At 46.1% G+C, this 1,153,433-nt stretch overlaps 3 protein-coding genes across 6 annotated transcripts in view; 2 read left to right on the plus strand and 1 right to left on the minus strand.

Annotated features, from left to right (window-relative positions):
• Positions 1-40,345: 40,345 nt before the first annotated feature.
• Positions 40,346-587,074, minus strand: NUP155 (nucleoporin 155). 2 transcript variants are annotated; one of them, XM_069221245.1, is made up of 35 exons: positions 586,821-587,074; positions 540,856-540,993; positions 540,173-540,269; positions 521,547-521,617; positions 497,407-497,499; positions 487,361-487,527; positions 483,314-483,419; positions 482,979-483,052; positions 477,969-478,060; positions 477,372-477,469; positions 458,854-459,006; positions 456,484-456,584; positions 454,152-454,322; positions 446,094-446,204; positions 441,571-441,665; positions 428,804-428,892; positions 424,426-424,488; positions 424,188-424,344; positions 408,390-408,456; positions 394,333-394,448; positions 363,293-363,396; positions 362,627-362,760; positions 344,010-344,201; positions 323,501-323,639; positions 307,560-307,695; positions 295,290-295,443; positions 282,954-283,058; positions 282,601-282,755; positions 267,979-268,108; positions 229,631-229,744; positions 176,792-176,912; positions 154,689-154,799; positions 139,669-139,805; positions 89,639-89,745; positions 40,346-40,941 (listed from the first exon to the last, which is right to left on the minus strand). In XM_069221245.1, the coding sequence occupies exons 1-35, from the start codon at positions 586,966-586,968 to the stop codon at positions 40,791-40,793; spliced, it is 4,197 nt and encodes a 1,398-aa protein (XP_069077346.1). In that variant the 5' UTR covers positions 586,969-587,074; the 3' UTR covers positions 40,346-40,790. The 2 variants fall into 2 exon arrangements, with proteins under 2 accessions (XP_069077346.1, XP_069077348.1); XM_069221247.1 differs by lacking the exon at positions 424,426-424,488.
• LOC138283156 (uncharacterized) lies at positions 316,553-321,262 on the plus strand. 3 transcript variants are annotated; one of them, XR_011201106.1, is made up of 3 exons: positions 316,553-317,549; positions 319,004-319,106; positions 319,633-321,231. XR_011201106.1 is itself a non-coding variant. In XM_069221238.1 (2 exons), exons 1-2 carry the CDS (start codon positions 317,950-317,952, stop codon positions 319,742-319,744), a joined length of 1,269 nt encoding a protein of 422 aa, XP_069077339.1. In that variant the 5' UTR covers positions 317,867-317,949; the 3' UTR covers positions 319,745-321,243. The 3 variants fall into 3 exon arrangements, 1 of the variants encoding a protein (XP_069077339.1); XR_011201103.1 differs by lacking the exon at positions 319,004-319,106 and having other exon boundaries at positions 319,633-321,262; XM_069221238.1 differs by lacking the exon at positions 316,553-317,549 and having other exon boundaries at positions 317,867-319,106; positions 319,633-321,243.
• A 129,578-nt stretch (positions 587,075-716,652) lies between the features above and the next one.
• The window catches only part of WDR70 (WD repeat domain 70), a 1,287,307-nt gene continuing 850,526 nt past the window's right edge, over positions 716,653-1,153,433 (plus strand). Inside the window, exons 1-8 of the mRNA XM_069221254.1 lie at positions 716,653-716,829; positions 751,802-751,885; positions 767,682-767,796; positions 838,758-838,950; positions 915,529-915,588; positions 956,313-956,446; positions 993,006-993,159; positions 1,090,431-1,090,507. Coding sequence (XP_069077355.1) covers positions 716,775-716,829; positions 751,802-751,885; positions 767,682-767,796; positions 838,758-838,950; positions 915,529-915,588; positions 956,313-956,446; positions 993,006-993,159; positions 1,090,431-1,090,507 — 872 coding nt within the window. The 5' untranslated portion in view covers positions 716,653-716,774. The remainder of the gene's footprint in view (positions 716,830-751,801; positions 751,886-767,681; positions 767,797-838,757; positions 838,951-915,528; positions 915,589-956,312; positions 956,447-993,005; positions 993,160-1,090,430; positions 1,090,508-1,153,433) is intronic.

Raw genomic sequence — 1,153,433 nt, forward strand, 5'->3', positions numbered from 1 at the left:
TGCTAGGCAGCTGTACTCACCATCGTCGTCTTCATCAGTGTTGGTGTTCCAGGTGGAGCATGGCATAGAAGAGCATTGGGAAGACTTGATGTTCTGGTTCCATGGTGGGGTTGGTCTACTCTGTGTCTCTGTTGGCGAGTCTTTGGTCTTCTGTGATGTGTTTCTGCCAGGCTTTTGATGGCGTTGGTACTGCCCCAGAAATCGCGGCGGTGTGCTGTGTCATAATGTGGTGGGCGGTACCTTGTTGTCCGTCTGGCTATTGATGGCTACTGCCATGGTGCGTGGTGTTTACGCCCTGGCGGGTGGTGTGGTACATTGGCTGTCTATGGGAGTTATCACCGCTATGGTCAGAATTTGGCAGTAATTACCCACAGCCTGTTGGCAGTATTATCGCCACTTTAACAATCACCGTCGATGTCATAATGACCATCTGAGTGGGTTTTTTCATGTGTGCAAGTGCTGTGTGACTACAGTGGTATTGCATGAGCTTTGCATGTCTCCTAGATAAGCCTTGGCTGTTCATCCACAGCTACATTTAGAGGTCCTGGCTTCTAGACATTACCTACACTACACTAATAGGGGATACCTGGACCTGGTATAAGATGTAAGTACCTTAGGTACCCACCACACACCAGGCCAGCTTCCTACAGTTGGTCATGGCCATCATCATTGGTTTGGGACAGGACTGCTCCTATCCTATGTTCAGAGGCATCTATATGCACAATTAACTGCTTAGAATAATCTGGAGCTTTGATAACTGGTGCGTAGCACATTGCCTCCTTCAGGGTGTCAAAGGCCTTTTGGCAGTCAAGAGTTCAGATTACTTTTCTTGGCATTTTCTTTGAGGTCAGTTCTGTCACGGGAGTCACAATGGATCCATACCCCTTCAGAAACCTCTTATAGTAACTGGTCATACTAAGGAATGCCCTGACTTGAGTCTGGGTTTTTGGAGCTTCCAAGCCCAGAATTGTCTGGATCTTGGGCTGTAAAGGTTGCACTTGGCCTCCACCTACAAGGTGGCCCAAGTATACAACAGTGCCCTGCCCTATCTGGCAATCTGATGCCTAAATAGTGAGGCCTACTGATTGCAAGTCCTGCAACACCTTCCCCAGGTGGATCAGGTGATCCTGCCAAGTGGAGCTAAAAACAGCAATATCATCTAGATATGCTGCACTAAAGGACTCCAAGCCAGCAAGGACATCAACCTTTGGAAGGTGGCAGGGGAATTCTTTAAACCAAAGGGCATAACAGTAAACTGATAATGCCCATCAGGTGAAGAGAATGCCGTCTTCTCTTTTGCTCCAGTTGTAAGAAAGTAGCCTCTTTTTAGCATGGTTACCCCCACTTTTTGCCTATTGTCAGTATGTTTTGAGTGTGTTCACTGGGATTCTGCTAACCAGGACCCCAGTGAATATGCTCTCTGCCATTAAATTTGGTTGCTTGTACCACACACACCCCTGTGTGCCCCCTTCTAAGACCCTAGTATATGGTACCGAGGTACCCAGGGCATTGGGGCCCCAGGGGTCACCCATAGGCTGCACCATGTAATATGCCACACATGGGGAGCCCATGCAAAGTTTATCTGCAGGCCTGCCATTGCAGCCTGCATGAAAGGGTGCATGCACCCTTTTCACTATAGGTCCCTGCACCAGGTCACTGTAAGTCACCCCTATGGTCGGCCCTCCTAGCCCAGAAATCAGGGTGCAAGTATGTGCGTGTGAGGGCACCCCTGCATGAGCAGAGGTGCCCCCACAAACTCCAGCTCCATTTTCATGGACTTTGTGAGTCCGGGGACGTCATTTTTACGCATGTACTGGACATATTTCACTACCTATGTCCAGCTACATAATGGTAACTCCGAACCTAGCCATGTTTGGTATCAAACATCTCGGAATCATGCCCAAATAGTGTTGCCAGTATTATTTGTATGATTCCATGCACTCTGGGGGCTCCTTTGAGGACCTCCAGCATTGCTCCTACCAGACTTCTAGGGTTTTCCAGGCAGCCGAAGCTGCTGCCACCCCTCAGACAGGTTTCTGCCCTCCTGCTGCTTGATCAGCTCAAGCCAGGAAGACAAAACAAAGGATTTCCTTTGGGATAGGGGGGTAACACCTTCCCCCTTTGGAAATAGGCGTAACACGGCTTGAGAGGGGTAGCTTACCCAAGGCACTGGTATCCTTTGAAGGGTACATTTGGTGCCCTCTTTGTATAAACCAGTCTGCACCGGTTCAGGGACCTTCAGTCCCTGCATTGGCACGGAAATGGACAATGGAAAGGGGAGTGACCACTCCCCTGTCTATCACCACCCTGGGGTGGTGCATGGAGCTCCTCCAGATGGTCCCTTGATTCTGCCATCTTCAATCCAAGGTGGGCAGAGGCCTTTAGGAGCATCTGAGTGGCCAGGTCAGGCAGGTGACCCCCCTGATAGATGGTCACCTGGCTAGGTGACCAATCCCTCTTCCAGGGCTTTTTAGAGTCCCCCTCTTGGTTGGGTCCTCAGATCCGGCTTGCAAGATTCCAGCAGGACTCCTTTGCAACCTCTACTCCAAGTTCTGGCCACTGGAACTGTGACTGGACCCTCCAGGTACCGACAATCTGCATCCACGATGAAGACTCTGCTTGCAACGTTGTTTCCACTGCTCCTTCAAACTTCTGCAACATTTCCCTGGCTGTGTATCCTCTGAGGGTGGCAAGTCTTCAGAGTGCACGAGAAGGAAGAAGGGTTCTCCCTTGGAGTGAAGGAGACACTCTCCTGCATTCGCAGGTACCACCTGCAATGACGACCGGCTGCATGGATCTCTTCTTATCCTGAGCTGCGTGCATCCTTCATCACGTTGGTGGTCTGGAGTGGTCCCATTGGTCCTCTCTGCCAGCTGTCCAACTTTGGTGAAAGTAAGCCCTTGCCTTCCCACGCAGGACAGTACCCCTGTGAAACACGTCTCTTGCAGCAACCAAGTCTTGTTGGCATCTCCTCCAAGGGATCTTCAGACTATGAGTAGCTCCAACCCCAAGCACTCTTCCCTGCAATGCACAGCCCTCTGCGTGCTTCTCCTGTGATGTGGGACCCTTCTTCAGTTGTGCTGCATGGACTCCTCTGCGATTCCCGAGTCCTCTTCCAGTGGGTCTCCTGTGGTGGCTGCCTTTTCTTCTGTGGACTCTCTGTATCGCCGAGGGTCTTCACCTTGTTGGTTCCCGGCAGCTCCACTTTCCGTCTACCGCAACTCTTGCCTTTGTCAAGGCTTGCTGGTGGCTTTTTCACGCCACAGACGGACTGCAATCTTCCATCCAGTGTAGGACGTCGACTGCATCCTCCAGGAACTCTTCACCGTCTCCAAGACTGCATTGCTGACTGTCTTCATCCTACTGTCGACCAACTCCTGCAACCACAGATGAGTGGGTGGTGGCTCCTGCCACCACCGGACACTTCTGGGACTTGGTCCCCTTCTTTTTCAGGTCTTCCTCTTCAGGAATCCACCGCTAGTTACTTGCAGTCTTGTCTGGGTGTTGCATTATCTTCATTTTCAGTCCTTTTGGACTGGTGTGGAAAGTCGTGAAAAGAAACTGATTTCAGCGCACGGGGTGGCACCTATATATGACCGCGACGTCATAATGGCAACTACGATGCCCGCAGAGTCGACCGAAGCCACCTAGCCGCGCGCAGGGGTACTGCTCAAAGAAAACTCTCCGGATCCAGTTTGACGCCTGGGGGAAATTCTAAGGTAAGGAATCTGCAACTAGAATATGTCTCTACCAGATAGATCATTACCAAAGTAACTTGTACGATGTAGACACAGGAGACAGTTTACCTGTCAAAACAAAAATTTATAAACAGTCTGACCAAGTCCGAGAGCATCAAAGGGGAAGTTCACAGGATGCTGGATTTAGGGGTTAGGTGGCTTCGGTCGACTCTGCGGGCGTTGTAGTTGCCATTATGACGTTGCGGTCATATATAGGTGCCACCCCGTGCGCTGACATCAGTTTCTTTTCACGACTTTCCACACCAGTAGCGGAGCCATGAAGAACACTGAGAATGGTGCGCCAAAACTAGGGCCCTTAAAGGGAAGTTCCTGGCCCTAGAAATCAGTTCACAGCGCAGGGAGGATGGGCGGGTCAGAATCTGCAACTAGAATATGTCTCTACCAGATATATTGTTACTGAAGTTAAGTAACTTGTACATCTTCTAGAGACTTCTAGTTGCAGATTTCTTACCTTAGAATACATACCACCCTTCCTTTCTTCGCACCCACATAACCCACACAAAGAGTTGATTGTCTACCAGGAAATCTTTGTTACGATTTAGGTAGAATGCCAACGCTCTTTTTGGATCAAGGCAGCAGAGTCTCTCCTCCTCATGAGAGGGATGTGGGGTGAGCCACTTTGGGAAGGAAGGAAACTCGGGCATGAAGCACCACTATGTCAGGATGTACTACTAGGAATGGTGGCTTCGAAGAGAGAGCCTGGAGCTCACTCTGCAAGCAGAGGTGATGGCAATCATGAAGGCAGTTTTAAGGGTCAAGAGCAGTAGAGGACACTTGTGGAGCGGCTCAAAAGGAATACTCATTAGGTATGTGAGGACCAAATTCAAATCCCTTAGGGGCATTAAGAACGGGATAGGAGGAAATGTGGGAGTCCCTTGAGAAACCTCCCAAACTCAGAAATCTGAGCAGAAGTGCTATTGGCGGGAAGGCGTACAAGAGGCCTGAGCTCCACTTGTGATGAAAAGTGTTACTGAGCCAGTGCCGCCTTGGAAACTCCAACGCGCAAAAAAGCTGACATTGCGCATTCTCTGCGGAGGAGAACAGATATAACTAAGGCTCTCCGCACTGCTGAAAGAGGCCTTGTGCCACCTCTGGATGGAAACGCCATTCATGATCGACTATGCATCGACGGCTGAGTTTGTCTACTCTGACGTCCAGAGAGCCCACCAGATGTTGAACCACCAGTGATATGCTGTGGTGTTCCAGCCATGTCCAGACGCGAAGAGCCGCTTGACAAAGGGTCCACGACCCCACTCCATCCTTCTTGTTGCAGTACCACATGGTGGTAGTGTTGTCGTTGAACACTTGCACTACTTACCTTTGGGAAAGGGTAGGAATGCTTTCAATGCAAGTTGGATCTCCTGGACCTCCAAAAGGTTGATGTGGAGTCCAGACTCTGCCAGCACCAAAGGCCTCTGATCTCTGTCTCTCCCATGTGGCCGCCCTATCCCAGGAGTGATGCATCTGTCACTACTGTGACATTTGGTTGGGGAAGGGCTGTTGACCCAATCTTGATTCAACAGCTGCCACTGCAGGTCTTCTACAGTTCCCTCCGAGCTCTGGATTATGTTCGAGAGATTCCCCTGATGCTGCACCCACTGGAACTTCAGGTCCCATAGCAGAACCTGCATATGCCATCTGGCATGTTGGACCAGCAGGAAGCAAGAGGCCGTGTGGCCTAGCAACCTCAGAGTCATTCTCACCGAAATCCAGGATAGAGGCTGAAACATCGGGATCATAGCCTGAATATCCTGGACTCGCTTTTTAGGAGGATAAGCCCAAAGCTGCACTGTATCAAGAATAGCTCCGATGAAAGAAAGCGCCTGAGAGGGAGTCAGGTATGACTTCGGCACGTTTATAGTGAACCCCGGCAAATGCAGGAGGTTCACCGTAGTCTGGAGGTGGGAGATGACTTTCTGGGGCGTGTCCGCATTCAACAGCCAATCGACGAGATAGAGGAAGACTGAAACGCCTAAACCTGCGCAGATGAGCTGCAACCACTACCATCACTTTTGTGAACACCCGAGGGGCACTGCTAAGGCCAAAGGGGAGCACGATGAACTGAAAGTGCTTGTGACCTGCCACGTAACATCTGTGGGCCAGCAGGACAGAAATGTGAAAATAGGCGTCCTGCAAGTCCAACGCTAACATCCACTCTCCAGGGTCTAGGGCGTAAAGGACCTGAGCTAGGGTTAGCATTTTGAACTTCTCTGTCTTGAGGGAGAGATTGAGAGACCAGAAAGTAGAGGGAATAACAACCATGCCCTACTTCTGGTGCAGGGACGCTCTCTGTGGCTCCCTTGACCAAGAGAGCCGTGAACTCCTCGCAGAGAAGTGCCAAATGATCCTCCGATAGATGGAGAAGTCTCGAAGTAGCCCCTTCGGACAATTTGTAGCACCCATCTGTCTGTGGTAATGGATTCCCAGTGGGGCAGGTGATGGTGGATCCTGCCGCCAACTGGGCCCGGATGTTCCAACAGACTAGGAAGGCTTGGAGGAAGAGGAGGGGCCAGGGGTGGACTGGGCAGACCGCTGGCTCCCTGATCCATGAGGTCGTGGAATCCCGCGTCCATGCAGAGGCTGTACAGCATGCCCAGGGTGGTGGCCGGGTGAAAAGCAACGAAAGGTGCGAAAAGCAGACTGTGAGGGAGGTGGGTGAGGAGCAGCTACGAGGCCAAGGAACCGTAACCCCGTAATCCTTAAAGCGCTTGTGCGCTGAGTAGGCTTTTTCTTCAAAGAGATGGTTGCTATCAAAGGGCATGTCTATCAAGGACTGCTGGACATTGCCTGAAAAGCCAGACGCCCTCAACCAGGCATGGCACCTCAAGGCCACCGTCGATTCAACAGATTTGCCCAACAAATCATGAACTTTGCAGCATCTCTCCTGTCTGTAACGGCTTGGGAGAGAACATTCCGGGCCTCCTCTGGAGCTCAAGGCAGCACTTGCGCGACTGTATCCCAGAGAGTATGGGCCCAAAAGGCATGTGGTGCTCATGGACCACAGAGCTAGACTGGCAGAAGAAAACATTTTCTTTCCCCCAAGTTATCAAGTCTTTTTGATTTCCTGTCCAGGGAAGTGGTAGTGAATGCACCAGAGGATGATTAAGCCTGGATGACAAGGCTCTCGGGCGTAGGGTGTTGGAATTTGGGTGGTCAGGAATTTTAGGTTGATTGGCGCAGGCCGATGGCGGAGGGCAGCCATCCTATTCGCAGGAGCCCCTATGCTGGGTGTGGCCCAGATACGCAGAAGGACGTCCATAAGGGCCTAATTGAAGGTAAGGAGGGGCTCCAAATCGGAGGCCCCAGGCTGAAGCACCTCAGTCAGGAGGTTAGTCCTGTGGGAAGTGGGCACCTTGTTGCAGTACCCCCACCACATTTAGCCTGGTTTCTAAATGAGACTTGGACTCGAGTGCACTGGGATACTGCTAAACAGGTTCCCAGTGCCAGTGTTCTTTTCCTAAAACATTTTAAAAGTAATTGGATACACCTTTAGCTACCACTATAAATTCCTAGTAAAAAAAGGTACTTAGGCACCCAAGGCATGGGGTACCATGGGTAGGCCCCTGAGGGCAGCAGCACTCATTGTGCTACCCTCTAGGGCCATACATCCAGATGCACCCATCAATGCCATTGCAGGCTGAGTGCCCTGGTGCAAACCTAAAACACAAACTCGACATGGCACACTATCTGTGTGCCCTGACCATCATTTACTGAATTTACTATGGGCAAGACACCCCTCTAGCAGGCCCTACAGCCTTAAGACAGGGTGCTCCATATTATTTGTGAGGTCATAGCTAAAGGAGCAATATGCCCCCATCATGTCCCTGCTAAACCTGGGACACAGTGAGCGAACAGAGCAGCCACTTTAATATATGTGCTGGACACTGGTCAACACAAGTTTCCCAGCTACACAATGGCTACTCTGAACCTTGAGTTGTTTGGTATCAAATGAGTCATTATAATAAATCCAAACTGGTACAAGTACTCAATTTATTGTAAAATGTACCCATGGGTCACCTTAGAGGTGCCCCCTGCAAAAACTAACTAACCTGGCATGGTTGCTGACTGTTTCCAGCCAGCCTGCCACTTCAAGGCGGCCAATATACAAACCTTGGGGGAGAGCCTTGTCTCTCTGGTTTGTAAAACAATGCCCTTTCTTTGGTGGAGGAGCTAACACCCCCTCCCTCAGGAAAGTGCACTGCCCTGGTAGTGAGCTTCAAAGGGCTACCACCCTTGAAACTTGACCCCCAGACCTGCTGCTAGCAGCAGTTGGCCTACCCCTTTGAAAAACCCCACTTTTGCAGACAGCAAAGGTGTGAAACCACACAAAGGGTACGGGCAGTGGTTTCACCTGGCATGCACCACCCTGTGGTGGATTTTAGCCTGAATAAAGGGTCACCAGATGGCTGAGGGTTAACAGTGGTCGTTTTTATTTATTTATATGCTCTCAGAGTGTCCCAAAACTGTCCTTATTTCTCATCAACAATGTCCTCTTCAGAATTGCTGAATTGCTTTTTTCTCTTTACTCGTCTCTTTTATAGGGCTGGAAGGTGCAACCAGGGTCCCATTCTAGACTTTCAGCAGCTCACCTCTGAGAAAGACCAAGAGAAAACAAAGAACCAGGATGAGGTAAGTACTTCAAGATCTGGGGTTATGGGTAGGGAAACAGGGAAGTGTTCGTGGGGGACAGGGGTCTTCACTACTTTCTGCGAAAGAAAACAAATTAACCTCATACAGTTCTGCTGTGCCTCAGTGACTTCAAAGGGTGCCCATCTCCGGACCTCTGAATTGCCTCCCTTATAAGCTGTTCTCCCACCTGCCCCTTCACCTGCCTTCCCTTCCCTTTTTATCCCCTTGTCTCTATTCCAAAAAGACCATACTTTGTCTAGCCATGTTCCTCCAGGAGCGTGGCATTGCTGTAGGGTTCGAACTCCTCCTCCATTGGCTTTCCAGCCTGCCTCGGATGCCGTCTCACCTTCATCCTCGTTGTCGGCTTCCTTGGGCACCTCTTCTTCCTCCTTCTGGGGTCCTGCGTCTTCTCCGTTGCGCTTCCCGGTTCTCCTGCTTCGGGGACAGCACTAGCAGAGGTGCCCCTACAGACTCCAGATAAATTTTTCTGGACTTTGTAAGTGTGGGGACACCATTATACGCGTGTACTGGATATAGGCCACTACCTATGTCCAACTACATAATGGTAACTCCAAACCTTTGCATGTTTGGTATCAAACATGTCGGAATCATACCCCAATACTGTTGCAAGTATTGGAAGTATGATTCCATGCACTCTGGGGGCTCCTTAGAGGACCCCAGCATTGCTACCGCCATTCTTACACAGTTTTCGGAGCAGCCCAGCTGCTGCCACCCCTCAGACAGGTTTCTGCCCTCCTTCTGCTTGATATGACCAAGCCCAGTAAGGCAGAAACAAAGGAGTCCCTTTGGGAGAGGGAGGTAACATCCTCTCCCTTTGAAAATAGGTGTGACTGGCTTGGGAGAGGTAGTCTCACGAAGCACACTGGTTTGCTTAGAAGGGCACATTTGATGCCCTCTGTGCATAAACCAGTCCACACCAGTTTAGGGACCTCCCCCTCCCAGTCCCTGCTCTGGTTCGAAACTGGACAATGGAAAGGGGAGTGACCACTCTTCTGTCCATCACCACCCCAGGGGTGGTGCCCAGAGCTCCTCCACAGGGTCCCTGGGTTCTGCCATCTTGTTTCCAAGGTTGGCAGGGAACTCTGGGAGCATCTGAGTGGCCAGGCCAGGCAGGTAACGTCAGAACCCCCTCCTGAAAGGTGCTTACCTGATTAGGTGACCAATCCCCTTTCAGGGCTATTTAGGGTCTCACTCTTGGGTGTGTCCTCAGATTTGGCTTGTAAGGTTCCAGCATGACTCCTCTGCAACCTCTGCTCTGACTTCTGGCCACTGGAACCGCGACTGGACCCTTCAGGAACCGACAAACGCTGCTACAACGAAGAAGGCTCTTCTGCAACTTTGCTTCTACGCCTCCTGCCAGCTTTGCAACATTTCTCTGCCCGTGCATCCTCAGAAGACTGCAACTCTTCAGTCTGCAAAAGAAGAAGGAATCTCCCTTGGAGGGAAGGAGTCACTCCCCAGCAACTGCGGGCACCTTCAACAAGCGATGACCGGCTGCATGGATCCCCTCTCCTGCTGAGCTGCGTGGATCCTGCATCACGGGTGGTGGTCTAAAGTAGTCCTCTTAGTCCTCTCTGCCAGCTGTCCAACTTTGGTGGAAGTACGCCTTTGTCTTCCCACGCAGAACAGTACCCCATTGCACTGCGCCTCTTGCAGCTGCCAAGGCTTGTTTGCATGTCCTCCACGAGATTATCGATGTGTAGCTCCAGCCCTCCATCCTGTACGGCACAGCCTACTGCGTGGTTCTCCTGTGGCGTGGGATCCTCTTTTGTAGTGCTGCGTGGGCTCCTTCTGCGATTCCTGTGCCCCCGTCCTGTGGGTGCTACCTCTGCTCCTGTGGACTCTACATGCAACGCTGAGGGTCCCATGTGACTCCCCCTCCAGGACTTGAGTCCTCCTGGGATGCTGGTTCCCGGCAGCACTTCTTTTCCACTAACCACGAGTTTGCCTTTGCCAATGCTTGTTAGTGGAATTCCTGCAGCAACACCCGTCTGCAATCTTCCTTCCAGCGTGGGGCTTCATCCGCATCCATCAGGAACTCTTCACAGGCTCCAGGGCTGCAGTGCTGACCTGTTCTTCAGAACCCGTTGACCAACTCCTGCATCCACAGCTGGGTGGGTAGTAGCTCCTTCTCATCCTGAACTCCTATGTGATTCTTGGACTTGGTCCCCTCTCTCCACAGGTTTTTTTTTCTTCAGGAATCCATCGCTGGTTTTCTTGCAGTCTTCTCTGGGTGTCTTCTTTTCCTCCTTTTGGGAGGTTTGGGGAAAATCCAGTTTTTTACTCCTGCATTCCTGGTGGCTGGGTGGGGTACTTACCTCTGTGGTTTTCTAGTACTCCCAGCTCCCCTCTACACATTTTAATGACGTAGGTGGGGGTACCTTGTTCCCATTCCATTTTTTAAGTATATCGTTTCTGCTTCCTGAGGGAGGTGGCTCTGTATATACTATCTCAATGTGAGAGATAGTGTGCACAGAGTCCAAGGGGTCCCCTTAGAGGTTGATAGTGGCAAATTTAGATAATACTAATGCTCTATTTTGTGGTAGTGTGGTCGAGCAGTAGGCTTATCAGAGGGTAGTGCTACGCATTTGTTGTACACAAACAGGAAATAAATGAGAACACACACTCAAAGACTTAACTCCAGGCCAATAGGTTTTTAGATAGAAAAATATATTTTCTTAGTTTATTTTAAGAACCACAGGTTCAAGATTTGAAGTAAATACATAAAATATGAGGTACTCCACACAGATGAGTTAGGAACTTTGAATAAAAGCAATATCATATACAGTCTTTGTTAAAATGTCAATAAGCTATTTAAAAAGTGGACACTGCAAAAATCAACAGTTCCTGGGGGAGGTAAGCAAAGGTTAGATTGTGAGGTAAGTAAGACACTTACAAGTCTCATTTCCTGGGCATAGGCAGCCCACTGTTGGGTGTTCAAGGCAACCCCAAAGTTACCACACCAGCAGGTCAGGGCTGTTCAGGTGCAGCCGTCAAATAGGTGCCCAAAACACATAGGCGCCTATGGAGAACAGGGGTGCTCCGGTTCCAGTCTGCCAGCAGGTAAGTACCTGCGTCCTCGGGGGCAGACCAGGGGGGTTTTGTAGAGCACTTGGAGGGACACAAGTAGGCACACAAAACACACCCTCAGCAGCACAGGGGCGGCCGGGTGCTGTGTGCAAAGCAGGCGTTGGGTTTTAGATAGGTTTCAATGGAGGGACCCGGTGCAGGCAGGCACAGGGGAGGCTTCTCGGGACAGCCACCACCTGGGCTAAGCAGAGGGTCGCCTGGGGGTCACTCCTGCGCTAAGGTTCGGTTCCTTCAGGTCCTGGGGGCTGTGGGTGCAGTGCTGGTTCCAGGCGTCGGGTCCCTTGTTACAGGCAGTCGCGGTCAGGGGGAGCCTCTGGATTCTCTCTGCAAGTGTCGCTGGGGGGGCCCAGGGGGGTCATCTCGGGCTACTCACGGGGTCGCAGGGGAGTCCTCCCTGTGGTGTTGGTTCTCTGGATCTTGAGCCGGGGGCAGAGTGTAAAGTCTCACGCTTCCGGCGGGAAGTGTGAGTTCTTTAAAAGTTGCTTCTTTGTTGCAAAGATGTAGCTGTTGTTGAGCAGAGCTGCTGCTCATGGGAGTTTATTGGTCCTGGGGGTCAGAGCAGTACTCTGAGGCTTCAGAGGTTGCTGGTTGCAGGTTTTCGAATCAGGAGACAGGCCGGTAGGGCTGGGGGCAAAGCATTTGTCGTCGTCCGTCTTCTCTGCAGGCTTGTATGTCAGCAGTCCTTGTTTCTTCAGGTTGTAGGAATCCGATTTCCTGGGTTCTGGGGTGCCCCTAAATGCTAGATTTAGGGGTGTGTTTAGGTCTTGGAGGGCAGTAGCCAGTGGCTACTGTCCTGGAGGGTGTCTACACCCTCTTTGTACCTTCTCCCTGTGGGGAGGGGGGCACATCCCTAATCCTATTGGAGGAATTCTCCAAAACTAAGATTGGAGGATTTCTAAAGGCAGGGGTCACCTCAGCTCAGGCCACCTTAGGGGCTTTCCTGACTGGTGGGTGACTCCTCCTTGTTTTCCTAATTATCTCCTCCAACCTTGCTGCCAAAAGTGGGGGCAGTGGCCGGAGGGGCGGGCATCTCCACTAGCTGGGATGCCCTGTGGCGCTGTAACAAAGGGGGTGAGCCTGGTGTTACAGTTCCTGCAGGGGGAGGTGAGAAGCACCTCCACCCAGTACAGGCTTTGTTCTTGGCCACAGAGTGACAAATGCACTCTCCCCATGTGGCCAGCAACTCGTCTGGTTGTGGCAGGCTGGCAGAAACTGGTCAGCCTAACACTAGAAGTCGGAGTGGTATTCAGGGGGCATCTCTAAGATGCCCTCTGGGTGCATTTTACTATAAATTCCACACTAGCATCACAGTGCATTTATTGTGCTGAGAAGTTTGATACCAAACTTCCCAGATTTCAGTGTAGCCATTATGGAACTGTGGAGTTCGTGTTTGACAAACTCCCAGACCATATACTCTTATGGCTACCCTGCACTTACAATGTCTAAGGTTTTGCTTAGACACTGTGGGGGCATAGTGCTCATGCACATATGCCCTCACCTGTGGTATAGTGCACCCTGCCTTAGGGCTGTAAGGCCTGCTAGAGGGGTGACTTACCTATGCCACAGGCATTGTGAGGTTGGCATGGCACTCTGAGAGGAGTGCCATGTTGATGTAGTCATTTTCTCTCCACCAGCACACACAAGCTGTGAGACATTGTGCATGTGCTGAGTGAGGGGTCCCCTGGTGGCATAAGACATGCTGCAGCCCTTAGAGACCTTCCCTGGCATCAGGGCCCTTGGTACCAGTTACAAGGGACTTATCTGAGTGCCAGGGCTGTGCCAATTGTGGAAGCAAAGGTGCAGTTTAGGGAAAGAACACTGGTGTTGGGGCCTGGTTAGCAGGGTCCCACCACACTTTCAATCAAAAATTAGCATCAGCAAAGGCAAAAAGTCAGGGGGTAACCATGCCAAGGAGGCATTTCCTTACAGTCATGTACACTGATGGCTCAGTACAACCTGCAATAGGCACAAAGCATCAATACTCCGCTGGTTGCGCAGTCGTAAGTGGCTACATGGAGGATAATAAATGTTGTCTCCAACATACATTCACACAAACCCTAGGGGACTGCACAGCACTAGCAGAGCTAAAGGCTCTGGTGATGGCACTGGAACATATGGATCCTGCACAGCTAACACTGATTGTCTGTGATCTGTATTATTGTGTCCAGTCCTTCAATGAATACCTGCATTACTGGCACCAGAATGGGTTCAGAGATTCTAAAGGCTACACCATTAAACACAGACTTCTGTGGGGGAAATTAGTGGAGATGAAGGAAACGCTACCAAACGTCCATGTTGTACATACACCTGAACACCAGCGTGTTGGGATACACGTTGCTGGAAATACACTGGCAGTAGTTACAGCTTCTGTTGCTGCAGTAACTCGTTCTGGAACGAAACCGGACGATGACATTTGGGCTGCCTTGAAAGCTACGGCTGAAGGCACGCCCTATCCAAAAGCATTTCCTGCTAAATATTCCTACCGAATGGAAGACTTCCTTGACACTGAAGTAAAAAATACCAGGCGTGGGAGTTCAAGTAATTCCCAACAAAGACATAAGACCAGAGTTGATTAAAGCAGCGCATGAGGGGGTTGCATCTGCCCATGATAGTGTGGCGGCTATATCATTATTTCAAGCACGTTATTAGTGGCCAGGTCTATACAAACAGAACAAGCAGTATGTACTTTGTTGTGACATCTGCCAACAAAGTAAGGGCTTCACTGTCAAACGCCCACCGCAGACACCCCTCCTAATTTCCAACAAACCTTTACAATATGTGTACTTGAACCATTGTGGTCCCCTAACACCAGACAGTACATACAAATACATTTTAGTCGCTGGTGACTCTTGCTCCAGATTACTATGGGTGTGGCCACAACGCTTGGCTGACGCTCGGACTGTTATTAAAGATTTGCAAGTCTTTATCGGTACATATGCAGTTGAGGCTTTCTACTCAGACCAGGGCCCTGCTTTTGCCTCAAGGGCATTCAGGGACGCCATGGCTTCGTTAGGGGGTCCAACACCATTACTCCTCTCCATTTCATCCCAAGGGAAACAGTGTCATGGAGCGACGAAACCGTGATGTAAATCAGCCCTTAACAGCCAGAGTATTAGGTACGGGTCGTAGTTGGCTTAATCACCTGTATGGAGTCCAGACAGCACTTAACAATCTGCCTAGAAGGTCCCTTTGGGGGGTTGTGCTTCATATGAGTGCCTGATTGGAACTCAAATGTATGTTCCATATCTTGATGGTCCTGGCATGGAGGCGGCAGAAACACCTTTTGACATAAATGAACATGTCACTGTCTTGCAGGAATTACAACAGTTCTGTGATGACAACGCTTCTGCCAGTGCTGCCTCCGCAGGAATTAATGATGTACCAATAACCCCTATCAACTGGATTCCAAAGGTTGGGGATCTGGTACGTGAAAAGGTTGCTGTGAAAAAGGAGTCTGGTCCTTCTTTTCGTGCACTGGTCACTGTCTTGGGAATACACGGTACCAGAACTGTCATTCTACCACGTTGGCTGGTACTAAAGAAAACCATTTTGTATTTATTGCCATGTCAAGTTACACGATGTGGCCGATCCTTCACAGCAGACCAAAAGGAGCAGCCAGTAGTTCCCGAATCCCTCTCACTACTGGTCAAGATGTCCCTCTACAAGTTTTGAGCAGCAACACAGACACCTCTCCGAGCTTGGGGAGGGTGGAAAATAATCTTGCATTACTTTCACTAACATTTGTTGCAACAAATACAGAAATTACTAATCGATCTGATACAACTTCAACACAGATGGATGGCATCATTTACTGTGAACCACTGCAAGAGACCCCTACCAATTCTCCTCCTACAAATATGGCTCCAGCTTTTGCATGAACTGCTTGTGGATACTTTGCCAACATCAATGACACGTTTTCAGACTAATTTGCTTCTTCATCTGAGCTGCCAAAAACACGTAAGCTGATAGACTGGCTTAAAACAAATTACTTTATTTTCCCATGTAACAATCTATGGCTTTCCTTGACTGTATTAGCTTTCCTCCTTTGGATTGTCTTTGTCATAACATTCTTTCTATTAACACATGGTAATTTTCTTCCTGAAAGATCAACAGTTGAACTGGTGGATGAGGTCCTAAAACCCAATTTTTCTTCTCACAAGGTCAACAGAGACTTGTCTTTCGTGAATTTCCGCTATACCAATTCCTGATGGGACTGTTTGAGATAAAGTCACATTTGATATTTACGGCCCCACAGAGGTCATTCAAATACCATATGTGTTTAAACTTTCTATGAACGATGTAATAATACCCATAGTTGTTTCTGATGACTGGGATGTAAAAACAGTTGATTCTATGGTGACTGAATTGCAGTATTTTACTGTATTTGAAAGTGAGGATGTTTATCAATCTAAAGAGAATTATGATGGTATGTAGTGCTATAATTATTATGGATACCATTTCATTCACAAAGCGAGTAGCCCAAAGACTATTTTTAATTACACACAAAGGAAACATTATTCAACTCTACCACAAGGGAGTTCTAAACATATTCTGAGAAATGTGCATATTTTTCTGGGCACAATGTTAAAAATGCTGAATCATATTATTTCAAATTGCCATTGATGGAAAATTTACATATATTATTGACAGATACGAAATTCATTTATTCGGAGTCCTTTGTTTTCCGGTTAGCTACTATAGAAGGCTATGAATATTGGCTGAAGTCAATTGACTTAAAAAGTGTGTGGGGAACAAAACATTGGCAAATAAAGAGGAAGGATTATTTAGAGCATGCCTGATACCTGTTCAAATGATTTTTTTAAATGAAACTACAACAGACAAGTTGTTTAGGCTTAGCAAGCAAGGATTAAGGAATTAAATGCGCCCAGTATTCCTGCCCCTGCAAAATTTTACAAATGGCAAAAGTATATGAGTGCAACTGAAGATCAGCTCGATGAATGGCACATTTAATGCTTCACTGTCACGTCCTGGTGGGTGGTTAATTTGACCAATAGAGACCAATGGGTGCCATAAAAGTTTTATAAACTCCATGGGGGGGAGGGGAGGTGGGGTGCAGGGGGTTTTAGAACAAGTAGGCCAGACCCTCGCTATGTGTAATCTGAACATGCGTGTATAGTAACAACATACAGTGTAGAGAAACCATGCCAGCAACGGTTTAAGAGTTCCTCACTAGATGCTGTTAGAGAACACCTCAGGCTCCTGTGTAATAACACTGACTTACAGGATTTCCAGAAAGCATTGCAGAAAGCGCTTCCTATATGCAGTCTATAATTAAATTTGGAAGCTTTCTCAACAAGAAGCTGCTGCCCGGTTAAGGCAAATAGATCAGGAAAACTTACAAAAGGCATTAGCTATTGTAGATAATGGGATTAATACCCTGTCCGACTGGATACAGACCTTAAACAACATTGTTTCTCCTGCTATAGACATACTACAAAGTGACATGTCTTCTTTACACCATGGACATAGTCAACTAAGGTCCCTTATGCAGTTGGGTTGGACAATACCAACACTGAAGGCAGGTCGCGTTTCCTGGCAACACGTTAGCGCAAGGGACATATTTTCCACATTTAATTTGATGCAACAACAACTAATAGCTAAGAAAGAAGCAATTTATGTCATGTTAAATATTGAAAAGTTAGAAAAGTTGCCTTTAACTGTGGCCGAAATACCATCTGCTGAGTGGTCAATACACAGGATCGTTAATCTGCCTATTTCAACACTTATGTTCACATCCTGCTTAAAACTCATTCCAGTAGGCAGATATGAAAGGCTAGGAGATAGCTACATCCATGAGGTGTGGAAGCTTCCCTTCTCGTACAAGTCTCTCAGCGCCATTAAAGAGGTCTTTCTTAGCGGTAGTGAATGGAAGACTTCTGTCAGCCATTCGATGGTTTGTAAACAGCTGTTCTTGCACGGGCGTGTAACGATTCAGCAGCAAACTTGGCTTGTAATCTGAAGGGAGTTCCAGTCCCCTTGATTAGACCTGCGTTCCAGGTGCTCTCAAATGGCAGCTAAGTCCTCAAAATTAGTGAAAACTGTTGTGGGATGTGAGCCGGAATACTCTATGTTGTTTCGGTCTCTTAAGATTGTTACATGTTGCGGGAACATACTTTTTCCTTCCACAAGACAGAGGGAAGAAGCTGAGATTTGGCCCCATATTGGTACTTCAAATGTGAATTTTGACAAGTTGAGCAGACTCAAGGATTTATTGTTTCAAAAACATGTGGTGCTCACATATGCACGCGAGACCCATGCACTTCAGGTGGCAAAAGCATCAGCAGAGATACAGTCATTTTTAAATAATAACTTTCCGAGACACTTTGGTGAGCTTGTGGGACAGATATTTAATGCGTCCAGTATTACTGGAATCGCAAATTTCTTTAAGGTAGTTAGTTTTGGTTTTGTTCACACTTTCTCCTCTATATTTGGCTTAACAAATATTCTCCAGTATTTTCGGGGGATTTTCCGATAACTTTGGCTATAATAGGTGGCATTTTGCTATTGCTGCTTTTTCTGAGCAATGGCTGTCCTGCCGCAACAAGGGGGACTGAAAGTGCTTTCACCAGCGCAGCTTTGTCGTGAACGCATGATGCAGTACTTTGGAGCAAAGTTCCTGGAGCAACTGGAGTGTGACTGGTCCGTCATTCAGACCAGTTTTGCATTGTGTGCAGCCTGTGTTTCGGTGTCTCTGGTACTCGTTTGAACATGCACTGAAAGTTTGTCTTTCTACCCAGCGCTTGCTTTCATTGGACTTGCTGAGGGCTCATTACCGGAAATGTGCGTTTGCTACGGGAACCTTCTTATGAGTTGCAGCTCTAAACTCATTGTTGGGCACACCACGGAACGCTGCTGCCTTGGCTGGAGCTCAGGATTTGGAACACGAATGCTCCTTGGTTTTCCTTGGCGATGAACTTCCTACTTTACCACCTGCTGAAGTGGAAGATTTCCTGTCTTCCAATTACCCCGGATTCGACTGGCAACTTCCAAAATGACTGACTGTTGAAATTCGGCCTTTTTTACTCCACAGTTACCATTTTAAATTGTCCTTTTTACACATGCTCAATTGTCTTTTTAGCTTATCATTATTGACATTCTTATATATATGTCTTAGGTTGAGTTTTAGTAGCTTTTATATATAATTAAGCTTTGAACCGGCAAGGGGAGGGTGTTGTGTAGCCATTTTAGTTAAAGCTTCATTCACGTTATTTTAGCGGACTAGGCCTGCCACTGTGCACTTTAACCTAGATATATTTTATTCAGCTTTGTTTATTATTTTAACAATAGCCACATTTGCAGTCTTGTTTTATTTCTCTCTATCTAGCTGTTCTTTGCGTAGGTCAGCACTGTGTTCTTAAACATTACATTTCTTTCCCTCTGTGCTTTTCTCAAGGCTGCAGTAAGATAGGTTGCCGGCAAACGTGGTAACGCTTTGTCTCTGGTGTTCATAGAAACATACACACTCTTACGTAGGGATCCTTTCTTGGAACATTAGCTGTGTAATTATAAAAACACTACTTTGACCCAGGAACGTTAGAGGGAGATTCCAGCCAGATGACCATGACTGTATGCTGATTGCTTTGTGTTTCGCTACAGCTGCTTATGTAGACTACAGGCCTCTTGCTCAGGTATGAGGGATGATGTTATCCCAGGGGAACCTGAAGGGTAGAACTAGAGCTTAACATGCTGTGCTCTAACATAGCCTAGGTAGGAATTATTTTAATGATTCTAGTGGTAGCGTTATTTTTATGCTTTACTCTTGTCACTATTTTAATCCTGTCATGCTTCATCATCCTAGTTATTGCAGTACATGTTTTATCTAAGGTGCAGCTGCTTCATTAAAATCTTATTGAAATAGATAGGGTCTCTGATTAATGTCCTTGTATATGTGAGTCTAATGTAACTGAGAGAAACGGATGCGATCTGAATGACCACGATTTCCCTGAGGAGTCAATTGTGTCATGCGCTCGGCTGCACAATCATCTCTGCTCGAGTGGAGATGAGGCACTGCTAGTTAGCTGGAGCAAAACCCGGATTAGGCAGACAGGTGTTACCTGTAGTGGGTTTAGACTCAGTCTCCCACAGCGCAAGTGATTCTGCCGCCCAAATCCAGTAGTCTCATTAGAATAATGAGAGCCTATGCGACAGTACTTGGCCTCAGATCCAGGATGGCTGAGTACATGAAAAAGGCCACTAAAAACCTTCAGGACAGTCAAGAACTGCAAAAGCAGTGGCATAATCAGAAAGCTGTCCTAACTGTGTACCAGCCAGGTCAGAAAGTCTGGGTCCTGGAGCCTGTGGCTCCCTGGGCACTCCAAGACAAATGGAGTGGTCCACACAATATAGTGGAGAAAAAGGGTGAGGTCACCTATTTGGTAGACCTTTGCACTCACAAAAGCCCCCTTAGGGTGCTTCATGTGAACCGCCTTAAGCCCTACTATGACAGGGCTGATCTGACCCTGCTCAAGGCAACTGATGAGGGACAGTAAGAACAGAGAGGACCTCTCCCTGATCTCTTCTCTACCACTGCAGCTGATGGCTCAGTGGATGGAGTGGTCCTAGCAGACTGCCTTTCTGACTCTGAGAAAAAGGATTGCAGGAACCTCCTAGGCCAGTTCTCTGACACCTGGTCAGATCACATGGTGTGAACACACCACTGACACAGGAGACAGTTTTAGCAAAAAAAAAGGCTGATGGACGGAGTGCTGAACAATGCAGACACTCACCCCCAGTCACAGATCGGGGTTTAATCCATCGTTCTTTTGCTCACCATGCCACCCCAGTTTGGACCCAGCCATATGCAAATCAGTCTTGACCCTGTTCCTCATGGGAACAGTCCAGCCCAAATTGCCAAGCCAGGTCCTCACTGGACCGGAAACAAGCATCCTGGGACCGGTTTCAGGGTTTCACCCTTCATCAGCCAGGCTAGCTTGAATCCAGTGGCACAGTGAGCAAGGGACCCACGTCTGGGCATACCCTTCCCACTTAGGGCAACTTTAGCAAAACAAAAGGATGATGGACGGAGTGCTAAACAATGCAGACACTCACCCCCAGTCACAGATCTGGGTTTAATCCATCGTTCTTTTGTTCACCATGCCACCCCAGTTTGGACCCAGGAGACAGTTTGCCTGTTCAAAGTAAAATTTACAGGCAACCTTATGTTAGGGATTGCATCAAAGCTGAAGTGCAAAAGATGCTTGACCTAGGAGTGATTGAGCACTCTGACAGCCCATGGCCTAGCCCAGTGGTGCTGGTACCAAAACCTCACTCCCAAAATGGTAAGAAAGAGATGGGGTTCTGTGTGGATTACAGAGGGCTCAAAACAGTCACAAAGACTGATGCTCACCCTATACCTAGGGCAGACGAGCTGATAGGTACACCGGCATCTGCCAAGTATCTAAGCACATTTGACTTGACTGCAGGATGCAAAACCAAAAACTGCATTCTCAACCAACTGGATTGCATTATCAATTTACTGTTATGCCCTCTGGTTTGAAGAATGCAAATGCCACTTTCCTGAGGCTGGTGAATACAGTCCACCAAGGTTTGGAAACCTATAGTACAGCCTATCTCGATGACGTAGCAGTCTTTAGCTCCGCCTGGGATGACCACCTGGCCTACCTATGGAATGTTTCGGAGACCCTGCAGAAGGCAGGCCTCATTATCAAGGCCTCTAAGTGCCAGATAGGGCAGGGGAAGGTTTGTTTATCTGGGCCACCTGGTAGGAGGAGAACAGATTCAACCATTGCAGGGGAAGATCCAGAATGTTTTAGAATGGACTCCCCCTACAACACAAACCCAGGTGATTCCTAGGCCTCAATGGGTACTACAGGAGGCTCCACTGTAGATCCTCTTAATTACCTCACATCTAAAAAGATAACAAAAAAAGTTTTATGGACAGCTAACTGTCAAAAAGCTTTTGAGGCTAGGCAGGTGATGTCGGAGCCCCCGCCTGATAGGTGCTTACCAAGTTAGGTGACCAATCCCCCTTTCAGGGCTATTTAGGGTCTCTCTCTCTTGGGCTGTTGCGTAGGCTCTCATTATTCTAATGAGACTACTGGATTTTGAGTGGCAGAATCGCCCGTGGTGTGGGAGACTGAGTCTGACCGCTCCAATCCAGGTTCTGCTCCGGCTAACTAGCAGTGCCTCATCTCTACACAAGGGAAGGGATGACTGGGCAGCCGAACGCATGACATAACTGGTTTCTCAGGGAAGCCGAGGTCACTCAGGTCTCATCCGTTTCTCTCGGTTACCTTAGTCTCACATACACAATGACAAACAGAGGCAGTATATATTTCAATAATGCCTTAATAAAGCGACTGCATCTTAGATAGCAAAGCATGGACTGCAATAACCAGGACGATACAGCATGACAAGATTAAAAGTGTGACAAGGAGATTAAAACATAAAAATAATGCTACCATATTGTCAATAGACTAAATCCTACCTAGGCTATGATAGAGCACAGCGTGTTAAGCTCTAATTCTGCCTGCCAGGTTCCCCTGGGAAGACATCATCCCCCATACCTGAGCAAAGGCCTGAAGTCTAATATAACTGTAGCGAAGCATTTGGCAATAAGCATACAGTCGTGGTTCTCTGGCTGGAATCTCCCTCTAACGTGTAAGGGACAGGGGAGTGTTTTTATATTAAAACAGCTGGTGTTCTAAGAAAATGACCCTACGTAAGGATGTGTATTTTCTATGAATGTAAAAGACTAAACTTATGCCACGTTCACCGGCAACCTATCTTACTGCAGCCTTGGAAGAAGCACAGAGAGAGCAAGAATGTCTTGTTTGAGAACAGAGCGCTAGCATAGGCAAAAACAGTCAGATAGAGAGAAAATAAAACAAGACCGTAAAATTTGCTACTTTATAAAGCAAAGCCAAATAAAATATATCTAGGTTAAAGTGCACAACGGCAGGCCTAGTATGTTAAAATAACATGCATGGAGCTATAACTAAAATGGCTACACAACAGGGTGGGTCCTCAGATTCGGCTTGCAAGATTCCAGAAGGACTCCTCTGCTTCGACTTCTGGCCACTGGAATCGAGACTGGACCCGCCAGGAACCAACAAACGCTGCTACAACAAAGACTGTTCTGCAACTTTGTTTCCATGTCTCCTGCCAGCTTTGCAACATTTCCCCGGCTGTGCATCCTCAGAAGACTGCAACTCTTCAGCCTGCACAAGAAGAAAGAATCTCCCTTGGGGTTAGGGAGTCATTCCCCTGCAACCGCAGGCACCTACAACAACCGACGATTGGCTGCGTGGATCCTGCATCACGGAGTGGTCTGGAGTAGTCCTCTTTGTCCTCTCTGGCAGCTGTCCAACTTTGGTGGAGCTAAGCCTTTGCCTTCCCACGCAGGACAGTTCTCCTGTGTACTGTGTCTCTTGCAGCTGCCAAGGCTTGTTTGCATCTCCTCCACGGGATCTTCAGACAATGTGTAGCTCCAGGCCCAAGCACTCCATCCTGCAAAGCACAGCCTCCTGCGTAGTTCTCCTGAGGCGTGGGATCCTCTTTGGTAGGGCTCCTTCTGAGACTCCTGTGTCCCCGTCCTGTGGAACTGCTGTGGGTGCTGCCTCTGCTCCTGTAGAGACTCTGCGACGCTGAAGGTCCCCTGTGACTCCCCCTCCTGGGTTAAGTCCCCGGCAGCATCTCTTTTCCACTAACCACAAGTTTAGCTTTGCCAAGGATTGTTGGTGGAATTCCTGCACCAACACCCGTCTGCTATCTTCCTTCCAGCGTGGGGCTTCATCTGCATCCATCAGGAACTCTTCACCGTCTCCAGGGCTGCAGTGCTGACCTGTTCTTCATCACTGTCGACCAACTCCTGCATCCACAGGTGGGTGGGCAGTAGCTCCTCCTCCTCCTGGATTCCACTGTGACTCTTGGACTTGGTTCCCTCTCTCCGCAGGTCTTCTTTCTTCAGGATTCCACCACTGGTTTTCTTGCAGTCTTCTCTGGGTGTCATTTCCTCCTTTTGGGTGGTTTGGGGGAAAATCCAGTGTTTTACTCCTGCATTCCTGGTCGCTGGGGGATACTGTGTTATTTACCTTTGTAGTTCTCTAGTACTCCAAGCTCCCCTCTACATATCTTACCTAGGTGGGGGTACCATGTTCGCATTCCATTTTTTTTAGTATATGGTTTGTGCGCCCCCCCTAGAGTCACTATTGGTTATTATTGTTTGCACTGTTTTCTATGCCTATTTCTGATTGCCAATGTATATATTTAGTCTAATAGTTACCTCCTAAGGGTGGGTCACCTGTCTAATGATTTGTGATAATCTGTTCCAAAAATAAAGTACCTTTACTTTTGTACAACTGAGTGTTTTCTTTCAAGTGTGTAAGTGCTGTGTGACTACAGTGGTATTGCATGAGCTTTGCATATCTCCTAGAAAAGCCTTTGGATGCTCATCCACAGTTACCTCTGGAGAGCCTGGCTTCTAGACACTGCCTACACTTCACTAAGAAGGGATACCTAGACCTGGTATAAGGTGTAAGTACCTTGGGTACCCACCACACACCAGGCCAGCTTCCTACACCAATTCTTGGAGAGAAATTGGGGTTACTGTGTTACTTACCTCTGTGGTTTTCTAGTACTCCCAAGCTCCCCTGTACCAATTTTACATACCTAGGTGGTGGTACCTAGTTTGCATTCCATTTTTTTTTTAGTATATTGTTTGTGCTCCCCCTAGGGTCACTATTGGTTATTACTATTTGCACTGTTTACTAACCTTTTCTATACCTATTTCTAATTACTAGTGTATATACTTAGTGTATTGCTTACCTCCTTAGGATGGGTTACCTGGCTAGAATTTTGTGGTGATTTGTTCCAAAAATAAAGTACCTTTATTTTTGTACAACTGAGTGTTTTTCTTTCATGTGTATAAGTGCTGGGTGAATACAGTCGTATTGCATGAGCTTTGCTCGTCTACTAGATAAGCCTTGGCTGGTCATCCACAGCTACCGCTAGAGAGCCTGGCTTCTAGACACTACCTGCACTACACTAAGAGGGGATACCTGGACCTGGTATAAGGTGTAAGTACCATAGGTACCCACCACACACCAGGCCAGCTCCTACACCAATTCTTGGGGAGAAATTGGACCTAGGTCTACCAGCTATTGATACAACTTGCCATTGAAGCAGTTACTTAAAAGATCTTCTTTCATAAACAAATTATAAAGCTCATCATAGTAATGCGCTCCACTGCCACTTATCCAACCATCTAGTGTTTTAACTGAGTAGTCTACAAAATTAACCCAGGGCTGGTTCGAGGTTCTGTGAGCCCCCCTGAACCTAATTCTATACTCAGCAATGGTGAATCCAACAAGCTCAATCAGGGTAGCCTTCATGTGATTTAGCATTTGCACCAGTGAGTGCGAGGTCCCTATCCCTACACTTACCAGCAAACAGTTCCCAAAGGATGAGCTCCCAATGAGATTTGTTTAGTTTTCTGGTTGCACACACTCCCTCAGAAGCTGTGAACCATTTGGTGATGTCATCACTTTCCTCATTAGAGACAACCTCTTTGAGTATTTTTAGGACATCAGAATGCTCTCTGACCCTATTTACATTGCTGTCACAATTAATGGGTGCTAAGCCCATTTCTGCTCTCTCCCTCTCTATAGCTAGGAGCTGTTGCTCCAAAGATAATCTTTTGGCCATCTTTGCTAAAGGTCATAGTCACCGTGATGATGTTGGGAGTAATACATAAACGCCGCCTCAGCGCAGTGAAGTTAGTTTCTTTTAACAACTTTCCACGGCGAAGCGCAGAGCTGCTAAGAACACTGAGATTGGTGCGCCAGAGCTAAGGACCTGAATGGGGAATCGCTGTCCCTAGAAATCAGTTTGCAAGCGGGGAGGATGGGTGGGGCGGTAAGGAATCTGCAACTAGTATATGTCTCTACCAGATATTTCATTCCCGAAGGTAAGCAACTTGTACATCTGATAGAGATTTCTAGTTGCAGATTCCTTACCTTAGAACAGATACCCAAGCAATGTCATCCTCAGAGGTGGGCTGCGAACCAAGATCGTACTAGAAAGTCCTGCAGGACCGAAAAACCAAAGTAGCCATCCCAATGGACCTGACTGTCCAGGCAGTAATGTTTAGCAAACGTGTACAGGGATGCCCACGTAGCTGCCTGCCAGATAACTAGGACAGGAACTCCTTGTGCTAACGCAGTAGAAGCAGCAGTTGCTCTGGTGGAATGAGCACGTAAGCCCTCAGGGGGTTGCTTCTTGGCCAAAGCAGGGAAACGCCCTGAATGCCGACTCCGGAACAACGTAGTCGTGGGCAATGAAAGCGGAACAGCGCTTTTGTTAACCACAACTTTGTTGTTTTATTTTGTGAGTCAGGTTTAGGGGCGGGGTGGGGGGGTTGGGGTATTTTTAGTTTTGGGGGAGGGGAGTTGGGGTTTTAGTTTTAGGGAAGGTGGCGTCGGGGCGGGGTATTTTTAGTTTTAGGGGCGGGGTGGAGGGTTGGAATATTTTTCGTTTTAGGGGCTAGGGTGGGGGTTGGAGTTTTAGGGGCGGGGTGGGGCGGTCAGGGGATTTAATTTTAGGGGCGGGGTTTTAGTTTTAGGGGCGGGATCTTTATTAGTTTTAGGGGTGGGGGTTGGGGTTTTAGCTTTAGGGGAGGGGCGCCGGGCGGTTTAGGTTGAGGGAGGGGAGGGATATTTTTAGTTTTAGGAGCGAGGGTGGGGGGGTTGGGATATTTTTCGTTTTAGGGGCGAGGGTGGGGGTTGGGGTATTTTTAGTTTTAGGGGTGGGGGCTTGAGCGGTTTAGGTTTGGGGGAGGGGCTTTTTAAGTTTTAGGGGCGGGGTGGGGGTCGGGATGGTTTAGGTTTTTAGGGGTGGGGTGGGGGACTGAGGTGGTTTAGGTTTTAGGAGTGGGCTGGGGTGGTTTTAGGGGCGGGGTGAAGGGTTGCAGTAATTTTAGGGGTGGATTGGGGGTCGGGTAATTTTAGGGGCGGGGTTGGGGGGATTTTAGGAGCGGGTGTCAGGTGGTTTTAGGGGTGGGGGTTGGGGTAGTTTAGGTTTTAGTGATGGGGTGGGGGTTGAGGAAATTTTAGGGACGAGGTGGGGGTTGGGGTAATTTTAGGAGCAAGGGTGGGGGGTTGGCGTGGATTTAGGGGAGGGGGTGAAGGGGTTGCTGTAATTTTTAGGGGTGGGGGGCCAGGGGGGACACATGCTGGATACATGCATGCCTATCACTAATGCCTTTACCAGGAATGCCTTTACAACGAAAAATCATTGTTAAGGCATTAGTGGTAACAACGCGGTCGTTGTTCAGGCATGCGTTGCTCCAGCATGCGTGGTTCCGACATACATTCGCCAAAGCGTAGCACATCTTGATGCAAAGAAGTACCCATTGAGAGATGGTACGTTTTTGCACCGCTCTCCTTTTCTTTGCATCCACATATCCAACAAAGAGTTGATCGTCCACCTGGAAATCTTTAGTACGAATGAGATAGAAAGTGTAGGAAGTTGGCTCTGTATGTACTATTTCAAAGTAAGAAATAGCATGGACAGAGTCCAAGGGTTCCCCTTAGAAGTAAGACAGTGGCAAAAAGAGATAATTCTAATGCTGTATTTTGTGGTAGTGTGGTCGAGCAGTAGGCTTATCAGAGGGTAGTGTTAAGCATTTGTTGTACACACACAGGCAATAAATGAGGAACACACACTCGGAGACAATTCCAGGCCAATAGGTTTTTATATAGAAAAATATATTTTCTTAGTTTATTTTAAGAACCACAGGTTCAAGATTTACAAACAATACTTTAAATGAAAGGTATTTCACTTAGGAACTTTGAATTAGCAAAATAGCATATACAGTTTTCACAAATGGCAATAAGCTATTTTAAAACTAGACACTTAGTGCAATTTTCAACAGTTCCTGGTGGAGGTAAGTGTTTGTCAGATATGCAGGTAAGTAAACCACCTACAGGGTTCAAAGCTGGGTCCAAGGTAGCCCACCGATGGGGGTTCAGGGCAACCCCAAAGTTACCATACCAGCAGCTCAGGGCCGGTCAGGTGCAGAGGTCAAAGTGGTGCCCAAAACGCATAGGCTTCAATGGAGAAGGGGGTGCCCCGGTTCCAGTCTGCCAGCAGGTAAGTACCCGCGTCTTCGGAGGGCAGACCAGGGGGGTTTTGTAAGGCACCGGGGGTGGGTGGGACACAAGTCAGCACAAAAAGTACACCCTCAGCGGCACAGGGGCGGGCGGGTGCAGTGTGCAAACAGGCATCTGGTTTGCAATGTAGTCCAAGGGGTCTCTTCAGGGAAGCAGGCAGGCAAGAGGGGGGCTCCTCAGGGTAGCCACCACCTGGGCAAGGGAGAGGGCCACCTGGGGGTCGCTCCTGCACTGGAGGTCAGATCCTTCAGGTCCTGGGGGCTGCGGGTGCAGTGTCCTTACCAGGCGTCGGGTTCTTATAAGCAGGCAGTCGCGGTCAGGGGGAGCCTCTGGATTCCCTCTGCAGGCGTCACTGTGGGGGCTCAGGGGGGTCAACTCTGGCTACTCACGGGCTCGCAGTCGCTGGGGAGTCCTCCCTGTAGTGTTGGTTCTCCACAAGTCGAGCCGGGGGCATCGGGTGCAGAGTGCAAAGTCTCACGCTTCCGGCGGGAACGTGTGTTCTTTCAAAGTTGCTTCTTTGTTGCAAAGATGCTTCTTTCTTGGAGCAGAGACGCTGTCCTCGGGAGTTCTTGGTCCTTTTAGATGCAGGGTAGTCCTCTGAGGCTTCAGAGGTTGCTGGACCCTGTGGAACGCGTCGCTGGAGCAGGTCTTTTGAAGTGGGGAGACAGGCCGGTAGAGCTGGGGCCAAAGCAGTTTGTGTTCGTCTTCTCTGCAGGTTTTTCAGCTCAGCAGTCCTTCTTCGTCTTAGGTTGCAGGAATCTAGTTTCCTAGGTTCTGGGGAGCCCCTAAATACTGAATTTAGGGGTGTGTTTAGGTCTGGGAGGGCAGTAGCCAATGGCTACTGTCCTGGAGGGGGGCTACACTCTCTATTCCTATTGGGGGAATCCTCCAAAATCAAGATGGAGGATTTCTAAAGGCAGGGGTCACCTCAGCTCAGGACACCTTAGGGGCTGTCCTGACTGGTGGGTGACTCCTCCTTGTTTTTCTCATTATCTCCCCTGGACTTACCGCCAAAAGTGGGGGCTGTGTCCAGGGGGCGGGCATCTCCACTAGCTGGAGTGCCCTGGGGCATTGTAACGCGAAGCCTGAGCCTTTGAGGCTCACTGCTAGGTGTTACGTTCCCTGCAGGGGGGAGGTGTGATGCACCTCCACCCAGAGCAGGCTTTTGTTTCTGTCCTCAGAGAGCACAAAGGCCCTCACCACATGGGGTCAGAAACTCGTCTCGCAGCAGCAGGCTGGTGGCAGAGACCAGTCAGTCCTGCACTGAACAATTGGGTAAAATACAGGGGGCATCTCTAAGATGCCCTCTGTGTTCATTTTTTCAATAAATCCAACACTGGCATCAGTGTGGGTTTATTATTCTGAGAAGTTTGATACCAAACTTCCCAGTATTCAGTGTAGCCATTATAGAGCTGTGGAGTTCGTTTTTGACAGACTCCCAGACCATATACTCTTATGGCTACCCTGCACTTACAATGTCTAATGTTTTGCTTAAACACTGTAGTGGCACAGTGCTCATGCACCTATGCCCTCACCTGTGGTATAGTGCATCCTGCCTTAGGGCTGTAAGGCCTGCTAGAGGGGTGACTTACCTATGCCACAGGTAGTGTGAGGTTGGCATGGCACCCTGAGAGGAGTGCCATGTCGACTTAGTCATTTTCTCCCCACCAGCACACACAAGCTGGCAAGCAGTGTGTCTGTGCTGAGTGAGGGGTCCCTATGGTGGCATAAGGCATGCTGCAGCCCTTAGAGACCTTCCCTGGCACCAGGGCCCTTGGTACCAGGGATACCAGTTACAAGGGACTTTCCTGGGTGCCAGGGTTGTGCCAATTGTGGAGACAATGGTACATTTAAGGTGAAAGAACACTGGTGCTGGGGCCTGGTTAGCAGGGTCCCAGCACACTTCTCAGTCAAGTCAGCATCAGTATCAGGCAAAAAGTGGGGGGTAATTGCAACAGGGAGCCATTTCCTTACACAAAGCCAACGCTGTTTTTGGGTTCAGATGGTGGAGTCTCTCCTCCTCACAAGAAGGATGTGGGGGTGCGTAAAAAGTAGGCAAGGTGATGGACTGGCCTACATTAAAAAGGCGTAACAACCTTGGGAAGGAAGGAAGCCTTAGTGCGCTGCCCCACTTTGTCAGGGTGCACAGCCAAGTATGACTTCGGGTGGAAGGTCAAAAGGCGTCAACTTCCGCAGCTCAATCTCCACACATGAAGTCGGAGATTGGACAGGTTTGAGTGGAGAACCGTCCCCTGCTGCTGCGACAGAAGATCCTCCCAAAGAGGCAGTCTGAGTAGAGGATCAGTGGCCATGCTCAATAGCTCTGGATACCAAACTCTCTGTGCCCAATCCGGAGCCACCAAGATGACTTGGGCCTGGTTGTTCCGGATCTTCTTGAGAACTCTGGGCAGAAGTGGTATAGGTGGAAAGGAGGCCGGAGTTCCACTCGAGACGAAAAGCGTCTCCAAGCGAGTGCCGCCCTGGAAACTCCTACGCGCGAAACAGCTGACATTGCACATTCTCTGCAGAGGCGAACAGATCTAACCAAGGCTCTCCCCACTGCTGAGAGACCTTGCCCCACCTCTGGATGGAGACGCCATTCGTGATCGGCTATGCATGATGGTTGATTTTGTCTACTCTGGTGTTTAAAGCGCCCGCCAGATGTTGAACCACTAGGGTAATGTCCTGATGTTCCAGCCATGTCCAGAGGCATAGTGCCTCCGGACAAAGGGTCCAGGACCCTACTCCGCCCGGTTTGTTGCAGTACCACATGTCGGTAGTGTTGTCCGTGAACACTAGCACTACGTTCCCTTTGAGAGAGGGAAGAAATGCTTTCAACGCAAGCCTGAACATCCAGAGCTCCAGAAGATTGATATGGAGCCCCGAAGACTGATATCAGGCCTCTGATCCTTGCCTCTCCCATGTGGCTGCTCCAACCCAGAAAAGACGCATCTGTCACTATGGATAGATCTGGTTGGGGAATGGAGAGGGATCTGCCTTGGACCCAATGTCGATTTGAAAGACACCACTGCAGATCTTTTGCAGTCCCCTCCGAGATCTTGACCATGTCGGAGAGATTTCCCTGATGCTGCGCCCACTGGAACATCCAAGTCCCACTGCACAGCCTGCATATGCCATCTGGCATGTGTTATTAGCAGGATACAGGAGGCCATGAGACCCTCAGAGTCAGTCTCACCAAAACCCAAGACAGAGGCTAAAAGATCAGAATCATAGCCTGAATATCTTGGGCTCGCTTTTTGGGGAGGATAAGCCTGAAACTGCACTGAATCCAGAACAGCTCAGATGAAAGGGAGTGTCTGAGAGGGTGTCGGGTGTGACTTGGGCACACCGATAGTGAACCCCAGCATGTGCAGGAGGTTTGCCGTAGCCTGAAGGAGGGAGATGACTTTCTGGGGCGAGGCTGCCTTCAACAGCCAGTCTTCGAGGTAGGGAAAGACTGAAACCCCTAACCTGCACAGATGACCTGCAACCACCGCCATCACTTTCGAGAACACCCGAGGGGCGCTGGTAAGGCCGGAGGGGAGCACGGTAAACTTATAGTGCTCATGACCTACCTCAAATTGCAGGTAACATCTGTGGGCAGGCAGGATTGGGAGTTTGGAAATAAGCGTCCTGCAAGTCCAATGCTACCATCCAGTCTCCTGGGTCCAAGGCAGACAGGAACGTTTTGAATTTCTCCTTCTTGAGGAAGTAATTGTAGGATAGGACGTAAGACCTTGTCCTTTTTCGGCACCAGAAAGTAGCAGGAATAACCACCACAACCTACTTCTGGTGCAGGGACCTTCTCTATGGCTCCCTTGGCCAACAGAGCTGCGACTTCCTGGTGGAGAAGTGTCAAATGATCCTCCGGAAGATGGAAGAAGGGGAGGAAGTAGCCCCTTCGAACTATCTGCAAAACCCACCTGTCTGTAGTGATGGATTCCCAGTGGTGCAGGTGATGGCGAATCCTGCCAAATGGATCGGAGTGAGGATACAGACTAGGAGGGTTTTGAGGCTGCAGCGGGGGCAGTGGTGTACTGGGCAGACGACTGGGCAGACCTCTGGTCCCCTGTCCCACGCAGGATTCCATGTCCTTGGCCATGCAGCGGCTGAACAGCATGGGTGGCACGGTGGCTGGGATGGGGACGTGACAGGGAGCCCCTTTTTGGGCAACAAAAGGGGCAAAAGGCGGACTGTTGTGGTAAGGGACTGAGTCGTAGCCCAGGAGTCCTTGATCCTCTCCAAACCAGAGTCCGCCTGGTCTCCAAAGAGACGGGAGCCATCAAAGGGTATGTCTGTTTGACATCCCCCAAAAAGCCAGATGTACTCAACCAGGCATGGCACCTCAAGGCCACCGTTGTTGCAATCAATCTGCCTAGAGAGTCGGTTGTGCCCAACCCACACCTGATCGTGAACTTCGCTGCATCTCTCCCATCGGTGACAGCTTGGGAGATGATAGCATGGGCCTCCTCCGGTATCTGCGACACAACTTGCGCAACTGTATTCCACAAAGAGTGGGTATAGCGGCCCAAAAGGCATGCGGTGTTCACGGAGACTGGAGGAAGAAAACATCTTCTTCCCTAATTGTTCCAGCCTTTTTGATTCTCTATCTGGGGATGCAAAAGGGAATGCGTCTGAGGAAGAGGAAGCTGGATGATAAGACTCAGGTGTGGGGTGTTGGGACAGGAATTTACGGTCGTTCAGGGCGGGCCAATGGCAGTGTGCGATAGTCCTGTTCACAGGAGCCCCTGTGTTGGGTCTGGACCAAGTACCCAAGAGGACATCGTTGAGGGCTTCACTGAATGGTAGAAGGGGCTCAGATGTGGAAGCCGCTGGCTGAAGCACCTCCGATGGGAGATTTTACCTGACCTGAATAGTAGGGAGCTCAAGGACAAGGACCTCAGCAGCCCTGCTCACCACCATAGAACATGTCGCTCCTTCCACCATAGCCACGGTAGGAAGAGAGAGCATGCCAGCATCTGGAGAAGCATCCAGGCCACTGGCCTCGCTCAACTCCTGTGCCCAGTCCAAATTAGGGTCCATCCCGATATTCCTAAGGGTGCAGTGACCCCTCCAATCCTTCCCAGAATTTGTACCCATAAGAAAAAGGGTCAGAATCCGACCTGGGGTGAGTAGGCCCCATTGAAGAGAGAGACGGCGCTGGCTGACGCCGTACCGACTCCAAGTTGTTGGGGATGAGGATCGGGTCAATGTCGATGGTGGGCACCACCGACGTTGGGAGCGTCGACAATCTAACCGGTGCCGGGGAAGGTCTCGGTGGTACGACCAGCATTGGTGCGGATGCAAGAGTGATCCGGAGGGGACTTTGGTGGCTGGAGCTGAAGCCGCAGGCATGGAACCCAATGGCCCCCTGACTGAACCCCTTGGGCCCTAAGGTGCTGTATCGGGTTTGGGTTTGCCTGCCCAAAAATGAGGCGCATGGCCTCATAAAATTTTAATTAAGCAGGGGTCTCTCCGGCTCCCGGAAACTCGGGGAAAGTGCAGAGTGGACCCAGAAGCAGGCTTCGAAGACGGAGGCCTCGAGCGTCGACATTCGTCCCGCGTCGCATCAGCCGAGAGACAGTGAAGTCGAAGGGTGGTGGGACCGCTTTGACGACTACTTCTTACCTGGGCCGGAAGACTTAGAGGAAGAATGGTGGTGGCTCCGTGAGCGGTCTCAAGACCTTCCACTCGAGTGAGACTGGGACCTACGCGGACTCGACTTCGGGTCGTGCTCGCGCACCAAGCACCACAAACAGGTCCGATGTGGATCCGTCACCGATATCGTGCGGTGACAGTCCTTGCACACAGCTTGAAACCGGTCTTCGGGGACATCTCGACGCACCAAAAACTCACCCAAAAACTCAACAAAGGGGTCGAAATCGGTCAAAAAGAGACCACGGTAGTTCTCTCCGGATCAGCGCATGGCACTGAAAGAAAAGAACTGACATCACTGATTTGAGGCGGCATCTATGCACTACTCCCAACGTGATCATGCCAAGGACGCCCGCAGAGTCGACCAGCGCCACCTACCGAAGCGCAAGGGTATTGCTTGAAGAAAACAATCTCCGGATCCAGTCGGATGCCTGGGGGGAAATTCTAAGGCAAGGAACCTGCAACTAGAAGTCTCTATCAGATGTTGGGGATTACTTTTAGGAACTGAAATCCTACTTCTAGCTACTTACCACTAACCAGAGTAACTTTTAAGTCTGAATAAGAAATGCTAAAGGGGACCTTACCAAGGCCCTTGCAGGACTTTAATATATATATTTTTTAAATTGTCAAATTCAAACATCAATTTTGGAACTTAGTTGTGTGATCAGGTATTGGCTGAGTAGTCCAGCAAATGCCGTAGACCCACCGCCAGTTCACCAATGTAGGAATCAGGCTCTGTATATACTATATCAATATGGGAAATAATCTGTACAGAGTCCAGTGGTTCCCAAGAAGCTTAACAGAGGCTAAAGTAGATAATACTAATGCTCTCTTTTGTGGTAGAGTGGTCGAGCAGTTAGGCTTATCAGAGGGTAGTGCAAAGCATTTGTTGTACACACACGGACAATAGAAAAAGCACACACACAATGACTTAACTCCAGACTAATGGTTTTTATATCCCAAAAATATATTTTGTGACTTGATTTCTAGAACCACAAGATTCAGTTTGTAGTGAAGTACATTTGCAAATAAGGAGCAAGCATATGTATCAAAACCACTTTGTTTCAATTTGTTAAGTTAAACAGTTTTCAAATAAACAGCAATAATCTGTTTTAAAAGTTGACAGTGCAATTTGCAAACACAGTCCTGGGGGGAAGAAAAGTACAGTTTCAAGATAAGTATAAGACTTACAGTTCCAGTCTCCATGGTTTAAGATGTACACAGGTTTGAGGTCAAGTTAACCCCAAACACAGGGCCGGCAGGGTGCAGAGGTTAAAGTTGATGCAAGATTTAGAATGGGTTCCTATGGAGCCTGGGGACACTCGGAATTGGATCTGCCAGCAGGTAAGTACCTGCGTGTTCGGAGAGCAGACCTTGTGGGTTTAGGAGAGCACTGGGGGGGGGGTCCCACAGGTCAGCACCAAACACACACCCTCAGCTGCACAGGGGAAGTCGGTGCAGAGTGCAAACACAGCTTTGGGCTCCCAATGTTTTTCAATAGGGGGACCCCCGAGGTCACAAAGCTGCTGCAGGCTAGGTCCAGGGGGGTGGTTCTGGAAAACCACAGGCTTGACAAGGCGAGCTGCCTGCTCAATGTTGCTGGACCGCTGGTCGGAATCCCCAAGGCCAGGAGGCTGCGGGCACAGGGGTACCTTTAGGCGTTCAGAATCTTCGTCCGGTTCTCTCACGGTCAGGGGGGTCCTCCGGATTTAGGGTTCAGGCGTCGTCATGTTGGCGGGGGCGGTGTCAACCCAGGGTGGACACTGGGTCGGAATCGCCTGTGGATCTGCTCTGGACTGGTGGGCCACCTGGACACAGGCGGTGGGCGCTGAGTGCAGAGTGAGCAGGACTCATGAATCCAGGGCTGTTCCGGAGTCCTTTGCTGGAGTTTCTTTAGGGACAGGGCCACTGTCCATGGGAGATCTTGGTCCTCTGGGGTGCAGGCAGTGCTCATCGGGCTTTTAGTAAGTCGCTTCAGAAGCTCGAGGCAGGTCTCTAGGGCTGGGGCCAAATCAGTTGGTGTCTTCAGTCTTCTCTGCTGGAGTTCAGCTTAGCAGGCCTTCTTTCTTCTTGTTTTTTTTCTTGAGGGCACCAGGAATCAGATGCGCTAGGTTCAGGGGTGCCCCTAAGTACTCGATTTAGGGGTGTTACAGGGGTCATAGGGCAGTAGCCAATGACTACTATCCCTGAGGGTGGCTACATCATTCATGTGCCCACTCTCTTTCGGGAGGGGGCACACTACTAACCCTATTGGTCCCTGTCCTCCAAACTAAGATGGAGGATACTGCAGGGAGGGGGTCACTTCAGCTATAGACACCTTAGGGGCGGTCCAAGCTAAAGCGGCCACTTCTTGTTTTTCTTAATTTTTCACCGGACTTGCTGCAAAAAGTGGGCTTTGTCCGATCGACTAGCTAGAGTGCCCTGGGGCACTGTAACAGGAGGCCTAAGCCATTGAGGCTCACTGCCAGGTGTAACATTTTCTGCAGGGGGGAGGTCTGAAGCACCTCCACGCAGTGCAGGCTTTCTTTCTGGCCTCGGAGAGCGCAAAGGCTCTCAACCCGTGAGGTCTGAAACATGTCTGGAAGTGGCAGGATGGCACAGGCCGTTCAGTCCTGTACTAGATGTTTGGCTAAAATACAGGGGGCATCTCTAAGATGCCCTCTGGGTGTATGTAGGAAAACTACTCCCTGTTGCAGTTACCCCCCACTTTTTGCCTGATCTTGATGGTGACTTGACTGAGAAGTGTGCTGAGACCCTGCTAACCGGGCCCCAGCACCAGCGTTCTTTCACTAAAAATGTATCATTAGTTCCACAATTGGCACACCCCTGGCACACAGATAAGTCCCTTGTAAAAGGTACCAGTGGCACCAAGGGCCCTGTGACCGGGGAAGGTCCCTAAGGGCTGCAGCATGTGTTGTGCCACCCTAAGGGACCCCTCACATAACACATGCACACTGCCATTGCAGGTTGTGTGTGTTAGTGGGGAGAAAAAAGCAAAGTCGACTTGGCATCCCCCTCAGGATGCCATGCACAGAAAATACTGCCTGTGGCATAGGTAAGTCACCCCTCTAGCAGGCCTTACAGCCCTAAGACAGGGTGCCCTATACCACAGGTGAGGGCATAGCTGCATGAGCACTATGCCCCTACAGTGTCTAGGTCTATTCTTAGACATTGTAAGTACAGTGTGGCCATATTAGTATATGGTCTGGGAGTTTGTCAAAACGAACTCCACAGCTCCATAATGGCTACACTGAATACTGGGAAGTTTGGTATCAAACTTCTCAGAATAATAAACCCACACTGATCCCAGTGTTGGATATATTACAAAATGCACACAGAGGTATTTTACCCAATCCTTCAGTGCAGGGCTGACTGGTCTGTGCCAGCCTGCCACTGAGACCAGTTTCTGACCCCCCTGGGGTGAGAGCCTTTGTACTCTCTGAGGCCAGAAACAAAGCCTGCACTGGGTGGAGGTGCTTAACACCTCCCCCCTGCAGGAACTGTAACACCTAGCAGTGAGCCTCAAAGGCTCAGGCTTCGTGTTACAATGCCCCCAGGGCACTCCAGCTAGTAGAGAGGCCCACCCCTCTGGACACAGCCCCCACTTTTGGCGGCAAGTCTAGAGGAGATAATGAGAAAAACAAGGAGGAGTCACCTACCAGTCAGGAGAGCCCCTAAGGTGCCCTGAGCTGAAGTAACCCTTGCCTTTAGAAATCCTCCATCTTGGTTTTAGAGGATTCCCCCAATAGGAATAGGGATGTGCCCCCTTCTCCTCAGGGAGGAGACACAAGGAAGGTGTAGCCACCCTCAAGGACAGAAGCCATTGGCTACTGCCCCGCAGACCTAAACACCCCCCTAAATTTAGTATTTATGGGCGACCCTGAAACCAGGAAATCAGATTCCTGCAACCTACACAAAGAAGAAGGACTGCTGACCTGAAAGCCCTGCAGAGATGACGGAGACGACAACTGACTTAGCCCCAGCCCTACCAGCCTGTCTCCAGACTCCGAGAACCTGCACAGCGACGCATCCGACATGGACCAGCAACCCCTGAGGACTGCCCTGAAACCGAAGGACAAGAAACTCCTCAGAACAGCGGCACTGTTCACCAACCGCAAATTTTTGCAACTTTGAAACAACTTTGAAAGAACTCTCCCTTCCTGCTGGAAGCGTGAGACTTCTCACTCTGCACCCAACGCTCCAGGCTTGAGCTCCAGAGAGCAAACACTGCAGAGAGGACTCCCAGGCGACTGCGACAACGTGAGTAACCTGAGTCGACCCCCCTGCACGCCACAGCGACGCCTGCAGAGAGGATCCAGAGTCTCCCCCTGACCTCAACTGCCTGTTAACAAGGAACCCGAAGCCTGGACCAAGTACTGCACCCGCAGCCCCCAGGACCGAGAGGAACCAACTTCCAGTGCAGGAGTGACCAGCAGGCGGCCCTCTTCCTAGCCCAGACAGTGGCTGGCCCAAGAAGCCCCCCGTGCCCTGCTTGCGTCGCCTAAGTGACCTCCCCGCCCCCTGGGTCCCTCTATTTCTTACTATAGCAAACCAGATGCCTACATTGCACACTGCACCCGGCCGCCCCTGTGCCGCTGAGGGTGTGTTTTGTGTGCCTGTTTGTGTCCCCGCCCCCAGTGCTCTACAAAACCCCCCTGGCCGGCCCCTGAGGACACAGGTACTTACCTGCCAGCAGACCGGAACCGGAGCACCCCTGTTCTCCATAGGCGCCTATGCGTTTTGAGCCCCCCTTTGACCTCTGCACCTGACCGGCCCCGTGTTGCTGGTGTGGTGACTTTGGGGTTGCCTTGAACCCCCAACGGTGGGCTGCCTATGCCCAGGAGACTGACTGTGTAAGTGCTTTACTTACCTCAGAAACTTAACCATACTTACCTCCCCAGGAACTGTTGATTTTTGCAGGGTCCACTTTTAAAATAGCTTATTGCCACTTTAACCTATACTGTGTGTACTACTGCTTTAATTGAAAGTTCAATACTTACCTGTGTGGAGTACCTTGCATTTTATGTACTTACCTCAAATCTTGAATCTTGTGGTTCTAAAATAAATTAAGAAAATATATTTTTCAATATAAACCCTATTGCCCTGGAGTTAAGTCTTTGAGTGTGTTCCTCCTTTATTGCCTGTGTGTGTACAACAAATGCTTAACACTACCCTCTGATAAGCCTACTGCTCGACCACACTACCACAAAATAGAGCATTAGTATTAAATAAGTTTGCCACTATCAACCTCTAAGGGGAACCCTTGGACTCTATGCACACTATCTCTCACTTTGAGATAGTATATACAGAGCCAACTTCCTACAGTGCATTTTTCAATAACTTCAACACTGGCATCAGTGTGAGTTTATTATGCTGAGAAGTTTGAAACCAAACTTCCCAGTCTTCAGTGAAGCCACCATGGAGCTGTGGAGTTCGTAATCACAAACTCCCAGGCCATGTACTTTATATGGCCACACTGCACTTACAATGTCTACGAAATACTTAGGTCACTGTAGGGGCATATTGCTCATGCAGCTATGCCCTCACCTGTGGTATAGTGAACCCTGCTTTAGCACTTTAAGGCCTGCTAGAGGGGTGACTTACCTCACAGGCAGTGGTCTGTGGGCATGGCACCACCCTGAGAGGGCCGCCATGTCGACTTTGTCTTTTTCTTCCCACCAGAACACACAAGCTGCAATTGCAGTGTGCAGGTGCTTTGTGAGGGGTCCGCTAGGTTAGCATATAACAATGGTACATTATTTAGGGAAAGAACACTGGTGCTGGGGCCTGGTTAGAAGGATCCCAGCACACTCTCAGTCAAGTCAGCATCAATATCAGCCAAAAGGTGTGTGTGTGTGTTGGGGGGGGGGGTAACCATGTCAAAGGGGCACTTTCCTACAGGGGCTATTAATAAGTGAGAAATCAGTGGTTAGTCTTAGCCATCTGAAGAGGAATCTGACTGTTCTATTAGAGCCAGAGTGGTGAACAGATCTTTCAGAATTTGATTTAGAGTGTGAGGATCAGGAGGAGCATATATAATTTTTGTGCTTAAAATGGTGGCAAGCCTATACCTCAAAAATCAGGGAATGATTTGGAAACTGGGTTGGGCATCCTGATGTGAGTAAAGGTGATGTAGGACCACTATCTTAACAGGAAAAAGCCAGTGAGAGGTTTGCCTGTCTCTCCAGTTCTTTCAGCTATGTCTCACTGATGGTCAAAGACTGCTGTGCCATTTTCAAGGTCTAAACACTACAAGCATGTAAGCATTAGAGTAAGTCACAGACAGAGGTATTGTATAGGCCTCCACAAAGATTTGACATCAAGGACCAAGGGCACAACACATTTGCTGACTTAAATCTAGGCACAATCTTCAAGGAATAAAAATAAAAATGGCAACATCTTTTTAGGTAAAACAGGATCTCAGTGCCTGAAGACTACAAAAAAAAGCAACAGATATCTCTGCTGCCTTTATTAAGCTGCTACATTACTCCCAGTAACTATGGTAACGCCTAGTCTGGAGATACTCTGACTCCATCTGGCTCAGACTGGAAGTTCTCCTTAAAGTCTCACAGTACCAGTCTGATGACTGGGACTGATACATCTGCAGTAAGACTGAACCATTAGTACAGATTTATATTAGTATGATATTCCCTAATTCTACTTGCAACATTCTTTTTATTTAATTCAAAGAACTCAAGATTCCGAGTCTGAGTGGAAAAAGCAACAAAGCAAGAGGGTGAAGCAGAGAGACAACAATTAGATCCATTATGGCCAACGTTCTCACACTGTAATGCTGTACTGCCACCAGGTGCACAACCTTTGGTAGTAGGAAAGATGTCAGAGTTGGTTAACTGCCAATAATGCAGAATCCAGGCAACAGTTTATCTGTACAGATGATAGTTACCTATGTTTACATAAAACATTTATTACTTTGACTACGTGCTGAGTTAGTGCATCAATGTATGTGTAGTAAGTAGAAAAAATTGCAATGCAAAATGTAACGCTATATATGCCAAAAATAAACATTTGTTATGTCACACATTGGTTAAATTGTTTAATCTCTCATCATTTCTAAATGTACAAAATCTTACATCCTACTGGCGAAGGCAGTATAAAAAGATATTCGTAAACCAATCTCTAACCCCCACATTGGGTGATTTACTGGATCTTGCGGTGGAGGAAGTCAAAAGATAAAAAAATTATTCAATATTCTTTCCAACACTGTCAGTTTTGATGCTGAAAGACATGTTGATCATGTCTTCAAACACAATTAATTGTAAGAAAATATTATAACATCATGGCAAAGTTCGGCAGTAAGTACAAACATTCCGGCTTGCTCGTGCTGTGATGATGGCATGATTTGGCAGAGGAATCTGTCAATGTATGACCAGGACAAAAAAAAACCACATTTCTAACAATTCCTTCCCATAGTTTTTTGATTCGGGGCTTAAGAACAGACACCAGGACATATCAAAGTTCAAGTATTTCAAACGACTATATTATTTAACCGCTCCAATTTTGCTTGCAGTGACTTGAAGTTTCCGATGGTGGTCTGTAATGCTAGCGTGGGATTCATAGACTGGAGTTCAACAAGGTAAAAACAAAGCGCATCCAAGCAGACAGTGGTGAATCGCCTCCTGTGAATAATAGAGTTAAATTCAGTTTAAAAATATCAACGCATTCACATTTCGAATTTTAAAGGTTTATTTAGATAAAAGATGCAACATCATAACAATCCTTAACATTTATAAAATAATTAACAAGTTATTTACCTTCGGTAACGCTCTTTTTTTAGAAGAGAGACCATCTAACCACAGAAACCTCACCTTAGAATATTCTCCAGGTGTAAGACTGGAACCAGAAATATTTGAGCGTTAACTTTGGGCACTATGCGTCTCTGCACTGTTGCAGATCTGCTCTAGAAATGACGTGGGGACCCACATAGGCGCCACTCGCTGAGTGCTGATGTCAGTTGCTTTTGAGGCTGTCCACGCACTCAGAAGCAAAACTGTAACCGCAAACTGGCTTTGACCAGGGTGCAGATTCCTGGACTTTTGTTCTTAATAATGAATGGAGTCCAACTCACTGAACAGGGAGGATCAAATGTGGAACAAGCGGGTAGACAGAGTCTCTACCAGAAACAACATTACTGAAGGTAAGTAACTTGCTCTTCTCATAGAGACTTCTAACTACAGATTCCTCACCTTTTGATTAGATACCAGAGCAGTACCTATTTGGAGGTGGGTCTGTGATCTGGTTTAAATAAAAAATGCGGTAGGACCAAGCAGGCAAAATGCCTCTCAGCGAACCTGGGAGTCCATACTGTAGTGCTTTCTGAATATATGGAGTAACACCCTCGTAGCTGCCTGGCAGATGTCAAAGACAGGAATTCCAGCTGCCAACAAAGTGGTAGAAGCTTTGGTCCAGATGGAATGTGGTCACAGCCCTTCTGGAGGCCACTATTTGGCCAATGCGTAGCAGATCTCGATGCAGAGTACGGTTCAGCAGGAGATGGTCCTTTTCTGCATGGCCTTGCTTTTTGCTCCAATAAACCCTACTATGCGCTAATCATCCACTCTGTGTCCTCTGGTATGATTGATGTAGAAGCTCAGTGCTCTTTTTGTTGGGGTTGAAGCAATGGAGTCTCTCCTTCTCCTTGAAGGGGGTGAGGCAAAGCACATAACACCAGCAGACTTATAGTTTGACCAATGTGGAACGGCATCTGAACTTTTGGAAAGAAGAAAGCTTGCATCAGCATAACAAGTTTGTCTAGGAAGAAGGTGGTATACGTCGAATGGATGCAGAGAGCTTGAAGCTCACTCACTTGCTGTGTCAATATTATGGTGATGACAAACAAAGTCTAAAGAGAAAGAGGCCCTTATGAGCAGCTGTGAAGCAGCTCAAAGGGAGTACACATCAAATATAAGAGGATGAAGTTAAAGTCCCACAGAGTCATAACAAAGGGAGTGGGAGGAAACAAGTGTTGCATGCCCTTCAAAAAACTCATACACTTGATGATTTAAAATAGTGATAGCAGGCCAGGCAACCGTAGAAAGGCCAAAAGATGCCCTTTAACTGTACCTAGAGCAAAAACATGACAGGCGAGATAAAACAGACAAAAGAATATCAGATAACTTGGCATTAAGGGTGACAATCTGGTGCGTGCTGCACCACTCCAGAAACTTGTCCCAACAACACTCATATAGTTTTAGTCTAGGAACAGTTGGCTGGGAGAGAGAACATCAACCTCCTCTAGAGGAAGGTCGAAGGTGTTCATGCTTGGAGATTAAGCGCCGACAGCTGAAGGTGGACACTGATAAGGCCTGGGAGCAGAATCCTGCACCCCAGGATAACATACTATCCATGCCCAATCTGGGGCCACTAGGATGACTTGGGAATGGTCGGTCCTGATCTTCTGAACTCAGGGCAAAAGAGGTATCAGTGGGAGAGCAGTCCTGAGTTCCACTCTAGGCAGAACAGGTTTTCTAGCGATAGATGCCTTAGAAACTCCAACATGTAGAGCTGCTGACTTTGTGCAATCTCAGCGATGGCTAAGAGATCAACCCAAGGTTCTGAGCTCATCTGCCCTGGTATTCAAAGATGCTACCATGTAGTTGACCACCAGGAAGAGCCCTTGATGGTCCAGTCATTTCCAGAGGTGGAGGGCCTCCTGGCACAGGTCCAGGACCCCACTCTGCCCTGCTTGTTGCAATACCACATATTAGTGGTGTTCTCAGTAATCACCTGCACCAACCTCCTCTTGATGGATGGAAGGAAGGCTTTCAAAGCCAAGAAGATGGCGTCATCTCCGGGAGGTTGATACGGAAATGGGACTTTGCTGCAGACCAGAGATTTCTGATGTTCACCTCTCCAAGGTGGCAGCCCCAATCCAGCAGTGATACATCAGTCACCTCTCTCAGATCTGGATGGGGTAGAGAGAGAGGGGTCTGCCGCTGACACAATGGCGGTCTAGAAGCCACCACTCAACTTCTTTTGCAGTCTCCTCCGAAATCTGGATGTGGTTGGAGAGCTACCCTTGATGTTGAGTCCACTAAGACATCAGATCCCATTTGAGATCCAGCATATGCCAACTGACATGCTGGACCAGCAGGATGCCATCAGTCCCAGCAGACGCAGTCTCATTCTCATTGAAGTCTAGGACAGAGACTAAAAGACCAGGTTCTGAATGCCTGAATGTCCTTGACTCTCCTTTCCCAGCGTAAAGGCCCAAAACCAAATTGTGTCCAGAACTGCTCCGATGAAGTGGAGCATTTCAGAAAGAGTCAGGTGTGATGTCAGAATGTTGACAGTGAACCCCATAGATGACAGGAGGTTCGCTGTATTCTGGGGATGGTTGACGTCTGCTTTAGGAGAGCCCGCCATGAACAGCCAGTCACTAAGGTAGGGGAAGATTAGGATCTCTGACCCCCAAAGTGCTGTCACCATCGCTATCACTTTTGTCAACACCTGAGTGGCACTGATGAAACCAAAGGGAAACAAAGCAAGCTAGAAATGCACATTTGGACAGGCACATGGAAATAGGTGTCCTGCAGATCCAATGTCACTATCCAGACTCCAGGATCAAGGGCAGACAAGACCTGGGCCAGGATAAGCAAGAAGGAAGAGGTTGAGAGGGCACAGGTCTAAAATAGGACAAAGGTCGCTGTCCTTCTTTGGCACCAGCAAGTACTGGGAATAACAGCCATGACCCACTTCCGGGGCAGGCACCCTCTCAATAGCCCCTTTGACCAAGAGGGCTTACACTTCCTGCCATAAGAAAGACTGATGATCTCCATCAGATGTTCTGGGGTTGGTGGGTGCTGTGGCCTATCAGACATAAGGGGTTGGGCATACCTCTTTCGGACAATTTGTAGGACTCACTTGTCCGAAGTTATAGCCTGCCAACCCAGTAAGAATCATTCGATCCTGCCTCCTGAAGACTGACTAGAGCACTGTCCCTGACCATGGGGTCTGTGGTTGCCACGGTCTCAACCGTGACACTGCTGTGCATCTTGCTGAGGCTGAACTGGCTGGCAGTATGGGGTACCCCTGCCAAAACTGTGAAAGGAATGTTGGGATTGCTTCATCTGGTGAAGAAGCAATCCCACCATTCCGGAAGCAGATAAGCCCAGGGAGAACTCTGTGGCCCTGCTCTCTTTGAAACTGTGATGTCCTCAAAAAGGGGAGCCCTGTTAACGGGTATGTCCATAAGGGATGACTGGACATCACCTGAAAAACCTGTTAATCGCACCCAGGCAAGGCGAAGAATGGAGACACCAATGCCAATGGACTGTCTGATAGAATCAGTTGTAGACGGGCTCCAACAAATCGTAAATTTGGCAGGGTTGTGGCCGTCCGGTATGGTTTGGGTCAGGACAAGGCGAAGGTGTTCCAGAACAGGAGCAACAGAATCTAGAGAAAGCGGGAATAGTGGCTCAACAGGCCATTGGCACTGACTGAGAGTCAAACTATTGGAAGAAAATAAACACTTTACAAAGGTCTCCAACTCTTTTGGACTCCTATCTCAGGGAGTAGTGAGAAAAGTATTTGGGTTTGTCAGACTGGTAGAAGCCTGCACTCCCAAGCTTTGGAGAAAACTGTACTGAGACAAAACGGCAGGGTCACCAGGGGCAGACTGGTTGTGTGTTCCAATATGGCGATTGACTGGGGCCCACAGCTAGGATTGGACCAAGGCCCTAAGAGAGTAACTGTGAGTGCCTCACTAAAGGAAGTAGTGTATCAGTAATGACTTGCCCCAGCTGAAGTATTTTGGTTAGGACATTGGTTTTGACCTATGAGGTAACTGGGGAGCTAGAGTTCGAGGGCCTCCACTGCCCTGAGAGGAACCACCTTAAATGAAGTACTCTCTTCCGTAGCAGAACAAGGGTGGTGAGCTAAGGCCAGAGTCAAGAGATTTGTGAAGACCAATACCAGTTTTCTTCGCTGTAGGGTTGGCCAATTTCATCAGTCATTTGAATTTGTCCAGCACAAGGAATGTAATGTATGAGATCTGCCTTGTGAAATGTTAAGAGGGGCAGGCTGCAGGTTGGTGGAAACTGATCGGAGCCTCGGTCGAGGCTGGAGCGGCAGTGACTCAGTATGGGAAACCACAATAGGCACTTTGTCTTTTGGTGCTGGTGAAGTCAGCATTATGATCTTCCGGAAACTAACGGGGATCGTGGTGCTGGAGGGAGTCGTGTAGGAGCTGCAAGAGACACTGATGGGTTTAGAAGGTACACAAGGAGCTGAGGGTGAACCCACTAGCAGAATCTCTGATGGAGGCCTCTCAGCTCCTTGGGGCCTGCAGGTGCACCAGAGGAAGCCAGAACAGATCTGAAAGGTCCGAGCATGGCCTCACAGAACTCTTTGATCTTTCTTGGAGTGGCCCCAGAGTTGCTGGATAGGCTCTGTTGTCTATCAAAGAGAATGTGAGGCATTACAATGCCTTTAGACCTTCTCAGGAATGTGAGCCCCGCTTAGATTTTTTTCTTCAACTTATCCAAAAATTTGGAGTGCGAGGAGGACCGTTCTCTGGCTTGAATCCTGCAGTGGGGCCAAGACAGACCCTTAGGCCTGGATCAGTCGCAAAAAGGAGTTGAGTTGTTGAGTTTCGTCTTGCGGTTCCTAAATGCCTTCAGGTTCATAAAAGCGCAGTCAATGCAGGCCTTGGAGTAGTGACTCGACTGCAGGTACAAAAGACAAGCCTGATGAGAATCTGTCACAGACATTTACTTTCAGCAGTTCTCACAGGGTTTAAAACCTGTCTTTTTGGGACATGACGATTCACTTGCACACTGTAAAATGTGTGAGGTAACGTGGTCTCAGAGACAAGAGGTAGCTCTGTATCTGCATCTGGTGGGGCACAAGAAAGGAACTAATGTCAGTACGCTGGAGTGGTGCCTACATAAGCTCCACACATCATTTTTGGAGTGGAGCAGCCACTTTCTGGCGGGCAGGGATATTGCTCATAAGTTTCTGGGTCTAGTGTGATGCTTGAGAAACATTCAAAAGGTGAGGAATCTGTGGTTAGAAGTCTATCAGAAATATACTTTCGAAGTCTAGCTAATCTCTGAACTAAAGGCTCCAACTGCCAGTGAATTGTTTGGGTAACTTATGGACTATGGGATCCCAATGGCTTGTCAGGTTATTTGGTTGAAAGCTTTCAAGTTTAAAAATGTGACTGTAAGGTGGGATAGGCAATTTCAAATGGGGGGGGAGGCATGAGATCGCTATTTGCACGTTCATGGAGTTAGCCATAACAGGATGTGAGGCAGCATTTCTCTCTCTTAATTTCTCCAGCAATTTCAACTTAGCTGAGACTTTGATTCTACCGACCTCTGGGTTCCGCATCACATTTTTCTGCATCATTGGCAGATGCATTGTCACCACTCATCTGGCGTTATTTTCATTTTACTGTCATTGGAAACCTCAATCTCCATTTTGATGACAGCACCTGTCCCATGGTAGCTGCTTTGGTTGCAGATCTGGAAGGTCTTCAGCTTTTTCAATTGGTTTCATCCCCCACACATAGGTTGGGACACACTCTTGATCCCATTTTTTCTAACTTCATCAGCTTATCTGTTGATTCCTCTCTTCGACTCTTGTAGTCTGATTATTTTGCCATACCCTGTCAGGCCCCTACAGCCAAACACTTGCCTGTATCCATCTCTGGTCAGTTGGTAAAGACACGCAAGTAGCTAGGGTTATCTTGGCCAACTGGATCAAATTGCACCTTTGGAGAATCAAATTATTAGAAGAACCAGTTCTTCAGCGGAATGTTCAATGATGAACTGTTTGTTTTGAAAAAGATATGCAAATACCTCGAGCGAGTATGGCGCAGACATATAGATCTTACAAGCAAGGTCAACTGTCGGTTGGCCTCAAGGGCATATAACAGTCATAAGAGGCTTATCCGTCACAATATTTACGCCACAAAATCACAGCTGCCCGGAACTCCTCTTGAGAGGTTTTCTTGATTGTTAAGCCTATCTTCACTGGATTGAGTTACAGCATCCATTCCCCTTCGGAGGAGGTCTGTTATGCCCTCGTGCAGTTTTTCTTCAATAAAGTGGCATCCATCTATTCCACTTTTCCTGAGGCTTCTAGGGACACTCCATTAATTGTTGGTTCAAACCTTCTGCAAACAAAAATTATAGGCCTATTTCACTGCTAACTTTTTTCCTAAGGTTGCAGAGAAATATGTTTACCAGCAGCTTTCGATCTTTGTTTAGGAGAAGAAGCTTCTCCAAAGGACACAGTCTGGCTTTCACCCTCTTCAAAATACAGAGTCTGCATTATTGCCTGCCTCTGAGTCGATCCGCCAGATCCTTGACGGGGTGACACCACAGCACTGCTGATGCTGGACCTGAGTGCGGACTTCAACACGGTTTCCCACAACTGTGTACTTGAACGGTTGTGGAGCTGTGGTATCGGTTATAATGCCTTGCAGTGAGATTTGCTTCTTTTCTGCAGGTCTGCACCTTACGGGTGTCACAAAAACCTTCCCACTCAGGTTTTTCCACTGCAGTAGGAGGTACCTCGGAGCTCTTCCTTGAGCCCTATCTTATTCAATCTGTATATGCTGCCCTTGGCTGATGTCATCGAGTGCAAAGGTGTTAACATATTATCGTACTTTGATGACACTCAGCTGATCATTACCCTGTCACAGAATGTTGGCAATACAGCTGCCTTACTGAGGACCTGTCTGTCGGAGATCGCTCAGTGGATGGATTGCAGTTGTCTTAAACTCAATGATGGGAAAACAGAAGTCCTAATCCTAGGCAACCAGCCTTCGATTTGGTCCTCTGATGGTGGCCAGACTCGTGACTTGGTCCTCGGCTGTTGGCCAGATTCGCGCTGACTTTTACCTTCCCCAAAGCCCAAGATCAAGACCATAGGCATATGGTTTGATGCAAATCTCAGCTTTGATAGGCAGAATACGGCTTTGGCAGGCAAATGCTTTGGGCTTTTAAAAAACATTAAAAAACATTCTTGGCTTTCTCCCTGAGTCTGCTAGGAACCCAGTAGTCCAGACACTGGTCATGTCCAGGCTGGACTACTGTAATGTCTTATACTTGGGAGTCTCACATGCCCGTCCTATAAGACTTTAATGGGCGCAGAACACAGCAGTTCATCTGTTGCTGAACCTAGGTGGGCTTCCATGGGATTGGTGCTTTCAAAGCTACGCCGGCTACCTCTGAAAAAGAGGCTCTGTGCTATTGTTACATGATCTTTATGACCAAGGGCGCTCACAACTTGGGCCCCTTCATTAAGCCCTATTCGCCTGTAAGAAATCTTAGACCTATTGGGGCCTTGTTAGTCTGTATCCACACTGTTAATGGAGCTCAACTTGGTGGCTGCTCTTTTCTTAGCATCCAACTGTGGAACTCCCTTCTGCTCCAATTAAGTTAACAAAACAAAACTACTGTTCTAAAAAACATTTAAAAACTTGTCTGTTTAGGTGGGCTTTATTGTGTTGTTCATTAATTCCGCTTTATTTCTCTGAGCTCTGGGAGCCATACCTTAGTGCTGGGACACTTTGGTAGAAGTAAGTATACTCTTTATAAAATATATTATTATTATTTCCACAACAAAGTTTCATAGGATTTTTGAATGCCATATTTGTGCTGGCCACATCATTTGCTTTTTGTCTGTTAACTGGTGTGCTCCCTAAGCTATCTTCAGATATACATATCCACACCTTTAAAAAAAAATAACTTTGTGTTTGAATTTTTCTTGGAAACCTTAACAGTTCAGCAATTTGCTTATGAGTGAATGAATGAGTAGACTGAGTGAGTTAATGAAAAAATGAAAGCATGAATGAGTGGCTGAACATGCAAGCTAAGTAATGAACGAATAAGCAATGAGTGACTGAATTAGCACTTAAATGAGTCAATGTACATAGTAATAAGTATGTAGAGGAATGAGTGGTCGAATAAGCATATTGATGGAGAGCAAATGTGTATGAGACAGTGACTGAGCAAGAAATTGAATAAGTGATCGTATATAGCTGAGCACTGAATTAGAATCACATACAGGCCTTTTACCCAACAAAAAAGCAAAGGCGCTTTGTGAAGAGTGGGTCATGAGCATTCATCTAAAAAACAGAGTGGTTTGATATCATATACGGATGAAGACAGTATTACAGTGCTTACTTTGAATTCCCTCTTTATTTATTAAGTTTTACAGAGGAGATCTGGACAAAGGCAGGGAGAGGAGAGAGGGAAAGAGATATCTAGTGGGCGAGCAAGAGTGAAAAAGGACAGGGAAAGAGACAGAGAGAAAGACAGGTGAGAGAAGAAGAGACCAAAACGAGAGAATCTCCTGAACGTCATCGAGACTTCAAGCCTATGTTGTACTCTAGCTCTGTTTAGAGATAAGTTCCCAAATGAACTACTTGCGTTTAAGTGTGGAAAGAGGAAGAGAAAAGTCCTTCAGAGGATGGCTGTAAGCATTGGCAGAGCAGTATCAGTATAATGGTCAGTACTGGAATAAATTAAGAACTGCAAGGCAAAAAGAAGGGATGTTAGTAGAGCTTGTATGGGTATTTAACACAAAAATAGCAGAGTCACAGAGTATGCAATGACAAAGCTGTATGTAGTTGTAGATACTGGGTGTACTGGAAAACTGTGTATAATAAATCGAGGGAATACGGCAAGGAGTGCAAACCTAGGTATTACATCAATCACAAGAAGTGTTGGAAAGAAAGTGTGGCTGCTGTGCAGTAGTACAGGATACTCTAGCTCCTGGTAGAGATTCAGCGCAGCTGAATTAGAATTTCCAAGAGAGTAAGGAATGTTGCCGGTCTAGGGTGAGGTGCAGAGGGAGAACTTATTCGGAAAGCATAAAAGACTGTAGAAGTTGCTAGTTGGACTGAGAAACACTGACATTGCTGTGTATACATCTCAGTGCTAGACTGGTATGTAGAGGTGTGCAGTGAGTAAATTAGCCAGAGCTGTGCATACTGGACTCTCGGTACTGGAACAATTAGGAGAGCAGCAGTCTATGTGAGGTTTTGTTGCTCGCTCCCTGGTTCAGAATCATCACTGAAAAAGTGTAGTGGAAAGCCGTAGCCCACTGTTGCGGTGTACTGATAACTGCTTAGACCTGGTGGTCCTTGCTGGGTAACACCTGCAGCGTGTGCTGCTCTTGCTTGAGGCAGGGTACATCACAGAGGTCTTGTGAGCGCTCCACCTAAATCACAAACCCCTGAAGGTGAGCGGGAGAAAAGGGCATTTTCTTTTCTGTCTGTCTCTAGACATGTCTAACTTGTTGATGCCCACACTGCTATGGTAAATAGGGACTTTTCGTGAGCTGTTTTTCCAAGAAGTGCTAATGTTAACTCATTAGCAGGAGATGCTGACCTATGAATCTCAAAGGCTATCGCTGCCCTCTTACCCACAGGGCTGTTTAACCCATGATTGACTACAAGTAACAAAGGAAAAAAGACAGGAACTACATTTTATTTTGCCTTTCACCACTCTGAGCTTTGGCACTATGACATACATACCATCATCTATTTTCTCTAGCGAACATCATGTTGCATTGTGGGGCTTGCAGTTTTAGTTTTAACAGTTTCATTGTGAGATTGAAACACCAGTATGCAAAGTGCTGTTGGCAAAAATTAGCTAGAGGTATTATACATGACAAGGAACCACTTGGCAGCTATCCTTTAAAACTTTACACAATTGCCTACTCCATTTAAAAATATGCTTGGTTCAGTCATAAAACCACAAGTAAATTTTGCTTACATATCTGGTGAGGGTTCACAATTTCACTCCCATCATGAATTAAAATAAGCATTAGCAATACAGATTTTTTTTAAAAAAATTATGAGGAGTGGAACGTTATACCAAGCTTCAGACATGCAGTCGCAGCGTAACAACCTTAACACAAATAAGTTAAGGACAGGTGCAGCAGCAGAAAGAACATCAAGTAATTCTCTCACAAATACAGGACAGGTACAACACAGTACTAAAGAGTGAGTAAGCAGCATTGAAGGATTGTTGTATAATTGACATAAATCGATAAACCTACATGTACAAAACTCCTGCAAGAATAGACAGGTTGGATTCTATCACTTGTGCCAACATTTATGCACTTTGTTGAACTGTCAGACCTACAGTAAAATTTTATGAGCATGAGCTAAAAATGTTTTTTTTTTTTTACTGTGGTCTGCCTACAACACGATTAAAAACAGGTGGGCTGGACAACGAATCCTACTCCTCTTTTCCATCAACATGTTTTGGTACATGAATATTGCCCTATTTGTCTTAGGTGTCTTTCTCATGAATGTAGAATCTCAGATCAAATATGGTAAAACAATCCCTGCTTCAGAGGACATATTCACCAGCCTCAGGTGGGAGAGAGATGATGGGCAGGCCTCCCAATAGGGTATTGGCAAGGATGTCAGTATGCAGCATGTTTCTCACAGCGAGTCACTCTAATCACATTGCACACTTTGAAACAGACCAAGCCAATGCTGCCAAACCGTACTTGCTACTGATTGGGTGCGGACAGTGAGAAAAAGTAGCCTCTTTCTAGCATGGTTACCCCCATTTTTGGCCTGTTTGTGAGTGTTTGTCAGTGTGTTTTTACTGTCTCACTGGGATCCTGCTAGCCAGGACCCCAGTGCTCATATTTTGTGGCCTATGTGTGTGTTGTCAGTATGCTTAACTGTGTCACTGAAGTTCTGCTAACCAGAACTCCAGTGCTTATGCTCTCTCTACTTACCAAATTTGTCACTATAGTTTAGTGACTCCATATTCCAATTTCAATTCCAATTGGCACCCTGGACCCCACTTGTAAGTCCCTAGTTTGGGATTCCAGGAGATCTTTATGGGCTGCAGCATTTCTTTTGCCACCCATAAGGAGCTCAGACAAACCTTTCTTCAGGACTGCCACTGCAGCCTGAGTGAAATAGTGCGCACACTATTTCACAGCCATTTTCACTGCACTTAAGTAACTTAAGTCACCTATATGTCAAACCTTCATTTACTGAAGGCTAGGTGCAAAGTTACTTTGTGTGAGGGCACCCTTCCACTATCAAAGGTACCCCCACGTTGTCCAGGGCCAATTCCCCAGACTTTGTGAGTGTGGGGATACCATTACACGCATGCACTACATATAGGTCAATACCTATATGTAGCTTCACAATGGTAACTCCGAATATGGCCATGTGAGGTGTCTAAGATCATGGAATTGTCCTCCATTCCAAATCTGGTATTGGGGTGCCAATCCCATGGACCCCCGGTACTGCCAAAAAAGCTCTCTGAGGTTTCCACTGCAACCCCAACTGATGCCACCTCACGGACAGGTTTCTGCCCTCATCGGGACTGAGCAGCTCAATCCCAGGAAGGCAGAACAATGCACTTCCGTTGGGAAGAGGGTGTTACACCCTCTCCCTTTGGAAACAGGTGTTACAGGCTTGGGAAGGGTAGCCTCCCAGACCCTCTGAAAATGCTTTGAAGGGCACAGATGGTGCCCTCCTTGCATAAGCCAGTCTACACTGGTTCAGGGACCCCCAGTCCCTGCTCTGGAGCAAAACTGGACAAAGGAAAGGGGAGTGGCCACTCCCCTGTCCATCACCACCCCAGGGGTGGAGCCCATAGCTCCTCTAGAGTGTCCCTGGCGTTGCCATCTTGGATTCCAAGGTGTGGGGACCCTCTGGAGACCTCTGAGTGACCAGTGCCAGCAGGTGACGTCAGAGACCACTCCTGATAGGAGTGTACCTGGGTAGGTAGCCAATCCCCCTTTCTGGGCTATTTAGGGTCTCTCCTCTGGGGGTTTCCAGACTGTCCAAAGGACAAGCTGCCCAAATCTGGTGGAAGTAAGAGCTTGCCTCCCCGTGCTGCAACAGTACCTCCGTACACCACACCTTCTCCAGCTCCTTGGGCTTCTGTGCACTTCTTCCAAGAATCCTTCGTGCACAGTGTTGCCCAGGTCCCCAGCACTCCATCCTGCGACGCACAGATACCTGAGTTGTTCTCCGGTGGCGTAGGACCTTCTAGTGTAGTGCTGCGATGACCGCACTTTGCATCTTTTTTGTCCTCATGTTCTGGAACTCCCGTGGTTGCTGCCTGGTCTTCTGAGGGCTCCTTGAAGTGCTGAGAGCGCCCTCTGTCTCCTCAGTCCGAGTTGAGATCGCCAGGTCCTTCCTGGGTCCAGGCAGCTCCTTTTTGACACAAACTGCGTACTTGCTTGAACCAAGGCTTGTTGGCGAAATCCAGCGACACAAACAGCCTGCATCCAACAACTCAATATGGGACTTCACCTGCACCAAGCACATCTTCTTTGGTGCTCTTCTGTACTGTTCTTCTCATCAGATAATCCACTTTTGCACCATCTCCTAGGTTGGCAGGGGCTCCTGTCCTTTCTGGACTCTTCTTTGACTTCTGGACTTGGTCTCCTCTCTCCACAGGTCTTCAGGTCCAGAAATCCACTGTTTTTTGCTTGCAGTCTTGCTTGGTTCTTGCAAAATCTCTAATCACGACTTGTAGAGGGTCCTGAGGAAACTTGCTGTACTTTACTCCTTGTAGGAAGTTGGCTCTGTATATACTATTTCAAAGTAAGAAATAGTGTGCACAGAGTCCAAGGGTTCCACTTATAGGTAAGATAGTGGCAAAAGTAGATAATTCTAATTCTCTATTTTGTGGTAGTGTGGTCGAGCAGTAGGCTTATCAGAGGGTAGGGTTAAGCATTTGTTGTACACACACAGGCAATAAATGAGGAACACACAGTTTATTTTATGAACCACAGGTTCAAGATTTACAGTTAATACTTTAAATGTAAGGTACTTCACTTAGATACTTTAGGAACTTTGATTGAAAACAATATCATCTACAGTCTTTGTAAAAATGGCAATAAGCTATTTTCAAAGTGGACACAGTGCAAAAATCAACAGTTCCTGGAGGAGGTAAGTAAAGCTTGGATTAGGAGGTAAGTAAAACACTTACAAGTATCAGTCCTGGGGCACAGGCAGCCCACCGTTGGGGGATCAAGGCAACCTCAAAGTTACCACACCAGCAGCTCAGGGCCGGTCAGGTGCAGAGGTCAAAGAGGTGCCCAAAACACACAGGCGCCTATGGAGAACAGTGGTGCTCCGGTTCCAGTCTGCCAGCAGGTAAGTACCTGTGTCCTCGGGGGGCAGACCAGGGGGGTTTTGTAGAGCACTGGGGGCAAACAAGTAGGCACACAAAACACACCCTCAGTGGCACAGGGGCAGCCGGATGCAGTGTGCAAAACAGGCGTCGGGTTTCAGGTAGTAAATAATGGAGGGACCCAGGGGTCACTCTAGCGGTGCAGGCAGGCACAGGGGGCGGGCTTCTTGGGACAGCCACCACCTGGGCTAGGCAGAGGGTCGCCTGGGGGTCACTCCTGCGTTGAAGTTTGGTTCCTTCAGGTCCTGGGGGCTGCGGGTGCAGTGTTGGTTCCAGGCGTCAGGTCCCTTGTTACAGGCAGTCGCGGTCAGGGGGAGCCTCTGGATTCTCTCTGCAGGCGTCACTGTGGGTGGTCAGGGGGGTCGCCTCTGGTTACTCACGGGCTCGCAGTCGCCGGGGAGTCCTCCCTGAGGTGTTGGTTTTCTGCAGGTCGAGCCGGGGGCGTTGGGTGCAGAGTGCAGAGTCTCACGCTTCTGGCGGGAAACGTTAAGTCTTTAGAAGTTGCTTCTTTGTTGCAAAGAAGAAGCTAGTTTTGAGCAGGGCCGCTGCTCACAGGAGTTTCTTGGTCCTTTAGTCCAGGGCAGTCCCCTGAGGCTTCAGAGGTCGCTGGTCTACGAAGTTGGAGACAGGCCGGTAGGGCTGGGACCAAAGCAGTTGTCGTCATCGGTCTTCTCTGCAGGCTTATAGGTCAGCAGTCCTTCTTGTGTCTTCAGATTTCAGGAATCTGATTTCCTGGGATCTGGGGAGCCACTAAATACTGAATATAGGGGGGGGGGTGTTTAGGTCTGGGAGGGCAGTAGCCAACGGCTAATGTCCTTGAGGGTGGCTACACCCTCTTTGTGCCTCCTCCCTGTGGGGAGGGGGGCACATCCCTAATCCTATTGGGGGAATCCTCCAAACTCAAGATGGAGGATTTCTCAAGGCAGGGGTCACCTCAGCTCAGGACACCTTAGGGGCTGTCCTGACTGGTGGATGACTGCTCCTTGTTTTTCTCATTATCTCCTCCAGCCTTGCCGCCAAAAGGGAGGGCAGTGGCCGGAGGGGCGGGCAATCTCCACTAGTTGGAATGCTTTGGGGCGCTGTAACAAAAGGGGTGAGCCTTTGAGGCTCACCACCAGGTGTTACAGTTCCTGCAGGGGGAGGTGAGAAGCCCCTCCACCCAGTACAGGCTTTGTTCCTGGCCACAGAGTGACAAAGGCACTCTCCCCATGTGGCCAGCAACATGTCTGGTGTGTGGCAAGCGGGCAGGAACTGGTCAGCCTACACTAGAAGTCAGGTAGGTATTCAGGGGGCATCTCTAAGATGCCCTCTGGGTGTATGTTACAATAAATTGCACACTGGCATCAGTGTGCATTTATTGTGCTGAGACGTTTGATACCAAACTTCCCAGTTTTCAGTGGAGCCATTATGGAACTGTGGAGTTCGTGTTTGACAAACTCCCGGACCATATACTCTTATGGCTACCCTGCACTTACAATGTCTAAGGTTTTGCTTAGATACTGTAGGGGCATAGTGCTCATGCACATATGCCCTCACCTGTGGTATAGTGCACCCCTGCCTTAGGGCTGTAAGGCCTGCTAGAGGGGTGACTTACCTATGCCACAGGCAGTGTGAGGTTGGCATGGCACTCTGAGGTGAGTGCCATATCGACTTAGTCATTTTCTCCTCACCAGCACACACAAGCTGTGAAGCAGTGTGCATGTGCTGAGTGAGGGGTCCCTAGGGTGGCATAAGACATGCTGCAGCCCTTAGAGACCTTCCCTGGCATCAGGGCCCTTGGTACCAGGGGTACCAGTTACAAGGGACTTACCTGAGTGCCAGGGTTGTGCCAATTGTGGAGACAAAGGTACAGTTTAGGGAAAGAACATTGGTCCTTGGGCCTGTTTAGCAGGGTCCCAGCACACTTTCAAATCATAACTTAGCATCAGCAAAGGCAAATAGTTAGGGGGTAACCATGCCAAGGAGGCATTTCCTTACACTCCTGCTTTCCTGGGCTCTGGGGTTGGGTACTTTACTTACCTTTGGTGTTTTCCTACACTCCCAGCGCCCCTCTACACACACTACACTTGCCTAGGGAGTAATTTGTGATTCGCATTCCACTATTTTAGTATATGGTTTGTGTTGCCCCTAGGCCCATTGCAATCTATTGTATTTTCTACTGTTTGTACTATTCTATGACTGTTTACCTACCTGATTGTGGTTACTAGTGTATATATTGTGTATAATACTTAGCTACAGAAGGAGTATTGCCTCTAAGATATTTTTGGCCTTGTGTCACTAAAATAAAGTACCTTTATTTTTGGTAACAGTGAGTATTGTCTTTTATTGTGTATAAGTACTGTGTAACTATAGTGGTATTGCAGGAGCTTTGCATGTCTCCTAGTTCAGCCTACGCTGCTCTGCTACAGCTACCCCTAGACAGCCAAAACTGCTAGAATACTACCTACATTTCACTAATAAGGGATAACTGGACCTGGTGTAAGGTGTAAATACCTTAGGTACCCACTACAAACCAGGCCAGCCTCCTACAGGCAGTGGCAGTGCATTGGCCTTGAGATCTCAAACAATACCCCAACACAAAAGCATCTCCTGCCTCACTGCAATCACCAATAAGGCAATGTTAGTCAGGCGGTCCCATAATTCTCTGTAGCCCGATCTATGTTACATCATGTCTGCAAAAGCAGTGCTGTGAAGGCTTGAGGGAACAGCTCTTGCTTAGACTGTCCTTCCCGCTCGTCTGCAAAAGATGGTGAGTTATTTATAGCTATGGTATAAACTTTTAAATAAAAAATGTATTTGGATTGTTTCACTTTAGCACTTTTATCAATGGCCTGAGCGGCCTTTATTAAAATTTGTGATCCACACACTTTTTGCTGTGACGTACAACTTACTTACCTTCGGTAACGAAATATCTGGTAGAGACATATTCTAGTTGCCGATTCCTTACCTTAGAATTTTCCCCCAGGCGTCAGACTGGATCTGGAGATTTTTCTTCGAGCAATACCCTTGCGCGTCGGTAGGTGGCGTCGGTTGACTCCGCAGGCGTCTTGGTCGCCATGATGACGTCGGGAGTAGTACATAGATGCCCCCCTCGTGTAGTGATGTAAGTTTCTTTTAACGACTTTCCACGCCATAGCGCAGAGCCACTAAGAACACTGAGATTGGTGCTCCAGGGCTATGGACCTGAAAGAGGGAATCCCTGTCCCTAGAAATCAGTTTGCAAGCGGGAGGATGGGTGGGCGGCAAGGAATCTGCAACTAGAATATGTCTCTACCAGATATTTTGTTACGGAAGGTAAGTAACTTGTACATCTGATAGAGACTTCTAGTTTCAGATTCCTTACCTTAGAATAGATACCCAAGCAATGCCATCCTCGGTGGTGGGCTGTGAACCAAGATCATACTAGAATGTCCTGCAGGACCGAACGACCAAAGTAGCCGTCCCGACGGACCTGACTATCCAGGCAGTAATGCTTAGAACACGTGTGCAGGGATGCCCATGTAGCTACCTGACAGATATCCAGGACAGGAACTCCGCGTGCTAACGCAGTGGATGCAGCAGTTGCTCTGGTAGAATGACCCCGCAAGCCGTCAGGAGGATGCTTTTTTGCCAAAGCGTAGCACATTTTGATGCAAAGTAGCACCAATCGAGAGATGTTACGCTTTTGCACTGCATTCCCTTTCTTCGCACCCACATAGCCAACAAAGAGTTGATCGTCCACCCGGAAATCTTTCGTACGATTGAGGTAGAACGCTAACGCTCTTTTTGGGTCCAGACAATGGAGTCTCGCCTCCTCATGGGAAGTATGTGGGGGTGCGTAGAAGGTAGGCAAAGTGATGGACTGACCTACATGAAATGGTGTAACCACCTTAGGAAGGAAGGAAGTTCTAGTGCTTAACACCACTTTGTCAGGGTGTACAGACAAGTATGGAGGCTTTGAAGAATGGGCCTGAAGCTCACTTAATCTGCTAGCAGAAGTGATAGCGATGAGAAAGACAGTTATGAATGTGAGGAGCCACAAGGGACAATTATGCATTGGCTCAAAGGGGGTACACATTAAATAAGTAAGTACAAGATTAAGATCCCACTGAGGCATGATGAAGGGAGTAGGAGGAAATATGTGGGTGGGGCCATTTTAGGAACCTACTCACAAGAGGAGATTTAAAGAGTGAGGGCTTGTCAGGAAGCCTAAGAAAGGCGGAAATGGCAGACAAATACCCTTTAAGGGTGCCCAATGCAGAGCCCTGCTGGACTAAAGAAAGAATGAACAGAAGAACCTCTGAAAGAGGGGCAGAAAGAGGGTGAACAGATTTGTTGGTACACCATGTCACAAATTTATTCCAACGACAGGCGTATACAGTTTTAGTCGATGGACGCCTGGCTGCCAAGATAACATTACAGACTTCGGGTGGAAGGGCAAATGCCGTCAACTGTTGCCGCTCAATCTCCACGCATGAAGGCGGAGGTTGGACAGGTTCGGGTGGAGGACCGTCCCCTGCTGCTGCGACAAGATCCGCCCGAAGAGGCAGTCTGAATGGAGGATCGATGGACATGCTCAATAGCTCTGGATACCACACTCTTCGAGCCCAGTCCTGAGCAACCAAGATAACTTGGGCCCATTCGTACTTGATTTTCTTGAGAACTCTGGGAAGAAGAGGGATAGGCGGGAAAGCGTAAAGGAGGCCGGAGTTCCACTCAAGACGAAAAGTGCCTCCGAGCGAGTGCCGCCTTGGAAACTCCAACGCGCAAAATAGCTGACATTGTGCGTTTTCTGCGGAGGCGAACAGATCTAACCAAGGCTCTCCCCACTTGAGAAAGAGACTTTGAACCACCTCCGGATGGAGACGCCATTTGTGATCGACAGTGCACAGGTGGCTGAGTTTGCTCTGGCGTTGAGAGCCCGCCAGATGTTGAACCATCAGGGTAATGCCCAGATGTTCCAGCCATGTCCAGAGGCATAGTGCCTCCTGACAAAGGGTCCACGAACCTACCCCGCCTTGTTTGTTGGAGTACCAGATGGCGGTAGTGTTTTCTGTGAACACCTGCACCACTTTCCCTTTGAGAGAGGGAAGGAATGCTTTCAACGCAAGCCTGATCGCCCGGAGCTCCAGCATATTTATGTGGAGTCCTGACTCTGCCGGAGACCAGAGGCCTCTGATCTCTGCCTCTCCTATGTGGCCGCCCCACCCCAGAAGTGACGCATCAGTCACTATAGAGAGATCTGGGTTGGGAAGGGAGAGGGGTCTGCCATTGACCCAATCGGGATTCGAAAGCCACCACTGCAGGTCTTTCGCAGTCCCCTCCGAGATTTGGGCCAGGTCGGAGAGATGGCCCTGATGCTGCGCCCACTGGAACTTCAAGTCCCACTACAGAGCTTGCATATGCCACCTGGCATGTGTTACTAGCAGGATGCAGGAGGCCAAGAGGCCCAGCAGCCTCGAAACCTAAGACCAGGGCTGAAAGATCGGAATCATAGCCTGAATGCCTTGGACTCGCTTCATGGGAGGATAAGCCCGAAACAGCACCGTGTCCAGAACAGCTCTGATGAAAGGGAGCATCTGAGAGGGAGTCAGGTGTGACTTCGGCACATTTATAGTGAACCCCAGCTGGTGCAGGAGGTTTGCTGTAGTCTGAAGGTGGGAGACAACTGTCAGGGGCGAAGGCGCCTTCAACAGCCAGTCGTCTAGGTATGGGAAGACTGAGACCCCCTAACCTGCGCAGATGAGCTGCAACCACCGCCACCACTTTCGTGAACACCCGAGGGGCACTGGTAAGGCCGAAAGGGGGAACGGTAAACTGAAAGTGCTCGTGACCTACCACGAATCGTAGGTAACGTTTGTGGGCAGGCAGGATGGCAAGTCCAACGCTACCATCCAGTCTTCTGGGTACAAGACAGAAGCTGAGCCAGGGTGAGCATTTTGAACTTCTCCTTTTTGTGGAAGTAGTTCAGGTCCCATAGGCCGCAAGCCTTTGTCCTTCTTTGGTATGAGAAAGTAGCGGGAATAACAACCACGACCTTCTTCTGGCACAGGGACCCTTTCTATAGCTCCCTTGGCCAAGAGAGCCGCGACTTCCTGGCGGAGAAGCACCAAATGATCCTCCAGAAGATGGTGGCATGTGTGGTGGTGCAGATTCGAAAGGGAGGGAGTAGCCCTTCCGAATTATCTGCAAAACCCACCAGTCCGTGGTGATATGTTCCCAGTGGGGCAAGTGATGGCGGATCCTGCCACCAACTGGGCGGGAGTGAGGGGACGGACTAGGAAGGTTTGGAGGCTGCAGCGGGGGTAGAGGCTGACTGGACAGACCTCTGGTTCCCTGTTCCACAACCACGTGGGATTCCATGTCCACTGCCACGCATAGGCAGTCCAGCGTGCATGGCACAGTGGCTGGGTTGAGGACGCGACAGGGCGCCCCTTCCGTGGCCACGAAAGGGCCGAAAAGCGGACTGTGGTGGGTGTGTGACTGAGGAAAGGCCAAGGGACCGAGCCGTAGCCCGGGAATCCTTGAATCTCTCCAAGGCTGAGTCTGCTTTGACTCCGAAGAAACGGATGCCATCAAAGGGCATGTCAATGAGTGATTGTTGGACATCCCCCGAGAAGGCAGAAGCACGTAACCAGGCATGGCGCCGTAAGGTCACTGTCGTCGCAACTGATCTGCCCAGAGAGTCGGTCGTATCCAGCCCACAACGGATAGTGAACTTTGCCGCGTCTCTCCCATCTTTCAGTGCTTGGGCGACAATAGCACGGGCCTCCTCCGGTATCTGCGGCAGGAATTGCGCAACCGTATCCCACAGTGAGTGGGAATCATGGCCCAAAAGACATGCGGGGTTCACAGACCACAGTGCAAGGCTGGAGGAAGAAAACAACTGCTTATTAAATTGTTCCAGCCTTTTGGATTCCCTATCCGGGGGTGCGGAAGGGAATGCGCCAGAAGAAGAGGAAGCCTGGATTACAAGGCGTAGGATGTTGGGACAGGAACTTTGGGTCGGTTGGCGCGGGCCGATGGCGGCGAGCGATAGTCCTGTTCACAGGAGCCCCTGTGTTGGGTTTGGACCATGTACCCAAAAGGACATCAGTGAGGGCCTCATTAAATGGGAGAAGGGGTTCTGACGTAGATGCCCCAGGCTGAAGCACCTCAATCAGGAGATTAGAACTGACTCCAACAGTAGGTAGCTCAAGGCCAAGGACCTCATCCACCCTACTAACCACCATACGATAGGTGGCTCCCTCCGCCGTAGCCACGGTAGGAGGAGACAGCATGCCAGCGTCAGGAGAAGTATCCAGACCACTGGCTTCGCCCAAGTCCTGTGCTCAGTCCATAGTAAGGTCCTCCTGGTATTCATATGGGTCCAGGGACTCCTCCAATTCCTCCCCGTATTCGTACCCATAGGAAAATGGGTCTGAATCCGACCTCGGGCGAATAGGGCCCACCGAAGCCGTTGGGTATGAGAATTGGGTCGACGCAGATAGTGGGCACTACCGACGTCGGGAGCATCGATAATCGACCTGGTGTCGGGGAAGGTCTCGATGGTGTGACCGGTGTTGGTGTGGATCCGTGCACGGATCCAGAGGTAACCTCGGTGGCTGGGGCCGAAGCCGCCGACGCGGAACCCGAAGGCCCCTCAGCCAAACCCCTTGAAAAAGGCGCCGTATCGGGGTCGGCACGCCCAAAGATGAGGCGCATGCGCTCGTAAAACTCTAAGTTGGGTCGGGGTCGCTCCGGGAAACTCGGGGAAGCGCGGAGTTGACCCAGACGTAGGCTCCGAGGACGGAAGCCTAGTCCGTGGACGCTCGTTCCGTGTCACGTCGGCCGAGCGACGAGGTGAAGTCGGAGAGCAATGGGACTTCTTCGACTTCTTCTTCTTACCTTGACCCGAGGACTTCGAAGAAGACAAGTAGTGAGGACTCCGCGATCGATCTCGAGACCTTCTTCTTGAGCGAGACCGGGACCTACACAGAGTCGAGTGCTGGGCCCCCATTAGCTTTAGGGACCGCTCCCTCAAAGTCTTCGGGTGCATGGCCTGACACTCGGAGCACAACTTCGGGTCGTGGTCGCGCTTGAGGCACCACAGGCAAACGTGATGAGGATCCGTCACCGACATCATCCGATGGCAGTCCTCACAAGGCTTGAACCCGGTCTTCGGGGACATCCTCGTCGTACCAAGGTTGCACCAAAAAAAAACCTCGTCAAAACTGATGTATGCGGGCAAAAAATAGCCTAGGGTAGCTCTCGCTGGATCAGCGTGTGGCGCGGAAATAAAAGGACTGATGTCACTGCGTGAGGGCGGCGTCTATGTACTACTCCAGACGTCATCACGGAGACCACGACGCCTGCGGAGTCGACCAACGTCACCTACCGACACGCAAGGGTATTGCTCGAGGAAAAATCTCCGGATCCAGTGTGACGCCTGGGGGAAAATTCTAAGGTAAGGAATCTGCAACTAGAAGTCTCTATCAGATAATTCCATTAATCAATTGAGAGGCAAGTCAGTTGCAATGTTTCCTTCTATATATAACTTTCATTTTTTAAATATGGAACAACAGTAAGGTCTAGTAAACCATACACAAGAGAGGTTGTTGTACAGTGTGCATCGTGAATAATTTCAAGGTGGTTTCAAATATGGTGATCATGGTAAAGGAGGCACAGTAGAGAAAAGTGACTGCCTAAGGTCACACTTTTTAGACAAGCTTTAAAGCTGGGACTGATACCCGGATTTCTGATTAGAAATCGTGCAATTCAGAACCCGGATGGATATCACACTTCCCCTTTCTGCCCTGATTACAATTTTATTAGTAACTGACAAGACAATTCAGTTGTTTAATGCTTCACTGTGGTCAAATTCAACCATATAGAAGTTAATTTTTTGCACATCGCACATCCAGAACTAAATTATTACCTGCTACTTTCAAATGCGATGCTCGCTGTAGGAAAGCACCTCTTTTGACATGGTCACCCTCCCACTTTTTGTCTGGTTTCTGGTGAAATTTCGACTGAATGTGCACTGGGTCCCTGCTAACAGGTCCCCAGTGCCAGATCTCTTTCCTCAAAAGTGCAGTCTTTTTCCCCAATTGGCAAACCTTTAACTACCACTCTAAGTACCTAGTAAATGGTAACCCTGGTACCTAGGGATTGGGATACTAAAGGAAGGCCCTTGAAGACTGCAGCATGAATTGTGTCACCCTCAGGGACCCGCACAATAAGTGCAAACAGTGCTGCTTTCGCAGGCTGTGTGGCTTGATGAATAACTAAAATTAAAACGCAATATGGCACACAGCCTTTACACTGCATGCAATATATTTAAGTCACCCCTGTAGCAGGCCTTCCAGCCCTAAAGGCAGGATGTATTATATTACATGTGAGGGTATACCTGCATGAGCAGGTATGCCCCTGCTATGTCTTTTTCAATTCTTAGACATAGTAAGTGAACAGGGAAGCAATTTTAAATACATATGTTTAACACTGGTGATAACGAGTTTCCCAGCTACAAGATGGCTTTGCTGAAGATAGGTATCAAACATCTCATATTAATACACCATCACTGAATCCAGTGACTAATTTATTAATATATGCACTCAGAGGGCACACCTTAGAGGTGCCCCCTGAAAACCTACCAACTCCTAGCATGGACACTGACTGATCAAAACCAGTGCAGTCACCTCAGATAGAGTTCTGGCCCCTTGAGGAGATAGCCAACACTGTGGAGGGCTCAGAACAAAGACCTGCTCTTTCAGAGGTGTGACCTCTCTGAGGCAGGATGGACATTCCAGGGTGGGGAATCTTGAAATGTAAGTTCGGTTCTGCCTAGTGGCTCCCCCTGTGCTTATCTCAGCCCCAGGAGTTTGACCCCTGACACCGCTTTACTCACCTGTGAGCAGCTCATCTTCGGTTACCCCCAGTCTCCATTGACTAACATTGGGCACCTGTGAGGAAATGCCTCCATGGCATGGTTACCCCCTGACCTTTTGCCTTTGCTGATGCTAAGTTATGATTTGAAAGTGTGCTTGGACCCTGCTAACCAGGCCCCAGCACCAGTGTTCTTTCCCTAACCTGTACCTTTGTCTCCACAAATGGCACAACCCTGGCACTCAGGTAAGTCCCTTGTAACTGGTACCCCTGGTACCAAGTGCCCTGATGCCAGGGAAGGTCTCTAAGGGCTGCAGCATGTCTTATGCCACCCTAGGGACCCCTCACTCAGCACATACACACTGCTTCCCAGCTTGTGTGTGATGGTGGGGAGAAAATGACTAAGTCGACATGGCACTCCCCTCAGAGTGCCATGCCAACCTCACACTGCCTGCGGCATAGGTAAGTCACCCCTCAAGCAGGCCTTACAGCCCTAAGGCAGGGTGCACTATACCACTGGTGAGGGCATATGTGCATGAGCACTATGCCCCTACAGTGTCTAAGCAAAACCTTAGACATTGTAAGTGCAAGGTAGCCATAAGAGTATATGGTCTGGGAGTCTGTCAAACTTCTCAGCACAATAAATGCACACTGATGCCAGTGTGCACTTTATTGTAAAATACACCCAGAGGGCATCTTAGAGATGCCCCCTGAAAACATACCCGACTTCCAGTGTGGGCTGACTAGTTTTTGCCAGCCTGCCACACACGAGACATGTTGCTGGCCACATTGGGAGAGTGCCTTTGTCACTGTGGCCAGGAACAAAGCCTGTACTGGGTGGAGGCGCTTCTCACCTCCCCCTGCAGGAACTGTAACACCTTACAGAGAGCCTCAAAGGCTCACCCCCTTTCTTACAGCGCCACAGGGCATCCCAGCTAGTGGAGATGCCCGCCCCTCTGGCCACTGCCCCCACTTTTGGCGGCAAGGCTGGAAGAGATAATGAGAAAAACAAGGAGGAGTCACTGCCCTCCCAGACCTAAACACACCCCTAAATTCAGTATTTAGGGGCTCCCAGAACCAAAGAAGACAGATTCCTGCAACCTAAAGAAGGAGGACTGCTGACCGGAAGCACTGCAGTGAAGACAGAGACGACAACTGATTTGGCCCCAGCCCCACCGGCCTGTCTCCCTACTTCGACGAAAACTGCAACAGCGACGCATCCAACAGGGACCAGCGACCCCTGAAGCCTCAGAGGACTGCCCTGCATCTAAAAGACCAAGAAGCTCCCGAGAACAGCAGCCCTGTTCAACAAACTGCAACTTTCTGCAACATAGAAGCAACTTTAAAGACCCCACGTTTCCTGCCGGAAGCGTGAGACTTTCCACTCTGCACCCGACTCCCCCGGCTCGACCTGCGGAAAACTAACACTACAGGGAGGACTCCCCGGTGACTGCAAGCCCATGAGTATCCAGAGTTGACACCCCTGAACACCCACAGCGACGCCTGCAGAGGAAATCCAGAGGCTCCCCCTGACTGCGACAGCCTGTAACAAGGGACCCGACGCCTGGAACCAACACTGTACCCGCAGCCCCCAGGCGACCCTCTGCCTAGCCCAGGTGTTGGCTACCCCCAGGAGCCCCCCTTGTGCCTGCCTGCATCGTTGAAGAGACCCCCGGGTCTCCCCATTGTTTTCAATACAAAACCCGACGCCTGTTTGCACTCTGCACCCGGCCGCCCCTGTGCCGCTGAGGTTGTACTTTCTGAGCCTGTTTGTGTCCCCCCTGGTGCCCTACAAACCCCCCTGGTCTGCCCTCCGTGGACGCGGGTACCTACCAGCTGGCAGACTGGAACCGGGGCACCCCTGTTTCCATTGAAGCCTATGTGTTTTGGGCACCTCTTTGACCTCTGCACCTGACCGGCCTTGAGCTGCTGGTGTGGTAACTTTGGGGTTGCCTTGAACCCCCAATGGTGGGCTACCATGGACCCAACTTTGAACCCTGTAAGTGTTTTTACTTACCTGTGAACTTAACAATTACTTGATGTAGGAGGCTGGACTGGCTTGTAGTGAGTACCAAGGGGTACTTGCACCTTGCACCAGGCCCAGTTATCCCTTATTAGTGTATAGGGTGTCTAGCAGCTTAGGCTGATAGATAATGGTAGCTTAGCAAAGCAGCTCAGGCTGAACTAGGAGACGTGTGAAGCTACTACAGTACCACTTAGTGTCATATGCACAATATCATAAGAAAACACAATACACAGTTATACTAAAAATAAAGGTACTTTATTTTTATGACAATATGCCAAAGTATCTTAGAGTGTACCCTCAGTGAGAGGATAGGAAATATACACAAGATATATATACACAATAGCAAAAATATGCAGTATAGTCTTAGAAAACAGTGCAAACAATGTATAGTTACAATAGGATGCAATGGGGAAACATAGGGATAGGGGCAACACAAACCATATACTCCAGAAGTGGAATGCGAACCACGAATGGACCCCAAACCTATGTGACCTTGTAGAGGGTCGCTGGGACTATTAGAAAATAGTGAGAGTTAGCAAAATAACCCACCCCAAGACCCTGAAAAGTGAGTGCAAAGTGCACCAAAGTTCCCCTAAGGACAAAATAGTCGTGTTAGAGGGAGAATGCAAGGAGAACACAAATCAGCAATGCAACAACAATGGATTCCTGTCTGAAGGTACCTGTGGAACAAGGGGACCAAGTCCAAAAGTCACAAGCAGCTCGGAGATGGGCAGATGCCCAAGAAATGCCAGCGGTTGGTGCAAAGAAGCTCTTACTAGGCTGAAGAACTGTGAATACTGCAGGAACGACAAGGGCTAGAGACTTCCCCTTTTGAGGATGGATCCCCCACGCCTTGGAGAGTCGTGCAGAAGTGTTTTCCCGCCGGATGGACGCCAACAAGCCTTGCTACACGCAAATCGTGCGTTTGGCGTTTTTGGACGCTGCTGGGGCCCAGGAGGGACCAGGAGGTCGCAAATTGGACCTGCAGAGAGAGGGGACGTCGAGCAAGACAAAGAGCCCACACTGAAGCAGGTAGCACCCGGAGAAGTGCCAGAAACAGGCACTACGAGGATGCGTGAAACGGTGCTCGCCGAAGTTGCACAAAGGAGTCCCACGTCGCCGGAGACCAACTTAGAAAGTCGTGCAATGCAGGTTAGAGTGCCGTGGACCCAGGCTTGGCTGTGCACGAAGGATTTCCGCCGGAAGTGCACAGGGGCCGGAGTAGCTTGCAAAGTCGCGGTTCCCAGCAATGCAGCCCAGCGAGGTGAGGCAAGGACTTACCTCCACCAAACTTGGGCTGAAGAGTCACTGGACTGTGGGGGTCACTTGGACGGTGTCGCTGGATTCGAGGGACCTCGCTCGTCGTGCTGAGAGAAGACCCAAGGGACCGGTAATGCAGCTTTTTGGTGCCTGCGGTTGCAGGGGGAAGATTCCGTCGACCCACGGGAGATTTCTACGGAGCTTCTGGTGCAGAGAGGAGGCAGACTACCCCCACAGCATGCACAAGCAGGAAAACAGTCGAGAAGGCGGCAGGATCAGCGTTACAGAGTTGCAGTAGTCGTCTTTGCTACTATGTTGCAGGTTTGCAGGCTTCCAGCGCGGTCAGCGGTCGATTCCTTATCAGAAGGTGAAGAGGGAGATGCAGAGGAACTCGGCTGAGCTCATGCATTCGTTATCTAAAGTTTCCCCAGAGACAGAGACCCTAAATAGCCAGAAAAGAGGGTTTGGCTACCTAGGAGAGAGGAAAGGCTACTAACACCTGAAGGAGCCTATCAGCAGGAGTCTCTGACGTCACCTGGTGGCACTGGCCACTCAGAGCAGTCCAGTGTGCCAGCAGCACCTCTGTTTCCAAGATGGCAGAGGTCTGGAGCACACTGGAGGAGCTCTGGACACCTCCCAGGGGAGGTGCAGGTCAGGGGAGTGGTCACTCCCCTTTCCTTTGTCCAGTTTCGCGCCAGAGCAGGGGCTAAGGGGTCCCTGAACCGGTGTAGACTGGCTTATGCAGAATTGGGCACATCTGTGCCCAACAAAGCATTTCCAGAGGCTGGGGGAGGCTACTCCTCCCCTGCCTTCACACCATTTTCCAAAGGGAGAGGGTGTCACACCCTCTCTCAGAGGAAGTTCTTTGTTCTGCCATCCTGGGCCAGGCCTGGCTGGACCCCAGGAGGGCAGCTGCCTGTCTGAGGGGTTGGCAGCAGCAGCAGCTGCAGTGAAACCCCAGGAAGGGCAGTTTGGCAGTACCAGGGTCTGTGCTACAGACCACTGGGATCATGGGATTGTGCCAACTATGCCAGGATGGTATAGAGGGGGCAATTCCATGATCATAGACATGTTACATGGCCATATTCGGAGTTACCATGGTGAAGCTACATATAGGTAGTGACCCATATGTAGTGCACGCGTGTAATGGTGTCCCCGCACTCACAAAGTTCAGGGAATTGGCTCTGAACAATGTGGGGGCACCTTGGCTAGTGCCAGGGTGCCCTCACACTAAGTAACTTTGCACCTAACCTTTACCAGGTAAAGGTTAGACATATAGGTGACTTATAAGTTACTTAAGTGCAGTGTAAAATGGCTGTGAAATAACGTGGACGTTATTTCACTCAGGCTGCAGTGGCAGGCCTGTGTAAGAATTGTCAGAGCTCCCTATGGGTGGCAAAAGAAATGCTGCAGCCCATAGGGGTCTCCTGGAACCCCAATACCCTGGGTACCTCAGTACCATATACTAGGGAATTATAAGGGTGTTCCAGTAAGCCAATGTAAATTGGTAAAAATGGTCACTAGCCTGTTAGTGACAATTTAAAAGTAATGAGAGAGCATAACCACTGAGGTTCTGGTTAGCAGAGCCTCAGTGAGACAGTTAGGCACCACACAGGGAACATATACATGCACACCTATGAGCACTGGGGCCCTGTGTGACAGGGTCCCAGTGACACATACATATAGGCCACAAACCTATGAGCACTGGGGTCCTGACTAGCAGGATCCCAGTGACACATAACAACCATACTGAAAACATGGTGTTTTCACTATGAGCACTGAGGCCTGGCTATCAGGATCCCAGTGAGACAGTGAAAACAGTGACAAACACCCTGACATACACTCACAAACAGGCCAAAAGTGGGGGTAACAAGGCTAGAAAGAGGCTACCTTCTCACACTTGATTATTCAAAGTTCCTAGAATACCTGAGTGAAATACCTTTCATTTGAAGTATTACTTGTAAATCGTGAACCTGTGGTTCTTAAAATAAACTAAGAAAATATATTTTTCTATATAAAAACCTATTGGCCTGGAGTAAGTCTTTGAGTGTGTGTTCCTCATTTATTGCTTGTGTGTGTACAACAAATGTTTAACACTACCCTCTGATAAGCCTACTGCTCGACCACACTACCACAAAATAGAGCATTAGAATGATCTCTTTTTGCCACTATCTTACCTCTAAGGGGAACCCTTGGACTCTGTGCACACTATTTCTTACTTTGAAATAGTATATACAGAGCCAACTTCCTACATTCACCCAACTCTGAATTTGACCTCTGCACATGGACGTCCCTGTGCTGCTGTGGGTGCACTCGTGGTAGTGATCTGAACCCTGCCTGGTGTTCACCTAAAACCCCAAAGACTGGATTTGTAAGTCGTGTACTTACATGCATTCTTGTTTTCCTCCAATAGGTTAACACTGTTAAACTGAAAAATTGCACTAAGTGTTGATTTTTAAAACTGCAAAGTATTTAAGCTTGTGAACGTACTTACCGGATTACAAAGTTCTTGGGTTTGGAAACTGGTCTTGGATTTATTCTTTCAATGGTTGTCTCATTTATTGCCTCTGTGAGTATAACAAATACTCAACACAGTCCTCTGATGAGGGTAACTGCTCGCCCAAACCACAAAAAAAGAGCATTAGTCATATCTACTTTTGCCTCTGCAATACTGATTGGGGATCCACTGGACTCTCTGCACAGCGTACTTCTTAGTGCACTATATAGAGAGCCAGTTTCCTACACCCACTGAAAAGGAAGCAGATATTAGAAATGTAATTGCCCTAGGTCACAGACTTTGGACCAGCTGGGAAAATGTGACTGAAACCAGGGTCTGTGTGTTAGGACCCACAAAAAGGTTTGCCTTGCGTCAAATAAAAGCTTTTAACTAGCCTAAGAATGTAATGCAAGGGCATTCATGTTATCCGCCCCCACTCCCCTTTTTGTTTTTGAAGATGGGGCAACAGCAGTGGAAACACCCTCTTCATACAACAGATACATGTTGGGTAGAAACAGTGCAACCATGAATCCTTCAGCTGACAGGTACAGGTAGGGTAACAACAGCAAGGTACAAATTGAGCAACAGCAGTGCAAGCTTTTGTTCCTCATACAGTAGGGAAACATAGCTAGGGAACAAGTCCTAAAAAAATATGAAGCGAGGGGACTAATAAAATTAGGCAGTATGCAAGTGACATCATGGCATGTGACATAGACTGTGGCATCACAGAAAACGGCTTCAAAACCCATGCCCTTATTGGAAACGACATCACAAGAAGTAAAATCAGATCATAATATCTCACACATAAGTTTAGGTGGTCTATTATGAGTACATCCGAGGGCATTACAATATTTATCAAATGAGATTTGCAACAGGGTTGTGTAAAAAAAAAAAAGAAAAGTGACTCACCCCTGAAGCAAGATCTGGGCCACAATGTATACATTTACTTTTTTTTAAACTGCCACAAAGAAACTGGCAACAAGGAGAAAATTTGAAATAAATCTTATCTGCTCAATGGGTTGCAAATTATGCATTTTACAAAAAACTTATGGGGCAGAGATCTTTGTGTGAGGTGACGTATTTGCTGTAGAGATCTGTGTTTTGTCTAGTCCCAGTTTTGAATTAAAGTAGCACACAGAGTTATTATGTCTCCTGTTAAGCACATCATGAAAGCAGCAGATGACAGATTTTTATTTTACGTAGATGAGTAAAGGGGTTACTGCACAGAGATCCTTTTGTTACCTGCAGTTCATAAATTGAAATCCTTCTAATACAGCACAGTGAGCTATGAAGGACATGTGACTCCTACGCCTTGTAACCCCCCAATGTCTTATGTAACACATTCTGTACATTGACGTTCACATATATGTTTTATATTTATTGTCAATGTATAATGTGTAATTGTGATGTAAAGCGCTTGACCAACCTACGTTGGGATGAGTAGCAATATAAATCAAATAAAGCAAAATAGTGGAATTGGACAAGTGACTTACCTTTGGTAATGGTAATGCCTTATCTGGTAGAGACTATGGCCCTCATTATGACATTGGCGGTGAGTGATAAAGTGGCAGTGATACCGCAAACGGGCTGGCGGTAATTACAGCCAAATTATGACCTTGGCGGTGATAACTCCCATAGACGGCCAATGTACCACACCAACCGCCAGGGCGTTAACACCACTGACCACGGCAGTAGCTATCAACAGCCAGGCGGAAAACAAAGTACTGCCCACCATATCATGACACAGGAAACCGCCACAATTTCCAGGGCAGTACCAACGCCATCAAAAGCCTGGCGGAAACACATCACAGAAGACCAAAGACTCACCATCGGAGACACAGAGAATGAGAAAGCCTCCATGGAACCAAAACTGCAAGACTTCCCCATGCTCATCTACGCCATGCTCCACCTGGAACACCAACACTGATGAAGACGACGGCGGCGAGTACAGCCACCTAGAACACAAGGGAGGGGGGAAGGGAGAGTGACACGCACGGCACACACACTATACACACAACCAGCTGCACACACTATCCACACACAACCAGCTGCAGACGAAAAACAATGGCACACGACATAATAATGCAAGGACAACAAGAATAGAGTAATGAGAATGTATTGATTGTGAACAGCTACCAAATGTACGAAAAACAGATTTGTACAAATGTACAGAAAGGGCCAATGCAGAGTCCAAAGTACTAAGGGCCCACATGGCCACAGGGCACAGTCCAAGGCTCAACTTGAATCCTTACTTCATCCAGATAGAACTCTGCAGGGGCATCAGTTTGCAAGTAGGCAGGCACCTCAGGGGGCTGGGGGGGTGGGGTTCACCTTAGCCATATACGGGAACAAGTCCACTGGTTCTGGAGGGGGCTTCATGCCCATTTCTCTGTGCTGGGGAGTGCAAGGCCACAGTCTCTCAGGTAGGTGACTTTTCCACTGGTTCCGGAGGGAGCTCAATTCCCACTTCTCTGTGCTGGGGAGTGCAAGGCCACAGTCTCTGGAGTGGGTGACTTTCCCACTGGTTCTGGAGGGGGGCCCCTTGGACAGCAGTCCCAGGAGGGTGGCCTACATGCCCTCCGCTGGTAATGAGGGTTGCACTGTGTCATCTGGAGGTAAGGGCTGCACTGTCTCAGCAGTTGAAGGTGACTCCTGGGCAGCCTCTGCAGGAGGAGTGGGCTCCGTGACCTCTGGTGGTGGTGGTGTCACCCTGATAGCCTCTGCTGGAGTTGACGGCTGCACTGTGTCAGCAGGTGAAGGTGCCTCCTGGGCAGCCTCTGCTCGAGGTGAGCGCTGCACTGTGTCAGCAGGTGAAGGTGCCTCCTAGGCAGCCTCTGCAGGAGTGGGCTGCACTTCCTCAGCTGGCGGTGAGGGCTCCATGGAGTCGGGGGCTTCTTCCCCTTCATGGAAGGAGGTGTTGGATCCTTAGCCTTCCTGGCAGGGGTGGGCTTCTTCCCCTTCATAGCAGGAGGTGTGGTGGAGTGGGATCCTTCACTGACTTGCCACCACGACTAGGTGGTGCCTCCACTCGCCGCGTGGACTGTTTGGTGCTGGGCTGAGTCAATGGGACCCTGCTCTTACAGGCAGGTTTTTTTTTTAGGGGGGGGGGGGGGGGGCAAAGAGGGGGGGAAGAGGTCAAGTTGGCCAAAGAAAAGCTTCTTAGGGACGGTGGGCGCGCGATGAGGCAGGAGGGATGGGAGTGGAGGTTGAGGGAGTGGTTGTTGGAGGTGTATGGATGTATGTCTGCTGGACTTGGGTGCATTTGCTTGGGCAGTGTGCTGATGTGAAGTGGATGGCTGTTGGTTGAGTGCTTGCATTTGTGTCCTATAGAAGGGGGGGGGGGGGGTCAGAGGGTGGAAGAGGACACAGGAGACATGTGGATGGATCTAGTGGAGGTGTCTGCTAGTGAGGGGTGTGTGCTGCTTGGTGTGGTGATGCTGGTGGTGGATGATGATGATGATGATGATGCAGTGCATGCAGGTGTGAGTGTGGACGTGACTGAGGGAGGAGGAGGAGGGGGGGAGACAGTGGAGGCAGTGGACGTGGCTGTGGCTGCAACTGTCTGGTGTTTGCTTGAGTGCTTGTGGGATGAAGTGTGATGCCTGTGTTTGACTGTGCCACTCTTGTGTGTTGTCTTGTGTGCATGGAATGGGTTGGGGTTGAGGAGACTAGGACTGGAAAGTGGTAGTTGGCGGGGGGACGGTAGGAACAGGGACAAAAGCTGCCATCAGAGAAGAGGCTAGATCCCGAATCAATCTCTGCTGGGCCGCCAACCCAGTGTGGATATCCTCCAGAAATGCATTGCATTGCTGCATCTGGTATGCCAGCTCCTGGATGGCATTCACAATGGTTGACTGCCCAACAGAGATGGATCTCAGGAGGTAAATAGCCTCCTCACTCAGGGCAGCAGGGCTCACTGGGTAAGGGCCTGAGGTGCCTGGGGCGAAGGAGATTTACTTGGTACAGCAGCTGGAGTGCCCTAGGGCACTGTAACACCAGGCTTGAGCCTTTGAGACTCACTGCTAGGTGTTACAGTTCCTGCAGGGGGAGGTGTCAAGCTTTGTTCCTGGTCACAGAGTGCACAAATGCACTCACCCCATGTGGCCAGAAACGTGTCTGGAAGTTGCAGGCTGGCAGAGATCGGTCAGCCTAGCACTAGCAGTTGGGCTGGCATGCAGGGGGCATCTCTAAGATGTTCTCTGTGTGCATTTTTCAATAAATTCCACACTGGCATCAGTGTGGGTTTATTGTGCTGAGATGTTTGATATCAACCTTCTCAGTATTCAGTGTAGCCATTATGGAACTGTGGAGTTCGTTTTTGACAAACTCCCAGACCATATACCATATGTATGGCTACCCTGCACTTACAATGTCTAAGAATTGGCTTAAACACTGTAGGAGTATAGTGCTGTGGTATAGCGCACCCTGTCTTGGGGCTGAAAGGCCTGCTAGAGGGGTGACTTACCTATGCCACAGGCAGTGGGTTGTGGGCATGGCACTCTGAGTGGAGTGCCATTTCGACAGTCTTTTTCTCCCCACCAGCACACACAAGCTGTGAGGCAGTGTGCATGTGCTGAGTAAGGGGACCCTAGGGTGGCATAATACATGCTGCAGCCCTTAGAGACCTTCCCTGGCCACAGGGTCCTTAGTACCAAGGGTACCTTTTACAAGGGACTTAACTGTGCCACGGCTGTGCCAATTGTGGAGACAAAGGTTCAGTTTTAGGGAAAGAACACTGGTGCTGGGGCCTGGTTAGCAGGGTCCCAGCACACTTCCAATCAAAGCTGGCATCAACAAAAGGCAAAACGTTAGGGGGTAACCATGTCAACAGTGGCATTTTCCTACACCCATATTATCCAATGAGTAATTGCACGGTGGTGCAAGACCGCCTTCTGCCACGACGCCCAACGTCGGCAAAGTTACCTCACTTCCACCTGTCCCTACATACAGGACAGGCGGTCGCCATTTCATGGTGGTGGACCAATGATCATATCAACCTTAACTGCGTCACAGCCTGGATTAGCACGTACCTCGCCATTACCACTGTCCCATCACATAAATGCACTATGTACACTGAGGCTGTGGTTCCGTTGTTCAAATTGTGACAGCCTACTCAATCTTGTGTCCCTTAGATACCTACCGCTGCATATGAATAGGAGGAGGAGACAAACCCCAGCGTACAGACCCCTTGTGGTCTTGGCTACACTGGAGGACAGGCACATTATACTCACCTGCAGACTGGACAGGGCCACAATCACAGAGCTGTGTGCCCAAATGGAGCCTGACCTGATATCCGTGATCCGACTGGGATCCCCCCTCTTGTGCAAATGCTATCAGTGCTCCATTTTTTGGCAACTGGTTCTTTCCAAGTGACAGTGGGCTTGGCAGCAGGAATGTCACAGCCAATGTTTTCAATTGTGCTGGCAAGTCTTTTGCCTGCACTGGTGAAACGTGCAGCTACATAGCTTTCCCCCAAGTGGAAGATCTAGCCACTATGAAGGCCAGATTCTATGCAATGGGACATATCCCCAATATTGTTGGGGCGACTGACGGGACAAGTATTGCATTAGTCCCCCCCAAACCCTCCTGCCCCCCCGCCAAAAAAAACAGGTGCTCAGGAATCTGAAGAGTTTCCACTCACTGAATGTGCAAATGGTGTGCCTGGTGGACCAGTACATCTCCCATGTGACTGCTAAGTATCCTGAGTCAGTGCATGACACCTTTGTCCTGAGGAATAGCAGCATCCCAAATGTGATGGCCCAACTACAGAGGCACAGGGTGTGGCTAATAGGTGAGCCCCACCCACTGTATGTTAGTGTGTGTCTTCAGGTGTCATCCCCATAGCATTGTGTAAGTCTAATGTTTGTCCCTCAATACTTGCAGGTGACTCTGGCTACCCAACCTATTGTGGCTGCTGACTGCTGTGAGGAATGCCAGGACAGGGGCTGAGAATCGTTACAATGAGGCACATGGGTAAACTAGAAGGATCATCGAGAGGACATTCGGGCTCCTGAAGACCAGGTTCAGGTGCCTCCATATGACAGGTGGATCCCTGTGCTACTCACCCGGGAAGGTCTGCCAGATAGAAGAGGTATGCTGCATGTTGCACAACCTGGCCCTCGGACGGCACTTACCTTTTCTGCAGGAGGAGGAGACTGTAGATGCCCCTGTGGCAGCAGTGGACCCCGAGGACAGTGAGGATGAGGAGGCAGAGGATGAAGACAACCCAACATCAGTTATACGTCAATACTTCCAATGACACACAGGTGAGACAGTGCAACTGACCATTCCTCTGACTATTGATGTTTTCTGTGTGGTGTATGTAGCATGATGGCATTAACTTCCATTGCATCTCAACTTACTGTCACCTATGGCTTGTCATTTTACAGATGTTGTTGAGATAACAACTGTGTACTGATGTGATGACTACAGACAGCTACAGGTTATTTCTTACTCTCACAGTGTTCATATAATTTGTACTAGATTTGACTGTTTCCATAAATGCAAATTTTCAACACATAAAATACTGGTAGTCAAGTTGTGTTTAAGGGTGTTTATTGTAGTGCTATGAAATTGAAGGAAAAGTGCAATGGAATGGGGTGATGATGGAGGAAAGTCCAGGGTATTGTTCCAGTCTATTTGTAGCACAGATCCAGTGTCCAAGGGGCCATAGGAAGGGGAGCAAAGGCAGTTCCAAGCGGACAAGGTGACAGTGTGGGACACAAGGGGGACAATCAGGAGAGTCTTATTTCCTGGCGGTGGTCTTGGCATGTGTCTCTGGTTTCTGTCTGCGTCGCAGGGAACGTTTGCAGGGTGGTTCACCTTCTGCAGGGGGAAGGGTGCTGGTGGCCTGTGGGTCCTGTGGCCGGGCCTCCTGCCTTCTAGTTGCAGCGCAAGTGGAGGGCTGGTCAATGGACTGGCTAGTGGAAGGGGCCCTCTGGTGTGCTGTTGCTGCCATCATGATGTTGGCCATCGCTGCCAGCACCCCTGCTATGGAGATCAAGGTGGTGTTGATGGCCTGCAAGTCCTCCCTGATACTGTCCTTCCTGCAGCCGCGTGTTCTCCTGCATGTTGTCAAAGATCTGGCCCATCGTGTCCTGGGAATGTTGGTAGGCTCCCAGGATCTCGGTGAGTGCCTCCTGGAGCGTCGGTTCCCTGGGCCTATCCTCCCCCTGGCGTCCCTGTTGCCCTGAGCCCGTCCCCTGAACGGTGTGCCCACTGCCACTGACCCCAGGTCCCTGATTGTCTTGGGGGTGCGGTTTGGACTGGGTCCCTGTTCAGGTGGGCTCACTGCTGATTGACGTGTCCTGGGGACAGAGGTGAGGGTACGCTGGGTGGGTGCTGTGATGATGGATACTGATGGGGGAGGCTCTGTGGTGTACTGTGAGTGGGCTGGGGTGACCAACTGTCCAGTGGTGTCTAGTGGGCCAGGTTGTTGGTCCAGATCCTGAAGTCCAGAGTTACTGTCATCACTGGGGACATCTTCTGTTGGGGGACTGGATAGTTGTGGCACCTCTTCTCCGCTGGGATTGGCTGGGGCACCTGTGGGGATGTAAGTGATGTATTGTGCTTGACATATTGTACATCCCTATCTTCCCCTCTATCATTGCTGTTGCCCTGCCATCTTTGTTTGTGAATGGTGATGTAAAGTGGGATTGTTAATTTCCCTATGCTGTGAATGCTTTAGTGATTAGTGTCCATGCAGGGCTAGGAGGGCTGTTCAAGCATTGGTATGGCATGCATGATTTGGGATTGGGGTTAGTCAGATGTGTAGGTGCAGTGAGTGGGATGGAGTGGAGTGATGGGAGTGAGGGTGAGGGGGTATGATGGCATGCAGGTATGGGGGGGTGATAAGTAGTAAATATTGACTCCTCAGTGTCCAGTCCTCTGGCTACTTCAGCGAGTCCCTCAGGATGGAGTAATGCCAAGACTTGCTCCTCCCCTGCTGTGAGCTGTAGGGGGGGAGGTGGGGGTCCACCACCGCCAGTCCTCTCTATAGCGAGCTGGAGCCTTGCTGCCACAGAACGTACCTTGCCCCGTAGGTCGTTCCACCTCTTCCTGATGTCGTCCCTTGTTCTTGGATGCCGTCCACGATTCTCAGCCATAGCTCCATCTTCCTGGCAATGGATATTTGCTGGACCTGTGCGCCAAACAGCTGTGGCTCTACCCTGACTATTTCCTCCACAATGACCCCTAACTCCTCATCAGTGAATCAGGGGTGCCTTAGAGGGGACATGGGTGTTGTGTGGTGTGTGTTGGTGAGAGTGTATTGAGTAATGTTGTGGGGTGTGTGATGTGGGGTGCGTGAGGGACGTATGGGTGTATGTGGTGTGTGTGTGTCTAGTTGTCTCTGTGCTGTTCGTGTCAATCTCCTGGCAGTAATTATTGTTCGTAAAGGGTTGTGGGTAATGTGGGTGTGTGTTTTGTGGTGCAGTGGGTATGGTGTGTGTATGAGTGTCACGTGTGTGGTTTTACTATTGTCCAATGTAGTAGTGTTTTGAATGTGGATGTCAATTCTGAGCGCGTGGTATGTACTGCTAATGGTTTACCACCATTGAATGTCCGTCGTGGTGATTCGTGGGTCATGATGTGGTGGCAGTTGTTTTGTTGGCATAACGGTATGGGTGTTGGTACCACCACCTTAGCACTGACCTTTGGGCTGGCAGAATTGTGTATGTGGCAGTATTCTGTCGAACTGGTGTGTGTGTGTCATAATATGTGGAACGGATATTCGCCACCGCGGCGGTATGTTGGCAGCCGTCACTGTTGCGGTAAGCGGGATTTACCGCCAATGTCATAATGAGGGCCTATATCTAGCTGAAGATTCCTTACCTGTGAATACTCCCCAGACAGACTGAATCCTGAAGATTTTTTCTGAGCATAACCTTCACGCTGGTGGCTAGTGGCAATCTGCTTCACTTCCATCGTCGGCATTGTCATATGTGCAGGAATTAATGTCTTGGTACCTATATAGGTGTTACCCTGGTGTGCTAACTTCCGTTTCCCCCCCCCACAACTTTCCACGCCAGAAGCGTGGAGCCATGAACACCACCAGTGTGTCAAACCTAGGGCCCTAAACGGGAAGCCCCTACCCCTAGAAATCCGTTCCCAGAGCAGGAAGGATGGGTGGATCCATAAGGAATCTGGAGCTGGATTTAGTCTCTACCAGATAAGGCGTTACTGAAGGTAAGTAACTTGTCCATCTGATAGAGACTTCTAACTGCAGATTACTTACCTGTGAATAGATGCTCAAGCAATACCGTCCCCCAGAGATGGGTCTGTGAAACAAATTCAAACAAGCGAGTCCTGCAGGACCAAATGGGCAAAATGCCTCGCTCTATGGAACCGACTGACCAGGCAGTAGTGTTTGGTAAACGTGAGGACAGATGCCCACATTGCTGCCTGGTAGATGTCCAGGACAGGAACTCCTTGTTCTAATGCAGTGGTCGCAGCTTTAGCTCTGGTGGAATGAGACAGGAAGCCTTCAGGAGGCTGCTTTTTTACCAGTCCAGAGCAGATCTTGTTGCAGAGCACAACCCAATGAGAGATGTTCGCTTCTGCACTGCCAGACCCTTCTTCCCACTCACATACCCCACAAAGAGTTGGTCCTCTGCCCGAAACTCATGGGTACTATCAAGACAGAATGCCAATGTTCTTTTTGGGTCTAGGCGGTGAAGTCTCTATTCTTCCTTAGAAGGATGCAGGGGTGCATAAAAAGTAGGCAGGGTAATTGATTGCTCTACATGAAAGGGTGTGACTACTTTAGGCAGAAAAAAGGCCCTTGTGCGAAGCACCAGTTTGTCAGGATTTATAGAGGGGTAGGGCATCTTTGACGATATGGCCTGCATCTCACTCACTCTACAGGCGGATGTAATTGCCATAAGGAAGGCTGTTTTCAATGTGAGAAGCCTGAGGGGACAATAGTGGAGGAGCTCGAAAGGGACAGAACCAAATTAAGATCCCACTGGGGCATAATGAATGGGGAAGGAGGGAATAGATGAGTAAGACCTTTGAGGAGCCTATGTACATTAGGAGACTTAGACATGAATGGTTGATCAGGCAACCGCAAGAAAGCAGAAATGGCACATAAATATCTCTTAAGAGTGCCCAAAGCAGAGTCCAGTTGGGCAACGAAAAGAATGAGAAGTAAAACCTCAGACAGACAGACAGAAAGGAAATCAGACTTGTCTGAGCACCATGCCACAAATTTCTTCCAACAACAGGCGTATACCGTTTTGGTGGAGGGACACCTGGCTGCCAAGATGACATTTGGGAGGAAGGTCAAAAGCTGTCAACTTATTCTCCATGCAAGAAGGCGGAAGGTGGACAGTATCAGGTTAAGAACCATCCCCTGCTGCTCCGAAAAACGTTCCTCCCGAAGGGGCAGTTTGATCGGATCGATGGACATGCTCAGCAGCACAGGATACCAGACTCTCTGTGCCCTGTCCTGAGCCACAAGGATTACTTGGACCCGGTCGTAACTTATCTTCTTGAGAAACCTGGGCAGGAGTGGCATGGGTGGAAAGGCATACAGGAGGCCTCAGTTCCGCTCAAGATGAAAAAAGCCTCAGAGGGAGAGCCACCTTAGGAACTCCAGCACACAAAACTACTGACTGTGCGTTCTCGCCAGAAGCAAACAGATCTAACCAAGGTGCTCCCCACTGCAGAAAGACCTTGCACCACCTCCGGACTAAGATGCCATTCTTGATCTGCTTAACATCTTCAGCTGAGTTGATCTGCTCTGGCATGTAGAAAGCCTTAAACAGAGAAGGGACAGATGGTCCTCCATCATCCGGTAGTTGGATGGTAGCATGGAAAGAGGGGTAGTCTTGAAGGGCAGGGAGTAGGCCTTTAGGATAATCTACAAAACCCACCTGTCCAAAGTTATGGACTACCAGTGGGGCATGTGATGGCGAATCCTGCTGCCAACTGGGTGCCCATAGTGGAACAGAGGGCGACTAGGAGTGTTTAGAGGCTGCTGCAGAAGGGAAGTTGGGTGGGGAGGGGTTGGGAGTTTGACTGTGTGTATGGGTGGGTTCGGAGGGTAGACTGACCTGATTGATGTCCACCGGACCCACAAGGTCAGTGGGTACCGCGCCATCGTCTACGCGGAGGCTAGGCAGCATGCGCAGCACTATGGCTGGGATGGAATCAGCATGGTTGGAAGCCCCTTCCATAGCCATGAAAGGCAGATTTAGGGGGCTCAAAAGTCCTTGCAAGCGCTTGAGCGCCAAATCTGCCTTGTCTCTGAAGAAATGGGTACCATCGAAGAGCATGTTCATAACGGAAGCTTGGCATCTCTTAAAAAAATCCAGACATCCTCAGCCAGGCATGGTGCCTCGGGCCACTGTCGAGCAAACTGCTCTGCAAAGCGAGTTGGTCACATCAAGTCCGCAACGAATTGTGAACTTTGCTGTGTCTCTCCCATCAGCAACAGCCTGAGAGAGTACAGCCCGAACCTCCTCTGGGACCTGTGGCAGTACTTGCACAACTTTGTGTCACAGATTGTGGGATTACCAGGCCAAAAATCATGCTGTGTTCATGGACCGCAATGCCAGGTTGGCAGAAAAAACATTTTCTTCCCAAATGAGTCCAGCCTCTTGGATTCCCTATCAAGAGTAGTGGTAGGGATCATGCTGTGGGAAGTTGAGAGTTGGACCCCCAAGCTCTCTTAGGAGTGGCATGTTGCGTGAGCAAGGTTGGGTCCCCAGGTGCGGAGTGAAGGGGATAGGCAATTGCCCTATACACTGGAGCCCCTGTGCCAGGCTTGGGCCAGGTACCCAAAAGGATGTTCATGAGGGGATTACTGAATGGGACCTGGAGTTCGGATGTGGAAGCTTCTGATGCAGCACCTCTGTAAAGATATTAGTTTAGAATGCCTCCGAGGGCAACTGAGGTACCAGAACCTCAGCCACCCTCCTCACCACCATTGCATAAGAAGCTTCCTCCTAAGCAGCCATGGTAGTTGGAAAAGCATGCCAGTATCTGGAGTTGTGTCCAGTCCACTGACTTCATCCAAGCCCTCACACCAGTCAATTTCCTCCTCATATGTCTGGTATTCTAAAGGGTCCAGCGATCCCTCCCAATCTTCCCTGGGGCCTAGCTCAACAGAAGAGGGCTCAGGTTATGATCTAGGAGGCAAAGGTCCTGCCAGTGGGTGACAGGAGAGTCAGCATCGGGACCGGCACTGGGGAAGATCCAAATGATCCGACTAGCACCAGTTCATATCCAGGTCTGGATCCTAGGGGGCCCATTGGTGCCAAAGTCGAAGCTTCCGGCATGTAACCTAATGGGGCCTTCTGTGACCCTGAAGGTCCTGATGGCACGCCAACAGGGTCACTCTGCCCAAAATGAGGTGCTTGGCCTCCTTGAATTCTTTTAGTTGGACAGGGGTCGCTTCAGCTCCTGGAAAATCAGGGAGGCGCAGATCCAACCAAGGCGCAGATTCAGAAGCACAAGGCCTCAAATGCTGACACTCCTTCGTCGCGTCGGCTGACAAGTTGAAGACCGATTCGACTTCTTGCTTTTTTTCTTGTGCCTCAACTTACTAGATCGTCCTGAGGACTTGGAGTGGGACGACGATGACTACAGACTCAGTGACCATTCCCGGGACTTTCCCCTTGATCAGGACCTCGACTTGCACAGAGTTGTGTCCTGGGCCAATCAGCTTTAGGAACCACTGCCTCAAAGCCTTCAGGTGAACAGGCCGGCACTTGGAGCACGCCTTCCAGTCATGGTTGTGGCCACGCTCCAAACACCACAAGCTGATGTGGTGCGGATCTGTCACCAACATTAGCCAGTGACAAGCTGTGCAGGGCTTAAAACCCATCTTGGATGATGACATCCTTGACATAGCAGGAGGTAAAACTCAAAAATGTTCCACAAAAAGTCGAAAAAGGCCAGTCAAAAAATGACTGAGGGGTAGCTCTTCTCTCTGATCCAAGCTGGCTGGTGCGGAAAGAAAAGAACGGATGTTGGCTCACCTGGGTGACACCTATATAGGTACTGCAGTCATTTCCGACAAGGACGATGCCGGTGATGGACATGGAGCTGGCTGACACCACCTACTGGCGTGCAGGGGTATTGCTCACAAAAAATCTTCCAGATCCAGTCTGACGCCTGGGGAGAATTCACAGGGAAGGAATCTCTATTAGATTAGATTGTTATTTGTTGAATTACTGACATTCTTACAGTGCATGCATATCTCCTATTCAAAGGGACTGAAAAAAGTCAAAAGCATGTCTCAAGTACTTGCGACATAATAACAAGCTGTGTGCCTTTTTTCTCTCCTCTACTGCATTTGCAGCCAGATATGAGGAACTAGATAGCTCTCGGCTAGGATACTCGACCAAAAGAAAGCCTGCTGGCCCCTTAACTTTGACCTTTATTGTGGGCCAGCTGGAATTTAAAATAATAAAGCCCCCTTGCCAACTGCGCGTTGCTGCTCTTAATGAAAGCAGGCCATGTGCAGGCACTGCTGAATGTGTCCTGGTGTCTGAAAATTACACTGCAACAAGTTCAGCATAGTTCTGTGGGGCCCAACATCTTGGTAGGGTAGATGCCTTGAGAAAAGAGTTGGTGGACGCTGTCTACCCACGTTTACCCTCAACTTGTGCCCTGAGCATAACAGCGAAGCAAGATTCACTCTCTTGCAGAAGGCAGTAAGTGCAATCCTCCAGTTCCTCAGAACAGATCCTGCATCACAAAATTGTGCAAGCTTACATTGGTCACAGAACAATAACGGTTAAAGCATGAGTGACATATGGGCTGCAGGCAGATCTCTGTAGCCGGTGAATAACTTCTCTAGAGTGAATATGCAAGTTCTGACAACATTCTCACTTAGGTGATCTTCCACATCAACGTTCTGAAAATCCACCTGCTGCCACTCTGAGACCTGTTTTCATTGATTTGTTTTCTACATATAGAGTAATTGTAGTGCGCTAGTAGGTCATAGTTATTAAGAAAAGCCTTGCACCATCTAAGTAACTATGCACTAGTCAGACACGGGAACTGACCTATTCTAAAAGGTTGTGAATGGGCGTGCGCCAGACTGTGTGCAATCCCAGCCTCAGTGCTGCATCTTTTCAAAATGTTGAGGGTCGTCAGTGTCCCTTAGAAGACAAGCAGAAGAATAATAAGACATGCTCTAAAGCTGTGCAATCAATCATTCCTGGTTCTAGAATTAAACACACAAGCATTTAACATATGTTTAGACTTTTCACAAAGGGAATCCTTTCACAAGAAGGAAGAAGAGTTGTTTTTATTCTTATTTGTTATCAGGGCTGGAAATTCTCTAACATGCAATCACACAAATTCTGCTCCTTACCCTTTTACTTATCTGCAAAACGGCCGGATTGGACTCCTCATCAGAGGACCTTTTGTTGCTGTTTCAATGCAGTCATCAGTATTGCCCAGGGAGAAACAAAGACTGCGCAACAGCAGACCCTGACAATGGGCAAGCTGCAGCTTGTGCAACAGTACTGTGTAAATCACACATGCAAAAGTACTGTGTGATCACATATGTGCACAATCTCCAGATCAAAGCTCTCACCTCAACATTACAGGCATGGTCATGAAAAAGGGTGGAGTCAAAAGGAGCCTGGCACCACACACTTAGCTTCTCTGTGTTTTTTGCAGACCTGCACACGAGAAGCCAATTTAAAAGTTGCCATTCAGTTTTTCTTGATTACTTTTCTTACATGCCTTGTATTGGGACCTGCTTCACATCTATGCTTCCAATATCTGCACATGTCCAGTGGGCCACCTACCCACACCCAGACAATGTCTGCCTTTTTGAAGATAATCACCTCTTGTGGTCATGTTCTTAAATAAATCAAGCTAATACTGTGATTGCTGGCTTCTTCACTCCAAATATCTTGAACCTTAGTCACCAAAGTAGGCAGTGGGTGGCCACAACAACCGCATCAAGGGGCCACACCTCTGGGAACGTATACTGGAAAACGCAATGGCATAGTTTTCATTTACCACGTAACACCTAGGAATCTAAAATAACTGCATCTTAATGTTTCCCAATGTAGGAGATGGTAGGAGAGGAGACTCTTGATCTGGGAAGGGACGGTACATTTTGTTTCCTGAACCTCTCTGCAGCATTCAACAGTCTCACATCCCATCCTTATTAGGCAGGTAATAGATTGGCATCCAAGGATCCACTCTCCACTGGATCTGCTCCTCCACAATTTTAGGGGCCTCGAGCACCCCGTACTATAGTCCATATCCAGACACCAGATGTGATTTAGGGTCTGGGTCTTTCAAGTCTGTACTGGGGGTCTTTTGGAGTGCCCACTCCTCTGCACTGCCGTTCTTCCAGAAAGCTGTCTGTCACAGCAGGAGTAACTCCAGATCTGATAGCTCCACAACAAATGCCACGGGAATGACCAGAGGTTCACGCCTGAATGTCAGTCAAGTGATATGTGCATCAAAATGTTACCCCAGGGCCCCAACCCTATTCTTTATGATTCTCCTATCAGCCCTAGCTCTTTCCTGATATGAGTTAATGCCCCTTTCTAGTGACCTCTCCTTGAATCAAAGAGAGCACAGCTCCCTTTGAAGTGTACTAAAGAGCCTGGATCTTCTTTCTCCAGGTTATGTATCCTACCTACCTCTGAGGAATGCAGCAATTTACAAATCTGTCTGGAGGAAATCGTCTGCCTGCAAATGCTCCTCCAGTCAGCACGGAGTGTCGCAAAAACATAAGCCCATCCTTCATGTATTGTACCCTTTAAAGGCACACGTACACACACTGTAGACATGCAACCGCATGCACAGTACTACATACTAATTCCATGTAGGCCAAAGTTGAGTTAGGCATACAGCTGTGGAGCTTTACATGAGTGAGCCTGTATTCCTCACTCCAGTGACACAGGTAAAACGACCTGTTCACTCCTAATGATCACTACACAGTATGCTGCCATCACTGCGCTCCTGCTACAAAGCTACTGACAAAGGCAGTAGGCTTGCATCTCTATGAAGGAAGCGCTTTGGGTGCCACTGTCCGTTCAACGAAACTGCAATCTGTGAGAAAGGCTTATGTCATAATACACAATCACAATTCACACCAGGGATCCAGATATCATTGCAGCTGGGCAGTGGTGCATGTCTTTCTCCATGTGAGGAACTTTTCCATCCCAAAAGTGGGCTTTACAAAGTAACATATGATAACACTGCCACTAACACTAGTATCAGAAAAGAAACATTTTTAATGCACTTGAGGAGACTACTCCCCTGCTGTAGGGACAGCAGTAGGGGTATTTGGCCGAAAGGGTAAAACCAATTTTGCATCCTAAGTTTCCTGCTTTACCGGTTCTCCTACTTCCAGAACAAACAGTTTCTGAATCAAGAAAGGAGGGTTTCAATCAAACAATTTCATGTAAAGCGCGGCTACTCACAAAACAGGAGAAGCAAGAAGTGGGCCAGTCTACTGTAGGTAGGGGTAATGGGGTGTGTAGGGGGTGTATATTTAAAATTTACAAAAGAGGGAAACATGGCTAAAGTCCTGTCAATGATAGGGATTAAACTTCATGTTAATGTAAGCAACTAGTGAGAGAGACAAGGTGGTAATGATCATTGGAAATATATTGTAGGAAGCTGGCTTTTTATGTGGTGGGCCAATGTAAGGGAACATCACACAAAAAATGCCAGACAACCCCTGTTCGTTTAACACAGCTTACTTAATTAATCCCAAAAGCTCTATTTGTGGTAGTGTGGTCGGGCAGCTTAGGCTTATCAGAGGGGAGTGTTATGCATTTGCTGCATACACAGAGACAATAAATGACACACACACAAAGAACAGAAATCCAAGACCAATTTACAAAAACAATACAGATTTTTATATATTTTTAGAAATCAAGATCATCAGAATCAGATAAGTACTTTTGGAGTTATTGCTGTTAGAAGAAAACAGTAAAATGCACAAATAACACTTTTTGAGGCATGTGCCATGAATGCAATAATATTGTCCTAAAGGAGCAAACACCTATACTGCGAAAGCAGACTTGTAGTCCGAGTTTGGGGATACCCTTTGGAACTTAAGGTGTTAAGGGGGTCAAGGTCCAGAGAACCACCAGCAGTTTTAGTTAACCTTCCCTAGGGTGTCTCGTGCAGAGATGCTGGACATGTTGGTAGCCTCGAACGCTATACCTGTAGAAAGCAATCTGCACCTGTGAATACAGGCTGCAAATTGGGGTTAGGGGACAAGTCCTGCAGGACCCCAAGGGGGGGCTCGGCTCGTAAGGGTCTTTAGAGCAAGAGGATGCAGTCGGCTGGGATGAACCGAGGTTGTGGGGCTCGGGTACAGAGGCGATTGTTTGGTAGGTCAACTGCATTGGAGACTCTCACGGTTCTCGGTTTGACATGCAGAGGAGAAAGAAAAAATGCAGGACCACTCTGGTCGTGGATCTTCTCTGTGCTGAAGTCCCTCGACATGCAGGTGAGTTTTGGCATTGGTGGTGTCCAAGCTGGACACTCAACAAACCTTGATTGCTACAAGTGTGTAGGTACTCAGGGTATTGGTGCGGGGGGGGGGGGGGCTCCTGAAGGGTCTAGCGTCTTATAACTTAGCAGGGAGCTGCAGTGTTGACCTCCTACAGCCACGAAAACCTCCTCCTGAAGTGTTGCTCCCTTGGTGGGCCCATCGACCAAAAACATGTTGATTTGGGCAGATGCGGTCTGTGCCTTCCAATGCAGGGGACTGGGCTTCTCCACGCCAAGGGAGATTATAACTAGTAGTTGATGGGCTGGGCAGTCCTCCAAGTGCTGGGGGAGGATGCACAGCCGCAGGACGAGTCGGGTCTTTGCAATTGTTCAGAAGTAAGCAGCTAGGCAGGGTTTTACGCCAATTTCTGTGCAGGTCCTTGGTTCTCGTGGTGTCCTCTTCTTTGTCCTTCTTCAGTTCTCAGAGAGTCAAATCTCTCTCTTTAGTGTCGCGGTTGGTCGGGGAACCCTAAATGTACAAGTTACTTACCTTCGGTAACAAAATATTTGGTAGAGACATATTCTAGTTGCAGATTTCTTAACTTAGAATTTCCCCCAGGCGTCAGACTGGATCCGGAGATTTTTCTTCGAGCAATGCCCTTGCCCGTCGGTCCACTCCGCGGGCGTCATAGTGGCCGTGATGACATCGGTAGTAGTATATAGATGGCACCTTTGCGCAGTGACGTCAGTTCTTTACTTTCCACTCCACGCGCTGATCCGGACCAACTTCAACAGTTTTGGGAGATATTTGGTGCGTCGAGGATGTCCCCGAAGACTGGTTTCAAGCCGTGCGAGGACTGTCACCTCACAATGTTAGTGACGGATCCGCATCGGGTTTGTCTGTGGTGTCTCGAGTGCAACCACAACCCGAAGTCGTGCTCCGAGTGCCGGGCCATGCACCCGAAGGCCTTGAGAGAGTGGTTCCTCAAACTCATGGCCACCCGACACTCGACTCCGTGTAAGTCCCGGCCTCAGGGCAGGGATTGACGTTCCCCAGGTCTGGGGGGAAGCCATGGTTACATATCGGAGGCAGAAAAGGCTTTGATGCTCCTGGCGTTGACATGCTAAAGTCACTAGCCATCCTGCTGGAATAGGTGCAATCACCTTCTGGGGGGGCATGCATTTTTCCTGACCTCAGAGTGCAAACTCTCACCTGCAGGGGTCAGAAACTCATTTGTGGTGGCAGGCTAGACTATACCAATCAGCCAATACAGTAAGTGACTAGTAGGGATACAGGAGGCACCTCCCTCTGGGTGCATGTCATAATAAATTTGATACTGGCATCAGTACCGATTTATTACTTGAGGTGTTTGATACCAAACACCCATACTTTCAGGGAAGCAATCATGTAGAGGAGTACCTTGTAATGACCAGTGCCCAGTACATGTCCTCAAAATGGCTTCCTGAACACATACTATGCTTAGCATTGGAACTTGGCATCACAAAGGTACATCTGTTCATGTAGTCGTGCCCTTACACGTACTGTAATGCACCCTGCATTAGGGCTCTAAGGCAGGCTGTAGCGGTGCCTCACATGTACTACATGGAGTGTGAGTGGGCACTGCACACAGTGCAGTGTGGAGTGTGAGTGGGCACTGCACACAATGCCGTGTGCAGTGTTGTGTTTTCTGGATAGTTTGCACGATTTCACGCACCCTGCAATGGCAGTCTGCATGCAGTTTGTGTGGGGGTCCCTTTGGGAGGCACAATACCTGCTACAGTCCTGGGGGACCCTCTTTAGTACCAATCCCCTTGGTGCCAGGGGTACCATTAACTAGGGATTTACAGGGGTGCTAAAGGTCTTGCCAAATGAGTTACAATTGAACATTTGTCTTGTTTTTTTGAGGAAAGAAAACTGGCACTGGGCCTGGTTAGCAGGGACCCAATGCACTACCAATCAGCAACAGTATCACTGAGCAAAAAGTAGGGGCGACCATGCCAGAGAGTGGTACTTTTCTACAGATATGAATCACAGAATTAAGTTATGCAAATTAAAAAAAAACATGATTTCTTTAAAATGTACATTGTAAACATTCTGAAATGCACTGTAAATTATGTACCTTTCAAAACTAGGAACTTTGTTAGGATCATCAACATATCCAGACAATAACACATGAATACATTCCAAAAGGTGCAAAGGCTTCTTCATTCTGTTCCAAAAGGGGTCCTAAAGCAGGAATACACAAGACAAAGAGGACATTTTAAGAAACTGAGTTTACATTAAATTTAATTGTGCTGTGTCTAAGGATTTAACTGTGCTTTGAATCACAGGTTTGCAGGATGCTTCCTCATTTGCTTATACATGGATTAAGGTATACCAAAACACCACATGTGCAACTAAAACTAATCAATCATGAATTACAAGGTGAATTGTCATGTGCATTATTCTAAAAAATGGTATGTTCATACAAAAGCAAGTAGAAAACAGAATTACCTCTTACGCTGCCCGCTATAAGAAACCAATAATTTTGCTTTACACAAAAGCTATAGAATAAAATAAGGTAAAGATTAAAATTAAATAAAGCAAGGCTACTGAAAAATAGGACTGTTTACAGTACACTAAAAAACAAGAAGTGTGTCTATAAGAATTCTCTCTGTTCATTAAGAGATGCATCTTAACATGCAACAGTTAAAAAAGTAAACAAATGTTTCTAATTTTAGAACCTTCACCAAGAGAACGTCTCATTTTATCAAGTTACTGAATTACCATCAACTAGAAAATAAAAACAGGAAAATTGTGTAAAAACCATACAACCCTCAGCACCCCACCCCCCAACTGTGCCCCTTTTTGGGCTGTTTGGAGTAGTATGTGCTGAGGTCTCCATAGCTTTTTGTGCACATATGCTATACACGCCAAATCTGGGTCCTATTTTCCAACATCCTGGGGAGTCTAAAGGTGCCCAGGGTTTGTGGATTGCCCTGGAGGGGACTGAGAAAATAGGCATACCATCTTCCCAGCTTTCAGGAACATGCAGAGCTGAATCAAAACAGCAAATTTTGTACCACATTTTTAGCAGTTTTGTAAGAGGAAGCCTATTTTCCCTGTTTTTCGTGCTCTCAACCTACTTCCAATTTGTGGTGGAAACCAGTGTCAAACACATGACTGATCCAGAAAAGCTACAGATTTCTGCAAAATTCTGAATTCAGTAGGAGGTCAAATGTGTAGATCCCTCAAGGTTTTCTCAAGGAAAATAACTGTTGAAAAAAAAATATATTGAAAATGAGTAGGAACAAAAAGGCCACTTGTGACAAAATGTTCATCTGTAACTTTTGGTCACCATGGTTGACTGACAAAAGCAATATACCATTTCGTCCGCTAGACCCTTCTGGTTGCAGGGATATATAGGGTTTGTAGGTTTTCCAAGAACCCAAGGTACCCAGAGCAAATCACTGAGTTGCACCGTACAATGTCTTTTCATTGAATACGAAGCGAAATAGGCAAAATAGTGAAAAGTAGATAACAAGGAAACTTATGTTGTAGTAAAGTGCCACTGTTGGCATGATTACTCCCCCCCCCCCCACTTTTTTGCCTAGTGTTAATGCCAACTTTGATTTAAAGTGTGCTGGGATCCTGCTAGCCGGGCCCCAGAACCAGTGTTCTTTCCCAAAAACTCTACCTTTGTCTCCACAATTGGCACACCCCTGGCACACAGATAAGTCCCTTCTAAAAGGTACCCATGGTAGAGAGGGCGCTGTGGCCAGGAAATGTCCCCAAAGGCTGCAGCATATATTATGCCACCCTAGGGGACCACTCACCAAGCACATGTACACTGCCTTGCAGCTTGTGTGTGCTGCTGGGGAGAAAAAGGCAAAGTCGACATGGCACCCCTCTCAGGGTGCCATGCATACAAACCACTGCCTGTGGCATAGGTAAGTCACCCCTCTAGTAGGCCTTACAGCCCTAAGGCAGGGTGCACTATACCACAGGTGAGGGCATAGCTGCATGAGCAATATGCCCCTACAGTGTAAGTCCATTCTTAGACATTTTAAGTGCAGTGTGGCCATATTGAATATATTGTCTGGGACTTTCTCATTACGAACTCCACAGCTCCATAATGGCTTCACTGAATACTGGGAAGTATCAAACTTCTCAGCACAATAAACCCACACTGATGCCAGTGTAGGATTTATTGAAAAATGCACACAGAGGGCATCTAAGAGATGCATCCTGTATGTTAGCTAAACTGCTAGTGTAGGACTGACCGGTCTGTGCCAACCTGCCCCTTTCAGACAAGTTTCTGATTACATGGGGTGAAAGCCTTTGTGCACTCTGTGGTCAGAAACAAAGCCTGTCCTGGGTGTAGGTGCTTCACACCTCCCCCTACAGGAACTACAACATCTGGCGGTGAGCCTTAAAGGCTTAATCTCTTCGCTGCCAGGCCTTTTCCCCCTCCTGTGCCGAGCCTTTTTTTTGGCTATTTGGGGCACTTCGCGCTTAGGCCCTCATAACTTTTTGTTCACATAAGCTACCCTCGCCAAATTTGCGTCCTTTTTTTCCAACATCCTAGGGATTCTAGAGGTACCCAGACTTTGTGGGTTCCCCAGAAGGAGGCCAAGAAATTAGCCAAAATACAGTGAAAATGTAGTTTTTTTTTAAAAAAATGGGAAAAAGGGGCTGCAGAAGAAGGCTTGTGGTTTTTTCCCTGAAAATGGCATCAACAAAGGGTTTGCGGTGCTAAAATCACCAGCTTCCCAGCTTTCAGGAACAGGCAGACTTGAATCAGAAAACCCAATTTTTCAACACAATTGTGGCATTTTACTGGGACATACCCCATTTTTACGATTTTTTGTGCTTTCAGCCTCCTTCCAGTTAGTGACCCCAATCGGTGAGAAACCAATGCTGGATCCCAGAAAGCTAAACATTTCTGAAAAGTAGACACAATTTTGAATTCAGCAAGGGGTCATTTGTGTACATCCTACAAGTGTTTCCTACAGAAAATAACAGCTGAAATAAAAAAATATTGAAATTGAGGTGAAAAAAACAGCAATTTTTCTCCACGTTTTACTCTGTAACTTTTTCCTGCGATGTCCGATTTTTAAAGCAATATACCGTATATAGGGCTTGTAGGTTCATCAAGAACTCTAGGTACCCAGAGCTAATAAATGAGCTGCACCTTGCAATGGGTTTTTATTCTATACCGGGTAAACAGCAATTCATTTGCTGAAATATAAAAAGTGAAAAACAGGTATCAAGAAAACCTTTGTATTTACAAAATGGCCACAAGATAAGGTGTTGAGAAGCAGTGGTTATTTGCACATCTCTGAATTCCGGGGTGCCCATACTAGCATGTGAATTACAGTGCATTTCTCAAATAGATGTCTTTTTTTTACAAATGGCCTTACATTTGGAAGGAAAAAATGTAGAGAAAGACAAGGGGCAATAACACTTGTTTTGCTATTCTGTGTTCCCTCAAGTCTCCCGATAAAAATGGTACCTCACTTGTGTGGGTAGGCCTAGCGCCCACGAAAGGAAATGGCTCAAAACACAACGTGGACACATCCCATTTTTTCACAGAAAGCAGAGGTGTTTTTTTTTGCAAAGTGCCTTCCTGTGGATTTTGGCCTCTAGGTCAGCTGGCCCCAGAGGGGGTGGGGTGGGGGGGGGGGGGGAGGATAGGGGGTGTCTAGAAATGGCCTAAAATAAATATACCCCCCCCAGAGAGCGACCCTTGCCTATGGGGTCGCTCCCCTTGCCTGACATTGCCTGACATTGGCGCAAAAAAAAGATCCCCGGTGCCTAGTGATTTCTGCCCATCAGCCTAATTAAAATAGGTTGATCTGCCCCCCAGGGGGACGGAAATGGCCTAAAATAAATGTGCCCCCCAGGGGAACGACCCTTGCCTAAGGGGTCGCTCCCCTTGCGTGAAATTTGCAAAAAAAAAAAAAAAAAAAAAAAAAAAAAAAAACTCCCTGGTGTCTAGTAGTTTCTGTCCCCCTTGGGGGCAGATTGGCCTCATAAAAGTAGGCCAATCTGCCCCCAAGGAGGGCAGAAATGGCCTAAATATAATTTGCCCCCTTGCCCAAGGGGTCGCTCCCTCATGCCAATTTCATTAAAAAAAATAAAATCCCTGGTGTCTAGTGGCCGTTTTGACAGCCGGATTGCTTGCAATCCGGCTGCCAAAACGCTGAGAGAGACTTCAAAGGGAAGGAAATAACTTTCCTTCCATTTGAAGTCTCTCTGCCTCCTCCACGTGATCGGAAGAGAAATGCTTTTTTTTTGGAGGAGGCCCTCTGTGACAATCAGCGTGCGATCGCGCGCTGACATCACAGGGGGGGTGTTGGGGGGGTCAGGGTGGAAGGGGAAGGGCTTCCCCTTCCATCCCTGCCTTGGGGGAGTGGGGGGGAACCCCACAGAGGGAGCGCTACCGCTCCCTCTGGGCTCTGTGCCCAGGACGTAATGGTTACATCCTGGGCACACGAGCACTGTGCCACAGGACGTAACCATTACGTCCGCGGCACAGAAGGGGTTAAGCCTCGTATTACAGTGCCCCAGGGCACTCCAGCTAGTGGAGCTGTCCGCCCCTGGACAAAGATCCACTTTTGGCGGCAAGTCCGGTGGGAAAATTAGGGAAAACAGGGAGGAGTGACCACCCCAGCCAGGACCACCCCTAAGTTGTCCAGAGCTGAGGTGACCCCTCCCTGCAAAATCCTCCATCTTGGTTTGGAGGACAGGGATCAATAGGATTAGGTTTGTGCCCCCCTACCGAAAGGGAGTAGGCACAACGAGGGTGTAGCCAACCTCAGGGACAGTAGCCATTGGCTACTGCCCTCTGACCCCTAAAATTCCCCCATATCTCGGATTTAAGGGCCTCCCTGAACCCAGCTCACCATATTCCTGGCGACCTAACAAGAAGAAGGGCTGCTAAGCTGAGACCCCAGCGGAGAACAAGGAAGACGACAGCTGATTTGCCCCCAGCCCTTCCGTCCTGTCTCCTTCTTCAAAGACCCTGCAAAAGAACAGAGGCGCATCCAGCGGGACTAGCGACCTCTGCCAAGCTCCAACGAATTGCCCTGCACCCAAAAGGACGAAGAACTCCTATGGACAGCGGCCCTGTCCAAGAAGAAACCAACAACCAAGGACTTCCACCTCACTACGAATGCGCGAGTCCTAACCACTCTACACCCGACACCCACAGCCCATGTCCAGGTGGCCCAATCAGCTAGAGAGGATCACCAGGCGATTCTGAGCAAGTGCTCATCCTGGGTTGACCTCTCCACCCCTCCATGATGAAGTCTGCAGAGAGAATCCCGAGGACCCTCCTGACCACAAAAGCTCTGGACAAAGATATCTGATGCTCAAGGACCACTGCACCCGCAGCCCCAAGGCCTCGGAGAAACAGGCACCCAGTGCAGCCAAGTTCGGCAGACAGCCCTCCTCCCTGTCCAACCGGTGGGGTGCTGGAGACGCCCCCCATGGACCTCGCCTGCAGCCTCTGAGTGGCCCCCAGTGTCCCCTCTTAGAGAATCATTGGAGACCCGACATCTTGTTTGCACCCTGCACCCGGCTGCCCCAGTGCCACTGAAGGTGTATGCTTGGGGACTACCTGTGCCCCCCACCGCCACCCACCCAGTGCTCCACTAAACCCCCCAGGTCTGCCCTCTGAAGTCACGAGTACTTGCCTGCCTGCAGATCTGAAACAGAGTGCCCCCAGTCTCTATAGGAGCCCATGTTAATTTTGCCTACACTTTGACCTCTGCACCCGGCCGGCCCCATATTGCTGCGTTTGGGGTTGACATGAACCCCAACCTGTAGACTTCCTAACTCCTGGAGACTGGAACTGTAAGTGTTGTACTTACCTGCAAAACAATCTAACTTTTCTTCCCCCCAGTAACTGTTTCTGAAAACTGCAGCGTCCATTTTTAAAACAATTTATTGCCAATATTTAAAGAACTGCATAACTTATCGATTTCAAACTAAGTACTGTTGATACATGTGTGAAATACAAAACCTTTAATGTATTTACCTGCAACTTGAATCTTGAGGTTCTAAAAATAAATTAAGAAAATATATTTTTGCCATATAAAAACCATTGGTCTGGAGTTAAGTCTGTGTGTACAGCAAATGCTTTGCACTACCCTCTGATATGCCTAACTGCTCGACCACCCTACCAGAAATAAGCGCATAAGAATTATCTACTTTAGCCTCTGTTAAACCTCTGGGGAACCCCTGGACTCTGTGAACACTATATCTCACTTTGATATAGTAGATACAGAGCCAGCTTCCTACACACGTATTTCTTAAATGGGCACAAGATATAGAGTTTAGGACCAGTGGTTATTTCTATATATCGGAATTTGTGGGTACCCATATTAGTATATGATTTGGAGGGTATTTTTCAAAATGTCATCTTTCTTTTACAATGGCTTACACTTGAAAGGCATACATGCAGCGAAATCCAAGTGGTAATAAATGTTCTACTCTTCTGTGTCCTAACAAGTCTCCCAATAAAAATTGTACTTTTGTGGGTAGGCCTAGTACCCGCAAAAAGAAACAGCCCAAAACACAACATGGACACAGCGCATTTTTCCACCAAAAACTGACCCTCTTTTTCCAATGTGGGTAGCTCTAGGTTTTGGACCCTAGCTCAGACAGCACCTAGGGAAACTTAGTAAACCTGTACATTTTTTTTAAAAACAGACACCTAGGGGAATCCAAGATGGCCTGACTTGTGTGGATCCCATGGGGTTCTTTTATACACAAAGCCCTCCAAACCTTCAACTTTGCCTGAAATCATGCATCTTACATTTTTGTGATGAAAACTTACGAAATCTGCAAGAATCCAGAAAATTCCTACCACCCAACCTTGCCCCACCTGTGGCAATAAATACTCTGCTCCACTTGCATAGCTGGGCTTAGCGCTAGTGACAGGAACGAATCCAATCATGGTAAACAGAAGTCTCCATGCAAGGGCTCCCATTGTCCTTATCTGGTAGAGACAATATCTAGTTGCAGATTCCTTACCTTAGAATTTTCCCCAGCCGTCAATCTAGATGTGGAGATATTTCTTGAGCCGTACCCCTGTGCGCCGTTAGTTGGGGTCGATCCTATCCGTGTCTTTCGTCAGCATCATGATTGCCGGATATGATGTTGTGAGTCCTATACAGGCGCCTCCCTGGCGCGCTGATGTCACTTTCTTTTCACAACTTTCCATGACAGAAGCTCAAAGCCATGAACAACACTGACCACTGTTGCGTCAAAACTAAGGGCCCTAAAAAGTGGATTCCCTGCCCCTAGAAATCAGGTTGCAGAGGGGAGAGCATGGGTGGGTCGGTAAGGAATCTGCAACAAGATATTGTATCTACCAGATAAGGTGTTACAGAAAGTAGGTAACTTGCCCATCTGATACAGACATCTAGTTTCAGATTCCTTACCTTAGAATAGATACCCAAGCAATAACATCCCCGGAGGTGGGTCTGCGAACCAAGATCACACCAGAAAGTCCAACAGCACTGAGTGGACAAAGTGCCTAGCTCAACGGACCTGACAGTTCAGGAAGTAGTGTTTAGTAAAGGTGTGCAGATATACCCATGTTGCTGCCCCACAGATGCCCAAGACTAGAACTCTGCGTGCTAAGTGGTTGAAGTTTTGGCTCTGGTAGAATAAGCATGCAAACCCTCAGGTGGTTGCTTCTTAGCCACTGCGTAGCACATTTCACTGTAGAGTACAACCCATTTGGATGGCTCACTTCTCCCCCTTTCTTCACCCCTACATAACCACCAAAGTGTTGATCATCCACTCGGAACTCTTTGGTACAATCAAGGTAGAACACCAACGCTCTTTAAGAGTCCAGCTGGCAGAGTCTCTCCTCTTCCTTAGAAGGATGTGGGGGTGCGTAAAAAGTAGGCATGGTAATGGACTGGCCTACATGGAAGGACGTGACCACTTTCGGTAGAAAGGAGTCCTGAGTGCGAAGCACCACTTTGTCAGGATAGATGGAAAGGTAAAGCAGCTTAGATGACAGTGCCTGCAGCTCAGTCACCCTGCGGGCAGATATAATGGCCATAAGGAAGGCTGTTTTCAAAGTGAGAGGCCTGAGAGGAGCGCACATCACGAATGTCAAAACCAAATTCAAATTCCATTGTGGCATAATGAATGGGGATGAAGGAAACACATCAGTAAGGCCTTTAAGGAACCTATTTACAAATAAGGATTTAAACAAAAAAGGTTGATCAGGCAACCTTAAAAAAGCAGAGATTGCAGACAATCTTTGAGAGTGCACAGTGCAGAGTTTTGCTAGATCAACAAATGTATAAGTAACTGGACTTCAGAGAGAGAGAGAGGGGCAGAAAGGGGTCAACAGACTTGTCTGTACATCATGCAACACATTTTTCCAATGACAGGCGTGTACCGTTTTGGTGGAGGGACGCCTGGCTGTTAAGATTACTTAACAGACTTCAGGCAGAAGAGTGAAAGCTGTCAACTGTTGCCGCTCAATCACCACGCAAGAAGGCAGAGAGTGAAGAAGGCGGAGAGAACCCTCTACTGCTACTGCAACAGAAGATCCTTCCGAAGGGGCAGTCTGATGGGAGGATCGATGGCCATGCTCAATAGCTTGGGATTCCAGACTCTGTGCCCAGTCCATTCTCATAAGGATTACTTGGGCTCAGTCGTCCTTGAACTTCTTGAGAACTCTGGGCAGAAGTGGTATGGCTGGAAAGAGTTACAGGATGCCTGAGTTCCACTCCAGATGAAAAGCATTGCCAAGCAATTACCACCTTGGAAACTCCAAAGCACAATACTGCTGACATTGCACGTTCTCTTTGGAGGAGGCAAACAGATCTAAATAAGGCTCTGCTGAAAGCAACCTTGCGCCACCTCGGGATGGAGATGCCATTTGTGATCGGCTAAGCAATGATACTCAGAAAGCCTGCCAGATGTTGAACCATCAGGGAAATGTCCTGTTATTCCAGCCATGCCCAGAGCCTCTTGACAAAAGGTCCACAACCCCACCGACCTGCTTATTGCAGTACCACATCGTGGTGGTGCTGTCTGTGAACACCTGCACTACCTGCCCTTTGAGAGAAGGAAGAAATGCTTTCAATGCTAGTCTGATTGTCTGGAGCTCCAACAGGTTGATGTGAAGTCTGGATTCCGCCAAAGACCAGATACCCCTGATCTTCACCTCTCCCAGGTGCCCGCCCCATCCCAGGAGTGACAGATCTGGCACTACAGTCAGATCTGGTTGGGGAAGGGAGAGGGATCTGCCTCTGACCCAACTGCAGTGCGGTAGCTACCACTGCGGATCTCATGCAGTTCCCTCCAAGATCTGGACCATGGAGGAGAGATTCCCCTGATGCTGCACATACAGGGACTTCAGGTCACAAGGCAGAGCTTTCATATGGCATGTGTCACCAGCAGGAGGCAGAAGGCCATGAGATCCAGCAGCCTCAGTCACTCTCACCGAAATCCAGGATAGAGGCTGAAACATCAGTATCATAGCCCGAATATCTTGTACGCGCCATATGGTAGGATAAGTGCTAAATTGCACTGTGTCCAGAACAGCTGTGATGAATAAGAGCGTCTGAGAGGAAGGGAGGTGTGACTTTGGCACGATTATAGTGAACCCCAGTGAATGCAGGAAGTTCACAGTAGTGTGGAGGTGGGAGACGACAGCCTGGGACAAGCTTGACTTCAACAGCCAGTCATCGAGATAGAGGAAGACAAACTCCTGATCTGTGCAGATGAGCTGCGACCACCGCCATCACCTTGGTGAGCACCTGAGGGATGCTGTTAAGTGAACTGAAAGTGCTTGTGGCCTACAACTGAACTGAAAGTAACGTTTGTGGGCAGGCAGGACAGGATTGTGAAAGTAAGCGTCCTGCAAGTCCAATGCTACCATTCAGTCTCCTGGGGCAGATAGAACATGAGCCAGAATGAGCATTTTGAACTTCTGCTTCTTGATGAAGAGATTGAGGGACCGTAGGTCTAGGATAGGGTGGAGGCCCTTGCCCATTTTGGGCACCAGAAAGTAGCAGGAATAGCAACCATAACCTGCTTCTGGCACAGGGATCCTCTCCATGACTACCTTGGCCAAGAGCCATAACCTTATCGCGGAGAAGTGCTGAGTGATCTTCCACCATCTGATTGTAGGAGGGTGGCACTGATGGAAGGGTAGTCTTGAAGAGGGGGGGGGAAGAGTCCCTTTGGCTAACTGCAAAACCCACCTGTCTGACGTGATGGACTGTCAGCGGGGCAGGTGATGGCGGGTCCAGCTTCCAAGTGTTCCCTTGTGGAGAAACGCCAGACTAGGAAGCATTAGAAGGCAGCTGTGTGTTTTGGAGGGTGTTTTGTGTTATGGCAGACTGGCCATACCACTGACTCCCTGATCCAAGAGAACAGTGGATCCCATGCATCTGGCTGGGCAGTATGCATGGCACAGTGGCTGGAGGACATCGGACGTGGCTGGGAGCCCATTCCGTAGCCACAAAAGGGGCGAAAACCAGATTCAGGGGGACGAGAGGCCTCCACGAGAATCCTTGAAGCACTCGAGCGCTGAGTCTGCTTTCTCTCCGAAAGAGATGGGGGCCATCAAAAAGCATGCCCAAAAGGTTACCTCGGACATAACCCGAAAAGCAAGACGTTCTCAACCAGGAACTGTGGATGCAACTGATCTGAATGTATGATGGAACAACTAATGCGACAACCACGCATGCCTGAACAATGCAGTCAGAACAACAACTGTGTTGTTACCACAAAGGCCTTTACCACACATGCCTTTACAACGATTTTTTGTTGTAAAAGCATGTGTGGAAACGGCATGTGTGGTTCTAGCATGCCACCCACCACCCGCCCTGAGGCACAAAAGTTCCCCACCCCTAATACTAAAACTACCCTGAACCCCCACTCCCGCTCTTAAATACAAAAGTACCCCAAAACACCACACCCACCCTGAACCCTAAAACCTTCCCCGACCCCCGCTCCTGAAAACAAAACTAACCTGACCCCCAACCGCCTCTAAAAACAAAACTACTCCGACCCTGCCCCTAAAAACAAAACTACCCCGAACCCACTACACCGTCCCTAGAAACAAAACTCCTCCGACACCCCCTACCCACTCTGGGCCCTAAAACCTTCCCCGACCCCACCACCCGCCCTAAAAACAACCGACCCCCCACCCCTAAAAACTAAACTACGCTGATTCCCCCCACCCACCCTGAGCCCGAAAACCTTCCCGACCCCTCACCCGCCCTATCAACAACTGACCCCCAACACACCCCCAAAAAAAACTGACCCCCACCACGCCCCTAAAAACATAACTACCAGACCCCCCAGCCGTTACTCCACCCCACCCCTAAATACTACCCCCAACCCTGCCTCCAACCCACTTGCCTGACCAAACTACCCTGACCCCCCAACCGCAACTCCTAAAACAGAAATTAACCTGATCCCGCTCCTAAAAACTAAACTAACTCGAGCCCCACCCTACCCCTAAAAACAAAACTACCCTGACACCCCCCACCCACCCTGAGCCCTAAAACTTTCCCGACCCCCACAATAAAAACAACCAACCCCCCGCGCCCTGCCCCCAAAAACAAAACTATCTGGATCCCCCGCTCCTAAAAACAAAACTACCCGGATCCCCCGCCCCTAAAAACAAAACTACCCCGATAACCCCACCCACCCTGAGCCCTTAAACCTTCCCGACCCACCCGCCCTAAAAACAACCAACCCCTTACCCCTGCACCTAAAAACAAAACTACCCCGGCCCCCCACCCCTAAAAACAAAGGCGCTGTCCTGGTTGGAGGGTGGTGACTCCTTATTTTTCTCATTAACTCATCCAGCCTTGCCGCCAAAAGTGGGGGCAGTGGCCGGAGGGGTGGGCATCTCCACTAGCTGGGATGCCATGGGGCGCTGTAACAAAAGGGGTGAACCTTTGAGGCTCACCGCCAAGTGTTACAGTTCCTGCAGGGGGAGGTGAGAAGCACCTCCATTCAGTACAGACTTTGTTCCTGGCCACAGAGTGACAAAGACACTCTCCCCATGTGGCCAACAACTCGTCTGGTTGTAGCAGGCTGCCAGAAACTGGTCAGCCTAGCGCTAGGAGTCGGACTGGTACTCAGGGGGCATGTCTAAGATGCCCTCTGGGTGCATTTTACAATAAATTTCACATTGGCATCAGTGTGCTTTTATTGTGCTGAGAAGTTTGATATCAAACTTCCCAGATTTCAGTGTAGCCATTATGGAACTGTGGAGTTCGTGTTTGACAAACTCCCAGACTATATACTCTTTATGGCTACCCTGCACTTACAATGTCTAAGGTTTTGCTTAGACACTGTAGGGGCATAGTGCTCTTCCACATATGCCCTCACCCGTGGTATAGTACACCCTGCCTTAGGGCTGTAAGGCCTGCTAGAGGAGTGACTTACCTATGCCACAGGCAGTGTGAGGGTGGCATGGCACTCTGAGGGGAGTGCTGAGTGAGGGGGCCCCAGGGTGGCATAAGACATGCTGCAGCCCTTAGAGACCTTCCCTGGCCACAGGGCCCTTGGTACCAGGGGTACCATTTACAAGGGACTTATCTGTGTGCCTGGGTTGTGCCAATTGTGGAAGCAAAGGTACAGTTTAGGGAAAGAACACTGGTGCTGGGGCCTGGTTAGCAGGGTCTCAGCACACTTTCAATCATAACTGGCATCAGCAAAATGCACAAAGTCAGGGGGTAACCATGCCAAGGAGGCATTTACTTACACATGGTGACTATTTCTTAGAATGTCAGCTATTTTATTATAAAAACACCCCTTTGTCCCAGACACGTTAGAGGGAGATTCCGGCCAGATGACCACGACTGCATGCTGATTGATGACCGCTTCGCTGCAGCTACCTGCCTAGACGGCCGGACCACTGATCCACATGGCGACGGTGTCTCTCTAGACCACAGGCTTCTTCCTCCAGGTAAAAGGGATGATGTACCCCCAGGGGGAAAACATGAATGGCAGATTAGGCTTATTATGCTGTGCTCAAACATGGTTTAGGTAGGAGAAATGTGTACATCACTCCTAGTGGTCATATGGTAGGACTGTTCTTGTGTTTTACTCTGTTAGTTACCTAAATGCTTTAATTGTGTTTTATCATCCTAGTTTTTGTAATACATGCCCTTTTATCTAAAATGCAGTTACTTCAATAAATCCTTATTGAACTATATCCTGCCTCTGTTGTCTTTGCCTGTATGAGACCTTTGGTAACTGAGAGAAAGGTAAAGGATCTGATCGACCACGATTCCCCAGATGAGCCTTCTTGTCATGTGCCTGGTTGCCACAATCATCTCGGCCAGAGGTGAGGCGCTGCTAGTTAGCTGGAAAACCTGGATTAGGCAGACAGGCATCATGTGGAATTCTACTTAGTAGCCACAATCTATGTGATCCGGTCTCCCAAATCCAGTAGCCAAATTAGCATAATGAGAACCTACGTGACAAAACTGCTCAGAACGATAAATCCAAAGTAGTAGCAGTACTTTATCTACCCTTAAATGTACCCAGGGCTTACCTTAGAGATTTCTCCTGCAAAGGCTAACTACCCTGGCATGGTTGCTGACTGGTTCTGTCCAGCCTGCCACCTCCAGACACCCAATCTACAAACCTTGGGGGAGAGCGCTGTGTCTCTGCTTTGTAAAACAATGCTCTTCCTGGGTGGAGGTGCTAACACACCTCCTTCAGGAATGTGCACTGCACTAGCAGCAAGCTTGAAAGGGCTTACTGCCTTTGAAACTCAACCCCCAGGCCTGCTGCTAGCAGCAGATGGTCAACCCCTTTGCAAACCTCCACTTTTGGCGAGAGCAAATGCAGGAAACCACACAAAGGGTAGGAGGAGTGGTCCCGCCTGGCATGCACCACCCCTATTGTGTTGCCTGCAAGATGGGCACTCCATTTCATTTTCCCCCATCTTAGATGGAAGGAAAATACCCAATCAGGGATATGGAAGTGACCCTTCCCACAGGAAGTGGTCACTGTAGTGGGTGTAGTCACCCAAAGGTAAGTGTCCCATTGCACACTACCATGTTCCCCCTAAAACGCCCAGTAAATACAGTATATAGTGGGCACCCCTAGACCAGATACTCGGATTTGAAGGACAAGAAATCTAAGGCACGAGAACTGAGGACCTGCTGTACAAAGAAACCAATGGCAAACCCTGTCTGCTGCACACAGGACCCGACAATCGCCGCTGAGGAGCTGCTGGACAACTGGACTGACCCCCAGAGGGCCTCCAGGCTTCGCCAATCACCCAAGAACTTCCACCTGAGGTACCACTCTGCAACAAAGAATAAACCAGTAACCCAGTGAGGGTCACTTCACTGTCCAGCCGCTAACTCTTGTACCGGAAGTTGCAGCCAGACCACACTTCAACGACCATTAAGACAAACCCTGCAAGTGTGCCATGTTTGGTGGCACTGAGCCCTCCAGTGGCCGAACCGTACCAATACCCTGGGTACTGGTCAGTTGACGTCGGGCAACAGGAGCCCGTCTGGGGCTGAAAAAGGACCAGGAGGAAGGCCCAGCTGAGAGACTTCAGTAACACCCCGGACCTCCCGCCAGAGTGCCCCCGTTGTTCTGAAAGCAACCCTTGAAGTGACTTACCGCCAGATCCAAAGGGCATCTTTATGCACAGCTCCTGACTAAACAATTCGCTCTGCACCCAGCCGCCCTGTGCCCTGCAGTGAATAACCTTCTGTGCCCTAAGGGTCCCTCACCCCTTGCGACTATGACACTCCTCCATGGGGACCCCAAGGAACTACCTCTAAACTTATGTGTGCAGTGCTTTTCCAAGTGGTCCCCTGCAGTGGCCCTGAATTAACTCCAGAGACTTTTCACTGCGGCTCCGGCCAGAACAAGACGCCACCCGGACTTCTCTAGATGGTAGAGCCTACCCACCGACGACCTCAACCAAACGGCAAAAGGAGAACTTGGTAAAGCAACTGTGATTTTAAACAAATTTTTCAAGGGCACTTTCTATTGATTCCTATGGTGCGTAATTATGCAAAAAAAGTCTATTTTTTCTTAAACTTCAAAAATCCATATCTCAAAAAGTACTTAACCAATTTCGGTGATCTTGGTCTTAGTTACATAAAAATCTACATACAGGGCCAGCCATCTTTTTTGGTAACTAGAAAGTACAGAGAATAGCACCCCTGTCTTAGTTGTCGCTCTGGTACCAGTTCCACTGTTGACACTCTGGCATCAGTTCCACTGACCCTTTCTGCAGCAGGCTATTCACCTCCTGCTGCACAATCTGCCGTTTGCCTGACAGAACCTGAGAGGAACAGGAAGGGCAGGTGTGGGGATGCTGACGAAAGAGTGGGGATTACCCCGTTTATAAAATCTCCAAGTCCTAGTGGTACAAAGTGATAGCCTTCCAGACCTGTAGAAAATGGGACAGCTTTCCTCCCTCTGGCACAGTCTGATTCCCTTCCCAGGCATACTATTGCTCCTTCCCTGGTAGATCTATGGAAGAGGACGGAGGGAGTTGTTTTGCACAACTCGTTTTTTTTTTTTGTTCAATTCTGCTGTACAAAGTGTTTCATCCGCTATTGTTGACCTGGTATGGAAGCCTGTGGAAAATGAAGAAAGCTTCTTAAAAGAGGAAAAGGATTTATTCTGCACTGCAAACCCAAGGTGCGTGCTTTTGCCCTATATTTCTTAAAAACACTAGTGGGCTGTAGAAGCCTTCTGTACAAGCAGCCTCTCTCCATCGAATGATATCCAAAAGGGTATTCTGGACAAGTGAGAAACCTGTAGACCTGAGACATGCACAGTGTTTCAAAGTTACTAATATAATGTCTGCGGTGTCCATGCCAGCACATACCATGTGCATAGCAGTAACCTGGCCATCCTTGAAACCCTAGGAAAGTGGTCTTCTAGATGATCAGCAAGGTTTGAAATTATCATGGGCGGATCCATCAAGAAGGCTTTATCCCATGGCGCAGGCCTATAATGTCAACCAGTTTCTCTTGACTGCCTCATTGAAGTAAACAAAAAGTGGTGAATGGGATGCTTGAACGAATCCCAGCCACTCATCATAGCTAGGGGATGCATCCCAATCCATCATTCTTTCGTCCCCATACCACCTCATATTAAAACCAGGGATATACAAATCAGTCTTGATCCTGCTCCAACAGGAACAGTCCACCTCAAACTGCCAGGAGAAAGTTCTCTCTGAACTGGAACACAAGAAACCCAAGGCATATTTTGCCCTAGTTGGGACTCTTCAGTTGGTGGAGCTTGGTTCCAGTTGCACAGTGAGCAAGGAACTCACGCCTAGGAATACTCATCCTACTTCGGGTATCACACTGAAGTAAACAAAAAGTGATGTGTAGGATGCTTGAATTATTCTAATCGACTGATAATTACTTGGGGTGTACCTCAGACCATCATCTATCGAGACAGGGCACGAGGAGACTCTGACTTACCTAATTCTGAAGTTTGACGAGAAGGTGGGTGCTTGGTTTCTGTGTCTTCTCTTCTTCTGTGAAGATTTGCTGGATGCAACAACCTCTAAGTTGAACACAACTGCGACCTCATTCTACAGCGCTACATAGGGCCATCTTCAGAGGGTCAAATAAAGTTTGACTCTGCTCTTTCATGGCCTGAGTGAATATGCTGACAGAGGTCACATAGCGACGTATTGTGTCACAAGCTGATGCACAAAAGGCAGTTGGCGTGTGGGTCAGTTGCACAGATGACTAGATTGAAGCCTGACCTTTTCAGAGGTGAGTTATCCCTACAGCACCAGTGATAAAAAAATTCTGAGAAAAAATTCTATTCACACATATTTTAATAACAACAATGAACGATTCGAAAGATGTAGAAAAAACTGAACTGACGTAAAGGTATTGGTCCTGGCATTATATGATGATGATGATGCTGTCATTATGACCTTATGTCGAATGGAGCAAGTGCCCTCTACAAGTACCAGAGAGCTATTACAGAAGTTTCTGCACCAGTCAATGGAAATAAATCTGCAGGTAGAAGTATACATACAAAAATAATTGCGCCCTCTAAGCCCATCTTATCATTCAGACGTTTTACCAGAGATACTTGGTTGACAGTGTCAGATGCTGCAGACAAAGTTCAGGAGAAGCATTAGGCCGCATCAGTGACTGTCTTAGATGTACAACTTACTTACCTTTGGTAACAAAATATCTGGCAGAGGCATATTCTAGTTGCAGATTCCTCACCTTAGAATTTCCCCCAGGTGTCAAACTGGATCTTGAGATTTTTCTTCGAGCAATACCCTTGCGCATCGGTCGACTCTGCGCGTGTTGTCACCGTGATGACATGGGCAGTAGTACATAGACGCTGCCTCAGCTCAGTGACGTCAGTTTCTTTTAACATCTTTCCACGCCAAATCGCAGAGCCGCTAAGAACACAGATTGGTGCGCCAGAGCTAAGGACCTGAAGGGGGGGAATCTCTGTCCCTAGAAATCAGTTTGCAAGCGGGGAGGATGAGTGGGTGTAGGAAGCTGGCTGTCTATATACTATATCAAAATGAGACAGTGTGCACAGAGTCTAGGGGTTCCCCAAATGGCTTGATAGAGGCAATAATAGATAGTACTAATGCTCCATTTGTGGTAGTGTGATCGAGCAGTTAGGCTTATCAGAGGGTAGTGTTAAGAATTTGTTGTACACACACACACACAGGCAATAAATGAGAACACACACTCAAAGACTTAACTACAGGCCAATAGGTTTTTATATAGAAAAATATTATTTTCTTAATTTATTTTTGAACCACATGATTCAGATTGCAGGTAAGTGCATTAAGTGTAATGGACTTTGCATAGGTATAGTTAGAACTTTGAATCAAAACAGTAATGTGTGCCTACTTGTGTCCCCCCCTCAGTGCTCTACAAAACCCTCCTGGTCTGCTCCCTGAGGACGCAGGTACTTACCTGCTAGCAGACTGGAACCAGAGCACCCCTGTTCTTCATAGGCACCTATGTGTGTTGGGCCCTCCTTTGACTTCTGCACCTGACTGGCCCTGTGTTGCTGGTGCTGTGGCTTTGGGGCTGCCTTGAACCCCCAACAGTGGAATTCCTATGCCCAGTAGACTGACTGTGTAAGTGCTTTACTTACCTGAGAAGACTAACCAAACTTACCTCCCCCAGAACCTGTTGATTTTTGCACTGTGTCCACTTTTAAAATAGCTTATTGCCATTTGAACCAAAACTGTGTGTACTACTGTTTTAAATCAAAGTTCTATACTTACCTGTGTGGAGTACCTTGCATTTTATGTACTTACCTTAAATCTTGAATCATGTGGTTCTAAAAAAAAAAAAAAAATAAGAAAATACATTTTTCTATATAAAACCTATTGGCCTGGAATTAAGTATTTGAGTGTGTGTTCCTCATTTAATGCCTGTGTGTGTACAACAAATGCTTAACACTACCCCCTGATAAGCCTACTGCTCAACCACACTACCACAAAATAAAGCATTAGCATGATCTATTTTTGCCACTATCAACCTCTAAGGGGAACCCTTGGACTCTGTGCACACTATCTCTCACTTTGAGATAGTATATACAGAGCCAACTTCCTAACCAGATATTTTGTTACCGAAGGTAAGTAACTTGTACATCTGATAGAGACTTGTAGTTGTAGATTCCTTACCTTAGAATAGATACCCAAGCAATGTCATCCTCGGTGGTGGGCTGCGAACCAAGATCATACTAGGAAGTCCTGCAGGACCGAACAACCAAAGTAGTCATCCCGACAGACCGGACTGTCCAGGCAGTAGTGTTTAGCAAACATGTGCAGGGACGCTCATGTTGCTGCCAGGAAGATATCCAGGACAGTAACTCCGCATGCTAATGCAATGCCAGCAGCAGTTGGTCTGGTGGATTGAGCATGCAAGCCCTCAGGGGGTTGCTTCTTGGCCAAAGCATAGCACATCATGATGCAAAGAAGTACCCATTGAGAGATGGTATGTTTTTGAACCACCTTTCATTTCTTCGCACCCACATACCCAACAAAGAGTTGAACGTCCACCCGGAAATCTTTAGAACGATTAAGATAGAACGCCAACGCTCTTCCTTGGTCCAGACAGTGGAGTCTCCCCTCCTCATGGGAAGGATGTGGGGGTGCGTAGAAAGTAGGCAGGGCGATGGACTGCCCTACATGAAAAGACATAACCACCTTCGGAAGGAAGGAAGCCTTAGTGCACTACACCACTTTGTCAGGGTGCACAGACAAGAATGGAGGTTTGGATGAAAGGGCCTGATGCTCACTCACCCTGTGAGCAGAGGTGATGGCAACAAGAAAGACAGTTTTGAAGGTGAGGAGCCGTAAGGGACAATTGTGCATCGGCTCAAAGGGAGTACAAATTAATTAAGTAAGGACAAGACTGAGATCCCACTGAGGCATGATAAATGGAGTGGGAGGAAATAAATGGGTGAGACGTTTTAGGAATCTACTCACAGTAGGAGATTTAAAGAGTGAGGGCTGATCAGGTAACCTAAGAAAGGTCGAAATGGCAGATAAATAACCTTTAAGGGTGCCCAAAGCAGAGCCCTGCTGGGCCAAAGAAAGAATGAACAAAATAACCTCAGATAGAGTGGATCAACACATTTGCTGGTGCACCATGCCACAAATTTATGCCAACGACTGGCGTGTACCGTTTTGGTGGAGGGACGCCTTGCTGCCTATATATCATCACAGACTTCAGATGGGAGATCAAAAGTGGTCAACTGTCGCCACTCAATCTTCACGCATCAAGGCGGAATTTGGACAGGTTCGGGTGGAGACCTGTCCCCTACTGCTGCGACAGAAGATTCGCCCGAAGAGGCAGTCTGAGTGGAGGATTGATGGCCATACTCAATACCTCTGGATACCATACTCTCCGTGCCCAGTCCGGAGCAAACAAGATGACTTGGGCCTGGTCGTTCCTGTTCTTCTTGAGAACTCTGGGCAGAAGTGGTATAGGTGTAAAGGTGTAAAGGAGGCTAGAGTTCCACTCAGAGCAAGTGCAGCCTTGGAAACTCCAACGCGCAAAACAGCTGACATTGCGCATTCTCTGCAGAGACAAACAGATCTACCCAAAGCTCTCCCCATTGCTGAAAGAGACGTTGTGCGACCTCCAGATGGAGATGCCAGTCGGGATCGGCTGCGCATCGACGGCTGAGTTTGTCCGTTGTGGTGTTGAAAGGACCCGCCAGATGTTGAACCACCAGGGTGATGCCCTGATGTTCCCGCCGTGTCCGGAGATGTAGTGCCTCTTGACAGAGGGTCCAGAACCCTACTCCGCCCTGTTTGTTGCAGTACCATATGGCAGTAGTATTGTACGTGAACACCTGCACTACTTTCCCTTTGAGAGAGGGAAGAAATGCGTTCAACACAAGCATGATCGCCCGGAGTGACAGAAGACTCATATGGAGCCCAGACTCCACCAGAGACCAGAGGTCTCTGATCTCCGCCTCTCCCATGTGGCCGCCCCAACCCAGAAGTGACCCATCTGTCACTATAGATAGATCTAGTTGGGGAAGGGAGAGGGATCTGCTGTGGACCCAATGTGGTTTCGAAAGCCACCACTGCAGGTCTTTCGCAGTCCCCTCCGAGATCTGGACCATGTTGGAGAGATTCCCCTGATGCTGCGCCCACTGGAACTTCAAGTCTCACTGCAGAGCCTGCATATGCCATCTGACATGTGTCACTAGCAGGATGCAGGAGGCCATGAGGCCCAGCAGCCTCAGAATGAGGCTCATCAAAACCCAAGACAGAGGCTGAAAGATCGGAATCATAGTCTGATTATCTTGGACTCGCTTTTCGGGAAGATAAGCCCGAAACTGCACTGTGTCCAGAACAGCTCCGATGAAAGGGAGCATATGAGAGGGAGTCAGGTGTGACTTTAGCACGTTTATAGTGAACCCCAGTGTGTGCAGGAGGTTCACCGTAGTCTGAAGGTGGGAGACGACTTTCTGGGGTGAGTCCGCCTACAACAGCCAGTCGTCGATGTAGGGGAAGACTGAGACCCCTAACCTGCGCAGATGAGCTGCGACCACTGCCAAGGGATGCTGGTAAGGCCAAAGGGGAGCACGGTAAACTGATAGTGCTTGTAACCTACCCCGAATCGTAGGTAACATCTGTGGGTAGGCAGGATGGGGATGTGGAAACAAGCATCCTGCAAGTCCAATGCTATCATCGAGTCTCCTAGGTCTAAGGAGGACAGACCCTGAGCCAGGGGGAGCATTTTGAATTTCTCCTTCTTGAGGAACTAGTTGAGGTCCTGAAGGTCTAGGATAGGACGTAAGCCCTTGACCTTTTTCGGCACCATAAAGTAGCGGGAATACCAACCACAACCTACTTCTGGCACAGGGACCTTCTCTATAGCTCCCTTGGCCAAGACAGCCACAGCTTCCTGGCGAAGCAGTGCCAAATGATCCTCCGGGAGTTGGCTGAGTGATGGAAGCATGGCTGGTGGGGCAGATTCAAAAGGAAGGAAGTAGCCCTTTCGAACGATCTGCAAAACCCACCTGTCCGTAGTGAAGGTTTTCCCAGTTGGGCAGGTGATGGTGAATCCTGTTGCCAACTGGATGGGAGTGAGGGTACGGAATAGGAGGTTTTGGAGGCTGCAGCAGGGGCAGAGGTGGACTGGGCAGACCTCTGGTTCCCTCTCTGACGTCCACATGGGATTCCGCTCCCCGGCCACGCAGCAGCTGAACAGCATGGGTGGCACGGTGGCTGGGTGGGGGACGCAACAGGGAGCCCCTTTCGTGGACACAAAAGCGGCAAAAAGTGGACTGAGGGGGGCGAGGGCCAGAGAAAAGACCAATGAACTGAGCTGTAGCTCGGGAATCGTTGAATATCTCCAAGGCTGAGTCCGCTTTGTCTCCAGAGAGACGGGAGCCATGAAAGTGCATGTCCATGAGAGACTGTTGGACATCCCCAGAAGAACCAGAAGTACGCACTAAGTACGCAACCAGGCGTGGCATCTCAAGGCCACTGTTGTAGCAACCGATCAGACCAAAGAGTCAGTTGTGTCCAGCCCACATCGGAATGTGAACTTCGCCGCATCTCTCCCATCGCTGACTGCTCGGGATACAATAGCACGGGCCTCTCCTCTGGTATCTGCGGCAGGACTTGTGCAACCGTATCCCACAGAGAGTGGGTATAGAGGCCCAAAAGGCATGCGATGTTCACAGACCGCAGCGCGAGACTGGAGGAAAGAAACAACTTCTTCCAAAATTGTTCCAGCCTTTTTGTTTCCCTATTCAGGGGAGTGGAAGGGAATGCGCCTGAAGAAGAGGAAGCCTGGAGACAAGGTCTCAGGCGTGGGGTGCTGGGACAGGAATTTAGGGTCATTCGGAGCGGGCCAATGGCGGCATGTTATAGTCCTATTTATGGGAGCCCCTGTGTTGGGTTTGGACCAAGGACCCAAAAGGACATTGCTGAGGGCTTTATTGAACGGTAAAAGGGGTTCCGATGTGGAAGCCCCTGGCTGAAGCACCTCCGTCAGGAGGTTGGACCTGACCTCTACAGTAGGTAGCTCCAAGCCAAGGACCTCGCCGCCCTACTGACCACCATACCATAGGTCGCTCCCTCAGCCATAGCCACTGTAGGTGGAGACAGCATGCTAGCATCTGGAGTAGTGTCGCCCAATTCCTGTGCCCAATCCAAAGGTGGCGCATCCTTCGTAAGGACCCCTCCAATCGTTCCCCAAATTCGTACCCATAGTAAAAAGGGTCCAAGTCCGACCTGGGGTGAATAGGCCCCATCGAAGACAAAGGTGGCATCGGCCGACACCGCTCCGAGTCGCCGGGGATAAGAATCAGGTCGACGTTGATAGTGGGCACTAACAACATCAGGAGCGTCAAGAATCGACCCAGCGCCAAGAAAGGTCTCAATGGTGAGGATCTGCAGGCGGATCTGGAGGGGACTTCGGTGGCCAGACCGAAGCCGCAAAACCCAAAGGCCCCTCGACCGAACCCCTTGGGAACGAAGGCGCAGTATGGGGGTCGGTCCTCCCAAAGATGAGGTGCCTGATCTCATAGAATACTTCAAGTTGGGTGGGGGTCGCTCCGGCTCCCGGAAACTCTGAGGGGACCCAAAAGCAGGATCCGAGGACGGAGGCCTTGAGCATCGACGCTCCTCCCACGTCAGCTGAGAAACGTGACAAAGTTGAAGACCGATGAGACTGCTTTGATGACTTTTTCTTCTTACCTGCACCCAAAGATTTTGAGGAAGACGAGTGGTGATGGCTCTGTGAACAGTCTCGAGACATTACTCTCGAGCGAGACCGGGACCTATGCGGAGTCGAGTGCTGGGCCGACAAGAGTTTGAGGGACCATTCCCTCAAGGCCTTCGGGTGCATGGCCCTGCACTCGGAGCACGACTTCGGCCGTGGTCGGGCTCAAGTCACCACAGACAAACCTGATGCGGATCTGTCACTGACATCATGTGGCGACAGTCCTCTTACAGCTTTAACCAGGTCTTCGGGGACATCCTCGACGCACCAAAAGCTCACAAAAAAACTCAATAAAATGGTCGAAATCGGTCAAAAAAGAGACCAGTGTAGCTCTCTCTGGATCAGCTCGTGGCGCAGAAAGAAAAGAACTGACATCATTGCGCTGAGGCAGCATCTATGTACTACTCCCGACGTCATCACGGCGACTACGACGCGAACGACGCCCGCGGAGTCGGCCGACGCCACCTACGGACGCACAAGGGTATTGCTTGAAGAATAATCTCCGCATCCAGTCTAACGCCTTAGGGAAATTGTAAGGTAAGGAATCTGCAACTAGAAGTCTCTATCAGATGCTAAGCGCATCATTTACTACGTGGAGCATAGCAGATTCTGTGCTACAGTCGGTTCTGAATCCAGATTGTTGGGGATCAAACAGGTTATTTTCTTTGATGAAGGTTATAAGCTGGTGTCCACTCAGCTTTGCATGACTTTAGCCATGAATAGAAGAACAGCTAATATACAGAAATCTTTTAGGTCCTTGGGGTCAGTGTTTATTTAAAAAAAAAATTGTTAAGGAGAAGGTTGAATTGACACTTTTGACAGTGTCAGAGACCATCTCTTGTAAAAGAAAGTTGTCTACCACCCTTTTCAGGAGGAGTGAGAAAAAGGTAGTTATTTCTTTGAATAATTTGGGAGGACTGAAAGATGACTGAAACGTTTTAGGTGAATGACTGTCTATATGTTGTCAGAGTGGGATATTTCCTTGGCCTTTTAATTGCACATTTGCAGGACAGTTGTTCCATTCTAAGAGAGTAACTTCCTGAATCCAGAAACAGCTTTAGAATTTTGATTTTATTGATGAAGAATTTGGAGAAAGTTCTGCAGGACTCTTTGGTGTTAGGGATGATTGAGGATATAGATGTGGAAAGGTAAGGCTTCTAATGAGAATGAACAGTTTTCACTGACAATCTTTCGGGTAATCAATTTCGGGTCTGATGTAGTTGTGACTTTGCTTCCATAATATGTGTAAGGAAATGCCTCCTTGGCATGGTTACCCCCTGACCTTTTGCCTTTCATGATACTAAGTTATGATTTGAAAGTGTGCTGGGACCCTGCTAACCAGGCCCCAGCGTTCTTTCCCTAAACTGTACCTTTGTCTCCACAATTGGCACAACCCTGGCACTCAGGTAAGTCCCTTGTACCTGGTACCTCTGGCACAAAGGGCCCTGATGCCAGGGAAGGTCTCTAAGGGCTGCAGCATGTTTTATGCCACCCTAGGCACCCCTCACTCAGCACATGCACACTGCTTCACAGCTTGTGTGTGCTGGTGGGGAGACAATGTCTAAGTCGACATGGCACTCCCCTCAGAGTGCCATGCCAACCTCACACTGCCTGTGACATAGGTAAGTCACCCCCCTAGCAGGCCTTACAGGCCTAAGGCAGGGTGCACCATACCACAGGTGAGGGCATATGTGCATGAGCACTATGCCCCTACAGTGTCTAAGCAAAACCTTAGACATTGTAAGTGCAGGGAAGCCATAAGAGTGTATGGTCTGGGAGTTTGTCAAACACGAACTCCACAGTTTCATAATGGCTACACTGAAAACTGGGAAGTTTGGTATCAAACTTCTCAGCACAATAAATGCACACTGATGCCCGTGTGCAATGTATTGTAAAATACACCCAGAGGGCATCTTAGAGATGCCTCCTGAAACCATACCGGACTTCCAGTGTAGGCTGACTAGTTTCTGCCAGCCTGCCACACACCAGACATGTTGCTGGCCACATGGGGAGAGTGCCTTTGTCACTCTTTGGCCAGGAACAAAGCCTGTACTGGGTGGAGATGCTTCTCACCTCCCCCTGCAGGAACTGTAACACCTGGCGGTGAGCCTCAAAGGCTCACCCCTTTTGTTACAGCGCCACAGGGCATCCCAGCAAGTGGAGATGCCCGCCCCTCCGGCCACTGCCCCCACTTTTGGCGGCAAGGCTGGAGGAGATAATTAGAAAAACAAGGAGGAGCCACCCACCAGTCAGGACAACCACTAAGGTGTCCTGAGCTGAGGTGCCCCATACTTTTAGAAATCCTCCATCTTGTGAGTGGAGGATTCCCCCAATAGAATTAGGGATGTGCCCCCCTCCCCACAGGGAGGAGGCACAAAGAGGGTGTAGCCACCTTCCAGGACAGTAGCCATTGGCTACTGCCCTCCCAGACCTAAACACAGTGTTTAGGGGCTCCCCAGAACATAGGAAACTAGATTCCTGCAACCTTAACAAGAAGAAGGACTGCTGACCTGAAGCCCTGCAGTCAAGACGGAGATGACAACTGCTTTGGCCCCAGCCCTCCCGGTCTGTCTCTGAACTTCAAAGAAAACTGCAACAGCGACGCATCCAACAGGGACCAGCGACCTCTGAAGCCTCAGAGGACTGCCCTGCAACCAAGGAACAAGAAACTCCTGTAAACAGCGTCCCTGTTCAACAACCTGCAACTTCCTGGCAACAAAGAAACAACTTTAAAGACTTCACGTTTCCTGCCGGAAGCGTGAGACTTTCCACTCTGCACCCGACTCGACCTGCGGAAAACCAACACTACAGGGAGGACTCCCCGGCAACTGCAAACCAGTGAGAAGCCAGAGACGATCCCCCTGAGCCCACACAGCGACGCCTGCAGAGGAAATCCAGAGGCCCCCCTGACCGAGAGTGCCTGTAACAAGGGACCCGACGCCTGGAACCAACACTGCACCCGCAGCTCCCAGGACCTGAAGGAACCGAACTTCAGTGCAGGAGCAACCCCCAGGTGACCCTCTGCCTAGCCCAGGTGGTGAATACCCCGAAGAGCCCCCCTGCGCCTGCCTGCATTGTTGAAGTGACCCCCGGGTCCCTACATTACTTCCTATCTAAAACACGACGCCTGTTTGCACTCTGCACCCGGCCGCCCCAGTGCTGCTGAGGGTGTACTTTCTGTGCCTTCTTTTGTCCCCCCCGGTGCCCTACAAAACCCCCCTGGTCTGCCCCCAGAGGACGCAGGTACTTACCTGCTGGCAGACTGGAACCGGGGCACCCCTGTTCTCCATTGAAGCCTATGTGCTTTGGCCACCTCTTTGACCTCTGCACCTGACTGGCCTTGAGCTGCCGGTGTAGTATCTTTGGGGTTGCATTGAACCCCCAACGGTGGGCTTCCTTGGACCCAACTTTGAAGCTTGTAAGTGTTTTACTTAACTGCAAACTTAACCTTTACTTACCTCCCCCAGGAACTCTTGATTTTTGCACTGTGTCCACTTTTAAAATAGCTTATTGCCATTTTTACAAAGACTGTATATGATATTGCTTTTATTCAAAGTTCCTAAAGCCCCTAAGGTGCCCTGAGGTGTGGTGATTCCTGCCTTTAGAAATCCTCCATCTTAGTTTTGGAGGATTTCCCCAATAAGATTAGGGATGTGTCCCCCTCCCCTCAGGGAGGCACAAAGAGGATGTAGCCACCCTCCAGGACAGTAGTCATCGACTACTGCCCTCCTGACCTAAACACACCCCTAAATTCAGTATTTAGGGGCACCCCAGAACCCAGGAAATCAGATTCCTGCAACCTGAACGAAGAAGAAGGACTGCTGACCTGAAAGCCCTGCAGAGACGACGGAGACGACAACTGCTTTGGCCCCAGCCCTATCGACCTGTCTCCTGACTCGAAGAAAACTGCAACAGCGACGCATCGACAGGGACCAGCGACCTCTGAAGCCTCAGAGGACTGCCCTGAACCAAAGGACCAAGAAACTCCAGTGAGCAGCGGCTCTGCTCAACAACAGCAACAACTTAGCAACTTTCTTGTAACTTTTAAAGACCTCACTCTTCCCGCCGGAAGCGTGAGACTTCACCTTCTGCACCCAACGCGCCCGGCTCAAGCTCCAACACCACAGGGAGGACGCCAAAGCGACAGCGACGCATGCAGAGAGAATCCAGAGGCTCCCCCTGACTGCGACTGCCTGTAACAAGGGACCCAACGCCTGGACCAAGCACTACACCCGCAGCCTCCAGGGCCCGAAGGAACCTAACCTCATTGCGGGAGTGACCCTCAGACGACCCTCTGCCTTGCCCAGTTGGTGGCTGGCCAGAGAAGCCCCCCTGTGCCCTGCCTGCACCGCTACAGGGCCCCCTAGATTCCTCCATTGAATCCTATACAAAACCTGACGCCTGCTTTGCACACTGCATCGGCCGCCCCTGTGCCGCTGAGGGTGTGTTTTGTGTGCCTACTTGTGTCCCGAGGACGTGGATACTTACCTGCTGTCAGACTGGAACTGAAGCACCCCTGTTTTTGGGATCCTTTTTTTACCTCTGCACCTGACTGGCCCTGAGCTGCTGGTGTGGTAACTTTAGGGCTGCCCTGAACCCTCAACGATGGGCTGCCTATGCCCAGGAACTTAGACTTGTAAGTGCTTTACTTAACTGACAAACTAACCATTACTAACCTCCCGCAAGAACTGTTGATTTTTGCACTGTCTCCACTTTTAAAATAGCTTATTGCCATTTTTACTAAAACTGTGTATGCTATTGCTCTAATTCAAAGTTCCTAACTTACCTGTGTGGAGTACCTTGCATTTTATGTATTTACTTCAAATCTTGAACTTGTGGTTCTAAAAAATAAACTAAGAAAATATATTTTTCAATATAAAAACCTATTGGCCTGGAGTAAGTCATTGAGAGTGTGTTCCTCATTTATTGCCTGTGTGTGTACAAAAAATGCTTAACACTACCCTCTGATAAGCCTACTGCTCGACCACACTACCACAAAATAGAGCATTAGTATTATCTATTATTGCCTCTGTCAAGCCTCTCGGGGAAACCCTGGACTCTGGGCACACTATATCTCATATGTCTTGGGCCAGCCACCGACTGGGCAAGGGTGAGGGCCACCTGCTGGTCACTGCTGTACCGGTGGTTGGTTCTTCACGGGCCCGAGGGATGCAGGTGCAGTGCTTCTTCCAGGCATAGGGTTCTTTGTTACCAGGCAGTCACGGTCAGGGGGGGGGGGGTCCCCTGGATTCCCTCTGCAGGCGTCATCGTAGGGGTGCAAGGAGGTCGGCTCAGGGTGGACACGTCGTTGGAGTCGCATGGGGGTCCTCTCTGCGGCATTGGTTTCTCTGGACACGGACCAGGGGCGTCGGGTGCAGAGTGGTGGCGACTCATGCTTCTGGAGTGAGGTGGGAGTCCCTTTAAAGATGGCTTCTTCTTGTGGCTTTGGACAGAGCCGCTGTCCACAGGAGTTTCTTGGTCCTTTGGAGTAGCAGGGCAGTCCTCTGGGTCGGCAGAAGTCGCTGGGTCCACAGGATGGGGAGCTGTTGCAGGTTCTTTGAATCAGGAGACAGGTCGGTAGGGCTGGGGCCAAAGCAGTTGTTTTCTCCTTCTTCTCTGCTGGGTTTTCAGGTCAGCAGTCCTTCTTCTTGTTAAGTCATCAGGAATCTGATTTCCTGGGCTCAGGGCTGCCCCTAAATACCAGATTTAGGGGTGTGTTTAGGGCTGAAGGGCAGTAGCCAATGGCTACTGTCCCTAAGGGTGGCTACACCCTCCTTGTGCCTCCTCCCTTTGAGGGGGGTGGGGGGAGGGGCATACCTAATCCTATTGGGCTAAATCTTCCTAAGCAAGATGGAGGATTTTCTAAGGAGGGGGTCACTTCAGCTCTGGTCACCTTAGGGGTGGACCTGGCTGGACCTGGGTTTTTTCATTAACTCCTCCGGACTTGTCACCAAAAGTGGGGGCTGTGTCCGGGAGGCGGGCATCTCCACTAGCTGGAGTGCCCAGGGGCGTTGTAACACCAGGCTTGAGCCTTTGAGGCTCACCCCCAGGTGTTACAGTTCCTGCAGGGGGAGGTGTGAAGCACCTTCACCCAGGACAGGCTTTGTTCCTGGTCACAGAGTGCACAAAGGCACTCACCCCATGAAGCCAGAAACTAGTCTGGAAGTGGCAGGCTGGCAGAGACCTGTTAGCCTAGCACAAGCAGTTGGTCTGGCATGCGGGGGGCATCTCTAAGATGCTTTCTGTGTGCATTTTCCAATAAATCCCACACTGGCATCAGTGTGGATTTATTGTGCTGAGAAGTTTGATACCAAACTTCCCAGTATTCAGTGTAGCCATTATGGAACTGTGGCGTTCGAGTTTGACCAGACCATATACTCAATATGGCTACAATGCACTTACAATGGCTAAGAATGGACTTAGACACTGTAGGGGCATATTTTTCATGCAGCTATGCCCTCATCTGTGTTATAGTGCAGCCTGCATCAGGGCTCTAAGGCCTTCTAGAAGGGTGACTTACCTATGACACAGGCAGTGGTTTGTGGGGATGGTGCCCTGAGAGAGGTGCCATGTCGACTTTGTCTTTTTCTCCCCACCAGCATATATAAGCTGCCAGGCAGTGTGTATGTGCTGAGTGAGGGGTCCCGTAGGGTGGCATAATACATGCTGCAGCCCTTAGAGACCTTCCCTGGCCACAGGGCCCTTGGTATCCTGGGTACCTTTTACAAGGGACTTAACTGTGTGCCAGGGCTGTGCCAATTGTGGAAACAAAGGTACAGTTTTGGGGAAAGAACACTGGTGCTGGGGCCTGGTTAGCAGGGTCCAAGCACACTTCCAATCAAAGCTGGCATCAACACTAGGCACAAAGTGGGTGAGTAACCATGCCAACAGTGGCACTTTCCTACAACAGGTCATATACAGGTGCCACAATGGCGCGCTGATGTCAATTCCTTTTCACGGTTTTCCACACCAGGAGCGCGGAGCCATGAATGCATGAGGTTGGCTCGGTTTATTGTGTACACCTATAGTGTGTGTAAAGAAATGCCTTCCTTGGCATGGTTACCCCCTGACTTTTTGCCTTTTGTTGATGCCAGTTATGACTGAAAGTGTGCTGGAACCCTGCTAACCAGGCCCCAGCACCAGTGTTCTTTCCCTAAGCTGCCTATGTCTATGAGGCTAAACTTGTAAGTGCTTTGCTTACCTGAAAAACCTAACCAAACTTACCTCCCCCAGGAACTGACTTACAGCTTACAGTCAGTTACCTGACTAACAGCTTTTTGCTCTAGCAATGTGCACTACGGAATACTAGGTAGTACCCTTCAGTGTTAGGGCAACGTCGCCTGCCTCATATCCAGCTTGAGTCCAGCTATTCTCAGTGTGTTGCACAACACTGCAGCCTCCAACAGTTTCTTGCCTTAGTCGCTGTGGCAAGCATCATTTTAGTTCCTGCCTGCTCGAACATGGTTCACAAATACTGTGATACGTTGTTGCGAGGATGTTCGGCTGTTCAGAGAGGATGGATGACAACTCACTAAAGAATTTAGTTTTAATTTTGTAGCTAGATGTTGTTGCTGCTCAGTGGCATCGAGTGGCTAATATAACAACTGCTTAACAATAAGGTGTACAGCATGAATAGTTTTGTAGAAAACACTCTTACGTGATGAGTCACATAGACTATTGAATCAACTCTGCAACTGACCACAGCCCCCCTGATGGTTTTGATTACGCACCGGGATGCCAAGCGCACAGTTTGGGAATTACTGGCATAGAAACACAGGGAACCATATAGGGGGTAGTTGGTGAACTATGTTCAAAGAAAGAATTATAAGAATGAAGGTGCCTATCCAAGGTAAATGTGTTAGAATCCCAGGAGCTGAGAGAATAGGAAATTACTAGAGGTAAGTACTAGATATCCCACAGGTGCTGGGGTGCAGAGAGGTTATTGAGCCTGGTGCCCCATAGCCTAACACAGGACCGTTGCAGTTTGACTTTTATTGATTTAGGACCCAACCCAGTGGACCCCGAGGGAACCAGTTTGCACAAAGAAGGTTGGAGAGTGCACCCCCCGTGGATCCCCAGAAGATTGGAGTACCTACACCAGGGAGCCCAGGTGCATAGGAGTGACGTGGCGTCGTGACCCGTCGCTGAAGTCAGCAACCGGACCGGTGTAACCCAAGGGTGGATACCAGAAGTGAGGAACCTAAAAAAGGAGGGTACAGCATCCAGACCACTTGGAGATGTCCAGGCGGATCAGGTAGGCATTGCCCACCCTCTTGGAGGTGAAGTTTCTGCAGGACAGTGAAGGAAGAAGTCCAGCTGCGGAGTCCAAGGGGATGCAGAAAGTAAATGGAGTCACCCACAAGCTGTTCCACGTTGGTCACCGGACTGCAGGAGGGTCAGTGGCCAGCAGGACCACAACATGCCTTAGAAAATGCAGTTAGCTGATGGAAGGAAGATTGAAGGTTTTTGAGGACCAATAAGGTCCTAGTGACTCGACCCTTGGAAGAGAGTCAGGGCAGGCCTTCAGCAGGAAGGCAAGCCAGCCGGAGTCAGAGGAGCCCCCTCGAGTGACCCACTGGCAACAGGCACAGTGAGACAGAGAAAGGCCTCAGTAGCCCAACAAAATAGGAGTCCCAAGTAGCAGGGACTGCAGAGTCGAAGCTTATCTTGAAGCTGCAGAGTGGTGGAGGCTGGGGCTTCTTGGAGCTTGAAGATTTCTTGTAGGAAAAGCCCCACATGCCTTTACAAGAGCAACAGCTGCGGTGCACAGGGGTACCATTCCAATGGCTTCAGCAAGGGTCCACCGTCTCCCAAGTTGGTCAGAAGACAAGTTGGACCCGGAGAGGAGCACAGAGCCACCACCTGTGAGCAGAGCCTTTTCGTTGTCCGTGGGACGGCAGGACCTACCAGCTGGTCTTCATTGTCTTGAGGTGCCTGGGGCTGCAGGGGAGTGACTCCTTCACTCCAAGGGAGATTCCTTCTTACTTCTTTGATGCAGGCAGAGTCATTGTGACCCTGGAGGATGCACAGCCACAGATGCTGCAGAAATCTTGCAGGAGCCAAACAAACAGTGGCAGCACTCCCGACTGGATACACTCTTGTTTCAATTCTAAAAGTAGGCCAGCAGCAATTCCAGAGGCCAGGAGCAGAGGATGTCTTGCAGAGAGGCAACTATATCTCATTTTGATTTAGTATATACAGAGCTGGCTTTTAGAGTAGATGTCTGCATCCTCTTCTCTTACTGCTAACAGTTTATCTCTACCTTTGTCTGCAAAGGAGAGCCACAGGATAGCTGCCCACTGCCTCTGAGGGATCTTCTGTACTTTACTAGCCCTCTCTAAAAGCAGTAACCCACTTATGGATATCATCCCCAGACTTGTAAGGAAGGGCTATCCTGCTGAGATTACTGGAATCTAAGGTATCTTCCCTGACTCCGGACTCTATAATGTTGCCACCACAGGATTGTAATCCCTAATTCTTTCTTCCTCTTTCCATCTCAATGGCCTTTCTTTCAGGAGCTAGCTGCTGCTTGTTTAACTTGAGGTTTGCTTGCTCAAGTTTCAGCAAGCTGAACCCCACCATCTAATGGTCCCTCTTCTGAGCTAGAGTGGATGGACCCAGCAGTAAATGCTGAGTCATGGGAAAATGAGGAGGATCTATGCCTCCTGGAAACCCTTTTGCCCAACCCAGGGGGAGAGAAAGTGGGCTCACTACTACAATCCACTATTGTGCTACCAGTACTGCTCCCTGCAGGTTCATAATTCTCTCCAGAATCCTCATGATTCTGTCCAGTGTGGTCACAGGAAGTACTCAGAACCTTATTTTCCAGCACTGGTGGTTCATCCTCTTCATTTAACTCTCTTTCCCCTTTCAGGACTCTGTATGTCATCCTGAAAGGGTAATTCTGAGACAGTAGATTTGGTAGGGTTACTACTTATTTTAAGTTTCGTAGCTGTGCATTGGATTCTAAGCTCCTGGAACGTAAGAGCTCAATGCCTAGATTCTGGAGTCTGGTTAATTCCCTCAACTAAAGACAGGGTGTTAAAGTTGTGTTTGTAGTGTATTTACCTACTCCGAAGTTCTAAACTTTTGGAAAGTTTGGAGAAAGGGCTATACTAGACCCTTCACTACCCAAGCAAATTGTTTAGAAGTCCATGAAGTCACAAGTACAGTATGTACCGATCAGCCATAAGTGATTTTTCTAAAGGGAAGTCATTCATGACCAAGTGGTAAAGCAATGCTAGTGCTTTATTCCACCACCAATATAGGAGACTCGCTCAGTTTATGGTGTACACCTATAGTGTGGCACTCTACACCGAGTCCAGGCAACCGTTAGTGATAGAGTTTAGGTGTCCGGATAGCAAAAGCTTTCTAGGGGTTGCTGTGGTAAGCAGCTAAAGCTTATCCAGGAGGAGTGTAAAGCACTTGCAGTACTACAATAGTCAGTCAATAACTGTTCACAAGAAAGAACCACACCACGTGTAGCAAAAGTATTCTTTATTACAACACTAACATTGGTATATATCCACTTGGAGATAAATACACAGAAAATATACACTTAGCAACAAGCGGGAGAAATATAGAAATACATGGGACCCTCTGGGATGTAGGAAAGTAGCATCTTTTTGACATAGTTACCCCAACTTTTTGCCTGTTGTCAGTGTTTAGACTGTAATACACTGGGATCCTGCTAATCTGGACCCCAGTGTCCGTGCTCTCTCCTCTAAATTTGGTTGCTGTTAAACATTTATACCCCACAATTGGCATACTGGTGCACTCATTCAGTCCCTGGTATACCAATCAAGCAGTACATTTGTAGAGCGCGCTACTCACCCGAGAGGGTCTAAAGGCGTTTTGGGGAGGGGGGGATTGGAACTACTACTGCTCGAACAGCCAGATCTTGAGGTGTCTCCTGAAGGTCAGCAGCTCCTTGGTCTGCCGTAAGTGGATGGGGAGGGTGTTCCAGGTCTTGGTGGCGAGGATGGAGAATGATCTGTCGGCAGTTGTTGTCTTGTGGATGCGTTGTACGGCGGCGAGGTCGGTGGAGCGGAGCTGTCGGTTCGGGGTGTAGAAGGTAAATCGTTCCTTGAGGTATGCTGGTCCGGTGTTGTGGAGTGCTTTGTGGGCGTGGGTGAGGAGCTTGATGGTGATCCTCTTGTTGACGGGGAGACAGTGTTGGTCTCTCAGGTGGGCTGTGATGTGGCTGTGGCGGGGGTTGTTGAGGATGAGGTGTGCGGAGGCAATCTGTATGCGTTGCAGTCTTTTCTGGAGGTTGCCCATGGTTCCCGCATAGAGAGCGGTGCTGTAGTCCAGTCTGCTGCTGACGAGGGCCTGGATGACCATCCTTCTTGTCTCGGTAGGGATCCACCTGTAGATCTTGTGGAGCATGCGGAGGGTGTTGCAGCAGGAGGATGAGACGGCGTTGACTTGTTGGGTCATGGAGAGCGATGAGTCTAGGATGAAATGGTACTTAGGTACCAAGGGCATTGGTACACAAGGGGTCTCCCATAGGGTGTAGCATGTGTTATGCCACCAATGGGAGCCCATGCAAATTGTGTCTGCAGGCCTTCATTGCAGCTTGTGTGAAATGGTGCATGCACCTTTTCACTACAGATATAAGATTTGCCTTACATCGAGGTCACTGGACTTAGACACTGCACATCACCCCTCTGGTAGGCCCTTCAGCCAAAGGGCAGGGTGCATGTCCCTTAGTGTGAGGGTATTCCAGCATGAGCTGGGTACCCCTGTAAGCCCCAGATTCCATTCCCTGGGTTTTTTTTTAAGTGTGGGGAAGCAATCTTAAGGTATGTAGTGGACACTGGGTACCACATGTGGTCTAACTACATAATGGCTTCTCTGAACCTAGGGATGTTTGGTATCAAACATGTTGGAATCATGTAACTACACTGATTCCAGAGCTAGTTGCATGATGCCATGTACTCTGGGGGTTCCTTAGAGGATCCCCCAGTTCTGCCTGTGCAGCGTTGCGGGCCTGGCTGTCAGCCCTCGCTGCTGATGAGCCTAACTCCAGAAGGGAAAGGCAGAACAAAGAATTTCATGCAAGGGTGAGGTGTGATCACCTCTCCCTTTGAAATACGGGTCTCTGGGGTGAGGTAGCCTCTGAGGACAGAATGGCCAAAGTAGCCATCCCTGCAGACCTGACTGTCCAGATAATAGTGTTTAGTGAATGTGTTCAAGGACGCCCACGTTGCTACCTGACAGATATCCAGGATTGGAACCCCGCGCGCTAACGCGGTGCTTTCAGCTGTTGCACTGTAGAATGAGCACACAAACCCTCAGGGGGTTGATTTTTAGCGAAAGCATAGCACATTTTAATGCAGAGAACAACCTATCTTGAGATGGTTCTCTTCTGCACTGTCCGACCTTTCTAAATGCCCACATAGCCCACAAAGAGTCGATTATCCACCCGGAACTCTTAAGTACAACTGAGGTAGAACGCCAATTCTCTTTTTGGGTCCAGGTGGTGGAGTCTCTCCTCTTCCTTAGAAGGATGTTGGGTGCGTAAAAAGTAGGCAAATTGATGGATTGGCCTACATGAAAGGTTGTGACTATTTTAGGGAGAAAAGAAGCCCTAGTACGAAGCACCACATTGTCAGGGTGGACAGGGAGAAAATGTGGTTCAGAAGAAAGTAACTCATTGTGTGGCAGAGGTGATAGCCACAAGGAAGGCTGTTTTTGGAGTTAACATGCGCAGATAAGCTGCGACCACTGCCATCACTTTGGTGAACACCCGAGGGACACTGGTAAGGCCAAAAGGGGAGCATGGTGAATTGAAAATGTTCATGACATACCAAGAACTGCTAGTATTGTCTCTGGGCAGGCAGGACGGGAATATGGAAATAAGCGTTCTGTAAGTCCAAAGATACCATGCAGGCTCCAGGGTCCAGGGCAAATAAGACCTGACCCAGAGTGAGCATTTCAAACTTCTTCTTAAGGAAGAGATTTTGGGACCGGAGGTCGAGGATAGGGCGGAGGTCCTTGTCCTTTTTGGGCACCACAAAGTAGTGGGAATAGCAACCACAACCTACTTCTGGCAGAGGGACCCTCTCTATGGTTCCCTTGGCAAAGAGAGACGTAATCTCCTTGCGGAGTGGTGCCAGATTATCCTCTTTCATTCGATCTAGGATGGTGGCATGGAGGGAGGGGTAGTTTTGAAGAGGAAGGCGTAGCCCCTTCGGACTATTTGCAAAACCCACCTGTCTGATGTGATGGGTGTCCAGTGGGGCAGGTGTTGGTGAGTCCTGCAGCTGAATGGTATCTGATGGGTAAGCACCAGATCAGGAAAGCTTGGAGGCTACAGCAGAGGAGGGTGGGCGTGGGGTGAGGGTAGATGGGTAGTGGACTGGCTAGACCGCTGGCTCCCAGATCCACGCGAAAATCTGACTGAGGCGGGCAAGGGGCAATCATGAGACCAAGTCGAAGCTAGAGACTCCTTAAAGTGCTCTAGAGCAGAGTCTGGACGTGTGCCATCTCAGGGCATGTCCATCAGGGTGAACTGGACAGCCTATGATAAGCCAGATGTACATAATCAAGCGTAGCATCTAAAAGCCATCGTCGACGCAACTGATCTGCCCAGAGAGTCGGTCGTATCCAGCCCATATATTTTGGTGAACTTCGCTTCATCACTTCCATCAGCCACAGCATGGGAGAGAATAGTTGGGACTCCTTCGGGACCTGTGGCAGCACCTGCGCGACTGTGTCCCATGAAGTATGGGTGTAACAACCCAAAAGGCATGCAGTGTTCACCGACCGCAATGTCAGGCCGCAGGAAGAGAATAACTTATTTACAAGATGACTCAGTCTCTGATTCCCTATTCACGGCAGCGGAAGAGAATACACCATGGGAGGTTGAGACTTAGATGACTAGGCTCTGAGGGGCAGTCAGTGATTGTCCTACTAACAGTGACCTCTTTGCTAGGCTTGCACCATGTGCCCAGCAGGACATCGGTGAGGGCTAAAGAGGTATTGTTGTGGAAGCCCCAGGCTGAAGCACCTCAGACAGGAGGTTAGTCCCGACAGCCACGTTGGCTGCTCAAGGACCAGGACCTCGGGTGCTCTTCTCACCACCATGGAGTAGGAAGTTCCCTCTTCCGTAGCCACGGTAGAGGGAGAAAGCATACTTGTTTCAGGTGAGGTATATAACCCACTGGCTTCACCAAGTTCCTGTACCCATTCCATAGGATATTCCAGCTGGTATTCTAAATGGTCCAGCAAACCCTTCAAACTCTTGCTGAATTAAGACCCACAAGAATAAGGGTCAAAGTCCAATCAAGGGCCCAAAGGCCCTGCCACAGTCTGAATCAGTGAGAGACGTTGTTCCGGATCAGAGTTGGCAATGAGTATAGGGATGATGCCGTCTGTGGGCCCAAGCAGCATCAGGAGCATCAATGCCGGAATCGATGACGGGGAAGGTCGAGGTACGACTGGCACCGGTTCGGATCCAGAAGCGGATCCTTGGGTGGCCATCGGAACCGAGCCGAAGCTGCCGGCTCCCCTGCCAGCCACGTGGAATCCGAGGGCTCTCCAACAGGGCTGGCCTGCCCAAAAATAAGGCGCATGGCCTTGTAAAACTCTGAGTTCGGAAGGGGTGGATCCAGATCCCAGAAAGTCAATGAGGCACAGAGCCTACCCTGTAGTAGACTCCGAGGACGGAGGTCTAGAGTGAGGGCGCTCCTTGTCCTGTGTTGCGTCATCTGACCGATGGGGTGAAGTCGAAGAGCTCTTGTGGTTCTTTGACTACTTCTTCATACCCAAATGTCCCGAAGATTTATAATGGGACTAAGAGGAATGGTGGTGGCGGCTCCACAAGCGGTCTTGGGACCTTCATCTGGACTAAGAGAGAGGTGGAGCCGGACGTCAGGCACGCGAGCAGATTCAGGTACCGCTCCCTCAAAGCCTTCGGGTTCATGGTCCGGGAATCGGAGCAGGATTTCTAGCTGTGGTCGCACTACAAGCACCACAAACACACCAGGTGCGGATCTGACACCGACATCATGCGGTGGCAGGATTCGCAAGACTTGAAACCGGTCTTTTTGGACATCCTCAATGCACCAGAAAGGTCCAAAAAACTTCATCATAAGTGGACAATTCAGTCAAAAAGCAATTGATGGTAGCTTTTCTCCGAATCTGAGCATAGGCTGGAGTGGAAAGAAAAGAACTGACGTCCGCGAGTCAGGGTGGTGCCTATATATGACCCACAACGTCTTATCTGGCGACTACATCACCCACCGTGGACAGTGAGACGACCGACACCACCTATCTGCGTGCAGCGGTACTACTCGAATAACCTTCAGATCCAGACTGACGCCTGGGGAAATTCTAACATGAGGAATCTGCAACTAGAAGTCTCTATCAGTTTACTCAATTTAGAGGTGTTAAGGTGAGTGCCAAGTAGCAGCTGATGGATTGCCTACTTTTAAGGTGACTACACCCTCCATATGACTACTTCTGCTGGGAAGTGGGCATAACCCTGACCCTATAATGCTAGTTGTGAGAAAGTAGCCTCTTTCTAGCCTTGTTACCCCCACTTTTGGCCTGTTTGTGAGTATATGTCAGGGTGTTTTCACTGTCTCACTGGGATCCTGCTAGCCAGGGCCCAGAGCTCATAGTGAAAACCCTATGTTGTCAGTATGTTTGTTATGTGTCACTGGGACCCTGCTAGCCAGGACCCCAGTGCTCATAAGTTGTGGCCTATATGTATGTGTTCCCTGTGTGATGCCTAACTGTCTCACTGAGGCTCTGCTAACCAGAACCTCAGTGGTTATGCTCTCTCTGCTTTCCAAATTGTCACTAACAGGCTAGTGACCAATTTCACCAATTCACATTGGCATACTGGAACACCCTTATAATTCCCTAGTATATGGTACTGAGGTACCCAGGATATTGGGATTCCAGGAGATCCCTATGGGCTGCAGCATTTCTTGTGCCACCCATAGGAAGATCTGACAAATCTTACACAGGCCTGCCAGTGCAGCCTGAGTGAAATAAAATAATGTACACGTTATTTCACAGCCATTTACCACTGCACATAAGTAACCTCTAAGTCACCTATATGTCTAACCTTCACCTGGTGAAGGTTAGGTGCAAAGTTACTTAGTGTGAGGGCACCCTGGCACTAGCCATGGTGCCCCCACATCGTTCAGGGCAAATTCCCCAGACTTTGTGAGTGCGGGGACACCATTACACGCGTGCACTATACATAGGTCACTACCTATGTATAGCGTCACAATGGTAACTCCGAACATGGCCATGTAACATGTCTAAGATCATGGAATTGTCACCCCAATACCATTCTGGCATTGGGGTGACAATTCCATCATCCCCCGGGTCTCTACCACACAACCCGGGTACTGCCAAACTGCCTTTCCCGGGGGTTTCACTATAGCTGCTGCCAACCCCTCAGACAGGTTTCTGCCCCCCTGGAGTCCAGGCAACACTGGCCCAGGAAGGCAGAACAAAGGATTTCCTCTGAGAGAGGGTGTCACACCCTCTCCCTTTGGAAATAGGTGTGAAGGCTGGGGAGGCGTAGCCTCCCCCAGCCTCTGGAAATGCTTTGATGGGCACAGATGCTGCCCATCTCTGCATAAGCCACTCTACACCGGTTTAGGGATCTCCCAGCCCTGCTCTGGAGCGAAACTGGACAAAGGAAAGGGGAGTGACCACTCCCCTGACCTGCACCTCCCAGGGGAAGTGCCCAGAGCTCATCCAGTGTGCCCCAGACCTCTGCCATCTTGGAAACAGAGGTGTTGCTGGCACACTGGACTGCTCTGAGTGGCCAGTGCCAGCAGGTGACGTCAGAGACTCCTTCTGATATGCTCTTACCTCTGTTAGTAGCCAATCCTCCTTCCTAGGTAGCCAAACCTCCTTTTCTGGCTATTTAGGGTCTCTGCTTTGGGGAATTCTTCAGATACCGAATGCAAGAGCTCATCAGAGTTCCTCTGCATCTCCCTCTTCACCTTCTGCCAAAGGATCGACCGCTGACTGCTCAGGACGCCTGCAAAACCGCAACAAAGTAGCAAAGACGACTACTGCAACCTTGTATCACTTCATCCTGACGGCTTTCTCGACTGTTTCTTGGTGGTGCATGCTCTGGGGGTAGCCTGCCTCCTTCTTGCACCAGGAGCTCTGAAGAAATCTCCAGTGGGTCGACGGAATCTTCCCCCTGCAACCGCAGGCAACAAAAGACTGCATCACCGATCTTCTGGGTCCCCTCTCAGCACGACGAGCGTGGTCCCTGGAACTCAGCAACTCTGTCCAAGTGACTCCCACAGTCCAGTGACTCTTCAGTCCAAGTTTGGTGGAGGTAAGTCCTTGCCTCCCCACGCTAGACTGCATTGCTGAGTACTGCGTGATTTGCAGCTGCTCCGCCTCCTGTGCACTCTTCCAGGATTTCCTTCGTGCACAGCCAAGCGTGGGTCCCCGACACTCTAACCTGCAGTGCACAACCTTCTGAGTTGTCCTCTGGCGTCGTGGGACTCCCTTTTCTGACTTCGGGTGGACTCCGGTTCACTCCTCTTCTAAGTGCCTGATCCGGTACTTCTGCGGGTGCTGTCTGCTTCTGTGAGGGCTCCCTGACTTGCTGCCCCCCCCCCCCCCTCTGTCTCCTCATCCAAGTGGCGACATCCTGGTCCCTCCTGGGCCACAGCAGCATCCAAAAACCCTAACCGCGACCCTTGCAGCTAGCAAGGCTTGTTTGCGGTCTTTCTGCGTGGGAACCCCTCTGCAAGCTGCTTCACGATGTGGGGCATCCATCCTCCAAAGGACAAGTTCCTAGTCCTCTTCGTTCTTGCAGAACACCAAGCATCCTCCACCCGGTGGCAGCTTCCTTGCACCCTCAGCTGGCACTTCCTGGGCATCTGCCCTCTCTCGACATTGTCGGGACTCTTGGACTTGGTCCCCTTGTTTCACAGGTACTCGGGTCCGAAAATCCACTGCTGTTGCTTTGCTGGTGTTGGTCATCCTTGCAGAATCCCCCTATCACGACTTCTGTGCTCTCCGGGGGTTGTAGGTGCACTTTACACCTACCTTTCAGGGTCCTGGGGTGGGCTATTTTTCTAACCCTCACTGTTTTCTTACAGTCCCAGCGACCCTCTACAAGCTCACATAAATTTGGGGTCCATTCTTGGTTCGCATTCCACTTTTGGAGTATATGGTTTGTGTTGCCCCTATACCTATGTGCTCCTGTTGCAATCTATTGTAACTTTACACTGCTTGCATTACTTCCTTTAGCTATTACTGCATATTTTTGGTATTGTGTACATATATCTTGTGTATACTGAGGGTACTCACTGAGATACTTTTGGCATATTGTCATAAAAATAAAGTACCTTTATTTTTAGTATATCTGTGTATTGTGTTTTCTTATGATATTGTGCATATGACACCAGTGGTATAGTAGGAGCTTTGCATGTCTCCTAGTTCAGCCTAAGCTGCTCTGCTATAGCTACCTTCTATCAGCCTAAGCTGCTAGAAACATTTCTTCTACACTAATAAGGGATAACTGGACCTGGTACAGAGTGTAATTACCCCTTGGTACCCACTACAAGCCAGGCCAGCCTCCTACACTAGCTCCGTCCAAAGCAATATGGAGGATTTTGAAAAGTGGTGTCCACATCTTCTGGTGCACCAGAGGGCTGTGACTAGCATGATGTGGGCACACCTCCTCATCTTACTAAGCCAAAGGGCTGCAGCATGTATTGTGCCACCCTAAGGGGCCCCTCACGAAACACATGCACACTGCCATTGCAGATTGTGTGTGTTGGTGGGGAGAAAAAGGCAAAGTAGACATGGCATCTTGCCCAGGGTGCCATGCCCACAAACCACTGCCTGTGGCATAGGTTAGTCCCCACTCTAGCAGGTCTTACAACGCTAAGGCAGGGTGCACTATACCAAAGGTGAGGGCATAGCTGCATGAGCAATATGCCCCTACAGTGTCTAAGTCCATTCTTAGACATTGTAAGTGCAGTGTGGCCATATTAAGTACATGGGCTGGGAGTGTCATTATGAACTCCACAGCTCCATGATGACATCACTAAAGTTTGGAAAGTTTCCCATTAAGCTTCTCAGCACAATAAACCCAGACTGATGCCATTGTTGGATGTATTGTAAAATGCACACAGACGGCATCTTAGAGATGCCCCCTATATTTCACCCTACCCTCTAGTGTAGGGCTGACCGGTCTGTGCCAGCTTGTCACTAATAGACCCCGTGCAGTGAGAGCCTTTGTGCTCCCTGCGGTCAGAAACAAAGCCTACTATGGGTGGAGGTGCTTCACACCTCTCACCTGCAGGAACTGCAACACTTGGGGGGTGAGCCTCAAAGGCTCAGGCCCCCTATTACAGTGCCCCAAGACATTCCAGCTAGTGGAGATGCCTGTCCCCGGACCAAGCCCCACTTCTGGCAGCAGATCTGACGGGAAAATTAGGAACGACAAGGAAGAGTGACCACTGCAGCTAGAACCACCCCTAAGGTGTCCAGAGCTAAAATGTCCCCCTCCTTGCACAATCTTCCATCTTGTATTGGAGGAGAGTGACCAATAGGGATAGGAATGTGTCCCACTCCACAAAGGGAGTGGGCACAAGAAGTTTGAAGCCACCCGCAGGGACAGTAGCCATTGGCTACTGCCCTATGTAACGCCCCTAAATCTAGTATTTAGGGGTAACCCTGAAACTTGTTGTAGGAAAATGGCTCCCTGTTGCAGTTACCCCCTATTTTTTGACTGATACTGATGCTGACTCGACTAATAAGTGTGCTGGGACCCTGCTTACCAGGCCCAGGCACCAGTGTTCTTTCACTAAAAATGTACCATTGTTTCCCAAAATTGGCACACCTCTGGCACACAGATAAGTCCCTTGTAAAAGGTACCGGTGGTACCAAGGGCCCTGTGACCAGGGAAGGTCCCTAAGGGCTGCTGCATGTGTTGTGCCACCCTAAAGGACCCCTCTCCTAACACATGCACACTGCCAGTGCAGATTGTATGTGTGGGTGAGGAGAAAAAGTCAAAGTCGACATTGCATCCCCCTCAGGGTGCCATGCCCAACCCACTGCCTGTGGCATAGGTAAGTCACCCCTCTAGCAGGCCTTACATCCCTAAGGCAGGGTGCACTATGCCACAGGTGAGGGCATAGCTGCATGAACACTATATGCCCCTACAGTGTGTAAGTCTATTCTTAGACATTGTAAGAGCGGGGTAGCTATATTAAGTATATGGTCTGGGAGTTTATCAAACACAAACTCCACAGTTCCATAATGGCTACACTGAATACTGGGACGCTTGGTATCAAACGTCTCCGAATAATAAACCCACACTGATGCCAGTGCTGGATTTATTACAAAATGCACACAGATGCCCCCTGTATTTTACCCAATCCTTCAGTGCAGGACTGACTGGTCTGTGCCAGCCTGCCACTGAGACGAGTTTCTGACCCCATGGGGTGAGAGCCTTTGTGCTTTTTGTGGCCAGAAACAAAGCCTGCACTGGGTGGAGGTGCTTCACACCTCCCCCTGCAGGAACTTTAACACCTAGCAGTGAGCCTCAAAGGTTCAGGCTTCGTGAGTCTTCACACTCTGCACCCAACGCCCCTGGCTCGTGTCTAGAAGAATCAACACCGCAGAGAGGACCCCCAGGTGACTCCCACGACGTGGACACCCTGATTTGACCTCCCTGCATCCCCACAGCGATGCCTGCAGAGAGGATCCAGAGGCTTCCTCTGACCGTGACTGCCCGGTAACAAAGGAACCCAATGCCTGGAAGAAGCACTGCACCCGCAGCCCCCAGTGCCGAAAGGAACCAACCACCGGTGCAGGAGTGACCAGCAGACGGCCCTCATCCTTGCCCAGTCAGTGGATGGCCAGAGAACCCCCCCTATGCCCTGCCTGCATCACCTAAGTGACACCCAGATCCCTCTATTGACTTCAATACAAAACCTGACGCCTTGTTCACACACGGCAGCCCATGTGCCGCTGAGGGTGTATTTTGTGTGCCTGTTTGGGACCCTCGGGTCCCTCCATTGAAACGAATACAAAACCCGATGCCTGCTTTGCACACTGCACCCGGCCGCCTCTGTGCCGCTGAGGGTGTGTTTTGTGTGCCTACTTGTGCCCCCCCCCCACCCTCCTCCCAGTGCTCTACAAACCCCCCCCTGGTCTGCTCCCTGAGGACACAGGTACTTACCTGCTGGCAGAATGGAACCAGAGCACCCCTGCTCTCCATAGGCACCTAGGTTATTTGGGCCCTACTTTGACCTCTGCACCTGAGCGGCCCTGTGTTGCTGGTGGTGGGTGCTTTACTTACCTGAGAAAATAACCAATTCTTACCTCCCCCAGGAACCGTGTACATTCCTGTTTTAATTCAAAATTCCATACTTACCTGTGTGAAGTACCTTACAATTCATGTACTTACCTAAATTCTGAATCTTGTGGTTCTAAAACAAATTAAGAAAAAAATATTTTTTCTATATAAAAACCTACTCACCTGGAGTTAAGTCTTTGAGTGTGTTCTTATTTATTGCCTGTGTGTGTACAACAAATGCTTAACACTACCCTCTGATAAGCCTACTGCTCGACCACACTACCACAAAATAGAGCATTAGTATTATCTAATTTTGCCACTATCAACCTCTAAGGGGAACCCATGGACTCTGTGCACACTATCTCTCACTTTGAGATAATATATACAGAGACAACTCCCTACACTTGCTCTTCAGATTCCTGGCAACCTCAAGGAAGAAGGAAGACTGAATAGCCGACCCTAGCAGTGAAGACTTCACACGACAACTGACTCTGCTCCAGCCCTACCGGCCTGCCTAAGGCTTCAAGACTCCTGCTACAAAAAGGTGATGCATTCTGCAGGACCAGCAACCTCCACAAACCCCAAAGGACCTCCTGCCCAGCAGTGGACCAAGACCTCCCGAGGACAGCGGCCCTGTCCAGAGGAAACCCTCCAAAAGGTCTCCAGAACCGCCCCAGATCTGCAAGCCCTGCCCACTCTGCACCCGATGCCCACAGCCTGAGTCCAGGTGGCTCACCATGTCCAAATAAGGTCCCTACCTTCCGCCCTAGCATTCACCCTGGGTTGACCCCTCTCCGTGAACACGACGCCTGCAGCCTGAATCTGGAGGACCCGCTGACCGCGACCAGATCCGATGAAGATTCCCGACGCCAAAAGGTACCCCTACACCTGAAGCCCCCGGCCTTGGGGAATTCAACAGAAAGTTTATCAACGTCCAATGGGCGCCTCTCCTGCTTATCCAGCCTTTGGTTTTCCTGAACCAACCCCCTGGACCTAGCCTGCAGCATCTTTGTCAATCTCGGGGTTTAATCACTGGAAAGCATTGGGTCCTGATGCTGTGTCTGCACCTGGCAGCCCCTGTGCCGCTGAGGGTGGGTGTTTGGCACTGACCTGTGGCCCCCCCCAATGCTGCTCTAAACCCCCCAGGTCGGTGCCTCGAAGTTGTGGGTACTAACCTGCAAGCAGATCTTTTCTGAGTTCCCCAAGTCCTTTTAGGATTCCATTGCTGGTGGTGCAATTTTGGGGTCAACTTGAACTTTAACCTGTAGACATCCTAACCCCTGAAGACTGGGATCGTAAGTCAAATACTTACCTGTTAACTGTACTAACGCTTCCTTCGCTAGGACTGCATTGGTTTCTATGAGAAATTGCAGTCAACTTTAGAAATTAAAAAGTGTTACTTACTTGGAAACTGTTTTATCTGCAAAAGCTAAAAGTACATTTGATACATATGCTTAATACCAACTTACAAGTAACTTAAGTAACAAAATATATTTTTGCTATATAAAAACATTGGACTGAAGTTAGTAATTGAGTGTGTGCCTCATTTCTTGACTGTGTGTACACAATAAAGTCTTTGCACTACCCTTTGATAAGCCTAACTGCTCGACCATATTACCACAAAAGAGAGCATTAGTATTATTTACTTTAGCCTCTGGGGAGCCACTGGACTCTGTGCACACCATACGTCAAGTTTAGAATAGTCTTGTAGGAAGTTGTTAGCTCTGTATATACTATTTCAAAGTAAGAAATAGTGTGCACAGAGTCCAAGGGTTCCCCTTAGAGGTAAGATAGTGGCTAAAGTAGATAATTCTAATGCTCTATTTTGTGGTAGTGTGGTCGAGCAGTAAGCTTATCAGAGGGTAGTGTTAAGCATTTGTTGTACACACACAGGCAATAAATGAGGAACACACACTCAATGACTTACTCCAGGCCAATAGGTTTTTATATTGAAAAATATATTTTCTTAGTTTATTATAAGAATCACAGGTTCAATATTTACAGTTAATACTATAAATGTAAGGTACTTCACTTAGATACTTTAGGAACTTTGAATGAAAACAATATCATGTACACTCTTTGTAAAATGGCAATAAGCTATTTTCAAAGTAGACAGTGCAAAAATCAACAGTTCCTGGGGGAGGTAAGTAAAGGTTAGTTTTGAAGGTCAGTAAAACACTTACAAGCCTCAGGTTTGGGGCATAGGCAGCCCACCGTTGGGGGTTGAAGGCACCCCCAAAATTACCACACCAGCAGCTCAGGGCCGGTCAGGTGCAGAGGTCAAAGAGGTGCCCAAAACACACAGGTGCCTATGGGGAAAAGGGGTGCTCCGGTTGCAGTCTGCCAGCAGGTAAGTAAAGGGGGGGGGGTGTCAAGGACATGTTAAGGCACACAAAGTACACCCTCAGCGGCTCAGGGGCAGCTGAGTGCAGTGAGCAGTCATTGGGTTTGAGATTGAAAACAATGGTGGAACCCGGGGGTCACTCTAGCGTTGCAGGCACAGGGGGGGCTTCTCGGGACAGCCACCACCTGGGCTAAGCAGAGGGTCGCATGGGGGTCGGTCTTGCACTGAAGTTCAGTTCCTTCAGGTCCTGGGGGCTGCGGGTGCAGCGTTGGTTCCAAGCGTCGGGTCCCTTGTTACAGGCAGTCGGCAGTCGCGTCGCTGTAGGGGCTCAGGGGGATTGTCTCTGGTTACTCACAGGCTCGCGGTCGCCGGGGAGTCCTCCCTGAGGTGTTGGTTTTCTGCAGGTCGAGCCGGGGGCGTCGGGTGCAGAGTGTGAAGTCTCACGCTTCAGGGGGGAAATGTGAAGTCTTTGGAAGTTGCTTCTTTGTTGCAAAGAAGTTGCAGGTTTTGAACAGGGCCGCTGTTCACAGGAGTTTCTTGGTCCTTTAATCCAGTGCAGTCCTCTGAGGCTTCAGAGGTCGCTGGTCCCTGTCAGATGTGTCGCTAGTTGCAGGTTTTCTAAGTTGGAGACAGGCCGGTAGGGTTGGGGCCAAAGCAGTTGTCGTCTTCCTCCTTCTCTGCATGCTTGAAGGTCAGCAGTCCTTCTTGTTTCTTCAGGTTGCAGGAATCTGATTTCCTGGGCTCTGGGGAGCCCCTAAATACTGAATTTAGGGGTGTGTTTAGGTCTGGGAGGGCAGTAGCCAATGGCTACTGTCATTGAGGGTGGCTACACCCTCTTTGTGCCTCCTCCCTGTGGGGAGGGGGCACATCCCTAATCCTATTGGGGAAATCCTCCAAACGCATGATGGAGGATTTCTCAAGGCAGGGGTCACCTCAGCTTGGGACACCTTAGGGGCTGCCCTGACTGGTGGGTGACTCCTCCTTGTTTTTCTCATTATCTCCTCCAGCCTTGCGGCCTAAAGTGGGGGTAGTGGCCGTAGCGGAGGGCATCTCCACTAGCTGGGATGCCCTGTGGCACTGTAACGAAGGGGGTGAGCCTTTGAGGCTCACCACCAGGTGTTACAGTTCCTGCAGGGGGAGGTGAGAAGCACCTCCACCCAGTACAGGCTTTGTTCCTGGCCACAGAGTGACAAATGAACTCTCCCCATGTGGCCAGCGACATGTCTGGTGTGTGGCAGGCTGGCAGGAACTGGTCAGCCTACACTAGAAGTCGGGTATATTTTCAGGGGGCATCTCTAAGATGCCATCTGGGTGTATTTTACAATAAATTGCACACTGGCATCAGTGTGCATTTATTGTGCTGAGAAGTTTGATGCCAAACTTCCCAGTTTTCAGTGTAGCCATTATGGAACTGTGGAGTTCTTGTTTCAGGTTGCAGGAATCTTATTTCCTGGGTTCTGGGGTGCCCCTAATTACTAAATTTAGGGGTGTGTTTAGGTCTGGGTGGGCAGTAGCTAATGGCTACGGTCCTGGAGGGTGGCTACACCCTCTTTGTACCTCCTCCCTATAACACACCCAGGGCCTATGCATACCGTATGCACCACGCCCAGCGGTCCAAGTGAAAAGTACCTCCTAAAACAAAAAGCTGACCCTATATCACACCCAGAGCCTTATGCGTACCATCTGTGTCGCATCCAGCGGTCCAGGGGGCCGGCAACACAAAAACTCTGTATCACACACAGTGATCAACCGTACCATCTGTGTCACGCCCAGTGGTCAAGGCGATCACCCTTCTTGACAATCAAGAAAGTAACTGACGCGGATTATGCTTTTTCCTAGTTTGCCATACACCAAATGCTAGGACTAAGGCTCTGATGTAGTCTCTTACTCTTGTGACAGCTGCTTCAGGACAGTCCTTCACTCTGCGGATTCAGCACAATTTCCAAACAATTGCGGCATCTGCTCAACTTTCTTGTTGCGCAAATGTGAATCCATCCGGGAAGACTCGCCCCTCCTTTGGTCGCAGTCAGGTCCGAAGAACCAATCAACTCCTATATGGCTTGAAAAAATGTTGCTCAAATGAGAATTTACCTTAAAAAACAAAAGACAAGAGGGTTCTGACTAAACAGAAACGGTTCATTTAATTAAACATTATGGAAGGGAGAGCAGTTATAGAACTGAGGCCCGAGGACTGCCTCTTGTTGTACATGGGATTTAAGCACGCTTTTATACATTTCTCTCAAGTGTCAGAAGACCATAAAATACATTCTTTTCTTGGTAAAAACGCTAACAGTTGTCAATGAGTCGTAAATACACTTCCAGATAGTGAACGCAGGTGGGCCTTGACCTGATATGGCACAATGTGGGCCAGCGAGTACATGTCCAGATGTCCGGTCTAAGGGGCGCGTGGTCGCTGCACGTGCTATGTTCTGAATGGCTCTGTGTTTCTAACTACATGTGGCATCTAACTTTATGGATGTTTTTAGGAATGTAGGCTTCCCTCTGGCCATGTGTGTTTTATTGGGGCCAATCTCTGGGGTCCATTGTGGTGTTGCTGCCTAACTGTGGGATCTGATCAAAATTTTCTGTTTGTGCGTTAGGCTGTCGGCTAAGTGTTACCCGACTTGTGTCCTGTCAGTCCCAGGTCTCAGAGCCTGCCTGACCACGTACCTACATGCCAAGGTTGACAAAGAGTTCACGAAGGGGAAATCTAACAATGGTGATGTGAATTTGTTTGTGTACATGAATGCATTGCTGTGTGCACTGACAACAATTAATCCAATATTAACATTACTCTACCTGTAGGTTCCTCACTGATGTTGCCCACCTTCCCGTCTGTTGATTAGGTGCACACGGAAAGTGTTAATAAGGTTCCAATTAGAGTTTTGCTCTGCACTGTATCTGATCCACGTTACTTCATCTGTTCTCCTCCAAGCCATGAAAAAACATGCACGTAAACTGACACTGTTGCAATAAGTTGGGTGAGATGTGGCTTTGGTGATGTGATCAGGCATCACTTCTGGTGAGAAGGAGCCTGTGCCCCCAAGTGACGTCAAATAGCTTTGAAGTTTTTTGATCCAATCTAGGTAGAAGTCTCCATCAGTTTAATTAATACGTTGCATTTGTGTAAATATTTGTAACACAAAATATTATCTGTATCATTAATCCTAATTATTAAAAGCATACAATTCTGGCAGTCCAAGGCTGATTGTAGCAGTTTAATCTACAGGTATTATTTATGTCATTAAAGTAAATAAATATCTTACCCTTGCTTTGTATAGGTGATCATATACCTCAAGCAATCTAGGAATGGGTACTCCTATTTCTTGAAGTGTGTATGTTACAAAGCCCACATCCCAATTTAAAGAGCAAACTTGCTGTTCAAGATACTGCACCAAAAAGTCTGCAAAAAGAAAAACAAACAAAAACTAAAAGCACTTTCGCTGGAACAATCACATTTAATAAACTGATCTTCAGACATGCTTTAAAATAAAGTTATATAAACCATTAACAATGTTTCAGCAAACAAATGATACTTACAAGTTATGACATTATTCCACTCTTTTTCTCAAGAACATGAGCCTTTACATAATTTAAAAAGGTATAGAAAGGCTTAGCTTAAAAATGAAGGACATGAAATAAACATTAACAGACTTGTTCTCTATTTTGGTATTATGCTTATGAACTGACCTTTTATGCGGCAGTGGTTACTCATGTGTGTTTAGGTAAAGCTTATTACAAAACGTAAATTGGTTTTTTATTGATCTTGTCTATATGTGAACTGCTTTGTCTTTGGTACTGATATGTGTATTTTGCTATATACATTTTAGCTGCGTGTCTTAATGTTATTCACATTTTAATAGATAAATGGAAATTGTGGCTTGGAGCATATAAAAATGGACATAAAAAACTACCACTAGCATATTCTGTTCTTTTATTATTTTTGAAAGCTATATTTGAAAACATGTTGGCAGTCTTAACATTTATCTGAAAAAATAACCTGAGGCAGCCGCTCAAGGCTGTCAACATACTCTTTCGTAAACAAAATGTCATGGGCACTGCCAACATCATCTGGAATGATCAAGACCTGTGTATGGCTACCACAGAAATGCATCTTCCCACAGCCCAAGCCCCCCCCCCCCAAAAAAAAGTCCATCACTTTAAGGTATCAGAACCAAACAATAATTATTCTTGGAGACTAGGAAGTAGAGGTAATGGAACAATGTTCCCCTCTCTGGTAAAGGAACCAATTCTGCAGCATCCCTCTGAAGCAAGGCAAGAACATCCACCTCCAAGGTTGAGGGGTGGTCAACCAAGCTGCCTGGAAAGATAATACATTGGGGGAATGGCCGAAAAGGGGAGAGCAAATCTCTAGGAAATCAACTCAATAAACAATGATCTTTCGTAACGGTCTTCCAATGGTCAAATAAGGCAGTGATCCTTCCCAGACTGGTAGATGGTGGGTATAGTAGGTTTTGCTTTAGTAAGTTTGTAGGAAAGCACTTTGACATTATTAGCCCCCACATTTTACCTGGTTTCTGATGTGGCTTTGATTGTTAGTGCACTAAGTGCACGCTAACCAGCTCCCCAGTGCCAGATCTTAGTCCTCAAAACTGCACAGTGGTTTTGCACAATTGGCAAACTCTTTAGCTACCACTGTAAGTTCCTAGTAAATGTTTCCCCTGGTACCTAGGACCTGGGGTACTAAGGAAAGTCTCTGAGGGCTCCAGCACCAACTGTGCCACCCTCAGGGACACCTCACCTAACCCACACAGTGCTACCATTGAAGCCTGCATGTGTTAGTGCAGGCTAAATTGAAAACACGACCTGTCACACATCCCTGTGTGCCAGGTCCCGTATCACTGCATTTGCCAGGTGTATATCACCTACGGCTTGGTGCATCCAGACATATGTGAGGGCATGTATGCATGAGCAGATATGATCCTGGTATGTCTCTATCGATTCTGACCAACATCACCAAACAAAATAAAATGGACGGAGTGTTCAAACTTTTCAAACACTCACCCCCAGTCACAGATCTGGGTTTAATCCATCGTTATTTTGCTCGCCACGTCACCCCAGTTTGGACCCAGCCATATGCAAATCAGTCTTGACCCTGTTCCACATAGGAACAGTCCAGCCCGAACTGCTAGGCCAGGTCCTCCCTGGACAGGAAACAAGCATCCTGGGACCGGTTTCAGGGTATCACCCTTCATCAGCCAGGCTAGCTTGAATCCAGTGGCGCAGCGAGCAAGGGACCCAAGTCTGGGCATACCCCGGCCACTTAGGGCGCACAAAGCAACATCACAAAACAAAATAAAATGATGGATGGAGTGTTGAAACTTTTCAAACACTCACCCCCAGTCACAGATCTGGGTTTAATCCATCGTTATTTTGCTCGCCATGTCACCCCAGTTTGGACCGAGCCATTTGCAAATCAGTCTGGACCCTGTTCCACATAGGAAAAACTACTGGCCTTTGAGTGTGTGTTCTTCATTTATTGCCTGTGTGTGTACAACAAATGCTGAACACTACCCTCTGATAAGCCTACTGCTCGATTGCACTACCACAAAATAAGCATTGGAATTATCTAATTTTGCCACTATCTTACCTCTAAGGGGAACCCTTGGACTCTGTGCACACTATCTCTTACTTTGAGATAGTATATACAGAGACAACTTCCTACACCCAACTGTTTAGATGGTCCATATCCCTACAGGGAACTGACTTTTCAGTGGAACATAGACCTGAGGCTGACCATCCCAAAGCAGATGCCCTTTCCAGGTTCTTCCACTTGGAAGACGAAGACACTTGGGAAAGGTTAGGTTCATCCTCCTTCGTTTGGGGTGGGGGGTGTCATGTAGGAAAGCACAATTTTTTACATAGTTAGCCCCCGCTGTTTGCCTGCTTTCTGATGCAATTGCAACTGAAAGTGCACTGGGTTCCTGCTAACCGGGTCCCCAGTGCCAGATCTCTTTCCACTAAAACTGCACAGTTGTATCCCCCAATTAGCAAAACCTTCAGCACCTCCGTAAGTCAAAAGTAAATGGTACCCCTGATACCTAGGGCCTGGACTACTGAAGAGGGCACCCAAGGACTGCAGCACATATTGTGGCTGGCACCCTAAGGTACCCCTCACCAAGCCCATGGCAGGCTGCATCTCTTAGTGTAGACAAAAGTGAAAACACGACATGGAACACAGCCTGTGTGCCATGTCCCCTAATACTGCATGTAATATATGCAAGTCACACCTGCAGCAGGACTTACAGCCCTACAGCAAGGTGCATTACATTACATCTGAGGGCATATCTGCATGAGCAGATATGCCCCTGCTATGTCTCTTTCGATTCTCAGACATATTAAGTGACCAGGGAAGCCATTTTAAAAGCATGTGCTGGACACTGGTCACTACGAGTTTCCAAGCTACATGATGGCTTCATTGTACTGGTGAACCCACAATAATACCAGTGTTGGATTCACCTATACATGCACCCAGAGGGCATCTTAGAGGTGTCCCCTGAAAACCTACCAACTGCTAGTGTGTTAACTGAATGGTCTTGACCAGTTCAGCCATCTGAGCCACGTTTCTGCCCTCTAAAGTCAGAGCCAGTGATGTCGGAGTCCAGCAACAAAAGCCTGCACTGGGCGGACGTGTCGAGAGTGGGAAGCTTCAAAGGCCTAGCTGTCTTCGTAATACGATCCAAGTATGTCCAATTGCAAGAGATGACCAACCCCACTCTCCTGACCCTACTTTTGGCAGGAAGACAGGAGGAACAATTAGGCAGATTAGGAGGTGTGCCCACTTCATGCCAGCCCCACACCTAAGGTGGACACCACTTTTTAAACTTGTCCCATCTTGGTTTGTAAGGATATAGGACATTAGGGTCAGGGTTATGCCCACATCCCAACAAAAATTGTCACAGAAAGGGTGTCATCATCCTAAAGGTAGGCAACCCACTGGCTGCCAGCTGGCACTACCTGTAACACACCTAAATTAATTATTTAGGTGGCACTCCTGAACCCCAGGACTCAGAACCTGATGACCTAATGTAAGGAAATGGCTCCCTGTTGCAGTTACCCCCCACTTTTTGCCTGATACTGATGCTGACTTGACTGAGAAGTGTGCTGGGACCCTGCTAACCAGGCCCCAGCACCAGTGTTCTTTCACCTAAAATGTACCATTGTTTCCACAATTGGCACACCCCTGGCACACAGATAAGTCCCTTGTAAAAGGTACCAGTGGTACCATGGGCCCAGTGACCAGGGAAAGTCCCTAAGGGCTGCAGCATACGTTGTGCCACCCTAAGGGACCCCTCACCTAACACATGCACACTGCCATTGCAGATTGTGTGTGTTGGTGGGGATAAAAAAGGCAAAGTCGACATGGCATCCCCCTCAGGATGCCATGCACACAAAATACTGCCTGTGGCATAGGTAAGTCACCCCTCTAGCAGGCCTTACAGCCCTAAGGCAGGGTGCACTATACCACAGGTGAGGGCATAGCTGCATGAGCAATATGCCCCTACAGTGTCTAAGTCTAATCTTAGACATTGTAAGTACAGTTGTGGCCATATTAAGTATATAGTCTGGGAGTTTGTCAAAAACGAACTCCACAGCTCCATAATGGCTACACTGAATACTGGGAAGTTTGGTATCAAACTTCTCAGAATAATAAACCCACACTGATGCCAGGGTTGGATTTATTAAAAAATGCACACAGAAGGCATCATAGAGATGCCCCCTGTATTTTACCCAATTGTTCAGTGCAGGACTGACTGGTCTGTACCAGCCTGCTGCTGAGAGACGAGTTTCTGACCCCATGTGGTGAGGGCCTTTGTGCTCTCTGAGGACAGAAACAAAAGCCTGCTCTGGGTGGAGGTGCTTTACACCTCCCCCCTGCAGGAACTGTAACACCTAACAGTGAGCCTCAAAGGCTCAGGCTTCGTGTTACAATGCCCCAGGGCACTCCAGCTAGTGGAAATGCCCGCCCCATGGACACAGCCCCCACTTTTGGCGGCAAGTCCAGGGGAGATAATGAGAAAAACAAGGAGGAGTCACCCACCAGTCAGGACAGCTCCTAAGGTGTCCTGAGCTGAGGTGACCCCTGCCTTTAGAAATCCTCCATCTTGATTTTGGAGGATTCCCCCAATAGGAGTAGGGATGTGCCCCCCTCCCCTCAGGGAGGAGGCACAAAGAGGGTGTATCCACCCTCAAGGACAGTAGCCATTGGCTACTGCCCTTCCAGACCTAAACACAGCCCTAAATTCAGTATTTAGGGGCTCCCCAGAACCTAGGAAACTAGATTCCTGCAACCTAAAGATGAAGAAGGACTGCTGACCTGAAGCCCTGCAGAGAAGACGGAGACACCAACTGCTCTGGCTCCAGCCCTACCGGCATGTCTCCCCACTTCAAGAAAAACTGCAACAGCGACGCAACCCCAGGGTCCAGCGACCTCTGAAGCCTCAGAGGACTACCCTGCATCTAAAAGGACCAAGAACTCCAGAGGACAGCGGCCCTGTTCCAAAGAAACTGCAACTTTGCAACAAAGAAGCAACTTTTAAAGACCACACGTTTCCCGCTGGAAGCGTGAGACTTTCCACTCTGCACCCAACGCCCCCGGCTCGACCTGTGGAGAACCAACACTACAGGGAGCCCCTCCCTTGCCTGCATCGCTGAAGAGACCCCTGGGTCTCCCATTGAAACCTATTGCAAACCCAATGCCTGTTTGCACTCTGCACCCGGCCGCCCCTGTGCTGCTGAGGGTGTACTTTTTTGTGCTGACTTGTGTCCCCTCCCCCCCGGTGCCCTACAAAACCCCCCTGGTCTGCCCTCCGAAGTCGCGGGTACTTACCTGCTGGCAGACTGGAACCGGGGCACCCCCTTCTCCGTTGAAGCCTATGCGTTTTGGGCACCACTTTGACCTCTGCACCTGACTGGCCCTGAGCTGCTGGTGTGGTAACTTTGGGGTTACCCTGAACCCACAATGGTGGGCTACCTTGGACCCAACTTTGAACCCTGTAAGTGCTTTACTTACCTGAAAAACTAACAAATACCTCCCCCCAGGAACTGTTGAATTGTGCACTGTGTCCAATTTTAAGATAGCTTATTGCCATTTTTGCTAAAACTGTACATGCTATTGTGATGATTCAAAGTTCCTAAGATACCTGAGTGAAATACCTTTCATTTAAAGTATTGTTTGTAAACCTTGAACCTGTGGTTCTTAAAATAAACTAAGAAAATATATTTTTCAATATAAAAAAACCTATTGGCCTGGAATTGTATTTTGAGTGTGTTCCTCATTTATTGCCTGTGTGTGTACAACAAATGCTTAACACTACCCTCTGATAAGCCTACTGCTCGACCACACTACCACAAAATAGAGCATTAGAATTATCTTTTTTTGCCACTATCTTACCTCTAAGGGGAACCCTTGGACTCTGTGCATGCTATTTCTTACTTTGAATTAGTATATACAGAGCCAACTTCCTATACTTAAGAAGAAAAGGACAAAGAAGGGACTCCCACCTGCAGTAGAAGCAGTCTGGTACCAACCCTGCCGGCCTGTCTGCACTCCTCGAAGGACTTTGCACTAGAAGACACCGCTCACTGCAGCTGAACCTCCAGAAACCTGAGAGGACTGGCTGCCTTCGAAATAAACTCAAGTCTCCAGTGAGCAGAAGACTTTCTTTTCTTACCAACTCTAAGGAAAGGACTTCGCAGCCCCTGGAATCGCAAAGACCCGACACCTGAGGTCACCACTATAACCGCCGTCACCGATTTGAGTGGGAGTTGACCTCTGGTGCCAGCAAGGTTCCCCAGCTGTCTGGAGTCCAAGTCTATTGTGGTTTCACCCCTCCTGGATTCCCTTAAGTCGTCTGCAGCCTCTGCAAGTAGGCCCCCTCTCCTGCAGCCTGAGGTGAGAGAAACCAGACACCTAAAGCAACCACTGCACCAGTCTCCCCCTAACCCCATCTGAGATGGGTCACTGGTGTCAACGACGTCCCCCAGCTCTTCTGGCCTTGAGTACACTGTTGTTTCACCCCACCTGTACCCACGACGATGCCTGCAACCTCAGACCACAGAACCCCCTAACTGCAAGTGCTCCTGGACAAGGTAGCGCAACACCAAAAGACACCCCTGTATCCGTCTCCCCTGGGCCCTGGTGAAGAGGACGAAAGGTGCACCTACGTCTCCGAGCACCCCACATTTGCAACTCACCTGTTGGTTGTCCCTGACTGGCCCCCTAGCCAGAGTCTGCACCCTAAATTAACAGGGACCAATCCCTATTGAAATGCACAGGGCACACGACCCCGTACTGCATCTCTGCACCCGGATGCCCCAGTGTTGCCTGGAGTGACCTGTTGGTGTAGTCCTGACCCTTGTCCAGTACTCACCTTAAGTCTACAAGATTGGTCTCCTAAGTCGTCTTAAATTGCTCGTTTCCTGAATTTGTTTTCCTTTCATAGGCTAACATTGAAGAACTCTGAATTTGCACCTTCGATTTTTGCAAGTGAAACTTATTTATGGCTAAAAAGGTTTTTCCCTTATAACGAAGGTCTTGGGTTTAAAGTATGTATAAAAAATCTTTTTTTTTCCAATTTGGTCTCAGATTTATTCATTGACTGTGTGTCTCATTCATTGTCTCTTTCAGTACAACAAATGCTTAGTACTTCACTCTGATAAGCGTAACTGCTCCCTCACACTACCGAACCTGTAGGGCCTAAAGGCTCTCTAGAGGGGTCTCACCACCTAAAGATGAGATGCATGGCCTCAGAGAACTCTGTACGCTAGGTGGGAGTTCAGGCCTGGGACCTTCTATGTGAGCAGGACTTGAGCAGTGCGGAGTCACCAGGAGCTTTATCGCCTGCTACTCGATCGCTTTTGGGTTCATTGTGCAGCAGTCAGGCACACCCTGGAGTCAAAAGATAGGGGGTAACCATGTCAAGGGAGGCATTTCCCAACTGGTACTGTCCTGCAAGGAAAGGCAAAGACTCACTACCTTCAAAGTTGGAAAGCTGGTAGAGGTGACTAAGGGGACCACCACCTGTGTTACAGGATCGATACAGAGTTGAAGAAGAAAGGACCCAAGCAGCCGGTCGTCGCTGCTGAAGCTGCAGATTGTAAGTTGAAGTTCCAGTGGCCAGAAGTCGAAGTAAACATTGCAGAGGAGTCCTTCTGGCGTCTTGCCCGTCGAATCTGAGGACCTACCCAAGAGGGAGTCTCAAAATAGCCCTGGAAGGGGGATTGGTCACCTAGTGAGGTGACCACCTATCAGGAGGGGGCTGTGACGTCACCTGCCTGACCTGCCCACTAAGATGCTCCAAAAGGCCTCTGCCCACCTTGGCAGAATCAAGTGGCCAACTGGAGGAGCTCTGGGAAACACCACTAAGGTGGTGATGGGCAGGGGAGTGGTCACTCACCTTTCCATTGTCCAGTTTCGTGCCAGAGTAGGGACTGGAGGTCCCTGAACCGGCGCAGACTGGTTTATGCAAGAAGGGCACCAAATGTGCCCTCCAAAGCATACCAGTGACTTCCGGAGACTACCCTCCCAAGCCATGTAACACCTACTTCAAAAGGGAGAGGGTGTTGTCTCCCTCTCCCAAAGGAAATCCTTTGTTCTGCCTTCCTGGGCTTGAACTGTTCAAGCAGCAGGAGGGCAGAAACCTGTCTGTAGGGTGGCAGCAGCATGGGCTGCCTGGAAAAACCGTGCAAACTGGTAGGAGCAAAGCTGTGGGTCCTCAAGGAGCCCCCAGAATGCATGGAATCATCCAACCAATACTGACAACTATTGGGGTCCGATTCTGAAATTTGTTATACCAAACACGCCCAGGTTCGGAGATACCATTATGTAGCTGGACAGAGGTAGTGACCTAAGTCCAGTACACAGGTAAAATGGCGTCCCCACACTTACGAAGTCCAGTGTAATGGAGCTGGAGTCTGCAGGGGAACCTCTGCTCATGCAGGGGTGCTCTCACCCACAGGTACCTGCACCCTGACCTCTTGGGTAGGAGGGCTTACCATAGGGGTGAATTACAGTGACCTGTAGTGAAAGGGTGCATGCAACTTTTCATGCAGGCTTCAATTGCAGGCCTGCAGACACATTTTGCATGGGCTCCCATGGGTGGCATAATACAAGCTGCAGCCCGTGGTGAACCCCTGGTGTTCCAATGCCCTGGGTACATAAATATATACTAGGGACTTATATGGGCGACCAGTATGTCAACTGTGGGGCGTGCAAAGTCCTAAGCAACCAAATGTGGAGGGAGAGAGCACAATCACTGATGTCCTGGTTAGAAGGATCCCAGTGAAAACAGTCAAAACATACTGACAGCAGGCAAAAAGTGGGGGGTAACCATGCCAAAAAGATGGTACTTTCCTACAGTCCTGAATCACCTTCTGATGCATGAGGCACACTTCTCACACAATCTAGGAGGCGTGGCTGGATTCCAAACATCAGAGGCACACCGTGTGGGGGTCCAGCACCAACATCAGCCAACAACATCCACAGCATTTTTTGAAAACTTTCGTTTTAGGTTCCCTTGCACATTCATTCAGGTTGAAAGCTGGTCAAACCAGTGATAATCAGAGCAGAGCTCCAGATTTGATCTCGAATGCATGGAAAGAAAGGAATAGACACTGGCACATCTGCGCTTAAATGTGGCTCTGCTATGTCACTTCGGAGCTGCACAGCGACACCTGGTGACGCATGATAACACTACTTTGAATATTTCTGGATCCAGCGTGGTGCTGGGGGGATATTCTAAAGGTGCAGCATGCACAGGTAGAAGTTTCCATCTTAAAATCTGGGAATAACAAGAAAAGATTGATGCCCAAGAATTGATTCAAGAAAGGGTGGAGTTGAGAAATAAGCATAATGTTCTGCTGTTTAATGATAAACAAGTTGTTCATTCCTGACAAGAAAATGCACAAAAAGATCTTTTACTTGTGCCATGATTCTCCAGCCGCCTGACATCCAGGAATAAGAAAGACTGAGGAATTGATTAAATTATCATTTTGGTGGGATAGATTGGAGAACTCTGACAAAGAATATACCCAGATACATGTTATCTTTAATTCACCAAAAAAGAGAGAACTAGGAAGTTGATTAGTCCAGTGTATGACCTCCCTTCTCATAACATGATAATCAGAAAAGGTACACTGTTCCAAAAACTCATAACGAACAATCCCAGAGAAATCTGGAATGGGATTGTTACAGAAGCAAGGCCCTCTTAGAAGCAGGGGCCTTCAGGATTCATCATTAGGCTTGCTCCTCGCCAGACTGACACTGCAATTTCTGATGGGACCCTACAAGGGGTCACTAAACCAACTTCTGACTTAAATAAACTGGTGAGTTCCTGAGGGATGCAGACGACATCCCACACTGGAAGAAGAATTGCAGTTGGGTGGTGGTGCAGGAATTCCACCAACAAGCCTTGGCAAAGGCACATGTTGCGGTTGGCGGAAAGTAGAGCAACTGGGGACCAGCAAGGCCCAGGAGGACTCAACCCAGGAGTGGGAGTCAGAGGGGACCGTCAGCGACACAGAGAGCCCCACAGGAGCAAAGGCAGCAGCCACAGGAGCCCAACGGGATAGGGACACAGGAGTCGCAGAAGAGCCTACGCAGCACGGTTGGAGAATGGTCCCATGCTGCTGGAGAACCACGCAGAGGGCGGTGTGTTGCAGGAAGGAGTGCTGGGGGCTGGAGCTACATGCAGCCTGAAGATCCCTTGGAGGAGATGCAAACAAGTCTTGGCAGCTGCAAGACATGTGGTGCATAGGGGTACTGGCCTGCGTGTAAAAGCGAGGGCTTACCTCCACTAAAGTTGGACAGCTGGGAGAGAGGACCAAGAGGACTACTCCGGTTCCCCAGCCGTGATGCAGGTTCCATGCAGCTCAGGATGAGAGGGGGTCCACCCAGCCGGTCGTCTTTGCAGTAGGTGCCTGCGGATGCAGGGGAGTGACTCCTTCACTCCAAGGGAGATTCCTTCTTCCCTCTCGTGCAGATTGAAGACTTGCCACCCTCAGAAGATGCAAAGCCGGGGAAATGTTGCAGAAGCTGAAAGGAGCAATGGAAATAATGTTGCAAGAAGAGTTTTCTTTGTGGACGCTGATTGTCGGCTCCTGGAGGGTCCAGTTGTGGTTCCAGTGGCTAGAAGTTGAAGTAAGGTTGCAGAGGAGTCCTGCTGGAATCTTGCACGCTGAATCTGAGGACCCACCCAAGAGAAAGCCTAAATATCCTGAAAGGGGGATTGGTTACCTAGCCAGGAGACCACCTATCAGGAGGGGGCTCTGATGTCTCCTGCCTGGCCTGGCCACTCAGATACTCCCATGGGTCCCTGCCAAACCTGGATTCAAGATGGCAGAACCCAGGGACCCTCTGGAGGAGCTCTGGGCACCACCCCTGGGATGGTGACGGACAGGGTAGTGGTCATTCCACTTTCCAGTTTCACACCAGAGCCGGGACTGGAGGTCCCTGAACTGATGTAGACTGGTTTATGCACAGAGGGCACCAAATGTGCCTTTCAAAGCATACCAATGGCTTGGGGAGGTTACCCTTTCCAAGCCATTTAACACCTAAGGAAAGCCTTTGTTCTGCCTTCCTGGGCTTGAGCTGTTCAAGCAGCAAGAGAGCAGAAACCTGTCTGAGGGGTGGTATCAATTTGAGCTGCCTGGAAAACCCTAGAAGGTTGGTAGGAGCAATGCTGGTGGTCCTCTAAGGACCCCCAGAGTGCATTGAGTCATACTTTCAATACTGGCAGCAGTATTGGGGTATGATTCCGACATGTTTGATACCAAACATGCCTAGGTTTGGAGTTACCATTCTGAAGCTGCAAAATGGCATCTCCGCACTCTCGAAGACCATGAGAAATGGCACTGGAGTTTGTGGGGCACCTCTGTTAGTGCAGGGTTGCTCTCCCACACAGGTACTTGCACCCTGCCCTATGGGCTAGGAGAGCCTGCCACAGTTGTGACAGAGTGAACTGGTGCAGTGACCCATTTTTTAAATGGGTGCATGCACCCTTTCATGCACGATGCAATGACAGGCCTGCAGAACACTTTGTATGGGCTCCCCATGGGTGTCAAAATACATGCTGCAGTCCATGGGGATGCTGTGGTACCCCAATGCCCTGGGTACCTGTGTAACATATACCAGGTGTAAGGAAATGCCTCCTTGGCATGGTTACCCCCTGACTTTTTGCCTTTGCTGATGCTATGTTTTGAATTGAAAGTGTGCTGAGGCCTGCTAACCAGGCCCCAGCACCAGTGTTCTTTCCCTAACCTGTACTTTTGTATCCACAATTGGCACACCCTGGCATCCAGATAAGTCCCTTGTAAAGGGTACCCCTGGTACCAAGGGCCCTGATGCCAAGGAAGGTCTCTAAGGGCTGCAGCATGTCTTATGCCACCCTGGAGACCCCTCACTCAGCACAGACACACTGCTTGCCAGCTTGTGTGTGCTGGTGAGAACAAAACGAGTAAGTCGACATGGCACTCCCCTCAGGGTGCCATGCCAGCCTCTCACTGCCTATGCAGGTGTAGACAAGTCACCCCTCTAGTAGGCCTTACAGCCCTAAGGCAGGGTGCACTATACCATAGGTGAGGGCACCAGTGCATGAGCACTGTGCCCCTACAGTGTCTAAGCAATACCTTAGACATTGTAAGTGCAGGGTAGCCATAAGAGTATATGGTCTGGGAGTCTGTTTTACACGAACTCCACAGCACCATAATGGCTACACTGAAATCTGGGAAGTTTGGTATCAAACTTCTCAGCACAATAAATGCACACTGATGCCAGTGTACATTTTATTGTGAAATACACTCCAGAGGGCACCTTAGAGGTGCCCCCTGAAACCTTAACCGACTATCTGTGTAGGCTGACTGGTTCCAGCAGCCTGCCACAACCGAGACATGTTGCTGGCCCCATGGGGAGAGTGCCTTTGTCACTCTGAGGCCAGTAACAAAGCCTGCACTGGGTGGAGATGCTAACACCTCCCCCAGGCAGGAGCTGTCACACCTGGCGGTGAGCCTCAAAGGCTCACCCCTTTGTGCCAGCACCGCAGGACACTCCAGCTAGTGGAGTTGCCCGCCCCCTCCGGCCACGGCCCCCACTTTTGGCGGCAAGGCCGGAGAAAATAATGAGAATAACAAGGAGAAGTCACTGGCCAGTCAGGACAGCCCCTAAGGTGTCCTGAGCTGAAGTGACTCTAACTTTTAGAAATCCTCCATCTTGCAGATGGAGGATTCCCCAATAGGATTAGGGATGTGACCCCCTCCCCTTGGGAGGAGACACAAAGAGGGTGTACCCATCCTCAGGGCTAATAGCCATTGGCTACTAACCCCCCAGACCTAAACACGCCCTTAAATTTAGTATTTAAGGGCTTCCCTGAACCTAAGAATTTAGATTCCTGAAACTACAAGAAGAAGAAGACTGCTGAGCTGAAAACCCCCTGCAGAGGAAGAACAGAAGACACCAACTGCTTTGGCCCCAGTCCTACCGGCCTGCCTCCTGCCTTCCAAAGAAACCTGCTCCAGCGACGCTTTCCAAAGGACCAGCGACCTCTGAATCCTCAGAGGACTGCCCTGCTTCAAGAAAGACAAGAAACTCCCGAGGACAGCGGCCCTGCTCCAAAAGACTGCAACTTTGTTTCAAAGGAGCAGATTTAAAGACCCCTGCAACTCCCCGCAAGAAGCGTGAGACTTGCAACACTACACCCGGCGACCCCGACTCGACTGGTGAAGAACCAACACCTCAGGGAGGACCCTCCGGCGACTCCGAGTCCGCGAGTAACCAAAGTTGTCCCCCCTGAGCCCCCACAGCGACGCCTGCAGAGGGAATCCCGAGGCTCCCCCTGACCGCGACTGCCTGAACTCCATTTCCCGACGGCTGGAAAAGACCCTGCACCCGCAGCCCCCAGCACCTAAAGGAACGGAACTCCTGTGCAGGAGTGACCCCCAGGAGGCCCTCTCCCTTGCCCAGGTGGTGGCTACCCCGAGGAGCCCCCCACCTTGCCTGCCTGCACCGCTGAAGAGATCCCTTGGTCTCTCATTGAAAACCATTGAAAACCCGACGCATGTTTGCACACTGCACCCGGCCGCCCCCGCGCTGCTGAGAGTGTACTTTTTGTGCTGACTCGTCCCCCCCCCGGTGCCCTACAAAACCCCCCTGGTCTGCCCTCCGAAGACGCGGGTACTTACCTGCTGGCAGACTGGAACCGGGGCACCCCCTTCTCTCCATTGAAGCCTATGTGTTTTGGGCACCTCTTTGACCTTTGCACCTGACCGGCCCTGAGCTGCTGGTGTGATAACTTTGGGGTTGCTCTGAACCCCCAACGGTGGGCTACCTTGGACCCAAAACTGAAACCTGTAAGTGACTTACTTACCTGTTAAAACTAACATTACTTTACCTCCCCCAGGAACTGTGAAAATTGCACTGTGTCCACTTTTAAAACAGCTTATTGTGTTTTATGTAAAAAGTATACATGCTAATGTAATGATTTAAAGTTCCTAAAGTACTTACCTGCAACACCTTTCAAATGAGATATTACATGTAGAATTTGAACCTGTGGTTCTTAAAATAAACTAAGAAAATATATTTTTCTATAACAAAACCTATTGGCTGGATTTGTCTCCGAGTGTGTGTTCCTCATTTATTGCCTGTGTGTATGTACAACAAATGCTTAACACTACTCCTTTGATAAGCCTACTGCTCGACCACACTACCACAAAATAGAGCATTAGTATTATCTCTTTTGCCACTATCTTACCTCTAAGGGGAACCCTTGGACTCTGTGCATACTATTCCTTACTTTGAAATAGTGCATACAGAGCCAACTTCCTACACCAGGGACTTATTTGGGGGTACCAGTATGCCAAATGTGGGGTGAAAACTGTACAAGTTACCAAGTCAGAAGGAAAAGAGCATTATCACTGGTTTCCTGGTTAGCAGGATCCCAGTGAATACAGTCAAACACACTGAGAACAGGCAGAAAATGGGGGAAGCCATGCCAAGAAAGAGGGTACTTTCCTACTAGGTCACACTGGTAGGTATTGGAGGAATGAGTATCAGACATTATGTGAAAAAGTTGTACGCGTGAAAAAGACTATTTTGGCTAATGCACGAAAATACTGAAAACGGCCAAGAAAGTAAAGATAAGAAACACAGAAAACAGAAGGTGAGCAAAAAGAAAAATGAAAAACGCAGGGTGTTTCACTGTTATATAGAGTCAAAAATATGGGAAAAATAAAGATTGAACATTTACAATTCTATTCTGTTTTTGTTACTTACCTAGAGGAAAATAGCGAGGCGTGCCAGCAAAGATCTTTCCAAGTAATACCATCTTGACATTCAATGCTTGCATTCGATCGGCTGAGCTCATTGCTAGACTGTCACTCATCTCTGAAAGAACCACACAAGAATGTTATCATGTAGGGTAGAACACTAAAACATCAGACTACTGTGCATTATGTGGTTTATGTAGATATACTGCTTGTCTTAATCACATTATCTGCCTCTGACCACCGACAATGGGAAACATGACTTGACCATAACATGGAACTCCTTTTTAAGTTATACATATCTCATTTCTACCCTGAGACAGAAGACAAGGACATATGCATGTTGCCTACATGCCTACAATGAAAGATAAAAAAAAAAAAAACTATAGTCTGTTACACTGGGAGGTGTGTGTTTCTGATGCTGGACCAGAGAGCATGTTCAGTGGACTATAAACAGCTGGAATGTACTACTCAAAATTATGGTCTATGGTGTTCAGTGGACAGTGAGGGATATAGGAAAACCACAAGGAAAGAGTCACTTCACCAGGTCACTTTAATTCACCCCTATGGAAGGCCCTCCTAGCTCACAAGGCAGGGTGCAGGTCCCTGCGTGTGAGGGCACCCCTGCATGAGCAGAGGTCCCCCTACGAATTCCATCTCCATTACACTGGACTTCATAAGTGTGGGGAAGCCATTTTATGCCGTGTACTGGACACAAGTCACTACTTATGTTCAGCTACATAACGGTAACTCCGAACCTGGGCATGTTTGGTAACAAACATGTCGGAATCATACCCCAATACTGTTGCCAGTATTGGTTGTATGATTCAATGCGCGCTGGGGGATCCTTAGAGGACCCCCAGCATTGCTCCTACTAGTCTTCAGGGTTTTTTTGAGCAGCTGCCACCCCCCTGTCTGTTTCTGCCCTCCTGCTGCTTGATCAGCTCAGGCAGAGGAAGGCAGAACAAAGGATTTCCTGTGGAAGAGGGAAGCAACACCCTCTCCCTTGTGGCTTCGGAGTGGTAGCTTCCCCAAGCCACCAATATGCTTTGAAGGGCACATTCTGTGCCCTCCTTGCATAAACCGGTTAACACCAGTCCAGGGACCCCAGGTCCCTGCTCTGGTGCGAAACTGGACAATGGCAAGGGGAGTGACCACTCCCCTGTGCATCACCACACCAGGGGTGGTGCCCAGAGCGCCGCCACTTGGTTCTGCCATTTTGAATCCAAGGTGGGTAAAGGCGCCTGGAAGCATCAGAGTTGCCACGTCAGGCAGGTGATGTCACAGCCCCCTCCTGATTTGTTGGTCACCCTGCTAGGTGACCAATTCCCCTTCCTGGGCTATTTATGGTCTCCCTCTTGGATGGGTCCTCAGATACGACGTGCAAGATTCCAGCAAGACTCCTCTACAACTGGATCCTCCAGGCACTGACAATCTGCTATGACAGAGACGACTCCGCTGTGCAACACTGTTTCTTTGGCTCCTTCCAGCAACATTCTCCCGGCTGTGCATCCTCTAAGGGCGACAAGTCTTCAGTCTGCAAATGAAGCAAGAAGGAATCTGCCTTGAAGTGAAGGAGTCACTCCCCTGCATCCGCAGGCACCAATTGCAATGACGACCAGCTGCGTTGATCTTCTTTCCCCTGGAGCTCCGTGGATCCTGCATCGAAAGTGATGGTCTGGAGTGGTCCTCTCTACCAGCTGTCCAACTTGGGAGACTGTAAGCCCTTGCCTCTCCTTGCAGGACAGTACCTCTGTGCACTGTGACTCTTGCAGCTACCAAGGCTTGTTTGTTCCTCTTCCGAGTGATCTTTAGGCTCTGTGTAGCCCCGGCCACCAGCAACGCACAGTCTGCTGTCTACTGCTCTAGCGATGTGGGACACTTATCCAGGCGTGCTGAGTGGGCCTCACTGAGACTCCTGTGCCTGCTGCCCGTGGGTCACCTGTGGGGGATGCCACCTCTTTTTGTGATTCTCCCAGCTGCCGAGGGTCACCCCGAACTCACCTCCTTGGGGCGAGTCCCCTGGGCCTTGCTGGTCCTCTTCAGCCTTGCAAAAAATGTCTTGCCAACTCTTGCATTTGCCAAGGCTTGTTGGTGGTTTTTCAGCACCAATGACTGACTGCATCCCGATCGCCGACGTGTGACTTCACTTGCATTACTTCTAGAACTCTTCTGCTCCTGTGCTATACTGCTGACCTTCATCCACAGTCAACCTGGTCCTGCATCCACAGAAGGGTGGGTAGTGGCTCTTGCCACAATCGGACACTCCAACTCGAACTGGACTTGGTCTCCTTCCTTTGCAGGTCCTCTTCTGTCAGGATCCACCTTCGGTTCCTTCCAGTCTTGTCTGGGCCTTGCACAATCCTTTTCCAAAGCCCTCATATTGGCTTTGGGGAAAACCAGGTACTTTCCTCTGCTCTCATGGTCAGGTGAGAGCAAGCATGCTTCAAGCTGGGTCCTGGGGGTCAGTTCTGGGAAACCAAAGACCAGGAGGAGGGCTACCTGCTGAACGTTGCTGGACCATCGGTCAGATTCCCCAAGGCCAGGTGGCTATGGGTGCAGGGGTACCTTTGGGGGTCGGCTATCTTCGTCCGGTTCTCATGCGGTCAGGGGGGTCCTCTGGATTTAGGCTGCAGGGATCAACTTGTTGGCCAGGAGGGGTCAAACCCAGGGTGGACACAAGGTTGGAATAGCCTGGGGACCTGCTCTGAACCGGTGGGCCACCTGGACTCGGGTTGTGGCGTCAGGTGCAAAGTGGGCAGGACTTGCTGTTTTGGGGCAGTTCTGGAGTCCCTTGTGGAGTTTCTTGTGGACAGAGCAGCTGTCCTCGGGAGTTCTTGGTCCTCTGGTGAGCAGGCAGTCCCAGGGGGGGTTTGGAGAGGTCGCTGGTCCTGCTGGATACGTCGCTATTTTGTAGCAGAGTCCCTGAAGCTGCAGACAGGCCGGTAGGGCTGGGGCCAAGTCAGTTGTCTTCTGGAGTCATCACTGCTGGGGTGGTCGGCGTTCTTCTTGTCTTGCGGTCATCAGGAATCTGGTGAGCTAGGTTCTGGGGTTCTCTTAAATCCTAGATTTAGAGCTTTAAAGGGGTCAGAGAACAGAAAACAATTGCTACTATCCCTCAGGGTGGCTACACCCTTCCTGTGCCCACTTCCTTTGGGGAGGGGGCACATTCCTAACCCTATTGGTCCCTGTCCGCTAAACCAAGATGGAGGATTCTGCAGTGAGGGGTCACTTCATCTCTGGACAACTCAGGGGGGTCCTAGCTGAAGTGGTGACTCCTCCCTATTAAACCTAATTTTCCCACCGGCCTTGCCGCCAAAAGTGGTGCTTCGTCCGGGGGCGGGCAAATCCACTAGCTGGAGTGCACTGGGGCACTATAACAAGAGGCCTGAGCCTTTGAAGCTCACCGCCAAGTGTTACAGTTCCTGCATGGGGGAGGTGTGACGCACCTCAACCCAGAGCAGGCTTTGTTCCTAATCCCAGAGAGCACAAAGGCATCCCATGGGGTCAGAAACTTGTCTGTTAGTGGCGGCACAGACTGATCAGCCTTACACTAAAGGGTTGGGGAAAACAAAGGGGGTATCTCTAAGATGACCTCTGTGTGCATTGTACAATAAATGCAATACTGGCATCAGTGTGGGTTTATTGTGCTGAGAAGTTTGATACCAAGCTTCCCAGCCTTCATAGAAGCCATTATGGAGCTATGAAGTTCGTAATGACAAACTCCCAGTCCATGTACTTAATATGGCCACACTGCACTTATAATATCTATAAATGGAGGTAGACACTTGTAAGGAAATGCCTTCCTTGGCATGGGTACCCCCTAACGTTTTGCCTATTGTTGATGCCAGTTATGACTGAAAGCGTGCTGGGACCCTGCTAACCAAGCCCTAGCACCAGTGTTCTTTCCCTAAACTGTACCTTTGTTCCCACAATTGACACAGCCTTGGCCCACAGATAAGTCCCTTGTAAATGGTACCCCAGGTATCAAGGGCCCTGTGGCTAGGGAAGGTCACTAAGGGCTGCAGCATGTATTATGCCACCATGGGGACCACTTACTCAGCACATGCACACTGCCTCACAGTTTGTGTGTGCTGGTGGGGAGAAAAAGACTAAGTCGACATGGCACTCCCCTCAAAGTGCAATGCCCACAACCCACTGCCTGTGGCATAGGTAAGTCACCCATCTAGCAGGCCTTACAGCCCTAAGGCAGGGTGCACTATACCACAGGGCATAGTTGCATGAACACTATGCCCCTACAGTGTCTAAGCTAAACATTAGATATTGTAAGTGCAGAGTAGCCTTAAAGAGTATATGGTCTGGGAGTCTGTCAATTACGAACTCCACAGTTCCATAATGGCTACACTGAAATCTGGGAAGCTTGGTATCAAACTTCTCAGCACAATAAATGCACAGAGATGCCAGTGTGAAATGTATTGTAAAATACACCCAGAGGGCATCTTAGAGATGAATACCAGTCCGACTCCTAGTGCTAGGCTGACTAGTTTCTGCCAGCCTGCCACAAGCAGATGAGTTTCTGGCCACATGGGGTGAGTGCCTTTGTCACTCTGTGGCCAGGAACAAAGCCTGCACTGGGTGGAGGTGATTCTCACCTCCCCCTGCCGGAACTATAACACTTGGTGGTAAGCCCCAAAGGCTCCTGCATGTTCTTGCAACACCCCAGGACATCCCAGCTAGTGGAAATGCCTGCCCCTCCGGACACAGCCCACACTTTTGGCGGCAAGTCCGGAGGAGATAATGAGAAAAACAAGGAGAAGTCACCTACAAGTCAGGACAGCCCCTAAGGTGCCCTGAGCTGAAATCCTCCATCTTGAGATTGGAGGATTCCCCCAATAGGAGCAGGAATGTGCCCTCCTCCCCTCAGGGAGGAGGCACAAAGAGGGTGTAGCCCCCCTCCAGGACAGTAGCCATTGGCTACTGCCCCCATACCTAAACACATCCCTAAATTTAGTATTTAGTGGCAACCCTGAACCCAGGAAATCAGATTCCTGCAACCTACAACAAGAAGAAGGACTGCTGACCTGAAAGCCCTGCAGAGACGACGGAGACACCAACCGACTTGACCCCAGCCCTACCGCCCAGTCTCCAGACTCAAAGAACCTGCACAGCGACGCATCCAGTGGGACCAGCGACCTCTGAGGACTCAGAGGACTGCCCTGCACCTAAAGGACCAAGGAACTCCAGAGAACAGCGGCACTGTTCAGAAACTGCAATAACTTTGCAACTTTGAAACAACTTTAAAGAGACTCCCACTTCCCGCCAGAAGTGTGAGTCTTCACACTCTGCATCCGATGCCCCCGGCTCCAGTCCAGGACAACAAACACTGCAGAGAGGACTCCCAGGCGACTCCAACGACACGGACACCCTGAGTCGACCTCCCTGCACCCCCACAGCGATGCCTGCAGAGAGGATCCAGAGGTTCCCCCTGACCGCGACTGCCTGTTAACAAAGGAACCCGACGCCTTGACCAAGCACTGCACCGGCAGTGCCCAGGACTGAGAGGAACCACCTACCAGTGCAGGAGTGACCAGTAGGCGGCCCTCATCCTAGCCCATTCGGTGGCTGGCTCGTGAAGCCCCCCTGTGCCCTGCCTGCATCGCCTAAGTGACCCCGGGGATCCTCCACTGCTTTCTATAGCAAACCCGACGCCTACTTTGTCTATTGCACCTAGCCACCCCTGTGCCGCTGAGGGTGTGTTTTGTGGGCTTGTGTGTGTCCTCCCCGCCCCCCAGTGCTCTAGAAACCCCCCCCCATGTCTGCTCCCAGAGGACGTAGGTACTTAGCTGCTAGCAGACTGGAACCAGAGCACCCCTGTTCTCTATAGGCACCTATGTGTTTTAGGCCCTCCTTTGACCTCTGCACCTGATCGTCCCTGTGTTGATGGTGCTATGGCCCTGGGGTTGCCTTGAACCCCCAATGGTGGGCTGCCTATGCCCAGGAGACTGACTGTGTAAGCGCTTTACTTACCCGAGAAACCTAACCAAAGTTACCTCCCCCAGCCAGGAACTGTTGAATTTTGCACTATGTCCACTTTTAAAATAGCTTATTGCCATTTTAACCACAACTGTGTGAACTACTGTTTTAAATCTAAGTTCTATACTTACCTGTGTGAAGTACCTTGCATTTTATGTACTTACCTCAAATATTGAATCTTGTATTCTAGAATAAATTAAGAAAATATATTTTTCTATGTAAAACCTATTGGCCTGGAGTAAGTCTTTGAGTGTGTGTTCCTCATTTATTGCTTGTGTGTGTACAACAAATGCTTAACACTACCCTCTGATAAGCCTACTGCTCGACCACAATACCACAAAAAAGAGCATTAGTATTATCTAATTTTACCACTATCAACCTCTAAGGGGAACCCTTGGACTCTGTACACACTATCTCAAACTTTGAGATAGTATATACAGAGCCAACTTTCTACAACACTGTAGGGACATATTGTTCATGCAGCTATGCCCTAACCTTAGGGCTCAGTATTAGGGCTGTAAGGCCTGCTAGAGTGGCGACTTACAGGCATTGGTTGATAGGCATGGCACCCAGAGAGGGATGTCATGTTGGCTAACTTCCCAGCCTTCAGTGAAGCCACCATGGAGCTGTGGAGTTCATAGTGACAAACTCCCAGCCTATGTACTTAACATGGCCACACTGCACTTACAAAGTCTAAGACTGGACTTGAGACACTGTAGGGGCATACTGCTCATGCAGCAATGTCCTCACCTGTGGTATAGTGCACCCTGCCTTAGGGCTGTAAGGCCTGCTAGAGGATGTTTTTCTCTTGAGGTAAAATGTCTGTCAAAGACAGCAGTGCTAGCTCCGAATCTGTGTCAGATGGTGCATAAGGAAAGAAACTGATGTTAGCATGCTGAGGTGGCGCGTATATAGGGGCCCGACGTCACAAATGACGAGAGGGGGTGGAGACACACAACACCAAGAAAAGCTGTTAAGTTTACAGATCCCGTCTGGCTCTTGGGAAACTTTGCAAGGTGAAGTCTATCATAAACGACCCTTGCAAGAATAACTGAAAGAGTTCACAACAATGGATATAGTAAAAGCAGAAACAGACATATCGCTAGGACAAAGAACACAGAATACTAAGACCTGGAGTGGCCACCCTTCTGAATCCTTGCCCTGCAAAGTCTCTTATATTTTGATTAAATTCTCGCCTTCCGCATTTTGAGCAAAATCTAATTCAGAGTCTGCTCAACAGCAACTAGCAACCACTCGCCTGCATCACATGCATTGCAAAATGCAATAATTTGACAAGAATCACCATAAATATCGCAAACGAGAATACACTTGTCTGTACTAATACCTACCTGAGAGGCATCTGTCATCCTGCAGAACATTCTCTGTACTCAGCCTATGACAGAGAGAGGTCCATCCAGTGGGAAGCAAACAATGAATAGGCTGCAGCGTTTATGGAAATGGAACCACTAGAAAACTCAGCAATATATTGTTTGTAAAATGCCACTCAAGCTGAAGAACACTACCCTTGTACCAGACGGCAGGAGTCCGAGAGGGATTGAGGTGGCAGATCCGACCCAGTGGGTGGACAATGGAACTGCTGCTGGTGGCGGTGCTAGTGTCTCTAAGGTCAACCTGTGCCTCAAATGTGGTAATACCTGATGAGGGTTCTGGACTGGCTGGGAAGGCTGCTGCTGCCACAAGGGTAGTCGAGTGGAGAAGCACCATAATTGACAGTATTGCTGATAGAACTGCTTCGTTGGGGAGGCTAGTCCTAGAAAGTGTGCTGCAGCACAACTATTTTAAATTGCTTCAGAGATAAATCAGCCTCCCTTGCCATTGAAGGGAATGCCTATTAGTCTGCTTGGAAAGCTCCTGAAAAGCACCTGGAGAGCATCCCTGTGTATTGACCCAAAGTGACCAGTGCTTCCATGGTCCTAGCCAGGGTCATCAAAATCCAGGGCTTACTTCAAAATCAGCTTGGATGCACCCAAACCATCGCTGACCAGTTACGAGAATGGACTCTTCACGTGTTCAGGAAAGTAAATTACAGTAATTTTCACCAACACTCACAAGGTGCGGCCATTTAGACCAAGAAGGTATATGAAGTTGGCAAAGCAAAGAGTTTCTACTCTTAAAGTCAAGGCTTCTCAACTAATTGTGTGAAGGGGCCTCAGAGTAGGTGCTTGGACTAATTTGGCACATGAGTCTTGCACCACCATAGAATCCAGTGAGGGGGTGTGAGGACAGAACTTTTAGCTGGGAATAGAAAACGCCAATGGCATTGTGCAATTTTCCTTTGACAGATGGGCCTAAAAAGAAATTCACTCAGACAGCCACAATTGGCTACAAGAGCACCACATCACATTGTCCAGTAGCAAAGATTCTGAAGTCACAGAGAATGGTTGCAGAATTTCAGACAGAAGGCTGTCTTCACCTCAGCACTGTGTAAGAGCAATTCAAGTGCTTGTGCTGCTTTCAGTATCACAGAAGCCAAAGAACAGACTTCTTCAGAAGAAGGTCCAAATTGATGAGGGATATCGGTTACTAGGTTTATATCAAGGTCACCAGCATGTTGTAGATTTATGTACAGGCAAGAGTCTGTATTTTGAGAGGGGAGGAGATTGACAACATTCAAATAATCTTGAGTCATAAACTAAATTTATCTACTGAGATCTCTGCATGCGAGACATCATATCAACTTGTAAAAACAATTTCCTTTGACAATTCCAAAGACTGAAGCAGTGCCAAAATCAGCTCTGAGTGCGGAGACGATGGTACCAAAGCCACAAGGGTTGGCAACGTTGTGGGCACAAGCTTCACTGGAAGCAGTGGCAGGTCAGCAAACCATAAAGCCAAAAGGCATTTGGGTCAGGCCACTGCAGTTGCTAACCTCACAGGCATAGGCTAACACTTGGGAAATTACCCAGGCGACAGCTGTGTCACCCTGAAACATTAACATTTCCTTCCAAAAGGATCCACCAAAGACTTAACTTTACAACACCTTAGACAAGCAGGAAATTTTAGAAATCTTGCTGTAGTTATGCACAGGAATTGTCTTGGTGAAACCAGAGAACTCAAGACCTACATCGCAGAGGTGCAGAAAAATAAGTTACATACCTTCAGTAACACTCTTTCTGGTGGAAGCGCCATCTGATTGTAGATTCCTCTTGTGACTGCTCACCTTGAAAACAGTCCCAGACATCAGACTGCATCCGGAAACTCAAAAAAGCAGCACTCCTACATGCTGCTTAAGTGACATCATAGAACTCCACATGAACTAACTCGTGCTCCAGAACTGATGAGTGGAGCCATATATAATCAGCACCCATGCATGATGTTGTCAGTTTCTTTAGTTAGGCCATCTACAACCTCAGACAAGGAACACATCAGTAAATTAGAAGATTAAGTGGGCAGAATGCTAAACTAGGACGTTTTCAGATGGAAAGAAGACTGTTCCATAAAATGGGGAGGGTGGTGAGGAATCTGCAGTAGGATAGAATATCTTGTGATAGATACATCTAACTGCAGACTCTTCACCTTGTGAATGGATACGAAAGCACTACCTCTCAAGGTGGTGAGTCTTTGGAATGTCCCAGACTCAAAAGTGCCATATGACCGAACAGGCAAAATGCCCATCCCAGCAGACCTGTCAAGGCAACAGTGCTTCCTAAACATGTACACTGATGACTATGCCGCTGCTGGACAGATATTCGGAACAGGCACTGTAAGTGCTCCAAGTGCCAACACAGTGGTAGCAGCCTTCGTTCCGGTGGAATGAGCCATCAGAATTTCTGGGTGCTGCTTCTAAGCCAATGGGTAGCAGATATTGGTAAAGAAGAGTAGCTATCGTAAGACCTTCTTTGTAACCAAAGAAGCCCAAAAAGAACTTATCATCCACCTGATATTCCTTAGTGCAACTGATGTAAAAGCTCAGTGTTCTCTCGGGGTCCAACAGATAATCTCTCTCTTTCTCTAGAGGGATAAGGAAAAGCAAAGAAGGTCAGTAGAGTGATGACTTGTCCTATGTGAAAGGGCATCACCACTTTTGGTAGGAATGCTGCTCAAGTCAATATTATCAATTTGTCTGGAAAAAAGGCAGAGTAAAGGGGCTGGACTGAGAGGGTCTGAAGCTCACTTAAATAGCATCCTGATGCTATGGCAAACATAAAGACAGTTTGTAAGTTAAGGAGGCACAACAGACAATTGTGCATTGGTTTGAAAGTGGAAAATATAAGGAAAGTGAGAACCAAACTGAAGTCCCACTGCGGCATCATAAAGTGATTTTGTTGTAACACGTGTTGCAAATCTTTAAGCAAATGCATCAAAACAGGTGATGTGAACAAAGATGGCTGGTCGTTCAAAAGTTAAAAGGCCAAAAGGACCAACAAATAGCCTTTATCAGTGACCACAGACAAAACAAACACATCTGACAGTATGGTTAACAGCGATCAAGCAACAAACTTATTCCAGTACCCGGCATACACTGATTTCATGGAAGGGAGCCTGGTCCTCAAGATAATAAGGACTTTGGGTGGGATGTCTTAGGAGATTCACAGCTGCTGCTCAGTTTCCAAGCATGGAGGTGTAGGTTGCGCAGGCCTGGGTGCAAGACTCTGCCTTACACCTGAGGCAGAAGAACATAGTGAAGTTGCAGTCTGGTCAAAGGATACATGCTAAGGCCCAGAACCTCTGGGAACTGAAGCCACTAACATGATTTGGACCTGGTTATTCCTGATCTTATTTGGAACCGGGGACAGGAAAAGATGACGGGTGTTTCTGGAGCATTAGCAGTTAGAAGGTTCCACATGGAGTCGAGCACAGAATAAGGCTTTGACAGAGGGCTTTACTTTGAACTCCAGTTTAGAAATGAGTTGACATTGCACATTCTCAAGGCGTTGAAAACATTGAGCCAGGGTTCTTCCCACTGCCGAAGAACACCCTGCACCACATCTGGGAGTAAATACATTTGAAATTTGCTAGGAATCTTTAGCAGAGTTAGCTCCCCCGAGTGTTTAAAGATCCTGCCAGTGGAAGTACAGCCACGAATATGCCCTGATGGTTCAGCCAAGTCCAGGGGTAGAGCCTCCTGGAATAGGACCCAGAACCCTGCACTGCTTGATGCAGTACCACAAGGCAATGGTGTTGTCTGTTAGAAACTGTACCAACCTAACTTACATGGTGGGCAGGAAGGCTTCAATGTCAAGAAAATCCTCAGCAACTCTAGCAAACGGATGTAGAGGAGGGTCTATGCTGGATACAAGACACCTCTTGTAGGAAGTTGGCTCTGTATATACTATCTCAAAGTAAGAGATAGTGTGCACAGAGTCCAAGGGTTCCCCTTAGAGGTAAGATAGTGGCAAAATTAGATAATTCTAATGCTCTATTTTATGGTAGTGTGGTCGAGCAGTAGGCTTATCAGAGGGTAGTGTTAAGCATTTGTTGTACACATACTGGCAATAAATGAGGAACACACACTCAAAGACTTACTCCAGGCCAATAGTTTTTATATAGAAAAATATATTTTCTTAATTTATCTTTAGAACCACAAGTTCAAGATTTGAAGTAAATATGTAAAATGCAAGGTACTCCACACAGGTAAATTACGAACTTTGAATTAGAGCAATAACATACACAGTTTTAGTTAAAATGGCAATAAGATATTTTAAAAGTGGACACTGCAAAAATCAACAGTTCCTGGGGGAGGTAAGTAATGGTTAGTTTTTCAGGTAAATAAGGCACTTACAAGTTCAAGTTCCTGGGCATAGGCAGCCCACCGTTGGGGGTTCAAGGTAACCCCAAAGTCACAGCACCAGCAAGACAGGGCCGGTCAGGTGCAGAGGTCAAAGAGGGGCCCAAAACACATAGGCACCTATGGAGAACAGGGGTGCTCCAGTTCCAGTTTGCCTACAGGTAAGTACCTTCGTCTTCGGAGGGCAGGCCAGGGGGGTTTTGTAGAGCACTGGGGGGGGGGGGACACAAGTAGGCACCTCAAACACACCCTTAGAGGGCACAGGGGCTGCCGGGTGCAGTGTGCAAAGCAGGCGCCGGGTTTTGGATAGGAATCAATGGAGGGACCCGGGGGTTACTCTAGCGGTGCAGGCAGGGCTCAGGGGGGCTTCTCGGGCCAGCCACCACCTGGGCTACGCAGAAGGTCGCCTGGTGGTCACTCCTGCACTGAAGTTCGGTTTCCTTCTGGTCTTGGGGGCTGCGGGTGCAGTGCTTGGTCCAAGTGTCGGGTTCCTTGTTACAGGCAGTCGCAGTCAGGGGGAGCCTCTGGTTTCTCTCTGCATGCGTCGCTCTGGGGGTCCAGAGGGGTCGTCTTGGGTTACTCACGTGGTCGCAGTCGCCTGGTGGGAGTCCTTGTAGTGTTGGTTCTCTGGAGCTCAAGTCGGGGGCGTCGGATGCAGAGGGTGAAGTCTCAAGCTTCCGGCGGGAAGAGTGAGTTCTATAAAAGTTGCTTCTTTGTTGCAAAGATGTTGCTGTGGATGAACAGTGCCGCTGTTCTCTGGAGTTTCTTGGTACTTCGGGTTTCAGGGCAGTCCTCTGAGGCTTCAGAGGTTGCTGGTCCCTGTTGGATGCGTCGCTGGGCAGTTTTTTTCGAATCAGGATACAGGCCGGTAGGGCTGGGGCCAAAGCAGTTGTCGTCTCAGTCATCTCTGCAGTGTTTTCAGGTCAGCAGTCCTTGTTTCACATTGCAAGAATCTGATATCCTGGGTTCTGGGGTGACCTAAATCTAAAATTTAGGGGTGTGTTTAGGTCAGGAGGGCAGTAGCCAATGGCTACTGTCCTGGAGGGTGGCTACACCCTCTTTGTGCCTCCTCCCTGAGGGGAGGGGGGACATCCCTAATAGTATTGGGGGAATCCTCCAATCTCAAGATGGAAGATTTCTAAAGGCAGGGGTCACCTCAGCTCAGGACACCTTAGGGGCTGTCGTGACTGGTGGGTGACTCCTCCTTGTTTTTCTCATTATCTCCTCCAGTCTTGCTGCCAAAAATGGGGGCAGTGGCCAGAGGAGCAGGCATCTCCACTAGCTGGTATGCCCTAGGGTGCTGTGCTGCAACAAAAGGAATGATTCTTTGAGGCTCACTGCCAGGTGTTACAGTTCCTGCAGGGGGAGGTGAGAAGCACCTCCACCAAGTACAGGCTTTGTTCCTGGCCACAGAGTGACAAAGGCACTCTCCCCATGTGGCCAGAAACTCGTCTGCTTGTGGCAGGCTGGCAGAAACTGGTCAGCCTAGCACTAGGAGTCGGACTGGTATTCAGGGGCCATCTCTAAGATGCCCTCTGGGTCCGTTTTACAATAAATCCCATCACTGGCATCAGTGTGCATTTATTGTGCTAAGAAGTTTGATACCAAAATTCCCAGATTTCAGTGTAGCTATTATGGAACTGTGGAGTTGGTGTTTGACCAACTCCCAGACCATATACTCTTTATGGCTACCCTGCACTTACAATGTCTACGGTTTTGCTTAGACACTGTAGGGGCATAGTGCACGTGCACTTATGCCCTCACCTGTGGTATAGTGCACCCTGCCTTAGGGCTGTAAGGCATGCTAGAGGGGTGACTTACCTATGCCACAGGCAGTGTGAGGTTGGCATGGCACTCTGAGGGGAGTGCCAAGTCGACAGTCTTTTTCTCCCCACTAGCACACACAAGCTGTGAGGCAGTGTGCATGTTCTGAGTGAGAGGTCCCCAGGGTGGCATAATACGTGCTGCAGCCCTTAGAGACCTTCCCTGGCATCAGGGCCCTTGGTACCAGGGGTACCATTTACAAGGGACTTATCTGGGTGCCAGGGCAGTGCCAATTGTGGAAGCAAAGGTACAGTTTAGGAAAAGAACACAGGTGCTGGGGCCTGGTCAGCAGGGTCCCAGCACACTTTCAATCATAACTGGCGTCAGGAAAAGGCAAAAAGTCAGGGGGTAACCATGCCAAGAGGCATTTCCTTACAGGCAGGGATCACCTCCATCAACTATGTGACCACCTGAGGAGCACTGGTGAGTCCAAAGAGAGAACAGCAAGCTCAAAGTGCTTGTGACTCACATGAACATAAGTTAACGTGTGGCTAGAAATGTGAAATAGGCACCTGGCAGGCACATCGCCACCAGCTGTCAAGGGATCAAAAACCATGCCAGGGTCAGTATCTTGAATTTGATCTTGCGCAGAAAAGTGTTAAGAGCTCAGATTTCAAAATCAGACAAAGGACTTTGAAACAATTTAAGTAGCAGGAATAACATTCAGTCACCACTTTCGAGGCCAATACTTTTCCATGGCACCTTTGGCCAAAAAAGCCTGCAGCTCCCAGTAGAAGAAACAGACAGATGATTACTCAAAGGCTTCTCCAATTTGGGTGGCAGGTGCGGTTGTTCGAAGAGGAACGGCAGGGTGTAACCCCATAGGGCAATTGGAAGAACCCCCCTGTTGGATGTATTTTTCTGCAACTCCTGAAGGAAGTGGTTGACTCTGCTTCCTACTGGGTGGCTGTGTGACAATAAGGAAGAACAAAAAAAAGTTTTGAGATTGTTGCCAGAGAGAGAGAGGGATTTGGGACATATGCTGTATGATGGCCTGGTCGCAGATTAACGGGTGCACTGCCCAACCTCTAAAGCACTGGGAGGTGTGTTGTTTGGTGGCAGGGCCGAACAGACTACACACCAAGCCCCTGACATATCCCCAAAAAAGGCAAAATCATATGGGGGATTGCTAGATTGGTGCCGAAAGGCCCAAAGAGCTCGCCCTGATTTCACTCTCTCAAACACTCCAGGGCCCAGGTGTGTGGCTGGAGGTGGCGGAATGCCCGAGAAGATCGCATAGCACTCTATGCAGATGACGTCCTGCTATTTTTGGAAGACCCTGTGGCGACAGTCCCTCGATGCCTCCAGGTGCTCCAGTGCTTAGGTGAGACATCAGGACTGCAAGTAAACTCAGCTAAGTCCATCCTGGTGCCAATATAATTTTCTGGTCTCCTTCATGTGGCAGTCCACCATCCCGATTCAGCGCCTCAGTTTCCGATACTTAGGAGTATGGGTAGCACGCCTCCTAGATCTCACTTGGTCCCTTAACCCACCGACTAAAAAGGTAAAGGGCGACTATGCAAATGGAAAACCTTGCTGCTAAATCTGCTGGGCAGAATAGCTCTATACAAAATGATGGGCCTTCTCCGATTTCTTTATATCTTCCAGAATCTTTCACTCTGCCTGCCACATCAATGATTTGTAACTTTGGACAGGCTGGCCACTTAGTTCCTTTGGATCGGATCCTGACCCGCATGGTCTTTGCCCACTGCCAGCGTGCTCCTTACAATGGTGGTGTGGGGATGACTAATCTCTTCTATTACGTGGCGACCCAACTCTTAGTGATTAATTACTGGTTCTCAGGAGGATGGTCAGACTTAGCATACCAATTAGAGCTGGCATTCCTGGGGTTCCCCTAGATCGAGGAGACACTATATGGCTCTCTGATCTCCAACTCCAATCCAGGGGTGACCTGTGTGGTTCTCCTTCCATGGGGATATGCGATCTGACAGACACAATGGGGCTCTAAACTGACATTACAAATCTACCTCTCGTACGGCACCTGGCTCAGAGAGATGACCACACTAGAGGGATTTGTGAGGCGGGACCTCTTTGCCATGTGTCAACTGGGTGATGTCTGGTCTGGTACCCATATACGCACTTTCCAAGAGCTGCAAGAAACCTATACTATTAACTCCACTCAATACTACAAGTATTTGCAGCTTAGGCATGCGCTCGCCACTCATCTCACTACTGACACCTCCATCCCAGAGTTTAACCCACTTGAGGCGAAGATACTAATGGGGGCACTCGGAAATGGCAGGGGCTCTAAAATATACTGAACACTCACTAGCAACACATCCCCTACCCTAGACCATCTCTGGTTGCGCTGGAAGGGATGGCTGAGTCCTTTAGAGGAAGAGGACTGTCGGGACGCCCTGATGGACCTCCAGGTCATAACAATTTCTTCCAGACTTACTTTAATTCAAGCGGACTACCTACACAGTGCCTCTCCTCACCCTGGACAGATTTCAAGCAATGATTTCCTTCCGAGCCCCGAGTGCCCTGCTTCAAGGAGACACTGGCGGACTTTTATCACACGGTGTGGTGATGTGTAGTGATACATAAGTACAGGTATCCCATAGTCACATAACTTACTAGGGTGACGGGAGGTCCCGTGTACTCCTCAGCTTCTCCTTCTGGGAATCCTGGAGGGGCCCAGGGGTCCCGGGCAGACATGGCATTTTTAGGTACAGCCACTATGGTTGTCAAACGAGATATAGCTACCAGAAGAACACACCCTACACCCCTCAATGTGACACAATGCCACAAAGGACTGAACTGGAGTGTGATGCAAGAGAAACCGATGCATGAAGCAAAAGGGTGCCCAAAGAAACACAATTGTATGTGGGGGAAATGGTAAGGCCAGGTGGAATCAATTGGGTGAAATGTAAGGATTATATTTTGATATGGGCATTGTACCTATATTTCGAAATAAGTTACACTGTTCTTTTCTGCAGAGCACGTATTGTACACAGGGCTTAGATTCATGCTGTCAATAAACTGGGTGGCAGTAATTCTTTTAATAAAATCAATAAAGTTGGCTTGTAAAAAAAGAAAAAACATTCCAGGGCTTGGTTTACCTTTTTACAATCAAGATGGAACCAAAGGGTATGTCCATTAGGGACAAATCTGCCAACATCCCTGCCATCCTGGATAGGCTGTATTAAAGAATCTCATATGTGTTCAGGGACGGCTGATAAGATTTCACCAACAATGCCCCAGAATGCTGAGTGTAATATCCAAGGAGGCAGCTGGTGCTGACTGACCTCAAGGCAAGGCAAGCCGTGGTGAACATTCTTTTGACAAACGTTTAATACATTTGAAATCTCTGTCCAAGAAAGTAGTGGGAATGCTATACCTGTGGAAAATTTTCTGATCACCTTAATAGGATTACTCTCTTAAAGACTTTCCATGACCTGCAAATTAAAGTCAAGAGGTTGACATGTATGACATGCCATAATTCGTGTAGTGAATCCTATTTAGGTATAATGGGAATCAGGAGTTTAGCTCAGCCTTCTGGCTTGCAGGCCTGTGCCCCCTGTCACCTAGTGACTATTAATCTACTTAGCCTGTCTTAGCCTATTTATTTAATTATTTCTTTCAAAATTGCTGCTATGTTTATAGTTAGTGAAATGTTTTGAGTTTACGTTATCAGTGCCACTATGTGAAGGTGCCACTATCAGCGCAAAAGTTAAGTGAGATACGTATATATTCACATCATGTCCCTTTCCCACTTACAGGAACATAATGTACTTTTGGAGGGAATTGTTTATATAATTGCTGTCCCAAGCATGCTTCCTTATCTATTGTTTGGGAACATACATGCGTCAGGGGGCCTACAAGATCTGTGTGAATACATCACATGCAGACACGATTATCAGAGGGATTCCTACCAGATGCTATCAATGCCATATGCCATCTATGCTGCACATCGCTTTGATGCAGACCCAGCCTTTGTGTCACCACAGAGGCTGATCTAGAGACCTTGTTCCAAGGTAAGAATGGTCAGAGGGGTGCATCTCATGGCCCTGGTACTGGCAGATTAGGTTTAACACACCCAGCTCTCATAGGTTAGAGATTAGGTTCTCCATGCTAACATTTTAGGGATTTTATATTTCATGTTTATTGCAAGATGGTAAAAATCACCTTTTACTGTTTGGATTTTTGGTGAGGTAGTGCTTGTGAGCTGGCAGGGTTGCGCCGACAGTTGCGACTTGTAGGATTTGACTAGTCGCATACAAACAAAAGTGATGTCCTCACTAAACTAGTAGCCTCGCCAAGAGCTAGAGTCCATGTACAACATTCCCACAGCGCTTTGATGCAGACCCAGCCTTCATGTCACCACAGACTCTGAACTAGAGACCACATTACAAGGCAAAAAAGTGTTTTTGGGGGGAGAGGTTACTGGTACTGGCACGATTGGTTTAACACACATAGCTCTCGTTCCCAGTTCCTCATTGCCCTGTGAAGGGCTCAAAGGCTTTAACCTTACAGCCAAGCTTACAACACGAAAGTGAGATTAACCACATCTAATTGGGACACCTCTACATTCTATATTGGTCTACAATGTGCAATGCCTTAAAATCCTAAGCATCAGCATTGCATAATCATAATCTGTTTAACTTTGGTATTTTCACGTAACTAAATTTACATAAATTACAGATATTATGTCAATAATCCACATCTCATAATGAAAATCACATTTGGGGAAAAATCATATCATAAGAAGCACAGTAACATTGATAGGCACTACAGGGAGTGCAGAATTATTAGGCAAGTTGTATTTTTGAGGATTCATTTTATTATTGAACAACAACCATGTTCTCAATGAACCCAAAAAACTCATTAATATCAAAACTGAATATTTTTGGAAGTAGTTTTTAGTTTGTTTTTAGTTTTAGCTATGTTAGGGGGATATCTGTGTGTGCAGGTGACTATCACTGTGCATAATTATTAGGCAACTTAACAAAAAAAAATATATACCCATTTCAATTATTTATCATTACCAGTGAAACCAATATAACATCTCAACATTCACAAATATACATTTCTGACATTCAAAAACAAAACAAAAACAAATCAGTGACCAATATAGCCACCTTTCTTTGCAAGGACACTCAAAAGCCTGCCAGCCATGGATTCTGTCAGTGTTTTGATCTGTTCACCATCAACATTGCGTGCAGCAGCAACCACAGCCTCCCAGACACTGTTCAGAGAGGTGTACTGTTTTCCCTCCTTGTAAATCTCACATTTGATGATGGACCACAGGTTCTCAATGGGGTTCAGATCAGGTGAACAAGGAGGCCATGTCATTAGATTTCCTTCTTTTATACCCTTTCTTGCCAGCCACGCTGTGGAGTACTTGGACGCGTGTGATGGAGCATTGTCCTGCATGAAAATCATGTTTTTCTTGAAGGATGCAGACTTCTTCCTGTACCACTGCTTGAAGAAGGTGTCTTCCAGGAACTGGCAGTAGGACTGGGAGTTGAGCTTGACTCCATCCTCAACCCGAAAAGGCCCCACAAGCTCATCTTTGATGATACCAGCCCAAACCAGTACTCCACCTCCACCTTGCTGGCGTCTGAGTCGGACTGGAGCTCTCTGCCCTTTACCAATCCAGCCACGGGCCAATCCATCTGGCCCATCAAGACTCACTCTCATTTCATCAGTCCATAAAACCTTAGAAAAATCAGTCTTGAGATATTTCTTGGCCCAGTCTTGACATTTCAGCTTATGTGTCTTGTTCAGTGGTGGTCGTCTTTCAGCCTTTCTTACCTTGGCCATGTCTCTGAGTATTGCACACCTTGTGCTTTTGGGCACTCCAGTGATGTTGCAGCTCTGAAATATGGCCAAACTGGTGGCAAGTGGCATCGTGGCAGCTGCACGCTTGACTTTTCTCAGTTCATGGGCAGTTATTTTGCGCCTTGGTTTTTCCACACGCTTCTTGCGACCCTGTTGACTATTTTGAATGAAACGCTTGATTGTTCGATGATCACGCTTCAGAAGCTTTGCAATTTTAAGAGTGCTGCATCCCTCTGCAAGATATCTCACTATTTTTGACTTTTCTGAGCCTGTCAAGTCCTTCTTTTGACCCATTTTGCCAAAGGAAAGGAAGTTGCCTAATAATTATGCACACCTGATATAGGGTGTTGATGTCATTAGACCACACCCCTTCTCATTACAGAGATGCACATCACCTAATATGCTTAATTGGTAGTAGGCTTTCGAGCCTATACAGCTTGGAGTAAGACAACATGCATAAAGAGGATGATGTGGTCAAAATACTCATTTGCCTAATAATTCTGCACTCCCTGTAATGTGAGCTGCATCTTTGCAGCGCGAGTGGCAGTTCTTCAACACCAGAGATCAACAAACATTTCAGGTATATTTTATTTTTACCCGCGAAGACTATTCTTGGTACCAATACTCTCCTAATGGGAGGTGGTGGTTTCTTTGCACACGGATGGTTGGACTACTAAATACAAAACATACACAAATAAGTTACCTCCTGTGAAAGTCTAAGTTGTAAGAAAGCTGTGAGTCAATTGATCAATAAGGCCTTTCTTTTATATTGGCTAATGTAAGCACATTTGTTAAAACATAGAATGCAACAAGCATAAATGCTGAAATCATACAAAATGATTATAAACTTACAAAAAAACGCTCTTCAAAAAGTCCAACAGTCTCTATGGTCTGTAACCAATTCGTGAATAATAGTGAACCTCGTCATCTTAACAATGCAATTCCACTTCTAATATTTCACAGTGAGCAGTACGATCAAGTGTCCTTTAAATATTTTTGTTGGCACATTGCCTCAAAAATAACCAAGGGATATGGGCAATAGTGTTAGGTGGGTGATATGCTTTGCTTTGGCTGTCCATTAAAGTATCTTCCGATGGAGAATTTTAAGCCTAATTCTATTGGCACGTTTCGACCCTTGGTAGAGGTGGGGTCTCATCAGGACTAGGAACTGGTAGACCTGTTGTCTAACAGGAGTATAATGCAAATGTTTTTAATTCAGTGTGAGAATGAACGTAACCAAAGTGTCAAGTGATGGAAGGGAAACAGTGCCTTGTTTAAGTAGTCTGTTTTATGGGCCTAAGGAGTATCTAAAAAATGTGAAAATTTATTAAAGTGAGCATGTTATATTTGAATGCAAGGGCACATTAGAAATACTTTAGAAATGGTTTGTGAGAAATACGTGTTCGAATGGGCTCTCTAGTAGTATTAGTCGGTATCTTTCATATTGTGTCTGGTCTGCAGAGGTAAAAATTACTTTCTCTTAGACCTAATGTGCATACAGAGTAAAAGCCATGATTTCAGGTCTATGTACATTTTTACCATAGTACTTGGAGATATACCCTCTTGCCTTGCTTTTCACATCGGGATGGATGTGTGCCCCTTTTTATCAATGTTTCGCCTTCTGTTTAATCATGTCTGTCAGCTTCTTTTTGGTGCGCTGCCAGACTTGATTCCCATGTGTCAGCTGGTGTACCTCCTTCCATGTAAAGGTCAACTGGTGAGTGACTAAGTCCAATGGATATCCTCACACATCTGGGAGCTGGAGCACAGACACTCTGCACATTGGTGCATATAGTTTTTTTTGTTTTACATTTTGGCAAAAGTCAACTAAGTTCAATGCAGTACTTAGCAAAATATTTGTTGTTTGACGAAGGGTAAGCACCACTATTTTTGTCACTGTTTGTTGTTGAAGGGCCGGAATTTTGAGTAAGAGCCCTTGTGAAATTAAGTTGTTTTTTAAGGAATAATGCTTGTACATTGAGACAATGGTGGACTCGAGTTGTATAGTATAAACTTTATTCATTTCCTTGTGTTTTTTTGTGAATTTTGTACAGATATTTTAATTACTTATTGTGCTGCTGCTTTACCGTTTGGGGGCTTAATTTGCTCTGCAGCAGGCCTTCCAGATAATGAGAATAAACTGAAGCATCCTGGGCACCAGTGCACGTCAATTCAATAAAAGACAGGGCTGCTACAGTAACAGTTAATTTCAACATTCCTTTGTTGGAAATTTCCAGAGTCGAGGCTTGCTAGTCATACTGTTTGCCCATATTATTGTTAAGAATTAAGTGCCAGAACACACACTAATGTGGACCAGGCGTCCATTTGTAATTACCTTTAATCCTAATCCTCTTTTCAGTGTTGTGACAATAAAAATACATCCAAAGGTTATGAATCTAGGCAGAAACCCGTATTAAAAATAGGTAATTACCTGTAACTATAGTTTTGTGGCAAGGGGAGATTAACCCCAAGGGGAGATGTTACAACAACAAACCCCATCCTCTCATAACTGGAGGCTAGTTGCACATCTAATGCAGAAAAAAGGACCGAGGTATAAGCAGAAGAAGAAACGTGTGCTAATCTATTGCAGAAACATAACTTCATGGCCCTCTCAATGCTAGGAATTACTATAAATAAAACAAATTTGGAACAGAAAACTTGATGGAAAATGAATGTTAAATACAAATTTTAATTTCCTGCAAACTGATTACTTTTCATGATTACTTTGCACACCTACATACCTTTATCAATGATTTCCTGCCACAATGTCTGCACCAAAATGGGATCTGAATGGCCAGCACAATGGATAATTGCAAGCTTGCATTCCGAGAGCTTGAATGGGTCTGCAAATTCTCCAAAAAGCTGAATTAAAAATAAAGAAAAAGATATTGCATTAGATATCATCGTTTCTAAATACATTAATCCCCATGGGTTAAATGTGTAGTTTGAAAACCATAAAATGTAGGTCCAACTACAATGTAGGTGCTTAGTTAAGATAGAGGTCACAAAAAGGGGTAGCAAATTGCACACTGACTTTTTGTGATCCTTCTCTGAATCTGCAATGCAACCAATATAATAGAAGATGCATGGGGGTCTCAGAACTAACTGCCTAATTAATATTAATAAAAAAGGTAGCTATTTGCAATCCTCCGATTAGCTACCAACATGGGGATAGCGGCCTGAAAGAAACAGCATACTGCCATTCTGGTATCTGCATCCCGAAACAGGAAACTTGTTTTTTTTTTTTACTTTTAAACAGCTGTGTTCCTTAAAAAAAAAAAAAACCTTCACTGCAAAAAATAAAATTAAAATAAAACAAATACTGCTTGAACTCCTAAAACCTCTACGCTTCCAAGAGGAAGATGTGCCCATGAGGCACCTTCTTTAGGAAAATCTGTTCCCCCCTCCTTTGAAGTAGCTGGCAAATGGTTTTCAACGGCAAATTGCAGTTGCGCGCTATTGATAAATACACTACTGCAAACTCAATATTAGAAGGTCTTGTCCCTTTCACAGTCTCTCTGACTTGCAATTCAGAATGGATTGCAAATCCTACTTTGAGTAAAAAAGCATTTCTGACTCCTAATACGGATTCAGTAAACAGACCAAAATACAGTTACAAACCCTGTGATTTTATGATTATCAGGGATTGCTTTCACAAAATGGATTGTTTCATTTTGCCCATAATCATAAGTATATGAGTGCAATAGCAATTACTTTACTACTGCTCATCAAAGCAAATATTCATTAAAATCTAAACAGACATATTTGAAACTGGCACATAAATTGCTTACCAATGATGTAGGAAGCTGGCTCTGTATATACTATATCAAAATGAGATATAGTGTGCACAGAGTCCAGGGGCTCCCCAAGAGGCTTGACAGAGGCAATAATAGATAATACTAATGCTCTATTTGTGGTAGTATAGTCGAGCAGTTCGGCTTATCAGAGGGTAGTGTTAAGCATTTGTTGTACACACACAGGCAATAAATGAGGAACACACACACTCAAAGACTTATCTCCAGGCCAATAGGTTTTATATACAAAAATATTATTTTGTTAATTTATTTCTAGAACCACAAGATTCATTTAGCAGGTTAGTACATTAAATGAAAGGTACTTCACACAGTAATACTAAGAACTTTGAATGGAATTAACAATGTACACAGTTTTCTTTAAAATGGCAAAAAGCTATTTTAAAAGTGGACACAATGCAGTTTTCAACTGTTCCTGGGGGAGGTAAGTAAAGTAGTTTTTGTGGTAAGTAACAAACTTACGGGTTCAATCTCCGGACCGTAGGTAGCCCACCGTTGGGGTTTCAAGATAACCCCAAACAGCCAGCACCAGAAACAAAGGGCCGGTTAGGTGCAGAAGTCAAAGAGGAGCCAAAATAATGTGGGCTCCAATGGAGACAGGGGGTGCTCCGCTTCCGGTCTGCTTGCAGGTAAGTACCCACTTTGTCGGAGGGCAGACCAGTGGGGTTTGAAGGAATACTGGAGGGGCCCCAAGTAGGCACAAAAACCACATCCTCAGCAGCACGGGGGCAGCCGGGTGCAGTGTGCAAACAGGGCATCGGGATCTCAAAAGAACTCTATGGAGGGACCCGGGGGTCACTTAGGCGCTGCAGGCATGGCACAGGGTGGCCTCTCGGTCAAGCCACCGACTGGGCAAGGGTGAGGGGTGCCTGCTGGTCGTTGCTGCACCGGTGGTTGGTTTCTCTCGGGCCAGGGGGCTGCAGGTGCGGTGCTTCTCCAGGCGACGGATAGCTTCATCCCGGGCAGTCGCGGTCACGGGGGTCCTAGGGATTCCCTCTGCAGGTGGCGTTGTGGGGGTGTAGAGAGGTCAGCCCAGGGTGGACACGTTGGCGGAGTCGCCTCAGGATCCTCTCTGGCTAGTTGGTTTCTCTGGACATGGACCGCGGGTGTCGGGTGCAGAGTAGGTGGACTGGAGTGAGGTGAGAGTCACTTTAAAGATGGTTTCTTTGTCTTCTATTTGGACAGGTCCTCTGTCCACAGGAGGTTCTTGGTCCTCGGTGATGCAGGCAGTCCCCTAGAGGTTTTTCAGGGGTTGCTGGTCCTGCAGAATGCGTTGCTTCTTTTCTTGCAGCTTTCTGAATCAGGAGACGGGCCAGTAGGGCTGGGGCAGAGTCAGTTGGTATCTCCTTTCCTTCCCTGCAGGGCTTTCAGCTCAGCAGTTCTTCTTTCTTGAGGTTGTCAGGAATCTCAAGAGCTGGGTTCAGGGTCGCCCCTAAATGCTACATTTAGGGGTGTGTTAGGGTAAAGGGGCAGTAGCCAACGGCTACTGTCCCTGAGGGTGGCTACACCATCCTTGTGCCCACGCCCTCTGGGAGAGAGGCACATCCCTATCCCTATTGGTCCTAAACCTCCAAAGCAAGATGGAGGATTTTTCAAGGAGGTGGTCACTTTAGCTCTGGACTCCTTAGGGGTGGTCCTGGGTGAGAGGGTGACTCCTCCTTGTTTTTCCTCATTATCCCTCTGGACTTGCCGCCAAAAGTGAGGGCATGTTTGGGGGGTGGGGAGGTTGGCGGGCATCTCCACTGGCTGGAGTGCCCTGGGGCATTGTAACACCAGGCTTAAGCTTTTGAAGCTCTCCGCCAGGTGTTACAGTTCCTTCAGGGTGAGGTGTGAAGCATCTCCACCAAGGACAGGCTTTGTTTCTGAACACAGAGTGCACAAAGGCAGTCACCCCATGTGGTCAGAAACTCGTCTAAAAGTGGTAGGCTGGCATAGACCACTCAGCCTTACACTAGCAGTTGGGCTAACATACAGGGGGTGTCGGGAAATGCATCCTTGGCATGGTTACCCTCTTAACGTTTTGCCTTTTGTTGATGCTAGTTATGATTGAAAGTGTGCTGAGATCCTGCTAACCAGGCCCCAGCCCCAGTGTTCTTTCCATAAACTGTACCTTTGTTCCCACAATTGGCACAGCCCTGGCACACAGATAAGTCCCTTATAACTGGTGCCCCTGGTACCAAGGGCCCTGTGGCCAGGGAAGGTCTCTAAGGGCAGAGGCATGTCTTATGCCACCCTGGGGACCTCTCACTCAGCATATGCATACTGCATCACAGCTTGTGTTTGCTGGTGGGGAGAAAATGACTAAGTCAACATAGCACTCCCCTCAGAGTGCCATACCCACAACCTCTTGCCTGACGCATAGGTAAGTCACCCCTCTCACAGGACTTACAGCATTAAGGCAGGGTGCACTATACCACAGGTGAGGGCACAGTTGCATGAGCACTATGGCCCTACAGTGTCTAAGACAAACCTTAAACATTGTAAGTGCAGGGCTGTAAGGCCTGCTAGAGGGGTGACTTACCTATGCCACAGGCAGGGTGAGGTGGGCATGGCACTCTGAGGGGAGTGCCATGTTGACTTAGTCATTTTCTCCCCACCAGCACACACAAGCTGTGCGGCAGAGTGCATGTGCTGAGTGAGGGGTCCCCAGGGTGGGATAATACATGCTGCAGCCCTTAGAGACCATCCCTGGCCACAGGGCCCTTGGTACAAGGGGTGCCAGTTACAAGGGACTTATCTGTGTGCCACGGCTGTGCCAATTGTGGGAACAAAGGTACAGTTTACGGAAAGAACACTGGTGCTGGGGCCTGGTTAGCAGGGTCCCAGCACACTTTCAATCATAACTGGCATCAACAAAAGGCAAAAAGTTAGGGGGTAACCATGCCAAGGGAGGCATTTTCCTACAGGTTCTTCTAGAGTAAATGCCTGAATTTCACTTACTCTTCTCAATGAAGTAACTGGTACTAAGAAAGCAACCTTCCATGTGAGAAATTGAATAGCACAAGTGTGCATGAGTTTGAATGGGGGACCCCTAAGTCTTGTGAGCACAATATTAAGATTCCATGGAGGAACGGGTGGAGTTCTGGGAGGAATAATGCGTTTAAGTCCTTCCATAAATGCTTTTATGACAGGAACTCGAAAGAGAGAGTTATGTTGTATTGTTTGTAGGCAGGCTGATATGGCAGATAGATGAATCTTAATAGAGGAAAAAGCAAAACTTGCCTTTTGTAAATAAAGCATAAAGCACACAATATCTTGTACTGATGCTTTAAGCGGATCTATATTTTATAGGGTGACAGAAGTAAACAAATTGTTTTCATTTATTCACATAGCATTGTCTGGTTGTTGGTTAACATGCTTGTTTTAGAACATTCTTACATTGTAATGGAAGCTGTAAATATCCAAACTCTATGACTTCAGGAGCCAAATTGCTAAGTTGAGCACACTGGGATTCAGATGCCTGATTTGACTTTTGTTCTGAGTTAACAGGTCTGGTCTGTTTGGAAGCTTGTGATGGGGCACTACAGACAGATCTAGGAGTGTTGTGTACCAGTGTTGGCGTGCCCATATGGGAGCTATGAGTACCATGGTGAGAGAAGAGTGACACATTTTCTTGACCAGAAACGGAATTAACGGGAGAGGGGGAAAAGCGTAAGCAAATATCCCTGACCAGTTAATCCATAGAGCATTGCCATTGGACTGAGGGGGTGGATTTCTGGATACGAAGTTTTGGCATTTTGCATTTTCGCTTGTTGCAAAAAGGTCTATGTTTGGTGTTCCCCACATCTGAAAGTAATATGGAAGTACCTGTGGGTGAAACTCCCACTAGTGTATTTGTTGCTGCGTCCTGCTTAGAAGGTCTGCTAACTGATTGTGTATTTCTGGGATATATTCCGCTAGTAAGTGAATGTGATTGTGAATTGCCCATTTCCATACTGGTTGAGCTAGAAGGGACAATTGGGATGAGTGTTCCCCCACCCCCTTTGTTTTTTCAGATAATACATTGTTGTCATGTTGTTTGTTCTTATTAGGACTGTTTTGTGTATGATCTGAGGTTGAAATGCTTTGATGGCTAAGAACGCAGCTAATAATTCCAAGTGGTTTATGTGGTAAGTTGATTGTATTGAGTCCAATTGCCCTTGTTTCGTTAGATTGTTGAGATGGGTTCCCCAACCTGTCATTGACACATCCGTTGGAATTATGGCCTGTGACACTGGGTCTTGAAAGGACCGCCCTTTTGTTAAGTTGATGTGATTCCACCATTGCAGAGATTTGTACGTTTGGCGGTCTAACACTAGATTCTGTAACCGACCCTGTGCCTGAGACCATTGTCGTAAAAGACAGTGTGGCAGTGGCCTCATGTTTAGCCTAGCATTTGGTACTACTGCTATACATGATGCCATCATTCCCAATAGTTTCATAACAAATATTACTGTTGAAGTTTTGTTGACCTGCATTTGTGCTTTGAGGTATTGAAGAGTTTGTATCCGTTGTGGATTTGGGTATGCTAATGCTGTTTGGGTATTGAGAACTGCACATAGATAAGGTTGAATTTGTGCTGGTTGAAGATGAGATTTCTGGTAATGGATTGTGTGTAGGGTATCTATTGTGTATTGTGTGTATTGTTGGCAATGTAGAATAATCCCAATAGGATTAGGGATGTGTCACACTCCCCTCAGGGAGCAGGCACAAAGAGGGTGTAGCCACCCTCCAGGACAGTGGCCATTGGCTACTGCCCTCCTGACCTAAACACATCCCTAAATCTAGTATTTAGGGGTGACCCAGGAAATCAGATTCTTGCAACCTGAAAGAAGGAGGACTGCTGACCTGAAAGCCCTGCAGAGACGACGGAGAAGACAACTGCTTTGGCCCCAGCCCTACCGGCCTGTCTCCTGACCCAAAAACCTGCAACAGCGACGCATCCAACAGGGACCAGCGATCTCTGAAGCCTCAGAGGACTGCCCTGAACCTAAGGACCAAGAAACTCCTGTGAGCAGCGGCTCTGCTCAACAAACAGCAACAATATTGTAACTTCTTGCAACTTTTAAAGGATGTCACTCTTCCTGCCGGAAGCGTGAGACTTCTCCCTCTGCACCCGACGCCCCCAGCTAGAGATGCAGAGAACCAATACCACAGGGAGGACTCCCAGGCGACTGCGACCTCGTGAGTGGCCCGAGACGACCACCCTGGACCCCACAGCGACGCATGCAGAGAGAATCCAGAAGCCCCCCTGACCGCGACTTGCCTGTAACAAGGGACCCAACGCCTGGACCAAGCACTGCACCCGCAGCCCCCAGGACCAGAAGGAACCAAACCTCAGTGCAGGAGTGACACCCAGGTGACCCTCTGCCTAGCCCAGTCGGTTGCTGCCCTGAGAAGCCCCCCTGTGCCCTGCCTACACCATTAGAGTGACCCCCGGGTCCCTCCATTGAATCCAATACAAAACCTGACGCCTGCTTTGCACACTGCACCCGGCCGCCCCAGTGCCACTGAGGGTGTGTTTTGGGTGCCTACTTGTGTCCCCCCCCAGTGCTCTACAAAACCCCCCCTGATCTGCCCCCCCCTGAGGACGTGGGTACTTACCTGCTGGCAGACTGGAACCGGAGCACCCCTGTTTTCTATAGGCGCCTATGTGTTTTGGGCACCTCTTTGACCTCTGCACCAGACCGGCCCTGAGCTGCTGGTGTGGTAACCTTGGGGTTACCTTGAACCCCCAACTGTGGGCTGCCTCTTTCCAGGAACTGAGACTTGTAAGTGTCTTACTTACCTCACAATCTAACCAATACTTACCTCCCCCAGGAACTGTTGATTTTTGCACTGTCTCTCCTTTTAAAATAGCTTATTGCCATTTTAACAAAGACTGTATATGTTATTGCTCGAATTCAAAGTTCCTAACTTACCTGTGTGGAGTATCTTGCATTTTATGTATTTACTTCAAATCTTGAACTTGTGGTTCTAAAATAAAGAAAATATATTTTTCTGTATAAAAACTACTGGCCTGGAGTTAAGTCTGAGTGTGTGTTCCTCATGTATTGCCTGTATGTGTACAATAAATGCTTAAAACTACCCTCTGATAAGCCTACTGCTCGACCACACTACCACAAAATAGAGCATAAGAATGATCTAATTTTGCCACTATCTTACCTCTAAGAGGAACCCTTGGACTCTGTGCACACTATCTCTCACTTTGAGATAGTATATGCAGAGCCAACTTCCTACAAATGTGGTCATGTAATCTTGTTTTTGTAGCAGGGGAATTACGCCCTGTAGAGTGACCATGTGAAAATGTTCTGACAGGATATATAGATTTAGAGGTCTGAGATCTAGAATGGATCTGAGAGTACCATCCTTTTTTAGTATAAGGAAGTATAGCGAGTACACTCCTGTCACTTGCTGTGAGATGGGAACCATTTCGATTGCCCCCTTGAGTAATAAAGACTGTCCCTCTTTTTTTAGTAGAACAGTGTGTTCTGGAGCGAGTCTGTGATAACGAGGGGGAATAGTTGGTGGAGTGGAGATGAGTTCTAGGCAATAACCATTGAGGATAATTGAGATTACCCACTGATCTGTGGGGATGTTCTGCCAGTGAGAATGGAATTGTTGCACTCTTCCTCCCACAGGAGACATATGGGATTGTGGGATGTTTGGGAAGTCATTGTTTAGTGGGTGTGGAAGCACCCTTAGATTTTGTAAATTTTCCTCTGACCCTGAGATTATGTTCTCTGCAAGAACCTCTAAATGACCCTCTTGAATAGTACTGCTGTGCTTGTTTTGAATGGGAGGTGGAAGCCTCTGCAGTTTGGGTTTTAAAACCTCCCCTAAAATGTGGTTTCCGAAAGGAACCCCGGAAAGGTGTGGAATAAAGGGCTCCCACGGCTTTTGCAGTATCAGAGTCTTTCCTCAGTTTTTCAATGGTTATGTCTACCTCTGGTCTGAAGAGATGCTGTTTATCGAATAGCATATAAAGCACCGCCTGTTGTATGTCAGGTTTAAAACCTGAGGATCTCAACCATGCATGTCGTCTGATTGTGAAGCTGGTATTAATTCCTCTAGCTGCAGTGTCAGCTGCATCTAGAGCAGACCTAATCTGGTTATTTGTTATGGCCTGACCGTCTTCTACAATTTGCTGCGCCCTTTTTTGGTGTTCTTTGGGTAGGTATTGCAAGAATTCTTGCATTTCATCCCAATGTGCCCTGACGTATCTCGCCAACAGGGCCTGGGAGTTGACAATATGCCATTGGTTGGCTGCCTGTGTTGCCACTCTTTTTCCCGCAGCATCACATTTTCTGCTTCCTTTGTCAGGGGGTGGGGTATCCCCTGAAGACTGACTATTAGCACACTTCCTGGCTGCAATGACCATAATAGAATCTGGTGGTAATTGTTGTGTGATGTAGATTGGATCTGTTGGTGCAGGCTTGCATTGCTTGTCAATCATTGGAGTTAGAACCCTAGCTTTAACTAGTTCTTTAAATATTTTCTCTGTGTGCCAAGCATGCCAGGTGCATTGCTAAGCACTGGCATTGTTTATGTGTTGAGGATAGTGTATTAAAAAGAAAATCCTCTTCTAAAGGTTCTGCATGCATATGGACCCCATGGTATGCAGCTGCCCTAGACATAACTTGGTTATAAACTACAGTATCCGGTGGGGATGGTTTAGTAGAATAGAGATCTGGATCATTAGACGGTATAGGATCCGAATCGTACATCTCCCAGGGGTCTACAGTGTCTCCCTGTGAATAAGTATGGGAGTGTGATGGTGTCAGTAGTGGTGGTGGAGTAACAGGTTGTGGTGAGAAAGAAAGCTGTGGTGAATGTGGTGGAGAAAACTGAAGAGGTTTTGGCTTTTCCTTCCGCTTGAAAATTCTTGCCAGTGGTGGGGCAGTATCAAGAGTTTCTTGAAATGCTAGCTTTCTTTTAGTCTGTGGACGTGGAGAAGTAATCATTTTTCCAGTCTCTTTCTGGATTTGTATTCTTCTCTGCTTGCTGTCTATAACCTCCAAAATAGGATGAATATCCTTTATTTGATGTTCAGAGTTTAGTTTTGTGCCTTTAGAGGAATATTCAGTGGATGTTTTCGGCACATGTTTTATTTGTGCAGAAAAACCTATTTCTTCTGTATAGGATGATGTTTTCGGCTCCAAAGTGGATCCAAAGTGTTTCGGTCCCGAAGCTAGTTGCCGAATTTTCGGCTCCAAAGCCGATCGCATTGTTTCTGGATCTGAAAAATGTGGGCGTCGGCTAGGTTTGGAGGTTGAGGTTCGTGTTTTCTTGCTTGACTCAGACACTGAAATAGGCGTCGCCTGTTGAAGTGTTTTGGCCTTTCTCTGCGTCGAAACCCAGGGGTTGATGGACGGTTCGTTTTTTTCAGGCGGAACCTTGGCTTGACAGCAGTGATGCACCCAAGGCCTTCCTTGATTTTTCAAAAGTGGGTGTTGAGGTAGGTGTACTCACATATTGTGCTGCTGCTATTGGCTGGCTGTTGTCGTCTGATCCTTGTTCGGAGTCGGAATCTGGGATCGAAACTACTGTCTGTGCCTGCTCCTCTTCGAGGGTGTCAGTGAAGGACTCTTTCTGCAGTTGAAACTGGCTGTGGGAAGAAGACTGGCAATTTCACTGTTTGGTTCATGTGAAAAGGTGATACAACCTTTGGCAGAAATTTTGGATTAGTGTTAAGTACAACTTTATGTTTGTGCACTTGGAAAAAGAGTTCCTCCAGAGTGAATGCCTGTATTTCACTACATCTTCTTAATGAAGTAATCGCTACTAGGAAAGCAACTTTCCAGGTTAGGAATTGAATCTCACAGGAATGCATGGGTTCAAAAGGTGGGCCCATTAGTCTTGTGAGTACAACATTCAGATTCCAAGCAGGAACTGGTGGTGTTCTAGGTGGAATAATACATTTTAGTCCTTCCATGAAGGCTTTGATAATTGGAACTCTAAAGAGAGGTACGTTGTATAGTCTGCAAATATGCTGATATGGCAGTAAGATAAATTTTAATAGATGAGAAAGCTGAATTTGACTTCTGTAAATGAAGTAGATAGCATACAACATCTTGCATTGATGCTGTAAGTGGGTCAATATTTTTATATTGACAGTAATAAACAAATAATTTCCATTTGTTAGCATAGCATTGTGTAGTTGTAGGCTTGCATGCTTGTTTGTGAACTTCCATTCATTCTAATGGAAGCTGCAAGTATCCAAATTCTATGACTTCAGACGCCAAATCTCTAAGTTGAGTTTTATCCTTTGTTTTGTGTTATCAAATCCGGTCTGTTTGGAAGTTTGTACTGAGGTACTACTGACAGGTCTAGGAGTGTTGTGTACCAATGTTGTTGTGCCCACGTGGGGGCTATGAGTATCATGGTGAGAGATGTCTGATGTTTGCTGACCAGAAATGGAAGTAGTGGGAGAGGGGAAAAAGTGTAAGCAAATATCCCCGACCAGTTGATCCATACAGCATTGCCCTTGGACAGAGGGTGTGGGTGTCTGGATGCGAAGTTTTAGCATTTTGTATTTTTGCTTCTTGCGAATAGATCTATGTTTGGTGTGCCCCACTTTTGAAAGTACTTTTGAAGTACTTGAGGGTGAATATCCCATTTGTGTGTTTGTTGGTGATTTCTGCTGAGGACATCTGCCAACTGATTGTCTATCCCTGGAATGTACTGTGCTAACAGATGAATTGGATTGTGAACTGCCCATTTCCAAATTGTTTGGGCTAGAAGGGACAGATGACATGAATGTGTCCTCCCTGCTTGTTGAGATAATACATGGTTGTCATGTTGTCTGTTTTCATAAGAACATTCTTCTGTTTGAGAAGAGGTTGAAAGGCTTTGAGGGCAAGGAACACAGCTAATAACTCGAAATGGTTTAAGTGTAGCTGTTTCTGTTTGACATCCCATTGCCCTTGAATGTTGCAATTGTTTAGGTGAGCTCCACAAGCAATCATTGATGCATCTGTTGTAATTATGGTCAGAGGCACAGGATCCTGAAATGACCGCCCCTTCATTAAATTGCTACGATTCCACCATTGAAGGGCCATATGTGTTTGGCTGTCTACCAACACTAGATCTTGAAGCTGACCATGTGCTTGTGACCATTGTTGTACAAGGCCCTGCTGTAAGGGCCTCATGTTTAATCTTGCATGTGGGACTATTGCAATGCAAGACACCATCATTCCTAGTATTTTCATGACAAATCTTACAGTGTATTTTTGATTTGGGTGTATAAGTGGAATTAGATTTTGAAAAGCTTGTATACTTTGTGTATTTGGATATGCTAGAGCTAGTTGAGTACTTAGGATAGCACCTAAATACGGTTGTATTTGTGCTGGCTGAAGGTGTGACTTTTGGTAGTTTATAGAAAACCCTAGGGTGTGCAGAGCCTCTATCACGTACTGTGTATGATTTTGGCATTGTGTACGATTGCTTGATTTTATTAGCCAATCGTCTAGATATGGAAATACATGGATATTTTGTCTCCTTAGGTAGGCTGCTACTAATGCTAAGCACTCTGTGAATACCCTTGGAGCTGTTGTTATGCCAAAAGGTAACACTTTGAATTGGTAATGTTTTTCTTGTATAACAAATCTGAGGTATTTTCTGTGGGCTGGATGGATGGGTATGTGGAAATACACATCTATGAGGTCTAATGCGGTCATAAAGTCCTGTTTTTGTAGTAGTAAGATAACATCTTGCAGAGTTGCCTTGTGGAAATGTTCTATAGGATATAGAGATTTAGTGGCCTGAGGTCTAATATTGGCCTGAGGGTACCATCTTTTTGGTGAATTAGGAAGTACAGTGAGTTGATCCTAGTTGAGACTGTGGAACTAACTCTATTGCTTGTTTGAGTAGTAGAGATTTAACCTTTTGTTGTAACACAACTGGGGTTAATTTTTGATACTTTGGTGGAATAGTTGGGGGAATGTTTATCAATTCTAGGCAATAACCTTTGCGGATAATTGATAACACCCAGTTGGCTGTTGTGATATTTTCCCAATGTGCGTGGAACTGTTGTAGTCTTCCCCCAACAGGAGATGTGTGGAGTGGAAGGGAGTAAGGAAAGTCACTGTTTTAGTTGTTTTGCTGGTTGTTTAGAGGTTTGGAATTTACCTCTATTTCTAGATTATTGTCCTCTATATGTGCTTCTAAACCAACCTCGCTGGTACTGGGTTTGATGAGTTGGTTTTGCTCGTGAGGTTGATGCCTCTGAGGATTGTGGGCTAAAACCTCCTCGAAACTGAGGCTTACAAAATGACCCCTTATATATGGTGTAGAATAGCGAGCACCCATTGCTTTGGCTGTATCTGAGTCCTTTCGTATTTTTTCTATTGTTGTGTCTACCTCTGGTCCAAAAAGATGTTTCTTATCAAAAGGCATGTTTAACACAGCCTGTTGGATTTCTGGTTTAAAACCAGAGGAGCGCAGCCATGCACGTCTACGAATAGTAACTGCTTTGTTCACACTCCTTACAGCTGTATCAGCCGCATCACGGGCAGACCTTATTTGGTTGTTACTGATAGCTTGCCCTTCCTCTATTACCTGTTGTGCCCTCTTCTGGTGCTCTTTTGGGAGATGATGTATGATATCCTGCATCTTATCCCAATGGGCTCTATTGTAACGGGCTAGTAGTGCCTGGGAATTAGCTATCCTCCATTGGTTTGCTTCCTGGGATGCCACTCTCTTTCCTGCAGTCACATTTCCTGCTCTCCTTATCAGGAGGGGGTGCATCTCCTGAGGACTGGCTATTTGCCCTCTTTCGTGCAGCACTAACCACTAATGAATCGGGAGGCACCTGATGGGTGATATAATCAGAGGGTGCAGGCTTATACTTTTTCTCTATTCTAGGTGTGATTATCCTTGCTTTCACAGGCTCATAAAAAATGTGGTCTGCGTGCTTTACCATGCCTGGTAGCATTGGCAGGCATTGGTACCTGGAATGCGTTGAGGATAATGTATTAACCAGAAAGTCTTCCTCTAATGATTCTGCATTCGTTGTTACCCCATGATAGGCTGCAGCCCTAGCTATCACCTGATTGTATACTGTAGTATCTTCAGGTGGAGATGGTTTAGAGGGGTAGGTGTCTGGGTCGTTGCTTGGGATGGGATCAGGGTCATAAAGATCCCATGGATCAACAGTGTCTTGCTGATAATCAAACGAATGTGGTGGAGAATGCACTGGTGTAGGGCTGGTGTGAGGAGAGGTAGGTAGGTGCGGAGAATGAGAAGAAGACTGAGGAGGTGCTAGCTTCTCTTTTTGTTTTGGCACTTTAGCTGGGGGCTGTGCAGTGTCCAATTCCTCTTGAAATGCCAGCTTTCTCTTTGTCTTTAGTGGTGGTGCTGTAATGATTCTCTCCATTTCTTTATGGATGTGTATCCCAGATTGTCTCTCATCCATAATTTGCAGGATTGGTTCAATTTCGGACTCTTCTTCAGAGGTTTTATGGCTTTCTCAAAGTCTTTTGGAAAGTCCTTGGTCCTCTGCATAATGTGTCTTTTTCGGTTCCGAAGTTTGATGTTTTTTTCGGTATCGAAAATGATGAGGAAGATCTCGGCTCCGAAACAGTCTTTCTCATTTTCGACTCCAAAAATAGTTGTTTTTTTTGTTGGATTCTGAAATGGAGCCTTGGATATTTTTTGCCGACTCCGAAGTCTGAGGTTTTTCGGTGCTGAACACAAGGATCGGTCACAGACAGTCTTTTTCTGGGCTGAACCATGGCCTTCTGGCAGTAGTATACACAAGGCCTTCTTTTGTTTTTGTCTAGGAGTGCAGGGGCAGACGTACTCACATGCAGGCCGGCTGTGATGGAACTATCTTCTTCGGATTCCTGCTCCGACTCAGTGTCTCAGATAGAGACCGCTGTTTGCGTCTGTTCCTCTTCGGTAATGTTGAAATGTTCCCCGCTCTTCTACGTCATTTCCAGCCTTCTTGCTCTTTGGTCTCAGAGTCTTTTTCGATCGGAACAATCGACAGGCCTCGCAGTTTTCCTCCCGATGGTCTGGAGAAAGGCAGAGGTTGCAAACCAGATGTTGGTCTGTGTATGGGTACTTAACGTGGCACAGAGAGAATTGGAATGGAGTCCGATCCATGAGGCTCTCCACAAGGTCGGCCCGAATAGGCCAGAGTTGGGCGCGCACGCCACGAAGGGCGAACAAAGTAATTTTCCAAAGGTACTACTGCTTCGATGCTAGATGAGGAACGTAATCGATACAATACCGACGAAAAAGAAGGTTTTCTAAAGTTTTCCGATTTGAAATTTCAGAGCGAGAGGAAACACGTCCGACTCAGACGGCAGAAAGAAAACAATCTAACAATGGAGTCGGTGACCATGCGCAATGGAACTGAGAGGAGGAGTCACTTGATCCCGTGACTCTAAAACACTTCTTCTAAGAAAAACAACTTGTAACACTCCGAGCCCAACACTAGATGTCGGAATCGATATGCATAGCATGTTTATCTGCAGGTACACATGCCATCGAATGAAAATATATATTATATATATATATATATATATATATATATATATATATATATATATATATATATATATATGGAAAATGTCACTTACCTAGTGTACATCTGTTCGTGGCATTAGTCGCTGCAGATTCACATGCTGTGCACATCCCGCCATCTGGTGTTGGGCTCGGAGTGTTACAAGTTGTTTTTCTTCAAAGAAGTCTTTTCGAGTCACGAGACCGAGGGACTCCTCCCATTTCGGCTCCATTGCGCATGGGCGTCGACTCCATCTTAGATTGTTTTCCCCCCGCAGAGGGTGAGGTAGGAGTTGTGTATGCTAGTAATAGTGCCCATGCAATGGAGTAATGTACATAATGTAGTTTAAAGTAATATATTTACAAATATACAGATGTTCAAGATCAACTTCTAAACGGCTACAGGCTCCCGGGGAGGCGGGTGGGCGCATGTGAATCTGCAGCGACTAATGCCACGAACAGATGTACACTGGGTAAGTGACATTTTCCGTTCGATGGCATGTGTAGCTGCAGATACACATGCTGTGCATAGACTAGTAAGCAGTTATCTCCCCAAAAGCGGTGGTTCAGCCTGTAGGAGTTGAAGTTGTTTGAAACAATGTTTGTAGTACTGCTTGGCCTACTGTGGCTTGTTGTGCCGTTAGCACATCTACACAGTAGTGTTTGGTAAATGTATGAGGCGTAGACCATGTAGCTGCCTTACATATTTCGGTCATTGGAATATTTCCTAGAAAGGCCATGGTAGCACCTTTCTTTCTAGTTGAGTGTGCCTTTGGTGTAATAGGCAGTTCTCTTTTTGCTTTAAGATAACAGGTTTGAAGGCACTTAACTATCCATCTAGCAATGCCTTGTTTAGAAATTGGATTTCCTGTATGAGGTTTTTGGAAAGCAATAATTGTTTTGTTTTTCGAATTAGTTTTTTTCTGTCAATGTAGTACATTAACACTCTTTTGATGTCTAATGTATGTAGTGCTCTTTCAACTACAGAGTCTGGCTGTGGGAAGAACACTGGTAATTCTACTGTTTGATATAAGTGGAACGGTGATATGACGTTTGGTAAAAATTTAGGATTTGTCCGTAGAACTACTTTATGCTTGTGTATTTGAATAAATGGTTCTTGTATGGTAAATGCTTGAATCTCACTTACTCTTCTTAAAGATGTGATGGCGATTAAAAATGCAACTTTCCATGTTAAGTATTGCATTTCACAAGAGTGCATGGGCACAAAAGGTGGACCCATGAGTCGTGTTAAGACAATGTTGAGGTTCCATGAAGGAACTGGTTGTGTTCTTGGTGGTATAATTCTCTTTAGACCTTCCATAAATGCTTTTATGACTGGTATCCTAAATAGAGAAGTTGAGTGCGTAATTTGCAGGTAAGCTGAAATTGCTGTAAGATGTATCTTAATGGAAGAAAAAGCTAGCTTTGACTTTTGCAAATGTAGTAAGTATCCTACGATGTCTTTGACAGATGCGTGTAAGGGTTGAATTTTATTATTATGGCAGTAATAAACAAATCTTTTCCACTTATTTGCATAGCAATGTCTAGTGGTAGGTTTCCTAGCTTGTTTTATGACCTCCATACATTCATGTGTAAGGTCTAAGTGTCCGAACTCTAGGACTTCAGGAGCCAGATTGCTAGATTCAGCGATGCTGGATTTGGGTGTCTGATCTGGTGTTTGTGTTGCGTTAACAGATCTGGTATGTTTGGTAGTTTGACATGAGGCACTACTGAAAGGTCTAGTAGTGTTGTGTACCAATGTTGTCTTGCCCATGTTGGCGCTATTAGTATGAGTTTGAGTTTGTTTTGACTCAACTTGTTTACTAGATATGGAAGGAGTGGGAGAGGGGGAAAAGCGTAAGCAAATATCCCTGACCAACTCATCCATAACGCATTGCCCTGAGACTGATCTTGTGGGTACCTGGATGCGAATTTTTGGCATTTTGCGTTTTCCTTTGTTGCAAATAGATCTATTTGTGGTGTTCCCCAACTCTGGAAGTAAGTATTCAGTATTTGGGGGGTGAATCTCCCATTCGTGGATCTGTTGGTGATCCCGAGAGAGATTGTCTGCTAACTGATTCTGAATTCCTGGAATAAATTGTGCTATTAGGCGAATGTGGTTGTGAATCGCCCAATGCCATATTTTTTGTGCCAGGAGACACAACTGTGTTGAGTGTGTCCCTCCCTGTTTGTTTAGGTAATACATCGTTGTCATGTTGTCTGTTTTGAGAAGATTGTGTTTGTGGCTTATTATGGGTTGAAATGCTTTCAGCGCTAGAAATACTGCCAATAGTTCTAAGTGATCTATGTGAAACTGTTGTTGGTGAGTGTCCCATTGTCCTTGGATGCTGTATTGATTGAGGTGTGCTCCCCACCCTATCATGGAGGCATCTGTCGTTATTACATATTGTGGCAATGGGTCTTGGAAAGGCCGCCCTTTGTTTAAATTTATACTGTTCCACCATTGAAGCGAGGTGTATGTTTGGCGGTCTACCAACACCAGATCTAGAAGTTGACCCTGTGCCTGTGACCATTGTGATGCTAGGCACTGTTGTAAGGGCCGCATGTGCAACCTTGCGTTTGGGACAATGGCTATGCATGAGGACATCATGCCTAGGAGTTTCATCACCATTTTGACTTGTATTTTTTGTTTTGGATACATGGCCTGTATTACTTTTTGAAATGCCTGAACCCTTTGTGGACTTGGAGTGGCAATCCCTTTTGCTGTGTTGATTGTCGCCCCTAAGTATTGCTGTGTTTGACACGGTATAAGGCGTGACTTTGTGTAGTTGATTGAGAAACCTAGCTCGTGGAGGGTTTCTATGACATACTTTGTGTGTTGTGAACACTTTTCTAGCGTGTTGGTTTTGATTAACCAATCGTCTAGGTACGGGAACACATGTACTTGTTGCCTTCTGATATGTGCAGCTACGACTGCCAGGCACTTTGTAAAAACTCTTGGCGCAGTTGTTATTCCGAATGGCAACACCTTGAATTGGTAATGTATCCCTTGGAGTACAAACCTTAAGTACTTTCTGTGTGAAGGATGTATCGGTATATGGAAATATGCATCCTTTAGGTCTAGTGTTGTCATGTAGTCTTGTTGTTTGAGTAGTGGGATTACGTCTTGTAATGTCACCATGTGAAAGTGATCTGATTTGATGTAGGTATTTAATGTTCGGAGATCTAATATAGGTCTCAGACTCTTGTCTTTTTTGGGTATGAGAAAGTACAGAGAGTAAACTCCTGTTCCTTTCTGGTGTTTTGGTACTAATTCTATTGCTCCTTTTAGTAGCAACGCCTGAACCTCTAGTCCTAGAAGATCTATATGTTGTTTTGACATATTGTGTGTTTTCGGTGGGACGTTTGGAGGGAATTTGAGAAATTCTATGCAATAACCATGCTGGATAATTGCTAGGACCCAAGTGTCTGTTGTTATTTCCTCCCAATGTTTGTAAAATTTGGTTAGTCTCCCCCCCACAGATGTTATGTGTTGGGGATGTGTGACTTGGAAGTCACTGCTTGTTTTGAGGAGTTTTGGGACTTTGGAACTTTCCTCTATTCTTTTGGAATTGTCCCCCTCTAGATTGTCCCCGAAAACTTCCCCGCTGATACTGGCTCTGGTAAGTGGGTCTTGTTTGTGAGGTTGTGGGTTCTGTGCTTTGTCCTCGAAACCCCCCTCTAAACTGTGTTTTTCTAAATGTGCCTCTGCCCTGTGGGGAGTAGAGTGCGCCCATGGCTTTGGCCGTGTCAGTGTCTTTTTTAAGTTTTTCGATCGCAGTGTCCACCTCCGGCCCAAACAACTGCTGTCCGTTGAATGGCATATTCAGCACAGCTTGCTGTATTTCTGGTTTAAATCCTGATGTACGCAGCCATGCATGTCTCCTTATTGTTACTGCTGTGTTGACAGTTCTAGCAGCTGTGTCTGCAGCATCCATTGCTGACCGTATCTGATTGTTGGAGATACTCTGTCCTTCTTCTACTACCTGCTGCGCTCTCTTTTGGAACTCCTTGGGCAAATGTTCTATAAAGTGTTGCATTTCGTCCCAATGGGCCCTATCGTATCTGGCCAACAAAGCCTGTGAATTGGCAATACGCCACTGGTTTGCTGCCTGTGCCGCAACCCTTTTGCCTGCTGCGTCGAATTTTCTACTTTCTTTATCTGGAGGTGGTGCATCTCCTGAAGTATGTGAGTTCGCTCTTTTGCGCGCTGCCCCTACTACAACTGAGTCCGGTGTTAGCTGTTGTGTGATGTACACGGGGTCTGTTGGTGGCGGTTTATATTTTTTCTCTACTCTTGGAGTAATGGCCCTTCCTTTTACAGGCTCTTCAAACACTTGTTTGGAGTGTTTTAGCATTCCGGGTAGCATAGGAAGACTTTGATACTGGCTGTGTGTGGACGACAGTGTGTTAAAAAGAAAGTCGTCTTCAATGGGCTCAGCATGCAGGCTGACATTATGAAATGCCGCTGCTCTCGACACCACCTGTGCGTAGGCTGTACTATCCTCTGGTGGCGACGGTCTAGCTGGATAACATTCAGGACTATTATCTGACACTGGTGCGTCATAAAGGTCCCATGCGTCAAGGTCATCTTGACTCATTCCTGTATGAGTTGGGGATTGCATCATTGGTGGAGTGGCTACCGGTGATGGTTGCAGAGAGCATTGTGGAGATGGTGGCGGGGTTACTTGTTTAGCCACCTTTGCCTGTGGCTGCTTGTCTTTTTCCTGAAAGGCAAGTTTGCGTTTCATTTTAATCGGAGGGAGAGTACTGATCTTCCCTGTTTCTTTTTGGATATGGAGCCTTCTTTGTGTATAGTCTGGCTCTATTGTTTCTAATTCCTGTCCAAATCTATGGGTCTTCATTTGTGTGGACAGTCCTTGTTCCTCAGTGTAGGAACTTGTTTTCGGTTCCGAGGCCGGATGTTTCGGTATCGAAACCTTTTCGGCTGCCTTTTTCGGTTCCTACGAAACCTTCTTTACTTTCGGCATCGTGGTCTCTCGGTGTCGACCCATTTCGGTGCCGCTATCTCGGTGCCGAACCTGCTCGGAGCCACTATCTCGAGCCCGAGATTGCTGTGTGGCGGTATCTCGACCGGAGTCGGATGACTTCGCCCCCAGCGTGCCCTTTTTCGGTGCCGATGATCGGTCACCTATTTTTCGGGTTAAGCCATGGCCTGTTGGCGGTGGCGTCCCCTGGGCTTTAGTGGTTTTTTCTTGAGTTTTGTGTTTCGACGTCTTACTCACGGTTTTCGGCGTTTCTTCGGGATCGATCTCATCCGAGTCCGATTCCTGGATGGAGAATGTTTCTTCCTCCTCCTCGAAACGCTCTTGTCCTGTCGGCGCCGACGCCATTTGCAGTCTCCTTGCTCTTCGGTCTCTCAGTGTCTTCCTGGACCGAAACGCTCGACAGGCTTCACAAGTATCTTCCTTGTGTTCGGCGACAAACACAAGTTACAGACCAGATGCTGATCTGTATATGGATACTTGTTATGGCATTTTGGGCAGAAGCGGAATGGGGTCCGTTCCATCAGCCTTGAAGAGACACGTGGCCGGGCCGACCAGGCCCAGACGGGGGATCGAAAAAACCCCGAAGGGCCACCGGAGCTCTTCAAAAGTCGGTGTCGATCTGTTGTAACTAACCCGATACCAAACGCAAACAATACCGATGATTTTTCCGAGATTCTAACTAACTTTCCGACCCGAAACACGAAGCGAAAAGGAACACGTCCGAACCCGATGGCGGAAAAAAAACAATCTAAGATGGAGTCGAAGCCCATGCGCAATGGAGCCGAAATGGGAGGAGTCCCTCGGTCTCGTGACTCGAAAAGACTTCTTCGAAGAAAAACAACTTGTAACACTCCGAGCCCAACACCAGATGGCGGGATGTGCACAGCATGTGTATCTGCAGCTACACATGCCATCGAATGAATATATATACTCACAAAATAAAACAGAACCCCTAAGAGAAATCTACTGACTGCCTTTCTGATCGTTAATTGTAATAGAAACAGACGACAGTGAGAACGGCCTAACGTGTAAGGAAATGCCTTCCTTGACATGGTTACCCCCTAACATTTTGCCTTTTGTTGATGCTAGTTATGAATGAAAGTGTGCTGGGACCCTGCTAACCAGGCCCCAGCACCAGTGTTCTTTCTCTAAACTGTACTTTTGTTCCCACAATTGGCACAGCCCTGGCACACAGATAAGTCCCTTGTAAATGGTACCCCTGGCACCAAGGGCCCTGATGCCAGGGAAGGTATCCAAGGGCTGCAGCATGTCTTATGCCACCCTAGCGACCCCTCACTCAGCACATGCACACATGCCTCGCAGCTTGTGTGTGCTGGTGGGGAGACAATGACTAAGTCGACATGGCACTCCCCTCAGAGTGCCATGCCCACCTCACACTGCCTGTAGCATATGTAAGTCACCCCTCTAGCAGGCCTTACAGCCCTAAGGCAGGGTGCACTATACCGCAGGTGAGAGCATAGTTGCATGAGCATTATGCCCCTACAGTGTCTAAGCAAAACCTTAGACATTGTAAGTGCAGGGTAGCCATGAAGAGTATATGGTCTTGGAGTCTGTCAAACACGAACTCCACAGTTCCATAATGGCTACACTGAAATCTGGGAAGTTTTGTATCAAACTTCTCAGCACAATGAATGCACACTGATGCCCATGTGGAATGTATTGAAAAATACACCCAGAGAGCTCCTTAGAGATGCCCCGTGAATACCAGTCCGACTCCTAGTGCTAGGCTGACCAGTTTCTGCCAGCCTGCCACAACCAGACAAGTTTCTGCCCACATGGGGTGAGTGTCACTCTGTGGCCAGTAACAAAGCCTGCACTGGGTGGAGGTGCTTCTCACCTCCCCCTGCAGGAATTTTAACACCTGGCAGTGAGCCTCAAAAGGCTTCTGCCTGTTGTTACACCATCCCAGGACATCTCAGCTAGAGGAGATGCCCGCCCTTCAGGACACAGCCCCCACTTTTGGCGGCAAGTCCTGAGAAGATGATGAGAAAAACAAGGAGGAGTCACCTACCAGTCAGGACAGCCCCTGAGGTGCCCTGAGCTGAGGTGACCCCTGCCTTTAGAAATCCTCCATCTTGAGTTTGGAGGATTCCCCCAATAGGAATAAGGATGTGCTCTCCTCCCCTCAGAGAGGAGGCACAAAGAGGGTGTAGCCACCCTCAAGGACAGTAGCCATTGGCTACTGCCCCCTGACCTAAACACACCCCTAAAGTTAGTACTTAGGGGCAAACCCTGAACGCAGGAAGTCAGATTCCTGCAACCTGAAGAAAGAAGAAGGACTGCTGACCTTAAAGCCCCTTAGAGACGACGGAGACACCAACTTACGTGTCCCCAGCCCTACCGGCCTGTCTCCAGAATCAAAGAACCTGCACAGCGACGCATCCGACGGGACAAGCGACCTCTGAGGACTCAGAGGACTGCCCTACACCTTAAGGACCAAGACACTCCAGAGAACAGCAGTACTGTTCAGAAACTGCAACAACTTTGCAACTTTGAAACAACTTTAAAGAGACTCTCACATCCCACCAGAAGCTTGAGTCTTCACACTCTGCACCAACGCCCCTGGCTCGAGTCCAGGACAACCAACACCGCAGAGAGAACTCCCAGGGGACTCCAATGAGGTGGACACCCTGAGAGGACCCCCCGCCGGAACCCACACAGCGACGCCTGCAGAGAGGATCCAGAGGCTCCCCCTGACCGCGACTGCCTGGTAACAAAGGAACCCAACGCCTGGACCAATCAGTGCACCCGTAGCCCCAGGACCGAGAGGAACTACCTACCAGTGCAGGAGTGACCAGCAGGCGCACCGCATCCTAGCCCAGTCGGTGGCTGGCCCGAGAAGCCCCCCTGTGCCCTGCCTGCATCACCTAAGTGACCCCCATGTGCCTCCACTGCTTTCTATAGCAAACCCGATGCCTATTTTGCCTACTGCACCCGGCAGCCCCTGTGCCACTGTGGGTGTGTTTTGTGGGCTTGTCTCCCCCCCCCCCCCCTCCACCCCCAGTGCTCTACAAAACCACCCTGGTTTGCTCCCCGAGAACGCAGGTACTTACCTGTAAGCAGACTAGGACTGGAGCACACCTGTTCTTCATAGGCACCCATGTGTTTTGGGCTTTCCTTTGACCTCTGCACCTGACTGGCCCTGTGTTGTTGGTGCTGTGGCTTTGGGGTTGCCTTGAACCCCCAACAGTGGGCTGCCTATGCTCAGGAGACTGACTGTGTAAGTGCTTTACTTACCTGAGAAACCTAACCAAACTTACCTCCCCCAGGAACTATTGATTTTTGCAGTGTCCACTTTTAAAATAGCTTATTACCATTTTAACCAAAAATGTGTGTACTATTGTTTTAAATCAAAGTTCTATACTTATCTGTGTAAAGTACCTTACATTTTATGTACTTACCTCAAATATTGAATCTTGTGGTTATGAAATAAATTAAGAAAATATATTTTTCTATATTAAAACCTATTGGCCTGGAGTTAAGTCTTTGAGTGTGTGTTCCTCATTTATTGCCTGCGTGTGTACAACAAATGCTTAACACTACACTCTGGTAAGCCTACTGCTCGACCACACTATTACAAAACAGAGCATTAGAATTATCTAATTTTGCCTCTATCAACCTCTAAGGGGAACCCTTGGACTCTGTGCACACTAGCTCTCCCTTTGAGATAGTATATACAGAGCCAACTTCCTACACATGTAATCCCCGCTAGAATGGTGGGATTAAACAAGATATATGAAGTGGGGAAGATGGAACAAAAACTCACACTGGAGGATGTGGTTGCCCAGTGGGCAGAAGGACAGACATCTCCAGTTTGTAATCAAAGGACAGATGAAGGAGGCACAACAGGACAGGGAGAATCTACAGAATGCCCTTAAAACACAAGCCGCAGCAATGGCCAACAACCAACTAGTGCATGAAACTGCCTTGCAAAAGCTTACAGACACCGTTGCCAGCTCCAAGATCCACGCCAGCGTACTAAGCTCAGTGTTACAAAAATATCAAACAGGGGAAGACCCTGACACATTCTTTACCAAATTTTTAAAGATTCGCTGTTTCTGCTACTTGGCCCCAAGACTGGTGGGGTCAATATGTTGCGCCCCTTCTTACGGACGACCGACAGACTGCGTATAAGGCCACCAATCCTGGGGGTAACACACCTTATGATGAGATTAAAAAAGAAATCTTTGAAAGGCTCGGACTCGACAGCAACCACTACTGTATGAAGATCAGGAAAATCAAGTGGGTCTCCCCAGAGAATCCCAGAGCCCTATTTCTTTTGAGTTCAGGAAATGGGATTAAGATGGCTAAAGCCAGAAGAAGCAACATAAGAGGAAATATTAAATAAAATCATGCTGGAACAATATTTAGATGGTCTTCCAACCAACACCCGTTAAATTGACTACTTACCTAGCGTGTGCCTTTCATCGGTCTGCTGAGTTTAAAACTTAACCTTCGAAAGGACCTTCCTTTTCCTCTCCCACGCGGAGATCAAACCCGACGGAAAGAACCCCCAGTAGGAATATCTCTGAACTACCACCACCCAGCCGCCCACCTCTTAGGGAACCTGGTCATGGATCCCAATGTTACAGTTGCACGGAATGGGAACATATAGCTAGGACTTGCCCACAGACATTTCCCAGTCCTGAATCAATGGAAGTAGGGGTCACTAGAGGCAGAGTACTATATACAGAAGGTAGGGCTCTGGGATACTCATTAGTGATAGAGGTAAACCAGCACCGAGTAAAAACCCTAGTTGATTCGGGATAGAGACAATCGGTTGTTAGTACAGATATGGTAACTGCCCATCAATGGAAAAAAAGGGGAGATAGTAATGATAACCTGTGTCCATGAGGATTTTAAGAAATACCCTGTAGCAGAAATCAGACTGAACTAGAGGGGATATGAGAAAAACCTCAAGGTCGGATGTATTCCCCATTTAGCAGAAGAATTCATAATTGGTAGTGATTACCCTAGCTTACCGGCACTCTAGGACACTTTGGGGGTCATTACAACATTGGCGGTAAAAGGCGCTTACCGCCTAGCAGAAGACCGCCAATACACCGCCGCGGCATTCCGCCACAGCTATTATGACCCACATCTCGGAATCCGCCGAAATTCAGACACCCACACAAGTCCGCCACACCAAAGGTCAGTGTTAAACTGGGGAATACAAAACCTCCACCTCCACGCCAACAGAAACACGCCCATGCTATTACGACCCACGAATCCACGCGGCGGTCTTTCAACCGCGGTATTCCATTGGCTGTACACACCGCCGCGCTCAAAATACACACACATCTCCAAAACACCGCCCCATTGGACAATTCCAAATACACACACCTGATACACATACAAACACCACTCCCACACACCCAATACAATATAAAACACACACCCACATCACCCACAAACCCCTACGACCAAAAATCTGAGACGAAGGCCAGAGAGATAGCACAGATTAGACAATACCACCACACAGAGGCACACAACACCATCACCCACACTACTTCCACACACGAAACACCACACAACACTATACATCACCACACTCATCAACACATACACCACCCCACACATCACCCACACCACCCCATGTCACGCCAAAGACACCCCCGCTTTTCCGAGGAGGAGCTCCGGGTCATGGTGGAGGAAATCCTACGGGTAGAGCCACAGCTATTTGGCTCACAGGTGCAGCACACATCCATAGCCAGGAAGATGGAGCTATGGCGCAGAATAGTGGACAGGGTCAACGCTGTGGGACAGCATCCAAGAAATCGGGAGGACATCAGGAAGAGGTGGAACGATCTACGGGGGAAGGTGCGTTCCGTTGTCTCCAGGCACAACATTGCGGTTCAGCGTACTGGCGGCGGTCCCCCATCTTCTCCCCCACAACTAACAACATGGGAGGAGAAAGTCTTGACCATCATGCATCCAGAGGGCCTCGGAGGAGTCGGTGGGGGAATGGACACTGGTAAGTTAAATCTCAACTATCATATCCCCCACCCTACCTGCATGCTATCACACACCCCCACCCTCACCGCCTCCCCTATAACTCCAAATCCTCACTAATGTACTCATAACACAAACCACACATACCAACACCAAGCCCTGCATGACACAACTAAGCATGGACACCCATCACTAAAGCATGCTCACTGCACATACCAAGAACACCCCCCCAACCATCATCACACAAGCCCCCACACAGGAATGCTTGCACTGGGGTACACGGTGAGCCACCAATTGCACACCATGACACACACACATGCAATAATCATGCCCTTATGCCCCTGCAGGATCACGAAGGACCGTCACCATCCCGGAGGGTCCAGACAACTCCACTCCACCCACAGAAGAGGCCCACAGTGACAATAGCAACTCTGCCCTACTGGATCCTGATGACCAGCCCGGACCAGCCCGGACCATCGTGGGCCTCTGGACAGTCGGTTCCCCTTGCACAGGCACAGCCCAACACTGACCTTCCACCCTCTGGTAACACCAGCACATCACCCACCCAGCGGGCCCAAACCTCCGTACCCAGGACAGGTCAATCAGCGGTGTGTCCACCACTACAGAGAACCCAGGATAACCCACAACCCCAACAACAACAGGGACCTGGGGGCAGTGGTAGTGGGCACACGGTCCAGGGGACGGAGGCACAGGAACACAGGGGAACTGGGAGGGCTGCTGTGCGACAGGAGGCGGACAGGCCAAGGGAACCCACTCTCCACGAGGCCCTCTCCTCCATCATGGGAGCATACCACCACTCCCAGGAGACGATGGCGACGGTCCTGGTCAAGTTTCAGGAGACCCAGCGCCTGCAGGAAGACCAGTATTTGGGGTTCAGGGAGGAGTTCAGGACCATCAGCTCCGCCTTGGGCACCATCGTAGGGGTGCTGAAGGACATTCAGCAGACCTTGAGGGACACCGTGGGACTCCAAGGGGCCCCTGACACTAGCCAGGACGATGAACTGCCCACCACCTCCGCTAGTGGACAGGACGCCCCGCCACAGGACCACCACACCAGCACCCCACCCCCTGCAGGCAGACAACCACCAAGCAAGCGGGCCCTGAGATCCAGGAACAGAACAGAGCAAGATGGAAAGACCCCTGCCAGGAAATGAGACCACCCTGATTGTCCTCCCACTGTCCCACTTTGTTATCCTGTCCATAATTAAACTGCCCCAGCTCCACTTCCTATGCCCATATGGGCAGTGTACCTGTGAGACTAATAGACTGGACTCTGCCATGGACATTCCTCCACCATCACCCCTCACCATTTTACAACCCCCCTCCATTTTTGAGCACTTCAATAAACATCCTTGAACCACAAAACAATCTTGAGTCAGTCTATGATTTGGTAATATGTATTATCAATGACAGTGTCAAAATGCGTTTCTACTTGTAAAGGCAACATACCTATGTCACACATCACAAGTCCTTGAAGGATGCATGCAGATGACACAAGTTGGTAACCACACCTGTGAAACCGTAATGGAAAGGAACAACTCAGTTACCAAATAATGCTATGAAATTACACACAGGATAGAGGAAGACGTGTGACAGTGAATGTAATGGGAAAAAAGAAAATTTTCTCACCTGTGTGTCACTGGAAATATTGCTGTATGACTGACTCCCTGTTGTCGTTGTCTTCTTTATCAGCTTCCTCCTCATCATCACTGTCCACAGGCTCCACAGCTGCCACAACACAGTCATCTGGACCATCCTCCTGCAGAAAAGGCACCTGGCGTCGCAATGCAAGATTGTGAAGCATCGAGCAGGCGATGATGATCTGGCACACCTTCTTCGGTGAGTAGAATAGGGAACCACCTGTCATATGGAGGCACCTGAACCTGGCCTTCAGGAGGCCGAAGGTGCGTTCGATCACCCTCCTAGTCCGCCCATGGGCCTCATTGTACCGTTCCTCTGCCCTGGTCCTGGGATTCCTCACTGGGGTCAATAGCCAGGACAGGTTGGGGTAACCAGAGTCCCCTAATAGCCACACACGGTGCCTCTGGAGTTGACCCATCATATCAGGGATGCTGCTATTCCGCAGGATGTAGGCGTCATGAACTGAGCCAGGGAACATAGCATTAACCTGGGAGATGTACTGGTCTGCCAAACAGACCATCTGGATATTCATAGAATGATAACTCTTCCTGTTCCTGTACACCTGTTCACTCCTGTGGGGGGGGACCAGAGCTACATGGGTCCCATCAATAGCACCTATGATGTTGGGGATATGTCCAAGGGCATAGAAGTCACCTTTCACTGTAGCCAAATCTTCCACCTCAGGGAAAATGATGTATCTCCTTACGTGTTTCAGCAGGGCAGACAATACTCTGGACAGCACGTTGGAAAACATAGGCTGGGACATCCCTGATGCCATGGCCACTGTTGTCTGAAAAGAGCCACTTGCAAGGAAATGGAGCACTGACAGCACCTGCACGTCAGGGGGGATTCCAGTGGGATGGCGGATTGGTGACATCAGGTCTGGCTCCAACTGGGTACATAGTTCCTGGATTGTGGCACGGTCAAACCGGTAGGTGATGATTACATGTCGCTCCTCCACTGTCAACAGGTCCACCAGTGGTCGGTACACTGGAGGATTCCGCCATCTTCTCAAATGTCCCAGCTGACGGCGCCTAGGAAGGACAACAGCGACGACCGAGTCAATTTTTAGCAAGGTATGTACCCACAGTTACACAGAAGACGACACCAAACACGAAACCCTTCCTGCATGTGTGTTGAGTGTAAGCATAGCTATGTGTGACGCAGAAGTAAATGAAGCCATGTGGGCCCCTGAAATGGCGGCTGCCTGACCTCTACACTGGGACAATGGGATTGTGGGGTAACTGCGTTGGTGTTGCACACCGTCGCAGTAGGCGGTCGTAGACCGCGGCGCAATGCTGCATTGGTTAACATCGGACCCTATGGGTCCCAGGAGCCAATGAACAAGTGCCCCGGCGGTGATGATACGCACCGCCGCGGACGTCACAGCCATTTTCTATCTGTTCAATCACTAGATACCTGACCTTCGACAGGAGAGGACCTACACTACAAGTGCTGCTGTGACCTCGGTCTGGAAGCGACGATGGCTGCTGCGTCTAGGGAAAGGGCCCCTGCCTTCACTGCTCAGGAGTTGGAGAAACTAGTAGACGGGGTCCTCCCCCAAGTCACGCTACTCTACGGTCCTCCAGACCAACAGGTAAGTACACAGGGAGCACGTTGTATGGGCTAGGCCTGGGTGGAGAGGGCTGGTTGTAAGAGGGAAGGGGGCAGAGTTCAGGGAACATGAATGCATGTGCCAAATGGCAAGGGTAGGGAGGGGGGACACTTACACCTACGGTGCAGTTGGTAATGGCTTCTCTTCTTCCCTTGTGCATGTCATGTAGGTCAGCGCCCACCAGAAGAAGGACATTTGGCGTGCCATCGCCAAGGACGTCCGGACCCTGGGGGCCCACCAGAGACAGGGCACCCACTGCCGAAAGAGATGGGAGGACATTCGCCGCTGCAGCAAGAAGACGGCGGAGGCTCAGCTGGGGATAGCCTCTCAACTTGGGAGGGGTGCCCGTCGCACCATGACCCCCCTGATGTTCTGGATCTTGGCGGTGGCCTACCCTGAGTTGGATGGGTGCTTGAGGGCATCACAGCAGACACAAGGGGGTGAGTACAACCTCATTCTGCGGACTTTGCGCGCAGTGGAGGGGTCTGGGTGGGGAAGGAGGCCTGTGGGTGTACCTAGGCCAGGCAGAAATACGTAGACTAGGCCCCTCTGTAATGCAGGCCATGTGGCACTCTACCCCACCGCAGTATAGTGCCAAGTACAGGTATAGATGCCCCTGTGACATCCATGTGTGCAGATGTCCACCATAGCCATGTAGGCCACATCCCAGGAATTGCATCTGCAGAGGCCAGGAGCACGGCATAGTGCAGGGGGCAGCTGTGTCTGTATTGTCCGCCAACGGTAGTGGTATGCCATGCACTCAACCTGTTCTTCTTCTGTCTCCCCCCCGCCCTTTTTGTGCTTTCCCTGTTCTTTTGTGCATCAGCATCATCAGGTGGAGGTACAGTGGCACCGGAGAACGAAGGAGCTGCATCCCACATGGCCATGGAGGGCCACACCACTGACTCAGAATGCACTAGTGGGACGGAGGGCGAGGGGAGCTTCACGTCGGCCACCGGATCACCAACCAGCGACACGGACTCGTCCGCCGATGGGAGCTCCCTTGTGGTGGCGGCACCATCTGTGCGACCCACTTCTACAGGTACAGCCGCCACCTCCCCTCCCAGCAGCCCCTCAGCGTTCGCCCCGTGCCTGCTCACCCAGGAGGTTGGGCATCACCTTCGCCCCAGGCACCTCAGGCCCTGCCCCAGTCACCCCTGCTGCCCTCAGTGAGGAGGCCATTGACCTCCTCAGGTCACTCACTGTTGGGCAGTCTACCATTGTGAATGCCATCCAGGGTGTAGAAAGGGCGTTGCAACACGGTAATGCATTCCTGGAGGGCATTCATTCTGGTCAGGCTGCCCTTCAGCGAACCCTGCAATCTCTGGACTCAGCACTGATGGCAGCCATTGTCCCTGTGTCTAGTCTCCCCCCCTCCAACCTCCTCCACCCAGACCCAATCCCCTGTACCCCAGCCCATCCCAATCACACCTACAGACCAGCATGCACACACGTCAACACCCAAGGGAAGCTCTGGCAAACATAGGCACCACACAACCCACAGGCACACACACAAGCATCACCCACATGCAGACACACCAACACACACTGCCTCCACTGTGTCCCCCTCGTCGTCGTCTGCCTCCTCCCTCCCAGTGTCGTCTACACTCTCACCTGCATGCACTACATCTACAGGCACCAGGAATCGCACCAAGACACCCAGCACCACAACCCGCTCACCTGCACTCACCACCTTCACTCACATTTATACGTCCCCTGTGTCCTCTCCCAGTGTGTCTGTGACGTCCCCACCCAAAGTACACAAACGCCGGCAACCACACACCCAACAACCATCCACCTCACGACAGCCTCCAGTACCTGCACCTGCACCCAAACCACCTAAAGTGACACCTCCTACAACCACCTCCTCTTCCTCCACTCCCAGACCCCCTCCAACTACCCATCCCAGTGTTAGTCAGAAACTGTCCCTCTGCAAAATTGACCTTTTTGCCCCCCCCCCCTCCCCCCAATTCATCAGTCCCGTCGTAGCGCCTCAGCCAAAAAGCCTCCAGTACCAGTGGTGCCTGTTCAAGGCGTGTGGAGTGCACCGGCCACCAGGGCAGGCAGTGTGACCCGGAGCCAAGGCACTGGCAGCCCACCCCCTGTAAAGGCTCTGAAATTGGAAAGTGGCAGACGGGACCCTGTGAAGACTCCTAGAGGCAAAACAACTCACAGAGGTTCCAGGGGGATTGCAGAGGCAGATGTGACTCCTCCAAAGGTGGGGAAGGACCAGAGGAAGTCTGCACAGCCTGGTGTGAGCATCACGGCGGAGAAGGGCGGCATCCTTCCCGGCGGTCGGGACGCCACCGCCAGCACTGTCGTTACTGGTCCGGAGACCACCGCCAGAGTCAGTGCCCAAGTATCGTCACTGGTCAGGAGACCACCGCCAGAATCAGTGCCCAGGAGGGCCCAAGTATCGTCACTGGTCAGGAGACCACTGCCACCGCCAGAGTCAGTGCCCAGGTGGGCCCAAGTATCGTCACTGGTCAGGAGACCACCGCCACCACCGGAGTCAGTGCCCAGGAGGGCCCAAGTATCGTCACTGGTCAGGAGACCAACGCCACCGCCGGAGTCATAGCCCAGGAGGGCCCAAGTATCGTCACTGGTCAGGAGACCACCGCCGGAGTCATAGCCCAGGAGGGCCCAAGTATCGTCACTGGTCAGGAGACCACCGCCGGAGTCAGTGCCCAGGAGGGCCCCAGCTGCCACAGCCCCGCAGGGCAATGAGGGAACGTCATGCCACACACCAATGCTCAGTCCACAGAACGTCATGCCACACACCAATGCCCAGTCCAGAGAACGTCATGCCACACACCAATGCCCAGTCCCATAGACCGCCATGGCAAAGCACCGCTGATCAGTCCAGGGACCGCCATGGCAAAGCACCGCTGAACAGTCCAGGGACCGCCATGGCAAAGCACCGCTGAACAGTCCAGGGACCGCCATGGCAAAGCACCGCTGAACAGTCCAGGGACCGCCATGGCAAAGCACCGCTGAACAGTCCAGGGACCGCCATGGCAAAGCACCGCTGAACAGTCCAGAGACCGCCATGGCAAAGCACCGCTGAACAGTCCAGAGACCTCCATGGCAAAGCACCGCGGAACAGTCCAGAGACCGCCATGGCAAAGCAGCGCTGAACAGTCCAGAGACCGCCATGGCAAAGCAGCGCTGAACAGTCCAGAGACCGCCATGGCAAAGCAGCGCTGAACAGTCCAGAACCGCCATGGCAAAGCACCGCTGAACAGGGCATGCACCGGGGAAGAATGAAAAGGCCGCCACATCACGCATCGTTATCCCATGTGCAGATGGGACAGTGACGGGACAGGAACTGTCACGGGGAGACTAATCCAGTCTGGGCACCAGTCCCCCTACAGAACCAGTGGAGGCTGTTATCTACTTGAGAGACTGTGGCTTTGCACTCCCCAGGATGGTCCAGTGGGCAACCCACCCACTGTAGAGACTTGAGAGACTGTGGCTTTGCACTCCCCAGGATGGTCCAGTGGGCAACCCACCAACTGTAGAGACTTGAGAGACGGTGGCTTTGCACTCCCCAGGATACATCAATGGGCATGGAGCCCCGTCGTGGATCTGGCTTTGCCGTCATCCGGCTGAGGTACCCCCCCCCTTCCCTTCCCCCTGAGGTGCCTGTAGTATTTCTATCTGATGCCCCGTCAGTGTTCTCTCCGTTTGTGGACAGGTATCTTTTGTGGGCCTCGCCTATGCATTTTTGGACTAGTGGTGCACGGACATTGATATGTGCATATCTGCACTACTTCTCGTAATGTAGATACTTTTGACTGATTTAATGATATATCTGTATATTTTTGAGACATGTATATTGATACATTACAATGTTTGAACTGATTTCGTTTTGTCTTTGCATTCTTCCGGGGGGGGGTTGTTCCTGAGATTTTTGTGAATGCATTGGTGTGTGTGTGTTGTACTATGCGAGGGTGGGGGTGTTGCGTGTGTGTCCCCCTAACTTTTGCCTCCCCTATGTCGTAGGTGCAGTACTCACCGTTGTCTTCGCCGGCGTTGCTCTTCGTAGATGAGTAGGAATACAAGGGCCGGTAGGATTTGTAATTCCGGCTCCATGGAGTCCTAACTTCCTCGTGGGATGTGTACAGGTGCGCGTTTTCCCATTGCAGAAACTGGTTCCGCCGTGTTTTTATCCACGGTGAATCCGCCCTGGAAAAGGTGGCGGGTTGTGATACTATGGGCCGTACATTGTCTTCTGCCTGTCTGTTGGCGGTGACCGCCGCGCTGCTTGTCTGTATCGCCGTGGCGGGCGGTGTGTTAAAGTGGCGGTCTTTGATGGCGGTTTCCGCCAGGGTCATAATTCCCTTTTTTTGTCCGCCGGCCTGTTTGCGGTATTACCGCACCTTTAACACCGTCCGCCAGGGTTGTAATGACCACCTTTGTGTCCAAAAGAAGATGAAAGTAAATGGTTAAGGGAGGCCCCATTTCAGGAGGAACAGATTGAAGGGGGGTAAGGAGAGAGGCATTATAAGTTGAAGTAAAAAAATGAGAAACAAGAGAAGGTTCATGGCACTAATAAATCCTCTCCTCCTCCCACAGTTGTATCGGTGCTGACTAGCCCAAATGAGTTTTCGGGTGTGCCAAAAAGAAGATCCCTCCCTAAGACAGGGGCTTGGGCCTCAGCTGTCACCTCAGAGAAAGGACAGGTAGGACCATATTTCTGAGTACAGAAAGGTCTTTTGTAGAGAGCCATTAAAAAGATGAAAGCTCTTATCATTCAATTGTTGGTGCCCACCAACTTTCGGCCACAGGTCTTACATTTGGCACATACTCAGGCAGGAGGGGGACACTATGGCAGGGAAAAGATGGAGGAGTACCTCCTTAGACGCTTTTATTGGCCAGGAGTATTCTCTGATATCAGACGTTTCTGCAGCATGTGTACCCAATGTCAACTGGTAAACCCCATAAGTGTAGGAAAGAACCCTCTTTTTGGCATGGTTACCCCACACTTTTTGCCTGTTTTCAGTATGTTTTGACTGTGTGCACTGGGATCCTGCTAACCAGGACCCCAGTGACTGTGCTATCTCCATTTAAACTTAGTATATGGTATCCAGGGCATTGGGGCACCAGGGGTTTCCCATGGGCTGCAGCATGTATTATGCCACCCATGGGAGCCCATTCAAAATGTGTCTGCAGGCCTGCCATTGCAGCCTGCATGAAAAGGTGCATGCAACCTTTCACTTCAGCTTTCTGCAGCAGGTCACTGTAAGTCACCCCTATGGGCGGCCCTCCTAGCCCAGAGGGCAGGGTCCTATGTGTGAGGGCATCCCGGCATGAGCAGAGGTGCCCCCACAAACTCCAGTTCCATTTTCCTGGACTTCATGAATGTGGGGAGGCCATTTTACATTTGTACTGGACATAGGTCACTACCTATGTCCAGCTACATAATGTTAACTGTGAACCTAGGCATGTTTGGTATCAAACATGCCAGAACCACACCCCAATACTAATGCCAGCATTGGTGGCATGATCCTATGCATTCTGGGGGCTACTTAGAGGACCCCTCAAGTATTGCTCCTGCCAGTCTTCCAGGGTTTGCGGGCAGCCCAAGCTACTGGAGCCCCCTAGACAGGTTTCCTCCTCCATGCTGCTTTACCAACTCAAGCAGGGAAGGCAGAACAAAGGATTTCCTGTCGGAGAGGGAGGCAACACACTCTCCCTTGGAAATAGGTGTTATATGTCTGGGGAGGGGGAGCCTTCCCATGCCACAGACCTACTGTGAAGGACACCTTTGGTACCCTCCTTGCATAATCTGGCTTGCACCAGTCTAGAGACACCCGGTCCCTGCTCTAGTTTGAAAGCACACAAAGCAAAGGGGAGTGATTACTCCCCTGTCCATCACCACCGCAGGGGTGGTGCCCAAAGCTCCTTTAGGTGGCCATTGATTCTACCATCTTGAAAACAAGATGTTTAGAGGCCCCTGGGAGCTTCTGGTTGGTCAGGACAGGTATCTGACTTGAGTGACCCCCTCTGATAGGTGGTCACCCTGCAGAGTCACCAATCTCACTGGTGGGACTATTTAAGGACTCCCTTACGGGTCCGGTCTCTAGATTTGGAGTGCAAGACTCCTCCACAACGACCTCTTCTGCTCCTGGCCACCGGAACCACTGCTGGACTGAAGAGGAACCAAACAAGCCTGCAACTTCTGAGACAACCTTGCATCATTGTTTCCCTCGCTCCTGCCAGCAATTGCAACATTTCCATAGCTGTGCATCCTCTGGGGTCGGCAAGACTTCAGCTGCACCAAAGAAGCAAGAAGGAACCTCCCTTGGAGTAAAGGAGTCACTCTGCTGCATCCTCAGGCATGGAAGGCAACGACAACTGGCAGTTGGGATTTTCTGCCATCCAGCTCCAGGAAGAATATACAACATAGGTGGTGGTTTTGGTGTTCCTCTGGGTCCTCTCTACCTGCTGTCCAACTTGGGATACGGTGAATCTTTGCATCTCCTTGCAGGACAGTACCCCTGTGTAACAGGACTCTTGCAGCAACCAAGGCTTGTTGACTTCTGCCCCAAGGGATCTTCAGCCTTTAAGTAGCCCCGGCCCCCAGCACTTCATCCGTGCAAGGACAGTCTCTCCTCTGCTGCTCCAGTGAAGTGGAACTCCTCTCCAGGTGTGCTGACTGGACCTCACTGCAACTTTAGAGTGCCTGCTGCCACTGGGTTGCCTGTGGGGGCTGAGACTGCTTCTACTGGCTCTCCTGACTGCTGAGGGTCAGCCTGGATTCCCTTCCAAAGGTCGAGTCCCTTGGACTTTGCTGGACCTCTTTTTCACTGCAAATCTTCCTTTGCTCCGACTTGCATTTGCCAAGGCTTGTTGCTGGTCCTCTTGACAACTGACTGACTGCGACCCGGCAAATGACGTGCGACATCATCTGCATGACTTCAAGGACCTCCCTGCAGCTCCTGGGCTGCACAGCTGATCTTCATCTTCCCTCGCTGACCTGGATCTTCATCCACAGAATGGTGAGTAGTGGCTTCTGCCCCACCTGGATACTCCTGAGTGGACAGGACTCTGTCCGCTTCTTTTTCAGGCCTTCTTTTCCTGGAATTAACTGTTGGGTCCCACTTGACTGGTCTTCCACTCTTCCTAGTCCCCTTGTTAGTCTTTGGGAAGACTAGGTAACTTACCTCTGCTCTCCTGGTTGCTGGGGGTCACCTAGCTACTCACCTCTTAGGGTTCAGAGTTCTCTCAGCTCCCTTCTAACTATTCCACATCCTTAGGTGGCGGACCTAACTTTGCATTTAATTATTTTAGTATATGGTTTGGTCCCCCTATAGGGCCCTAACTATTTTTCACTAATTCACTAATCTTTGCCAATGCTTGTTGTTTCTCCATGCTAAGTCCTAATAATTACTATATATATATATATATATATATATATATATATATATATATATATATATATATATATATATATATATATATACATATACACACACACTTACCTTCATTTGGGGGACTGCCTATAAGTAATCTAGTTCAGTGCTACTGTAATAAAGTACCTTTATTTTTGTAACACGGTGGTTCCTTTCAGGTGTGATAACTTACTGTGTGACTGCTGTGGTATTGCAAGTGCTTTACACTCCTCCTAGATAAGTCTTGGCTGCTCACTACAGCTACCCCTAGAGATCTCTGGCTTCCTAGACACTGTCTTCATTCACTAATAGGGGTTGACTGAACTCGGTATAAAGTGCAAACACCACAGGTTTCCACTACACACCAGGCCAGCTTCCTACACATACTAGGAGGGCTATGATGCTGTGAAGGTGGGGGGCTGGGTGGTTGACGACTTCTGGCCAAACCCTCCGGTTCTGAAGGCACCACAATCTTGTCCCCGCACAGGATGCTGACCTGGCGGAGGACGGTGGCTAGTCTGTGGAAGGCGTAGCACTACACTCCTTCTGAAGCCTCGAAAGCGGTGATAGACTGTCGGAGAGGAGTTGGCGAGAGGCTCAAAGACTTGGCTGTAGCCCAAGAGACCTTGAAGCGATCCAGTGCAGTCTGCCTTTTCCCCAAAAAGGCCAGGCCCATCGAAGGGCATGTCCTTAAGATTTGCCTGGACATCCCTCGAAAAGCCCTAAGTATGTAGCCAAGGCATGGGGTTGAAGGGTCACTGTTGAGGAAATCACCCTGCCCAGCGAGTCTGTTGTGTCCAAACCACACCTGATGGTAAACTTGGTTGCAACTCTCCCATCTTTAAGTGTCTGTGAGCAGCACCTGCACCACCATATCCCATAGTGCATGGGAAAAACTGCCCAATTTGCATGAGGTGTTTACAAACCTCAATGACAGGCTGGAGGAAGAAAACATCTTCTTTCCTGATTGGCCCAGCCTCTTGGATTGCCTACCCGAATGGGGGTGGGTGGTGGGGTGGCACCATGGAAAGTGGATGCCTTGACCACTAAGCTCTCTGGGGTGGAGGGGGGGGTGTTCCGTGAGGAAGCTAGGGTCGCTCAGAGTAGGGCGATGGCGGCAGCCAATTGTCCTGTTTACAGGTACCCCTGTGCTAGGTTTCGACCATGTCCCCAGAAGGACATCAGTGAAGGCCCCATTAAAGGGCAACATGATAAACAATGAGGAAGCCCATTGCTGGAACACCTCTATAAAGATGTTAGTCTTGCCTGCACCGTGGAAAGCTCAAGGTCCAGGACCTCAGCTGCCCTGCGTACCACCACTGAATACGATGCACCCTCATCCATAGCCACAGCAGGAGGAGAGCATGCCAGTATCTGGAGAGGTGTTCAGTCCACTGGCCTCTCCTTGCTCCTCATACCAGTCCATAGGTTCTAACTGGGGCTCTAGAGGGTCCTGATACCCCTCCCATTCCTCAGCAGTGCCTGGCTGTTTGTAAAAATTCTCAGGCAATTAACTGGCACTTGTGTGCGCCATCGGCATAAGCATTGTGCAACTTTATTGCGGCTTCGGATCATCGGTTATTAGAATGGGTCTTGTGCCAATGGTGGATGCTGGTGGCGTCGTAGGTGTCGATGTCAAGAGTGACACCAGAGGAGGACGACTGTGTGGAACCGGCGTTGTGACGGATCAGATATTGGATCCAAGAGACCCCATGGACGCCGAAGGCCAAAGCTGCTGGCATGGAACATGAATGGGCCTCTGCCAACTCCCCATAGACTTAAGGCACTCCGGCGGGGCCAGCCCACTTAAATATTAGACGCATGGCAAGGGGGGGGGGGAGTCTTGGAGTCAGCCCTGTCAGCGGTTCCATGGAACCGTGCCTGGAACGTTGATATTCTCGACTCGCCTCGTTAGTTGACGGACGAGGTGACGTCAAAGTCCTCTTCATCTACTTCTTTTTGTGCCTCTTTCCCGAGTGCCCAAAGGACCTCGACTGGGATGAAGACACTTGGTTCTAGAAGGACTCCCACGATCTCCTCCTCGACTGGGACCTCCAAGGAGTTGCGCCAGCCGACGTCGACTGCCGGGCCGCTATGAGACTTAGGGACCACTCACTGAAAGCTTTCAGAGCCCATGGCCCGGCAGTTGGAACACGACTGAGTCGTGGTCTAGGCACCAGAGACATACCTGGCGGGGGTCCGTCACAGACATGGCACGGTGGCAGGACCACACAGCTTGAACCCCTTCTTCCTAGAAGCCATCCTGAACAGACGCAAAAAAGTCTCAACAAAAAGGTTAAAAAAAAGCCTGTCAAAAAAGACAGAGCCGCTCGATTATAGATCTGCACTTTCACTGTTGCAGAAGGAAAACAGACATACGTGCCTGGGTGGTGCCTTTATAGGTGACTGTGATGTCACAGACGGCTTCAATGACGCGACCATGCCACGCACCTCTGAACAACGCAACCCCAACGTGAGCACAAGGGCATTGCTCTTCAAAAGTTCCAAATTGCAAGCGGATGCCAGGAAATTCTAAAGGTAAGGAACCTGTATCAATAAGTCTCTATCAAATACTTTGGGCAACCAAGTAGCAACTTTTTCAAAGTTTCATGCAGCAACAAGTTCCACTCATTTCGACTTGAGCATCATGTTGGGCTTAATGCAACAAGCTGCTTGATACCTTGAAGTATCAAGTTCAGTAGCCCCATACATAAAGTTAGCACAGTTGAGTTGTCAAGAGTGTAACCTTGCTCTCCTAAATGGGTCTGCAAATCTCTCTTGCAGGGAAAAAAAAACGACCAGTATGGGCTTTTACTGCCAGCACATGTTAAACACATGTTCTATTTTACTAATATGCTGGACCCTGCCTTAGGACTCGATAGGACTGCTGTAGGTGTGACTTACCCATATTAGAAAGGGAGTTTGGCCCTCTGTCATTGCTTCAAAATGGCAAGGTCGCCTTAGCAGTTTCAAACTAATCTTCCAGTCTGCAGTGGCAGACTGGGAGCCATGTTTTACCTTGCTGCAGACCCTGGGGTGACAGTCCTACTTAGAGGCAATGAGTCCCATATACTAGGGAATTACAATTAAGTTACCTTGTATCAATTGGGTGTAAGTCAATCAAACATACATATTTTAAGGTCAAGGAACTAGCACTGAGGTCTGGTAAACAGGTCCAATTGTACTCAGAGTTGAAAAACCTGCAGCATCAGTCCAAAATGAGCCATAAAGAAAACTGACCACTGGCTCGTCAAAATGGGGGCCTGAAAAGGAAGTCCCTGTCCTTAGAAATTAGTTGACAGCGCAGGGAGGATGGGTGGGTCGGTAAGGAGTCTGTAACTAGAATATGTCTCTACCAGATAAGGTGTTACAGAAGGTAAGTAACTTGTTCATCCGATAGGGACTTTAGTTGCAGACACCTTACTTAAGAATAGATACCCAAGCAATATCATTCCCAGAGGTGGGTCTGCGAACCAAGATCATACTGGGAAGTCCAGCATGACCAAACAGGCAAAGTACCTGTCCCTTCGGACAGGACTGTCCAGGCAGCAGTTTGGTGAATGTGTGAAAGGATGCATACATTGCTGTCTGACAGATGTTCAGGACGGAAACCCCACATGCTAACGCAGTGGTTGAAGCTGTCGCTCTGGTAGAGTGAGCGTGCAAACACTCCGGGGGTTTCTTTTCAGCAAAAGCATAGCACATTTTAATGCAGAGAACGACCTAGAGATGGTTCTTTTCTGCACTACCCAACATTTCTTCATATCCAACAAAGAGTTGATCATCCACCCGGAACTCTTTGGTACGAACAAGGTAGAACACCAATGCTCATTTTGGGTCCAAGTAGTGGAGTCTCTCCACTTCCTTAGAAGGATGTGGGGGGGTGCGTCAAAAGTAGGCAAGGTGATGGACTGTCCTACATGAAATGGTGTGCCCACATTCGGCAAAAAGGAAGACCTGGTGCAAAGCACCATTTTGTCAGGATAGATGGTAAGGTAGGATTGCTTAGATGACAATACCTTAAACTCACTCACCCTGTGGGCAGACATAATGGCAACAAGGTAGGCTGTTTTTAATTTTAGAAGCCTGAGAGGACAATTGAGAAGAGGCGCAAAAGGAGCACACATGAGAAACGTCAGAACTAAATTCAAATCCCATTGAGGAATGATGGTGGGGGAAATATGTGGGTAAGACCCTTAAGAAATCTAATAAAATTAAGAGACTTAAACAAAGAGTTGATCAGGTAATCTCAGAAATACAAAGATAACAGTCAAATACCCTTTGAGGCTGCTGGAGCAGAGCCCTGTTAGGCCAAATAAAGTATGAACAAGAGGACCTCGGAAAGAGGGGCAGAGACGGGGGTCACCAGGCTTATCTGTGCACCATGCCAAATATTGGTTCCGACAGACGCATACTGTTTTTGTGGAGGGACGCCTGGCTGCCAATAAAACATTACTGACTTCGGGAGGAAGGTCAAACCTGCCAAATCCAGCAGCTCAATCTGCACGCAAGAATGCAGAGACCAGACAGGTTTGGGGGGAGAACCCTCCCCTGCTGCTGCGGCAGAAGATCCTCCCAAAGGGGCAATCTTACCAGACTCATTGTGTCCAGTCTAGAGCCACAAGGATTACTTAGGCCCAGTAGTTCTTGATCTACTTCAGAACTCTGCACAAAAGTAGTATGGGTGGAAAGGCGTACAAAGGCCTGAGCTCCACTCGAAATGAAAAGCGTTGCCGAGCTAATGCTGCCTTGGAGATACCCACGGCTCAAAACTGCTGACATTACGCCTTGTCAGCAGAGTCTAACAGAAACCAATGCCCTCCCCACTGCTGAAAGAGACCTTGCACCATCTCCGGATGGAGACGCCACTCATGATCGACCAGCCATTATTGGCTGAAATCTTCCGCTCTGGTTTTAAGAGAGCCCACCAGGTGTTGAACAACCAGGGAAATGCCCTGATGTTCCAGCCATGCCCAGAGGTGCAGAGCCTCCTGACAAAGGGCACACAATCCCGTCCCACCCTGCTTGTTGCATCCCCACATGGCAGTGGTGTTATCCGTGAAAACCAGCACTACTTGGCCTTAGAAAGAGGGATGGAATGCTTTCAATGCCACTCAGATCACCCTGAGCTCCAAAAGACTGATGAGTAGCCCAGACTCCGCTGGAGACTAAACGCCTCTGATCTCTGCCCCTCCCATGTGGCCGCCCCATTCCAGAAGTGATGCATTTGTCACTTCTGTCAGATCTGGTTGGGGAAGGGAGAGGGATGTTTCTCTGACCCAATCACAGGTCAAAAGACACCACTGCAGATCTTGTGGAGTCCCCTTCGAGATCTCAACCATGTCGTAGAGATTCCCCTGATGCTGCGCCCACTGGAACTTCAGGTCCCACTGCTGAGCCTGCATATGCATTTCGGCATGTGTCACCATCAGGATGCATGTGGCTAAGAGGCCCAGCAGCCTCAGAGTCATTCTCACTGGATTCCAGGAGAGAGGCTGAAACATCGGTATCATAACCTGAATATCCTGGATTAGCCATTCAAGGGTAAGCGTGAAACTGCACTGCATCCATGTAGGAAAACACCCTTTTTTGCATGGCTAGACCCCACTTTTTGCCTGGTTTCTGGTGTGCTTTTGACTGTTCGTCCACTGGGTCTCTGCTAAACAGATCCCCAGTGCCAGATCTCTTTCCCAAAAACTGCACAGTTGCTTTGCGCAACTGGCAAACAATTTAGCTACCACTATAAGTCCCTAGTAAATGGTACTCTAGGTGCCTAGAGCTTGGGGTACTAAGCAAGATATCTGAGGGCTGCAGCATCAGTTGTGCAAGGATACCTCACCTGACCCTTACAGTGCTGCCATGTCAGACTGCATGTGTTGGTGCATGATAAATTGAAAATACGACCTGTCACACACCCCTGTGTGCCAGGACCCTTATCACTGCACGTGCCAGGTTTAAGTCACCCCTGTAGCTGGGTGCATCCAAGCACATGTGAGGTCATAGATGCATGAGCAGATATGCCCCATCTATGTCTCTGTCGATATGGAGACATATTAAGTGTACAGGGAAGCCATTTTACATGCATATGCTGGACAATGGTCATTATGAGTTTCCTAGCTAAATGATGGCCTCTCTGAATCCTGGGATGTTTGGTATTAAACCTCTAAGAATAATAACTCCTCACTGACTCCAGGGACCACGCTCGTCAAGATGAGGGGACCCAGAGGACCGGTGATGAAGTTTGGTGCCTGCGTTGGCAGGGGGAAGATTCTGTCGACCCACGGGAGATTTCTTCTTGGCTTCCAGTGCAGGGTGAAGGCAGACAGACTTCAGAGCATGCACCAGCAGGAAACAGTCAATAAAGCCAGCAGGATGAGGCGCTACAATACAATGTTGCTGGTAGTCTTCTTGCTATTTTGTTGTGGTTTTGCAGCCGTCCTGGAGCAGTCAGCGGTCGATCTTGGCGGAAGTCGAATAGAGAAGTGCAGAGGAACTCTGGTGAGCTCTTGCAATCGTTATCTGGTGAGAAACCCACAGGAGAGACCCTAAATAGCCCTCAGAGGAGGATTGGCTACCTAACCAGGTAAGCACCTATCAGGAGGGGTCTCTGACGTTACCTGCTGGCACTGGCCACTCAGAGGCCTCCACTGTGCCCTCACACCTCTGCATTCAAGATGGCAGAGGTCTGAGACACACTGGAGGAGCTCTGGGCACCACCCCTGGGGTGGTGATGGACAGGGGAGTGGTCACTCCCCTTTCCTTTGTCCAGTTTCGCGCCAGAGCAGGGGTTGGGGGCTCCCTTAACCGGTGTAGACTGGCTTATGCAAGGAGGGCACCATCTGTGCCCTTCAAAGCATTTCCAGAGGCTGGGGGAGGCTACTCCTCCCCAGCCCTTAACACCTATTTACAAAGGGAGCGGGTGTAACACCCTCTCTCAGAGAAAATCCTTTGTTCTGCCTTCCTGGGACTGGGCTGCCCAGGCCCCAGGGGGGCAGAAACCTGTCTGAGGGTTGGCAGCAGCGGTAGCTGCAGAGAAAACCCCTGAGAGCTAGTTTGGCAGTACCCGGGGTCCATGCTGGAGCCCCGGGGATGCATGGAATTGTCACCGCAGTACCAGAATGGCATTGGGGTGACAATTCCATGATCCTAGACATGTTACATGGCCATGTTTGGAGTTACCATTGTGAAGGTACACATAGGTATTGACCTATATGTTGTTCACGCGTGTAATGGTGTCCCAGCACTCACAAAGTCCAGGGAATTTGCCCTGAACAGTGTGGGGGTACCTTGGCTAGTGTCAGGGTGCCCTCATTTTAAGTAACTTTGCACCTAACCTTCACTAAGTGAGGGTTAGACATATAGGTGACTTATAAGTTACTTAAGTGCAGTGTAAAATGGCTGTGAAATAACGTGTACGTTATTTCACTCAGGCTGCAGTGGCAGTCCTGTGTAAGAATTGTTTGAGCTCCCTATGGGTGGCAAAAGATATGCTGCAGCCCATAGGGATCTCCTAGAACCCCAATACACTGGGTACCTAGGTATCATTTACTAGGGAATTATAAGGGTGCCCCAGTGTGCCAATGATAATTGGTAAAATTAGTAACTAGCCTGCAGTGACAATTTTAAAAGCAGAGAGAGCATAAACACTGAGGTTCTGATGATATCCTGTCCGCAAAATATAAATCCCAGAGCACATAATGGGATTTAAATTTTCGGTTGGGATATCCGTCCCCGCAGGGTACCCTGTCTGCCAATATATAAATCAGGCCCTAAGATCTCAGGCCTCCCCTCATCCTATAAACAGTGTGATACTTCCTCTTCAGAATAAAAACTGACATGCAGCCACAGTTACCTATCCATACACCCAGCAACACCCTCAAACATCCAAAAGCACAAAGACCAAGACCTCAGACATAACCAACATCACAGACACCTGATATCCATACACATAGCAACAGAACGTAACACACAATCTAACTTATCACAAGCCAGTACATATAAAGCAACAGTTATGAATACTCAAATACTCTCACAATGTATTTACCATGGTGTTTGTAAAGGGAATCACCTCCCTCTCTCTGCTTGTGTCAGCATAAGGGGAGGAAGAAGTTGATGGTGTGAGGCACAACAGCATAAAAACTCACCAGCGTGCTAAAACCAGCTGCCTTTTCACCAGACTCTCCTAGCACAGCATGGCCTTATGATTACACAGCTCCCTCTAACAAAGAGGCCTGCAAATTTTAGTTTGTGAGGTGGTAGCTTGGGATGTTTCATTTTTGCAAAATGCTCACCTCCTACAATGATACATTTCTGTAGCCTTGGGAAAGGGAAGATCCAGTCTGATGATTTAATTTTAGGTAAAAACATAATACTGCAAAGTGTACCTTGAAAACATGCTGCAGGAGATTCGGGTTGTCCTTTTGCGTTCTGCTAATTTTAAAAATGTATTAGTGCATTAAAAATGTGCATGTATCTATTTTTGCAAATGGGTAGAAAATCGAGGTTCTCAAGAGTAAACAGAGGCTGATTGCTTTTGAGGTCTTCAGTTGGGCCCCAGTTTGTAAATACTAATGTGTCTCTTTGCATGCTTCAGATGTCTAGTCAGCAAAATAAATACACTTGAGTGATTGGGAAATCAAAAAATAACATCTAACAGAGAAAACAAAAAATACATAAACCTACCTATGGCCACCACATTCAACTGATAGGTGGTAGATAAAAGGAGTTAAGATGTCTGTAGCCGCAATGGTCTTGTCATGATGTTTTTTAAGAGGACATTCTTTTGAGCTTTAAAATAGTAACGGCTTGTAACAACAGGGAGAATCATATGTAAAATGCTATCTCAGAAACTGTTTTTTTGTCCCTCAATAGCTACCAAGGATATCACACTGCTGCTTGTGATTGGGTGCAAGACTCTCTAAAAGTCCGGCGAATATTTCATTGCTGCTGATAATTACTCAACCCACCTCCCTCTCCCATCCCTCACCCAGCTTGTAACTGTGCTTGCCCCCTTCCATCCCGCAGCATTTCACAAAAAACTTACAGGGCTTTCTGACAAATGTTGTCTGGAGCCTATCAACAAACAGGCCACAGAATTGAAAACGCTTGCATTCGTCCTTCCATCCATCCTACATGAAATAATCAAAGTTGTTGCCTTCCCACACAGTGTTTATGTCTCAATACAGTTAGAGGCTGCAGAAACATGTACATGCTAACACTTAAAAAAGTGAGCTGCCTTAAACCACAGCTTTCAAACCAGAGCCTTCTGTTGCTAAAGCTGCTTGATAGGAAAGATGGTTACGAAGCAGCTAATTGTGTTTTCATTTCAAGGCATACATTTTTCATTGCAGGAGAAGTCTTTACCCACATAAATCGTTCTTATTGAACTCATTGGTAGAAAAGGCCAAGATAATCCCAAACCACTAAAATTATATCATAGGTAAATTTATTTTCAGTTTGAAGAGGTCAGATTGCTAAGGCATGTTGTAATGAAATTCACCCATTAGAGCATGATAACATCACATGCACTACCATTTTCATTATCGCCCTTTTATTTGTTTCTTTAAAAGTTTATTTTATTTTCACTGCACGCTTTGATGCTCAAATTTTATCACTATTTTGTTTTTTAAATATCGGCCTGCATGGTTCAAGGTAACGGAAGTATGATGAGGCCTGCTCCGTTCGTGTTGCAACCTTTGATTAGCTAGTTTATCTTTGTACTGCCCCATAAGCACTTTGCTACGTCCACCCCTCCAGCACATGTATGAAGCTTCAACCCAACCCTACTCACGTTATTTTAATTGTGGCCATGCTTCTAAGGCCTGCTTCCACTGCTGGGAGACGGGAGCCCGACTGTCCTGTTGGGATGGACTATACCATAACAGTAACCGACCCCCCTCTCTGATACACGTGGAAATAAGAGTGAGAGTATTTAGAGGGTGGGGCTACAGAGACTAATGTAATTTAAAAAAAATACAACAAGATACAGTCTGACGTGCAATTTTAACTTATTGATTAGTACTGCTTGATGAACCCTACCTGCCCTGTTTTTTTGATGCTTTCAGCTGGCCAGAAGCGTCTGCAGTGCAAACCCATAGCAAGGTCATGACTCAGTCAAATCGAGCGCGCACACTTGCTGCACTGTCTCTGGGGCTGACGGCAGATTAGCCTGCGCCCTCTACTGGTGAACAATAACCTGTGCAGCTTCTATCAGACCCTGGTTTCCATTCCGTAAACGACATTTCTCTGCGACTTTTAAAAGATGAATTGTCTGCAAATGGGTCGGAATATGGGCAACTACAGCTACGTAAACAAAGAAGGAGGTGTTCCAGATGGGCATTAGAGGTCCGTTTTGTTTGTCAAGATGCACAGAAGGAAATAAACTCTTGTGACGTGAGTGTCAGTTCTTGGGCCGATCAGATCGGCCGGAGGAGTTTCATTTCTAACACAGGGCAGATTAGATTGGCCCGTGGCACTTCTTACTTTAAGGGTGCATGCACTCTTTTCACTACAGGTCACTCCAAGTCACCCCAATGCTAGGCCCTCCTAGCCCAAAGGGCAGGGTATAGGTACCTGGGTGTGTGGGTACCCCTGCATGAGCAGAGGTGGCCCCATGAACTCCAGCTCCATTTTCATGGGCTTTGTGAGTGCAGGATGCCATTTATGCATGTAGTGGACATAGGTCACTAACTATGTCCAGCTACATAATGGTAACTCCAAACCTAGACATATTTGGTATAAAAAAATGTCGGAATCATACCTCAATACTTTTGCCAGTATTGGAAGTATGTTTCCATGCACTCTTGGGGCTACTTAGAGGACCACCTGCATTGCTCCTACCAGCATTCTGGGGTATGCCGGGCAGCCCAAGCTGCTGCCACCCCTTAGATAGGTTTCTACCATCCTGCTGCTTGATTAACCCAAGCCCAGGATAGTATAACAAAGGATTTCCTTAGGGAGAGGGGGGTAACACCCTCTACCTTTGGAAACAGGTATCACATGGCTCGAGAGGGTGAGCCTCCCCAAGCCACTGGTATGCTTTGAAGGGCACATTTGGTGCCCTCCTTGCATAAACCAGTCTGCATCAGTTCAGGGACATCCAGTCCATGCTCTGGCACGAAACTTAACAATGGAAAGGGGAGTGACCACTCCCCTGTCCATCACCACCCGAGGAGTGGTGCCCAGAGCTCCTCCAGAAAGTCACTTGATTCTGCATCTTGAATCCAAGATGCGCAGAGGCCTCTGGGACCATCTGAAGGGCCAGGTCAGACAGGTGATGTCAAAGCACCCTCCTGATATGTGGTCACCTGCCTAGGTGACCAATCTCCATTCCAGGGCTATTTATGGTCTCCCTTTTCAGTGGGTCCTCAGATTAGACTTGCAAGATTGAAGCAGGACTCCTCTGCAACCTCTACTTCGACTTCTGGCAATTGGAACTGTGACTGGACCCTCCAGGAACCGACAATCTTCATCGACAGCCAAGACTCTGCTTGCAAAATTGTTTCCACGGATCCTTCCAGCTTCTGCAACATTTCCCTGGCTGTGCATCCTCTGAGGGCGGCAATTCTTCAGTCTGCATGAGAAAGAAGGAATCCTCCTTGGAGTGAAGGAGTCACTCCCCTGCATCCGCAGGCACCAACAGCAACGGTGACCGGCTGTGTGTATCTCCTATCATCCTGAGCTGTGTTGATCCTGCATCACGCTGGTGGTCTGGAGTGGTCACCTTGGCCCTCTCTGACGGCTGTCCAACTTTGGAGGAGGTAAGCCCTTACCTTCCCACCCAAGACAGTATCCTTCTGTACCACGTCTCTTGCAGCTACCAAGGCCTGTTGGCACCTCCTCCAAGGGGTCTCCAGGCTCCGTGTAGCCCCAGCCCGCAGCAATCCTCCCTGCGACGCACAGCCCTCTGTGTGCTTCTCGTGCGGCACGGGACCCTTCTTCAGTTGTGCTGTGTGGGCTCCTCTGCGACTCCTGGGTCCCCTGTGGGGGCTGGCTTTTCTTCTGTGGACTCTCTGCATCGCTGAGGGTCCCTGAGACTCCTCCCCGGGGGTTGAGCCCTCCTGGACCTTGCTGGTCTCCGGCATCTCCAATTTTCTCCTACAGCGACTCTTGCCTTTGCCAAGAGTGTTGGTGGCTTTTCCACGCCACCATTCGGAATGGGACGTTGACTGTATTCTTTAGGAACTCTTCACCGGCTCCAGGGCTGCATTGCTGACCTTTTTCATCCTACCGTCAACCAACTCCTGCAACCACAGGTGGGCCGGTAAGTAGCTTCTGCCACTACCGGACACTCCCGCGACTTCTGAACTTGGTCCCCTTCTTTTTCAGGTCTTCCTCTTCAGGAATCCACAGATGGTTTCTTGCAGTCTTGTCTGGGAGTTACATTAACTTCTTTTTAGTCCTTGTGGGTGGCTTGGGGAAAATCCAGTAGCTAACTCTTTTCTTCCTGGTACCTGGAGGGCACTGTGTATTTGCACTTTCTACTGCACTGCTGATTTTTATGCCTATTTCTGATTACCAGTAAACATATCTAGTGTGTAACTTACTTCCTATTGGAGGGTTGCATCTCTAGTACTTTTTGGTAATTGTGTCACTAAAATAAAGTACCTTTATTTTTGTACCACTGAGTGTTTTCTTTCATGTGTGTGAGTGAGTGAGTGAGTGCTGTGTGACTACAGTGGTATTGCATGGGTTTTGTTTGTCTCCTAGATAAGCCTTGGCTGCTCATCCACAGCTACCTCTAGAGAGCCTGGCTTCTAGACACTGCCTACACTACACTAATACGTAGACACTGGTATAAGGTGTAAGTACCTTAGGTACCCACCACACACCAGGACAGCTTCCTGCAGGGGTTACCAGCTCTGGACACCTTAGAGGTGGTCCTCACTGAAGAGGTCACTCCTCCTGGTTTTTACAAATTTTCCTGCCAGACTTGCTGCCAAAAGTGGGACTTTGTCCAGGGGGCGGGCATCTCCATTAGCTGGAGTGTCCTGGGGCACTATAACAAGAGGTCTGAGCCTCTGAAGCTCACTGCCAGGTGTTACAGTTCCTGTATGAGGGAGGTGTGAAGCACCTCCACACGTTGCAGGCATTGTTTCTGACCACAGAGCACAAAGGCGTTCACCCCATGTGGTCAGAAACTCATCTGGAAGTGGCAGGCTGGCCCAGACAGGTCAGTCCTGCACTAGAGGTTTGCCTAAAATACAGGTGGTGTTTCTAAGATTCCCTCAAGGTGCATTTTTCAATAAATCCAACACTGGCATCAGTGTGGGTTTATTGTGCAGAAAAGTTTGATCCCAAACTTCCCAGACTTAAGTGGAGCAATCATAGAGCTGTGGAGTTCGTAATGACAACCTCCCAGTCTATGTACTTTTTATGGCCACACGGCACTTACAATGCCTAAGAATGGTCTTAGACACTGTAGGGCAGAGGTATTCAAACTGGGGGGCAGGCCCCCCGATCCCAGGGGGGGCGCCAAACTCTGGCCAAAAGAAATATTATACAGATATTATATAAATATTATACAGCCTTTGTTTTAAGCAGAAGCATGTTATTGCAGTTTTAAAAAGGTAACAGTACTTAACTGCAACGTTTAAATAGATTTAGACCTATTTAAACACTGGCATCTTTCTAAAATAATTGTGAAAAATTCTGAGGGGGTCGCCAATGATTTTTATTTTTCAACTGGGGGGGTGGGGTGGCATTAAAAAGTTTGAAAACCACTGCTGTAGGGGCATATTGCTCATGCAGCTATGCCCTTGCCTGTGGTAAAGTGCACCCTGCCCAAGGGCTGTAAGGGCTGCCAGAGGGATGACTTACCCATGCCACAGGTAGTGGTTTGTTGGCATGGCACCCTGAGAGGGGTGCCATTTCGACTTTGTCTTTTTCTCCCCACCAACACACACAAGCTGCAATGGCAGTGTGCATGTGCTTGGTGAGGGATCCCCCAGGGTGTCATAATGCATGCTGCAGCCCTTGGGGACATTCCTTAGCCACAGGGCCCTTGGTACTGTTGTGTAGCCATTTTAATTATAGCTCCATGCACGTTATTTTAGCACACTAGGCCTGCCGCTGTGCATTTTAACCTAGATATATTTTATTCAGCTTTGTTTATTATTTTAACAATAGCCACATTTGCAGTCTTGTTTTATTTCTCTCTATCTAGCTGTTCTTTGCTTAGGACAGCACTGTGTTCTTAAACAATCACTCTGTGCTTCTCTCAAGGCTGCAGTAAGATAGGTTGCTGGTAAACATGGTAACGTTTTGCCTCTGGTATTCATAGAAACATACACATTCTTATGTAGGGACATTTTCTCAGAACATCAGCTGTTTTATTATAAAAACACTTCCCTGTCCCATAGACGTCAGAGGGAGATTACAGCCAGATGACCACGTCTGTATGCTGATTGCTGAACGCTTCACTAGAGCTGCTTAAGCAGACTTCAGGCCTTTGCTGCGGTATGGGGGGTGATGTCTTACCATGGGAACCCCAAGGGGAGAACTAGAGCGAAACATGCTGTGCTCAAATATAGCCTAGGTAGGAATTAGTCTACTGACTCTAGTGACAACATGGTAGCGTTATTTCTATGCTTTACTCTCCTTGTCACAATTTTAATATTGCCAAGCTTTATCGTCCTGGTTATTGCAGTATGCTTTATTGTCTAAAATGCAGTTGCTTCATTAAAACCTTATTGAAACATATACTGCCTCTGCTTGTCCTTGTATATGTGAGACTAATTGAACTGAGAGAAACGGATGAGATCTGAGTGACCACGATTTCCCTGAGGAATCAACTGTGTCATGTGCTCGGCTGCCCAATCATCCCTGCCCTTAGGTAGAGCTGAGGCACTGCTAGTTAGCCGGAGCAAAACCTGGATTAGGCCGACAGGTGTCACCCCCGCACCGCAGGCTATTCTGCAGTTCAAATCCAGTAGTCTCATTAGAATAATGAGAGCCTACGCAACATTACCATGGGTACCTTTTACAAGGGGCTTAACTGTGTGCCAATTGTGGGAACAATGATACAGTTTTGGGAAAAAAACACTGGTGCTGGGGCCTTGTTAGCAGGATCCTAGCACACTCTCAGTCAAGTCAGCATTAATATCAGGCAAAAAATGTATGTGTGTGTATGGGAGAGGGAGGGGGGGTTGTGGCGGCCATGCCAAAGGGGGCGCTTTCCTACACTAAGGAAAAGAACAGACTTGCCCAGTAAGAGCCAGCTAACAGGACCTTAAAATGGGTCCTGCAATGTTCTTGAAATCGTATTCAATCTGTTGAGTAATTCACAGCAACAGACACCAGTGCTCCTTTTCCAAAAGGGCTTTTCAAAGTCCCAGTGCTGCTTATACAAAATGAAGGAAGCAATAATATCCTCTAAAGGGTAAACATAGGAACTATTTGGTAACAGTGCATGACAAATAAGGAAAGGGTGAGTGTGGTGTCTTTATCATCTAGTACTGGGACCAAAGAAGCATATGAAATTTGGAAGCACTCCAAGCATTAGTCATATGGCTATTCATGTTTGCAGCATTTTGGGAATCTCATGGGAGATCTCAGTGGGTTGCCAGACTGGCACCTGCAGGTCCAACCAGGTGTACTGCAGTAATCAGACTCAGCGTCAAAATCCTTTCCTAGCTGAAACGGTTTATCTCTGAAGAAATAGGAAGAGGGGACTTAAAAAGAAATGGCACCTGATCAACTTCTGTTTTACTTCAGAACATTCTGGTGATGCCTGCTGTCAAAGGTAAATGCATCTCCAAAGCCCTACTTCAACAGGAATTCTTAACATGAGCTGATTATGTTTAAGGTAGCTAAATGTATTTACTCTGGGATATGTACCTGCGACTCTGTCTAAAATTAAATGGAAAAGGGACTTGTAAATCGAATCAGTTGTGGAGGTTGAGAGCACATGCACTGCAAGCACTAGTGAAGGCAAGCTTCTGAAAAATGGAAGAGCTACTCTGCAGCAGGGAGTTCCCAATAATATGGAACAAATCTAGAGGTGCTACCAATATTACTATACAATGTTCCTGCAGATGGAGAGACAGATATTTAAACTATAAAAATCTGAGGCTATGAAAAGAAGAACAGAAAGTTGAAACCAATTTTGGATTTGAAAGATCTCAATACTACTGTGTAGAAACAGTACAGGCTTTATTGCTTGAATGTGATGGAGGCTGTTGATCACAATCATTCTTTCACTAAAAAGACACATGAATTAATAGCCATCTGAGTCCAGTAATGGTTGTGCAGAGAAATCCACCTTCCTCTCGCACACCAAGAGACGGTGTTGAGGTTGGCAGCTGATACAACATGCCGCTATCTATCAATTAAGTTGCAGCACTGATCCCATTTAGGAGAGGCATACTTCTTCAAAGAAAATTACATCACAACTCAGTTACAGCCTACTTCCACTCTCAGAATCCATCTAGCTCATTCAATCACTCGCTGACTGTATCCTTGCATCTGACCATTGTACAGCACTCTGCTGCCTTTCATTTAGATTCCTTCCAAAAAATGATGCATTCATGAATATAAATTAATTCTCAAAACCTGTCTTGTGAAAATATGGATTTACAAAAAGTTTCAAATTTGGTGGTCTGTACATTTAGCTTTTACTTTTTACCTTTGTGATGTCCATTAATTCAGAATCCAGCTGTGAAACTGCTTCTTGTGCCGATGAATGATGAGGATATTGCCTTCCCAGAGCGTCCTGAATCTGTAGTTGTATCCGAGCAACCTTGGGAAGAGAGGAAAATATTAAGATCTGAAAATTCCCTTGCATACACATTTGCCTACCCACACCTAAGGTTTTGAAAATATAAGCCACATCTTAGCAATCAAGATTTTACAACAGTAGGACACAATCTCCACAATTGTGTATAAGAAGACAAGCACAAGCTTCACTGCACAATATACATTTTTACTTAGTGCAGCAATAGGAGAACAATAGAGCGGATTACGAGCAATAGCTGAAAATTAATGGTGGTAGATTGCACAATTTGTGTTTATGCTTCCCTAAAGCATGAAACAGGCATGAGAGTGCTTCATAGGACTTTAAAAAACAATACAGTTAAAGAAAGCTAGACCACTTCTCAAATCAATTCATCACGAGCAGAAGACCAACAATATTATGAAGAGTTGCTGAGAAGACAACATTCAGTCATTTAAATATTTCCTACAATAAAGCAATTCTGATGGGTTTTTCACACCAGGATAAAGAGGTACACATGGTAACGAAACCTCTTGAGAAAACACAGTTGGAAATTTTAGCTTTTCTATATCCATTCATAACATCTCTCTACTAGGAGTTTTATGAACCACCAAAGACTATCAAGTTGCTGTCCAAGTGTGATGGAGTACCAATGTGCATAGCCCTGTAATCAAAGCAGGCAGTTATGAATTAAACTTTGTATTGTGTCTGTGCTGGTAAGAGCAATCACATAGGTTGCTATGCAGCAGGAGTCATTTGTTTTAAAATTCAAGCACCAGAAACAAATCTGATAGCCACTTGAGACATACCTCCGGGAAGCTAAAATATAGATTCCGGTTACAACACTAAGAATAGTTACTAGAATCAATATGATAAACTGCCAAGGTTTGATCTAGAGTGTAAAAAGATGGCAAAGGGTCAGTTCCTTCCAGGGCAGCATAAAATGAAGGCAGAAGGTTGTTGTGATGGAAAATTACTGGATATCAAAATAAAGAGAGGCTCAAAGATTTCACAGAAACACCAACTGAGGTGATGAATGGGTTAGGGCTAGGTTTGAGTTCACTTTGAACAATAGGATTTAAACAGAATTTTGGTCTTGGAAATGTCTTTTTTAAGAAATAGTTAGCCATCCATCCCCTGAAAGCTCTCTATGATCTTTAACTACAGACAAATGCAGTACAACTGGGAGTCACCTGTGTACTTGCCTCTGAAACACTCCAAAGCTGACCGGTTGAGAAAACATGTCCATGAAGGAGGAGAACCTAGGAAGTACAGATTCTCCAACTTTCATTCTTTCATTTACACTGGTCAACCATATCAAAGTCAAGTAAGTGTCTGACAGCACAAAGATCTGTCACGCACTCAGATTACAGCGCACTTGGAACTTCACCGAGCAACTGTCTGGCAGTGGTACTGGTGCTTTAAGAAGAAATATATTCCGCCCTGATGTACAATGTGTGGCCCATGTAGCTGCTTTACATATGTCAGCTACAGGCATATTACAAAGGAAGGCCATTGAAGCTCCTTTTTTATGAGTGGAGTGTGCTCTAGGAGGGATAGGTAAAATTGTTTTAGCTTCAGAACAGCCTGTTTGTATGCATTTAACAATCCAACATACAAACCAAACACAGAAATGGCTCTTCATTTCTGTGGTTTTCAAAGGGCAAAAGTTGTGTTTTCCTGTATGTTTTGGCTCTATCAACATGATACACAGGGGCACACTTTACATCTAAGGTATGTTGAGCTCTTTTCATAACTGAATCAGGTTGGGGTGAAAGACTGGTAATTCAATTGATTAAGGTGGAATTGAAGCGCCACCTTTAAAAACAAAATTGGGATTGGTATGCAGTACCATCCCATCTTCGTATCTGAAAGAAGGGTTCTTCTAAAGTTAATGCCTGAAGCTCACTAACCTGTCTGAGTGAGGTGATAGTGACGAGAAATGTTACCTTCCAGGATAACAATTTGAGTGGGCAAGCGTAGAGGGGCTCAAATGGAGGGCCTATTAATCTTGTTAACACAATATAGGAAGCTGGCTCTCTATATGGTGCACTAAAAAGAAGCACACTGTGCAGAGAGTTCAGTGGATCTCCAATTGCTTTGCAGAGGCAAAGGAAAAATGTAGATATAACTAATGTTTTACTTTGTGGCAGTGTGGGTGAGCAGTTAAGCTTATCAGAGGGTAGTGTTAAGCATCTGTTGTACTGAGGAGAAAGGCAATAAATGAGAGACACACTCAAACAAATTCGAGCCCAAATTAGAAAAATTACACTTCTTTTTACTTATGTTTCAAAGCCAAGAACTTCGTTATCAGATAAATATGATTTGAAGTACTTTTAGCTGCAAAAAAATCGAAAGTGCATTTCAGCTTTAATTTAACCTATGGGAGAAAAACAGTCAGAAAAAAAGCACTTATTGACGACTCATGGGACCAATCTTATAGACTTAAGGTAAGTACTTGGCAAGCATCAGGACCACACCAAAAGGTCACTCTGGGAAGCACTTGGGTGGCCGGGTGCAGCGGTGCAGCACACGTTGGGTGCCCTATGTATTTCAACGGGGTCGGTCTCCATAGATTTAGGCTGCAGGCTCCAGCTGGGAGGGAGGAGAAGGAAAGTCGGGAGCAACCAACAGGTAGTCCACAAAAGTGGGGTGCTTGGGAACGTAGGTGCACCTTTGGTCTTCACCAGGGCCCAGGGGCGATGGATGCAGAGGTGTCCTTAGGTGTCAGGTTTCCTTTTCTTGGAACACTCATGGTTGGGGGGGGGTCTGGTGGTCTGAGGCTGCAGGCATCGTTGTCGAGTGCAAGAGGGGTAAAACCATAGTGGACTCAAGCTCATGGGAGCCGGGGGACATCGTTGACAGCAGGGATCCTCTTCAACTCGAGATGGCGGCAACAGGTTTAGTGGTTGCTTTAGGTGTCGAGTTGTCTCACTGTAGTTGCTGCAGTAAAGGGAGGCCTGAATGCAGGGACTGTAGGCAACTTCAGGAAGTCCTGGTGGGGTGAAACCATTTGGAGAGACCTGGGTTGTATTTCAAATGTGAAAAAGCTTTTGTCTCTCGTAGCAAGCTTGTGCAGATATGCCCTCACATGTAATATGATGCACCCTTCTTAGGGCTGTAAGGCCTGCTAGAAGGATGACTTACATATATTGCATGCAGTGTTAGGGGACATGGCACACAGGCTGTGCGCCTTGTTGTGTTTTAAATTTTGTGAGCACCTTGTCACCCAGCCTACAATGGTGGTCTGCATAAGGTTGGTGCTGGGTACCTCAGAGTGGCACAAGTTGTGTTGCTGCGCTGAAAGACACTTTTCAGTACACCTACCCTAGGTACCAGGGGTACCATTTACTAGGGACTTACAGGGGGCTGAAGGGCCTGGTCACCTGAGGATCAAGTGACCTGGAGTCTTGTTTTAGGGAAGGGGCACTGGCACTGGGGACTTGGTCAGCAGGAAGCCAGTGCACTTTAGCTGATGGTACATCTAAAAGTCAGGCGAAAAGTGTGCTTTGGTGGGAGGGCACTGCAAACATAACCGAGCTCCCTACACACAATACTGAGATTGCAATAGGGAGCTGGTATCACCCTTGGGGAAATCTTCCAGGAAGGCTTTGATGACTGGAATCCTGAATAGTAAAGTGTGTTGCCTGTGTTATAGATATGTAGATACTGTCGCTAGGTGTAGCCTTATAGATGTAAAAGTTAAATAAGAGGTATGTAAATGAAATAAACTGCAGACAATATTTTGAACCTTGGCTGCTAAAGGATCAATGTGTTTGCAATGACAATAATGAACAGCGTAACAGGCATGAGTAGTGGGTCTCAATGTTTCTTTAACAATGTCCATACATAGCTGTGGAAGATTCAAATAACCACATTTTAAGAATTTAGGAGACAAATCACAAATTTTAGAGACCTGTGGTCTGAGTGTCTCATTTCTCCATGGCTCTGCATGAGAAGGTCCTGCCTGTTCGGCAGTACGTCGTGGAGAACTACTTAGAGTCCTAGGAGTGTGGTGAACCATGGTTGCCTCGCCCATGTGGGAGCCACTAGGATGAGGGTAAAAAGTGTTTGCCAAAGTTTACAAACTATACACGGAAACAGTGGGAAACGAGGAAAAATCTAAGCAAATATCCCAGACCAGCTCATCCATAGTGCGTTGCCCCTAGACTTTGGCTATTGGAACGTGGAGGTGAAGTTTTCTGCTGTGGCGAAAAGGTCAAGTTGTGGTGACTCCTGCTGAGGAGATCTGCAAAGTTATTGTCCAGTACCAAGAGGTACTCCGCTATTAGAAGAAGGTTGTACAGGAGAGACCACACCCAAATCGTCTTTTAGAGAAAAAACATAGCAGTCATGGTATTTGTCCTGATCAAGACTACTCTACCGATCAGGTGAGGCAGGAAGGCTTTGAGTGCTAGGGGAACAGCTACCAACTCCAGGTGATTGATATGGAGATGCCTCTGGCATGGTGTCTAGCATCCATGGACAGTTGAATATTGTGAATGAGATCCCCATCCCGTGAGAGAGACGTCCGTAGTTGTGGTTCTCTATGGAACTGGGTCTATGAAAGGCCATCCCTGGCATGGGCTGCAGCATTTATTGTGCAACCCGTGGGGGCCCATGCAAACTGTGACTACAGGCCTGCCATTGCAGCTGGTGTGAAATGGTGCACGCACCTTTCATCCCAGACATAAAGTTTGCCTTATGTCATGGTCACTGCACTCTGACCCTGTAAGCCACCACTAGGGCAGGCCCTTCAGAACAAGGGCAGGGTCCACAGATCTAAGTGGGAGGGCACCACTGCATGAGTAAAGGTGCTCCTGCAAACCCCATTCTCCATTTCCTGAGCTTTCTAAAAGTGGGGAAGCAATCTTAATGTATGTAGTGGACATTGGTCAACAAGAGTTCCCCAACTATAAAATGGCTTCACCGAACATAGGCATGTTTGGTATCAAACATGTTGGAATCATAACTACACCGATTCCAGTGCTAGTTGCAAGATACCATGTATTCTGGAGGTTTCCTAGGGAATCCCCTAAAGTCTGCCAGTACAGCTTTGCCGGGTTTGCATTCCAGCCCTAGACACTGTTCTGACTTCCTGCTGATGAGACTAACACGGACAGGAAAGGCAGAACAAAGGGTTTCCTGTAAGATAAAGGTGTGAGAACCTCTTCTTTAGAAATAGGTGTCTCTAGGCTGGGGTTGGGTGGGGGTTGCCTCTGAACGCCACCACACTACTTTGAAGGGCACATTTGGTGCCCTCTTGTGTGTAACAGTGTTGGATCCCCCCGTTTCCACTCTGGCGTGAAACCACACAAAATCCTGGTGAATGACTGTAGGAAAGTACCCTCTTTCTTGGCATGGTTACCCCCATTTTCTGCCTGTTAGTGTGTTTGACTAGGATCCTGCTAACCAGAACCCCAGTGATTATTCTCTCTTCCTTCTAACTTGGTAACTTGTACCATTTTTCCCCCACATTTGGAATACAGGTGCCCCCATTTATGTCCCTAGTATATGGTAACCAGGTACACAGGGTACTGGGGTACCAGGAGATCCCCATGGGCTGTAGCATGTATTATGCCACCCATGGGGAGCCCATGCTAAGTGTTCTGCAGGCCTGCCATTGCAGTCAGCATGAAAGGGTGCATAGGTCACTGCACCAGGTCACTCTAAGCCACCCCTATGGCATGCCCTCCTAGCCCAGAGGGAAAGGTGCAAATACCTCTGTGTGAGGGCACCCCTGCACTAGCAGAGGTGCCCCCACAAACTCCAGTGCCATTTTCATGGACTTTGTGAGTGCGGGAACGCCACTTTATCCGTGTTCTGGACGTAGGTCAATACCTATGTCCAGCTACATAATGATAACTCCAAACCTAGGCATGATTGGTATTAAACATGTCAGAATCATAATACCCCATTATTGTTCCCAGTACTGCAAGCATGATTCCATGAACTCTGGAGGCTCCTTAGGGAATAATTTACTTCTTTCCTCCGGGTCGCTAGGGGGCACTGTGGTACTTACCTTTGTGTTTTTCTAGTAACCCCAGCTCCCCTCTACACATTATACTTTCCAAGGTGGGGGTCCTGTGCTCGCATTCCAATTTTTTAGTATATTGTTTGAGCTCCCCCTAGGGTCACTATTGTCTAACTGCATTTGCAATGTTTTCTATCACTTTCTATGCCTATTGCAGATAACTAGTGGATAAATTTAGTGTTGGAGGGTTGCCTCTCTAGTACTATTTGGTATTGTGTCACTAAAATAAAGCACCTTTATTTTCATAACACTGAGTGTTTTCTTTCATGTGTGTGAGTGCTGTTTGACTACAGTGGTATTGCATGAGCTTTGCATGTCTCCTTCATAAGCCTCGGCTGCTCATCCACAGTTACCTCTAGAGAGTCTGGCTTCTAGACACTGCCTTCACTACATTAATAGGGGATACCCGTACCTGGTATAAGGTGCAAATACCTTAGGTACCCACCACACACCAGGCCACCTTCCTACAGTGAAGACCACCCCCCTGACCAGCTCCTCCTCTAGGGAGGTCGAGCAGCACAAACTCTTTAAGGCTCTACAACACAGGTGGTGGTTCTGTGGCTCTCCAGGGGTCTGATGTATCTTCCTTGCAAATGGGAAGTATGTGGTGCACGCTGGAGTGGCTAGGCTGGAACCCCTGTGCAAAGCATCTGTTTGCCGTTGCAAAGGCTTGTTGGCTCTTCATTCCGGTGACCTCCTAGCTCCAAGAAGTCCCGGCCTCCAGCATTACACAGCTCCAAGAATGACATCTATGCAACTCCTGCGACGTGGGAATCTCTTTTTGCTGTGCTGCCAAGGCCTCCCTGCGACTCACTGTGCTGGCTGCCACAGGGTGCTCCTGGGGGCTCCAACGATTCCCTCTGGCTTTTGTGCTTGCTGAGAGGTGGCCCTGACCTACCTGCCAAGGTTGGGTCAACTGGACCGAGCTGGTCCCCACAACTACTGCAAACTCCGTGCAACGCTTCCCTGCATTTGCCAAGGTTGTTGGTAGTCCTGCTGATCACGGAGCCCTCTCCAATCGATGACCGGCGTGGGACAGCTCATGGATGACTTTTGGGATCTTCCTCCATCACCTGGACTACACAGCTGCATTTCTTCATCAACTGTCTAACAGAAAAGCATCCCCAAAAAGGGTGTGCATTGCCCTCCTGCACCACCTGTGCATCTACGGGTAGTCTGGACTCTGTCCCCTCTTTCTTTAGGTATTCCACCTGGGTTTTATCGACTTGGTCCACAGATCACGACAGCAGCTGGACAACCGAGGATCCCACTGACCTCAACAGGAGGTTCCAACACAACTTCACCCCATGCACATGGGCTCTCTGGTGTAGGTACTCCACTGTTCTAGGTATCCACGAGTGGGGGCACTATTCAAGCTCCCTTGTCCCAACAGGCTTCCTCTGGGTCTGGGAAGGGTCCTAAAATGCGAGAACTTCAACCGCGACTTTCTCATGTTATCCTAAGTACACTAACCTGGGGTTACAACTCTGCACATGGGCGACTGAGGAATCCTATCTACTTACCTTTGGGGTTTTAGTACTTTCCCAGTCATAGGGGTCCTTGGGTGGTAGCGTGGGTTGGGGGTGATTTTCGCATTCCATTTTTTTCGTATATGTTTTGCCCCCTCGTCCCTATAGGGGCCCATGTTATTTTATGCCTTTACTTATCTGTTGCTAAGTATATTTTTCTATGCTCGGATTTCTGGTTAGGAGATATACCAAAGTTAGTTCTAGAGTGTGTGTTAAAATATATATAACATTTTTCTAACACTGGTGTGGTTGTTTCCTGTGTGTGCATCAATGACTGACCTGTGTGGTATTTGCAACCGCTTTACACCCTCCTGGATAGGCCTTAGCTGCTCTCCACAGCTACCCTTTCAAGAGCTCTGGTTATCTAGAACCTCCTACACTATTACTAAGGGTTACCTGAACTCAAGTTTGGTGTTCTGTTTGGGTTTTGAGCTAATTCAAACCCTCTTTCCCTCTCCTTTTTCTATAGTGCCTGTAGGAGGGCATTGACCTTTCTACGCTAGCTTCATCACAGCACAGTGTTACGGTAAAAGATCTCCGGCAAAGAGCCCCCTTTTAGGGGTGCCCGTCAGACATTGCAGCGCCAGTCTGACAAGGAGCTTGCCTGATGATGAAGCATGACACCCAACAGTGTGTGAGGGCACTTGCTTTTAACTTAAGGGTTGCCCTTCGTTCTGCTTTTTTTCTCTCTAGAACAGTGTATTCAGTATTATATTTGATTACCTGAACTCAATACAGGGCGCCTCACATATAGATGTACACCATATACTGAGCCAGCCTTCTGCACCTATCTTCTGTGAAGCCATCATGTAAGCTGGGGAACTTGTAATAAGTGTCCAGCACATGCACTTAAAAGGGCTTCCCTATTTACTTACTACGGCCCTCATTATGTCTTTGGTTGTCCTCCTTGAAGATCGCCAAAGCCATGGGTGCCAGGAGACCGCCAGTACTGGTGGTCTCCCCCCCCATATCACAGGTACTACAGGATTTCCGCCACACTTTGGGCAGAAATCCGGCAGCACTCAGGCGGTTCTTCCACTGGCCCTACCCTGCCAGTAGGACACCGCCTGCCATATTATGGGCCATAATATGGACTGGCGGTTTCCTGCTGGTAGGGATCTGCCGGCGGTAGAAGCACCCCATCTGTTTCCTGCCCAACGACCTTCTCCCCGGAACAGGTAAGGTGATCCTCTGACAGGGGAGGAGAGGGGGAGGTGTTGTATGTGCGTGTATGAGTGTGTGGTGTCTGTGTGTATGCATGTCAGTATGTTGAAGTGACTGCGTGTCTGCATGTCAGTGTATATCCGTGTGAGTATGCGTGCATGAATGCGTGTATGTTTGGAGTTGTGAATGTGCGAATAAATGGAGTTGTGAATGCTTATGTTTGGAGTTGTGAATGCGTGAATGAATGGAGTTGTGAATGTGTATGGTTGGAGTTGTGAATGTGTATGTTTGGAGTTGTGAATGCGTAGATGAATGAAGTTGTGAATGCGTGTATGGATGTTGTGAATGCGTGCCTGGATGCGTGTGAGTGGATGCGTGTATGTAAGTGTAGGTGAATAGGTGTCTGTGTGGTGCGTGTGGATGTCTGTGTGCATGTGTGGGGAGAGGGGTGATGTGGCGGGAGGGAAGGGGGGCTTGCTGGAGAGGGGGGAGCAGTCACCAGTAGCCCTTCCGCCATGGTTTTCGTGGCGGTGCTACCGCCGCAGAAACCATGTCAGAAGGCCAGCTCCTAATACTGCTGGTGGTCTTCTGTGGACCACCGGGTTGGAGATGATCATCTCCAGCCCGATGTTTCCGACCACCATGGCGGTATGAGTGGAGATGTGGCAGGCTGGCAGAGGCCAGCCCTCCACACTCATAATGAGGCGGTCTTCAATGCCAGCCTGTTGGTGGTGGGACCGCAATATTAAGGGTCAAAATGCCCCCCCCCACCCTATGTCTGAGACTTGTCCAAGTCTTGAAGATTTGAGACAGCAAGCTGCTGATCAGGAAAAGGAAGATATCAGTCGCTCCCACAGGACCTATTGTGAGGAGGCCAGAGACCCCAAACCTGGTGCCACTAGGAGAGTGGTAGTGCCTGAGCAGTTAAGACAGTTTCTGCTCACTTTGGTCCATGATATCCCCTTAGCTGGGCATCTTAGCCAGGCCAAAACATGGAGTCTGAAGCTAAACCACTTTTAGTGGCCACGCATGTCCCATAAGATGGAGTTTTGTAGCTCCTGTGAAACCTGTCAAGCCAGTGGCAAGACAGGTGGCCAATCAAATGCCCTCCTTCATTCGACTTCCAGTGGTTAGAGTTCCCTTCCAAAGGGTAGGGATTGACACTGGCCTTAACCTTTCAACAGCATCAGGGAACAAATTTCTACTGGTGGCAGTGAATCATGCAACCAGAGACCCTGCAGCAATTCCTCTAACGACTACTGCCCTCATTGGTGTGCTCCAAAAGAGGTGGTGACGGACAGATGTACCACCTTAATGTCTGGCTACCTAAAACACCTGTGGGCTGAGTGTGGTATAACCTATAAATTCACTACCCCTTATCCCCACAGATCAATGGCCTTGCTGGGAGATTCAACAAGACATCGAAAGGTATGATTGGTGGACTCCCTGAAATACTCAGAAGGAGATGGGATGTCTGTAGGAAGTTGGCTCTGTATGTACTATTTCAAAGTAAGAAATAGCACGCACAGAGTGCAAGGGTTCCCCTTAGAGGTAAGATAGTGGCAAAAAGAGATAATTCTAATGCTCTATTTTGTGGTAGTGTGGTCGAGCAGTAGGCTTATCAGAGGGTAGTGTTAAGCATTTGTTGTACACACACAAGCAATATATGAGGAACACACACTCAAAGACAATTCCAGGCCAATAGGTTTTTATATAGAATAATATCTTTTCTTAGTTTATTTTAAGAACCACAGGTTCAAGATTTACAAACAATACTTTAAATGAAAGGTATTTCACTCAGGTATCTTAGGAACTTTGAATCATCACAATAGCATGTACAGTCTTGTCAAAAATGACAATAAGCTATTCTGAAAATGGACACAGTGCAAAAATCAACAGTTCCTGGGAGAGGTAAGTATTTGTTAGGTTCACAGGTAAGTAAAGCACTTACAGGGTTCAAAGTTGGGTCCAAGGTAGCCCACCGTTGGGGGTTCAAGGCAACCCAAATTTACCACACCAGCAGCTCAGGGCCGGTCAGGTGCAGAGGTCAAAGTGGTGCCCAAAACACATAGGCTTCAATGTAAATAGGGGTGCCCCTGTTCCAGTCTGCAAGCAGGTAAGTACCCGCGACTTCGGAGGGCAGACAAGGGGGGTTTTGTAGGGCACCGGGGGGGACACAAGTAGGCACAGAAAGTACACCCTCAGCAGCACAGGCGGGGCCGGGTGCAGAGTGCAAACAGGCGTTGGGTTTGCAATAGGATTCAATGGGAGACCAGGGGTCTCTTCAGCGATGCAGGCAGGCAAGGGGGGGAGGGGGGGCTCCTCGGGGTAGCCACCACCTGGGCTAGGAAGAGGGCCGCCTGGCGGTCGCTCCTGCACTGGAGTTCGGATCCTTCAGGTCCTGGGGGCTGCGGGTGCAGTGTGTTTCCCAGGCGTCGGGTTCTTTGAAGCAGGCAGTCGCGGTCAGGGGGAGCCTCTGGATTCCCTCTGCATGGGTCACTGTGGGGGCTGAGGGGGGGTCCACTCTGGCCACTCACGGGCTCGCAGTTGCCGGGGAGTCCTCCCTGTAGAGTTAGTTTTCCACAGGTCGAGCCAGGGGCATCGGGTACAGAGTGGAAAGTCTCACGCTTCCGGCTGGAAACGTGTAGTCTTTAAAAGTTGCTTCTTTGTTGCAAAGTTGCAGTCTTTGTGGAACAGGGCCGCTGTCCTCAGGAGTTTCTTGGTCCTTTTAGATGCAGGGTAGTCCTCTGAGGCTTCAGAGGTCGCTGGACCCTGGGGGATGCGTCGCTGTTGCAGTTTTTCTTGAAGTGGGGAGACAGGCCGGTAGGGCTGGGGCCAAAGCAGTTGGTGTCTCCGTCTTCTCTGCGGGGCTTCAGGTCAGCAGTCCTTCTTCGTCTTCAGGTTGCAGGAATCTATCTTCCTCGGTTCTGGGAGCCCCTAAATACTCAATTTAGGGGTGTGTTTAGGTCTGGGAGGTTAGTAGCCAATGGCTACTAGCCCTGAGGGTGGCTACACCCTCTTTGGGCCTCTTCCCGGTGGGGAGGGGGTCACATCCCTAATTCTATTTGGGGAATCCTCCATCTGCAAAAGTCTCCAAAAAGACTTTCCAAATGTTTATCTGTTGAATCAGCGTATAAAGCACCGGTGCCCCCACCACATCCAGGGACTACTCGAGAACAATAATTGTGAGGATGTTCAATTACAGGGACTGTGTCATATTTCTAAAGGAAGCGTGTACACAGGGGGACCTTCAAGTGGAGAATGCCACAGTCCGGTACTTCACAATACAGGTGCAGAAACAACGCAGGAGCTTTGACCAAGTGAAGAAAGTGCTGAGAGATAAGGAACTAAAATGTATGATGATTTACCCAGCAAAGCTTAAGGTCATGGTGTAGGGCAAAACGTGGTTCTTAAAAGAGGGAGAGGAAGCATGGGACTGGCTTGAGGGATGGCGTGTTTATATAACCACATCAAAAAGATCCTCAGATGACAGGAAAAGGCAGCAGGCCCCAGGTGACAGCGTCCGACAGCAGAGTACAGACAATCTGTCAGTTACTTAATGCAGGATCCCCTTGAATCGGGGATCATGCTAGACAATAAGGGTAAGCGGTGCCATAGCTAGCAGGGTAAGTTTAGTAACCAAATTAGAAGGGGATTTGAGACAGAATACCACTGACCCTGAACTCACTGGCTTGCTTGACGGCATGACTGCACCCACATATGTTAGTGTTTTTTGGGTGACAGCCTCTGTTGGGTAGTTTATAGCCCACAGCGCCGGACACAGGGTGGGGGCTGTTGTAGAATTCTAATGTTTAAATTAATGCTCAAAGAAAAGTTGGAATGTTATCTTTGTTGCTCAGCACAAACACCTATAAGGCAGGTGGACACGGTGTTGCAGTCCATCAATGGCACGGTTGCACATGTATAGCGCCACCTTCCATCCCACATTATACTCCATTAAGGTACATGACCACACAATGTAACCTGATCATATGATGCTGGAATGTAAATGGTATGGGTAATAAGATAAAACATACATTGGTCCTCAGTACCACTGGAAATATTCACCAGCCTTAGTGCTACTCCAGGACCTACAAGGCACTGGACAGGTTCGGTTTCAAGAGAACAACTCCCTTTATCCCACATACTTAGAACGACCAACTGGGCAGATATGTAATGATATCCAGCCTCTGGGAGGGCATGGTCCTAGATGTGAGCTCCATATACATTCCTCCTCCCCTCCAAATGTGGTTCTTCAAAGAGCCAGAGGAAGCATGGGACTGACTCGAGGGATGGGGTGTGAGGCAGGAAAAAATGGATGTAACCACATCAAAAAGATCCTCATATGACCGGACAAGGCAGCATGCCCCTGGTGACAGCGTCTGACAGCAGAATCTTGAAATATGTACCATCCTTTTGGGGATGCAGCAGGGGACTCTAGCCATAGGGGGCGATACAAATGCAGTAATGGACCTGGTGATTGAAAGGCTCTCTGGGGCCTCTACAGGGAGCAAGAGATAAACAATGCACTCCTTTGTGGACACTCTGGGACTGGCAGAAATATGGCAAAAACACAACCTGAACAGCTGGGAGTGCACATACTTCAGTGCAAGGAAGCCAAAAAGAGTATATGGTCTGGGAGTTTGTCAAACACAAACTCCACAGTTCCATAATGGCTATGCTGAATACTGGGAAGTTTGGTATTAAACTTCTCAGCACAATAAGTGCACACTGATGCCAGTGTGGAATTTACTGTGAAATGCACACAGAGGGAATCTTAGAGATGCCCCCTGATCACAGCCCAACTACTAGTGCTAGGCTGACCAATTTCTGCCAGCCTGGCACATACAGACGGGTTTCTGGCCACATGGGGTGAGTGCCTTTGTGCACTCTGTGACCAGGAACAAAGCCTGTCCAGGGTAGAGGTGCTTCACACCACCTCCTGCAGGAACTTTAACACCTGGCGGTGAGCATCAAAGGCTCAAGCCTGGTGTTACAGCGCCCCAGGGCGCTCCAGCTAGTGGATATGCCCGTCCCACAGACACAGCCCCCACTTTTGGCGGCAAGTCCGGAGGAGATAATGAGAAAAACAAGGAGGAGTCACCCTCCAGCCAGGACAGCCCATAAGGTGTCCTGAGCCGAGGTGACCCCAGCCTTAGAATATCCTCCATCTTGCTTTGGAGGATTTCCCCCATTAGGATTAGGGATGTGCCCACCTTCCCACAGGGAGGAGGCCCAATGAGGGTGCAGCAACCCTCGGGGACAGTAGCCATTGGCTTCTGCTCCCAGCCCTAAACACCCCCCTAAATTGAGTATTTAGGAGCGACCCTGAACCCAGGAAAACAGTTTTCCTAATGACCTAAAGAAGAAGGACTGCTGACCTGAAAGCCCTGCAGAGATGACGTAGACAACAACTCACTTGGTCCCAGCCCTACCGGCATGTCTCCATACTCAAAGAACTTGCAACAGCGACGCATCCAGCAGGACCTGCAACCCAAAGGACCAAGAAACTCCAGTGGACAGCAGCTCTGTCTAATCTACAAAGAAACCATCTTTAAAGGGACTCCAGCCTCACTCTGGAAGCGTGAGTCCTCAACACTCTTGACGCCGCCCACTTGTGTCCAGACGAACCAACATTGTAGCGAGGACCCCCAGGCGACTCCCACGACATGGACACTCTGAGACACCTCCCTGCACCCCCACGGCGATGCCTGCAGAGAGGATCCAGAGGCTCCCCCTGACCGCGACTGCCCAGTAACAAAGAACCTGACGCCTGGAAGAAGCACTGCACCCACAGCCCCCAGGCCCGACAGAAACCAACTACCGGTGCAGGAGTAACCAGTAGGCGGCCCTCATCGTTGCCCAGTCAGTGGCTGGCCCAAGAAGCCCCCCTGTGCCTTCCCTGCACTGCCAGAGTGACCCCCGGGTCCCTCAATTGCTTTCAACGCAAACCCCGACACCTACTTTGCACACTGTACCCGGCCACCCCTGAGCCGCTAAGGGCGTATTTTGTGTGCCTGTTTGGGACCCCCCAGTGCTCCACAAAACCCACCTGGTCTGCTCCCTGAGGACGCAGGTACTTACCTGCTAGTAGACTGGAACAGAAGCACCCCTGGTCTCCATAGGCGCCTATGTTATTTGGGCCCTTCTTTGACCTCTGCACCGGACCAGCCCTGTGTTGCTGGTGCTGGTTGTTTGGGGTTAACTTGAACCCCCAACAGTGGGCTGCCTATGCCCTGGAGACTGAACTTGTAAGTGCTTAACTTACCTGCTAAACTAACCTGTACTTACCTCCCCCAGGAACTGTTGATTTTTGCAGTGTCCACTTTTAAAATAGCTTATTGCCATTTTTGACAAAACTATGTACATTACTGTTTTAATTCAAAGTTCCATATTTACCTACGCCAAGTGCCTTACAATTTATATGCTTACTTGAATTCTGAATCTTGTGGTTCTAAAATAAATTAAGAAAATATATTTGTCTATATAAAACCTATGGGCCTGGAGTTAAGTCTTTGAGTGTGTGTTCTCATTTATTGCCTGTGAGTGTACAACAAATGCTTAACACTATCCTCTGATAAGCCTTGTGCTCGACCACACTACCACAAATAGAGCATTAGTATTATCTGTTATTGCCACGATCAACCTCTAAGGGGAACCCTTGGACTCTGTGCACTCTATCTCTCACTTTGAAATAGTATATACAGAGCCAACTTCCTACACACTTATCAGGACCATTCTGAGAACTGAGGATGAGGACAGGCAGTTACCTCCGCAAGTACCCTGTGGGAGACCTTCACGGCTCTCATACGGGGGTAGGCTCCATCCCTCACTAGGGGTAGGAAAAAAGAAATTACTCTCCAATGCAAACAAATTGAACAGGACATTGAGAGACTTGAAGCTAGGGTACTGATGGAAAACACCAGCGAGATGCGTCACTAGCGGCGCCTCCGGCACAGTGATCTCCGGTAGCTGGTGGAGGAGGAGGCCCGCAGCTTTGCCTAGTCGCACAACGCAGTATGTGCGATGTTGGCGACAATGCAAACAAGCTCTTAGCATGGCTAGAAAAAAGAGACCGGGAGCGCTCCTGGAGTCAAGAGATAAAGGATAGTGCAGGTGGGCCTCAGAGAGATAGTCCAAGCATAGCAAATAAGTTTGCTGATTACTATGAAGAGCTATATCAATCTACCAACACAATAACAGATAGCAATTTTGTAGACTTCCTGGATAGCAAGGGAGGAGGGCAGCTTGTACCAACTTCTGATAGTAGGAATAGGGCTATTGTGACTAGTTATGAGGCAATAGGGCCCTCTCCCATGAGTAAGCATCTAGGGCGCTCAATGAGGAAGATAGGTTTGTGCACCCAACCATGGTGTTAGATCTGTGGTCTACTGAGAGCATCCACTACTTTTTGTATGTTGATCACATGTGTCCCACATAGTGACCTTGCCTCCTTCTCCTCTAGTGTGGGAGTCTCAAGTCCTCGTATCCATCTCAGCCACTGTCCATTTAAGGACCACATGTATTTAACTGTCAATCGAGGGCAGTTGCACCGCCTTCCATGCCATGGCTGTAAGCCATTTGAAAATGACCATTGGCAAGTCTTCCCATTTCAGGTACTACTTGGTGCGTTTTGTGTGCTTGGTGATGCCGAGAAGACAGCACATAGAGCCAGAAGGGAGCTGCACATCTATTACCACTGATACACATTCCAGGACCTGCACCCATACCTGTGCCAATGGAGGGCATTCCCACACCACGGTGTAAAATCCCGGTGTCCACAGGAGGGGCACCCCGCTGGGACCTCCGGGAATATTTTATGTATCCAATGCGGCGTGAATTAAGTGTGATGTAAATAACTGAATTGGGTGAATTGCAGTCATACATTACGGGAAACCCTCATTGGGGATTCCCAAGTATTGCAATATCTAAAGTAGCAGCTAATACCGCCATGTAAAGCATCGTGATAGCCCGTTGTCCCAGTACCTGCGTCAGTATGCGCTGGAACCCATGGTATAGGGCAAGGGCCTCCTGTCCAAATCCCCCATATGTCTCAAATTGCCAGCACCAGGGTGCTATAGGTCTAAACTGACCAACTCCCAGGCCATGGGTTTCTTGCATATCCGGGAAGGAACGCAGCTCTCCGTCCATGTATAGATCTCCTATACGTTGCCCCTACCCGCTGACAAGGGTTCTGGTCATGTGTCTTCTGTATTTCCCTCAACCCCGGCACACTCCAAAGCGGCAGTTGTGGGGCATATGCCGGCATCTGGCATTTCGGTCGGATATATCTACCCCAGCAGAGTTTAGCGGTCCTCATCAGTCTGCCCATTTTATGAGTGGGTCTCCCAGCATCATAAACTACTCAAATAGCCTCAACTCTCCCATCTCTTCCACAACCAATCTATTCTCTCCCAGCCTGTCTCCCGCTAACCGGTGCATAGGCATCTGCAGCTGAGCCACTGCAAAATACAGCTTGAGATCTGGGACCTCCCCCAAACTCCCCCTGGCCTCCACCTGCTAAAATGCCAAACAGTTGGGCTTCATGTCTCACAGAAACACAAGACTCAACCTACAACGTCTCTATGGAGCACTTTATAAGACTGATAACTCTAAAACTTAAGATGTTGACCTCATAGTGTTAGAAGCCAAAATTGCATTTGGCAGTACTGAAAGGTCACATATTTTTGCAAATCTGCCAAGACAAGGTTTAGGAACGAAATTTTGCAGGTGTGTTAGGATTCTCTACCAGTTCTCCTTGGCGAGTGTTCAGGTGAATGGCACAGTCTCCCGTGCATTCACCCTGCACAGGGGAACGAGGCAGGGCTGTCCCCTCTACCCATGATTTTCACCTTAACCAAAGAGCCACTTGCGGCCTGGATACGTCAAGATCCTCTGGTGCGAGGGGTGTCCGCAAATGTAGAGTGGAAGGAACGTGTCTCCCTTTATGCCGATAATATGTTATACTTCACACTACCCTCCCTCTTAACAGGAATATACAAATTTTCCAGATATTTGGGGACCACTTAGATATCGTATAAACCTGGACTAAAAATGTGATTTTTCCACTGGTTGGGGCTTCTCCGCACAGTGCAATACCAGTGGCAGAGGATAGTTTTAAATACCTGGGGATACATATTGCGAGAGACCGACAGCAGTTCCACAAGGAAAACTTGCGTCCGCAAACAGTGTGTGTCTGCATGCAGATGTGGCACACTGGAGATCACTGCCTTTGTCTCTTATGGGAAAAGTGTCTCTCTATAAGATGATGTCGCTTCTCCGTTTACTATCCCGACGGCTCTTTTCCAGCAATTTGACTAGGAGCTTCGCCTCCTTTTATGGGATGGTGGGGCCCCACATATAGCCCTCTGCAAACGCCAAAGGGGGGTCTTCGATGGGGGCCTGGTGGTCCCAGATCTCACCAAGTACTATTGGGCCTTGCAATTAACAGTCATCAATGAGTAGGTCTTTGCAGCCCGTGATGAGTCGGCATACTGAAGAGATAGGTCGGTGATGGGAAAAAGGGACTTTGCTAAATTTTTTATGCAGCTCCCAAGTAGAAAGCAGACTACTGGCCCACACTAAATCCGAGATGCGGCCCGGGTGGGAGGTCCAAAAAGCCCTGGAGTCACACTAACACACTTACAGAAATGACACCCTTGTGGGACAGAGATCTACTACGAGAAGTGGGTGGACTGGGAGGATTTTCTAAATGAGAGCTGACTGGCACTGCGCAACTCGGCGGGACCAATTGCTCATTCCTTTTGAATCTCTAGCTACAGAGTATGATCAGGCGGAGACTGAACGCTATCAATACATACAGCTTGGCCATGCCCTCAGATGCTACATTATAAATGGGGAACAATTGCCAACCGGAGGACAGACTGCTCAAGGAACCCATACTAGACAGGTCTATCTCAATAATCTATAGAAAATTCATGAATAATGTCCCTAACTTGTTGGAGTCCCTCATGGAGGTGTGGTTCGGGACCTGGGTGGTCTGAATGATGAGGACTGGTTGGAGGCAAGGTTTCACTGAATTCAGTTAAGGCTCTTACACATATCCTACTACTCCAGATCCCTCCTTCATAAGATTCACAAAGCAGATACCTCTCTGTGTCTCAGGGGTTCAGGGAAGGAGGGAACCTTTTTTTTATACTCTCATGGGCCTTTCCAGTGATCCAGGGCTGTTGGGAAGGGGTTACAGATAGAATATCTCAGACCATAGGAACTATGATCCACGCATCTGACAAACGGTTCTTGCCGGAAATTACAGGGGAAGATCTAAAACCAAAATACCCCAAAATATGAGCATTTTTTAGCAAATGAGGTTACCAAACATAACATAACAAGAGCATAGGGAAAACCCACACCACCGACCTTGGAGGGGTGGGAATCCGACCAGGACTGGTGACAAAGGGAAGTAAGAGTGGTTTATCAGAGTCAGGGATGCCTCAAAAAATGGGGGAAAAAAAAATCAGGGGACTCTGGTACAGCTCCAAAGGAGGCACAATAGCCGAGCCATATCAAGGCAAATCCACATAAGCAAAGGATACATCATAGCAATCGTGCTCCAGGTCTTTCGTAGTTCGGTCTTAAAGGCGACAATGATTGATAGCTGTATCTCATAATGACTGATAACTAACATTGATATCATTACTATTCTATGTCCAACTTTAAAAGTAAATATGTGTGTGTTGTTCAAATAAAAAGAGTTAAAAAAATATATAATAATATAAATCACTTCAGTGGTGAAAAAAATATTAATCAGTAGGGGGCGAAGATATAATCTGTAGGAGTAGTCCCTGGTCTTATGATAAGCGTGTGAATGAACAAGTCACACTGATAGTGCGCTACCCATCTTACCTACTTCAATGATGTTATACCCCTATGTGCGCCTCTTTAGTTGGGCACAGAGGGAGAAAGCTAGTAAGTAAGAAGGCGATGAACTGCCCCATATGAAAGGAAGTTACCATCTAGGGCAGGAAAGCAGAGCAAGAGAGTCTGGCAGGGAAAAAGGTAATGAAGGGAGGCTTGATGTTTAGTGCCTGCATCCTACTAATACAATTAGTTTATGTGATGGCTACTAGAAAACAGTCTTTAATGTAAGGAGTCTTAACTAGCAACTGTGTAAAGGTTTGAATGGAGAACACATTAAAAATTTAAAAACATGGTTAAGATCCCATTGCGGCATTATGAAAGGAGATGCAGGGAACATTTTGGTAAGGCCCTTCAGAAATCTCATTATTATTGGAGAGATGGAGAGGGACAACTGTTTTTGGAAACCGAGAAAGGCCGCCAAGTGCATTAAGTAGCACTTACTGTACCCACTGGACACTGCTGTTGAGCTAACAACACAGCAAAGCACAATATTTCCAACAAGTGGGCCTTAAGTGGGTCTACTGAGTTGTTTCCACACCATTTGACAACACTATCCTATCGTCCAGAATATACTGTTATGTGGAGTGTCTGTGGGCACTTTGGATAACATCTACCACTTCAGGACACAGAAAAAACACAGTCAGGTTACCCTGCTCAATCTTCAGGCATGAAGATGGAGGCTCTGGAGGTTTGGGTGCAGCACCTGTCCTTGCAAATGTTGGAGAATGTCTACACTGTGAGGGAGGCAGGACGGACGACACAAGGAAAGGTGTGCATATGGACCACATTCCACACCCTTCACAGTCAGTCCAGGGTATTAAGATGACTTGGGACCGGTCCAGGAAAATTGTCCTAAGCACCTAAGGAATTAATGGTCTGGGGCAAAACACACAGTGAAGCGGAAAGTTCCGCTTCAATCAAAACATGTTCCCCTACATTGTCTACAAGGACACTGGAGGGCAAAGAACATCAGGCATTGGTCATTGCCGTGAGTGGTGAATAGGTCCACTCAAGCTGCGCCTGAAAGAGTGAAGATGTATCGAACCACTTTGGGTAAACCTTTTACTCATGGTCTGCAAGGTGACGCAGACTCAAGAATGTTTGCTCGAACATTCAGAGCTCCAGTGTGATGATTAGCAACCAAGTAGATTTGTTGATCTTGTGCCCAGGACCTTACATGTCCCCTGAATGTTGATGTACCACAAAGCGGTCATGTTGACCTTCAGGATCTGGGCAGACTGGCCTCGAAGAGAAGACAGAAAGGCCTTGAGCGTCAGCTGAATTATCCGCAGCTCCAGCAGAATGATATGCAATATCTGCTACTCTGAAACCTCAGAGGCCTTTGATCTACAAGGTCTCCAGATGAGCCCCCCAACCAAGGGTGAAAGCATCTGCCACCACCTCGGACACTGCTGGTGATGGGTGTAATGGCCTCCCTTGCACAAGGTGTTCTTCCACACTCTACCACATACAATCTCTCACAGTGCCCCTCAAGATTGTTACAAAATGATGTTGCATAAGCGCCCAAGAGAACACAGGATGTTAGCAGATTTAGCAGGCCTAAGACCATCAAGACTGGTACTTGTGTTTGATTTTGAAACATTAGCATCTTAGCCTGGCTACCTTTTATTCTCCAAAAACGGGAAAAGCCTTAATTTGACACAGTGTCTAGTAATGCCTCTATAAAAAGGATGAGCTGGGACAGCACCAGGGGAAATTTGGGCTTGTTGATGGAAGATACCAGATTGAACATCAGACATGCTGTGACTTGCAGGTAGTGTGACAACCTCTGGGGACCCAACAATGAGGAGCCAGTCATCCAGTCATGGAACTCTGGCATTGATGCACATCTCAAATGGGCAGCAACCACTGCCATCACGAGTGACAACACATGGAGTTGAAATCAAACTAATCGGAAGGAACGTTAATTGGCAATGTGCTGATCCTTCGGGGAAGTGAAGCTACTGCCTGTGCCACCACAGCATTGGTATGTGAACATATGTCTGGTAGTTTGACAGACACCATCCAGTCCTCCTGCATGAGCAAGAACTGTGGCAAGGGTAGCATCTTCAATTTATCCTTTCGCAGGAACCAGTTTAAGACCCTGAGATCTAGGATCTGATAAAGACAGCCTTCCTTATTTGGAGCCAGGAAATACCGGCAGCAGCACCCTGGACTCTCGCACCAATTCCACCACTCCCTTTTGAAGTCTGACCTCTACCTCTTGGGAATGTGGTCTGCAGGAAGGGTGGGAGTAGTAGGGGAACCTATGGAGGGGCCCATTTGAAGGGCAGGAAATACTCCCTTTCATGATCTGCAAGACCTGTGGATCTGAATTTATAGCCCTCCAGGCCTGTGGAAAGGAGAGTAGCGGTCTTCCAACCAGTGCCCTGGACAAGAGGGAACAACAACTTCTTACCTGTGGCTGGGGAGGAGGAGCAGGGAGGAAGAGGCAAGGTGCAGCCCCTACCTTAGCCAGGGCATCGATACTGCTTGTAGAGCAGATTGGGTTCCTGCTGTTGCTGATAGCTCTGAGTTTGTTTTCTGCTCCAAAAGAAGAATTCACTGGAAAAGCACTGAAATATTCTGCACTGCGGTAATAACAATGTTGTGTCAGTAGGTCAAGCGGTCTACTGGTGGCCTTAATCTCTTTAATTTCTCGCCTTTCGAATCTCCTTTCGAATCTGTCCCAGCGGCTGTGGGTATATCAGCGCATCAGGCATGCAGCATTGAGGAATATGAGAGTCATGCCTCCTGTCAAGAAAGATTTCTTTGCAAACTGTTGTATTTTTTAAGACTCTCTGCCTGATGGTGCAGTAGGGAAAGTCCCTGGCGAGAGTTTACAGGTGGAACAACTTTGGACAATAAGGCTTTCTGGTGACTGATATGCTGATAAAAAGACAGGGTTCACCAGGCTCCAGCTATTCCTTGTGGCCACTACTCTACTGACGATGACAGGTGAGGTAGGCATCCCCAAGCAGAACAAACAGGCTGCTACAGCTTCACTGAAGCATAAGCGTTTGAACACAATCTTTCAGTTAAGAGATTAGCTTTGGTCTCAGTGGAGTTAAGTGGGAGATCAATTCCCCAGCCCCCTTTTTAATAATTGTGTAACATGAGGTGATCTTAGGAGGTGGAAGGCCTAGTGGGGAGTATTAGTTACTACCCAGGTGATGTGTCAAGGACACTGGTGTCTATGCGCTGTATAGTCCTGGTCCATGGTGACCGACTTCACATCACTGTCATCAGTATCTAGAATAGGATTCTCAAGTACGTCACAGTCCCCAAAAAACTTCCATATTGCTTTATGGCTCCAGTGACATCAGGATGGCATTGTTTTCAAGTGGAAATAGTGAAACCAGCACCCACTACCAGCACAAAGCTATTGAAATGTTTCAGAATTCAGCCTGATGCCTTGGATACTCTAAAGGTGGGAAACCTTCAAACAGAAGTATCCATCAGAAAGGCAAACTTCTTGAACTGGCGGAGAGCCGCCAAGATGACGGATATCCATTCTTGGGCAGACTGAATACGCTCATCTGGTTGCACTCAATGTTCACACATGGAGGTGTAGATTATGGAGGTTCAGACCCAGAAACCTGCACGTATTAGCATTTTGTTGGAGAATCCGTCAAAAAAACATCCTGAAGAGGTATGAGGAGTGTGCAACAGGCGCTCAGTCTCAGGTCAGAATATCAGACCTTCCATTGCCAGACCAGGACTATCAGAATGAGAGCAGCTCACCTAACCTTCTTCAGAACTCAAGGACACAGAAGTAGAGGTAGAAATGTTTAAAGTAGACCAGAGTCCCACAGTAGATAAACATGTCTTCCATGAAGCATTGGGGAGGATATTCTAGGGGGAAAAATGTTAGAAAATGGGTATTCTCAGACTTGAAAAAAATATCTACCCCAAGCATGTGCACTGGGAAAGTACATCCTTAACCACATGAGGAACTAGATTCCACTTGTGGTCAGCTAGATGGTGTCGGCTGAGCTTGTCCACTCGAACATTCAAGGACCCTGGCAGATGGCTGAAATCACCTGAAGCGCCAGCCACCACCGGAGCCTCAGGGTCTCCTGGCACAAGAAATGTGATCTCTACTGCCCTGCAGATGAGAAAGGCTGTGGGGCCTTCTGAGGGATCAAGATGTCGTTAAGCTAGGCCCCAGGAGTAACCCATGGACTTTCGCTATTGTTGATTAAACTGGCAGGCTGGAAAGAACTTGACGAAGCACTGGGCTGTGGTACATCTATATTTAAATCGTGCTCAAGCTGAATCCACCTCATCTCAAAACAGCCTTGAGCTATCAAAGGATTATCCACGAGGGATTCCTGCCCATCCTCAAAGAAAATGGTGGTGCACTAGTATCACCACATCAGTGCCATAGCCTGATCTAAACAATCTGTGGTGTCCAGCCAGTCCACAAATATGTATTTTTCTGTATCTCGTCTATTATGGACTGTTTGCCTGAAGAAATTATAAAACCCCTCAGGGAAGGACAGCAAGATTTAACTCACCTTATTCTAAATGGAATGAGTCCATCAGTCTAGAAAGCAGGCATTCAAAGAACGCAATGACAAACTGGTGGGGGGAGGAGAACAACCCCTTGCCAAGCACATCAATGTGCTTCAATTTTCTATTGGGCTGTTGGAAAGGTCTTCTGGTTTACTTTGCTGGATGAAGCCTGTACCACAAGAATCTTCAGTGCTGGCTGCTTAGCCAAGAAGGCCAAGTTACCCGGAGAGGGTTTATGGCAACTAGAGATGAGATGACTTACCAGCGATGCAAAACAAGTCTTCAGATAAACTGCAGTCAAGGTCTCTGTCAAGGCTTCACTGAAAGGCAGCAAGGCCTCTGAAGCCTTTTGGAGGTATAAATATAACACATTATATGTGTTGTGAGGGGGCAACAAATTGTCCAGCTCCACCTCTCCACACTCATTATGTGGAATATTTTCCAAGTCTTGTGTGGGATTGGAGTCTTTGCCAAACATGTCCTCAAGACCTCAAAGATATTGGGCCAAGGCAAAAGCACTAGAGAAGAGTTATTATACTCCACTGGTTGGGCCTCAGAAATCTCATAACAAGACAATGGCCTAAATATAACCAAACTGTTCCAGGTCTGATATTGGCCTCCGGATCATATTTCGAAGATGCCTTCTTAATGCAGAGTGTGATATGCCCACATTTATAAGCCTGAAATTATTTGATTATTAATTGAGACAAATTATCCAGTGTTTTAAGGGAAGAAACGTTCTTTTACCAAGAGGGATGGCACAGAATCATCCAAAAAAAGCTCAACTTACTGATTTTCTTTCAGAAATAGGCTGCGCAGTAGAAAAGAAACAGGATGTTGTTCTAGCCAAAGTAGGCTAATACAAATACTGAAATGTAGACTCAAACGCTGGTAGGAGGTAGATGTTTCTGGGAGGTGGTTTTGGATCCTCCACGATAACAGCAGCGAAAGGAGCCAAGTTACAATGGAGTCTGCAATGCCTCCATGACCTTAGCTCTCTCATTATCCTTTTTTAATCTTTACCAGAAGGGTGTCGTCGACTTGGGGACGAAAAAGGCGCTTGTAGGAAAGTGCCCCTTTTGGCATGGTCAACACCCCTTTCCCTTTTTGCCTGATCTCTAATGCTAACTTAACTGAGTGTGTGCTAAAATCCTGCTAACCAGGCCCCAGCACCTGTGATCTTTCCCTAAACAGTACCATTGCTTCCACAATTGGCACACCTCTGGCACACAGCTAAGGCCCTTGTAAAAGATACTAGTGGTACCAACGGCCCTGTGGTCAGAGAGGGTCTCTATAGGCTGCAGCGTGTATTATGCCACCCTAAGCGACCCCTCACCGAACACATGCACATTGCCATTGTGTGTGTTGGTGTAGAGAATAAGGTAAAGTCGACATGGCACCCCGTACTGGGTTCCATGTCTACAAAATGTGTAAACATCCAGGAGGAATGTCCACCCCAGCTGGGACCAGTCCTAGGGTGCCCAGAGCTGACGTGAACCCCTCCTGGCAGAATCCTCCCATCTTGTTTTGGAGGAAGATAGCCAGTAGGGATGGAAATGTGCTCCTCTCCACAAAGGAAGTGGGTACAGGAAGGGTGTAGCCACCCCCAGGGTCAGTAGCCATTGGCTACTGCCCTCTGACCCCTGTAACACCCCTAAATCTAGTATTTAGGGGCACCCCTGAACCTTGCTCTTCAAATTCCTGGTGACCTGACAGAAGGAGGACTGAAGAGCCGCACCAGCAGCAAAGACTCCATACGACAACTGATTTGGCCTCAGCTGGCCTCAGACCTACCGGCCTGTCTGCAGCTTCAAGAATCCAGCTACAAAAAAGGTGACGCTTCCTGCAGGCCTAGAAACCTCTACAAACCTCCTGACGACTGCCTGTCAAACAGAGGACCAAGATCAGGACCAAGATCTCTTGTGGACAGTGGCCTTGTTGACAAAAGAATCCTCCAAGAAGGGCTCCAGACCCTCCCGAATCCACGAGTCCTGCCCTCTCTGCACCCGAAGCCCATGGCCCGAGTCCAGGTGGCCCACCAATCCAGAGAAGGTCCCAAGGTGATTCCGACCTAGAGTCCACCCGGAGTTGATGCCCCATGACCAACACGACAACACCTGCAGCCTAAATACAGAGGGCCACCCCCCCGACTGGCTCTGGTGCTGATTTCCCGATGCCAAAAGGTACCCCTGCACCCGATGCCCCTGGCCTTGGGGAACCCAACAGAGAAGTCCAGCAACATCCAGTGTATTCTCTACCTACCTGTCCAGCCATTGATCTTCAGCTGACTCCTGGACCAAGCCTGCAGCATCTTTGTGACCCCCAGGGTTCCTCAATTGAAAAGCATTAGGCACCACTGTGCCACTGAGGGTGTGTGTTTGGTGCTGACCTGTACTGTGCTGCCCCCAAGCCCCCGCCCGGTGCTGATCTAAACCCCCCGCAGGTCTGTGCCCTGAAGTCGTGGGTACTTACCTGCAAGCTGTTTCTTACTAAATGCCCCCATTCTCCATAGGATTCCATTGGGCACCCAAAACCAAATCTAACCTCTGTATACTGATGTCCCCATGTTGCTATGGTGCTTCCTAAGTTTTGCCCTGCGGACACCTTACGAATACTGGGGTCATAAATCAAGTACTCGCCTGCAAACTGTGTTGATACTTTTCATCACCTAGGACTGCATTGCTTTCTATGAAAATTGGCCTAAGATGTCTACTTTTGAAACTGAAAAAGCATTGTGCCTGAAAACTGTTTTATCTGTGAATTTGAAACAAAGCGCATTTGATACTAGAAAGAGATACATTCTTGAAACTGTACTGTAGGACGTTGGCTCTGTATATACTATCTCAAAGTAAGAGATAGTGTGCACAGAGTCCAAGAGTTCCCCTTAGAGGTAAGATAGTGGTAATTAGATAATTCTAATGCTCTATTTTGTGGTAGTGTGGTCGAGTAGTAGGCTTATCAGAGGGTAGTGTTAAGCATTTGTTGTACACACATAGGCAATAAATGAGGAACACACACTCAAAGACTTAACTCCAGGCCAACAGTTTTTATATAGAAAAATATATTTTCTTTATTTTTAGAACCACAAGTTCAAGATTTGAAGTAAATACATAAAATGCAAGGTACTCCACACAGGTAAGTTAGGAACTTTGAATTAGAGCAATAACCTATACAGTTTTTGTTAAAATGGCAATAATCTATTTTAAAAGTAGACCGTGCAAAAATCAACAGTTCCTGGGGGAGGTAAGTATTGGTTAGGTTGTGAGGTAAGTAAGTCACTTACAAGTCTCAGTTCCTGGGCATAGGCAGCCCACCCCTTTGGGGGTTCAAGACAACCCCAAAGTTACCACACCAGCATCTCAGGGCCGGTCAGGTGCAAAGGTCAAAGAGGTGCCCAAATCACATAGGTGCCTATGGAGAAAAGGGGTGATCCGGTTCCAGTCTGCCAGCAGGTAAGTACCCGCGTCCTCGGGGGCAGACCAGGGGGGTTTTGTAGAACACTGGAGGGGACACAAGTAGGTACACAAAACACACCCTCAGCGGCACAGGGGCGGCCGCGTGCAGTGTGCAAAGCAGGCGTCAGGTTTTGTATAGGAAACAATAGAGGGACCGGGGGGGTCACTCTAGCGGTGCAGGCAGGGCACATGGGGGCTTCTCAGGCCAGCCACTGGCTAGGCAGAAGATCGCCTGGGAGTCACTCCTGCACTCAGGTTCGGTTCCTTCTGGTCCTGGGGGCTGCGGGTGCAGTGCTTGGTCCAGACATCGGGTCCCTTGTTACAGGCAGTCGCGGTCAGGAGGAGCCTCTGGATTCTCTCTGCAGGCATCGCTGTGGGGATCCAGGGGGGGTCGTCTCGGGGTACTCACGGGGTCGCAGTCGCCTGGGAGTCCTCCCTGTGGTGTTGGTTCTCTGGATCTTGAGCCGGGAGCGTCGGGTGGAGTCTCACGCTTCCGGCGGGAAGAGTGAGGTTTTTGAAAGTTGCAGAAAAGTTGCAAGATTGTTGCTGTTTGTTGAGCAGAGCCGCTGCTCACAGGAGTTTCTTGGTCCTGGGGTTCAGGGCAGTCCTCTGAGGCTTCAGAGGTCGCTGGTCCCTGTTGGATGCGTCGCTGTTGCAGGTTTTTGAGTCAGGAGACAGGCTGGTAGGGCTGGGGCGAAAGCAGTTGTCGACTTCCGTCATCTCTGTAGGCTTGTAGGTCAGCAGTCCTTCCTAGTTCAGGTTGCAGAAATCTGATTCCGTGGGTTCTTGGGAGCCCCAAAATACTAAATTTAGGGGTGTTTTTAGGTCTGGGAGGGCAGTAGCCAATGGCTACTGTCCTGGAGGGTGGCTACACTCTCTTTGTGCCTCCACCCTGAGGGGAGGGGAGCACATCCTTAATCCTATTGGGGGAATCCTCCAAACTTAAGATGGAGGATTTCTAAAGCAGAGGTCACATCAGCTCAGGGCACCTTAGGGGCTGTCCTGACTGGTGGGTGACTCCTCCTTGTTTTTCTCATTATCTCCTCCAGCATTGTCGCCAAAAGTAGGGGCAGTGGCTGGAGGGGCGGGCATCTCCACTAGCTGGGATGCCCTATGGCGCTGTAACAAAGGGGGCGAGCCTTTGAGGCTCACCGCTGGTGTTACAGTTCCTGCAGGAGGAGATGAGAATCACCTCCACCCAGTACAGGCTTTTTTCCTGGCCACAGTGACAAAGACACTCTCCTCATGTGGCCAGCAACTTGTCTGGTTGTGGCAGGCTGGCAGAAACTGGTCAGCCTAACACTAGAACTCTGATTGGTATTCAGGGGGCATCTCTAAGATGCCTTCTGGGTGCATTTTACAATAAATTCCACACTGACATCAGTGTGCATTTATTGTGCTGAGAAGTTTGATACCAAACTTCCCAGATTTCAGTGTAGCTATTATGGAACTGGAGTTCGTGTTTGACAAACTCCCAGACCATATACTCTTATGACTACCCTGCACTTACAATGTCTAAGGTTTTGCTTAGACACTGTAGGGGCATAGTGCTCATGCACATATGCCCTCACCCGTGGTATAGTCCACCCTGCCTTAGGGCTGTAAGGCCTGCTAGAGGGGTGACTTATCTCTGCCACATGCAGTGTAAGGTTGGCATGGCACTCTGAGAAGCGTGCCATGTCGACTTAGTCATTTTCTCCCCACCAGCACACACAAGCTGTGAGGCAGTGTGCATGTGCTGAGTGAGGGGTCCCCAGGGTGGCATAAGACATGCTGCAGCCCTTAGAGACCTTCCCTGGCATCAGGGCCCTTGGTACCAGGGGTACCATTTGCAAGGGACTTATCTGAGTGCCAGGGCTGTGCCAATTGTGGAAGCAAAGGTACAGTTTAGAGAAAGAACACTGTTGCTGGGGCCTGGGTAGCAGGGTCCCAGCACACTTTCAATCATAACTTGACATCAGCAAAAGGCAAAAAGTCAGAGGGTAACCATGCCAAGGAGGCATTTCCTTACATGTACTTACCTGCAACAAAGATCCCTTTGGTTCTAGAAATAAAGTAACAATATATATTTTTTGATACATAAAACATTGGCCTGGAGTTGGTCATTGAGTGTGTGCCTCATTTCTTGACTGTGTGTGTAAAACAAATGCTTGGCACTACTCTCTGATACGCCAACTGCTTGACCACACTACCACAAAAGAGAGTATTAGTATTATTTAATTTGGCCTCTGGGGATCCAATTGACTCTGTGCACACTATACCTTACTTTGGTATAGTACATACAGAGTCAGCTTCCTACAGTTATGGCTCAGATGTCGAATCCTTTGGTGTTGAGGGTTTTAAGTCCCAAAACGGAATTTTCGACACCGAGATGGAGCGGTGTTTTGACACAGAAGGCTTCGGGTCAGGGGCAGGCTCGACTCCGATGGAGTCTCCTTCGGGAGCACGCACTGTGATGTTTTTTCTGCACTGAGCGAAAGCTGGGCGTCTCCGATACAGTGGTTGGTGCCAACCATAGTCTGAAGGCAGTGGTGGCCCGACAACAGTCATTGGCCGTTGTTGGGTGACCCTTTGTGGAGATCTGCTGGGGTCAGGGTTGAGGTGGAGGGAACACAGTACTCATGGGTTGACTTGTAGTGACGTCCTGCATTTCCAGTGCAGAGCCCTAACTGTCTTCGAGGTAGAAGGTGCCCTCATCAGTGGCCGACGCCTGCGCCTTCTCTACTGGGTCTTCGAATCTGAAGAGGTCTGGTGTATTTTGTGCGATGTGGCAGGACATCTCGATGCATCAAGCTCAATGGTCACACAGCGTCTTCTATGACCAAAAAGACTTGCATGCCTCACAGGCAGTTTCCCTGGGATCAGCAGAGAGGCACAAGTTGCACAACTGATGGAGATCGGTGTATGGATATTTAGGCATGGCAGCGAAGGCAGAAGCGGAAGGGTGTCTGTTCCATCACTTGGTGGACATGGAGTGGAGGGAATGTCGAATATAAAGTCTTCCCTGAAGGGTAATGGCCCACGAGGGGCCGCAACCAACTTGAGTCACCCCAACAAAGTCGATGTCGAAGGAACAGACAAGAGAGACTGAGTAGAGTGGCAATAGAAAATAATACCGAGGGTAGAGTTAAGAAAGACGAAACAACAATAGTGTTGAACAGAAGCAGTGGAGCACACGTCCGAACCTGACAGAAGAAATCAACATAACAATGGATTCAATGCCCATGCGCATTACCAGCAAGAGGAGGAGTAACTCTAATGTACGATTCTAAAGATGTTCTGCAAGGAAAGCACACTTCGGAGCGCAGTACTAAATGCCAGGATTATATTAAGCATGTTTATCTACAGCCAGGCATGCCTCAAACCTTGTTGTTCTGAACGACACTTCAACTCTGAGATTCTTCATCTCTCAATACTGAAGCAGTACCTCCCAGATGGCAAAAGTCTAAGGAAACTGTCAAACCAAGAAATCCTGCAACACCAAACTGACATAATGGCCATCACTGTGTACTTTAAAGACCAGACAACCATGAGTGATGAAACAGAGTGGATATCCAAAAGAGGCATTACGTGGGAACCGTACAAGCAGAGGGTAAAGTCCCACTCAAGAGGATAAGTTGTCAGATTAAAAATGTATTTCATTGTTGTACAGGCGTTTTAATTCCAAGTACTCAAAGAGTCACTTATTTACAAAACAAAAGGCAAAATCCAAAATGATGACAAAAGAAGGGAGTATCAGCCAACACGTGTTTCGCCCCCTCTGGCTATATATAAGCCGGGGCTTTCTCAAGGCTGAGACAGAAGAGAAAAATCAAATTCTCTGGTAGAGTTGATTGTGTAAGAAAGAAAATATAAGATACCATCAAAACACCATCTAATGGTGAGCAAAAACGAATCCCGTGCGAAATAGTTTCTGATGTGATATTCCAGAACGGGAAGATTCTTGAGCCCATGCATGATAGGAGTTAGTAGGTGATTAGGGTGGGATTCAAGGCTTAGAGGTCCATAGGAATCAAGAAAAAGAAACAATGGAAGGTCAATTGTGCTGCAAAGTCTGTGATGTTAAAAATCTGTGATACTGAAAAAGAGAAAATCTGTGATTGTAGCGCGGATAAAATTAAATCCAGGCAGAAAACAGAAAGATCTCTCAGCTAATATTATAATCACTCAGATTTTAGAAGAGATTAAAGGGAAGAAAAGTTTGAAAGTAATATTGCGTATAGTGCCCAAGTCCGGAGAGATCGGAAAAAAACCCCAAAATCAGCCAATGCTTAAAAGTGAGAAATAGTGATTAAAAGAGTACTAAGATATTAACAAACATACCATGAAAAGTAAGGCAAACATTTATGATTTAGATGCTGAGTTAGTCATATTCTGTAAAAAAACAATAATCAATTGTTGAGACATACTAAGCTTTGGAAGAGAATGTAAAAAAGTTGGTAACAATAATATCAACTGTGGTACAAATGATTAGCTAGTTAAAGAAATACATGCAAGTTATATTTAGCCGTTTTAACAAAACAGTTAGTATTTGTGAAGTTAATACATCAGAAAGACCACCTTTTGAAAGTTAAAATGTGTTGAGAAATTAAGAGAGAACCAGTATTGGAAGCTAGATAAAGTAAGCAAAGGCTCAGCATATTAATAAATCATATAGATGTAGCGGCAGTACTCCCATCCTTACCTTTGGGGTACACGAAACCGGAACATCGTAGGTAAACGGCAGAAATCAGAAATAAGAAAAAACGGGACAGACGCGACAGCGTCGAGGTCGCGTTAAAATACCTGTGGCTGAGTGTTAGAAATAAAGATAAAAGACAGACTGGCAGTCTCCAGGGCAGGGAGCGCCATCATTGTGAACAGAAAGGAAAACAGCTGCCATCTTGGAGTGGCCGAGTAAATCATCAAGACTGATAACACCGTCTTTTGGGAACCAAGTACTGCCCTGTTTTATAATGGTCTAATGCTCGGTGAAAGACATAAGTAAAAGTTAACAGAGCACTATTAAAGGGGAGGTAAGTTTATCGTAAAAATGGTGAAATGCGTGAAAAGAGAAACAAAAACAAGAAACAAGAAAAGAGGGGAAAGGGCCAAAAAGTTATATTGAATAAGGATAGAAGAAACCTATAAGAGACTGCTGGCAAATAAAAAAGCAACTAGCTAATGAAAACAGGAATGAAGCGATTGGGAACAGCAATATCGCAAACCTCAAAAGTACAACAACAAAAAAACAAATGCAAAACAATAACTCTAACATATACATCTCAGAGAGACAGCCTAAGATTAAGCTTGACAAATGTCAACATGTACACTTTGCAGCTCCTGGAAAGCGAAAAAAGAAAAGAAACAGAAAACCTTGTGTTATTTACATTAGCCAACAGTGCCATTCATGATCTTTGTTGAGACCATTATTAACTGTATCATATTTAATTATTAGACGGCTCTCTTCTTGGTGTAATCGCAGTAATGTGTTGCCACCTCTCGGAGAGGGTGTGATGCGACTTAGACCACTAAAAGTAAAAGTGCGTTGGTGTTGATGACACTTAATGAAATGTTCAACCATTGGTGCTTGAATGTCAGACTTTTGTATGTTCCGAAAATGTTCCTGTATTCGAGTTTTTAAGGGACGGATCGTGCTGCCTATATAAGTTAGATTGCAAGGGCACCAGATAGCATAGACAACATAGGTGCTGGCACAGTTAATGAAGTCAGTGATCCGGTGGGTACAGCTGTTAATGTTGACTGATGTAGATTTGGAACGTGGGAACCGAGCTGCAGAGGTGGCTTTAGCCCTGGTGGAATGAGTTCAGATTCCTTCCTGGCGAAGGCATAACCAATCTTGATATAATAGAAGATCCAATGGGAAATTGTTTGCTTCTGAATTGCCTTGCCCTTCTGGGACTCAATGTAGCTCGGGGAGAGCTGAAATAGTGTGCAGGGGTGGAGCATGCTTGCGGGTCTGCTCAGTCACTTTGGGGACAGAACAGAGTCACTGGGGAGCCGCCTGTGAAAGGTTTCCAGATCTACTCTGGCACCGGAGCATATTCTAAAGATGACAAGGGCAGACAGAATGCATTGTGCAGGCTGAGGGACACCATCCAGCAGCCATGCTCTAGAGCCAGTAACATCTATGGAAGGAACAGCATTTTAAACTTCTCCTTGTGATGGAAGTTGTTCACAGAGAAAAGGTTCAGAATGGGACAGAGTCCCCGTCCTTCTTCAGAATAGCTAAATACTGAGAGGAGGAACCAACATAATCTCAGCTGATGATAACAAGTTCTACCACACTTTCGCTCAACAGCTAAAGGACCTCTTGCACAGGATGCCAACACCATCGTTGGAGATGGCCGAGGAGGGAGACAGGAGGGAAGGGATTCCTGGAAGTGAATAATTTACAGGACTCAGTTGTCCGTAGTGATGGACTGCCAGCTCTTCTAAGTACAAAAGCAAACTGATTCTAGGGTTCAAGGGTACCAACTAAATACTGATTTATAGGGAGTGCCAGGTGGTAGCAAATGGGCTACTCACAGTTAGGGTGACAACACCCTTCCTATAACCACTTCCTTTGGGTAGTGGGCATAGCCTTTACCATATTGGCCTAATTTCTTCCACACAAGATAGAGTAATTTCAAAGATAGTGTACACTTCAGCTCGTCTACCCTAGGGGTGAGACTGGCATGGAGTGGGCACTCCTAATCTACCCAATATACCAGCCAGTCCTGCTGCCAAAAGTGGGGTCAGGAACTAGGGGTTTGCCTCTTCCACCATTTGGGAAGGACTGGGTTGCATTTAAACGGCGGCAAGGCCTATGAAGCTCCCCGCCCTGGAATGTCCATTCTGCTTGGGAGAAGACATTACTCCTCTGCCCAGAGCAGGCCTTGGTTCTGAGCCCTCAGGAGCAGCTCCAAGGAGCCATCTGAGAGCATGTATTATTAAACCCATCACTAGATTCAGTAAGGGTTTATTAAGACAAGACGTTTGACACCAAACATACTTGTTGTAGGTGAAGCCATGGTGTAGCTGGGGAACTTGCAATGAACAGTGTCCACCACATGTACTTGGCTGCCCTATTCACTTATTATGCCTGAGAATCGACAGACACATAGCAGGGGCATATCTACTCATGCAGCTATGCCCTCACACGTAATACAATGCACCCTGCCTTTAGGGCTGGAAGCCCTGCCAGAGAGGTGACTTACATATATTGCATGCAGGGGACAGGGCACACAGGCTGTGTGCCATGTTGTGTTTTCATTTTAGGTCTGCACCAAGACACGCAGTCTGCACCCTCAGGGTGGCACAATCTTTGCTGCTGACCTCAGGGCCTTTCTTTTAGTACCCCATGCCCTAGGTACCAGGGGTACCATATACTAGAGACTTACTGTGGCAACTAAAGGTTTGCCAATTGGGAAAAACAACTGTGCAGTTTTAGGGAAAGAGATCTGGCACTGGGGACTTGTTTCGCAGGGACCCAGTGCACTTTCAGTCAAAACTGCACAAACAAATGTGAAAACTGGAGGGTGACCATGTCATAATAGGCATTTTCCTACAATCGCCATCAAAAAAGCATGTTCATTAGAGACACCTGAATATTCACTGAAAATTCAGACGAGCACATCTAAGCGTGGCTGCATAGGGTGATCTAGAAACCCACCGACAAGGTAGCAGAGTTCACACTGTCCAGACAAAAATGTACTATCTGCTTCACCTACTGTCTATCATGCACCACCTCCGCAAAAAATGCTGCACATGGTCAGGAAGACTCGGGATGACCATATGACGTATCTCCCATAAAGCATGAGCAAAGAAGAAAGACTCCCATGGTTTTAATATTTTTAGACTATCTATCCATCATTAGATCATGAAGACATCCACAGCAAGGAGAAGAAATGGGATACAGTGGACACCTTGGACGCAGGTCGTCGACCTGGACTTTGCAGACAACATGGCCCTACCCTCCCATACCCATCCGAAGACACAAGAGAAGAATGACAATGTGGCAGTCACATCAGCACCAATTGGCCTTAACATCTACTGGGGAAAAAACAAGATTCTTAAGGTAAATACGGTCGGCACAACTGCAGCCACTATTGCAGGCGATGCATGGCAAGAGGTTGAGGCCTTCACCTACCTGGGCAGTGTCACAGACAAGCAGGGCAGCACATATGTCCCATTTAATATTTCAGTTTGACAGCCCGGGTTTTGCGGAATCCAAAATCGGGTCAATAGACAATCATGTTGGGTTTGTTACACACCCTAGGTATTATTCCTTCTAGTTTAACAAATTTAGGGCCTGTAAAAAAAAATTATTTCCACCTACACTATCTATTTTATTTTTTCGGGACAGTAATCAGCTTATTCCTAAGGTGGCCCTAGAACTCAGCACTATTTCAATATGGCCACCACAGATCTAGACAAACTTACAGTTGCTGAGCTAAGGAAACAAAAAAAGGATGTGAACCTCCTTCTGAATTTAATATGGTGCAGTACTGGGACGCCAGTATACTAACCTTAGGCTCCTGAAGTTAGGGATTTAACCGGGGACTAAAAGACAACAGATAATCTGTTCGGTAACTGAACATGATTGCCATGACATTTTACTTGCTAAATATGTGCATTCATGACCCGACTATATTCAGTCTATGGTCCTATTTTCATGCATATCCAGCCTTGGCAAGCTACATTAGCGCCTTGGCAAACTGACGGCTCACTTACCTGGACCTGGCCTGGACCCATGTTGGTAAAGGCATCTTGCACCTTCACGTTTGTCTTGTTGCAATAACAGAGTTATTGAACATTATTGCTTTGGTATGATGTCTGATTGTTTACATTGACCTGACCCCGTTAGGGTAAATACATCCTGCACCCCTATTCAGCCTTGTTCTGATGCATTAACAGTGTTATTGACTCAATATATTATTAATATACTTATTTTGACTTGGCCTGGTCTCATTATTCAAAATGTAATGTAATTTAAACTAAATATTGGCTTCCCAGCAATCTGAAAATGTGCACTGGGACCTTTAATATAACTAATGTTCTCTCAAAAAAAAAAATATGTTTTATGTTTAAAATATAATGTTCTCTACAACTTAGAGGTTGATTTGGCTTCTCACTTACCATCTGGAAGGCAATATCTGCAGCCTAATTTTTGCAATATCCTCTGAATATTCGAATTTAGTTATTAAGCTCGAGTTGCACAGCGTTCTTTCCAGTTCTTTGTAAATGACACTTTTATAAATGTACACTGAGACCATTAATAGATACCAATGTTGATCTTAACTAAATGTGATGCATCAATCTGGCATTTTGGATGTTAAGACTTACAGCCATTCTATCGTATAGTATTTATGTAAAAATCCATATGATTTTATGCACAAAATTAATTTTGTTTTTGGATGCAATATGTGGAATCACTAGACTTGTAGTTGATTTTTACAGCATTGACTATTAGTTACATAGATGAAACTGCCTGTCTTTTATATCTCTCCCTCCTAAAAACTACCTACACACGTTTGTTCAGTTGGATGGATTCTAATGCATACATTATTATATGTCTTTGCCAGTACAGATATATTTTTGACCGGCTACCTACACAATCTGTGCTAATCAAAAACAGACACATCCAAAATTGTATTAGTAGGTATTGTATGATGATGTAGGAGTTTGCCTGGGGCTGAGGGCCCTTTTTTGCTTATTGTTCACTGTCCAAATCCCATCACACTCTAGAGTGACTTCTGTCTAAGTCCTTATCTTAACTGAAATCAGATCCTTCCAACTTCAACCATTAACCAATTGCCATCTCTATTTTACTACACTTGTGTACTCTCGATACTTTAGGATTCTTAATCTTCTTCTACATATCATCTTGTAACCAACACGGGGTAAAGATCTCTTTTCTCTTATTAGACGCACCATCGTAAACGGTTTTGTCTAAATCATCACTCTTCACACAGGGTAAACACAATAACCTTGCACTTCGGGTGATGGCTGTACCTGTAGAGTTTAAGTTCACTTTTACCCTATTTCCTCTGTTCTTGTAAGCCTTGAGAAAGCCCCAGGTACACAAACCATTTAGGGAGCAAAACATGTGCCGGCTGTTGTTTTTTTAAGATTCTGTAATAAAAGAACATTGAATTCAACTATATGACTTAGCGCATTGATTGAAAAGACTGCCTGTGAAGATTGGACTCTTACATTTGAACCAGGGTGGGCTCAGCAATCTCTTTTTCTGCTACAAGGAACTTACCTGAGGAAAAGTGGTCCATACCTCATTTGGTGACCCACAGCTTTATGAAAATGGGCATTTGCTAAATAGAAGAGAGAGTTGGACCATTGGAACAACTTATCTTCCTTAAAGCAACCAATGGCTGTTGAGGGTTGACTTAAAGCTCCTCTTTAGATAATTTTTACAGGAGCTCTGACAGACAGCTGGAGCAGTCTCTAATCAAACCAAAAATAGCTAATGGAGGACTGATGACATTTTATTTACAATTTCATAAAGCAGTAATAGCGCCACTTGAGGCGTCTTTTTATTATGCTTTTACTAGGAAGTATCATGAAGTTTTAACTTGCTCAAAAATTGAACCAAAGAGTGGTGATACCACAGGCTCAGCAATGCAAGTATACAAATATATGAGTAGGTTACATTTAAAGAATACCATAGATTCATTTACTTACTTCCATTTTCTCCTCTAGTTCATGTAGGAATTCCCCATCTGTGGCAACAGACGACATTGAAGTGGAGCTCTTAGCACTTAAAATGGCACGGGAAATGTACTCAAGGCGCTGCTGAAGTGAAATTTCTGTGCTACATAGTAAGAAAAAAAGCATGGTAAAAATGTATTAATGCCAAAATGAAAATTATTATTTTAGTGGTGTAACTTGTTGGCTAATTAAGCTATCTCTAATTACCATACAAATTTGAGGCTCAACATGGATCTATATTTACTTGCCTCAAACCTAGCAAAAATGAATACCAAAGATAGGCTTTTCTTTAGGACCTTGCTAGATTAGACTTTTCTCAAGTGTTTTAAAACACTCATCAGTTGAAGTTCAAGACCTAAAACCAACAAGTGAACATAATAAGCAACTAGAAAGTTCTAGGGATAATGATAAGAGCCATGAAGAACACTGGCACTGGTGCATCAAAACTAAGGCCCTCAAAGAGAGCCCCCGTTCCTAGAAATCAGTTTGCAGAGCAGGGAGAATGAGTGGGATGGTAAACAATATGCAATTAGATATTGTCTCTACCAGATAAGGCTTCACCAAAGGTAAGTAACTTGCCCATCTGAGACATCTAGTTGCAGATTCCTTACCTTAGAATAGATACGCAGGCAATACCATCCCAGGAGGTGGGTCTGCAAACCAAAATCATACTAGAAAGATCTGCAGGACTGAACAGGCTAAGTGCCAGTCCCTACAGACCCGACTCTCCAGGCAGTAGTGTTTGTTAAACGTGGGCAAAAGTGCTCACTCTGCCGTCTAACAGGTGTCAAGAACTTGAACTCTGCGTGCTAACACAGTGGTTGCAGCTTTGGCTCTGGTAGAATGTGCATGCAAGCCCTCGGGGTGGCTCATTAGCCAGTGCGCAGCACATTTTAATGCAGCGTATGACCCATCTGGAGATGGTTCTCTTCTGCACTGTCTGACCTTTCTAAGCACTCACATAAGCAACAAAGAGTTGATTACCCACCCTGGACTCTTTGGTACGATCTAGGTGGAATGCCAATGCTCTTTTTGGGTCCAGGGGGTGGAGTCTCTTCTCTCCCTTAGAAGAATGCAGAGAGGTGTAAAAAGTAGGCAAGGTAATGGATTGGCATACATAGAAGGTTGTAACCACTTTTGGAAGAAAGGAGGCCCTAGTGCAAAGTACCACTTTATCAGGATAGATAGAAAGGTGGGGCAGCTTAGATGACAATGAATGCAGCTCACTCAGCTTGCGAGGAGACGTAATGGCCACAAGGAAGGCTGTTTTCAAAGGTAGAAGACTGAGATGACAATTGTGGAGAGTCTCAAAAGGAGCGAACATCAGAAATGCCAAAACTAAATTCAAATCCCACTGTGGCATAATGAATGGAGATGGTGGGGGGGGGGGGGGGGGAAACATAAGAGGAAGGCCTTTAAGGAACCTCCTTATAATTGGAGACTTGAACAAGGAAGGTTGATCAGGCAACCACAAAAAAGGAGAAATGGCAGACAGATAAGCTTTGAGAGTGCCCATAGCAGAGCCCTGCTGGAACAGAGAAGGATAAACAACAACGCCTCAGAAAGAGGGTTGTGGGGGAGGGGGTGGGGGGGGGGGGTCAACAGTCTTGTCTGGGCATTATGCCTCACATTCTCCCTAACAGCACACGTATACCATTTTGGTGGAGGGATGCCTGGCTGCCAAATTACAATACAGACTTCGGACGGTAGGTTAAAAGCTATCAACTGCTGCCTCTCACTCATCATGCAAGAAGATGGAGACTGGACAGGTTTGGGTGGAAAACCCTCTCCGCTTCTGAGACAAAAGATTCTTACAAGGGGGCAGTCAGATCAGAGGAACGATGGCCATGCTCAATAGCTCGGGATATCAGACTCTTCGTGCCCAGTCCAGAGCCACAAGGATTACTTGGGCCCAGTCGTTCTTGATCTTATTGAGAAGTCTGGGCAGACGTGGTATGGGCGGAAAGGCGTACAGGATTGCCTGAGTTCCACTCGAGACGAAAATCGTTGCATAACGATTGCTGCCTTGGGAACTCAACACTGCTGACATTGCACATTCTCTGGGAGGCGAACTCTCTCCCTACTGCCGAAAGAGAACTTTCGCCACCTCCGGATGGAGATGCCATTTGTGATGAACTAAGCGTTGTCGGCTGAGTTCATTTACTCTGGCATTCAGAGAGCCCACCGTATGTTGAACCACCAGGGGAATGCCCTGTTGTTCAAGCCACATCCAGAGGTGCAGAGCCTCTTGACAAAGAGTCCATGACCCCACCTTTCCCTGCTTGTTGTAGCACCACATGGTGGTGGTATTGTCCGTGAATAGCTACACTACCTTACCTTTGAGAGAAGGAAGAATTGCTTTCAATGCTAATCTGATCGCCTGGAGCGCCAAAAGGTTGATGTGGAGTCCATACTCTGCCGGAGACCAGATGCTTCTGATCTCCACCTCTCCCAGGTGGTCGCCCCATCCCAGAAGTGACACACCCGTCACTACTGTCAGATCTGGTTAGGGAAGGGAGTGGGATTTGCCTCTAACCCAATCACGGTGTTTTAGCCAACACTGCAGTTCTTGTGAAGTTCCTTCTGAGATCTGGACCATGTTGGAGAGATTCCCCATATGTTGCGCCCACTTGAACTTCAGGTCCCACTGCAGAGCCCCCATATGCCACCTGGCATGTGTCTCCAGCAGGATGCAGGAGGCCATGAGAGGCACAGCAGCCTCAGAGACATTCTCACCGAAATACAGGATAGTTACTGAAACATCAGTATCATAGCCTCAGTATCTTGGACTTGCCACTCTGGAGGACAAGCTTGAAACTGCACTGTGTCCCCAAACAGCTTCAATGAAAGGGTGCGTTTGAGAGGGAGTTAGGTGTGACTTTGGTATGTCACATTTATAGTAAACCCCAGTGAATGCATGAGGTCGGCCGATGTCTGAAGATGGGAGGTGACAACCTGGGGTGAGCCTGCCTTCAACAGCCAGTCGTCGAGATAGGGGAAGACTGAAACTCCTCATCTGCGCAGATGAGCTGCGTCCACCGTCATCACTTTGGTGAACACCCGAGGGGCGCTGATAAGTCCAAAGGGAAGCATGGTGACTTCAAAGTGCTTGTAGCCTACCATAAACCACAAGTAATGCTTGTGGACAGGCAAAATGGGGATATGGAAATACGCGTTCTGCAAGTCCAACGATACCATCCAGTCTCCTGGGTCCAGGGCCAAGAGGACCTCAGTCAGAGTGAGCATTTTGAGCCGCTTCTTCTTGAGAAAGATAGAGGGGCCGCAAGTCTAGGACAGGGCGAAAGCCCTCGTCTTTTTTCGGCACCAAAAAGTAGCAGGAATAAAAACCACAACCTACTTCTTGCACAGGGGCCCTGTCTATGGCTCCCTCAGCCAAGGGAGCCATAACTTCCTCCCAAAGAAGTGCCAAGTAATCCTTCATCATCCGATCGTAGGACGGTGGCATGGATGGACGTGTAGTCTCGAAGGGGAAGGAGAAGCCTCTTTGGACTACCTCCATAATCAACCTGTCTGATGTGATGAATTATAAGTGGAGCAGGTGATGGCGGATCCTGCCTTTGACTGGTCCCTGGTGGGGAACTGTAAGACTAGGAAGGTTTGGAGACAGATGCAGGGGGGATGAGGGGAGGAGTGCACGTGTGGACTGGCCAGACCACTAGTTCCCTGATCCCCAAGTAGGGTGGATCCCACATCCCTGGCCACAAAGAGGCTGGGTAACATGTGTGGCACAGTAGTTGGATTGAAAGGAACGTGACTGGGCGCCCCCTTCCGTAGCCACAAAAATCAGACTGATGGGGACAAGGGGCCACCAAGAGTCCTAAAGTGCTGGCCGTCGCACGAGAATCCTTAAAACACTTGAGCGTCAAGTCTCCTTTCTCTCCGAAGAGATGGGTGCCATCAAAGGGCATGTCCATAAGGATGCCTTGGACATCCCATGAGAAGCCAGACTTCTTCAACCAGGTGTGGCACCTCAGGGACACTGTTGATGCAACCACTCTGCCCAGTGAGTCGGTTGTGTCCAGTCCGCATAGGATTGTGAACTTTGTTGCTTCTCTCCCATCAGCAACTGCTTGGGAAAGTATAACCTAAGCCTCATCCGGGACCCGTGGCAGCACTTGTGCAACCGTATCCCACAGGGTGTAGGAATACCGGCCCACAAGGCATGTGGTGGTGCTTCAGGGACCGCATTGCCAGGGTGGTGGAAGACATTTCTGTCCCAAATGTGTCCATCCTTTTGGATTCCCTATCCAGAGGTGCGGAAGGGAATGCACCATGGGAGGAAGAGCCGTGAATGGACTGGCCAGACCCCTACCTCCCTGATCCACAAGTAGAGTGGATCCCACATCCCGGACTACGCAGAGGCTAGGCAGCATGGGTGACACAGTGGCTGGACGGAATAGGATCGTTGTAGGAAAGTGCCCTTGTTGGCAAGGTTACCCCGCCACTGTTTGCCTGGTATTGATGCCAACTTTGATTGACAGTGTGCTGGGACCCTGGTAACCAGTGTTCTTTCCCAAAATCTGTACCTTTGTTTCCACACCCATGGAACACAATTAAGTCCCTTGTAAAAGGTAACCATGGTACCAAGGGCCCTGTGGCCAAGGAAGGTCCCCAAGACCTGCACCATGTATTATCTCACCCTGGGGAACTCCACACCAAGCACATGCACACTACTGTACTTGTGGGGGGGGGGGGGGGCAATGTCGACATGGCAACCATCTCAGGGTGCCATGCACACCAACCACTGCCTATGGCATAGGTAAGTCACCCCTCTAGCATGACTTAAAGCCCTAAGGAAGGGTGCACTATACCAGAGATGAGGGCATAGGTGGATGAGCAATATACCCCTACAGTGTAGAAGCCCATTCTTAGACATTGTAAGTGCAGTGTAGCCATATTGAGTCTATGATCTGGGAGTTTGTCATTACAAACTCCACATCTCCATAATGGCTTCACGGAATACTGGGAAGTTTGGTATCAAACTGTTCAGCACAATAAATCCACACTGATGCCAGTGTGGGATTTATTGAAAAATGAACCCAGAGGGCATCTTAAAGATGCCGCCTGTATGTTAGCCCAACTGCTAGTGCAGGACTGACCAGTCTGTGCCAGCCTGCCACTTTCAGACATGTTTCTGACCACATGGGGTGAGAGCCTTTGTGCTCTCTGTGGCCAGAAACAAAGCCTGTCCTGGGTGGAGGTGGTTCACACCTCCCCCCTCCAGGAACTGTGATACCTAGAGGTGAGCCTCAAGGGCACAAGCCTCGTTCACCAGGGTACTCCAGTTAGTGGACTTGCCCCACCCCCAGACAAAGCCCCACTTTTGGCAGCAAGTCCGTCAGGAGGGAAAGCAGGGAGGAGTGACGAGAGTTCAGGTACTCCCTCTCTGCAGAATCCTCCATCTTACTTTGCAGGACAAGGACCAATAGGGTTAGGTTTGTGTCCCCCTCCCCAAAGGGAGGAGACACAAGACGGGTGTAGCCACCCTCAGGGACAGTAGCCATTGGCTACTGCCCTCTCACCCCTGTAATGCCCCTAAATCAAGGATTTAAGTTCTCCCTGAACCCAGTTTGTCAGATTCCTGGGGACCTCACAAGAAAGAAGGACTGCTAAGCTGAAACCCCAGCAGAAAAGAAAGACGACGAAAAATTACTTGGCCTCAGTCCTACCAGCCTGTCTCATGCATCAGAAAACTTGCAAAAGGAAAGCGACACATCCTGCGGGTTCAGCTACCTCTGCCAAGCCTCCAGAGGACAGCCTGCATCACCGACGACCAAGAACTCCTGTGGATATCAGCACTGTACAAGAAGAAACGGCATCTAAGGACTCAAGAGTCCCCAGGATCTGTGAGTCCTGACCACTCCGCACCCGATGCCCACGGCCCGTGTCCAGGTGGCCCATCGGACTAGAGAGGATCCCCAGGTGATTCCGAGCAAGTGCCCAGCCTGGGCTGACCTCTAGTGTACCCCCACGACGACGCCTGCAGTGAGAATGCAGAGAACCCTCTGACCGCAAAAGCTCCAGATGAAGATATCCGAAGCCAAAAAGGTACACTGCACCCGAAGCCCCCAGACTTTGGAGAACCCGACCTCCAGAGCAGCAACGCTCAGCAAGCGGCCCTCCTACTTGTCCAGCCTGTGGTTCTCTGAAACAGACCTCCTGGATCGAGCCTGAAGCATCTACCTGACCCACAGGGTCCCCTCATAGGAAAGCATTGGGAGCCCGAGGCTCTGTTTGCACCCTGCACCCGGCCACCCCTGTGCCGCTGAGGGTGTGATTTTGGTGCTTACTTGTGGCCCCCTAGTGCTCTTATAAATCCCCCAGGTCTGCCCTCCGAAGACAAGGGTACTTTCCTGCAATCAGATCTGAAACAGGTGCCCCCAGTCTCCATAGTAGCCCATGTTATATTTTTCTCAGCTTTGACCTCTGCACCAGGCCGGCCCATGTTGCTGGTGGTGGGTGTTTGGGGTTAAACTGAACCCCAACCTGTAGATTTCCAAACTCCCGGAGACTGGAACTGTATGCACTGTACTTACCTGCAAACCGTACAAACTTTTCTTCCCACTACGAACGGTTTCTGAAAATTGTACTGTCAATTATTAAAACAGATTATTGCCATTCATTCAACAATTGTATAACTTACCAATTCCAATCAAAGTAATATTGATTCATATGTGAAATATGTACTTATTGATGTGCTTACGTGCAACTTGAATCTTGTGGTTCTAGAAATAAATTAACAACATATATTTTTTCTATATAAAAACAATTGGTGTGGAGTTAAGTCATTGAGTGTGTGCTTCTTCTATTGTCTGTGTGTGTACAACAAATGTTTTGCACTAACCTCTGATAAGCCAAACTACTCGACCACACTGCCACAAAATAGAGCATTTGTATTATCTACTTTAGCCTCTGTTAAGCCTCTGGGAACCACTGGATTCTGTGCACACTATATCTAATTTTTATATAGTATATACAGAGCCAGCTTCCTACATTGGTGTATCAGCGGTAGGGTCTACGACTTTGCATTTGCTGGACTACTCAGCCTATACCTGATCACATAACTAAATTCCAAAATTGCCTTTAGAAACTGATTTTTGAATTTGGCAAATTTTCTAAATGTTTTAAGTCTTCCCAGGGCCTTGGTTAAGTCCACTTAGCATTTCTTTTTAGATGTAAAAGTTATTTTAAGTTAGGGGTTAGTAACTACAAGTAGTTTTTAGTTTCTAAAAAGTAATCCCAACTTTAGTAACATAATTAGCAGCTCAGGGGAAATGGTTGTGGAACTCAACCTCACCCCTTCCCTTTATCTGGGGATGGGAAAGTTAAGGTCCCTCTGCAAGCTGAAAAATATTATAACAGGTCCAACCCTCCCAAGGTCAATCTCCAGGAGCTCTTGGCAGAGTACACCAGGGACCACACTGCTGAGGAGGAAGACCTTCCATCAGACAGGGAAGATGTTAAAGATGAGGAGGATTAACTCCCCCCTCCTCCTCACCTAACTAGGAAGATCAGGGTCCCAAGGTACCTATCTCCAAAGCTAGTACTCACAGGATCTGGATCTGCCACAGAATAGTCCAGCTTCTCGGGAACATTGAGGGCAGCCTCAATGAAGAGGATCTCCTTTTAGCAAGATTGCCCTAAAGATTAACTTTGGAGCAACAACTCCTAGCTACAGAAAGGGAGGGAGCAGAAATGGGCTTTAGCACCCATTAATGATGGCAGCAACATAAATAGGGTCTGAGAGAAAACTGATATCCTAAAAAAAAAAGCCCCAAAGGGAATGTCTCTAAATATGAGGAAGGTGATGATATCACCAAATGGTTCACAGCTTTTGAGAGAGCCTGTGCAACCAGAAAGTTAAACAGATCTCACTGGGGAGCTCGCCTTTAGGAACTGTTAACTGGTAAGTGTAGGGATGGACTCCTCATATTTAATGGTGCAGATGCTGAATCCTATGACCACACGAAGGCTACCCAGATTGAGGGCTTTGGATTTACCACTGAGAAGTACAGAATTAGGTTCGGGGGGCCTCACAAAACATCAAGCCAGTCCTGGGTTGATTTTGTAGACTACTCAGTGAAAACACTGGATGGTTGGATAACTGGCAGTGGAGTGCATGGCTATGATGGGCTTTATAATTTGTTTATGAAAGAACGTCTTTAAAGTAACTGCTTCAATGACAAGTTGCATCAATATATGGTAGACCTAGGCCAAATTTCTTACCAAGAATTGGGAAAGAAGGCGGACCATTAGGTCAAGACTAGGGTGACCAAGACTCCCACAAGGAGTGACCAAAAGAAAGGGGTCACAAAGCCTCCCCAAGGGAAGGGCGGTGAGTCACCTAAGGACAAAAGCAAAGAGTCTTCACAAGTGTCCCAAAAACCTGCAGAAGAGGGTTGTCCCTCACAGTCCACAAATGGGTATAAGGGTAAAAACTCTGATCCCAAGAAGGCCCAGTGTTACACCTGTAAACAGCATAGACACCAAACTGGAGAGTTGGCCTGTCCCAAAAAGAATCCTCCTAGCACTGCTTCAGTTAGTACTGGTATAGCCAGTCTCCAGGTGGGATCAACAGAGTGCCCAGAGCAAATCAGGGTACACACTAAAGCTACTCTAGTCTCTGGAGGTGGGTGGATGTAGCCACAATTACTATTTGGCCGCCTAACATGCAACAATACAGACAGCAGCTCTTAATTAATGGTACAAAAGAAGAAGCCCTGAGGGACACAGGCACTAGTGTCACCATGGTGACAGAGAAACTGGTTTCCCAAGGACAGTATTTTGTTGGACAAACTTATCCAGTCATCAATGCTGACAACGTAACTAAGGTCCATCCCAAGGATTTGGTGACTTTAGAACGGGGAGGGGTTATTGCCTGAAACATGTAGGGGTCTCTTCTGCAATCCCAGTGGAACGCTTGTTAGGGAATGATCTGGAGTCCTTAGCTTGGGCTGAGGTAAAGCTCAAAACCCATGCAGCCATGCTGGGAATCCCTGAACTTAGTGTGGACATTGTGGGTCCACTTGAGCCACCAGCAGCCTCAGGGAACCAGGAGATACTAGTAGTAGCGGATCATGCTACCAGATACCCTGGAGCAATTCCCCTTAGGTCTACTACAGCTCCTGCAGTAGCCAAGGCCCTGATTGGCATTTTTACTAGAGTGAGTCTTCCTAAGGAGGTGGTTTCTGACAGATGTACAAACTTAATGTCCGCTTACTTGAAACACGTGTGGAATGAGTGTGTGGTGACTTATAAATTCACCACACGATACCATCCACATACCAATGGACTTGGTGAGAGATTCTACAAGACGTTGAAGGGTATGATCATGGGGCTCTATTAAAAACTCGTAAGGAGATAGGATGTCCTCCTGCCATGCCTGCTTTTTGCTTAGAGAGGTGCCTCAGAGGGGAGTAAGGTTTTCCCCCTTTCAACGCCTGTTTGGCCACCCTGTAAGGGGACAACTGGCACTTGTTGAATGAGGCTAGGAGAGACACCTCCATGAGCCTAAACTAGATGTGGACTATATGCTTGGCCTCTGCTCAAGGATGGCTGAGTACATTGGAAAGACATCGAAATACCCTGAAGCCAGGCAACAGCTCCAGAAGCTCTGGTATGACCAAAAGGCTCCACTGGTAGAATTCACACCAGGGTTCTGGAGCCTGTGGCTCCCAGGACAGATGGAGTGGCCCTTACCCAATCCTGGAGAAAAAGAGTGAGGTCACCTACCTGGCAGACCTGGACACTAGCAGGAGACCAAAGAGAGTGATCCATGTTAACTTGCTGAAACTCTATAATGATAGGGCAGATATAACCATGCTGATGGCTAATGGCTAATGATGAGTGTCAGGAAGCAGAAAGTGAACCTCTCCCTGACCTCCTCTCAAATGACCCTAAGGATGGGTCAGTAGATGGAGTTATATATTCAGGCAACCTCTCTGGCCAACAGCAAGCTGACTGCAGGCACGTCTTACAGCAGTATGCTGGGCTCCTCTCTTTGACCCCTAGACATACTCACCTGTGTACCCATGATGTGGACACAGGGGACAGTTTACCAGTCAAAACAAAAATATACAGACAGTCTGACCAAGTAAAAGAAAGCATCCATGTGGAAGTCCACAAGATGATGGAGTTAGGGGTAACTGAGCGACTCTGACAGTCCCTGAGCTAGCCCCGTGGTCTTAGCCCCCAAACCTCATACCAAAGATGGCAAGAGAGGAATGAGGTTCTAAGATGGCAAGAGAGGAATGGGTCTCTGAGGACTATAGAGGTTTCAACTTTGTCACTAAGATATATTTACACCCTATACAAATTGCAGACAAATTAATTGACAAATTGGGTGCAGCCAAATTCTTAAGTACCTTTGACTGCGGGTACTGGCAAATTAGGATGGCACCTGGAGCAAAGGAAAAGACAGCATTCTCTACACCTGATGGGCATTATCAGTTTACTCTTATGCCCTTTGGCTTAAAGAATGCACTTGCCACCTTCCAAAGGTTGGTGAATCAAGTTCTTGCTGGCTTGGAGTCCTTTTTATGCAACATATCTAGATGTTATTGCTGTCTTTAGCGCCACCCGATCCACCTGGGCAAGGTTTTGCAGGCCTTCCAATCAGCAGGCCTCACTATTAAAGCATCAAAATGCCAAAAAGAGCAGGGCACAGTTGTATATTTGGGTCACCTTATAGGTGGAGACCAAGTGCAACCCTTAAAGCCTAAGATCCTGACAATTCTGGACTGGGAAGCTCCAAAAACCCAGACTCAAGTCAGGGCATTCCTTGGCTTGACTGGTTACTGCAGGAGGTTAGTGAAGGGGTATGGATCCATTGTGACTCCCCTCACTGAACTAACCTCCAAGAAAATGCCCAGAAAGGTAAACTGGACCCTTGACTGTCAAACTGCCTTTGACACCCTGAAGGAGGAAATGTGCTCAGCACCAGTTCTCAAAGCCCCAGATTATTCTAGGCAGTTCACTGTGCAGACAGATGACTCTGAACATGGGATAGGAGAAGTCCTGTCCCAAACCAATGATGATGGCCTTGGCCAGCTTGTTGCTTTCATTAGCATGAGGCTACTCCCCAGGAAGCAACGTTGGAGTGCCACTGAGAGGGAGGCCTTTGCAGTGGTTTGCTCCCTGAAAAAGCTGAGACCATACTTGTTTGATAATCATTTTATTCCTCAAACCGACCACAGGCCTCTGAGCTGGCTAATGCAAATGGAAGGTGAAAACCCTAAAGTTTTGAGGTGGTCCATATCCCTACAGGGAATGGACTTTTCAGTGGAACACAGACCTAGGACTGCCCATGCCAATGCAGATGGACTTTCCATGTTCTTCCACTTAGATAATGAAGACTCTCTTGAGAATGGTTAGTCTCATCCTCTTTCATTTGGGAGGGGGTTGTGTAGGTAAGTGCCCTTGTTGGCATGGTCCCACCCCCCCATTTTTGCCTGGTATTGATGTCAACTTTGATTGAGAGTGTGCTGGGACCCTGCTAACCAGGCCCCAGCACCAGTGTTCTTTCCCAAAATATGTACCTTTGTTTCTACAACTGGCACACCCATAGAACCCAGTTAAGTCCCTTGTAAAAGATACCCATGGTGAAAAGGGCCCTGTGGCCAGGGAAGGTCCCCAAGGGCTGCAGCATCTATTATGCCACCCTGGGGGACCTCTCACCAAGCACATGCACACTGCCTTTGCAGCTTGTGTGTACTGGTGGGGAGAGAAAGGTAAAGTCGACATGTCAACGATCTCAGAGTGCCATGCTCACCAACCACTGCCCGTGGCATAGGTAAGTCACCCATCTAGCAGGATTTACAGTCCTATGGCAGGTGAGGGCATAGCTGGATGAGCAATATGCCCCTACAGTGTAGAAGCCCATTCTTAGACATTGTAAGTGCAGTGTAGCCATATTGAGTCTATGGTCTGGGAGTTTACCATTACGAACTTCACAGCTCCATAAAGAATTCACTGAATACTGGGAAGTTTGGTATCAAACGTCTCAGCACAATAAACCCACATTGATGTCAGTGTGGGATTAATTGAAAAATGCACCCAGAGGGCATCTTAGGGGTGCCCCCTGTATGTTAGCCAAACTCCTAATGCAGGACTGACCAGTCTGTGCCAGCCTACCACTTTCAGATGGGTTTCTGATCACATGGGGTGAGAGCCTTTGTGCTCTCTGTGGCCAGAAACAAAGCCTGCCCTGGGTAGAGGTATTTCACACCTTCTTCCCTGCAGGAACTTTAACACCTGGCGGTGAGCCTCAAAGGCTCAAGCCTCTTGTTGCAGTGCCCCACGCCACTCTAGCTAGTTGAGTTGCCCGTCCCCCCTCTCACCACCCCCCATGACAAAGCCCCACTTTTGGTGGCAAGTCCGGAGGGAAAATTAGGGAAAGCAGGGAGTACCTACCACCCCAGCTAGGACCACCCATAAGGTGCCCAGAGCTGAGGTGACCCCTCCCTGCAGAATCCTCCATCTTAGTTTGGAGGACAGGGGCCAATAGTGTTAGGTTTGTGTCCCCCCTCCCCAAACGGAGTGGACACAAGAAGGGTGTAACCACCTTCAGCGACAGTTGCCATTGGCTACTGAATGAAGGATTTAAGGGCTCCCCTGTACACAGCTCATTGGATTTCTGGCGACCTCACAAGAAAGAAGGACTGCTTAGCTGAAACCCCAGGAGAGAAGAAGGAAGACTCAAACTGACCTGGCCCCAGCCCTACCAGCATGTCTCCTGCTTCAGAGAACCTGCAAAAGTAAAGTGACTCATCTTGTGGGTCCCGCCATGTGTTCCAATCCTCCAGAGGACTGCCTGCATTACCGAGGACCAAGAACTCCAGTGGATAGCGGCCCTGTCCAAGAAGAAACAACATCTAAGGACTCCAGAGCCACTACTGACCCGTAAGGGTCTCAAGGCGATAATGGGGGGGGGGGGGTGGGGTTGGTCAAGACTGTCATCCTCTGAGCTTCAGTCGAAGAGCCAGGTTTTAAGGTACTTCCTGAATTGAGGTAACCATGGTGACTGCCTGAGGTGAAGAGGCAAGGTGTTCCAGCTCTTTGCTGAGAGGTAGGTGAGGCATCTTCCTCCAGCTGAGGTCTTCCATGTGCAGGGTACAGTGGAAAGTGCCTCTTGAGCGGAGGAGAAAGGACTGGCGGGGGAGTGAAGGTGATGCTGTGGTTGAGGTAGGTAGGTCCTAGGTCGTGGAGAGCCTTGTATGCGTGGACGAGGAGTTTGAAGCTGATGTTTAACTCGACGGGGAGCCAGTGGAGGTCTGTCAGATGTTTGGAGATGCACTGGCGGCAGAGGATGTTGAAGAGGAGTCTTGTGGAGGCATTCTGGGTGTGCTGTAGTTTCTTCAAATGCAGTCGTTTGGGACCCATATGAAGATTTTCTGGAGAAGTTGGAGTGTGTGGAAATAGGAGGATGCAACAGAGTTGACCTGGCAGGTCATAGCAAGAATTGAATCCAGAATGAAGCTGAGGCTGTGTGTGGTTTGCTGAGGGAGGGAGGGAGTTGGGGGGCTTTAGCGCATGTGGAGGGTCCCAGGATGAGGATCTCTGTCTTTTCTGATTTGAGCTTGAGGCAGTTCTCTTTCATCCAGGCAGCGAAGGCTTCCATCTGGTTGTGGAAGTTGTTCTCGGCAGTTGTAGGGTTTTTGGTCAGTGAGATCATCAGCTGGGTTTTGTCGGCATAGGACACTATGTTCAGTCCGTGGCTTCTGGCCATGGATGCAACTGGGCTATGTAGATGCTGAAGAGTATGGGGTTCTGGGAGGAGCCCTGGGGCAATCCACAGCTCATCTCTGTAGGTTCTGGCAGATAGGGCGGGAGTCTGGCTCTGTGTTCTGCCAGTCAGGATGGAGCGCATCCACTGTACGGCCTTGCCACAGGTTGAGTATAACTAACATACATTTACTATGTGGTTCAGGAGCCCTTTTTAGGTCGAGCATAGCAGCCCATGCGATGCTCTTCTCAACATGTTGTAATCTATTCTGTGGGCTTTAAGCACGCTCATCACTTTAATTCGTTCCTGGGCCTGCCTTTCAAAATTCCCTTGATTCCCTAGGTAAATATTTTACATTGGTCTCACCTTGAGGCTCCTTTCTTGTAAGGAGGTAGGAGGTTCCTTCACTATTGGTGGCCTACATTTTTTCTTTCTGTGGGGTGGATGGATACATAATTCAGATGCCAGCGGGGGATTCTCCCCTCACCACTCACCTCCGGAAAGCTAGGGCCCAAGGAACTTTTTGAAATGCAGATGGAACATTACCATTCCTGACAACGAGTACTTAGTTTTCCATAACAGTATGCCATGTACACTCTTTTTGAAAACCTCTGCATATTGTTTTGTCTCAATGCATAGAGACAAAAGTTAAAAAGGCAGCAATGGTTTGGCTAAAAGAGGGGCATAGCCAGCCAAGCATGCATCACAGTCTTTAAATAGGTTGAACTGTTTTCCTCCTAATGGTATCAAAGATTGTCAATGGCATGGGAGGGATATAATGTGTAAGCTACCAGGCACTGGAATTTACAAATTAAGCTAACATTTTATTTATAGATCTTGCCAAATTGTACCTGTGCATATCTGCCAGCTTTGCCAATACTCTGGCAGCATTACCGAAATTCCGATTTTTCTCATAGTGTCTCCAAAGCAAATCCATATATCTGACCTTATTTTGATCAATCTTGGCCATACGAACCAAATAAGGCTCCAAATATGGAGAATTTATCTAAAAGAAATATACAAATAATCATGAAACTAAAATGATGGAAACAGAATAAAACAAAATATATACATTTAGATATTATTTTCCACATTTATAGCATTAAATTGCTCTCATATTTTATAGTGAACAAAAGTCTGCAATGTATGTCTTTTGAAAATATCTAATTCCTTTAACTAATCCCATCACTATACAGCATCTTACCTCTAATAGCTTGTCCGTCAGGTCAGTCTGGATTAGCCAATTATATAATGCAATATTAAACAGTTCATCTGTTGAACGCTGCGTGAGTTTTAGCATCTGCTCAAACTAAGATGGAAAAAAGAAATAGATCAGACACCAGATGTATCGCAAAAAGTGCATTTCTTATTCTTCTAAATGCGGCTGAACTTAAATAAGAAACTAAGGGCCATATGTACGAACACTTTTTCCCATAGACACAGAATGGGTAAAAACCTTTGCTACATCTGGCCCTAAGTTACTTACCTGCAGAATCATTTCTCCAGTGTTATCTTTCAGAGATTAACATGCTTTGAATGATTTCCAATCGTAGCACCGAAAATATCAGTATATTTTATTTACCAACTGAAATAGCAGGCAAACATTAAAGCAATATGTGCTGCCTATCTTACATTCAGTCGAAGAAGTGGAGGGGCCTAACCTCCATCCTTGCAGGTCATATTGAGAGCTTCAAAGAAAGAAAGAAAGAGTGAAGAGTGTACACATAGAATCATATGGAAAAAAGTAGGTTGCATATGATCTCTAAAATAACTCAATTCTGGTGATCTATAGCGAAACATGAGTACATTCTCATTCGTCACTATGATTGAAACATAGATTCAATTGTTTTGAATTGCAACTAGCAAACAACTTGTGAAGGGCACCACCCGAAGAACTGCTGACTCTTTCCAGAACTGCAGGGAGCACGTCAATTCATGGCAGACTTCAAGGAGAGGTTCTCTGGCTATAAGCAATGATGTAGCTGCTATACTTCTGAGAGGTGAATGGGGGAACAGTGGAGGACAGTGGACTACATAAGTGAACTCTACTAAATCGTAGAACTAATCAACCCTTATTCCTTACCCATGGCACTGGCAAGCTATTAACTGTAAGGGAGATGGTCACCTCGATAACCACTAGAATCTAACCAAAAAAAGCTATGCATGAGGACCATCCATGGTGCAATGCTTATGGTCTGTGTTGGGGACAACCCACCAGGCAACTGATTCTCTAGAGGTCTGTTTACAGGAATGAGAAGCCTCTTAGTGATGCCAAAGTAAAATTGAGTCCAACATCACCTGAGAATCAGAGGAGGGTGTATAATCTCCTTACTGGAACATAAATATGACAAGACCTCGGAATAGAACATCATAAATGTATAAACAACTATGTACTTATGAAAAATAGTATTAGAATCTGAACAAACAATGCCAGTAGCTCATTTACTCGGCTTAAGCTTATGAGCCAAAACAGAATGGAGTCATATTTAATCCAAATAGAGTCTGCCCACCAAGCTATACAGTGGGGCATCATCAAATAGTTACTCACCTTTGGTAAAATCTGGCAGAGACTCTATCTAGCTGCAGATTCCCTACCTTAGAATTATCCCCAGGTGTCAGACTGTACCTGGAAACTTTTTAAGCAGTACCTCTGTGCACAGGTAGGTGCCGTTCTTCTGCTCTGTGACGTCAGCGCAGGAAGTGATGTATACAGTGCCTATATACACGTCACCTAGCACGGTGACATCAGTTTCTTTTTGCAACCTTTCGGTGCCAGACGCACAGAGTCACTAGCTATGCTGATAACTGGTGTGCAGGCACTAAGGAACTCAGAAAGGTACCCAATGCAGAGAAGTCCGTCTGCAGTAGGATGAGAGTGTCGGCAAGGAATCTGTGGCTATATAGAGCCTCTAAAAGATAAGGTATTACACACAAGGTAAGTAACTTGTCCATCTGATAGAAACCTCTAGCCACAGATTCCTTACTTTAGACTAAATACCCAAGCAATACATCACCAGAGGGATGTCTGTAAACTGATTCAGACCACGAAGTCCTGGAGCATTGAACAGTCATAATGCCAGTCATGACTAATATGGATATCCAGGCAACAGTGCTTGGTGAATGTGCATGTAGTCACCCACATGACTGCCTGATAGATGTACAGGACTGGAACTCCACTAGCTAATGCAGTGGTCACAGTCCTAGCTCTGGTGGATTGAGCACCCCAGCCCTCAAGGGGTTCTTTCGTGGAAAAATGCACAGCCCATTTTAATGCAGACCACTATCCATTGTAAGATGGTCCATTTCTGTACGGCCTTTCCTTTCCTCGCCCCACGGTATCCAATGAAAACGTGATGGTCCATCCAGAACTCTCTGGTACAATCAAAGAAGAAGTACACACTATTTTTGGGTCCAGAAGGTGGAGTGTCTCCTTTTCTTTGGAAGGATGAGGTGGGGCTAAGAAGGCGGGCAAGGTGATATGCTGCCCCATACAGCCATTAGCCTTCTTTCTTTCTGCCATGCCCTTAGATAGGGAGAGCGGCTGAGGAGAGTGATGCGATAACAGGCAGTGAGTGATCCTAACCTAGAACCTGGTTAGACCTTAAAGCCCATTACTCAGGAAGGGAAGGTGGGCAGGAAGTAATGAAATCTGCACGTAGATAGAGGAACCACCTGAAAGAAAATTACCAAAGATAACATTCTTCTGATGGAAGTTTCTATTTACAGACCAGGTAATCGATGCAATAGTACCTAGTGAAAATAAGGATGCAGCCCACACAGTGATAGCTCTGCAAAATGGAAACAACCCAAGCTAGAGCCATGTTCGCAGCCTTTGATCAAGTAGAACCTTAAGGTCTTCAGAACGCTCTTTTTTAACCAAATGCATGATGTTGAGGACAATTCACCTGGATAAAGTTTGCTTCATGAACACTTTCTTCCCCTTTGCACCAGTGAAACCAAGGAACAGCTCTAATGCAATACTCCTTAGTCATATCAATATAGGAACTAAGGGATTACCAAGAGCCCAATCAATGCAATCTCTCATCCTCTTTGGATGGATGTGGAAAAACAAAGAATTTGGGAAGCGTAAATGACTGTCTAAAATGAAAGGGTGACACCACTTTTGGAAGAGTATGCATTGGTCCAGATTTCAGGGAAGAAGCTCGTAAATGGAGTTGCATGTGGAGTGGTCTAGGGCTCCCTGACAAAGCCTGAAGCTCCTTCACGCAAAGTGCAGAAGTGATTGCAATGAGCAAACAGTTTTCAGAGTAAGAAGCCATAACCCATGCAGCTTGATAAAGGAAACGGGGGCAATATCTTAGAAAGAAAAACATCTCAACAGGCAACGAGGTAAGGCGGAAAAAGCAGATTAATAAACTTTAACCAATGCTGACAGCAAACAGTTGCAGGTCCAAAATAAAGACAAAACAAATTAGAGAAAATATGCCAACTGTGTCTGTTTAAGCTTGGTCACATAAGAGGAGGCAAACAAAGATCAATGAGCTGAAGAGATGAATTTGGTGGACAGGCAGTGACCTGCCAGAATGACATTCACAATTTCAGCCAGAAAGTTTAAGTCACTAAGCTGTTTCTGCTCAAACACCATGCATGAAGTGTAAATTGTCGATGTTCGGATGAAGAATCCTGGAACTTTGCTTCGTACAAAGTATTCTGGAACCTAGGCTTTGGCCTATCTCATGTTCATCAGCTCACCTGGGATGCCAGGCAGTGGTGCAAATATGTACCAAATGCAGACATCCCACCAGAGTTAGCGTATGTTCCCCAGCGACCCTTATGTCGGAAATGGATACCAAGCATTTCAACATGTGTTGAACATGTCCACCACTGGCTTATTCTATACAACAAAGATCCCTCAGCCAACTCTGTGTGCAAAAACCACTGGTTGTCAGCAAAATGACACCTGCTAAGTCTGTCTGCCCTGATGTTGAGAAACACTGCCAGATGACAGACTGACAATCAGATTCCATAGTGTTAGCAGGCACCACAACATAAACACATCCAGACAGAGAAAACAAGAGCCAGCACAACCCTAATAGCTGCAGCAGCACATGGCATCCAAATCAATTTGCTCTTGATCGATAACAGTAATGCCTTGAGGGCCAGCCGAATGGCATGCAGCTCGAACAGATTTATGCAGTTAAAGAGTTTCCTCAGATGACCTCCCCAACCAATGGAAGATGCATTTGCTACCACTGTGGCCACAGCTAGAAAAGCGCAGAATGCCTTGCACACGCTAGATTAGCATCCGTCATTCACTACTGTATGTCCCAAGATGCCTTCTTGGAAACGCAGATCTGGTCTGGCAGACACGCCTAATATTAAGTCCATTACAGGAATATGTTTAACTAAAAAGAGTAAGCAGTTGTCAAAGAGCAAAAGGCCCCAACCATAAAACTAACAGAGACAACAATGTAAAATATCAAAGCTTCAAGAGCACCTTTCTCCAGAAACACAGATGGACTTAGCACCAATGAAGTGCAGGCTCTGTATGATGGGAGGTGAGATGTGGATTTGTTGATGGAGAGCCTTAGGCTAGACAGTGGCAATCATATTTAAGGTGTAGGAAACTGGGCTTCTTTCCAGATGTCCCCCCACTTTTTGCCCCCTTTAGAATTACTCGATGCTAATTTTTGACACTGACAGTGCACTGAGGCCTACTAAACAGACCTCAGTGCCAGTGCTCTTTACTTAAAAACAAGATATGTCGAATTGTTTACAATTGGCACAGGACTTTACCACCTTCGTAAGTCCCTGGTAACTGGTACAACTAGTGCCTACAGGCATGGGAACAAAAGAGGGCCCCTAAGGGCTGCAGCATAACTTATGTCACCCTAAGGGACCCACACATAAATTGCACACACATTGTGTGCCATGTCAAAGTCACTTCATGCATTATAGGGAAGTCACCCCTATAGCAGGCCTTAAGAGCCCTAAGTCAGGTTGCATTTTAATAATATATGTGAGGACACATCTGTACAAGCAGATATGCCCCTGTGATGTCTAGCTCCATTCCTAGGCATGGCAAGTGACTGGGCAGCCATCTTGAAACATGTACTGGACACTGACAGCACGAGTGACCTAGCTACATGATGACTGCACTGAAAATAGTGGTGTTTGGTATCAAACACCTTGCATTAATAAAACCTTACTGATTATGACATACACTCAGAGGGCACCTTAGAGGTGCCCCCTGAAACCTACTAGTCTTCTAGTGTGCTGGCTGAATGGTCTTGACGCCTGCCCCCACAGATGAGTTTCTGGCCCCCTTAAGGTGACAGCCTCTGATATCAGAGGTCAGAAACAGTACCTGCTCTGGCAGGAGGTGTTATCACCTCCGCTAACAGGATGGCTAGTAAACCTGTATGCCAAGGCCAGGGATTTCAAAGTCCCTGCCACCTTTGGCATGCGAACCCCGCTTCCCCTATTCCTGGGAAAAGTAGCCCCTTGCCCTGAGGCCCATTTGGCACCAGGACAAGTGGGAAAAATAGCTAGTCAGGAAGACGTGTTGCACTGCTCAGCTGGACTGAAGTCTGAAGTGAACACAAAATTAGTAATTCCACCACCTTGTGAGAAGAAGGACCTGAAGAGCTACAAAAAGCAAGATCTGAGGAACAGCAACTGACTTGACCCCATCCCCGCCAGCCAGTCTGCTGTCCTTAACAATTGTGCCAAAGATGATTCATCCTCAGCTGTTCTGCCTCCAAAAGCCTGGAAGGACTGCCAGCACTTGTACAAGTAGCCAGGATCTCCTGTGGAGTAGCGGAGCAGCTTCCCTGCACCTTGCAGGCTCCAAAGAAGACTCACGAAGACAGCACCACTGACCACATAGCCCAAGTTGAAGTGGGCCAACAGTGTCAACGTGGTCCAGAGGCCCTCCGGCGCCAAAACCCACCTTGGATTTCCCAATGCCACCTGCAGCCTCTTTAGGCAGGCCCCTCTACCGTGAGTACCTCTGATGCCAAAAGCCAGACACCTCTGAACCCGGCCGAAGAAGAGGCCCAAATGTGTCCCCACGTCCCGAGCATTTTGAGACCTGAACCCCCTGTGGAATCCCCAGGAGTGGCCCCCCCAGACCCTCTTGCAGCCTCTTTCTGACTGGACGATCTCGATTGAAGTGAATGGGACATGCATAACACCTCAGCAGTCGGATCGAGGTGACCTCCTGGTGCAGCCTTGCCCTTCACCCATACTCACCTCAAGTTCAAAATAACAGTCCTGTAAGTCGTTGCTGGGTGTCCGAATGCAGCATCTGTTTCTTTCCCATAGGATAACACTGGGGATCCAGACGCTGAAAAGCACCTCTGCACCCGGATGCCCCTGTGCCTCCTGAAGTGACCTGTTGGTGCTGCCTTGGATCTTGCCCCATACGTACCTTAACTCCAGATGATTGGTCCTGTAAGTTGCTTCTAAGTGCCATAATGCAGTATATGTTTTCCCCCCATATGATCACATTACCGCTCCAGAAATTGCATCTTTTGAAATGTATGAAAATTCATATCACGAAAAGTACTTACTCAGTTTCAATGATCTTGGTATCTAAATTCATATAAAATCCGTTATTTTTTATAAATTGGTGTTAGATTACTTTATTGAGCATGAATCTCGCTTGCTGACTCTGTGTGCAATAAAAGCTTAACACTGTCCTCTAATTAACCTAACTGCTCACCCACACTAACACAAAAGAGAGCTTTTAGGGTTATTATCTTAATCAGCCAATAATGGTCGCCCTGGACTATCTGCCTAGTGTCCCTTTACAATGGTACACCACATAGATAGCCAGCTTCTTTTTTACACATGGCACTAAAAGATGATCTCAGTATACTCATGACAATGTCATTATCTTAGAGAAAAAGAAAATTGTTAATATCCTTTCTAATACTTGACTTCACATAAAGGAAAGGCAAGCCGGATGATTAGGCATCACTGATTCCTTGTCAGCTATATATAGTACAATGAACAGATTTCTTCAACCAGATGCAGATTCTAGTAGGTTCCACACTGCTAATAAATTCAGACTGGAGTCCCTCATTATGGATGAACAGCCTTGCGATTTCCAAACATAAATGCCCTCTCATCATTTGAAAGTCGCAGCCATGCTACAACCTCTCCTCCACTGCGCTTAAAAACTTTAATCGCAAACTAATCAGGCAACACCTGGAGCTATTATTGCCGACACCTACTGCAATGCCCATAAAAGCCCAAAAAGGACAGATCTTATCTTCTTCACCAAACGCCCAGCTAGATGGAACACTCTACCTACCAGCCACCTCCTCACCTCTAAAACTACCAACATCCCATATGGCTGCAAACTCTCAATCTCCAGCTCGCCCACGTTCCAGGGAAATGTCATCATCTCCATTTTCAGAAACAGAACCATCATGATTCAAGCTAACGACACTAACCTCAGAGCTTTCAAGCCCATATTCCCTTCTTTAAAGTCAGCCTTCTCACAACCACAACGCCCCAACACACGAGCCCCACCCCTAAGATCCCCAGCCCCATAGAACTTCACTCTACCCCCACCACCAACCCCCTTCTAACACTACCCCAGCTCCCCCACCGTTCCTACAGACACCATCCACAACTTGAGCGACTCACCCATCCCCATCAACCCCTTGCCCCTGACCAAGCCCCTAACTCCCTAAACCCTACAACCTTCAATCACAACATCCTTAAAGGATCTCCAGCCCACACCACCGTCATCCTCTCACACAATACCACCCCCACTCCCTGAACCTCTCCAAGATTCCCCTAGCACAGTTCCCCCTCCCAAACCCCCTCTCCTACCTCCCACAAACAGACTAGACTCTACAAATCGAAGAGACACTCTTGTTCCGCCCACTTCCTATGTCACCTCTAACGCACCTCCAGATTCCAATCCCAAACACTCTACTACTGTCTCCTCCCACATACTACCCAGGGATCTAAAGAACCATCAGAAACAGTCGCATCAGACCCCTCACAATAAGAGCGACATCACCCGCACCCCTCCAACCAACTCCACTCCCACTTCTAAAATTAACGAACGGCTCTCCAACCTTGAATCCCAACTTAAACTCATCATACAGGGCATCAACATCATAGCGAGAAACCTCAACTTGTTGATTCACCCCTCCCAACCCTGGCACACACGCCTACACCGGACATGACCACCCCACAGATTCTTAACTGGCCCTCCAGGCCCTTCTACCTTAACACCTCAAGGCCAAAAATAACTAACTCGCCATAGTCACACAACGAAGCAATCAAACTCGCTCAGTCCTAAAACTCGCTGTTATCCATCCCGAACCCCCCATCCAACATCCACGTCATCACAGGTCTAGGTCGACATCTCATACCTCCATCCTCACCAAGACCCCCAGCTCACCTCGTCAATATCCCCCTGACCCCTTCCATTCCAGACCCCAAGATCTATCAGCATACAAACTGTACGCTCATTAACTGCAGATCGGCAGTCAAACATGCAGTGGATCTAGCTGATGCCATCCTTAATCATAATATTGACATTGCCTTCGTCACAGAAACTTGGCTGACTGAACACTCGCAACCGTTCATGGATATCCTCGTCCCTCCTGGTTTCTCAATTACCAACAAAGATAGAAAAGACCGCCTTGGGGGAGGCATTGCCATCACTCACAAAAATAATATTGAAATAGAGATAAAAGACTCATTCAACTACAACTCTTGTGAACACCTTAATGTCTCCATCAAGACGAGTGACAATTCCAAGGTGACCTTCCACCTTCTCTACCACCCCCCAGGTAACACGCTACCTTTCATTGATCACCTAGCTGACCTAATAACGCACTGCTCCCTCTCATGCCCCAACTCCATCATCTTGGGCGACCTCAACCTCCGATGGAATGACGAGAACAATGCTCTCATCCAATCCTTAAATGGCCTTCTACACAGCAAAGACCTTGCCCAGCACTGCAAGGGCCAAACCCACATCAAAGGAGCTACACTAGATACAATTATAGCTCATAAAGACTCACTCACGATTGACGATATCCTTCCTGTCGACTGGTCAGACCATCACATCATTCTATTCCATCTTAACTATACTCCCCAACACACTACCCAATCTCAAAAGACACTTAAATGGAAAATAAACATTGACCAAATCTCTTTAACTACTCTTTACGAAAAAATCAGCTCCCTACTACCTCCCCCTTCGACCAACCTCTCAACTACGGAGTTAACCGCCCAGTACAACTCAACTATTACTAGCATGCTTGATGAATTAGCCCCTATGAAACTGAAAAGAGCGAGAAACACACCATCCAGAGCCTGGTTTAACAATGATCTCAATTTAGAAAGAAGAAAACTTAGAGCAGCTGAAAGACTCTGGAGATCCGACCCTTCCACTACCCACCTTTAACAACTCAAAAGGGAATGGAGAAGCTACAAAAAACACATAACCAACAAAAAAAACATCTTCTTCCACAATGCTCTAGACAGAGCCAAAAACTGCCCTAAGGAGCTCTTCAACATCATCAAACAACAAACTACTAAACCTCCCCCTAACCCCATACCTGCAACCAAAGACACGTGTGTCAATTTCGCAAACTTCATCAACGATAAAATCACTGAGATTGAGCTTTCCCTAGTACCGAATACTCCACCAAACAGAGCTCCCCCCACCGCCTACCACTAAAAATAATATCCATTGCCCATCCCCCTCTGACAACCTGCCCCTTAGAACTGAAGTCTATCTCCCTACCACATTCAACTGTTGACCCCCGCTGGATGGACAACCTTCCACCCTCTCCTGGCATCAGACATCTGCAAACTAGTGTCCACCTCCAAAACATCCTCTCACCTAGCTGACCCTCTCCCATCCTCCCTGGCAAAAATACTCCACCAGTCTCTCACCCTGATCTGGACCAAGATCATCAACAGCTCCCTACAAACCAGTGTGATTCCTGACTGCCTCAAACTAGGCCAAATCACGTTGATTCTTAAGAAACCAGGAGCCGACCCCAACATCCTCCATAATTACAGACCAGTCTCCAACCTACCCTTCTCCTTGCCAAAACTCTCAAGAAATGTGTTCTCCACCAACTAACCCAACACATTGATGATAACCTTCTTAACCCTCTACAATTAGGCTTCCAAAAAGGCTGTAGTACAGAAACAGCCAATCTCAACATAGTAGATGACCTCCGCAACACCTTTGACGCTGACCGATGCTGCCTTCTGATTCTCCTTGACCTAACAGCAGCCTTCGACACAGTCGAGCACAAGCTCCTTCTGGACTCTCTCCAAAAGAGAGTAGGCATAGAAGGCACAGTCCTCTACTGGTTCTCTTCCTTCCTACAAAACCGAACACAACAAGTAAAATACATAACATGACCTCGCCCACCTCAATCACCAGAGGAGTCCCCCAAGGATCTGTCCTCTCTCCCACACTCTTTAACATCTACATGGACCCTCGTACCACCATTCTCAATCGAGCCAACATCCCCTTCCATCTCTATGCTGACAACACTCAACTTTACATTGAAATATCCTCTTTAGAAGACATCCACCACATAAACAACACCCTCAAAGATGCTCACTGTTGGCTATCCCACAACCATCTCAAACTCAACCAGGATAAGACAGAATTATTCCTCCTTTCAAAATCAAACCAGCTCCCCTAGATGCAAGAATGGCTGAAATCCATTGACGCTCTCAAAAGCAATCTCACCCCTACGAGCATGGTCAAGTCACTGGGAATCACTCTGGACTCCAACCTGACTATGCAGGACCACATCAAGAAGAACGCCAACAATGCTTTCCACAGCCTTAAACTACTGAACAAAATCAAATCTTTCACTCCCCAAGACGATCTCAAACAGGCCACACAAGCACTGGTACTCTTGACTATGGGATCTTCATCCTTACTGGCATGGCCAAATCCCAACTTGCCCCCATGAGGGCCACCCTCCATGCAGCTGCCAGACTGGTGACTGGAATTAAAAAATATGACCACATCTCCCCTGCCCTGAAGTCTCTAAAACGGCTCCCAATCGAAGCCCGTTGCTCGTTCCGAACTGCCTGCCTAACACACAAAGCCCTTCACACTGGGAATCCAGAATACCTCGCCAATAAACTCTTGAAAGCAGGTCAAACAAGATCACACCTTCCTCCTCTTCCTGCCCAAAACCCAGAAGCAAAAAACTCGGACATGTTCCTTCACAAGCAACGCCCCGAGAATCTGGAACTCGATACCTATTCACATCATATCTAACCCTTCCCATCAGACCTTCAATAAGCTACTAAAAGAATTCCTCCTCAACCAACCTCCACTCCAAAAAGAATCCCCCCCCACAAGGGAAACCCTCAATACAGAAAGTGCAGCCCTTCTACCATTAAATTCTTACTACTGGTTGCAGCAGGTAACTGTGAGAAATTGATGCAAATGCACGGGTCATAAAATTTGCTAACTCTACCCTATTTCACTCTTATAGCACTGCTATCTCAACCTCCATCAAGGGCACATCTCCTTACTATGTGTGTGCAAAACACTCCAAATGGAGGATCTCATTTTCTGTGAGGTGCATATTTCTTGATGGTCTTACAAAGATAGTCTGCCACTGCCTAAGCTAGCACCAGTGCCTCTGGATGACCCAAAGTACCCCTTCCAGGATCTCTTGAAGGGCTTTGCCAACATATTAGTTGTTATGGGATTCTAGTTTCATCCAGGGGATGGCGAGGGTGTCAGGCTCACAGCCAGATATACACTCTGCTACATACTTTTTTGTCTGCAGTTGTTCTCACAACTTAACACAACACATCTCAGCCTCCTGGAAGGTCCCACTCCCTGCTGGAGTCCAGTTATACCAGGAGTCTTTAGGAAAGACCCTAAGGTAGGGGCTGCAATGGGATCCACAGCCCAAGAGACCTCAGATAGGGATCTTACTGCCTCCTTCTACTATTGTTCATTGAATTTCACCACCATCATTGGATCCTTATGTCAGAGGAAAGCCACGAGACCAGAGTTGTGCCAGAGCTACCAAGCAATATTAAAGAGTTTTGTAAGTATTTGCCATTAGATGTTAAAGTTTCAGCCAATGACGTCTGAACCACAACTAAAAGGTTCACACCTACACATTTGCATATTTAATTAAGTACATGCAACTAGTCACAGTCCTTTCATATCCTGCCTCAGCTTAACACAAATCAAGCAATGGGACTGACTATGTGCTACAGATGTGGACAAATAAGGCTAGTCCGCATAAAACCCACAATGTTTAAGAGAAATGAAGGGAATCATGTAAAGGCAAGAAAGGGAGAAAAAAGGTTAGAAATACTTTTTAACAGATCAGTTCCAGACAACGTTTTTAGCACCCGATGGCCAAGGACTTTGGCTGACAATTTCCATTCCACATGTCACTGCCATGAGATTGTAATGGGTATTTCTGCCATTAAAAAACTGTGATATATTTTTGGTATATCAGAAGGTTAGAAAATTACAAGAAAAGTAACCATGAGTGCTAAAAATGTAGTTTGGGATTTTACAATAAATCCTTACATGCTGTTCTGCTTCCTCATTGCTCAGCATATTGGGATCCGAGGACAGTACAGGAGGGCCAGGTTTTTTGGGAACACTAGGAGACTGAGGAGCAGCTTTGCTCTGGTTCACCAGTTCCTGGAGCGTATCCGTGATGCACTTGTACCCATTTAATCTGAAAAGCAAAACAACTGAAGACATTCATTACGCACAAAGGGTTTTTCTTTACCATCTTCACTTATGCACATTTACACTGCATTCTTTATAGCTATATGCAATATGTGATAGTCAACTGTCCACAGAAAAAAATAATCACAGAAGTAGAATGTATACATATTCAGCAACACTGTAACCAATGACTATTTACCTCCTTTACAGATTGACAGCACTAAAATCATACCAGAGATGCCAAAGCAAATTTACTTATGCGTTATTTAGCATTTTCGGAACAAAGCGCACAAGGTTTAACTGGTGTTGCTCAAAGCTGCTATATTTATATCAGTGAAAAGAGTTGTTTAAAATAGGACAGGATGAACGAAGGAGAGTTTGAAGAATATGCAGAGAAAATAAAATTACTCCTCACTAGTAACAATGTCAATGAAGAAAGGCAACTTCCAGTTTCACATTTACCTCTCGGGATTCTGAAATGCTTGAACAAGTTCCCTACAGAGGTGATAGTTGGACCATTAATAAGGGAATAACCTGTATCTGAAGATGTGTTAAATACGGAAATGCCAAGGACTCGTTCGCTTCTACCGTTTAAGCCCAGACATAAAGGTAACAAATGAATGAAGGAAAGAGCAAGTCTCCCGCTTACAAATGTCTAGTGCAGGGCAGTCTGCATTGCAAATAGTTGTCTTTCCATTGTTAATATTGGACAAAAAAAAAATCTATGTCAATGCACACCATGACCCATTCATATATAAGAACAAAATTGCATCACTATTGTCAAATTCACCTCTCATGATCTCTCCATCAACCCCGTCTCAGAAGTACATGGTCAGGCAGGCTCTGAGGCCTAGGCCTTAGGTTACTGATTAAAAGGTCACAGGTGGGGCGGTATGTAACCAGCTGACAAATGTGCAAACAAGAAAGTCAGATCAATCCCACAGGTATGTGCAGCAACACCACAATGGTCCAAGGAAATTGGCCCCAATAAAACACATGGCCAGAGGGGTGCACACATTCCCGAAACACCATAAAGTCAGATGCCACATGAAGTTAGGAACACCTAGCCAATCAGAACACAGAAACATGCAGCAATCAAACACCCCTCAGGCTGGACATTTGGACACGTTACCCCATGGCCCACATTGTTTCCACGCAAGGTTGAGGCCCACCGGCATTTGTTATCAGGACCTTATTTATGACTTCAAGAAAACGGTCCACATTCTTTACCTAAAAGGAATGCTGTAATTGCTTTATGGTGCTCAGAGAAATGTATAAAACACCGCTCAGATCAATTGTGCTTTGAGACAGTCCTCAGATCCGGCTTCAATAATTATTCTGCCGGCCATAGTGTTTAATTAAACCAACTGTGACTGTTTTGCCAAAAGCCTCCTGTCTTTTTTTTTTTCAAGGTAAGTTCACATTCAAGCAACACCATGATAATGTTAACAAGCATTTGCAATGCAATCGGTCTCGCATTTGCTTGAGTCAGAGCTATTAGTGTTGTAAACTCCTAACCGGACTTTTCTTGCCACAAATTGAAAATGGAAAGTAATACAGTTTCATATAAGCGAGCCGATTCAAAGCACCACAGCATCAGCGTGAAGCAGCACACAAAATGGAAAAGAAGTTCGCTTGAAATCAAACGTATCGGCAAAAGTGTAATTAGCCATGTAATAGGGGAACTGTCCAAGGCAGAAACTAAACCGCCCCAAGGAGGGATAAACGTAACGCATTTACCAACGAAAATAAAGGATTTTTGAAGGGCAAGCCCATGAACGAGTGATAATGATGGGAGTGCGGTGGGTGTGGTTAAAAGCCCAGATACATACCAACACGTCGGAAAAGCAGTGCTCACGCGGTGCTGTGCTCAACCTAAAAGTTATACGTACATTTTAATATAGTGCTTAATACCGCTGTTTTAGCATTTCTAAGCACTTTAATGAAGAAGTGCTATTATCATCTAATGTAATAGTTTTCAATATATTCACAAGGAAGGATATAAAAGTGAGTTGGCCAGGAGTCAAATGAGAGCACTTACTGCCAGGAGACATTTTGCTCCACTTTGTCAAATGAATTATCAGGAGACTGGGCTTGGCCACGTCTTAGAATGCTGCCCTCTAATCAGCTCTGAGAGGAATGCTCCATAAACCATCAAAACTGGGGTTCCTATCGTCTCTGCACCTATGGCGTTTAAAAGAATGTACTTTATCTAACATGAGGGAAGACTTGTGGGTATCTGAAAGTAGCTTCTACATCTGAGACATCTGTTTATCACCCAGTTCAGAGATCTGAGCAGATACGCTCGGAATTCTACACATGGATCGCAGACACCGGTAATCCAGGCGGCCCCAACTGCCCCCGACTGCACAGCTACAGGGAACACAAAGACTACCATTCTGAAGCGAGAGGTGCCAGTGCTGCCATAGATAACCACTATACAGCATCAAGTTCTACCACCAGTCCCACCAGCTCCCCTGGGCCAGCAACCATCCCCTGACCAGGACCATTTTTAGCCGGATTGCTACCACATATAACCTCACACTGCCACCTCCTGCTACAAGGATTTACCAAAGATATATGGAACACTAGGTATGTGGTGATCCTTTGTCTTGTTTGGGACAGGTGGGCCTTCTTCTCATTTGCCGGATGCATGAACCACGCCATGTTCACATGAGGACTGAATCTCCTGCTCTCCAGAAGGCGTCAAAAAGGACCCAAATTACAAATCCTTTGCTCAAACAATATAGGGCAATACATTATGGAATGACCGCTTCATTTCACTGATTGGGGGCCCCTGTGCTTAGTTTGAAGGCCTACAAGTGAATAAATGTCTGGCACCAAAGCATCCAGACAATTCTAGTTCTCTGAAGCAATTAAATCTGGCCAAAAGAAAGACTACTGGAGAGCGACACCCCCATGATGAACAGGACTTTAGACCCCCTAATGAAGGAACTGATGGAAATTAAGATATCAGTGTAGCTGAGAAGTCTACAATAAATACAACTAAGGAGCTGAATTACTGCATACAGAAATGATAGCTTTCTGTCTGCAGCCAGAAAGACCCCATAGTGTTAAATGTCCCAATTGGGGCAACAGAATTCCGTAGCCTCCAAAAAAACAGTCAGGGAGTCAAAAGCCAGAAGTAGACATGACAACATTTGTCTAAATGGCATTCCTGAACTGTAGGAAAACGACAGCAAGTTAATGTTTTTTAAATACTTTGCTGTTCCAGCTCCTCAATATGGAATTCAGTCTACGGCTAGAAATCAAACAGGCACATCGACTCAGTTTTGACTCAAAGCCATTGGTTCCTCCGGGACCAGCAAGCACAGTGAATCATTCAAACAGCAAAGCGCAGCTGATTTCCCCCCATCATAACTAACCTTGCCATGAAGCAATTCCTAGTACTGAGCCTCAGACAGAAAGCCCATGATCTTCAATATGGCCTACTAGGCCCTCCCCTAATGCACCGTAATGATAAACACCAGACCAAAAAAATTGAATTACCCACAAGAACTTGAAACCTTACACTCCCTAGACCATGCTCCACGGAATGATCTAAAATACCCACTGAGGATACCTGGTTTTTATTATATGCCGCTAAAACCATACATTCTTCCAAAAACAGCTGTACCACTACATTTGCTCTGAAACACAAATAATCGACTAGAGATTGCAATTCAGAAGCAAACTTGCCACTAGCAGAGATAAATTTAGATCCCCCTATTAAACCTTGATCAGTTATACTACTCCCCAGCCCACTTTTCTATATTTCTACATGTGTTTATCACATATCCCTTCTTTGATACTTTACAGCAAACTGGGCCTTCACGTCACAAACTAACATTGAACGCCCCCCTCACTGGTCCTAATGCTGCCACATGGCCATAAACAAGCCGTTATCTATTTGATCCTTGAATGTCAGCAGGATGACAAACTATGCAAGATGAAGAAAAAAAAAGTGTGTACCTAAAAGCCTCCAAAAGACCAATAGCTCACAAACAGTATTGGATACTCTTAGGAAAGAATCAGTGGGCCGTATTTTTTCATCTTCGTGCTCCTGCCACAAGAATGATGCAGCTATAAAAGATACCAAGCCTTACAGAAAAAAAATAAGTTGCAATACTCTTTCACAAAAACCTAACAATAAAAGTACAAAAGACACTGATCGACCCAGGTTGCATGTACATTTTGTAAAATTAAAATCCATAATAGTGGGCTCTGTATAAACCCCCACCCCAACAAGCCCAGCTAACGTTTTATCTCAAAACATGATTATGGCAGAATTCCATCGACTTTAGGTGATTAAAAGAGGAGATTGAAATATGGAGCCAGGTGCAGTTCTCCATTACTAGGAACTGCCAGACCTCTGCAGCAGCCCAGACAAAGGTGTCCTTCATTAACTCTTACACAATCACTTTTGTACTGAACCATGGAGACTCCTTCACCCAATGGAACAAGACTACACATTCCTGGTATTCCCCTATAGCACATAAACTAAAATTGATTATTTGTTGATACATACTAACTTACTTCTGTCCATATAAAGTTGTAAAATTAAACCTAAAGGGATACCTGGCCCCAATACCAATTGAGCTGGACTTACAACTTGAATCACCAAGATTAAAGGCTAAAACACAACTGTTGACTCAATTCAAAGACTACATCACTTTAAATGTATATTCTGTGGGGTCCTCACATATGATATGGGCCGCAGGCAAAGTCCACCTACAAGTTGATATACTTAAAGATGCTAACACAAAGAGAGGAGTGGAGCTATCTTTTTAGGACAATGACCAGAATAGGCACTGGCCTGAATTTCATAACTATGATGAAATGGCTATATGAAGGCTTTACTGCGAAGATCAATTGCAAAGGGTTCCTATACACTATAACACACATCAGGAGAGGCACCTGACAAGGCAAATCTTTATCCCCATTACTGTTTCCAGTTGCTTTAAAGGCTCTAGCAATAGTGGTTAAATCAATAGAGGCCATTTTGGGTATTCCCACAGTTAAAGTTAATGTTACATGCAGATGACATTCTATTACACCAGTCCACGCCTGGACTGTGCCCAGAGCCAAGAACCCTGGTCCAACCCCCACCCACAGCTACACTTCTACCAACCCTTTGCACCTTAGACGCCACCACGAACACTGCCAACACGCTGCAACACACACAACGGTAGGACCTTTCACAAGCACCCTCAGACACTTCACGTGCCACTACATGCATGCCCTCACCCCTCTCTGCAACACCCAACACACTCGAGGCGCAACATCAGATACTCACCACCAGCATGCATTCACAGTCCTCCTCACCACTCGTTCACTCAGTAAACACGCCACAGAGGTCTGGCACCTTATCGACACTCTCGCACCTGACACTGTCTTTCTAACAGAGACCTGGCTTAACCATGCATCAGCCCCCGACATCACCACCGCCACACCAGCAGGATACAGAATCACCCACCATAACCGCATCAACAAGTCAGGTGAAAGAATCGCCATCATCAAATGCACCACTGCCACGGATGACACCATCCCAACAATGGAACACCTCAACTTCAGTATCCAAACGGGTGACAAATCCACCATTAGGGTAGCCCCATATACCCTCCACCAGAAACTCAAACCATCTTCTGCAATCTCATCATGGATTTTATTACCCCCACACTATCGTTTCGAAGGACATGTTTTTGGGCAACTTCAACTTCTACCTCGACGACATAGCTGACCCCAACTCTGCAAACCTCCTAGATAGCCTGAACATCAGCCTCACTCAACTTGTACACGACCCCACACACACATCGCAATGCACATACTCGACGCAATCGCCACCTCAAGCAACCGCATAACATACAGCCACACCACCAAACTCACATGGCCCGACCACTCAATCGTACATTTCATCATCCTGACCCCCATACCACCCAAACCCAACACCACCTGTCACAGCTGGAACAAGGCCTTATCATGGTTTCATTTTAGCACCTTACTTGGGCACACTTATTTTAGCACAGGCATGCGTCCCGTGCCCTTTTACCTAGCTACATAATTCATTTTCATTTATTCATTTTAGCAACACTTGCTTTTAGCAGGGATGAGTTATTTTTCGAATCAGTAGCTACTGCGTGAACGTTTTGTTAATACTTTCCTTGTACAACATTTCACCTTGAACCTCTACCCAAGGCTGTACATAATAATCTGTCTAGTATTGTTGCCACAAGAGTGCGCAGCCAACCTCAATGCTTAGTCACATTACCACGACAAGCGTGTTTTTTCAGAAAACAACACGTTTTGCTATAAAAACATCACACAGGCCAAAGAAGGTTAGAGGGATCATTCCAGCCAGAGAAGCCATACTATGCTGTGTGCCACTTTGCTGACCTATGGTCTCAGGTACGTGCTAGAAGTTTAGGTATGAATTTGTAGGTGCTGTTCAATTCCAGTATGCTGGGATTGTTTATTTGCTTCAGACGCACTGCCTCATTTCTAACTGTGATGTTTCATCTTCCTAATAATCGCATCTCAAATACTTGATCATAGAGTGCAGTCTTATCAATAAATGCACTGACAACTGTCCTGCATCTCTTTGCCTGCCTGTGCTTGTGTGAGACTTGTACTAGTGAGGTAAAAGGGCTGTATTTGCCAACCATGACTCCCCTGAGGAGTCACAGTGTCATGAATCAGGCTGCCATAAATCACCATTACTTTTTAGGTTTGGGTGAGTTACTGCTAGCTAAGAGGGTTAGGCAGACAGCTAGTAGTTGGTGTGGGATCGACTAAGTCCCCTACATGCGGTGGTGCTGCTGCCAGAAACCAGCAGTCTTGCCTCCATGGTAAGAGTCCTCCGACAGCCTCAGAGACCATTAGCCTTGCCTCAAACCTGCACAAACACCACAACAACCTGAAACAGGGCATTGAAAGCTTCAACACCTGGATCACTGACTGCGCTTACATCGTCAATCCCATCAACAACAAGAACTAACCAAAACACTAGGAACCACCTCACCACTCCGGACACCATCATGAAGTTCATTCACTCAGGGGCCCCAACCGACTCATGTCCCCACCACATCTTCAACCTAGGGGCATCCAGGATCTGCCTCAAACTTTCCGCCCTACTCAACACCCCCCTGGATTCTGCCACCTTCCCAGAAGACTAGAAGCATGCAGAAATCAAACCCCTGCTGAAGAAACCTTCAGTGGACGCCCCAACAAACTTAGCAACTACAGACCCATCTCCCTGCTTCCTTTCCTGGCCAAAGTCATCAAAAAAGGCATCAACCAACTAAACACCATCACCTTCTGCAAAACCCCCATGCAGATTCTGTAGCAACTACACCACTGAGACAGCCCTGATCGAGGCCGCAGATGTCACCTAGGCACTCCTCGACAAACGAGAGATAGCTGCCCTTATCATTCTCGATCTCTCAGCAGCCTTTCACACCGTCTTCCACCACACGTTCATCGTCAGACTTCACAACATAGGCATCCAAGGGGCCGCTCGCTCTCACATGGATCACCTCCTTTTTCACCAACAGAACACAAAAAGTCCACCCTTCACCTCCCAACCTAAATCAATTATCTGTGGAGTCCCTCAAGGCTCATCAATCAGCTTCACCCTCTTCAACATCTAAATGAATCACCTTGCCAACACATTCAGACCCACAGACTCAACTGTCTATCCTAATTCGACATGCAGCTCATCCTCTCTCTCTTAAAACTTCATGGCCTCCAGAACCAATTTCCACCAAGGCATGACCAGTGTCACAAATTGGATGAGAAATAACTGCCTTAAGTTCACCACAGGCAAGATGGAAGTCTTGATCTTCGGCAGCAACAACTCACCCTGTGACACTTCCTGAAGACCCACAGAACTGGGTCAAACTCCAGCTGAGCATGCCAGGAATCTCAGTATCATCCTGGAGAACAGATTCACCATGAGGTCCAAAGTCAATGCAGTGTCATCCTCCTGCTTGTTCATCCTGCACAAGTTACATAAGATTTTCAGATTTCAAGTGGCTTTCCCAAAATGAGAGTGGCACCATTACCCAAGCCCTTATCACTAGTCCACTGACTACGGAAACACCCTCTACGTGGGGCTCGAGGCCCACCTAGTTCAAAGACTCCAGACCATCCAATCCGCAGCAAGACTCATTGTGGATATTCCTTGTCACACCCACATGATCCCCCACCTCAAAAAAAATCCACTAGCTTCTGGTTCAGAAGAGATGCCAGTTTAAGCTCTTAACCAATGCATTCAAGGCCTTGCATGACCTCAGACCTGCATACACTGACCACCACCGCCAGACACCTCAACTTTGCCTCCCTTGCACTGGTCCATATCCCCCATACAAGGCAGCAGAGCAGGAGGATGTTCCTTCCACTACCTCAGAGCCAAAGCCTGGAACGGCCTCCTCCTGCACCTCAGGATCTCCCCTACTTTACAGGAATTCCGTAGGTTGCTGGAAACCTGGTGCTTCGATTGAGACCCTGGACCTTCCCAGCGACTGGGTACCCTCAAGGGTGATAAGTTGTGCTCTACAAGTTGTCCGATTGCTTATTGACTTTCCTCTCCCAGAATGTAAATTCCTTCTCCAATGTCCATCAGTTCACATGTTTCAGTCTTTTCTGGTTATAAAATGAACTGAAGCAAGAGTGAAGCCCTACATGTCTAAATACACCACATCTACCTCTTTGGACAGCTAACCCTTTGTTAATTTCAAAGCTGAAATATTTAGGTATTTTTGTGGGTAGAAATATCCTAACTATGGTGCAGGACAATCTGCATCTATTACCAGACCGAAAGCAAAGAGAGTTCCTAAAGTGTGATAAGCCATTGCTTTCCCTTTCGGGTATAGTACAGACAATAAAAATGGTGGTGATCCCAAGATACAACTATGTTCTTGGCATGCTACCAGTCAATGTTCGTTTACACTTAATGAGAAAAATAGATAGTTGAATCAAAGCACATATATGGCAAGATCACATCATATGACTTGTACCACCAGTGTACATGCCGCAGACATTACAGATGGCCTATGTCTTCTAAAAATTGTAATCTACTGAATGGCCCGACATTTCTCACAACAGGCGTATACCATTTCAACTTAGACCTGGAAGCACCCAACTGGGTGCAATCTGCCCTTAAATACTCTACTCCTGATATCTCTCAGATGCTGCACAAACCAACCCGATCATAGCAGCATCCACTAATGCCTGGAATCAAGGTCATAAACATCTAGGTGAAAATTAACACTGGAGCCTCCAGACTCTGGTAGGGCATAACAGACAGACCTACTGATTGATGGTCACTCACTTAACTGGCTTAAGTGGCAAAAATGTGACATAGAAAAGTTTAATCATTTAATAATTTAAGCCCCCTTGAAACCATTTACAACTCTTCAAGATGAGTTCCATCTTGATCAGCACCAACTGTGCAAATACTTTCAATTGCATTATGTCTGCTTAAAGCCAACAGATCACACCTGCCCAACTCACAAGAATTTACTCTAAATTTCTACCTAACATAATGGGGTGGCAACAGGAAATGTTCCTCAGGCCTGTACAAAACTTATAGACAACCTTTACTCTAAACACACGGCCGAATTTCTACGACACAAATGGCAACAAAAAGAACCCAAAAATTATCTGAGGAAGAATTTGGGGACCTTCTCTATAACCACAACAGAAGCTTAAGTTAATCCAGACTGACGTTTAGCTTACAGTATGGTTGACTAGCACTCTAAAGAAACTTTATGGAGCTTAACTCTGGGAATACTGCACATGCTATACTAAATGTCGACATGACATATGGTTAACATACTCTGGTCATGCCCATTAACACAATCCTACTGGAAATCTGTTTGGTGTCAGCTCAAGAGTTTAATTGATTATCTGAACCTAAAAAAGCCCTCTCCTGGGACTAAGGAGGTGTAACAGGCCACACAAGTTAAAAAAAAAAGTGGTGGTGGCTTGACTCAAATTTGGTAGTGGTTAAAGTCTGCTTCATAAGACACTGGAAATCTTTCATCCTCCCTATATTTGAGAAATAGTTTAAGACCATGATGCAAATGTCAGTACATAAGTGCTTGATTTACAAATTGAATGATTGAGTAGAGATCTCTGGCAGCATATGGGGTTCCTACCTTAAAGACTGTTTATTTTGATATCCCTTTGAATATAGTTGAATCTAACAGGTTCATGATACATTTTTGTAACTTTCGTTGACTTATTCATAATTCATGCTATACATTATATTTTCATCCTGTTCAATTCAACTGTCTTTCAATCTAAACCCAGGAATTGAGGACTGTCTTCTGTTTACATTTTATACATCTAATTACCTGACCTATCTTCTTCGATAAGTGATGTCGTTGTTTATACTCCAAACTAGTTATGCGTCGTTTGTTAAGTGTACCCAGTTATATGTTAAAACTTAATAAATAGAATATAAAAAAATGGATCAGGCCATAATACTTACAGTGTAGCTGTTTAGCTGTCAACCTGGCCCATCTGACAAGGGGGACTCACAGCAAGGCTAGGTTTCTCGGCAATGGCCCAAAGTATGCTAGGATTGTGTTCCTCTTTTCCAATTAGTAATAAGGCCCTACAAGTCTCAGGAAGCCTAGTGCCTCTAGCTGAAAAGTCTCAACTGATTGAAAGTCACCCTAGTGACAACTATGAATCTGCTGAAGACATAACAAATCTAGTGAGGTTTGCCTAGTTGACTTCAACTGTTGGCCCAAATGTGTTTCAGTACGGGTAGCAGCAAGATGGGTTTGCGTTTAAGGAGGCACAAGACAGCATGAACACAATACAAACACCTGTAAAACAAAATAAAATACCCTGAAGTAGTGAAATACAAGATAAGAAAACAAAAATGAGAAGTGCTATTGTGATGCACCTGCAAACCCAACAGAGTACTACAGTGTCTTCAAATGTTCTCACTGTTTCGAGCTTTTTTTATCAGTTTGCATACAATGGAGATTTGACAGGATCTTCCAACTGCCCGGGTCAATCTGTTTACCCCAATACTGTGCCACCCCACTCACCCAACCACTATGAACTCACAATTTCAATGTCTACTGCTATGTTTCAGGTCCTAGGTTTCCTTCTATCTGCTTCTTCTATCATACTCATTGATTTTTACACTGCATATTCACCCGTCTGATCGCTTTCTTTAGAAAAGCTGCTTTCATATCCAATAACAACATGAAAGGGATTTATTTTTCATTCACCTGCAGCCCTACCTGTCCTGTCTTCCCTTTAATTCTGCTGTAACAAAAAAGTGCCATGAGGACTGAGACAAGACACAAGTAGCTTCAATGCTAACCACTGTGCAGGGTAGTGGACTAGAAAGTAAAGAGTCCCCTTTTTTGGAAATCTAAAAACAGTTGACCTTATCATAAACTGTAATTACTTCTAGTTATGTTTGGACTTTTCTAAAAGTCAGCCTTGACCTACTGTTAAAGATTGCTGAATCAGTTTTTTTCTATATTTCTATTTAATGTTTTTATATTGCAACCCTTTTCCTACGTATCGACTGAGTAATCCTACGAAGACAAAACTAAAGCACCATTCATAGGGCACCCACGGAAGACATGTTAAATACGTTCTGGCCCGATCTCACTGAGATATGCTGGGCCACTCCCACACTGTTCTATCAGTTAAGTGAGCATTAACCCAAAGGTTCCTTAAATCATACAAAAAGAGAGAGAAGAAGAGATACAGTTTTACAGGAGTGTACATACCAACGACTGAAAAAAGGAAAGCAGGAGTAAAAAGAAAAAAAGAAATCATGAGATTTTATTTTCCTCATTTATTAACATTACAACGGAGTCATTTGTAGGTGGGTAACAGCTAAAATAAATATTTTTTTGCTTTAAAAATCAGGAGTCTCCTGCCGACACCAGTATCCCACTGCTCCTTTATAATAAAATCTATCATGGAGAAGCTCTGTCTGGAGTTTCCTGCAAGGTAGGCCGAAGCCTCACAGGTAGAACCACTTTGTCAGGCAATGCTCAAAACATTCAAGGCCACTTTCCCTTTATAGGCTTAATTGCAATTTGTTATTCCAATATATACACCTCAAAATAAAGTTAAAAAACATACCTTTCTTGAAAAGCCTGTAGACCCACAACATCCTCCTCAGGTTCTCCATTTTTATAGAAATGGAGCGCAAGGCCTTGAGGATCCTTCTTTTCTGCAGCAGTCAAGCACAATTCTACCACACCTTCATAGAAACGCACTGGCCCAAAGAAATTAAAAAAAATAAAAAAACATACGACAAGTAATAAGCATTTTATACCAAATGATATTTGCAATTCTATCGTAAAACGAATATCCAATTTATTTGATGTCCCTCAATAGTATCAAAGGTCACATGTCTAAGAGTAAATGTGCCAGCAATGCAAAGATATCTTACAAAGAGTAAATGTTCCCATATTACATGATGGTATCATTCTGTCTGAAGCAACCACATTAGCTTTTGGCTTTCTCATTCTGAAGGGTACAGAAGTACAGAGGCGTAGAGGCGTAGATAACGATTTGCCAAAATGTTAGGAATGGCAAGCAACAAGATGAAACCTTCTCCAAATTACATCAAATACCACATGAGAAACACTGTGCCACTCTCAACCAAACAAACCTCTTCAAATTGAGGCTGGGGAGGAAGTAGTAAAGTAGAACAAATAAATTCAGACAATAAACAGGTTTACAGAGACCTGTACACGTTTATTACATGCCACTGTCTTCATGAACCCAGAGATGAATGTTAGAAAATGCAATGCCAGAGGACCCCAAGACAAGCCAGGAATAGCAGCTGCTATCCCTTGACCCCCCCTAATTAATATTAGCACCATTCTGTTTGGGTCTGATTACAGAGGTGATGACTCAGTTACTGACTGCTTAACCTACGCTTATCAGATCCACACAGCTGTAAGGCTGTAGATAGGAGACATGTAGCTCTCTGTCTTGCTCAAAGACAAAGAAGTAACACTGTTGTGGATGGATTTCTGTTTATCATTGAAGATAAATGCCCGTATAAACAAGCATGTCCTCTCTCCAAAGAGCAATAAAGATGCCACTGTCGCTCGCTGTGGCTACCAGTCTGAAAAGGTCTAATTCTGTTTCCAGGGCCAACACCTGACCCAGAAGAGGGCTTTGGGACATGGTGTACATAGATTCCATGGTTCACAGATCTCGGCAAGGAAAGTGAGCTCCCCTCCCACTCACTGCCTTCAGTGGGAACTTTGTCATTCTGTGGAGCAGTGGAGAGCACCGAGCTAGCTGACACAACCATCAGCAGACACAACTGAACTAGGATTGCCCATCTCTTCAAACAATCTGTATAACTTTGGGGAGTAGATCTAGTGCTGCCCTCAGCTTTATCCCATATAGCATGCTGAACAATAGTGAGGCACAATAGCAACATCTGTAGCAATAAGGGGTAAAAATCTACCTTCACAACAAGCTAATTTTTGGTGCCAGAAGCAAAATCGGAAACAAAAATGTAAGTTAATTAATGAAGCACTATATTCCAAAACGTAGCCCCATCTAAGATTCTGCTGAGTGAGAGGAAGAGTAAGGTGCTAGTGGGGCATCCCCCCAATACTCGGTCTGGGCCTCTGGTTCCATGACAAGGGATGGATGACACATTCACAAACTGGTGACAGATTTACTGCAACTAAATAGATCACTATAAAACATTGAAAAATGTTGCACAGACACGTTCCCAAGACCTAAAGCCCCTATTCTCGAGGTCTGAATGTTATGGTTGCTACACGACACAAGGTAAGTGAGAAATCATACACCCCAACTACTTTCATTAGACTAGACTGTTGGTATTCTGAATATAGTAACTGGTTACTCAGTGCGAGTTTCCTCTAAAAAGTAAATACACGTAGCAAGACTCATTATGTGTGTGCTGATAATTACATGTGTGTATACTGTATTTAGCTTCTCAGCTTCAGGTGAACCGCCTGACTGTCGTTTGCATGTGGCTGCTGCAGAATGGTGGAGCCCGAATCCCTCTGCACGACTCTACAAGGGTTTTCTGCCTAATAACAGTATTTCCGCTGCAGGCAGATGAACCAGCAAAGGAATTAGAGGACTACTCCACTAGTTAAGCTGCTAAGGACAAGAAGGATTAGAATCAGAGGTCAACAAGAAGTATGAAGAAGACCAGCACGGGTTTATTGTTGGATTGTATCAACATAAATGGCCTGCAAGTGAGCATTCTCTACTGTTACTAGTTCATAGCTCACATTCTGAAAGCTTCTAACTGACCACTCAGACAATTTCCACAGGCTTCTGAATTACTGAAGAAATTCTGTGGGGGAACAGAAAGGGCATTATCCCAACCTCTGCTAGATGCTATAACTAATGGTCTTATACATCAAGACGTCAGATTGCACAGACATATTTCTGCTGCCTCTTACCTGCAAGACGAGACAAAGATCCCCTTTCCTTTGTCCCCCACCCTACCCCCGACCAGAAGGAAGTGACTGAAGGTTGAGTGTGTGTGTGTGGCTTGTTAGTCATTGAAGCCCAGCCATGTGGGGCTCAAGTGACAGGACACTGGAGGTCTGAACACGTGGAGAAGACAGCCAAATCATAAAGATACATGGCTCAATCCGGGCTTGGAAGCAGATGAGAGAATGCTGAACTGTGGGTGAGAGCATGCCAAACTCCACTAAGAACTCTTTTGTCTGTGAAAAGATAAGGGTTGCCAAATCTGCTGATAGTCCTCAGGGACACAAAAAGGCACCTGAAAGACTCTTTGTGAAGCTGAACAGTTGTAACAGGCCCGGCAACACCAGCCCCAGGGCCTGAGCTGACAACTGGAAAGGAGGGGTTGCAGACTACTGGCTTAGGTAGACAAGGAAGAGCCAAATGAGCCCATCTGCCATGGGACTTCAGTCAGAGACACCTTCACATGTGAACTGTGCATGTTTACACAAGACAACTTACTCTTATCCAACCCTCTAGCCCAACAAACGGTAAGCAGCAGTCTGGAGTTGTATCCCGTAATACAAGATTTAAGTTTATACAATATGCTATACTACATAGAGCATATCTCACACCACGCAAATTGCATTTGCTGTATCCGGCGGTGCCGTCAAATTGTCCCAGATGTGGGGTTGAGGAGGCAGAATTATTACACATGCTGTGGAGTTGTCCTAATATCTCCCAATACTGGAATGGGGTGAGCACCATATTAGAGAAGGTAATAGGAAACACTATATGGGGAACAGCGGAGGTGTGTTTGCTTGGACTGCTTCCTCACACAAGAAAAGGAAAAGTGACCACACGACTTGCAAACTTAGCACTCTTACTGGCAAAACGTCTACTGACCAGGCGCTGGAAGGCCACACTAGCTCCCTCTGTGGCGCAATGGAGTATGGAGGTGTTGGAATGGGGAAGGGCAGAGAGTGCCGCCCTCAGGAGAGAGGAGAGCAGAGAACCGAGAAGACTACCAATAGCTTTAGACTGGGATGAGATATTGGATGTTTCTAAAGCAGCATGTGAAGAGGAAGAGGCCTGAATACAAGTATAAAATGGCCCTTGATAAATTACTAGAGTTGATATAACCTAGCTGCCACTACTAGTGTTTTATTAAGTAGGAATGGGGCGCTGGGATGATGCCGCTGGATACAGTTGGTGGTTAAGAACTCCCCAAAACTATATGCTGAACAGTGTAAATGTGTTGAAGACAGGAGATTAAAACTGTACTGCACCATTGCTATGGTCCCCCTACAAGAACAAAATGTCAAGTTAGAGCATGAAGGAAGGAGAATAAGGTTTAAATGTTATGAGTTATATTGGATCAAACTCATAGATAAAGCGCTGTAATGTACTAGAAAACTGAACATGCAAATGGTAAATAATGGAATACAGCGCTACCAAGACAATAATGCTTTGTATTATATACTATGGAAAATATTACTCTGTAATATCCAGTAAATAACAATATATGGCATATACCGAAAACAATAAAAAATGTGTTTAAAAAAAAAAGCAGCAGTCTGGAGTTGGGAGTCTTTATAAGCTTCAGGATTTGTAAGAAGCCTCCAGTGGACAAGTGCACAGTGACCATGCATAATGTGGAATCCATGTTGAATGGAAAGCTAGAAGTTTGCCTTGAAAAGCTATGTTTGCCGTTGGTGCCGTTTGAGCCTGACTTCAATCATAAAATATCTTCTATTACTAAAATGATCTGGGAACTTTATTGACTTAGTTCTTGATCCAATGTTCTCAAAAGTAGCCTGAATTTACAGTTCTGTGCTACTAAGGGGTAGGTGAGGCTGTCTTAAAAGAAACAGTATTTGCCGGAATAGGATCTAGTTATGAGCGATGGTGGTTGAACCTGCCCCACATAGCAATCCAACTTTCTACAGTAAGACAAAGTATCTGTGGTACAATATCTGCACTATCTGGCAAATAAGAATTTGCAGTTCCTTGCTAAGCATTTAGGACTTCAGTGATGCTGCACCGGATGGCTAATGGTCTATGAGCATAACATGATGGCTGACTCCGGGTGCCTCTGCGGATCAGAATTCTTATGCTTTTGAGATCTGTCACCCTCTTTAACACCAAGTGGGATGCTGTGAACTGATCCAGAGAGATGACAGTCAGATATATCATTGTCTCAGCAGCCTCATGATTTAACAACTACAGTCGTAAAGAAGGCTGTCCTTTTACAGGGTCTCAGATCCCTGAAGTAGGAACTGGAGATCAAAGAAGTTCTGTTTTTGAGAACTTAGCTGCAACCTAGGATCAGGGTTAGACACTCTCGGCAAAGATTTCTTGGTGGAACGCAAGAAGGTCTAAAATGCTCCCAGATGGAAAATATGATATGTGTGGTCTACAAAAAGAAACTGAGGCTCGGAAATGAAAAGTCTTTTCACATCCCTACTGGGAGAGAGTGCCTCTGGCAGTTTCTGAATGGGTATAATAATGTTAATTCTGTATGTGGTAATGTTGACTACTTCAAAGTCAAATTTAAATAATTGAGGTAATAATGCCGTCTTTCCTTTTTACATACAGCAATTTTAAAAAACACCTTTTCAAAGGAAAATGTTACGTATCTGATTTTGGCATGTAGTGCTGTAGATTTACATGCTGTGCATACTCCTGCCATTTAGTATTGGGCCCAGAAGTGTGCAAGTTGTTTTTCTTCAAAGAAGTCTTCTCAAGTCTTGAGGTACAGTGACTCCACCTGTTACTGGTAATGCACAAGGCCACTGGCACCATGGTTAGACTGTTTTCCACATAGGGAGTGAGGATGGAAATGACGTTTAGCACTACATAAAGAGATGACTATGTAGAAAAAGTAAAGGAAACATATGAAATATCGAACGGCTTCTGGGGAGGAGGTTGGGCACATGTGACTTTACTGCACTCCATGCCACGAGCAGGTGCTCACAGGTTAAGGAACATTTTCCGTTTGAAGCATGTGTGGCTGTACATACAGATGCTGTGCATGGACTGAAAAGCAGTCCTGGCCTAAGTGGTGGCTAGCCTGAGGATGTTACAGTGATTATAAAAGTGTACAGAGAACAGACTGGCCAACATTAGCCTCCTAGCGTGCCAATACAGCCACACAATAGAGTTTTGTAAAAGTGTGTGTAGACCAGATAGATGCTTAACAAATATTAGCTATAAGAATGTTTCCTAAGAAGGCCATAGATGTCCCTTTTTAACGTGTGTAGTCGGTTCTGGGGGATAGGTAATGGTCTGTTAGCTTTTGCATAATATGTCTGAATATGTTTATCTATCCACCTGGCTATGTCTAATTTGGAAATAGCCCACCCCCTGTAGCTCTGTGAAGGCAACAAATGCCTGGACCCAACGCCAACAATTGGGGAAAAGTAAGTGCCGCCTTGTTTATGTAGATAGTATATGAAGGTTATACTGTCCACCCAAGTGAGGATTTCATTCCCACAATGTGGCACAGGAAGGCCTTTAATGCTAGGTGGACGGCCAACAGCTCGAAGTAATTTATGTGGTGACCCTGGTGACAGAGTTCCCACTGACCATGGACAGTGGGGTCTTGTAAAAGTGCCCCCAGCCTGCGAGGGAAGCATTTGCTGTAATGGTGATCTGAGGAATATGGTCGAGAAAGGGCCACCTTTCTACAGGTTGCTGGTGTTCCACCACTGGAAAGAGTGATAAGTTCAGCACCTGATTAACACTAGATCCACACAATAAGCCTCCGTCTGAGACCACTGCTGTGCTAAGCATTCTTGCAACTGCCGGTGGGGGCCATGGCAATGCAGGAGGCCCTGAGTTAAGAACCGTTCCCAGATAAGGTTGAATCTGAAGGGGCTGGAGGTGGGATTTGTAGTGTGGATAGTAAACCCCAGGTTGTGTAGAAGTATTATAGTAGCATGAGAATGTGTGAGACATTGCTGCTGAGTTGCTCTCTTAATCAGCCAGTCATCCAGTGTTAAGACGTCCCACAGGTGCGAATCTAGCACTGCTAAACACTTTCTAAACACAGAGTAGTTGCAACAATGAACAGCACTACTTTGAACTGATGTTTGCCACTTGCCACAAACCAGAGGTAAAAACGGCACACCAGATGAATTGGGATGTGGAGGTAGGAGTCTTTGAGGTCGAGGGTAGCTATGAAGTCACCTTTTCACAATGCAGGAATGACATCCTGCAGAGTGACCATGTACAGATGTTCTGACAGGATGGTTTTGTTGAGGGGCCTAGGGTCTAGTATAGGCCTGAGGGACCCATCCTTCTTGGGAATTAGAAAATAAAGGCAATACACCCCTGTGCCTTGCAGGTGGTGTGATGGCACTGGCTCTATGGAACACTTCAGGACAGTGGCTACCTTTTCCCAAAGCAGGCACTGGAATTGTGGGGAGAGGACATGTCTGCGGACTGTGATATTGGGAGGACAGGAAGTGAGCTCCAAACAGTAACCAAGTAGGATGAGGTCTTATACCCATTGATCTGAGATGATTTTTTGGCAAGCGGTGAAGAACCCGTGGGGAGCAAACCCCCAACAGGTGCTGTGTTATCTGGTAGATGGAGGGCCAAATCACTACTTGGCAGGGGCAGTTCCCTTGGAAGAAGCACCTTTGCCTCTACCTTTGGTTCTGTTGCCCCATTATGCACCTTGGAAATAACCCGTTGCTGATGCTGAAAAAAGATGGAAGTCTTTTGGGATGTTGCCTTAGCCGCCTTGGTAGGCAGACTACCAAAAGGACCACAGAAGGGAAGGAGCTAGGAGTACGCCCATGACCTTGGTGGTCTCCGTGTCCTTCATGATCTACTCCAGCATCTCATCAACCTGAAGCCCGAAGAGGTGCTCTCCATCAAAGGGCAAGATGAGGAGATGCTGTTAAACATCCAGCTTCAAGCCAGAGACACGGAGCTAGGTGTATCTGTCTATGAGCACGCTAGAAATTATGCCGCAAGCAGCAGTGTCATCAGTATCAAAGGCACATCTCACAGTGGTGTCGGAGATTAGTTTGCCTTCTGTGACTATTTCCTGGCCTCTTTTACGGTTCTCATCTGGGAGATGCTGGAGGAGCTCCACCATTTCATTCCAGTGAGCCCTGTCATACTGAGAAAGCAAACCTATGGAATAAGCAATGTGACATTGGTTGGCAGATTGCGCAGCGACACATTTCCTTACTTTTTTAAAACTTTTTTTTGTCCGCGGGGTGTACGTCGCTGGTGTCCTGCCTACTGGTCCTTTTGCAGGCAGTGAGGAGCACCAGTGAATAAGGATGGGGAGGGAGTTGACCCTTGAAGTAGACCGGGTCAGAGGGAAAGGCATTATATATTATTTTTTTTGCCATCCTGGGGTAACTGGGTCTCTGGAAATGTCCAAAGCCAGTGTAAGCATCCCCTTTAGCACTGTCAACTACTGCATGGAGCTCTAGGAAAAGGAAAGGTCTTCCAATAGGATATCCTACTCAATGGCATCACCACTTTATGGAAAGAGGGCACCCTGCCAAGGACCTCATAGTAGGAGGTAGTGTCATCTGGCAGGGAGGATCTACATCTTAAAGATACCAAGGATCAACCTGTGGAAGTGTCTCATAAGGTTCCCCTGGGTCCCACTGACTATGCTTCCCAAATGCCAGAATGTGGTGACTCCAGTGGAGTGAAGGAAAGAGCGTCAGTAGACAGGGTGGGGGGTGATGGAGCGGTAGAAAAAAGAGGGGGCGGAAAGGGGGGAGTAAGTGGATGAGGCAATGGCAGAGGGCCAAGGGCTTTGTCATGCCTCTTTCAGATCTTGGGCGGTTGCGGTAGATCAAGTGGTTCCTCAAAGCTAAGATACCACTTCAATTCAACTTTATTCAATGCCTGTAGCTGGGTGACAATGAGTCTAATGTGAGGATGAATGAGGATGTGATGCTGACAGGCGACAACTTCGTCCTGCAGCCTCTGGAGAACTGGTTCAATGGAATCAGCGTAAGAAGCAGTATTGACGCTAAGGATTTCGCTCCATAGGACTTTTCGGTGGAGTGATCAGTGCTGAGGTGGTGACGGTCGCACAGAGTGTGCATCAGCTTCAATATCTTCTGAGTGTGGTGCCCAAAGTGTGTATTTGGTGCTGACTATGGCTAGGTCGCTATGGCATACCAGAAGGCTGTCTGTTGGCTTTGAGGCTGGATGCCTGGCTCCTGGGTGGGGGCTGCTTGAAGTGCAAGTGATGTCGAAGGGTATGGAGAGGAGGGTTCATACTCACATCCTGCTAGACAGGCGGCTAGTCTTCAATCTCCAAATCAGAAACCAAGCTAGCTTCAGGCGAAAAGGCCTCTTCCTCGGTCGACCTTTCAGGCTGGGGCTCGTCCTCGAGGTCCTGGGTTTTGAAGAGGTCAGGGGTGTTGTTGACGCTTCGCCACAATATTTTGAGATACCTAGCCAGATGATGGAGAAGCAGACACCACAAGAGACCTTGTCATGCTCGGGAGGGAGGTTGCAGAGTTGATTGAAATAGGCCCATAGCTATTTTGCACAACACAAGAGGACAGTAGTGGAACGGCATCCATTCTGTCAAAGGCGAGACATGCTTGCCATGGAGAAAGCAAATGGGGGAGGCCCCAAAGGGCAAGGCCCCTACTGCAGCGTGTCCTGCTATTTGATGGAGTTTTGTTTTGACCAATGACTTTGTGTTTCACCACTGCGCATATTAGTTGCTCAATGTTCACCAGTAGCACATGGTATGTTTTGTTCAGTTGAGCCGCCTATTGGCTTTGACATGGCATTAGCCATTGCTTTCTGTATTCAGTTTAGCCGCCTATGGGCTTTGACATTGCATTAGCCATTACATTCTGTATTCTGCCTATTGGCTTTGACATGCTGTATCCAGTCTAGCCGCCTATTGGCTTTGACATTGCATTCCTATTGGCTTTGACATGATGTATTCAATTTAGCTGCCTATTGACTTTGACATGCTATTAGATATTCTGCCTATTGGCTTTGACATGATATCATATATTACATTTTGTATTCAGCTTAACTGCCTATTGGCTTTGACATGATATTATACATTACACTTTGTATTCAGCTCAGCTGCCTATGGGCTTTGACATGATATAAGACATTGTATTTTGTATTCAGCTTAGATGCCTATTGGCTTTGACATGACACTAGACATTGCATTTGATATTTAGGTTAGCTGCCTATTGCCTTTAACATGACATTGCATTTGATATTTAGGTTAGCTGCCCATTGCCTTTAACGTGGAGTTAGACATTGCTGTATTTTTCCAAGCTGTGTTTTTGCACCAGAGAACCAAGATGTTTTGCTCTCACAGTAGACTAGACCTGATAAGAGAGAGTACATGGGCGTCGTTTCTCTTCCCTTGAGCTTGGGAACAGGAGTAGTCTTGGAGACCTGGCCAGTCTCCAAAAGGCTTGCTCAGTTTCCCAGGTCTGAGAGGAGGGGGCACACCTTTGTAACGAATGTAACAGGCTGCAGAGAGTCAGATTCGAATCTGCCGGACCTCGTGCTGGAGCTTGGCGCCAGTTGCCAGCATCCCGTGTGGGTAGATGACACTCTTTCTCGCGGCTGACAGGGGTCTCAGCTTGCAGACCTTAGAAAGATGTAGCTGTAAATAGTTCCTACACGGTGAAGTATTTGTTTTGCTTTGCATTCAATATCTTATAAATATAACCTGCTGTGTATATTGCAAACTGATATATTTTGTTTGATTAACGCGGACTTGAAAGCTACTAATTCGTCATTCATTCATAAACATTGTGGTTGGGGAAGAATAAAATAACAATAAAAGTCTTCTTTGACCTCAGAAGTGCATTTCTGTTGTGTTATGTTAGTGCTTAGAAACTAAATAAGAGGAAAGCACTACAATTGGTACCAGGAGTGGGGTCGGTCATTAAGAGGTGATTAAAGGGGTTTGACAAGTTAGTAGATTTCTAAGTGCACACTTTAAAAGTGTAATTGTTTTTTGTTGTTTGGAGAATTACAGAAATTGTTTTCTGTTTGGAGAATCACAGTAGCACGGCAGACCATGTCTGAGAATACATGTGTTGATGAACTGCCTGATGGTGCTAAGAAAAACTGTGAATTGTTTTCTGTTTGGGGAATTACAGAAGAAAATGCATGTGTAGCTAAAATGCCTGATGTTGTTTTGAGAAATAATTCCTGTTGTATATATGTAGAAAACGTGTGTTTTGGAAGTAATGATGACAGAAAGGTCTGGATACCTTTATCTGCTTACAGAGAAATGCAGGAGAAATGTAGGAAGTTGGAACATGAAAATAGGAATTTACGTGAGCAAATTAGCCAGGATACAATAATTCAAAATAAGACTGAAAGTTATAAAAGGGCTGTTTTTGAAGAATCTTTCTTGTCCCATTCCAGTAATGAGGGGGTTAAGACAGCTCCGAGCTGCATTGAGTTTCCGTGTGAGCCAGGGTTTTTGGCAGCCAAAGTGCCTTCCTTAACTGATAACAGGGACGAGAGACCAGAATGTGATTTACGAGTTACGTTGCAAAATGCACAAGTAAAACGAAGGATTTTAGAGCAAGACACCCCGAGTTTCATTAGCTTGTTTGATTTTTGGAAAAAGAATAGCCCTCATTTGAGAGAAATCCTAACACTTTTGTATATGGTCACTGTGAAAAATAATATGCAGCTGCGCGCTTGTGATTTGGCAAATGAAATAATGCAGACTTTAGGTTTCTGCGCAGTGCAAGAAGGAAAAACTGATGTACATGTAATTCAAGAACAAGGGAAGAAAATACTGCCCCTAGCTAGAATCATACAATGGATCTGGTACTTGCAAGACAGGGCTAGAGTACCACAGATAAAAGAGTTACTAATGAAGTTGTGTGCACCATTTGAATTCGTGTCTACTGAAGATAAAAAGCATGTTTGTTTTACTGATGATTCATTGACTGAAATGTTGTTTTCTGGCACCGTAGAAGGAATGGAGTTGTATAATGTGTGTCAGATTTTAAAGCAAGAGCTACGTGAGATGTGTCATTTTTATGCTGATTTTTGTTTCTTTGATAATGTTTTAGCCACATGGCTTGTACCTAACTGGTTCAATTACCTTGCAGATGTTAATGAGAAAAATGCAGAGAGAGAAGTGTTCACCCAGAATTCTGCCTTAGTGGGGATGGCTATGTGGGTGCCCCAGAAATGTGAAAAGGCCACTTACAGGTGGGCAGAGATGAGAGAGATGCCCATTCCCCTAGATTTGATAAAAACTGTGCAGCATGCACAAAAGCAATCTGTCATGCAAGCAGTCACAGAGCAGTTGGGGAGAGGAAAGTTACCAGGACAGAAATGGCAAAGTGATCAGGTTTTAGGGAGAGTGATTGCTGCAAATTACCAAGGAAAAATCGAAATTATGCTGATACCTAGAAAAGAATCTGATTCATTCATACAAATTGGAGACAGAATGGCCCAACTTGACAAAAATGCAGTGAATGGAGGTTTGGTAAAGAAGGAGTCTGCCCCAGCCCTTCTGACAGTGCAAGAAAAGGGAAGCTGTGGTGCAGCAGATAAAAACCTCAGTACTGATGTGTGGGCTGAAGCCCCAAGTGACCCTCCAGAACCTGCAGAAAATATAACAAAGGGCCCCAAAAACGTCCTGCTGATTATAAAACAGGGAAAGAAAGAGGAAGGGTGCAGTTTAAATGAAAAATGTTATTTGCAAGAAAAGTCATACTTGTTTCTTTTGCAGATCCTACCACGTTTCGCCACTGTCCCTGAGTGTGCTGTGTGGTCCCCCTTCCGGTGTGTGCGTGTGGGGTCGGGGAAGGGACCGAATCCCCAACCTGAACCTGGCTGAGTAAAGTGCCAGCACCATGGATCCATTTTGCGCAAACTGCGCCTTCAGTTCAAGTTCAACTTGTTTGCTGTGTTTTTTTTTTTTTTCCCCTCTCGTATGGAACTCTGACTTTTGCTTACCTTCCAGAAAACCTTTCAGGTGGACCGTGCACCTTTACATGAGCAGAACTCATGCCACATCAAATTGCTAACACTGTTGAATTAGAGACTCATTCAGAAAAAAAAAATTGCCCAGTCTTTTCTGTATAGATGTATCTGATGTGAAAGGTTATGAAATCAATGTGTTAATTCACTTCTATTGCTTTACAGGGATTGCTTTGATCATTGAAATTTGATTTGCTGATAATGTTTTTTTTTTTGTTTGTTTGAAATATGAGATATGTGAAACAAAAATTCATTGGTCAAAGGGCGGAATGTCCTGCTATTTGATGGAGTTTTGTTTTGACCAATGACTTTGTGTTTCACCACTGCGCATATTAGTTGCTCAATGTTCACCAGTAGCACATGGTATGTTTTGTTCAGTTGAGCCGCCTATTGGCTTTGACATGGCATTAGCCATTGCTTTCTGTATTCAGTTTAGCCGCCTATGGGCTTTGACATTGCATTAGCCATTACATTCTGTATTCTGCCTATTGGCTTTGACATGCTGTATCCAGTCTAGCCGCCTATTGGCTTTGACATTGCATTCCTATTGGCTTTGACATGATGTATTCAATTTAGCTGCCTATTGACTTTGACATGCTATTAGATATTCTGCCTATTGGCTTTGACATGATATCATATATTACATTTTGTATTCAGCTTAACTGCCTATTGGCTTTGACATGATATTATACATTACACTTTGTATTCAGCTCAGCTGCCTATGGGCTTTGACATGATATAAGACATTGTATTTTGTATTCAGCTTAGATGCCTATTGGCTTTGACATGACACTAGACATTGCATTTGATATTTAGGTTAGCTGCCTATTGCCTTTAACATGACATTGCATTTGATATTTAGGTTAGCTGCCCATTGCCTTTAACGTGGAGTTAGACATTGCTGTATTTTTCCAAGCTGTGTTTTTGCACCAGAGAACCAAGATGTTTTGCTCTCACAGTAGACTAGACCTGATAAGAGAGAGTACATGGGCGTCGTTTCTCTTCCCTTGAGCTTGGGAACAGGAGTAGTCTTGGAGACCTGGCCAGTCTCCAAAAGGCTTGCTCAGTTTCCCAGGTCTGAGAGGAGGGGGCACACCTTTGTAACGAATGTAACAGGCTGCAGAGAGTCAGATTCGAATCTGCCGGACCTCGTGCTGGAGCTTGGCGCCAGTTGCCAGCATCCCGTGTGGGTAGATGACACTCTTTCTCGCGGCTGACAGGGGTCTCAGCTTGCAGACCTTAGAAAGATGTAGCTGTAAATAGTTCCTACACGGTGAAGTATTTGTTTTGCTTTGCATTCAATATCTTATAAATATAACCTGCTGTGTATATTGCAAACTGATATATTTTGTTTGATTAACGCGGACTTGAAAGCTACTAATTCGTCATTCATTCATAAACATTGTGGTTGGGGAAGAATAAAATAACAATAAAAGTCTTCTTTGACCTCAGAAGTGCATTTCTGTTGTGTTATGTTAGTGCTTAGAAACTAAATAAGAGGAAAGCACTACACAGCGTCAAAGTCATCCCAATCCCCGACCCAGACGAAGGAGTGCAAGCTGGGTCGATGAGAGAAAAGCTACTGTGATAGAGAACAATACCGACAGAAGGGAGAGTAACGAGAAAGCCCCAGTAGATCATCACTACGGCATTGATCTAGATCTTTAATATGATAGCCAAAAATCGAAGAACAAAATATTGAAAGGGAAGCACATACAGGGATGTATAGAGTTAATATTCTCAACTCCACTACTACATACCTTGAAGATCTATATTGTCAGGGTCCATATTTGAAGCTCGGTATCTATACATATTTACCCAACATTATTTTTGTCCTCAATATTTTGATAACATTAACATATAGCAATATTTAATATAACAATATTTTGTATTTGATATTTGGGGCCCACACCACCCAGACCTTCCATTAATGCTGTTTCGTGGTGGGGTTGGGGAGTGGACACATCCCCCACCATGCAGCAACCCCAATTAACACAACCTTCCTCTTATCTTCAAGCAACGCCTCCAATCTTTCTTCATCTGATTTGCACCGCAACTGAGGCAAGCTTGTCTACACAAACCAGTAATGTAACTATGGAAAAGACATGCAACCGGACATTTACAAAAGCGCAGCTACCAGCATTAACACCTTGGTTTAAATCTGCAGGGGTAGACAACAACCCCAAAAGTCCAAAAAACATAACTGTAAACTGGTAGTGCGCTAAGTCAAGCAAAAGTGGAAGTATTCTGTGAGAGAACAGGATGGGATTGCGGATATAGGAACCTTGCAAGTTTAAGAACAATTACTTGCACCATGCACATCATCTTGAACTTGATTAGTCTCAGATAGGAGCTCAGCACCCTCAACATTAGAATAGATGCCAGGGCACCATCCCTACTGAGGACCAAGTAATGACAGTAGTAACATTCCCAGCCCTTCTCTGTGGTTAGCACCACATAAATACATTTTCCTTGACCTGGAAAGACAGAATCTCCACCTTCAAGATCAAAACATAGGCAGTGAAAACGTAGAAAGCAGTGTGGAATTAGTCAAATGGGCATTCAGAAAATGGAGAGGATAGGACTAATTTGTCTGAGGTAATTGTACCCATATGACTAATAATGCACTTTCCGTTGGATAGAGGGATAGAGAAATTATTGGCAAATGGAGGAAAGGGAGGACTCACACTGTGTGGTCTCCTCTGGCACTACCTTTGCTGCTGTATGTCCAAAAAAGCAACCCCGGAGACACGTATCTGTTGTGATATTTGAATCTGTCATAGAAAAGCCACAAACTAGAGATATTGCTCATGATACTGCTTAGCAGTGAGGCCAGAGACAAGAAGATAGCCAGGGCCAAGGTCTGTTGAACTGCCCCCTGCAAGATGTTTGCCTTCTTACCAAAGAGCTGTTACCTGTCAAATGGCATGTACCTTGGTTCACCTGCATCAGCCAAATGGCCATAACTTGCCATGTATCATGCAATCAATTTGATTCTCTGGCTCCTCAAAAATGATAATTCGAGTAGAATGTTTTAATCATAATAGACCCAATGAAAATAATAATGTAACAATACAATAAAAGACTATGAAATGTATCCAAGCATTTCTGCATGTATTCGACTGCATTGTTCACCGATCTGGCTACTGTCGTAGCTGTCTCAAGGTGAATTTTTGGGATGCGCTTGACGCATCTTCACTATCCTTGATGTCTTGGCTATAGGGAACTGGAAGTGGTCTTCTGAGGGGCGTGAGTGTACCAGATTAGTAAATTGGGTGAATTTGAGAATATCGATGAGACTACCACGTTGTTTTCCATGTCACCTACTTCTTTCGAAATCTGTCAGAGGGAATGGAGGGAAAGACTTTCTCTGTAGTCTTTATTGATAGCATTTGTATTACCACACATTTCTCGTGTGATTCAGTGACATTTAATACAGCAATTACATTGCCTAAGCAGATGTACAAAGTAACCATACATGGCAATTACTAAAAACCTCCTTAAAAATCAGTCTAAAATTGTAATGAACATATGTGATGGAACAAAAGTCAATTATACTTATTTTAACATGTCGCCTCTGTTTTTTTGGTCTAAGAAACACCATCACTATATCTTACCTTGTCGATACTGAGAACAGACGTTTGAAAGATCGACTTGATGGCTGATTTTCTGGTATTCCTTTAAAGACTCCCTTAGTGTTCTTTCTTTTTCCACTTTACTTGGAAGCTGTCTAGATCGCTGAAGTAACTCATTGGCCTAAAATGAGAAACAAAATAAAAAAAACTGTTTATTTACAGAACAAACAATAGCCTCTGTTAAAAAGAGGAAATTCAAAAATGATGTGGCTAACATAGCTTAATGTGCTTGTGGGCACATTTGGCAACAGAAAAGTACACATTACCAATCTGACGATAATGAAAATAGCACAAACCATTTAAAGTGTCCATAAGTGGTGTGCTCATTTCATATGTTCTATACATTTAAGTTTAAAAACTATTTTCATGTTTAAAAACGTACTGGCTACACATATAAACAAATACGACCACATGACGTTCTGTGCGTGGATTTTCAGTTGTCTGCCAACTTCACCTTTCAAGGGCCCAGGGACTGGGATAGGGCACCACTTGGCAGGGCAGCAGTCTCAGCAGAGAGTCAAGGTGCTGGCAGGGGAAGTCTTTGATGGCCGTAAGACTTCAACAACAGGAGACAAGCTCAATTCAAGCCTTTGGAGATTATACTCAAGTAGGAATGCACAACAAAGTCCAGTCTTTGTCCCCTATCACAGACAGAGGCAGCAACTGCAGGACAGCCCAAAAAAGCACGGTCACAGGTAGGGGCAGCAGTTCTCCTCAGCTCTTTTCCTTGGCAGAGGTTCCTCTTGATTCCAGAAGTGATCTAATTTCCAGGGGTTTTTGGGTCACTACTTATACTCCTTTCTGCCTTTGAAATAGGCAAACTTCAAAGGAAAGACACTCTCATTTGTAAGATCCTGCCTTGCCCAGGCCAGGCCCCAGACATACCCCCACACCAGGGGGTTGGAGACTGCATTGTGTAAGGGCAGGGACAGCCCATTCAGGTGTAAGTGACCACTCCTCCCTTCCCAACCAGCACAGATGGCAGATCAGGATATGCAGGCTACACCCCAGCTCCCTTTGTGTCACTGTCTAGAGGAGAGGTGCAAACAGCCCAAATGTCAAATTGACCCAGACAGGGAATCCACAAACAGGCAGAGTCACAGAATGGTTTAAGCAAGAAAATGCCTACTTTATAGAAGTGGCACTTTCAAACACAATCTAAAAACAACCTTTATCAAAAGATGTCTTTTTAAAATGTGAGTTCCGAGACCCTAAACTCAAAATTTCTATCTGCTCCCAAATAGAACCTGCACTTTAATAATATTTAAAGGCAGCCCCCATATTAACCTATGAGAGAGATAGGGCTTGCACAGAGAAAACCGAATTTGGCTGTATTTTAGTGTTAGGAGATATAAAACACATTAGTATATGTCCTACCTTAACACCTTCGCTGCCAGGCCTTTTCCCCCTCCTGTGCCAGGTCTAGTTTTTGGCTATTTGGGGCAGTTCGCGCTTAGGCCCTCATAACGTTTTGTCCACATAAGCTAGCCAATCCAAATGTGCGTCCTTTTTTTCCAACATCCTAGGGATTTTAGAGGTACCCAGACTTTGTGGGTTCCCCTGAAGGAGGCCAAGAAATTAGCCAAAATACAGTGAAAAATTCGTTTTTTTTTAAAAAAAATGGGAAAAAGTGGCTGCAGAAGAACGCTTGTGGTTTTTTCCCTGAAAATGCCATCAACAAAGGGTTTGCAGTGCTAAAATCACCAGCTTCCCAGCTTTCAGGAACAAGCAGACTTGAATCAGAAAACCCAATTTTTCAACACAAATTCGGCATTTTACTGGGACATACCCCATTTTTACGATTTTTTTGTGCTTTCACCCTCCTTCCAGTCATTGACAGAAATGGGCGTGAAACCAATGCTGGATCCCAGAAACCTAAACATTTCTAAATAGTAGACAAAATTCTGAATTCAGGAAGGGGTAATTTGTGTAGATCCTACAAGGGTTTCCTACAGAAAATAACAACTGAAAAAAATAAATATTGAAATTGAGGTGAAAAAAACAGCAATTTTGTCTCTACGTTTTACTCTAACTTTTTCCTGCAATGTCAGATTTTTTAAAGCAATATAACGTTACGTCTGCTGGACTCTTCTGGTTGCGGGGATATATAGGACTTGTAGGTTCATCAAGAACCCTAGGTAACCAGAGCCAATAAATGAGCTGCACCCTGCAGTGGGTTTTCATTCTATACCGGGTATACAGCAATTCATTTGCTGAAATATAAAGAGTAAAAAATAGCTATCAAGAAAACCTTTGTATTTCCAAAATGGGCACAAGATAAGGTGTTGAGGAGCAGTGGTTATTTGCACATCTCTGAATTCCGGGGTGCCCATACTAGCATGTGAATTACAGGGCATTTCTCAAATAGACGTCTTTTTTACACACTCTCTTATATTTGAAGGAAAAAATGCAGAGAAAGACAAGGGGCAATAACACTTGTTTTGCTATTCTATGTTCCCCCAAGTCTCCCGATAACAACGATACCTCACTTGTGTGGTTAGGCCTAGCGCCCGCGACAGGAAATGCCCCAAAACACAACGTGGACACATCACAATTTTTGACAGAAAACAGAGGTCTTTTTTGCAAAGTGCCTACCTGTAGATGTTGGCCTCTAGCTCAGCCGGCACCTAGGGAAACCTATCAAACCTGTTCATTTTTTTAAACTAGAGACCTAGGGGAATCCAAGGAGGGGTGACTTGTGGGGCTCTGACCTGGTTCTGTTACCCAGAATCCTTTGCAAACCTCAAAATTTGGTTTAAAAAAAACACATTTTCCTCACATTTCGGTGACAGAAAGTTCTGGAATCTGAGAGGAGCCACAAATTTCCTTCCACCCAGCGTTCCCCCAAATCTCCTGATAAACATGATACCTCACTTGTGTGGGTAGGCTTAGCGTCCGCAACAGGAAATGCCCCAAAACACAACATGGACACATCACAATTTTTGACAGAAAACAGAGGTGTCTTTTGCAAAGTGCCTACCTGTAGATTTTGGCCTCTAGCTCAGCCTGCCCCAGGGGGGGCAGAAATGTCCTAAAATAAATATAACCCCCCAGACCCCCCGGTAGCGACCGTTGCCTATGGGGTCGCTCCCCTTGCGTGACATTGGTGCAAAAATCCCCGGTGCCTAGTGGTTTCTGCCCCCCTTGGGGCCAGATTGACCTAAAATCGGCCGATCTGCCCCGAGCGACCCTTGCCTAATGGGTCGCTCCCCATCTCTAAAAAAATAAATAAAAAAATAAACACAAAAACTAAATTTGCCCTGGCACCTAGAGGTTTCTTGATGTCAAAGGGGGGGGGGGATTGGGGGTGGAAGGGGAGCCCATGGGGGGAGCGCTAGCGCTCCCCCCAGTTCCTGGGTGCAGGACGGGGAGGCACCGTAGGGGTTAAACATACACTGCACCCTGCCATGGGACTACCTAGGGCCTACCTTAGGGGTGCCTTACATGCAAGAGAAGGGAAGGTTTAGGCCTGGCAAGTGGGTATACTTGCAAAGTCGAATTGGCAGGTTAAAACTGCACACACAGATACTGCAGTGGCAGGTCTGAGCCATGTTTACAGGGCTCACTCATGTGGGTGCCACACCCAGTGCTGCAGGCCCACTAGTAGCATTTGATTTACAGGCTGTGGGCACCTATAGTGCAGTGCACTAGGGACTTACTAGTAAATCAAATATGCCAATCATGGAAAGCCAATTACACATACGCTTTACATAGGAGCACTTGTACTTTAGCACTGGGTAACAGTGGTAAAGTGCCCAGCGTATCAAAAACAGCTAAAACAGAGTCCAGCACAGATCAACAACCTGAGAAACAGAGGCAAAAGGTTAGGAGAGACCATGCCAAGGATGAGAAGTCTAACAGGTATGAAAACAAATTATTTATGAAAAACAGGAAAAACATGTAGAAAGACTTTTAAATAGAGTTAATGTTAAGGAAACTAGAATAAGAGTAAAGGAAAGAGGGAAGGTATGGACAAAGGTTAAGGATTAGGAAAGGGTCAGTGCTATGGTTACAAAATGTACTTGCGTTAGTGCTACGGATACAAAAAAAAGTGGGTTACGCTTACTATTTGTTTTATTAATAGTAACTGATACATGATGGGAATAAGGTTACAGGCAGAGGATGGGGTAGGATACATAACATTATCGGTGAGGTGATGAGAGTAGCATTAGAGATGGGGTTTAGGGTTAGGGCACAGCACAATATGGGGAAAACAAAACTCAAACTTATGGAGTAGGCCATACATTCTACAGTTTAGGAATTATTGATTTTGAAAGAAAAGTACTGAATCCCCATAATATAAATGGAATTTGTGAGGAAATAGGGGGGAGTATTATATTGTGTGGGTGTGCGATTTCAACATGTAATACACTTAACCAACCCCTTTAGGACCAGTAGAGCTTGTTTGTCAAACCTTCAGCTTGACCCTGGGTAACTGTGGATCTGTGCAGCAAGGCTTAGACAAAGGAACAAGTGCGAAGCATTTAAACACTACAAAAACAAAGAAGAAATCAACAAGACACCCAAGATGTCAAACACCTAATTATAAAAATGAACTGCATTTTTATGTATTTTTAGACATCACAATAAAAAAAGATTTACCATAAGATTCTGGAGAAATAAAATGTACAAGGTGTAGTAATTCAAGGCATTTCACTAAAATGCAAACAAGCAGTGGCAAATTCAACAAATTTGACACGTAGAACCTTCTTCACCAAAATGTTGCGCTAGTTTTAATAGTGTCACTTATTTACTTTAGGCAACCAACTCTACTAAGGATCCAGTCAGGGGGCCCAGCCATGGTCCTCAGAATCAGTTACCTCAGGAGGGGAAGTATACTCAGTCAGTTCCAGGCACTTCTATCTGTTGCAGTGGTTTCCTATGGAAGTGGTTCTGATACAAGGGATGAAGAATGTTGAAGATGCTTAAGGATGCTGTGGATTGGGTGCAGTCGAAAGGGGTCTACCTGCGGCTATTTCTCGCTCCACGTTGGGAGTGAGACGGTCCTGGTCATTGGGTCAAAACCACTCAAACTCGTCTCTGTGTTGGTTGAAGTCCAGTAGCCACTGGGCTACCAGTCGTCCGGCACTGTGGTCATAGCCAAATCCTTCCCTCAGTGATAACTTGGCTTCTGAGCGACTAAGCTGCTCTCTGATGACTCTCCTGGGCTCAGCAAACTTGGGTGCAGCTTTGAGCACTGGGTCTTGATCTCTGCTGTTGCATGGTGGCAGGTGGCAGCAGCTTAAAGATTCTGGCCTACCAACATGCCCCAGCAGGGTTCTCAGCTGTTGTGGCTCTGTGCTATGAACACACCATCTGACCCATGGAGTCTCTTTGCTTTGGCTGGGCTCTGGAGACAAAACCTCCTCAAGCAGGACACAGCAGTCAAAGTCCCTCTCTTTTGCTTGTCACAAGATTCAACAGGTGCAGTCCACACCGACGCATCCTCCCTGTTTCCTCCTGTGTTTCTATGGTGCAGAAGGGCAGTCCTTCATCAATCCTTTTTCCAGTCGAATTCACATCTGAGTTATTCTGGGTGCAGTGTTCATGCTTACTAAATGCTCCCAGGGTAGGATGACCTCTTCCTGGAAAGTGTGTGTAGGAAAGTACCATCTTACCTGGCATGTTACCCCCATATTTCACTGTATACAGGGAGTGCAGAATTATTAGGCAAGTTGTATTTGTGAGGATTAATTTTATTATTGAACAACAACCATGTTCTCAATGAACCCAAAAAACTCATTAATATCAAAGCTGAATATTTTTGGAAGTAGTTTTTAGTTTGTTTTTAGTTTTAGCTATGTTAGGGGGATATCTGTGTGTGCAGGTGACTATCACTGTGCATAATTATTAGGCAACTTAACAAAAAAAAAATATATACCCATTTCAATTATTTATCATTACCAGTGAAACCAATATAACATCTCAACATTCACAAATATACATTTCTGACATTCAAAAACAAAACAAAAACAAATCAGTGACCAATATAGCCACCTTTCTTTGCAAGGACACTCAAAAGCCTGCCATCCATGGATTCTGTCAGTGTTTTGATCTGTTCACCATCAACATTGCGTGCAGCAGCAACCACAGCCTCCCAGACACTGTTCAGAGAGGTGTACTGTTTTCCCTCCTTGTAAATCTCACATTTGATCATGGACCACAGGTTCTCAATGGGGTTCAGATCAGGTGAACAAGGAGGCCATGTCATTAGATTTCCTTCTTTTATACCCTTTCTTGCCAGCCACGCTGTGGAGTACTCGGACGCGTGTGATGGAGCATTGTCCTGCATGAAAATCATGTTTTTCTTGAAGGATGCAGACTTCTTCCTGTACCACTGCTTGAAGAAGGTGTCTTCCAGGAACTGGCAGTAGGACTGGGAGTTGAGCTTGACTCCATCCTCAACCCGAAAAGGCCCCACAAGCTCATCTTTGATGATACCAGCCCAAACCAGTACTCCACCTCCACCTTGCTGGCGTCTACCAATCCAGCCACGGGCCCATCCATCTGGCCCATCAAGACTCACTCTCATTTCATCAGTCCATAAAACCTTAGAAAAATCAGTCTTGAGATATTTCTTGGCCCAGTCTTGACGTTTCTGCTTGTGTGTCTTGTTCAGTGGTGGTCGTCTTTCAGCCTTTCTTACCTTGGCCATGTCTCTGAGTATTGCACACCTTGTGCTTTTGGGCACTCCAGTGATGTTGCAGCTCTGAAATATGGCCAAACTGGTGGCAAGTGGCATCGTGGCAGCTGCACGCTTGACTTTTCTCAGTTCATGGGCAGTTATTTTGCGCCTTGGTTTTTCCACACGCTTCTTGCGACCCTGTTGACTATTTTGAATGAAACGCTTGATTGTTCGATGATCACGCTTCAGAAGCTTTGCAATTTTAAAAGTGCTGCATCCCTCTGCAAGATATCTCACTATTTTTGACTTTTCTGAGCCTGTCAAGTCCTTCTTTTGACCCATTTTGCCAAAGGAAAGGAAGTTGCCTAATAATTATGCACACCTGATATAGGGTGTTGATGTCATTAGACCACACCCCTTCTCATTACAGAGATGCACATCACCTAATATGCTTAATTGGTAGTAGGCTTTCGAGCCTATACAGCTTGGAGTAAGACAACATGCATAAAGAGGATGATGTGGTCAAAATACTAATTTGCCTAATAATTCTGCACTCCCTGTATATGTTGTTTTAGTTGTATGTGTCACTGGGACCCTGCCAGCCAGGACCCCAGTGCTCATAAGTGTGCCCTGTATGTGTTACCTGTGTTATGACTAACTGTCTCACTGAGGCTCTGCTAATCAGAACCTCAGTGGTTATGCTCTCTCATTTCTTTCCAAATTGTCATTAACAGGCTAGTGACCAATTTTACCAATCTATATTGGCTTACTGGAACACCCTTATAATTCCCTAGTATATGGTACTAAGGTACCCAGGGTATTGGGGTTCCAGGAGATCCCTATGGGCTGCAGCATTTCTTTTGTCACCCATAGGGAGCTCTGACAATTCTTACACAGGCCTGCCACTGCAGCCTGAGTGAAATAACATTCACGTTATTTCACAGCCATTTTACACTGCACTTAAGTAACTTATAAGTCGCCTATATGTCTAACCTTTACCTGGTAAAGGTTGGGTGCTAAGTTACTTAGTGTGTGGGCACCCTGGCACTAGCCAAGGTGCCCCCACATTGTTCAGGGCCAATTCCCCGGACTTTGTGAGTGCGGGGACACCATTACACGCGTGCACTACATATAGGTCACTACCTATGTGTAGCTTCACAATGGTAACTCCGAATATGGCCATGTAACATGTCTATGATCATGGAATTGCCCCCTCTATGCCATCCTGGCATAGTTGGCACAATCCCATGATCCCACGGGTCTCTAGCACAGACCCGGGTACTGCCAAACTGCCTTTTCAGGGGTTTCACTGCAGCTGCTGCCAACCCCTCAGACAGGTTTCTGCCCTCCTGGGGTCCAGCCAGGCTTGGCCCAGGAAGGCAGAACAAAGGACTTCCTCAGAGAGAGGGTGTTACACCCTCTCCCTTTGGAAAAAGGTGTTAAGGCAGGGGGGGGAGTAGCCTCCCCCAGCCTCTGGAAATGCTTTCATGGGTACAGATGGTGCCCATTTCTGCATAAGCCAGTCTACACCGGTTCAGGGACCCCTCAGCCCTGCTCTGGCATGAAACTGGACAAAGGAAAGGGGAGTGACCACTCCCCTGACCTGCACCTCCCCTGGGAGGTGCCCAGAGCTCCTCCAGTGTGCTCCAGACCTCTGCCATTTTGGAAACAGAGGTGCTGCTGGCACACTGGACTGCTCTGAGTGGCCAGGGCCAGCAGGTGACGCCAGAGACTCCTTCTAATAGGCTCCTTCAGGTGTTGCTAGCCTATCCTCTCTCCTAAGTAGCCAAAGCCTCTTTTCTGGCTATTTAGGGTCTCTGCTTTGGGGAATTCCTTAGATAACGAATGCAAGAGCTCATCAGAGTTCCTCTGCATCTCTCGCTTCACCTTCTGCCAAGGAATCGACTGCTGACCGCGCTGGAAGCCTGCAAAACTGCAACAAAGTAGCAACGACGACTACTGCGACACTGTAACGCTGATCCAGCTGCCTTCTCGACTGTTTTCCTGGTGGTGCATGCTGTGGGGGTAGTCTGCCTCCTCTCTGCACTAGAAGCTCCGAAGAAATCTCCTGTGGGTCGACGGAATCTTCCCCCTGCAACCGCAGGCACCAAAGAACTGCATCACCGGTCCTCTGGGTCTCCTCTCAGCACGACGAGCGAGGTCCCTTGAACTCAGCAACTCTGTCCAAGTGACTCCCACAGTCCAGTGACTCTTCAGTCCAAGTTTGGTGGAGGTAAGTCCTTGCCTCCCCACGCCAGACTGCATTGCTGGGAACCGCGTGTTTTGCAGGTACTCCGGCTCCTGTGCACTCCACGAAGATTTCCTTTGTGCACAGCCAAGCCTGGGTCCACGGCACTCTAACCTGCATTGCACGACCTCCTGAGTTGTCCTCCGGCGGCGTGGGACTCTCTTGTGCAACTTCGGGTGAGCACCGTTTCACTCCACTTCGTAGTGCCTGTTCCGGCACTTCTGCGGGTGCTGCCTGCTTCTGAGAGGGCTCCTTGTCTTGCTGGGCGCCCCTCTGTCCCCTGACGCAATTGGCGACATCCTGGTCCCTCCTGGGCCACAGCAGCATCCAAAAACCCTAACCGCGAGCTTTGCAGCTAGCAAGGCTTGTTTGCGGTCTTTCTGCAGGAAAACACTTCTGCACGACTCTTCACGACGTGGGACATCCATCCTCCAAAGGGGAAGTTTCTAGCCCTTGTCGTTCGCGCAGAATCCTCATCTTCTACTGTCCAGTAGCAGCTTCTTTGCACCCACAGCTGGCATTTCCTGGGCATCTGCCCACTCCCAACTTGTTCGTGACTTTTGGACTTGGCCCCCTTGTTCCACAGGTAGCCTCGTCTGGAAATCCATCGTTGTTGCATTGCTGGTTGTGGTCTTTCCTGCAAAATTCCCCTATCACGACTTCTGTGCTCTTTGGGGAACTTTAGTGCACTTTGCACTCACTTTTCAGGGTCTTGGGGTGGGCTATTTTTCTAACCCTCACTGTTTTCTTACAGTCCCAGCGACCCTCTACAAGGTCACATAGGTTTGGGGTCCATTCGTGGTTCGCATTTTACTTTTGGAGTATATGGTTTGTGTTGCCCCTATCCCTATGTGTCCCCATTGCATCCTATTGTAACTATACATTGTTTGCACTGTTTTCTAATACTATACTGCATATTTTTGGTATTGTGTACATATATCTTGTGTATATTTGATATCCTCATACTGAGGGTACTCACTGAGATACTTTTGGCATATTGTCATAAAAAATAAAGTACCTTTATTTTTAGTATATCTGTGTATTGTGTTTTCTTATGATATTGTGCATATGACACTAGTGGTACTGTAAGAGCTTCACTCGTCTCCTAGTGAAGCCTAAGCTGCTCTGCTAAGCTACCATTATCTATCAGCCTAAGCTGCTAGACACCCTATACACTAATAAGGGATACCTGGGCCTGGTGCAAGGTGTAAGTACCCCTTGGTACTCACTACAAGCCAGTCCAGCCTCCTACAGTGTGGCATCTGGCTATCCCAAAATGCACCATTTATCTTACTCCCAGTATGGCAGAACCTATCTCTTTGCATCCAGAGCTCCCTAGCCCAACAAAAAGATATGGCTACCAAGTAAGTTAAACAAGACTGAAAAACTAGTTTGACAACAAGATTCACCTCTCTTTCTCAGGTGTTTCACATTTGCACTTCAAAGGCTGCTTCAGCTCCAATGCTAGCCTTTAGGGCCAACATTCGTGTCGCTTCCTCAGGGGGTGGGAGGGGCAGGGTGTAACACCTCTCTCCAGTGCAGCTCTCTATTGTCTATTTTCCTGGGAGTCATTAGCACATCTCCCCTGGATGCGTGATATCTGTCTAACAGACAAACCCCCATGTTCAACCGCTGAGGGCAAAGAACACCAAAGGCAACAAAGTAGCAGCTTTACTAAAGTTGCACACAGTCAGAAGTTACGTTAATTGCAACTTGAAGATCAGTTGGGCTTAATGTGAAGAGTTGTTTGACACCTTGGAGTATCAACTTTGGCTGCACCATTCAGGAGTAAGCACAGCTGAAGGGTCAGCATGTAACCCTGTACTCACCAATGGGGCAACCAAGTCTTTCCATAGTAAAATGAACAGTTTCACAATTGTACTGCCAGAATTTGCAAAGTACCTGCTCCGCGCATGAAATATGCCTCACCCTGCCGGGAGCACACACTTTGCATACTGCAGGGCGAAATATTACTTTACCATTCTTTTAAATGTCAATGTTGGGATAGCACTTTAAAAATGCTCTCCCATTCTGCAGTGGTGGACTGGGAGACTTGTTATGCCTGTCACATCCAGGGTGGCACAACCAGCCAGCAATCCTTGGGATGACCCTCTAACGTGCATGCCCTGGGTACCATATACTAGGGACTTACAGATAAGTTAGCCTAGGCCAATTAGGTATGACTAACATACACCTTTTGGGGTCAGGGCACTAAGGTCTGGTTAGTACGCCTCAGTGGACTGAGTCACAAAACCAGCAGCATCAGTCAAAAAAACCTGAGTGTCCATACAAAAAAAGGTATTTCCTTACAGAATGTATATACAACAGGGATAAGGACAAGGGAAATTATATGACATTCAGAATCATACTACTGGCCCTTATACACTAACTGCTCAGAAATGCTATGATTACCTAGTGATCATGATACACATATGGCTAATTTTTTACCATGTATTTTCACTTCACAACCTTTCCTTTTAGCTAAAAGAATGTTCACTATTTGGTATAGTGACCTTCCTTATTTACAATAGAATGGATTTTAATAGACCACCTTTGCTTAACGTCACAACCTGTAAATGAGTATTCCATAACGTTTGCTCCCCTGCTGCCCCCCTATGGCCCCCCCCCAAGTAGAGACTGCTTAGAACCATAATGCCATACAACTTTCTTCTAATCAATGCTGTATATTCTGAGGCATGGATTCAATTCTTTACAACAGGTAGTCTATTGGTCTTAAAATGTGAAAAGATATCTTTTTGTAATGTAAATAATGTGAGTTTTAAAAATGGTGGTCCAGTTTACACATGCAACACCTACCCAATCTGCATGTGATACACACTCATCCAAGTAATGCTGCTATAAATTTAAGCACTGGCAAAGCCAATAGGTCTAGCCTTTGTGACCAACTGGCTTGGCCAAAGCTTTTTAACGAAAATGCTTTACATCGATGTTGCATAGCATCGACAAAAAAAAAAAACATGAAAACGTGTGAATGATCATGAAAGTGGCATTACGCCATGCAGCCTTGTTATTCAGTAAATCATCTACTGGATAATGCAGGTGACACTTTTCTATTTATGATGATTTCAAAATGCCAGCTGCCGCTTGAAATGTTAAATACATTTTGAGTTACATAAAAAAAAAAAAAAAAAAAAAAAAAGGAGGGGTTGATCCCCCCCCAAAATTTTAAAAATGAACAAGTTACTTGCCTTCGTTAACACTCCTTATGATAGTATGTGTACAGTTGCAGATTCCTCAACTTTGGAATAATCCCCAGTTGTTAGACTGGACCTGGAAACTTTTGAGCATTACTTCTGCACACCAGAAGGAGATGTCATGCAGCTCCGCTGTGGACTGGAACAGACATGCAGGATCTAAATAGGTGTCACTCCTGCATACTAACAGCAGTTGCTTCCTTATCATCAGGTGCGGAGCCCTAAAGCATATTGGTACACAGTGTGCAGATTTCTAGACTTGGGATCTTAATAATGGAAATGAGTCCAATCACACCACAGGGTGGAGGAGGTCGGTAAGGAATCTGCATCTAGAGTGTTAACTAGAAAGAGCGTTACCAAAGGTAAGTAACTTGTTCTTCTGATAGATACTTCTAGCTGCAGATTACTCACTTTCTGAATAGATTCCAAAGCAAAACTCATGGCGAACTTGACTGTCCTTGCAAACATGCATCATGAAAAAGGGGATGACCACATAGCCACCTGGCAAATGTCTAGGACAGGGACGCCGCATGCCAATGCAGTAGTAGCAGCTGGTAGATGGAGCACACAGTCCTTCTGGAAGCTGCTTTTTGCCCAGTGCGTAGCAGATCTTAATGTAGAGCACAATCCAGTGAGAAGTGGTTCTCTTCTGCAATGGCTTTCCATTTATTGCTCCAGAGAACCCCAAAAAGAGCGTACTGTCCACTCCACCTGGTAGTCTTTGGTACAATATATGTAGAAGTTCATCACGCTTTTGGAACCCAAACAATGAAGTCCGTCCTCCTCTTTAGAAGAGGGGGATGAATTGACCAACGTAAAACTGCACCAAAACATTTGGGCAGGAAGCATTCCTCTGTCTGCAGCCTGAAGCTCTATGTACCAAGGTGATGGCAACGAGGAACAGTCTGATGGTAAGGAGCAGTATGAAACAGCTGTGAAGCGGCTCAAATAGGGTGAGAACAGGTAAGTCAGGACAAAATTAGGATCACTTTGGGGCATGACAAAAACAGAAGAGGGAAAAATGTTGCACTCCTTTAAAAAAAAAATCATATCACTTGCCAAGCAAGAGACAGAACAAATAACAGAAAATCAGATAATTTGGCTTGGAAGAGTTAATCTGGAGATTACCACTCTAAGCCACAAATTTGTTCCAACAAAAGAAGTACATATCTTTTGTTGAGGGATACCTCAACCACCGCTGGAAGAGTGTTAAAGTTTTTCAGCTGTCACTGGTCTATCTCAAAGCATAGATGGAAATTGAGAAAGGCCCAGGTTCAGAACTCCTGGATGGGAAGCCTCATCGGAGGGCGTATGCTCAAACCCAGGAGTTCTGGATACCATACTCTCTGTGTCCAATCCGGATCCACTAGGATGACTTGAGCCTGGTCTGGCCTGATCTTCTTGAGAACTCTGAGAAGGAGTGTTATTGGCAGAAAGGCATACATGAGTCTCATGTGTAGGAAGCTGGCTCAGTATATACTATACCAAAGTAAGGTATGGTGCAGACAGAGTCCAGTGCATCCCCAGAGGCTTTAAAGAGCCTAAAGCAGATAATAGTAATGCTCTCTTTTGTGAGACTGTGGACGAGCAGTTAGGCTTATCAGAGGGTAGTGCTAAGCATTTGTTGTACACACAGTCAAGAAATGAGGCACACACTCAATAATTAACTCCAGGCCAATGCTTTATGTATCAAAAATATACCGGGGGTCACAAAGACGTTGCTAGACCGTCGGTTGGGTTCCCCAAAGCCAGTGGGCTGCAGGTGCAGGGGAACTTTTAGGAATCTGGAAATCCTCGCCGGAGGCGGTCGCAGTCAGGGGAGTCCTCTGGATTTAGGCTGCTGGCGTCGTGTTGGTCAGGAGGGGTCAACTCAAGGTGGACTCGAGGTCGGAATCACCTGGGGGGGGGCCTTCTCTGGACCAGTGGGTCACCTCGACACGGGACATGGGCAATGGGTGCAGAGTCAGCAGGACTTGCGGATTTGGGGCAGTTCTGGAGTCCATCTTGGAGGTTTCTTTGTGGACAGGGCATCTGTCCTCAGGAGATCTTGGTCAGATGTGTTGCCTTTTTGTAGCAGGAATCTTGAAGCTCCAGGTAGGCCAGTAGGGTTGGGGCCAAGTCAGTTGTCGTCTGGAGACTTCTCTGCTACTGCGGCTCTTCAGTCCTTATTCCTTCAGGTCTCCAGGAAACTGAAGAGCACGGTTCGGGGTGCCCCTAAAAACTAGATTTAGGGGTGCTACAGGCGTCAGAGGACAGTAGCCAATGGCCAAACCAAGATGGAGGATTCTGCCAGGAGGGGTTCACCTCAGTTCTGGGCACCCAAAGGAGGGTCCCAGCTGTGCTGACCACTCCTCCTGGTGTTTACTAATTTTCCCGCCGGACCTGCCGCCAAAAGGGGGCATGGTCCAAAGGGGGCATCTCCACTAGCTGCAGTGCCCTGGGGCAGTGTAACAAAAGGCAGGAGCCTTGTGAGGCTCACGTTCAAGTGTTACAGTTCCTGCAGGAGGGAGGTGTGAAGCACCTCCACCCAGAGCAGGCTTTGCCCCTGACCCCTGAAAGCAAAAGGCACTCACCCCATGGGGTCCATGGGGTCAGAAACTTGTCTGTTAGTGGCAGGCTGGCACAGACCCGTCAGCCTCACACTAGAAAGCTGGGTGAAATACAGGGGGCATCTCGAAGATGCCCACCGTGTGCATTTTTTACCAAATACAACACTGGCATCAATGTGGGTTTTTTGAGCTGAGAAGTTTAATAGCAAACTTCCCAGTTCTTAGTGGAGCCATCATGGAGCTGTGGAGTTTGTAATGACAAACTCCCAGACCATGTACTCAGTATGGCCATACTGCACTTACAATGTCTAAGAATGGACGTAAACTCTGTAGGGGCATATTGCTCATGCAGCTATGTCCTCACCTGAGGTATAGTGCATCCTGCATTAGTGCTGTAAGGCCTGCCCGAAGAGTGACTTACCTATGCCACAAGCAGTGGTTTGCGGACATGGCACCCGGGGGGGGGGCTTGTCGACTTCTTTTCTCTCCCCACCAACACACACAAGCTGCAATGGCAGTGTGCATGTGTTTGGTGAGGGACCCTTTTAGGGTGGCATAATACATGCTGCAGCCCTTAGAAACCCTCCCTGGCCACAGGGCCCTTGGTACCACTGGGGCTTAGCTGTGTGCCAGCAGTGTAAACAATGGTATAGTTTTAGGGTAAGAACACAGTCAAGTTAACATCACATATCAGGTAAAAAAAAAAGTGGGGGTGTAGGAAGTTGGCTGTGTATATACTATCTCAAAGTAAGAGATAGTATGCACAGAGTCCAAGCGTTCCCCTTAGAGAAAAGATAGTGGCAAAATTAGATAATTCTAATGCTCTATTTTGTGGTAGTGTGGTCGAGCAGTAGGCTTATCAGAGGGTAGTGTTAAGCATTTGTTGTACACACAGAGGCAATAAATAAGGAACACACAGTCAAAGACTTAACTCCAGGCTAATAGGTTTTTATATAGAAAAATATATTTTCTTAATTTATTTTTAGAACCACAAGGTCAAGATTTGAGGTAAATACATAAAATGCAAGGTACTATACACAGGTAAGTTAGGAACCTTGGATTAGAGTAATAACATATACAGTTTTTGTTAAAATGGCAATAAGCTATTTTAAAAGTAGACAGTGCAAAAATCAACAGGGCCTGGGTGAGGTAAATATTGGTTAGATTGTGAGGTAAGTAAGACATTTACAAGTCTCAGTTCCTGGGCATAGGCAGCCCACCTTTGGGGGTTCAAGGCAACCCCAAAGTTACCACAACAGAAGCTCAGGGCCGGTCAGGTGCAGAGGTCAAAGAGGTGCCCAAAACTCATAGGCGCCTATGGAGAACAGGGGTGCTCCGGTGCCAGTCTGCCAGCAGGTAAGTACCTGCGTCCTCAGAGGGCAGACCAGGTGGGTATTATAGAGCACTGAGGGAGGACACAAGTAGGCACACAAAACACACCCTCAGCGGCACAGGGGCGGCCAGGTGCAGCGTACAAAGCTGGCGTCGGGTTTTGTATTGGATTCAATGGAGGGACCCGGAGGTCACTCTAGCGGTGCAGGCAGGGCACAGGGGGGCTTCTCAAGCCAGCCACCACCTGGGCTAGGCAGAGGGTCGCCTGTTGGTCACTCCTACAATGAAGTTCGATTCCTTCTGGTCCTGGGGGCTGCGGGTGCAGTGCTTGGTCCAGGCGTCGGGTCCCTTGTTACAGGCAGACGCTGTCAGCGGGAGCCTCTGGTTTCTCTCTGCAGGCATCACTGTGGGGGTCCAAAGGGGTCGTCTCGGGCTACTCACGGGGTCGCAGTCGCCGGGGACTCCTCCCGGTGGTGTTGGTTCTCTGGATCTCGAGCCGGGGGCGCCTGGTGCAGAGTGTGAAGTCTCACGCTTCCGGTGGGAAGAGTGAGGTCTTTGAAGCTGTAGAAAAGTTGCAAATTTGTTGCTGATTGTTGAGCAGAGCCGCTGCTCACGGGTGTTTCTTGGTCCTGGGATTCAGGGCAGTCCTCTGAGGCTTCAGAGGTCGCTGGTCCCTGTTGGATGTGTCGCTGGTTGCAGGTTTTCGAGTCAGGAGACAGGCCGGTAGGGCTGGGGCCAAAGCAGTTGTTGTCTTTGGTCGTCTCTGGAGGCTTGTAGGTCAGCAGTCTTTCTTTTTAGTTCAGGTTGCAGGAATCTGATTTCCTGGATTCTGAGTCACCCCTAAATACTGAATTTAGGGGTGTGTTTAGGTCTGGGAGGGCAGTAGCCAATGGCTACTGTCCTTGAGGGTGGCTACACCTTCTTTATGCCTCATCCCTGTGGGGAGGGGGGCACATCCTTAATCCTATTGGGGGAATCCTCCAAACTCAAGATGGATGATTTCTCAAGGCAGGGGTCACCTCAGCTCAGGACACCTTAGGGGCTGTCGTGACTGGTAGGTGACTCCTCCTTGTTTTTCTCATTATCTCCTCAAGCCTTGCCGCCAAAAGTGGGGGCAGTGGCCGGAGGAGCGGGCATCTCCACTACCTGGGATGCCCTGGGGCGCTGTAACAAAAGGGGTGTAGCCCTGTTGTAACTACAGTTCCTACAGGGGGAGGTAAGAAGCACCTTCACCCAGCACAGGCTTTGTTCCTGGCCACAGAGTGACAAAGGCACTCTCCCCATGTGGCCAGCAATATGTCTGGTGTGTGGAAGGCTGGCAAAAACTGGTCAACCTACACTGGAAGTCGTGTAGGTATTCAGGGGGCATCTCTAAGATGCCCTCTGGGTGTATGTTACAATAAATTGCACACTGGCATCAGTGTGCATTTATTGTGCTGAGAAGTTTGATACCAAACTTTCCAGATTTCAGTGTAGCCATTATGGGACTGTGGAGTTCGTGTTTGACAAACTCCCACACCATATACTCTTATGGCTACCCTGCACTTACAATGTCTAAGGTTTTGCTTAGACACTGTAGGGGCATAGTGCTCATGCACATATGCCCTCACCCGTAGTATGGTGCACCCTGCCTTAAGCCTGTCAGGTCTGCTAGAGGGGTGACTTACCTATGTCACAGGCAGTGTGAGGTTGGCATGGCACTCTGAGGGGAGTGCCATGTCGACTTAGTCATTTTCTCCCCACCAGCACACACAAGCTGTAAGGCACTGTCCATGTGCTGAGTGAGGGGTCCCCAGGGTGGCATAAGACATGCTGCAGCCCTTACAGACCTTACCTGGCATCAGGGCCCTTGGTACCAGGGGTACCAGTTACAAGGGACTTACCTGAGTGCCATGGTTGTGCCAATTGTGGGGACAATGGTACAGTTTAGGGAAAGAACACCGGTGCTGGGGCCTGGTTAGCAGGGTCCCAGCACACTTTCAAATTATAACTTAGCATCAGCAAAGGCAAAACGTTAGGGGGTAACCATGCCAAGGAGGCATTTCCTTACAATCTATCACCACTGTCAGCTCTGGGTGGGGAAGAGAATGGGGTCGGACCCAATTACAGTCCAGTAACCACCACTACAGACCTTTTGCAGTTTGCTCCGAAATCTGAACATGGTCGAAGAGGTCCCCTTGATGTTGGGCCCACTGAGAATTCAGATCCCACAGCACAGCCCGCAAATGCCTCCTGGTGTGCTCAACCAGTAGGATTCAGGAGACCATCAGACTCAGCTGTCTCAGAGCCAACCTCACTGAAATCCAGAACCAAAGCTAAAAGACTGGGGTCACAGCCTAAATGCCCTGGACTCCTTCCTGCAGGAAAGGCATAAAACTGAACCAAGGTGAGAGTGGCTCCGATATAAGGGAGCGTCCGAGAAGGAGTCAGGTGACAATTTGGCTCGTTGACAGTTAACCCCCTAAATCGCAGGAGGTTCACCATAATCTGGAAATAGTTGATGACTGCCTGGTGTAAACCTGCCTTCAACAGCCAGTCGCCAAAGTAGGGAAAAACTGGTACCCCAGACCTCTCAAGGAGTGCTGCCACTGAACATCTGAGGGGCACTAGTGAGACCAAAGAGGAGTACAGAGAACTGAAAATGCTCCTCTCCCAACACAAAATGCACGTAGTGCTGATAGGCCGGCAGGAAGGATATATAAGATTGACACCATATACTTCCAATGCTACCATTGGGCATCAGTCTGAGTGGTGTGCTGACCTTGGCAGTCAGAACCATGGCCGCTACCGCAAAACTGCAGGGTTCACTGTGGGGGTTGGACAGGTTGGCAGCATGGGCCACTGTGGCCAAAGCTGCAGAAGAAGCAATGGAACTGCTGTAGTTGGCGAGGTGGAGTGGAAAGGCCCAGAAAGCGAGTGGTAGTCCTGCTCTCCCTTAAAACGCTTCAGATCAGTCAACTTTCTCCCCAAACAGTCAAGTCCCAACAAAGTACATGTCCATTAGGGAGGGCTGGACGTCACTGAAGAACCCAGTGAATCGCAGTCTCTGGCCCCCCAATGGTATCAGTGGTGTGCAACCACAATAAAGAACTTGCCAGCATTATAATCATCTTGAATTGCCTGCGAGACAACAGACCAAAGGCCTTCTGGCACACTACGGAGGACTTGTGCCACCAAATCCCAACGAAAGTGTGAATAATGGCCCAACAATAAGTTGTCATTAACAGATCGAAGGGCCAAGCTGGTAGTTAAAGAGGCACATTTGCCTAATGTTTCCACTCGCTCAGACTCCCAGTCAGGGAGTAGTAGGAGATGTGTTGGGATTAGAATGGCTCATAAAAGCTTGCATCACTAGGCTTTTGGGTGAGAAAGGCTGTGAAAGAAAAGCTGTGTTGCAAGGGGCAGAATAAGGATACCTGGCAGCTTGTCTATTAACTAGGGGACCAGAGTATGTTTTGGTCCAAACCACCCAACAATGTATCGGTTAGTGCCTCATTAGGAGGGGAGAAGAGGCTTAGAAGATGTTTGCACTAGTTGACAAACTTCTACTAAGACATTGGTTTTAAGCTCCAATGTTGGAAGTTGGAGGTCAAGAACTTCATCCGCCCTAACGCATTATCATGGTGCAGGAAGCTGACTCCTCGGTGGGCAGTTCAGGAGGAGAAAAGGGAACAGTCTCCGGGGCAGGACTATGGCCACTAGCCCCCTGTAAGTTGTTGTACCAATTGTTCCCTTCATTGAGCTGAAGGAACTCAACACCTGGGTCATAATCATTCACTTCTGGTGCGGGTTATGGCAGTGGAGTAAGAACATGAGCCGGAGGCAAGTTAACTGTGGATTGTCCACCTGGCATCAAGGGTGAACCTTCTAGCAGTATCCCAAGTGGATGGTATCTCTATTCCTTGAGGCCTGAAGGTGCACTGGAGGGAGTCGAGAGGGATTTAAAAAGCAGGCCTATGTGTAACTCTTCAATCTGTCATGACAAGGTAACTGGGAGGTGGGAACAATGGAAATGGGGGTGGGGGATTAATTAAAAACTAAAAAGAAAAACAATTGAGGTTGGGAAGAAAAGGGAGCAACACGAAGGACACAGTGTGTGGTAGGGGTGGAACCAATAGGTAAATCAGAACATGAGAGTGGGTTGGGGGGGCAGGCAGAAATGGGAGAAGTATTTGAGGAGGTAAGCAAAACAACAGGGAGAGAGCTCAAACATATATGCACTCTCCTAAAATGCTTAAAGAAAAACAAAGTAGTAGTTCTCTGAGTAGCAGAATGATACAAGTTATCCAAACAAAAGAATGGTAAAGGGTCTATGCTCCATGGGAGGGATGAAAACAAAGAGAAGAGGGAAAGCCATTGAATAAGAAGCAAATAAGAGCGACAATAAAGCTAACCGAGGATAAAGAACGGGTGGACACTAAGTCTTGGAATGGTTCACAAGAGGCTTTTAGTTACAGACTTCTTAAAGCTGAAGATAACTAATCAAATAATTAGTTGTGACATGCATTTATAATTTTGGTACCTTGGAACAAACTGCATCATCCGTGCTGTACAGAAGTGGGCAGACGTCCTGCAAATGAGAGCTTATGCCATCCACAGTGGCATTATCCTTGATGTAGCAGTTGATGAGGGAAGCAATAAGTGCCCCGGTTAGCTCCTTGTCTCTGATCACCAGGTCTTTGAAACTTGTGACCTTCAACTGATCTTGAAATTCCTGTAAAGGAGAAAAATACCATATGCTTACATCTTATGCATTGTGTAAGACATGAATTGACAAACAAAATCATAAAGTTACACCTTGCAAGGGTGAGGGATTATGAACTTCACAAACCACTCCTAGAAAGGTTTTTTGAGTACCTAATTAACTTCGGCACAGAGGCGAGTTTCACTTGAGCTAATGGAGAAAAGCGCAATTAAATAAATAGGAGACCAAACGGATTGGTGGAATTGCACTTCCCCAAATCCTGCACCACATTTGAGATGGTTCACAGTCCGCTCCAACAGAGGGAATGGTTTTACTCCTTTACAAAAACCCGACCATTTCAAGGGAGAACAAGGCGCCAACTGTTGGTGACCACCTGCTAACACATACATTTGTACATGTTTCTACATTTTCCATGACATCCCTGCCACAGAACACCCAGACCGGTCCCTGAAGTATGATAAATCCACGTTAAACATTGCACCCTTACAGCAAAATATTATATCAATCAATTTACAAGTGTAAATTTACTTTTTGAATGTCAAGCATTTACGCATTTAATCATCTCTTGACCTTTAAACCGCAGCTTGCTGCTGCTCAAGCTAAGGCCCATTCCTTGACCCACGGATTCAAATTATTAAAACAAAAATTGAGATGCCCGTCATATAATCATCTGCTTTCTGTTATGGCAGCACAGCTAATGCCCACTGTTACTTATGGGGCCGAAATAATGCTGGGTAAGGAAGCAGCTTTCTATAACCAAGTTCAAACAAAGGTTTACAAATCAGTATTTCAGATCCCCGGCTGAGGTATGCTTAGAATTTGGTCTGAAAAATTATGAACATCAGAGTAAATGTGCCTATATTAAATTTTGTTGGAGAAGGCGAGCAGCAAAGACTGGTACCATCAACAACCTATGCAGGATTGAAATTGAAGAGCAACTGCATTGTAACGATAAAGGCACATGGGGTCATCACTTAAACACCTCCACTAAGGAACAAGGCTTGCAAGAAGCATGGGACAAGAGTCTGGGTAAAGTGGAGTTTTACCCGAAGGCAAATGGTGCCACTAGGTTGCTGTCTTCAACCACTGACAAACACACGCTCTCAAGAAGACATCATGCCTGGACCAAATTAACATCATACAAATCTCTACGGGCTCAGGATTATCTAGCAATACCCTTCACCCAGTCATTGAAACATCAATTTATGTTTTTTCGATTTATTATGATGGAAACCAAAGACATGGTCCCTTCATAGAGACAGCAAGCACAGTGACATTCTTGTCGACTTTGTGGGTACAAACAAGAGTCACTTGTACATGTTTTTTGTGTGTGCCCGGCATTGTCAGAATACAGGAGAATGTTCTTGAAAAACATTCTTAGGTCACTGAACATACGCTAAGCAGGCCGGCTGTTATTAGTTGGTTAAGTGGAATTTCAATCCCATTTTCTTGTCGGGGACTAAATTCATGGAGAAAATAGCTGAGTCGGTAGTGTGTGTCTGGCATTGTCGATATAGGTCCATGCTGACAAGTACCTAAATGATAAATCTTAGTATATTGGGTGGACGGAGAAAACAGCGCCATTTTTTTTGTTTACTTGAAGGAATACTGTGCACAATGGGGAGAGTCTTAGGCCATTTAGATTGTCCAATCAGTTTAAATTGTGGGTCATCTGTCTTTATGAATTCGACTGTGTTTTTATTTTAATAACTAGGATGCACTGTCACGTTTTCATGGACGCAAGTGAGCGCCTGAACTTAAGACCAACAAAGAAATGATTAAATCAGTTGAGTAGGTTTATTCACTCCTGTAAGCATTTTCAGCCTAATATTTTAAGAAATGATTAGTATTAGAACAACCAATTTTCTATGTGTATTTAAATTTTAACTCAAGAGCATGTTTTAGTGTTATAATGTACGAATATGTGATTAGCGTTGGCATCAATGAACTTTGCTAGTAAATTATTTACAGGCTTTACTTTACGGACTAGATTTAAATGATAAAAAGTGCAAACATTTACCCTAAAACAGAGTTTTATGAGTTAGTTAGCCTATTCAATTATATCACAAATGAAAATCACATTTTTAAGTTAATCTCTAGAACTACATACAAAATACAAAGGCAGAGATTTCTATAAAATGTTTTCATTTCTGCCTTGTTGATCTTATTGTCAAAGGACAGGCATGTTTATGTTTTTTATTATCAAAGTGCATAGTTAACTAAAACCATTACACTGGCAAGAATATATAAAAAAGAGCAATAACATTTTATGCCTGCAAAAAAAGTTTATAAAAAAGTGAATTTCTTGGCGCTGAATGTTTATGAAAGTACAAAGTGACTGTGTGTTTAAAAGGATGTATGAGGTGATTTTCATAGACATGGCTATACAGTACAGATAGTTTCAAAGTATTTGTGCATGTTTCAAGGACTTTTCTTTGCGGGTCCTATTGTTGGTACTTGCTGAGCAGGTCTACAGTGTTGTTGGTCATTATTTTTATTTACAACCACGAGCCGGGTCTGTCAGACTCCGTGGTTTGCCTCTATTTGTATAAGTTTAGTGAGCTGAAACAGACCTGTACTTCTTGCCAGTACTATATGGGGCCTCTACTTCATCCATGTTGCTTTTTGTTCTAGCTTCGAAAATTCCAAGGAATTTTACCAGGCTGATTTTAAGCTGTGAGTTTACGGGCTGAGTTCTGCAATAATGGCTTGCCTGCATGTTCGAAGTGCTAACTGACTGAAGGCTCCCCGCAATATTTTTCTGCTGCCTGAGAACATGGCCGGGCAGAGGCAAAGGATGTGCATTCATGTTTCTTTCTCTGCACCACTGAGTCTGCAGTTTATCTGTGCTGGTTTTAGCCAAGGAAGAAATTCATCTAAGGTTAGCTGGAAGCCTAAACGAAGGTGCATTAATTAGGTTTGAGGTGATGTGGAAATCCCAGTTTGAAATATGCTTGTGGCTTTAAGGAAACATAAGAGTTAATGCTTTGCCAGGCATGGCTGAGCTTGGCCTGGTTCACTTTATTTTCTTGCATACAGAAAAGTCAAGCAGATCTGTTGAGAATCTTAAAATTCAGCAGATGAGGTCCTTTTGCTCCACAATTCAGAGGCTAGCAGCAATTGCAGGGTGACGGTGCGACTGCATCTAAAGACGGACTTTAATTTTAGCGGATTAATTTCGAGCCAAACGCATGCTGCTATTGCACTGCCCTCTGCCATGCTAAATCTGTGGCACATTTCTTAAAGGGAACACTTTGCGGCAATTGTTTTGTCAGGGCTAGCTCAAGGCGTAGTTGAGCCTGAGTTGTATAGTTAGGAAGCCTTTGTACTGACCAATAATATTTAGCGATTAGTAGGTACAGCAGCCTTTCAAACCTTTATTCCCACCAGTATTTTGCACCCATACGAGACCCCATTACCTTGTGCAGTGGTCCCAGGGTTAGACCTTGTAAAGAATTCAAAAGGGTGTTAAAACTGAACGTTAGGGAGGCAGCTTTGGATTTCACTGAATCAATTTGTGCATTAAAGGCGCCTGTTGGGTTGAATAATATTCCAAGGTATGTACATTTTGATTCTGACACTTATCAACCGTGCTCCAGGGGTTTTATTTTTCTTGCTGAATTTCACCACTTTTGTTTTTTATATAATTCATTTCTAGTTTATGCTGTAGGAAGCTGGCTCTGTATATACTATACCAAAGTAAGGTATAGTGTGCACAAAGTCCAGTGGATCCCCAGAGGCTTTACAGAAGCTAAAATATATAATGTTAATGCTCTGTTGTGTGGTAGTGTGGTGGAGCAGTTAGGTTTATCAGAGGGTAGTGTTAAGCATTTGTTGTACATGCACAGTCAAGAAATAAGGCACACCCTCAATGACTACCTTCAGGCCAATGTTCTATGTATCAAAAATATACTTTATTACTTTATTTTTAGAACCAAAAGGATCTTTGTTGCAGGTACGCACAGTTTCAAGAATGTATCACTTTCAAGTATCAAATGCCCTTTGTTTGGAATTCACAGAAACAACAGTTTTCAGGTAAGTAATACTTTTCAATTTCAAAAATAGACATTGCATTTTCTCACAGAAAGCAATGCAGTCCTAGGGGAGGAAAAGTGATAACACAATCTGCAGTACTGGCTTACGATCCCAGTCTTCGAGGGTTAAGGTGTCCAAAGGTCAAAGTTTATGGCTACACCAATGGTGCACCACCAGCAACATGGGGCCGGCCGGATGCAAAGGTCAAAGTTGGTGTCGGGGACCGAATGGAATCCTATTGAGACTGGGGGCACTTAGACGGCTTGTACCCGCAACTTCATGGCACAGACCTGGGGGGGGGTTTAGATCAGCACCTGGTTCCACAGATCAGCATCAAACACTCACCCTCAGAGGCACTGGGGTGGGCAGGTGCAAACACAGCTCTGGACAGCCAATGCTTTTCAATAGAGGAACCCTAGGGGTCACAAAGATGCTGCAGGCTTGGTACAGGGAGTCAGCTGAAGAAGACCAACAGCTGGACAGTTAAGTAGAGAGCCCACAGGACGTTGCTGGACCATCGGTTGGGCTCCCCAAGGCCAGGGGGCTGCAGGAGCAGGGGTCCCTTTAGACGTTGGGAAATCTTCACCGGAGCCGGTCGCAGTCAGGGAGGTCCTCTGAATTTAGGCTGCAGGCATCGTCGTGTTGGTCAGGAGAGGTCAAATCCAGGGCGGACTCGAAGTTGGAATGGCCTGGGGACCTTCTATGGACCGGTGGATGACCTGGACGCGGGCCTTGGGTGTGTGGTGCAGAGTAGAAAATCCGGGAGGGTCTGGAGTCCTTCTAAGAGGGTTCTTTGTTTGAAAGGGTTGCTGTACGCCAGAGATCTTGGTCCTTGGTTAGGCAGACAGTCCTCTGGTGGTTTGTAGAGGTCGCTGGCCTGGCAGGATGAGTCACCTTTTTGTAGCAGGAGTCTTGAAGCTGCAGACAGATGGGTAGGGCTGGGGCCAAGTCAGTTGTCGTCTGAAGTCTTCTCTGCTGGTGCAGCTCTTCAGTCCTCCTTCTTTCTGGTCACCAGAAATCTAAAGAACAGGGTTCAGGGGTGCCCCTAGAATACTAGATTTAGGGACGTTACAGAGGTCAGTAGCCAATGACTACTTACCCTGAGGGTGACTACACCCTTCCTGTGCCCACTCCTCTTTGGGGAGGGGGGGCACATTCCTAACCCTATTGACTAACATCCTCCAAAACAAGATGGAGGATTCTGCCAGGATGGATTCACCTCAGCGCTGGGCGGTCCCAGCTGGGATGGACACTCCTCCTGGTGTTTACCAATTCTCCTGCCAGATCTGCCGCCAAAAGTGGGGCTTGGTTCGGGGAATGGGCATCTCTACTGTCTGGAGTACCCAGTGGCAGCAGAACAAACGGCAGGAGCCTTTGAGGCTAACCACCCAGTGTTGCTATTCCTGCAAGGGGGCGGGAGGGAGGTGTGAAGCATCTCCACCCAGATCAGGCTTTGTCCCTGAAACACAAGAGCACAAAGGCTCCCCACCCATGGGTGCAGAAACGTGTCTGTTAGTGGCAGGCTGGCACAGACCAGTCAGCCTCACACTTAAGGTTTGGGTGAAATACAGGGGGCATCTCTAAGATGACCTCTGTGTGCATTTTTCAATAAATCCAATACTGTCATCAGTGTGGGTTTTCTGAGCTGTGAAGTTTGACACTAAACTTACCAGTCTTCAGTGAAGCCATCACGGAGCTGTGTAGTTTGTACTGACAAACTCTAAGGTCATGTACACAATATGGCCATACTGCACTTACAATGTCTAAGAATGGACTTTAACACTGTAGGGGCATATTGCTCATGCAGCTATGCCCGGTGGTATAGTGCACCCTGCCTTCGGGCTGTAAGGCCTGCTAGAAGGGTGACTTACCCAGGCAATGTTTTGTGGGAATGGCACCCAGAGAGGGATACCATGTCGACTTTATCTTTTTCTCCTCACCAACCCACAGAATCTGCAATGGCAGTGTGCATGGGCGTGATGAGGGGTCCCTTAGGGTGGCATAATACATGCTGCAGCCCTTAGAGATCCTCCCTGGCCACAGGGTCCTTGGTACCACAGGTACCTTTAACAAGGGATTTAGCTGTGTGCCAGGGGTGTGTCAATGGTGGACGCAATGGTACAGTTTAGGCAAAGAACACAGGTGCTGGTGCCTGGTTAGCAGGATCCCAGCACACACTCAGTCAAGTTAGCATCAGATATCAGGTGACAAGTGGACTGGGGGTTTAACCATGACAAAGGGGGGCACTTTTCCCCTCATATGACACTTGATGAAACTTGATAGTGCAACTAGAAGCCTTTGCAAACCTGCGGAGGTCATGCTCATCAGGAGCAGATCATCTGCGTAAAGCACATGCTTGAGACGAAGGCCCCTGAGATTTGGTGGGTGGGCACTTATGTAATCAAATTCTATAGATAGGCTTAATAGGTAGATGTTAAAAAGTAAGGGGGGGCAAGCACACACATTTTGTTTCAATACAGCAAGAGTTCTGAGCAATTCCATACATTTATACGCTGCCAGTTTTTTGTTATAGAAGTTGAATAGCTCAAAAGATTTTCAAAAGTATCCCAAGGGAGGTGAGTCTTTCCCAAAATAATTTTTGGGGGACCCCAGCGAATGCTGCCTGAATTCCAATGAAACATGAACGTAAAGTTGATTTTGAGCCAAAGGCCTTCTCAATACAGAGTCACGGTGGCAAGGTTTGACAGAGTTCCTTGGTCGGAGCGAAATCCTGCTTGATTGCAAGGAATGAATGCCAAATTAACCATCCATTCTTGCAGGTCTTGTAGCACTAAGGTTAGGTAGTGCCTGGCCGCAACTTCAAGCAGGGCTATGAGGTGGTAATTTGCTGGGTCACCTATGTTACTCCCTTTAAAGATTGGGTGGATTATTGATCCATGCCCGGAGTCCTGAACTGCTTGATGGAGGTTCACAGCACTAGAGAGTAGGCAAAGTTTTTTTGCCGATGCTAGATTAATTTTGTACAGGGCACGGTGGAGGTCATTCGCACCTGGGGTGCCATCAGAATAGCTCATTGGTATTATTGTTTCTAATTATTTTGAGTTCATTTCAACTTGCTACCTATTTGTCTGCTTCATCTCAAACACACCCAGCTCTTTTTGCGTAGACATGTCTCCTTCTAGGTACTGCCTTACTAGAAGGTTCTGAGTCTGAGGGCTGCTGCAGCCTTGTTGGATCCATTCCACCATGCTTACAAAGGTCTCTTCTTGCCTTGTCGGGCGGATCTGAGTTAGGGGGCTGCTGCAGCTTGTTGGGTCCCTTCCATTGTGGTAGCAGAGGGACCTTCTTGCCTTGCTGAGTAATGTTTTTGTAGGTGTTGCGTCCATCCTTCCTCACATATTTGCTTCATTTAGAGCAGAGTTGTCATTGCTTAACCTGTGGATTATGTTCCAGATGGCCGTAGAGTCTCTCGAATTACAGGGTTGCCCTCTTATACTCTTCACGCAGTTCCCTTACTTTGACTTTTTGTTCCTTCATTAGGAGGTTACATTTCAACAGGCGGTATTCCCAGTTTAGAGACTTATTTGGTAAAATGAGATTTTTCACCAATCATGCTGAGTTTTCCTGGTTGGTAGTTAGTGTAATGTGGGAGGTTTTCTTTTTGCTGTGCCTCATCAGAACTCTGCAATACTGCTTCCAGTCGCCGACAGCGGTTGAACGTCAGAAGGGGTATTCTCCTGACAGATTCATACACTCTAATAAGAGTGTGTCTTGCTGTTGTGCTTGCCAGCGCAGCCGCTTAAGATTTTCTGATGTTAGGTCTGAAGTGAAAATGTTGGCTGAAGCGTAGAGAGCAGGTTCGGAGTTGACTGATGTTTTCTGTTGACTATGGTCACTTTCCTAACATTCTTCAATGCTTAAGTGCGCAATATATTTGAAGAGGGCTAATCGAGATGCCCTATAGTCTATCACAGTGAATGACCTTTTAGAGGAGTGCGTCCGGGCCGGCGGTGTGACCCTTGTAAATCTCCTATTAAGCCCTGAAGCTGTTAGGTTTGTGGCAAGCAGTGAACCCAGCTGGTCGCTACATCTAAGTGGTGGCGCTGCTTGTGGTGGAATTTTCAATGTGTTGTCTTGTGCCAGGAGAGTTTCACTGTTGGCGAGAGAAGGGAAGAGGTTCGCATTAAAATCCCCAGAAGCTATTGTGAACTGTGCATCATGAGCTGATTTCAGGCTCAGGAGTGTAGAATCCAATCTCAGACCAGCAGCCAGTCTTAAATTCCGTTGCTGGTTGATATAAAAGTTTAGTAATATTAAAAGATGTTTTTCTTTGCACGCTCAGCCCTCTATTTTTACTGTCAGTTTGCTGTGCAGAGGATTAGTTTGACTTAGATTTTCAGTTGCAGCAAGATGTATATTGAAAGGCCCACCTTTGAGCGACACCTTTTGCTCTGCCTTGTGGCAATCTTTGATATCTCCATGTGACCCACTTAGAGGCACCAAGTGTTCAGTCCAAGTCTCTTGCAGCAAAATCACTTGAAACAGCCTTAGATATTCAACCACTACAGGGTTTGTGATCTTGTTCTCGATTCCAGATATGTTCCATGAACATATTGAGAGTAGTGGTATCTGCATTTCGGTGATCTTAGAGGCCTGCTTATTGTTATACCGAGTTATTTTCCCCATTCATGCTTCCCTCCTGCCTTACAGGGCCACGGGGAGCCAAAACAAATCAGTTTTTGTTGGTGCACTTACTTGCTACAGCACCTCTGGGATCTCCAAGCTCGATCTTGAAGAACCAATAGGACTTTCTTTTTAAAATGGAAAAGGGAGGTTGCTTCCTGCTATTCCATGGATTGTAGGTCGTTATATTCCGCAGTGCAGAGCTCCCCCGGGTTGGTTTTCACATGACTGTGATGGGTCGTTGTGATGTTATCTCTGAGTATGCTACCTCTGGAGAGCTTGCTAGAGGGGTTGGAAAGCAATTATCATTGTAGAATGAGACCCTAATACCCCATCTCTAGAAAATGTATTTTTCTTCAAGCACCTTTTGGCCTGGGATGGGGGAAGCCATGGTGATCAGAGTAGATTCTGTCCTTTGAAATTCCCTTGGTTTTACAAATGCTACCTAGGCCATGTCTAGTGATTTGAGGTTTTCCAGGGACCTAATGTTCTTGAAAAGTTTCATCCGATTACAATGGTTTAGTGTGTTGTGTGAGCCTAGAGAGGCAGATTGGGGCACCAGAAGGACTTTGTTACCTATTAGAGTTGGCTGGGGTACTTCGGTGTAGTTCGTCATCATACTGGGTACTTGCCCAATGTCGGCCAGTACGGATGTGTTGTTACGGGCGCTCTGCACTCCTTTGCACTACCGTGTTCATGTTCCATTGGGTGCAGGTTGCTTGCCTGAGGGGGCTTTCTTATGCCTGCTAAGGTAATTGACCAACTTGTTCGGTACTTAGCTGTGGTCGTTTGGAGTAATTTTTGCATCTGGTGCACCAAACGCCTCTGCACTCCTGACTTCATGTCCCGATGGATGCAGATGTACTTAATCTGGAAGTGCGCTTACCTGTGACAAGCTTGCTTGAGCCCCGATGGGGCTTGCTATAGGCTGTCCACCCGCCAGGGAAATGGTTTGAGTGACAGAGTGAGTGACTTCCTTATCAAGCGTGGAAGCACCTTATCAAGGTGGTCAGTTATTCAAAAAGGTGGCCAGGAGGTAGACACTGTGTGAATCTGTTGCACTTTGTTTTAAGACTGAGGACTGGAATGTGCAATGGTTGTTACTCTGTATTTTAGGTTCAGCACTTAAGTTCTTGTGTGTTGTATTGTGCCCTTGCGCTCCTTATGTGTGCCGCTAATAGCTCCTCAGTTCCTTTTCACCTGCCTCTGTTGTCCTCTATTAGCCCTCCTCCATATGTGCTTCCATCTATGGCTCTTTGCAACTTCTTCAGGCTCTCAATGCCCTTGGACAAAGGCAAAGGAGAAAAGAGCCTATCGAGGACAAGAGAGTGGCAGCGAGTGCAGGTGCCAGAACGGTTGCCCTATATCTGATGCGGGGCCCCACTTGCGGGCCTCACTTGTGAGTTCTGTTGGGATCTGGAAGAGATCTGAGAGATGGGCTCTAGGCAAGGGCCCGGGTGGTTAAGAGCAGACTGCGGGTGTGGTCGGGCTGGCGAGGGCACCTTTGTTCTCCTTTACCTAGGTTAGCCCGGAGATACCAAACGGGCTCTGTGATGTACTCTTGGCTTCAGGTTAGGTGCCTGTCGGATGACTTTGAGGATGCCTAAGGCCTGTAGGCCAGTGGGCCGCGGCCTAGGGCCCTTTCTGCTCATTTGCCACCACTGCTTGATTGCTGCTGTGCACAGCTGATCACTCGGCCTACTTGAACGAGCAACTCAACCTGTTGGCTGGTTGGAAACTGGCTTCAGCAGGGACTGTGCGCATAGAGTGGCCCGCCTTCGCTGTTTCCGACAGGGGGCCGTTTGGGGCCTGTTCAGCATTTTTAGCAGCAGCGGTGCTTCAGCACTGCAGCTCGGCACTCAGACTCAGGTCTGCTCTCTGGCATCGATCATGTGGTTAGCAAATAGCTACCTTCAAACCAGTAATTTCCTAAAACTTTGACAGCGAATTTCCCTGTCTCCAATCTCAAAATTCAAAATCAGCATAATCCTCTTGAAAAAGATATATTTTAAGTACGCCTGAAAAAGGGTGTGTATTTCTTTTAAGGAAAGAAGTGAGGAATTCTACACTTCTGTAACACTAACGGAGAAGACAGAGTCATCCTGCATTTTTCTACTACCTTTAGGGACAAGTATGCATGATTAATTGCTCAATGTGAAGTTTGAACATAACCTTGTTATTACTTTTAAGAATCTCTATACATGCATACCACTTTTTCAATCAGCATAGAAAAACAAAACAAAAAGGAGATCAGTGGAGTGCGTGCATCAATCCCAGTTGCTTACAATTACTCACGATTCCTGACGATTTTTCGCAGACCTCTCCCAGGGGTTTTGGAAACCCGGGCATTGGCCGATTAATAAGGCCTGTTGACCGCTGTGGGAGTGACCTTTATACCAAATCATTGGAGCCTCATACAAGTGGCGCTCCCTGGCTAGTCTTAGCCCCCGGTATGCTCAATACATTGAGCCTCCGAACACTGGAGTTAAGTGATCTTTGACTCTCCCATCACCACAAGTCGACAGACTGATACAGATACCCAGACTCCGGGACTACCTTTCCTGGAGATCACAGATGTTACCTGATTTAATCCCCCACTGGAATTTAGGTGCTTCCAATGCAATTTTCCCTGTCCTGATGATGACCCCATCCTGACTTACCAGAATACGGGGTCGAAACGTCGACACATGTCCAAAGAGTGGATGAGACAAAAATAAATGTTGTGACACTCCAGGGCCTCCTGGATTTTAGGAGCCACTGGAAGTCGATAATTTGCATACCACCACACTCTGCACTACTTGTATATATCACCATCACTCACTTGCACCTCAGCACTTTCACTGTTTTTTTAGGAGCACCTACCCAAACAAATGTAAATTACATGTTATGACAGGATTTATACTATTAATCGTCTGATCCAACATGATATAAAATATATGTGGATAATAAATCTCGCTTGTTTTACATTTATAGTACATAGAGATTGTTTCAAATTCTTTTTAAGTTGATTACATGCCGTGAAAGTCTAGGTCACTTTCCCCTTGCACTGACCTTAAAGACTATTACAATTACTCAAAAGCATTCTAGGCCAACGTTTTTTGTACAATGCCACTTTTCATGCATACCATAGTACTTATCAGGATGATATTGTACAGTCATCCATTTTGAAATCTCTTGAAGGGCTTGCTCTTGTACACCTCTTCATCATCATCAGCATCAATGCCTCCTTCACCGAAGGTACCTTCCCAGACAACCTCAAAATAAAAGATTCTTTGCCTGCTGAAAAAGCAAGCATGAGTCTAGATGGCGTCATCAACTACCATCCGTTGTATGGGTGTTCTTGATACTAATAAAAAGTACTAAAGAATAATAGAAGGCGGTAGAGCTTCTGTTCCTCTCAAGTATCTTCATAGTACTCCAACTCCAACTCTGTACACTAGGAGAAATGTAGGATTAACTCCTGCGGTCCAAAGGTAGCACCAGATTGAGCATCACCTGAACTGCCTCTTTCTTGACTTATGTTCTCATCTTGGCTATAAAAGAGCTAGCCCAGAATCTATGGAGGTGACAGAGCTGTAATATTCAGAAGTGAAACCTGCAACCTAATTACATGGAGCTGGAGTGAAGGGTGATCTTGCAGAACCCATGACACTGTTTAAAACTAGTCCTGTACTCGAGGAGTCACTGACGAGATGTTAGCCAGCAAGTAAATCTTCACTGTATCCTTCAAATGTGTCTCTCTTGATGAGATAATTAACGATTATCACAGAGAATATCTGAATGACAATTCATCACCAAGGTGGTTGGCAAGCATTTGGACACTGACTGGAGGGTGTTAGCTACTGTGTAGCTACTGGAAAGGACACTAGTGAGGTAGCTGACAAGGCAGCCGTGAACAATGCTGCAGTCAAGGAGGAGGATGATCACTTATCCTTCGTCCTCAAAGAGCCTGCCATTGACTGTATTTGAGGAGGCATCCCCTTTTCTGAGACTGCAAAGTAGTCACAGTGGTGTTTACAGCTGCAGAGCACAGAAATGTGGACCCAGAGATCTGCTTATGTGCTGCTTTTAATGAGAGGGAATTAGATCGACCATAGTTTTACTGGATATTTTGATGCAGCATTGGAGCTTTGCAGGGTGTTTGAACCACTGCCGGCAAAGACACCACTGGAAGGCCCCCATTAGTCAGCATGCATGGGTAACCAACAGAATGGAGAAGGCTAATAGCCTAAGCAGGACTGGAATGATCGCTCCACTCTGGAACATCGGAATCATAGCCTGAATATATTGAACCCTCTGAGGAGGAGGGAAGGCTTAACTTGATGTGGTGTCCAGTTCTGCCCCTATGAATAGCATGTGGTGAGAGGGTCCTTGGTAAGATCTAGGCTTGTTGATCAAAAAGCCTAGGTTGAACAACTAGATTATCACCTCAAAGTGGTGAGACATAATTTCCAGAGAGCTAGATTTAATGAACCAGTTGTTCAATGAAGGAAATACTGGGATTCCTACCCATCTGAGAGGGGCCACAACCACTGCCATCACCTTTGTGAAGGCTGGAAGATCTGAAGTGAGACCATATGGAAGCAGAGTGAACTGGCAGTGCTCAGACTTCCTTTGCCCCACACTCGATATTTTCTGTAGAAAGGGTTTGCCTGTTGTTGGGTGGCGTGCTGCTGAAGCCCCATAATTGTGTACAGTACATAGACTGGGACTGAAGGCCCAGGGATCTGGCCTTTTTCCACTGTCTTCAAATCTTTCTAATGCAGAATCTGTTTTAGCACCAAAGAGACAACATCCAGCTAAGTATGGAAACGGATGCTCCCATGGCTCTTGCCACTGAGTCAGTGGTATCTAGATGAGATCTGGGGGGTTGGGAGTTAAGTTCAACCCTGGCCCCTGTCGTCACAGGGCCTCTGAGGCCCAGTTCGGGATTGGAAGTCACCGCTATACTCCCGATGCCCACTACTCACAGGCACCGCAGCTAAACTCCAGCGGCCCCCGCTCACCAATGCAAGGTTTCCACGCTGGTTCAGTCAGGGCAAGGGCTCTTCCAACATTATTAAGGAGCTCCTCCGCCTGAGCTTCAGTGCCACACAGCCACACTGGTTGCTAGAGTGGCTCCACTAATATCGGGCTCCAGGAGCACATCTTGCGAGATCGAGAATAAGCCTTCCTGGACCTTTGTAACCAAGTTTGTCATGAGTTCTAATTTTGCGCTTATACTTAAAAGGTGTGGGGCCATTAAGTTAATAAGGTCGATCTAGACTTCCAGTTTGTCAGATTGGAGGCAACATTGCCATGAGCGAGCTCCACCAATCTGGAGTTTTATCGGCTTCAGAGGCCTGGTATGTTTTGCTATATTTATCACCTGATTGGATATTACCATTGGCTTCTGATAGCTTTAATTTTTCCTGGGTGACAGAATCCATAACATCTGTTTTTTGGACCGCCGTCTATGATGAACCGTTCACTGGATTATTGCCTGCCGGATTTACATTATCATTTGATTTATTTACTACCTTTTGATTGTGTTCATGGTTGAGGTCCATGTGTTGCTTTACTTGCTTTTATTGGATTTCCTTATGTGCCGTTTATGCTGTTGTATGGCCAAGAGAATTAACTGAAACTATTGTCCTAGTTTCCAAGGCCTGGACCAAGTCCATATTGTCTGTGATCGGACGTGACCAAGAAGTATTCAGACCTTCTCTAACGGCCTTGGCGACAGGCTAATGCCCCAAAGTTTAAGGTGGTCAAAATCATACCCACCTACTGAAAGTGGTGTGGAATGCTGCTGGCTCGAGTCATGAACCTGTCTCCAGGTCAGACTGTTCAGCTGAACTGTGATCATGTGCCCGGATCACTGAAGCAAATCGATCTGGCAACAGACAGGTGACTGGAGAGTAGAAATTAAAGTCTTCCACTTTGTCAAACTGGCTCCCAGCCAGTTCACACGAACTGGATATGATGTTCCCAGTAAATGTTTAAATGAATGCAATGTGTCACTCCTTATGCAGCTTGTCTTCCCAAGGATTTCCAGATTTAGAAGAGGAAATAATCCAAGCCAGTTAATCTAAGAAATATCCAGTGTTGGAGAACTGCAGCAAAAGCGACAAAATAAAATTCATGTTTGCTTTATCCATAAATCTTCAGAAGAGCAAAAATTATGTTAAAACAAGCCAAGGACAAGGGATGAATTCCAAGCAAGGCATGCCAAAACAATCTACATTCTGAAAACAATGCTGTCAAACATATGCTAAATTTCAGTAGATAAGAAAATATATGACACATCCGAGTGAGCCAGCTAAACAATTCGAGCTCCCAAGACCCTCAGTAACAGCTACCCCAGTCCCTAGCCTAAAGGTTAATAGAGGGACTATGAGTAAGGCTAACAAAGAAAGTAAGTTACTTACCTGTAACTATAGTTCTCCAGTATTGCCATCTTTTATAGATTCACATGTTCACATGCTTGAATAATTCCCCGTTGTCCAAGTGGGAGTCCCACGGAAATTGTTGACTATGGCAATGTTTTTCCTTTGACGATGCAGTGATTGATAATGTCATCGGCGAGGTTTTCATTGGCGGTGTGGTCATCGTCAACGGTGTCGGCGGTGTCCTCGCCATCAATAACTTGATCAATGACATCTTGGTCGACTGTGCCATTGTCAAAAGATTCTAGTGGATAGTATTGTTATCACTGGTGATGCCGCAGATGTAAATGTCCCCCTCTTGCAATAGTATGGGTAGACCAACAACCAATGTATTGTTTACACAGTCCAGTGATCCATTCTCATTTGGATTGTTTATACCAAAATACTCAAACTGAGAAGGTTTCTGGTGCTGTTATGTATTATCTAATATATATGCAAATGACAGTACAACTTAATACAAAATAACTGCAGACGACACAGTGCTTAAGTGAGTGCATGGCTCAGTACCATTAAGGAGTACATTACGTTGTACATTATGTTGTGTATTAACCAAATTAAGTCCATATCACCACAAAAGATAGGATGTCTACATGAATAACAACTTTCTCTGTTAGACAGCACTTCATCTACTTATGAAACACTTCTACCTGTGCATTTCGGGTCAAACGTCTCCCATTAAAGCGTGATGTCCGGGAAATTTGGACTTGTGACAGATTCACCGCCATGAGGCTCCGCAAATGGATGGTTGACACTGTACATAGGCAAAATAATTCTGAGCGAGACAGGTCCAGCTTTTTCAATTGAGTAACTGTCAATCTATCACAACTCTGAATCTCCCAGACATCACATTTTAATGGCTGATAAAAAACGTAATGTACTCATTAATGGTACTGAACCAGATGACTTGGTCCCAAAGAGACAGTTTAACTTATAGGGGATCAAAATGTAAACAATTATCTCTCTTGGTTACTAGATCATTTGTGATCCACAATGTACAACACTGTTTGTACATGTTTGACAGAAAAACTATGTAACAAACCAGGGAGGTTTTATGGTGTCTTTTGTACATATGGTATGTATTTATTCACTCACTTAAGCACTGTGTCGTCAGAACACATTTTGGATTAAGTTGTACTGTTGTTTGCATACATATTGGATAATATGTAACAGCAACAGAAACCTTCTAAGTCTGAGTAAATCTGTATATGCAGGCTATTAGAGATCTGGCCACTGGATTGCGTAAGCAATACACTGGTTGTTGGTTTCCTTATGCTATTGCAAGGGCGCCCTATGTAATAGAAGGAGACGCATGATGGACTTTGTTTACTTAATTAATACGGACCCTGGTCCGCATGGGCAAATAGGGTTGTCTTTGTGACATAATGCAAAAATTTAGGTCGACGCTGTCGTCAACGAGGTCATTGACAGTGTCGTCAACAACGAGAATTCAATATGTGGTTTAGAAACTGTTTTGAGACGTTTTGCCATAGACGGATTTTTTTTTTAAGTGTATCTACTTTAGTGAAGGAGTAGTAAGCTTAGATTGAACCTTCTCGGATGAGACCTTTTTTCTTTTTAAATGAATTTGAATGTTCCTCTGACTTTATTGAACGTTCTGAAGACCCATCATGGGCCTTTTTCATTGCCTTTTCTGGTGACCCTGGTGGCACTCGCCCATGAGACCTATCCCTCTTACGGGATTTTTCAGTCTTTCAGAAATCATCATAGTTCTCCACAGATAGAGGGGTGTCCTTAGACTAATTTTTTTTAACCAAACCACCTTTCAATGTCTTTTGAGAAAAGGTGCGGCATATCTTATAGTCTTTTACCTTGTTTTCAGGGTGCAGAAAGTAGATGCACTTCTTGTGTGAATTTCCTGATTGCAGCCATTTCTTTCCACATGTTCCACATGACCTGAAGAGCCCTCTCTTTCCTGGTGCTAATTTAGCTGTTTAGTCAGAATCTGCAGATCTTAGTCTTTTTCTGAAGTGGATTCTTCTTTAAAATAGAGAAAAAACTGTAGAAAACTAGAAGAGCTCAGGGAGACGTCCAGCACAAAAATTGTTCTTTTCATAGGGGTATTCTGAATGTATCGATTCATTAAATTTTGGAAATGATGTGCTCCCTTTCATTGACTGATATTGTATGTCCTCCTGCTTCGAGCAAGCAAGTCTACACATCAATTTAAAGGTAGCAGACACTACATCTAACACCCATAAAAAGCACTGAAATATGTTGACAACTTTGGGCCAAATGAGTAATATATTAACAGTAAGAGGATCACAAATATAAATTGTCTGAACAATGAGTCTGAAAAGGGGTTTCATAAGGACAGTTCAGATCAAGAATAGGTGGCACAGTTTAACTAAACTTGGACAAGCAGACCAACACATCCAAGAGGGCAGCTGACAACCTACAATTGGGGGTATTCACACATGGTATTAGGGTAGCATAAAAGAATCACACTTGCCTAGTACAGGCACACTTCCCCACAAGAAGCAGCTCATGTGAACCAACCACCTGTGGGAGAATTAGTGATAAACTGTTATTAAGGGGGGGGGGGGGGGGGGGCACATATGGAAGACACCAAACAATAGGCGGTACACCCAACCAAAGGCTAGGGAAGATAAAATACACATATGGGAATGAGCACAGTAATACTCTTGGATGTTAAGGGTGTTAGCAGAGTGATCAAAAGACAAAGAATATAGTCATGCCTGAGAAGAGGCAATCAAATAATATGTTACAGGAGGATGGTGCGTGTAGGATGATGAGAAGGAGTTTGGAGTGAAGGAGGAGAATGATGAGGAGGGTGAAGAAGAAGGAATCGGGTGGTGAACATTTGATCTTGTACAGAGGAAGGGGAAGGTGAGTAGATTAGGAGGAAAATGTGAGAGTAGTGAAGCAGTGGTGTGGGTTTTTTCTATTACTGTGAGTGGGAATAGCCACTTCAAAAATACCGTTGACTTTGGATTAGTAATTTTAAGGAATCTGTGTCAAAATGTTTGCACATTCTAGCTGGCCTGCACCTGATGAAGTGAAAACCATGAAATAAACTGAAAGCATACTTATTATTACACCCACTATCACTACACTTGCTAGGATCACTAATGCACTAATAAGCAGCTCCGCCACACAATTCTTGATGAGGCTAACTATATGCAAATGTCATTTCCAATTGCACATTTTTGAACTTTTTAATTACAAATTAGAAAGTGTCTTGGTTGGTGCATAAAGACCTATACAAAATATCAACCACAGTCAATACAACACCCTTAATTTAATGGACAGTGATAAAGTATCACCTAGAGTTATTCAATGTCATACCTTCTGGAGTTCACCCACAATAACACTGAACTGGTGTTCACACAATAGTTTCCATAAAGCCAATGCCTGGCATGTTTTACGAACAAGCTGCTGGATCCACTGAAGGGAAATCTTTTCATTTAACTGAGCCTCTGCTACAATACAGAGAAATATAAAAATTAGTTTACAGAGAAATATAAAAGTTAGTTTACAGAGAAATATAAAAGTTAGTTTCCCATAGCCAAGCTGAACATTGAATTTATAAGCAAAGTATTTGCTGAGTTACTGAAGAGAGTTAGTTTAAACAGAAAACATGGCTGCAAACTATGTGCTTGTTATTAGTCGTCCTTAAAGCTGTTAAGTTGATTACAATGCCAAGGTAATTGCATTTCACACTATTCTTAACTTATGTTATACTTTCTGTTAGACTATAGCAAAGTGAAAGGGATGGAATCAGAGCAGTACTGCCAACTATACGGCAAAAACGTCCTTGAATTAGTGAAGTGGAAATGTGAAAAAAGTAGCTTGATTTCCCCTCTTCATTTAAGATGTAATGGAATTCAAGTTTCTAAATACAATCAAGGAAAATACTGAAAACAAGAATGAGAACTCTTTTAGACTGTCTGTAAATGTGTCTTATCCCCCCTGTATCTCAGATATTTTTAGACTTATATAACCTGTTCTTACTGTGATACTTCCTCTGGAGCTCTTGCTGTGCTTGTTGAGAACTTCCAACATCGGGGCGTATGAATCCCAGCAGTCTCTGTTGCATGTTGGCAGGCGTACTGAAGCTATCATTTACAAAAACATTAAGTAATTTAAATAAAGTTATGCAGATGATTCCATGAAGGACAGTCCCAACATCATCTCTAAGCAAGGTCCTAGACGTGACCACTGACTAGGTGTAGGCCGCTGCACTGAAAAGACACTCAGACTAAGCCCCCGCCTCCTTTGAGTGTCCTTAAATACACTAGCTGACCTGTTTATAGCATCTGGGTGTTTTTAGGCTTCAGGGAGAGAGGCGAGAAGTGGGAGGATTCATTATCCTCCCTCTTGTGGGCACTTCCCATGTGCCAGCACATCTCCCTGTAACAACACTGACGTAAGGATGAAACTCAAGAATAAGTAATGACATTAACTTCAAGGCCCTTCAAGCTGCTGCCTTTATCGAAGATAGAGCACCACTGTTAACAAGAATTTTACCTCACAGTATAAAGTGTAAGAGAAGTAGATTCAGATGCATGCTGCTTTCTACACTTCTCATAGTGCAGCACAGCGGCATCACTAGGTGGAGCTATTCAAAATAACCGGATTAAAAACAACAAACTGTCCAGTAATAATCTCGTACTCGGACGTCTATTAGCCTCTTTTCTCTCAGTCGTCATTTCCAAGGTCTGCCTCCTATTGCATCCCCAAATGACCCCTGTGTCATGTGTGTAAGGAAATGCCTCCTTGGCATGGTTACCCCCTGACCTTTTGCCCTTGCTGATGCCAAGTTGTGATTTGAAAGTGTGCTGAGGCCTGCTAACCAGGCTCCAGAACCAGTGTTCTTTCCCTAAACTGTACCTTTGTCTCCACAATTGGCACACCATGGCATACAGATAAGTCCCTTGTAACTGGTACCCCTGGCACCAAGGGTCCTGATGCCAGGGAAGGTCTCTAAAGGACTGCAGCATGTCTTATGCCACCCTAGGGACCCCTCACTCAGCACAGACACACTGCTTGCCAGCTTATGTGTGCTGGTGGGGAGAAAATGACTATGTCGACATGGTACTCCCCTCAGGGTGCCATGCCAACCTCACACTGCCTATGGCATAGATAAGTCACCCCTCTAGCAGGCCTTACAGCCCTAAGGCAGGGTGCTCTATACCACAGGTGAGGGCATAGGTGCATGAGCACTATGCCCCTACAGTGTCTAAGCAAAACCTTAGACATTTTAAGTGCAGGGTAGCCATAAGAGTATATGGTCTGGGAGTCTGTCATACACGACCTCCACAGCACCATAATGGCTACCCTGAAAACTGGGATGTTTGGTATCAAACTTCTCAGCACAATAAATGCACACTGATGCCAATGTACATTTTATTGTGAAATACACCCAGAGGGCATCTTAGAGATGCCCCCTGAAAACATACCCGACTTCCAGTGTAGGCTGACCAGTTTCTGCCAGCCTGCCACACACCAGACATGTTGCTGGCCACATAGGGAGAGTGCCTTTGTCACTCTGTGGCCAGGAACAAAGCCTGTACTGGGTGGAGGTGCTTCACACCTCCCCCTGCAGGAACTGTAACACCTGGTGGTGCGCCTCAAAGGCTCACCCCTTTCGTTACAGCGCCACAGGGCATCCCAGCTAGTGGAGATGCCCGCCCCTCCGGCCACTGCCCCCACTTTTGGTGGCAAGGCTGGAGGAGATAATGAGAAACACAAGGAGGAGTCACTGGCCAGTCAGGACAACCCCTAAGGTGTCCTGAGCTGAGGTGACTGACTTTTAGAAATCCTCCATCTTGCAGATGGAGGATTCCCCCAATAGGATTAGGGATGTGACCCCCCTCCACACCGGGAGGAGGCACAAAGAGGGTGTAGCCACCCTCAGGGCTAGTAGCCATTGGCTACTAACCTCCCAGACCTAAACACCCCCCTAAATTGAGTATTTAGAAGCAAGAAAGATAGATTCCTACAACTTGAAGACTAAGAAGGACTGCTGACCTGAAGCCCTGCAGAGAAGACGGAGACACCAACTGCTTTGGCCCCAGCCCAACCGGCCTGTCTCCCCACTTCAAGAAAAACTGCAACAGCGACGCATCCCCCAGGGTCCAGCGACCTCTGAAGCCTCAGAGGACTACCCTGCATCTAAAAGGACCAAGAACTCCTGAGGACAGCGGCCCTGTTCCAAAGAAACTGCAACTTTGCAACAAAGAAGCAACAAAGAAGCAACTTTTAAAGACCACACGTTTCCCGCCGGAAGCGTGAAACTTTCCACTCTGCACCCAATGCCACCGGCTCGACCTGCGGAAAACTAACACTAGAGGGAGGACACCCTGGCGACTGCGATCCCATGAGTAGCCAGAGTTGAACCCCCTGAGTCCCCACAGCGACACCTGCAGAGGGAATCCAGAGGCTCCCCTGACAGCGACTGCCTGCTTCAAGGAACCAGACGCCTGGTAAAGACACTGCACCGCAGCCCCCAGGACCTGAAGGAACCGAACTCCAGTGCAGGAGCGACCCCCAGGTGGCCCTCTTCCTAGCCTAGGTGGTGGCTACCCCGAGGAGCCCCACCCTTGCCTGCCTGCATCGCTGAAGAGACCCCTGGGTCTCCCATTGAAACCTATTGCGAACCAGATGCCTGTTTGCACTCTGCACCCGGCCGCCCCTGTGCCACTGAGGGTGTACTTTCTGTGCCTGCTTGTGTCCCCCCCTGTGCCCTACAAAACCTCCCTGGTCTGCCCTCTGAAGACGCGGATACTTACCTGCTGGCAGACTGGAACCGGGGCACCCCTATCTCCATTGAAGCCTATGTGTTTTGGGCACCACTTTGACCTCTGCACCTGACCGGCCCTGAGCTGCTGGTGTGGTAACTTTGGTGTTGCCCTGAACCCCCAACAGTGGGCTACATTGGACCCAACTTTGAACCCTGTAAGTGCTTTACTTACTTGTGAACATAACAAATACTTACCTCCCCCAGGAACTGTTGATTTTTGCACTGTGTCCATTTTTAAAATAGCTTATTGCCATTTTTGCCAAAACTGTACATGCTATTGTGATGATTCAAAGTTCCTAAGATACCGGAGTGAAATACCTTTCATTTAAAGTATTGTTTGCAAATCTTGAACCTGTGGTTCTTAAAATAAACTAAGAAAAGATATTATTCTATATAAAAACCTATTGGCCTGGAATTGTCTCGGAGTGTGTGTTCCTCATTTATTGCCTGTGTGTGTACAACAAATGCTTAACACTACCCTCTGATAAGCATACTGCTCGACCACACTACCACAAAATAGAGCATTAGAATTATCTCTTTTTGCCACTATCTTACCTCTAAGGGGAACCCTTGGACTCTGTGCACACTATTTCTTACTTTGAAATAGTATATACAGAGCCAAATTCCTACAATGTGCATACATTAAAAACTCAAAAAAGCATTTCAAGACTAATAAGATGCTTTGCCAGAGTACCCTCATTAATTACACTTCCCCGGATGCAGGCCTGGGAGAAATACAAATAACTTATAGAATACATGCAAAGTCACTGCTAAAACAAAAAAGAAAAAAAGCTTACCATCTTAACAGTTGTCTGTTCTTGCCATATTATTACATATCTTTGATAAATAAAAAAAATAGGCTCTCCGTAAACTTTTAGTACACACAAATATAAAATATGCACCTATTCCCAGAACGCTCAGGTGACACCTGTGTAATATTTCTCAGTTAATTCTCTTAGTTTCCTAACCCATCAAGTTTACTTAATATGATTACCTACATCAGGTTTACCACATATATCTGCAGGTCTCTACATGACGTGTAACAGCTAACACAATAGAATAAGACTACATCTTGAAAAATGCAAGCCAGTTTTTGTCATGGACACTCTAAAGCAAAGCAATACAGAATACACAGCAGGAATAAGCTCTGTTATTTTCAGGTGTAATATGGAATAAGCAGTGAATAGTCAATAATATTTGCTTTCCAGGTGTACACTATTTACCTTTCCTGCTAGTAGAATTTGATCACTTGCACTTCTTTTCATGTGCATGGTTCCCAGGTTTTGGTGATGTGGAAATCACAGCTGGTGGTAGTACCCGTCAATTTTTATCAGAAGGGGACAACTCTTATCCACTTAATAAAAACAAAGTCGCTTACAAAGCAGTGTTCTTAGAGGATCCTTGGTCAACCCCTGGTAAGCTTTTGCACAAGCAGTAGGCAATCCCCAAAGAAATATTTGGTAAGTGCAAGCAATACTACAAATTTTAAACTATTTAGCACAATACAATAAAATTCCCAACCCAATTTAGGGAAATAGAGAAAATCTGAATGATCAAAATTACACCTAGATATTTAATATTGAATAAAAGGAACCAGATACACGAATTTTTACAATTATAAGAGGTGCGATTTCAGATGGACTGTGAAGGAGCAGATGTCAGAAGATTGACTTGATCGATTTTGTTTACCTTTTGGCTTAGTATGTGAAATGCAATTCATATTTGTTCAGCGGGGCAAGTTCTGAGGCGGAGGCCAACAAGGGTTCTCTGAAGTGAGTGGAATGCATCGTTGTCGATCCCCCACAACTGATTTTGGTGCCAAATGCTCTGAGTGCAACAAAGCTGGATTTCGTAGTCATGGAGGTTGTTTTGCGGGTCAAGTGGTTTGCCACACAACTTTGGTCCAAGGTTTTACCCTCAGTCTTAGTCACTTTTTTAATGCTCAAAATTCTCCAGCGGGGCAAGGCTAGAAACTGTAGCCATGCCGGGCTCCACAAGGCTGGACACCTTTTATTGCGAGGTCTTACTTAAATCTGTTTTCAGCGTGGCAATGAGGTCTAAGTAGGGTGAAACTATTTTTCGTGCCCACCTTTAGTATGACCACACTGGGCAAGTCTCAGCACCTTTTCTGAGGTCCTCTAGAAGTAGAAAAATGACTAAGTTCAACTGCTATTCAAATTGTGGAAATGTTGCCTTGCCCCTAATCAGTCCTTTAGTTCTTCCTAGATCCTCAAGGCATGCTTTGAGGCATCAAGTCTCTCTCTCCGCCCAGGTCTCAGCAGCATCCAGCCCTCTGTGAGCCTCCTGGCAGTCCCGAATCCTTCTCTTGGTGCAGCATTTTCTCTTTGCCTTCCTGTAAAATTAAGCAGGAACCAGAGTTTCAAAATGGCAAAACCCTCCTGCCAGCTGGCAGGCCTTTCTTCAGGTTGGTAGACACTCCCTTATTTAAAGGAGGTCTCCTCCAATCTGAGAGTAAGATCTGGTTCTCTGCCCCACCAAGACGTGGAGCCTGGCTAGCTAGTACGGTCCTGTGGATGAGAAGGAGTCATCATCTCTGGTTTCATCAAATGAAATGAGTGATATGGCTGATCTTTGTTCTGTCAGCTGTCCAACACCCCTTCAAATGGGTAACTCCTGCTAAAGAGCCAATGGTTAACACCACTATGTTTTACCTGGGCTCAGAGGCTGAATTCTGAGCCAGGGTTGTTAACTGTCCCTTCAAAGAATGCGTACTGCAGCTCTGGAGGTGTGATGAGAGGCAGAAACAGTTTTAATTCAATTCTGCCTCATGCAGCTAAAGTACATTCTTATACATTTACTTTCTGATTAAAGTTCTCAGAAAATATAATTAAATCAGATTAAAAAAAATTAAGTGGAAACTCTGAATTAGTTTTCTAGCCTTTTACTGGTCAAAAATGTAAACACACCTAGGCGTGGTCATGGAAAAGTTTACCACAGCAAGCATAGTTTTTATGCCTTCAGTCAGCGGGAGGGCATATTTTCAAATATACATATATAATAATATCTATTAACTGCCCAGCCTCCTGGGCTTACAAGGCAAACGTTAAGGTTAAATAATTTTTATAAAAAAAATTGCTTTCCACATTACCTTGCCATGTGAGATTGAGGTGCTTTTAAATTGCAGTCCATCCATAGGAGAGTGGAGCTCTTGGCAGGGATATTTTTGCTTATATGAGGGTGGTGTGAATACACACTGAAGCCTATATATGACATTACATTTCTGAGTCACTGGTGAATTTGCTGTGCCATCTACCATGGCCCTACAGAAAATTTAAAAAGACCTTTTGGGTGACACACATTTTACCTATACGATTTCATGACTAGAGAGCACACACACCAAAGCACTAAATAACGGTGTCACAGTACTAACAGGAAGAAAAACCCGGTCCAAAAAAATGAAAAAAAATCTGGGGCGGTCAGTCACAAAAAGTGACTATACAGGTCACAACTAGCAAAGAACTAAGGTAGACTAAACAATACATTGATGGACCTCCCTGCTCAGGCGGTAGAACACGCACAATGTACAGCTTGTGAGGAGGCACTTGACTGTTGCAAGCACCTCTGAACCTACCACTATACCTCTGTCAAGTTCTGCCCGAGCCACTAACAGTCTTTAGGGAACCCTTCTCTTCATTTGCAGACCTCAACCCTGAGAAAATGAACTCTATCCTTCTCCGAAGTACACCCCAGTATAGAAACAGTACCGTGGCAAACCAGGCTATGATACCTAATCTGCCTCTTGTGTCAAATCTCTATCCCTAACCCAGGATCAGCTCTGTCCGCAAGGCAACAAACAAGCACAAACTACTGACACCTGTCAGATTACTAAAACCAAGCCACTGGTTATTCACTCACGGGTGAGGATCAAATACAGTGCCTTGGGTAGGCATCACACCTGGCATGTGGACTGACAAGGTGTCACTTACAGGTTACTTGGGCTTCTCTAGACACAGTCCAGGCCCTTTCAGCACACTCAGGCCTTGGGAAACCACTTCTCAGTGCCAAGCCTTCCAGATCAGAACCAGACACAGGGTGAAAGACACCCTTTTTGCCTGTCACCAATAGGCCCACAGAAGGCTCCTTGAAAGTTTCCTGGGAGGGCAATCAGCAGTCTCCTTAAATTCCTTCCCTTGAGCAAACTCTCTTGGCCCAAAGCCATGGATCGTCTCTTTTGCCTCAGTCCATTTAGGTCTTTCACAGTGGGGTTTATAAGCCCAGAATGTAGATACCTTCCTTCCACTCAGATCTCTCCTATCTCTGGGGAGACACTGAGATTGGCCTTTCTATTCAGGGTCTGTACACTTACCATGAACACTTTCCTGGCACTGCAAGGCTTTCAAAAGTAGTCTTACCGGCTCCAGTCTTTGGGTCCTCCTTGTCAGAGCAAGTATGTCCTACCCCAACGGTCCCCCTATGCGGGAGGGACCCACACCCTACCCCTTGCTTTCACCTTTGGTCCCTGTACCCTAACCTTTGGACCAGTACTCTGTAGTGAGGCACCCTTGTCCACGTTCCACCTATGGAACGCAAGCGGGAGCATACATTTACCTTCCTCTGGGAAACTATCCCCTGCACTCTAAGGAAATCACAGTCACAGGGTGGCCACTCCCCCTGCACCCTTTAAGAACAATCCTTACCCTACAAATGACTCCTTTTCTCCCTCTTTTCCAAGGAGACCAACCTTTCCACCACCAGGGTCTGGATGGCACAGTTACTTCATAGAGCAGTGACAGGTACTCAGTTCACTGTGACCCTGTGGAAGTAGGTTCTAAAACGTATCAGCTTACCTTCAAACCACCTCCCAGCTAAAAGACACAAGGATATGCTCTACCCTGTTCTCCTGGGAATCACATCCTAATAGTGTATGCAATCCTAGAAAACTAATTTCTCTTTTTGTGACTTGCCTGGAGACAGTTTAAAGCACCTGCCACTCTTGAAGGACTTCTTCCTTCTGTGTTCTGACCTTCCTGCTTCCCTGAAGTGGGCTTGGTTTGTTTGCATTTGTCAGAAACTTGAGCCCTAAGTGGTTCTTATTCTGTCTCTCAATTGGGGGTTCCAAACTACCCTTCTTGCGGGCACCAGGTATCAAACTGGTAACCCTGTAACTGTGTCAGAGGTCTCTTTTTCATGCTCTCTGGGATCAGTGAGCTCAGAATCAATAAGTTGCTTGTGCAACCATGTAAAACATTGAAACAACAACATACATCAACTAAATCTTAACAAGACTTGCTGCTGCTGTCGCTGTATCTTTTGTTACAATGTTAATTTCTTTGATTGTTATGTATTCATTAGTTCTGTTCAGGTATATGAAACAAAACATTTACTAAATGTTGTCCGTCAGACATGATCCGGGACAATACTGTAATGTACTGGACCTGCATTGGAAGTTGCGATGGGTATCCAGCCATCTCATGTGAAATATTTATTTTTCTAAACTGTACACTTTGTTCGCAGGCACTTTCAAATCGTGTTTTCTTTTATGTGATGCCGACATGTGTACTGTATTGTCCTACTGTACACTACACAACTGCTAAATAATCACAAGTTTAAAAAACATCTTCACAAGACTGCTCTGACTGCTTTTGAGTGTCCCTTAGCTTCAAGCAATAGTTTTAGGGTGTGAGAACAAACTTAAGAATGAGGACAGACTTCATGGGTTGGTACAGAGTCTGCTTTCACTCCTTTAGAATTATTCAACTGTGTCCTTCTCCACAATCGGGGTATGCTTACACAAGATCCCCCACAGCACCTCTCTTACTCGGTGCATTCACAAGGCACCTTCATCAGTAGAAAACCCTCTTATTATATCATCCCCAGCAACTTAGCTAGGCACGCAATCTTTACGAATATTTACTTAGTAATGATCCCTTCAGTACCTCAGTATCAATGCCACCATACTCAATGGACTCAGATGCCCTCCTTGACCAGAAGTCCATCTTGGGCTGCATCCTCTCGTGGGTCATCAAACACACACAAGGTGATGGGAGGAATGCTTGCAACAAGTCTAACCAGTGGGCATCGCCTGAGAAATGGGACTCAAAAGTATACCTCGCTGATGAAGAAGTAGGTCAAAACCGGTCTGGGGTTGCTTGTGGTCCCTTCTGGAGGGGGTCTTGCCTGGTAGTTTGGGATGAACTGTTCCCATGCGGAACAGGTTTGGTAATGATTTACATAAGGTAGGCCTTTGTCTAGAGTGGCATGGAGGACAAAAAAAGCAATGGACTAGAATGCAGCCCCAAGTGACTACCAGTGATTGAGATTAATTCAAGTATTCCATCCATCACCTTGCTGATATTGCAGTTTAATCCCAGAAATGGGTCCCATGCTCACTTCCAGAACGCAAGTTGATGGGAGGAATGCTTGGAATTTGTCTAACCACTAGCAAATCGCTCAGGGTAGCATTCCAACCCATTGTTCTTTTGCCCAATAGGACACCTGAGCTTAGACCCAGCTATTTGCAAACCAGTCTAGGTCCTGCTCCAAAAGGAAAAGTCCAGCCCAAACTGCCAGGTCATATTCGCTCTAAACCAGAATATAAGCACTCCAAAGCCGGTTTCACTGTTATTAGAGCTCATCAGTCGGGTGCAGCTTAGTTCCAGCTAAGTGAGTTGGAACTGATCTCAGGATGCTTGTGGGTATAGAAGTTTGGGATGTAATGTTTAGACAAGGAGCAGGGTCGATACTACTTTGTATAAGATGGGCCTTTGTCTAGAGTGGCACGGTGGGCAAAAACTATGGCCTGGAATGTGGCCCCAAATGATTGCCAGTGGTCAACATTAATTCAAGCAATACATCTAGCACCTTGTTGTTCTTGAAGTTTACATCCTCTCCTGGGCCAGCATGGACATCTGGTCCTGAATGGTAAACCTTTTCTTCTCAAAAACCCCTAGAACTCTGTTCATATCAACAAATATCACTTTATAAATATAGACAATAAGGTGTTAGCTAAAATCTTTGCTATGAGGTTAGGTCGAGTAGCAAGTAATCTCATGCACAAAGATTAATGTGGCTTCCTGCCTGGGCATAACACGTATCGGTGCCTCAGACGCCTGCATCTGGCTATGGCCACTGGCGCACGTTCCCGTTGTAGAGGAAAAAGAGGCCTGTGCTATTTTAAAGGAAGAAGATGGTTGCACCATAAGGTTGTCTGGGGAAGAAGCTGGGATTTCCTGGGGCTCTCTTATATTGTCAGACAATCTGTCTTCAGACGGCTGTAAAGGTAACTGTTTTTTTCCCATATGGCCCACAGAGCCTCCATTAGTGCCTCATTAAACAGAAGGAAGGGTTCAGCTGTATCGGAGTGCAGAACCTCAATTATATTGGATCTGACCTCTGGGGAAGGGAGCTGTAGTTTTAACATGTTTGCAGCCCTCTTGGTTGGTGTGTGATAGGAGAACACATCTGGGGGAGGAAGGCAAGTTGGTGACATGAGTTCCCCCTGGCATCCTTCAAACCCACAAAGTCTGGATCCAATGAGCCATACTCTTCATCTTCTGTCTTGAGGGTTTGTTTCCCCAAAATAATCCTCTTCTTCTTCTTCTTCTTCCAAGAGTATCTGAGCCTCTCTTCTGGAATAGTGGGGCATCAGTGGTAGACTCTCTGGTGTGTATGGCACCGGAAGAGGAAGAGATAGCAGTTATAGCAGAATAAGTTCCTGGAATGGGGAGCAGAGTGTGTGGGCGGTGGCATCCGCAGCACCAGTGAGATGCTTGTGCCTGGTTCAGAGGGTAAAGCAGGCTTGGTGACCGGAGGGGGTAGCGTCGTTCTCCGTGTCAATCCCATTGACACAGGTGGAGTCGGGGTTGGATTACGTATGACGAACAAGTTACTTACCCTCTTCTATCCCTTACCCTTATCAAGTGGAGACATATTCTAGTTAAAGAGTCCTTCCATTTGAATTCTACCAAGGCATTAGACTGGATCTGGAAGATTTTCGTTAACAGTACCCCTGCATGCCATTAGCTGGTGTTGATTGGCTCTGCAATTCTCATCGGTGTCATCCGCGCTGGACACGATGTTGCGGGTCCTATATAGGAGCCACTCTGGCATGCTGATATCAGTTTCTTTTAACGACTTTCCACACCAGAAGCGCAGAGCCATAAAGACTACTGGTGCGTCATAACTAAGGCCTGAAAGGGGAGTCCCTGCCCCTAGAAATCAGTTCGCAGAACAGGGAGTATGGGTGGGTTAATAATGAATCTGCAACTAGAATACATTTCTACCAGATAAGAAGTTACCGAAGGTAAGTAACTTGTTTATCTCAAAGGGACTTCTAGTTGCAGATTCCTTACCTTTGAACAAATACCCAAGCAATACTATCCCTGGAGGTGGGTCTGCGAACCAAGATCATACTAGAAAGCCCTGAAGGACCGAACAGGCAAAGTGCTAATCCCTCTGGGCCTGACTGTCAAGGCAGCAGTGTTTGGTAAACGTGTGCAAGGATGCTAACGTGGCCACCTGGTAGATATCAAGAACAGGAACTCTGTGCTAACAGTGGTCGCTACTTTGGATCTGGTAGAATGAGCACACAAACCTTCAGGGGATTGCTTCTTGGCCATTGCGTACAGTGTATGAGCCATCTGGATATAGTCCGCTTTTGCACTACCCGACCTTTCTTCGCACCCACATAACCAATAGAGTTGATCGTCCATCTGGAACTCTTTTGTACGATCAACGCTCTTTTTGGGTCCAGGCGGTGGAAGTGGGGTGCGTAAAGAGTAGGCAAGGTGAAGGACCAGCCTACATGAAACGGCGTGACCACTTCTGGTAAAAATGAAGCCCTAATGCGAAGCACCACTTTGTCAGCATGGATCAAAAGGTAGGGTGCTTAGTTTTAATGCCTTCAGCTCACTCACCTTGCGGGCAGAGGTAGTGACAATGAAAGCTGTTTTCAAAGTGAGATGTCTGAGAGGACAATTGTGGAGAGGCTCGAAAGAAGCGCATTGCAGAAAAGTCAAAACCAAATTCAAATCCCATAGGGTCACAATGACTTGGGATGTAGGAAACCTATGTGAAAGGCCTTTAAGGAACTGATTTACAATAAGGGGTTTAAAAAAAGAAGGTCGATTAGGCAACCTCAAAAAAGTAGAAATTGCAGACAAATAACCTTTGAGAGTGCCAATAGCAAAGCCCTGCTGGGCCAGAGAAAGTATAAACAGCACAACCTCAGAAAGAGGGGTAGAACGGGGGTCAACAGACTTGTCTTGAATCATGCCACAAATTACGTCCAACGGGCGTATAATGATTTGGTGAAGGGATGCCTGGCTGCTAAGATAAAATTTCAGACTTCTAATGGAAGGTCAAAAGCAGTCACCTGCTGACGCTCAATCTTCACGCACGAAGGTGGAGAGCGGGCAGGTTCGAGTGCCGAACCTTTCTGCTGCTCCAACAGCCGTTCCTCCTAAAGGGAGAGTCTTTTCGGAGGATCTGTGGACATGCTCAACAGCTCAGGATACCAGGCTCACCTTGCTCAGTCTGGAGCAATAAGGATTACTTGGGCATGGTTGTTTTTGTTCTTCTTCAGAACTCTGGGCAAAGTGGTACAGGCAGAAAGGCATACAGAAAGTGCGAGTTCCACTCAAGATGAAGAGTCCCCGAGGGACTGCCACCTTGGAAACTCCAACAAGCAATACTGCTAACACTGTGCGTTTTCTGCAGGGGTGAACAGATCTAACCAAGGCTCTCCCCGCTGCTGAAAGAGACCTTGTGCCACTTCCAGATGGAGACTCCATTCATGATACAGTAGGCATTTCCAGCTGAGTTCATCTGCTCTGACATTCAGAGAGCTTGCCAGATGTTGAACCACCAGGGATAAGCCCAGCTGATCCAGCCAAGTACAGAGGCGCAGAGCCACCTGACAAAGGGTCCACGACCCCATTCTGCCCTGCTTGCTGCAGTACCACATAGCTGTGGTGCTGTCTTTACCTTGACAATGGGAGAAATTCTTTCAATGCCAGCTGAACTGCTTGGAGCTCAAACAGGTTGATTTGGAGCCCGGTTTCTGCTGGAGACCAGATGCCTCTGATCTCCACTTCTCCCAGATGGCCCACCAACCCAGGAGTGACGCATCTCTCACTACTGTTGGGGAAGGTATAGGGATCTGCTTCTGACCCATTTGCGTTTTGTGAGCCTCTACTGCAAATCTTGTGCGGTTCCCTCCAAGATCTGGACATTGTCTGAGAGATTCACCTGATGCTGCTCCCACTGGAACTTCAGGTCTCACTGTAGAGCCCGTATATGCCATCTGGCATGTGTCACCAGCAGGATGCAGGAAGCCATGAGGCCCAGCAGCCTCAGAGTTATTCTCACTGAAATCCAGGATAGAGGCTGAAACATCTGCATTATAACCTTAAAATCCTGGAATCGCTGCTCAGGAGGAAGAGTCCAAAACTGCACTGTGTCCAGAACAGCTCAGATGAAAGTGAGCTTTTGAGAGGGCGTCAGGTCTGACTTCGGTACATTTATAGTGAACCCCAGCACATGCAGGGGGTCTGCCGCAGTCTGGAGTTGGGAGATGACAGCCAGGGGCGAGACGCCTTTAACAGCCAGTCGAGATAGGGGAAGACTAAAACCCCTGATCTGCGAAGATGAGTTGCAACCACCACCATCACCTTGGTAAACACTGAAGGGGCGCTGGTAAGGCCAAAGAGGAGCACAATAAACAAAGTGCTTGTGGCCTACCGTGAACCGCAAGTAACATCTGTGGACATGCAGGACAGGAATATGAAAATAAGTGTCCTGTTAGTTCAACGCTACCATTCAGTCTCCTGGGTCCAGGTCAGAAAGGACTTGAGCCTGAGTAAGTATTTTGAACTTCTCCATCTTGAGGAAGAGATAGAGGGTCCTAAAGTCTAGGATAGTGTGGAGGTCCATGCCCTTGTTGGGTACCAGAAAGTAGCAGGAATAGCAAAAGCAACCTACTTCTGGAAAAGTATACCTCCCTCTAGCTCCCTTGGCCAAGAGAACCATAACTTCATCTAGTAGAAGTGCCAAGAAATCCTCGGTCATCCTGTCATGGGATGGTAGCATGGATGGAGTGGTAGTCTCGAAGGCGGGGGGAGTAGTCCTTTGGGACTATCTGCAAAACCCATCTCTCTGACTTGATGAATTGTCAGAGGAGCAGGTTATGGCAAAACCTGAGGGGGTAAGGGGCTGACGTGAGGCCCAAGGACCTGGCCGTAGCATGAGAATCCTTGAAGCGCTTAAGCGCCGAGTCTGCTTTCTCTCTGAAGAGAAGGGAGCCTTCAAAGAGCATGTCCATAAGAATGGCTTGGACATCCCCTGAAAAGCTGGGTGTTCTCAACCAGGCGTGGCGCCTAAGGGCCACTGTCGATGAAACCGTGTTAATATTGGACCAATTCCCATACCCAAGTCCTTCTTCTGAAATTGAACTCCATACTGGTAGACCTCATATATGGCAAGAGGAGACGTAGAATAGTCCTGACCAAACTCCAGCGCATAACAGGAGGTGGGGGACTAGCGGCTCCAGATATGGAGCTATACTACCTAGTTGGCCAACTCCAGTAGTTTGCCCAATAGCTGCACGCAAAATCCCAGATGGATCAGGCGATGCCACCAAACATCCTACCTTATCACACTCTCCTCCGTATTCTCTTACATCCCAAACAAGCGCACCCTAGGGACTCTGCAGTTTCACAGGTGATAAAATGCTGTTGGTTGCGTAGCCTACAATGCACCCGGACCTCCTTGCCTTACGCCCATGAACTCCACTTAGGTGTTTGGCGACCCTCCCTGGGGGCCGAGCGCCCTTAGAGGCACAGAAAGATGGGTGGAGTACTCCACCACCACACTGGGAGAGACCGGAAGTTAGCACCCTCTGAAACTTTAACAGAGAAATACGGACTCCCACTGAGTCAATTTTTACAACACAAAGCATCGAAAATTATATTCAAGCGGGACTGGAAGAGGTGAACGACAGAACCCCGTACCCACCTGGGCTGCCAGAGTCTGTGTACTATTAATGGTAAAGTGAAGGCAGTCACAGTCCTGTATGGTACGGTGCATTACGAACGGAAACCTTTCTCCCTTTGGATGCCCTCCACTTAAAATGTGAGGATGACATTGGCTCCCAACTCAATGACACCCTATGGGCAAACATAATTTCCCACATGTATGCAGTTTCTAGAAATGCCCGCTTTAAACTAATACATTTTTACATACTACACAGGGCATACCTTACCCCGGGAAAGATATCTCAAGTATTCAGAGCAGTACAGGCCCATTGCTCCCACTGTACTGAACAGGGAGCAGATTTTCTCCATATGCTGTGGTCCTGCCCTCAGTTGACGGAGTTCTGGAAGGAGGGTGTTCCACTGCATATCTGCGGTAACAGATAGAACGATCCCGACTACTCTGCTGGCTGGCCTCTTGGGGGATTCCCATGTCCCAGATCCCGTAGGATCACCAAAACATTTGAGACTTGGCTATCCTATTGGCAAAAAGAGAAATCACACTACACTGGAAAGCCCCCAGAAGCAATTGCATAGAATAATGGAAGGATGCTTTGCTGTGTTGGGCGGAAATGGAGGGGCAGGTGCTATTCCAGAATGTAGCCGAACCCATCAGTCACCGCACAGTCTCAAAACATGGGACCATCTAGTAGACTGCCTCAAGGAACCCACCCCAGACTCCCTAGACACTTTCATAAACTTGTTAAGTACAGTTGATGAGGAACTAGGGCACCCTGATAACTTCTACCCAGGGGCACAATCCACAGAGTGGCACACTATGTGGGGGACACAGTTATGCAGTGATACACTGGGAACAATAACGTACATGGGAAGGGAAGGGTTTAGTATTGTTGGTTGGATTCTTGCTAGAGGGACGCATGGTGCATTGAACTCCTTGGCTCTCTATGAAGTGCCACTGGAACGTTTCCTCCGACATTTTCCAGGTAATTAATTCCTAGTGTCTAAGAGTGTCCCCTGCTGTAGGAATTCTCATTGCATGCAAACCTCAGCGGTCCTTGTTTTGTTCTACCTTTAAATGTCAATAAAATAAGTTTAATAAAAATTGACTGAGGGGGTTAGCTCTCTTCAGATCAGTGCTTCCTGATGCAAAAAAAAAAAAAAAAAAAAGAACTGACATCAGCGTGTGGTGTAGCGCCTGTATAGTACCCGCTATGTCATATCTAGCGCGGATGATGCCGATGACAGATGCAGAGCTCATGCACGCTGTAGGACGCTGGCTCTCTATACACTATACCAAAGTAAGGTATAGTGTGCACAGAGTCCAGTGGATCCCCAGAGTCTTTACAGAGGCTAAAGCAAACACAGCGTCGGGCGCCAATGCTTTTCAATGGACGAACCCCGGGGGTCACAAAGATGTTGCAGGCTTGGTCCAGGGAGTCGGGTGAAGAAACGCAGTGGCTGGACAGGTGAGAAGGGAGCCCATTGGACGATGCTAGATCGTTGGTTGGGTTCCCCAAGGCCATGGGCTGCATGTGCAGGGGTACCTTTAGGCATCGGGAAATATTCACCGGATCAAGTCGCAGTCAGGAGGGTCCTCTGGAATTAGGCTGCAGGCTTTGTCATGTTCGTCAGGTGGAGACAACCCAATATGGACTTGAGGCCGGAACCACCTGGGGACCTTCTCTGGACCCATGGCCACCTGGACATGGGTTCATGGGCATCTGGTGCAGAGTGGGCAGGACTCTGGAATCAGGGCGGTTCTGGAGTTCTTCTTGGAGGTTTCTTTGTGGAGAGGGCCACTGTCCTCAGAAGATCTTGGTCCTTGGGTAGGCAGGCAGTCCTCTGGGGGTTTGTAGAGGTTGCTGGTCCTGCAGGACATGTCGTCTTCTTGTAGCAGGAGTCTTGAAGCTGCAGAAAGGCCAGTAGGGCTGGGGCCAAATCAGTTGTCATCTGGAGTGGGTCTACAGTCCTCCTTCTTTTCAGGTTAGCAGGAATCTTAAGAGCAAGGTTCAGAAGTGTCCCTAAATACTAGAAGTAGAGGTATTAAAGGGGTTACAGGGCAGTAACGAATGGCTACTGTTCCTGAGGGTGGCTACACCCTTCCTGTACCCACTCCCTTTGGGGATGGGAGGAACATCCCTAATTCTATTGGCTAACAGCCTTCAAAACAATATGTAACTTTCTGCAAGGAGGGGTTCACCTCAGCTCTGGGCATACCAGAGGTGGTCCCAACTGGAGTGGGCACACCTCCTTGTGTTTAGTAATTTTCCCACCGGACCTGCCGCCAAAAGTAGGGCTTGGGATAGCATCTCCACTAGCTGCAGTGGCCTGGGGAAGTGTAACAAAAGGCAGGAGCCTTTGAGGCTCACCACCAAGTGGTGCAATTCATGCAGGTGGAGGTGTGACGTATCTCCACCCAGAGCAGGCTTTGTCCCTGACCCCAGAGAGCTGAAAGGCTCTCACCCCATTGGGGTCACAAACTTCTCTGTTAGTGGCAGGCTGGCACAGACCACTCAGTCTTACAGTAGAGAGTTGGGTGAAATACAGGGGGCATGGCACTCTGTGTGCATGTTTCCAAAAATCCAACACTGGCATCAGTGTGGGTTTATTGAGCTTTGAAGTTTGATACCAAACTTCCCAGTCTTCAGTGAATCATCATGGAGCTGTGGAGTTCGTAATGACAAACTCCCAGCCCATGTACTCAATATGGCCACATTGCACTTACAATGTCTAAGAATGGACTTAGACACTGTAGGGGCATATTGCTCATGCAGCTATGCCCTCACCTGTGGTATAGTGCACCCTACTTTAGGGCTGACTTACCTATGCCCCAGGCAGTGGTTTGTTGGCATGACACCTAGAGAGGGATGCCATGTCAACTAACTTTTTCTCCCCATCAACACACAATCTGAAATGCCAATGAGCATGTGTTTGGTGAGGGGTACTAGGGGTGGTACAATACATGCTGCAGTCCTTAGAGACCCTCCCTGGCCCTAGGGTCCTTGGTACCACTGGTATCTTTTACAAGGGAGTTAGCTATGTGCCAGGGGTGTGCCAATTTTGGAAGCAATGGTACAGTTTATGGAAAGAACACAGGTGCTGGGGACTGGTTAGCAGGATCCCTGCACACACACAGTCAAGTTAGAATCAGATATCAGGCAAAAACTATAGGGAGAGTTTGGGGGGCGATAACCATGCCAAAGGAGCACTTTCCTACAAATGCCAACTAACAGCACGCAGAGGCAATGCTTACAAAATTTTTCCAGATCCAATCTGACGCTTGGGGAGAAATCAAAGGTAAGGAATGTGCAACTAGAAGTCTCTATCACATACAGCAGGCAACAGCAGGAACGGATTGAAGGGACCTGAATGGTGGATGTCAGCAAACCCTTAGTGCTGGATCCGGTGGCACCACCGGAATTGGATCCTACTACCTCTTCCATTGGTTGTTGGTTCGAAACCAGGAAAGGTGAAGTTGAAGGTCGTGGCGACTCACTTCTCAACATATGGCAGCCATCCTGGTCTCTTCTTTTTCTTGTGCTGATTTGTAGAAGATTTCGATAAAGGTGGTAACTCTTGTGTCTTTAACCTCACTCAAGATTTCTGTCAGTCTTCTCCCGTCCTGGCCATGAACATTTTGTCCTCTCACTCTTTCAGCAACTTGCACCTTTTGACAGAACGCACAAGCGTTGACTTCAAGGTCAGACCCTAGGCACCAGAGACAGATGTTGTGAGGGTCCCTAATGGACATCTGTCCATCACAGTCTGACAAGGTTTGAATTCTGACCGCTTTGACGGTGGCATTTCAAAGAAAAAGCACACCTAACTTGTATTTATAAAGAACAACTGTCAATACTTTTGAAATATGAAGAGTTCTAGAACGTGCCAATGGCAGGAAAAAAGGGAGCTGATGTCATCAAGCCCACTTGTAAGCTTTATGGCTCCAGGGATGTCTCAAAACATCACATGTTGCATGGTGGAGCCAACACCCTTTACAGGCGTGGGAGAGCTACTGAAGAGTTCCCTGAGCCAGACTTGCCCTTGGGATGTTCAAAAGATGAGGAATTCGCAGGCAGATATAGTATCCCACCAGAAAGAGCGTTACCAAAAGTAATTAACTGTTTCATAAGGTCTCATTGATGAAATCCTTCTACTGTGGTTGTGTCCGTCACCTTCCCTGCCAAAATGTACTCTTTCCTATGACTCTTTTCTTCCACTTTATCCTTTTCAATGCATCACGCTGGTTAGTTCAAGTGATTCTAGTGGGCAGGGTCAGATAGTAATCACTGATATCAGGGATGGACAAGCAGGCAATAACATTTAGTCACAGGAAGAGGTAAAGGAAGAGTTGTGTTACACAACTACCAGTAATCCTGTTATGTGCAGGTGAAATACTTGCTAGAGGGACACAGATAGTCCACTGGAAGTAAAGTGGCCATTGAGCTCATCAGAACAAAGAGGGTCCCTTGGGTATACAAATTACTAGGTAGTCAATACTCCTAATTCTCTCAGTCTTGTAGCAGAAATGGGAAAGGGACTTAGATCCCACTGGAAGAGGTAGAATGAACAAAATAACCCACCTACTGCTGATACATTTCAAATATATTCACATTGTCTACTGGAATCCTGATAGAGCAGGGGAAAGGTAGAAGACTGGGGATTAAATTGTATCAGGTGCCAGAAATCAAAAGACGCATTACTACATATAGGGGGTACAATCTTCCATAAGTATTGGAAGAAATTACCATCTTATGACTGATGGATGGATGGGGCAGCCCCACTAACACAATATCATTAATGGAAACAAGCCTCCTTCAGACAAAACAAGATATTGCTTGTCCCTGAGAAGATCTGCAGTCCCTGCTTTGATTACTTTATGGGGGAAATCGGAAGATAGGGGAGGGTGTCTGACAACAGAAAAACATGCCACGCTCAAGAGAATGAAGAACATGCATTAAACCAGCAGAATACTTTATGAGTTATGGTTGTGTCTGCAACTGCATGTTAATGTGTAATTACATAAAAAGGTTTGCCAAAATAGCAGCAACCCACAGGATACCCTTAGCTCATGCTAGGATTAGGTGCATCAGTCAGTTTTAAACTGACAATAAATACATTGCAATGAAAAGTCTATTCTGCCTTGTTTTGCACTACGGAACAACTTACATACTGAAACTCATCATTAAGATTAATGCTAACATGGTTTGAGAGCATTATATCCCTAATTCTACATTACAGAATTAAAGTGTGGCACGTTACAGAAACTAAAGAGTATACAGAATACGATACGTCTCCAATACAAACTCAGCAACTGCAGCTCTGCAAACAAGTGCACATCAAAGGTGCACAGAAAAACTGGGGCGGTACTCAGGTCGCTCACTATCCAAAAAGCGCGTCTTTATGTTTTTATGTCTCAACAAGGAAAGTGGCCCAAATGACCTCCTTCGGTAACGCTCTTTCTGGTTAACTCTCTATCTAACCGTAAATTTCTCACCTTGTGAATATCCCCAGGCACCAGACTTTATCCTGAGTATTATTCTAAGAAAGTCCCTCTGGGCTGCAATATAACCACCAACTCTACGTGCCAAAGTCAATTTCTTTCTGATATCTGCCCAAGCATGTGGAGTCCTTAGTAATCGGATTGTGCCAGTGTGCAGATCCCTAATTTGGAATCTTTTTATTATTGACCAATAAGTCAAATACACAGAATAGGGAGGAGGGCAGGTGAGGAATCCGCAGATAGATAATCTATCAGAAAGAGCATTACTGAAGGAGAGTAACTAGTTCTTCTGATGGATACTTCTAACTGCAGATTTGTGGAATGGTTCAGACCAGTAAATCCCGCAGGACCAAAAGGGCAAAATGTCCTTACCACCAAACCTGGATATTCAACCAGTAGTGTTTCATAAATGTGCGCCTACATCTGTGCCTGCCGATGTCAAAAACAGGCACATTGGTTGCCAACGAGGTGGTAGCACCTGTGGCTCTTGCTGAATGAGCCCGTAGGCCTTCCATAGGCTGTTTAGTATGCATTGTATAGCAAGTCTCTATACAAAAGATGGCCCATCTACAGATGACTCACTTCTGCACAGCCCCTTCCCTTCCTTGCTCCAGAGACTCCCACAATCAACTAATCTTCTCCTTAGATTGTTGAGATGGAGTGAAGAAAGCTACAGGGTGAGAGACTCCACAATGTGGAAAGGTGTAACCATCTTCGAGAGGAAAGCTGCTTTAGTCCTTAACAATAGAATATGCTTTAATTATTGCCACAGCAGGTCCCTGCTGAAATAATGATATGGCGAAAAGTAGGATATCATACAACTGAGCTTGTAAAGGCTGGATATGTCAGGATCAACACGGCAGTGCATCGGTATTGAAGGAGATGTGTCAATTCAGGGGGCACAATGACAGTGATGCAAAGATTTTGGAAGTTGCAGCACTTTATACTCACTTCCAAGGGCCCGGACCAGGTTGGCAGGGCTTGGCAGCACAGGACCTGCCACAGCACCTATATTTTGCTTCCTATTTGGAAGTCTTTTGTGACCCTGAGACTTCAGAAGAACAGAAGCCAAGCCAGCAAGCCCTCGGAGTCACCTTTGGTACCAAGCAAGACAGATCCAGTGCTTCCTCAGCAGGGCAGAGGAGAGCAGGCAGGAGGGCAGCACAGCAGAAAAGCAGTTCTTCCAGAGCAGCAGTCCAGAGTGGCAGTCCTTGTACCTGCACAGCAATCCTTCCTGGCAGAGTTCTTCATAGGTCCAGAAGTGTACTAATTTGGTAGTCTCAGATGCCCTGACTCCGGACTTGCTACAGGGGGGTTAATCAGTCCTTTGTGTGAGAGCAAGACACTACCTATTCAGGTGCAAGTGTCAGCTCCTCTCTCCCATCCAGCCCAGGATAGACCATCAACAAGCAGATGGTCATTCAGTCACACCTATCCTTAATTTGTGTGAGGCTGTCTGGAGGGAATGCAGGAAACCAGCTGTCACTCTAGCCAAGGCGTGTATTGGAGACAGGCTGTAGGCACACTGGGTTAAGAGTAGTATAACACCAAATTTCTAAAGAGGCATTTTCTAAATTGTAATAGTGAATCTGACTTTACCATCAAAGAAGATTTATCACTACAATTGCATGGGTACTAAACATGACAGGTCTACTCCTTCTAAACCAGAAATTGCACTTTATTAAAGGTAATAAGGAATCCACAATGTTAACCAATGAGAGGTGTAGGCCTCACAACAGTGAAAAACGAATTTGGGAATTTTTCATTGCCCTGAAATACAAAATGTAAACGTATATGTCCTGCTTTTTAATTACATAGCACTCTGCCTAATGGGCTACCTGGGGCCTACCTTAGGGGTGACATATATTTAACAAAAGGGGAGTCTAAGGCTTGGCAAGGAGCTTTAAATGCCAAATCAACATGGCAGTCAACCTGCACACACATGTCCTGCAGTGGCATGCCTGAGACATGTTTAAAGGGCTACTTACGTGGGTGGCACAATCAGTGCTGCAGGCCAACTAGTAGCATTTAATGTACAAGTCCTGGACATGTATAGTGCACTTTAATATGGACTTATAAATAAAGTATGCCAATTGTGGAAACACCAATGTTACCATGTTTAGGGGAGTGAGCACATGCACTTTAGAACTGGTAAAGTGCCCAGCATCCTAAGGCCAACAAAAACAATCAGGAAAAGTGAGGCAACGCAGGAAAAAAGTTTGAGGGAAGACCACCCTAAGGCTGACAAGTCTAACAACCGGCAATGTGGAAATAGGCATCATGCAAATCTAATAACACCATCTAATAACCTGGATCAAGAGCAGACAGAACTTAGGCTGAGTGAGCATCTTGAACTTGTCCTCTTGAGGAAGAATTTCAGGGGGCAGAGGTCTAACATAGGAGGAAGTCCTCTGTATTTCTTTGGCAGTAGAAAGTAGCAGGAACAGCAGTCAGTCTTGATATCTGATACCCAGTACCATCTCTATGGCTCCAAGAGACATTGAACTTCCCTTCACAGAATGGACAAGTGGTCCTCCAGAAGTCAGTGCGGTCCATGTCGCAAGTTTGGAGGAGTGGAAAGTAAGGGCAGGCTGTAACTCTGTAACCATGCTGGACGCTTTATAGAATCCATCTGTTTGATGTGAAGCTTTTCCACAAGTGGAGATAATAACTTCTCCAGCCTCCGACCAAGTGACATTGTGCCGCTTTGGGTAAACTGGTGCAGGGATGGCAGTGGGCAGGTGACTGAGGCGTTTGTTGCCCTGGTTTGTTGCCAACCTCTGCCCCGAAGGGCCTGGGAGGTCTGTTGTTGCTGAGGCAGGGTTTGTCGTGGTCTCTGGTGTAATCCCTTTCCGAAGCCTCAAAAGGGGTAGTACTGCTTGGTAAACTGCCATGGGGAGAGGGCTAGAACAAGAGTGTGCTGTTGCCTTATTTCCTTAAACCACTCTAGTGCTCAGGCCACCTTGCCCCCAAGGAAACAGGTGCCATCAAAAGCTTGTCAATAAGAGATTGTTTAACATCATTCAAAAAACCTGTAGAACATAGCCAAACACGGACACTGGAGCATTATGCTGGTGCCATTTGCCCTACTCAGACACTCTGTAGTGTCAGAGCACCACTTGATCGCATACTTCGCTGTGTCTTAGCCATCCTAAATTATCTGTTATTTGATGGAGGTTGGCGCAAAGGTCATCCGGGGCTTTTGGCAACTCATCAGCCGCCATATCCTACGAGGTGCTGGTATGTCAGGTCCTGCAGGAGGAAAGATGAGATCCCTAGAGCTGGTCTGAGCTTCCTAGGCTAATTGGCAGTTGACAAGAGAGCAATATCCTGGCTTTTCACCAGGTGTCCAAAGTATGTCTGTTATAGCCTCCCAAAACGGAGGAGTGCTTCTGAGGAGGCCTATTAGGCTGCACAACTTCCATGAGTACACTGGTTTGTATCTCCACTGAGCAAAGGGCAAGCAATTCTGCTGCTCTTCCTATAACCATTACAAAGCAGCAGATTCCTCTATAGATGGGCCAGGTGGAGAGGTGAGGCCAGTGTCAGGCAAGGTATAAAGTACACATATAGATATGAAAATCAGAAAAGGGTTTTATGAGTGGTCAAAGTAGCCGCTATGTCGATCAAGGTTGTGGTGGATTTGCTTCCATGCCCGGGACTATAGTGACTTCCTCCAGTGTCACTACTGATGTCAACGTATGGGGCCCTGGAGTAGTACTTTATAGGGCGAGTCGGATCAAGCAGTGGCCATGGAGTAGGGGCAGACCACAGAAGGAATGGTTTCTTACCTGTAACTCCAGTTCTCTCGTAGGGGTATTTCCATGATAGTCATAAGCACTGAATAGTTCCGCGCGCCTGCGGGGACCCCGGAGCACTGTTGTGTAATATATTCTTAAGTGCAATCATCAGCTCCTTGACAAAAAAGGTCTGTGAAAAACACTTAAGAATAACAATGTGCAGCCTATGTGAACAGCTACACAGGCCAAATTGTTAGAAGAAAAAACAGTTGTAGTGTAAATTCACGTTTAAACCTCAATTTATTCTATAAATACATAAATAAATACATTCTCATATTTTATTTACACCTCTCATGAGAATAAAACAATGTAGGGCAGTGTAGCCCATAGGCTGCCATTATACAGAATGAAAATAGAGCTGTGCCTTTAAGAAAGTAAAGTCTTCCTGTTTCCCATCATGCACAGCAAAATGCAGTTGCCTCAGTTCTTTTTTGGAGGCTAGTAACCTGACATGAAGAAACAAAACATTTGTTGGAGTACCAACCTCAATAATATTCATGTTCTATGTCAACTGCACCGGGGAGGAGGGAGGGTTGCTTATGACTATCATGGAAATACCCCTACGAGAGAACTGGAGTTACAGGTAAGAAACCATTCCTTCTCTCGTAGGGGATTTCCATGTATAGTCATAAGCACTGAATAGAGTAGCAAGCCCATCCCCATAACCGCGGTGGAGTAGACATAAGAATACTGAGAAAACATGAATCATGCAAACAAATTCTTGAGCAAGGCCTGTCCAACCTGCGCATCTGCCCTAGCGTCTGTATCAAGGAAGTAATGCTTAGTAAAGGTATGGACCGACCTCCAAGTGGCAGCCTTGCATATTTCTGCCAAAGGGACATTTCTCATCAAGGCTACAGTAGCTGCTTTCCCTCTGGTAGAGTGGGCTTTTGGCCTACCACCAAGGGATTTGTTTGCTAACTGATAACATAACATTATACATGAAACAATCCACCTGGATAAAGATTGTTTAGATGTGCCCAAACCTGTTCTGATTGGGCCATAGTTAATAAAAAGCTGTTGTGATTTTCGTAAGCTTTTTGTCCTGTCCAAGTAAAATTTCAAGACTCTCTTTACATCCAGAGAGTGCAGAGTTCTCTCAGCAGGAGTAGCTGGATTCTGAAAGAAAGTCGGTAATGAAATTGTTTGGTTCACATGGAAGTCGGAGACTACCTTAGGTAAAAATTTTGGATGAGTTCTCATTACCACTTTCGCAGAATGAAAAACCGTGTAGGGTTCCTGAGCACAAAGGGCCTGGATTTCGCTGACCCTACGTGCTGAAGTGATTGCCACCAGAAAAGCAGCTTTCCATGTGAGATGCTGCAGCGATGCCTTATGTATCGGCTCGAATGGCGGCAGCATCAGACGTGATAAGACAACGTTCAGTTCCCATGGAGGAGAAGGCTTTCTAATGGGAGGAAAAACCTTCTTTAAACCTTCTAGGAAATCCTTAATAATCGGAATCCGAAAAAAGGAAGTTTGTGAAGGACTCTTTCTGTATGCCGTTACCGCCGCCAAGTGAACTTTTATTGACGACAGTTGTAAGCCCGATTTTGCCAAACTTAACAAGTATGGCAGGATAGATTGTTCTCCACAGGAAACCGGGTCAATGTTGTTGTGTAAACACCAAATGCAGAATCTCTTCCACTTGCTTGCATAGGCTGATCGTGTGGAAGGGCGCTTTGCTTCCTTCAGAATTTCCATACAGTCCTGAGGTAGGTTCAAGTGTCCATATTGCACTAGCTCAGGAGCCATGCTGCCAAACTCAACGATGAGGGGTTGGGATGAGATATCTGCCCTCTGAACTTCGTGAGAAGGTCCGGACGATATGGTTGCCTGATGTGTGGTTTGAGTGACCGGTGAAGAAGGTCTGGGAACCACCACTGGCGTGGCAACTCCGGAGCAATTAGGATCATTTTGGTCTGAGCATTGGACAGCTTCTGGAGGACCGCCGGAATCAGGGGAAGCGGTGGAAAAGCGTAAAGAAATGCTCCTGACCAGCTTATCCATAGGGCATTCCCCATTGTCCCTGGATGGTAATATCTGGAGGCGAAGTTTTGGCATTTTTTGTTTTCTGGGGTTGCGAATAGGTCTGTAGAGGGGGTACCCCAGAGTGCGAAAATGGAATGAACGACTTCGTCGTGTAGTACCCATTCGTGGTTCTCGTCCATTACCTGACTGAGGGCATCCGCTTGAACATTCTGGATGCCGGGCAGGTGAGTTGCCACTAGCGACAGGTTCCTGGCTAGAAGCCAATGCCAGATTGTCTGAGCCTCTCTGGATAAAATTCTGGACCTGGTGCCTCCTTGTTTGTTCACGTAGTACATAGTGGCCACGTTGTCTGTCTGGAGAAGGAGAGTTTCCGTTCTCAGAGAGGGAAGGAAGGCTTTGAGCGCAAGGTGGACTGCGCGAAGTTCCAGCAGGTTGATGTGATAGAGACTCTCTCTCTGTGACCACTCGCCTTGGACTCGAAGATGTTCCATGTGCGCCCCCCATCCGAGAAGTGACGCATCTGTTACGATGGTTTGAGATGGAGGCCGTTGTTGGAACGGAATCCCCACCAAGAGATTGCTGGGTAAACACCACCACTTGAGGGATTGTAGGGTGTGAGGAGAAAGAAGGACTTTGTTCTCCCAATCGTCCCTCAGTTGACACCACTGATCCTCCAGATTTTCCTGCAATGGTCTCATATGGAGGCGAGCATTGGGAACCAGATGGATACAAGACGCCATCGAGCCCAGTAGAGAAGCTATTATTCTTGCAGTGGCTTGAGGTCTTTCCTGCAGTTGTTTGCACTTTTGGAGAATCGATAACCGTCGTTCCTCCGAAGGAAACACCTTTCCTAGCCTGGTATCTACAATGGCCCCTAAGTAATGCAACCTCTGAACAGGTGTTGCTGTAGATTTCAGGAGATTGACTTGAAGACCAAGTTTTTGCAGCAGTTGTAGAGTCCATTCGAAATGTTGTTGTGCCTCGAGACAACTGGAGGCCTTTATGAGCCAATCGTCTAGATAGGGGTAGACGAATATTCGATGTTTACTCAAGTGGGCGGCTACTACCGCCATGCATTTGGAAAAAGTTCTCGCCGCTGATTTTAGGCCGAAAGGTAGAACTGCAAATTGGTAATGGCATTTTCCGACGATGAACCTTAGGAATTTTCTATGTTTCTTGGTTACTGGGATATGAAAGTAAGCGTCGCAAAGATCTATCGCACAGAGCCAGTCGCCCTGACGTAGATGTGGGTAAATTTGGTGTAAGGCTAACATCCTGAATTTTTCTTTGCGAATCCATTTGTTTGCTGTCCTCAGATCTAAGATGGGACGAAACTCTTGTTTGTCTTTTTTCGGTACAAGGAAATATCTCGAATAAATCCCCTTCCCTTGTTGGCTGATGGGAACGGGTTCTATGGCTCTTTTTTGCAATAGGATATTGACCTCTAACTGTAGAGCTTCGAGATGGTGGTTGGCTGTTTTGGGTGGAACAGATGGCGGAGAACTGGTGAATCTGAGAGCGTAACCATGTCTCACAATATTCAATACCCAGGCGTCTGTTGTGATGCGTAGCCACTCGTCCAGATGATTTGAGATACTTCCCCCTACCGGAGTGGATAACGGAGGAGGGGGAAGCAAAGATTCAGGGCTTAGACGTGGGAGCCTGTCGAGTTGCCTGAGTTTGAGGTGTTGAACGACCCCTTGTCGACCTTCGCTGAGTGGAGAAACCCCTTTGATGCTGCTGTTGTTGCTGCTGCTGGGGGCGCGAAGACATCCAGTGTGGCGACTGATACCGGTGGGTGAAAAGTCGTCGTTGATATGGCCGGAAAACCTTTCTTTGTTCTTTCGGTCTTTCCATGCCTACCGCTTTCAGGGTATCTAGTTCAGCCTTCATTCTAGCCATCTCGTCATCGGCATGAGAACCGAACAAGGTGGAGCCCGAGAAAGGCAAGTTTTGTATTCTCTGCTGCGCTTCAGGTTTGAGTGATGTAAGTCTCAACCATGCATGCCTTCTGAGCGCTATCCCGTGTGCATAATTGTGTGCGGATAGCACCGAAGAGTCAGCTGCAGCACTTATAATTTGGTTAGAAACCATGGCTCCCTCACCCACGACCTCCAGGAAATCTTCCCTTTTATCCTTAGGAAGATGTTCCGCAAACTGCATTAAAGAGTCCCAGAGGGCACGGTCGTATCGCCCTAATAACGCAGTAGCGCTGGCTGCCTTCATCGTGACGGCTGCAGTAGAACATACTTTTCGTCCTGCAGCATCTATCTTTCTGCTCTCTTTATCTGGAGGCGAAGAAGAAGACGGTGAGGTTGAATGCAGTTTCTTTGCCGCTACTATGACCACCGAATCAGGTACTGGGTCCGACCTCAAGAATAGAGGATCTTGTTCTGGTGGACGATATTTTTTAATAAGTCTGGAAGGAGCAGACTTTGTTGCGGCCGGTGCAAGGAAAATATCCATTGCTGGTTCAAGGAGACCTGGAACCAGTGGAAGCAAAGGTCTGGAAGATGTCCTGTGATGCAAGGTCTCGAAGATCACTGACGTCGATGGGGCAGGTACCGCCAGCGGGATGTTCAGCTTGGTCGCCCCTCGTACTAAGACCTCCTGGAACGTATTCACATCATCTATGGGGGACACTCTCGGGGACGGTGAGTCCGATAGGGTTGGAGAGTAGTCCCGTATAGACGAAGAAGAACGCCTGTGATGTGAATGCTGAGATCTCTGTGATTCATGACGGTGCCGAGAGGAAGAAGAGCGTCTAGAGGAATGTCCCGAACGTCTTACAGACCGCGTTGGAGTCCTCAAAACAGACTCTGAAGGAGGAGCCGGAAGAGGCGCCGTAGGTGTTACCGGCGTCTGTGGCAATGGTGATTGTCGAGGAGAGAGTTGTGGAGACGCTGGAAGGAGGATGAGTGAAGCCGAGGATTCTGAGGTTGTATAAACCCTTCTAGGTCTTTTTGATTGTCTCGACGTCGACACACTCCTCGACGTCGAAGTACGGTGACGGCGAGTGCCCTTTGCCGTCGATTCTTCTCGCCGTTGAGAATCTCTCGACGACGACCCTCGACGTCGCCGTGATGACGGTGAACGCCTACGACGTCGAGCACCCCTCGACGTTGATCGCTCTCGCCGTGTCGACGGCGAGCCGGATTCAGATCTCCTCGACGTGGAACGTCCTCGCCGTGTCGACGGCGAAAGTCCACGCCGTCTCGACGGCGAAATCGTCGTCGACGGCGAGCGATGTCTCTTTCTCGCCGGCGAACCACTCCTCGACGGCGAGCATGTTGGCGCCGTTCCTTGCCTCGACGTCGACGCCCTCGACGTCGTCGGAGACCTGTGCCGTTTTTGAGCCGGTCTGGTCGGAGTTATAGAGGAAACAGTGTGAGCCCTGGTAGAAGACTGACCTTCTCCTCGCTCTGTGGTAGAATGACCACTTTTCCTCCTGTCCTCTTTCGCCTGGAGTCGGATCTTCTCCCTGTCACGAAGGGTCCTTCTGGAGAAGGTTTTGCAGATGTCACACGACTCCGGTTTGTGGCTGGATGGAAGGCAAATTATGCAGACCCGATGTGGATCTGTTTTGGCCTTTTTTCTGCCACAAGAAGGGCATTTGTCAAACAGTGAAGGCATTTCTGAAGTAGAAAAACCTCAAAATTCTGTCAGAATCTAACAGAAAAAAATAGAAAATGATCACTCAATGTTAAAAACGTCGAGTGAAATTGAAATTCAAAAGATTTTAAATGAATTTCTGTCACAAAAGGATTTTGTGAGGTAGAGCTCAATGCTTCAGGGTCCTGTCAAAGGAGCCGGAAAAAAAAACTGAGGCAACTGCCTTTTGCTGTGCATGATGGGAAACAGGAAGACTTTACTTTCTTAAAGGCACAGCTCTATTTTCATTCTGTATAATGGCAGCCTATGGGCTACACTGCCCTACATTGTTTTATTCTCATGAGAGGTGTAAATAAAATATGAGAATGTATTTATTTATGTATTTATAGAATAAATTGAGGTTTAAACGTGAATTTACACTACAACTGTTTTTTCTTCTAACAATTTGGCCTGTGTAGCTGTTCACATAGGCTTCACATTGTTATTCTTAAGTGTTTTTCACAGACATTTTTTGTCAAGGAGCGGATGATTGCACTTAAGAATATATTACACAACAGTGATCCGGGGTCCCCGCAGGCGCGCGGAACTATTCAGTGCTTATGACTATGCATGGAAATCCCCTACGAGAGAACAGGGACAAGAGGTGAAGTCAGCATCGGAACAGATCTGCCAGGGGTAAACCGAATGAAGGCCTCCTTGGATCCACGGGGCCCAAAGGTGCACCAGAGGGGTCCAGAAAGGTACCGAAGATCCACCACGTAGCTTCCTTGAAGATTTGAAACTGTTCAGCCTTGTCAATGACACTAGGAACTCAGGATGGATCAAGATTGGGACGGGAATTGGTTCCGAAAAGGGGGAACGAGCTTGTACGTATACAGATGTCCATGCAACTTCTCCCGATGACTGGCAGGAAGATGAGGAGGCATGTTTTGCCCTTTCCGGGACGGAACGGATCCGAAGTGAAGCCGCACAGTGTTACCTACCATTGCTCAAGAGAATAGCTGAGACAAAAAATCTGGAGCCAGTCTGGCACGAGGGATTTCACAAAGTAAGGAAACTTTGGTTAGAAGTATCCATCAGAAAGACCAATCTCCAAAAAATCCCTTAAATGATATCTCACAGGCCTAAAATCCTCAGAAGCAACCCCAACAGACTCCTACCACACAACACCACAAACTGCAGGAGTGACTTCAATGAGAAATAGAATGAGCTTAAAGGAGGGACTTCACAAAATAGGGAGAAACACAACAGGAAGAACACAAAAAGCAAGAAAGTCACAGAACTGTTGAAAGTAACTTTAATCTTGCTGAATAACTCACTGGGGTAAATATACTACTTTGCTTTGGTGTAAATATGCTACTTTGCTTTGCTATGTACTGTACATGAGATCTTACCTTGGGTTCCCAAGTGATCCTGCAGCAAACTGGGAGTTTCTGTCCAGAAATTCCTGCAAACCTTTCAGTTCCTGAAGCACAGACTCCAGCAAATAAGGCTGAACACTGCTATCCATCTGCAGAAAACAAAACACAGTGTTAATCTTTTTCAGATTAAGTACTTGAAATAATTAACACTTCAGTTGACATTCAGAACCAAAACAAACGAAGAAGAAATTGACTAGACACTCAAGAAATCAAACACCAAATTATACAAATAGACTGTATTTTCGGACACCACAACAAAAAAGATCCACCAGAAGGTTCTAGAGATATAGCATTTACAAATGAACAGTAAATTAAAGCATTTCACTTAACCACAAGCAAGCATTGGCAAATTCAACAACTTTGACATTTAAAAACGTTTTCAGCAAAAGGTTGGACTAACTGTATTGCAGTCACTTTAGGCAACCAACTCCTGTAAGGAGTCAGACAGGGAGACCAATGAGTCCCTCAGAAACAGTTACTTAAGCAGGTGAAGCAATCTTCCCACAATTCCAGGCAGGCAGCAGATGGGGGCAGTCTTAAGATTCTGGGCTACCAACCTGCCCTACCAGACTTATTCAGCTGTTGTAGTCGTGTGCTGTGAAAGGGAGGTCAGCTAACTGCCGTTTGTAGTCTCTTGCTTCGGCTGGGCTCTAGAGGCTACTTATCCACGACAAGGACACAACATGGAAATATCCCTTCTCTTTTGATAGTCACCAGGTGCAATGCACGGCAGTGCAGCCTCTCTATACCAGTTCTACAGTACAGCAGGGTAGCCCTTCTCCAGTCCTCCTTCCAGTCCAGTCAAGATCAGAGTTCTGGGTGCCCCTTTGATGCTCAGACAGTGCCCTCAAGGTAGACGTGGTCAGTAGTCAATAGTCTACCATGTTCCCTCTCTCCCGATAACCACTTCCTGGAAAGGGTAGCATCTAGCAATCCCAATATGCACCATTCTGCACACTTCAAACATGGCAAAACCCCTCTTTCACCATCCAGCGCTCCCAAGCCCAATGCAGTGCTGAAGTCCCTGGAGTGCCTCTCTAATTTACCTGCCCTAGGTAACGTGTACTAGGGACTTACAGGTAAGAAGGCCTATGCCAATTGGGTATAGAAAGTGGAACATACACATTTTGCATTCAGGAAACTGGCAAGGAGGTCTGATAAGCAGACCTCAGTGCACTCTCAGAGTGTAAAAACCAGCAGCTGCAGTCAAAAAATGTTAAAGTGACCATACACGAAGAAGCATTTTGTTATGTATTTAAAAGTTATTCACATTAAATCAATAAAATTGTGATAATATATATTTGTCTTGGTTTTCCCTTCATGGTGTGTATATTAATAGAAAAAAATGAGTGACTTAAATAGAAAGAAATATTGCAGCATAGGCAATTGTTTGTATTTGCCACCATCTCCACACTGACACTTACAGAAAAATTGAAGTGCCTTACACTCCGGTGTGAGACGGCTAGTAGATTCAGGAGGCTTTTTCAGAGCTGAGGATATAGGCCACAATTAAGCTTTTTGTAGTCAATCCCATCAACTCTGTCTAACTTTTGAAAAGTATGATATTGAAAATGTCACTTACCCAGTGTACATCTGTTCGTGGCATTAGTCGCTGCAGATTCACATGTTGAGCACAGTCCGCTGCCTGGTGTTGGGCTCGGAGTATTACAAGTTGTTTTTCTTCGAAGAAGTCTTTTATGGTCACGGGACCGAAGGACTCCTCCCTCTTCGGCTCCATTGCGCATGGGCGTCGACTCCATCTTAGATTGTTTTCCCCGCAGAGGGTGAGGCTGGAGTTGTTTGCTATAAATAGTGCCCATGCAATGGAGTGAATACGTATGTACATAAAAAGTTTATAATAATTATTTACAAATGTACAAATGTTTAAGATTTAAGATTTACTTCTAAACGGCTACAGGCTTCCCGGGGAGGCGGGAGGGCACATGTGAATCTGCAGCGACTAATGCCACGAACAGATGTACACTGGGTAAGTGACATTTTCAGTTCGATGGCATATGTTGCTGCAGATACACATGTTGAGCATAGACTATAAAGCAGTTGCCTCCCCTAAAAGCGGTGGTTTAGCCTGTAGGAGTTGAAGTAGTTTGGAATAATGTTCTTAGTACAGCTTGGCCCACTGTAGCTTGTTGTGCATTTAGTACATCTACACAGTAGTGTTTAGTAAATGTATGAGGCGTAGACCAGGTTGCAGCCTTACATATTTCGCTCATAGGAATGTTTCCTAGAAAGGCCATTGTAGCACCTTTCTTTCTGGTTGAGTGTGCCTTTGGTGTAATAGGCAATTCTCTCTTGGCTTTAAGATAGCATGTTTGAATACATCTGACTATCCATCTAGCAATGCCTTGTTTAGAGATTGGATTTCCTATGTGTGGTTTTTGAAAAGCTATGAACAGTTGTTTTGTTTTCCTGATTAACTTTGTTCTGTGAATGTAGTACATTAGTGCTCTTTTGATGTCTAATGTATGTAGTGCCCTTTCAGCCACGGAATCTGGCTGTGGGAAGAACACTGGTAATTCTACTGTTTGATTTAAATGGAATGGTGAGATTACTTTTGGTAGAAATTTTGGATTTGTTCTTAGAACTATTTTATTTTTGTGTATTTGAATAAATGGTTCTTGTATGGTAAATGCCTGTATTTCACTTACTCTTCTGAGGGATGTGATTGCAATGAGAAATGCGACTTTCCACGTTAAATATTGCATTTCACAGGAATGCATGGGTTCAAAAGGTGGACCCATGAGTCTTGTTAAGACGATGTTAAGGTTCCATGAAGGAACTGGTGGTGTTCTTGGTGGTATAATTCTTTTTAGCCCTTCCATGAATGCTTTAATAACTGGTATTCTAAATAGAGACGATGAATGAGTAGTTTGTAGGTAAGCAGATATTGCTGCGAGGTGTATTTTTATAGATGAAAAAGCGAGGGTTGCTTTTTGCAAATGTAGTAAGTATCCCACTATGTCCTTTGTAGAGGCATGCAATGGTTGGATTTGATTGGTATGGCAGTAGCAAACAAATCTTTTCCACTTAGATGCATAGCAGTGTCTAGTGGAAGCTTTTCTAGCTTGTTTTATGACCTCCATACATTCTTGTGTGAGGTCTAAGTGTCCGAATTCTAGGATTTCAGGAGCCAAATTGCTAGATTCAATGATGCTGGGTTTGGATGCCTGATCTGTTGTTTGTGTTATGTTAACAGATCTGGTCTGTTGGGTAGTTTGACATGCGGTACTAGTGAAAGGTCTAGTAGAGTTGTATACCAAGGTTGTCTTGCCCATGTGGGTGCTATCAGTATGAGTTTGAGTTGGTTTTGACTCAATTTGTTTACTAGATATGGAAGGAGAGGGAGAGGGGGAAAAGCGTATGCAAATATCCCTGACCAACTCATCCATAGAGCATTGCCTTGTGATTCGCGGTGTGGGTACCTGGATGCGAAGTTTTGGCATTTTGCGTTTTCTTTTGTTGCGAACAAATCTATCTGGGGTGTTCCCCAAATTTGAAAGTAATTGTTCAGAACTTGGGGGTGAATTTCCCATTCGTGGACTTGTTGGTGATCTAGCGAAAGGTTGTCTGCTAGTTGGTTTTGGATCCCTGGAATAAATTGTGCTATTAGGCGAATGTGGTTGTGAATCGCCCACTGCCATATTTTTTGTGTTAGGAGACACAATTGTGTTGAGTGTGTTCCTCCTTGTTTGTTTAAATAATACATTGTTGTCATGTTGTCTGTTTTGACAAGAATGTATTTGTGTGTTATTATGGGTTGAAAGGCTTTTAACGCTAGAAATACTGCTAACAGTTCTAGGTAATTTATATGAAATTTTGTTTGGTGTACGTCCCATTGTCCTTGAATGCTGTGGTGATTGAGGTGTGCTCCCCACCCTGTCATGGAAGCATCTGTTGTTATAACGTATTGAGGCACTGGGTCCTGAAATGTCCGCCCTTTGTTTAAATTGTTGCTGTTCCACCATAGAAGCGAGAGGTATGTTTGGCGGTCTACCAACACCAGATCTAGAAGTTGACCCTGTGCTTGTGACCATTGTGATGCTAGGCACTGTTGTAAGGGTCGCATGTGTAGTCTTGCGTTTGGGACAATGGCTATGCATGATGACATCATGCCTAGAAGTTTTAGCACAAATTTTGCTTGTATCTTTTGGTTTGGAAACATAGCACTTATTACCTTGTGGAATGCTTGAACTCTTTGTGGACTTGGAGTGGCAATTCCTTTTGATGTGTTGATGGTTGCCCCTAGATATTGTTGTGTCTGACACGGTTCGAGGTGTGACTTTGTATAGTTGATGGAGAAACCCAGTTTGTGAAGGGTTTGTATGACATATGTGGTGTTGTTTGTGCACTTTCTTACTGTGTTGGTCTTGATTAGCCAATCGTCTAGGTAAGGAAACACATGTATTTGTTGTCTCCTGATATGTGCTGCTACTACTGCTAGACATTTTGTGAATACTCTTGGTGCAGTTGTTATTCCGAATGGCAACACCTTGAATTGGTAATGTATTCCTTTGAATACGAACCTTAGGTACTTTCTGTGAGAAGGATGTATCGGTATATGAAAGTACGCATCTTTTAGGTCTAATGTGGTCATGTAATCTTGCTGTTTGAGCAGTGGAATGATGTCTTGTAGTGTGACCATGTGAAAGTGGTCCGATATGATGTAGGTATTTAGTGTCCTGAGATCTAATATTGGTCTTAATGTTTTGTCTTTTTTTGGAATTAGAAAGTACAGGGAGTAAACTCCTGTGTTTTTTTGTTGTACTGGTACTAATTCTATTGCATCCTTTTGCAGTAGTGCTTGAACTTCTAGTCCTAAAAGTTCTAAATGTTGTAGTGACATTTTGCGTGTTTTTGGAGGGATGTTTGGTGGGAATTTGTGGAATTCTATGCAATAGCCATGTTGGATTATTGCTAGTACCCAATTGTCTGTTGTAATCTGCTGCCAAGATTGGTAGAATTGGCTTAGTCTTCCCCCCACTGGTGTTGAGTGAAGGGGTTGTGTGACTTGAAAGTCACTGTTTAGGTGGAGGTGTTTTTGGAGTTTGGAATTTCCCCCTACTCCTTGGGAATTGACCCCCTCTATATCCCCTGAAACCTCCCCTTTGGAATGAACCCTGATAGGGTGTGGTTCTTGTTTGTTGGCTGGTGGTGTCTGTGGGTTGGCCACGAAACCCCCCTCTAAATGGAGTTTTTCTAAAAGAGCCTCTGCTCTGCGGGGAGTAGAGTGCGCCCATGGCTTTGGCCGTGTCTGTGTCCTTTTTAAGTTTTTCAATGGCTGTGTCCACTTCAACGCCAAAAAGTTGTTTTTCGTTGAAGGGCATATTAAGGACAGCCTGCTGGATTTCAGGTTTGAACCCTGAAGTGCGGAGCCATGCGTGTCTCCTTATGGTGACAGCAGTGTTGACTGTTCTTGCTGCAGTATCGGCTGCGTCCATTGAAGAGCGGATTTGATTGTTCGAGATCGTTTGTCCCTCTTCAACTATTTGCTGCGCCCTTTTTTGGTATTCCTGGGGAAGATGGTCTATGAGAAGTTGCATCTCATCCCAGTGTGCGCGGTCATATCGGGCTAGCAGCGCTTGAGAATTTGCGATGCGCCATTGGTTAGCTGCCGGTGATGCGACTTTTTCCTGCCGCATCAAATTTTCGGCTTTCTTTGTCCGGAGGTGGGGCGTCGCCAGATGTATGGGAATTTGCTCTTTTGCGAGCTGCCCCTACTACTACGGAGTCAGGTGGTAACTGCGAAGTAATAAACACTGGGTCTGTGGGTGGTGGTTTATATTTCTTATCCACCCTTGGGGTGATGGCTCTTGATTTGACGGGCTCTTCAGAAATTTGTTTTGCGTGCCGTAACATCCCTGGTAGCATTGGGAGACATTGATATTGGCTATGTGTAGCCGAGAGGGTGTTAAATAAAAAATCATCCTCTATAGGATCGGAATGCAGTTGGACATTGTGGAATTCTGCTGCCCTAGCCACCAGTTGCGAGTATGAGGTACTGTCCTCTGGCGGTGACGGCTTTGTGGGGTATGAATCGGGATCATTGTCCGGCACTGGGGTGTCGTATAAGTCCCAAGCGTCTTGATCCTGATTATCTTGACTTATAGTAGTTTGCGCTGGTGAGTGCATTTGTGGCGGAGTTTGTGCCGGCGATGCCTGTTGTGGTGGAGAGGGCGGAGGCGTGACTTTTTTAACCACTTTGGCTTGTGGTTGTGCGTCATCCTTGAGAAATCCGATCCTTCTTTTTCTCATTATTGGGGGAAGGGTTGATATCTTCCCTGTGTCTTGTTGGATGTACAGTCTCTTTTGTGTGTAGTCTGATTCTACACTTTGGAGCTCTTGTCCAAATCTGTGCATCTGGCCACTTATTCCTTGTTCCTCTGTGTAGGAAGGAGGTGTGGAACTTTTCGGCGCCGAGAGAGAATCTTTTTTCGGCTTCGGTACCGACCAAATTTTTGTGGCTTTCGGCAGTGTGTCTCGGTGCCGATGTTTTTCGGTGCCGGCATCTTGTTTTTGCTTCTCGGAGCCGCTATCTCGGCTCCGAGGTTGCTCCATGGCGGTCCCTCGACCGGAGTCGGGTGTCTTCGCTATGGGCGTGCCCTTTTTCGGCGCCTTCGACGGGTCGCCGGTTTTATGGGTCGAGCCATGGCCTGTTGGCAGTGGCGTCCCCTGGGCTTTTGTTTTTTCAATGGTCTTTATTTTCGACGTCTTACTCACTGTTTGTTGTTGTTGTTGTTGTTCGACGTCGGAGTCTCCGGATTCTGAGTCCGGAACCAAGAATGTTTCCTCTTCGTCGTCGAAACGTTGTTTTGTCGGCGTGGACGCCATTTGTAGACGCCTGGCTCTTCGGTCCTGGAGTGTTTTTCTGGACCGGAAGGCTCGACAGGCCTCACAGGTATCCTCCTTGTGCTCGGGGGACAAGCACAAGTTACAGACCAAGTGTTGATCTGTATAAGGATACTTACTGTGACATTTTGGGCAGAAACGGAACGGGGTCCGTTCCATCGGCTTCGGCGTCCCACGCGGTCGGGCCGACCAGGCACCGATGGGGGATCGAAGCTACCCCAAAGTCTTCCGATGATCGGTGTCGATGTACCTAACTATCCCGATACCGAACGGAACAATACCGACGCTTTCTTCCGAGATTCTGACTAACTTTCCGAACCGAAACACGGAGCGAAAAGGAACACGTCCGAACCCGACAGTGGAAAAAAACAATCTAAGATGGAGTCGACGCCCATGCGCAATGGAGCCGAAGAGGGAGGAGTCCTTCGGTCCCGTGACCAAAAAAGACTTCTTCGAAGAAAAACAACTTGTAATACTCCGAGCCCAACACCAGGCAGCGGACTGTGCTCAACATGTGTATCTGCAGCAACATATGCCATCGAACACTTTGTTTCTAAAAGTTTTTCAACAAACAGTGACCTATCAAAAAAGCTTGAAATGTATGGCAGAAGCAAATTCAGAATGCAACTACCTAGTAACTAAATAGATTGCCATACCTCTTGCAATATGATGCATTAACTTCTGCACAAACTGAGTAATTAATGTACTTTGTTCATCCAGACTATTTGAAGCCGGGAGACAACTTATTTAATAATTGTTTCACATAAAGCTGTTGATTATCTGCTTACTATGCCAGAAGTAATTAGGAATATTGATACCTGGCTAGATTACTTTCAGCAGTGAAGGGTTTTAACATCAAGAAATGTAGTACAAATCTTGCTTAGATGTGCTACCTGGTGACAGAGTTTGAAAAATATTATGCCTATCATTTGTACTTCTGTTTTTCTCATCAAAGAACCAATTATAATTTGGTGAGAAAGGTACAAATAATCAAGCCACATACTGTTGTTGTCTCAAAATACATATGAAGAAAGCAGTAGCTTTATCTAACTTGCCTATAGGGTTTTTGAAATCCCAGGAAAAAATAAAAAATGGTGCCACATCTTTAGGAATAATATCTATGACTTTAGCTTAGACATCTCTGAAACAGGCAAATAATACATCAAAATAGAAGGTCTTGTTAGAGGATCTACGTTTGAAGTGTATAAACTGTATGAGGTACCACCTCACTGAGCACATTTTCAGGTCAAGTCTCCAAACCACTAGTATCCTATAAATCACACTGCACTGACATGAAACGTTTCCTCAGGTTTAGCAAATAAATGCTCCATTTAATAACATCAAAGCAGTCTGGCTGAAAGTAGAGAGCTAGTTATTTGGGGGTGGGTGGGGGGCGGGGGGTGTTCTTCCCTCTATTGAAAAAGGTGGTAGTGGGAGGGAAGAAGCCCAAAAATGAAAAAAAGGAAAATTGTGTGACAGTTGGGGGAGGGGGGTTCAACTGTAGGAAAGTACCCTCTTTTTGGCATGTTACCCCCAATTTCTGCCTGATGTCAGTCTGTTTTGACTGTGTCACTGGGATCTTGCTAGTCAGGACCCCAGTGCTTAAGGTTTTGTGGCCTGCTTGTCAGTATGTTTCACTGTATTCTAAAGTGTCAATGGAGTCCTGCTAATCAGGACCCCAGTGCTCATGCTCTCTCGGTTTCCAAATTTCTCCTAACATATTAGTAACTCAGTATTTCACTTCAAACTGGCATACTGGTCCTCCCTTATACCTCCTTAGTATATGGTACCTAGGTACCCAGGGCATTGGGGTTCCAGGGGATCCATATGGGCTGCAGCATTACTTTTGCCACCCACAAGGAGCCCATGAAAAGGCTTCTGCAAGACTATTTCACAGCCATTTTCACTACACCAGGTCACTTATAAGTCACCTTTATGTCACCTATATGTCAGGCCTTCCAACAATGAAGGCTGGGTGCAAAGTACCTGTGTGTGAGGGCACCGCTGCACTAGCAGAAGTGCCCTCACGTCGTCCAGGACCATTTTCCCAGACTTCATGAGTGCTGGGGTACCATTTTACGCGTGCACCTATGTCCAGCTCCACAATAGTAACCCTGAATATGGCCATGTAAGCTGTCTAACAACTGGGAATGGTACCCCAACACTGATTCCAGTATTGTTCCAAAATCCCATACACTCTGGTGGCTCCACAGTGGACCCCCAGTACTGCCATACCAGCCTCCTGAGGATTTCCAGGCAGCACCAAATGCTGTCACCTCACAGACCGGTTTCTGCCCTCCTGTTGCTTGAGCAGCTAAAGCCCAGGCAGGCAGATTTCCTTTCCGAGAGGGATGTTACACCCTCTCTCTTTGGAAATAGGTGTTGCAGGCATGGGGGCGGGATAGCCTCCCACAGCCTCTGGAAATGGTCTGTAAGGCACAGATGGTGCCCTCATTGTATAACCCAGTCTACACCGGTTCAGGGAACAATCCTATTTAGGGTCTATTTAGGGTCTCTCCCCTGGCTGTTTCTTCTGATTCGGATTGCAAGAATCCAGCAGGAATCCTCTGCATCCTTTACTTCATCTTCTACCGATGGAACCGCAGCTGAACCCTCCAGGAACTCTACAAACTGCAACAAAGAAGCAAAGACAACTTCTGCAAAATTGTAACTTCAGCTCCTACTAGCAACTGCAACAGTTTCCATGTCGTGCATCCTCCGAGAACTGCCTGTCTTCAGCCTGCACCAGAAGAACTGAAGGAATCTCCAGTGGTGTGACAAAGTCACTTCCCTGCTTCAGCAGGCACCTCTCTGCAGCAACGACCGGTGGCTTGTGTCCCATCTCCAGATGACAAGCGTGGATCCAGCAACACGGGTGGTAGACTAAAGTGACCCAGACAGTCCCAAGGTCCAGCTGTCCAATTTTGGTGGAGGTAAGAGCGTGCCTCCCCACGCAAGAAAGTATCCCCGTGCAGCGAGTGACTTGCAGTTGCCAAGGCTTGTGTGCAACCTTCCAAGAAGTTCTTCGTGAACAGCACAGCTTAAGCCCCCACCACTCCATCCTGCGACGCACATCTTCCTGAGTGGTTCTCCAGCGGCATGGGATCCCTTTGTGTAATGCTGCATGGGCCTACATTTGCACCTTCTTTGTCCCGGTGCTGTGGGACTCCTGTGCGCGCTGCCTGGTCTTCTGAGGGCTCTCTGATCTGCTGAGAGGCCCCTCTGACTCCCCTTCCTGGGTAGAGTCCGCCAGGTCCCTCCTGGTCCCGGGCAGAGCCATTTGCCGCTAACTGCGAGCTTTGCTTGTGCCAAGGCTTGTTGGCAGAACCCAGCGGCACAAACCAGACTGCAATCATCCACCCGGCGTGGGACATCTGCAGCAACCAGGAACCCGCATCTGTCTTCTTGGGTGCATAACTGACTTTGTCTACTCACCTGTGGATATTCTTTTGCAAATTCATCCGGGTTAGCAGGGGCTCCTATTCTCCCTGGACTCTTCAGTGCTTCTTGGACTTGGTCCCATTCTTCCATTGGTCTTCAGGTCTAGTAATCCATCGTTGGTGTCTATGCAAGAACCAGAAGAGACTGCAAATCTCCTATCACAACTTCTAGTGTGTTTCAAGAAACTTACTGTGATTTACTCCTGTTTTCCTGGGCTCTGGGGTGGGGTCTATTACTTAACTTTTGTGTTTTCTTACACTCCCCCTGACACTCTACACACTACACTTGCCTAGGTGGGAGACCAACTTTCGCATTCCACTAATTTAGTATATGGTTTGTTTTCCCCCTAGGCCCATTGCAACCTATTGTGATTTTTACTGTGGGTGGGGTTCGGAGGGAAGAAATGCACCGGCAAGGGGTGGGTGCGGGTGGGGGGAGAAGCAACACCGGCAAGGGGTGGGTGCGGGTGGGAGGCAAGAGGCAACACCGGCAAGGGGTGGGTGCGGGTGGGAGGCAAGAGGCAACACCGGCAAGGGGTGGGTGCGGGTGGGAGGCAAGAGGCAACACCGGTAAGGGGTGGGTGCGGGTGGGAGGCAAGAAGCAACACCGGCAAGGGGTGGGTGGGAGGCAAGAAGCAACACCGGCAAGGGGTGGGTGCGGGTGGGAGGTAAGAAGCAACACCGGCAATGGGTGGGTGCGGGTGCGAGGCAAGAAGCAACACCGGCAAGGGGTGGGTGCGGGTGGGAGGGAAGATGCAACACCGGCAAGGGGTGGGTGCGGGTGGGAGGGAAGATGCAACACCGGCAAGGGGTGGGTGCGGGTGGGAGGGAAGAAGCAACACCGGCAAGGGGTGGGTGCGGTGGGAGGGAAGAAGCAACACCGGCTAGGGGGTGGGTGGGAGCCATGCCCACAAACCACTGCCTGTGGCATAAATAAGTCACCCCTCTAGCAGACTTTAGAGCCCTAAGGCAGGGGCCCTATACCACCAGTAAGGGCATAGTTGCATGAGCAATATGCCCATAAAGTGTCTAAGTCCATTGTTAGACAATGTAAGTGCAGTGTAACCATATTGAGTATTTGGTCTGAGGGTTTTTCATTACGAACTCCACAGCTCCATAATGGCTTCACTGAACACTTGGAAGTTGGGTATCAAACTTCTCAGCACAATAAACCCACAGTATTTATTAAAACATGCACACAGAAGGCATCTTAAAGATGCCCCCCCCCGTATGTTGGCCCAACTGCTAGTGTAGGACTGACCGGTCTGTGCCAGCCTGCCACTTTCAGACAAGTTTCTCACCACACGGGGTGAGAGCCTTTTTGCACTCTGTAGTCAGAAGCAAAGCCTGTCCTGGGTGGAGGTGCTTCACACCTCCCCCCTACAGGAACTGTAACACCTGGTGGTAAGCCTCAAAGTCTCAAGCCTCAGATTACAGTGCCTCACTCCACTCCAGCTAGTGAAGCTGATCCCCCCCCCACCACCACCACCACCAGGCGAAGGCCCACTTTTGGCAGTAAGTCAGTCGGGAAAATTACAGAAAACAGGGAGGAGTGACCAACCCATCTAGGACCACATCGAAGGTATCCTGAGGAACCTCTGACCGCAAAAGCTTTGTACCAAGATATTCGACGCAAAGGACCCGCTGCACCCACAGCCCCCCAGGACTTGGAGAAACTGACACCCAGTGCAGCCGCATTCAGCAGGCAGCCCTCCCTCCCTGTCCAGCCGGTGGTGTGCCCGAGACGACCCCCTGGACCTCGCCTGCAGCCTCTGAGTGACCCCTGGGGTCCCCTAATAGAGAATCATTGAAGACCCAACATTTTGTTTGCACCCTGCACCCGGCCGCCTCAGTGCTGCAGAAGGTGTATGTTTGGTGCATACTTGTGCCCCAAACCCCCCACCCTCCCCACTGCTCCTCTATACCACCCAGGTTAGCCTTCTCAAGTCACAGGTACTTACCTGCCTGCAGATCTGAAACAGAGTGCCTCCAGTCTCCATAGGAGCCCATGTTAATTTTTCCTACACTTTGACCTCTGCACCCGGCCGGCCCATGTTGCTGGTGGTGGAGGTTTGGGGTTAACTTGAACCCCAAACCTGTGGACTTACAAATCCTCAGAGATTGGAACTGTAAGTGTTGTCCTTACCTGTAAAACTATCTAATTTGTTTTCCCCCAGGAACTGTTACTGAAAATTGCAGTGTCTATTTTTAAAACAGATTATTATTACCAATAATTCAATAACTGTATAAGTTATCAATTTCAAACAAAGTACTGTTGATACATGTGTGAAATACAAATCTATTGCAGTACCTGCAACTTGAATCTTGTGGTTCTAAAAATAAATTAAGAAAATATATTTTTGCTATATAAAAACCATTGGTCTGGAGTTAAGTCACTGAGTGTGTGCTTCTTCTATTGTCTGTGTGTGTACAACAAATGCTTTGCACTATCCTCTAATAAGCCTAACTGCTCGACCACAATACCACAAAAGAGAGCATTAGTACTATCTACTATAGACTCTGTTAAGCCTGTCGGGTACCCCTAGACTCTGTGCACACTATATCTCATTTGATATAGTATGTACAGAGTCAGCTTCCTACATACACTACTCGCCAGCTTTCCACCTTTAATGAAACACAGCAGTGTGCAGCTTCTTCAGTAGTCAACATACAGAAATATTAAGAATGAAAAACATGGTCAAGACTAACATTGTCAGGGTATTTACTGGGGTTGTCAAAACTTGATCTTTTGAAAACATACAGGACAAACCAGACTGTTGAAAAAATCCTCACAGAACAACCAATCATACAGACAGTAAATTAGTAAAGTACATTTCCACTTCCAGGAAAAAGAAAGGAAGGAACCATTACAAAAATCATCAGATCAGTTTTACCAGCCACAAATCTCATTATTCGAAGATGCAGGACCAGATAACATCTTAAGATGCAGTGATCTTTGACATCAGAAAGGCATTCTGAGCCGGATTTACAAGGCACACAGTGAAACTGCACTCACATTACAGGAGTGAATTCCAGGTCTTTGCCAGAATACAAACAGTAAACATGAGGTCTGTCTTGGATTTCTAGAAGATTGTGTTACCAATGTCCCTATGGAACTTTAACAGCAGGCACCAATACCTAGGCACTTGGTTCATGCCCCTTCACCACAATATGCTTTTTGAAAGAAGATCAGGATCAGTTAAAATGACCCCCGATCCCACTTTTCAGAGTATTAGCACATACAAGGTAGTACTTAATGAGACATTTTTGTAACAAAATAATGCATTTTACAGACTTGAATGCATAGATATTGTTACAGAATAGACTGCTAGCAAAAGGAGTTTCAAAACATAAATAAATTATGTTTTAGAAGATCTAAGCAAAAAAAAAAAGGAAATCCGTCCAAATGTGGGAGCTACGATAAACTGATAGATTGAAATAGCGAGGCTCACTCGCTACAATACCAAGGCACTGTAGAATTTTAAGCGATTCTAAAATTACTAGGATACATGCTATACACTAGACACAGTCTCCTAAAGGAAGTTCACACATATTAAGCTAACGAGGCTGGGATGTAAAAACAACATTTTGTAAACATCCTTTTATCCTGACTAAAAATTGCTGTTCAGACCTATTGCAGGTGTGAGGTATACCCCATAGCACCATCAAGCGGAAAATATGGTATCAATAATAAGTAACCATCAACGTTTCTGAAAATAATCTTACCGCAGTAACCTCACGGTTTCCATATTTGAATATTTTGTCCACAACTATACTTCCATCCCAAATGTTGCTAAAGGAAGAGAAAAGGGAGGGCAGTCAACCAGTGAAAGAAACTAAATATGAAAACATTTCTATCAAATGTAGCTGTTTCAGTTCCTGTAGCTCAAGAATTCAAGAGGTTTTATGGAGTTACAAAATCACAACATTATTTCATAAAACAAAAATGTTTATTTCATGTATTTCATGTGTTAGCTGTAGTGGCCTTCCCCTCTATTATCTGTATTGAACTTGGTGACATTAATAAGTTTGATGTACCTAGGGTGGTTAGCAAACAATATCTCTGCATGGTTTACCCTTAAGCAGTGAAATCCCATACAATGTGTCAATGGGTAAGCTACAATGACTTGATTTTTCACCACACTCATTCGGGGGGCCCCATTTTAATCCATGCTCCTATCTGTATGACAAACTGAAGGCTAGCCATTGTGCCGTATTTAATTTAAAAAAAAAAATCCTGTTAAGATACTCACAATAAAAAAATATAAAATATCCCACCACCAATGATAAATTGACTTCAAACTCTGGATGATACAATATTTTTTAGAGCATACACTGGAGCCAATGCCCTTATTGTGGTTGTAAACAGTTGAAAAATATAGGACATGTTGCAAACTGCCACATTTTAAAACGCCTTGCACATACCTAAAAAAAAACTGATGTTTTCCTTTCCTGTCTTGCTACAATTTGTTAAAGAATAGTGCCAAATGGCTATAGAAAAGCGGCAAGAACTGTATTATATAAGCACATGCCACAACAAAATAAGGAAGGTAGGAGAGCAAAACTAAATGAAAACATTGACAGCACCAGAAAATAAGCACTGACAAAGTTAATATTTCTGGCGTTTAACTTGCCATGTCAAACCCAAAGTGGATGAACTTTTTTTTTTTTAAGAAAGTTAAGTACAGACTCACCGAACAGCGTGAAAGTTTTTATGAAAAGAAGTAATCAGTTTTCAAGGGAAAATGAGACCCAACCGCAACTACACATTAAAAAAACTCAATGCGCATCACGTTCCACAGCTTTGTTTTGAGCTATGACAGAGGTTGATTTGTTTTGGCATTCGGCCTTCCTCAAAATAAGAATACACACAACCCTTATTTAATCATCACATGACCGGCACATCACGTAAACATACAAAAATGATTTATGCTTTGCATCGCTCTTCATAAGTTTAAGCCATTTAATTTACGCCTCACATGTTAAATTAATACGAACATTTCTTCTATATTTACGCGATGATAAAACATCAATTCATTCCTCTATTAGAGCAGTTTAAATAATCAAATGAATTTCAAGTTTTTCCTCATTAAAGATATTGCTGAATTCGTTTATATTTGCAGTAAACTTTGGAGGGCTAATATAATGAATCAGTGGCACTTAACAGCCATTTCATTCTTGTAGGAAGCTGACTTTCTATATAGTGCACTAAAATACAGTACAATGTGCAGAGTCCAGTGGATCCCCAAAGGTTTGCAGAGGCAGAAATGGATAGGTCTAGTACTCTTTTTGTGGTACTGTGGGCGAGCAGGAAGGCTTATAAAAGATCTGTGTTAAGCATTTGCTGTACTCACAGAGGAAATAAATGAGACAATCACTCAAATAATAAATCTGATACCAATTTAGAAAAATAACAGTTGCTTTTATATATGCTTTGAACCACAGAACTTAGTTATAAGGTAATCAGTTTTTTAATTAAATATATTTTGCTGTTTCAAAAATCGACAAAGTGGCATTTTCAGAGTCTTCAATGTTATCCTACGGGAGGAAAACAAGAATACAGTTTCACAGGCAAGTACACAACTTACGATCCCAGTGCTTAGAGATTTAGACTAGCACTGGGCGAGGTTCAGGTTGGTACCAAGAGTGCACCCACAGAGGCACGGGGGTGGCTGGGGCAGAGGTCAAAGTCGGAGCCCGTGCCAAATGTTAATCAATGGAGACTGGGGGGATGAGGGCGCCATGCTCCAGGTAAGTACAAGCAAGGTCAGAGGTTCGTCTCCAGGGCTGAAGCGAGACCCAGGGAGGGGGATCACAAGGTAGTGCCAAACTTACGCTCTCAATGGCACAAGGGCGCCGGGTGCAGAGTGCCAATACAGAGTCGGGTGCCCAATGATATCAAATGCAGACAGGGGGTCTCTGCTGAAGCGCTGCTTACAGGTGAGTAAAGCAGGGTCAAGGGTCGATCTCCTGGAGTTACGGTAAGTACAAGGGGGGCCACAAGGCAGCACCAAACTTACACCCTCAGCGGCTGTCGAGTGCAGAGTGCCAACACAGCATCAAGTGCCCAGTTATTCAACAGAGGAGATGACTTTCAGAACGGACTGCAGGCTCTGACCAGAAGGCCGGGAGAGGTCAACCCACAGCTGCCCAGGTAAATTGAGATGCCAGGGGTTGTAGGGACACAGACGGTTCAGCTCTTTAAGGCCCAGGGGCTCCGGGTGCAGGGTTGTCTTTTGGCATCGGAGACAGCTTACCAGGCAAGTCATGGTCAGGGGAGTCTTCAGATTTAGGCTGCAGGTGTCGCTGTGGAATGCAGCAGGGCTCAGCCCACAGTGGACTCTAGGTCAGAAGCGCTGGGGAATCTTCACTGGACTGGTGGGCTACTTGGACTCGGGCTGGGGGCGTCGGGTGCAGAGGTGGTTCCAGGTAGCTTTTTTGCGGTTCCTCAGGCAGACGACGACTTCTTTGGAGATGGTTTCTTCTGGAGATGTCCGCTGTCCACAGGAGTTTTTGGTCTTTATCAAAAGCAGGCAGTTCTCCCAAGGCTTTGAAGGTCGCTGGGCTACAGGACAGTCATCTTCTGGGTGCAGGTTTCTTTGAAGGCTGCAGACAGGCCGGTAGGGCTGGGGCCAAGTTAGCTGGCGTCTTCAGTCTTCTCTGCTGGGCAACTTTTGTTTTGTCAGGCTCTTCTTAGGTCGACAGGAATCCGATTCTAGGGTTGAATTTAGGGGCATTACAGGGAGTGCCAGTTGGTAGCCAACGGGCTACTCACCTATAGGGTGACTACACTCTTCCTTTGACCACTTCCTTTGGGAAGTGGCATAGCCTTAACCCTATTGGCCTAATTCCTTCCACAAACGATGGAGGAATTTAAAAAGGAGTGACCACTTCAGCGTGTCCACCCTAGAAGTGGGGCTGCCATGTAGTGGGCACTCCTCCTAGTTTAACAAATTTTCCTGCCAGTCTTGCCACTAAAAGTGGAGTCCGAAACTGAGCGTCGGCCTCTTCCACCATTTGGAAAGGCCTGGGTCACATTGCAAAGGCAGCGAGTTCTTTGAAGCTCCGCGCCATGGAATGTCCATCCTGCCTGGGAGAGGAGGTCACACCTCTGTCCACAGCAGACCTTTGTTCTCAGCCATCGAGAGGACTGGTTCTCACCTCAGGGGGCCAGAACTCTGTCTTAAGGTGGCTGTACTGGTTTTGATCAGTCAGTGCCCACACTAGGAGTTGGTAGATTTTTCAGGGGGCCCCTCTAAGGTGCCCTTGAGTGCATATATTAATACAGCCATCACTGGATTCTGTGAGGGTTTATTAAAACAAGACGTTTGATACCGAACATCCTTATTGCCAGTGAAGTCATTATGTAGCTGGGGAACACACAATGACCAGTGTCCAGCACATGTACTTAAAATGGCTTCACTGTTCACTTACTATGTCTGACAATCGACACAGACATAGCAGGGGCATATCTGCTCATGCAGGTATGCCCTCACATCTAATATAATACACCCTACTTTTAGTGCTGGAAGGCCTGCTAGAGGGGTGACTTACATATGTTGCATGCAGTGTAAAGTGGACAGGGCACACAGGCTGTGTGCCACTGCATGTTCTCATTTTAGTCCAGCCTCAAGACACGAATCCTGCAACAGCAGCACTGCGTGCACTTAGTGACAGGGTCCCCTGAGGTTGGCACAATTCGTGCCGCAGCCCTCAGGGGCCTTCCTTCAGTACCCTATGCCCTAGGTACCAGGGGTACCATTTACTAGGGACTTATAGCGGAAGGTGAAGGTTTGCCATTTGGGGAAAACGATTTTGCAGTTTTAGGGAAAGAGATCTGACACTGGGGACCAGTTTAGCAGGGATCCAGTGCACTTTTAGTCACAATTGCACTGGAAACCAGGCAAATAAGGGGGGGAGAGGTACCCATGTCAAAACAGACCCTTACCTGCAATTCTTTTCATACTTCCCACTACCATTTAGTGCTAGTGGGCTCACTATATTGATAACCCCATACCTGTGTATATACTTTCAAATAATTTCATTAATTCTCATTTAATACATCAAGACCTCGTGGGCACGCTTCAAATATTTATAAACAATTAAGGGAAGTTACTTCATTAGTTAATATACATAGCTCCGGTTATTACCTATTCATCAACTACTTCTCATATGTAAATCTATGACTGTGGCTCTTTCATTACTGAGGAAAAACAACGTGTCCTTAGTTATTCTCCTACATTTAATCCTGTCTGTGTTTGATGCTACAGATCAATTATATAGCTTGACTGCAATTGTAATAATGGAGATAATTGAAGGTGAATGTTAGGAACTGAAACATATTAACCTGTGTTGTATACATTTACCCACTATGTAAGGAAAATGACTCAAAATTTGTAGACATTGGCAAATAGATAGAAATGGATAGTTACCTAAATTCTGGAACATGCTGAAGTTATCGCTATTGTTCTTTAAATATAGGCTAGGAATTGATGAGTTTACAGAAAATGGGATACACTGCAGTATGACTGAGAAACTGACTGGCTTGTGAGCCATTTAGCACAAAGAAAACAGACTACAATAATATGAAGGCTAATATTTATAGTGAAAAACGATTGGAACGAGGTTCTGATAAACATCCAAATTTCCTACAGAAACAACAAAGAAAACACTACTTTCGTTCAATAACAATGTTTCTGGTGGATACTCTAATTGTAGGTTCCTTATCTTTTCACAAAGGTCTTTTTATTGTTTTTAATCAAATATAACACATGACCTTAGAAACACTGACCATCAGGGAGAGAAGAAACAACTGAGGGTATAACCTTCCCTTCTAACAGCTACAATGCAATCCACCCACGTCTCCACACCTTCCCTGGAGCTATAGGATGTTCATAAGTTGCAGTAAGTGTTACTCAATCAGAATGTTGGCTGCCCTGTCATTTGCCAAGAAATATTGTTGTGGCACGTGTGAATCTGTTCCTTTACCTCAGTTTAGAATCAGGAGTACCACCCTTGGTTCCTCAGGTAACTGATGTCCCAAACTCCTTAATTTGGTGTAGGTCTTCTTTCCAGAAAGATATAATTGCTGAGCACTTCCACCAGATGTGCAATATCGCCCCCGTCTCCACCCCACATTGCCAGCTTCTACTATCTACATTGGGGTAGGTTGTTAATAATCTATCATGGGTCATACATTGGTGAAACATGACTTTGTAGATAGTCTTCCTACAGGAGACCACTCTAAAGTGTCTTGATAGGTCCCCAGACAACCTATACCAAGCTGTTTCAGTAATCACCCTCTGTAATGACTACTACCCCCCAACCCACCACACCCCAAGATGCTGATAACCACCCAGTCTCTGCCTCACATAGTGGATTGTATATACCTGATATCATCCACCTAGTGGTTAGAAACAAATGCAATTTTCGTCTTGAATTTAAGCTCCCTCAAGGCAGACATTTTGTTTACAGGGTACAGTGTCCAAGACCGTAGCTGCATGCTATTCATCTCTAGTAGCCTGAATTGTCCTTACTATTTCTCAAAAGACTTAATCTGCTTCTCCTAAAATGTTTGACAGTACCCGATAATCTTCCTCCAGCCATATTCTAAAAGCGTCTTTTTACATTCTGAGTGTGAAATAGGGTTGATAAACAGGGGATGCTAGACGAGGGGAAAGATGTACATTCTCCCATAGTTATTCTATTCCATATCCAGTACTACCTTAGAGAGGATGGACAGATGTATGTGTTTTTTAGGTCTTTGAGATTGTGATAGCCAAGTTACATTCCTCAGGGGTCTTCCAGTAATCGACCAGTCCATTAAGACCCATCCTTATCCACCTACCTGCCGTCACGTCTACAATAAGCCAAATGTGTGCTGCGTAATTGTAATGCAGGATGTTGGGGCAACTCAGACATCTTTGCTCACAGGGCAACTACAACACATTTTACTTAGATGAAGCCTACAGACTGCCCATACAAAATCTACAACCACTGCATGGATGTCTTGCAATTCTTTTGTAGGCATGGGGGATGGTAGTGTTTGAAAAAGGTAAAGTGATCTAGGTACCACATTCGTTTTATTCACATTGATTCTACCTACCCACGAAATATGCATTGGGTTCCAATGTTTAATGTCTGTCTATATTTGACTGCGGAAGGCCAGCCAGTTAGCTACCCACCACCCAGCCCTTCAAATAACAATTTGAGCTGCAAATCACAATATGTGATTGAGCAACCTGCCCATCGAAAGTGTCAGCTTTTAACATATGTCTTGCATGGGAGCTGCAGTACCAGCATCTTTTATTTTTGGTTTATTAATTTTAAAACCTGAGACCACTTCAAACCTCTCGAGTTTCTCAAGGGTTGTAAGAAAGGAGCGCAAAGGATCAGACAGTGAAAGCATCACATGCGTATGCAGGCAGATCTGGTGCTCACCAGGACTGAACTTGATCCCTTTAAAGTCACTACTACAAATAATTATTTCTCCCAGCTTCTCAACCACCAACACAAAAAGAGGAGGCAAGAGCTGGCATCTCTGCTTTGTTTCCAACAAGTGCTGTAGGGGGTTGGACCGAATCTGGGCCTTTGGGCTCTGATATCTGGCCAATAATCAGCACTGTGTTTTGGGACCTGGTTTAATTTTGATAAGAACCTCCTGCAAATTAACGGTCTCAAAGTCATTCTTTCCAAATGCAAAGACCTCTCTAAACTATGCCCACACACTTGGAGGGAATGGGTACAATTCACCAGAGAAGAGGACAACTCCTTCAAAGCAATTCTAAAAACTAATTCAAGGAAAAAAATGTGGTCCAAGTTAGACACTTTTGTTCAAAATACGCACCTATAAGTCATGCTATCCCCTCACTCCATGCCCTCTACCTATTTCATATCCAGGTCAATCTAGGGTCCCTAATCATCCCTTCTCGCACCTCCCACTCCTACTTTTCCACCTATCTAGCCTAGCTTCTCTCCAGCCTCTCCTATTTCACTTCCTTTCTTCCTGTCACAAATCATACGATCAGTAGGGGTAACATTCTTCAAATAACCACCATCTAGCCAGCTCCCTGTAATACTCGCTCACACAACTACACACATCATACACAGAAGAAACTGTTCCCGTACATCGTATACTATAGTATTGGCCTCTATTACCCAATATGTTACCCCCACGAGAACTTGTTGTTCATTCCTCTATATTTCTTTACTGTATCTGTATTTCACTCAAGCAAAACCCCAATAAAACCTATCTTGAAATTAAAAAAAGAATGTCCTGCAAAATACCCAAAATGTGTTTGAATGCCTTTTGTGCATCGACTGAGTAATACCATTGGGATGCTTTTCTTGACAGATTTTTCTACTAGGTGTGCAATTCTATGGCTGTTAGCTGACCCCATCTATCCCTGATAAATCTAACAGGTAAAGCCTCCCATAAGTATATAAAACTTAACATCTGTGTTTAAAAGAGTGACAGGCCTGTATGGCACACAGTTTGCAGATCTCTTCAGGGTTTCAGGATTACAGAAACATCTTTCTCTCTTGTTATCAGAGTCATGCCCTAGCCCTCTACAGAGACTGAATACATTTATAAATGTTTACTCAACTGAAGATTGAAGGCTTTATAAAACACTAAGAGGAAGCAATCTTATCTGGATGTTTTAAGTGGAAGCATATTCTAGAGGGCAGGTCTCAACTTACATAACTCTATGGGCTGCTCTAAATCCTTAATAGAGAGGGTTACGTGGGAGAATTGAACCTAATCAACGTGTTCTCTTATACTATCTGTTGTTTCTCCTCTTTAGTATATATTTCAAGGTAAAAGTTTGTAAAGGCTTCTCTTTACTTTGCCTCATTTGAGGTTAATGTCTCATTCATCTCACTTTCTACCCTGTCCAATGTGCATCTTTGCCTCTGAGTATTTTATTTTTATTTATTTATTCATTTCTGAAGTGCACACTCATCTCCGGAAGGATATCCCGGCACTAGACATAAGCAGTTGGAAATTCCTTCTTCACTATAAGGTGGCTCTTGAGAGGTCTTGATACAGTAAGACCCTGCTGTCTTTCAACAAACAGTATTCGAATTTTCTTACTCCCATTAGGGTGCTTCTTTTTATTTGTGGTTAGTGTTGCCTGGTACATGATGTGATTTTGACTGAAAGTGGACTGGGTCCCTGCTAACCAGGTCCCCGGTGCCAAATCTCACTCCCAAAATGGTACAGTTGTTTTTCCCAGCTGGCACAACATTTAGCACCCTTGTAAGTCCCTAGTAAATTGTAACCCTGGTAGGGCCTGGGGTACTAAAGAAGGTCCATAAGGGCTGCAGCACAAATTGTGCCACTCTAAGGGACCCCTCACCAAACCCACACAGTGTTGCACCCTCAGGCTGCATGTCTTGGTGCAGACAAAAGTGAAACCACGACTTGGCACACATCCCTATGTGCCATGTCTCCTACCACTGCATATGATATTTGTAAGTCACCCCTATAGAAGGCATTCCAACCCTAAGGCAGGGTGCATTATATCACATGTGAGGACACATTTGCATAAGCAGATGTGCCCCTCCTATGACTTTGTTGATTCTTAGACAGAGTACATGGACAGGGAAACCATTTTAAATATATGTGCTGGAAACTGGTCAATACGAGTTCCCCAGCTACATGATGGCTGCGCTGAAACTAGAGATGTTTGTTATCAAACATTTCGTATTAAGGTACCCCCGGAAAAACCTACCAACTCATAGTGTATTGACTGACTGGTCTTAACCAGTTCAGCCACCATAGACACATTTCTGACCTCCTGACATGAGAACCTACACCCAAGAACTCAGATTCAACGGATCAAGAGAAGAAGGAAAAAGCAGAGTCAATGCTTGATGAGAACAGCAGGAGAGCAGAGAACTTTTGCGCAAAATCCTGCCTGCTTGCAACTCTCTCAACAATTGCGCCAGAGGGACTCATCCTGCATGCTGGAGAACTACTAAAGCCCTGGGTAGCCTGCCAGCATTTGGCAAATCGCTGCCAGTCTCCCTTGGAGTAGAGGAGCTACTTTCCTGCAGACCACAGCACCGACAAGCAGAGTCCAGTCCACTGCCTTGCAGCTCCCCAGCACGACTGATGCTGCAGACGATCAGGAGAAAGTACTCGTGCTCTGGAGGACTAGACCTGTCTCCCCACCAAGTGTGAAGACACAAGGACCAAACGGAGCCGTACAGCACCAACCTCAGGGTACCGAACACCCTGCACTAAGCACCAAGAGTGAAAGTCCATTCCAGATTCCCACAGCACCAGGACTGAGCAGCCATCAGAGGACGTGATCACCACTGAGGTCCATTTGGTGAGTGGCTCAGCAGTCATGAATTTGCCTCTGCCAGCTGTTGGACCCTAACTACGAGCAGCATCTTTGTGCACCAGTCAAGCAGCTCTGACAACTCTGTATGCGGTCGTTTGGACCGGGTATCAAAGAACTGGCTGTGCCCCCTTTCTCTAAGACCCCTTACGACCCAAGCCCCAATTTGGAAGCTCTTGGACTTGTCCCAAAGTCCCCCTGTGCAGCCTGTTTCCAGGTGGCCCCCTTCATCACACTGTACCTAGCCACCACCTCACCAGCACCCTGCTCCCTGTGAAATCCAGGCGCCACCCGACAAACTGCTGGTAGTGCTTTGGACCTTGACCCTCTACAACTTCGAATCTTGAAGGTGAACCCATGACACAGACTGTCACTATTTGTATGCATCACTGACTTTTCCTTCTATAGGATTACCTCTGAAAATTCGTAACAAAAACAGTAGTTACTTTTGATCAAAGTTCGTGTTTTCAAAACATATAAAAAGAAGTGTTATTTTTCTAATTCAGTCTTGGATTTATTCTTTGAGTGTGTGTCTCATTTATTGCTTCCGTGAGGCCAACAAATTCTTTGCACTGCCCTCTGGTAAGTTTAATTGCTCGTCCACTACCACAAAAGATAGCATTAGTATCATCCACTTGAGCCTGTGTCAACCAATTGGGGATTCACTGGTCTCTGCATGGTGTACTTATTTTTTAGTGCACTATACAAAAAAGCCAGCTTCCTACAGTCGGTCATTCTTTTGGGCAAAAAAAATCTCTAGGTCACGTTTCTGGATCTCTCGAATGCCTCACAAACTCTGTGTGCCCTGAAAATTCCAACAGGGCTAACATCTTGTAGGATCTGTTGACAATCTTAGTCAAGCAAGTACAGATGCCATTGCTCTTGCATTCTTCCTTTAAATTTTGGTTGCAAATATTATCCCGTCAAGGTCTTCACATTTGTTTTTACATAAGCTGTGCTAGTGGTTCCATTAGGGCAACTGTGATGTAGATAAGCTGCTCTGCCGTTTCTATGGAGTCCAGTCAGGACACTGTAGCTTCCAGCCTGTGGTTCATGGACTGCAGGTCATCTCTTACTCCTTTGTCGTCTTATTTTAACTCAGCTCACAATGTTATTTCTGTAGTGAGGGTCCTATAGAAGCATGATTTGAATTCTGCAAGACAGTCCTTTAAGTTCTCCTGGGACAAAGGGGAGGCCGGGAACAGCAAAGACATGGCGATGCAGAGGGTTACATTTACTCAGGAATTTGTCAATGGCACCATTTCCAATGTGCCTGGAGGGTCTGGGCTTCACCCTACCGGCACGAACCATCCATATCCACGCAAAGGTGTAATCCACCCCCCGGATATGTAGGATTCAACGGGAATGGTGGTTGGTGAAGGAAGAGACTGGAACTCAGAGAGGGGACATAGCACCAGTAAGGACCGTCTTAGGAGAACAACTCAGATTTGCACCCCGAGGGGTTTATTTCTCAGTCTCTTCAGTGCTCGCAGGGCAGGACCAACATTCAACAGCTCCTTATAAAGCCCTGTTAGAGGTGTGCGTTTTTCCTTCTACAATCATCAGTCTTGGGGCCCTTACCTATGGAGCAACTATTCATTTTCATTTATCTGAGCCATCTCCAGGACTGTCTTCATCTGTTTTAAATGGCTTGCATTCAGAGTGCAGGTCAGTCAATCCTGATAATGTCACTCCCCTGTGGGGTTAACACAGCGTTCCTATGTCACCATCTTGCACCTGGTCAGTAAGCACCTGTGACCATTTTCATCCCAGAGCAGAGGTCGCGTGAGGATGAATCTGGTTAACTCTCCGTTGTAAGGAGAATAGGTAGCTCTCCCCATAGTGGCACCTAGTCTAGCTAGAAAGGGGCCCTCGCATTGACAAATCTGGGGACATGCCTTGTTCTCATTTAACTGGAACCTCTAGCCACATACGCTTTGGATGAGTTTGGTGGTGGTGGGGGGATGGGGGTGGGGTACGGGGGGATTTCAAGCATTTCCATGCACTGATGCCTCTAGCTCCCTGGGTGCCTCCGTGCAGCTCACATTAGGTTGGCACCGCCATCTTTGTTTCAGGCAGCAGGTCCCCAGCAGATAACAGCTCTTGTTTGTACCAAGGACGCAGCTGCCAAAAAGTCCCCTCAACTCTAAAACATTCCCCCCCCGATGGCACCTCACTCCATGGCCCATTCTTGGGACTAGCCTTTCATGGTCAGTGGAGCTGCAGGCTGGGGGTCCTTGCTATGGCAAGCCTCGGGCCACACACTTTAAGGTTAGAGCACCACCATTTCAACCGGAAGCCTATTCTTCACCTTTTGAATACCTAAGACCCATGATTGGGTCCAGAAATTTTGCAATGGCTCTCCTGCTGTACAGGTAAGTAGCACTGGCTCCATCTCAGCATAGGTTGAAGTATAGATGTGATATCACCAGAGCCATTAAACGCCTCCCTGGTGCCTGACATCAGTTTTGTATCCATTTCTTTTAAGCCTTAAGAGGCAAAGACAAGGAGAGCTGAGATCAAGTGTGAGAATACAGTGAAACTTACTACATTCGTAAAGTATTATGTACCTGGGCTCAGTGAGGTATATACAGGTAGATTAGAGTATCCACCAGAAAGATCACTACCGAAGGTAAGGAACTTTGTTTTCTGATGGGATATTTCCATTTACAGATTCATCACCTTATGAATAGATACCACAATACTATTGTGGATTAGTACACCCAAGTCCTCCATTTATCTCATGTTCTGATGGATTCCAAATGCAACTATTCAGTATTCAGCAAGAATTTCTCACCTTAAAAGTAGCCTGTATTGAATGGGGACATTTCCTAATGGGGACTAAAGAGCCTTTTGAGGTCAGAACTGATCGTCGGAATCTACAATGTCTCCGAAATGTTCAATGTCGGAATACCCGACAAGGACAATGGGCTTTCTTCTGTAGTCAATATGACTTTTTTTTATTACTTATATACTTGGATCACAGAATATTGTAGCAGATGCCTTATCACGTCGTTATCCAGAAGGTGTGACAATTCCTACAAAACACATCATAGAATCCCATCGGATCATTGGTATGGCGCAATCCCTGCTTGACAGAGTACTATCTGAAAATGCTTCAAGTAAGCAATCGTGTGCATCACGGGGAACACCCACGACGCAGGAGCAGAGCGTGAAGTATCCAGGCGACCCTGGGCCTCCCGACCTTGCCGCTGGAAAGAAGAGAGATGCTGCAGGTAGGCCAGTGGCAGGCACGACGGGCCGAAAACAGACCACAGGCCCTGCGCCACAGGCCGTGATTGTAATGCCACGGGTTGAAAACCCATCTGCGGCATAATAGCCAAGTGTTGTTATGCGTGCCGCCTATTCAAGTGTCACTTGCCATTTAAAAAATAAGTAATTCTGATATCTCAACACTAGTTTATACATCTCTGGGGAATGAAAGGCTGCAGTAGGCCCTGAAGAAGGTGAACATATGACACCCAGCTCACACACTCCGACCACACCACTATGCAGAATGCACTGAAGTTGCAGCATGACCTCACCAAATTACATAAATATGAATATTCCTTTTATAAATGTAGCTTGCAATACATTTCAAGTTATACCAATTCGATGGTGTGAAGATATATTCATGTATATTCCTCTACACTAGACATCAGTGTACTTTATTGTGAATCAGGATCCATTTTTTAAAAAAAATATTCGAGAGACTGCTGACCCTTAACAGAACAAAATATCAGTAGAAAAATCTAACAATTTTGTGGAACTTGAAATTAATGATCAAACATGAAAAAACTTTACTCAGCTATAAAAAATGAGCCTAAAACGATGGAGCTATATAATTCTATGCCAGGAACGCAGGCGAGGATTATGCGTTATAATTTTTACTTCGCTGATTATAGAATTCACAGCAGCCATATTAAAGTCAGGTTTTTATAAAACAATAAAACTAACATTCCCATAACGGCATGGGAAGTTACAAAAATAACATCCAATCATATACTGACAGTCATAGCAATTTATTGTCACAGTCAATGCAGACTCGTTCCTTTGCTGCTCAGCAGCCGCAGATACGTGCTTCTCCCTTCTCTTTGCATGTGTTTGACCAAATTTTTCTTCTTTTCACCACTTCTACCATCAGCTTCCCAAATTCTTCAGCTGGAGGCCGGACCCACTGGCATTGGCGATCGATGCATTCCTCCAAGTTTGGAAGCAGGAGAAGGGGCATGCTTTCCCTCCGATCGAGATAACAAGTGTGGCAGCTCAGGTTCGCCGGCAGCTACTAGAGGTGGTCTTGGTGATGCACTTTGGAGGTTGAAAGTTTGGTTCCCAGTTCTGATGGAACTTTTTTTGGGATGCTCCAATCTTATTTCCCCTCTTTCAGAATCTTCTCCTCGATCCGAACCTTCAAACTCACCTGCTAGTGATGGACAGTTCACTCTGCCTTATGGTGTGGCTGATTACAAGCACAGGTGGAAAATCCTGGGATTTTCAAGATAGGCTGAGATCCTCTTGTCCAAGGCCTGGGCAGACAGCAATCAAGTGACACAAATCGGCCTGGAGGAGATGGATGGGTTGGTGTATTACGACGAGTCCTGGATCCTGTAGGTGCAGATATTAGTACAAATTCTTCATTTTTTTCAGAACTCTCCACAGACGTTAGCTTATCGAACTATTTATACCTTTAGCTATGCCATATCAGTGGGTCGTGCGCCGATAGATGGATCTCCTGTGGGAAAACATCTTTTTTGTACGAAAATTGTTGCGGCATTCGTTTATCTTTGCCACCACAGCCATATTATTCTGCTCTTTGGGAATCCAGCCAATTCCTTAAACTTTTTCTTTTCTGGCAATCCAGTCATTTTTTGTCCCGTAAGGTGCTTTCTGCTAAACTGGCTGTGTCACTGTGCCTGGTCTCATGTAATAGGGTCTCAGATGTTAGGGCTCTTGATATTAAAGGCCGAGAGTTTTCCGCGCAAGGGGTATCTTTTACGGTTAGCAGAAGGGCTACACTAGAATTATATATTATCCTGCTTTTGAGAATTCTCCTAAATTGTGTTGTCCAATGCCTGAAAGTATATGAAGAAATGATGGAGGAGTTCTGTCTACCAGGTGAACTACAACTTTTGATTGCCTTGCAAAAACCGCACAGACCGGTCTCTTCCCCCATGATCGCCCAATGGGTTCTTTGGATATTGAGTGAAGCCAGAATCAATGTAGGGATATTTGGGGTGCACTCAGCCAGATGAGCCATGGCATCTAAAGCGTTTCAGCTTGGCACTCATCGGGAGGATATCAAAATGTGTCAGATTAGTCCTCTGATTCCACTTTCAAGAAGCTCTGTTTGAAGCGAGGGATGGATATAGCCCATTTAGTGGTTGTCAAGCTTTGAACTAGCATAATCCTTGCCTTCAGTCCTGGCACAGAATGACAAATTTCCCAGATATTGTAGCAGAAAGTTTTAATTCTATTAAGGACTTGGAGGCGAGGATTATCTCACATGTTTCCCTCCACGTATTCAGTAAGTAGAGGTTTACTCTGATTGATTTTGTGATAGTACTGATTCTTAACTGCATCTGGATTGCATTGATCTTTTTATTTTCATACAACTGTTGTTGGCATGAGAAGTTTGTCTATTTTGAGGAAGCAGTTTCAAGGGTTTCTCGTTCCTTTCCAGATTTTTTTTAGGACTTAATGGCTCCAAACAAGACTCATGGGCACAAGAGGTCTGCATGATTGGCACAAAGAAAAGAGGCAGCATGGACAGTGACAATGTTATGACTGTCAGCATATGATTGGTTGTTGTTATTGTGTACCACCCCATGGCCTTTTGAGAATGTTAGTTTTTTTTTATAATAAGCTGATGTTAATATGGCTGCTGTGAATTTTATGATCAGCGAAGTAAAGATTATAAAGCATAATCCTCATCTCCGAGTCCTTAATAGAAATTAATCTTTCTGTTACGATATCTAGCATTTTGTTCATTCACTTGAGACTTTTGAGAGCATATGTATAGGATTAAAGCCAGGTGATCAACCGATAAAACAATTTCCCAGCACCATCCCTCCACCCCCTCCCAAGATAATCTTCGTCCTTTCACTTTCTAGGACATAAATCTACATTCATCTTTAATTTGCCTGTTGTGGCATCTTGTTTCCAGTTCATAACTCACCCTATAATTCGAGAGAAATAGATGCAGATGCCATTATGCTTCCCAGAAAACACCACCTCGGGGCTGGTCATGCCACCATAACCCACTGATGGAGCACAGTGTTGTCCTGGTGTCGCCAAAGAATAAAGCGGAGTAGATACACTGGGTGGTTGAATACCTAATGAAAAATAACATCAAAATATTTAACATTAATGCTCATAAAAACAGATAAACATTACAATTATTATATAGAATATACCTTGTGTTGGTGTTCCCAAAAAACTGGGATTAGGCAGTGGACTGCTGATGGAAAATGGGGAACCTACGAAAGATTGGGGAAAAAAAAAAAAACTTGACTGAATGTTCTGATGAATTTTCACCTTGTTACCTTTCTGCTATCTTATCAGTAATATTCACACTATGGCCACTGTCAAAATTTAATTTCTTAATTACATTACATAAACAACTCACGTTTTGAGGATATAACCTCAGTGTATCAAACTTTTTATACTCACAATTCTACCACTTATTAATATGAAATGGGACCAGCAGGCTGCTTAATGTGTGCGTCACTGATTACTATCGTACCTCGAACTCAATTTTAGTGCCAGATGAAGGCACAAACACCACTCCTCTAGAAGGTACAGCAAGAACTAATGTAAATAGACTAACGTAACTTCTGTAGACTCCTATTCTTGGACCTTAGATCATAACAATGTCCAGCGGTAAAACCAGAACCTGCTTCCCCCATGCTAGTCACAAAATAATAACCGGTGATGGTCCTGTGCATGTGAGTCTCTGCAGTTACTTGTTACAGACACATGACATAAACCATTGCATAATAGCCTAACCGCCCCATACGTGAAACATGCCATCAACTATACAACTATATGACGAGGGACAAGTAGTCACAAAGAGAGATAGTGTACTATGAAGAACCGGAGTTAGCAAATGACACTATCTTGTAAGTTATTAATAAACATGAGGAGGAGAGAAGATATGCACATGGCCTCGACTAAACCGCACATCATTCCTGCAAGATCTATCAGTAAAGAATATGAGAATCCATTCTGATGGCCACAGACGAAACCAGAATTACTGGGCCCCAACCATGGTGACTGAGATTGCTTGCTACTGGTGTACAGGGGCCTGACCTACTGAGGCTCTGCGAAATGGGCCAAGTAAAACCTTTTCAGCACTTGACTCTCAGGGAAGCCCAGCTGAGCAGTCACAAGCTATTCAGGGAGGTAGTATGCAGCACACAAGCTCAGAACTCAACAATCACATAAAAGATGCAATAACTTCAATGTCCAGTCCATTGCTTGTCTTTTTAGAAACAAATAAAGCAATACTAAATACTACACATTTCAATCCAGTTTACAGGGCATTGATCCTGGTTATGATTCTCCCTTTTGGAGCTACACCCATTGAGTTACCTTATGCTAATTTCTCTCAGGAGACTCTTGATAATCTTGTCCCCCCCCCCCCCCCCTCCCAAAATGAGTAGGGTAGAACTAAGTAACAAGCTCAGGTGCAGTTTTGCTGTATCCTACAAGTCAAATAGGCCTTTAGTTCATGCGTTTCAAAAGCGCTTCTACTTAGTGATGTAATGGGTAACAAGTAAGCCTCTTGTGCCAGCCTCCCGCAGGTGGAGGCATGTGGTGAATGATGATATTATATGAGGCTACAGTGGAAGCCTGGCACAGTCCCCATCTGTGCAAATGGCTGCCCAGGCTCAGTTTAGTAGCCCCAGACATTAGTCAGCCCTAACTGGGCCACTTGGCTGGCGTCACAACTGGGATACCTGGCTGGGACCGAAGCAGGTAAAGACGACTAACAGCCACCACAGTCACTGCATTGCTGGTAGGCCAATAGGGCTATCACAGTCATGAAGGCTTGTAGAGGTTCCCACCATACAACTTAATGAGAAATTGTGGAGGAGCACTGGGCCTCTTCTCCTGGACAGTCTATCCCCATTCAGAGCCAGTCAGACTCCTTCCCTCTTCTCAGAAGACGGGAGCACTTGCAGCCACTTCAGGCAGACCCTCCAGCAGCAAGTGCAGACTTCAGGTGGCCTCCCATCATCCCTGGAAGACTAGCCCTGGTTGTACAGCAGCCATTTGAGCACTCTGGGGAGCACTCCCTAAGCTGATCATGAAGGGCCTGAAACTGGAACAAAATGGGATAGTAGGATCCTACTCTTTATATGTATTTTCTAGACAGGGGATGCAGATCCATTGTCTCAAAGTGCAAAACCGATTTGGTGTGGTTCTCCTTTCTACTGTCCTCCTATGTCTGGTCTCAAGACACAACCTTTGTGAAGACTATTGCTTCTCACAGCTGGCAGCACTGGACCTTTCTCCCAACTGCGAAACCAACACAGGCATAAAGGAGTGTAAGGTTTGTGCACCTGACTGTCATTAGCCTCTCTGAAGATGTTGTGAAGGATACTAAATAGGGCAGGCCCCCATTAGACACTTCCTTACCCTGCACAAAAGAAACTGCAGTTCCATCCGTCACCCCTACCATCAATCAAATGACAGTACTTAGGAATAACTAATCAGTATGCCCTTGCTAGTAACAATCCTCAAGGAAATTCTTAAGGTAGCTCTCTCTCTCTTTCCTCCTCACTTCAGTTTCCAAATCTGCACTACCAATCCACAGGAATGGTGGCAATAAATTTCCATTATCTAGGTAAGCTGACCCTAGCCTTCATTTTTTTGCCATACTAAATTAGGGGCATGGAACGAATAGATCAAACGGGTTTTAATACTCAGACTCACGCATACAGACAGTCCAATTACAGCACATGTGGAAGATGGACACTAAATACATGCACACTCGACATACATACTGGATGACAGCACAAGGTTCTAGGCACTCACATAACAGCAAGAGAGGAGTGCAAAAGACACTCTCAGGGACAAAGAGAAAAAGGTCTAGCCACACTGTCAATTCTAAAAACATGGTATGTCATTTCCACTGCTTCCTTTGTCTACCCTGACGGAATGATTAGTGCACCAATAACAAGACAAGACAGGTACAGGAGCTTGCATAGTCAAGGGCAGACTTAAGCCTCTGAACGCACACTTAAATCAGCATGAGGCTAGGTCCAAAATAAAAGTCAGGATACCAGTTACACACACATTTGGGACACTTGGGCATGGGAATGCATTCATACTTCATGCATTGACAGTCCCATCCCAAAAGAATGTGATCAGAAGGCTCCTAAGTTAGTCTTTCAAAATTATTCACTGTCTGAGGCGTTCTTTTAAATGTCACGAATTCTACTTTGCTTTTGTAAACATGCTGTGGGATTAACTGTCCGGTAACTACAGCTTAAGAAAAATACAATTAGTGCTTTACCTGACTACTAGAACAGGCATGCTTCTAAATATATCTATGTTACAGAGGCAGAGGTTTACCATTTCGTTACTACTCAAACTTGTTAATTCACAAGATATCTACATTACTTTATTCCCATTCTAAAAGTTAAAATAATGATCAGCAAATCTGTATTGTTCCCTTCAGTCTTTCCTGTACAAGACCAAAGGCAAAGGGTAGTACATAATATACAATTCGTAGATCTTAAATGTAAGCTGAGTAACAGTCAACATTTCGTTCACCTCACCTGAGTGAAACTAACACCCTTCCTGGGGAACATAGTAACTTTCCACCTCTTTTACACCTGATCTGAGTGGACCTCACAAACACCTCCCCTGGAAACTGAGAAACTCTTATGTTTGCCCTTCTCATGCAGGTCAGTCCACACATCTTTAAATAACTGACTAGCTCCCTATGTTCCTTGTGTTACTCATCTGGGTAAACGTGGCAAACACCTTTCAGGAATTGAGTCAATCTCTACCTTCTTTGTACTCCCTTCTGAGTGGTCATCACAAATATTTCACTATGAAATGAATAAAGAAGCATGAATCTATGAATCCTCTATCTATGATTGCAAGGATACCATTGCATTAATTTTAAATATCGCTTCAGCAGGGGAAAAAAGCAAGTCCAACAGAACATTTTAGAAAAAACATCTCACATGCAGCCAACAGAGCAGAGAAGATACAAGATGAAAAGACGTAACAAGAGACAAAGCTGTGGTCTGTAAGTCAAACCCTGGTGAAGTACACATTCATTGACTCGGGACCTAAGTAAATGGATACTGGCAGAATTGGACCTGAAAACGCATGTAGAATGGAACAGTGATAATGTTGGACTGAAGGTTTCGGATGTACCTCTTAACCACTGGATTTCAATTAAGCTCAATTTCTACAAAAAGCATTTCTGAATATACACATAGGATCCCTGTAAGATGTGGCATGCGTACAAAGACGAATTCTGCTAACAAATAAATAACATGGTTTACTAGATTACTGCCTACGTAAATAAAATATATATATATATATATATATTTCAATTTGGTTTTCACTATACTACCTCAAACAAATGTTATTATGTATGCAGACCAGATTGGTAAAATCTTGATGCAAGTGTTTTTGTGGGGTATGACACATTTGTTTTACTTGAAACATCAATAAACAATTATAATAAAGAAATGTGCACTGTCAATAAATTTATTATTAAACAAATGATAATCCTTAGATCGTTATACACATGTACTCAACACTCACCCACAGGCACAGGAGAACCTAAGACAGGCCCAACATTGCTTGGGGCTCCTAATGTCGATGCAATCCGCATTTGAGCTTCTCCGCCATACCTTACATCAGCCAGCCAAAATAAAACAAATATATATACTTTATTATTCAGTAATTCAAAACATACCTTAGCAAACAAATAGGTTTTAAAAACTTAACAATGAATAATGTACTATTCTTTGAGAAATTAATATGGATTTGAAAAATATGTATGGCAACTTAAGTGCAAGAATAATCGTCGCTCTCAGTTTCCTTTGGTCTATATGTGTAACATTGTCAGCATTCAAATATGTGGACTGCAAGAAGTGCTCCTTGTTTGCCTAACATTAGCTGGCACAAACAAGCCAAATCATAAATTCAAGATGATGGTACCTAAGAAAGAGTACAGCTGTCCTTTCCTTGAACAGCCCAATCACAACACTGTTAGAGCACAGAATATAAATAAAGTGTGGAACAGAATAGCACTTAATTGAAAGGCCACAAGAGTAACTTGTCATATGTTCTGCACAACATTTTCTCTCAATGTTACACCTTGGAATATACGACTACAAGCAAATGTTGCAGAAATCCCTGGGGAAGTACTGTGATGTAATCATGCATGCTATACAACCCATAATGGAGTGTTACTGGTTAATGATCTTGATGGTGACCAGATATGCATCTGGAAAACTACTAGGAATGCATGTCAGTGACTTCCCTCTTACCATCAAAAGCGTTGTAATCACAAAAGGGATAACACTGCATGTTCTGAAGGGAATGGGACTCCTGTGCATGTGGTGTGTCCTGCAGGCAAATGAGTCCCATCCACCTCAATAGCCTAGCAGTAGCAACAAGCAAAGTGTGCAAGAAGTGAGGAATTCAGTCCAGAATCTACACTTTACCTCCAATCACCACTTATGAATGTACTATGGGCATAAGGCTCCTGAAGACGATAAAGCCACAAAAAGACATAGGGCCAGATGTAGCAAAGGATTTTACCCATTCTGTGTCTATGGGAAAAAGCTTTCGTACATATGGCCCATACTGTATTAAGCCTTGTAGTGTAGTGTCATTTTATTTCCTTTAAGTGGTCTGCCACACTGGAGTTGCCTGGGTCCATATTCTCTGGGAGCCATCTTAGAATAGGCTACCTAAATTGTTTTAATAATTTTGTTTTCTTTCTCACCTTTTGTTTGCTTTTAACATTCTTCTTCCAGTACTCCTCCCTGGTGGGGAAGCTTTCCAGGAGGGAGGGGAGCTGCTGGGCTCCAGTTTGTCTTGTTTTGTGCCCCTCCCCTTTCAGCATTTTGTAATGCCATAGCCATGCCCCCTTTAGGTTTATGCGTTTCTCAACTTTTGTTTGCTTTTAACATTCTTTTGTCAGTTCTCCCCCCTGCTCAGTTCTTCTCTCTTAATTGTAATTATCTGACCAAGCACAAACTTGAGATATACGACTTCTTGGTAGGCCACTTACCTGACAATGTTTTTGTCAGAAACCAGGTTTACGGAGAGCTCCAGGCTGGACATTCTTTTAGTCTTCCCCAAGGCTTTGCCATTGCAGGACCATACAGGCAATCTCAGAGAGGGGGAGGGATTGTCATTATCTTTACACAAGACTGTGCTCTGTTCTTTCTCTGAACAATCCATTGTGGGGTGTGAAGCGAGTTTTTTTCTTTAACCTTTTCAAGTAAATATCTCCACTCGCTTGCCTTATTCCAACATTTTAGTCATCGGAGATCTCAACCTCCACTTTGATGACACTATGGCAGCAGCCTTGGTAGTGGATTTGGAGTGCCTCTAGCTCTCCCAATCAGTCTCTTTGCAAACAAACAGACATAGAAATATCATTCATCCCATTTTTTTCCAAATACGGCCAATTTATCTATTGACTCCCTTCTTCCACGCCTGTCATCCCACCACTTTGCTATCACTTTCTCAGTTTCCTTTGTTAAATCTCTATCCGCCCTCCCCTCTGTGCAGGTGTAAGAACATGGAAGTGGGCTAGGTTGACCCCAGCCAACCTCACACAGGCGCTGGACACGAACTGACCTACTCTCAACAGCTATGACACCCAACTTGCAAATGGACAGTTGGATTTCCGGTGCTCTAGATCAAATCACTCCATTGGCTAACCGAACTATAAGAAGAACAAAACTTTCAGCTGAATGGTTTAGTGTTAGAAATGGGGTCTCTAGTTGACAGTTGCTTACAACCTTTCCAAGAGGAGACCCTCACTCTAGACAGGATAAGGGAGTCCTACAGCTAAAATAAACAGTGACCACCCACTTGGTAGCTTGGAATGAGCAGCCAGGCTTAACACAGTACCTAGGATGCGTCAAAACAAATAATGTGGGCCGCAGAGGAGGTAAGGCGCCAAAAAGCAAAGCAATGCATTGGTTCATTACTGCACAGTGGAGGGGATCGGTTGATTCTTTCCAAGCAGGAGAGGCGATGCGTTGGTTCCTTACCAGCCGGGGAGGGGATGCATCAATCTTTCCTTGCAGGAAAGGTGATGCGTTGATTTTCAGAAACACAGCCTCAATTCCTTACCGCGGTGCGGGTCGATAAGAAATTGACGTCCCAGGGACGATGCGTGGAAAATCCAGATGCGCTGTGTTGATGGAGCCCCAGGGAAACATGCGCTGCGCCCGTTCTGCAGCTGTTAGACAGGCGCTGCACGATTCTTCAGCCGCAGTACAGGCTCTGCGTCAATTTCCTTGCCATGGCCCGCCAGTGCATGGATTTTCTTCTTTAGGTCACCAGCATACACTTCCAAGGGCCTAGAAACTGAGTTGGCACCACTTGGCACGTCTCAGCAGAAGAGCCCAGGCACTGGCGGATGAAGTCTTTGACTAAACAACCGGAGGCAAGCTCAGTTCAAGCCCTTGGAGAACCTTGGAAAGCAGGATGTAGAGAGCAAAGTTCAGTCATTCCACTCCTAGGACAGAAGCACCAGGCCAGCACTACAAAGCAACAGGCAGAGCGGCAGTCCTTCCTTTGGCATTCAGCTCTTCTTCCAGGCAGAATGTCCTCAGTCCAGAAGTGTTCTAACTTTGTGGGGTCAGAGGTCCAGTACTTATACCCATTTGTGTCTTTGAAGTAGGCAAAACAAGACCCTGCCTTTCCTGCACTGGCCCGAGACATACTGCAGGAGGTTGAAGACAGCTTTGTGTAAGGACAGGTACAGCCCTATTCAGATGCAAGTGTCACCATCTCCCACCACTCTAGCTCAGGAAGTCCCATCAGGATATGCAGGGCACATCTCAGCTTCCTTTGTGTGACTGTCTAGAGTGAATTCACAAACAGCTCAACTGTCAACCTGACCCAGATGTGTATTCGACAGACTGGCCTAGGCACAGAATGGTTAAGCATGAAAATGCCCACTTTCTAAAAGTGGCATTTTCAAACTTACAATTTGAAATCCAACTTCACCAGAAGACATTTTTAGAACTGTGAGTTTAGAAACCCAAAACTCCATATCTCTATCTGCTCCCAATGGGTAGTTACACTTAAAAGATATTTGAAGGCAATCCCCATGTTACCCTGTGGCAGAGATAGGCCCTGCAATAGTAAAACACGAATTTAGCAGTATTTTACTACCTAGACATTTAAAAAAACACTAGTGCATGTCCATCCTACCTTTTAAATGCACTGCAACCTGCCATGCGGCTGCCTTGGACCTACTTTAGGTGTGACACATGTAGTAAAAGGGAAGGTTTGGGCCTGGTGAGTGGGTGCCCTTGCCAGGTCCAAATGGTAGTTTAAAACTGTACACACAGGCACTGCAGTGGTAGAACGGAGACATGTTTACAGAGCTACTCATGGGGGTGGTACAATCAGTGATGCAAGCCCACTAGTAGCATTTGATTTAGAGGCCCTGGGCACACACAGTGCACTTTACTAGGGACGTACTAGTAAATCAAATATGCCAATCATAGAAAAACCAATTACCAACATAATTTAGACAGAGATCACTTGCACTTTAGCACTGGTCAGCAGCGGTAAAGTGCCCAGAGTCCTAAAGCCAGCAAAAACAAATTCAGCACAAGATCATACATAGGAGGTCAGAAGCAAAAGGTTTGGGGATAACCCTGCCAAAATAGCCATTTCCAACATTTAGTGATAAATTGCTCTCACTTAAAAATAACTGCAAGGGACTTGAGTATTTGTGGTGTAGAGACTATGATCCTGTCAGCAAAGCCGATTACTGGACATCCCTTCAGATACATCATAACTGTATTAGGCAGGTCCATTGCGATTTTTACGCCAATAAATTATTTGCTACTCAGAGCTCCACTTAAAAAAAAAAAAAAAAACTAAATTGTCAATTCCCTATCCTCATTGTCCCGAGCCTCAGCCTCCCCCCACATTCGTCTGAGGGCTGTAATACTCAAGCCCAGTTTTTCCCAAATAAGATGGCAGCCATCGTCTCCTCCTTTCCTGGGATTTTCAGAGACGCTCCGTATCTCAACACATGGTTTGAACCTTCAGCTGACAGCGCTAGACTGCTATGTTTCAAGCCCAAAGAACATTTTTAATTGTCCCTTTTGTTCGCATCGGTCAAGTCTGGTTCTCCACTCAATCCAGCCTCCCCTCCCATTGTGGAGAGGGGGGTGGAGGCTGTGCTGCCAGCTACATAGCAGCTCCACTGCATCAGGATGGGTTCCACAGCGATGGAAACATGCTATGGTGGTGCCAAACCTCAAAAAAACACTGCTAGGCCTAACTAAGCCAGAAAATGATCACGCCATCTCGCTGTTCTCTTTTTCCTCAAAGATCACAGAAAAGTATGTTAGCCAGCACCTATTTTTTGAGGCTAAGCACCTACTTCACAGGACACATCAGGCTTCCGCCCCTCACATAGTACAGAGTCTGCCCTGCTGCTTGCCTCAGAATCCATCCTGCAAATTCTTGACAGTGGCAACACCACAGCACTGCTTATGTTGGACCTCAGTGAGGCTTTCGACACTGTCACACAACCTTTTAATTAAGTGTTTGTGGAGTTGCAGTGTTGACTATAAAGCCTTGCAATGGGTTGCCTGCAGGAACGCACCTTCCAGGGGTTTCAAAAACCCTTTAACTCTCAGGTTTTTCCACTGCAGGAGGGAGCACCTCATTGCTCCTCTCTTAGCCCAACCATATTTACCTTATATATGCGTCCCCCTGGCTGAGATCATCGAGCTTCACAGTTTTAACATCATAACGTATGCCGATGATACTCAGCTGATCCTCACCTTGTCAAAGAAATTGGTTAACACGGCTATCTCGTTGAGGGCCTGTCTTACGGCAGTCGCTCAGTGGATGGACCTCAATTGTCTTAAGGTGAATACAGAAAAAAAGGAGGTTCTCATTCTAAGCAAACAATCCTCTATGTGGTCCTCCGCATGGTGGCCAGCCTCTCTCAAACCTAGGCTTAGGAGGATGTAGAGGGCTAAGAACCTGGGTATTTGGTTTGACAAGAAGCTTACCTTTGACAGCCAAATCACAGCTCTGGCAGGGAAATGTCTCTGGATTCTAAATACCCTCAAAAAAATCTTTTGTTTCCTGCCAGAAGCTTCCAAAAAACAGCAGTCCAGGCATTGGTTACTTCCAGGCTGGACTACTGTAACATTCTATATTTAGGGGTGTGCCAATCCCGGCTGATGAGGCTTCAGCGTGTGCAGAACGTGGCGGGCCACCTTCTGTTGAACCTCTCCAGATGTGTCCCCCACGGGGACTGCGCTTACTAAGGTGCACTGGTTGCCTCTGAAGATGAGACTTTCCTTTTAAAGCACTGTGCTATTGTTACAAGGTTTTTCGAATAAGGATCCTCTATACTTGCATTCTTTCATCAAGCTGTACCTCCCTTTAAGGAGCCTCAGATCCTCAGGAGGCTTTGTGGGCTTACTGCAAATAGAGTATGTTATGGGGCAGTTTCCTATTTAGCATAAAAATTGCCAAACTCTCCGCCTCTTCAAGCTCGGCAGGCCCCAGTGGAACCACTTTTCTGTAAAGGCTTACAAACCTGGTTATTTAGTTCGGGTTGATTTTACAATTTATCTGCTGTGCAGAGGACCTCCGGGAGCTGGACATAGTGCTGGGACACTTAGTGTGAAGTAGCTACATGCTTTACAAATTGCACTATTTTTATTATTTTACTAATAGGGGAAAACAGCTAGTATCAGCTGGCCCAATAGAAGTCGAAGAGACATGTTCAAAAACACTTAATTGCTGATTCATTGTGCCTCAAAAACTCTTTACAACACTACAAATAGGTGTTTGAACGTGGCTGAACAAGGTCGGGGATGCACATGTTGCTTCTTGCACAGTATATTTACTGGGAAGAGGTCCTATCCACTATCCCTTCCATTCCTCAATTTCTCTGAACCGGAGGCTCCCTAAACGATATGACGGCTGCAGAATGATGAAGCAAGCTTATATTAAAAGTGGAGGGAGACCAAATCAGATCCCAGTCTTAATAACTAGGAAGGATATTTTTCAAGTAACTCAAATGTCCTCTTCTGCCTTATTACACTACTGGAAGCAAATAGTTAAGTGAGGAAGAGACACCTATTCTCCCTCACCTATGTCGCCCATGACATAAAACCCGGGCTTATATGCAGGCCAGCTATACAAAGGGCCCGGTACAGCAGGCCTCACAATGCCACATTAGCAGGGGTACTGCTAGTATACAAAATGCATGTGGATGTTAACAGTTGCATGAAGTCTTTTGAGCTATCTCTCACTGATCCAGCAGATATATAGTTCAGACAGAGTAAACAAAGGAGGAAATACTGTTAAGAGTCATTATGTATACAATCCCAATTAGATGAAACATTCTACATTCTACAAATGTAGACCTAGTAAGTAGGTAATCGGGAAGCTCTTCTCAACCATCCTTACATAAGGACCTGGGAAAACGAAATTGACTGAGAATTATCAGGAAAGATGTGTTCCACATTCTAATTAAGTGCAGCAAAGTCATATTTGCTCCCAGAATATAGGAAATACTTATAAAATACTCACAAGATAGTGACAATTTAAAATTCAACACATCTAATTTGTTTTAGAAGGAATGATCTGTACCTGGCACAATGCTGCACATGATAATTCTGTCACCACATAACATAATATTGGAAGGAAATCAATTAACGCTTAAAAGAGAACACATGCATTGAAATGGATATGTCACATGATTGAAAGCTAGTTTGGCCCCTGCCCAAACATGGACATTGCCTGGCCTGGATTCAACAGCTTTACAGTGGAGGAACTTGAAGACAAGATGGGAAAGCACTAGAAGATTTGAGCCCTTTACTGCACACATTTTCTAGGAGTGACAGAAATGTTACAAGTAATGGCAAATATATGTTTACTATAATTCCCAAATATCTGTAAAATATCTTCTACCTCAGATTTCACAGAAGTTAGTAAGGATCTCGAAATTCCCCGATGGGGTGTTCAATGTCTTCTTTTCTCTTTTCGGTGCTCCTTGTCTCTTCAATTGATATTCAAAACTATTGACTTATTGATTTTATCCCATCTATTTTTCATAAACTTGCTTGCAGTGAATATCCACTGTAATGTATCTTTTGTGCTTTAATTTATTTTATCTCTGTACCAAAAACAATTAAAGCTGTTTAGAAAGAAAAAGAAAATAAGGGCATAGCCTGGCCACCTAACATGGCGGTCGCCACACCCAGAAGCTCTGGCCTAACCCAGCCAATTCAGGCAACATCCTGTGGAACCCTGTCACCAGCAGTCACCTACATGCCTGATATTCCGATATCCCAGGCCTAAGATGTTTGGGATGAAGTCTGAAGAGTCTGACCCACACGCTACCTTGCTGGGATCATCAGAGTCAGACCAGTGAGTGAGAGCTGCATTCCCTTGAAAGAAGACGCTGGGTTGGTGACCAGGAGGCAAGGTGATCCAGCCCAACTGGAAATCCCGAGTTGCACCCTCTTTCTTTTCTTTCTTACCCCCACCTCCTGATTTATTGTACAATGGAGGTGTCTCACCAACCTGGGTGGGCGCTGCCCCAGAAGGGTGTTGAGGTGAGGTTCGGGGGTGAAGAGGGCTTTAGCCACCAGAACAGGATTGCAGCATCACCCTTGGACGAAAGTACAGGAGGGGGCTATCCTAACAACAGCGGGCTACTTGTGCAGTTCTGCAGGTACAGAAGCAGGTCACAACAAAAAACCTTGGGCACAGCAGCAATGCCACGGCTGCATACCCCTGAATTTACTTACCACCTCTGGGTACAACACAATCATCCCACCAAAGCAAAAAAGGCTCCAGTTCCCTTGAGGCAGCCCAGTGATTTGCGCTTTGAATGGGTGCCCTCTCCCCCCACCCCCAATCCTGCGGTGTCACCTGCCTCCTTTATCTGCTTGACTCTTCCTTCCACTAACCGCTAACCTCCCCCACCCTCGTCCCCCTCCTCACTGCCCCCTCTTCAGCGGTGTTGCGAAGTATGCCTGGGACACTATCCTGACCGGTGTGATGGTGAAGGGGTGGGGCAACTAGCTTCTCTCAGGGGAAAATTGACCAGTTCACAAGGGCAGGGGTGGGCAGACTGAGGCCAAGCGTGGCTGCTCCAGTGCAGCTGTAATGGACACAGTGGGTGAACCTACATTCAACAATTCTGCAAATGATAGGAGACTGCTCCCAAGCATTGGAGGGCAGGCTGGATGGCACGGGGTCTTAGAGTTTACTTCTACAGCAAGACCACTGCAAAGAGGCCAACAGAGGTCAAAAACAGAGTCTTCTCAGGAAGATGACTTACGCCTGCTCAAGACAGATTTTGTTCAAATCTGTGAGGTTACAAATGTAGTTGGAAAGGTGAGCTGAAGATACTGAGGGGCAATCCTGGTGCATCAATCTGAGCCTGGTGGAGATCCCTAAAGGTTTGGACAGGAACCACATTGAAACAGTTTTCTCAAACTGGTTTAAAACCTGGGTTCCAACACAGGACTTTTTCTCTTGCTTCGTTATTGAGAGGGCATAGAAAACACCTCCTGCCCCCACCCAATTCCTGTTATACTGAGGCTGCTGAACTATCACAACAGAGATGCCATCCTCCGGGCACCCCAGACCCAAAAAACTGTTTTTCTGCCATCTGGCAAGATCATGATTTTTCCAGACTACAACAAAATAGTTCAGCAACAATTAAAAAACTTTGCTGCAGTTAAAGCTAAAATGAGGGTGATGCATGTCAGCTCTATGCTACTGTACCTGGCTAGGCTCAGGGCCATTCAGAATGTCAAGTTGTGTTATGTAGATTGGAATTGCCCAGCTTATCACCCACAAGATTATTCAGGCGCTAACCTACATGTTCGATACAGCAGAGGACCTCTTGGCATAGAAAGAGGAGCAAAAGCTGCGGCCCCAGGCAAGAGGGCCACATGTTGATGGTAGGGCTGAAACCTGGCAAATGGTCTCTTCCTCTAGGCTCAGAAGCAGAAAATGGTGAGGACGGACTAAGTCAGCTCCTTGAAGGAACTCTGGCCTAGACAGATAGGAACACTCTTCAGCACCTGGGTGCCATGATTCTACTCTCAAAAACCAATCTAGAGCACAGGGGCTGGGTGAGCAATGACATGGGACAGCCCCTTCCCCTTAGTTGTCTGAACACGGCGATGGGTGACTCCCTGCCCTTCATGAATCAATTCAACTTGGCGGTTTTAAGTGTGTGTGTGTGGTCCATTGTATACTTAAAAAGGAGTCCACGAACAATTATATTATGGGGTAAATCTATGAGCAAGAAGGTGGGGGATTTGTGAATGAGCCAAGCCTTCCTGACTATTTAGAGTTATTGGTTACTAGGAAAAGATATTACGGCAATAGATGCTTCAATTGTCGTAGTATAGGATGGGAGGGAGATGAGAACCAACTCCACTGAGCCCAGTGAAGTTTGAAGAGACAGGATTGGCACTTAGCGGAGAAGCACTGCATCTGTACATACTGCAAGAGACAGGTGAACATGAGCTCACTCAAGACCTATAGGATTATTACATGGACATTTATTGGGCTGTTAGATAAACATAAATGGAGAGCAGTTATGCAATACGCTAAAGCATAAGCCTGAAGTTCTACTACAATGAGAGACCAATCTATTGCGGATAAACAGCAACTTTTTGGGCCATCACGGGGGACAAGACCACGGGCCTATACTCTTCAATGAAAACACCCTGCCAAACTACTCTCCATGCCTGGGCTGAATCTTTGGGAATATGAGATGCATGACAAAGATAGCATCCAAAACTTACTAAATTTACATACTTTCATCCCAATATAGAAGTGCGTCCATACAAGATTGCATATCCATATGAGTCTTGCAATCCACCTAGGGTTGGTTAAGAGCACATTCATCCTTCACCAATGTCTATGAGACCCTGCCCCGGTGGAGCTCACACTGGGTCTTTCGGAGGGGGCTCAAAGGAATGTTGGCAGCTTTACACATGGTAGCAGAGACACTCAAGCCTCACGGATTGCCTCAGAGGGGCCACCACTGACTACTTTGACCTAAACATCGACTGGGTTGCCTCCCATACTACAATCTGGGGTGCCGGTATTGCAGTTATTCAAGGGTGCGTTTTTCCTAGATGCACAAGAGAGAAATGGATCACATAGAAACTTAGAAGTTACTCATTCTGTTCCAACAACATGCAGCATGCTCTATCTGACCACTACGAAAAGGAATGTGCCCAATTCTCCCCTCTTCAATTAGAACCAAAGCAAAGCTATTAGATACACTGAGATCAGCATGGACTCTGTCCCAATACCTCATATACAGATAAGTTAATAAGGGGAAACAAATACTGGCTGGGCAATAGAGCGGCCTCCACTAGATTTATCCCGTTGATATGTACTGATAACAATGGCAAGATTATAGACTCCTACAAGATTGCTTCAGCATTCGCCCAGAAGTCTGAGTGTTTGAACGGAGTGACTCCTTAATTCAGCTATTATGAACTCTCATACTATAATAAATTATATACCTGTGTCAACTCTCTCTAGGGAAGATTGCACTGAACTAGACGCCTCTGAGGAAATCTATGCGGCGATTGGCCCCTCTTCATATAGGAAATCCCTGGGACCTAATGGCATCCCTAAAGAACTTAACTTCTGTGGTGCTGCTGCACTTATCGAACATGTACGAGGATGTGGTGAGCAACTGAACCTTTTCTTGGCACCTCCAACTGGCCACGATCATGGCGATCCTTAAACCACAAAGCCCAGACCTCTGTTCATCCTACAGGTCAATACCCTTGATTAATGCAGAGCTGAAAATATTTCCAAAGGTGCTGGGTAATCGCCTAATCACAAAAATCTGAACACTGATCCACACCGACCAGAGTGACTTCATGACAGGCCGAGGAATATGGATTAGAGTGGACACCCAACTCGAGGGATTCCACTGGACTGACATTTCAGAAGATAGAATATACATCTGTGCAGGTGATTTGTTGCTCTACATGCAGGACCAAGTCAGCTTGTTGCCAAGGAAACAGAAGACTCTGGACCTATGGGGAGGCATCTGGACTGGTGGTTAACTGGCATAAGTCCACTTACATACAGATAAGGGACAACAGACCACACCCCACTTTATGTGCCCCCCATGTAGATGGTGGACAATCACTTATGGTATTTGTGCATACTCTGAAGCCGGAGGAGGCCTGAAGCCACATTCTCGCACCTGTGATACATGCATATTGCAAGGAAATGGAAGCATACTCTAAATTGCCACTCTCAATGAAGGGGTGTATTGCGTTATACAAAATTATCATGCTCCCCGCTTCCTATCCATTCTGCAGAATTATCCCTCTGCATTCCCTTACACCTCAAATCATTTTTGCAGAAGTCAGAACCATGGTCGCAAAATATATCCAGGTTTTGGGGGAGAGGAGATGGCCTGAAAAAACAGCAAGGGTCTCCTACACAAAATGCATCATGGCAACATTTGAAGGTGGACTTGTCTTACCGGATGTACGACTGTATTACTGGGCTGTGACATGCTTAAGATAAGGGAGTTGCTACTTAGTGACAGCTCTGACTCAATTATCAATTTAGAACTCAGTTCACTTGAAAGCCGTGATATTATGCACCTGTTGTACAGAAACACCCCCCCCCCCCCCATCACTCAGCTTCCTCTGCTAGCTGGCGTGAAGAACTATAATAAATAAGCTGGTCCAATAAATTAACAAACCTAACCCCTTTGTGGAGGGGCACCTACTTACCCCTTGTAACACAAATGCCTGGATTTAAAGACTGAGATCTCAAAGGAATCTCAACTCTGGGTGAAGTGAGAGTAGGACCCCAATCCAGATGGTCGGTATCCCTGACCCTAGAGTAGGTATACTGGGTATCATGGATGGGTGGGCCTCAACCAGAGCAAAAACGACGTTAGCTGGAATTAGCTTTTAGGTGGTAAATGTGGCATAGCCAGGCGCCACCCCCTCCATTCAACAAATGAATAAATGGTATGTATTACTCTGCCACAGGAAAATGTATGATATATAAGTGGAGGTGTTGCAAGATGAAATATACAAAAATATGAGGCCCGTGGACTTCATGTCAAGATCTTTATTAATAGGTTTATGGATTAGACATGGTTGAGAGAATCCCTCTGTGTATGTGACATCACTGTCTGCGTCCACTGCATAGGGTGAAATGCTGAATGCAAGTCTCTTGGTTTTACCTCTTCCTTGTGCAGAAAACAATAAACATTAATATGTCAAAAGAGTTGTTAAAAACTTAAAGAATGTCTGATAACACTTTACCTGAAAAATGCCCGCGTAGCCCAGGCTGACACCTCTCTATCACATGCTGCAGTAGAACAGGCAAGAATCAAGCAGGTGGCACAGGCTTGATCTTCCTTAAAGAAAATGGAATAAACATTATAACAGCCATGCACTTAAAAAATTAGACTTTTTACTCAAAATGTTGCATTACTCTTCACAATTGCTCAGTCAAACAACAGACCTAATGAGAAGCTATTGCAGGTACACATGCCCTCATTATGATACATCTCCCCAGTCTTTGCAACTTATCACACATTTAAAACACTACTCAACGCCATCTACACAAGAATTGGGATTCTATAACATTGTCCTTCACTAGGCTTCATTCAATCTGAACAAAGAATCACAGTTAGTCCAAAAGGACAACTTCAGATGTGACAACATAACTGTGGCCTTCAGCCCTCTTAACAATCATTCTTATTTCCAGTAAGATTCAATGTCTAGATTAAACCCTTTATCACCTTGTTGGCTGACAAAATACCAAAATAATCAGTAATCGGAGATTGCCCAACTCCTTCTTCAAGATACATCAGGAAATTACATCTGCCAACTCAAAAATGCCTCAGCACTATGTAAGCCTGGATGTTTGAGTTGTTCTTTAAATTTAGCCTTCTAAAGGCAGAGGTTTTGATAATTAACCAAGAGAAAACTTGCAGAAATGAATTTTGCCAAACACCCTACAAGGCCTTAATTGCACCTAATCTCTAATACTGCAAATCAACCCTCTACTTTAAAATAGGTAAATAAAACAATGACACAAACCCTCTGGTATAAACTTGTCAGGCTTTGCACAATGTAAGCTTTTTTCTCTTAAACAGACTTTAGCACAGACAAACAAACCAGGTTACATCACCCCTCTATGAAAGTCACGCCCGTTTTGCTGGTATCCTAGAATCACATCTGACCTTAAACCCAATGAGTGTGTACCTAGTTACTTCACAAGTGATAAAGGAGACCAAGAATGCTTGACAATGTGTTGCTCACCTCAAAGAACTCTAGTGCTTTCACCTATATCACCTTGAAAATGTACAGAATCACCAGCAATGTGGGAAACTCAACCACTTCACCAAATCTGGCAAATAAGATGAAGGTCTCCAGTCGCTTATGTAACACATGCAGTGGCAGCCTTATGAGGCTCAAGGCCGGTGACCCCCTTCTCAACCAGATCTGGCAAGCTCCCTTGTTCCTACTTTTTAGGAATGAACAGTATACCCTCTTCTTCAAAACAACATCTAACCCATGTGTTACTTTCCTCTTAATTGGCCACGGTGATATTCGCCCTTATTCAGCATTCAAGTCCTCCTCCATTCCACTCTACCGGGCTCTTACAGATTACTCTAAGCTCTGCACAGCATTCCATTACTTCAAAGTTTGAAGTCAACTTCCTCAATCCAAATGCATCCATACTACAGAGTAGTAAGCGGGTATTTACTATGTGCCTTAATTTTTTATGATTCAAGTCTGTTTATTCATATTTCAAACAATACAACATACAACCACCAACATCCAACGGCTGGTGGGCAGAACATGTATTTAGACCAAGGGTAGGAAGGGGGGGAACTACATTAAACAACCTCACAAAGCTCTGCTTTAGCTTGTAGCGTGGAGCCTAAGACGACAAGAGAGAGGGCCCTTCCCGCTCATGAGGTAGTGTGTGGGGATCATGTGTGGCCTAATATGCTTACGTAGGTAGGGCAAGTGAGTTCTCTAAATTCATCAGACAGGAAAGGCACACAGCTTCCCCAGGTTTTCTCAAATTGTGGCAATGTGTGTGTTATACAAGCCGTTAATTGTTCCATGCCCACAAAATCCCACAGTTTATGGATCCATTTCAAATGTGTTGGGATAAGGTCTGTCCCCCAGCATGCCAGTAGGACTTGTTTAGCTGCGCCCAGTGCCAAGGTGATCGCTCACCCCTTCGGCAAGGAGAGTGGGTATGTGAGTGGGTTCGGTAGGCCCAGAAGCACGTAGCTAGGGAATCTCGGTAAGTGTGTTCCAAATTCTGTTAATATCGGCCAGTAATGCATTCCTCTAAGACCATAATCTGGGGGAGTTCCACAGCACGTGCACCAGGGTGCCAGGCTCTCCACAGTGTCCCTAACACAGTCCGTCTGCACCCCTCTTCCAACTAGCCACTCTGTCCGGTGTGTAATACCAGTAGTGAACTGTTTTAATCAATGTCTCTTTACCCATCACATTAGTTGCCGATTTGTGCGCACCGCGCCAGATAGTCCTCCATTCTTTGTCTGTGAAAGTGCGCTTGCACTCCCATTCCCAGGGTTTCTGCGCCGGGGACTTGTTAAATTCTGGAGGGATGTTGAGACATTTGTAAATATCTGAGAGGATAAGCTTATCATATGAGCGAGTGATCAGTCACTTTTCAAAGCTGGACACAGTGTGGCTCGCATGAGGGCGGATGATTGGATGTAGGAGCCAATGCCTTAAGGCCAAGTATTGCCATCTAGCAGTGGAGGGCAGGTAGTAACGTTTGCAATTGCGAAAAATCCATGATGCCCTCCGCATCAAAGGTATCTCCCTGCCTCTTGCAACCTTCATTCTGCCAAGTGTCAAAGGAGGTGCCTTGTGCTGCAGGGGAAAACTCTGGATTACCTATAAAGGGAGTCAGGGGTGATATGCAAGAAGATAGGTTGTGGCGTGTCTGGACTGCATTCCAGACTCCCAGAGTGGCTCTTAGGACTGGGGAAATAGACAGCCGGAGGCCTATGGGGTTTAGGCAGCCAATCTGTGGATGCCGGCCACTGCCTGATTGATGAAGTCCCAGTGCTTCTCCGTGCGGGGTCTTGCCCACTCCACCATGTATCATAGTTGAGTCACCTGGTAATATTTATTTACACATGGGATGCCCAATCCTCCCTACCCTGGAGCCAGATAAGCATATTTCCCCGCAATCCTGCCTTTTTGCATACCCAAATGAAATCATCTATTAGCCCTTGTAGTTTAGCAAGGACTGAGTGGGGAGGCTGTAGCGGCAGAGTTTGTATGACGTACAGCATCTTCAGAAACAGTGACATCTTAACTGCCTCTAATCTGCCGAGCCAAAATAGTACATATTATTTCCAGGATATTAGGTCTGCCCTGGCACCCTGCATGAGCTATGCATAGTTGCTGTCTATCATACGCCCCATCGTTGGGATTATCTGGAGTCCCAAGTAAGTAACTCCTTGAGGTGCCCACATGAATGGGAAACATTGTTCCAGGTATGTCTGGTCGACTTTCGGAAGCGTGATGTAAACGATGCTAGATTTCGCATAGTTGATTCTAAAACCTGCAGCCTCCTCGAATCTCTCCAATTCCCCCATCCAATTCCCCCATCACCCATTTGGTGATCCATGCACAGAAGTTCTGGATGGCCTAGCCGAGGTCTGACAAAGCTTTGGGTTGGGTGGCCCTGAGGGCATGAGTCCACAGTGTCTCCATTACATTGCCCCAGCTGCGGTGGGGGGAGCTGTGATGCTTCGGGGTGGTGTGCTGTGCGTCAAAGACGGTGAAGTGAATGATGGCGTGGTCCGTCCAGATGAGTTCTATGATGTACATAAATTTGATTCTTTTGTTGGAGGTGAAGATGGAGTTGAGTTTGTGTGCGGCCTAATGCGTGGGTTTGGTGACCAGTTCGGTGAGGCCAATGTTGTTCAGGTTTTCTAGGAGGGAGGTGGATTTAGCATTGCCTGGGTCGTCACCGTGAAAATTGAGGTCGCCAAGTAGGACTTAGTGGTGGGAGTCAATGGCTAGGGAAGCGATGAGGTTGGAGATGGCCTTCAGAAGGCAAAGATTTAGTATTGGGATTTGAGGATGGAATGCTGAATCCACATTTCTTTTCCGTTCTCAGACCATGAACCTAAGACATCATTAGACCAGTAAGGCTTGCTTCTTTAAGAATGCACTGGTGCTTAGACTAGCTATGCCTTACTAAAAATGTATGGAAAGTTTCGCCTCTAAAGACAAATTTTAACTGTGGTTATCAGATATATCAACTGGACAGAGTGTTGAATTAGTACCTCATTCTTTAAAACTCCTTTGTAAGAATAGAGATCATATTTTTCTTATTGTAACATTTCATAGCAACCAAGATATGCAAGACACATTTCAGACTTGCATGAGGTTAGATTACCAAAGATTCTTCATGTTCTAGATCCAATGCAATCTGTGAATAGTGCACATAGCTGGTTAGTGCAGAGAACTATGGCAATAAACAGACTGGTGATCCCTGTGAAATCCTAGCACACTTCTATCAACCATTAACAAGGTTGTGTTTAAACCAAATTCACATTATGAACGAATGTACCATTTGCTCTTATCCTTCAACAATCCTCAATTCTTTATTTTCCTATGTAGCTACTATTTATGTTTTGATCATTAATTAAATAAATATAGCATAATAATTAATCTATTTGTTTTAACAACACTGGGGTCACCAGTAGTGGTAGCTGTGCTTCAGAAATAATCCATAAAATACCATAACATCAATAATAATAGTAAATTACCTGATGAAGCTTGAAGAAACGCTCAATTTCCTCTCCATCGCCGCCTGCATTACTGACAAGCAAATGTCGTAGTTGATCCACAGGTCTAAGCTTATGAAAAATGTTGCTTCCCTAGAAAAATAGTGAGGTAGATAGATTTTATTTAGCACAATTCGCAAAAATCATGGCCATAATCAGACTAAGCCTTTATCATACTTATACATACATACAGATTATAACATAAAAATTTCAACACTAATCAGTGGGAAACTCCAACCATAACAAGCCCCAAACAGCAGTTCAAAGCCTCAAATGATGGACAAAAAGTCCACTTTCGTACTGACATCAACCTTTTCTGTATTAAATCATAGCAGATTACTAAAATGTCATAGGCAAGTTGGAATAAAGCACTCAGCAAGGGAAAAAAAAGGGTAGAAACTCATCCGAAAAGACTAAAAGCTGTATAAAACATTAAAAACTAATTACAAAACAAGATATAGAAACATTAAGTTTAAATTTACACTTCTACAAGGTCATCAAGTACATAGTTTGTAATAATACGATTGAGGTCCAATCCACTAGTTAATGGACTGAAGGCTGTCACTCAGGTACTAAAGCTCAATGTTTTGAAAGCAATACCACAGTAATTTAGATCCTAACTGAATCATTCACAAAGTTCTTTATTATCACAAAGCCCAAGATACTTAATACAGTCATCAAAGATTTCAGGAATCTGGACGTCAGCTGTGGGGATCCTGCATTTAGGTAGGCTTCCAATGCTTTGTTACGAAAACACATGTTTAGAATTCTAAACATCAGCCTTAACTAAACTTTTCTGTGCTAAGAAAGCTGATCACAGATACACGTAATGAGGAATAGTAACTCTGTAGGATAATTACATAATCCACATGTGGGATCCATAGATTCCCTTCAGTCTACCACATCTATAGCCTTTTAACGGTATCTGAACAAATCATAGTCGCGTTAGCTGTTATTGCTGTGGCTTTGAAAGAGGCGAAGTTAAGAATGTAGGCAGTCGCAGAGGGTCGTAAAATTGGAGCATCCAGCTACCATGTGCGCATTTTTTGCCAGCTCCTCGAAAATCAGTCATGGCAGAGATGATTTTCACCTGCTTGGTGAGTGCCTTCTTACCCAGGTAATTTAGAGTGGTGCGGGGCTCCCAAAGATCTGCTGCATCCTGATTGTGTAATGCGAGTGTTCCAAGTGTTCTCACTATATATGGCTCTTTTGAGATCCATCGTTGGCAGTCTTTGCTTTGCCACAGTAAGAAATTTAGCCATAAGCATAAGATTTTGTCTATGGAGACTGAGATCAAATCAAAGAGCTAATCAGGTGCATATAGGCAGGTGGAAAATTTGCCAGCAACAGTTGAGCTGTTCCCTATATAGCCAAGTGTCCGGTTCATTTGCAGTGCATTGGAGCCATATGATAATGTAGCCATTAGTTTGCTGATGATCACGTCAAACTGTATTTTTTCTGGGCAGGCTAGACTCTCACATACCTTTTGGAAAACATCAGTTAGTGATCAAGAGATGTTTTTCTCAGCATTCAGGTGAATGAGCGTGTGCCTTCTTTCGTTCACCTACATCCCCAAGTATGTGTATGATGGCGAACACTCTTTCACATCGCTGAAGGCTGCAGAACCCGTTTTAATTAGTTTTCAGAGAAAGATAACAAGCTTATTTTTAGCCATTTTTATTTCAATTCTATTTTCTTGGCATAACTGCTCAAGTGCATTCAATGATCATTGAAGCCCTGCTCACATTTCTGAATTTTCTGTGTCTGAATTTTCTGACCAGCAAATTTAGGTGGAAAAGCTGAGATGGAAGCCAAGAAGCCAGCAGGTCTGCTGCTTAGAGACTGAACAATAGTGCATGAGGATACAGCCTTGTTTGAAGCCTCTACAGTGAATTTTTGTTGAGGGTGCACATGATGGGAAACTAACTTTCACTCACGTGTCAGTGTAGGGAGTGGTTACCGCCCTAAAGAAGTCTGGTGGAATTTCACATTACTGTAGTTTTTCCATAAGACATCTCTCATAACACTGTTGAGGGCAGTGGCACCCGGCAGTGGAAATAAAAGGGTAGAAACTCATCCGAAAAGACTAAAAGCTGTATAAAACATTAAAAACGAATTACAAAACGAGATATAGAAACACTAAGGTTAAAATTTACACTTCTGCAAGGTCATCAAGTACATAGTTTGTAATAATAAAATTGAGGTCCAATCCACTAGTTAATGGGCTGAAGGCTGTCACTCAGGTACTAAAGCTCAATGTTTTGAAAGCAACACCACAGTAATTTAGATCCTAACTGAATCATTCACAAAGTTCTTTATTATCACAAAGCCCAAGATACTTAATACAGTCATCAAAGATTTCAGGAATCTTGACGTAAGCTGTGGGGATCCTGCATTTAGGTAGGCTTAGGCTAGATAAGCGTTGGCTGATCATCCACAGCTACCTCTAGTGAGTCTGGCTTCTAGACACTGCCTACACTACTCTAATACGGGATACCTGGTATAAGGTCTAAGTACCTTAGGTACCCACCACACACCAGGCCAGTGTCCTACAGAGACCTTGGAATAGGAACAAAATCTTCGGCACAGCCGAATCTTCAGGGCAGTCACTCATCCAAGTCAAGAGAGACAGAAATGCTTCCATGTAGTTAAGTCGATTTTGATGTGTGGCCGGATAATTTTCTCTGGCTGATGAGGTCAGCTGAATACCTAAATAGGTAAAAGAGGTAGTGGTTCACTGAGTTGCATATTGATCTGAAAGTTCTGTTTCGGTGGTCAGCGAAAAAATAAAGGGCCTGTAATTTGTGAACATTAAGACAAAATCCAGTCCCTTGCCTGAAAGTATCTAACTCATCAAGAGGGTAAGGGCCGAGGGGATGTGATTGGTTCCTCCAGAGCTATTATGGCATTGTCAGCATAAAGACTGATAGTGTGCTCTTCCCTCCCCAAAAGGGATGCCCTTAATAGTGGGATTATCGCATTTACCCTGGGCTATGGGTTCCATGAATGGCACGAAGAGCAGAGGTGAGAGGAGACATCACTGGCGGGTACCCCTGCATATGAGAAATGGAGTAGATGCTTGCCCATTCACTCGGATGGCCACGGTCGGGAGGCCATAATTGCTATTGATCCATTTACAAAATTGTTAGTTGAAGCCAATATGTTTAAGTGTGGCCTCTAAGTAGGGCCAATAGGACCCGATCGAATGCCTTTTCGGCGTCTATAACCAGGAGCATCCTCTAACGATTGGAATGTTGGGCTTTGTTGATCAGGTGTATAGTATGTTTTCTGTTATCACTGCAGTGGCAGTGTGGCACAAAGCCTGCCTGATCTGGTGCAATTAGACCTGGCAAGAAGGCACCAAGGTGGGCATCTAAAATGCTGGTAAATAATTTAAAGTCTACAGTAAGGAGGCATATCGGGCCGTATGAGGTGCAGTGGAATGGATCTTTCCCAGGTTTTGGGGTGACCATTGTATAGGCCTCTAACATAGAGGGTGGCTCTTTGTTTGGGCCTGTGACTGAATTGAAAGGTCAAGTCAGTACGGAGGTAAAGGTTGTGCAAAACATTTTGTAAAGGAGAACCAGAAAGTCGTCCGTCCCTAGAGATTTGAGGAGTTTGTCGGGCAGTGGCAGAGAAAACCTCTTCAATCTAGATTGGCTGACCCAGAACGGCCGTCTGTTCTGATGTTGCACGACCTCTTAGGATAATCACACCTTTCATCCCTGTGGAGTTTGTTGTCTGCTGCTGAGATAGCTATCACCTCGCCTCTGATGCTTTAAGGGTTACCCAAAGTGTGAAGCTCGAAATATTGCCAGTGTCGTTTAGTGCCAGAAAATCTACTAACGCCCTGTTGACCTTCTTAACTACTTCAGGTCTGTGAAGTAGGGTTTCATGCATCAGCCAAAGCCCGGGGGGGGTGTCTTCTCATCGGAGGGAGGGTTATGAAGAGGAAGACCACTGCATGATCAGAAAGAGCGGGGCTCTATTTCTGATGCTTTGACCAAGGACTGGAGGTTTGTCATTCCCAGGAAATGACCTATGTGAACATAGGTTTTATGCGAGTTTGAGTAGAATGTGTAATCCCGGGTGTGGGGGTGTAGTGCACGCCAGATGTCACTCAGACCCACTCCCACAGCCAAAGCACACCTTCCTGGGAAAGGGCCCCAGTCTGTCCATAGCAATGAGCAGATCTGTCCAAGTCATTGTTGAATACAAAGTTAAGATTCTCCCATAGAAATACCAGCATATCCCGAGTGCCCATCACCTCAGCTACTGCATGGCAGAGGAAACTTTCCTGTCCTTTATTAGGGGTGTAGATGGTCCCCATGGTAAAGGTTTGACTGCCAAGGGTCACTGAATGGGCTTGTAATCTACATTTGATTTCAAGTACTTTAGGACCTATCTTTCCTTGAAAGCTGCGGAGCACTAGTATGGCCACCTCTGAGATTCTGGATGGGGTAGAGGAAAAGAGTTGGTGCAGAAAGGCTCGCAAATGCATTCTGTGCCAGTCGTTTGCTAGTCAGTGGGTTTTTGGAGGAGACAGAGGTCCAGGTAAGACACGATGGCACGGTGTTTGACAGGGATTTTAAGTCCCTTCACGTTAAGGGTGATGATCTTTATGGTACTGGGCTTGGCAGAGACGTGGTGGTCAAGCAGTGGAATACCCTAGAGGTGGAAGCATGACATCCATTGCAGCCTTCGACTACAGGTATACTCATATAGAGATTTGTTGGATAAACCATAAATAACCATGCTCTGTGAGTTATCCCCAAAACAAACCCCAAAAAACAAGAAAGAACAACAGGCTCAACATTGTTATTGTTTATAGATGAGTTGTCCCAAAGGCCAGACAGCCCCAGTGGGAGTTAAAAAGACAGGTGCATGATGTGGCACTGGGAGTCTTCCGCTTCCACCTCACGACCTACCCATCTCAGCCTGTGAAGTAGTCTCTGGGGTCTCGACGAAGATCAGATATTGTCTGCTCCAGCGGAGTAACCGGATAGCGTCTCTAGCACTGCAAGTCGCTCCAGTGCTATGGTCTCTGGATCGGATCTCAGTCCCGACCCCTGACGAAGACCTGGTACCTCGGCGTTGACACCGCCTGCAGGCGTTCTGTTCTCGAGGACTGGCCTGTGAGTCATCAGTAGGGGAGTTGTCAATGTTGAGCAGCTGACAAGTTTCCTTGACTGAGCGTAGCTGGAGAAGATTGTCATATGGGCTGAAGATCACCCAGAAGGGATGACCCCAAGAGTACAAGAGGCCTTTACTTCATAAGTGAGTAGTTGGAAATCTTGGTGTTTCTCTAACGTAGAGACTGGTAGGTCTTGATATAGCATTGGTTTCTGCCCTTTAAACTGTATCGGGTGTCAGACTCTGGCGATGAGGAGGATGCGTCCCTTAAGTTGAAAGTCATGAACGCACACCATTATGTCCGCAGGGGGTGTTTTGTCCAGTCGTGGTGGTCCCACTCGGTGTGCCCTGTCTATCTGAATGGCAATCTCTGGCGACACTTCCAAGATAGACCAATAAAGACCCTGTACATACTCTCCTAAATCCGTGCCTTCCGAACCCGTGGGGATATCCCTGATATGTATGTTGTTTCATCACAATCTGTTGGCATGTGGCTGCAAGTCACGCTGCTGGTCTCCGAGCCTAATGCCCTCCTGCTGTAGCTGCTAGATTTTTTCATCATAGCTCGTGGCGTGGTCTTCAATGGTTGAGACTCTGATCCCATCCCCCCCACCTCATCACGATCGCAGCGAATATGCTTGAGGTGGCTTGACAGAGCTTTCTTGACTGTTCAGAGATCTTACCCAAGGGATGCAAACACGGCCTTTAGGAAGGAGTGAGTCACCGGACTTTCGGCCTCTTCACTGTTGGGTGCAGAGTCTGGACTAGAGAGTAAGGTATGGTCACCAGAGAAGGGCCTAGCATATTTTGTTAACATGTCATTTACGGTACAGTCCCTCTTCCCACGTGTCTTGGCCATGACTCCTTTCATCAATGAAGGTCTGGTTTGGGAGGGAGGCACTAGGGTCCCCCTCAATGGGAGTGCTATAAGTGCCCTGAAGTGCAGGTGCAAGACAGTGGTGGCACTAGCAGTGACTCTAACCTTGCTTGGCCCACAGTTGATCATTGAAGGAGTAACCCATAGTGGGCCCAAGCCTTGTTTCTGTTGAGGGATAGCATTTCCCACCCCTCTGAGAACGGCCCACCAATCGCATGAACTCCACAGCCACCACAAGTGCTGTCACTTCAGTGAGGAAAGTCTTGAGATGCGTCCCAGAATGGCCCCGGTGGGGTGTGTGTGTTCTGTGTATTTGTGGCAAGGCTCTCGGTCTAGTGCCCAGCCAATCTCAGAAGCCTGCAGCGCCTAGGGTCGAAGCAGGTTGCAGCGTAGTGGATCCCCTTACTGCGATCGCAGGAGCCCCTCTGGTTCCATAAACTTGTAGCAGCACTCACCCAGTATGATGCGGTGACAAGTTGGGATCCGGGAGCTCGCAAGGGGCTGCAAAGGCAGACCACCAGCAGTGCCCCGACCTGTGGGAGTTCACCACCCAGTCACAGTTGGAGGCCCGCACTGCTGTAGTAGTATGTACTGGGGCATCTCTCTGGGAGACAGGTGCGTCTTAGTGCAGGAAGTCTGCGTGGTGCAAGTCAGGCATCTTCCCCTGTGAGGCCCAGCTCGTTCATGCAGCAGTGTGGGCCAGAATGTCCTTGGGAGTTGCCTTACTCCATGGATGTGTGGAGTGCGTTTGAGGCATACAGTCCATTCAGCCCTCTGGATGGGGGCATATGAGCCAACTCAACCTCCCGCCTGAGCCCTCATGTGGTAATGATGTGTGCTGTCTGGCTTTTGCTGGGGTCAGGAGGAGAGGAGTGAGGGGTGTCTCTCAGCGGCCTGGGGCCCTAAGGTGAAAGGGTGGCCCGGGCCTCCCCACGCCCCAAACACGACTCTGTCTTCGGGGTGAGATGTGCACAATGTCGTAGATGGGCCCGCCAAGGCTGCACAGTGAACCCTTGAGTACGGGGAAGGCCGCGCCCAGCAGGTCGCAACGAGATCGGGGGGTCTGCTGCTTTCACATGGCCCTGTGGAGTACCTTCAGCTGCCGGCCATCACTCCACTGGACTGGGAGAAGGTCCCTAATCCACAGAGGCTCTCCCTCCATTCGTAGGGAGCCACTTCATCTGTGTCACGCCTGCGCGGAGGGCCTCAGAGTGCCATGTTGTTCAGGGTAGCCCGTCGCTCTCAGTTTTTGCCGCCAGATGTAGTTGTTGATATGGAGAAGGTAGCTTCTTCACCTTATCTAAGGGGGTCTGTCACCGCCGATCTTGTGTGCACCATGGGCTCACGCTAGCCAGGGTGCGGGGCAGGGAAACCGGGTCAGACAGGTGGCAGGGACGGTAGAGACGGAAAGGCACATTCTATATGTCTGCCATATTGGCCACGCCCCCTTGAGTGCTACATTTATTGCAAAAGCAGCATTTCATTTTGAATGAGTAAAGAGCAAGAGCACAGGAAATCCCCTGCCATGGCAAAACAAAAATGAGTATAAATAAAAGAGGCATAGACTAACAATATGCTTAAACTAATTTGGAGCTGGCCCAGTATCCGAGCTAATAATTAAGTAAACTTACGATAAAAAACAAATCACCCCATGTCAAATATGTACATGATTGAGTACACATTCATTTAAAGCCTTATACAGCAGTAAATCTATAAACAATGAGGACACATTGTAACCCAACTTCATTCAATATTAAACTATTGAAAAAACGCTGTTAGTTTGTTACGAAGAGTAGGATAAAGAAATATATATTTAGTGAAGCAATCATACAAATCACAACTTTGACGCCTAGTAAAAATACATTACTAAGTAATTAAAACACATAGCTGAAAAGAACAACATAAATGGCTTAAAATCAGGTTACGCTAATTAGTCATTTAAACAAAACGATGTGTAGTCATACTTGCAATTTAAATAAGTTATAAAAAGTAATCATAGTGTGCCACAGTAAGAGCTGATTTGCACTGACCTGTGCAGATAAAAGAACGAACTTCTTTGGTGGGATCATGTGCTGTTGTGCAAGGACCGGTGAGTCTGTAATAGGAACAATGTCCTTATTTAAAGGCGTTGTGATTTTTTCATATTTACACTCGTCTATGGCAGAAAGTGCCCAGGAATGCCCATCCACACGAGTGGTCATCTAATAAACAAAGGAAAAGGAAACAGATTGGTCGGATTTACAAGTTAAAAAAAAAACTGCCAACATGCATTAATGAACTGGCATTGTATCAGCACTGCCTCGGGTGTCTGGTTTCTTCAATTTGGAACTGAAATATAGAGATGAGGGCTTGATTTTAATTCGAATAAAAAACTGAAAACCAGTACTAATTTCACTTCCACCAGCCCTAAAGCACTTCCTTAAGGCACCTGCAAGGTACAGGTGTGTAACATTTCAGCTCTGCAGGTTAACTCTTTCTTTCATTCCAGTTATCTATGACTAAGTCCGAAACATACGAGAATGTTTGGTTACAAACTTGGTAAAAGTCCTTCGTTCAATTAAGGGAATAAGTTGTGCTTCAAAAATGCTTAATGCTTTTAAATCTCCAAACTAATGGAAGGCTCAGAAGATGCCCAGGTCTGCAGCGTCTCAGATTCACAGTTAGCGGTCACAGAACAGAATAGTTTCTTTCAGTGAATGGATCAAACTCTCAAAACCTAAGTCACCAATGTGGTCACTAAAAGTGCAATATTGCTGAAGTTATTTGGCAATACATTACAATTGATTCGTGATGTACAGGACATTTGTTGTGGGTTAGTAAATTGATATTTAAATGAACTGAAATGCTGTGCAGAGCATATAACAGAAAATAATTCTAGTCTTAAGGCATAGGGGTTGGCTGGTTGGAGGGAGTGCTTAAGTTAGAAAGGACTCGACAAAAGCAAGCATAAACCAACTGCTGAAAACAAAGTTCAAGAAACCATCTGTCATCAGGAGACATTGTTTAAAATTATGCTTTTCACAGCCGCTTTGAAGCTCTTTACATTTGGGACATTTTTTGAGGTATTTGGAAATATTATTTCATAGTGTCTTAGGAAGGCGTCTTTGCAGGTGATAAACTTAGTGTCTTCAGACTAATGGAGAATTCTTTTGATGTTGTTCAGTACAAATATGACTGTTCGGTACTTGGAGATTTTTTGATTGCCACACTTCCAAATGACAGAGGGGGTGTGATTAACTGATAGGAATATAGTTTAATTTAATTCAATATGCAGAAATGTGGTCATGTTTTTCAGACCAAAAGTAAGCTTGAAAGCTCCGTTTTGAACCATATACATTTTAGACAATGTTTTGAGTGTGGGAATGAGGGAGATGGGAGGGCAGTACACAAATATGGATAGCACAACTGCCTAAATGATGAGAATTCCGAATGCGGGCAGAATTTAGAAATGTTGTAGAGGTGCAAATGGGCATTTTTGTAACTGCTTGAGCTTGTGGTGCTGTCCATATGAATGGGATCACTGCTGGATACAAATCTCTTGCCTCATTATTACAACAGAAGCTGGAATGCCATGCACAGATGCACCCACACATAAAACCACAACACAAATATCCACTTGGCCTATGGTGCTTCAGCTCCCTTTTCTTAAGTACAGCTATGAGGTTGATATGACATCTTAGAGCAAGTGTTGTAGCAAGCAGAGTGTCAAACTACAAGGTGCTGATTAATTAATTTGGTGCACATTTTGTAATTTTTCTACAATAAATGTCTTGAGGGAAAAGAGTGCGAGATCTAGAACGGTTATAGGCAAACATATTCTTCGCGTGGTTTTCACAAAGTGAATACTTACTTTTGAACTAGATTCCCAGGCACAATGCAGTCATACACCAAGAGATATAGACCATTTGGTGCTATATGGATAACACTGACCAAATATGGCCCTAAAATCAGGAATTCAAGTTGGTGAAAGAATATCCAGGACTGAAAATGCCTCAACATTTCGAAACAACCTATGAATGAACCACCGAAAGAGTTAAACAATCTGAGGAGCAGATTTGACAAATCTAATCAAGATAAAATCTAACGGTTGAGTTAGTAATCTTTCAGATGAGCTTGTTGATGCTAATGAAGTAGGAAAGCACTTTTTCAGGGCGAAAAATACTTATAAACTCCACCTTAAAACAAGAATATAATTAAACTGTTACCTGCATCTTGCTTGCTGTTTACACTTCTAATGCATTGACAATTTCATGGTTTTTGTACTTTTTATTTCACTACTTCCCATTGCCCACTGAGGAAGATTCTGCTTTATGAAACTTTTTATTTAAAAATTCCATAGCTGTACTTTTTTTTATGAATTACCTGTGTTTCCATCATTGGCTTTTGAAAGGGAAAGGAGTCATGATTGACGCACCATAAAATGTCATTGTCCTCATTTTCAGCAGCAGCCATCAACAACACACCTGCAGTAACAAACCGTACGATAACAGATAGAAGAACAATCTTAAAACACAAATACAAGCAAAAGATTTGTACAACAACAGAAATCATATCTCTGTGTTGCTTGACCCAAGTGTAAATAGCAAACAATGTACTTTAAGCACACACGTATTATGTATTAAGCATGTGTTTCCAGGTCACTTACGTCTGATAAAGTGAAGATTTATCCACAGGGGTTGTAGAGCATTATACAAGTAACAACACAAATTACACAGCAATACAAAGCAACTGCAAAAAGCAGTTTCCTCAAAGAAGCATACTAGCAATACTGGCCTGAGAAACTGTCAACACAAAAAAGGTAAGATAGAAGCTTTCAGGCAGGAGAGGACTTGAACAAAGTTTTCTTGGTTTCTAATTGGACGAATTTACAGCATTAAACTGTTATTGCTTCTCGTACAACTGAGGCTACCAATGAAGTTGTCTGTGAATGGTCTTAAATGTGATGCAAGGTAACCTGAAAGTGATGCAGGCTTACAGGGGTTGCTACTGCATGGGCTTGATAATTGACATCTTGTGATCACATTTTGTGGCGGCAGGAATTAGGCAAGCAATTGAATTAAGTACAAATTTATCAGAGGCAGAAATGGGAAGCCCTGCTAAGAATAGTTTCCACCATTTAATGTTTAACAATAAAGGGGATTCTAAGACACTTGTCAGAACCAGTGTACTAGATTTTCATAGAAGATGAAGGCAGAGAAACTATTTGGAAATGTAAGCAATATAAGGTTGTATCGGCAGTTCAGAAAATTGTCTACCGGAAAGGAAGCGCTGGATAGTCCCAGGCGTCAGTCAGTATCTATGCCTCCAGCCTTGAGGCAGTTTTGGTAGGACTCCAACTATCGCCTTCACTACTGCATGGGAAAACAAGCAGAACTATTAACCCCAAAAGACTACATAATGAAGTCTGTCTTTTTTCCCCCTTTACGTATTTTACAGACCCCCCCCAACGCTGCAAACTGGACACAGCACACACCATAATTCCTGACCACTGGGGGAAGCTTGTGCCTCTGCGTCAGACATCTATCGCTTTGAGAAGCAGAGTTCTGAAATATTCGGGCACCGAGATCACCACGGAGGTCTCTGCCTTTTGCAATTTTAATTACCAATAACCTGCCAGGGATATTTGAAGAAATAAATGTCAAACTAGACAGGAGAAGAGGGAAATATACACTGTAGCATGGAAGGACTGTAGCCATTAAAATTTCCTTGCCTCAGCCATTATAGGCATTTCGGGTGCTGACAGTGGGAAGGGTGTTACAAAGATGCAGTGGTACATAAAGCCATCGATCTGGGACGGCAAGCAGATGAGTGTGAGAAGGATCCTGATGGTTTTAGATAGATGCACTCATTCAAAATGCTACTTAGCTGCACAATTTTTGGTGACTCTCAGCATTCTTTCTTTACAAAGCAGAAATATCGAAAGCCTCTCCGACTTGCTGAGCATTTGGAGACCATGGATCTCCAGAAGTAAAAAAGCAATATCAAAATTTTATGTGAAAAGGATGACCAGTTATGTGCATCCTTCCCTGCTTTCTGTTTTTCAATTATGCAGGAACAATTACAAATGGCTTTATAGCCAAATATGTTTTATTGCTTAAACTAAATTCCAATTGGCTTTCAAGAAAACTATTTAAAAAGTCTAAAACTGTTACTTTTTTGGGGACATTTTCCTAGGGAAATGCTTTTAAACAATGAAAATTGTATGAATTAGGAGGTGTCCTGGTATTCCGGGTACAGATGAATATCAAAGATAATATCATGATGGAGAGCCTCCAGCATTAAGAATGATGAGACTAAGAATGCCTGTTAAGGCGGCAGTAGATCTCAAGCAGCCACATCTGAGCACTAGTGCTGAGCCAGCTGTTATTAAAGAAGGGGGTTGAAAACAATAGTGCATGAAACAAGTTGGCTGCAAAAAATAAAATCCAGTAAGTGTGTAGAAACAATTAATGCTTTGAGAGAAGCTGGTCAACCCCACTGAAGAGCAACGGATCATTCAAAAACATTGACCCTTTACACTTTCAAATGTATTTTGGTTTTAAGTGATGATCTCACTGTCCACTGAGGAAGAGTTTTGAAAAAAAACTTCTCTTTAGCTATGGTTCTATAGAATTATTATCAGCATTATTTCCACTTTCACTAGAATAACTTGATGTTCTCTCTTCCACAGCTAAGCCTCATAATTCAGACAGGCATACAAAACGGCTCCATGAATCAACACCTCTCTCCTACCTTTAGTATAAAGAGCTTTGTGCACTTTTGATGGTTTTTCTACTGTAGAAGAGGCAGAAAATCCAGGGGGTAAACGAATGCTAACCAATGCCAACATGCAGGGGCGAGCATCCGGATGTTTAAATGGCACTGTGCTAAAATACATTCGTACACCTGAAAAAAACAAACACGGAGTTAAAGATAGTTAGAAAATACTGCATTATCGATGATTGTGCTCACAGTAAGATTGGATGTTTTTTTTAGTGACAGGACAGACAATAGGGAAATGTTACTTACCGTAAATAAGCCTCAAAAGGAAAGCATCATGGCAGCATAATGTCTATATGTGTAGCAAAAGTTAGCCCTCTATGTTGCCCCCTCCCAAAAATATTCTAATAATAATAAAATCTGCCTCTTCTCTCTCTCTAAACCTACCTGTGCTCCTTTAAGGCTGCATTCCCCATCCAGTTTCGGGTTCTGCTTTTAGAGCTGCAACACCTATGGGTATTTGTGTGCTTTATAAATTAAGTTTCATTTCATTAATGTTATGCTTAGACATGTACACTCCAAATGGTCGAAAAGAGAACTATGGTCAGATAATGCAACTGAAGCATTTCTTAATATCTGCAAAGAACATTGCACTATAAGTGTGAAGTAAGGAACACGGACAGAATTACAACACTACAAGATAACACACATTTCTCTCTATCCAGAAGCAGCACCTCACAAGATAGTACACGTCTCTCTATCCAGATGCAGCACTGCACAAGATAATACACATTTCTCTCTATCCAGATGCAGCACTGCACAAGATAATACACATTTCTCCCTATCCAGATGCAGCACTGCACAAGATAGTACACATTTCTCTCTATCCAGATGCAGCACTGCACAAGATAGTACACGTCTCTCTATCCAGGTGCAGCACTGCACAAGATAATACACATTTCCCTCTATCCAGAAGCAGCACCTCACATGATAATACACATTTCCCTCTATCCAGAAGCAGCACCTCACATGATAGTACACGTCTCTCTATCCAGATGCAGCACTGCACAAGATAGTACCCATTTCTCTCTATCCAGATGCAGCACTGCAAAAGATAGTACCCATTTCTCTCTATGCAGATGCAGCACTGCATCACGAGTCCCAGTAAAGGCAAGCAGGTTATGATAAATCACGCAGGAGTTTCCAGACCTAGGTTGGATGGACTCTCCAAAATGGGCATGGGGAGAACTAAAATCTTACGAAAAGCTTCACCTACTTATTTTCAACACAGTTTTTATCTTGTCGGTGTTCGCTGACTGCTAGGCTTCCCACGATTCTAATGTTGTTCCAGGATCCAGAGTCAAAACCTGTTTTTAGCCCTTATCTCCTCTCCATTTTTTAAAGAGTTTTACCCCCTGGTATTGGCTTCATCCTCAACATCAGGAATCCAGCACTTTGCAATATCAAGCTTGGTTACCTGCTTTCCCATTTTCTCCTTTTTCGTGGTCTATCTGTACAGTTACCCTGCCGATCTTGCCGTCAATACTATGAAGACTCTTCAGCATGCCTACAGGACAGACCTAACATCCAAAACCTCCAAGGTATCCATTTGCTTAGGATGCATTTAAGGGCACAGTTCGAGCTCTCTTATTGTTGTTCTGGTGGTCCTTTTAGGGAAGGGGTGTTTTTTTTTTTTACTTTATCCGGTCTATTTTGTCTGTAGTTGAGGCTAAATTTGCATATAGGCCTCAATAACCTGACACAAACGTCTAAGGAACAGATGTTCTCTCTCAGCAGTTTGACCATGGGTACTACACAGGTACAGAGGAGTGATGAACAACCATATGGCAGCAAAAAATGAGAAACCTGGTTTGTAAGAAGTGAAGAAAAATGCTAACTGGTTAAGACGACATGCAGATGTTTATGAAATATAACTCTGGTTTGCAGATCACCCCGGAACCCACTTGGTAAGAAGGTCACGTAAGAGGAGAATCAAACAAAAACAAAAAGATCTTTAAGGTGCCAGCACACTTCTCCAGAAAGAGCTTTGTCCACTCATTGTCTGAGACTATGCAGACGAAATATTCAGGAGACTGGGCTGTTAACTTATTCTAGCATGCTATCTTTTTTTTACTAATATAGCGAGGACTCCAAATCTTGACAACAAGGAAATCCTAAAAGCACATTAATCTACAGAAGATCTAGTGCTTGAGAAACGCAAAGACCTGGTTTAAAAATTCTGTTATGTCCATTTTGCAGGCGAGTCGTCCTGGACAGTGCAGTGTGACTTGTTGCAAAATGGACGAAGACACATAAATAAAGTAAATAAATATGGTGAGTGCAGTAAAAATTAATTTAAATCACTTTTTAGAATAATGTATTTTGCTTTGCGTTTAAGTTTATCTCTGTGCCGGAAAAAAAATTGAAAACAGTAAATGTAAATTAGCACTTGTATAGCGCACTACTCACCCGTTAGGGTCTCAAGGCGCTGTACTCATACCGCTATGGAACCCCTCCTGGCTTTTCCCTGTGAGGCACCCACTCCTGAGCACCCCCAGGGTAAAGCCAGGCATCCAAGCGCTGTTGGGGCCGTTGTGGAGATTAAGCAAGCTATTGCCCAGAGTTGCAGAGTGGGACCCATGAATTAGATTAGGCACCGAGGCGAGAATTATCTGGTCAAGGGGAATTGAGCCCAAGACCTGCCGAAGCGGGACTTGAACCCTGGTCTTGAGCCAGATCTCTGCCTCAGGGTCTGCCGCTCTAACCATTGAGCCACACTTCTCCACTGAATAGTGAAACAAGAAGCGAGAGGTAAATATAAAGAGTTAAGATGAAGGTTAATTTGAAGGTGGGGTCTAACTTGGGAAAAGGGTAAAAGGTTAGGAAGCCGGGAAAAGCTACTGTTATTTATTTTAAGAAGACAGTTTACCTCAAGGTTAAAAAGAGATCCTCATTTATCCCTGGGCTATGCTACATAAATGAGCCCTGGAAGCTGGATTTTCCTCCTCACTCTTGATCACACTAGACAGTGAGGACACAAGAGAACCAGAGGTAGCCTAAAAACAAAGGGTGATGACAGTACGATGAAAGCTGCTCAGGCGACTGGATGAAAAAGAGGCTACAGGATGCAAGTTGAGCCAATGTGGAATATCAACAGGTGAGGTAGTCTCACAACTCAGTGCTATCAGGAAGCACAGACGTCCAAGAGAGTGAGTTGTGTAAAAAAAAAATCACAGGTAATCTGATTCGCCTGAGCCCTACTGCGATCTAGGCTGTGATGACCCTAAATAAGTGGAGCCCTTGAAATGCCACCCTGAACACTTGATATCATCGCTGGGGGAACACTGAAACAAGGCTAGAGTTGCAAGCCATGCTGCGGTTTGTACCATCTGAATACAAAATATACAGCATGTCATTACAGTGTAATGACAAAGCTAGGGTTTTGAGGCATTTGCATAAAAAACTGGCAGGCGTTAGCTGGCGTGCGCAAAACCCACGATGGGCGTTATATGCCAGAGGGCAGTAATAAGGAGGCCATGTGGCACACTTTAAGCTTGGACGAAATTTACATTTTGCTGGTGTAACGCTGTAATTTTCCATTATGATTACTATGTGAAAATTCCGAAATTACGACATTTAGCATAATTACACGCCCTTCGCAGTAACAACAGAATGCGCGTAGTTAATTCTTACACTTTTTTTTTTTAACACCAAATTTTGTAGCGAGGACCCATTTCGAAAAAAAATAACGCCAAATGATTAGATCTGCACTTCAGCTAATTCCACTAACATTTCAAAAATGTACACAAAAGTAAATTGCACAAATTCAACAACAGCCTGGCCCACACACTTCTCCATGGCTAACACGGGGAGAGAAAACAAATTTTGGAAAACTGCAGCATCCCGCCCTCCTCGAGTTCCTTGCGCCCTCTGCATCCGGACATTTGGGATCCCTGCCGAGCGAAGGCTGTGCGGCGAGGACGGGAGGGTGGGGTTGTGTCGCAGCCTTGGCCAGTGGGGGCCTCAGTACATTGGTACTCAGGTACTCTGGATAGGTGGCGTCGGTTGCGCAAGAGTTTGGCACAAACTCGGTGTAAGCATTGCCAGTTCCCGACCACTTCTCTGTAAGGCAGCCTCTGGCGTGGTTTGCAGCGGGGGGGGGGGGGGGGGGGGGGGGGGGGCTACATAGTTCAACTGAACTCTTGCTGTCAGCACGATCATCAGTACAGCACACTGCACCTAACTACTATGTATAAACCTGCTTACCATCAACTGTGGTTATTGAAGCCATTATCAAATTATTCAAGGAATTTCAGTTGCTGCGGGGGTAACTTCCAGTGACTTGGATCTCCAACTGTACCTCAAGCTATGAAAAAGCGCCAGCAAAAATGTCTGTCAAAAACAGCAGCTTTAAACCGATATCACAGCCTACAAATGACACAGGGGCCAGCAGTCCTCGCAAAAGATGAGCTCAGTCCAGAAAAGAGGCTTCAGATCGTCAGCTGTGGCAGCGTTTTCAGAGTGTAGGCTGGCATCTCCGCAGGCCTCGCCTCAAGGTCCTAGTGAGCCCTCGGAACAAATTTAGTAAACAGCCTACTACATTTGCACCCTTTAAATAGTATCCATTGATGTGGGCGTAATTAGCTCTACTCTCACAACACTATTGGTGGCCCTGGAATTTCATTCAGCTCTCATCAGTGAACAGGTCACTCTACTCAGATAAATGCAAGAAAATACAACAGTTTGGAACCCTCTAAATTGGGGTGGAGACAAAATTGACAAGACTAATGAAGTGTACCTCTAATTTGACAAGATTGGATGAACTGATAAGTCTATTGCAACTTCTTCCTACTAGAATATGTTCAAACTTGAAATCAGAACTTGTACAGAACTTGTACTTAACTCCATCATGACTATGGAAAAAAGTTGCTGAATGGGGCAGAATTTTCTTTTTCACTACACAATTCCCAGGACCAAGATTCCAAAAGTTCTACAATAATATCAGCATCTCCTCAAAGGGCTCACAACCCAGTAACACATCCTAGAATGGGGAGAGATGAACCAAAACAAAATTCCGAAGACAAACGTAGTTCATATTGATTCAGCTGAATCTAATCCGGTTTATTCAGGCACAATGCCTGTGATAGGGAGTGACCCAAGAAACTAGGGGCTCAATTTACCAATGATGATCGTTCAAAAGAATGCTTCTGACTTATAAAAACAAACAGCAAATGAAAAAATTGAAAACAATTTAACAAACATTTAGACAAAGGGAAGAATAAGGAAGCATAAGTGTAATTCATATGGATGACAGTAAGGGTAAGCCTGGTTGACATAATAAACCTGGGAAGGAAAAAACATTTCCAGTCATCACGAATGCATCCAAAGCCTACTGTGAGGCCTCTCAGTTCCCATCCAAACCTGCAAAGTTCTACCTGTGGTTGATGCTACTCCTCCAAAAACAGGTACATTTTGTTCGGTTCTGAAGTCCCAAATTACAGTCAGGTGGTAGCAGGGAAGATATTTACCACTGACTCACAACCCAATTCAACAGTATTACCTAAAAAGCATGACGAAAGAGAATCATCTATAGAGAATACAACCCCCTTGGAGGAGCCTCAAAAACTTCGGGTCAATACTGCAAACCCCACAATGCTTCTAAATATGGATATGGTGGAACAATCACAGTGGAATACCTTTCAGTGATTACGTCTCTTGAAGGCTGGCTCCCGTCAGTTCTCAACATCTTATTTGAAAGAGTCGCTGAAATGGAGCATGCACACTAGAGACCGACCCATAAACCCAAGAATGCTACACCTCCCGTGTGCTATTTTTAAAATTACTCGAACATCATCATACCAAACTTATCCTGGTATGCACCAAGAAAATCAAGTCCAGGATTGCCATTTCTCAGGATTTCACTAGAGATGATCTTATCAGGAAGTTTCTTGACATTTAGGAAAACTCTTACAGATAGAGCGATGCAACACTCATTTGATGGTCCGTCCATGTTGAGGATCGTCTTCAAGGGTCAAACCCACATCATTTTCGAACTGACAAAGCTAGACACTTTCCTTGATAACACTTTTGAATACCGTATGGAAGACAGCAGTGATAACCCTGGCTCGCAATGATAATGAAATCCTTCTCCACCATTATACTCTGCCTTGGACTTAGGGTTCAGGCAATATGATGATTGTTCTGTCCTAATGTTAACTCTCATGCCCTAGATTTCAAAGTTTTGACTTATGGTACCTCTCATCGCCAAGCTAGGGTAAGTACCCTCGTAAAGCAAAGATGTCCATGGGGGCTGGCAACTGAATCCAGTTTTAACTGTTAATGTTGTTAACATGTCTTTTGTTGCAGGTCCGGATTGCACGGGTGAGACTGTTAGTTAAGCATGGAATATTAGTGGATAGATTTAGTTGCTGTATTCTATCACATTAATAACTGTTAATGTCATTTTGGAATTGGGGATGTTGTGGCTAGTCATCCATGTAGGAAGCTGGCCTGGTGTGTGTGGTAGGTACTTACACCTTATACCAGGTCCAGGTATCCTCTATTGGTGAGGTGTAGTCAGTGTCTAGGAAGCCAAGCTCTCTAGAGGTAGCTGTGGATGAGCAGCCAAGACTTATCTAGTAGACATGCAAAGCTTATGCAGTACCACTGTAGTCACACAACACTCACACACGTTAAAGAATCACACAGTGTTACAGAAATAAGGGCACTTTATTATGGTAACACAAATACCAAAATACTACATAGGCAATACCCAAACTGGAGGTAAGTAAAGGAATTAGCATAGAATGCAATAGAAAACAGTGAAAGCAATAGACCAAACCATATACTAATAAGTGGAATGTGAAAGTCAGGCCCCCACCCAAGGCAGTGGCATTGGTGGAGGGGAGCTGGAGAACTAGGAATCCCACACGGTATGTACCAGAGTGCCCCCTGTGACCAGGAGAAAAGAGGTAAGTAACCGATTTGCCCAAAACCCACCAAAAGGACTTCAGAGAAGGATGTTGCAAGACCCAGACAAGACTGCAAGAAAACAAAGGTGGATTCTGGAAGAGGAAGACATGGAAAAGAAGGGGACCAAGTCCAGTTCACATTGGAGAGTCCGGTGGTGGCAGGAGACACTACCCACCAGTCTGTGGACATAGGACCAGATCAACCGTGGACGAAGACAGTCAGCAGTGCAGCCCTGGAGCAGCTGAAGAGTTCCTGGAGTGATGCAGTCAACGTCCCACGCCGGAAAAAGGATTGCAGTCAGTCAGTGGTGTGGAAAAACCACCAAAAAGCCTTGGCAATGACAAATGTCGTGGATAAAGAAACGTGGAGCTGCCGGGGACCAGCAAGGTCCAGGGGGAGTCAACCCATGGAGGTGAGTCCTGGGTGACCCTCAGCACTGAGGAGAGTCACAGGAAGAGGAGGCAGCCCCCACCCGCGACCCAGAGGCAGCAAGCACAGGAGTTGAGGTGAGGCCAACGCAGCACAACTAGGAAAGGAGTCGCAGGAGAAGCACGCAGAGGGATGTGTGTCGCAGGGAAGAGTGCTGGGGCCTACACGGAGACTGAAGATCCCTTAGAGAAGATGCCAACAAGCCTTGGTAGGTGCAAGGGACGCAATGCACGGGGGTACTATCCTGCGTGGAGAGGCAAGGGCTTACCATCTCCCAAGTTGGATAGCTTTTAGAGAGGACCAAGGGGACCACTCCAGGCCACCACCCATGATGCAGGATTCACGCAGATCTGGAGGAGAAGAGATCCAAGGAGCCAGTCGTTACAGTTGGGGCCTGCGGATGCAGGGGAGTGACTCCTTTACTCCAAGGAAGATTATTTCTTGCTTCTTGTGCAGACTGAAGACTTGCAGTTCTCAGAGGATGCACAGCTGGGGAAATGTTGCAGTTGCTGGAAGGAGCCGGAGAAATGTTGCACAGCTAAGTCTTTGCTGGAGCTGCAGATTGTAGGTTCCTCAGAAGTCCAGTTGTGGTTCCAGTGGCCAGAAGTTTAAGTAAACGTTGCAGAGGAGTCCTGCTGGAATCTTGTTTGTCGAATCTGAGGACCCACCCAAGAGGGAGACCCCAAATAGCCCAGGAAGGAGATGGTCACCTTGCTAGGTGAACAATCCCATCAGGAGGGGGCTGTGACATCACCTGCCTGTCCTGGCCACTCAGATGCCCACCTTGGAAATGGTAGAATCAAGTGGCTACCTGGGGTGGGGAGGTGATAAACAGGGGAGTGGTTACTCCCGCCCGTTTCCACTGTCCAGTTTTGTGCCAGAGCAGGGACTGGAGGTCCCTGAACTGGTGCAGACTGGTTTAAGCAAGAAGGGCAACAAGTGTGCCCTTCAAAGCATTCCCCGCACTCACGAAGTCCAGAATAATGGAGCTGGAATTCGTGCGGGCACCGCTGCTCATGCAGGGATGCCCTCACACACAGACATTTGCACCCTGTCCTCTGGGCTAAGAGGGCCTTCCTTAGGGGTGACTTACAGTGACCTGGTGCAGTGACCTAAAGTGAAAGGGTGCAATGGCAGACCTGCAGACACATTTTACATGGCCTCCCGTGGGTGGCATAATACATGCTGCAGCCCATGGGGAACCCCTGGTGCCTCAATGCCCTGGGTACCATATACTAGGGACTTATATGGGGGCTTGCCAGAACATATCAAAGGGACGGATATTCAGGCTTTTCTTAAAGAGACCCTCCCTACTCTAACAAGCCTTTCCTTTGACCCCCCTCCCTCCCCACTGGAGTTTCAAAGGGTACTTTGTTTAGGGCCGAAAAGGGCTGAGGACCCACGCAGACCCCACCTTGTCATCACCTGCCTTCTGCTACATACACAAGTCCAGCAGCTTCTTACTGCGGCACACTCCCAGGGTCCGTTTCGAGCCGACGGATATGAGATTCGCTTTGTGGTAGACAAACGAAAACCGCAAGGCATTCTTATCACTCCGTCCTCGCCGACGCCAACTGGAGGTGAAATATGGACTCTTCGAACTGGCACGAATGCGGGTTACTAAAAATGGACAGTCAAAACACTTCCACGATCCGGAAGATCTACGGCTCTATCTTGATGACCGGTCGACCACGTTTATGGACCTGACCCCTCAGAATCTGCCCGCTGACGCGACTAAGGACTCCTCGGATGCACTACTACCGCTTATTCCATCGGAAGGACGGCCCCTCAGTGGTACAGAGACTCATCAAAGAGGTAGTGACCCGGCAAGACTTTCGAGACCCCATGATGACAGAGGCAAAGCACTCCTAGCTGTGGCGCATTATACCCAGCAGATGGACAGGGATAAATCTCACTCTCCACTGAAGCCCGTCCCCACCTCCACCCTTGGAGGTATCCTGGGTCCGGCAAGCATGGAGAGCCATGGGGGGTCTGTCAGTAATACGCTTGACCCCAGCCGAGAGGCAAGCACCCAGCAGCCTGTGTGTGTGTTTGTAACTTCATGTGCTCTAGGCCCGCAGTACTACTCCCCGGCTCATTGTTTCATTATTTGACTGTCCGTAAGCTAGGCCCACCCTAGCTCTTTGCTCTTTTGCTATATCGTTATATTGCCTTATGGGCAACCCATACTTTATCCATTCTTAACATCTTCCCTCCTCCCCCTCCCTACCCTGCCTCCACATGACCCCTTCACTCCTAAGACAAATTAGTCCCTGCGACCGAGGGGGGTTAGCTTGGTTTTCATCACAGGTTTACAGATGCATCTTTTACTGTTATACATACCCTTCAAGTTAAAATATATCTTGCAGAAGAGGAACTATGGTCGAAGTTGTTGATGTTATCCCTGCGCTCTCATAGTATACCAGACTAACAAAGCCCCCTCCCCGCTCATCACTCCTGCCACAGAGAATGCGTCTCCACCACGGCCAGCGTTAATATATACCCCTCCCCCACCACCTATTGTACCACACTGTTGCCTCCTCCCCCTACCCTTTACTACTTCGCCCCATGACTAGACAGGGAGACACAGAAGACTCAAGATCTCCCTCTCGCCACAGACCCTCCTTCTCTTTAATGGTCTCAGTAGACTTTGCAGGCATATGACCCACCCACGCTGCTACTTGACCCCACCCCCTTCTCGAATCCCACTATCAGGCCCTTGTCCCTTACCTCCTCATGCCTGTCTGGCGCCCCCGCTTCCTACTGGGGTCCCTCTTGGGCATGTGATCTCTTCAGGTCTGGACCCTCAATTTACAGTTTCGGACTCCTGAGGATCCTCTCCCACCTAAGGACAGGTTCCCTTCACTTCCTTCACCCCCCCCTTTTTTTTTTCTCTTTACTATTCCCCCTTCCCTCCTATACACTTTCCTTTCTATCTTTCTCTCCCTGTTCCATTACTTCCCCTCATATCCTCTCCCTCCCCTACATTACTACTGCGCTTCTGTTTCCCTCTCTATATTTTATTTCATTCTCTCACTGAAGATCGTTGCAGACGAGCACCCAGCGCCTCCCCCTGCACTTTTCTCCCCCCCCTCACTGATCTTAACCCCCCTCATTCCTAGTGCCCTCCTTCCAACTCGCCCCTTTTCCTCCAATCTTTCCCTCCTTCCCCTGCCTCTGCTAGCTGCAGACGCACACTGCCGCCATGACTAATAGGGCTACCACCCCTCCCTGTCCGCTCCAAATCCTCTCCCGGAATGTCAATGGCTTGACCCATTATGTGAAGCGGAAAAAAATACTTTCCTATTTACGATCCAAACAGGCAGACGTAGCCCTCCTACAGGAGACGGATCTCAATGATGTTGAATCTAGCAAATTGTGTTGAGACTGGATCGGGAGAGCAATTTTCAGTAGTTGCCCTGCCCCACACAGCTGTTGGAAGGCGGGACGTCCAGAAAGTGTGGGGTGGCAATTCTGTTGTGTACAACTCTCCCTGCAAAGGTAGTCAAATCATGGTCTGACCCAGAAGGGAGGTATGTAATTGCCAAACTAGGGATCAGTAATCAATCGCTATGTGTCGGATATGTTTATGCACCCACAGGTCAAAAACTGTTCTGCCTCCTCCGTCTATCTAGTCTACTCACAGAAATGGGGGCCTCATGTTACCTGATCGGGGAGACTGGAGCCTCGCCAGGGATGCGGTGTTAGATAGGACTGGTCCCATCGACACCGGTAATAACCCCAACAGAGCACTCATGTTCTCCAATCACGGTCTTGTGGACCTCTGGAGGCTCACGCACCTGGTAGACTGGGAATACACTTTCCTTTCTCCGGTACATGGTACCCATTCGAGGCTGGACTACTTCTTCGTATCGCAAAAAATAGTGGCGCAGACCTGAGATGTACGGATACTAGAATGTGCTCTCTCTGACATTTCACTGATCTTAGCCTTGTGGACATGGATCTTCCTCCCTGGGACGTAAACCGAGGTGCTTCCCAATACACTGATATCGAATGTCCCAGGGGAAAACTCAATTGCGGACACATCACCATTTATCTACTGGATAATCAGGGCTCAGTCCGCTTTCAGAGAGTACTGTAGGTGGCTGCGAAAGCCACTCTACGGGGGCAGATGATGAGGGATGCAGTGATTTCCAATAGCAAAAGAACATTTGCCAAATTGAACTAGAACTTAACATTGCGTCTCTTACTCAGTTGTATACAGATAAACCCTCGCTACCTGCGCGTCAACGCCTGGAGCAGGCAAGGATGGCCCTCAACAAACTATACACCTCTCAGGGTGAGTATGCTTTGCAATGCCTACTAGGACAGCCTTGCAAACAAGATGAGAAGGTGGGCAGACTCCTGGTGGCTCAACTCCACCAACGGGAAGCTGCACAGGCCATACCCACGCTCTTCTCCTCCACCAGCGAGCGCTTCACTCGCCCAAAAGACATAGTCTAAGAGTTTTCAAAGTTTTATCAGGACTTCTACATTCCATAAACGTCAGCTAGCCCCACTCAATTAGACTCCTTTTTTGGATGGGAGACACCTCCCTCAACTGACAGATGAGGGACGTGCCCTACTAGAAGGGGAGATTAGTAAGACTGAAATAGCACAGGCAATATCCAACCTCCCATACCATAAATCACTGGGGGAGGGCGTCCTCCCGGCAGGATTCTATAAATAGACTAGCAGTGACTCGGTTGACTTTCTATATGACACCTTCTGCAAAGCCAGTCGTGAGGGGTCTCTAGCCTCTATTTCTAATACAGCAGTGATAGCGGTCCTTCCCGAACCTGGACAAGACCCTCTCCTCTGCAGCAGCTATCGCCCTATATCCCTCCTGAATAGCAATATTAAAATACTCACCAGTATCCTGGCGTCCCACCTACATAAAGTACTCCCGGCCTTAATCCACCCCACACAGGTGGGATTTGCCCCAGGGCGCACATTCGGGAACCATCTCCGCTCTCTCCCACATGCCCTCTGGTTAGCTAGAGACCTCCCGGAGGAGGCCTTCACCCTTTCCCTAGATGTTGAAAAAGCGTTTGACCGCATTGAATGGGACTACCTGTTTGCACTCTAAAGATGTTTGGCCGTGGCGATCACTTTTTATCCTAAGTGCATTTACTCTATGATTGCCCCACGGCACAGGTCAACTGCAGTTGATTTATCTCTGACCCCTTCCAGGTGTGCAGAGGAACGAGACAGTGGTGTCAGTTATCACCTCTCTTATTTCTCCTAGCAATGGAGCCACTGGCGGCCACCATCCGCCAATCTCCTCTCCCAACTGGTATGCCGGTACAGGGGGAAGTTTCTAAGCTCTATTTATACACGGATGATATACTACTCATCTTAACAGACCTGAAACGCTCCATTCCAGCCTTGATAGAGATGGATTTGCACTCCTATCCAGATGCCAGGTGAACTGGGACAAGAGCGAGGCACTACCCTTCCCCATTATTACTACAAGGGCGGCGATCTATGGTTTCCCATTCCGATGGAAATCATCCCACCTTAAATATCTAAGGATCCTAGTAAATAGGGGCCTGGACCATATGGTGGCAGATAATCTGGGCCCCCTAATGACCTGTATGTCTCAGGACTTTGACAAATGGTCCCATCTGGGGCTCATTATGTGGGGTAGGGTCCAAGCGGTGAGGATGGCCACCCTGCCACGTTTTACCTTTCATGAAAATACCCCTACTGACTCTCAGGAGAATTGATGCATCAATCCAAGCCTTTGCGTGGGGCTCGGCTCGCCCCCGCTTATCTGCCAAGCTCATGGCCCACCACTCCAGCGGGTGCATGGGACTTCCGTCAGTAGAACAGTATGCTCTAGCCCTCTACCTCTCTCAATTGGCGTATATGTTACCGGAAGTACCGGACCCCCCACAATGGGTCCTTATTGAGCGTCAATTGCTTTCAGCATCTTATACAGAGCCTGTAAGGCCCAGACACCCAATGTTAGAGGCAACATTTACAGCTTGACGTCGGTCACACTTTCTCCTTGGCACACACCCCCATCTACATAAAGGGGCCCCTATATGGGCTAATGATTGGCTGTGCATAAGAGGGACCTCGTTCTACTGGACACAGTGGAGCTCAGCAGGTATTAACCATTTGGACCAGCTCGTAGAGAATGGCAAATTAAAATCCTTTGCAAAGCTACAGGAGGAATTTGGCCTTCAACTAAACCAAGCATGGCGATATCTGCAACTTCGGCTCTGTCTCAGCAGTGCTATGGGGGTCTCCCCCATGGACCATCCAAACCTCCCCTGTTCTGTCTTACTTAAAAATGTGGGGACGTTCCAAAGGAGTAATGTCGGGTCCCTATGGAGTGCTCACCCATCACCTCGATGGCCAGATGGCGGTGCTGCCTCCAAACAGACTTCGAGGAGGAAGACTGGATAGATATTATGAACGCCTTTGACAGGTGTACGCGAGAGGCCCGCCTGAAGTTTTGTCTCTTCAAAATAATATATGACTGGCACTGGGCCCCAGTAAAATTGTGCAAAATGTTTTTTTTGCCCTACCCCAACTGCTGGCGCTGTGCTGAGACACGTAGCGATTTAATACACATCCTTTGTGATTGCCCCTCGATCCACCTCTTTTGGGAGACAGTGAGAACTATTCTCGGTGGATCTATTGCGCTACGGCACCCACTCCCTACCTCTCTTACTCTTCTCCATGATATGGGGGACCTCCCTAACCTGTTAGGACCGCAACGCCGCCTCATACATACTGCTCTTGCGCTAGCCAAGATATGCATCCTCCACCATTGGAGATCACCCATTAAACCTACATCAGAGGAGTGGATAGTGGCAATGGCACAAACTGTGGCGCATGAACATGTCATCTATAATTTACAAGACCAGTCTTCCCTATTTACACAGGTTTGGACACCCTTCCTCTCTGGAGAATCATAAACCGGAATAGTCTACTCATTCGCAGAATATTAATAGAAAATATGAAACATATCCATGGAAAATTCGCAGACTATACACTGGCACATCCATAGACTATATCTGCGCATTCACTTATACCTCTCTTTTAATCCAGGCTGGTGCCCTTCACATCATGTCATAGCACGTCGCCCTCTCTCATTTATCTATCTACGAACACATTCACCTCTCAACTAGCCCCACCGTAGATCCCCTCCACGGTACGCTCTATTAGTCCCACCCCCGCTTCTTTCTCCCCCCCTCCTTCCGTCCCACAGACCATGGCGCTGGGTGCCTCTAACATGATCCCCCCACTCCCTCCCTCCCCTCTACACTGTTGCCACTCTAGATCCTCTTGCTCCCCCTGTTGCCTCTGCCGTATCTCCCTGTCATTATTCCTACATACCCACCCGAATCTAAGGCTGCCCCAAGATGCACTGCAATAATTGGGCTGACCGACAGAATAAGAGATCAATAAGCTACTCATAACTATTCCTCCCTCTTCCCCCACCGGTCGGCTGCCAGCACCACAACCTCTACAATGAATAGGATAGCCCTGTAAACAGATTGAAAAGGCTGATAGTTACTGCTATAAGCCACCGCACCCTCTGATTTTCGGGCATTGCGTACTGATCCAGAATACATACCCCCCCTTCCCGGAGTGTCCCTATCTCAGTACCTTCTCATTTCCCCCCTCCTTTCTTTCTCTTTCTTCCCTCTCCCGCCCTTTCTTCCCTCTCCCTCCTTTCAGATGACCAATTGTTGATTGACCATGTTTATGTCCTATGTTTTGGTATTGACTGCATACAGTAGTACAATGTACATTGTATTCATGTATGTTTCTAATTCTCAAATTAGAAATTGCAAGAAAACATTTTTTTTTACCCCCTCAGCCCAAAACACGGTTGTGGTGCATAAACACTTTAGTTCAGGAGAATGATCTAGACATGCAGGTCTTAAGGAATAAGTCAATCCAGTTTCTATAGATCAATCTCGGCTGTCTTCTCCCTAGTCAATCTTTGGGACACATGGAAATGTTTGTTTTTAGAGGCCAAATGATAAGTCATGTGTCCAAGAAAATCAAAGAAATCAAATCCCTCTTGGAACAGCGTTCGGCTAATATCAAATTCCAGGAAATAATATTTAGATGGTCAAAAGACCCCTCAGCATTAACAACAGTAAAAAAAAAAACTTGAATATGAATACAACAAAATAATCAGTAAGCGTGCTCACTTTTTTAAAAAAAAGTTAGGAAATTCTTTAGCTGTCTACTTAAAAGAAACTCCACCTTCATTTTTTAAGTTTAAAGACCCCCCCCCCCCCCCCCCCCCCCCCCCCCCCCCCCCCAAGTTTCAACTGAAACCAAGACTGGTAATATTTGGGAATGTTTTCAGAAATTCTATACCAACTTATATTGCCCCTCAGTTTCCACTCCAAAAGATATTTGTCTCACTTTTCTCCAGGCTATGCAAATAAAATCAATTTCTGATGAGGACCATATGAAACTAAACAAACCAATATAGCATTGCGAGATCTGGAAGGCGATTAAACATATTCCATCTGGAAAGACCCCTTGTCTTCCATTATGAATCCACAATTATGGACCTTTTGGAAACCATACTAAAACATTTTGCCTTTTCAGTAGCGGTCTCAGGTACCGCTGTGAAGGCCACTATTGTAGTGATCCCCAAAGAAGGGAAGGATCCTTCTGATATCCAGAATTTCAAACCAATCTCATTAATAAATTAGGAGGCCACCCGCATGATTACACGGATAGTCCATGCCACTCAGACTGGTTCATCAAAGGCAGATTAGCAAGCAATAATATTTGGCTGTTTTGCCACATTATTGAAAAATAATCCATTCCACAAGCTCCTACCAAAGCAGCTATAGCCACGAATGCGTAGAAAGCGTGTGATAAGGTGTCATGGAGGCTACTGGAGGCAGCCTTAAATAGATACAGCCTGAGGGGATTTTACATCTATATGGTCATGTCTGTGTAGGCCAAGACTCCCAGAAGAATTAGAGCCAATGACGAATTATCATCTTTGATACCCTTTCAACAATGCACCCATCAAGGCTGCCCGTGCTCACCATTACATTTTTTACTGGCCATTGACACTTGACACTGATGTTTAAGGAATCTTTCAACATTGCTACACTTATGCAAACAATATTTTAATCCTTTACTGATACACCTGAGTCCGCTTTTCCTGCCATTATGGACATCATTAATACGTTTTCTTTTTATTTCAGGTTACTTTTTGGACAGAGACAAAAACAGATGTTTTACATCTTCCTGTCTGTGGAACTCACAATTCCAATGGCAAGCAAAATGTATCAAATACTTGGGAATTAGGTTCTGTAACAATTTGGATGAATCCATGTCCCAGAACGACCATAGAACAATTGATAAATTTAAAAACCTTTAAATGGCTTCGTCTACTAAAAATATTTCATGGTGGGGCAGATTAAAAACTTTGAAGATGATGGTGAACCCATTAGTTAGTTTCTGTTCAGCATGTGCCAGATCTGCTTATTCAAATCAATTTTTTAAACAGCTAACAAATTATGCGTTTAATTTCTGTGGAGTAAGAGGAAACCCAGAATGAGTTTTAAAATGCTCAGGTCTCCCATTAACATAGGGACCTCCTGGATTGGTTTAACTACTAAACAGCTTTCTTAGCAGCTCAGGATATCCAGTAGTGGAATTGCACCACCCCCACCAAATGTGCTTCCTTGGCTCAGTATTAAAAAAAAAAAACATTAGCTACCCATTCTCTTTATTAGCTAATCTGACTATGTCTTACCACAATTTTGTCCACTCCAATAACATTCTTAAAGATATTATTAAAGCCCTATTAATAATGGATAAGCTTCTAGCTTACAGCATTAACAAATTTGCCTCAAACTCTTCATGGAGTAATAAGATCATAACATCTAGCCCCCAGGGGCTTTGAGTTTTGACTCAGCCACTAAAGGGATTGCCAAAGTTTCAGATTTATATGAAAGTAACGCGCCCTTATCATTTGATGCACTAAAACAGAAGTATAAACTTTCCAACTTGGATTTGTATGAGTTCCTAAAAAGTGAAACTCAAAGCTGGGCCCACTGGGCAATATCACCTGTCTCTCTTCCCTCCAGCATTGGCTCTCGGTGACTGCTGCAAGATAGAAGTTGAGACATGTACAATCGTCCCCTCATCGCCCCGCCCTAGGTGACGTCCAACACACGGCTACCTCTTCTCTCCTGCACATAGTTGCCGATCTTCCTCGTGACCCCCCTCCAACATTGCCCCCTCCATCTAGCATTTCTCCCCTCCCTTTTGACTCCCTCTATTATTGATTGAGGTTACACATATCTTACACTCTTCTCTCATATCCATTTATTACAGGGAACCTGGGATGTTACTGGTATATATGGTTTGTATAGTGGCAACCCACTATACAAATCCATGTCGCCAGATGTTTTATGTTCCATCGTTCACACCAACCTTCTGTAAAATCTTTTTGTGAAATATGCTGCTATACTATAATTTAACCCTTGTAATTCACAAACCCTTAATAAAATTGTTTAAAAAAAAAAAAAGGAAATCTCATCACTCTTGGTGGGCATGGGTCACATACCTTTGAAACAGAAACACTGCTGAAACCCACTCTCTAGGTATCCCCTAAGCGCACTTGGGAAACTTTGGACTCCGTTATACACAAATTGAAAATAAGAGCTCTTTAGTCTCTACCTGCCCCCTAATCAGGCTCTTCAGACCCAACGCAGACGCAGACACAGACAGACCACAATCCTCTTGACCATCCATGTGACTCTCTTCCTGGCTCAGTCAGGCTTTCTCTCGACCACACCCTCCCAATTCTTTCCCTTTCTTTGCTCTCCCCCTCCTTATGCCTACCCCAACCCATTTCCCTGTCCCTGAACCCTGCTGATCTTTGTGATTACTTCCAAATAAGCATGGAGTCTGCATTTTTAATGAGTCTCTTCAGTCCCAATAGTCTGAAATGAGATTCATCAATATCTTGTCTGGTCAACGATTGGTTTGAAATGCACCACCTTTATTGTATTACACAAACATTCAATATATCTTTTGGATCAAACACATGAAAAACAAAAGCTTTGAGGCACATATGTGCACTAAGAATCGTTCCAATTAAATAGTTTAAACATTTTCAAAACAGAAATTTTATATCTTACCTGATTGTGTGACTGCTAACAATTGGCAGTCTATGGATTCTGATTTTTCGATGACAGCAATCTGAATAATTGGCTTAAAAACAGTGCGGTCAATCGTCCTAAGAGTAAAAAAAATGAAAATCAGCTACCATTTGATTAATGCCAAACTAGAAAACAAACCATTTTACAGTCGTCATCTACGTCTGCGGAGATAAAGGAGGATCTAATTTGCCTAAATTCAGGAACCTCATAATAAGGTTCAAAGAAGTGAAGACGTTGCAAGAGAAGGTGATGCAAATGGAGGGTTGAGAAATAAATAGAAATGTGAACTCTCATTGGAAGGAAAACCAAAATGCAAGCAGAAAAAATACAGTTTAAGCTATTTTTTGTGAAGCTGAATATACATCAGCTGCTCATCAAAACAGACAGGGCTCAAAACAATGTTCTAAAAACATAATTAGTACTGCAGTATTATCGGTACAGCTAGGGCGTGAAAAACCACATCTGACAGTGACACTTTAATCAGAAAAAATGTCAGCAATTCCTTAACAGTTTTCACAAATGTTTGTCTGAAAATGTAATGTTAGATAAAAATTCCCAACATGGTGGCAATATTACCTGGCAATATTTCCAGCTGCAGAAACAATTGAATTTTGTGAGACGGATGCGATTCTGCTCATCCCTTGACCATCACAACCCAAATCGTAGACCTGGAAAGTAAAGATAAAGTTACTTTTACAGAAACTTAGTTACTCTTAACGTCAATATCAATCTAGCGCACCACCTGCTTGTGAGATCAGACGCTGGTTTAATACCTGTTTAGGAAGGTCTCTGGGCATCCTATTCCTTCACACATGACTGCGCTCTCGCCAGTCCTCATCATGAATACAAAAAAAGGGAGGGGCACCAATGAATGTTTTGTCTCCAATCAAGAGATGACAGGGAGGGGGTGATTATTGAAGATAACTGAAGAAATAGCAGTAATGAACGATCTATAAAGGTAACTTTATCATACTCCTACGTCCAAACGGTCTCCCAGTCTCCACCTGAGGACAGATTCCACGACAAACAAAGTAGAAATGGAGGAAGAGCGATATGGGACATAGATTGGAGCAGTGGAGAGAAACATCAGAATTCTTTCTACGCCAATAAGGTGCTTCTCTTTATGGAATGCCTGCATCTGTTCGTCCCTTGTTTCTTTCAGATACTGCAGGTCTATGGGGAGGCCTCAGACCTATGGTTAACTGGCATAAACTGGTTCTGACAACAGTGGGGACGACCGCTAATGAGGTCCTACCAGTGATTGTTAACTGCGCCCTTCAAGTACTTGGGCCTCCTCATTTCACTGAGGCCAGACTACTGGCAGCTTAAGGTAGACCCGTTAGTGACCAAACTAAAATTACAGCTAACAGACTGGAGGCAGCTTCCTCTTTTGATCATGGAGCCGTGTCCCTATATAAATCTATTTCTAAAGTTCTGCAGCACTAGTACCATTCACAGATACACATGCTAGAATCCATCTAAGTTGTCAGAATGGTAATCCCTGGTACACTTCAAATGTTTCAAAATATCAGCAGGTTTCTAGAAGTTAAGGGGCAGCTCAATCTCTTAAATGAAGTAAAGCATTCTTGAACTACTGAGGGGATTACTCCTGCACTGAGTGATGCAATAATTTGTTTATTTATTTTACTTTTTTTATTGAATATTTCTTAGCATTCCATACAAAAAACAAAAGGAATACCAATGCAAGCTCCCACCACCAACAAATCAGAATAGACACCGGCAAACCAAGTCTAGGTCTGCTAGTGCTCAGTCCTAAAATGTCTCTTCCTCCTCTTGGGTACCCCACATGACCTGGGGGGGTACAGGAACCTCTTCTGTGGCTTTCAAATGCTACTTCCCCCTACTGAGACCCCTTTAACTACTACAGGAGCTAGATCTAGTGCTCCAGAGATAGTTCATTCCATGCCTGCCATCAGACCTCGCCAAGGGCCCCATATCTCAGTGAATTTACCTGGGCATGCTCTGGTCTTATAGATTTGCTGTTCAGCCCTCATACACCAGTCAATATTAGTCTCACACCTACCCACTGTTGGTATGCGGGCTGCCCCCCATACTTGAACAATGTCCTGCCTAGCCACCATGAAAGCAGCATTACAAGAGAGGAGCACATATCTGTCCAATCTTAGTTCCCCCCAAATTCCTAGCAGAACCACTCAGCCTGTAGGTTTGCACGCAACAATGATATGGGTAGTCCACGCCCATGGCTCAGTGGCTTATATCCCGTTTAAACTCCTCTAGAATTCTGCCCAGGTTATTGTTAAAGAAGAGCTGTTGGTCCCTAGTAACAAATACCTAGGTAGCGAAATCCCCTTTACTCAGGAGGTATCAAGCACTTCCACTCTCCCATCCAACCAAGGGGATGGCACACAAATAATGCACAGTCTGGAGAACCAGCCACAAACCGCGAACACATTAAGGATCCTATCAACTGAGTTCTCAGGCTCCCATAGGTACAAGAGAAGTCGTCTGAATTCAGCAAGGTAATGCCCTCAAAGTCGAGGGGCCAGAGCAATCCCCTGAGAAGGGTGCTCCCTCGGATTCAGTTAGCCAGGGGTCCCCTTGCTATCACGAAGAGAAGAGGGGAACAAGGGGCATTCCTGTCTCGTCCCCCTTCCCAACGCAAATCTTCCGACATTGTACCATAGACCCATACTCATGCCATGGGCATGAGCAGCCTGCATCCAGATAGATGGAATACCTGAATCCCATCCTCTCAAACAGTGCCAACAAGTAGGGCTATTCTACAGAGTTAAATGCCTTTGCTGTGTCCAGAGCATGGAGTGGCTGGTTCTCACATGCATCCCTCAAGCACCAAACACCCAAAAAGGCACTGCAGGTTATGCCTGTTGGATCTAAAGTATATGAACCTTGGTTGGTCTGGTGCAACAACCATATGGATTACGGGCATCAGCCAGGTCACCAGTACCTTGGCAAGCACTCTTGTCTCAAAGTTAAGGAGCGTGACTGGCCTATAGGAAGAGCATTTCTCTGGGTTTTTCCTTGTTTGTGGATCAGGACAATATTCACTTGTCAGAGGTCGCGAGGGAGTTCCACTGCAGATCTGATGTCAGAGGCATAGCCCAAATGGTTTAACTACTTGGCATCATACACACTTAAAGATTTCTGGGGATGGGACAGAGGGCACCAGATTATGATTGTTGGCAAGCGGATGTACTGGAATTGTCTGTAGATGAGGAAACGCACATGAGACTACACCAAAGATGACAAAATAACAGAAGACATTACTGAATGGAAGGAATTCAGTAACATTTTCCTAGACCCAGAGATAGAACCAGCATCTTCAGGCAGTGAAGGGGATGCGACTGGGGAAAGGGAGGGAGAAACAGGGACAGGGAGGCAACTACATGAAAGGATGAAAATGTGTTGTACTGCTTGATGCTAAAATTTGTTTGATTCTGCACAGGGAATCGGTGGGGGAGAGAATACTCTATTAGGACTGTTGGATTATGATATCTGTTCACATTTACTTATCCGATTGCCGCTTATTGACGCTCTCAGTTGCTGTAATGTTTGGGGGGAGAAACTGAAAAATAAAGTTATTATAAAAAAGAAAAAAAAAAGATTTCCGGGGGCAGCCCATTTGGATACAGTGTTTCCCCGAAATTAGACTGTGATAGAGCATCTGTAATCTCACCCTCCTGTATAACTCCCTCAAGGGATTTGACAGTCCCCCTCTCCAACTGAGATACTGGGATATCACGGAGGAGCCAATCCAAGTCCTTTGTAGGACCCAAGACCATTTGTGAGGAGAATGGTTCTTGCAACTAGTTGGCAAATGCCCGGGCAGCTGCAACCACCACCATTGTCACCATGCGGCCCTCCTCAGTGTGGATTTCCTAGACTCATCTCTGCCCATCTTTCCCGGCGCACCCCCACCTCCCTCCATGCTAGTAGTTTTCCCGCCTTGTTGGCCACGTTGTACAGGGTTGGACTTATAAAGCATCTACACCTCCTGGTGCAGCAGGGCTCGATAGTCGTCCCATTTTCTCTATTTGGGAAACTATATGATCATCTGGGTGTTGAGCATAGTGGGCCTCCCAGGCTGCCAGTCTGGCATCTAGCTCCCTCATCTCTCTATCTCGGTCTTTCCTCTTCCCGGGTACATGCACAATAAGGTGGCCAAGTATCACTGTATTGTACACATCCCTTAAGAAGGCAACTGAGCCCTTGTTCTCTTGGAAATCTAGTTCTGTTGTCTCCTGGGTAAACCTCTTGGTCTGCAGTCTGTCAGCACCCATAAGTCTAGGCTCCAGGCCAGGGTAGTGCTGGGAGCATTAAGCGTTAGCCTCAGGTTCGGATGTGCATGGTTAGAGATGCCCTTGGGAAGGTGTTTCAGCTCCTCGAGCACCCCAGTAGGCGTGTAGGGATCAGGAATTTATCTAGCTAGGACACTGACAGCATGGTATTACCTGCAAATGAGTACTGTCACACCCCTGGGTGCCTGGCCCACCAAAGAACCGTCAGACCGATGGCTGCTAGGAATGTGGTTTAGTCTGGCATCTTTCTGAAGGGAGCCAAGGGGTGACTCTGGGAGGGGGAGGTATGGTCGACCATAGGACAAATCTGAGGGCGAGTCCCTAGGTGCACTCTACCAAATGTTGCCATGTACTCTACACATCCAGGGCACACTGAGGCACAGACACCCTACATGATGCGCTCTTGGAATGTAAACAGGCTGTGGAAAAAATTAAAGAGAGGGGCGGTCCTGAAACACTTGGCACAGTGGCCTTAAGACATAGTCCTGCTGCAAGTAACCCACCTACTGAGCAATAGATGAGTTTTTACAAAGGGGCAAATATATATTCGGCGTTCTCTACAGGCTCCAGAGGAACATGTATCCTGGCGCATTTGTAGCTACCATATATGGTTACATCTGGTTAGACTTGCAGGGTGGCTGAGCAGCAGTGGGATATATATATATATTTTTTCATGTGATGGACTAGGATATAAGAACGAACCTTGCCGCTCAGTTTCACACATCTGTGACAGGGATGGCATTTTCAAATTATGTAATCTTTGCCATTTGCAGACCAGGAAAATATTTTGAAAAACAGCTTGATGACATGGCTTCCCAAGAGGATGTGAAGCACAACGCTTACCAAACATTTCCATTTTCAGGTGAAATTAGAACACTTGGCACTCACACAGTCTGTGTGAAACCCAGTAAAAGGATTTGCTACTTCATAGAAAATTCTAAAAAGTTATTTGATCGTAGTTGCCAGAATCCTGCGATACACCTGATTTTTTCACAAACATGACTTGCATCCTAATTTGTAGGCATGACACTCAAAGCTGATCTTGTTGAACACTGCACGTTTGTAGTGAGCCAAAACATTTGACAGTCTGCAAAAGGTGGTCTTTTCTCTTTAGTGCTGTGAACTCCTATGAATGTAATGAAGAAAACCATTAAAAAAATCTTTAAAAACCTAACAATGATTGCATTTCTAAAATTAAACATCAATATCTGCCAACTATTTCATGTGGACTTGTACATTTTCCTTAGTAAAGTATTGGGCATGGAAAGAAAATACAAGAACTTTGTACCTGAAGAACGCCTTTCTCTGACCGTGTGTATAAAGTGTTCCGGGAGTTGTCAATAGCAATTTGCAGTATAGGGTCTAGGGAAACAAAATCAAAATGCAAATGTCAATTAAATTTCCTTTTAAAATGCTGGGTCCCATCCTTCCAGCCATCGCACCATAACATAATCCTGCCACCACCAAAATTCAAGGAAAGGGAGAATATACTATCACTTTTGATATTAAAATTGTGCCATTCTTGTTGCAGGCATAAAGGAAGGTCTAGGAACAGAGAAAAAAATATCTTAAACTGTATTGGTAACAAACTATTTTCTTTTTCAACAAGCTCTTAATACTCACCATCCTCAGAGAATGTAAACTGCAGCACTGATGGGACAAGGAAGGAGAGAGCACTCTTCGAATGATTTATTTTCCTGCAGCGCTGGCTGAACCATCCTGTTTCAGCCTTCAAAGGAAAAAACAGAAAACAATAGGGTGGCATAAGAAACAATATCATTATTTTCCAAGCCAGGAAAAATTGTGTAGAACTCATTGCTAAACTCACCAACACTAGAACGTTTAGAAGACAATACACTACTCAAGCCTTCACATGAACAGTTTAAGGTAGAGGTATTGTCGTAGGACTCTCGCTGTAAGAATGAGACTGCTGGACTTTGGGCGGCAGCACCACTGAGCGTGGGGAAATGAGTCTGATCCCATACTGCATGATAGCTGTCGGACTGACCCTTTTGGATAGCTAGCAGCACCTCACCAGAACCTAAGAGTGAAGGTGATTTGTGGCAGCCTATCCCATGACACTCCAAGACTCCTCACGGAAGTCGTGGAGAAACAGATCTTGCCCCTTTTTTATCAGTTATACACGCCTCAAAGATGCAAAGACAAACAGAAGCAGGATTTGGTTCAATACGTTTTATTGAAGCAACTGCGTTCTACATAAAAATGTATGAATTGCTGAATTACGATTATCTAAATAATGATACACAATATTATTATAGCGGTGACTAGAAAACTTAAACAAAGGAAAAGTCCCAACTTACTGTCACAATAGTGATTTTAAAATCCCTACCTGCACCACTAAGATTCTACATGAGAGCAATAGCAGTGTACGCCCCAATCTATCCATCTAGTCCCCAGAAGGAAATCCAATCCCCATACCTGTGGTATAGTTACAGAAGAGCTCTGTTCGTCTGCAGGGAATCCTCATGCATGGATGAAGAAAAGAAGCACAGATTCAGCAGAAACTGTGACAACAACGTGCAATATGAGATGGCAAGCTGCATGGAATGTCCCCTCTAAAATGGTGTGGGCAGTGTAGAATTTAACAACACATCTTTTGTGCTAAAAACTGCCCTGACATGACAAGACATATTTTCCTATGTAGGCCAGACAATGTACTCTTTGGACCAGCAATACCCGGTAAACTATTGTGTACAGCCTTGGGCTGAGCACAGGATTAAAATGTTGTGCAAAGAAATGAACAACAAACTCTGCATGGAAGAACAACTGATTAAATAATAAAAACAACTTCACTAAAAATGAAGCTTTGCTAAAAGAATAAAAGGAATACAAGTGAAATGTAACTAGGTCAGAGGGCACAGGTCTCAGGCCCAGAGCTAAATAATGTGCCAGTGTAAATGCTAAAATAGCCTTACAGTAATATTCACATACACCCAGCTCTGTTTACGTGTAAGGCACAACACCACTTATATTGACTGGTGCCTTCCTACAGCATGATGTTTTACTGAGCAATTACTAGGCCAGTTCAGATGTTAGATTTTGAATAGGTTTGTCTCCAGTGCTACAACTGTTTTTTGAAACTGGACTATGACATTTATTGGTGTTGTAGGAAGTAGACACCATAACATTTCTTGATCCTCCAACAAACCTCAAGCCTTTCGCTGTATTAACAGGCAGTGAAACAAGCAGCACATATATGTAAGCGCAGACGTCATACATACTAGTTATATCCATGTCTGGGAAGGGAAAGTTTGACGGAAGTAAAACTGGAGAGCAGGTGGCCTGCATTTTATTTCAGACTACAAATGCTTACAGATCAGATTCCTGAAGAGTATGTTTGCATCCAGTGTGACCGTGTGAATGCTGCACCCAGTAAAAAGCAGCAGATTGTCTGAGATTTCATCACAGATTGTTGAGACTGGAGCTTCCTGAAAGTTATGTGTGAAGCACATGGTGAGAGAGAATGGGATTAGGCCGAGGCTTTGGAGATGCACATGCGGTCTCCTGAACAGCCATCACTTAATGTGTTCCAGAGTAGCTTCCATTTAGAAATTGATTGGGCCACCCTCATGTTAAATTATGGGAGGTCCCAAATTGCAAAAATGTAGTAAAATCAGGTCCTCATATTACTATGGGGTATGAAGAGGACCGGGTGACCACAGTTTAACTCTATATTTAATAAATAAAACAGTATTTTTAAAAAATAAAAAAAGGAAGACTAGCAGAAACACTGACTGGCAAATTAGCATTTAGACATGAATGAAAAGAATGGTATAAGCAACTAACTTGTGTGTCCTTTGCAAAGCCTAAAGTTTTTAATACAGAACAGAAAGTGAATGGCAAAAAAGGGAATGGTTCACACACCAGAAATATTCTCATTTCACATAAAGTTCAGTTTGTTCAGTTCCTACTGAAACAGCTGATAATGACCTCGAGTCAGTAATTCTATATAAGTGTAATATTAATCATGGTGCATTTAAAAGGTAAAATGCTCATATGGGATTACAAAAGCGTAACAACCTTATGGATAGATAGCAATGGGTTTGAACAATCTTGCTAAACATTTGGCGAAAAGATTATTAGCAGTCTAGAACAAACTGATGACAACAAAAGTAAATCAATCACAACAGAAAAGTATAAAGTGTGAGACACAACTGTCTTCTGTCAAGCTAGCAGGTCTACTCAGGATTTTATAGAACTGTATTCGTTATAGGCTATTATAGCTCCATTACCTTGAACCTTGAACTTTTTATTATTTCCTTGGAGATGCATATCCATTGGTAGCAATATCAGAAATATTATCAGTTATCAACGAAAACTAAATGTTTTACAATGCTTAAGAGGTTAAGCTACAAAAAGGAGTCCCGACACTAGATAATTCTAAGAAAAACAAGAGAGAAAATTATTGGCTCTTTATTGCCTGTACTTAGATCCTTGCCCAAAGTAGCCACAAAACCTCATGACTAGGTTCAAACTGGGGTGGCGTGGTGGGCAAAAAAACAATGGATTAAACCCAGATCTTTGTGATTGGGGATGAATGTTTGCATTGTTTAGCATTCCTTCCATCACCTGTTCTTTTGGCTTTTGTCGCCCTAAGTGGGAAGGGTATGCCCAGATGTGGGTCCCTTGCCGTCTGTGCCACTGGATTCAAGCTAGCCTGGCTGATGAAAGGTGATACCCTAAAACCTGTCCGAGGATGGTTGTTTACGGTCCAGGGAGGACGTGGCTTGGCAGTTCGGACTGGACTGTTCCCACTGGGGACAGAGTCAAGATTGATTTGCATATGGCTGGATCCAAACTGGGGTGGTGTGGTGGGCCAAAATAATTATGGATTAAACCCAGATCTTTGTGACTGTTTGCATTGTTAAGCTTTCCGTGCACCATCTATCCTTTTCACAAAACCTCTTGACTGCACTAACTTTGTAATTTGGAGGCATCTTTGATATAATCCAGCTAACCACCCTACTCACTCCAATCTAAGACTTCTGTTATGCTTCTTCCTTTGAAACATTAGTCTCCTTTTGCCATATTCTGAACACACTCCCTTTCATTCTCGCATTAATTGTATTGTCACTGATTAACCCTACATTTTACATGAGCCCTCTTGAATCAATCCCAAGAATATATTAGACAAAAGACACTAAAGACTGAGCTTTGAATCATGACATATGTACAAACACAGCACATGAACTGGCATCAAGGGGCTTTGCTATCCTAATCAATAATGGCACCATGCCAGTATATAATTTTCCAGATCCAGTCTGATGCCTGGGGGTATTTTATGATGTGGGGTCTGCAGGAAGAAGGTATAAACACATTTCTAATATGCACCGAAAACACACACCATTTAACAAGGGTTTGGCCTCACAAGACTCAATGTACATGCAAATTTACTATGGGGAAAGTCTTGCTTTGCTTAGGAGGTTGTAAACAAAACTCCAGCAGATCCTCACAATCTATACACAATGTCACTTTGAAAAAGATTGTCAGCCAAAAGTAGACATTACAGTCACATTCTGTGTCATATGGGGCTCTTGGTGAGTTCACGTGGTTTAAAAGAAACTGATGTCACAAAAAGTAATTACGACATCATGAAAATAAACAAAAGGCCACTCCTGAATGTTTCTATACCATCAAACCAAGCCTTACCTGATAAGCCACTTCATAGAGGCAGCCATCTTTTCCAGCCAAGAAAATACGCCCATTATCATTAGATGTTATTGTCAAAAGGTAAGTATTGTCAGTTGGAAGTGAATATAGAGGGTCTGGAAGAAGCTGCATTCCACCCGACAAGCTGTCATTCAGATTTCCACTACCTGCCATAACACAAAAAAAACACAAAAACAAACCTATTGATAGTGTCAAACATAACCAATACATTCCTGCTGTTATGCAACTAATACACTCAGATTTGGCAGTAATGGTCCAACCCTCGCACTAGTCCAAGTTTAAATAATTAATCAACTTTGGTGCTTAACCCCGAGGTCCAACTGCCAGTGAACCTCCTACGCTACACACAATCACACATACAAATAAGAGAAACACTCAAGATTTTGTGTAGTCCTTGATCATTTTATCCAGATATAAGTCAAAGAAATTCCATCTGCCCATGATGTTATGGCAATATAATCATTTGCCTTCAGAAAATCCAAAAAATCCAAGTAAAAATAACTGTAAAAAAAAAAAAATCGGTCAGCCTAGCCAACGAGTTTTGTCCCTTAAAAGGGACTTCAGGGATCAATTATGGGTAATGTCATAAGCAAAATATCAGCAGTACATCTCTTCTTGGTATTAACTGTCACTTGACAACTATTAGCTACTGTTACTTGTACATTCCCCTGGATTTACTGCAACACTGTTAGCACTCACAATTTCTATACTAACACAGTTATTTGTGAGCTTTATTAGACAAATAACTGTGTGTGGCAAAAACCCTTGGCTTTTTTTGTGGATAATACATTATCCGTGGCACCTGTTTCAGCACCCTACATTGCTTATTCCCTTGGCTTACTATGACTACCAGGAAAACACTGATACAGGCCCTCATCACAAGTCACCAAGCTTATGGGAATGCGCTTTTGGTAGTGGGCAACGAGACTCTACTTTTCAAATTACAGGTGGTACAAAATACTGCGGCCCGATTAGTTTGTAAACATCTCTGAGCTCCCTTTCTGTACCTACCTTAAGAGCTTTACATTGGCTACCTGCCAGAAAGCCCAATCTGTTTAAGCTCCATTGTCTTGCGCACAAATCCCTTGTGGGGAACGGCCCCTTCTACCTACGAGCTAGGGTCACTTGGTACTGTCCAAGCAGAATCCGAGGTCTAAGAATAAAGCTCTTTTAAGTCCTAGCTGCATCTGACCTTCAGGTGGGGAGGTGGGGAGGTCGTTAATTTTCCCATCTCGCCCCTTATCATTGGAACAGTCTTCTTTGTCATAATTGATTTTGCATTGACTGTGGAAGGTTAAAAAAAACTGCTGAAAACGTGGCTCCTCTGAAGATTTGTCTTTCCTGATCTGCTTAATGTTGAGATTCTCCTTTGGGAAGTTAGTCATTTTGCGCTATATGTGCCTATTTAAAATAGCTTAACATTTAAAATAAGAAAACATAAGCTTTGAAATGGATCTTTCTTGTAATGCAGAGATCTCAAGAAGCATTAGTCATTTGCGAACTGTTTATCAAATCCTGTTTTCTGGCTTCTGACTATTCCACTACAAGTCCAAGCCTACAAGTGCCACAATGCAAACAAGCATCTCGCCTTTGGGACCTAATGGCATTGTAAATTGCTTTTGGCGGTGCTGTACAGAGCCAGGATGCTGGCAAGCAACGTAAAAAAAGAAATAACATTTTTTGTATTAAAAAAGCGCAATGGCAGTCACATTAATCAACTCACACGTGCATCCATCCGAACACATGCACACCAACAGAATATTTAGGGTGGCACTTGCTTTACATTTTTATTTACTGATCCAAGATAGGGGACGCTACTTGGACCTGTAAATAAAATGATTAATTTTGTTTTTAGCGCTAAAGTGCCATTTAAAAAGGAAAAAAGTGATGGGAGGTAACGGAGATTTGGGTCAGAGGGCGGAGGAAAGGAAAAAGCAGCACAAAGCAGACAGGAGGGAGAAGAACAACAGGAAGAGAACACGACAGAAGGCCACGGGTGAGAGAGAGCAACACGGTGCATGTGGTGGTGGGAGAGAAGCACATGGATGAAAGGGACCAGCGCATGGGGGGAGCAAACTCAGCAGAGAGCGCAACATGGAGTGGGAGGTGGGAGAGAAGCGCATGGTGGAGATAGCTGGAAAACGAATGTATTGTACTTGCATTTATATAGTGCCTATCACCCATGACGAAGTGTTGAAGCGATTGACATCGGGAAGCATGCTGCTCTGGTGGTTATTGTTGCTTATTGGATTTGTCTAGAGCTTCTAAAGAAACCATTTCATACATTTACGCCAGTTTATTTATGGTAGATTAAGGAGTTAAGTGTGATCTTTACACGAGGGGTTTTAAGGGGTATGCGAGCTCAGGATGACTGCTGTTGGTATTAATAGATTTGTTGTAAGAGGTTGGGTACTGGTAGAATGCAGAGGTGCAAGTTTCAAAGGAGTAGAGGTTGGGATCTTTGAAATAAGGTGTGGTCAATCTTGTAGAAATATAATCGAATGGATTCATTGAAATATGCATGTGACTTACAGTAAATTGTACTCAGAGAAAAGGAAAGCGGGGAATGCAAAATAAGGAGGCGAGAATTGGAAGTTTTAAGTCAAGGACAATATTAATGCAGGGTCGTAGGAATACAGAGGTGGCTCTTTAGGGATAACATGCACTAGAATCAGGCTACCAGTCTGTCCGCTGCTAGGCTATTGCAGGACCATCGCTTCAATAAGGGCTACTGGTCTGCTCATGGGTTGGAAACGTACAGTAATGGATAGGTGCATATATACAGGGAAATATCAAGGGCTTTCGGTTGTGCTTGAAAGAACCTCATGATCATAGCAATGTGAGTTAATATCCATGGTAAATAATAGCAACTCCAAAAAAGGGATTTGGAAAATGGTAGAGTTGATGTTTTTTAATGTTCACCCTTACAAAGCGGAATCGATTTAGAATGTCCCTGGTTTAGCATGGCACAAAATGGAGTACAAGGACAGGTTTCTCAGGCCGCCAAAGCGTATATGCCTGTATTACTTTACAGTGACGGTGGAGATCCTCACACCAAATGGAGAAGAACGGAGACAGGCTTAGCACTAGAAATTCCATAGGGCCTTATATTAGCAAGGGGCTGCTAATTAGGTCTTCAAGGGTACTGCTATTTAGTAGATGGTAGGACTGTAACTTCAGTTGTTCAAAGAGAGGACGTTTCTAGGTCAGGCCTGCTCATTTATCTGTTCCTAATTGCCACTTCGATGTATTCATGTTGTAGGTGCTCCTGCTTGGGTTTAGCCCCAGAGCTACTTGCTGTGAGAGACATCACTTTACACAAAAGCAGCTTCAGCACAACACTTGAAAGAGAACCAAACCAGCTGCGTGTGACCGTGGATGCACGTTGTGGTAATATTTGCAGTAATGTACTGGCATTGGGCATTAGTTCTCTCACACCGCATGCCACACAAAAACTGTAAAACAATGGAGCTGACATTAACAAGTCATTAAGCCAGAGTCCACAGCGCATACAATAAAAAAATCAGTTTTCATCATGCTCAAAAGTCTGCAGATGATCAAAGCAGTACCAACTTCACCATGCATTTTTAATATCCGGATCCATCTAAATTAAACTCTTTGTGGAAGAGTGGCCGTTTGGAACAGGAGGTCAGTGTGGAGGACAGATGCAGACACAGAATGGGTACATTCAACAGAATGTTACTTGCAAAGAAATGGGCATGAAGAAAGACATGAAGCCCAAGTACAAAGTAAGTAGTGTTACCCAAGAAGCAAGCAGGTTTGAGGCAAAGGTACATACAAAATTAAGGTAAATTTGCATTCCAACCGCCGTGAAGAATATTAATCCCTAACTACCACACAAAATTTAGGTATCCCTTTCCCCACATTAATTGAACCAATGATATCCGATTCAATTAGTGGCATATGCAATCCTAAATCAGTAAGTTAAACAAAAAACAGGAAACCACCACAGTAGCCGCATCACTGTGCCTCTTTTTCCCTATTTTTGTTTTTTTATATTTTGCCAATTCGGCCAAAAAAGCATTGGCAAAGTCAATTTGTTACCAAGGCAAGACCTATTGGCTTTTCCACTGCCTGTTATATCAGCGTTACTAAATTAATTTAGTATCAAACACTGAGCACTTGTAACCATTCATCAAATATTACTCATAACTGCAAAGCATATGCTGAATCAAAATATTTAACAGACTGAAAAACCTGCAATATAAAAACTGTGGCCAAAAAACGGTTATGGAGAAAGAGGGTCATAGCCATTGAGTTAAATATGAGAAAATTCTGCAATTACTAGACAAATCTAGCGTGTAAACAGTCAAGCTTATGAGTAGTTAACTCTGAGTTTAGGAAAACATTTGAGACCGAAAAGCCCGAGCAGCTTGCGCCACTAGATGGCAGCAGGTTTTTATGCTGACCCACGCAGTTGCAGGACAGAGGGTAAGCACAGGGAGAGGAAACAAGCATTGGCAAGGCCAAAAAGTCTCACCTATGCAAGAGCTATTGGCTTTGCCAATGTATTTTAGCCATGTTACACACCAGTATTCAGCATGGCTAAAAGTTAGTTGCGTTGAGGAGAGTGGCCTGGAGTGTTGTAAAGTAGAATGTCATAGAGTGGAGCTGCATATACGATTGTGTACGCGAGTAGCACAGAGTGGAGTCGAACAGCGTAAAGTGGAGTGGACTGATGTACAGTGCACTGGCATAGTGTTGCAGAGCATAGAGATGTAGAGTGCAGTGGCATAGAATTCATCAGCGTACAATGCAGTGTCAGAATTATATGGTGTAGATTAGAGTTGTGCATAGTATAATGGCATAGATTAAAAAAGGTTTAGAGGGCAGTGGAATAGATTTCAGTGGTGCCGATAAGAATGGTGAGCAGTGGATTGGCGTAGTGGTACAGGGTAGAGCGCATCAGCAGTGTTGCAGAATGGTGTAGAGTGGAGTGGCAAAAAGTGGAGTTATGCAGAGTTGGGTCGGTGGCCTACACTGGGGTGGTGTAGAGTGAAGTGGCAAAGAGTACAGTGGGGTAGAGTGAAGCCAGTAAAGTGGTGCAGAGTAGAGAGGCGCAGAGTGAAGTGGCATAGAGTGGAGTGGTGCAAGATGGAGTAGAGTGCAGTGAAATGTAGTGGTGCAGAGTAGAGCGCAGTGATGTCGAGTGGGATGGTGCAAATTAGAGTGGAGTCACAGAGTGGAGTATGGGTGGTGTGGTAGCACACTGTCATTACAGACAACACATTTTCAATTGAAATTACCATTACATTTGCACAGATATACTCTTTTACTAATAAAACTATACAGCACACAAATGAGAAGGTGCTGAAATGGCATCAACCCGGGCATTGATTTCATTTGATCATATTAAAGTACTGGTTTCCAAAACACTTCAGAATTAACGAGAAAAAGTGATTCATTTGTGCTTTCCTAATTCTGATAAACTTGCACAGTTTATTTAAATGTTGTGTTCTAGAAGAAAACACTTTCCTACTTTCAGTATCAATCAAGATTTTCACAAACCCTCTCACTTTGAAGTCAGGGAAAGAAAAGTAAATACCAACCTCCCTCGGAAGACAGAGACTGACATCTGACCTCTGTCTGTGAACTCACAGCAAACGGGACAAGGTGAAAACAAAATTTACAGGCCTGTTTAGAGCAAGGAGCACTCATGGAAGAATACAAGGAGAGGTAGTGTGAAAAGGCTTTGCTCCTTGGAAAGGATAAGCTCATGCTGGACAACCTAAAATAAAAGACGCAAATAGAAAGCCATAGAATGTGAATTACAAATCACAAAGCCAATGGTAAGCAATGGACGGAACTTATTCACAAGGAAGCTTTCTGAATGTCCTTAAAATGTCTTTAGCAAACCAGACAGCTGCGCTATCTGGTATACTTCAATCTAAAGAAGGAACACTTGAAAGCCTCTCCCTCCCCCAACCAGTGCTACCTGACCTTCTATGACTATCCAGGGATCTGTGTGAAGCAGGCAATAGCATCAAAAGTGCCACATTGAGAATGACAGAACTATTGCAAGGATTACATTTACTAAACCCTTCTGCCTTCAACAGAAATCATCTTTTTATCATGCAGAGGGCCTATTGGACCCCCTCCCAGAAGAAGGCGAAATGTGATAACTCATGGGGAAAGTCATCTAAAAAGAAGTGCGAAACTGCAAATGCAGACAACACTCACGTTTGTGAGCTGCCCTGCTTCAAAGTGTTTTGGGAACACGTAGTTAAAATAAGTGTAGCCATCATTAATTGTCAGCTGGACATAAGCCCAATTTTATCTGTACTTGGTATCAGCAAGAATGGCTCAATTGTTTTGGAACATAGAGAGGCTAAACTAATCTTTTACCTAATGCTGCTTGCAAGGTGTCTAGTATGTAAAACATGGATTGATAGCACTTCACTGAGTGGATTAAATTAACTGAGAAAATTAGTAAGCAGGATAGCTTCTTTTGTTGGGGGGAAGAAAAAAAAAAAGCTTGCTATTTAAAGACTATGTATTATTTCTTTGGATTTACGTAGAGCCAATATGTTGCTGTGTCACAACTTAAGAATGCAAACACACAAAGTGTGTAGGTGGTGTAGGGGGAGAACAGGTCTCTTGTGGCCTGTTCAATGTACGCTGGTTGAGAGCTTGCCGTAGTGCAAGAGGACGTATGGGTGTGACGGGTGACTAGACCTATGAGGGTGTTCCCTTTACGGACTAGGTGGTCTCACACACATTATAGTGTCATGCTTCATCATATGACACCTAGCCCCACCCAGGTAAGATACTACTTGGGCGGACTCAACCTCGTTGTTAAAAGAACTATAGAGGGAGTGCGGAGATTTAATCTTGCTGGATTATACAAGGTAGCCAGATAAGGGTAGTGAAAGATAAAATTATCTTACAAATCACCTGTTTAGTTAAGAAGTTTAATGTAGGTGTTCGTAGGTAAGAGTAAAAACGGGGATGGGGACTCCTTTGAGTGTGATGACTTAGGGGGTCTAAAAGATGGGAACCAACATGTTTCTGCCCGCACTAAGAGCCCAAATGGTCTGGGGCATTCATCAGGGTCAAGAATCCCTAAAGGTGAGGAGCAGAATTTTATGCTCATTGGGAAAGATAAGTGCTCTAAGAAAATAGGCCTACCTGGAGAATTTGAGGGGGTATGGCCTAAAAAACTAAATAAGATAACAAGTAAACGGTCGTGAAATATCTGTGCCACTTCACTCCAAACCACAGCACACTGATGGTGACAGAAACATGTTGTGGAAAATACACACATACACATGCAAGAGTTTTAAGGTCTTTTTTCCAGGGAAACCTATTAAGATGGTCTTACCCTGCGAAAAAAGGAAGTTAGCCTCTGGTCTGGGAACTGACGGAGGGGGGTGTCCTCTAAGGAGGAGATATGGATTAAAATATGGCTAAAGAGGTCGAGCTACTACATGCTAACAGGCTAGTAACACAGAGGTGGTTAATAATGCGGAAAAAGACTGCTGTGTGATCACTATATCAGTCTGTTGCAGAAGAGTCATTACGTAACACACCTGTAATAAAAACTTGTAAAAGAGAAAGGACATAATTACTAGACACACAAACATGGATACTTATCTCAAAAGAAGAGAAGAAGCGATGAAGAATCAAAGGGGGGGGGGTCCACTGGGGGAGTTTTTAGACTTACTACTCCAAAGGCAGCAACATGCTCGTGCACCTAAGTGGTTCGTGTCCCAGCCGCTTGTTCACTTGGGCCTGAATGCGGCGGGCTTTAAATGGAAGGGCTGATTATTGTCAATTATGCTCACGTGTGCCTCAGCTGAAGCGTCAATGCTGCGGAACTTCCGGCCAGCCCAGCAGTCAGGGACACGCGTTCCCGGCTGCCGGAAGAAATGGAGTAATTAGGGGACGCGGTGCGTCTACCCTGGCCCCTGAATGCTGGAAAATGAAGTCTCAGCACTCGGAGGCACGCTTGTCAGACGGTTGCTACAGCAACCGGGAGCATGAGCAAGGGCACCGAGCGGCGGCTGCTCCAATCGATGCAGTTGGAAGCAATGGGCCCAACCCCGGTTTGGGGCGGAGGGCCAAAACCACCTGTGTACCCGGGGAAAAAAAGAAAAGAAAGGAAAGAAACCAGGGAGAGAGGGGGGAATAGAAGGGGGGAAAAAGGGAAAGGGGTGGGGGAGAGAGAAAAAGGAGAAAAGAGGAGAGGGAGGGGGAAGAAAGGGGGGAGAGAAGAGAAGACGGAAGAGGCAACAAGAAAGAAGAGAATGAAAAGTGGGGAAACCAGGGAGGGGGGGGGGGGAGAAGGAGAAAAGAGGAGAGGGAGGGGGAAGAAAGGGGGGAGAGAAGTGAAGACGGAAGAGGCAACAAGAGAGAAGAGAAGGAAAAGCAGGGTCAGAGAGAAAAAGGATGGGGAGAAATTGAAATGTAGGGTGGGGTAGAGGGACAAAAAGGTGGGGGGAGGACAGGAAAAGAGGGGGGACTAGGAAACAAAGGGGGGAAGAAGTGGGGGAAAGGGCAAGGGGGAAGGAAAAAGGAAACAGGGAAGCGGAAAAAAGGGTAGAGGAGGGAGGGGAGCGATGGAAGAGTAAAAGTTAGGTAAGGGGAGTGTTGCTAAGGGTTTACAGGGCTGACCATTGGATATTATGATTGAGTCCCATGGTGTCTGTGTGCAGCCTCCATACCCATCTCTGTTCATAATATAACAGTTTTTGTTTCATAGTTATAGTCGGATTGCTGAGTTTGTCTATGACAAACCACTCCATATCATCGGGATCATGGTTGTTCTGAATGTAATGTTCTGTTAAACGGGTTGCATCCTGTCTGCATCTAATGGTACTTCGATGCTCGCAGATGTCTGTCAGATACCTTGCCACAGTACACAGTACACAATTGCAGAGAAAAGTCACTATAGTAAAAGGTTACAGACACTAGTACTGTTTAAGATAATAGTTACACAGACTGCATGAGGGTGCTTGTATATGCTCTCAGGTAACCAATTACTTTTCTGATCACTTCAGTGTAATGACTTAAGTGTTATGGGTATGCCCAGACTTAGTTCCTGTGCTCACTGTGCCACTAGAACCTAGCTGCACTTGACTGAAAAGCTGCAAGTAGGGTGAAAATTGTCTTGTGTTGCTTGTGTTCTGGTTTGGATTGGACCAAGCTTGGCAGTTCATGCTGGAATGCTCCTAATGGAGCAGGGTTGAGGTACATTTCCATATGGCTGGGTCTTATCTGCAGTGTCAAGGTGGGTAAGAAAAAAAAAAGGACTAGGATGAAGCCCGAGTAACTGCCAGTGCCTGGGATTAATTTAAGCATCCCACCCAACACTTGATTGCCACAGGTATAACTACTCACTATATATCTGACCATGCATGTACATTTGTAATTGTTCCGGCGTATGACAACTTCACTTGCCATTCTGATTCTCTAAGCTTCCAATGATGAAGGAGATATGACTGGTATTTTGAGCTTTTGACCTAAATGGGTTTGTACATAAGACCACAAATAGTTATGTTTTACAGTAGCACACTGTAATGATAATAAGTCGTAAGTGGTGTGGTCATTTCTTTAAATTAAGGCACAATGTGATTGCTGCTGTCTCTTGTGCCATTAAGGAAACCTCTTTGGTCAACTGTGGGGTTCTGGTCTTCCTTAGAATGTTCCAATGTTTTCAAACTATTATTTTTATCTGGACAGAAATGAACTGCCCTGATTACATTAACATGACCACGTTTCTAACTTTTTCAACTTGAGCATATCCTCGTTCTTAAAGTTTTACAACTGTAGTTTTCTACACATGTACGCCAGCCAGAAACACTTCTATTTGCAACATCCTGGCTTCTCATTCATCCAAATGCTTTAACTATAGGTATATTGTCCATTTCATTTTAACTGTTGAATCTGGCCACCTGCAAAAATACTAGAGGAATTAGATACAGGCACACAGAGAGGAGATGCAAAGCAAGTCAAATAGCCATGACAGATCATGGAAAATACTAGTCAAAATGCATCCTGTTTACCTGCTTGTAGTCCAGCAAAACTCAATCCCAGGATTACTATGTCAACTGGAGTAGCCAGAACAAGGAGGTACCTAATATGAGGCTGAAAAATCCCTGGAAAAAAATATAAAAATTGGCAGTGACATTAAAATGTGCCTTGATTAATGAGGTAAGAAAATTTGCAAAAAACAGATCTGCTCTAAATGCTTCTTTATATATATCCAACATTAAAACATACAGTAGTTTTTTGGGATGATTTATATGCCACCATAATTATTAAAGTACACATAAGTTGTAACCAAAGAAAATAATCAAATATGACCACAAAAGGAACATGGATATCACAGTGATCATTTCGTGAATGTATTACAATCAATAATAATATTGAATAGCCAGTTCAAAACAAACTTAATAGCTGAGTTATACAAAAGTAAACAACTGACAGGGCACTGCTCCAGTGATTAATATGGAGAAAATGAACAAAAAAAACACATGGAATATAATAAACAGTGGCTGTCAATAATTTTAAAAAATCAGCAGGTAGACTAAAGATAAACAATCGTCCACATGATTCCTCTTTCAGGGGAGATAAAAGACAGTACAACAATGTGATTATCAACGTTTCAACCCAAAGAACATAAATGTACAGGGTCATCATCAGGATAAAAATAATAAAAAGTTAACATTCCTATGTTAATTTACAAGCATGCCAAACAAGGACTTCGGGCATTTAAAGATGAAGGTACTCCAGACAACTGTCTGGTAAGTATTGAGAGCAACTCTAAATTAACAGAAATTGAATTAAGACTGTGGAACGGTGGTTGACCTTTGACAAACACAGGCCATTCAACTGGCAAAAGGGAAACTATAATATCTCAAAAGATAAAACAAGGGAGGCACTAGGTACCCTTACGATTAGTGGCATGGGTAGCCAGATATGTCTACAGCAATTCAATCACTGCTTTCCAAAGCAGTTGGTTAAGTGGGTGCAGCTCAACTGTCACATCTTAAAAGAGCAGCCATCAGCCACTAAATATTGAAAGAACTCTAGATGACATTTTATATGAAAATTAACAGAGTGAGACAACCATGTCCGGAATTAAACATGCCAAACTAAGCTACCAAACCAATTAAAGGGTGACATATATTTCACACCACTGTAAAAAAAAAAAACTGCACTTCATGTTAATGTTTTATCCTCCGCTGGGTCTTCCCCAATGATATATTACAGGAACAAAGAAGCACCAGCATTTAATTTGAAACTTTGGTGCGGCCGGAGGGGACGTCCAGATAATGGGTAATGGGCCGCAGCAGAGGCCCTCCCCCAGACGGGGGTAGTGGTCGGGCCCTGTTCCTCTCTGACCGTCCCCCACCCCGTGGGCAGCATCTCTGGAGGCACAGGGGGCATCAGGGCTTCTGCGGGCTTCCCACCTCCCTATGGACAGCATTGTGGTGGACGGCAGAGAGAAAATCCCCTGGGCTTCCAGGGACTGGTGACTCCTAGTACACAGGGGGAGTTGGGCAAGAAGGTGTGGCCAGATGCTGTGGGGAGAGTTGGAACTTTTTGAGGTGGTGAGTGTGGGGGGGGGGGGGGGGCAGGAAAACGGGCCGGCCCTGAGGGCTCCGCCCCCCACAGCTTATGCCTGAGGTGCCCGCGGGGCAGCAGCCTGGCGGGCTTTGCGTCCTGGTGGCCCCCTCCTCCGGCAGGGTTTGGTAGCGCCACTATGGACTGACGAGAGTGCGGCTGAGTGGAGGACCGGGTGTCTGCCGGCGGTGCACTGGGCCAAGTCTGGACTGAAGTTCACTGCTGTGGGCATCTGGGGGTCACCTCTTGGGGCCTGCTGTCCTCTGTCCCTGTGGCAGATGGATGGCCTTGCTATGGGCCAGGGCAGGCTGCCGCAGCCGACACAGGCCCAGACTAAGATGGATCAATACACGGTCCCCACCCCCACGGTGGACAGTGCGGCTGGAGCAGCTGTTTCCTCACCAGGACATGCAGCATTTCAGCCGGACTTCGGTGCCATCCTGAAGGCGATCAAATATTCAAGGGGAGCTGTGAAACTCAAGGTCGACGAGCTCTGAATAGACCTTTCACTGATCCAGCAGGACTTACAGGGATTAACTGGGGGGTCAACGAGGCTGAAAAACCTATCTCCACAGCAGAAGACAGGCTGGCCGCCCTCAAGAACGAGGTGTCGAAGTTAACGTCTTCGGTAGCGGTGCTGAACGGGCGAGCAGAGGATGAGGAGAACCGGGTGAGGCGCAATAACTTGGGCCTGCCGGAGAACTTGGGTGCTGCCGATCTGAATGTGGAGCTTGAGGAGTGGTTTCTCTCCTGGGTGCCCGCAGAGAAACTATCCTCCACCTTCATTGCAGAACCTGTGCATCACTCGCTGGCACCTTGGCCACTGGTCGGCGCACACCCCAACCAATCATCGTGAAGATCTTGAATTTTAGGAACCATCATGCGATACTACATGAGGCCAGGACCCAGGCGGACCTTCAATACCGGAATTCCAAAATCAGGATCTTTCCAGACAATTCCAGGGTGGTGCAGCAAAAACATAGGTCCTTTATAGGCCATTTAACAGAAGTTACTAGTTATGAATCTTCACTATATGCTGCCGCCTGAAAGTAATCTTTGAATTTAACACGTACTTCTTCGACACCCCGGAGCAGGCATAGGAGTGGGCTGCAGAAAAATGCTTCCTGAGGTTTGCGGAGCTGGGGGGTGGGTGGGGGCAAAAGTCACTGGAGATCCTAGTGGGCCCCCTCCTGGCCTGAATACAAAGGAAGCGCTTTCGCTAGCGGAAGTCACAAGCTGAGGCTGGGGAGCGGAAAGGACATCTGGCGGCCTCACAGTTGCATGAGCTGCAGGCGGAGACAGCCCTGGACGCTGGCCTGGCGGCCACCCCAGCACTCTTTGCGTCAGCCGAAGAGACGCTGATCCCCTCGGATTGATCATGGGCGAGGAAGACTGTTGAGGGGAGCTGTGGCCCGGAGTTTAGGACCGGGGCCGCAGTGCATGGCAGATGCCAGGGATGTTAGGTGTGAGGTGGTTTGTGGTCTGGGCAACTGGGACTGCCTCATATTGTTTCATTAGCTATAGTCAGGCGGCACATCCATAATTAAGGCACTGCTAAGCAGCAAGGACCCCCAAAATTGAGTTGTTCCATCTTACTGATTTGCAAATGTGTTGGGAAGAGGAGACAGATGCTTCAGGGGTACAAGTATTGGGTGGGGAGCTTTGGCGGGGGTTTATGTAGAGTTGTGTTGTGTTTGTGTTAACCATTTCTCTCCTAGGTTAGCCATGTACACCTTATGAGTGACACTGGCTCTGCGCAGCACCCATTAATAAATCAGCATCATATTCGCAACACTCTCCTGGAATGTCAACGGTCTGTTAGATCGCTTTAAGAGATATGCTGTTCTACAATTTATCAAGAGATATCGCCCTGGTGTTGCCTTACTGAAAGAGACCCAAATAGCGGGGACCCAATGAATGTTTCTCAGTCGCTGCAGCTATGATCAGGTGTATCACGCTGTAGTAAAATGGCCCTTGTTGCAGTTACCCCCCACGTTTTGCCTGATATTGATGCTGACTTGACAGTGTGTGCTGGGATCCTGCTAACCAGGCCCCAGAACCAATGCTCTTTCCCTAAAAATGTACCATTGTTTCCACAATTGGCACAACTCTGGCATACAGATAAGTCCCTTGTAAAAGGTACCATTGGTTTCAAGGGCCCTGTGACCAGGGAAGGTCCCTAAGGGCTGCAACATGTGTTGTGCCACCCTATGGGACCCCTCACCTAACACATGCACACTGCCATTGCGGAGCAAAAGGCAAAGTCAACATAACATCCCCCTCAGGGTGCCATTCTCACAAAACACTGCCTGTGGCATAGTTAAGTCACCCCTCTAGCAGGCCTTACAGCCATAAGGCAGGTTGCACTAAACCACAAGTGAGGGCATAGCTGCATGAGCAATATGCCCCTACAGTGTCTAAGTCCATTCTTAGACATTGCAAGTGCAGTGTATCCTTATTGAGTATATGGTCTGTGAGTTTGTCAAAACGAACTCCACAGTTCCATAATGGCTACACTAAATACTGGGAAGTTTGGTATCAAACGTATCAGCACAATAAACCCACACTGATGCCAGTGTTGGATTTATTAAAACAAAATGCACACAGAGGAATCTCAGAGATGCCCCCTGTATTTTACCCAATCGTCTACTGTAGGACTGATTGGTCAATGCCAGCCTGCCACTAAGAGACGAGTTTCTGACCCCCTGGGGTGACAGCCTTTGTGCTCTATCAGGACAGAAACAAAGTCTGCTCTGGGCGGAGGCGCTTCATACCTCCCCCTGCAGGAACTGTAACACCTAGCAGTAAACTTCAAAGCCTCAGGCCTCGTGTTACAGTGCCCCAGGACACTCCAGATAGTGGAGATGCCCGCCGCCCGGACAAGCGCCCACTTTGGGAGGCCAGTTCGGAGGGAAACTTAAGAAAAACAAGGAGGAGTGACCACTTCAGCTGGGACCACCCCTAAGGTGTTTAGAGCTAAAGTGACCCCCTCACTGCAGAACCCTCCATCTTGGTTCGGAGGACAGGGACCAGTAGGGATAGGAATGTGCCCTCCTCCCCAAAGGGAGTGGACACAAGGAGGGTGTAGCCACCCTCAGGGACATTAGCCATTGGCTCCTGCCCTCTGACCCCTAAAACGCCCCCAAATATTGTATTTAAGGGCTCCCTGAACCAAGCTAATCAGATTCCTGACTACCTCAAGAAAGAAGAAGGACTGCTGAGCTGAAACCCCCACAGAGAAGAGAGGGAGACACCAACTGACTCGGCCCCAGCGCTACCGGCCCGTCTCTTACTTCAAAAAGCTGCAAGGAAATAAGCAATGCGTTCTGCAGGACCAGCGTCCCCTGAAAAACCTCTAGCGGACTGTCTGCATCACCGAGGACCAAGAAACTCCCCTGGACAGTGGACCTGTCCAAAATTAAAGAAGAAGAAACTACTTCTAAAGGACTCCCACCTCAGTCCAGAAGTGTGAGTCCTAACCACTCTGCACCAGACGCCCACGGCCAGAGTCCAGGTGGCTCAACCAACCAGAGGACCCCCAGACAACGCTGACCAAGTGCCCGCCCTGGGTTGACCTCTCCACCCCTCTACAATAACGCCTGCAGAGGGAATCCCAAGGATTCCCGCCCCCCCCCCCGACTGCCCTGGACAAAGATAACCGACGCCAAAGGACACACTGCACCCGCAGCCCACAGGCCTTGAAGAAATCAACACCCGGTGCAGCGACGATCAACAGGCAGCCCTCTTCCCTGTCTGACCAGTGGTGTCTTCCCCACTACCCCCACCGCCTAGGACCTCAAATAATAGAGTTTGATTGGAAACCCAATGCCCTGTTTGCACCCTGCACCCGGCCGCCCCAGAGCTGCTAAGTGTGTGGGATTGGTGCCTACTAGGGGCCCCTCCAGTGGTCCTCTAATCCCCCATTATCTGCCCTCCGAGCTGCGGGTACTTAACTGCTGAAAGATCGAATTTCAAGTACCCCTCTCTCCATGGGCGCCCACGTTAGAATTGCTCAACTTTGACCTCTGCACCTGGCCGGCCCCGTGCTGCTGCTGGTGGGTGTTTGGGGTTATCTTGAACTACCTATACCCAAGCGACTGGCACTGTAAGTTGTGAACTTACCTCTAAAACTGTACTTTATTTTCTTCCCCCAGGAACTGTTCAGAAAATGCACAGTGTCCACTTTTAAAATAGATATTCTGTTTTCTTAAACACTGTTTACTTGACTAAAGTGAAACAAAGTTACACTGATGTCTCTGCTAAGTACTTACCTGCAACATTATTTACTTCTGAACTGAACCTTGTGGTTTTAGTAATAAAGTAACAAAAATATATCTTTCTATATAAAATCCTATTGGTCTGGAGTTAAGTCATTGTGTGTTTCTTCTATTGCTGTGTGTGTACTACAAATGCTTAACACTGCCCTCTGATAAGCCTAACTGCTCAACTACACTACCACAAGTAGAGCATTAGTATTATCTATTTTTGACTCTGTCAAGCTTCTGGGGAACTCCTGAACTCTGTGCACACTATATCTCATTTTGATATAGTATATACAGAGCCAATTTCCTACAGACGCTTAGTCTCCAGGGGCTCCAAAGGGGTGACGCTCATGTCTTATAGGTTGCTCCCAATGTTGGTGGACAGGGTTAACACCAGCCCCCAGGGGAGGTACGTCAGAGTGGAGGGCCGCCTGGTGGGCAGACAGATCAATCTGATCTCCTGCTATGTTCCTCAGCAGCTTCTTCGGCCCACTCTGGGAGGGTTAAGCTCCTTGCTGCTGTCCATTCCGGAGGGTACAACAATTATAGGGGGGAATTTTAATGCGCTCCCACTCCACTACCTCCCGTTCTGGCCGGTGGGCTGGATCGACGTGCCTGTCATGCAGATGCGTGGATACACCCGATATGGCTTCCAGCTGTGAATCCCCTGGCCTTGACCTCGGTTCAGATTCTCGCTTGCAGTATCTGGGATCATGCTCCGGTCTTGCTGTGCTTGAGCGCCCCTGCGCAGACTCTGCGCCTGATGTGGTGCTTTAGTGCATGTTACTTAAAGGATCCCGCCTGTGTACACAGACCAATAACTAGGAAATTACTTTAGGGAGAATACTGTATCAGTGGCTTCGGCGGTGGCCCTCTGGGTGGCCAGAAACCCTCCTTGAGGGGTGTCATCAGGCGGTATGTCAGGCAGCGGGAGGACCGGCCATCCCAGCAAATAACTGAGCTGGAGGACAGGATGGCGGACCTGGAGCGTCAAGCCCATCGGATGGAAGGGGGGGTGGGGGTGAGGAGACAGCTGGTGCTCCTACGTGAGGAGCTCCAGCAGGTGTCACTAGCGGAGGCTAATCTATGTTGGCAGGCCTCAACCCAGAGGGTCTACAAGCTGGGCGATAAAACCGGAAAGCTGCTCTATTGGTTGGTGACTCAGGATGTCATGGCCCAGGGGGTACAGCTCATTGGAGAACAGACTGGCTCTATAAAAGAGGAGCTACAGGTGATTGCCCCCACTTTTGCCTCCTATTATAAGGATCTCTATGCACAGGTCCCTCAGCCCAGGGAGGAACAGGAAAACCCAATCCTGGGGGTAGTCCACTGCCCTCCATTCCGTCGTCTTTGGCCCAGGATTTGGACCTACCATTGACAGAGAAGGAGGTGGGGGACGCCATCTCAGCCCTTCAGTCTGGGAAAACCCCGGGCCTCGATGGGTATCCGGTCGAATACTATAAACAGTTCCAATCGACCTGGTGCCTCACTTGGTGACCGCCTATAAGGAGGCGCTTCTGCGTGGCTCCTTTCCCCCGGGCCTTGACTGCGCCACGTTTGTAGTTGTACCTAAGGGCAACCTGCCCCTAGACCAGTGTTATTCCTACTGGCCGATCTCGCTGATTGACGCCGATATTAAAATATACACAAAGGTCTTGGTGACCCGACTGGCCCGCACACACTGTCCTACCTGCTCCACCCTGATCAATGCGGGTTTATGCCGGGCAGGAGCACGCGCCATTGTACACGGTGGGTTGAGGTGGCACTTTTGCAGAGACTGGAGGGCAGGTTGACACTTCTGGTGGACTTCCACTAGGCTTTTGACACCCTGGCTTGTAACTTTCTCAAGGAAGTCCTGGTGCGCATGGGTTTTGGCCCAACATTCAGCTTCTTTACCATGACTCCTCAGCACATATGCGTGTCAATGGTATTACATCAGATCATTTCCCGATTAGAAGGGGGGGGTGCGTCAGGCTTGCCCCATCAACCCCCCGCTATTCACCCTGGCCACTGAGCCGCTGGCATACCTCCTGTATTGTGACCCGCTCATCAGTGTCTGGAGGTGGGGGACCATCGTGAGGACCGGGTGTCCCTGTACGCGGATGACATCCAGGCCTCGTTGCCTTGAGCACTTGCAGTTATATGGTGAGGCCATGGGGCTGCGCTTGAACCCTAGGAAATGATGAGAATACCTTTACATCTACTATCTAGCCTAGTTGGTACCAGTTAACGAGTGGCTCAATGGGGGATGGGATGACCCGGCTTATCGCCTGGAACTCTGCCACCTGGGGTTCGATGGTCTACTCGAATTGCTGTAGTGGTCCGGTTCCACGGACCACCCCTGATTGTATGCAGGTCGCGCTGCTGTGTTGGAGGACGGCTCTGCTGCTGACGGGCTGGGATCGGCGCTTTACTAGGATGACGCCCCTGTGGCAGGGCACATGGCTGCAGCAGGTGTCCCTGTTGGAGGGCTTTAGACAATGGGAAAATATTGGGATTACCTACCTGGGGGGAAGTGTGCTGTGGTGACCATTTGATGCCTTTCAGCAGCTGAAAGACCACCATGCCTTGGCCAATACCCAAGCCTTTCGCTTCCGCCAAATGCTCCATGCCCTGCGGGTTTCACCTCCCGCCTGGCTTGTCCCTTCCTGATCATAGCCCCCTTGTGGCAAAACTTCTCATGGGACGTCTGGAGAAGGGTGCTATTACCCAAATCTATTGTTAGTTTCATACTAACGAACCTGTTGGTCTCGCAGGGCAGCGGGAGAGGTGGACTGACTAGGTGGGAGATCTGGATGAGGATGATTGGAGGGAGGGAAACCTTGCACCAGGGAACTGGCTATATCCGCAAGGTTGAGGATGGTGAAGCAAAATTATTTCCACATGACATATCTGTCCCCACTGTGCATGCGACACGTGTGTCCGGCGACCAGTCCTGGCTGCCTCAGGTGTGGTCATCTAGAGGCGTATCTACTGCACGTGGCCTGGGAGTGCTTGGGGGTGCGTCCCTTCTGAGTGGGCGTGGAGTGGGAAATTTCTGAGGTTCTGGGGTGCTCGATTGAGTTGACAGGCATAGTGGTGCTGTTGGGCCTTTTGGAAGAGTTTGGGGGGCCAAGTTCTGATCGAATATTTGTTGGGGTTGCATGCCTGGTGGCCAAAAGAGGCACTGCAAAGTTATGGAGGCGCCCAGTGGTGCCGTTGATCTCGAAATGGCGAGTGGGGGTTGACAAGTGCTCTCAACTAGAAAAGCCAATTGATGAGGCACTTGGTTGCCCTCAGAAATATGAGACAATCTGGGGGAAATGGCAGGCCCACCATGGGCATGGGTTGAATTTTTGCGGAGTGTAATTATGTTTTGATTCGAGCAGAGGGGTGTGTTGTCAATTGTAAATGAATGATTTGTAACAATATGATTCAACCTATCTTGCTGTCATGTATTCACCCTCATGTTTTACGTTTATATGAAATATAATTGGATATAAAAAAAAATGTACATCCCAAACAGCTGGAATGTTTCTGTATTAAGATGATACATCCATCAACCATTTAAACTTGTTCAAATCCTAACCAATTCGTAAAGTAATATGTTTACACTATTATTTATAGATCAAACTAATCTTAGAAATATCCCAAAAAATATTTATGCAAATAATTTCATGTTTCTAGTGAGAACACACAATAGTGCTAAATACTCACAGCTTATGCTTTTTTTCTTTAGTTTGGAAAAGCAGAAGCAATCTTAAAAGTTTTCATTGGGATATCGAAATACACTCGATTACAAATAGTGCAGTAGTAATAGTAATATTAGTTTTGATATGTTTTCAGGTCAGTCAATGACACAAGACCACTGCCGTTGCCACCACGACCACCAAGAAGCAAAGTCCAGATACTTGTGACCAGGTATATGATCACTGTCCAATTAGTTTATCAGCTTGCTGTTGCTCAGCGGGGCTAGCCGAGAAAAAGGGAACCGAAGCAAAGTACCAGAATCTGCCTCTTCTTCCATTTATCTGTTCATGCAAAATGTGGAAGATGGATAAACCTTCAAATCTAAAGTTCCACAGAAAACAGTCAGAACAGGTGGACATTCAGATGAACAAATCTGACACAAGCCTAACCTCAGAAGTGAAGCAAATGATGTGTGAGATGCAACAACAGCTTTCCACTATAGATGGGAAGATAGATGCGCAATCAATCTGCTTTTGACTAGATGCCTGAGAGACAGGTTGTGAAATTCCTATAGCTTGATACCCAAGACATATTGTTTGGGGTCAAGGACAACAAGTTTTCATGTTTATTTTGTCCTTGGGACAAGTGTGTCAAACCCCATGCAGCACAAACCCTTTGGCTGTCAATTTACAGTATCACATCATGTATCAGGGAAGGGTATTTTCTGCAGTAGAGGTAATATTTGGGTCCATATGTCAATGCTGTTAGAACCTGCAAAGCCTTTACTAGTAGGGTGAGTACTGTATAGAAAATGTAAGCTCGGACTGCACTGCTGATAGTGGTCCCAGTATAAAAATGTGTACACACGTTTGCAAAGTTAAACAATATGAGGTGACATATAATGCTTCCAGAATGCTCTCTGATTAGATGCAAATATTTGCAGAAACTTAAAAGCAAGATTAAGGAGCCTTTGCTCACCACATCCAACTAAAAAAAAAAAGGATTTGCTAAACTAATGTGAAATTTTAAGTACTATTTCTTTGAAGCATCTTCTAGTAAAATGTGTTGAAGCATGCTACTATTCGGCAAAAATATTCATAATGGTAAATCTGATCGACCAGTTTCAACAAGATTCAGAGAAACATGAAAATAAACAATCAATGGCAACACCAATAGGTTGGAGATTGACAAAACCAATAGGCTGGCTTCCAATGTGTGTGTTGTTTTGACATGTTTTTTGCAGAACTGTATTGTAGGTGCTGGAAGACCCTCACCAATGTAACAAACACTAACAGCAAGCATTAATATTTTTGGTCTCAAAAAGGACACATTGTCATAGATGTCCATGGCACTGAACAAAACTACTTTGTATGCCTGTTGTGAAACAGCAGATTGCTGTCAAAGAGAAGCCAATCTATAGAATGAAAGAGAGAGAAAAACATACTTTTAATAAAAACAAAAGGTCTTGGCTAACTCAAGACCTAATTAGGGGCCTTAAAGTCACAAAAGTGCCCCCACTGGATACACCCTTGAACTAATGTGAATTTAGAGCTGTCATAGATTTGCAATAATTTATAGAAGTAGGCCAGGGAATCATAACTGGAAAATATCCATTAATTGCATTTTAGCACCTGCAAATCTGTTAAGTGCTTATGAGTTCACTTTCCCTCTAACCACTTTTTTTTTTTACCTAACATGGAATAAGTATTTCTTCTGCCCTTGTCAGGAGTACATTTCCAACCTTTCTCAGTACGGGGAAAAAAACCTCAGAAAAGAGCTGGCGAAAACCCCTAGAACATTTAAGTTAGTAGGTTGGCACAGACTCAATAGCTCATTCCAACCCTGAACCTTTTGCTTATCATTAACTCCAGGCCCAGTATGTAGATCTGTGGAAAGGTGACAAAATGCGGGAATTGCTACAATTCAAACCCTACTACAGCATAAGATCTGACATTATCATAGAGGTTATCAGAGCTCACATATAATGAGATTCCTTCTATAGTATATTGCAACACTATGTGGCACCAAAAGGGCAAGAGGATTGTTTTATAGGACAAGTAAATTTATGAAGCAAACTGTCCCATGGACAAGTAAATATTTTATTAAATTCCACAACCCTATGAGAGACAGGACAAACAAAACGTTAGACTTGAAGAAAAGAATATCCTACATTGAAGGTAGTAATGCAACAAAACAACAAAAAACTCCCAAACATTAAAAAATTTCTGAGGTAATAAATGGAGACCTTAGTGTCACTCCTGGAGAAATAACCTCCATTTATTAGGGGTGGCGATATAAAGCACAATGCAACGCATGGAGACATTTATTGAAAAACTGTTCAGTGACCTCTGATAAATTCAAACTGTCTCTGAGTATCAGCCAAACCGATCAGCGGTTAGAATTTTCAGTTACATGGGTCCTCCTATGACTGAAAGGCTCCTCTTCCCAGCAAGACTTCAAGTGGCCCACACAAACAGAACTCATTTCTTTGATTCCCCAGAAATGGCGTGGCAGTGGCTCACAGAGAATTGTCCCTGTCAGCGCTTGGTGAAGACACATATACACCCCTCTGGCAGCCCAAAACAACCCACTGCGGGATCGAGGCCTAAACCCCAATGCAGTCGGACCCGATCACGGCAGTGACACCATAGCCCTAGCTCCGATTTCTCCTCCAGGTCTCCTCAGGCTTGATGGCACCCTCCATCCTCTTGAGTGACCCAACAACTTGCTGGAGCAGATACAGATGAAGAGCATCCACTGAATACAAACGATCCTGAGAGAATCACATGCTCCAGCACACAGCGATGTGGACTCTAATCGTTCTCGTAGCCCCACATTGTCATTAACCTGGAAAAACCCATGACTGCGAGCAAGGGAACAATATCCCCTGGGAAAACATATTGAGTTATAGTCGAGTGCTACCACTTATCCTTCAAAGAGGAGTGGTCGACTACACCATTCTCCTACTATTGAGTTTGTAGCTTCTTTTTGAGATTTTCATTGTTCAGGGGGGTGATAGTTGCTTCTGGGAGGAAGTGGCGGGGTGGGTATTGGGGGGTTGCGATCCAGTAAAGTTTTGTTTGATTTGTTCTTTATCCAACCTTGTATGGCAAATGTTCCTTCAGGAGGTCTTCACATACAGGCATGCTTCCTTTTAAACTCAGTCCACAGGGTGCACTCTGATTGGCACCAGATAGCATACATAACAGCACCTCCAAGACAGAAGCGGGGTCCCAGCACGGCGAGCATCAAAACTGCCCCCAAACAGTCCCAATCCACTGTATCAAATGGCTTTTCAAAGTCAAGAAAAGGTAACGCTAGATCGGTTGGGAGACGATGCCAGTGGGCAAGGACCATGTGAAGGCACTGGATGCAGTGCCGTGTGCTACACATTGGCATGAAGTCGCTTTGATCCAGATGTATCAGGGTGGGGAGAACACGTTTGAGCCTGGAGGCTACCAAGGTAACATATATTTTGACCTCAGTTATAAGAGATATGGGCCGGTAATCCGCACACGATGTAGATGGGGGTTGAGTTTTCGGAATCAGAATGGCTGGAGAATGAGTATTAAGACACTCTGCACCTTCCTGGAGAGAACGAGAGCTCTATCCAGGATGAATTCTGGCCATCACAGAATCTATATTGCTAGAATACAAAGAGGAAGCAGCGGGAAGAAAGAAAGTGTGGGTATAGGAATTGGGAAAGCAAGAAATTGGCTAAATTAATCAAAAATCTGAAGGAAAGCCCCCCCCCCCACGTTTTGCCTGATATTGATGCCAACTTTGATTGTGTGTGTGTGCTTGGTGCCTGTTAACCAGGCCCCAGCACCAGTGTTCTCTCCCAAAATCTGCCCCTTTGTTCTACAACTGGCACATCCATGGCACACAGTTAAGTCCCTTGTAAAAGGTACCCATGGTACCAAGGGCCCCGTGGTCAGGGAAGGTCCTCAAAGGCTGAAGCATGTATTATGCCACCCTAGGGGACCCCTCACCAAGCACATGCACACTGCCTTTGCAGCTTGTGTGTGCTGGTGGGGAGAAAAAGGCAAAGAAAACAAGTATTCTAGGTTACCCAAACTGCTAGTGCAGGACTGACCAGTCTGTGCCAGCCTGCCACTTCCAGACAAGTTTCTAAACACAAGGGGTGAGAGCCTTTGTGCTCTCTGTGGCCAGAAACAAAGCCTGTCGTGGGTGGAGGTGCTTCGCACCTCCCACTGCAGGAACTGTAACACCTGGTGGTGAGCCTCAAAGGTTCAAGCCTCTTGTTACAGTCCCCCACGGCACTTCAACTAGTGGAGTTGCACCCCCGGTCAAAACCCCACTTTTGGCAGCAAGCCCAGCGGGAATAATTAGGGAAAACAGGGAGGAGTGACCACCCAGCTAGGATCATCTCTAAGATGTCCAGAGCTGAGGAGAAGAGGGACTACTAAGCTGAAACCCCAGCAGAGAAGGAGGGAGATGAAAACTGACTTGGCCCCAGCCCTACTGGCCTGCCTCCTGCTTCAAAGAACCTGCAAAAAGAAGACAACGCATCCTGCAGGTCCAGCGACCTCCACCCAGCTTCCATAGCACTGCCTGCATCACCGAGGACCAAGAGCTCCTGTAGACAGCAGCCCTGTCCAAGAAAAAATAACATCCAAGGACTCCAGAGTCTTCCTGGATCCGCGAGTCCTGACCACTCTGCACCTGACACCAATGGCCAATGTCCAGGTGGCCCAACCGACTAGAGAGGATCCCCAGGTGATTCAGAGCAAGTGCCCACACTGGGCTGACCTCCCCTGTCCACCATGATGACGCCTGCAGTGTGAATCCAGAGGACCCCCCTGACTGCAAAAGCTTCGGACGAAGATACCAGTCGCCTAAAGGTACACTGAACCCGCAGCCTCCTAGCCTTGGGGAACCCGACCTCTGGTGCAGCAACGTTCAGCAGGCGGCCCTCCTGCTTGCGTAGCCTGTGATTTCCCGAAACCGACCCCCTGGACCCAGCCTTCTGCATCTAAGGGCCCCCTCATAGGAAAGCACTGGGAGCCCAACGCTCTGTTAGCACCCTGCACCCAGCCACCCAATGCCACTGAGGGTGTGTGTTTGGTGCCTACTTGTAGCCCCCCACCATGCCAACCCACCCCACCGTGATCCCCTAAACCCCCAGGTCTGCCCTCCGAAGACGTGGGTAGTTACCTGCCTGCCTGCAGATCTGAAACAGAGTGCCCCCAGTCTCCACAGGGAGACCATGTTAAAATTGCCTCAACTTTGACCTCTGCATCCAGCCGGCCCCATGTCGTAGGTGGTGGGTGTTTGGGGTTGACTTGAACACCAACCTGTGGACTTCCTAACCCCCAGAGACTGGAACTGTAAGTCAAGTACTTATCTGTAAATCATACTAACTTTTCTTCCCCCCAGGAACTGTTTCTGAAAATTGCGCTGTGTCAACTTTTAAAACAGATTACTGCCATTTATTCTAAAAGTGTATAATTTACCGAACCCAATCATAGTAATATTGATACATATGTAAAACACTTATTCATTTATGTACTTACCTGCAAATTGAATCTTGTGGTTCTAGAAATAAATTAACAAAAGATTTTTTTTATATAAAAACAATTGGTCTGGGGTTAAGTCATGGAGTTTGTGCTTCTTCTAATGTCTGTATGTGTACAACAAATGCTTTGCACAGATAAGCCTAACTGCTTGACCACACTACCACAAAAGAGAGCATTAGTATTTTCTACTTTAGCTTCTGTTAAGCCTCTTGGGAGCCCCCTGGTCTCTGCGCACACTTTCTTATGCTGATATAGTATATACAGATACAGCTTCATGCAAGACCAGTTATACAGAAGCTCAGACATATTGATGGCCTTCACGGAATTCTACAGTAACCTACAGTCCTTTCAATACTCTTTGCAGTTGGATACCATAAGCAAGTAGTTTGAGCAGATAGCATTAGCATGGCTGGAGAATGACCATTAAGACATACACTGCACCTATCAAAATAGAGGAAAAAGGAACAGCGGTGAGAACAATGGAGTAAGGGAGGTCTTGTTGAAGGGATGGTTTGCCGGCTGAGTTTTGTAAAAAGTAACTAGCTATAATTGCACCACACCTACTTTCCATGTATGAGGACTTCATTTCTCGTTGCAAAGCTGAAGAGGGTGTGGGTGGTGAGAGAGTATAGATATATATAGATATATATATAGATATATACACACACATAAGTTGCACAGAAAACAAGCTAAGGTGTCCCATTTCTCCTTTACAATTTGTGATGGCACTAGAGCCACTGGCAGCTACCCTGCATCTATTCCACTCCACCGGCACATATTTTTTCGTTAATAGAATACATCTGTCGATATACATGGATGACATCTAGATGTTTCTTAAGAAGCACGGATTAAACCTCAAACCTCAACCCTGTTAACCAATCATTCTTAGTATTTGGTGAGTTGCCATGGCTAATTCTGAATCACAAGAAGTCAGTGATGCTACCACTCACCCTATCTTCTAGAAGAGAGTACTCGAACTCCTACTTAAAAGCCATCAATTAAGGGGGCACTGAAGTCATCAGGTGCAACCTAGTAGACTATTAGATCAAACTCATACTGTCCAGGACTAGGAAAGAATAGCCCTCATGAAGATGGTGGTGCTGCAATGTTGTACCTCTTCAGTAATTTACCCTACTGCTCATGCAGAGTTCAGTGAATTGAAGTTATTGCTAGTGTGTCTGGCATAGATGGGACAGCCCTAAATCCAATGGGAAAAGCACTCAATAGTTCTGCAAAAGGGAGGTATTGCAACACCTGTTCTGTAATTGCACCACTACTGTGCCTTGGTGCGGTTAGTCCATCACTGGTGGCATCCTCCAACTTTCAATCCCAATCTGATTATGGAAAGGGATATGGCCGAGTCTAAAAACTCTCAAATTATGTTATGGCAAGGGAACAGAGCCACTCTCTGACTTCCAGAGAGTCCAACACAGTCAACTGTACCAGGTGGGTGTGCAAGAATCTGGGGAATGCATACAAAATGACCTGTTCTTTTTCCCCTGTGGCCCCATTACTCGATAATCCACTCATCCCAAATAATTAGAGAGCACAAAGTCAATAGCTATCAACAGCATGAGGGACATGTTCATGGATAAATCCTCTCTACCACTGTACGGTATTAAAGGCAACGGTGATGTCAGTCCACTAGACATATTTCTGTCCCAAGTGCAGACCTGCAGAAACTCATATCTTGTATCCTGGGTGTGCCCTGACACGTACTACCTCTCATGTAAGCAATTTCCACTTTGCAATGAGATTACATGCTCACCCAAATGTACCCAATTAAATAGTCTGAAGGAGCAACTGCAGCCAGAGGTGAGCGGTATATTGAGCCAGGTAGACCCTTAATAGACACACTTTGAACCTAAGGCTGCCAGCAAACAGGGGAAGTCTCCCTTTATGGAAGGGGTCACTGAATGCATATTATTAAATTATTGCATATTCAGTTTGGGCTCTGTGCAGAACTCTCTTGCTATGTCCGATACAGAGCTTTTAATGCAAATTTTGCACACCTGGCATGAGCATGTAAGGCATGAAATGCATTCTGTGTAGATGTTTTCCAAGAGAGCTTAACGTTGCATAAGCGATAAACTGGCTGTCAAAGAAGGCCCCACAGTCACTGCATGGAGCCGAGACATAATAGATCTGCCAATCGAACAGGAAGTAAGAAAAACGTGCACAGAGACAAAAAGGTAGAGGAGCACTTAACATTCTGGGCTGAGATGCTGCAGACCCCTTAAGGCAGAAAATGCAACAGACAATGGGACTGAGATTTGCACTGAATCTACACAGACATAGATGACAGACAAAGTCTGAGAGTTAACACGACCACAGGAACTCAAAAACCAGGACATCGGTAGACAGAGGGTGAATCGGATTAGGTCCCACCTTAGACAACTCGGACAGAGAGACCATATAAAATTCGTCCTTGAGAGGACACAACACAATAATGGTTAAACCGCGATGCTGGACATGTGTGAGAAAGGGTTATGTTATTCCAACATAAGTGGGACTCATTTGGTTGCCAAGGGCACACAGAAAGGTTTTACTGTTGTATTGCTGGAAAAAAAAAAAAAATAAGAAAAAGTGTTTTCTAAGAGATCCAAGATGGTGGACTATCCCACAATCACAGATAATGATTAGGGCAATTTTAGGATATTTCTGGGAAGTGCCTAAGAGTTCTCACATATAGCTTTAGTGTTACATATGGTAAAAGGACAGATAGCAATGTGTTGCCGAAGAGGCCCTTACCATTAACAGGTAGATTAAAGATCTGATATACTGCAATGATAACTCAGACCTCTAGCCCGAGTCTACTGCAACCAACAGTGTGACCCAGAAATATCTGGGCCCTACTACAATTTTACCTGGCAAATCATCAATCAGGTGTCTATACAGCAACTCACAAATCGATAGTGGAGGAACAGAAGTCAGGAGTGGAGCAATTACCACACAAGGAGAGGGAAGAACAGGCAGAGATGGTAGATGAAGGTGGGGCTGACTGCTATGCATGATGACCTGCAGATGCAAAACTAATCTAAACTAACAGATGAATGCTGAGCTAGTATATTTGGGTGTTCATAATGTGCTATGACATGAACTCAAACTGTAACAAACGCAGGAGTGGCACTCTAATTCTCAGTTATAAGGTCCTTCAATACTGCATGCAATCCAATATTTCACTAAGTATATGCACAGTTCTAATTTTGTGAACTTGTATCAAATTCAAAGAACAAAAAAACATGGTCATAAGCCATCTAGTGAGAGGGTTACATGAATCTGACTGGGCAGCTCTACATAACGAAGAAAATACTTTCGTGTCTATGTGCCAAGAAGAGGAATGAACCAGCAGCCTGGCCAAAGAGTAACGTGCACTGACCTCTGCACCAGTGGTGCTAAAGATACACAATTTATTTTAATAGTGGGACATGAGATGATCATTGTTAATGAAAATGCAACGAATACTAAATATCAGGATTTTTTTTAGGTGGCAAAGAAAAGACACAAGACACCTACCCAAGTAGCATGAGCCGAAGACTTTAAGTGCACACCCAACCATGGAGTAGAGAGACACTCAACGAATACACTGTTTAGATAGGACGTGCAAAAACACTACCCAAGGAACTACGGTGCATAGAAAAAGTGGGTATTTTGAGGGAAGAAAAGGTAAGGATTTCCTTATATACGTGATTTATATAAGATCAAACAACGTGTATATAAATAGTGTAATATACTTTAGACTTGGTAAATGCATTATTCGTTGGAAAGTTATTTTCTGATCACCTGCCCAAGATAGGTGAACACCTATCTCCCAGAAAGCCTCTACCTGGTTGTTTAGAGATGAGGCTCTTAAGGGCGCAGGGTTCAATAATGACACCAAAACATAAGTTTTCCCATGGCCTCTATGAATGGCAGCACTAGCTTCTCCTATGTGCTAGAGTGGGAGGCCATCAAATTAGCCCAAGTTGGAGATGTGGATTTGAGAAATATTGTAGAAAAATTTTGTAAAACAGGCTATTCATAAGTAACATAGGAAAATGTGGACACAATACAAAGAACGTGAAGTTAGTCCCTACTAGACCTGAAATGTGAGTGATGCATTTGACAGAGCATAATACACACATTCTAGAGAACCGTGTTAGGTTTATATTCCGGGTAAATGCATGCAAGACATGTAGAGGAGGAGATACTGCTCGTAATTTGCAAACCTATTTGAGGAGCCTAAACATATGGCGAAATCCCTGTAACTATAGGATATGTTCATTTTAAATAGCCAGTACGGAATAAATGGGGCTTTTCATGTCTTTTTTAAGGAGTTACAAACCTCTATGCTCTATGTGATGTCCCAGAAGACAGATATACAAAAGAAGCCAGTACACAAACTATCTAGGAAACAGAAGGATGAAAAGCAGGAAGAGACATAACTAGTGTCATATCACTTCAAAAGAAAAGGAGGATTATGCACTGCACTTCCTTCCACAAAACAATAAGAAGCACAAGAGGTACGATGAATCTGTCTCCAAAATAGGAGACTACAGTTTCTAGTTCACAGCTCAAGCCCCTAGTAGGCCAAAAAGATTTGGATGAGGTGGTCTTACCCACATAATGTGGCATGCTAGATCACCGACTACCTCATTTCACACTGGTGAGATGGTACTATCAGGATGGGCTTGATCCCAGATGGTGGTAGAGTTCTTAAGATATAATGGTTATCTGAGCAATACTGGGATTCAGCTATTAGATTTAAAGTACATTAAGGTATGATTAAAAAGGTAAACAACCTTATTGGATGTTTTGGGGTACCATGGCCCAACATCCGTTTAAGGGTGCAGACATGTTTCTGCCACTTACAGTGCCATAAAATTGGTCGGGGACATTCCCCAGGGCTATCAGTGGATCCTCAGTTGAGTTGTGTTAGTGTGTGTACTTTCTTGTTATTTTTATTAGTGAGGAAATTAATTATTTCCTACATTTCCTTGTATCAGTTTAACAACCTTCTTTATGGTTGCATATTACTTTGTGGTCTGGTGGGGGTGGGCTGTTCATGCAGTCACACATTCATCAAGATAAGAAGCCCGCCTTTAGAACTTAAGAATCCCTCCAATCCAGCTGACATTTGAACCTTGGATACTAAATACAGGCTTGTTACCTAATAAAGGATATCCTTGTAGTATACCTTAAGGCATTTTAAATCTAATAGCTGGATCCCAGTATTGCCCAGATACCTAAATATAGTCTCCTATTTTAGAGAGAGAGATTCACCATACATTTTGTACTTCTTATTAGAAGTAACTAGCGGCAATTGAAGACTTGACCAACAGCAAGCCACAAGGGAAAAAGTCTCCTAATGGAGTTCTACCAGGCACATGGAACACAGCTAGCAGCCTATTCTGGAAGAGATGACAAAGGGAGATACTGCTATCAATGTGAGAAATTGTGACTGTTCTATTGCCAAACCCAAAGAAAAATAACAAGATGATAAAACATAAGCCCACTTTCTGTAGTAAATAGTCACGTTAAGGTATTAAGTAAGCAACGTCTACTACATCACAAAGTAACCAATGGTCTAGTATTCCCACTGAGTATGAAGCTACATTGGTCTCCATGTAAAAGTATAAACCAAAGGCAAATAATGCAAGTGATTCTGAAAACCAAAGGAAGAAGAGAGGCCTAAACTCAAGAGACCAAAAAAGTAGCTGATCTGGTTATCTGGCTGTTTGTGTAGTGCGTCAGATGAACTTCTGACCATATTCATAAAGTGGATTAAACGGTTCACATTTTGTCCTCTGGACTAAATCAGAGTCAGCAGTTTTAGATAGCAGACCAGGACAGTGGACTGAGTTTCCCCCAAGTGCCACAATCACAAATGGCAAATACTGTTCAGTGTGCTACATCAGGTGGGGAAAATACAAATGTCTATGCTAACCAAATCACAAATTGAAGGCATGGAGGAATGCTTCTGAGAGAGGAAGAAAAAAAATGTGGCACAAATTTCTCTGAAGAGCGACTAGACCTTGACAGGGCTTATCTTCATGAACACTTCAAGTTAATACAATTCAGCAAACTGACTCACAAAAATATAACTCTAGAACTTTTGCACAAAAACAAGAGTTCAACCTTCTTCCAACTAATATAAATATCGCTGTGTTCAGGAATATCGAAGAGATTTTGAAGAGGGTCTCCCAAGTGGCAGGGTACATCCAATCTTGTAACTAAATGGCATTTAGGTTTTCTATGTAATTCCAACAAAGGGAAGGTTAAGCTTACATTTGCCATATTAATGTTGGCAAAACAGTGCATTGCCATGACCCGAGTGGCACTGCGGGCTCTAGTTCCTTTTATGAGGACGAGGTGAAAGACATGCAACAGTGATCCAAAACAAAGGAAACATAAGCAGAATGAGGAAAAATGACAAACTGGTTTAGGACTTTTCAGACTAGAAATATTTAAAAGCATTGCTGTTCCCATCAGTTGGTAAACTGCCCTAAGATGTGGGCTAAGGAAGTCAAAGTATAACAATGCAGTGATGAAACTTAAATTCACTTTGCATTAAAATGACAAGCTCTCTAATGACAATTAATGTCTTGTGACTGTGCTCATAAATAAGTATTGTCTGTTATCACGAAACCTCTCGTTGTTTCTTGAACTAAGGTCTACTCCATGAAACTCTAATACAAGGAAAATAAAGCATTTAAAGAACATCTTATGCCAGTATCTCCACAAATGTAAATGAATTACTAGCTAGCTTACCTGCCACCCATCCCTTCACTAAACATATATTGAAGTTCAATGACCTCCTTACCCACTCCACAAACTCCACTGTCACCCTCAGTCCCTCCCTCTACCCCAGGCATCATTTTAATGTTGCATTGTGCACTTTGAACACACACAAAGTCATGGAGACCAGGAGAAATGAGAGAATATTTGGCGAACGGAGGGATAAGGTACACATCAAGGAATTCAGGATGTCTATTGCAAAGGAAAATCTTACCTCCAAAGGATATACATTTTCTTCTAATGTGGTCATCGTAACACCTAACTAATGAATAAGCTGTACTGGGGCCAGTGTAGATTTGTCAAGGTTTACTGAAAAGAAAGGGTTGTGTCTTAAAACCTTGTTGCTATCAAGGCTTTATCAGACAATCTAGCTAGTAGGGTTAGGTAAAGACCTTTTTTGGGTGAGGTGTACCATTAATATTGTCCTGCAGATTAAAACTACTTTTGGAGCAGATTTGTGGTCAAATGGAAACATCATTGTGACACTTTAGAGTGCTTGTTTTCTTGCAATTGAGATTTGAAAATGAACACCCTACAGATCATTGGTATACATCCAGTACACTTGTGGACTTAGGAGCTACAGGGAGATCTGTAGAAGGGCTAACATCCTAAATTTCTCCTTTACAATCCTTTTTTTGTTTTGGGGTATAAAAAAAAATCTGAATTCCTACTTTCAATACATGTTCAACAACAGGTAGTGAGAGTATAACATTTATGATTTTTAGAATGAAGCACAGTCCCCTTATTTTTTCTGCAGTAGTTGATGGAATTCCTTCTGCAACTGTTTCTGAAGCTTTGTCTTAAGCCACTGATTAAGCTAGAAGGATGAAAAATGTAAAGAGATGGCTGTGGTGGGCCAAACTTGAGACGTAACTGAAGGTAGTATTAATGTGCAGTTTCAATAAACCACATTATAGGAACTGTGGAGGTGATTTCTATGATTTTAAAGAAGTGATGAAAAGCACATGCATATTTTCAGAGGAGGCATCTGGAGTTTTGACGAATGAAGATGCTTAGGAGCTGGAGACCTGGGGTTAGGTAGTTTAATATCAAGAGAAAGAAACAAGGAATGAGAATGCAAGGAGGTTGGAAATGTATTTATTCATCGTTATGCAAAGCTGTGTCTCCTTTACTTTACTTGAGAACACTGAAAAGCCTAGAAGATGAAAACATAGCTTTGATAAAATGAGACAATAAGTGGGGTAAAAACCTTGTTTGATGTTCTTTGGTCACAACCATTTAATGCACATTGTTAAGTGGTAGGCAAGTTTGTAAGAAAAACATTTTTTTTCAATTGTTTGAAGTGACTGGAAGATAGGAATTATGTCAGATTGGGAGACTGAGTAAGTTTTTGGGGAAGCAAAATTTGACAAACGGTTTGCATTATGGTGGATAACAAAAGAGGATGATTTATAGGCCAAAATGAGCACTATATGATGGTTTAGCAAGGGGAAGTTAGAAGAAAAAGAAGGGACGTGGATGTTGGTACATAAGAGTACGGCAATACACTACATTCTCTTAGTACAGGCTAGGTTTGCAAAGATGGGAGTATATTATGGCATGAATAGTGAAAGTGATCTATAGTTGGTAGAATGTTAAGAATTAAGGTAAGGAGGGTGAATGACTGGTGAAAAGTCTGGAGAAATGCAAGAGAAAATTTACTGAACATTTTCTATAAATATACTAGGAGGGAAAAATATCTTTTGATTGTGTTTTACCCATGTCAATAGAATAGCTCATAAAGCAATGGTATTGTTACATGAGAATTGGTGGTGAGTGGATGCCAGTGGACTGGGGAAAGAGAGGGTTGCGTGGAAGATCAGGAGGTTGGAGAGGTGCTCAATGGCTAAAGAGCTTAGTAGTGAGTTTGAAATAAAGCACACCAAAGTATACCATGTTTAACAAAATGAAATGATACTCAATTCGAGACTGTCTAATTAGGGGTATTGCAGAAATAATGTAGTTGTCAACCATATCCTGGGTGTTTTTGATCTTGTCACAAATCAAAGGGCAGTGTTCTAACCCTACTAATTAGCAGCGCCTCGGCTTCATTAGCTTCACTATATGTTGAATGATTCTGCAGGATTTTTAATATTGCAGAGCTCTGGTGGGCAGATATTGCCTTAACACCATTAAGCTGTGTAGAGGACAGTGCTTTTTAAATGGTGTAGTCAATACCAAAGTATCTAGCTACCATCAGTTTAAACTTAAAAAAGTGCAGGCAGATTTACAACAGATAAAAAAGTTGTCACATTACTCCCCCAATAAAACATGCTTTCATAACATTATAATAGAAAATACATTGGTATATTCTATATTCTTTCTTACCTTCTTTAGGTTTTACAAGTCCAACAGAAAGTATGGTTTCACTTAAGCCATCAAAGTATGCAAGATCACCCCTGTGAATAAAACAAACATATGTAGAGCTGGCAGATATAGTAGTCTTTACAAAGGGTGAAAACCAGCAACTTTCTTTAGGTAAATTACCCAACAAAAACACTTTAAAATGCTTTCCCTTAAATTGTACATCTAATTATCGGAATGTCACAATGACATAGAAGGGATACTAGCATGTTTTTCATTTAAGTATCCTATACATTTAAATATATTGTCACTGTATTGTCGTAGGACTCTTACTCTCTCTTACATAGTGTTAGGGCGGGAGCACTACAGAGTGTAGTTGACTGAGTCGGACCTACAACATCTGAAAGCTGTCGTCCTGACCTTGTCGGCTAGCAAGCAGCACTTCACCCAAACCTAGAAAGTAAAGGTGATTTGTAGCAGCCTAAAAATAAGACAATCTCACTCCTCAGGAAAATCGTACTGAACAGGTCATACCTTTTCTCTCAGTTGCACTAAGTCACACACATACCAAGGCAAACGAAGAAACTCAGTATAGTTTTCAATGAATTTATTGAAATAATTGCATTTGATTATAAAAAGTGTGTGCTGTGATGATTAATCAGATAAGACATAATACAGTGACTATGGTTACCATTACAGTAAAGGAAATGAACAATCCTACCATCCTGGTATGATTATCAAGTCTAATGACTCCAACCTAAAGCTCTAATGTGTAAAACCTGAGAGCATAGTGAAGTTAGCCCCTCTGTCTATCTCAGCCTAAGAGAGGAGTGCAGACCCCAGAGCAGGAAAGCAGATAAGGGTCTGTCTGTTATCTGCTGGCAATACTCTCAGTTGTTTTAAAGGTCAGGACTAAGATCAGCAAAACTCTCAATGGAATAGAGTACGTCCTCTGACGGCCATAGCTAGAATGGCAGTAGAGCATACCATGTTTTGCCAAATAAATACCATATATGCCTAAGAACAGGTCTGGTGTGATAACATGTCTATGGACAAGGGCTGTCTCCTAACTCCTGGAGCGGCAAAAAGTGTTAGAATATCATGTAACGAACATGGCATCCTTGAACATGGCACAGAGTGAAATGCGTGGAGAGGTGCAGATAAAATGTAGGACACGAATAACTATGTCTTCTCAGAAAAGGCAGTTGATCAAAATATAAAAACAACAAGCTGAAAAGTGAGCTGTGCTAAAATATAATAAAATTAGAAATTAATTAAAACGTGCAAGTATGTGAAAGGGCACAGGCTATGGGTCTAAATCTAAAATAAGGGTGCCCAACCTAGGTACTAAAAGGAACCCATGACAGTATCATGCATTTATTACTCAGCAGTGAAAAAGAAAATTAAGTTAATTATGCTGATAAGAAATACAGATCATCAGTGTGCAATTACAGTGATCAATGATCCTAGTTGCAATCTTTGGAACAGTACCATACAAAAGTTTAGTGACTGTTCAGCACTCCTCTTCCACAATACAATTATATCAATTTGCTCCTCTAGTCCAATCCCTGCTGCTGCTGGGCAGCAGGTTAGGACTTGGCTTACTGAACCTCCAGGGACACTATCAAATCTCCTCTATTCTCCGCTGAAGAAATGCTGATAAAACAGGGCTTAATTTCAACCATTAAAACTGATTCCATTCTCAAGTTTGTTCATCACTTGTCCCTCACTGAGGCACTGACACAATAGCCAAGATTACAAATTGGGCAGGAAGATATTTACAGGTGGGATCCCACTCTGCCCAATTGTAAACAGCCAAATGTTTCTGCACCATGGTTTTTCTGAATATAACAACACTGGAAATAATTTTACAGGCAAGAGAATTAAACCAGTAAAATTACAAGAAGCTGCCCAGCCTTGACCTGCACAGCCTCTGCTTAATACCTCTTTAATGGCTGGAGGAGCATAAAAAAAAACTTTCAGTCACTACTGTACACCAACAACCTCCTCACCTCTACTCCAAAGCCCCAGTTTCAATTCACTAACTTCTCAGAGAAGGTGTTAAATGGAAACAGATCTGTACCTTGAAAGGGGACACCACATGCAGATTTGTACCCAATAAGTACCGCCCACATTCCTGTGACAAATACTTTTAATCGCTAGATTTGCGTGTGGGCCTAAAAACCAGAAGCACAACAATACTGCTACACTTATCTCAAGCCACCCTGTAATTACGGCAAATGAGAGGTCATTTTACTGAATTATGTAACATTTCCAGTGGTACATTCTGAATGAGTGGATTAAAAACTTAGTTAATAGCTAAAGATCTACATCACAACTTCCACTTCCTACTAAAATTCTAGAGAAGCACATTAACACATTTCTTTCTTTCTACAAATTAATCTTTACCTAGATACACTGTTTATCGGTGTAGAGCAGAGGTCTTCAAACTGGGGGGCGGGCCCCCCTAAGGGGGCCTCAAGTGATCCAATGGGAGGGGGGCAAACGCTGGCCAAAAGAAATATTATACAGATAACATGCCTTTGTTTTAAGCAGAAGCATGTTATTGCAGATTTAAAAAGGTAACAGTACTTCACGGCAATGTTTAAATAGGTTTAGACATATTTAAACATTGCCATCTTTCTAAAATAATTGTGAAAAATTCTGAGGGGGGCCCAAAGATTTTTATTTTTCAACTGGGGGGGCGCGGCATTAAACAGTTTGAAGACAACTGGTGTAGAGTGTCCCAGCTGTTTGCAACCTTTCTGTAATTTTGCACTGCTGCCTATGTACTATTAGGTTGCATTGCTGAATCTCCAGTCACAAGGAGATCGCAGAATGACCCAACAAATAAATAATTAGGCGGGTTGTTACTTGTTATGCACTGTGATTGGTTACAAACATAATAATGGTGGCCCACAGGAACAGCAGACCACCATCCATGTGTTTGCATTCCCTAACTGGGTTTAAGAAAATGTAGGACATGTTTCTTAACGGGACCACTGCTGCTTTTCAATAATAAATACTCTGTAGACTAGTCTAAAAGAGATATTAAAATTAACTAAATGTCTCCTCTAGGTCTGTTTTATTCATGGGCCCTCTGTAAATGGGATAAAAACATTGATTAATGTACCTTTGGAACTACTATGATACCAAGATCCTCTTTTCTAGTCGACAAGTTTTGTGTCTTAACTGCCCTTAAAAAAGATCAATTGCACTTCTTCAGGGCCTTTCAATACCTAATCTACTTTGTCAGGAAAGCTATGTGAATGTTAAAATCACCTAAAATCCTAAGGGGCCTTCCCAAAGAGTTTGGTTTAACATGCGACAAAAAAGACTGCCTGTAAACAGCCCCACTGTGGGGCCCGTTTGGCATTGCGGCGCCAACCCAACAAGGAACACAGCCCAACGTTGAAGTACGCCACCACTGGTCAGTGAGAGCTCGTTGTCCTAAAAGTAATATCTTGATGACCAGCAGGGTCCAAAAATCTCAATGTAGGCTTTGAAACCATTCTTTTTGTTTTCGTAACAGAATTTCACACTTTAGTCGAGATTACAAAATAGCACAATGGACAGCATCTTGCAGAAATTTGTAAAGCTAGTAAACTGGGATTTTTTAGATCTGATTTCAAAACAATAGACCAGTGGGTTCGACAGGGGTCATCTATAAGTTCAACCTTGTTTAATGTATATTTAACTACATTGGTCTGACTTATTCTTTATTTTGGATTCCTTTTTATGACATGAGTATATCATGTAGCATGCACTATATCATCAAATTTTTTGTCACTACAATGAGTAACCATAATATTCCAGGACTGTCTGGTATAGCTGTCAACAAATGGAATAATACAACTGCTCTTTAGTTTCCTAAAAAGAAAACATGGGTCCTGCTTGAAAATAGTTCCACCAAAAAGTGGTTTGAGGACTGGCAGCCAAGCAATCTGAGGAATTTCCCCCCCCCCCAATCCCAAATTCTAGTTCAATCAGTGACAAAAAATTCAATTGATTTAGACTAACTCCATCAAAAAAGTAGCTTTCTCTTATTTTTTTTATAAGGATATAGAAGATTGCAGCTGAAAGACTTATTCTAGGCTTTGATTGTTGAGCTTGTTACTGCATTAGTGTTTGTTTTGTCTGCCTATAGATAAGAGAACATTATTGACAAACCTGTAAATAAGGCCTATTAACTGCATTCTAAATTCAAACTGCCCATGCCTACTAAGCTAAGATCCACTTTAGCCAAGTAGTTTGTCTTGAGATTTTAGACAATCAAAGGCTGGTTGCTACATCTTCTTCTTAGCAGCACAAGCCAGGACCAAGTTGACAATCTATTTGTACCTTTGAAATAGTTATGTTATTTTTAGGCAAAATCTTCAAACCAGATCACCCCCTCAATGAATACTCCGTCAGTTAGCAGCTCTGCTAATGATTCGGTACTTTACAGGCTACCTTACAGTAAAACAGTATTATACAAATCTTAACCTAACAATTCAAATAAAAAATTAACCTCCGTACTCATCGTACCTACTCACAAGTCTCAAAAAAGCATCAACGTCATAAAGAAAGAAAAAACATATCCCTTACATACAGAAATCTGCTTCTCAAGAAAACAAACACAATTAAAAAGATCGCCAATAGAAAGAGCCAATACCTAAGGAAATTATTACCCCTACTCTGCATTGCTCTATCAAAGTAGTTAATGCACTTAAGGAACCTTAGAGACACATGACTAAATGCACACAACACTTACTCTCGGGCTAGGTAAGAACATGTACTTTTTTATCCAAATAATGCCTATGCTTTTTTCCATCTTCAAAAAACGCGCAAAGGTCTCTGCGGCTTTAACAGACATGGAAAATTAATTAAAAGGTGGGTTGTACAGAAAGAGAGAAATATTAGCTCATTCCATAACCAAATCAAGTACAAATCTGAATTTTATTCAATGGAAAGAGATAAACTTACACTTTTAAATCTTTTTCATTACCACTCTCAAAGCATTCACAATTGGACTGAATTGGAATATTTTTAAACATACACTAGTGTAGGGACATGCCTCCTTTGGCATGGTTTCCCCCCCTAACGTTTTGCCTTTTGTTGATGCCAGTTATGACTGGGACCCTGCTAACCAGGCCCCAGCATCAGTGTTATTTCCATAAACTGTACCTTTGCTCCCACAATTGGCACAGCCCTGGCACACAGATAAGTCCCTTGTAAATGGTACCCCTGGTACCAAGGGCCCTGTGGCCAGGGGAGGTCTCTAAGGGCTGCAGCATGTATTATGCCACCCGGGGACCCCTCACTCAGCACATGCACACTGCCTCACAGCTTATCTGCGCTGGTGGGGAGAAAATGACTAAGTCAACATGGCACTCCCCTCAGGGTGCCATGCCCACCTCTCACTGCCTGTGGCATAGGTAAGTCACCCCTTACAGCCCTAAGGCAGGGTGCACTATACCACAGGTGAGGGCATAGTTGCATGATCACTATGCCCCTACAGTGTCTAAGCCAAACCTTAGACATTGTAAGTGCAGGGTAGCCATAAAGAGTATATAGTCTGGGAGTCTGTCAATTACGAACTCCAGTGTTCCATAATGGCTACTCTGAAATCTGGGAAGTTTGGTATCAAACTTCTCAGCACAATAAATGCACACTGATGCCAGTGTTGGATTTATTCTAAAATACACCCAGAGGGCATCTTAGAGGTGCCCCCTGAATACCAGTCCGACTCCTAGTGCTAGGCTGCCCAGTTTCTGCCAGCCTGCCACAACCAGACGAGTTTCTGGCCACATGGGGTGAGTGCCTTTGTCACTCTGTGGCCAGGAACAAAGCCTGTACAGGGTGGAGGTGCTTCTCACCTCCTACTGCAGGAACTGTAACACCTGGTGGTGATCCTCAAAAGCTCCTGCCTGTTGTTCCAGCACACCAGGACATCCCAGCTAGTGGAGATGCCTGCCCCAGAGCACACAGCCCCCACTTTTGGTGGCAAGTCCGGAGGAGATAATGAGAAAAACAAGGAGGAGTCACCTACCAGTCAGGACAACCCCTAAGGTGACCCCTGCCTTTAGAAATCCTCCATCTTGAGTTTGGGGGATTCCCCCCATAGGAATAGGGATGTGACCCCCACCCCCTCCCATCAGGGAGGAGGCACAAAGACGGTGTAGCCACCCTCAAGGACAATAGCCATTGGCTACTGCCCCCCAGACCTAAACACACCCCTAAATTTAAAATTTAGGGGCGACCCTGAACCCAGGAAATCAGATTCCTACAACCTGAAGAAAGAAGAAGGACTGCTGACCTGAAAGCCCCGCAGACACGGAGACACCAACTGACTTCGCCCCAGCCCCACCGGCCTGTCTCCAGACTCAAAGAACCTGCACAGCGACGCATCCGACGGGACCAGTGACCCCTGAGGACTCAGAGGACTGTCAAACACCTAAAGGACCAGCGGCACTGTTCAGAAACTGCAACAACTTTGCAACAAAGAAGCAACTTTTAAAGAGACTCTCTCTTCCCGCCGGAAGCGTGAGACTTCACACTCTCCACCCAACGCCCCCAGCTCGAGTCCAGGACAACCAACACCACAGAGAGGACTCCCATGGGACTCCAACGACGTGGACACCCTGAGTCGACCTCCCTGCACCCCCACATCGACGCCTGCATAGAGGATCCAGAGGCTCCCCCTGACCGCGACTGCCTGGTAACAAAGGAGTCCGACCACCTACCAGTGCAGGAGTGACCAGCCCTTCTCCTAGCCCAGTCAGTGGCTGGCCCGAGAAACCCCTCTGTGCCCTGCCTGCATCGCCTAAGTGACCCCTGGGTCCCTGCATTGCTTTCAGAAGCAAACCCGATGCCTACTTTGCCTACTGCACCCAGCCGCCCCTGTGCCGCTGAGGGTGCGTTTTGTGGGCTCGTTTGTGTCCCCCCCAGTGCTCTACAAAACCCCATTGGTCTGCTCCCCGAAGGACGCAGGTATTTACCTGTAAGCAGACTATGACCGGAGCACCCCTGGTCTTCAAAGGCGCCTATGTGTTTTGGGCCCTCCTTTGACCTCTGCACCTGACCGACCCTGTGTTGCTGGTGCTGTGGTTTTGGGGTTGCCTTGAACCCCCAACGGTGGGCTGCCTATGCCCAGTAGATGGACTGTGTAAGTGCTCTACTTACCTGAGAAACCTAACCAAACTTACCTCCGCCAGGAATAGTTGGTTTATGCAGTGTCCACTTTTAAAATAACCTATTGCCATTATAACCAAAACTGTATGTACTACTGTTTTAAATCAAAGTTCTGTACTTACCTGTGTGAAGTACCTTGCATGTTATGTACTTACCTCAAATCTTGAACCTCGCGGTTCTAAAATAAATTAAGAAAATATATTTTTCTATATAAAAACTATTGGCCTGGAGTTAAGTCTGAGTGTGTGTGTCCCTCATTTATTTCCTGTGTGTGTACAACAAATGCTTAACACTACCCTCTGATAAGCCTACTGCTCGACCGCACTACCACAAAGTAGAGCATTAGAATTATCTAATTTTGCCACTATCACCCTCTAAAGGGAACCCTTGGACTCTCTGCACACTATCTCTCACTTTGAGATTGTATATACAGAGCCAACTTCCTACAACTAGCTTTAAGGGCGTTGGCCATCGTTTTGCAATAATGTTACTATCTTCCACTGTCTTTCTGGTGGGGAAGTACTCATGGAATTTTAAATTGTTCTAATTAGTCAATTTATATTTAACTAATGTGCATTGCTATAAATTGCCTGATATCCAAATATGCCCAAAAAGCTTTGGTACATACGCATACGTTTTGCAAATGTTATAAAATAATTCCCAGTCTCCTCTGTAACATGGAAGATGAAGGGTGGCAATGAGAGGCAAATAACTTGCTTAAACAGGTCTCAATGGCATCTTAAAAGTTGGTTAGACTTCTGAATCTCGATGCTCACAGCCTTACTACCATATGTTCATAAGGCAACATAGCACACGTAACCTTCAAATTTATTTGATGAATACCAGGTAAACAGCACATTGAACTGAGTAAAAGCACACTTCTGATTAAAACACAATACTTCACAATTCAATAACCTTCACATCATGTGCTCAAATATAGACAAAACAAACAGACCAGCGAAGTTAGCTTGTTGTTCAGCTTTCTCTATTCCAACTTTGCATTATGTGGCCATATATCAAACACATTCAGTACTATGATTTGTCAACTTGGCTCCTGGCCACTCATTGCATTGCATTGCATTCCCCTATGCAACAGCCAATTGAATCAGGTCCTAGACAATTTTGTAAGCACCCACAGCTTTTATGATTTTTCCACGTCTCTTGGCTAATCCAAACAACCAATGGTTCTAAATGAGGCCACTAGTCTGGTTAGGCAGCCCAGAAATAGCCTGCAATTCCTTGAAATATTCTAGGACACAAAAGACAAAAAGGCATCTAGCACCGAGCTCTAAAATGTCTATAAGAATCAACACAGGCTTAGGAAACTGTGGCTAAAAAACAATGATAGTTCTGAAACCACATCCTCATGCACATCTTCAAATCTGAAATCATTACAACTGGAAGGCGAGGCAGGCCTAAAGAAAACTCCATCACCTTATTCTAAAGGTATGAAAGACAACATAGAATATTTTCGATCCGAGAACTTTGTCTTTCTTGAAGCTTGAGAACACCTGCCTGCTTATCCCCCAGCCAACTCAGTCCCTTAAATACTAATCCTCCGCCGCATACTTTAGGCATGGAACTCCGTTTGCAGGAAATTAAATGGATTATTCAGACCTTACTGCCAGGAAAGTCTACATTTCTATCAGCGCCTACTACAGAAACAAGACATGAGATGACACTTAAGTAATATAAAATTATTCACTATGCCCTCAGCCAGAATTAAAATTGGAGACAGTCTATATAGAAAGTTTTCCTTCTAATACAACCAATAACCAACCACTATCCACATCTATATCTATCAAAAGAACAAAAGATTATTTTATATTGCCTTCCCATTCTAAGACTTCAAGTTTTCTAGTTACCAAACTAACTCTACTTCGTAGGCAAAATGCAAGAGAAAACCACTCCAGGGATAGCATATATAACTTTGTTAAATAGCTTGAGCTTCCAGGTAACCTAAAAAAATGCAAATTCATTTCCTAAAATATTCTCAGGTCCCAGGGCATATGTTGCACCTTCCTCCCAGGTACAGTCTGGTATTAATCAAGATCTAATAAGCTATACCCTGAGACAGAACCACACGGGATTTTGTCACGTTAAGAGACTACTTTATTTATTTTTTAATTTTGTGTTGGTTTTCAGTACTACAGACAAACAAAACGAAATGTATAAGGGAGACAGGATAGTAATGTAACCAGTTTGATGTCTGTTACACCACACGTTTATTATTAGGTAGGACATTTCATACAGCTGAAATTAAACAGTGGAAAACAACAACATGAATAGGCTTACGAACACCATGGCTAAATATACGTAATTGATCAACTCAGTTACTGCATTAATATTAAAACACTAGTGTTAGAAATGGGGTTTCTGGTTGGCTGGGGTATACACCTAAGCCAGGTACAACTGACCACTCTAGTCAGGGCGAGAGGGCTACACACCCAAGATAACCCCTGCTCACCCCCTTGGTAGTCAGGCTTATCCCAGAGGCAATGTGTAAACAACACAGCACACGTTTGAAGGAAAGTACCATCTTTCCTGGCATGTTACTCCATTTTTACTTGTGTGTCAGTTTGTTTTTGCCGGTCTCACTGGGATCCTGCTAGCCAGGACCCCAGTGCTCATAGTTTGTGGCCTGAATGTGTTCCGTGTGGTGCCTGTGTCACTGAGGCTCTGCCAACCAGAACCCCAGTGCTTATGCTCTCTCGGTCTTTAAAATTCTCACTGCAGGCTAGTGACCATTTTCACCAATTCTGATTGGAACACTGGAACACCCTTATAATTCCCTAGTATATGGTACCTAGGTACCCAGGGTATTGGGGCTCCAGGAGATCCCTATCGGCTGCAGCATTTCTTTTGCCACCCATAGGGAGCTCAGACATTTCTTACACAGGACTGCCACTGCAGCCTGAGTGAAATAACGTCCACGTTATTTCACAGCCATTTTTACACTGCACTTAAGTAACTTATAAGTCACCTATATGTCTAACCCTCACTTAGTGAAGGTTCGGTGCAAAGTTACTAAGTGGGAGGGCACCCTAACACTAGCCAAGGTGCCCCTACATTGTTCAGGGCAATGTTCCCAGACTTTGTGAGTGCGGGGACACCATTACACGCATGCACTACATATAGGTCAATACCTATATGTAGCTTCACAATGGTAACTCCGAATATGGCCATGTAGCATGTCTAAGATCATGGAATTGTCCCCCCATGCCAAATTTGGTAGTGGGGTGCCAATCCCATGCATCCCCGGGGCTCCAGCATGGACCCCGGGTACTGCCAAACTAGCTCTCTGGGGTTTTCACTGCAGCTACTGCTGCTGCCAACCCACAGACAGGCTTCTGCCCTCCTGGGGTCTGGGCAGCCCAGTCCCAGGAAGGCAGAACAAAGGATTTCCTCTGAGAGAGGGTGTTACACCCTCTCCCTTTGGAAATAGGTTTTAAAGGTTGGGGAGGAGTAGCCTCCCCCAGCCTCTGGAAATGCTTGCATAAGCCAGTCTACACTGGTTCAGGGATCCCCCAGCCCCTGCTCTGGTGCGAAACTGGACAAAGGAAAGGGGAGTGACCACTCCCCTGTCCATCAACACCCCAGGGCTGGTGCCCAGAGCTCCCTCCAGTGTGTCCCAGACCTCTGCCATCTTAAATTCAGAGGTGTGAGGGCACAGTGGAGGCCTCTGAGTGGCCAGTGGCAGCAGGTGACGTCAGAGACTCCTCCTGATAGGTGCTTACCTGGTTAGGTGGCCAATCCTCCTCTGAGGGTTATTTAGGGTCTTTCCTGTGGGTTTCTCGCCAGATAACGAATGCTAGAGCTCACCAGAGTTTCTCTGCATCTCCCTCTTCGACGTCTGCCAAGGATCGACCGCTGACTGCTCCAGGAGACCTGCAAAACAGCAACAAAGTAGCAAGACGACTACCAGCAATATTGTAACGCCTAATCCTGCCAGCTTTCTCGACTGTTGCCTGGTGGTGCATGCACTGTGGGCTGTCTGCCTTCACCCTGCACTGGAAGCCAAGAAGAAATCTCCGGTGGGTCGACGGAATCTTCCCCCTGCTAACGCAGGCACCAAACTTCTGCTTCACCGGTCACCTGGGTCCCCTCTCATCTTGACGAGCGTGCTCCCTGGAACACAGGAGCTGGATCCAAGTGCCCCAACAGTCCAGTGGTCCTTCTGTCCAAATTTGGTGGAGGTCCCCACGCCAGACTGTAATCCTGTGTACTGTGTGATCTGCAGCTGCTAGGGCTTCAGTGCACTTTTGCAAGGAATCCTTTGTGCACAGCATAACCAGGTCCCCAGCACTCTATCCTGCATTGCTCAACTCGCTGAGTTGACCACCGACTTCGTGGGACCCTCCTTTGTAGTGTTGCGACGACCGGCGTGCTCAGATTTCTTGAACGCCTGTTCAAGTGCTTCTGCGGGTGCTGCCTGCTTCTGCGGGGGCTCTGTGCTGCTAAGCGCCCCCTCTGTCTCCTCCTCCAAGTGGCGACCTCCTGGTCCTTCCTGGGCCCAGCCAGCAAACATTTTCTTCAACCGCGACCTGTGCAGCTAGCAAGGCTTTCTGCGAGGAAACAACTCTGCATCCTCCAGCACGCCGTGAGACATATTCTGACCAAAGGAGAAGTTCCTGGCATCTTCCGTTCTTCCACCCAGAGGCAGCCCTTTTGCACCTTCATCCGGGGTTTAGTGGGCTCCTGCCCCCCCCCCTCTCCCCCCAACACTTTCGTGACTCTTGGACTTGGTCCCCTTCCTTTACAGGTCCAGGAATCCGTCTTCAGTGCTTTGCAGTCAGTTGTTGTCTTTGCAGAATCTCCTATCACGACTTTAATGTGTTTCTGGGGAAGTAGGGTAACTTTACTCCTACTTTTCAGGGTCTTGGGTTGGAGTATCTTGGACACCCTTAGTGTTTTCTTACACTCCCAGCGACCCTCTACACACTACACTAGGCCTGGGGTCCCTAAGTGGTTCGCATTCCACTTTCTTAGTATATGATTTGTGTTGCCCCTAGGCCTATTGCATCCTATGGTATACTGCAGTGTTTGCACTACTTTTCTAACTGTTTACTTAACTGATTTTGGTTTGTGTGTATATTTTGTGTAATTTACTTACCTCCTAAGGGAGTATATCCTCTGAGATATTTCTGACACATTGTCACTAAAATAAAGTACCTTTATTTTTAGTAACTCTGAGTATTGTGATTCTTATGATATAGTGCTATATGATATAAGTGGTATAGTAGGAGCTTTGCATGTCTCCTAGTTCAGCCTAAGCTGCTCTGCTATAGCTACCTCTATTAGCCTAAGCTGCTAGATCACTACTAATCTACTAATAAGGGATAACTGGACCTGGCACAAGGTGTAAGTACCATCAGGTACCCACTATAAGCCAGGCCAGCCTCCTACAACGTTACACAATAAACACACCAGAAAGGAAACACAACAAGGTACATGAAAATAAACTGCAATGCATTAAACATCATTATACCAAACTTGACAAAAATCAGTAATACCCTGCTACCCAAGCAGTTGTCAGAACGTCACACAGGTTACTAGTACTCTGCAAAAATAAGCAGTAGTCAGGTAAACAAGTAGGTTACTGGTATCCTGCAACACAGGCAGTAGTCAGGTCATCATTATCACCAATAATGCACAAGTCAGAATAAACATTCTCAGGAATGCCAACACATCATCATGAACAAAAAAAGGGAACATTTCCACCTAGCACGTCATAGGAACATCGTTACCACCTATGTTATATAATAATGTTATATTGGAAATATGTCTGGAAGACCTAGTGCAACGCCTGAGATGTGCTTATTGTCCTGGTAATTCAAGACACAATGACATAATTGGTTATCAGGGTAGGAAGTCTGCAGGTCGGAAAATGAACACACAAGTCAGAGATTCCGCACCTTTTATGCGATCCCTGAAATGGTTCTCACTATCCTATCAGTGATGCTCATAAATCATCCCCTAAATAAGAGCCTGTACGTCCATGGTGGCCGCAGGAGCCCCTGCATGCCCACTACAGTGATTACGGTACTCCAATAACTGTCAAGGGAATCCCTTTTTCAGTCCAACCTCACTTCGGAACTTCTCTGTTGACAGGGAGATCTCTCATGGTCTCCCCACATATGTCCAAAGACAAGCCAATCGCCCGCTTCCGAGAAGGGCGGCGGCTGGTCACTGTGGGCCTACCTTCATGCTGCACTAACACCAATATGTCCTGCAACTCTCCAGGGCCTCCCAGACTGCGGCCGGACCCCTCACGAGGTGACATTTGCACCAGCATAGATGGCAGGTCCCTCCTTGCTGCCCGGCGACACAGTCCTGGGACCACTCCTGCTCCCTCGTGCAGCACAGCTGCACCCGACAGGGTGCGCAAGCCCAGCATGGCATCTACTGCCTCAGGCTGCGGCAGTGATTGTCCGGCACAACGGAGGGCCCGCTTGTGCAACAGGGGAGTGCTTCACTCGAGCTCACAGAGAGGCTGCCGGCGGGCTCCTCTCTGTTCTACCTGCAACAGGGGGAGGGCACAGGGGGACACAAAGGTGCTTACCTGTACCTGAGGTAGCAAAAAATAGAGGCTGTACACGCGCCGAGGTCATAAAGCGCTCTTCACAAGCTGAAAATAGTCCAATCAGGAGCACTCTAATTACGCTCTCCTCTGCACCAAGGCTGGGAATGAAGCACTCCTCATGCGTTATCCCTGTAGAAACCAGAAGCAAAACCAGCACCCTTCACTTCGTGGGCTTTCTGGGGGAACACTGGGGCACAAATGGTCAGGCAGGCCACAGACAGAAGAGGCCAGCACTCTCAGGCAGGTGGGGGTGGTTTCCCCTGACAGTCCAGCAGTGCTCAGGGGAACCAAAGTCAGGGAGCAGCTCGCAGGCAGGGCAACAGGCAGAAAAGCAATCCAGATGAGTCCTTTGTACCACCCAGCAGACACCAGGCAGCAGGGCAACAAACAGAAGAGCAGTCCAGATGAGTCCTTTGCTGCCGTCCAGCAGTCCTCCTGATAGATGTTCAGTCCCAGATCCAAAAGTGCACAAAAAATGAAGGGGACAGCCCCCTGTACTTAAGCTCATTTTGCACAGCCTCCACAAAAGTGGGAGAAGAGGTTCCAACCAGCACTAACCAGTTCAAGGAATGTCTCCTCTCTCCTCCAGCACTGGCTCCAGACATCAGTGGGGGGGTTAAGAAGCCCTTTGTGTGAGGCCAGGGCACAGCCTTTACAAATGCAGTTGTGCCCATGCCTCTCCTTTTCTCAGCCCAGGAAGACCATTCGGTATGGAGATGCACTCTTGTGACACCTCCAGCCCCCCTTGTGTAGCTTGTCTGAATAGTATGCGCAAAGTCCAACTGTCACTGTGCCCCAGACATGGATTGGAGGCAAGATGCAATACACCAGGGTCATAAGCACAGAGAAATGCTCACTTTCTAATAGTGGCATTTATCTAATGGTAATAAAAATCCACCTAAACCATTAAGCATCATTTCTCACTACCATTACAACCATACCAAACATGCCAACCCTACCCGTCTTAGATTAGATAATACCACTTATGTTAGGGTATTTCCAATGCAATCCTATGAGAGAGGCAGCACTCACAGTAGTTAGAAAGTGGATAGGCTGTTTGTCACTACCAAGACATGTAGTACATAAAGACATATGTCCTACCTTTCACCTACACAGCACCCTACCCACTGGGCTAGCTAGGGCCTTGTGCACATAAATAATGTAATTCGAAGTCTGGAGCTGCGAGTCCTGCAACTTTATATTGTAGGGTCATTTTCTAACTTTACCCTGGACAGTTTTCCAGTCCATGCAAGCCTGACCATGAGTATTTTTACCACCTTAAAGAAGGTTTTAATGAGGGGAAGAGGGACATAGCTTACAACTAACCATAATCTTCTTCAAGGTGTAAGGACCTGTGAGTTAAAGGGAATTCTAACACACCACACTTTACTTCTGAAGTCAAAACTGTCTTGCCAGAATTTTCTCTACACAGTGCATCTTTATCTCGGGGCAGCCAGGCACCAGTGGACGGCTGGAAGGGGGTGGAAGAACAAAAGATTATGGGTTAAACTCAAAAGGAGACTATATTTCAAAAATTAAATAACAATGAGTGACAAGTTATCTCTAGGATTTCTGATGTGTAAAGGAATACAGTAAGCATATGATGGTAACAGCAGATTTTGAAATCTGAAAACAACGCCTGTTTCAGAGTGCAGTTGCCTAAGCACAGAGGTGAGGTGCACTAGCATGACAGGTAAACACTATAGGTGAAAGGGGGCAGCCCTATCTGGTGCCCTTTGTGATGCTCGATAGAAGGCTATTTTTAAAAAGGAGTTTCGCCCAACTCAGAAAACCACTTGAAAAGCCCATCCTTTTCAAGGTGGAGACCAGAAAGGACCACTCAAGTAAATCAAATGCCTTCGCAGAATCCAGGAACACTGCCACAAGACTAACCGCAGGTTCAGCTAATCTAAATTTGAGACTAAAGTTGTAAATTGTGCTAGGTGGACTTTCCGAGACTGGTCCATTATCAGGAAGTAGCTGCATCAATCTGTTTACCAGTACCTTGGTGAAGATCATATTGCCGATTTTTTTTAAGTAACAATGGCCTAAAAGACCCCCATTGGTCTGGAGGTTTCCCTTGTTTGTATAAAGAAATAAACAGTGCCTCCTGGATAGAAGGCGGGAGGAACCCCCAGTGACAGCCTCCTAAAACATTCCTAATCCGCATGGTGCAATGATTTTTGAGTATTCTTTGTAAAACTCACGATGGACACCATCATTACTTGTGGCTTTGCTGCTGGTCTTGCTAACATGAACAGTTTTTATTACTTCTACCCTCTATCTCTATTTGAGACCTTGGTTAAAATCTTAATTGTCTCATGTCCACCTATTTTGTACTGGTCTAGGTAACCTTGTTAGGTGTCCACGAGTGATGGGTAAAGCTGGTTAATTTCCTACTTGGGTACTCCCCCTCCTCAAACAAGGAGGCAGTTGCATTTTCTTACCCGAAACGTGCACTCTCTCTCTCCACAGTGGCATTAGATGTATTGAACTTCTCTTCGATATATGCTGGTAATGCCAGAGTTCATAATTTTTTTTTGGTGAAAATGGGTATCAAGCGGTAGCCTATTAAGTTGCTCTCAGCAGCATGGCATTTGAAAACCATCTAAGAGATACATAACTCCCTAATGGTAGCCTTCAACCTTTTCCAGAGTATCCCAACAACCTTCACCGTTCCCATATTTATGGTAAACTACTCTTCAATTGTGTCCTTAATTTCATCCTTAAAGGCAGATCAAGCAGGGCTCCAGCTCAAGTTTTGTGTTATACACCAGTGAGTCTCACAGCAAGCAATACAATGACAACATAAGAAAATGTATGAGTGTGGTAATATTGGTTACCCAAGTGTTTACATGATTAGCGGTGATTCAGTAGAGCAGACTGAGAATTGTGTACAGTGGGGATGTATCCTCTTGTACATCTGTGTGTCTTGTCAAATATCAACTAGACTGTAGGTGTTGAGAATGACTCTCAAGGCTTAAAATGCAGCAGTGTGACAATGATTATGATTGTATGAACAGTCTGGGTCATAGCCCAGTGTGATGCCAAAGACTTCCATAACCTCCCCTGTCCCCCACCCCCAGATAGTATTGTGATTTGACACAGGCATTTATTCTAAACCTCTAGAATAAAGCTTGGGTCATTAATATTAGGACAACATACATTCACAAAGGTGATGTTTCTACAACTAAAGATGCCTTGGAAAATGTCGAATCTAACTTGGCTACCATAAATGGCACAAATGGGTCTAAAGTGCAGCCATCTTCTGAACCGAACTGCAGTCCCATTTGCATTAAAAAAAAAAAAATTTAAAAGAGTGTGAAGATGTGAGCCTGTGAATGCACAATTCCGTAGCAAATTCATGTTCAGGAATATTAGTCAAGTGGGTCTCCTGGACGAGAGCCACATCCACCCCATGCCAGGACAGTTACTCCAGTATCCACCTTGAGATGTGCAGGTAACCCTTGGACACTCCATGATATAAATATGTAAGCCTTACTATGTAATATGAGTGTTAATAACTGATGTTGGTGATGCCTGGGGACAGAGATAGGCATTGTAACCCAACCTGTTGAAAGTGACCAAAGTACGTGGGTGTCTGAGGCACAATTAATGGGCCTCCTCTCTGACTATTTTGGCCAGGACTTGACGGGACTTCATGCAAAACCACAAGCCCCAAACGCAATGGTAGCTGTAATGTTCAGTTCCAATGAGGCTCTCCTCAATGTAAAGAGATTTCTGTGGAATACTGGTTTAAGCTCCCTACCATTACAGTTGTTGCAATTACAAATATTCTGAACAGTGATTTGATCTCAAATCCATTTTTTTTTTTAAAGTCGTTCCTTTAGTCACCACATGTAGGATCCAAATTTTGATATGACATTCAAGAGACCAGGATCTTAATTTACCAGCTCATAATAACCAATTTTCAAATATATGATTTGATTATGGATTAGAATTTAGCGCTATACCACGTCATTTACTTAGTTGTACATTTTTAAATGTAATGTTGAGGACAATTTAGTCTTCCATCTGGGACCTGGCATCCATTGCCTGGCCATTAAGAAGTTCTTTAGGTTCATTGGGATTATTCTAGGGCTGATCATATGGACATGCACAAATGCCTGGGGACTGCAAAAGACACTATGCTGGCAAACTATAAAACAATCCACTGGCATCGAATACTGTTAACCTTGATTGTAATGGAGAGGCTTCTGAAGGACCTGCTGGATAAATAGAGATTTTGAAGTAGTAAGAACCTATTTTTATCCTACTTGTAATCGGGTGTCCCAACTCTTTACTGTCCAATTAGACAGTAAGCAGTGAATCTTTTTACTTACTGGCAGCCTAATAAACGTGTACAATGCTTGATCTCACAATTGGTAGAGAGACAGTATCCATACTATATACCCACAGCTGTCTTATACATGTTGACTCCCCACAATTCACAATGCTGTCCGACACAGTTTTAGTCCTCATCGCAAACAGAGAGGGAAGAGTGGGGGAAAGGAATTTTGCAATATTCAAATTAGTAATTTAAGTGTCACATAAATACTATGAACAGCCCACTGAGTTTAATACTTTAACTGTTTGCAATCTACAATGTCTACACTCATGACTGTTTAAAAAAAAAAAGAAAAAGACAAGGACGTTATAGTACTTCCAAAATAATACCACACCTATATTTTGTGTCATACAAACTTGCTATTTGTATACCCCTGTTGCCCTTTTCGGAGCCCAAAGCACTTTGTGTGGTCGAAATGTATTTGCACACAACCCCAGATTATTGGCAAGGTAATAGGTCAGTAAGTACCACATGATACATCATCCTATCAGTGTCTTTTTCAATGCTCTGTTTGAGCATAATCACATCTGCATGTACTATACTTACCCATCTTCATAGTTCCACATGAAGATGTCACTGTCTATAGTCAGCCAGGCTCTGCTGATTTCAGGGAACACTCCCATCATACAGTTACATTGCATATCTAAATTACAGCTGATGTAAGGGTCATGGAGCTTCTAAATATCATCACCATTCAGTAATGAGAACACAAAAAACAACACAAATAGATTTCATGTTTCGAAAACATTTTAGAATACAGATGTGCTGCAAAAAAAGTTGCAAGTCACCTGGCAATGGAGGACATTTGACTTTCCAAATTTTAAACAGATTTTCAGGAGGCAAGGAAGATTTATAAAGTGTTCTACAGTTAACTGGCCTGCTTTTGGAAGGCAAAAGCAACATTATGCAATGTGAAATGTAGAAGAGTGCATATTCAAGTTTAACACATAATGGATGATGGTTTGCCAAATACATTTCGAGGGTTGGAAATCTAAAAAAGCAAATTACCATGTACGATTTGTGTGTGGGTTTACTACTACCCAACACTTATTATAATAAAGTATAAAGCAATAAGCATGAGAAACAATGTGTCCCGCCACTAGAGAGCAACAAAATATGGAGGAAGCACAGTCTCAGAGGCAGAAGAAGCCAGTTTCACAAAGAATCATAAACAAACTTGTGGACAGTTTGCAAGATGACAATGTATATTTTCTTGCACTTAAGGATACGTCCAAACTGCTCAACCAGTTCCGGGGGTAGAGGGACCCTGCGAATGGAACTGATTTCTGGGAGGTTAGGGATTGTCAGTAAACCTGGTCCTTGCAAAGGATAATCCATATCTGATAATCCAGAAACGGTGGGACAATCTAAAAGGAAGAAAAAAGACATGAATCATTAAGCATGACAAGGAAAGACTGCCAAAAGTTGGAATTTAGTATTTGAAACAGTCAGCTTCCTCACCATAGCTTCTAAAACCTGGCCATTTAATCACAATTGTCATGAGTACTTGAGAAAGGTTAAAGGCTACCCAAAAATATGAAACAAAGAATGTTCACCATTTAAACAGCAACACTATTGATAAAAAACAGACAGTTGACAAAAACAGTGACGCTGTTAAAAAAAAATACGGTCCTGCTTATGAGTAGTTACTCGTGATCCTCCTCGCCATTACAGTTAGAGAAAAAAGTGTGTTGTGTTTGTGTGAGGAGAGTTCCAGTGTTTCTTTCTCACTCACTCACTCACTCTGGGAAGTCATAGGTCTGAACTGTAGAATGGTAGACTTTCATCCTTCGGAGGTACATAAAATGAGTACTAGTTGAGTTAAGGAATAATATCTACTTGTTCAACAGATGACGAACTCAGTGATGCTTAAGTGCAGAAGACGAAAATACAAAAAATGAGGAACTCGCACTGTTCACCGCGCAAAGATAGATATGACTTTAGTATAAAAAAAGAATAAATCAGGCTGTCAACTCACTCGCATTTGGAGTATATCGCCCGCTTTTTTCAAGTTGCTCCCACATTCACTGTAGGAAAGTGTCTCTTGACATGGGCCCCTGCCACTTTTTTGTCTGGTTTCTGGTGTAACGTCAACTGCTAAACAGGTCTCCAATACCAGACCTCTTTCCCTAAAACTGTACAGCCGTTTTCCCCAATTAGCAAACCTTGAGTTGCCACTGTAAGTCTCTAGTAAATGGTACCCCTGGTACCTAGGGCATGGGGTACTAAAGGAAGTCCCCTGAGGGCTGCAGCACAGATTGTGCTATCCTCAGGGACCCTCTCATCTAAGTGCACCCAGAACTACCTTTGCAGACTGCATGTCTTGGTGCAGACCTAAAATGAAACAATTACATGGCACACATCTTGTGTGCCCTGTCCCCTTACATTGCATGCAATATATATAAGTCACCCCTCTGGAAGGCCTTCCACATCTGAAGGCAGGGTGCATTATATTACATGTGAGGGCATACCTGCATGAGCAGATATGCCCCTGCTATGTCGATTCTCAGACACAGTAAGTGAACAATGAACCCATTTTAAGTACATGTGATGGACAACGGCCATTACGAGTTCCCCAGTTACATGATGGCTTCACTGAAGATAGAGATGTTTGATGTCAAACATCTCGTATTAATAAACCCTCATTGAATCCAGTGATGGATTTATTAATATATGCATGCAGAGGGCACCTTCGAGGTGCCCCCTGCACAGCCTACCAACTCCTAGGGTGGGCACTGACTGGTCAAAACCAGTACAGCCACCGTAGACAAACTTCTGGCCCCCTGAGGTGAGAGCCAGTGCTCACGAGGGCTCAGAACAAAGGCCTGCTCTGGGCAGAGGTGTGACCTCTCCCAGGCAGGATGGATGTTACAGTGCTGGGAGGTTCAAAGGCCTTGCCACCTTTGACATGGAACCCAAGCCTCTCCAAATGGTGGAGCAGGTCGACCTCCAGTTCCAGACCCCACTTTGGGCAGCAGGACTTGCAGGACAATTAAGTAAATTAGTAGGAGTGCCCATTTCATGCCAGTCCTACCCCTAAGGTGAACAAGCTGAAGTAGGCACTACTTTTTAAATTCCTCCATCTTGCATGGAAGGAATTAGGCCAACAGGTTAGGTCTAGGCTACTTTCCAAAGGAAGTTTCAAAGAAAGGGTGTAGTCACCACCTGGCACTCCATGTAACACCCCTAAATTCAGTATTGAAGAACCCCTCCTGAACCCCAGAAGGAGATTCCTGCAACCTAAGAAGAACCGAACCCTTCGCCAGCAGAGAAGACTGAAGACACCCACTGACTTGGCCCCAGCCCTACCGGCTTTAAAAAAAACCTGCACCCAGAAGATGACCGTCCTGCAGTCCAGCGACCTCCAAAGCCTTGGGAGGACTACCTACCTTCAAAAAAGACCAAGAACTCCTGTGAGCAGCAGACCTATCCAGAAGAAACCATCTTAAAGAAGAGGAAGCCTGCCTGAGGAATCGCGAAACCCGACACCAGAAGTGACCACTGTACCCGACGCCCATGGCCTGATTCGAAGTGGCCCACCGGTCCAGTGAAGGTTCCCCGGCACTTCCAACCAAGAGTCCAATGGGGGCTGACCCCCGTCGGACTCCCCAGCGTTGCCTGCAGTTTAAATCTGAGGGACTCCCAAGCCCCCCCACCCCCACCCTCCCACATCCAACCCCCCACCCCCACCGACCTGCCTGGTAAGCTGATTCCAATGTCTAAAAACACCCCAGCACTTAGGCCCTGGGGAGCTGAACTGATGATGTCTCTACGACCCCTGGCATCTCAACTTATCTCAACTAACCTGGGCAGCTGTGGGTTCACCCCTCCAGGCCTCCTGGCCAGAACCTGTAGCTCGTTTCTGGAAGCCATCTCCTCCATTGAAATACGTTGGACGCCCAACGCTGTGCTGACAGTCTCCACCTGGCGACCCCTTAGCCAAAGAGGGTTTAACTTTGGTGCTGCCTTGTGGCACCCCTTTTACTTACCTCAATGCCAAGAGATGGACCCTTGACCCCGCTTTACTCACCTGTGAACAGTACTACAGCAGATACCCCCCCCCCCCGTTTGCACTGGAAAGCATTGGCTGCAGACACTGTGTTGGCACTCTGCACCCAGCCACATCTGTGCAGCTGAGGTAAGTTTGGTGCGGACCTGTGCCATCACCCTCGCCCGGTGCTCACCTCAACGCTCGGAGACCAACCTCTGCTACCTCTGTTACTGGGAGCAGCGTGTCAACTCCCCTTCACCCCCACCTCAATTGACTAACATTGGCCACCAACCTCAACTTTAATCTCTGCACCCAGCCATCTCCAAACCACTGTGGGTGCACCTTGGATACCAACCTGAACCTTGCCCAGTGCTAGTCTAAACCCCTGAAGACTGGGATCGTAAGTCGTGTACTTACCTGTGAAACTGCATCTTTGTTTCCCTCCGTAGGTTAACACTGTAAATTGCACTGTGTCGATTTTTGAAACAGTAAAGTATTTTTACTTTGAAAACTGCTTACCTCACAACGATGTTCAAAGCATATATAAAAGCAACTGTTATTTTTCTAAATTGGTATCAGATTTATTCTATGTGTGTCTCATGTATTGCCTCTGTGAGTACAAGTGTTTAACACGACTCTTGGATAAGCCTAGCTGCTCCCCCACACTACCACAAATAGAGCTCTAGACCTATCTATTTCTGCCTCAGGCACATCTTTGGGGATCCACTGGACTCTATGCACAGTGTACTTAATTTTAGTACACTGTACAGAGAGCCAGCATTCTACATTTACCTAATTGGATTACTCTTTTAAACGCCTGACTTCACCAAATGTTTTATTCAATGGTTGACAGGTATGAGAAATTAATTGTATAGTGCCACATTCCTGAGGGAAAAATAACACCTTCAAAGTAAAATGGCTGTTAGTTTTACCTCTACTGGGTTTTGCTGCATGTAAAAGTATGATGAGCTATATAAAATGCTTTCAGTCCCTTTACTGCTAATAAGACAGATGCACCAGGGCCCGTTCAAATCACATTACAGATTTACTTAAGTATGTAATGTTATGTTAAATTAAATGAATTCCTGCAATCAGGTTTCCACCATTTGTATAGTCCTGAAGGTTGTTGGAATCGGCACCTTTTGCAGGTCTTTGACTGCAGTCAAAATGGGAGAGAGAGAGAGAGAGAAAGTGTGTGTGTTTTTTTTTGTTCTACCTGTGTATTGTTCATTCCTTGGCATTAATGGTTTTATCAGGCATGACTGCCAATTATCTGGCTTTAATACCATTCTAGGTATATGTGGGTGTTGCAGACTCAAAATAACATCTTCCTCCATGAGGTTTCATATGTAGATAGGTTAGCAAGTATGTAACACTGAAGCTATTCAGGCAATTTCATTATTTATTGCAAGGAGAATGCTATGCTGCACAAATAACCCTTGATAATTTTTACAGGAGTCAAACATCCCTTATGCCCTACAAATTCAGCAACATCTACAATTTACCTTATCTGCACAAATTACTTCAAGATATCTTGTTCCTCCTATCTAGGTTAAGTTTAGAGCTTTTGCAGTGATATATCATTTGTGCACAGTGCTAAAAAACATGTTTATGTGTGGCCACACAGGACTCTGAAATCTCTCATGTATGGCCCTTTATCTTTTCATTTCATAGCATCAAAACTGTCCCCAATACTACACTAGAATGTTTTTTCACGAAGGTATGTACTAGTAAAAAAGAAATAAAATAACATAATTCATTGTGTACCATCTTGAAACAATGAGGCTTTGGACTCTGTAGATGGACTAACAAAATGAACATGTAAAGAAAATAACCATAGTCAACCAATTAGTTTGATCATACAGTGCGATGTTGGTTCTTGGCTCTGAGGGAACTATTCCACAGACAGAGGGATTCTTGTGAAGCCTAGGGACTGCTACCTTTCTCAGGAGTTGCAGAGTCAAGCAGAGGGCACATATAGCCAGAAGTGTTTCAGTTTTTGGATCAAGGTGATTATCTCCTTTTGTCCATCTTTATAGTCACCTCATCTTAGTCTCTGCTCGTTCACCTCCCCGTTGTTTTTTTTCTGTTATTTTTCCATGATAGCCCCTTCTTCATCTCTCACTTACCACAACAGAACTTTTATTTCAACATTTTCATAACCAAAACTAAGGCGAGGATTGTATATTTTTTTCAAAACTTTCAAGTGCACCAAAGATGTGTCAGAAACACCACTAATTCCAGGCCACCTTGAACACAGGTCAACCAATACAAACAGGTAATGCAGTGCATTCCCACCTCTTAAAGGACCCAATAAATCTGTAGCTTTATCAAGCTCATGCCCATATCATTTTCTTGGCATTTAACACATTTGTGAAATTACCTCTCAATCTCTAAATCCAAACCCTGCCACCAGAAATTGTCACAAGTCTTACCTTGGTGTTTACACTCCTGAATGTCCTTCATATGTAGTGTTAAACACCCTTTCAAGTACGCTACGGGTGTAACCAAACACCTCTCAATAAAATACCTCTGCAAAGTGATAATTCATCTCTGATCATTCAGACCTTAGCCCCAATTTTGTCAGTTAACCTCCCTTCAGAAATTAAAACGCTGCCCGGTCTCATCCCACTCCAATTCCTTCTGCAATATACTTTCACAAGTTATGGCACATAAACTTTCATTATTCCACACTGCATCATCCAGACTTACTCTCAACCATCCCCAATCTTGAGAGACAGTCTGCCACTAAACTGTCTACATCTGGGACACAATCAATTGAAAATGAGAATTCTTGCGGTTCTAAAATCCACTTCTCATGTTTTGCCAAAATTAAATCCAAGCCCTTTTCCATAAAATATTTTCCCTTCAAAAGGTGTGTGGTCTAACCAGACAGAAACATGAGCCTCCTACCTACATTTTCTAAATTGTTTGAGGGCTCAGCACACAGCAAGTGCTTACCTTTAAATTACTGAATAATTTGCATGCACCTCCTTTAAAGCTTGGGAAACACTAGCAATACGTTTTTCTTTCCCTTCAATCCCTTGTACCAGAAACTCACACAAACCCTTGTTATTAGCATCAATAGTACGTTTGATTGTCCTTCCAGGTACAAACCGTACTCTATTCTGGAGCATGCTTAAACTTCATGTGTCAAAATTGTTGTTTTGGTACTTTCCAATAAATTCTGACCAAGGAGCATTCTGAGAAATTTACAACATCCCATCAGTGTAACAGAACTAGTGAGTTCTTGATAGCCAGGGTACAGTTACTGTATTTAATTTGAGAATACACAGACATTAAGTCCAACGAGGTAAAGATGTTGGCATTACACATTTTAGGCAACACTTCTGCGATATTTGAAAGGAGAACTCTATCCATAACAATTTTCTTATTTAGGTCTCTTAAATCTACACAGAACCTTACATTTGCTTTTCTAGCCACTACTATCGGAGCCAACCACTCCGTTGCCTCCACAGGTGTAATGATGTCCAGTCTTTGCAGCTTCTCCAACTTGGCTCGCACAGCATCCTAGACATTTAAAGGTATCCTTCTAGCCTCTGCTACAGCAGAGCAAGCACTTGGTTTCAGTTTTATTTAATGTGAATATCCTTTGACACATCCAATGTTCTTATTATATACACTCTTCACACACCGCACCTGATGAACACACATCTATGGTTCAGCATTGGGAACCAAACATACACCCAACCCTGGAATGTTGGCCCTTTTATAGAAACATATACCTTTACAAGGAGTAATGATTCTTACATTTTCTAATACTCATTATTATCCTTTTATCTTAATTTCCTTAACACCATAATGCCCAAGTTTAAATCAGTTTGCAAAGTTTGACATTGTTTTTAAACTTGAAATCAAATACTACCTTAAAAATAACACTCAGTCGGTAACGCAAATCATACATCATAAAAACAGGTGTGTTATTGACCATGACATTTTCACTGGGATTTCAAGGGTTTGTGTTACCAATTTTCAACACTGCTTTCTCATTGACATTTTTAACTGCAATAGCTTCTTAATCTTCACTAAAAATGTGTCACATTTCATAAAAAGACCCTTACGCCCACATTTCTTGTATGTGGCTAGCAACGCTGGGCACTCTATTGTTGGCCATGTGCCTTGTAATGCCACCCTTAGAGCAATGAACTTTGAACTTATAAGAGCTCCTCACCCCCACACTTTTGCTAATCACACATACTACAATGCTATGCAAATCTTTTTTATCTTCCCTTTCAGGTATACCCACACAATCCATTGTGTACTCTACTCTTTTAGCTATTGCTATGACATCCTCAGAAGGTGGCTTGTTCTTTAGCCACAGTTCCCCCCCGGATCCCCATCGTTCCTATAATTCAACAAAATATGATCCCTTATATGCTCATCCTTCATTCCAAATTTGCACTAAGAAGCTACATTTCTTAGGGCAGACACAAAGCTGTCATCAATTTCCTTCTCTTTTTGAGCCCTCTGCCCAAAACGATCCCTCCAAGATTGTGCTTGTAAGTAGAAACTAATGCAAATCCAGTTTCTTGATAGCCACTTTAAATTCATTTAATCCACATAAATCATTTAATTAATTTAATCCACAACAAATTAGGTAAATTCTCTAGAACTTTCTGTCCCTCCACATCTAATGAATGCAAGTTAAGTGCCAACTTCCTTTCTACACTTAAACTGGTGTGCATACCCTTGAATAACTGGTAAAACCTGTTATCAATTTTCCCCATTTGATTGTTGGTTCATCAAGATGCATCAGAAAAAATGAGGCGGCATGACATTCTGCATGTTACAATGGTTTTTTGATTGTTACCTAGTTGAAACATTTAAATAACTGTCCAATGCAAAGTGTACCAAAGAACACAGAGAGCTGGCAAATAATAACTTAAATGAAAGCTTCCAAGATGATGTGCTGTTTATTAAATGCCTTAACGCCATAAATCTAAACTGTTTCAATGGTCAGGTCTAACCAATCTGAAATGGCCACCCGCACACCTGGTGTGTGCTTTCTATAATGAATTGGGCTTGCTGTTCCCATTTGACTAATTCAAGATGGCCACCATGTACGGTTTGTTCCAATCACAGCTGCTTGATTAAGGCCAAACCACTCACCCAATATGGCAGCTGCACATATGTAGTACATCTATTTCTACAGAGAGGGCAATTTGTTTACTTCCTCTCAGACATAATTCGTTTTTCCTTTCGGTGCTGCTGTAATTCAAGCCAACGACCATGGCATAGGTCGGCTTACGTCAGAACAGCTTACAATGGAGACATAAGTGCTTCGCTCCTGCCCTGAGGAGACTGTTGTAACTGACACAATGTGTGTAGCAGCCTGATCAACTAGTAGCTCAATACAACTTAGGAAAACCCAAATAAAGCCAATGTGGACATGCTGTGTGTTAAGGCGGTGACTGTTACAACCCTACTCATGCGTTGGCAGTGAAGTAAAGACAGCGATATCTGTACGCCTAAGCAGAAGTCTTCTTTAATACCACATCATCCACCAGCCCCTTCATAACTATTAGCCCTCTTTAAGTTGCATTACTTTACAACATTTCGACTTCAGCACAGATAAACAGACAGGTTACTAAAATACCACAAGAGTGAGTTGCTTCATGTAGGTGATGGCAAGAGGAATCCATTAAAAGTTATTTTATAATTCCAATATTTCTTACACATTTTGGTCTAGTGTCACTCTAGAACCACTAGGGGTGTATTGTCATTAGGAGAAATTAGTTCACAGGACAATAAGTTAGAGGAGATTTCAGATATCCTTGCTTTCATGCCTTTACACACTTTGCAAGCTGGACGTAATTTGTTTAAGCAATTCCTTGCCATCTTCAAACAGAAGGCACTCCATCCCGAAGCCAGTCAATACCATCCTAGTACTTTCATGCCCAAGAATATGTGTGTGTGTAAAAAAGAAAATCATCCTAACAGTCTTGCATCCCAAAAGATATACACCACTGGAGGGAGAGCGTTATATATATATAATTTTTTTTAATTTCTTTTTTTTTTTTTTAAACACCAGGAAAGTATAGTGAAGTTGCTGATTTTTCCTGGGAATAATTTGCACATTAAACAAACCCAGCCAAGCTGGAAAATGTATGCAGAATATTTCAGGGATGCGGAATTCCTATCGCCCGACGCCCGACGCCCGGGACATCTTGTTTGGGGTCAAGGGCAACAAGTTTTTATGTTTACTTTGTCCTTGGGACAAGTAGGCCCAACCCTCTGCAGCACAAACCCTTTGGCTGCCTGTTTACAGAGAGTGGAACTCTCTGCAGTTGAGGTAATGTATTTCCAAAAGATAATTCTGTTCGAACTTGTATTTATGGTTCATTATTTGAAAGCCTTCATTATTAGGGTGAGTGCTGTAAATAAATGTTTTAAGGTCACACTTCACTACTGACGTTGGTTCCAGTACAAAAAAAAAAAAAACGTGTATACACATGTTTGAAAAGTTTAGGCTATGAGGCTAAGTGTAATGCTCCCAGAATGCTCTCTTATTAGATGCAAATGAAGTGACATTTCGTAAAACTTGTCCCTTTGGTGCCATGTAGTGTGGCGCCAAATTATGGCAGCAATCTCATTATGTAAGAGCTCTGATAATAGCCTCTCTGATTATGCCAGGGCTACTACCACAGTAGGGCTTGTATACTTGCAGTTTCAATCCCTATTGTAGCAATTTCCTTATTTTGCCACCATTCTGCAGATCTGCATACTGGGGCTGGAGGAAGCAGTAAGCAATAGTTCCAGGGCTGGAATGCCTTTGAGTCTGCAAACCTACTAACCTGCATATTTTAAAGATTTTCACCAGCTTCTCTCTAATATTTTCCCATAATAAGAAAGGTTGGACATTTACTCCTGACAATGGCAGAATTAGAACTTCTTCCAGGGTTGAGAAGAAAGTGGCTGGAGGGAAAATGAACTTGCAAATGCTCAATAGATTTTCACATGAGCAAATCTACACATGCGTACTTACCCATGCTAAAATACAGTTCACAAATATTTTATATGGGTACGACATATACCATGGGTGCACTTTTGTGACTTTCTTTAAGAATTTGGGGCCACATGTAGGTAGGTTCAGATTGAGACTCGCAATTTGCGAGTCGCAAATCCGAATGTAGGATGGTGTCCCTGACACCATCTGTGATTCGCAAGGGCTTCGCAAATGCCCACCTCATGAATAATCATGAGGTGGGTCGCAATTTACGACCCCCTTGCGAATGGCGGCCCTCACAGCGATGGTGGCCTGCTGGAGACAGCAGACCACCATGTCTGTGACTGCTTTTCAATAAAGCAGTTTTTTTTTGTAATGCAGCCCGTTTCCTTAAAGGAAAACGAGATGCATTACAAAAACGAAAAATGAAACGTTTTCGTTTCATTTTTTCAGAGCAGGCAGTGGTCCGCAGGACCACTGCCTATTCTGATTTTTTTTTTACAGTGACATTCACAATGGGGAAGGGGTCCCACGGGGGCCCCTTCCCTTTTGCGAAAGTGTTAGCACCCATTTGAAATGGGTGCAAACTGCGATTGGTTTGCGCCCGCAAAACAATCCTACATTGCACTGCGAGTCGCAATTAGGAAGGGAACACCCCTTCCTAACTGTGAGTCGCAAACCCGTTTTGCGATTTGGTAACCAGGTTACCGAATCGCAAAACTGGGTTTGTGCATCGCAATGTGCTTTTTGCACGTCGCAAACAGCGAAAGTCGCTGTTTGCGACATGCAAAAAGCTACCTACATGTGGGTCTTGGTCCCTAATTAGGTCTGGTGTTAACAAAGACATTTTGTTTTTATTAAACTTCTATTTCTCTCTCTTTCGGCTGGCTTTACTATGAGTGATCGCATTCTGCTTTTCCACAAGGAGCATATTGGCACACAAAGTAGTTTTGTTCAGTGTCAGGAACTACAGTGGCAATCAGTGACGTAACGAAACTGGAGGGTGCCCCTTTGCAAAGAACATGGAGGAGCCCCCTCTCCAGACTCACTCAGGGCAGGTGCTGTGCTGAAGGGGCCCCCTGGAGGGCGGCTGCGGGGCCTTTGTTATGCCACTGGTGGCAACGTGTGCTTTTAGAGTTCAAAAACGTTTTGGGGGGTTTTTGCCAGTGTTTGTTACAATGTTGAGGGCCTGGTAGCTCCCACAACAATAAAGTGTTACAAAAGCCATGTCAAAACAAGACACGCATTGATGAAACTAAAAGACTTATACAAATATGTCAGATAAGTTGGCTTTGTCAGTGTTTGTTTACTTTCATGCTTCCCATAATCGTGTTGAAAATGGTTACACTGATTTTCCATTAGAAATATTTTTGGGAAATACTAGCATGCATCAAAACATTTTACGAAATGTCACTTCATTTGCATCTAATCAGAGAGCATTCTGGGAGCATTACACTTAGCCTCATAGCCTAAACTTTTCAAACATGTGTATACACGTTTTTGTTTTTTTTGTACTGGAACCAACGTCAGTAGTGAAGTGTGGCCTTAAAACATTTATTTACAGCACTCACCCTAATAATGAAGGCTTTCAAATAATGAACCATAAATACAAGTTCGAACAGAATTATCTTTTGGAAATACATTACCTCAACTGCAGAGAGTTCCACTCTCTGTAAACAGGCAGTCAAAGGGTTTGTGCTGCAGAGGGTTGGGCCTACTTGTCCCAAGGACAAAGTAAACATAAAAACTTGTTGCCCTTGACCCCAAACAAGATGTCCCGGATAGGAATTCCACATCCCTGCCCAGTGAGCATGAACTTTATGGACCGTGATGCAATTCTACACGAGAGCAGGGCCCAACCTGTCCTCGGATACCAGAACTCTAGAATCCTGATCTTTCCAGATTACTCTAGGGCAGTGCAGCAGAAACTCAGATCATTTGAGGCTGTTAAGCTGAAACTGCGGGCACTGAATCTCCAATATATACGCTGCTCTTCCCAGCCCGCCTTAAAATAATTTTTCAATCTAACATGTACTTTTTTGAGGCTCTGGAGCAAGCATGGGAATAGGTGGCAGAAAAGTAGAGGAGTGGAAAGCGGGGCTGGTGAGAGGTTCTGGAGAACCTGAGGGGACCCCCCTGCCGGCCCGATCACAGAAGAAATGCTCACGTAAGTATCGATCTGATGCGGGGACCGGAGTGGACGCCCGGATGCCTCGCCGTCACAGGAGGCGCGGGCGGAGATCCGGCCTAGATGCTGCCTTGGTCACCACCCTGCCCTCTTTGGCTCAACGGAGGAGATGCCTATTCCATCAGACTGATCACAGGCACTCAGTGCTGGGCTGATAGAGGATGGTCCGGTGACTGTGGCCTGGTCCGGTGCTGGTCCTGGGGTGGCTTTCATGGTCCGGGTGACCAGGACTATTTTTGCTGTTCAATCCGCTGCTGTCAGGAGACATATCTGTATCGAAGGCATGATTTGGCTGTGAAGATTCCCAAACTGAGTTTTTTTTAGCTTGCTGGTTATTGCAAGATGCATTGGGTAGGAGCGACAGATGCTTCAGGGGTAGAAGTATGGGGTGAGGGACCTTGGGGGGCTCTTGGGGAGTTATGTTATGATGTTTGCTTTAACTGTTTGTTTTCCCAGTTAGCCGTGTTCACAGCGACTGCCTTATCTGATGACATGTTAACACTGTCTTCCCGGGGTGGCCCACGCACACAACGGCCTCCGTCTCACGAAGGTGCTCGGCCAAGCCCAACAATCATATAGAACCCAATGCCACACTTACGATACTCTATTGGAATGTCAACGGTCTGCTAGACCACATTAAGAGATCAACCGTCCTGCGATATATAAAAAGATATTGCCCTAGTGCTCTTATCCTGCCGGAGACCCATCTGGCGGGTAACCTGTGTGCTTTTCTGGGTTGTTTTGGCTACGATCGGGTACCATGCTGGATTCTCCAGAGGCTCAAGGTTAGGGGGGGAGCCCTCATGCTCTACAAATCCTTGTGTATATTGTTGGCCAGGATCCATGCTGACCCCCAGGGAAGGTACATTGGCCTAGAAGGCCACATGGCCGGTAAGCAGGTCAACTTGGCTTCTTGTCATGTTCCTTCTCAGATGCTACGACCCACTCTGGCAAGCGTGCAGACCCTACTGTTGACCCTCCCACAGGGTACAACAGTTATAGGGGGCAACTTTAATGTGGTCCGAGACCGTATCTGAGACACCGCTACTGACCCTCGACCTGGCCGGTGGTCCGGATCGATATGCTTGTCAGCACTGGCAGACTCCCTGAGCCTCTGCGACACATGGCATTCTTGGCATCCACAATTGAGAGCATTCACCCACCAGTCCGCGGCTCATGACACAGAAGTGCAGACAGACCTGCTATGGCTGCCAGCGGTGGGCCTTCTGGTCTTCACTTCAGTCCAGATTCTCGCCTGCGGTATCTCTGACCACGCTCCCATCCTTATGAGATGGGGCGCCCCCTCACAAAATCAGCGCCCAATGTGGCACTTTAGTGCATGGTACTTGAAAGACCCCGATTGTGTAGACCTCATAGACCAAGAACTAAGAAATCATTTCAGGAAGAACTCTAGGTCAGTGTCGTCGGCAAGGGTCTTTTGGGCAGACGGCAAACCCTCCCATAGGGGAACATTAAAGGACATGTTAGACGGCGAGAAGGACAGCAATCTCAACGTATAACTGGGTTGGGGAGTAGAATAGCGGACTTGGAGTGTTGGGTTCTGCGGTCAGACGGTGGAGAGCTGGGGAGACAGCTGGAGCGCTTGCGCACGGAGTGGAGTTTCGGCAGATGTCCCTTGTGGAGGCTAGGCAATGCTGGCAGGCCCGATGCAGAAAGTGTATGAACTAGGTGAAAATGCTGAGAAGCTGCTGTATTGGTTGGCGTCTCGCAACATGTCAGCCCAGGCGATACCACTCATCAGGGACCGGGCGGGCTCTGAGTAGGAGGAGCTGGAGGCGATTGCCCACACCTTTGCCTGCTATTACAAAAATCTTTATACACAGGTCCCCCAACCTCCAGACGAACAAGCAAACCCCATTTTTGGGGATATTCCACTGCCCTCCATTCCATCCTCTTTGGCTAAAGAACTAGATCTACCACTTACAGAGGAGGAGGTGGATGACGCCATCTCAGACCTTCAATCGGGGAAAACCTCTGGCACCAATGGGTATCCCATTGAATATTACAAGAAGTTCTGCTCACACCCAGTGCCCCATATATTGAACGGTTATAAAGAGGAGCTTCAATGTGGTTCCTTCGCTCCGGGCCTTGACTGTGCCACGATTGTGGTCATACCCAAGGGTGAACTGCCCCGGCGCCCAATGTTCATCTTATCCTCCCATTTCACTGATTAAAGCAGATTTAGAAATATATGTGAAGATTCTGGTGACCCAATTCGCACGCATGTTGCCATATTTGATCCACCCTGATCAATGCAGGTTTATGCCAGGCAGGAACACGCATCTTTGCATCCAACAGGTCCAGGTGGCGATTTAGCAGAAGGAGAGACTGGAGGGCGGGTTGGCACTCCTGCTGGTGGACTTCCACAAGGACTTCGATACCCTTGTCTGGAACTCCCTTGAGGATGTCCTAGTGCGAATGGGCTTTGGCCCGACATTTCGGAAAATGATCCATCTTCTTCACCATAATGCGAAATGCATTTAAATACTTGAGAATACAGTTTCCTCGCTTCCAGATCTGGCCTGGCAGCTTAGCTTTCAGCCACTATCCAAAGGCCCTGAGCCGAGACCCAGCCCGATATTGTCGCCTGCCCCAGAACTCACTGGGCCACAAAGCCCTCTTCAAAATGATCTGTCTCCTTTGTTATATGTATGTTCTGACAAACTTCTCATATTCGGTGCCTTGTACCTGGTTCCGGTTCATTACCTCCAAACTCGCCTCCTATATATGAGAGGGAGGGAGGGCGACAGAGTGGCTTTTTGCTCCGCAAGGAAATCTCGCTACGAAGGTGGATTGGGGAATACCAGACAACTACATATACTATCTGGCTGTCCAATTAGTACCGGTCAATGAATGGTTCACTGGCAGGTGGGATGATCCGGCTTATCTCCTGGAACTCTACCACCTGGGATTCAATGGAGTAGTGGGTCTACTGTACAGTGGTCCACTTCCGCAGGCCACCCCTGACTGCACACAAGTGGCTGTGCGGTGATGGAGGGCGGCCCTACGACTGCCGGGTTGGGAATCAGCACCTTACTAAACTGACACCCTTATAGCAGGGCACGTGACGTGACAGGTGTTTCGGTTGGGGGGGCTTTAGGCAGTGGGACAATATTCGGATTACCTACCTGGGGGGACGTGTATGATGGTGACCATTTGATGTCGTTTCAGTAGCTGAAGGAACAATAGGCCCTGGCCAATACCCAGTTTCTCTGCTTCCTCCTGCTGCGCCACGCCCTGCAAGTCCATCTGCCATCTGATTTGTCCCTTCCAGATCATACCCCTTTTGAGACTAAACTGCTAATAAGCCACCTTGGGAAAGGAGCCATTACTCAGATTTATTGCTTGTGCTTACAAATGCCCCTGACGGCCTTGCCAGACTGAAAGACAGGTGGATGGCTTGGGTGGGAGATCTGGATGAGGATGACTGGAGGGGAGCGTACCTTGCACCTATAGAACTGGCCATACCCGCACGCCTACTGGTAATACAGATCAATTACTTCTGTATGACATATTTGTCCCCATTGTGCCTGCAATGTATATGTAGGCGGCGCCTCCTGGCTGTCTGAGATGTGGCCATCTGGATGCACACCTTCAGCATGTAGCCTGGGAATGTCTGGGGGTGCGTTCCTTCTGGGAGGTGGTGAAGCAGGAGGCTTCTACAGTTCTGGGGCATCCGGTCGAGTTGACTGTTAAGGTGGCGCTGCTGGGGCTTCTGGAGGAGTTGGGAGGGCTAGTGGCTAAAATAGATTTTGCTCAACTCTGGAGAAGCCATGTGACACCATCGATGTCTAAATGGTGAGCTGGGGGTTGACTGGTGCTCTCAACTAGAATATGTAGCACAAGGTTGCCCTCGGAAATATGAGAAAATCTGGGGGAAATGGCGGGCTTATCATGGGTTGCACTTCTTAGTGGAATTATTTTGTTATTGTGGGGGTAGGGGAGATGTTGTCAAATGTATTTATATGTTTTTACTGACTGAACTGATGTGTGCTCGCTGTCTTGTTCTACTATTAAAAGAAATAGAATTGGCTAATAAAACAACTGTTCCAGTGTTCAGGCAAATGGCAACATTGGCTAAATTTGCATCTTCTCCCTAGGATATGAAATATTCATTATGGGGTACTTACACTACCATATTCTTTTTCTTGATATACCAAGAAAAAAGTAGGCTAATAAATGCATTACTGTTTAATAAGGGCCTATTCCTTCAATACCTGTGGATAACACCAGCTGAAATTAGTATGCATACTGTTGGCTGTAGCTCCCTTGGTGAAAACAAGCTGTGTTGCTCTATGAATAATCAGCTGAAGTAGAAACGAAACTTTATGACCTACAGGATGCCTTGCTTCAATTGCTAGTGCATCATGACTTTCTTTTTCTTGCTGAGCTATCAAAACCATTGTGTAGACCTGTTCTGGGCCTGCACATGTGTGCAGGGATGTGGCTACTATAGGCATACTTTTCAGTCCACTGTAATGTAAAACTAAAAAGAATGCTGGGTACAGCACTTTATGGGCAAAATGTTAATCTGAAGGTGTCCTCAGGCAGTGATCTTTGTTTGCCACAATCCTCATACCTGAGCTTTCCTCTGTGAACCTGCTGGCCACTACAGAACAGGAGAGGAAGTAGTCTGGGGGCTCTGTAGACCTTGTGGTTGGTCACAAGCTCATATTAAGTGGCTTATGATGGCGTAAGTGAGTAATAACAGGACCATCCCTCACCGAAAAGTGCTTCAAGATAGAGGTTGCATTTATGTTACTTTGGCACCAAAGTGTAAAAAAAAAAACAAATCTATTGTTTTCCGGTTTCTACTGAAATGCAGATATTCACTTCGGTGGTGTTTTATTGTTTGTAATCAAGTTTTACTTGGAAACAAGAAAAACCTACACATCCTTCAAACACACTCTTAGTCAAAGATACCTTGTTCTCACAAACTATCACACTCATTCTTGTCCTCCAGATTCTTCTGTAACACATCATCCAACACAGGGGTGTGGAATTTATTAAAATATCTACTTGTCCAGGGGACAGGTTGCTTCTCAAATCTACTTGTCCTGTAAAAAGATCTACTTGTCCCTTTGGTGCCATGTAGTGTGGCGACAAATTATGGCAGCAATTAATAGCCTCTCTGATTATGCCAGGGCTACTACCATAGTAGGGCTTGAATACTTGGAGTTTCAATCCCTACTGTAGCAATTTCCTTATTTTGCCACCTTTCTGCAGATCTGCATACTGGGGCTGGAGGAAGCAGTAAGCAATAGTTTCAGGGCTGGAATGCCTTTGAGTCTGCAAACCTACTAACCTGCATGTTTAAAAGATTTTTACCAGCTTCTCTCTAATATTTTCCCATAATAAGAAAGGTTGGACATTTACTCCTGACAATGGCAGAATTAGAACTTCTTCCAGGGTTGGGAAGAAAGTGGCTGGAGGGAAAATGAACTTGCAAATGCTCAATAGATTTTCACATGAGCAAATCTACACATCGTATTTACCCATGCTAAAATACAGTTCACAAATATTTTATAGGGGTACGATAAATACCATGGGTGCACTTTCTTTAAGAATTTGGGGCCACATGTAGGTAGGTTCAGATTTGTGACCTGCAAATCGCGAGTCGCAAATCCGAATGTAGGATGGTGTCCTTGACACCATCTGTGATTCGCAAGGGCTTCGCAAATGCCCACCTCATGAATAATCATGAGGTGGGTCGCAATTTGCGATCCCCTCGCGAATGGTGGCCTGCTGGAAACAGCAGACCACCATGTCTGTGACTGCTTTTCAATAAAGCAGTTTTTTTTGTTTGTTTTTGTAATGCAGCCCGTTTTCCTTAAAGGAAAACGAGATGCATAACAAAAAAACGAAAAATGAAACGTTTTCGTTTCATTTTTTCAGAGCAGGCAGTGGTCCGCAGGACCACCGCCTGCTCTGAAAAAATGTTTACAGTGACATTCACAATGGGGAAGGGGTCCCATGGGGATCCCCTCCCTTTTGCGAAAGTGTTAGCACCCATTTGAAATGGGTGCAAACTGCGATTGGTTTGCGCCCGCGTTCGCAGTCACAAAACAATCCTACATTGCACTGCGAGTTGCAATTAGGAAGGGAACACCCCTTACTAATTGCGAGTCGCAAACCCGTTTTGTGATTCGGTAACCAGGTTACTGAATCGCAAAACTGGGTTTGTGTATCGCAATGTGGTTTTTGCATGTCGCAAACAGCGACATGCAAAAAGCTACCTACATGTGGGTCTTGGTCCCTAATTAGGTCTCGTGTTAACAAAGACATTTTGTTTTTATTAAACTTCGATTTCTCTCTCTTTCGGCTGGCTTTACTGTGAGCGATGGCATTCTGCTCTTCCACAAGGAGCATATTGCCACACAAAGTAGTTTTGTTCAGTGTCAGGAACTACAGTGGCAATCAGTGACGTAACGAAACTGGAGGGTGCCCCTTTGCAAAGAACATGGAGGAGCCCCCTCTCCAGACTCACTCAGGGCAGGTGCTGTGCTGGAGGGGCCCCCTGGAGGGCGGCTGCGGGCCTTTGTTATGCCGCTGGTGGCAACGTGTGCTTTAAGAGTTCAAAAACTTTTTGGGGGGGTTTTGCCAATGTTTGTTACAATGTTGAGGGCCTGGTAGCTCCCACAACAATAAAGTGTTACAAAAGCCATGTCAAAACAAGACACACATTGATGAAACTAAAAGACTTATAAAAATATGTCAGATTAGTTGGCTTTGTCAGTGTTTGTTTATTTTCATGCTTCCCATAATCGTGTTGAAAATGGTTACACTAATTTTCCATTAGAAATATTTTTGGGAAATACTAGCATGCATCAACACATTTTACTAAATGACACTTCATTTGCATATAATCAGAGAGCATTCTGGGAGCATTATACTTAGCCTCTTAGCCTAAACTTTTCAAACGTGTGTACACGTTTTTTTTTTTTTGTACTGGAACCAACGTCAGTAGTGAAGTGTGACCTTAAAACATTTATTTACAGCACTCACCCTAATAATGAAGGCTTTCAAATAATGAACCATAAATACAAGTTCGGACAGCATTATCTTTTGGAAACACATTACCTCAACTGCAGAGAATTCCACTCTCTGTAAACAGGCAGCCAAAGGGTTTGTGCTGCAGAGGGTTGGGCCTACTTGTCCCAAGGACAAAGTAAACATAAAAACTTGTTGCCCTTGACCCCAAACAAGATGTCCCGGGCGTCGGGCGATAGGAATTCCACATCCCTGCAACATGCCAACTGCACCCACCAAACTTTTTGTGCAAGATGCAACAACAGTCCACAATCAAATCCTCTGAAATCCCCACCTGCCACTTTACACTCTCAGCAGCCAAAACCATCACCTCCCTTCTCAAAGGTCCTCCTGATTACAGTTCAACTCCTCACCCAAAATGTTTGACATTAGCATTCTCCAGCTACTCCAACATCTTCGTAGATGACTTAAGTCTTGCACGAGATGCGGCCACCAACAGCATGAAAAATCTTTTTTAGCAACCTACTAGTGACTTGAAACATCAAAGCTGCAAATCACATCAAATTAAACAGTCTAGACCTCACCTGACACCCAACAGTTCTGTTCTTCCAAAGAGTTTCCCATATACACCCAGAAGGAAGAGCAGCAAATATAACATCTAAACAATAGAAGACATGGTCATGTTGACAGAAAACCATGAGGTGAGACTGTACTACAGCCAAGCATTGAATTATACCAGTTCCAGTAACACAGGCAGGGGTGCAGAATTAAGTAAAATATCTACTTGCCCATGGAAAAGGTTGCTTCTTAAATCTACTTGTCCTGTAAAAAAATCTGCTTGTCCCTTCGGTGCCATGTATTTCGGCGACAAATAATGGCAGCAATCTCATTATATAAGAGCACCAATAATAGCCTCTCTGATTATGTCAGGGCTACTACTACAGTAGGGCTTGAATACTTGCAATTTCAATCCTTACTATAGCGATTTCCTTATTTTGAAACCTCTGTGCAGTTCTACATACTAGGGCTAATACTGTATTAGGGCTTGAAAACTAGCAATTCCAAGCCCTATCATAACAAATTGCTTATGTTTCCACCTTTCCACAGATCTACAAATTGGGGCTAAAGAAAGCAGTAAGCAATAGTTACAGGGCTGCAAGGCCTTTGAGTCTGTGCAAACCTACTACCTTGCTTGTTTTAAGGACTTTCACCAGCTCTTATCGTTTCCCATAGTGAGAATGGCTGGAAATGTATTTGTGACAAGGGCAGAAGTAGAAGTTCTTCCAGGGTTAGGAAAAAAGGGGTTGGAGGGAAAGTGAACTTGTAAGCACTCAAATGCTGTTCACCTAGGCAAATTTACACATGCATATTTGCTCATGCTAAAATACAGTTCACAAATATTTTCTAGAAGTACGATTTCCTGGTCTATTTCTTTAAATTCTATTTCCCTCTCTATCGGCTGGCTTTACTGCTCTTTCACAAGCAGCATATTGGCACACAAAGTAGTTTTGTCCAGTGCCAGGAACTACTGTGGCAATGTGTACTTTTTGAGACCAAAAAACATTGTTTGTCAATGTTTGTTACAATGGTGGCAGCTCCCACAACAATATAGTGTTACAAAAGCCATGTCAAAACAAGACACGCATTGACAAAACCAAAAGACTGACTACCAATGTTGGATTGGTTGGCTTTGCCAGGGATTGCTTGTTTTCATGTTTCCCATAAACTTCTTGAAAATGGTTAGACTGATTTTCCATTATGAATATTTTTGACAATACTAGCATGCATCAACATATTTTACTAAAGAATGATTCAATGAAACAGTACCTAAAATTTCACAGTAAGTTAGCAAAACATTTTGGGGGTTATTCTAACTTTGGAGGAGGTGTTAATCCGTCCCAAAAGTGACGGAAAAGTGACGGATTTACCACCAGCCGTATTACGAGTCCATTATATCCTATGGAACTCGTAATACGGCTGGTGGTATATCCGTCACTTTACCGTCACTTTTGGGACGGATTAACACTCCTCCAAAGTTAGAATAACCCCCTTTATTTCCTACTTGCATTTTTTCTGAACATTTTTTTTTTAAATCAAAGAATCATCTATCTTGCTTACAAGCTTCTGCAAACATTTGCATCTAATCAGAGATCATTCTGGGAGCATTATACATAGCCTCATATTGGTAACCTTCTCAAAAGTGTGTCCACTTGTTTTTACTGGAACCACTGTCAGTAGTGCAGTATGACCTTACGTTTATTTAGAGCGTTCATCCTAATAATAAAGACTTTGCATTAATGACCAATAAATGCAAGTTTAAAAAGCATTAACATAGGGACACAAATATTACCTCAACTGCAGATAGTTCCCTTCCTTGTAAATTGGCACCCAAAGTGTTTGTGCTCCAAGGGGTTAGGCCTACTTGTCCCAAGGACAAAAAAAACCATGAAAACTTGTTGTCCTTGACCCCAAACAATATTTCCTGGATGTTGGGCTCTAGGAATTCCACACCACTGACAGGCTTCCACGTAATGAAACGTAAACAGAAGAACTCTCTAGATTCCTCAACTCTGTGACAATGATATGCTACGAAGAAACCACTATCCAATCAACCATAGAACAGTCCATCCCAGAAATAAGTACTTACCCATGCTTAACCAAGTTGTATACCTAAGGGCATTTTCTCCAACTCTCTCAAAGCCAGACAGCTGAACTCCTGAGAAGCTTTGCTGAACTCAGATGGACTAGCCAACAACTGTCCAATCTTTCACCTCCCTTTTCTCGGAAGGAAAATTAAGAAAGCGGTTGCCACACAGCTGCATACGAAATTGAAAAACCATGTCATTCTAATGAACTACCAATCAGACGTCAGGGCAGAACAGTCCACAGAGACAGCACCTAACCATAAGGCTGTGTAGTAAGTCTCTTGTCATGGGGACAAGACTGCTCGGGTTTTGGGTGGCAGCACCACCACGTGTAGGGGACTGAGTCAATGCCACGCGCTCTGGTAGCTGTCGGCCTAACCCTTTCAGCTAGCTAGCAGCACCTCATCCAAACTTAGAAATAAAGGTGATTTGTGGCAGCCTGACGCATGACATTGACTCCTCAGGGATGTCGTGTTTGCCAGATTATGACCCTTTCTCTCATTAGCACAGGTCTCATACACATATAGGCAAACAAAGAGATCCAGGACAGCATTCAATGCCTTTATTGAAAAGACTGCAATCTATGGTAAAATATATGAGCTACGATTATTAGGAAGATGAAACATAACACAATCAGAATTGTTACCAGAAGTGAAAAGCAGATAAACAATCCCAGCATATACGAATAAACATGTGCCTACGAATTCCTACCCACACTTCCTAGCTTCTACGCGAGAGCATGGCAGTGTTAGCCGTCTTCTCTGCCCGTACTTAGTCCATGGAAGGAACACCTGTTCCCCCATACCTGAAAAGCAGGTGACTGCCCGCCTTCTACTCGGTTGGCTGCAGAGACAGGGTTGAGGTCAGCAACGAGGCAATGAAATGGCATACAACATAGGATGGATCCTCTGGCTGGAATGCCCTCTCTAACCTTCTTTGGCCTGTGTGATGTTTTTATAATAAAACGTGTTTTCTTCTGAGAAACAGGCCTGACATGATGATGTGTCTAAGAGTTGAGGCTGGCTACGCATTCTTGTGGCGAAAATACTAGATAGATTATTGTTGGAAATGGCCCTTTTTGCAAGTTATACCCAAACCTTTTGCCTTTTTTCCTCCTATTTTTTCAGGTCTATTTTTTCTGGTTTATTGTTTATGCACACTTTACCACCACTACTCAGTGCTAAAGTGCAAGTGCTCCTTATAGAAATTGTACTGTTGATTGGTTTATCCATGATTAGCATATTTGATTTACTGGTAAGTCCCTAGTAAAGTGCACTAGAGGTGCCAAGGGCCTGTAAATCAAATGCTACTAGTGGGCCTGCAGCACTGGCTGTGCCACCCATATTAGTAGCCCTGTAACCAAGGCTCAGACCTGCCACTGCAGTGTCTATGTGTGCAGTTTTAAACTGTCAATTCGACTTGGCAAGTGTACCCACTTGCCAGGCCTAAACCTTCCCTTTTAATAAATGTCAGGCACCCCTAAGGTAGGCCCTACGTAGCCCCAGGGGCAGGGAGCAGTGTATGTGTAAGGAAGAATATATACTAGTGTGTTTTATATGTCCTAACAGTGAAATACTGCCAAATTCGGTTTTCACTGTGCAAGGCCTAGTGCTCTCATAGGTTAACATAGGGGCTGCCTTTAAATATCCTTATAGCGCAGATTCCCCTTGAGAGCAGATAAAAATGTGGAGTTTAGGGTCTCTGAACTCACAATGTAAAAATACATCTTTTATTGAAGTTGGTTTTTAAATTGTCCGTTTGAAAATGCCACTTTTCGAAAGTAGGCATTTTCTTGCTTAAACTATTCTGTGACTCTGCCTGTTTGTGGATTCCCCATCTGGGTCAGTTTGAGAGTTGGGCTGTTCACACCTCTTCTCTAGACAGTGACACAAAAGGGGTCGGGTGTAGCCTACATATCCTGATGCGCCATCTGAGCTAGAGCGGAGGAAGGAGTGGTCATTCACACCTGAATGGGCTGTACCTGCCTGTACGAGGATGGCTGATTTATGACTCTAGACGGCAGTAGTTTTGGTTTCAGAGAACTGTCTTTTATTGTTCTTGAAACAGTATAAACGGTAAGTATTAGAGAGAAAAGTTGTTGAGAATAGTTTGGCTGTGGTGATATCCTCTTTGCTTGACACCTTAGCTCGTCTTCTTCTCTTCTTTCTTCCAGGACCTCACGCGGAGCGTGGAAAAACAAAAAAAAGAGAATAGATATGGTAAGTGGGGAAGAGGTTTTAGTATTGGTTGTTCTTTCTCAGCTTTTTTTCTCTTTTCTTCTTTCCTTCCTTGTCCTATCTCTTTTTTTCCTCTTTACTCTTTTATTTCTTTCCCTTGCGCTTTTTCTTCTGCTGCTCTCCTGGATGGCTTCTTTCCTGCCCTTCCCTCTTTGTCCTGATTAGGTCTTCTTTACTCTTGTATGTGATTTTCCGTCTCTCTCTCTCTCTTTCTACAATATTTCAAGTAGGTAGACTTCTCTGCTGTCTTCCTCCCTTTCCTCTATCTTGCGTCTATTCTGTTTTCTTGGTGCCTTGTTTTCCTGTCTTTTTTCTTTCTTTCTCTATATTCCTGTATATAATCTTACTCCGTGTCCCTGTTATCTTACCCCTCCAAATCAGTGCTTTTCCCCCTCCAAAAGTGCCCGTTTTCCTTTTCCCACTCTTCTCCACCTCCCGCCTCCCGCTTCCCCGCTCCTTTCCCCGCTCGCGTCTCCGTACCTGGGTGGCCACGCTTCTCCTGAAGCGTGGCGGCTCAAGCGTAGGCTCCCCGGGGTCAACAGTCTCCGCTTCTTCTCTGGGGCTCCTCCGCTCCACACTGCCCCGTCATCACGCTCGGCCTGCCGGCGGTCTCCGTGGCACCTTGCTCCGCGTCCTCTCGATCCGTCCGATCTTCCGGGTTCAAAAGTGCCGAGATGTTCCGGCTCCAGCTCACGAACTTCCCTTTCGGCAAAAGAGAAATCCCTTTTTTAACCCGCGTCAGTTCCAGCGGTTGCTGCAACCAACCAATGAGAGCGTCGGTCTCTCCATTAGCCTCCAGGTTAGTTGTGGCAGAGGCAGCACAAGCAAGAGAATTGTGTGGGTCGGGTCGGAGCAACCCATCACACTGCCATTACACAATGCAGCCTCTGACACCCTGGTGTGTGTCTGGGGCCTTGCCTGGACAAGGAAGGATCTTGCAAACACTTGAGACTTTGCTTTGAAATTTGCCAACTTCAAAGGCAGAACAGGGTATAAGAAGAAGACCCAAAACCCCAGACTTTTAGAATCTTTCTGGAATCAAGAGGAACCTCTGCAAGGAGAAGAGGTTAAGAGCTGAAGGAGGAGTACTGTCCCTTTGCTGTGTTGCTTTGCTGGACTGGCCTGCAGTTGGTGTTTCTGGCTAAAAAGAGTGCAAAGGGTGAACTTTGCTTGTGTCCTGCTTAAGAAAGTTCTCCAAGAGCTTTGAGTAGAGCTTGCCTCCTGTTGGAAGTCTCAGGGACACAAAAGACTTCAGTTTCCTTGACCTGCAACACTGGGAACTGTGTTTTCTGCTGTTCAAGAGGAGAAACCACTGCGAAGCTACCAACAAAGCCGCTGGCCGCACAGTGACTTCCAGACGCCGCACTAAGTCGCATTGCTCCACTCTGCATCGCTACCCTGGTCTCACCGACACCGTCATCAGACGACTTCACCAAGCTGCTGCTCGCACCGCGACCTGTGAGTCCCGCACTACAGCATCGCCTGCTCACACCGTAGCCTCGGCTTCCCCAACTGCGACGCTCCTGCAGACACTGCTGCCGCTGCCTGCACCATGGCCTGAGGACACCCCTCATTAGGAACACAAAGCACCGCCCCATACCACACCACAGCCCCGGTCCACCGACGCCAGCACTATCGACTCCAGTGTTGTCACCAGGCATCCCTGCCTGCACAGTGGCCTGTGGACACCACTTGTGAGGGTCACGAAGCACAGTCCCGTCCCACACCGCTGGCTTGGGCCTACCAACGACAGCGCTTCTGCAATGACGACGACGCAGCCTGTACCGCGACCTGTGGACACCGCATGTTGCACCGGCCCGCTTCACACCGCAGCCCTGGTCTCACTGATGCCGCTGAACGCCGTCACCGAGCCACTGCCTGCACGTGACCTGTGGGCACCGCACGTCGCATCATCCCACTTCGCACCGCAGCCCGACGCCATCCACACTAGCACTCCTGACTTCATCAGCCCGGAGTTCGATCTGCAACGAGTGTGACTTAAAGGGCCGATGACTTCTGCACCGACTACGGAACTGACAAAGCGAGTATCACAACGCCCTACACATCCAAGGTACTGTTTGTGGGTCTTCCCAACACCGTAGCTGGCCCGCGACACCACGGCTGGCCTGAACTGTTGGTTTTGTTGATCACGATGCTGTGATAGCCCCAGGTGGAGCTATTGACTTCGAGGAACTGTATTTTTGAGTAAATCTTGCAGAATTCATATTTTTATTACTGTACGTTGGATTTTTATCATATTTGGTCTTGTTTTAAATCAATAAATATTAGCTATTTTTCTAAAACTGATGCAGTGTCCTTTTGTAGTGTTTTCACTGTGTTACTGTGTGTTATGTGCAAATACTTTACACATTGCTTCTGAGATAAGCCTGACTGCTCATGCCAAGCTACCAACGGGGTGAGCATGGGTTATCTGAGCAGGTATCTCTTACCCTGACCAGAGTGAGGGTCCCTACTTGGACAGGGTGCAAACCGACTGGCAACTAGAGACCCCATTTCTAACAATTATCATGTAAAGTACTTGAGCAGCCTTGGGCTGAGGGACATGGTGAAATGTAGTGCTAGGAAAGCAATAATAAAACTTTAGCAAAATAGCAGCTGATTAAGAAAATGAAACATTCTCGCTAAAAAGCCAGTTAGCCTAAAATTAATTGAAATGAACAAATTAAATGAAGCCTGTAACTAGGTAAAAGGGCAAAGGCCTAGACTAAGATATTTGTGCCCTATCAAGGCTCTAAAATGAACCCACAACACCCTCCCTATTGTCGGAACAAGAGGGCAGGGCTCAAGACCGAAAAATATCTACAGTCTAAAGCTATGATACTAGAAGCCTCCTGAAATGTACAGAAAAAAGATAAAATGTAGCAGTTAACAATGCAGGTAGATAGGCAACCCAAATTGAAAAGACAATCTAGAATCTAAATCAAAAAATACCCAAGGTTTAATTCAGCAGTAGTCAAGGTCCTGCAGGAAATCTGCAATGTCATCAATGGAGATTGAAGCCAGGAAGGACCCCTTCTTGGGCTGGTGATAAGTTGACCAGCTCAATAGATGAAAGATCCACGAAGCACACGTGTCGATGCCTCAGCCATAGGCCAGGCCGCTGGGGCAGCATTCCATGCAGTGCTGGATGTAGGAGAAGCCATGACATCCACAAGTGGTGACTCAAAGGATGCCTCGCATAACCGCAGCAAGTCCATGCATAAACTTCATCGAGAAAATTAACAAATGTGTGTCCAAAGAAGGAACAGGCTGCACAACAAGACACACCTTCGGAGAGCATTCGAAGAAGCACCACAGGCAATGGAAAACTGGCTGCACACAAGTGAGAATAGGTCTAAATGACCCTTACCAATTAAATTCCAGTTCCTCCAACACTGAAGCTCCAAAATACTGCATCATGCGATCACAACACAGGTGGGCTGGTGAGAGCTCCATCACTCCACTTTGTTGAAATAGGACAGCCATTGCGAATCAAAAATAGCAACAGCAGGATACCACCAACCAGTGCCAAAGTTATTGGGAATCCACCAAAGGCACTCTAAAAAAGTGAATGAATGGCTAAAGGTCTAACTCCAAATAGAGTCTGGAAAGTGCTAACAAAACCAGACCAACAACCTTAAAAAAAAGTTCACAATTCCAGCAGTATTGGATGCATTAAAAATCCTGCTCACCCATTTTCCAAAATGTTTGGGGAAGTTAGTATTTAATAGAGATTGCATCTCTGCAGATTACCTTGCTACTTGGAGTTCATAGGTCTTTCTGGCTGATGTCAGAGCCACATGTTTTTGAAACAGAAGAGCCTTCAGTCTGTTAAGCTGCTCAAAATGTATATTTGAAGTAGGGATGTGAAGCCACAATTCTGCTACTTGTATCTCTTGGGTAGGGGCGGGGAATAACACGTTGCCGCAGCAAGTTATAACTTGGGAAACCGAAATCATGTAGGTGATTCCAGGTTTCATCCCACAGTAGCCTTCATCACACAGCATCAAATAACTTCAATTCAAAACTATGTAAAAAACTGGCCGAACCAAAAGAACAGGCGTACCCTTCAGACAGCAAGCCAAGTTTTGCCATGACCGCATTGCATGCGCTGTGCAAGGACACACGTTTACAAATCATAAAATGACTAACAGAAGTCTTGCATTTGCTTCCGCTAAGAAAGACCCCTTACTCGCCATTCAAACATTTGTATTCGAGGAGCAACCACCAACCTTGTGGTTGTAATTGTCCCCTAGCCACTCAAATCTGCGCCTACAGGAAAATATGTTACTGAAATGTCTAAATGGACAGATTAATCACTCAATGTATTAATCATACTGACTATGTAATCTCCACCACAGAAAAAGGCAACTTTTCAATATTAAGCATGATATAACTAGCTTCTTTCTTACCCAATATCTGTTGCTGCCTTGTTAAATTAAATGTGGCATATAACTCCTTGGAGTTAACATGCGGACAGGAAACGCAGCCACTTTTGAGAATTTAGAAGGTCTAACCTAGCTGCATAATGGACCTAACCGGAGACTGTCCATGATGTAAAAGTGACATGCCATTTTGAATTATGTCAACTGCAGATGACAAAATGTTATTTAATGTTGGACAATGTGTTCATACTATTACCGACAACGGCTAGAGCCTTTTCCATGCTTCCCTTTACAATATGCCTTAAACGTGTGGCTGCTTCCATTTGCTAAAGCTTTGTTTTGGTACATTTGTTATTCTATATGTGTGAAATGTATTTAAGTTTGCATTGACTACAGGAAAGGTGATCCATGAGTAGAATATTTCTGTTCTGTATGTGTTGTGTGCCTTAACCACAAACGTAACTTCCCCACCCACATTGGTTAGTCCATTAGCTAAGAGAAACTGTGTGATGGGTTGTCTATAGTTTTCTGGCATAGTTACTGGTTGTGTACAGGGAATGTATCGCCTGCGACACCTCCTCAGTAGAGAAGAGTTCACTAAGGAACTGTTGTTGGGGGGGATGTTAACCAGACCATAGCACTGTCATCTAACTAGTCCTGTAAAGTGGGACCCGGCCTGCGCTGTATAAAGCATGGAATAATATTTGAGAAGCTCTACCTGGAACTCAGCAGTCCTAATGGCAACACTGCCATCAGGCCTTTTAATTTCAAGTATATGGGACGCAGGACATGGGGGGTCAGATCAGTTTGGCCAGCAGTCTCCCAGGTCTATCCCACTTTCCATAACTACGGGCTGTTGTATATTTGCCCATGTAGTGAACCTCCCGCTCTGCCAATGCGTTAACCTCATCGAGCAAAGCCTTACGACACCCCAGTTGAGGGGAGATAGCGTCAGCCTCAGTTACCGGGTCAGTGTCGACAAGCTGTGCCTCCACCCACGCTAGATCACAACGTATTTTTCGCAGGACAAGAGTGTGTGTGTGTGGAAATGCAGATGCCTCTGATATAGGCCTTACAGGCATCCCACAATACCACCCAGGTACTCACCAACCCCTCATTTATTTTTAAAATGTCGACAACCGCCTCCCGCAAGGTTGCACAGAACGGAACGTCCAACAACGCCATGTCCGGGAACTTCCAAAATGTCATGCCCCCACAAGCTGCGGGTATAGAAAGTGCAAGTAGTACCAGGGAATGGTCAGATAATGTCCGAGGTAGGTGCGTGACATCTGTTATTCACTGTGCTGTTTCGCCCGTCAAAAGTCAATGGTCAATGCGCGACCAGGTACTACGGGGTGCTGAATGAACGGTGTAGGCCAACGTGCCACTGCCAAACAGTCGCCAAGGGTCATGTAAAGCGAAGGTTTTGCAGAGATCTCTCAGAGCCCTAAGGGACAGAGGCTTGGACATCAGGGCATGGTAGGTTGTGTCCAATGCTTGTCCCACCGCCAAATTAAAGTTCCCACCCACAAGGATGTGATCTATATCAAAGCTAGGAATGTGCAAATGGATATTTCGAAAAAATTCAGGAGTGTCAATGTTAGGAGCGTACACATTTACAAGTAGGACCTTATGGTTATCCAAAAGCCCCGCAACCATCTGCCATGGACATCCACCCAGGTCGACAGTGGCCTAAACGGCACAGTTTTATGACTCAAGATACACACCCCCTGTGAGTAGGAGCTGTAACTAGCAAAGTATCGATGCAGGCCCCTCGTGGCTGCAAAGGCGGGCACTGTGCCAGTGGGGAGATGTGTTTCCTGCAGGAAAGCAATCTGCACCGCGTGCCTGCAGAGGTACTGCAGCATCATTTTACCTTTTCGGGGATTATTGAGGCCGTGTATGTTCCAGGATAGAAATGTAAGGCCTAATGAGTTTTTCGTCGTGGGGGCTGGACCTGTGCAGCCATATGTACATGGAGTAAGCGTGTATAGAAACTGCATTGCATAACAGAATATCATTACATCACACAACCCATATGCGTGAAACAACCCTCCCACACCGGCCCAAAAATGCCAAACGAATCCCACAAAACCCTAAACAAAGACCATTACAATAGCAGAACAAATAGCTTGGTATCAACCATGGGAGCATGACAACGCAGCCGCGAAGTACTCCCAGCTGCTAATGGGATTGACACTGTAGCATAGGAGAGTTCAACCCGACTTAAAGAAAGAACATGAGTGATAAACAGTAGAGCAGCAAAACAGCAACTATCTTATATAATCAATGGGGGAACGTTGTTTTAACAAACATGGCAGGTGCCAAAGTCCAAGGCAGTCTCATCTTGCCCTGGGGAAACAGTTTAATGCTCCAAGCAGGCCCAGCATAAAGATCATCATGCCCACGCGGGGGGATTCGGCCAACCAGGGATGTTGCTTGCAGAACTTAATGGCATCACTAGGGTTATCAAAGTTTCGCGCTTTGCCGTTCACCTCCACTCTCAACCAAGCTGGATATATCATGCCATGGCGTACACCAAGAGAAAGGCACGTAGCCTTGACTTCAGAGAATTTTTGCCTGGTTTCCTGCACTGTAGGCGTAAAATCAGGGTAGAGGGACACGACTGCTCCTTGATTCTGTAATAGGCCTTTCTCTCTGGCAAGTCGGAGGGCAATGTCTTGGTCTCTATAATTCAATAGGCGAGCAAATATTAAGCGGGCAGATGCCCCAGGGGGAGGCCTAGGGCCCAAGGTACGATGTGCCTTCTCCACCACAAAGGTTGAGATGAAGCCTTGGCGCCCTAGTAATTCCACCGGTAGGTTCTCTACAAACAAATCTAGCCAACCAGTATTGGTGGATTCCGCAATACTGGCTATAAGCAAATTATTACGGTGCGCTCTGGATTCCAAATTCTCATTCTTTATATCCACAGTCTTTAACCTCCTCTCAACCTTTTCAAGGCGTTTTCTGAGCGTCGCCGTGTAGTCCTCAGTGGTAGAGAATTGATCCTTCGCACCCTCCAGGCGTGATTGGTGTTTGTCCAATCTACTGCTCATGTTGTCAAGCCTAGTGGTCAGTAAGTCAAATCTATTGTCAATGGTGAGAAATCCGGCCCTCAGCTCTCTCAATATTTCCTCCATTCCTGATGTCTGATCTTGCATCTGACCACTCCGTACATCATCCGATTCCCTCACAGGGGTGACAGCCATGTATTCCTGCAGCCTCTTCCCAAAGGGAAGTTTCCGTTGATTGGGTCATCTCTGTCCACGGCCACCAGTGGCTGCCCCCCAGCTACCGTCGGTCCAGGAGTTCACCGAGAGTCGTCAGGGAAATCCCCGAACCACGGGGGCGTTCCAGGCAGCAGCCACTGGGCCAGCAGACCTCACCTAGGCCACCAGGCAGACAACCCCAAGCACCCATGCAGCAGCATGGTACTGCTCATATGGCCAGCGCAGACCATTCAGGAACGTGGCACCCCAACTGAGGCCCCAGCTGATGGGCACTTTGCCAGGTAGACAGCATCAAACATAGAGCCCCGATGCAGATTGGGGGGGCGCAAGGCTCACCCCCATGTCGCCGCTGGTCCTCACGGCGACAGCCAGGCCCGTGTCCCCATATAGCGGGACACGTATCCAGCCACCCCCGCGGGTGTCTCCAAAGCAGCAGAGAGGGCTGCTTTAGGCCGCACCACCACGCGGCCCCCTTGTTTTGCTTTACTTTTGAATGAGCCAAAATATAAAGACTAAAAGGAGTCAAAAAGATTCTCAGGAATGCACTTCTTAATCTGAAGAAGACATTTATTATAGCTTTTTTGCAAGGTTCGTGAAGGAATGCTTGAATAGTAAAAAAGTGTACTTTCAGAATGTGCAACAATAACGTAAAACCATATATAAAGAATCTTCAATTTATAGACAGCAAATATATACATGCAAGGATACAAACAGTTATACTGATATATGGATATATATTCATACACAGTGCAAAGCAAATAATTAATAAAAATGCATCACTGTAGGGCCTGCCAGATGCTTCATCTTTCTCATGCCAGCAAGACGATGACCCAGTTCGACTGCGAAAAAGAGATCTCCACCCTCACAGGATGGATGTCAGGCATTTGACATCTAAATTCTGACTGAGGTCTCAGAATCTCTGACTGCCGATCAGGGCCACCTTTTATATCTTAAACAACCGGAGAAGGGGCTTTCAAGAAAAAACCCTCCCATCAAAAATAAATATTAAAAAATGCTGGCTAGTTTAGGTAAGCTTTGAAAGAAACGCGTTGAGAATTGGCCAAAATCCCAAGGCGTCCCTCCCAAAGACAAACCGTTCCCTGCTTGTACCATAAACATCAGTCTGGTACATTCTTATCGTGCTGACTGCCTAACTCCTCCATATTTTGTACTAGTTCTTAGGTGATCAAGAAAACACGCAGAAATAGAAAACAAGTTGCATAACCTGTTTGTACAGAAAACTACTCGCACCTCCAACGTGGCAGTGAGGCTAAGTTGAACCCAAAATGGAGTCTATAACTAGTGACCACTAAAGTGACAATTGGCAACTAAGCCAAGTGCAAATTGGTGCGACACGAAGTCAGTGGTCAACACACAAATATCACTACACCCCTCAGCAAATGTTCTGGGGAGGTAGGGGTGTGGCACACTCCCTCAGCGTCGCTCTGGGCTTGGGGGGTGAGGGAGAAGGGACCGGCAACCGGCTACCCCGGGCGGACCCGCACCGCTTGGTGGCCCAGCCCCTCAGACTTGCCGTGGCCCCTGTCACCTCAGGGACTCCGAAGCACGTAGGCCTGCAGGCTCGGGCCACAGCAACAGCTGCACCTGCGCACCACAAAATCAGCAGCTGCGTCTCCCCCCCAAACCCAACCGAACCCCCACAGGTCACCCCCACTCCTCAGCGCTTCGTCCTTGACATTCGTCCTCTCTCGGGTGCACTCTTCTGCCCGAGTGTAGGGAGCCTCTGCAGGAACTTCAGAGCCACAACGCCATTTAGGTTGGCGGCTTGGCCACGCCCTATCACATACAGTCCTTGAGCAGCCTTGGGCCGAGGTAATGGGTGGAGCATTGTGCAAGGAAAGCAATAACACTTTTGCAGAATAGCGGCTGATTAGAAAAATAAAACATCCCCTCTAAAAAGCCAGTTATGTTCAAATGAATTAAAATGAATAAATTAAAAGAAGCATTTAACTAGGTAAAAGGGCACAGGCCTAAAATAAAATATGTGTGCCCAAGCAAGGCTTTAAAATGAAGCCACGACAGCTGAACACACGTTTCAGCTCTCTGACATCAGGAAATCCTGCCTTCTCATCCTTCTCTAACTCTTGGCAATGTTCGACATCAAATCCTGCTCAACAACTCCTCAGCAAGAATGTGCTGTGAAGGAATCAGCAGCAATGGTTGGCCCAACGGTTAGCCCCCTACCTGAGTAACACATTCAAATGGCATAGATAAACTCCTTAAGGTTCCAAACAATCCCTGTGCCCTGCCTTACACAAGGCTCCATCTGGTCTCTATTGATCTTCAACCTTTACATGGAAGGCATGGCAGAAAAGGGTATGAAAGTCCACCAAATGGCTGACAATGCTCTAATAAGCGATGTTCAACAACAACATTGAGTGTTTAAGATCCTGCCTATGCACCATGCAAGGCCAAATCTTGAAGGAATACCTGAAGCTCCACTGCCTTAATACCGAGTTTGTGTCAATTGACAATCACAGAAAATAAGCAGAGGTTCCGAAATGGCTCTCCATCAACAACTTCTAAAAAGTGGAAAGTCTCTCTGCATCCACAGACACCAATTAGAACTTAGCTCTTTGCCAGGTTTTCCTCTTTAAGCCTCTTGGCTTCCACCATCATCAGCTTGAACTACAAGGCCTAAAGATTAAAACAAAATACAAAGAGCATGGCACCAGCACTCTATGCTTCGCAGAGTAAAGGCATTCTTCCCAGACATTCACAGTCATTAGTACTCTCAGACCTGGACAGAGGGAATGCCTTGCTTGTCATCCTACCATCCATGACTACCTTGATGAGGCTACTCAATAAAGTACCTAGAATCAAAGGCCTACGAAAATATGTCTGCATGACACAGATGTTATACTTTGAAGTTAAGTGGCTTATGGTACCACAGTGAATCAACTGCCAAATCACATTGGAAGCATAGACTTTCACAAACCCATACCTGGCAAGCAAGCTCAAGATTTAAAGAGACAGATATAAACACCCACTGCAATGATGTCACCAGGCTCAACATCACAATGTATTAAAGAGAGAATAATCAACAGCAAGCTTTTGATGCACCCATAATCTTAACTGCTAATCAATCCATATCTAATTTGACCATTTCATTCTTCAATTTTGAAAGGAATGGAAAATACATGTCTTCAAGGAACATTTAGTTAATAACAATATCTACAAAACCCAAACAATGGTTGGTACATGAAGAGGCATGTAAAGACGTGCCTCCCATAACTTGCATATACAACACTACCACATTTTCTTGTATTCTTTTTGCTCATGTTTTTTTACGTTTTTTACATCCAGTCTTGTCCTTTATAAACACACATACAAGCATACATAGAACCAGCAATGAAAACGGCACAATCCAATGAAAAGGCATAACCCAAGCAAAGTTTGAGGAGTAATTAAAAACACAAAAGGAAATATACCACAGGCAGCATTTGAACGAAATGTACAATTTACAAGACCTAAAAGAACATTCATGTCAACTGACAGATAACAATAACTAAAAAACAAAGTTAACTTTAATTTTAGAAACACTGAAGCCATATGCAATAAAAAGACAAATAATTACACTATATTGTTCCTATCTGTCAAAAAAAATATATAGAAGTCCACCTCTACTCTCAGAATCCAGCTTCCCCTCCAAACACCTTCTGACTGTATCCTTTCCGTTGACCTGTACAGTGCCCCCCTGTCTTTTATTTAGGTTCACGCTGTAGAAATATAACGGACATACAATTACGAGTTCGTATGCCTGATGATAACATTATAATATACAATATGTCACCATATAAATACTATTTGCTTTCTCCATTTCATTGGGAGTGCGCTACATTGTCTTGTACTGATAACTAGAGGTGAGAGTAACCAGGGGTGTGGAATTTAGTGAAATATCTAATTGTCTTGGGACAGGATGCTTCTTAAATCTACTTGTCCTCCAAAAAAAAAAAAAAGTCTACTTGTCCCATTGGTTCCCTTTAGTTCAGCAACAAATTATGGCAGCAATCTCATTATGTAAGTCCTCTGATAATAGCCTCTCTGATTATGCCAGGGCAAATACTATAGTAGACCTTGCATACTAGCAATTTCAAGCCCTGCTATAACAATTTCCTTATTTTTCCACCTTTCCGCAGAGCTTCATACTCGGGCTGGAGGAAGCAGTAAGCAATAGTTCCAGGGCTGGAATGCCTTTGGGTTTGTGCAAGTTTGTGCAAACCTACCAACTTGCATGTTTTAAAGCTCTTCACCAGCTCTTATCTAATCTTTTCACATAGTGAGAATAGTTGGAAATGTATTCCTGACAAGGGCAGAAGTAGAAGTTCTTCAAGAGTTGGGGGGAAAAAAAGGGTTGGAGAGAAAGTGAACTTGTAAACACTCATTAGATTTTTTTCCTGGGCAAACCTACACATGCATATTTCCTTGTGCTAAAATACAGTCCAGAAATATTTTCCAGGAGTACTACTTCACTATGGCAAGTTTTATTTTATGGGGTCAAGCTATTTTTAGATTCCAGTCGACCCTTCTGCCAAGTGGACAAAGAACAGGTGTTCTGTTCATTCAGAAACTGAATTAGCAATTAAGATGCCTTTAAATCTTATTCTTGTCACATTTGTTCTGTGTCCAGAGACAGAGGTCAAAAGTCAGTTTGTCTTCTTGCAATGCAAATACTTTTCCTTGTGAGTGAAAGGCTTTTGGTATCAGGTTTTTCCTAACACACAACATTTATTTAACTAAGTCAGCTTTACAAACATTTCAAAATGTATTTCAGTAGCTGTGAACAACCATTTTTGTACTTCTGTGTGATGAAAGAAAATATTTTAGTAGGAAGAAAAAAAAGTCAGAACATTTTACTTGGTGATGTGCAAACGATAAATGTTTGCTGAAACCCAATTTTCACAGATTATTGTTACTATACGATATAGTTTAATCAGTAAAGCTGCAAGTTAGTGGGAAGGTTTTTGGACATTTCATGGAAATGTACTGTTGTAAATTACAGTGTGCTACCACATCATGCTTCAGTAATATATTTATTAAAAGTGAGTGTTTAAACAAACTGAGACACACTCCTGCCCTGATGGCAAAGCTATTAGTAAACTAAGAAGCAAGTCATGCATGAATCATGTGTACCCCATATGCGGGCTAGATTTAATATACATGGAGCAAACGTTTAGTGTATTTAATCAAACAAAAGAGGATTTTTTTTTTTTAACAGCAGAAATGTTGAATTCACATATTTGAAGGTGCACTCGTGTGAGAATGAAGAAAAAGGCGACTGCAAAATACAATATTTACCTAGGATCACACAATTTGAGACCTGTTTCCAGGTCAAGTACATTACAGTTAGGTCAAGCAGATTATTCAATCTACTCGACCTGCAGGTCTAGTAACATTTTTATGATTTTTCAAGGCCTGCTCTTCCACAGGGAGCATATTGGCACACAAAGAAGTTTTTGTCCAGTGCCAGGAACTACTGTAGCAACGTGTGCTTTTTGAAACAAAAAAACATTTTTTGAATTTTTTTTGCCAATGTTTGCTACAATAGTGAGAGCCTGGCAGCTCCCACAACTATCAAGTGTTACAAAAGCCATGTCAAAACAAGACACGCAAAACCAAAAAAAGACTGTCAACCAATGTCAGATTGGTTGGCTTTGCCAGAGCTTGTTTATTTTCATGTTTCCCATAACCTTGTTGAAAATGGTTACACTGATTTTCCATTATATTTTTGGGAAATACTAGAAAACATCAACACATTTCCCTAAATGATGCTTCAAAGAATCAGTACCTAAAATTTCACATTAATTTAGCAAAACGTTTTTTTCCTACTTGCATTTTTTCTGAACATTTTATTTTGAACGCAAAGAATCGTCAATCTTGCTTACAAGCTTCTGCAAACATTTGCATCTAATCAGAGAGCACTGTGGAAGCATTATACGTAGCCTCATATTGTTAAACTTTTCAAACGTGTGTAAACTTTTTTTTCTGGAACCACTGTCAGTAGTGCAGTGTGACCTTACAACGTTTATTTAGAGCGCTCACCCTAATAATAAAGACTTTGCCTTAATGACCCCATTAATACAAGTTCGAACAGCATTAACATATGCACACTAATATTACCTCAACTGCAGATAGTTCCCTTCCCTGTAAATTGGCAGCCAAAGGGTTTGTGCTCCAGGGGGTTGAGCCTACTTGTCCCAAGGACAAAATAAACATGAAAACTTGTTGTCCTTGACTCCAAACAATATGTCCTGGGTGTTGGGCTATAGGAATTCCACACCCCTCGAGTAACGCTAATGGTCTTGGTGCACATCCTATACCATAATGTTGTTTGCTCTACCATGATTGGAATAGACTGTATAGATAAATTCTGTTGCTCAGTGCATAGTCAACTATGATTCAAGTACTTTTACAACATATTTTATTAAGCTATGCAAAACAGTAAGCTAAAATTAGACTAAGCAAAGTAAAAGTCAATCCAGTAAACCTCAGGTCATTCTCTCAATCAACTCTCTCCCTACCACTTTCTAATCCTACTAACCCAGACATCCAAATTCTACATGATTACAGACTTTCCCTTTAGAACCATTGGGTTTCATATGTCAAACCCCCAGCTCAATCCTGGGCAGCTATGGCACTGAGTAGCAAGGCTTACACAAAGGAACAAGTATTAGGTATTGAATTAGCACCAAAACAACTAAAAAAAAAGAGAAATTGACACGTCATTTGATGAATCCCAAACCAATTTATAAAAATAGGGGTTGTATTTTTATAATAATTTAGACATTTGAATTAAAGCGATCCACTGGAGGGATCCGAAGATATAGATTTTGCGAGAAATAACGAATACGTGCCATTTTACTCAACCATGAACAAGACTTGACAAAATTTACAAACTGGACACTTGAAAACGTCTTTAAAGAAAAATTAGGTAAGTGTCAATGCAGTCTGTTAGAAGTACTTGGGGTAGCCAACTCCGGCAGGAGCCAGTCAGGGTGACCAACTCCGGCAGAGTGCTAGTCAGTGGGACCAACAGGGTCCTCAAGAACAGTTACCTTCACAGGAGCAGTCCTTCAACAGTTTCAGGCACTTTATCCGCGTTGCAATGGATTCCTACAGAATGGATGTGATGCAAAGGATGAAGGGTGCTGAAGATGCTCCAAGGATTCTGTGAATGTGACACTGTTGATGCTGGTCTCCCTGCAGGTGTTCCACAAAGATGTTGAGGGAGTTCTAGTTGCAGGGAGGACATCTCACAAGGTCCTCTACGGTTTGTCTGAAGTCCAGTCATCACTGGACTACCAGGTGCCCATTGTTGTGGTCACAGGCTAATCCTTCCTGCGTCAATACCTCACCTTCTGAGGGTCCCATCAACTCGCCAAAAGCACCCCTGGGCTCAGCAAACTCGGGTACAACTCTGTCCGTTGGGTCTTGGTCCTCGGTGCTGCACGGAGACGGTGATAGCAGCCTTCAGACTTTGGGCTACCAACTTGCAAGGCTTTTTTAGCTGTAGTGTCCCTGTACTGCAAACAGGAGGTGTTCTCTTGGCCTCACTGCTCTCTAAAGACAAATTATGCTTGAACAGAACACGGCAGACACAGTCTTCTCCTTCACTATACACCTGGTACATTCCTGCACTGCAGCCTCTCTTTGCTGGTCTCTCGGTGCTGCAGGGCGGTCCTTCTTCCGAGTCAGCTGAGATCTGAGGTTTGGGTGCCAGGGATGTTCCCTTTATGCTTAGAAACTACCCTCAGAGCAGGGTGTGGTTGGTAGGCAATAGACTACCAGGTTCCCTCCTAGCTGGTGACCACTTCCTGTGGAGTGTGGCATCTTTCTATCCCAGAATGCACCATTCTGCCCACTCCCAAGATAGCATGACCCCTCTCTTGGTGTGCAGATGTCCTTAGCCCACACCCACGGTGTGGCTACCTCGGGCAGGGGTGTGGAATTTAATAAAATATCTACTTGTCCTTGGGACAGGTTGCTTCTTAAATCTACTTGTTCGGTAAGAAAAATCTACTTGTCCCTTTGGTGTCATGAAACACACCATCAAATTAGGGCAGCAATCTCATTATGTAGGACCTCTGATAATAGCCTCTCAGATTGTCAGGGCTACTGCTATAGTAGGGCTTTAATACTTGCAATTTCAATCCCTACAATAGAAATTTCCTTATTTTTACACCTTTCTATAGATCTACATATTAGGACTGGAAAAAGCAGTGAGCAATAGCTCCAGGGCTGGAGTGCCTTTGAGTCTGCAAACCTACTAACTTGCATGTTTTGAGGATTTTCACTAGCTCTTCTCTAATCTTTTCCCAAAATGAGAACGTTGGGGTTGGGAAAAAAGTGGCTGGAGGAAAAGTGAACTTATAAACACTCAATAGATTTTCCAAGGGCCAATCTACACATGCTTATTTGCTTGTGCCAAAATACAGTTGACAAATATTTTCAAGGAGTACGATTTCCTGGTCTACTTCTTAAATTCTTGTGAATTCATGAAAGCCTCTAATTCAAAGACATTTACCATGTCCTTGGCCTCCCCCGCCACGAACGAATCTCACCACACCTCAAATCCTTTCACTGGCTCCCCATAGAAAAGAGAATCACATTCAAGATCCTCATCCACGCACACAAATCCCTCTACAACACCGACCCAACCTACCTCAACGACAGAGTGAACTTCCACACTCCCACCCGTAACCTCCGATCAGCCGACCTCACCCTAGCCACAGTCCCCCGCATCCAACGCACCACCACAGGAGGCAGGTCCTTCTCCTACCTCGCCCCCAAAACCTGGAACTCCCTCCCCACCAACCTCTGCAAAACCAAAGACCTCCTGCTCTTCAGAAAAAAAACTCAAGACACGGTTGTTCGAACAGTGACCCTCCCGTCCCCGTACCCCCCTTACCCCCCCTCACCTTGAGACCCTCACGGGTGAGTAGCGCTCTTTATAAAAAAAATATTGATTGATGGGTGCACTTTTGTAACATTCTTTAAGAATTGGGTCCCTAATTAGTTCTCGCGTTAAAGACATTTTGTTCTTATTAAACGTATTTCTCTCTCTATCAGGTGGTTTTACTGGGAGTTTTGGCACACACAGTAGTTTTGTTCAGTGCCAGGAACCACTGAGGCAATTAGTAACAAAATTGGATGGGTCCCCCATGAAAAGAACATGGACCCCCCCCTTCCAGCCTCCCTCAGGTGAGGTGCTGTGCTGAGAGGCCCCCTGGAGGGTGGCTGCGGGGCCTTTGTTATACTACTGGTGGCAATGTGTTCTTTTTGAGACCAAAATCTTTTTTCCAGTTGGCTTTGCTAGTGCTTGTTTATTTTCATGTTTCTCATAATCTTGTTGAAAATGGTTACACTGATTTTCCATTAGGAATATTTTTGGGAAATACTAGCATGCACCAACACATTTTACTAAATGACGCTTCAAAGAAATAGCACCTAAAATCATAGTAGCAAAACATTATTTTTTTCCTACTTGCATTTTTTTCTGAACATTTTATTTTGAAAGCAAAAAATTATCACTCTTGCTTACAAGATTTTACAAACATTTGCGTCTAATCAGAAAGCATTCTGGGAGCATTATACTTAGCCTCATATTGTTAAACCTTTCAAAAGAGTGTACCCTTTTTATGGACGAGCGCAAAGTGCTCCGTCCATTCTGTAATCTCTCTTTGGGCTTGAAACCACGCCCATGCCACGTCAGTCACTTACATTGGTTCGTGGGCTTGCCTTTTAAAATCTGCTTGCTTTCATTTGTGAAAGGCATGCATACGTCATGCCTTTTCCGGTGTTTAGCCCACCTACAAAGCACCGGTAAAGTCTCAAAAACATACGAGGCTCGATGTTTTCAGCCTGGAGTCCGGACTACTTTATCCGTTTATTTTACACGCGCTGCATTTTACATTGCGCGATTGCGCTGCTTTTTTATTTACAACGCTAATACCTCTATCTCGAACAAATGCGAGACCCGTTGCATTGAAAATGCTTGTTATCAAACTGGAACCACTGTCAGTAGTACAGTGTGACCTTAAAATGATTATTTACAGCGCTCACTCTAATAATGAAGGCTTTTAATTAATGAACCATAAATACAAGTTTGAACAGCATTAACATATGGACACACTTTACCTCAACTGCAGACAGTTCCCTTCTCTGTAAACTGGCAGCCAACTTGTCCCAACGACAAAATAAACATGAAAACTTGTTGTCCTTGACCCTAAACAGTATGTCCAGGGCGTCGGGGAAACTGGTCTGGCAACTTGCTTCCCCTCTCTGCTCCTTGTGCCAGCCTGTCTACCTCAACAATGGGGCAGTCCTCGCCCCTGCTGTCCCACATCTGCTCTTCAAAGGCGGCTTGAACTTTAAAGCCAGGCTTTTGGGATTAACAACTAAGTGGCTTCCTGCAGGAGAGAGGTAACACATCCCTGGCCTTCAATCCCTCATTGTTCCCCTTCCTGAGAGTTGTTGACAGGTTTCTCCAGGTGGGCAGAAATTTGTCTTGTGGAACAGGTCCCAGGTGTGCCAGGGAAGGCACAGGAGTTTTAAAGGTAATAAAGTAACAACTTTGCTGAAGCTGACACTGCAACAAATTACATTAATTTTTGACTCCAGATACAAGTAAGGCTTAATGTAACAAGCTGTTTGGTACCTTGGCGTGCCCACTTTGGTCGCCCCATTCAAGAGTTACCATAGCTAAGGGGTCAGTGTGTAACCATGTACTCGCCAATCAGTTGACCAAGTCTTTCAACAGTAAAAATGGTCCTTTTGCATGTCTTACTGTCCAGACATGTAAAGTGCATGTCCCGCCTGTGCCATATGTTCCACCCTGCCTATAGGACTCAGTAGGTCTTCCCCTGGACATGTTTGTAAGTCATCCTGCTGCAAGTGGTGGCTTTGCCATTGCTCTCAATGGGAAAGTCAGGCTAGCAATGCACAACTGCTCTGTTAGTCTGCAGTGGCAGACTGGGGGACTTGTTTTACCTGAAGGGACCTCCCGGGTGGCATAATCAGCGGTGCAATCCTTGGGGTAACCCTCTAACTTACATGCCCTGGGTACCAGGGAACCATGTACTAAGGACTCGCAGGTAAGTTAGCCATTTCCAACTGGGTATAGCCAATTCAACATACATTTTAGGGTCAAGGCACTGGCACTGAGGTCTGGATAGCAGGCCTCTGTGTACTCTCGAAGTCGAAAAACCAGCAGCATAAGTCAAAAACCTTGGGGTTGACCATACAAATATAGGCGTTTCCTTACAACATTCAACACACCTATTCCATATTCCTCAGAAACTTCGCCCTTTCATTTACTCCACCAAGAAACTAAATGACTCTTTCTAAACTATACATCAAGCATCACATCAATGAACATACTCACTTCAAAAGCCAATACCTTTGATTTCACAACTGATCATTGCCTCCATTACAAGCCCCTGGATTGAACTGACCATCCTGGTAAATCTTTCCTCTCATTCACACCACACAAAGGCCAACCTAAACATGAAAAAACATAATGATGCTTCAAACACTTGCCAATGCCATGACGTGCTCCAAGAAGAAAAACATACATACATACATATATATATATATATATATATATATATATATATATATATATATATATATATTATATTATATATCTCCAAATAAAACATATGGGCAACATTGAAGAAAAAAAAAAAGAGGAGTCCTTCAAACGTGGTTACTTTGCACTGTGGCACTCACAAACGCTCACCAACAACAAGCATAGCTTTCTCAAAAGGAAAAGAAGTGAAGTTAAAGCTAACGCCCTAAGCACTCTGATTCAATTCAAAACACTATGCTCTCCATACAGCCTCCCGGACACGGAAACTTAAGAATCCCCTCAATAATGGTAACAACAGAGACAAAATATACAGAAAAGAGGGAAAAGAACCGAGATAAACAGATGAAGAATTAATCCAATATGATGATCACGACTGTGAACTTCACAATACAAATTTTAACGGATAATATATCTTACAAATAAAAACTAAAAAACATACACAAATACATTTGAGTGTAGTCACAGCTATAAAGTGCATTAAATACATATAAACAAATTAACACAAACGTCAAAGTAATATCTGTAATGAAGCTACTTAATCTTTACGTTTCAGTGGTTAGGTTGGTTGGTTAACCACCTTCCATAGGACCACATACATAAAACAAATTTAATCAAGTGTAAGCAGGTCTACCTTGACCAACAGCAAAAACAAATATAGTTCATAGTAAAAAAGATGATGTTGAATCAAAAAAAAAAAATACAATGGAGACAAAGTAACGCATCATATTGTGCGGCAAAAAAAAAAAAAAAAGTTCAAAACACAGGGTGGTCAGGATGACTGCTCTGGCTACCAACACTCGATATGGTAGGTGACTTGAGAAACAACAATAGATGACTGCAAAAACCACCACAGAACTGCTGAAATATACTTAAGGCAATTAGATCTGTACAATACAACAGAACCAAAGAGCCACCTCGTAACAAGTATGAAATCAGAATTACTCGAGTCCAGGAAAGACATAAATTAATCAAGGTGAGCCACCTCAAACAAGACTCAAATCTGGATGCCATATGCGGATGCTTGTTAATGCAGAAGTAAAACCACATAGTGGAAGAAATGGCTAGCCGAAGAAGCACTGTGAGTGATCCGGCGTCTCTGTGAATCCCAAAACAGAAAAAAGCTCTCCTCATCTCTACCAACCTCACAAGACCAGAATAAAAAAAGCACCTAAAAGAAACACAACACTTTTCAAGACAATCAAAGACTGCATACATCCCCTAATGGGCCCTCCAGTTTCACATGCAATAAACAAGTCTAATATCATCAACCACTTCCTCAAGATTCAACAAGACGACAAACAAATTCACAACCCAAAACACCATCACTAAAATAGACATCCACTCTGCGACCAAACACCCTCTCCCGCGAACCAATCCCAAATGGATAGCCTTTGACCTGCTGTTGCATACTAACCTAACCTCTGGTCAAGGTATCGCTCAATCGAATGTCATTCCCTAATGACCGTAAAACTGGGAAGATCCTCGCCCTACAGTGAAAAACTGCACTGAACTCACCACCTACAGATCCACCAACTTCTTTCCATTCATTGATAAAGTCAGTGAGAAAGCAGTCTTCATCCATTCCACTCAAAATACAGATCAGTATGAACCACCTCCTCCAGGACTTCCAATCTGGTTTCAGTCCAAGCTTCGGCATAGAAATCTACACATCCCATAATTGACTAGATCCTCTTATTTACCAACAATACTGACCATCCTTGATCTCTGCAACGTTTGATGCAGGCAATCATCAAATCCTGACCAAAATACTAAATACATATATATATGCTCCTTTTCCTAAACTGCACCTCCTATCACAATAATTGCCACCAATTCAAACGGGCTGGTACTTCAAGATTCAAAAACTCCCCGTCTCCCGAGATTTACCCCAAGACTCCACAAGGACCCCGTTAATCGTTAACTTCTGAAAGGAAAATATTGATTACTCTCTTAAAGCAGCCTCAATATCCATCAAGATTCTGATGATACGTAACTTCAACTGAAAAAAATCCACTGGTCACGGCAATCCGTGACTCAAAAACTGCCTGAAGTTCATTGACAACTGGATGTGTAGGACCAACCTTAACAGTAACCCGACCAATATCGAATTCCTCCTATTCATCATCAGCAACAAACAGCCACAAACTGAAGCCTGTCTCTCCGAAATTAACATTACCTACATCACACCAACCCTAAAGGATTTACACAGGGTCCTTCTACCAAGCCCTCATCTTATTTAACATCTGAGGTGAGACATAAAAGGCGACCAGAAACAGCAACCCTTAGATAATCTATTAAATAACATTGGAACTCTAAATGACTGGTACTACCATACAAGAAAAGTCTTCCACGGTGAAAAGGGTAAGAGCATATTCAGCGCTCCACTGTTCTCCAGCTAAATTTAGACTATTCAAATGCCCATGCATGCCTACATAAATACAAGGCGCTACAGTTTGTTAAGCATGTGTCGTGCTGACCACGCAAACGGGTGCTGAATTGGACAAAATAACACAGCTTAGTAACAAATACTTTACTCGGCTAAGTGAACAACAAGCTTTGCGGTAGGCGGCACTGTAACAGACATTGACGAAAGGTGGGTTTTAACAACAATTCTATGAAACTACTGTACCACAAACTATCCTATGCACGTCCTTTTCAGTAGAAATATTTTGCTGTCACATAAATATAATATAAATACAAATGTAAACACTGCAGGAGATGGCAACAACGGGGGCAGTGGAGAGGAGACAGGGAAGCACTGAAGCAGATTCATCAGAGGTACCGATGGCACAACAACAGCACCCGGTTCTGCATTATTAACACTAATAGCCATCATCACTGAAACTTGGGCAAGTACTGCCATCACACCATACACAATAAAATGCTCTTTACAAGGGGCCCTCCACACTCCCCTCTAGTTTCTTACTCGGAGCGGGAACTTGCAGCAACTCTGACAGGTCGGGGTAGGCGCGTTCCTCCTGCAGATGTCTTTCGATGATGCGTCCACTGCTTTCTAGCGCCTCCTGCATGGCAGCGGCCGAGGACGGAGCAGAGGGCGGTGTGGGGGCCGGCATGACAGTGAACACCTGGAGTAGAGGGGCTCACAGCAATAGTATCACAATGAGCACTCCAATCCGCGCTCAATGTGCGCCCAAAATGTCAAAGAGGAAACACGCTGGGAGAAAAATTACGTATTTCCGGTAACAGGTACTGAAACTACATGCCAGTAGTTCACTCTAGATAGTCTGGCAGCCATCTTGAATTGGGCATAGATCCTGACTTTACGTGTGCATGTCACTGCAAACGACAAAGCAGGAACTGGAATTTTTACAAAAAGGCGTGATTTCTTTCTGGGAAATATATGCGATTAAGATTTGAACACTGGATACTTTGCAGTAAAATGGGCACTTGACATTTTTTCAGACAGCGTATGAGCGAGACACATGTCCAGAACACTAAACATCTGTTTCATTATGGAATAGGACTATCAGATAATTCCTAAAATATTTAAGAAGTAAGGAAACTCGTGCTAGCTGGATCTGTGTGAGTAGAATCTGAACTGCACAATAAATAGCCGCAGCAAAGTGATAATTTGTCTCAGCTGAGATGTTTCTATTCATATCTGTTGCTGGTCCAAGTTTCATGTACATACTGTTGATAACGCATCCGACCTAGCTAAGTTAATTATACAGGGACTCGTTTTAGGCTAATGAACCTTTTGACCCTGATTGGGGACTCCTTAAGACGAGATAGCTATTTGGCATTTCAATCAATAGATCAATCACTTCATCAGTATTCACAATAACTAATCGATTCGCCTTACCAATACCCTCCAATAAGACTGAAACACCATGACTTTCCAGCCAGTAAATGATCACGCAAAGCTAATAAAGGTTAAGATATTTATTCCCTATTAGTTACAATTCTAAGGTCAAGTTTATTAGTCTCAATATCAATAAGCACATCAAAAGCATTATAATATGGCAACTTGAATAAGACTTTATCAAAGCAAAAATCAGCAACATCAGAACAAAGCACGATGTCAACATGAATCAACTTTAGCAGAGTATCACTAGTACAGTATTCAACAAAGCAAAGATTCAGACATTTGCCTATTTGCACCCAATATTAGTGAATTCCTTAACTAACCTCTAATTAGCATCAGCATGTTGGGCTTCATGCAAAACAATTTAGTAACATAAATTTAGAAAACATCTAACTATGGTCTTTATCAAAAGAGCAGTTGGTACCTAGAAAGAAAAGGCAAACAGACAATTACAATTCATTATCATATAGTTACCCTCCGTAATGGGTCAGCATACAGAGTCAGTCTTCGTCCTCAGGACAGCAGTTGAGTCGCCATCAGCCAGGATAAACAGCAAAGTCTCAGCAAGATAGGGTGAGAAGGAATGCTTCCCTCATAAGGAGGAGAAGTGCGTTAGAGGGCAAAGGGAGGATGAGGATGGTTTAGGGTATCAGAACAACAAAATCTTAAAGCAGGGTACCACAGCAAGAGTGTCCCTCAGTAAAGGCACGTAATGGCTAGGTAATGGCATCAAGGTGGCGAGGAAGAATGCCAAGAATGGCTGATTTCTCCTTGTGTCAAGTCGTTATATTGAATCTGTCGAACAAGTTCCTAATTTCCAATTGGGCAATATTCAGAGCATCGTTATCTCTGTAAAATAATCCGTTGATCACCTTATTATACTTTTCACCTAAGACAGTTCTCATGCAGTTTATTGGTTCCTGTGATTGATGTCGTCAGCGGGTAGAATGTCAGGTAAGAAAAGTTACACTCCTCGCTCCAGTCAGTAGTTCCATTGTCTTTACCAGTTTAGGTGACCTTGTACCTGTTGCGAATTACAGTGTTGTATTCAGCAAGAATGTCTCCTTGAGCAAGTCGGGTCTCATGAGAAAGAATTTACTACGGTTACACACACATCTCTAGCTTCTGGAAAAGTACAGTATTCACATCCTTTAGGAAGACAGCACATTGCACGTTAGAAAAACACATTTAATATGAGACCAGGCAGCTAGGCCCAGACCCTTGCTAACTAAGGCCTAGTGATTAATTTAGCAAAACCTTAATACAAAATTCATAATGCTAATACAGAAGCATGCATGAGTACATTATTAAGTCATTATTAATCAAGTTCATTAATCATCGTATACATTGGTGGGCACTCCCCGTGTATACATTTCAAACGTGTGCATTAATATTTATTCTGCCACGTTTCCTATTCAGCATCATTTATACATTATTTTGCAAGCTTTTCATGTTAATATTGATTATAAAAACTACACTCCAACAATCCCTCCTCTGATGACTCTTGTCATCACACAAATCCTTTCTTTCACAAATTTTCATTTTCTAAATTCTGTCATCTCAATTTCTTCCCTTGGTTTTGCCTTTTCATATTTTGCTCTGAACATCTTCTCCCTTTTCTTTTCTTCCCTCCTCGCATTACGTTTTGCTAATTTTGCTTTAATTCTTTTACTAATTTTGTATGATAACCATAATCCAAATAAACAAGCCAAAACAATCAATATTCCCTGTATTATTTTTGCCAATATCCCATGCCAAATATTACTAAACCAGCTTCCCACTTTAGCAAGTCCATTTCCAACCTTTTCCCAAACTCCTGGTTCTTTCAGCTCCTTCAAATCTGCACTATCTCTTGTTAGGTTAGTAAGCATACTTCTAATCTCATTACTATTATCAGGTATGTAGGCACAGCAGTGACGCTCATTAAGCATCTTACAGACTCTGCCATTTTTCGCTAAAAGAATGTCTAAAGCAAGCCTGTTTTGAAGAGTCATAGCCCTCTCTGCAGCAAGTTCAGTATCCATCAGGAGTATAGCTCCGGTAAAATTTGTCAGCATGTTATCCACAATAGTAGACAACTTTTCAATCTTTATGGAGTTCAAAATAATTCCCACCGAAGGAATTATTGCTCCAAATATGTCTCCTATTGCACCAGCAGCAGTCTCTCTCTTTTGTCTAGTACGAAGTAATTCAGACACCTTCGGAAACTTCTTTAAATCCTCTAACTGATATATCTTTGGGAAAACTATCCCCAAATAACATGTCCCATACCTCTCCTTTGGAAGACGGTAATAAGCATTAAGGGCCAGATGTAGGTACGTGACAAATTGCAATTTGCGATGCAGAAAGGTGTCTCAGACACCTTCTGCGACTCGCTATGGGGTCTTAAAGACCCACCTCATAAATATTTATGAGGTGGGTCGTAGTTTGCGACCCCATAGCGAGTCTAGGCACTCACGGGGATGGTGGCCTGCTGGAGACAGCAGACCACCATGTCCGTGACTGCTTTTCAATAAAGCAGTTTTTTTTTTCTCTTTGCAGCCCGTTTTCCTTAAAGGAAAACGAGCTGCAAATAGAAAAAATACCGAAACCTTTTAGTTTCGTTTTTTTTCAGAGTAGGCAGTGGTCCATAGGACCACTGCCTGCTATGAATTTTTTTTTTTGTGAGCATTCACAAAGGGGAAGGGATCCCATGGGGACCCCTTCCCATTTGCGAATGAGTTACCATCCACTTCAAGTGGATGGTAACTGCGAGTTGATTTGCTACCGCTTTCGCGGTCACAAATCAACTCTACATCGCGGTGCAACTCGCAAATAGGAAGGGAACACCCCTTCCTATTTGCGAGTCTGAAACACATTTTGCGAGTCGGTACAGACTCGCAAAATGTGTTTCTGCATTGTGTAAGGGCTTTTGCGCCTTGCAAACGGCGTTTTTCGACTTTGCGAGGCGCAAAAGCCTTCCTACATCTGGCCCTAAGTCCACAAATATAATAGACCCCAGGGATCGCTGGATCTGGTCCATTTAACATAAAAGTCCACTTACTCTGAAACAAAAACACATGCTTACACTCACTCGTCCCCACAAACACATTGTTATGATATGACTTAGGCTGTGTTATGCAAAGCTTACCTACATGTAGTGCATCTAAAGCTAATTTCCCTTGTTCCCTAACTCCATTGTAACTCCCACTATTAATAAAGGATCGTTGCTGCAAGCCCTTTTCTAATTTCCCCTTCAGAACCCTTCTTCTATCTTCAGTGTGATCTAGAAAGTTTTTTCTCTACAGGTGTAAGCAAGCAAGTCAAATTATTGTGGTGTGCATAAGATGTACAAAGCGCCTCTCTCGCTTCAAAGAACCCTTTCACTAACTTTATGGCATAATATATAGCTACGCTATTCAAATCTTCTATGATAGGCACATAAGAAAACACCAGGTCGTAGTTGGAATAGAAATATTGCACCTCTTCTTGGTTACAGAAACGTGTTAGTAACAAACTACAGCTTATCCCATAGGTTAGGGGAAAACTATGATAGGTAACTCCCTTTTGTACAGAAACAGGAATTTGCGTACACACATAGCAAGCTTTCGCATCCATGGTGTCAACATACTCACTCAGCAAGTGATAGAAAACATTAGTAGACAGTTCTCCCTTCGTGTTAGTATCTTTGTGCAAATACTTCGTATCTTGCTCAAACCTCTCCCAAGGTGTTAGTGTAGCAGTTTCAGGAATTGTAGCATTGTTAGTCTCATTCTCATCCACCAATCGCATTTCCACAAACAAAGCTATAATGAATATCACACATACAATGCCCAAAGCAACACCGAAATATTTACATCGCCTACTTCCCCCATTATCATCTCCCGTGCTAGGCATGATCTGTAAAGAATCAGAAAGCAGAAGGCTATAAGTGTAAACAACCAATTGAGGATGGGTTAAAACTTGTTTTTTTCTCCTTTTTTTTTTCCAGCAAAGCTAAGCAAAGTCTCTCTTTGGCAAGTATTTACAGATTTACATTCACTCCCAGGATCCTTCTCAATTCGGTTAGCAGCTTGTCACAATCAGTTTTCAAAAGGTCAATTCAGGTTAACAGTGTCACATCAGGTAACTTATCAGTCTCTTTTCTCAGCTTCTTTTAGCTCAATTTCAACTTAACACAATCTCTTTTCCTTGTAGCCAAACTCAAGTACCATAGTATTGACCTGGGACTTCTCGATCAAAACAGAATGCCAAGGGTTCTTGTTGCCACTCAGCTGATGTTGCATATGTCCATTCAGGACCTGCGTACCTTCTATTTGCTATCCTCTTCCTTTTCAATTTGCGGTCCCCCTGTAATTCTCCTTCCATTAGGTCTTCTTTCCTCGTTGTATCGACCTCTTCTTCGATTGTCTCATTAACGACCACCTTTGTATTTGTCACGTGCAATTCTGGCCACTAAACTCCTTTCAGTGTCTCCTTGTCTGACTTTCCGAGTTGTAGCTCATTGCCCTCCTCTTGTTCTATGGTGTTTTCTCTTGCTGGACCTGCAGTTGGCTCAGGAGGAGTCCGGACACTCTGACTCTCTTCCGCCTCAACTCCCTCGCCTTCTGGGTCTGTCAGGGGCTCTACTTCAAACCCATATCCGTCTGCTTCTGTGAGAACCTCTCTTTGGGTCGGTCCTCCTGGCGCCTCAGTTGGGATAGGCTCACCGTCACTCCTCTGGGTCCCGTTTACTGTTTGAGTGACCAAGCCATCCTCAACGGCCTCTCCTTCTGTCTCAGTTCACCTTCGATTACTCTCCGGCCCTGAGACTTCCTTTTCTGCTGTTGTTACTTTCGACAATTCAAGTTCCTCATCAGTTGGACACGTCACCTTCTTTGTGTGACTGGCATGGATCCAGTTTGGAATTCCCGCACACTTCACAGCAATAGTAGTTGTCAGTATTACTTGATATGGCCCCTTCCAACGTGGCTCCAAACACAACTTCCTCACGTGTTTCTTGATGACAACCCAGTCACCAGCTTTCAGGTTGTGACCTGGATCACTTATCGGTGGCAATGTGATGGCTTCCACCTGGTGAGAGAAAGAGCGGACCACGTCAGCAAGACCCTTGCAGTAGTCCAACACCATATAATCCGTGATATTCACAAGAGCATTTGCAGGCACGCGGGCAGTCTCATAGCTCGGCCCATGATCATTTCATGAGGAGACAGTCCTGTTTTCTTGTTGGGTGTGTTTCTCATTGACATTAGCACTAAGGGCAACACATCAGGCCATTTCAAATTTGTAGCTGCACACATTTTTGCCATTCTCGACTTCAGGGTACCATTCATCTGCTCCACTAGTCCTGAGGCTTCAGGGCGGTAACTACAATGCAACTTAACCACCTCATTGTTGAAGTGACTTTCCCTATCTGATTCTAAAGAGATCGGAAACCCGAAACGCAGAATCAATTCCCTAAGCAGAACCAGACTGTCATTTCTGCATGTAGGGTAAGCTTCAATCCAGTGACTAAAGATGCACACAATCACCAACACGTATCTCGGACCTCCACGCTCAGGCATCTCAATGAAATCCAATTGCATTCTGCTAAATGGACCTCCTGCTCTCCCAATGTGGCTCAAATTCACCACTGTCCCTTTCCCCGCGTTCATCTGTTGACAGATGATGCACCTGTGACAAATCACTTCTGCGGCTTGTCTGAACTTTGGGTTGAACCAATCAATCTTGAACAACCTGATCATGGCATCTCTCCCAATATGTGCCTGTCCATGGTAAAACCTTGCAAACTGTGACAGAAGACTGTTCGGCAAAACCATTTCCCCCTCAGCTGAAACCCACAAATCATCTGGTCTTTGTACACATTCCATCTTAAGCCAAGAGCGTTTCTCTTCTCTGCTGGCACGACCCTGCAACAATTTTAATTCCACCAACGTGTCAACCACTCTTAGGGCCATATGTACGAACACTTTTTCCCATAGACACAGAATGGGTAAAAAACTTTGCTACATCTGGCCCTAAATGTGTAACCTGTGTGTGTCTCATTTTCTGTTTCAGGTAACAATTCCCACTCATCCTTGAACGATATAAAGTTCAATGCACAAACCCTTGCGACTTGATCTGCATATCCATTTCCCATTGACACAAAGTCTTGTGATTTCACATGAGCACTGCATTTCACCACGCCAATTTCAAGAGGTAACTGAATTGCGTGCAACAACTCCTTAATTCTCTCACCATTTTTCACTGGAGAACCAGAAGAGGTCAGGAAACCCCTCTGGGACCATAGCTGGCCAAAATCATGGACAATTCCGAATCCATATCTGCTGTTAGTATAGATAGTAACTTTCAGTTTGTCAGCGGCATGACATGCCCTGGTAAGAGCAACCAATTTAGCCATTTGAGCAGAATATACTCTTTCAAGCCAAGAGGCTTCTAGGATACCAGTGATTGTACACCCAGCATATCCAGCTCTCAGTACTCCTACTGAGTCTCTCAAGCACGAGCCATCAACAAAGATAATGTAATCATTTTCTTCCAATTGGGTATCTCGAATGACAGGTCTCGGTTTGGTGCACAGTTCGGTTACCTCAAGACAATCATGTTCTACCTCATCAGCATCCTATCCTCAACTTCTGTATTTTCATTTGGAAGCAAAGTTGCCAGGTTCAACACAGTACATCTTTTCAGTGTCACATTTGGTGACCCCAATATAATCGTTTCATATTTCGTCAATCTGGCATTTGTCATGTGCTGAGTTTTGGTCCGGGTCAGTAAAATCTCGACTGAATGTGGGACCATAACTGTTAAAGGGTGTCCCATCACTATGCCTTCACAGTTTATGAGGCTTTGACCAACTGCCGCAACGGCACGCAGACAACCTGGTAAGGCTGCTGCGACTGGGTCCAAAGTAGCTGAAAAATATGCTACTGGTCGGTTTGCACCTCCATGGACCTGTGTCAGGACAGACAAGGAACAAGCATCACGTTCATGACAAAACAGGACAAAAGGCTTTGTGTAATCAGGCATACCTAAAGCTGGAGCCCTGCACATACACTCCCTCAACTCAATGAACGCCTTCATTTCTTTCTCGGACATAGTTACAGCATCTGGGCCATCCTTAACTTCCTTAACCGTCAGTCTCACCAGCGGCTTGGAGATAATTGAGAAATTAGGGTTCCACTGACGACAGTAGCCCACCATTCCCAAAAACATCCTAACGTCTCTCCGTGTCGTTGGGGGACTCATCTGTAATATGGCGGTCACTCTTTCCTTAGATATTTTCCTCGATCCCTTCTCAGTTAGATGACTTAAGTATTTCACCTCTTTCTGACAATATTGCAGCTTCTTTGGGGACACCTTATGCCCATTATTTCCCAAGTAGTTCAGTAAGGCAATAGTATCGTACTTGCAATCATCTCTCGTCTTAGATGCAATCAACAAGTCATCAATGTACTGCACTAGTGTCGATTGGAAAGGCAATTCCAATTAGGCAATTCCAATTACTCCAAATCTGTCTTCAGGGTTTGATTAAAGATGGAAGGTGATTCCGAAAACCCTTGAGGGATTCGACACCAACTGTAAACCTTGTCCAGGAATTTGAAACTGAAAAGAAATTGTCTGTCCTCATGAAGAGGCACAGAGAAGAACGCTTGAGACAAGTCCACGACTGTGAACCACTCTGCATCACATGGGACCTGCAACATAATCACCGCTGGATTTGGCACTATTGGACAACACTTCACCACTATGTCATTGATCTTTCTCAAGTCTTGGACAATCCGAACTTTCCCACGAGGCTTCCTCAGTCCCATTATAGGTGAGTTACATGGGTTGCTCATCAGTTCCTTCAGGACCCCTTGCTTCACAAAGTCTGCAATTATCTGTGTTACCTGTATGAGGACATCCTGCGCCATGTGGTACTGTGTTACCTGGGGGAACACGGCATTTGGCTTCACATCGACTTTGGCTGGGCCTACTCCTTTTATCAGTCCCACTTCCTTTCCTGTCAAGTCCCACACCTTCTCTGTGACTGTCCCCTGCAGGTCTGCGGGCAAATCACTCACTGTGAACATTGTGAAGAAGCTTATCAGGGGGTACTCCTCATCTGTTGTCTCCGTCTCAGGCTCTGAAATCTGACCATCATCCCCTTCATCATCACTGTTTGTCTGCACCTCAATCCCTTAATTGGAACAGGTGATAGAACACCTCGTCTTTGCACAGTAAGTCTCTTCCCAATAAGAACACCGGACTTGAGTCGCAAACCACAGACCTGTGCAATCCCTGGAAGGTACCAATCTCAAACTGAACCGGATCTGTAATCGGGTTAGTCAGGAGCTGGTTTTCCACTCCTACTACCTTTATTGTACATCCTGAAAGGGGCAATTTTGGAAATTCTGCACTTCTGACTGTAGAGCGCGTAGCTACTGTGTCAACCAAGAATGAAACCTTGTGACCCATCACTTTCCCTTGCACATAGGGCCCCCTCTGATCTAATTCTAGGGACGCTGCAAGTCTACACTCCTCACTATCTGAACTGTCATCCGACCATTCATCGTTTATTCCATTCTCGCCACACAAAGGGAACTGTTTTACTGTGTTACTTTGACTCATTCCTTGACCTGCGACCTGTTGAGGAAGCATCACCTGTTGCTGTCCCATTGATGCTAAGGGCAACTGCATTTGCTGTCTAGGTACCATGGGAATCTGCTGTTGCATTTGCCTCATCTGCACTGGTTGTACACGTGGTATCTGCACCTGTTGCATGGGTTGAAGACCCTGCATCTGAACCATATTATTCTGGAAGTTCGGATTCGGACCCCTCATTCTTGGTCCTTTAACATTTTGAAATGCATTGACATCATTGCTTTGTTGAACAACACCTTCCTGCATCATCATCGGGCACTCCCGCTTCCAGTGTCCGACGCCCCCGTGCGCATGATATGGTAACACCTTCTTCATCCCCTGTACATCATTTTGAACTGTAACAGTATTTAAATCTGGACCACGGTTCACAAAACCTCCTCAACCTCTGCCTCTCGCTTGCGTCTGAAACGCACCATTTCCTTGCGGCTGTTGCACCATCTGTGGCACCCCACTTCCCTGCATCCCGGCTTGTGCTCTCTTGATTTGCATCACCATCACTTTCTTCTTTAACTTTCTCTGCTTCAACTCAATCTTGTCACTACAGTATTTCGCATACTGCAACACCTCATCAATCGGCTTTGCTTGCCAACAGATCAAATGATTCTTAATCCTCTGGCTAATCTCTGGCCTCAGCCCTTCAACAAACCTGAACACAAGGTGATTCATGTCTTTCGGCTCTATAACCTCTGTACCGCTGTAATGCTTGAACGCTTTCAACAACCTCTCGTAGTAGGCATGTATCGACTCTTTAGCTTCCTGTGCCGTTCGATCAATCTTTTGCCAATCAATATTCTGCTGCGACACCTTCTGCTTCAAAAACTCAATCACCTTATAGTAATACTTCATTACCTCCGGAGATGGTGCTCTGGTAACCCTGTCCCTTGCCGTTTCTGCGATCGGCCAGTCAACACTTCTCTTGCACTCGAGCCACAAATCAGCAGGAACAATGATATCAAACAGGGTATTCAGGTCTTCCCAGAGACACGTCGCAAGCTTCACAAACCTGTCTGTCTGCTGATACCATTCTATTGACTTCTCCCTCAACCTGGGAAAGTCATTTGTGAATGACAAAATGTCACCCCTGGACCACGGTACATGGACAAGAACCCCTCCAGCTGTTTCTCTCATGGGTAGCATTTTTATTGTGCCGGTATCCGGTACTGGTTTCGCCTGCTGCTGCTCCGACTTCTTTAGTCATTTTTGGGCACAAGTACCTCAATTCTGCCTCAGTATAAGACTCTAGTCTGTTCACTCCCATGCTTCCTTCAACTAGTTCAGCTGCTTCCATGCCCGACCTCACACAATTTAGGTACTTTTCTCTTTCTGACCGCACTGCTGTCGCAGGGGTAATCTGTGGTGAATTTAACTTGTCTAACCATTCATTCAGTTGTTGCACATTTAGACCTTGCAGAGAGATATTCCAAGCCTGCATCACTGATGTTTGCGGCACATATGCACTTGAGATCTGTGGAGTTAGCAGTCCCAAACCTGAGTGTCTCATGGCATCTGGAGGAACCCCTATCGGACGGAAGTCTAACAGGGACCTCGACCTCTCTACCATCTGTTCCACTGGAGTCATCCCTTGCGAGCTCCCTACGAGCCCTCCTCTTGTCATGTCCTGGGTCATTACTCCCTGATCACACATGCGAGGCTTGTCCTGCGCGTACAGGGGTACCAGTGGACCAACTGTGATGGGTAAGGATATGGCGGCTGGTGTTGGCTTATTTCCCACAACCTCTGGAACACTGGCTCCCATATTCTGATTCATTATCTGTGCCGTAGCTAACTGCGGTCCTGTGACCGAAGTGTAACTCGGAATCAACTGTTGCTGCGGCTGGGGCAGTAAAAGTCAAGTTGGCTCAATCTGCAGTAACCTTGATCTCATATATGCCTGATCAGGCGGCACCATCAAACTCGTAGTTGTTTCTAATATCGGGACATCAGGGTAGAGCCTCTGAACCGGTGGTGGCTGCAACTGCGTCTGCATCTCTGGAGCAGTGGACACACTGACACTAGTCTGTACTGGAGCTGGTGTCGCAACTGTATTTACCTGTGCTGTATTTGCTGTTCCCTGGCTCTGTTTTGAGTTTATAGGACCTGCACTAGTACTTGGTCTATTGTCATCCATGGCATATGGCGGTGGACGATCATGTAACAACTGATTGAGAAACTCATCATCATCTGAGTCATCTGCATCTTCCCAAGACCTTTTAGTCCCCTTTTCCTTGCTAGAACCCTTATCCGTTTTACAAGTGGCCTTTCTTCCTTGCGTGTCGGCTTCCTGAGTTATTGCTGGGAACATCCTGACTCCCTCTATTATCTCCCTTCTCCACATTCTGTGTTCACCATCCTATCTAGCCTCCGCTAGTGTCTTTTCTGCTTTCCTCATTCTCCTCTCAAATTTTTGTTGCCGTTGTCGTATGGCCATCAGTTCCCAAATTGCTAAGGCCTCAAACTGTGCCGGTCTCGGAGGTGGTTTTTGCTCATTTAACGCCTTCTGCAAATTGTCTAAGATCATTATATTAAATGACCCGTTCTCTGGAAACGCTAAGCTCCCATCCTTTTCTGTTAATTTGCACCATTGCTTTAGCCAAAGACATGGCGCGACTCCCTTCTCCTCCATTACGGCATAAGACGGAGTATCCTCTGGCATTGTAAGCTCCCCCACACTTGCGGTAATGTACACATCTCCCCTCATAGCGCTCCTTAGAGCCTGGAAGAACTTCATTTTTGCGTCTTTTATTTCCTTTATAACTGAATCAGGAAGTGACTTTAATTCCCAGAACACCCTTCGCCTACCTTCTCAACCAATCGCCTCTCATGGACGGCTGCCAATCCGTGCTTGACCCTTCCCAGCACGGCTCCAAAGATGTCACACTCAGACACACTGAGGCTGACAAAGTCTTGCAGCTTGTCTCCCTCACTCTCGATCCGCACAAAACTAATGCAACATATTGCGAGCACCAAAAAACTCAAATTTGCCGGTTTACTACAGGAAGGGTAACACAATCGCTTCAGATTTCACTTTAAGCCTCGGCCGCTACTCTCTCCTTCTCAGATCCCGCACTCGCAAGCAGAATTTGACCCACAAATTCTACTCTTGACTTGTCAATGGTTTGTCCTAGTGCACTTTAGAACTCACCAAATCTCCATCGAAGTTTTCATTCCCTCACATTGACTCAAACTCGACTCATCAACCAAACCCGATTGACCTATTAAACCGCGCAAATTACAACATAAACCAAGTGTCTCATACACTTATCAATATACTCCGGAGTCTAAGACCACGCAGGGTCCGTACATCACCAACAACCACATGGACAATTTTTGACCACAAAGCGCCACACTCACATTAAGTTCGCCGACTTCCCTACTCTCATACTGCGGAGTACGCACACTCCTGCTAAAACATTACCTGGCCTACAAATCCTCACAAACTTCACAATTCACCTGCGGTATGCATAAGCTGTACAAGCGCAAACCCTACGCCACTCACTCTATCACTAGAACGCCAAGAACATACCCAACTCACTTCGGCAGGCTCCGGGGTCCCAGGAAAGTCATTTGGGACTTAGGGGCACATCATCCTTCCAATTTGCATTATCTCGAAAACAATTCTAAAACAATCGTCCCTCGTCTTAGGGCCCCAAAGGGCCTAAACCCATCCCCTGCTACCAGATCTGATAACGCGTCCCGACCTATCTAAGTTATTTACACGGGGGCTCGTTTTAGGCCAATGAACCTTTTGACCCTGATTGGGGACTCCTTAAGACGAGATAGCTATTTGGCATTTCAATCAATAGATCAATCACTTCATCAGTATTCACAATAACTAATCGATTCGCCTTACCAATACCCTCCAATAAGACTGAAACACCATGACTTTCCAGCCAGTAAATGATCACACAAAGCTAATAAAGGTTAAGATATTTATTCCCCATTAGTTACAATTCTAAGGTCAAGTTTATTAGTCTCAATATCAATAAGCACATCAAAAGCATTATAATATGGCAACTTGAATAAGACTTTATCAAAGCAAAAATCAGCAACATCAGAACAAAGCACGATGTCAACATGAATCAACTTCAGCAGAGTATCATCAGTACTGTATTCAACAAAGCAAAGATTCAGGGGGTCATTCTGACCCTGGCGGCCGGTGGCCGCCAGGGCCACCGACCACGGGAGCACCGGCAACAGGCTGGCGGTGCTCCCACGAGCATTCTGACCGCGGCGGTTCAGCCGCGGTCAGAAGCTGAAAGTCAGCGGTCTCCCGCCGACTTTCCGCTGCTCGTTTGAATCCTCCATGGCTGCGGAGCGCGCTCCGCAGCCATGAGGATTCTGACCCCCCCTACCGCCATCCTGTTCATGGCGGGAAAGCCGCCATGAACAGGATGGCGGTAGGGGGGGTCGCGGGGCCCCTGGGGGCCCCTGCCGTGCCCATGCCAATGGGATGGGCACGGCAGGGGCCCCCGTAAGAGGGCCCCGCAAGGTATTTCAGTGTCTGCCTTGCAGACACTGAAATACGCGACGGGTGCTACTGCACCCGTCGCACCTTCCCACTCCGCCGGCTCGATTACGAGCCGGCATCCTCGTGGGAAGGGAGTTTTTCCCTGGGCTGGCGGGCGGTCTTTTGGAGACCGCCCGCCAGCCCAGGGAAAAACTCATAATACCCTCCGCGGTCTTCTGACCGCGGAGCGGTATTATGGGGGCGGAATTCTGGCGGGCGGACTCCGCCGCCCGCCAGAATTAGAATCAGCCCCTCAGTCATTTGTCAATTTGCACCCAATATTAGTGAATTCCTTAACTAACTTCTAATTAGCATCAGCATGTTGGGCTTCATGCAAAACAATTTAGTAACATAAATTTAGAAAACATCTAACTATGGTCCTTATCAAAAGAGCAGTTGGTACCTAGAAAGAAAAGGCAAACAGACAATTACAATTCATTATCATATAGTTACCCTCCGTAATGGGTCAGCATACAGAGTTAGTCTTCGTCCTCAGGGCAGCAGTTGAGTCGCCATCAGCCAGGATAAGCAGCAAAGTCTCAGCAAGATAGGGTGAGAAGGAATGCTTCCCTCTTAAGGAGGAGAAGTGCGTTATAGGGCAAAGGGAGGATGAGGATGGTTTAGGGTATCAGAACAACAAAGTCTTAAAGTAGGGTACCACAGCAAGAGTGTCCCTCAGTAAAAGCACGTAATGGCTAGGTAATGGCATCAAAGTGGCGAGGAAGAATGCCAAGCATGGCTGATTTCTCCTTGTATCACATCGTTATATTGAATCTGTCGAACAAGTTCCTAATTTCCAACTGGGCAATATTCGGTGCATCATTATCTCTGTCCAATAATCTGTTGATCACCTTATTAGAATTTTCACCTAAGACAGTTCTCATGCAGTTTATTGGTTCCTGTGATTGACGTCTTCAGCGGGTAGAATGTCAGGTAAGAAAAGTTACACTCCTCGCTCCAGTCAGTAGTTCCATTGTCTTTACCAGTTTAGGCGACCTTGTACCTGTTGCGAATTACAGTGTTGCATTCAGCAAGAATGTCTCCTTGAGCAAGTCGGGTCTCATGAGAAAGAATTTACTATGGTTACACACACATCTCTAGCTTCTGGAAAAGTTATGTTTTCACATCCTTTAGGAAGACAGCACATTGCACGTTAAAAAAACACATTTAATATGAGACCAGGCAGCTAGGCCCAGACCCTTGCTAACTAAGGCCTAGTGATTAATTCAGCAAAACCTTAATACAAAATTCATAATGCTAATACAGAAGCATACATGAGTACATTATTAAGTCATTATTAATCAAGTTCATTAATCATCGTATACATTGGTGGCCACTCTCCGTGGACACATTTCAGACGCATGCATTAATATTTATTCTACCACGTTTTCTATTCAGCATCATTTATACATTATTTTGCAAGCTTTTCATGTTAATATTGAATATAAAAACTACACTCCAACAATGTTGGGAAAGGAACAGGGATGGTTCTAGGATTTATAGGGCCCTGAGCAGAAAGGGAATGTGTGGGCCCCTCTAATTCTATGTCAGGATCGGAGTCTCTGATTATGCTTCTCTTTCCATGCTTTACTCTTTTCCATCAGCCAATGAAAGAAAAGTTTATTAAAACACTACACTTCTCAATAAGCCCTTTCAGTCACATGACCAACCATAGACTATGTCCCCTATATATCTCACTGACTGCAGAACACTTACACTTTCCTTGCTGCTCTCGCAGCCAGTTAAGTACATTTACTCTTTCTCTTTTTCACACGTCTCTCAAATCTGTGCAGGACGCTTGACTGAGTGTGCTGCGCGAGCTTTACAGCAACATCGCGCAAGCACCGTGTGTACTGTTAACTTTCATTTTTTTCCAGGTGGAGCGCTGCAGCCTTCCGTGACTGAGCTGGAGCCCAGCCTATCTTTTGGAGTGGGACAGACTGCAGCTGCAGTCCTATTTCTAGTCCCAGTTCTGGGTTCAAAGCATGCATGTGCCCTACGCGATTGCTGTGCGCGTCATTTAAATGCGGTGGTGATCGGGAGCGATACATATTTTCTCTCTCCTGAGGACTGGTGTCTTCCTAGGGTAATTGTCTCTGGAGAGACTTTTAAGGGTCAGGATTTCCCCTCTCAGGTGCCCAGGGAGAGTTGAAGACAAGCCTGACAAATCTGGCTGACAGTATCCCATCATTGCAGGCCTTCTATCTTTATAAGTGCTCTTGCTGCTCGCTCACGCTCTGTTGTAGATAAATTCACGCAGGGTTGTATAAATTTGCATAGGCTTTGCCTAGAGTGCTGCAGGCGGCTCCCTCCATGCTCTACTGACCACCTACCAGTGTTTCCGCCTGCGGGGTTGTGCACTCCCCCTGATTGTAGCCCTTAGCTACCTGACTTGAATCGGCACCCTTGGGGCCCTTGCTTTATTTAACATGGCTCAGTCATACGGCTATGAAGAAGACATATATTTTTGCAACAACACTCCTTCTTTGGAAGAGAGTCTCGTATGGGCCTTGGACAATAGTGTCTAATTATCAATGAATAAGCCATGGCAAATGCAATAGGTCCCCTAACGCACCATTTTGAGAGCTTTGACCACCAAAAAGGCTGGTTGCCCCCTATCGTGCCTTCCGACAAGCCTCAAACTGCATAAAATAACCCTTCTAAAGGTAAAACAAAAGCAAAAAACAGACCCCCCATACTGAGATCTTTGAACAACTGTCGGCGACAGTCAGAGGGGACCATGGCTATAGTGTATATCAGGCCCAGAATTGGGATGACACAGTGGATCCCTCCTGCAGTACACATTCATGTGTCTCGTCTGATGCCAAATCGGATAGTGATCAGGAAGATTGCCCCAGCCCTAGTACACAAAGACAAACCCCAGGTTCAGGCCGCTAAAGTGCCCAAAGTCCTAAATTTCAATCCGGAGGAGATGGTTCATCCTCAGTCCTCCTGTTGGACTCCTCATCCAGAGGTAGCGGAATATATTCAAGACCACATCAGGTTAAGTTGTGATAAGGAAGTGAGGGCTAGGGTCCTCGCAGAATGCCCCAGACCTGAATTAGCAGGAAAAGCTACTGATACCCCGGAGATTGACCCCACCATGGTCACATTCATGAAAAAGTGGTCCACGGACCCGAAGAAAACTCGACAGGGCCTGGCAGTCCTATCAAGATAAACTTTTAGATCTGTCCGGACCCATTGCAAAAATCTGGCCAAGGAAACCAACTCCCCCATCAATCCAGACATTCTGGTGGGATGGGCTCAAAGAGCAGTTTGTCAATTGGGGAATGTCTATGTGGCGATTTGTACGGGATGCCAGCGCTCTATCTTAATGAGGATCGACCTGCAACTGAACGATTTAGCTTTGACAGAGGCAAGGCTAGTTGTGAATGGACTTCTATTCGGAGCTCCCTTTGTTAAGGATCTTTCCAAGTTTCCTGCCACGTTCAACTCAATGGACAAGGTACAACTGTTGTTGAAAAAGGTGTTTTGCAACACTCTTTTTCGGCAGCTGGACAAATGCGGGGTCGATCGTCAGGCCGATTCTACCATCAGGGCCTCCAACATAACTCCTCATTCTGCGGACGTGGTTAAGACCAGGGCCAAACAGCCGACTACACCTTCTATCCCGCTCATTATCATAGGGGATGTCAGCACTTCCGCAGAAGCTACAGCAGAGGTCAGCAAGGAACCTCTCACGACTCCTCAAATTCAAGTGAGGATTATTCCATATTCAGAGGTAACTTTGGGGTCAGAATACGATTGTTTCTTTTGAATTGGCAACAGATACCCAAAGACCTGTGGGTCTTAGAGACAGTTCAAGAGTTCAAGATTGAGTCCTGTCACCCCCCTGCTCAGGTAACCCTCCCACCCACCTCCATTTTTCACTGTGAGAGCAAGAGGTTATTTCAGACGAACTACAATCTCTTCTACTCAAAGGGCGATCTGTCCCTCTCTCCCTCACCTCGGGAGTTTATCAGTTCCATCTCCTTGGTGGACAAGAAAGGAGGGGGATCTCAACTTGCTTGAAGCAATTCAATGCCTGGGTAGTTTACAGGCATTTCAAGACGGAAGGAGTCAACCTTCTAAGAGATATTCTGCAAGAAGGGGATTGGATGGTCCATTTGGACCTAAAAGATGTGTATCAGACAATTCTGAGTTTTCCCCCTCAATGTTTTGGCCTTCCTATGGAGGTGGCTGGAGAATAAATCTATTTCTCTGAAGCAATTATTGGCCACACTGACAATGCTATTGTGCCTCATATCCTGTAAAAGAGTTGCAGATGTCTGTACTTTGGATATGGCTGGCAGAGTATTTTCACCAGATGGGGTTTCCATCTCCATTTCAAGATGGACTAAGACTAACATTAGAACTATTTCCTATCTAGCATTTCCTCATAATTATAAATTGTTTTGTTGTGCAATGCCTAAAAGCATATGAAGCCACTACAAGCAAATTTAGGAGAGATCCTGGAGGGCAGATGCTCATTGCTCTTCAGAAACGTTTTTAACCTAATGGTGGTGTGACTGGGCATCCATCGACGCCGGTACACGCGCGTCAACAGAGCCCGTATCGACATAGCCCCGGGGCACTCGAGAGAGTCCCGGAGGGGTGACGTCAGACGCAGAAGGCGTCTCGTCGGCCAGTAAAAGGGAAGACAGACGAGGTGAACGTCGTCGGAGAGAGCAGGAAGAGACACGAGAGACGCAGACCGAAGCGAGAGAAACGCTGGAGCTGCAGGACGTCAGAGAAGAGCGCGACGCGACAGGAGGGACGCCGGAGAAGCAAGGAGGCCGCGGGGCGCCTCCGGCCATTACCGGAGAGAAGTCGGGAGATCACGAAGGGGCCAGCCACGTCCCAGGAGGGGCGTGGCACCCACAGGTACGTTCGTACCTAACCTGGGGTTTCTGTCCGGCTTGGTTAAGGGGAAAGAACCCAAAGGAGGGGAAGACAGGGAGCGAGGAGGGGAGATCCTATAAAGAAGGGGAAACCTACTGACCCTCCCCCCCTAACCTTACTGTGAGGGGAAGTCCATCATAAGAAAAGAAATAAAAACCAAAGAGAGAGAAAAGAAACTAAGAGACTCACTGGAAGGTGACACTCACTATTGCAAGAAAGTTATCCCACCACAACCCCACACTGCCCTCCCCTCCCACTAACCTATTAACCCTATTTAGACCCCTGACTTACCTCTACACTTACCTGTTTTCCCGCCCTTCTTTTGTTTTGGGGAAACCTGGGCTGCTGCCACGAGGAAAAAGACCGGACCTCCTTCGATTCGGGAACAGGCCACACCGGAATCTCGATTCAAAACCCTGTCTGAGAGAAAAGAACCCGGATGAATATAATAAGAAGCCGACCTGAGACATAAGAACTAAAAAGACAGCCATAATTAATTATAAAGAAATCACTTATCCACTCAAACCTGCGTCTATAGAGTTATTCCAATATCTCTTCCACCTGGAGATAAAGAACCCATTACAGTGGTGTCAGAAGTGGGATATTGGAATAGACGACAGGACATTTTGAGACCATGGAGGGTACTCCCACCATAGCGGACATGATGCAGCAATTGGCTGAGGGACAGAGACATCTGCAGATCGTGTGGGAGGAACAACAAAAAGAAGCAAAAGTGGAAAGGGAGGCACTACAAAGCGCTCTCAAAAGTCAGGCCACTATCATGGCCAAAAATCAGTTGGTACATGAGAATGCACTAAAAACCTTAACAGATACCATTGCGGCCACCAGAGTACATCCGAATGTACCCAGCTCAGTCTTACAAAGGTATCAGGAAGGCGAAGATCCGGATGCCTTTTTTACCAACTTTGAGCGAGTTGCCACTTCCGCCACCTGGCCTCAGGATAGGTGGGGCCAGTATATCGCCCCTTTGTTAACCGGGACCCTCCAAGCAGCTTATCAAGCGGTAAACCCAGGAGGTACAACGCCCTATCAAGACATTAAAAAGAGCATCCTGGAGCGGGTGGGCTTTGACACAAAACATTACAGGGTCAGGTTTAGGAAAGCCAAGTGGGGACAATCCGAGAATCCTAGAGCATTATATTTTCGGATAAAAGATTTGGGTCTTAAATGGTTAGGACCCATAGGAACTAATAGGGAAGATATTATCAAGGCCATCCTCTAGGAACAATATCTAGACGCCCTACCTACCCATACCCGCAACTGGATCAAACAACACCCGAGTCCTGACACAAACACTACCATTGAGTTGGCCTGTGCTTTCCACCGCTCCCTCGAGTTTAAGACACCCCTCCCTCGCACAACGCCTACCCCCATCCGACAGAACCTCGGACAAACCTCGTCCATGGGGCGAAGACTGGTAGAAGACCCAGGAAAGTCACGAGGGACCGAGAGACTGTATGTACAGCAACCTCAATGTTATAGTTGTGGGGAATGGGGCCATATAGCCAGGGTTTGTCCCCTGAAAACTGAGAAACCAGAGCCTATTGAAATAGGAATTACTAGAGGGAAGGTCTTCTTTACAGTGGGAAAAGATACTCAATACAAGAAAGAGCTTTACATCAATGAGAGACTAAGGGCCTGATTCTAACTTTGGAGGACGGTGTTAAACCGTCCCAAAAGTGGCGGATATACCACCTACCGTATTACGAGTTCCATAGGATATAATGGACTCGTAATACGGTAGGTGGTATATCCGCCACTTTTGGGACGGTTTAACACCGTCCTCCAAAGTTAGAATCAGGCCCTAAGTGTGGCACTTATCGATTCCGGATGTAGTCAGTCCGTAATCAGGGCTGATTTAATAGACAGCCATACCTTCACTCCGGGACTTACTGTCTCCATTTGTTGTATACATGGGGAAACAAGAGAGTATCCCATGACTTGGGCCACCCTTTCATGGGAGGGAAAGGAAACCCCCATAAGGATGGGAGTGGTTGAACGACTGGTTGAAGAAGCCATCATAGGAACGGACTTCAAAGACTTTTCAATACTTTTGGATAGTCCAAGGAATATAGAGGACACGAGTTCCTGGTGGAGGAGCGCCCCCTTTTCTACCATACAAATACAACCCCAGGCTATTCGGTACAAACCTACTAGGAAAGAAAAATGAGAAACAAGGAAACTCTAAGGAAAAGGGGACTCGAGCTACAATAGGGTAATTACACGGGTCCATACCCTCACTGGCCTTCCCCCCTTCCGTATTTGTCAAAGGGAAGATCCTAGTCTGAATAATGCCTGGAAGACCGCTCGACCTCGAACCCCTGACGATAAGGGCCCTTCTTTTACTATAATTAAGAATTTGTTATATCGAATCACTAGCAGTGAAAGACAAGAAAAGAAACAACTACTGGTTCCCGTACCCTACAGGCAGCAGGTGCTACATCTGGCCCATAGTCAGCCGGGTGGTGGTCACTATGGGAGAGAGAAGACGGAAGAGTACCTGTTAAGGAGGTTCTATTGGCCTGGGGTCTTTTCTCAGATCAGAAAGTTCTGTCAGCAATGTCCTAAATGCCAATTGATCGATCCTGGACCAAAGAAAAGAGCCCCATTACAGCCTCTTCCCATTATTGACATACCTTTTTCAAGGATAGGAATGGACATAGTAGGTCCTCTTCTACCTTCCTCTTAAGGCTACCGATATATACTAGTATTGGTAGATTACGCTACCAGGTACCCCGAGGCCATCCCCCTCACCAGTATTAACACCAAGAGTGTTGCCAATGCAATGATAGGGTTATTTATCCGAATAGGTTTTCCCCAAGAGATTTTAACGGACCAAGGTACCCAGTTCATGTCCAATTTAATGGCTCAGATTTGTCAACTTCTGGGAATTAAACAAATAAGGACTGCGATTTATCATCCACAAACGGATGGGTTAGTGGAGGGATACAACCGCACCCTGAAAACTCTCTTAAAAAATCGGTTTCAGAGTCAGGTAAGGACTGGGATAGGAAGCTACCATTAGTATTATATGCCATCAGGACACATGAGCAATCCTCCACGGGACATAGTCCTTTTGAATTGGTGTTCGGGCGACAGCCTAGAACATTATTAGATATGGCAGCGGAGTTATGGGAGGAGGAGGATGATGGGGAAAAATCCCTTTTGGAATATACCAGCAATTTAAAATCCTGATTACAAACTGTATGGGAAGACGTAAGGGAACATATGGAAAGAGCCCAGGGTAAGCAAAAGCAATATTACGATAGGAGCATGCAAATGCGAACCTTAGGAGAAGGGGACAGGGTGTTAGTACTTTTACCCAGTTCCGACAACAAACTGTTGGCAAAATGGCAGGGGCCATATAAGGTGATAGGAGTAGTAACCCCTGTTACCTACCTATAACGTCCAACTAAATGCTAATCCCAAAAGATCCCAGATCTTTCACATCAATCTGCTAAAAAAATGGGAAGAACCTATGGTAGACCAGACAGCTGGATATTTAGTTAATACGGTTAAGGAACTGGAAATAGGATGGTGTCCCACAGACCGCCCTTCTGAAGACGAGGTACCCCAAAGAAATACAGAAATCACGTTCCAACAGAATAGCCAGTTAACCCAACTTCTCAACGATCATAACCAAGTATTTTCCCCAATACTGGGTAAAACCAAGTTAGTACAACACCAAATTATAACTCAACCTGGTAAAATAGTCAGGTTACGACCATATTGTATCCCCGAAGCTAGGAAAGTTCTAGTGGAAAAAGAAATAGAGAAAATGTTAGACCTAGGTATTATAGAGCCTTCACATTCCCCTGGTGTTCTCCGGTGGTGTTAGTACCAAAGCCGGATGGATCTATACGCTTTTGTATTGACTTCAGACAGGTCAATGCCGTATCCCAATTTGATACTTACCCCCTTCCAGGGGTAGAGGAACTCATAGAAAGATTAGGGAAAGCCAAATATATGTCTACCCTAGATTTGACCAAAGGTTACTGGCAGATTCCTTTAGCACCAGAGGATAAAGAAAAAACGGCATTCTCTACCTCCTCGGGGCTATATCATTTTAATGTTCTCCCTTTTGGGTTACACGGGGCACCAGCCACCTTCCAACGTCTCATAGATACCATATAACGACCTCATACCAGATACGCAGCCGCCTATCTGGATGATATCGTTATTTATAGCAAAACTTGGGACGACCATTTGGCACATTTAAACAAGATATTTACAGTCCTAAAAAAGGCAGGTCTGACAGCCAACCCCTCCAAAAGCCGACTAGCGTTTAATGAAATCTCGTACCTGGGCTATCACATAGGAAGAGGTATTATTAAACCACAAATGAATAAAATAGAGGCTATTCTACGCATAAAGACGCCTACCACGAAAAAAGAGATACGTTCATTTCTAAGCCTAGTGGGGTACTATCGGAGATTTATACCGCACTATTCCACATTGGCCGCTCCCCTGACGGATCTCCTGAAGAAAGGTCAGCCCAAAAATATTACGAGTCTCAACCCGGTCCAGTCCCATAGTTACCATACCTTACAAAGGTGTCTTACTACCCAACCGGTATTAAAATGTCTTGATTTTGATCTCCCGTTTCACCTGCAAACGGATGCTTCCGACGTGGGTCTGGGGGCCGTTCTTTTTCAGAAAGATAAGGAAAACGTGAGACACCCTGTAGTCTTTATTAGTCGCAAGCTTTTTCCAAAGGAACAGAGATATCCAATAATTGAACGGGAGTGTCTGGCCATCAAGTGGGCGATTGAGAGCCTACAGTATTACCTCCGAGGAAGGTCTTTCCTGCTGTACACGGACCACGCTCCTCTTACATGGCTCTCGAGATATAAAGATACCAACATCCGTATTCTGAGATGGTTTATGGAGCTTCAACCTTTTTCCTTCCAGGTTTGCCACCTCCCTGGTGATCTTATGGGTCAGGCAGACTACTTGTCCCGGTTCCCGGGCCCTCTGGGTCTCGAACAGCCCCATTCGAGGGAGGGGATGTGTAACCGGGCATCCGTCGATGCCGGTACACGCGCGCCGACAGAGCCCGTATCGACATACCCCCGGGGCACTCGAGAGAGTCCCGGAGGGGTGACGTCAGATGCAGAAGGCGTCTCGTCGGCCAGTAAAAGGGAAGACGGACGAGGTGAACGTCGTCGGAGAGAGCAGGAAGAGACACGAGAGACACGGACCGAAGGGAGAGAAACGCTGGAGCTGCAGGACGTCGGAGAAGAGCGCGACGCGACAGGAGGGACGCCGGAGAAGCAAGGAGGCCACGGGGCGCCTCCCGCCATTACCGGAGAGAAGTCGGGAGATCACGAAGGGGCCAGCCACGTCCCAGGAGGGGTGTAGCACCCACAGGTACGTTCGTACCTAACCTGGGGTTTCTGTCCGGCTTGGTTAAGGGGAAAGAAACCAAGGGAGGGGAAGACGGGGAGCGAGGAGGGGAGATCCTATAAAGAAGGGGAAACCTACTGACCCTTCCCCCCCCAACCTCACTGTGAGGGGAAGTCCGTCATAAGAAAAGAGATAAAAACCAAAGAGAGAGAAAAGAAACTAAGAGACTCACGGGAAGGTGACACTCACTATTGCAAGAAAGTTATCCCACCTCAACCCCACACTGCCCTCGCCTCCCACTAACCTATTAACCCTATTTAGACCCCTGACTTACCTCTACACTTACCTGTTTTCCCGCTCTTCTTTTGTTTTGGGGAAACCTGGGCTGCTGCCACGAGGAAAAAGACCGGACCTCCTTCGATTCGGGAACAGGCCACACCAGAATCTCGATTCAAAACCCTGTCTGAGAGAAAAGAACCCGGATGAATATAATAAGAAGCCGACCTGAGACATAAGAACTAAAAAGACAGCCATAATTAATTATAAATAAATCACTTATCCACTCAAACCTGCGTCTATAGAGTTATTCCAATATCTCTTCCACCTGGAGATAAAGAACCCATTACAGTGGTGTCAGAAGTGGGATATTGGAATAGACGACAGGACAGTTTGAGACCATGGAGGGTACTCCCACCATAGCGGACATGATGCAGCAATTGGCTGAGGGACAGAGACATCTGCAGATCGTGTGGGAGGAACAACAAAAAGAAGCAAAAGTGGAAAGGGAGGCACTACAAAGCGCTCTCAAAAGTCAGGCCACTATCATGGCCAAAAATCAGTTGGTACATGAGAATGCACTAAAAACCTTAACAGATACCATTGCGGCCACCAGAGTATATCCGAATGTACCCAGCTCAGTCTTACAAAGGTATCAGGAAGGCGAAGATCCGGATGCCTTTTTTACCAACTTTGAGCGAGTTGCCACTTCCGCCACCTGGCCTCAGGATAGGTGGGGCCAGTATATCGCCCCTTTGTTAACCGGGACCCTCCAAGCAGCTTATCAAGCGGTAAACCCAGGAGGTACAACGCCCTATCAAGACATTAAAAAGAGCATCCTGGAGCGGGTGGGCTTTGACACAGAACATTACAGGGTCAGGTTTAGGAAAGCCAAGTGGGGACAATCCGAGAATCCTAGAGCATTATATTTGCGGATAAAAGATTTGGGTCTTAAATGGTTAGGACCCATAGGAACTAATAGGGAAGATATTATCGAGGCCATCCTCTTGGAACAATATCTAGACGCCCTACCTACCCATACCCGCAACTGGATCAAACAACATCCGAGTCCTGACACAAACACTACCATTGAGTTGGCCTGTGCTTTCCACCGCTCCCTTGAGTTTAAGACACCCCTCCCTCGCACAACGCCTACCCCCATCCGACAGAACCTCGGACAAACCTCGTCCATGGGGCGAAGACCGGTAGAAGACCCAGGAAAGTCACGAGGGGCCGAGAGACTGTATGTACAGCAACCTCAATGTTATAGTTGTGGGGAATGGGGCCATATAGCCAGGGTTTGTCCCCTGAAAACTGAGAAACCAGAGCCTATTGAAATAGGAATTACTAGAGGGAAGGTCTTCTTTACAGTGGGAAAAGATACTCAATACAAGAAAGAGCTTTACATCAATGAGAGACTAACTGTGGCACTTATCGATTCCGGATGTAGTCAGTCCGTAATCAGGGCGGATTTAATAGACAGCCATACCTTCACTTCGGGACTTACTGTCTCCATTTGTTGTATACATGGGGAAACGAGAGAGTATCCCATGACTTGGGCCACCCTTTCATGGGAGGGAAAGGAAACCCCCATAAGGATGGGAGTGGTTGAACGACTGGTTGAAGAAGCCATCATAGGAACGGACTTCAAAGACTTTTCAATACTTTTGGATAGTCCAAGGAATAAAGAGGACACGAGTTCCTGGTGGAGGAGCGCCCCCTTTTCTACCATACAAATACAACCCCAGGCTATTCGGTACAAACCTACTAGGAAAGAAAAATGAGAAACAAGGAAACTCTATGGAAAAGGGGACTCGAGCTACAATAGGGTAATTACACGGGTCCATACCCTCACTGGCCTTCCCCCCTTACGTATTTGTCAAAGGGAAGATCCTAGTCTGATTAATGCCTGGAAGACCGCTCGACCTCGAACCCCTGACGATAAGGGCCCTTCTTTTACTATAATTAAGAATTTGTTATATCGAATCACTAGCAGTGAAAGACAAGAAAAGAAACAACTACTGGTTCCCGAACCCTACAGGCAGCAGGTGCTACATCTGGCCCATAGTCAGCCGGGTGGTGGTCACTATGGGAGAGAGAAGACGGAAGAGTACCTGTTAAGGAGGTTCTATTGGCCCGGGGTCTTTTCTCAGATCAGAAAGTTCTGTCAGCAATGTCCTAAATGCCAATTGATCGATCCTGGACCAAAGAAAAGAGCCCCATTACAGCCTCTTCCCATTATTGACATACCTTTTTCAAGGATAGGAATGGACATAGTAGGTCCTCTTCTACCTTCCTCTAAAGGCTACCGATATATACTAGTATTGGTAGATTACGCTACCAGGTACCCCGAGGCCATCCCCCTCACCAGTATTAACACAAAGAGTGTTGCCAATGCAATGATAGGGTTATTTATCCGAATAGGTTTTCCCCAAGAGATTTTAACGGACCAAGGTACCCAGTTCATGTCCAATTTAATGGCTCAGATTTGTCAACTTCTGGGAATTAAACAAATAAGGACTGCGATTTATCATCCACAAACGGATGGGTTAGTGGAGGGATACAACCGCACACTGAAAACTCTCTTAAAAAATCGGTTTCAGAGTCAGGTAAGGACTGGGATAGGAAGCTACCATTAGTATTATATGCAATCAGGACACATGAGCAATCCTCCACGGGACATAGTCCTTTTGAATTGGTGTTCGGGCGACAGCCTAGAACATTATTAGATATGGCAGCGGAGTTATGGGAGGAGGAGGATGATGGGGAAAAATCCTTTTTGGAATATACCAGCAATTTAAAATCCCGATTACAAACTGTATGGGAAGACGTAAGGGAACATATGGAAAGAGCCCAGGGTAAGCAAAAGCAATATTACGATAGGAACATGCAAATGTGAACCTTAGGAGAAGGGGACAGGGTGTTAGTACTTCTACCCAGTTCCGACAACAAACTGTTGGCAAAATGGCAGGGGCCATATAAGGTGATAGGAGTAGTAACCCCTGTTACCTATCTATAACGTCCAACTAAATGCTAATCCCAAAAGATCCCAGATCTTTCACATCAATCTGCTAAAATAATGGGAAGAACCTATGGTAGACCAGACAGCTGGATATTTAGTTAATACGGTTAAGGAACTGGAAATAGGATGGTGTCCCACAGACCGCCCTTCTGAAGACGAGGTACCCCAAAGAAATACAGAAATCACGTTCCAACAGAATAGCCAGTTAACCCAACTACTCAACGATCATAACCAAGTATTTTCCCCAAAACCGGGTAAAACCAAGTTAGTACAACACCAAATTATAACTCAACCTGGTAAAATAGTCAGGTTACGACCATATTGTATCCCCGAAGCTAGGAAAGTTCTAGTGGAAAAAGAAATAGAGAAAATGTTAGACCTAGGTATTATAGAGCCTTCACAAAGCCCCTGGTGTTCTCCGGTGGTGTTAGTACCAAAGCCGGATGGATCTATACGCTTTTGTATTGACTTCAGACAGGTCAATGCCGTATCCCAATTTGATACTTACCCCTTCCAGGGGTAGAGGAACTCATAGAAAGATTAGGGAAAGCCAAATATATGTCTACCCTAGACTTGACCAAAGGTTACTGGCAGATTCCTTTAGCACCAGAGGATAAAGAAAAAACTGCATTCTCTACCTCCTCGGGGCTATATCATTTTAATGTTCTCCCTTTTGGGTTACACGGGGCACCAGCCACCTTCCAACGTCTCATAGATACCATATAACGACCTCATACCAGATACGCAGCCGCCTATCTGGATGATATCGTTATTTATAGCGAAACTTGGGACGACCATTTGGCACATTTAAACAAGATATTTACAGTCCTAAAAAAGGCAGGTCTGACAGCCAACCCCTCCAAAAGCCGACTAGCGTTTAATGAAATCTCGTACCTGGGCTATCACATAGGAAGAGGTATTATTAAACCACAAATGAATAAAATAGAGGCTATTCTACGCATAAAGACGCCTACCACGAAAAAAGAGATACGTTCATTTCTAAGCCTAGTGGGGTACTATCGGAGATTTATACCGCACTATTCCACATTGGCCGCTCCCCTGACGGATCTCCTGAAGAAAGGTCAGCCCAAAAATATTACGAGTCTCAACCCGGTCCAGTCCCATAGTTACCATACCTTACAAAGGTGTCTTTCTACCCAACTGGTATTAAAATGTCTTGATTTTGATCTCCCGTTTCACCTGCAAACGGATGCCTCCGACGTGGGTCAGGGGGCCGTTCTTTTTCAGAAAGATAAGGAAAACGTGAGCCACCCTGTAGTCTTTGTTAGTCGCAAGCTTTTTCCAAAGGAACAGAGATATCCAATAATTGAACGGGAGTGTCTGGCCATCAAGTGGGCGATTGAGAGCCTACAGTATTACCTCCTAGGAAGGTCTTTCCTGCTGTACACGGACCACGCTCCTCTTACATGGCTCTCGAGATATAAAGATACCAACGTCCGTATTCTGAGATGGTTTATGGAGCTTCAACCTTTTTCCTTCCAGGTTTGCCACCTCCCTGGTGATCTTATGGGTCAGGCTGACTATTTGTCCCGGGTCCCGGGCCCTCTGGGTCTCGAACAGCCCCATTCGAGGGAGGGGATGTGTAACCGGGCATCCGTCGACGCCGGTACACGCGCGCCGACAGAGTCCGTATCGACATACCCCCGGGGCACTCGAGAGAGTCCCGGAGGGATGACGTCAGACGCAGAAGGCGTCTCGTCGGCCAGTAAAAGGGAAGACGGACGAGGTGAACGTCGTCGGAGAGAGCAGGAAGAGACACGAGAGACACGGACCAAAGGGAGAGAAACGCTGGAGCTGCAGGACGTCGGAGAAGAGCGCGACGCGACAGGAGGGACGCCGGAGAAGCAAGGAGGCCACGGGGCACCTCCCGCCATTACCGGAGAGAAGTCGGGAGATCACGAAGGGGCCAGCCACGTCCCAGGAGGGGTGTGGCACCCACAGGTACGTTCGTACCTAACCTGGGGTTTCTGTCCGGCTTGGTTAAGGGGAAAGAAACCAAGGGAGGGGAAGACGGGGAGCGAGGAGGGGAGATCCTATAAAGAAAGGGAAACCTACTGACCCTTCCCCCACCAACCTCACTGTGAGGGGAAGTCCGTCATAAGAAAACAGATAAAAACCAAAGAGAGAGAAAAGAAACTAAGAGACTCACGGGAAGGTGACACTCACTATTGCAAGAAAGTTATCCCACCACAACCCCACACTGCCCTCCCCTCCCACTAACCTATTCACCCTATTTAGACCCCTGCCTTACCTCTACACTTACCTGTTTTCCCGCTCTTCTTTTGTTTTGGGGAAACCTGGGCTGCTGCCACGAGGAAAAAGACCGGACCTCCTTCGATTCGGGAACAGGCCACACCGGAATCTCGATTCAAAACCCTGTCTGAGAGAAAAGAACCCGGATGAATATAATAAGAAGCCGACCTGAGACATAAGAACTAAAAAGACAGCCATAATTAATTATAAATAAATCACTTATCCACTCAAACCTGCGTCTATAGAGTTATTCCAATATCTCTTTCACCTGGAGATAAAGAACCCATTACAGTGGTGTCAGAAGTGGGATATTGGAATAGACGACAGGACAGATTGAGACCATGGAGGGTACTCCCACCATAGCGGACATGATGCAGCAATTGGCTGAGGGACAGAGACATCTGCAGATCGTGTGGGAGGAACAACAAAAAGAAGCAAAAGTGGAAAGGGAGGCACTACAAAGCGCTCTCAAAAGTCAGGCCACTATCATGGCCAAAAATCAGTTGGTACATGAGAATGCACTAAAAACCTTAACAGATACCATTGCGGCCACCAGAGTACATCCGAATGTACCCAGCTCAGTCTTACAAAGGTATCAGGAAGGCGAAGATCCGGATGCCTTTTTTACCAACTTTGAGCGAGTTGCCACTTCCGCCACCTGGCCTCAGGATAAGTGGGGCCAGTATATCGCCCCTTTGTTAACCGGGACCCTCCAAGCAGCTTATCAAGCGGTAAACCCAGGAGGTACAACGCCCTATCAAGACACTAAAAAGAGCATCCTGGAGCGGGTGGGCTTTGACACAGAACATTACAGGGTCAGGTTTAGGAAAGCCAAGTGGGGACAATCCGAGAATCCTAGAGCATTATATTTGCGGATAAAAGATTTGGGTCTTAAATGGTTAGGACCCATAGGAACTAATAGGGAAGATATTATCGAGGCCATCCTCTTGGAACAATATCTAGACGCCCTACCTACCCATACCCGCAACTGGATCAAACAACACCCGAGTCCTGACACAAACACTACCATTGAGTTGGCCTGTGCTTTCCACCGCTCCCTCGAGTTTAAGACACCCCTCCCTCGCACAACGCCTACCCCCATCCGACAGAACCTCGGACAAACCTCGTCCATGGGGCGAAGACCGGTAGAAGACCCAGGAAAGTCACGCGGGGGCCGAGAGACTGTATGTACAGCAACCTCAATGTTATAGTTGTGGGGAATGGGGCCATATAGCCAGGGTTTGTCCCCTGAAAACTGAGAAACCAGAGCCTATTGAAATAGGAATTACTAGAGGGAAGGTCTTCTTTACAGTGGGAAAAGATACTCAATACAAGAAAGAGCTTTACATCAATGAGAGACTAACTGTGGCACTTATCGATTCCGGATATAGTCAGTCCGTAATCAGGGCGGATTTAATAGACAGCCATACCTTCACTTCGGGACTTACTGTCTCCATTTGTTGTATACATGGGGAAACGAGAGAGTATCCCATGACTTGGGCCACCCTTTCATGGGAGGGAAAGGAAACCCCCATAAGGATGGGAGTGGTTGAACGACTGGTTGAAGAAGCCATCATAGGAACGGACTTCAAAGACTTTTCGATACTTTTGGATAGTCCAAGGAATAAAGAGGACACGAGTTCCTGGTGGAGGAGCGCCCCCTTTTCTACCATACAAATACAACCCCAGGCTATTCAGTACAAACCTACTAGGAAAGAAAAACGAGAAACAAGGAAACTCTATGGAAAAGGGGACTCGAGCTACAATAGGGTAATTACACGGGTCCATACCCTCACTGGCCTTCCCCCCTTCCGTATTTGTCAAAGGGAAGATCCTAGTCTGATTAATGCCTGGAAGACCGCTCGACCTCGAACCCCTGACGATAAGGGCCCTTCTTTTACTATAATTAAGATTTTGTTATATCGAATCACTAGCAGTGAAAGACAAGAAAAGAAACAACTACTGGTTCCCGAACCCTACAGGCAGCAGGTGCTACATCTGGCCCATAGTCAGCCGGGTGGTGGTCACTATGGGAGAGAGAAGACGGAAGAGTACCTGTTAAGGAGGTTCTATTGGCCTGGGGTCTTTTCTCAGATCAGAAAGTTCTGTCAGCAATGTCCTAAATGCCAATTGATCGATCCTGGACCAAAGAAAAGAGCCCCATTACAGCCTCTTCCCATTATTGACATACCTTTTTCAAGGATAGGAATGGACATAGTAGGTCCTCTTCTACCTTCCTCTAAAGGCTACCGATATATACTAGTATTGGTAGATTACGCTACCAGGTACCCCGAGGCCATCCCCCTCACCAGTATTAAAACCAAGAGTGTTGCCAATGCAATGATAGGGTTATTTATCCGAATAGGTTTTCCCCAAGAGATTTTAACGGACCAAGGTACCCAGTTCATGTCCAATTTAATGGCTCAGATTTGTCAACTTCTGGGAATTAAACAAATAAGGACTGCGATTTATCATCCACAAACGGATGGGTTAGTGGAGGGATACAACCGCACCCTGAAAACTCTCTTAAAAAATTGGTTTCAGAGTCAGGTAAGGACTGGGATAGGAAGCTACCATTAGTATTATATGCCATCAGGACACATGAGCAATCCTCCACGGGACATAGTCCTTTTGAATTGGTGTTCGGGCGACAGCCTAGAACATTATTAGATATGGCAGTGGAGTTATGGGAGGAGGAGGATGATGGGGAAAAATCCCTTTTGGAATATACCAGCTATTTAAAATCCCGATTACAAACTGTATGGGAAGACGTAAGGGAACATATGGAAAGAGCCCAGGGTAAGCAAACGCAATATTACGATAGGAACATGCAAATGCAAACCTTAGGAGAAGGGGACAGGGTGTTAGTACTTCTACCCAGTTCCGACAACAAACTGTTGGCAAAATGGCAGGGGCCATATAAGGTGATAGGAGTAGTAATAACCCCTGTTACCTACCTATAACGTCCAACTAAATGCTAATCCCAAAAGATCCCAGATCTTTCACATCAATCTGCTAAAAAAATGGGAAGAACCTATGGTAGACCAGACAGCTGGATATTTAGTTAATACGGTTAAGGAACTGGAAATAGGATGGTGTCCCACAGACCGCCCTTCTGAAGACGAGGTACCCCAAAGAAATACAGAAATCACGTTCCAACAGAATAGCTAGTTAACCCAACTACTCAACGATCATAACCAAGTATTTTCCCCAATACCGGGTAAAACCAAGTTAGTACAACACCAAATTATAACTCAACCTGGTAAAATAGTCAGGTTACGACCATATTGTATCCCTGAAGCTAGGAAAGTTCTAGTGGAAAAAGAAATAGAGAAAATGTTAGACCTAGGTATTATAGAGCCTTCACAAAGCCCCTGGTGTTCTCCGGTGGTGTTAGTACCAAAGCCGGATGGATCTATACGCTTTTGTATTGACTTCAGACAGGTCAATGCCGTATCCCAATTTGATACTTACCCCCTTCCAGGGGTAGACGAACTCATAGAAAGATTAGGGAAAGCCAAATATATGTCTACCCTAGACTTGACCAAAGGTTACTGGCAGATTCCTTTAGCACCAGAGGATAAAGAAAAAACGGCATTCTCTACCTCCTCGGGCCTATATCATTTTAATGTTCTCCCTTTTGGGTTACACGGGGCACCAGCCACCTTCCAACGTCTCATAGATACCATATAACGACCTCATACCAGATACGCAGCCGCCTATCTGGATGATATCGTTATTTATAGCGAAACTTGGGACGACCATTTGGCACATTTAAACAAGATATTTACAGTCCTAAAAAAGGCAGGTCTGACAGCCAACCCCTCCAAAAGCCGACTAGCGTTTAATGAAATCTCGAACCTGGGCTATCACATAGGAAGAGGCATTATTAAACCACAAATGAATAAAATAGAGGCTATTCTACCCATAAAGACGCCTACCACGAAAAAAGAGATACGTTCATTTCAAAGCCTAGTGGGGTACTATCGGAGATTTATACCGCACTATTCCACATTGGCCGCTCCCCTGACGGATCTCCTGAAGAAAGGTCAGCCCAAAAATATTACGAGTCTCAACCCGGTCCAGTCCCATAGTTACCATACCTTACAAAGGTGTCTTACTACCCAACCGGTATTAAAATGTCTTGATTTTGATCTCCCGTTTCACCTGCAAACGGATGCCTCCGACGTGGGTCTGGGGGCCGTTCTTTTTCAGAAAGATAAGGAAAACGTGAGCCACCCTGTAGTCTTTATTAGTCGCAAGCTTTTTCCAAAGGAACAGAGATATCCAATAATTGAACGGGAGTGTCTGGCCATTAAGTGGGCGATTGAGAGCCGACAGTATTACCTCCTAGGAAGGTCTTTCCTGCTGTACACGAACCACGCTCCTCTTACATGGCTCTCGAGATATAAAGATACCAACGTCCGTATTCTGAGATGGTTTATGGAGCTTCAACCTTTTTCCTTCCAGGTTTGCCACCTCCCTGGTGATCTTATGGGTCAGGCTGACTATTTGTCCCGGTTCCCGGGCCCTCTGAGTCTCGAACAGCCCCATTCGAGGGAGGGGATGTGTAACCGGGCATCCGTCGACGCCGGTACACGCGCGCCGACAGAGTCCGTATCGACATACCCCCGGGGCACTCGAGAGAGTCCCGGAGGGGTGACGTCAGACGCAGAAGGCGTCTCGTCGGCCAGTAAAAGGGAAGACGGACGAGGTGAACGTCGTCGGAGAGAGCAGGAAGAGACACGAGAGACACGGACCGAAGGGAGAGAAACGCTGGAGCTGCAGGACGTCGGAGAAGAGCGCGACGCGACATGAGGGACGCCGGAGAAGCAAGGAGGCCACGGGGCACCTCCCGCCATTACCGGAGAGAAGTCGGGAGATCACTTGGGCCACCCTTTCATGGGAGGGAAAGGAAACCCCCATAAGGATGGGAGTGGTTGAACGACTGGTTGAAGAAGCCATCATAGGAACGGACTTCAAAGACTTTTCGATACTTTTGGATAGTCCAATGAATAAAGAGGACACGAGTTCCTGGTGGAGGAGCGCCCCCTTTTCTACCATACAAATACAACCCCAGGCTATTCGGTACAAACCTACTAGGAAAGAAAAACGAGAAACAAGGAAACTCTATGGAAAAGGGGACTCGAGCTACAATAGGGTAATTACACGGGTCCATACCCTCACTGGCCTTCCCCCCTTCCGTATTTGTCAAAGGGAAGATCCTAGTCTGATTAATGCCTGGAAGACCGCTCGACCTCGAACCCCTGACGATAAGGGCCCTTCTTTTACTATAATTAAGAATTTGTTATATCGAATCACTAGCAGGGAAAGACAAGAAAAGAAACAACTACTGGTTCCCGAACCCTACAGGCAGCAGGTGCTACATCTGGCCCATAGTCAGCCGGGTGGTGGTCACTATGGGAGAGAGAAGACGGAAGAGTACCTGTTAAGGAGGTTCTATTGGCCTGGGGTATTTTCTCAGATCAGAAAGTTCTGTCAGCAATGTCCTAAATGCCAATTGATCGATCCTGGACCAAAGAAAAGAGCCCCATTACAGCCTCTTCCCATTATTGACATACCTTTTTCAAGGATAGAAATGGACATAGTAGGTCCTCTTCTACCTTCCTCTAAAGGCTACCGATATATACTAGTATTGGTAGATTACGCTACCAGGTACCCCGAGGCCATCCCCCTCACCAGTATTAACACCAAGAGTGTTGCCAATGCAATGATAGGGTTATTTATCCGAATAGGTTTTCCCCAAGAGATTTTAACGGACCAAGGTACCCAGTTCATGTCCAATTTAATGGCTCAGATTTGTCAACTTCTGGGAATTAAACAAATAAGGACTGCGATTTATCATCCACAAACGGATGGGTTAGTGGAGGGATACAACCGCACCCTGAAAACTCTCTTAAAAAATCGGTTTCAGAGTCAGGTAAGGACTGGGATAGGAAGCTACCATTAGTATTATATGCCATCAGGACACATGAGCAATCCTCCATGGGACATAGTCCTTTTGAATTTGTGTTCGGGCGACAGCCTAGAACATTATTAGATATGGCAGCGGAGTTATGGGAGGAGGAGGATGATGGGGAAAAATCCCTTTTGGAATATACCAGCAATTTAAAATCCCGATTACAAACTGTATGGGAAGACGTAAGGGAACATATGGAAAGAGCCCAGGGTAAGCAAAAGCAATATTACGATAGGAACATGCAAATGCAAACCTTAGGAGAAGGGCACAGGGTGTTAGTACTTCTACCCAGTTCCGACAACAAACTGTTGGCAAAATGGCAGGGGCCATATAAGGTGATAGGAGTAGTAACCCCTGTTACCTACCTATAACGTCCAACTAAATGCTAATCCCAAAAGATCCCAGATCTTTCACATCAATCTGCTAAAAAAATGGGAAGAACCTATGGTAGACCAGACAGCTGGATATTTAGTTAATATGGTTAAGGAACTGGAAATAGGATGGTGTCCCACAGACCGCCCTTCTGAAGACGAGGTACCCCAAAGAAATACAGAAATCACGTTCCAACAGAATAGCCAGTTAACCCAACTACTCAACGATCATAACCAAGTATTTTCCCCAATACCGGGTAAAACCAAGTTAGTACAACACCAAATTATAACTCAACCTGGTAAAATAGTCAGGTTACGACCATATTGTATCCCCGAAGCTAGGAAAGTTCTAGTGGAAAAAGAAATAGAGAAAATGTTAGACCTAGGTATTATAGAGCCTTCACAAAGCCCCTGGTGTTCTCCGGTGGTGTTAGTACCAAAGCCGGATGGATCTATACGCTTTTGTATTGACTTCAGACAGGTCAATGCCGTATCCCAATTTGCTACTTACCCCCTTCCAGGAGTAGACAAACTCATAGAAAGATTAGGGAAAGCCAAATATATGTCTACCCTAGACTTGACCAAAGGTTACTGGCAGATTCCTTTAGCACCAGAGGATAAAGAAAAAACGGCATTCTCTACCTCCTCGGGCCTATATCATTTTAATGTTCTCCCTTTTGGGTTACACGGGGCACCAGCCACCTTCCAACGTCTCATAGATACCATATAACGACCTCATACCAGATACGCAGCCGCCTATCTGGATGATATCGTTATTTATAGCGAAACTTGGGACGACCATTTGGCACATTTAAACAAGATATTTACAGTCCTAAAAAAGGCAGGTCTGACAGCCAACCCCTCCAAAAGCTGACTAGCGTTTAATGAAATCTCGTACCTGGGCTATCACATAGGAAGAGGTATTATTAAACCACAAATGAATAAAATAGAGGCTATTCTACGCATAAAGACGCCTACCACGAAAAAAGAGATACGTTCATTTCTAAGCCTAGTGGGATACTATCGGAGATTTATACCGCACTATTCCACATTGGCCGCTCCCCTGACGGATCTCCTGAAGAAAGGTCAGCCCAAAAATATTACGAGTCTCAACCCGGTCCAGTCCCATAGTTACCATACCTTACAAAGGTGTCTTACTACCCAACCGGTATTAAAATGTCTTGATTTTGATCTCCTGTTTCACCTGCAAGCGGATGCCTCCGACATGGGTCTGGGGGCCGTTCTTTTTCAGAAAGATAAGGAAAACGTGAGCCACCCTGTAGTCTTTATTAGTCGCAAGCTTTTTCCAAAGGAACAGAGATATCCAATAATTGAACGGGAGTGTCTGGCCATCAAGTGGGCGATTGAGAGCCTACAGTATTACCTCCTAGGAAGGTCTTTCCTGCTGTACACGGACCACGCTCCTCTTACATGGCTCTCGAGATATAAAGATACCAACGTCCGTATTCTGAGATGGTTTATGGAGCTTCAACCTTTTTCCTTCCAGGTTTGCCACCTCCCTGGTGATCTTATGGGTCAGGTTGACTATTTGTCCCGGTTCCCGGGCCCTCTGGGTCTCGAACAGCCCCATTCGAGGGAGGGGATGTGTAACCGGGCATCCGTCGACGCCGGTACACGTGCGCCGACAGAGCCCGTATCGACATACCCCCGGGGCACTCGAGAGAGTCCCGGAGGGGTGACGTCAGACGCAGAAGGCGTCTCGTCGGCCAGTAAAAGGGAAGACGGACGAGGTGAACGTCGTCGGAGAGAGCAGGAAGAGACACGAGAGACACGGACCGAAGGGAGAGAAACGCTGGAGCTGCAGGACGTCGGAGAAGAGCGCGACGCGACAGGAGGGACGCCGGAGAAGCAAGGAGGCCACGGGGCACCTCCCGCCATTACCGGAGAGAAGTCGGGAGATCACGAAGGGGCCAACCATGTCCCAGGAGGGGTGTGGCACCCACAGGTACGTTCGTACCTAACCTGGGGTTTCTGTCCGGCTTGGTTAAGGGGAAAGAACCCAAGGGAGGGGAAGACGGGGAGCGAGGAGGGGAGATCCTATAAAGAAGGGGAAACCTACTGACCCTTCCCCTCCCCGAACCTCACTGTGAGGGGAAGTCCGTCATAAGAAAAGAGATAAAAACCAAAGAGAGAGAAAAGAAACTAAGAGACTCACGGGAAGGTGACACTCACTATTGCAAGAAAGTTATCCCACCACAACCCCACACTGCCCTCCCCTCCCACTAACCTATTAACCCTATTTAGACCCCTGCCTTACCTCTACACTTACCTGTTTTCCTGCTCTTCTTTTGTTTTGGGGAAACCTGGGCTGCTGCCACGAGGAAAAAGACCGGACCTCCTTCGATTTGGGAACAGGCCACACCGGAATCTCGATTCAAAACCCTGTCTGAGAGAAAAGATCCCGGATGAAAATAATAAGAAGCCAACCTGAGACATAAGAACTAAAAAGACAGCCATAATTAATTATAAATAAATCACTTATCCACTCAAACCTGCGTCTATAGAGTTATTCCAATATCTCTTCCACCTGGAGATAAAGAACCCATTACAGGTGGCTGCCACTATGGTTAGTTGGATGCGGCGGTTGTTTTCGGAGGCTGAAATTGACATCTCCATTTTTGAAACGCATTCAGTCAGAGGAGCCATGGCGTCAAAATCTTTTGCCATAGGATCCAGATTGGAGGATTTTATGAAGCGGCTGACTGGCCAATAGAGTCAACTTTCAGGGCTTTCTATTACAAACCCATTGTAGATATTGCTTCAGTTGTGGTAGATCAGCTTCAAACCAGCATAATCAGAGCCTCCGGTCCTGACATAGAATACAAAAAATTCTAGCTTACGCAACAAGAATTTTCAATTCTATTAAGGACACAGAGGCAAGGATTATCCCACCCTAAGGCATATGTCAGCTTTACGTATAAGTTAAGTGTTGGAACCTCACTTGTGTACCAGATGATATGATGTTAACCCACCCTCTATTTTGCTGTATTTCAATGAGAGTTCCACTTGAATTATTTGATACTATTGTTAATATCATTCTGAATGTTATGGCTTCATATTTATTCTGGATTTCATGGTTATGATCAGAAAAAGAACTGAGGAGATCCATGGTTGGAGGTGTCAATCTTCCTCGAAGTTGGACCAGTGGTCTGTTACGAAGTGGATCGCAGTTTTCCGTTCAGCTTGAAGGACAAGGCGAAAAAGGATCAGTATCCCTTCCGTTCTCATTTTAAAGGGGCACATGATGGACAGTTGGTCTAATTTCCTGTTCTGGAACAAGTCTACGTTCCGATACTGGTTACCCTAGAGTTCTTGTTGGAGCTTGTTGGAGCTGAAGTTGTTACTGTTTGAGTTTATGGACTTCTGTGGATGTTCTGATTGTTAACTGTCTCTCTCATGGGGCAAATAAAGAAGAAGTGTTCTGCAGTCAGTGAGATATATAGGGGACATACTCTATGGTTGATCATCTGACTGAAGGGCTTATTGGGAAGTTGTAAAGAAATGGCTCCCTGTTGCAGTTACCCCCCACGTTTTGCCTGATACTGATGCTGACTTGACTGAGAAGAGTGCTGGGACCCTGCTAACCAGGCCCCAGCACCATTGTTCTTTCACCTAAAATGTACCATTGTCTCCACAATTGGCACAACCCTGGCACCCAGGTAAGTCCCTTGTAACTGGTACCCCTGGTACCAAGGGCCCTGATGCCAGGGAAGGTCTCTAAGGGCTGCAGCATGTCTTATGCCACCCTAGGGACCACTCGCTCAGCACAGACACACTGCTTGCCAGCTTGTGTGTGCTGGTGGGAGAAAATGACTAAATCGACATGGCACTCCCCTCAGGGTGCCATGCCAACCTCCCACTGCCTGTGGCATAGGTAAGTCACCCCTCTAGTAGGCCTTACAGCCCTAAGGCAGGGTGCACTATACTACAGGTGAGGGCATAGGTGCATGAGCACTATGCCCCTACAGTGTCTAAGCAAAACCTTAGACATTGTAAGTGCAGGGTAGCCATAAGAGTATATGGGCTGGGAGTCTGTCAAAAACGAACTCCACAGCTCCATAATGGCTACACTGAATACTGGGAAGTTTGGTATCAAACTTCTCAGAATAATAAACCCACACTGATGCCAGTGTTGGGTTTATTAAAAAATGCACACAGAGTGCATCTTAGAGATGCACCCTGTATTGTACCCAATTGTTCAGTGCAGGACTGAGTGGTCTGTGCCAGCCTGCTGCTGAGAGACGAGTTTCTGACCCCATGCGGTGAGAGCCTTTGTGCTCTCTGAGGACAGAAACAAAGCCTGCTCTGGGTGGAGGTGCTTCACACCTTCCCCCTGCAGGAACTGTAACACCTAGGAGTGAGCTTCAAAGGCTCAAGCTTCGTGTTACAATGCCCCAGGGCACTCCAGCTAGTGGAGATGCCCGCCCCCTGGACACAGCCCCCACTTTTGGCGGCAAGTCCAGGAGAGATAATGAGAAAAACAAGGAGGAGTCACTGGCCAGTCAGGACAGCCCCTAAGGTGTCCTGAGCTGAGGTGACTCTGACTTTTAGAAATCCTCCATCTTGTAGAAAGAGGATTCCACTAATAGGAATAGGGATGTGCCCCCCTCCCCTCAGGGAGGAGGCACAAAGAGGGTGTACCCATCCTCAAGGACAGTAGTCATTGGCTACTGCCCTCCCAGACCTAAACACACCCCTAAATCGAGTATTTAGGGGCTCCCAGAACCCAGCAAGCTAGATTCCTGCAACCTAAGAAGAAGAGGACTGCTGAGCTGAAAAACCCTGCAGAGAAGACGGAGACACCAACTGCCTTGGCCCCAGCTCTACCGGCCTTTCTCCCCCCTTCGGAAGAAAACTGCTCCAGCGACGCTTTCCCCAGGACTAGCGACCTCTGAATCCTCAGAGGACTGCCCTGCTCTAAAAGGACCAAGAAACTCCCGAGAACAGTGGCCCTGTTCACCCAAGACTGCAACTTTGTTTCTAAAGGAGCAACTTAAAGGCAACAGCGTTTCCCGCCAGAAGCGTGAGACTTGCAACCCTGCACCTGGCGACCCCGACTCGACTGGTGGAGAAACAACACTTCAGGGAGGACCCTCCGGCGACTCAGAGACTGTGAGTAACCAAAGTTGTCCCCCCTGAGCCCCCACAGCGACGCCTGCAGAGGGAATCCCGAGGCTCCCCCTGACCGCGACTGCCTGACTCTAAGATCCCGACGCCTGGAAAAGACCCTGCACCCGCAGCCCCCAGGACCTGAAGGATCGGAACTCCAGCGCAGGAGTGACCCCCAGGAGGCCCTCTCCCTTGCCCAGGTGGTGGCTACCCCGAGGAGCCCCCCCTTGCCTGCATCGCTGAAGAGACCCCTTGGTCTCCCATTGATTCCTATTACAAACCCGACGTGTGTTTGCACACTGCACCCGGCCGCCCCCGTGCTGCTGAGGGTGTACTTCCTGTGCTAACTTGTGTCCCCCCCAGTGCACTACAAAACCCCCCTGGTCTGCCCTCCGAAGACGCGGGTACTTACCTGCTGGCAGAATGGAACCGGGGCACCCCCTTCTCCATTGAAGTCTATCCGTTTTGGGCACCACTTTGAACTCTGCACCTGACCGGCCCTGAGCTGCTGGTGTGGTAACTTTGGGGTTGCTCTGAACCCCCAACGGTGGGCTACCTTGGACCCGAACTTGAACCCCGTAGGTGGTTTACTTACCTACAAAAACTAACAATTACTTACCTCCCCTAGGAACTGTGAAAATTGCACTGTGTCTAGTTTTAAAATAGCTATATGTGTTTTATTTGGAAAGTATATATGCTATTGTGATTATTCAAAGTTCCTAAAGTACTTACCTGCAATACCTTTCATGCAAAGTATTACATGTAGAATTTGAACCTGTGGTTCTTAAAATAAACTAAGAAAATATATTTTTCTATACAAAAACCTATTGGCCTGGAATTGTCTCGGAGTGTGTGTTCCTCATTTATTGCCTGTGTGTATGTACAACAAATGCTTAACACTACTCCTTTGATAAGCCTACTGCTCGACCACACTACCACAAAATAGAGCATTAGTATTATCTCTTTTTGCCACTATCTTACCTCTAAGGGGAACCCTTGGACTCTGTGCATACTATTCCTTACTTTGAAATAGTGCATACAGAGCCAACTTCCTACATTGGTGGATCAGCGGTGGGGTACAAGACTTTGCATTTGCTGGACTACTCAGCCAATACCTGATCACACGACAAATTCCAAAAAATTTCATTAGAGATTGATTATTGCAATTTGAGCTATTTTTCTAAATTCTTAAAAGTCCTGCTAGGGCCTTGTGTTAGTCCCTGTTAGCATTTCTTTTAGAGTTTAAAAGTTTTGTGAAAGTTTGAATTAGATTCTAGAACTAGTTTTAGATTCTTAAAAAGTTTTCCAACTTTTAGAAACATAATGCCTGGTGCAGATGTGAATGTGGAGGAACTCGACCTCACACCTTACCTCCATCTTAAGATGAGGGAGCTAAGGTCACTCTGCAAAATAAAGAAAATCACAATTGGCTTAAGACCCTCCAAACAACAGCTCCAGGAGCTTTTGGCAGAGTTTGAAAAAGCCAACCCCTCTGAGGATGACAACCCAGAGGATGATGTTAGTGACATGGAGGAGAATTCCCACCTTCCAGTCCTAACTAGGGAACCCAGGAACCCTCAATCCCTGATTCCAACTGTGATAGTCAGAGATGCTGCTTCCCTCACAGGAGGGGCCAGCACCTCTGAAATCACTGAGGATAGCCTCAGTGAAGAGGACCTCCTGCTAGCCAGGATGGCCAAAAGATTGGCTTTGGAAAGACAGATCCTAGCCATAGAAAGGGAAAGACAAGAGATGGGCCTAGGTCCCATCAATGGTGGCAGCAACATAAATAGGGTCAGAGATTCTCCTGACATGTTGAAAATCCCTAAAGGGATTGTAACTAAATATGAAGATGGTGATGACATCACCAAATGGTTCACAGCTTTTGAGAGGGCTTGTGTAACCAGAAAAGTTAACAGATCTCACTGGGGTGCTCTCCTTTGAGAAATGTTCACTGGAAAGTGTAGGGATAGACTCCTCACACTCTCTGGAAAAGATGCAGAATCTTATGACCTCATGAAGGGTACCCTGATTGAGGGCTTTGGATTCTCCACTGAGGAGTATAGAATTAGGTTCAGGGGGGCTCAAAAATCCTCGAGCCAGACCTGGGTTGATTTTGTAGACTACTCAGTGAAAACACTGGATGGTTGGGTAACTGGAAATGAAGTGCATGACTATGTTGGGCTTTATAATTTGTTTATGAAAGAACACATTTTAAGTAACTGCTTCAATGAAAAGTTGCATCAGTATCTGGTAGACCTAGGTCCAATTTCTCCCCAAGAATTGGGAAAGAAGGCAGACCACTGGGTCAAGACTAGGGTAACCAAAACTTCCACTGGGGGTGACCAAAAGAAAGGGGTTACAAAGCCTCCCCAGGAGAAAGTGGGTGACACTAGAAACAAAGAAAAAGAGTCCTCTGTAGGCCCCCAAAAACGAGACCAGGTGGGTGGGCCCCAAGACACAACCCAAAACAAAGGTGGGTACCAGGGTAAGAACTGGGATGCCACTAAGGCATGGTGCCAAAACTGTAGACAGACAGGGCATCACACCAAGGACACTTCTTGTCCCAAAAATAAACCCCCTAGCAAAATCCCAGGGGTAACCAGTGTAGCCATTGGGGATGACTCCTCAGATGAGAAGGTCTTCATAGCCTTCAACTGGAAAAAGGGCCCAACAGGTGAGTTGGAGATTCCAGAGGGAAGTAGACACTTCCACCACCTACTGGTGAATGGAATCCCAGCCACTGCCCTGAGAGACACTTGTGCCAGTCACACTATTGTGCATGACAGGCTGGTGTTCTCAAACCAGTAAATCCCAGGTGAGACTGCCAGAGTAAGAGTTAGCCCAGACAGGGTCACTGATAGGCCTGTGGCTTTTGTGCCCATAGAAGTGGGTGGGGTTTTTAGCTGGAGAAGGGTGGTAGTCAGTACAGACCTCCCCCTTGATTGTCTCCTTGGAAATGACTACCCAGAGGTTAGTCAGAGCCCAAGAGAGAAACTGGTCCAGTGCCAGTCCTCTCCCAAGGATTCTGGAGGTGCTGCCTCTGCAGTAACTGCAAGTAGGCCCCAGAAGAAAAAGAAAATAAAACAGTGTAGGAAGGGTGGACAACCTTTAGCCAAGATTCCAGCAAGCCAAGGAGATTCTGCTCCAGTAGGGGAGAACTCCAAAAGTGGCACTGGTAACGTCCAACCTGACCCACAAGAAGTCCTGGCTAGTCAGGCAACTGTTAAGCCTGAGTGGGTGGCTCCTCAGCTAACAGAAGAAAGAGTGGAAGAAGGGTGTTTACTAGAAGATGTAGTAACCCCCCACTCTAATACAGCAGACAGGCACCCTGAACCCAAAGAAGCCTGTAACTTAGCCCCTTCCCTTGTAGGTGAAGAGCTAAAGGTGTGGTTCTGGGCACTGACAGCTGTCAGTGGCCTCTGCTGGGTGTTAGCCTTTATGGCTGCACTATCCTTGGCATGGTGGTCAGACCCCATGCCAAATAGCAAGTTAGGCACCCTGACCCTGTTGGTCATGGTGGGGTTACTCCAGCTCTGGGTAACCTCTTTGGGTAAGCTAGGGGTGACCCTGGCTAAGATAAGATTAGCAGAGGTGGATACCTCTAACCCCAAAATAGAGAGAATGGGTGAAGACATTAAAAGCACAGACAAGAGGCAGTTCAGATTAGGTCCTATCACTGTGGAAGTGGGTCAGTTCCCCAGAGGGAATGACCTGAACAGGAGGATGTAAGGCAGAGTAGGCCCTGCAACAAACCAGCCTATTTCCTCTACTCTTCCTCGCCTGACAGACTAGGAAGACTCTCCCAGCTTTGTCTGAGTCTCCTGGCCTGTGGGCTGGGGGGGGGGGGGCTTGTGTAAAGAAATGGCTCCCTGTTGCAGTTACCCCCCACTTTTTGCCTGATACTGATGCTGACTTGACTGAGAAGTGTGCTGGGAACCTGCTAACCAGGCCCCAGCACCACTGTTCTTTCACCTAAAATGTACCATTGTCTCCACAATTGGCACAACCCTGGCACCCAGGTAAGTCCCTTGTAACTGGTACCCCTGGTACCAAGGGCCCTGATGCCAGGGAAGGTCTCTAAGGGCTGCAGCATGTCTTATGCCACCCTAGGGATCCCTCACTCAGCACAGACACACTGCTTGCCAGCTTGTGTGTGCTGGTGGGAGAAAATGACTAAATCGACATGGCACTCCCCTCAGGGTGCCATGCCAATCTCCCACTGCCTGTGGCATAGGTAAGTCACCCCTCTAGTAGGCCTTACAGCCCTAAGGCAGGGTGCACTATACCACAGGTGAGGGCATAGGTGCATGAGCACTATGCCCCTACATTGTCTAAGCAAAACCTTAGACATTGTAAGTGCAGGGTAGTCATAAGAGTATATGGGCTGGGAGTCTGTCAAAAACAAACTCCACAGCTCCATAATGGCTACACTGAATACTGGGAAGTTTGGTATCAAACTTCTCAGAATAATAAACCCACACTGATGCCAGTGTTGGGTTTATTAAAAAATGCACACAGAGTGCACCCTGTATTTTACCCAATTGTTCAGTGCAGGACTGACTGGTCTGTGCCAGCCTGCTGCTGAGAGACGAGTTTCTGACCCCATGCGGTGAGAGCCTTTGTGCTCTCTGAGGACAGAAACAAAGCCTGCTTTGGGTGGAGGTGCTTCACACTTCCCCCCTGCAGGAACTGTAACACCTAGCAGTGATCTTCAAAGGCTCAAGCTTCGTGTGACAATGCCCCAGGGCACTCCAGCTAGTGGAGATGCCCGCCCCCTGGACACAGCCCCCACTTTTGGCGGCAAGTCCAGGAGAGATAATGAGAAAAACAAGGAGGAGTCACTGGCCAGTCAGGACAGCCCCTAAGGTGTCCTGAGCTGAGGTGACTCTGATTTTTAGAAATCCTCCATCTTGTAGAAAGAGGATTCCCCCAATAGGAATAGGGATGTGCCCCCCTCCCCTCAGGGAAGAGGCACAAAGAGGGTGTACCCACCCTCAAGGACAGTAGTCATTGGCTACTGCCCTCCCAGACCTAAACACACCCCTAAATCGAGTATTTAGGGGCTCCCAGAACCCAGCAAGCTAGATTCCTGCAACCTAAGAAGAAGAGGACTGCTGAGCTGAAAAACGCTGCAGAGAAGACGGAGACACCAACTGCCTTGGCCCCAGCTCTACCGGCCTGTCTCCCCCCTTCGGAAGAAAACTGCTCCAGCGACGCTTTCCCCAGGACCAGCGACCTCTGAATCCTCAGAGGACTGCCCTGCTCTAAAAGGACAATGAAAATCCAGAGAACAGCGGCCCTGTTCACCCAAGACTGCAACTTTGTTTCTAAAGGAGCAACTTAAAGGCAACAGCGTTTCCCGCCAGAAGCGTGAGACTTGCAACCCTGCACCCGGCGACCCCGACTCGACTGGTGGAGAAACAACACTTCAGGGAGGACCCTCCGGCGACTCAGAGACTGTGAGTAACCAAAGTTGTCCCCCCTGAGCCCCCACAGCGACGCCTGCAGAGGGAATCCTGAGGCTCCCCCTGACCGCGACTGCCTGACTCTAAGATCCCGACGCCTGGAAAAGACCCTGCACCCGCAGCCCCCAGGACCTGAAGGATCGGAACTCCAGCGCAGGAGTGACCCCCAGGAGGCCCTCTCCCTTGCCCAGGTGGTGGCTACCCCGAGGAGTCCCCTCCTTGCCTGCATCGCTGAAGAGACCCCTTGGTCTCCCATTGATTCCTATTACAAACCCGACGTGTGTTTGCACACTGCGCCCGGCCGCCCCCGTGCTGCTGAGGGTGTACTTCCTGTGCTAACTTGTGTCCCCCCCAGTGCACTACAAAACCCCCCTGGTCTGCCCTCCGAAGACGCGGGTACTTACCTGCTGGCAGACAGGAACCGGGGCACCCCCTTCTCCATTGAAGCCTATGCGTTTTGGGCACCACTTTGAACTCTGCACCTGACCGGCCCTGAGCTGCTGGTGTGGTAACTTTGGGGTTGCTCTGAACCCCCAACGGTGGGCTACCTTGGACCCAAACTTGAACCCCGTAGGTGGTTTACTTACCTACAAAAACTAACAATTACTTACCTCCCCTAGAAACTGTGAAAATTGCACTGTCTAGTTTTAAAATAGCTATATGTGTTTTATTTGGAAAGTATATATGCTATTGTGATTATTCAAAGTTCCTAAAGTACTTACCTGCAATACCTTTCATGCAAAGTATTACATGTAGAATTTGAACCTGTGGTTCTTAAAATAAACTAAGAAAATATATTTTTCTATACAAAAACCTATTGGCCTGGAATTGTCTCGGAGTGTGTGTTCCTCATTTATTGCCTGTGTGTATGTACAACAAATGCTTAACACTACTCCTTTGATAAGCCTACTGCTCGACCACACTACCACAAAATAGAGCATTAGTATTATCTCTTTTTGCCACTATCTTACCTCTAAGGGGAACCCTTGGACTCTGTGCATACTATTCCTTACTTTGAAATAGTGCATACAGAGCCAACTTCCTACAGAAGTGTAGTGTTTTATTAAACTTTTCTTTTATTGGTTGCTGGAAAAGACTAGAGCATGGAAAGAGAACCATAATCCTCGTCTCAGTGTCCTTAATAGAAATTGTTTTAGTTTCACACAACGTGACACATTCAGGGCTGTTTGCATCTCAATAGATTTCCCTGCTCCTAAACAGCTTTGTGCAGATTCTTCCCAGGCTGCAGACCATCCCTCTCAGCCACTTACAAGCACGTATGACAGCTCATAAAGGGCTGAAGGTGTGAGATTTGTTTATGGAGTTGGTGGGGGGGGGGTAAACTGTTGGACAACAGGGATCCCTCTATGCCTCTGTGTGGGCAGGCGGCTTAATTGCAGAACAAACCTGCAAATGTGTCTCCTTGCAAATGGGATCATGAAGTGGGGTCCTCCCATGGACCTTGCTACACCACACCATAGCAGCAAGGCCTAGGGGAGGCCCTTGTGGGCCCAATTGCAATAAGGCACCTTTCTTTTAATTGGAAAGGCAAGCAACACAAAAGGACAGGTGTGCCGCCGTGGCCTGACTATGGCATCCTGGTGTGGGGGCGTATGTTTTGGTGAGTGCGGGACCGTGGGCGCTGCCCACATTGCCCATGCCTATCACCGGCCCTGGACATGAAGTTTTAAACCTCAAAAGTGAAGATCAATGCGTTGCAGACTGGAGACGGGTGAGCCGCTCAAAGCTCGAGCCAGGTATTGTGTTTGGGGACTGGTATGGCTCGTTGGGTCCCAGAGCATAAAACGCAGGCCTCTCACTACACAGCAATCAAACACAGTGCACATGTACACAGGGCCAGGTCTGGTGCGGGACTGCCTACGCACAGCCCCACCTGGTTATTTATGCCCTTGGTCATGGGACAGCGGGCAGAACCAAACAAGTGACACCCCTACATTTGGCCGACCACATTACATTCCTCTTTTATCATAACAAAAACACAACAGTGGATCTCTAAGAAACAAATGTGGGTGCCAGACACAAATTGAGTTACACAAACATTTCCTGAAATGAATCATGTACACTCTGTGAAACAAAACAACATTATGTTAATTAAAGGATACAGGTGTGCAAAAATTCATATTACACCTTCTGGCTGCCCTGTCTAGTCCACTACATAGTCCTGGAACTTCTAGAATGGTGTTGGATTCCACCGGAGGTTGTACCTCAGGAGACCCATATCATGTCCTGGTAGCTCAGTGCTGAGTCCTTCAGTCTCCTTTTCTCTCTCCCTAGCTAATGGTCTGGCTGGTTCAGGTGCCATTTGTGAAGATGGTGATGGGTGCAGCCTCTCCTGAAGGATTGGTGATGGATCAGTCATTTCGTAGTCATCCACAACTTCCTTTGAGCTTGTGCCTGAAGAATTTCCTTTGAATAACTTAACATGTGATATGTTTCTTGTAACTGTCTGTCGTTCCCTGGAGGTTGCTACCGTAGACCTGAGGATCTTGGAGATTTTCTATGGCTTTAACTCGAAAGGAAGCCAGAACTTGCTTCTGAGGTGGCTGACCTTCACGAGCACCCAGTCCCCTATAGAGAGCCTAGGGATTCTTGCTCACCTGTGTTGAGACGCTAGTCGGTTTTGCTCTTCCAGGTGATTTTGGTCACGGTTGGGTGGCACTGGAGCTTGCACCCACGTGGAATGATGCCAGATGACATCCATGTCTTCTTGCCCAAAACAGAGAGTGCTTGGTGCCACTCGTCTAACGAAGTGTGGAGTTAGTCAGTAGTCTATTAAGTAAGTGTAGACTGCACTTTCTACGCATTGCTGCTCCGATTGAGAAATTTGCATAGTCTATGATGGTACTCATGAAACGTTTAACCTCGCTTCTGGTTTGCAGCCAAAGGGGAGTAATCTGGCGGTGTTTGGTTCCTCTGGATACCAAGTAGTTTGTCAGGTCCTGACCATTGAAAGCTGGGCCATTGTCTGTATGGAGTTCCCAGATAAGGCTGTGGGTGGCCATAATCTTATCCAGTGTAGGGATTGTTTCTTCCATGGATGTAGTCTTCATGATCTCGAGTTCCGAGTATAGGTAATAGTCATCAATGACTACTAGAAGGTGTCTCCCATCTGGTAGGCTGCCAAAATGCACTCTGGTGTAGTGCCAGGGGCCACCAGGCAATTGCTCAGTGATGATGGGGGGTGGCACCACTCCCTGTGGCCTGGCAGAGGCCGTACTGTTGCACTGTCTATTCAACTTTCTCTTCAAGGCTAGGAAACCACGCTTTGCTCATTAGTCCGCTCTTCATTTTAACAACTCCCTGGTGTGACCCATGAGCAAGGACTACCATTCGCTTAGTCATTTTAGTGGACACGGCAAGCAGTGGTCCTCAGAGTAGACATCTGTCAGCCGAGATAGTGAGCTCCTCTCATACATAATGTGGGGACTGGAGCGTGCTCTGGGCTTCTGCCATTTTTCTTTGACATGTTTGCCATGATGGAGTCCCACTTTCTTGATCTGGTGGCTGTCATGGCCTACTGGAGGCAGTCTTCAGCTTGGATGGCTTCAATGATGTTGGCTAGTGAGATGGTGTAGGAAGTTGGCTCTGTGTCTACTATTTCAAAGTAAGAAATAGTGTGCACAGAGTCCAAGGGTTCCCCTTAGAGGTAAGATAGTGGCAAAAAGAGATAATTCTAATGCTCTATTTTGTGGTAGTGTGGTCGAGCAGTAGGCTTATCAGAGGGTAGTGTTAAGCATTTGTTGTACACACACAGGCAATAAATGAGGAACACACACTCAAAGACTTACTCCAGGCCAATAGGTTTTTATATAGAAAAATATATTTTCTTAGTTTATTTTAAGAACCACAGGTTCAAGATTTACAAGTAATACTTCAAATGAAAGGCATTTCACTCAGGTATTCTAGGAACTTTGAATAATCACAATAGCATGTACAGTTTTGACAAAAATGGCAATAAGCTATTTTAAAAGTGGACACCGCAAAAATCAACAGTTCCTGGGGGAGGTAAGTATTTAAGTTCACAGGTAAGTAAAACACTTACAGGGTACAAAGTTGGGTCCAACGTAGCCCACCGTTGGGGGTTCAAGGCAACCCCAAAGTTACCAAACCAGCAGCTCAGGGTCGGTCAGGTGCAGAGGTCAAAGTGATGCCCAAAACACATAGGCTTCAATGGAAACAGGGGTGCCCCGGTTCCAGTCTGCCAGCAGGTAAGTACTCGCGTCTTCAGAGAGCAGTCCAGGGGGGTTTTGTAGGGCACCAGGGGGGACACAAGCAGGCACAGAAAGTACACCCTCAGCAGCACAGGGGTGGCCGGGGGCAGAGTGCAAACAAGCGTCGGGTTTCAGATAGGAATCAATGGGGAGACCCGGGGGTCTCTTTAACGATGCAGGCAGGCACAGGGGGGGGGCTTCTCGGGGTAGCCACCACCTGGGCTAGGCAGAGGGTCGCCTAGGGGTCGCTCCTGCACTGGAGTTCGGTTCCTTCAGGTCCTGGGGGCTGCGGGTGCAGTGCTGGTTCCAGGCGTCAGGTTCCTTGTTACAGGCAGTCGCGGTCAGGGGGAGCCTCTGGATTTCCTCTGCAGGCGTCGCTGTGGGGTCTCAGAGGGGTCAACTCTGGCTACTCACGGACTCGCAGTCGCCGGGGAGTCCTGCCTGTAGTGTTAGTTTTCCGAAGGTTGAGCCGGGGGCGTCAGGTGCAGAGTGGGGTCTTTAAAGTTGCTTCTTTGTTGCAGAAAGTTGCAGTTTTTTTAACAAGGCCGCTGTCCTCTGGAGCTTCTTGGTCCTTTTGATGCAGGGCAGTCCTCTGAGGCTTCAGAGGTCGCTGGTCCCTGTTGGATGCGTCGCTGGTGCAGTTTTCATCGAAGTAGGGAGACAGGCCGGTGGGGCTGGGGCCAAATCAGTTGTCGTCTCCGTCTTCACTGCAGGGCTTCAGGTCAGCAGTCCTTCTTCTTTAGAATCTATCTTCCTCGGTTCTGGGAGCCCCTAAATACTGAATTTAGGGGTGTGTTTAGGTCTGGGAGGGCAGTAGCCAATGGCTACTGTCCTTGAGGGTGGCTACACCCTCATTGTGCCTCCTCCCTGTGGGGAGGGGGGAACATCCCTAATCCTATTGGGGGAATCCTCCTTCTACAAGATGGAGGATTTCTAAAAGTAAGAGTCACCTCAGCTCAGGACACCTTAGGGGCTGTCCTGACTGGGGGGTGACTCCTCCTTGTTTTCCTCATTATCTCCTCCAGCCTTGCCTCCAAAAGTGGGGGCAATGGCCGGGGGCGGGCATCTCCACTAACTGGGATGCCCTGTGGCGCTGTAACAAAGGGGGTGAGCCTTTGAGGCTCACCGCCAGGTGTTACAGTTCCTGCAGGGGGAGGTGAGAAGCACCTCCACCCAGTACAGGCTTTGTTCCCGGCCACAGAGTAACAAAGGCACTCTCCCCATGTGGCCAGCAACATTTCTGGTGTGTGGCAGGCTGGCAGAAACTAGTCAGCCCACACTGGAAGTCGGGTATGTGTTCAGAGGGCATCTCTAAGATTCCCTCTGGGTGTATTTTACAATAAAGTGCACACTGTCATCAGTGTGCATTTATTGTGCTGAGAAGTTTGATACCAAACTTCACAGTTTTCAGTGTAGCCTTTATGGTGCTGTGGAGTTCGTGTTTGACAGACTCCCAGACCATATACTCTTATGGCTACCCTGCACTTACAATGTCTAAGGTTTTGCTTAGACACTGTAGGGGCATAGTGCTCATGCACATATGCTCTCACCTGTGGTATACTGCACCCTGCCTTAGGGCTGTAAGGCCTGCTAGAGGGGTGACTTACCTATGCCACAGGCAGTGTGAGGTTGGCATGCCACTCTGAGGGGAGTGCCATGTCGACTTAGTCATTTTCTCCCCACCAGCACACACAAGCTGGCAAGCAGTGTGTATGTGCTGAGTGAGGGGTCCCTAGGGTGGCATAAGACATGCTGCAGCCCTTAGAGACCTTCCCTGGCATCAGGGCCCTTGGTACCAGGGGTACCAGTTACAAGAGACTTACCTGAGTGCCAGGGTTGTGCCAATTGTGGAGACAAAGGTACAGTTTAGGGAAAGATCACTGGTGCTGGGGCCTGGTTGGCAGGGCCCCAGCACACTTTCAAATCATAACTTAGCATTAGCAAAGGCAAAAAGTCAGGGGGTAACCATGACAAGGAGGCATTTCCTTACAGATGGGGAGAGAGCGTTACCTTTCCACGATGACCCTCACATACTCTGCAGCATCCTTGGCCTCTTGTTCTTCGTGCGGTGTGGTGAGCTGGGCATGTCAGGAAAGGTAACCAAGGGTTGTGGGCTCCAGGTCGATACTCCATGGAGAAGTGATACCCCTGCAAATGTATCATACATTTTTCGATCAATTGCAGAGGTTTAGATGCAGAGCCGTTGAAAAGTGGTCTTAGAGGATTGTGGTCATAGCTGACAGTGAACAGATGTCTGTACAGGTAGGTGTGAAAATGCCTGCAGCCCCACTGGATCGCAATGGCCTCGTTCTCAATGTGTGAGTACCACTGTTTGGTAGGGGCTAGAGCACAGCTGGCATAGGCAATGCGGGCCCTCTCTCCACGTTGTTAGTTTTGGGATAGAACAGCTCCCAGACCCATTGAACTGGCATCCACTGAGAGCTCTGCGTCTTTCCTGGGATCAAAGTAGGCAAGTGTGGTGTGGGTAGATAGGGCCTGTTTGGTGTCTGGAAAAGATATCTCTTGCTCTTGACCCCACTGCCACAGGGCTGACAACTTGGTGAGGTCATGTAGTGGCCCTGTGAGTTAACTCAAGTTCTGTATGAAACAGCCACAATATGTAACCATACCTAAGAAACGTCTCACTACAATGATGGTGGAGGGAGCAGATGCAGTCTTGATATTTGTGGACCGTGGCAGAGTCAGGGGTGATTCCCTTTACGGAGAAGCAGTACTCAAAATTGCTTATTTCGTCTTCCTGCAACTCACACTTTTCTGCGTGCAAGGTGAGAGCTGCAGCTTTGTAGCCGGTAAAAAACTGCTTTCCATCAGTTTCCATTCCAAAGGCTGGTGATGAGAGCAATAGCTATATCCAACAAAGACCCTATAAATCCTCCAGACTGCTTTGCCAATTTCATTTTAGAAACCGGGAAAGTGCATTCATTACTAGGATTTTTAATAAGATTATGCTTCTTCTTTAGAGCTTTGAACTGATGATCTGATACTGGGACATTACCTTTTAGGGTGTTTAGGGCAACCTCTGACATAGCAGCCACTAAATCATCAGAAGTGGAGCACAATGTAGCCTTTCTTTGTTGTGGGCACACTGTGACTAACAACTTTAGGATGGCTAGATTTCTACGTAGATGTACTGACAGAGTGGCTTTTAGTACAGTGTTTAGGTCATAAAATGTGGATAGGGAGTCACTAGTGATTCTTTTTTTATAGGGTTTTAAATTATTTTTGGGTTTGTGAGCAACCGGGAGATCAGGTGGCAAAAATATCGATACAGAGTATGTAGTCTTCTAGGGTTGCTGTTTTTAAATTTACCTGTAAGTAACCATGAGGCTTCTCTGTAGCATAGTTAAACGCCTCCAAGAAAAATCTGGTGTTTCCGCAATACATTTGTTTGGCTATATCTGTTGTTTGGTATTTATCACTAGGGTTTTTAAACAGCACTAAGTAAGATGCGTTAAGAGTTACTGAGTGGCTACTCCTACCCTCATAAAACAAATTCTGCAGTATAAAACAAATCTTTAGGTTTCAGGTGGTGTGAATAGTGAGTAAAAGATTCACTCATTAGGTCATCTATAGTAACCATCTTTACACAACTTGTGGCCAGCATATTAGAGAGTTAGGTATTCCTTCGATAAATTTTATGTGTGGGAATGTATGTGGTAGATCTGTATATAGATTTTGCCAGTATAAATAAAGCCATACAATATTGGTTGTGGTTTGGCTTAAAACATTAGAAATATTTTCTAAAAACGTTTTTATAAAAATAACTTTTACCACAATTTGAAGGACCTGTTAAAACACACGAAAAATAGATGCTGCAGTCTAAAGTTCATTGTGTGGGTAAAGACAGTTATGTCTGTCAATAACCATAGGTCAATGTTTTGTACTCTTCTGTCAGTACCCATGTATCAAACACTATGCATAGAGTTTTATGCAGGGGCCTGCTGACCATACTAGACTGTTCCACACCAATAGTTTTATTAAATGTGTTTGTATGTTCTTCAATATAACCACTGACCAGCTGGCTGTTGAAAATGGTTTTGATGCTATTGTTAACACTCAGTGTAATACCTCTCACTTTCATGCACACTACATTTTTGAATGTGCAATAGCAATAGGTCTTAGGACCAGCTGACACAAATACTACAACATGTTCACCAGGACATAACTCACTTGTTAAATTTCCCAAGTAATCACCAAGTTGAGGGCCTTTTTCTCTCTTGGTTTACTCACAAAAACCACAGAGCCAGTATCATGGTGCAAACATCTGTCCTGAATTTGATCCAGCACCTTGTAAAGCTCTAATCGAGCATGAGCGGTTGTAAAACATGCTATAAAATATTATGTTGTTAGAAGTAGTAGGGTAATCATTTGCATATTTCCAACACAGTAAAGCAGTTTCATCATCTATGAAGTCACAACTGGTGTAATAGGAGCCAAAAAGATAATTATACCGCTCATACGGATCTGTGATTATTTTAGTGTTTGGAAAGTTTGTCCGCTGGGGGACCTTGCTCCATAGAGAATTGAGATAGGGTTTAGCTAGCTGATGTCTAGTGGGGTTTACTTCAATGTACCCCGGTCTTAAGTGACTATCTTCATGAATGAAGTAATCATCATTATATGGTTGCTTTTTATAAAAACAAGTTCAGTCATAGTCTGCTCAAAATGCCATATCACATGTACCTTTCCATTCTTGTAACCTTTCTATAAGGCAACCTGTACCTCTATGCTACACCAAGTACCTGTGATTGAACTTTCTTCATCAGTGTGTCTGCATTTGCTGGTCTGTTTTCTTTCAGCACATATCCTGCATAGAGGGAACATTAGCTTTCCCCCAACTGTTTGTGTGAGAACAGGAAAATAAAACCTACGGGGAGGGTACTCCTTTAAATTCCTGATAAATTATGTGTGGGTGTTCTAACTGTAAAGTTTAATTCTGTTGACATAAGGATATAGACTTGTGAAATCATCGTAGTATATTTTTTCAATACTGACCACCTTCTTGTGGAACTGAATAGTATTTGTACGACCCCCAAATTAAGCATCAGGGAGCTCAGGAAGCTCAGGCAATTCCTTGTTCTTAATAAAACACACAAGGTCTTCATATGATTTGACAATTTCTTGCCCCTCGTGCTTCCACAAGGATATCACAACAATACTTTGGTTCTCGTTATAATGTGCTTTTAACATTGTCCGACGGTATAGCTACTCAAATGAAGTACGTAGCAGTGGTTTGTGGCACTGTGGGCATTCATGATAGAAGCAATAGTTACATTTAAAAGCGGTTGGCTACAGCATATCCAACGCAGTAATATAGGGGCCACCTGATATTCACCACCCATCAAAGAGTTCTGAATAAAGATGTTTTATTTTCCAGAAACATACATTAGCCATTGTATTGAGGGTGTAGAATATCTCTTCTGTATACCATTATACAAATCAGGTGACACCAGTGCTATGCTTTCAGGTTGTAAAAACATGTGCATATAGATAACCATACACATTGATGCCAGGCTCATATATTGAAACTGGTCTATGTACTCAATGCATTTTACCATGTCAGAAGTGTTTGGCTGTAGAACTGTTTCTTGTTTTGTCATCTATATGATACCTCCTCTAAAGAAATGACAAGCCTTCCTTAGGATAAATACATCTTCTTGGCAGTATGCTATCAAATCTGCCTGAAAATCGAATGCTGTGTTAAGATTTTCTGTGTGCCATTTTAAAAAGTATTCTTTCTCATCCGGTATACCTCATAGTATTTAGTCAAAGAAATAGGCTCCACATAGTTTTGGTTTGCTGAGGTGTTAAAAAAAGTGTACTCATGGGTCAGGGAATCAATGAATCTCCTTCTTAGTGCCACCATTATGAGCAGCATCAATTTGGAGCCTTGAGTGATAAGTTTCACCTCTATTTTTTCAGTAATTATCTGGCGCAGGATGAAGAATGAGTCATAAGCTTTTGAGTTATGGGCTAGCATTGTGTAACGCATACATTTCTTTTGTAAGAATGTGTTAAGATAGTCATTCACACAGGATGGACCTGCAAGCTCCTATTTTTCATTGTGACTTCAGGACACCCATGAACCTTCCCCACCAGAGTGGCCCTGCTGACCCACAATCTATCTTCCAAGTGACCTGCTCCTGGCGCCAATGACTCTCTGAAGCACAACTCCTGGCTGAACTATGTGCACTGTGCCCGGCCTCCCCGGCCCTTGTAATGTCAAACCAGCTGTGCTTTAGGGATCCCTAACCCCTTGCAACCTCTACCCTCGAAGGCGACCCACTGGACTTACTTTTAAGTCCACCTGTGCAGTGTGTTTCCAAGTGGTCTCCTTCTACGTTGTACACCAGCTCCAAGACTTTTAGCCCCTGCTCCCACTTGAACAGGGAACTGCCATAACTTCTCCGGATGGCCCACAGGACATCTAGAGGACCTCAACCTAAAAACAGAAGGTGACATTTATGAGAGCACTGCCTGATTTTCTATGCATTTTTAAAGAGTTTCCCATTAATTCCTATGGTGCGTAATTACGCACAAAAAGCATATATTTACTTTGAAAAATCATAACAAAAGAAGAACCTACCATATATAGATGATCTTGGTCTTAAAAATGTTATAAATATCTGAAGTAGTTTTGTAAATTGGTCTCAAGTTATTCTTCTTAGTGTGTGTCCACATTTATTGATACTGTGAGTACAACAAATGCTTAGCACATCTGCAAGATAAGCCTAACTGTTCACCCACACTACCACAAAAAACGGAGCATTAGTTGGTCTGCTTTGTACCTCTGGATACCAAAGTGGGGTTGCTTGGACTCTCTGCACAGTGTACGTCATTTTCGAGCCAGCCTCCTACAGTCTTGTAAAAAAAAATTCAATAATACACATAGTTGAAAAGAATCATTAACTAACCTTGTAAATATGAGTAAAGCTCATGACCAAGTGACATATGTAATTAAATAGACTACATGTAAACAATGCACAATACTATACATATTCTAAAATAAATCTAATGTTACAACACATTGTTTATATATAAATTTAAATATGTATCTTTTGTTTACCTCTTGACTGTTTATGGTGGAGCTCATTTTTGAGGTCAGCATGTTCACGCTGTGCTTTGCATGACACGTTCTCAACAGTAGCACAATTGCTAAAACCCCTTGCAACTTAAATACAGTTCTGTGGAGGGTCTCCTCATGACATCTTATCTTCTGATAACACATGAGCTCAAGATGAGTCTTATTCTGAGAAAACACATGGGTCACTTAAATGTTCAGAGTGTTTTCTTATGTTCTTGTCCAAAGTATAAATAGAAGTAGTTTTCATTTTACCAGCTGTATTCATATGCCCTTAAAACACACACACACAGACACACACATTCGTTCATATTCATATCTCTTTTTCCTTTTAAAAATACAATTGAACTCTCATGGCTACCAGCTATATGATTTCTGCTGCATTGCCTTGTGGGATAGGTTTTGGGCCAATTCACTTCCAGGGTCTAGGTTCCTGGGCACTCCCAGGTTTAGGGTTCACAGGCGACATCCCTACCTGGTCACATGAGCTGGAAGTGACGTCACCTCTGGGTTAGGGGTCACATGTGACAACCCTGCCTGGTCACATGAGCTGGTAGTGAGCTGGTAGTGATGTCGCGATGGCTTAATTTCCGGAGGAGGGGTTTCCAGGTTAGGGGTCATAGGTGGCATCCCTACCTGGTCACATAAACCGTCAATGACATTTCGATTACTTCATTTTGGAGGAGGGACTTCCAGGTTAGGGGTCACAGGTGACATCCCTACCTGGTCACATGAGCTGGAATTGAAGTCACCTCCGGGTTAGGGGTCACTGCTGACATAACAACCTGGTCACATGGGCCAGAGTGATGTCACTTCTGGGTTAGGGGTCACTGGTGACATAACTGGCGGGTAACATAAGCTAGAAATTATGCCACTTGCAGGGAGGTACTTCCCAGGGTGTAACCACCGGTAACATTATGCAAACCACACCTACTTTTGAGTTTGATTAAAGGTCTCCCATTACACTACTGGGGTTAAAAAATAAAGCCTCAACATGAGAGAAGACAAATAGATACCCATTTAGTGTCTGATACATACATGCTAAATATTTTAGAAGAGGAAAGTGGGAGAGTTTTGAAAAATAATTGGGTGAATGCATTTCTCCCATTGACTTCTATTGAAAGAAAGGCAGATAGCTAAAATAAAGCAATTTTTGGCTTTAAAAATCTGGAGCCTCACACCTGAATCTGGTCTATTGGCATGTCTGTTGATATGTACAAAACAAAACCAGATAACCAGGATAAATTGCAGGATTACCCCTTAAATTGTGTTATCTTAGGCAAATATTTTACTTCACCAACATGTTTTTCTTAATTGTCACCTAGGAAAGGACTTTTACATATGTGAGTTCAGTTGTACAAAACTATCACTTTGAATAAATAATTCTAACGGCAGTGCTATAATATGCCCTGTTAATGTCAAAGCTTCAAATTGATGAATAAATACACTTTTACTAATTTTTAAAGAAACTTTAGGCCTCATTATGAGTCTGGCTGTCGGTAGAAGCCAACCGACAAACTTGCTCTCTTCCCATCAGACCCATTATTAGGTTTCCACTGGGCTGTGCGACGGAAACCAAGGTTTCGCTGGTCAGCTCAGTGGAAATTGTGCGGTGGCATTGGTCTCGGCTCCATGTGGAACCAAGGCCAATTGAATTGCACAAGGGGGTCCCCAGCACCATCAGAATGCAGTGCGCATTCTGATGGTGTGGGGGGTGTTCCTGCCTTGCCCATATCATGGGAATGGGCAATTCAGGGGCCCCTCTGTGGCCCCCGGTACTGGCTTTCCACCAGCTTTTCCATGGCCGAAAACTGAGTTGTAATCAGCCAGGCGGCGCTGAATTCAGCGCCGTCTTGTCTGAGAACAACTCCGACCATCGTCACCCCATCGGGAACCATGTTACTGGCGGAGACACTGGTCCTCTGGCTGGTCTGCCCGCCAGGGTTGTAATGAGACAGCCAGACCTCCACAGTTGCGGTGGTCCGACTATCACTGCAAGGCTGGCAGTCCTTGGCCCGCCAGCCTCATAATGAGGCCCATTGTCCTATTTTAATGGATGTTTGTTGTATGATTTACATAGCAAATATTTTAAATATTTTCAGGACTCTGCTTGCATGCATGCTGTAAGATCCAAACCAGATCCTTGGCTCAGTTCTGGCTTTGCTCTCCCTGTTAATTTGTTAGCTCACTCACCTCTATTGCAGACCCAGAATACAATGCTCCTGTGGCTGACCTTGGAGAGGGCAGAAGGACAGGATGTAAGCCCATAGTGAAAATATTGGTAAAAGTGAAAGAATTTACATCTGCAGTTGAGGTAAAAACCACAGACAATAGAGTCAAGGGTGCAGAAGGTGGAGTCAGAAACATCCTTGTTGGAACAGGGCAGGGCCAAGAAGGAAGACAATCTGCGACAATGCAGAAGCAGAACTTCAAGTGTACGATTAAAAAGGGGGTGCTAGTGGACAACAGGGGGCAGCAAATATCCATGTTTTGGGATTTCCCCAATGGTCCCTGACATAGTTCTGTTGCAGGCAATACATTATCTCTTTGAATATGATCTTCCTCCCACAGTCAGAAAAGTAGAGGTGGTATACAGGGCCTTACAGTTGCCAATGAAAGTATTCAAGATGGCTACAGAGAGCAACTTCAGAGAGCAGGCCTCAGGGGCACAGAGCTCAGGAAATAGATCCTGCAAAAGGCTCCCTCCCTCAAGGATTCCATTCAAATTGAAGGTACCCATTTTAGTAATCCCATTCAGAGGTTAGCCATGCTGAGTGGTCAGCCAATAACTCTGTGTTAGCCAGTGGGGCTACTAAGTCTTCTACAGCATACGGCAATTTGGAAGTTCTGGTGTTATGTCATATGGAACAAATATATGTTCCACTTAATAATACACAGCTCCCTGCCTTACGGCTTGGTAGGCCTTCCTTAGGGGAGACTTAAATATATTGCTATGTGAAGTGGGGGCTTTGCCATTGTTTTAAATGGTAAAGTCAAACTAGTGGTTGTAAAAGTGCTCTTTCAGTCTGCAGTGACAGGCTGGGATCCATTTTGCACTTTATCACACACAAGGTGGCACAATCAGTGCTGCATCCCTGGATGGACACTCTGCCTTACATGCCCTGGGTACCATATACTAGGGACTAAGAAGTAAGTCAGTCTCTGCCAACTGGGGGTAGCCAATTCAACATACTTTGTAATGGGTTCGAACACTGGCACTGAGGTCTGATTAGCAGGCCTCAGTGGACTCTCAGAGTTGAAATACCTGAAGCATCCGTCCAAAATTGTATTGGTGAACATGCAAAAAGAGGCATTTCCTGCAGCAGATTATGAGTTTGGTGAATTTACGTCGTGGATAATTAGAGGTCAAATTATGGTTCGGTGCAAGGCCAAGAAAGTTCAGGAAAAGTTACTTAAGCTCAAAAATTCTTCCTTGTAAGAAATTATTAGTATTTTTGAAAGTATTGAGTTTTTTCAAGCATCATCCAAAGAGTTAGTTAAAAATGACAACTCAAGTGTAGGGGCAGTCAAGGAGCAGAATGTTAAGCAGAATTCAGAGAGACCGTTCAGTAAAGATCTGGGTTCAGGTAAATCAAGGGAAAACGAGGAGAAAGGTGCCTTTTAAATCTGAATAATGTATGTTTTCAGTGTGGGTTTCTGTCACACATCCCCAGTGAATATCCTTCTCCTGCTAAATGAGCTATATGTTGTAGTTGTGGTAAACAAGGGCATTTTGCCAAAGTGTGTCAGAACAGTAAAGAAAAGGTTGTGTCGATAAGGAGTGAAATGACATGGGTTTGACGGAAAGTACAGAGATGTTATTTCAGTGATTAGGAAAGGTTCTAACAAAATTGTTGATCCATATACTATAATCTCAGTCAATGATAGGAATTTATAATTATGGTTGACTCTGGTGTCAGAATGACAACGATTATAGAGGAGATGTGTGAAGAAAACAGAGAGCAACAACGAGTTTGAGCCACCAGACATAAGTCCTGTTTCCAATGAGGGAAGAAAAATGTAATTGTAGGGGTATTTTTTGCCAAATTTGAAATTGAAAGGCCAATAATTCAGGGTAAAGTTTATGTTGCTAAGAAAGGTTTGAATATGTTAGATTAGTACCACCAAGGTTTGTTTGTGATGACATTAACACCTGGTGCCGAAGAACAAGTGTTATTTGTGAGTAAAAAGGATGAAAGTAAAATGAAAATGTGGATTGAAGCCTTAAAGGATATATTTTAAGATAAACTGTGTTGGATCAAAGGATTTAAACATAGAATTTAAGTTAAAGAGGGTGTCACACTGGTCCAACATAAATTGATAAATGCCCTATTCAATGTAAGGGAAAAATTGGCAGATGAATTAAAACTGATGTGTGACAGAGGGGTTATTGAGCCTAGTGAATTGTTGTTATGGTTGTCTCTATTAGTTGTGGCAGAAAAAATAGAGCTTTGAATGTGTGTGTTGATCTACGCAGCCTTAATAAAGAAATATGGATTGAATCACACCCTCTGCCAAGGATTGATTATAACTATGTTTGCTGGAGCCAAATACTTTTCTCAAATTGATTTGGCCTCACCATACCATCAGGTAGAAGTCTATCCTACGTCAAGACACCTAACAGCTTTTGTCTCTCCAGTGGGCACTTTTCAGTTCAAGAGAGTGCCTTTTGGTTTGGCATCAGCTGCTTTGGTCTTTGAGAGGATTATGGAGAATGTCTTGGAGGATATAAAAGTTACAGTGGGGTTTCAAGATCGCACCTTGGTTTTGAGGAACGTCAAGGAAGTACATGATAAGATCTTGAAGATGGTCTTATCTTGGTTGCAGAATGCAGGGATTGGTGCTAATAAACAGATATGTGTGTTTGCAAAAAACACTATTGAATATTTGGAACACTTTATTTCTCATGATGGGGTTCAACCACATCCAGGTTTGGTTGAAGATATTGTTCATGCGCCAAGTCCTGTCACCAGGAAGCAAGTATCATAATTTTGGGGGGGCTGTGAATTTTATTCCAGGTTTGGTGTGAAAACTGAAAATGTGAGATCTTTGGTAAGAAAAATATGACCTTTGAATGGAATGAAGCGTGTGAAGGGGAATTTGTACAGTTTGTACAACTATAAGATTTATCTTCTTATAAGATACTTTCCAAATTTGATCCTACCAAAGAATGCATTGTACCAGTAGATGCGAGTTTGAGCGGTTTAGGAGGAATGATCACTCAAGTATGGTGTGATGAAGAGCGTACTGTAGGATTTGTGTCCAGAGCCCTCCATCTCAGTGAGAAGACCTACTCTGTGATAAAGAGAAAGATTCTTGCATGTCTTTGGGTGGTTGAAAGGTTTGAGTCTTTTGGCAGGTCTTTTCTATTGTTGACGGATCATAAGCCTCTAGTATATATACTTAGGGGGAATGTCATTAACACACAGAATTACTAGGTAGGGTTCTATATTGCTTCTGTATCATTTTAAATTGGAACACAAACCTGGTGGTAAAAATATTAGAGCAGACTTTTTGTCAAGGTCTCCAGTGCCTGCTATTGCAGATAGTAATGTATATGTGGCTGGCGAAGAAGAGTCATTTTTAGCTGCTGTTGATGCTTGTTTAATGGGTGGGATTTTAGAAGAAGGCAGGTTTATTAAATTGAGTAAGGGTGATGTTTTAAGCAGTGTTTTTACCGCAATATAATCAATGGCTGGCCTAAAGAAAAGAGTCTTCCATATGATAAATATTTTTAAAAAATATTGGCTAGATTATCATTGGGAAAAAAATAACACGATGATGCGTGGAGAAAAATTCATTCCACCAGTAGGGTGAGAGCACACATTATTGATTTAGGTCACAAAGGCAATTTGTGGCAAACTGTTACAAAAAGGAGAATTTGCCATGCTTTTTGGTGGCCATCTATGTCAGCCAGTAGAGTTAGGAGATGGGCATTGAATCAAAATAGCAGCATATTTTGTAGGACCTTTTCACATGTTGTCTGGGAAATACAAATTTCCAGTTTTATTGGCAGACTATTACAGTAAATGATGGGAAGTCGAATTCATGGATGAACCGAACAGAATGGTGTGAGGATTTGGGTATATTATATGATATGGTAGTGGGGCCTTATTGTGGAATATGCTCACAAAACCTTGTGTCCAGTCAGGCTTTTTGTATCACCTTTAGTTCAACCCTGGGTAGCTGTGGCTTTGAACAGCAAGGCTTAAAAAAGGAACATAGTGTAAAGCATTTAGCAGTACAAACCCACAAAAAAAGAAAGTCACACAACAGGACACCAATTTATATGAATAGTGATATCTTTTATGAATTTTTAGAGATCTTGATGAGCACAATCCACTGGAGGGTTCCAGAGATACAAATTTTAGAAGATATTGATACTTTTAAATGTAACTGCAAAAAAGCATTGGTCAACAAAAAGTTTGTAAGCTTTTGAAAAGTTTTAAAGAGTTAGTTTGGTTATTCCAATCTGGCTTAGGTGACCAACTCTGACAAGATGGAGGTCTACAGGGCCAACACGGATACTTTGGACAGTTACCTGGCCACCAGAGCATTTTTAAGTTGAGTTCCAAACTTTAGAGGACAACCACAATAGACTTTATTGGAGTGGTCCTAATACTGAAGATACAGGATAAAAAGATGCTTACGGATGCTCCAGTTGAGGTGCATTCGACGGAGGTGCCTTTGTAGTGAGTCCTTGGTCCACAGGTGATGTGGGGTGACTTTGGCCATAGAGGTTGGGGGTCCCCAGAAGTCCTCTTTGATGCAGTAGCTGGCCAGCTGATGCTGGGCTAATGGACTCCTTGCACTGTGGTTGGGACTTACTTCTTTGGTGGGGGGGCTAGTGTCCCTCCTAGGTGACAAATACAGACTCTGACGGCACTCCTGGGTCCCTCAGACTCAGGTTTAACTTTTGGATTGGTCACAAAGGGCTACCAGCAGCAACTTCTGCAGTTGCTACCAACTTGCCAGTTTGGTCCTCTACAGCTCTTTTGTCCCTGGAGCTGGTTCCAGGAGAACAGCCAACTGATCCAAGGAGTCACTGATTTGATCTGGGGCCAGGAATCAACTATTCCCCGAGCCTGGAGCCACAGGTACAGTCCAAAAATCACAATCCCAAAATGCCACAGGTGCAATCCTTCTGACGGTGCAGCCTCTCTTTATGCAGTTTCAGGGGCAACTAGGCAGTCCTTCTTCAGTCCTTTATCCAAATCCAATGTGATCTGGCTATCCCAGAGTGCAACATTCTAGCCACTCTCAAGATTTTGGGACCCCTCTTCGGTACTCAAGAGCTTGGTAGCCCACCCTTGAGATGTGGCTATCTAAGGGCTACACACCCACGGGAAAACCAGTTTGGGCACTGGATTTCCCTTTCTGTCCTTATCTGAAACTTGTCTACATAAACAAAAGGCAGCCTGCTCTGGGGTGTTACCACCATTTGCCCTTCAAAGGCGTCTTCCCCTTTGTAGCTTGCCTTTTGGGCTAACACCCCGAGTGGCCATCTTGGGAGACGAGGCCACACCTCTTTCTGCAGCAACTGCCTTTTTTCCTAAGCCTGTGAGTTGTTCAAACGTCTCTCTAGGCAGCCAGAAAGCTGTCTGTGGGCAAGGGCCTTTGTGAAGCCACTGGACTAGCTGGGGCACAGAGTGTCAACTTTTGCAGAATTTAATTATGACATTAAGTTCGACCTGGGCATCTCATCGGATTTAATGCCACAAATAATTTGATACCTGACAGTACCCAGTTAGGTAGTCCCATTGGGGTCCAGTTTGCACTTTGTCACACACAGGGTGTCACAATCAGTTCTGCAGCCCTGGGTGGACACTCTGCCTTAGATGCCCTGGGTACCATATACTAGGGATGTATAAAGTATAATTAAGTTAGCCCTTGCCAATTGGATATAACTAACTCAATGTATATTCTGTAAAGGGATAGAACAGTGGTACTGAGGTCTAGTTAGCAAGCCTCAGTGCACTCACAGAGTCAACAAATCAGTCCACTCAAGTTTGTTTTTCCTGAGTTTTATAATTAAATACCAAAAGGTGGTTGACATAAAATATATTACACTTAAAGAAGGAAACATTTTCACCAAAGTGAAGACAATGAACAAAAATAATTCATAATAAAACTAATTCACTTCCCCCTGTCACGAGCTAAAGGGGGTGATTCTGACCGCGGCGGACGGCGGTCGCCGCCCGCCACGCGGTTCCCGCCGAAAGACCGCTCCGCGGTCAAAAGACCGCGGCGGTCATTCTGGCTTTCCCACTGGGCTGGCGGGCGACCGCCGAAAGTCCGCCCGCCAGCCCAGCGGGAAACACCCTTCCAACGAGGACGCCGGCTCAGAATTGAGCCGGCGGTGTGGGAAGGTGCGACGGGTGCAGTTGCACCCGTCGCGAATTTCAGTGTCTGCTAGGCAGACACTGAAATTCCTTTTGGGGCCCTCTTACGGAGGCCCCTGCAGTGCCCATGCCATTGGCATGGGCACTGCAGGGGCCCCCAGGGGCCCTGCGGCACCCCCTACCGCCATCCTGTTCCCGGCGGGAGAACCGCCAGGAACTGGATGGCGGTAGGGGGTGTCAGAATCCCCATGGCGGCGGAGCGCGCTCCGCCGCCATGGAGGATTCTCAAGGGCAGCGGAAAGTCGGCGGGACACCGCCGACTTTCCGTTTCTGGCCGCGGCTGAACCGCCGCGGTCAGAATGCCCAGCGGTGCACCGCCAGCCTGTTGGCGGTGCTACCGCCGACCTCCGCCATGGCGGTAATTACCACCAGGGTCAGAATGACCCCCAAAGTCTCTTCCCTGCAAGCCTTTACAATTTAGGTCCTAATGGTCCCCAAAATACACTATGCACACTGCATAACTGATTATGATTAGCCTGCTCTGACTTTGGATAAGTAAGGCCATCTGTTGGAAATTGCCGTCCTTGGTGTTGTATTCCCCCAGATTTTTGCCATCATTGTCTGAATTTGTTTTTGCTGGCCATAGGACTCTGCACACTTATAGGAAGCTGGCTCTGTTTATACTATATCAAAATGAGATATAGGCGGTCATTCTGACCGCGGCGGGCACCGCCCGCCATGCGGTTACCGCCGAATGACCGCACCGCAGTCAAAAGACCGCGGCGGTCATTCCAACTTTCCCGCTGGGCCGGCGGGCGACCGCCAAAAGGCCGCCCGCCGGCCCAGCGGGAAAGCCCCTGCAACGAGGAAGCCGGCACCAAATGGAGCCGGCGGAGTTGCAGGGGTGGGATGGGTGCAGTGGCACCCGTCGCGATTTTCAGTGTCTGCAAAGCAGACAGTGAAAATCTTTGTGGGGCCCTGTTAGGGGGCCCTTGCACTGCCCATGCCAGTGGCATGGGCAGTGCAGGGGCCCCCAGGGGCTCCACGGCACCCGTTCCTGCCATCCTGGTTCTGGCGGTGGACACCGCCAGAAACAGGCTGGCGGGAAGGGGGTCGGAATCCCCAAGGCGGATTCCCTGGGCCAGGGGAAAACCGTCGGGAAACCGCCGGTTCCCCTTTTCTGACCGCGGCTTTACCGCCACGGTCAGAATAGCCCAAGAAGCACCGCCAGCCTGTTGGCGGTGCTTCCGCCGCCCTCCGCCATGGCGGTCATGGACCGCCAGGGTCAGAATGACCCCCTTAGTGTGCACAGAGTCCAGAGGTTCCCCAGAGGCTTAACAGAGGATAAAGCTCTCTTTGTGGTAGTGTGGTCGGGCAGTTAAGCTTATCAGAGGGTGGTGCAAAGCATTTGTTGTACACACACAGACAATAGAAGAAGCACACATTCATTGACTTAACTCCAGACTAATGTTTTTTATATATTAAAAATATATTTTCTTAATTTATTTTTAGAACCACAAGATTCTAGTTGCAGGTAAGTATCCCCTGTGGTGAGATGTGGATTGCTTCCAGATTATAGACAAAGGGCATTGGTGTGGAGAGGTGTTTTTGTTCCTTGAGCGGGATGGCCTGGTGGCTCTGTCTAACTCCTCCTGGGCTTCAAATGATGCTTAACCTGTCACTGAAGCTGCAGCTCACTTTTAGACCTGCCTCCCTTTTGTATACCCAGTCAGCTTGCCTCCAAATCCAATGGGAGGAGGAGCTGCCCCAGAACTGGCTTGCAGTGACCACAAGAGAGGGTTTGCCCATTATCCTAGCCACATCTTTGGGTGGGCACAGGGAGCTCTGACCAGGGGACATAGGTTCTGCCATGTTGGATGTAGGCAAAGAGGGGTACTGTGGAATATTGTGTAGTAAAACACAGAAGGCATGCTAAAAAATTGGGTATGGCCACCTCTGGGAACGTTTACCCCATTGGTTAGCGAGTGGCAGAAGTTTCCCACACACAGGCTGGCATTGGGCAAACATATGACATCCCCTGTTCTCTCCTGAGAACCCTCTTGGACCTTAGAAGAATCAGTGGAAAGGGTGCCCTGCTGATCTGAAAGAAAAGTGAACCTGCTTACCTTGAACCCAGGACCCCAGAGGTGACCTTAAGGGTCATTTGGCTGACCTCCTGTTTGAGCTACAGAGACACAACAAGCTTTCAGAAGACTCTTTCCCTGTAACTTCCCAGCTGACCAGTTCGAGATGGGCCTGCCCTAGATCCTGCTGCTGTCCTCTGTTGGAGTGAGTCCTTACCCCAAGTGGTGTCCCCCGGGTCCTAGCCCTTAGGCTGCTGTTACACTGTACTCCCATTGTCCCCAGACTGTAATACATGGGACGTAAAAACTTTGCCCAGCTGAAGGAGACCTGCCTTCCAAAAAAGTTTCTAAGCCTGAACATGGAGGGATTCATAGTGGGCTGATGTCATGCAGCATCCGGTCAGCACTGAAGCATGGACTTTGGACTTCACCTCACTCAAAGCTTTCCTGCCTTCGTCAACGACCGGACAAGTAACCCTGCTCTTCAGTAGCCCACCATGGTCAAACACCATTTTGGACCCAGCTTGCATCTTGCCCCACTGACGACTCATCAATGACCTCTTTTTATCCACAAAGGTTTCTAAGCTCAAAGGTAAACTTTCCACTGAGAGGAATCTGTCCCTGTATCAGACCAGCGATCCATTGCAGTCGGCATTAACTTTTGACTTTGAACCGGTCCAGCATGACAAGATAACCGTGGCTGGCCTTTTTGGTGCAATTTTGAATTCAATGTGAAAACGTTATATCTCCTGTTCTACATATCAGTTTTTGTAATTTTGGTGTCATTTTATTTATTAAAATATTCTCTAGTTTTAAAAATTGGCTTGGATTTTTTCTTCTGTTGGGGTCTCTGTTTATTACTGAGGAGTACTGCATAAATACTTTACACATCACCTCTAAGTTAAGCCTGACTTATTTTGTGCCGAGCTACCAGTGGGTTAAGCACAGGTTTATTTAGTGACTTTAGTAAATCCCCCTGGCAAGGATTAGGATTATTATCTGTGGTGGACTCTCACTCCTCTCAAAATAATACTCCAGTTTCTTCCATCATCTAACTGAAATAGTCCACCAGTAGGAAAAAATGTTCAATGGTTTCAGTCTAGGTAGGCATGATACATTTGAAAGCCCTTTCAAGGGGTGTGTTTTTCTCAAATAAACCTTAACTCTCTTATAGTGTGTAGGAATGTCCTTCCATTGTCATGATGTACCAGATGTGTGTGTGCCAAAGTGCTACGGGTGTGGGTTCTCCTTTGTTTGTTTTGCAGCTGCAAAGCAATGTTGCCCTTACTACCCCATCCACCTTTGACTGGTGATCACAAAGAAAGAAACTGGAAGGACTTAACTCATTTCACTCATAATGGATTTCATAATTGTAAGAAGTTAAATCATTGCAAAAATATCCTTCCAGAAAGGTCCAATGTGCGGACACTCATACCACATGTCTAAGGTTTGATGAAACCTAAACATGTTTTATGAAAATATAAGTCATACTCTTTGCAGTATGGTAACTACAGAATAATCATGGTCTGCCAAAGGAAAATCTTACATTGATTACTACAAGAAAAAAATACACAACAAAAAATATAATTATGAATATATTCCTCTGTCTTCAGTGCACTTCAGAAGCTGTCGCTAATACAAGGGTTTAGGGGCACAGCGGGGGCAAAATCAGCATTAGAGAAAAGAGAGCGCCTTCTAAGGAGGTCAGGTGCTTTGAAGTACTGTCACGGTCTTTATCGGAGAAAGGTCTTTAGCGGAGAAAGGTAATCTGACCCAGCCCTAAGCGTATAAAAAAACATTTAAACCAAAGCTGGTAGTCGAAGGCCAGAGCGCCACTAGGAGGAGTCGTAAAGATGAAGGACGCTTAGAGAGTCTTCATCAAAACTTACAGAGAGTGGGAGGGAGGACAAAAGCATCACACAGGAGACAAGGTGGACAGTCCCAAGGAAGCAGGCTTTTCGCTGGCAGCTCGCTTTAAGTGAGAAAAAAATAAATTATGACACTCTACCACTCCCAGTCAAACACACTGACGCCTAAACACCACAGTATTTGGAGAGAATATATGGCGTAACATTTAGAGTTGCTAACTTTGGAATTGGGGAACTGGGTTTGAGTCTCGGCGTCCATTCTCCCTGTGCATACAACAAAAACTATTTAAATACGTGATGATTGTTAACAAACGAACATCGCTCAAATCAAAATTTCATTTCTAAAATGCCCTAACGCAACCTCAAAATGAAACAGAACTGATAATAATAATTTCTTTTGAAACAAAAAAAACGTAGTTTGACAAACACATGCTGTAATGGTAACTAGTGGAGTGATATTATACTTGGTCCCTGCTCTCGGGGAGGGATAAACACTTAAAGAGGCTTAAAAAATCAATGCCAGTAACAATTAGGAAAAAGGAATAGGAAAGTGAAAATGGAGCCAGCAAATAGCAAGCCTATGGGCGAGCTTTTAGCCCACAGAGTGAATACAACGGGGCATATTTATACTCCGTTTGCGCCGAATGTGCGTCAAACATTTTGACGCACTTTCAGCGCAAACGTTGCCCCATATTTAAACCCTGACGCCCGATCCGGCGCACCAGGAAAATGGCGCTATGTGCGCCAGTTTTTGGAAGCGGCACCCCGCCCTGCGTTAATGACATGCAGGGTAGGCGTTCCCGTCCAAAAACAGACGCACATAGCGGTGCGTGGTATTTATGCTTCAGGGCAAAAATCACTCCCGCGCGGCAGGCGGCGCAAAAAAATGGCGCAAAGCATGAATATCGTGAAATTTTAACGCCTGGGTCAGGGCAGGCGTTAAAATGGGGCAAACACACCTGTACTTAATCAGAACACACAGAACAAACAACAGAGCAGCAGAGCAGCAACAGGGAGACATGGAGGTGATTTTTCTTCAGCGTGCACGTAGACGCAGAGCCCTGCAGCAACAACAGCAGCCACAACAACAACAGCAGGGACCCCAAAGACAGCGCAGAAGGCAGGAGAGGATATTCCGCCCAAGAACAACCCTGCATGGCCTCAGGGAACGAGACATCATCCAGAGGTACCGGTTGAACTGGCAGGCCATTCAGCAGCTGCTGACAAATATTGAACAGCAATTGGCCCCCACTTTAGTGACTCCACGCACTATCCCAACAGAAACAAAGCTGCTTGCCGTACTTCACATGCTGGCAAGTGGCTCCTTTCAGACAACTGGTGCCCTGGTTGGTGGAATCTCACAACCATCTTTCTCCGCATTCCTGCCTAAAGTACTGGATGCCATCATTGGACTGACACCCCGCCACATCTGCTTCCCTAACACAGTGCAGAAGCAGCAGGAAACTAAACAGGGGTTCTACGCCATCAGTGGCTTTCTGCACGTCCTTGGTGCAATCGACTGCACACACGTACGCCTTGTGCCACCTGCTGCGAGTGAACACCTCTACCGCAACAGGAAGCACACACATTCCATCAACGTGCAGGCCATAGTCGATCACCAAGGACTGATCAGCAACATTGTGGCTAAATATCCTGGGAGTGTACATGACGCATTCATCTTCCGTCACAGCACCATCAACCAACACTTCCAGGATGGACGGTATGGCAATGGACTACTTGTTGGTAAGGACAAAAATCTACTTATATACTCACTGCACAGAAACCCTCTAGGATAAACAACCCATACACCACAATAGCAACACCTAGACAGGAACACACTGAGGTACTCACATCACTAGCCATGTTTCACAAGTCACCATTGAACCTCTCACACATTGGAATTTACTCTACAGCTTAGTGTGAAGACATTCATGACTGTGGTTGCCTAAATGTCACCTTGCAAATTGGAAGTCTCACAATAACCTGTACACTAATACAATGCATAAGTTTTAAGGGATGGGATGGCCTGGGTATGTTCAATTGAACGTTTCTAATACACTTTCATGTTTCAACTCTGCATGGAACTATCATCACACCCCCAGTGAGGACACACGGACACCTGCGTCACAAGTCACAATGCAAGGGAGGGCACACTGTACTTGAGAAACCGATACATCCTGCTGACAAACAGTTAGCCAACAAACACTTGCTCAGCCAAGGAAAAAAAACAATGCCAAAGTTTCCACCAACAACCATAGGTTGTCACATTAGTACACAAAATAGTCACAGACAACACAACTACTTCCATCAAAGATACGTACAACAGTGCCTCCTACATCTAATTGATACCATTCTGTGTTTCTCTTTCAGCTGATCAGGGGTATGGCATCCAGCCTTGGATAATGACACCATATGGGAACCCAAATACTGCTGCTGAGCGGGCATACAATGACGCCCACAAGAGGACACGCAGCATTGTGGAGCGGACCTTTGGGATCCTAAAGTCAAGGTTCCGCTGCCTTGACATCACTGGCGGAAGCCTACTATACTCCCCAGAGATGGTCTGTAAGATCATACTCACTTGTGCCATATTACACAATATTTGTGTAAAAAGGAACATTCCCCTCCTTGAACCGGACCCAGACATGCCTGAGGATGATTATGAGGAGGATGCTGGCCTGCAACAGGAGGGGGAACAACCTAACACGGCAGCAGGAGTGCGTAGGCGCCAACAGCTTGTGAACAATTTTTTTACTTAAGTTATTATAATCACTTGTATTCCACACTTGTAAATAAACACAGATAACAAACACCACATCATGCTTTGGCCTATTCATTTCTGACCACCTTTAGTTTGAAATAGCTGAAGATGAATGTCGTCTCATTGATCAAGAATGCCATTAAAATTCATCACACCAAAAATAAACATCACAACTGTATGCACAGAGGGTAGGATGTGACATGATACATTACCATACACAGAGCCCAACAAGAGTACAAATGTGACAATTACACATGCCGGATCCAAACAACTGAAACAGTCTCTCATCCAGCCCAAAATTGGAGATCATTTGAAAGTCACATTACACGTGTTCAGAGACTGGGTGGGACCATCCATGTGTACGTGACCATGTCATCAATGGCTTCTCTCAAGTGTGTGATATGAGCAATACACAATAGCTACAACATCAGCTGCCACTAACTCAGGAGGAGACCTTGAAGTTACAGTGACAACATACACCCAGACAGGTGATAGTGGATCCACATTCCCACACACATGTACACATATGTCATACAATCAATCTAATATTTGAAAGTAGACCATCACAGTTGTGTCCCAGTCTGAACCTAGCAGGAAGATTGTAACATGACACTAAACCAGTTTATGCAGAAAGGGACACAGACAACCAAAATATTCTTCTCATTATCACATCGGGAACGCTGAGAGTCTTGCAAACATAGTCATAGGAAAATGGTATGCAAGTTTGCTCCAATTCATCATTACTGCAAACGTCAAATGGGCTAATGAGATCAATGAATGGTCAACATTCATTCATACCATATGGCCTTACATTAGCCCGCTGCTGCAGGTTTGCCATGATATAATAAATATACTCCATGGATACAGTAGCTATTCTGGATGGTCAAATCCTAGGGTGCTGGGGGCCTAAGTCCACCTCTACCGCCTCGAAAACATACAAGAATCATGTACTTGTGAACTAAACACATGCATAAGGCACATGTGTGGCCTCCATGTCACAAGTCCAACACAAATCTGAAACACAAAATCATAATGGGACATGCTCAGCCCCATAAAAACTGAAAGTGACTCTCCCACTCCCTGTTAGGACTACAGATAAAAGCATCACCATCATAAATGTGTACACATTTTGGAGACGGAATACATAATGGTATCCCATCCATCATTTCAAAATAGCCATCAGCAATTACACCAAATATGTCGTCAAATATGGTCAATACATTATTTAACGTATCCCAAACATTACAGTGTGAATGCCTTCTATACATAAAACAACGGACATGTGTCATATACAAACACATATGTGTATCACATCGCACCGTTTGACCATGACAAATCCCCTTTCCAAAGCTAAAAACATGAAGACATAAGGATAAATTTGCTCCATATTCTACGCATACAGCATGGCCGTCATAATTTGTTCACGTACATGTGTGCACACAATGCAGAGTCAAATACAAATGTATCCAAAAGTGTCTTAATATTTCGCCTTCAAAGTATAATGTACATCCACAATATTTTTGACTCTGCATCATGTGCACTACTGTACGTGTAAAAAAAATGACGCCCATGCTGTATGCGTGGTAAAATTGCCGCTACATGGACAATATGTTGGTCATCTTATGTACATTATAAAATATTAATATTCATATCACATTTTTTCACTCCGCATCATGTGCACTACTGTACGTGTAAACAAAATGACGCCCATGCTGTATGCGTGGTAAAATTGACGCTACATGGACAATATGTTGGTCATCTCATGTACATTATAAAATATTAATATTCATATCATATTTTTTCACTCCGCATCATGTGCACTACTGTACGTGTAAACAAAATGACGCCCCTGCTGTATGCGTGGTAAAATTGACGCTACATGGACAATATGTTGGTCATCTCATGTACATTCTAAAATATTAATATTCATCTCATATTTTTTCACTCCGCATCATGTGCACTACTGTATGTGTAAAAAAAATGACGCCCATGCTGTATGCGTGGTAAAATTGACGCTACATGGACAATATGTTGGTCATCTCATGTACATTATAAAATATTAATATTCATCTCATATTTTTTCACTCCGCATCATGTGCACTACTGTACGTGTAAAAAAAATGACGCCCATGCTGTATGCGTGGTAAAATTGACGCTACATGGACAATATGTTGGTCATCTCATGTACATTATAAAATATTAATATTCATATCATGTTTTTTCACTCCGCATCATGTGCACTACTGTACGTGTAAATAAAATGACGCCCATGCTGTATGCGTGGTAAAATTGACGCTACATGGACAATATGTTGGTCATCTCATGTACATTATAAAATATTAATATTCATATCATATTTTTTCACTCCGCATCATGTGCACTACTGTACGTGTAAAAAAAATGACGCCCATGCTGTATGCGTGGTAAAATTGACGCTACATGGACAATATGTTGGTCATCTCATGTACATTATAAAATATTAATATTCATATCACATTTTTTCACTCCGCATCATGTGCACTACTGTACGTGTAAACAAAATGACGCCCATGCTGTATGCGTGGTAAAATTGACGCTACATGGACAATATGTTGGTCATCTCATGTACATTATAAAATATTAATATTCATATCATGTTTTTTCACTCCGCATCATGTGCACTACTGTACGTGTAAAAAAAATGACGCCCATGCTGTATGCGTGGTAAAATTGACGCTACATGGACAATATGTTGGTCATCTCATGTACATTATAAAATATTAATATTCATATCATATTTTTTCACTCCGCATCATGTGCACTACTGTACGTGTAAACAAAATGACGCCCATGCTGTATGCGTGGTAAAATTGACGCTACATGGACAATATGTTGGTCATCTCATGTACATTATAAAATATTAATATTCATATCATATTTTTTCACTCCGCATCATGTGCACTGTAATGCGTAAAAAAAAAATTACGCACAACTGTGTATGCGTGAAAATATGACGCAAAACGGGAAAATAACAACGGCGGCCATTTTCTGCAGGAAGTGATGTAATAGGATATCCTGTTTACAAAATCTGTACTGGGAGTTAACTTTCACTTTCACTTTGCAGTCTCAGATTTATCTAGACTGTGTGGTTGTGTGAAAGGTGTTGTCCTGTGTTTTACTGCTTTTGTGTCCTGTGTGCCTTGTATTTTGTCTTAGTGTCAATCTATTATTGTTGTATAACATTGTCTCAGTCTGTTTAGTGTTATTTTGTCTATACCTGTGATAGTTTGTATTGTCAGTGGGAGTCTGTTGTGGGTAGCATAGTTTGGGGGGTTAGTTGGGCTATTTTTCTCCTTCTTCTTTTTCTTTCACACCTCTACCTTTCCCCATTTCCCACTTTTACTTTCATATTTATTTTGTCCAGCATTAGTCCTCTCAATATGTCAGGTAGGCCTCGCCTGTCCAGGATGGGTGAAGACGAATTGGGGGGGTTCCAATGGCTAGTAAGCCATTTCCTCCCACTAATGCTGGAAGCTGGGGGCCGTGTGATACAGGGGTATCACACGGAGGCGAGGAAAATCCAGTGGGAGAAGGTGCGCCATCACCTGGTCCGGGTCTACGGGAGTCTGAGAAATGTACACCAACTCAAGCACCGCTGGGCAGATCTGATCACCAGGGAACAGGACCTGCTGTACCACCTGGGACTCCGGATTGGTGGCCATGTTGGTGAGTAAAAATCTATTAAATGGGAATGATAGAAATCTGTGTGTGAACATGTGATGATTGTTAGCCAATCTGCAAAATAAGTAGCTGACTGTGTGTAATGCTAGGGAAACCTAGGCCCATGGTTATACACATAAATCCCCATATTTTGCAACACATGTACACGCAATCACAGCATTAAAATCCAACATCTATTTGTATTTTGCTAAGTCGCCCCCTCTCTGCGTCACAAAATGTTGCAAATGCTGCGCTACCAAGGTATACATATGTGTCCTAATGTGTATTTGTTGCAGAATGTGTATGAAGACCTATGCTACCAGTCCGATGGCTCATTTTTGCTACACATACCAGATGCCTGTAGCTGCATGTAATGTAGTGTTGCATTTGTGTCAGAAAAGCAACACGTGAACTGCTCTATTTGTACTCCACTGGTCATAATGGCCAGTGAGTACGTCATGTAGAAACAACATACCTACATATGCAGACGCCATAGCTAGACAGAAAATTGGAAACACATGATAATGCTATACATGTGTGTTGCCTTCACGTCACATGAAGTTAGTCATGTTGTTCACACATATGTCACATGTGTGTCTGGTTGCTGTGTGTTGAACCTGTCCACATAGCCTGTTTGATTGTGAGTGGTCATGCAGTCCTAATGGAACCAGTTTTGGAATGTCTCTCTGGGATGCAAATGCTGAGATGTATGGTTAACATTATTGTTGGGGCATACTAATGGAGGATTAACTTGGACGACACATGACTGTCCTGGCCACTGCATGAGTGTAGTAGGGTGTGACACTGGAGCAGGAGACTCATCCAATGATAATGTTGAATACAAAGTCATCCATGCAGGATGAGCATGTGTGAAAGTCTATCATTAACATATCATATTCACACAGTGTCATTGTAACAGAAATTATTTGTCCGTTCACCCAGTCTGAGTATAATCTTTGTTTCATGCTTTACAGGTGGACCAGCCCCGTACACCGTGGGAGAGGTGGCCCATTTTGACGACCCCGATACCTACAGTGAGTGTCGCCTGAGTGCTATTTACATTGTTTGGTAATGAAGCATGATGGATTACTGTGTGTTCAAGAGAGTTCATGATTTGATGTGCTGGCCGTTCATTGGCTTTGTTGTTTTAGTGTGATATCAAGGCCCGTATTTAGGGGCATATTTATACTCCGTTTGCGCCAAATTTGCTTCGTTTTTTTAGACGCAAATTCTGCGCAAAACTAACGCCATATTTATACTTTGGCATTAGACGCGTCTAGCGCCAAAGTATGAGGAAAGAGCGTCATTTTTTTGCGTGAACGCCCTCCTTGCGTTAATGAGATGCAAGGTAGGCGTTCCCGTCTAAAAAAATGACTGCGACGCAAATGCGTCGTATTTATACTCCCAGGCAAAAATCACGCCCGGGAGTGGGCAGGGCAAAAAACCCCGCATTTGCGCCGGATTTTAGCGCCTGGGTCAGGGCAGGCGTTAAGGGACCTGTGGGCTCAAAATGAGCCCACAGCTGCCCTCCCATGCCCCCAGGGACCCCCCCTGCCACCCTTGCCCACCCCAGGAGGACACCCAAGGATGGAGGGACCCATCCCAGGGACATTCAGGTAAGTTCAGGTAAGTATAATTTTTTATTTTTTTAATATATTTTATTGGCATAGGGGGGCCTGATTTGTGCCCCCCTACGTGCCTCAATGCCCAATGACCATGCCCAGGGGACATAAGTCCCCTGGGCATGGCCATTGGGCAAGGGGGCATGACTCCTGTCTTTACTAAGACAGGAGTCATGTAAATGGCGTCTGGGCGTCGTTAAAAATGGCGCAAATCGGGTGGAGGCGATTTTTTGGCGTCAACCTGACTTGCACCATTTTAAGACGCCCTAACGCCATTTTCCCCAACGCCGGCGCTGCCTGGTGTACGTGTTTTTTTTCCACGCACACCAGGCAGCGCCGGTCTGCTAGCGCCTGCTAACGCCATTCAATAAATACGGCGCCCGCATGGCGCTTCAGAATGGCGTTAGCCGGTGCAAAACTTTTTGACGCTAAACTGCGTTAGCGCAGTTTAGCGTCAAAAAGTATAAATACGGGCCTTATACTTTTTGACGCTAAACTGCGCTAACGCAGTTTAGCGTTAAAAAGTTTTGCGCCGGCTAACGCCATTCTGAAGCGCCATGCGGGCGCCGTATTTATTGAATGGCGTTAGCCGGCGCTAGCAGACCGGCGCTGCCTGGTGTGCGTGGAAAAAAAACACGTACACCAGGCAGCGCCGGCGTTGGGGAAAATGGCGTTAGGGCGTCTTAAAATGGTGCAAGTCAGGTTGACGCCAAAAAATCGCCTCCACCCGATTTGCGCCATTTTTAACGACGCCTGACGCCATTTACATGACTCCTGTCTTAGTAAAGACAGGAGTCATGCCGCCTTGCCCAATGGCCATGCCCAGGGGACTTATGTCCCCTGGGCATGGTCATTGGGCATTGAGGCATGTAGGGGGGCACAAATCAGGCCAATTTTTTGCCAAAAAAAAATATAAAAAAATTAAAAAATTATACTTACCTGAACTTACCTGAATGTCCCTGGGATGGGTCCCTCCATCCTTGGGTGTCCTCCTGGGGTGGGCAAGGGTGGCAGGGGGGGTCCCTGGGGGCATGGGAGGGCAGCTGTGGGCTCATTTTGAGCCCACAGGTCCTTTAACGCCTGGCCTGACCCAGGCGCTAAAATCCGGCGCAAATTCAGGGTTTTTTGCCCCGCCCACTACCGGGCGTGATTTTTGCCCGGGAGTATAAATACGACGCATTTGCGTCGCAGTCATTTTTTTAGACGGGAACGCCTACCTTGCATCTCATCTAGACGCGTCTAACGCCAAAGTATAAATATGGCGTTAGTTTTGCGCAGAATTTGCGTCGAAAAAAACGACGCAAATTCGGCGCAAACGGAGTATAAATATGCCCCCAAATTTGAATAATGTTTCTGTAAAGCAATACCTAGTCATCTCTCAGATTGAGGGGTTGTAGCCCATTCAATTAGGGCGGCAATTGGGAATGGTATGACTCATTTGGAATACACTGGTCAATGTTAGACTTGGTCAGGGACTTGCCATCAACTGAGTCTGCATATCAGACTGACAGTCTCCCAGATAGCTTAGGCACATGGCTTTGATGACAAGTGTTTCTTCCTAGTTGAGGATGGACTGTGTACACTGTAGTTCGGATCTTCCAGGGCCATGTACTTCCACAAGGTGAACTCGAAGTGTATGTGACTTGAGTGCAATGGCCTAGGTGTTCAGTTGAATCATGTGAATGGGTGTTCTACCTCCTCTGTGTGTTGTTAAACATGCCTCACTAATAGTATGTTATGTTGGGCTAAGTCATATCATTTTGACATGTGTGGACCTGGGATGTGACAAGGTTGGGCTGACTACAACGTGTTGCTAGCCCTTCATAGTTGTTGTGTGTGAAGGCACATACTTGTTGAACTTTCTGTACACTCCTGGGTGTGCATTGAACATGGGATTGTTGGTTGTTCTTCCCACACCACCCACAAAGACTGGGATGTTACTGTGAAACAGGGTACCTAGGACTGTAGCAACCAGTATGTTACACGTACTTAGCACCTTTTGTGACTTGAGTTAGTACCTAGGGCCAGAGTGAGAAAAATGTCTACACGTTGCAAATGGCATAAAGATATGTTTGTGATTTGCAAACGTCTGTTTCCTATTCCAAAATGTATTTGGTGGTCATGTACATATTAGGAAAATGCTTTTCAAAATGGAAATGATAAAGGGGTTTAGCAGACCTACTTGCAAATCACAGTGGTAGGCAATCCCATTTGCAACCGAGTACGTGGTTGCAAAGTGAGTAGCTGTTATCATCCACTTGAAGTGGATGGTAACCAACTTGCTGACTGGAAGGGGTCCTCATTGTAAACCTTCACCTTTGTGAGTGGACCAAAATAATCCTGCACAAAACAGCCAGTGGTCTAAGGGACCAATAATTACCGTGAAAAATTCCTAGTTGAATTGTTGTGTTTTTTAACTAATTGCAGCTCATTTTCCTTTCAGGTAAACGGCCTACACTTGGGGAAAAATTACTTGCTTCATTTAAAAGCAGTCACGTCTATGGATTTCTGCTGGTCCCAGCAGGCCTCCATCCCCGTGAGTGCCCATAGTCGCTACGGTGGGGCAACTTCGAACCCACATCATTGATGTTCATGAGGTGGGTTTTCGGGACCCCATAGCCACTCGCAGACGGTGTCAGAGACACCGTTCTGCTTTGCATAATTGCTAGTTGTTATTTCAAGATTCCTACATCTGACCCCTAGTGTGGACATATGATTCTGGGCCAGGGGTTCAATCTTAGCACACAACTAATTCCAAATGCCATTGAGTGAGGAGTGTGATTGTTATCACATAGAATGACATATGTAGTGAAGTCAGTATGCGGAAGAGCTGGTGCCATAATGTCTCATGCCTTAGGTATGTTTGGTTGAGTAGTTTAGGGTGATGTCATCCATCATGTAGAGACATGTATATGCTAGGTGTGATATGCCCTTAGGTATGCAGGATTCACATGTACTTCCTCTGAGCCTTTCCGTGAACTATGTTGTAACAATTGCTGCAAAAAATACATTTCTAGTAATGGACAAATGACCCATGGTGGTATTCAACCCACTGTAAATTCAATGCTCAATATTTCCCTTTTCTCTTCACAGCTGCAAACCTGAGTGCCGCAGAGCGCAACCATTTCGAGCGCCGTGCAATGAGGTACAGCCACATCCTGCAGGTGCAGTGTGGGTATCGGAGGATGGCCCGCAGATATAATTCGGATCGGGCCTCCGGGGCGTGGTATGCCACACCACAGGCTCCCCCAACGGTGCCACCAACAACCACCGCCACTACATCCACCAGGTCTGCCCAAGGGGACACAGCAACGGACCAGGCATCTTCATCCAGACCTGGACCCAGCCGTGTGTTGGGAGCAGGGCTGTCCCGTGGCCACTCCACTCCAGCAACAACCTCCACCTCCACCTGCACCCAGACCAGCACTGACCCTCCTATTGACCCTGCAGACTTCCAGGCATTGTCCAGAAAATTGGACAGGTTGATCCGCAAGGTTGACAACCTTGCGGAGGATATGAATGAGGTGAAGAAGAAGGTGCGCTCCATCCGGCGCACACTACGGAGGGCAAATCTGTAGTCATTTTGCCCTCCTGAACTTTTACCCCTCCCCTCTCACCTCTTTCCTTTTTCATAGTTAGTTGGGTTTGGGGGGTTAGTTATAGGAAATTAGCTTAGTTAGTGTTAGGTAAGAGGGTGGGGGTCCTTATTCTTTCTATCTAATATTTTTGTGTGGGTGGGTGGGTGGGGGGCAATGTTGGGATTCCTGTTTAATAAAAAAAAAAAAAAAAAGGAAAAAAAAAAAAATATATATATATATATATGTTTGTTTAGGATAGTATAGTATGTGTGTAGGTTAGTAAGTGTTGTCCTGCATGTGTCTTGTCTCTTAATGGTGGGTGGGGGGTTGATGTTTAGATCGTTTCGTTACATGTGTAGAGTAAGTTTAGCTTAGGTTAGTTAGGGACAGTTGTGGGTTAGTAGTAGTCAGGTTAGATCAGTGTAGGTTTACCTTTCCCTTAGTTGCCTCTTTTATTACTACTTTGAAATAAAACATTTGTTAACCCTTTACCTGATGCGTTAGTTGCTACCTTTTCATAGCCTTGACATCAGTGTAGCAGAAAGTTTTAGTATGAGATTTGTGTTCCATGCTCGCTATCCCCAGGCTAATGAGGTTTAACATGCCAGCTACCCGTGTGCTAACTTGGTAAGTATCCACCATGTGGGAGAGCCAACATTGGTAGTGTGCATTGATCATCAAGGTTTGGGGTTGGTATGTATCCTACTTCACAAAGAGTGCTTCCCGACTTGTTATTGTAGGTAAATAGATAGGTCGGACAGCATTGTGAAGTTCTGGGAGAGCTTTGTAGATGAGGATTTGTTCACACTCTTGTCTTGTTGCTGTCATTGCTGACCTACATTATGTGTGTACTGATTCAGCATGACTTTCCTTCATGGAAGTATACGCCGTAAGGGTGATTGATGCAGTGTAATTTGCTTATCATTCCTTTCATTTTACAGCATAATTTCCAATTTTAGTATTGCATGGTGCCTACATTTCTCAGCCACCATTAGTTGTCTAGAATAGCTGTAGATGGTGCATCATTCTGTCCAACACAGCATGATTGTGTGTTCTTAGTCCCTTCATCAGTTATTTTCCTCAGTATAGTAAAGCTATGATGCAATCCTGGCCACTGCACAGATGTTTCAGTATACATGAAATCAGGACAGTAGTATAGAGAATCGACATGGTTACCACACAGCCACTTTGGAGTTATCTACTGCACAGTTGAAGTGTGAAATGACACAGAGACACAATAGGTGTGCAAGTGATATTTATTTGTAGGTGGTGTAATGCAAAATGTCCATTCACAATGTTAGCTGAGTCCGTTCTGGTGCATTCTTACATGGTGATCCTACAGACGGGGTGTGGATGATGCTCCTGACATGCTGGGGTGAGGTCACAGACGGTGCAGAGGAACATGAATTGCCAAATGGTAGGAGAGAGACATTCACTGGCAATGGGGACAAGTCATACAGTGGATTGCCGAACAGTCATTGATGGTAGTTGTAGTGAGACTGGCATGTGTCAAAACGTAGGACCTTGGTCAGAGTAGGCCATGGTGCAGGGACTAGGGCTTCCGGGTACTCTTGCGTGTGAATGTTATCTGTTCCATGTCTTCTTCTTCTGATGTGTGTGTTGCCTGGTGTATCCTTGTTGTTGTTGGTTGTGAAGGGGCAACACACACCTCAGTGTTAGAAGACATGGAGGCAGACATCCCGGGGGCTGATCCCTGTCGAGTAAGGAAGGGCAGTACTGCAGCAAGGAGGGCCTGCTGGTTTTTCAGAATGGCAGCCACATCCCGATGGTAGGCAGCCAGGTCGGCCCTGAGGGGTTCTAGGTTGCATTCGTGCACACGTTGACTGGCTTGCAGTTGGAGTTGTTGTGTCAACTGGATGACAGCTGTGCAGATTTCCTTCTGTGTTTTTAGAAGTTCCTCCAAGAGCGATGTTCTGGCTTGCATTGCAGCTGCCTGATCAGCAGTTGACAACATGCACGAACGCACCCCCTCAAGGCTGGCTGCCATAGTTTGCATCCCCACCGGCACCTCCTTGGCCAGCTCCCGCTGGACCCCAACGACAGTTCTTTCGAAGCTGGTGCCAGTGTCGTCAGAGTCCTCAGCTGTGTTGGAGCTGGCAGGTCTTACAATTGGGGTGGCGGGTGGTTCTACTGTGGTGGCTGCTTCTTCTGTGCTCCTCCTTGTGACTGAAGGTGGGGTTTGGAGGCTTGCAAGGACCATGTCAAGGGTCTCTTGTGGGAGGTTGATGGTCTCGTCATCCATGTCATCAGGGAACTCATGGACAGGCATATCGGTAGGAGATCCGTGTTCCTCTGCAATGAAACAGGGTACAATTAGTGTGTCTGTGTTGTGACAATTTTGCTTTAAGATACAAGCCTTTGGATGCCTTAACTTTGTACTCTGTGTTTGTCTTGGTATCTGCTGTCCGTCATAGGGCATTGTTGTAGGCCTATGGCCCACCTGTGTGTCACATGTATGATATGGATCTTTCAGACATTTCTGCCAGGTCGCCTCTAGGTGTTGCTTTGTAATTATTTAGAAATAGGCGTATTTTTGTCCTACTCCTCCCTCGGTGTTTCACTATTGTTATGGAGGGACATTTTGTTGGGTGGGCTCTCATTATCCTACATGTGATTCTTGGCTTTCTAGGCAGCAGGATAGCTAATGGTGTGGGGGACTAAGTTTGACCCACTTGTATATAACTCTGTCACCCAGATATTCAATTTAGCTCAGACTAACTAGCAGTGCCTCTGGTCTCCCACATCAAAGGAATGTTTAGACATCCGAGCGCATGACATCTTTGGAACTTCTCAGGGAAGTGGTGGTCACTCAGGTCCTACACATTTCTATCTTTTCCGGTATGTTCCCATACACAAATGACAAAGACAGTATTTGTTTGATATGAAGTTTCATTGTACAACTGACTTGTAGGAATTTAGGTGTGAGCCCCAATAACCCAAACAATACACACTGTTAGAATTGAAATAGTCCGCAGGAGACTAATACATTAGTACACAACTATCATGGTGCCTAACAGTTTCTACTCTCCCTCTGCTTGTTCTATGTATAGCACAGCATGTTAAGTTTGGAGCTTGCCTGTCTGAATCACAGGGGAGACATCATCCCTCATATCAGAGGAATGGGCTGGGATCTGGTTGTGCATCAGCAGCAAGGCAGGCAGCATCTAGTTGTGAATTTATGTTTGGAAACTCCCCCATGCGTGTCTTGGGACGAGGAAGTGAATTTAAAAGACATATGTCATGGTGATGACAAGGTTTCCCTACGTAGGAATGCCAGACCTTCAACCCTACCACATCTATCAGCAACGTACCAGACGGTATCCTTGACTGGGGCACAGAGTGAATATGTTCTGGCAAACTCCAGTGCAGAAGTAGGCAAAATAGGGTGATTTGACTAATTAACAACACCCTAGGACTGACTATTTGCTACATTAACTGATAGGAAGGGCAATGAGAATCATTTAGTGCAAAGTGCTCTGAGGCTCTTAGATGTGAACAAATGAGTATTAGTACATTCAGGGTAAGATGCACAAAGGCCTCCAGCCTGAGGCTAATGCGCAAAGTATACGTTTCACTTGCCACACTACACTTTGACTGTTGTGACTGCCCTGCCAGCACACTTGCCTCTCAGGCCCTGCCCCATACACTTTTTATTCACATTGCATGAACTGTACATGTTACGTGGCATTACCTATGCATGTCAATGTTAGGATGTGGTATGGATGTAAACATTGTTGATGTTTGTATATGATGGGGTATAATGTGTGTCTTACTGGATTGGCCTGTTTATCGTATGAATGTCCTATTTTTTTGAAAGACTGTGCAGATGTGTTTCAGTGACCAGTTGCCTGTGTCCCCTCCTCAATGTTGTTGTCTGAGCAGTATGACATTAGTGATGTAGCCTTGTTAGCCAGGCACGTGAGGGACCCTGACGTATGCAGCATGTGTGTGTCGTTAGTGCTGTGTGGCTCCTATTGCTGTTTACTTAGGGTTATGTATGTGTCAGTTATGGACATTCGGCATTTGAGTGTACTGGTACCTTTGTCTTATTTCTAGGAGTAATTGCAGATGTCATCCTCACCCCCTATTTTAGGTATGTATGTTCCAGGGTGGGGTTCCTGCCATTTGGTGCTATAGCTGCACAGAGATGAGAGGTGTTATTGTCAACTGTGGTGGCAGTTAAGTTGCAGTTGTTGTATTTGCTACAACATTACAGGTAGGGACCTAGTTGATGGGGAATAGATTTTGCAAGACAAGTGCCTGGATGTGGATTTGAGGTAGTGTCCTTCCCACCTGTCACTGCTTTCCCTTGGCTCTCTTGTTGTAATTACAGGATGTCCCCGTGGGACTGTTGTGGTTGCTGTATTTTGTCGTGCCCCAGCTTCGGTCAGTACTGGGCATGCCCCCCTGCCGTGCCCCTTTCCCCATGCCACTTCATATATGTGCTGACTTACATGCATTGTGTAGTAGGTATCCCCCCCCTGCTTACAATCCTCATTATTGCATTTGAATTCCCCATGCGATTTACCCTGCATGTGCGTTGTGTCGTGGTAGTCTGCGCTGTCCAGTCCTTGAATCCCTGTGACGATCTCCTCCGGGATGACGGCTGCGACCATCTCCTCCATGTGGTCCAGGGCCTCCTGTTGTGCTGGACTCCCCCCTCCAGTCTGCATTGCTGCCTTCCTGTTCCTGGCCATTTTCTCTTTGGTCCTACGTTTGCAGTCATGCCAGCGTTTCTTACACTCGGTGACTGTCCGGCGTTCTTCAGCCACACTGTTAATCTTGTCCACAATTTGTTTCCAGATGGCCTCTCTCCTACTGAGTGGCAATTTTGAGGAGATGAAAAGTTGGTGCTGGTGTTCCGTCACCTCTTTCACCAGGATTTCCTGGTCCTCTGCACTGAAGCGACACTTTCTTTTTTTTTTTTAAATGTCCTGGGTCCTGTATGCTTCCTCCTGGCTAGTTCCTGGTCTGCTCTCATCCTCCTGGGGTCTGTTGGGGCATCTAGGATCCATTTTGGGTCTCCTCTCCTGAAAGGGCAGTTTTCGCGCAAAAATGTAACGCAATAGCGTGAAAAAAAACGGCGTTTTCACGATTGCGCTGTCGTAAATCGACCCACAGTGATGTGCGTCGCATTTACGTTGGTTTCCTTTACGACAGACCGACGCTGTGTGCGTCACGAAATAATGACTCCCACCTGTTGGTTGCGCCGCCGTACGTCAAAGTATAAATTTGACGCCCGCATGGCGCTTCCAAATGGCGTTAGACGGCGCCATTTTTTTTTTACGCAAAACTGCGTTGGCGCAGTTTTGCGTCAAAAAGTATAAATATGGCCCAACATGTCGCGAAGAGACAGCACATGTACTGCCTAAGCTCAACCTAAAAAAGTACATGTGCAAATGACGTCTTGTGTCAATACTTTGGGAAGGCAGGTAGAATTATACTGCAAGGAATGAATGACCTATAGGAGTGTATGCTGTTATCTTGTGTGTTGCACAGTTTGGAGCAATACTTTATTGCTTTGTGAATAAATGTTAGGGTGAGAACCAAATGCCTGCCTTTCACTGGGAGTCAGTGCACCATATTTAGTTGCAGTGAAGTGTGATGACATCTCAGGGTTCAGTCTCCAGGCTGATTGCTCAGCTTTGCATAACGTGCAGTTGTAGGGCATGTTTTGTCAACTTGACACATTACTGTGTTTTGAAGTTGTGTATTTTAGCTGTAGTAATGGGTCTTGCAGCCCTAACATTGTAGTCTGCCGCATCTGATTCTAGTAAGGGAAATAGACCCCATGCCCCATATATAGCAAGCAGCACAGCATTGAATCATATGTGGCTCATCTCTCTGTGTTTAAGATGTGACTGAAGTACTCTTGGACAGAGTGTTGGTTCCCTTTAGAGCACTCTTCATCCCCTAGATACAAATCCCTGGTTAACACCGATGATGAATTGAGCACAGCTACTGAGCCCCACACACTCTGAACTTCTAGGCCCCATCTCTCACTTTACCAGTTTGGTATTGAGATAAGTATAAGACGGAGAATTCATTTTTGGAGGCCAGATATGGATGAAGGGCATCTGCTCAGACACGCGATTTTGGAAGGAGAGGGTAACAAGGGTTGCCTTACAACATGTGTTCACACAGCAATCTCCCCAGTACTTTTTTGGACAATAAACATTCTTACTACTTTCCAACTCCTGGCAACTCATTTCCTGACCCCACAGGGACAGGCTGCAAAACCACGAATTTCAGGTCGCAGATAGATTTATGCAGTGGGTGCAGTATCCCACTGGGCTATTTTACTGCTGTCTGTGAAAAGGAGGACACTGCTGCTGTCTCTTGTTTTATACCTGCATGATGCGCAGTTTTAATTAACTTTTTTCTAGCAACCTCCCTTGTCTTCTCGAAGAGAGTGAGCACAGGAGGGCTGGGGTGTGTGAAGGCAGTGAAACTTCTGATAGGAAGGTGTCTCTGAAAAGCTTTGCTACTAGGGGCATGACTGGCTCCAAGGATGGACATTCTGGCCTTTCAGAGGAACATTCTGTTGGGAAACGAGGCATCACAGAGATTTACTAAACCAGATACAATCACAATACAATTGTAAGCAAAAAAAGTAAAAAAACAATAGAAATTAAGGATACAGGCAAGTTAGTAAAAAATTATGGAACAACAAAATCTTGAATAAGAATCTGGATTCACAAAGAGTACAGGTAGATAGGGAAAACGTTACATGAACTATGAGTGCTACTGTGAGTGCGGAAATTAACATTAATAATCATTTTGCATTTGTTTTTAAAATATAAGATGTATTAACATTGAAATTAATAACGTGTGACACATAGGGGGCCATTCTGACACTGGCGGTCACCGACCGCCAGGGCCAACGACCGCGGAAGCACCGCCAACAGGCTGGCGGTGCTTCCATGGGCATTCTGACCGCGGCGGTACAGCCGCGGTCAGAAACGGGAAACCGGCGGTGTCCCGCCGGTTTCCCGCTGCCCCAGGGAATCCTCCACGGCGGCGCTGCTTGCAGCGCCACCATGGGGATTCCGACCCCCTTACCGCCATCCTGTTCCTGGCGGTTTTCACCGCCAGGAACAGGATGGCGGTAACGGGTGTCGTGGGGCCCCTGGGGGCCCCTGCAGTGCCCATGCCAACAGCATGGGCACTGCAGGAGCCCCCTAACAGGGCCCCACATTGATTTTCAGTGTCTGCCCAGCAGACACTGAAAATCGCGACGGGTGCCACTGCACCCGTCGCACGCCTTCAACTCCGCCAGATCCATTCGAAGCCGGCTTCCTCGTTGAAGGCGCTTTCCCGCTGGGCCGGCGGGCAGCCTTCTGGCGGTCACCCGCCAGCCCAGCGGGAAAGCCAGAATGGCCGCCGCGGTCATTTGACCGCGGTGCGGTCATTCGGCGGCTCCCGCCGGGCGTGCGGTTACCGCCACCGGCGGGAGTCGGAATGACCCCCATAATGTGCCTACCTGATTGGCCACCATCACATGTAAGACCCCATGTATATGGTCTTTCACAGATAATGTACTAATATTGTATTGAGAATTCTATTCATTTTTAAATACATTGCTCTGTTATATTAATGGTTAAAATAATATGAGTTATATTCTTACTAACTGCAGAGCCTCAAGCAAGCAAGGCTACAGCAGAAGTTAATTGTCTGCCAAAGTGCTAGAAGATGTAACTTATGAAATAATTTCATGTCCGTTGTATAACAGAGTTCTATTGTTTGAGTTGCCTATCTGTTTGCACTAACAAAATTTATTTCTTTTGAGGAACTGAGGTGTTTTTTGAAGATTTCTGCAGTCTCTGTAACCATTGTCTAGCAGCATATTTGGAATGTGCCGAACAAAAGGGCCTACTGATCACAGACGGAAGGAACAGCGGGATGATACATTTAGTATTGTTTGGATTTACGCAAATAGAGAAGACACAATCATCATATTGCCAATGTTGTGTTGTATCTTTCCTAGTGCATTGCCGATATCAAATTTTTGTAATTGGATGTTCTTTCTTCGCCTGATGTTTCTGATCATTAGCAAACGTGTATTATATTTAATTTAACAACTGTGCGCTGAGAGTCTAGAGAGACTTCACTGTGCTTTCTCGTTGTGCCCTGTCACTTTGACACTTTGTGCCCTACCAGTCAGTCTACTGACGTTCTGGTACTTTATTATTTTTCAGAGTTTCTTATGCCTGTTCAATGGTGAACTAATGATCTGATGGTTTAGTGATCTTATTGTCCATGTTCTAAACCGCTCCTGTCCTGATGCTAATGCTGCTGACCAACTTGTTGTTTGTCTTTTGTTTTTCAGGTACCAACTGCTATTGTTTTGATATTGTTGCTGTTATTTTAATATTGCATAAAAAGTAAACAGACGCTGGTACTGAGGACCTGCCCAGACACACATGCAAAGGTAGTCTTAGCCTTTTATGAATGCCAGCATGTGCAGTAATCCATTGTGAGCATTCATGCATTGGAATGCTTTTAATAAGATTTTGTAATATTAATTTAGAGGTGTTGCAGTTTTTTTTACTCATTATGAAGGTTGCAGCTCAAAACCATTTAATAGGTTTACAAGGAGTACTAAAGTGAGAGAGACTCCTCGTGGGAATCTCACCCCACGGGAGAGATTAAAAACAGGCCCAAAAACAAAATACAGTATTTTTGATGGATTAATTTTGTTGAATTTATTTTGGATATTTATGCTCTCACACAGGTCTGCAAGGGTAGATGAAAGATTTTGAACTCTGCTATGCCGGCATAACAGTTATCATAAGATGCTAGAGTAGGCCAAGGCTTCTGCTGTTTTCCACATCTCTAGTTATTTAATTTAGATAAGGATCAGATGCACTATATTCATGCCCAAAGCAGTTGTCCCAGAAACTCTAGAGGTAAAACAAACCTTTAATTGTAGGTAACGCAGCCCATAAAAGCTCTACAACAAGACATATTAGCTGTTTCCCTCTACTTTGTCACTTGTGTGTTTTAATTTTTCCTGTTTATTTTAAATAGCAACACTTGCCCATACACTTTATGCAGTCCCCTGGTATACTTCTAAGCACGATATATGGTTCCCCGGGGCTGTCCCTAGGTATCACTTGGTGCCTTAAGAACGTGTGCAGGAAGCTGGCTCTATATATGGTCCACTAAAATTAAGTACACTGTGCAGAGTCTAGTGGATCCCCAAATGGTATTGCAGAGGCAAAAGTAGATAGGGGTAATGCTCTAATTTGTGGTAGTGTGGGTGAGCAGTTAGACTTATCAGAGGGTAGTGCTAAGCATTTGTTGTACTTTCGGAGGCAATAAATGAGACACACACTCAAAAAATAAATCCAAGACCAATTTAGATATATAACAATTCTTTTGATATATGTTTCAAACCCAAGAACTATGTAATCAGGTAAGTAGACTTTTAAGCATAAATACTTTGCAGTTTCAAAAATAGGCAAAGTGCAGTTTTCAAAGTTCTCTCAATGTCATCCTAAGGAGGAAAAACAATGTTCAGCAAACACAGGGTTAACAAGGACTTACAAAGCTAATCTCAGGGAGTTGAGGTAAGTACTGGGCACTAATCAGAACCACACCAACAGGTCACACCGGGCGTCAATGGGGCAGCCAGGTGTAGAGGTGCAGTAAGGCATTGGGTGCCCAATGGTTTCCTATTGGAGATTGACCCAGTGACAAACAGGCTGCAGGCTTTGGCTGGAAAGCCAGTCGGGGACAACAAACAGGTGGATAGTAGAACTTGGGGTGCTTGGGGACGTAGGTGCCTTTGGTCCTCTTCTCCTGTGCCCAGGGGCAACAGATGCAGGGGTGTCTTTTGGTGTTGGGTTTTCTCGTCATGGAGCCCTCATGATCAGGTGGTCCTGTGAGTTGAGGCTACAGGCGTCGGTGGGGAGTCTGGCAGGGGTGGACCCAGGGTGTATTCGAGCTCCTAGTGGACAGAGCTGGCACTGGTGACTCACCTCAGGTGTGGTCAGGGGTCAAAGGTGCAGTGGCTGCTGTAGCTGTTGGATTTTCTCTCTCCACATGCCTGAGGGGGCCAGTATGCAGAGGTTGCAGGCGACTTGGATGAGTCCAGGAGGGGTGACACTCAGGTGGACTCGGGCTCAGGTCAACTGGGGAGCTCTGCTAGCACCGTTGGTGGGCTTCTGCACCCGAGGTCGTCAGGCGCAGAGGTGCAGAGGTCACATCAGGTGTTGGGTTTCTAGGATGCAGAGTCCTTGTTGGATACTTTCTTGCTGAGCAGGTCCACTGCTCATGGAAGTCTACGTCTTTTTAGAAGGCAGGCAGGCTTTCTGGGTTTCTTGAAGCTGCAGCAGGCCAGAAGGGCTGGTACTGGGCCAAATGCTTCTTCTTCGTCTTCTTCTGCTGGGGTGACTCTTCTTTGTCCTCCGTCTTCGTAGGTAGTCAGGATCTGAGTTCTAGGGTTCAGGGGTGCCATCTAAATACTCAATTTAGGAAAGTTACAGGGAGTGCCAGGCAGTAGCCAATGGACTGGCCACCTTTAGGGTGACTACATCCTTCCTAGGACCACTTACGCTGGGAAGTGGGCATAACCCTAACCCTAGTGGCCTAATACCTTCCTAGCAAGATGGAGGAATTTGAAAAGTAGTGTCAACTTCAGTTCATCCACCTTAGGGGTGGGGCTGGCATGAATTGGGCACTCCTCTTAATATAACCAATTTCCTGTCTGTCCTGCCTTCAAAAGTGGGGTCAGGACAGGGGGGTCAGTCATCTCCACCATCTGGAGAGACCTGGGTTGCATTTCAAAGGCGGCAAGGCCTTTGAAGTTCCCCATCCTGGAATGTACATCCTGCTCCAGATGATGTGTTATCACCTCTGCCCAGAGCAGGCCTTAATTCTGGGCTTCTAAGAGCGATGGCCCTCACCTCAGAGGGGCAGAACTCAGTCTAGGGTGGCTGCACTGGTTTGTACCAGTCAGTGAACACACCAGTAGCAGGGTAGGTTTTCAGGGGGCACCTCTAAGGTGCTCTCTGTGTGCATTTATTAATAAATTAGTCACTGGGATCAGTTTATTATTCTGAGATGGTTGATACCAACACTTCACAGACATCAGAGAAGCTATAATGTAGCTGGGGAACTGGTAATGACCAGTGTCCAGCACATGCATTTAAAATGGCTTCCCTATGCACTTACTATGTCTCAGACTTGACAGAGACAAGGCAGGGGCGTATCCGCTCATGCATTTACGCCCTCACATGTGCCTGGATGCACCCAGCTTTTGGGGTGACTTATTCCTGGCAAATGCAGTGATAGAGGACCAAACAGTAAATTCAATTTGTCTTTACCAGTGAACTTAAGGGCTTCCAATTGTATTCAAGAACCCCAATGACTTTGTAAACCATGCAAGAAATGTCTGAGTGCATTATGTAGGGGTAGAGGTGTGTCTAATGGTCAGAGATGCTGACTTTGGAACTAGGGAACCAGTTTAGAGTCCCGATGTTGGCTCAACATCCTGTGATTCTGGGCAAATCACTTAATCTTCCTGTCCCCAATAAAAACATAGAAAAAGCAAATCTAACCTTGTGTAATGCGGTGTAAGGGGAGCAAGATGGTGTTCGCGTAGCCATCGGCTGCAGGCCCCGCCCCCAACGCCATGCGGACCAACGACTTGCTGCAGAGGACGGAGCTGCGGTGTAGAGGTGCTGTGGCGGTGAAGGCAGGGATCGCGCTGTGTTTTGGTGTTGTGTTGAGGTTGCTGGATGGCAAGATAAGCTCTGGGAGGATCCGGGAGGCTCGGAGCTTCCTGGAGCCTGGCTTACAGGGCATAAACATGGCTTGACCACATAGCAAGAAAGAACGCACCTGAGGTCGGCCAGCGCATGGGATAGCAGCTCGCGAGCAGGGGCAATATTAAAATCTTTCCTGCACTCCTTGGAAGTGAAGTGTGGAGTGAGAGAGACGGTGGTCCCTCTGATGCCATGCTGAGGTTGTTGGACGGCGAGATATAAATGCGGTCTGGACTATGCAGCCAGGAGGACGTGCCTGAGGAGGCACGGATCGGCCCCTAAGGTTGTATTTTATGGACTCTGATTGCACCAGTGAGGAGTACACTCTTTTGCACAGCAAGAGAGGTAGAGCACTGGGACACAATAATAAGGAGGATTTGCGAGTTAATCAGAGTCTGGCCTGGCTTCCGGAAAGTGGATATGGTGCATAAAAGTACACAAAGCGCTGGAGATAAAGTGGAGGGGGCTCATCAAACACACGTAGCAAAGGACGGCAGCAAAGGATGCTTGGCAGGTAGGCGGTCTGCGACAGGGCTGACTAAACTAAGCATTAAAATTGGTGGTGGGACTGTTAAAGTGTGTCTCAGCAGGGTGGCTCAGACTGATCATAAGGCAAAGGGTAGACCTCAGCCCAGTTATTACTAACTTTTTTACCAGTGGAGGGCAAGAGAATGGTTACGCAAATCCTATACCCCCATCTAAAGACACGCTAATGTGTATGAAGGAGAATCTAGAGGTAACAGACCTTAGAGTGGAGCTGCCATAAGCTAATATTGGGCCCTCGGGGCAGTCTAGACTCTGCCATGCCACAAACTCGGGGGGAAGTCAATTAGATGAGTCTAGGAACCTGAAGGAGCAGATTGAGCAGAATTAAATAGCCACCGGGGTGTCCATCAATGTAAGCTTGCAGATGCAAATGGAAAGCTATAAAAAAGGTACTCAAGCCATCCATGGCATTGCCGACGAGCCCCCAGAACTCCACAACAGAAAGGGGAAAGGTGAAAGAATTAAGTTTAAAAGGCGGTGAAGCTCTAAAAGGTCTGGATGTGGAGATTAGAAAGTTTGAATGGAGTGGAAAGAATATGGACTGGTCTAAGGATGGAGGAGATAAATTCTACTCATTAACCGAAGATTCGGAGGCCATCAGTAGTGTTTGTGATCAAAGTGAAGAAGAAGAGAGTATACCATCAGGGTCTGAGAGCTTATCATTGGCTGTAGGCCCCTGAGTTAAACTGCAGCGGTGCCATCAAGGGTGTATAAAGTCGAGATCTGGCTCAACAGGTGGAATAGACCTCCCAGGATGGAGTGCTGCAACTCTTAAGTGGGACTACTCAGGAATTAGACTCTCAAGTCTGGAGAAGGACTCTGAGGCTACCCCGCCCCCTAATGCTGATGCAGGAGAAAAATAATATGAGTGACCCTATAAATAATACAGCTAGCACAGATACAAAAATGTTGCAATTGATTTATGGCACAATAAGGGAACTGCAAACTGAAACGCGAACAGAGAGTCAGAGAGCCTGGGTGGCCACCAAACAACTGCAGGTTACGGTGCAAAAAGTAGCTAAGACCTGCGGGGAAATGGCAGAAAAGTTAAATACAATAGAGAACAGTACTTCTGTAGTGGAGGAAGAGGTTGAGGGTCTGAAAGAGCAGGTGGAAACCCAAGGAGGACAGTTAACTGATCTCATGTGGAAACTGGAAGACTATGAAAACTGGCAGAGAAAAAACAATGTGCAATTTTTAGATACAGAAGGAGGGGTGGAGGGTAATGATATCAGGACATTTGTGATCAAGCTCCTGCATAACACTTTTCCAGAGTTTACAAAATGGGATTGGGAGGCGGCAATCCAAAGGGTGCATAGATTCCCATTGGTTTGACGATCGAGAGAACACAATCCTGAATTAAAACATCCAAGAGCCATATTGGTTTTCTTTGGCAATTATTTGTTAAGACAAGCTATCTTTGACAAAGGCCCGCCCAGATGCCCCATGTCACATTGACAATTGTACTTTTTTTACCCGACCAGATTACTGCCATGTTATTGTAGAGCGCAGATGGAGGCTGACACAATTTATTAAGCCTTATCAAGACATGGGGGGGAGGCTTTTTTGCTGGCCCCAGCACGGTTGAAGACATTAATTAAAGGGAAAACTAGAATATTTACCTCTGAGATTCAAGCAAAGGAGTATTTGAATGAACTGAAAGTACAAAATATGCAGAAACCTGAGCAGAGACAGAAAGAACTTTAACTTGCAACGAGGATGGGTGTGAACACATTTGGTGGGAGTACAGTGTGATCGGTGGGGCTTGTGGACGGCACTTAGGGATACCATCATTCAGACCGGTGGGGCTCTGATTGCTCAAATGGTTGGGGAGTTGGGGGGGCTGAGGGTGGTGGTGGAAATGGAAGTGGAAGTGGGGGGGAGGGAAGGGGAGAGGGGTGGGTTAAGGGGAAAGTGAGGGAGGGTGGTTGGGGGGTTAGGGGGTCAGCACAAAAAAAGAAAAAGAAAAGGAGGACTGGAAGTTGATTATTGCAGAGGGTGAAGAGGGAGGAGGAGATTGTGAAGGTTAAGAGGGGAGGAATGAGAGACAAAAAATGTTGAAGTGCGATATTTGGCATAAGAAGATGGCAGCCAGAAATGGTAAAATGTATATGAGTATCTACAACTATGGGGGTCATTCCGACCCCGCAATGGGGAGCACCGCCAACAGGCTGGCGGTGCCCCGCAGGGCATTCTGACCGCGGCGGTTTGGCCGCGGTCAGAAGAGGAAAACCGGCGGTCTCCCGCCGGTTTTCCGCTGCCCTGGGAATCCCCCATGGCGGCGCAGCTTGCTGCGCCGCCATGGGGGATTCCGACCCCCTCACCGCCATCCTGTTCCTGGCGGCTCCGGCTCCGGCAGTGAGGGGTGTCGTGGGGCCCCTGGGGGCCCCTGCAGTGGCATGGGCACTGCAGGGGCCCCCGTAAGAGGGCCCCACTTTGTATTTCAGTGTCTGCTTTGCAGACACTGAAATATGCGACGGGTGCCACTGCACCCGTCGCACATACCCACTCCGCCGGCTCCATTCGGAGCCGGCTTCCTCGTGGGGAGGGGTTTCCCGCTGGGCTGGCGGGCGGCCTTCTGGCGGTCACCCGCCAGCCCAGCGGGAAAGCCAGAATGGCCTCCGCGGTCTTTCGACTGCGGAGCGGCCATATGGCGGCTCCCTCCAGGCGGGATGACCCCCTATATGTGCCCAAGGGTAATAGGTGAGAGACGATGGACAAATGGCTAGGATGCGATTTACATCTATAAATATATATGGGCTAAATAATCCCCAGAAAAGGTGAAAAATTGCTGAAGATTTGAAAACATTGAGGGTGGACATATATTGTGTCTCACATGTAGAGTATTGCACTAGATCTATGTTAGATTCTTTAGGGATGAAGGTAGTAATCTGTACTGAACAGAATGTTAAAACCAAGGGGGTAGCTATACTAGCTGGAAGTAGTAAATATAAGTTTACAAAACGGATTGCAGATAACAATGGAAGATGGGTGTTCGTGGAGTGTCATCATAGTAAAGGATGTTTTACCTTATGTTCCCTATATGGTGCAGTGATGGATGATCCATCTGTGTTAGATTTTATATCAGTTGAGTTAGTAGAGTGGCCGTCCCCTATATATTATGTGGAGATTTTAATTTTAAAGGCTCTTGGCATGGTTTAAAAGATCTAATGGGTACCACCCTCAATGGATATTATCGACATAAACCAAGAGTATATAAAGCTCTCTGTAGCTTGCAAAAAGAAATAGGATTGGTGGATGCCTGACCAAGACTCTGTGCACCAGACCCTGGGTATACATACTATTCAGCTCCTCATGTGAAATTGGCCCGATTAGACTACTTTCTTATCTCCCTTGAATCGTTAACAGGGGCACGGATGGAAATATATCCACAGTTTATGTCAGATCATAATCCGCTAATATTGGAAATAAACATGGAAGGCTTTAAATATAATAAGAGGGGGTGGACCTTCGAGAGAGGGCTTCTTAATGATCCAGAATATCGCCACCATATGAATATATGGTTCAAGGAATTTCTTGAAATTAATAGGGGAATTGCACCAGTGGAGATTGCATGGGATACTTTAAAGGCAGGGATACGAGGAGAAACTTTGAGTTTCAGCCTCAGAAGGCAGAAGCATACTCAAACTCTTATTGAAGAAGCATATTTAAAGCTCAAAGAGGCAGAAAGTCAACTTACCTTAGTTATTGAGGGGGGTAGGGAAGTGAATGCTGCCCTACAGAAGATTGCTCTTTGGCAAAGCAGCAATTAATGAGATCTCAGCAAAGTGGCAGAAAAATACCTTTCAAGGCGTTCTGAACGCAATGAATATAGTAAGAAGGCGGGCCGCCTACTGGCGGTACGGGCACGACATAAGGTGGTCGCTGGTATTATTCCAGAGATTAAAGACCGACAGGGACGGATTGTTTCAGATCCTTATGGTATAAGGGATGCTTTTCGTATGTATTATGTCAAACTTTAGAAGCCTGCCCCTCCCGTAGACGTGCAAGTAATGTTTAAGTACTATAGAGATAGGCAAGCTCACGAAGGAGGAACAGGAGGCATTGGGGGACGGAATCAGCATGGATGAACTCGAAGAGGCAATTCAGGGACTTCCCACTGGAAAAGCCATAGGAACGGATACAATCCCTTTAGAATTTCATAAATATTTTAAGGCTTTATTGCTGCCTGTAATGTTAGAATTGTTTACTCAGGTACAAAAAGGTAGTAAAGCTCCCCCCTCTTGGTCTTCTGCCAATATAGTAGTATTTTTGAAAAAGAGGGAAATGCTGCAAAATCCTAGTTTGTATAGGCCAATCACATTAATAAATAGTGATATTAAGATCTACTCTAAAATGTTTGCATCATGGTTATCTATGGTTATTAAGAAATTAGTCACACCAAATCAACATGGGTTTGTTTACGGGAGGGATACTAATGATCATATTAGAAGAGTCATCACGCTGTTGAATGCAACTGACAGGGCAGAAGAACCTATGGCAGTGGCATTACTAGATGCTGAAAAGGCCTTTGATAGGGTTAATTGTGATTATTTGTGGAAAATACTGGAGGTGTATTATCTGGGAGATAAATTCTTGTTGGCAATAAAAGCTATCTATATGCATCCAAATGCTCGGATGCAACTTATAGGAGGACAATCCAATAGTATACAAATTGGGCGTGGTACCAGACAGGGGTGCCCATGCTCCCCATTATTGTTTGCAGTGCATATTGATCCCTTGCTTAGGAAGTTAGAAAAGAACCCAGACATTTTACCAGTTCATAGGTATGGATGAAATACCAAGATACTAGCATATGCGGATGATATAGCTGTTGTAACAGCAAATCTGGATGAAGCCCTAAGAGAAATAGAGGAGGAGGCAAGTAGGTTTGGAGAATTTTCTGGGTACTTATTGAATAGAGGAAAAACCCAGCTGTTGGTTAATGAGTATACGACAACTCACGACATTCGTAAAGTGGATCATGCAGTATGTTTGGGTATAGATATTACCCCTGCGGTGGAGAAGATAGTTAGTCTGAACTTGACGCCGATTTTAGGGAAAGCAAAACAAGATTTTAGTAGATTAAACAACTTGCATATGTCTAGATCAGCTAGTAACAAGATTTATCTAGGCATATGGTAAGAGTAGAAGAGCTAGCACATTTTTGTCATTACCTACAGAGAAGGGGGGATGGTCTTTACCAAACTTAAAATTATCTCAATTGGCCGGTGCTTTCCAACATATGCGTCTGTTGATGGTAGGCAAATATGGTGTGACAGGGAGAGGATATCGACCAAATATTTACGATCTATTAATTGGACCGATATCTAATGGTGGATTGTTGGTGTTGGTGGAACCAAGCTATTATAAGAAAGTGTGGTTCAAGGTATTAGAACCTGCTTTTAAATGTTGGAGCCCTTGGGGGGAAAAAAGCAGGACTTGTTAGATTTAATCGGTATATGCCAATAGATAATAATCCCTCCATCCCAGAGATATTCAAAGATCATTGCTTTGCCAAGTGGGCCTTGCATGGTGTTCGGAGGTTAGGATATTTTTGTGAGGGAACTGGGATCAGAACATTTGAGGATCTCCGAGAAAGGTATAGATTGGAGCAAAGGGAATTTTTTAAATATCTCCAAATAAGAAACTTTCTAGGCAAGAAAACCGGTGGGCCAGAGGGGTTTCAAAAAGCCCACTCTTGGAGAAGATAACAGGTGGGGCCCGACTGTCAATAAGTTCTTTATATTCAATACTTATGTCAGAGCAGCCTAATGAGCTTGAGAAATATAGTAAGAAGTGGGAAGGTAGTTTCAATATTGGAGGTACTACATTTTATGAGTCCCTTGAACTTGGTTGTACTATGCTGATTTCATCAACATTGTAAGCACAGCATTATAAGACAATATGTGACTTATATTTCACCCCATCTCAAATAGCTAAATGGGGAAGGGTGGAGGGGACTCACTGCCTGAGATGTCAGGTATTTGGGGCAGATATTATACATATGTTTGCTACCTGTATAAAATTGGAACCGTTGAAAGGGGAGATCAAACAGGTTTTAAGAGAAGTGGTAAGATATGATGTGGAGCTCACACCGGATATTTTGGTTTTAGGTGAATCGGAGAAAGTAGGAATGCCACAAAAAACTTTTATTGTAATATCAATGGCTGTTTATCGATTGTGTGTTGCATCTGCGTGGATAGACCCACAACCCCCATCATTTCAGCAGTCTCTGGGATGACTTTTATCTATCTATCTATCTATCTGTCATTTGGAGACTGCACTTTATCAACGTAAGGGGAGGAAGGCTAGATGCAAGGGACAGATAATATGGGGGTTCTTTGGGGATTGGGTTAGGTCTAGGTAGCGTCTCATGGAAGGAAAAATAAGACACAAAGCACTTTATTCAGAATGTATTGTATTATTGTTTCTTGCTCTCTCTTCTTCCCACTGTTTGTAATGAACTGTTTGTTTTTTCCTGCATTCAATAAAAATATATTTTTTTTAAATAACCTTGTGTAATGCAATCTAGTGCTCAGGTAAAGTGCTCTAATGCACCTGGGCCAAGTTTTCTCCATATAAGATTATTATTTATATATATATATATATATATATATATATATATATATATATATATATATAGTGATATCACTTAAGACATCCCAATCCTGACCCCATTGAGTAGTATGAAAGAACCCATAACTTTCTTCATTTAGCACCCAAGATACTACGAAGTGCTCTACATAGAAAAGATATGTTTAAGCACTATGGAAAGGTGAACATCACATTCTTATTAAAAAGTCTGATTATTTTGCCTGTTCATGGTATTGAACTAGTTAAACACATAAATAATAGGTTCACACTAAACACCTGTTAGAAATGGGGTCTCTAGTTGGCAGTGGTCTGCACCCTCTCCAAGTAGAGACCCTCACTCTAGTCAGGGTAAGGGAGTAACACAGCTAAGATAACTCCTGTTCACCTCCTTGGTAGCTTGGCTCAAGCAGTTAGGCTTATCTCAGAGACAATGTGTAAAGTATTTGTACACACACTCACACACACACACACACACACACACAGTAACACAGTGAAAACACCACAAAAGTCCTCCACACCCGTTTAGAATAAATAGCCAATATTCATCTGGATAAAAGAAGACCAAAACGACAAAAATCCAACATGCACAAGTAAAAAGAGAAATGTTCAAAGAATAAATCTTAGTATATTGCTTAGAAACGCAATAGCTCCAACTGGAGCTACCACTGCGTCTTGACAGAGTCATTCCCAACAGTCCGACGCCACTCATGAGGGAGTGTGGGCCGATCACAATGCCGCATGGACCACTGGTACAGTACCTTTTAAAATGATGAGGAAACAAAGACTTTTCATGGAGTCGGGGAGGTGAGACGTCTCTGGAGCCTGTGCGGCATCGGCTTCTTACTGCTGCCGGGGAAGTGAGGCTTCGGCTTCTTACTACTAGGTAGGGGAGGTGAGGAGTGTTACGACTCGGTCGTCCCATTTCCAGGGGGCGCTGTAAGGGGACTGTCAGAAGCCTGGGAATCACCTTGAACACCTACCTAGAGTCCCTTGCTGACTCCTGTTTGTTTCACTTTTCACCATGGTACACTAGTGTAGGACTACATTTGCTTCTTGGGACTGCAAATCCCATAATGCACAGCTTGGTAGTCAGGAAAACCCGGATTCTGTTTCCCATTGTTTTCAATGGGAGAAGTCCAGTTGCTCCTTTTCACTGGATCCTCTCCTCCAGGACTTGCAAGTGTCCGAAACCACACACACCTGAAACCTCTCCTGTGCAGCCCAGCTTGGAACTGCTTATAAGCAGCCATTTCCTCAAGCTCCCCGTCGTGCATCGGACTTCAATTCCTTTGTGTTACAGACCCCTTGTCGGATGGTGTTCCAGTTTTGTTCCTGTTCTGTTCCAGCCTGATCCTGTTTCCTGTTTCTCTGCCCTGCTCCTGATTGTTCCAGCCAGAGTCTGCTCCCTACTTCTTAGCCTTGTACCTGTTTGTTTCTTCCAAAGCCTGCTCCCTGTTTCTCTGCCCTGCTCCTGCCTTGTTTCAGCCTGAACCTTCTCTGTTTCCCAGTCCTGTTTACTGCTCATTTCCTACTCCCTGTATTCCAGTCCTGTCCTTGCCTGTTCCAGCCAGAGCCTGTTCTCAGTTTCCCAGTCCTGTCTCTGTCTGTCCCAGCCAGAAGTTTGCGCCCTGTTTTCAAGTCCTAGTCCCGCCTTTGCTTCAGCCTGAGCCTGTTCCTAGTTCTTGCCTCTGCCTCTTTGTTTGTTCCCTTCTGTTTCTGTTTCTTCTTGGTTCTTTGTGTCTGGTAAGTGTTCTATCAGTCTTCACCAGTGTATACGTGTCCTCCTGTGTACTGGGGTTGGCTCCTGGTTTCCAGGAGGCAATTCCAGCCCCCATCCTTGTCCAGTGTTATATGTTGTATTTCGTGCCTAACAGTGACAGTGTGCTATTGCTGTTTTCTCAGGAATCGCCACTGTGTTTCCAGCTGGACCCACAAGAGCGTGTCCTGTGTATGTAAGTACTATCCTTGTTTGTGCTCTAGGGTCCAGAGACAGAATCACTTCTGCTGCCTCCTTTCTATGGGGCTGGCAGGGTGACTATCTGTAAGAGCAAACTGCACAGAGGCATTGAGATTCCCTGTCACTGTGGGAGGTTCTGCGCCTTACTCTGTGTACAACCCCAGCGTGTTTGTCCACTGGTAATCTGTTTCCTGTTTGTTCGCACAAGGGTTGCTCTGCTTTTACTTTCCTGTTTCCTGTGCCTATCCATAGCTGTCCTTTCCGTGTAAGCCTTTAGCTGCTCCTCTGCCCCAGTGTACTACCTCTTTAGGATATTCGGTGACCTCAAGGGGTGTCCCAACCAAAGTCCTGATCAGACCCGCCCGAAACCGTGACAAGGAGTCGGGTCCTCTTATGGTTGCAGGGGAGGTGATGTAGCGGCGGTGGCAAGGCATTGGTACTTTACAGCCCGGCTGGGTTGATGAATCCAGCAGGTCAAAATACAAGGCGTGGACTTTAAGGTATTGCGTTCACACCTCAGGATCCATAGGTGCTACTGCGGAGGCGGGTGTCACGGATGTCGGTGATATGGAACTCTGGACTCACGCTGTGGCAGGACTTCTGAGGCACTGTGTCCGCATCGGTCATGGTCGTTGCACTCAGCGGGGACCACGGTTTTGGTGCAGGCGGTGAAATGGAGTTGGACAGTGGCGCCAGTTCCAAAGTTGCTCTGGAGTCGATTTGCTTGATTACTTTTTGATTGCACCAGAACTCAATCCCAAGGTCCCAGGGACTGGATTTGGCACCACTTGGCAAGACATGACTCTCAGCAAGAGAGCCCAGGTGCTGGCAGATGAAGTCTTTGATGTCCCTAAGACGTTTTAACAGAAGGCAACCTCAGTCCAAAGCCTTTAGATTCTTTGGAAGCAGGATGTAGAGAGCAAAGCCCAGTCATTGCACTCCCAGGACTGAAGCAGCAAGCAGCAGGCCAGCACAGAAAAGCAAAGCAACAGGCAGAGTAAAAGTCCCTGCTACAGCATCCAGCACTTCTTCCTAGCAGAATGTCCTCTGTCAGGAAGGATTCTAAAGTTGTGGTCTCAGAGGTCCAGTACTTATACTCATTTCTGCCTTTGAAGTAGGCAAACTGCAAAGGAAAGTCTTCATAGTGCCCAAGACCCTGCCTTTCCTGCACTGACCCCAGACACACTCCAGGGGGTTGGAGACTGTTTTGTGTAAGGACAGGCACAGCCCTATTCAGGTGCAAGTGACAGCTCCTCCCAACACTTCAGCTCAAGAAGACCCATCAGGATATGCGGGGCATACCTCAGCTCCCTTTGTATGACTGTCTAAAGTGAATTCACAAGCAGTCTGTGATGGGCCGACCTCATCTCGGTCGCGCCCGCCATATCCCTGGAGCACCAGTTCGGACGTTTTTCCCGACCCGGATATGAATCGGGCGGGAACCTATCCAGCTCCACTTCTGGGTGACGAGGGGCTTTGTAAAGCCCTTCTCGCCGTAGCCCGGGAGAGGAGGGGAAAAGAGGAAACGGCGGACGCGACACAAACCACTGCAGCGGCTCCTGGACTAGGGGAGCCAACCAGACCAACAGCAGGACCCGGAGCTGCAGTGGCAGGACCAAGAGCTGCGGTGGCAGGACCCGGACCTGGAGAGGCACCCGGAGCTGCGGCAGCAGGACCTGGACCAGTAGAGGCACCCGGTGCTACAGCAGAACCCAGACCGGCAGAAGCTCCTGGACCAGCAGCAGCCCCAGGACCACCAGAGGCTCGCCAGAAGATGGCATCGGGCCAGGAGGCAGAGGCACCCGGGACCCGGCCACGCTCAAGGAAGAGTGTGGCCCTGGCAGGTACGTGGGATTAAGGACACTCCTAGCTGTGTTTTTTTCAATTTGTTTTGTTTATGTGTTTTTTTTCTACCTTTTCTCCCTGAGATGAGCGGGAGGTGTGAGGGGTTGGGTTAGCGGTAAACATAAGAGAAGGCAGTTGGGAGTTCGTTTTTTTCGGCCAGTATTTGGTTTCATATATATATGTTCGTCTAGTTACATCTTAGAATTTCATTTGTGTTTTTTGTTTGAATGATTGTGTATGGCCTTCTGGGCAGCCTGCAATAAACCCTATAGACAGCGTCAAAACTGACTGTTGATGCCAGAGAGGCTTCAGAAAGAGACAGATAAAAGAAATAGATAAAGAAAGAGAGTAGAGAAAAGTAACTAGAGGAAATGTCAGAAGGCGACAGAGAAAAGAAACAGAGAACTAAAGAGAATGGAGAAAAGGAACCAAAGGAAACATAAAAGAGAGACAGAAACAAGGAAACAGAGAAAATAAAGAAGAGTAGAGGAAAAGGACCAGAGGAAAATAAGAGAGTGATAGACCGAAGAACAGAGAGAGAGAAAAAGGAGCCGAAGAATAGAGAAGACAATATATAGGACAAGAGGAAAATAGAATAGAAAGAACCACAATAACAAGAAGAAAAACTTACCAGACTGCTCATCAGGGTTTTGTTCTGTTTTCTCCCACATATGCCTCCTGAGAACCCATCTGGAAGAAAGAAGAAGAAGATAGTAATCACCCTGTGAACCAAGGCAGACGTACGACGAAAGGAAGACAACCAAAATAATTCATAACATCATCTGCAACCCTTAATCCACTCAATAAAGACCTTGTGTGCACCATATATACTGGTTACTAGTTGTCATTACAGTATCCCTGTCACACAGCCTAACTGTCATTCTGACCCAGATGTGTATTCTACAAACAGGCAGAGGCACAGAGTGGTTAAGCAAGAAAATGACCGCTTTCTAAAAGTGGCATTTACAAACTTACAAATTAAAACCCAACTTTATGAAAAAATGTATTTTTAAATTGTGAATTCAGAGACCTCAAACTCCACATCACTGCCTGCTCCCAATGGGAAATCACACTTAAAAGATATTTCAAGGCAATCCCAATGTTACCCTATGGGGGAGATAGTCCTTGCAATAGTGAACACCAAATTTAACAGTATTTCACTATCAGGACATCTAAAAAACACCAGGACATGTACTGTCCTACCCTTTAAATGCACTGCACCTTGCCCATGTTGGTGCCTTGAGCCTAACTTAGGGGTGAAGTGCATGTAGTAAAAGGGAAGGTTTGCGTCTGGTAAGTGGGTGCAGGTCGAAATGGCAGTTTAAAACTGCCTACACAGTGGGTGGCACAATCAGTACTGCAGGCCCACTAGTAGCAATTGATTTACAGGCCCGTGCACACATAGTGCACTTTGCTATGGACTTACTAGTAAATCAAATATGCCAATTGTAAGAAGCTAGCTCTGTATATACAACATCAAAATGAGATATAGTGTGCACAGAGTCCAGGTGTTCCTCAGATGCTAAACAGAGGCTAAAGTAGGTAATACTAATGCTCTCTTTTGTGGTAGTGTGGTGAGGCAGTTAGGCTTATCAGAGGGTAGTGCAAAGCATTTGTTGTACACACACAGACAAGAGAAAAAGCACACACTCAGGGCCTGATTATGACCCTGGCGGACGGCGGAGGCCGTCCGCCAAGGTACCGCCGCTGAATGACCGCACCGCGGTCAAAAGACCGCGGCGGCCATTTAGACATTTCCTCTGGGCCGGCGGGCGCTCTCCAAAAGAGCGCCCGCCGGCCCAGAGGAAATGCCCCTGCAACGAGGACGCCGGCTCAGAATTGAGCCGGCGGAGTTGCAGGGGTGCGACGGGTGCAGTTGCACCCGTCGCGTATTTCAGTGTCTGCTTAGCAGACACTGAAATACTTTGCGGGGCCCTCTTATGGGGGCCCCTGCCGTGCCCATGCCATTGGCATGGGCACGGCAGGGGCCCCCAGGGGCCCCGCGGCACCCCCTACCGCCATCCTGTTCCTGGCGGGCGAACCGCCAGGAACAGGATGGCGGTAGGGGGTGTCAGAATCCCCCATGGCGGCGCAGCAAGCTGCGCCGCCATGGGGGATTCTAAGGGCAGCGGTAAACCGGCGGGAGACCGCCGGTTTGCCTCTTCTGACCGCGGCCGAACCGCCGCGGTCAGAATGCCCTGCGGGGCACCGCCGGCCTGTCGGCGGTGCTCCCGCCGACCCTGGCCCCGGCGGTCTTGTACCGCCGGGGTCAGAATCACCCCCTCAATGCCTTAACTCCAGACCAATGGTTTTTATATAGCAAAATATATTTTCTTAATCTATTTCTAGAACCACAAGATTCAAGTTGCAGGTAAGTACTTCAATAGTTTCGTATTTCACACATATCTCAATAGAACTTTGTGTGAAATCGATATATACAGTTTTTTAAATATTGGCAATTACCTGTTTTAAAAGTTGACACTGCAATTTTCAGAAGCAGTTCCTGGGGGGAAGAAAAGTTAGTATGTTTTACAGGTAAGTACTTGTTCAAGATAATCCCAAACACCCACCACCACCAAACGGGCCGGCCAGGTGCAGAGGTCAAAGTTGAAGCAAAATTAGCATGGGCTCATATGGAGACTGGGGGAACTCGGAATCAGGCCTGCCTGCAGGTAAGTACCCGTGATTTCGGAGATCAGACCTAGAGGAATTAGATGAGCACTGGGGGGGCCACACGTAGGCACCAAACATACACCCTCAGCGGCACTGAGGCAGCCGGGTGCAGAGTGCAAACAAGGCATCTGGGTTCCAATGATTCTCTATGAGGGGACCCCGGGGGTCACTCAGATGGGCAAACCACAGGCTAGACAGGGAGGTGGGCCACCTGCTGAACGTAGCTGCATGGAAGCCAGGTTCTCCAAGGCCTGGAGGATGCGGGTGCAGTGGTCTTTTAGGCATCGGATATTTTAGTCCAGAGCTTTTGCGGTCGGGGTGGTCCTCGGGATTCCCTCTGCAGGCATCATTGTGGAGGGGTGGAGAGGTCAACCCAGGGTTGGTACTTGCTCGCAATCACTGGGGGAATCTCTCTAGCTGGTTGGGCCACCTAGTCACCGGCCACAGGCATTGGGTGCAGAGTGGTCAGGACTCAGGGATCCTTGGAAGCTCTGGAGTGCCTTGGTTGTTGGTTCTTTGTGGAGAGGGCTGCTGTCTTCTGGAGTTCTTGGTCCTTTGCGATGCAGGGCAGTCCTCTGGAGCTTGGCAGAAGTCGCTGGTCCCGCTGGGTGCGTCGCTTTCTTGTTGCAGGTTCTTTGAAGCAGGAGACAGGCTGGTAGGGCTGGGCCGGAGTCAGTTTGCATCTTCCTTCTTCTCTGCTGGGGGTTCAGCTTAGCAGTCCTTCTTCTTTCTTGTTAGGTCACCAAGAATCTGGTGAGCTAGGTTCAGGGAGGCCCTTAAATCCTAGATTTAGGGGCGTTTCAGGGGTCAGAGGGCAGTAGCCAATGGCTACTGTCAATGAGGGTGGCTATACCCTTCTTGTGTCCACTCCCTTTGGGGAGGGGGCCCAAACCTAACCCTATTGGTCCCTGTCATCCAAACCAAGATGGAGGATTCTGCGGGGGGTCACCTCAGCTCTGGACACCTTAGGGGTGGACCTAGCTGGGGTGGCCACTCTTCCCTGTTTTCCCTAATATTCCCACCGAATTTGCCGCCAAAAGTGGGCGCTTGTCCGGGGGGGCGGGCTACGCCACTAGCTGGAGTGCCCTGGGGTACTGTAACCCGAGGCTTGAGACTTTGAGGCTCACCACCAGGTGTTGCAGTTCCGGCGGGGGGAGGTGTGAAGCACCTCCACCCAGGACAGGCTTTGTTTCTGGCCACAGAGAACACAAAGTCAGAAACATGTCTGAATGTGGCAGGCTAGCAAAGACCTGTTAGTCCTACACTAGCAGTTTGGCTAACATATAGGGGGCATCTCTAAGATGCCCTCCGGGTGCATTTCTCAATAAATCCCACACTGGCATCAGTGTGGGTTTAATGTGCTCAGACGTTTGATACCAAACTTCCTAGTATTCAGTGAAGCCCTTCTGGAGCTCTGGAGTTTGTAATGACAAACTCCCAGACCATATACTCATTATGGCTACACTGCACTTACAATGTCTAAGAATGGACTTAGACATTGTAGAGGCATATTGCTCATGCAGCTATGCCATCTGTGGTGTAGTGCACCCTGCCTTAGGGCTGTAAGGCCTGCTAGAGGGGTGGCTTACCTATGCCACAGGCAGTGGTTTGTGGGCATGGCACCCTGAGAGGGGTGCCATGTCGACTTTGTCTTTTTCTCTCCACCAGCACACACAAGTTGCAAGTCAGTGTGCATGTGCTTGGTAAGGGGTCCTCCAGGGTGGCATAATACATGCTGCAGCCGTTGGAGACCTTCCCCGGCCACTGGTATCTTTTACAAGGGACTTTTCTGTGTGCCATGGGTGTGCCAATTGTGGAAACAAAGGTACAGTTTTTGGGAAAGAACACTGGTGCTGGGACCTGGTTAGCAGGATCCCAGCACACTTTCAATCAAAGTTGGCATCAATATCAGGCAAACAGTGCGTGTGTGGGGGGGGTAACCATGGCACTTTCCAACACCAATCATGGAGAAACCAATCACCAATACAATTTAGACAGAGGGTATATGCACTTTAGCACTGGTTAGCAGTGGTAATAGGCCCAGAATCCTAAAATCAACAAAAACAGGTCAGAAGAAATTGGAGGAAGAAGGCAAAACATTTGGAGATAACCCTACAAAAAGGGCCAGGTCCAACAACACCAAATATGCGCAATCAAATCTTCTTCATTACTTTGACTTTTCAACTAGATCTCTAGACACCATATTATGTATCCCATAACTATAAGCATATGGCTCCCTCTAATAATCATGTAATTGAATACATAAAGGGGTGAAAAAAATGTGCCAGAGTTTCTCATGTTATTTATTGGCAGTGGGTCTCCTCTGCGCTGTGTACTTGCTAGGAGCTCTTTGTACAATTGGTCCGGAGGACCTCTGTCACTCGAAAGAGGAGGTGTGCAGGACCTAGCAATTAAGTGAATTATAGGACAGTAGGCTCTATTTATTTTAAAATGGACTCCACAGCCTTGTGAAAGCCAACTGACAAATTGCCCTTTTAAATTCCTATGCTGAGGCTTCTAACATGGACTTAATACAGAATCCCAGAACCACTGAAGAAAGACATTGTCAATGTCTTGGCACACGTAGCCTTGGCTATATTGGACAGAGACCTTACACTGTCACACACAGAGGAAAAACAGTAACAGGCGTATGGTGAAGGAAGGGATGCCAAATCAAATTCTCTTGTTGCATGATCCAACAGGTTAGTTGTAATATTTGGTGACCACTACAGTTTTGTAAGTATGTCCAGCCCTCAAATTATGAGCATATATTAATATATTCAACATAAGGACATGCAGGTATAATCTAGGCATACTTATGGTCACCAGATGTACTTAGTTTGAGGCGTAGGTTCTTTGCCCTGAGAGTCTTACACTTGGGGAGGCAACTCTATAGTGGCACAGACGTTCCTTATGTGATCACATCACTCTGCTTGTATGTCTACTTTTTGTTCATGTCTCACACACTTTAAGCTCAGTTGAAGCGTTTTGATTTTGCATGCAATACTATCCATTGACACATACCATTGTAACAGCTCAGAAGCTAAGTAAGGATAGGTTCATGTCTAAAGTTAGTTCTCTGCATGGGGAAATGTCACGGAACTTGACCAAGTGCTTCAGGATAATAGTAGCCTTTTATTTCTACTCTCTGCATGTGCCTCATTCATGACAAGCTGAGTAACATGCTGTAGGACACCACAAAGCGCATAAAGCTGTTTTGACCTCACAGATGAGAGGGACACCCTGGTGTTTAATGAGTCAAATGTTGGTAGGACTACACAAGATGACTTTCCAGGTTTGTGCAAGAGATGAAAAACCCGAGAATCATCATGACCTGCATTGTTGTACTCTGATACATTTGCACTGTTACTTGTGGCATGAAGAACCACATGGTTACCTTTATACACTGTTCACAACTGGCAAAAAAAGTTTGCACAACAGGCATGAAGTGGTGATAGTGTCAACACCAGAGCAGTACGCGCTCTATTGGCGACAAAAATGCAAAAACCCAGCACTCTCAAAACAATGTAATTTATGCATTGTGCTGATATGTTGTGGTTTAACCTTTTGCAGTGCAGAGTTCAATCCTGAAAACTTATTTTTAATATGCTTACAAATACTGTTCCTTTGCAATGCATTGCTGCAGGTTTTCAGAGTGTGTTAGGGTGTGGCCCCTTTCCAGGGCCTTCTAGAGACTTTCCTTGCAACATGCCTGGGCGTGGTTCTGGGCTGGGCCAAGACTCTATAAAAGAGAGCCAGCCCAACTCCCAGTGCTCACTATTCAGAGGTCCCGGTGCAGAGCAGCAGCTTCTTCCTGAGCCCACATCCCGGCGGCCTATTTGGATCTTCCAGTCTTCTGCCCTTCATCCTTCATTGGTGATCATTATTCCAGGCGGTAAGACGGTGGTTGGACTGTCCCGACACCGTTATTGAGAATTTTAATATTCTTGGTTTAATTCTTAAATGAGTAACAGATTACTTGCGCGCTACCATTTCTTGACAGTTATATGGTAGTTTACAAATAGGCAAGACGCGCAATTTGTTTCATAAAGGTTTTGACTTTGTTATTCATTGCGTGCTACCATTTCTTGACATTGGCATGGTGGCTTAAGAATCGGCAAGACGCGCGATTTGTTTTATGGTGTTTAAACATTGTTGTCCATTGCGCGCTACTATTTCTTGACATTTACATGATGTTTTACGAATTGGCAAGACGCGCAACTCGTTTCATGAGGAATTAACTTTGTTGTTCATTGCGCGCTACCATTTCTTGACATTTACAAGGTGGCTTAAGAATCGGCAAAAGAAGCGCGTTTCATTGTACTTTGATCTTGTTATTTATTGTGAGCTGTTATTTCTTGACATTTACATCGTGTTTTACGAATCTGCAAGACGCGCGATTCGATTAATGATGATTTGACTTTGATATTCATTGCGTGCTACCATTTCTTGGTATTTTACATGGTGACACTCGAATCGGCAAGACGCATGATTCTCTCCTCAAGTTTATTTCATGTTGTTTATTGTATGCCACTATTCTAAGATATTTATTATGTAATATTCAAGTTGACAAGTTATGTGATTTGTTTCCTGAATCCATATTGTGTTATTGTTGGTGCACAATCCTTTTATGATGTTTACTATATATATATATATATATATATATATATATATATATATATATGTGTGTATACTGTATATATATATATGTATATATATATATCTGAAATATGTGCAATTTGTGTTGAAACATTTTAAGAGTACACAGAAGGCCAGAGTTTCTAGATGCAATATTGTATGGTCCTAGTATACATTCTCAAAACAAGATTTATATGACTGGTTTAAAATTTAGTCAGAATGTTTTTTTCTGATTCTCATGTAAAGGAAAGTACTTGAATAAGAAAGTTTTCATTTAATTCATCTTGATTCCCCTACAGGTATCCGCCCATCTTGAAACTTAGTCATTTTAAACTTAACTCTTAGATTGTTCATGTTTTCAGAGTGACTAGGCTTAGATTCATAGTCTAGTATTGATTTCAGGAGATATAATTTTCATATCGTGTGTTCTAACCTTTTTCTTACTACAGGTCTCCTTCCCAGCTGTTCCCTTCCTAATCCCCTCTTCCCCTCTTGAACTCTCTCAGTCTCTGTGATTTATCTATCAGAGTCTTGGAGCTGTTCAGTGGTGGACGTGTTGGGAACGTGCACAGACCCCGAGGATCTGGTGATTCTGACAGATAGCTAATAATACTGCACAAGCATTTTCTTAATATGGTCATGGGTTGTTGTGGCAGGAGAACCTACTCAGGCACCTTTATTCATTCTGCATGATTGGCAAGTGAACTTCAGAGTAACGTCTTAGGGCTTGGTTTAAATATTGATGGATGAGTAACTCACATGACGAACAGCTGACGGATGAGTAACTCACAACGGTGATGGATATCCCACCCGCTGAAATCTAAGTCCCATTATTTCCTATGGGATTTAGATTTTGGCAGACAGTATATCCGTCATCATTGTGATGGAGTAACCCATCAACCAATATCTACATTAGGCCCCTAGTCTTTTGTCACAAAGTTGTGACACATACAAAACTGCAATAATCGTTCTCAGATATGCCTTGTATTTGTTTTGTAATTTTTGAGATACGAATAGCCCGTGATTGGCTTAAATTGTTTGGTCTCAATGACTGAGGCATATGGAAACCTATTTCTTTGCAATTGAATTTGGTCAGAAATGCATTGAGGAAGTATTCTGACTATGTGATTACAACTGACAGAAAGAAATCTGATTTACTTGGAAACAAGACAATACATTATTATTTTATATAAATGAAGAAACCTATGATCAACTGATTGATGATTAGTAAAGAATTTGAGCAACATAAGATTCAGCACTGATTAATGACTAAGGTGCATTAAAAAAGACCACCAGTGCGTTGAAGACCCTGCCGGCCACATAAACAACATTCTGCTGGGACGGCGGGCAGAAGCCCAGCGGAATGCAGGACCTGTACGCGGAGCCGGCGGCAATGTAGCAGTGCAAGGGTGCAGCAGCACCCGTCGCGCATATCACTGCCAATAAATCGGGCAGTGACATGCGCGACGGGGCTGTGCACAGGGGCCCATGGGCACCCATTCCACCAGCCTTTCCCTGGCGGGCTAAGCCTGTCGGATAAGTAACTCTGCCATTGCCAGGCTGCCTGGCGGCAGCAGAGTTCCACCTGTGGCTGTCTTGCCATGTACATAATATGGTGGTCCGGACCGCCATGCCGGTGGCGGTAATTACTACCACCGCCAGCATGGCGGTCCGGACTGCCATGTTCATAATTACCGCCTAAGTCAATGCCAGTGCATCTTGGGTCTCCTTTCCCTTTGTTGTTGGAGTAACTATATCCTCTTGAGTAATGTGTTTGTGGACCGGAACATGCCAAGGTAGCACGGCCTCATCAGATGACTAGGATTATTGCAAATGATTAAATAATTGTGCACAGCGTGGAACGTTATCTTTGTTTCACTGATTTAGAGGAAGGGCAATGTGAATTAAACACCAAAAATATGCTGTGGCATACAAGCCAACAGATTTGTTACAGACGTGAGACTTCGATATTATGATGCCACTTTATTTTATCTGTCTCCTGCCTAAAATTGCTTTTGTTTCAATATAATCAATGGGGAAAATACAGTCCCCCCGTTTTATGTTTTTTTTACAAAAGGTCCCACTTTCCATTTTTTAAATGTTGACATGTATAGATCTATCACATAGTCCCATGCGTGCAAAGTGTTATTATGTTATGTGTATTTGTGTAGTGCACAACTCTCTTGGGAGGGTATCCTGGCACTGAAAGCAGGAGCTGTATGCGTCGAGCCAGGGCTGGGGCTTGATGAAGAGCCATCTTCAGTTTATTGTGGTATTCAAGAACTGAGAAGGCAGCTCTAATTTGCAGGGGCTGGTCATTCTGGGTTTTAAGCATGAGGTAGTTGAAAAGGCACAACCACTGGTTCTTGTTCTTCATATGCCAGGGGGTGTGTGAGTAGGAGTCTAGCTGAGTAGAAGTTTCCAGTAGGTTTGGGAAGTTTATGCAGTTGAGGTATGTGGGGCCGATGTTGTGTAATGATTTTTAAGTGTTCATGAGGACTTGGAAAAGTGCTCCTTTGTGGATTGTGAGCCAGTGGGGCTGTATGAGGTGCAGAGTGATGTGAAATTGGGGTGGGTGGTTGAGAAGAGCCTCGCTGCTGAGTATGTATGGTCTGGAGTCTTCTGGTAAGTTGAGCGTTTGATTCCAGTGTGTTGCCGTAGTCCAGCACCTCCAAGTGTTGGTGAGGATTCATTTGGAGATCTTCCAAAGCACCTGGTGTGTAAGGGAGAAGGAGAGAGAGACTGCATTCACTTCGACGGCCATGGTGAGTTGTTTGTCCATTTCAAGGTTCTTTGTGTGGATTGCCAAGAAGGGTGTAGGATCGAGTTCAGTGGGCCACCAGGTGGAGTCCCAGAGTGTGGTGTCTTTGCTGAAGACTACTACTTCTGTCTTGTCTGTATTGAGCTTGAGGCAGTTGGTTCTCATCCATTTAGTATCATTGGTCATGAAGAATGAGAAATTGGTTCAGGTGTTTGGTGTCTTGTCGGAGAGGGACAATATGAGCTGGGTGTTGTCAGCACTGGATATGTTGTTGATTCCGTGGGCATGCATGATGCTGGTGAGTGGGGCCACGTAGGCATTGAACAGGGTGTGGCTAAGTGAGGATCCTTGTAGAACACTGCAGATGAGGTTGATGGTGTCTAAGGTGAAGGGGCCAGGCTGAGTGACTCGATGCAGCCTGTCAGGAAGTAGCAAATCCATTGACGTGTGACTCCTTGGATGTTGGCTTAGTGCAGTTGCTGAATTAGGATGGGGTGCAGGATGGAGCCGAAGGCTGTGGAAAGGTCATGTAGGATGAGGATCGCTGTGTCACTCCTGTCCATGATCATCTGGATGTCGTCCGTCACGGCTATGAGGGCGGTGTCTGTACTGTGCTTGGCCTCAATCTGGATTGACTAGTGTAGAGGAGGAGACTGTTGTTGAGATGGGTGGCTAGGATTTATTCAGGGGTGGATCCTCCGCTATGGCGGAGGAGCGTTATCCTCCGCCTGCAGCTGCAAAACATCTATAGTAAAAACATGATAAACTCAATTTATTATGTTGTAGGAAGCTGGCTCTGTAGATACTATATCAAAATGAGATATAGGGGGTCATTCTGACCTGGCGGGAACCACCAGAAGACCGTACCGCGGTCAAAAGACCGCGGCGGTCATTCTGACTTTCCCGCAGGGCTGGCGGGCGACCGCCAAAAGGCCGCCCGCCCGCCCAGCGGGAAAGCACCAGCTACGAGGAAGCCGGCTCCGAATAGAGCCGGTGGAGTTGCTGGTGTGCGACGGGTGCAGTTGCACCCGTCGCGATTTTCAGTGTCTGCCACGCAGACACTGAAAATCAATGTGGGGCCCTGTGAGGGGGCCCCTGCAGTGCCCATGCCAGTGGCATGGGCACTGCAGGGGCCCCCAGGGGCCCCACGACACCCGTTCCCGCCAGCCAGGTTCTGGCGGTGAGAACCGCCAGAACCAGGCTGGCGGGAAGGGGGTCGGAATCCCCATGGCGGCGCTGGTTGCAGCGCTGGCGTGGAGGATTCCCTGGGGCAGCGGGAAGCCGGCGGGAAACCGCCGGCTTCCCTTTTCTGACCGCGGCTTTACCGCCGCGGTCAGAATGCCCCCGGAAGCACCGCCAGCCTGTTGGCGGTGCTTCCGCGGTCGTTGGCCCTGGCAGTCCATGACCGCCAGGGTCAGAATGACCCCCATAGTGTGCACAGAGTCCAGGGGTTCCCCAAGAGGCGTGACAGAGGCAATAATAGATAATACTAATGCTCTGTTTGTGGTAGCAGTTAGGCTTATCAGAGGGTAGTGTTAAGTATTTGTTGTACACACACAAGCAATAAGTGAAAACACACACTCAATGACTTAACTCCAGATCAATAGGTATTTATATAGAAAAATAGTATTTCTTAATTTATTTCTAGAACCACAAGCTTCATTTAGCAGGTAAGTACATTACATTAAAGGTACTTTTGCAAAGTAATACTTAGAACTTTGAATGGAATCAACAATTGTAAGGAAATGCCTCCTTGGCATGGTTACCCCCTGACTTTTTGCCTTTGCTGATGCCAAGTTATGATTTGAAAGTGTGCTGAGGCCTGCTAACCAGGCTCCAGCACCAGTGTTCTTTCCCTAACCTGTACCTTTGTCTCCACAATTGGCACGCCCTGGCATCTAGGCCCTGATGCCAGGGGAGGTCTCTAAGGGCTGCAGCATGTCTTATGCCACCCTGGGGACCCCTCACTCAGCACAGACACACTGCTTGCCAGCTTGTGTGTGCTGGTGGGAAGAAAATGACTAAGTCGACATGGCACTCCCCTCAGGGTGCCATGCCAACCTCACACTGCCCATGGCATAGGTAAGTCACCCCTCTAGCAGGCCTTACAGCCCTAAGGCAGGGTGCACTATACCATAGGTGAGGGCTTAAGTGCATGAGCACTATGCCCCTACAGTCTCTAAGCAAAACCTTAGACATTGTAAGTGCAGGGTAGCCATAAGAGTATGTGGTCTGGGAGTCTGTCATACACGAACTCCACAGCACCATAATGGCTACACTGAAAACTGGGAAGTTTGGTATCAAACTTCTCAGCACAATAAATGCACACTGATGCCAGTGTACATTTTATTGTGAAATACACCCCAGAGGGCATCTTAGAGATGCCCCCTGAAAACATACCCGACTTCCAGTGTGGGCTGACTAGTTTTTGCCAGCCTGCCACACACCAGACATGTTGCTGGCCACATGGGGAGAGTGCATTTGTCACTCTGTGGCTAGTAACAAAGCTTGTACTGGGTGGAGGTGCTTCTCACCTCCCCCTGCAGGAACTGTAACCACTGGCGGTGAGCCTCAAAGGCTCACCCCCTTTGTTACAGCGCCACAGGGCATCCCAGCTAGTGGAGATGCCCGCCCCCTCCGGCCACGGCCCCACTTTTGGCGGCAAGGCCGGAGGAGATAATGAGAAAAACAAGGAGGAGTCACTGGCCAGTCAGGACAACCCCTAAGATGTCATGAGCTGAGGTGACTCTGACTTTTAGAAATCCTCCATCTTGCAGATGGAGGATTCCCCTTATAGGATTAGGGAGGTGCCCCCTCCCCTCAGGGAGGAGGCACAAGGAGGGTGTAGCCACCCTCAGGGCTAGTAGCCATTGGCTACTAACCCCCCAGACCTAAACACACCCCTAAATTGAGTATTTAGGAGCCCCCAGAACCTAGGAAAACAGATTCCTGCAACCTGAAGACGAAGAAGGACTGCTGACCTGAAGCCTTGCAGAGAAGACGGAGACACCAACTGCTTTGGCCCCAGCCCTACTGGCCTGTCTCCCCACTTCAAGAAAAACTGCAACAGCGACGCGTTCTCTAGGGTCCAGCGACCTCTGAAGCCTCAGAGGACTACCCTGCATCTAAAAGGACCAAGAACTCCTGAGGACAGCTGCCCTGTTCCACAAAGACTGCAACTTTGCAACAAAGAAGCAACTTTTAAAGACTACACGTTTCCTGCCGGAAGCGTGAGACTTTCCACTCTGCACCCGGCTCGACCTGCGGAGAATCAACACTACAGGGAGGACTCCCCGGTGACTGCGACCCTGTGAGTAGCCAGAGTTGACCCCCCTGAGCCCCCCAGCGACGCCTGCAGAGGGAATCCAGAGGCTCCCTCTGACTGCGACTGCCTGCTTCAAAGAACCCGACACCTGGTAAAGACCCTGCACTCGCAGCCCCCAGGACCTGAAGGATCCGACCTCCAGTGCAGAAGCGACCCCTAGGTGGCCCTCTCCCTTGCCCAGGTGGTGGCTACCCCGAGGACCCCCCCGTGCCTGCTTGCTTCGCTGGAGAGACCCCTGGGTCTCCCATTGAAACCAATTGCAAACCCGACGCCTGTTTGCACTCTGCACCTGGCTGCCCCCGTGCCGCTGAGTGTGTACTTTTTGTGCTGACTTGTGTCCCCCCTGGTGCCCTCCAAAACCCCCCTGGTCTGCCCTCCAAAGTCGCGGGTACTTACCTGCTGGCAGACTGGAACCGGGGCACCCCCTTCTCCATTTAAGCCTATGCGTTTTGGGCACCACTTTGACCTCTGCACCTGACCGGCCCTGAGCTGCTGGTGTGGTAACTTTGGGGTTGCCCTGAACCCCCAACGGAGGGCTACCTTGGACCCAACTTTGAACCCTGTAGGTGTTTTACTTACCTGCAAGAACTAACCAAAACTTACCTCCCCCAAGAACTGTTGAAAATTGCACAGTGTCTAGTTTTAAAATAGCTTATTGCCATTTGTGCTAAAACTGTACATGATATTGTGATGATTCAAAGTTCCTATGATACCTGAGTGAAATACCTTTCATTTGAAGTATTACTTGTAAATCTTGAACCTGTGGTTCTTAAAATAAACTAAGAAAATATATTTTTCTATATAAAAACCTATTGGCCTGGAATTGTCTTTTGAGTGTGTGTTCCTCATTTATTGCCTGTGTGTGTATAACAAATGCTTAACACTACCCTCTGATAAGCCTACTGCTCGACCACACTACCACAAAATAGAGCATTAGAATTATCTCTTTTTGCCACTATCTTACCTCTAAGGGGAACCCTTGGACTCTGTGCATGCTATTTCTTACTTTGAAATAGTGCATACAGAGCCAACTACCTACAACAATGTACACAGTTTTTCTTAAAATGGCAATTTTTTTTTTTTTTAAAGTGGACACTGCAATTTTCAACAGTTCCCGGGGGAGGTAAGTAAAGTACAGTTTTTGAGGTAAGTAACAAACTTACGGGTTCAGACTCCGGGGTATAGGTAGCCCGCCGTTGGGGGTTCAAGATAACCCCCAAACACTCAGCACTAGCAACACAGGGCCAGTTAGGTGCAGAGGTCAAACAGGAGCCAAAATAACGTGGGCGCCTATGGAGACAGTGGGTACTTCGGTTCCGGTCTCCTTGCAGGTAAGGACCTGCGTTGTCAGAGGGCGGACCAGCGGGGTTTAGAGGAGCACTGGAGGGGCCACAAGTAGGCACAAAAACCACACCCTCAGCGGCACAGGGGCAGCCAGGTGCAGTATGCAAACAGGGCGTTGGGTTCCCAATGGAACTCTATGTAGGGACCAGGGGGTCACTTAGGCACTGCAGGCAAGGCACAGGGGGGCTTCTCTGGCCAGCCACAGACTGGGCTGGGATGAGGGTCGCCTGCTGGTCGATGCTGCACCGGTGGTTGGTTTCTCTCGGGCCTGGGGGCTGCGGGTGCAGTGCTTCTCCAGGCGACGGATAGCTTTGTCCCTGGCAGTCGCGGTCATGGGGATCCTCAGGATTCCTTCTACAGGCGTCGTTGTGGGGGTCTGGAGAGGGTAGCCCAGGGTGGGCACTTGGTTGGAATCGCCTGGGGGTCCTCTCTGGTTAGTTGGTTCCTCTGGACACGGGCGTGAGGTGCAGAATAATTTTGGAATCACGCTTCTGGAGTGAGGTTGGAGTCCCTTTAAAAATGGTTGATTTTTTTTCTTGTTGGACAGCTCCGCTGTCCACTGGAGTTTATTGGTCCTAGGTGATGCAGGCAGTCCCCTGGAGGCTTTTCAGGGGTCGCTGGTCCTGTATAATGTGTTGCTTTTTCTTTTGCAGCTTTTTGAAGCAGGAGACGGGTCGGTAGTGCTGGGGCTGAGTCAGTTGTTGTCTCCTTCTCTTCTCCTTCTACAGGGTTGTCAGCTCAGCTGTCCTTCTTCTTTCTTGAGGTTGTCATGAATCTGCAGAGCTGGGTTCAGGGTCGCCCCCTAAATACTAAATTTAGGGGTGTGTTAGGGTAAGGGGGCAGGCGCCAATGGCTACTGTCCCAGACGGTGGCTATGCCCTCATTGTGCCCACTCCCTCTGGGGAGGGGGGCACATCCCTATCCCTATTGGTCCAAATCCTCCAAAGCAAGATGGAGGATTTCTCAAGGCGGGGGGTCACTTCAGCTCTGAACTCCTCTTTGTTTTTGTCATTATCCGTCTGGACTTGCCGCCAAAAGTGGGGTCTCACCCAGGGGGTCAGGCATCTCCATTGGCTGGAGTGCCCTGGGGCACTGTAAACCAGGCCTGAGCCTTTGAGGCTCACCACCAGGTCTGGCGCATTGGTCCACTGCCAAGGTGTCGACCTGTGTGCCACACAAAAATTATATGGGTGTAGACTATGTGAGTCCCCCTTCTCGCAACGATACCTTCTCTTGCCCAAACCCAACCCTTTCTCCCCAAGTGATCTAAATACCTGTGAGGCAAATTGCATGAACTTCACACCAGAGGAATGTTGTTGTGAAGTTCCAATAAGAGATGTGTCAGGGAATGACTGGATGATGTAAGGATAAGGTAGTGACTATGCTGCAAGCTGATCTAGGATCAGAGAACAAAAACATCACATGAGACCCCTGTATTAGCAGAGTGATTCATATTTCAAGACTGCTATGATCTAAACACCTTGATGATATACCTGATACTTTTTGTAATAATAGTTCCAGATCTCTCAATGTTTGCTCACATTAAGTTTGCCGCAATGTCCTTGCTTTATCACTTGCAGGTGAGGCGCATTATCCATTGGGCCGTTTTGGACACAAAAAGTCTCATTATGCAGATAACAAAGTCAAAAGTACATTCAGTTTTTAATGAAGCGTGACTGTCTAGGTTCTACCTTGTCTTTTGTTCTTCTTTACAGGTACCTGTGCTGAAAGATGAGGGCAGGGAACAGAATGTCACCACTGTGAAAGTTGGAGCAAAGTCAGGTAGGTTCACTGTAGGTTAAGGCATGCTGTGTCTTTAAAACTGCTAGCGCTCTGTCGGCTGACAGAGGCAGGTAAGAATGACTCAGGAGAGTTTCACGTGATGTCCGTAGTCTGTGAGGCTGCTGGGACGGTAGGCTCAAACTGTAGACAAAGCGCAAGTGAAGGTTCGGGTGCGATTTAACCCCTTCGCTGACAGGCCTTTTCCCCTCCTGTGACAAACCTTTTTTGGGGTAATTGGGGCAGTTTGCCCTTAGGCCCTCACAGCTTTTTGTCCACATAAGCTATCAATGCCAAATTTGTGTCCTTTTTTTCCAACATCCTAGGAATTCTAGGGGTACCCAGAGTTTGTGGGTTCCCCTTGAAGAGACCAAGAAATTAGCCAAAGTACAGCAACAATTTCATTTTTTTCAAAAAATGGGGAAAAAGAGCTGCATAGAAGGCTTGTGGTTTTTCCCCTGAAAACGGCATCAACAAAGGGTTTGCGGTGCTAAAATCACCATCTTCCCAGCTTTCAGGAATAGGCAGACTTGAATAAAAATAAAACATTTTTCAACCCAATTTTGGCATTTTACTGGGACATACCCTATTTTTACTATTTTTTTGTGTGTTTTCAGCCTCCTTCCAGTTAGTGACAGAAATGGGTGTGAAACCAATGCTGGATCCCAGAAAGCTAAACATTTCTGTAAAGTAGTAGTGTGTAGATCCTACAAGGGTGTCCTACAGAAAATAACAGCTGAAATAAAAATACATTGAAATTGAGGTAAAAAACTGCAATTTTTCTCCATGTTTTACTCTGTAACTTTTTCCTATGATGTCAGATTTTTTAAAGCAATATACCGTTACGTCTGCTGGACTCTTCTGGTTGCGGGGCTTGTAGGTTCATCAAGAACCCTAGGTACCCAGAGCCAATAAATGAGGTTTTCATTCTATACCGGGTATACAGCAAATAATTTGCTGTAATACAAAGAGTGAAAAATAGGTATCAAGAAAACCTTTGTATTTCCAAAATGGGCACCAGATACGGTGTTGAGAAGCAGTGCTTATTTGCACATCTCTGAATGCCGGGGTGCCGATACTAACATGTGAATTACAGGGCATTTCTCAAATAGACGTCCTTTTTACACACTGTCTTACATTTGGATGGAAAAAATGTAGAGAAAGACAAGGGGAATAACACTTGTTTTGCTATTCTGTGTTCCCCCAAGTCTCACGATACAAATGGTACCTCACTTGCATGGGTAGACCTAATGCTCACGTCAGGAAACGCAACATGGACACATCACATTTTTACATTGAAATCTGACATGTTTTTTACAAAGTGCCTAGCTGTAGATTTTGGCCTCTAGCTCAGCCGGAACCTAGGGAAACCTAGCAAACCTGTGCATTTTTTAAACCTAGACACCTAGGGGGATCCAAGATGGGATGAGTTGTGGGGCTCTCACCAAGTTCTGTTACTCATAATCCTTTGCAAACCTCAAAATTTGGCCAACAAAACCACTTTTTCCTCACATTTCGGTGACAGAAAGTTCTGGAATCTGAGAGGAGCCACAAATTTTCTTCCACCCAGCATTCCCCCAAGTCTCCCGATAAAAATGGTACTTCACTTGTGCGGGTAGGCCTAGCACCAGCGACAGGAAATGCACCAAAACACAACGTGGACACATCACATTTTCCTAAAGAAAACAGAGCTGTTTTTTGCAAAGTGCCTAGCTGTGGATTTTGGCCTCTAGCTCAGCTGGCACCGAGGGAAACTACCAAACCAGTGCATTTTTAAAAACTATACACCTAGAGGAATCCAAGATGGGGTGACTTGTGGGGCTCTCACCAGGTTCTGTTACCCAGAATCCTTTGCAAACCTCAAAATTTTGCCAAAAAAACACTTTTCCCTCTCATTTCGGTGACAGAAAGTTCTGGAATCTGAGAGGAGCCACAAACTTCCTTCCACCCCGAGTTTCCCCAAGTCTCCCGATAAAAATGGTACCTCACTTGTGTGGGTAGGCCTACTGCTCATGACAGGAAATGCCCCAAAACACTATCTAGACACATCAAAATGATCAAATACAAAACTACCTGTTTTTGGTCCTGGGCTCAGCAGCCATCTAGGGACACCTACCAAACCCAGGCATTTCTGAAAACTAGACACCCGAGGGAGTCAAGGGAGGTGTGACTTGCGTGGATCCTCCAATGTTTTCTTACCCAGAATCCTCAGCAAACCTCAAATTTAGCTAAAAAATCATATTTTTCCCACATTTCTGTGTGGGATCACCGCACCAGGACGTATTTCCTACCACCCAACGTTCTCCTCAGTCTCCCGGTAAAAATGATACCTCACTTGTGTAGGTGGAGCTAGTGCCTATGACAGGGAAGAGCCAAAAACGTATATGTCGAAATTAAGGGGGAACCAAAGCAGGTCCAAAAGGGCAGTTTGGAAAAAAACATTTTTAGGCTGACAAGTGCAGCAGAATTTTTATCGGTATAGATGAGACAATGCTGGGTGGTAGGAATTCTGCGGATTTCTGCAGATTCCGGAAGGTTCCATCACAAAAATGTGGGAAAAATGTGTATGTTCCAGCAAAGTTGGAGGTTTGCAGGGCATTGTGGGTAAGAAAATGGTGCGGGGTGCATGTGAAGCACACCACCCTGGAATCAACCAAGTGTTTAGTTTTCAGATGTGTGTAGGTCTTGTGGATTTTTCAACATGGCAGCGTGCCAAAGTAAAAAAAGTGCAGTCCTCACCATTCCAAGTGGGACGATTTTGAGAGTTACCAAGCTCTCATGACCCAAATGTAAAACCAAACCCAAAATAATCAAATGTCCCCTTGCTTGCCATGGGATAAGATGTTTTAGTGTGTGGGGGAGAGCTGAAAGACTGTTACCCCCTTCAGTTGGGGTGGAGGCATAACCAGGCCCATACTGGTTGGTAGCCACCACCCCACTATTTTTTTTTTTTATTCCCTGGCATCTAGTAGGCTTTCTGCACCCCCAGGGGTGAGGATTGGGGGTAATTGCCCAATCTGCCCACTGGTGGGCAGAACAACTTTGGCCCCATTTATTTGGGCCGACCCTCTTATTTTGAAGAAAAAAATCTTCTCTGGTCTCTGGTGGGCTTTCTGTCCTCCTTGGGGGCAGATGGGCCTTCCAAAAATAGGCGGTTCTGCCCCCAAGGGGGGCAGATATGGCCAACAGTAATGTTCCCCCATGGGGAGCGACCCTTGCCCAAGGGGCTGCCCCCCCAAATAAAAACACACACACACACCAATCCCTGGTGTCTAGTGGTTTCTGCCCCCCTTTGGGGCAGATTGGCCTAAGAAAAATAGGCCTCTCTGCCCCCAAAAGGGCAGAAATGGCCGAAATACAATTTTCCCCCCAGGGGAGCGACCCTTGCCTAAGGGGTCGCTCCCACATATAAAAAAAAAAAAAAAAATAATAATAATTATCCCGGGTGTAAAGAAAAAAAAATATATATCCCTGGTGTCTAGAGGTCTCTGACCTAATTATATTAGGCCGATCTGCCTCCGGGGGGCAGAAATGGCCTAAAAATTATTTGTCCCCCATGGGGAGCGACCCTTGCCTAAGGTGTCGCTCCCCACATATTAAAAAAATAAAAATAAACCAAAAAAAAATAATCATCCCGGTTGTCTAGGGGTTTTCTGCCCCCCTGGGGGCAGATCGGCCTACTTATATTAGGCTGATCTCACCTCAGGGGGGGCAGAAATGCCTTAAAAATATTTTGCCCCCTGGGGAGCGGCCCTTGCCCAAGGTGCCGCTCCCCTCTTGACAATTACCTAAAAAGAATTCCCTAGTGTCTAGTGGGCATTTCTGCTGCCCGTGTCTAATGGGCATTTCTGCTGCCCGATCGCATCGCAATCGGGCAGCAGAAATGCTTGCAGAGACATGAAAGGAAAGGCCTTTCCTTTCATGCCTCTGCTGGCCCCCTCCTCCCGAGGGGAAGAGAAATGCTAAGCATTTCTCTTCCGCATAATGGGAGGTGACCTCTGATTAGGTCAGCACGCAATCGAGTGCTGATGTCATCAGACATCACTGGGGGGGGGGCTGCGGGGGTGGAAGGGGAAGTCATTCCCCTTCCAGCACTGCCATGGGGGGGGAGCACACGGAGGGAGTCTTAGCACTCCCTCCGAACTCCGGTCCCAGGACATAATGGTTACGTCCTTGGCACAGGAGCACTGTGCCGTGGGATGTAACCATTACGTCCCCCGCCAAGAACCGGTTAAAAATAAAAGAGCAAAGCCGCACCCGAAGGCGGCGTATCACCTCTGCCTGCGTTCTTCTGCACATGGCAGTCAAGGCCACAGGTATCAGGCACAGGCTCATCCTGCTGCACGAGTCATCCAATACGCAGCTTGACTTAGCAGCAGTCCTGCATGTGGCTGGCATATTCAGCGGACAAACAATGCACACCGAGTGAATAATGGCACATGTATCATTATAGTCAAGAGCCATGATCTTTGCAGATAAAGTGAATCATAAATACAGCAAGGTGACATAAAACAGTGAAACACTATACAGATTGAAACTAACAAGCGTACAAGTGCTCTGGGAGAGCAATGATTTTACATTTATTTTTAGGTATTGCCTGCATGCTGCAAGCAAGTGCTTGTGAAATCTTTTGTTAGTAAAAAAAAATTAAAAAGGACTTGGAACCAGCCCCTTACTTACCTGAACTTACCATTGGCTTACTGCAACATCGCTCTGATTTACCTGCTTTGTCGTCTTCACGTCGCTTCCTGTTGTTGTCTTCATCTTCTTTGACTATCTTGCAGTCCGGTTGCCTGTGGACCAAGTACTCCTTCCTGTCACTTCCTATTGGACACTGGCCAGTGTCTTTCCTCTGACTGTGATGGTGAAGGTAATTCTTTTCTCTTCTTGCATGTCCCCTTCTTACTTCGCTGACGTATTCTTTCTTCAATGCTGTCTTCTCTGTCTTCTTTCTTCATTGCCGTCCATCTTCTTTTTCTTTCTGCATACCGTCTTCTGTCTTCACTGTCTTCTTTACTCCACGCCGTCTTCTGACGTCTGCACTCTTCTCACGTCTTCTGTCTTCTCACACCTTCTGTCTTCTTCTGTCTTCTAATGTCTTCTCTCTTCTGTATTCTCATGTCTTCTGTCTTCTTCGGTCTTCTCATGCCTTCTGTCTTCATCTGTCTTCTTCTGTCTTCTTCTGTCTTCTCTAACTTTCTGTCTTTTTCCACCTTCTTTCTTCTGCTGTCTTCTGTCTTCTCCCGTCTCCTGCCTTCTGTCTTCTGCTGTCTTCTGGCTTCTGTCTTCTGAAGTCTTCTGTCTTCTTCTGTCTTCTTTCTTCTTTCTTCTAGCATGTCTTTTTTCTAAGTAACTGGCTTACAAATATTAGAAACATGTTATAATAATGTTTGTTTTTAATTTAATACAACATACATTCTTATAACATTTCTCTAATATTTGTGAGCCACTTACATAGAAAAAAAGACAAGGGTGAAACCTATTGGCTTTGCCAATGCTTGTTACATAGTGTAAATGCCTGGGAGAAAGCGCGAGCTACTGCATGGTACCAGGGGTGAGTGGGGCTGAGTCCTGACATGAATGACGTTAAAATATACCAAACAGGGTGAAGCCAGTGTTTCTGATTGCTCCAAAAGGTGATAATGTCTGCTACTTAGCTCTTTATATGGTCTTCATTCTCGTGTGAGTGTCACTCAAAGTGTCATACATTAGGTATTAAGGTGTCATTCATAAGTACACTAAAACCATGTAAATGTTAGACATAAGTAATCTGAAAACTTGGCAGCTATGTGTATTGAGGAGTATGCAGGGCTGGAATGTGTTGTAACAGCAGTCGTGTATGGTTGTGTGTGTTGAGTGTATGAGGTGCCGGGTGCAAAGTCATTATGGAACTTTGGCTACCCTACTGTGAAGTGTTAAGGGAAAGTTGGCCATGATACCATGCATTGCTATTTTAAACAAGCATTTGCAGTGCAATAGGTCTTGCATTTTCTTGAGTTAGAGCTATTGGCATTGTAAATTCAGAACTGGACTTTTCTTGCGACATAAATTGGTCAACCCTGTTTCATAATTTCATCTTTTCCTGCCATATTTTCGTTGTCTCTGGCTGCTACTGGCATCAAAAACATCCAAACAGAAATTGGAAAATAAGGCTGGAAAAGTATTTTCTTTTTATTTTAACAGAATGAAAAGTCTTCCAAGAGTTCTTGGCTCCCATTTCAACAAAGCTCTAATGAAGTTAACAATAACAGAGCAGCCTGAGAATATGTATGGCCCCAATAAAGGAGATAAGCAACGCCTTGTGTGGAATGTTCTGAGTGCTGGCAGGGAGGGGCCCTGGAGAAAGAGACTCTGTGAGGCAAAGCAAGTTTCACAAGATTGATTCTAGCTTTAGCTACATTCTACAAGAAAGGGCATATTGTGGCTTTCGTGAGCAGTGAGCTAAACAATCAGGTGTTTCTTTTGTAAAAATAAGCTTATTTTAGGAACCAGAGGTAAATGAGGACAGCACTGGAATAAAGCCACAACAAATGTCAGCGAAATGGGAGGAGGTTGGAGGAATTAAATGCTGCAATAAAACTGGCAGCTAACAGCCAAAAACACCTGCACTAAAAAGGCAGCAACAAAGAAATAACAAAAAAGTAAATCACAGCAACAGATAAAGAAACCAAAGTGAAATAATACAGTAGTTGGTCACTGCTCTGAAACAGAAAAAGGAGGGAGAAAAAGGCAGAACTGACCACTAGCGAGAAATAGGTTTTAAAGGACACTGCAACTGACAAATGAAATCAATTTGAGCCATAAAAAGTATATGAAAGTATTCACAAGGTTGAACACTCAACCTAAAAAGGTAAAGAAAGAGTTAGCATACAGCATACATGCCAACATTTTAGACTAGGGAAGTGGGAGATTAAAAAAAAAAAAAAAAAGAATCAGGAGAATGTATTGTTTCCATTGACTTCAATGGAAGAAGAGGAAATTCCAGGTGGGAGACAGCAACAAACAAGCATTTACAATGCATCGGGTCTCGCGTTTGCTCATGTTAGAGCTGATCGCGTTGTAAACTCCTAACCCGACTTTTCACCTATCGGGCAAAAGTGTATTTATGTACATAACCCGAAAAAGTGAAATCAAGTACGTAAAGCGCTCGACTTCTGCCAAGCGAGATCGGGCTCGTAAGTTTGAGAAAAAAAAGTCCACGAGACCGATGGAAAACAGCGAGCCTCGCATGTTTTCTGTACTTGGTCGCTGCGCTGGAGGAGGGCTAGCCACCAGAAAAGGCATGCCATATGGGTGCCTTCGACTAATGAAAGCAAGCAGATTTTATCAGGGAAGCCCACGAACCAATAAAAAACACTGATGTGAAGTTGACAGGGCTCCGAGCCCTTTTATAAATACAAAAGAGTCTCCCTGCGAAACGCATGCGCGAGCGCATGCAACGCAGGCTCGACCCTAAAAAGCAATTTTTGGGTTAAATAATCGTGACTCTCCCTCCTGAATCGGGTCTATTGGCATGTATGAAATAGTCCATGTGTCCAGTTCATTCATGGAATTTGCTGGTTGGCCTACTGCCACTCCATAGCTGCAAAGCTTTCAGTTTATGTGTGACGTTTCCTACATGGAGTGTGCTCAGCTTTATGTGTGAAATTTCAATGACATAGTGTGTTACACTTTATTGTATGGAACAAATACATTAATTGAAGTTATGTCTGTGTAAAGAGATTCATGTCAGAAATGCCTCCTTTTCTCAGATCCACTGGCCTACATGGGGTCTTAAGCAGCTACAACTCTTGTGAGGTGCTGATGCAAGTTATAAAATTGACAATACAAAATATGGGACACAGATCCCTTCAGCGCAACTCGTAGTACTGACTGATCACGATTAGACACAAGTTTGCATGAAATGAAAGACCTAAGCTTTATAATATCACCCCGGATGGATTTCACGTTTTAAATGAGTGGTCCCCGTGAAGTTATTAGAGCAAAGAGTAATGGTTCCAAGTCTCAAACGTTTACACTCTTTCCCCCTGTCACTGTTTTGAGCTTATTCAGAGGAAAAGGGCCCTTTCATTGAGGCCCGATGAACTGCGCTCAAACGAGTCCTATTTCAAATGAGAGTATGTCATGTTTCATACCATTTACAAAATTTTGGACAAATGGAATACAAACTATGTTAAAAACTTACCATGCGACATATAGTTTACATTTTAATGACACGACAGAAAGGCATCTGTCGGTCACAAAGAAACGACTGTGACTACGCTTCAATTTCATATAAATGAATATAGGATAAAACAATTTTGTGATGGCGACTCTCTTTGTACCAACACGTGTACTATCGTGGGAGATTGCTAACCTAGTCCTGCTTTAGTTTTTTTAGATTCACTTTTGCAGCGCTTCCACGTTATTAGGGGGGATTGTTCTTGTTTGCGATGTGTTTTTTCAAGCCGTCGGGCTTATCTTTCAATTTGCCTCTGATACAGTAGGAGGCTCGCGCTCAATTACTGCCTCACTGCGGACGCTGCAGTTGATTGAGCAGGATATTTACCCTGTCAAACGCACATTGGTGCTTTAGTCACGGTTTACAATGGGGGACCAAGACGAGTCAGACGTTGCTGCGACTATGGGCTTCTCTGGATTCGGTTTGTTGCACTTCCTTCCCTGCTTATATCCCACCAAACTGCTGCTGCTCCTTCAGGTGTCTAGAGCAGCACTGTTAAGTTATGATACATTCGAAACTATCGAGCTCTTTGGTTTGTGAACCGTTCACCTAGTACCTTAAATATAGCTTGCTTCAATTTAGGCAGTGCTGCTTGGGTGTCTACATTTCACATTTTAAACTTGCGAGTGCAAGTAGTGGGCGAAGTTCATTTATGTATTTTTGTGACTTTATGTAGCGCTGACTTGGCCGGGGGATTTCGGAGCGTTTTACAAGAAACCCACTATCAGTCGCATTGAAAATACATTAGAGTTGCATTCTAGACGGGATGAAAAGCAGGAAATCAGGAGAAAGTGGGAGCCAAGCTGTGCGTTGGTGAAGTCCCACCACAATCGGTGCCTGGGTAACTTTGACTTGCAGTTTCAGACAAGTTAAAGCATACGCAGAACAGAGTGTTGGCAAGCGGGATTTAACCCAAATATGTTTCATAGAGAAGAGCCGTAAGATTTTTTTTTTTATAGGTAGCATGGCATATGGTTAAGCAGAGGGTTGAAGGTAGGGAGTTACAAACGTTTGTGCCGCTTTTGGAGAGTGATTGATTCATGAGTTGCTCTTGATTGAAGGTGAGAAATTGAACTAAAAAGGAACAGAGCATTTCTTGACCCCTGTTTGATTCCCAAAATTTCCAGTTTCTCAGTTAAGTACGTGAGCGAAGATGAGTGCAGTCCTTTGTGAATGGTACAGGTGTTTTTAAATTGGACTGTCGTCTCTGCAGAAAGCCACTGTAGGGTTAACAGGATAGGAGTGATAGGGTCAAAGTGGGCAGCAGCATGTAGAATTGGCATGAGTATACTTGGGTGATTTAACCTCTGTACAATAGATTTTATGCCGTGTTCTGCGGTGAATTGTTTGGGTCCCCGTAGCGACCTTAGCATGGAACTGGGCGGTCTTGGATGACCGTATTAGCTTTATTTTGCAGATAGAAGGCATTCTTTTTCCGCAGGTAATGATTTAAAATCAACAATTGAATTCTGTTCGAGGTGTTAGATAGGAGGGTGATGTCCGCTGGGATGTGACCTTCAGTTACGTTTGGATATTGTCAGAATACATGTGGAAGAGGAAGTCAGAGTTCCTAAATACCAAACAGAGGGGATCGAGGTAGAGATTGGAAAGGGTTGAAAAGAGGATCGAATCTTGGCTATCTGGATTTGAAACAGTTTCAGATTTTCACTATTTGAGAGACTTGATTTGTTAGATAGGAGGTGAACAGTTAAGGACTAAACCTTCAAATCCCATTCGATTTTCATTTGGTATTTATCAGATCCTGGGAAGCTGACTGTGTCAAATCGACTGGAGTGTTCAAGGAGAACAAATAGACACGAGTTTCCCGAGCCGAGGATGCAAAGGGTGACATTTACAATATGCAGAATTGTAGTCTGTGTCTTAGTCCCTATAGAAATATGATTGGAAGGTGTCAACGAGATTGCATGGATTTGAGACAACAATTGAGAGACTATGCAGCTCTTGGTCATCTTACCTAGAAATGGGAGGATGGAGATAGGGGGAAATTGTTAATGTTATCAGGATTCAGTGATTGTATTGTAAGAAGAGGAAATATTTGACCCACTTTTAGACAGTTTGAGAAAGGACCCTGTTCGACAGAGAAGTTAGTCCAGACTGGGAGTAGCTGTTTGGCAAGGGATATACTTATGGAGCCAGAATGGCGTTACACAGATGGTTTGAAAGTTTTTCCTTGGATATAGTCAAAAGTAGATTTGCTTCTGAGAATTGGAATAACGAGGACCATGGCTGCAGTGCCTTACGGGTAGATTTTCCTCATCTTTATTATTGACCGTGTCCAGAAGGGAGATGTTAATATCTGTGACTTTCTCGTTGAAGAACTCCTCGAAGTTGTTGCCTAAGGCAACAGATGACTAGGGTGACGTATTGGGAAGAGGGTTGTTAGTCTGTTTGCCTCAAATAGAAGTTTAGGTTTATTCTTGGCAGTGACCAGGAGGTATCAGGTGTGTGATGACTTGCTTCTAAATATGTGGTCTGTGTAGTTGTTTCTTGCAGATCATAGCTTGGTCAGACTGGGAAAGGTCCTTTTCTCCATTCTGTCTTAAGTTTTCCGAGATGCTTCATTATCCATAGAGGTCTTTTGAGTACTAAGGTAGAGAGGGTTGGATCTGTTCCATTTGCTCTTGAGGGGTGTGGATTGCTCATTCATAGATTCCATGCAGATGCTTAATCTGTCTGTGACCACGTTGATGTTGAGTTGAGAAACTATGGAGGCGAAGTTTAGTAGAGCAAGGTTAGCAAGGACTTTGATATTGAGGTTACTTGTGTCCCTGAGACAAATGTTCTCTCTTTGGTTGACTGAAGGTTTTCGTGTATTGTGAAGGTGATTTGCAGGTGGTCAGACCAGTCTACCGGGATGGGGGGGGGGGATCATTGATCTTTAGGTGGGGCAATTTAGAAATAATCAGATCCAGAGATTCCTTGCATTGTGAGTTTCTGGCAGTGTTGTCATGGATGTTGAGAAAGGGGTAGGTGTCCATACGTTTAGATTGAAGTTATTATTGAGGATAATGTTGTCTAAGATGATTAATTTGGATGTGATGAATACCATGCATTCCTTAATGAAACTGTTGGTTTGTCCTAGGGGGTTATAAATCCTGTTCACCCTGAGGTTGGGAGTAGCGTGTGAGAAGGTTACCAGTGACATTCACTGGAAGGATTGGAAACGGTTAATGAGGAGGAGCCTGCAGCTTAGCAAGTTTTCGAATGACCACTAGACCCCTACCTGTTTTCTTGATTACAATGCAAATGGAGTAGAGACAGAGTAGAAGAAGGGGCAGAACTTTGCTTGAAATATTATTTAACCAGTTTTAAATGAGAACCATGATGTGAAGAGTGAGGTCCTTGAACACTACTGAGATCTCAAGGCAATGTTTGACTGCAGATTGACAGTTATGTCGCATGCGACTGAGGGAAGATCTGGTGAGTTAATCCGATTAGTGTCCTTGGCCAGAGTGGGGATTTGGATAAGGTTAGAGGAGATAATGTGAATCTGGGAAGTGGTGTGAGGTGGGTCATGGAGATGGCGTTTCAAGATAATGGTTGGAAAGGGGAGGAAGTCTTGTGTTTAGCTAGGTATCTTAATGACGAAGCATTTGGTGTTTTCATAGCGTTCAACAAGTTTGTGTAGATTGGTATCATTGAGGGGAGAGTGAGTTAGTTTGGGTCTGGAAGGAGTGGTTGTCACTGAGTATGCTGATTGGCTTATCTCTATAGTTCTGCAAAACATATTTTAAGTAACCTTTATAATTTGTAAGCAAGTTGCTAAACTGAGAAAATGGTTGTGCAACAACATCTATTTTCTTTTTGAGATGTGATACAGAGTGTAGGAGGCTGGCTTAGTTTATGGTGCTCACCTATGGGTTGGCACCCTATACTTAGTCCAGGCAACCCTTAGTGATAGTGTTTTGATGCCTAGAAAAGTAAAGCTTTCTAGGGGTAGCTGTGGAGAGCAGCTCAGGCTTATCTTGGAGGAGCGTAAAGCACTTACAGTACCACAGTTGTCAGTCACTGATTTTCACACAAGAAAGAACCACACTAAGTGTTACTAAAATAAAGTATCCTTAACGCTAGTACTATCCTAACGTTAGTATATCTCCACTTGGAGATATCTACACACAAAATATATACTTAGAAACAAAAACTAACAGCATAGGAATACATGGAGCCCTATTGGGGGGTGGGGGGTTGCAAACCATATACTAAGAAAGTGGTATAAGAATGGAGGTGCCCAACCAAGGTAAGTGTGTTAGAATCCCAAGGGCTGGGGGAGTAAGGAATTACCAGAGGTAAGTATCAGAAATCCCAGAGGTGCCCAGGTGCAGAGTTATTATTGATCCCATAAGCTGACACCAGACTGCCGTGGTTGGAATATTCAGGACCCTTCCCAGAGGACTCAGAGGAAAGCCTTTGGCACAAGGAAGGTTGGATAGTCCCCCCGCCCGTGGATACCCAGAGAAGTGGAGTACCTACATCAGGGAGCCCAGGTGCATAGGGGAGAAGTGATGTTGGAAACTTTCGTTGTTTGTCCAGCTGCTGTCGCGACCTGTGGACCAGGTCAGTGGAACCCAAGGGTGGATTCTGGACAAGAAGAACCTGAAAAGGAAGGAGACAGTATCCAGACCACTCAGAGATGTCCAGGCAGTGCAGGTACACAATACCCACTCTCCAAGAGGTGAAGTTCCTGCAGATCAGTGAAGGAAGAAGTCCAGCTGCAGAGTCCAGGGGGTGCACGAAGACCCTTAGTCACCCATGAGCAGTCCCATGTCGGCTGCTGGATTGCAGTAGGGTCAGTGGTCAGCAGGACCACCAACAAGCATTGGCAAATGCAAGAAGACGTTGCAAGAAGTTTGCAGGATTTTGGGGACCAGCAAGGTCCAGGAGACTTGTTCCTTGGAGGAGTAGTCACGGTATGCCCTCAGCACGCAAGAGAGCCAGGAGGAATCGTTGAAGCTCCCACGAGTGACCTACTGGCAGCAGGCACAGGGAGTTGCAGGGAGGCTTCAGCAGCACAACAAAACAGGAGTCCCAAGCCGCAGGAGTTGCAGAGTGCTGGAGGCTGGGGCTTCTTGGAGCTTGAAGATCTCCTGGAGGAAGAGTCAACAAGTCTTGGTAAGAGCAACAGACGCAGTGTACAGGGGGTGTGTTCCAGGGGCTGTAGCAAGGGCCCACCATCTCTCAAGTTGGTCAGAAGACAAGATGGACCTGGAGAAGACAACAGTACCACACCTGTGTTGCAGAACGTCTGTGGAACAACAGGAGCCACCAGCCAGTTGTTGTCGACTTAAGGCACCTGCGGATGCAGGGAAATGACTCCTTCACTCCAAGAGAGATTCCCTCTTGGTTCTTAATGCACCCATCCTTGGAGGATGCGGAGCCACAAATGTCGCAGAAATCTTGCAGGAGCTGGAGAAACAGTGTTGGAGCGGTAGCCCTCCCTACTCCATACAGTCTTGTTTCAGTTCCTAAGGCAGACCAGCAGTGGTTCTGAGGGCCAGGGCTAGAAGATGTCTTGAAGAGTGCTTTATAGAGTCTTGCTTGATGAATCTAGGGACCCACACACAGGGGAGCCCTTAAATAGCCCTAAAAGTGGGTCGGACACTATCTGCAGTAGCCCACCTATCTGAGGGGGTCAGATGTCAGCAGCAGAAGGGAATAACTGGTGGGGGTCTGGGGCAGCACGGGCTGGCCGGCAGACCCTGCAAGGCTGTACAATCATGACTGGGGGGATCGTCTAAGGAACCCCCAGATTGCATGGTATCATGCAGCTAACACTGGAATCGGTGTAGTTGCATGATTTCAACATGTTTGATACCAAACATGCCTAGGTTCGGTGAAGCCATTATGTAGTTGGACTGCTCTTGTTGACCAGTGTCCATTACATACCTTACAAAGGCTTCCCTGCACTTACAAAGCCTAGGGAATTGAGTCTGGGGTTTGTAGGGACACCTCTGCTCATATAGGGGTGCCCTCACACTCAGGACCATGCACTCTGCCCTTGGGCTGAAGGGCCTACCATAGGGGTGACGTACAGCGTCCAGGTGCAGTGACTGCAATATAAGGCAAGCCTTATGTCTAAACTGAAAGGTGCATGCACCATTTCATGCAGGTTGCAATGGCAGGTCTGCAGACAGTTGGCATGGGATCCTATGGGTGGCATAATAAATGCTGCAGCCCATGGGGATCCCCTGATGTAACAGTGCCCGGGGGAACCTAAGTACCATATACTAGGGACTTAAATGGTTCCACCAGTATGCCAATTGTGGGGTGTAAAATTTACCATGTAACCAAATTTAGAGGAGAGATCACAGCCACTGGGGTCCTGATCATCAGGTTCCCAGTGTACTAGTCTAAACACAGTGACACCAGGCAAAAAGTGGGGGTAAGTATGCTAGAAAGATGCCACTTATTTGTAAAGAGGACAGGAGTTCCATGAAGGGGCGGGTGGATGTTGCGGTACAAGAGAGGCTAGGGGCCTGTGTTGTCCTTTGAACCATGATTTGCAATACAATAGTGGTTTAGATTTTAGATTAGCTGATGGTGGGGCAACAGATGGGGGCAGATTTGGAGAGCTCTGATGATTGCGTTTTAGAAGTGGGGGGAGTCTATTAGGAGCGACGTTTTTTATATATATATATATATATATATATTGTTGTAATTTTATGTAAACCATACCCCTCCTTTTTGTTTAAAAAAAAAAAAAAAAGTGTTTCTGAATGGTTCATACCAATGTTGAAGTGCTTCTGGCTAAAAGGCAAGGGAAGGGCTCTCCTGTACTGTGAAGCCAAGGAAGAGCATGTGGCAATAGAGTCAGAGCTGCCGAGTCCTGGCGTGGCTCAACATCCTGTGATCATGGGCAAATCATTTAATATCCCTATGCCCATAAATGAATCTGACCTTGTGTAAGTAACTGATGCTCATGTAAAGTGCTCCAGTGCCTTTGGGTCGAGTTTGTGTTGTATAAGACTGCAAAAATAATATAAAAAGAGGGAAACAGCAGCAAAAGAAGCAAAACGTCTGTCTACAGAGTGTGCTCTCTGAAAATCTGTGCTGCTGGTTAGTCAGCAAATCTAAAGGCAGCTTGGGTGCTAGTATGGCTTTAATTGATGGAGTCACTTAAGGCTTCATGAAAACAAAACATTCTTTTTTATGAGGTAATTTAAAAATATAAGCTGATTTCTAATGGAAATTTACAAAATAAGATTGCACCAAGTGCAAACCTTTTTTTATACTACTAAAAATATATGTTTTTAAAGTACTTGTTTTAAACAAACTCTCTTTGCATATTTTGAAGCATCCTATCTTATACTGCATGCAGTACAATTTAAAAAAAATGACTTGGGTACTCACTGTGATTTAATTCTCATATTGAGACCTTGTAATATTATAAATACACATACATACTGCACCAGTCAGGATTCAGTTTTGTGATTGTGTCGTGTTAAACCCAGAGACATCTAATGTGATCACAATCACCAGTTAAGCTTTCATAACGTAAAAACCTGCATTTCCCAGCTATTAGATCTTTAGCCTGGAGTTATTTTTCTTAAAATGTTTGTGTGTTATATTTTATACGTATTTACTCAAAGGAGAAGGGCCAACAAAATAGTTGCAGAATATTTTGTTCTATTTAGTCCTGGCTCTGGTGCCTTAACCAATGATGCTCCCATTGCACCCTGGGTGCAGTTCTCATACTTTTTTCTCATGCACTTCAGCTGGGGGGTGCAAACACTAAAATGCTATGGGATGAGACAGTTCGCGATTCGTTTGACAACTTGGACCTCTGGGCAACTTGAGATAGTCTTGGGAGAAGCTAGAAGGAATGTTAATGCAGGGTGGTAGGTTGTCTTAACCTCTTTTCTGCAGCACAGTTTTGTATTGTAATATTTATAGTGATCTCACTGCCTGTATGCAGTGTGCTGAATCTCTTGCCTTAATCGGTAGCATGCTCCACTATCAAGGGTGTTATCTTTGTTTTGTGATCCTCTGTGGAAGGTGTTTCCATGTTGTGCATGGTGATCACCGAGGTGCAGTTATCGTGTTATGGGATGTAGCGCTTACCAGTGTAATGGATGAAAAACTGTGTGAGATAGGCACATTGTTAATGGTTGTCAATATGCTGTCAGCTTTGAACAGCGCTGCAAGCCCCTTTATGGTATTTCTTATAAGCATAGTTCACTAAGCTGGGTACCACACTGGTTTGTTCATTCTCAGATCTGTAGTTTAAATGTAATGGTCCAGAGAAGGTTTAGGCTGGAGGGAGAGACGGAGGAGAGATCTGATGTGATGGACTCTTTACTCCTGTCCTATAATCGATTATCAGTATGAGATGTCAAGAAGCGGTCATAGCATGTAGCTAGTTGGGATCTGCAGTAGGCGGCTAAATGAGCTCTTTGTTGACAAATGGTATGCAGCTGAAGAGTTTTGTAATTGCTTGTCTGTTAAGTTAGTCATGGGTGATTTATTGCTGTGGACTGGTATAGTACTGGGTGATGGACATGACCTGAAGGAATTCTTTTGTAGGTGATTGTAAGAAGGTCCAGTGTGTGCAGCCTGTTTGAATTACAGTCGGCTGCCTGGCCTCTGAATGTTATGGTATTAGTGGGAGCCTGGAGGGTTATGTTTTAGTTAACATTACTGTATAATAGCCATGCCGGACATAGATCAGTCATGCACAATTTACCTAGACACAGAAAGTGGTGTGGTGGTTCAGCTGTTTCATATCTGTGGTCTGGAGACTATAGATTGTGCTTAACCTCTCTGGTGCCTGGGGCGAGCTGGTCCTGTCCTCGGTCGCCATGTGCCGAAGACGAGACCAGCTCGTCCTGCTATTGGCCCCCACGGGGAGCGCTAGCGCTTCCTCCGTGGGCCTGGCAACCCCCTCCCCTGGGCAGGGATGGAAGGGAAATCGCTTCCCCTTCCACCCCTGCCCTCCCCCTGACACCCCCCTCATGGCATCTGATGACATCAGCACGCTATCGCTTGCTGACCTCATCAGAGGCTGCCCTTTCCGCGCTGGAAGCTGATCGGAGGAGAAATGGAGGGGGCGAGAGAGGCATCAAAGGAAAGGAAAGGCCTTTCCTTTGATGTCTCTCTCACCATTTCTGCTTCCCGATCACAATGCGATTGGGCAGCAGAAATGCCCACTAGACACCAGGGAGTTTTTTTTTTCTTTCGATTTACACCTAAGGTGGGCAGGGCTGCTCCCCAGGGGGGCAAAGTATTTTACGGCCATTTCTGCCCCCCCCTCCCCCCGGGGACAGATCAGCCTTTTCTAATAGGCCGATCAGCCCCCGGGAGGGGCAGAAACCACTAGATACCAGGGATTAGTTATTATTATTTAGTTTTTTTCTTTTATGTTTTTTAGATGTGGGGAGCGACCCCTTTGGAAAGGGTTGTTCCCCTGGGGGGGCAAGTTTATTTTAGGCCATTTCTACCCCCCTTGGGGGCAGATGGACCTATTTATATTAGGCCAAGGGTTGCAGAAACCACTAGGCACCAGGGATTTTTTTTTGTGTGCCAATTTCACGCAAGGGGAGCGACCCCTTTGGCAAGGGTCGCTCACCTGGGGGTGCAAATTTATTTTAGTCCATTTCTGGCCCCCCTTGGGTACCAGGGATTGGTGTGTGTGTGTGTGTGTTTTGTTTGGGGGGGGGCAGCCCCTTGGGCAAGGGTCGCTCCCCACGGGAGCACATTACAGTTGTCCATATCTGCCCCCCTTAGGAGCAGATCAGTCTATTTTTGGAAGGCCCATCTGCTCTCAGTGGGGGCAGAAAGTCCACCAGAGACCAGGAAAGATTTTTTTTTCAAAAAAAGAGGGTGGGGGTATGGCCACACCCCTACCCCAAATAAATGGGGTCGAAGTTGTTCTGCCCACCGGTGGGCAGATGGAGCAATTACCCCTGATCCACTCCCAGGGTGGGGGCAGAAAGCCTACTAGATGCCAGGGAATAAAAAAAAAAAAAATATATATATATATATATATATATATATATATATATATATATATATATATATATATATATATATATATATATATATATATAGGGGTGGTTGCTATCAACTAGAATGGGCATGGTTATGCTCCCACCCCAGCTGAAGCGGCTAGCAGTCTTTCAGCTCTCCCCTGCACACTAAAACATGTTATCGCACGGCAAGCAAGAGGACATTTGATTATTTTGGGTTTTGGTTTTACATTTGGGCCTTGAGAGCTTGTCTAACTCTAAAAATTGTCCCACTTGAAATGGTGAGGGCTGCACATTTTGGACTTTGGGACGCTCCCATGAAAAAAAAATCCACAAGACCTAGACACATCTGAAAACAAAACATCTGGGTGAGTCCAGGGTGGTGTGCTTCACATGCACCCGCACTATTTTCTTACCCACAATGCCCTGCAAACCTCCAACTTTGCTAAAAATCACACATTTTCCCCACATTTTTGTGATTGAACCTTCGGGAATCCACAAAATTCCTACCACCCAGCATTGTCTCATCTATACCAATCAAAATTCTGCACCCCTTGTCAGCCTAAAAATGTATTTTTTCAAAATGCCCATTTGGACCCGCTTTGGTTCCCCCTCAATTTCGACATGTTTTTGTCTCTTCCCAGCTACAGGCACTTGGCCCACCTACACAAGTGAGGTATCATTTTTACCAGGAGACTGAGGGGAACTGTGGGTGGTAGGAAATGTGTCCTGGTGCGATGATCCCACACAGAAATATATATATATTTTTTTTAGCTAAATTTGAGGTTTGATGAGGATTCTGGGTCGGAAAACACTGGGGGATCCACGCAAGTCACACCTCCCTGGTCTCCCTCGGGTGTCTAGTTTTCAGAAATGTTTGGGTTTGGTAGGTTTCCCTATATGGCTGCTGAGCCCAGGACCAAAGACACAGGTAGCCCTTCCCCCACCCCCGCAAAAACAGGTTGTTTTGTATTTGATCATTTTGATACAGTATGTCCACATAGTGTTTTGGGGCATTTACTTTCATGGGCACTAGGCCTATCCACACAAGTGAGGTACCATTTTTATTGGGAGACTTTGGGGGGGGGGAAGGCTGGGTGGGAAGAAAGTTGCGACTCCTCTCAGATTCCAGAACTTTCTGTCACCGAAATGTGAGGAAAAAGTTTTTTTTTTTTTTTTGGACCAAATTTTCAGGTTTCCAAAGGATTCTGTGTAACAGAACCTGGAGAGAGCCCCACAAGTCACCCGATCTTGTATTCCCCTAGGTGTCTAGTTTAAAAAAATGCACAGGTTTGGTAGGTTTCCCTAGGTGCCGGGTCAGCTAGAGGCCAAAATCCACAGCTAGGCCCTTTCCAAAAAACACATCCGATTTCAATGTAAAAATGTGGTGTGTCCATGTTTCGTTTCCTGTTGCAGGCACTAGGCCTACCCACACAAGTGAGGTACCATTTCTATCGGGAGACTTGGGGGAACACAGAATTTTTGCCCCTTGTTTTCTCTACGTTTTCCCCTTCCAAATGTAAGACACTGTGTAAAAAAGACGTCTATTTGAGAAATGCACAGTAGTTCACATGCTAATATGGGGACCCCGGAATTCAGAGATGTGCAATAACCACTGCTTCTCAACACCTTATCTTGTGCCCATTTTGGAACTACAAAGATTTCCCTGATACCTATTTTTCAATCTTTATATTTCACCAAATTAATTGCTGTATACCGGTATACAATGAAAATCCATTGCAAGGTGCAGCTCATTTATTGGCTCTGGGTACCTAGGGTTCTTGATGAACATAAAAGCACTATATATCCCCGCAACCAGAAGAGTCCAGCAGACGTAACGGTATACTGCTTTCCAAAATCTGACATTGCAGGAAAAAGTTAGAGTAAAACGTCAATTTTAATATCTTTTTATTTTAACTGTTATTTTCTGTAGGAAAACCTTGTAGGATCTACACAAATGACCCCTTGCTGAATTCAGAATTTTGTCTACTATTCAGAAATGTTTAGCTTTCCGGGATCCAGCTTTGGTTTCACACCCATTTCTGTCACTAACTGGAAGGAGGCTGAAAGCACAAAATATACTAAAAATGGGGTATAGCAAGAATTGTATTGAAAAATGTGTTTTTCTGATTCAAGTCCGCCTGTTCTTGAAAGCTTGGAAGATGGTAATATTAGCACCGCAAACACTTTGTTGATGTCATTTTCAGAAAAAAAAAACCACAAGCCTTCTTCTGCAGCCCCCTTTCCCCATTTTTGTTTAAAAAAAAAAAAAAAAAACACGAAATTTTTGCTGTATTTTGGCTAATTTCTTGGTGTCCTCCAGGGGAACCCACAAACTGTGGATACCTCTAGAATCCCTAGGATGTTGGGGAAAAAAAGGACGCAAATTTGGCGTGGGTAGCTTATGTGGACAAAAAGTTACGAGGGCCTAAGTGCGAACTGCCCTAAATAGCCAAAAAAAGGCCTGGCAGCAAAGAGGTTAAAGGAACTATTATTATTATTATTATTATTATTATTATTACAGTTTCAATCCCAGGTTTATGGCATGGTGCCGTTGTTTTGGAAATAGCCATGTTTTCACTTCTCTTCTAAAGTGTAAATGCTCCTGAATGCTTTGAATCTTGACTGGTAGTGAGTTCTAAAGCTTGGGGTCTTGTATTGAGAAATTGTGCAAGCCTTAAACACATTGTCCTATTTTGTTTGTTATGCTTGGAAGTTAGGTCCCGAAACAAGTGACTAGGGATTCACAGTTGGAAATTTTGAAGGGTAAGTCAGAAACATGTGAGTATTGCCATTTTAAATAAAGCTACTTTGACAAGCAGGCAGCATAGGAGTAAGTTCCATTTGTGATAGTCTTTTTTTCTCATTTTGTTAACCAAGGGAGGGAGGTTTAGACTTCATAATCAGATCAGGGTTTCGTTAAGTGTATACACCCAGATACTAGAAGCTCAGTCTTTAAAAGGCATGCAAGATTGCCAGGACATAGTCACTCATTCATTTTGGAGGGGAACCAACGGGGATTTGCCCCAGTTCGCTAGTAGTCCAGGAGCCTGTTCATACAGCGCTAGTATTTATTTGGCATCTATGTCCAAAAAGGTGTGGATTGCCTAGGAAGTGTAGGATATCATCTGTGTAAACTGCAGTTCTTTCTTCTGTGCTCCTGTCCCAACTCCACCCTACATCCGGGTGCCACATTTAATAAGTCTTGCCAGGGGTTCTATGGCCAGGACAAAGCGAAGTGGGGACAGGTGGGAACCCTGTCTGGTTCTTCTCTGGATATGGAAGGCTTCAGAAAACACTCTGATTCTAGCCTGGGCAGAAGGCTCGGAACATAAAGGTCTGATGTAACTCTGGAATCGTAGGCTGAAACCTACTTACTCAAGGACTTTAGTTAGAAACGATCAGTCTGTGGTGTTGAGCGTCTTTTCAAAGTCTACCAACATGAAGGTGCAGGGGTCTTGTATTGACTGAAGGGTGAGCAAATGCCATGTGTAAATGTTGTATGCAGTGGTGGGTACTGTGTCCGTGCATGAAGCCACATTGGTCAGGTAGAACCAAGGTAGGCAGCATTCTCTGAAGTCTGTTGGCGAGAACCTTGGCAAATATTTTGATCTTGTTGTGGATCAATGAGTTCGGTCAGTACTGGTGCAGAAAGTAGGTGGTTTGACTGCCTTTAGGAGAACTACAATAGTGGCCATGTCAAGTTCCGAAGGGAAGGCACTTTTGGAGGCTGCTTCATTGTAAAGACCAAAGAGTAGGGGGTTAAGTTTTCATACTCACCATGGCTTAATTTATCTTCTCTGTGAGAGGTCCCTCTAACTCTGCTTCAAGTAAAAGCGAGGACGATGGGAGAGGTGTGTCTGTCACAATTTAATTATCTCATTTTTTTTCAGGTCGCGGACACCTGGCGTAGAGTAACCATTAGAATTCGGCAAAGATAGCTGCAATTTCCATGGAGTTGCTCTTGCACTCGCTGGTGAGGTCTGAAATCTCGAAGACTATTCTGTATGCTATCTCCATGGTTGTAGACCAGTGGAGTAGCTTCCCAGCTTTGCAACCGTATTTGTAAACTTGCCTCATTGGTGCCAACCAGCAGCAGCGGGCCCTTATCTAAGAAGATTTGCCTCAGCAAAGCCTTAAGAAGATGAAGCTGACAGCTGAGGGCTTATGATATCGCCCCTAAGTCCAGTCTCTCCAGATCCAGAATTTGTGACTCGAGAGAGGCACCCTGGTACAACTTGGCCCCTATTTTTAAGTCTCACATAGCTCCTCTCCAGCACCCTCATTGTGGCCTTGCTGGCTACCCAGAATGTACCCACGGAGGCCACTGTGCCTTTATTGATCTCAATATACTCCTGAAGTTTGGTCAAGAGGTTATTAGCACACTGGCTATCCTCATGCCACTACGCAATAAGGTGCCAAATGAGTCGTTGTTCCTGGTCCGGAGCCCCATGTAGTGCCAGTGATTCCATCCAGGTTATGAGTTGCCTGGCTCTCGTCAGGCGGCCCAGCAGGGGGGGCCTGGAAGAATATATGGCAGGGGACGGCGAGGCATTGCAACCCCCCCAACCCATATACTAGTTCCTTGAGAGAAGTTCAAGACACTACCTCAAATGCCTCCAAGGCTGAGGTGGCCTATAGGAAATGACATTGTTGCATCATAGACTCTCCTCTCCCACAAAGTGACTTTAGGAATTGAGAGGTGTAAGTCACCACCAATGGGAATGGCAGTTCTTTGTAGTAGAATTGCCACACCACTAAAGCCCTTAACTAATCACTCATGGAACACTGTCTTAGCCAAAGCGCTTCAGTAAAGGATAGTGGGTTCCCATGAGATGTGTCTTTTTCAGTATTAGGATTTTAGGCTGAAAGTGCTTAACATAGAGTAGAACAGCTGTCTTCCTAATGCAGTCCAGCAGGCCATTAACATTCCAGGACATGATCTTAAAGACTGTCATGAAGGGTGTGGGATTCATAAGTGACAGTTAGTTTTGACTGTAGACACCCGGAATAGGGTTTTCGGTGGGCACCAAACATTGTGGTTTTGGTGTGAGGTTGGGAGCCATGTCATCTTGACGGCAGGTATATATTTCAAAAGCACACAACATGAATGAACTAAACCAGGAACTTGTGTAACTTCTATCCCCCTGCCCAAGAGCCCTCCACCCACACTCCTACCTCTAAAGTTTCTGTTGCCCTGTAATATCCAATAAAACAAATCATTGTGTCACCTTATGTAGGGCATTAAAAAGGTGACCTCCTCCTTTGTCGTATGTTCTATCAGGACTAAATTTTGTCAGATTATATTAGTAGTTAGTGCGGGCCTGTGCACCCTGGAGCCCCAGTGACAAACTGGCTATCAGTTTGACCGGCCCATCACTTGGATGGCTGTAAATTTGGAGCTAATATCCTCAGTGTGAGCCTGTCGTCTCAAGATCATTGGTTTGTGTGGCAGTTCGGGCTCTGTCTGGAATCTTTCTGTAGCATGGGAATGTTCCATCCCCTTTTCGGAAGAGTGAGGAATTTGGGTCTCGTCTCCTATTTGTCTCAGAGAGGCAGGCTGTGGCATGTCTGAAATTTGTTGATTCTGCAAGGTGTGGGAATGTGGTCTGGAGCAGCAATGTGTTTGAAGTCTGGTGTTTCATCAGCTTATCCCAAGCAACCTCCAGACATTCGAAGAAGAAGAAGTGGGATTGTGAGTTATGAGCCACGTTAACCTTGGCTGAGAAAAAAATAAGCATATACTTGAGATTCAGTGCTCTCAGTTTCTGCTTGAGTTCGTCAATAGACGTAGTCTGTTGTTGGATAGTCCTTTCATAGTCTGGGAAAAATCATGATGCAGATGAAGTTAAAAGTCAGGTTCCCGGTCTGTTGTTCTTATCAGTAGTTGAGAATGTGGGCTATCATTAGGTGGGGGGGAGGTGGATTAGGATCCTCAAGGCTGGAGGTGGGCCAGAGAGCTGTGGGATCTGCTGTCACATATTAGGGTGAGAGCTTTTCTGTAGGGATTCAAGATGCGAGCCACTTTTCTAGAAACTTCTCTGGTGGATTAGTTTCAACGTCCTCCAGAAATCCCACAAACCTGAGGTTATTATGCCTTGATCTGTCTAGTGCCCGGCTTTCCGGGCTCACCGTCGTGGAGAGGCGTTTGGATGTGAGTTTTTTTTCTCAAACTTCTTTTTATTGAATTTTACCTGTTTCAAACAATGGCAAAGGCTATGAGTAAAGGTTAAATAGTATTTCTTCAGGTTACTATGGCATGCTCTATAATTCTACAAACCAATTGTGTCCTCTAAGCTCAAAAAATACATTGAAAAAGACCATGTCGGTGTCCCCTTTCTACTTAAACAAGAAACATGGATAAAAGATAAAGTATCAAAATAAGTATCCAGGTGAGCAGAACATGCCAAATATCCTTTGAGTAGTTATAGGGAATACTATGTAAAGTTTAAATCTGGAATAGGTGAAGTGGCCATGTATGGGAGGGGACAGGCCACCAGTGGCAGCCCTGTAGATAGATAGCGTACTAGTGAGCCCCAGGAGTATTCAAAGTTTTTGAAATTGTCTCTGAAAATGTTTGCCAGTCTTTCCATTGTGAGTGCCTGCCACAATCTTGCATGCCATTGTGTCAAGACCGGTGCCATTTTCTTCTTTCAGGCAGCTGCAATTGTTATTTTTGCTGCTCCCAGGCATAACCACATTATGACTGTGTCACTCTAGTTTGGTATTTCAGAGTGTCATCCCTGACGCCAAAGAGTGCAAACTTTGGGGTATCTGGGATTGGGTAGCTCAAAATTTCTTTAATCTGCGCCAGAATTTCAGCCCAAAAGAGACATAGCACAGGAGAGTCCCACCAGATATGTCGGATCTCTCCCAGCATCCCACACCCCCTCCAGCATTGATCTAAAGTCTCTGGGAAAATCTTCTTTAATTTAGTGGGGTAAAGATACCAATCATATGTTAACTTGTAATGGGCTTCTCTCATGCCCAGTGAATGGTTATGATTTGGTATGTCCCTTCATCTTGTTTCCATTACCCTTTTGTTATCTCCTGTCTTAAAGTATGTTCCCAAAAGGCAACATGGCGTGGCTGTGAGTTGAGCTGCGATTGTAAGAGTAGAGTAGAGAAATGATATTACACCTTCAGAGGTCCCAGCACCTCTCACAAATCTTTCAATTGGTGTAAGATCCCCAGAGGCTGCCTAACGTACCTCCGGCCGCAGTGTCAAATGTTTCAGTTGTAGGTCATGAAAGTGCTTGGTGTTTGGGAGGTTGCAATCCCACTGGGAGTGTTCAGATATCAAAATATCCCAGTTGAGGAACAGATCAGACAGACTAAGGCAACCCCCTCCCTCCATGCGTCAAATGGCCCTGGTTGAGCAGCAGATGGGAACGCCATGTTAAAGTGAATGGGAGTGTAGGGGGACAGGCGAGTCATCCAATTAGCAGATCTATTCACTTTGTCTCAAATCATTAGGGTTGTTCTAGTTGGGCTGCTTAAAAATACATTCTGGGGTTGTGCTGCTTTCAGTTTCCACAGCAGATCCCAAATGACTCTTCCCCATGACCGCCCTATCCATGTGAAGCCAATGTTTATCGGACTCACACTGCGACCACTTGGCGATAACTCGTAATTGGGCTGCTTTATAGTATAAGTGGAGGTCTGGTAGGGATAGTCCCCCTTTGTTTTTTTGTCTGCCCAAGTACTTTATAGGGCAATCCAGTTTGTTTATTTTGGCAAATAAAAAGCGTGAGTGTGGTGCATACCATTGGTCGGAAGTCCAGATGAAGAGCGATAGGGAGGCTTTGAGAAAGATATAAAAAGTTTGGTAGAACTACCATCTTGATGACATGTATTCTACCTAGTCATGACATCTAAATGGGAGCCCATCGCCTAAGGTTATTTTGCAGTTTTTGTAGGAGTGGAGGGGGGGAGTTGGTCTGGAAGTACAATGCAAGTTTGGGGGTAATTTTAATGACTAGTTATGTGAGTTCTTTTTAGGTCGAGCCCCCAAGCGCTTTGACCAGTTGTAAGTATTGTGGGCTTTTAAGCACTCTCACCTCACACCTGTCACTTTCCTACTTTCGTGGGCTTGGCTTTCAAAAATCCGTTGTTATTGGTAAATGTTTTATGTTTGTCCCACCTTGGGGCGGTTTTGTTTCCGGTTTGCAGACTGACCCTGTTACATGGATTATTGCACGATTGGCAATATACTTCAGCGTGGGCAAACTACTTTTTTATTTTGTCTGTCCTCTGTGGCTGCCATAGCCCTCACAGCGCTCAGAGCGCAAACTTGGTTAGCGATATTGGAGCGCTGCTCACTGTTTACACTGTTACCCAACAAGAGTCATTTCATTTTTGCTTTCGGCTTTTATTCTCGTGATCTGTAGGTTACCGGATTACATTCCCTGATAATGCATGGTAAATGTAGGAAGCTGGCCTGGTGTGTGGTGGGCACCAGGTATCCCCTATTAGTGTAGTGTAGCCAGTGTCTGGAAGCCAGGTTCTCTAGAGGTTGCTGTGGATGAGCAGCTGAGGCCTATCTAGGAAACATGCAAAGCTCATGCAGTACCACTGTAGTCACACAGCACTTACAAACATGAAAGAAAACACTCCCTGTTACAAAAATAAAGGTACTTTATTTTAGTAACACAATACCAAAAAGTACTAGAGACAACCCTCCAATAAGAGGTAAGTAACACACTAGTTATCAGCAATAGGCATAGAAAGTGATAGAAAATAGTGCAAATGCAGTCAGACTATAGTGACATTAGGGGGAGCCCAAACCATATACTAAAAAAAATGGAATGCAAACACAGGACCCCCACATAGGTAATTGGAATATGTAGAGGGAAGCTGGGGGTACTAGGAAAGCTCAAAAGTAAGTACCACAGTGCCCCCTAGCGACCAGGAGAAAAGGAGTAAATTCGTGGATTTTCCCCAAACCACCCAAAAGGAAGGAAATTAAGAAAATGTAACACCCAGACAAGACTGCAAGAAACCAGCGGTGGATTCCTGAAGAGGAAGACATGTGGAAGAAGGGGACCAAGTCCAGAAGTCCCAGAAGAGTCCAGGAGGAGTAGGAGCTACTACCCATCCAGCTGTGGATGCAGAAGTTGGTCGACGGTGATGTAAAGAAGGTCAGCACAGCAGCCCAGGAGTCGGTGAAGAGTTTCTGAGGGATGCAGAAGACGCTGGAAGAAGAATTGCAGTCGGGTGTTGGTGCAGGAATTCCACCAACAAGCCATGGCAAAGGCAAATGTCGCGGTTGGCGGAAAATGGAGCTGCCGGGGACCAGCAAGGCCCAGGAGGACTCAACTCATGAGGGGGAGTCAAAGGGTGCTCTCCGCAAAACAGAGAGCCCACGCAGCACAACTGGAGAAGGGTCCCACGCCGCAGGAGAACCACGCAGAGGGCTGCGCATCGCAGGAAGGACTGCTGGGGGCTGGAGCTACAGACAGCCTGAAGATCCCTTGTAGGAGATGCCAACAAGCCTTGGCAGCTGCAAGAGATGCAGTGTATGGGGGTACTGTCTTGCATGGGAAGGCAAGGGCTTACCTCCACCAAAGTTGAAGAGCTGGCAGAGAGGACCAAGTGGACTACTCCGGACCACCACCGGTGATGCAGAATCCACGCAGCTCAGGATGACAGGAGATCCATGCAGCATGTTGTTGTTGCATTAGGTTCCTGTGGATGCAGGGGAGTGACTCCTTCACTCCAAGGGAGATTCCTTGTTTCTTCTCAAGCAGGCGGAAGACTTGCCACCCTCAGAGGATGCACAGCTGGGGAAATGTTGCAGAAGCTGGAAGGAGCCCGGGAAACAATGTTGCAAGAAGAGACTTCTTTGTGGATGCAGATTGGCGGTTCCTGGAGGGTCCAGTCACTGTTCCATTGGCTAGAAGTCGAAGTAGAGGCTGCAGAGGAGTCCTGCTGGAATCTTGCAAGCCGTTTCTGAGGATCCACCCAAGAGAGAGACCCTAAATAGCCCTGGAAGGGCATTGGTCACCTAGCCAGGTGACCACCGATCAGGAGGGGGCTCTGATGTCACCTGCCTGGCCTGGCCACTCACATGGTCCCAGAGGTCTCTGCCAACCTTGAATTCAAGATGGCAGAACCCAGGGACCCTCTGGAAGAGCTCTAGGCACCACCCCTGGGGTGGTGATGGACAGCGGAGTGGTTACTCCCCTTTCCATTGTCCAATTGTGCGCCAGAACAGGGACTGGAGGTCCCTGAACTGGTGTAGGCTGGTTTATGCATGGAGGGCACCAAATGTTCCCTTCAAAGCATATCTGTGGCTTGGTGAGGCTACCCCTCTCAAGCTATGTAATACCTATTTCCAAAGGGCGAGGGTGTAACACCCCTCCCCCAAAGGAAATCTTTTGTTCTGCCTTCCTAGGCTTGAGCTGTTCAAGCAGCAGGAGTGCAGAAGCCTGTCTGAGGGATGGCAGCAGCTTGGGCTGCCTCGAAAAACCCTGGAAGTCTGCTAGGAGCAATGTTGGGTGTCCTCTAGGGAGCCCCCAGAGTGCATGGAATCATACAGCCAATACTGGCAACAATATTGGGTTTCTGACATGTTTGATACCAAATATGCCTAGGTTCAGAGTTATCATTATGTAGCTGGACATAGGTAGTGACCTATGTCCAGTACACGCATAAAATGTCGTCCCCACACTCACGAAGTCCATGAAAATGGCATTGGAGTTCGTGGGGGCACCTCTGCTAGTGCAGGGGTGCCCTCACACACAGGTACTTGCACCTTGCCCGCTGGGCTAGGAGGGCCTGCCATAGGGGTGACCTGGTGCAGTGACCTGTAGTGAAAAAGTGTGCATACACCCTTTCACGCAGGCTGCAATGGCAGGCCTGCAGAACACTTTGCACGGGCTCCCCATGGGTGACATACTAAATGCTGCAGCCCGTGGGGGATCCCCCGGCACCCCAGTGCCCTGGGTACCTGTGAACCATATACTAGTGACTTATATGGGGGCACCAGTGTGCCAAATCTGGGGATAAAATGGTACAAGTTGCCAAGTTAGAAGGGAGCGAGCATAATCACTGGGGTCCTGGTTAGTAGGATCCCAGTGAACACAATCAAACACACTCACAACAGGCAGAAAGTGGGGTAACCATACCAAGAAAGAGGGTACTTTCTGACACAATTCAAGCTCCCCCCCCCCCCCCCCCCCCAAACGCCAAACGAAGGGCGGGCAAGAAGCCTAACCTCTAACCTTGCACAGCTGAGTCGTCATTGTCTTAAGTGGAAATATCTGGAGAGTCCATCTGAATTGGAGTGGTTACTCCCAGGTCTATGTTCCACTGTATAGGCCATTCCCTGTAGGGACATGGACCACCTCAACAGTTTTGTATTTTCTCCTTTCGTCTGTTTTAACTATAGAAGGGGCTTGTGGTTTGTCTGAACAATAAAGTCAGTACCAGAGAGGTATGACCTGAGCTTCTTCGAGGCCCAGACCACAACAAAGGCCTCACTTTCTATGGCTGACCAACGCCTTTCCCTGGGGGTCAACCTTCTGCTTATAAAAGGCACAGGTTGGACTTGGCCCTCCGTGTTAAGTTGAGATAGAACTGCCCCAACCCCTACCTCAGAAGCATCTGTCTGTACTTTGAACTTCTTGGACTAGTCAGGGATCTTTAACACAGGTGCAGAGCACATGGCCTGTTTGAGGTCTTGAAAAGCTTTTTGACAGCTAACTGTCCACAAAACCTTCTTAAGCATTCTCTTTGAGGTGAGGTCAATAGAGGGGCTACAGTGGAGCCATAGTTCTTAATGAACCCCCTGTAGTGCCCAGTGAGGCATAAGAAGACCCTCAACTGGGTCTGTGTAGTAAGGGGATTCCAATCTAAAATACTTTGGATATTTCCATGTAGTGGTTGAATTTGGCCTCCACCTACCAGGTGGCCCAGATACACAACCTTCCCCTGCCCTATCTGGCACTTAGAGGCCTTGATAGAGAGAGGCCTGCGTTTTACCAAGCCTCCAAAACACTCCAGATTTGGACCAGGTGGTCACCCAAGGTGGATCTAAAGACAGCTATATCGTCTAGATAGGCGCCACTAAAGGCTTCCAATCCTTGAAGAACTGTATTCACCAGCCCCTGAAATGTGGTAGGTGCATTTTTCAGACCGAAGGGCATCACAGTGAAGTGATAATGCCCTCCAATGGTTGAAAAAGCAGTTTTTTGGTTTAGCATCATCTGATAGTTTGATCTGCCAATAGCCTGCAGTCATATCAAATGTGCTAAGATACTGGCAGATGCCAGTGTATCTGTTAGCTCATCTGCCCTAGGGATAGGATGAACATCTGTTTTTGTGACAGTTTTGAGTCCTCTGTAGTCAACACAGAACCTCATTTCCCTTTTCCCATTCTGACAGTGAGGTTTTGGGACTAGCACCACTGGGCTAGCCCAGGGGCTATCAGAGTGCTCAGTGACTCCTAGGTCCAGCACCTTTTGCACATCTGCTTTGATGCTGTCTCTAACATGGTCAGGTTGCCTATAGATTTTACTTTTTATGGGCAAACTGTCCCCTGTATCAGTGGTGTGCTCACACCATTTTGGCTGACCAGGTGTCGGAGAAAACAGTTCTGAGAACGGTCCTAGGAGATTCCTGCAGTCTTCCTTCTGAGATTCAGAAAGACGGTCGGCCAGGATTACCCCATCCACTGAGCCACCAGCTGCAGTGTTGGAGAAGAGGTCAGGGAGAGGGTCACTCTCTTCTTCCTGTCTCATCAGTGGCCATGAGGAGGGTCATGCTAGCCCTGTCATGGTCTGGCTTTAGGCGGTTCACATGGAGCACCCTGAGGGGGCACCTGGGAGTGCCAAGGTCCACCAAGTAGGTGACCTCACCTTTCTTCTCCATGTTGGTTTTGAGGGACACTCCACATGTCTTGGAGTGCTCTGGGAGCCACAGGCTCCAGGACCCACACGTTCTGCCCTGGCTGGTAAACAGTTAGAACAGCCTTCTGACCATGCCATTGCTTTTACAGTTCTTGGATGGCTTGAAGGTTTTTAGTGGCCTTTTTCATATACTCAGCCATTCTGGATCTGGGGCCAAGTACATAGTCCACCGTGTCATGTTTAGGGGGCCTGAGAGGTCGTTCTCAACCCTCTCATACAAGAGCAAGTGTACCCCTAATAGGGTGTCCAAACAGAAGTTCAAAGGGGCTGCAGCCCACTCCCTTCTGAGAACCTCCCTGTAGGCAAAAAGGAGATATGGCAATAGGACACCCCATCTCCTGAGTTTTTCAGAGAGTCCCATGATCGTGCCTTTGAGAGTCTTGTTAAACATCACTACCAAACAGTTGGTTTGGGGGGGTGGTAAGGGGTGGTGAACTTGTAAGTTACACCACATTCCTTCCACATTGCCTTAAGGTATGAACACATAAAGTTGGTACCTCTGTCTGATACCACCTCTTCAGGAAAGCCCACTCTTGAGAAAATTCCCAGGATGGCTTTTGCAACTGCAGGAGCTGTAGTGGTCCTTATAGGAATAGCTTCTGGGTACTTGGTGGCATGGTCCACCACCACCAGTATGAACCTGTTCTTAGAGACCACGGGTGGGTCTAGAAGGCCAACAGTATCCACCCCAAACCTCTCAAAGGGAACCCCAACCACAGACAGTGGAATTAAGGGGGCATTTGGTGTGCCACCTGTCTTACCACTGGCTTGACAGGTGACACAGGATCGACAAAACTCCTTAGTATCTTCAGACATGTGGGGCTAGTGAAAGTGAGGGACAAGCCTGTGACCTGCCAGGGGAATGTCATGTGCAAGGGTCAACAAAAATGATCTGTATTGCAGAGGTACTACCAATCTCCTGGTGGCACCAGGTTTGGGTTCCCTTGGCTCTGAATATGAGGTTATCTTCCCAATACACCTTGTGGGTACCACTGACAACCTCTACCCAGAACAGAACCCTATGTTTTTGCCACTTTTCAAGATGGCAGATGTCTTCCTATGCTGTACAGACTAGGTAGCCCACCCTAGAGGTGTGTTTAGTCTTTTGGGGGTGTGGGCCTCCTGACTAATTTTCCTGCCTGCCTGGGTGCAAATGTGCCTGGGGGTGGCTTTGTCCTCCACTGGGGGACTCCCTGCTTGCCTATTAGGGAGTGTGCCCTTTGAAGCTTACCGCCTTGATGTGCCACTTCACTAGCCTTCCAGGGAGGTAGGGAGGGAGGTGTTACCTTTTTCCCGTCCAGGCCTTTGTCCTAACTTCTGGGATTGTTCACACTTCTGCCCAGGGGTTCAGAATCCTGTCCTGGCAGTAGAAGCTGCAAGCTGGCAGCCAGAGCACAGGAAAACTGGGGCAGCTAGGTGGCCTACCTCTAAGGTTTCCACCTAGGTGCATGCCACATCACTCTCGGCACAAGATTCATGTCAGGGGTGAGAAGGCATGTTGTTTGATTTCAGACATGACCCCTTTTGGCAGTACCATAATGGAGCTGGTGACCTCAGGGTTTTCTGTGTGCCACCCAATGTTATGCTATGGACTGCCTTTCACATATAGTGAATTAGAAGCCCTTAATGGAAAAGGCCACTATATGTCCACACCTTTAATATAGTGCACCTTTTCTTCTGGGCTCAGGCTATCTTCTTTGGGATGACTGACATATATTAAAGATAGTGCTTTGGCTGGGCACAGTAGAATCCTAGCAGTTTACAGTGGTCTTGCTGTCTACAATGGCAGGCCTGCTATCACTAGTTTACTTGGGTCGCTCAGGGTGGCACAAACAGTCCTTAAGGCCCTGTTACCCTTATAACTGTATGCCCTATGCCATTTAGTAGGGAACTATGGGGGGTGGAGGGGTTAAAGTCTTTGCCAATTGGGAATACCAATTCACATATACCAATTTAGGGAGAGAGCACTGGCACTGGGGCCTGGTTAGCACGCTCAAGTGCACTTTCAGAGTCCTAACAAACAGCATCTAGAGGAAAAGGTGGAGGGTGGCCATCAAAAAAGGGGCACTTTCCTACATTGTAATTTAGATATCATTTTGTTTTTTAAATGTTTCTCTATTTTTCTAATTCGCTTTGATTTTTATTGTTTTGCATTTTGACTTTATTCCTGTTTCAGTACTTCATAAATACTTTACACATTGCCCTAAGTTAAGCCTAACTTATGTATGCCATATCTACAAGAGGTTTTTAGCTCTGGTTAATTAGTGTCTTTAAGGATTTATCCTGACCACTGTTGTGATTATTCCTTAAGGTGGGTAACCCCCACCCTAATTAATAGTCCAATTTCTTACACTAATAAGTTGTCTTGCCGAGCCATTAAGCTAATTCTCCAACATTGAAAATTTCAGTGGAGCGGGTCATACGTGACCCAAGTTAAATGGCTAAAAATGATTTGCATACATACATAATCTGCTGGACGTGTTAAACTTTAAAACCTATTCACAGTTCAGTGGTTTTATGACCTAAATACCATAGTTCCAGGCAATATAGCGCCATGATCAATTCAATCCACATTTGCAAGTGTAAACATGTAAAACTAGTTTTTTTTCTGACTTTGAAGTCTCTTCATACAAATTTCACTTTATTACATTGACATATTGGATCATTGACTGTGAATAGCTTTTAAAACTTTAGCAGCTAAGTTCTTGTGTTTGTGTAGTATACTAATTACCAAATTTAGAGGACAACGTTATCAGAAAAGTTTCCCCTCTAAGGTTTTGAAGATCTAATAACCGTGTTAGAAGAATAACCTTGTCACTGATGTAGCTGTGAATTGGTAGTCTAATTTAAGAAGACAAACCCACTACACAATGACTCATTGTCCACTTAAAAGCTCTGATATGGAACATGGCTGAAGGTGTACGGGATGGGGGAATATGGGTGCTGACCGAGCACGTCCCCATTCAGGAAAACTTGCACTGTGTGCACATAATGCTGGGATTATACTGCCACCATTTTCCAGAAATATAACTCGGCTTGATGATGTTATATTCAAATATGTGTGCCAGTGTAACTATTGAGGAAATACCCAAACATAAAATTGCGTATAGCAAAATATAAATCATGTACATTGGTTTTGTAACTGACTTAAACAACTCTTGGCAATATCACCTAACCAAAGTATATTACATCAGAATTTGTGACTGATTATGAACACATTAGAACTTTGGAATTTTGGGAGCCCCACTTAAGACAACAGAGTGCTCTTGGCCTCCTAATGGTTTATTGAAGCCTGGAGCTCCAACATTCCAATGTCTGAGCCAGTGGGGAGTTCTCAAGACCATTGTTTTATTTCTTTGAATAGTCTGCCCTGCATGGCTGGGCTATACCGGCAGTAAAGTCCAGCTTCCTTGTTAAAGGCCCTCGCCTTCAGCTCAGGCCTTTAACTCTGAAACGGGCCTTTAATGGCCGGTTTAGCCTGCTACGATGGGCTAAAAGGCTATAATAGCAGATTTACCTTTTCTGCATTGTTGCCCCAGATTTTCCGCTTTCTTCTGGATCCTGGTATTATGACTCTCTACTCTGTAATACTGCTGTTCAGTGGTAAAATTGGTTTCACCCAGTTAGCATGTTTAATTGTCCTGTAAGGCCATAGGAGTGGCACAGATGTTAAATGCCGTAAGTGGGCTCCAGTGTGTACTTACACCATGTACACAAATGATCAAAATATATGGCTGCAAGGAATACTGCTGTGCTCTGGATGGACTGTAGTTTAAAGACACTGCAGTAATACATTGCACAGAGACGTGCCTTGTCATATAGAAAACCCTTTTTTTATATATTCAGTCACACTTAAAGTCTGCCTTGCAAGCCCACAGGGCAGGGTGTCTAATATATTAATATATAAAACTTTTCAACTCTATATATTTAAAAAGTGTGCCATCACAGTCACTAAAGACTTGCAAATTTAAGAGGGGTGGCAGCTTATTGGAGTCTGCAGACCGCCATGTCTGGAAAAAATGCCTACTTAAAAAAAAAAAAATTTTGTTTAACCCTTTCACTGCTAGCCCGCTCCCAACCTTCCCACGCCTCCTCCCAGTGCTAAGCCTTTTTTTGCCTATTTGGGATAAGCTTGTGCTTAGGCATCCATAACTTTGTCCCTACATAGGCTATGCACGCCAAATTTGCATCCTTTTTTCCAACATCCTGGATATTCTGAAGGTGTACAGAGTTTGTGGATTCCCCTGGAGGGGACCAAGAAATGAGCCAAAATATAGTAACATTGGGGGGAAAAAGAGGACCGAACGTGCTGCAGAAGAAAGTCTTTTTTTCCTGCATATGGCATCAATGAAAGGTTTGTGGTGTTAAAATCACCATCTTCACAGCTTTCAGGAACTGGCAGACTTGATTAAAAAAATAAGCATATTTTTTGCCACAGTTAATGCAATTTACTGGGAGATAGCCCACTTTTCCTATTTTTTTGTGCTTTCAACCTCCTTCCAGTTTGTGGTGGAAACAAGTGTGAGACCCATGGTGGATTCCGGAAGGCTATACATTTCTGAAAACTGGGCAAAATTCTGAATTTAATTATGGATCATTTGTGTTAATCCTTCAATGTATCCCCAAAGAATCTGTGTTGAATTGAAAGAAATATTGAAAATTAGTAGGAAAAAACATCCATTTGTGACATCATTTTGTTTTGTAACTTTGCATCACCATGGCCGATTTATAAAAGCAATGTACCAGTAGTTCCCAACCTTTTGGCTCTTGAGGACCTCTGCTGAATCACTACTGGAAGCCGGGGACCCTCAAGCAATTTATACATTGTAAATTACAAACATTAATAAAGTAATTCTCAAAAAATACACAAATGGGTACACACAAAACAAATACTTGAATTACTAAACATATAATTATTTTATATTGAAAAATATCTAAAAATTGAAAAAAATTAATGGGAAGGTTGGTGCTGCATCTCAGCTACTAGAAGTTCAGTGTTTAGTTTTCTTTAGGAAAGCTGAATCCTCAGGTCAGGTTCTACATTTCTTAAGCAATTTCTATTTTTATTTGTTAGTTTTGGATCTAAGAAAGCTTTTTAACATAAATATGTGGGGGGGAGGAAGTAAAACGATAAGGGCCTCTCTTTCCTCCATAGCCTCTCTGTCATGTGTAAATCATTTGTTTTTTAGCACCTCTCACACCAGGGTAGGGTGATGGAGCACTTTCCAGTGAACCACAAGGTGTAGGATTCACATGTCATGCATACTGGTAGGCATTTTCTAAGAGTGCTTGGTCTGGAGAAGTACAAACTCAGGACTCGGATCATAACACAATGGTTAGCATTGACTTCAATAATAAGAATGTATTTATAAGCAAACAAACCTTTTTTAGCATCATAAGAATAATGAAAGACTGGGAAAAAACATAACTTTCTAATTTGTGCCATGCAGTTTGCATGCAGCTCTTTGATTGCAGTATATAGTACACTGTGCTAGATTATGATTGTAACTTATGAACTACACAGCAACAAAAGAATCTCTGTGACAAAAGCAGTAACCCACTTTGCTATGCCCATAAAATACTGTTCTTGTTACGACTCGGTCGTCCCATTTCCAGGGGGCGCTGTAAGGGGACTGTCAGAAGCCTGGAAATCACCTTGAACACCTATCTAGAGTTCCTTGCTGACTCCTGTTTGTTTCTCTTTTCTCCATGGTACACTTGTGTAGGACTACATTTGCTTCTTGGGACTGCAAATTCATAATGCACAGCTTGGTAGTCAGGAAAACCCGGATTCTGTTTCCCATTGTTTTCAATGGGAGAAGTCCAGTTGCTCCTTTTCACTGGATCCTCTCCTCCAGGACTTGCAAGTGTCCGAAACCACACACACCTGAAACCTCTCCTGTGCAGTCCAGCTTGGAACTGCTTATAAGCAGCCATTTCCTCAAGCTCCCCGTCGTGCATCGGACTTCAATTCCTTTGTGTTACAGACCCCTTGTCGGATAGTGTTCCAGTTTTGTTCCTGTTCCTGTTCTGTTCCAGCCTGATCCTGTTTCCTGTTTCTCTGCCCTGCTCCTGATTGTTCCAGCCAGAGTCTGCTCCCTACTTCTTAGCCTTGTACCTGTTTGTTTCTTCCAAAGCCTGCTCCCTGTTTCTCTGCCCTGCTCCTGCCTTGTTTCAGCCTGAACCTTCTCTCTGTTTCCCAGTCCTGTTTACTGCTCATTTCCTACTCCCTGTATTCCAGTCCTGTCCTTGCCTGTTCCAGCCAGAGCCTGTTCTCAGTTTCCCAGTCCTGTCTCTGTCCCAGCCAGAAGTTTGCGCCCTGTTTTCAAGTCCTAGACCCGCCTTTGCTTCATCCTGAGCCTGTTCCTAGTTCTTGCCTCTGCCTCTTTGTTTGTTCCCTTCTGTTTCTGTTTCTTCTTGGTTCTTTGTGTCTGGTAAGTGTTCTATCAGTCTTCATCAGTGTATACGTGTCCTCCTGTGTACTGGGGTTGGCTCCTGGTTTCCAGGAGGCAATTCCAGCCCCCATCCTTGTCCAGTGTTATACGTTGTTTTTCGTGCCTGACAGTGTGCTATTGCTGTTTTCTCAGGAATCGCCACTGTGTTTCGAGCTGGACCCACAAGAGTGTGTCCTGTGTATGTAAGTACTATCCTTGTTTGTGCTCTAGGGTCCAGAGACAGAATCACTTCTGCTGCCTCCTTTCTATGGGGCTGGCAGGGTGACTATCTGTAAGAGCAAACTGCACAGAGGCATTGAGATTCCCTGTCACTGTGGGAGGTTCTGCGCCTTACTCTGTGTACAACCCCAGCGTGTTTGTCCACTGGTAATCCGTTTCCTGTTTGTTCACACAAGGGTTGCTCTGCTTTTACTTTCCTGTTTCCTGTGCCTATCCATAGCTGTCCTTTCCGTGTATGCCTTTAGCTGCTCCTCTGCCCCAGTGTACTACCTCTTTAGGATATTCGGTGACCTCAAGGGGTGTCCCAACCAAAGTCCTGATCAGCCCCGCCCGAAACCGTGACAGTTCTTTGCATGGTACACATTCTTTTCAGCAGGCATGTTCACCATCTGTGCTACCTTGGATAAGTCAAAACTAGCACTAGGCAAAACTCCCATCTCTCTCCAGTAGGTACATTATTCACCAGAGTTATCTTGACACTTTTATTTTTGCCTGAAAGCTGCTGGATGTACAGGAAACTTTGCAGTGCTTTTAAATCTGCTGCACAAATGAAGTAATAAATATAAAAACATGTAACGAGAGGCCTCAGCTTGAGAAGTGCCTTCCTGCCGGCCTAGACATGCGGACCCCCTTGAAATGTTTTGCGGACCCTTGGGGGTCCGCGGACCACAGGTTGTGAACCGCTGCAATATACCATTACATCTGCTAGACCATTCTGATTGGGGGAGAGGGGTATATAGGGTTTGTGGGTTTTGCAATAACTCGAGGTACCCAGAGCTAATAACTTAGGTTGCACCTTGCAATGGATTTGTTGTGTAACGGGTATAGGGCAATTTTTGTGGTACAATATAAAGAATGCAAAAAAAAATGAAGGGAAACCTATGTATTGCCGAAATAGGCACAAGGAGTTTAGAAGCAGTTTTACTTGCACATCTCTGAATTGGTGGGTACCCATGCTTGCATGTGAATGAGTGGGCTTTTCTCAAAATATCTTCTTTCTTACACACTGGCTTACATTTTGGAAGGCACAAATGTAGAGAAATACCACTGATGATAACGCTTGTTCTTACCAAGTCTCCCAATAAAAATGATACCTCACTTGTGTGGGTAGGGCTAGTGGCTGAATCATGGAAGGTGCCAAAATTCAACTTGGAGATATCACAATTTTCCATTGAAAACTGATCCTTTTTTGGCAATGTGCCTAGCTGTAGATTGTGGGCATTAGCTCAGCTGGTGTCAAGGGAAACCTAGCAAACCTGGACATTTTTGAAAACTAGACACCTGGGGGGAATCCAGGGTGTGGGTGACATGCATGGCTCCCACCAGGTTTTCCTGCCCAGAAGCCCTTGCAATCCTGAAACTTTGACTGAAAAACACATTTTCCTCACATTTCTGTTATGGAATCTAAAGGGAGCAACTAATTTCTTATCACCTACTATTCTCTCAAGTCTCCTGGTAAAAATGAGAAATACTCAACATCTCTGTAACCAAGCTGGAAGCAGATGGGTTCCACCATGTTCCTAGCGTGTTTTGATGATGGCGTGTGTGCTAACATTATCAGATTGTTGTAGGAGGAGTGCGTGGCGCTTCTGCTGCCATCCCTGGTGGGGGAGGCACAGGGAGAGCACCAGAACCACTCCCTGGGTGGTTAGGATGACGTGGAGAATTCCTCCGCACTCGCCCACCTTGGCAGAGGACGCCGCCATGCTGTCCTAATCACCAAAGGGGTTAAGAGGTGGCAGTGGTCTTCTTGATCCTTCGACTCTTCAAACTTTTTTTTTGTTATGTTTACAGGAGATGTCACAAAAGAACGCCTTTCCTTTTGTGAATGCATTCTCTCCTAGTTTTGGGGAGTCAGAAAAATATCTGTTTTGTGACCAGATTTCATTCCGAAAAGATTGATATTCAAGATATGAATACCATGCCCCTTTCAGATTCAAAATCTGTATCCATTCGGAATCTGATTTTAGCAGTCATAAAAACGTCTGACTCCTAAAATTGGATTCGAAATTAAGAAAGGGCAATTTTATGGTCAAAAACAATGTATTTGAGAGTTTGCAGCTGTTGAAGTGCTTTGTACATTTGTCCCATTTATAGGATTGGGTGGCACAATTTGTCTTATCACAGTGTACAGAATAAATCTGAAAACTACCACTCTCTCAAAACATTCCTAGGCCCAGGAGGACCCCACCAGGAAAAATAAGGCCCTGCTGGAAGAAAGAAGACTTCTGACTTAATGGATTCAAGGTCTTCTCCTTCCACACCATGATGGAACAACTCTCCAGTGGTCAAGTGGTTGACCTCCTGTTTGCCTTCTGTAGAAAAATACCCTCTTTTTGGCATGGTTAACTCCACTTATTGACTGCTGTCAGTGTGTTTTGATTGTGTTCACTGGGATCCTGCTAACCAGGACCACAGTGTCTGTGCTCTCTCCCTCTAAATTTGGGTATTCCTGACTTAGTACACCCCACAGTTGGCATACTGGTGCCCCCATGTAAGTCCCTAGTATATGGTTCCTGGGTTTCCAGGGCATTGGGACACCTGGGGTTCACCATGGGCTGCAGCATGTATTATGCCACCCACTGGAGCCCATGCAAAATGTGTCTGCTGGCCTCTTTCACTACAGGTCACTGCACCAGGTGATTGTAAGTCACCCCTGTGCAGGCTCTCCTAGCCCAGAGGGCAGAGTGCAAGTACCTGTGTCTGAGGGCACCCCTGTAGGGGCAGAGGTGCCCCTACAAACTCCAGCTCCATTTTCCTGGACATCGTAAGTGTGAGGAAGCCACTTTACCCGTGTACTAGGCATAGGCCACTACCTATGTCCAGCTACATAATGGTAACTCTGAACTTAGGCATGTTTGGTATCAAACATGTTGGTATCATATTCCAATACTGTTGCCAGTATTGATTGTATGATTCCATGCACTCTTTGCTCCTACCAGTTTGCAGGGTTTTCAGGCAGCCCCCGTTGCTGCCATCCTACAGACAGGTTTCGGCCCTCCTGCTGCTTGACCAGCTCAAGCCCAAGAAGGCAGAACAAACAATTTCCTTTGGGAGTGGGAGGCAACACCCTCTCCCTTTGAAAATAGGTGTTGCATGGCTTGGGAGGGGTAGCCTCCCCAAGCCACCGGTATTCTTTGAAGGGCACACTTGGTGTCCTCCTTTCATGAACCGATTTGCACCAGTCCAGGGACCTCTGGTCCCTGCTTTGGTGTGAAACTGGATAATGGAAAGGGGAGTGACCATTCCCCTGTCCATCACCACCCCAGAGGTGGTGCCCAGAGCTCCTCCTGGTGGCCACTTGATTCTTCCATCTTGAATCCAAGGTGGGCAGGGGTCCCTGGGAGCATCTGAGTGGCCAGGTCAGGCAGGTGACATCACTGCCCCTTCCTGATAGGAAGTCACCTTACTAGGTGACCAAACCCCCTTTAAGGGCTATTAAGGACCCCCTTGAGGGTGGGTCCCCAGATCTTCAACTTCAGTGACGACTTCACTTTGCAACATTGTTTCTCCGGCTCCTTTTGCAACATTTCCCCGACAGTGCATCCTCTGAGGTCGGTGAGACTTCAGGCTACACCAAGAAGTACGAAGGAATCTCCCTTGGAGTGAAGGAGCCACTTCCCTGCATCTGCAGGCACCAACTGCAGCAACGACTGGCTGCGTGGATCTTCTCTCCTCTAGAACTGCGTGGATCCTGCATCACAGGTGGTGGTCTGGAGTGGTCCACTTGGTCCTCTCTGCCCGCTGTCCAACTTGGGAGACAGTAAGCCCTTGCCTCTCCTTGCAGAACAGTACCCCTGTGCATCACAACTCTTGCCGCTAACAAGGCTTGTTTGCTCCTGCTCCAAGAGATCTTCAGGCTCTGTGCCCCCTGCACCTCTTTCTGCAAAGCACAGTCTCCTGCTCGAGCGATGTGGGACTCCTCTTGAGGTGTGCTTACTGGGCATCACTGTGACTTACTGTGCCTGCTGCCAATGGGTTGCCTGTGGGGGTTGTGTCTGCTTCCGTTGGCTCTCCCGACTGCTGAGGGTCACCTAGGACTCCCTCTTTGGGTCAAGTCCCCTGGGCCAAGTCCCCTGGGCCTTGCTGGTCCTCTTCAGCCTTGCATATCTTCTTTTGCTTCTCTTGCATTTGCCAAGGCTTGTTGGTGGTTCTTCTTCACCACTGACCATCTGCGACCCGACCACTGACGTGGGGCACCATCTGCACCGCTCCAAGGACTCCTCTTCAGCTCCTGGGGTCCACAGCTGCTCCTCTTCTTCCCTCGTCAACCTGGTTCGGAATCCACAGAAGGGTGGATAGTAGCTCCTGCCCCCACTGGACACTCCATTGTGGATTGGACTCTGTTCTCTTCTTTTGCAGGTCTTCTTCTACTGGAATCCACCTTTGATTTATTTTTGTCTGGTCCTGTACTTGCACAATCCTTTCTTCTAAGTTCTCCTGTTAGTCCTTGAGAAGACAAGGTACTTATCTGTGCTCTCCTGGTCACTGGGGGGGGGTCACTCTGGTACTCACCTCGTGGGGCTACTAGTTCCTCCAGCTCCCCTCTAACAACCCATATCCTTGGGTGTGGGACTGTATCCCGCATTCCACTTTCTTAGTATATGGTTTGGCCCTCCCCTAGTGCCCCTCACTATTTTCACTAAGTATTGCCAATGCTTGTTGTTTTTATACTAATTCCTAATTGCTTTTGAGTGTGTATATATAGGGTGTACTTGTCTCCAGTTGGGGGGACTGCCTATTAGTTGTAATCTAGTGTTGTGTTACCATAATAAAATACCTTTAGTTTTGTAACACTGGTTCTTTCATGTGTGGTAAGATATGTGTGACTATAATGGTATTGCATGAGCTTTGCATGTCTCCTAGCTAAGTCTTGGTGGCTCATCCACAGCTTCCTCTAGAGAGCCCTGGCTTTCTAGACACTGCCTACACTTCACTTATAGGGGATACCTGGACCTGGTATAAGGTAACAACACCATAGGTGTCCACCACACACCAGGCCCGCTTCCTACATCTGCCGTCCAATCTATTTGCCGCAGAGTTAATCCCTTAATGACTTTCATTGCTTTTTCCTGTCATTATGTGAATACACGTTTATGCTCTGATGTCTAATTTACCACTTCCTGCCATTCACACTTTTGTTTTACCTCTGAAACCACAGGCAGCTTTCAAATCAATTTGTAAATGTGTTCACTTATGTGCACTAAAGATTTGAATTCATTGATTTGCCCCGTAATATGTGTGACTGAATTCTTGGACAGGCAAAACACAATTATTATCATTGTGCTTTTTTAAATTACAGGAACATCACTTTGAGCTAAGGTTTTTAATTTCCATCACCCTGAGCTCATAACAGGATATATTTAGCTGGGGCAGCCTTTATGTACCCTTGACAGTTAACATACAGTGTACCTTTTATGAATTCAGATTCTCCTTTCGCTGCCACAGTAGTGTCCCTTTCTCCTGTCAAAACATACATACAGTTGCAAAGGCTACGTTGATATTAACTGTTATGCTATTTTACACAGAGCGTAAGGGGTCGGAGTATGTTAAATACTTGTCTGTGTGCCGTACGTGTTTGCAAACAGCAGGAGTTCCTGATGTGAGGAATTGAAGGTTCTGTAGATATGAATGGGGCATGCACCACAATACAGAATTGCTTTTTTTAATGAAATGTTAGAAGAAAGCTATATATAGAGCCTGTGAAGAACTTGTGAAAAAGTGTGGAACTTTTTAGAATCCATCTTTTTTATATTCATGGTTTAATTAGATCACATAATAGTTTATAGTTGATAATGAATCCGTTTCTTTGTGTTTTGTTTAAGGTAAGAAAGCCCGGACATTTGATTTGGAAGCAATGTTTGAGCAAACTCGTAGGACTGCAATAGAAAGAAGTAAAAAAGCTTTTGGTAAGAACCTTTCTTAGTTTTTTTTCATTGTACAATGTTCGTTTTTTATTTACTGACAAACACAATTTAAGAAATGTGTGTCTATGTGTTTATAAAAGTCATCCAAGGCATAGAATTTCCATCTAATAACAAGACAAACAACGTTTGCATCATTTATAAAGCATTTGTGTATTAACTGTGGTCTGCTGAGAATTTCTGACCAGTAATTTTTCACAAAATCAAAAAAAGGAGGCAAAATGCAGTGTGATATTTTTTGGGACCTTAATCCGTGAAATACTTCCATTAGAAGCTTGCTTCGTACACAGTTCTATAATAATTTTCTTGGGAATATGTCACAGATGCAATCAAAGTTCTACTACATATGAAACATTGTTCCCCTAGGCGAAATCTGATCAAGCTCAACTGTTCAATCTACAATCCAGAATGTGGTCTAGTTTCTGGGATTGTTTTGTCATTTTGATTCTTCCACGGACACAACCCTGTCCCCTACAAATTGCATAGAGGTGGAAATAAAAAAAATTGAAATATTGCGCGCCACATGCAAAAGTGCATATTATTGGTGAAACAAATGCACTGCACTTTTTACTATTAAAAAAGATACTTAGCAACAAATCCACCTGTTTGGGCAGATTAGTGGCTAAATTGTATTAGTGTACCTTTTATGTATTGTATTGTAGACTTTATACAGCGCTTGTCACCCTTGCATGGGGCACTGAAGCGCTTGCCTGCATGGGCAGTAATCTATGTATTGTATTTTATTGTATTGTATTTTATTTTATTTAAACACGTGTTCGGTCAATGAAGACCATTACACGAAAAAGCAACAAAAAAAGAAGAAAAAGGAAAACTACAAAAACCAAGGAGTCTTAATAAATACAGTGATAAAATCGATTTGAGTTCAAGTGTTTCAGCTAAGTTACGGAGTGCTACGACATTACTTGCAGGCTGATTGTGCGCGTTTGTCTTGCTTGTTCAGTCTCCCTAATTTGTCCAAGAATTTAGCCAGTCTGCAGTTGTGCTGTACGTCATCCCCTTTAAAGCCTGCCAATATCGCTGGTCTGCATCTGCGCAGCCCCCTTTAAAGCCAAACTGGTCGTAGGAGCCTGTTGCGGTCTGTTGTGATACTTTTGCATAGGCATATCTGGTGGATCAGCGTTTCTGGAGCCAGCCCGCATAATCGACCGGTGTAAGTCATGTTGACTCTTGTCCACCTGGGAAGGTGGGCATATGTTGGAAGGCAGCCCATTCGATACTTCATAATGGCTGCTTTAATCTGTGGATTAATTGCTGCTCCCAGATATAGTGGTGGAATTAGAGAGCCATATGATGATAAAACCAGCTAGGCATGGCTTTGTTTCGATAAAGCTTCTTTGTCCTGGAGATGTGAGAGAGACTTGATGCTTACTTTCGTTGCGTGTTTGACAAGTTGATGTGAGCTGAGTTGGAGAAGTTGATCTTCAGGGCAATCTATGACATGTAGTGTGTATGGTTGGAAGTTTTTTTTTTTTTTTTTTATGTGAACCTATGTGCAAAGTGTTTTCATGTCTTGTGTGATGACCCCAGAGGTATGGTTATCAAGTTCTGGGATGCAGCGAATGGCTGTGTAGTGGTGTGAGAGATAGATGCACAGTTGATGGTTTTCGGTAATCCGGCAACTTTGACCTTTTCTACAGGTTCTTTTATGTAATTTCTTATGATCATAGTGCACTGGGTTGTCCGTTCTAAAATCTTGCTTGTGGTTTTGGTCCTGGGCTGGTATGGCTGGAGAGAGAAAAAGGTGGAGAGATCTGCAGAGATGAGGTTTGTTAATACCCTCCCATATGAGTGTTAATTATGAGATTTAAAGAAGCAGTCATAAAATATAGTTATCTGTGTTCTGCAGCGGTAAACTACATTAAACTCCTTTGATTGATCAGCAATATGTGACAGATCTCTTCCATGCCTGTTCATTTGGTGATAGCTGGTTTATTGGCTGATACATTACTGGTGATGGACAAGCCCCATAGCAGCTGTCTTAAGTGAGAGTAAGAGGGATATGTTACAGAGTAAGTATTATATTGTATTATATAAGTATTAGTAATCACTTCTTAGCTTACCCTCTTATAGAAAGTAGTTTGCTGGTTGGTTTGTAGGCTGAAGATTAAATTTGAAGGAGCGATCGTATTTTTGGGTTGTATGCCTGGGACGATGTAGCTATGTTGGAAAATAACCATTTTTTCAAACATCTTCTGAAGTGTATATGCTCCTGGATGCTTTGAATGTTGCCTGGTAGTGAGTTCCAGAGCTTGGCAGCTTGTGTTGAGAAAGCAGTGACTTATATCGATTTCTTACGGCAAGGTGGTACAGTGATTTGAGGTGCAAGCCTGGAGCACCGTTTCCTGATATATTTGTATCGTATTACTTGAATTTAACGTGCAGGTATAGTGATCCTTTCGCCTGGGTGCCTTAAATATTGCAGGCCTCAAAATCATAAAAATGTTACTGGACCTGCAGGTCGAGTAGCGTGAATAATCTACTCATCCTAACTGTAATGTACTTGACCCGGAAACGGGTCTCAAATTGTGTGATCCTAGGCAAATATTCTATTTTACAGTCACCTTTTTCTCATTCTCACATATGAGTGCACCTTCAAATATGTGAGTTCAGCATTTCTGCTGTGAAAAAAAAATCCTCTTTTGTTTAATTAAATACACTAAACGATTGCTCCATGTATAATAAATCTAGCCCACTTATACGGTACACATGATCCATGCATGACTTGCCTCTTAGTTTACTAATAGCTTTGCCGTCAGGGGAGGAGAGTTTCTAAGTTTATGTTTAAACACTCACTTTAAATAAATATATTATTAAAGCATGATGTGGTAGCGCACTGTCATTTGCAGACAGTAAATTTCCAAGAAATGTCCAAAAACCTTCCCACTAACTTGCAGCTTTACTGATAAAACTATATAGTGTATTAACAAGAATCTGTGAACATTGGGTTCAGGAAACATTTATCATTTGCACATCACCGAGTAAAGTGTTCTTACTTTTTTTTTATCCTGTTAAAATATTTTTTTTCATCACACAGAAGTTGAAAAAATTGTCTTTCATAGCTACTGAAATATATTTTGAAATGTTTGTAAAGTTGACTTAGTTATATAAATATTGTGTGTTGGGAAAAACCTGATACCAAAAGCCTTTAATTTCACATAGGTCAGGCAGTTCACCTTTCAAAATCCTGGAACTCTGTAGTCACAAGTAAAAGTATTTGCATTGCAGGAAGCCAAACTGGCTTTTGACCTCTGTCTCTGAACACAGAGCAAATGTGACAAGAATAAGATTTAAAGGCATCTTAATTGCTAATTCAGTTTCTGAGTGAACAGAACACCTCCTCTTTAGCCACTGGCCAGAAGGGTCAATTAGAATTTAAAAATCGCTGGACCTCATACTGAATGGTCCAGTAGATTTTTCGAGCCCTGTATTGTCCTATTGTAGTTCTCATACCTGGAAAAATTATTGAAATGGCTGATTGCTTTCCTTGTTACCTCTTACTAGTTGTGAATGTCCTATCCTTTATCTGATCCTAAAACAGATTAATGGTCCCCTCACCCCCCTTAAAATGATGTTGCCAGCATTGAAGTCTGCCAGTTTGTGAGGTAATTTGTCAAGTAAGAGTTTTGTTCTATGTAGCGAGCGTCGACATTGTCGTAATCTGTTTTTCCTGTAGCATGCCCTATACCATGAGATATCTACCTTCCTTTTCCATTTTTTCTGAAGAACAGGTGTAACGTGGAGAGACTTATGTATTAATATCCCTTACTACGATATGCGTTGTATTGGATAAGGAATACTATGCTTGTGGCAGATGGTTATGTCTGAGTTTAATTGATTCTGTCTTGTAAGCTTAGTTTTCTTCAATTGCTACCGTGTCATATCTCCATTCCTGAGTAAGACGTCAAACCTTACCACTTTTATTTGAGTTAAAGTTAAGGCCTTTTGTGTTGAGTTATACAATTCTACAAACATGTCAGATAGTTGGTGGACTGTTTTTCTGTTTTCAGACCACGGTGTGACAAATCCTGTCCTGTATAATCTTGCTGTAATTATTTTCCGCTCCCTCCCTTAGCAACTTTAACCCCCCCCCCCCAAAATAACTCTAACGTATTGTGAGCAAAACTCATAAAATAATCTATACACCAGATTCACAAGGGTCTCCTCAACCATTGAGTGCTCCTCGCTGTCACTGCTGGGCTGCAAAATTAAATGTACCATCATAGCAGATCAGAGAATCTTCTTTCCTGGACTTTCTTACGGGCTTTTAATTTAAGTAGAATCAGTTGGTTGACTCCTTATTTTATTTTAACCAACTTTCACTTTCCAGCTACATTTTAATGAAGGCCATGCAATGTCTGTTTAGCATGGATGTGAATTGTTTTTGTCTTTTTAGTTGTCCACTTCACCTATTTCACCTTGGTTCACATTGTGAAGTCTGTGATGGGGTGTAGGAAGTTAGCTCTGTTTATACGATTTCAAAGTAAGGAATAGAGTCCAAGGGTTCCCCTAATAGGTAAGATAGTGGCAGAATTAGATAATTCTAATGCTGTATTTTGTGGTAGTGTGGTCGAGCAGTAGGCTTATCAGAGGGTAGTGTTAAGCATTTGTTGTACACATACAGGCAATAAATGAGGAACACACACTCAAAGACTTACTCCAGGCCAATAGTTTTTTATATTGAAATAATATATTTTCTTAGTTTATTTTAAGAACCACAGGTTCAAGATTTACAAGTAATACTTTAAATGTAAGGTACTTCACTTAGATACTTTAGGAACTTTGAATAAAAGCAATATCATATACAGTCTTTGTAAAAATGGCAATAAGCTATTTTCAAAGTGGACACAGTGCAAAAATCAACAGTTCCTGGGGGAGGTAAGTAAAGGTTAGATTAGGAGGTAAGTAAAACACTTACAAGTCTCAGTTCTGGGGCATAGGTAGCCCACCGTTGGGGGTTCAAGGCAACCACAAAGTTACCACACCAGCCAGTCAGGTGCAGAGGTCAAAGAGGTGCCCAAAACACATAGGCGCCTATGGAGAACAGGGGTGCTCCGGTTCCAGTCTGCCAGTAGGTAAGTACCTGCGTCCTCAGGAGGGGGCAGGGGGGGGAGACCAGGGGGGTTTTGTAGAGCACTGGGGGGGGGGACACAAGTAGGCACACAAAACACACCCTCAGCGGCACAGGGGCGGCTGGGTGCAATGTGCAAAGCAGGCGTCGGGTTTCAGGTAGGAAACAATGGAGGGACCCAGGGGTCACTCTAGCGGTGCAGGCACGGGGGGCTTCTCGGTACAGCCACCCCCTGGGCTAGGCAGAGGGTCTCCTGGAGGTCACTCCTGCATTGAAGTTAGGTTCCGTCAGGTCCTGGGGGCTGCGGGTGCAGTGTTGGTTCCAGGCGTCGGGTCCCTTGTTACAGGCAGTCGCGGTCAGGGGGAACCTCTGGATTCTCTCTGCAGGCGTCGCTGTGGGGTCTCAGGAGGGGTAATCTCTGGTTGCTCACGGGCTCGCACTTGCCGGGAAGTCCTCCCTGTGGTGTTGGTTCTCTGAATCTTGAGTCTGGGGCGTCTGTTGCAGAGTGTGAAGTCTCACGCTTCCGACAGGAAACGTGCAGTCTTTGAAAGTTGCTTCATCGTTGAAAAGAAGTAGCTGGTTTTGAACAGGGCCGCTGTTCACGGAAGTTTTTTGGTCCTTTAGTCCAGGGCAGTCCTCTGAGGCTTCAGAGGTCGCTGGTCCCTGTTGGATGCGTCGCTGGAGCAGGTTTTCGAAGTTGGAGACAGGCCGGTAGGGCTGGGGCCAAAGCAGTTGTCGTCTTCCTCCTTCTCTGCAGGCTTGTAGGTCAGCAGTCCTTCTTGTTTCTTCAGGTTGCAGGAATCTAGTTTCCTAGGTTCTGGGGAGCCCCTAAATACTAAATTAAGGGGTGTGTTTAGGTCTGGGAGGGCAGTAGCCAATGGCTACTGTCCTTGAGGGTGGCTACACCCTCTTTGTGCCTCCTCCCTGTGGGGAGGGGGGCACATCCCTAATCCTATTGGGGGAATCCTCCACTCACAAGATGGAGGATTTCTCAAGGAGGGGGTCACCTCAGCTCAGGACACCTTAGGGGCTGTCCTGACTGGTGGGTGACTCCTCCTTGTTTTTCTCATTATCTCCTCCAGCCTTGCCGCCAAAAGTGGGGGCAGTGGCCGGAGGGGCGGCCATCTCCACTAGCTGGGGTGCCCTGAGGCGCTGTAACAAAAGGGGTGAGCCTTTGAGGCTCACCGCCAGTTGTTACAGTTCCTGCAGGGGGAGGTGAGAAGCACCTCCACCCAGTACAGGCTTTGTTCCTGGCCACAGAGTGACAAAGGCACTCTCCCCATGTGGCCAGCAACATGTCTGGTGTGAGGCAGGCTGGCAGAAACTGGTCAGCCTACACTAGAAGTGGCATTGGTATTTAGGGGGCATCTCTAAGATGCTGTCTGGGTGTATGTTACAATAAATTGCACACTGGCATCAGTGTGCATTTATTGTGCTGAGAAGTTTGATACCAAACTTTCCAGTTTTCAGAGTAGCCATTATGGAACTGTGGAGTTCGTGTTTGACTGACCCCCAGACCATATACTCTTATGGCTACCCTGCACTTAAAATGTCTAAGGTTTTGCTTAGACACTGTAGGGGCATATTGCTCATGCGCATATGCCCTCACCTGTGGTATAGTGCACCCTGCCTTAGGTCTCTAAGGCCTGCTAGAGGGGTGACTTACCTATGCCACAGGCAGTGTGAGTTTGGCATGGCACTCTGAGGGGAGTGCCATGTCGACTTAGTCTTTTTCTCCCCACCAGCACACACAAGCTGTGAAGCAGTGTGCATGTGCTGAGTGAGGGGTCCCTAGGGTGGCATAAGACATGCTGCAGCCCTTAGAGACCTTCCCTGGCATCAAGGCCCTTGGTACCAGGGGTACCAGTTACAAGGGACTTACCTGAGTGCCAGGGTTGTGCCAATTGTGAAGACAAAGGTACAGTTTAGGGAAAGAGCACTGGTGCTAGGGCCTGGTTAGCAGGGTCCCAGCACACTTTCAAATCATAACTTAGCATTAGCAAAGGCATAAAGTTAGGGGGTAACCCTGCCAAGGAGGCATTTTCTTACATGGGGTGACTATGGGCCGCTACATATCCTACCCATCCAGCACCATTCTTTCAGCTTTGGTATGTTTCCTTAGATAATGTTGTCGTATTTTGGTGCTTTTACTCATTTTGCTGTTGGTTGTCGATCACTGAAGCCCTGGGCAGAGCTCCTACACATCCAGTTGAATTTTTAAAACGTGTGCTGCTTCTGCTTTATCAACTGTTAGATGTGATTTGTTACTTTTGTCAAATTGTGTTCTCAATTGGTAGAGCCTGGGATATCGTATTTGTTTTAGATTTCATTTTTTCCGTGATTGAGGGACACTGCTGTTGCCTCAAAAAAGTTTTGGCATCTATATTATGATACAAGGACAATTGAAATTGTATACTCTCCTTATTCATTCCTTTATCCTACTTATGAAATTTGGATAGGGCATCCATAGGTCCACTCATGTCTCCTGGTTGCCTCTGACCTCTTCTGAGGGCTCGTTCGGGTAGGATCTGGGTTTGGTTGTCATCTAATAGGACATCAAGAAAGTAGGGTCTTTCCGCTCTTTCAAGTAAGCCCTTCACCCTTATGTTCTCCCAGCTAGAAATATTTTCAAAATATTCACATTTCATCATAAAGTTTGTGTGGTAGGTCAAATATAATTTTGTAGATTCTGGCTCCTGAACATTACTTTCCATAGCTAAATTCCTGGTACCACAGAGTCTGTTGTTCCTGAGAGTGGGAATTCTTCCCCCAGACTTGTTTGCAGTTCAACTAGCTCTTGAGTGAGATCTTTTTAATTTTCACAGTTCAGATTTAAGGGATTACAGACTAGTAAACAGTTCTTCTTTTGTTAAGGCCATTATAGGTTGAGTTGCAGAAGCTTAAATGCTGACTCTGAAGCCCTGACCCCCCCCCCCCCCCCACTCCTATGAACTGTTGGTGTTTTGACATTTTTATAAGAAATCTTGCCAAAGAGGATTGCCTTGTCCTTCCTTATGATAATGGTGTTGATTGTGTATCTTAGGCCCCTTGGAGCTTAATGGTCCGTTTATTGACATGTTCAATGTAACATAACAAGTCGGACAACCTCATTTCTCCCCCCCCCTCCCCCCCCAAACATCCAAACTGGTTCCTCTAGCAAATTCATTAGCATCAGTTCACCCTTTATTTCAGCTTGTAAGTAGACACAAGTGTCTGGAAGAACTCCTGTACTGGGAGTATGTGTGAAGCTGTTTGTCTTCTGGGGCATGTCTTCCCTTCTGTCTTGGGGAGGGAGTGGGGAAACTCCAAAATTCCACCCCATATCTCTGAAAAACTACATTCTGAGCCCTGTAGATTAAGAACCAATTTCCCCATGAGTAATATACACCATACTTTATAATACTAATACAAAAATATTTTAATTGTTTGGGGGCTGGGGTTAAACGCCAAAATAGCCTTTTGAAGTGGTTGCTTTACTTCCCTTTCTTTTACCCCCATTTAATTCAGGCATCCATTCTAACAGAGTGTTTGTGGATGCGGGAATTTTCTTCACTGCAATATGGGTAATCTCCTCAAGTAACCTATCTCAAGATATTTTGAGTTTGCCACATGCTGACTCAGTGTGGGTGAGTGTTTTCTTTCTCCTTGCATTCTCGTGTCAATAGTACCATCACAATAATGTTTTAACACTATTCCACTCCACCCTAACTGTTTCTTTTGTTCACCCCTCAAAATCTTTTCACGTTTTGTGCCGCTGTAGTTGATTTTGAGCACGCTTTCCCAGGCATTTAAAAACTTTCATCTTCAAGTGAAAACAGTATGTTTTAGTACCTTTATCATAGCTCTGGGAAATCAAGAATTTGATAAAAGTTTCTCAAAGTGCCTTAGCTTCCCAAAGACTAACCAGGGGACTTGGAAAAGGAACTTTGCAAGAACAGGACCAGTCCAGTGGAACCCAGTGGTGGATTCCAGTAGAAGAGGACCTGCAAAAAGAAGGGGACAGAGTCTAGTCTATGCAGGAATGTCCAGGTGGGGCAGGAGCCACTACCCACCCTTCTGTTGCTGAAGATCCTGTCGCGCGGGCTCTCATTATCCTAAATGAGACTACTGGATTTCTAGGTAGCAGGGTCGTTCCTGATGTGGGGGGACTAAGTCTTATCCACTTGGAAGGATCCCTGTCACCTTAAATCCGGTTTTGCTCCGGCTAACTAGCAGTGCCTCATCTCTCCCAAGGGGGAGTGATGATTGGGCAGCCGAGCGCATGACATCTTTAGAACTTCTCAGGGAAGTCGTGGTCACTCAGGTCCCAATAAGCTCTCTCATTTACAGTATGATCTCATATACAAATGACAGAGGCAGTTTAAGTTTTATAAATTGTTTTTAATAAAACAACTGCATTTTAGATATTAAGGCATGAGCCGCAATAACCAGAACCATACAACACAGTAGGATTGAAATAGTCACGATGAGAGTGAAACATAAAAACAACGCTATCATGGTGTTAATAGATTCTATTCTCTCTCAGTAAGTTATATTTCGAGCACAGCATGTTAAGCTATTAACTTGCCTTTCAGATTCCCCGGGAAGACATCAACCCTCATACCTGAGCAAAGGCCTGTGATCTGGTTCAGCACCTGCAACAAGGCAGTCAGCGTCTAGTTGTGGTTTCCCTGGTCGGAATCTCCCTCTTTCGTGTATTAGGATAAGGAAGTGTTTTTATAACTAACATGTCAGTGTGATCACGAAATGTCCCTACGCAAGTAATCCAAAGACTAAACTCCTACCACGTCTATCGGCAATGTACCAGACTGTATCCTTGACTGAAGCACAGAGTGAACAAGAATGTGTTATTGAGAACTCCAGTGCTGAAGTAGGCTAAACAGTGTGATATAAAATATAAAACAAGACCGTAGAACTGGCTATTTGTAAAATAACAGTACAAAGCTGAATAAAATGCATTTAGAGCAAAGTGCACAGAGGCTCTATGCTGCAAGCAAAAGGAATAAAATACATCCAGGGCAAAGTGCACAAAGGCCTAACGCCTGAAGCACACACGCAATGAATATATAAAAATTACCACACTACACCCGCCCCTTGTCGGTAGGAAGTGGTTCCAATCAAACAAATAATACTATGCCCCAGATATCAAATTATACAAAACACATTTCGACAAGTCCAGAGGACATGAAAGCACAGAATCCAATTTAAATTTCTAAGCATGTGACGGTAAAGCCGAATCAATATAATGTCAATTTAGGGGAAAAAAAAAAACCATTTCAAATGGAAGTCACGGAAAGCAGGATATCCTCCACTTCGGCAGATGTCAACACCGGAAAATCCACGCCAAATACTATCATGGAGCAGGTGTGTTCCAAACCCCCAGAACCATCCAAGGCAGCATCCTGTACGAATCTGAATAAAATGCCTTTAGAGCAAAGTGCACAGAGGCTCTATGCTGCAAGCAAAAGGAATAAAATACATCCAGGGCAAAGTGTACAAAGTCCTAACACCTGAAGCAAACTCGCAAAGAATACATAAAAATGACCACACTACAATCCGAGTCGACGGTGGATGAAGAAGGCCAACTGTGGAGCCCAGGAGTGAAGAGGAGTCCCTGAAGTCGTGCAGAAGCTGTCCCATTGCGTTTGTCAGGTTGCAGACGGGTCAGTGATCAGGAGGACCACCAACAAGCCCTGGCAAACGCAAATGTGGGCAGAAAAGGATTTGCAGAGAAGAAGAGGACCAGCATGGTCCAAGGGACTCGACCCTTGGAGGGGGTCTGGCCTGACCCTCAGCAGTTGGAAGTGCCAGCCGAAGCAGTCGTATCCCCCACAGGCAACCCACTGGCAGCAGGCACAGTAAGTTGCAGTGATGCCCAGTCAGCACACCTGCAGAGGAGTTCCGCGTCGCTGGAGTAGCAGAGGAGAGACTGTCCTTGCAAGGATAAAGTGCTGGAGGCCGTGGCTGCTTGGAGCCTAAAGATCAGTTGGAGCAAGAGTCAACAAGCCTTGGTTGCTGCAAGAGGCACGGTGCATAGGGACCAAGAGGACCACTCAGAACCACCACCTTTGTTGGAGGATCCACGCAGTTCCTGTGTAGAACAGATGCCACGAGCTGGACACCGTTACCTTAGGTACCTGCGGATGCAGGGGAGTGACTCCTTCACTCCAAGAGAGATTCCTTCTTGCTTCTTTGGTGCAGCTGAAGTCTTGCTGACCCCAGAGGATGCACAGCCGTGGAAATGTTGGAATTGCTGAAAGGAGCAGGAGAAACAATGTTGCCAGGTGAGGTCGCCTTGGGAACTTCAGGCATGTTTGTGAAGCGGTTCCGGTGGCCAGGAGCAGAAGAGCACATTGAAGAGCTCATTGAAGAGGAGTCCTTGTGGAGTCTTACACACCGAATATGGGGATTCACCCGCAAGGGAGTTCCTAAATAGTCCTAACAGGGGACTCAGTCACTCTGCAGGGTGACCACCTCTCAAAGTAGGTCATTGATGTCAATCATTTGTCCTGACCAACTAGATGCTCCCAGGGGCCTCTGCACATCGTGTTTCCAAAATGGCAGAATCAAGTGGCCACCTGCAGGAGCTCTGAGCACCACCCCTAGAGTGGTGATGGACAGGGGAGTGATTACTCTCCTTTCCTTTGTGTATTTTCGTGCCAGTGCAGGGATAGGGGTCCCTGGACTGGCGCAAACCAGATTTTGCATGCAAGGCACCAAATGTGCCTTTCAAAGCAGGCCAGTGGTGTGGGTAGGCTACCTCTCCCCAGCCTTGTAACACCTATTTCCAAGGGAGAGGGTGTTGCATCCCCTCTCCCACAGAAAATCCTTTATTCTGCCTTCCCTTCTTGAGCTGGGCAAGCAACTGGAGGGCAAAAACCTGTATGAGGGGCTGCAGCAGTGTGGGCTGCCTGCAAATCCTGGAATGCTGGTAGGAGTATTCATGGGATGTCCTCTAAGGACCCCCCAGAGTGCATGGAATCATGCCACCAGTATGGGCATTAGTATTGGAGTATGATTCTGACATGTTTGATACCAAACATGCCTAGGTTCATAGTTGCCATTATCTAGCTGGGCCACAGGTAGTGAGTTACCTGTGGCCATTACATGGGTAAAATGGCCTCCCACCCTTGCGAGGTCCAGTGCATTGAAACTGGAGTTCGTGGGGGCACCTCTGCTCATGCAGGGGTGCCCTCACTCTCGGGAACCTGCACCCTGCCCTTTGGGTTGAAAGGTCCAACCATAGGGGTGACTTACACTGACCTGGTGTAGTGAGTAGTAGTGAATGGGTGCATGCGCCTTTTCATGCAGGCTTCAATGGCAGGCCTTCAGGCAGAATTTGCATGGGCTCCCATGGGTGGCATAATACATGCTGCAGCCCATGGGGGATCCCTGGTGTGCCAGTACCCTGGGTACCTAAGTACCATATACTCAGGACTTACAGGGGTACAGCAGTATCCTAATTGTGGGGTGTAAACTGTACCAAAGCAACCAAATTTAGAGGAGAGAGCACAATCACTGGGGTGCTGGTTCCCAGTGAGAACAGACTAAGCACACTGGTAACAGGCAAAAAGTGGGGGTTACCATTCCAAAAAAGAGTGACTTTACTACATTCTTCACGACTAGAGTACGTTAATTCTAAGGCATGCTGCTAGTCTCATCGCTAGCCTACACTAGTGACATGTTACAGGAGCTTAGGCAAGAAAACAGCACATCTATCCCAAATAGTCAGTAGGTGTACAGCGAGAGCAGCATCAACAACAACAAAAAAAATGCTCCTCCTGAAGTAGGAAGATCAGTAAAAATTTATAAGCAGCCATTCAAACGAACGTCCATTACAGCAAATGTTCAAGCATGAACTTTGTAGCCTGTTTCTTAAGTTTTCTTTATTGAGATTTTTCTTTAAAAGCTATACTGCCACAGCCAACTTGTTTGATTTTAATGAACTTATTTAGGGCTGTAGATAACAAACTACATATATGTCCACACAAATTCAAATATCTATACATTATAATAAAACACAAACAGCATATTTTGTATTGCAATAAGCAAAACTAACAAAAATAAACAAAAAAGTGTGTCACAGCGATCCACAATAGAGACTTGGGGCATCATTACGAGTTTGGCGGTCCGACCACTGCAACTTTGGCGGTCAGACACCGGAATATGAGTTTGGCATTTGGATCCCCAAAAGACTGCCAGCGGTCTGCCGGCACTGACATATTCAGCAAGGCAGGGACTGTGGCGGTCCTGACCGCTGCAACCAATGTTAGTGATCCTGGCATTGGGACCTCCATGGCCATTGCGACCTGCCCAACCGCCAAGCTTTCAGTGGCAACCCCACCATCATGGAAAGCCCCCCGATCAGGCAGGTAAGGGGCCCAATACAGGTAGGTACCAGGGGGTACGCCCTCATGGAGGGGGAGGCACGGGCCGATGTGGGTCGTTTAATAAAAATTTGGCATTCGGGGGTGCACTGTGTCCCATGCACGGCATGGTGCATGGGCACAGTCCGCCAGTTGTTTCTGGCCGGCAGTGTCTCCATTCTCCTGCCCCCTAGTGTGGAACTCATAATCTGGCGGTCCTAGGACCATTGGCCCGGCGTTGTTCGAAGGATTGCCACCATGGCAGTCCAGTGGTCCACTTGCCAAACTCGTAATGAGGCCTCATATGAAATGTGGATTATGGAAAACGCCAACCAAAATTCAAAACAAAATATTTCATAGAAAAAGATGAGTTCATTCAAAATTAATACGGGGAAGAGCAACAGGACTTTAAAAGATTGAATTGTTCTTAAATAACAGTCAACTACCTTAAGATTGATTTGATTCAATATAGTCAATTGGAAGTGGCAAGACTTAAAGCGATCATTGTTCTTAGACTGCCGTATAATATCATAATGGTCATGAAGATAATCATTCATGCAAAACAGTTGATTAAGGTGGATTCATAAAAACGGAACATCCTATGAAAGAATTTACCAGAAAATGACAAAGGAATACCTAATAAAATCTATATTAGTATTAAATGTGGTGTGCCTGATAACATATACTGTCAATATTTCATTAGCATTGATCAATCCAATCCTCAAAAGGGCCTGTATACAGAATGGGCGGATGTGCTCTGGACACTTTTGGATTTGTTCGTCTGATTGTAAGTAGGTGGAAACCTAATTAAAGCAAAGGAGGGACAAAGGAAAAGAGGAAGTGGTTGTAATCAAAGTTTCAAGAGGCATAATGACATATAAATACAGTATGATTTATTGATATCTTGAAGTAATCTGGATTTGGAAGAGTAAAATCCCATATGTTTTATATTCACTATCTAATCTAGGATTTCTAAGTTAAGGGTTTGTATCAGGAAAGGTTTACCTATGCATCTCACAAATCTCACTGTTATCTTTATGCCAGCATTACAGCACATCTCATCAGTCCTTCAAGACGTGTATGAGATTAACATACATATAATCATACCATACAAACGAGCCAGGAGTTAAAACATCTGACTTCATGATCGTCCCAAATGGGACTAACCAAGTAGGCAAACATCAAAAGCTATATGCTCATTAATCGTGTTCATGGACTCCATCACCATGTTGATATGGAGGCTTTCCAGCAATGTAGTAACATACATCCATCCCATCAACACCTGGGCCCCCCAAGTCATCCATTTGTAGTGAAAGTAAGCAAGCTTTCCTGAAAAACAGCAAAAACAAAAAATAAAAAGCACCGCAGCAAGATGGCCATGAAAGCTGCAAATGAATTAAGATATTTTATGAACCTGCCTTAGTTAAAGGTTCTTTTGATATTTTGGAGGTCCTAGTTAACATATCTTAACTTCTCCTTTCTCCAAAAGTGAGTATTTTGGTTTTGATGCATTTATTTGAAGATAGTTTTATGTCATCCGTTAGTCAGTGACTTTCGAGCCGTTTTTCAGTTTTGAAATTCCCATCTCTCTGGGGTTTTCCAGGTTGTGGTTTATTTGTGTGTCATCTGCGTAATTATGGCGAATTCTTGATTAGTTTTGGTGATGGTTTTATGATGCATTGAAGAGGCAAGATGATAGATCGTAGGTGAACTCTTGTTTTCAATTTCTTGATTGAGAAACTGTCAAAAGGCATTGAGAGATTCAGAAGAATTTGTGCTGTTTTTGTAAACTTTTTTGTAGCTTGTCCCATATGGTGAATAGGGCAGAATCTGTTTGGTAATCGAAGAGTAAATTGTTGTTTTTTAGGAACTGAGAGATCTGTAGGAATGCTGCTTCAACGTGCACAAAACTGCTCCATATGCATTGTAAGCAAAAGGTTAAGGTGCCAACACTGTGGAGTGCAGTTCTAAGTCATATTCCTGATTGCGACTATTCTTATCTTTGGGTTATTCTCTAAAGAGCCCCTTAGATTTTCTGTTTTTCCCGTGCAGCCCTCTTTGCAGTCTTCAGTTTTGTTGTGCCTTGATTTGATGCAGTTACTTTGACTACCTGTTTTAAACGCAATTGGACCATGAATTGGTATTTTATGTAATATGGTAGCATATTTTTTTTTTTAATTGAGTTTTATCAGGAAAAAGCTCATTCCACGTTGTCAAGTCAACACAGCATTGTTTGGTTACTCTATTAGTGCTATGCCAATTGTTGTGACTCTTTCCACTCCGTATTTATCTGAAATGAACAAACCTATGTTCTATACAATTTCAGAAGCGAGTGAACAAGGAGATGAAAAAAGTAAAGCAGCATCCAAGGAATACCAGACATGTAGCAAGTCAGCATCTAGCTCTGCACTGAAGAAGGATTCCTCGAGTTCCAGCTCTGGGTATTGTTGCTTTCTAATATATTCTGCTAGAATGAAACTTGGGTCTGGTAGAACAAAATACGTTGGAGGGGGGCTGGATTAGGAGTAAAGATTACAAAGAGGATAGGGGAACAATCACAGTGGACACATTTAAATCCCTAATGTTTAAAACTTCCATGTTGGAATGTGGCTCTACAAGACACGGAAAAGCAGTAATAAAACGCAAAACAGAAAAAAAGATGTTACAGCAATTACTCCAAAGCATACGAGCGACAGTAAAACAAACTGCTGGAAAAGCAATGCTTTGTTTAAAGGGCCACAGTTGCCAAAGTGGAGTGGTTATGGATTTTGCTTTTTTATTTTAAAATTTTATTTTAGCCAGTATTAATATGAACTTTGTACAACTAATCGTGTATGCAAAAGATTACAATAATCAGAAAAAAAAGCAAACGAGCTACGCATAATACAGTAGCATATGTTTACTTTACTTGATGAAAACACAGTAAAGATAAAAATGTGTTCATTAAGATATATATCAGAAATGTACTGTTGCAAATATAACACAGATGAACACAATGTTAACACTTTCCCAATTATTAGTTTGCTCACACCAGAACTGTTAGAGTATTGCTGGTGCCCCAGTCCCAGTGTTTTTTTCTATTTATTTCTGTTTTATTATCTTCAATTTAAGACACTTTGTTTCCAAGAAACAATTACATTTCCAAATTACATTTTTTGGTATTCGAGTAACAGCTTCCTGTGTAGGTGTGTACAGTAATGATATCTTTGTATGCTTGCATCATAATGTCCTTTTTTGTTCCAGACAACGTTGTGACAAATTAAACAGGAATAAGCAAAGCTAAAGAAAAAAAAACTATTGACCGTTTATTTTCAACAGCTAGGGCGTGCAACGTGGTTTCAAGCATTTCCCTGGTCTTTGTTCTACTTTCTGCCTTGACGCTAATGCATGGCTCCACTCATCCTTCCTAGGGTGACTTTTTTTCTACTGTTGTTTCCAGTATTACATTGAATTGTTCGTTCAAACCAAGTTGGTGTAAACTGCAAACTAGAAATCTGTAGAACAGGGAGGTAAGAAAGGTGGAATTATGACACGTAATGCAGACCAGAGTCTCATTATCTTACAAACACAGAATTAAAGAACTATAAACAGCCTATTTCTTTCAACGCCTTAATTGAGCACCAAATATGGCTATTGGAGGTCTGCATGTAATTTCCACAAGCAGCTCAGATCCATAGTCAGCCACACCGACAATTATGCAATTTTGACTGCAGTAGTGTTCAATAACTTCATGTCATCAGAAAATAATAATCTTTCAGTCAGTGCTATTTCTCTGTATCTAGAGAAATTTCCGCTGATTACAGAAGAACCACTAAGTATGGCAGTCATAGGTTGCCATTCGGCAGGCTCACCAAATGATCTCTGCCTGGTGAATATTATGAAGTCACTGTATCTTTTCTGCATTTAACATTTTCCATCACCCCCCTTTGCAGGAAGTGGTACCACTAGTTATCGACCAAACCATAAAAGGGTGTCTTTTCCCATCCCCCACGCATGAAATTACATTACTGCACTTCGAATCATCCATCTGCACACAAATTTACATCACTTCCTACCTTCCCCATAAATTTGTCAGCTCTTCCGGGAGTCCCATTACCCTGGTGTTGCCCGCTGAGGATGGGCACAGACAAGGGCATCACCTTTTTGGGCTTGTTAGGGCCAAAAAGGGTTTGGAGCTAGAACCACTGTTTCGGTGCAACTTACAAGGTTAGATATAACAATATGCTTCACCCAACTCCTCATACTGCCAATCTCCTCAATCACACTTAGATTGCCAAAATGCACCCATAGCATTTGCTCAATGAACACCCCATTAAATACCACACACCCTTAACAGACATTACAACTCCTGCCCATCAACACTCACTGTGCACCACTCCACGTCCCAAACATCACATACCCAACAGGCTGTAGCATCCATTGTGTGGATCACACGCATAAAAAGGGATGAGGCCTAGCATTCATTTATCATGCACATAAAAAGGGAGGAGACTTAGTTGTCATCCATATGTCACCCGGGTCTTGCATCCTAGGTAAGCAAGTAGCACTCAACTCCGTGGAGCTGTTGACATGCCGTTTTCCACAGTCTGCAACTCAGATCACGGCCTTTCATCTTATTTACTGACCTCTGGGCAGAACAATGGCTTTGTTAATGAATTCTCGGATCACCTCACTCCCTCATCCATTTCCACACCAGGGTCTTGGGTGGCTTCAACTTCACGGACAATAGAAAAAAAGAAAATAAATAAAACGCGTTGTTTTCATCCTCATTGATTAACTCGCAGTGGTAAAGCATGTTAACCAACCAACATACTCCAAAGGCCGCATCCTCAACCTTCTGTCCTCAACATCACCAACAATCCAAAGCAAACAAGTCATACTCTTGTAGAGGAATGGCCACTATGCCATGTGGAGTCTCCTAGCTCAGCATCCAGCCAACAAACCAAGGTCAACCCAGAAGAGAAGACTAAACTTTCAACGCCTTTGCCGTAGACCGTATAATGCTTGAATGAATCTCTTACCCTATCAATCCTACGTCCAACATAAACTCCTCTCTAAGCAACTTCTACACTTTTTTTTTTCTTTAGAGAGAAAACTGTGTACACAAAAGCCTTCAGCACACTGGTACAATGAAGACCATTCTGAAATAAACAATTAATCCGCAGATAGAAAAGAAAATGGAAGAATCTCATGATACCAAAGTCGGTCTGTGCAATACACAGGCAGCTCATCACATTATCCAAATTAAAGTACTAAACCAACACCCTCGGAGAAGCTAGCAAGAGGACAAAAAGGCAAAATGCTTTTCAAAACAGTCAAGCACTGCCAGACTAAGCTATTTTTCAACCTACAGAAAAGTGCAGTGCCATCATCATCTTCCTCTGTGGAAAAAATACAGAAGATTTGACAGCACATGAGTAACACCAATCCTGTATCATCTCTTAGGCCCTCCTCTTTTCATACAATCCAACAGTATGCAGTCTTCAAAGCCCTCTCTCAGATCTACTCAATTCTATTAAAGATACTTCTTAAGAAGATGATGTCTTACCCTCTTCCTTTGTCAAAACTCTCTCTGGGAACGCTCTCACCCCTACACACAATTGTCAGTACCTTCTGCATTCAAGGCATCTTCCCCAAAGCTCTCAAGACAGGCCAGATCTTCCCAGTCCAAAAGAAACTTAAATTAGACCCTGACATTTTCACCAACTACTGTACCATCATTCGCCTACCATTCATCAACATGATCACTGAAAAAGCGGTCTGTATTTAACTACAAGTTCACATCAGTGATGGCCATCTCCTACACGACCACTAGTCTTGCTTCAGGTCACGTTGCAGCATGGAGAACGTTACCTTACACATTATACACAATGCCCTCTTGACCACAGATGAAGATGACTCCTGCCACCTGATTTTGCTGGGCCCCTTAGCCTGCGAAAGTCAACCATCCCACCGTCATATGCACCCTGGAGTCTTGGATTGGATTCACTGGCAGTGTCCTTTACTGGTTCTCCTACATTTCATACCAACATCAGTTTATTCACTAGGTACTTCAAGTCCAAAAAGATCCCTCTCTTAGGATTCACAACTGTCTCCTCAAAGGTAACCACATAACAATTCACTAATATGCTGATGCTACACAACTCTGCTTGAAACTCTCCTGCTTTTCAGGCATCCAACACCTCAAATACTGCCTGCATATCATCCAGGTCTGGATGTCCAGCGCCTATCCGAAGCTCAACCAAACCAAGATGGAATTCCGGTTATTTGCCAAGAACGTGAAATATTACAGACCTGACTAAATTACATCAATCAATCAATATTTGTAAAGCGCAGCTACTTACCCGTGAGGGTCTCAAGGCACTGGGGGGTAGGGAAGAAGAGCCACATCTTGAGGCTCTTCCTGAAGATGGTGAGCGACAGGCTTTGTCTGAGGTGCAGGGGGAGTTCCAGCTCTTTGCTGCAGTGTAGGTGAAAGATTGTCCTCCAGCTGTGGTTTTGCGGATGCAAGGTATGGTGGTCGTGAACCTTGGAGACTTTGAACCCCAACTTTCCCCAAATGCCAAGCTACTTGGTTTCACCTTTGAAACCAAATACACCTTAAACACATTTCCAGAAGAACAAAGAATACCTGGTACAAATCTTTTCTTTCTCCATAGACTTCAGGACTGCTGTTAAGGCCTTGTCCTCATACTATTGCATTTAGATTATGGGGACAATCTGCTTCATGGCATCCCAGACACTGCACTGGCATCTTACATGCCCCACCACACCTCATCCTGAAGAAATATTATCACTTCAGACCCATTCTTAGGGGACTCCCTTGCCTCACCTTGCCGACCCATACCATATACAAAACCAGCTGCAGCCTTTACAAAGCCATCACAAACAACATCCCTGCTTATCTTGCTGATCAAGCTTCCCATCTCTGATTGTTTTCTGCAGACTAGCTGTCAGGACACCATCAGGTTAAAGACTAAGAATAAAAAAGAAAAAGCACGGCAGTAGACCTTTTTTTATCGATACACCCAGTGATCTGAAATTAGATCACTAAAGAGGCCAGTCTTCAAAAGGAGCAGTGTTGGGGGATTCTTGATGACTATAAAGAACACTGCACCACAATGCATTAACCATCCACAGCCCAGCTGCCTCTCCCCCAGCACTTATTGTTCTATAATGCTTGCCGTTGAGCCTTGTACAGTGCTCCTCTGCCTTTTGGCTAGGTTTGCACTAAAGAAATATCATACACTTATATACATACATAAAAGATCTCCCTCACCTAAGGAGTTTTTTTGCCAAGGCTTGGTAGTGAAACCAATCCAAAAAAACATAATTAAGCTACAATATCGCATCAACTTTTGCCCCATCTTTCTGTTGCCATGTTTGGGCAAACCATTGCAAAAAGTGTCTTTCATCCAATTACAGCAACATTTTCCGAAGCCAGTTATGTTCTCAACATGTGCCAGGCAGGTTATCATCCTGGGTTTAGCTATTCTGTCTGGTATTAATGACCTAAGATAGCTTGAGGATAACAGTGGTGCCTATAAGCCTTCAGCACTATTGGCCACAAAAAACTTTTACAACCTCTCTCTGGTATCAGTTTCACTGGCATCATCCTGAAGAGGATCTTATCCTTCCTTTTTTTGGAAGGAAGTTCTACAGGTATTTGCAATACGTTGTTGAGGTCACTCTATAGTGGCTTCTCTGTCAAGTTTTTTTTTATTATGACAGACATCCACATTTAAACAGTTTGATGAATCTTTGGCTTTCCGTATCTTGCAGTGGGATTGACATAGGTTTGATTGTTATTTAATTTCACTTTAAATGCTTATTTTAAAGCTAAGATGCCCCTGAGTGCACCATCAGCTCAAGGTTCTCTGTCAATATCTGTTTTACATCTTGACTCTTTCATACACTCCTCCACTATTAATTTTAAATGTTTTTTTTTTTTTTTACATTACCTTTTGGGAAAAATGCATTGCCATGACACATCTTTTGCAAGGTACATTGAAAAATAGTTGTAGGAAGTTGGCTCTGTATACACTATTTTAAAGTAAGAAATAGTGTGCACGGAGTTCAAGGGTTCCCCTTAGAGGTAAGATAGTGGCAAAAAACATAATTCTAATGCTCTATTTTGTGGTAGTGTGGTCGAGCAGTAGGCTTATCAGAGGGTAGTGTTAAGCATTTGTTATACACACACAGGCAATAAATGAGGAACACACACTCAAAGACTTACCCCAGGCCAATAGGTTTTTATATAGAAAAATATATTTTCTTAGTTTATTTTAAGAACCACAGGTTCAAGATTTACTAGTAATACTTCAAATGAAAGGTATTTCACTCAGGTATTCTAGGAACTTTGAATAATCACAATAGCATGTACAGTTTTGACAAAAATGGCAATAAGCTATTTTAAAAGTGGACACTGCAAAAATCAACAGTTCCTGGGGGAGGTAAGTAATTGTTAAGTTCACAGGTAAGTAAAACACTTACAGGGTTCAAAGTTGGGTCCAAGGTAGCCCACTGTTGGGGGTTCAAGGCAACCCCAAAGTTACCACACCAGCAGCTAAGGGCCGGTCAGGTGCCGAGGTCAAAGAGGTGCCCAAAACACATAGGGTTCAATGGAAACAGGGGTGCCCCGGTTCCAGTCTGCCCGCAGTTAAGTACCCGCGTCCTCGGAGGGCAGACCAGGAGCGTTTTGTAGGGCACCGGGGGGGACACAAGCAGGCACAGAAAGTACACCCTCAGCGGCACAGGGGTGGCCGGGTGCAGAGTGCAAACAGGCGTCGGGTTTTGTATAGAAAACAATGGGGAGACCCGGGGGTCTCTTCAACGATGCAGGCAGGCACGAGGGGGCCTCTTCGGGGTAGCCACCACCTGGGCTAGGCAGAGGGTCGCTCCTGCACTGGAGTTCGGTTCCTTCAGGTCCTGGGGGCTGCGGGTTCAGTGTTGGTTCCAGGCATCGGGTCCCTTGTTACAGGCAGTCACGGTCAGGGGGAGCCTCTGGGTTTCCTCTGCAGGCGTCGCGGTGGGGGCTCAGGGGGGTCAACTCTGACTACTCATGGGCTCGCAGTTGCTGGGGAGTCCTCCCTGAGGTGTTTGTTTTCTGCAGGTCGAGCCGGGGGCGTTGGGTGCAGAGTGGAAAGTATCATGCTTCTTTGTTGCAGAAAGTTGCAGTTTCTTGAACAGGGCCGCTGTTCTTGGGAGCTTCTTGGTCCTTTAGATGCAGGGCAGTCCTCTGAGGCTTCAGAGGTCGCTGGTCCCTGTTGGATGCGTCGCTGTTGCAGTTTTCGTCGAAGTAGGGAGACAGGCCGGTGGGGCTGGGGCCAAATCATTTGTCATCTCCGTCTTCACTGCAGGGCTTCAGGTCAGCAGTCCTTCTTCTTCTTTAGGTTGCAGGAATCTATCTTCCTCTGTTCTGGGGGCCCCTAAATACTGAATTTAGGGGTGTGTTTAGGTCTGGGAGGTCAGTAGCCAATGGCTACTGTCCTTGAGGGTGGCTACACCCTCTTTGTGCCTCCTCCCTGTGGGGGGGGGGGCACATCCCTAATCCTATTGGGGGAATCCTCCTTCTACAAGATGGAAGATTTCTAAAAGTAAGAGTTGCCTCAGCTCAGGACACCTTAGGGGCTGTCCTGACTGGGGGGTGACTCCTCCTTGTTTTTCTCATCTCCTCCGGCCTTGCCGCCAAAAGTGGGGGCAGTGGCCGGAGGGAAGGGCATCTCCACTAGCTGGGATGCCCTGTGGCACTGTAACAAAGGGGGTGAGCCTTTGAGGCTCACCGCCAGGTGTTACAGTTCCTGCAGGGGGAGGTGAGAAGCACCTCCAACCAGTACAGGCTTTGTTCCTGGCCACAGAGTGACAAAGGCACTCTCCCCATGTGGCCAGCAACATGTCTGGTGTGTGGCAGGCTGGCAAAAACTAGTCAGCCCACACTGCAAGTCGGGTATGTTTTCAGGGGGCATCTCTAAGATGCCCTCTGGGTGTATTTTACAATAAAGTGCACACTGGCATCAGTGTGCATTTTTTGTGCTGAGAGGTTTGATACCAAACTTCCCAGTTTTCAGTGCAGCCATTATGGTGCTGTGGAGTTCGTGTTTGACAGACTCCCAGACCATATACTCTTATGGCTACCCTGCACTTACAATGTCTAAGGGTTTGCTTAGACACTGTAGGGGCATAGTGCTCATGCACATATGCCCTCACCTGTGGTATAGTGCACCCTGCCTTAGGGCTGTAAGGCCTGCTAGAGGGGTGACGTACCTATGCCACAGGCAGTGTGAGTTTGGCATGGCACTCTGAGGGGAGTGCCATGTCGACTTAGTCATTTTCTCCCCACCAGCACACACAAGCTGGCAAGCAGTGTGTATGTGCTGAGTGAGGGGTCCCTAGGGTGGCATAAGACATGATGCAGCCCTTAGAGACCTTCCCTGGCATCAGGGCCCTTGTTACCAGGGTTACCAGTTACAAGGGAGTTACCTGAGTGCCAGGGTTGTGCCAATTGTGGAGACAAAGGTACAGTTTAGGGAAAGAACACTGGTGCTGGGGCCTGGTTAGCAGGGTCTCCGCACACTTTCAAATCTTAACTTAGCATCAGCAAAGGCAAAAAGTCAGGGGGTAACCATGCCAAGGAGGCATTTCCTTACAATAGTTATATGTATTATCCTGCTTGTTAAACAAATACATTTTGAAAGGTACAATGTTATATTGTTCCTGTAGCATTTTACAAATGTAACAGCGAAAATATACTAGATATTATCTCACAGAAATAAACTTGCCCTTTATCTAGGCTGTAGGTATGTGTATTGTGAGAGTTGCCTCTATTTAAGTGGAGCCACACGTAAGGTGAATTTATATTGTCGTTTTGACAGTGGATGTCTTAGTTCCACTGTGTAGTAAAGTACCATCTTGCCTACATGTTACCCCCATATTTCACTCTTGTTTTAGTCCTTGTGTCACTGGGACCCTGCCAGGCAGGGCCCCAGTGCTCATAAGTGTGCCCTGTATGTGTTCCCTGTGTGATGACTAACTGTCTCACTGAGGCTCTGCTAACCAGAACCTCCGTGGTTATGCTCTCTCTGCTTGACAAAATTGTCACTAACAGGCTAGTGACTAAATTTACCAATTCACATTGGCATACTGGTACACCCATATAATTCCCTTGTATATGGTACTGAGGTACCCAGGGTATTTGGGGTTCCAGGAGATCCCTATGGGCTGCAGTATATATTTTGCCACCCATAGGGAGCTCTGACAATTCTTACACAGGCCTGCCACTGCAGCCTGCGTGAAATAACGTCCATGTTATTTCACAGCCATTTACCACTGAACATAAGTAACTTATAAGTCACCTATATGTCTAACCTTCACCTGGTGAAGGTTGGGTGCAAAGTTACTTAGTGTGTGGGCACCCTGGCACTAGCCAGGGTGCCCCCACATCGTTCAGGGCAAATTTCCCAGACTTTGTGAGTGCGGGGACAACATTACACGCGTGCACTATACATAGGTCACTACCTATGTATAGCATCACATTGGTAACTCCGAACATGGCCATGTAACATGTCTAAGATCATGGAATTGTCACCCCCAATACCATTCTGGTATTGGGGGTGACAATTCCATGATCCCCCGGGTCTCTAGCACAGAACCCGGGTACTGCCAAACTGCCTTTCCGGGGTCTCCACTGCAGCTGCTCCTGCTGCCAACCCCTCAGACAGGTTTCTGCCTTCCTGGGGTCCAGGCAGCCCTGGCCCAGGAAGGCAGAACAAAGGATTTCCTCTGAGAGAGGGTGTTACACCCTCTCCCTTTGGAAATAGGTGTGAAGGGCTAGGGAGTAGTAGCCTCCCCCAGCCTCTGGAAATGCTTTGATGGGCACAGATGGTACCCATCTCTGCATAAGCCAGTCTACACCGGTTCAGGGATCCCCCAGCCCTGCTCTGGCTTGAAACTGGACAAAGGAAAGGGGAGTGACCACTCCCCTGACCAGTACCTCCCAGGGGAGGTGCCCAGAGCTCCTCCAGTGTGTCCCAGACCTCTGTCATCTTGGAAACAGAGGTGTTGGGGGCACACTGGACTTCTCTGAGTGGCCACTGCCAGCAGGTGACATCAGAGGCTCCTTCTGATAGGCTCTTACCTCTCTTGGTAGCCAATCCTCTTAACTTGGTAGCCAAACCTCCTTTTTCTGGCTATTTAGGGTCTCTGCTTTGGGGAATTCTTCAGATAACGAATGCAAGAGCTCACCAGAGTTCCTCTGCATCTCCCTCTTCACCTTCTACCAAAGGATCAACCGCTGACTGCTCCAGGACGCCTGCAAAACCGCAACAAAGTAGCAAGACGACTACCAGCAACATTGTAGCGCCTAATCCTGCCGGCTTTCTTGACTGTTTCCAGGTGGTGAATGCTCTGGGGGTAGCCTGCCTTCACCCTGCACCAGAAGCTCAGAAGAAATCTCCAGTGGGTCGACTGAATCTTCCCCCTGCTAACGCAGGCACCAAAAGACTCCATCACTGGTCTTCTGGGTCCCCTCTGATCCTGACGAGCGTGGTCCCTGGAACACAGCAACTCTGTCCAAGTGACTCCCACAGTACAGTGACTCTTCAGTCCAAGTTTGGTGGAGGTAAGTCCTTGCCTCCCCACGCTAGACTGCAAAGCTGTGTACCGCGTGATTTGCAGCTGCTCCGGCTCCTGTGCATTCTTCCAGGATTTCCTTCTTGCACAGCCTAGCCTGGGTCCCCAGCACTCCGTCCTGCAGTGCACAACCCTCTGAGTTGTCCTCCGATGTCGTGGGACCCCCTTTTGTAACTTCGCTTGGACTCCGGTTCACTCTTCTTCTAAGTGCCTGTTGGGGTACTTCTGCGGGTGCTGCCTGCTTCTGTGAGGGCTCTCTGAGTTGCTGAGCGCCCCCTCTGTCTCCTCCTCCAGAAGGTGACATCCTGGTCCTTCCTGGTCCTCGGCAGCACCCAAAAACCTCTACCCTGACCCTTGCACCTAGCAAGGCTTGTTTGTGGTATTTCTGCGTGGGAACACCTCTGCAAGCTTCATCGTGACGTGGGACATCCATCTTCCAAAGGAGAAGTCCCTAGCTCTCTTCTTTCTTGCAGAACTCCAAGCTTCTTCCAACCAGAGGCAGCTTCCTTGCACCTTCATCCGGGGTTTCCTGGGCTCCTGCCCCCCCATGCCTCCCTGGACACTGTCGCAAATATTGGACTTGGTCCCCTTGCCTTGCAGGTCCTCAGGTCCGGAAATCCGTTGTCAGTGCACTGCTGGTGTTTGTTCTTCCTGCAGAATCCCCCTATCACAACTATTGTGCTCTTTTGGGGTAGTAGGTGCACTTTACTCCTACTTTTCAGGGTCTTGGGGTGGGGTATCTTGGACACCCTGACTGTTTACTTACAGTCCCAGCGACCCTCTACAAGCTCCCATAGGTCTGGGGTCCAATCGTGATTCGCATTCCACTTTTGGAGTATATGGTTTGTGTTGCCTCTATAGCTATGCTTGCCTATTGCAACCTATTGTAATTCTACACTGTTTGCATTACTTTTCTTTCTCCTACTTACCTAATTTTGGTTTGTGTACAATAACTTGTGTATATTACTTACTTTCTTACTGAGGTTACTCACTGAGATACTTTTGGCATATTGTAATAAAAATAAAGTACCTTTATTTTAGTAACTCTGTGTATTGTGTTTTCTTATGATATTGTGCATATGGTATAAGTGGTATAGTAGGAGCTTTGCATGTCTCCTAGTTCAGCCTAAACTGCTTTGCCATAGCTATCTTCTATCAGCCTAACCTGCTAGAAACACCTCTTCTCTACTAATAAGGGATAACTGGACCTGGCACAAGGTGTAAGTACCTTTGGTACCCACTACAAGCCAGGCCAGCCTCCTACATTGGTTGTGCAGCGGTGGGATAAGTACTTGTAACTACTTACCACTTTGTCATTTTGTACTTTTCATAAGAGAATCATATACCAAACAGTTCAGTGTATGTACACTTAACCAAAAAAGTTTGCTTTTCTTCTCTAAATTATTTTTACAAAGTTTTGAAAAGTTTCCTAAAACTTCTAAAAGTTAGAAAAAGTTTTTTCTCTGTGCTTAAAAAAGTTCTGAAACTTTTTCTCTCTTCTCACTATCTCTAAACCTTTGCTATCATGTCTATGGTAGAGTCTGCTCCCAAAACTGTCAATGCTACTTATGACATCTTGAACTACAAGAGCTTAAGAACTCTCTGTTTAGATAGAGGTTTAGTTATAGGAAAGAACCCTACAAAAGAGTTTCTGTTTAACATGCTTATGGTGGATGACCAGAACCAGTCTGGCCCATCAAATGAGAGGTTAGTAGAAGCTTCCCAGTCTGATTCAGAGGAACCCCTTGAGGAAGCTGGGGAGGGTTCTGATAAGGGTCTGCCCAGTAGCAGGACACCTAGTAATGTTGGTAGTAATGGAGGGTCCCATCACAGTAGGGCATCCTTTATTCCTAGAGGCCAGGTTGCCAGGCAGATAGGGACAGGTCCCCCTCTGAAGATTCCAATTTGTCATCTGTGTCAAAGCATTCCCAACCCCCCCACCCTGAGGATAACTTGTTAGATAGGGAACTCAAAAAGTTGAGGGTTGAAGAGACCAGACTGAAGCTTAAACAGCAACAGCTGGCCTTAAATAGGGAATCCCTAGACATTGAGAAGGAAAGAAAGAGGTTGGGGTTTGGACCCCATGGTGGCAGCAGCAGTATTCCTGATAGTAATCCTGTTAGAGAGCATGATTCCAGGAATCTGCACAAGATAGTCCCCCCTTACAAGGAGGGGAATGACATCAACATGTGGTTTGCTGCCCTTGAGAGGGCCTGTATGGTACAGTTGGTCCCTCAAAGGCAGTGTGCTGCTATTTTGTGGCTATCTTTCACTGGAAAGGGTAGGGATAGGCTCCTTACTGTTAGAGAAAGTGAAGCTAACAATTACACAGTATTGAAGGATGCACTCTTGGATGGATTTGGCTTAACCACTGAACAATACAGGATTAAGTTCAGAGACACCAGAAAAGAGTCCTCACAAGACTGGATAGACTTTGTTTACTGTTCAGTGAAGGCCTTGGAAGGGTGGTTACATGGCAGTAAGGTATCTGAATATGAAAGCCAGTATAATCTTATTCTGAGAGAGCATCTTCTGAATAACTGTGTGTCTGACTTGTTGCACCAATACCTAGTGGAGTCGGATCTGACCTTTTCCCAAGAATTGGGAAAGAAGGCAGACAAGTGGGTCAGAACAAGGGTGAACAGAAAAGTTCATACAGGGGGTGACAAGGATGGCAAGAAGAAGGATGGTAAGTCTTCTGACAAGGGTGGGGACAAAGGTAAAAATACTGAGTCTTCACCAGGCCCACAAAAATCCTCTGGGGGTGGTGGGTCCAAATCCTTTTCCAATAATCAACCTAAAAAGCCCTGGTGTTGTTTGTGTAAAGTCAAAGGCCATTGGGCAACTGATTCCAGCTGTCAAAAGAAAAACACCAAACCTCCCACTACCACAACCCCTGCTGCAAATTCTAGTGCCCCTAGTAAGAGCAGTGGTGGTTGGAAACCTACAAATAGCCAATCCAAGGGTGTAGCTGGGCTCACTATTGGCAATGTAGTTGGGGTTGGTCTTGTTAGGGAGACCACAGAGGCTGTTTTAGTCTCTGAAGGTGCCATTGATTTGGCCACCTTGGTTGCTTATCCCCTTAATATGGATAAGTACAAGCAACTTCACATAATAAATGGTGTTGAGGTTCAGGCCTACAGGGACATAGGAGCCAGTGTAACTATGGTGATAGAGAAACTGGTCCACCCTGAACAACACCTACTTGGTCAGCAGTACCAAGTGACAGATGCTCATAACAACACTCTTAGCCACCCCATGGCTGTTGTGAATCTCAACTGGGGGGGGGGGGGTTACTGGTCCAAAGAAAGTTGTGGTTGCCTCAGATTTACCTGTAGACTGTCTACTAGGGAATGATGTAGAGACATCAGCTTGAGCAGAAGTGGAGTTGGAGGCTCATGCAGCAATGCTGGGCATTCCTGGGCATATTTATGCTCTAACCAGGGCTCAGGCCAAAAAGCAAAAAGGACAGGGTAACTTGGATCCTGGAACAATGGACCAAGTGCTCCCCAAAGCTAGGGGTAGCAAGGGTAAATCCCTACCCTCTATCCCTCCCTCTACAGATGATTCCCCTTCTGAGGAAGAGGAATTTCCTCCCTGTGCAGAACCTTCACCAGATGAGCTGGCAGCAGACACTGCTGAGCTTTTGGGTGGAGGGGGGCCTGCCAGGGAAGTGCTGAGTGTGGCACAGCAAACCTGTCCCACATTAGAGGGTCTCAGACAGCAAGCTGTCAAACAGCAAAATGGGGATGTCATTGACAGCCATAGAGTTTACTGGGAGGACACCCTCTTGTACACAGAGGCAAGGGACCCAAAACCTTTAGCATCCAGGAGATTGGTCATTCCCCTGCAGTACAGAGAGTTCCTCCTAACTCTTGCACATGACATTCCTTTGGCTGGGCATTTGGGCCAGATCAAAACATGGGAAAGACTTGTCCCCTTGTTTTACTGGCTAGGATGTCAGGGGACACTAAAGATTTTTGCAAGTCTTGTGTGACCTGCCAAGCCAGTGGCAAGACTGGTGGAACTCCAATGGCTCCCCTTATTCCACTTCCAGTGGTTGGGGTGCCCTTTGAAAGGCTAGGGGTTGACATAGTTGGCCCCCTTGACCCTCCTACTGCTTCAGGCAATAGGTTTATCTTGGTGGTTGTGGACCATGCCACAAAATATCCTGAAGCAATTCCTCTAAGGACCACTACAGCTCCTGCAGTGGCAAAAGCCCTCCTGGGAATCTTTTCCAGGGTGGGTTTTTCCTAAAGAGGTAGTATCAGACAGGGGTAGCAACTTCATGTCTGCATACTTGAAAGCAATGTGGAAGGAGTGTGGTGTTACCTACAAGTTCACCACTCCTTACCATCCACAGACTAATGGACTGGTTAAGAGGTTTAATAAAACTCTCAAAGGTATGATAATGGGACTCCCTGAAAAACTCAGAAGGAGATGGGATGTCCTGTTACCTTGCCTCCTTTTTGCTTACAGGTAGGTACCCCAGAAAGGAGTGGGCTTCAGCCCCTTTGAACTCCTCTTTGGACACCCTGTAAGCGGTCCACGTGCTCTTGAAAAGGAGGGTTGGGAACAACCTTTAAAAGCTCCTAAACAGGACATAGTGGATTATGTACTTGGCCTAAGGTCCAGAATGGTTGAGTACATGAAAAAGGCCAGTAAAAACCTTCAGGCCAGCCAGGAGCTGCAAAAGCAATGGCATGACCAGAAGGCTGTTCTAATCCAGTACCAACCAGGACAGAAGGTGTGGGTATTGGAGCCTGTGGCCTCAAGAGCACTCCAGGACAAATGGAGTGGACTCCATCTAATTGTTGAGAAAAAGGGTGAGGTTACCTATCTGGTAGACCTGGGCACTGCCAGGAGTCCCCCTAGGGTGATTCATGTCAACCGCCTAAAACCCTACTATGATAGGGCTGATCTCACCCTGCTCATGACAACAGATGAGGGACAGAAAGAAGAGAGTGACCCTCTCCCTGATCTCTTTTCCACCACTGAAGCAGATGCCTTAGTGGAGGGAGTAGTTTTAGCAGATTGTCTGACTGCAGAACAGAAAGACAACTGCATCAATCTCCTAGGACAATTTTCTGACCTCTTTTCAATTGTGCCAGGTACAACATCCCGGTGTGAACACACAATTGATACTAGGGACAGCCTGCCTGTCAAAAGTAAAATTTATAGGCAGCCTGACCATGTTCTCTGGACTGCATTAAACAAGAGGTGCAGAAAATGTTGGATTTGGGAGTGATTGAGCCTTCTGAAAGCCCATGGGCTAGCCCAGTGGTGCTTGTACCAAAGCCTCACACAAAAGATGGAAAAAGGGAGATGAGGTTTTGTGTATACTACAGATGTCTCAATCAGGTAGCAGAAACTGATGCTCACCCTATACCCAGGGCAGATGAGCTCATTGATACACTGACATCTGCCAAGTGTCTTAGCACTTTTGATTTGACTGCAAGGTATTGGCAGATCAAATTGGCAGAAGATGCTAAACCAAAGACTGCATTTTCAACTATAGGAGGGCACTACCAATTTACAGTAATGCCCTTTGGTTTGAAAAATGCACCTGCCACTTTTCAGAGGTTGGTGAACACAGTCCTGCAAGGGTTGGAGGCTTTCAGTGCAGCATATCTAGATGATATTGCTGTCTTTAGCTCCACCTGGGATGAGCACCTGGTCCACCTTTGGAAAGTTTTGGAGGCCCTGCAAAAGGCAGGCTCACTATCAAGGCCTCAAAGTGCCAGGTAGGGCCGGTTAAAGTGGTTTATCTGGGCCACCTGGTAGGTGGAGAACAGATTGCACCACTACAAGGGAAAATCCAGACAATCATGGATTGGGTTCCCCCTACAACTCAGACCCTGGCCTCACAGGGGATTCATTAAAAACTATGGCTCCATAGCAGCCCCTCTTAATGATCTCACAAGTAAGAAAATGCCTAAAAAGGTATTGTGGACAGCTAGCTGTCAGAAAGCTTTTGAGGAGCTCAAACAGGCCATGTGCTCTGCACCTGTCCTAAAAAGCCCATCTTACTCCAAGAAATTCATTGTTCAAACTGATGCATCTGAATTAGGGGTAGGGGCAGTCTTATCACAACTGAATTCTGATGGCCAGGATCAACCAGTTGCTTTTATCAGCAGAAGGTTGACCCCTAGAGAAAAGCGTTGGTCTGCCATAGAGAGGGGAGGCCTTTGCTGTGGTCTGGGCACTGAAAAAGTTGAGACCATACCTGTTTGGCACTCACTTTATTATTCAGACAGACCACAAACCTCTACTTTGGCTAAAACAAATGAAAGGTGAAAACCCTAAATTGTTGAGATGGTCCATATCTCTACAGGGAATGGACTATACAGTGGAACATAGACCTGGGAGTACCCACTCCAATGCAGATGGACTCTCCAGATATTTCCACTTAGACAATGAAGACTCATCAGGTCATGGCTAGTCTTATTGTCCTTCGTTTGGGGGGGGTGTGTAGGAAAGTACCATCTTGCCTGGCATGTTACCCCCATATTTCACTGTATGTATGTTGTTTTAGTCCTTGTGTCACTGGGACCCTCCTAGGCAGGGCCCCAGTGCTCATAGTATGTGCCCTGTATATGTTCCCTGTGTGGTGACTAACTGTCTCACTGAGGCTCTGCTAACCAGAACCTCAGTGGTTATGCTCTCTCTGCTTTCCAAAATTGTCACTAACAGGCTAGTGACTAAATTTACCAATTCACATTGGCATACTGGTACACCCATATAATTCCCTTGTATATGGTACTGAGGTACCCAGCGTATTGGGGTTCCAGGAGATCCCTATGGGCTGCAGCATTTCTTTTGCCACCCATAGGGAGCTCTGACAATTCTTACACAGGCCTGCCACTGCAGCCTGCGTGAAATAACTTTCACGTTATTTCACAGCCATTTACCACTGCACTTAAGTAACTTATAAGTCACCTATATATCTAACCTTCACCTGGTGAAGGTTGGGTGCAAAGTTACTTAGTGTGTGGGCACCCTGGCACTAGCCAAGGTGCCCTCACATCGTTCAGGGCAAATTCCCCGGACTTCGTGAGTGCGGGGACACCATTACACGTGTGCACTATACATAAGCCAGTCTACACCGGTTCAGGGATCCCCCAGCCCTGCTCTGGCTTGAAACTGGACAAAGTAAAGGGGAGTGACCACTCCCCTGACCAGTACCTCCCAGGGGAAGTGCCCAGAGCTCCTCCAATGTGTCCCAGACCTCTGCCATCTTGGAAACAGAGGTGTTGGGGGCACACTGGACTGCTCTGAGTGGCCAGTGCCAGCAGGTGACATCAGAGGCTCCTTCTGATAGGCTCTTACCTCTCTTGGTAGTCAATCCTCCTAACTTGGTAGCCAAACCTCCTTTTCTGGCTATTTAGGGTCTCTGCTTTGGGGAATTCTTCAGATAACGAATGCAAGAACTCACCAGAGTTCCTCTGCATCTCCCTCTTCACCTTCTACCAAAGGATCGACCGCTGACTGCTCCAGGACGCCTGCAAAACCGCAACAAAGTAGCAAGACTACTACCAGCAACATTGTAGCGCCTAATCCTGCCGGCTTTCTCGACTGTTTCCAGGTGGTGCATGCTCTGGGGGTAGCCTGCCTTCACCCTGCACCAGAAGCTCCGAAGAAATCTCCCGTGGGTCGACGGAATCTTCCCCCTGCTAGCGCAGGCACCAAAAGACTCCATCACTGGTCTTCTGGGTCCCCTCTGATCCTGACGAGCGTGGTCCCTGGAACACAGCAACTCTGTCCAAGTGACTCCCACAGTCCAGTGACTCTTCAGTCCAAGTTTGGTGGAGGTAAGTCCTTGCCTCCCCACGCTAGACTGCAAAGCTGTGTACCGCGTGATTTGCAGCTGCTCCGGTTCCTGTGCATTCTTCCAGGATTTCCTTCTTGCACAGCCTAGCCTGGGTCCCCAGCACTCGGTCCTGCAGTGCACAACCCTCTGAGTTGTCCTCCGATGTCGTGGGACCCCCTTTTGTAACTTCGCGTGGACTCCAGTTCACTCTTCTTCTAAGTGCCTGTTGGGGAACTTCTGCTGGTGCTTCCTGCTTCTGTGAGGGCTCTCTGAGTTGCTGAGCGCCCCCTCTTTCTCCTCCTCCAAAAGGCGACATCCTGGTACTTCCTGGTCCTCAGCAGCACCCAAAAACCTCTACTGCGACCCTTGCAGCTAGCAAGGCTTGTTTGCGGTATTTCTGCGTGGGTACACCTCTGCAAGCTTCATCGCGACGTGGGACATCCGTTTCCAAAGGAGAAGTTCCTAGTCCTCTTCTTTCTTGCAGAACTCCAAGCTTCTTCCAACCGGAGGCAGCTTCCTTGCACCTTCATCTGGAGTTTCCTGTGGCTCCTGCCCCCCATCCCCCCCAGGACTCTGTCGCAACTATTGCACTTGGTCCCCTTGCCTTGCAGGTCCTCAGGTCCGGAAATCCGTTGTCAGTGCACTGCTGGTGTTTGTTCTTCCTGCAGAATCCCCCTATCACGACTATTGTGCTCTTTTTGGTTAGTAGGTGCACTTTACTCCTACTTTTCAAGGTCTTGGGGTGGGGTATCTTGGACACCCTGACTGTTTTCTTACAGTCCCAGCGACCCTCTACAAGCTCCCATAGGTCTGGGGTCTAACCGTGATTCGCATTCCACTTTTGGAGTATATGGTTTGTGTTGCCCCTATACCTATGCTTGCCTGTTGCAACCTATTGTAATTCTACACTGTTTGCATTACTTTTCTTTCTCTTACTTACCTAATTTTGGTTTGTGTACATATAACTTGTGTATATTACTTACCTTCTTACTGAGGGTACTCACTGAGATACTTTTGGCATATTGTCATAAAAATAAAGTACCTTTATTTTTTAGTAACTGTGTATTGTGTTTTCTTATGATATTGTGCATATGATATAAGTGGTATAGTAGGAGCTTTGCATGTCTCCTAGTTCAGCCTGAGCTGCTTTGCCATATCTACCTTCTATCAGCCTAAGCTGCTAAAAACACCTCTTCTCTAATAATAAGGGATAACTGGACCTGGCACAAGGTGTAAGTACCTTTGGTACCCACTATAAGCCACACCATCCTCCTACACACTGCCTAAGTCTGTTTTACATATGTGGAGAGTGAATTCCAAATCCTGTCAAATCTGTCAATTTTGTCTCAGACTGGGGCAGGACAGTCTCCTGTAAGAGGAGGCTGGTATTTGTGATTTGAGGTTTAACGTTTGACAGTAGCTGCTGTCTCTTGAATGCAGCTCAGGCCTGTATGCCTTTTCCCCCAATAAAACCACTGCCCAAATCTCTCGAGAAGCTCAAACAACCAGGTCCAAGTCATTCTTGTGGTTACAGATTGGACAAAGAGAATCTGGTATCCCGAACTCCTGAGAATGGTCATTGGTCTTCCATTCAGGCTGCCTCTTCGGGTGGCTCTTCTGTTGCTGCAGCAGAGCAGGGCCCTGCATCCGAACCTGGGCACACTTTGGCTTTATGCTTGGAGATTGAGTAGCAACAGTTGACAGAGTTCTATCTTCCTCCCGAAGTCTGTGATATTGTTTTTGCAGCCAGTCATCCTTCCACCAAGAAGGTATGTGCCTGCTGTTGGGACAAGTCTGTGACATGGTGTGTATACAAGAATATTTATCCTCTTTCTGCATCCTTATCTCAGGTTCTGTTCTTTCTCTGGCCCAGTAGACCTCTGCTCTGGGAACTGTTGAAGGTTATTTGTCCACCATTTCAGTGTTTTTGCGGTTGCCATACCAAGCGTCTTTGTTCAAGTCACTTACTGTGACTAAATTCCTTAATGGTCTCCAACACCTGTGTCCTCCCAGGTCATTCATCATGCCCCAGTGGGATCTCAATCTGGTCCTGAGCCTTATGTGCTCACCTTTTGAGCTGCTGGACAACTGCCCTTTTCATCTGCTAACCATAAGGACAGCTTTTCTAGTGGCCATAAGGGCAGCGAACATTTTAACAAGACACATTGGTTGTAAGGACCCGTGCATCCTTCCTCTAGAAGGTAGTGACACCTTTTCATGTAGGTCAAAATATCACCTTGTCTACCTCCATTGCTCTGCTTCACCCTTCTAAAGAAAAGAAGAGGCTCCACCGCCTGGACCCAAAAAGAGCGTTGCTCTTCTACCTAATCATACAGTAGGTGGTCGATCAACTCTTTGTATGGTATGTTGGGGCCAAGAAAGGGAAGGCCATGCATAAAAGGACCATCTCACAATGGGTAGTTTTCTGCATAAAGATCTGCTACGCATTGGCAAAGAAATAGAGTGCTGAGGGCGTGCATGCTCATTCTACCAGAGCCAAAGCTTTGAATGCGTTAGCTCATGGAATCTTGGTCCTGGGCATCTGTCAGGCAGCAACATGGGCGTCTCTACACAGGTTCACCAAACATTACTGTCTGGATGGTCAGGTCTGTCGTGACAGGCTCTTTTCCCATTTGGTCCTGCAGGACTTTTTAGTTTATTCTGTTTTGCAGACCCACCTCTGGACAGGTACTGCTTGGATATCTACCCTAAGGTAAGGAATCTGTGGCTGGAAATATATACCAGATGAGCAAGTTACTTACCTTCGGTAACTCAATATCTAGCTGCAGATAACTTCGGTAAGTCGGTACACTCCCACCCTCCCCTCTGCGAACAGATTTTAAGTCTCCAGCATCTCAGGGTCTTAGCAATACTCACCAGTGTAACAGCTTTCTTCATGGTTCCGTGCTTCTGGAGTGGAAAGTCACAAAAAATTATGTTGGTGCGCTGAGGTGGTGGTTATATAGGCACATGGTATGTCTCTGCCCGCGCGGCCGATGTGGAGCTAAACAACGCCATCTTCCAGCACGCAGGGATACTGCTTGAAAATGTCCACATCCAGTCTAACCCCTGTGGAATAGTCCAAGGTAAGGGATCTGTGGCTAGATAGTCTCCACAAAATAAGGCATTAACGAAGGTAAATAACTACCTATTCTGAAGACAAAGTAAGATGTTGCACTCAAAGAGTGGGAAAACTGGAGATTGTATAAACACAATAGATGGGTCCAGGATCCCATGTTACCAACCTCAATCCCCAGGTACTTAAAAGCATTTACTTTTCTCAAATCTTGCCCATTGATGATGACATGAAACTAAGATAATTTCATTTTTTAGATCTAAGCTGTCCAAAAAAGATGCAAAGTCCTCCTGTCGTCTTTGAGGACCATTAGCTGTATGTACCATGATCACTGCATCATCTGCATTTAGTAAAACATGTGTGCCCTGTATTCTGACTTTAGGTACATCTTGATTTAGATATTTTAGAAAACATCCCTACTATAGCCCTGTCCAAGGCAAAAGGATTAGAGCATTCCCCCTTAAACTTACATCTGACTTTGTCTGTCAGATCAGTAGGTTGTTTACCTAGAAAGGTAAAATTCTCTTGTCACTTCCCATCTTAGCCAAAACAGACCAAAACTTTGCTCTGTTCACACAATCAAAGGCAGAGCTTAGGACCATGAATGCTAAATTTTGTGCCACTTGAGGCCACACTGTATTTACTGATCAGGAACTTTAGATTTGTACATTGCTGTACCGTGCCTAGCCTACTGTTAAAACTGTACTGTGATTTTGCAAGAAAATTGTTGTTGTCAACCTGAGCCATACTTTTTTCTTGGATTTGTCTTCCTGATAGTTTTAACAGTTAGGTAGATTGGTCAATAGCACAGCGAATCACCATGATTCCCCTTCTTGTATACTAGATTGATGATAGATTCTGACTATGATTAAGGCATGGTGAAGATACTGGCTGCATTCACATCACTGGTCATGATTGCAGCCTTTAAGTCAACGGTGTGTTCCCAGAGGTCAAGTGGTTCCCTGTCTGGGCCCAGGTCCTTTGCTAGAGGTACACAATTGTATAGCTTTTGAGTCCCCTCCACTAAGTTGAAGGTCAGGCTCCTACCCTGTATTTGTTGTTAGAATGGGTACTTTTTTCATTAGGGCCACCGATGCTGTTCAAGTGAGTTACCTAGGACTCTTAGATGTGGCGATCTAATCTAGCTAGTGGCCCTACTTCTAAAAGTGGACTTTTAATGATCTGCCAAAACATTTGATGGTAATTGGAAACACAAGCTATTTGCACCTCCTCCCAGGTCTCATTATGAGCTGCAGTCTTTCAGCTTAGATTGGTTTGCTTGTATATCGATTTAAGTCTCTTAACTGCTTTGCTCAGGAAGATTTTTTTAGGGCTCAATAAAAATTAGAGTATGGTGTTGATCGTGCACACTCTGTGCCATAACAAGGGAGTGTACAGTTGCACATTAGAACATAGCATATGTGCTAGTTTAGAGATGTTAAAACAAAGGTGATTAAAGGTATAGTAGGAGGCTGGCTCAGTTTATGGTATACACCTATAGTGTGGCACTCTATACTGAGCCCAGGCAACCCTTAGTGATAGTGTTTGGTGCCTAGATAACCAAAGCTCTCTAGGTGTAGCTGTGGAGAGCAGCTCAGGCTTATCAGGGAGGAGTGTAAAGAACTTACAATACCACAGTAGTCAGTCAGTGATGTTCACACAAGAAAGAACCACACCAAGTTTTAGAAAAATAAAGAATTATTTATTATAAGACTAAGACTATCCTAACGTTGGTATATCTCCACATGGAAATATCTACGCACAAAATATATGCTTAGAAACAATCTATCACAGGTGCCCAGGTGCAGAGTTATCATCAAGCTGGGTGTCCCATAGACTAACAAAGGACCATTGCGGTTAAAGTTTTCAGGATTTAGGAACCTTCCCAGAGCCCCAAAGGACACCAGTTGGCACAAGGAAGGTTGGATAGTGCCCCCACCCGTGGATATCCAGAGAAGTGGAGTACCTACACCAGGGAGCCCAAGTGCATTGAGGTGAAATTTCAGAAACCTTAGTTGGAGTCAGTGGGAGTCTCACTTGTCCAGCTGCTGTCGCGACCCGTGGGCCATGTCGGTGGAACCCAAAGATGGATTCTGCACGAGAAGAACCTGAAAAAGAAGGGTACAAGGTCCAGATCACTCGTAGATGTCCAGGTGGTGCAGGTAGGCAATGCCCCCCCCTCTTGGAGGTGAAGTTTCTGCAGGTCAGCGAAGGAAGAAGTCCAGCTGCGGCATCCAGGGATGCAGGAAGATCCTTGGAGTCGCCCACAAACTGTCCCATGTTGGTCGCCAGATTTCAGGAGGGTCAGCGGGACCACCACAAGCATTGGCAAGAGAAGTTGCAGAAATATTTGCAGGATTTTGGGGACCAGCAAGGTCCAAGAGACCTTTTGAGGGGAGTCAGGGCTGACCCTCCGCACGCAGGGCAGCCATACGGAATTGTTGGAGCTTCTACAAGTGACCCACCAGCAGCAGGCACAGGGAGTCGCAGGGAGGACTCAGCAGCACAACAGAGCAGGAGTCCCATGCAGCAGTAGTTGCAGAGTGGAAGCTGAACTTGGAGTTAGAGTGCTGGAGGTTGGGGCTTCTTGGAGACTGAAGACCTCCTGGAGGAAGAGTCAACAAACTTAGGTAAGAGCAGCAGTCATAGTGAGCAGGGGTTCCGTTCCAGTGACTGCAGCAAGGGCCCGCCCCATCTCAAGTTGGTCAGAAGACAGGTCGGATCTGAAGAGGACTACAGAACCACCACCTGTGCTGCAGAGCCTTTCGATGTTTGTGGGACAGCAGGATCAACCAGCCGGTCATTGACGTCTTAAGGTGCCTGCTGATGCAGAGGAGTGACTGCTTCACTTCAAGGGAGATCCCTGCATGCTTCTTGATGCAAACTAAGTCTTGGTGGCCCTGGAAGATGCACAGAAATTTATGTTGCAGAAATGTTGCAGGAGCTGGAGAAACGATGTTGCAGTGGGAGCCCTTCCATCTGGATGCAGTCTTTCTTCAGTTCCTAAGGCAAACCAAAAGCGTTTTTTGAGACCAGGAGCAGAAGATGTATTACAGAGAGTTCCTTTGTAGAGACTTGCTGAACGAATCTGGGGACCCACCCTCAGGGGAGCCCTTAAGTTAATCTAAAAGGGCGGTTGACCACTATCTGCAGTGACCCACCTATCAGAGGGGGTCAGGGACGTCACCTTGGTTTCAAGATGGCAGAACCAAGTGGGCACTTGAAGGAGCTCTAAGCACCACCGTAGGGGTAGAGCTGGACAGGGGAGTGGACACTCCCCTTTCCCTTGTGTATTTTGCCCCAGAATAGGAACCAGTGGTCCCTGGATGGGTGCAAACCGGATTATGCAATGAGGGCACTAAATGGGCCTTTTAAAGTATCCCGGTGGCACGGGGAGGCAACCCCTCCCCAGCCCAGTAACACCTTTTTCCAAAGGAGAGGAGGTTGCACCCCACTCCTACAGGAAATCCTTTGTTCTGCTGTCCCCAGCTTGAACTGGTGAAGCAGCAGGAGGGCAGAATTGTGTTGAAGGGCTGCAGCAGAGGGGGCTGCCTGCAGGCCCTGGAAGTCTGTTAAGAGCAGAACTTGGGGATCCTCAAAGGAACCCCCAGAGTACATGGAATCATGCCACAAATACTGGAATCAGTATTGGGGTATAATTCCGACATGTTTGATACCAAACATGCCTAGGTTCGGAGTTACCATTATGTAACTGGACCACTGGAAGTGACCAATCAATCAATCAAATATTTGAGCTGAAGGGGAATGCAGGTAAGTCGAAGAGCCAGGTGTTGAGGTCCTTCATGAACAGAGCCAGCAAGGGTGACTGCCTTTGATGAAGTAGCAGCATGTTCCAGGTCTGTATGGCGAGGTAGGAGAAGGATCTTCCTCCAGCCGTGTTCTTCCAGATCCTAGGGATGGTGGTGAGGGCCAGTTGAGCAGAGCAGTGTTGCCTGGGGGTGTGTGTAGAAGGAGAGGCAGCAGTTGAGGTATGCAGGTCCGATGTTGTGAAAAGCCTTGCAAGCATGTGTCAGGAATTTGAAAGAGATGTATTTGTTGACTGGGAGCCAGTGTAGGTCTCTCAGGTGGGCGGAGATGTGGCTGTGGCAGGAGATGTCCAGGATAAGGCTTGTCGCTGTGTTCTGTATTCTCTGTCTTGTTTGGAGTTTCTTGTGTGCATTACTGTAGTTGTGTTTACTGCTGACGAGTGCATTGGTAACTCTTCTTGTCACGTCGATTGGGATCCTGTTGAAAATCTTACGGAGCAGACGGAGTGTGTGGAAGCACGAGGTTGAGACGGCACTGACATGGCGGGCCTTGGAGAGTGAGGAGTTGAGAATATTATTGAGGTTGTGTGTGGGGTCGGGAGATGGGGCAGTTCCGAGGGCAGTGGGCCACCAGGAATCGTCCCAGTCGTGGGGCCCAGAATGAGGATCTCCGTCTTATCAGAGTTGAGCTTGAGGCAGCTGTCTTTCATCCAGTCTGGGACTGCCTTAATTCTGTTGTGAAAGTTGCTTTTGGCTCTCGATGGTTCATCGGTAAGTCAGAAAATTAGGTGTCTGTGTATGACACGATATTGAGTCTGTGTTGTCTGATTATCTTGGCAAGCGGGCTCATTAGACATTGAAGAGGGGGGAACTCAGAGAGGAGCCCTGATGTACTCTGCAGCTTCTTTCCATTAGTATTGAGGTGAAAGTTGGGAGCCTGACTTTCTGGGTTTGGCCGGTGAGGAAGGAGCAGATCCACTCCAGCGTTTTACCTCAGATGCCGGCATCGTATACTCTGGTGCACAAGGTGGTGTGGGAGATGGTGACGAAAGTGGCGGAGAGGTCGAGGAGCATAAGGGGAGCTGTTTCACCGTGGTCCAGTAGGGCGAGGATGTCATCCGTAGCTGCTAGGAGTGTGGATTCAGTGCTTTGGTTGCTCCTGAATCCGGATTGGGAGGGATCTAAGATGTTGTTTGTATTGAACTCTGTGAGCTGTGTGTTGAATGCTTTTTTGATTACCTTGGCTTGAAAAGGTAGCAGTGACATCGCTCTGTAGTTCTCCAGCTACGTTGGATCTGCGGAGGGCTTCTTCAGTAGTGGGATTATCTCTGCGTGTTTCCATTCATCCGGGAAGGTGGCAGTCTCGATGGAGCAGTTGATGGTACAGCATAGCTGGCTTCAATGGTGGCACCGGCTCTGTTGAAGATGTGGTGGGGGCATGGGTTGAGGGTGCCCTAGAGTAGATAGTACACATGAGCTTCCGGGTGACTTCCGGGATGTGGAGAGTCCAGTGGTTCAGGGTCAGCGGGGAATTGGGGTTCGTGGTGGTGGTGCTGGTGTGCAGGGGATGGATTGGTCTTTGCTTGCGAATCCTTCATAGATGTCCTGGATTTTTTGGTGGAGGAAGGTGGCGAAGTTGTTGCCGAGGTCCTGGGAGGTGGGGGGAGAGATGAATGTTGTGTCTGTGCCTGGTCTCGCAAATTCTTTGACTATGATGAAGAGTTTCTTGCTGTTGTGTGCATTGGTCGTGATGCGCTTCTGAATGGCTGATCAGATGAGCTCGTGGTGCAATGTTACAGAGTCTTTGAAGGCTTTGTGGTATACCTTGCTCTTACTGCTTCTCCACTTTCTCGTGTGTCATCTGCAGGCGCTCTTGGATTCTTGGAGGTCCGGGGACAACCAGCTGGGTCTAATGTGGTGTTGGTTGCCGGAGGGTTGCCTCGGGTGGGGGGGGGCTACAGTATTAGCACAGTTAGCGATCTGTTTGTGGAAGTTGTGGGCCGAGGCATTGGCTTCCGTGGTGTCTGGTGGTGGGGAGTGGCGGAGAGCGGTGGTGAGCTGGGCTTCGGTAACCTCGGTCCAATTTCTGCAGGGGGAGGGGCAGTGGGAGTGGTGCCATTTGGTGGGCTTGGTAAAGGACAATGGGACGCAGTGGTGGTCGGTCCAGTTGAGTTCGTAAGTGTTTGAGAAGGAGATGTGGTTTCCGGCAGAGAAGTCCGGGTTGAGGATGTGTCCTGCTGAGTGTATGGAGAGGTTGACCAGTTATTTGAGCCCAGTGGTGGCGAGGTTCTCCATGAGGGTTGAGGTGTTCGGGTCACTGACATTGTCAAGGTGAAAATTGAGGTAGCCGAGGAGGATATAGTCCGTTGAGGAGAGGGCATGGGAAGCTATGAGGTTGGTCAGGGCTTCGCTCTAGGGGGCCAGTACTTTGCTAAAATGGCTTCCCCACACGTAATAAGGCCAGGGAAGTGGAACTGGAGTTCATAGGGGTACCTCAGCTCATGCAGGTGAGCCCACACACAGGGACGTGCACTTTGGGCTGAAAGGTCCTACAATAGGGGTGACTTAAAGGGACATGGTGTAGTGACCAGCAGTGAAAGGGTGCATGCGCCTTTCACACAGGCTGCAAATGGCAGGCCTGCTGACAGTTTGCATGGGCTCCCATGGGTGGCATAGTACAAGCTGCAGCGCTTTGGGGGACCCCTTGTGTACCAGTGCCCTGGCTACCTAACTACTATCTACCAGGTACTTAAATGGGTACACCAGTATGCCAATTGTGGAGTGTAAGAAGTATAAAGACAACCACATTTAGAGGGAGAGAGCACAATCACTGGGATCCTGGTTAGCAGGATCCCAGTGAAAACAGTCTAAGCACACTGACATCAAGCAAAAAGTGGGGGTGACCATGCCAGAAAGAGGGTACTGTACTATAACGTCAACCTTCCCCGACTGTTCTGACGTTGACGCTCCCGATGCCACCCGTGCCCACGGTTGGTGTCTTATCCAGGTGACTGGTCGACACCTGTTCTGTATAAGTCAATAAGGACGCTCAATGAAGGACCACACGCCAATTATAAATACAATTTAGCTTTACTAGAATTGCAGGTAAAATGTAGGAATTTAGCACATTAACAATAGTAGAATAAGAATAGCAATGAAAAGCATCTATTTATTTATATATATAAGTACACTACAAGGAGCATCGATGTGTGTGTGTGTGTATATATATATATATATATATGTGTGTAAGCAAAGAGTTCACTGACAGATATAAGTTTTGATTAACTGTATACTAAAATGCATCACACTACGATATTCAGGAAGGCAAAATATAAACAAACTGAATATTTCAGATAAGCTTTGATTTACTGCACACCAAAATGCATGTTTCAGTTATTGTAGCAGTTCACACTAAGAGGTTTAGAAAGCAAAATATAAACGAGCTGAATACTTCACGTTATAAACACAGTGCAAGCATAAATAATCAGTCCTAATAATAGAGCAGAGAAACAAAGGCCTTTCATCCCTGTGTGGAAACTTAACTTAGTCCACATGCTGGGAAGCCCTCTACCGCCTGCTTGGACCTCTCTACCCCTCAATCACCACGAGCAAACAGGGAGGCAGCGCTGGGCCATGGCAGCTTCCACAGTTCCATCTGCGAGCTTCCGAATCCCTCACCCACACTTCAGTGCTTAAATAACTCGAAGCTTGGGGATTCTATCTCATTCTGGCATTTTCTAGCTATGTTATCAGTACTTGGCTGCTCTGCCCTTCTCCAGCCTTTGTTTTCATTCCATCTTCTCCCTGTACTCTCGTTCTCAAGGTTGAGACGGAGTCTTCCACACAAACAAGCTTGAAAATAATATCATGAACTTTTCCACGATGTTTGGGAGGAGGTTTCAACAGGCATTACACTCATCTACACTGCTCAAGCTAATTAACCCTTCGCGTTACAATGTCTTCCGCATCTTTCCCTATACTGAACACTCCACCCCTTAGATGAGCGTGATGCATGTTGAAACGGATATCATTTACTTTGACATTCCGCTAGCTAGGTTGCTACTAATACTGGTCAACGTTATTCTAAGCGCGTGCATCTTCAGTATGAAGCTGCTTTGTGCATACATATAGTCTACATTGTATAGTCATTAGCGTAACACAAACAATCAATAACCAAATTAACTGTTGTAACACTATAGTTAGCGTCTTTATAGCTCCTAGTGCCCAGCCTAAGAAGATGTCATACCAATGATGCTCAGTTATTTGCTGGATGCATGAAGCAGTGTGCATAAGCTGTTTAGTGTTTATGGTCATCAGTATGGCTGTATCCTTGGTGTATTTAGCTGCCATATCAAATTTAGCAAAGGTTACTTGTGAGTAGTGCCTGATTGCCTCTTATCTGGGTAGCTTAACAACAAGCGAGATGTTCCACTCTAACTGCGCACGCATTTGCGTCTGTAATGTGGTTATGGTGAACTTGGTCGGTACAAGATGTGAGTGCTTATGTCAATAATGCTGGTAATATTGCGCGTACACATTACTTGCTCTCCGGTGGTTTGTATAAATCCGTTAATAAGTAAGGGATGATTAGTAACGTAACTTATACTCTCTGTTCCTATCTGATATAAGTCTGTGCCATTAATAGGATAAGGTAACCATTCACATTCTCCTGGTATCGGGTGAAGGCATGGGTCTAGCGCCCGTCCAGTGTGGGTACATACCCACCCCTTAGACCAATCTGCACATCTAGTGGGATCTACGGTGTGATTTGTTTGATCAATCCATTTTTTGTCAGTGTGAGGTATCCACCATTCTTCACCTATTACTACAGGGAGCAATATAAAGGGGCACCATATTTCAGGAGGAAGATTACTTCTAGCTATATCAAAATGAGCATAACACATCTCTCCCTCACAATGGAATTGTATAGGCTTTACCCATATTTCCTCAGGCAAATGCAATTGTTGTCTCCAATATTCACCTTGAAGCTGTCCCCATTCTGCTTTGAAGTCTACATACTGTTGATTAACAATACTTTGCCATAGTATGCACTGAATTCCTTTGGACATTGTTTGGGTGCTTTGAAAGCTTTTTCTAAATTGTTCATAAGTGAAATTATGCCATTGCCAATCACGATACAACCCACGCAGGACTTTCCATACTTCTTGTGAGTGTGTAGGCCCACATTGAGAAATTACTTTTATGGCCTCTCCTGTACTATACCCTGTAGAAGATAGCGTATTCCTAATGGCTTCAACATCAAAATAATTCAGGGCCCCTACCCCGATTCCGGTGGCCCCAGCTATCAAGGACCCTAGATCTCTTCTATTGCGTAACTTTGGCAAGGGCCATAACTGTGGTGTCCATGGTGCACATAATAGATCATACTTTGAGACATTCCCCTTGACAAAATGTATCTGTAACACAATACGATTAATTATGCTTGCATGCAGAACTTGCTTACATCCTATTCTATATCGTATTATAGAAACGTTGCTTAAGTTGTTAACCATGCGTCTTTCGGTTATATAAAACATGAAGGCTGGTATTCTATTGTTCATTGTAACACCCACCATGTGTCCTGGTATCACAATATTTACATATCATGTTTAGCATGTAACTCAAAGCCTGTACTGTTGCTGGCGTCCTCTCCACCTTGTTCAGTCAGTTGGCATGTCGGATTTGCGGTCCAGTTACCTTCCAGGTCACAGCTTTGGCAGCCATCCATTATACTCATAGCCATCCACTTGCCTCCATGTACCTCCACGTTGCCCTGGTCATCAGTTATGTTAGCTGCTTGAGGTGCACAAGTGACATGACGGACTATATTCGGTCGGACTCATACACTTTTTCCGGTTATAATCATGAACCACGTCATCGATGCAGATGTCATCATTTACGACCGTGGGGTAAGTCTCACTGCAAGTACAAATACAGGTACATTTGAGTTCTTTAAAAGTATAATATACGTACTCCCCACCCCTTGACTCAATAGCTCTCCTGCCTCTGGCTTTTTTTTCTGGATGGTTCACCCATACTTTTTTTCCTGCCTCTGCCATAGGCTCCACATCACTACATCATCCTGTACTATAATTTCCAGCTCAAACGATTCTCCGTCTGTGATGGGACCTAACGTAAAAGGATTCTGTAATGCATCTTTTGCTCCAGTGTTCCACAACCTCACCAACCATTTAAACAAAGGCTCTGCAGGCATCTGCCTAAACATACGGGTTCTCTGCAACAACTCACTCTGCGTATAATCTCTTACCAAACAAGAATTCTGTATTTGCCCGCCATTCGCTCCCTTTTCACCTTCAATTTCACCTACACGTCCTTCTCCACTTTCAACTCCACCTAGTTCTGTTAAACGCACTTCCACCTCATCCTCCCAAGTATGTGGATCCCAATTTTCTTTGCGTACCAATGCCCTCACTTGCACAGTTAAGGGTATTTTAGGCTTCTGCCTACTCTTCTGTTTTGCTACTCGTACTGCTAATGCGGTGCACCTTGCCTCCATTTGATCACCCCGAGTCACTGCACTTTCTGTGGTCTCTTTCATAAGTAACTGCCTTTCCTGCAAGGCTGCAACCTCATCCCGCAGTTTTATTATCTCTGCATCTTGTGTTAATGTTTTCCTGTATACCGTACGGAGCGCAGACAGGAAAAGCCATCCCACTTGCCCTGCTGCTTTCAGCTCCAGCTTTGCCCCTCTTAGCATCACACTCTCAACTGCATCTTCCACTAAGAGAGGAGTCACTTTCTCATCTAATGCCTCCCATATCACCGGCACTGCCCACCGGTTCAGGAGTCCTGCCACACCAGAGAACGGGTCAGTTGCTAACCACCCGGGAATTGATCTGGCTTCTGCCCCATGCTGCCTTCCGCTCTCTGCCTCACTTTTCTTACGTCCCCAAAGAGGCATTATTGACTTATACCCCACTTATGGTACCAAATGTCTTATCCAGGTGACTGGTTGACCTGTTCGGTATAAGTCAATAAGGACGCTCAATGAAGGACCACACGCCAATTATAAATACAATTTAGCTTTACTAGAATTGCAGGTAAAATGTAGGCATTTAGCACATTAACAATACTAGAATAAGAATAGCAATGAAAAGCATCTATTTATTTATATATATAAGTACACTACAAGGAGCATCTATGTGTATATATATATATATATATATATATATATATATATATATATATATATGTTCGATGGCATGTGTAGCTGCAGATACACATGCTGTGCACAGTCCGCCGTCTGGTGTTGGGCTCGGAGTGTTACAAGTTGTTTTTCTTCGAAGAAGTCTTTTCGAGTCACGAGACCGAGGGACTGCTCCTACTTCGATTCCATTGCGCATGGGCGTCGACTCCATCTTAAATTGTTTTTTTTTTGCCATCGGGTTCGGACGTGTTCCTTTTCGCTCCGTGTTTCGGGTCGGAAAGTTAGTTAGAATCTCGGAAAAAAACGTCGGTATTGTTTGCGTTCGGTATCGGGTTAGTTAGAACAAATCGACACCGAATTTTGAAGAGCTCCGGTGGCCCTTCGGGGTTTTTTCGATTCCCCCGTCGGGGCCTGGTTGGCCAGGCCACGTGCGACTTCAAGGCTCATGGAACGGACCCCATTCCGTTTCTGCCCAAAATGCCATCACAAGTATCCGTATACGGATCACCATCTGGTCTGTAACTTGTGCTTGTCCCCCGAGCACAAGGAGGATACTTGTGAAGCCTGTCGAGCGTTTCGGTCGAGGAAGACGCTGAGAGACCGAAGAGCCAGGAGACTACAAATGGCGTCCACGCCGACAGGTCAAGATCGTTTCGAGGAGGAAGAAGAAGCTTTCTCCGTCCGCGAGTCGGATTCGGAAGAACTCGACGCCGAAGAAACAACCAAAACCGTGAGTAAGACGTCGAAAATCAAGACTCACGAGAAGTCTACAAAAGCCCAGGGGACGCCACCGCCAACAGGCCATGGCTTAACCCGAAAAATAGGTGACCCATCCAAGGCACCGAAAAAGGGCATGCTGGTGTCGAAGTCATCCGACTCCGGTCGAGATACCGCCACACAGCAACCTCGGAGCCGAGACGGCGGCTCCGAGAAACTTCGGCACAGAGACAGCGGCACCGAAGAATTTCGGCACCGAGACACGCCGAGAACAAAGAAGGTTTCTTCGGAGCCTAAAAAGACTTCAGAAAAGGTTTTGGTTCCAAAACAGCCAGCCTCGGAGCCGAAAACTAGTTCCTATACAGAGGAACAAGGATTAACCTCCCAATTACATCGATTTGGAGAGGAGCTTCAATCTGCAGAGCCTGACTACACACAAAGAAGGCTTCATATTCATGAGGACACAGGGAAGATAACCACTCTTCCCCCAATCAAAATAAAAAGGAAACTTGCCTTTCAACAAAAGTCAGGATGATCCCGATGCATGGGACCTCTACGATGCTCCAGTGTCTGACAATAGCCCAGACTCTTATCCTACAAAACCATCACCACCTGAGGACAGTACATCCTATACACAGGTGGTCGCAAGGGCAGCCGAGTTTCACAATGTGTCCTTACATTCGGAACCAATTGAGGATGACTTTCTCTTTAACACCCTATCCTCCACCCATAGCCAATATCAAAGCCTTCCCATGCTCCCAGGAATGCTAAGACATTCAAAACAAATATTTCAGGATCCAGTTAAAGGCAGAGCCGTAACTCCAAGGGTGGAGAAAAAATATAAGCCACCGCCCACTGATCCAATATATATTACAACACAACTAACACCAGACTCAGTAGTTGTGGGGGCAGCTCGTAAGAGAGCCAACTCTCATACCTCAGGCGACGCACCACCTCCAGACAAGGAGAGCCGCAAATTTGATGCTGCGGGAAAAAGGGTTGCAGCACAAGCAGCAAATCAGTGGCGTATCGCCAATTCAAAAGCACTTTTGGCAAGATACTACAGGGCTCATTGGGATGAAATGCAACATTTCATCGAACATTTACCCAAGGAGTTCCAAAAAAGAGCGCAACAGGTGGTGGAAGAGTGACAAAGTATCTCAAATAATCAGATACGGTCTTCCATAGATGCAGCAGATACAGCTGCAAGGACAATAAACACTGCAGTCACAATACGGAGGCACGCATGGCTGCGCACTTCTGGGTTCAAACCGGAAATCCAGCAGGCTGTGCTCAATATGCCGTTTAATGAACAGCAATTGTTTGGGCCGGAGGTAGACACTGCCATTGAAAAACTCAAGAAGGACACCGATACAGCCAAAGCCATGGGCGCACTCTACTCCCCGCAGAGCAGAGGCACATTTCGGAAAACACCTTTTAGGGGAGGGTTTCGAGGTCAACCCACAGAAACCACAACCTCACAAACAAGGCCTACCTACCAGGGTCAATATCAGAGGGGAGGTTTTCGGGGGCAATTTAGAGGGGGCCAATTCCCAAAAAATTGAGGAAAATTCCAAGGCCCCAAAACCCCTCAAAATAAGCAGTGACTCACAAGTCACACGCCCCCATCACATAACACCTGTGGGGGGAAGACTAAGCCAATTTTACAAACTTTGGGAGGAAATATCAACAGACACTTGGGTCTTAGCAATTATCCAGCATGGTTATTGCATAGAATTTCGCCAATTCCCTCCAAACGTCCCACCGAAAACACACAATATGTCAAAACAACATACAGATCTTCTAGGACTAGAAGTTCAAGCATTGCTACAAAAGGACGCAATAGAATTAGTACCAACTCAACAAAAAAACACAGGAGTTTACTCACTGTACTTTCTAATACCCAAAAAGGACAAAACTCTAAGACCAATACTAGATCTCAGAACACTAAATACCTACATAAAATCAGACCACTTTCACATGGTCACGTTACAAGACGTAATACCACTGCTCAAACAGCAAGACTACATGACAACATTAGATCTAAAAGATGCGTATTTCCATATACCAATACATCCTTCACACAGGAAATACCTAAGGTTCGTATTCCAAGGAATACATTACCAATTCAAAGTGTTGCCATTCGGAATAACAACTGCGCCAACAGTTTTTACAAAATGCCTGGCAGTAGTAGCTGCACATATCAGAAGGCAGCAAATACATGTGTTCCCGTACTTAGACGACTGGTTAATCAAAACCAACACGCTAAAACAGTGTTCACAGCACACAAAATATGTCATACAAACCCTTCACAGGCTAGGTTTCTCCATCAACTACGCGAAGTCACACCTTCTGCCGTGTCAAACGCAGCAATACTTAGGAGCGACAATCAACACAGCAAAAGGGATTGCCACTCCAAGTCCACAACGGGTTCAAACATTTCACAAAGTAATACAGGCCATGTATCCAACACAAAAGATACAAGTCATAATGGTAATGAAACTACTAGGCATGATGTCTTCATGCATAGCCATTGTCCCAAACGCAAGATTGCACATGCAGCCCTTACAACAGTGCCTAGCATCACAATGGTCACAAGCACAGGGTCAACTTCTGGATCTGGTGTTGATAGACCGCCAAACATACATCTCGCTTCTATGGTGGAACAGTACAAATTTAAACCGAGGGCGGCCTTTCCAAGACCCAGTGCCACAATACGTCATAACAACAGATGCTTCCATGACAGGGTGGGGAGCACACCTCAATCAACACAGCATCCAAGGACAATGGGACATACATCAGAGACAGTTTCACATAAATCACTTGGAAATGTTAGCAGTATTTCTAGCGCTGAAAGCATTTCAACCCATAATAACCCAAAAATACATTCTTGTCAAAACAGACAACATGACAACAATGTATTATCTAAACAAACAAGGAGGAACACACTCGACACAGTTGTGCCTCCTAACACAGAAAATATGGCATTGGACGATTCACAACCACATTTGCCTAATAGCACAATTTTTTCCAGGGATTCAGAACCAGTTGGCAGACAATCTCTCTCGAGATCACCAACAAACCCACGAATGGGAAATTCACCCCCAAATACTAAACAATTACTTTCAAATTTGGGGAACACCTCAAATAGATCTATTTGCAACAAAGGAAAACTCAAAATGCCAAAACTTCGCATCCAGATACCCACAAGATCAATCCCAAGGCAATGCTCTATGGATGATCTGGTCGGGGATCTTTGCATACGCTTTTCCCCCCTCTCCCTCTCCTTCCATATGTAGTAAACAGGTTGAGTCAAAACAAACTCAAACTCATACTAATAGCACCAACATGGGCAAGGCAACCTTGGTACACAACACTACTAGACCTGTCAGTAGTACCTCATGTCAAACTACCCAACAAACCAGATCTGTTAACACAACACAAACAACAGATCAGACATCCAAATCCAGCATCTTTGAATCTAGCAATTTGGCTCCTGAAATCCTAGAATTCGGACACTTGCACCTCACACAAGAATGTATGGAGGTCATAAAACAAGCTAGGAAACCTACCACTAGACACTGCTACGCAAACAAGTGGAAAAGATTCGTGTATTACTGCCAGAATAATCAAATTCAGCCATTAACCGCATCTCCAAAAGATATAGTTGGATATTTACTACATTTGCAAAAATCAAATCTAGCTTTCTCTTCCATAAAAATACATCTCACCGCAGTATCAGCTTACCTACAAATTACTCATTCAACTTCACTATTTAGAATACCAGTCATTAAAGCGTTTATGGAAGGCTTAAAAAGAATCATACCACCAAGGACACCACCTGTTCCTTCATGGAACCTCAACATTGTCTTAACAAGACTCATGGGTCCACCTTTCGAGCCCATGCATTCTTGTGAAATGCAATACTTAACGTGGAAAGTTGCATTTTTGATTGCCATCACATCTCTAAGTGAGCGAGATTCAAGCATTTACCATACAAGAACCATTTATTCAGATACATAAAAATAAAGTAGTTCTAAGAACAAATCCAACATTTTTACCAAAGGTTATCTCACCGTTCCACTTAAATCAAACAGTAGAATTACCAGTGTTCTTCCCACAACCAGATTCTGTAGCTGAAAGAGCACTACATACATTAGACATCAAAAGAGCACTAATGTACTACATTGACAGAACGAAACTAATTAGAAAAGCAAAACAACTATTTATTGCCTTTCAAAAACCTCATACAGGAAATCCAATTTCAAAACAAGGCATTGCTAGGTGAATAGTTAAGTGTATTCAAACCTGCTATCTTAAAGCAAAAAGAGAACTGCCTATTACACCAAAGGCACACTCAACCAGAAAGAAAGGGGCTACCATGGCCTTTCTAGGAAATATTCCAATGAACGAAATATGTAAGGCAGCAACATGGTCTACGCCTCATACATTTACCAAGCACTACTGTGTAGCTGTGTTAACTGCACAACAAGCCACAGTAGGTCAGGCTGTACTAAGAACATTATTTCAAACTACTTCAACTCCTACAGGCTGAACCACCGCTTTTGGGGAGATAACTGCTTACTAGTCAGTGCACAGCATGTGTATCTGCAGCTACACATGCCATCGAACGGAAAATGTCACTTACCCAGTGTACATCTGTTCGTGGCATGAGTCGCTGCAGATTCACATGCGCCCACCCGTCTCCCCGGGAGCCTGTAGCCGTTTAGAAGTAGATCTTGAACATTTGTACATTTGTAAATATATTACTTTAACCTTTATTATGTACATACGTATTCATTCCATTGCATGGGCGCACTATTACTAATATACACAACTCCTACCTTACCCTCTGCGGGGAAAACAATCTAAGATGGAGTCGACGCCCATGCGCAATGGAATCGAAGTAGGAGGAGTCCCTCGGTCTTGTGACTCGAAAAGACTTCTTAGAAGAAAAACAACTTGTAACACTCCGAGCCCAACACCAGACGGCGGACTGTGCACAGCATGTGAATCTGCAGCGACTCATGCCACGAACAGATGTACACTGGGTAAGTGACATTTTCCATATATATATATATATATATATATATATATAAGCAAAGAGTTCACTGACAGATATAAGTTTTGATTAACTGTATACTAAAATGCATCACACTACGATATTCAGGAAGCAGAATATGAATGAGTTGAATACTTCAGATAAGCTTTGATTTACTGCACACCAAAATGAATGTTTCAATTACTACAGCAGGCTCTCACTACGATGTTCAGGAGGCAAAATATAAACGAACTGAATATTTCAGATAAGCTTTGATTTACTGCACACCAAAATGCATGTTTCAGTTATTGTAGCAGTTCACACTAAGAGGTTTAGAAAGCAAAATATAAACAAGCTGAATACTTCAGGTTATAAACACAGTGCAAGCATAAATAATCAGTCATAATAATAGAGCAGAGAAACCAAGGTCTTTCATCCCTGTGTGGAAACTTAACTTAGTCCACATGCTGGGAAGCCCTCTACCGTCTGCTTGGACCGCTCTCCCCCTCAAGCACCACGAGCAAACAGGGAGGCAGCACTGGGCCATGGCAGCTTCCACAGTTCCATCTGCGAGCTTCCGAATCCCTCAACCACACTTAAGTGCTTAAATAACTCGAAGCTTGGATTCTATCTCATTCTGGCATTTTTTAGCTATGTTATCAGTACTTGGCTGCTCTGCCCTTCTCCAGCCTTTGTTTTCATTCCATCTTCTCCCTGTACTCTCGTTCTCAAGGTTGAGACGGAGTCTTCTACACAAACAAGCTTGAAAATAATATCATGAACTTTTCCACGATGTTTGGGAGGGGGTTTCAACAGGCATTACTAATTAACCCTTCGCGTTACAATGTCTTCCGCATCTTTCCCTATACTGAACAGTTGGCATCGACCCCATCCTCATTGTCGACTCCGACGCAGGGCCAGATCAACATTGCGCAACACAGATTCTGACTTTGACTGCTCCCTAGGTCGGATCCTGACCCTTTTTCTCTTGGATTGGGGTATGGTGAGAACTGGGAAGGGGCGACAGATCCTTTTGAACACCAGTTGCAAGATCCCATGGACTGGCGGATGGAACTGGGTGAAGCCAGTGGTCTGGACACTTCTCTTGACACTGGAATGATTTCTCTCCCTACCATGGCTACTGAGGAGGCAGCATCCTACTCAGTGGTGGTGAGAAGAGCGGCTGAGGTCCTGGGCCTCAAGCTGCCTTCCATGGCAGTCAGGACTAACCTTCTGACAGATGTGCTTCAGCCTGGGACTTCCACTTCTGAACCACTTTTGCCCTTCAATGAAGCCCTCACTGATGTCTTGCTGGGGACCTGGTTCAAACCCAGCACAGCGGCTCCTATGAACAGGACAATCACCCGTGGCCATAGACCCGCTCCAAATGACCCAGTGTTCCTGACGCAACACCCTACCCCTGAGAACTTGGTTATCCAAGCCTCCATGTCCCCGGGTGCATTCCATTCTGCATCCCCCGACAGGGAATCCAGGAGGCTGGATCAGCTTGGGAAGAAGATGTTTTCTTTCTTCATCCTGATATTGTGGTCCGTGAACACTGCATGCCTTTTGGGCTATTACACCCATACTTTTTGGGACATGGTAGCGCAAGTGCTGCCAGAGGTCCCGAAGGGCCATTCTCCCTCAAGCTCTTGTTGACGGGAGAGACGCAGCTAAGTTCACAATATAATGTGCGCTGGATACAACCGTCTCACTTGGCAGATCGGTTGCATCAACGGTGGCATTGATGTGCCATGCCTGTTTGAGCATAAAGTACTAAAACAAGCATTTGCAATGCAAAGTGTCTCGTGTTTACTCGAGTGTTTTGCTTTCCTTATCTTATCTTATGACCGAGCTTACAAAACTTCTCTGGAATGCACGTCTTAGTTTAAAGAAGACATTTATTATTATTATTACTTCACCACGAGGTTCCTGAAAGACGAGATTAGTAGGTTGGAAGTACACGTTTAAAAGTAGTCACAGCAGTGAAAGCAAAATATATCAAAGTACTTCTCAATTGCAATGTACACAGCAAATACATGTGATTATAATATAGCATAACTTCAAAGCAAAGAATAAAAGTCAAAATTGCATCACTGTAGGGCCTATCACTGCTTGTCATCTTTCTCATGGCAGCAAGTTGATGACTCCGGTTCAACTGCGCGAAAGAGACTTTCCACCCAAACGGGAGCCAGGCAGCTGACGTCCACTCCTGATTGAAGTCCTGGAGAATCTCCCCTTGCCGCTGACCAGGGACACTGTAAAAAGCCTGGCCCCTTCTTCTCAGACCTGGGAAATAAAACAAGCCATTGGAGATTGGCCAGATCTTCTAGGCCTCTCCTCTTCCCAAGGCTGAGCAGAAAAGAAAAAAACAAATATACGCTCTCTTATCACGTTAGGGTTCGTGTGAATTCAATTTGAAAAACACAGCTTGGTCAACCATGTGGAAAAACACAGTTTGGAAAAACACAGCTCTCAACTGCAATGCCTAACTGCACGTTAAAGCCAATAGGCAGCTAACCTAAATACCAAATGTAATGTCTAATGCCACGTTAAAGCCAATAGGCAGCTAAACTGAATACAGAATGTAATGTGCTCCTGGTAAACATTGAGCAGCTAATATGCGCAGTGGTGAAACACAAAGTCATCGGTCAAACACAATTAATAACATAACATCGAGTTAAAGCTATTAGCGTTGTAAACTCCTAACCGGACTTTTCTTGCCACATAAACTGAAAATAAAACAGTTTCACATCAGCGAGCTGATGGCCTCGATGAGCGCAAAGCAAACACGCAGAAGGAAACAGAAGTCCGCTCACAGTGAAACTTATCAGCAAAAGTGCAATTATCCATATAACCGGCAAAAGTGCAAATATCCATGTAACAGGTTCTATATCATGCAAAGCGCTCGACTACTGCCCAGCGAGATCACACTGCCAAGAATTAAAGAGAAAAAGTAGTCCAGAAATCATACGGAGAACATGGAGCCTTGTATGTTTTAAATAGTTGGCTGGTGCGCTCAAGGCTGGCTAAACACCGGAAGAGGCATGATATATGCATGCCTTCCAGTAATGAAATCAAGCTAATTTTAAAAGGCAAGCCCATGAACCAACCAAATGGATGGGCTTGACATGGGCATGGTTAAAAGCCCACAGAGAGATTACACCAGGGACGGAGCGCATACATAAAATGCAAGGTACTTCACACAGGTAAGTATGAACTTTGATTTAAAACAGTAGTACACACAGTTTAGGTAAAAATGGCAGTAAGCTATTTTAAAAGTGGATACTGCAAAAATCAACAGTTCCTGGGGGAGGTAAGTTTGGTTAAGTTTCTCAACTAAGTAAATCACTTACACAGTCAGTCTGCTGGGCATAGGCAGCCCACTGTTGGTGGTTCAAGGCAACCCCAAAGCCACAGCACCAGCAACACAGGGCCGGTCAGTTGCAGAGGTTAAAGGAGGGCCCAAAAAACATAGGCGCCTATGAAGAACGGGTGCTGCGGTCCTACTCTGCTTACAGGTAAGTAGCTGCGTCCTCTGGGAGCAGACCAGGGGGGTTTTGTAGAGCACTGGGGGTGGGGGGGACACACAAGCCCACAAAACACACCCTCAGCGGCACAGGGGCGGCCAGGTGCCGTAGGCATCAGGTTTGCTATTGAAAGCAATGGAGGGACCCGGGGGCCACTTAGGTGATACAGGCAGGGCACAGGGGGGCTTCTCGGGCAAGCCACTCACTGGGCTAGGGCCGCCTGCTGGTCACTACTGCACTAATACTAAATTTAGGAGGGTGTTTTAGGTCTGGGGGGCAGTAGCCAATGGCTACTGTCCTTGAGGGTGGCTACACCCTCTTTGTGCCCCCTCCCTGAGGGGAGGGTGACACATCCCTATTCCTATTGGGGGAATCCTCCAAACTCAAGATGTAGGATTTCTAAAGGCAGGGGTCACCTCAGCTCAGGGCACCTTAGGGGCTGTCCTGACATGTACGTGACTCCTCCTTGTTTTTCTCATTATCTCCTCCAGGCTTGCCGCCAAAAGTGGGGGCAGTGGCCGGAGGGGCGGGCATCTCCACTAGCTGGGATGCCCTGGGGTGCTGTAACAAAAGGCATGAGCCTTTGAGGCTCACCACCAGGTGTTACAGTTCCTGCAGAGGGAGGTGGAAAGCACCTCCACCCAGTACAGGCTTTGTTCCTGGCCACAGAGTGACAAAGGCACTCACCCCATGTGGCCAGAAACTTGTCTGGTTGTGGCAGGCTGTCAGAAACTGGTCAGCCTAGCACTTGGATGGTATTCAGGGGGCATCTCTAAGATGCCCTCTGGGTGTATTTTACAATAATTCCCACACTGGCATCAGTGTGCATTTATTGTGCTGAGGAGTTTGATACCAAACTTCCCAGATTTCAGTGTAGCCATTATGAAACTGTGGAGTTCGTGTTTGACAAACTTCCAAACCATATACTCTTTATGGCTACCCTGCACTTACAATGTCTAAGGTTTTGCTTAGACACTGTAGGTGCATAGTGCTCATGCACCTATGCCCTCACCTGTGGTATAGTTACCCTGCCTTAGGGCTGTAAGGCCTGCTAGAAGGGTGACTTACCTATGCCACAGGCAGTGAGAGGTGGGCATGGCACTCTGAGGGGAGTGCCATGTCGACTTAGTAATTTTCTCCCCATCAGCACTTGCAAGCTGTGAGGCAGTATACATGTGCTTAGTGAGGGGTCCCCAGGGTGGCATAATACATGCTGCAGCCCTTAGAGGCCTTCACTGGCCACAGGGCCCTTGGTACCAGGGGTAACATTCACAAGGGACTTATCTGTGTGCCAGGGCTGTGCCAATTGTGGGAACAAAGGTACAGTTTAGGGAAATAACTCTGGTTAGCAGGGTCCCAGCACACTTTCAATCATAACTGGCATCAACAAAAGCTAAAAGTTAGGGGGTAACCATGCCAAGGAAGGCATTTCCTTACAGCTAGCATTCCCCAGGCGCCAGTGTGCAGAGTTGTAACCCCGGGTCAGTTTCCATAGGATAATCGCGGGTGGAGTTTTCGTAATCTAAGACCCTTCCCGGAAGACCCCGAGTAAACCAGTTGGGACAAAGGAGGTTCAAGAGTGACCTCACCCATGGATACCCAGAGAAGTGGAGTACCTACTCCAGAGAGCCCAGATGCATAGGGATGAAGTTGTGTCGGAACCTCCAGTTGAAGTCATTGTAGACCTTGGTTGTCCAGCTGCTGTTGTGACCCGTGGACCAGGTTGGTGGAATCCAGGCTTGGATTCTGGAAGAAGAGGACCTTAGGGAAGTCCAGACCACCTGGAGGTGCCCAGGAGATGCAGAAAGGCAATGCCCACCCTTCTAGGAGATGCTTTCCTGTTGAAAGATGTACTAAGAAGTGCAGCTGTGTAGTGCTGGAGAATCCCAGGAGTCGTCCACAAGATGTCCCACTCCAGTCGTTGGATTATAGAGGGGTCAGTGGTCAGCAGAACCTCCAACAAGCCTTAGCAAATGCAGAAAAGTGTTGCACAGAGTGTTGTATGATTTTGGGCTATCAGCAAGTTGGAGGAGATCTTTCCTTTGCAGGTAAGTTAGGACCAGCCCTGCACAAGCAGGAGAGCCAGCAGTAATTGTTGGAGCCCCCAGCAGGACCCTCTGGCAGCAGGCACCGGAAGGACAGTGAGGCCTCTGCAGCACACCAAAGAGTGGGGCCCAAGCCAGGAGTTGCAGAGAGGATGTTGTTCTTGGAGCTGTGCAGTGCTGGAGGCCAGGGCTTCTTGGAGCTATGAGGTCTTTGGACTGAAGAGCCAATAAGCCTTGGCAGCAATAAACAGACGCGGTGCACAGGAGTTCCAGCCAGGCAGCTCCTGCGAGAGACCACAGACCTCTCAGTTGCAAAGAAAACCGGTGAGACCCCCCCCCCCCCCCCACACACACCACCTGTGTTGTAGAGCCTTGAGGAGTCCATGGGGCAGCAGAATCCACAAACTGGTCGTCAACACTGAGGTGGCAAATTTCCTTCTTGCTTTCCTAAGTGCAGGCAGAGTCCTTGTGACTCCGGAGGATGCATGGCAATGGAGATTTCAGAGTCCTTGCAATGCATGGGGACAAAGTTTCAGTTGGAGCACTCCTAGTAGGTGCAGTCTTGTCTTGGGTCCTGGCAAAGTCCAGCAGCGGTTCCAGCGTCTACGTTGCAGAAGTGTCTTGTAGAAGAATCTTCAGATGAAACCACGGATTAATCTAGGATCCCACCCTCAGGAGAGCCCTTAAGTAACCCAGGAAGGTGGTTGGATACTTATCTCAGTGACCCACCTATCGGGGTGGGTCTGGGCCGTCACCCAGCTGGACTAACCAGTTGGATGCTCCCCGGGGCCTCTGCTCATCTTATTTTCAAGATGGCAGAATCAAGTGGCCACCTGGCAGAACTCTGGGCCCCTCCCTAGGGGAGGAGCTGGATAGGGGGGTGGTTCCTGTCCTGTCCTTTTTGTGGTTTCATGCCAGAGTGAGAACCGAGCTGTTCTGCACCAGAGTAAGCTGGTTTATGCAAGGAGGGCACCAAATGTGCCCTTCAAAGCAGTCTGGTGGCGCTCAGAGGCACCTTTTTCTATAGAAGAGGTGGTAACACCTCCCGTCTACAGGAATTCTTTTGTTCTGCCTTCCCCTGCTCGAGTTAGGCTCAGTAGCACCAGGGCCGAGCAGTGTCTGGGGTCGGCAACATGGCATACAGATCCTGCAAGGTTGTACAGGCAGACATGGGAGATCCCTTAGGTAACCCCCAGAGAACATGGTATCAGGCAGCTAGCACTGGAATCATTGTAGTTTTATGATTCCAACATGTTTGATACCAAACATGAATCAAATTAGGGTTTATAGAGCGCAACTACTCACCCGTAAGGGTCTTAAGACGCTAAGGGGGTTTGTCCTCTGAGCTTCAGTTGAAGAGCCAGGTTTTGAGGTCCTTCCTGAATTGAGGTAGAGATGGTGACTGCCTGAGGTGCAGGGGCAGGGTGTTCCAGCTCTTTGCCGCGAGGTAGGTGAAGGATCTTCCACCAGCCAAGGTCTTCTATATGCGCAGTATGGTGGGTAGTCCTTGTTGAGCCGAGAGGTCTGGTAGGGGAGTAGAAGGTGATGTGTTGGTTGAGGTAGGCGGGTCTTAGGTTGTGGATGGCCTTGTAAGCGTGGATGAGGAGCTTGAAGTTAATTATTTTCTTGATAGAAAGCCAGTGGTGGTCTTTTTGGAGATATGTTTTCCGGCGGGGAATGTCCAGGATGATTCTGGGGAGACGTTTTGGATGTGCTGTAGTTTCTTCAGGTTCTTCTGGGTGGTACTGGCATAGAGGTCATTGCCAGAGTAGAGTCTGCTGGTAACCACATCATGGATTACGGTTTTGCAGCAGTCCTGTGAGGCCCATTTGTAGACCTTCTGGTGAAGTCGGAGTGTGTGAAAGCAGGTGGATGCGACTGAGTTGACTTGGCGTATCATGGTGAGCGATGAGTGCAGGATGAAGTAGAGGTTGCTCGCGTGTTTTCTTGGGGTGGGGTGCCGAGGCTTGATGGCCACCAGGAGTCGTCCCAGGCTGATATGGATGGACCCAAGATGAGGATCTCGGTCTTGTCAGAGTTGAGCTTGAGGCAGCTGTACTGCATCCAGGTTCCATCCCGTTGTGGAAATTCTTCTTGGCAGTAGTGGGGTTTTCGATCTGTGAGATAATCAGCTGAGTATCGACGGTGTAGGAGACGATGTTCAGCCTGTGGTTCCTGACGATGTATGCAAGCTGGGCCATGTAGATGTTGAAGAGTGTGGGGCTCAGGGAGGAGCCCTGTGGAACTCCGCAGCTGATCTCTGTAGGCTTTCTGTGTTCTGCCAGACAAGGAGTGTATCCATTGTAGGGCATTTCCGCAGATGCCTGCTGCGTGGAGCATGGAACAGGGGGTGAGATGTGAAACCATGTCAAAAGCGGCCGATAGGTCCATTAGGATGAGGGCTGCTGTATGGCCGTTGTCGAACAGCGAGCGGATGTCATCTGTGGCTGCGTGGAGGGTGGTCTCCGTGCTGTGGTTGCTCCTGAAGCCTGATTGTGAGGTGTCCAGGATGTTGTTGTCTTCGATGTGGTTATGAGCTGATCGTTGATGGTGTTTTTGATGTAATTCTGAGGTCCAGGGTTCCGGCCGTGGGTTTCTTCAAGAACGGGTGAATCTCCGCATGCTTCCAGTCCTCTGGAAAGGTAGCTGTTTCTACGGAACAGTTGAGGGTGTGTTGGAGCTCAGGTGCGATGGAGGTGTTGGCCTTGTTGAAAATGTGGTGAGGACAGGGGTCTGTAGGGGCTCCAGCGTTGATGCTGCTCATGATGGTGCAGGTCTCGCCTATGGTGAGGGTGGTCCAGCGATGCAGGTTCTGTGGTGGTTCGTGTGTAGGATCTGGGGGGTTGTTGGAGGGGTCGGAGGGTTTTGGGATCCAAAGCTGTTGTATGTCTTTGATTTTCAAGTGGAAGAAGTATGCTAGCCTGTTGCTGAGGTCTTGAGATGGAGGGATGCTTGCAGTTTCTGATTGGGCTTTGGCAAACACTTTGTCCACTGAGAAGAGCTCTTTGGTGTTGTGAGAGGTGGCACTGAAACGGTCTTGCAGGGCGGCTTTTCTGGTGACTGAGGTGGTGGGATTTGGTGGCAGCTTTGAAGGCTTCATTCTTCCGGGGACTTGCTGTTCTTCCATCTTTTCTCTCTCCGTCTGCAGGCGCTCCTGAGGTGCTGGGGAGAACCAGATGGCCTTCTTGAGTTGGTATTTAGCTGAGGTTTTACCGAGAGGTGCTAAGGTGATGGCGTATTTGGAGATCCATTGGTAGAAGTTCTGTGCTGAAATGTTAGCGTCTGCAGTGAGGGGTGGGGGAGACTTTGAGGGTGTTAGAGAGCTGTTCCTTGGGGATCCGGTTCCATTTTCTGCTTGGGGTTAGGAGTGTGTGGAGGTGAATGGTCGGTGAGGTGATGGTGAAATGGATGCAGTGGTGGTCAGTCCAGTGAAGTGTGGAGGTGTAGTAGATAGTGATGTTATTGCTGGTGGAGAAAATGCTGTTGAGCGTGTGTATTGGCAAGGTGACCAGTTGCTTTAGTCCTATTGTGGTGAGGTTGTCGAGCATGGAAGCGGTGTTGGTGGTGTTGCTGTTTTCAATGTGGTAGTTGTGGTTGCCGAGGAGGAAGTAGTTGGAGGAGGCGAGAGTAAGAGGAGAAATGATGTAGACGATGGAGTCGCTGAATGCTGGACGGGGGCTGGGTGGCCTGCAGATGAGGGTGTCTTGGACGGTTGAGTTGGGTGTGGCGAGTATCTGGAAATAGAGTTACTCTACGAGAGAGGAGTGTTCTTCTGCGTTGGTTGTCAGGGAGAGTTTGTGTACGATGTCCAGGCCGCCTCCTGGGAGAGAATGCTAGTCATTGCGGAACAGTTTGTAGTCACTGGGGATGGCGGTGTCCGGTGCAGATGCTGGATTTGTCCAACTTTCAGTGAGAAAGGTGATGTTTGGGCAGGTGGAGTCCAGTAGGCCCCGAGTTCTACTGCATGTTTGTGGAGGGAGAGAATGTTGAGGATGCAGCTGAGGCGCTCCGAGTTGGTGTTCGATGGCGCATCGGTGGGAGGGTCTGGTGCTTGGTGTAGGTGAGGGTGCAGTGGCAGTGGAGGCAGGAGAACGGTCCATGGGTGTCTCTTGGTGATGCGAGATGGCAGGTGGTGGATCGTCCTGTGTTCAGTGCATGGAGAGTCTCCGCATTGTAGTGATTGAAGGTCAGAGGACTATGGTTCGTGGCACTGGTCGCGGTCCAGGCGCGGACAGCTGCAGACAGGCTGGCCTTTGGTGCACACGTGGCTGCGCAGCGGCCACCATTAAGAAGAAGAGGGAGGCAGGGAGTCTGGTAAGCTCCCCTAGCACTGCATGCAATATATGTAAATCAGGCCGCTAGCAGGTCTTACAGCTCTAGGGCATAGTACATTATCTTACTGCATGAGCAGATATGCCCCTGCTATGTCTCTGTCGATTCTTAGACATAGTAAGTGACCAGGGAAGCCATTTTTTTAAATACATGTGCTGGACACTAGCCACTACGAGTTCCCCAGCTACTTGATGGCTTCACTGAAGATATCATCTCATATTGGTGAACCCACACTGATGCCATTGTTGGATACACCAATACTTGCACCCAGAGGGCACCTTAGAGCCTGACAGTTCAGCCACGTTTCTGACCCCCTAAGTTGAGAGCCATTGGTCTCCAGGTCCTAGACAAAAGTCTGTGCTGAGTGGGGGTGTTGACACCTCCTCCAGGCAGGATGGACATTTCAGGGTGGGAAGCTTGAAAGGCCTAGCTGCCTTTGTAATGCGACCCAGGTCTCTCCAATTGGTGGAGATGCCCAACCCCCAAACCCCCCCCCCCCCCTCCCGTCCTGACCCCACTTCTTGGCTACAGAACTGGAGGGAAAATTAGGCAGATTAGGAGATGTACCCACATCATGCTAGTCCCACCGTTAATGTGATCGAGCTGAAGTAGACGCCACTTTTTAAATTCCTCCCTCTTGGTTTGGAAGGAATAAGGCCACAAGGGTCCGGTTTATGCCCAACTCCCAAAGAAAGTGGTCATAGAAATGGTCTGGTCACGCTAAAGGTGGTCAACCCACTGGCTGCCACCTGTCACTCCCTGTAAGACTCCTAAATTGGGTATTTGGGTGACACTCCTAAACTCAAGAACTAAGATCCTGACAATGTAAGAAGATCAAGGACAAAGAAGAGTCGCACCCGCAGAAGAGGAGAAAAGAAGCAGATAACATGGTACCAACCCCGCCAGCCTGTCTGAAACCCTTGATGGACTTTGCACCAAAAGATGGTTTGTCCTGCAGCTGAGCTTCCAGAAACCCAGGAGTACTGCCTGCCTTCAAAATAGGCTCAAGACTCCTGTGAGCAACGGACCTGCTCACCAACGAACTCCAAAGAAACGACTGCAGCCCCCGAAACCACAAAAGCCCAACACCTGAAGTCACCAGTGCAGCTGCCGTCCATGACCTGAGGTGAAGCGGACACTGGTGCCAGCAAGTTTCCCCAGCTGTCCACAATCCATCGTGGGTTCACCCTTCCTGGACTCCCTGAAGTCGTCTGCAGTCTTTGCACACAGGCCCCTTCTTCTCCAGCCTCTGAGGGTGAGAGAAACCAGACACCTAAAGCAACCACTGCACCTTTCGCAGCCGGCCTGAGCTAAAGTGGACCCCTGGTGTTAACGACGTCCCCCCCAGTTCCCCTGAGCTAGAGTCTGCTCTGGTTTCACCCTTCCTGGACTCCACAACGAGGCCTGCAGCCTCAGACCACCCCACTGCGAGTGCTCCTGGACAAGAAAACCTGACGCCAAGGGCACCCCTGCATCTGGCACCGCTGGCCCCTGGTGAAGAGGACCAAAGATGCACCTACGTCCTCAAGCACCCCAGGTTGGCGACCCACCTGAAGATTGTCCCCAACAGGCCCCCCAGCCAGAACCTGCAGCTGAAATCCACAGAGACCAAACCCCCGTGAAATACACTGGGCACTTGTCGCCATACAAGTCCTCTGCATACGAGTTCCCCAGTGCTGCCCAGAGAGACCTGTTCTGCAAGGGTCAGGACCACACTAATATTCACCTTAAGTCTACAAGATTGGTCCAGTGAGTTGTTGTAATATGCATGTATGCTGAATGTATTTTCATTCTATAGGATAATATTGAAGAACTCAAAAATTACACTGTTGATTTTTGCAAGTTAAAAGAATTTATGCTTAAAAACGTACTTACCTTATAACAAAGTTCTAGGGTTTATCCTTTGTGTGTTTTTCACTTATTGCCTCTGTGAGTACAACAAATACATATCACTGCCCTCTGATAAGCCAAACTGCTCGCACACACTACCACAAAACAGAGTATTAGTCCTATCTGCTTTTGCCTCTGCAAACCAACTGGGGATCCACTGGACTCCCTGCACAGTGTACTTCTTTTTAGTGCACCATATAGAGAGCCATCTTTTTACAGTAGCGTTGGACTTGCATGACGTCTATTTCCATGTACCCGTCCTGCCTGCCTATAGATGTTTTGTGGTTCACGGTAGGCTACGGCCATTTTCAGTTCACCGTGTTCCCCTTTGGCTTTACCAGCACCTCTTGAGTGTTTGCCAAGGTGATGGTGGTGGTTGCGGCTCATCTGCGTGGGTCAGGGGTTTTAGTCTTCCCCCAACTTGACGACTTGCTTTTGAGGGCAGGCTCGCCCCAGGCTGTCGTCTCCTACCTCCAGGCTATAGCGGACCTCCTGCATTCGCTGGGGTTCACTATAAACATGCCAAAGTCATACCTGACTCCCTCTCAGCAATCCTTCCCTCTCTCAGGTGTTCACAGACAGCACCACCGCCATGTGGTACTACAACAAGCAGGGCGGGGTCGTGGACTCTTTGTCAGGAGGGTCTGCACCTCTGGTTATGGCTGGAACATCAGGGCATTTCCCTGGTGATTCAACACCTGGCAGGCTCTATGAACGCCAGAGCGGACAAACCCAGCCGGCAATGTCTGATTGATCAAGAATGGTGTCTTCTTCCGGAGGTGGTGCAAGGTCCCTTTCAGCAGTATGGAGATCCTTGGTTAGACCCTGCAGAGAAAGTGCAATGTCAGCGGTTTTGCATGTTGGACTTTCTAAAGCGGCACTCAGCGCTTTTCGTCTTGAGTGGAGCACAGGCCTCCTGTACGCCTTTCTGCCCATACCACTTCTGCTCAGAGTTCTCAAGATCAAAACCGACCAGGCCCAATTAATTCTTGTGTCTCCGGACGGAGCACGCAGAGTCTAGTATCCAGAGCTGTGGCACCTGGCCATCGATCCTTCGATCAGCCTTGTCTGGAGGATTTTCTGTCGCAGCAGGGGAGGGTTCTTCACCCAAACCTGTCCATTCTCTGCCTTCTTGCATGGAGATTGAGCGATGGCAGTTGACAGCTTTTGACCTTCTGCCCGAAGTCTGTAATTTTATCTTGGTAGTCAGGCATCCTTCCACCAAAAAGGTATACGCCCATTGTTGGGACAAACTTGTGGCAGGGTGCACAGACCAGTCTGTTCACCCCCTTTTCTGAGTTCCTCGTTCATACTATCTGTGGCACAGGAGGGCTCTGCTTTGGACACGGTCAATGGTTATTTGTCTGCTCTCTGCATTTCTGAGATTACCTGACCAACCCTCTTTGTTTAAGTCTCCTATTGTTAGTAGGTTCCGTAGGGGTCTTACCCTCATCTTTCCTCCATCACCATTCATGATGCCCCACGGGATTTGAATTTTGTTCTGACATTTCTCATGTGTGCTCCTTTTGGTCCCCTTCACAATTGTCCTGTCAGGCTTGTAACATAAAAAACTGCCATCCTTACGGCCATTACATCTGCCCGCAGGGTGACTGAGCTGCAGGCATTGTCATGTAAGCCACCCTAACTTTCCATCTATCCTGACAAAGTGCTACTTTGCACCAGGGCTTCCTTTTTGCCAAAAGTGGTCACGCCCTTTCATGTAGGCCAGTCCATCACCTTGCCTACTTTTTACGCACCCCCACATCCTTCTGAGGAAGAGGAGATACTCCACCGCCTGGACAAAAAAAGAGTCTTGGCATTCTACCTTGATCGTACCAAAGAGTTATGGGTGGTTGTTCAACATTTTTTTTTGTTATGAGAGTGCGAAGAAAGGTCGGGCAGTACAGAAGAGAACCACCTTTGGATGGGCTGTTCTCTGCATTAAAATGTGCTACTCATTGGCTAAAGATCAACCATGAGAGGTTTACGCTCTCATACTACCAGAGTGACAGCTGCAACTGCTGCGCTAGCACATGGAATTCCAGTCCTAGACATCCTTGCTCACATTCACCAAAAACTACTGCCTGGACAGTCAGGTCCGAAGGGACAGGTACTTTTTCTGTTCGGTCCTGCAAGACTGCCTAGTGTGGTCTTGTTTTGCAGACCCACCTCCAGGGATGGTATTGCTTGGAGATCTATTCTAAGGTAAGAAAACTGCAGCTAGAAGTCTCTATCCGATGAACAGGTTACCTACCTTCGGTGACGAATTATATGGTAGAGATATATTCTAGATGCAGATTACTTACCCACTCCCCCACCCTTCCCGCTCTGAAAGCTGATATCTAGGGACAACGAGTTACCTTTCAGGGACCTAGTTTTGATGCACCAGAGGTCAGTGTTCTTCATGGTTCTGCGCTTCTAGCTTGGAAAGTCCTGAAAAGAAACTGACGTCAGAGCGATTGGGGTGGCACCTATATGGGTCCAGCAATGTCATATCTGGCACGCATGACGTCAATGACTGAGACACCTGACGGCACGCAGGGGTACTCCTTGAGGAAAATCTCCGGATCCAAACTGACACCTGGGGGAATTTCTAAGGTAAGGAATCTGCAACTAAAAATATGCCTTTACCAGATAAGGCTTTACTGAAGGTAAGTAACTTGTTCATCAATTAGTGAAAGGCAGACACCAATTGAATCAAGTCTGGGCATAAGAAAACACCTAATATCAAACCTGAGATCTGAGGTGTAGGTCTTGGGGATTTACTGTCAATGGAGCACTCGAGTTAGTGTAATTACTTACTCTGTCATTGACTGGAGCATAATTGGTCACTGTAGGTGTTTTCAGTAGCTCTGTGGGTGTCACTAGGCCCCCACATCCTACTCCAGCAAAGGTTTGGGGTAGTTGCAGTCCCTGTCAGCAAAAGCGGCTGTGTTCAGGCTTCCTGTGCAGAAGGGAATGGGGGCGCTTTAAGTAGCTCTATGGCCATCACCACACGTCTTGCTCCTTCTCTACCTGCTCCAGCAAGGGATTGTGTTTGATGCAGTCCCAGTCACTGGCAGTGGCATTATTCAAGGGTCCCACATAGTGGGTAATGGAAGTAGCACCAAAGAATTCTCCATGCCCCCTCCTCCAGCAAGGGATTGTGGTTGTTGCAGTCCTATTCATGAGCAGTGGCACTGTTCAAGTGGTCTCAGAAAGGCCACATTAGAGTTGGCACCATAAACAATCTTCCCCCAGAGCAAAAGGCACATGTAGCTAATAAATAACAGAGGGACAATGGCAAGCCCTCTCTGGTGCTCCTCACATCATCATCGGCTTTGATGCATTAAGTTGAATGCGTTCTTGTTGATTGTGGTAGAGGACAAGAAGGAGATCCAGGCTAATGTGAGTTCAAATGCCTCATGCCCAAGCTTTTAATCTGGATTATAAAATGCTATGGGTCTAAGAATATTAATTTTGCAGAGTTGTTTAGAAACAGAAAAAACTTTGATAAAATTACTGACAAATATTTCTTCTGAGATGTCTGCTAACATGAAGTATGTTCTTTTTCATAATCAGACCCCTGAGTTTAGGGGGTGTGGCCGGACGCCAGCGCGTCCAGACATGGCTTTGTGAGCTCCCGCTTTCAACTTCCCATTGTTTGCCATCTCCCATCAAGCTAGCTGCAGGGAGCCCTGCAGACACTGCTAGACATACTGGCACCCATTTCTGCAGCCTGGTGATGATTTGACACCCAATGACTTATAGGGCCTTGTGGTAGGAGGCTGATTGCTGTCTGCGTGAGGAAACTCTGCCTATCCAAAATAGCGCCTGTCTGACACTGAACGACGGCTGTGTTGTGACGTGCTGGGCCTGCGAAGACGGCGGACGGTGAAGGGGCCTGCCACACCAGCAACAGACCGAGAGACCTCAGGGAGGGTGCCGCTTGGGACTGGAGCTGCCTGCAGCTGCAAAGACAGGGGCTCAGGAGGCCTGCTAGTTGAAGAGCGGCGCCTGGGGTAGTCCTCTGGGAATTTCGGGCGCAACTGGGACGGAGGGGGGGCTCCCGGCACCTCTGTAGACCCCCTGCGTCAGACCCACTCTGGGAAGGAACCAGATCTGCCTCCACCCCACCCCACACCGACTGCTACACGGCAGACAAGGTGAGCAACCTGGTGGGCCCCGGCGGCCCAAGGAGACTAGTGCGCCGCCAGACCAGACTCTCAGGTGGACTCCAGCTGCGTGCCTTGGGGGTGGAACAGTGGCCTGCTGTAGGAAGTTGGCTCTGTATATACTATTTCAAAGTAAGAAATAGCGTGTACAGAGATAATAGTGTTCCCCTTAGAGGTAAGATAGTGGCAAAATTAGATAATTCTAATGCTCTATTTTGTGGTAGTGTGGTCGAGCAGTAGGCTTATTAGAGGGTAGTGTTAAGCATTTGTTGTACTCACAGAGGCAATAAATGAGGAACACACACTTAAAGACTTACTCTAGGCCAATAGGTTTTTATACGGAAAATATATTTTCTTAGTTTATTTTAAGAAGCACAGGTTCAAGATTTGATGTAAACAGATAAAATGCAAGGTACTTCACACAGGTAAGTTAGGAACTTTGAATAAAAGCAATATCGGATACAGTCTTTGATAAAATGGCAATAAGCTATTTTAAAAGTGGACACAGTGCAAAAATCAACAGTTCCTGGGGGAGGTAAGTAAAGGTTAGATTGGGAGGTAAGCAAGACACTTACAAGTCTCAGTTCCTGGGCATAGGCAGCCCACCGTTGGGGGTTCAAGGCAAACCCAAAGGTAAGTACCCGTGTCCTTGGGGAGCAGACCAGGGGGGTTTTGTAGAGCACTGGGGGGGGACACAAGTAGGCACACAAAACACACCCTCAGCGGTACAGGGGCGGCTGGGTACAGTGTGCAAATCAGGTGTTGGGTTTCAGACTGGAATCAATGGAGGGACCAGGGGGTCACTCTAGTGGTGCAGGCAGGCGTAGTGGGGCTTCTCGGGACAGCCACCACCTGGGCTAGGCAGAGGGTCGCCTGTGGGTCACTCCTGTGCTGAGATTCAGGTCCTGGGGGCTGTGGGTGCAGTGCTGGTTCCAGGCGTCCGGTCCCTTTTTACAGGCAGTCGCGGTCAGCAGGAGCCTCTGGATTCTTTCTGCAGGCATCGCTGTGGTGGCTCAGTGGGGTCGTCTCAGGCTACTCACGGGCTCGCAGTCACCGGGTAGTCCTCCCTGTGGTGTTTGTTCTCTGGATCTTGAGCCGGGGGTGTCGGGTGAAGAGTGTGAAGTCTCACACTTCTGGCAGGAAACGTGAAGTCTTTGAAAGTTGCTTCTTTGTTGCAAAGAAGTTGCTGCTGTTGAGCAGAGCCACTGCTTACGGGAGTTTCTTGGGCCTTTAGTCCAGGGCAGTCCTCTGAGGCTTCAGAGGTCGCTGGTCCCTGTCGGATGCTTCGCTGGTTGCAGGTTTTCGAGTCAGGAGACAGGCCGGTAGGGCTGGGGCCAAAGCAGTTGTCGACTTCTCTGCAGATTTGTAGGTCAGCAGTCCTTTTTATTTCTTCAGGTTGCAGGAATCTGATTTCCTAGTTTCTGGGGTGCCCCTAAGTACTGAATTTAAGGGTGTGTTTAGGTCTGGGAGGGCATTCACATCCCTAATCTTATTGGGGGAATCCTCCAAACTCAAGATGGAGGATTTCTAAAGGCAGGGGTCACCTCTGCTCAGGACACCTTAGGGGCTGTCCTGACTGGTGGGTGACTCCTCCTTGTTTTTCTCATTATCTCCTCCAGCCTTGCCGCCAAAAGTGGGGGCAGTGGCCGGAGGGGCGGGCATCTCCACTAGCTGGGATGTCCTGTGGCACTGTAAAAAACAGGGGTGAGCCTTTGAGGCTCACCACCAGGTGTTACAGTTCCTGCAGGGAGAGGTGAGAAGCACCTCCAACCAGCACAGGCTTTGTTCCTGGCCACAGAGTGACAAAAGGCACTCTCCCCATTTGGCCAGCAATATATCTGGTGTGTGGCAGGCTGGCAGAAACTGGTCAGCCTACACTATAAGTCAGATTGGTATTCAGGGGCATCTCTGAGATGCTCTCTGGGTGTATTTTACAATAAATTGTACACTGGTATCAGTGTTCCTTTATTGTGCTGAGAAGTTTGATACCAAACTTCCCAGTTTTCAGTGTAGCCATTATGTTACTGTGGAGTTCGTGTTTGACAGACTCCCAGACCATATACTCTTATGGCTACCCTGCAATTACAATGTCTAAAGTTTGGCTTAGGCACTGTATGGGCATGGTGCTCATGCACATATGCCCTCACCTGTGGTATAGTGCACCCTGCCTTAGGGCTGTAAGGCCTGCTAGAGGGGTGACTTACCTATGCCACAGGCAGTGTGAGGTTGGCATGGCACTCTGAGGGGAGTGCCATGTCGAGTTAGTCATTTTCTCCCCACCAGCACACACAAGCTGTGAGGCAGTATGCATGTGCTGAGTGAGGGGTGGCATAAGACATGCTGCAGCCCTTAGAGACCTTCCCTGGCATCGGGGCCCTTCGCACCAGGGGTACCAGTTACAAGGGACTTATGTGGGTGCCAGGGCTGTGCCAATTGTGGAAGCAAAGGTACAGTTTAGGGAAAGAACAGTGGTGCTGGGGCCTGGTTAGCAGGGTCCCAGCACACTTTCAATCAAAACTTAGCATCAGCAAAGGCAAAAAGTTAGGGGGTAACCATGCCAAGGAGGCATTTCCTTACACCTGCACTGCCTTGGCTTGGATGGTCAGAGGGTGAGGCTCTGGGACCCACTCTCACACCGATCACCTAGCCCACGACTCGGACCCCCTAGCTCTGAAGGAATCGTCTCACAAGAGGGCCCAAGTAATACTGGAGGCATGGAGATGGCACTGCAAAGCGCTCCTGAAGTGATGGGTAAGGTGACTGCCCTGTTATAAGTGAAGTGGACTTGTGGAATGGGGCTAGAACTGGCCAGGGGAACTGTGTGCTTCCTCCCAGAGAGAACACGGCAGCCGGACACGAACCCCTTGGGCACTGGCCCAGCAGAGTGGTTGGTGCTCTGGAGCCGACGAAAGTAAGGAGTGCTAGCCCCACCTGACTAGTGAGCTTGCTGGGGTACAGAGACTCCGTCCCCTGGCCTGCGGGGCGAGCCTCTGGATAGAGAACTGAAGGTGAGGCAGGCACAGAGATGGTGGGGAGGCGACCCTATTTCTCCATTCCCCACATCCCCCACTTCCCTCGGCACTGCACCCAGCTGAACCTCATTTGAGTGGAGTATTGGATGTCCGGGAGGTTGTCTTCCCTTTTTGAATGGGGCGTTCCCCATAGGGCAGCCAAGATGTCACTGCAGACTGTGAGATGACGGAATCCCTTTTCAATCCTAGGAAGAGTTTGAGGTGTGCCGTAGGCTCTTACTGTGGCGAGCCCCCTGCCTGGGCATAACACAGCGAAGGGGGCACGATTGGGGTGGCTGTGGAGTCTCACTTGCCTCGGCCCTGTCACCACCGACAAAGACTGCACTAATAGAGAAGGCCTCCAAGAAGAGGCACCAGCACCATGGGGCCTAAGATAGCCCTTCACAGGACAAGGTGGATGGACCCGTGTACGTGGGGGTTACTCGTTGCTGCTGCAGGTCACTGGTCCCACACTGCAATGCATCCTCCAGGCCATCATGGCCTCACAGGAAGCTCTCAAAGCCAAAACAGACACCTTGGGAGCTGATCTTGGTCTCTTGAAGGATGACCACAGAAGACTTGCAGAGAGGGTCACAATGGCAGAGTGACTGGTGCCCGATATCTCCCCAGACCTATTGCGAATGCAGGAACGCCTTACGGACCTCGAGGCCAGGTCCGCACGCTGGAGGCCAGGACAGAGGAAGTGAAAACAGATCCCGCAGAAATAATTCAAGTTCTTCGGCTCCCTGAGTGCATTGAAGGTGCGAAGATGGTTGCATTTCTGGAGAAATGGCTACAGGACTCGGTGGCACTGGAGGGTCTGTCTTCCTTAGGGGCCCTCAAAAGGGCCCCTCAAATGCCATCCAAAGCACCCCCACTAGGAGTGCCCCCAAGACCAGTGATTGCTCGGCTGCTATATAGTGGGGATCTGGACCATATCTTGGTGCAGGCCAGATCTTAAGGAAGCCTCCAAGTCGCAAAGAGTAAAGTTATGATTTTCCCTGACTTCACAAAAGAAACTCAAAAGCAGCAGGCATTGTTCGGGGAGGCCAAGAGGCATCTCTGAACCCAGAGCCTACGATACGCGATGCTGTTTCTAGCCAAACTCCGAGTGGTCCCACAGCAGGGAGTGCACTTCTTTCAAACCCTGCGGAAAATATGGGACTGGATGGAGACCCATCTGCAGGCTGGTCCAAGAGGCCAGACTGATGGATCATCGCCACGCCTCACAGGAGGAGAAGACTGGCTAAACGTCTAAGGCAGAATACCCCGTTCAATGCAGAGATGTACCGGGAGCAAAGACGAGCTCTGGAATCAATAGCGCACTGCAGACACAACATCAGCCCTTGTCCCTCAGCGGACCTGGGACTCCGCTGGCCACAACTGACTCCGGATCCGAGACATCAAATGAACACTTGCCTATTATCACTCCACTGATAGCAGCTGGACTTTTATGAACCCTTATGCGCCCATCCTTATCGTAGCCATGAGGAGTGGCGCGTATGAATATAGCTCTTTGCTGATTATCACTTATTGGGCTCCCATGGGGTCTACTAGAACTGAAACACTAGTGAATCAGGTGCATTGGGGAGATTGCAGGAATACCATGGCGCATTGGCCAGACTGGTACCCTTCCACCACGAATTGCCTGAGTGTTAGAAGGCATAAGAGTACGATTGTTGTTTTTTCAAAAGTTTGGACGGGTGGAGAATTACCACTGTCCTGGGTAATGGGAGTTGGTATGTAAATGTTACACTTGAAAGGGAGATTGTTATGCACTGTGCATTCCTAATGCAAACTAAGCCTGCTACGTTGGGGGGGGATTCCCACTGTGGGGGGGGGGGGGCAGCACAGCCACGGCCGCAAATATATCTCACACCTCACTTCCAATGGTTAACTCTATGGAGCACTGAATACTAACATGGAATATTAGGAGGATGAACTCGATGACAAAACGTAATAAAGACTTCTCACATCTCATTAGGCAGGGGATTTAAATTGGCCTCTTTTAAGAGACCCACCTGGACGCTAAAGAGGGACTGGCCCTAAAACGCAAATGGAAAGGCCAAATATATTGCACATCTTACTCGGCATGTGCAAGGGGTGCCCTCAAATGGGTTAAACCGGGATTACCGTTTCAGCACACCAGATCCATCATTGATCCTATGGCCAATACGTAATCATTATCGGGAGGCTGGATGGGGAATGGTCATGATGGGGAGTATTTATGGCCCCAGTACCGATCAACCTGAGTTCTTATCTGCTCTTTCTAACCACCTACCTCCACACTGAATGGGGTTGGTTTTCCCTTGAAGGGGACTTCAATTCTATCTCGGACACTGCATTGGTTGGGTCACACACTCCTCTGTGAGAATCGCCAGTAAATCATTTTGCCAAAGCTTGTTCGCATTGGCAGCTGGAGTGGTGACTTATTGATTCATGGAGAACACACCACCCAGGAGGGAGAGATTACTCTTTCTTCTCGCAACAACATGACTTACATGTGGGTTTGGACACATTTTTGTGTTTACCAGATGTACACTTGTTAATGCATCTGGCTGAATATCTTACCAGAACAATGTAAGACCATAACCCTCTGCTTCTGGGCTTTAGATGGACGCGCTCTCGACCTCCCATAACCATGCTGAGAGTGAGACCTGATTTGTTGGAGGACCATGTCTTTCATAATACCATTAGCTCCACAATGACAGCTTATTTTGAGGATAATGAGTGATCCACGACCTCACTGGAGTGGGATGTTTTTAAGGCAGGTATTAGGGGACAATGCATCTCAATGACAATGGGTGTCCGCAGGAAACTGTTACCAGACATAATGAAGGTGGAATAGACGCTAAGAACGCTTGAGCGGCAGCACCCAGTTGACTTGGGCCTCCAGACTGCAGTAATGGAGGCCAAGGAAAAAGTGGCAGAGGAAGTTGAAAGGGTCTGCTGCTATGACTATAGGAATTAGGTGGCCCGTACTCATGCGGTGGTGATGGTGCAGGCTCTCTCCTGATGTGGCTGGAAACCCATCAAAGAGAGGGTCAGTCATAGTCAAGCTACACATGGCTTCAAACCGCGCCGCCTACCAGCAGGCTGAGATTAACCAGAAATTCTGTAATTATTATACAGAACTATACAGTAGCAGAGTTCAGCCTATGGCTGCGGATATATTTGAGGGCTTCTATAGTAAATAGCGCTTCCGACTCTCACTCCTCAAGATTCTGAAGTCTTGGGGCATGCCATCACACTCCCAGAGGTTTGTGTGGTCATCGGGAGCATGGCTAGGAACAAGACCCTGGTGAATTTTACTCAGCCTACATGGAAGAGTTGGGCCCGAGATTAGTTGCTATGTACAAGGCAGCTAGGGATTGAGGATCCCTCCATCGGTCTGCTTGGAAGGCCCTCATTGTCCCTTCCCCCTTTTAAAGCCTGGTAAACCATCCTTTGGACATAACAGCATGTCGCCCTCTAGCGATGCTGAGGGTAGACTATAAAATACTCAGCAAGATATTGGCCACACTTGTGCTTTGTTGCATACCTTCCCTGGTCTACCGAGATCAGGCAGGGTTCATACCAGGCCGCAAAATGGCCGTTAACATCCGCAGACTCTTCTCAATTCTCGATGCTACCACTTATGATAAGAATAGTGTGGTGATTTTCGCTGTAGATTTTGAAAAAGCTTTCAATAGCTTAGAATGGGCATACTTTAATGAAGTATTGCATAGCTACAGTTTTGGAGATCACTTTGTAGTCTGGACTCAGCTGCTTTAAATTATACAGAGGGCAAGGGTCTGCACAGGTAAATCCATCTCAGAGGATTGCGCAGTGGAAAGGGGAACTTGGCTGGGATGCTTGATTTCATCCCTCCTTTTTGCCCTTGCCATAGAGCCTCTTGCTTGTTTGGTCTGCACGGTACACATGTCACTCAACACAACCACTACATTGCATTGTGCGCAGATTACCTTTTTGTTTTAGTCTTGGAGGACACGGAGGGAGCCTTGTGGGGAGCGGGAAATTTCTTAGACCGTTTTGGCTCTCTCTCAGAACTCTGGGTGAACTTGGAAAAATCTACCATACAGTGGCTGACTTGGCGACCCTCCCCCCACCCCACTCCCAACATTGGCACCTTGCAGTGGGAACTGCTTCACTTCTCTTACCTGGGAGTGCATGTTGACCACGACCCCTCGGACCATACATAGGGAAACGTGAGACAGGCATTATGGGGACTCCGCAGTAGCATGCCCTTCTGGGGCTCACTGCCCCTCTCAGTGGTGGGTCGGGTAGCTTTACTAAAAATTATTGCCTTACCTTGGTTTCTTATTTCCTTGTGATCCTCCCACTGTGGATCCCTAGTGCGTTCTTTAAAGAGTTGAACTTCTTGCTTGTAGGCTCCTTATGGGGATTTGGTCGACGAAGAGTAGCTCTAGCTGCACTCCACAGACCCATAACTGAGGGCGGCATGGCCATCCCCAACTTTGAGTCCTACCACCAGACAGGCCAACTGCAGTGGCTAACTTTAGGAAGCTGGCCTGGTGTGTGGTGGGTACCTGAGCTACTTACACCTTATACCAGGTCCAGGTATCCCCTATTATTGTAGTGTAGACAATGTCTAGAAGCCAGGCTCTCTAGAGGTAGCTGTGGACGAGCAGCCAAGGCTTATCTAGGAGACCTGCAAAGCTCATGCAATACCACTGTAGTCACACAGCGCTTACACACATGAAAGAAAATACTCAGTGTTACAAAAATAAATTTACTTGATTTTAGTGACACACTTACCAGAAAGTACTAGAGGCAACCCTCCGATAGGAGATAAGTAACACACTAGATATGTACACTAGTAATCAGAAATAGGCATAACAAGTGTTAGAAAACAGTGCAAATAGCAACCGACAGTAGTGGCACTAGGGGGAGCCCAAACCATATACTATAAAAATGGAATGCGAATGCAGGACCCCCCACCTAGATAAGTGGAATGTGTAGAGGGGGCTGGGTGAACTAGGAAACCTCAAAGGTAAGTACCACAGTGCCCCTCCAGCGACTAGGAAGAAAGGAGCAGGTCACTGGGTTTTTCCCAAACCACCCCAACGGAAGAAGATGCAACACTCAGACAAGACTGCAAAAAAACTGCGGTTGATTCCTGAAGAGGAAGACCTGTGGAAGAGGGGGACCAAGTCCAGAAGTCACAGAAGAGTCCAGGGGGAGCAGGAACTACTACCCACCCAACTGTGGTTGCAGGAGTTGGTCGATGGTAGGACGAAGATGGTCAGGTATTCAGCCCCTGGAGCAGGTGAAGAGTTTCTGGTGGATGCAGTCGATGTCCCACACCGGATGGATGATGGCAGTTGGTCAGTGGTGAGGAAGAGCAGCCAACAAGCCTTGGCAAAGGCAGAAATCACGGTGATGCAAAAGCGGAGCTGCCGGGGACCATGAGTCCAAGTGGGACCCTCAGCAAAGCAGAGAGTCCACAGAAGAAGGGGCAGCTCCCACAGGAGACCCACTGGAAGAGGAACTAGGAGTCGCAGAGGAGCCCACGCAGCACAACTGGAGAAGGGTCCCTCTCTGCAGGAGAAACACACAGAGGTCTGTGCGTCGCAGGAAGGAGGGTTGGGGCTACACGGACCTTGAAGATCTCTTGGGGGGGATCCCAACAAGCCTTGGTAGCTGCAAGATACGTGGTGCACGGGGTTACTGTCCTGCATGGAAAGGCAAATGCTTACTTCCACCAAAGTTGGACAGCTGGCAGAGAGCACCAAGAGGACTACTCCGGCCACCACCTGTGATGCAGGTTCTACGCACACCAGGATGAGAGGAGATCCATGCAGCCGGTCATTGTTGCAGTTGGTGCTTAGGGATGCAGGGGAGTGACTTCTTCACTCCAAGTGAGATTCCTTCTTCCTTCTCATACAGACTGAAGACTTGCCGCCCTTAGAGGATGCACAGCCGGGGGAAATGTTGCAGAAGCTGGAAGGAGCCGTGGAAACAATGTTGCAAGCAGTGTTTTCGTCGTGGATGCAGATTGTCGGTTCCTGGTGGGTCCAGTCGTGGTTCCAGTGGCTAGAAGTCGAAGTAGAGATTGCAGAGGAGTCCTGCTGGAATCTTGCAAGCCGAATTTGAGGACCCACCCAAGAGAGAGACCCTAAATAGCACTGAAAGGGGGATTAGTCACCTAGCTAGGTGACCACCTACCAGGAGGGGGCCCTGTTGTCACCTGCCTGACCTGACCACTCAGATGCCCCTGCCAACCTTGGATTCAAGATGGCAGAACCCAGGGACCCTCTGGAGGAGCTCTGGACACTACCCCTGGGATGGTGATGGACAGGGTAGTGGTCACTCCCCTTTCCATTGTCCAGTTTCGCACCAGAGCAGGGACTGAAGGTCCCCGAACCGGTGTAGACTGGTTTATGCACCGAGGGCACTAAATGTGCCCTTCAAAGCATACAAGTGGCTTAGTGAGGCTGCCCCTCCTAAGCCATGTAACACCTGTTTCCAAAGGGAGAGGGTGTTAATCCCCTCTCCCAAAGGAAATCGTTTGTTCCTCCTTCCTGGGCTTGAGCTGTTCAAGCAGCTGGAGGGCAGAAACCTGTCTGAGGGGTGGCAGCAGCTTGGGCTGCCCTGAAAACCCCAGAAGGCTGGTAGGAGCAATGATGGGGGTCCTCTAAGGAGCCCCCAAAGTGCATGGAATCATACTTTCAATACTGGCAACAGTATTGGGGTATGATTCCGACATGTTTGATACCAAACATGCCTAGGTTTGGAGTTACAATTATGTAGCTGGACATAGGTGGTGACCTATGTCCAGTATACACACTAAATGACGTCCCCGCACTCACAAAGTCCAGGAAAATGGAGCTGGAGTTTGTGGGGGCACCTCTGCTAGTGCACGGGTGCCCTCACACACAGGTACTTGCACCCTGCCCTCTGGGCTTGGAGGGTCTGCCATATGGGGTGACTTACAGTGACCTGGTGCAGTGAACTGTAGTGAAAAGGCTGTATGCACCCTTTCATGCAGGTGCAATGGCAGGCCTGGAGATACACTTTGCATGGGCTCCCCATGGGTGGCATAATCCATGCTGCAGCGAAAAAATAGAGAGGGGACCCTCCTGTATACAAAATACCGGGGGGAACAGGGTACAGTAAAGCAGCAAGTATATAGAGAAAACCCCCACCGGCCAAGTTAATCCAATCAAACCACACTCACACGAACAATGAATCTCTCTGTTGATCAGCTAAGAATCCGAAGAATCAAAGTTAAATATTTATTAAAATTCCGAGCAAACTCACAAATCATACAATGACAGAACAAACACATAAATATAAAACATCAAAAATATAAAATTGACATTAAATATGATTACATAACGGGGAAACAAACAAAAGACACATACAATCGTCTATAAAATAGAACTGTCCCAATATTGATAGGAATCGGCCTATCGATAATTATCAATACACTTTATTCGATAGACTGGCTTTTTTGGAGGTCTGAATGAATAACTTTGGGGAGTACAATATTTAGTCCTGAAGAAGGTGGTGAAACGGGTTTGGAAGTCCACCGAAATGTGTCGACGCTTTATCTCTACTGGACCCATAGAAGGAGGACTCTATCGAATAAAGTGTATTGATAATTATCGATAGGCCGATTCCTATCAATATTGGGACAGTTCTATTTTATAGACGATTGTATATGTCTTTTGTTTGTTTCCCCGTTATGTAATCATATTTAATGTCAATTTTATATTTTTGATGTTTTATATTTATGTGTTCTGTCATTGTATGATTTGTGAGTTTGCTCGGAATTTTATTAAATATTTAACTTTGATTCTTCGTATTCTTAGCTGATCAACAGAGAGATTCATTGTTTGTGTGAGTGTGGTTTGATTGGATTAACTTGCCCGGTGGGGGTTTTCTCTATAATCCATGCTGCAGCCTATGGGTATCCCCTGGTACCCCAGGTACCTTGGTGCCATATACTAAGGATTTATATGGGGGCACCAGTATGCCAAATGTTGGGTGTCAGTAACCAAGTTAGCAAGTTAGAGGGGAGAGAGCATAATCACTGGGGTTCTGGTTGGCAGGATCCCAGTGAACAGTCAAACACACAGACAACAGGCAGAAAATGTGGGTAACCAAGCTAAGAAATTGGGTACTTTCCTTCACTAACCCAGTGGCTAGCCAACCATACCATACCATACCTGGCAGAGAGAGGGCACCCTTTACCCTGGACTTCCTAACCTTGGCTGGGACCCTTCTTCGTCTCAGTCCTCCTTCCGATTCCAGTTCCACAGAAATGTCCGTGTTGCGCCGCTGCTGGCTGCGATGTCTCTGCAGTTCCGGTTGTTCAGTGGCCTGCTTCCCTGAGATCCTTTTGAGGTTTCTGGCAGAGTTACCCCCATTGAAGGGATTGAAGGGGGCTCTCAGACTGGATGGAGGCAGGAGCGAACACTATGGGAGCCCTGTATGAGGTGGATGCTCTCCTACCATTCGAGGAGTTCGGAGCTGGCTATGGCTTGCCCCTTGGTCATTTTCCTCAACACAGAGCAGTCACTAGGGCAATAGCTAAGCACTGGGAATAAGGACAGATTGAGACACCCAACTCTGGAGTATGCCACTCCCTGACAAGTGCTACAGGCACATATAAAGCAGTAACATGCCTTTGCAGGAGAATCCGAGCAGATCTCAATTAGCCCCTTGACGCCCCTCAAACAAGTATGGGTGAATGATTTGGGCCCCCCAATCGCGGACAAGGCCTGGGAAGACCTTCAGGCCCGATTACCCAAAGCCTCCAAGAACGCTAGAGTCAAGCTTATTAATTTCTGTGCGATACATAGGGCTTCTCTCACACCTGGTTGGCTCTTCCAGCACTTTGGCCTTGCGGAAGCCAAATGTCCGTGATGCGGAGAGTCAGCTTTGGAATTCTTTCACATGTTTTGGAGCTGCCAGGCCTTACTTGAATTCTGGCAATTCATTACTAGCATATTAACTAAGGTGCTTCACCGAGATGTCCGTTACGACCCTCAGCAATGTCTACTCAGGTGGTATTCCCACACATCTACCAAGATATCCAATTAATTCCAGGATCTGGCGCTCCTGCTAGCTAAACGAGAAATTACCAGAAATTGGACTACTGTGAGGGACCCCAAAGGTTCGACCTGAAAGCAGAAACCGCTAAAATGGACAAGCGTGGAGGGGGCAGGTAAAACTTCTAGAAGCCAAGCGTAGTGAGGGGTCAAATGAGGGGTTGAATGCCTGGTGCTTGCTTTAGAGAACATAGATGCTCAGCCATTAGATCCTGCACCTTTTCCCTGATGATTGAAGCACAACTAGATCCCTATGCATCAGAGCAGGAGACACCTCACACCATTCGTCACCTGGACACTGGACATAACCTGGGGGCTGCGCAAGCTGTGCCATGAAGCTCCCCTGGGAACACCTCCCACAACACTAGGCTACCACTACACTCTTGATTTACTGATTGACATACGGCATAACAGGAGGGTCACACTTGCGTGGAGCCACACTGTTTCTGCACTGTACTGGTCAATGCGGATCCATTTCTGATATCATTGTACGAACAGTTGGATTACTTGACAGTATGATGCAGTGTTCTTATAGTGTAGGCTTAAGCACATTCCAAGTGTGAAGTATCAAACTCTCTGATGTGTTGACCTGTCAAATTCTGATATCATTTTGTAGAGGCTTTCATTATGTTGCAGTGTGTTAAAATTCAATAAAGTCTGTTGAAAAAAAGAATCTGGCCCCTGGGTGTAGTTTGGGAAATTGGCATTTTTGTTTAAAGCATTTCTTTAGTTATTCTGTGACCAATTTTTTCCAGGATCCTTGTGGAGAATTGGAGGTTAATAGAGAGTGCAAACATTTTCCAGAAGGTTTTTTAGGCTTGGAAGATAATTGCCTCCTTCAGCTGGCCATCCATATGTATGTTTGTATGGTGCATACCTTGCCAAACAGCAGTGGAACACTTCACAGTTTGAGGTGATGGTACAGACAGTGAGTGATTGAGGTGGAAGCTCTGTTATGATTGAGGAGCTGAACTGTTATTTTGTTGCTATTAAGTGTTCTTTAAAGAGATGTCTTTAGCTACTTCTTAGATAGTAGCAGGTTTGCTGTGATCCTGATGGGTAAAGTGGTGTACATTTAGCATGTTTTTGCGCAATTATAGCAGTAGTTAATAGGTGGGCTCAAATGACAGTTCTGATATGTTCATTGATGAAGATTTTGGTGTCCAGGGTAAATCTAAGTTACTTGACAATCAGTGAAAGTTAGTTTGAGTTTGATATGTTAAGTTTCATATTATTTAGTCCAATTTGGACTAGCTATTCCTTCTTGTTCTGTGTGAATAAGCGGAATTATTTTTTGTCAAGATTCAACTTCGATTAGGTGATAGACATCAATGTCTTGCTGAGATACAGGCAGTGTTTGAGGATTGGATGACTGGAGCAGAGGAGCCTTTCATGTAGAGTTGTGTGTTGTTTGCATACTGGTGAATTTTGGTTGTGTTACTATTAAGATGAGTCCCAAGATGACTTCATAATGTGGTGCAACACTTTTGCAAGAGAGCTATTGAAAAAGGTGGGCCTGTCATTGGCAAGATATAAAAACATTTGATTTACTTTTTTTATTTACGTCAATCGATTTAACCAGATCTACTATTTTTAACAGAAGTTTGGTTGACAAGGAATGCTGTTCCTTCCATATTAAAAGCTATCCCTACAGTATATTTTCTACTGAATGATAGACTCCTGAAAAACAAAATGGGTGGGGGAGTTGCAGTGATTTAAACTGGCCCCTTGTAGTGACAAAACTACATATTGAGCCGATCTCTGTGACTGACCTCCTATTGATTATATTAGAAGTAGGAAATAGGCGTGTTACATTCTTAGTTGTATATCGCCCTCAGAAATATGTCTGAATTTCCCACTGTGTTTTATGAAGCTATATGTTCTCTATTGATTGATCATAATAAACTATTGATAGTAAGTGATTTTAACTAATAGGCCGATGGATCAAACACAAATTATAAAGGACTACAATTCTTTGAATTGATGAATTATTTTAATTCAGCACATCATATTAAGGAACTTATGGATGGTAAGGGCCATACGCTCATCCTTGTCAGGGTCATGGATTGGTGATCTGAGAAGATTAGTGTGGATCCATGTGGATGGGCAGACCACTACCTTATTAGGATGTAGTGGATTCTTCCGTGGAGGATGGACAGTAAATTAAGAGATTGTAGAATTCTTCTGAAATGGGACAATATTTATAAAGATCTTATGTGTGAACTATTAGATAACACTAAGCTATCATTAGGTGAGAACTCAGATGAGGCTGCCAAGGAGTTGAGTGAATAGATCAATAAAACTGGGTATGAACTTGATAGTTGGATAATCAGTTAAGTTAAAAAAAAAAAAAAAAAAAGTCAGTGCCTACTCTTTGGTTTACTAATAAATTGGTGACCGCTAAATCCCAACTTAGATGACTTGAACGCCAGTGGGGGAAATCCTATGAGGACGAGGACAAGGAAAGGTATGCTGAATTATAAAAGAAAATTGATGGCTAAAGTTAAGACCTCATACTATATTAAAAAAATCTGTAAGGCATGTAACCCACAAAGAAAAATACGTAAACATACACAAAAATATGTAAACATTATGTGCTGCTTGACTAACATTATGTGCTGCTTGACTAACCAGCTCTTTACTCACTCACAGGAAAAATGTGATGAGTTAAACACATTCTTTGTTGATTAAATCAGGCTGATTAAAGATTCCATTACGAGTAACCTTGAAGCGGATGGTTATTGGCCCTTAAGTTAGCACCTTTTAACATATTAGATGATTATAGCTTACAAGGTCTATGAACCAAAGTAAAATCAGGCTCCCCACATGATTCTTGTCTCCACAGGGTGATGCAATGGATAGCTGCTGTTGTAATATAATCTTTAATTAATCTCTTAAATATTTCCCTGATTTCCGGTGTAGTTTGAGACATATTTAAAAAAGCTGTTTCATTACCTCTATTAAAAACACATGGAGACAATCCAGAAATAACATAGATTTATCGTTCAATCTTATATATACCTTATTGTGCAAAATCTCTGGAGTCTCATATTGCACAGGAATTCAGCACTCCCTTAATGCCCATGTCTTGGACTCTTACCAAGAAGAATTTTGTCCAAAAAATAAAACAGAATTGGCGATATTGTTAATCATTGATAATGTAAGGAAGGACTTAGATGACAGTCACACTCCAGCTCTGGTCTTATTTGACATGTCTGCTGTCTTTGATATGGTGAATCATATGATTTTACTCGACTGGCTGCAGGCCGCCGTGTTTAGGGAGACAGCCTCCTTTTTGAAAAATAAGATGCAGGCAGTTCATTTCACCCTTGAGATGAACTTTGGAAGTAAAAGCTAAATGTGTTGTCCCACAGTGGTCTGCCTTATCTCTGCATCCCTTTTGCATTTATATTCAATCCCTTGTAAATAAATTGGTTAAGAGAAGATGTTGGATTTTTAATCATGTAGATGACTGCCAGATTTTGCTTCGGCTTGAAACTTCAACCTTGGCGCAAGATTGTTTCTCTCATATGGGTTTATTAGCAATTGGATAAGTTATGACCATCTAAAAATGAATGCGTATCAAACAGATATTGTGGTGCTGTAACAAAACACTTTGCTAGGGTCCTGTCATTTTTGGCCTCCAGATATTGGTGAATTGCCAGTACTAAAGCGAGCTGTAAAGAGCTTAGGAGTCTTAATTTACCAACATCTTTCGATGAGACCACATATTGATTCAGTGGTCCCAAAAAGTTTTCATACCTTGACTTTTCTTAGTTTTTCAATCATTTCTTACACTTGATGAAGTAAAGACCAATATGATGGTGGTCAAAGGGGCAAAACTGGACTATACCAATGGAATTTTTCTGGGCCTCCCAGATTGCGATCTGAGTAGGCTTCAAATGATACAGAATGCGGCAGTTAGATTAGTCTTTGGAGTCACTGGTATAACTCCTACTACACCGATCCTGAAGCAATTACATTGATAATAGATTAAACAGTGTATTACATTTGAAATCTGCTTCCTGATATTAAAGACTTTGCATGGCTTGGCTCAAGATTGCTTAGTGAGAAACACTTCGAAGAGAGTTCTTCACTAGGCAGTTGCAGATTTATTACTAGTACAGAGATTTTGGAAACCAAGGTCTGGAGGTCGACCTTTTTCTGCACTGTCCTCAAAGGAATGTATTACTTTTCCACCTCAAATATGCTCCATGACTAGCCTAATCAAGTTTAGGAAATCCGTAAAGGCCTGGCTATTTAAACATCCTTTTAATGATAAGGTATAATGCCAACTTTGGTGGCTTCTCTGGAATCCAGAGCGCCAAGAGACATATTTGTATTTATGGACGCTTTATGAGTTAACATTAGCCTTGGCTTCATTTAGGTCGCAGGGCACATCTGGTATGTTGGCGGCTTTTATCTCCATTTCTATTTGTTTGAAACTAGTGCAGTTTGTTGGGGCAAGGCTGGTATTGAGTTAGAGGACATTTATCTTTGCTAACCACTCTGTTTCTGCATTGTTTTCAGTTTTGCAAACTTGTTGCTGACACATTTATTGGTGAATTTAAAACCCTGCTTAGGCTTTCTCATTTTGTAAGCTGCTAGTTTTTCTAGTGGAAGAGATCATGGTTTTACCAGTATTTCCTACCAACTTCTCTGGATTTTGACTGATAAGTTAAATTGACCCTCTTCTTTGAACTGGATGTCAATATTAATTGATTTTTGTTCCTTTTTGGTTTGATGACTAGGATCGCACATCTTATTAGAGGACTGTAGTTATATGTATGAGTGCTCAATTCCAAATCTGATTATGCATCAGTGGATTAGATAATGCAGATTATGTGTGAATACTAAGTCAAGTGTGTGACCTGCTGAGTGTTGTGGTAATGCTAGTTTGACTGAAACAGTGCATGAAAGCTATTGATGAGATCTGTTGGAGGTTTGTTTTTTGGTGTGTCTTACTAAAGAGTGCTGTGTACTCTGTAGATTGTAGTAGTCTGATGTCCTCTCTGATAGAGCTAATTCATTAGTTTGTGTCTGACCAGCGTAAGGAATCATTAACCAATTTGAGTTCTAGTGCACCATCAAGTCTTTTATGTGGCTTGCCTTTTCAACATTTATTAGAATAAATATTATTTGCATAATTTTCAGTGATTCGGGTAGTAGTGAAAGTGAGGACAGTACGGATGAAGAGATGATTGGACCCCCTCTACCACCTAATCACCTACAATCATACCAGGCTGAAGATGCTGAGGATGAATTGATAGGTCCGCCTCTACCTCCTGGTTACAAAGACAGTGACAACGATGATGATGATGATGGTGATGTCCAGGAGGAAGATGATGTAAGTAATTATTCTTGGTAGTTTACTTTACCAAGTCTTATGCATACCACATTCTCCTGAAGGAACAATTGTATAGTGATTTGCATTTCTTTGTACTGTGCCACTGGATTTTAGCTTGCCTATCAGTAATCCCTCATTCACAATTTTTTAAGCATTCTTTTTATTGAGTTTTCAAGCAACGGGAGGGGAGGCAGGACAGAGACAGTTGCATATGGTTAGCACACTAGTGATATCTTTGTCTGAAGATAATGGGCAATACATCTCTTGTGACAGAGTCTGATAGGCCGTTCTTATTACAGACTGAGTGCCAGAAGTAAAATAGTTTAATAGAAATCGTAAACACAAACATTAACATTCGAATAAGAAAGGGTGGGTGGCAAGAGGGGAGGTCCGGGATACTGCAGCGGGGTCAGGCAATGTTATGGAGTGACACAGTGTAGCATGGAGGGGATGGGATGGGGGCACACACAGTATGTCCAGGCAAGGACTGCGTAGGTCACAACCCAAAGGAATTGCAAGGGGCCAGAGTTGCTCAGGACGAGGGTAATTCGCTGTAAGGGGAGCAGAGGGAGTTTAGATGGCCAGTGGAGTTATGTAGGGGGAAGAGTCTCTGGGGTGGACTGTGTGGTGTGATTGGGTGGAGCCATGAGGTGATCAAATTCTATAAGCAAAGTGTCCTATGCTGGGGATATGTGGTGCTGGCAAATCATTTGAGCCTCCTCCTCGTGTAGGGCTGCGCCTTCTGCCGCTCCCAACTTCCTCATTGCCCGGTGTCAAACCTCCACTAGGGGTGCCTCGGGGGCCTTCCAGTGTAGGGTGAGTGTGCGTTTAGCTAAGATGATGGGCTAGGCTGGTGAAGCAAGTGCCGACAACCTGCTTCCTCTGGCCTCGCAAGAGTGAGATCGGTAAGCTGTTTCCTCTCATGGGGTAGCATGAAAACCCCATCAGAAAGCCAGCAGTGCAGGACATGCCCACAACATGTGACGGAGATCGGTGTCACCTGAGTGGCAGCGAGGAGAGGCCAGGTTCGCCCTGGGAAAATGTTTGTTTAGTTGTGATGGGGTTAGATATGCACGGCGTACAGTATGGAATTATATGTTCTTGAAGCATGCGGTCTAGAAATAGTGTGTGCAAATACCAGTGCCCTAGCCTATTCATTGTTATGAAAAACCCTCCCTACCTCGCCTTCCCATATGGCGTGGGGGCGATAAAGTGACATACTAGTGTGACTGCGGAGGCCCCTGTAGAGCCACTCAATAACACTTCATCTGTTTCCCATAGTCAGTAGGGTGTGGAGCACAGCTTGAGAGGATTGTTCTTCGTCCCGAGTACCCCATAAGGGAAGACAGGTGTAGTGTAGACTGTGACATGTGCGGAATTGGTCTGTAGATTGTTCGTTATCAGCCTGAAGTTGGGGGAATGGAAGAAGATGGCCTTCTGAGAACAGGTCCCCGGCCTTGGTAATCGAGCAGTTGTGCCAGCACCACAGGGTGCTAGTGGTGTAGTGGCTTGGGGAGCCTGGGAGGCCCACCAGTAGGAGGCTCAGGGCCTATGGGGGAGAGTGCTTCGTGAGAGAGGCGAGTCGACTAATGCACCTATGAGCCACATTCACTTGCAGGGAGCTCGGTAAACAAGGTGTGAGCCCTGGGAGGAGGAAGCGTCTGATGGAGGCAAGGGGAAGGGGTGGAGAAGTCTACCTTCACCCGTTGGTAGCTGCAATTTCCTCATAGCGACTCTGTGGCACCCTCTACCCCAGATAAGTTCAGTAAGTAAGGAATCTAGTTCTGGGAGGTTGGTGACGAAATAGAGAAGACTGGGCAGCATTACCATCTTTGACAGTGCGATTTGTCCAATGGTATCCAGGGGCAGTTTGACCCAAAAGGATACCAGGGATTTGAGCAAAGACAGTACTTGGGTGCAAGTTCCCCTCCTATAGGTCTGTAGGGTAATGATATAGGCGGACGTCCAAGTAGTGCACCACAGAAGTGCTTCAGGTGAGGGAGACGCCATCTATGGTCCGTTTGGTTGGAATGAGGGCGGTATGGAGTGGGTAGATTGATGATTTATCCCAGTTCACCTGGAGTCAGTAATCCCTCATTCTAGATTGATAGTCTTCACAGAGTAACTCCATGTTTACCACAACCCCCCTCACCTTAAATTTTACTAAGTTCAAAAAATGGAAGGCACCTCACACCAATTGCTTGACACTGGGTGGGTCTTCAGTGTCATGGAACATTGCATTATATAGCTATACTTATACTTATTTATAATAAGCACACAGGTTAATGGCATACAACGATTGTACAATAATGGAAGTCTGGATGATTCAACTTCAAAATCTTTTAAATTCCTCATAGTATCAGATGGTGGCTCACTCTCAAAACATGCACATCTTCTTGTTAGATATGAGAAGTCCTGTGTCTCAGGAGCTCAGTATATCTGAATATTGGGGCTGACTGATAAAACTCTAGTTTTGCAGAGCCATACATATCTTGCTTAAATGTAGTATTTGTTAACCTGGTATTGCCTAATCACTGAGGATCACCTTTAAAATGTCGACATTAGAGGCCTATAGTGATGGACGACTACTTCTCTTTTTGGTCAAGTTGTCCTTCTAAAGTGTATCTCCTGTGTTAGACCTTTCTAGTACTGGAACTCTGTGTACAAATTGTTCTGCAGAAAATCAGATCTGTACACAAGTGCTGATACAAGCTGTATGTCCACGATTGATGCACCATTAGCTGAGCTGTGTTAAAATGACAATTGTATTAAGGGATTATGTTAGAAATTGGGGCTCTAGTTGTCAGAGGTTTGCACTCTATCCAAGTAGGGACCTCAATCCTAGTCAGTGCGAGTAAGATACACACTCTGGTACAATGGCACAGAGCAGTCAGGGTAAACAAAAGAGGCAATGTGTAAAGTATGTGTGTACACACACAGTAACAGAGAAAACACCACAAAAGGACTCCACACCAGTTTAGAAAAACAGCCAATATTTATCTCAGTCAATAAAGATCAAAGCAACAAAAATCCAACATCCACAAGTCAAGGTATGAATTTTCAAAGATTAAATAAAAATGAAGTGATTAGAAGACAGTAGCTCCAACCGGAACTATCTGGTCGCGCTGGACTGGGGCAAATCCAAAAGTACTGTCTGACCGTGGTGGAGCGCGACTCGGGTACAGGAGTCCCGCAGTCCTGCTGACAGTACCTTTGTTGCGTTGATGCTTTGATCCAGAGATGGGGAAGTATCTTGTTTGCAGCCAATGCATCGTTTCCTGATCGGGCAACGTCGTTGGTGCGTCGATGTCCAGAACAGATGAGTACTGGTTCCGATGCGTCTGAGCTTCGTCAGCCAAGCCAGATCTGCGTTGTAAGTTGGAGTTGTTGCATCACACAGTCGGCGAGCAGTGTCTGCAGCTTTGGGGCAGGCACTTGCAAAAGCAGCGTATGTGCAGCGGGATGCGTCTATTCCAAGGGACGCGCTGGTGTCATTGTTTCAGTTCTTTTGTTGCAGCACCACACTCGCCTCCAAGGGCCCAGTACTGGATATGGCACCACTTGGCAGAGCAGGACTCACAGCAGAGGAGCCCAGGTGCTGGTAGCAAGATGCAGGTAAAGTCTTCGATATCCCTAAGACTTCAGAAACTGGAGGCAAGCTCAGTCAGGCCCTTTAGAGAAAATTTAGATTGAAGGAAGTAGAGAGTTGGATCCAGTCCTCTCACTCCCAGGCAAGAAGTAGCAGGCCAACACAGCAGAGCAAACAGAAAAGTTGCAGTCTCTCCCGACAGCACGGCAGACCTTCTTCCTGGCAGAACGTCCACAGTCCAGAACTTTTCTGAGTATATGGTGTCAGAGGCCCATTACTTATACCCAAATGGCCTTTGATGTAAGAATAACTTCAAAAGAATTCTCTGAAGTACATGTTTCCCTTTCAACTCAGCCCTGGCATCCGACTACCAGTAGGGGGTAATCAGCCCTTTGTGTGAGTGTGGGACACAATCTAACCAGATGTGAACTCTCCCTGCCCAGGACAACTATCAGATGCATCTCATGTCACTCCCAGCCCTTCCAGTTTTATGGCTGTCTGGACAGAATGCACAAATGTAGCTGTCACCTAAACCCAGATGTGTGTTCAGACAGGCTAAGGCACAGAATGGTTTAAGTAAGAAAATGCCATCTTTCTAAAAGTGGCATTTGCAGAGCTACAATTTAAAAAAAACACGACTTTACCAAAAGATGTATTTTTAAAATATGAGTCCAGAGTCACCAAACTCAATTTTTCTTTATTTTTCCAATTGAAAAGTACACTTAGAAGATGTTCCAGGGCAACCCCAACTTTAGCCTTTGGGAGAGAGAGTCCTTGCAATAGTGAAAAACGAATTTAAGAGTTTTTCACAACCTGGACATGTTGAACTTACAAGTACATGTCAAACTTTTTGAATACATTGCACCCTGCCCTTCGGGCTAACCAGGGCCTGCATTAGGGGTTAATTACATGTAATACAAATTAAGGTTTGGGCCTGGTAAGTGGGTACACTTGCCAGGTCGAAAAGGCAGTTTAAACTGCGCACACAGGCTCTGCAATGGTAGGCTTGAGACAAGTTTGAAAGGCTACCGTAGTGGGTTGCACAACCAGTGCTGTAGGCCCACTAGTAGCATTTGACTTAAAGGCCCTGGGCACACATAGTGCACTTTACTAAGGACTTACAAGTAAATCAAATATGCCAATCATGGAGAAGCCATTGTTACCATGTTTTAAACACAGAGCACATGCACTCTAGGACTGGTCAGCAGTGAAAAAGTGCACAGAATCCTAAAGCCAGCAAAAACGAAATTCAGCACCCAGTCAAAACAGAAGGACAGAAAGCAAAAAGTCAGGGGGGGAACCAAACAACAGATTATAAATGCAAAGCGCTGCCTCGCAGCTGCATGTGTGGCTGAACTATGGGAGTAATGCATGGCTTCAGTGGGGTCAGAGCAGAAAACACATGTTAGAGCAAATAATTTGGAGTTCTCTCTGCTGGTGTATGAGAGTTGTAAATAAGTAATTGTCAACCCAGTGGCAGTCTAATGATAAGGGCTAGACCTTACTTACCAGACCAGAGATATCAGCAATCTGGGAAAATACTAACTCCATGGGTTTTGTTTGTTCCCTCTGATGTTGTATTGTCCCCTTTTTTGCGTTCTGTATGTGGGAATGGGGGTAATGTATTAATGTTGCACGTTTCCATGATGCGAGTTACAAATCTCGGAATGTTGCATTATTTCCTTGCACTGATTTTTGCCACGTTTTCATTGTGAAATGCAGACACGGAAAACCCGCTGGTTCATTTCGATACATGCATATTTATTGTAATCGGGATTAAGGTATTTTAACAGGCACAGTCCAACATTTTGGCCCCATTAAAAATTATCAAAAAGCCTCCGAAAACACTGCTGATTCTAGCAACACTTTGGGTCCTTTGTAGGTGGATGCAACTCCTACTTTTCGCCATTATTAAGAAGACAACTATCTCTCGATAATTATTAAAATTGATTTAATAACATCCACCAGGTCATGTTCATACAAGCTAAACCAACAACTTCACAGGCTCCGCCCCACTCGCCAACTGCCCCATTCCCCAGGTTACCCCTGAGTTCTTTTCATCACTAGGTGAAGGTGAATTTCATATGATGTCACCATATTAACGCTGCAAGTTACAACACGTCTTTTTGTATTTGATTCGTGATTATCACGAGTAATGGAATGAGATCATGTGTATAGTTGCGTACACATGAAAATATATGTCGAAAACCCAATTTTATTAGAAAAGGCTAAAAATAATAAAAATGTATTGTTTGGTTATTTAAAACTATTACAATCCATAAAAACAAAAAGCTATTTTAAAATTCCAAGCCAAATAGTTTTCTGAGCATATTACATTTATCGTTTAATTAGTACAATCAATAATCATTGAAACAGTGTTGACGTGCAAGTCGATTGGCTTTCAAGGCATTATATGTTAATCAGTAGTGTTGATACCCTTGGCTGCGCCAATGAGTGGCAAAAGCAAGGTGCATATAGAGTGCAATGTATGAAATAGCAGGACACTTTTATCAACAAAGGCAGCTGCTCCAATGAGTAATACAAATGAGGTGCAAAGTGGAGTATGTGAAATACTAGTGTACATTTATGAAAGAGTGGCACGAAGGCCTACTGTCCCCACTGAGAGCTAGCACCTGATTTACATTTTGCATTTATCGAAAAAAAAGAAAACAAGCCCTGCATTCTCGGCGCTTTTCACACAGCACAATAAGTCAAAGAGTTCATGGACAACCTCAGCTGTAACCAAAAGTCGGATAAGGGACACTGAGCTGAGAGCGGGCAGGGCGCTTAGTCCTTTAACTTGAGGTGGTTGAGTAAAATGAAGTCCCTTGAGCGGCGGGTGGAGTGCTAGAACTGTCAACTGGAGTCCCTCTGCACCCCCTCTGCACCCTGTTACATCCGAGTCTAACGTCTTGGCCACCTTTTCCTCAAACGACCAATCAGAGGTTCAGAGCGGTCTTGCCTGGAAAGAGGGCACTAATAATGGCCCGCTGGCATGTGTGCATGCCTCATTTATTTTGCTCCAGTCTTAGTAGTACGACCACTCTTCCAGTAAGGCTGGACATCTACAATGTCCTGGAATGATTCGTCATACGTGCCGCAACCCCTGCCCATTATGGATTCGGAAGACCGGCGCCACCTGGCTAGGTGTTTCAGAAACGGCCACTCTTAAGCCTGAGTGCCATAAACTTTAGTTTTTTATATGTTGAGTGCATACAGGCTGGATATCTTTGGAAATGCCTCTGGTGATACAAGTTGATCATAGCCCAGGCATGCCTGCACTTCACCATGGTATCCGTGTTAGCCTGACGTGAGAGAATGTGCACTCGCTTTTTAATGCTTAGCTTGAAGACATTTTGACTCACGTGTTTAAGCCCAAAGATCTCTGGCATTCAGGAGGCTGCCACAAACCTCAAGGTGCAAAGTATTCGGTTGGCTGAAACAGCCTGATTGAATTTCGTCCCATAATAGGGCTCGTGGCAGAGAATTAAAAAGGCACTTGCTCTGGTCAGCCAACGAAAGGACGTTGTGGGATCTTAAGAATTCTCCTCTATACAGAGCAGGCATTAATAGGCAACACTGAGTAGAGCATGTTTTCCTTATTTAGGAATAAAACTGGCTTGTGGGTTGGAAATAATGCCCCTGTTGCCTTATAAGTAAAAGGTATTCATGCTGCTTTCATCCTTTGTGTACTCCTAGATGACACTTGAAAATAGTGTTTTGGACAATACTGAGAAGAGCATAGGAGGTAACACCCGTTGGGCTTTTTCATGTCTGTAAAGTGAGGCGTAAAATTTAAACAATGTAATTGTTTTATTACAATGCTATATAAAAACCTTAAAACAAAACTAATTTTGTGCTGTCAATATAAGTTGAAAAAAAAAATCAAGATTTATTGTTAATAAAAAAGAATCAGGACCTAGTTAAAACTATGGAAAACAAATAACTAATGAAGTTCCTGGGTCTCCCCCCCGTTGTAACAGTGTGCTGCAGCGGTTTTGGGGGGGCGTCACGTGTTTTTGTAGCAGAGCTTGATCCATCCCGATGTCTTCTTCCACTACTAAAGGTCTTGGCAGGCTCATAGATGCGAGGATCGCTGTCCTTGCACTGGCAGAGTTGTCTTATCATGCCATATTAGCACTCTAAGTTTGCCTTGCACAGTGGTTTCCAACCTGTGGTCCGGGTCTGTGAAGCCGCCTCAGGGGGTCCACGACTGCTTAGAAAATGAAATAATAGTAACAGATTAGGTCCCCAGCTTTCAGTAATGACCTTTTGGGGGTCCCCGGATTCCAATAATTCAGTGGGGGTCCCCGGATTTCAGTAATGATAAAGTGGGTGTCCACAGAAGTCAAAAGGTTGGGAACCACTGGGATCATGGTGTTTTTCCTTAAAAAAGACCCCATGTGCTGGTTAGAATAGGATAAAACATTTCTTGAGGGCTGAAAGACTTTGCGCCTACTCAGACTACTGGAAGTACTGAGAACAGAGAAGGGCCAGTGTGGTCTTTGACACCTGTGTTCCATAAGCAGGTCTCTGGCAACATGTTTATCTACAGCCTACGGCGTATATCTTCATTGAGGTGGAACTTCACTGGAGCACTATTGCATCGTTTGTTGCTGGACATGAACGTTGCTTGCATGATCTCGCCGGTTGCTAGGAGATATGCAATACGTTAAACTACTTTGATGGCACCAACCGTTTTTTAATGTGTTTGGCTCGTGCCGTGTTTTCTACTGTGCTAATTCGTTTGGCGGTGTCCACAGGATGGTATGTCAGTGTGCGTAGTCGGCAAGAAATTGTTCCGGCGCTGAGAATGTTATTTGCTTCGATGCATGTATTTGTTTGGATACATTTAGTTCTAGCTGCTTGTTTCAATCTATTATACCTGCTGTTGTGACTGCCACCTCGTTTGCAAGAATGAACCCCGTCCCTGACTATGAAACAATGCTGTAGATAGCATACATTTCTCCTTGTTGTTCAAATTGTGGTGCACATAAAATGGATTAATGCAGTTTTGCCGGCGTAGTTTAATTTTTTTAAGCATGTGCATATAAGGCTACGTACGAGGAAGCACGTGTAGCTAACAGTTATATTTCGATTTTCTTTAATCCACTAGTCACAATATTCAGTTTCAATTACATAGTCAGGCTTGCTAGCTATTCTAGCGTTACCCCTGGAGAGTCATTTCTTCACTGTCAGGACGTCAGCTGCACACTTTCAAGATGTTTCTGGCCCCCTCACTGTCATTCGTGACTGTTTAACAAGCTCTGCACCCCTGTGCTGCGGCTGCAGGTGTCCATCTTGGACGTGCATTGGGGACTGCGCTTTCTTGATGCTGACGATGTCCAGAACTTCCTTCCTTTAATAACAGCTCGAGTTCCTCCCTCCGTTGGTGTCTGCTGCATTCAGCTTTATAAGCTTTACATCTATAAATCCCTCGGAGAGTTCAAATATTGAAATATTGCCAGTTTGTGTTGAACGTTAAATTGCAGTTTTTAAACTCGGTTTATTTAACCCACTGTGGGGATCGCGGTATGAGCATGCCTGATAGGCGTTAATAAATCACGGTGGTCGGATGAAACCTCCAGAGGGATCATAACATTTATGGATCCTCCTCGGAGCACCATTATTCCAGAGATGTGGTTTTTCTTTTGCTTATTTTTGTTTTGAGTCTCCCGCCCGTTCGTTTATTGTCAGCCCCCGGGATCGCACTTACCGTGTGCTCTGCTGAAAATAGAGTATAGCTTTTAGCAATGTCCTATTAATCTCCACATTGAAATACTTAATATTCGTGAGTTCAAGAATACCGGTGTTGCTTTTGGGACTTCTAGGCTGCGATTGTGGTAAGGTTGGTTGGTGCCAATCTTGCTTACTCTACTTATTGTGCACTCGTACTTTACCTTATACCCAAACCCGAATAATACAATAACATCTGAATTACCATAGATGGGGAATTGTGCCGCTCGCATCGTGTTTGTTTCAATGATTATTTTTTAGTCACGTAGAACAATATGTCGACCAACTTACATTCAAGTCTCGCGAATCAGAGCATATAGATAATGGGTTGGCAAGTGAACATTGCAAGAGTTAACCACCGTGGCCCCCATATTTTTTTTTTTCAGGGCAACCTTTTGCAGTATAAACCACCTCCTTGTGGCAAGAGCTGCGGTCCATGCGATACATCTATTGATGGCATCTCCACCTTTTATCCAGTGTCATGCAGTGTCATCTGTCGTGTTGAGAAGACCAACGCCAATTAAACTATGAGAGCTTTGTGTACCCAGTTCCTCTGAGTCTCAGGAGGGCAACTTTCAGGTTCAGATGAATGGGCCTACTACCCTCCCTCATATTTGAAAGGCTTCCATGGAGCACAAAGACAACAGTGAGTGGTATAGCACCCAGCAAATACAGAGGAAGGAGCGTCCTTCTGAATGGTGGTGACGTTGAGGTCCTTGATCTTCGCTCGCTTCGGTGGCAGTCAAGACTAATGTCTCGACAGATCTACTACAACCAGAAGCGTCCCCCTCAGATCCGCTACTCCCATTTAACGAGGCCCTCAAGGAAGTCCTGCTAGGCATCCGGTACGATCCAAACCCAGCAGAGAGGCATCTGTGAACAGGACTATTGCCTGCCGCCACTTCCCCACTCCTGGAAACCAGAACTTCCTCACCTAACACCCTACCCCAAAGAACCTGGTGGTCCAAGCCTCTACTTCCCACATAAATCTTGGCGCATTCCTTACTGCTTCCATGGATAGGGAATCCAAGAGGCTGGATACCTTAAGGAAGAAGATGTTTTCTTTTACCAGCCTAGCACTGCAGTCAGTGAACACTGCTACAGTTATACAGTTGCATAGGTGCTGCCAACGGTCCCGAGGAGCCCAGGGCCTTCCTCTCCCAGGCTGTTGCCAATAGGAGGGGCGCAGCTGAGTTCATAATACGATGTGGCCTGGATACCACCAACTCACTAGGTGGAGTGGTTTCATCGCCTGTGGCCCCATGACATCACGCCTGTTAGCGGACAACTGGCTTTTCTGGATCATCTATCCCTATCCCTTCTCCGCCAAGAATTGACAGCTCTCTTGGCCAAGGGTGCCATAGGTAGGGTGCTGACGTCTGAAGTGGGTCGTTTCTATTCCCACTACATTCTGGTGCCCAAAAAGGACAGAGGTCTTTGCTCTATCTAGGCTTGTGCCCCCTCAGTTTCTTCCTCAAGAAGGAGAAGTTCAAAATGCTCATGCTTGCTCAGGTGCTGTCTGCCCTTGACTCGGGAGACTGGATGGTAGAGTTAGACTTGCAGGGTGCATACCTTCACATCTATGTCCTGTCTGGCCACAGAAGTTACTTGCAGTTCATGATAGGCCACAAGCCCTTTCAGTTCACTATGCTTCCCTTTGGCCTTACCACCACCTCACAAGTGTTGAACAAGGTAATGGTGGTAGTTTCAGCTCATCTGTGAAGATTAGGGGTGCCAGCCCTCCCCTATTTTGACGACTGGCTGTTGAAGGCAGGCACAGGCGTCGACTCTCACCTCCTGACTATTGCAAACCTCTTGAACTCTCTGGGGATCACTATCAACATGCCAGAGTCACACCATACGCCCTCTCACATGCATCTCATCATAGGAGCCTATCTGGACACAGAGCCTTTTTCGGACTTATCCTCCCAAACAGTGAGCCCAGGATATTCAGGCTATGATACTGATGTTTCAGCCTCTGTCCTGGATTTCGGTGAGACTGCCTCTGAAGCTGCTGGAACTTAAAGCATTCTGCTGATGACATGTACCCGCTGGCATATGTGGGCTCTGCAGTGTAACTTGAAGAACCAGTGGGTGCATTATCAGTGGAATCCCCCCAACATAGTTCACATCTACGAGGGAACTGTGAAAGATTGGCAGTTGTCGCTTACGAATTGTGATTGGGTCAGCGGCAGACCATTCTCCCTGACTTAACCAGATCTGATGGTGGTGACAGATGTGTCACTCCTGGGATGGGGCGGCCATGTGGGAGAGGTGGAGATCAGAGGACTCTGGTCTCCGGTGGAATCCGAACTCCACATCAGCCTGTTGGAGTTCTGAGTGATCTGACTGGCATGGAAAGCTTTTCTACCCTCCATCATGGGACGGCTTGTGCATGTGGCACTGCAACACAAATGGCAGGGTGGAGTTGTTGACCCTTTGTCAAGAGCCCCTATGTCTCTGGACATGCCTGAAACAGCAGGGCATATCTCTAGAGGTTCAACACCAGGCAGGCTCTCTGAATGCCAGGGCGGACAAAGTCACTTGAGGATGCCTAGTGGATCATAAATGGTGCCTCCACCAAAGTCTGTTTCAGCAGTTGGGAGACCCTTGGCTAAATCTGTTCACAACTGCTGAGACCACGCAATGTCAGCAGTTTTGCCTGCTGGAGTTTAGAAGGCCGCTCTTGCTCAGAAATGCATTTTGTCTTTTGTGGAGCTCAGGCCTCCTGTACGCCATGCCTCTCCTGCCCAGAGTTCTTGTGAGAAAAGGCCTCTTGGCATGGTTAGCCCCCATGTTTTGCCTAGTATTTGATGTAGTCTCAAAGTTGGTAGTGCCCAGGGCCCATGCTAACCGGGGTCCTTGGGCCAGATCTCTTTCCTTAAAACTATTGTGATGCATTGGCACAGTTGGCAACACCTTTAGCTGCCACTATAAGACCCTTGTAAATGGTACCTAGGTACCCAGGGCATGGGGTACTAAGGGTAGGCCTTGAGGGCAGCAGCAATAATTGTTCCACCCTCTAGGGCCATGCATCCAGAAGCACCCAGCACTGCCATTGCAGGCTGAGTGTTCTGATGCAATCCTAAAAGACAAACTAGACATTCACACAGCATGTGTGCCCTGTCCACTACACCTGCAGGCACTATAGGTAAGTCACCCCTCTGGCAGGCCTTCCAGCCCTAAGGCAGGGTGCACTATATTGTATGTGTGGGCATAGATGCATGAGAAATATGCCCTTACTATGCCCTTGCCAAACCTGGTACATAGTAAACAGAGCAGCCTTTTTAATACATGTGCTGGACGCTGGTCAGTACAAGTTTCACAGCTACATGATGGCTACTCTGAACCCAGGGTTGTTTGGTATCAAACAACTTAGAATGATAAATCCAAACTGGTACCAGTATTGGATTTATTACAAAATGTTCCCAGGGGTCACCTTAGAGGTGCTCCCTGCAAAAGCTAACTAACCTGGCATGGTTGCTGGCCAGTCACAAACAGCCTGCCACCACCAAACAAGATTCTGGAACCCTGGGGTGAAAAAGCCTGCTCTCCCGGTCCCAGAACAAAGCCCTTCCTGGGTGGAGGTGCAAACATCCCCTCCCTCAGGAATATGCACTGCCCTGCTAGCGAGCTTCAAAGGGTTTACTGCCCTTGAAACTCGACCCCCAAACCTACTGCCAGCAGCAGATGGCCGCCCCCTTTGCAAGCCCCCACTTTTGGCGGGAGCAACGCAGGAAACCACACATAGGATAGGAGTAGGAGTGGTCATCTCCAGCTTGCACCACCCCTAAGGTGTTGCATGTGAGGTGACCTCTCCTTTGCATTTTCCTCCATCTTGTATGGAAGGAAAATAGCCAATCAGGTTTAGGGAAGTGACTTCTGCCCACAGAAAGTGGTTACTTAGTGGGTGTAGCCACCCTAATACAGTATTTAGTGGGTAACCCTAGATCAAAATTCTAAGAACAAAAGAAGACCAGCAACAAAGAAGACCCAAGGCTCGAAAACTGAAGTCCTGTACAAAAGATAGGTGCCAAACCCTGCCTGCTGCACCCAGGACAACAATCGTCACTGAGGGGTTGCTTGGACACTCAACGGACCCTACAAACCTCCAGAGTGAAGGCATCACTCTCCTGCAACCCAAGACCAAAGACCCTATAAAGGCCACTTCACTGGCTGCTGATCAAGGAACCAGAAGCCGCAGCCAGACCAAGTTCCACCCGACATACTGAGAGGACAAACCCTGCAAGTGTGCCAAGTTTGACACTATGCCCTCCAGTGACAAGACCATGCAATAGCCCTAAGTACTGGTCACCTCACATCGAACACTATGAAGGCCAGTCCCCATAGGACTGTAAAAGGACCAGGAAGAAGCCCCAGTTGAGGGACTTCAGAAACTACCAGGACCTCCCACCCGAGTGCCCCTGCTGACCTTCAAGTGACCCTTAAAGAGACCTACCTCCTGCTTCCAAGGGCTCCTAGCTCAACGATTCACTGTGCACCCTGGCGCCCTGTGCCCTGCACTGAAGATCCAGCTGTGCCCTAGGGGTCCCCCACCCCATGTGACTTCGACACTCCAAGGGGACATACTGGACTTATCTTCAAGTCTACCTGTGCTGTGCTTTTCCAAGTGGTCCCACGCGGTCGCCAGACACCGGCTCCAACAATATTCTGCATCTGCTCCCACCGCATCCAGGAGCCGCCTGAACTTCTCCAGTTGGTCCATAGTGTCCACTGACACCTTGACATACCTGTAGAAGGAGACATTGGTAATCACATTGCCTGATTTTATATGCATTTTCGAAGTATTTTCTCCATTTATTCCTATGGTGCTTAATTACGCACAAAAAAACTTCATAATTCAAATTTCCAAAATTCATAACTTAAAGTACTTAACCAATTTTGATTATCTTGGTCTTAATTTTCTTAAATAAAAATCTGTGGTATTTTTGTAAATTCGTCTTAAGTTATTCTTTTGAGTGTGTGGTCTCATTTATTGATACTGTGAGTACAACAAATGCTTTGCACTTCTCCAACGTTAGCCTCACTGCCCGACCGAGCTACCATAAAAATGAGAGCATTAGGTGGTCTAGTTTTTACCTCTGTAAACCAATGTGTGGTTGCCTGGACCCCCTGCACAGTGTGCCTAGTTAGCACACTACATAGAGGTCTAGCCTCCTACAGTCCTCAAGAAGATTAAGAAGAACCAGACCCAACTCATCCTTGTGGCTCTGGACTGGGCATGGAGAGTTAGGTATTCCGATCTGTTGAGCATGGCCATCGATCTGCCGATCAGGCTGCCCCTTCGGGAGGATCTTCTGTTGTTGCAGCAGCAGGGGCGGATCCTCCATTCAAACATATCAACTCTTCACCTTCTTGCGTGAAGATTGAGTGGTGACACTTGACAGCCTTCGAGTTTCCTTCCAACGTTTGTAATGTTAACTTGACAGCCAGGCGTCCCTCCACCAAGACTGTATATGCCTGCCATTGGCAAAAATGTGTGGCATGGTTTTCAGAGAAACAAATAGATCCTCTTTCTGCCCTCCCCCCCCCCCCCCCCCATTTTCAGGTTTTGCTCTTTGTTCTTTCTCTTGGCTAAGATGGCTCTGGGCATTCCATATGGCTATTTCTGCGGTTGCCTGTTCCGCCATCCCTCTTAAAATCTCCTGTTGTAAATAGATTTTTGAAAGGTCTTCAACGTATGATTCCGCCTTGACCCTTTGTCATGCCTCAGTGGGCCATCAATCTCATTCTCACTTTTATGAGGTGCGCTCCCTTTGACCCACTTAATAACTGCCCTGTCAGGCTACTTATCATCAAGATAGCCTTGTAGCTATAACATCTGCCCAGAGGGTCAGCGAGCTTCAGGCTTTATCATTCAAGCCTCATTACCTCACAATCTATCCAGACAAACTGGTTGTTCGCAGAAGAGCTTCCTTTCTTCGGAAAGTGGTCACTACCTTTCATATAGGCCATTCCATTACTCTTCCTACTTTTTATCCTCTGCCACATCCCTCGAAAGAGGAGGAGCGACTCCACCATCTGGATCCAAAAAGAGCGTTGTTGCTCTATCTTGACGCACACAAGTTGCGGGTGAATGACCAACTCTTTGTGCGGTATGTCGGAGCGAAGAAAGGACAGGCTGTGCAGATGCGAACCATCTCCAGAAGGATTGTGATTGTGCTCTGTATCAAGATCTGCTGTGAATTGGCTATGAAAAAAACCACTAAGGGCTTGCGCGCTCATTCCACTAGAGGCAAATATGCAACGGTTGCGTTAGCACACCAAGTTACAGTACTGGACATCTGCCAGGTAGGAGCGTGTGCCTCCTTTCACACGTGAACAAAGAACTACTGTCTGGGCAGTCTGCGATGGGCATTTTGCCCGTTCGGTCCTGCAGGACTTCCTTGTGTGAAATTCATCCGAAGATCCACCTCCAGGGAAGGTGATGTTTAGGTGTCTAAGGTAAGGAATCTGCGGCTTGAAGTCTCCATCAGATGCACAAGTTAGTTCCCTTTGGTAACACCTTCTCTGGTAGAGACCATATTTAGCTGCAGATTCCTTACTGACCCACCCATCATCCCCGCTCTGCAAATGGATTTCTTGGGACAGTGCCCACGTTCAGTGCACTAGTTTTTCCATAACAGTGGTCAGTGTTCTTGGTGGCTACGTGCTCCTGGCATGTAAAGTCGCAAGCAAAACTGACGTCAGCGCACCTGTGTGGCTCCCATAAAGGTACTGGGAATGTCGCATCTGGCACCACGTGGAGCCAAACAACGCCACCTACTGGCGTGCAAGTGTGCTTCTTAGTAAAAAAAAAAAAAATATCCCAGCTACAGTCTGACACCTGCCGATTAATTCTAAGGTAAGATATAGTCTCTACCAGATAAAGAGTTACCGAAAGCAAGTAACTTGTTCATGCTGTCGTAACTACCATAGCAATTGATTATTCAGACCAGGAACTCTGAAGGAACCACTCAATAAGATGACCGTCTTCTGACAAAAATAATAAATACAAGTGGTGACAAAATACTCTCTGTATTTGGATTTTTCCATTTGGGCACTAAAGTCACTAGGAATGTTGGTAGTGTATGAACTTGGTCTGTTTAGAGGAATTACCAGCATGGAAACTTACGCTTTTAAATATGGTAAAATGCTATGCCAAAAAATGATGAAGCAAATATCCAGTGCCCCCTTTAAACCACAAAACTCAATTCAGTGACGTGAGGCCTGACGATGGTGGGACCACTATGTAAACATTGTCAAAATGACAGTTGCTTTGCGTGTCCCTTCATGGTAAAAAGAAAACTACCAAGTTAGATTACCTTAGACTCTTATATGGACCTTGCATTATATGTCTTGAAACACAAGTAAAGTAATTACACAATCCAGTATTTTAACTATAAATTGTCATTCCACTCCAGCAGGTCAGGTTCAGAATAGGTGGACACTGCTTAAATCTTAAGCACGGCGTTAATGCATAACCCATACATGGGCATTCCTTGTCTTAGAAAACCCTTCTGCATTGATCTGCTTTGGTTTCTGACTGAAGAAATCAAAGCATTTCAACATGAGTTAAAACTAGGCCCGAGAGCTAATAACCTGCCTGCAACCCTATCGGATCTTTATTTAGATGAGCAAGTAGAATGGCATAAAATATGCCATCAGTAAGGTATCTTCCTCTATATTTTATCTTCATTTACTGGTTATACATTAGCAGCATTTCCTTTACTCGTGTCTTTGTGAACATCCTAACTCTAAACGAAAGGGTTCTACCTTAATCATTAATTCCCCTCTGTTCGTTTCCGAATTTACTTAATAATCTGAAGTTTCCTTCATTTTGAATGAGCATATGGGCAGACATTCTAACGGTACATTTTAGGTCTGGATAGAAACCTTTTTGTTTGTTTGCCTTATGTAACGAAAAATAAAAATAAAGTCATACAAATACATAGATATGTACCTACAGCTGAGGATCTTTGGGTCAGCCTTCTTCATCCTCTCTCTTCAACTGTCATCCACAGTTTGCTTCTTCCCACTGCAGCTTTACAAAGTGGTGTAATGGGTCAGCCCAGTAAGGCCGGTGGCCCTCTTGCACAGTCAAATGCCCAAAAAGATGTACACTTGAATGCAGGGTCTGGTGAACACAAATGTACTTTGCTAATGCTTTGTCATTCAATTATTTGTCCTTTGTTGATTTTTCAGTCATCTTTTTGAGTTTAAGCTATGTCTTCAGTTTAAAGTAATTGAACACATATCGTAACTTTTATTTTGACCAATAATATTCATAGTTTCTTGTGATGTGCACTCTACCTACAAATGTTTTCTATACGTGTTGTGAGTACACACGCCTTCCGTGGAGCGTTCGTTCTTTTCTCTTAGAATTTGATGTGATGATTAGGGTTATTTTCTTTTAATATTTTTTTACCGCGACCATCTGTCCTCTACGTTTGCAAATAAGAATAGTTTTGTTCGTTTTGTCTGTTTTTATTTTTACATTTTATTATATCAACTAAGACCACTCCCTTTTTAAACTGGGGGAATAGTCTGATGATTTGTGAACATTATTTTTCCCTTAACTCCTCTCGTGTCTCGAGGGTGCATCACATAACTGCTCATGTTTTCTCAGGAAGATGTGAAAGCTACTTTTTTAACTTTACATTTTACACACTGTATAAGTGTACCCAGGCCCTGAGCTATTTGTTTAGATGGAGCAGTTTCTCAAAAAGTTGCTGTCTTTACAGGTGCATCCTTTCGTTGAGAGGATGATTAGATGCACAGCTTGTCTTTCCTCTTCCACATGCAGTCACATGTTTAGGGCCGCCAGCCTCCCTGAAGTGGGAGAGGTTTTTAGAGGGAGACAGGAGGACGAGAGCACAATGAGTGAAGGAATGGAGGCAGCGCGGTACAGCAGAGAAATAGATTTCCACAGATAAATTATCTGTGAAAAGTCAGCAAGAAAAATGCCCCTTTATAGCAGCGTCCTTAATGAAAAATTTACCTTGAATGAAGAATATTTAATACTGTTTACAAGTGTACCCTCTATGGTTCCTAAAGGAAGAGCATTGGCAAAGACAATTGGAACAATGCAGTCCTACTGTCTTTGCCCGTGGTTTATGCCGATGCTGTCTAAAATGTAATTTTCTCCTATGTTGCTGCCAGACAATCCGATCATTCTAGCACTGTGGATCCTTCTTCAGATCTGGGGTACTGGAATGGCAGACAATAGGAATAAAGTGTTTTTGGAACTGCAAAGGTGCAGCAGCACTGTATATCTCTAACCATTAACCCCTTCATGCCGACCCTAGCACGTTTCGAATGTATTACATCAAATTTAAAAAAATGCTTTCTGATTAAAGCTCCAGCTTTGTGCCAAATTTGGTGTGAGTTAGTTCAACCGTTTATGCTGTATCGGAGAGCAAACGTTCCTGCAGGAATTAGGCTGGGAAAATATACTTTTCAAGACTGTCCCCACTTTTCTTTCCATCTGCTTGATGGAGCCTCATATGAAGGAGCTGAAGTGTTTGGAACTTTTTGGAATGTTTTGTGCTGCATGAAATGGTGATAAAGTTACTAAGAAAACAAAAAAAAGCCTTTTTTTATGGATGCTATGCCCGAAGTATAACTACAGACACACCCTTTTCCACCAATGCAATGATTATATATATATATGTATATATATATATATATATATGTGTGTGTGTGTGTGTACTGAAAAAAATAAAAGGTTAGTGACGTTATAGTTAGGCTCACATTTCAGCAGTTATAGTTACCTGAGCTAACTATAACTTATGCCCCCACAATGCACTGGTTATGACTTCAAATATTACATTATTCATGACACAGTGCTCAAAACTCCTAGGGGAATTAACATTTTTGGACGCCTCCCCCTTGTTTTCAACCCCCACTTGATGGATCGCCCCACAACTTTCCACGCACAACAAGAAATACTGATACATTGTTTTTAGAAAATTTTGTGAAGATCCATCAAACTACACCAAAGATATTGGCAAGGTAAAAAAAAAAAAACTTTTCCTATAGAAACATGGTTCTAACTACCTACTGGCGAACGCTAGTAGGTAATATATATGTGTGTATATTCACTAAAAAATAAAACCCAAAGGTTACAGGGACATTATAGTTAGGTTTCGATTTTACACGCACAAAACCATATTCAACTTTTATAGTTAGTTCTTTCAAGTAACTATAGTTCGTGCCCTAAGGTAACTAAACTTGCGCACTCGCCATCCACAGTTTTCTCAAAAATAATTTTACTGCAAATGTTGCAGTGATATTAGCAATGTTGTCATAGAAGATGGAATGAGTGATGTAATAACTGATAGCAGTGCATGGCGAGGTTGCGAGTTAAAGTCACTTGAAATAACTAACTAGAACAGCTGAATTTCTACGATTTTATGCATGTAAAATCTGAACATAACTGTTATGTGCCTGTAACCTTTGGTTTTTTTTTTTGTGAATTTCTAAGATTTTTTAAATTCTATTTCCTAACTAACTCTGTTTTTTACTTTGAATTTCTAGTTTTTTTTTTTTTTTAAGTTAAGTCGGATGGCCCCCACCCAAGCCTTTTGCCCCTGCCCCCTTATCCTTACTATCTATTGTCCAGGTCCATGCACCTGCTCCCTCATTACACCCCTGTATGGCCATTGTTCTACCACTGACCTTCTCGCCTACCCTGAACAGTTAGCTTGCTGCCCCAACCACCTCCTTTCTACCCTCTGTTGTGCAGGCCCATGCACCAGCCCCCTCCCTACTGTCCTGCCTGGTCTGATAAGCTGCCACTGCCTACCATTTAGCTTGATGTCCCTACCCCACTCCTCCTGACCTCTGTTGCCCAATTCTTTGCCCCATCATTGCCCTCCTGCTTAGCCTCTGTGCTTATCTTGCTGGCCCTACCCTCCTTCCCCTTGCCCTCAGATGTCTGTGAGCATGCCCCTGCTCCCTCCTTTTTGCCCACCATGTTCCATGGACATGCCACTGCTTATCCTATCTTCTGAGTGTTCTGTTGAACTGCCACTGCCCCTCCTGCCTGCCTAGCATGGTCAGTTGGTTGCCGCCTGTCCCCTTTATTCATTTTCAGGACACAGGGACCAAGTCCCTGAATCTTGTAATGGCTACCAAAACCTATTGTTCAGGTTACCACCAGCCAATCAGGATTGACTAGTTTCCTTTAAATTTGCCAATTGAAACATATCTGAAAACTAACTGTCTAGATATCTGTATTTCTTTTTCCTTTAATATCTCAAAAATTACGGAACTGATTTATGCCAAAAAACAGAAAGTATGATCTGTGCACAACAATCTATCTTCTCGTCAAATTTGGTGTAATTCAGTTCAGTGGTTCAGGCTGTAGCCGTGTCTGAAGACCCTTTGGGAAAATGAATGGGGAAAGTGCGTTTTGGGACACCCCATGCCTTTATTTCTCGGCCCCCGCTTGACGTATCACCCCAATACTTTAAGGACAGCACCCAAACTGGCCAACTCGTTTTGAAACATTTGTGAAAATTTGTCAAATGGCACCAAAGTTATTGGCAAAATAAAATAAAAAAATTCCAATGTTCCTATGAAAAGTAGGTCCTAACTATAAATATGTACTGGCGACTGCCAGTAGGTAATATATATAGGGATGTGTATATATACTCACTTAAAAAACCAAAGGTTACAGGATTGTGATAGGCTCACATTTTAAATGTAGAAATTAACCAGTTATAGTTAGTATTACCTCAAGTGACTATAACTCCTTCCCTAAGGTAACTATAACTCGTGCCCCCTTCAAAACGTTTACTGCAAATATTACATTGATATCATCAGTGATGTTATTAAAAATGTCAGGAGTGCCGTTATTTGTGGGGTCATTAGCAGTGCATGGTGAGGGCACAAGTTATAGTTACTTGAGGTAACTAACTATAACTGGCGAACTGGTGGTTTCGTACCTTAGAAATGTGAGCCTAACTATAACGTCCCTGTAACCTTTGTTTTTTTTTAGATGAATTTCTATGTTTTTTTAAGAATTCTATTTCCTAAATATAACGTTCCTGTAACCTTTGTTTTTTTTCAGTGAATGTCTGTTATTTTCATTACTATACGTTAATCCAACCACCGCAGAGCCTTTGGCTGTGTACAGCAGCGGTTGGCTACAGGGCCACGCCCTGAGGCCAAATCCCTATAAGCACCCAACCTTGCACCATGCATGGCCTTCACCTGTTCGCAGGGGAGGTTGCCCGCAAGACCTGGCCTGCAGTCAGACCCTGTGGTCAAACCCCCAACCACCCAACAATATGCTTTGCACGGCCCTTTGGCTGGGAGCGTCAGGAGTTGGCCGTGGAGAATAGGTGTCAGCGGGTGTATCTGGGGATGAGAGTGCATACATCAATGTTTTAGTGGATGTGTCAGTGTGCGCGGGACTGGTGAGTGGGTGCATTAGGATGTCAGTGGGTCTGCAAGTGGGTGCGTGAGGGTCGGACTTGGGCTGTGAGTGGGTGCTTGAGGGTCTGACTGGGGCTGTGAGTGGGTGCACAAGAGTCTCAGTGGGTCTTTGAGTGGGTGTGTGAGTGGGAGAAAGAGATTTTCTTTAAATGCTCTTTAGCCCTGGGGGGCCTTTTGGGACCCCCAGCATCAGAGCTAAGGGGGCAGGGTGTTCGTACCTTGGCCCCTTTTGTATTCTCTAATTATTTTTTTCAGCGACTTGACTCCAGCCAAGTCCTAAGATGGCTGCCAACACTTCAAAGGCTTCCTTGTTGAAGTGTTGACAGGCAGTCAGATATTAGCACAAGATTGGGAGGGGTTCTACAAATTTTGATTTTCTTTCATTTCTCTAACACTACTGAACAGATTTACAGCAAAACAAAAAGAGTTCGCTTTCTTGGCCAGGACCTACCTTTCTGCCAAATTTGGTGTAATTTTGTACAGTAGTTTCGGCTTTATCGCTGTTCAAAATCCCTATCGAAAAATGAATGAGGAAAACATTTTTGGGACACTCCCCTTTTTCTCGCCACACCCGCTCCCCAGATGAATCACTTTCAGGACAGCAGTTGACCTGACTGGCAAATTTTCTTGGCAAGGTTTGTGGAGATGCGTCAATTGACGCAAAATATATAGGCAAGTAAAAAAACACTAACACTTTTTATATAGAAACTATACTCCCAGGGACCAACACTTTTTTTTAGGGTGGGTGTATGTGGCCATCTTCTGGCACCAGGGACCTGGCTTTATTGTAAATGGGAATGGGGCATGCAGCCCCCTTCCCTGGGGTGATTTCTGGCACTGGATACCCCATCTCCTAGGCCCTGGCCATATTTAAAAGGGGGAGGTGGTGATGCAGCCCCCACTAATGCCCCCCCCCAGGGCAGTATTGGCTGTGGAGACTCCCTCACCCAGAGCCTGGCCAGTAAATGGTGGATGCCCTGGAACCCACCCAGGGCAATCTCTGCCCTTTTATTGTAGAAAATGGGGGAATCCCCACTGCCCCCGTAAGCTACCCACCTCCAGCGGGAGCCGGCATTGCTCCTGTTTGCAGGGAGCAGCTAAAAATGCTGCTCATTGCGGGTGGGAGTAATTGTTTCATCTGTTAACCTGCCCTGCCTGCAGATGAAAAGTCTGCTCCCAGCACGTGGGAACATTGGTAATGCTTCCTCCCGCTGGGAACGGACTTACTGTTTGCTCATGCTTGGTGGAAGCTTTGAAATTGCTCCCACCAATTGAGAGCATGCACGGATTTTCCTGCCCAAACCAGTGGGGCAGGAGGCTGCTATATCCCAGGGTAGGAATCCCAGGACATAGCTGGAGCCAGCCCTCGGGATGGGGTCCATTGGGCCGAAAACAGCCTGCAAAATTAGCCAAAATACAGCTAAAATGTGTTGTTTGGGGGAAAGTGGGAAAAAGTGCTGCAGAAGGAACCATCTGTTTCCCCCCCTGCAAATGGGCTCATTGAAGGGTTTGTAGTGCTAAAATCACGAGCGTCCCAGGTTTCAGCAACAGGCGGTCTTGAATTAGAAAACCAAATTTTTCAACACAGTTATGACATTTTACCAGGACATATCCCATTGTTAGGTTGAGCGTGCAAGCACTCTGGCCTGTTGTAATCTATTTGTGGGCTTTTAACTACGCCCATCGCTATCACTCGTTCATGGGCTTGCCTTTCAAAAATCCTTTATCATCATTGGTAAATGCTTTACTTTTGTTCCTCCTTGGGACAGTTTTGTTACTGCCTTGGCCATCGATCCTGGTACACGGATAATTGCACTGTTGCCGATACATTTGACTGCGAACAAACTTTTTTCCTTTTGTGTCTCCTTCGCGTTCACGCTCATGGCAGCAGTGGCACTTTGAATCTGCTCGCTTATGTCAACTGTTTTACTTTTTATTTTCAATTTATGTGGAAGAAAAGTCCACTTGAGAATTTACAATGCTAATAACTCTTGCTCAAGCAAATGCGAGACCCATTGCATTGCAAATTGTTTGTGCTTTCAGCCTCCTTACAGTAAGTGACAGAAATGGGTGTGAAACCAATGGTGGATCCTGGACAGCAAAACATTTCTGAAAAATAGACATCATTCTGAATTCCGCAAGTGGTCATTTGTGTAGCTCCTTCAAGGTTTTCCTATAGAAAGTAACAGTTGAAATAAAAAAATATTGAAATTGAGCTGAAAAAAACAGCCATTTCTGTCTACGTTTTCTTCTGTAAATTTTATCAACTACGGCAGTTTTTTAAAAGCAATATACTGTTACGTCTGCTGGACCCTTCTGGTTGTGGGGATATATAAGGCTTGTGGTTTCATCAAGAACCCAAGGTATCCAGAGCAAATACATGAGCTGCACCTTGCAATGGGTTTTCATTGTATACCGGGTATACAGCAATTAATTTAGTAAAATATAAAGAGTGAAAAACAGGTATCAAGGAAACCTCTGTATTTCCGAAACGGGCACAAGATATGGAGTTTAGAAGCAGTGGTTATTTGCACATCTCTGAATTCAGGAGTACTTTTACTAGCATGTGAATTACAGGGCATTTCTCAAAATGACTTTGGCACTCATTACGACTTCGGCTGTCTTGCAAAAAGACTGCCGAAGCCACGGGCGCCACAATACCGCCAGTGTATTGGTGGCACCCTATTTTGACATTTCCGCTGGCCCAGCAGAAAAGTCACATCAACATTGAAGCAGGCTCATAATAAAGCCAGCGGCAATATTGATGTGCAGCGGGTGCAGCAGCACCTGCCGCGCATTTCACTGCCCAAAATTCGGGCAGTGAAATGCGTGATGGGGCTGTGCCTGGGGGCCCCTGCACTGCCCATGCCAAGTGCATGGGCAGTGCAGGGGCCCCAAGGGGCACCCGAGTCCCCCTTACCGCCAACCTTTCCCTGGCGGTGTTTACCGCCATGGACAGGCTGGCAGTTGAGGATTATGACCGCCTGACGAAAGCCTGGAGGTATAGTGGAGGGACCGGCGGTATGGCCGTGGCTGATGTGCCACAGTCATAATACACTGGCAGAACACCGCCAGCCTGTTGGCAGTGTTACCACCAGTGTTCCGCCGGCCGCCAGGGTAATGATGACCCCCTTAGTTCTTCAACACTGTCTTACCTTTGGTAGGCACAAATGTAGAGAAAGACATTTGGTATTAACACTCTTTCTTATATTCTGTGTTCTTCCAAGTTTCCAGATAAAAATGGTACCTCTCTTGTGTGGGTAGGCCTAGTGCCCGTGTCAGGAAACGCCCCGAAACGCAACGTGGACACACAACAGTTTTCCACTGAAAACGGACTCGATTTTGGCGAAGCACCTAGCTGTGGATTTTGGCCTCTAGCTCAGCCAGCAGCTAGGGAAATGTAGCAAACCTATACTGGCTCTATATATACTATATCACAATGAGGTATAGTGTGTACAGAGTCCAGGGGTTCCCCAGAGGCTTAACGGAGGCTAAAAGAGATAATACTAATGCTCTCTTTTGTGGTAGTGTGGTTGAGCAGTTAGGCTTATCAAAGGGTAGTGCAAAGCATTTGTTGCACACACAGGCAATAAATGAACCACACACTCAAGGACTGATTCCAGGCCAATTGTTTTTAGATAGCAAAAATATGTATTGTTACTTTATTTCTAGAACCACAAGATTCAAGTTGCAGGTAAGTACATTTGCAAGTAAGTATCAATACCATTTTGTTTCAATTTGGCAAGTTAAACGATTTTCGAATAAATAGCAATAATCTGTTTTAAAAGTTGATACTGCAATTTTCAGAAACAGTTCTGGGGGAAGAAAAGTTAGCACAGTTTTGAGGTAAGTAGAAGACTTACAGTTCCAGTCTCCGGGGGTTAGGATGCCCACAGGTTGGGGTTCAAGTTAACCCCGTAAACCCACCATCAGCAACATGTGCCAGCTGGGTGCTGAGGTCAAAGTTGAGGTAAATTTAACTTGGGCTCCTAGGGAGACTGGGGGCACTCAGAATCAATCCTGCTTGGAGGTAAGTACCTGCGTCTTCGGAGGGCAGACCTGAGGGGATTAGAGGAGCATTGGGGGGCCCATAGGTCAGCACCAAACACACACCCTCAGGGGCGGCCTGGTGCAGGGTGCAAATACTGCGTCTGGCTCCCAATGCTTTCCAATAGGGAGACCCTGGGGGGACACAAAGATGCTGCAGGCTAAGTCCAAGGGGTCAGTTCCTGAAAACCAAAGGCTGGACAAAGAGGAGGACTGTCTGCTGGACGTTGCTGGACCGAAGGTGGGATTCCCCAAAGCTAGGGGGCTGCAGGTGCAGAGGTACCTTTGGGCGGCGAGTGTCTTCGTCCGGTTCCCGTCAGGGGGGCCCTCCGGATTTAGGCAGCAGGCGTCGTCATGTTGGACAGGAGGTGTCAACCCAGGGTGGACACTAGGTCAGAATCGCCTGGGGGCCTGGGGACCAGCTCAAGTAGGTTGGGCCACCTGGACACGGGCCGTGGGCATCGGGTGCAGAGTGGACAGAACTCGTGGATCCGGGTGGTTCTGGAGTCCTTTGCTGGGGTTTCGTTCTGGACTAGGCCGCTCTCCACGAGAGATCTTGGTCCTCTGGGGTGCTGGCAGTCCTCTTGAGGCTTTTAAGAGGTCTCTAGTCCTGCAAGATGGGTTGCTTTTTTGTAGCACGGCTTCAGAATCTGGAGACAGGCCTGTAGGGCTGGGACCAAGTCAGTTGTTGTCTTTAGTCTTCTTTGCTGAGGGTCAGCTTAGCAGTCCTTCTTTCATCTTTCTTTCTTCTTGTGAGTTCACCAGAATCTGACGCAGTAGATTCAGGGAAGCCCTTAAATCCTGGATGTAGGGGCATTACAGGTGTCAGAGGTCAGTAGCCAATGGCTTCTGTCACTGAGGGAGACTTCTCTCTTCTGGTGCCCACTCACTTTGGGGAGGAGGGCACACTATAACAAGAGGCTGGAGCCTTTGAGGCTCACTGCCAAGTGTTACAGTTCCTGCGGGGGGAGGTGTGAAGCACCTCCATCCAGTGCAGGCTTTGTTTCTGGCCACATAGAGCACAAAGGCTCTCACCCCATGTGGTCAGAAACTCGTCTGGAAGTGGCAGGCTGGCACAGACCAGTTAGTCCTGCACTAGAAGTTTGGCTAAAATACAGGCGGCATCTCTAAGATGCCCTCTGGGTGCATTTAAAAAAAAAATCTAACAATGGCATCAGTGTGGGTTGATTGTGCTGAGAAGTTTGATTCCAAACTTCCCAGACTTTCAGTGAAGCCGTTATGAAGCTGTGAAGTTCGTAATGACAAACTCCTAGCCCATATACTTTGTATGTCCTCACTGCACTTACAATGTCTATGAATGGACTTAGACACTGCAGAGGCGTATTGCACATGCAGCTATGCCCTCACCTGTGGAATAGTGCACCCTGCTAGAGGGGTGACTTACCTATGCCACAGGCAGTGGTCTTTGGGCATGGAACCCAGAGAGGGGTGCCATGTCGACTTTGTATGTGTTGGTGGGGAGAAAAGGACAATCTACAAAGGCAGTGTGCATGTGCTTGGTGAGGGGCCCCCCAAGATGGCATAATACATACTGCAGCCCTTGGAGTCCTTCTCTGGTCACAGAGCCCTTGGTATCATGAATGCCTTTTACATGGGACTTAACTGTGTGTCAGTGGTGTGCCTAATATGGGAACAATGGTACAGTTTTTGGGAAAGAACACTGGTGCTTGGGCCTTGTTAGCAGGATCCCAGCACACTCTCAATCAAGTCAACTTCAATATCAGGCAAAAAGTGGGGGGGTCGGGTTAACCATGCTAAAAGGGGCAGTTTCCTACATATACATTTTTGAAAACTAGACTAATAGGGTAATCCAGTATGGGGTGACTTGTGATACTCTCACCAGGTTCTGTCACCCAGAAACCTTTACAAACCTCCATAAGTCTAAAAAAAAAAAAAAAAAACATTTTTCTCACATTGTAGCAATGCAAAGTTCTGGATTCTGAGGGGAGCCACAAATTTCCTTCCACCCAGCATTCCCCCCAACTCTCCCGATAAAAACGGTACCTCACTTGGCTGTTTGTGTGTGTTGGGTGGGAGGAGGCGTAGTGCTTGCAACAGGAAACGCCCCAAAACATAACGTGAGCACATTGCATTTTTCCAGTGAAAACAAATGTGTTTTTTGCAAAGTGCACAGCTGTAGATTTTGGCCTCTAGTTCAGCCGTCACCTTGGGAAACCAAGCACTATACATTTTTTGAAAACTAGATACCTAGGGGAATTCAGAATGGAGTGACTTGTGGGGCTCTCACCGGGTTCTGTCATCCATCAACATTTGCAAACCTTAATATTTGGCACAAAAAAAAACAAAAAAAAAGCATTTTTCCTCACATTTCTGCGATGCAAAGTTCTGAGGCAAGCCACAAAGTTCCTTCCACCCAGCATTCCCCAAGTCTCCTGATTAAAATAGTACCTCACATGTGTGGGTAGGCCTAGTGCCCGTGACAGGGAAGGTCCCAAAATGTATTGTGACAATAATGATAACCAAGAGGAGTGTACTAATTAGTCCTCGGATCGGTAACCATCTGGTGAAACCTATCAAACCCAGACATTACTGAAAAGTAGACATCAAGGGGAGTCCAGGGAGGTATCACTTGTGAGTATTCCCCAAAGTTTTGTTTTTGCTTTCCTAGAATGTCCTGCAAATGTACAACGTTGAATAAAAGCACTATTTTTCCATGCATTTCTGTGACGTAAACTACAGGAATATGCAGGGATCGACAAACTGCTCACCACCCAGGTTTCCCGTTCCGATAAAAACGCAACCCTTCTGGTGTGTCTGGGCTTAGTGCCCGTGATAGGAATGGATCACACAGTGGTCAATTGTAGTCCTTAGATGGGGGCTCCTGTTGACCCTGCGATGAGCCATTCCTGACGCAGGCACTAGGCACAGGCACACAAGTGGGGTAGCGTTTTTATCAGGACAAATGGGGAAACGCTGTGTGGTAGGAATTTTGTTGATCCCTGCATATTCCTGTTGTTTGTGTGACAGAAATGTGAGGTAAAATAAGTTTTTATTCAACGTTTCACCTTTGCAGGATATTCTGAGTAAGAAACCTTTGGTGCATCCACACAAGCCACACCTCCGTGGACTCCACGGGTGGCTAATTTTCAGAAATGTCTGTGTTTGGTAGGTTTCCCTATATGGCTTCTGGGCCAGGACCAAAAAAGTAGGTGTCCGCCTTACAAAACCAGGTTGTTTTGTGATAAATAATTTTGATGTCTCCACAGTATGTTTTTGGGCCTTCCCTATGCGAAGATTGGGGTTACCAAAACCAAACCAGTAGGACTGTAAGTTGGATTTCTGAATCAACCCCGTTTTGATCATAAGGCCCAAAAATATCTTGAACTCCTCCAGCGAAGTGGGAGTCCACTGGCGTGTCCTAGAACGGGGCCATAGAGTGCCTCAATGCTCCTTCAGAAATGTTTCTGCATGCAAATTTATTTGCTACACAGTTTGCTGAAGGAAGTCAACATCCAAAAAGAGATGGACGTAATCGACTGTTAGCTGTATTGACCTAACATCCAGCATCACCAGTAAAAGGTGCAGTTTGGGGCAGAACTAAATTGGAGGGGTTACCAAGAGAGCACTCTGTACGTGTTTGCAGCCGCGCGCACCTGCTCTCTGGGTTAGGCTAACCTGCTGTTGTCCTGCTGCAAAGACTGTGCTTGCGAAGGGACAGCATGACTGTACTCATCGTCTCCCACAGAATCACTGGAAGAGGAGTTGTGGAATGGGACTCCTTTGACTGAAAAATCACTCCCATAGTCTGCTCCATTGTCCTCTCCCTCAGAAGCTGTCTCAGTATCTGCTGTCTCTGTCTCTGATCCTGCCTCAGAGCTGTCCTCATAACGTGTGTTAGGGCTTGTGCAGCAGTCATCCAACAAGATGACATCTCTGCTACTGGCTAAACCGAACCTCTAAAAACCTAGTCTACGTAGATGGTCACAAAATAGTGTGTGTGTTGTGTGGTGTGTGTGTGTGTGTGTGTGTGTGTGTGTGATGTGTGCAACAGTATATGTCAGTCACCATACCCTTGCTTTTTCCCTAAATCAGCAGGTTTTCTGAAGACACTGAAAAAAGACACTATTACTTCACCTTGCCACATACCCATCATCACAGCCTTTCGCACTGGTGACTCCCAGTCCGACAATCATTTTTGGTGCTCCTTCTCCCATGACCTCCTCCTTGAATTCCTTCATTACCACCCAACAAAAGTGCCGTTCATCTCTCCATAGCCAGCCCTTTCACATACATTTCATTTGTTTTAAAGCGCAGGTGAAGACTGGCGTTACTAAGACACTCAGCTTTTCTCATAAAATACAGATCTGTTCTTTGCAGCATGCATATACACTTTCTCCGCTACTTTATGGTATCAAAACTGCCACTAGACAAAAGTCTGATCTCTTTCTCTAGCAGGAACATAATCACAAGAGTTATCTTGACATTTTTATTGCTGCCTTAAAGCTTAGATTGAAACCCGTCGGTGTATGTGCACTGCTTTGAAGCGATCACTTTTATGTGTTACACAAGAACGGATCACAGCACTCATTAACAACAGTGTGATACAAGGATTTCAGCTCCGTAATGCCTAGTTGATGTTGAATAGGAGAGAGTAGGCATGTTGATGTTCACATCTTTTCACAAAGGACAGTCTCTTTATTGAAAGACGAAATACAACCAGTGAGAGAAATCGATTGTTCCAGAAACAGCCAACACATGTTTCGTTTTATGTGTGTGTGGTTTCCCTGGGGGCGATCGCAGCCCACAGGGAAACCATACATGCGCTGACAAAAGTGATCTTGCTATACACATACATACGCACACATACATAGATTTCTCTCCCTCTATAGTCTCTATCTATCTATATATATATATATATATGTGTGTGTGTGTATGTATGTATGTATATGTATAAAATATATTGCTATGTGGTTTCACTGGGTTGTGACATCACTGATGGTTGGGTGGGGAATGGGGGGGGAGGGGAGAGGGGACACAGAAACTCTTCCTTGGCTCCTAAGGGGATTTAAATTAAAAAAAAAAATAATAATAATAATTTCTCCGGTGCTTTGCCCCACAGGATTTTTAAAACTCCTCCCTGGTGTTGGCCAATGGTGGCGGCCCGCACCAGGGAGGGTGTGCATGTGTCTGCCATTGGCTGACACACGACCAGTACTTTTAATAAATCCCCCCTCGGGACCCGGCCTTCCCAGAGGGCATATAGAAAACAAGCACAGGAGCCTCCACTTGTTTTTTATTTTTGTTTTTTGTTTTTTAATTTTACTGTGGATTAATGGATCTTCAGCGAATTGGCGGACCCTTCACAAATTTACGATAAACTTAAAAAAAAGAAAGGAAAAAAAAAGAAATATATATATATATATATATATATATATATATATTTCTACCCTGCCCCCTTGTCTTTTTTTTTTTTTTTTTTTCTTAGAACTGGTCTGATTTCGAGTCCCAAGACAGCTCTCAGCAATTCCTGGTTGAAGTGATGGCAGCCAATTAGACCTCACCATGAGCTGTGTCTGATCCATGGAGGATTCGCATCCCTAGATACCTGGACATCACTTAACTGGCACTGCCTATGCGACCTTTGGCCCCAGAGGTGGCAAAATCAGTGCTAAGAACACAAGGGCTATTCAGCATTCCTTATGATCCACTATTTGTATAAAGAAAAACATGCTGAAAGCACTCTTTTCTTTATTCTAATAGTGCATAATATTCTTTTAAATAAATTCAATATAGTATTTTATTATACTAATAGTGAATAATATTCTGTTATTCACTGTTAGTGTAATAAAAAAGGGAACACGCTTATCTGAAACTGAACTTTTGGTGGAAGCTGTGGAAAGTAAAAATGTTTTTACTATATGCTTGTGGGTATATGTGAGATAAGAGCGTGTATGTGTAAGCAGGTCTATGTGAGTGAAAGTTAGTGATAGTCATTGACAGGTAGTGAGTTTGCATGAAACTGAAACCCAATGTATTGTTCTTTTAAGCAAGGCAACTCTGCACCAAAAGATGCTGCGCTGCTTTGCGTCAAAGGGAGAGAGAGAAAATGCACAATAGCTACTAATGTATGGTGCATTTATTCTCTCTTAGTGCTCTGGTGCACTTTTGCCAGCCATACACCAACGCACACACCCTTACGTCATAGTGTAAGGATGTGTGTGCTCTCTGAAGCTTAGGTTTTGTACTGGAAGGGGTACCTTATAGAACATAAATTATGCTTTAAGGCTTTTCCCACTTTGTATGTGGTCAGCGGTACACATGTAAAGGTGGAAAAACAAGGAGAAATGGAAAAATTTCTCCTTGTTATGCCTGCCTTGAGGAGTCGTAAGATGGTGAGACAAATTCCTCCCTACCAGTGTTTATAGATAGGGATTTGTGTCAAAACCAATAGGTGATTGCATTGGAATGCCCATGCACCACCCATGGAATGCCCATTTGACACAAAATAACGTAAAACACTGCATATAATAATTTTGTGTTACTTTGGGATACTATCCAACGCAAATCAGGATTTGCATTAGATAGTAAAGCCCACCCTAACACTTTGCACTGGGTTTGCGTCACTACAGTGATGCAAACATGGTGCAAAGAGTTAGTAAACCTGTGTCTGCATGTCAGTAAGGCTGCATAAGTATAAGGGAGATCAAGAGCAAATGCAAGTTACTGCATGAGGCTGAATGAGTGAAATGGGGTGTAAGTGAGAGTGTTAGGGTGATGCTAGAGTTATGTGACATGCCTTTCTGGGAGAAATCTGGGTGAAGGGTCATATGATGTCACTTCCTATGATGTCATTAAGGTCAAAGAGTATGTGATGCAACTTCCACTAACCCTGGCATTTCTGGTGAATTGACTCCCATGCCTAGATATACATATTTTGTTTTCTTTAATAAATCTAAACTACTGAACACTCTTTCTGGACCAAGATCTAACTTTCTGACATATTTGATGTAATTCTGTTCAGAAGTTCGGACTGTAGTTGTATCTAAAATCCCTGTGGGAAGTTGGCCCTCCCCATTTTTTTCATGGCCCTCCGCTTGACAAATCCTCCTCAAAGCTTTCAAGACAGCAGCTAACGTAAGTGGCAATCTAGTTTTGAAAGTTTTGTGAAGATTTGTCAACCGGCGCCAAAGTTATCAGCATAACAAAAAACGCTCTTTTAATGGAAACTTGGTCCTAACTATAACTAACTACTGCAATGTTTTTAAAGCTTTGTTTGAATTAACACGTGTGCGTTCTATTTTGATGCTGTCTTTGGTGGTGTTATGATTGCCAGTAGGTTCTATATCTCTATATCTCTCTCTCTCTATCGCTGTCTCTCTATCTCTGTCGCAGTTTCTCTGTCTATCTTTCTATCTCTGGCTAGCTGTCTATCTCTGTATCTCTAGCTCTGTCTCTCTCTCTCTCTCTCTCCCTATCTGTCTCTCTCTCTCCCTCCCTCTCTCTCTCTCTATATATATATATATATATATATATATATATAAAATCAACAAATATAACTGATTATCTGAGAGCTGATATAAAGTCCTTGGTCCTTGAACTGTGAGCATTTCATAGAAATGCCTTTTTATTGTCACAGATGAATGTTCGATTTTACATAATTCTTCATACAGAATAATACATGACAATCATGATTTCTCATACAGAGAAATTGATAGCAGTAAAAATGTGTTTTGCAAATAATAGCCTCTTCTGGGCTTTTCGGAAAAATTAAAAAAAGACAGGAACCAAAAAAACAAAAATACTGAAATATGTTTTCTAAATTGACCACAGTAAGGGCCTCATTACAAGCTTGGTGGGCTGCGGAGACCGCTCGCCAAACTCGTTATGTCGGAAGACTGCCAGTTCAATCGTCCGCTTGCAGGCCCAGCGGGAAACTACCCACAACATTGACGTCGGCTTGTAATCGAGCCGGCGGCAGTGTTTGTGGTGCTTCAGGTGCAGCAGCACTCGTCTTGCTTTTCGCTGCCTAGAATTCAGGTAGTGAAAAGCGAGACGGGGCTGCCCATGCGGGCCCCTTCATTGCCCATGCCAAGTACATAAGGAGGTTGGACTCAGTTTTCGGCAACACTAATTAATGCACGCTTATTGTCTATAAACGCCACCCCCATTTTTGACCTGTTGGAAGGAGGGTCTTTGGATTCACGTTTCTTTACAGAAATGTGCCTTACCGATACCTCATACCCTGCTGTTGCCATGGCCATCCCTAAGGGTGTTAAGATATATAAATAAGACCGACCCTCAGGAAAAGGAAGAGGCTCAGCTTTGGTCTTAAAGGAAACTGGGGAATGCCAAACGTTTGATATTGAGGGTCTATCAAAGCAGAGGCAGTGGGTTTCTGTGTCACTTTGTCCCATCAACAATCTGTCGTGGGTGTGCTAATTTATAGACCTCTGGGACCAGCGGGACCTTTCATCAAATCACTAGAGATAGCATTAACTCTCTTAGCAGTGAGATGCTCATTTCCTGGTCCTAGGAGACCTAAATATACATATGGACAAAGTAGAAGGCAGTATGATGAGAGCTCAAAGATTCTATGGTTCACTTAGATCTCAGCCAATTTATATTTAAACCTACACATCAGGTGGGACAGTAGATCACTGTTAGTTGAGGATCTCATACATATGGTCTTGATGCTAAGCGTGTTGCAACATATCGAGCATCGCATTGAAATTCAACTGCAGGAATTTATTTATGCCTTGGAAGCTAGCTTGCCTTCTCTGATAGGTGAGCTAGAGAAGGACGTAGAGCTGCTGGACAATTAGATCAAGTATGCCATTGATAGAGCAGCCCCTCCTCTCCCCTGCAGAACCAGCATAAGTAGGCCATCTTGCCCTTGGTTTTCAGATAATCTTAAGGCTGAGAAAAAAAGATGTAAGCAGTGGATGAGAGAGTATAATATGGATTCTAAGGAAAGCTATAAATTAGCCCTTAAGAAATACCATCTTCTGGGAGAAGAAAATTAAAAGAAAAAGGGCCCGATTACGACCTTGGTGGAGGGCATTACTCCGTCACAAATGTGATAGATATTCCACCCGCCGAATTACAAGTTCCATAGGATATAATAGAACTTGTAATACAGCGGTGGGATATTTTCTCGTTTGTGGCGGAGTAATCCCCTTTCCCAAGGTTGTAATCAGGCCCCAAGACTAAATAAGTTTTTGCCATTGTTACAAATATTACATCTCCATCTGCTAGTGTTGGGACCCACCACTCTTCTTCAGAGTGGTATGAACAACTAGCCAGTTATTCCCAGATGAAAATTAAGAATATTCAAACCAGTCTGTCTAGTGGATTAAGGGCATGTGCAGAAATAATTGACAAATAGCATGCTAAATGGACCCACCAGGCCTAGACTACTCTATCTAATCTTTAGCCAATAACTAAAGGGAGCTCGCTGCAGGCTCTAAGTACCTTCTTAAAATCCGGCTCATCCACAGACCCAGGTATGCCTAAATTATTAGCGGAGGGGGCGTCCATAATCAATCCTCTGGTTAACAGGGTACTCCACATGTCCTTAACAACCAAGTTAGTACTCTCTTCCTGGAAACAAGCTAAAATCTTGCCCCCATTAAAAAGAAAAAAACCTTTGGCTGATCCTTGCTGCTCCTCTAACTATAGGCCTATTTCCCTTCTTCCGAAGTTTTCTAAGCTCTTGGAGGCATGTGAACCATCAGCTCTCAGGCTACTTGAATGCTAATTATCTACTCCACCCTAGCCAATCAGGCTTTAGGTCTGGCTTTAGCACAGAGACTGTGCTAGTGGAAGTGGCAGAATACATTAAAAGTATTCTGGATGGGGAGGCAGGGTAGTGCTGAAAACGTTAGATCTGCTGGCCTCCTTTGAAACTGTCCCCCACTCAAGCCTCCTAGAGTATCTCCATGCTATTGGTGTGACTGGATTAGCCTCCTTTTTGGCTGGTTGGAGTCAACAAATTTGGATCCCGCTTCATTTGTCAAAACCATGGGAATTAACATTTGGAGTTCCGTAGTGCTCGTTGTGCGGAACCTCCTTGTTTAACCTGTATCTTACTACGTTGGCCTTGATTGCTGAAGCCCTTGGGGCAAAAACATACTGTTGGACCTGGCCATTTTTTGCAGGGTTGTCCCTGTAAGGAAACACCTCCTTGGCATGGTTACCCCCTGACTTTTTGCCTTTGCTAATGCTAAGTTTTGATTGAAAGTGTGCTGGGACCTTGCTAACCAGGCCCCAGCACCAGTGTTCTTTCCCTAAACTGTACCTTTGCTTCCACAATTGACACAGCCCTGACACTCTGATAAGTCCCTTGTAACTGGTATCCCTGGTACCAAGGGCCCTGATGCCAGTTAAGGTCTCTAAGGGCTGCAGCATGTCTTATGCCACCCTGGGGACCCCTCACTCAGCACATGCACACTGCCTCACAGCTTGTGTGTGCTGGTGGGGAGAAAAAGACTAAGCCAACATGGCACTCCCCTCAGAGTGCCATGCCAACCTCACACTGCCTGTGGCATAGGTAAGTCACCCCTCTAGCAGGCCTTACAACCCTAAGGCAGGGTGCACTATACCACAGGTGAGGGCATATGTGCATGAGCACTATGCCCCTACAGTGTCTACGCAAAACCATAGACAATGTAAGTGCACGGTAGCCATAAGAGTATATGGTCTGAGAGTTACTCAAACTCCACAGTTCCATAATGGCTACACTGAAATCTGGGAAGTTTGGTATCAAACTTCTCAGCATAATAAATGCACACTGATGCCAGTGTGCAATTTATTGTAACATGCACCCAGAGGGCATCTTAGAGATGCCCCCTGAATACCAACCCGACTCCTAGTGTGGGGCTGACCAGTTTCTGCCAGCCTGCCACAACCAGACGATTTGCTGGCCACATGGGGAGAGTGCCTTTGTCACTCTGTGGCCAGGAACAAAGCCCGCACTGGGTGGGGGTAAGTCACACCTCCCCCTGCAGGAACTGTAACACCTGGCTCACCACCTTTGTTACAGCGCGCCAGGGCATCCCAGCTAGTGGAGATGCCTGCCCCTCTGGCCACTGCCCCCACTTTTGGTGGCAAGGCTGGAGGAGATAATGAGGAAAACAAGGAGGAGTCACCCACCAGTCAGGACAGCCCCAAGGTGCCCTGAGCTGAGGTGACCCCTGCCTTTAGAAATCCTCCATCTTAGTTTTGGAGGATTTCCCCAATATGATTAGGGATGTGCCCCCCTCCCCACAGGGAGGAGGCACAAAGAGGGTGTAGCCATCCTCCAGGACAGTCGCCATTGGCTACTGCCCTCACAGACCTAAACACCCCCCTAAATCTAGTATTTAGGGGCACCCCAGAACCGAGGAAATCAGATTCCTGCAACCTGAAATACAAAGAACGACTGAGGACTGTTGACCTACAAGCTTGCAGAGACGACAACTGCTTTGGCCCCAGCCCTACCGGCCTGTCTCCTGAGTCGAAAACCTGCAACCAGCGACGCATCCAACAGGGACCAGTGACCTCTGAAGCCTCAGAGGACTGCCCTGACCCCCAGGACCAAGAAACTCCGGTGAGCAGCAGCTCTGCTCAACAACCTGCAACAAACTTGCAACTTTTCTTCATCTTTAAAGACCTCACTCTTCCTGCTGGAAGCGTGACACTTCACACTCTGCACCCGACGCCCCTGGCTCAAGATCCAGAGAACAAACACCACAGGGAGGACTCCCCGGCGACTGCGACCCTGTGAGTAGCCCTAGACAACCCCCCTGAACCCCCACAGGGACACCTGCAGAGAGAATCCAGAGGCTCCCCCTGACCGCGACTGCCTGTAACAAGGGACCCGACGCCTGGACCAAGCACTGCACTCGCAGCCGCCAGGACCTGAAGGAACCGAACCTCAGTGCAGTAGTGACCCCCTGGCAACCCTCTGCCTAGCCCAGGTGGTGTTTGGCCTGAGAAGCCCCCCCTGTGCCTGCCTGCACCGCTAGAGTGACCCCCGGGTCCCTCCATTGAAACCTATTCAAAACCCAACGCCTGCTTTGCACACTGCACCCAGCCACCCCTGTGCCGCTTAGGGTGTGTTTTGTGTGCCTACTTGTGTCCCCCCCAGTTCTCTACAAAACCCCCCTGGTCTGCCCCCCGAGGACGCCGGTACTTACCTGCTGGCAGACTGGAACCGGAGCACCCCTGTTCTCCATAGATGCCTATGTGTTTTGGGCACCTCTTTGACCTCTGCACCTGACCGGCCCTGAGCGGCTGGTGTGGTAACTTTGGGGTTGCCTTGAACCCCCAACGGTGGGCTGCCTATGCCTAGGAACTGAGACTTGTAAGTGTCTTACTTACCTCACAATCTAACCATTACTTACCTCCCCCAGGAACTGTTGATTTTTGCAGTGTCCACTTTTAAAATAGCTTATTGCCATTTTAACAAAATCTGTATATGTTATTGCTCTAATTCAAAGTTCCTAACTTACCGATGTGGAGTACCTTGCATTTTATGTATTTACTTCAAATCTTGAACTCGTGGTTCTAAAAATAAATTAAGAAAATATATTTTTCTATATAAAAACCTATTGGCCTGGAGTAAGTCTTTGAGTGTTTGTTCCTCATTTTTTGCCTGTGTGTGTACAACAAATGCTTAGCACTACCCTCTGATAAGCCTACTGCTCGACCACACTACCACAAAATTGTGCATTAGAAGTATCTAATTTTGCCACTATCTTACCTCTAAGGAGAATCCTTGGACTCCGTGCACACTATTTCTTACTTTGAAATAGTATGTACAGAGCCAACTTCCTACAGTCCCCAACATGTTTTCTTCCTTCCTCCTATTTGTTCTGACCAGTTTTTGTTGGCTTGAGGACTCCGGGCACTTTACCACTCCTAACTTAACTAGTGCTAAAGTGCATATGCTGTCTGTCTAACTTGTATTGGTGATTGCTTTATCCATGATTGGCATATTTGATTTACTAGTAAGTCCCTAGTAACATGTACTAGAGGTGCCCAGGGCCTGTAAATCAAATGCTGCTAGTGGGCTTGCAGCACTGATTGTGCCACCCACGTGAGTAGCCCTGTAAACATGTCTCAGACCTGCCACTGCTGTGTCTGTGTGTGCAGTTTTGCACTGCAAATTCGACCTGACAAGGGTACCCACTTGCCTGGCCCAAACCTTCCTTTTTACTATATGTAAGTCACCCCTAAGGTAGGTCCTAGGTAGCCCCATGGGCAGGGTGCATTGTATTTAAAAGGTATGACATGTAATGTTGTGTTTTACATGCCCTGATAGTGAAATACTGCCAAATTTGTTTTTCACTGTTCCAAGACCTATCTCTCACATAGGCTAACATGGGGATTGTCTTTAAATATCTGAAGTTCAGTTTCCCACTGGGAGCAAATAGAGTTCTGGATTTTGGGGTCTCTGAACTCACCATTTAAAAATACATCTTTTGATGAAGTTGGTTTGTAGATTGTCTATTTGAAAATGCCATTTTTAGAAGATGGCATTTTCTTACTTAACCATTCTGTGCCTCTGCCTGGCTGCTTAATACATGTCTGGGTCAGACTGACAGTTGGGCTTTTTGTGAATTCACTCTAGACACTGGCACAAAGGGAGCTGAGGTGTGTCCTGCATATCCTGATGAGTCTTCCTGAGCTAGAATGGGAGGGAGGAAGTGACACCTTCACTTGAAAGGACTATGCCTGTCCTCTCACAATACAGTCTCCAACCCCCTTGTTTGCGTCTGGGGCAGGGTAAGGAAGAGGCAGGGTCTTGTGCACTGCAAAGACTTCCTTTTGAAGTTTGCCTATTTCAAAGACAGAAATGAGTATGAGTATTGGACTGCTGACCCCACAACTTCAGATTACTTATGGATCAAGAGGAAACTCTGCCGAGGAGAAAAGCTTGATGGTGGAGGAGTACCTGCTACTCTGCCTGTTGCTTTACTGTGCTGGCCTGCTGTTGCTGCTTCTGCCTTAAGAGGGAAATGACTAGACTTTGCTTTCTGAAATCCTGCTTGTGAAGTTTCTCCAAGGGCTTGAACTGAGCTTACCGCCTGTTAAGAAGTCTCAGGGACATCAAAGACTTTGCCTACCAACACCTGGGTGCTCCTGCTGTGGTCCCTGACTTGCTTAGTGGTGTCAATCAAGTTCCTGGGCCCTTGTTAGTGAGTTCTGATGAGAAAGAGGAAGGCTCAGGCACACCGACTCTGGATGGCTCCAGAACCGGTGCCACTGCACAACTCTGCGCCACTGCCTGCAACACGAAGCAGTGATCCCCGCTGGATTGTGACGACCCCGAATGACATTGCAGGCCCGACACTGCTGCAGCCCAGCTGACGGCCTGTGACTTCATGAGTCCCGAGTGCCGTGTCACTGACGTCCATGACACCTGATTCCACAGCGGCACCTGCAGCCCCGTGGCTTGACCTCATGAGGTAGCCCAATGCATCTCGACCACCTGGATTTATCTACCACACCAGATCATCAGGAACAGAGACCTCGCACCAATGCCACATCACCTCCCCTGCTCTGCAGTAAGGAACCAACACCTCACAGGATCCAGCAACGCCTCACATCCCGACTCCATGCACTGGCTTGTTTTCCTTATTACCAAAGGTACTGTACCTAGGGGGCCGTGTGACTCTGACTGGCGCCGCACCTCTCATGAATGGCGTCGGATTGTTGGGAACAACTCTGTCAATGACGTCCCAATAGCCCACGTTGAAGCTATTGTGTTTCTAAGCACTGTATTGAAGTTTAATCTTTGAAATGTCATATCTTTGCGTGTGTCTGAGGATTTTTGTTGTTTTGGTCTTGTTCTCAGATAAATATTGGCTCTTTTTCAAAAATTTGTGTTACGTGCTTTTGTGGTGTTTTCACTGTGTTACTGTGTGTTTGTACAATTACTTTCCACATTGCCTCGGAGGTAAGCCTGAGTGCTTGTGCCAAGCTACCAAGGGGGTGAGCAGGGGTTATATGATCTGTGAATCTCCCTTACCTTGACTAGAGTCAGGGTCCCTGCTTGGACAGAGTGCAAACTGAGTGCCAACCAGAGACCAACTTTCTAACACTTACTCTGCCAATATGCAATTATTGTTCTTTTGTGGTAAGGATGAAGAACTATCAAGGACACAGATTAAATTCTGTCTGTCCACCGTTATGCAGTTTAAGTGCAATACGGATAAAAACCGAAATTTAGTTTTTTTGTAATACTGCACCAGAACTCTGGAAACCCATTTGGTTGTATGATAGGCACCCACCGCCCCCCAAAAAGTTTAAGTAAAGAACTTAGACTTTCATCAAATTTGAACCCTACCTTTAAAATGTCAAATTAGGCTGTTGTTGTTATGTGCATTGGGCTACTGTGCTTCTTGTGAAAATTTCTACACTTTGTCATTTTCTGCAAAAATTTTGGTGATTCAGGCCTTGATTACCTCTTAATTGGAATATGGTAACGTCTTGTATCGTGGACTACCAGTGCAGCAACTAATTGGATTCCAAGTAGTCTAAAACACTGTAGCCCTCCTAATGTTGAACTTGCAGAATAGGGATGTGTCTTCCCCCCTTCCCCCAACCAGGCATGAGTTCTGCATTGGCTCCCTATGAAAAACAATTGTGTTAAAAGCTCTGGTATTGGTACCTGGTGTCTTGTACCAATCTGCAGCTGGTTTCCTTGGAGCCTGGTTTAGTTTTTACAACCCTCGGAAAAATCTGAGATCAGCGAACAAACTGTTAGCTACCATTTCACAAATTTGTTGTGCCAGGACCGGTAGCAGGTCCCTTGCTTACCAAGGTCATCTGGCATGGAATAAGCTCCCACTGGAGCTTCAAGCAAACCGCAACACTGCAATGTTTAAAAAGAAGCTTAAGACCTGGCTATTTGTGCAGATTTAGGGCCTGCGGTGCATACTGATTAGAGCTGTTGGTACGCGCCTGGACACTCTTATGGGTAGCTGTGCGTGCAATAAGTTGCCTCATCATCATCATCACTCTCAATCACAAAGTCCACATTCTTACTTTCAAAATTTAACAGGCATGGTTTTGGAGTGTCCAAACTAAAGCTAACAAAGTCTAACAAAAAGGAGGTCCCTCTATCACCAATGAATTACATCTGATTCATATTGTAAACATAAATAAGGCCCCAACTGAGAAACTAGATAGTGATAACATGGACATACATTTCCCTTAGGGTTTTCCTTCTTTAGGAAGGAGTTTCAGCAAAGATAGTGACAGAACTGGAGAGGTGACTTTATTTGTCCAGAGGGCCAGCTTGCTGGCAAGATACTTTTCAGTACCTCACTGAGTCACCTAGTGCAAAATACCTGCCAGCTTGAAAGTACCCCTTGCAGCAGTAGGAAGCCAATTTAGGGAGTTCGTGCTAGAAGGGATGTGATCAAATGTTCCCATCTCTGTTGCTATGTTGACCGCTGCTAGCTGAGGCCACCTTGAGAGAGGCCCGGTATAGTATGAGAATTCCTACCAGAAGAGAGAGAGTTGCTACAGATGAATGTAGATTTAGACATTTATTAGAAACACTTTTCTGGGGTGAAATTCCTAGTTGTGGTCTTGGATGGAATTGTGTTTTTTTCCCCAGAACATTAATGTATGCTTGAATATTCTAGCTCATGTGCAGGATTAACCCAAGGGATTTTGTGCACTCTTCTATTGATGGTTTGCAATTTAGAATTGCGATGGCATATGTTTAAGATTCACACGAAATGGAGGACTTTAAAGAGGAAATTAGGAGAAGCTCTTGTTATGACAAGATTAAGTTTGAAGTGACAGTCGTCCAGAATTCAGGGGCCTGAGAGTCTTGTCAAAGAGTTCTTCAGGAAGATAGCCTCGAGTTTGTCCCTTCAGCTCCCAGACTTCCTTCTGCTTTTGGTGCATTGAATTATTTGCTTAGCCTTTATATTCACAAAGGGATAGTTTTTAAGTCTATGTGCCTGCACTTCAAAGCTTTTCATAAACTATGCCCTACTTATTTGCTAAATATATATGTTTTATAATTATAGCCCAATGGTGTCTCTCTGGTATAGGAGTGCTAATCACCTTATAAAGCCAAGAGTGAAAAAATACCGGTCGAGCATTTTCTAACAAGGATTAAAAAGTCTGTCGCTACCTCCAAATCTGCACTCCATACCGTAACTCCTTCCATTTCGAAAGACTTTGAACACATGGCTTTTCACCAGTAGTGGCAGTTTTGATCAAAATAGGCTTTTTAGACTTGTCTGATAGTCCACTTGCGGGTAGACACTAACGCCAGGGCGCTCGTATAGGCAACTGTGTGCTATCGAAGTATATTTTCATTTACATTACATTTTACTGCCTTGTGGTAGCTCTTCGTGTGGATCTTTCTTTTAGATCTCTTTGGAGTTGTGTTGTAACAGAGGCTCTTTGGGGTTCAACCTGATATTGTAGGACCTAGTTTGCCAAGGTCTAGGATTAACCATTTATTGGAGGCGTTGTTTCAGACTTCTGCGTTCTTTTCGCTTTGCTTCGCTTCCCTACGTCATGTGACAATCTTTGCTTAGAAGACATGAGGCAGCTTTTTTACCTAAACTCCACTTCGCTGCAGTAGGCCACCCTGGACATCTGTGGAGGTTAAGCAGTTCTGCATGTCTTATGCAGCTCATTGTGGCTGCCAAGAGGTTCAGTGAGAAAAGTATTACTGTGTGTTTCTCTTTTTATGCATGTGATTCAGCTTGCCTTTCTGTTGCCACTTGCTATACAGTGCTTAAAATCAACGCAACAAGCCATCATTGACGTGATCCGAGCTTCTCTTCTTGACACGTCTCTCAAGGTATTCTCTTGCTCATCGAATGTTTCTATGTCTTACATTAACCTGTTGTTGACGCCATTGCGTTTTGATGCAAACTTGTATGCTGCACGGGTTGTTAATGACACGGTTGCTGTTCAGTATACAACCCTGATAAAAAAAACACTTGGTAAAAAAAAATGCCACCATTGACAGTATTTAACTGCCCAGATGCCCCCGTTGTTGTCCTGGCTTTAAACACATTGGTTAGCGTTACCCTAGTGCTCTCCATGCCAGTCCGCAGATAATACATGAATAGTCAGATTAACAATATTTCAAGCAGTGGTGTGCAGATGCATTTTCTTGTAATGTTCACTATCTAAAATTGCACTCTCTTTTAACAATCGGTGCACCCTTTTCAGATTTTCAAGATTTTCCTGAAATACAGCTAGATTTCCACCCCAGGTAACAAGATTGTCTATATATAATCAACATATTCCCAATTGATAAAGTCCAAGATAGCCTAAGGTAACTCATGATGGTTTCAACTATTTATTTTCAGTTTTGGGTAGCGCTGGCTAGATCCAATGGGTGTGAGGGTGCTTTACATTAGAACAGTTACGAATACATACGCAATTATATCACATTTTAGTGAGAACTAATTTCAGGTTTTAAGTTAAAGACTAAGAGGAACCAGTTTCTTTGAAGAACTTAAAGTGTAAAGGTTACTAGGTCTTAGAGCAAACACAAGGTTGCACGGGTAAAGACATATATTATGCCCCTTGGCTAGGAGTGAGCACTCTTTTCAATGGAGCCACCTCTAGTTTTGACTCATGCCAAACTTCCCAGTATTAGTGGGAACAAGGTGAACTAGGCAAGGGTCCAGCAGCTTCAATCCACACTTCTCTGCAGTTCCATGCCTTCTCCCGAAATTAAATAATGTTTAATAACGTGCAGATTTATTAATATATTTGCTAGGTGCAACATTTGATTTCCAGCAGATAGAAGGCAACTAAATAGACCTGTGTCAAGTGATTGGAGATGCAGATCACTGTCAGCTACTTGAATGGTCTTTTAAATTTGCTGTGAGGGTAATGGAAGGCATTTCTAATAATTAACAGACAGAGGTGATTGGCCATTTTTGTTTCCAACATGATTGGCATTTACACTAGGATTGCTCTGTGCTGATATTCATTGGGTAGCACTCTAGTTGTTGTTCAGCTTCCATATCATGACAGGGAGGCCTCTAGTATATTCATGGCCAGAGCTGTGAGGCAGGATGCAAGATGGGAGACATTCTTCTTGCTCAGCATTTCATGGCCACTGACGCTCCCTCTTTACTGGGTTAAAGGATCCAGCAGAAGCAGCCCAGCACTAGTACGGCTGTGCTCTAATATAAATGTCTTACGCAGTTCAAGCTGCTAAAAGGTACATGGGATCCATCCATTTGCTACCAAGCACCATCCATTCTCTCAGCTGTTAACATCAGTTTGCTACAGTAGCTCTTTTTGTAAGCCAGCAGGTGGCAGTTGTCGAAACTCTCAAATTATTTGAAGAACCTTTGGGTCTTTCCAGCAGCTGCAGTGATGGATCGTCTTGTGTAAATCAATGTTGCATCAGATTGCTGAAGTCCAGAGAAGTGCTCTATGAGAAATGAAAGATTCTTTTATTCAGCATAAAACATGAAATACATAATAATATAATACTACATAAAATTAATCTAGCATATAATATACAACCTCATCAGTGATCTTAATTCATTTTATTCAGGTTTATTTATTAATTTTCAATGTTATGGAAGACCTTACAAAATATTATTTCACTGAGCAAATTGTCATCCTTATAGACCATATCTTTGCGCATATAATTAGACATTGTTTAGTCTGAGGTCTACCAAAGAGTGTCTCTTGACAAAAGCTTGTAAACATTTTTATATTCATCAACAGAACTATTAAGCGAAAAACATAACATTGCATTCCTGGGACTATATATGTTGCACTGGGATGGAATGAGTGCGGTTATCAGTGCAGTGCTGAGCATCCAGGGACAGGGGTATTTGATGGAGACGTTCATTGTAGACATTTTTGATTTATACATGGGGCATAGCAATACGTATATCGGCATGTAACTCGCGTTTCAGGGTGAGTGTAAATCGTTCTTGGCCTCCATGTTAAGTTCTAGTGGATCCCAGCATTCCGTACCTGTACATAGAATACCGCGAGCTCGAAGCCAACGAATATGATGATCTTCTGCTTCGGCCCAAGTAAACAGGTCTTTTAACCATTGGGATATGGCCGGAGGGGTCGGAGACTTCCATGCCATAGCAATCCTGTGTTTAAATAATACAAAGGCTAAATCAATGAACCTGTGAAGGCATTTATCCCCATTTTAATGGGGGGGCGAATGCCCAAGAGACAAGAGGTAGGTTTTAGGGGTAGGGGATTTGTGGTCAGGTCCGATACTATCGCAGTAATCGTGCGCCAGATAGTTTGTAACATTGGGCACTCCCACACCATAAGGTAAAATCCAGCTAGGGGTAAGGTGCAGCCCGGACAACCCGGGCTGTGTGTGGGGTACATGCCGTGGATGCGATGGGGGTCCAGGTATGCGTGATATAAATAATTGAATTGTTGAAATCTGAATCTAGCATTTCAGGATATCCCCTTTACAGTCTGTAAAGCCCTACTCCATTCCCCATTGGTTAGCGACTGCGGCAACGCCACGTTTCACTTCTCCCGTGCATTCTGCAGGAGGTTGACTTCAGGAGTATGTATTGCAGCATACAAGGTGGTACTGGTGCGCTGTGTGCTACTGGTTAACAAGATAATATGTAATGCGTGGGATGTGGGTAGCTCTGTGTCCGCTATGCCCCAGAGGCCGCGCATGACCTGTAGTATAACCTAATAAGTGAGAAATTGCCCAGGTGCTATATCGTAGTGATCTTAATTCATGATTAACCTCTTAAGAAGACTAATATTGCTTATCATTCTCCTATTCACCAAGCGTTTTATAGACTTTATTATAGACTTGCATAGAGCAAACTCTGCCTAACCCAAAAATTTCTAAAAAATATCTTAAAATTTAAGTATGACAGGCTGCTCTAGATAAAGTGGCATGTGCTTTTACATTAAGGCTTCTTTCAAAAACTTGATAATAGGTCATTTCTCATCTATCTTGAATGTAGCAACAGCTCTCACCCATATAAGAATACAATCCAATGATAATTAAATAGGGACAGTAGCTTAAAATCCTAAATCTAGGTTTGCGATTTCATTATTGCTTAAAATACACTTGTAATCAAATGTTAAATAATAATTCACCCTTATAAGAGATCTTTACATTTTTATACCCTGCCTTCTACACTCTTGCACTTTACAACCCCCAGAGAGCCCTGTCAAAACATCTCGTATTTCAGTTAAGAATCGGCCTAAGGCACAAGCCACGTTCAGAAATCTCATGTCTACCAGTAGAATCGGGGCATGATCACGGTTATTGACATTCTATTCTTTAAACATTGGCTTTAAAAATGTCTTCTGTTCTCTAAAAAACATAAACAATCCAATAAAATGTGTTGGGCATTACATTTTCATTTTAAGCCACCTGTACCCAAGCCTGAGTCCTCCCAACTTATGGCTTTGATTTTTGAATCCATAAAACAAGGGTTTAACCCAACCCTGAATTTTACCAGCACCTACCTTAATTTAGGATTAGGTAGAGCCTCTATATAGGGGAAGTTTTCCTCGTTTCTCCACCCGCGTACCATAAACTGTGTGGAGATGTTCCCCTCCAAATAAACTACATCTGCTTCTCTAGCGCTTTTCCTTACTACAGCATGCATCTCCTGCTTCGTTATTTGTTCACTACGCCACTGATTCCCAGCTCCACCTAGGAGGCCACAAATATTCTCTAGCCGTTCTCTCACTTAGGAAGCCCATTTCAATTCACTCGTCATAACTTCCTTTTTACGTAATAGTACTATTTTAGTAATCCCCTCATCAGACAGCCTCAACCAAAATTTCAATGAGGCTTGCATTCCCTGTTAACTCCACGCCGTCATTTGGCATTCCACCCTTATTGCCTGAATCAAACTTAAGGGGGGAAGCATAAGCAAATATTTCACACATTTACTTTCTTCCGCATCCCAATTCAGCTTCCCAGCAAGGGTTAACACTTCCACCCCATATTGGAATTGAGGACGCACCGTAGCATTAAATGCAAAAAGTACAGGATGAAGAGATGGTCCTCCATACTTCAGCTTAAACTGCTGTAATCCCTAAATCGATGTCAGTGCAGTGGTTTTTAGTGACTCTACATGCTCTTTCTATCTTAATTTGGTATCAAACCACATGCCTAAATGCTTGTATTTTCCAACCGATTCTACTTCATCGCTTCCCAGATACCAGGAGGATGCCCTTTTCCTTTTTCCCTGTACCATTATTTTTGTCTTGTCCAGATTTACTGTAAGCTTTATAGTTTGACAATGATTATAAAAACATCTAATTTTCTTTGCAGTCCCAGCTCTGTCATGTCTACTATCACCAAATCATCTGCATATAATAAGCAAGAGATACGCGTGCCATCTATATTTTAGGCAAAGCCCCCTAGCCTCCTTTAATGCATTTGGCAGGTCAGACAAAAATATTGCAAACAACAATGGGACCAAGATGCAACCTTGTCGCAGCCCATTATTTATAGGGAACCTCTTTGATAACGATCCATCGACATCTAGGATCACCTGTGCCCAGTTTTGCAGGTGCAATCCGTGAAGGAGGAATAGTAAGTCAGAATTGACCTTGAGCCTGCTTAAACATTTCCTATAACAGGCTCTGATCCACCAAATCAAAAGCGTCTTGAAAATCAACAAAACAGCAAAATAGGTGCCATTGTACCTCGATTGACTTTTTTGCCTTTTTTGCCATTGCCCAAACACTACAACAATGGTCTATTGTCGAGTAGCCTTTTTTAAAACCACTTTGTTCTACTGAAATAAAATTATTTAACTCTACCCTGTCTTTAATTTGGCCTGTAGTGTTGTGAAGATGTTTTCACCCACATACAGCAACCTGATTAGGTGGTAATTCATTGGTTGTGTAGGATCATCTTTCTTCTAAATTGGTATAATTATTGCACCCTTCATTTCTCGGGAAAGCATCCAGAGTCCTGGATTTTGTGAAAAGTAATGTAAAAAAGTCTAGCCCACTGTTAGAATTGGGGTTTTTGGTTGGCAGTCAGGTTACCCCCTGTCCAAGCAAAAGCCCTCACTCTAGTCGGGGTAAGTCACACACAATCCAAGATTATCCTGTGCCCACCCTCTGGTAGCTTGGCACGAGCAGTCAGGCTTAACTTAGAAGGCAATGTGTAAAGTATTTGTGCAATACATCATACAATACCACCATATAGCACCACAAAAATACACCACACAGTGTTTAGAAAAATATATATAATATTTATCAGGATAATTGTAGGTCAAAAAGAATAAAGTTGCAATGTGAAATTGTAGAGATATCACTGAAAAGTGATATAAAGTGTCTTAAGTCTTTAGAAGATAAACAAAGTCTCTTTCAAGCACAAGTACCTGGTTTGGAGTGGAAAAATCTCCTCAGAGGGCCACAGAGGAAGAGGTGCGTGGAAAAAGAGTGTGTGCGTCGATTTCTCCCCAGCACACACTGACTCGCGTCGTTATTTTCCACGCGGGGAAGTCGTGCGTCGTTTTCCGGCACGCGGACAGTCTCTTTCTGTGGATCGCGGGGATTACCAGATGTCCCGGGTCTGTGCGTGGATTTTCCTGCTTGTTCTCCGGCTGCGCGTCGGTCTGCGGGGCTGCGCGTCGAAATTACGATCTCACGGCAGGCGTCGCGTCGATTTCTCCTCTAGACGTCGGTCTGCGGGGCTGCGTGTTGAAATTACGATCTCACGGCAGGCGTCGCGTCGATTTCTCCTCTAGAGGTCAGGCGGCGTTATCCTTGCGAAGCCGTGCGTCGGATTTTCGATCGTCCCCAGAGCGTCGCGTCGGTCAGCTTCGGTGTGCGGCGTTTTTCTCGCCGCGGAACAAGCTGTGCGTTGAAATTTTCGGCGCACGGAGCGTCCAAGTGAGAAAGAGAAGTCTTTTTGGTCCTGAGACTTCAGGGAACAGGAGGCAAGCTCTATCCAAGCCCTTGGAGAGCACTTTCACAGCCAGACAAGAGTTCAGCAAGGCAGCAGGGCAACAGCAAAACAGCAGTCCTTTGTAGAAAGCAGGCAGGTGAGTCCTTTGAGCAGCCAGGCAGTTCTTCTTGGCAGGATGTCGTTTCTGGTTCAGGTTTCTTCTCCAGCAAGTGTCTGATGAGGTAGGGCAGAGGCCCTGTTTTATACCCAAATGTGCCTTTGAAGTGGGGGAGACTTCAAAGAGTGGCTAAGAAGTGCACCAGGTCCCCTTTCAGTTCAATCCTGTCTGCCAGGGTCCCAGTAGGGGGTGTGGCAGTCCTTTGTGTGAGAGCAGGCCCTCCACCCTCCCAGCCCAGGAAGACCCATTCAAAATGCAGATGTATGCAAGTGAGGCTGAGTACCCTGTGTTTGGGGTGTGTGAGTGAATGCACAAGGAGCTGTCAACCAAGCCCAGCCAGACGTGGATTGTAAGGCACAGAAAGATTTAAGTGCAAAGAAATGCTCACTTTCTAAAAGTGGCATTTCTAGAATAGTAATTGTTAGACTTTTCATCCTTGGCGTGGTCTCCCTTAACTTTTTGCCTCTGTTCCCCAGGTTGTTGATGTGTGCTGGACTCTGATTTTGCTGTTTTTGTTACTCTGGGCACTTTACCACTGCTAACCAGTGCTAAAGTGCAAGTGCTCCTGTTTAAATTATATGTAAGTGGTTCATCCATGATTGGCATATTTGAATTACTAGTAAGTCCCTAGTAATGTGCACTAGAGGTGCCAGGGCCTGTAAATCAAATACTACTAGTGGGCCTGCAGCACTGGTTGTGCCACCCACATAAGTAGTTCTGTAATCATGTCTCAGACCTGCCACTGCAGTGTCTGTGTGTGTATTTTTACACTGTAAATTCGACTTGGCAAGTGTACCCACTTGCCAGGCCTAAACCTTCCCTTTTCTTACATGTAAGGCACCCCTAAGGTAGGCCCTAGGTAGCCCCAAGGGCAGGGTGCAGTGTATGGATAAGGTAGGACATATAGTAATGTGGTTTATATGTCCTGACAGTGAAATACTGCCAATTTCGTTTTCACTGTTGCAAGGTCTGTCTCTCTCTCATAGGATAATATGGGGGCTACCTTTAAATATGATTAAAGTGTAGATTCCCCTAGAGAGTAGATGGACAGGTGGAGTTTGGGATCCCTGAACTCACAATTTAAAAATACATCTTTTAGTAAAGTTGATTTTGAGATTGTGCGTTTGAAAATGCCACTTTTAGAAAGTGAGCATTTTCTTGCTTAAACCATTCTGTGACTCTGCCTTGTTTGTGGATTCCCTGTCTGGGTCAGTTTGACAGTTGGGTTGTTTTTCACCTCACACCAGACAGTGACACAAAGGGAGCTGGGGTGTGATCTGCATTTCCTGATTAGCCATCTCTGCTAGGAGGGAGGGGTGGAGTGGTCACTCTCATCTGAAAGGACTGTGCCTGCCTCTGACAATGCTGTCTCCAGCCCCCTGGTGTGTGTCTGAGGCCTTGCCTGGGCAAGGCAGGATTTCACAAGAAGGTGTGAGTCCCCTTTGAAGAAAGGTGACTTCAAAGACTAAAATGGGTATAAGAAGGGCACCCAACCTTACAAACTTTAGAAACACTTCTGGAACCAAGAGGAACCTCTGCCTGGAGAAGAGCTGATAGCTGAGGAACAAGTGCTGCCCTGCCTGTGACTGTGCTTTGTGGAGCTTTCCTGCAGTGCTGCTTCTGCCAGAGTAAGAGGGCAAAGACTGGACTTTGTGTGCCTTCCATCTTGAAGAAGAAATCTCCAAGGGCTTGATGTAGAGCTTGCCTCCTGTTGTTGAAGTCTCAGGGATAGCAAAGACTTCTTCCTGCCAGCACCTGGAGTCTCTGGAGAGACCCCTACTCTGCTCTGTGGTGCCCTTCCAGTTCCTGGGACCCTGAAAGGAGAGGCTGGCAGCCTAAGGACAAAAATACACGCACCGAGCGCCGTGCGGAGAAAAGATCGACGCGAATCCGATCGCGGCTGAGAAAACGACGCGACGCCGGCTCCGCAGCTGAGAAACGACGCCGCAGGAAACGCGACCGGAGAATCGACGCCCGGAGCAGGAGAAACGACGCGCAGCATCGCTGACGAAGGCTGAGAGATCGCAACCTGCGCCGCGGGACTTTCGGACCGTCGCGTGGCTGGCTGTTTCGACGCGCATCGCCGTGCCGAGTTGTTTTCGACGCATATAACCGTGCAGGGTTATTTTCGACGCGCACAGCCCGTGCGGGGTTATTTTTGACGCAAACCAGGTACATTTACACGCTAGCAGCGCTAGTGTGTTGTTACAACTACCTAAAGACTCTTTTTATTTTAAACCTTTAAAAAAATCATAACTTGACTTGTGTATGTTGGATTTTTGTCGTTTTGGTCTTGTTTTGTCTAGATAAATATTTCCTATTTTTCTAAACTGGTGTTGTGTCATTTTGTAGTGTTTTCATTGAGTTACTGTGTGTGTTGGTACAAATACTTTACGCCCAGCACTCTGAGGTTAAGCCTACTGCTCTGCCAAGCTACCAAGGGGGTAAGCAGGGGTTAGCTGAGGGTGATTCTCTTTTATCCTAACTAGAGTGAGGGTCCTTGCTTGAACAGGGGGTAACCTGACTGTCAACCAAAGACCCCATTTCTAACATTGGTGACCAGCGGTCGGGATTTGGACTTGTATTTGTACTTGACATACAGTAATTAAGTGTACACTACTGTTTTGATCTCAGACCACTACGTGACCACATACTACTAGTCTTGTGATTTTTGTTTTTTACTTGGACTGTTTTTCTCTGCATTCAGTTTCTTTTTTTTCGCTGATCCCGGGATTGACTTTGCTGAAACTTCATTTGAGAACTTGCTTTTCTGTTTTTGGAACTGTGCATATTTTTTTTAACCTCTCATCATGTCTCAGTCTGGAGATGCCCTAGCTGAAGCTGCTTTTGACTTGGAGAAATTGGAGAGCTACAAGGTGGCTCAGTTGAAGCAGTTTTGTAGTAATGTTGGCTGTCCCATTAAGAGCTCATCCAAGAAGGATGAGCTGCAAAAGGCGCTGAGGGCCTGGGTGACAGCCAAAGCAGCTGAGGGGCACACAGATGAGGAGCCAGAGGGGGAAGAGGAGTTGCAAGTCACTCACACTGATGTAGTGGGTGGGCCTGCTATGTCTCAGGGGAGAATCTCTAGGGCAAGTAGCAGTGTATCCTCCAAGGGTCTGACACCTGAAGAGTTACAGGACAGACAGGCAGAAAGGGAGTACCAATTGGAGCAGAGAAGGCTAGCCCTTGAGGAGAAGAAGATAACAATGGCTCATGAGCTTAGCTTGAAAGAGATAGATCATAGAAGCCAGTCCAGTAGGGATGGTGGCAGCAATTCTACAGTGCAGCCTGAGAGAAGGGTACACATCCCAAAAGACCTTGTGAGGGATTATAAGAGGGAGGATGATATCTACTTGTGGTTCAAGGGTTATGAGTCAGCTCTCCACATGAACCTGGTCCCTGAAGCTCATTGGGGGGCAGCCCTGTGGAAGCATTTTGAGGCAGAGGGGAGGGACACACTGACGGCCTTAGGGGATGCTCAGAGTCTCACCTACCCTGCCATGAAGGAGGCCTTACTTACCAGGTATGGTCTCACCCCTGAGCAGTACAAAGAGAAGTTTAGATCCTACAAGAGAAAGGAATCCCAAACATGGTTGGAATGTGTTGATTCTTGTTGCAGGTCACTGGATGGTTGGGTGAAGGGCAGTAAGGTAAACACGTATGAGGGGCTTTACAATTTAATTGCTTGGGAGCACTTGTACAGTTTATGTTTTCCAGAGCTGCGCCAGCACCTCATTGACAGCAAGCTGACTGACCCCAGGAAGCTTGCACAGGAAGCGGACCGCTGGGAGAGCACCAGGGTCCAAAAGAGGTATGGGGGAGACCACGCCAAGGGTGGGCAGGGTCCCTCTCAGAAGAAAGGGGGGGGTAAGGGCAAACAGGATGAGTTCTCTAAAGGTCCCCAAACTGATTCCCAGGGTAAGGATTCCCAACCCCCCAGTGAAAAGAAGACATGGTTCTCCAAAGGGAAGCCAATGGCAGGTGGTCCCCTACGTAAGTGCTATTCATGTGACCAGGTGGGTCATGTGAGGGGGGACCCCAAATGCCCCAAAAGTACACCGGCACCCACTGGTGCGCCGTCCCAGGGTTTGGCCAGTGTAGCGCTTGGGGAGGAGTTGGTTTCAGGTGGGTGGGAACCAGCAGAAATGACCCTTGTCTCACTAGGGGACAGTGAGATGGTCCAGAGAAACCTAGTGCCTGATAACACTAAGAAGTACAGGCAATGGGTGACCATCAATGGACAGAGGGTGGAGGCTCTGAGAGACACAGGAGCCAGTGTGACTACAGTGAGGAGTCACCTGGTGTCTGAAGAGCAGATTGATCCCCGGGTACTTCACCAAGTAGTTGCAGTAGACAACTCTGAGCGCCTCTGCAGAGTGGCGCAGGTTCCCTTTGAATGGGGGGGGGTCTCAGGTTCCTGGAAAGTAGCTGTGAGTCCAACCATGCCTGTTGATTGTTTGCTAGGCAACGACCTGGAAGATTCCCCTTGGAAGGAGGTGGAACACAGGTCTCACTTGGAGATGTTGGGTCTGCCTGGGTGGGTATGCGTATCCACCCGGTCTATGGCAGCCAATCAGGGTAGTCAAGAGCCCCTGGAGCCTGAAACAGTGGCCCAGGGGACCGCCAAGAAGAGGAAAGGCAGGAGGCGCGGGAAACCCGCCCCAGAAGTTCCCACGGTCCGGGAGGAGGCAGAGCCTGAGGGTGATGCCCCGGAACCTACAGGGGAACAGGTGGCTGAACTGGGGGAGGTCCCTGAGCTGTCGCAGTGGCAGCAGGAAGGGGGACCCACCAGGGAAGTATTCTGCACAGCGCAGAAGGAATGCCCTACTCTTGAGGGACTGCGGCAGCAGGCTGCAGCCCAGGCGGCTGGCGGGGCGCCAGGTACTCACCTGATTTATTGGGAGGATGGCCTCCTGTATAGTGAGCCTAAGGTTCCTGAGCCGGGGTCAGCTCGTATGCTGGTGGTACCCCAGGGCTTCAGGACCTTCCTACTGGGTTTGGCTCATGATGTGCCTTTGGCAGGACATCTAGGGCAGGACAAGACCTATAAGAGGCTTGTCTCCCACTTTTACTGGCCCTTGATGAACAAGCAGTCAGCTGCTTATTGTAGATCTTGTCAGACTTGTCAGGCAAGTGGCAAGAGTGGGGGGAAATGCAAAGCTCCCCTCCAACCTTTACCGGTAGTCAGTACTCCCTTTGAAAGGGTAGGAATTGACATTGTGGGGCCTCTGGATCCCAAGACAGCCATGGGCAACAGGTTCATCCTGGTCTTGGTGGACCATGCCACACGGTACCCAGAAGCTATTCCTCTAAGGACGGTCACCGCCCCCGTGGTGGGACGTGCCTTGATGGGGGTTTTTACCCGCATGGGGTTCCCCAAGGAGGTAGTATCTGATAGGGGTACAAACTTCATATCCACTTATATGAAGTCTCTGTGGAAGGTGTGTGGGGTAACCTACAAGTTCACCACCCCTTACCACCCCCAAAGTAATGGTCTGGTTGAGAGATTCAACCGCACCTTGAAAGGCATGATTCAGGGCCTGTCAGAGCCCTTGAGGCGTAAGTGGGACGTCCTCTTGCCATGCCTTCTGTTCGCTTACAGGGAGGTGCCTCAAAAGGGACTTGGCTTTAGCCCCTTTGAGCTCATCTATGGCCACCCTGTGAGGGGACCGCTCAGTCTGGTGAAGGAGGCTTTGGAGAAAGCTCCTAGTAAACCACCCCAGGATGTATTTAGCTACATGCTGGCACTAAGAAACCAGACTGCCCGCTTCAGGCGTCTCGCTCAGGAGAACCTGGAAGCAAGCCAGGAGGACATGAAACGGTGGTACGACCAGAATGCCACTCTGGTTGAGTTTCAGCCTGGACAAAAAGTGTGGGTCATGGCACCAGTAGAGCCTAGGGCTCTCCAAGATAAGTGGACTGGGCCTTTTGAGGTGGTGGAAAGAAAGAGCGAGGTCACCTATCTGGTAGACTTGCAATCCCCCAGGAACCCCTTGAGGGTCCTACATGTCAACCGCCTCAAACCACACTTTGAGCGAACTGAGCTATCCATGCTCCTAGCGACAGATGACGGGGTGGAGGAAGAGAGTGAGCCTCTTCCTGACCTCCTGTCTGCAGGAGAGAAAGATGGGTCTGTGGAGGGAGTGATCCTCTCCCCCTCCCTGACTGAGGAACAGCAGAGGGACTGTCGCCACGTGCTGGGACAGTTCGCCTCACTGTTTTCCCTGATCCCAGGAGTCACACACCTGTGCACACATGATGTGGACACTGGGGACAGTACACCTGTTAAACATAAGGTTTACAGGGTGACTGACAGGGTGAGGGCTTGCATTAAGGAGGAAGTCTCCAAAATGTTAGCCCTAAGGGTTATTGAGCACTCCAGCAGTCCTTGGGCCAGCCCAGTGGTCTTGGTCCCAAAGGCTACTGCTCCTGGTGCCACTCCAGAACTTAGGTTCTGTGTGGACTACCGGGGTCTCAATGCGGTCAGCAAGACTGACGCACACCCCATCCCCCGAGCTGATGAGCTCATTGATCGGTTAGGAGCTGCCCAGTACCTCAGTACGTTTGATTTAACATCTGGGTACTGGCAGATTGCCTTAACTGAAGGGGCAAAGGAGAGGTCAGCATTCTCTACCCCCGATGGGCACTTCCACTTCAATGTGATGCCCTTTGGGATGAAGAATGCCCCTGCCACCTTTCAGAGGTTGGTCAACCAGGTGTTGGCAGGACTGGATGAGTTCAGTGCCGCCTACCTGGATGACATTGCTGTGTTTAGTTCCACATGGGAGGAACACCTGCAACACCTCTGGAGAGTGTTAGAGGCCCTGCAGAAGGCAGGCCTCACTATTAAGGCGAGCAAGTGCCAAATAGGGCAGGGTTCTGTTGTGTACTTAGGACACCAGGTGGGGAGTGGCCAGGTGGCACCCCTACAGCCTAAGATTGACACGATTCTGGCTTGGGAGCCTCCCAAGACCCAGACTGAAGTGAGAGCCTTTTTAGGTCTCACAGGATACTATCGGAGGTTCGTTAAGGGATATGGTACCATTGTTACCCCCTTAACTGAGTTGACTTCTAAGAAGCAACCCAAGAAAGTGATCTGGACAGAGGCTTGCCAGAACGCTTTTGATGCCCTGAAGGCTGCCATGTGCACAGCACCGGTGCTGAAGGCACCTGACTACTCCACGGAGTTTGTTGTACAGACAGACGCCTCAGAGCATGGTATTGGAGCAGTACTCTCACAGCTGAATGAAGAGGGCCTAGATCAACCCGTAGCCTTCATTAGCAGAAGGTTACTACCCAGGGAACGTAGGTGGAGTGCCATAGAACGTGAAGCGTTTGCTGTGGTCTGGGCACTGAAGAAGCTAAGACCCTACTTGTTTGGGACTCACTTTCGAGTTCAGACCGACCACAGACCCCTCAGATGGTTAATGCAGATGAGGGGTGAGAACCCAAAACTGTTGAGGTGGTCCATTTCCCTACAGGGGATGGACTTTACGGTGGAACATCGACCCGGTACAGAGCACGCCAATGCTGATGGTCTGTCCAGGTTCTTCCGCCTTAGTGATGAGAACTCCCATGAGGTTGGGTAGTTGCTCCCCACTTTTAGCTGGGGGGGACACGTGTTAGACTTTTCATCCTTGGCGTGGTCTCCCTTAACTTTTTGCCTCTGTTCCCCAGGTTGTTGATGTGTGCTGGACTCTGATTTTGCTGTTTTTGTTACTCTGGGCACTTTACCACTGCTAACCAGTGCTAAAGTGCAAGTGCTCCTGTTTAAATTATATGTAAGTGGTTCATCCATGATTGGCATATTTGAATTACTAGTAAGTCCCTAGTAATGTGCACTAGAGGTGCCAGGGCCTGTAAATCAAATACTACTAGTGGGCCTGCAGCACTGGTTGTGCCACCCACATAAGTAGTTCTGTAATCATGTCTCAGACCTGCCACTGCAGTGTCTGTGTGTGTATTTTTACACTGTAAATTCGACTTGGCAAGTGTACCCACTTGCCAGGCCTAAACCTTCCCTTTTCTTACATGTAAGGCACCCCTAAGGTAGGCCCTAGGTAGCCCCAAGGGCAGGGTGCAGTGTATGGATAAGGTAGGACATATAGTAATGTGGTTTATATGTCCTGACAGTGAAATACTGCCAATTTCGTTTTCACTGTTGCAAGGTCTGTCTCTCTCTCATAGGATAATATGGGGGCTACCTTTAAATATGATTAAAGTGTAGATTCCCCTAGAGAGTAGATGGACAGGTGGAGTTTGGGATCCCTGAACTCACAATTTAAAAATACATCTTTTAGTAAAGTTGATTTTGAGATTGTGCGTTTGAAAATGCCACTTTTAGAAAGTGAGCATTTTCTTGCTTAAACCATTCTGTGACTCTGCCTTGTTTGTGGATTCCCTGTCTGGGTCAGTTTGACAGTTGGGTTGTTTTTCACCTCACACCAGACAGTGACACAAAGGGAGCTGGGGTGTGATCTGCATTTCCTGATTAGCCATCTCTGCTAGGAGGGAGGGGTGGAGTGGTCACTCTCATCTGAAAGGACTGTGCCTGCCTCTGACAATGCTGTCTCCAGCCCCCTGGTGTGTGTCTGAGGCCTTGTCTGGGCAAGGCAGGATTTCACAAGAAGGTGTGAGTCCCCTTTGAAGAAAGGTGACTTCAAAGACTAAAATGGGTATAAGAAGGGCACCCAACCTTACAAACTTTAGAAACACTTCTGGAACCAAGAGGAACCTCTGCCTGGAGAAGAGCTGATAGCTGAGGAACAAGTGCTGCCCTGCCTGTGACTGTGCTTTGTGGAGCTTTCCTGCAGTGCTGCTTCTGCCAGAGTAAGAGGGCAAAGACTGGACTTTGTGTGCCTTCCATCTTGAAGAAGAAATCTCCAAGGGCTTGATGTAGAGCTTGCCTCCTGTTGTTGAAGTCTCAGGGATAGCAAAGACTTCTTCCTGCCAGCACCTGGAGTCTCTGGAGAGACCCCTACTCTGCTCTGTGGTGCCCTTCCAGTTCCTGGGACCCTGAAAGGAGAGGCTGGCAGCCTAAGGACAAAAATACACGCACCGAGCGCCGTGCGGAGAAAAGATCGACGCGAATCCGATCGCGGCTGAGAAAACGACGCGACGCCGGCTCCGCAGCTGAGAAACGACGCCGCAGGAAACGCGACCGGAGAATCGACGCCCGGAGCAGGAGAAACGACGCGCAGCATCGCTGACGAAGGCTGAGAGATCGCAACCTGCGCCGCGGGACTTTCGGACCGTCGCGTGGCTGGCTGTTTCGACGCGCATCGCCGTGCCGAGTTGTTTTCGACGCATATAACCGTGCAGGGTTATTTTCGACGCGCACAGCCCGTGCGGGGTTATTTTTGACGCAAACCAGGTACATTTACACGCTAGCAGCGCTAGTGTGTTGTTACAACTACCTAAAGACTCTTTTTATTTTAAACCTTTAAAAAAATCATAACTTGACTTGTGTATGTTGGATTTTTGTCGTTTTGGTCTTGTTTTGTCTAGATAAATATTTCCTATTTTTCTAAACTGGTGTTGTGTCATTTTGTAGTGTTTTCATTAAGTTACTGTGTGTGTTGGTACAAATACTTTACGCCCAGCACTCTGAGGTTAAGCCTACTGCTCTGCCAAGCTACCAAGGGGGTAAGCAGGGGTTAGCTGAGGGTGATTCTCTTTTATCCTAACTAGAGTGAGGGTCCTTGCTTGAACAGGGGGTAACCTGACTGTCAACCAAAGACCCCATTTCTAACAGTAATATTAAATCCAACTTCACCAGTCAGCAGGATTTTGTATTACCATTCTGGCCATACTAAATATGACCTTCCTGCTCCTTTCAGATCAGCAGCTGCCACTTCAACAGTGTATGAGGGCAGCCCCAATGTTAGCCTATGAAGGGAGCAGGCCTCACAGTAGTGTAAAAACGATTTTAGGAGTTTTACACTACCAGGACATATAACTACCCAGGTACATGTCCTGCCTTTTACCTACACAGCACCCTGCTCTAGGGGTTACCTAGGGCACACATTAAGGGTGACTTATATGTAGAAAAAGGGGAGTTCTAGGCTTGGCAAGTACTTTTAAATGCCAAGTCGAGGTGGCATTGAAACTGCGCACACAGGCCTTGCAATGGCAGGCCTGAGACAAGGAAAAGGGGCTACTTAAGTGGGTGGCACAACCAGTGCTGCAGGCCCACTAGTAGCATTTAATTTACCAGCCCTATGCACATGAAGTGCACCTTACTAGGGACTTATAAGTAAATTAATAGTCCAATCAGGTATGATTCAAGGTTACCATGTTTTAAGGGAGAGAGCATATGCACTTTAGCACTGGTTAGCCGTGGTAAAGTGCGCAGAGTCTAAAAACCAGCAAAAACAGTGTCCAAAAAGTGGAGGGAGGCAGGCAAAAAGTTAGGGGTGACTACCCTAAGGCTGTCAGGTCTAACACCCACCAATCAGCATAATTTTTTATTATAACTGCTGGAAGGTTATTCGGTCTGGCTGCGTTAGTTACCTTGAGAGCCACACTTATTTCTTTTATCTTTTGCAGGGAGACAGATGACCTTCGGGATCCACCTACCTTAACTTTATTTCCATGGTATAATCCCTCATCCTTCCCTCCGTACAGAGTGCACAGATGCTTCTTACAATCATCTTCTCCTGCTAAGCACAGCATATTCCCAGTGGCTTTTCCCTCCCTCCCTCACCAACTTCCAAAACCCCTTAATATTATGGGTTCCTATCACCTCTAACATAACTTTCCAGTTTCTCTTTATATATTCCCATTTCATCTTCCTCACGGTGTTTTTATAAGCTTGTTTAGCCAAGCAAAGCTTCTGCTCTGTACCTTTACTACGCCGTTTACTGTATTCCCTTTCTAGCTTCAGCACCTTCCGCTTCTGAGTCCTACACTCTTGATTATACCAGGAATTTTTATGATTCCATCTGGCTTGTTCCTAGTCTTTATTCTCCTGTGTTACTCTTCATTTTACTTTCGGGCAATCTAATACTAGTTCAATAGCCCTTTCATATTTCATAAATATATCATTTGGGTCTTCCATCACCCTAAGGTCTCTGTAATCTACCATCATCTCGTTAAGTGCTTTTAGACTGTCTTCTGTAATATGGGTAGTTATCCGACATGGGTAATCCACCTGCAGCAGCACTATTCTTTCTTGTAGAACTTTATTCCCTGCCTTAAGCATTAACTGTAGGGGCCAGTGATCACTACCCTCTAGCTGCATGACTTCGAATCCTACCACTTCCCCACAGCGCCAGGCATTTACAAAGGCATAATCAATAGGGCAGGCTTGATTAACTATTAGAAAAGTCTGCATTGCTGGGCGGTCTGTGTCTATGCGACCATTGACGCAGAATAATCCTAGGGAGCCTAAGATTCTTACTAAGGCCCTGTCCAGAGCCGTTCTTCGCGATCTCTGAAAAATAACTTCTCCATCGTTTCCTGCCAAACACCCTTCCCCAGGGTACTAAGTACATCCACATACCCTCACTTACGCTGTTGTCCTCCAGTCTCCTCATAGATCCCCATTCCCCAGATAGAAGCAAGGTGCTACCCTTCTCCTGCGTTCTAATCTTTCTTCCCCTCTACTATCCCTGCTTTTTACATTCCTTTTAATATCACTGGTTTCCTTGCTTTTCTTACTTTCACTCATTACAATCCTTTGGGCATACCTCTTCTCTTTTACTAGCTGGTTATCTTCTATATCTGCTTCTCTAGGTCCCCCTTTGATGTGCACTCCTATTTTTCAGGATACCCACTTCTTGCCACTGTTGGGGAATAGTTCCTAGTTTCTTTTGCCGGACTTGCCTCTCTCCCCGCCCCCCCTCTATTCGTGGGCCATTTCCTTTTAAGAATTCTATGTTTGATTTTTAATATATTGCAATGGGGTATATAGCCCCTTCTACTCCAACTTCAGCTCCTTTTTATCACCAGCATAGGCTGCTAAGAGATATATTCCGAAGGGAGCATCGTTAACTTTGTTTCATCTATAAGTTCTCTTTCACTACTTTCTACAGGTGAACCTGTCCCCTGATCCCTTTTCTCACACTGGCCGCACCAATATTGGCATACAGCTATTTATTTCTTTAACTCTTATGTAATCCCTTGTAGCTGATTTTTAGGTGATTTACCTAGACCATTATTCACTGTTAGTACCTCTGAAATTGCCTGTATGGTTTTCTGCATTTGAAACATTACTTCTAATATGGATGTTGCAGGTACTGCGACCAAGAGTCGACTGTCTATCACTTGGAAAGGTGATATTTATTTTACTTGTTCTTCTGCCTTTCTCTCCTATTCCCTCCTTTTCTAATGCAGTGTAAAACGGGGGTCTTGCATCCAACATAGTTATCCCCCACAAGAGGGGAAAGGCAAGGTGATGAGGTGCTGGCGAGAGTACCCCCCCTGAGTTCAAGTCCAACTCTCCTCCAAAAGATAAAACCTTATTCGGTAGTGGGTCTGAAGTAATAGAACCATTTACTGGGAGCCGTTCGTCTTCTCTTTAATCAGATTTTAAAGATTTTTCCCTCTCTATGACCTGAGACCCACTGACAGTCATTTTAAAGTATTTCCCTACAAATTCTTTAATTGACATGCCCAATGGCGTTACCGCTGATCCTTCCCTGCAGTCTTTCGGGATGTCCTCCTGCAGTGGCGTCGAAGGTATATCTCCTCCCTCAATATTAGTATCTCCTAACACACAACTCTCTTTAGGAAGACCTTTCATGTCCTTCTTCGGGCCACTCGACCCACCTGTCTGAATTTTGTTTGAGGGCATACTACACTCCTGTTCTCCTGGGAATAGGTGGACTATATAATTCAGAAGATTTTTCCTTTAACTCCTTATTCTTATGCCACTACCGCCACCTCCACACCAGCGAATTCCAGTCTCTAATACCTTGCCCCAACAAAAGTCGACAGTTTCAACTCCTACACCTGCTTATCTGTAATTACCATATATACTATTACACCTGTTGCTTCCGCAAGGATGCAGGCGCTCATTATTAGAGTCGTTGATCAGTTGTACAAGGGTTTACATGGCACAGGGCGCAAAAATAAAGGTGGCGGGCACGAGCACAGTAACAGCAAATTATTGTGTCTTTTCTCCAGTAGAGGGGTATCAATAATTTCCAGGTTAACTATTGGTAGTTCAAATAATGTAGAATAATGTCAAATAAAATGGAAAACGAAGGGTAAGTCGCTTAATCCTGGCCACGATGAAAGTATTTAGCACTAGAAGATCCTCCTCTTCTCCTGGGGTTTTCTACCTTAGGATGTGGACGTGATCCTTCAGCAGCTGACTTATCACAACATACATTTTCTCTTCACTTGTACAAATAGTTTTTGAGACATTCTTTAGCTCTCTTCATTCCACACTGCAGGTGTAGAAGATATCACTCCAATGGTAAAGCAAAGTTGAGCAAATAACAGTAAAGCAGGGTATCAAAGTCCACTGTACCTATGTGTCGGAGTTGCAGAAGGCTCCATACTGTGTTTGACTGGCGCTAGTGGCAAAACTGCTTCTTGCATTTGCTCTTCTCTCCCTACTTGTTTGTTGAATTCTATAGCTGTTTGTTTTCTGTCCTGCGTTACAAGACAGCGATTTTTAACTGTGGCAGGACAAGCCACTAGCAACATTAGCTCTGGGAAAATATGGGTTTGAGTCCCTTTAAGTCTCTATATCCATCAAAAGTATTTTTCTGTCAGGGTTGACATGGGTGCCAGGATGTTCGGTAGCTGGTGTTCTGTTAATGCTCTTTTTCTGTTTTGGCTGTAGTATGGTTGTTGTAATGGGAATGTTTCCTACATGGCGAAATGGTGTGCTCCCCTGTCATGAGTGCCTAACTGCATGTGAAATTTGTATCCTATATTTTATTTGGCCCTGGTATCATGCTAATCAAGAGCGCAAAGAGGCTTAGATCTGTCTTTGACAATGTTGCACTGTGACCCAGAGAGGCGCACTAAGTGTGTCATAATTGTGGACAGCAGACATCTATCCCCGTTCTGCGTTTAGTACATAAAGTGGAAGCAGCATACTGTGTTTAAGTGTTCCTAAAGTGGACCAAGCTTATTTATCAGTGTTATTAACAGTGTGGGCTACTAACCCTTCTTGTGGAAAGCTCTGCTCTTATGAACCTTGTGCTACCATCCTGTGTGTATTTTGAGTGCATCAATCAGTCAATCAATTAGTATTTGTAAAGCGCGGCTGCTCACTCATGAGGGTCTCAAGGTGCTGGGGGGTGGGGCCACATCTGAAGAGCCATGTCTTGAGGTTCTTCCTGAAGATGGCCATGCACAGACTTTGTCTAGGGTGCAGGGGGAGGTTGGTCCAGCTCTTCGCTGCAGTGTAGGTAAATGATCGTCCTGTGGCAGTGGTTTTGCGGATGCGAGGGATGGTGGCCAGGGCCATCTGGGCAGAACGGAGGGATCTGGTGGGGTGTGGAAGGAGAGGCAGTGGTTCAGGTAGGCTGATCCTGCGTTGTGTATGGCCTTGTACATGTGGTTGAGAAGATTGAAGCTTGAAGGTAGCCAGTGGAGGGTCCTCAGGTGTTCGGAGATGTGTTCTCGTGAGGGAGGTCCAGAATGGCGGTGGCGTCCTGGATGAGTTGACGTTTTTTTGATGTTCCTGGTTGAGGTGTTGGCATAGAGAGCATTGCCGTAGTCTAGCTTGCTCATGACTAAGGCATGGGTGACTGTCCTGCGACAGTCTTCTGGGATCAATCTGAAGATCTTCCAGAGTTTGCGGGGTGTGTGCCAGCAGGAGGAGGTGACAGTTTACCTGGCGGATCATGGATAGGGAGGAGTCGAGGATGATTCCTAAGTTGCGGGCGTGCTCGTCTGCGCAGGGGGGAATGATGAGGGATGTGGGCCATCATGAGTCGTCCCAAGCTGAGGTGACGTTTCCGAAGATGATGAGCTCTGTCTTGTCAGAGTTGAGCTTGAGGCAGCTTTCTCTCTCCAGGTGGCGACGGCTTTCATTCCTGCGTGAAAGTTCCTTTTGGTCATGTCCGGGTTTTCGGTGAGGGAAATGAGTTGTGTGTCATTGGCATGTGACATGAAGTTCATACAGTGGCTTCTGACGATGGCAGCAACATGGGCCATGTATTTTGAACAGTGTGGGACTCAGTGAGGATCCTTATGGGACTCCGCCGTTGACTCCTGTGGGTCTGGAGGTGTAGGGCGGGAGTCTGACCCTCTGCGTCCTCCCGGAGAGGAAGGAGTGGATCCATTCCAGATTCCTCTGTCATGGATTCTGGTGCGCAGAGTGCTGTAAAACTGTAAACTTTGCACTTGTATAGCACACTACTCACCCGTTAGGGTCTCAAGGCGCTGTACGCTTACCGCTATGGAACCCCTCCTGGCTTTTCCCTGTGAGGTGCCCACTCCTGGGCACCCCCAGGGTGAAGCCAGGCATCCAAGCTCTGTCGGGCCGTTGTGGAGAGTAAGCAAGCTATTGCCCAGAGTTACAGAGTGGGACCCATTAATTAGATTAGACACTGAGGCGAGAATTATCTGGTCCAAGGGAATTGAGCCCAAGACCTGCCAAGGCGGGACTTGAACCCTGGTCCCGGGCTAGATCTCTGCATTTCGGGTCTGCTGCTCTAACCATTGTGCCACACTTCTCCACTCGCTGTGGGAGACAGTGTCGAAAGCTACTGAGAGGTCTTGGAATATGAGTGCTACAGTGTGGCCGCGGTCTAGGAGTAATTGAATGTCGTCAGTGGCTGCCAGGAGTGCTGTCTCTGTGCTGTGATTGCTGCGGAAGCTGGACTGGGAGCTGTCGAGGGAGTTGTTGGCCTTGATGAAATTCCGTAGTTGTGGGTTGATTGCTTTCTCTAGCACGTTGGTGGGGTAGGGTGGCAGCGAGATGGGCCGAAAATTATTTAGTTCTGAATGGTCGGCCGAAGGTTTCTTCAAGACAGGGCGGATTTCGGCGTGTTTACAGTCCTCAGGAAAGGTGCCTGTGCTGATGGAGCAGTTGATTGTATTAAGAAGCTCGAGGCGATGGATGCGTTGTCTCCGATGTACATGTGGTGCTTCAGGAGTCCGAGGGGGCTCTGGAGTGGGTGCTGTTCATAATGTTGACTGTTCCTTCTGTGTTGAGCGTGGACCAGTTGTGGATGTTCTGGGTAGGTTGGGGGAGGAGGGTGGTTGCAGGGGAGTCCGGGGTTGGTCGCAGGTTTACGGTGCCAGGTGACAGAAAGCTGTCATAGATGTCCTGGATCTTGTGTCGGACATAGGAGGCAAGGTTGTCACAGAGGTCCTGTGATGGGGGATGCTGTTGGCTTCGTAGGGGTGGGGGAATCTGTGAACTCGTTGATGACTGAGAAGAGTTCCTTTGAGTTGTGTGCGGAGGAGTGTATGCGCTCCGGAGTGCGTCCTTCCTTGCGTTCTTGATTTTTCGTCCGTGAGCGGCAGTTGCCACTCTGAATGAGGCAAGGTCTTCGCTGGATTGGCCGTTCCTCCATTTTTTCTCTAAACGTCTGTGGGTACGCTTTGATTCTTGGAGTTCGGTGGTGAACCAGCTGGCCTTCTTAGGTATGCGTTTGGCTGATGTCAGCCGGAGAGGAGCTAGAGTGTCAGTGCATTTGTTAATCCATGCGGGAGGTGTGGCTGCTGGGTGCGGCGATTGTGAAGTGTATGCAGCGTTGGTCGGTCCAGTCTGGGGTGGAGATGGTGATCCGGTCGCTTGAGGTGAAGATGGGGTCCACTGTGTGTCCTGCGATGTGTGTGGGTGTGGAGACCAGCTGTCTGAGGCCGAGGGTGGTGAGGTTGCCGAGTAGAGCGGTGTGTTTGGGTCGGTGGGGTACTCGAGGTGGAAGTTCAGGTCGCCGAGGATGTAGTCGACTGATGCCAGGGCCTGGGGGGTAGCGATGTCTACGACGCAGTCTATGCAAGCTGGGCAGGGGCCGGGTGGCCTGTACACCAGGCAGCTGCGGATGGAGGAGTTGTGGTTGGAGTGGACCAGGAAGAGAAGGTGTTCCATGGTGGTTCAGTGATCTTCGTGGACGGCCTTGACACTTAGTGAGGACTTGTGTATGATGGCGAGTCCTCCACCTGGGTGGGAGGGCCGGTCCTTCCTTAGGATGCTGTAACCGTCGGTAATGGTGATGACGATGTCTGGACCCAGGTGGGGTTGGTCCAGGTCTCTGTGAGGAAGGCGATGTCCGGTCGGGTGGTGTTGATCAGGTCCAAGAGTTTGGTGGCGTGTTTGTGGAGGGAGTGGATGTTCAGGAGCAGGCAGTTGATGGAGTTGCGGAGGTTGTTGGTATCTTTGTGCGCGGAGACTACCTTTGGTTTGTTGAGATTGGCGTTGAAGTTGCAGTTCCTGCTGGTGAAAGGTCTGTGGGTGTCCTTGGGAGAGAAGGTGCAGCAGTTGTTGAGACGTCCGGTGTTGAAGTGGAGGAAGGTCTGGGAGTCGTAACGGAGGCAGTCCAGAGGGTGGTTTAACAGGGATCCAGGATTCCTAGGGCTGGGCGTGGTCTAGGCGTGGATGGGCGCTGATGGGTTTGCCTTTTGCGCACCAGTGGCGCGGCAGCAATTAAGAGGGGAGGGGGAGCAGTCAGCTGGGAGGGTGGGAAAGGTGCTTCGCGGGGAAGGCAGAGGAAGAGGGGGGAAAGGAAAAAGCACTAGGGAAAAACGAGGGATGATAGAAGAAAAAGGCAGAAAATGCAAGAGTGAAAGAGCGACCGAAGAAAAGAAAAGGGAAATGATAGAAGAAAGAGGCAGAAAATGCAAGAGTAAAAGAGGGACAGAGAGAGGAAAAGGAAAATACTTGTGATGGCCACTAGAGCACCAGGGATGAGGCGCAGGGACGAGCCTGCGGGTGGAGGAGGGCCACGAACCGAGAGTCAGGAGACACTCAATTTGTCCCAGGCAAGAGGCAGAGGTAGCAGCAGCCAGAGGAGCTGGGGAGGGCAGCAGACGCTGACCAGGAGGACAGTGCAGTTGCCCACTCACAGCGCTGCGGCCGCCATTGTGAAGGGGAGGGGGGCGGAGGGAGCAGTCAGCTGGGAGGCGGGAGGGTGGGAAAGGTGCTTCGTGGGGAGTGGAAAGGAAGAGGGGAGAAAGGAAAAAGCAGTAGGGAAAAATGAGGGATGATGGAAGAAAAAGGCAGAAAATACAAGAGTCAAAGAGCAACAGAGAGAAGAAAAGAAAAGGAAAATACTTACTTGTGATGGCCACTAGACCACCAGGGATGAGGCGCAGGGATGAGCCTGTGAGTGGAGGAGGGCCTCGAACTGAGAGTCAGCAGACTCTGTTCGTCCCAGGCAAGAGGCAGAGGCAGCAGCAGCAGCAGCCAGAGGAGGTGGGGAGGGCCCCAGACGCCGACCAGGAGGACAGTGCAGTTGCCCTCTCAGAGCGCTGCGGCCACCATTAAGAAGGAGAGGGGGCGGGGGAGCACTCAGCTGGGAGGTGAGAGGGCGAGAAACAGGTGAATACATAGCACATGTGTAGTAAATGTGTGGTAGTAAGACTTGGCATTTGTATGAATCTGAGTACTAAAGCCAGTAGGATCCAATTTGAGTGCACATGGTTTCGTTTGCTACTGGGTGGAGAGTGAGGACTTCTTCCCCAAACAGTGAAAGTGTATTTCCTGCATTTCTGTGGCTGGAAGGTGGAAAACCAGACACTGAAGTGAGGAGGATGGAGAGAGGACTTTCTTTAGAAATATTATTTAGATATCGGTATGAAGCTGCTGCTGATTAGTTCTTGCTGAGCACTGCAATTTGGTGGATTATGGGGGTTGAAGGTGAGGACATTTCTAGGTCAGGTCTGCCCTTTTGTCTGTCCTGGATTACTGCTTAAAGACTAGTAACCGCTGTAGTGCTACCTGCTGTGAGAAGCATCATTTCACACAAATTCTTTCTATGGAGAATAGCCTGACAAGGACCCTTGAAAAGAGAACCAAAAAAGTTTTAAACAGTTGGCAACAATCCCTCTCTAGAAAATACCCATAAAGGCAGAATCTTAACTACCCCCACTTGGATCCATTCCCATGTTCTTCATGAGCAAGAAAGGAAGTGTTTCGCAGAGTACTCAAAGGACTGCTTTGTTACTATGTCTAATGTCTGCCTCACAGTTTCTCAGAGGTAAGGGGACACCACCTGAAGTCTACACTTTCTGGTAGAGGAGCTGAGGGTTGGCCTATTGCCTAGAAGCCTATCTTCCTGCAGAGAAAGGGAAGGAGTCTGCGTGGCACTGCAGGAGGAGAGACCATACAGGAGGAGAAGCCCAGTTTGTGACATGAGATGAGAAAAAGTGGACCGTCTGAGAGAGGGAAGCCAGGAGTGGACCGATGCCGTGTGTAGGTCTCCTGGCCTCTGAGGTTAAGCGTAAGGGCTACAAACCTGTATTTGTAAATTTAAATAGTGTAGTACGTAGTTCTGCTGTCTGATTAACAGTACTTTCTTTAACAAAAGACCAGCAATGGGTTGAACATTAAGTGATTGTATCTGTTGGTTGATTGGGGAGTTCTGAGCTCTGAGAAGGCTGAGACTGCGTGCCCTTGCTACCCCGAGACACATACGGGAAAGGGCTGCACGTGCCCAAGTTTGCAGAGTCACATTAGGATGGATACGAGTCAACCACCACCGCTGGGGCCCGGTACATCGTGTCTGCCCTTTGATCCCACTCCTCCTCCTCTGATGGTTTAGAGGGGTCATCCGCCACGTTGGTGACGTTTCTTAGGGAGTTCTGGAGGAGACACTATCATCCATCTTTCCAGTGGGTAATGTCGCCAATAAGACCCTCTTATAATTTCACTTTCCTGCTCACTGTACTATTACTAGTCCTTGCAGAGAATTAAAAATTGACAGCAATATGAACACACGTGACCGTCGTTGTGATTTAAAGTACGTTTTCCCCATCCACGAGGTTGGCAATGAGAGATTCTACGAATAAACACCGTCCCTACCGCCGAGTTCCAGGACGCCGGACTCTCTAAGCAGTCAGTGGGTAAACTGATATCACTCCTGATCACAGTGATTTACACGACAGCCCGGAGCTGGGAACACGGGGATCCAAAACTGCACCCCTGTTTCATGTTCCAGTGACTTACACGACAGCCCGGAGCTTTGAAAACTGCACCCCTGTTTCATGTTCACAGACTGAACATCCACTGGAAATACCTGGTTAAAATGTAATCGATTAAACGTGTTTATTTATACTGAAAATACATGTCGTTATAGTTGCCGCAATGAACCATTGTTTTAAACTTTTATTTTTAGATACCCAAGGGCGCATAGTAGTAAATTAATTATTTTTGTAGATTTTTATATTATAAACAATTGTGCTTTGTCGTTCTTTTTTAGCACCATGGGATGGGAAATTAAATATAAATTCATTTTAAAATAGAGGCTGTTTCTGTTTGGTAGATTTACAATGTCCTCTTTGGCTGTGTACCCTCACTTTAATCATATTAATGATGGTCTCGGTGTGTGCGCCATAAATCACAGATTTGAATTCTAGTGATCAGTTATAGAATTTTTTATTCCCTGGGGTCGATAAAGGGAATATAATTGTCGGATTAGTAGCACTTTTTAGTAGAACATAGACGTCAAAAGCCTATTAAAAACAAAGTTTTAATGATGTCACAGAAAGTGCTGTTTATTACTGACATCGCTGATTTAAAGTGGATTCATTATGAAAATAATGTAAAATAAGCTGTCGGGAACATATGGCGATACTTGGGTATCGCGGATATTTTCTTCAGATAAAATCGTTTCCGGATGTCCTAATGTTTCTGATAAATTGATGCAGTTGCATTCTGAAGAATCGTGGACAGTTAACTGTTCACATTAAATTACCCAAACTGGCCACTAGATGTCAACATTGCATTACTGCACAGGAAAGGAATCACCTACGGAGTCATTTAGTTAATCTAGTGAGTGGGCAATTCTTGAATCAGCTGAAAATAAGGCGACCACTTGAGCTAGGAATCGAATGAGGGTTAATGCGTCGCCAGTGCAGGGATTTGATTGGTGTTTACTATTTAAATAAAAATATCGATGGTTTATTTGGAATAGAGGGGTGTGGCCTTGATACATTTTATTTTGATATGTGTATTGTGCAATTTGTATTGTGCCATCGTGGGTATCTTCAAAGCACTGTGTACGCTGAATATAATGAGACCAGGTGCAGCCTAGCAGTCTGGTAAGGCAGTCGGAACTGCCAGGACAGTCAGTGGTGTTCTAGGCTGGGAATAAGAAGAGAACACCCACATGTTAAACTGAGGTCTTAAGGGTTTTTTCCACGGGAAAAGTATTTTCCACTTCGCGAGGGTGAAGAAGAGTGAACATTTGTGAACGCGCATAAGCGTTTGATTCTCTAGGTGGACATTCTGTTTACGGTCGTTTTACAGTGCGAGATGACGTGTTGCAGGTGTGCCCCTGTTTTTTTTAATGTAGGGGATATTATCAGGATATTGTACATCAGTGGGGGCGGGGTGAGTGAGCGTGGGGTCTGGGTTAAAGGCGTCCCTGAAAAACACAAAATCTGTATCTTTTTTGGTCTTTCGCATTCAGGTAACTACTTATAAAATAACGCACAACCTAAAGGAAAAAAATATACGCCCGTTAAGTTATTGAGTGGGAAATGCTCTATTGCATATTATTAAGCCTCCTTAATGCACTGCAGCGGTCTGAGTCTGTACCCAGAGAGCCACAGAATTCAATTCTGGGTGGCGAAGCGGAGAATAGTGACTTGCGTGTGTTTAGTGCTACGAGGTCCCAGTCTGTGACAGAAAATGTGGATTTGCGAATCATTATTTTAAACTTTAATTACACACATTATGGTACTTCCAAAATAAAGATTTAGTAATACGCAGACTGCACATGGTACAGTGTTTTATAACTCTCCTTTAAAATCCTACACTTCACAGCCAGCTGGAAACTCACTACCAGTACCACTCTAAAAGAATGAAGGTGTGTCCCAGGGAAGCTTTAAGCAGGGGCGTAGCGTGGTCTGTAATGTTTGGGGTAGGGCTGGGGTGAGCTTCAGAGTTCCCAACAATCACGCTGGCACATAATAATAAAATACATTATACGATAAGCAGGTTCCACGAGAGGTGCTTCAGGAGCGGCAGAAAAGGAGAGGAATGCAGATTGGTAGAGGTATTAAGTGAGAGAAAGCACATTTCTTGTGACATGACCAGCATTTTTTTAATTCTTTCCTAACAGAGAGAGAGCGCGAGTGCGTGTGTGTATTTTTGTGAGTGCATGTGGGTAAACATTCCTGGTAGATTCCGACAGGTACTGCACCGTACTCGACTGGATGCACCTGTACCCAATTATTTACCTCAAAATACATTTATTAGGGGGTGGGGTATAGTACCCCAAATCCCATCCAATCCCCACCCCTGAAGCTACACCCCTGGCTGTAAAATATTCTGTTAATTTAAAGTCCCTACCGACTTGCAAGCAGCCTTTACATTTGCAGATTTACCAGTTGGGCTCATTTATCTTTCTTTCTAGCAAGCAGGTACCCTGGCAAGAAGACTTGCTTAGCTGTCTGCCCCTGCCTCGGTTTCACAGCGCAGGACACTCCCAACCTCCAGCTTGAGCTGGAGCATCTCAGCCCCCTGAATTAACCATCCCGTGAGGGTTGTCTTTTCACGATAGAAGGAGAACTCTTTTTCTTAAAGTAAAGTATGAGCACTCGTGCCTCTAAAATTCCGCCCACTTTGACCACTGCATCAGATGGGAATTACACGATAGCACTATATTGGCAGTTTCTCTAGGCACTAGCTGATGCAGTGACTTGCGCCCTGAATCCCAGCATGTTAAGTCAAGCGCCAAGACGGACCTGAACCTAGACCCCCACATTCCAGATTCAGCAACTGCAGCCAGCAAGACAGAGCTCCTCAGAGGGACTGAACATTCCTGCCCTGTAACTGCCCCCTGCGAGTATGGCATATTCACAAACTTCAGTGGTATGTTTACCAAGAGATGTCCATTATGCTATTCAGTTAGTTAGAATCCTCTACTCTCAATAATTAAAGGCTGCAGACTCGGGGTTGGGCTGTCTCTGAAAATAGGCCCAGGCACCGAAATAATATTGCCCCCATAAACGAATCCGATAGTTAAAGAGCGGGCTATGTTTGGAGATTGGGGCAGTTTTAAATGTGTAAACGCGCTGTATAGGTATTTTGCAAAATGTGGAAGAATGCGTGCGGTTGCACTTCCTTTAAACATTGTTTTGTTTGTGGTAATATTAGGGATCTCAAGAGTGAGAACCGTCGCACCAGAGCGTAAACAGGCCCCACACACTTTGTCAGACCAGCCCTCCTGGCACCGCCTGGCGGTCCTGTTGGCCAGCCCGACCCAGTGCAAGCTCCGCCGCTAGGCTTTGCTGTCCCCGCCCCAGTCTTGGCTCTGCCAATATTTTAATAAGGGGCTGCAGTATTTGGGATCTCGCCTGGGTCAGTTCTTGCAGGTTTTTGATGTTCACATTACTTCTTAGCATTTAAAGAGTTCGCAAAGTTACCAAAACAAAGTGAGTCACTTTTATTTTATAAACAGTGGCCTCTTTAGTGGTCTTGGAGTCCAGACAGTATCCAGCGTTTGCTTTCTTGGCAATTTGTGTATTTGCGTTCACAAAACATTTCGTTTCAGATGTCAGGCGGAGTAGCAGGGGGGAGTGGGGTGCGAGTGGATGCTGATTTATAACGTTGTCACAGCTTAGAGCGGATCAGGGGTTTATTGCCGTGACCGAAGCTCGCATTTATTGCTTTGCCACCCAGTTTCCACGAATGGAATTCTCGTGATGCGAGGAAAGTGTACACCACTCCTCCACCAGGGGGCAGCAGAGATTACGATTCAGCTCCGGTTAGGTCTCGTTCCGCCACTGGTCCTCATTTCTGGTCTATAGCCTTTGAAAACCGGTATGTGATCCACAGTGGCACATTTGATGGTGGAACAGATGCAGTGCGAACGTGGAACCTTCACCTTGTACGGGTTCCTTCTCGAGTATAGCGTGGCAAGTTTCATTTGTGTGACCCCCTTGTTTTGGGGGAAATTACCGAATGAATTGAGGTCCCTTGGTATCAGACATACAGATATATCCCGTGTGGCGGTAATGTGTGTTAATATATCAAGAGTCTCTATGTTCAAGTCCCCCCTGCATCAGGCGAGTGTCATTGCAGCCTGGGTGTAAGATGGCAGCTAGCTTCCGCTGACCGAGGCTTGTTTCAGTACAAGGGGGCTAGGAAGTCAAGTGCTACACTCTGGCTTTATTGGAACCCAACCCTCTTTAAGCTAGTTAGGAGACGAATCCTCTTCCATAGTGCAGTGCCATATGCATTCTGGCCCCAGTCTCTGTAAAAGGATAACGCGCCAGGCCCATTGTTTAGAGTAGGCTCTTGGAGAGAGGAAGACAAGGGATGCAAGTTGTCCCCTGTGTTACTTTCCCTGATTATTGAGCCCTAACGAGGACTAATCACTGCAAATCAAATCAAATCATTAACATTTATAAAGCGCGCTACTCACCCGTGTGGGTCTCAAGGCGCTAGGGGAAAGGGGGGGGTTACTGCTGCTCGAAAAGCCAGGTTTTTAGGAGTCTCCGGAATGCGGAGTGGTCCTGGGTGGTCCTGAGGCTGGTGGGGAGGGAGTTCCAGGTCTTGGCTGCCAGGAAGGAGAAAGACCTCCCACCCGCCGTGGAGCGGCGGATGCGAGGGACGGCAGCGAGCACGAGACCAGAGGAACGGAGGAGGCGGGTGGGGATGTAGAAGCTGAGGCGTCGGTTGAGGTATTCCGGTCCCTTGTTGTGGAGGGCTTTGTGTGCGTGGGTGAGAAGTCGAAAGGTGATCCTTTTGCTGACTGGGAACCAATGCAGGTGTCTCAGGTGTGCGGAGATGTGGCTGTTGCGGGGTACGTCGAGGATGAGGCGGGCCGAGGCGTTTTGAATGCGTTGCAGGCGATTTTGGAGCATAGAATTATCACAATAGAAACATGTTGCCTTTTTTGTGCTGATAAACTTGTGGTCTTTTTTATTATCCTGCGGGAGTGACCCTTTTAAGCTTCTGAGGGTGAACAAGTGCTAGGTGGTGTCAGGCCTGAAGATTATCAGACATAATGCTTTCGTACTGGGTCTCTCCTAGGTAAAACGGGAGAAGAGCTGCAGAGATTTGTGCTAACAATGGTTCCCGGCTCTTCCGTGTGCTTGGGGGGTAAAGATTTACTCTGTAGTAGAGGATCTGATAAAAACAAGGAAGGAGAAAGTATCTGTGGAATTCTGGGCCTCTCTGCCAGTGTCAAGTTATAGCACAACTAACTCTATTAACAGCCTTAGAGCTCCCAGATGCATGTACATGTCCCCCGGGGGTCCTCTTTGCTTCAGTTTTTTTCTCCATCAAATGGGTAAGCTACTAAAGAGGTCGACACTGGAATATACTTTGGAAAACAATACTCAGGCTTCAGCATGAATGTGGTGGTTTGAGACTGACAGGCAATAACTACTAATACACGGCAGTTCAGTTACAATTAGTTGCCGAAGTGGTTCATTGAGGGACTAAAAGTTACTAGCTCTGCAGGGGATTCAAGGGAGATATTCTTTAGAACGTTAGTTGGGATGCTATGTCTGCCTTCTCTAGCGATTTTAATGAAACCTTCTCGTAAAAGGGAGAGTTCGAAAATCATTGGGCTTGCCCCGTGTTGGAGGAGGAGCTTCCTAGGACATACATGTATCAGGATGGCAATCCAGAGATTGTAGGGAAAGAAACATATATGCATTAGAGGACCATTTATGACATTCATGAGTTTCATGACATCTGCAGGTGTGGAGCAACATTTGGAATTGGGCTAAGCCTACAGTACTCCTGAATTTCAAAAACAACCGGGAACCTTTGCCAAAAAGACTTTATGAATCGAACAATAGTGAATTAAAAATTTTTGTCACTATAAAAGGCCGAAAGGGCAGACATGAAGAGTATTCAGATCAAGGTAGAGATCCGAATGAAAAGGGTTGGGGGGGGGGGGTGATATTCATGTTAAAAGAAAGGGTCCTCTAATTGATGAATCAAACTTGTGCACTTAAGTTACTTTGTGTAAGGGCAGTGAAAATGAAGATGAGTGTCGCCAGTGTTGTGTATGCTTTTGTCACATGGTCTGATGGTGTCCAGAAGTCCTTGTTTAAGGTGACAAGGCACTACCTGCAACCACAGGTAGAGCTGGAGTGGAAGAAACAAACAAGTAGCCAGTTAAGTTCATGAATCTTAATTTCCTATGTCTTGCTTTAATACTAGCTAAAATGTGCATGGAGATGACCTGGAATCCTGAAAGGGGCGTGCTGGAATGAGTAGATTTGGAGAGAAGTATTGAACCATTACATGTCTTTGGGCTCCTCTCTTCGTTGAATGACTTTGAGATGCTATTGTGGCCATGTGGTAGCTGTGAGTTTAGTTCATGTGGCACATGTACCACTGAGGCCATAATGAATATAAAAGTGTGCTGAAGCAGGGCGCATTGGTGAAGGGAGCACGGATATGTCTCATTGTGTATTAAGGTTTAATTGTAGCTCTTAACCATGTTCAGTATGTAACATTGACCAACAAAGCTGTATTATTTTGTATTACTAAAAGCAAAAAATAATACATCATTGATAGTTAGCAATTCAGTAGTCATATAGTATTTACATTAGCTATACTGGGAATTCGCCTGAGATATAAACATGAAGATTTGCTCTTTTAACTGGTGTTGTCTCGTCTAATTGTTCGTGGCGTTTTTGCAGGATCCTGTCAAGAGAATTCCTGACTCTCATGAAATTACTCTCCAACATGGATCCAAAACTGTAAGTTACAATTTGTGGTTATCTTGTTTTAAAAACATTTTTTTTAAAGTCTTCTGCAAATGAAATTTGAAGCTTTCTGGTTTGCTAAGCAAGAAAAGCATGCATGCGTCATTTTTCAGTAATGTAGTTTTTCCTGCACACTGGGCTTTCAATAACTGTTTTTATTCTTATTATACAATATAACAATAACAGCTCAGTTACCAATGAGGTATGCAGTCATAGACACAATAGCATGATAACACGGGTATGGGGCTTGTACTTGGCCGCGGTGTGGCAGATTTCCAAAATGTGACATTATCACCATCCAACCCTTTAACAGAACTGTGATAATCCAGATACACCAACAGAGGTGGGTCAGTAATGGTTCAGTGACAGGAATACCCTGGGGTAACGAGAATTGATTGGAAGACATTTCATCTTGTTATTGTGCCAAAGTATGTTATTAAAGGTGTCCATAAGTATAATATACATATTTAAGGAACTTGATATCGAGACTAAAAAAGGCATCAGAATTTTGACAACAACTGACTAGAAAAGACTAATAGGAAAACAAATACTCAGCAATATAGCTAATAAATCTGAAATTAGAAGTATTTAATAAAGACTGTAGAGCTATCTAGAGTGGTCAATTTAAGGTCTCCATGTTCATCTCACACTGTGTATAGTGCTATTCTTTAGCCTTGTCTGGGTTCTACTTTGGGCGTTCAGTCTTACCTTTGCGTCAGGCTAGCACTTCTTTACTCTGAACTTTCCACTTCCCTATCAGACATCGGTCTGAATGCCATCACTGCTGAGTGTGTTGATGATCTAAGTCTGAACTCCAATTCTCCAGCATTTCACATTGTTTGGCAACGTTTTGAGTAGGACAGTTTGTTTAGTGATACATACACCTCTAACTACAGGTTTGAATGCCTCTCACAGCATTGCGTATATGGACATTGTTCAATTTGCAGTTTTTATATATTGGACTAGCTAATTCAGTCTTAAAAATAGTGCCCAATAGTGCACAGGAGGGGAAGAACCATGCTCTGTATCTACCAATGTCTCCTGGAACCAAAAGGATTTAAACAGTGTAGAGCGGTTAATAAGTATCTGGGAAGATAGCTTTGTCTCTCAACCCATCACAGGACCTCAGAAGAATGCTACTAATGCTCTGTCCTAGAAGATGAGGCAATGACAGTACAGTAATAAGATTGAGCACATTTCTTCCCATATGCAGCACTCCAGGTGTCATGGAGATCCAGTAATTCCATGTTCAATTTAAATTGCCTGAAAAGATCTTGGAGAGAGATGATAAATCATGTCTAGAACTAGCTCTGGTTTCATTATTCACTAAATTAAAATCTTTTCCCCATAGTTTGCCAACATGATTCATTAGTCATATGAAACTCCCCTTTATCATTAGTATTTGACCATAAACATTTACAGTAAGCATAGGGCGATCTAATAGTGAGCCCAGTACTATGACATATCTGCCTTTGTTGTATGTGTATCCCCACTTGTGTTTGTAATCAACAGCGTGCCGAACCAGAATAGCGACCCTGTGTGAGATTGAGCTGTACGATGCTAGGTATCAATAAGATGACTTTTTCCATTCAAATCGTTGCATGTGAGTATCCCGAAGACGCCTCTCTTGCAATAAGGAAATGAGCAAGTCATGTCTATCTAGGTATGCCTGAAATAGTTTGTGCTGCTTGGGAGTTTTAGGACCTTGAATGTCCCAGGCCATTAGTCAACCACCATGTGATTAGGAATCATATACTAGTATGCTCTGCACATATTGAGTAGAAACCATGTGCGACAATATGTACACAAACATTGTGTCAGCTGGATTATTAAAATATGATTATAGTATTGAGGTAGTGCGCAAGATCCATATCATAAACATGAACCAACAATCTTTGGAACATATTCCCAACTACCCTAGCCCTCCTTCCACAGCGCCTGCGGGGCACCAGTGTCCCACTCCCACTAATAATCCCTAGTAATGGCAACAGTTCTTCCCCTAGCAGAACTTTGTGAGGAAACAAGCTCAGCTAGGTTTGTTTCATACAGTGGGTGCAGTACTACCCTCCCCTAACTCTGGGAGGAACGGATATACAGCCATACAAGACATAATGGGGGTCATTACAACATTGGCGGTAAAAGGCGCTTACCGCCGTGCAGAAGACTGCCAATACACCGCCGCGGCCGCGTAATTCCGCCACAGCTATTATGACCCACATCTCTGAATCCGCCGAAATTCAGACACCCACACAAGTCCACCACAACAAAGGTCAGTGATAAACTGGCGAAAACAAAACCTCCACCGTCACGCCAACAGAAACACGCCCATGCTATCACGACCCATGAATCCACGTAGCGGTCTTTCAACCGCGGTATTCCATTGGCAGTACACACCGCCGCGCTCAAAATACACACACATCTCCAAAACACTGCCACATTGGACAATTCCAAATACACACACCTGATACACATACAAACACCACTCCCACACACCTAGCATAATATAAAACACACACCCACATCGCCCACAAACCCCTACCACAAAAACTGAAGACGAAGGCGACAGACAGAGATTACAGCAATAGACAACCCCACCACACACAGGCACACAACACCATCACCCATACAACATCCACGCTCAAAACACCCCACACCACCACACATCACCACACTCATCAACACATACACCACCCCACACATCACCTACACCACCCCATGTCACGCCAAAGACACCCCAGGTTTTCAGAGGAGGAGCTCAGGGTCATGGTGGAGGAAATCTTACGGGTAGAGCCACAGCTATTTGGAGCACAGGTGCAGCACACCTACATAGCCAGGAAGATGGAGCTATGGCGAGGAATCGTCGACAGGGTCAATGCTGTGGGACAGCATCCAAGAAATCTGGAGGACATCAGGAAGAGGTGGAACGACCTACGGGGGAAGGTGCGTTCCGTGGTCTCCAGGCACAACATCGCGGTTCAGCGGACTGGCGGCGGACCCCCACCTCCTCCCCCACAACTAACAACATGGGAGGAGCAGGTCTTGACCATCATGCATCCAGAGGGCCTCGGAGGAGTCGGTGGCGGAATGGACACTGGTAAGTCAAATCTTAACTATCATATCCCCCACCCTACCTGCATGCTATCACACCCCCCCACCCTCACCCCCTATCACTACAACTCCTCACTAATGTACTAATAACACAAACCACACATCTCAACACCAAGCCCTGCATGACACAACTAAGCATGGACACCCATCACTAAAGCATGGCCACTGCACATACCCATAACAACCCCCCAACCATCATCACAGAAGCCCCCACACAGGAATGCTTGCACTGGGGTACACGCACACCCACCCATTGCACACCATGACAAACACACATACAATAATCATGCTCTTATACCCCTGCAGGACCACTTCGTAACGTCACCACACAGCAGACATCTCCACTCCACCCATAGAAGAGGCCCACAGTGACGACAGCAGCTCTGGCCAACTGGATCCAGATGACCAGCCCGGACCATCGTGGGCCTCGGGACAGTCGGTTCCCCTTGCACAGGCACAGCCCAACACTGACCTTCCACCCTCTGGTAACACCAGCACAGCACCCAACCAGCGGGCCCATACCTCCGTACCCAGGACACGTCAATCAGCTGTGTGTCCACCACTACAGGGAACCCAGGATAGCCCACCACCCCAACAACAACAGGGACCTGGGGGCAGTGGTAGTGGGCACACGGTCCAGGGGACGGAGGCACAGTAACACAGGGGAACTGGGAGGGCTGCTGTGCGACAGGGGGCAGACAGGCCAAGGGAACCCACTCTCCACGAGGCCCTCTCCTCCATCATGGGAGCATACCACCACTCCCAGGAGACGATGGCTACGGTCCTGGCCAAGTTTCAGGAGACCCAGCGCCTGCGGGACGAACAGTATTTGGGGTTCAGGGAGGAGCTCAGAACCACCAGCTCCGCCCTGGGCACCATTGTAGGGGTGCTGAAGGACATGCAAAAGACCATGAGGGACACCGTGGCACTCCAAGGGGCCCCTGACACTAGCCTGGACGATGAACTGCCCACCACCTCCGCCGGCGCTAGTGGACAGGATGCCCCGCCACAGGACCACCACACCAGCACCCCACCCCCTGCAGACGGACAACCACCACTCAAGCGGTCCCTGAGATCCAGGAACAGGACAGAGCAAGATGGCAAGACCCCCGCCAGGAAATGAGACCACCCTGATTGTCATCCCACTGTCTCACTTTGTTACCCTGTCCAGATTGGAACTACCCCAGCTCCACTTCCTATGCCCATATGGGCAGTGCACCTGTGAGACTAATAGACTGGACTCTGCCATGGACATTCCTCCTCCATCACCCATCACCATTTTGCCACCCCCTCCAATAAGTAGCACTTCAATAAACACCCTTGAACCACAAAACAATCTGGAGTCAGTCTGTGAATTTGAAAATGTGTATTAGCAATGACAGTGACAAAATGCATTTTCAAATGTAATGCCAACATACCTATGTCACACATCACAAGTCCATGAAGAATGCAAGCAGATGACACACGTTGGTAACCACACCTGTGAAACCGTAATGGAAATGCACAACTCAGTTACCAAATACTGCTTCTAATTGACAGACAGGATAGAGGTAGAAGTGTGAAAGTGAATGTAATAGTAAAAAAATTGTTCTCACCTGTGTGTCACTGGAAATATTGCTGTATGACTGACTCCCTGTTGTCTGTCTTCTTCCTCAGCTTCCTCCTCATCACTCTCCACAGGCTCCACAGCTGCCACAACACCGTCATCTGGACCATCCTCCTGCAGAAAAGGCACCTGGCGTCGCAAAGCAAGATTGTGAAGCATCGAGCAGGCGATGATGATCTGGCACACCTTCCTTGGTGAGTAGAATAGTAAACCACCTGTCATATGGAGGCACCTGAACCTGGCCTTCAGGAGGCCGAAGGTGCGTTCGATCACCCTCCTAGTCCGCCCATGGGCCTCATTGTAGCGTTCCTCTGCCCTGGTCCTGGGATTCCTCACTGGGGTCAATAGCCATGACCGGTTGGGGTAACCAGAGTCCCCTAATTGCCACACACGGTGCCTTTGGAGTTGACCCATCACATAAGGGATGCTGCTATTCCGCAGGATGTAGGCGTCATGCACAGAGCCAGGGAACATAGCATTTACCTGGGAGATGTACTGGTCTGCCAAACATACCATCTGTACATTCATCGTATGATAACTCTTCCGGTTCCTGTACACCTGTTCACTCCTGCGTGGGGGGACCAGAGCTACATGGGTGCCATCAATTGCACCTATGATGTTGGGGAAATGTCCCAGGGCATAGAAGTCACCTTTAACTGTAGCCAAATCCTCCACCTGAGGGAAAACGATGTAGCTCCTCACGTGTTTCAGCAGGGCAGACAACACTCTGGACAATACGTGGGAAAACATAGGCTGGGACATCCCTGATGCCATGGCCACTGTTGTTTGAAATGATCCATTTGCAAGGAAATGGAGCACTGATAGCACCTGCACTTCAGGGGGTATTCCTGTGGGATGGCGGATTGGTGAGATCAGGTCTGGCTCCAACTGGGTACACAGTTAATGGATTGTGGCACAGTCAAACCTGTAGGTGATGATCAAATGTCGCTCCTCCATTGTTAACAGGTCCACCAGCGGTCGGTACACCGGAGGATTCCGCCATCTCCTCAAATGTCCCAGCTGACGGTGCCTAAGAAGGACAACAGCGACCACAGAGTCAACAAATTCTCAGGTATGTACCCACAGCTACACAGAACACGACTCCAAATACAAAACTCTTCCTGTATGTGTGTTCAGTGTAGGCCTAGGTATGTGTGACGCAGTAGTAAATGAAGCCATGTGGGCCCCTGAAATGGTGGCTGCCTGACCTCTAAAGTGGGACAATGGGATGTGAGGTATCTGCGCTGGCGTTGTACACCGTCGCGGTAGGCGGTCGTAGACAGCGGCGCAATGATGCATTGGTTAACATTGGACCCTATGGGTCCCAGGAGCCAATGATGAAGTGCGCCGGCGGTGATGATACGCACCGCCGCGGACGTCACCGCCGCGGACGTGACAGCCATTTTCTATCTGTTCAATCACTCTATACCTGATCTTCGACAGGAGAGGACCTACACTGCAAGTGCTGCTGTGACCTCGGTCTGGAAGAGACAATGGCTGCTGCGTCTGGGGAAAGGGCCCCTGCCTTCACTGCTCAGGAGTTGGAGAAGCTCGTGGACGGGGTCCTCCCCCAGTACACGCTACTCTACGGTCCTCCAGACCAACAGGTAAGTACACAGGGAGCACGTTGTATGGGCTATGCTGGGTGGAGAGGGCTGGATGTCAGTAGGAAGGGGGCAGAGTTCTGCGACCATGAAGGACTGTGAATGCATGTGCCACATGGCAAGGGTAGGGATGGGGGCCACTCACTTGGACAGTGCAGTTGGTAATGACTTTTCTTCTTCCCCTCTACATGTCATGTAGGTCAGCGCCCACCAGAAGAAGGACATTTGGCGTGCCATCGCCAAGGACGTACGGACCCTGGGGGTCCACCAGAGACAGGGCACCCACTGCAGTAAAAGATGGGAGGACATTCGCCGCTGGAGCAAGAAGACAGCGGAGGCTCAGCTGGGGATGGCCTCCCAACGTGGGAGGGGTGCCTGTTGCACCATGACCCCCCTGATGTTCCGGATTCTGGCGGTGGCCTACCCTGATTTGGATGGGCGCTTGAGGGCATCACAGCAGACACAAGGGGGTGAGTACACTCTCATTCTCATGACTTTGCGTGCAGTGGAAGGGTCTGGGTGGGGGAGGAGGGCTGTGGGTTTCCCTAGGCCAGGGTGAGTTACGTAGGCTAGGCCCCTTCGTAAGGCATGGTCCTGTGACCCTCCACCCCACCTCTGTAGAGTGCCAAGTACAGGTATACAAACCCCTGTGTCATCTATGTGGACAGATGACACTCATAGCCATGTAGGCCATATCCCAGGAATTGCATCTGTAGAGGCCAAGAACACGGCGTAGGGCAGGGGGCTGCTGTGTCTGTATTGTCCGCCAACGGTAGTGGTAAGTTATGCACTCAACCTGTCTTTCTTCTGTCGTCCCCCCCCCCCCCCCCCTTTTTGTGCTCTCCCTGTTCGTTCGTGCATCAGCATCATCTGGCGGAGGTACAGTGGCACCGGAGCACGAGGGAGCTGTATCCCACATGGCCATGGAGGGCCACGCCACAGACTCTGAATACACCAGTGGGACGGAGGGTGAGGGGAGCTTCACGTCGGTCACCGGATCAGCAAACAGCGACACGGACTCGTCCGCCGATGGGAGCTCCCTTGTGGTGGTGGCACCATCTGTGCCCCCCACTTCTACAGGTACAGCCGCCACCCCCCCTACCAGCACCGCCCTCCCAGCAGCCCCTCAGCCTTCGCTCCGTGCCCGCTCACCCAGGAGGGTGGGCATCACCTTCACCCCAGGCACCTCAGCCCCTGCCCCCGTCACCTCTGCTGCCCTCAGTGAGGAGGCCATTGACCTCCTCAGGTCACTCACTGTTGGGCAGTCTACCATTGTGAATGCCGTCCAGGGTGTAGAAAGGGAGTTGCAACACACTAATGCATTCCTGGAGGGCATTCATTCTGGTCAGGCTGCCCATCATGGAACCCTGCAATCTCTGGCCTCAGCACTGTCCCTGTGCCTAACCTCCAACTTCCTCCACCCAGACCCAATCCCCTGTACCCCAGCCTATCCCAAGCACACCTTTAGACAAGCATGCACACACCTCAACACACAAAAGTAGCTCAGGCAAACATAGGCACCACACATCCCACAGGCACTCACACAAGCATCACCCACATACAAACACAGTATCATCCACTGCCTCCACTGTGTCCCCCTCCTCGTCGTCTCCCTCCTCCCTCCCAGTGTTGTCTACACTCTCACCTGCACGCACTACATCTACAGGAACTAGGACTCGCACCAGAACACCCAGCACCACATCCCGCTCACCTGCACTCACCACCCCCACTACCATTTACACGTCCCCTGTGTCCACTCCCAGTGTGTCTGTGACGCCCCTTCCCAAAGTACACAAACGCGGGCACCCACACACCCAACATCCATCCACCTCACGACAGCCTCCAGTACCTGCACCTGCACCCAAATCACCTAAAGTTACACCTCCTACAACCACCTCTTCTTCCTCCACTCCCAGACCCCCTCCAGCTACCCATCCCAGTGTTCGTCAGAAACTCTTCCTCAGCAACGTTGACCTCTTTCCCACCACCCCCACCCCTCCAATTCATAGGTCCTGTAGTAGCACCTCAGCCAAAAAAAGTCCGTTACCAGTGGTGCGTGTTAAAGGTGTGGAGTGCACCGGCCACCAGGGCAGCCAGTGTGACACATAGCCAAAGCACTGCCAGTCCACCCCCTGTAAAGCACCTTAAGTTGGAAAGTTGCCGACGGGAGAGGGTGAAGACTCCTGCCAGCAAAACAGCTCACAAGGGTCCTGTGGGGAGTGCCAAGTCAGCTGTGACTCCTCCCAAGGTGGTGAGGGGGTAGAAGAAGTCTCCAAAGTCTGGTAAAAGCAGCACAGTGGAGAAGGCCGCCATCCTCCCCGCCGGCCGGGACGCCACCGCCAGCACTGTCGTCACTGGTCCGGAGACCACCGCCAGAGTCAGTGCCCTGGAGGGCAGCAGTATCGTCACTGGTCCGGATACCACCGCCAGAGTCAGTGCCCTGGAGGGCAGCAGTATCGTCACTCGTCCGGAGACCACCGCCAGAGTCAGTGCCCTGGAGGGCACCACTGTAAATGTCACTGGTCCGGAGACCACCGCCAAAGTCAGTGCCCTGGAGGGCAGCAGTATCGTCACTGGTCCGGAGACCACCGCCAGAGTCAGTGCCCTGGAGGGCACCACTATCGTCACTGGTCCGGAGACCACCGCCAGAGTCAGTGCTCTGGAGGGCAGCAGTATCTTCACTGGTCCGGAGACCACCGCCAGAGTCCGTGCCCTGGAGGGCAGCAGTATCGTCACTGGTCCGGAGACCACCGCCAGAGTCAGTGCCCTGGAGGGCACCACTATCGTCACTGGTCCGGAGACCACTGCCAGAGTCAGTGACCTGGAGGGCCCCGGCAGTTACAGCCCCGCTGGGCACTGAGGGACCGTCATGCTACACACCGCTGCACAGGTCAGAGACCGCAAAGGCAAGCACCGCTGAACAGGGCAAAGACCGCCATGGTGAAGACCGCTGTACAGGGCAAAGACTGCCATGGCAAAGCACCGCTGAACAGGTCAGAGACAGCAAAGGCAAGCACCGCTGAACAGGGCAAAGACCGCCATGGCAAAGCACCGCTGAACAGGTCAGAGACAGCAAAGGCAAGCACCGCTGAACAGGGCAAAGACCGCCATGGTGAAGACCGCTGAACAGGGCAAAGACCGCCTTGGTGAAGACCGCTGAACAGGGCAAAGACCACCAAATCAAGCATCGTTAGCCCATGTGCAGTTGGGACAGTGACGGAACTGGGACCGTCACGGGGAGCATGATGCACTCTGGGCACCATTCCCCCTCCAGAACCAGTGGAGACCTGCATCCACTCTGTCTGTCTTTCACAGGATGAAGCACTCTGGGCACCAGTCTCCCTGCAGAACCAGTGGAGACTGTTATCCACTTGAGAGACTGTGGCTTTGCACTCCCCAGGATGGTACAGTGGGCAAACCACCCACTGTAGAGACTTGGGAGACTGTGGCTTTGCACTCCCCAGTATGGTACAGTGGGCAAACCACCCACTGTAGAGACTTGGGAGACTGTGGCTTTGCACTCCCCAGGATGGTACAGTGGGCAAACCACCCACTGTAGAGACTTGAGAGACTGTGGCTTTGCACTCCCCAGGATACATCAATGGGCATGGAGCCCCGTCGTGGATCTGGCGTGGTGCTGTAATCCGGCTGAGGTGCCCCCTCTTCCCTTCCTCCTGAGGTGCCTGTTGTATTTCTATCTGATGCCCCTGCAGTGTTCTCTCCGTTTGTGGACAGGTATCTAGTGTGGGCCTCGCCCATGCATTGTGGGCCCATTGGTCCACGGACCTTGATATGTGCATACCTGCAGTACTAATCGTGATGTATGATTTTCGAATGTTTATATATATCTGTATATATTTGGTTACTGTATTTTGATACATTACAATGGTTGTAGTAATTTCCTTTTGTCTTTGCATTCTTCCGGGGGGTTTGGGGGTTGTTACTGTGCTGTTTGGAAATGCATTGATGTGTGTTTTGTAGTGGGTGAGGGTCGGGTTGGGGGTGGGGGTGTTGCGTGTGTGTGTGTGTGTGTGTCCCTGACTTTTGCCTCCCCCTCCCCTATGTCGTAGGTGCAGTACTCACTGTTGTCTTCGGCGCCTACGTTGCTGATGTTCCTAGAGGAGCAGGAAGTCCAGCGCAGTGAGTATTTGTAGTTCGGGCTCCATGGTGGCCTCCTTCCTCGTGGAGTGTGTTGAGGTGAGTGTTTTCCCATTGCAAAAGCTATTTCCGCCGTGTTTTTATCCACGGTGAATTCGCCCCAGAAAAGGTGGCGGATTGGCGGGTTGTGATACTGTGGGCGGGACATTGTCTTTCGCCTGTCTGTTGGCGGTGACCGCCGCGCTGCTTGTCTGTACCGCCGTGGCGGTCGGAGTGTTAAAGTGGCTGTCTATGTTGGCGGTTTCTGCCACGGTCATAATTCCCTTTTTTTGTCCACTGGCCTGTTTGCGGTATTACCGCAGCTTTAACACCGTCCGCCAGGGTTGTAATGACCACCAATATCTCCCCAACGTGATGACTTGGTTCTCAGTATACGACCACTCCAGCGAAAAGTTAATCTCTAAAAATGTAAGTGTGAGCAATAGAAAACAATACAGATTACTGATCACAGCTCATTCAACATTGCTAAGTGAGTTTTGGGTACCACTTGGAGATTGCACTCTTGGCAGTGAATCCCGTAAGGAACTTGATTCTTCCGGTCCAGTATGTTGATTTGCAAAAGACGTGGAAGCTTCCGGGTCATTAAAAAATATCAGTTCCCTGCTACTCTCCACGCGTAGTTTAGCAGGGTGCCACATATTTGATCCCTTTATTTTGTAGCTTCTTCTTGGGTTCCAGAAACTTCCTCCTGACCTCCTGCATCACAGCTGTAAAGTCATGATATATGGTGATGTCTGATCCTTGGTAGCACAGAGGGCCCTTCTCCCTTGCAAGTTTAAAAATACTGTCTCTGTCATAATTGGATGCAGCAGTACTCCAAGTCCTGGTCATGGCGACAGAGCGATGGGCCCACTCAACCACAAACATCTCAGTGAAGTTGTCTCGGCCAAACATTTCCAGCAGCATAATTTCTCCAAAGATCCCCATTTTCTACATATTCATATGTTCTTCTTGGCCCAAGACCCTGACATTCTAGCCGCAGAACCTTGTTTTGAGATCCTTGTTCTTAGCCATGACTGTCGCCAGATACTTTATCACTGACTGCACCTTGGGTGGTACCCATTACCGTCATCTTCTAGCTCTGATATGTGATGCTTAGCACCATCAATACATGTGTTGCACCTATCTAGGCGCTGAGTAAGACCATTGAGGTGAGCTGACATGCCATCTGAGAAACACTATCAGTCTTCGGCCCTTCTGTGTGCTCACTAGTGTCTCTGCGGTGTTCAGAGTTCAGTTTGCTCTGCTTGTGGTCGGCTTTGCCCACCATGGAGTGGTGTGCTGTGAAGGCGACGCAGTCCCCGCCCGATGTAACCCGTGTCCCCAGCTTCAAGTGCCGCAGACTTCAAGGCCCCATCCATTGTAACTCAGTATCCCGGCTTCTAGGCCTGAGGGGGCCTTGACCATATACCGAGTCAAATGAGAATGAGGTATTGGGTTATGAACTCCCAAGGAGTTTCAAAACAATGCAGGCTAACTGGTGCAGTGAAGTTGCTGCAGCCGTACTATAATGAGGATGTAGGCTGGCAAGTGAGACTCTCCCAGCCGTCGTAGAAGCATGTGTCATTACCAGTAATCTCCGAGCAGGAGACTCACGCAGCCAGCGTTCTCCATCTTTAGTCACCATGTGCTCCCGCGGGAGCACCCCATCCATGGGATGAACTCCCAGCCAAGCCATCTGAGGGATCGAGCGGGCCAGGATGGCGCACCTACTGCTTCTGGTATTCTCATGTTTCTTTACTCCTGCCCCTAACATCGATGATATGAGCCACGAAGCAGCAATAGTCGGCACGTTGCCTCACACCGGTGGAGGGCCGACACCCCGGCTGCCCTCAGACCATGGCAGTGGGTCTCTGAATTTTCACCGCCGTACAACAGTTCCTGGGATCGCAGAGACCTCCCCAGCACATCACAGGGCACCCGGTGTGCCGTGCAGATTGTATATGCCAGATAGTTGCAGATGGGGAGTCATCGGATTAATTTAGCTCCCGGAGTGCCGCACAGCGTCCAGGGGGCCATCTTGCAGTGCGGCAGGCCACGGCCCTTCTTGGGTCTTCAATAAATTACTCATTAAAAGATGTATTAGATACTCGGGACTAGTAGTTCGATGTACACGGAGGAGGGATCTGGCACTCTTAAGCGTGATATATTTTAGTCCTAAAAAATAAAGGGAATAAATTAAAAAATTATAATTGCACCATATAGACAGTAGGAGTGGGAAAACATACTGCATTGTAGTAGTACTTAAATGTGAAAGATTGGGTGGACATGGACTCAGTTCTTCTATCAACTATTATGATTAAGTTCACCAAGGAGAGGCCAACAATTGAATGGGTGTTAACACTTCTTCCTTCTTAGTTAATGTTATTTTCTCCACAGAAGTTCAAATGGAATCTAAATCTCCCAGCATCCACCCATCTCTTTGTCCATGTGCCAGAGTTTGTTTCTCTGGCTGTCTGACTATATCTCACTATATGTGTGTTGTGTAGGGCTATAATTATGTCTTTATGGTTGGGTACCTCTGTAGCTGGTGGCCTGTGTACATTTGTGATTGTATGTTTGATGGTCAGTTTGCCTAGGTGTATGTAGGTCTGTGTACAGGTATAGGCCAAAACATTTGACTCTGTCAATGCTTGTTTAATGTTAAGTGTTTGCATTGTACAGATTTGAACAAGCCGTTTAGTGCCACCATATTCATTTGCCAATGGTCGTGATGTTGCACCTGGTATCACAGGGCATCAAAAGATCGGTTCAACATGTGCCACCCTTTGTCTGCTTTGCTAAGAAGTGCTGATCCTGCCTAGTAAAAGAAGAGCAGCTCTGCTGAGAAGTGCGTCTCATGAGTGCCCATCATGCCCTAGTATGGCAAAAGCACATATGCTGACAGTGCTGCTAATGCCCCTGTATAACTGTAGTAGATCTGCTGACTAGTGTGCCAGCACTAGAAACCGTATTGGCAGTGCCTGCTAACTTCCGCTCTACAGTTGTTCAATTTCTGTTGAATTATTTAGCTTACTTTATAAAGCAGAGAATGTTGCTAAATGTTTCTTCAGAAAACTTGAGTGACATGCATATATCATGAAATAGATACATAGATGGAGCACAGAGCATCAACTACCCATGCTTACTTCTAAATTAACTGATGGTAATGCTGATGTGCTGTACAATAGACAACCTCAACAGTGCATGTCAGTCCTTCAGCCTATAGGCACTCTAGGAACAAACCCACTGTCAACGTTGCTCGACCCTGCAGTTAGGTATGCTGTTTATGTGAGGGGTAGCCGCAGTCACCAGGCCAGGAACTGCATTTCCTCACTGCTCAGTGCCACTCACAGGAGATCTTCACTGCAGTAATGTGAACTGCATGGTGCTGCTGCCGACAATATGGAGCCTACCAGACCATTACTACCAGTGATGCTCCTCCTCCAAGGTGCAGGTCAGGAGCAGCTGCTGCCGCTCCGAAAAGGGGAGGGAGAGGGTTCTTCTTCTTCCCAACAACAACATTACTAAATTACAGGAGTATATAAATACATTCTTTCACAAAAAGTCCATCCCTACATATCAGAGGAGCACTATTGGCAGAAAGGACAAGAAAGTACAAGCAGGCACACAAAGGAAAAGACCATGCTATCAAAAGTGGGCCTTGGTCCCCGATGAGGGAACTAATGGAGAAGAGAATACGGGCTATCCTGCAAAAGTCTTTCGCCGCAGATAGGTCCCGCTTTCCTTCATTCATGTACTGGTCAAATCATTTTGACAATTTACAACTCTGAATACATCACTAGCCCGCATGTGACAAAATATATCTACCAAGAAGATAATTTATAGAATACATCAGTAAAACTTTACCAACTGTTTATTTATGTAATTTTTATCATTTTTAAAGGCAATAAGGATCAACTGGACAACTTTATTGAATGGCTAAATAAGAAAGATCTCTTTCTGAAGTTCACATCAACTTAATCCGAAACAGAATTATCTTTTTAGGATTTGAGGATTACAGGCAGTGAAGGGAAACTAATAACAAGAACCTTCCAAAAATCCACTGACTGCAACAACCTTCTGAGACTCCATAGCTTCCACCCTCCAGAGCATTACGTGAATATCTCCCGTACGTCCATTTTCCATGCCTTAGGGTGAATAGTAGTGAAATTAAGACCTACAATATCGAAGCAGAACATCTCCTGAAAATTAAGAGCAAAATATCCTAAATAACTAATCAATAAAGCCAAAAAATGCACCAGAAACAACCACCATGAAGCACTACTAGAAACCAAATTTAAATCCAAAAGTGACAGAATTGCTTCCGTAACCATGTTCTCTCCCATTTCAAATAATTTACAAAAAAAAATATTTGAAAGAATTAGTAGACAATAAATGCTAGAGGCTCTTGATTACAGCGTCCGTTATTCTCTCTTTAAAAAGGTTGCAATCCAAGGGATATTTGCCCTGAAAACCCCAACCACAGAGAATTTAATCACAAGGTGAAGCCTATGGCTCGTTGTTAGCCATTTTCCATGTGGCCACTGCAATGTCTGTGCCTTAACTGCCTCCACTACAGAGCTAGATCTAGGCCTATGAAATAAAAAGGAAATAAAAACAACTACAGATCGTAATAATAAAATGCCATTTATATGATTACCCGGCCTTGCCAACTAAGATGTATTTGTATGACAGCATAGAAAATACATTTCTGGAGAAATTAACATAGAGTTGTCATCCTAAGCCAATGCATATTGACAAAAGTGACAGCTCATTTCATGGAAAAAGGCCATGATGAGAAAGATCTAAGCCAGGTCATTTCAGAGACCAAATAAAAAAAAATATATATTCAAATATCTCTGACAGACTTTAAAAAACCAACAACGATGGGTGTTCAAACTAAAGACCCACCAACATGGCCTAAACAACGAGATACATTGGCCATTATTGGTGAACAAATGAATGTATCCCCTGATAAATAAATCAGTCTTTTCAGCATAACTATATTTGTTACAATGAATAACATAAGCGAGAAAACATATCTCTGGTTGAAATAGTTTGTTTTTTCAAAAACTGTGGTTGAGCACTTATTGGAAACAATGTGAAATTCATTTAAATATTTGTTCCCCACATAAATATGAGAAAGGTGCTGCATTATAGTCTTGAGACACATCCATGATTGCTGGCGATGTGATTATCACTCTGCGTGGCATGGTCAGATGCACTGCTGTGAGGTCGCATACCTTGTGCCATGTCGTGAGGGCACATCCACATGCCCAGGTCAAAGGTGGCTCTTGTTATTGACATGCTCAACCCTTTTTAAAAGAAAGGAAAAAAGGGAAGAAAACCCAACATGAGATCGTTCGGGGACAAGCAAACAAACACTAGGCATAACGCTCGTGTATCTGTTGGATAAGGAATGAGGCCCAGAATTTTAGGGATAGAGTAAGTCACCTTACATGCTCAATATAAAAGCGTACTTTACCATCTTCGCAAGTGCATTGTAGCATGGGTTTGTTCTGTCAACATGCCATGGCACAGTTTTTTGCAAATACAAAAGCGCCCTGGCTTATCTAAATGCCTGGGATATTTAAATTGATGTCATATATAATTTGGATGTTACAGGACCAAAAGAGAGTTGGAAATAACAGTTTCAGTTAAACCATGCTCTTACTTATATAGTTGTGTCATTGATGTGCTGTGTATGTCAGTCCATAGTTTGTCATTAGCATCACATTCACTTTTCAGAATGCCCAATGGGGCACTCATTAAGATTAGTATATACCTGCAGCATAGGTCCTGAGGAATGCTCGTGACCCATGAGGGCAGGAAAGCAGAAACTGATTGACCAACTTATGATTGTGGAAATTTGGGATTGTAAATTCCAGTGAGTCCCTTTTCTGTTTTTAATTTTATCTTGGTGAGTATGAATTAAAAAGTAAAAAAAAAATATATATAAAACTCCACAAATCTTAACTTCAGGTAATTTTAACCACTTACAGTAACTCTGTCAAAAAATGAAAGGTCTGAAGGTACCTCAACTATGTGGTTCTTTGATCTTGATAGGGAAAATATCTCCATAAAGCTCCACTGTGGTGCCTGTTAGGTATTGCACATCCCACCCAACGTGGAGCACGACCTGATGATGAAGCATGCCAGTTTGGTCAGTGGGCTGGAGGTTCTCTCTCCTGCCCATGTGGCATGCTGTGCTCACACCACTGTGTGACCAGTGCCTTGTGTGTGTCCTGACGAGGTCGGGTTTGAGAGATGTTTTGCTTTTGTTTATTAACTGTTTGGCTATCTCATGTGTTGTTGGACTTTTAGAAGCATACAAACTCCTGATCCACACCTTCAAGGCACTTCACAACATAGGACCAGCATACCTCAACCACCGCCTCACCTTCTACGCACCCAACAGATGTCTCCGTTCCTCCCAGTTCGCCCTTGCAGCTGTCCCCAAGATCTGGAAAAGTACATCAGGAGGAAGATCCTTCTCCTACGGAGCAGCCCTGACATGGAAGATACTTCCCCTCAAGCTCAGGCGGACTACATCACTGAAGCAGTTCAGGAAGGACCTCAAGACCTGGCTCTTTGACTGAGCAGCACACCTACATTCAGTGCCTTGAGATCCTATGGGTGATTAGCCACGCTTTACAAATCCTTGAATGATTAATTGATGGAGAAGCTATTGCAGTAAATTAAAAGTATTCAAGCCCTGGAGAATGAGTGCTGTAGCTCAGCTTTGGCAAAAAGTGCCACAGATAAAGAAGGGAGCCTCTCACAGTTCAATCAACCTCTATCACTTTCATTTGCAAATAAGAGCATATTTCAACATAACTTCAGCATCCGTGAAATTATGTGTACTTAACTTTTGTTGTGCATTCTTACTGTGTTAAAGATGGGAGGACTTGGACGTCAACACAGCTGCTTCTACTACCACACAAAAAACAAACCTACCCACAACTTAGAGTGGTGCAGAAATTGTTGAACTACCCAGTCGTAAGACTTGCACTTTTACATTACTGTAGTTCAGCATTATATCATGTAATTTGCCACCAGCCAAAAGGTAGCAGCCAAGAAAAAACATGTAATGCAATGGCTACGGTACCACACTATTTTTTTGCTCTTGGACTCAAAATAGTGATATGATAATCCACCTTATACATTCTGTAACATTCTTAGTGTGGTATTACACAATGTTTTAAGGACCAACTAGATCATTGTATCAATGACATATTGACGTATAAAATTGGGAGGAAAACGTATGTGTATGTTTGTAGGTGTCTCTCGCTCTCTCTCTCTATATATATATATATATATATATATATATATATATATATATATATATTATACTGCAAAGGCCACTATGTAGGTATAAATTAGCCGTAATTTCTATTGAAAAGGCATTCTTTGGTTTCCCTTAAGTTAGTTTTCTAGGTATGGCTTTTTCTGTTGGGTGTAAATCATTTGAGTAGTTTCTTTAGCTATTTTCATTACAAAAAGGTTTGAACAGTCTTTGAAAGATTAAAAGAACTATATATTATGTTTGTGAATTTGTCCTAGATCCATATACCTGGGTTTGAGGGGGATTCACAGTCTGTCAATAACAGAAAAACATCTCTGGTTTTGTGGGTCTGGGTCCATAGACTTAAAATTGAACCAGAATGTCCACAGCCTTACAGCCGATGCCAGGTGGGATTGGGTTCCCTTTCAAGGTCTGTGAACTCAAGAAAAGAATTGGGGAAAAAAAGTCAGTCACTGAGTAGGCCAGCCCGTCCTGCTTTAGGTAGGTTGTTTACAGGGCCTGGCATCAGGCAAGGTCATGTGCTCACCTTCTGTGCACAGCAGAAGGTTGTTTGCAGTGTCTCCGTAGGCCGTGAGAGGCGAGTACAATGACAGCCTCAAGGCACTGCTTAGTGCCCTACCTCTCCTCTTGCGCAGCTCCTAATGAACACGTGGAGGTTGACTGCAGTGCCGCCTGCAGACCTAGCACTGCTCTCAACCTCTGCAGCACTTGGCCATCCCGTTCAGCATTCAGTTTAAGCAGCTCATACTTAATTTTTCAGTGTCACGATTTATCAAACTGTATCCTCCCTCAGCTGTAGTTTCCACAAGTCAGTAACAGAACGAAGCCTAAAAAGCATTGTATTATATTTTGTCCCATTTGGTGATCTGCTTCCAACCAGTAGTGATTTTTGGTTGCGCTCTTGGGGACTGAGCCTGCAGACAGTAGAGGAGAGAGTGGCAGAAGAGGAACGAGGATGAGAGCTTAAAGATAAGTGACCTGTACTCTTTCATTCTACATAATGTACCAGGCAAGGTTTGTATTTATGTATACATTTACTTAGCTTTTATCCAGAAGAATGTTCATTGCAACTATATATGTGCTTGTTGACCTGTTAATGACATGTTAAACATTTGGTATATAAAGGCAAGACAGTCAGTTGGTTTCCATCTTTAAGAGTGGGCTGAATAAGTCAGATTAGGGCCTTTTTTGTATTGTCTTCAAGGCACCTAAACCTCAGAGTTCCCTAAAGGTGAGCTGTATTGCTATGATCACCTTTCTTAGCAGTTCTCTTAAATGGGTTTGTACTGGCAGTGGTAGTCAAGATATATAAACTGAACTTTTAAATCTACCCTGATGATATCCAAGTAGTAGTACAAAAGGAAAAGGGAAATGGGCAGGAGAAAATCTGTACAATTACATTATTCTATAGTACGAGGTGGCTGACTGTAAATAAACTTTCGCCAACAGAGGTTCTGTGGCTGATGTCTCGATCTAATAGCTTTTGCTTCAAAAGAAGCACAGGTTACTACTTCAGTGGCCATCCTAATATCAATCCTATAGCTCAGTTTTCATCACAGCTTCATTAAGATGTCTAAAATTATGAAGGAAGCTAGATTTTAACTTCCCTTTGAATTTATCACAAAATGTGAAATCCACACCAAGCACGTTACAAAATATATCTGTCAATTGTATGAAGTTGGCTCTCTATATAGTGCACTAAAATGAAGCATACTTTGCAGAGAATCCAGTGAATCCCCAGAGGCTTGCAGAGGCAGAAATAGATAGGTCTGGTGCTCCATTTGTGGTAGTGATGGCGAGCAGTTAGGCTTATCAAAGAGTTGTGTTAAGCATTTGTGGTACTTACAGAGGCAATAAATGAGACAATGAGACACACACTCAAAGAATAAATCCGAGACTAATTAAAAAAAAATAACAGTTGCTTTTATATATGCTTTGAACCAAAGGTCCTTATTCTAAGATATGCAGTTTTTAAATTACAAATACTTTTCAATTTCAAAAATCAACACAGCAATTTTCAGAGTCTTCAATGTTAAGCTATGGGAGGAAAACAAGAATGCAGTTTTGGAGGTAAGTTTATGACTTACAAATTCAGCCTTTGGTGTTTTAAGTAAACACCTGGCAAGGTTCAAATCAGCAGCAAGAGTGCACCCCTAGAAGCACAGGAGCAGCCGGGTGCAGAGATCAAATTTGGAGTTGGGTGCACAATGTTAACCAATGGGGACTGGGGGTGAATGAAGATACGCTGCTCACAGGTAAGTAAAAGCGTTGTCAGAGGTTGGTCTCCTGGGGTGAGGTAAGCATTGGGGTGAAGGGGTGGGGCCACAAGGAAGCATCAAATTCAGCGGCTCAGGGGCAGCTGGTTGCAGAGTGCCAACACAGTGTTGGGTGCCCAGTATTAACCATTAGATACAGGTGGTAACCAATGAATTGCTGCTCAAAGATGAGTAAAGCAGGGTCAGGGGTTGATCTCCTGGGGTTTCGGGTAAGTACAGGGGGGAAGGAGCCACAAGGTAGCACCAAACTTAAGCCCTCATCGGCTCAGGGGCAGCCGGGTGCAGATTGCCAACACAGCTTCGGGCACCCACTGTTAACCAACGGAGATCATTTTCAGAAACAGGCTGCACACTCTTGCCAGGAGACCGACGAAGACAACCCACAGCTGCCCACGTAAGTAGAAATGCCAGGAGTTGTAGGGACACAGATGGTCCAGCTCCCCAAGGCCAGAGCAGGTCGTGGTCATGGGGAGTACTCTGATTGAGGCTGCAGGTGTCACTGTGGAGTCTGGCAGGGGTCAGCCAACTATGGACTCTTGTTCAGAAGTGCTGGAGAACCTTCACAGAACTGGTGGGCCACTTGGACTCAGGCTGTGGGAGTCCGGTGCAGAGGTAGTTCCAGAGACCATTTTGCGGTTCATCAGGCAGACTACTTCTTCTGTGAAGTTGGCTAATTTTGAACAGGTCCGCTGTCCACGGTAGTTCTTGGTCTTTATTAAAGGCAGGTAATCCTCACAAGGCTTCGGAGGTCGCTGGGCTGCAGGACAAGTCGTCTTTTGGGTCCATGTTCTTCTAGGGCTGCAGACAGGCCGGTAGGGCGGAGCCAAGCCAGTTGTTATCTTCAGTCTTCTCTGCTGGTGCATGGGAGAGGAGGCCACACCTCTGCCCAGAGCAGGCCTTTGTTCTGAGCCCTTGAGAGCATTGGTTCTCACCTCAGAGGACCAGAACTCTGTCTAAGGTGGCTGCACTGGTTTTAACCAAGCTAGGAGTTGGTAGGTTTCCAGGGGGCACCTCTAAGGTGCCCTCTGAGTGCATGTAAAAGTAAATCCATCCCTGGATTCAGGGAAGGTTTATTAGTATGAGATGTTTGATACCCAACATTAGTATTGTCAGTGAAGCCATCATGTAGCTGGTGAACTCGTATTGCCAAGTGTTCGGCACATGTACTTAAAATGGCTTCACTGTTCAGTTACTATGTCTGAGGGTCAACAAAGACCTAGTAGGGGCATATGTGCTCATGCAGGTATGCCCTCACATGTAATATAATGTACCCTGCCTTTAGGGCTGATAGGCCTGCCAGAGGGGTGACTTACATATATTGCATGCAGTGTAAAGCGGGCAAGGGAATACAGGCTGTGTGCTATGTCATGTTTTCATTTTAGTTCTGCACCAAGGCACACAGCCTGCAAATGTATCACTGTGTGCACTTAGAGGATCCTTGAGGGCGGCACAATTCGTGCTGCAGTTTTAAATAAGCAGTCCGCAAATGATTATATGAAAAAATTGCCATATTACATGTTATTGTGAAATTTGTGCTTTACATGACTTCCATATCTGACCCCTCAGAAGTGATAAATAATAAGTCATCAATTGTATTCTGTTGTATGTCTAAAATTGTGCCTGAATCATCATAGTTGCATGAGAACTCAATAGTTAAAGGTAATGGATCTGCACTTCGTACCCCCCAGCCCCAATATCTCAATGTCTATAAACATAAGTGTGAAGAAAGTCTCTTCCTATCCTGCCTTCGAACAGACTAGAATCTTCAATTAAAAATCACAATCTATTATATTATTCTCACCTTATAAAGACAGGTCAATAACCTGAAGGAACATTGCAGTTTCCTTTAAATCCTGCCCAAAGATCACAACCTTACTCACCAAAAAAGTGTTTCAGTTAGACAGAAATCTATAACATAGTATGCTTAAGTCCTCTTAATGATGCAGTGTTATGTCTGAAATAATAATAAATCATAATCAAAATTAGGCCCAGTATAACCAAACAATTAACATCAAGCCATAACCATGCTTTGACCTACCACAAATGTGCTAAAGCAAAAGATGAAATACCCTCTTTTGCCAAATTATACTGCACAAAACTGCAATCCATTCAATGACCTCATCTAAAAAAAATAAAAGAATAAAATTGCACAAAAACCTCTTAAGACATACTCTCTGATTTCTGATGCAAAATATTACCAGAAAAACGTCAATCATAATGAGTAACGATTATATGAAAAGTAGTCCCAAGATTACCCCAGCCATTATACAAGATCATTGTAGTCAATTATATAAAGAAAAGAACTAAAGAAAAATCATAAAAAATACATCACAGAATAGAAAAATACCAGTCAAAAAAGCTAGAGGGCTCAGATTCGAACTTCGTGCAGACCCCTTAATTTTCAACATCTTTTAATCTTTCATGGGGTACCATTTACTCTTGTTTGTTTAAAACATAGTTCAGAAGTGAATAGTCTGAAGTGCACGTTATCACAGGTGAAAATACAATTAAATAAATCCCTAACAACCTAAAAATTTCAAAATCAAAAAATTGAAATTGCACAATAATCTAAAGGAACAAAAAAGAAACACTGCAATCCAAATGTTCAAATGCACAAGAATGGAACTCGGTACTCAAGGCTTCAAAACCACCATCCTTCATCCACTATGCCAATGATGGGACAAGATACCAAATGAAAAATGATTAAAAGTAAGAACCTATATTCTTACTCAATTCATTAATATCCTCAGTATATATTAGACTGAAAAAAGTCAACATGTCTATAAATCACCAGAATGTCACAATGTAAAACTAATGATAAACTAAAACAAATGAGATCTCCTTATAATATGAAATAAAATAGAAATAGTAAGTGTACAGATGGAATTGTATCTGTAATAGCAATGTGCTAGTGGACATCAATACAGAAACATGAATGTGATCTAAATTAAATAAACTATCTCAAAGAAATTGATGCTAAGAACTTACATCTCAAAGTATCAATTGCCAATCATTTTATTATTTGTGAAAACATTATTACACAAGAGAGCTGACATCTATATTAAAGCAAATAATTATCTTGTCTAAAATCAACCCCATTAGGACGGTATTCATGTTGTGCATCCAGAATGTCTTGCTCTTACTTTCTTTTCTAGACTTCCTCCTCTTCTGTTAGTCAATGTATTCAAGACCAACAAATCTAATTCTTTCAGTCCATGTTTCTTTCTAAAATGAAGTGCCAGAGGATATTTAGAGTCCTCATTTTTGGTAGCACAAGTATGTTCTTTCCATCATTCCTTAAATTTTCTGATAGTAGAACCAACGTGCTGTTTATTACAAATACATATTAACATGTACATACAGTTAGCTGTATTGCAATTGATAAGACATAATTGTGGAAACAATTTTTTTTGTGATATCTGTGAAACTCTTTGTATTATCTGTGAAACTCTTTGTATTGTCCAGAACATACTTGCAACACACACATTGGCCAAATTCACAGCATCTTCTAAATATCATTGGTAACCGATTATCAGTAGCAAGTTGTGAATCTCTCTGTTCCTTTTAAGCTATGGTATCACTGGGATTAGGTAATATTCTCATTGTGGGTGCCTTGCAAAATGTAATTAACAGTTTCTTATGTAAAATTTCTACAGTGTCTGTATGTAGGAACAGGATTCCCAAGTGCTTTTAAAGGCTTCTTTAGATTATGTTATGATCATTACTTTAACTAGTAATAAGTCTAACCATATCCTTACTTTCGTTCGATGTAAAAATATTATCTTTAAGTAAATAGTTTGTCATTTTTGTTCACTCGCTCTTTTGCCAAGTTCAAAGTCCTGACATTGTACCGCCTCTTCTGCCTGTTTCTCATATTCAGTTTGCAAGGAACAATTGATACCAATTTCTCATCAATTGATATAAAGTTCCTCAACAGTTCCATTTCAGATAATACAAATTTCATCAACACAGCATCCCTAGTACAACAATTTGTCATTATCTTCCCAGGCATACTCCCTCTCAAACAGACCCATAAAAAAGGTTCACATAAGAGGGGGCAAACCTGGAACCCATCACTGTCAATTTCTTCTGTTGAAACAATGTGTTTTGATATAAAAATAACTTGTTTGTTAACACAAATTACTATAGATCCATAATCATTAAGGGAGTTGTAAGTATCTGGCTGACTTTGTAAAAAGAAAAGACTTGTTGCTTGCAAGCCATTATGTTCAATGCATGTATACAAGCTGTTGACATCCATGGTCACTAATAGACATTCTGAATCCCATGTCATGTCTGTCATTTACCTTAAATCTTTAGTATCCTTGATATAAAAAGGTAAGGTGCTGACTAGAAGAGCCAAGTAAATACCAATTATATCTGAGCTATATTCTGTGTGCCAACTGATGCCTGAAATGATTGGTCTCAAGGTTGTATTCTGCCTCCCTTATTCAATATGATTCAATATCCTAGATAATCACAACAACTTTTCAAAATATACATATATAAGTTGACAGTGACATTAAAGTTCAGCACTGGCCAACTTTGAGATAATACCACCTTATCATGAAATGGTGACTCCCAGCTCCTCTAACCCTCCTGCACATGAGGAAGAATATCTATAAACTGAATCCCACAATTTCCTGCTCCTTAAGTTTTCCTCCTCCCCCCCCCCCCCCCTTTCGTCTTCCCCTAATTGTGCAACACAATTTCACCTTTGTGTATTTTTTTGTTCTGTGTTTTGATTTTGATTGTTTTTGTTCTATGTTTTGATTTGTTTTTGGTGTGTTTTATTTTTTAAACTCTTTCAGTGTTTGGCCAGTCCTAGGTTTTTCATGTCTTTCCAAGGTACAGAGTTTGCTATTTTATTTTCCGCTAAACATATATATGATTTCTTAGGTTAGCAGAATAAAAAAAAAAGTTCGTTAGTCATGTTTTCCCAGGTGATAATCAACAAGAATTCTGCAATGTAGATGACTCTGTAAAGTGTATAATCAATCAATTTGTAAAGCGCGCTACATACCAGTGAGGGTTTCAAGGCGCTGGGGGGGGGAAGGGGGAGGGTGCTGCTACTGCTCGAAGAGCCAAGTCTTGAGTGGGTTTCTGAAGGAAAGAAGGTCCTGGGTCTGTCGTAGATCCGGCGGGAGGTCAAGAGGTCAAGAATGGATAAAATTCAGAAGATTTGCGGATTGAAACATTTTATCATGAACAATGTATCAAACTAATCCTTTTGTTTTGTTTTATCTTGTATCTGTTGACTTAAAATTTCATACAGTGATTTAAAATATATATGAATGAGCATAAAACATCCTTCCTTCCTGGAATAACGTAGTAGGACGTCACTGATCCTGGCAGTAATGCCATCGGCCCTGGTAATGCTAATGTAGTACATACCAAGCATCCTGCTCATGGACTACGAAGTTTTCCGACAGCACAGAAATCCCCAGCTAGTCATTATCAGGTTCTAGAAAGCTCATAGCTCAAACTGGTTAAGATCCCCATCAGACAGTGTTTTTTTAAATTAAATATTTTGCCTAGTCCACAGAGCCATATGTCAAAAAAGCTATACTTAACTGGAACATATTTAACAGGTACAGACAATCCTTGTCTAAAGACATGGTTGAATACTCATGCGTACAAAGACCCATGTCAGGAGGAAAACTATTGAGACCCAGAGGCTATCCTTTTGCATTCACAGCCTGAGGGTCCTCTTGAGACATTTAGAGGACCACTTAAGACTGACCAGTTGAAAAGTGGATTGTGAAAGATTCTAGTCTAGTTAGGCCAGGTGTAGGAGGGCCATGCCCCACACATTAAAACAACATTAGGCATGTATAGTGGACAACAAACTGTAGGAAAGTACCCCCTTCTTGGCATGTTACCTCCAGTTTCTGCCTGATGTCAGTGTGTTTGACTGTGTTACTGGAGTCCTGCTTACCAGGACCCCAGTGCTTATGCTCTCTCTCCTCTCAAATGTGTCACTACATACTGGTAACCCAGTATTGCATCCCAAATTGGCTTACTGGTACCCCCTTATAAGTCCCTAGTATATGGTACTTAGGTACCCAGGGCATTGGGGTTCCAGGGGATCCCTATGGCTGCAGCATTACTTTTGCCATCCATACTGAGCCCATGCAAAGGCTTCTGTAGGACTGCCATTGCAGCTTGCGTGAAATGGTGCATGCACCCTTTCACAGCAATCTTCACTGCAGCAGGACACTGCACCTATATGTCAGGCCTTCCTTCCCTGAAGGCTGGGTGCAAAGTACCTTTGTGTGAGGGCACCTCTGCACTAGCTGAGGTGCCCCCACGTTGTCCAGGACCATTTTCCAAGACTTCGTGAGTGTGGGGATGCCATTTTACATGTGCACTGGACATAGGTCAGTACCTATGTCCAGCTTCACAATGGTAACACCGAATGTGGCCATGTAAGGTGTATAACACCTGGGAATTGTACCCAATACTGATTCCAGTATTGGTTTATTGGTTTTACAATTCAGTGCACTATGGGGGCTCCACAGTGGACCCCCAGTACTGCCACTCCACTCTCTGAGGTTTTCCAGGCAGCCCAGCTGCTGCCACCTCACAGACTGGTTTCTGCCCTCCTGTTACGCAAGCAGTTCTAGCCCAGAAAGGCAGAACAAAGCATTTCCTTTGGGAGAGAGGTGTTACACTCTCTCCCTTTGGAAATAGGTGTTACAGGCAAGAGAGGGGTAGCCTCCCAGAGCCTCTGGAAATGCTTTGAAGGGCACAGATGGTACCCTCCTTGCATAATCCAGTCTACACTGGTTCAGGGACCCCCAGTCCCTGCTCTGGCATGAAACTGGATAAAGGAAAGGGGAGAGACCACTCCCTCTGTCCATCACCACCCTGGGGGTGGTGCCCAGAGCTCCTCTAGTGTCTCCCTGGGTTTTGCCATCTTGGATTCCAAGGTGGTGGGGCACTCTGGGAGCATCTGAGTGGCCAGTGCCTGCAGGTGATGTCAGAGGCCTCCCCTGATAGGTGCTTACCTGTGTAGCTGACCAATCCCCTTTTCAGACTTATTTAGGGTCTCTCCTGTGGGTGTTTCCTCAGATTCAGATTGCAGGACTCCAGCAGGAATCCTCTGCATTTTTTACTTCATCTTCTACTGACGGAACTGCATCTGGACCCTCCAGGAACTCTACAAACTGCAACAAAGAAGCAAAGACTACTTCTGCAACATTCTATCTTCAGCTCCTGCCAGCAACTGCAACTGTTTCCAGGCCGTGCATCCTAAGAGGGCTGCCTGTCTTCAGCCTGCACCAGAAGAACTGAAGGAATCTCCTGTGAAGTGACTGAGTCACTTCCCTGCTTCAGCAGGCACCCCTTTGCAGCAACCACCGATGGCGTGGGGTCCCCTCTCCTGACGAGCGTGGATCCAGCAACACGGGTGATGGACTAAAGTGAACCCTGACAGTCCCACGGTCCAGCTGTCCAACTTTGGTGGAGGTAAGAGCTTGCCTCCCCACGCAAGACAGTATCTCCATGCACTGCGTGATTTGCATTTGCCAAGAAGTTCTTCGTGCACAGCCTAGGCCCCCAGCACTCCATCCTGCGACACACAGCTTCCTGAGTGGTTGTCCAGCGGCGTGGGATCCCTTTGTGTTGTGCTGCGTGGGCCTACATTTGCACCTTCTTTGTCCCCGTGCTGTGGGACTCCTGTGCACGCTGCCTGGTCTTCTGAGGGCTCTCCGAGTTGCTAAGACCCCCCTCTGTCTCCTCCTCCTGGGTAGAGGCCACCAGGTCCCGGGCAGTACCATTTTCCATCAACCGTGAGCTTTGTGTTTGCCAAAGCTTGTTGGCGGAATCCAGCGATGCAAACCAATCATCCATTAGGCGTGGGACATCTTCTGCACCAACCAGGAACCCACATCTGCATAACTGACTTTGGTGGTCATTACAACCTCGGCGGTCTTTTTGACAGACCGCCGAGGAACCGCCATGCTGAAGACCGCCAGTGCAGGCGGTTTTCCGCTCGGCGAATTATGATTGCTGGCAGCCTTCCATCCTTTTTCGGACGGAGAGCCGCCAGCAGCCATACTGGTTGTTGGCAGGGAAGTGGAGGTTGCTCCACCTCCACCGCCCGTCATCAGAACACTGCCCACTAAATCACGGTCCGTGATGCGGCGTGGCGGTGTTCTGGTGACGGGGTGCTGGCGGTGGAGCAGCCCCCATGGATCCCGTCCCCTCCCAGAAGATCAACAGACAAGGTAAGTTGATCTTCAGTTAGGGGAGGGGGGGTGGGGGGTGTTGTGTGTTGTGTGCGTGCATGGGTGTGTGTGTGTGAGTATGTAGAGGGGGTGTGTGAGTGCGTGTATGCATGCGGGGGTGCTGTGTGGTTGAAAATGTGCGTGTGTCTGTTTGTAAGTCTGTCAGTATGTGTGCGTGCATGTCTATGTATGTGTGCGTGTATGACTGTGTGTGTGTGTTGGTATGTATGTTTGTATGCGTGCGGGTATGTGTATTGGTGGTGTCTGTATGCGTGTAGGGTGAGGGTGTGTTGCAATATTCGGGGTAGGGGTGGGGAGGGGGGTCCTGCCACTTTGGGGGTGGCAGGGGGGTGGAGGACTCGGCGATGGGGGAGACCCCTATCAGTGCCAGGGAAGGAATTCCTTGGCACTGATAGTGCCTACCGCCATGGATTTCATGGGGCCATTGTCTTCTCACCGGTGGGTCTTCTTTTGTACCTGCATCCGGGTTAGCAGGGACTCATGTTCTCCCTGGACACTTCAATGCTTCTTGGACTTGGTCTCCTTCTTCCACAGGTCTTCAGGTCTAGGAATCCATCATTGGTGTCTTGCAGTCTCTTCTGGATCTTGCATAATCTTCTATCACATCTTCTTGTGTGTTCTAGGAAATTTACTGTGATTTGCTCCTGTTTTCATGGGCCCTGGGGTGGGTTCTATTACTTACCTCTGTGCTTTTTACACTCCCAGGTCCCTTCTACACACTACACTTATGTAGGTGAGCAACCGACTTTCGCATTCCACTATTTTAGTATTTGGTTTGTGTTCCCCATAGTCCCATTGCAACATATTGTGATTTTCACTATTTGCACTGTTGTCTAACTGCTTTTACAGCTATTTCTGCATTCTAGTGTATATACTGTGTATATTATTTTCCTCCTAAGGGAATATAATCTCTAAGGTATTTTTGTCATTGTGTCACTAAAAATAAAGTACCTTTATTTCTGTAACACTGAGTATTTTCTTTCATTTGTGTGAGTACTGTGTGACTACAGTGGTATTGCAAGAGCTTTGCATGTCTCCTAGATACGCCGTGGCTGCTCGGCTACAGCTACCTCTAGACAACCTGGCTTCTAGACACTGCCTACATTCCACTTATAAGGGATAACTGGACCTGGTATAATGTGTAGGTATCTTTAGTACCCACTACAAACCAGGCCAGCCTCCTACACAATCAAATCACACATAGGGCTGTGCGAGATTGGTAAAGTGAGATGGTAGATGGTAATACAAGTACAGTAGTTGTATTAGATTTTGTGGACAAGGTAGTGTCTACACACATATATAATCTGAGGAGGAGACTTCTTAAAAATGACTGGTTGTTTAAAGATCTTAGGTCGAGGGTGGGGGCATTTCACTTTGGGGGTTCAAAAGAGGAGTGACCGCCAAGATAGCAGTGGTAGAGAGAATTCTGGAGGTGGAGGGGCAGGAGTGTGTTGTAGAATTTTGCAATGGAAAGGCTGTTGGGTTCTGCAGGAAACTACCTGTTCAATTGATGCAGGTGGTAGAAAGAATGTGAACTTGCTTAGTGACCCTCTGTTCTTTGAATGATAGTCCTGCTGCTGCCTCGAGGGCACTGTGAGACCAACGAGAGGTAGGTTAAATAATTTATGAGTTGTATAGTCCAGGTCACATCTCACAGAGTTTGTACAGAAGAAGGCTAGTGAGAGTGGTCCATCCTTCCCATGGTTGTTGGCATTCTTATTACACTTGTTACTTTGTGATGACAAAGCATAATGTTTAATTGCACATTGGTGGTCAGAAATGTAAGTGATTAAAGTTCACAGCCTGAAAATGGAACAGAAAGACATCATACCCCAATTTCCTTTTACTTTTCTCATCTGTCTAACTCAAACCACTGGTGATAGTTTTATAGGCTCTTTGGATACTTAGTTCTGATCATTGACCAAATCATGCATCTTTTATCTGAAACCACATTGGCAAGTTTTCTCTTCTGAACCTTTTCTCACAGGCGATGGTTGCTGATGCCTTTATCCAATTATAGTAGTTGGATTACAGTAACTTTGCTTGCTTAGTATTATCCTAAAAAAGTCTACACCAATTACAAAAACGTTAAAATTCCACAATCCTGCTGCTTTTCAACCTTAAAAAATGTGATAATGTAACTCCTTAACTTGACCAGCTTAGGTTGGTTCACATAATGCATACGGGTAGAGTGCGTCCACCCACTGTTTTCTGTATGCTGAACTCATCCCAGGTGTACATTTCAGACACAAGGACACATTCAGCAGCGCCTGCACTGTGTCAACTTTCTCTTTGTGCAGCACGTGCAGGCAGCGGAGGGAGCTTATCAAATTCCAGCAGGGCACGAAACAAAGGCCAAAGTTAAGGGGCCCCCTTTTGTTTGGGTATTCTGGCTGGGAGCGAACTAGAGCCTCACATCTAAATGCAAACTCAGTGGAGGGGGGTGGGGGAAGGGCACACACTGGTGTTACGTCACAAGTACTCAAGAGAGGCATGGTTTTGACCTTGTTCTGTCCCTGTATATGAGATATGTATGCATGGTAAGAATGTCCGATGTGTTGATCTTGCCCAGTATGTACACACATAACAATTTAAATACCACTATTTTGTTGTATGTGCTTTTTAGTGCTTCTCCTCCTCCCGATGAAGGATGTCAGAGCGCTTTACATCATATGTACACATTTAACATTGACAATAAATCACGCAAGTGAGTAAATCAGAATACAAGATGTGTTACATAAGACAGTGGGGGTTACAAGGTGTAGGATTCACATGTCCTTCAGTGCTCACTGTGCGGTATTACAAGGATTAGTTTATGAAGTGCAAGTGACAAAAGGATTTATGTGTTAAAAGCAGTAACCCACTTACCTAGCAGCAAGAAAATAAAAAATCCTTCATCTGCGTATTAACCCACAACACGTGTATTTATAAAGCACACATTCACCCAGACTGGTAACTTGGCGCTGAATAACCTGTTTATTGTTAACAAACACAATGGTACTCATTGTATCGACCTCAGAAGGATGAAAGGCTGAGTAGACCCGCCGGGATTTGAACCTGTTACCATGAGGTTCAACACAGGCCACTACAGTGGATTAATCCACTAAGCCACCAGACCCATATTACACGATGGGCTTTGCAGGATCCTTTTTTACTCTGTATGCTACTTTGATTCAAAACGGGGAGTGGATGAAATAGATATCTCTCCAGCAAATGTGTTGACCTCCAGAGTTATGTTTCCATTTTTAGTATTTCCTGGGATTTTCTGACCACACAATAATTTCTACAGCACATGACGTAACCCCATAAGATATTTCAAAATGCAGTCTTTGAAAACAATTGAGCAGAATAGATTTACTCTCCATGTTTCACCTTGTTGCCAATTTCTGTGAGCTAAGTTTTGAAAAATTAAGTGTATAATTTGAGGGCTATATTTTGCATCTGTGTTGTAATACTTTTTTGGCACAACCCAATGCAAAATCTAATTTGTTAAATCTCGTAATTTACTCGTGAACTTATAATAGACTTGCTAAGCATACAGGTTAAGTATTAAGATCTTCTTGAGATATCACTTCCTGTGAGGTCTTGGGTTGTGATGACACTTCCCATGATGTCACATGCTGTGATGTCACGTGCTGTGATGTCATGCGATGCCATGCCATGTGCCATGATGTCACTTGCTTACTGCCTAACTTGATTAGTGCTCCTACTTCTGTTTATAGGACTTGTGCCGTGAGTAAACATGTCCAGAAACCTGCATGCCTGATGCACAAGGCAGTTTATGGGTCTGCACTGCCTTTTCTATCAGAAAAATGTAAACAAAATATTCCACATCACCGGTTGAGATACTCTTCTACCCCAGCCTTCTTTGTTATAAACTTTAAACTTCAAAACTATTGAGGTGGACCACTGGAGGTAGTAGGACGATGCCTTTGGAATTCTGTGCTGCCCTCTATTCAGTTGGTATCTAATGTCCTTAAATTCCTCAAATACCTCCGAAATTATTTACACTCTAATGATGTGAACTGGTCATGTTCGATATCCTTTTTACCTATATTGGCTCCAAGAAAGTCTGTATATGAGTGATAGTGTGCTTTATTTTTTTTAAAAAGCCCCAAAAATGAAATAATTTAACAGTTTAGCATCTGAATTTTCTGTCCCATTGTGTACTCAAAATCTCTTTAGCGATATTTCTCGTGCAAAATAAGTATTTGGATTGTTGAAAAACATGTAGCTCCTGCTGTTCCTTTAGGCTTAATCAGATTATGAAAGTGTGAGAATTGACGCCAAAGTTGAAAAAATATTTATTAAAGACATAAAACCAGAAGTAAGCCAAAGCAGAGCACCTCATTTTAAACCATGACACAATGCCGTTTATGCCTGTCAGCCGAAAATATGTAAAGTCACGGATGAGGCATCCCAGAAGTCTGCTTGACTCTATAACTTCGACATTTGTTGACAAGTTATGCGCTTATAGATTCATTATTCTCAATGCATGCATACTTTGCTTTTTGTTTTCTGAGCTGAATGTTTTTATCTTTGTAGAATGAAAACCATTTTTGCTCCTCTTCCTTCGAAATGAGTCCATTTATGCTTTTCGGTAAAATAATTTTGTTTTCTTAGAAAATCAGCGTAATTTATAATTTGTTCAGTGGAGCTTTGCTGTTCGATCTTTTAGATGGATAGCACGAAAGGGGATCTTTGTGTGCATAATCTATATCTAACTTTTTATTAGGGGCTAGTTTATGTATTTGAATTAGATTAAACCTGTACTCAATGAGCCCTTGCTTTCACGACTTGTATGATAGTATTTCACTCAGAAAGGAATAAAATAACACATCCATTTTTTGTTTTTCTTAAAACTTCAGATGTTCTTTTCTGAACATCTTACAGTCGAAACTTCAAATGGACAGTAATTAAGAATGTAGTTGGTACCTAAGTAATATAATTGATTAGTGAGGTGCCCCACTTCCATCTCTTGATTTCTTCTTTAGATTTATTCTGTCCCTTGTGATTCTACCTTCCTTTTACACCAGGAATCCTATACTATTTGGAGCGTTCGCAGGTTTGAGTAAATAAATGTCCTGTTGTCTTGAACAACAAGTATTTTGCATAGGGAATAATACAGGTTTAGGAAATTCATTTGTAGATAACTCTGTTTTGCTTTCTTTTGCCTGGTGACTAATATCCGAAAACGAAATGACCGGCAAACTGCCTATAAGAAGGTTGCACTTACTCTTCAGTACCTGTAGGAAACTCTCACTTTTCCCCCCTCTTTCTATTTCCTGAATTCTTCCACTTTCGCTTCATGAAACGTTTGGATGTGGCTTACCCTCTTCTAATGGTCTTAGTGAATCTCTTGCTTAAATTACACTTTTTCGAATCTGCTCTTAGGTGTTGCTTTCGTCTAGTGGGGACCATCTTTTCTTGAGTTTTCAAATCATCTGATGAGTGTCTATTTTCTTTTTGTGTTTTAACTTTTTCATTGGTTACTTTTTCATTGGCTTGACTTAAATTGAAGCCAGCGCTGTAAGTAGTTCTCTCCATCGTTTCATTTCTATGTCTATATTATTTAATGCAGAAGTGGATTTATGTGAGCTAGCTCTTGATAACTGAACAGGAGCTTAGTGTTGTTCACACCTGAAAATATACATTGTCTATTGACTCTAGGATCGTTCTTTGGAGCCATTGGGCCTCTTTGGGGTTGCCTCGAAATATGTTTACGGAGTTGCTCCAAATATCATTTGACCTCTCACAGGTACCTTCTGGTAGCATCTGTAGGGCGAAAGTCCCTACTGCAGATGTTTCAGGGTTTTTAGCTATGGAATCTTTAACAAATAAACTGTTTTTGTTGACACATTATTGTAGGAGGCTGGCCTGGCTTGTAGTGGGTACCAGAGGTACTTACACCTTGTGCCAGGTCCAGTTATCCCTTATTAGTGTAGAAGAGGTGTTTGTAGCAGGTTAGGCTGATAGAAGGTAGCTATGGCAAAGCAGCTTAGGCTGAACTAGGAGACATGTAAAGCTCCTACTATACCACTGGTGTCATATGCACAATATCATAAGAAAACACAATACACAGAGTTACTAAAAATAAAGGTACTTTATTTTTATGACAATATGCCAAAAGTATCTCAGTGAGTACCCTCAGTATGAGGATAAGTTATATACACAAGATATATGCACACCAACCAAAAATAAGGTAAGTATGAGCAAGAAAAGTAATGCAAACAGTGTAGAATTACAATAGATTGCAATAGGAGCACATAGGTATAGGGGCAACACAATCCATACACTCCAAAAGTGGAATGCGAACCACAAATGGACCCCAAACCTATGTGAGCTTGTAGAGGGTCGCTTGGACTGTAAGAAAACAGTGAGGGTTAGAAAAATAGCCCACCTCAGGACCCTGGAAGGTAGGTGTAAAGTGCACCTACTACCCCCAGATAGCACAGAAGTCGTGATAGGGGGATTCTGCAGGAAGAACAAACACCAGCAATGCAACAACAGTGGATTTCCGGACCTGAGTACCTGTAAGACAAGGGGACCAAGTCCAATAGTCGCGACTGTGTCGAGAGTGGGCAGGAGCCCAGGAAATGCCAGCTGAGGGTGCAAGGAAGCTGCCAACGGATGGAAGAAGCTTTGAGTTCTGCAAGAAAGAAGAGGACTAGGAACTTCTCCTTTGGAGGATGGATGTCCCACGTCGCGATGAAGCTTGCAGAGGTGTTCCCACGCAGAAAGACCGCAAACAAGCCTTGCTAGCTGCAAGGGTCGCGGTAGAGGTTTTTGGGTGCTGCTGTGGCCCAGGAGGGACCAGGATGTCGCCACTTGGAGGAGGAGACAGAGGGGGCGCCCAGCAACTCAGGGAGCCCTCACAGAAGCAGACAGCACACGCAAAAGTACCTGAACAGGCACTTGGAAAGAAAGTGAACCGGAGTCCACGCAAAGTCACAAAAGGGAGTCCCACGACGCCGGAGGACAACTCAGAAGGTTGTGCACTGCAGGATAGAGTGTCAGGGACCCAGGCTTGGCTGTGCACAAAGGAAATCCTCGAAGAGTGCACAGGAGCCGGAGCAGCTGCAAATCACGCAGTACCCAGCAATGCAGTCTAGCGTGGGGAGGCAAGGACTTACCTCCACCAAACTTGGACTGAAGAGTCACTGGACTGAAGAGTCACTGGACTGTGGGAGTCACTTGGACAGAGTTGCTGAGTTCCAGGGACCACGCTCGTCGGGATGAGAGGGGACCCAGAGGACCAGTGTTGCAGTCTTTTGGTGCCTGCGTTAGCAGGGGGAAGATTCCATCGACCCATGGGAGATTTCTTCAGAGCTCCTGGTGCAGGGTGAAGGCAGGCTACCCCCAGAGCAGGCACCACCTGGAAACAGTCGAGAAAGCCGGCAGGATAAGGCAATACAAGGTTGCTAGTAGTCGTCTTGCTACTTTGTTGCGGTTTTGCAGGCATCCTGAGCAGTCAGCGGTCGATCCTTTGGTAGAAGGTGAAGAGGGAGATGCAGAGGAACTCTGGTGAGCTCTTGCATTCGTTATCTAAAGAATTCCCCAAAGCAGAGACCCTAAATAGCCAGAAAAGGAGGTTTGGCTACCAAGGAAGGAGGATTGGCTACCAAGAGAGGTAATAGCCTATCAGAAGGAGCCTCTGACGTCACCTGCTGGCACTGGCCACTCAGAGCAGTCCAGTGTGTCCCCAGCACCTCGAAATCCAAGATGGCAGAGGTCTGGGATACACTGGAGGAGCTCTGGGCACCTCCCCTGGGAGGTGCAGGTCAGGGGAGTGGTCACTCCCCTTTCTTTTGTCCAGTTTCACGCCAGAGCAGGGCTGGGGGATCCCTGAACCGGTGTAGACTGGCTTATGCAGAGATGGGCACCATCTGTGCCCATCAAAGCATTTCCAGAGGCTGGGGGAGGCTACTCCTCCCCAGCCTTCACACCTATTTCCAAAGGGAGAGGGTGTGACACCCTTTCTCAGAGGAAATCCTTTGTTCTGCCTTCCTGGGCCAGGGCTGCCTGGACCCCAGGATGGCAGAAACCTGTCTGAGGGGTTGGCAGCAGCAGCAGCTGTAGTGGAGACCCCGGAAAGGCAGTTTGGCAGTACCCGGGTACTGTGCTAGAGACCCGGGGATCATGGAATTGTCACCCCAAGGCCAGAATGGCATTGGGGTGACAATTCCATTATCTTAGACATGTTACATGGCCATGTTCGGAGTTACCATTTTGACTCTATACATAGGTAGTGACCTATGTATAGTGCACGCGTGTAATGGTGTCCCCGCACTCACAAAGTCCGGGGAATTTACACTGAACGATGTGGGGGCACCTTGGCTAGTGGCAGGGTGCCCACACACTAAGTAACTTTGCACCCAACCTTCACCAGGTGAAGGTTAGACATATAGGTGACTTGTAAGTTACTTAAGTGCAGTGGTAAATGGCTGTGAAATAACGTGGACGTTATTTCACTCAGGCTGCACTGGCAGGCCTGTGTAAGAATTGTCAGAGCTCCGTATGGGTGGCAAAATAAATGCTGCAGCCCATAGGGATCTCCTGGAACCCCAATACCCTGGGTACCTCAGTACCATATACTAGGGAATTATATGGGTGATGGCAGGGTCCCAGTGACACATAGACTAAAACAACATATATACAGTGAAATATGGGGGTACCATGCCAGGCAAGATGGTACTTTCCTACAATTATGTGCCGTATACATTTAACTACTTTCTGCACATCCTCTTTCCTTCACAGTACCCTCCCACAGCAATTCTTAAGTGTCTCTAAGTGCTGAGAACACTTGTATTTCTCTCCCCTTCAGTCTTTAAGTTAAAAAAGTGGATGCTTTACCTATGTATAGTCCATCCGTCCTAGGGTGTTTACCTCCCCAGAACAACCCAAAGAAGATTTGGGCACAGGTGTCACCCTCTCAACTCTACATAATCCACTGTCCTATCTCCAAGCACTGCTCACCTTGTCATTTTGTTGTTGCAGGACACCTTACTAATGACCTGGCATTCTGGTAAGTACACACAGGAAACCACATCTGAAAGACATTGTTGTTTGGTTATTTAGTGTGACCTGAGATAGAGCGGTCTGAGTATATGGCTCAAAATCTCTAGTCCACTCACTATGTCAATACTTTTAGTTAAGGCCCCTCAGCTCACATCATTCTCCTAAACAATGACTTCTGGTCTCAGCAGAATTGCCTGTTGTGCCATTGAGCTCCTTAAGCATAGTGGTTTAATGATATTGAGATCATGTTTTCATCTTGAAGATCTGCCACCTCTTCTTTTGAACTTTTGAGATTTTTTTTTTTGTGTGAAATCTAAATGAGGTTTTTACGACAGAAAAATTACTCTTCTCTCCTCAAACATGTTTTACTCTTCTCATCAGCGCCCTCACTAGAATGCAGTAGTGCTGTCTCTGCTGCCAGGAGGGAATTCTTCTACCATGCCTCACAATGCAGATGCATATAAGAAAGGATCATAATGCACCTCTGGGCATTTTATAACCTTTATTTGCAGCCTTTGCCATTGAAGGGTTAAAGCATAGTAATTAATGGGGTTATTGGGGTTATTGCAAGGGACTAGTGCATTTATTTCTCCCAGTCCTCTTCTTTCACTGGCGATATTGAAACCCAGGCCGCCCTCTGTATTACAGGTAGACACACAGAGCCATATCGCTGCCTCTGCTGCCATTGTAAAATTAACCTGAGCAGACTTTGTGAGAGAGATTAGGGAGTGGAAGCAGGTGGCACCTTCCCTTCACAATCTGGAGGTCTACAGATGTCCTGTTGATTTTTTTTTTTTTTCTAACCTGCACACATTTCCACCTCTCAGAGCAAAAGGGTGGAGTGAGTATATAACATATGACAATTGATGTATTCCACTATATGAACATCATCTTTCTGGATGTCCTAATCTTGTACTGGAGTGACAGCTCAGTTGAAGTGCGCCCAGCTCATCTTGAAAGAAAATGAAGCCACTCAACAGTGCTTGCATTTTCAATCTTCTTGTCACAAAGAACTCTGCCACTTTACTCTACTCTGCTCTCTGCTGCTCTATTCCTCTCCACTCAACTCTGCCACTCCACTCTACTCCACACTAGAACACTTTACTCCACGCCACTATACATCAGTCCACTCTGACACTCTACGTCACTCCACTGTACAACACTCTGCTCCACTCTATGCCACTCGACACCACTCCACTATATAACACTCTGCACTGCTCTGAGCCACTGTACTACTAACTCTAGGCCACTCTGCTCCTCTCTGTTCTGACTATACTCCACCCTGCGACACTCTGTACCACTCTATGCCACTTTACTCCACTCTGCTCTTCCACTCTCTGCTCTTACAGTCTGCCCCGCCACTCTCCACACTATCAAAATGTCGACATTTCGACCCCATTTATTTTAATTCAATCTATCCGGGGTCATCATCAGGACTGTTAGTTTGCTATAGGTAGCACCAGTCAGTCATCATATTCTGTTTTAGGGTGATTGTTTAATCATCTCATCCTCCATTGACTTTAGATCCTAGTAGTCTGTCCACTCCCTGTACTTCCATATGGTTTGTTTTTCATATGGCATTTTCATAGTGTGGATTTTTCTTGATAGACTAAAAAGTGACTTCTGGACCTCTGGAGTAATATGAGTCAACTTATAGAAGGTTGCATAGAATTTGTTTTAACCAGATCTTGTATATATTGTACAGAGCACATTTGCACAAACGTTTTTCACTATATTCACTTTCACTGCGCCATCACTATTATAAGAGCACAGTAATGGTAACTACCCCAGTGCACCCACCCCCCCGCCCTGGCCCTAAAACTGCCCCACCCCTAAAAATTAAAACCCCCCCAACCCGTCCCCAGCCCCACTTTCTTCTCCCTATCCTTCCTGTTCCTCTCTCTGCCCATCCCCACAGCTAGACTGCTCTCTGCCTAAACCACGCATTTGCATGGTTAAGGCATATGCGTGATTGAGGCAGAGTCGTGATTTATGCAAGCTTTGTTCTGCTTGCCTGGAAATGGCACGCGTGGCTCAGCCCGCGTTCTAACCGCCATTTCCCATAATCATTAGAGAAGTGAAGAAAGTATCTAGCACAAGTCAGCATTTGAGTTTAATCTACAGTCCCATTCTTTCTATACAAATATATTTTGTGTTTATGGTGATGATTATTTAGCATGTATAAGGTAATGCAGTTACCTGTACATAAATTGCTATATCAATTGCTGTTCTATAGAATGGTTTCTGTTAAGACATACTCTGTTTTTAAGGGCTGGCTACAAACCGCAATTATTTTTTGGGGACCTAGTGCAATTAGTTCTTAAAAAACACACAAAAAGAAATAAAGACAGAAAGAGGGTTTTTGGTAGACCTTCTTCAGCGATTAGATTTTATGTGTGTTCATTGTATGCTGGTCCCTGAGTGGGCTGTTCTGCTAGACCACAACATTTTGAGGTGGTTATAGTTTTCAATTTGTGTTTCCAGTAGGTTTTGGAGATGGAGCTTTAGTAGTCCTGTTGCTAGACAAGAGACAATGGGCCAGATGTAGCAAAGGTTTTTACCCATTCTGTGTCTATGGGAAAAAGTGTTCGTACATATGGCCCAATGTGTGTTCCTTGATGTAGTTACTTTGCTGACTCAACAACTTTATAATTGTTGATTATTAGTGTCTTTGTTTAGAAAGTGCTTTTTGTTTGGATTCCTTAGACTGTGGTAAAGATACTCACAAAACACTGTTGCTCGTTAATTAGTTTCACTTTGATGATAACATACTCTTCATTTTTTAGCCTTTACTGTTTGTGAATTAAAGACACATGAGCACATAGGCTTTCTTATAAATTTAATGACAATACTGGACCTTTGTCTAAAGTCGTTTGCTGTGTATGCCTTCTAAGTTCAACTCTTACAACAGAAATTTTATCTTCTGACGTCTATTTATGACACTTAGTTAAAAGCACAATTTAACTCTGCTAATGCAGTGTGTTGTGGACAGAGGCCATATCCCAGCTTCCATATGTTTGTAGCAAAGAATGTTGCTTCCTTATGGGATTTTCTTTTTATGACAACAAATACAAGGGCGGTCATCTGGTTCAAACATTTCCCAAAATTAAGCCAGGGCTATTAGCTTTGCCAGTGCTTGTTAATTGAGCTACCCTTGATGTCCACATAACTCTCAGCAGACCCCAGGAGACATCCTGGTGGTAAGAGACAAATGGGTAGCTGGCTCACAGGAGGGTGTTAGGCTTGACCAACTTGATGGGAAAGTGCTTGATCTCTTATTTTGAGTCTGCAAATTAATTTTATGAACAAAACACAAATTTGAACATAAAACGTTTGTCAGAACTTTATTAACATTTCTTTTTATTCTTTCATATTAACATATTTTTTTTTTTACCATTTAAATTTCAGGTTTCTGCCCTGGGTCTTGATCCTTCAGGTGCTCGTTTAGTGACTGGTGGATACGACTATGATGTAAAGTTTTGGGATTTTGCTGGTATGGACGCATCTCTTCACGCATTCCGGTCTCTTCAGCCCTGTGAATGGTAGGTGTCTACATAATTTGAATAGCAGCATATAGTGAGAAACAGGAAATGGTCTGTGAGACCTGTCTTTCCAAAAACGCATTATGTGTTTCCTGATAAAAATGTGTTGATTAACATTGTACTATCTACATTAAGTGGTCAATTACTTAAGCAACATTGATTAATAGAGAAGGTATTCATAGGGCAATAATAACCAATAAAGGTGATTTGTAAGTTCCATGACGAAGACTAAGACCATAACCTCCCCCACCCTGCTTAGTGCATTCTTTGCAGTGCTCTCTCCCTCTGCCAGAAATACATATTTTAAGTTCCTTCTCCACGAGCTGCTTCTGAGGAATTAGTTAATTTGTAGCATTGTCCTTGGGCTTGCAAACCACTTGCGTCTTCTCATCAACTTCCTAGTAATGGTTCTGGGAGAAGGAGGAAGTACAGGCATGGCACTGTACAGCACAGCACTCTACTCTGTGCACTCCACTCCACTTCACTCAGCCATTCTGTTCTCCGTGCTGCTACACGACACACCACAACACTACTCCACTCCACTCCACTTTACAACGTGCCACTCCAGTGTACCACAATACTATACTCCACTTCATTTGATGGCACTCTACGCCACTAAACTCCACTCTACTCCACTCCATTACACTCTACTTCAGTCAATGACACTGCATGCCTCTCTATGACACTGTACTGCACTCTGCGGCACTCCACTCTACGCCACTTTACTCCACTCTGCGCCCCTCTGCTCTACGCCACTCCACTGTATGCACCGCCACTCCTCGAGACTCTACGCCACTGCTCGACACTCTATGCCACTCCACTTTACGCCCCCACTCTATGCCGCACCACTCTACTCCACTCTATGCCCTGCCACTCTACTCCCCTCCACTATGTGCCACTCTGTTATACACCATTTCACTCTATACTACTCCTCGACACTACGCCACACCACTCTACACCCCTCCACTCCCCATAATACCTCAACACTCTACGACACTCCTTGACGCTCTGACACTCTAGGCCACTTCTTGACACTCTACACAACTTGTCAACACTCCTCAACACACTACACCACTGCACAACGCTGTGCCACTCTACGCCCACCTCTCCTCAGCACTCTAAGCCACTCCACTCTACGTCACTCCATTCTATTCCACTCTACTCTACACCACTTCACTCCACTCAACAAAACTCGACCCCACTCCACTCTCTGTTCTATATATACCACTTCCCTTTAGCCAAGTCTACTCAGGTTACGTCTAGGCCACTCTACTTCACTTCACTCTAGGCCCCTCTACTCCACTCCACGCCACTTCACTCTCAGTCACTTTACTCCACTCCAATCCACCCTACCCCACTCCAATCCACCCACCCACTCCAATCCACCACACTCTATTCCAGTCCACCCACTCTTTCCCTATCCGATCCCCCGCACCTCTCCCAGTTCACTCCACCCCACTCCAATCTATCCAGCCCACCTCACTTCAGTCCAATCCACCACACCCCAATCCAATCCTCCTCACCCCAATTAAATTCACCCCAACACACTCCACTCCACCCCAGTCCAATCGACCCCACTCCAGTCCATTCTTATCCACACCATTCCATTCTAATCCACCCACTCCAGTCTAATCCACCCCACCTTAATCCAATCCACCCCAGTCTAGTCCACAACATCTACCCTATCCAATCTAATTTACCCTACGCAAATCCACCCCAATATTATCCACCTCACCCCATTTCAATCCACCCAACTCAATCCACCCCACACGACCCCAATCCAGCTCACCCCACTCAAATCCACTACAACCTACTCCACCCCACTCCACGATACTCTCTGCCACTGAACTCTACTGTTTTCTACTCAACTCTACAACACTCTACTCCTCAAATCTACTCTACGATATTCTAACAAATCCACTCTACAACACTCTACTTCCCCACTCCACTCTGACACTCAACGCCACTAACCTTTAGCCACGCTGAACACCTGCCACACTGCTGTATAACATGGCAAAACAAATTGTCAAAGCCAATAGCTGCTGTAAACTGCTTAGAATGCTTCATTTGCTACCAGTAGAACAATGATCAATCTTAAAGACTGGCTGTATCTGTAGGAAAATACCCTTTTTTTGGCAGGCTTACTTCCACTTTGTGCCTGATCTCAGTGTATTTTGACTGTGTTTACTGGGATCCTGGTTATCAGGATCCCAGTAACTGTGTTCTCTTCCTTTGGATTTGGTTGTCCTTAACTTTTTACACCCCACAAGTGGCATACTGGTTCCCCCATATAAATCCCTAGTATACGGTACCCAGGGCATTGGGGCACCAAGGGCTCCCAATGGGCTGCTGCATGTATTATGCGACCCATGGGAGCCTGTGCAAATTGTGTCAGTAGGCCTGCCATTGCAGCCTGCGTGAAAAGGTGCATTCACCCTTTCACTACAGGTCACTGCACCAGCTCACTGTAAGGCACCCCTGCATGAGCAGAGGTGCCAACACGAACTCCAGCTTTGTGGACTTCCTGAGTGCGGGGGAAGACATTTTAGTGTGTGCATTGGACAAAGGTCACTACCTATGTCCAGCTACATAGTGGTAACTCCAAACCTAGGCATGTTTGGTATCAAACATGTCGGAATTATACCCAATATTGTTGCCAGCATTGGTTGTATGATTTCATGCACTCTGGGGGCTCCTAAGAGGACCCCTAGCTTTGCTTCTTCCAGTTTGCAGGGTTTTCCCGGGCAGCCCGCTCTGCTGCCATCCTACAGATGGGTTTCTGCCCTCCTGCTGCTTGAACAGCCCAAGCCCAGGAAGGCAGAACAGAGGATTTCCTTTGGGAAAGGGAGGCCCTTTCCCTTTGAACATAGGTGTTACATGGCTTGGGAGGGGTAGCCTCCCCAAACCACTGGTATGGTTTGAAGGGCACATTCGGTGTCCTCCGTGCATAAACCAGTCTGCACCGGTTCAGTCCCTGCTCTGGTGCGAAACTAGGGAATGGAAAGGGGAGTTATCACGCTCCTCAGAGTTGCCTATGGGGGCTGCATCCAAGACTTCTTGCTCTCCTGACTGCTGGGGGTTGCCTGGGTCTCCCTTCCTTTGGTTGAGTCCCCTCGGATCTTCCTGGTCTCCAGCAGCTCTGCAGCTTCTCTTCTGCGACTCTTGCATTTGCCAAGGCTTATTGGTGTTTTTTCCACACCACTGATGGACTGCAACTTTTTTTCCGACGTGGGGCATTGAGTGCATCACTTCTGGAACTCTTCCTCTGCTCCTGTGCTGCATAGCCAACCCCTGGTCTTCATCGTCGACCTGGTCCCACATCTCCAGAAGGGTGAGTAGTGGCTCCTGCCTCAAGTGGACAGTCCAACTGGAACTGGACTTGGTCCCCTTCATTTGCAAGTCCTCCTCTGTCTAGATCCATCTTCCTTGGGTATTGCTTGGGTATTGCACAGTCCTTTCACAAAGTTTTTCTGTCGGTTTGGGAAAAAAACAGGTGCTTACCTCTTCTTGCCTTGTCACTGGGGGGGCACTCTGGTACTTACCTTTTGGGGTTCCTAGTTCCTCCATCTCCCCTCTACAGATTTCACTTACCTGGGTGGGGGTCCATCATTCACATTCCATTTTTTTAGTATATGGTTTGAGCGTGATAATACCATAGGTGCTCACCACACAATAGGCGAGCTTCCTACAGCATAATTTTTAAAACCCTTCACGGTAAAAGCCCTGCTTTTATATCATCTATAATAAACAAAAATACATCCCCCATTCACAATCTAAAATCTACCCATACGAATCTCCTCACAATTCCCTCATTCAAAAAGAAGAGATTGGGAAGTTCCAGGTTCTCTATTCTTGCCGTCTGCATCTGGAACTCCTTCCCCCAGAGCTGAGATCCACCCCCACACTATATGAGATTTCCCAATTTACACACAACACGAAGTACATAATGAACTTTATCACCAGTATACCACACTATATCAATCAACCATGTTATCCTCTCTGGACGACATTGACTCCTTTCTTTCCACCATACCCCTCCCCCAGTTTACGCACCAAAAAAGGTTGTAACTGAATAACCCATCACTTTGACTGAGATTCAGGGCACCACCAGGGCCCTTGCGACAGGAAAACCCCCTAGCCTGGACAGATTACCGGTAGTATTTACGAACAAATATGCCCCACTACTTGCACCCCTTCTACATGCCGTCTCTAAAAAGGCTTTCGCCACTGCAAGCCTCCCCAACACTCCAACGCATACCTAATTTCATTACCTAAACCACATGAAGATCAGAGACGACTGCACTAATATAGACCATTGGCAGTATTGAACTCCGATTACTAAATACTTAATAAAATTATAGCAGACCGCTTGGCGCACCTGGTCCCTACCCTGGTATGTGCAGACCAGAACGGTTCTGTGCCGGCCCGTACCACATTGCTCAATCAGTGGCGTTTCTTTCGAGTTATAAAATATGCACTGCCCGCTGGCCCCAGGCAGGCTGTTTAGTATTTGACCTGGAAAAAGCATTTGATTCATTAGAATTGCCTTTTCTGCTCCAAACTCAATCACAAATTGGACTGGGATCTCGTTCATGGAAATGATACACCTGCTCTACAGTTCGCTGACAGCCAGAGATAAAACGGGACACCTTGTGTCTGCCCCTATTAACGTAGAGAGGGGCGCACGGCAGGGAAGCCACCTATCCCCTGTCCTCTTTGCCTGAGCCCTTGACGGTTACCTTGCCTGCCCAGATCCCTCTACGCTGACAACCTCCTCATACATATATTTGAAGGATCTTTCCTAATTCCCTATGTCAATTACTAGCACACTAAGCACTTATGCATCACTATCTGGACTACGTGTCAACTGGTCTGATTCCTGTATTTTTCCGTTCACACCATCCAAGCCCACTACCTGCCACTACTTCTCTGCCTTGGGAACCTGACACTTTCAAATACCTCTGTATCCAAATCTATCATTTGAACTCGGACCTATTTGATGGGACCTATTACATGCCACAGCATCTTTCAAATTCTGGATGGTCTTCTGGACGTCATTACCCCTATTGGAAATGGGTCGAGTGGCAGTCCTAAAGATGGTTGCCCTGCCTCCTCTGCCCTACAATTTTGTCAATCTTCCACTGTATGTTCTTGCATCTTTTTTGTGGTCTTTGGAACAAACCATTCGAGAATTTATTTGGAATAATTCACATTGTAGAGTATCACTCATAAACTATACAGGTCTACAGATCAGGGTGGTTCGGCGCTCCCTGATTTAGAAAACTATTATCTGATGACCCAGTTGCAGTGGGTTTCACAGTGCTTGGTCTCCCAACACCTGTCTGACACAGCCATGATGTCTCCACCTTGGAATGTCTCAGAAATTCTACATTTGTTCAACCCCTGTGCTAGGAATCCTGCACCCGAACCTCCGCATCTATGTGTGGTGCACCGCTGCTTCCATAGAAGCTCACTCATCACTAAAGCGATACTCCCTTATGCCCCAGCCATCACCCTACTGGGGACCCCACGTGACCTCCATACCAGTACAGTAGCAGAATTGATACCGTGGCATGTTGCTGGGATCCATACTTTCGGCGAACTCTGACAATAGTAAACTCCTTCCATATGAAACCCTAATAAAAGAGACTGGTTAACCTCCAGGTGATTTCCTCCTTTATTGTTCACTCACTGCAGCATTGAAACAGTCACAGGGATTCCTGACCAAGGAATTCCCATGCACCTCACTCTACAATAATTACATGTGTTTGGAATATTCATTGCACCAGCACACCTTTCTACCACTCACAACACTCCAAGACTGTTGAGAAACTGATTGGGGTGCACCATACACAGACAAATAATGATCCAATTTGTTGGAAAGCCCAACATGGATACCACACAACACGAGGTTTCTCCTAATTCAATACTATATTACCTAAAGGGTCTATCTCACGCCTGCCAAAATTAATACATACTTCAACTGTGCAGATGCAGACTGCCCCCTCTGTCATCTTTTAGATGTAGACTTCCTTCACATGTTATGGATATGCCCACATTTACACTGCTACTGGAGTGCACCATCTGGCGCACTGCATAGACCAAACCATTCCATTCACCTGGGAGGCATGCGTTCTGGGACTTTTTGGCAGGGGCAAAAAACACAGAGCTGATTTCTGGATATGGGCCTTATCTTAGCTAAGAGACTCATTTCCTGTAAATTGCGCTCATCTGACCCACCACGCTATGGCTCACGACTACAATCAATGACGGTCTGGGCACAGGCAGAGAGTATTGCTCTGTACCGGGAGGATATCTTTGGCATCCGTAATTACCCAATTGCTTCTAATTGGGAGACAATGCAGGCTGACTTCCACACATCAATACCTGATAGGCCTATATGTGTAGATGAGCCGTCGAACCGGGAAATGCGGTGGCTGTTACAAGACTACCAGCCTCGCTCGCGCCTCTGACCACAGACCACACCTACATTAACTTCCTCCCTAGGCACTTCACTACACACCATTAAATTATTAACAACTCTTTTACTAACCTTTATGTTGTAACTGCTGCTGCGCAGTTATCACTCTCTTCAAATGTGATAACGACCTCGTGGATCACCTGCTTCCAGCTCCAACTATACCTTCATTCCCTTACCTTGACTCTCCCACTCCCAGTTCAAATATTTGTGACACAGCATTGTTATAAAATGTTTGAGATGTTTCTATTGAAGGGCATAGTTGAAGATTCTGGCGCCGTAACCACACATATATGCATGCTTACTCCTCCCTCTTACTACTGTGTATCTATGACAGCAATTCAAACACTGCTTATATGACTCTGATGTGAGGCACCATGCTCCGTTATATGTGCTTCTAACATGTTAACGGAATTAAACCCGGCATCTATACACCACAAACTATACAGTGTGTAAACTACATTATTGTGGAATATGAGTATTGCAATGCAGTATAATGTTTAAATGTTCCGTGCAGATGTGGTTGGTTCTGAAGTTGAACCGGTGGTGGATGACATGATGGCTGAGATGGAACGAGTGGTGAGCAGTGACCATGTGGAGGTAGTGCTGTTGATGTGCACTGAGGGGGGTCGAGAGAGCCGAGGTTGGAGATAGTGTGTTGGGGGCCGAAGTTGTTGAAGATGGTGGTGATCGTGCTGTGGAAGTAGTCTGAGGGGGCGTTGCATATTTCTTGGGAGGGCTGAATGGTGTTCTCTGTTGCTGCTCGGTTTGAATATTCTTTGACTATTTTGAAAAGTTATTTTGTGCGGTTGGTTGCTAAGTTGATGTGGTTCATGATGGCTGCTCTCTTGGCCTCCTTGAGTTGTTGGTGGTAGTTGCTGAGGACTGCTTTGTGGGCTGTTCCATGGGAGGGATTCCTGGTGGATCACCATTGTTTTTCGAGTATCAAGGTCCCGCAGGCGATTGTGGACACTAAAACCTCCTTGGAGGCCCAGATTGATACCATCTCTTTAAATGTGAACTTAATGAGGGTGGATCGCCGCAAAATGGCTGAGCGAGTAGATGAACCAGAATTCACCCTGGTCGTGATGAAACTCACTATGCTGGCTGGAGCTGCAGGAGAAACTGAAGAATATGGGAGACGAAGTGACCAGTCTATGCTGAACAAAACAGAAGAGGTGCAGCAGGCTTATAAATAACGCACAAAATCCCCTTGTGTACCCTGCTGTCCACAGATAGGTAAGTAATCAAATCTAATAACTGTAGTGTGCAACTCAGCCCAGGTCCCTGCTGCAAAAGGAGCCTGAAAGGCAAAGGAAAGCCCAATGATACAAACTATGAAGGCGGTGCACCACTTGAAGAGCAAGTAATTGAATACAGTAAAAGAGAGTCCAATTCTCCTGTAGTAGTGATGAAGCAAATCTTCCATTTATTTCTTTCCAATTCCAAAGTTATATATTCACACAGTGCTATTTTTACGGCAAAAGGTACATAGCAATGACAGCCAACGCGTTTTGCCCATCAACATAGTGCTTCTTCAGGGCTGTAATATGATATAGAATAATAGTATAAAGAAAACATTTTGCTAACATACAAATACACATAACATACCAACAGAATCTAAATACATAAAACATGCAAGACAGGATTATACGACGGAACATAAATGTACACAAACACGTATGTGAAAAGTGTCCTGGTATTCACAACTAAGTGGCGAATTCACAAATATGTGACAGTGAAATAGGCGGAACCGGCAAGGAATAAGAGTTTAAGCCAAGAGAGTTTGGATAAGGTACCCAAATAAAGTAGTTAACTGGGAAAGAGGACTTTTTACCCAATGCAATAGTAGAAGTGGTACCCGAAAGACAGTGTGAATGGATAGTATAAGAGAGGGAAGGCATACCTAGATGGTATCCGGTCAGTCATGGTAAGTAATGTTCAATGAAAAGTCATTTGTAATTACCCTGTTAAGGGAAAGAAGATAAAAGATAATAAAGAAAGAATATATATATCCAGAGGAGAAAAGACACATCCTAATAGTCCAAAGGCCCGTACTAAAGAAGAAAAATAGTGGATGGGATAAACTCCCATAGGTGGATAGTGATTGGATAGAATCAAAAATCCGAAATAAACAAAATTAAGTCATGAGATATGCGTAAAAAACATACTAGTTAATGGCAATCTCGAATTGAAAAATTCTAGATAAATAAATTGCCCCGCAGGTGTCAAAACACCACCATCCAGTGGCCCAAACAGTGTCAAATAGAAGCGGTGAGCAAAAAAATGTCTTAGCAGAAAAGGTGCTGGCACTGACACTTAGATCAGGTCCATGGCCGTAAACCTGGTCGAAACACCCGTTCTCGTGGAAACCGGGCCGGCAGAAAACTACGATCTCGAAGTATTGTAGCAGAACCCCCGCCGGGATGCACCAGTTCCAAATGTAGTGCAGACCCCGGAAGTCCGGTGAAAGTTTATGAAAATGTGTAGAAACATACGAAGGGCAATACCGAGCGGCTATCTTGGGTGTATTCTCGAATAAAATTATTACAAAGAACATAGTGATGAAACGTGAAGTAGAAGTACTACCAGGTGATCAAAATAGAAAACGGACTAAAAAACTGGTGCCATCTTGTAGGTATCGAAACAACAATCCTGTTATAACAGACTGGATGCCACAGAATATTAGGGAAAGAAGAAAAAGGAAACGAAAGCACAGAGAGGAAGTAAGGGAGAAAAAGTCGAAAAAAGAACATATTAACCTCATAACTTTTCAGCTCAAAACACTAGTGAGCCAGATAAATTGGCAACAAACCCAATTTGCAAAGAATACATGATTAAAATAATCAAGACAAGTCAGTCGCCAAAGAATCTGTACAAATCATAAGCTACATACAGTTAGTTTGATGCTTAACATATTGCATATGTGTCAAATGAATGATAAGTAAATGGAATCTATGTACAAATTATGATGGTAGGTGGGTCCAACAATTTCAGCACAAGGAGATCCGTACAGATCTTTCAGTGCATACGACACCATTACAAATATCAAATTAGGTAGTAGTCTATAAATTTTATCACTCCTAAAGTGTAGATGAATATTGCCCAGACCATGGGTTGATAGACCAGATCTGGATACATCATATAGTAAAAACCATCAGAAATATGTGTAAGATAATTTCAAAACACGGTTGATACTTGTCATTCCATTGGTGTAACCCATTATTCCATTGATGCATTGAAGTGATAATTCAAACAATGACACAGTATTATAGAAAATAATGAAATTCATGATCCAAATCCAGCGCGCATAAGCGGCAGATCCAGGCTGCCTCCCTTTGGCGTAATTTTAATTCCCTATTGCCACCTCTAGGATGTATAGGAATGCATTCTATCCCTTGGAACCAAATCTGTGCATCATTGGGATGAACCAATGATATATGGGTTGTTAAGGGATATCTACTGTCACTGTTCCTAATGGCACGTATGTGTTCCTGTATTCTAAGTTTTAGAGGATGTATGGTACTTCCCACATAGATCTTATTGCATGCACACCTAAGACATAAATCACGAATTTCGTGTTACAGTTGATAAAATATTTGATAGTGTATGTCCTGGTATTGTTATAACAAAATTCTTTGGATTTATCCAAACCAAAGGCACAGATGTTACATTCACGACATGTGAAAAAACCCTGCGGTTTTATAGGGAGCCATGTAGTTAAGTTAGGGGCAGCAACATAGCTTGGGCAAAGTTGATCCCTAAGTGTCATTCCTCGGTGATAAGTAATCTTTGGGTTTCTAGGTAAGTGCCCTATAAGTCCCGGAATGTTAGTCAGCAAATGCCAGTGGCGTTTTAAGATTTTGTAAATAACCTGACTATGAACTGTATATCGAGTCACAGATGACAGCAGTTCCATGTGATTCTTGTTGTCTCTACGAGATTTAGTGCTCAGCGTATCTTTTCTGGATATGTTCATAATACGTTTTTCTGCTTTGAGGAGAATCTTATTATTATAGCCTCTCTTGATAAATCTCTGTTTGACATGTTGGATCTGTGTGAGAAATTTGTCGTTATTAGTACAGTTTTGACCAGTCTATGCTGTAAGGACACAGATGGGCTTCTGCTGGGTTTCCCTGAATGATCCGAAGTTTCAGTGTGGGACTGTTCCTTGAGGACTGTCTGGTGACACCAGTACTCGTGGACAAGGTGCCGAAATTTCTTTCCATACAAAGGACGCATCTGGTACCTAGCAGACCACCTCCCCTGGGTGCCCCACCATGTCCTGTCATTGCAGGACTTCTTAACAGAGATCATGACTTGCTGCTGCAGCAGTTCCATGAGAAGGGTCCCTGGCACTGTGAAAATGCAGTGATCACGGTGTACCCCAATTTCAACATGGAAGTGCAGTGACTCTGTGGCTCCTACCTGAAAGTCAAACAGTTCCTCAGTGAACTGAATTTCAAATATGCACTTCTCTTCCCAGTGAAACAGTGTGACTGGGAGAAAATCCATATTTCTTATCTACGTAGGACATATGGACCTTGTTGCATGCCAACGACTGATACAGGTTACACCTGAGGACTCCAACCTTGGGGAGTGGCTGGTGCCCAAACCTCAGCGGCACAAGCAGAGGACCATCAAGTTGAGATCATCCCAGCAAGCGGCTGCGGAACAAGCATGAACAGTGTCTGAGGCTTCGCAACACACCACAAACCCCATTGCTCTCTTGCGGCCAGAAAGTCCTTCAGTTTTCTGGATTGGATTCAGGAGACTGGATTTTATTGGCGGCTGACGTCCTCCAAGGCCCGAAAATCACACCACGGTCTACAGATGACCTATGATGCAGGTAGAGAAGGTTCAAACGTGGTTGTCCCTGTGTACCTTGAGTTTTGACATGCGTGGGCACTCTTCAGGTAAGCTTAAAAGCTTGGGTAGGCTGGATGATGACTGTTGAGATCCGGGCCTATGTCGTGCGACTGTAGCCCCCCCTCCCCCACTCCATTGCACAGAAGTCTGCAGCGGGCAGTGATCTGAGTTTGTACGGGCCAGGCATTCAGATTGGGTTATCAGTGGTCTCAGCTGGTTGGTGCAAAGAATCAGATCTAGCCTGGTGCGGAGATCATGACCCGGGGGAGTAGAATGAGTATTCACCGTCTGATGGATGGCCCAGTCACCACACATCATGCAGGTGACTGTGTCAGCCACATCTGGAAGGGTCATGTTGTCTGTGTCCCTGCTGCACTCCGCAAAGGCAGGGTAGAGCAGTCCCACAGCACATCCGTTACACAGTTGTAGTGTCCACCCTAAAGGGTGGGTGCTGTTGGGTCATGTAAAAGGGCTGGGGAGAGTGCATTAAAAAATATTGTGAGGTTGGAATTAGGTTCTGACAACTTGTGATTTGCATATGGCTGGGTCTGATCTGAGGTGGCAGGTGGACAAAACACATTGGTCTGGCTGAGATTAATTCAAGCATCCATCCATCAATTTGTTTTTGTTTAATTCAGCATGGTGCCCTAGGCTCGACTGTTATGCTAAGACATGAGTCCCATGCGCTCTGTGCCACTGAAACCAGGCTACACCAACTGAAGAGCCCACCCCCAGGTCAAAACTGGTCTTGGGTTGCATGTGTTTTCGGCTCAGAGAGGACTTGGCCTGGCATTTCAAGATGCTCTGTTCCTGTTGGAGCAGCACCAAGTCGGATTTTATTAAGGCTGGGTCTAATTTGAGGTGACGGAGTGGGCAAAATAATGGACTGGAATGCGGCCCTCTAATTACCAGTGGGTGGGAATAATTTAAGCATCCATCCATCACTTTTCTGTTTACTTCAGTGGTCAATGCCTGTGCAATGAACGCAAGAGTGTTACATGTTGGTGTGGGTAGGGATAGAAGGGATATTTTTTACATATACAAAGCTTTCAAGTTTTTTTTTTACGTCAAAGTAGGCGTTCGCTGTGCGCCAATCCCGACCCCTCGCTGGACCTCTACAGCGAGCGCCTCCTTTGACGTAAGTGTGACTATAAGGGGACACTCCCCCTCCTGGAATCTGAGGCCAGTAGCCTTAGATGTTGGGGCCTCTGCGAGGTATTTCCTTGCCACGGGTAGGCCCCTTCAATTGTTATAAATCCTTCCCACTCTCTTATTGAGGGTCGATTGTTTGTTTGTGCATTGCATGACGTTTAGGGATTCTAGGCCCTGAAGAATGCCCCCAGACCTTCCTTGGCTCATTGTAGAGGGCAGAAACATGTCGGACATTTTTTAGATAGGTGACCCAGTGAGTCCTTACTCTCACCTTGGTGTCCCACCCTTGTTTTCAATACACCAGCAGACACCACTATTAAAAGTGTAGATTACACACCAGTAACTGCCTAGGTGTTTTCATATCTTCCCCTAGCTTAGCTGGGTCCCACTAACTCCAGATAAAAATAATTTACGCACTCCCTCCCATTCCTTTAACGGTGAGGTTGAGTCCGCCCAGGTGGCACTGTCCTACCTGGGTGGGGCTAGGTGGTCAAATGATGAAGCATGACACTATATAGTGTGTGAGAACACCTAGTCCGTAAAGGAAATAACCCCTCCCCCTATCCATCAACATCCCACAGCACTCACACTCCAAGTTTTTGACACCCAGCGAGGTCTAGGAGCCTGTGGATAATCTCCCGTGGTTATAGTTTCGTATCATTAGTGAACCCCATACCCTTTTGTGTTTATTGGCTTTATATGCAGGGAGCTAGTATGGCTCGATCCCTTCTAAATACTTGGTTCCAATCTCCCTTAACTCTCCGGTTGTGTTACGATAGTAATTTCGACTGGTCATGGCAACTGTATAGAGGAATGGGGGCTTAATGCTACCTACAATGAGTTTTCACAGTTCATCGTTCTTATCCCACTGATCTTTCTTTCATGCTTTCAGTTCCATTTTTGGACAAGTCTGTCAGTTTCTTTTTAATGTTGACATTTAATGTTGACAGGTGCCTTGGAAGCTGTCTTTTAAGAGCCTTTGTGACTGTGTAACAGCTTCACGACTTAGTTAAGGTTATAGTACCAACATGCTTTATAGATCAGCTAATTCTCAATCTTCAATTTGTTTCTTTAAAAGAGGGACTTCTGATGGCTACAACTACCTGTGAATTCCTCACTTAATGAATTCTCCCAATGCGCCAGCATTCGACGGAAATTTTCTTCCCAGCTCTGCACGAGGACGTCACAATTGCCCGACACCCATGCAATGCCGTCTGATGTCACTGAGGCAATAAGAGGTCCTCGCCATCGTGCTGACGTCAGTTCCCTTTTTTCCGTGCCTTCGAGAAACATTTTTTCTTCAGGCTCTAGGGAGCAACTGTTGCTTTGATTGATTGATACTTTGCTAAAACATGTCTCCTCCACTGAAATCCGGTTTTAAACTGTGTAGGAAATTTGGGGGCCGTATGTCTGTTACGGATCCGCACAATGATTACTTGTGGTGTCTCAGTTCCGACCATGATGTGGAGGAATGCGGTTCATGTCAGCAAATGAACCCTAAGGCGCTGAAAGAGCGTGAAGCAAAGCTGTTCATGGCGAAGTCCAAGAAAAAGGAAAAGAGACGGCATTGGAGATCCTCTTCGAAATCTTCGAGGAGCCATAGACAGTGATGCCGTCATGACTCCAGGCGCCGACATGAGTCAAGACGTCTGTCGGAGCAGGGCCGGTCTCGATCAAGGTCGCCTTCGGCTCGATGTCGAAAGTCCTGGGAGGTCAGACCGACAGTGACGCCTCAGCCACAGAGCCCTGTGGCTTCACTGGCACCGTCGGTGTATGAAGCTGAGCCTCGCCAGAGCCCTTACGTCTTGCTGGCTTTTTCAGAGGCAAACCCTTCTCCGGCGCCGCAGGAGTATACGGAGCCGACGCCGCAAGGGTATCCAGTGCCGCCGCCGGTGTATCCTGAGTTCCCGGCTGCAAAGGCGGATCCTGCGGCGTTCTTGAATGCGATGTTCAATATCTTCTCCTCCATGGTTCCTGGCGGTGCACCGGCTGGCCCCTCAGGCCCCATGGCATTTGATTTGGGCGTTCCGGCTCCGTGCAGACCGACGCCGTTCATACCTTTTTGTCCGATTGGAGGTGCAGGTCTGGCGCCTATGTCATCGCCGAGAAGATCTGCAACGCCGGTGGCACCTGCGACTCCGGTGGCGCCGTGTACTTCCCCATGGCTTCAGTCGATGCCGGTAAAGAGGGCCAGCCTGTCTATGCCGCCGACGGATCCGGTGTCGGGCGAATCGGAAGATCAGCGTCAACCGAGGTCATAGACGACGGCAAATTCCTTGTCGACGCCAGGTTGTGTTCCAGGAGAAAGGTCCTGAGACTGTTGGAAGAACAGGAATACAGAAGGCAACTCCTGGAAGGAGAGATTGAGGAGCCCCTGGGAGATTTCCAGGGCTTGGATTCCGCTAGTGGGCTTGACACTTGTCCAGAGTGGGATTTGCCAGAGAGTCTGGTGGTGCAGGCCTCGAGCTCTTCACGTACAGCGCCTGGATCCTTCCCTGGGGCCCCGTCGGACAGAGAGTCCAAAAAGATGGAACAGTCAGCAAAGAAAACCTTTTCGTCTTGCAGTATGGCCTTGAAGTCGGCCAACGCAACCTGTGTCTTGGGCAGGTACATCTATGCCTTGATGGACGTGGCCAAGGCTGAGTAGTCTGATTTGCCTTAGGAAGTGATGGGTCTTCTGGCGGATGCGCAGGCAGCGGCAACTCAGATCATCCAGACAGGACTGGATACTTCCGACTTGGTAGCCCGGGCAATGGGTACATCGGTAGCGACCAGGAGGCATGTCTGGTTTTTCAGCTGATTTACAATCCACCCTGTTAGACTTGCCCTTTGATGGGGACGAGCTGTTTGGCACGAAGGCTGACTCTGCCTTGAAACGATTTAAAGAAAGCAGGGCTACTGCTAAGTCGCTGGGCTTGCAGGCTTCTTCCACCACCCCGTTTAGATCCTTTAGGAGGTTCAGGGGGTTTGGGTGTGGTTCTTCCTTATGGGGTAGACTCCAGCCAGCAACCTGCTACTCTCCCCTATAGGACCTATAGAGGGCGGGGTAGGGTTAGGGCAAGAGGGGCCACCCAGCAGCACCATGCCTCTTCCTCCGGAGGGGTGCAACAGGGGTAGCAGCCTTAGTCCTCTATCCATTCCATCCCATTCTTCTCCTGTAGGGGGAAGGCTTATTTGTTTTTCCATATGTGGGAGTCAGTCACATCAGGCTCCTGGGTCATCAACATTGTGAGGAAAGGGTATGCCCTTCCCTTTCAGGAGCGTCCCTCTCCCATCCCTCCCCATCCATCCTTCTGTCGGAAGACCATCTCCTGTTGTTGCAGCAGGAGGTTCTAGTCCTTTTATCAAAAGGTGCAGTGGAGTTGGTTCCAGAGCAGGAGAGGGGTCAGGTTTGTTATTCAAGATATTTCCTGATCTCCAAGAAGGATGGTCGGTTGAGGCCTATCCTGGACCTGAGGGTTTTGAATTGGTTCCTCAAACAGGAGAAATTCAAGATGCTGACCCTAGCGCAGGTGCTTTTGGCGTTGGACTAAGGAGATTGAATGGTGTCTGTCGACTTGCAGGATGCTTACTTACATATCCCCATTCTCGAGTCTCACAGGAAGTATCTCCGGTTTGTGGTGGGGTCGCAGCACTACCAGTTTGCGGTCCTTTCTTTTGGTCTTACTTCCGCACCTTGAGTCTTCACGAAGGTGATGGCGGTGGTTGCAGCAAGTCTCAGGAGGAAGGGAATAGCGGTGTTCCCTTACCTCGACGATTGGTTGATCAAAGCCAATTCTCTGGCGCTTGTGCTGCATCATCTGCGGATGACAATCCAGTTGTTGTTCGATCTGGGGTTTTCCATGAACGTGCCCAAATCTCACCTGAAGCCCTCTCAACGCCTCCTGTTCATAGAGGCAGTATTGGACACGACATTGAATCGGGCCTTTCCTCCGCCTCAGCGGATTCAGGACATTCAGGCGTTGATTCCAATGTTTCAAAGTGGAGCGGTAGTTCCGGTCCTCAAGGTCCTTTGTCTGCTCGGTCTGTTAGCTTCATGCAGTCTGTTGGTCACTCACGCAGGCACATGAGGGCTCTTCAGTGGTGCCTCCGCAGGCAGTTGTTTCAACACAAAGGGGATCTCGAGGAGTCGATAAAGATCTCCAGATACACTGCAGCGGATCTACGATGGTCGGATGCAGGTGGCAACCTTTTCCAAGGACGGCCGTTTTCGCTGCCTCCTCCAGTGGCCACGGTGATAATGGATGCTTCCACTCTGGGGTGGGGAGCTCATCTGGGGGACCTGGAGATCAAAGGTCATTAGTCTTCAATGGAACAGATGTTTCACATCAATCTGTTGGAATTGCTGGTAATACGTCTGGCTCTCAAGGCCTTCCTCCTCTCCCTTCGCGGTCAGTCGGTCCAGGTCCTGACGGAGAACACTACCGCGATGTGGTATATAAACAAGCAGGGAGGAGTAGGGTCGTACCTTCTCTGCAGAGAGGCTCTGCAGCTCTGGTCCTGGGCTCAGGACCATCGGATTTGCTTGGTAGCAAACCATCTGGCCAGAGCTCTGAATGTACATGTGGACAGTCTCAGTCGGCACTTCTCGGCCGATCACGAGTGGTGTCTCCATCCGGACCTGATCCTTTACATCTTCTGGATGTGGGGGTTTCCTCAGGTGGACCTGTTTGCCACTCGGGAGAATACGCCCTCCCCGTCGTTCTGCAGCCTCCAGTATCCGGTGCAAGGAGCGTTGGGGGACGCGTTTCAGATGTCCTGGTTTGGACAGTTGCTTTATGTATTTCCCTCCATACCCTTGATCCCTCGGGTTCTGAGGAAGATTCACCGAGACCTGGCCCAAGTTATCTTGATAGCTCCGGATTGGCCAAGAGGGTGTGGTATACAGATTTTCTCCAACTCTCACTGTGCCCTCCACTCCATCTCCCTCATAGGGCAGACCTCCTCTTGCAGTCGCAGGGGCAGGTTCTACACCCCCACCTCCAGACCCTGCACCTTCATGCCTGGAGATGGAACGGGGAAATCTGAGTTCCTTTTCTCTCCCACCAGAAGTGGTGGACGTTATTTTATCGGCCAGGCAACACTCCACCAAATCTAACTATGCTAGCAGGTGGGCTAAATTTGTGACTTGGTGTGAAGAGAAGCAAATTGATCCCTGGTCTGACATTTTATTATTTGCGTTATCCTTGGCGCAGGGGGGTTGTGCAGTTGTGCAGACTGTTAAATGCTATTTGTCGGCACTGTCAGCCTTTCTGTACCTTCCTAACCAACCCTCTTTCTTTAAGTCCCCTATAGTTTTAAGGTTCTTAATAGGTTTCCTCCCACGCCCTTTATTATGCCTCAGTGGGATTTAAATTTAGTGCTAACATTTCTGATGGGTTCGCCGTTTGAACCAATGCATTCATGTCCCTTAAGGTTGTTAGTATTGAAAACTGTTTTTCTGGTTGCCATTACATCTGCTAGGCGGGTGAGTGAGCTTCAGGTGCTTTGTGTGAAGCCCCGTTCACTTCCTTTTATGTGGACAAGGTGGTGTTGAGGACCAAGGCGGCTTTCTTACCGAAGGTTGTTACACCCTTTCATGTAGGGCAGTCTATAATACTCTTGTCCTTCTATTCTCCTCATCATCCATCAAAAGAGGAAGAGAGGCTGCACCGACTGGATCCTAAACGAGCATTGAGCTTTTACAGGACGAAAGAGTTGCGACTGGAGGATCAGCTCTTCGTTGGTTACGTGGGGAAGAAGAAAGGCAAGGCTGTCCACAAAAGAACACTATCAAGGTGGGTCATTCTTTGCATTAAAATCTGTTATTCTTTGGCAAAGAGGTTTCCGCCTGTTGGAATGAGAGCCCATTCCACCAGGGCTAAGTCGGCCTCTTCGGCCTTGGCTAGAGGTGTGCCTGTGGTTGACATCTGTAAGGCTGCAACTTGGGCTTCCCGCCACACTTTTGCGAAGGATTATTGCTTGGATTCAGAGGTTAGGAGGGATGGCCATTTTGCATGGTCCGTGCTGCAGGATTTCTTGGTTTGACCATTCAGGCACCCACCACCGAGTGCGGTACTGCTGTGGGACTCTATTTATTAGGTGAGGAATCCACAGGTAGTTGTATCCATCAGAAGAACAAGTTACTTAACTTCGGTAACGCCTTTTCTGGTCGATACACTAGCTACCTGTGGATTCCTCACGATCCCACCTGCCTCCCCGTTGCCTGTATGGTCATAACAAGATTTCTTTGGGTGGGCATCTGTATATTGTAGATATCTATATATCGATGCAATTGTATATTTATATGGGTATATTTATATGTAAGGAAATGCCTCCTTGGCATGGTTACCCCCTGACTTTTTGCCTTTGCTGATGCTAAGTTATGATTTGAAAGTGTGCTGGGACCCTGCTAACCAGGCCTCAGTACCCGTGTCCTTTCCCTAAACTGTACCTTTGTCTCCACAATTGGCACAACCCTGGCACCCAGGTAAGTCCCTTGTAACTGGTACCCCTGGTACCAGGGGCCCTGATGCCAGGGAAGGTCTCTAAGGGCTGCAGCATGTCTTATGCCACCCTGGAGACTCATCACTCAGAACATGCACACTGACTCACACCTTGTGTGTGCTGGTGGGGCGAAAATGACTAAGTCGACATGGCACTCCCCCTCAGAGTGCCATGCCAACCTCACACTGCCTGTGGCATAGGTAAGTCACCCCTCTAGCAGGCCTTACAGCCCTAAGGCAGGGTGCACTATACCACAGGTGAGGGCATATGTGCATGAGCACTATGCCCCTACAGTGTCTAAGCGAAATCTTAGATTTTGTAAGTGCAGGGTAGCCATAAAGAGTATATGGTCTGAGAGTCTGTCAGACACAAACTCCACAGCACCATAATGGCTACACTGAAAACTGGGAAGTTTGGTATCAAACTTCTCAGCACAATAAATGCACACTGATGCCAGTGTGCACTTTATTGTAAAATACACCCAGAGGGCATCTTTTAGAGATGCCCACTGAAAACATACCAGACTTCCAGTGTGGGCAGACTAGTTTTTGCCAGCCTGCCACACACCAGACATGTTGCTGGCCACATGGGGAGAGTGCCTTTGTCACTCTGTGGCCAGGAACAAAGCCTGTACTGGGTGGAGGTGCTACTCACCTCCCCCTGCAGGAACTGTAACACCTGGCGGTGAGTCTCAAGGCCTCAAAGGCTTACCCCCCTTTGTTACAGCACCACAGGGCATCCCAGCTAGTGGAGATGCCCGCCCCTCCAGCCACTGCCCCCACTTTTGCGAGGCTGGAGGAGATAATGAGGAAAACAAGGAGGAGTCACCCACCAGTCAGGACAGCCCCTAAGGTGTCCTGAGCTGAGGTGACTCTTACTTTTAGAAATCCTCCATCTTGTAGAAGGAGGATCCCCCCAATAGGATTAGGGATGTGCCCCCCTCCCCACAGGGAGGAGGCACAAAGAGGGTGTAGCCACCCTCAAGGACAGTAGCCATTGGCTACTGCCCTCCCAGACCTAAACACACCCCTAAATTCAGTATTTAGGGGCCCCCAGAACCGAGGAAGATGGATTCTTGCAACCTAAAGAGCTCGCCCCCCACGACCGCAGCACCAACCTGCTGCCTCCTGCCTCCTGCCTCTGTCCCCCGACCACGCTGCTGTTTGCGTGTTCGAGGCCCTCCTCCACCCGCAGGCATCCTCCTGCGCCTCATCCCTGGGGTCTAGTGGGCTCTGACTAGCTTCACTTGACCCGTGTGCCGCTTTCCGCCGTCCTGTAAGTTGTTTTTCTCATTTTTCTGCGCCTCGCCTCCGGCGCTTCTGCCCCCGTTGTGCCCCTCTGATTGCTGTTTCCCCGATCGTGTACTGTGCCATTACTGTATTTCATACTGTGTGTTTTCATATTGTGACTGCCTTTAATTTCGCTCGTTTTTTTTGCCTTTTGCCCCTTGTGCGCTCCCCCTGCTCTCCGATCCCTGCCGCTGCCTCCCTGCGGCCCCGCCCCCCTCGCGCCCCCATTCGCCGGTCCCTCCCGCCTCCCAGCTGCTCCTCCCTCCCCCCTCCCTTATTAATGGCTGGCGCTGCGCGTCGCGAGTGAGCGACCTCTGACCTGTTTCATGTCCTGAGCTCGCCCCCCACGACCGCAGCACCAACCTGCTGCCTCCTGCCTCTGTCCCCCGACCATGCTGCTGTTTGCGTGTTCGAGGCCCTCCACCCGCAGGCATCCTCCTGCGCCTCATCCCTGGGGTCTAGTGGGCTCTGACTAGCTTCACTTGACCCGTGTGCCGCTTTCCGCCGTCCTGTAAGTTGTTTTTCTCATTTTTCTGCACCTCGCCTCCGGCGCTTCTGCCCCCGTTGTGCCCCTCTGATTGCTGTTTCCCCGATCGTGTACTGTGCCATTACTGTATTTCATACTGTGTGTTTTCATTTTGTGACTGCCTTTAATTTCGCTCGTTTTTTGTGCCTTTTGCCCCTTGTGCGCTCCCCCTGCTCTCCGATCCCTGCCGCTGCCTCCCTGTGGCCCCGCCCCCCTCGCGCCCCCATTCGCTGCTCCCTCCCGCCTCCCAGCTGCTCCTCCCTCCCCCCTCCCTATTTAATGGCTGGCGCTGCGCGTCCGCCCGTCTGCGCCCGTCCGCGCCTGGACCGCGCCCAGCGCCACCCCCCCTGGTCCCCGCGCCCCCCGCAGCCCCTGCGTCCGCTACTCAACCAACGAACTCCGCGCACTCAACCCCGGCCCCTCCGCAGAGTGCTTCCTTGCAACCCCGAAGCACACAAAAGGACACTTCTCCTGCGACAGAACGGCGAAGCCAACAACAAGAACTTCCAACACCAACCACCTGAACTGCATCCTCATCAACACACGCTCCGCACGAAAACACGCCATCGAACTCTGGGACTTACTCGACACCACCGCCCCTGACGTGGCCTTCCTGTCCGAAACCTGGTGGAACGACTCCTCGGCCCGGACATCGCAATCGCCATACCGGAGGGATACAAAATCACCAGAAGAGATCGAACCAACGGAATCGGCGGCGGAATAGCCATCGCCCACAAATCTACCCTCAAAATCCACACCCACACGGACGACACCCTCAAGACAGCCGAACACCTCCACTTCCAGATCCACACGGACCCCAACACGACCCTCCGAGGAACCCTCATATACCGCCCTCCAGGACCAAGAGCCCCCTTCAGCGACACCATCGCCGACCTCGCGAGCACCCACGCCCTCGCTTCCCCAGACTACATCCTCCTGGGAGATCTAAACTACCATCTGGAAAATAACAACGACGTCAACACCGCATCACTGACCTCCAACCTCGGACTCCGTCAACTGGTCAACACTCCCACCCACATCGCCGGACACACTCTTGACCCCCTCTTCACCTCAAGCAACCACATCTCTTTCAGCCACACCTCCGAACTCCACTGGACCGACCATCACTGCGTCCACTTTTCCTATACGAAAATCACCGAACAACACCGCATCCCCCTACCTCCTCACCGCCGCTGGGGAAAAATCACCCAAGACCAACTAACCAGCACCCTCGTCAAAAACCCACCACCCGACTCAACCGACCCGAGCACTGCCGCCATCAACCTCCATCAATGGATCCTCGACTGCGCCAACACCTTAGCCCCACTCAAGAAACCCACCGCCAACCAAGGAAAGAAAAAAACAGCCTGGTTCACAGACGAACTGACCGCCTCCAAAAGCCGCTGCCAGAAGCTCAAGAAGAAGTGGATCTTAGAGCGCACACCCGACAACCTCGCCTCCCTCAAAGACACCAACCGTGAACACCACCAACGGATCCGAGTCGCCAAGCGCGCCCACTTCACTGAACGCATCAACAACAACGCCCACGACTGCAAAGAACTCTTCGGCATCGTAAAGGAACTCTCAAACCCCAACGCCAACTCCAACGACATCCCGCCCTCCCAGAAACTCTACGACGACCTCTCCACCTTCTTCCACCAGAAAATCACAACCATCCACGACAGCTTCAACACCACTCCGCCGCCAGACCCCACCCCTGACATCTCCACAGACGCCTGCCGCCTCACCACCTGGACCCACGTGGACGACACCGAAACAATGACAACCATGAACACCATCCACTCAGGCTCCCCCACGGACCCATGCCCACATCACGTGTTCAACAAAGCCAACGCCATCATCGCCCCCAAACTCCGCAAGATCATCAACCTCTCCTTCGACTCCGCCACCTTCCCAGACAGCTGGAAACATGCAGAAATCCAACCCCTTCTCAAGAAACCCAAGGCTGACCCCAACGACCTCAAAAACTTCCGACCGATCTCTCTCCTCCCTTTTCCAGCAAAAGTCATCGAGAAGATCGTCAACACACAACTCGCCCACTTCCTCGAAAACAACTCCATCCTAGACCCCTCTCAATCCGGCTTCAGACGAAACCACAGCACCGAGACTGCTCTCATCGCCGCCACAGATGACATCAGAACCGATATGGACAACGGCGAAACCTCGGCCCTCATCCTCCTCGACCTATCAGCCGCTTTTGACACAGTCTGCCACCGCACCCTACTGACCCGCCTCCATGGAGCCGGCATCCAGGATAAAGCCCTCAACTGGATCTCATCCTTCCTCTCCGACAGAACCCAGAGAGTCCGACTCTCCCCTTTCCGCTCCAAAGCCACCAACCTCATCTGCGGCGTCCCCCAAGGATCCTCCCTCAGCCCTACGTTGTTCAACGTCTACATGGCCCCCCTCGCCAAACTGGCCCGCCACCATCACCTCAACATCATCTCCTACGCCGACGACACCCAGCTCGTCCTCTCCCTGACCAAAGACCCACTCACCGCCAAAACCAACCTCCACGAGGGACTAAAAGCCATCGCCGAGTGGATGAACGACAGCCGCCTGAAGCTCAACTCCAACAAGACGGAATTCCTCATCCTCGGGCGCACCCCTTCGGCCTGGAACGACTCCTGGTGGCCCACCGACTTCGGTCCCCCACCCACCCCAGCCAGCCATGCAAGAAACCTCGGCTTCATCCTGGACTCCGACCTCACCATGTCCAAACAGGTCAGCGCCGTCTCCTCTTCCTGCTTCAACACCCTTCGAATGCTCCGCAGAATTTTCAAGTGGATCCCAACAGGAACCAGAAAGACGGTGACCCAAGCCCTCGTCAGTAGCAGACTTGACTACGGCAACGCACTCTACACAGGCATCCCAACAAAAGACATCAAACGACTCCAGCGTATCCAAAATGCATCCGCCCGCCTGATCCTCGACATACCCCGCCGATGTCACATCTCCCCTCACCTGAAGGACCTCCACTGGCTCCCCGTGGACAAGAGGATCACCTTTAAACTCCTCTCCCACGCTCACAAGGCTCTACACAACACCGGACCTACCTACCTCAACTCCAGACTCAACTTTTACGCCCCCACTCGTCAACTCCGCTCTGCCAATCTCGCCCTCGCCATCGTCCCCAGGATCCAGTGCAAGACCTCCGGCGGCAGATCCTTCTCCTTCCTCGCCGCCAAGACCTGGAACTCTCTCCCCACCTCACTACGCCAGACCCAGGACCTCCTCACCTTCAGGAGACTCCTTAAGACCTGGCTTTTCGACCGCTAACAGCTCACCCCCCCCCCAGCGCCTCGAAACCCTGACGGGTACATAGTGCGCTTTATAAATGTAATGATTGATTGATTGATTGATCTTAGATTGTTTTCTTTCCGCCATCCGGTTCGGACGTGTTCCTCTTTGCTCCGTTAATCGGAAAAAGACTAGATTTCACCGAAAAGCGTTGGTATTGTTTTAGATCGGGGAACATCTTGCATCGACACATGGACACCGGCAAAACACAGCTTCGGTGGCCCTTCGGGGCTCCCGCGCCCAACCGGGTCCTGGTCGGCCCGACCGTAGAAGACGTCAAAGCCTAATGGACTGGATCCCTTTCTGTTTCTGCCCACAGTGCCACGCCAAGTATCCATATGCAGACCAACATCAGGTCTGTAATCTGTGCTGGTCAGTGGAGCACAGGGAAGATACCTGCGAGGCCTGCAAGTCCTTTCAATTGAAGAAGACCTTGAGGGATCGGAGGGTGAGGCGGATGCAGATGGCATTGAAAAGTTCAGAACACCTCGACGTTCGAAGATAAGGAGATGGCTATCTCCACCCAAGGATCGGACTCTGACGACTGACGCAGACCGACAGCCTACAGCAGGCCAACACATGAGTACGCCTGCCCCAACCCAAGCCCACAGTCAGCCTAAGAAGAATAAGGCCCCGGGGACGCCACTGCCGGAAGGCCATGGCTTGACCCATAGAAAAATCAACCGGTGACCAAGTTACACCTTTGGCACCTAAAAAGGCCAAAATCGTGCCGAAGTCTTCGGACTCAAGCCGAGAATCCGTCACCGAAAAAACTTGGCGTCGAGTCGTCAAAGCCTTGAAAAAGCCTTTCGGAGCCGAGGCCTTCCATCAGCATGGGCATTTGGGTGCCCAAAAAAATGGCTTCGGAGCCGAAAACAGCCTCATACACAGAGGAACATGGACTCTAAACAACTAATGAGAGACACAGATTTGAGGAGGAGCTTCAAATGGAAGAGTTTGACAAACACAGGCAAGGATACAGTTCCATAAGGATACTGGGAAGATCCAAACTGCCCCTCTTCTCAAATTAAAAAGAAAACTGGCTTTCCAGGGACGATCAGAGACTGAACAGCCAAAGGCTAAAGTGCCCAGGGAAAAATCACCCACTCGACATTTTTCACCAGAACTTTCTCCTCCACATTCACCACAAAGGAGTCTCTTCTCTTGCCACGCCCACTGCACAGTCACCCACACACACTGTGCAGTCGCAAGGCGATGCAGACCCCTGGGACCTCTTCGATCCCCCTGTTTCGGACAATAGCCCTGAGTGCTACCCCTCAAAACCCTTTCCACCTGAGGATAGCATCTCATACACCCAAGTCTTGGCCAGGGCTGCTGCATTCCATAACGTAAGCATGCATTCAGAGCCATTGGAGTTCGATTTTCTCTTCAATACTTTGTCTACAACGCATGCTTCCTACCAAAGCCTGCCTATGCTCCCAGGCATGCTTAAACATGCCCAACAAGTTTTTCAGGAGCCTGTGAAAGGGAGACCCATCACACTGCTGGTGGAAAAGAAGTACAAGCCACCACCGTCGGACCCAGTGTTTATCACACAACAGTTGCCCCCGGACTCTAGTGGTTGGAGCTGCGAGAAAGAGAGCCAACTCAGTCATCTGGAGATGCACCACCTCCAGATAAGGAGAGTCGGAAGTTCGACACGGCAGGAAAAAGGGTAGAGTCACAGGCTGCCAATCAATGGCGCATCGCAAACTCGCAGGCCCTTCTTGCACGATATGATCGAGCTCACTGGGACGAGATGAGCGATATTATCCAACATCTCCCCAAGGAATATCAGAAAAGAGCTCAGCAAGTGGTAGAGGAGGGACAAGCAATATCTAATAATCAGATACGATCTGCATTAGACTCTGCCGACACTGCCGCAAGAACAGTGAACACTGCTCTCACGATTAGATGTCATGCTTGGTTGAGATCTTCTGGCTTCAAGCCAGAGAATACAACAAGCAGTCTTAAACATGCCATTTAACCAACAACAACTGTTTGGGCCACCAGTGGACACAACCATCAAAAAGATGAAGAAAGACACTGATACGGCCAAAGCCATGGGCGCGCTCTACTCGTCTCAATATAGAGGGACATTTAGGAAGCCGCAATATAGGGGAGGTTTTCAGACAACAGTCTTCAGAAACATCCTCCTCTCAAACAAAACCCACCTACCAGTCACAATATCAGAGAGTGGGGTTTCGAGGGTCCTTCAGGGGACAGTTCCCAAGGTCAAGGGAGAATTTCAGCCCACTAAGCAGGCCACTAATAACAAACAGTGACTTGCCCGTCAGCCTCCCCCAACACACATCACCTGTGGGAGGAAGACTGAGATTTTACCACAAACATTGGTAATAACCACAGACACATGGGTCCTGTCAATTATCCAACGTGGTTACTGTATAGAATTCACACATTTTCCTGCAGATATTCCACCAAGAACACACAAACTGTCGTCGCAACATCTAGCAATGTTACAACAGAGGTGCAAGCACTATTAACAAAACAAGCCATAGAAGTAGTACCTCACCAACAAAAAGGAACAGTGGTTTATCCCCTATATTTCCTTATTCCCAAAAAGGACAAAACACTAAGACCAATTTTAGATCCCAGGACTCTCAACCTATTCATCAAATCAGAACACTTTCACATGGTGACACTACAAGATGTAGTCCCATTACTAAAACAGGGAGAATACATGTTAACACTGGATTTAAAAGATGCGTATTTTCGTATACCCATCCATCCATCTCACAGAAAATACCTCAGATTTGTCATACAAGGAAAACATTACAAATTCAAGGTATTACCCTTCGGGATAACAACAGCCCACAGAGTATTTACAAAATGCCTTGTAGTAGTAGCAGCCCATATAAGGAGACAATACATGGATGTATTCCCACACTTCGACAATTGGCTAATAAAAGCCAACACTCAACAGCAGTGTCAAAATCACACACGTTATGTCATAGATACCCTACATACTCTAGGGTTTTCTATAAATTACCAAAAATAACACTTGCAACCGGCCCAAATTCAACAATACTTGGGAGCAACACTCAACACTCAAAAAGCAATTGTACCTTTTGTGGGCTTGGACTGGCAATCATTCCACACCATGGTACCATAAAATACAACCAAATCAGCTCTACACAGTCAGATTTGTCCTGAAACTCCTGGGCATGATGGCATCATGCATCGCAGTTGTCCCAAACGCGCGGCTACACTCGCGGCCCTTACAGCAGTGCCTTGCTAAACAATGGACGCAGGCACAGGGTCAACTACAAGATCTAGTGTTGATAGACCGCCAAACACACTATTCGCTTCAATGGTGGAACCCCATAAATTTAAACAAAGGGCGGCCTTTTCAAGACCCTGGGCCTTGCGCCATTCTCACAACAGATGCATCAATGATCAGGTGGGAGCACACCTCAACAATCACAAGATACAAGGACAGTGGGACAGTCAACAGAAACAACTACACATAAATCACTTAGAGCTGCTGGCAGTCTTCCTAGCACTAAAAACATTTCAACCTCTTCTGGCTCACAAACACATTCTTGTCAAAACAGACAATATGACAACAATGTACTACCTAAACAAACAAGGGGGAACACACTCATCACAACTATGCCTCCTAGCACCAAAAAATTGGCATTGGACTATTCACAACAACATTCGCCTAATAGCGCAATATATTCCAGGCATTCACAATCAATTAGCGGACAATCTCAGTCGAGATCACCAGCAAACTCATTAGTGGGAAATACACCCCCCAGATACTACAAAATTACTTTCGCCAGTGGGGGACACCAGACATGGATCTGTTCGCCACAAAACAAAACGCAAAATGCCAAAACTTTGCATCCAGGTACCCGCACCCTCAGTCCAAGGGCAATGCTCAATGGATCATTTGGTCAGGGATATTTGCTTACGCTTTTCCCCCTCTCCCACTCATTTCTTTTCTGGTCAACAAACTGAGTCAAAACAAACTCAAACTGATACTCATAGCACCAACGTGGGCAAGCCAACCGTGGTACACCACACTGTTGGACATCTCAGTAGTACCTCACATCAAACTTCCAAACAGACCAGATCTGTTAACACAAAACTAACAACAGATCAAGCACCCCAATCCAGAGACGCTCAACCTAGCAATTTAGCTCCTGAAGTCTAAATCTTCCAAACGAATGTATGGAAGTCATTAAACAGGCAAGAAAACCTATTACCAGGCATTGCTGTGCTAATAAATGGAAAAGATTTGTTTTCTACTGCCAAGCAAAACTCATCACAACGTTAGACGCGTCCATACAGGACATTGTAGGCAGTGGTTCCCAATCTTTTGACTTCTGTGGACCCCCACTTCATCATTAATGGAGCCCGGGGACCCCCACTGAGTTTTTATTGGAATCCGGGGACCCCCCTCATTGAGTCATTACTGGAAGCTGGGGACCTAATCTGTTAATATTATTTAGTTTTGTAAGCATTTCCGGACCCCCTGAAGAGGCTTCGCGGACCCCCAGGTGTCCCTGGACCACAGGTTGGGAACCACTGTTGTAGGCTATTTACTACACTTACGAAAAGCAAATCTTGCTTTTTCATCCATCAAAATACACCTCACTGCAATTTCAGCTTACTTGCAAATTAAACACAGAAAATCACTATTTAGAATACCAGTCATTAAAGCCTTCATGGAAGGACTAAAGCGGATCATACCGCCAAGAACACCACCAGTGCCCTCGTGGAATCTTAATATTGTACTTACACGACTCATGGGCCCACCCTTTGAACCCATGCATTCTTGTCAAATCCAATTCTTAACTTGGAAAGTGGCATTTCTAGTGGCTGTCACTTCGCTACGAAGAGTTAGCGAAATACAGGCTTTCACTATTGAGGAACCCTTTATATAAGTACACAAACATAAGGTGGTTCTCCGCACAAATCCAAAATTTCTACCAAAGGTCATTTCACCGTTTCATTTAAACAAAACAGTGGAACATCCAGTCTTCTTACCACAGCCAGACTCTGTAGCAGAAAGAGCACTGCATACATTAGACATAAAAAGAGCTCTGATGTACTATATAGACAGAACAAAACCATTTAGTAAAACAAAAAAATTGTTCGTCGCATTCCAGAAACCCCATGCTGGTAACCCTATATCCAAACAAGGTTTAGCCAGATGGATAGTTAAATGCAAACAGACTTGTTACCTAAAAGCTAAAAGAGAACTACTCATTACACCAAAGACACACTCCACTAGAAAGAAAGGGGCAACAATGGCCTTTCTAGGTAACATACCAATGACAGAGATTTGTAAGGCAGCCACTTGGTCCACACCTCATACGTGTACCAAACACTACTGTGTAGATGTGTTAGGAACATAACAAGCCACAGTAGGACAGGCTGTACTAAGAACATTATTTCAAACAACTTCAACTCCTACAGGCTGACCACCGCTTTTGGGAGGATTACTGCTTTGTAGTCTATGCACAGCATGTGTATCTGCAGCTACACCTGCCATTGAACGGAAAATGTCACTTACCCAGTGTACATCTGTTCGTGGCATGTTCCGCTGCAGATTCACATGCGCCCTCCCACCTCCCCGGGAGCCTGTAGCCCTTTACGTTGTAATTAGAAATGTTATATATGTACATAAACATTTCTTTAGAGCAAACTATGTACATACATAACTATTCCATTGCATGGAGATCTTTACTATTCTCAATCTACTACTCCTACCTCACCCTATGCGGGAAAACAATCTAAGATGGAGTTGATGCCCATGCGGAATGGAGCCGAAAGGGAGGAGTCACTCTGTCCCGTGAGTCGAAAAGACTTATTCGAAGAAAAACAACTTGTAACACTCCGAGCCCAACACTAGATGGCAGGAACAGTGCACAGCATGTGAATCTGCAGGGGAACATGCCACGAACAAATGTACACTGGCTAAGTGACATTTTTCATATATATATATATATATATATATATATATATATATATATATATATGTTCGATGGCATGTGTAGCTGCAGATACACATGCTGTGCACAGTCCGCCGTCTGGTGTTGGGCTCGGAGTGTTACAAGTTGTTTTTCTTCGAAGAAGTCTTTTCGAGTCACGAGACCGAGGGACTCCTCCCACTTCGATTCCATTGCGCATGGGCGTCGACTCCATCTTAGATTGTTTTTTTTTCCGCCATCGGGTTCGGACGTGTTCCTTTTCGCTCCGTGTTTCGGGTTGGAAAGTAAGTTAGAATCTCGGAAAAAAACATCGGTATTGTTGCGTTCGGTATCGGGTTAGTTAGAACAAATCGACACCGAATTTTGAAGAGCTCCGGTGGCCCTTTGGGGTAATTTCGATCCCCCGTCGGGGCCTGGTCGGCCCGACCGCGTGCGACTTCAAGACTGATGGAACGGACCCCGTTCCGCTTCTGTCCAAAATGCCATAACAAATATCCGTATACGGATCAGCATCTGGTCTGTAACTTGTGCTTGTCCCCCGAGCACAAGGAGGATACGTGTGAAGCCTGTCGAGCGTTTCGGTCGAGGAAGACCCTGAGAGACCGAAGAGCCAGGAGATTACAAATGGCATCCACACCGACAGGTCAACAACGGTTCGAGGAGGAAGAAGAAGCTTTCTCCATCCACGAGTCGGATTCAGAAGAACTCGACGCCGAAGAAACAACAACCGTGAGTAAGACGTCGAAAATAAGGACTCCCGAAAAGTCCACAAAAGCCCAGGGGACGCCACCGCCAACAGGCCATGGCTTAACCCAAAAACTAGGTGACCGACCCAAGGCACCAAAAAAGGGCATGCTGGTGTCGAAGTCATCCGACTCCGGTCGTGATACCGCTACACAGCAACCTCGGAGCCGAGACAACGGCTCCGAGAAACTTCGGCACAGAGACAGCGGCACCGAAGAGATTCGGCACCGAGACACTGCGCCGAAACCAAAGAAAATTTCTTCTGAGCCGAAAAAGACTTCCGAAAAGGTTTCGGTCCCGAAACATCCAGCCTCGGAGCCGAAAACTAGTTCCTATACAGAGGAACAAGGGTTAACCACCCAATTACATAGATTTGGAGAGGAGCTTCAAGCTGTAGAGCCTGACTACACGCAGAGAAGGCTTCATATTCATGAAGACACAGGGAAGATAACCACTCTTCCCCCAATCAAGATTAAAAGGAAACTTGCCTTTCAACAAGGGGACAAGCAACCACAGGCAAAGGTGGCAAAGAAAACAACCCCACCACCTTCACCACCACCATCAACACATGCATCACCAGCGACAACTCCACCACTAATGCACTCACCAGCTCATACCACAATGAGTCAGGATGATCCCCATGCATGGGACCTCTACGATGCTCCAGTGTCTGACAATAGCCCAGACTCTTATCCTACAAAACCGTCACCACCTGAGGACAGTACATCCTATACACAGGTGGTCGCAAGGGCAGCCGAGTTTCACAATGTCTCCTTACATTCGGAACCAATTGAGGATGACTTTCTCTTTAACACCCTATCCTCCACCCATAGCCAATATCAAAGCCTTCCCATGCTCCCAGGAATGCTAAGACATTCAAAACAAATTTTTCAGGATCCAGTTAAAGGCAGAGCCATAACTCCAAGGGTGGAGAAAAAATATAAGCCACCGCCCACAGATCCAATATATATTACAACACAACTAACACCAGACTCAGTAGTTGTGGGGGCAGCTCGTAAGAGAGCCAACTCTCATACCTCAGGCGACGCACCACCTCCAGACAAGGAGAGCCGCAAATTTGATGCTGCGGGAAAAAGGGTTGCAGCACAAGCAGCAAATCAGTGGCGTATTGCCAATTCACAAGCACTTTTGGCAAGATACGACAGGGCTCATTGGGATGAAATGCAACATTTCATCGAACACTTACCCAAGGAGTTCCAAAAAAGAGCGCAACAGGTGGTGGAAGAGGGACAAAGTATCTCAAATAATCAGATACGGTCTTCCATGGATGCAGCAGATATAGCTGCAAGGACAATAAACACTGCAGTCACAATAGGAAGGCACGCATGGCTGCGCACTTCTGGGTTCAAACCGGAAATCCAGCAGGCTGTGCTCAATATGCCGTTTAATGAACAGCAATTGTTTGGGCCGGAGGTAGACACTGACATCGAAAAACTCAAGAAGGACACCGATACAGCCAAAGCCATGGGCGCACTCTACTCCCCGCAGAGCAGAGGCACATTTCGGAAAACACCTTTTAGGGGAGGGTTTCGAGGTCAACCCACAGAAACCACAACCTCACAAACAAGGCCTACCTACCAGGGTCAATATCAGAGGGGAGGTTTTCAGGGGCAATTTAGAGGGGGCCAATTCCCAAAAAATAGAGGAAAATTCGAAGGCCCCAAAACCCCTCAAAATAAGCAGTGACTCACAAGTTACACACCCCCATCACATAACACCTGTGGGGGGAAGACTAAGCCAATTTTACAAACTCTGGGAGGAAATAACAACAGACACTTGGGTCTTAGCAATTATCCAGCATGGTTATTGCATAGAATTTCGCCAATTCCCTCCAAACGTCTCACCGAAAACACACAATATGTCAAAACAACATATAGATCTTCTAGGACTAGAAGTTCAAGCATTGCTACAAAAGGACTCAATAGAATTAGTACCAATTCAACAAAAAAACACAGGAGTTTACTCACTGTACTTTCTAATACCCAAAAAGGACAAAACTCTGAGACCAATACTAGATCTCAGAACACTAAATACCTACATAAAATCAGACCACTTTCACATGGTCACGTTACAAGACGTAATCCCATTGCTCAAACAGCAAGACTACATGACAACATTAGATCTAAAAGATGCGTATTTCCATATACCAATACATCCTTCACACAGGAAATACCTAAGGTTCGTATTCCAAGGAATACATTACCAATTCAAAGTGTTGCCATTCGGAATAACAACTGCGCCAAGAGTTTTTACAAAATGCCTGGCAGTAGTAGCTGCACATATCAGAAGGCAGCAAATACATGTGTTCCCGTACTTAGACGACTGGTTAATCAAAACCAACACGCTAAAACAGTGTTCACAGCACACAAAATATGTCATACAGACCCTTCACAGGCTAGGTTTCTTCATCAACTACGCGAAGTCACACCTTTTGCCGTGTCAAACGCAGCAATACTTAGGAGCGACAATCAACACAGCAAAAGGGATTGCCACTCCAAGTCTACAACGGGTTCAAACATTTCACAAAGTAATACGGGCCATGTATCCAACACAAAAGATACAAGTCAGAATGGTAATGAAACTACTAGGCATGATGTCTTCATGCATAGCCATTGTCCCAAACGCAAGATTGCACATGCGGCCCTTACAACAGTGCCTAGCATCACAATGGTCACAAGCACAGGGTCAACTTCTAGATCTGGTGTTGATAGACCGCCAAACATACATCTCGCTTCTATGGTGGAACAGTACAAATTTAAACCAAGGGCGGCCTTTCCAAGACCCAGTGCCACAATACGTCATAACGACGGATGCTTCCATGACAGGGTGGGGAGCACACCTCAATTAACACAGCATCCAAGGACAATGGGACATACATCAGAGACAGTTTCACATAAATCACTTGGAAATGTTAGCAGTATTTCTAGCGCTGAAAGCATTTCAACCCATAATAACCCAAAAATACATTCTTGTCAAAACAGACAACATGACAACAATGTATTATCTAAACAAACAAGGAGGGACACACTCGACACAGTTGTGCCTCCTAACACAGAAAATATGGCATTGGGCGATTCACAACCACATTCGCCTAATAGCACAATTTATTCCAGGGATTCAGAACCAGTTGGCAGACAATCTCTCTCGAGATCACCAACAAACCCACGAATGGGAAATTCACCCCCAAATACTAAACAATTACTTTCAAATTTGAGGAACACCTCAAATAGATCTATTTGCAACAAAGGAAAACTCAAAATGCCAAAACTTCGCATCCAGGTACCCACAAGATCAATCCCAAGGCAATGCTCTATGGATGAACTGGTCAGGGATCTTTGCATACGCTTTTCCCCCTCTCCCTCTCATTCCATATGTAGTAAACAGGTTGAGTCAAAACAAATTCAAACTCATACTAATAGCACCAACATGGGCGAGGCAACCTTGGTACACGACACTACTAGACCTGTCAGTAGTACCTCATGTCAAACTACCCAACAAACCAGATCTGTTAACACAACACAAACAACAGATCAGACATCCAAATCCAGCATCTTTGAATCTAGCAATTTGGCTCCTGAAATCCTAGAATTCGGACACTTGCACCTCACACAAGAATGTATGGAGGTCATAAAACAAGCTAGGAAACCTACCACTAGACACTGCTACGCAAACAAGTGGAAAAGATTTGTGTATTACTGCCAGAATAATCAAATTCAGCCATTACACGCATCTCCAAAAGATATAGTAGGATATTTACTACATTTGCAAAAATCAAATCTAGCTTTCTCTTCCATAAAAATACATCTCACCGCAATATCAGCTTACCTACAAATTACTCATTCAACTTCACTATTTAGAATACCAGTCATTAAAGCGTTTATGGAAGGCTTAAAGAGAATCATACCACCAAGAACACCACCTGTTCCTTCATGGAACCTCAACATTGTCTTAACAAGACTCATGAGTCCACCTTTCGAGCCCATGCATTCTTGTGAAATGCAATACTTAACGTGGAAAGTTGCATTTTTGATTGCCATCACATCTCTCAGAAGAGTGAGCGAGATTCAAGCATTTACCATGCAAGAACCATTTATTCGATACATAAAAATAAAGTACTTCTAAGAACAAATCCTACATTTTTACCAAAGGTTATCTCACCGTTCCACTTAAATCAAACAGTAGAATTACCAGTGTTCTTCCCACAACCAGATTCTGTAGCTGAAAGAGCACTACATACATTAGACATCAAAAGAGCACTAATGTACTACATTGACAGAACGAAACTAATTAGAAAAACAAAACAACTATTTATTGCCTTTTAAAAACCTCATACAGGAAATCCAATTTCAAAACAAGGCATTGCTAGGTGGATAGTTAAGTGTATTCAAACCTGCTATCTTAAAGCAAAGAGAGAGCTGCCTATTACACCAAAGGCACACTCAACCAGAAAGAAAGGGGCTACCATGGCCTTTCTAGGAAATATTCCAATGAACGAAATATGTAAGGCAGCAACATGGTCTACGCCTCATACATTTACCAAGCACTACTGTGTAGATGTGTTAACTGCACAACAAGCCACAGTAGGTCAGGCTGTACTAAGAACATTATTTCAAACTACTTCAACTCCTACAGGCTGAACCACCGCTTTTGGGGAGATAACTGCTTACTAGTCGATGCACAGCATGTGTATCTGCAGCTACACATGCCATCGAACGGAAAATGTCACTTACCCAGTGTACATCTGTTCGTGGCATGAGTCGCTGCAGATTCACATGCGCCCACCCGCCTCCCCGGGAGCCTGTAGCCGTTTAGAAGTAGATCTTGAACATTTGTACATTTGTAAATATATTACTTTAACCTTTATTATGTACATACATATTCATTCCATTGCATGGGCACTATTACTAACATACACAACTCCTACCTCACCCTCTGCGGGGAAAACAATCTAAGATGGAGTCGACGCCCATGCGCAATGGAATCGAAGTGGGAGGAGTCCCTCGGTCTCATGACTCGAAAAGACTTCTTTGAAGAAAAACAACTTGTAACACTCCGAGCCCAACACCAGACGGCGGACTGTGCACAGCATGTGAATCTGCAGCGACTCATGCCACGAACAGATGTACACTGGGTAAGTGACATTTTCCATATATGTCTATTTGTGTATGGTTATTTTTAAATTGATATTTTGCAGTTGTTTTTAATTAAATGATGATCTTAAATATTTGGTAGAGGTATTCATGTCAAATGTATGTTGTTGGTTGTCACCTGTTCGCCTCAAAGGCACGTAAAAAATGGTGAAAACTGACGTCAGCATGACGGCGAGGACCTCTTATTGCCTCACTAACATCAGACGGCGTCGTGTTGGAGTTGGGCAATTGTGACGTCCTTGTTGATGTGCAGAGCTGGGAAGAAAATTTCAGTCGAATGCTGGCGCATTGGGAGAATTCATTAGGTGAGGAATCCACAGGTAGCTAGTTTATCCACCAGAAAAGGCGTTACCGCAGGTTAGTAACTTGTTCTTCTGAGCTCAAAGTTTCTACAATTACAGTGTTGTATAAAATAATAGATTTTGCAGAGCTGAAAAAAATGGTTTGATTAGGTTCACTTTTACTTGGGTATTTGAGCTCATCAATGCATCTGTATATTCTATCAATGCAAATATTTGTATTTAATATTATAGTCTGTTTTGATTTTGTTTCAAATGCAGCCACCAGATCAAGTCTCTGCAGTACAGTAGCACAGGGGACGTTATCCTAGTTGTGTCTGGAAATTCTCAGGCTAAGGTGCTTGACAGAGATGGCTTCCAAGTCATGGAATGCGTCAAGGGAGACCAATACATTGTGGATATGGCAAAGACCAAGGTAAATAGGCTCCTATTTTGTGCTCATTGTGTGAAGTCTGTCCATGCTACCAAATGTGCTTTGTTCATAACTTTAATCCTATGTAACAAGTAAACGATCTTTACTTTGTCTAAGTCAGATCCGCATCTGATTAGTTGGTTTTTAGAATAGAAACAGCTTAATGCTTACTGACTCCATCATATTAGCAACTTCACACTAGTTCACCACTTTCCCAAACATAAAGAAGTCAGTTCTCTCATATGTAGCCTTCTTTTGTTTGAGGACACTCTTTCTGTTGTTATGGCAGACATTAAACTACTAGCCATTTACGGTTCCTACTTCGCTCCTTGGCATTAGGGTGTCAATCTTCCAGACTTTGGCATTCTGATGGATAATTCTAACCACGCTCTGCAACTTTGTAATGCACTAGACACCAGACTATAACAAGGAATTTTCCTGCAATTTCTTCTGTGCACCAGGAGGTGAACCTCACAGTGGCTTCATTCTGCCTTCAGAAGTGGCGCTACAGGGCTGTAGTGTGTTATGCTTCTTGTACGGAATGCTCTTGGATGATGACCTAGGGAGATTCCACGTTCGAGTACGTGATTTTCCTGGAGTCAGTTGATCCGGTGCTTCTTCCCTCAAAGGACCTGTTCTTTGTACCTCTTACCTTAAATAAACCAGTGTATCCTCTAATGGACTGCAGTTTGACGTTACTTCAATTTGGCGACGAGCATGTGTGGATTTCGACGAACCTTCGTCTGATCCTTGGTTCAAAACTGATCCGGTACGCTCGTTCCTTATGCCTAGCCTGTGGTGCCTCCTGATCTGATCCGCCGTCGAGGGACTTTTGGTGAACTTTGCTGTCTTCATTCCTTTTATTTTTTATGTTTTGGGCAAGTTTTTCCGTCCTTACACGGTCAGGACCGTTAAGGTGGAGCGCGCTGAGCTCCCTAGCGTCTCCTTGGCAACGCTGAGGAGACTGACGCAAGCTCCTCGCGTGCGTTTCCCCGGCAACATACACGCTAGGGAGATTGTACTGGCTTCTGCTAGCGTCTCCTAGGAAACGGAGACGCTAGCCATTAGGAAATTATTTTCGCGGAGACGCGGATCACGGAGGCTGCACAGATGCTGCTTCTTGTAGGTGACGGAGATGATTTCTTCGACTGTCTGCACTAGATTTACGGCGAGCGTCCTCAAGCGAATATTTTATTAAGGCTGCATAGTTTTTATTGTTTTTTTGCTTCACGTGGATATTTTGGATGCTGTTCCTGATACAAAGGACTCATTTGAAGGGAAAAAAAAGAGAAGGAAGAAGTAAGACCACATAATTTTTTTTTTAAGGAAGTTACAAAAAAATGTATGCTACAGTTAAGGGCTATAAAATAATATATATATTGTGAACAGGTCCGGGAAGGGAGGAGTTGTACAATTTTTTTTTTATTAATTAATTAGCGCCTGTAGTTACTGCTTGTGCCTGATTTTTGGCCTTTTGTTATGGCACAAGCCAATTTTACCATTGTTCCCCCACACAAGTATTTTGGGCCATGGGTAATTCACCACCCATCAAATGGCTAGAGTGGAAGGACTATTTTTTGAATTATTTAGGTGCTATTGACGTTGATAACAAGATGTCCGCAGAACAGAAAAATAAGATTCTTTTGCACTCCTTGGGCCCGATGGGTCTAAAAACATATAATAAGATGTCCAAAAACCCTGTTAGTGGAGATATGTGTGCTTTCAATTCCGCAATGGTAGATCTTGACAAATATTTTGCTCCAAAAGTTTGTATGGGGATTGTCCGTTATAAATTTTTCCAAAGGAAACAAGAAAAATGTGAGCTGGTGGATGACTACGTTGCAGACTTAAAGAAACTGGCTCTTGACTGTAAATTTGGGACAATTCATGATGAACTTATTAGAGATCAAGTAGTCATGCATTGCAACAATCAATCAATTCAGGAAAGACCTTTGATAAATGGTGACTCTTCTCTAGAAGAAATTCTAGCCATAGTAAGGAAGGCTGAGATCTCTGAAAGATGTTTTTCTGAACTTAAGTCTACGGGAAAGAATGAGGATGGTATTTATAAAGTGACCAATCGCAAAACGGAGAGGGGCTTACAGAGTGGGGAACCTGAAAGAAGATGTTACAGATGTGATAACAAGGATCACTTAGCTCACTCCAAATTATGCCCGGCTTTGAAGGTGAAGTGCAACAAATGTGGAATTGTGGGCTATTTTGCCAAAGTTTGTAAAACCAAAAAGAAAATAGTCAAATGTATATATGAGGGTGAAAATGTTGTTAAGGAGGATATGGAAGAAAAACCCAGATGTGTTGATGGGGATAAGAATTTCATTCTCAAGATAATGGAGGCAAACACCAAGGATAAACCCATTTGCAATGTGGATATTGGGGGAGTACCAATTACAATGTATGCTGAATCTGGCTCACCCTTCACAATTGTAAATGAAGATGTGTGGAACATATCTTTTGTGGAAAGAATCAGCTTGTTCTGCCAGACATTCAACCTGAAAGTTACACAGGAGAAAAGATTGAGCTGTTAGGTTTTAGACGTTTAACATTTTCATTCAAGAACAGGAGCACTAGTGGGAAACTATATGTGGCTAAAAGAGGGCCGCCAGTTCTGGGTTGGAAGGATCAGGGACTGTTGCAAATGATCCTGGATCCTAACGGCAAAGAAAAGGTTTTAATGGTGGATGAGGAAGATTCTTTGACCTCCAAGATGGAAACTTTATTCCCCAAGGTGTTTAGTAAAGGGTTGGGGAAACTTTCTGGTTTCGAACACAAAATCATTTTGAAGACGGAGGCTGTACCAAAAATTCATAAAGTCAGAACTGTGCCGACTATGATCAGAGAAGAAGTTTCAAAAGAGCTTGATAAATTAGTTTTGATGGGTGTGATAGAACCAATTGAAAGCTCGGAATGGATTTCACCTGTAGTAATAGCTCGGCGCAGCAATGGGAAAATCCGCTTATGTGTGGACTTAAGATACTTAAATAATAATATTCTGATCGATTGTTTCCCTTTACCCAAGATTACGGAAATGGTTTCTAGCCTGGAAGGAGCGTGCTGGTTTTCTACTATTGATCTGTCATCCGCGTATCATCAGATTCCCTTATCCGAAGATTCCAAAAACCTGACTGCCTTTATTACACCCCTTGGATGCTTTCAATACAAGAGGATGCCCTTCGGTCTTGCGTCTGCTGCAGCGGTTTTTCAACGTCTAATGCACAGACTTTTTGGGAAAATCAAAGGGGTTATGTGTTTTCAAGATGACTTTTTAATCTTTGGGAAAGATAAGAGTATGCATGATGAGCGGTTGGAACATGTGTTGGAAGTGTTAAGTGATAAAGGATTAACTGTGGAACTGAGTAAGTGCAAGTTTGCGAAAAGGAGTATGGAATATTTGGGTCATGAGATAAGCGGTGAGGGTGTTAAACCTAAGACAGCTTTGGTGGATGCTATAGTGGGGGTGTCACCTCCTATATCTAAGGATGAGGTTAGATCTTTTTTGGGCATGGCGGAGTTTTGTGCCAAATTTATTCCGAATTTTGCCAGCAAGGTTTATAACTTAAGAGGGTTACTCAAAAAAAACTCTCCATTCATGTGGAATGATGCATGCAACAAAGAATTTGAGAATGTGAAAAGGGATTTGAGAAAGGCAGCATGTTTGGAGAGTTTTGACCCTAAGTTGGATACTTTTGTTACCACGGATGCTAGTAACAAGGGTCTAGGTGCTGTCCTGTCTCAAAGGGATTGTAAGGGTAAGGAGAGGATCATACTTTTCGCTTCCAGGTCATTGTCCCCATCGGAAGAGAAGTATTTGGTTATAGAGAAGGAAGCCTTAGCCTGTGCTTGGGCTTTGGAGCGTTTCCAAGCATTTGTGTGGGGAAAGGATGTAACTATCCGGTGCAATCACAAACCTTTAATTAAACTTCTTACAAGTGAAGGGAGTGTACTAGCTTCAGCTAGGATTTCAAGGTTGTCCATCCGCTTACAGGATTACATTTATCGTATTGTGTATGTACCTGGCAAGAGTAATGTAATGGCGGATTGCCTTTCCAGACTTCCTAATCTGATAGAAAGGTGTGTTGATGACCCATGGTATGAGTGGAGTGTAGCTCTCGTACAAGATTCAGGTAGCCCTGCTCTTAGTGAAGATAGTTGGAGGAAGGAAATGGAGGTGGACACCAATTTACTGTCTGTTTTGAAATATGTTATAGAAGGATGGCCAAGGAAGGATCAGATGTCTGAATTATGCAGAAATTTTTGGGAAGTTAGGAATGAACTCTGTTATAAACAATGTTCTTTGGAGAGGTGATAGAATAATTCCCCCATTGGGTATAAGAGAAGCAATTGTAGAGTTGTGTCATGAGGGCCATTTTGGCATCGTCAGAACTAAGTCTGTAGTGAAGGAGTTGTTTTGGTGGCCTGGTGTTGACAAATCAGTGGAAAGATTTGTCAGAAATTGTCGTGTGTTCCTCTGCCGACAAGAGTTTGTGTACCCTTAAACCACCTATGCAGCAATCGTTCGTACCTAGGCAACCATGGGAATATGTTGCTATTGATCTCTTGGGTCCGGTGGGTAGCTCTCAAGAGTTTGTAATTGTTATGATTGATTTATTCTCTAAATGGCCTGAAATTGGTATTTTGAAGAGAGCAGATACTACAAGTGTTTTGGAGTTTCTGGATAAGGTTTTCCTTGCTGAAGGCATTCCTTCAAAGTTATTAAGTGATAATGGGGTACAGTTTATGTCTGATGCTGCAAAAAAGTATTTTAGAAGAGTGGAGATTGAGCATAAGACCACTTCATTGTACAATCCCAGTGGCAATGGCGCAGTAGAAAGGTTCAACAGAGTCATTAAAGGTATAATTCAGGGTGCTATGGATGGTGCTGAAGATTGGCACATCGCCATTTTTAAAGCCGTGTGGGCTTATAGAATTACTGAGAATGTTACTACTGGACTCAGCCCTTTCATTGTTATGAGGGGTAGAAGTCCAAGAGGCAAACATAACCCGGCTTGGTTGGTTAAGACTGGTATTCAGCACTGGTCTTTGGAGAAAGTAAGGGATAATTTAAATATGTCTCGAGAGAAGTCAAAGTCTTATTATGACAAGCTCCATCGTGTCAAGTCTTTGGTAATCAATGTTGGAGATTGGGTTAAAGTTAAGAAACCTTATAAGGTAAGGAAGGGTGAGAGCCAGTATTTTAATCCTGAGCGTGTTGTAGAGGTTTTACACAATGCGGTAAAACTGAGTGATGGTAGGGTGTGGAATCTTAAGCGCATTGTTCTACTTAGGAATGGACAAGAATTTTCAATGTAGCAGTGTTCATATTAACAATAGGAGGTGCGAAAAGGAAAATGCAGAATGGTTGGAAGATGAGGTTACTGTTCATGGTGCGTTAAATCGGGATGCGTCTTCACACATTCTTGATGATTATGCTTTGAGTGAGGAAGATGGTGTGATGAGTGACTCAGTAGCCGACTCTGAGGATAGGAATGTGTGTTTATCTGATCGTGTGCAGCAGTGTGACTCTGTAGAAGGGAAAAGAAAAGTGACACCTCCTGGTTGGTTAAAGGATTACGTGTTAGGTTACATTTCTAACTTTTCTGATTGTTAGGATACATATCTTTGATTTTCATGTTTTATGTTGTAGTATTGTTTTCCTCTTAATTTTTGTTTTTTTTTGTTTTTATTTCTTTGTTGTGGGAAAAGAAGGGGGCTGTGTAGTGTGTTATGCTTCTTGTATGGAATGCTCTTGGATGATGACCTAGGGAGATTCCACATTCGAGTACGTGATTTTCCTGGAGTCAGTTGATCCGGTGCTTCTTCCCTCAACGGACCTGTTCTTTGTACCTCTTATCGCAAATAAACCAGTGTATCCTCTAATGGACTGCAGTTTGACGTTACTTCAAGGGCCCCTCACATCAGTTAATTCTTTTTTCCGCCCTTTGACATGGATCTAGAGCGCTGCTCTAAACTTTTCTCAATGTTTTGTCGACTTTGTTTGTTTTTCTTATACGACACAGTGCGAGTGGGATATGTTTCAGCCAAAATCTTGGGTTTTAAACCATCCATACATGCAGGAAGATGGTGGTGTTCACAGATCCAAGGGGCATCTGCTTATGGTTCTAGGATCCAAGGATGTCTCTCAAGTCCTGCAACAAATACTGCCTCATGCATTCAAACCTAGTAAGGGATGCAAAACTGTATGTTCGATGGCATCTGTCGCTGTAGATACGCATGTTCTGCAATAGCTCGCCATCTGGTGTTGGGCCGGAGTGTTACAAGTTGTTTTTCTTCGAAGAAGTCTTTCGAGTCACGGGACCGAGTGACTCCTCCTTTTGTCTCCATTGCGCATGGGCGTCGACTCCATCTTCGATTGTTTTTTTTCCGCCATCGGGTTCGGACGTGTTCCTGTCGCTCCGAGTTTCGGAACGGAAAAAATAGTTAATTTCGGAAGATTTTCGTCGGTATTGTTGCGTTCGGGATCGGCGTACTTAGATTCCACACCGCATCGAAGATCGAAGAGCTCCGGTGCCCTTCGGGGTAGTTTTTCGATCCTCCGTCGGGGCCTGGTCGGCCCGACCGCGTGCTGAAGAACGCCGATGGAACGGACCCCGTTCCGTTTCTGCCCCAAATGCCACAATAAATACCCCTACACAGACCAACACTTGGTCTGCAACCTGTGCCTGTCACCTGAGCACAGCGAAGACACCTGCGAGGCCTGTCGTGCGTTCCGGTCCCGAAAAACACTCCGAGACCGTCGAGCCAGAAGACTTCAAATGGCGTCCGCACCGACAGCCCAACGGGAGTTCGAGGAACAGGAAGAAGAAGGTACCTTCTCGATCCAAGACTCAGACTCCGAAGGATTCGACGATACACAAACCGTGAGTAAGATGTCGAAAACCACACAAAGAAACATTTACAAGGCCCAGGGGACGCCACTGCCACCAGGCCATGGCTCGACCCATAAATTCGGTGACCGACCGTCGGCACCGAAAAAGGCCCAAACAGTGCCGAGATCGTCCGACTCCGGTCGAGACACCGGCACGCAGCCTTCTCGGGACCGAGAAAGTGCTGGAGACAAGCCTCGACACCGAGATGCCGGTGTGGACACGGCTCGACGCCGAGACAGCGGCACCGAAACAGATCGACGCCGAGAGGTTTCGGCCCCGAAAAGGAAAAAAGTCACCTCGGAGCCGAAAAAACACGCAGACAAAGTTTCGATGCCGAAACAAACTGCAAGCGACCCAGCTTCAGGCTCTTATACAGAAGAGCACTCGCTAACCTCCCAAATGCAAAAGCATACGTTTGAGGAAGAGCTACAAGCAACTGATGTGGACCACACGCAAAAGCGTATCTTCATTCAGCAGGGGACAGGAAAAATAAGCACCCTTCCCCCCATTAGGAGAAAGAGAAGGTTGGAGTTCCAGACGGAACAAGCACCACAACCAAAAGTGGTGAAAAGAGTTACACCACCACCCTCTCCTCCGCCCGTGATTAACGTTTCACCAGCACAAACTCCATCACACTCCCCAGCTCACACCACCATGAGCCAGGGTGACCAAGATCAGGACGCATGGGACCTATACGACGCCCCAGTGTCAGATAACAGCCCGGAGGCATACCCTACAAAGCCATCTCCACCAGAAGACAGCACCGCGTACTCTCAGGTGGTGGCTAGAGCAGCACAATTTCACAACGTTAGCCTCCACTCAGAACAGGTCGAGGATGATTTCTTGTTCAACACACTCTCCTCCACCCACAGCTCCTACCAAAGCCTGCCTATGCTCCCTGGTATGCTCCGGCACGCAAAAGACATATTTAAGGAGCCGGTCAAAAGTAGGGCAATCACACCAAGGGTGGAAAAAAAGTATAAGCCGCCTCCTACGGACCCGGTTTTCATCACTACACAGCTGCCACCAGACTCTGTTGTTGTAGGAGCAGCTAGGAAAAGGGCCAACTCTCACACATCTGGAGATGCACCACCCCCAGATAAAGAAAGCCGCAAGTTCGATGCAGCTGGTAAGAGAGTCGCAGCACAAGCTGCAAACCAGTGGCGCATCGCGAACTCCCAGGCACTACTTGCGCGCTATGACAGAGCCCACTGGGACGAGATGCAACATCTCATTGAACATCTGCCCAAGGACTTCCAAAATAGGGCAAAACAAGTGGTTGAGGAGGGACAGACCATCTCCAACAACCAGATACGTTCCTCCATGGACGCTGCAGATACAGCTGCACGGACAATTAATACATCTGTAACTATCAGAAGGCATGCATGGCTCCGAACGTCTGGATTTAAACCAGAGATTCAACAAGCAGTTATCAATATGCCTTTTAATGAAAAAGAACTGTTCGGTCCAGAAGTGGACACAGCGATTGAGAAACTCAAAAAAGATACGGACACTGCCAAAGCCATGGGCGCACTCTACTCCCCGCAGAGCAGAGGGAATTACAGCACATTCCGTAAAACGCCCTTTCGAGGGGGGTTTCGGGGTCAAAGCACACAAGCCAGCACCTCACAAGCAACACCGTCCACTTACCAGGGACAGTATAGAGGAGGTTTTCGGGGACAATATAGAGGAGGGCAATTCCCTAGAAATAGAGGGAGATTTCAAAGCCCCAAAACCCCTACTACTAAACAATGACTCACATGTCACTCACCCCCTCCACACAACACCAGTGGGGGGAAGAATAGGTCATTATTACAAAGCATGGGAGGAAATCACTACAGACACTTGGGTTCTAGCAATTATCCAACATGGTTATTGCATAGAATTTCTACAATTCCCTCCAAACATACCACCAAAAGCACAAAATTTAACAACACACCATTCCAATCTCCTGGAGATAGAAGTGCAGGCACTATTGCAAAAGAATGCAATCGAATTAGTGCCAAACACACAAATAAACACAGGAGTTTACTCACTGTACTTTCTGATACCAAAGAAGGACAAAACGCTGAGACCAATCCTAGACCTCAGAGTAGTGAACACTTTCATCAAATCAGACCACTTCCACATGGTCACACTACAAGAAGTATTGCCATTGCTAAAACTGCACGACTACATGGCAACTTTAGACCTCAAGGATGCTTATTTCCATATACCAATACACCCATCGCACAGGAAATACCTAAGGTTTGTATTCAAAGGAATACATTACCAATTCAAGGTACTGCCTTTCGGATTAACAACCGCACCAAGAGTCTTTACCAAATGTCTAGCAGTAGTCGCAGCACACATAAGAAGGCAGCAAATACATGTGTTCCCATATCTAGACGACTGGCTAATCAAGGCCCATTCGTTAATAGAGTGCTCAAATCACACAAATCATATCATACAAACCCTCTTCAAACTAGGGTTCACCGTCAATTTCACAAAATCCAAAATTCTGCCACGCAAGGTACAACAATACCTGGGAGCCATAATAGACACATCAAAAGGAGTAGCCACTCCAAGTCCACAAAGAATTCAAAATTTCAACACCATCATACAACGCATGTATCCAACACAAAAGATACAGGCAAAGATGGTATTACAACTCCTAGGCATGATGTCATCATGCATAGCCATTGTCCCAAACGCAAGACTGCACATGAGGCCCTTACAACAATGCCTAGCATCACAGTGGTCTCAAGCACAGGGTCACCTTCTAGATCTGGTGTTAATAGACCGCCAAACTTACCTCTCGCTTCTGTGGTGGAACAACATAAATTTAAACAAGGGGCGGCCTTTCCAAGACCCAGTGCCACAATACGTAATAACAACAGATGCTTCCATGACAGGGTGGGGAGCACACCTCGATCAACACAGCATACAAGGACAATGGAACGTACATCAAACAAAACTGCATATCAATCACCTAGAACTTCTAGCAGTTTTTCAAGCACTAAAAGCTTTCCAACCAATAATAGTTCACAAATACATTCTCGTCAAAACAGACAACATGACAACAATGTATTATCTAAACAAGCAGGGAGGGACGCACTCCACGCAGTTAAGCCTGCTAGCACAAAAAATTTGGCTTTGGGCAATTCACAACCAAATTCGCCTAATTGCACAGTTTATACCAGGGATACAAAATCAACTCGCAGACAATCTCTCTCGAGATCACCAACAGGTCCACGAATGGGAAATTCACCCCCAAATTCTGAACACTTATTTCAAACTCTGGGGAACACCTCAGATAGACTTGTTTGCGACAAGGGAGAACGCAAAATGCCAAAACTTCGCATCCAGATACCCACACAAACAATCCCAAGGCAATGCCCTATGGATGAACTGGTCAGGGATATTTGCTTACGCTTTTCCTCCTCTCCCTCTCCTTCCTTACCTGGTAAACAAACTCAGTCAAAGCAAACTCAAACTCATATTGATAGCACCAACTTGGGCAAGGCAACCCTGGTACACAACGCTGCTAGACCTATCAGTGGTACCCTGCATCAAATTGCCCAACAGGCCAGATCTGTTGACACAGCACAACCAAAAGATCAGACACCCAGATCCAGCATCGCTGAATCTAGCAATCTGGCTCCTGAAATCCTAGAATTCGGGCACTTACAACTTACCCAAGAATGTATGGAAGTCATAAAACAAGCAAGAAGGCCATCCACCAGGCACTGCTATGCAAGTAAATGGAAGAGGTTTGTTTGCTACTGCCATATTAATCAAATACAACCATTACACACAACTCCAGAACATGTAGTGGGTTACTTGCTTCACTTACAAAAATCTAACCTAGCTTTCTCTTCCATTAAGATTCACCTTGCAGCAATATCTGCATACCTGCAGACTACCTATTCAACTTCCCTATATAAAATACCAGTCATTAAAGCATTCATGGAGGGCCTTAGGAGAATTATACCACCAAGAACACTACCTGTTCCTTCATGGAACCTAAATGTTGTCCTAACTAGACTTATGGGTCCACCTTTTGAACCCATGCACTCCTGCGACATACAGTTCCTAACCTGGAAGGTGGCATTTCTCATCGCCATTACTTCCCTGAGAAGAGTAAGCGAGATTCAGGCGTTTACAATACAGGAACCTTTTATACAACTACACAAAAATAAAGTCGTCCTAAGGACCAATCCTAAATTTTTGCCAAAGGTTATTTCACCGTTCCATCTAAATCAAACAGTGGAACTTCCAGTGTTCTTTCCACAGCCAGATACCGTAGCTGAAAGGGCACTACATACATTAGATGTCAAAAGAGCATTGATGTATTACATTGACAGAACAAAGAACATCAGAAAGACTAAACAACTCTTTATTGCATTTCAAAAACCTCATGCAGGAAACCCAATTTCAAAACAAGGTATAGCCAGATGGATAGTTAAATGCATCCAAATCTGCTACCTTAAAGCTAAACGACAGCTGCCCATTACACCAAGGGCACACTCAACCAGAAAGAAAGGTGCTACCATGGCCTTTCTAGGAAACATCCCAATGCAAGAAATATGTAAGGCAGCCACATGGTCTACGCCTCACACATTCACCAAGCACTACTGTGTAGACGTGTTATCCGCACAACAAGCCACAGTAGGTCAAGCTGTATTAAGGACATTATTTCAGACTACTTCCACTCCTACAGGCTGATCCACCGCTTTTGGGGAAATAACTGCTTACTAGTCTATGCAGAACATGCGTATCTACAGCGACAGATGCCATCGAACTGAAAATGTCACTTACCCAGTGTACATCTGTTCGTGGCATCAGTCGCAGTAGATTCGCATGTGCCCACCCGCCTCCCCGGGAGCCTGTAGCAGTTTGGAAGTTACCTTCAATTATTTATATATGTATCATCTCAACCTTAAATAGGTGCATACTTAGTCACTCCATTGCATGGGCACTATTACTACAATTCAACTCCTACCTCACCCTCTGCGGGGAAAAACAATCGAAGATGGAGTCGACGCCCATGCGCAATGGAGACAAAAGGAGGAGTCACTCGGTCCCGTGACTCGAAAGACTTCTTCGAAGAAAAACAACTTGTAACACTCCGGCCCAACACCAGATGGCGAGCTATTGCAGAACATGCGAATCTACTGCGACTGATGCCACGAACAGATGTACACTGGGTAAGTGACATTTTCATTCCTGAGCACAGGATCCATTCCTGGTCCAGTTCACCGTCCTCTTGTAAGCCAAAGACAAGTCTCGGAGCAGCATTCAAGCAATATTCCACTCCCTTCCAGTGCCCCTGCTGCAGGGAGAAGTCACGCAGACTTGTGACCTGGCTCTGCCATGGTCATTAAATTCCAAACCCATTGCTTCAGGCCATTGTCAACTGAGAAACAGACTGAGAGCCTTCAAATGGGCCATGCTGTAGCTCTGTCAAACATTTCTGGGTCTTGTTGGTTCTCCTTTGGGCCTTTTAATCTGAAGTAATACGTTTATTAAGGCACTTCTCATGGTCCATACAGGGAAAGCGTGTAGGTCAAATGCAGCAACACAAGTACACTTTTGAAAATAATCACAGCAGTAGAATAATAATGATCATAGAAAAAAACAAAAATAATACACTATTTCAGTCATGGATTATATATATAAGATATATCGAGTTGGGGGTAAAATACAGATAGCATTACATCCTGCTCTGACACTGGTTTTTGATCTATAACTAAGTTTAATGAGATCTCAGCTTATTTTTGATCCAGAGCTGAGATTGACCAGATATTATCCTATATCACATTATAAGATCACTATTTGCAGCCCATTGTCTGAGATGACTTCCCTATGGTACCTCTTCCTCCAGGTTAGTATTACAGAGACAGAGGCAACTTTCAGATTTGTTTATGAAGGATTCCATGTTTCACTGAGTGAGGTGAGGAAGAAGATGATGGTGATCACTAAACTGATCCAGGACTATACCTTGACCTTCAAAGTACTAGTGGTCTGTATATTTCAACTGAGATGGAATTGGACTTGTCCTTGGGCTACTGACTAGAGCTCCTGTTTCGCAGTAGTGGCACTCATGGCTGGAGAGGTCTTGAAGTTGTAGTTGCTAATTCGAGAGTCTAAGACAAACCTGCTCATTGAAAAATGTATAGACGGGTACTTCTACCTCTGACTCTTTACAGCCTTTTATCGTGACAAAGGCTTTTGTTGTGACTTTGGCCAAGCTTTACGCAGTGCCACCAGTAAGTAGTCCAGCCTTCCTGGCGCAACATCCAACACCTGAGAGCATAGTAGTACAGGCGTCTGCCAGTACTGTAAACCCCAGTGCCTTCCCTACTTAGTCACCTAAGTAGGGAAGGCATTGATGCCCTTGGAAAGAGGACATTTTTCTATGTTAGAGTGAATTACAGACCCCTGAATCAAGTGTGTCTTTTCAGACTTTACATGCATGCCCTCTTGGACAAGGTGAGAAGGATCTTGCTTACATTCCCAGACAAGTTTCCTAATATTTTGTACAGAGACAGTGCATCAAGGGCAAGATGTGGCTAAGTACATCTTACAGACCAGTTATAACAACACAGACTGTGTCAGTGTTGCTATGGGCAGCAGTGTTGTAGTGGAATACTTTTTATTCACTTTTCTGGCCATGACTTCACATGGACCCCAAACACCGGACAGAAGAGCCCTGGATCAACAAACATGTTGGTGGTTATTGCAGCCCATCTTCCCAGGTCAGGGATACTTGTATTCTCATAATTTGACTGGCTATTGAAGGTGGACTAGCCTCAATCAGTCTTGGCTAACTAAGATTGACTACCTCGTTAATGACCATCCCCCCTGGAGATTTTCCATCAGAGAACTGAAGTCAGACCTTAAGCCGGTTCAGAGGAATCCCTTTAAAGGGGCTATATTGGGCATGGTGGCTTGCAAAGCTCTTCTGCCCTAGCAGCAAGATCTGGACATTCTGGCTCTGATACTGGTGTTTCTACCTTGTGCCTGTGTTCCGACTCAGAAGATCCTCATGGGTCTTGATCGTCCGTCCTCATACATCCTGATGTTGCCAGTTGCCGACAAGCAAATGCAGGCCCTGCAGTGGAACGGATGTTCTTTTCATATGTTGTGCCTTCAGTGGTCTCAAAATTAGGGTGTCTCTCGGAGGGAATTTGTGTTTCAGATGAAGCAGCCCTGGACCCTTCCTGGTGGTTGTCTGATGTCACCTTCTTTCCTATTTGGTACTGAAGACCAAGGCCTCCTTTGTTTCACAACTGTTACCATTTCATGTAAGGCAGTCTATCATCATCACTGTTTTTTATTACTGCCACATTGCTTGGTGAAGGAGAGGATTCACTGGTTGGATTGTGAACAGGCCCTTCCTAGTTTCTATATTAATAGGACTGAAGAGAACCAGGTGGATGACAAAAAAAGTTTGTTACGTTGGCCGGTGCGGAGAAAGTGAGAGCAGTTTAGAAGAGAACCCAGGTGTAGGTGGACTGTCCTGTCTATCAAACTCTGCTACAATTTGACTGAGGAGCATCTTAAGGGCCCCTGGGCTCATTTCACCAAGGCAAAGGCTGCAACCATGGCCTTGCTAGGGGATTTCCTGTGTTAAACATATGCCAGGTTGCTGCATGGGTATCTGTTCATACCTTCTCCAGGCATTACTATTTCAAATCTCGGTTCGACAAGAAGGGAAATGATCCCATTCAGCCCTACAGGTTAGAGATAGCCATCAAAAGAATGTCACTTACCTTTCTTTAACACACTTCATCTGGATACTCAGTCTAACCAGAAATTCCTCACCTCCCGCCCTCCTGGCAGTTCTTTGGAGTTGACTTCATATAGATCAGAAGGCCCAACTTTAGTTGTTGATCAATCATTTGTCATTTGCTTCGTGTTTTATGTTATGTTATGTTATAACAGCTTATATACCGCCTAAATACTGCCCGAGGGCCTCGTACCGCCTTACATACATAGCGGCACGGTGTCATCATTTTACAATCCAATGGAGATTAGACTCTAAATAGCCACGTTTTTAAGGCCTTCCTAAACAAGGTCTCTTGGGATGTCGATCTAATGCTAAATGGAAGGCTATTCCAGAGAGTGGCACCTTGATAGGCTAGGGATCGTCCTCCCCATCTTACTTACTTTATTTTAGGTACTGTGGCCAGCATCGCTGAAGAAGATCTAAGTGGTCTGGTCGGAATATATATCGATGCCAGGGTTTTGAGCATTTCAGGGCCATGATTAAATATAGATCTATGAAAATGGCATAACGTCTTAAACTGAATTCTTTTATCCACTGGCAGCCAATGTAGGGATGAAATTGCAACCCGAATAGAATGATGTTTGGGGGTATTCAAAAGTAAACGTGCGTCTGCATTCTGCACCCTCTGCAGTCTCTGGATGACATATTTTGGTGCTCCAACAAACAGAGCATTCCCGTAATCTAGACGAGAGCCTATCAGTGCCTGGATCACCAGTCTCCTAGCAAGAGGGGGAAGTATTGTTATTATCTTCCTCAGGGCTCTGAGCAGAGCAAAGGAAGTTCCAGCTATTCTATTGACATGTTGTGACATAGAGAGTTGAGGATCTAACCATACTCTAAGACTCTTAATAATAGATTTAGGGGGAGGAAGATTAATATCTCCACTCAATGATCTTGGATTGATGGAGGAGGCTTTTTGTGATCCAAAGAACATGACTTCTGTCTTGTCATCATTAAGCTTTAATTTACTTCCTGACATCCAAGTCGCGATTGCTTTTAAACCCGGACCCACTGCTGTGTCCATGTCCGGATAGGAATTAGAAAAGGAGACAAGTAGTTGAGTGTCATCTGCGTAAGACACCAACTTAAGTCCATATGATTCGATAATTTCTGCTAAAGGTTGCATGTAAACATTAAAAAGTAATGGGCTCAAAGCAGAGCCCTGTGGGACTCCACAGCTGCTGAAAGTGCGCCTAGAGGTACATGATCTATCAAGGACTTGGAAAGATCTTCCATGGAGGAACAAAAGAATCCACTCCAATGCTACTTCTAAAATGCCACATCGTTGTAATCTATCTTTAAGAATGTTCAAATCAACAGTATCGAACGCTGCACTTAAGTCTAAAAGAATGATAGCGGTTTCCATTCCTTTATCCATCCTCATTTTGGCTTCTTCTGTGATTGCTACCAAGGCGGTTTCCGTCCCATGTAGTGGTCTAAAGCCCATCTGAGTGGGATGCAGAAATTCTTTTCCTTCCAGAAAGGTAGATAACTGAGTATGTATATACTTTTCTGTTATTTTGGACATTATAGGTAGCAAGGAGATCGGTCTATAATTGGACAGTATCTTTGGGTCCAGATTAGTTTTTTTCAGAAGAGGCTTAACAATAGCCCATTTCCACGTGTCAGGTACAATACCGGAGGCTAGCGAGGTATTAATAAGATTTGTAACTGCCGGACCTAGTATTGGAGTTCCCATACAGAGAATCTGAGGGGGGGCAGGGTCGAGTGGGGAGCCTGATTTAGTTGAGCCTAGTAATCTCGTCACTATGTCCAGGTTAATAGGGGTAAAATTTGTTGAGACATCTTCAGATTCTTTCCTGACCTCCAGGTCAACCAGCACCTAGTCATTAATCAGGGAGTCAGGAAAAGAGACCTAAATATCCTGGATTTTACTTGTGTCTGTGCATATGGAAGATAACTTGGTAACTGACATTGGCACATATAAGTTACTTATATGCACCTATGTGTCATCACTTTCAGAGGTGGGACAAGGCCATCACAGAGTCATAGGGACTCCTCCAGGCCTGAAGGAACTATTGGATGAACAATTCTGGATCCAGTCTGCATGATGGGGTATTTTACAAGGTTAAGAATCTGCAGTTAACTAGACTATCCACAAGACTGGGTGTTTCAAAATGTAGATAATTTCACAGGCAGTTAGGTGTATTGTGGGATTCAGTCTTGGATTTCTTCCCTTAAACTAAGTTAACTGACAAAGCTGATAATGACTTGAAACAGTATTGGACAAGATAAAGTGAGCTGGCAACCTTATAGAAGTTTACCTATTTATTTTTCATACAGCAGTTTGAACTCTAACTGGCCCCAGATTGCTGCATCTATACAACTGAGCGAAAACAAATGAGTGCAATTATTAATGCTTATCACTTGAAAATGGATAATAAGAATAGCATGAAAATCATTGAAATTCACTAATTCAGTGAGGACGTGAATCGGAGGAGACATTTGAGGTGTTGGAAAATGGGTTATTGGTAAGGGCAGGTAGGTACCTACACTTAGCAATAGGGCACTTAGGTCCAGTTAGGTCTTAGTAAATTAAACCCAGCTCAACCCTTGGTAGCTTGGCAACGAGCGACAAGGCTTAACTTAGGAGACAGAGTGTAAAGCATTCAAATATCACAAATCAGTAATTAAATAAAACACAGGAAACAGTTTAAAAATCCAAAACCAATTTATTAAAATATATTATATTTTTATCTTTAAAAGGACACAATAATGAATAAAATCGGTTAAGGGGAACCGGAGATATGAATTTTTAAAGAATTATTGCTTTCTAGCGCATAAAAACAAAAGGCGCCAATCTGGTCGCACCTCGACCGGGGCAAAGTCAAAGTTTAAGGCCGACCGCAATGGAGCCCGGCTCGGCTGCAGGCCACGGGAGGCCTCGGTCAAAAGTTTACCTTAGGACTTAGTCCTTTTTCTGAAGATTTTCTTCAGCGGGATGAACCTGCCAGTCCAATCCGACCTCCTGGAACTCTTCCTCGGATACGCGTCGCGGGAGCCCTCGTGGAGATTTTTACCTTTGGACTTAGTCGTTTTTTTGAGGTGAAAATCCTTTGACCGTGGTAAACCTGGATCTTGATCCAATGTCCTGGGAGCCCTCCTCGGATACGCTGGCTGGGAGGTCCCGGTCAACTTTCTACATTTGGACGTAGTCTCTTTTTTGGAGATTTTCTTCACCGGGACGAACCTGCAAATCAGGCCGGGTTGCGGTTGAGGCAAGACGGCTAGAGTTGCCGCGGCGGGTCGGTCCCTCTATGGAGCTTTTTTCCAAAAGTTCTCCAAACTTCTTCAAACTTCTGGATCTTCTCCCAAATGTTCATTTAAGGTTCTTTTGGGGTCCACAGCTCACCCCAAGGTTCCAGAAGCTCTGAGATGATCCTTGGGGGTGTGGATTACAACTCCCAGAATGCACCTGGCGCATACTCCTTTTTGACCACTGGACAGTGGTCAGCTGGTTGATTTCTTCAGGAGTTGGTGCAGAGGGACTCTGGTTAGCAATTTGTCACCTGTAGCAAACAGGGAGTCCCTCCTTGAACCAGTTGAAGCCAGGCAAAGTCCTCCTTGTGGTGAAGCCCAAGTCTGCAGCTGGTGCAGTCCTTCAGAGTGCAGGGTCCAGGTGCAGGCCAGGGGTCCAGCAGGGCAGTCCTTCTTCTTCTGTGGTTCTTCCTTGTTGGAATCTGATGGGGATTTGAGGTGTGGGTGCAGGTATGCCAGTTTTATCCCTGCTCCTGGGTGAAAAACAGGGGAGTCCTGGTTCTCCAATCAGGGGCAGGGTCCTTCCCCCTGTGATGACCACTTCCTGGGAAGTGTGGCAAAAAGCAATCCCAGGGAGCAACATTCCTCAAAAATCTATCATGGCTGAAAGTGATTTTTGGAGGTTACATCTGGCTGAGGCAACCCACTGGTGTAGCTAAAAATCCTAAACACACCCCTCTCCTGCCCTCTCCTAATCTAATCAAGGGGGCACCTAATTGTCTGGATTTGCAGGATGTGGGGGTGTTGCTGGGTTGCTCCAAACGTCCTTCTCTGCCTTTGAAGACCAGTTTGGCAGCCCTCCCCCTTCCTGCCTCACCATCTGCTGAGGGGAGATCTCCTCCCACAGGCACATCTCTTTGTGTGAAGCCAGGCCACTTCACACCTCATCAAGGCAGCCTGGCCAGGCTGCCAGAGGCTGGCCAATCAGAGCACAGCAGCAAAAACACTGCAGGGCTGAAGTTGGCAACTTTTCAGGTACAGTTTAAAACTCCTCACCTGAACAAGTTATATTAAATCCAATAACTGGAAGTTGTGGGATTTATTATAACAATTAATTTGATACCAAACTCTTTGTATCTGTTACTTAAGGGGACTTTTAAAATAAAAATAAAGTCTCCCTATTCTAGCCTATGAAGGCCATTCATTGCAATGAGGGGAAAACAAATTTGGCTGTTTTTACCTCACCAAGGCTTATAAAATTATTTGGTAAGGTCTCTGCTTATAGTTACATGGCACTAGGCCCTAGGGGCAGATAGGGCACACCTTAGGGTGACTTATATGTAAAAATAAGGTAGTTTAAGACTTTGGAACTACTTTTAATTCCAAAGTCGAGTTTAACTTTAATTTAAGAGCAGCCAGCAAGGACATTAAAAGGACACTGGGCACCTCAGCAGTGCACCTATGGGTGCACTACCTATGCTGGGGTCCCTAAACCTACATGCCCTACCATATACTAGGGGCCTATAGGTAGGTTGACTTAGCCAATTATAATTAGCCTAATTTGCATACTGATTTTACACAGAGCACATGCCCTGGGACTGGTTAGCAGTACCCAGGCACCATCAGAGTCAGGAAAACACCAGCAAAAAAGTGGAAACTGGGGGCAAAAAGTTAGGGGGCCTCTGCAATCAGCCCTGTTCTCTCACATGGAGAAACCAGGGAATGGTAGTCTAAAATGCTGGCTTGACTCAAGGGACCAGCTAGGTGGAGAGAGTTTTGTGATATGTGCCATAGGACGCTGTGAGGCGCAGTCTGTGTTCCAGGAGATACCAACCTCATCTATGTATGGAGATGCTGCACTGAAAGAGGTTCAGTGTTTGAAGTAAAGCATTGTTCCCAAGGAATATTTTTAAAAAGTAAAGCTGGAGTTGTTTCTGAATTCATGAAGGTTGGTGACTGGGTCAGGCTGACCTCAACTGGTGGAGTATTTTAGATTCTGAGGGTGTAACAGAATATGATGGGTTTGTCCTTTGTTGCCTTTCACAGTATGGGATTTCAAGACTTGGATTCTTTGCTCCGTAATGCACAAGAGCTACTAAAAATTGTAAGCTTGACTTCAAGATATTGTAGTGTGTACATTTGAAAGGCAATTTTTTTGGCAAACTGTCTGAACAGTATTGGGAGATTAAACAACTATGGTGTGCTTGTAACTGGAGATGTTGTGGGGGTGAACCTGGCAGCAGCTTATAATATAATTTTCATCAAGGCAATTTAGCATGTCTTTATTATACAGGGCTACGTTATGTTAAGATGTAAGTAAATAGTCTCTAAGTCAGCTTACAGAATGTAGTCTTCTGATTTTTAGCACACAGGTGCTCATGAAAATCCATCCCAAATTTCAGATAAATAAGTCAAGATGACGTTTACACTTGAACATGGTACACAGGTATTTAGATTTAAACACCAGCTTGGGCAGATCACCTTTGCAACAAGGGCTGCAATACAGCTTCAGGTGGAGAAATTGGGTGTTTTATTAAGTGAAAGTAGCAGTGTGACAATTCTCTAAAGTTCCTAGACATTAAGAGACACTATTGAAGAACATATTGGCTAGGACTGCCATAGTGTGGTTATTGTCACTTGCATGTTGGTGGATTTAAGCATGCATTTTTCTGAATATTGTTGCTGTGTGTTTGACATTTACATTAAAGTAGGGAAAGAGCATAGGAGGCTCCCTAGGACTTTGTCATTGGAATGTATATTGCATGAAAAGTTTTGTCAATATTAACGGTGGAGATGAGTTATTGTAGAGCTTATCCAACACTGATTATATGTTGAGCCCCAGTGTATTAATTGGTGGAGAGTGCCCAAGACTGCTGTGAAAACAGAGAATTCGAAGCTCCCCCTGTCCAACATTGGTGTTGGGAAATGTAGTGTGTGGTGTGGATAGTAGCTATTGTAGTATGGCTGTTTCATTGATTTATTCAGGACAGAGTTCTTACTAATTTATGAAAGCAGAATATTGGTTGAGATATCTTTGAACTGCGAGGAAATGCAACATTCCAGTGCCTTAATCGTTAGAGATGGGTGATGACGGGAGTGAAAGTTGGTAAGGTCATCAGTACTGGCTAAATTTCATTTTCCACCATGAAGACCTGCCAAAGTTTAAGACTGTTTGGGATTTTTACATGGTTGCAAAGAAGTACACAAGTAGAACATAGGCTACCAACAGCTGTTATAAACTGAGGTATCTGCTAGGCAATGGTGTTCTTTAGATTGATATAAAAGAGTATTATCGGAAAGAGACTTCTAACCACCAATACTCCCACTAATCAATGTTGGGGTCTAGGGATGGGTATTCTTCAGGGTCCAGGACCTCTACCAATCCTCTCCAAGCCCTGGCCCATAAGGATAGGTCTCGGGCTCTGGTCTGGAAGGCATGGCTTCAGTTGGTGCTGGAAACTGTGTTTGAGTCTGGGATGCGAATGGGGACAGGACTGCCGGTGAGCAGCGGTGGTGGCACTGAGAATGTCTCCGTTGGGACCGGTACCGGTGAAAGTCGAGGTGGTATGACCTGCACCAGTCCAGATCCATCTGTTGATCCAAGGGATCCGACTGGAGCTGGTGGTGGAAATGCTGACAGAGAACCAGTTGGGGGCCCTCCTGAACCCATAGGGCCCAAAGTTGAATCAGAGGGAATGGGCCCAAAGTGCATGGCCTCATAGAACTCCGTAAGTTGGTCGGGGTCATCTCCGGTTTACTGAAACTTGGGGAGGAGCGGAGCCAGGCCAAGAATGACGATGGCCCCTCGTCTTGTAGGAGGACTTAGACGGACATGGTGAAGTCATAAACCTCTTCAACTTCTTACTCTACTTGCGCTTGTGGGACTTACCCGAAGACAGAATGTGACGAGGATCTTGGGCTCCATGACCAATCCGGGTACCTTACTTGACCAGGATCGAGACCATTGTAGCATTGCACATCGCGCGTCAAGGAGCTTGAAGCCTTTGGATGAATGGCGTGGCAGTCAGCGCAGGTCTTCGTGTTGTGGTCGTGCACCAGAGGCAAACAAGGTGCGGGTCCATCACAGACATCTGTTGTGACAGGCGCCACAGGGCTTGAAGCCGGCCTTCCAAGTTAACATCTTGCCTTACCAGGAGAAGTTTCTCAAAAAAGACAGTGACAAAAAGTCGACAGATGGTCAGCCAAACAATGACTGAGAATATCTCTCTCCGGATCTGCACCGACTGGCGTGGAAAGAAAAGAACTGATGTCAGCACACATATAGGCACCGCACACGTTACTTCCGATGCAGACGATGCCACATAGGGAAGAATTATGGCACCTACTGGTACGCAGGGGTACTGCTCACTAAAAACTTCTGATGCCTGGATACAATTCTAAGGTAATGAATCTGCTGCTAGATAGTCTCTACCAGATAAGGTATCACCGAAGGTAAGTAACTTGTTCTACAAGAACATTACTTCAAGTTAAATTGTTTCTATTTTTTAGCCATCAGTAATATTTGCCTGAAGGAAGAGAAGATAGAAAAAGTGTTCATTGTATAATTTTCAGAATTCACTTCTTGCTTAAGAACATCAGGTAGTACACTGCCCCATTGGACTCCTATGGGGCTCTAGTCCATGGAGAGACGACAGAATATTTAACACAGAAAATTGCAGTCAAGCATCACAGTAACTTCCTACGTAAATAGAAAGATAATGAAACATGGGAGAGTGATCCTATGCCTTTATTGGAAAAGCAAGCAGAGACATTTAAATCTAGGCCTCAATAAGAAGTCACCAATAGGCTTATCTGATAGAGACTTCTAGCCGCAAATTCCTTACATTAGAATTATCCCGAGGTGTATGACTGGATCTGGATATGTTTGTGAGCAGTACTCCTGCACGCAAGTAGGTTGCGTTCTTCGGCTCGGAGTCATGTCATCTGCGCTAGAAGTGATGTTTGTGGTGCCTATATAGATGCCACCCAGTTGCAGTGACACCAGTCCTTTTCTTTCTCCACCAGTCAGCGCAGATTTGGAGAAGAGCTACCCCTAGTCATTTTTTGAGTAACATTCTTAAACATTTTGCTGACGTCTTTTTGAGGTTCCTCTTGGTGTGGCAGTGATGTCCTCAAGGATGTCTGACTGCAAGACCTGCGGCGTCTGTCACCGCTTGATGTCTGTGATGGACCTGAACCTTGTATGCCTCTGGTGCCTCGCGTGTGACCATGACCCAAAGGCCTGCGCCATGAACCCAAAGGCCTTGAGGGAACGATCCCTCAAGCTCCTGGTGGCTGTACATGTGATGATGCGATGATCAAGATCCCGGTTGAGAGGAAGGTTCCGGGATCAATCACGGAGCACTAGATCTCCGTTGCACTCGAAGTTGTTGGGTCATTAGGGTAAGTCCTGCCACAAGGAGTTGTCGAATAGCTCTTTGACTTCACCTCGCCCGTCTGCTGATGAGACAAGCCAGTGTCGCTCATTGAGGCCTAGCTTTGCGGTTGAGCAGGTGCCTGGGTCATCTCTGCGCCTCTCCGAGTTTCCAGGAGTCGCAGCGACCCAAGCCCAACTCAGTTTCATAAATCCATACACCTCATATTTGGGCGCCCCGGTCCCTCTGGCGTGCCTTGGGGCCCCTGACGGTTTGGATTGAGCCCCTTATGGTACGGTGCAGGCAGCTTTAAGCCCCAGTGCCAGTCGTGCCCTCAGGATCCATTCTCAGAGCCAGTCGTGACATGTCGACACTCCTGGCCCACCCCCATTGTCATCCCTAACTCTGATATGGAGCTGGAAGGATGCCCACCAACGCAGATTATGCTGCCGACTGAGGTCATGCATTCCAGGTCAGCGCTTGAGCCCTATTCTTATGGGTGAGGAGTGTGGGGTTGGGTGGCGGGGGGATTTACTGGGCCCTGAAGAACACCAGCCTTCTGAGAATAAGGACTTGTGTGAGGATCTGAATGAGGCCAGTGGACTGGACACTTCTCCAGATACTGGCATGCTTTCTTCCCCTAACCGTGGCTACGGAGGAGGGAGCATAATTTGCCATGGCAGTGAGGATGGTGGCTGAGTTCTTTGTCCTTCAGTTACCCTCAGTGGCAGTCAAGACTAAGGGCCTGATTCAGACCTTGGCGGACGGCGGAGGCCGTCCGACAAGGTTCCGCCGCCGAATGACCGCACCGCGGTCAAAAGACCGCGGCGGCCATTCAGACATTTCCGCTGGGCCGGCGGGCGCTCTCCAAAAGAGCGCCCGCCGGCCCAGCAGAAATGCCCCTGCAACGAGGACGCCGGCTCAGAATTGAGCCGGCGTAGTTGCAGGGGTGCGACGGGTGCAGTTGCACCCGTCGCGTATTTCAGTGTCTGCAAAGCAGACACTGAAATACTTTGCGGGGCCCTCTTACGGGGGCCCCTGCAGTGCCCATGCCATTGGCATGGGCACTGCAGGGGCCCCGCGGCACCCCCTACCGCCATCCCCTACCGCCATCCTGTTCATGGCGGGTTTCCCGCCATGAACAGGATGGCGGTAGGGGGTGTCTGAATCCCCATGGAGGATTCATTGGGGCAGCGGTAAACCGGCGGGAGACCGCCGGTTTACCCTTTCTGACCGCGGCTGAACCGCCGCAGTCAGAATGCCCTCGGGAGCACCGCCAGCCTGTTGGCGGTGCTCCCGTGGTCGGTGACCCTGGCGGTCACCGGCCGCCAGGGTCAGAATGACCCCCAAAGTGTTTTGCCTGAGTAGCAGTTTTGGTCCCCTTCAGAACTGCTACTCCTATTCAGTGAAGTCCTCACAAACGTTCTGCTTGGGACCTGTCCAAGCCCAGCACAGGGGCTCCTGTGAACATGATGATTGCCTGCTGCTTTCGCCCTACTCTGGGGAACCCAAACTACCTCACTCCAACACCCTGCACACCAGAGAGCCTGGTGGTCCAAGCCTCACATTCCGATGTAAATCCTTACGCATTCCCTAACATTCCCCCCAGATAGGGAATCCAAGAGGCTGAACAACTTAAGGAAGAAGATATTTTCTTCCACCGGCCTGGTACTGCAGTCCGTGAACAGCGCGTGCCTTTTGGGCTGCTGTTCCCACGCTCTGTGGGATCTGGTTGTCCAGGTGCTGCCAATGGTCCCGGAGGATGCCCAGGCTAAACGCTCCCAGGCTGTTGCTGATGGGAAAGACACAGCTAAGTTCATGATACAATGCCAGTGATTCACTAGCAGTTTCATCGACTGTGACCCTACCTCTTCACGCCTGGTTGAAGATGACTGGCTTAGATGTCCTAGCATGGGTCATGGACTTGCCCTTTGATGGCTTCCCTCTCTTTGGAGACAAGGCAGATTCGGTGCTGGAGTGCTTGAAAGACAGAAAAGCTACGGCCAGGTCCTTTCCATGGTCCCTTGTGACCCACAACTTTCCTTTTGCTCTGAGGGGCTTCCAAGTGCACCTCTACCCTTCCAGCTACTGTGCTGCACCAGTGTCAGTATGTTCGAGGGGACAGACCCCGTGGGTCGAGCATCAGGCGTGTCCACCACCTCCCCAGCAGCCGCAGCCTGCAGACCCCCCCTAATCTACTCTCTTATCATCATGAGCATCCAGTTGGCAGAATTCCCCATCACCTGCCCCACTGGCGGTCCATAACATCATAGAAGTGAGTTTTGCAGATCGTCCAAAGGCGTTACTCCCTCATCTTTGTGACTTTACCCCCTCCCCATGCCACTTACTTATAACAGGCTGAGAGAGAATCACCTATCCCTTCTCCATCAGGGAATAATGGCTCCTTTGGCCAAGGAAGCCATAGAAAGGGTGCTGATGCCAGAACTGTTACGTTTGCTCTTCCTGCTACTTTCAGGTAACCAAAAAGAACAGAGGCCTTTGTCCTATTCTAGACCTGCACTCTTTTAATTTCTTCCTCAAGAAGAAGTTCAAGATGCCCTGCTAGTTCAGGTCTTGTCTGCCCTAGACCTGAGAGACTGGATGGTTGCTTTGGACCTGCAGGATGCATACTTTTATATTCTCAACTTGCTTGCCCATAGGTGTCACCTGTGATTCAAGATGTTCCACAAGCACTTTCAGTTCGCTGTGCTCCCCTTTGGCCTTACCATCACCTCTCAGGTGTTCACCAAGGTAATGGCAGTGTGTGCAGCTTCTCTGCGCATATCAGGGTGTCAGTCTTTCCCTAGCTCAACGACTGACTGTTGAAGGCGGGCTCATCCCAGGCTGTCGTCTCCCACATCCAGACTACGGCGGACCTCCTGCACCCTCTGGGGTTCTCTATCAGCATGCTGAAGGCACACCTGACTCGCTCTCAGACGCTCCCTTTCATCAGAGCTGTTCTGGACATGGTGCATATGGGTCAGCGCCAGACCCCTCTCCCTTGCTCATGACAGATACATCACTCCTGGGACAAGGCAACCATCTGGGAGAGGCGGAGAACAGAGGTCTTGGGCGCAATCTGGATTCCACATCAACCTCTTGGAGCTCTGAGCGATCCGACTGGCATTGAAAGCCTTTCAACCCTCCATCAAGGGAAGGCTAGTGCAGGTGTTCACGGACCGTCATGTGGTACTGCAAAAAATCGGGCGGTGGAGTAATGGACCCTTTATCAAGAGGCCCTGTTTCTTTGGACATGGCTTGAATGTTACGGCATTACCCACCAGGGCGGACAAACTCAGCCAGAGTTGCCTAGCGGATCATGAATGGTGTCTTCATCTGGAGGTGTTGCAAGCTCTCTTTCAGCAGTGGGGAGAGCCTTTGTTAGATCTGTTTGCCACCGCCAGTAACATGCAATGTTAGCAGTTCTGCACACTGAAGGAGTTTTCAAGGCCTCTCTCACTTGGAGATGCTTTTCGTCACAAGTGGAACTCCGGCTTCTGTTTGCCTTTCCACCCATACCGCTCCTGCTCAGAGCTATCTAGAACATCATGAATGACCGGCCAAAGTCAGATTTGTGGATCTGGACTGGGCTTGGATAGTTTGGTTTCCCGAGCTGTGAAGCATAGCCATCAATCCCCCTGATCAGGCTGCCACTTTGAGAGGATCATCTGTCGCAGCAGCAGTGGAGGGTCCTTCACACAAACCTGTTAACTCTTTGCCTGCTTGCATTGAGATTGAGTGGTGACAGTTGACAGCCTTCAGCCTTCCTCTTGAAGTCTGTGATGTTATCTTGGCAATCCCTCTATCAAGTCGATATACCCCTGCTGTTAGGAAACATTTGTGGCATGGTGTTCAGGGAAACAAATCAGTCCTCTTTCTGCCCCCCCTTCCCCAGGGTCTTTATTGTTTCTCTTGCCCAGCAGGGCTCTGCTCTGCGCATTCTGCAGGGCTCTCTCTCCGCTATCTTTGTATTTTTGCAGTTGCCCGATCAGCCATCCGTCTTCATATTCTGGTTGTAAATAGGTTATTAAAGGGCCTCTAACATATGTTCCCTCCTTCACCCTTTATCATGCCTCATTGGGACCTTAGTCTTTATCTGACATTCCTAATGTGTGCTCCTTTTGGGACGCTCCATAATTGTTCTCTCAGGCTATGTACCATCAAAACAGCATTCATCGTGGACCGATAACATCTGCCCCTGGGTCATTGAGCTTCAGGCTTTATCATCCAAGCCTCCTTAACTCACAATTTCTCCAGACAAACTGGTACTTTAGAGAGGATCTTACTTTCTCCCAAAAGTGGTCAGTTCCTTTCATGTAGGCCAATCCATCACTCTGCCTACTTTTCACGCTTTGCCCATCCCTCGAAGGAGAAGGAGCGCCTTCACTCTCTGGACCCCAAAACAGCGCTGTTGTTCTGTCTTGACCACACATGAGAGTTCAGGGTGGACGACCAGCTCTTCGTGAGGTATGTCAGAGTGAAGAAAGGATAAGCTTTACAGAAGCGGACCATCTCCAGCTGGACTGTCCTCTGTGTAAAGATCTGCTATGCATTGGCCAAGAAGCAACCCCCTGAGGGCTTGTGCACCAATTCTACTAGAACTAATGCTGCGACCACTGTGTTAGCACCCAGTTTTCCAGTCCTTGATATCTGCTAGGCAGCCACGTGGGTAACCCTGCACATGTTTACGAAACACTACTACCTGGGCAGTGAGGTCCGTCGGGATGGGTATTTTGCCCATTCGGTCCTGCAGGACTTCCTCGTATGAAAATGGTCCGCAGACCCACCTCTGAGGATGGTACTGCTTGAGTATCTATTCTGAGGTAAGGAATCTGCGGCTAAAAGCCTCTATCAGATGAACAAGTTACTTACCTTGGGTAACACCTTATCTGATAGAGACTATATCTAGCTGTAGATACCTCCCCATCCTCCTCGCTCTGCACACAAATTTCAAGGGACAGGACTTCTTCCTTTTCAGGGCCTTAGTTTACCACCCAGTGGTCAGTGTTTTTCATGGCTCCGTGCTCCAGGCGTGGAAAGATGCAAAAAGAAACTGACATCATTGTTCCTGGATGGCTCCTACATAGGGAGCACGAACGTTACTTCCGATGCGGATGATACCATGCAGGGCGGAGCAACACCACCTACCAGCGTGCAGGGGTACTGCTCATCAAAAGTTTCCAGATCCAGTCTGAAGCTTGGGGATAATTCTAAGGTGAGAAATATGCGACTAGATGTACTCTCTACCAGATAAAATGTTACCGAAAGTAACTAACTTGTTCTCCTGGAAGAAAACATAGATCGTTGGTTTTGAAAAACCAAGAATCAGTCAGACAATATCATAAATCAGTTTTGTTTAGGTAATTATAGTCTATGTGTGGCTAAATATATGAAACTATTTTTTCTGTAGCCAGCCTTTGGTTGAAAGCTGCCTTGGTTAGATTGTGTAAGAACAGGAGAAATCTTTCAGGTGGATCAAGTGTAACATGATATTGTTATGTGTGTAATCTACCTAGTTAATCTACCTAGTTAATCCTAGTTAGATTAGTGTGCAAATAAGCGTCAACATTTCTTGTCATTGGGAAGAAAGTGCTGACCGAATAGTGTCTACTAATCTACATGGACAATATCTGCCGTTGGTTCTGAACACAATAGTTTCAGTTGTACTCAGTATTAGTAGTTTATCCTTAATAAATAATCTCTGCAGAACTGTAAAGATAGACATACAACTCTGGTCTCCCTGTTATTCTAGCCAAGGTATCTCAAGTGCTATGGTATGGTTAGAAGACATGATTTGATCAGAAGCAACCATCTCCTTATGATTGCCTAAGGACACTAAGGGGGTTATTACAACTTTGGAGGAGGTGTTAATCCGTCCCAAAAGTGACGGTAAAGTGACGGATATACCACCAGCCGTATTACGAGTTCCATAGGATATAATGGACTCGTAATACAGCTGGTGATATATACGTCTCTTTACTGTCACTTTTGGGACGGATTAACACCTCCTCCAAAGTTGTAATAACCCCTTAAGAGCGGAACTGTGATGTAAGTCACAAGACCCAGACGATCTGTTGGTTGTCCATGATCTGGAGATTACTTCTTCCTGATGGGAATTTTATAGTCTTTGGGCACAACCATATGCATGCTGGACGCTTCGGAATCCAACAGGGCAGAAGTAGACTGGCCACAATGCCCTTGGAGGATCCACTCTAACTCCACTGGAGAACTAAAATCTTTAGGGAGAGTTGAGTCTTCCCCCTTTTCTCCCTTACAGAGAACACAACATGGCATTTCACTGTGGCCTGGAGGGTCCAGGCAGACTGTTATGATTTGCACAATAGATACCCAAACCTACCACACGTCTTCATTGCCTCTCTGTGTGGCTAAGTTACCTCTAGTGGATTCAAGATGCATTGACTCATCAGGACGTACAGAAGAAGGAACTGTAGGAAAGTAACATCTTTCTGGCATGGTTACCCTCACTTTTTATCTGTTGTCAGTGTGTTTGACTGTGTTCACTGGGATACTGCTAACCTGGACCCCAGTGACTGTGCTCTCTCCCTTCAAATTTGGTTGCTTGGACCACACACACCCCACAATTGGCATACTGGGGCCCCCTTGTAAGTCCCTAGTATATGGTACTCATGACATTAGTGCACCAGGGTTTCCCCATGGGCTGCAGCATGTATTATGCCACCCATGGGGAGCCCATGCAAAGTGTATCTGCAGGCCTGCCATTGCAGCCTGCGTGAAAGGGTGCATGCACCCTTATCACTACAGGTCACTGTAGGTCACCCCTATTGCAGGCCCTCCTAGCACAGAGAGGAGGGTGCAAGTACCTGTGTGTGAGGGCAACCCAGCAAGAGCAGACGTGCCCCCACGAACTCCAGCCCCATTTTCATGGACTTCATGAGTGTGGGGATGCCATTTTACGCGTGTACTGCCATAAGTCACTACTTATGTCCAGCTACATAATAGTAACTCCAAACCTAGGCATGTTTGTATCAAACATGTCGGAATCATACCCCAATACTGTTGCCAGTATTGGAAGTATGATTCCATGCAATCCGGGGGCTACTTATAGGGCCCCCAGCATTGCTCCTACCCGCCTTCTGGGGTTTTCCGGGAAGCTCAAGCTGCTGTCGCCCCTCAGACATGTTTCTGTCCTCCTACTGCTTGAGCCCAGGAAGGCAGAACAAAGGATTTACTTTGGGAGAGGGGGATAACACCCTCTCTCTTTGGAAATAGGCGTTGCATGGCTTGGGAGGGATAGCCTTCCCAAGCCACTAGTATGCTTTGAAGGGCACATTTGGTGCCCTTGCTTAAACCAGTCTGCACCGGTTCAGAGACCTCCTGTCCCTGCTCTGGCGTGAAACTGGACAATGGAAAGGGGAGTGAACACTCCCCTGTCCATCACCACCCCGGGGGTGCAGCTCCTTCGACTTCTGGACTTGGTCCTCTTCTTCCACAGGTCTTCCTCTTTAGGAATCCACCACTGGTTTCCTGCAGTCTTGTCTTGGTATTGCATGATCTTCTTTTTAGTCCTTTTAGGTGGTTTGGGGAAACTCCAGTAACTTACTCCTTTCTTCCTGGTCGCAGGGGGGCACTGTGGTACTTACCTTTGGGGTTTCCTAGTTCCCCCAGCTAACCTCTACACACTCCACTTACCTAGGTGGGGGTCCTGCATTTGCAGTCCATTTTTTAGTATATGGTTTGGGCTATTTACACTGTTTTCTATCAGTTGTTTTTGCCTATTACTGATTACTAGTGTTCATATTTGGTGTGTTTACTTATCTCCTATTGGAGTATTGCCTAGCTAGTGTTTTGGTATTGTGTTACTGTAATAAAGATCCTTTATTTTCATGTGTGTAAGTGCTGTGTGACTACATTGGTATTACATGAGCTTTGCATATCTCCTAGATAAGCCTTGGGTGCTCATTCACAGCTACCCCTAGAGAGGTGCTCACCACACACCAGGCCAGCTTCCTACAGGAATCACTGGCTCAGTCCGCCTAAAATCTCAGGAAGAAGTCTTAAAAGTGGCTTCTCTAGTTTCCCATTCTTCTTTCCTTATGTCTCTGTTCAATCATGAGAACCTGGTCCGGACGTTCAGACATGAGGAAGCTCTGGGAACTCTTGCCAGCTCATTCTTTAACCCCTCCTTCAACCCTCTCCGGAATGTTCCACCCAGGTGCTGTTAGCGGCAAGCTTGTGAAACTGAGTGCAGTAGGTAGTCCTTTGGAAATTTCTTGTAGATTTCACAAGGTTCGTCCTTGGGGTAGCTTCACATTCTGGTCTCTCAAACATCTTATTGAACTTTGCCAAACATTAATTGCAACTACTAAGGTAAGATTCCTCAACAACCAGAGGAGGGTTGTAGGCCAGAGCTTCGCTAGTTAAGGAACCAATCAAACATCCCACTTTGGAATGGTCAGAGGAAAATTGGCCGGGTCAAAGGGCAAAATAATCACTATGCCGTTCAAAAACCCCTTAAACCTTGTTAGATCTCCAAAATACTTTAATCTTGAGGAGCTGATGTCAGGCAGATCACAAGACCTGTATTGGATCTTTTGAGGAAGGGCAGCATTTTTGGCCCTCCGTTGGTTAAATTCCAGGGTTTGTTAATGGAGGAGAACAGCCAGCTCAACGCCAGGATACATGCCAAACACAGTTAGAATTGTATGGCATCTCAAGCTGTTGATTGCTGGATGCTTACCCGTAATCCAGGTCTGAGTCTTCTGCTGTCTGAGGTAATGGTGATTGTTTCCGATGGCACAATATCACCATACACTGGAATATATGATAGGCAAGTGCCCTTGAGAAGCTTCCACGTACTCAGGAGGAAATAGCTAAATGCTTGAAAACCTCCTTGCTAAAGAAGTCTTCACAGGGTTGACCCTCCAACCAGACTGTGGCTTTTAAGTAGTAAAAGAATAGGAAAATGATATGAGTTTAAATACCACATGACCGAAAAGGATTGAGAAAGTCAGGAAGATATGTACTAAGGAAGGAAAAGCAATGATAGCAAGGAAAAAGAAAATAGGATAATCTGAAGTGAACTAGCTGCAGAGTTACGTTAAATTATCAATTCAGACAAATCTTTAACGTCCGCATGTACACAGAAATACACACATGAATAATGTATTATAAGGCTAAGCCTTAGTTTTTCTCACATATTTTGGGCAACAGGCCTTTAATTTAAGCTACTACTTATTTGTGTCTACAACTCACACTAGCTGTGCTCAGTATCTGCCTTCTTTGAATGAAGTAGTGTTTGCACTTAAAACGTGACTTGTTGCTAAAATTTGGCCTATATCACTATTATGATACTGAATCAGAAATGTCTTCAAGACTACACTATTTATATTTTGTACATAGCTAATCTATGCTGTATATGATGGTGGTCTCTTTTATACCTACTTGTTTTTTAAATGATCTAGTGCCTTACAAAGTAACTTGAGGATCAGTAGCTTGGACGTCATCAATTATGTCATGTAACATGTCCTGAGTGATGTAGTGTGTGCGGTGATAAGCAGTGCCTGACAGAGACGTTCAGTTATAGTTAGCTCAATAAACTATAACTGATGAATTTCAGTGGGGTTTTTGGTTTTTGAACATTACTTTTAAGTAAGATAAGATCTTATTACTATGCCGAACTATAACATCACTTTAGCCTTTGTTTTTTTCTGTTCAATAATGGGATTTTTTATTATAATTAGCCAGCTCCCCTGCTGAACACAGCTGTTGGATGTGCGCAGCAGGAGGTTGGCCACAGGTTCGGCACACAATCCTTCACGGGCGCCCAACCTCCCACAGTGCATGGCCTTTGGCCACTAGCAGTGTGAGATTGGCTGCAGGCCAAGCTCAGCTCCCAAGCCCCCATTGCACCTGGCCAAAGGCCTCTGGCAAGGCCCTGCACCCAGCCACCTACTGTACACAGCCTTTCGAGTCTTCCAGCAACCTAGAAATTAAGATTGTCTGAGAGCGAAAATTTGCAAGGTATAAGGTTGAGAGGACGAAAGTTTGGTCAGTGCATATAGTTTCCTAAACAGTCTTATGTTCCAGGTTCAAGAACGCCACCTTCACAACAGTCCACAGAAAATGTGTTAGATAGAGATACCCTTAAAGTACATATTTTCTGCTTTTAAGGTTAGATTAACTACCTTAAAGACAGAAGATTAATTTACCTAATATATCCACTTTGACCTGCAGATGTCATTGTCCACCAAATTGAGCAGTCAGAGTGATAACTGGCGTCTTTTCTTTCTCATTCGTGTCCATTTCCCACCTCTTCTATTGACCAATATATTCTTATGTGTGTGTTTGATGGTGGAAGTGTTGTGGGTTGGAAGACTACATCACTCTCATTGTATCCAGAGTAGATGTTTAATGCTTTCTGAAAGGGTGTTCATGATGGACATAGATGTGGCAGTGCAGGAGAAGAGTGCAAGCTCTTGGTTGTCATCGGGGAATTTTTTGAACTTTAAGAAGATGTATTTCTCTCTTTTGGGTTAACCTCAGAGTGTTGTTTGATGCTGAGTAAAATGATGGGGTGATGGTCAGTTCTGTTCTGGAGTACGAGAGATTGACATTGAGTAGTTGGTGACGGCAAGAAAATGAGGTTGAGCTTTTGCCCCTTAGAGTGTGTTGGTTGGGTGACATGCTGTAGTACGTCAAGTGTGTTGGTGAGGTTAAAGTGGTTGTCTCTTATTTTTTTGGTAGATTTACATCACTGACCAGAGAGGGATGTATCATTTGGATCGATGAGATGGTTAGGAGATCCTAGAATTGACCTACCAAGTTCTTGTTCTGAACAGATAGCCTGTAAATTGGGTAAAATGTGGTGGGCTGAACCACGGAGAGTTTGAAATTGCATGTGAGGAGCTCATGGAGTTATATCACTTGCATGTCTCACAATGACTTATGAATGACGGTAATGCCTTCTCCTTCTTTTAAGTGCATTCTGCACAATGTATGCCGCAGTCTGTTGGACAAGGATTTCAGGGACACATATGGATGTGGTTGTGAGCTATGCTTCCGTGATAAAGAGAGCTGGCATGAAGGCTTTGATGCCAGAAGAGTGGAGTACTGCAGAGGACGCAGTGTAAGCGTTTGTGTGGCCTTGGTATGGATGGGATTATGGAAATGGGTAGTGTGGGGGTGTAAGGTGAGACACAGGATGAGAGCCTACCTTGTTGTCTACTAAGGTTACAGTGAAGGTTTTAGTTGGGTACCAGGGATGTTACTTCCTGTAGTGATTGATGAATGCTGGTATCTGCAGTGATGTCACTTCCTGTAGATATGGATGCTGGAAAATACAACCCTCTTTTCTGGTGCCTTCTATTGAAAATGGTATTGACTGGAAACCAGAGATGTCACTTACTTGAGAAATGAGCCCGGAGAATGCAGTAGTGTCCGATGCTGAGAACTGTGTGCGGTACAGTTTTACCATGAATACAGAATATTTAGCGCTCTAGTTGGAAAGCTGCAAAGAATACTGGGAAATCAACTGACAAGCTGCTGCTGTTGAAATTACATGGTTTACTCAGAATAGGCTTTGTTATTCCCATCTGGATCACCTTCCATAACCTCAAAAGAAAATCATGAAAGAAGACAATTTTCTTTACACAAGGTTCATCAAATTCAAGCACAAGGTCAGCATTTTTCACAAAGTAAAATCACTTTAGAACATAACTCAATTCTTAAACTCAGTATGATAGCACCAACAAATGTAGTTGCACCCTTCTGTGGGTTGGTGGGTATGAATTTCAACTCGCAGTCTCCTCATTGAATAAATATCTTTTTGCATCACAGGCACTGCTGTCATTGCTTTATGCCTTCTCCCACCATAGGAATTCTAAGGAAACTAAATCAGACCACTGCATTTTGATTGGTCCATAACCAGGGAGAAATGTAGATATACTGCTAACCACCAACAGTCCGACTTCTCCCTCTCCATTGTTTCGTATGCCTGTGTTTGCATAACACATCTGTGAAACTTGAATCTTTTTTTAATCAGTTGACAAAATTGTTTTGTCCTAGTGTATGAAAAAACAGTTGTCACTCACAAATGCACCCGAATACTTCCTACGTGTTGATAATTTCGGAATTGCCTTCTATGCTACGCAAAATAATACAGGAGCTCCAGTCCTTAAAAAAACGAAGTTCCCTCTCTTGATCTGTCTCGATTTCCCCTCCTAAAAACCTTGAGCTCCTGATGTTCAAGGAGGTCAGCTCGAGCTTCATGTTTCTCTTCGGAGCCCAGGCTGATTCTTGAGCCAATGTATTCGGAGTTCACCAGGCCATTGTCTAGTCGGGCCAGTATTGACCTGTAAGAGGTTGTGTTACAAATCTTCAACTTTGCTTCAGGTTCCTCTGGTGTAGCTCTCGGCCCTATGGAACAGTCAGGACTTTCAGATGTTCCTTTGCTGGTATTTTCTCTCTAGTGCTTATAGACTGCTCTGCTGCCAGCTTTGGGGCATGCTTCCACTTCTCTTCCAGAGGCCTCGCTGTGTGTTGCTGCATCAACACTGCAGCAGGCTCCAGAAAATTGATCTGGCAGCTGTACTTTAGGATCCACATCTTTTGTAAAAAAAAAAAAAAAAAAAAAAAAAATGTTTTCCCCATTTCGTGCTTCATAATCAGTATAGCACTGCCCTTAGATGAACTTGTGCATCTAGTGGTGGGGGTGGGAGTTGGGGTGGGGGTGGGATGTAGGTTTCAGCATGTCTTCCTGTCATCCTGGTGTTTGGTCATGTCAGACTAGTGGGTTCTGCTGAATTACCAAACTGGCTATGCACTATCCTTACTTGATGCTCTTCTTGATATAGCCTTCTTTCTCATGCCTGTTTAGTAGGGTCAGGCTCACATTTTCTCTACAGAACTGTGGAGGTTGCATGGTGAAGGTGCACTCGCAATAGTGCCTGAAGCAGAGTTGGGGCTTGGGTGTTTTCCCTATCAATTCCTGGCCACAGGATTGGCAGAGGCCTTCAGCCAATTCTGAACCTCAGAATTTTTAACTCATTCCTTAAAAAAGGAAGTGCAAAATTATGTCACTTGAACAAGTTCTGCTGGCCTTGGACCATGGTACCAGGATGGGGTTCCTAGACCTTCATAACTTGTACTTTTATGTATTCATTGTGAAGTCCCACAGGTGTAGTGGGCCCGCTCACTTTCAATTCACTGTCCTAACCTTTCTCCTTAAGTTGGTTGCTAAAGTATTTATGACGTTCTTGTTTGCAGTCCACAATGCACATCTTCTTGTTCCTTGATGACTGACTTTTGAAGGCGACCTCGCTCTGACCACCTTCAGAGCATGATTTCATTTCTGATCAACCTTATATTTTAATCAACAAGCCCACATCTCATCTACAGCTGTCCCAGACGTTTTCCTTCATTGGGCCACCTTATACACAGGAGTTTTGAAGAATTTCCACCCCTCTGCTGTGACTACCGTGCATTCAGGCTGTTATTTTGATGTTTAAGTGAAAGCTGCTGTTCGAGCCTTGACTGCTATAAGCTTCCTAGTCCTATTCGCCTCCTGCATCATGCTAGTTTCCTATGCACAGTGGTTTTATGGGCCCTTCAGAGGAGCTTGTGCATGCAGTGGGCCTTACATTAGGGGGTATCTTTTGGGGAAAATCCGTATTGCAGATAAAGCTTCTTGGGAGTTGCTATGTTGGATGACAGAGAGTAGCTTGACATGCGGTGGGCCATTCTGGTAACCAGTGCATTGTCTATCATTTGTGAAGATCACTTACATTAAGTGGATAACCATGTCCTTTCAGAGCAGCATCACCATATAAACCTGTTGGTGCTGCATGTCTCATGGAAACAACTACCACTTTGTGATACTGCAACAGGCAGAGTGGCATGGGCTCACGCTCTTTCTAGAAGGATTGAGACTTGTGCTGGTTCAAGGGGACCAGCTTTGAGCTTGGATGGTCTGGTAATCTGAACTTCTGATCTTTAGCATTTTACCTATTCTTGTATTTCCCTTAGGGAGGAAATTCTGTCCCAGCATCAGGGCAGTGTACTCCATTCGATCCTCCACAAGCTTAACTTTAACGTGTGGAGACTGAACAGAACCAGGTGAGACTTTGCCCTTCTGGTGGAAGTGGTGAATGTCATTCTGGCTGTCCTCTGCCTTTCCACCAAGTTCATATGTTCAGGCTGTTGGGTTCAACTTGTTGCCTGGTATGGGGAGAAGCATGTTGGTACTGTGCATGCATGATTGTCTGATATTTTTTTGTTTGTATTGTTGTTGACCCAACAAGGCTTCGTCATGGGCAGGGTTCAATATCACTCAGTGGTCCTTTTGACTTCACTTATTTTGCTTGCTCAATACTAATTATTAAGATTGATTTTTGTGATGCTTTTCCTAAAACGACTTTCCAGATGTTTCTCCCTGCTCCCTTTTTCGTGCCTCAGTAGAACCTTAATCTGGTCCTGAGTTTCTTCTTACATGTGCACTGGAAGGTGCTCCATAGTTGTACTCTGATGATGCTTCTTACTTTAAAAACTGAGTTCTTTGTTGCAATCACTTCTATGCAGCAATGGTTTTCAGGCCTTATTGGTTACACTACATAATTAACTTCTTTCTTGACAAACTGGTTCTTTGCACGTGTACATATTTTCTTCTGAAAGTGGTATCATCCTTCCATGTGAGCCAATCTATTAAACTTCTCACATTCTACCCTTCACCACATCTATCTGAGAAGCAGAAATTACATTGGTTGGCCTCCCAAACATCCTTTAGTTTCTATATTGATAGGATTAAAGAGTGCTGCCTGGATGATCAATTGTTAATTAGCTTTGTCATTGCAAAGAAGGGAAAAGGTTAAGACCTCAACATTTTTCTGATTGTAAGAATATGGATTATTAGTTGGGAGACAGTGTGAGTCCTTCCCAAATAATAAGCCCAAAATCCTGTCAGGTGAAAAGCACAGTTTCAATAAATGAAATCTGGCCAACCCCTGGTAGCTATCACACAGAGCAGACAGACTTAATTTAAGAAAGCATGCGAAGCATATAGCAGTACAAAAAAAATTTAAATGTTGAAACAACACTTTAAAAATCTCACAACCATTTTCTCAAAATCATGAAATGTGTAATAAGAAAAATGACACAAAAAATGACCACAATTCAATAACGGAAACCAGACATTAATTTTTAAGGCAAGAAGCTCCAAGAAAAACGAAAGTTTTTCTTGGAGCACTGTTTGCAGTTTACCAAGGCCTAGCTGCGATTTCAGACTAGCTACAATAGAGCAGAGGTCGGATACACCAATCACATCATCTTGGTTAAAGCTTGTACCTCCTGACTTATTATTTTTTATGGAAGTTGAATTCTTCCTGTGGGGCATGATTGAAGGCTGTATCTGGTGAAGTCTGATAGCTGTTGGGCAAGGTCCTTCTTGAAGTAATTGGTTTTGACAGGGAAACCTTGGAGCGTACAAAATTTAAATTTCACTGACAGTCTATTTTTTGAAGTGTGGAAAACTCCTTCCAGACAAAATTGGAAGCTCTAGCTGGGCAGGGTGCACGTAAGCCAGATACTTTAGCTGCAAGTGTCAGCTGAAGTCTTCTTTTGTAGGGTAAAAAGGTCCCCCAGGGACCAATATGATTTAATGCAGATTCAGTTCTCCAGAGGCTGAAAATGTTCCAAATTCACCTTTTTCCAAAGTTTTGGATTTGCTGTTCCTGGTCACTTCTAAGGCTCCCAGGAACTCAGGACCTGCGCTTAGATTCCAGGACACACTCCAACAGAAGCCACCAAACACCTGACAGCTTTATTTTGTCCTTTTTGCCACTAAGGATGTCGGCTAACTAAACCTTGGGTTCTACTTCTCAGTCCAGAAGAGAAGATCCCTTTAGGAAACTGGCCCCTAGTTGCAGTATCACCACCCCCCACCCACCACTTTTTGCCTGATATTTGATGCTAACGTGACTGAGTGTGTGCTTTCCCTAAAACTGTACCATTGTTTCCACAATTGGCACACCTCTGGCACACAGATAACTTGCTTGTAAAGGGTTTCAGTGGTGCCAAGGGCCCTATGGCCAGAGAGGGTCCCTAAGGGCTGCAGTATGTACTATCCACCCTAAGGGATCCCTCACCAAACACATGTACACTGCCATTGCAGCTTGTGTGTGCTGGTGAGGGGAAAAAGGTAACGTCGACATGGCATCCCTGTCTGGGTGCCATGCCTACCAACCACTGCAGGTGGAATAGGTACGTCTACCCCTCTAGGAGGCCTTACAGCTCTAAGGAAGGGTGCACTATACTGTAGGTGAGGGCATAGCTTCTTGAGCAATATGCCCCTACAGTGTCTAGGTTCATTTTTAGATCCTGTAAATGCAGTGTGACCATACTGAGTGCATGGACTGGGAGTTTGTCATTATGAACTCCGCAACTCATGATGGCTTCACTAAAGACTGGGAAGTTACACTGATGCCAGTGTTGTATTTATTGAAAAATGCACCCAGAGGGCATCTTAAAGATGCCCCATGTATGTTACCCAACCCTCTAGTGTAGGGCTGACTGGTCTGTGCCAGCCTGCTACTAGCAGCCGTTGTGCTCTCTGGGTTCAAGGACAAAGCCTGCTCTGGGTGGAGGTGCTTCACACCTTCCCCTGCAGGAACTGCAAAACTTGGCGGTGAGCCTCAAAGGCTCCTGCCTCATGTTACACTCCTCCACTCCAGCCAGTGGAAGATGCTCCTCCCCCAAGCAACCCTCTGGACCAGGCCCCACCTTTGGCTGCAGGTCTGGGGGGAAATTTAGTAAACACCAGGAGGAGTGTCCATCCCCGCTGGGACCACCCCTCCTCGCTTCAAACATATTTATTTGGAGAGATCTTTGAGAGCCTTAAGTAACCTTAAACTCTGGTTCTCCATCAGACCCATGCCTGCCCAACTTGCTAGCCTTAGGGGCTATCACCATTAACCCTGTGGCGAATAAGGGGCTTAATGGGTCGCTGGTGACAGAGTGGGTCGTAGTGGGTCAAGCCTTGGACTGGCTTTCCTCCTTTCTGGGAGGGCTTCAGGACCATGTTAACGTTTTTTTACATCTGTCAAGCAAGTTAATTTATTTTTAATCGGCTGTGCACATGTGATCAGGTAACATGATATCACTTACAGTGCAAGAATGACCCATTGCCCCAGGCTGTATGCTTTGGTGGGCAGAAGCAAACTATGAATTCTAGTTGAACAGACCAATATTCTCCCCCCCAAAAAAATATGAACTTATATTGAGATTGTAACACTGGTCTGAACGTCATGAGATTTAACAACCAGTTTACATAACAGGTAGGTTTTTTTCCTGGACCAAGAGGGCCTACCCCTACCTTGCTTATATTTATGTATTTTTTCTTATTTAGGAATTACTTTGCTTATATGAGAATAAATGCTAGCTGCTTCTTAATTAAAACCCTGAAGCTCGGTTAGCCATTTTTTGGTCGATGGTGCAAGTTGGTGCTATTGCCTGTTTTTAATCTATCTGTGGGCTTTTAACTAAGTCCACCGCATGTCCATCACTGTCACCCGTTAATGGGCTTGCCTTTCAAAACTCCTTTGTTATCATTGGTAAAGGCTTTACGTTTGTCCCTCTTTAGGGCAGTTTTGTTACCGTCTTGGCCATCGACCCTTTTACATGGATAATTGCACGTTTGCCGATACGTTTGACTGGGAGCTAACTTCTTTTTCCTTTTGTGTGTCTCCTTCACGCTCATGCTCATGGCGGCCGTGGCACTTGGAATCGGCCTGCTTGTGTGAACTGTTTTCCATTTCATTTTCAATTTGTGGCAAGAAAAGTCCAGTTAGGAATTTACAATACTATTAACTCTAACTCGAGCAAATGTGAGACCCATTGCATTGCAAATGCTTGTTTAACCTGTTGTACTATTTAAACCTCATCCTATACCCCAGGTCTCAAGTTAATGGTTCTGTAGTGATATCATGCATAGATGTCAAGTTTCCTGGGTCCCATTAGGAGTTGACTCATATAGTCCAGGTTTTGTGTTATTATTATGGGACTTGTACAGGTGAATCCCTAATATATGATATCAACAGGGCTGCAGTCAACAAAATGCAAAGAATTTCCCTGGTCTGGATGAGTTTACACATGCATGGAACTGGTAAACTTCCCCAGTTTTATGTTGGTCATACCGTAGAGTAGGTTTTTTGGCTTCGACTGAGGCCCTCTGACTTCACATCACCTGTGGTTACTAATTACCTGGGTGTGACTTCACCCGTTGCGTACTATTGGTTAAGTTGATTTTCATGATGGATAAAGCTATGAATAGAAACACAGCTATTTACATTTGAAATTAACAAATTAACAAACCCTAGCATTTCTTCCACTTGAGCTCTTGCATAAAACATGTTGCAAATTTCCCCCTACCTCCTCATCGTGCCCTTGTCGTACAACTGTAGGAGTAACAACTCCCAGTCCAAACCAAAACATTTATTAACTCTTTTAGCAGTACTAGAGTCATTTTGACACTGGACTTGTAAAATTGGTCTGAACGTGAGAGGATTTAAAGACAAGTTTACAGGACTGGTTGAGTTTCTCCCCAAGGTGTTGGTGAGAATGTTATTAGAAATCCATACAGTGTTGCGCTCTTGTTATAAAGTCCCCGCACAGTGCTATTGATTTTTTCCCCCTGTATTATTTTGCTTGGCAGACAATGTATGTTTGTCAAAAAATGAATTTTGTTAATGTCCACTATGTACATTGTCCTTCATCTGTCACCTCTGTGCAGAGATCTGGTGCTTCAGTACAGTGTTATTCTGCTTTATCTGCAGAAGGCAGTCTCATTGCTGTGGGTCTCGATCTTACTTTTCCAAAAACTTTTAATCTGTCTGTATGTGCTTTCAGCCCGGATTCTGTAGCTGTGGCTGTCTGCAGAGGATAGAAAGACGTGTCCAGTCCACATAGTAGGAACAGTTCCAAAATGGAACTGGTTAGATTAATGTTGCAGCTTAAAGACGGGGGGTGCACACACTGCCCTGCAGTTCCAGAGGTAAACATAAATATCTAGACTTTAGGAAGCTGTACTTAGAGCTAACACTTAGAGCTAAGCTGGTCTGCCTAGCATAGCTCATTTTGGTCTGCCTACGAGGTTTAGATTTGGTAAGTATAAGAACGCTAGTTTTGGACTACCAAGGAGCTCAACTTTTGATCTGCCTTGGAGCAATAGTTTTGGTCCCAATAGCCAGATCTTGAATATTTTGCCTTGTTATATTGGGCTTAGGGCCTTTTAATTTCAAACAGTTTAGTTTCCCAGCTTGGCTTAGGAGGACTTTACTGTAGCGAAGATGATGAATTTGGGAGGATTTTGGTTTGGTTGTTTGAGAAGGCCTTTCAGGACGTTGTAGAGGCTTTAGTTTTCAGAGGTTTTTGTTTGCAGATGTTTGTGACAGAGGTAGTATAACATAAAATTAGGGAGCCAAAAAAGAACCCCAGCAATGAACAGTCTCCTAAGGCATGATTGTGCTTTGGATGCAAAATTGAATCATTAACATTATACATTAATAAGTAAGATCAAATGTCTTGTGAATATTGCTTCCGTGATGAGTGAGGCATGTGCCAGTGGAAAGGCTGTAGCAGTTGTTGTTACAAATCTGGAAGAAATGTGTAAAATAGATGAATCTGTTGCATATGTTTAATCATTGCAGAGTGCTTACACGTGATTATGCAGATGAGCAGTCTCATGATGCATCTCTGCCATACTTGCAATGTGAGCATTGATCCGAGGCCCATGGCATAAGATGGCTGATACTGATGCTTTGTACATGGAAAGAGCCATTTTAGATTACGAGTCAGCAGATACAATTGGCAGATCTATAAAAGAGTTGGAACTCATCTTCACTACAGATATAAGTGCCTCGGGGACCAAAGGGCGGGCTCAACATTAGCTTAATAAATGGAAGAAGGACTAGTTGCAGTTAACTGGAGCACAGTATCAGAAACATTTGGTGGCAAGTGCAGTCACTTTGACACTGGAAGATAAGATGGTCAGAGCAGAGTGGTGGGACCACCTTTGGCAGGCCCAAGTGGCTACGGCTGCAATTTCATAGTGGGTATTTGTGTCAAGTTTAGTGTGCTTGTGTTGATGTCCCGTCCTGTGGAATGTATATTGTTTCAAAGTGCTCATGTGAAAGGCCTGTATCAGACATCGTTTGGGGGAGATTAGCTGACCTCATGACATAAGTGTGACTGGTGGCATTTGTGCTTCATATAACTTGAAGTCTCTAGCTACTAAATAAAAAACATTTTTGTGCACCTCACTTGTCATGAACTTTGGACTTCATGTACATGGTCAGGATTTTGTGAACTTAAACCTGAAGTAATTTGCTAAACTCTAAACTACAGCCTGGCAGGAACCTGGAGCAGATCTTTACAAGGAACCCTCAAGAACATCACACACCCCACCAGTGGGTTAATGTATTCATGTGGCCTGATTATGTAGGCCACATTATAGTGTCCTGGTGTCTTGTGTACCACATTCAAATTAATTTATGTATCTACTCAATAATCCAGGCTTTCAATATATGTCACCAGGCTTGTACATTGGATTTAATATCATTACATACATGCATATTGTTGTAACTTGGCAACCGAATGTTGAATCATCATAGCAACCTCTGCCTTGTGTCAGGATTCCAGGCGGTTGGAAGGCTGGACCTGAAGCAAGGAGTGGCTGTGCTGGTTGGGCTGACAGGGGTTGTTATCATAACCACTTAACAAACACTTGAAGATTCTTCTGTGGACCCAATTCTTCCCAAAAATGGCAACAAGGATGGGATCCTGTGTGCGTCTACAGTAACCACTGTAGTGTAAGCGTTATTTTCCATGTGGTGAACCAAGGATAATCGGAGGATCAACCCCTGTTGGTGAACGGACCGTTGTTTTCTTTTGAAGCTTATGGAGCACATGTTGAACTTGGACAGTATTGTGAAAGGTGAGCATTGTGCTATTGCTAGAAGAAGTGCCTATGAAATTGGCAACATTTGAAATGAGCGTTGGTGGAATGTGTTTCAACATTTATGCAGCAATGTGAACACGGAGAGAGTGACAGCTGTGTTCTATACAAATTATTGAATGTGGGTACAATTTGTCAAGCACGAAGTGAAGTACAAGGCATTTTGTGTACCGCACATTTGTAACTACGTGCATTGTGTACATTCAAAATACGCTCGTGTCACTCACCGGAGGAAGAAGCATGAGTGTGTCAGCGAGACGTGACGCGTATTGTTTGCTCTGACCGCGTCCAGGAAACAGAGTGACGCGATTCTTAAGGTGTCAAGAAATCCAGACGTAACACATGGTGGGATGGCAGGCTGTCAGTTGCCACGACAACAGGAATGCAACGCGATCGTCAAGGAATCTGGACGTAATGAACGGCAGGACGTTTGGTGCCAAAACAACAAGGAACACGTCGGTGTGGCATTCAGGAAGTCAAGTCGCACGTTCGTGTTTGAGTGCGAGTTACAAAAGTTAAAAAGGAAAAAAATAAATAATATGAAACAGACTTATATTGTGCTGGACATATATATGAACTACGGTGTAATGGTAATCTGTAACAACCAGGAAAGATGAACTGACAACGGTGACTATTTATTTTAGTTGGTTATTTTGTGTAATACATAATATATGTTATGTGCATTGTGTGTTGTGCTAAGAGTGTATGACACTAGTTGCAACTGTTGTAGAAATGAAGTATTGTGACATAATTTTCACAATTTATTTTTGACCCTATGATGGATATGTCATCTATAGTAGCTCCGTCCAAATTTTTACAAAGTCCTGGCACGCCATGTATGATCTGGGAGGACTGGCGTGAAGCTTTAGAGACTTATCTAGAAGCGATAGGTGGAAATACATTTGATGCTCCTCGGAAGTTAGCAATTTCGAAACACCATTTGGGTGTGGAAGGAAGAAGAGTTTTGAAAACTCTACCTAAAGCAGCTCGTACCACGTCATCTAATGTAGAAGGTGACAGGGATGATGATTCGGTATCCGATAATTCAAACAGAGACGAATATAGTGAGGCTATAAAAGCGTTAGAGGAAAACTATGGAAAGAAAGTTAGTGTGGTAGTGGAAAGGCACAAGTTATTTTCCAGGAGTCAAATTCCTGGTGAGACTGTTGAGCAGTACGTGTCAGAATGGAGAATGTTAGCCGTGTCTTGCAAATTCAGGGATTTACAGGAGGAATTAATAAGGGATCAATTTATCAATAGAACTAATAACAATAAAATTCAGGAGCGGGTATTAGAATTAAAGGACCCGTCATTACAAAAAAACATAAACATAGCAAGACAAATAGAAAATACATCAAAGTACTTGAAGGAGCTCAGTCTCAAGCAGTGTGTGTGAACATAAGGATGTGAATGTTGTAACCAGGTCAAAGAAAGAACGCAGTAATTGAAGCAGTATGAGAAAAGATAGAAGAGCATGCTATAGGTGTGGCAGTATTAACCATACAGCTGATGCAGCGAAATGTCCTGCTGTTGTGGCAAAATATTTCAATTGTAAAGGAATAGGGCATATTTCACAAGTTTGTAAATCAGACAGGCGACGGGGTCAAGAACAAAAACATTCTGTAAATATAGTTAGAGAGCACTGTGAGGAATATTCGAGAGATGTGGAAGAAAGAATCGAGGTGTTAACAATAGATGATGAAGTTGGCATGTTTAAAGAAGGGTACATTCCACCCAAGTGCATAGTAACAATCAATGACAAAGAAGTAGAAGTCTGGGCTGATTCGTGCTTACCATATACCATTATTAATGAGCAAATGTGGAATGAACTTGGGGAGGTCAAGTTGTTTTGCCTGACATCGAACCTGAGAGTTATTGCAGAGGTAAACTACCATTGATAGGGTATTTTGAGTGTAATCTTGTATATAGAGGGAGATGTGCTGAAGCGCGGGTGAATGTCATAAAACAAGGTAAAGCTCTTCTGGGGTGGAGGGAACAAAAAGCCTTGAGGATTATTTTAAACCCTAACCATCCTGATCAGGTGCTGATAACTAAGGATAATGAGAAAGATAAATGGAGCGCAAAATTTCCAGGGTTATTTACAGAATTTTTAGGGTGTTTACGTAAATTTGAGCATCACATAGTTCTGAAGTCAGGAAGTACACTCAAAGTACATACAGTGAGGAATGTACCATTTGCGTTGAGATCACAAGTGAAAGAAGAATTAGATAGGTTATGTAAAGTTAAGGTTATTGAACCTATAGAGTCATCTGAATGGCTTAGTCCCATTGTTCTGGCGCACAAATCAAATTGCGAATGTGCATTGATTTGAGGGATCTCAACAAAGTATTTGGGTGGATTGACACCCTTTACCACATATAAATGAGTTACTATCCAGTGTAAAAAATGCAAATTATTTTAATTCGATAGATTTATTGAATGCTTATCATCTTATTAATTTACATCCTGAGTCCAAACACCTTACGTCTTTCATTACACCTGAGGGTGCATTTCATTGTGTATGCACGCCATTTGGTTTGGCGTCTGCATCATCAGTTTTCCAAAGGATAATGAGCAACATTTTAAAAGGCATAACAAGAGCTGTGGTATTTCAAGATGACATATTGGTATGGGGAGCAGAAATGTTGGATCATGATGCTGTTTTATATGCGGTATTACGGAAACTGCAGGATGCTGGGCTTACCATTAGCGTTGAACAATGTAAGTTTGGGGTAAAACAGATAGACTATTTGGGACACATGTTATCAGGAGACGGGGTGAAACCTAAAAGAAAATTGTTGGATGCTATTGAAAAGGCACCACCCCAACTGACAAAGAACAATTGCGTTCTTTTCTTGGGCTGGCGGATTATTATTCAAAGTTTGTGCGACTATTTGCAGAAAAGATTCATGTATTGAAAGATCTCATGAAAACAGCGGTCAAATTTATTTGGTCACAAGAATGTCAACAAACGTTTGAGTACATAAAACAAGAAATTGTGAATGCTATGTGCTCTGAAACCATTTGATCCACGAGATCAGACAATTGTTGTGGTTTATGCTAGTGCACATGGCTTGGGAGCAGTGCTCATGCAGAGGAAAAAGGGCCAGGAACGAGTAGTGGCATTTGCATCGCGAACACTTAGAGGGGCAGAATCAATGTGTTCTTTGATCAAAAAGGAAGCCCTACCGTGTGGGTGGGGTGTTAATTATTTTAAAACATATGTGTGGGGAAACCGGTTTGAATTAAGGACAGATCATAAACCATTGATAGATATGTTTACCACTAAAGGTGCAAGTAAGACTACACCTAGGATAGCCAAGTGGTTATACCGGTTGCAGGAATGTGACTTTGAGCTTGTGTATATACCTGGTATTAACAATACACATGCAGACTTTTTATCCCGGCTCCCTTTACAAAAATATATAGACGATGATGACATGCAAGATGGTGAAGAATGGTTGGTAGCCAGCATAAATGAGTCGAGTGGAGGTGCCATTGATACAAAGGATTGGAAGCAAGCCATAAAAGATGATGAGATAATAAGCAAAATATGTGAATATCTGACGAACACAAACAAGGCAAACAAAAAAGAAAAAAAAAATGTTTTGTGACTATGATAGGATATGGTCTGAATTATCTGTAATAGATGGAATTCTAAGGAGAGGTGAGAGGTTAGTAGTGCCTATGAACTTGAGGAATAGATTGTTAGAATTGCTTCATGAGGGTCATGGAGGAATGTCTGGCGTGAAGAGAAGAGCGCGTGTTGATTTTTGGTGGCCAGGAATGGACAAAGAGATAGAGAGATGTGTGCGTAATTGTGTTGCATGCATGTTGAGCGACAAATAACACAGGACTGAAGAATCTCCCATATTGTGTACTAAACTGCCAGAAAAACCTTGGCAGAGAGTAGCTATGGATATTTGTGGACCATTGTTCACCAAGGGTATTGAGAATAAATATGCTGTTGTGTTAGTAGACTATTTTTCTAAGTGGCTGGAGGTAGCATTCTTGAAGGATGTAAAGGCCAGTAACATTATAGATTTTTGTGAAGATGTTTTTCGTAGGGAGGGTTATCCAGAGTGTGTAGTGAGTGATAATGGGCCACAATTTGTTGCTGAGCAGTTTGAAAAGTATCTAAAGGATGCAGGTGTGGGCCAGCACACGACGACGGCAGTATATAATTCTAGAGAAAATGGTCTCGTCGAAAGATTTAACCGAGTGTTGAAGGAGTGTGTTCAGTTAGCTGAAGAGTAGGGGTATGAATGCAAAAAGGCTGTCAAAGAAATGATTTGGAGTTATCGAAATACACCTCACTCTGTCACTAAAGAGACACCTTTTTGTTTATTGAAGGGAAGGACAGCAGGCACCAAATTGACACCTTCATGGATGGATAAATATGTTGTAAAAAAAATAGAAAAAGAGGATATTATGGTTAAAGTAGGGGAATATCAAAGCAAATATGTGAAAAGGCACCATGACCGAGTGATAGATGACAATCTAATGACGGTGCTGTTGATGTGAACAGAATAAATGATGCAGTGTCAGCTGTATCGCTTGCCCTCTACCTGTTAACATTTTGGTGGCTTGCTCTGTGCTCCTCCTCAAGGGTGGTAAGTATCATATCAATAACTATACCATAATGTTGCATCGTTAAACTTGGGCAAAACTCCACCATAGTTCTGTTTGAAGGCAGAGAGCTATTCTGGAGGTTTTTCTGAGCGAGTTATTGTTGGGCTGTCCCAGGGGCACCACCTTTGTGTTGTGGCCTACAATAAAGCTCTGCTTCTCTTTTTCCAACTGAGTCCTGCGCCTCACACTTCATATACATCTTGCCAGAGAAAAGACATCGTTAATGAGATCTGGCAAGTGCCCAGCAGTTTAAAAAAAGTTCTAATCCCACTCCTTTTTCACTGGCTGTAGACTATAGTATGTATGTTTGTGGTGGAGAAAATGTGTTATTTAAAGCACGTTTGTGTCATTTTTATTTTATGAACTTTTTCGTTTTTCTTTTTGCACCGTACCAAGCTACATAAAAAAGGTGAGGTATTGAATAATTGCAATGTAACTAATATGCCTAAATAGCATTACATTTTGTAAGGTTGTTACTTGTAGCTTTACATGGAATGTCTTTCTGATGGAAACATCATCATCACTTCCAAGACGGGTTAATGCTTCAGGGTTGATCATTCATTTGAATTTATTAGTTGGTGTCAGAGGTCAAGTTGTTTGGGCGCCTTGGGTACACTGCCTGAGTGGAGACTGTGACATTATTGCAGTTACTACAAGATCGCATTTCCTTGCCGCTTGTGTTTCGCATATACCAGCACTATTTTGTAATTACACCTATAAATCATATCACAAACACCAAGCCTCGGTTTCTTATAAATGCTTTCTTACCCTCGCAACCACTTTACAAAAGCTGAAAGCCTGAAAGGATTGCTGTTGGGTCTATTACTCTGTCGGAGGGGAGGAAACCACGGGAGGCATGTTTGATTATAATGCCTCGTATGTGCATAATGATACTTTTCTACCATAAATAGTAATAGTTAAAAAAAAAAAAAAAAAGGTAAAGTTTATTTTGTATAAAGACTTTTATCAGAAGACCACTTGAACTACACGGAACAAACACATTGCACATGAACGGAAGAGGTCGTGTGTGCTACTCTTGGGTGCTACTCTTGGGTGCTACTTGCACTTTAACAGGTGTCTTAATTGTTTTATAGCACTGTAAGGACATGGACACAGTGTCTGGGCAGTTCTCTTTGGGAAGCCCTCTTTCAACTTGTTTTTTGTTATGGCTATTTTGTAGACACTATTTAAACAGAGGGAAGCACTTAACATTCTTTATCGATGTCATCCGCTTTGAACATTTTGTATTTATCTGTGTCCTCCTCTTTCTTCCCACTGGGTAAGTTCACGGCAATTCTGGTGATTTATGCAAACTGAATCAGCTGTTCACAAGACGCTGTCTGATTGTGTTGCCTTTGAAAATGCTCAGCACCAGCATACCATTTCACCTAGTCTCCAGCCTTCCCTGTAAATTTGGAATGAGCACTTGTGTTTAAATATTCTACTTTCCGTGCAGGTTTATGTGCAGTGAACTTGACTGAGGAGGTTAAACAGCAGTGCTTGTGGTGTTGCACTTGTGCCTCTAACTGGTATCCACCACTCATTGCCACGTCGGTGAGAATTGCTATTGTTACTTGACCTTTGTATAATGGTTCACTCACTAGTGTGATGTTGTAGCAAACAGGGGTGGTTCAAGTTATTTCTTTGACAGGGTGGGTCATATGAGATTGCAAGCTCACATCATGAGCACAGAGCTGAGATTCTGGTGGTGGTGTTGTGTCTACGTGGGTATAAGACATTGAACAAAGGCATCTTCTCCAGTCAGTAAAGGGGTTGCCATGGTGCCAACACTAAAGGGGTCTGATACAGAGGAGTCGACACAAAGCAACCTCTTTAGTCAGTGGAGAGGATGCCTTGCTCCTAAAACTGCAGGGGTGGAATACTGAAGGGTCCAGACAAGGGAGCTTTTCCTCTAGCCCTAGGGTTACCCTTCACTAGATCTGATAGAGATCGAGACTTCTAGCTGCAAATTTCTTGCCTTTGAATTCTCCGCAGGCGTCAGACTGGATCCAGAAGATTTTCGTGAGCAGTACCCCAGCGTGCTGGTAGGTGGCGTTGGTCGGCTCCTCATCAGTCGTCTTCGTCATCCATGCCGTAAATAACGTTGCGGTTCCTATATAGGAGCCACCCAACTGGGCCAACGTCAGTTCTTTTCTTTCCGCATCAGCCAGCACTAATCTGAAGAGAGCTACCCCTCACTTGATTTTTGACTGGTCTTTTTTTTTTATTTTTTTACTTTTTGTCAAACTTTTTTAGAGAACTTACTCCTGGTGTGTTGAGGGATGTCTTCTAGGAAGACAGATTTCAATCCCTGTGGTTCCTGTCATTGGGTGATGTCCGTGACGGATCTGGACCTCATGTGTTTAGTGGTGTGTTTGTGGTGTCTGGGGTACGGACACGACCCATAGTCATGCTCCGAGTGCCGGGCCATGCATCTGAAGCCTTTGAGGGAGCTCTACCTAATGCTGATGGCAGCCGGGCACGCAACCCCACACAGGTCGAGGTCTCTGTCGAGAGGAAGGTCCTGGGACCAGTCGCGGAGTCCGAATTTGTTGTCATCCCACTCAAAGTCCTCAAGGCAATCGAGTAACTCCAGGCAGAAGAAAAAAGTAAGAAGTTGAAGCACTCTTTGACTTCTCCGCGTGCGTCGGCTCACGCAACAACAGAGCATCATCATTCTAGGCCTTGTTCTTCGGAGCCCGGGCCAATTACACGCCTCCCCGAACTTCTGGGAGTCAGCACGACCCCTGCCCAACTTAATGAGTTTTATGAGGCTATGCGCCTCATTTTCGAATAGTTGAACCCTGTTGGAGTACCTTCGGGCCCCATTGGGTTCCGCACTAGCAATTTTGGCCCCTGTGTCGATGGACTCCCAGGGATCCAGTCCTGGATCCGGACTGCCGCAGATTGTACCTCCTCGACCTTTCCTAGTTCTGATCCCAATCCTCCCAGCATCCACTGGCTGCACCATTCCCATTTTCATCCTTGACTCGTCACAGAGCTGGATGGACATCCCCAAGGCCGACTCATCATTCAGAACCTGAGCCGTACTGCATGGCTAGGCCTCTGGGAAGGATGGGAGGGGTCACTGGACCCTTTAGAATACCAGCTATATGAAGGAGAAATGGACTGGTGTGAAGACTTGAGGGAAGCCACTGGACTGGACACATCTCCAGATAGTGGCATGCTTTCTCCCCCTACCGTGGCTATGGAGGAGGGAGCTTCTTATGAAGTGGTGGTGAGGAGAGTGGTTGAAGTCCTGGACCTTCAGCTACCCTCAGTGGCCGTCAAGACTCATTTCTTGACCGTAGTACTGCAACTGGGAGCTTCCACCTTCACAACCCCTGCTCCGTTTCAATGATGCCCTTGCTGATGTCTTTCTGGATACCTGGTCCAAACCCAGCACAAGGACTCCTGTAAATAGGATGATTGCCTCTCGCCACCAACCACACTTTGGAAACCAGGTTTCCTAACGCAACACCCCTCCTCTGAAAGCTTGGTGGTCCAAGCCTCTACCTCCCAGAGCATGTCCCTACCACTCCCTTGGGTGGGGAATCCAAAAGGTTGGATTCATTTGGGAAGATTTTTTTTTTTTCCGCCAGCCTTGTATTGCCGTCAGTGAACACTGCATGCCTTTTGGGCCGTTAGTCCCACATTTTGTGGGACATGGTTGCGTAAATGCAGCCACAGGTTCCGGAGGAGATGCGAGTTGTACTGCCTCAGGCTGTTGCCGATTGGAGAGACGCAGTGAAGTTCACAATCCATTGCGGACTGGACACAACCGACTCACTAGGTAGCTCGGTTTCTACGATGGTGGCCCTGAGGTGCCACGCCTGGTTGAGGATGTCTAGCTTTTTGGGGATGTTCAAGCTTCTCTCATGGACATGCCCTTTGATGGCACTCAACTCTTCGTAGACCAGGCAGATTCGGCACTCGAGTGCTTCATAGATTCTCGTGCTTTGGCCAGGCCCTTGGGCCTCGTGGTGGCCCCTCCCCTGAGTCTGCTTTTCACTCCTTTTGTGGCTACGGAAGAGGCTATCAACCGTGTCAGTTACCGTCAAGCCAGTGTGCCTCGCATGCTGCCTAGCCTCTGTGTGGCTGAGGACGCGGGACCCACTGACCCTGTGGGTCTGGTGGCCACTGGCCTGGTAAGTAAGCCACCCCATCACCCTCCTCTACAGCAGCTCGTAAACCCTCTAAGTCTGCTTCTCCCCCAGCAAGGACCAGTGGGCGGCAGGATTTGCCCTCATCTGCCCCACTGTCAATCCATTACTTCGGACAGGTGGGTTTTGAAGATAGTCAGAAGGGGATAATCCTTCCCCCTTGAGACCACCCCTGTCTCCATGCCACCATTTTGCAACCGGGTGTTGGATGATTATTTGGGCCTTCTCTGCGAAAACGCTGTGGCTCTCTTGGATAAGGGAGCCATAGAGAGGGTTCCAGTGCCAGAAGTAGGCTGTGGTTGCTATTCCCGCTACTTTCTGGTCTCCTAAAAGGTCAAGGGTCTTCAGCCTATCCTAGACCTACGAGCCCTCAATCTCTTCCTCAAGAAGAAAAAATTCAAGATGCTCACGTTGACTCAGGGTCTTGTCTGCCCTGGACCTAGGAGACTGGAAGGTAGTGTTGGACTTTCAGGATGCTTTTTTCACATCCTTGTCCTGCATGCCAACAGACGTTACTTGTGATTCACAGTGGGACACGAGCCCCTTTCAGTTCACCGTGCTCCTCTTTGGCCTTACCAGTGGAGAAGTGTGGCACAGTGGCCCGGGACCAGGGTTCAATTCCCGCCTCGGCGGGTCTTGGGCTCAATTCCCTTGGACCAGATCATTCTCGCCTCGGTGCCTAATCTAATTAATGGGTCCCACTCTGTAACTCTGGGTAATAGCTTGCTTAATCTCCACAACGGCCCTGACAGCGCTTGGATGCCTGGCTTCACCCTGTCGCTGTCCAGGAGTGAGCGCCTCACAGGCAAAAGCCAGGAGGGGTTCCACAGCGGTATGCGTACAGCGCCTTGAGACCCTAACGGGTGAGTAGTGCGCTATACAAGTGTGAAGTTGTACCAGCGCCCCTCGGGTGTTCACCAAGGGGATGGCGGTGATGGCAGCTCATCTACGGAAATCAGGGTTATCCGTCCTCCACTATCTCAATGTCTGGCTGTTGAAGGCGAGCTCACCTGAGGCTGTCATCTCCCACCTCCAGGCTAGACCTCCTTCATTTTCTGAGGTTCAGTGTAAATGTGTCAAAGCCACACCTGTCTCCCTCTCAAGGCACTCCCTTTCATCAGAGCTGTTCTGGACGCCATGCAGTTTCAGGCTTAACCTCCCGAACGGCAAGCCCAGGATATTCAGGCTATGATATCAATGTTTCAGCTTCTATCCTGGATTTCGGTTATAATGACTCTGAGGCTGCTGGGCCTCATGGCCTCCTGCATTCTGCTGGTGACACATGCCAGATGGCAAATGCGGGCTCTGCAGTGGTACCTGAAGTTACAGTGGGCACAGCATCAGAGTTGTGATTTCGTCCTCGTTTTTATTAGTATCACCTGACTTTGCTGTGCCCTTGGCTGGATGACAGTTCACTGAAAAAGTGGCATTGGAATCTGTTTCTGAAGATCTTTTATCCCTTGACACTTTTATTCATAAAAGGTTTGTCCAAGGGCTCTAAATCCTCTGTTAAACACTGCCCTGTTCCCAGCACCACTTAAGTCATTGTGCACTCATGTATTTGCCACTTGTGAAGGTATGGTTCCTGAAAGTAATTGAGTTGTTTTGATGGTCTTTTTCAGATTGTTATGGAGGGTCCACTTTGATCGTGTTGACTTGTTTGGAACATGTTGATAAAAGCACACTAGATATGTTAGAATATAAATATAAATTACACAACCACTTCAAACTGGTCAAGAGAACTAAAGATTTCATAAGTGTATCTCTAGCTCTAAAATAATCTTATTAGATAGGTGTTCCTGGCTGTGCAAAAACATGGCCCTTCCAGACTTTAGGAAATTGGATTATTATTTAGGAGTGACTACCCACCTCAAGGAATGATTACAACCCTTGTCAGGGTGAACCCTCACTAAATTAAACTGAGCTCAATCCCCCTTGTAACTATGGCACAGAACAGACAGCCTTAACTTAGGGCTAGGTATAAAGTATGTATGCAGTACCAAGACAATAATTAAGTTTAGAAGCAAAACAATACAAATCCCAAAATGACTTAGAAAAATAGAGTAAAACTTAATAAACAAAATGAGACTAAAATGACATAAATTAAATAAAGGGGAACCGGAGTTAAGAATTTTTCAAGTTGTAAGTAGGAATAGAACCAAATCACAAAGCACTAATGATGGTCACTTGTCGAGGTAGACCGTTAATTAGGTACGATTTGAGACTAACCGTGGTGGAGCCTGGGTCAGACACATCAACCAGGTTCGTCCTGGTCAAAGATTTTACCTTCAGACTTTAGTCCTTTATGTTAGAATCGATCACAGTAGTACACTTCAACAGCCTCCATCACCATGGGGAGGTTCTTAGAGACTCACAGGGTGTCAGGCAGAGCCCAACAGCAGGGTACAGTCCAAGGTGGAAGTCTGATAGAACAAAACAAGATTTCCAGAAGCCAGACGTGGGTATACACAAATTGTTTTGGCATCCTGTTTCTCTTCCTTTCAAGTGCGCCCCCAGTGTTATAAGCAAAACTCAGAGACACATGTCTGGTGGGGCTAAGCAGATCCTTCACTGACCAGAAGGTGGATACACAAGAGTTATCTAGTCCTCTTTTTATCAGCCTTTCAATGCGTCCTAAACTGTTACATGTAAACCTTGCAGATTTGTCAAGCTGGCTTAGACACTTGAGGAGGATTTGACACTGTAATGTGAAAATGGATGCTCACTGTTCCCCTGCATCTCTGCCCATTCTGGTAGGCCTGTTGTTTGCTTCTTTTTCACACCTATTCAAGTGCTAATGACTGGCTGACGGAAGTGGGAGAGCAAATGCAAACTTTAGATAGGGAAAACATAAATTGCTAAAAGTTACTTTTCCTTAATATTTATTAAAAATCTGACTTGACCATTAAATTCAATTTTAATAACTTGAAAATAGTTGTTTATTTTTCTAGTTAGTCCCATTCCCGAGGTACAGTATTAGGTATGTAGTCTGTACTCTGGTTTTCTAGATAGGATAGTTATCCCTGCCATGGTGAAAAACAGTTTTTGGGTGCTAGCTGCTGGAAGGGTACATTAACATTAAATTTCTACATGTCCTTTTTTTATATAGCATGCAATCCTGCCTTGTGGACTACAAGGCTGAATAGGAGTGATTTACTAATAAATAAAAGGGAGGTTTTGACATGTGAAGAGGATATTTTTTGACAGGGGCTATTTTGACATGTTGAATTGCAATTTTTACACTGCTTCAGTCAGGCTACAAAGGGTAGGCCTGAACCCATGTTTGCATTACCACTTTAGTGGGTGACAAAATAAATTATTCAGTCCGCTAGTGGCAATTCATTACCAGGTCCTAGGTATACCTTGTACTAAGTACTAGGGGCTTATATTTAAACATACCAATTAGGAGTATGCCAATTTGTTCATATTTAAAGGGGAAGCACAGGCACTTTGGTTAGCAGGGATAAAGTGCACAGAGTCCTATTACAAGTAAAAATATACGGTCCAGCAAAAGGCAAAACAAAATCAGGGCGACCCCTTAAAAGCAGATTTCCTGAACACAGCCTGATGGTACGTACAGTAAACTATCTCAGGAATTATTTATCAGTTTTTTTCATACAAAAATCAAGAATATAGCCAGCAACAACACATAATGTTACACCTCCATATACTCATTCCACTGTTTCACTAAAGTGTGCTTTTGAGTCGGTCAAGATGGAACAAGTTGCAAGTAAAATGACTTCTTTAACTTGTTCATCTCTGCTAGATGTCTGCTCAGTAGAGCAATTGAAGAAAGTAATTAACTCAATTACTCTTACTTTTTTATGCAATTCTTCATCATGCCTGCTTTGTAGAAAGCAGCCATAATCACTACCATACTGAAAAAGCCCACACTTGATCCAAATATTTTGGTCACTTTCTGTCAAGCAGGCTTAGACACTTGAGGAGGATTTGACAGTCTAATGTGAAAGTGGATGCTCATAGTCCCCACACATCTCTGCCCATTCTGCTCCACCTGTTTGCTTCTTTTTCACTCCTATTCAAATGCTAATTACTGGCTGACAGAAGTGGGAAAGTAAATGCAAATTTAGCCTCTTGGGACTTTTGGCAATATTATTCCTTAATATTTATTAAACATTTTGCTTGCCCATTAAATTAGATTTTTAATAACTATTGCAAAAGGTTGTTTATGTTTCTAACTAGTCCCATTCTCAAGGTGCAGTATTAGGATTTTAGTCTGTACTCTGGTTTCCTACATAGGACAGTTATCCGTGCCATGGTGAAAAATAGTTTTTGGGTGCTTGCCCGTTGGAAGGACATGTTAACATTAAATTTACCTCTGGAGCACTCTGCATTGGTAAAAAAACAACAACAAAAAAGAATTTGGGCTCCTCTGCTTCCTCATCTTCATTCCTCTCCCAGTTACTTTCCCCTCTAACCTATCTCCCATCTGCTCCTCCTTTGCCACCTCTAGCATCCTAGTCCTTTTAACTTTTTTTATTTGGTGGAAGACTGGCAGCTTCCATTTGGCGCTTGGCCGCTCCACTATCCAAAAAGCACTTTGTCTGTCATCCTAGATTGGTAAATAAAAAATATAAGGCAATGGCACCTACATAATTCTTTTAGCGAGCACGTGTGGTGATACTTGTACCTGCATACTTCACACACATATGCATGCCTACAAAGTAACGTGGCCAGCAGCAGTAGCTACATCATCTCACCCCTTTTTTTTTGCTGCACATGATCAGTAAAAGCATTGTCAAAGCCAATAGGTCAACTTGATGTGTCTTAATGGGATTGCCAATGCGTCTTTAATATTCCTTGTGTGTTTAAAAAATGTTTTCAAGTTACTTTAATTCAGAGCCAATATTAGTTTTTCTTTGCGTTAATAAGAATACTCTTTACATGTGCTGTGCATTAAAAAAAACTAAAAAAAGTTTATATTTCCGTTCTAAGAACATCTGTCTGCTCTGAAGCCAGGGACTTTGCAGGGCTGGTGCTTCACGGCCTTAGAGAGAGCAGAGCTGTTTTGGTTCCTGGCCAAGTGGCTAGTTATCCTTGCAGTGTGCAGGAAGGGGAAATACCAGGCACCAGTAGAAGAGTCACAACTATGAGTAACGTGTACTTTCCTTCTTTGCTCTTAAAAGACAAAGAAAATATAAATGAATTTGATATATTTTGTATACCTTCGAAAACACCGTTTAGACGCAATCACTTTCAAGCAGTCCTCATTAATCTGTTTAGTAGACCAACCTGTTTGCTCTTGTCTGCCCTGATTATCGTCACTGATGTATTCTCTGCTGGGTGTAAATACGTAATGTCTCTTCCCTTGGCTAATTGTTTAATTTCAAAATAGAGTATATTTTACGTAAGTTGTCTGGATGGAATCCCCTGAGATTAAACATACTAGTTTCAGGAGTTGCTTTGCTTTCGTTTTACGTAAGCTTGTCCTTTAGGACTCTTCCACAAATAACTTATCTATGACTCGCTCTTACACGTCCAAGCAGTATCTCAAAAGTCTTCTTCATTAAACCCATCGCAATAGCTTCAAATATTGAGTCACTGCCATATAACTGAATGTTCCCTTTATGCTTACAGCTTCATCTGCATCATAAAGTGCATTTCTTCATTGTGTCTTATATACTGTTACCATGGACTCTTTATTTGCAATCCATTTTGCTGGGACGGAGTTTGTTTGCTCCTATTGCGAACCTCATGCAATATTCTGTTCAATTAAACTCCTCAGCTAGTAATAACTGTAATTGGTAAACTAAATGTAAAATTACTTGGCGTATGCCTACTGATTGTATCTCCACATCCCTCATGCTGGATCCACCCCATAATGCTGCCTCATTCAGATAGCCTGTTACTAATCTGTCCTGTTCTATTACCTTTGTCCTCCCTTTTGAATAATCCCAATTAGATAATTTGTTGGTAGCTTCTTCTTGTATCAATTCACCACGTCTTGTTGTATTGCTAATGTCACTTTTTAGCATCTGCTTTCATAACACAACTCTTGATTTTAATTTTGCTTCCGTGTTTCATTCTTCTCCCTAGTGGAATGTTTTCATACAAGTATACTTCAGCATGTAACAGTCTTGATTTTGTCCACCCTTGCTTTCCTTTGTGCCATATTGTGAATACATTGATCAGGTTTGGGGCCAGGATGGGCTCTATCAAGACCATTGTCCGTGGGAAAAGGAATACAAACTTATAGGTTCTGTAGTTGCCATTAATCTATAGCAGTAACTACAGTACTAACTACAATATAGTGTTCCACCTGAGCAAATTATGTGTTAAATTCTTAGCAATGTGATTCACGTATTGGCAGTGTGAATCCAAATTGTGATACAGATATTTGACTTCCAAAGCGTATTCTTGATCATGGGAAATTGCATTAGGGGAGTTCTTGTTGTGGCCTCAACTGTTCTTATCCAGTATTGGATCTTTCATAAATTCACATGCTTGAATCATCCCCGTCGTCGAAGTGGGAGTCCCACGGTACATAAAATAGCAATAACTAACAAATATATATTTTGTTTAATAGGCTATAACGGAAACACCAGTCACTCATATAGCCTATCTAAGTCCTTTTGTGAAAAGGACCCAAACCTGCCTGCTGCCAATCAGGCACCAGCACCCTCTAGAACACTCTCCAGAGAAGCTCGTTCCCTCAGATTTTCTACTGCACCTCGTGTGAAGGGAGTCTCCCTGAGCTCTGCTCAGTTTTCTGCTTCTTCAGAAGTATTTGTCTCTCAAAAAAACTCTAAAGATGTCAGATTCTTCTAGAAAAGGCCTTTTCCGCCCTTGCAAGACCTGTGGAAAGAAAAGGCTCCATGTGGATGATCCTCATAAAGACTGCTTGTATTGCCTCTACCCACAACACCAGGTAAAGGACTGCAAGATATGCCGTACTTTCTCCACAAAAACCCTCAGAGACCGTGAGGGTAGACTTCTGACATGGTTACAGGCAAAATCCTGTACTTGTGGTGAGGAGAGTGGGTCAGAAAGGCCACACAGAAGGTCCAAATCGGAGGACCTGGGCCAGGCAGAAAGATCTAGAAAGCGGCAGAAATTACATCATGGACAAGGTGCAAAAGGCTTACAAGGCTTAATTTCTTCTGAGCCATCCTCTCCTCGTCAAAAGAAGGAGTCGTCCCGCCGTTCTTCTTCCTCTAAGTCTTCTACCTCTAGAAAGGTATCCATAAAAATTAAGTTGACGACGACACCACCGACGACTGTGACGACGACGACGGTGTTTACATCTACGTCTCAACGGTAAAGGCTCCTATTTCCTCTATTAAACCTCCGTCTATGAGGATTCCAGAAAATATTGCGTCGCTGACCACATCAACGCCTTCGTCGACAACAACATCGTCGTTGATGACATCATCTATGAAAGCCCCGTCGACTGCTACAGCACCAACAAGAGCTTCGTCGGCTGTATCACTGTCGACGAGGACACCGTCGGTGAGGCCGTCGTCAATGAGACCACGGTCGTCGACACCATCGTTGCCGAGACCGTCATTGATGGAAAGATCATCTGTGATAACAGTGCCGTCGACAGCACCATCATCATTGGCACCATCTACGATGCCATTCGTGCCTGTGAGCTATATAGAGGCTATGCCTACCTCTTCCAGGTCTCCTGATCTTCGGGCCATGGTTAAGATCACATCTTTGCCCAGATCGGAGATCTATCCTACAGACACGTCACCAAGTATGGTGTCAACCCTATTACCCAGTCATTTGCTGGACTGGGAGGAATCGGATGAGGGTCCATTTGGAGATGCACACAGTCCATCCCAGTTGCATGTTAAACACCAGGAAGAGGATGATGAGGATGATCAGTACCAACCTTATTACTCTCATCAAGAATGCTATTACCAAACGCCTCAGCCAGGAGACTCTGTCCAGATGCCTGCCTCCTTGATCCAGGACTTACAATCAATGTTGCAGGATTATAGGAGGAGGTTCCCAGTTACAGCAGAAGATCAACCACTACCACCAGCTTCGCCTGTTACACCAAGGAGCGTACCTCCACCTCCAGCTACTCCCAGGATGACTCCTCATTCCGTGTTAGCTGCCCCCCCCGGAGATGAAGTTTCGACATCAGGGGAAGAAGAGGAAGAAGGGGAGATATCGACGCCACAGCATCCTACTGAGGAATGGGATGACTACTTAGCCCCCACTCCTTCTCCACGGCCTCCTCGCCCTTCAGATTCTCCACCGGAGGTTATAGGTGGTTTTCACAATCTAATGGATAGGGCGGCTGCACGCTTCCACCTTCCAACATCTGTTTTGCAGTCTGAATGCTTCCTCCCTGATTTTAAAGAACAGGCAAGGAAGTCTGTAAGGGCCATTCCTATTATTGATTTTATATGGAGCTAGGGTATCAAGATCATGTGCAACCCGGCAACAGTCCCACCAGTGCCACAAAAGTTGGACAAAAAATACAAGGCAACTCAGGATTCTCTGGCATGTCTCACTGGTCACCCAAAGCCGGACTCTGTTATTTCTCAAGCGGCTCAAAGGCGTTCTAAGAACCCGTTGACGCCGATCTCTACTCCTCCAGATAGAGAAGGAAGGAGATTAGATAACGTGGGCAAAAGATTCTCCTCCATGTCAGCAATTACTGTTAGAGCAGCAAATTCCTTAGCAATCTTGGGTCGTTATGATTGACAAATGTGGTCGGATATGCAGGTTTTCATTGCCCTCATCCCTGAAAGCTAACAAGCAGAGGCACGAAAGATCCTCCAAGAAGGTGAGCGTACGTCTGAGGAGATAATTGACTGCTCTCTAGATATAGTCTCCACCGGTTTTCGTCAGCTGGCTGGTGCTGCAGTATTGCGCCGACAGTGTTGGCTCAAGGCCACATCTTTCAGCCTGGAAGTGCAGTCCAGAATTCTTGACATGCCTTACGACAGAGAATCTCTCTTCGGCAAGCATGTAGGTGACGCACTGCAGGCCATCAAGACCGACACAGATACTGCTAATTCCCTAGGTACCTTGCAGTACCGGAAACAGCCCTTTCGGGGTGCAAGAGGAAGAGGATTTACCTAATTTCGAGGTTCCTTTCACAGGCAGTATCAGCAACCCCAATATAGACCATCCTATCAGCAGCAGTATGGACAACCATCCACTGCCTCATACGCCAGACAGGGAGGAAAGAGAAGACAGGGTTCACAAAACCAGGATCAACCCAGAAAACAATGATCATCACCAGGCACCGGCTATTCTTCCCCAATGTTTACACAATCAACAAGTAGGAGCAAACATCTCCAATTACATCCAGGAGTGGAAAAACATAACATCAGACAAATGGGTGCTGGATATAGTGACAAGAGGTCATACCTTGGAATTCATACAAAAACCACTGCATCATCCAACAGGAACATAAAGACCGTTCCATCTTCGCCTGCTTCAGCAGGAAGTATTCCTGATGCTTGCCAAGGGAGCGATAGAAAAGGTTCCAGTTCAGCAAAAAGGTCTTTGGTTCTATTCCCGGTTCTTCCTGATAAAGAAGTAGTCAGGGGAATGGTGACAGATACTAGATCTCAGGAAGCTCAACAAGTTCCTTCGGAAACAATCCTTACGGATGATCACGCTGTCGGAAATCCTACACCTTCTCGATCCTGGAGATTTTACGACAACAGTGGATCTCCAGGATGCTTATTTCCACACACCAATACATCAAAAACATCACAAATATCTCCGCTTTACTGTGGCCGGTGCCCATTATCAGTTCAAAGTTCTCCCATTCGGTCTGAAGTCAGCTCCACGAATTTTGACAAAATGCCTTGCCCCAATCGCAGGTTTTCTCTGCAACAGGGGTTTCCAGGGGTTTCCATACCTGGACAACTGGCTCATAAAACCTCCTTCTTCACTACTAGCGTCCAGGGCTACAAACGCTTGCCTGAAATTATTCCGGAGTTTGGGGCTAACAGTAAATCTACAGAAGTCAGTCATCCTTCTCTCATGCAGGAGAGTCTTCTTGGGTGAAGAATTAGACACCATCAAAAACAAGACATACCTCACCCCTGCACGGCAGCAGAAACTAACCAACTTGGCTGTCAGTATTTCCAGAAAAAAGTTTGTTTGAGTACGACTGTTCAAGTCGCTTCTGGGCATGATTTCCTCAGCCGTCGTCCTAGTTCGACTAGCAAGATTGAGAATGAGACCGTTACAAGAAGAGTTACAGCTCCAATGGACCCAATTGCAAGGATCCTTCGACGACTTAACTGTTACACCAAGAATTCGACAGGCTTTGGAGGTGGTGGTCTCAGACCAACCATCTCTCCCAAGGACTTACTTTTCTAACGCCAATAACAGATTTTATCATCACCACAGACGCTTCCTTGGAAGGCTGTGGAGGCCTTTTACAAGACATGCGCATTCAGGAAAGATGGTCGGATCTTCAGAAAGGAATGCACATAAATCTGTTGGAATTAAAGGCAATCCACCTCACGCTCAAGGCTTTTCTTCCACGCATTGCAGGGTCATCAGTGTTGGTCAGGACGGACAACACAACAAGTATGTTTTATATCAACAAGCAGGGAGGAACAAGATCCCTCTCCCTCTCAAGGGAAGCTCAATCTCTTTGGGACTGGCTCACACTGCACACTATTTGCCTCCGGGCGGAGCACCTGCCAGGGGTCAACAATGCCCTAGCGGATTCTCTCAGCAGGACGGGCGACAACTGCCACGAGTGGGAACTCAACCATAAGGTACTCGACTGCATCTTCCAACGCTGGGGTCAACCGATCCTAGACTTGTTTGCCACCAATCTGAACTCCAAATGCCAGTTCTACGCCAGTCGATACCCACTCCCAGGGTCATGGGGAAATGCTCTTTTGATGAGATGGTCCGGGATCTTTGCCTACGCTTCCCCCCCATCCCATTGATTCCCAGACTCCTCAGGAAGATGAAGTCTGAATGCTGCAGGATCATTCTCTTAGCGCCCAGATGGCCCAGACAGTACTGGTACACGGAGCTTCTACTCCGGTCCGTGGCCAATCCTATGAGCCTTCCCTGCAACCACGACCTTCTCACGAAGAATCAGGATCAAATTCTTCATCCCGATCCAACATCTCTTCAATTGCACGCTTGGCTCCTGCGTTCCGAGAGTTTCAGGGTATGAACATTGATCAGGAATGCAGACAGATTTTATCTAGGGCACGAGCGGACAGTACAAATAAGACGTACAAGCTCAAATGGAAGAGATTTTGTGTTTGGTGTTCTCAGAACAAGATCCACCCTTTACTGATTAAGCCAGAACAAATTCTCTCGTACCTTCTCACCCTCTCAAAGGCCAGTCTATGCCATGCATACAGATTAAGCCGGAACAAATTCTCTTGTACCTTCTCACCCTCTCAAAGGCCAGTCTATGCCATGCATCTGTCAAGATTCATTTGGCAGCTATAGCCTCCTATAAGCGCTCTGCTGATATGCCCTCACTCGGCTCATCCAGAATTATTAAACAGTTCATGAAAGGCCTCTTTCGCACTTTCCCTCCGGTGCGTCCACCTCCGCCAGAGTGGCATTTTAATGTAGTCCTGTCCCAGCTAATGAAAACTCCTTTCAAACCTATTCACAGAGCTGAACTCAAGTACGTCACATGGAAGGTGGCAACCCTGCTTGCTCTTACTTCCACCAGGAGAGTCAGCGATATACAGGCTTTTACTACTAAAGAACCTTTTCTGTTTTTTTCGGATGACTGTGTTCTGCTCAGGACCAACCCCAGGTACATTCCTAAAGTGCCAACATCATTTCACCTCAATGAGTCCGTGATACTACAAACTCTTTTCCCAAATCCAACTACAATCGCAAAAAAAAACTCTGCATTCTTTGGACATCAAGAGATGCCTCATTGTACCTCCAAAGTACCAAACAATTCCGGAAATCAGATCAGCTCTTGGTATCTTATTCTCTTGGACGACAAGGAACAGGGGTCACTAAGGCCAGGATAGCCCGGTGGATTGCTTCTACAATTCAGTTTTGTCACACCAAAGCAGGAAAACGGTTGACTAGGTGCCCGAGAGCCCACTCCACAAGAGCAGTCTCCACATCGGCTGCTTTGTTTCAGGGCATTGCCCTGGGTAAAATATGTCAAGCTGCGACATGGAAGACTATGCACTCCTTTACGCAGCACTATTGTATGCAGTCGTCGCAGAGATCTGACTCTCTAGTTGGACAAGCTGTTTTACGTCATCTCTTTCATTAAGGTGAGACCTTTCCTTTATTGTGTGGAAACTATTATATATGCAGTAGTCTATAATTGCTATGCAATATAGTTTGAGATGCTGTTATATCTATCTCTCTCTCTCTCTCTCTCTCTCTTTATATATATATATATATATATATATATATATAAAATCTCTCTCTCTCATATATATAGAGAGAGAGAGAGATTTAAGGTATATATATATATATATATATATATATATGTATATATATATGTATATTTGTTTTAAGTTCATAATACAAGATTTATGAGCTAGTTATTTGATAACATGTTTAGAGGATTTCTATGCTCGCACCCTCCATCCACTGCGAGTATGACGTTTATCAACAGTACTATTGGCTTTTCAGATTCAAGCATGTGAATTTATGAAAGATCCAATACTGGGTAAGAAAACAAGTTACTTACCTGTAACTACAGTTATCCAGTATTGGTATCTTTCATAAATTCACATGCAACCCACCCTCCTCTCCTTAGACGCTCGCATTTCCTCTCAGGTCATAATCTTTTCACTCTTGTGCTAGAAAATCTGAGGGAAGGAGCTTCTCTGGAGAGTGTTCTAGAGGGTGCTGGTGCCTGATTGGCCAGCAGGCAGGTTTGGGTCCTTTTCACAAAAGGACTTAGATAGGCTATATGAGTGACTGGTGTTTCCATTACAGCCTATAGAAAAAAAATATTATTTGTTAATTATTGCTATTTTATGTACCGTGGGACTCCCACTTCGACGACGGGGATGATGCAAGCATGTGAATTTATGAAAGATACCAATACTGGATAACTGTATTTACAGGTAAGTTTTCTTCCCTTCGCCAGTACCTAGTTGAGAAAATGATATTAGGACAGTTGTAAAAGCATAAAATCAGTAGGATTGTAATGCAGTCAAGATCAAAGGGAACGCCAGATGGGCCCCGGCAGCAGATTATGTAGGTTCTAGAAGTGATCTTGTTTTACAGTTGTCACTTTTACTTGGATAAAGTTTGAAAATGTTTGAACTGACAGATGTTTTAATTGAGTTATAGCTGGTGATTTATTAAGGATTGAACCTGCTTTGAATCTTTAGTCAAGACTATGAATGAACCGAAGGGACATAATCTAAAAACAGGTTGGGGAATCCAGGCCAAATTAATGTCTTGCTATTCTCCCGGCTTCCCCATCCAGCTCAGTCAAGCTCACTTGTATCTGAAGCTAGCAGAAAATGCATACAATTAAAACTCTCTATAGAGGAGCAACTGTTTATTCAAAACATTGTTCCTTTCTCACCCTAAAACATACAATACATTTTTCATGCCCATATGTATGTTGCAGTGATAGACCTGTGTGTGGTGGTGTTTTATTTATAAAGACAAATTAGGGCATTGAAGCCAGTTAGGCAACATTTATATGAAAGTGAAGCTTAACACAGCCTCTTTCAGGGAGCAAGTAACACTGTCTGGCCTTTCACCTTCTGACATCTTCTTCTAGCTCGTGTCACACTTTTCAGCAGTGGTTGTTTCTTACAGTGCCTGCAAGTGTGTAGCTGACGCTGACATATTTGCTTGTCCATGCGGATATATCTAACCACATATTCCTTCCATTAGCATTTATCCTTCCAGCTTCAGACTGGTCCAGAAAAAAATCCTGAGCAAGATTTCTTGAGTACAGTGAACTGGTGCTATGTGGCTGGCATGAGTTCTTATTTTCTATGCCTTATCCCTGCTCTTAGTGTCTCACTGACAAAATCTGTCGGCTTTTCAATTACAACTTTGTTAAATGTCTCCTATGAAAGTGTAATAGCTTAAGTTCAGACAGAGATGGCACAAAAAGATGTTGTTGTAAGGCCCAAATGATCTCTGCATGTGGTGTCTAGGATCGTAACATGCCACATCTTCGTCTCTTGTGCAGACATGCACTCAAAGGCCATCAGGGGGCAGGAGGCCATGCTGTTTTTTGCTATGTCCATCAGGAAGACACCAAAGCTTTCTCCCTCACATCCATGTACCAGTCTCCTAAGGGAGCTTCCCACAAAACGAAAACACAAAATGATCAATAGGAAGCAGAAGTCCTCTTTCTCCTCCTAGGATTGTTTAGAGTCTCAGCGCTCTTCCCAGATGCCTTACTCTATCAAAGAGTATCCTAACATTGAAGTGAAGAATGAAGTTTATGGGTCCACTGGCTGACCCTACATAGTTTGAGGCTTACTAGCTGGTTGTGTAGGATCATTTCACGATGGCTCCATTATCCTCTTGGCTACCATCCAAGGGATAGCTCTTTGCTGCAGGCTTGGTGAGTCCTACAGCCCAAGACCTCAGAATGCTACTCCTCAGTGGGTCCTGGCCCCTTCTGACCAAGACGAAGTAAACACCTGCCCCAACTCAGTCCCTCGTTTGGTCAGAGCCTCTTTCGGTGCTGGTGCAGACATCGCTTACAGTCCTTTACAATGACACATTGAAGAAAATAGTTCTGAACTTCAACAGTGTTCACTAGGCAGAGCACTTTGCTTGGGCTCAAAACTTAGTGGATGAATGTGGTGTTCGTCTTAGATTTCCTTGCAGTGCCTCATAAAGACTCTGACCACGCAGAACATGATAATTTGGAGAGTAATAACGTACTTCCCCACTAGAGAAAACATGCAAGCTTATAACTGAACTTTTTAAATGCTCTAGACACTTCACCAGAGAGGGGCATCCTGTATTCCTTTGGCTCTTTTTAGAAAACATTTCCTCCTTTACAGCTGTGCCACAAAACCCAGCTGAAGCCTTGGAGTTGACTTTGCCCCCTAGGAGGCAAAGTCTAACATTTTAACTGAGATCTTGCAACAATCCTTTTAATTGGGAGCCCTTGCTTGAATTCAACGGGGCTGCGTTAGAGACAGTTTTTGCAAGGGAAGAACCATTTTTGGGAGTATCAGTCAGCAGTCAACTTCCTAGACACCATAGGCAATAAGTCTGCTTCAGGTGATCCCATTTTTGTCTTCTCACCCATTCCTGGAAAGTCTAGCAGCCCAAAGCTTCCTCCTTGAAGTAAAATCTGAACACCTTCTCCGTGGCTTCTACATGGAGAGATTCCAAGAAAATGAACTCTGTGGTCCTAAAAGTCTTTGCTTCTGAAAGGATTGCTCTCCGCACTGCTAATGCAATTTGTGGTCTTGGCCATTAAGTTTGTGATTTATTACTTTGATATGATACTGGGCCTCATTAAAAAGATGTTTACGGGTCTGGTCAATAATAAATAGAAAAAATCTAAGCAGATTATGAAGTTTGGCCTGGATTCTGTGGACAGTGTTGCTTGGTCCCTCTGTAGGGCTGTCATCCTGCTCTGACGATCCCAGATGGATTTCACTGACCTCTATGGAAATGTCCAAGCCACAATCATGAGAATGCCCTTGGATGGTGAGCGGCTATTAGGAAAGAAGCCTGACTCCTCCCTGGAGTGCTTCAAAACAGCAGAGCTAATGCTTGCTCTTTGGGTCTAGCCTCCTGAGTGAGACAATTCCATAAACAACATAAGAAGTTGTGAGCCTGTACCAGGGATTTCCAATCCTGACAAAGGCAACCTTCTCAGCCAGGTTACACACCCCATCAGTGATACCACTTCTCCCAGCGCTGATGTAGATGTAGATGTAGGGGGTGACATCACTGACATCTGCATCATAAAGGGGAAAGTGACTCTACTTCCTTGGCCCTCAAGACAGAGAGGCCCGGAGACCCATCCTGGATCTTTGCCTCATTAATTTGTACATTAAGCAGGACAAGTGCCAAGCTCTGTTCCTGACCAGGTTTTAATTGCTCTGAATATGGGAGATTGGTTTTGTTTCCCTACTTATTCTAATTCTTTCCCCCCATAGATATTACCTGAGGTTTACAGTAGGATCTAAGTACTATCAGTTTATGATTCGATTGTGCACACTGATGATCTCACCACACAGCTTTAAGAAAGTGTTCACAGTAGTGGCGTCTTCACTGCGGTGGTTAGGAGTCAATTTATTTCTATAATTGGATTACTGGCTGGTGAAAGCTGAGTCACTCCTACTGGTCTAGGAACATTAACAGCAGAAGAAGACTCTTCTCCACCTTTTGTGTCTTATTATCAATTTCCAAAATTCCCACCTCTCACCTACAGAAGCTTTCGTTCATAGGGGTGCTATTGAACAGGAGCCACATGAAGGTTTTCCTTCCTCAGAGGTTTTGATTCTGAGGTTTCTAACTCAGTCTTTGATCCCGGTTCTGCAGGTTTTGTGTCACCTTAGGCCCATAGCTTTGTGCTACCTGTTGGTACCAAACAACAGATGGGTGAATTAGAGCTGTTCACTGGTGCTTGAGTTCACAGTGGATCAAGCATCAGGGAAGGGTTACGGCTTAAGTGCAAACCTCCCTCTCTGTTTATTCAGATCTGTACTGGCAGATGGCCCCTTCAAAATGTTGGTGGGTTGTCTTTTCAGCGCGTTGCAGTCTCCGACTACAATGGTCACAGATGCCTTGATGCTGGACATTTGGGGGGGGGGGGGTTTAGGCTGCAGGCTTCGTTGTGTTGGCCAGGAGGGGTTAACCCAGGGTAGACACAAGGTCTGAATCGCCTGGGAACCTGCTCTGGACCAGTGGGTAACCTGTACAGGGACCATCGGTGTCCGGAGCATAGTGGGCAGGACTCGTGGATATGGGGCAGTTCTGGAGTCCTTGCTGAGGTTTTGTGTGGACAGGGCCGCTGTCCTCTAGAATTCTTGGATCTCTGGAAGGCAGGCAGTCCTCTGGGGGTTTGGAGAGGTCACTGGTCCTGCAGGATGCTTCGCCTTTTCGTAGCAGGGCTTCTGAAGCTGCAGACAGGCTGGTAGGGCTGGGGCGAAGTCTGTAGTCTTCTCTGCTGGAGGGTCGGCTTAGCAGTACTTTTTTTTCTTGAAGTTGCCAGGAATCTGACCAGCTAGGTTCAGAGGATTCTTTAAATCCTGCATTTAGGGGCATTAAAGGGGGTCATAGGGCAGTAGCCAATGGCTGCTGTCCCTGAGTGTGACTACACCCTTCCGGTGTCCTCTCCCTTTTTGTGGGGTTGAACAGACACAGACCTAACCCTATTGGTCCCTGTCTTCCAAACCAAAATGGAGGATTCTGCAGGGAGGGGATCACTTCAACTCTGGACACCTTAGGGGTGGTCCCAGCTGGAGTGGTCCCTCCTCCCTGGTTTCCTAATTTTACTGCCAGACTTGCCACCAAAAGTGGGGCTTTGTTTGGGGGGGTGGGCATCTCCACTAGCTGGAGTGCCCTGGGGCATCTTAATAGGAGGCCTGAGCCTTCAAGGCTCACCGTCAAGTGTTAAAGTTCCAGCAGGGGGGGAGGTGTGAAGCACCTCCACCCAGAGCAAGCTTTGTTTCTGACTCCAGAGAGCACAAAGGCCCTCACCCCATGGGGTCAGAAACGTGTCTTTTAGTGGAAGGCTGGCACATACTTGTGAGCCATACACTAAAGGGTTTGATAAAATACAGAGGGCATGTCTAAGATGCCCTCTGGGTGCATTTTTCAATAACTTCTGCACTGGCATCGGTGTGGGTTTATTGTGCTGAGAAGTGTGATATCAAACTTCCCAGCTTTTAGTGAAGCCAAAATGGAGCTGTGGAGTTTGTGATGACAAACTCCCAGCCCATGTACTTCATATGGCCTCACTGCACTTACAATGTCTAAGAATGGACTTAGACACTGTAGGGACATATTGCTCGTGCAGCTATGCCCTCAACTGTGGGATAGTGTACCCTGCCTTAGGGCTGCAAGGGCTGCAAGAGGGGTGACTTAACTATACCATAGGCAGTTGTTGGTGGGCAGGGATGCCATGTCGACTCTGCCTTAATCTCCCCACCAACACCCACAAGCTGCAATGGCAGTGTGCATGTTATTGGTGAGGGATCCCTTATGGTGTCACAATACATGGTGCAGCCTTTGGGGACCCTCCCTGTCCACAGACCCCTTGGTACCATGGGTACCTTTTACACAGGACTTAGTTGTGTGCCAGGGGTGTGCCAGTTGTGGAAACAATGGTACAGTTTTAGGGAAAGTAAACTGGTGCTGAGGCCTAGTTAGCAGGATTCTAGCAGACTCCCAGTCAAGTCAGAATCCATATCAGGCAAAAGGTTAGGGTGCGGTAACCATGCCAGAAAGGGTACTTTCGTACAATGTTGCTTTGTGACTCATTCATAAGATGGGAAATATACAGGAATATGTATCCATCAGAAGAAAAATATACTTGCCTTTGGTAACAGTATTCCTGCCCTCCACTCTGTGAGTTAGTGCTGTGATTAATAAAAGAGTAAGGTATGAAACTATAGATTGTGTGCTGTGCTTGTCCCTTGATTCCTCTCCTCACACCCTGATGAGTCATGGCAAAAGATTCAAGAACTGATACTAGAGCACTGGTTGGCACCTAATAAACTTCAGTATCATCATGTTAAAAGGAGGGTCACTGCTGAAGGTACATGGGCCCACCTGGCAATGCTGAAAAAAGATTATTAGGGAAACATTTCCTGTGATGTCTGAAAGCTGGAAGGATATTTCATAAAGTGCTGAATCTGCAGCAAAATTATGTATCCACAGTTTTGCTTTAGCAGTGTTGCCAACTTTTTCAGTGGGTCCACTGGTAATTTTTTGAATCGATCCATTTAGAATATTATACAGTTTTATGATGGATGTTTTTAATATTTCATGAGAAATTTCCTCAACTGTATAAATTAATTCACTGTTTTCATGTGATGTGGAATATTTTAATATCTTATATATATATATATATATATATATATATATATATATATATATATATATATATACAAACACTTCCTGCAATGAGTTGTAATTTCAATCCAGAGAAGTATAGCAAACTCAAAATGAAAAAGGAGAAATAATTTAGCCTTTATCACTCACCTCATAAAGCACTCCTGAATGAGGACCCCAGAAGAAGGCAAACCACCACACAAAATCTGATAGTCTTAGAAGGAAGCCCGCTGCCCCAGGATAGGATAGTAGCTACCGACTGTGTGGATAATACCCCCTGGGCCCTAGTGGCATGATCAGTCCTTGTGGCTAGTTGCACTACTGGGCTTTCCTGTGATGTCCATGTGTCTCTGATGGACATGCCCTTCAATGGATCCAGGTTCTTTGAAGGTTTCTGGCACAGAGTTTAGAGGTAACTTGTGGGGTCTTGCCTGTCAACAGCCGCAGCCCTCACAACCAGTTCAGCAGTCAGCCCAGACCTTTCATGGCTTCAGTGGATGCTATGAGTATCCTGTTTAGACTTCTCAACTGTTGCACCTACTTCCAAGCTGCTCTGATTTTGCCTTGTAGGACCATGCTGAGCCGGTTTGATGTTTCCTGCCCAGCTAGAAAGCCATCACTACAGAGTGGTTGGATGCTGCAAATTGTTGAAAAAGGAAATGTCCTGTTATTTGTTTAATCACCCGCTCCCTTGTATCCACCGTCTCTACTCAAGTGTAGACAGATCATAGCACTGTCCTTCTGTAGGAAAGCAAGTTTCTATTGGCCAAAGGGACGTGAAAATAGATGAAGGGTGTTACTCCTGCTACTTCCTGGTACCCAAGAAAGAGAAGTCTCAAGGTGATTTTTGGATCTTCGCCCCCTGAACACCTTCTTGTTGAAGGACACAGTCAAAATACTCTACCCCATGTTCATTTAACCCTGGATCTTGTGAGATTGGAAGGTATCATTGTATTGGAGTGCACCTACTTTCAAGTGCCTGTCTTGCAGTCCCACGCAGGCCCTCTTTGGTTTGAAGTGGGAGTATTTTCAATTTTCAGTTCTACCTTTTGCCATTACCTCTGCCTCCTGGGTATTTTTGAAGGTGATGGTGGTCGTCACAGCCCACTTTTGCAGTTTGTGATTACATGAATTCCCATTACCTCGACTCCTGATCACTCAAAGCTGGCTTGTCACAGTCCATCGCATTATAACAGTAACCCTTCTTTCATCATTGAAGAAAGCTGATAGAGAGAATACCCTGAATAATAGCCTTCCTGGGCGTGGCAGGATTGAAGGCCTTCCCAAGCCTGCCACAAGCCTGTGACAATCAGACTATGATCCTGACGTTTTGTGTATAATCATGGGGTCACATGGCAGTTGATACTGAGGCTACTTAGACTGTTGGCCATGTGCATCTTCCTGGTCCCTTGTGCTCATTGGCACACGTGGACCTTGCAGTGGAACTTCATTTCACAGTGGGCACAGCACCAGGGTTGTTATTTGGGAAACATTTGCTTCTCGAAGTTGAAAGTCCAAGATCTTCTGCACTAGTAGTTAAATACCAATGTTGCCATGCGGCAGGCCATTCTCTCTAACTCCTGTCCAGCGCTCACACTGGTGACTTTTGCAACGACTCAATGTTGGGGTGGTTTTCTAAGAGAATTAAAGATCAGGGGTTTCTTCTTCCTAGCAAAACAATAGCTTCACATCAATCTCCCAGAGCAGTGGTTTTTAACCTTTTGGTTTCTATGAACTTTCCCACTGAATAATTACTGGAATCCAGGGACCCCCACCCCCCTGAGGTATTATTGAAAGCCAGTGACCCCCCAGCCTAAGCAGTTTCTTTTATTTTACTGTCAAAACAATACACAAAAATACAAAAGTAAGTATACACCAATAAAATGCCAAAATATTGTGTTACATTCACAATTAAATATAGAAAAAGTTTTCACATTTTCAATATTTTTTCTTTATTTACATTGTCTTTATTCATTTTAATTTATTATTTTAATATATAATTTTGTAAAATATTCGTAGACCCCCTTGAGTAGGCTTCTCAAACCCCAAGGGTCCTCGAACCACAGGTTAAGAACCACTGTCCTAGAGCTACATACTCTCTTGCTAGTTTAAAAACCTTTCTCCCATACATATATATACAGACTGATACAGGTCCTGATAAACAACATAACCGCCAGGTGGTATTGCAACAAGCAGGGTCACGTGAGGTCTTTAATCTTGTGCTAGGAGGCACTTTGCCTTTGACGGTGGCTGGAGGTTATCTCCCTAGTGGCCAATCATTTGGTGGGGTCTCTGAATGCCAGGGTGGATGAGCTCAACCAGTGTCAGCTGGCAGACCATGAATGATGTCTTCACTCCAGGTTGACACAAAACATATTTGAGCTCCGACTAGTTATTTTTGACACTGCTGAGAATAGGTAGTCTAGACATGTTCTGCCTGCTATGCAGCACTGGACTCTTTTATGCATTTCCACCACTTATTTGGGTTCTTTTGATGGTCTTGGTAGTCTGGACCCAAGTCATATTGATAGCCCCAGATTTTTCCACAAGGCTGTGGTACCACTGTGTTGAGCCTGAATCTCCTTCTTTTGGATGACCTCTTGCCTGATCACTGGGCAGAGTCCTTTAACAGATTCTTCACAATCTGCATGTCCATGTGTCTAGATTGAGCAGTGAAACAGGGCAGTTTTGACTTGCCTGCTAAAGTATTGGATGTGATTCTTGTAACTAGGCCCCCTTCCACTAAATCCATCTTTCCCAGGCGATGGATGAAAGTTGGGACCTGGTGTAAGGACTCCAAGTTGGTCCGTAGCAAGCCAAGTTGTCAGATGTTTTATTGTTGGCTCAGCAAGGCTTTGCGATGGGCACAGTTAAAGGCTGCACATCACCCCTCTCTGCCTTTGCACGCTTGCCTGATCAACCTCCTTTATTCATGTCACCTGTTGCCTTGATGTACCTAGAGATTTAACACAAGTTTCAAACCAAAACGTATTATGCCTCAGTGGGACCCTAACTTGGTCCTCCCATTTCTGATGTGCACACCATTTTAGCCCATGCAGTTTTTTGCGTTTATGGCTCTTCACCATCAAGATAGTTTTCTTATTACTATTAATTCTAAGCTATGTGTCAGTGAGCTGCAGACACTCAGTGTCACCTCCATGCATCAGTTTCTGTCCTGATATATTGGTATTGATGACCCGGGCTTCGTTTATGCCAAAAGTTGTATTGCCCTTCCTTTTTCCTCTGCCACATCCATTAAAAGAGGACGATGTCATGCAAAGGAATACCGTGCAGATGACCATTTGGATCATCTTGTACTTAAGTACACGCTAGATCCCGATCAAGAAGTAAACCCCCAAGGGCCTGCGTGATGAGTCCACCTGAGACAAAGGTGCCTTGCATTTGTTTGGGAGTCTGGTTGGGGGGTTCCGTCTTAAATGTCTGCCAAACTGACATGGGTGTCAATGCATACATTCACCAAGCACTACTACCTCGACCATCAGTTATCACAGAAGGGGCCATTTTCATGTGATTCCATTCCTCAGACCTTCCTCCTTCTGAGAGGTACTGTTTGTTACATATTCTGTTACTTAATTTTGGTAACACTCTTTCTGGTGGATCCTTTGTCTAACTGCAGGTTCATCACCACCGTCCCATCTCCATGTTCTTTAAAGTGAACTTCTGTGTCTGCAAAAAGGTTACATTTCAGCACACGTTCTCCCCTTATTTATCATGATAAAGCTGCATCTGAGAGGATGCAAGAATGAAAGACTAAACTGATGTCCGCACACAGATTTGGTATCTGTATATCTCTCTGTGCTGTGACTTCTGCAGTGGTGCTAGGCAGGCACTGAGTTGAATGGCTCCACTTGCCGGCGCAAGGGAGCAATTGCTGTTAAAAAAAAATCTGGATTTAGTGTAGCACATTGGATTATTCCAAAAGTGAGGATCTGCAGTTTGACAACTAAAAAAAGTTTTTTTACCAAAGGTAAGAAAGTTACTTGTTTCTCTGCACAGAAGTTTACTCTTGGAACTGTCAAGAAAGGATATGTTACAACCTCGCTGTTGGTAAAAAGTTGCTTTCAGTAAACAATTTTTCAGAGTACCTTTCTATACAAGGCAACATCAACTTATCTCACAACAGTCCAAGCAAGTTCAATTGTAGGGTAATTATTTTGTCTCAGGAACTTAAATCTGAGGTACATGTCCACCTACCATTGACTCAAAAAAAGAGTGTCAAGATGTGATTCTCTGCATCAACTATTCTCTTCTGGGATAACAAGGATGAATATACGACTGTTAAACTGTGTATTGTAAGCCTTTTCCAGGACCTCTTAAGGGGAAACTATGATGGGCTTTACTTTTTTTTTTTTTTTTAAGACTTGCGATATATTTTGGCATCATGATTGGATAATGAGTCATTGTCTAATGGCAGTAGTGTGATTACTGAATTCTGATAAATTTGATGTTATAAACACTGGAGTGGGACTCTAAACTACACAACATATGCAGTTGAGGCAAAGCTGTATGCAGTTATACTCCAGTGGAAACAGCAAACGTGCTAAAAAGGTTTATTAAAAACTTTGATTTCAAGACAGCCTGTTGCAAATGGGTTCCACCCATTTATTATGCCCACATTTTTTGCTGTATGATCATCCGGTTTTGTACCTTTATCGTGGATGAATCTCCTTACTGGAGTCTCACTCCTCATAATTTCATGGTACATTGCACTGTGTGTGTTTACCGCCAGTGTCCGCCTTTTAAGATAGGGAAGCTGCAATGCAGCTAAAGAAGGGCACTTGGCTGGTTACAACTGATCACACGTACAGGCTGCTTGTGAGAGGCTCCTGTCGTGTACAGCCAGCTAGCTCGACAGAGCTAAACTGCCTGTGTCAGTTTTAACTGAAAATTTGACCTGTCAAAGTACCCCTTTTGAGAGACCTAAACATCTTTAATTATTAATAAGTCACTGCTATGCAGGCCTTACTGCCCATAAAGACAGGATGCAAATATTTTAAAGTAAGGACTTTGAATATTCATGTTGAACATGTCCGTATAGTGAAATTTCCACAAAAACGGTTGCTGTCTTAGGAAATCATGGGCTATATTGTTACTTTTATTAGTGCTAAATTGATTGATAGCAGCTAGAAAATTACTGCTTACACTCTAGAATTGTAATTTAAAGTCCTATTAATGTGCCACTATTAGAACTAGGGCCTCTAGTTGGCAATGGTTTTCACCCTGTCCAAATAGGGACCCTCGCTCTAGTCAGGGTTAGGGAGTTACACAGCTAAGATAACCGCTGCTTTCACCCCCTTGATAGATTGGCTCAAGCTGTTAGGCTTATCTTAGAGGCAATGTGTAAAGTATTTGTACACACATACACAATAACACAGTGAAAACACTACGTAAGGACTCCACACCAGTTTAGAAAAATAGCCACTATTTATTTGATTTAAACAAGACCCAAAAGACAAAAGTCCAAAATACACAAGTCAAAATATCTCTTTTAAAAAGTTTAAGCAAGTCTGAATGGATGTATCTCTTTAGCACAAAGTACCTGGGATGCATCCAAAACAAAGATGATGCTGGCCACAGGGGAGGTGAGGCACAGGGAAAGCAAAGCAATGCTATGCGTTGGTTCCTTATTGTGCAGGTTAGGTGATACATCAATTCTTTCCTTGCAGGTGATGCGATGCATCGGTTGCTTACTGCCATGTGAGATGATGCGTTGATTCTTTCCTCGCAGGAAAGGCTACGCGTCTATTTCCAGACATGCAGCCTTTGTTCCTTATTGCGGTGCAGGGTGGATTAAAAACGGGCACCCAGGGACGATGCTTGGAGAAATCCAGACGCGCTGTCGATAGGACCGGAGTGAAACAAGCGTTGCGTCAATTCTGCAGCCACCAGGCAGGTGCTGCATCGATTCTTGTGGTGCGTTGCTCTCCGTCGCATCACAACTTAAAACTCAAACAGAAAGAATATAGTCACAAAGTGAGAGACACTTCCAGAGCCACCCACCGTGTTGCCCAACATCACCTCTGCGGGGTCGGAGAAATGGCTAGGAAACTTTTGGCCTGGCTGGACAAAAGAGAGAGGGACAACCGCTGGGACCTGCAATTACAGACCGAGAAAGGGGAACAAGTGAAGGGCAGGGTTTAGACAGGAAATTGCGGAAGCCTTTGCAACTTAATATATGCAGATTCACTTGCTAATGACAGAGGAGGCACAGGACTTCTTAGCTGATATCCAGCTCCCAGGCCTTTCACAATCCGATAGTGTCCTCTTAGATCAAGATCTTACGGAGGTGAAAATAATACAAGTCATCCGCGGCCTAAACTCTGTCAAAGTATTGGACCTGAATGCTCTGCTAATAGAGCTCTACAAGCTTACAGCGGCTAAAGTTGCACCACACCTGCTACAAATGTTTACAGAGAGCCACGAGAGGGGATCCCTGCCTAAGGACTAGAGGCTAGCCAAGATAGTGGTTATACATAAAGAAGGCAAACCACCTGATGACTGTGCCTCATATAGACCGTTTTCATTACTGAATGCGGAATGCGACTATTTAGCTAAACTATTGGCCTCCCACTTGATCAAGTTGATAAAGACATTGATTCATCCAGACCAGTCCGGATTTATGCCAGGGCGCAACACTGCCCTTAACAAACTGCGCCTAAACGGTGTACTGGGAAGGGCAGCAGCAATCCGAGAAGATGCACTAGTGCTATCTCTTGATGCACATATGGCCTTTGACATGATCGAGTGTCCATTCTTGTTTGCAGTCCTTGGTAGACTAGGTATTGGCCCACAGTTCTTGGAGTGGATACGACTCTAATACGTGGAGCCTCTAGCACATGTGATAGTAAATTGGTGTATGTCCTCAACATTCTGTCTTTAGCGTAGTACACGGCATAGCTGCCCACTCTCCCCTTTGATTTATGCCCTTGTTTTGGAGCCTTTAGCGGCCTGGAATAGGCGAGATCCATTGATTAGAGGGATGTAATGGACAGTGGACTGGGAAGATAGGATCTTCTTGTACCCAGATGACATCTTGCTGTATGACACTGACCTGGCTAACCTGCTCAACAGGATAATGCATATCTTCACCCTTTATCGGCAACACTCTAGCTACTTGATTAACTGGAACAAATCCCTAATCTAGCTCATTAGCAGCTGAGCATTAAGACTGCCCTGCGATTGGGAGGTTAGTGTGGTAACGGAAGGTTTTAGCTATTTAGGGATTTATGGTACGGCAGACCCGTAAAATCTAGAGCTGCTGTTCAGGTGCTTCGGGAGGATTGTTCAACACTGGAGAGCTTTGCCATTGTCACTCCTTGGGAAAGCTACACTACTACACATGATGCCATTACCCTGTTTTCTTTATGTACTCCAGAATACACCCTACCTGGTTCCAACATCCTACTTTCAGGCCTCAGACGGGAACATCCGCATGCTGCTCTGGGATGGAGGGATGCCGCAGATTGCCCTTAAAAACTGACATAACACTAGTATGATGGTGGGATTGCCCTGCCTGACGTGCAAAAGAACTACTGGGCAGCTCAGCTAAAGGTCAATAGTCTCTGGGTCAATACCCCTGAAGGAGAACCAGCTTACCAAATGGACAGATATGTAATATGACCAGGGGCCACCATAGGGCCATTTATCGGGGAAAGCATATTACGTCTATCCCAAACCCAACAGCAGTCGCATTAGCAACATTGCACACAGCAACGAATGCCTTAGACCGGAGGGATAAAATAGCACAAGCCTTTCTTCTGTGGGATTCACACGCTTGGGTACTCTGGGGAATTGGAAGGATTTTGATAAATGGGACCTTATAGGCATATCCATAGTGGGGAACCTGTTGAGGGGGTTGTGAGATGATTCCATTTCACGGAGCTGCAGAGAAAATATCAGCAGGCTCCCTCTGAGACATATCCATGCATTGCAGAGGGTGATATCAAAGGCGGATGACCGCCCTGAGGCTTCCCCACTGGAAGATAGGCTGTTAAAAGATCAGATGCCAAGAAAAGCAATCTCCCTTACCTATCATAAATTACTGAATAACTCCCCCAACATCTTAGCTGTACTGCAACTTCAATGGGAAAATTATCTTGGTGACCTGGAGGATGACTAGTCGCAGGCGGCCAAGGCATTCCCCTCAAGAGCTGGATAGGGGATATAGGTTTCGACTGATACAACTAAAAGTCATACATATGTGTTACCATGCCTGTACTACTTGGAAAAAGATAGAGAAGACATTAACTGCAATGTGTCATAGGAACTGTGGTCAAGTGGAGATATTCTTCCACATGATTTGGGGCTGTCCTGCCATTTAGCAATACTGGTAGTTGGTAATAACTTGCCTTTATACAGTAAGTGGGGATGACATGGAGGCCTCTGCTAAATGGTGCCTCCTGAATATCAGGGATGACACAGACCTTACTTGAATGGTCCAAATCTGGATGCCACTGATTTTGACAGTGGTCAACCCGAACATTGCGCGTTATTGGAGGGCTGAACTTGAATCGCAGTTGTCATGGTGGCAGGGAGGGTGGTATATAAGGGCAGAGGCTGTCCAAAAAAGTGGGGTGAAATATGGGGCGGTGGAACGCTTATCGGGGAAGGCTTTGTACCCCGATAGAGGACACTGGTCAGGACGCTAGACGCTGGGGACTTTCAACATCTACTGAGACTCTTAAATTTGTTTTAGGGCAGGTGGAGGGGTGGAGGGTCCTGTGGATTGAGGGGAAATTGCTATTTTATGTACGAATATTAATAAGGTGAGAAATCTTAGGGAATATATTATATCCTCCATTAATACTTTTAGTGAAACAAACTTTTTCATACCCTTCCAAATTGATTGCAACCATTTGATTGTATGTGACAATACATGTACCATTGAGGATTACCTTTTAAGGGGATACTGCCATTGCAATTATTTGATTGTGTGTGATGACACATGTACCATTGAGGATTACCTGTTTTAAGGGGATACTGTCATTCACGCCACAGAATGTATTTCTGTAAAATTGACTGGGGAAATCTCAGTCGCATGTAGGGGCTTACAACCTGAATAAACAGTTAAGAAGCTACATATTCATGCAGCTACGAACCAAGTATGTTTTTCATATGTTTTACAAAATCTAAGAACATCGAAACGACTGTGCAATGCATAGAACCGGGATATCAAAGTTTGATTTTTATTATTTTATTTTTATTTTTTTAGAAGCACAGCCCAAGTGTTCTTTTTGGTCAAATGGGGATGATACCATCTGTTTACTAAACTAACAGTTAACAAATCTCGAAAGTAATGCATATCTTAGAGAGACAGTTTTCTTGACTACAACAAGTGAAAAACTAAGTGGGAAAAGGAGAATGAATGCAACAAGATGGACTGAGAATAGAAGGGGAGGTAAGGTGAGGACCAGGAAACACAAAGGAACAATCGAACATTAGACAAGATTTCTACTGAGACACTTTTGGCATATAACATCCAATTACATCAAAATGTAGTTGTGCATTAAAAGTATTAGAAACCCCCCACTCAGGATGATGCCCGAAAAGGGTCCCAGAATGCAGTCAGGTGGTAGAAAGGGTGGTGATGGTGTTAATTTTGGACATGGCCTTCTACTCTCAAGATTTTAAATCACAGCACTTCGTACCGTAATTAGCTACTTTGACCATAGTATTATTCTGTGAGTAATTAAATTAATGTTATATATGTAGATTTTAATGCTGATGACATGGGAAAGATATGATAAAGAGATAGTGGAATAAGTGATTCTAAAATGTCTCTTTGGGGTAACTTTGATGCATATATCACTGTAGTGACATACTATGGGGAATAATAGGTCTTGAGTGCAGGTATCATGTCTGCACACCTACGTACACCCTTCTTGTGAGTTTTCTTTACTAATTTAAAAAATAAATCCTCAATATTTTTCATGTCCGTGCTGACTGTTAAGCCAGTAATCATGTATCCATTATGCACAGGAAAAAACATTGACTGCTTCTTGCGGTAATCTCAATGTAGGGAGAAGTTCTGTTCTAATCATTGTAAAAAAAAAATAAGGTAGTGATTTTCGTAACAACGTAAAGGCAGACCAAAGATGAGATGACCTCCACGTCTGCTGTCCATCTCTCTAAGTTAGCTTGTTTGCTTTCGACAGCAAGTACTCAGACCTGTTGAAGATGGGTGTTTGTAAAAGGATAGGAGCAGAAGACCGAAGGACAGTAGATGACTCTTAAGACGCACCTCTGTTAGTTATATATTTCGATTGGACGTATTTATAATGATTGGGCCAGACTTCAAGGTTAAGAAAAAATAAAGAACATTTCAAGTGATCGTCAGTAAACCAGCATCATACTAATAAAAATGCATCAGGTGAATGTTGCCAACAGAAGGAATGTGAGCTAATGAAATAGCTGTCCTTTAAATGGAGGTTTTGTTTTAATGTTCTACAGGTTCCTCGTTGTCATGTATAACCATAAAAATGGTGCAGAAGACTATTTAAATTGCAGTAGTGCTTGTTGTTGCAGATTTACTGACATCTTACACACTGTTCGATTTAAAGGGTTATTCAGAGAACATATGGGAAGTAGCTTATCAAGTTGAACTTTGTGGCCTTTCCGAACACTTAATTTGTATAGTGTCTCCTTAGGTGGAACGAATGAGGGCTTGGAAAATACAATAAGCTACATTTTACTCATTGAGGTGGCTTTCTAAAAGGATTTTGTAACTCAGCAAGGACCTGTGCCAAGAACACAGATTCTAGTTTTCAGAAGAATATGATTTAAAACTGGACTCTCAAAACAAAAAGTCCTGAATACATGAAATGGAGCACATGTCTTCATGTGCGGACTGTCATTTTGAGTGTGATCGGAGGGGATCAGGGCATGTATTTCACAGGCTGTACAAGGAGTACAGCTTGGATACAAACCCACACCACAACACGTAGGAGTAAAGATAGGCTTGAAATTACTGAATGGTGTTGGCAGGCAATGATGACCGGGGACTGCACCAGTTTTGGTCGTGGTTTACAGTGGTGTGGATTATTATGAATCTGAATAAGAACAATTGAGGTCAATTTTGAAGGATACTTAACACGTGCAGGAGGATTTATTTTTTAATGAATTATATTGACAAATAATGTAATATGGTATGTGATATCATACAATTGAAGTTACTCGAAATAACTAAAAATACAGAAAATCAATTAACAGATTTAAGAGAAATCCACATTCGTCTAAACAAATAACCATAGGTCGCAAATAGCTACATACATGAAGGGCTGGTGCATTAGATGAGACCAAATGAAATTTGTTTGTCAGTGATGAGACAGTCTTTCACAAGAGGGGGATGATCAGGTATGACATTACTTTACATCCAAAATGTACCTAGCCTGTGTTGCTTTGCCAACCGTATGTTTTGTACACCAAAACACTTATAATAAAAACTTTTGAACTAAAAAAAAATAGTATTAGATAGCTTCAATAGAGAGAGGAGAAAGGTTATGCATTTTTTGCATTTGCATTGCATTTTTTAACTTTGATAGCCGCCAGCTACCGCTTTTGTGTCTATCTTGGTTTTACATTCAGCCAAGTAAGGGATATTCTAAATAATATGCTATGTATTCATTTCATTCTTTGAAGTCCAGTAGAAGAATCAGATCTACTTGTATTATTTTGAGTTTGTGGCATTCTTACTGACTGCTGAAATGCCCTCTAGTTGAAACTTGGAAAAATGGATAAGAACTACTTTTTCAGGACCCAAACTCTCCGTATGTGTCATCATTTACTGTGAGGAAAAAAATCCATACTGTAACTGTAAGCCACCTTTAGGAACTAGAGGCGGAACTAGGGGGTAACAATTGATACTACACCTAGGGTTCTGAAGGATTGTATTAGCCAGTGAAAGGGGGTGGAAGGTATTTGTCATCCTAGAGTAGTCAGTCATGGAGAGTTCCCCTAAGGAACCTTTGGCTCTAGAACCAAGGGCAGAACTACTTTGCCTTACTTTAAATTTATATAATTTTCTAGTGGTTAGCAGTTTTGGAGCTCCAGACCTTTGCTCAGTTTGCTGATCCAGAGTTGCATGTGGGGCCTAAGGATATTTATTATGTCCTGCGATGGAGCTCATGAAAAACACACCCTATAGGAGAGCAGGATTAATCTGGACATTGAAGACTGAGTGATAGCAGGCCAAAATGATGCAGGTTTTCTTTCTTTTCCTTTTTTTTTTTTTTTTAGTCTTGCGTTGGCGGGCACGCCTCTGTCGGTCAATGCCTTGTCTCCTCCCCTAAAATGGGCAGGGTATAGTGTGAATAGTCTACATCATCATCTCATATGATGTAATTTGTTGGAAATTAAAATTGTATTACTTGTGTTCCTAATAAAGAACTTCGATTGATGCAGGTTGCTAGATGAAGGGCAATTGGTGATTTGACCTTGACTGAAACAGCCTCGACATCGCCGTGTGTCATTGTGCATGTATTAAACATACAATTGCTTAAATCACCAGACTCATATACCGGTCTTCTGTATTTGTGCTATTGTGCTCCTACCCAAATGCAACATTCTGGTACCAGAAGTGGGGTAAACTATATTTTTAACTGGTACTGCAAAAGAGTAATCAACATTTTGTTCTCCTTCAGTGACCCCTGGCTGTAATCTGCATATCACTGGATTGGAAAACTGAGGTACATGGAGTATGCTAGAATTTCCTAGTGTTTGAGGTGGTAGCACAAAGAGAAGAGTGTTGGTGGTGCATGCCACAGCTGAAGTCAGCAGCGCAGGCTCTTCATGCATCTTCTTCAGAACGCCTTTTTGTGACGCGCACTTGACAAGAGGCATCATTTGCAGCAAAGGACCCTGGAAAGGCAGGTAGATTACATCACGCACAGGGTGGCCATCTTAAATTGGACTGTTTTCAGTGCATCTTGATGGTTGTGTTCTCTTCCAAATTGTTGCCACAACGCTTACTCATATTATTCATTTTTCCTCACCATTGCTTCTACTGTGCTTTGTCATATTTCCTGGTGTTATTGTGGCATTTCTAAAAATCGCTGTCTCAAGGTTACCAGATTGTGAAAAATCAGTTTTCATCTAGAAAGCATACGGTGAGAAGAAAATGTTATTTTGTGTGATTACTTGGAAATTACAAGTTTTAAGGGAAACACTGTGTTCTTTATTTAGTGTACTTTATATTTTGGCTACCAGTCAAAATGTTGTGCAACCATCGCCATTTTTGTAAAGGCCAGGCAAACCAGAAAATAAATGGAAGCAGTGAGCCTTTAGTAGCTACTTCTGCTCATACGTATGAACCACAGCGAAAGTTAGCGTTGTTGTTAAATCACCTAGGTGTTGCTGGGCAGAATGTATTCGACAAACTTCTTATAGTAGCGGCACCAGGAGGAGATGAAAACTGTAATGCTTACTTAGAAGCAAAAGAAAGGATGAAGAAACAATACTCTGAGGAAGCTAGTGTGCTTCTAGAGAGGAATCGTTTATTTAAACACAAGCAGAGTAGCTTTGAATAAGTGGAGGATTGCATTGCAGCATTATGCATTTTGGTCATATGTGTATTTCAGAAATCTGTTGACACATACATTTGAGACCAATTCATCTTTAACTGTTGCTGAAGGAAAATACAAGAGAGATTGTTTAATTGTAGGAACCCATCACTTACAGAGGTAGTAGACATTGAGAAAAGCATTGAAAGAACCATTGTCTCAACTAAGGCATTAGCCACCCAATAAGGTCTTTTTTCTGTATCATATATTTCTGAAGAAAATACTATATCTGCGAACAACTCTAGAGGTACCAGAGAACGCAGAAAACAGACTGTCTGTTACCAGTGTGGGTCAGCAACAGTTTCACATCATGCCCTCCCATGTGAAAAAATGTTTAAATTGTAAAAGGGTAGGGCAGTTTCAGGCAGTATGTAGAGCACAAAACCCAGCTGGGGAAAATTTGAGAATTAATAATGTGGATGTTCAGCACTGCACAAATAACTTAAGTGTAAGTCTTGTTCATTTTCAAGATTGCGCTAATAGATTTAGTAATGTACTTTTCACCATTGCTGATCAACAGGACAATGTAAGAATAAAAGATCCTAAACATTTTTCTCACTTTGTCCAGCTACATTCAAACTTGAAAATCCTGGTATTAATCCCAAAGCTTTCAGGGATCAGGATATCAATTTACTTGGTTATTTCAATTCCTTATTACAGTGCTTGGGGAGGACTGTGTGGACTGTGAGGACTGTGTGGACCAAGGTATAGGTGGCTGTTAATGACAGGGACATCATTGGCTGGAAGTATTTAGCCAAACTGGGGTTTCAGTTGAGGGTGGGACATAAGGTGGGACATAAGGTGGGACATAAGGATCCCATTGTCCTGGGGGAAATGCCCATTCTGTCTATAGTGTTGACTCAGACATGCTTCCAAGGATCATGTCAAAGTTCCTAAATGTATTTAGGAATGAAATAGGAACTGTCAGAGTCACCAGATCCTCGGGGTCTGTGCACGTTCCCAACACGTCCACCACTGAACAGCTCCAAGACTCTGATAGATAAATCACTAAGACTGAGAGAGTTCAAGAGGGGAAGAGGGGATTAGGAAGGGAACAGCTGGGAAGGAGACCTGTAGTAAGAAAAAGGTTAGAACACACAATATGAAAATTATATCTCCTGAAATTAATACTAGACTATGATTCTAAACCTAGTCACTCTGAAAACATGAACCATCAAAGAGTTAAGTTTAAAATGACTAAGTTTCAAGATGGCCGGATACCTGTAGGGGAATCAAGATGAATTAAATGAAAACGTTCTTATTCAAGTACTTTCCTTTGCATGAGAATCAGAAAAAACATTCTGACTAAATTTTAAACCAGCATATAAATCCTGTTTTGAGAATGTATACTAGGACCATACAATATTGCATCTAGAAACTCTGGCCTTTTGTGTACTCTTAAAATGTTTCAACACAAATTGCTCATATTGCAGATATATATATATATATATATATATATCTATATATATATATATATAGTAAATACCATAAAAGGATTGTGCACCATGAATAACACAATATGGATTCAGGAAAAAAATCACATAACTTGTCAACTTGAATATTACATAATAAATATCTTCGAATAGTGGCATACAATAAACAACATGAATTAAACTCGAGGAGAGAATCGTGCATCTTGCCGATTCGAGTGTCACCATGTAAAATACCAAGAAATGGTAGCATGCAATGAATATCAAAGTCAAATCATCATTAATCGAATTGCGCGTCTTGCCGATTCGTAAAACACGATGTAAATGTCAAGAAATAACAGCTCACAATAAATAACAAGATCAAAGTACAAAGAAACGAATCGCGCTTCTTTTGCCGATTCTTAAGCCACCATGTAAATGTCAAGAAATGGTAGCGCGCAATGAACAACAAAGTTAAATCCTCATGAAACGAGTTGTGCGTCTTGCCAATTCGTAAAACATCATGTAAATGTCAAGAAATAGTAGCGCGCAATGGACAACAAGGTTTAAATACCATAAAACGAATTGCGCATCTTGCCGATTCTTAAGCCACCATGCCAATGTCAAGAAATGGTAGCACGTAATGAATAACAAAGTCAAACCTTTATGAAATAATTTGTGCGTCTTGCCTATTTGTAAACTACCATATAAATGTCAAGAAATGGTAGCGCGCAAGTAATCTGTTACTCATTTAAGAATTAAAACAAGAATATGAAAATTCTCAATAACGGTGTCGGGACAGTCCAACCACCATCTTACCGCCTGGAACAATGATCACCAATGAAGGATGAAGGGCAGAAGTCTGGAAGATCCAAATAGACCGCCGGGACAGGAGCTTAGGAAAAAGCTGCTGCTCTGCATCGGGACCTCTGAATAGTGAGCACTGGGAGTTGGGCTGGCTCTCTTTTATAGAGTCTTGGCCCAGCCCAGAACCACGCCCAGGCATGTTGTAGGGAAAGTCTCTGGAAGGCCCTGGAAAGGGGCCACACCCTAACACACTCTGAAAACAAACCTGCAGCAATACATTGCAAAGGAACAGTATTTGTAAGCATATTAAAAATAAGTTTTCAGGATTGAAATCTGCAATGCAAAAGGTTAAACCACAACATATCAGCACAATGCATAAATTACGTTGTTTTGAGAGTGCTGTGTTTTTGCATTTTTGTCGCCAGTAGAGCGCGTACTGATCTGGTGTTGACAGGAACAGTCTTGGATTTTTAACATAAAATAAGATTGGAGAATGCCATGCCTGTTTATGTATAAAGTGAGACCAATACCCATTAGTGTACAAAAGGCGTTGAAAACACTTTTAGACAAACTCCCTGAAGAAGGAATCATTACTCCCATTGATTTTTCAGAATGGGGTTCACCTATTGTACTTGCCAGAAAGAAAACTGGTGATCTCCGTTTGTGTGTAGATTTGTGTTTATTATATAGTAGCACCCTGGTTGATTGACATCCTCTACCTCACATACAGGTAATGGTAGCCAATATAGGGGAAGCTAAGTTTTTTTCGGCCTTTGACCTTCACTCAGCCTACCATCAGATAACGTTAACGGCAGACTGTCAAGCTCTTGCAACATTCATACCACCATTTGGGGCACAGAAGTATTTAAGGCTACCATTTGGTCTCACCTCTGGCACAAGCGTGTTTCAGAAAACAATGGATCTTTGGTTTAGAGATGTTAGCAATGTACAGGCTTTTCAAGACAACTTTCTCATTTTCATCAATACTAGGGAAGATTATCTAAAGGTTTTTTAAAAGGTACTAGAAATTATAAGGAATTGAGGCATTAGAGTAAAACCAGAAACATGCAAATGTTTGGTTTAGCAAATTGACAACATGGTCCATACAATAACTGCTGACAGAATCGGGCCTGACTTCGGCAATGTAGAAGCCATACTTAAGGCACCTGCTCCCAAATATAAAGATATCTTAAAGATTTTTTTTAGGCTTGTGCGAGTACTATGCCTGATTCTTACCTGGATATGCCTTAACTGTTCAACCATTACGAGTTTTACTACAGAAAGGTACCAAGTTTGATTGGAATACAGTAACTAATGATGCCTTCACCAGGATCAAGGAGTTGGTGGTCAATGCCCCAGCACTGAGTTCTTATGTGTCTGGTGTGAAATGCCTCATCTGAGTGAATGCCAGTTTGAAAGGTATTGGAGCAGTGTTTGGTCAAAACATTTATGGTTAAGAAATTGATATTGCCTTTGCTTACAGGACACTGAAAGAAGCAGAGACCAACTATAGTGCCATCAAGAGGGAAGCTTCAGCCTGTGTCTGGGTGGTCCAAAAAATTCAAAAGATACTTATGGGGAACATCTTTACTTATCACAGACCCCTAGTATATCTTAAGTGGGAATGGTCTAAGTAAAGCTTTTTCTCACCTGGTACGCCTACTTTCCATGTTGCAGGAATATGATATGCACATCATGTATGTTCAGGGTGGAAATACTTTCCATGCAGACTGTATCACGATTGCCACTGTCTAAAAGTTGTTCATCTGATAGATTAGATGATGATTGGGAGCGTGTTGTTGCTGCTATTGATGCTGTTTCTGTGCTGAATGGGTACATTTCCGAACAAGAATGGTTGGAAGCTACCACAGAGGGATACCTTTTTACAAGGAGTTTTGAGGTATTTACAGATACACCTCTTTGTAATCTTCCCAATTCATTAAAACCTTTTGCTCAGATTTCCTCAGAGTTGTCATCTAAAAATGACCTATGAGTTAGGAATGGTCGCTTTGTACCACCCATGATTTTGAGGGAACAGGTAGCCATTTTAGCTCATAAGGGGCACTTAGGCATTACAGCTACGTGCAAAAAACTAAGGGAGCATTACTGGTGGCCATCAATGAATGATCAAGTTTCTTCCATCATTAACCTATGTCCCCAATATATTGTCTCTGATAAACATTGGAAGACAGTAGAGAAACCTCTTCATACTGTTCCATTTCCAGAAGGACCATGGCATCAAATTGTTCTCGATTTTTCAGGTCTATTTCATTTATTACCTTCCTGTTATAAATGCTTAATAGTTTTGGTTGATTAGTTCTCCAAATGAATCTGTTATTCTTTTGTAGAATCCACTTCTGGTAGGTAGGTTTTGGTAGGAACACCTAGACTCTAGAAACACAGAAAATGGTGGGGTTGGTTATCTTTACTCTTGCTGTCATGTTGGTTACTGTGCTCTGTTTTAGCTGCCTAAGTATCGCAGCACATTAATTTTATACTCAAATGGGATTACTTCAGTAAATGCATTCAAATTCATTTTGCATTATGTGTTTCACCTTGGGATGCATGAGTAACTGAGCGAAAGAGGTACAGTCTGTTTCCACGACTTCCCTGAGGAGTCAGAGTGTAATGTTGAGGTTGCTGTAATCACCTTTTGCCCCGACAGATTTGGTGGTCAGATGAGGCACTGCGAGGTAGCCAGCAGTTAGACCGACAGTCGCCATGGGGTGCAATCAGTCTTCCACATTCTGTGGTGCTGCCATCCTAAACATGCAGTCCTATTACCAAAATGGGATCCTCATAACATGTGGTACTAAAAGCACATCTTTTAATTGCCTTGGCATTCATTGGCGATTAAGAGCTTTGCATAATGCAGCCTGTGGATCCACTAATGAAAACCACCTAAATGTCTGCAGTGTACATCAGTACTGTGAGACGGCCACATGCAATTTACATTCAGCACTAAGGTGCAATTATCTTCTTAACCTCTTCGCTGCCAGGCCTTTTCCCCCTCAGGTGGCAAGCCTTTTTTTGGCTATTTGGGGTAGTTCGCGCTCAGGCCCTCTTAACGTTTTCTCCACATAAGCAACCCAGGCCAAATTTGCGTCCTTTTTTCCAACATCCTAGGGATTCTAGAGGTACCCAGACTTTGTGGGTTGCCCTGAAGGAGACCAAGAAGTTAGCCAAAATACAGCGAAAATTTCGTTTTTTTTTTTCAAACGAAATGGGGAAAAAGGGCTGCAGAAAAAGGCTTGTGGTTTTTTCCCTGAGAATGGCATCAACAAAGGGTTTGCGGTAGTAAACTCACCATCTTCCCAGCTTTCAGCAACAGGCAGAGTTGAATCAGAAAACCCAATTTTTCAACACAATTTGTTTACATTTTACTGGGACATACCCCATTTTTACTATTTTTTGTGCTTTCAGCCTCCTTCCTGTTAGTGACAGAAATGGGTGAGAAACCAATGCTGGGTCCCAGAAAGCTAAACATTTCTTAAAAGTAGACACCATCCTGAATTCAGACGGGATCATTCGTGTAGATCCTACAAGTGTTCCTACAGAAAATAACAGCTGAAATAAAAGAATATTGAAATTGAGGTGAAAAAAAAGCAATTTTTCTCCACGTTTTACTCTGTAACTTTTTCCTGAATGTCAAATGTTCGAAAGCAATATATTGTTACGTCTGCTGGTCTCTTCTGGTTTCAGGGATATATAGGGCTTGTGCAAGAACCCTAGGTACCCAGAGCCAATAAATGAGCTGCACCTTGCAGTGGGTTTTCATTTTATACCAGCTATACAGCAATTAATTTGCTAAAATATAAAAAGTGAAAAATAGATATCAAGAAAACCTTTGTATTTCCAAAATGGGCACAAGATAAGGTGTTGAGAAGCAGTGGTTATTTGCACATCTCTGAATTCCGGGGTGCCCATACTACCATGTGAATTACAGGGCATTTCTCAAATAGATGTCTTTTTTACAAACTGTCTTACATTTGGAAGGAAAAAATGTAGAGAAAGACAAGTGGCAATAACACTTGTTTTGCTATTTTGTGTTCCCCCAAGTCTCCCGATAAAAATGGTACCTCACTTGCGTGGTTAGGCCTACTGCTCGCGACAGGAAAAACAAAATGGACACATCACATTTTCACCAAAAAAAACAGCTGTTTTTTGGAAAGTGACTAGCTGTAGATGTTGCCCTCTAGCTCAGCAGGCACCTAGGGAAACCTAGCAAACCTGCGCATTTTTTTAAAACTAGACACCTAGGAGAATCCAAGATGGGGTGACTTGTGGGGCTCTGACTATGTTCTGTTACCCAGAATCCTTTGCAAACCTCAAAATTTGGCCAAAAAACACCTTTTCCTCACATTTCGGTGACAGAAAGTTCTGGAATCTGAGAGGCGCTACAAATTTCTTTCCACCCAGCGTTCTCCCAAGTCTCCCGATTAAAATGATACCTCACTTGTGTGGGAGGCCCAGGTGCCTGCAAAAGTAAAATGCCAAAAACCTGTAGATATTGAGGGGATAGCACAGTGACTTGATAAGCACATATTTTTCTTTTATACATCTTTTAGGCTGACTCTGCTTTGGGAACCCACACAAGTGTGGTATCATTTTACTTGGGAGACTGAGGGGAACTCTGGGTGGTAGGAAATTTGTGCCACAGCGGTGATCCTACAATAAAAAGTGAGGAAAATATGTTTTTTTAATCAAATGTTGAGGTTTGCAGAGGAGTCTGGGTAAGAAAGTGTTGGGGGATCCAGGCAAGCCACACCTTGGTTTCCCTAGATGAAGGCCGCACCCGGGACCAAAAACATAGGTGCCTCCCCCCAAACATATTTAGTTTTGCAATATATCAATTTGATGTGTCCACCTACTTATGTGTTGTTCCAAACATTAAAATTGTGAAAAGAAACGCACTTTGGTTATGGTAAAAAGACCCCTCACCCACCAACCAAGTTGGTGGCATGCTTCATCATCAGGGTCCCACCCGAGACACCTAGCATGTCACAGGTGTGCTGTGACGCCTGATTACAGCGGAGCAGGTTTTTTCATTTTTACCACACATACTGGTTGGATTTGGCACGAGGGTGAGTGATGGTTCAGTGGATCAAATTTTATTAACAAGAGATTTCACAAAAATGAAATGCACTGTTAATAACTGAAAGGCCAAAAAACTGAACCAATGACTCACAGCTCGTGAGCTGTAAAGCCACAACAAGGCACCAACCGCTTTACAGTCAATTCACACACCTTCCATACATGACATGCACAAGACCATTCACGCTGCCAGCCACGGGCCCAGCACATTACAACACTCGCATCGACAGACAGCGCCACTCAAGGGCCCTCACTTTCATACACCCACATTCCTGATACAGCAATCACACCAGCTGATGAGTGTGTGGACTGGAGTTTGGCTGGCACTGCCAGCCAAGCGTCACCCCACTCACACCACCAGCCAAGCGCCACCCCACTCACACCACCAGCCAAGGGCCACCCCACTCACACGGCCAGCCAAGCGCCACCCCACGCACACCGCTAGCCACGTGCCACCCCACGCCAGCCAAGCGCCACCCCACGCACCCTGCCAGCCAAGCGCCACCCCACGCACACTGCCAGCCAAGCGCCACCCCACGCACACTGCCAGCCAAGCGCCACCCCACTCACACTGCCAGCCAAGCACCACCCCACGCACACCATCACTTTTTTGTTTGTTTTTAAACTACAAAGAAAACACTAGTTATAAATAAGTACAAAACAACAAACACAAAGGCTCTAGCTGAATACATGACAGTAATGCTAACTGTGAAACTGAACACATAAAAATATAAAACAACAACACAATTTCCCAATAATTCTTCTGTGTGGTAGCTCCTGAAACAGCCACCCCCACACAGCCCAGGCTTTGAAGGACAATTGGGGCAGTACATCTTAGTCTCCTTCCTGATACCTCTTCGAGCACAGACTCTACATCTCTTAGCAGAAAAGTTTTTTGGGTCTTGGGAGGAATGTGCTCAGCAAAGTGACGATCTTTCAATCTAGCCACATCCTCCACCACTGCTTCTCCAGGAACTCTTGCCTGTTACAGCACAACAAGGCTGGCTATAATAGACTCCTGACATTTCACAAATGTCATCCTTGACTCTGGGGAACTATCCTTGAACACAACAAAAATATTAAAAGTTGCCAAGTGGAACAGGTGAACCGCGAATTTCTTATACCAAACATAAGATTTACGAGCAGCAGTGTAAGGTTACAACCTCTGATCTACTCTATCAACACCACCATGTGCTTATTATAATCTAAAATGCACACGGGTTTGCGCACTTAAGCAACTTGACCCCAAACAGCCACAGGTGAATTACTCTCATCATCCCTCCTGTCTACAAATTTCAGAGCTAGCAGCTCATCATTCCTCAAGGCACTACACTATCCCTTCTCAAGTTTTTTTTTACAGACAAGCTCTCTTGGATAGCCTTTTTGATTAGAGCGGATTGTGCCACAAGCAACAGTGTCCACTCTGAATAACTCCTTGAACAACTGAACTCCAGTGTAGAAGTTATCTACATAAAAATAGTGACCTTTGTTAAACAGTCGTCTACCAAGTTCCCACACAGTATTCTCACTAACTCCAAAAGTGGGTGGACAACCAGGGGGGTCAATATTGGAACCCCTACCAGTGTAGACCCGGAAATTGTAAACATATCCTGTACTACTTTCAGACAGCATATACATCTTAATTCCATACCGTGCCCTCTTGCTAGGAATGTACTACCTAAAAACCGAACGACCTTTGAACAGGACCAAAGATTCATCTACAGATATTTCTTTGCCTGAAACATAGGTCTCTGAAAAACGATCTACCAAATGATCAAGGACAGGTCTAATTTTAAAAATACGGTCAGAATCAGGGTGATCTCGTGGCAAGGCTAAAGCATTATCTACAAAATGCAACATCCGAAGAAGAAGCTCATACCAGTTACGACTCATGATGGCAGGAAATATGGCAGTTGCCATCAACGGACTAGTAGACCAATATGAAGGCAGTGATGGCTTCCTTATCATCCCCATCAAAAAAGTTAAACCCAAGAACTTTTTCAACTCTTCCAGATTTGTGGGAATCCACCGGCTAGCTCTAGAGCGTGGCCTAAGTCTGGCAGCGTTGTCCCTCAAATACTGCTCTGCATACAAATTAGTCTGCTCAACAATCTCTTCCAAAAATATATTGTCCATAAAAAACTCAAAGTTGACAAAAAGTTTTCCGTATTAACTTGACACCCTGGGAAACCAGTAAACGCAGGTAACAGTGGCTGCTCCATGTTTGGTGCAACTCACGTGTAAGGTCTTCTAATGGAAATCCTTTCAGCCGCTGGCTCCTGCACCATTGGCACATCAGTGTCCTCCTATAAAACAGGCCCTTCATCAGCACTGAGAGTGGCTTTATCGTCAGATGATTCCCCTCTGACAGAAATTTCACTTCCAGAATCTTGCGCTTCCTCCTCTGCCTCAGATGCAGAGTCAGTCTCATAATCATGGTCAGAAGACGACTCAAAAAGCACACCAACAACCTGCTGAGCGGTCATCCTACAGCTAGCCATGATCCTTCCTACAAAAATTAACTGGACAAATGCACTACCAACAACCAGCACTGTGTAGGATAAGTAACAAAGTGTAGCTTTACCACTAAGAGTTATAAACTCAAAAACTATACCGCTCACTTGCCTGAAAAAGCTTGACTCACCAGCAACTACTCTGCACAGCCACAGCAATCACCAATAATATCCCACTAAAAAGAGAAAAAAGCTAATTAGACACAAGACAACACAATAATCATTGTGCATAAATCTAAAGACAATTTCACACACAATGCTGCATTCAGTACACCACCTACAAACATGTCATTCATGCATGGCAACAAGACTCCTTCGAAGTAAATTTATTTACTTATCTAAAACATGCAACTACGCATACCGCAGGACAACCACTGCCAAAACTGCAACAAGCCACAAGAACAAAACTAGAACTAGAACAAAAAGAAGAAATAAACTGTTATTATCATAAATGCAAAGACTTCGCCGTTGACAAACACCCCACCACCAACCATTTTTAAATGTTCCCTTGTGTCTAGTGTTCTCTGCTTGTGGGCAGATGGGCCTAAAAAGAATAGGCCAATCTGTCCCACAGGGGGACAGAAATGCCATAGAATATATTGCACCCTTTGGAGGGCAACACTTGCCCAAGGGGCCACCCCCCACACAAAACACACACATGATCCCTGCCGCTAAGTGGATTCTGCCCCCCTTCAGGTCAGATGGGCCTGGAAAAAGAAAACGAGGCCGATCTGCCCCCAAGTGCTTTTTGCCCCTTGGGGGTGACCCTTGCCCAGGGGGGCACCCCCCCACCCCCAACACAAAAAAAGTATTTAGAAAATCCCTGGTGTCTTAATGGTTTCTGCCCCCACTGGGGGCAGAAGGGCCTACAAAAACTAGGCCAATCTGCCCCCAAGGGGAGCAGAAATGGCCTAGATTACATTGCCCCCTTTGGGGGGCGACCCTTGCCCAAGGGGCCACCTCCCCCACACAAAGCACACACATGATCCCTGGCGCTAAGTGGATTCTGCCCAGGCCTAAAACAAAATAGGCTGATATGCCCCCAAGGGGGGCAGAACTGCCCAATAGTACTTTTTGCCCCTTGGGGGCGACCCTTGCCCAAGGGGGCACCCCCCAACACAAAAAAAGAAGAAAAAAATCCCTGGTGTCTAAAAACTAGGCCAATATGCGCCCAAGGGGGGCAGAAATGGCTTAGATTACATTGCCCCCTTTGGGGGGTGGGGGGGCGACCCTTGCTCAAGGGGCCATCCCCCTACACAAAGCACACACACACACCCACATCATCCCTCTTTCACAGGGATACGCCCCCCCCCCCCCCCCAGAGGAAAAACTTACCTCCTTTCCCGAAGACGCACCGGAAGCAAATGTCTTCCAACGTGTCTTTCCTCCCTTTCATGATGTCAGCGCGCAATCGCATGCTGATGTCATGGGGGGGGCGGGGGTGGAAGGGGAAGGGATTCCCCTTCTAGCCCTGACCCTTTGGCCCTCGGGGGGTGCGCTAGCGCTTCCCCCGAGGGCTGTTAAATGGACATAATGGTTATGTCCATGGCGTGCAAGGGGTTAAAGCACTACACAATGGGGAACCTCCATCTAAAACAATGTAAACATTGTAAGGCATTTTAATGTTTTTCTGATGATTCCCAGTCATTAATCATCAGGAAACGTTAAATAAACCTTGAATAATGGTAACTGAAAATTTGTTTTGTGGGTGTCTTCTGTTTTCTGAAAATATACGATATTGCATGGATTTTTTTCTTGGCCCCTTAGTGCAGTTGTCACTGCATGATCTATTAAATGAGAAGTAAAAAAGATAATAAAGTATATTTTGATATTTAAACACACATTTTTTTTAAATAGGGCCACACATCAATGTTGCATGGAGGATGCTGGCACCCTAAAATAAAGGAAGAATTTTTGACATGTTCAAATGATGGGTGAGTAACATTTAACAATTCATATATATTTCCTAATTTTACTGCTGCAGTTTTGCATCACATCATGAAGCTTTAAACATGCTTGCTTGCCTAGAAACATTTGTAACTCCTTGTAAGCCAACTCATTCTCTCCGTTCTCATGCTAAATGTCTGTAGAATGTAATAACATTTCTGTGTGCTGATCAGTTTACATTTATTGTAAAATGTAATAGTGTGCTTTTTTGTGTGCAATGCACCTTTGTTTACTGTTTGTTCGAAGTTGCATGTCAGGTTGTCATTTTTGTTAGGGTCGAGCCTGCGTTGCATGCGCTCGCGCATGCGTATCGCAGCGAGACGCTATTGTATTTAGAAAAGGGCTCAGAGCCCTGTCAACTTCACGTCAGTGTTTTTTATTGGTTAGTGGGCTTGCCTAATTAAATCTGCTTGCTTTCATTAGTTGGAGGCACGCATAGGTCATGCCTTTTCCGGTGGCTAGCCCTCCTCGAGCGCAGCGACCAAGTACAGAAAACATGCGAGGCTCGCTGTTTTCCATCGGGCTCGTGGACTTCTTTTTCTCTAATTTACCAGCGCGATCTCGCTTGGCAGAAGACGAGCGCTTTACATAGTTCATTTCACTTTTTCGGGTTACGTACATAAATGCACTTTTGCCCGATAGGTGAAAAGTCGGGTTAGGAGTTTACAACGCGATCAGCTCTAACATGAGCAAACGCGAGACCCGTTGCATTGTAAATGCTTGTTTAAGTATTGCACTGTTGAGATGGAGAGTGTGCAATACCACACTGAGCATTTGGCAATATGATTTTTTTAACTGAATTACATCTTTAAAATTAACCATATACTAATATAATTTCTCACTGCAGTCTGAACTACAACCAGCAACTCTTTCTTTTTTGTGCTTTACTGATAAATCGTCATGTCAGTGTTGGCCATGCAGGGATGAACTCTTCTCTGGCATGTCTCCCCAGATATAAGCCAATAGCCCTTAATACACTGTGCAGTTTTTTAGTGGTTTTCGTTTTACAGAAACAGAGATTCGAAACAGTAGCATCACCCATTTGTTCCAACTTCCATAATTACGGCAAAATGGATCTTCTGAATATGTGTTTCAGCCATCCATGCTCACTGGCAAAGTTTTGCTTGGTCTAATTCTCTATACAATTTAAGTTCTTGCACCGCTCTAAGGAATAGTGTTAGCTAGGATCCCACCAGGGTTGCCACAATTTAAACATAAAAAATTTTTCTGATAAATTAATTGCACTATCTTGGTAGGTCTCCCCAGGACCTTTTACATTCTGTCTCTGTCCTTTTTTGAATCTGTGACCTAAGTAAGGCCAAATCTGAGAATGTAACCGTTGGAGTATAATTTCTTCTTTTCTGTTCACCATCCTCTTTAAAGGCAACCCCACAACCTCCTGGCTCTCTTTACTGTCTTCTCCTTTTCTTTAATATTTTAGAGGACTGTTGTTGTCTAATGTGTCTTTAGCATAATCAACAACTTTGTACTCAGTCTTTCCGCTCGGGATTCCTTTCAGGTTTCCTTTGACCCAGCATTATTTTACCAAGCTCTCTGCTGAGATAAAAGCACGCCCCTTCTAACATTACTTCTGTTGCTTTCTGGAAAGCAAAGTTGAATGCCAGAGAACCAAGTTGATAATTTCCATCACTTTCCCTTTACCTCAGTAAAGTCAGTAGCCAGATAATTGAAGCAGTGTTGCAGATTTGACTGACATAATTTACACACAATTAATTATTCTTCCAAGGATTACATCATTTTCTAACTTCATTCTAGATACAAAGTGTCCATTGCCTTTCAAGGTTTATTGGTCCTAAAAGGCGTCTTATTTCCATTAAAACGCGTGCAACCTTTTCTGTCTATGACTATCAATGCACTTGTCACTTGGAGTTTCTGTCAATTCATGTATGGGCTATAAATGAAGCCATCAGAGGCAGTCTTCCAGTTGAACACCCCCCTGAGCGTCAAGTAGCATAAAATGGTACTGTTTTACCCAGGACTGAGAGAGACCAGGCAACCTTCATGGTATCCTGTCTAGCCACCAACAACATCACAATTAAAATACAAAAGCTGAATTTCAAATGCGTAATGTCCTGTGCCCTGGTAATGGGTCCGTAGAATGTGAAATCATATATTTCCTTTCTTATCCAACCTTCCATACACCCATCATCTGCTTTCAGAATCATTCAGATGTGACCTTTCCGTACATAGGCCTCAATATTCTTTACTCCATCGGCCTCATATATTTCAAGATACATATTTCCTTTTCTTATGATGGATATCTGTCAGATAGTTGTGTAAAGTTCGACCCTGCAGCCTCACACCCAGCAAAGGCAAGTAGTCTTAGATGCTAAAGTCAAAATGGTATCTACTTTAACCTTTCCACCCTGACATCACCTCATCCATTGTTATATTTTATAAAGTGATAAAGTGTTAGATAATATTAACTTAATTTTCATTCCACACACTATTAATATATCTGTTTATCCAGCGTATTTAATATGTATTGTTTATGTTGTGGTGTGCTATACTTTGAAACTATGCTTCAGGCAGTACTGGGCATTACAAATAAACATCAAACTTAACTAGCATTTCTAATTTCTGCCCAAGTCAAACAGTGAATTTCGAAGTATTATACAACCTTCAAATCCTGGTGAGTCATGATTGCCATATTGCAGCTGCAAGAAGCTCCTGCTTCGTTTCCATTCATAGGGAATGGAATTAAAAAGTATCCTGGGATAGCCAATGTTGCTGTTAATAATTTTGAATACATAAAAATGAACAATGTATGTTTTCTTCCTCTTAGCAACACCACCAAATAAAATGATGGACGGGGTGCTGAAACTTTTTAAACACTCACCTCCAGTCACACATCTGGGTTTAATCCATTGTTGTTTTGCTCGCCATGTCACACCAGTGTGGACCCATCCATATACAAATCAGTCTTGACCCTGCTGCCCATGTGAACCATCCAGCCTGAACTGCCAAGCCAAATCCTATGTGGACCAGAAACAAGCATCCTCTGAGCTGTATCACCCCTCATCAGCTAGGCTAGTTTGAATCCAGTGGTGCTGCGATCAAGGGACCCACGTCTTGGCGTACCCTAGCCATTTAAGGGGGGACATAACAGCATCACAAAATAAAATAAAATGATAGACACAGTTAAGGCTGGACTGTTCCCATGGGGAGCAGGGTCAAGACTGATTTGCATATGGCTAGGTCCAAACTGGGGTGGCTTGGTAAGCAAAACAACGATGGATTCAACCAGATCTGTGACTGGGGTGATTGTTTAAATTTTCAGCACTCCATCCATCGTCCTTTTGTGTTGCTGTTTTCGTCCTCCTGTCACTCCTTAGCTGCATATATAACGAACCTGTGAATCCGCGAAGGCCTTGTGTAGTAAGCACTTTGACAGGAACAGCTTTTGGGCGGTGTGAGCTGTGCGGCCGCACCGGGCGGTGACCTCGGGGGCGCTTGTTTAGCAATAACTTCAGAAACTTGTCATTTAAAAGCACCTGCTGAAAAGTTCCTTGTGAGTTCTGACTTCAGGAAACAATTAAAATGTCAAGATACCTCTTGTGATTAATGTTCCTGCTAGGGAGAGAGATGGGAGTTTTGCCTAGTGGCAGCTTTGACTCAACATAAAGTAGCATAGAGGGTTAATATTCCTGCTGCAAAAAAACAGAACTATGAGGCATATTTAAGAAAAGTGGCGCTGCACCCAGTGCTGCGCCACTTTTCATGCACCCCTTAGTGCCCCCCTAACACCACCATGTGTGCGTCATATTTAAAATACGACGCACAATGGCGGTAGTTAGGAGACTTTTTTACGCTAGTCTGGCGCTTTGCAGGATTAACTTTAAAATGTTTGACGCTAATCTTGCAAAGCACCCAGAGGCCCATTGTAACCAATGAAAGCCTCATTTTAACACCTGCCCTGAGCAGGTGTTAAAACTGCCGGAAAAAAATGACGCCTTTGCATAATTTTTTGGCCTCCCTAATGGGGGGCAGGCATAATGTAGTGCAAAGGGTTACAAAGTGGCGCAATGCATGCATTGCATCACTTTGTAAATATGGTGCAGCGGTTTTGGCCTTCTAAGGCCACATTAGCGTTAAAAAAAAAAAAAAACAATTACACTAATGTGATGTTACAATGGCACTAGGGGCTCTTAAATATGTCCCTATATATTATGTGGATAGCTGAGTGGATTAGTAAAGCCAGCCTTTACAATTGCTTTAAAAACCATGAGTGTACGTGAAAGAGGAGCGATGAAGAGATGAGGGGCCCATTTGCCGGGTGGTAGTAAGTGAAACTGAGGAGAAGGTCATGGGGGAGGGAGGGGCAAAATAAACTGTTAAACAGGGCGCCACCAGTCCTAAAGCCGGCCCTGCATTTTGATTTGATGAGGCCTTGTAACTGTATTTTGAGCTGTTCTCCACTTCCCTATGTGGTGAAACTCAGATAATTTTTCTGGATGATAAGCACTCTATTTCCAGACAGGGCTGTGCGGACTTTCATAAAGACTTCCTACTGCACGGACTCTTGCTTTCTAGCAACCACAGACCATGTGGCTAAAAAAATGGAATCCACGCTGTGCCTTCACATAGGGTCAATTCACTGGTTTCAAATTTAATTCAGGGTTTGCTTTATATACTTTAGAACACCATTGCTACATGTACATGGGTCAAAATTGTCATACAGCCAGTGCACATGTTATGTTAATAAAATCTTTAATGCTGCATATATTTCAGGCAAAAAGTGTCACACTGATAAAGCGACCAGTCCTTATATTACAGGCAAATAAATACATTTAGGATATAAGTATCCCTTCATTGGAACCTCCAACTCAAGGGCACTGCAACATTGCTTGTCTTTCAACTGAGAAACACATTCTTAAATTTAAAACTGTAACTTCTGATGGATACACCTACCGGTGGATTCCTCTCCAAAAGAATTCTCCCCTCGCCCCAGCCTCGACGGAAATTTCTTCTAGCTCTGCACATCGACGATGACGTCACAATCGCCCGACTCTACGCGACGCCGTATGACATCATCCAGGCAATAAGAAGCCCTCGTCGACGTGCAGACGTCAGTTCCCTTTTTTCTGTGCCTCCGAGTAACGGTTATTTCTTCGAGGCTCACAGGGAGATACTGTTTCGAATGACGGTTACAATGTCGCAGCCAAGGAAATCCGGCTTTAAACCATGTAACCAGTGCCGGGGTCGGATGTCGGTTACCGATCCCCATGAGAATTGCCTCTGGTGCCTTAGCTCCGACCATGAGGTCGAGTCATGCGGCTCCTGCCAGCGCATGAACCCTAAGGCACTTAAAGAGAGGGAGGCAAAATTGTTCTTGGCTCGGTCCAAGAAAAAGGAGAGGCGTCATCGGAGGGAGTCCTCTTCAAGATCCTCGAGATCTCATCATCACCATGGTGACTCTCGGCACCGTCACGGTTCCCGGCGCCGATCGAGCAAGGGACGGTCCAGATCGAGATCAGCTTCTCCGTCAGCTCGACGTGGGAGATTAGCCCGACCGTCACCCCTCCACCTCCTACGACCCCGACGTCACCTGGGTCGGTTTTCGAGGTCGAGTTACCTGGCCCCTCTTCAGCGTCTATGCCAGCGCTGGTGCAGCAACAATACCCAGCTTTCCCAACTCCGGGAACGGATCCTGCGGTGTTCTTGAATGCCATGTTTAACATTTTTACTTCCATGGCGCCGGGTGGAAGTCAAGCAGGTCCGTCTGACCCTTTGGCCTTTAATTTGGGCGTTCCGGTATCTTACAAATCAACGCCTTTCGCTCCATTTTTGGCTGCTGCACCTGAAGCGTCGCCGATGCCCTTGACGTCGCCGAGGAGACCTGCTTCACCTGCTACGGCGCCGTTGGATTCGTCTCAGATCCAATCCACAGTCAAGGTTCCTGTGGAGCCAGAGGGTCCGGCGTCGGATGGATCTGAGGTTCGGCGCTGACGGAGATCTTCTGTGTCGGCCGATGCCTTATCGACGCCGGGTCTGGAGTCAAGGCTTCGATCCAGGCGTCTGGCTCTGCGACTGTTGGAGGAGGAAGAATATGCAAGGCAGTACCTGGAAGAAGGTGAGGTTTTGGAGCCTTCTGGTGACTTCCAGGGTCTTGATACAGCGAGTGGCATAGATACCTCCCCGGAATGGCATCTAGCTTCCCCTGGAGAGTTCACCAAAGAAGCAGCATAATTCCACGCTGTTATTCGGAAGGCTGCAGACTTTTTAGACCTTCCCCTTCCAGCTGCAGAAGTTAAGAGAAATCTGTTGACAAAGGTTTTGCACCCAACTTCTGTAACTGCTGAGCCTCTTTTGCCCTTTAATGAGGCACTACTGGATCCTATTAAAGACATCTGGAGGAAACCTGTGTCTACCGCTGCTGTCAACAGGGCGGTGACTTGTCACTATCGGGCGGCATCAGGTGATCCTGTGTTTCTCTCCAAACACCCAACACCGGAGAGTTTAGTGGTTCAGGCCTCTTGTTCGTCCAGGGCCTCTCCAGGCTCGTTTCCCGGAACACCTGCGGACAGGGAATCAAAACAGATGGACCATACTGCTAAAAAGGCCTTTTCTTCTTGTAGTATGGCCTTACAGTCATCCAACGCGACCTGCATATTGGGACGTTACATCCATGCCCTTATGGAGGAATCGAAAGGCCACCCGAACTTGTCCCAGGAAATGTTGCAGCTACTGGCGGATGCTCAGGTGGCAGCGACTCAGGTGATCCAGTCGGGATTGGACACTTCAGACTCGGTGGCTAGAGCTATGGGCACGACCATAGTTTCTAGGCGACGATCTTGGCTACGTTCATCTGGCTTCTCGTCTGATGTGCAGGCGACTTCTCGATCTACCCTTTGATGGCGAGAAGCTCTTTGGAACAAAGGCAGATTCTGCTCTGGAACGTTTTAAGGAGAGCAGAGCTACTGCGAGATCACTGGGGCTTCAGTCGTCTGCCTCATCCTCCTTTAGAGGTTATAGGAGGTTTAAGGGGTTTGGACGTGGCTCCTCCTTTCGTGGCAGATTTCAAGGACCACAACAAACTGCATCCACCCTGCCATACAGATCTTTCAGGGGCAGAGTCCGGACAAGAGGAGCCACCCAGCAGCACTCTGCCTCTTCCTCTTCCTCAGGAGGGGTGCAGCAATGAAAGCAGCCGTAGTCCTCCTCCACTCCCTGTCCACTTGTCTCCGGTAGGGGGAGACTTGCCCATTTTCTTCCGATGTGGGATGTTTTAACATCGGACTCCTGGGTCATCGACATTGTGAAGAAGTGGTACGCTCTTCCCTTTCGGGAATTCCCTCCTCCCTTCCCTCCCCGCCCGTCCTTCTGTTCGGAAGACCATCTTCTCTTATTACAACAGGAAGTATCTTCCCTTTTGGCAAAAGGCGCGATAGAGTTGGTTCCCGAGCAGGAGAGGGGTCAGGGCTGTTATTCAAGATACTTCCTGATCCCCAAAAAGGATGGTCGGTTGAAACCGATTTTGGACTTGAGGGTTTTGAATTGGTTCCTCAAACAGGAAAAGTTCAAAATGCTGACCCTTTCACAGGTTCTTTTGGCGTTGAACGAAGGAGACTGGATGGTGTCGGTCGATTTGCAGGACGCGTATTTTCATATTCCGATCCTCAAATCGCACAGGAAGTATCTCCAGTTTGTTGTGGGATCGCAACATTATCAGTTTGCGGTCGTCCTGTTTGGTCTTACTTCACCACCTCGAGTCTTCACAAAGGTGATGGCGGTGGTAGCGGCATAGCTCAGAAGAAGGGGGATAGCGGTGTTCCCCTATCTGGACGATTGGTTGATCAAAGCCAACACTCCGGAGCTCGTGCGGCGACATCTCCAGTCGACAACTCAATTGTTGTACGACCTGGGTTTTTCAGTCAATGTACCCAAATCTCACCTGGAGCCCTCTCAACGCCTCCTGTTCATAGGGGCAGTATTGGACACTACATTGAATCGGGCCTTTCCTCCGCCCCAGCGGGTCCAGGACATTCAGGCGTTGATTCCAATGTTTCGAAATGGAGCAGTAGTTCCAGTCCTCAAGGTCCTTCGTCTGCTTGGTCTGTTCGCTTCTTGCATACTGTTGGTCACTCATGCACGCTGGCACATGAGAGCTCTTCAGTGGTGCGTCCGCAGGCAGTGGTTTCAGCACAAAGTGGATCTCGAGGAGTCGATAAAGATCTACAGAGACACTGCAGTGGATCTTCAGTGGTGGGCAGCGGTCGACAACCTGTCACAAGGGAGGCCGTTCTCGCTGCCCCCACCAGTGGCCACAGTAGTAACGGATGCTTCCACTCTAGGGTGGGGAGCTCATCTGGGGGACCTGGAGGTCAAAGGCCTTTGGTCTCCGGTAGAACAGAGATTACACATCAATCAGTTGGAATTGCGGGCAGTACGTCTAGCTCTCAAGGCCTTCCTCCCTTCCATTCGCTGTCAGTCAGTCCAGATTCTAATGGACAACACTACCGCAATGTGGTATATAAACAAACAGGGAGGAGTGGGGTTGTATCTTCTCTTCAGAGAAGCTCTTCGACTCTGGTCCTGGCTTCAGGAACACAAGATCTGCTTGGTAGCACATCATTTGGCTGGAGTCCTGAACGTGCGTGCGGATGTTCTCAGTCGACGCAGCTCGGTCGACCACGAGTGGCGTCTTCATCCAGATCTGGTTCTGTATATCTTCCGGATGTGGGGATATCCACAAATAGATCTGTTTGCAACTCAAGAGAATGCGCAGTGCCCGCTGTTTTGCAGCCTCCAGTATCCGGTGCAAGGAGCTTTGGGGGATGCGTTTCAGATGTCCTGGAAGGGTCAGTTGCTTTACGCGTTTCCCCCCCATACCCTTGATTCCTAGAGTTCTGAGGAAGATCCGCCAAGACCGAGCTCAAGTCATCTTAATAGCTCCGGATTGGCCAAGAAGGATGTGGTATTCAGACCTTCTCCAACTCTCTCAGTGCCCGCCGCTCCGTCTCCCTTACAGGGTGGACCTCCTCTCGCAGTCGCAGGGACAGATTCTACACCCCCACCTCCAGAGCCTGCACCTTCATGCCTGGAGATTGAATGGGGCAATCTCTCCCAATCTGAGTGCTTTTTCTCTCCCACCAGAAGTGGTGGATGTTATTTTATCGGCCAGGCGACAATCCACCAAATCAATCTATGCTAGTCGTTGGGCTAAATTTGCATGCTGGTGTGGAGAGAACAGAATCGATCCCTTGGCTGGTTTATCTGACATATTGTAATTTGCTCTTTGTCTGGCACAGAAAGGTTGTGCGATTGCCACAGTCGAAGGTTATTTGTCTGCGCTATCCGCTTTTCTGTGCCTTCCTGATCAGCCATCCTTCTTTAAATCTCCTATTGTTTTAAGTTTTCTAAAGGGACTCACTAACAAATTTCCACCAACACCATTCGTTATGCCTCAGTGGGACCTTAACTTAGTTTTAGCGTTTCTAATGGGGTCCCCTTTTGAACCGATGCATTCTTGCTCTTTACGGTTGCTAGTTTTCAAGACTGTTTTCCTGGTAGCCATAATATCTGCCAGAAGAGTTAGTGAGCTTCAGGCTCTTAGTGTAGAACCCCCATACCTTTCTTTCTTTAAGGACAAAGTGGAGTTAAGGACCAAGGCGGCTTTCCTACCGAAGGTTGTTACACCCTTTCACTTGGGGCAGTCGATTACTCTCTCTTCCTTTTACCCTCCACCTCACCCATCAAAGGAGGAAGAGAGGCTCCACCGGCTGGATCCACGAAGAGCGCTGAACTTCTACATCGCCAGGACAAGAGAGTTCAGACAAGATGATCAGCTCTTCGTTGGATACGTGGGGAAGAGGAAAGGTAGAGCGGTCCACAAGAGAACGCTATCCAGGTGGGTCATTCTATGTATTAAGATTTGTTATTCTTTGGCGAAGAAAGAACCACCTGTGGGGCTTCGTGCCCATTCCACCAGGGCTAAAGCAGCTTCATCGGCTTTGGCTAGAGGTGTACCTGTGGCTGACATCTGCAGGGAAGCGACCTGGGCGTCCCTCCACACTTTTGTCAAACATTACCACAGCACAGCGGGAGGACGCAACCAAATAGAGGGGGAACTGACATAATTGAAGCACTGTCAAGAGAGACGATGGGAGACATGATTTAACACCCCAACACCCCCACCCCCACCCCTGCCTGGGGTAACAGGTAGCCCTGCACGGACTTCTCAGCGCGGCTGTCTGTAGAAGTGGAACAAAACTCACCAGGTTTCTGGCGCCAGGTACCAAATCACAACGCAGCGCAACTCTCTGCCCCGTCTTGCTTAATATCTTTATACCTTGCTATCTGCATCAGATGCCACCCTCTACTCTGACCTTCTGGGGGCAGATTCTTCTCTACGTAGATAGACTGCAGCGCAGAAGACCTAGCAAGGGGTTTCCTGGAGCCCTCCAATAATCCAGAAATGGGTGGCTAAATACAGCGAGACGCTAGGAGTGGGGACAATCCACAAAACATGACAGCAGGGGTCTGTTGACACCCGTCCTCCCACCTCCTGTACTGCACCAGAGGAGACCTACCAGCTGGTTGAGGGGCTCTTTCCGGGCTCTCACTGGTTGTTTGACTTCGGCAACTACCTCTCCTCTCTCTCACAAAGCCCACCATTGGCATTGCCACGGTATAGGAGATCCCGAACGCCCTGCACCGACACATCACCGGAGCCAAGACTCACCCCACTGTACAAAACCAAAAAAAATATATATATAAGAAAGAGACTCTAACTCATTCCCTCCCTCCCAACCCCTCTACCCCCCGCCCGAGCACCATTGTCGCACCAGACAGCCCAGGCTTGTGAGGCAGACCGGTATCGCCACTGGGGGTGACAAAAGGATCATTCACCACCCCCCTATCCTCACCTCCTTGTTGCCACTGCACCAAGTGCAAACACTGGTAGAGTGGTCCCCCCCCTAAACCTCATGCCTGTGACCTGTGCCCTTATCCAAAGTCCTGCGATGCCTGGAGGCAAGACGGCAGATAAACCCTCAGGCAAGCCGGCAAGACAACTCCTTTTTTCAGAAGCTCTACTACATTCCCGACCCGCGTCCTCCACCACAGGATCACACCTGACCACTCAGCCGCATACCATGACCGACACAGTGCAGGAAGCAACCATGGAACGTATACTCCAGGAGATCACAGTGGTGGGCTGCAGGTATGAGGGCATGAACTCTGTTATAACCTCGCTGACAGCGGAGACGAAATCCATGCGCTTAGACATAGCGGGCTTCCAGTCTCAATAGACAGGACTGGAGCAACGAGTGTCGACCATGGAGGATCATATTCACATGGCACAAGACAGAGACCAAGAACTTTTATATCTCCAAAGTAAGCTGTTAGACTTGGAAGATTGGAGTCGCAGGGACAATGTTCGCTTCATCGGATTTCCGGAACACATTGAAGGCTTAGATAGTAAATGCTTTCTAAAGGATGCCCTCCCCTAACTGACGGACCTAGCTTTCAACCCGCCACTGGAGTTTCAGAGGGTGCACAGGCTGGGTCCAAAATGTCGGGATGAAGCCCTCAGACCCTGCCCAATTATCGCTTGTCTTCTGCGGCATGGGCAAGCTCATCACCTCCTCCTATTGGCCAGGGCACATGGACCATTTTGGGCGGAGGGATATGAGATTTGTATAACAGCCAACATTTCAAAAGAGACCAACAACCGTCTGAAAGCTTTCTTGGCCATCAGGCCCCGGCTACGCCAACTGGAAATGAATTACGGCCTGTTTGAACCGGCGAGAATGTGGATCACCCTCAACGGCGTATCCAAAGACTTCTATGAACCTGAGGCTCTGCGACTTTACCTTGATGGGCTAGTGCCCAAGTCCATGGACACAAATACCCCGGCCCGGTCTCAGCACTCTCAGATATCACCAAATTCATCTACCGACACTAGGAGTGCAGCACCCCCTCCAGCCACTGTGGGGGGGAACAGGTCGCCATGAAACAGTCTTCCCTCCCAGAGGCAGAGACTTGGAGAGATTTGCAAGGACACACGGCGACAGGGGGCAAATATTGCAAGCTGTGGCACTACACACCCAGATATCAGACAGGGATAAGTCTTGCTCCCCCTTGAAACCCGTCTCGACCCCTCTCTGATATCACAGCTGTAATGCGAGACATTTGGGAACCCTAAGCTCTGCTTGAGAATTGGAGTACCTGCCACCGATCCAGCGGACAGATGAGTATTAATCCGCATGTTGATGTTCTGATGTTAAGATGTTGTAATGGTATCGATTATGTTCTAGACGTGTGATAACCAGGTCTCAGTTGGGCCTCATCGGTTCATCATGGATAGCTCACCATTGTTTGGTGCTCTAAATGTTTTAATGCCCCATTCTTTCTTACTGTATCCAGATATACTTTCTAACGCTCTCCCCCCCCCCCCCCCCCCCAACCATCTCCCCACCTCCCACTGCTGCTGACCTTACCGCATTGTTGATATATCAGATCCTCACTGATGTAGTGGAGCAGTACTGAGGCTCACACAAGGTTCCAAGGTACTTGAGAGTAGCAGATCACTGGGCATGACGATAGCACCGCAGGAATAATGAAGAATAAAGTGCAGCAGGCCCTAGAGCACAATGCTATAATGCTACACACCTTCATTGGCATATCGTCCGCTCATCTCCCCACCAATCCACAGTAGTCAAAGCCCTCCCCTGTCCCATCACAACCGCTACAATCGTATGCCATTGTACCATCATTGTGGCCAGTGAATAGTAGGGACTCTCATACACACAAGATTACTGACACTACCCTCCCAACTTCCCTCTCCAGCGCTGTGGTCCTTGCATTCCCAGAGACCGGTATTATACCCTTACCTTCCCCCTCCCCCCCTGCACCCCTCCCTTCCTCCCCCTTCGGCAACTTGTCCCCCTCTTACTCCCCACAATTGTGCTCAGTCTCCTCTACAACTCTTATTAGATATACACAAGGCAGTGGTCTGTGCGCGCTCGGCCCGCGGTCGGGGCACACCTAGCCGAGCGTGTGGGCTACATAGGTTTGGACCTGCAGGCCACAGATCCGGTCCCGTGGGGCTTTGCTCCTTCCTCTGTTTCTGCATCACTTTTCTGTCATCGATTAGTACCTAGTTCTCTCTTGCCCCCCATTTTCTTTTCGTCCCTCCCCCGCTCCCCTTCCCTCTTTTTTCCTCTTTTTCTCTCTACTATCTGATTCTCTCCATCCACCCCCCCTTTTTTCTCCCTACTTCCTCTCTTGTATTGCCTCCTCCTCTGTCTCTCCCCCCCCCCCAATCGTCTCTGTTCCCTCTGTACCCCTCCTCTTCCCCGCCACAGGTGGACACCAGCTGTTTGACAGTCCCCCCTTCTTTTTACTACACCTTGTTCCTGCCCGCACCACTCCTCACAGCACCCCACCCCATATCTACCCGTATAACGTATCTCTGTCCTCTGCCCTCCCCCCTATCCTCCCAGTCCTACCATGGCAAGTCTTATCACCAATGCACCCAGCCCACTATGGATAATATCCTGGAATGTTAACGGCCTGACACACTTCGTGAAACAAAAGAAAATACTCTCCTACCTCCAAACGGGCTGATATAGCTCTTCTTCAAGGGACACATCTTGACACTGTTGAATCCAGTAAATTGAACTGAGACTGGGTAGGCAAATTGTTCTTTAGTTGCTGCCCTGCACAACAGGTGTCGGGGAGTGGCTTCTCCAGGAAATGTGGGGTGGCGATGTTGCTCCGTAAGATGCTGCCCATAACTGTCATAAAAACGTGGGCTGACCCAGAAGGGAGATATGTGTTTGCCAAATTAAAGATGGGAGACTCCTTGATCTGCGTGGGTTCCGTATACGCACCCACGGTCCTAAAAACTTGTTCTTTTTACACATCATTCGCCTCTTGGCTGAAATAGGTGCCACCCGCTATGTAATAGGGGATGACTGGAACCTGGTCAGGGATGCGGTGCTAGACAGGACTGGTCCTCTCGATGTAACTAGCAACCATGACCGAGGTATCCTGACGGATGTGATGACAGTAATTGGTTTGGTGGGCAACTGGAGGCTAGTACACCCAACCGATAGGGAATACACTTTCCTATTGCCTGTACGCGGCACCCAGTCCCGATTGGACTATTTCCTAGTATCATACAGTATAGTGGCCCAAATTCAAGACACCCGAATATTAGAGTGCTGACTTTCTGACCACTCCCCGATCCACCTTCTTGTTCACATGGGCCTACAATCCGCGGGCCGCAAACCCTGGCGCTTGCTGTTCATCACTACCGTACGCCCCGGGGCAATGCACAACTGCAGGCCCATGTGTCCACTTACCTGCGTGATAATGCTGGTACTGTGAACTCCAAGAGGGTTCTATAGGCTGCAGCTAACGCAACCCTGCGTAGACAAATGATGCGAGATGCGGCATTAGCCAATAGAGACAGAAAAGCCCGCCAGAAGTATCTGGAGGACGACATACGATGTAATATGCGGCAATACACAGCCAACCCACCCTTCCCTCACTACACGCCAACGCCTGGAACATGCCAGTATGGCCCTCAATGAGCTATACATGTCTGAGGCCGAATTTGCATTACAACGCCTACAAGGACGGCACTACGAGCAAGGTGAGAAGGCCGGACGACTGCTGGCGGCCCAGCTCCATCAGAGAGAGGCTGTCCAATCCATTTCAGCTATCACGTCCCCTAACAGGGAGATACTTACACACCTGCAAGAAATTGTCAACGAATTTGCGACTTTTTGTCAACATCTCTACACCCCGGAATCGGTATCTAGCCCCATCCAAATAGAGGCCTTTTTAAACAACACTGACCTGCCTCACCTCTCAGATGATGGCCGCTCCCTCCTTGAGGGAGAGATAAGCAGGGTTGAAATAGCTCAAGTCATCTCCAGCCTTCCCTACCACAAATCGCCAGGGGATGATGGTTATCCTGTGGAATTTTATAAGTGGGCTGGCGAGCAAGTGGTTAGCACCGTTCACGGGGCTCTTTGTGAGGCATGCCAAGAGGGCTCTCTAGGCGCAATATGCAACCGAGCAACAATAGCGTTCATACCGAAATCAGGACGTAATCCCCTCCTCTGCGGCAGTTACCGGCCCATATCTCTCCTGAACGGAGATATCAAGATCCTGGCCAGTGTCTTGGCGGCCCGTTTGCGTGAAGTTATCCCGTTCTTGATCCACCATACTCAAGTGGGGCTTGTCCCGCGACGTACCTCTAGGAGTCACCTGCGCACTGTATGCTATGCTATGTGGAAGTGCAGAAATATACCGGATTAAGCGTTCGCCTTGTCCCTAGATGCTGAGAAAGCGTTTGACCGCATTGAATGGCCCTACCTGTTTGCGACCCTGGAGAAATTTGGACTTGGAGAACAGTTCATTTCCAAAGTGCGCCTGCTATATGACAACCCCATGGCGCAAGTCAGTTGCGGGGGCTTTCTCTCGGATCCTTTCCCAAGCAGCATAGGGACACGGCAGGATTGCCCTCTTTCTCCACTCTTGTCCCTACTAGCGGTGGAGCTGCTCACAGCCACTATCCGTCACTCTCAGTTGCTCACAGGAATTCCAATGATGGGGGGACCTCAAAAATCTACCTTTACGCCAATGACATCCTACTCACCCTGACTGGTCTGGAGTGTTCCCTGCCTGCCTTACTAGAGATCATTGAAGGATTTGCGATCCTATTGGGTTAACGGGTAAACTGGGACAAGAGCGAAGCGCTGCCCCTCTCGCTGGTGATGACAGGGGGCGCGATACATGGGTTTCCTTTGCGGTGGACCCCGAATCACCTTAGATACCTGGGTGTATTTGTCAACCGGGGTTTAGAACGAATGGTGGCAGACAACCTGGACCCTCTTATTGCTCGCATGAAACTGGACTTCGAGAAGTGGTCACACCTGGGCCTCTCCATGTGGGGCAGAGTACAGGCGGTGAGAATGGCCACATTACCACGCTTTACATGTGTCTTGGGTATGCTTCTCCTACAGGTGCCCCTCTCAACCCTACAGCCAATAGATGCAGCGATTAGAACTTTTGTGTGGGGTACCATGCGCCCCCAATTGGCGTCGGCAAAGTTAATGGCACACCGCTCCTATACGGGACTGGGACTCCCCTCGGTGGAACACTATGCCCTTGCTCTTCATCTGTCCCAACTGGCTTAAATGCTACCTGGTCTTCCAGAACGACCGCAGTGGGTCGTCACGGAGAAATTGCTGCTCTCCCATCTTGGCGGTCTTAGTCGACTATACTGTAACGGCTATTCAGAAACTAGCCCAGACAACCCGATCCTAAAGGCAATGCGTGCAGCATGGTGCAGAGATTATCACCTACTAGGAATACACCCTTCTTTACATCCCCGGCCCCCCTATGGTGGAATGACAGCTTGCATGTAGGGGGGCTGCCCTTAACTGGCAACAATGGAGGGAGGCCGGCATTGACCGCATAACTCAGGTTATCGCAGTAGACCGGAAGACCCAATCATTTGGTACACTACGTGTATGGGGCCGCCCCTTGGAGGCTTTGAGCCTCGCCAGTAGTTGCCTATCTTCAGATATGGGGCAGCCAAAAAGGAGTAATGGCAGACCTCTATGAGGTGATCACACAACACCTATACTTGCAACCCCTCCTTGAAACGCAACGCTCAAAATGGCAGGCCCGCCTACAGACGAACTATACCGAGGAATACTGGGCAGACATTCTAGATACCCTGGACTGGGGCACTCGAGAAGCCCGACAAAAATTCTGTCTCTTTAAGATAATTCATGACTGGTACTGGCCCCGGTAAAATTACACAGAGCAGGACTTCTACCACATGCAAACTGCTGGCGCTGCTCTGAGACCCGATGCGGTTTGCTCCACATCATATATGTAAATGTCCGTCGGTCCAGCCCCTGTGGGAAGCAATGAGTTCCACCTTGGATGATTCTTTACCCCTCCGGATACCGCTCTCTCATACTCCTACATGACATGGGTCCTCTCTCCAATCTGTCCCAACCGCAGCGTAGACTATTGCACACTGCACTAGCAACAGCAAAGACATGCATATGCCGCCACTGGAGATCGACCGTTTCCCCTACCCCGGAAGAGTGGATTGTGGAAATGGTTCGGATAGCCACACACGAGCGCGTCATTTATAAACTTACAAGACCAGACAGTACTATTCAATCAGGTGTGGGTCTCCTTCCTCACAGAGGCACCATAGCCCGCTCACCACCGATTACCCTTACTCTTCGCCCTTCACTATCACTGCTGTCATAACGGCGAAACCAGCTTGCCTCCCCACCCCCTCTTTCAAACCCTCATCCCTCTACTGTTACCACTTCCCCCCGCCAGGTGTCACCTCCCCTTTTCCCTTTCTCTCCACATCCTATTTTTTTTTTCTTTCTCTTCACCTCCTTCTTTCGTATCAAGCGTCCTGTGCCAGTTTTGCCGTGGATCATCTGTCCTGCTCGCTAGAGGGCATGGCCCAATACCACTCCCTGACGCCGGTTTTTCTGCTATATTCTTTGTCCTCTTCCGAGCCTCATCTTCTTCAGCACCCAGCATCTGAGCCGGTAGAAAGCTAAGTCAGCTCACATGCTGAATGTAGTTCCGCAGATACACCTCCAGATACATTACTCGTTGTCATGAGGGAAACCACCACATCAGGACTAATCAAATCTTCCCGGGCACGATATTACTTAGGTCTTTTCCACTCAATGTGGCACATAACTCCCCCAGTTTAAGACCATTCAACCTCAGCTCACTAACCCCCACACCCTCCTTTATACCTCTTTTCATTTTCGCCTTTCCCCGTACCGATCTTAGGGCCAGATGTAGGTAGCAAAAAATTTGCGAGTCGGAAATTGCGAGTCGTTGCGACTCGCAATTTCCGACTCGCAAAATGGTGTCCAAGAAGAAAAAGCGACTTCATTTTGCGACTCGCAAATGAAGTCGCACCGCAGATTGCGAGTCCGCTGTTAGCGAGGTCGCTTTTTGCGACCGCGCTAAAAACGAACACGCAAATTGCGAGTGGGTGTCGCAAATTACGACTGTGCCGCAAATTGAATGCAGGTGCAGCAGAACACTCTGGAAAACACTTCCTGGCTCTTGATGATGACATCACAGCCAGGAAGTTTACTAATACACCTTGGAGGAGGGAGGACCACACCCATTTTAAACTGCTGAACAGCCAACAGGAGGAACAGCAGCTACAATGGCAGAAACACCCAGGAAGAGAAAGCTCAAATTTGCAGAGAAAGAACTGGAGGTGCTGACGGAGGAATGCTGCCAGCACCACAAACAACTTTTTGGGAGAGCAGCCCTCAGTGTGACCAGAGCAGGAAAAAGGGCGGATTTGGAGTGAAATCCAGGACAAAGTCAACTCAATGGGTGTGAGCCACCGGAGTATTGAGGAACTAAAGAAACTGTGGTATGACCTGTGCTCCCGGACCAAGGAGAGGGTGGCAGAGCGGCTCCGGGAGATGAGGGGCACTGGAGGGGGACCATCCACCATACCACCACCCACACCCTTGGAGGAAAGAGTGGAGGAGACCCTGGAGCCAAAGGCAGTGTCCGGGATAGGAGAGCTGGAAACGTCAGCACCAGGACCATCAACCAGTGAGTACCATGAGACATGCATGTACACCCATATCTGCCATACCCCCACCCACCTAGTACACAGCAGCATGCACAACCAAAATAGCTCCATTTCAGAGTAGCAACCACCTGCATGGTGCATTATGGGCAATGTAGTGAAGTAGGCAGCTAATAGGCAACAGTTTATTAGGAAGCAGATAACATATGGTAGATACTGACAGTGTGTTCCCTATGTCCCACAGGTCTCCCACACGACACCACCTCCAGCCACAGCGTCCAGGGGCCCCAGGTTAGCCACCAGCCAGCACAGGACCCAGGAGCAGCCACCACAGGGACCTGCACCCCCCAACCACAGTCCCCTCCTGATGCCCCAGTGGCCATACTGGAGAGTGAGGCAGTACCCGGTCCCAGCCACAGTGCCAGTGTACAGGACACGGAACCACCACTGCGTCGCAGGCGACGTCTCAATGTCCCTCCAGTGCCACAGGGTGAAGTAGGGGACGCCTCCATGTTCGCCGCCGAGGCTGCAATCCTCCACGGTCAGCGCCTGCAGACAAGGGAAATAAGAATTATTTCAGGGGCTATGCGGCGCATGGAACGCAACCAGACCACAGGGCTGCAACAGGTCCACACTGAGCTGCAACATCTCAACAGCACTGTTGGTGACCTTGCGCTCTCAATAAGACAACTGGTGTCTGAACTTGTCACCGAGAGAGAGGGTGCAAGGCGCTGTGTCCGGCAGCTCATCCACCGCCTGGACCGTATGGCTGCCTCCATCGTCCGGCTGGCTGTTAACACCACTGGGCTGTCACGGCGCACAGTCAGCCTCCAGGTGGACATGGGCCACTTTGCCAGCGATGTGGCATGTGGGCTGGGACGCATTAGCCACGCAGTCGATCTGATGGAGGCACGACAGGTGGCTAGGGGCGCGGCAGACACGCCGCTGGACAGTGAGGAGGGCTCTACCATTAGCAGTGTCTCAGCCACAGATACCAGGGTGTTGCGCAGTGGTAGCGCACGGCAGGGCACTGCAGACGCACCAGGAACCAGCCATGCTGGACGAGCACGGTGTAGAGTGTGAGCTACGCACTGTCATAGACTGGAGGCACATGAGGTTAATGTGTCCTCATAGCAGGTGGACTTTTATAGCCCCTGATCTGTAGTTTCAGTAAATAGTTTGTTGGTGCACATCATTAAAGTTCTTGTTTGTTCCACTTTGTGTGTGACTTTCGTGTGTGTGGTGACAGTTAGCACGTACCTTCCAAAGTATTGGTTTGCAATGTGGTCCCGTCTCTGTCTGCCTTGATTTGCAATGCTTCTATCCCCATGATGGCGATGTGGTAGCTCTTGCTCTTTATCCTCCGAATCTGGGTCTTCTGGGGTGACAGGTAGCCCACGTCTAGTGGCAATGTTGTGCAGTATAGTGCATGCGCCAACGATCTTGAATGCTGTTATTGGGGCATACTGGAGGGCACCTCCACTTCTGTGGAGGCATCTGAATCTTGCCTTCAACAGTCCAAAGGTCCTCTCTATAACATTTCGGGTCCTCCTATGTGCACTGTTGTATCGCCTCTCTGTCTCATTGCTGGGTGTTAAGTACGGGGTAAGTATCCATGGTCGTAGTGCATATGCACTGTCACCTGTTTGGCACAAAATGTACAATGTTAGCTGGGCATAGATGGGTTCCACATTGACCTGTGTGTATGTCTGCAAGGTGTATTCATCTATACCTAGGAGGTATCAGTCTCCAAACTCCCCACGTTCTAGGCGTTGGTGTATCCCACTGTGCCTGAAAATGTAGGAGTTGTGTACTCCCTGGAAATTTGGCTACCATGTCAGTGATAACATAATGGGTGTCACATACCACCCGGATGTTCAGTGAGTGGGCACACTTCCGGTTGCGGAACAGATATTCCAGATTTGCAGGAGGGCATATTTGTATATGTGTCCCGTCTACACACCCTATTACATGCGGGAAGTTGGCAATCCTGTAGAATTCCAACTTGGTGCTGTTGATTTCTGCCTCATTCCTGGGTAGGTATATGTATCTGGACATGTGTGTGAGTATGGCATCTAGGAATGCTCTGAAGAACCATGAGAGTGCACTTTGGGATACCCCATCTGCCACTGCAAAGACCCCCTGATAGCTACTCCTTGCTATCACATATATCTCCGCCATCTTGAGTAACCCAGGTGCCTTCTGGGTCCCCTTTTATACTTTGGTTATGGTTACCACCTGCTCTGAGTTAGTGGTAAATTGGAAGTGCAAAATGGGCTTTTTGCGACAAGTCGCAATTTGCGAGTGGCTATTGCATATGGTTTGCGACTCGCAAATTGCGACTTCCTATTTGCGGGTCGCAAAATGGGGTCGCTATTTTTGCGAGTCGGTAATGGCTCGCGTCACATTTTGCGATTCGGAAATGGGATTTTTGCATCCCATTTCCGATTTTGCGGGGGCGCAAATAGCGATTCGGCCCATTTGCGACTCGCAAAAGTTTGCTACATCTGGCCCTTAGCCCCCCCCCCCCAAAAACCCCAATGGTTTTGAGAACTTACTGCCACCATGTATCATTCTTTACGCCCATTGTGAAATGTCTCACTGTGTACTAGAAAAGTACTGTTTACTTTTTTTTACTATTGCAATCCTCTAATAAAAAATTGACAAAAAAACAACTAACATTTCTGGGTTTGTCCTATATTTCTACTACTATGAGAAGCAGGTGAATGAAACTATCCGAGGTTCTCCTGTCGCTAGGGTTTGAGGGCCTTCTGTGCCATTGCTGCCTCCCGGTGGCTTTGCAGCTGTGTTAACCCTAGAAGCCAGTAGCACGAGGCTGGAATTCAAGGCTGTGTGTGTACCTCATTGTTTCCTTAAGATCCCCTTTATTCAGGTCACCTGTAAAAATTATTCCTCTGCCTACAGCCATGTTTGTACTGCCTGGTTATAGGCACCACTAGAACTCAACCAGATATCAGCCAGCACCATTTGGCCACAATGGATGTTATTTGCTGGGCAAGCCCCAGCAGCCCAGTGTTTCGATCTGGAAGGAGCAGTGCTGTGAGCATCCCAGTCATTTAGGGGTCTCACCTAGTAGATTTCCTGAGCACCAAAAAGGAACCACGAGTTTTCCAGAGAATACAGACTGTCACTTGTTGTAGCCCCTCCTACTCTGTTATGCTTATCTAAAGGAGTGGTATTTAGAATCAGACAGGTCTATCAGAAAACGCCTTCAATCTACATGTGACATAGCAAAGCGCACTCAGAACCCCTTAGCCAATAATACACACACGTTGCCATTTTATAATGAATCAGAATGATTTGTGTTCTATTCTTATGCGAATTGTATGGGTAAAACTTATCATCATCATAATGAACACTACAAACGTTCCTCAAAATTGACAAGCTACTATTTTAGTGTGCATAACTGACATATGTTAAAGTGCCTTGCAGCTCCATTTATTAGTTCATGATATTTTATATTCATTCCTCTAGGCCTGAAATCCGTGGACTCTCTTCACAGCACGTGGTTGATCTACTTGCCCTCCTCCAATCGCTTAGAGTGTTAAACCTATTCTGATGTATGTCTTTGGAGCAAGTTGTGGCTCAGTGCCTTTACAATACAAGGTTGAAAGTATTGCTTCTTTTCCTTTATTAGGTGGTACACAGAAGCTGCAGTTGTGTCTTATTAGTTCCGCTAGCATGGAACTTGCACAAGGTGCTACCTGCAAGCGGGCCTTTAGCCATTGCGAACACTGCGATAGTGAATAAAGGAATCCATCTCTAAGTAACACAATATGAGCAGCAGAAAGGTTGTGAAAATACATCCAAACTCAGTTTGCTTGTTCAAAAAACGAGGCTAGGAACCTTTGATTAAAAATCCAGACTTTTACAAGCACTCAAATTCGTTCATTGCACAAACATAGACTTATCTTGACTTGTATCAAGACATGTGACACATGTAACAATATTAAAACATGTAAAAAGAGTCCTTATTCAAAATGGCTAAATTGCATCCCATTTGTCTAAAAACGCAGAAACGGTGTTCTATAATAGGTTGAGATTTCCTTCACGTTTGTTGCACGAATTTTTCTTTACTTTTGCCAGCAGTAGAATACATGTGAAATAAACATATTGCTGGAGTTCATACTGCACATTAGATTCACTTCTTCAGCCAAAATTATTGGTAAGGTTAGGAACAACAGATTTGGGAATTTTTAGTCAAGACTATCCATTATAGTTACTGAGATACGTAGTAAAAGATATCCCAGTAGAAAATATATTTTGTTTCCAGTGTATAAACAATATCGATATATTGATGTCGCATGTTCAGAAGGCAATACATTTAATCTAGGCTGTTTAAGGATACGCTTTGTGCCTTATGGCAGTGCCATAATTGTGCCTTATGGCAGTGCCATAATTTAACAGAGATGATCTAAATATGCTTTTTTTTTTTAGTATTCACGTTATAGTTGGATATGTTATTGATGTTTGAATTTTTTATTAACTTAAATAGATTACAATGCACTTGCATACTTTCAGCAAAAGATTCTATGTTGATGTATCAAGAATGTTGACATGAGTTTTGGTGAAACAGAAAAGCGGGCAGACCTTGAAGCAAATTAAAACTTCCAAATGTTAGTCATTAGCTGAGTGGGCCACTGCTTTTGAATTAGCTTTACTTGACATCCCTAAACTATGCTCGCTAGTTTGGAATACTTTCAGTGATAATATTAGCACATTTGCTAGTAGCATAAATGAATACATATTTCACATGCCACATATGGGTCATCTAAGAAAGAAGGTATACCAGCATGCAGGAGTAAATCTAGCATTGTTACTAGAAATGCTGATAAGCATGCCTTTTTGACTTTAGAATAAGTTCATTACATTACAGTTCTCACTACCTTGCTTTTCTGGCATTCACATGCGAGCTTGTCTTTTTATGCGACTTCTTACCACATCGCTATACTTTGTTCTTCCCAGTAACCTCTTCTTTTTTTCTATGTTTCTTTCATTTGGAACCACCTTACTTTTGTTCCTCACATTCCAATTAACAACTTGTATCCCTACTCTCACTACCTTGACCAAGCCAGCACATTTGGATAAACCTTTGTGTTAATTTACTACACCCGCCATCAAAAGGACTGTATATAGCCAAAGAACATGTTTGCCATCGGCTATCAGGAATTTAAAATTGTTTACTGCAGCGTTTCATAGTCTTTTGTGGTTTGCAACTCCTTGCACAAGCATCCTTTATTAACACAGTGATCTACATTCCGCCACTAGAAATCCATCCTGATCTTTCTTTTGCTTCTATTCAATCAATCAATCATAAAATCTTTATTCGTTTGTAGAAACAACCATAAAAGGGCATAAACACACAACATGCAAAGTCGTACACATAGATTTGTGCAGAAAATACAGGTAGTAAAAGTATGTATCAATCCGAAATAAAAGCAGATAAAAGACAGATAAAAACCACGCCTTAACAGCATCCCATTAATCAGTCATGTTTAGAAAGCCTCGATCTCGACATAACTCGTAAAAAACAAGAAACATCATCTAAACCATGATTGTTGGGAAGCAGCTGCCGGTATATAACTGCAAGACGTAAAGTTCAGGGACTTAAACAACGGGGTAATAAACTGCTTTCTGGATACACTAAAACATGTACAGGACATTACAAAATGTGAAGTGTCCTGCAGAGACCTATTGTCGCAGCCATAGGGAAACGTAGTACCAGGGTGAGACCAACTGCTGGGATGCCAGAAAATGGTATAACACGTTAAACCTAAACCTAGCCAATAGAAATCTGTCCCTCCCCTTGGATACCTGGGTTTGGTAGGGCTCCGGATCCTGAACTGTTTTCAAAAGCTTGTGTCCCTATACCAGAGGTTTTGTCATTTCTGCATGTTCTCCGGTATACGTAACACTCTCAAAAAACAAGTCCTTCACCCTTCTCAAATGTAAGAGGGACAGTGAATGGGGATTCAGAAATAGGTCAGTGTGACCGAGGCTTGCAAAGGCTGCATTCACATAAGCGATCCAGGGAATTCTGAGCGCTTGGTCAAGGTGCAGACAGTCTGAAAGAATCTGTCTGTTCAGGTTAAGTCCCTCATTGGTCCAGATCCTGCTCCAACACAACAAAGGTCTGATGGCAGCTGTGTCAGCTAAATATCTTATTCTGAGCTCTTTGTGGACCGAAACGGCCGGGCTGCTTTTAGGGACCTGCACTAACCATCATAAAAATTAAAATTGATTTTCAGTGTCCTTGATTTTATCAGACTTCACATACCCCCATACCTCACTACCATACACGACCTGCGAGACGCATTTGGACTGAAAAATCTTAAGTAAAATACAAGGCAACCAAAAACCCAATCTTCTATTATAGCTGGCCACTGCTACTGTGGCCTTATCAAGCTCCCATCTCCTCCTGGCAAAAAAGGGCTTCTTGTTTTTGTTTTTTTGCATCAAATAACACCCCTAAGTAAGGAGAGGCCAAAACTTTAGCCAGGCTGTGATTAGCCACCTTGATTGTCCCGGAACTAGTACACCGAGGGCCAGCTACATACATACGATTGTAAAACATTTACTGCCAAATCCAGACTAACCATAAAGGTGACAAATTTGTCCAGTAATAGCTGCAATGCACCAACGGTGCGGGCCATGAGGACCCCATTGTTGGTGTATAGTAACACCAGGAGCCATCTTGTTCTCACCATCGGGCAATCTGCCTGGACAGAGAGATGGGCTTGCTTAAGAACATTAATGTAGAGGGTGAACGGAAAAGGTGCAAGAATGCACCCCTGACAAACATTCTTACTTGTGGGAAAAGACCTGGTACAGTCTGCAACTTGCGAAAACTGCACGGATGTCGAGGTATCAGAATGCAGGTTGGATAAGAAAGCCACAATATTCGGATCCACCCCCATCGCAAGCAGAAGATGTGGTGGCATATTACTGGACCAGTTCCGCCCACAAAACAAGGCCTGTTCATCACCCTTCGAAGAGAGAGAGTTAAAATCTCACAGGTCTGGCCTAGTTCTTCCCAAGCATTTTCCAGCAAGATGGCTTTCCGACTGGCTAAGACCTTTTTATAAGCCAACCGACAAGAGGCCACCAGATCCCAGTATCTGGGAACCTCTTTTGGAGTCACCTTCAAAAAAGTGGAGGCTCCTCGAGCAATCTCACTCAAACCATTGAGGATTCTATGAATGATCCCTTGTCACAGGAACTGTCAATAATAATAATGCTTTCTGAGCAATATCTGCGAATGCTGACAGTGCAGTCCTGTCCGATGCACTTGGGTCCAAACAGGTGACTATCTCCTGCTCACAGCTTGAAAATAGGGACCATTTGAGTCTCCTGCCTTGATCCACACGAGAGAGCCCTCTTTGCTCCTCACCCTGAGGCCTGGCAGCAGTTACACCATCAGTGACTAGGGACAAAGGGTTGTGATCACTAAAAGGTCTATGGATGATCTTTACATTCGAAATAAAAAAGAACAACATAGCTGATGCAAATATAACATCTTTAATGGACCTAAAACCCATTCCCTTGAATGTTGGAACAATTAGTGCGTTGGGGAGCTAACTAACTTCTCTGGTGTGAAAACAAGACTGTAGAAACCTAAAATGAGGTGAAACTCGGATTCCCTCCTTGGTGTGCGGCATATGAAGCCCCTTGTCCAACAAACATTTGGGCTTAATCGAGGCCAGCACAGGCGAGCAGTTACACAGTGGACAAATAAAATCCCCAGTCAGTATTAACATCTCCCTCCCGGGACCATGCTCCAACAGTGAGTCAACAGCAGAGCATAAACAGTGAAGGCTAGAGACCCATCCCGACCTAGTCTTTGCATTATAAAAATTAACCTACAGCAAAACATCCTTAGAGGGGACAGACCGCGGAAGGCAGCATAATGCTAATTCAGCTTGGGACCCTGCATTAACTGAAATGCTCCTAGGAGCTACAACACGTCTCCTCTGCTTATATCTGGGGCTGACAGTGGGGCTGAAGGGAATGGGTTCCTGACTTTGACACTAAGCCCCCCTCTCCCCACCCCACAAGAAGGCCGAGCTATGCCCCCCTGGAGGACCTCCCCCCGATTGCCCTCCAATCCTCTGGTGGTTCCTAAGCCACCTACTCCACCACACTAGTGTGAGCCTCGGGGCAGCAGGAGGAGGAAGGAGAGGTCTGAGGAAGGCTGACCCTTGTTAAGGACAACCTTCTTTCCGCCAGTTCAATCTCCTTGGAAACCCCTCCGCCCCCAACAGCTCGAGTCAAAAAGCCCTGATTGTAGAGACTTGTGGAGTGATCCACGGTGACAAGGTCTTGGGGGCAGGCGCTTCTCTCTTCCCCATAATCTCAATACACAAATAACACAATGCTGGGGTGAGGGGGAGACCAGTGCGCTAGTGCAGGAAGCAATGCACAGATAATCAGGACATACAAATAAAACGCAAATAGGACAGAGCACACACCCCCATCCAACAGATTACACCATACAAATAAAAGTTATATGCTAAGCTTTGGTAAATTAGAATAGAAGCCCTCAGAAAGAGGATGCCTGTACCTCCAGGAATATGTTGTAACTGTTCCCCAGCCAATTTCAGGCAGTGAAGCTGTTGGAGTACTGTGTTGGGTCCTGAGAACACCCAATCCCAGCCAGAGTCAGTGGTGGTTACACCAATCCAGTGACAACAAAACCCAAGCGAAAACCGTCTTAAAACATAGAAATGTACCTTGTCATCGTCCACATCCAGGAAATGTACTGACGATCGAGGCAGCTACCAGCAGGAAAAGCCAAGGGTGGTGACACAACTCCGCCTTTTCCTGGTGCTGACGGGCGCAGGGTGGGCTTGCTGTTAGCGTGGGCTTAGCCAGGTTGTGGCTACTGTACTGCGGGGGCTCCCAATGCGCTTCAAAGTGCTCACAAACAGCATCGCAAGGCTATCACGCCCGCACCTCTATGAAACAAAGCAGGATTCCTCGGACAAGTAATCCCCAGAGATGACTTGAGCAGCAGGCAGCTTCCTACACCCCGGTGGCTCCCAATGCGCTTTAAAGTTCTCACCAACAGCCTCACAGGGCTATCGGGCCTGCCCCCTCTGGAAAAAAAAATGCAGAATTCCTGGGGGGAGTTAATCCCCAGAGATGAGTTGAGCAGCAGGCGGTTTCCTGTGCCGCGGATGCTCCCAAGCGCTCACGAACAGCGTCAAAAGACTATCATGTCCGCCCCTCTGAAACAAAGCAGGATTCCTGGGGCAGGTAGTCCCCTGAGAACCTGAGCAGCAGGCGTCTTCCAATCACTTACCAGCATCCTTATAAAAACTGCCTTACTTGTTTATAGGGGGAGCCCACTAGGGTGAGGTCACACTGTCCTTCCACCACTTCACATCTTCAGTCAACCTCCTCAAGGACATCTGGTGATTTTCCCGGCTCCTGAGTAGGGCATTTTGTCTGAATCCCACTATTCATTCTAGGATATCCCACGCTGGCCAAAGTCAAAATTCCCCCCTTTAAGCCTTTTGGCTCTACTAGTAACTCTTCTCAAAACAAACTTCCGACATGCCATGATAATTAATTCGCTATTATAAATATGATACTAATTTCTCTTCCAAATTATTTTTGTCTGACCACAGCGTTCACATACTCGCCAGTCTTTTTGCATATCTTATCTTTATTCAAAGATTTGACACATTCATCTTCTGAGATGACATTATTAGACACATGCAATACAATACAATGCAACAATCTCACAAACATCAATATTTGTCTATCTTTCCTTGCTATAGGAATACGTGATAGACAATCCACCACCATATTTCTAAAAACAGAAAATTATTCTGCCTGTCAACTAAATTCCGGTAACCTGAATTACCACCTTCCATTTTTCAGAGTTACTTTACCTACACCCCTTTGTTGTGAATAAGCCTATGGTCTATGTAAACTGTAAATGAGGGCTAAAATGCATAGTGCCTCATTAGCATGCCAAAGCCTCTCTTTCTTTGGCAGACTAGTTTTTCGGTGCATTCCTTAACGGTCTGGATGTTAAAGCAGTGGGTCCAATTTATCATAGTGTAATATGCTGAAAATTCGAGAAAATATCTTAATTGATCTTTACCTTTGGGCCTTGCAGCTTTCACAATTGCTGCAACCAAATTCATTTTTGGAGCTACACCATTCATACTGATTCTGACAAAACTAATATATACTGTCAACCCCAATTTTATATTTTTCTCTAGATAGTGTTCGTTCACTTCTTCTAGTATAGATAATTTATTGATCCCTGTTTAATCGTGCTAAGAGTTTAACAGAATACCAAAATATTCATCTTGAAAATTACATGTTAGGAACTTGGATAATTGGTGCTTATTACATTGGAAGACCGCTGTTGCTGACAGCAAACCAAACTGCATTTGTTTGTACAATAAAAACTTTGGGCGTGGTTAAAACATGTTAACAGTTTAGATTCTTTGTGAAGATTTCAAGAGTTGATAATTTGTTGGATCTTTGCATCAGCCTTTAACTGACATTGTCATTTCAGCAAAATGGCCATTTAATCAGTTTAAATCAGCTGAAAGCCTACTGGTGCCTGTGTTTTCTACCTAGCACTGTAGATAACCACCCAGAAGCTTTAGTGTACTAATCACACCCTCTAGACAGAATCTGTATAACACTTTTCTTAAATAATTTCTCATGGACATTGGTATATGCCTCACTTTGTGCACCTTTATTTCAGCATACCCCTTCAGAATAATATTATGTACATATCTCTTCAAAAATGAGTGTTTCTGAACACCATGGGGTTAATGTTTTCCACTTAGTGCTTGAAGCACCATCCTCAATTGCCATTATCAAATCCTCATAACATTAAAAATGGATGGGATGATTGGAATTTAATTTCATCATCAGTTCCCTATGTTTCAGCCATCCTAAAAAGCATGGTCTTTCGCATGTACATACAATTGTGTTTGTATCTTTTACATTTAAATTCTAGATTGATACCAATATACCCTAGAATATCTATAGGGTTATTATCATAACTTTTCAGTTGGATGCCTGAGGGATGTAGCGCAATACTCTCAAATAATTTCAGTTCACTATCACCAGTTGCCATATATCTAGTGCCTAAATCCATCACCACTTGTATATAATTCTTACCAATATTAATGGTGCACCAAGAACCATCTCTTTCTGGGTTTCCTACTTCTCAAATGTGTAAGATGATGTTTTTTCTTGAATATCTTCACCTTTAACTTCCTTCCATAACCTTCAGATGAACATCTTTTACTATTTTCCTTCCACACATATTGACATAATATCCATTACCTCTGCACTTTCCAAAGAAATGTGTGTCATAGCAAGGCAAAATATATCTGTAGCAACAATGCCCTCCACTCTACTTCTAAAACCAGTGTAAGCCTTATTATTGTATCGCCTTCATCTGTAGTTACTTTTTTCATTTCTTAAATATTTGTTTGATCGTCATGCCCATGTGACAATTGTTTCTTTCTTTGAAAGTTGTCTCAAAATGTGACATTTTTGTTGCTTTCTCTAAACTTAAATCTTTCACAAGCAACGCTCTTCACTGCAATTACAAGCTATTTGTTTTGCACATAAGTCAATAAATGATTATCTCATCATGAAACAATCTATATTTGCAGGTCAGTTTCAGAGATATTGATCCCACAAGTCAACTATCAAAAGGTTCTGTTGCCATTTGGCACCTTGCCAGAAGTGTATGCCTAGCCAATACTTCCCTGACCCCTTTTTCCATATTTCCACCCATTGAGCTCCTTGCCATCTCATTTACATTCGTGTCATCCTCTTCTTCCTCTTTCACTAATATCGCAGGTAAATGTTTTAATAAAAAATAAAAAAAAATCTGGAATGAGCTTAGAGCCCGTCCATTACTTACCATTAGTTGGCTTTGACGTCACTCTAGTGTCCTTGCTTCTTACTCGCCAGTGCCTCTGCTCTCCTCCTGCTTCCTCCAGGCTCTTTCAGTGTTTGTCTCTGCTGTGGAGCATGGACGAAGTACAGGTTCCTGCATATGGGCAGTGTCCTTCCACATGCCGTACGTTCCTGCAGCTATTTAAAAAAAAAAAAAATCCATGCACTCTATACGAGTGCATGTTCTGCAGTCCGTCCTCTCCCTCCCTCCTCGGACCATCCGGGCTCTTGCCTCAACTGCCCTCGCCTCAACTGCCCTCCTCCCCTCCCAATGTCTATTGTGTTGCTGCTCCCTCCTTTCTGTCTGCACTTCCATCGTGTTGCTTGTTCCCCTCTTTCTTCTGTGGATTCTTTAGACATATTGCAGTGCGGGCTGCTATGCCACATGGCTTAAAGACAAAAATATGATATCCGGTCAATGCTGGCTGGGTGTCGCACAGTTTTTTCTTTACTTAAAACCATTTTGCATGGCAGCTGTGCTGTTGTGCAGTATGTCTAAGAACACTGATGAAGCCAGTAGATCTTGTATAGGCGAAACCTACTGCCTTTGCAAATGCTTGTTTTTCATGAGTTGTCTTAACAAAACCAGCTTACTAATTTCTGAAGATCCTGACCTTGTCCTTAAAGCTACACAACTGATCCTTAAAAGCGTACTAAGACATGGAAACACTCAAATGAGTGACGGCTAGAACCATCTTATGCGTGCACTCTGTTTTGCATACGTCATTATTACCTTAATCTAGTCAACTGGCTTTCCCTTCAGAGTACTGTACGTGTACGACTGATGTACTAAACCTGAAAGTCAAATAGAGCATTATCTAACCTTTTAAGCGTGATTGCTAAAGCAATTTCACTGCCTTAGCCTCCCTTGTTAAAGTGGCACATCCGTACAGATAGGTTTCTTACCATGCTGCTGGTGCGAGAAACTTTTGGTGTCACTGAGTTATAATTGTAAGGCCATTTATAGCGGTGCTCGACTGCTTTTTCCTCATTTGGCCAAACCCTTTCATATTACTGCCAGCTGCTCCATCACAAGGGTCCTGTTGAATCCATATTTGGCATAATTGAGAGTTTGTTTTGTTATTATGGTGTGATTTCCTATCTTGTCAGTATTCAAACTGTTGGTCCACTTTACACTAGCATAGATTGTAGTGTAACTTTTTTTCAAGAAAGCATAATTACATTTCTAAACTGATCCTACTTTGGATTTTGCACCGTGGGTACTACTTGAACAGGCTGTGCATGAAGTACAATTTAAAACCAGTCCTAAACCTCTCCGATTTGATCTGGTTTATGTGAAAAAACAGTGAAAAAACAGTGTGGTACAAACCACACTGGCACATAGAAGAAATGACATTCATTAGTATGTTTTAGCTTTACTTTCTTTTGCTGCCAAGCGGGATTACTAATGGCCCTACTGCTGCTGAGGCGGTACTTGCTCCCTTCATAAAGATGGTGGTCTAGAGTCAGCCTAGTCTGATACAAGCCTGCTGAGCTGGTGGGGACTGCAATTACCAGTGGCGCAACAAGACCGGACCTTGAGGGGCGGGGGGGCTCTGTTGGCTATATCTTTATTATTATAATTGACAAACTACGCACTTGAAACTTATTGGACAAACCCAATATGGTTATTATTGAAAGATTGGAGTACATGTTTACTCTTAGATTCCTCACTTGGGTTCAGTTGTTTGGTGGTGCGCCTTACTGCTGATGCCATATTGTTGAGTGTTTGGTCCATTTGCCGCAAATTGATATTCCAATTTATGACATTTTTTTCCTTTTTTGCTGTGGTTAGAGATTATCCTTCATGTGACTGCTTGTGGCAATGTCCATTTAAGTAAGACTCAGTCAGATGGCCTTTCATACATATGCTTTGTGTATTCTTGGCATGAGTTTGAATTAAGAGATTAGTCCGGTAGAGAGCCAAGCCAAATGTTAAAGAGGACGTAGAGCCATTATGTACATTAGTTGTGTATTAAATGGAGAGACCTGAAAGTATAAAGTGAGATAATCTTTCTGAAAGAAAAGATTCAATCGGTTTCAGCTCACTCCTTGCACTCTGTTGTGAATTATCTGTAGAAGCTTGGAATGATTAACAGTATCAAAGGCAAGGGAGATCTAACATATGCATGCTTGTACTCCCATACATATTTGTCTTAAAGCAGATCTTTGAATCTTTTTGACTAAAAGGCTCTTATTGGCCAGACATTAGAAGGACCTCTTGTTTCAAAATATGTTTGTTTTAGGCAGGTGTTTTTGAAAGACATTGATTTGGGAAGATACTTATATTCAATGAGATGTTGACTATTCTGTCTGGATTGTCTACAGAGCTATTCAAGAGGACATTGATCTGTTGTTGTTCTGGTTGCCTACAAGTGTTTGCAGCATTGCTCAAGCATTCTGTGGTCTAGAAGTTAAATGTGATCAACTGTAGTGTCTTTCATGTTTTGTTGTATGGTGAACTGAGCTCTGCTGCTGGAATTGTGGTTGAGCAGTGAAAAGCCAAGGAGGGAGATTTACACTGCAGGTTGGGAAGTAATTCAGGTGTACCTTCCAAACAGCAAGGGTCAGAGGTGAAGAGACCTTTTGCTGTGTTCCCAAGGAACCAAGATGTTCTAATGTACTACTACATATCACAGTTGGCTGAGCCTTTTTCTTTTCACTCTTCTCTCCTTCCTTCTAGTGGGACTTTTGTTTGTGACTTGGGTGACCTTCACCAGGTCTAAGGGCTCCTCCATTGCTCTCCCTATTCAGATTTCTTGTCCAATTTTATGGGCTCCTGGTCAATGTCAGCCCTCCAGGCTGCAGCTCTGCTTTCTAAGACATACAGCATGTCTCCATGAACCAAGGCAGACATCAGGACCTGTGGTTCATTAACCTTATCCACAAAACATCAGATTTACAGGAGTCAACTACACTTTTACAGAGTGAAAAGACCATAAGAGAAAATATAACATTGCCTGGACATGCTTTTTTGGGGTAGGAATGTCCCTGCAATGTGTACAGTCACATTGCACTATCCTGGGTAGCAGACTGTGATCACCTGGCGTCCCAGTTTTTTATTTTGGCACTAGCCTCATGCCAATCTAGCATATCCACAAAGGCCCATGCTGTCCTTTAATGTGACTGAGGTCGTGGACATGCCCTATGACCTAGAGGGGTCTCCTAAGCATGCCTTCATTTTGCTGACCGTGGTCTACTGGCCCTATTGCACGTTTAGCATATAGATTGGTGGTGCAGCATACAATGTTTTGTTAATCCATTGCCATGACCACACTTTATCTGTGTCAGTGAAATGCAGGCCTATGGGCCCCACACGTGTTGTATTGAACTGATCACAAGCATTAGTGAGCTGGGGTATATATTCCGCAGACTTTTGTGATGCACAAATTTCTCTAACCTAACAGAGACGTGCTTAGACCTGCAAGAAGAGAGAATCTTAGGAAATGGGAAAAGGAGGGTGTTATCCCAAGGTGCAGTAGCCCAGGCGCCAGTGTATATTATAGTGCCTGCTACCATTACCTAGGGTGGTATCAAATTTTAAGTGTGTGTATTTAAGTACTTTAAAAAAAAATGTAATCCAAGTAAACTACTGTGCTGGGTCAACAGGTATTATAATGCTGCTGTCTGAGTTTGTACACACTACCTACATTAGAAACCTGTGCCTGCTTGCCATTGCTACCACTGAGACTCAAGTGATGAAGGGGTAGTATTTGTCCCAGTTTGCAGAGCCTTAGTTGTGTGGATTAGGGAACATCAACGGCAAAAGACCCCAGCCCACCGGGCTGAAGCCCAGTAGCCCTTGCTTCTTTCATGGCCCCCTGAACAGGATCTGACAGAAGGATATGTATTTAAACTGACCAGCTGTGCACTGTGTGCCTTCTAGCTCTATATATACACACACAATGCCATTCATTTAATACTAACTTTTCACAGAGGGCACCATAGATGCAACGAGGAATGGTGTAAGATTCTTGATATACTAAAGGCATTAAATCAAAGCAGTGAAAAAGTGATTTTGACTAAAACTAACTGTTATAAAAACCACTTCGCTGTTTCGGTCCTCCAGAACACATGACATAACACCCACCATTAATTATTCTTGAAAAGAATGTGTATTTGATTAGTATCTGAAGAATTTTTGAGCACCTTCACGGATATTTTTCAGTACTTCTGAGACTTACTCTTTGGTTCTGGCCTGACAGCACAGCTTTTGATAGAGCTTGTGTGATCAACAGAAAATTAGCTGTAAGGAACACAGCCAAGAGTGTTTGTTGGTTCTGCCCATGTTGTTTATCTTACAGCTCTTGACTGCGTAGACATTTTGTGCTGTGGCCAAGAAAGAATGCTTGATGCACTGCAGTAGGCTTACCTAACATGACTGCACCATAAAATGTAATGACCTGGCAATGTGCAAGAGGAAGACTCCCCAATCATGCTCTTATTGTATTGGCTAATACTATTGCTCCGTTGGCCAGCAGCAGTATGACTGGTAGAAGAATTGGTGAATAGACCTGGTCAGTAAAGGGTTTTCCCTCATCCAAAATGGCTCTTGGGCCCAAAAGCTTCCTGCCAGTCCCCCATCCTGCACATTCCCACACACTCAGATTACTCTCCTAACTGCACTGGCTCCTCCACAAACAACTTCCGGCCCAGCACTCTTACCTTGTCCTCCTCTCCAGTAACAAATCCTGCAGCTCACTTAAGCTATGCAATCCAATGGGGGTATAGATGCAGTAAGGAAATGCCTCCATGGCATGGTTACCCCCTGAAGACTTTTTGCCTTTGCTGATGCTAAGTTTTGATTGAAAGTGTGCTGGGACCCTGCTAACCAGGCCCCAGCACCAGTGTTCTTTCCCTAAACTGTACCTTTGCTTCCACAATTGGCACAGCCCTGGCACCCACATAAGTCCCTTGTAACTGGTACTCCTGGTACAGAGGGCCCTGATGCCAGGGAAGGTCTCGAAGGGCTGCAGCATGTCTTATGCCACCCTGGGGACCCCTTTCTCAGCACATGCACACTGCCTCACAGCGTGTTTGTGCTGGTGGGGAGAAAATGACTAAGTCGACATGGCATTCCCCTCAGAGTGCCATGCCAACCTCACACTGCCTGTGGCATAGGTAAGTCACCCCTCTAGAAGGCCTTACAGCCCTAAGGCAGGGTGCACTATACCACAGATGAGGGCATATGTGCATGAGCACTATGCCCCTACAGTGTCTAAGCAAAACCTTAGACATTGTAAGTACAGGGTAGCCATAAGAGTATATGGTCTGGGAGTTTGTCAAACACGAACTCCACAGTGCCATAATGGCTATAGTGAAATCTGGAACATTTGGTATCAAACTTCTCAGCATAATAAATGGACACTGATGCCAGTGTACAATTTATTGTTACATGCACCCAGAGGGCATCTTAGAGATGCCCCCTGAATACCAATCCAACTTCTGGTGTGGGGCTGACCGGTTTCTGCCAGCCTGCCACAACCAGACGAGTTGCTGGCCACATGGGGAGAGTGGCTTTGTCACTCTGTGGACAGGAACAAAGCCTGCACTGGGTGGAGGTGCCTCCCCCTGCAGGAACTATAACAAAGGCTCACCCCCTTTGTTACAGCACCCCAGGGCATCCCAGCTAGTGGAGATGCCCGTCCCTCTGGCCACTGCCCCCACTTTTGGCGGCAAGGCTGGAGGAGATAATTAGGAAAACAAGGAGTCGTCACCCACCAGTCAGTACAGCCCCTAAGGTGCCCTGAGCTGAGGTGACTCCTGCCTTTAGAAATCCTCCATCTTAGTTTTGGAGGATTCCCCCAATAGGATTAGGGATGTGCCCCCCTCCCCACAGGGAGAAGGCACAAAGAGGGTGTAGCCACCCTCCAGGACAATAGCCATTAGCTACTGCCCTCCCAGACCTAAACACACCCCTACATTTAGTATGTAGAGGCACCGGAAATAAGATTCCTGCAACCTGAACTACAGAAGGACTGCTGACCTACAAGCCTGCAGAGATGACGGACGACGACAACTGCTTTGCCCCAGCCCTTTCCGGCCTCTCTCCTGAGTCGAAACCTGCAACCAGCGACGCATCCAACAGGGACCAGTGACCTCTGAAGCCTCAGTGGACTGCCCTGACCCCCAGGACCAAGAAATTCCCATGAGCAGCGACTGCTCAACAACCTGCAACAAACTTGCAACTTTTCTTCAACTTCTAAATGACTCATTCTTCCCACCGGAAGCGTGAGACTTCACACTCTGCACCCGACGCCGCTAGCTCGAGATCCAGAGAACCAACACCACAGGGAGGACTCCCCGGCGACTGCGAACCCGTGAGTAGCCCAAGACGACCCCCCTGGACCCTCACAGCGACGCCTGCAGAGAGAATCCAGAGTATCCCCCGAACCGCGACTGCCTGTAACAAGGGACAGGACGCCTGGACCAAGCACTGCACCCGCAGCCCCCAGGACCTGAAGGAACCGAACCTCAGTACAGGAGTGACCACCAGGCGACCCTCTGCCTAGCCCAGGTGGTGGCTGGCCCGAGAAGCCCCCTAATGTGCCTGCCTGCACCGCTAGAGTGACCCCCGGGTCCCTCCATTGAAGCCTATTCAAAACCCAACGCCTGCTTTGCACACTGCATCCGGCTGCTCCTGTGCCGCTGAGGGTGTGTTTTGTGTGCCTACTTGTGTTCCCCCCCCAGTGCTCTACAAAACCCCCCTGGTCTGCCCCCCGAGGACACTGGTACTTACCTGCTGGCAGACTGGAACCGGAGCACCCCTGTTCTCCATAGGCGCCTATGTGTTTTGGGCACCTCTTTGACCTCTGCACCTGACCGGCCCCGAGCTGCTGGTGTGGTAACTTTGGGGTTGCCTTGAACCCACAACGGTGGGCTGCCTATGCCCAGGAACTGAGACTTATAAGTGTCTTATTTACCTCACAATCTAACCAATACTTACCTCCCCCAGGAACTGTTGATTTTTGCACTGAGTCTACTTTTAAAATAGCTTATTGCCATTTTAACAAAAACTGTATGTTATTGCTATAATTCAAAGTTCCTAACTTACCTGTCTGGAATACCTTGCATTTTATGTATTTACTTCAAATCTTCAACTTGTGGTTCTAAAAATAAATTAAGAAAATATATTTTTCTATATAAAAACCTATTGCCCTGGAGTAAGTCTTTGAGTGTATGTTCCTCATTTATTGCCTGTATGTGTACAACAAATGCTTAACACTACCCTCTGATAAGCCTACTGCTCGTCCACACTACCACAAAATAGAGCATTCAAATTATCTAATTTTGCCACTATCTTACCTCTAAGAGGAACCCTTAGACTCTGTGCACACTATTTCTTACTTTGAAATAGTATATGCAGAGCCAACTTCCTACAGATGCTGACCTACATTGTGGCGTCAAGAGCAGCAAAAGCGAGTTTGGTCACAGGTGACCCTGAACCCAATTCCTTCACAGCAGCCGTTCCGAAGGGCAACAGGTCAGGTACAACACGTACATCTATAGTCTGTGACCATCCACACGGCACCCTTAGGACGAAGTCCCCACACAATTCTCTTACCAGCCACAGCCTCAGATGCTGTGCTCCCCTTCCTGCAGCTTTTATCTGCTTTCCCTTCCTGTACCACATCTCAGTCCCTCCCAACTCAGACCCTACCGAGTCGGATCTAAACTCCCACAACAGCCCCCACAGGCTCAGCCCAAGCTCACCTTAATGTACCATTCCACAGCCTCTGTACATTTTTCCCCCTTACACCAGTCTAGTTGCAGATCAAACTGAATAGGCATGTAGTACTCCAAAAAAAAAGCAGAAAATCTTGTGGGTGCATTTGTAGACATATGTACATGTTCACGAGTTTTGGGTAGTTTAACATATGCTGTGTGAGAGGTGGGCTCCTGTAAGTGCTGGGTGACTGAGTGATGTGAGTCCAAGGGTAGTGGTATAAGTGCTGAGTGAAAGGTGTGCTAATGTTAATGCAGGGTGAGTGGTGTGCCCATGTGAGAGCTGGGTTCCCATTGTGTCCATGCAAGTGAAGGGTGAGCTTTGTAATAGGTGAGTGGATTGATGCTTGGGAAGTGGGGCTTTGGGTGTAACTTAAACTATGATTATTGTGGCATCAATCAGAGAAGTAGCGTGAAGAACATACATTATCATGTGATCCTGCATCAAAATTTCAGCTTTTTGGACATGCTTAAAGTTGCTTTTCTAGAGGTGGGAGAGCCAGTGAAGGCCAGAGTCACATAGTGAGCTCTAACTCCGGAAGATGTATTCTTGGAACCTAAACCCAAGTCTACATATGGCTTCTGTCACACATGCCTTTTGTTAACTGCTCAACGCACTATTCTTTCATCTAGTGGTTAAGCTGTGTATTTGTGAAACTAGGATACCTGGGATAAAACTGTTTTCCTACTTGACAACATTGGCTGACTCTTGACCCTATTTCACTGTGTCTTCTTTTCATGTATCATCACTCTTGTGAATACCTTAAACTTCAGTTTAGGGTGTGGGATCTACAAAAACCTCAGGTGTTATTCCATATGCCAGCAGTGTACACATGACAACTCACTTTCATCTTGGTTTATTAATAGCATAATCATCAGAGGATGAATGTTTCAAGGTTTATATTTAGAAACTAAGAGATTTACTAAAAACTCATGCAAAGCTACACAGCAACTTAAGTTGCATGAGAAAGAGACGGCAGGACAGTGCCATTTCTATTAAGATATGGCACATTCCTGCTCTTTCCCTAGCACTGGTGCACATTTAGGCTGCCTCGTGCCACACACACACCTTTACACAACAGTCAAAGGTGTTTGCATCATGTCTAGCATAGGTTTTCTATTGGTAGGGCATCATTCCATTACAAAATACCATACCTAGACAAACCACAAAACTTTTCCTACTTTAGATGGGTACTGTATAGTGCAACTCACATGCAAAGTCTGAGCAGTTTGGAGAAAAAAAGAATAATTATCCTGCCTCAAAGGGGATTTTTTGATGCAAAGCCCTCTCTACTAATGTTGGTATATAGGGCTTTGCATCAAAAAAACATGGAACCATGGGATACCCATGCACTGCTCATGGAACGCCTCTTTACACAATGTAATGGAAAGCAGCGCAAAGTGCTGCCTTGTGTTACTTTCAGGCAGCTTTGGAAAGGTGCAAAGTAAATTCCAAATGCACATTTTAGGTCGGTTTGTGTCACTTTTGTGACACAAACCTGGTGCAGAATGTTAATAATCTGTCCTTGAGATTTCTCATAAATGTCATGTAATGAAACAGTTAATTCTAGTGTTCTGAACTGAAACACTTTTCAATTAGAGAAATATTCTTCTTGAGTTTTTAAGTGTTTTTAGCACATTTCAAATGGCGATTTATATGCCATGCAGATGGCTCGGTTTTTGTTATGGCGCTTAGAAAGAAACCAGCAATATCATTTGCTTAGGTCTCTCATTGCTCGGACGTGTTTCCCTGAAATACATTCTCCCTCTGTGGGCAGCATTAGCCCTTTACTAGAGTCAAAAGGCAGGGGGAATAAGAAGTGCAAAGGCCACCCCCGTAGGGGGCATAGAGAGCCGGCGCCCTAACGGCCGCCTTGGCCCGGAAGGGACCAGTTAAACCGGTTTTGGGGAGGATGCACACCAACTAGGTGGCGACGCACACCCACCCCTGTTGTTGCCAAAAGGTAGGGAAGATCAAGATTAGGATGACCTATGGGGAGGGGGTTTGCTGTTCTTCAAACCCCCCAATGGAATTGAAGATTTTTTTAGTAGGGGACGAAGGAGTTGGATTTAAAACCGCGTGTCTCGTGTGGACCCTAAATCGTGATCGGGACAACGTGCTCGCTGCACTGCTGCTGAAAGAAAACAAGAAGATTTGTGGACACCTACCTGCCAGGAGCCATACCTTTTGGGGGACTGCTGAAGGGGACCCACCGCTCTCCACCGATCGTCTCCAGCTACATCCAGCGAGAATCTTCCCTCAGGGGAACCTCTTCGAAGTAGGGGCTTTGTGCTCTTCTTCCACGACACCGCGGCAACAGCTCTCCTCAACTTGAAACGATCACCTCCTCACGCTCGTCCCTTCGAGAAGGCACTTCGAGGGTCCACCCAGCAGCGCAACGTGTCCCTGACTGAAACACAGGCAACCCAGCCTCGGGGACCGGCGCAACACGACGTCCGCTTCGTTTCCTGCGGGGGACCGCTTTCTAAAGCGATGCGACCCCGCAGTGACCCCCGGCACCCACTCGCCCGCGGCTTCGAACGAGCTTTCCTCAAAAGGGAAAAATACAGCGAATGCGCATCCGTAATCGGAACCGGCAAGCTCCTCCTGCTCGTCGGCATTTTTTCATTGGCTCCGGGGGGCCGCGCATTCGTGCGACGCGACCTCGGCAGAGCACCTGCTGCTCCGGATCAAGGCTCCGGGCACGCCAGCATTTACCGAATTGCCCCGGGGGACCGCGCATTTGCATGACGCGACCCCGTCAGAGCACCTGCTGCTCTAATCTCCAGCAATCACGGCTTCGGCACGTGCTGGGAACTCCAAAGCCAGAACACGACAATCCTGCACTCTGGGGCGAAAGGGCTCCCCAAGAAATTTAAGGCTCCCCAAACAGGCACAAGCGCCTGCATCTCTCGCGCCAAAGGTCTACCAATTAAGCAGCACTATTGGTAGAACAAAGCTCTGAGCTGCATCTGCAGCTGACTTGGAACACAGCTTGAGTTACCTAGGACATAGAATTAATAGCTGGTAGAGTAAAATTCATGGCTTCCTTTTAGACTTTGTGGAACTTGACCCCCACACTACGGGTGCATTGCGTGGGCGCTTTTTGCCAGCCATTTGAACAAGCGTCAAGCAGATTACTCCGTTATTAGGCATTTGAGTCATTTTGCAGCTCAAAGAAGTGAAAGCTATTCCCCCAGGGAGCCTACAAAGCATTGGGGAAGACCAAGTGGTTGAGCAACAAGACGACTTAGAAAGGATGATTGCTCACATGAGGGCGGAGGCACTGAAGCGCGGCAAGGATTGGCTGCACGCAAAGATGGAGGACAAAGGTGAAGGATCTCAAGAACGTGAGTTGGAAGCCACAGCCCCCTCAAGTCTGACAGTCAATGCAGCAGAGCGTATTTCGCCCCCACAACAGAAGGCAAGCAAGCGTCAGAGGTCGGAAGGAAAGCCAGCAAGGAAATCAGCCAAGAAGGCAAGGGTCGTGGTTCAGAGTACCGATGATGACACATCGGCAGCATCAGAGGCCAGCAGACCGCAAACGCCGGCAGAAGGTGAGCATATAAGCGCGATAATTAAAGAATGCTTTAAATCACTTGCGCCATTGCTGATGAGGGGTGATGGGGCTGGGCTAGTCACAGAGGGAACACACCCACAAACAAACAGGCAAGCACCCTAACAGTTGCCAAAGAGCGTCCCTCCCCAGGGCACCCCCTAACAGCTTGGAGCACGACAACAAAGGTAATAGATACAACAGTAAATAGGGGTAACCAGCCCGAGTCTTACACACGACCATCCCTGGGTCCTCCCTCCATGACAACCAGAGCCGCTGGCCTGGCAACAGCCATCCCACTGACGGTAAAAGAAAGAATATGGAGAAAATTATTTATAGACATTTTTACACTACTAGAAATCCAGCTAGAAGGTTTAGACCTTACTGTATGTGACAAAAAGGAAGATGACCGAAGGGAGAGGAAGAGAGCTAGGAAGGAGAGGAACTTTGAGAACTGGTTAAATGCGTTCAGAATAATGGCCTGTGTCATAGTAGAAAAATTCCCACACAGCGCCGCTGACCTCTGGTTTGTACGAATCTAAAATACATGAAGCACACCGCCAATTCCCGGGGGATGCCTGGCTAGAGTATGACATGAGTTTTAGATTAAAAATGCAGGCCCATCCAGAGATGGAGTGGAACCAAGAGGATGTCTCCAGCTACATCCACAAAATGATGGTCGCAAAAAAAGTTAGTTCATGGGCAGGCAACGAGGACCAGTCCTTTCGGAATGCCCACAACAAGGGGAGGCATGACAAATACAAAACACAATATAGACACAAAAACTGGCACAGCGCTAAAGCGCAGGGCGACAAGGGACCGCAGGCCATATGCTGGAAGTTTGAGACAGACGAGTGTTCTTGGGGGCAGAATTGTAAATTTAGACACATCTGCTCTTCTTGTGGGGGCGAACATCCAGCGTCAGCCTGTAGAAAACACAGGCACAAGTCAGATAGAAAAGATAAGAAGAAGAAACAGTAGTGCCAATCCTCCTGCCAACCTTAAGACCAACCAAATGAATTTGAAACTGGCCAAGTCCCCAATCAATATGAAAATCCTGAGAAAACTAGCCAACGAATACTATAATAAACAAGATGCAATCACACTAGTGAAAGGCTTTGAGAAAGGTTTCATTATCCTAGTAAAGGGGCAGATAGCTGGGGGGACCCCCAAGAATTTGAAATCTGCCATAGAACATCCACAGGTAGTCCTGCAAAAAAATCGAGAAGGAATTGAAGCTCGGGCGCATTGAGGGCCCTCTCCCCACACCCCTACCCATAGACCTAATCATCTCACCATTGGGGGTGGTGCCCAAGAAGCCTGGCCAATTCAGACTAATACACCACCTATCATTCCCTGAAGGCCCATCAGTAAATGATAGCATCCCAGAGGAAGCGTTTACGGTGGGGTATGCCACACTGGACGATGCAATTGACATGATTAAAGCAGCAGGCAAAAGGGCACTATTAGCGAAGGCAGACATTGAGTCAGCATTCCGTTTACTGCCAGTGCACCCGGACAGTTACCACTTGTTAGGTTTCCAACACAATGGGTGGGTTTTTGTGGACAAGGCCATGCCAATGGGTTGCTCCATCGCATGTGCATATTTTAAACAATTCAGCACATTTTTGGAATGGGCACTACACACAAGGCACCCGTCGGGGGGAAAAATGCATTACTTGGACGATTTCCTATCTATAGGGGGGGCCGACGATGGGACATGCGCCAGCCTACTAAAAGCTTTCCACTCACTGACAGAGGAGTTGGGTGTCCCCTTAGCAGCAGATAAGACGGTAGGCCCAACCACATCACTAGTATTCCTAGGCATAGAGCTAGACTCAGTTGCCGGAACCTCCAGATTACCAGACGAGAAGGTGGCGGACCTGAGGGCAGACATCAAGTCCCTGTTAGGTAAACAGAAGGCAACTCTCGGGGAATTGCATAGCATGGTTGGCAAACTCAATTTCGCAACAAGAGTGATCCCAGCAGATAGGGTTTTCGCCAGGTGGCTATGCACCCTTTCTCGTTCCCAGATGGACAGATTCAGGAAGCTCGCTCCAGAAGCAAGCAACAGGATGACACCTTTTCCAGCAGAGCTATGGGACCTGGCGGAACAGACCTGTCCATATTATTACAGAGCGCATTTACACCAGAGACACAACGGAGATACATTAAGTACACCAAGGTCCTCATGGATATCGGGGGTCTGGAGTCACTAACCGACCTGGTAGCAACCAGATCAGCTGCAGAGCATTTCATTATGTGGGCTTTCAAACAAGGGAAATCAAAGTCCTGGGCCCAAGCACACTTAGCGGTGGTGGCCCACTATTCAAAACTACAAACGGGCACAGACCCTACTGCCTCTCACTACATCAAAACGGCAATGGAAGGCTGGAAACGCCTCGAAGGGCGCAAAAAGGACACCAGACATCCCATTGATTTTAACAAACTGACCCGCTTAATAGATTCACTTCAACCCATAGTAGAAAACCGGTATGAGCTATTAGTGTTCAGAGCAGCGTTCGCCACAGCCTTCTTCGGGGCATTCAGAGTGGGCGAGCTAGTTGCATCAGCCAGGAATTCAGGGGGCAACATTTGCCTGCAAATACAGGACTGCCATTTAGAATCTAACGGGGTGCGTCTAACACTGAGACGATCCAAAACGGACCAACTGGGCAGGGGCACCTACATTGTGCTAAAATGCATAAATCAGGCAAAGTATTGTACGGTGTGCAGCATAAGAGATTATGTAGAGGTACGCCCTGCGGGACCAGGCCCTCTGTTCAGACATGCCAATGGGGATTATCTGAGCAGATTCCAATTCACTCCTTTCATGCGGAAAACAATAGGGATGGGAGGCCTGCTTCCATCTGAGTTTAGTTCTCATTCTTTTTGCATCAGGGCAGCCACCAGTTTAGGGTTAGATTCAAACGCAATCAAAGTGGTTGGCAATGGCGGTCCAAAGCTTACAAAGGGTACATTCGCCCACACCTATTATGATGGTATCTTGTCATTACAGTGGCAGGTGCACCTCCCAAGCTCATATGGATTATAGGACACTCATTCATATCCAGGCTACAAACATGGTGGAAGCAAAACAAGAAGTTCAGCACAAGTGAAAGACCAACAGTTACGATCAGATGGTGGGGTTTCCTGGGCATGAAATGGTCACAGCTTCAACCGACCATGCAAAAAATATTAGTGACCACGCAAAGACACCCAGGTACAATAATAATGCACCTGGGTTGGAACGATTTGACCACGTTGGGAAGAAAGGTACTCCTGAACGACATGAGGGAGGCGCTATGGAGCTTTACAAGGCTTTTTGGGAAAACCACCATCATCTGGTCAGAAATAATCACCAGAATCCCATGGCGTGAGGCAACATCGGACAAAGCGGTAGATAACTCCAGGAGGAAGCTGAACATCACGGTCCCCAAGTACTGTAAATTCAACGGTTGGGAAAGCATCCGCCATGGCTTGATCCACCCCAGGCGACCTGAGCTCTATGCGCCGGACGGCGTACATTTGTCAGCAGAAGGGATGGGCACTTTCTGGTCCAACTTGACAGCAGTACTGGACTAAAAAAACAAACAAAAAAAAGAAAGGTTCTGCAACGGGGGGAGCTTCCAGGAAACGTGAGCCTCACTGGCAGCGTGGCGGAAGATAAACAAGGTTTTACCAAATATTTGATTGGAAGACACACCTAGTTAAGGGGGTGTGCGAACAAAAGCCCCACATCTGTAAGGTGGCCAAGTAAGGGGAGTAAGCAGAACACGGCACTCGCAGCCCAGACCCACCAATGCAGATGGCAGGGCATAGGATACGCCAGGTAGCGAGTTGGGCCTAATTCAAAGAACTGGAAGCTACCCCCTAAAACAACATGGTAAAACAAACTCTATTGGAGTGAGCCCCTCCAAAAAACAAAAGGTGGGACTGCCTAAAAATCGAAGGGCAAAAGGAGGCATGACAAATGGAGGCCGGGACTTGAAGGCCCACCAGTCACTCACTGCAGTTTGTGAAAATTTCGAATTTAAATGTATTAAATGAACAATCTGAAATTGTTATTGTCATAAGTACAAATAGTTTTATTGTCAGTGATGGGGTCTGATGCTCAATATATGTTAGCATTGGGCAGTCGCACGCTTGTCCACAGTAATAAAGCGGCCATATGTTATCCACTATATAAAACGTTGTCAAAGTCTGGTTTCATGCATGTATGTCGGTATGCCGTATTGCATGATATGTGGTTCCATAATACCTGCTCTGTAGTGGGACAAGTGCGGGATTTAGTGTAAACACAAACACAAAGGCTTGTTAATTGATGGTCCTTTGAAGACATGTGAAATACTTTGAATGTGTGTGAGGCATCAGCCCCAGCCCAAGAAGTGTGTCTGTCTTGGGATCTAATCCTGCATCAACCCGGGCTACGGCAGACGACAGGGTGGCTAAAGCCCTTTCAGCGCAACGGGCATTGTGCGCCTGGCGAGCATGGCAGGACCGTGGCTGACAACTGGTGGAATCGCGGCGCGGGAGTGAGTCTTCCAGGTGTGCGCACAGGAGCGACCCGAAAACTGTGCTGAAGAGTGCGGTTGGTAAGGGCGAACAAAAACCCCCTGCAGTGTAGGTCCAAGATTAATGGGGAGTGTAGTTCAGAGCCGGCAAGAAGCAGCGACGCTAGAGCAGCTTGATCTTCTTCCCTACGCCCAACTTGAGTGCTGTGGGGTACAGCGAGCGGGCCTTCCTGGGCCCGAGGCCTACGGCGAGGATGAAACCACAGGGGGGCATGCAAGCCCCCCCAGCACAGCTAAATTAACCATACCTACGGCCTCCCTGATCTGCGACAGCAGTCTGTAACAAAAGGGGACGGTACACCCAGAGAGCTCTGGATGCAGGGCCACTCGTGGGCAGAGTGCAACTGGTCAAAACAATAGACCATGTTCGAGCCTAAGAATCCTGTACACTGGAGACCTACCAGGTGAGGTAAGCAGTTAACCCGTACAACACCCGTAGAGAAGTGGATGCAAGGTCACATGTGGGTGACGTGCCACTGGCTTCCACAATAGCTCACAGGAAGAGCCTACCAGGTGAGGCATCCACTTAACCCACGGGTACAGTGGAGCAGGTCAGCGGCTAGACACTACCCAAAGGCCTGCACTTGGAGACTTCAGTCCCCTCTACTTCACTCCCTGCTGCATATAAATCCAACGAGGGGGGGGTGGGACACAGTGGCGGTTGGTGGTATTAAAAACCAATGGGACGCTACATACATACATACATTACATGCATACCACAAAACACATTGCAATAAACAATGAAACAAGAGAAAAATAAACGTTCACTTTTTATCTCCTGCAGCACATTCTTGATGCTCCCCAGTCCCGGACTCCAGAATCCTGACACCTCTGAGCACGAGTTGACGTCCTAAAGCAACACCTTTTCCAACCCAGATGCTGCTCTCATGCTGTTAAGCAGCATTAGTGAAGCATATGGAGCAGGCTGGCCCAGCTCTCCTAAAGGCACTGGAGCCTTTTGTCTGCTCTCCAACCCAACTGTCTTTGATGGCTGGGTTGAGAGGTTTGAATTGCGCAAGTCGGTTTGGCCGAACCAAGGTAGCTGGACAAAGCTACATGCACACATCAAACAAAGGGGCCACTCCTCATTACTGCCAACTGGCAGCAATGACGCACTGGCCCTGCCCACGCTCCGTTCGGCAGAGTACAGAATAAAATGGTAATAAAATTGTTATTACAATTGTATTTTCACTCTTTTTGCAGCAGTGGGGGGGGAGGGCACCGCTCATATTGAGGAACCGCCACTTGTGTGAAATGCTTTGTGATCACCACCCGAAGGATATGTAACATACCAGCGTAGAGAGATAAACTGGGGGGCAACCAGAGTTGCAAACTGAGGGGCACAGCGGGAATGAGCAAAGACACTTGAAATGCCAGAGGCACACAGATCCTGGTGGCCATTGAGCAGTTCAGGCACACACAGGAAAACAAAGTTGATACCCTAATAAACCTAGTGTAAGCGGACCTATGCAAGGTGAAAGAGCGATCACTGGCAATGGAGACAGAAGTGCATTAGTTGACCATAGAAGTGCCTGACTTTGAAACAATGGCGCACACTGCTGTGGATCGTGCCTTGTGCCTGGAAGATAAGCTTGAGGGCCTCAGCCACCATTCCCAGAGGAGCAGTCTCCTCTTCGTGGGATTTCCAGAGTGAGCTGTGGGGGCTAATGCTGAACTGTTCGTTGAACAGTAGATACGTGAGGTATTGCGACCGACGGCCCTTTCCCAGGTATTTGTGATAGAGCGCCCAGGGCTCTGGCCCCGATACCACCCCAAGGAGACCTGCCGTGGGCACTCATTGTGAAAATCCTAAATGACAGAGACCTGGATGTGATGCTGTAAACATTGCACATTAATGGAGACCCTCCATATGAAAAAACAACTCTGTCTGCATTTTTCCTGACTATGCACAAAAAGTGCTGCAGCAGTGCAAGACATTTGCATACGTGAAACAAAAACTGAAATCCATGGTGCCCAAGTATTTGCTGCTTTTCCTTGCCACTCTTAAAATCCTGCTTGAAGGCAGATTACACCTCTTTGCTTCCCTAGAGGATGTCTGGGAGTGGCTGGAGTTAGCAGAACAAGGGGCAGTTTCAACGCACAGGAGAGCAGGCTGCTATTAAGGGAGAGGGACCGATGACGCGGGATGTGCGTCATCTCAGTGGACTGAGGAATACTACTACCCCGACAGAGAACCTGGTGGTTTGTGTGGACAGCATGCTGGACATAGTGGATCAAAGTGTAGAACCCGGTACGGAGCCCACATCAGGGGCACCGCCCCCTCGACCAGATGCAGACCTCACCATGGAAACCCCAAGAGCTGCCAGCCAGGCAGACTGTAGAATGCCTTAGTTCCTGGAGTTGCATGACTATGATGCCACTAAAGTGATTTGTGCTGATGGTCAGATCTGTGAGACTGATGATCTACGAGTGAGCCTGAATGGCGACGAGAGTTGGCGAAACTAGAGAGGTAAGTGGTAATGCACCTAGGCCCCCGTCTACAGCATTTGAGTGCCACCCCATGAGCACAGAGCCTGGGGTAGTTGGGAGGGGAGGGAAACTGCCTGACAGGCCGGACGTGGTGGAAGTAGAGCTCTCTTGCAAAACTACCAAGCCCTGTTAAAGAGGCAAGCGCATAGGACTATTGAGGGACTAGGTTGGACCTACGCCTTGGCAGCTAATGAGGAGCTGGGTCTCTCCACGTATTAAATCGTATTTAGTTCTACTTATATTGATCTAGTGACTTGGTTTATAAATTCAGCCAAACACACTCCACTGTTTGAAGTGAAATGGGAAAGCAACAGTTAGTTGTATGGCAAAGTGTGTACCTGGGGGGGAGGAAGGGAGAATAGGTCAGCTCATCTGTATGCACAGCGCACAACCCATAAGATATTTCAAGCATATAAGATCCTACTGCATCTGACCCGTGGATGCCTCAGGCAACTGACACTTGGAGGCCACAATCTCCGACTGCTGCTGACTCTCGGACTAGAGAATGGCCACTATGCGGACTGAAGCACTACAGATAGCCACGTAGAACGTGCGTGGCCTAAATGCATACATTAAACAGTATTGGGCACAGGCCTACCTGAGTAGCATGCAATAGGGATAGCCATGCTCCAGAAGACACACTTTTTTTTTTTTACACAATCTTAATAGTTTTTAGAAAATAGCTGTCATACAACACAGCTGCATAGCAGGAGAAAATCAGTTCACAGTGTACAGGTTGTACATTGTTGTGGCCATGTGTGAGTGCAAGAAGAGGCATTGCTGATATACAAAATATTTCATTAACAAACAATCCCCTCTTTCCTCTCCCTCCCTCCCTCCCAACATCCCTACAACTAATCCTCATATATCAGCTGCAGTCAGCAAAGTTCATTCCTAGCAAGATTTCAAGTGGTAATAATTTGGCAGGTCAAACCTTGAACAACTGGTCAACTGAGCAGCTGTGCACAGGGTAGTATCGATTTGGGGTATAGAAGGAGTGAGTACACCACAACCCATGAACCTAAGCCACGTCGAGAGTGAGGGTTCATATGTTTTGCTCCTCTCCTTCCTCTTCGGCTTGACCCTTAAATATTTCCTTAAAGTACTTCTCCCTACGCAATGCACCGCCTTCTGCCAGCCCCCAGTTAGGGATTTTCTCAAGCCAAATTAAATTGCCCCTTAAATTACTCCTCCCTGTGCAATGCACCCCCTCTGCCAGGACCCAGCTAGTGATTTCCTCTCGGCAGGGTGTTGCTAGTGGTGATAATGGGGATTTCCCTTGTCTCTTTATTAACCATTTGGCCAGTAGCAAGGCCAAGTCTGAGAAGCGTGTCAATACTTGGGCACTTTGGGGCCAGGGGAAAAGGCCAGAATGTTGGAGTATGGTGTCTGCCAGTAGGTGTGTCCTGTCAAGTCAGTGAGTGTGCGATTTCTGAGCAGTACGCGGACATTGCTCTACAGCTCCATAGCATGTGTAGGAAATCTGCGGCTGCCTTTTGACAGTAGGGGCAATCCGCAGTGGCGTCAGGAAACATTTTGTTGATTCTGCGTGGTGTGAGGTATGCTCTATGTAATACAAAGAATTGAGTGAATTTGAACCTGGAGCTTCATGATACCTTTTTCGGGGATTCCAACAGAATGCCCCATTCCTTGCCTGTGAAGTCAAAGGACAAATCTGTCTCCCATTTGATTTTTAAGTTCTCGAAGGGGATTCCTAAATGAGCTTGCAGTCCACAATACAGCCAACGTACTAAATACCTGCTGTGCCCCATGTGTGTAGCGCCTGGAGGAATTCATAAGTATTGGCTTCGGGACGTGGCTTAGCAGCGCATGATTAGGGCGGTGTGCTCCAGAGCTCCAGCCGACCCTCATCCTGCTGCCGAGGCCACGAGGAATAGCTGAATATGTGTTCCAGGTGACGCGCGGGTCCCCCAAGAAGATGATCAAACCCCGGGGAGCGTGTTGAGAGAGCGGAAACTAAAACTCTGCTAATGGGATCAAGACGATTCCAAGATGACAACCGCGCCCAAGACTGCTCTGGCAGCCTTGGGTGGCTGAACCCAGAGAGAGTAGGAGACGATCCGGACAATGGAGGCACCCCAAGAAGGCCAGATCACACTAGGGTGCACCAGAAGCCAATAGCGGTGCCTGGAGACGTGGAGGAGTTGAGGCGACCGGGCGGCCTACACAGGCCTGCTCCAGGAGAGGCCCCAAGGTGAGTGCGCTGCAGAGCACCGATACTGAAGGCTGGGCTGGCGAGGAGGAGCACTGAGCTGACCTGGCCCCAGATGACAAGCTTGCCTACTGGGGAGCCCTGCAAACGCCAGCCGTGTGTGACTGAAAGTGAGCGGATGAAGGTTAAAAAAGCAGGAACCTAGTGCAATGCGCACCTGAGGACAACAGTGGCGTCCGGCGACGGTGAGGAGCTGGGGAACTGGTGCACGGACAAGATTGGAGCACGTGACTGGGGTGGCAGCTGAGCGGAGGCTAGAGGGAGTGCTTACAAAGCCGGTGAAGCGTAGGACCATCACCTCACTGGGACCAGTCAGAGGGTGCAATCCCCTACCGGCCCCTGCTACCATCTGCATAAAGTGTGTCACTGAGCCCTCTGCACTCCGAGAACCTGTTGGGCCATGCGCCATCCCTTGCCACAGTATTGGGGGGCAGGAGCCTTCTACTCCTAGAGAGGCCAACTGGCACTGGCCTGATTTGAGGGAGGCCCCAAAGCGAGCACTCAACAGGAGTCAAACATTGCGACCCGGGCCGGTGAGGTGGAGCACTGTCATGGCCCAGCCCCAATGACGAGTCTGATGGTTGGGGGGCCCTGACAACAATAGCCGAGCGAGACTTGAGAGTGAGCATGGAGTGTGCATGGATCGGAGGCACGGATGGGAAGGCCCCAGCCGGCAAACGTGAATGCCAGAGAGAGAAGTGAGGCCCTACTGCTGCTTTTAGGGAAAGAGAACGCTGCAACAACGAACTCAGACTTCACGCTCAACAGGGTGCACAGACACAGCTAGATCCCACTAGACAGACGAAGACGAGCAGCAGAAGAGACTTGGGTTGGGCCCTGGGGACCCCTATGAACATATTAATGGCTGAAAATGTGGGACCTCATCTACGCAGGGTTGCACCTGTTGCGGGAGGAACTACCCAGTTGGGGGATTCTTCGCAAGGAAGGTGGAGAAACCAATCATTGATATATAGAATATTGTGAAAGCGACTGATCACACAGTGAGCAAGGGACGAACGACATCTATAGACTGAATAGCCATAAGATGGATGAAGACGGAAAGCAGAACAAGAAGCTGTACATAGAATCCTGAACGAGGGCACTCCCACAAGGTATTGAAAGTAATGGAGAGCAGAAGAAGAGTAGTATAAAAGTTCTGCCCCACAATACTGAGCCATGAGTAAAGCTCTAAAAAAGAGAGATGGAGAATTGGGGGGATCTCAGCGCCTGGGACCAGCTAGCAGGAAGCCAGAGCAAACGTTAACAGAGTCCTTGGAGACAGTACCATCCACCCCTACACTGCAAGATGTCTTGTAGGCTATAGCGACATCGAGAGAGTCCTGAGAGGTCAAAATCGTCACGCTTATTATTGATCTGGGGCTCTTGCAACACAACCACAGGCGCTTATCAGAGATAGTCACTGCGACTCAAAGGGAAATCTTTGAGACAATATCTATGGTGGTGGCAGTAGGGGGACAAATGGACTCTGTGTAATCTAGACTGCGCGCACTTGAGAATAGAGCAGAAGATGTGGAAAACAGAGCATGCCACAACAACATTAGAGTGGTGGGACTCCCCGGGAAAGTTTAGGGCTCCAACATGGTGCGTTTTCTGGAGTAATGGATCAAGAAGGCACTAGCCCCGGAAGGACTCTCTCCCTTTTTTACTCTGGAGCGGACACATAGAGTACCAAATCAACAGCATCCCCTAGGTGCCCCCCCCAGGCCTCTAGTGGCGAGGTTGCTCCACTTCAAGGACAGATACCACATTTTACAGCGCGCTCAGATGGGCAGCGACCTGGTAGTCGAGAACGGTAGAGTTTCCATATTCCCCGACTTATCCAGGGAAGTACAGCGCCAGAGAGCCACCTTTACTGCTGTGAGAGGCAAGAATAATACACTCAGTGAAATCTCCTGCATGAGAGTAGTAACACCCACGGAATACAATTCTTTGTTACACCCCAAGAGGCCTGGGCAGAGGGGCAGCCCAAACTGGGCCGGAGCAGATCACCTTGATCGCAGCAGAGAAATGATGACAGGAACGGGCGACACTGACTGGATAGTCCACGGCGCAGGAAGAACAAAGGTCGACAGGAAGCAGTAGCCACGGCGGCATCCTTGGGTGGATCATCGCCTTACCCTGGATCCCCGCTCAGGGAGGCGAGTGAAGACTGAACGGACTCTGATAGAGAATCAGTAGCCTCAATACCCTCCAGCGAGATCCTACCAGTGGTCACCCCGGGAACTGCGAATGAGATTTAATCCTAGCCCTGCCACTGAAATGGGTGCTAGCTTGGGCAAACCAGAGAGGACGGTATCTAAATGACTACAAATTAGATCCTACTGCAGCGAGGAGAAGTTACTTGTGGCATGGCTTATGATGGTTATTCCAAGATGTGTAGTATTGGGACTTGGTTTGGGTACCTGAGAAGCCGGAGCTCGAGACCACAGATAGGCAGAGTTATTACCTCCCTCCCCCGCAGATCGTAGCCCGAGCATTAGAGGGCACCAACATGTTTGACTATTTCTTGTTTGACTGTTTGGGCGAATGGACCACACTGTTCACCCTGGGGCATGGGAGTTGCGATATGTTTAAATCAGTTAAGAAGGAGATTGTCTGCTGCTGCACGTACCTAATAGCACCTGTGTCATTATGGGAGAATCCCCAGATAGAGGAGAGTGGGGGGGGTATATTTATACATATACAGGGAGTGCAGAATTATTAGGCAAGTTGTATTTTTGAGGATTAATTTTATTATTGAACAACAACCATGTTCTCAATGAACCCAAAAAACTCATTAATATCAAAGCTGAATATTTTTGGAAGTAGTTTTTAGTTTGTTTTTAGTTTTAGCTATGTTAGGGGGATATCTGTGTGTGCAGGTGACTATTACTGTGCATAATTATTAGGCAACTTAACAAAAAAAAATATATACCCATTTCAATTATTTATTATTACCAGTGAAACCAATATAACATCTCAACATTCACAAATATACATTTCTGACATTCAAAAACAAAACAAAAACAAATCAGTGACCAATATAGCCACCTTTCTTTGCAAGGACACTCAAAAGCCTGCCATCCATGGATTCTGTCAGTGTTTTGATCTGTTCACCATCAACATTGCGTGCAGCAGCAACCACAGCCTCCCAGACACTGTTCAGAGAGGTGTACTGTATTCCCTCCTTGTAAATCTCACATTTGATGATGGACCACAGGTTCTCAATGGGGTTCAGATCAGGTGAACAAGGAGGCCATGTCATTAGATTTCCTTCTTTTATACCCTTTCTTGCCAGCCACGCTGTGGAGTACTTGGACGCGTGTGATGGAGCATTGTCCTGCATGAAAATCATGTTTTTCTTGAAGGATGCAGACTTCTTCCTGTACCACTGCTTGAAGAAGGTGTCTTCCAGGAACTGGCAGTAGGACTGGGAGTTGAGCTTGACTCCATCCTCAACCCGAAAAGGCCCCACAAGCTCATCTTTGATGATACCAGCCCATACCAGTACTCCACCTCCACCTTGCTGGCGTCTGAGTCGGACTGGAGCTCTCTGCCCTTTACCAATCCAGCCACGGGCCCATCCATCTGGCCCATCAAGACTCACTCATTTCATCAGTCCATAAAACCTTAGAAAAATCAGTCTTGAGATATTTCTTGGCCCAGTCTTGACGTTTCAGCTTGTGTGTCTTGTTCAGTGGTGGTCGTCTTTCAGCCTTTCTTACCTTGGCCATGTCTCTGAGTATTGTACACCTTGTGCTTTTGGGCACTCCAGTGATGTTGCAGCTCTGAAATATGGCCAAACTGGTGGCAAGTGGCATCGTGGCAGCTGCACGCTTGACTTTTCTCAGTTCATGGGCAGTTATTTTGCGCCTTGGATTTTCCACACGCTTCTTGCGACCCTGTTGACTATTTTGAATGAAACGCTTGATTGTTCGATGATCACGCTTCAGAAGCTTTGCAATTTTAAGAGTGCTGCATCCCTCTGCAAGATATCTCACTATTTTTGACTTTTCTGAGCCTGTCAAGTCCTTCTTTTGACCCATTTTGCCAAAGGAAAGGAAGTTGCCTAATAATTATGCACACCTGATATAGGGTGTTGATGTCATTAGACCACACCCCTTCTCATTACAGAGATGTACATCACCTAATATGCTTAATTGGTAGTAGGCTTTCGAGCCTATACAGCTTGGAGTAAGACAACATGCATAAAGAGGATGATGTGGTCAAAATACTCATTTGCCTAATAATTCTGCACTCCCTGTATTCAGTGCCTGACCACCTAGCTCTTAAAGTACTTATGGAATATTAGGGGTTTTCATTCGATGAGTACACGGCATAAGGTACTCTCATAACTCACTAGACGAGGGATTCATATAGCCCTGTTACAAGATACACATCTAGATGCCTAAGAGGGGAGAGCCCTTCAGTGTAAATGGAGAGGACAGATTTATGGTACTACATATTCTCCTTACGCAAGTGGGGTCCTTATGTGGATCAAGCCTGGAGTACCTTTTCAACATGTTGAATCTGTAATGGCTCCCTTGGGGAGGTATGTCATGATAGCAGGAAGGCTAGATGGGGGAGGCATAGCGATAGGGAGTTTTTATGATCCCAGTGCTGATCAGCTGGGATTTTTGAGGATTCTTACAGAACGCCTGGCTACCCATTTTAATGGGATCCGTACTTTTGGGTGGGGACTTTAATTGTATATCTGACACGACCCTAGATAGATCACACCTCCCCTACAGGAATCCCCGATTAGGCGCACCACAAAGGCATTTTAGGAATGGCAACAGGAATGGGGGCTGGTGGATTCCTGGCGCACCCAAGCGACAGAGACTATTCCTTCTACTCCCTGTTATTTGACCCACATGAAAGGTTGGACACCAGACATTCACGAGTTGACATGCTTTGCAAAATACTTAAACAGAACGATCTCGGATCATAATCCTTTATTGTTAGGATTTTCCTGGGCACCCCCCTCCTCCCAGTGCCCACATGGCGACTCAGGCTAGAATTGTTAGAAGACCAGGTCTTTAGGAACGGCATCGCTGCAGACATAATTACTTATTTCAATGACAATGAGGGTTCCACAGACTCACGACTCCTGGAATGGGATGCCTTTAAGGCAGTAATAAGGGGGAGAAGCATCTCTGCCGCCAACGGTGTCAGACATACGATAATACTGGACATTGAGAAGGCAGAGCAAGGGCTGAGGGAGACAGAGTGGAAATGCCCTGGAGAACCAGAACTTCAAACATCAGTCATAGGCGCCCGAGAGCGTGTTGCCACAGGGGTTGAAAGGCTCTGCTGTAATGACTATAAAGCTTAGCTGGCGAGAACTCATGCTGAGGGCGACTGAGCAAGCTCGCTTTGGCATGGTTGGCGAATCTGGCAAAGATGGGGTCAAGTATAGTTGAATTAGAAACGCCCCTAGGCCAGACAGCCTATAGCCAGGCTGCAATTAATCAGAAATAGGACAGGCAGTTGAATTGTCAGAAGTTACTAGCATGGCTTGAAACAAAACTCTGGGACTGGATGGCCTGCCGGTTGAATTTTATTCTTCCTATATGGCTATGCTGTGGCCCTGATTGGTCAGCATGCATGAAGAAGCCAAGATAGCCGGGACTCTCCCTCCATCAGCGTGAGAGAGCCTTATCATTCCCCTTTTGAAACCTAGGAAGCCACCCACTGATGTAGGTTCGTGCCGATCTCTGTCAATGCTATTGTTAGATTACAAAATCCTTAGTAAAATACTAGTGACACGCCTCCTGCCCTACATGCTCAGCTTGATCCATAGGGACCAGATGGGATTTATCCCTGCACAATGTATGACAATGAACTTACGCTGACTATTATCGTTATTCGATGACATTTTATGATAAAGACAGTGCAGTGGTCTTTGCTGTAGACTTCGAGAAGGCATTTGACAGCTTAGAATGGTCATACCTATACGAAGTGCATTCAAGTTTGGGCTAGGCGAGAACTTTATGGCTTGGATGCGATTACTCTATTCCATGCCACGGGGAGAGTCCATACTGGCAGCATTATCTCAAGGGACTATCAAGTGGCACGAGGCACCAGAAAGCGATGCCCGCTGTCCCCACTCCTATTTGCCCTGGCCATAGTAGGCCTTGCAAGTCTAGTAAGAGCGGGTACTGCCTATAGAGGCTTGAGAGTGGGGAACGACACCCATTATATGGCCCTATATGCAGATGATGTATTGCTATTTTTAGTGGATGCAGATGATACACTTCGAGGAGCGAGGCAGATACTAGATCATTTTTTATTACTATCAGGCCTTCGGGTTAACTGGGGAAAATCCAGTTTATTTCCCATGATCCCTGAATGAGTGGCCCCTCAAGACCTGAGAGGCCTACAACGGGAGCTGCTTTGTTTGTGTTTCTGGGATTGCATGTCTATCATAACAAAACAGACCTTTTTGAATGCAACGTAGGGCAAGTGCTGCGGGGACTCTGCAGCAATATGACATTCTGGGAATCGCTGCCCTTATCAGAGTCAGCAAGAGTTACTTTATTGAAAATGATTACCCTATCACGATTGCTCTATCTTTTTGTTATACTACCACTATGGATACCCCTAACCTTTTTTAAGGTTCCGACTTCACTAGTAATTGGATTTCTGTGTGGGACGGGTAGACGACTCGCACTTGAACATCTTCAGAGACCAACAGGGGGTGGGGGACTGGCAGTACCAGACTTCGAGACCTGTTATCTAGCAGTCCAACTGCAGTGGTTGACCCATTGGATAGTCAGCCACGTGCGACACCGGATCAATTGACTCTGGCCAGGGTGGTTCTCCGGCTTGGCCCTCCAGCCGCAACCTTACTAGTGGAACGTGCTACGTGCCTGCAGGCCTTAAATTGAAGTAGGAAAAGGACCTGGGCACAGAGATCACAGAGGTTGAGTGGGAGAACATATTTACCTGGGTCCCCAAACAATCTAGGAATGCCAGATTCGGGATCATTAACCTATATGTACTACATAGAGCATATTTGACACCGGGAAAGCTGCGAAAACATTTTAATATCATGGAAGCCAGATGTCCGAGGTGTGGGGAGGAGGCAGTAGAGTTTTTTCATATGTTCTGGGCCTGTCCAATTTTGGAAGTTTTCTGGAACTCAGTGATTGGTATTCTAGCAGAAGTCATCGAGAGGGAGGTCCGTATGATCCCAAATATTGTCTACTCAACGGGTACCCACACACATCTAGACAGAAAATGAACTACCAATTCCAGGACCTAGCGCTATTGTTAGCAAAAAGAGAGAACTAGAAATTGGAAACCGGCACAAGGCCCCCAGTGCGCGACCTGGAGAAGGGAAGTAGTAAATTGGGCAAAGGCTGAAGAGTTGGTGAGGGACCAAGAGGTCAAACAAGGTCAGGGTTTGATGGAGACAGCTCAGGCCTGGAGTGCTTTAATATGTCTCATAGACAATTTGAATGCTATATCAAATGACGATACACTACCCCCATGATCAATATGATACAATGTAAATAGCGAGTACATAACAATATCATAAGGAATATACCTTGAGGGGACAGGCAGGAAATTAGGAATAGCACACTCTGGAGGATCTTGAGAAATATGGGAAATTAGGCATAATGGGAACACAGGAGAAATGGGGTGGGGACAGGGTAGGTTTTAGGTCGGGGTAGTTTTTAGGACAGGGCAGAGTAGGTTTTAGGCTTTAGGGCAGGGGGTCGGGTAGTTTTTAGGACAGGGTTGGGGACTTTTTAGGACCGAGGACTGGGTAAGTTTTAGGGCGGAGTGGGGGTCGAGTAGTCTTTAGGACAGAGAGGGTTAGGTTTTAGGACAGGGTAGCTTTTAGGGTTTAGGTTTGGTAGTTTTTAGGACAGGGCGGTTTAGGGTGGGGGTTGGGGTAGTTTTCAGGGTTCAGGTCAGGGTGCCGGGGTAATTTTTAGGACGGGGCAGGAGAGTTTTTTGGACAGGATAGGTGTTAGGGTTTAGGGTGGGGTGGGGGTGGGGCCGGGTAGTTTTTAGGACAGGGTGGGGTAGGTTTTTAGGAATAAGGGTGGGGGGATGGGGTCATCTTTAGGATAGGGTGGGGTAGTTTGTAGGACAGGATAGGTTTTATGGTTTAGGGTGGGAGGTCAGGGTAGTTTTTAGGTCAGGGTAGGGTAGTTTTTTAGGACAGGGCTGGGTAGGATTTAGGACAGGGCGGGTGGGGTAGTTTTTAGGAGAAGGTAAGGTTTAGAGAAGAGAGTCAGGGTAGTTTTTATGACCTGGCGGGGAAGGTTTTAGGGCAGGGTGGATTTTAGGACAGGGCAGGGTAGTTTTTAGGGTTTATAGAGGAGGGTCGGTAGTTTTTAGGACAGGGCAGAGGACAGGGTGGGGTTTAGGGCAGGGGGGTAGCTTTTAGGACAGGACATGGTAGTTTTCAGGCTTTAGAGTGGGGTGGTGTTTGGGTAGTTTTTAGGACAGGGTAGGGTTTAGTACGAGGGTTCAGGATAGTTTTTAGGACAGGGTGGGGTCGTTTTTAGGACAAGGTAGGTTTTAGAGTTTAGGGCAGGGGTTCATGGGGGTGGTGGGGAGTTGTATCACACAACCACGCATTGGCGTTTCCAAAATTGCCCTTACTAAGCATGCTTTTGTAATGAAATTCGTTGTAAGGGCATGTGAGGTTGAGACACATCGTTGTTCCCAACGCCCACACTTCACCCACTCCAGATTTATTGCATTTGTAAATAGTGTGTACTCATTGTGCATGCTTAAAAAACAAAACGACGTGGCACTGTTTAACAGTGGAATAAAATTGGCCGCATTTATTGATCATACAAATGAGTAGCCGCCTGTGAAACATTACATTTCTCTTTCATTGGTTCAGCGAGTATTTGATTTACTGCACTTCTAGTTCGTGCATCAGTCGATGCTATCAACGCACCTAGTCATACATAGAGATCAAACATATAAAATTGCATTTCCAATAATCAATCATATTCGCGTGAGTAGCATTGACGGATTGGCCTTCGAGTCTTGGCCTCCGTTTGTCATGTCTCTTCTCGCCCTTTGGTTTGTAGGCGGTCCCATATTTGTTTCTTGGAGGGGGCTTACTCCATATATTTGTTTTACCATTTTTCTGGAAGGGGGTAGGATCGAGTTCTTGGATTAGGCCCAACTCGCTACCTGTCGTGTACCTGTGCCCTGCCATTCGACCTGGCGGGTCTGGGCTGCGAGTGCCGTGCTCCGCCTACTCCCCTTGGTTGGCCTCCCTTCACCCTGCCGTAAGGCATCCCCAGGTGAGTGGCCTTTCTATGCACACCGCCTTACTAGGTGTGTTTACGGTCCATTTTGGTAAAACTTTTCCTTAATTACCGCCATGCTGCTTGAGAGGCTTATGTCTCCGGGCAGCTCCCCCATCACAAAATTTCCTTTCTTTTTTTTTTTTTACTCGTTTGGCCCAGAAGATGCTCATCCCTTCTTCTGATAAATGCACTCCATCTGGTGCATATAATTCTGGTCGTCTTGGGTGTATCAACCCGTGGCGTATGCTCTCCAGCCCATTAGCCTTACAATACTTGGCGACTGCGATGTTCAGCTTTCGTCTGGAGTTGTCAATTGCTTTGTTTGATGTGGCCCCCCCGCCACAACATTCTGGGGATAATTTCTGACCAGACGATAGTGGTGTTACCGCACTGTCTTGTTGTTAGTAATAATGTTGGCCTTATTTCGCTCAGGAGGACCTTTCGTCCCACCGTGGTTAGATCGTTGGCCCCCAAATGTATAATTATCATGTCGGGGGTGTCTTAGCGCCACTTTTAACAAGCTAAGTATTGTCTGCTCGAGTTGGGCCCATTTCATACCTGGAAAAACCCCATAATTTGACTGACTTTGTGGGTCGTTTTCTCTCTCTGTCACATGCGTTCTTCCTCCACCATGCTTGCAGTCTGGAGACGAAAGAGTGCCTGATCACCCATATAGACCCGGGTGGAGCCCCTGTTGATGTAATCAAAACAAAAACCCTTACATCAGATGTGTGCTTATGTACCTTTTGTATGCGTTGGACCGCCCACCTGCCTACGGCTTTGATGGTGCCTTCGTCTAGGCCTGAGACTGCCGCTGTTGTGGCAGCACCTATCCGAAAAGAGTGGGAGCCATAATCGGCCGGGGCCAGACCTCCTTCCTTCAGTGTTTTGCTCAGCACTGCCTTGAATTGGTATTTGCTCAAGTGTTCCCCATTGTTGTGCCTGAGCAGTGGGCCGGGCAACCCGGGGCGTACTGCTATGTAGTCCTTCAGAATGCAGACCGGGCAGTATTCTGCTTGACTTATGCATTTTACTTCTACCCGCGAGCCCTTGCCTGTTGTTCCGTTTTTGAGCGTCTTAGGAGGAGGTGTACCTTATACTGTTCAAAGCTGCAATCGGTTGCTTGGAGGCAGTTGTCGCCTCCTGACAGCTTTGCTGATGCGACCAGCTCACTCAGGCGAAAAGCCCCAAAGAATGCTGTGGCAAATTCTGCTTTGAATAAAATTAGCTCGTATGGATTGGCTGTCACCCTTTCTAAACAGTCTAATAGCCGGGTCAGTTTGTTGAAATCTATGGGGGTGCCTGCTGTCTAACTTGGGACCCTCAAGCCGTTTCCACCCCTTCATTGCAGTCTGATGTAGCGTAATGCTGTGGGGTCTGAGCCCGTCTGTAGCTTGGAGTAATGTGCTACTTCTGCGAGGTGCGCCTGTGCCCAGGACTTCGCCTTACCCTGCTGATGGGCCCCTTTGATGAAGTGTTCTACCGCCACTCTGGTTGTGACCGGGTCACTGAGGGATTCTAGCCCTGCCATTTCCATTAGCGTTCTGACATATTTAGCGTACCTTCTGTGTGTCTCTGGTTTGAGCGCGTTGTGCACTAGTATTGACGGGTCGGCTCTGCCAGATCCCATAGGCTTTCTGGATAGGGTGTCATCACTAGGCTTGCCTCCGGGGCTAGTTTCCTGAATCTGTCCATCTGGGAACGAGAGGGAGCATCTGCTCGTGAGTTTTTTCCTCCTTGGACATGTCTTGCCCTGATGTCCAGGTTGCCCCTGAGCTGCAGGCTCACTAAGCGTCTCAGAAGTCTTAACGTATCTGGGCAAGAAGCGGACCCCTTGTTGATGGCCATGACAACGCCTAGGTTGTCCGACCAGAATGTTATCTTCATGTTTTTTAATTGGCCCCTCCAGACTGTCATGGCTACCACTATGGGGAATAGCTCTAGAAATGTGATGTTTCTGGTGATCCCCAAATTGTACCACCTGACTGGCCATTTGCCATTGCACCATTCATTGCCTAATAATTCCCCGAATCCGCAACCTCCCGCGGCGTCAGTATACAGCGCGATCTCTTTGGCTGATATCCAGCCTTCGCGCCAGATTAATCTGCCGTTGAACTCCGATAGGAAAGCATCCCACATGTCGAGGTCTCTTTTTACTGCTGCGCCTAGTCTGACGCGATGGTGTCTTTCACACAAACCTGATGTAAGTTTGCTTAAACGCCTGGCGAAAACACGCCTGGCAGGGATCACCCTGGTCGCAAAGTTAAGTTTGCCGACCATGCTCTGCAACTCCCCCAGTGTGGCTTTCTGCTTGCCCTGCAAAGTTCTGATCTCTTCCCTTAATTCCCTTACTTTTGCCTCGGGTATTCTTGAGGTTCCAGTGGCTGAGTCTAGCTCGATGCCCAGGAAAATTAGGGACGTTGTGGGGCCCACCGTTTTGTCTGCAGCTAGGGGGACGCCTAAGTCTTTTGCCAGGTGCTGGAAGAAATTC

Source organism: Pleurodeles waltl, chromosome 1_1 (genome assembly GCF_031143425.1).
Source record: "Pleurodeles waltl isolate 20211129_DDA chromosome 1_1, aPleWal1.hap1.20221129, whole genome shotgun sequence".
Taxonomy (NCBI): domain Eukaryota; kingdom Metazoa; phylum Chordata; class Amphibia; order Caudata; family Salamandridae; genus Pleurodeles; species Pleurodeles waltl.

Bases quoted from the DNA above. Each gene is read 5' to 3' on its own strand.
- LOC138283156 (XM_069221238.1), top strand. From the start codon at position 317,950: ATGTCTGAGAATACATGTGTTGATGAACTGCCTGATGGTGCTAAGAAA. The intron at 319,107-319,632 runs GTGGGCAGAGAT...TTTCTTTTGCAG, and splicing joins TGTGAAAAGGCCACTTACAG to ATCCTACCACGTTTCGCCAC.
- NUP155 (XM_069221245.1), bottom strand. From the start codon at position 586,968: ATGCCGGCCCCCACACCGCCCTCTGCTCCGTCCTCGGCCGCTGCCATG. The intron at 540,270-540,855 runs GTATCCTTAAGT...GCTGTAATTTAG, and splicing joins ACTGGTTGAGCAGTTTGGAC to ATATGCAATGTAACTGTATG. The intron at 441,666-446,093 runs GTAATTTACTAT...ATTTTCTTTAAG, and splicing joins GTTTCTTCAAGCTTCATCAG to GAAGATCAAGCCTGTGCCAC.